Below are 1153433 nucleotides of genomic sequence, written 5' to 3'. Positions count from 1 at the left end.
AAAAATCGAAATGAGGGTGGCACGGTGGTAAGAGTCTGGAATCGTAGACTATTCGGGAGGGCCACGGTTCAAATCCCCTCCCCGTCTGGTCATCCATCTTCACGGCCGCTATTCCTCCGCAAGCCGAGCTTCTGCCTTGATTCCAGTGACCTCGTCGTCAACAGCACGTTACACCCCAGTCTTCACTCGTTCCTGTATTCGGCTCCTCCTGTTGCGCAGCTCGCTCGCAGAGTCGGCAGAATGGCCGGCGGTCGGGCGTGTCGGAAGGGCTACGCAGAAGCGGCAGGTAGGCCGCATTCCGCCGGGCCGCGCCGCCTATCGCCTTATTAGTCGCTTCGCCGGCCGAGTTTTCCCCGCCTGTGACGCCGCCGCCGCCGCGGCCGACACAGCACGTATCGGCGTGTCGCCGGACCAGCTGCGTCTCTGCAACCTAAAACCCTCTCCCTGCGCGCGTCTGTGCCGCGACGTGAATTTCCATATAAAAGCCTGCCCGGGACGGCACGGACGCTGCCTGCCCCGAGCAATGTAGCTCCGCCTGCCGTGTCGTGTGCTCGATACAAAGATGCTTTAAAACGACTGCGAGCAGAATACACTTAAATACAACGCTGTTCCTGACGGTCAGATTATTGTTCAACAAAGTGAGGACGAGCTGCAGATATTTGTGCATTATCTTCAATAGATGCACTCCGGTGAACATCTTCAGCACGTCACATCTGCACTACTGGCCATTAATATTGCTACACCACGAAGAAATGCAGATGATAACCGGGTATTCATTCGACAAGTATATTATACTACAACTGACACGTGATTACATTTTCACGCAATTTGGGTGCATAGGTCCTAAGAAATCAGTACCCAGCCAACCATCTCTGGCCGTAATAACGGCCTTGATACGCCTGGCCTTTGAGGCAAACAGAGCTTGGATGGCGTGTACAGCTACAGCTGCCCATGCAGCTTCAACACGGTACCACAGTTCATCAAGTGTAGTGACTGGCGTTTTGTGATGAGCCAGTTGCTCAGCCACCATTGACCAGACCATTGATCTGGAGAATATGCTGGCCAGGGCAGCAGTCGAACATTTTCTGTCTCCAGGACCTGCAACATACGGTCGTGCATTATCCTGCTGAAACGTAGGGTTTAGCAGGGATCGAATGAAGCGTAGAGCCACGGGTCGCAACACATCTGAAATGTAACGTCCACTGTTGAAAGTGCCGTCAATGCGAACAAGAGGTGACCGAGACGTGTAACCAATGGCACCCCATACCATCATGCCGGGTGATACGCCGGTATGGCGATGACGAATACAGGCTTCCGATGTGCGTTCACCGCGATGTCGTCAAACACGGATGCGAGCATCATGATGCTGTAAACAGAACCTGGATTCATCCGAAAAAATGACGTTTTGCCATTCGTGCACCCAGGTTCGTCGTTGAGTACACCATCGCAGGCGCTCCTGTCTGTGATGCAGCGTCAAGGGTAACCGCCAACTGTTCGTGCAGATGGTTGTTGTCTTGCAAACGTCCCCATCTGTTGACTCAGGGATCGAGACGTGGCTGCACGATCCGTTACAGCCGTGCGGATAAGATGCCTGTCATCTCGACTGCTAGTGATACGAGGCCGTTGGGATCCAGCACGGCGTTCCGTATTACCCTCCTGAACCCACCGATTCCATATTCTGCTAACAGTCATTGGATCTCGACCAACGCGAGCAGCAATGTCGCGATACGATAAACCGCAATCGCGGTAGGCTACAATCCGACCTTTATCGACGTCGGAAACGTGGTGGTACGCATTTCTCCTCCTTACACGAGGCATCACAACAACGTTTCACCAGGCAACGCCGATCAACTGCTGTTTGTGTATGAGAAATCAGTTGGAAACTTTCCTCATGTCAGCACGTTGTAGGTGTCGCTACCAGCGCCAACCTTGTGTGAATGCTCTGAAAAGCTAATCATTTGCATATCACAGCATCTTCTTCCTGTCGGTTAAATTCCGCGTCTGTAGCACGTCATCTTTGTGGTGTAGCTATTGTAATGGCGAGTAGTGTATATCAGTACTCCGCAAGCCACCTGACGGTGTGTAGCGGAGAGTACTTCTGGTAACAATAACTGACTTCCCTTTCTCTGTTCCACTCGCGAATGGAGTGTGGGAAGAATTGTTGTCGCTATTACCTCTAATTTCTCGAATTTTCTCGTCGTGTACATTTCACGAGACGCATGTGGGAGGAAGTAATATGTTGTCCCACTCTCCCCGGAAAGTACCTCTGTGTGATGCTCAACATCTCTCTTGCAGCGTCTGCCAGTGGAGTTGTGGAGCGTCTCTGTAACGATCTCGCGCCAATTAAACGATCCCGTGACGAAACGCGCCGCTTTTCGTTGAGTCTTCTCTATCTCTCTCTTTTATCATTCCTACCAATACTCAAGAATCGGTCGAAAACTTCTTTAGTGGAAGAATTACATTTCCTTAATATTCTCCGTATGAGTCTGCTTTTCCTAATATTCGTTTTATGTGGACTTTCCATTTATGGTGACTCCGGATAGATAGGCCTAGATATTTTACGGTGTTTCAGCAATTCGTCACCAATATTGTAGTTTTACAGTACTGGACATCTTTTCCTGTGCATGCTCAAGATGTTACGTATATTTACATTCAGGGTGAAATGCCAGAGCCTGCACCATGCATCAGTCTCCTGTAGGTCCTTCTGCAAGTCTGTGCTGTCTTCTGGTGTCGCTACTGTCTTATAGACAACCGAATCACCTGCGCACTGTCTTATAGTACTTCCGATGCTTTCTACTCGATCATTAACATACACTGTAAACAGTAACGTCATATCACACTTCGTTGGGGTACCACAGAAATTACTTTTATATCTGTCGATTTTGTTCCGTTAAGACCGATGTGCTTCGCTTCATATGAATCCAGACGGACGTGTCGGGCCATTTAAAAGAAGGAGTGTGCCAGCCGACTGAATGCGAAGTGCGTGAGGGCCGCGCCGAGGCGGCCGCGGCTGCCGCGCCGGCAGTGTGGGCAGCCGGTCGTTCCCGCGCAGGCACGCGTCCCCATTTTTCTCTGTCGGTTAAATCCGTCCCGGGCATTCGCTTGTATAACTCTGCGTGCCAGCCATCCCGAGCGCCGCGCTGAGATTGCGAGTAATATTAACTTCAAAGGCCCTCGCCAGACAGTGTCGCGTGCAATGAAGCCAGTCTCTGTACGACTACGTGCACCTGGCCACCGCGAAACACGAAAAGAGGCGGGGGGGGGGGGGGGGGGGGGACACGTGACAGGGAGGTCGCGAAGGACAGACAGATACGCCGCTGCAACAGGCAAAGTGTGAGTCCGGAGGGGCGTCGGCGAATTTTCGCAAGTAATAAAAATGAAAGTTAATCTATCATCTTTCTCAGTAAAATATTAGTCTCACAAGGGAACCTCCCCATCGCACCCCCCTCAGATTTAGTTATAACTTGGCACAGTGGATAGGCCTTGATAAACTGAACACAGATCAATTGAGAAAACAGGAAGAAGTTGTGTGGAACTGTGAAAAATTAAGCAAAATATACAAACTGGTCATCAGTCTTGGCCACATATGCAACATAAAGGAAAACCTGAGTTCAGGAGCGCCGTGGTCCCGCGGTAGCGTGAGCAGCTGCAGAAGGAGAGCTCCTTGGTTCAAGCCTTCCAACGAGTGAAAATTTTACTTTCTTTATTTTTGCATATTTATTATCTGTCCGCTCGTTCATTGACGTCTCTGTTCACTGTAATAAGTTTAGTGTCTGTGTTTTGCGACCGCATCGCAAAACCGTGCGATTAGTAGACGAAAGGACGTGCCTCTCCAATCGGAACCGAAAACATTTGATCGCAAGGTCATAGGTCAACCGATTCCTCCACAAGAAAACACATCTGATATATTCTATACGACACTGGTGACGGCATGTGCGTCATATGACAGGAATATGTTGTCGACCCACCTAACTTGTACACTTGGCGAATGGGTAAAAAGATTCTTCTACCTTGCCCGATTTAGGTTTTCTTGTGGATGTGATAATCACTCCCAAAAAAGTGATGAAAACATAAGAGTTTGTCACATAAACTGAAAATAAAAAATTAAAGTTTTCACTCATTGGAAGATTTGAACCAAGGACCTTCCGTCCCGCAGCTGCTCACGTTACCACGAGACCACGGCGCTGCTGCGGTCCCGGCCTCCTTAATATTGCCTATCTTGCCATGAACTACTCAGTTTGTATATTTTGCTTATTTTTTCACAGTTCCACACAACTTCTTCCTGTTTTCTCGATTGATCTGTGTTCAGTTTTTCAAGGCCTATCCACTGTGTCAACTTATAACTAAATCTGAGGGGCGGGGGCGATGGGGAGGTTCCCTTGTCAGTATTCCGAAGAATTATTTTTTTAATAATAAGTTTCTACTCCTCCGCGAAAGAATACAGTATCCATCATGAAAGTGAAGTGGTGTTTTTTCACGAATACTACTGCTACACAACACATCGCGAGACACTTATGCCTTTTCTGTTTCAAAACAACAGAAAAAGTAAAGCAATTTAGTGTCTTGCAGTTGCTATGGAAATCAGTGATATAATTCGCCTGCTTGTCGCCAGCTTTATATTCGTCATTAGTGTTTTGTTTATGTGGTGAAGAACTGCAATATTTCCTGTTGTCATAAATAATAAATTTTGCATAACGGTTGGTAGTAGTACGAATTATTCCAGCCGCGCGGGATTAGCCGAGCGGTCTCAGGCGCTGCAGCCATGGACTGTGCGGCTGGTCCCGGCGGAGGTTCGAGTCCTCCCTCGCGCATTGGTTTGTGTGTTTGTCCTTAGGATAATTTAGGTTACGTAGTGTATAAGCTTAGGGACTGATGACCTTAGCAGTTAAGTCGCATAAGATTTCACACACATTTTTTGAATTCTTCCATTTCCTTTTACTTACCGAGACGACAGTCACAGTTTTTAATCACTGTAATTATTAAACTAACTAATCTATTCATGATTATGGAACAAGAGAGAGAGACTTAACTTATGCGTATTGGGAAAAGTTTTAAAGATTCTCAAAACAGTATTTTTTTTCAGGGAATGAAGCTGCACAATAAATTGTCAAAAAATGAGAAAATAATTTAAATAAATATCTTTAAAAAGGCAGTTGAACTGTAACTCTCAAATAATTTATACTATACCCTAAAATGTTACTTATAAAACTCAAACGGGAAGTGGTAAAAAATTTGAGGGTTGGTAATAATTCCACAATATGATGTCAGCGTATAATGTGTGGTACTTTAAAATTGTGTCCCCAAGATTCAAGATGGAAAATGTTAACTTCCTTTCCTCTTCCTGATCTCAGATCTACATTATGGAGGGATGCAGTTGTCCGGGCAGAGAGAAATGGGGAATGTACAAAGGAAGTAGTGGATAGACAGGGATGTCATCGGGGACCTGATGACAGCGGAGAGGAACGTGTGTGCAATGTGTGCAGCGAGCACAATATGTGCAGTGGCTCGCAATCAGTCGTGAATTAGTAGTGTAACATCAGACAGAGCAGTGAAATATCTACGCCGAAACTAGGCACCTGGTGTAGACATTCCCTCAGAATAAGTGAGATCCTTGGAAGCGTCAACCGTGATGTAATTTGTGCACCTTGTATGGAGGATGGATGAAGCTGGAAAAATAATCTCCACGAACAATGTAACAATCCCAATACCTAAGTGGGCAGGTGCTAGGTGCGAATACCACCGAACCAACAGTTTGGTAAGTCGTGGTTCCAAAGTAGCGACACGAATTATTTACAGAAGAATGGAAAGACTGGTTCAAAATGGTTCAAATGGCTTTAAGCACTTTCGGACTTAACATCTGAGGTCATCAGTCCCCTAGACTTAGACCTACTTAAACCTAACTAACCTAAGGACAGCAAACACATCCAAGCCCGAGGCAGGATTCGAACCGAACTACTTAAACCTAACTAACCTAAGCAGATCACACACATCCATGCCCGAGGCAGGAATCGAACCTGTGACCGTAGCAGCAGCGCGGTTCCGGACCGAAGTGCCTAGAACCGCTACGCCACAGCGGCCGGCGAAAGACTGGTAGAAGGCGACGTCGGGAAATATCAACTTGGTTTCCGGAGGAATGTATGAACACGCGAGGCAGTACTGACTCTACGAATAATCTTAAAGAACAGTTTTAAGAGAGAAGCCCACATTTAAAATATGTGTAGAATCAGAGAAAGATTTTGACAGTGTTGACTGGAATACACTCTTTGAAATCCTGAAGGCCGCAGGGATAAAATGTAGAGAGCGAAAGTTTACTTACAATTTGAACAGAAGCTAGACTCCAGTAATAGGAGTGGAAGAACGTTGAAGGGAAGTACTGGTTGAGATGAAAGTGAAGACAAGGCTATTCGAGTACCCTGTCTCCAACGTCATTCAATCTGTACATCGAATAATCAGTTGATGAAGCGAAAGAGAAATTTGGAAAGTAAACTATGGGTCAGGTAGAAGAAACTGAAACTTAGACACAAATGAATTAAAGACACTAGCTTGGCAGTGGGTATTCATTCATATCAGTGGAGCAAAATTTGGGCCAGACCGGGATTCGAACCTCGGTCTCCTGCAGATGTGCTGACCACTACGCCATCCAGACACAGTGGTCAGACCCAAATTCTGAACTTATACCTCTACTGATGCTGCGCCTCTGCTTTTAGCCTCATTACTCGCGGCATCTCGCCGATGCCCGTAAGAGACATCTGTACTGAAGGTATCAATGGCCGTCATCGCCTTAATTATGTATATGTGCTGTCTGTTCTTTTGGACATGTGCAAAATAACGGTTACCAATCTAGACACAAAAGAATTAGACATTAGCTACCAGTGGGCATTTTTATAGACAGAGACAACATACTGCATTTATATAAAACTTTGAGGTTTGCCGAGGGCTTTGTAATTCTTTCAGAGACGGTAAACGGACTGAAAGGTCAGTTGAGCAGTATGGTTAGTGTCTTGAAACGAGGTTATAAGATGAACAACAAGAAAAGTAAAAATGGCTCTGAGCACTATGGGACTTAACATCTGAGGTCATCAGTCCCCTAGAACTTAGAATTACTTATACCTAACTAACTTAAGGACATCACACACATCCATGCCTGAGGCAGGATTCGAACCTGCGACCGTAGCGGTCACGCGGTTCCAGACTGAAGCGCCTAGAACCGCTCGGCTACAACGGCCGGCGAAAAGTAAAACAAGTTCAATAGAGAATATCAGAATTAAATATATCGACACTAGTTGAATTACATTTTGAAATGAGAGACTAAAAGCAGGAGACGAGCTTTGCTGTTTGTGTAGCAAATAAGTAAAGTTGGACAAAATTGAGAGGAGGCATAAAACGAAGACTGGTGACAGCACGAAGGGTGTTTTAGAAAAGGAGGAATACAGGAATATGTTTACATCGAATATAAATTAAAATATTAGGGTGTCTGCTGTAGTATTTGTCTGGCATGTAGCCTTGTACGTGAATGAAACGCGGGTGGTAAGCAGTAGAGACAAGAAGAGAAAAGATTTTGAAATACGGTGCAGAAAATGCTACAGACGAATGCTGAAGATTAGAATCACCTTCCCTGTCTCGTTAAGACGACAAAACACTTCTTTATGATACGGTGCAGAAAATGCCACAGACGAATGCTGAAGATTAGAATCACTTTCCCTTTCTCGTTAAGACGACAAAACACTTCTTTATGATAACGTAATTTTTTTAACTTCGCTGCGCGGGGTAGCCGCGTGGTCTTGGGCGCCTTGTCACGGTCCGGCCGGCTCCCCACGTCGGAGGTTCGAGTCCTGCCTCGGGCGTGGGTGCGTGTGTTTTGTCCTTAGCGTAAGTTAGTTTAAGTCAGATTAAGCAGTGTGTAGGCTTAGGGTCCGATGACCACAGTAGTTTGGTCCCATAAGACCTCACCACAAATTACATCCAGCTTGTGTCTCCTTTTACGTCTTCTTTTACGTGCTTACTGAAACACAGGACTGGAACTGCTGCCAGATAACCTATTTTAACCGCAGCGACAGAACGCACTGACAAGCGTCAGCTGCTATAGGTGGTGTAGACGGGGGACGTGGCGCGAATGCATCGCAGTACTTTTTGTGAGGCAACAGTGATCTTCATGCCGGCCACGTGTAATAAAACGGCCCAACACCTATAAACCGCATTCGTACTTCGCAAAGGTGAGGTCCACTCTGCTCAATCGAAGAGTACCACCGCAGTGGCCGGCTGAAGCCGTCTGAAGCCGACGGTAGCACACGGCGCCAGATCGGTGCGCGCCCCACTCGATCGGCCGCAGCCTCCGCGCTGCCAATTGAGCACAGCGCGACTTTCACCACGCCGGCAGGCGGCAGCACCGGCGACCCGCACCGCAGCACACTGCGCCCTGTCGCATCTCGCCCCTCTCAGGCGCAAGCCACTCCCTCACCCAAACACGGTTTTGCCGTGTAAGTATTGTGTAATCTACTCAAAGAGTAAGTTTTGCGTGAACTACATTTCGCCGAACGTGCGTAAGCTTAGAGACAAACGGAGCAGGAGACGAAGCATCTGCAAACAAACAAAAATTACTTCATCAGGTTACCTTCCATTCCGAAGGCTGTTTCACGCAGCGACTGTTATATTGACTTGTAAATAATGGGTTTCAGCTATTTTTGTTGGCAGATCTAGATTTCAGCTAGAAACCAGCCATTCTCAATGCACTATCATTTTTGATCAATGCATGTTGGTCGCTCTTCATCCACAGTTCAGCCGGCCGGAGTGGCCGAGCGGTTCTAGGCGCTACAGTCTGGAATCGCGCGACCGCTACGGTCGCAGGTTCGAATCCTGCCTCGGGCATGGATGTGTGTGATGTCCTTAGGTTAGTTAGGTTTAAGTAGTTCTAAGTTCAAGGGGACTGATGACCATAGATGTTAAGTCCCATAGTGCTCAAAGCCATTTTAGCCATGCACAGTTCATTGAATACTAATAGTATTCTATGAACTGTGGATGAAGCCCGATCAACAGGCATTACATGCATTGATCAAAAATGATAGAGCATTGAGAATGGCTGGTTTCTAGCTGAAATCTAGATCCACCAATAAAAATTTAAAAAGGACGACCGATAGCTGAAATCTATTACTTACAAAAATTACTTTACTGCGAAATAAACTCTCTTGTCCATTGCAACATGCTTGCATCCACCGTGGCATTCTGTCCACAAGGTGATCCAGCCGTTCTAAATCTACGTATACATACACACTCCGCGAGCCACGGTGCGGTGCGTGGCGGAGAGTACACTGCACCACTACTAATCTTTTCCTTTCCTGTTCCAGGAGCAAACAGAGCGAGGGAAGAACGACTCTCTATATGCCTCCAGTATGAGGACTAATTCCCCATTCGGGAGGACGACGGTTCAATGCCGTGTCCGGCCATCCTGATTTAGGTTTTCCGTGATTTCCCTAAATCGCTCCAGGCAAATGCCGGGATGGTTCCTTCGAAAGGGCACGGCCGACTTCCTTTCCTAATCCGATGAGACCGATGATCTCGCTGTCTGGTCTCCTCCCCCAAAAACAACTCAACTAATTTCCCGTATCTTATTTTCATGGTACTTACGCACAATGTATGTTGGCGGCAGTAGAATCGTTCTGCAGCCATCTTCAAACGCTGGTTCTCTGATTTTTCTCCTTAACGTTCCTCGAAAATAGCGTCGCCATCCCTCAAGGGATTCCATTTGAATAACGAAGCACTCTCTAATACTGCGTCTTGTTCGAACTTATCGATAACGAATCTAGCAGTCCGACTCTGAAATGCTTCGATGTCTTCCTTTAATTCGACCTGCCTTCCTTTAATTCGACCTCGTACGGATCCCAAACACTTGAGCAGTACTCAAGAATAGGTCGTACTGGTGTTCTATAAGCGAGCTCCTTTACAAATGTGTTACACTTTCCCAAAATTCTCCCAATAAACCGAAGTCGACCATTAGCCTTTCCTACCGCAATCTTCATATGCTCGTTCCATTTCAGATCGCTATGCAAAACTACGCCCAGATATTTAAACGATGGCCGACCGGTGTGGCCGAGCGGTTCTAGGCGCTTCACTCTGGAACCGCACGACCGCTACGGTCGCAGGTTCGAATCCTGTCTCGGCGTGGAAGTGTGTGATGTCCTTAGGTTAGTTTGGTTTACGTAGTTCTAAGTTCTAGGGGACTGATGACCTCACATGTCAAGTGCCATAGTGCTCAGAGACATTTGAACCATTTGATTTAAACGATGTGACTGTCAAGCAGCGTACTATTAATGCAGTACTCGAGCATTATGGGTTTTATTTCTCCTACTCATCCACATAAACGTAACATTTTTCTACATTTAGGGCTAGCTGCCATTCATCTCACCAACCAGAAATTTTCTGTATCATCTTCTATCCTCCTACAGTCGCTCAACTTCTACACCTTATCGTACACCACAGCATCACAAACAAACCATCACAGATTGCTGCCCACCCTGTCCGTCAGATCATTTACGTATTCAGAAAATAACAACGGTCCCATCCCACTTCCCCGGGACACTCCTAGCGATACCCTTATCTCTGATAAACACGCTGCTGCTCAAGCACGTTGCAGTCTTAGACATCGGCTCTCCAGAGTTCACGTAGTGTTTCAGAATGCACAGTCGAGTTGATATCAGCAGACACTGCCGGCGATTCCATTCGGCTGATGGCTGCCTCCTGGAAGAAGATGCCTGCGAGGGCACGGTTTGCTCGTACTGGAATGTGGACTGTAGGGCAGGGAATAATCCTCGATAGCGACGAGTGGCGGCCGACAGCTGTACGTGATCCCAGCCCAAAACATGTCTGACCCGACTCCCTACTGGACCTGACACGTCCATTGGTGGCTGGCGGCGCTCACCAGCCGCCAGACAAATTCTGCACTCGCCGATGAAGAGAACGCGATGCTGTTAATCCAGGTCCCATCAAAGTTATTCCCTCGTACAGTATGTTCACGCACAACGGTGCCGGAAGGTTTGTAGTTCTGTTCGTAAAGGGTGCCTAGAGGTCAAACCGCTGCTTTGATGACGGTTGCGTGCTATGTAGGTCGACACTAATAGCAGCGCACAGCTCTGTTGCATTCTCGTACGAGCCATAATTTGTATGTAGCTGGAGTTCTTCACCACTACCAACAACGATGAGACAGATCGACAACGTCTAGTGTCTCGCGACGGCGTCTGAATTTCGAATGACATCCCTGTGATGTACAGTAATTCAGTGGGCACCATCCCGTGCATCCCCCGCCATAAAGCGCCGGTGCGGACATGGTCTACTTAACTAGTAACATATTCGTAGATCTTTTGCGCGATTCTTAAATTGAAATGATGTGGAACCATTCAGTTCACAGAACGCGTATGCGATATTAATATTACCATCAATGAACATATTTATTTTTAGTCCTGCTCATGCAACTGCCCTTAAAAACTAGGTTTTTTCAGGCTACTAGCTTTTAAATGAAAATTTGTCAATATACAGAGTGATTCAAAAAGAATACCACAACTTTAGGAATTTAAAACTCTGCAACGACAAAAGGCAGAGCTAAGCACTATCTGTCGGCGAATTAAGGGAGCTATAAAGTTTCATTTAGTTGTACATTTGTTCACTTGAGGCGCTGTTGACTAGGCGTCAGCGTCAGTTGATGCTAAGATGGCGACCGCTCAACAGAAAGCTTTTTGTGTTATTGAGTACGGCAGAAGTGAATCGACGACAGTTGTTCAGCGTGCATTTCGAACGAAGTATGGTGTTAAACCTCCTGATAGGTGGTGTATTAAACGTTGGTATAAACAGTTTACAGAGAATGGGTGTTTGTGACAGAGCACTTTATCACTGGCCTCCAAGAAGCCCTGATCTTACCCCCTGCGATTTTTTCTTATGGGGGTATGTTAAGGATATGGTGTTTCGGCCACCTCTCCCAGCCACCATTGATGATTTGAAACGAGAAATAACAGCAGCTATCCAAACTGTTACGCCTGATATGCTACAGAGAGTGTGGAACGAGTTGGAGTATCGGGTTGATATTGCTCGAGTGTCTGGAGGGGGCCATATTGAACATCTCTGAACTTGTTTTTGAGTGAAAAAAAACCTTTTTAAATACTCTTTGTAATGATGTATAACAGACGGTTATATTATGTTTCTTTCATTAAATACACATTTTTAAAGTTGTGGTATTGTTTTTGAATCACCCTGTATTAGAAGGAGTTATTTGTCAGACATTTTGCATTATTAGTCAGATTATCAAACAAAATTGTTGCTACATAATGAACTATCTGCTTTAGTGACGGGGAATAAAGGTCAGTTTTGTCCTCTAGTGCCGTAGGCGTGCACACCACTGTTTTTGTCAAATTGTGATAGATTATTTATGATGAATTTAACTGCGGAATTTATGTATTGTGGCGGTACAAAAGCCACAGCTCCTTGAAGAGGGACGTACATGACGATCGCGAGTGAACGCCACATATTATTCTTAGCGCTCTCTTTCGTGCAATCAGTACTTTCTTTCTAAGTGAAGAGCTACTCCAGAAAATTATTCCATAAGCCATTATTGAGCGGAAATATGCAAAATATGTGAGGAGGCTGATACGTTAGTTTCCTAGATTAGTAATTATGCGAAAGGCAAAAGTAGCTGGACTTGACTGATTGAGAAGTTCAGTGATATGCTTCTTCCAGTTCAGTTTTTCATCAATAGATGCACCCAAAAATTTGGACCATTCCACCCTGTTTACCGACTCCATGCGCCGCATCAATTGTTGGTATAACTCTTAAGTGCTGTGCAGAACTGAATATAGTATGTTGCCCCAAAATTTACGGAGAATCTACTTTAAGAGAACCAGTTAATAATTCTTTGAAAAACATCGTTTATAATCTCTTTTTCTGCCTTCTCTCTAATGGGATTTGTTATAACATTAGTATTGTCTGCAAAAAGTACTGATGCCGTTTGTTGAATGTTAAGTGAAAGGTTATTCACATATACAAGGAATAGAACTGGGCCGAAAATTGAACCTTGAAGCACTCCCTATACTTGAAATGACTCCTCGACTATGTTGACAGACTAGTATACAAACGTTCTCTTGCCCCCTACACGATTAGAGATACAGCGCGCTTTACGGGACTGTACCAACAATACAGATTTACTTTTATCCCTGTTAAGCAGTGATTACTGTGATCAAAGCGGTATCGCGAAAGAGTTTTATACAGAAAACTGTACATAAATCATGATGGCCGAGCAATAATTTTTTGTGAAGTTTATATGACATTGGAAATAATGGCTTGGGCAGCTTTCATGAGAATTTGCATGTTTCTGGAACAGACCACTAACTCAGTGATTGCATCTTACTGCCCTGGGAAGGAGGGCAACCGAGGACACGCCTTCCTGTAGTTGTCAGTGTCAGTAGAAAGAGACAAGGCCGGGACAGGGGAACGTTCATGGTCTTCTACAAGGTACATTTCTACATTTTTCTGAAGTCCAGTAGGTAGCTACGTAAACATGAATCAGGACGATCGGAAACGAATTTGAATCCCATTTCTGCTTGTCTGATTGATACCAGTGCAGTGTTTTAGTCGCCATTATGGAGTGTGTCTTTGTCATCACCTGGTGAAACGAGCAGCGCGAGGAACTATGTAATCGTACTTAGTACTGACTATGGATAAATGAAACCAAGTGACGCTACTTTTTTATATGCTGTACGGCACCTTATGTCTTTGATTCAGGAAACCTTAAGCTTCTCATAACGATATTTTTTCTTTTGAGAGCGTTTTGAACTTTACGTATATGGTTCTCGACGTAATGAATAGAGGAGGAGGATATTAGTGTTCAACGTCCGTCGACAACGAGGTCATTAAAGACGGAGCGCAAGCTCGGGTGAGGGAAGGATGGGGAAGGAAATCGGCCGTGCCCTTTCAAAGGAACCATTCCGGCATTTGCCTGGAGCGATTTAGGGAAATCACGGAAAACCTAAATCAGGATGGCCGGAGACGGGATTGAACCGTCGTCCTCCCGAATGCGAGTCCAGTGTGCTAACCACTGCGCCACCTCGCTCGGTGTAATGAATAGAATCAAACAGTGCAAGTACCTCAAGCAGAGTGCGTAACGGCTTCTCTTTACGTCTCATTTATTTCGAATAAAGTGTACTCTGTTGTTTACATTTGGAACCGTAACTTCGTGAAGTTAGCTTTTTTCACCTTAGAAATATTATAAGTGTGCCCCTCTCGTTACACGATCCCAGTCCAAGAGGTAGTCAATTTGTTGAATACCTTATGTAGCAAGATCCTTTCAGTGGTTATCACAGCACCATTGATGCGTTGTCTGAGCTGTACCAGAGCTCTTGCTGTGGGGGTATGTAAACAGAGTCCTTACTGTATCCGCAAAGGAGAAAGTCACAAGGCTTTAGGTCAGGTGATTGGCGGGCCAAAGGAACTGAGCTACATCACCTTCACCACCCAATCCAGCGAATCGCAAGTCATTTAGGTAGCGACGAACAGTGCTGGAAAATGCAATTCTCGGAAGCAGCAGTCAGTTGTGGAAATAACCACAAGTGCAATATATCAAGTTGTGGTGAGTAACCTTCCCAGATAAATGGAAGATTGCTTCGCCGTTGAGTGTCAGCTTGGAGGCGAAATGTTCGTGCTCAAGTACTTCCCGCGTTGTGATGAAAATTGGAGGCGTCAGCCATAATCCTCTGGTCTCAATTGCTGCACGAGCTGCAGACTGTTCGTTTTGACAAGTACGCGCCGTCGCAAACTCTTCTTCACAGTTTGATGCTGTATTCCAAACTCTACGTACGAAATTTTGCCTCACCCTCTCCACGTTTTTATCTGGCACACTTGGTCGACCGGTACTTTTGTATTTACAGAGGCAACCAGTGTCCCTAAATTATCGATACCAACACACAGTGCCCTGTTTACACGACAGTTCTTGTCCACAATTCCTTCTGAATGCACGCTGCACGGTTGTAACAAACAAACATCTCGCACATTCAAACAAACAAAAATTCTTTACCTGCTTTGTCGCCATTTTGTCAAGGCACTACACTCGTAAACTGGTGGGCACAATGCAAACTCTTTTAAGTTCTATTCGTGCGTGAGTCAACAATGGTTAAAATAATTGTTGCACATTGTCGAAACTTGCAATACTGAACGTTGTGATCCACAACTACGTTATGGTATCAATGGATTAGTTTGTTTGCAATGTAATTCTAGCGGAAAAAGTCCATGTTTCTATCGTCAGGGGCCAGCATGTGCAGTCTATGTGCAAACAAAAGTGGTTCAAACGGCTCTGAGCACCATGCGACTTAACTTCTGAGGTCATAAGTCCCCTAGAACTTAGAACTAATTAAATCTAACTAACCTAAGGACATCACACACATCCATGCCCGAGGCAGGATTCGAACCTGCGACCGCTATGTGTAAACATCCACTACTTGTCGTATGTGTCAGTACGAGAGTTGTGGCGCTTCGGAAAACAATAGCATACAATCAGAGGCTCAGTATAGTCACTCTAATAAAGTGAAAGTTATGTCTCTGGAATCTGGAACAAGTTTCTAGCGATAGGATCAGTTGAGTATCGTCAAAGACGTGGCCGCAGAAGAAAAACAACAGATGTGCAGTACCCATATTTGCGTATAACAGCAGGCAGAAATCCTCAACACAATGCTACACGTCTACGGCGTTAGTTCCAGACGGTTACAGGAGTGCATGTATCAACACAAACGATACGAAACAAGTTCCATGAGCAGGGATTACGTTCCAGAAGACGTCTCAAGCTTCCTCATCTATATCGTGTTTGGAGAGGGCCTCACGTCGCATTGGCACGAAACCACTCTTTGTGGATTAGACAGCAGTGGGTGACAGTGCGCTTTTCTGATGAGACCCTTATCAGTCTCCACCCTGACAATGCTGATATTCCTCACTTAGCAAACCGGTTCGCTTATTTTTTCCGGTGGAATCGTGTACGGTCGTAGGACAGCTATTATGCCAATATGTGGGAGGATGACTGCTGTGAAGTATCTGGACTAAATCATTGCACACATTGTGGCTCCATCTGGTGAACACGTTGGAGCGGGATTCACGCCGAAGCACGACTACGCACGCCCCTATTGTCACAATCTTGCGAGCACTCTCCTAATGGAACATAGAATCAGTTGGATGGAATGGCCTCCATATTCTCAAGATCTCACTGCATTGACAATGTGGGGACCACATTAATACGAACGGTTCGCAATCGCCGTGTCCCACCAGAGACGTTACAGGTCATCACAGGCTGTTTTGGAGGAATGGGACAATAGCCTATCCCACACGCTTATGAGAACAATTTCGCAAGCAGTATGGCCAACAGCATTCAAAAGTGTCTCCAACTGCGAAGAGGGCCAGTTAGATCATAAACAACGTGAAGTGCAAGATGACAGAAGAAAGTGTCTGCAGTGGAACCTCTGTAACGTTTTGTTATTGCACCGGCCGCTGTGGCCGAGCGGTTCTAGGCGCTCCAGCCCGTAACCGCGCTGCTGCTACGGTCGCAGGTTCGAATCCTGCCTCGGGCATGGATGTGTGTGATGTCCTTAGGTTAGTTAGGTTTAAGTTCTAGGCAACTGATGACAGAAGTTAAGTCGCATAGTTCTCAGAGCCATTTGAACCATTCTGAACCATTTTGTTATTGCTTTTTGTTTGAGTTTATCAAGTGGAAATTTGTCTATCTTCTTTATTTTTGTTTTCTCATAACTGTCCTGACATATCTGTATCAGTTTTGTTTTCTATTGTGTCCTATGGTGACAATAAAGCAATATGCAACATTTATTATGGCCGCAGTATTTGTACATGTAACAATTTGGGAAATATAGAATTTTGGAAACGAGTTAATCGGATATAGTACCTCTGTTTGAACTTCTTGTAATTACTTCGTACCGCCGCCTTCAATCTGCAGCTTGTGTGTCACTCCGTGTTGTGCCGCGTCGACTATTATGTCAGGGCGCAGCTTTCTCCGTGCAGCTGGCGCGCGCGGCGTAACCAGCGGTTCTCCAGTGACACAAGTAGGACGGCCCGCTGCCGGTGTTTACTCTCCAAGGACGGCGTCAGCCTAGCAGCCGATCGCATGCAAATACGCGCTGCACGGCGCAAAGAGTTCTGTCAAAATGCACTGGCTTGCATCTTCACGTTATGCGTCTGTCTAGTAAAGATAGCTCAAGAATTCATTCCTTATCAGTCCAAAACTTCATAAAATGAACAAAAAGCAGGTGTAATTGACAGCTTCCGTTCGAAGCCACAATCTGACAAAACCAAGTATCGCAGGTCCACAATACTTTTAAGAAATTTCAGCTATGTGATTACATCCCGTTTCAACACAGTTTGACAGTTACTTTCGACACTATACGCAACTAGTGCTAACGCGTGTAAATACGTATATCAAGGAAAGTAGTCATCTATGAAAGCAGCAAATAGCAACGTAAGTTATTAGAAAGTTTAGAAAGCTACCAATAAAGCTGCATTCATTTCATATAGGTTGTTCGAATATGTATTACTGAACTTCCGACATGCGACATTTATTTGCTTTTTGGCGCCAGCAGGTGACACTTCGGGTGGGTCATTTCTTGCCATTTCATGCCGTCATATCACCCAAGTTCAATATACAAATAGATTAACTGCCGAGTCACTGAAGGACTTATCGCGGATACAGTGAGAAGCTGACGTGTGTCCAATGTCAGCTTAGCTCCGTCGTTTATTTCTAAGATTCCAAAGGATTTTTTTAAAATTAAGAACACACCATTTCGATTTCCAACGACACTTGACAAACTCAAAGTATGTAACTTTTACTGTAAGACTGTCACCACTCTAAACAGTTATAAAAGAAAACATACAAAAATACTAATGTCAGAAACAAATGAGCATACGATTGGAAAGCCGGTCGTGGTGGCCGAGCGGTTCTAGGCCGCTACGGTCGCAGGTTCGAATCCTGCTTCGGGCATGGATGTTTGTGATGTCCTTAGGTTAGTTAGGTTTAAGTAGTTCGAAGTTCTAGGGGACTGATGACCTCAGAAGTTAAGTCCCATAGTGCTCAGAGCCATACGATTGGAAAATCTGCGCAGTACACCTCAAAGACACACAAAAACAATAGTGATGGTGCCAAATACCTTGACAGCTTCCACTCAGCTATAATCTACAATTGAGGTATTTTGGCTAGCTTCGCGCCAATAAAATGATGTAGTACGTTGTTATATGAATAGTAAATAATCCAACGATGACGAAACAGCGAGGAAATAATTTCTCGTTGTTTTCATTAACAAACCGTAACTATCTTCAGTTACAAGAATACTGTGTCGTCTGTCTGTGAATGTCCCGTAAGTGAGGTTCCGATATTCCATACTGCACCTCACTGTCAAGCTTTTGTTCTCCAGTTTTACTGGAGACGTTCCAGTTCGATGTCTTAGATGTTTATCCCACAACACTGTGCACAGGTTTTTTAGAAACTGCCTTTTCATTACAACAGTACGTCCATTTAGACGTGTACTCTGCACGGGCTTCACTAGTTGATCAGAACATAACCCGTTACTGGACAGATGTACGGTATACGTCTGCAGTTTGAAAGAATTTCTCAATCGTGTCGCTTGTTTGACGTGTCGAGTACTCAGTCGTATCAGCGCGACGGGCTGTAATTTCGTTCGTTTTTGTTAGATGTCGGATGCGAAGAAGTAGATGGTACATGTTGCTAATCATTACAGAAGGCGTATAAACTGAGGGACAGCTACAAAGAACGAAGTCTCCTACGGGTTGTTTTCTGCTTTAAGAAACTTTATGAGTAAGAAACGACTGACGTGCACGGCACAGAATTACAGTTGCCTTAGTTTACAGTATGTCCTGCCCTCAAGATATCTGGAGAAGGTAATAAATAGGTACAAAATTTAACTACAATAATGATAAATGTGATCAGTTTTTAAGAACGATTTGAACACTATAACTTGGGGTGTTTACTGTACTGGAACATAAACAGAAGAATAAAACTTTCACCAACGATACAATGTCATACACGGAAGTGAGACGCTAGTTAACACGTTGAAAGGTGATTTTGTTTTCGTTATTGGAACAGTTTTCATTATATCCTTTACATTAACATTATATTTAATTTATTATTAGTAAAAATCTATCACGTTATATGTAGGCACGAGCCAAAATACTGCATCGGTTATGAAGAGACTCCTGTGTAATATAATAAATACCAAGACCTTGGGTCGCACATAGAGAAACGTAGACGCAATAAAATCACGTAGACAGCCAATTATGAAAACTAGGTCGTTTCCCAAACAGCGCTGCAGTTGCTTGTACAGGTATGTCTTCATGAAAATTATGGAAGGTTCTCTGTCACTTAAGCCGTGCTGCTCTTCGTTTTTCAGGAGTGAAGAGTAGGTGGCATAATACTTGTTTATACCTCAGTTGGTTTCGCGTAAAAAAATATCCCTTCTTATCATCTGGCACCATGCGGTCTTCTGCAGAGGATATTTATGATTCTAAACAGACATTTTAATCCAGAATTATGGTGACAGTTATAGCCGCAGCTGCCTCTTCTTTTCTCGGCTAGTCAAATAAGATTCTGCAGTAAAACTAAGTTTGCAGCCTCGCGTAACTTTATACTGATTAATCGGGAGTAAACATCTTGTAGCCGTTTCAACCCGTAGCCAACTATGCAACTGGATCCATAGAAACTACGTCTCATTATTAGATGCTTATTCTTAAAACAATATTTTCTCTCGTTTCTCACTGTTGTTCCTCTGCACTATTTTCGAACAGCTCTGATCACCCATACTCTTTTTTCCAAGCGAACACGCAGAAAAACACGAAATTCTTGTATAGGTGTGCATACATACCACAGAAACTGAGTGGTATTGGATAAGTTGCAACGATTACCAAAAAATTATTGATTTGAAGTGCTCCATTTCACAAATGGAATTTGTAGGTCTAAAACTGTACTTAAGTATAACACTAATTATGAACATTAATTTCTACATGTCACTTCCTAATGACACTCAAAAGCGGCATCCCGTATTTCACTAAAACGTCGCTATATCCAGGTGTCTAAATAACAGTATCTTGTAACGCACAGCATGTAATCCTTGTACGCACTGAATTTCGAGAGCAATGTTTTTTATATCTGTGTCGCATAAGTTATTTGACGACGTAACGTCGATCCTGGATGAAAGAATCTTAATATGTAGGGTAATTTACCAAACCAGTACTTATTTGAATTGCAATCATTTGATCTAAGTACCAGAGTACGGGAAGCCAATGGAATCAAAAACAGATTGAATGCCTTGAGTGCATTTGATACCATGTAACACTCTCAGTAAGCACATGAAGAAGGTTGCTTTGTGGTGACACGTGTAGACCCAATTGTAGGTGTAAACGAAAAGTCTTGTGGTAAAATTGTGAAAAGTATTAAGTATATGTGTTTCGCTAGCAATTAGTAATTCATCCATGCATCCATTACTTATATTGTCGCAGAAGAAGCTGAGTAGCACATTCACCGTGGCGTAGTGGTTATGATACTACACTGTTGCATGGAGGGCCGTGAGTTTTCTATATTCGGTTCGAGTACATTCTAGAAGTATCCACAAGTGGCCGGAGGCAGTTCGCTCCGCGCTCTTGTATGTGCAAGTACTGGATGTTGTTTGTTGTTGTGGTCTTCAGTCCTGAGACTGGTTTGATGCAGCTCTCCATGCCTCTCTATCCTGTGCAAGCTTTTTCATCTCCCAGTACCTACTGCAACCTACATCCTTCTGAATCTGCTTAGTGTATTCATCTCTTGGTCTCCCTCTACGATTTTTACCCTCCACGCTGCCCTCCAATACTAAATTGGTGATCCCTTGATGCCTCAGAACATGTCCTACCAACCGATCTCTTCTTCTGGTCAAGTTGTGCCACAAACTTCTCTTCTCCCCAATCCTATTCAATACTTCCTCATTAGTTATGTGATCTACCCATCTAATCTTCAGCATTCTTCTGTAGCACCACATTTCGAAAGCTTCTATTCTCTTCTTGTCCAAACTATTTATCGTCCATGTTTCACTTCCATACATGGCTACACTCCATACGAATACTTTCAGAAATGACTTCCTGACACTTAAATCAATACTGGATGTTAACAAATTTCTCTTCTTCAGAAACGCTTTCCTTGCCATTGCCAGCCTACATTTTATATCCTCTCTACTTCGACCATCATCAGTTATTTTGCTCCCCAAATAGCAAAACTCCTTTACTACTTTAAGTGCCTCATTTCCTAATCTAATTCCCTCAGCGTCACCCGACTTAATTAGACTACATTCCATTATCCTCGTTTTGCTTTTGTTGATGTTCATCTTATATCCTCCTTTCAAGACACTGTCCATTCCATTCAACTGCTCTTCCAAGTCCTTTGCTGTCTCCGACAGAATTACAATGTCATCGGCGAACCTCAAAGTTTTTATTTCTTCTCCATGAATTTTAATACCTACTCCTAATTTTTCTTTTGTTTCCTTTACTGCTTGCTCAATATACAGATTGAACAACATCGGGGAGAGGCTACAACCCTGTCTTACTCCCTTCCCAACCACTGCTTCCCTTTCATGTCCCTCGACTCTTATAACTGCCATCTGGTTTCTGTACAAATTGTAAATAGCCTTTCGCTCCCTGTATTTTACCCCTGCCACCTTCAGAATTTGAAAGAGAGTATTCCAGTCAACATTGTCAAAAGCTTTCTCTAAGTCTACAAATGCTAGAAACGTAGGTTTGCCTTTCCTTAATCTTTTTTCTAAGATAAGTCGTAAGGTCAGTATTGCCTCACGTGTTCCAGTGTTTCTACGGAATCCAAACTGATCTTCCCCAAGGTTGGTTTCTACTAGTTTTTCCATTCGTCTGTAAAGAATTCGTGTTAGTATTTTGCAGCTGTGACTTATTAAGCTGATAGTTCGGTAATTTTCACATCTGTCAACACCTGCTTTCTTTGGGATTGGAATTATTATATTCTTCTTGAAGTCTGAGGGTATTTCGCCTGTTTCATACATCTTGCTCACCAGATGGTAGAGTTTTGTCAGGACTGGCTCTCCCACGACCGTCAGTAGTTCCAATGGAATATTGTCTACTCCGGGGGCCTTGTTTCGACTCAGGTCTTTCAGTGCTCTGTCAAACTCTTCACGCAGTATCATATCTCCCATTTCATCTTCATCTACATCCTCTTCCATTTCCATAATATTGTCCTCAAGTACATCGCCCCTGTATAGACCCTCTATATACTCCTTCCACCTTTCTGCTTTCCCTTCTTTGCTTAGAACTGGGTTTCCTTCTGAGCTCTTGATATTCATACAAGTCGTTCTCTTATCTCCAAAGGTCTCTTTAATTTTCCTGTAGGCGGTATCTATCTTACCCCTAGTGAGATAGGCCTCTACATCCTTACATTTGTCCTCTAGCCATCCCTGCTTAGCCATTTTGCACTTCCTGTCGATCTCATTTTTGAGACGTTTGTATTCCTTTTTGCCTGTTTCACTTACTGCATTTTTATATTTTCTCCTTTCATCAATTAAATTCAATATTTCTTCTGTTACCCAAGGATTTCTACTAGCCCTCGTCTTTTTACCTACTTGATCCTCTGCTGCCTTCACTACTTCATCCCTCAAAGCTACCCATTCTTCTTCTACTGTATTTATTTCCCCCATTCCTGTCAATTGCTCCCTTATGCTCTCCCTGAATCTCTGTACAACCTCTGGTTCTTTTAGTTTATCTAGGTCCCATCTCCTTAAATTCCCACCTTTTTGCAGTTTCTTCAGTTTTAATCTACAGGTCATAACCAATAGATTGTGGTCAGAGTCCACATCTGCCCCTGGAAATGTCTTACAATTTAAAACCTGGTTCCTAAATCTCTGTCTTACCATTATATAATCTATCTGATACCTTTTAGTATCTCCAGGGTTCTTCCATGTATACAACCTTCTTTCATGATTCTTAAACCAAGTGTTAGTTATGATTATGTTGTGCTCTGTGCAAAATTCTACAAGGCGGCTTCCTCTTTCATTTCTGTCCCCCAATCCATATTCACCTACTATGTTTCCTTCTCTCCCTTTTCCTACACTCGAATTCCAGTCACCCATGACTATTAAATTTTCGTCTCCCTTCACTATCTGAATAATTTCTTTTATTTCATCATACATTTCTTCAATTTCTTCGTCATCTGCAGAGCTAGTTGGCATATAAACTTGTACTACTGTAGTAGGTGTTGGCTTCGTATCTATCTTGGCCACAATAATGCGTTCACTATGCTGTTTGTAGTAGCTTACCCGCATTCCTATTTTCCTATTCATTATTAAACCTACTCCTGCATTACCCCTATTTGATTTTGTGTTTATAACCCTGTAGTCACCTGACCAGAAGTCTTGTTCCTCCTGCCACCGAACTTCACTAATTCCCACTATATCTAACTTCAACCTATCCAATTCCCTTTTTAAATTTTCTAACCTACCTGCCCGATTAAGGGATCTGACATTCCACGCTCCGATCCGTAGAACGCCAGTTTTCTTTCTCCTGATAACGACATCCTCTTGAGTAGTCCCCGCCCGGAGATCCGAATGGGGGACTATTTTACCTCCGGAATATTTTACCCAAGAGGACGCCATCATCGTGTAATCATACAGTAAAGCTGCATGCCCTCGGGAAAAATTACGGCTGTAGTTTCCCCTTGCTTTCAGCCGTTCGCAGTACCAGCACAGCAAGGCCGTTTTGGTTATTGTTACAAGGCCAGATCAGTCAATCATCCAGACTGTTGCCCTTGCAACTACTGAAAAGGCTGCTGCCCCTCTTCAGGAACCACACGTTTGTCTGGCCTCTCAACAGATACCCCTCCGTTGTGGTTGCACCTACGGTACGGCTATCTGTATCGCTGAGGCACGCAAGCCTCCCCACCAACGGCAAGGTCCATGGTTCATGGGGGGGAAGTACTGGATAAACCTTCGATAAACCTTCGTTAAGTGAGGTTAGTGTTCGCCATTCATCTAATTACACCTTCTTCTACGTGACATTATTCTGGTGGAGGTGCCGGGTATTGGAACTTGTGATCCACAGTGGCTCCCATCAGGCCACAACAGAGCCACCGTTTACGTGGCGAGAAACCCGAGTTCGAGCCATATTCAACAGATCGCAATCTATCGAAGGCAGAAGAAGGAGAGGTCGTTACGATGACAGCAACTGTGTGCCACCACATGAGACATCCTTCCGCGTTCTCTGGTGACGATGGCCAAGATCCGAACGAGTGGCTGAAGGTACATGAGCGTATAGCCAAATTTAACAAATGGGATGACACCGTGCTTTTGGCTAACGTATTTTTCTACTTGGAGGGCACTGCCAAGCAATGGTATGAGAACAACGAGGAGAAGTTCACAAGCTGGGAAGTATTCCAGACGGAACTGCACAAGTATTTCGGCGACACACAATGACATAAGTGCAAGGCTGAAGATAAATTAAAGTCCAGGGCACAGCGTCCAGGAGAAACTAAAGCATCCTACATTCAAGACGTCTTGGAGCTGTGTAAAATAGTGGATCCTAGAATGAAGGAGGAAGATGAGATTGCACATCTCATGGAGGGTGTTGCTGAGCACATGTATCGAGCTCTACTCCTGAAGGAGGTTTCAACAGCAGACGTCTTCATAAAATGGCGCCAGTATATCGAGACAATGCATCAAAAAAGAATTACGCGCAAGAAGTTTGAACGGCTTCCAAACGTCGCACCGATGTCTGTGATGGAGGAAGGAACTGATTTCACAAGTGTTCTTCGTCAGATAGTGAGAGAGGAAGTTCAGAAGGCACTTGGACTGCACGGCGAGCAAAAAACTGAGACGCTTCAAGAGGTCATAAGGGAGGAAGTGGAACAGACATTGAACCCAATCTCTGCGTCCTTCATTTCCCGTTAAAAAGGTGAAAAAGTCGAGACGCAGGCGAAGTTACGTTCCTACAATGCCGCATGAGGAGCCTGTTTCCACTGCGGACGACCGAGACATGTGATGCGCTATTGTCGAGAAAGGCGGCGGATATTTGATTACGCCCGCGCCAGAAGACAGCAGACCGAACTTAGCCGTCACCAACTCCGGGACAGGACGACGTAGGTCACCATCGCCGCAAGCTAGCCGCTGGAGAGGACGCTCCCAACACGCCGATCAAGGTCTCCATCACCATTTAGAAGCTCCAGCCGATCACCTAGCTGCTGCAAGCTGGAAAAACTAAAGGAGGCGACCTTCCTTGGAGGTGAAGCCGCCGAAGAGAAAAATCCTCCGCTGTCGATCACTACAAAGATGAAAGGAAACTACGTCGATATCCTCATGGATGGCCGACAGCCCGAGCTCTTGTGGACTCTGGAGCATCATATTCAGGCATTTCGGAGAAGTACCACAGCCAGTTGCAGAAAACCGTATTCGTCGACAGCAAAACATCTCTGCTGAAGGTAGCTAATGGGAAATATGTAAAACCTACAGGAAGATGTGTCATTCGTGTGGTTATAAGTGACCATACACAGCCCTTAGAATTCATCGTCTTATAAGAGTGTAGTCATGACATCATTCTCGGATGGGACTTCTTGAAAGCTTCTCAGGCAATTACAGATTGTGGTCGCTTGAAGATTATTCTAGACAAGATTAGATACTGTGGACAGGAAGATGCGCATCCGAGTGTGTGGAGACTATGTATGCTGGATGAAATGATCATTCCTGCAGTCAGCGCTAGAAAGGTAACTGTCATGTGTCATGCTGTGCATCAACCGATGGATCTTGTATTGGAATGTAAAAGAAGCATACCACTGAAGAATAACTTGGTCATCCCAGCCTCTATGGTTTCGTTTAAGAACGGATTCGGTGAATGGTGGATAGTTAACTGTCGCCGAGAACCGCAGATCCTTCCAAGACGCATGTGCATAGCAAACGCTGAGCCGTTAATTGAAGAACAGCTAAGCGTCATAGAAACCTCCCATGCCGAGTCTGTGGGCGAAATTGGCGCTACCACTACGAGACAAGATCTTCTAGCTCGACTATCACCTGATCTCACTAAGGAACAACAGAAGAAGCTACTTGCCATTCTTCAATTTTTCTGAATGCTTTAATCCAAAGGTGAAGAGCAAATTAGACAAATTGACGGTGAAGCACCGGATTAGCACTGGAGACCATCAACCAATAAGCCAGGGAGCATACCGTGTGTTAGCAACGGAACGTCGAATAATTCGCGATGAGGTAGAGAAAATGATGACGAATGACATCATTCAGCCTTCGCAGAGCCCATGGTCGTCACCAGTGGTTCTCGTCAAAAAGAAGGATGGCAGTTGGCGCTTTTGTGTTGATTACAAGAAGCTTAATAAGATAACTAAAAAGGACGTTTACCCTCTTCCACGAATTGACGATACACTAGATTGTCTGAAGGGGGCTGAGTTTTTCTCAACCATGGACATGTACTAGGGATACTGGCAAATCGAAGTAGATGAGGCTGATCTGAGAAAACTGCATTCATCACCCCTGAGGGCCTGTATGGGTTTAAGGTAATGCCGTTTGGTTTGTGTAATGCACCAGCTATTTTAACGGATGATGGATAATCTTCTAAGTCACCTGAAGTGGACGATGTGCCTTTATTATTTAGATGACATTATAGTGTTCTCAGATGAACACGTAAAAAGACTGAGGGCCGTTCTTAAGTGTCTCCAACAAGGGGGACTGAAACTTAATCGAAGAAAGTGTCTCTTTGGAGCAAAAGAAATCAAAATACTTGGACATCTTGTGTCAAACGAAGGTGTGCGGCCAGACCCAGAAAAGGTGAGATCTATAACGGAATTTCCTATTCCAAAAAGTGTTTGAGATGTGAGAAGCTTCCTCGGATTATGTTCTTATTACCGTCGTTTTATCAAAGACTTTTGTATCAAAGCCAGGCCACTCCAAGAGTTGTTAAAAGCCGATGCTAAATTTATCTAGGGTGGTGATCCACAAAATTCTTTCGATTTGCTGCGAAAAGCTCTGATGACTGACCCTGTACTTGGTCTGTATGATGAGAAAGCACCTACAGAACTACACATAGATGCCAGTGGGTATGGGATCGGTGCTATTCTGGTGCAAATTTCGGATGGAAAAGAGAAGGTTATAGCCTATGGTTCTAGGACACTTACAAAAGGCGAGAGAAACTACTCAACTACAGAAAGAGAATGTCTTGCTGTGATCTGGGACATGTGCAAATTTCGACAGTATCTCTATGAAAAGCCATTCGCAGTTGTTACAGATCATCATTCATTTTGTTGAATGACAGCTCTTAAGGATCCAACAGCACGACTCGCCAGGTGGGCACTACGTCTTCAAAAGTATGACATTACCATAGACTACAAAAGTGGAAGAAAACACCAAGATGCCGACTGTCTCTCAAGAAACCCTGTGCAAGACCATCAAGACTTTGATGAAGATAGTGACTGTCTTGCTGCACTCCAGCATCTGTCTGCTGAGCAGAAGGACGGCAAGATATCTCAAATTATGCTTGCCTTAAATCGGTCAGAGGATGTTAAAGGACAATTTAAGGTAGTTAATGGATTACTTTGCAAGAAAAACTTTGATCCGTTTGGAAAGCGGTGGCTATCAGTGATCCCTAAACACATGCGCTTAATTGTTCTACAGAAATTCCATGAGACACCTGAGGCCGGACATTTAGGATTTATTAAGACATACGATAGGATCCACAAGAGATTTTTCTGGCCAGGTTTATTTAGAAGTGTCCGTCACTATGTGTCGCACTGTTGAGAGTGCCAGAGGAGAAAAGCAGTTCCTCAGAAACCACCTGGCCGACTCATACCAATTCCACCAGCCGAAACGCCTTTCCGGCGTGCTGGGATTGACCTCCTCGGACAATTTCCGACGTCTGCTAGTGGCGATAGATGGCTTATTGTTTGCACTGATTATCTGAAACGCTATGCCATTACAAAAGCCGTGAAAACAGCCGAAGCATTCTAGGTAGCCAAATTCATCGTGGAAGACATTCTATTCAAACACGGTGCCTCAAGGTCGTTAATTACGGACCGAGGGAAAGTTTTTTTAATCGAATCTTGTGAAAGAGATAAAACGTCGGTGCAACATTACTGACGACTGCCTACTATCCGTAAACTAACGGGCTTACGGAACGCCTTTATAAGACCTTGGCCGACATGCTATCAATGTTCGTCAATGTTGAGAAGAGCAACTGGGATGAGGTGCACCTTTCGTGACGTTTTCCTACAACACCGCCAAACAAGACACCACAGGACTTACGCCATTTTTCCTAGTGAATGGGCGTGAGGCGACTACGATGATGGATACTGTGTTTCCGTTACATCCTGATGACGTGTACGACGGCTGCATCGGCCAGGTGTTGACCAGAGCTGAGGAAGCTCGGCAGTTAGCTCGACTCCGCACGCTGTAGGCTCAAGAAAACGATCGCCGAAGGTATGACGCCAGCCACCGCCCTGTTGTCTACCAGCCTGGTGACCTCGTCTGGATCTTCACTCCTGTTCGGAAGGTTGGTCTCTCTGAGAAGCTCCTCAGGCGCTACTTTGGACCTTATAAGGTTGGAAAACAGTTGACTGATGTTACTTATGAAGTTGAAGACACAAGACGACGAAAGATCAGAGATACGGTCCACGTGCTTCGAATGAAGCCCTATAAGGATCCTGCAACCCAGGGTAAATTCGAAGTTCCAGCGACAGGCAACAAGCAGAAATGTGACGAAGAGCGTAGCGGCGAAGGAAGTTTTAAGAAGATCACTGCCAGGGCGAACATAAGTCATCGGGAGTCGGAGTATGCAGGACCGATGACCCGTTCCCGGATTAGGAGGACGTAAAGACCGAGACGCTGTTCTTTTAAGGAGGAAGCAATGTCATAGAAGAAGGCGAGTAGCGCATTCACCGTTATGTAGTGATTATGATACTAGACCGTTGCATGGAGGGTCGTGAGTTCAATACTCACCTCAAGTGTAACATTTTAATTTCTATATTCGGTTCGAGTACATTCTAGAAGTATCCACAAGTGTCAAGAATCAATGTACTGGAATGTTCTGTAACTGTATATATACCGTATGTGTTGTGGCAGGAGACATTTCGCTTCGCGCTCGTGTATGTGCAAGTGCTGAATAAACCTTCGTTAAGTGAAGTTAGTGTTCGTCATTCATCTAATTACACCTTCTTCTACGTCACAATATTTATAATGAGCTCGAAGACCGAACAAAAAATGTTTGCATCTAAAATTAACTGTAAACGTTTGCTAAAAGAAAGATATTGCCCAGATGCGAGTAGCTCTCGCGCACTGTGGGTTCCGTGCAAACTTAAAGATGAATGAAATTTTCACTCTACAGCGGAGTGTGCGCTGATATGAAACTTCCTGGCAGATTAAAACTGTGTGCCGGGCCAAGACTCGAACTCGGGACCTTTGTCTTTCGCCGGCAAGGGCTCTACCAACTTTTTTTAAATATTTTTTATTGGTATTCTATTTGGATACAAAATTAGGCAGTTTACAAGCACTAAATGAAATGCATCTTCTGCAATATACATATACATATATATATATATATATATATATATATATATATATATATATATATATATATATATATATATAATTGTAAAACAAATCACAAATTTAAAGGAACAGGAATGTTGTTGTTTTATTTATTTATTTATTCATTTTCAATAAAATCACTCTGTTAAAAGGAACATGTAGATCATTTCAGGGGATAGTATGTGCATTACGTATTGAGTGGTGAGAGAAGCGTGACTGAAGATAGTTGGCAAAGGTTTTCCGATAGTGTGACCATCTATGAACCTCATTGTGGGCTTGCTGCAAGAAAAACCAAAAGTCAAGTCGCGACTTGGCAGCATCCCCATAGAGGTACGCGACCGTCCAACCTTTGACCCAGATGATCGACTGTGATTTAGTCGCCGGAAAGTAGTCACTCTCCGGATGTAAGAAGGAAGCAGGTGTAATATGTTGCGGGGTCACACGGAGGTAGCAAGCCACCATCTGTCTTCCTAGGAGCCAGACGTCCTCCACCGCGATACAAGTTAAGCGGTGATGGTCGTCATCCACTTGGCGACATTTCGGACGTAGTGGAGTGTCCACTAGTCCAGCTGCATGGAGCTGTTAGTTGGTGTTGAACTTGCCACAGGCGACAGAGAACCTCAGTACCCGAACGAAGGTAGGAAGGAATTTTTGGTGCACATGTCTCCAAATCTTCGGCCAATGGAACCTGGGGTGTTTGAGTTCAATGACATTACGACTTATCCGTCGTAGCAGCCAAACATAAAAATCCTTCGCGCATGGCGGTCTCGTGCGCGGAAGCTCGTCTCTGATATAACTAAGTTCCACGATAAATGTTGATACATGCGCAAAATGTGGCATAATATTGCCCACCGCCACCGGAGGTGTGAGGTACGCTGGAACCAGGAGATTCAGTAGGCGGGATGTAAGGGAATCACCCCCGCTACGCCATTGCTTGTGCATCGTGGCTAGAAAGAGCGCCGTCGCTCGGCAGTGACCATTCGTAAGTCCGAGTCCCCCCTTGTCCGTAGGGAGCGTGAGCGCAGCGTATCGCACCTTGATGGGCGATCCAATCATCACAAAATAGCCTAGTGCTGATTGAAGTAGACGTACGAGCGTGAGTGGTAGGGGCAGGATCTGCGAAATATGCACCATTCGAGAAACCACATAAGTGTTCAGGTACTCGACTCGCTGCAAAGGATCAAGGCGCCGTAGGAGCTGTTGTCGGACCATGGTACGTGTTGTCTGTAAAATACGTCGGTAGTTAACTGGCGCAGTATGTTTTACAGATGAGGTAAAGTCTATGCCGAGATAGCGGAATCGTTGCACATAAGGAAACGGACTGATTTCTTCCGGGGTAAGGCCCGTTCCAACCGGCTTACCGCCGATTTGTTCATGTTCACTGCACTACCCGCCGTCACACTGTGGTCCAACAACAGTTCAAGGACCGTCTTCACCTCTTCCTCAGAACGAACGAGCAGCAGGAGGTCGTCCGCATAGGCACGACATTTGAAGGTGTAGCCCCGCAGTTCCATCCCAGAAAGAGAATTTGTTAGCCTCCCAGTTAATGGTTCCAACGCTATCGCGAACAGCAGCATCGAAAGAGGGCAGCCCTGGCGAATGGATCGTCGAATTTGAATTGGCCCTGCTATACGCCCATTAACCTGTACCAAGGATTGTGTGGCCCCATAAATCCTTCTAATGAGACCAGTGAAACGGTCTGGAAATCCCATTTGTTCCAGTACAGCGTACAGATAGTTGTGGCGCACCTTATCAAAAGGACTATCAAAATCAACCGCCCCCATCGCCGCTTTAAGCCGGCACTCCTCCGCCAGCGCTATCACATCAGGGCAGTCGCCAGTAGCTGTTTGCACATTCACCGATCCACTCAGTGTCGTCTGTTCTGGAGAGAGAACGCTACGAATTAACATACGACATCGGGACGCTAGCAACCGTGCAAAGATCTTATAGTCGGCATTAAGCAGGGTGATGGGGCGATAATGTGTGACCGTAATTCCTGGCACCAAGAGGCCTTCCATAAAAGCCGGTGGGATAGGCGCATCGGAATTTAACATCTCGTTGTACGTTTCCTTCCATCGCGGTGCCATTTCTATGCGAAATTCTCGATAAAATTCAGCAGGCAGCCCATCAATGCCTGGGGACCGATTCAACGCACCTTGTGCGATCGCATCATGTACTTCCTCACAGCTAATGGCTTCCAGTAAGGTTCCCGCGGCTTCCACCGTCAGTGTACGGGAGACGTACGTGGCTATACGGTCGAGGTCTTCGACAGGGGCTGCTTCTTCCCGATAGATCTGTTGGTAATGGTCCGCTTGACGCGTCACTCTTCGGTCTTCGCGGGTAATTAATTCTCGTACCAAAACGCGTCGTCGGTGCTTTCGTTCATTCACGACGTGGTGCATGAAAGGAATCTCGTGCCTTATCGTATCGTGACATCTGGCGCGCACCATGGTTCCCTGAAGATGTTTCCGAGCTAAAGCCACTAGTTTAGCTTTTATCCTTTTGCGTTCGATCCACATGTCCTGTCCCGGCGGACCATCATCCAGGTCGCGCAGTGCTGCAAAATGAAAGTCGGTCGTACGGCGGCGCCATTCTGCCATCTCCCTGCTATATGAGATGAACGTACGGCGAAGCGCCGGTTTAGCACAAGTCAGCCACCAACCAAGCATCGTCGCATACCTTCCAACCTTTCGCTCGCACATCGTCCATGTCTCAAGGATCCGTAGACGGCATTCAGGATCATGTAGATGTTGAATGTTTAGTTTCCATGGGGCCTTACTGTTCCATACCTCTCTACGGGGGAGAAGCACCGTACAGATGTAAACGCTGTGATCGGAAAATGCCAATGGCCAGCGTTCCGCGTCCTGGACATCATTTGCATGAGCCCGTGAGATATAAATGCGATCTAATCTGCTCGCCGAATGACTTATCACATAGGTGTATCCCGGTGCGTCCCCATGTCGTAATTCCCACATGTCACTAAGTACAAGGTCGTTGACAACGATTCGCAACTCCTGGCTGATGTTTGCTTGCGGCCATTGGTCTTTCTGGCTGAGAACACAGTTGAAATCTCCACCAATTATTACACGTTCCTAACGTCCATGGAATAGTGGGGCAATGTCTTCTGCATAAAATCGCGCTCTTTCCCGCCGCCGATTATTTCCCGACGGTGCATAAAGATTGATGATGCGTGTCCCAAACGTCGTGAAAGCCATTCCCCTGGCAGACGGAAGATAACACACGTTTTTCACTGGGAAGCCATCTCGCACGTAGACTGCCACCCCACTCCCATTGTGATTTCCATGTGACGTATAGGATTGGTAGCTTGCGATGTATGGGAGTGCAGCTATGTGGACTTCCTGCAGGAAAGCAATATCCACATCAGATGCTCAAATCGTTTCCTTCAGTAGGTGTATTTTGGACGGTGAACGCACGTCATTTATATTTAATGTCGCAATACGGTTCGCATGCCGTTGAATCCCACTCTGTCGAGGCGCAACAACATCTCCCTGCATCGGCGCTGGGGGCTGAGTCAGAAGACGTTCTCCCGCCCCTCTCCCTTCACCTTCAGCAATTATTAGGCCGTCTTCGGGAGTGCCGGCTGCCTCTGTATGACGTCCGGCGCCTTCTCAATATCGTCATACCACATATTTTCAGGCAGTGATATATTCGTGTCCATAGCCACAGCATCTGCGTCTGGAGAGCCAACTTGCTGTGATTCCTCTTCAGCATCACCACGTCCCGGTACCGTCAATGTGACAGACCGCTGCGGGTCTGATCGAACAGTTTCCATTGCCTCATCCTGTTCCGTAGAGGCTGTTGTGTCGTCTTGGTCCACAGGCACATCGTCGTCGAGGCAAGGGGAGTCATCCCGAGGAGATGTCGTGCGACGCCGCCGTTTCCTCCTTTTCGGGGAACGTTGTTTGCGTGATCTTCCTTCCGTGTCCTCAGATTGGAGGGAATCACGGCTGCCGGACAGAAAAGCATCCGTAGGAACGGGAAGTGTTTAGAGTCCCATCGTTGTACTTGGCGGGAGTTCGGTCGAAACTGATGTTGTCGTCACAGAGTGCGTTCCAGACGGAACAGCATCCGTAATGGCTGGAACTGCTTCGTGTACTATCAGTGTGCTTGGTGGGAGTTCGGTCTCATCTGATGTTGTCGCCGTAGATTGTATGCTCGATGGAGCAGCATCCTCTGTCATCCCGACGTCTGCTACAAGGTTTCGGGGAGTGCCATCTTGATCTTCCACCGGGGCTGTGTCCTTTCGGTCATCAGCGGACGCAGTGAGGGCTTTGGCATACGTGATTGGTAGTACTGACATCGCCGGGGACGGCTCCCGCACATCTGAAGGCAGTTGCGTGATCCGCCGTTGCATACAGTTCGACCTGAGTCCCTCCTGGCCACAGCCAGAACATGTACGTGGTTGACCATTGTAAATAACCACCGCCCGAAAACCACCAACTGTCAGATAGGACGGTACATGCTTCTGAAGATCAATAGTGATCTGTCGCACTCCGGTAAGAACGGGGTACGTGGCGAATTGTGTCCAGCGTTCTGCCGTGTGACCACGTACCGTGCCGTATGGATTGAAAGCCTCGATAACTTCGACGCCGGGAGCTCAAATGGCAGCTCAAAAACACGTATTGTCCGTACACCCAGAATAGCATGTTCTACAGTTACCGTGCCGACATTCCCGTCACTATGGCAAAGTCGGAGACCTACTTTTGTCGCCTGCAGAATTCTCTCACACGCCGCGTCATTGACCTTCTTAACATACACCGTGGGACTAATGATGGACAGGTGAATTCCGACAATATCGTTTGGCGGTATCTTGACTTCCTCTCGAATGAATCGTTCCACTGCTAAAGCCTTTGGTCGTTCGCAGTCTTTGCAGAAATTGAATCGTAATGTAGTTTTCCTGTACTTGTTCGCCATGGTCGTTGTTACTAGCCCGCGCGCAGACTAAGTCCACAAGTAAACAAACACTCGCACACGCCGCGCAGGCGGAAGTATCGGACCTCCGCTTCGCACGGCCGCTAGCGCCGAACTATACCAACTGAGTTACCCAAGCACGACTCACGCCCCGTCCTCACAGCTTTAATTCCGCCAGTACTTCGTCTCCTACCACCCAAACTTCGCAGAAGCTCTCCTGCATACTTTATAGAACTAGCACTCCTGGAAGAAAGGATATTGCGGAGACAAGGCTTAGCCACAGCCTAGGGGATGTTCCCAGAGTGAAATTTTCACTCTGCAGTGGAGTGTGCGCTCCGCAATGTCCTTTCTTCCAGGAGTGCTAGTTCCGCAAGGTATGCAGGAGAGCTTTTGCGAAGTTTGGAAGGCAGGAGACGAGGTACTGACGGAATTAAAGCTCTCCTTATTTGAATAATTGCAATTATTTGATCTAAGAAGCAGAATACACGAAGCCAATGGAATCAAAAACAGATTGAATGCCTTGTGTGTATTTGATACCACGTAACACAGTAAGCACGTGAAGTAGGTTGCTTTGTGTAGACACGTGTCGTCCCAATTCTAGATGTAAAGGAAAAGTCTTGTGGTAAAATAGTAAAAGAAGTAAGTATATGTGTTTCGCTAGCAATTAGGACGAGGCGTGAGTCGTGCTTGGGTAGCTCTGTTGGTAGAGCACTTGCCTGCGAAAGGCAAAGGTCCCGAGTTCGAGGCTCGGCCAGGCACACAGTTTTAATCTGCCAGGAAGTTTCAAACTTAAACATATTATTCATTCTTGGAACCGAGGATATTGGCGATTTTTCGATTTTTGTCTGTTATCGACATTGATGCTGGGAACATATTGGTCCCAGGAATTCCAAGACTTTAGAGAATGTTTTAATTTCAAGTTCGAAGCTAACAAATGACGAACGAAATATGTTTTTCGTGTGATGTAACAGCAAATTAAGTTTTAGGTTTTTCCCTTTATTTGTACTGTGAAACCTCGGTTGTTGCCAAGTTTCAACGGGAAATACCCTACAGGTTTTGATGTGTGAGTTTGCGAATGTCGAAATATGTTACACAAATGGCGGTATCTTTGGATTGCACTGACTTAAAAGCTTAAAATTTTTATTCCGCCAATGGACCATAGACCTCAGTATGTGCTATCCACTTGATAAGTCTATTCGTTCCTGAGAAAAGGGGTTCTTAACAGTCAGACGAATAGACGGACAACAAAGCGATTCTATAAGGGTTCCGTCAGTACAGGTTGACGCACGGAACCCTAGGATTGCTCTGTGACTACCTTTTACGAGGGTCACTCCAAAATAAATGTACACTATTTTTTTTAAAAAATCCATCTTTTATTCTAGATGTTTGAAAGTTTTACAGTGTGTAGATACATCCTTTAGAAACAATATTTTCATTTCTCCACATAATTTCCATCCCTCTCAACTACGTTACGCCATCTTGGAACCAGCGTCTGTACAGCCGCACTGTAAAATTCTGGACCAACCTGTTGGAGCCACTGTTTGGCGGTGTGCACAAGGAAGTCATCACCTTGTTCCACGAAGAGAGTCTTTCAGTTTCCCAAAGAGATGATAGTCACATGGAGCCAGGTCAGGACTGTAAGGCGGGTGTTTCAGTGTTGTCCATCCGAGTTTTGTAATCGCTTCCATGGCTTTTTGACTGACATGTGGCCTTGCATTGTCGTGCAACATCAAAGCATCCTGCTTTTGCCGATGTGGTCGAATACGACTCAGTCGAGCTTGAAGTTTCTTCAGTGTCGTCACATATGCATCAGAATTTATGGTGGTTCCACTTGGCACGATGTCCACAAGCAAGAGTTCTTCGGAATCGAAAAACACCGTAGTCATAACTTTTCCAGCAGAAGGTGTGGTTTTGATTTTTTTTTCTTGGGTGAATTTGCATGTGCCACTCCATTGTTTGCCTCTTCGTCTCTGGTGAAAAATGATGGAGCCATGTTTCATCACCTGTCACAATTCGTCCAAGAAATTCATCTCCACCATTCTCGTACTGTTCCAAAAGCTCGCTGCATACCGTTTTTTTTTTTGTGAGCCACTGTCAACATCCTGGCACAAATGTTTTTTAATGCCAACACTTTCAGTATTCTGCAAACACTTCCTTCCCCTATCCCAACGTATCGTGACAATTCGTTCACTGTGATGCGTCTGTCAGCAGTCACCAATTCGTTAACTCTCTGCACATTGTCTGGAGTGTGTGCAGTACGAGGCCTGCCGCTGCGAGGACAATCCTCAATATTGCGTGCCCGCTTTCAGCACGTAACCTGCTTGCCCACCGACTAACTGTACTGCGATCGACAGCAGCATCTCCATACACATTTTCCAACCTCTTGTGGATGTTTCCCACAGTCTCGTTTTCACAGCGCAGGAATCCTATGACAGCACATTGCTTCTGACGAACGTCAAGTGTAGCAGCCATCTTGAAGTCATGCTGTGACGGCGCCACTCACGGGAACAGGCTGAACTAAGTTTGAAAACAAGCGGGAAGATGTATCTACACACTGTAAGACTTTCACACATGGAGAATGAAAACTGTACTTTTACAAAAATAGTGAGCATTTCTTTTGGAGTGACCCTCGTACTAACGTCTATATCTGTGTGACTGCGTCCGTGACCGTATACGCGTAGGGGAGCGGGTGCGCGCGCGTGTGTGTGTGTGTGTGTGTTGGCTCTACGAGCTGCGTGTTGCCGCTACGGCACAGCGGTTTACCTATGGAGACTGGCGCGCTGACCTGGCATGCCGCTGCAGGTGTCTTCGGCCTGGAGGAGCTGCACTGGCGGCGACTTTGCGGGCAGTCGGCGCGCCGCCGGCCACAGCCTCATATAAGGAGGTGCGGCCGGCGCGCCGACGCTCCGTTTCCCAGAGCCGGGGCCAGTTGCCGCCCGCTTCACCTTCGACACGGCGGGCCGTGGGCGGACTGCCGTACGCGGACACCGAACGGCGCGCTAATTGTATCCGCGACAGGCCATCTCTCGCCGCGTCAAAAAAACTCCAGCACTCTGCTGGCGCTCTCTCTTCATTTAGTCGCAGGGACGGTAGAAAGTTCTACATTCTACATTTATACTACGCAAGCAACCCAACGGTGTGTGGCGGAGGGCACTTTACGTGCCACTGTCATTACCTCCCTTGCAGCATTAGAAAATTGCAGCGAAATGCAGGAAGATCTGCAGCGGATAGGCACTTGGTGGAGGGAGTGGCAGCTGACCCTTAACATAGACAAATGTAATGTATTGCGAATACATAGAAAGAAGGATCCTTTATTGTATGATTATATGATAGCGAAACAAACACTGGTAGCAGTTACTTCTGTAAAATATCTGGGAGTATGCGTGCGGAACGATTTGAAGTGGAATGGTCATATAAAATTAATTGTTGGTAAGGCGGGTGCCAGGTTGAGATTCATTGGGAGAGTCCTTAGAAAATGTAGTCCACCAGCAAAGGAGATGGCTTACAAAACACTCGTTCGACCTATACTTGAGTATTGCTCATCAGTGTGGGATCCGTACCAGATCGGGTTGACGGAGGAGATAGAGAAGATCCAAAGAAGAGCGGCGCGTTTCGTCACAGGGTTATTTGGTAAGCGTGATAGCGTTACGGAGATGTTTAACAAACTCAAGTGGCAGACTCTGCAAGAGATGCGCTCTGCATCGCGTTGTAGCTTGCTGTCCAGGTTTCGAAAGGGTACGTTTCTGATTAAGGTATCGAATATATTGCTTCCCCCTACTTATACCTCCCGAGGAGATCACGAATGTAAAATTAGAGAGATTAGAGCGCGCACGGAGGCTTTCAAACAGTCGTTCTTCCCGCGAACCATACGCGACTGGAACAGGAAAGGGAGGTAATGACAGTGGCACGTAAAGTGCCCTCCGCCACACATCGTTGGGTGGCTTGCGGAGTATAAATGTAGATGTAGTTGTAGATGTAGATGTAGATGTAAATAAACAGTTGCCACTATTAAAGTTCCAACCCTCGTATTATGACCTTTCTGGAGGCCATAACTCTCGTCGTAGGAACCAAAACCGATTCCGCAAACAATGCTAGTGTGAAACACATATCACTCTGTTTGTCCATGAGACCCAGAATGTAGTAGATACCGACATCAATGTAGATGCCGCGTTCCTTGATTTCCGGAAGGGTTCGATGCCGTCCCGCCCTGTCGCTTAATGAACAAAATACGAGTGCACGGAATATCAGACCAACTGTACACCTGAATTAAAGAGTTTTCTAGCAAACAGAATACAGTATTTCCATTCTTAGAGAAGAGAGATCTCCAGACGTGAAAGTGAATTCGCATGTACTTGAAGGGAGTGTTACAGGACCATTACTGTCCGCAACATATACCCGATATGCCTCCTAAGAGTCACCAGGCGCATTTGCTCCGCTGTTGCGGCAGATATTTGCAGTTTCGTCTTTGCAGCGTGTAACTTGAGTGAGCGCAAAGAAATACTGCTCGCCAAGTCTTTCGTGGGAAGCCCAGCGTCAGCAGAAGGCGTCGGTTTGTTTCCCGTTCCAAAGAAAACGATGTTTAAAGCGGAATTTTACGTGTCCAAGCGATAGAGCCGTCCCAGATTAGCCTAGTGCAATATTTTTTTTATCGATATGTATTAATAGGGGCAGCGCGGCACCACTCTGGCCCACGCTGACTCCTAACGGCTTTCAGAAGCGCTGGGCAGTCACTGCTGGAGTATATGTTACTCATTGTGTTTTACGGTCTCTGTTAATACATATCGATAAAACAAATATTGCATTAGACTAATGTGGGACTGCTCCATCGTTGGGCACATAAAATTCCGCGTTAAAAAGCATTTTATTTGTAACATTTTGTAACATTTCGAGGAAATAAGAACGGAATTGAAGATAACCTAAATCAATAACATATCGATCGATGTGTACGCACAAAAAACGACAAACCAGATTCTGTGACTGGGCGAATAACGTTTACCAAAGCAGTTTAAAGATCATTCACTGAAAGGAAAAGCTTACTTGCAAAGAATAAAGAGTAACTAATAGGCAACGGGCCTGCAGGTCTAGGCTACGAAATTTATAACTTAGGAATACTCGCAACAGAATCTTTTTCTGTCACTGTAAAACATACTACAGCGTTGTTTTTTTGAAGTCACTGAACTGTCTGTGAAAACGTCGCCAATACGTCGGAAGCTATACATAGTTCCAGAAATGTTATGTTAGAACTTAAACAGAAGCAGAAGAAGAAACTGAAACTTTTTCACTATATAAGTTATTTCAGATTTCAATTTTGTAAGTGTTCGATATTTATTAAAAGCTTCATCGCTCATGATCAGAGGGTTAAGCTCGTTCCATTGTCGGTCAACGAGAGTAACACCTCGGTTCGAACTCTATCCTGAATGCATTTATTTCCATAAATCCAATTTCTATGCTACTTATATTTGTTGCTATAAACTCATAACTTGTCATATATTGTTATGTTTCTTCCATGTTAACCTAATACAGACGTGAAAAATAGTTCGGCACACTTTACCCTTCCCTTTAATACTGAGACAGTGTACGTATATCATGACTATAGTAACGCAATTAATGCATTGCATCTGTTCAAAGAAAGCATGCTCCCCGTTCTGGCCTGGCGAGCAAGATCTTTGTTATAGTTTCTCGGTGACGCACTAGTACAACCGATATCAGTTTCTTTAAAGGAATATCCTTTCATAATTTTGTCAGGAGGGAGGCCTTCAGGTCATTTCGGGCACGATTGAGACAAGGAACAAGTTAAATTCCTCACTGCTCTCGGTCTCCGGTAATTGGCGACAACTCGCTACGGGACAAACTTGGCTCGAATCATTACGCTACCCCCGCGACCTCGAGTTCCAAGTTTCCGCGCTGCGTCAGCTACCTTTGCAACAGCCTCCAGAGTAAGTCTGGCGCGTGAAGCCGTCTATTCTCGGGCGGGCCGTGTGGACGAGTCAGCGGCGGAGACACCGAGGGCCGCGGCGCGCTCTGGCCACACCACACGTTCTATTTGGAATCTGGCAGGCGCTGCTCGTCAGCATCCTTTCATCCTTTCTGACTAATCTATTACTCACACGGCGAAGAAGAGACACTACATACGTGTCACTTCCAAACTGCCAAGTTGTACTGATATCACACCTAAGGAATGAAAGGTATTAATGTTACGTCAACGTCATGTCCCTTAGAGACAGAGTGCATACTAAGCTGGACTGTGAATGTGACGGAAATCTACGATAGTCTACTGAAAGAAACGATTCCGGCATCTGCGTGAAATTAGTTAATGTAAAAATGTCGTGTGACTAAGGCCTCCCGTCGGGTAGACCGTTCGCCGAAGCCAAGTCTTTCGATTTGAAGCCACTTCGGCGACTTGCACGTCGATGGGGATGAAATGATGATGACTAGGACAACACAACAGCCACTCCCCGAGCGGAGAAAATCTCCGACCCATCCTGGATGGAACCCGAGCCCTGAGGATTGACATTCTGTTGCGCTGACCATCTTTTTTTCCGTTATTGATCGTTGTGTTTGGTCGTTGCGGACGCCACAAGACATCCTGTTCAAGTTCGGTGGTTGATCCTTCCACTCAGTTTTTTTATTACAGAGGCCAACCGGCTCTCTGACCGAACACGCTGAGCTACCGTGCCGGCATCACTCAGCTACCGGGGTCGGACAAATGTGTTAATAAAAAGCGCTAAAAGCCCACATCAGGATGTCCGGACGGGGATTGGAGCCCTGCTCCTCCCGAAAACGAGTTCAGATTCTTTACCATTGTGCGACATCGCTCGGTGGCATGCCATCGAGGTTTCGCGTTACGTTGCCGACTATTTCAGTCTGTGAGGCAGGCTGAAGTGAGTGTTGCCGGCATGAAAATGCCAACAGCGGCGATTAAACCAAGACAAACTTTGTGCCTGAAAGTATTACGCCACTCTGGAGCGCAGTTTCTTGCAGATAATCTACGAGCTGTAAGCACGGACTGATGTCGACCACATTTTGCTGTAGAAGGGCACTAAACACGATTATGGGATTTGTGTAATATTTCGTAACCACGTAATATAACGCGAAATAATAATTATAGTGTAACTCCACGTCGTCTGAACTTGTAATTAGAGTTATTGTCGTTTGGTTGATTTGGGGGGATGGGGAATCACGGAAAACCTAAACAGGATGGCCGGACGCGGGCTTGAACCGTCTTCCTCCCGAATGCGAGTCTAGTGTGCTAACCACTGAGCCACCCCCGTCGGTAGAGTTATGGACGATGCGGTTCTAATAGGAAACTCCTCATCGCACCCCCTCAGATTTAGTGCTAAGAGGAGCCCAGCGCACAGCCCGTCAAAAACTGAACGTAGACCAAGCACGAAAACAGAAACAAGGTGCAGTGGACTGTGAAAAAAAAGCGAAATAGAAACAGTGAACGATCCAGGAACAAGATGTGCAATATAGAGCAGGTGGAAACTGGCGTTTCTTACAAACACCCACTCAGATCGACATCCATACACTTTTACCCCGGAGGGGATTTTTTACCCCACCACCAAAAGTCACTCTGTGAACTGGATCTGTGGCCACACGATCCGTTATCTTTTTAATTCTGGCCGTAAGTCAGTGCTAAGATATTGGAATTATCTCAACGAACGACACTGCGTCCTAACACGCAACCCACACTGTCAGTTTCCAGTTTCTTAGAAAGCACATTTAACGATTCGCCTCTCAGCTGGAACGCCCAAGCCATGCGAAGCTGAAAACTGATCCGAACCTCCCAGAACCGAACAGAACCGATAACGGAATCTACTCCCTGCACATCTGGGCGTGCTGGCCGATGCATGACCCGCTACTCAAGGCGCTCATATACTGTATAAAACAATAAGTAAATAAATTAATTAATTAAAATTAAAAAATAAACAATAAAAATAAAAAATATAAAAAATAATTATGTTGAATTTTCATGACTCCCCTGTGGTTTCCTTTCCTTTGTTCTTTCTCACCCACTCGCAGCTCTAGGTTAGTCTTTCAGGGAGTAGGATTAGATAGGGGCTAACGCCTGAAGTGGTGGTTCGTCTTTTTTCGTTTTTTTTTTCTTTAGGGCAAAAGTGGCGGTGGCAATTTTCCTTCCTTATTTCTGAATGACTTTTATACTCCCGAGAGAATAAAAAAAAGTCGTTAGCGTTAAAAAAACAAAAAGAAAAAAGTGGTTACGGTGTTGTACTGCCAAGCTGCCGAGTCGTGTTCAAGCCTACCTCGTGCTAATTTTTTTCCCTCGCTGTTCGCTTTATTTAAATTTGTGTCTGTGTCGTGGTGCAACGTCCGTTTTCAACAGTGAGGTTCAAGGTAGGGACCTATAGTTACAATTGATTCTGCAAAACTTCTCTATCAGCAGCCGAAAGGAAGTGGATTTCGAATGGGAACCGCAAATCTTTGCTGACAGGGCGGCAAGTGAACCGAATCCTGCACTGGAAAACACGTCTGGTGTGTCATACACGGCATTAGTGGCAATAAGTGTGTAGTATGATAGCAATCTGTTATCGACGCTTCTAATTTGTACGAATAGTAAGTGAGTGAGATATGCCTCCTTGCCCCGTACAGGTCTTCGTATACACGTGAATGTGATCGATCACAAGGAAATGATGAAAACATAATAGTTTGTCACGTAAGCTGCAACAAATGAACGCAGCAGTTTCACAATCACCCAGTTTGTCTGTGCTCTGTCAAAACATATGTTTTTAACTTTTTTGAAGCTGCGTTCCAATTTGGAAGTCTTGATTCTTAAATTCCTTTGTTGTAACATAGTTCACACCTGTTTATTTGTTGTTTTCATATCTGTGAGAGGTCTATGTCGTTTCTCGCCTGCTCTCACTATTCATCACGTTTACTGGCGAGGTAACGTATACTTACCACATGACACATATTCTACAACGAATGTGTAGTATGATAGTCGCCCTAAAATAAAATAAAACAATGGTATGACAACTGCCAGTAGTACAGAAAGATAACAAACATTTCAATGACCGGATGAACAGTTCATAATGTTGTGAAGGAAAAAAAAATGAAGGAGTCTTGAACATGGCTCGCCTTGGTGGCAGTCAATCACCATGGCCACTTACCCAGATCGCAACAACTCTTAATTGCGCTTCTTTTTCCTAGACCGTCCATTTTCTATTTTGCTTTTTTCACAGTTCAGTAACCCTTCTTCCTGTTTTCATGCTTTATCTGTGTTCAATTCGGGCTATCCATTGGGCCATCTTACCACTAAATCTGAGGGGGTTGGGGGGGGGGGGTGCAATAGGCAGTTTCCCTTGTGAAGAGAAAAGTACACTGGAGCTGCTATATTAGTACGCAGTCTAATTTCCCAACCGATTTATACACATTAGGAGGGAACAGGAGTGCCGAGAAAAGTGAGTATTCTGTGGCTGGTATTTTAAGAGTTGTTCGCTTACGTTCCTCTTTTTGCCAATATTTAACGATGGCGCAACATCCCGGTTGTAGCTATTATGATGGATGATTTTGCTCCTGTCCTTGCTGCAGGCGTCACCTTCACGTTCACCTAGTGCGACTCAAGGAATAAATGGAAAAGATACGCATCGCAGACTGAACTAGAATTTGAACGTAGCCTCTCGAAAACAGTAGACTGATACGTTGCTCGCTAGCTAAATCACAGAAATAATTTCATTACAAACGGTGAATGCTATGAGAGTGGACCTGTTTCATTAATGGCCCCAGAAAAAAGTACCGTCGTATTGCAAGAGGCGGCGGAGAATATTGTACTGGCGACAGAGGTGTATTGACTGCGACAGGATAACGTTATGTGATTAGTGATAATACACTGGTAAGCCGGCAGATAAGATCTCTGGGGTCGCAAGACACTGCTGAAACAGAATAGATGACAGCCACTCCGGCACTTCAGTGTAGTGGCGTCCAGGCTCTCCGTAGACAGGTGACTTTGACGTGTCCGTCATACCGAAGCGTCCACGATTAAAGCATTGAGTTACTTTTAACGTTAGCTCCTTCTGGTTTTACAGCAATCGGATACACTTCTCACCCCGACAATCTCTATCAGGGTGAACTCTCCTTGATCAATAATTTCTGCGGTGTCCAAGACTGAAACACAGTATCCTTTCTTTCAGGAGTGCTAGTTCTGCAAGGTTCGCAGGAGAGCTTCTGTAAAGTTTGGAAGGTAGGAGACGAGGTACTGGCAGAAGTAAAGCTGTGAGTACCGGGCGTGAGTCGTGCTTCGGTAGCTCAGTTGGTAGAGCACTTGCCCGCGAAAGGCAAAGGTCCCGAGTTCGAGTCTCGGTCGGGCACACAGTTTTAATCTGCCAGGAAGTTTCATATCAGCGCACACTCCGCTGCAGAGTGAAAATCTCATTCTGGAAACAGTTTCAGTAGTTCACAGATTTATTACGATTCGCCGTAGAAGCGGGATTCTATAAGGTAGCAGGAGCAGTCGCAAGAAAAGACGCCCTGGAAACATAGTACACATGTTTTCTGCTGCTATAAAAGGACGGTAGCACAAAATTATTAAGCGTTCTTGGTGTTGGCTTTGTCAGCACCAGAAGGTGAAAGCAAGAAGAATTATCCTAATTCTGATAGTAAGAGTGGCGATGTACGTACACACGCAGGCGACGCTAAGAGCTCCGGGTGACAGCGCTTCATCGAGCTGGTCGTGGGAACTGGCCGACTCCTCCAGTTCCGCGGTCGTCCAAGCCTCACCTGGAAGTCAGAACGGGCCGACTTGAGGCACTACAAGACGCGTACTGACAGGACAGCCGAGATTACTAATTAAAAAAAAGTGCTATAAAAAGCGGAGAAGCCACAAAACAGCGGAAACTCACCGCTGTCCTCCGGCAACGACTGAGACATCGACAGCCAGTGAGACGAATCTTCGGCGTCGCTCGAACTGATTTCTGAAAGGAAACAGAATTATTACGATTCGCCATAGAAGCGGGATTCTATAAGGTAGCAGGAACAGTCGCAAGAAAAGACGCCCTGGGAAACATAGTACACATGTTTTGATACACATACAAAAAAAAAAAAAAAATGGTTCAAATGGCTCTGAGCACTATGGGACTTAACATCTATGGTCATCAGTCCCCTAGAACTTAGAACTACTTAAACCTAACTAACCTAAGGACAGCACACAACACACAGCCATCACGAGGCAGAGAAAATCCCTGACCCCGCCGGGAATCGAACCCGGAAACCCGGGCGTGGGAAGCGAGATCGCTACCGCACGACCACGAGATGCGGGCGATACACATACAAATTCACATGCATAGCGGAATATCACTAACACAGTGAAACATCCACTATCAGTTTCATTACCGATTGCTTAGTTGGCAGTATAAAATGTCGGACTCCTTGTGGAGAGCGACGCTCTTTAATCCAGAAAATATAAGCAAACATTTCAAAGGCAAAATATACACTGTCTTCATGTATGCACTTAAATCAGCTCTCGAAAGTAAATCTGGATCCCTTTTATTTTCTATAATTTCATTTTGGCTCAGCCACAGGGCTGATTAAAACAACAAATCCGACAGGTGTCACAAAAACAGATTGCGAGATTTGTACTGTGGTAAGGTGCAAGGCTTCCAAGCAACATGAAATATTCTGAAGAGCAACTTTTCTTGATACTGTCAGACACAAAGATAAAAGTGAAGAGCCGGCCGAAGTGGCCGTGCGGTTAAAGGCGCTGCAGTCTGGAACCGCAAGACCGCTACGGTCGCAGGTTCGAATCCTGCCTCGGGCATGGATGTTTGTGATGTCCTTAGGTTAGTTAGGTTTAACTAGTTCTAAGTTCTAGGGGACTAATGACCTCAGCAGTTGAGTCCCATAGTGCTCAGAGCCATTTGAACCATTTTTTTTGATAAAAGTGAAGAGGTCGTGTCTTTTTTCACAGAAACCGAACGTGCATTTTATTTAAACGATGTAAGCGATTTGTGCGGGAAGCCTATCATTGTCCCACTGAAGCTACCGATTCTTGGAAATGATATCTTGTGAATCATTTTCATTAACTGAAGGCCAATCCAAGTGATGCCATGCTGCCGAGCGATCCAAGGCAGGGAGACAGAGTAGTTTCCATGTACGTCACTACTGACAGCCGTTATGTGTGGGGAACTCAAGTACATTTACTTGCTACTACGGGTAGTGATAACTGATACTATATCTTGGTACGAGCCTCACAAAAAACCTCGCAAATACACAAATAGAAATAATCAACCATAAGGTAACACTGTGGACCACAATACTTGTAGGAAGAAAGACACATTAGGATTTAACGTCCCGCGGCGAGGGAATCATTAGGGACGGACGACGGGCTAGGACTGGGGAAGAACTGGGAAGTAATCGGCTGTATCTTTTTCAAAGAAACCGTATCGGTACCTCCCTGAAGCGACTTAAAAAAACCACATAAGAATTTAAATCTGTATGAGCGAACTGGTAATTGAGGGCCGTCATCCCGCCTCCATCGCTGCGACTGCGCCACATCATCGTGGGGGGGACACTGCTACAGACGAAGAAATTACTGCATAAAGGTCCGGTAACCGCAAATGTGAGACCGACCAAAGACCACAGCGTTTTAAACAACAATGAATTCCGCAGACATGACACATGCTTGTGGTCAAAGAGGTTCCATGCAATAACAGTTTTTACAGTCAACAATATCTCAAACAGTTATCTAGCAGGCTACTAGCACTAGAACGGATGCAATTGAGTTTTCGTGAGGCTTAATTTCTGATACCCTATCACTGCTGCACGTACGGTTTGTATTATTATGTTTTGGAATACAGCTTCCTCATACCGAAGAGGGACACACTGAAATTCGGCATTGTGGAGCGCCAACAAATATCAGAATGGCGTTGGCAAGCGCTTTTCCTCAATAGTTAGGAGAAAACCAGGAGACACCTAGAGGTGCGACAGCTTGCTTCCGCGATTCAGGATAGTCAGTTGCACAGAGAAGCGGTGTGTTCATTAGGTTACCGAAAGTTCACTGTGGTCAAATAACGCCGTGCACACCGGTAAGAAAGTTTACTGTACAATAAATACAACTTTGACACGGATTACGGTGAAGGTACCGTGTACATTAGGCAATGTCGAAGTGAAGGCTATGTTCCAGTGTGAGTTATAAGGCGTCCTAATAGAAGAACTGAAAGAAGCAGTCATTATACGGCGCTACGTGATAGTGACGGCGATTCCTCTCGCTGATAACTAAGGGCATTTTCATCACAACATTTACTGCTAGATAGTTGCACAAACGAAGTTAAACTGTTTACAGAACGCGGCTCGTGCTGCGACTCTGGTCTCGGAATGTGCGCCCCTGGTTGTGCGTACAGCGCGTACTTCGTCTTCCATTGATGTTGCCTGATACGGTCCAAATTTATTGTAATTACTTATTGTTATCACAGATAGTTCCTAGATAATAGAACGCAGCATGTCATTCTCAATGGAGAGAAGTCATTCGAAGTAAGAGTGATTTCAAGTGTGCTTCAGGGGAGTGTCGTACGACCGTTGCTATTCACAATATATATAAATGACCTTGTGGATGACATCGGAAGTTCACTGAGGCTTTTTGCGGATGATGCTGTAATATATCGAGAGGTTGTAAGAATGGAAAATTGTACTGAAATGCAGGAGGATCTGCAACGAATTGACGCATGGTGCAGGGAACGGCAATTGACTCTCAATGTAGACAAGTGTAATGGCTCTGAGCACTATGGGACTCAACTGCTGAGGTCATTAGTCCCCTAGAACTTAGAACTAGTTAAACCTAACTAACCTAAGGACATCACAAACATCCATGCCCGAGGCAGGATTCGAACCTGCGACCATAGCGGTCTTGCGGTTCCAGACTGCAGCGCCTTTAACCGCACGGCCACTTCGGCCGGCCAAGTGTAATGTGCTGCGAATATACAGAAAGAAAGATCCTTTATCACTTAGCTATAACATAGCAGGTCAGCAACTGGAAGCAGTTAATTCCATAAATTATCTGGGAGTAGGCATTAGGAGTGATTTAAAATGGAATGACCATATGAAGTTAATCGTCGGTAAAGAAGATGCCAGACTGAGATTCATTGGAAGAATTCTAAGGAAATGCAGTCCGAAATCAAAGGAAGTAGGTTACTATACAATTGTTTGCCCACTGCTTGAATATTGCTCAGCAGTGTGGGATCCGTACCAGATAGGATTGATAGAAGAGACAGAGAAGATCCAACGGAGAGCAGCGCGCTTTGTTACAGGATCATTTAGTAATTGTGAAAGCATTCTGGAGATGATAGATAAACTCCAGTGGAAGACTCTGCAGGAGAGACGCTCAGTAGATCGGTACGGGCTTTTGTTGAAGTTTCGAGAACATACCTTCACCGAGGAGTCAAGCAGTATATTGCTCCCTCCTACGTATATCTCGCGAAGAGACCATGAGGATAAAATCAGAGATATTAGAGCCCACACAGAGTCATACCGACAATCTTTCTTTCCACGAACAATACGAGACTGGAATAGAAGGGAGAACCGATAGAGGTACTCAAGGTACTCTCCGCCAAACACCGTCAGGTGGCTTGCGGAGTATGGATGTAGATGTAGATGTAGTCACCTACACTTATAAATATATAAAGACAGGTCGTTCTTTAAAGTTCACACCATAAACCTTGAAAAGTATTTCACCGATTTACTCCAAATTCCTATACGATTCTCTAATAAACATTCGGACGGACATAGGCTATATATTTTTAATATGTACAATATGTAGATATGTATGTACAAAAGAAGACTGCTATGTTACCAAAAACCTCCAAAATTTCTTGACAAACATTCAGACGGAAAAATGTTATATTTATGACTTATCTGGTTATTGTTATAACACTACTATCTAGTCCGAATCCTCTGAAGCTTTGTAATCCTACCCGTTCTCATACTAAAACTTTGGGAAGTACTGTCACCGAAGCTACCATACACACAGATCCAACAGCTGGAGAGGTCTCTCTCATACCACGAACACCAATCATCCCAACCGATTTACCCATTCATTTAATGCGATTTCAATTCCCAATCACGGTTTCGTTCGCAATAACAATAGACAAGGCTCAGGATCAGAGAGAGGGTTAAGAGGACAGAGTGGGGGGGGGGGGGGGGAGGAGGAAACGGACATAGAGAAGGGGAGGAGCCGAGGCAGACAGAGATAGAGAAGGGGAGGAGGTGAGAGACACAGAGAGAGGGGAACAGGAGGTGAGGGACCAAAAGAGAGGAATAGGAGGAGATGGGCATAGAGGGGGGGGGGGGGGGGCGGAGTTTTGATGCATATCCTATTCCCATACATTTTAGCAGTTTTGAAGTATAGCCGTGTGCGCTACTACGTAACATAAATATAATATTATTTTTCTCATATGGAAAATGTCTGTAAATCAGACGAATTACGCAAGTACAATAAAATATTCTGATAGAAAACATAACCAAATTTAAATCATGGGCTTTCAAACAGGTTGTGTTCTACAAGCCAAACCTCAAGTAAAATTGCGTATGAAACTAATATCTTGAAGGGAAGAGAAATCTGAAGCATCTGTTTTCGGTGACAGTTTTGCGTTCTTCGGGCGCGACAAAAATCAATATAACCGGTGTACCGGAAGGATTATCCTTTCTCTAACGTTGCGTCCCCGGCGTGTGACACCGCAAATCTTTTTCCAAAACGAAAATGACGCGAGCAAAATCTGAAATTGTAGTTTGAAGTCAGCGTGTAACAGCGGTCAACGGTATAAGATGTGAAGATAATCTTCTCATGGGTAGAATTAACAGTTGACTTTTCAGAGTCCTGAGATTATTTTAAACAACTGATTTGCGAGCAAAGCCTATAAGTTCACTATGACGCTGAGTTCAGCACACGACGCAGAATCGAGATGATGAGAGGAAGACGAACAGATAATGACGTAAATGGAACTACAGCTGAAACCTCTGAAGAAGATTAAGGAAACTGAGTGACCGGTGGCTGACAGAGCGATCTCGAACTATCGAAAGGCTCTCCGACAGGTAAAAGTATAGCAGTTACCAACTGGTTTGAATACCACAGTGCTTTACTGAGGGTCAAATGGGTCAAATGGCTCTAAACATTATGGGACTTAGATCTGAGGTCACCAGTCCCCTAGACTTAGAACTACTTAAACCTAATTAAACTAAGGACATCAGACACATCCATGTCCGAGGCAGGATTCGAATCTACGACCGTAGCAGCAGCGCGGTTCGAGACTGAAGCGCCTAGAACCGCTCGGTCACAGCGGCCGGCTGGTGACAGTTAGACCCTCCCAAAAAACGTTGCCAGGACACGGCTTGCTCCATCTTAAAATCGACTAGGAGGCTCCGAAGTTTAACTACCAGATTCGAGCGCCAACAGTAGTGGTTCCACACCGTAGTTCGGAGCAATGGTGTCATGGAATCGGGGGTGGGGGTACGCTTTTTATTCATTACAAAATTCCAGCGCCTTTCTAGCAGTCATTGAACGCGACATCACTAAATAGCAGATTTAGAACTGCGGAGCGCAATGCGCAATACTATGGCTTCAGCAATTAATATATGATTTGTGTTTGTTCGGTAGCGAGCTGTTGACAGGATATTAATGCCGTGTCCGTGGCGCGGCGCGGGTTTTGGAGGTGACCTGCAATCAACTTGAAGGTGAACATATACAGAAACATCCGTAGTCGTCTCTCAGGCTTTTGTCAGTCGCTTCTTCGCGCAGCCCTCATCAAGGCGCATAAAAGGACAGCTCCAACAGTCTGACGCGTGTAGCATTTGCCCGGACTTCGTCCCCAGTTCCATTACGGATGCCCCCCCCCCCCCACCCCCTACATCATCTGCACGACGTAATCGCAATTCACAGGAAGAATCTTAAGAAAATGTATTCCACGAAAGAAGTGGTTTAAAAGGCTCTTGTACGACAGATTCTTGAGTACCGTTAATCAGTCCGGGGCCATTACAAGGCAGGATTGAGACAAGAGACAGAGAAGATCCAAGGAAGAGCAGCGTGTTTCATCACGGGATCGTTTAGTCGGCGCGAGCATGCTCAACATACTTCAATGGCAGACGCTACAAGAGCGGCGTTGTTTATCACGGGGAGGTCTACTGTTGAAATTTCGAGAGAGTACTTTCCGGGAAAAGTCGGAAAGCATATTGCTTCCACCTGCATACATCTCACGAAATGACCATGACGAGAAAATTAAAGAAATTACAGGCTTACCTACAATAATTCTTCCCACGGGCCATTTGCGACTGGAACAGCCAAGGGGGGGGGGGGGGGGATATCAGTGGTAGCAGAAGTACTCTCTGCCGCACACCCTCAGGTGGCTTGCGGAGTATTGATGTAGATGTAGACGTAGGAAAGCAGCTGCCACTTTTCTATCTTTTTGCAAGTGAACAGGGAAACAAAACAACTGTCAATGCCGATCGTTACGTGGAGATGTTACGAACTTTCGTTACAGCTGCACTGAACAACTTTCCAAACGTTCAAGAAGCCTGGTTTCAACATGACGGAGCGACATCACACACTGCAAGACAATGAATGCCATACGTGCGAGAATTGTTTGGCAACCGTCTGATCTCACGATTCGGTAACATTCCCTGGCCCCCTAGATCGCCAGATTTATCCGCCTGTGATTTTTTCTAAAATGCAAAGTCAACACGACTCGACCTAGAAACCTGGATGAGTTCAAACAGAGAATTCGGGATCCAATTCACAGTACCCCAGCTGAGATGTTGCAGCGGTCAATGAGGAATCTCAACAGCAGACCTCATGAATGTATTCGTACAGGAGGACGCCATCTAAAGGACGTAATTTTTTTTTTTTAAATGATAAATGCCATCAGTGTTTTTATTGAATTGTGGAAATGTTCCCGTTTTCCTGTGTCACCCTGTATGTCCGAAAGAACAGACACCATACATAGAATCCTGAAGATTAATTGGGTAGATGGGATAACTATGAGAAGGTAGTGAATCGAATATATTAGAGAAGAAATGTTATGATACTATTTGATTAAAAGAACCGCTCAGCTGATAGGACACATCCTAAGGCATCAAGGAATCGTCAGTTTCATGATGTACGGAAGGGTGGGGGTGAAACTTGCAGAGGGAATGTAAGGCTTGAATGTAGTAAACAAATCAAACTGATGTAAGCTGCTGTAATTATGCGGAGAAGAATACGTTTGTATAGTATTGACAGGCGTGGAGAACTGCATCGAACCGTTCATTGCACTGAAGATGACAGCGCCTAACCTTATTGCTGTACAAATAAAATTATTTTTTCTGGATAACTCGTTGGCAACGGCCTTGCCGCAGTGGATACACGGAGATCACGGAAGTTAAGCGCTGTTGGGAGTGGCCGGCACTTAGATGGGTGACCATCCAGCCGCCATGCGCTGTTGCCATTTTTCGGGGTGCACTCACCCTCGTGATGCCAATTGAGTAGCTACTCGACCGAATAGTAGCGGCTTCGGTTAAGAATACCATCGTAACGACCGGGAGAGCGGTGTGCTGACCCCACGCCCCTCCTATCCTCATCCTACCCTGAGGATGGCACGGCGGTCGGATGGTCCCGATAGGCCACTCGTGGCTTGAAGACAGAGTGAGTGGATAACTCGTTAGATACCTTGGCTTTAATCGTAAGGAGGGTGTAATTTCATTTCAAATGGTAACAGTGCCTTGTTGAAATTACGTCTTCACTTACATAATTTCAGTTCACTAAAGCAAAACGTCGAATTCACATTCATAGTAATAATATTAAAGAATAGCATTAATTCTTGAGACTCGAGTTCGTTCCAATCTCACTTACTTAATTTCATAAAGAACGGCAATTTTAGAAACTTACTCCTATTGGATAAATTTCTACGGATGAATATAATATAGAGAAAACTGAGTTTTAATTTCGATCTGTGGCGTACAGTCTGAAGAGTGGACAGGGAACAACAATGTCTTCTGTATTTGTTCACATTAGCGCTTTGCAGAATGCTTCTTCAGCTATCAGGAAATGTGACCTGTCACGCCCACTTAAGAATCCGTAATGCCGGTATTACACTATCAAATTTCTTTGTCAAATATCTTTGACCGATATCTTTGTCAAACATATTTGATGGTGTAATAGGGAGCTTTGTCAAATGTCGTCCAGTATTTGATCAAATCTAGGGCCTCGCTGTAGATTTGATCAAAGAAGTCGCTTGTCTTCTGTTCACTGCAATGTGACATGTTACCACATGGAGCGCTAGCATCGCTGCATTCTGTGTTTTTAAAAACATTGCGGGTAAATACAATTGGTGTGTGCCGACAACTACAAAATTAATATAGATGTATGAAGCTGATGAGGCGCTTTACAACGTGAGGCACGCTGAATACAAAAATAGATTACGAAGGTTGGCGACCTTACCTAACCTAACCTAACCTAACCTAACCCAACCCAACCCTTTCCTATAGCAAGGAATCGGAGTGTTACAGTGAGCCTGTCTTCTGCAGAGGTAGCAGTTCGTAAGTGAATATTGTGCTTTGTGATGTGAGGATACACTTCATTGAGCACATACAGAAACGTATGCTCATCCATTGTTAAGTAATTGATGGACGACTTGACGTCCTCTACTACAAGCTCACATAACAAGTTTTATTGAATGCTTTTATCGTGTCGTCGTAAAACCCACGGCTTCACCCAGGTTTGTTTCCTTTTTTTCCCCCGCTTCTCTTCCGCATATGCACACAGTGAAATTGTGGTACATGCAACTGCTGCGGTTAATAAGTTGTTGTCAGCCATCTTGAACTGTGACGAAAAATATGATGACAGTGTAATACCCCTTCTAGCGCTACGTCAAAGATCTTTGTCTAATATATTTAACGGAATATTTGATCACATCTTTGATCAAATCTTTGACAAAGAAATTTGACAGTGTAATACCGGCCTAAGTCATCGCAAGGTGCGACTTCGTCCGCGGAAGCGGCACGGAATGACGTCAGAATGACGGCAAGCGAGGCGCAAACAGCAGGCGTTTGATCGCCCGCCAGGTGGACGGGGGCTCGCTTCGCTGCCGATCGGGCGACCAATCACGGCAGCGGTTCCCACTGGGCGGCTCGGCAATTGGCCCAATTGGCGAGCAGCGCGGTCGTCGCACGCTGGCTGTGGCCGCCGTAATGCAATTAACGACAGACAGCGGCGAAAAACGAGAGGTCGCCGGGGGCGTGAGGACCGGAGGGCCAACCACCGCGGCGGGAACGTTTCGCCTGCTTCCGTGACGAGGTAGACACCGCGGAGCCGCAAACGGAAACCGAGAAAACCGTTTTGATTGCTGAACCGTTTATTATTCAAGAAAGGTAGTAGGAGTAATCCACTACATTACAGGCCCATATAGTTAACGTCGATATGCAGCAGGATTTTAGAACATATATTGTGTTCGAGCATTATGAATTACCTCGAAGAAAACGGTCTATTGACACACATTCAACATGGGTTTAGAAAACATCGTTCCTGTGAAACACAACTAGCTCTTTATTCACATGAAGTGTTAAGTGCTTTTGACGAGGGATTTCAGATCGATTCCTGGTTTTCCGGAAGGCATTTGACATTATACCACGTAAGCAGCTCGTAGTGAAATTGCGTGCTTATGGCATAGCGTCTCAGTTTTGTGACTGGATTTGTGATTTCCTGTCAGAGAGGTCACAGTTCATAGAAATTGACGGAAAGTCATCGAGTAAAACAGAAGTGATTTCAGACGATCCCCAAGGTAGTGTTATAGGCCCTTTCTACATCTACATCTACATCTACATTGATACTCCGCAAGCCACCCAACGGTGTGTGGCGGAGGGCACTTTACGTGCCACTGTCATTACCTCCCTTTCCTGTTCCAGTCGCGTATGGTTCGCGGGAAGAACGACTGTCTGAAAGCCTCCGTGCGCGCTCTAATCTCTCTAATTTTACATTCGTGATCTCCTCGGGAAGTATAAGTAGGGGGAAGCAATATATTCGATACCTCATCCAGAAACGCACCCTCTCGAAACCTGGCGAGCAAGCTACACCGCGATGCAGAGCGCCTCTCTTGCAGAGTCTGCCACTTGAGTTTATTAAACATCTCCGTAACGCTATCACGGTTACCAAATAACCCAGTGACGAAACGCGCCGCTCTTCTTTGGATCTTCTCTATCTCCTCCGTCAACCCGACCTGGTACGGATCCCACACTGATGAGCAATACTCAAGTATAGGTCGAACGAGTGTTTTGTAAGCCACCTCCTTTGTTGATGGACTTTGCTGTTCCTTATCTATATAAACGATTTTGGAGACAATCTGAGCAGCCATCTTCGGTTCTTTGCTGATAACGCTGTCGTTTATCGACTAATAAAGTCATCAGAAGATCAAAACAAACTGCAAAACGATTTAGAAAAGATATCTGAATGGTGCGAAAAGTGGCAGTTGACCCTAAATAACGGAAAGTGTGAGGTCATCCACATGAGTGCTAAAAGGAACTCGTTAAACTTCGGTTACACGATAAATCAGTCTAATCTAAAAGCCGTAAATTCAACTAAATACCTAGGTATTACAATTACGAACAACTTAAATTGGAAGGAACACACAGAAAATGTAGTGGGGAAGGCTAACCAAAGACTGCGTTTATTGGCAGGACACTTAGAAATGTGTGTGAAATCTTATGGGACTTAACTGCTAAGGTCTTTGTCGCTGTGTTTATTTCAATTTATTCTAAACAGTGTAGACGAGTTGAGTGTTTACGCTTCTAATAGTTGCCGTTTGCAACATTAGGTTGCATAGCAGATCGCAGGGAATCTCACTGACTGGAGTAGAACTGTCTTCTGTGATACTCGGAATTGAGTCCGATGACCAGCGAAGGTGAATCTGGACACGTCCTGGACTGCAGACAAACAAAAATTACGGGAAGCGAAATGTAGTGTGAGGAGGGCTTTGTGAGAGGCGTTCAATGAATTCGAAAGTAAAGTTCTATGTACTGACTTGGCAGAAAATCCTAAGAAATTTTGGTCTTATGTCAAAGCGGTAGGTGGATCAAAACAAAATGTCCAGACACTCTGTGACCAAAATGGTAGAGGATCACAGACTAAAGGCTGAAATACTAAATGTCTTTTTCAAAAGCTATTTCACAGACGAAGACTGCACTGTAGTTCCTTCTATAGACTGTCGCACAGATAACAAAATGGTAGATATCGAAATATATGACAGAGGGATAGAAAAACAATTAAAATCGCTCAAAAGAGGAAAGGCCGATGGACCTGATGGGATACCAGTTCGATTTTACAGAGTACGCGAAGGAACTTGTCCCCTTCTTGCAGCGGTGTACCGTAGGTCTCTAGAAGAGCGTAGCGTTCCAAAGGATTGGAAAGAGGGCAAAGGTCATTCCCGTTTTCAAGAAGGGACGTCGAACAGATGTGCAGAACTATAGACGTATATCTCTAGCGTCGATGGGTTGTAGAATTTTGCAAAACGTATTATGTTCGAGTATAAAGACTTTTATGGAGACTAGAAATCTACTCTGTAGGAATCAGCATGGGCTTCGAAAAAGACGATCGTGTGAAACCCAGCTCGCGCTATTCGGCCACGAGCGTCAGAGGGCCATAGACACGGGTTGCCAGGTAGATGCCGTGTTTCATGACTACAGCAAGGCGTTTGATACAGTTCCACACAGTGGTTTAATGAACAGAGTAAGAGCATATGGACTATCAGACAATTGTGTGATTGGATTGAAGAGTTCCTAGATAACAGAAAGCAGCATGTCATTCTCAGTGGAGAGAAGTCTTCCGAAGTAAGAGTGATTTCAGGTGTGCAGCAGGGGAGTGCCGTAGGACCGTTGCTATCCACACTATACATAACAGACCTTGTGGATAACATCGGAAGTTCACTGAGGCTTTTTGCGGATGATGCTGTAGTATATCGAGAGGTTGTAACAATGGAAAATTGTACTGAAATGCAGGAGGATCTGCAACGAATTGAAGCATGGTGCATGGAATGGCAATTGAATCTCAATGTAGACATGTGTAATGTGCAGCGAATACATAGGAAGAAAGATCCTTTATCATTTAGCTACAATATAGCAGGTCACCAACTGGACGCATTTAATTCCATAAATTATCTGGGAGTATGCATTAGGAGTGATTTAAAATGGAATGACCATACAAAGTTAATCGTCGGTGAAGCAGATGCCAGACTGGGATTCATTGGAAGAATCCTAAGGAAGTGCAATCCGAAAACAAAGAAAGTAGGTTACAGTACACTTGTTCGCCCACTGCTTGAATAATGCTCACCAGTGTGGGATCCGTAGCAGATAGGGTTGATAGAAGAGATAGAGAAGATCCAACGGAGAGCAGAGGGCTTCTTTACAGGATCATTTAGTAATGGCGAAAGCGTTACAGAGATGATAGATAAACTCCAGTGGAAGACTGCAGGAGAGACGCTCAGTAGCTCGGTACGGGCTTGTGTTGAAGTTTCGAGAACATACCTTCACCGAGGAGGCAAGCAGTATATTGCTCCCTCCTACGTATATCTCGCGAAGAGACCATGAGGATAAAATCAGAGAGATTAGAGCCCACACAGAGGCATACCGACTATCCTTCTTTCCACGAGCAATACGAGACTGGAATAGAAGGGAGAACCGATAGAGGTACTCAAAGTACCCTCTGCCACACACCGTCAGATGGCTTGCGGAGTATGGATGTAGTTGTAGATACCAACCTGGTTGTCGGCCGCCACACGGCCCGACAGCCGGCAGTGATTGTCTGGGGTGCCGTTTGGTTTCACAGCAGGACCCCTTTGGTTGTCACCCGCTGCACCCTTACAGCTCAGTGATGCGCCGACGATGGTCGACGGCCAGTTTGTTGCCCTTCGTGGCAAGCCATCCTGGGCGTACGTTTCAGCAAGACAATGCTCGCTCGCACATTGCGATAGTTTCTACTGCCTCTCGTCGTGCTTGCCAAACCATACCTTCGCCAGCAATGTCGCCGTATTTCTCCCAAATTGAGAACTTTCGTGCACAATGGGCAGGGCCCTCTAACCAACTCGGCATTTTGACGATCTAACGCGCCAGCTGGACAGAATTTGGCGCGATATCCCTCAGGAGGGCATCCAACAACAATGGCAATCAGTGCCAAGCTGGATAACTGCTTACTTAAGGACTAGAGGGGGTTACTGACTTGCTCAATTCGTCAAGCTCTAACCCTTGAATAAACTACACACTTTTTTCTGAAATTGTAATCATTTGTTTGTCAGTACATGCACATCACATCTACAGATTTCCGTCCCACGGGGATGATTCCTTCTTTTTATTTTTTTATTTTGTCTTAGAGAGTATGTGTATCGTTTGTGTGTACTTGACAACAATTCATGAAAATGTAGATGAAAATTGATTTGCGAGAGCGCAGCTACAAGTGCACGATAACGTACAAAGCGTACTGCACAATACTTTGACGTAAAATAAATTAAGATTTAAATAAAGAAGACCCACTGAAGATAGCGCAAAGGTGCTGGAACATTGAGTATCTGAATCTATATAGAAAAACAGTGTTTTCCGTAATATTTACAAACACGGCCGATGCAAGAGCAACAAAACCAAATGATAAATGGTTTTGCTTTTTCATTGCACGTTATTCTACATCTTTAATTAAAACAACATATATTCAAGCTCTGAGAAGCTCGTTATTATGTGCATTTATTATTATTATTGTTGTTGTTACAGGGTGTTTCAAAAATGACCGGTATATTTGAAACGGCAATAAAAACTAAACGAGCAGCGATAGAAATACACCGTTTGTTGCAATATGCTTGGGACAACAGTACATTTTCAGGCAGACAAACTTTCGAAATTACAGTAGTTACAATTTTCAACAACAGATGGCGCTGCAAGTGATGTGAAACATATAGAAGACAACGCAGTCTGTGGGTGCGCCATTCTGTACGTCGTCTTTCTGCTGCAAGCGTGTGCTGTTCACAACGTGCAAGTGTGCTGTACACAACATGGTTTATTCCTTAGAACAGAGGATTTTTCTGGTGTTGGAATTCCACCGCCTAGAACACAGTGTTGTTGCAACAAGACGAAGTTTTCAACGGAGGTTTAATGTAACCAAAGAACCGAAAAGCGATACAATAAAGGATCTGTTTGAAAAATTTCAACGGACTGGGAACGTGACGGATGAACGTGCTGGAAAGGTAGGGCGACCGCCTACGGCAACCACAGAGGGCAACGCGCAGCTAGTGCAGCAGGTGATCCAACAGCGGCCTCGGCTTTCCGTTCGCCGTGTTGCAGCTGCGGTCCAAATGACGCCAACGTCCACGTATCGTCTCATGCGCCAGAGTTTACACCTCTATCCATACAAAATTCAAACGCGGCAACCCCTCAGCGCCGCTACCATTGCTGCACGAGAGACATTCGCTAACGATATAGTGCACAGGATTGATGACGGCGATATGCATGTGGGCAGCATTTGGTTTACTGACGAAGCTCATTTTTACCTGGACGGCTTCGTCAATAAACAGAACCGGTGCATATGGGGAACCGAAAAGCCCCATGTTGCAGTCCCATCGTCCCTGCATCCTCAAAAAGTACTGGTCTGGGCCGCGATTTCTTCCAAAGGAATCATTGGCCCATTTTTCAGATCCGAAACGATTACTGCATCACGCTATCTGGACATTCTTCGTGAATTTGTGGCGGTACAAACTGCCTTAGACGACACTGCGAACACCTCGTGGTTTATGCAAGATGGTGCCCGGCCACATCGCACGGCCGACGTCTTTAATTTCCTGAATGAATATTTCGATGATCGTGTGATTGCTTTGGGCTATCCGAAACATACAGGAGGCGGCGTGGATTGGCCTCCCTATTCGCCAGACATGAACCCCTGTGACTTCTTTCTGTGGGGACACTTGAAAGACCAGGTGTACCGCCAGAATCCAGAAACAATTGAACAGCTGAAGCAGTACATCTCATCTGCATGTGAAGCCATTCCGCCAGACACGTTGTCAAAGGTTTCGGGTAATTTCATTCAGAGACTACGCCATATTATTGCTACGCATGGTGGATATGTGGAAAATATCGTACTATAGAGTTTCCCAGACCGCAGCGCCATCTGTTGTTGAAAATTGTAACTACTGTAATTTCGAAAGTGTGTCTGCCTGAAAATGTACTGTTGTCCCAAGCATATTGCAACAAACGGTGTATTTCTATCGCTGCTCGTTTAGTTTTTATTGCCGTTTCAAATATACCGGTCATTTTTGAAACACCCTGTATTTGTAATGTGTTTCCTTTCATTCTTTCCTCGTTGTAAAAAAATGGTTCAAATGGCTCTAAGCACTATGGGACTGAGATCATCAGTCCCCTAGAACTTAGAACTGCTTAAACCTAACTAACGTAAGGACATCACACACGGCCGTAGCGGTCGCGCTGTTCCGGACTGAAGCGCCTCGTTGCAACTCTCGCAGAATATTAATGCTGGAACATCAGCATAATTATCATAGTAAAGACTGTCAGTGAACTGTGATGCTCCCGGAAACAGAAATACGGTGTGTGAAGAAAAGCTCACAACATAATCAACAGTTGGAATGCAATGTTGGAATCATGTTGACGGATACGTTATAGCAATGAAAAGCAGTACAAAACTTTTGCCATACACACAGAACTTGAAAGATAAAACAAGAACGTGGCATTACAAAGAACCGACTTGTCGCCTGCAGAGTACCGAAGTTCGTTAGAGGTGGACAGTGTCGTTTACGGTGCACGAACCGAGTACTGGCGGGCGTCGGCTGTTACAGCGATGCGAAGGCGTCTACAACTTGGAGGACAAAGACACACTTTTTGCTGAGACTTGCCAAGAGCGAAAAAAGAAATACATTCGTCCTACTCGTCTGGTAAAGAGAAAGCTATTACTTATTTGCGATGTTCGTGGCAGTGGCACGTTTCGTCGGGAGTAAAGCAATTAAGTGTTCACAGTACTCTACCTTTCCTTACGTCAGTTGCGAAACTCTTTGCAATGAAGCCGTGCATCTTTACACAAGCATTGCTCCCGCCGATTTTTTTTATATTACTGTAACACTTTTTGAGAAAATGCGCTGAACACTGAGGTAAAACAAACAAGCCGTAAGTTTCATTTCAACAATCAAAGACCCAAAGTAGTGTGACATTTTTATGTATAACCATCACGAAGCTTCTAAAATCGTTATTGTTCTGCAGCTAGATTGGACTGTATGTTGTCGCCTGGCAGACTTTCAAATTGTAACGTCGCGAGTCAATACGCAATAGCATTTACTGCACTACTTTGCAGTAAGGCTCGTAACTTTGGTGCAGCTGGCGGTGATAGAAACAGCCGCTTGTATCTTAGCGTGACTCATTCGCACCTGTCGCTAGCCTAGCCGTGGGAAGCGGTACCTGTGTCAATTCGAGCGACAGAATATTCAACTCCCTAAGAATCTAAATAAACTATATTAAATATTATTAAATTTAGTTAAAAGCCAATATACTCCCCTTTGTTATTAAAAAGAAGATTCTGTAAAATCTCAGCTTTCTACCTGGCATATTTTCAGAGTTAGAGAAAATTACCTAAAACACCCCAAACCGACACTTGTAAGATTAACGTCAGTTAGGATTCATAACAGTCTGTCTTTTAGTATCATTTGGAATCATTACTGAAGTTCACAAAATGTTAGGTCAATTTGTTTGAATTATCATAATTAAAAACGTGAACTATTTTTCATGTTCGTAATATAAAATTCGGAAAAGATCAGTATTTTTTTATACTGTGTTGTTGTGTGAGTAAATGAGAATGAGTGAGAGTGTGTATGTGGGACATACGAAAAAATTCAGTATTATCTCATGTTAAACATTACGTAATTATGTCATGGGAAAGTGTTAAGCAAGCAAGTTGCAATGAAGAAAAATGTAATTTCCCCACCGTGCTGATGACGTGCTTTGTAAGAAGGCAGCCAGAATAGCCGTTTGCAGAGTAATAGTTTCCTAAAGTTATTTCTAGATTAGTTTTCTTTTCGTTTGGTTTTGTTAAACGTTTCATTAATATTTGCATGATGAAGTGACGTAAATGCATATGTGAATGTTGATTGGCGTAAGACAGTTTTATCGCGAAAAAGAACTCGAAGGATTGTTTTGATTGGCTGGTCATTTTGAACAACCAGTCAGAGTTAAGCATTTCCCGCGCACTGCCAGTTAGATATAGGCTGTGGAAGGAGCTGCATTCAAGAGTCGCTGGCTAACTATCGGACGACAGTTCATGTTTGACGTGTCCATCTATGTTATGAGTAAAATGAAGAAGTTACTGGTTTCTCGCGTCCAGATTGTATTGCATTGAAAGCAGTTACATTTACGGACAGATAGTGAAAATTTGAGCTTGGTGAAGTGATTTGTTAGAGAGATAAACGTGTGTGAACTTTCGGCCTTTGTAAAATTCCGCGTGGCATGTTTTATACCCGTTTATGGAATAGTTGATGAGCAGTTTTCTTTATTAGAAATCCACTGAAAAAGGACCGAATGTGAAACTCGTATATTGTAGCATAGTAATGACTGTAAATCGCGTAATAATTCGGGTCGGATTTAAGTACATTCCTGGCTGCCTTGTGTGTGTACTGGGGTTGTATGAACTGTGAGCTGAGGAATATTATTCGTTAATTTAATACGGGCTGATGCCAAGTGTTTAATTTTGAACCTAAAGAAATAAAAGAACTCGTGCTGAATTTTGACATTTTTCTAAAGAGATGAAGCAATCGCCCTCCGCCCGAAAATTGTTATAAGATATTACAGGGTAGCTTGCTACCAGAGTTTATGCGGACTTTGCAAATGTAAGTATTGACGGTGTTTTTCTTCAACGCTGCGTTTAACGCCGTCTGAGCAGTATCTACGTATGCAGAGGAAAGGGCTGGGGATCAGAAGCCTTACTGAGGTAAGTGGAACTTGTGCAGTGCGCAGTACGACGAGAGACAATGATCAAACAATACGCCACAATTAAACCCCGCCACGCCGCAAAAATGTTTTTAAAACAGTTGTGTCTTGGGCTAGATGACGTCGCGTTATACTCTAGACTCACTCGCTTTCACATCGCTAAACAGATATAGAACATATTTTAAAATTATGGACAAGTGTTAGACACTATTTTAAATAGATTTTAACGTAGAAGGTGGAAAAGTGTAAACATTTAACTGCTTTACTTGAGATGAAACATGCCACGAATGTCGCAAGAAAGTTATAACTTTCTCTTCAGCATATGACAACGAAGAATGTCTTGGTCTTTTCCCTCTTGGAAAGCCTTACCGTAGCGAAAACAAGCAGCGGCAAGTCTTTGTCCTCCGAAGTGTCACGGCGCACTCACTGATCTAATTGCCGACGTCCTCCAATACTTAGGATCCTGTTGTCAGGTACAAACCAATTAAAGTATGAGAAGAATGAATGAAACTAAAAAAATGAAAAAGAATCATCAACTCTGGAGTTGCCTTCGAGATGCATTCGCCAATAACACACTATCATCTTGGGAAGTTAGACAACCCGTCCGTCAGGTCCGTATGTGTTATCAACATACGATGTGCCGTGTTACATTTTTCTCTCTATTATGTTTCATAAGGGATAGCACATTAGGAAGTCAACATTTTGTTGATGCGGAAACATTATGTATAACTATTTATAATAAGACACCCGACAGAAATTACTTTCTGTTCTTGTTAAGGAATAATCTTTAAAGTGACCCTTATATCTGCAACGAAATTGCACGAAAATGTATGTTCCGCTGAATACTCGTATGGATCATATATGGAAGTTCAAAATGGTTCAAATGGCTCTGAGCACTATACGACTTCTGTCATCAGTCCCCTAGAACTTAGAAGTACTTAAACCTAACTAACCTAAGGATATCACACACATCCATGCCCGAGGCAGGATTCGAACCTGCGACTTTAGCGGTCGCCCGGTTCCAGACTGTATCGCCTAGAACCGCTCGGCCACCCCGGCCGGCTATATATGGAAGTAACAGAACTCAAACGGTATTACTACTAGGACAATGTCTGTAACATTCGGTCACCAGATTTTAAGGCTCTGTAAGTCCATCTTTATACAGATGGTTGGGGGACCTCGGCTGTTCAGTAAAAAATGTCGAATCAAATCACGTTCAGCCGTCAAAATTTCCAGTTCTTATTTTATTTGAGCAACCACTTCCAGCGGTACATTACGGCATCTGTTTAAAGATGGACTTAAGAGACTTAAAGTACCGTACCTGGTTAAGGGACAGTCCAGCAGATTCCAGGGGCCTGAAGATGGCGCAATGCAGCGCTGAAACTGGTTGCTCAAATAAAATGAGAACTGGCAATTTAGAGGGTTGAAGGTGTTTTGATACGACATTTTACCTGATTTTAAGATTATGGATGATGGGGGATTAGAAAATTAAGGCATAGTTGGTATTTAAGTCGTAGAGGACAGCAGTAACGAACTAACGTCAGTCTCGTTAGCGGAATAATTGCAGCAATAGAGCGAAGTCATTTGTGCTGCGCACGGAAAGAATAGACACTAGATCACGACTGCAGAACGGAGATCTGAACTACTGTTACAACAGACAGAACTCTAGTACTTCAACCAGTCGTTGTGTATCCGTCAAAGCCGTCAACCGAAAAGAGGTCGCCAACGCGTGCTAGTGTGATGGTGTGGACACGGAGCGGCCTGGCGAAGAGTTCTCGGGCTTCCAGCCGGGTGGCGGTGTCTTCAAACTGCGACGTTTCGACGAGTGACATACTCATCATCTTCGCCAGCTGTATACGCCGGGAAAGCATACATTCACATTTACGGAGCGGCCTGTTTCACTTTCGGTGATGTCCGAAATTATCCACACTGATATTTGGCCGGCAAAGGGAAAATACGTCAAGTTAATTAAAATGATATAGCATTGTTGGCTACGAGATGCCCGAGTGATGACGGAAAGGCTTTCCACCATCACACACAACAGGATCTTATAACTGTGAAGTGTGAGAGTTTGTGAGTTAAACCAATTTGCCCTGGGTAGACAGAAATTTTTTTCACTATCTTGATTCGAACTGGCTACTACCCAGCAGAGCGACACCGAACAGGCGTGCTTTAACTACCTCACCTCCGGAGGAAAGTTGGTTCAGAGTTGATGGTGTACAGTTCTGCTCAGAGACTGTGCATCAATCTCTTTATTACGAGGGGGTGGACAAAAACAGATTGCACTGTTGCATTTGACCACCTGTGAAATGTCCTCAATACGTTGCAAGATCCAGTCGTGGTCATAACAGTGTTCTGTATAGTTCTGAGCGCAGTACTTCGGAGACACGGGTAAGTCTTTGGTTCTCGTGTTGTGGGTGCTTCTCTAACCAAGGAAGCCGAAATGTTCGGTGCTTCAAGAGGCACCGCATCGAAGGTTTACATCGCGCACACGGAGAGCGGGAAAACATCATCCACTAAGTCACGACGCTGATGAAAATGTGTGTTGGGTGATCGTGGCAGACTGTCATCGAAAATGATTGTGACGAATAACAAAAGGGCCACAGCTGCAGAAGGCACTGCAGAACTGAATGTTGCTCTCGCGAACCCTGTCAGCGCCAAAACAACAAGAACGGAATTCCATAAGGGGAAATTTAAGGGTTGAAATTCTTAACCTGCACATCAGTGATGAAAATGCCTGTAACATAAAGATGTGGTGCCGAAGCAATAAAACGTGGACTGTAGAACAATGGAAGAAAGTTATTTGGTGGGATGACTCTCAGATTCTGGTAAACCTTTCGGGATGTAAGGTCGTGCTGGTCCAAGAAACTCTTCTGCTCCTGACGTTTCGTCCAGGACTGCGCTGGACATCCTCAAAGGGGCTCTTCCGCTGAGTCTTGCCGACTGACCGGTCGGATGTCCGAGAGCGACATAAGTACTATGGGAAAGGGTGCGTGGTCAAAGTACGACCTACATCCCGAAAGGTTTACCAGCAGCTATGTTACCCGGTAGTGAAAGCCTTGATTCTATGATGAACGAGTCTTGTTTCAAACTGTTTCCACCTTATGGCCGAGTCCCAAGAGTGAAACATGGCAGTGGTTCCGTGATAAATTGGACAGTCATGTGATGGTGTTCCACAGGTCCCCTGGTTTGCAAGGTCGCACTACTACCAAGGATTGTGTGACCATTCTGGCTGACCATTGCACGTCATGGTACGTTGTTTGCTCACAGATGGTGACGCTGTGTTCCAAGACGACAGGGCCCCTGTCCACACAGCTCCTGTCGTCCATGACTGGTTTTGTGAGCACGAGGATCAATTGTCACATCTCCCTTGGCCACTAAAGTCAACATATCTGAATATTATTGAGCGTATATGGTCTACTTTGGCGAGAAGGGTGTGTGATCGCTCTCCAGCTCCATTATAATTACCTGAAGGTGCCACTGTTTTGCAGGAAGAATGGTAAGATTCCCCTGAAAACCATACAGGACCTGTGTTTATCCATTCCGAGACGACTGGAAGCTGTTTCCTACATCTTATTAGGCACGGTAATGTGTTGTGTTTTTGGTGTTTTCATGTGTCTGTGACCGAGCGAGGTGGCGCAGTGGTTAGCACACTGGACTCGCATTCGGGAGGACGACGGTTCAATCCCGCGTCGGGCCATCCTGATTTAGGTTTTCCGTGATTTCCGTAAATCTCTCCAGGCAAATGCCGGGATGGTTCCTTTTAAAGGGCATGGTCGACTTCCTTCCCCGTCCTTCCCTAATCCAATGAGACCGATGACCTCGCTGTTTGGTCTCTTCCCCCCAAACAACCCAATCCAACCCCATGTGTCTGTCCACCTTCTTTGGTCTGTTGGTATCTCACGAACAGAAGCCTGTGGCATGATAGATGTGATTCGAGTGTCGCAGCTAACGGTATTCGAGAGCAGCAATGCGTGCCTACACCAGGTTCCATGTTGTACTTTCCTATCACCGAGCGGGATGGAGTACACTATATAATCATCCGCAAGGGTAAGTGCTCAGTTCCTCATCCACACATGCAGATTTAGTCCATAAAAGTCGGCAGGTTATCTGTCAATACGTCAAATTCCTCCAACGTTTTGGGCACTGTTGCAGATGGCTTTCCTCAAGTAAGCGAAATACCCTGAGGAAACATATTTACAATGCCGTCAAGTGCCCTGAAGAATTTGATGGACAGTGAGAACGGCGGAGGAAGACCACGTTTACGTCCAGGTTTAGGTTTATCGTGGTTTCCCTAAATCCGTTAAGGCGAATGACGGGGTGATTCCTTTGCAAGAGGTCACAGTCCGTCTCCTTTCCCAATCCGAGCTTGAGCTCTGTCTGTAATGACCTTGTCGTCGAGGAGCGGTTAACCCGCTGTCTCCCTTTCTTGTCCATTCATTACAACTGAAATTGAAGAAGGCATCTGGAACAGCGCAGCATCGTTGTTTACTGAGCAAAATACGGGCTTACCGATTATCGGACAAGATTTGTGACTAGATTCAGGCTTCCTAGGAGATACAATTCAACGCGCCGTTTTTAGCGGAAGAAAACTACAGATGCAAAGGTAATTTCAAGAGTTCCCCAAAGGCAGTTACGGTTTACGTTAGACACTAATGACACAATGGACACCGTCGGAAGCGTCACGAGGACGTCCGCAGACGATGCGGTTGTCTGTATGAAGTTAGCAACACCAGAAGACTGTAGCGAGTTGCAGGAAGACGTGAAGAAGATCGGTGGCTGCTGCAGGAACGGGCAGGTGACACTGAACGTAAATCAGTGTACCGTATTACTCACAGATAGGCGAAGAAATCCACTGCTGTTCGATTACACAATAGGCGACAAATCAATCGAAACAGTAACTGCCGTCCAATACCTGAAAATGACCATCCGGAACGACCTAGAGTGGAATGACCACAAAAACAAATTGTAGATAAAGTAGATGCCAGGCTGAGATTTATTGGCAGTGTTCCGGAGTAAAGTGAAGCGCCGACCCGCCTGTTGGGAACGATAGAGGAGAGAGGGCTGTAAAGAAGACGTCAGGCAGTTGCACTCGGACGGACTACCCAGTCCGCCGACTTCGACAGCGGAATCAAGAATAGCCACCTGTATAGCAGCGACTTAGGAGCTATATTACTCCTCTTGTATTACGAATTGCATATACTAAAGAGATTACTAATGTTGCATGTCGCCCTTCGCTTGCGAAACATCATTGTAAATTTCTCAAAGTTAAGCATTGTCATTGTAAATAAAATTCAGTTATATGATTTGCTTGAATTGTTGTCTAGCGATCCGAGGAAGCAGGTTTCCTAGATACCCCATATTCGACGACTAGGCAGGATACAACAGGAAGAATGTTATGAAAATGTGACACAATTAATAAAATGTTCCGTGCTTTTATGTCTTGGTCGAATGGATTTCACCATAAAACCCAACGTTTCATCAGTATCTGCGGAGCACCTTTTCAAGGGGCATCGTAGCTTCTTTGAATGTCCGATTGACACCCAGGATCGCTACTGACTACAGCAGGCCCCCACAACCGCACGAGTGGTCGACTGTGAAGAGCCGACAAATTGAATAGCTGGGCGGAGGCCATTAGAGTGGTAAACTGACGCGCGGAGTTCGAATGTTTATACATCGATTTTGGTTATAAAATGCCTTCCCTTGAGTTAGGTCGCAAACGTAATGCCTCATTTAAATACGTTACTACAATATACTTTTTAATTTATGAACAAACAGCAACTAGTCACTGTTTATGAATTTATCTTACGTACTACATGGAATCTGCCGTAGCTAAAAGTTATGTACTGGACCCCTAGCATTTTTCGTAGTTCATTTACGATAGATGTACGCAAAATGCATCAAAATACTCGAAGATTTGCCCACTATATTAATAGATATTTTCTGACTGTACCTTGCTTTAGATTTTATGACGAGAAGTGCGTTATATATGGCATAGTGCTTTGGCAACTCACGACCAAATTATCAAGTTTCAACCTAACCTAGACCATAAAAACACTACCGATAAGCCAACATTCTTCAAAATGATCAGAACATGTAAAATGGTATTCTGTCGGTCGGAAATCTTGCCTTCTGACAGCGTGTAACCATTTTTGTAACAGCTGTGGTTTTGAGAAAGGAAACCTGCAAATAGATGCACAGGCATTATGCTAATACCGTGTTACAAAAACATTTATTAAGCAAGCGCACTGACATAAAAAACAACTTAAAATATTCACATACCTGTGAAATGTAATATTCGTTCCTTTCTCGAATTCATTTGTACAATTAATCGCTGTACAACTCTTCACCATTGTACTTTTGATTGGAATGTACAGACAGTAGAATTACGAGTAACAAATACTGTATGTATGCCCCAACAAATATACAACGTTCAATCAGGGTCTTCATAAACAACAATACTACACAACACATCAGACTACAACCACTATAATGGCGTCCAGCCGAAGGTTCAAATTATCCCGCGACTGCAGCGCCATCAGTGAGTCTAGTTATTTTTTACAAGGTCTTTGGACTACAGCGAAATCCCGCTGCCGCGTGCTTCTGCGCAGTAGCGTGACGTCCGTCATATGTTTCGAATGTCCGAGCGCAATTGGCCGTTGTCGACTAGCGTCGTCTGCTGTTGTTATCGCCCCTTGGCGGGAAGCTGGTACACATCTTCTTCAGCACCAGAATCCTGATGTCATTCAATTTCAGGCCCTCCTCCTTCCTACTGAAATTCCAGGAACGGCCAGGTTACACTGAACGTAAATCAGTGTACCGTATTACTCATAAAACACGCAAATCTCTATGGCCTGTCTGTATAACCTTCCGTGGTATCCGCTTGTGGCTGCCAGTACTTGAGTCCTATCAGAATGAATATGGTGGTCTCCTCTGCAAAGCATGTTCCGCAGCAGTTGATCTGTCAGTCTCCCCTCTTCTGGCAATTCCCCTTGCTCTCGTCTAGACGTTTTTTGACTGTTCCTTTTGTGCTACACACGTACACCTCCCCACAACTTCACAAGGAATCCTATAGATTCCTGCTTTTTTCCAGCGATTGGCGAGCATCCTTGGCCGATTTTAAGTGATCTTGTATCTTCTGGGCGGGTTTGCAGATTACCGCGATGTTCCACTTTTTCAAGGTTTTCGCTATGCGGTCAGTGACGTCCTTAATGAAAGGCAGAAAAATTTTCGATCTCACCGGCGCTTGAGCATCGCTATGACTTCTCCGCGATGTTCTTGACGCTCTTTTCACCTCAGCGAACGAATAACCATTTTTGAGCAATACATTGGCCAGACGTTTTAAGTGTGCATCAAGCAGCTCTGGTTCGAAGATCTTTCTTGTTCTACCCGCCAACGTTCTTATGATGTCTCGCTTTTGTGGTGGGTGATGGTTCGAATCTCGCTGTAGGTAACGGTCCGTAACTTCAGTGGAAAGGAGGATGGCGGGAAACTGAACGACACCTGGATTCCGGTGCTGAAGAAGATGTGTACCAGTGTTCCACCATGGGGTGACAGCAACAGCGGACGACGGCAGTCGACAATGGCCAAATGCGCTCGGACATTCAAAACATATTCAAAACATGTGACGTCACGCCACTGCGCGGAAGCAAAATTTTGCTGTAGTCAGTTGCGAGCCAGGGTATGAATCCGACATTCAAAGAAGTTACGATTCCCCTTGAAAATGTCCTCCTCAGATGGGAAGGGAACATTGGGTTTTAAGGTGAAACCCATTCGACCAAGGCATAATAGCCCCCAGCATTTTATTGATTGTGACATTTGCAGCCGTGAAAGTTCACATTTTACAATAAAGAAATGTGATTCATCAGCAAAAGAAGTGGTTTACAAAACATTTGTAAGTCCGATTCTGGAGTATTATTATTCATGAGCCTGGGACCTTTATAAGATATCAGGGTGGATTACAAGAAGATTTAGAGAAGATCCAACGAAGAACGGTGGCATTCCGCGCGGGATTAGCCGAGCGGTCTGTGGCGCTGCAGTCATGGACTGTGCAGGTGGTCCCGGCGGAGGTTCGAGTCCTCCCTCGGGCATGGGTGTGTGTGTTTGTCCTTAGGATAATTTAGGTTAAGTAGTGTGTAAGCTTAGGGACTGATGACCTTAGCAGTTAAGTCCCATAAGATTTAACACATATTTGAACATTTTGAACGGTGGCTTTCGCCACGGAATCGATTAGTCGGCGTGAGAGCGTTACGGGGATGTTCGTCAAATTTCTGAGGCAGACACTAGAACAGAGATGTCGTGCATCGCTGATAGACTAACTGCTGAAATTGCGAGGGAGTGCGTTCCAGGAAGAGGCGGGAATTTACTACTTCTGTGGTGTCGTCTGAAGCGCGAGATGCCAAAACAAGGTTGGTACCTCATAACGCAACCACAAGAAGAGACAAGTCACTGCGAGTCGCATCGATGAATGAGCGGCACGGTCGCTGCCACGCCCACAGACGTCTCGCTGCGCCACTACATCAGCTCTCCTGCTTAACGACCGAGCACAGCACCGCTCAGCCCTCTCCGCGATCACCAACCAAGCCGACAGTGTGTGAGAGACTCGTGTTTCGTCTGTATCCAGTGACACGTTAATGTTCAGAGACAGTTGTAAAAACTCATGATATTCCTCTGGAAATTGATTTACAAAATTACGTAATTCTTCTTATCTACGTTATAACAAAGTGAACTAATATATATGATTATAGTAGCCACTCGGTTTCCTCCGCGAACAGACCGAAGGAGCCACCGTTGTACAAACAAGTGTACAGTACGTCTCACAAAATGACCATAACGAAAAAATAATGAAATTACAGAGCTTCACCGACAATAATTCACATGTGCACCATTCGGGAATGGAACAGGTGTGGGGGCGGGGAGGGGGAGGAGAGGGGGGGAGGCATAGTCATACCAGAAGTTCAGTACGCCTTGCACCGTGAGGAGTAAGATGTAGATGCAGACAACAAACTGTGTAGACTTCAAGAGGACTGATCGCAATAATCTACAAGTGTTAACACACGCACTGGATACACTGCATTGGGCAAAGAAGAGGAACTCTGCGTCAGTATTTCAGTACATGTTGCGGACAAATATAAAAAATGTTGAATACGTTCAGCTTCGAACTAGTAATTATCCAACAGGGCTCAGAAAAAGCACCAAAGTTTTTAAATAAGTCTCACTTCAAACTGGTAATTAGAAATGAGCCTCTGAAAAAGTCACTGTTATCTTGATGTAAATGAGAATTCAACAGTGATCAAATTTCAAGCGTGAACTTTGTTGCCCTTGAAGTATGGGGTATACCAATCTGAATGCTTTCTTCGTTACGTAGCTACTTCCCAGTCAAGCGGGAATAATGCCTCAGGTTTAATCAAGCGCTTCTGCGATCCGTGTAGCGTGACACGGGTCTGGACAGCGCGCCAGCGAGTCTTTCACACCGTTACAGAAATATCAACTCGTGGGAAATGAGCCGCGTAAGCCGGCACGCTGTCATGCGGCGTAACATATTTGGCAGCACGCGTCTCCACCCTTTGAGCCAAGACCTTCGGATATTTACGGCGGCTGCCAAAATGACGAAATCTAATTACGTATAGGGATCCATCAGACGTACAAAGATGAAAGACAGCCAAATGGAAAATGTACGCAGGACGCAACAGAATCCCGAGAATTCTATAGGTCTCCTTCACCTGGAGTGATATTTAAGCTAACAGGATTCCCTCGTAACTCTCTGAGGGTGTGTGCCGTAATAGGAATAGAAACAAGACGTTTATTTTGCATCCAGTGTCCTGTTACTGTACTCGCAGGGGAAGGGAGGAAGGTTCGATAACACTGCCATCGGCCGGGAGTGAGTTGAGGAACTCACAGAGTCGCCGCGAGCGGTACTCATAAAAAGCTACAGAAGGAAAGCCTCTCTAAAGAGTCGCCGTAGACGAAAGGTCCCTTGCACAAAAACACTCGGAAAATATCGCTGAACAACCTCTGAAATTTTGTTGCTGGAGTTCGGATTCACCGCTGTACATCTCTGCGATAAAACTAATCATGGACCCTGAATGGTAAGCCTCGGCGAAGACGGTGTGACAACTACAAGACCAAAAGTACCGTATTTACTCGAATCTAAGCCGCACTTTTTTTCCTGTCTTTGTAATTCAAAAAACCGCCTGCGGCTTAGAATCGAGTGCAAAGCAAGCGGAAGTTCTGAAAAATGTTAGTAGGTGCCGCCACAACTAACTTCTGCCGTCGAATATATGTAGCATGCTTTGTAGACACAAAGATAAATACTGGCGCCAAAACCTCTGCGTCGATAAATAAATTTTTAAAAATGTGGAAGACGAGCTTTTTTTCTCCGTCCCGAGTTTCGACCATTTTCATACATTATCCAACGAAGTAAATACAAATTCCGTATTGTTCATCTTCGAATGTAGCAGAATTTCAATGTACTACGAAAATACGACTGGCAGGACTGTTTGGGATGTTTGTCAATATGGCCACCTCTACGTTCTGAATTTGTTCCTACCTGTGAGAAGAGATGGTTGCTGATAGGAAACTGATGAAATGTGAATCACATGCAGTATTCTCTTCACCATAAGAATAATACGAATATAAACATTTTGCCATGTATTCTTTCGTGTTTGCTGCTATCTCATTTAAATCCTGTCTGCCTAATAAACTACGAAACTAGAGCGAGACAACAGCAAACGCGGAAGAATATACGTATCGTGTCATGTTTATATTCGTATTATTTTTATGCCTAATAGTGATAGAGACAGCAATGAAGCACGGCAATTGAATAGTTTTTTAAATCTAAGATGACTAATTTCTGTGCAGAATTTGATGAACTAAAGAAGCGGGCGCAAAGATTTTCAAACGGAGAAAAATTTTCGCCTAACTCTCGTTCAGAACATGTTCTATCATACACAGTCTATTATTTGGTTCTTGTTGATCATTATCAAAGAAAGCAGCAGTATAAGTAACAACAAATAGCAGTCTCTTGCCATTGTTTCGCTAATGAGACGATTCCTCTCTTTTTCTTTTTAATTGTAAGCGGCGGTAGCGCGCACAAAAGCAAGCCATGCCGCGAGCGGCGACAGGCCGTAAACACGCACTATCAGAATGCGACAAACAGTGCATGACACAGTACAGTAATGCATTTTCAGCGTACAGTGGCGTAAACACCTATAACAAAGAAAACGGCACTTATCAGAACAAAGCAAAATAAGCAATCGATTCAAACCAGACGAAGCACGTGAAAAAGGAAGGGTACCCGTATAAATACTGACGGAGCGCCTGACGCATAGCAATGGCTACCTGGTAAAGCTTAACTGCTAAGCTTACGACTCGAACCAAACTACTGTAGCTGTAACGTCATTCATTCGACCTAAATTGTGTCTCATATTACAATGGACCAACTTTGTTTCGATTTGGAGGTGCGGCCTAAAACTTTTCTCTCCCCTTGAATTTCGAGTCTCAAATTTCAGGTGCGGCTTAGATTCGGGAATTTTTTTTTTCCTTTATTTCGAGTCTCATTTTTCAGGTGCGGCTTAGATTCGAGTAAATACGGTAGATAAACTGATTGTTATGTTGCTAGGATTGATTTATGACGAACGATAACTCAAACGTTAGAAACGATATCACATTAGTTTGCGAGACTGATCTGGCAGAGATAGTAAGTACTGCAAGTAGGACACTGATGCGATTCCCGGTATAGTTTCTTTGGTGGAAGACCTGAACAAAGTACACTTAGCTTTGTGAGGATCACTGAGAAGTTGCTTGACGGAGGGGTGGCAGCTGTGGCTTCGTAAGCCGGCAGAAACGGCCGCGGAGTTGGTACTCTGATGACCACATGCCGCCTAGCGCAGAGGCCTGCAGCAGCAGTGGGTCGGCAGGCCAAGGCCACACGTTGACTGCACAGCCAAGGAGCCCCACTGAGTGCTGCTCATTAACTGACTCTGACGAAGCCACGTTACAGTGTCTAGCTTTGATAGGCGATTTACCTACACGCAACCACGAGCATAAGATGACGGAACGTGCAGTGCTTTAAACTAGTTGCAATACAATTAATTTCTTACCTGTAATATCCGCATCATATTAATTTTCTTTCATGATCGATTCCTTTTAGGAAATGTTCTTACACTTAACTGCCTCTGGAGGTGCAGTGCAAGATCGTCACGTTCGGAAATATACTGTGTGAATTTCTAGCGACATGCAATATTCTTCCGGAGCTGTCCGTAAAATCCCTGAGGGGGGATATTTCACTACGTTAAATGCATAATTTAGAAGTATCTGGCCAGACAAACACGTACACAATCAAGATATGTACTTACAAATAAATTCTCCGCAAGGTTGTGTATAGTGTACAGCGGAAGATATTTTGTACCACAAAAAAATCATAATAAAAATGGCTCTTTATCTGTTTCTGTACACGCCACTATTTCTCTTATTTTATTCTAATTACGTAAGATACAAGGTGAAGGTCGCAAAAATGTTTTAAAACCCACATCCTTCCATCTTTCCCTCTCCTTCCCTCTTTCCTGACGAAGCAACCGGGGGTTGCGAATGCTCGAAATTTTGTGTGTGTGTTTGTGTGTTTTTTATTGTGCCTATCTACCAGCGCTTTCCCGTTTGGTAAGTCATGGAATCTTTGTTTTTAATATATATATATGTGTGTGTGTGTTTGCGTGTTTTTTATTGTGCCTATCTACCAGCGCTTTCCCGTTTGGTAAGTCATGGAATCTTTGTTTTTAATATATATATATATATATATATATATATATATATATATATATATATGGCAGTAGTTACTGCAATTATTATGACGATGCATTGCACTCTGCATGGATCGCAGTATTGCTTCTGAAATATTTTAGCATGTTGCTGATCACGCAGTTGCAGCGGCAAGATGAGGTAAGTTGTCTGTTGCGCAGAGGAGCATTGCAGAACACTTGTTAGGAGACGTTAGAAAATATTTTAAACTTGTAGTCAGGTACTAGGGAACTGATTTCTTATGATTTGTTGGAACAATAAGTAATTGCTTTTTTTCAATCAAAATGCTACTGTAGTCAAAGATGCAACGTCACATATTTCCGTACGTCTTTCAGCAGAACAAATAATAATTTAAAAAATAATTACGAACCCACAAGTTTCATGATAACTTACGAAAGAGTATGTAATAGTGATTATGATAACTGTGATGTTGCTATCAAAAGTAGAAAGAAATATTTTATTGGGGGAGACAGGAAAAATAAACTCCGCTGTCTGAAAAGTTTATTTGAAAAAAAAAAACAGCATGAACATGTCGGCTGTCATTCATTAACAATACGTATAATAAAAGTAACAATCTTAAGAACAGCACTCTACAGCATATCAGCAGGTATGGTGCGAATTTGCCGTCGGATATTTGACTTGTGGCTTCAGGTAACCCCGCAACCAATAATCATGCGGACTGTTGCCTGGGGACCTCGTAGGCCGAGCAAGCTGGGAGTGACGCGATCCTCACCAAATGCCGTGCGCAAGAGATCTTGCATACGTGTAGCAATTGGAAATGGAGCACCACCCCTCGTAAAGATCGTGCCTTCCAGCAGAAAAGCAGTACCCCGCATTTACTCGAAGAAAAAGGGTCCGATCACAATTGTCAGCGTGCGTCAGAATCTTGGCTGCCGATGTCATGCTTGCACTGTGGTTGATGGGCGCCAATTTCAGCACATTTTGTAAGACACAGTACAAATGGTACATTCATTGTGTCAATGGTGGTATTTGCAGTCAACTAAAGTAAATAAAAAAGTACTCACTAATGTGATTTTATTCCCATTATCTACTTAAGCTGGCTTCTTGGACCCCAACTCTCCTACCTCATATTGCCCAGTGGAGCATCCTCTATGTCATGTTAAAGTTTTGCAATCTCTTACGGAAACACCCTGTATACACAGTGTAACGGATATAAGTACAGATGTGTCTACTCGTCACTGAGTACGGTGTGCTGAACAACATTACATCAGTACTTACGTTATTTGCAAAGTAATAATTATGGCCACTACAAGTCGTATGTTTTTAGGTAAGTTTAGTACGAGTACCTCCTAGAACATGTGAAAAGATCAAGCCATTAATGCTTACTTTTCCCAGGGCAATACGTCAGGTGTTAAAGTGTGGACTCGTGGATGCAAATGGTTAGTCTATACCAACAGGCGTAGTCCACTAGTGGTGCAGAAAACATCAGGTCGTAAAATTTGTGACGCGTTTGTGGGAAAGCTGTTCGACACGGAGAAAGAACGACCAACGCAGTGATGTGTGTAAATGTTAACGTACGACGTATAAAAGTATCCGCACTTATATCTGTTACACCCAGCATGTTGAGTTTATTTCCAATCCGAGTTTTGTGGACCATAAAAGGGAGTTTAATTTTGACATAGCTCTGCTTCCTGAGCTCAGTCTGTTTCCCAAGTAACCATAACATGTTCCATCTTTATTAATTATACTCCCTACGTATTTACATCTTTCATAATTACTGATGGTTACACTGTCTGCTAAATCCAGATCTACTGATTGTGTTCCCGTGCTTAACGTGTTTTGTCTTCTCTATGTTCAATTTGAGTCCCCATTTGATGTCATCATCATCATCATGTGTTCTACCCTAGTGCAGGTCTTCACATGCACCTCTCTATGCAGTCTTCGTTTACTCATGATTGTTTCCTATCTTTATATTATCCACCATCTGTTATCATCTGCGTCCTCTTCATCTTCTTCCATTCACCGTTCCTTCCATAGCATCCATTCATTAAACAACCTCTCGTCCAGTGTCCAAGCCACCTGTGTTTCCTCTTCCTGATTATCTTTAAAATTTCTCTCTCTTCCCCCCACTCTTCTCAACACCTCCTCAATTTTTCACTCATTTTATCCCTTTCATCCTTCTCCAAATCCACACGTCCAATGCTTCTATTCTTCTTTCTTCCTCTTTCCTCAGTGTCCATGTCTCTTCCATGCACCCACATAGAAGCCTCCTTTCGTAGTGTCTCCTTAGCAATGCTATACCCGTTTTCAACTTATTACATCTCATGTCATCTGCAATAATGCTTCCCAGATATTCGAAAGCACTAATATATTCTTGTCCTAAATTTATAGCCGTTCTTCTTTTCTTGCTCTTATCACCATATATTTTGTCTTTTTCTTATTAAATCTCATTCTGAATTCATCACAGGTCTTATTTAATTCTTTTAATATTCTGGCCATAGTTCTTTCGCTCACTGCCAATACCACTGTATCGTCTGCAAATCGAAAACATTCTGTCCACCTACCACCAACTCGCATTTCTCTATCTCGCTTCTAACATTTCTGAATAACATGTTTCAATGCATGTTAAACTGTATTGAGAAGAGACAGCAGCCTTGCCTCACTCCCCTTCCAATTGTGCTTTCCTCTTCACCTCATTTCCAATCTGTACTCGTATTTTTTGTAATAGGTATAGGTTTTTTAGTCAGCCTTCTATCCCTCCAGTCGACACCATTCTTCCTCAGAATGTCCATTAACTTATTCCACTGTACTTTTCAAAGGCTTTATCCAAGTCAATGAAAACAGTAAAAACTTCTCTTCTTCTTTCAATGTCCCTCTCACCTACAATTCTCAGCAGTTTAATGCATCTCTTGTACCCTTCCCTCTTCTAAATCCATAATGTCCCTCTTCAATACTTTTTCTGTCTTCTGTTTATCACTCTTAATAAAACTTTTTCTGCATAAGCAATCGAACTTGTAGTTCTAAAATCCTCACATTTCTTGGCATTCCTTTTCTTCTCAATCGCTGTCATTACTGCCGAGAGGAAGTTATCACGCCATTCACCTTTTTCATTTATCTCATTACAAAGATATGTTAACTCTTTTCACACCACTACGCCAAAAGCTCTTAAATAAATCTGCTGGTAATCCATCAGTCCCACTTGCTTTATGATTCTTCATCTCTCGTAAAGCCCTTTCTACTTCTCCTTCCAAGATACAGCATCCTTTGTCCCCTTCTATAACTCTCGTCTCCTCTTCTAATTCAATATCGTTTAGTTTTTGATCAGCCTCATAGAGGCATTCTACTTATTCTCGCCACCTCCCTAACACTTCCTTCGATTTATGAACCATAGTACCATCACTCCTTTCTATTCTTATATTTGGCCTGCTTTTCTTTGCTTCAAAGACTACGCCAGCAGCTAATCTATCTATCATTTCATATTTTCCTTCCTTTTCTAGTTTCTCTATTTCTTTACATCCCTATTTCATCCATGTTTTCCTTACCTATTCTACTTGTCTCCTTCATTCACCATTCAGCTTTCTGCACATTCTCTTTCCTTCCTCAGTTCCTATTGTCTTCCATTCCCTTCTTTCTTCCATCTTTGTTACCCATTCTTTCCTTATTCTTTCGAACTTCTCACCACTGCAACTTCTTCTGCAGATTGCTTAAGGTTTTCTCCCGTCCCACTGCATTTCTCGTTTGCATTCTCTTCATTGGGTCCTCTATCCCATTCTGACATAAATGTGTTTTCCAACCAGCATCCTTATCTTCTTTCTTTAGTCTCTGTGGCTCAAATTTCTCTTTTGTTTCTTTTTTTCCCTCTCACTCTCTGCAATCTTATTTGCACGTTCGCCATCACCAAGTTGTGATTCGAATTTGTGTCTGGCATTCTTTAGGCAGTTTTTGTGCCTATTCTGAATTATGATGTAATCAATTAGTTATCTGTCATCATTCAGCCTAGATATCCAAGTATATCCTCTTCTGTGGTATTCAAACTGTGTGTTTTCAATGTTTCTTTTTTGTTTATCGATAATTTCTTCAATATTTTCAGCATTTCCTCTACTTTCTTGTCATTGTGTTGACTTGTTGGCATGTATATTTGCGTTAAAACGACATCCTATTTCTCATCTCTTAATCTCATCATCATCAGACTTGCTTTTTTGTACCCCACTTTCAACGCGTTATTCAAGACCCGCTTTTCTACCGTAATTGCCACACCATAGCTGCCACTCTTCTCCCTGCCTGAATAAAACAATCTGTACTCTCTACTATCCCACTCTCCCTCATTCCCCCGTCTCACTTCCCATATACATGACACATCCAGTCTATTCTTCATCATTTCCTGTTTGGCATTTTCCAGTTTGCCAGCCTGCAATAGTGTGAGCACATTCTAAGTTTCAATTCTCTCTTCGTACTCCGTTTCGTCTTTCCTTCTTCATCCTCCTCCAGCACATTGGTATTTGATATCAATGTGATCCCTCCAGGAGGTCCGATTGAGAGGAAGTTTTGCCTCCAGATTCTTTTACAGAGAGAGCCATACCATTTGCTGTATTCTTGTCTTAATTTTCTCACCTTCCATACCAGTCGCAACCACCATACGCTCATGTGCGAATAAAAGGGTATAGACACAGTGGTCTTCTAACTAAATTCCCGTTTTACTGCATTTTTTTCCAGTTGTGGAAAGTGATTTGCCGATAAATTCGTAGTTTGAACAATGTTGGAGGTAAACAACAGGCTTATTTCAATCTTATATTTATTTCAAACGATTTAGAGGTGACAGATCCTTTCCTTATTCTTCCGTCCGAAACTCGGGTCAAGCCATACTGTTCAAGTGATTCAGTGCGTGCTTGTGTGTGTGTGTGTGTGTGTGTGTGTGTGTGTGTGTGTGTCTGATACTGCTGTCACATATCTCCTCGAGAGATTTTTCTGGCTATACTACGGTTTAGTTGAAGTAGTGCGCTGGACTGGGAAAAAGCCCTCTTTCTGCTTCAATATTTGCCATGCTGTTCCCACTGATCGACGCCTCTTTTCTTGGAGCGTGGACAAAGTCGGAATATGGAAGCTGTGTAAATAGCGGGTCCACTTTTTTGTTGCTGTCTTTTGCAAGAACGACTAATGTTTCATTATGCCGAATACCCGAGTATCCCTTTACCCACATTATATGAACGAATTTATTTTCGTTGTTGGCTTTAGTTATTAATTCCACCAGATCACACGTACGGCTGTAATCAGATTTCCAGTTGCGATGATCTAATTGCTCAAAAGCAATTTTAGGGTCGTTTAGAATTACTGTTTTGTTTCCTTTTTTCAGTTCTGAACTTAACTGCTTCTTTAATTGCGTCTTGCAAAAGGAAGCAACGAACGAGTAAAGTATCTCTGGTCCGTGGCTATAACAATGAAAAAATAAAAAATTCTGAGGCTCTTATCTTACGTCGTCGTCCAGACTGCGAAACTATCTGGATGCTGAGAATTAATTTTGCGGCAAGAATCCGCATAAAAGAGAGGTCATGTTTTTATACCTAACTGATTAAAAAATACATGTACAAGAAATATGACGTTTGCAGTACGCCAGTACACGGTCGCATAAAACGAGGCTTACCACGGCAAATCGTATTTGAGATTCATCGATTAATAGAAAACGTGCATTATTAACACATTCGCAAAATGAGCCAAGTTTATTGACACGATGGAAAAAGAAAAGCAAAGTGCGCTTCGGAACAGAATATTTCACAAGGGAGGAAGAATCTCACGTCGCAGCAAGACATTAAACTGCTGCCTCTAATTTTGCGACTGTCCCAACTAAAGCACAACTCGTTTCCAGTGTGTAAAAAGAGAGGAACTTCTAGCTGCAGCAGATCTCTCGTTTAGAAACGTGAAAATATAGGTGCTATGTATCCTGGCAGACTTTCTGCTAAAGTTGCTTGTACTCACCGCCATCCTAATATATACATGTCGAGATTCATGATGACGAATGGCTACGTTACCCGCGCAACTGAAGCTAAATATACCTTGAAAGTGACCGCTGCTGGCTCCGTCATTGTTTTCTGTTTGGGATTGCGACAATACCACTGTACTGAGTATTAGATCCAAAACGACTTTCAGTTATTTACTATTCTTTAAAATTATAGTAGCTTCTGTTAATCCTGCTTTTGAAGTGACGCCGATACGTACATGTGTTGACAGCTACTGGTACGATGGTCGACCGTCAACATTCAGTAATGAACAGATGCTGTTGGCCGTATGCATCACTTTTTAAAGGCAAGAGGAACCGTCACGTTGCAGTTGCTTATTTTGCTTCGCGTTTCAGTAATTCTCAGCTGCATGTGTCCATCTGGGTAAACGATTAAATGTTACTGACCGCGTCATATTCAATACTGCATAGTAAAATGGCGATGCTGTTTTAATTTATGCACAGGTCTTGCACACACTACTTTGGTTATGACGGTAGCTGATTCCGACAGAATATATGCTCAAAAAACTGGTGCTGCGATACAGTGGACCGGCCTGACTAGGGACATGTCGAAACCTACCGTGAAATTCTTCACACAGGAAGAATACACCGAAAGAAATGCACTGTCAAATTTTTAGCCGTTAAGGCGCACCGCAAGTATTCTTTTTTAAAATTGTAAAGCTATTCATTTTTGCCGCACCAACAACGGCCTGTAACTGTCCCGTAAGTCTCTACAGTCCTTCCTCCATAGGGCGAATAAGAATGCGCAGCCGTGACAATGGAACGTAGCGCCCGTAGCGCGAAGTTCGGAGCGCACACACGCGAATTTTAAGCATTTAAACTATACCAAAAACGTTCCAGATCACAATTTGTAGTCTAATTTGCAGTTCGTATCGACACTTAAATTGCGGCAAATATAACCGTCACACCAGAGGAAGGAAGGTCAGCGCAGTGTATGATGTTACAGTACAAGGACTTCCGTCATTTGGAACTTTAATTTGTTGTCAATAAAAATTCCTGTACCATAATTCTTATGATAATTTTTGAATAATGTATATTTTACTAATAATGAAACAATTCCTTGTTTATTCCCTGAGGTAGTCAAAAAATGCGAAGTGTCTGTTGGATCACGAAAACAAACATTTTCCTTGCACCCGGCACACTAGATAAGTGAAAAATTTATGTATTCAGGCACTTCATTGTAATTAGTAGATTTGTTAAGACAGAACTGGGATGGAGTAAGAAATGTTCTGCATATTTTGCTGAATAGCAGGCAGGTTTGATCAAATTCGCAAAACGTGGCGATGCAAACTGACAATGCACAAATGATTGAATCTTAACGCGACTGTCCCGCTGATAAACATGAAATGACAAAGAGTTCTCTGAAATTATTTTGGCCAACAAATTCTGAAAAATGTATTAAGCTTTTTTCATCGACAGACTGGATCATGCTGTTAGTTCCGGGTGGAATCCGAGTTATTTTAACAGGACGGAAATAAAAAAAATGTTCATCTTACTTCAATAACGGTGCACTGACTGTCGCGAGCAGTTGTAAAGCTTTTCAATAGCTTTGCTTTCAAACTGTCAATAAAGCTGCGGAAACAGTAATCCACTGATACTCACCACTGGCATTGCTGTATACGAATGTGTCATAGTGCTCATAGATCTCACGAACTTCTTTTTCTCTCATAGTGATAAAGTGTGATTTGCACACAGATGCTGCATAAAACCTGACTGATTGACTTTATACACACCATTTTAGGGGATAACAAGAAACTTCGTTTCAAGTCAGTTACGAATTTCTCTATATCTGTTAATGACACCTCCACTATATGTTTACTTGAAATAAACTTCGTTTCATTTTGGCACATATTTCTTACTTAGTGTAAATCTTTCTTCCATTTACACAATTCACAATCAGATTTTACGAAACGAACTAGGAATTGCACATAGCTTAACTTTAAGCGTTTCTCCCTCCTTCTTAACCAAAAATGTGTAATCTTTTGTTTGTCTCTGAACGCTAATATTGTTCACGTCCTCTTTGAGCTAGAACACGACTGTATTTTTGTTCTGCATTTCAATTAGCACAACAATAATGTTTCGAACCACAATTCACGGAATCCTTTGTTATTTCCTGTTCTTTCTAATGTTTACACAATTTCTAACTAAATCTCGACGTCATTCGAATGAATGTCCAACAAACTGACTAATAAATAACACACATGTAGGTCTTCAGAAGAAGGTGATTTCGATTGCACACCACGTTCTTCACATTTCATCTTTGTAAGTGTGAAAAAATTAACAGGATCCCACATCACTTTGAAACTCTGCACAGAGACAGATGGTATTAGCAAGCGTATATCAAGAAAACACAAAAATTAATTCAGTTTTATCTCCGTTGGTAACACTCAGCGTTACAGCAAAGGAAACTGCCTTTTATTACAGATATTAAATGTGTTGCAAATTTGAATGAATAGTAACAGTGAACAATTGTGTCAGAAAAACTATCAACGGAAACGGAAATTCGCTTTATACATTACGATACCGTAGTTCCGTGTTACTTGTTTACCGATGTGCCGTCAACCAAGGGTATGTGCCTGCCACGTTCCAAATGCGTTCTCTGCTACAGTTACGCTGGGGCGTGTACATTTCTCCAGCCGCCTGCTGAGCTATGAATCCGGCGAAGTTCAAAAATTTTTAAAAAAATAATTGCAGTGTGTTTTGTTGTTGTTCTTGTGGTCTTCAGTCCGAAGACTGGTTTGATGCAGCTCTCTATACTACTCTGCCCTGTGCGAGCCTCTTGCAATCTGTATCTTTCTGAATCTGCTTCCTGTATTCATCTTTTGGTCTATTTTTACGCCCCATACGTCCCTCCACTACTAAATTGGTGATCCCTTGATGTGTCAGAATGTGTCCTACCAACCGGTCCCTCCTTTTAGTCAAGTTGTGCCACAAATATCTTGTCTCCGCAACTCTGTTCAGTACTTCCTCATTAGTTACGTGCCTATCCATCTAATCTTCAGCATTCTTCTGTAGCACCACATTTCTCTTTTTATGTAAACTGTTTATCGTCCATGTTTCACTTCCATACATGGCTACTCTCCAGACAAAGTCTTTCAGAAAAGACTTCCTAACGCTTAAACCTATGCTTGATGTTAACAAATTTTTCTTCCTCTTAAATGCTTTTCTTGCCATTGGCAGTCTACATTTTATATCCTTTCTACGTCGGCCACCATCAGTTAATTTGCTACCCAAATAGCAAAACTCATCTACTAATTTAAGTGTCTCGTTTTCTTATCTGATTTAATTCGAATATATCCGATTATCATTGTTTTGCTTTTGTTGATGTACATCTTATATCCTCCTTTCAAGATAGTGTCCATTTCTTTCAACTGCTCTTCGAAGTCCTTTCCTGTCTCTGACAGAATTACAATGTTATCGGAAAACATCAACGTTTTTATTTTTTCTCCCTGAAGTTTAATTCCTATTTCAAATTATTCTTTGGTTTCCTTTACTGCTTGTCCAGTGTACATATTGAATAACATCTGGTATACGCTACAACTCTGTCTCGCTCCCTTTTCAACCACTGCCTCCCTGTAATGCCCCTCGTCTCTTATAACTGCCGTCTGGTTTTTGGGCAAATTGTAAATAGCCCTTCGCTCCCTGATTTTTACTTTTGCTACCTTCAGAATTTCAACGAGTGTTCTAGTCAACATTGTTAAAAGCTCTCTCTAGCTCTACAAATGCTATAAATACAGGTTAGCCTTTCCTTAACATATCTCCTAAGATAAGTCGTATTGCCTTGCCTGTTCCTACATTTCTCAGGAATTCAAACTGATCTTCCACGAGGTCGCCTTCTACCAGTTTTTTCCATTCTTCTGTAAAGAATTCGTGTAAGTATTGTGCAACAATAACTTATTAAACTGTTAGTTTGGTAATTTTCACACCTGTCAGCAACTGTTTTCTTTGGAATAGATATTCCAATTCTTCTTGAAGTCTGAGGGTATTTCGCCTGTCTCATACATCTTGCACACCAGATGGAAGAGTTTTGTCGTGGCTATTTCTCCCAAGACTATCTGACGGAATATCGTCTAATCCTATTCGACTTAGAAATTTCAGAACTTTGTCAAATTCTTCTCGCAGTATCATATCTCCTATCCCATATTCATCTACGACCACTTCCCTTTCTGTAATATTACTTTCAAGTTCGTCTCCCTTGTATAGACCCTCTATATACTCCTTCCACCTCTCAGCCAACCCTTCATTGCTTATTACTGCTTTACAGCTCTTCATATTCATACAGCTACTTCTCCTTTTCGCAAAGGCCTCTTTAATTTTCCTGTAGGCGGTATCTATCTTTCTCCTAGTGAAATATTGATTCTAAATCCTTACATTTCTCCTTAGCCATTCCTGCTTAGCAATTCTGCACTTCCCGTCAGTATCATTTTTAAATGTTTGTATTCCCTTTAGCCTGCTTCATTTGCTGAATTTTTAAATTTCCTTCTTTCATCACTGAAATTCAGTGTCTCTTGTGTTATCCAAGGATTTCCACTAGGCCTTGTCTTTTTAACTATTTGACCCTTTGCTGCCTTCACTATTCCATCTCTTAAAGCTACCCATTCGTCTTCTGCTGTATCCCTTTCTCCTGTTCTAGTCAACCGTTGGCTGACGTTCTTCCTGAAACTCTCAACAACCTCCGGTTCTTTCATCTTATCCAGGTCCCATCTCCTTAATTTCCTACCTTTCCCAGTTTATTCAGTTTTAATCTACGTTTCAGATTCGACATCTGCTCCTGGAAATATCTTACAATTTAAAATGTGATTCCTAAACCTCTGTCTAATCATTATGTAATCTATCTGAAAACTTCCGATATCTCCAGGTCTCTTCCACGTATACAGTCTTCTTTATGATTCTTAAACCAAGTATTAGCCATGATTTAAGTAAGCTCTGTGCAAAATTTTGCCAGGTGGCTTCCTCTTTCATTCCTAACTACCAGTCCAAATTCACCTAATATTTTTCCTTCTCTTTCTTTTCCTACTATAGAATTCCAGTACCCCACCACAATTAAATTTTCGTCTCCTTTAACTATCTGAATAATTTCTTCCATCTCATTATACATTTATTCAATCTCTTCATTATCTGCGGAGCTAGTTGGCATGTAAACCTGTACCACTATGGTGGGTATAGGCTCCGTGTCTCTCTTGCCTACAATAATGAGTTTACTAAGCTGTTCATAGTAGCTTACCCGCATTCCTATTTTCTTACTCATTATTAAACCCACTCCAGCATTACCCCTGTTTGATCTTGTATTTATAACACTGTATTTGCCTGACCAGTAGTTTGTTCCTCCTGCCACCGAACTTCACCAACTCCCACTGTATCTAACTTCAATCTATCCATTTACCTTTTTAAATTTTCTAGCCTAGCTGTGCGATTAAGGGATCTAACATTCCACACTCCAATCCTTAGAATGCTCGTTTCGTTTCTCCTGATGACGACATCCTCCTGAGTAGACCCCGCCCGGAGATACGAACGGGGGAGTAGTGCTGCATGTCCTCGTGAAAAATTACGGCTGTGGTTTCTCATTGCTTCCCGCTGTTCGCAGGACCAGCTCAGCAAGCCCGTTTCGATTGACATTACAAGGCCTGGTCAATCAATCATCCAGACTGTTACCCCTGCAACTACTGAAAAGGCTACATACCACTCCGTTGTGATTGTACCTACGGTACGGCTATCTGCATCGCTGAGGCACGCATGATTAATGTGTGCGTCTTAGCAGCTAAAATTTTGACGCTGCATTTATTTCTCTGTATTATTCTTGTATAGAAAATTTGATGTCAGGTTTGGACATGTCGGATTGGACTGTTTCTTTGTGAGACAGACCACAGCGCCAACAGAGTCATACCAGTAAAGCATGCGGAAATAATCTTCCATGTCTCTGAGGTTATGTTCAGATCATCTGCGATGTCATTTGTCCTCTCTGCCGTACACTTTGCCATGGGTGAAAGCATGTAGTCTTACGTAAATTTAACTACAATTCTTAATTGTGCTTTTTGCATGTATGCATGTAAATGTATGAAAAGATGAAACATATGCTGAAACATGTAGAATTATGACTTCTGTGTCTCCCATTAAGAGACGTATTTGTAGCGCAGCCATTATTATCAAGAAATCATTAACACATAAGATCTAACACTGGATGATGCGAAACCCACCTCGCATTTTCTTCATATGACGTCCCAAAAGCCGTGGATCAACACGTAAGCTTATTATCGGAAGTACGATGGCATGAGCTATCAAGTTAAATTTATGACCTGCCTGAGAATTCCTTGGCTGGGAGGACGCAGCGTGTTGTTATCTTGGATGGAGAGTCACTGACTGAGCTAGAAGTAACTTAGGGTGTGCCCATCGGACGTGCGTTGGCACCGTTGCTGTTCATGTTGTATCTTAATGAAAACATTAACAGTAACCCAAACTTTTCGCAGATCATGAAGTTATCTATAATGAAGTACTGTCTGAAAGAAACTGCACAAATATTCAGTCGGACTTGATAAAGTTCAAAGTGGTGCAAAGAGTAGCAACTTGCCAGAATGAAATTTCCACTCTGGACCGGAATGTGCGCTGGTAGGAGACGAGGTACTGGCGGAATTAAAGCTGTGAGGACGGGTCGTGAGTCGTGCTTGGGTAGCTCAGTCGGTAGAGCTCTTGCCCGCGAAAGGCAAAGATTCCGTGGTCGAGTGTCGGTCCGGCTCATAGTTTTAATCTGCAGGAAGTTTCAGTAGCAATCTGCGTCATATGTTCAGAAATGTGAAACTGTGCACTCCACAATACGAAAACAACTTACAAGGGGAGGGTCAGAAACGTGGGTTAGATTTAAATCAAGTTTTGTAAGGACGATCTACACTGAAAATAAAGAGACAAGTGTTCGACTTTTTGCTAGACACCCTAGTTTTAAAAAAAATTGAGGTCTGAAAACAAAATTTCTTTCATTAATGTAATATTAGGTCCAAAGTTAATGACGTCCCAATTATTAACGTTTTGATGTTTTCATCCTGTGGCCTGATTACCCGTGATTCTACGCGTCTATCAGCGTGAGGTCGGCAATCAAGCGGTCAAAGCATTGAACTGTCAAAACAGTGGTCAGCGTTCGATTCTTGGTGATGGCTTTTTTCAGTCGATATTTTTTCGGTGTATCCCATAATGTTCCGATAGTCGAAATACTTTTTTTCCGTAATTTTGAAATAAAACATCGAATGGTGTGATTAATAATCAAATAAGTAGATATAATGTATTGACAGTAAAAGACCAACGCACGTGTTTTGATAGCGTCAACCCTATCTTGTAATTCTCTACTCCGCTGTGATCGCGTGATTTTGAAGTCGTGTGGTGAATTGCTTCACATGTTGGAAAACGTAAACATTACACGGTTGACAACGACGGGTACATTTCGATGGTATTACTTTCACGATGCAGGTCGGTTGAGCATTATCATCTACGAAATTTCAATTGTAGCGCGCCATATATCGCGATGTATTAACTGTCATATATTGTATATACTTGTTTCATTATTAATCACACCTACCAATGGTTTACTTCAGAAAAAGACAAAGAAAGATATTACCGTACCAGATACACCGAAAAAAATATGAGTGAAAAAAAGCAACCACCAGTAATCGAATACGGACTAGCGAGTGGGAGTCAAACGCCTCGACCGCTCGACCGCCGACCTCGCTTTACTGTATGCGTAGATTGACGGGTATCCTAGCAACAGCATGAAAACACAGAAACGTTCATACATTGCATTAATAAAAAATGTTTGTTTTTAGACGATCTATCGATGTATAGCATTGAAAATACGATTTTCCGTCATCAGCTATGACTTCAGTTTTTTTTCAAAAATAGGATGTCTAGCCAATAGCCGAAACCGTGTCCCTTTCTTTTCAATATAGACCGACCTTTCATAACTTGGTCAAAATCGGTGACCCGCAAGTTAGACCCTCCCCTTTTTTGTGTCCTATGGCTACATCAACGGATCACAACTGGAATTTATCGACTCATGCAAATACTTGAGTGCGACAGTTTGTAGGTATATGGAATGGAAAGTCCATAAAGGATCTGTCGTAGGTAAAGCAGGTAGTAGTCCTTGGTTGAATATGAGGGACCTGAAATCTACAAAATACTCGTGCGACTCATGCTTGAATACTGTTCAAATGTGTGGCACCAGTACCACATCGGACAGACAGGGCAGCGCGAACTGACACAGTTTTGTTTGATCCATGGGAGAGGCTTAGAAGGGATTCTGAAAAATCTGAATTGGTACACGCTACCAGATAGGTGCAAACTGTCCCGAGGAAGCCTGCTTACGAAGATTCAAGGCCGAGCTCTAAGCGCTGAATCTGGGAACATGCTACAGCTCCCTGCTCGTATCGCTCCAGTAGGGATCGCGAGGTCGAGATTAGGGTAATTAGCTGTTCTTTCCGTGCTGCACACGTGCATGGAACGACAAATAACCATCGCTTAGCTGTTTAACTTGTTATATCTCCGTTCTTTGAGGGAATTAGCGCCTTTACTATGCGAAGTACGTATGCGAAGAGCCGGTCGCGGTGGTCTCGCGGTTCTAGGCGCGCAGTCCGGAACCGCGCGACTGCTACGGTCGCAGGTTCGAATCCTGCCTCGGGCATGGATGTGTGTGACGTCCTTAGGTTAGTTGGGTTTAAGTAGTTCTAAGTTCTAGGGGACTGATGACCACAGCTGTTAAGTCCCATAGTGCTCAGAGCCATTTGAACCATTTTGAACGTATGCGAAGCAATTCAGCGTACGAGTTTTGAATTACGAATAGAGGAGATCAGGAGAAACAAAGACTTCATCTCTTTTACTACACTGCAGGTCCGCAGTAGATGTCTTGTTTGCATGTGAAAACATACGAGTAAGTAAATTCATAAGTATACAATACCACTCGGTGTAGCAGGGCTCCTTTAATATGTAGACACCATAAACTCTAAAATACAGAACTAAACAATAAAAAAATCAAGATTAAGCCTTTTTCATTAGTTTCAATATGTTTGAAAGCTCAAGCACTGAGTCAGCAATCCAAAACCTGATATTCTCCAATGCAATAAAATATTAGTTTCAGGACTAACAACCAGAATTCGTATTGCTGTCTCTAGATCATGCAGACGACTGGTAATAAAATAATGAAATAAAATAATGAATTTCAAATAAATGCTGGGACACTCATGGCACGAACGATGTAATATCTTTGGCGTCACAACTCGCGGTGTTAATAATTACTGAGATATAATTTCGTAATAGAATAATTTCTTTCTGAAATTTCGAGTAACAAAATTAAGTGCGTCGTAATGTCACTGAATTTTCGCAGTATCCTACCAGTGAGTCTGCTACACGCAAACAGTATAGTTTGTTTTGAGCCTATGAGATGATCTCAAGAGTGTGAACAACAAGAGACAGTTTTGTAGAAGCACTTATTTCAGACGTTATTGAACACACAGTTGACTAAGACCAGAGGTACACAGATCATTATAAGACCTTCTTACTGGACAAAATAATTTTTGTAAATCTGTTATATGTTTCATCTTACTTATCGTTTTTATTCGGTAGAATATCAGGACGAAAATCTATAAGTAGCAGGTGTAGTAGACGAAGTTTGTGTGGATAAAAACTGATGAAATTTTACCTCAGAGTGAGTAGTCCGCCGGCCGGTGTGACCGAGCGGTTCTAGGCGTTTCAGTCTGGGACCGCGCGACCGCTACGGCCGCAGGTTCGAATTCTGCCTCGGGCATGGGTGTGTGTGTGTTGTCCTTAGGTTAGTTAGGTTTAAGTAGTTCTAGGGGATTGATGACCTCGGATGTTAAGTCTCATAGTGCTCAGAGCCATTTGAACCATTTGATGTGAGTAGTCCTACCAACATTTCTCCCACAGATATTACATTAATGACGTTGTGGACCGAACCTTGATATGTTTCACTATTTCTGGTTCAATATATTTACGATAAACTGGAAAATTTGTTGCCAACCTCGTAACTGTCTGAAAAAAGTACTCTGTGGATAATTTCTGAGCTGTTGTTACGGCTGGTGAAAGCATCTGCAGTGTGGACGTACTGTAGTCTAAGGCCGCATCCACGGCTCCTCTTCTTTCTCCTTGCCAATAATCACATTTTTGGCGCCCGAATGAGCCGCTATTACTGTCGTCAGACGATGCAGAGGTGTCTTTTTCGCTTCATTCCATAAGTAATCCATTCGACTAGCGATGTAAACAGCCGGAGGATAAACGATGTGCAAGAGACCGAGATTGCAGCGTGAACTTGCCCTTAGTGATTGTCAGCGCGGAGGAAGGTCTTCTCAGCATAGCAATGAAACCTTGCTTTGCGTTGTACTGTTTAATGTGGACTGTAAAATTTAAAAATTATTTAAAAAAGGTAGGAAGATAAAGGTTTACCGTACCGCCGACAACTTGGTTCTTAGAGACGAAACACAAACTCGGATTGGAAAGGATGGGGAAGGAAATCGTCTGTTTCCTTTTAAAGGAATCATCCCGGCATTCATCTTAAGCGACGTAGGGAAATTACGGAAAACCTAAGTGTGGACAGAAGGACGGATGAAGGTTTGAAATGCCACCCTGCAGAATACGAGGCCGCTGTATCACACCAGTAATACACAAGCTAGACCCCATGAGGATCACAATACTAAGGGTCGCAGCGTTTCCTTACCGATAAGCAACTTACAGGATACTGCTCGTCATTCCCACAATGTGCTGTTACGATTTGGGTAGTTTCTTTTATAGCGTAATTTATCTCGCAGCAGAAATAGTCTGCACGCATTGGAAGGCTGATGAATTCTGCTCTGCACCGAAGCAGACAATGTCGACACCTGTCTGACGCTCACGTAGTGGTGTTGTCCACGTCGTTCTGTTCTTTATCGTCTGCATCCAAGCGCGCCAGTTCTATTCCCAGTGCAGTCGGTCTTAAGGGCCATTAAATCTGTCTTCAAAGCTAAACAACATGTTAGCCAAGCCTACAATTAAAGTTGCCCGTAGTTTCAAAGAAGGAACCAGCCGAGTTGCGTAAAGGAATGGGAAAGAAAGTTTGGCCAGAGTTGGTATAACTGTACGTACCTTTTTGCCACCAGCCAAATCTTGCGGTAAATAAATTTCAATCTCGATATTTATTTATGTGTTATGAACCCGTAAAAAATGCTAGTATATCAGGTTACTGGTAATAATCGTCGCTGAGTTGGAAGCTTTATTTTTGAATGAGTAAAATATTCGCTTTTAATAAGGTTACTTTACAAGTTTATTTCTCAGACATTTTATGAGATTATTCTTCGCAATGGTTCAAATACACGCACGACCATCCAGACTCAAGATTTTCCGTGTAAACCCTAAACAGATGATGGCAACGATATCACTGAAAACTTTCCTTCCGCAACCACGTTGTATATGACGTTGTGCTCTGTATACAGCGACATCATTATAGATGGGACAAACTGCAGTCTCACTTAGTTCCTGGTTGAGAATGTGAAGTTCCCTTTCATTATCAAAATCCTTTGTCGCATCACTGTTTCTCGAATATTGTCAACGAGACCCAAAACCGGATAAGCTAAAAGTTGCGTTCATTACTATTCATTCCGAATCAGCAGTGTTAAGAAAAGGGAAAAATTAGCCAGTCGCACATGATAAATGTTTTAAGATTTCGGGCTTTCACATCGATGGTTTTGTAACCAAGTACGAGAGGCGAACATAATAGTAATGTAAGAAAAAAATATTTTCCAGTTCTTTTCACGCGGATGCCGGCCGCGGTGGTCTAGCGGTTCTAGGCACTCAGTCAGGAACCGCGCGACTGCTACGGTCGCAGGTTCGAATCCTGCCTCGGGCATGGATGTTTGTGATGTCCTTAGGTTAGTTAGGTTTAAGTAGTTCTAAGTTCTAGGGGACTTATGACCACAGATGTTGAGTCCCATAGTGCTCAGAGCCATTTGAACCAAGCCATTTTTTCACGCGGTCAGTTTTTGATTACGGCCATGCCTGCATTTCTTTTATCGTATGTACTGGTATCCATCTCTGTGAACTCAATTATTTGTGTCCTTTTTTGTCCTCGGATTTGTCCTCGCGCTTGTTTTCACCTTAGTTCACAACAAGAATTTGTTTTCAATTTCCCTGGTCGCCATCAAAGTTAGAACTTAATTTTTCCCCCTCATCTGTTCCCCTGTAACATACAGGGTACATCTCACATAATTTTCGGAGCCATTTAAGGTAACGTAATTTTATTTTCATCCAGTTTCCTCACTAATTGGTGCACACTCTCTTGTTGTAGCCGCGCTCATTTCGGAGATAAAATCGGTATCACCTTCGCTTTCTCAAATAGAACTTTAATACTATCTGCCGCTAGTACCGTACATATTAAAGAGACGAATTCAAATGCGTTTCACTTCAGACATCAGGCAAATAGTTTCGGAAAATGAACAATGTTTTGGAAAACAGAAGAAAAAAAGGACGACGTCGCTTAGCAGTTCGGTGAGTGGCTTCTGGATTAGCGTATTTAAGGAGGCAGTTGAATATAATACGAGCGCCATTGCACAGGACTATTTCGGTTAAGGGATTTGGTATATGACTGTCCGCGTTGCAGCGAGAGGACGGGAGCCACGTCTTGTGTGTGTGTAGACGCGGGCTGCCTAGCTGTGGCGTAAACACGGGGGGGGGGGGGGGGGGAGGCGTAGGCGAGGTCGGCCGTTATGTGATTTCAATGACCGGCACTTCTCCAGAGGCCGGCGCGAGGGAATAACGGGCTCCTCACCTTGTCTAATACGATATGATGTTAAGTCAGTGTTGCCCCACTAACAAATTACGTGTAAAACAATTTAGTTGCATGGATCCGCATCTTAACTATGGAGACGTTCTACGATACTTAAAAATGTCGGTGTTAGGAGGTAGTATTACAATGCAGAAGAAATAATCTAGTGACATGTGAAACTGTAATCAGTGCGATAAATTTTTTCACCGATTTTCAAGGTATTGCCTCTTACTGTTTTGCGCTGTCTTCGATTCCTCTTACACAGGGGTTTTGATTCATTTAAAGAAGAATCAATCGCTTTAAGATAAGGAAGGTTGGCAATAAACCTAAATATACAGTAAGTACCTCCATACCCGTTCTCTTCACAAGCTCTGAATTTCTCGTATTTGTACAGGATGTTTCAAAATGACCGGTATATTTGAAACGGCAATAAAAACTAAACGAGCAGCGATAGAAATACACCGTTTGTTGCAATATGCTTGGGACAACAGTACATTTTCAGGCAGACAAACTTTCGAAATCACAGTAGTTACAATTTTCAACAACAGATGGCGCTGCGGTCTGGGAAACTCTATAGTACGATATTTTCCACATATCCACCATGCGTAGCAATAATATGGCGTAGTCTCTGAATGAAATTACCCGAAACCTTTGACAACGTGTCTGGCGGAATGGCTTCACATGCAGATGAGATGTACTGCTTCAGCTGTTCAATTGTTTCTGGATTCTGGCGGTACACCTGGTCTTTCAAGTGTCCCCACAGAAAGAAGTCACAGGGGTTCATGTCTGGCGAATAGGGAGGCCAGTCCACGCCGCCTCCTGTATGTTTCGGATAGCCCAAAGCAATCACACGATCACCGAAATATTCATTCAGGAAATTAAAGACGTCGGCCGTGCTATGTGGCCGGGCACCATCTTGCATAAACCACGAGGTGTTCGCAGTGTCGTCTAAGGCAGTTTGTACCGCCACAAATTCACGAAGAATGTCCAGATAGCATGATGCAGTAATCGTTTCGGATCTGAAAAATGGGCCAATGATTCCTTTGGAAGAAATGGCGGCCCAGACCAGTACTTTTTGAGGATGCAATGACGATGGGACTGCAACATGGGGCTTTTCGGTTCCCCATATGCGCCAGTTCTGTTTATTGACGAAGCCGTCCAGGTAAAAATAAGCTTCGTCAGTAAACCAAATGCTGCCCACATGCATATCGCCGTCATCAATCCTGTGCACTATATCGTTAGCGAATGTCTCTCGTGCAGCAATGGTAGCGGCGCTGAGGGGTTGCCGCGTTTGAATTTTGTATGGATAGAGGTGTAAACTCTGGCGCGTGAGACGATACGTGGACGTTGGCGTCATTTGGACCGCAGCTGCAACACGGCGAACGGAAACCCGAGACCGCTGTTGGATCACCTGCTGCACTAGCTGCGCGTTGCCCTCTGTGGTTGCCGTACGCGGTCGCCCTACCTTTCCAGCATGCTCATCCGTCACGTTCCCAGTCCGTTGAAATTTTTCAAACAGATCCTTTACTGTATCGCTTTTCGGTCCTTTGGTTACATTAAACCTCCGTTGAAAACTTCGTCTTGTTGCAACAACACTGTGTTCTAGGCAGTGGAATTCCAACACCAGAAAAATCCTCTGTTCTAAGGAATAAACCATGTTGTCTACAGCACACTTGCACGTTGTGAACAGCACACGCTTACAGCAGAAAGACGACGAACAGAATGGCGCACCCACAGACTGCGTTGTCTTCTATATCTTTCACATCACTTGCAGCGCCATCTGTTGTTGAAAATTGTAACTACTGTAATTTCGAAAGTTTGTCCGCCTGAAAATGTACTGTTGTCCCAAGCATATTGCAACAAACGGTGTATTTCTATCGCTGCTCGTTTAGTTTTTATTGCCGTTTCAAATATACCGGTCATTTTTGAAACACCCTGTACTAACCTCTCACTATAATTTAAAAGAACTGATTTTTAGATCCGACCTTCAGTAGCCACTTGTCAGTACTGTCGCCGCTATTGGGCGATTCTGAGGCATCAGAGTTGACGACGAACAGAGACCTGCGTAAACAACAAGAATTAAAATTCCTGATCGTTTTCTTTATTTCTGATTCTGGACCTACATGGAGACTAGATTTTAAATATTTTTCAATCTCGAAATGAAACTTTGCAATCAAAGGCTTCCACAAAGCTTTCAGCAATGTACTAAACTAGTATTTTGCGTTTGTCTTCTGTTACTAGACAGTGCTACAGACTGCCACAAATTGTACACCTGTAGTTTCAATAAAATCTTGAGTCAAGCCTGGAAGCGTGCTGAAACAGCCTAATGGTTAACGCGGCTGCTTGCAATAATCAGAAATTTCCAGTCCCAGTTGACACATTTTCAACTGTTACGACGTATTCAAAGAATTTGTTGCGGTAAAAAATATGATCATAAGATTCCTCAACACTTGTATAGCGAAAAACCCACAGATAACAAGGGCCTCTCAACAAACTCTACCTTCCTTCGCGGGCATCCTGCGGTTTGACGCTGTCAGTAACCCGACAATATGTTATTGGTACTGTATTGTCCATTCACAAATTACATGTAAAATATTTTCAGTCTTATAAATGGAAAGTAAAATATTATGTATGTTCGGTAGAATTAATTCATTAAGTTAACATGTTTTAGGCACACACGGCCATTATCAGAATTGAACTATCGTCGCCAAATGACGTACAACAATCGGGAACAACTCTGAAAAAGATTTTACTCATCGAGGTTGAGGATTGAGAACAGAGTAGGTATTGTTCATTTCAAATTGATGTACCAAGAAGCCAACTCACATTGTTTCAGTCTCCTGATTCCAACCAAGGTTTCCAGGAGCGTTTCTCGGAAATGACAACTCAGCCTCAAGTCTTCCCATTTGCGAACCGCTACGCCACAATTGCAGTTCACTTTGATCAGACTGGAAGACCAGAGCTCAACAGAGGTTCGAGATCTCAAATAGGCTGCGCTGCCCGCTTGGAGAGCCAGGATCGAAGAATTAGTGTCTCTTCTCATTTTAATACTGCAGTCTTTATGGGAATATTCTGCGTGTGATTTTAAATCTGTGCTATTTCTTAGTGGTGTTAGTCTGGTGTGAACATCTTGGTGTGTATGGGTTGCCCACTATACATGTAATGACGCAACTTACGGTTATATTGTTCTCTGAAATGTACCCATTTTAATTTATTGGTTTTCGGTATATGCCCACACAGCCATCTCAACACTGGAAATGTTATACAGCACTACATTTTCTTTTGAGAATGCAAAGTATACATGAGTTTAAGTCGTACCCTAGTACGAAGTTATATAGACTTACCAACGGACAGATTCTGGCATAAAATAAACTTTATATCCACAGTGCAAGACGAAAGTGTAACACAGGATACACAGAGGTAGTATGCTACGGAAATCACACTGGCAACACAATAAAAAATGGTATAACGCCATTGGTACACATTTGGGATATTCCCAGTTCAAATCGTATTACTGACCACGAGTATGTATCTAAGTTAACAATAAAATGTTCTTTTGTATGTTCTGTAAGAATTGTTTCAAAAGCTGCGGACAGGGACTTGTATCGAAGGAAATTGACGGACATCCGAAATGTGAAATGATTTGGGTGAAGGTCACGGTTAAAGCAGGCTCACACATGGTAATTGGATGTCTCTATAGGCCCTCTGGCTCAGCAGCTGTTGTGGATGAGCACTTGAAGGATAATTTGGAAAATATTTCGAATAGATTTCCCCACCATGTTATAGTTCTGGGTGGAGATTTTAATTTGCCGGATATAGACTGGGAGACTCAAACGTTCATATCTGGTGGCAGGGGCAAAGAATCCAGTGAAATTTTTTTAAAGTGCTTTATCTGAAAACTACGTTGAGCAGTTAAGCAGAGAACCGACTCGTGGAGATAACATATTAGACCTCCTGGTGACAAACAGACCCGAACTATTTGAAACAGTCAGAACAGGGAATCAGCGATCATAAAGCGGTTACGGCATCGATGATTTCAGCCGCAAATAGAAATATTAAAAAGGGTAGGAAGATTTTTCTGTTCAGCAAAAGTGACAAAAAGAAGATTTCAGAGTACCTGACGGCTCAACACAAAAGTTTTGTCTCAAGTACAGATAGTGTTGAGGATCAGTGGACAAAGTTCAAAACCATCGTACAATATGCGTTAGATGAGTATGTGCCAAGCAAGATCGTAAGAGATGGAAAAGAGCCACCGTGGTACAACAACCGAGTTAGAAAACTGCTGCGGAAGCAAAGGGAACTTCACAGCAAACATAAACATAGCCAAAGCGTTGCAGACAACCAAAAATTGCGCGAAGCGAAATGTAGTGTGAGGAGGGCTATGCGAGAGGCGTTCAATGAATTCGAAAGTAAAGTTCTATGTACTGACTTGGCAGAAAATCCTAAGAAATTTTGGTCTTATGTCAAAGCGGTAGGTGGATCAAAACGAAATGTCCAGACGCTCTGTGACCAAAATGGTACTGAAACAGAGGATGACAGGCTAAAGGCCGAAATACTAAATGTCTTTTTCCAAAGCTGTTTCACAGAGGAAGACTGCACTGTAGTTCCTTCTATAGATTGTCGCACAGATGACAAAATGGTAGATATCGAAATAGACGACAGAGGGATAGAGAAACAATTAAAATCGCTCAAAAGAGGAAAGGCCGCTGGACCTGATGGGATACCGGTTCGATTTTACACAGAGTACGCGAAGGAACTTGCCCCCCTTCTTGCAGCGGTGTACCGTAAGTCTCTAGAAGAGCGCAGCGTTCCAAAGGACTGGAAAAGGGCACAGGTCATCCCCGTTTTCAAGAAGGGACGTCGAACAGATGTGCAGAACTATAGACCTATATCTCTAACGTCTATCAGTTGTAGAATTTTGGAACACGTATTATGTTCGAGTATAATGACTTTTCTGGAGACTAGAAATCTACTCTGTAGGAATCAGCGTGGGTATCGAAAAAGACGATCGTGTGAAACCCAGCTCGCGCTATTCGTCCACGAGATTCATAGAGGGCCATAGACACGGGTTCCCAGGTAGATGCCGTGTTTCTTGACTTTCGCAAGGCGCTCTATACAGTTCCCCACAGTCGTTTAATGAACAAAGTAAGAGCATATGGACTATCAGACCAATTGTGTGTTTGGATTGAAGAGTTCCTAGATAACAGAACGCAGTATGTCATTCTCAATGGAGAGAAGTCTTCCGAAGTAAGAGTGATTTCAGATGTGCCGCAGGGGAGTGTCGTAGGACCGTTGCTATTCACATTATACATGAATGACCTTGTGGATGACATCGGAAGTTCACTGAGGCTTTTTGCGGATGATGCTGTGGCATATAGAGATGTTGTAACAATGGAAAACTGTACTGAAATGCAGGAGGATCTGTAGTGAATTGACGCATGGTGCAGGGAATGGCAATTGAACCGCAATGTAGAGAAGTGTAATGTGCTGCGAATACATACAAAGAAAGATCCCTTATCATTTAGCTACAATATAGCGGGTCATCAACTGGAAGCTGTTAATTCCATAAATTATCTGGGAGTAGGCATTAGGAGTGATTTAAAATGGAACGATCATATAAAGTTGATCGTCGGTAAAGCAGATGCCAGACTGAGATTCATTGGAAGAATCCTAAGGAAATGCAATCCGGAAACAAAGGAATTAGGTTACAGTACGCTTGTTCGCCCACTGCTTGAATACTGCTCAGCAGTGTGGGATCCGTACCAGATAGGGTTGATAGAAGAGATAGAGAAGATCCAACGGAGAGCAGCGTGCTTCGTTACAGGATCATTTAGTAATCGCGAAAGCGTTACGGATATGATAGATAAACTCCAGTGGAAGACTCTGCAGGAGAGACGCTCAGTAGCTCGGTACGGGCTTTTGTTGAAGTTTCGAGAACATATCTTCACCGAGGAGTCAAGCAGTATAATGCTCCCTCCTACGTATATCTCGCGAAGAGACCATGAGGATAAAATCAGAGAGATTAGAGCCCACACAGAGGCATACCGACAATCCTTCTTTCCACGAACAATACGAAACTGGAATAGAAGGGAGAACCGATAGAGGTACTCGGGGTACCCTCCGCCACACACCGTCAGGTGGCTTGCGGAGTATGGTAGTACATGTAGATGTAGAATATCGGTGCTGGTCTATAAGTACCATCTAGACAGTACATGAGAACAGTATACAATAATCACATTTGGGTATTACAGCCACAGATTCTGGCATAAAATCAGACACAAAATAATCAGACACATACATATAGGAGGAACATAGTGACGCACAATTACACGCTGAGCGTTCCACATCCTGCTCCGTAGCATGTGGGAATATAATCCGCTAATTGAGCTGTGGTCTTCTCCTGACATTCTAATATCAAGAGCGTTAGAAAAGAGCGCAGGGAGCTATATCTGAATGTTGGCACTGTTAAGAACCCGTACAGTATTTTATACGTTGCAATATCGTTGGATGCTAACAAGGTCCGGAGGCTGCTTGGGAACTGATGACCGAGCGCCCGAAAATAACTTGTAAGGACGTTGATGTAATAAGTGTTCCGAAGACACTGTAGGAACACTTGGTTTGGATCTTCTTCCTCTCCGCAAACACATAGAGGGGTGGCTTAGGTTGAGTTGAAATTCCAGTGATGATCGGCCATTCCTCTTGCCAGTCCGATGACAACCGCATTCCGAGCATGGGTATCACATCTGCGAGATGGAGTTCACCATATTCAATAGCTCCATGCAAAGAGGCTTGCTTTGCTAGTGCATCTGCTTGTTCACTTGCAGGTGTCCCAGAGTGGCCTTTCATCCATAGAAAGATATCCTTTGAACATACAGTGACGGACTGGGATGTCAAGCTCGCGAGTTTAGTTATATATATATCAATAATTTGGACACACCACAATGCCTGACTAAAACTGTCATCCCAACTGCTGTTGCCACTTATGATTTCTGAATTCCAGCAAATTTTCATCTGTCACCACGTATTCCACTCACTGCAGGTTGAGAATGTCTGAACGACTTGCACTGAAACCTTTTCGTGTCATTGCATCCTCACTGAATTCATTGCCATCCATCAATTAACTTAAATACAGTCTTTTAATTCATTTAACAACAAATCCATTGATGTAGTTTATCTTTGGCGTGCCCGCCAAGCTAACACTTTCAGATTGAAAAATATTTAAAATCTGCTCTTCATGTAAGTCCAAAATAAAAAATAAAGAAAGCAATTCAAGTCATTATGTTAACTGAATCTTCCGTCGGTTCTTGGAAGAACAACATTATAATAAATGAAAAGCGCTCTCATTTATTAATTCTAGCCCTTGTTTATGCAGGTTTCTGTTCATTACAATATTAAAGACACCTCTGCTGTATCAGAATCATCTACAGCAACGACCTTAGTGATAAGCAGATAATGAAGGTCATCAATAGACCAGAACTTCAGCCCGCTGAAATTTTAGTGACACTGCTAGTAGGAGTATAAGAAATTCGCCGCTTTTAATGAGAACCGGCAAGGAGCTACACAAGCTGTTGCTCCTAACGCACTGGACACCATCTTGAGGTGTAGCCTGGATCTCCCGTTTTCGTAGCTTAAAGCAATGTGATACTGCTGTAATGGATTCAGAAGCCGTATATAAGAGGAATCAAGGAAAACACTGCGGTGAACAGTCAAATAGGGAAGCTGAGTGACTGGAGGAGGATACAAGATGACGTAGACAAAATTTTTAGTTGGCGTGATGAATGGCAACTAGCTCTAAATGTAGAAAAAATATATGTTAATGCGGATGAGTAGGAAAACCACCAGTAATGTTCGGATACAATTTTAGTAGTGTCCTGGTTGTCACAGTCACGTCGTTTAAATATCTCGGCGTAACGTTACAAAGCGGCATCAAATGAAACGAGCATGTGATGATTATGGTAGAGAAGGCGAATGGTCGACTTCGGTTTATTGGGAGAATTCTAGGAAAGTGTGGTTCACCTGTAAAGAAGAGCGCATACAGGACGCGAGTGCGACCTACTCTTGAGTACTGCTAGAGTGTTTGGGATCCCACCAGGCCGGATTGAAGGAAGACATCGAAGCAATTCAGAGGCTGGCTGCTACATTGTTACTGTTAAATTCCAATAACACGCAAGTGTTACGGACATGCTTCGAGAACTCAACTGGGAATCCCTGGAAGAAACACCAATCGGCATTTGAAGCTGGCTGCAAAACCATTCTGCCGCCTTCAACACACACTGCAGGTAAGGGCCAAGGATATAATATACCAAGAATTAGAGCTCATATGGAGGCATATAGACAGTCGTTTTTCTCTCACTGTGTTTGCGAGTGGAACAGGAATGGGACTGACTAGTAATGGTACAGGGTACCCTCCGCCACCTACCGCACGGTATATTGCGGCGTATTTATATACATGTAGAACGCTGAGAGGCGATATTACGAAAAGCTGTGAAAAATTTTGTGCAAATTAATTAGTTTCCACATATCGCACAGCTTCTTTAAGAGTCCAATTCTACCTCGTGAAATATACATTTGTAAGTATCCTGAAAGGTGTCCGTTATTAACACGCATACCCAAAGTACCACTGTTCCCGTTTTTGTTTCTTGCATAAAGTGTAAGTTCCGCCAACTCCGAAGACAGCAGACAGAAAAAAACTGTAGCCTGATGAACAAACATTTAAACGTTACAGTTAGAAATACATTAATCACCAGTGACGGACGCTAGCGAGGTAGAACTCGCGATCCGATTCCCTGAAGCCACCGTCGATTTTCCTGGACTGGTAGGATGCGGGTATGGTCCATAGGTAACATGCCTCAGTACAGTACAGTAACGACGCTGATGAAGATAATAGCTGATGTAATCACAAAATGTGCTGCGAAGATTGTCAGAAGTCAGAGGGAAAATAAACTGGTGTCAAAAACTAAAGCAACAAATCGATCCTCGACCGGTGTCTAATTCTAGAGTTGCATCAAACCACTCTTTGTACTGAAGACCACAACAACAACACAATTGTTCAAACTGTGAACAAATGTCACTACGATCGTGGTCATGGAAGATGGCAGTCCACAGCTCGTGGTCGTGCGGTAGCAAAATGGGTCTGAGCACTATGGGACTCAACTGCTGTGGTCATCAGTCCCCTAGAACTTAGAACTACTTAAACCTAACTAACCTAAGGACATCACACACATCCATGCCTGAGGCAGGATTCGAACCTGCGACCGTGGCAGTCGCACGGTTCCGGACTGCGCGCCTAGAACCGCGAGACCACCGCGGCCGGGCGTGCGGTAGCGTTCTCGCTTCCCGCGCCCGGGTTCCCGGGTTCGATTCCCGGCGGGGTCAGGGATTTTCTATGCCTCGTGATGACTGGGTGTTGTGTGCTGTCCTTAGGTTAGTTAGGTTTAAGTAGTTCTAAGTTCTAGGGGACTGATGACCATAGATGTTAAGTCCCATAGTGCTCAGAGCCATCTGAACCATTTTGAAGATGGCAGTGCGATCACCAGATAACCACTCCAGTGATGGCGTCAGGGTACCTAACAAAGGGGGTAGTGTTTGCCGGGTAGTCCCACATCCACAATCGCTGTGTACACAGTCACAGACGGTGCAGTATAGCACAGAGAAGACGACTACCAGACTCTCTGCGGAGGAGAGCCACAGAAAGAATGGAAGCAGGACAGTCGCAAACTGATGTGGCCCGATGGCTTAGTATGAATCGTTCTGTTGTTTCTCCGATGTGACGACAGTTTACAGAGATCTAAACTGTATCCCGAAGGGCAGGGCCGGCCACGCGTGACATCAGAAAGGGAGAACTGTTATTTGGCTGTAAGGGCACAACAGTAGCGCCTTGGTACTGCACGGCAGCTAACATTTGACCTCTCAGCATCCACTGGACGTGTTCTTTCGAGGCTAATCGTGTATAGAAGGCGTTGGCAGAGTAGCATTTGTTGTGGGAGACCTGCTGTATGTGCACCTATGATGTGTCTTTAATATAGAGAACTTCTAGAGTGGAGTCGTCAACATGCCACCTGGACGGTCGAACGGTGGGCCAATGTCCTTTTCACAAATGTGTCCCGATTTTGGCTGGAGAGTGATTCTCGGCGGATTCGCATCTGGAGCGAACATGGAACACGATTTCGAGACCCAAACACCGTGGGCAGAGATTGTCTAGATCACTTGAACACCTTTTAATGAAATTGTATGGGTGAATCGGCAAAATTTAACTGCTATCAGGCATCGTGACATGTTAGGACTTGATGTGTGGTTGTTGCGAGGTGCTGTGGGCCCAGACTTGCACTAATGGATGGTAATGCTCGGTCTCACTGAGCACAGGTGGCTAAAGTTTTCTTGGAAACGGAAGATATTGCCCGCACGCTCCCCCATGTCTGGAGTGCACTGGAGAGACGAGCTGCATCACGTCAGCATCCACTATGTACTCTCCAAGTCTTGCGAGCACCTCCGCAAGAAGAACTGGCGTTATTGCTTCACTATGCTTCACTATTGCTTCACTATGATATTGATTCACAGCCCCTGCGTTGCTGGCAGAGGTCCTCACACTACATACTGAGCACGTTAACCAGTAGTCGGAAAATGAGTGTGCAAATCCGTCAAATTGGAAAAAACAAATAACATTTGTTGTTGCTGTTGTTTACGTTGTGTACGGTTCAAATGGCTCTGAGCACTATGGGACTTAACATCTGAGGTCATCAGTTGCCTAGAACTTAGAACTACCTAAACCTAACTAACCTAAGGACATCACACACATCCAAGCCCGAGGCAGGATTCGAACCTGCGACCGTAGCGGAAGCGCGGTTCCAGACTGAAGCGCCTAGAACCGTTCGGCCACAACGGCCGGCTACGTTCTGTATTCTTTACATTGTTTCTACTTTACTATCAACTGTTTCTACAGTTTTGTGACAAAATAAACGCAACTTTGCAAAATTTCCGTTTGTTTCTTTTATTTTGGACACCAGTGTAGTTGCGTTCACAGTCACAGGGATGACTAGTTCGTGCTTTGTGTAAGTGCAGAGAGAGACAAACATTTAACCAGTACGAAGCGCTGCCTACCTCCACGGGGCATTTCAGAGATTTGGATGCACTGTGGCACGTGTTAACCGAGCGACCTCGTGTTAATGCCCTGGAAACACATCAGGTCTCGGTTCCTCCAGACAAATGGCGTACAGACATGCCGATTGAAATGGTGCTGTATACTTTTAGTAATAACTCAGATATTGCGTCCACGCTAAAAGCGCATTGGCAAGACAGCTCAAAATGCAAGTTGTGTGACAATCACATCTATTTCGCGGCGTAACTTACGAGGAGAACACGTCAAGTGCCATCGCTCGGCATACCAGGAACTTCGCTCAGTCGAAATAAGGCGTACACGGGTGTCAGCTTGTGCGTAGATAATAAATGAAAAGCGTTAGTCTGCTTTTGCTCTACAGTATTAATTTATTGTGCTAACCGGTTTCGGCTTACAAGGCCCTCATTAGACATTTACTGACTACTGTCGCCAAAGAACCTACAATGTTTGGGAAAGAGATTACACAACTAGGTTGAAGCACAAACGCACAGTAAATGACATCTCTGACAGTGTGGTGGTAATGGAGTTTAAAAAGTCGAACAATAAATAAATACAAAGAGAATAAATAGGAAAAAAACATTAACACAAAACTGGAAAAGGATGCCTACATAACACTTTATTTTAATAAACAAAGCTAATAAAATAAAATAAAATTAGTACTTGACAAGGCTACTTCAAGAGGTATAAAACTTGGAGAGTTAAGATACACAAACCAAATAAGAGAAAGAATTATCAATTGTTACTACATATGAAGAACTTAAGCAATATCAGTAAGATAAACAGAAATGAATAAATGAAGGAAAATGGAGGAATGTGAGGAAACATACAGTAAATGCCATCTTTAACACTGTGGTGGTACAACATTTTAAAAAGTAAAAAGCTGAACAATACACAAATATAAATGGAGCAAACAGGAAAAACATTAACGCCGTACTCAGAAACTGTGCCAATATAACAGTCAGCATTAAATAAATGAACCAAGCAAAATAAAACTTCAAGAGGTTTTAAACATGAAAAGTAGTACCAATTAAAAGAAAGACTTCACAATTGTACCTGCAGACTATGTGAATTACAAAGGCACTTTCAATAAAAAAGATAAAAGAAATAAATGAAGACAGGAAAATGGGGGAACATGAAGGAACAGACAGTGTGGGCAGTAATGAAAAACAGAGTGTTACCTGAAGCTTAGAAGAGGGGAAGATTTAACGTCAGATCCGGACAGTGAGACAGATGTTTGTTAATTTCTAGGGCTTCCAACGGACTGACTTTATGGCTTTTGTTAGCTAAGTGAAGGACATGGGACTCTGTCTGATAGTTGTGGCCCTCACTCAGTACATGTTCAGCAAATGTGGAGTCAGAATTCTGCAACCTCCAGTTGTGCTGATGTTCAGCCGGCCTTGTTGCTACATCTCAGCGTGACTGACCAATGTCAAACTTGTCACAAAGCCTTTTACCACAGTACCTGGCAAGTACCTCGAAAACTTCGACCGCCGTTTCCTCAAACACGGCCGAGTACCTACGGGTATGCCGAGACACCTGTAGTGTCTAAAATAATGCAAGTAATACAAATTAACAATGAAGTAATGGAACCAACTGATGAGTTATTGTATTTAGAGCCGCTGAAGACAACGCCTGAGTGTACAAGAAATAAATGAAGAAACAAAGGAGGTAAAAATAAACTGGAGTCATTTTCTTTATCAAAATAGAGTTTATATAAATAAGCGTCTGAACGAAATGTTTACATCAGTGAGAATTAACAATACTGGCTTTTGACAGTGAGATATGGACTTTTAATGAGAAAGTCGCTCAAAGTCTGACGATTGCTCAAGAGAGCAAAGGAGAGGTACATGTTGGATCTGATAGCAGGATCAGGGGAAAAATGGATGAAGGAACCTTCTGAAGTGCAAGCACGAATTAAGACTGTAATATACATGAACTGGTGGTAGACAGCACATATAGTTAGGAAAACGGACGGCTGGCGGACCGAAAGAGTATTGGTCTGGAGTCCGGTGGATATGATGAGACTCAAGGGACTACCCTGTAGAACAGTCCGGAACAGCATGAGCTGAAAAGTGTCATGTACGGACGAGTCTTTATTCAGTAATGAATTTGAAATGGCTGATGGTGATGACGATAATGATGAATCGGTTGCTATGACGATAACCTTGCTCAGTGCAGTGTCGTATCTGTGGAATGACAGTAAGACGGAAATTGGAAACCAGTGATGGCATATAGTTTTCTTTTCCCGACTAGCGCCAACAGAGCCAGTGTGCTAAATGTCCTTATACGGTAGGCGGATCTTCTTCATCAGTGGTTACGTAGTTTTGCTTCACGAAACACTGCGGAGAGGTTTGGTTCTCTGCCCACGGAATACGCATATAGTCTGACGACCAGTAACATCACATAGACTTTGGTGCCATTGTCGGCCAAATACTGGTTACGAATTTCTCTTCTATTACTAGGGTCTGGACTGGCTACTTCCGGACCGTGTGCCCAACGAAATAACATACAGCAGGGGGCTTTGTTACGGACGCGGGTTGAATATTTTGAACAATTTTGTAAAGGAATTACGTTGAATATTGGTCATGAAAGAATATTTTCAACGACCTTTAAGATGACTTGCAGTACGCATGTCGAAGATATGCCATTATCACTGCAGTTTTGCAACTGAATGGCCCGAAGCTCAATTAGAACAGATATCTGTACAAAATGGCAAATGTTGATATCCCAGGCAAGATTCTAACGAGTCCCTCGAAAGTAAGGAATGAAGAGCCCCAGGTTCAAATGGTTCAAATGGCTCTGAGCACTATGGGACTTAACATCTGAGGTCATCAGTCCCCTAGAACTTAGAACTACTAAAACCTAACTAACCTAAGAACATCACACACATCCATGCCCGAGGCAGGATTCGAACCTGCGACCGTAGAGATCACGCGGTTCCAGACTGAAGCGCCTAGAACCGCTCGGCACACCGGCCGGCTGTCCCAGGTTCGATTCCCGGCCAGGTCGGAGATTTCCTCCGCTCAGGGACTGGCCGCTGTGTTGTCCTTAACTTCGTATCGTAAAAACTGACATTATGAAACTCGCCTAAAACACACTATCCAATCGTCACTCCACTATTGAGACGGCTGTGTGAACAAAAACCGGAAAAAAGGCGGATGGGGGAACGGCAAAGGAATGGCTATGTCAGATACGGCAGGTAAGATGTGCAAAGTTAATATTGATAACAGAACGCCTAACAGACTATCATACTCGTACATAAAAAAAACCATGGTTTGAACAGCCGAGAATGCTGCCCGAATAGATGGTTAAATGCATACGAAAGATGGCGCTTTCGACCGACACTTGGTTCTGTGCACACAAAGCGTTGCGGTGGTGCGGTCTAGCCATTTTGTTTAAACCTCGGCTCAGTGTAAAAGCGCAGAAATAGAGCAGATGTAAACACGGAACGCGCGCCGGCGGGCTCTGCCAACTTCTCTACGAAAATAAAATTCGCCTTCAGCCCCGCTCCTCGCGAGCGAGTAGGTGAAAACCTTGGGAACCAGAAACTTCGTACTGGTCAGTAATAATCAAGCTGACAGTCCCAATAGTTGCTAGATTCCCCTTTCCTTAAATAAATTACTCTCAGGGACATATCGCATATACTTTTTCGATTTGAAGTGTCCTGCTAATAGAAATTTATTGGAATGTTTTGATTCTTGAAGACGTGCAAATTATACGAGCAGATGTAGTCCGGTATAAGAATTTTTTACGTTAAACTGATAAGTACACTGTACTACTTCGGTGATATCACAGTTTACTTTTTCCTCTGGGTGTGCAGTAGCCGAAACTACAAATATCAGTTTCAATTTACCTTCTACTCCAGTTTCGGGAACTAACATTTTTTTTTTTCCTTCTAGAGATCAGTTTCACAACCTGTCAATGCTGGCGCATTGAGAGGTTATCCTGTGCGTCCCTTCCTGTGTAATGTGACACAGTGTGTTATCATATTTAATTAAATATTTGAATGTGTTTACCCAACGGAATGAATATGTCAGTGTGAAAAGAAATGTGAAAGGCTGGACTGTACGTTATTTTTCAATCGGTGAAGATGATATGTACAGCATCACCACGATACGGTGAATAATAGTGATTTATATATGTGAGCAGTGAAAGCAACATTTTTAAAAACGTTTTAGAATGCTTTCCGAGTCACATATGTATAAGAATATAAGAAATTGACAAAAGGCTAGAACAATGGAAATGTATGCAGAAATGTAATGAGGAGATGATATTTAAATTGAGATTTGAACCAGATTCGCGCGAAAACTGTTCTCAAGAATATTACGACGAAAACAGTAGTGGAGTGGTGATGTATCCCTGATGTGCATTGATCCCATTAAAAATGATGTGCAGGAGCAGTCTAGTGGAAGATATAGAAGCGACACCCGAAAAGCACCACGCGGTAGCATGGTAGCTACGACGGGTGGCAACGACTCGGTACGTGCATTGAGGCTTGAAGGTGGAGCTACGACGCCAGGTGTTTCATTTCAAGAAACATACAAGCAGAATACCGAACGTGCTGATGACAATTTTTAAATTTGTAATTTTATAAAAAGGACTCATACGTGAACAACTTAAAATGCCCGTGTCACATTTTGCTCGCCTGTGTGAGGCAGGAGTGGATGCAGTAATACTGGGAATAGAAATAATTGTTCATACGTTATAGAATAAATAGTATGAAGTTATTTTTTGGACACATACAGGACACGTATTTCTGTGTTTTGTTTCATAGCTTCTTGATCACAGTTAAATATATATTGCCTGGAACCGCAGGACCGCTACGGTCGCAGGTTTGAATCCTGCCTCGGGCATGGGTGTGTGTGGTGTCCTTAGGTTAGTTAGGTTTAAGTAGTTCTAAGTTCTAGGGGACTGATGACCTCAGACGTTAAGTCCCATAGTGCTCAGAGCCATTTGAACCATTTTTTTTCTCACCAAAAGTCTCTGTGCTTGCTGTATTGTTCACCACGACTTGTTTATACTTCTACCAACAATGTCCAATCCTGTTGTCAACGTAATACTAATGTCAGGATTGTGAAAATACAAGAGCATCATAGTTCAGTGTACATGACAAATCGCTGTTCGGTGACTGGTTTAAGGATGCTTCCTAACCCTTGTTTCGCACTCATGGGGATGACAAATTGTCACGATAAGCGCTTACTACAGCTGTTGAATTATGGCGCGTTGTTTGTCTTGTTCTGCACACAGATAACATGATGAATGTTGTAATCTATCAAATGAGAGCAGACATTATCGTTTCCCCAGAGGAGGAATGGTGGCTCACGTAAGAGTGCTCTCATTTCACTTACAACCCCGCAACGAGAATGTCAATAGCGGCGTGAATTACACTACCGGCCATTAAAATTGCTACACCAAGAAGAAATGCAGATGATAAACGGGTACTGATTGGACAAATATATGATACTAGAACTCACATGTGATTACATTTTCACGCAATTTTGGTGCACAGATCCTGAGAAATCAGTACCCAGAACAACCACCTCTGGCCGTAATAACAGGCTTGATACGGCTGGGCATTGAGTCAAACAGAGCTTGGATGGTGTGTACAGGTACAGCTGCCCATGCAGCTTCAACACGATACCACAGTTCATCATGAGTAGTGACTGGCGTATTTTGACGAGCCAGTTGCTCGGCCACCACTGACCAGACATTTTCAATTGGTGAGAGATCTGGAGAATGTGCTTCTGTATCCAGAAAGGCCGGTACAGGACCTGCAACATGCGGTCGTGCATTATCCTGCTGAAATGTAGGGTTTCGCAGGGATCGAATGCTATGGGTCGTAACACATCTGAAATGTAACGTCCACTGTTCAAAGTGCCGTCAATGCGAACAAGAGGTGACCGAGAGGTGTAACCAATGGCACCGCATACCATCACGTCGGGTGATACGCCAGTATGGCGATGACGAATACACGCTTCCAATGTGCGTTCACCGCGATGTCGCCAAACACGGATGCGACCATCATGATACTGCAAACAGATCCTGGATTCATCCGAAAAAATGACATTTTGCCATTCGTGCACCCAGGTTCGTCGTCGAGTACACTATCATAGGCGCTCCTGTCTGTGATGCAGCGTCATGGGTAACCGCAGCCACGGACGCCGAGCTGATAGACCATGCTGCTGCAAACGTCGTCGAACTGTTCGTGCAGATGGTTGTTGTCTTGCAACCGTCGGCATCTGTCGACTGAGGGATCGAGACGTGGCTGCACGATCCGTTACAGCCATGCGGATAAGATGCCTGTCATCTCGACTGTTAGTGATACGAGGCTGTTGGGATCCAGCGTTCTGTATTACCCTCCTAAACCCACCGATTCCAGATTCTGCTAACAGTCATTGATCTCGACCAACGCGAGCAGCAATGTCGCGATACGATAAACCGCAATCGCTACAGGCTACAATCCGACCTTTATCAAAGTCGGAAACGCGATGGTACGCTTTTCTCCTCCTTACACGAGGCATCACAACAACGTTTCACCAGGCAACGCCGGTCAACTGCTGTTTGTGTATGAGAAATCGGTTGGAAACTTTCCTCATGTGAGCACGTTGTAGGTGTCGCCACCGGCGCCAACCTTGTGTGAATGCTCTGAAAAGCTAATCATTTGCACATCACAGCATCTTCTTCCTGTCGGTTAATTCGCGTCTGCAGCACGTCATCTTCGTGGTGTAGCAAATTTAATGCCAGTAGTGTACTTTTCGCAGGCTACAGGATTCCGTATCGCCTCACGTGCTTCGCAGTGGATACCTATCTTGCCAACGTTTAGCCACAAGAATCACCAGTCATACACTCACGACACCGTTCTCCACATTTCAAACGTCCAATGGCGCTGTTTCTCCCCGGTGCTAATTTCAGTTACGCGCGGCCAACAGCAGTGGCATCGCAGCGTCCGTACTCCACAGCAGAGGCGTGGTTTAGGATGCTACGGCGGATGCCGCTGTCCAAGTGACGCTGTGGCCAGCCTGTCTGTTGTCATGTTCTGTCACCGACATTGCCACTGGCAGTGCAAGTTTCGCCGCAATGGAGGCGTTTCAAAGGAGTCCCTCCTCAATGAGACCACTGGGAGGTTTGACTGCTGTGTCACTACTGTGATCGAGTTTCCGTGTGTCTGTTATCAATAATTTGCTTGCAATAAAACTCGCTAACGTCTCACGTTTCACGCAGTCGCTCAGACATACATTACAGAAAGCTCTGTTCTTACACAGAATAGCCGGCCGGGGTGGACGAGCGGTTCTAGGCGCTACAGTCTGCAACCGCGCGACCGTTACGGTCCCAGGTTCGAATCCCTGCCTCGGGCATGGGTGTGTGTGATGTCCTTAGGTTTGTTAGGTTTAAGTAGTTCTAAGTTCTAGGGGACTGATGACCTCAGATGTTAAGTCCCATAGTGCTCAGAGCCATTTAAACCATTTACACAGAATTACACTACTGGCCATTCAGATTGCTACACCACGAAGATGACGTGCTACAGACCCGAAATTTAACCGACAGGAAGAAGATGCTGTGATATGCAAATGATTAGCTTTTCAGAGCATTCACACAAGGTTGGCGCCGCTGAAGACACCTACAACGTGCTGACATGAGGAAAGTTTCCAATCGATTTCCCATTCACAAACAGCAGTTGACCGGCGTTGCCTGGTGAAACTTTGTTGTGATGCCTCGTGTAAGGAGGAGAAATGCGTACCATCACGTTTACGACTTTGATAAAGGTCGGATTGTAGCCTATCGCGATTCCGGTTTATCGTATCGCGACATTGCCGCTCGCGTTGGTCGACATCCAGTGACTGCTAGCAGAATATGGAATCCTTGGGTTCAGGAGGGTAATACGGAACGCCGTGCTGGATCCCAACGGCCTCGTATCACTAGCAGTCGAGATGACAGGCATCTTATCCGCATGGCTGTAACAGATCGTGCAGCCACGTCCCGGTCCCTGAGTCAACCGATGGCGACGTTTGCAAGACAACAGCCATCTGCACGAACAGTTCGACGACATTTGCAGCAGCATGGACTATTAGTTCGGAGACTGTGGCTGCGGTTACCCTTGACGCTGCATCAAAGACAGGAGCGCCTACGATGGTGTACTCGACGACGAACCTGGTTGCACGAATGGCAAAATGTCATTTTTTCGGATGAATCCAGGTTCTGTTTACAGCGTCATGATGGTCGCATCCATGTTTGGCGACACCGCGGTGAATGAACATTGGAAGCGTGTATTCGTCATCGCCATACTGGCGTGTCACCCGGCGTGATGGTATGGGGTGCCATTGGTTACACGTCTCGGTCACCTCTTGTTCGCATTGACGGCACTTTGAACAGTGGACGTTGCATTTCAGATGTGTTACGACCCGTGGCTGTACCCTTCATTCGATCCCTGTGAAATCCTACATTTCAGCAGGATAATGCACGACCGCATGTTGCAGGTACTGTACTGGCCTTTCTCGATACAGAAAATGTTCGACTGCTGCCCTGGCCAGCACATTCTCCAGATCTCTGCCCAATTGAAAATGTCTGGTCAATGGTGGCCGAGCAACTGGCTCGTCACAATACGCCAGTCACTACTCTTGATGAACTGTGGTATCGCGTTGCAGCTGCGTGGGCAGCTGTACCTGTACACCCCATCCATGCTGTGTTTGACTCAATGCCCAGGCCTATCGAGGTCGTTATTACGGCCAGAGGTGGTTGTTCTGGGTACTGATTTCTCAGGATCTATGCACCCAAATTGCGTGAAAATGTAATCACATATCAGTTCCAGTATGATATATCTGTCTAATTAATATCCGTTTATCATCTGCATTTCTTCTTGGTGTAGCAATTTTAATGGCCAGTAGTGTATTTCATTAGTTGAAGGGATTTGAGTATCTATCTCTAATTGAAACGTTAATCAGTGTAAAATTCGAGGAAAGCGAGATTCTGCAAATAAGTTGAGTTTCGTTTGATTTAAGCGAAAATATCCCCGAAAAAGGAAATTTAACAGTAGACGTATCATCCTAGGATTCTTTTGTTAGTGTAAAGAGAAGAGTGATGGGTACCTCTAAGACAATTATTACCTTCCACGATTATAGATCGAAACATTGATAGTGTTTGTCCTGTTAGCAGAAACAGACTGCAACGTTTATGAAACATTGATTAAAAATGTGTCTGAAATAAAGATTCGAACGTGAACAGCTCCCCGTTCAGCCTTAATAGTCGATGCTCTCGACAACGCTGAAGAAAAATTACTTGAGATTTAAAAACGGTCCTTGGGAGCAGAGAGAAAAATAGGCCTCTTGCAACCACATACAAGTCATTTGCATAACAATTTGACTAAAGACTGATTATTCTTTGAAGTGGTGCATCACGTAAAGAAAACGTTTCCATCACACGGCGGAAGTTTACGTAACAGCAAACGAAACCTGTCTTGAACCAAGGACTGTCTTATTGCTTCGCAGAATAGTGGCAATCTCGAGTGCGTTGCGTCACCGTTAGAAGACTATATATGGCGCTGAAGCCATTGGTGCAATGAAGCGCGTGTCGCCACCTACCACGAAACGAAAAAGTTGTCACGAAAGCAACGTCTTTCCCAGCCGGATACTCCGTTTTTCTCCAGCCGCATTCGTAAACATTACCCGTAGACCAATTCGCGTTCATGGAGAATACTTGCTTAGCCGCCGTTGATAACAAGAATGTTCAGAAATAGGCAGAAAAGAAAGGAGGAAGCGTATATTTACAGACTGAAGATCAGAGCATCTGAACATGAGGTTGCTGAATGTCAATAAAAATTGCGTCTTGGCTGGTGCGTGATCTGTATAAAAATCACTTTTCTTTTAATGGCGCAGTTCGAGCCCACTGAGATTTTTCCACAATCAGTGCTGCCGGCGTTAAGATTTCTGGGAGACCATGTTCAGTTATTAATAGTTTTAGGAGTTGGCTGTTGCGGGATCCATATTAATGTCACAGGTCTTTTAATGACGTAGATTGGACCTACTGATCTTTCTTCGCATTCAGTTGCAGATTACCGGTGATACGATTCCTCGAAGACCATTTTCAGTTAGAAATAGAGTTACAGTATCTCCAAACAATGAAGTATTTCAGGGAATCATGCACTCAGTCACAGAGACAGGAATGTCCAAACTTGTAGAAAGCGTGTAGCGTTCAGTCCACTTGTTGAGTAGATGTCACTTCGAGTGGCTGCATTCAGTGTGTGTTGTAAGGATTCTGCACGATTCTGGTTACCATAGCATGACTTGTGATGAGTCATTATAATGTTTAATAATAATGCTTAAATCTTAAGATACACATTGAGGAGTACAAAAATGAATCACCCACACCCAACACTGATCATACGAAGTGGACATTTACTAACGACAATGACGCGTTAATCGACAGAAAGCGATGACGCAATTTATAGTCGTACCTCATTATTATGGAAGGCATCGTGCGAATGGCGTGGGTAAGCAAGACAGAGTCATTCATGTTTCTTATTAAACTTGATTTTGGGCTCCATCGCCTGTGTCATGCCTAGCTGGCTAACAATGCCTTTCTGGTTCAGCTATCGAGTTTGTTCAAAGGTTATTTCATATATCTATATTGAGTGAATTCGATAGCCCGAGGACCATTATTTTTGAGCATAAATACCAAAAAAGGAAGATTTTAAAATGGTTCGCCACATTTGCTTTCACTAAAAGCAGCTACCGGTCTTTGCACCAAGCGAATCTCTTACGAAGTGCATATATATTTCGCAAGTAGTATTGTCTGCTCGCTCATTTCTATTTATAACGAATTAATAACATCACTGGTTTCACATAACTTTCCTCGAGAACTTACATTACGATGTGACTTCCTCTTGCTTCGACAACGATACAGTAGTCATTTTTTAAAGGTAATAGTTCAGGCGCACATTTCATTAGTGAATTACCCAATTAATTCTGCTTACTTCAATATCAAGGTTTCTGGGAGTTTAAAGGTACATTCAATTGAATGCTACGTACACTCAAATGTCGTCATCAACAAATTCTGAATCCCGGAAACGAAAGAAGAAGGGAAGAAAATTAGATCCATAGCCAAGTGAGCATATTAGAGATCAGTACTTTATGGGAGGGCTTGTAGGACTACATGATTTTAGGCTGAAGAGAGACTTTTCCAGACCTTTGGCTCTGTGGCAGAGTGCCAACTACGCCGATGTGTTTTGGCGTGATGTCGACTGGCGCACGTGCAACAGCTGTCGGACCCCCTGAATACTGTCAGAGCAAGTGCCAGAAACCGAGGAGGAAATATGTGAGAACATCTCTCTGCTGGCACGCGTCTCGCAACTAAACGAAAGCCATTTTTCTGCGATGAATACGTCGCAATATAATAAAATAATAAAAACATTAATGTTGGTCGTCTGTAAAACTGTTTTCTCTGCATGAAGAACGGCGCTCATTATATTTATACTTCGGCTGTTTTCAAAATGCGTTTATGTCAGGAAATGTTACAGTTTAAGCTTCATTTCCGTAGAGCTTCCTCTTTTTTCACACAGATTTTCAGTCTTGCAACACATGCAAGTACAGAGTTGACCGACAAGTGCAACGCACACGGAGCTCGCGCAAGGCACCTAAACGGTTTAGGTAGGCACCTGCAGCATCTCTATACAAGCCCCCGATTCGCCGCGCGAAATGTACGAATTTAGAAAAGTTCATGAACTAAAACTCAAGTGCTGAAGAGTCCATCATATCAGAATTATTGAAATTCTCAGACTTGACATTTTAAGAGATTCGCAGTTGCTTTTTGATAACATAAAACAGAAAATATTCCAGAAGAAAGGAGAATAGCATTAATCCACCCGCTACATAAAGAGGAAAACAAACAAAACGCCAATAATTACAGAGGAATGTCACTTCTGCCAATGGGATACAAAAAAAGCATCAACAATTCTCCTGAACAAAGGAACATTAGACCAACAATATCAGGATGCTTTTCGAAAGAGAATATCCTGTACACAACAGATTTTTAACTAAAAATCGATAATTCGCAACAGAATGTTAACCAGAAATTGTATGATAGTATCATTCATTGATTTCCTGAAAGCATTTGATGCTTAGGGTGAAAAACAATCGATAAAATCATTAAAGGATTTTGTGTTTAAGCAAAATTAGATAAAATAATTTGGGAAATTCTAACAAATACAATATAGAAAGCGAAATTTTGTGTGAGAAGGATCACATCCGTTTGAAATTAAAAAACATGGATAGTTTATCACTTTTATTACGTAACTGCATTGTAGAAAAAACTGTAAGCAACTGAAATTTGTAGGTAGAAAACCAGAAAATTTAACCAACAATTCTGGAAAGGAAATCAAATGGAATTCAAACTAACTGCCTATTTTTTGCAGATGATATTGCAATACTTTCAGCAAATCTAACATAAGCAGTTACTCAAATAAATCTTATGGAAAAAAATAATAAATACCTGTCCCATAATTTCAGCTGACAAAAAAAAAGATTCATGACAAATATAAAAAATGCACCACAAACAGATGAAAATAGAGCGAGTTAGTAAATTTAAATATCTCGAAGAAAGCATACAGGAGAAGAAGTAGAAAAACTTGCAGTAGTTGTACAAGTTAGTAAAATGAGAAGAGAATCAGGTTTAACAAGAAATATCTGCAACAAAAACTGAATATCTTGAAGAACAAAACTCAAACACTGCTCTACACTGGTAAGACCAGAATGTTTATATGTGTGTGAATCCTTCAAGCTGAACTGTAAGCTGGTCAGGACAGAGATATCAGAAAGACGAATTATTCGAAAAAGTAGTGGGTGCAACACAAAGTACAGAGAGTTCGAAAATGAGACCAGAATGTTTATATGCATGTGAATCCTTCTCGTTGAACTTTAAGTTGGGCAGGACAGAGATACTGGAAAAACGAATTATTTGAAAAATAGTGGACGCAATACAAAAAAATGGAAATGATCGTAAGGCATTGTTGGCCGGGAGGCTCTATTGGAGGAGTTCGGCCGCCGTATTGCAAGTCCTTTTTAGCTGACGCCACTTCGGCGACTTGCGAGTCAATGATGATGAAGGACACACAACACACAGTCCCCTGCCGGGAATCGAACCCGAGCCCCTTGCGTGGTAGGCGGTATCGCTACGGCTACGCTACGGAGACGGATGGTGCAGTATAAAGCACAGAGAGTGCGAAAATGAGACGTAAAGAGATTTATGAAAATATGCAGAAAGTATCAGAAGTAGCAAAGAGACGATTAATTTTCTTTCGCTACGGTCGCAGGTTCGAATCCTGCCTCGGGCATGGATGTGTGTGATGTCCTTAGGTTAGTTAGGTTTAAGTAATTCTAAGTTCTAGGGGACTGATGACCTCAGATGTTAAGTCCCACAGTGCTCAGAGCCATTTGAACCAGCCAATTTTCTTTGGACACCTCTATCTACTGAATGAGAACAGACTAACGAAACAAAAATGTTCGCATTTCTGGAAAAATAAATTGACAGCAGTATCGATCACATAAACAAGGAAAAAAGAGAAAGGAACACCATCAAATAACGAGAAATAATAGAAAAAAATGTTCATCTCGCCTTCTAGACGCCTCCTCTTTTAACACTCATGTTCCGTCCACGTCCAAAAATCTTCTTGGATATGCCACAATGGGTCAAACAATACACACGTTCGGGAGATCGGTATCGAACTCCTCGACCACCCAGGCTGATTCTTTGTTTTCGTAGATTCGCTGAATTACTTCATGATAACTACAGCCTACTCCCTTCCCCATGTCCGAAAGAACAGACACCACGCGTTCATATAATTGATTCGCCTCGATGGACAATGAGTCCACGACCTTCAGTGCGGATGCACCATCACGTCCGACCTCCTGCGGGAATCTCAGAGTAGCGAACATAGAGGACATAACACGGGGACTGCGGGCAGGAGGAGCTGGGTGGGAATGTGGGTCGGCCGAGAGGTGTCCTGAGGCAGTCCGCGCAATTACGATAAACACTGTGTGCGAGTGGCGCAGTTGTTAACGCAACTACCCGGTAAGCAAGAGGACTCCTGGTCCGGCACACATTTTTCCTCGTCGCCGCTGATTCCGCAAAACTCCCGATGCTATTCTATCGCTTGAGCCTTGTCCCGCAGTTACACAGGATCAGCCATCGTTAATCGGATTTGGTATGTTAATGTCCAAGGGGTGACCGGATGCCCTTCCTGCCGCCACCCCGTACCCCCCGGGACGGAATTAGTGCACCCCAACTGTTTGCGTAGAGTGTAATCCATGGAATAGTGAGAACGTGTTTAGATGTCTGCGAGCCGTGTAACTGAGGCGGAGCATGGGGACCAGCCCGGTATTCACCTAGCGGGTCGAGTCCAGGAAGCAGCGCGTTAGCGCTCTCGGCTACCCTGGAGGGTCCGCATGAAGTCCCGATGCAGCTGACATCAATAGTCCCTTTCCTTTCTGCTTCTTTCACCTTCAGTTTACATAATATCTAACGACATTGCTGTTATTCGCCATCAGACACTTGCTTGAGAACATCGGACGTCGCCACCTCAACAAATCGGTATATGTACGTCCCAAAATGTAATTAATTCTCATTTCTAAACATTTTAACCTTCTCACACTTCCCAAAAACCAAATACACAGTATTACAGATGTTTGGAGCGATTTCACAGCTCTACAATAACTTTATTATTTGAGATATTTTCACAATGCTTTGCACACACATACAAAAACTCAAAAAGTTTTTTTAGGCATTCACAAATGTTCGATATGTGCCCCTTTAGTGATTCGGCAGACATCAAGCCGACAATCAAGTTCCTCCCACACTCGGCGCAGCATGTACCCATCAATGAGTTCGAAAGCATCGTTGATGCGAGCTCGCAGTTCTGGGACGTTTCTTGGTAGAGGAGGTTTAAACACTGAATCTTTCACATAATACCACAGAAAGAAATTGCATGGGGTTAAGTCGGGAGAGCGTGGAGGTCATGACATGAATTGCTGATCATGATTTCCACCACGACCGATCCATCGGTTTTCCACTCTCCTGTTTAAGAAATGCCGAACATCATGATGGAAGTGCGGTGGAGCACCATCCTGTTGAAAGATGAAGTCGGCGCTGTCGGTCTCCAGTTGTGACATGAGCCAATTTTCCAGCATGTCCAGATACACGTGTCCTGTAACGTTTTTTTCGCAGAAGAAAAAGGGGCCGTAAACTTTAAAAACGTGAGATTGCACAAAACACGTTAACTTTTGCTGAATTGCGAATTTGCTGCACGAATGCGTGAGGATTCTCTACCGCCCAGATTCGCACATTGTGTCTGTTCACTTCACCATTAAGAAAAAATGTTGCTTCATCACTGAAAACAAGTTTCGCACTGAACGCATCCCCTTCCATGAGCTGTTGCAACAGCCGCGCCGAAAATTCAAAGCGTTTGACTTTGTCATCGGGTGTCAGGGCTTGTAGCAATTGTAAACGGTAAGGCTTCTGCTTTAGCCTTTTCCGTAAGATTTTCCAAACCGCCGGGTGTGGTACGTTTAGCTCCCTGCTTGCTTTATTCGTCGACTTCCGCGGGCTACGCGTGAAATTTGCCCGCACGCGTTCAACCGTTTCTTCGCTCACTGCAGGCCGACCCGTTGATTTCCCCTTACAGAGGCATCCAGAAGCTTTAAACTGCGCATACCATCGCCGAATGGAGTTAGCAGTTGATGGATCTTTGTTGAACTTCGTCCTGAAGTGTCGTTGCACTGTTATGACTGACTGATGTGAGTGCATTTCAAGCACGACATACGCTTTCTCGGCTCCTGTCGCCATTTTCTCTCACTGCGCTCTCGAGCGCTCTGGCGGCAGAAACCTGAAGTGCGGCTTCAGCCGAACAAAACTTTATGAGTTTTTCTACGTATCTGTAGTGTGTCGTGACCATATGTCAATGAATGGAGTTACAGTGATTTTATGAAATCGCTTCAATCATTTGTAATAGCCCTGTACATGTTGATATCTACTATAGCTTGCTCCAAAGATATCTTTTATTGTAACTACATCTGACTCCAAACCGAAATTTTGTAGGCCATCCATTCAACGTTCGTCCCTCTGTTTTAGTATACAGCAGGAAAAAAAAAATAGTACACCTGGAAAGACGACGTTGATTTCGATCCGATGACAACATGCACCACATGGGGAATAGTATATGTACTGATAATGGTTACAACGTCGTTCACCAACAGATAGCGTAGCGGCATAGCTACCAGAGCGCCATCTGGAAATGCTTCGAGGCCACCATAGTCTGCATGATTGCCCCAAACAACAGCCAAGGTAAGCCATGTACTACCTCCAAACACTGCTTGTACATCACAAGTGAAGTTCAGACGCAGTCCACGAAAAACATTTGGCCCTCCAATCAATTACTGTTTGGAAAACTGCCCAGCCAGGTCAATATCAATAGCTTTTAACGACCTGTACACAGCTACACTGCGCCGCCAGCGACGACGGTAACCTAGACGTCGCAGAGGCATTGCTGAGGTACGTTAGCACAGCAATTGATTGGATGGTTCGAAATGACTCTGAGCACTATGGCACTTACCTGCTGTGGTCATTAGTCCCCTAGAACTTATAACTACTTAAACCTAACTAACCTAAGGACGCCACACACATCCATGCCGGAGGCAGGAATCGAACCCGCGACCGTAGCGGTCGCGCGGTTCCTAGAACCGCTTGGCCATTCCGGCCGGCAATTGATTGGAGGACCACATGTTTTTCGTGGACTGCGTCTGAACTTCACTTGTGGTGTACAAGCAGTGTTTGGAGGTAGTACATGGCTTACCTTGGCTGTTGTTTGGGGCAATCATGCAGACTATGGTGGCCTTGAAGCCAATATTATTGCTTGGAAGACTTGGAGTATTGCTGAGACTACAGGACTTTTGGCTAAACAGCCTTATGGCACTGTTGTTCCCAGCATGCCATTTGTTTTGTCTACCAGGAAGAAGAAGGGAATGCTCACAGCCAGAAGGCTCAGTGTGGTACGGATGTGTGAAAAAAACGGGCAACCATAACACAGAGACGCACTCGTACTTCCTACAGCCAAATGAGCGAGTTTGAAAGGAGTCAAATCGTGCCTTCCGAGTGGCAGCATGATCCTTCCTTTCGGAGAATTGCCACACAAGCCGGACGTGCTGCGTCAGTTATGCAATAATGACGGTATCAGAGGTCACGTGAATATTCTCACACCCGTAGACTAGGTTCTGGACATCAATGCAGCACAGACGCCCGCCCGGATCGTCGTATTGTAAGGGCAGAAGTGGCAGATCGTACAGCAACCATCACAGATAAGAGGGCTTATGGGCTCAGGAGTGCCAACACGAACTGGTGCGAATCGGTTATTAGCAGTAGGACCACGGACATAGACACACCTGTAGCTCGCCTTCCACTCACGCCACAACATCGATTGTGTCGTTAGAGGATCACGTCGAAGATGGAACGGCCCGCCGTGGTCTTGAGCGATGAAAGTAGACAATGGCTCCATGCAAATGATGGTCGTTCGCGCGTACGACATAGAGACGTCTGCAGACGTTAAAGAAACGTCTGGCGTGCCACAGTGGAGTGTTATGGGACCATTGCTTTTCACAATATATATAAATGACCTAGTAGATAGTGTCGGAAGTTCCATGCTGTAGTATACAGAGAAGTTGCAGCATTAGAAAATTGCAGCGAAATGCAGGAAAATCTTCAGCGGATAGGCACTTGGTGCAGGGAGTGGCAACTGACCCTTAACATAGACAAATGTAATGTATTGCGAATACATAGAAAGAAGGATCCTTTATCGTATGATTATATGATAGCGGAACATACACTGGTAGCAATTACTTCTGTAAAATATCTGTGAGTATGCGTGCGGAACGATTTGAAGTGGAATGATCATACAAAATTAATTGTAGGTAAGGCGGGTGCCAGGTTGAGATTCATTGGGAGAGTCCTTAGAAAATGTAGTCCATCAACAAAGGAGGTGGCTTACAAAACACTCGTTCGACCTATACTTGAGAATTGCTCATCAGTGTGGGATCCGTACCAGGTAGCTGACAGAGGAGATAGAGAAGATCCAAAGAAGAGCGGCGCGTTTCGTCACAGGGTTATTTGGTAAGCGTGATAGCGTTACGGAGATGTTAAGCAAACTCAAAAAAATGGCTCTGAGCACTATGGGACTCAACAGCTGTGGTCATCAGTCCCCTAGAACTTAGAACTACTTAAACCTGACTAACCTAAGGACATCACACACATCCATGCCCGAGGCAGGATTCGAACCTGCGACCGTAGCAGTCGCGCGGTTCCGGACTGCGCGCCTAGAACCGCGAGACCACCGCGGCCGGCTAGCAAACTCAAGTGGCAGACTCTGTAAGAGAGGCGCTCTGCATCGCGGTGTAGCTTGCTGTCCAGGTTTCGAGAGGGTGCGTTTCTGGATGAGCTATCGAATATATTGCTTCCCCCTACTTATACCTCCCGCGGAGATCACGAATGTAAAATTAGAGAGATTCGAGCGCGCACGGAGGCTTTCCGGCAGTCGTTCTTCCCGCGAACCATACGCGACTGGAACAGGAAAGGGAGGTAATGACAGTGGCACGTAAAGTGCCCTCTGCCACACACCGTTGGGTGGCTTGCGGAGTATAAATGTAGATGTAGATGTAGATTTAGAGTGCAATCGTCCACTGGCCCCACACCAGTCCTTAGAGTCTGGGATGCGAAAACCAACAACTCTCGTTCTCCTTCGGTGCTCGGGAGAGGACGCTAACAAGCGTTCGGTACGTCCAAAACGTTTTTAACCCGTTGTTTTGTTGTTTGTGCAACAGTAAGGTAATATGTTGTTCCAACAGGATAATGCTCACCGAAACACTGCCCGTGAAACTCAATGTGCTCTGCTGGACGATCTCCGAACTTGTCTCCAATCAAGCACGTGTGGGATATGATGGTACGAGAAGTAACTCGTGCGACTCATCGACCAAGAACTCTTACAGAACTACGTGAACACATCGATCAGGCGTGGTACAACGTAGCCCAGGGCAGTATCCGCCACTTGTTCGTTCGACTACATGACAGAGTCAGCGCCTGTGTTGCCGCTCGTGGAAGCTACACCACGCGCTAATATTGGTGTTTCAGCATGGCCCGATACCTTGTATCTCAGAAGCGATTGTGCTGATGATCAGTAAATGTAACCATTCCTTGTACTCCACATGTACTGTTGCAACAATAAATCTTGAGTGAATTGGAAACCTGTAAAAGGGTGTACTAATATTTTTTTCAGGCAGTGTATATCACTGTACTTTGACAACCACGTCACAATGATTACATTAAATACAATAATGATAATTACCTGGTAACTATCAAATGTTTTAAGTAACATCCGTCTGTTTCAGTAAACTCTAATATAGTCCTCAGCAACAAAATGGTTCAAATGACTCTGAGCACTATGGGACTAAACTTCTGAGGTCATCGGTCCCCTACAACTTAGAACTACTTAAATCTAACTAACCTAAGGACATCACACACACCCATGCCCGAGGCAGGATTCGAACCTGTGACCGTAGCGGTCGCGCGGTTCCAGACTGTAGTGCCTAGAACCGCTCGGCCACCACAGCCGGCTCCTCAGCAACACATTTAATATTAGTTAACTTGAATTATAGTTCTCTAAAAATATATTTCTATCTTTTTGTATCAAATACATTCGAAAACGCATATTGTTCATGACTGGTCGGGAGATGCACTTACGGGTGAATGTAGTCAACCCTGCCATTTTGGTCACCCTCCCGTTCCCAGTGGCAAAGGGCATGAAAACTGATGAGTCGTACAAGAACCACATGGTCGCCACTGGCGCAGATTGTCGAAGTAAATTGTCGCCATAAAGGACGATATCGTGTTATAAATCTACATCTGGACTTACTGTCATACGTAGCAGTATTCTCTGGTGTTCTCTTTTGGTAACCAATTTGTATAGTCAAACGACTGTACTGAAGAGTGATTACGGGATGTGGAAGAAAGTTATGTTATGCGGACTGCATGTTCGACAGGGGGAACGCAATCCAGGTTTTTCAGATAGTTGTCAGCATCATAGTACATAGTCATCTTACAATATTAATTCATAACCTGTCCACAGATGCTGCACCTACTGAGAACAGGTAGCGAAAAAATGAAGCATGTATTAAGTAAATGAAGAAATAATTATATGTCCGTTTGAACTGCAAATCTTTCTGTATTATAAAAATTCTTAATAGCTTCGACCATGCATGTTTCTGGGAACCGTTAACATTCGTAAATACTTAGTCATTAAAATTTTATGTAATAAGAGATGAAAGACTGAAATAACTGCAGTATGCCGACACAGCCCGGCGCCGTCAGACTGCGGTCAGCTTTACCAGCCACTGATTCAAGCGTCCCACTTTCCATTCCCCGCAAGTGGTCTGGACTTTTATATCATGAAACAATTAGTTGGATGCACTGAACCTTGTGACACAAAATGACAAGCTTATTGCGTCAGGGAGTGATATTATGGAACACGCTTGTTGCCAAAATAGCGTGAAATCCTGCTATTTACATTACGTGAACCTACAACTCAATATCGTAAGAATACTGTTCACGAATACATCTTAAAATAATCTAAGAAATAGTATTAAGAACTTGTAAATAGACCACAGACCTGTTAAGTCAGTTTTTTATTTGTAGCACTAAAAAAACAAAATACTATGAGGCAACTTAAATGACCTACAAAAACATTTTAACCCAATATGCTTCCAGTAAGTTGCATAAATACAATAATAAGCGTCTGCTTAATGCAGCTGTGAGATCGTAACGACAAAACTTCACGCCTGGGAGTTTGAGATGTAAATTACTGAGTAAAACTCTGTCACTGTAAGTTCGACCTTTGAGACTTTTGCCTTAAAAGGGTGTCTCTTATCTCCACGTCTAGCATGAAGTTTACATTTCGCCTAATGACTGTCATAAATTATCTTTATTCGTTTTACAGATGACTGTTACCATTCTGCTAACCTCGAGGAATATAAAACGTAAAAAAATGTACACAGTGTTTAAACATCGTTTACTACATAAGGACGACAAAGTAGCGTTTGAAAGCTGTCATTACAAATGCGTGACATAGCGGAGTGCAGCAATGGTTTCGTACTGACAATTAGACTGATGCTTAGTAAGTTCATTTTATAATGACACGTTGTACGTATCTGGCTAATTTTCATCGTCAAAACATCACAACTACACAGAAAAGAGAAAAAGCGATCTTATCAAGTAGAGAGCTACTACAAAAACGCGAATTATATATAATTTCTACAGTAAATCAGTCAGGTAGCAGTGCTGTCGCGAAACAAAGTTTAGACAAGTTTCCTATCCACTTTTTTATTCAGAAGAACCGTTGCAATGAAACGTCACTGTTATTTGTAGTTTCGATCACCGAACATACAATCAATCTGGTGCAGTTCTGCCTCCCGTCGCTCGTCAGCTATTCAATTCATTTCAGCACAATGGCTGAATCTTACATCATCCGCCTTGTCTACTTATAGCTCATATTCATTCCTTCTCAAATCCCATCATCTAGAATATACAGAACGGACTCCTGTCCTGTTATGTGCCCAGTGTTTACGTCTCTTCGATTAATGACGCTTTGCACTAGGCGTTTCTTTCCTCGTTGTTGCGGGACTCCATTTCATACTCTAACAGTCTATCTAATGTTCAACAGCCTTCTGTAATGTCACATTTCAAAGGCTTCAAACTTCTAAAATGTTTGAGGGAATCGAAAACAAGACTCTCTATAAATCACACAATGGGTTTTGTCCGAATTTTCGTAGCCAAACGTAGAGCAGGAAATGCGCAATTGGAATATCGAACTGACCAACGTGATGTGTAGCTTTAATTTCTTGAATGCAATCAAGGTAATCAAGAAAAACTTATTAGTGATTTGAGGAAATATTGAAGTACTTCACGAAGAGCTACTGCTAGCTATGTAAATGAAATGTGGAAAGTTCAGCTCTTAGAGTAGGAATTTTGCACATAAAAAGTTACATTGCTGCGATATTTAACTGTCAAAAAGAATTCCTGCGAATCAAGTACTAAATTCAGAACATTTCGATAAAAGAAGACGGCAGGAAAGCACGTAGGATCTCAACAAGTTCATTTCTTCAATATGTAGCTACTTCGTGTAAAAAAAGTTGCAGCTGCCAGCGTCTCAGTTGTTCTGTTGGTGGTCGATGGGATCAATGACGTCCAAGCGGAGCAGCTCCTCCCTAGCTTCCGTTTCTCCGATATCAAGAGGGTGATTCTTAATGACAGTTATGGTCCTACCATCCTCCGGAGTTTGATGCGTGTAGGACACCAGTATCGGCGGCATCTTGATTTCCTAGAAAGATGTAGCTGTGCTCCAGTCGTGGGGTGCAGTTTGTGGTCGTGGAAGCCCCTGCCGGTCAGTGTCTGCTTGCCTGCCGTCTTTTGGTGATAGTCTTCAGTGTCCGACGTCACACTACTGCATCGGGGTGGTAAAGATTTCCTTTTGAGGGACTACTAGGCCTACTTGGCGCTGGTAAAGGGTATGGCGACGTCGCTGATTGAAGTTCTTGTATTGCGGCATCGTGGACGGCCTTAGCGACGTCTCGAAGCAGGTCCACATCGCTGCCAAATGAACGTCTGAATGTTCGTCGTCGGGGGCCGGATTCCTCGTAAGAAGAGGAGTGGGAATCGACTGACCGTTTCCTCACAGGTGCATCGAAATGGGCTCCCTTGGTGTCAGTGTCGTTCTGCTCAGAAGCAGAGGGTGATCTGTGGGACAAGGTTCCGCGCGCAGGATCCACGTAACTTTGTCTTGCACCTGCATCGGTGTCGGTGGTGCGGTGGTTGCTACACCGTCGTTTCTGTGCCGTTGATTTCCGCCGCTGGGCGCGCAGTTGGCTGTTGGTGGAAGTCGGAGCTAGCCACAGATTCCGGTCCTTGGCCCTGTCCATACTACTCTCGGCCTACCTGACATAGGCTTATCCAGCAGCATCTGGGGACCTGGCCAGTAAATACATAACCCTATCACCTACCTATACCCAGCTATTCCAGGATACCTACCAATACTACACTACTGGCCATTAAAATTGCTACACCACGAAGATTACGTGCTACAGACACGAAATTTAACCGACAGGAAGAAGATGCTGTGATATGCAAATGGTTAGCTTTTCAGAGCATTCAGACAAAGTTGGCGCCGGAGGCGACACCTACAACGTGCTGACACGAGGAAAGTTTCCAACCGAATTCCTCATACACAAACAGCAGTTGACCGGCGTTGCCTGGTGAAACGTTGTTTGGATGCCTCGTGTAAGGAGGAGAAATGCGCACCATCACGTTTCCGACTTTGATAAAGGTCGGATTGTAGCCTATCGCGACTGCGGTTTATCGTATCGCAACATTGCTGCTCGCGTTGGTCGAGATCCAATGACTGTTAGCAGAATATGGAATCGGTGGGTTAAGGGGTAATACGGAACGCCGTCCTGGATTCCAACGGCCTCGTATCACTAGTAGTCGAGATGACAGGCATCTTATCCGCATGGCTGTAACGGATCGTGCAGCCACGTCTCGATCCCCGACTCAACAGATGGGGACGTTTGCAAGACAACAACCATCTGCACAAACAGTTCGACGACGTTTGCAGCAGCACGGACTATCAGCTCGGAGACCATGGCTGCGGTTACCCTTGACGCTGCATCACAGACAGGAGCGCCTGCGATGGTGTACTCGACGACGAACCTGGGTGCGCGAATGGCAAACCTTCATAGTTTCGGATGCATCCAGGTTCTGTTTACAGCATCATGATGATCGCATCCTTGTTTGGCGACATCGCGGTGAACGCACATTGGAAGCATGTATTAGTTATCGCCGTACTGGCGTATCAGCTGGCGTAATGATATGGGGTGCCATTGATTACACGTCTCGGTCACCTCTTGTTCGCATTGACGGCACTTTGAACAGTGGACGTTACATTTCTGGGGTGTTACTACCCGTGGCTCTAACCTTCATTCGATCCCTGCGAAACCCCACATTTCAGCAGGGTAATGCACGACCGCATGTTGCAGGTCCTGTACGGGCCTTTCTGGATACAGAAAATGTTCGACTGCTGCCCTGGCCAGGACATTCTCCAGATCTCGCACCAATTGAAAACGTCTGGTCAATGGTGGCCGAGCAACTGGCTCGTCACAATACGCCAGTCACTACTCTTGATGAACTGTGGTATCGTGTTGAAGCTGCACGGGCAGCTGCACCTGTACACGCCATCCAAGCTCTGTTTGACTCAATGCCCAGGCGTATCAAGGCCGTTATTACGGCCAGAGGTGGTTGTTCTGGGTACTGATTTCTCATGATCTATGCACCCAAATTGCGTGAAAATTTAATCAAATGTCAGTCCTAGTATAATATATTTGTCCAATGAATATCCGTTTATCATCTGCATTTCTTCTTGGTGTAGCAATTTTAGTGGCCAGTAGTGTATGACACCCAAGAAGGACACTACAAACTTTGCTTCTTCCCAGTAGCGACACTCATTTGTACTGCGGAGACATGGATGAGGGTAACGGTGCGCTCATACACGCTGTTAATGTGTCAGGCTCCAACGTGACTGACGTGGCGTATTGCTACTGCGGCTCGCCATAAATGTGCTGCCTCGGTAGAAAAGCGCAGACGCCAAGCCATGTGGCTCTAACGTCGTCGTAGACGAATCACGGACGACGTCGACATCCACAGCCCCCTGCCGAAGAAGCGGGCCACGGTGTTCCCATGCGCGACGTGGAAAAATCGCAGCCGCATGTGGCAATCACAGCGCGCGCGCGGTTCGAGCATTGCCGCTCAGCTTCACTGTCCAGACTTCGATTCTCGGTCTGTGTTGATCGTTGGATACATTGTCTCCGACCGACGATGCCTTAGTATCGCCAATGCTAGTTCCCTTGAGTTACTAAGTTGAAATCGGGTCGTTAGTTATACGTATTTCGACTGTTGTAGTTTCACTACGTGCAGCGGTAGTAGTCCGTGCTCAGTCCAGTGTCAAGGCGGTGTTCAGCAACAGCAGGCTTTTCTGGCTGACCTAGTCTCGTATGATGTCTATGTTCATCGCATCTATCTGTTGACAGTGCGACACGTTTCGCCAATGCATGATTTCCGACGCCGGTACGAGATTTTATTTATCCCTGGTCTGCTCGGACCTAGGTTGTCTTTAACAGAATCCAGCAATGCTTGTATCCGCGCTAGAGGGCTGAAGACACTTTATTTGATGTTTCTCGAATAGCGTGCTGATCTTAAAGGACACGCCACCAAGATGTTTTCCGTTTATTCTGGTTGTTCTTGTGGTTAAGTGCGTGCTGCTTGAAATGCATTTCGAATCTGCTTATCAGAGTACGCGTTCTTGACAAATACAGGGAGAAGATGGCTATGCTCTGATGATAAGCTCTGTGGATCAGAGATGGATCTAGTCCTGTGCACTGGTACTGGTGATGGCAGCTCGTAACTCGTAGATATGTAAGTGAGTTTGCGGAACACACTGTGTCCCAAGGAAATGTCGTGTTTTCTACGGTTGAAGATATCTAGTCATTTTTCTCCGCCAGCCGGGGTGGCCGAGCGGTTCTAGGCGCTACAATCTGCAACCGCGTGACCGCTACGGTCGCAGGTTCGAATCCTGCCTCGGGCATGGATGTGTGTGATGTCCTTACGTTAGTTAGGTTTAAGTAGTTCTGAGTTCTAGGGGACTGATGACCTTAGAAGTTAAGTCTCATAGTGCTCAGAGCCATTTGAACCATTTTTCTCCACTTCCATCGTGAAGCAAATGCTCGGAAGGACGGAGATAAGATTTTCGAAAAAGGAGGAAGCATTGGTATCCCAATGTGGCAAGCTGCAATCATCCGTACCGACGCAGTGGTGTATTTCTGACTCTCGTTCACAAGGCTAAATCCATCTCTGACCCACAGAGCTCATGATCAGAGCATAGCCATCTTCTCCCTGTATTTGACAAGAACGCGTACTCTGATAAGCAGATTCTTACTGCATTTCAACAAGCGCGCACTAAACCTTAAGAACAAGCAGAAGAAACGGAACACTCCACGAGGATGGCTTTTTCTACATAATGTTGGTGGCGGTCCTGTAAGATCGGCAGGCTATTCAAGAAACATCAAATAAAGTGTGTCTTCCGCCCACTAGCGCGGGTGCAAACGTTGCTGGGTGGTGTTATAGACAACATCGAAACTAGGCGACCAGGAATACATAAAATCCCGTGCCAGTGTGGGAAATCATGCAATGGCCGGACGTGTGGCGCTGTTAAAAGATAGATACGATGAACTCAGATATCACATCATTTTAGGCAAACCAGAAAAGTCTGCTGCTTTGACACGGAACATTACATGAACTACGGAGAAACAAAGATCTTTTCCTCCGCCCCCATGTACTGCGACTCCATCGTTAAAGAAGCAGTGAAAATACGTGTAACTAACGACCCGATTTCAACTTCGCAGCGCATGGGAACCAGCAGTGGTGGAACGAAGGCATCGTCGGCCGCAGAAAAACGAGTCCAACGAGTCAACACACACAGGGAATCGAAGTCAAGACATTTAAAGCAGATGCCAACACTCTGCCCCCGTGCGCGCTGTGATCACGACTTTCCGCCGCGATTTCCCAGCGTTGCGCTCGCGAAAACCGCAGGGCGTTTATCCGGCAGGAGCCTCTGGTTGTCGACGTCGCCTACGGTTCGCCCATAATAACGCTATAGCCACACACACTGGCGCCTGCGCTTTTCTAGCTAGCCTGCGCCGTGTTGGTAGGCCACAGGAACAACACGTTTGTATGCACCCGAAGATGAGCAGCTGTCTCGTTGAAATATTGTGTTAGTAGCCTGTTTGTATGTTGGCAGCGCTACAGACTGTGTTAATATCGCTGACTGCGCTGTGCGCCCTCGGCAAGAGATTCTGTGGCTGGACGGACTAGCGGTTAGCGAGTGGATAGAGAAGTGTATGGACATGTTTTTTCTTAGTGGAGACTCTGTGTTAGTAGGACACGCAATATAAAGTGAAATGAAATTAAGGAAAGGTATGATAATGGATGTATGGTTGATAATGTTTGGACAGTGAAATTATTGACAACTATTAATTCTTGGAACTGGATGTCACATGAATAAGATCCATTAAATAATAATTTACTGATCGACATTCTTAAAAAGGAGCACCTGCAAAGGAAAAAACAATAAGAAGGAGAAGGGACTAGTAACAGGTGCTGCATACATAATTTTCATTTCAAGAACTTGCTAATTTTTTTGGTAGAGTAAGTTGTTGTGGTGCACCACTTTAGTGTAAAGATGTGACAAAGAATCATCGCATTTCACATTTGTTCCTCGTGCTGGCGCTTTCCATAGTTTTGATGATCACAGATGCACACATGCCATTGTAAACTTACACATACAATGTGTACATAAAGTCCGGGAACACTTTCAATTATTTATTGCGTAAGAACTAAACATTGCAAAGATATCATACAAATTGCATTTTGAAGAGGAACTCTTAAAGGTTTTTTACAAACATTCGATATGCGAAGCATGAATGACCCGGCAGACAGCAGTACGGTAATCGAATTCTTGCCATACCCGTCCCAGCATGGCATCGTCGACTGTGGCAGTCGCTTCCCGTATTCTCTCCCGGAGCTCTGCTACATCGCATGGTAGAGGCGGTACATACACCACATCTTTAATATTTTCCCACAGAAAAAAGTCCCGCGGAGTGAGATCTGGTGAATGTGGAGGCCACTTCACGAAACAGCTGTCCCCTTCTGTAGCACGGCTGATCCATCGACGCGGCAGCTCCGTGTTCAGGCACCCACGAACTTCACGATGAAAATGGGGTGGAGCCCAATCCTGCCGAAAGATGAACGGAGAGTCCGACTGCATTTGAGGCATCAGCCATTGCTGCAACATGTCGAAGCTGGAATATCCAGTGACAGTGCTCTCGGCGAAGAACAATGGGCCGTACAGTTTTCGACGTGACAAGCCACAAAAAACGTTTACCTCGGGGGAATCACGCTCAAATTCAATGTATTCGTATGGATGCATTGTACCCCAGATTCGAGAATTATGCCTGCTCACTTTCCCATTAGTGTGAAAAGTGGCTTCGTCGCTAAAAATGAAGCGATCAACAATGACATCCCAATCGTCATTCAATTGTTGCAACTGCGAACAAAACTCAAAACGCTTGTCTTTGTCGTCGTCATTGAGCTTCCTCACTAGCTCCAGTTTGAATGGTTTCATAAACAGCTTCGGTCGCAGGACTTTCCACATTGTCGTTGGAGCCATTTAGAGTTCACGGGATGCACGACACACTGATTTCTTTGGACTCCTTATGAACGTCTCTCGTAGGCGCACCACATTCACTTCACTCAACACTGGGACGTTGGCTTCTCTTTGCGGGGAACAAGCAATCCGACGTAACGAATTCGTTGTGCCAGTGGTTAATGGCCTTCCTTGTTGGTGGTTTCTTACCGTACTTGGTTCTAAACACCCGTAGAACAGCTGTAGCGCCGGTTGGGGTGGCCGAGCGGTTCTAGGCGCTACAGTCTGGAACCGCGCGACCGCTACGGTCGCAGGTTCGAATCCTGCCTCGGGCATGGATGTGTGTGATGTCCTTAGGTTAGTTAGGTTTAAGTAGTTCTAAGTCTAGGGGACTGATGACCTCAGTAGTTAAGTCCCATAGTGCTCAGAGCCATTTGAACCATTTGAACAGCTGTAGCATACTTGTTTTTGTCGAACTCCAACACACGGAACTCTCGCTCCGCACCTGAACTCGCCATGTTTGCGTCTAGCGCTGACTATCGGCAAATTACCAAACTATGCTGTGGCAGTATACACGAAAAAAAAAAAAAAAACTTCCAGGATTTCTCTTCAAAATGACATACGTATGATATCTGTACAGTGTTTGGTTCATGTGCAATAAATAACTGAAAGTGTCGCCAGACGTTACGTTCACCCTGTACATTTCCCTTAGGTATGTGATTGCTGTCTTTACTGTAATATTTTTTCTGCTTGTGCTTTGTCATGTTTAGGTATAAGTTATTGTATTTGCTGCTACTATTTGTCAGGCAATGTCCTACTGAATTTTACTTTCTATTACTGTGCTAAGCCAATTTTACAACTGATTTACTTTTCTTATTTGCTGCATATTGCCTTGTATTAGTTGTAAGTTGCATTTGCTTTGCTAATTTAGATATGCTGCTGCTTGCTTTGCCAATTTGCATTTTTGTCGTTGTTGTTTGTGTCAATTTTTTGTGCTGCTCCATTGCCTCCCTCTCTAGTTTATGTATCTGAGCTCAGTAGATTCAAGTTAGCTTAAGAGGGGGTATGCTATATGGGAAAATGAGTTGGGAAGAAATGTATTGAGAAGCTACAGGGTGGCCCATTGATCGTGACCGGGCCAAATATCTCACGAGATAAGCGTCAAACGAAAAAAACTACAAAGAACAAACTCGTCTAGCTTGAAGGGGGAAACCCGAGGGAGGACCCGAGGGAGGACTCGAACCTCCACCGGAACCGGCCGCACAGTCCATGACTGCAGCGCCTAAGACCGCTCGGCTAATTCCGCGCGGCCCTACGTAATGTTCTACCGATGTTACTACAAGATGTTTCACTGCATGACAGAATGGCGATGTACTTCCAACATGATGGACGTCGGGCACATAGCTCGCGTGCGGTTGAAGCGGTATTGAACAGCGTATTTCATGTCAGGTGGATTGGTCGTCGAAGCTCCATACCGTGGCCAGCACGTTCGCCGGATCTGACGTCCCCGGATTTCTTTCTGTGGGGAAAGTTGAAGGATATTTGCCATCGTGATCCACCGACAACACCTGACAACATGCGTCAGCGCATTGTCAATGCATGTGCGAACATTAGGGAAGGCGAACTACTCGTTGTTGAGAGGAATGTCGTTACACGTATTGCCAAATGCATTGAGGTTGACGGACATCATTTTGAGCATTTATTGCATTAATGTGGTATTTACAGGTTATCACGCTGAAACAGCATGCGTTCTCAGAAATGATAAGTTCACGAAGGTACATGTATCACATTGGAACAACCGAAATAAAATGTTCAAACATACCTACGTTCTGTATTTTAATTTAAAAAACCTCCCGGTTACCAACTGTTGGTCTAAAATTGTGAGCCATATGTTTGTGACTATTAAGCGCCATCTATCACAAAGCGAAAAAAGTGGTCCAACTAAAACGTTCATATTTCTTTACGTACTACACGAATATGTAATAAAAAATGGGGGTTCCTATTTAAAAAACCGCAGTTGACATCCGTTTGATCTATGGCAGCGCCATATAGCTGGCCAACCATAGCACCATCTGGTTTCCCCCTTCAAGCTAGACGAGTTTTTTGTTCATAGTTTTTTCGTTTGATGCTTATTTCGTGAGATATTTGGCCCGGTCACTATCAATGGACCACCCTGTATAAGGAAAAGGTCTGGACAAAGAGTATTGCATAATGAGGAACAATTATTTTGAAAGAGGAAATGAGCAGATATAACTACGGTATAGTGACAACAGGCTTAGGTATGATCTTCTTGGAAACGAATGATGAGGTATGAAAAATGTGAAGTATAAGCACTGGGTGAAAGTATAAATACAGAGAGCATGCTTATATAGGATTTTTGTTGAAACAAATGTTGAAGTAAGAGAGGTCTGCGCCAACTACATGAAGTTTTGGTTGGAAATGAAGTAGTTTTGGTTGAAAGTAAAGGATGAATAAGCATGAAGTATATTAGGTATGAAATGCACAGCACAAGTACTACAGTATCAATGTTACACTTACACTTACCCTTGGACACATTTTTACTTGAAAACAGATCCTGTCCTTTCCTTTGTGTTATTCCGATATTTTTATGTGTACCCTTGTGTCTCTGTGATCTTCCTGTATCTTAGTGTTTACCTGATAAGATAAATTTGCTAGAATTTTTTTTCATTCTGATGCTGGGCTGCATTCACTATGATGAGGAATACTGTTATCCTCAAACCTAATCTCTGTTTTTGCACCATGTTCTTTCTTTAGGAACCTGTTCAGACATTATTTATCCTGTTATGTTTTCTTTTAATATTCATGTGCAAAGTTAATGTTTCTACTGATACTCTCATTTTTCATTTATTTACTTATGTCATAATTCCTGTAATACTCACATATATGCTTATTTCTATTCTTTTTGTGAAGCATGTATTACTACAAATGTTATTTGTATGATCATGTTCTTTACTATAATCATGTTCTCTTTATATTTGTAATTGTATTCTTATGCTGTAAAATTGTAATTGTATAGAGAGCACTTCTTCAAGTTAGGTAAATAGTAGGGAATCTCTTTACTGCACAAATCTGTCTGTTGGTCGTACTATATATATATATATATATATATATATATATATATATATATATATATATATATATATATATATATCAAATCTCAGAGATTATATGACTGCAAGTGCTTCCACGTGTGTTGATAATTCAGCAAGGGACTAGTTAAAAGCATTGCTAGTTGTAACGAAACTACAATAAATAAATAAATTAATTAAATAAAATAAAAAAATGATTAGTGAGTCACAAGTGATGGCTCAGCGACTTGTAACATGCATCAATACTGACTACACAACGGTGATTCATGGACTTGCTATATTATCCTCAAAACTCTTCAATTGTGAGCACAGTCACAACGGATGGCTGTTGGCCATCTCTACATCGACTACAGTGGGTCTGCACCTTTGATGGCCCACTACTATCACGATCTCTACTAACACTGCATTGTGTCTGCTCTGTGATGACCCACCAATTCTATCAATATTCTTCAAGACTTCGACTGATACTGCTGTGGGTCTGCTCTGTTGTGGCCAATTACCAATCTTAAGATACCAACTGAAATCTTCATGTCAAGAGTCAGCACTGTGTTTCAGTGGGGAGGACAACACTACTTCTTCAGGACTGCATAGTTGTCCACTACTTACTTGTGCATTTTCATATACTGCTCAGCCTTTGTGCGTAAAACTGGCATAGACTTCTCTTCTGATGAATTAAAAGGACTGTCTTTAGGGACTGTGACGAGAATTTTTACTTTATTGACCAACATTATATTACTTAACGTTTGTGTGCAACTGCTCTATTTGATATTGTTAATATAAAAATTTTAACAACTTAGTCTTGCCTACTGCCAAAAACACGGCAAAATTTTTTGAGTGGGGCAGGAGGGGCTATGTAAATAGCCTGTTTGTATATTGGCAGCGCTGTAGACTGTCTTAATATCGCTGACAGCGCTCTGCGCCGTCGGCAAGAGATTCTGTGGTTGGGCGGACTAGCGGTTAGCGAGTGGATAGAGAAGTGTATGTACCAGAATGAGAATTTCACTCTGCAGCGGAGTGTGCGCTGATATGAAACTTCCTGGCAGATTAAAACTGTGCTGTGAGTACCGGGCGTGAGTCGTGCTTCGGTAGCTCAGTTGGTAGAGCCCTTGCCCGCGAAAGGCAAAGGTCCCGAGTTCGAGTCTCGGTCGGGCACACAGTTTTAATCTGCCAGGAAGTTTCATATCAGCGCACACTCCGCTGCAGAGTGAAAATCTCATTCTGGAAACATCACCCAGGCTGTGGCTAAGCCATGTCTCCGCAATATCCTTTCTTTCAGGAGTGCTAGTTCTGCAAGGTTCGCAGGAGAGCTTCTGTAAAGTTTGGAAGGTAGGAGACGAGGTACTGGCAGAAGTACAGCTGTGAGTACTGGGCGTGAGTCGTGCTTCGGTAGCTCAGTTGGTAGAGCACTTGCTCGCGAAAGGCAAAGGTCCCAAGTTCGAGTCTCGGTCGGGCACACAGTTTTAATCTGCCAGGAAGTTTCAAATGTATGTACATTTTTTTTTTCCTTAGAGGACACTCTGTGTTGGTAGACACGCAGTGTAAAGTGAGATGAAATTTCTTATAAAAAAAAAGACGCAAGGAAAGGTATGATAACGGATGTATGTTGATAATGTTTGGGTAGTGGAATTATTGACAACTATATAATTTTTGGAACTGGATGTCACACGAATAAGGTAAAATTTTCTAAATACATTGTTTGCTCTTCAACAAAATCTTTTTTTGCTAACCATATGCCTCCTAGTAGTTACAGTCTATAGTAGTTAGAAAGAATCCTTTTATTTAACTGGCTGTTGTTGCTACTTGCTGTAATTACTGTAGTTCGTGTTATGAAGATTTTCTGTGAAGTAAGTGACTTATGAAAAAGAATGGGATTTCCATTATCGGGATCCGTGATTGACATGAGTGTAGGCAATTAACAGAGCTGGACGTAGATTCATATTTATTTAATTTCATATTTTTGGATATGTATTATTGTTAGAATTTCTTGCAATTCTGGGCTATTCTTTTGTGTTAATTATTGGAAGTCATGTTGTCAATGTATAGCAGTTAGATAGCGTTAGGTTTGTATATGATGGGTAAGAAATGAATAGGTTAAGTTTAAGTTGTCTTTGTCAGGGAAAATTCTGTAGGTCGGTGTTTAATAATAAAAATATTTAAAGACTTAGTTTCAATTGTGCAGCTTTCACATTATCTGATGCGATGCCCATGAACCACTGAAATAGTTACATCGGAAAAATATCAAGTAATACTCTTCATTCCGTTCAACTGCTCTTCCAAGTCCTTTTCTCTCTCTCAGAGAATTACCGTGTCACTGGCAAATACGAAAGTTTTTTATGAAGTCGAATTCTTATCACGATATTTCGGCTGACAACCATTCAGCCATCTTCAGGCGAGTGTTTTGCACTGTAGGCTGCTAGTTCACCACGCTACTTGTGTATCAAAAATTGGCGCGAAGATGCATGCGCAAAGGCAGCGGCTACGTGAGCGACCTTCGTCGAGTTTCGCGCTCTCTAGAGTACTGCTCGCTCCATCTATGGCGCGTAGGTGCATGCGTCATGTGTTACAACATGCGCGCCTTATGTCGGAATGCCCACTTGCGGAGTTAAGATTCAGGTGTCAAAATCAAATAAATTAAATGTCGCTAGACGTGTCATTGGTCATCATGCCCTTTATTAAACCTACTTTTTATGTTGCCTTTGCGCATGCGACTTTACACCAAAGTTTGGTGTACCGTGCAAATCAGTCACCTGAAGATGGTTGATTGATTGTCAACCGAAATATCGTGGCAAGAAGTCGACTTTATCAGACTACAATCCCGAACTTCGTGGAACACTCGTTACGCTTGAAAAATTTCAAGAAGCACATGAAAGCTTTATTTCTTCTGCCTGAAATCTGATTCTTTCCTCAAATTGATCCTTGGGTTCCTTTACTGCTTACTCATTGTACCAATTGAGTAAGATTAGGGATATGTTTCACCCTGTCTCACCCCTATGTCGACCACAGATTCCATTTCATGTCCTTCGAATCTTGTTACCGAAGTTTCAGTATAGGTTGGATATAACGTTTCCCTTCTCGACTCCCACAGTTAAAACAGGGTATTCTAGCCAGCATTGTGAAGAGCTTTCTCTGCATCCACAAATGGCATAAAAATTAGTATTTCTCTTCTTCTCCAGTATATCTTCTACGATAAGTAGTAGGTCCAGCATCACTTCGAGTGCTCCTGCATTTCTCCGGGGACCAAACTTGTCTTCCCTGATGCCGGCTTCTACCCGTTTCTCCATTCCTCCGTAAATAATTTTTGCCAGTATTTTGCAAGCATGGTAGTTTGATAACACACCTGTCAGCAACTGCCTTCTTTGGAGCTGGAATTATTGTATTCTTTTTTATGTCTGAGGGTATTTCGCCTGTTTCATGTATCTTGCACACCAGGTGGAATAGTCTTGTCATGGCTGGCTCTCCGATGGATCTTAGTAATGCTGAGGAAATTTCATCTACTCCACGGGCCCTGTATGGACACGGATCTTTCACTGCTCTGTCAAATTCTTCTCGCAATATCATATTCCCATCTCATCTTCATCTAGTTCGTCTTTTGCTTGTATAATATTACCTTGCATTTCATTTCCCTTGTATAGCCGACATATATATTCCTCCCACTTTTCAGATTTCCCTTCTTTGGTTGGTAGTGACTCTAACGTGGCCGGCCGGAGTGGCCGAGCGGTTAAAGGCGCTACAGTCTGGAACCGCACGACCGCTACGGTCGCAGGTTCGAATCCTGCCTCGGGCATGGATGTGTGTGATGTCCTTAGGTTAGTTAGGTTTAAGTAGTTCTAAGTTCTAGGGGACTGATGACCACAGATGTTAAGTCTCATAGTGCTCAGAGCCATTTGAACCTTAGGTTAGTTAGGTTTAAGTAGTTCTAAGTTCTAGAGGACTTATGACCACAGCAGTTGAGTCCCATAGTGCTCAGAGCCATTTGAACAATTTGAACTCTAACGTGAGCTTGTAAGTTCTCTTTTCAGTTGACTTTATGTTAGGACGTTAACCATTCTTTTCTATAGAAATAATCAGCAAATCGGTACTATCGTGCAAAATCTCATGCCTGAATCATTATTGCAATGTTCAAACTGAGCGAGTTGGTGCAGTCGTTCAAGACAGTGGAGAGGGCACACGCTAATTTACATTTTGTGGTTTCCTGATTGTCTTAAGGCGAATAATAAGATTGATCGCTAAAGCAAGACCCGACTAGTTCTCGCTCCACCGCTCCGTTTCTAATGTGCCGACTTCGACGCGAAGACAGCTCTGTCCTGTCGTCTTAGCTGAGCACGGGCGGCCCGATGGAAGTATGTGAAGCACCAGAGGCGGTCCAGATTTCTTCTCGCGTTCCTGGAAGCAGCTTACGTGACGCGCGACACGCCTGCAAGGCCAGCCGGTCCAGGAGCGCTGATTCGCTGACCCCTCTGGACGCGCGGCGCCGCGCTGTCACAGCTAATCTGATTATGTCGACGTGCAGACCGTCAAAGGTGCCACCACTAATCATTTCTGCCGAGGTGAAAAGAACCGGCAGACTGTTGTGACTCGTCTGAGACGCCTTCGTCCTGATTCGGCAGACTGTTGTGACTCGTCTGAGACGCCTTCGTCCTGATTACTCAAGCGCGCATATTACCTCGTTAACGAAAGTGCTAAGTTTGCATACTCACTCTTCGCTGTAGGGAGTTATTGTTAGAGGAAGTCTATGGAAATGGACACTATACCTGTTTCGAAGGTATTTGGTTTCTCGGGCAGAAATAAAGAAATACGTGTTTCAGCATTTTTCGCAATGTACCCTATGGAGTGAAATAGTGGGTGGATCTATTTCATTTTAATATTTCATTAGTAAATAACTACTAAAGTACGAGGGTTGCCCGGAAAGTAATGCACCGCATTTTTTTCCTTCAACAATTCTTTATTGAACATAATGAGAATTACACACACATGAGGCGGTTGGGATTAGCCGAGCGGTCTAGGGCGCTGCAGTCATGGACTGTGCGGCTGATCCCGGCGGAGGTTCGAGTCCTCCCTCAGGCATGGGTGTGTGTGTTTGTCCTTAGGATAATTTAGATTAAGTAGTGTGTAAGCTTAGGGACTGATGACCTTAACAGTTAAGCCCCACAAAATTTCACACACTTTTTTGAACACACACACGAAAGACTGATGTTTCATCTACACACCCTATTTTCCCACGTAATCCGCATCCAGTTCCATGGCCTTCCTCCAGTGCGAAACAACGGCGTGCATGCCCTGTCAGTACCAATCTTTGTCCTGGTGACGGAGCCAGTCCTTCACTGTGTAAATCACCTCCTCATCATCCTCAAAATATGTTCCACGAATGGCATCCTTGAATGGCACAAACAAGTCGAAGTGCAACATGTCAGGTGTGACAGCCGTGGATGGTCTCCCCGACCGTTGCAAATCGTGGAGCTCCGCCGAACCGCCTTCTGATGACCTCACCTCCGTGCCCAGCGAATAACTGACTTCTGTCGAGAGCAGATGCTCCATAGACTTTGCACAAGCGTTTGTGAATATTCCCCGCTGTTTCTTTCTCTGCAGCGGGAAATTCAATGACGGCACGTTGCTTGTGATGTACATCACCTGCAGACGCCATTTTGAAACTGTCCTGCAGCTACGCTATCTGTCGGAAGTGACGGAAACTTGGTGCGCTCACTGAGGAGAGTTCGAATAACGTTTCGCATTCGTAGCACTGTTTTCGGCTGAGAAAAAAAATGCGGTGCATCACTTTCTGGTCAACACTCGTATTTTTAAAGCTACATCTATGAACATTAGTAAATGACTTCTCGATCACAAATTAAAAAAAAAAAACGTATTTCTGTGTTTTTGAAAACTGAATCCTAAAGGGGATAAAATAGGGGAAGAGATATTTTATGAATATATTTTATTATGAAAGCATTTTAAAGCCAAATCTATGAATATTTACTTTTGGCTTCTCAGAAATAAAAAAAAAACGTGTTCCTCTGTTTTTGGAAATCACTCCCTACGGGGGTGAAACAGAGGATGAGAGTTTTTATGGAAATAAAACAGGGTGCAAGCATGTTTGAAGTTAAATCTATGAAAATTTGTATTCGGCTTCTCTGTGAGAAATAAAACATACGCATGTCACTGCGTCTGGAAGTTCAACTCCCTAGGAGGTGAAATAGGGGGTGAAAGGTTGTGTGAAAATATTTCACTGCGAAAGGGTTTTTAAAGCTAAATCGTTGAAAATTGTTGTCTGGGTTCTCTGTTAGAGATGAAAAAATACGTGTTTCACTGTTCTTGGAAATTCAACCCCTGAGAGGGTGAAATAGGGTCAGACTGATTCACTGACTCATCATCGTCCAGCCCAAACTGCTAGGGATAGAAATTTGAAGTTTGGAGAAGTAGTGGATCTTAACCTGTAGGCATCGTTTAAGAAGGGATTGTCCGAAATTCCATTCCTAAGGTGATGAAATAGGGGACGAAAGGCATTTTTAAAGTACATAGCTATTAAGGGGGAATATGAAGTTAGAACTACAAAAACCGGCATTTGGTTTCTCAGACAGGAAATAAAATATACGTGTTTCAGCATTTTTGGAAATTCAGCCACTAAGGGGTAAAATAGTAATGAAGTTTCTTTTTGAAAATAAATCATTACTATGGAACTAATAAAGCATTTTTATGGTCACGTCTATGACAGTTGCTCTTTGACTTCTCGGTTAGACATAAAAAATTACATGTTTCAGTGTTTCTGGAAATTCAGCCTGTATGGGAGTGCAATAGGGTATGAAAATTTTTAAGAAAATATTTCGTTACTTAAAAAAATTTTAAAGCTAAATTTATGAAAATTGGTATTTCACTTCTTGGTTAGATATAGAGAAATATTTCTTAGTGGATGTTAGTTGCTATACGAAGAACGCAAAGGCATGATTACCAAAAACTTCGGACTTGAGATACCAGAATGGCTTTTTGGTCGGAAGTGCATAGGGAAAAGACCATGCTTGTATGACCTTAATTTGCGTGAAAAGCTTAGAAGGCGTTGCAATTTGTGAACATAAACATTCGATTAAATAAAAGCAAAAAAATCTCTGCAGGCTATACAGCCTGCGCGAGCGAAGCAGCGGGCACTACGCTAATCCTGTACCTTCAAATTTCAGTATATTGTAAGATAATTCTGTTGAATTACCCTCTATTTTCGTAAATCTAAGATAAACTGCAATCTCTCAAACTAGAGCTAATCGACTGCTTGAGAAGGAGGCCCTGTGTTTATCACAACTTAAATGTTTTGATCATAAAAGTTGGTTATGATGTAAGAACATAACAGACGCTTTCAGCTACAACATAAAATTGCGTGAATTAATCGACTCTTATCACATCAATCTTTTTAGTTGTATTTACTGTATTCGCTTTTTTCGTGTGATTAACGTTTCCGCCGGCCGGGATGGCCGAGCGGTTCTAGGCGCTACAGTCTGGAACCGCGCGTCCGCTACGGTCGCAGGTTCGAATCCTGCCTCGGGCATGGATGTGTGTGATGTCCTTAGGTTAGTTAGGTTTAATTAGTTCTGAGTTCTAGGCGACTGATGACCTCAAGGTTCGAATCCTGCCTCGGGCATGGATGTGCGTGATGTCCTTAGGTTAGTTAGGTTTATTTAGTTCTAAGTTGTAGGGGACTGATGACCTTAGAAGTTAAGTACCATAGTGCTCAGAGCCATTTGAACCATGAAAGTTTCTGCGTTTGGTTTCCCTTTCAGAAATTATTCCTAGTACTACATTTACTGTAGTTCAATAACAGCTCTTATTCGCAGAGACGTAACTGTTCTGTGGGGATAATTTCTTTTTAAACCCACCCAGCCTGTTATGAGAGCACCGCTCACTTTACCTTTCGACAATTTCTTTGAAAAGCGTTTTGATGCAACTGAGGTGCAGCGGTAGATCTGCGCGGTCCAAATACAGGTAATCTGTTTTCACTGAAAGGTCATATTACAATGCAGTTAATTAAAACATATATACAGATGCGTCAATAATTTAAGAAATAAATGGCCTGTGAATCAAATGCAATCTGTGTATATGATAAAGGGCACTGAGGAGAGAGAGCTGTTTGTGAAAGAGTGTGATGGTGAACTGAAAATAGACCTGCTGAACAGTAGGAAACCTACAGAAAGGCTAACGATGCAGTGCTGCAGGCTAAATACTCGTAACGGAGATCACGCAACCTCCAGAACACTCGAAGAACAAAAAGGCTGCAGGTTGGAATGCAGTCACCCTGTCGCCAGTACGAGTACATCGCTCACGTGCGCGCTACGCGTTAAGTCACTTGTCAACTGACAGACGATCAGTCCACATCTGCAAGCGGAGGGTACTTCTGGTACTATTAACTATTCCCCTCTTCCCTGTACCACATGCGAATGGCGCATGGGAAGAATGATTGTCGGTAAGACTCAGTTTTAGCTCAAATTTCTAGAATTTTCTCGTCGTGATGGCTTCGTGAGATTTGTGTGGCAGGAAGTAATTTGTTTTCCGACTCTTCCCGAAATTTCATTAGTAAACCTCTTCGTGATGCACACCGCCTCTCTTGCAGCATCTCCCAATGGAGTTTGCTGAGCATCTCTGTAGCGCTCTAGTATCGACTAAACCATCCCGTGACGAAATGTGCTGCTCTTCCCTTGATCTTCTCTATCTCTTGTACGAGGGTCACTCCAAACGAAATGCACACAATTTTTTTTAAATCCATCTTTTATTCTACATGTTTGAAAGTTTTACAGTGTGTAGATACATCCTTTAGGAACAATATTTTCATTTCTCCACGTAATTTCCATCCCTCTCAACTGCCTTACGCCATCTTGGAACCAGCGCCTGTATACCCGCACGGTAAAATTCTGGACCATCCTGTTGGAGCCACTGTTTGGCAGTGTGCACAAGGAAGTCATCATCTTCAAACCTTGTTCATCGAAGAGAGTCTTTCAGTTTCCCAAAGAGATGATAATCACATGGAGCCAGGTCAGGACTGTAAGGCGGGTGTTTCAGTGTTGTCCGTCCACGTTTTGTGATCGCTTCCACGGTTTTTTGACTGACATGTGGCCGTGCATTGTCGCGCAATAGCAAAACATCCTGCTTTTGCCGACGTGGTCGAACACGACTCAGTCGAGCTTGAAGTTTCTTCAGTGTCGTAACATATGCATCAGATGATGTCCACAAGAAAGAGTCTTTCGGTATCGAAAAACACGGTAGCCATAACTTTTCCAGCAGAAGGTGTGGTTTTGAATTTTTTTTTCCTTGGGTGAATTTGCATGATGCCACTCCATTGATTGCCTCTTCGTCTTTAGTGAAAAACGATGGAGCCATGTTTCATCACCTGTCACAATTCTTCCAAGAAATCCATCTCCACCATTCTCGTACTGTTCCAAAAGTTCGCTGCATACCGTTTTTCTTGTTTTTTTTGTGAGCCACTGTCAACATCCTGGGAACACACCTGGCACAAACCTTTTTTAATGCCAACACTTTCAGTATTCTGCAAACACTTCCTTCCCCTATCCCAACGTATCGTGACAATTCGTTCACTGTGATGCGTCTGTCAGCAGTCACCAATTCGTTAACTCTCTGCACATTGTCTGGAGTGTGTGCAGTACGAGGCCTGCCGCTGCGAGGACAATCCTCAATATTGCCGTGCCCTCTTTCATCACGTAACCTGCTTGCCCACCGACTAACTGTACTGCGATCGACAGCAGCATCTCCATACAAATTTTTGAACCTCATGTGGATGTTTCCCACTGTCTCGTTTTCACAGCACAGGAATTCTATGACAGTACGTTGCTTCTGACGAACGTATAGCAGCCATCTTGAAGACATGATTTGACGGCGCCACTCACGGGAACAAGTTGAACTAAGTTTGGAAACAAGCGGGAAGGATGTATCTACACACTGTAAGACTTTCACACATGCAGAATGAAAACTGTATTTTTACAAAAATAGTGTGCATTTCTTTTGGAGTGGCCCTCGTAACAGTCCTACTTGGTAAGGGTCCCCGATTGATGAGCAGTACTAAAGAATCGGTCGAACCACTTCCTTCGTGGACGAGTTACATCTCCTTTCGATTGTCCCTATGATTCTCAGACTGGAACCTGCTTTTCCTACAGTTTATTGTATGTAACTATTCCACTTAAGTTCGCTCTGTATAGTCTTATCAGAGGTGTAGTTGTACAGTAGTGGATTTATTTCCATAAATATGCGCAATATGTTACACTTATTTTACATTCGTGGCCAACAGCCGCAGGCTGCACCATTTATCAATCCTCTACAGGTCATTCCGCAGATCGATACTGTCTTCCGGCGTTGCTCCTTTCTTATAGACAACCCCATTATCTGCAAACAGTGTTAAAGAGCTTCCGAGGCTTTCTACGAGATCATTTACATACACTGTAAATAGCAACCGTCCTATGACACTTCCTTGGGGTACTCGGGAAATTACATTGACATCTGTACCGCGGGAGCGGTATGTCTTTGCAAGCAGGAAGCAGCGGGTGTCACTTGCAGTAGCGCCACAACTCTGACCTCTGCCGGCCAATCGGAGAGCTTGCCGTGCGTAGCTCGGTGGCTCGCCTCATGTGGTTGGAGCCACAGACGCACTTTCTACTCGGCTCTCGATCTGGGCAGCACTCCGGACCAGAAGTCTCCCAGACTCTCGTCTTGTGCACTTGAAATGGGCGCATTCGACCAGTAACTACCAACAGAATGGTGAGGCTGTAGCAAGCTGTGAGCATTGGGGTTGCAGTACCGCAACTGAAAACCGCAAGATTGTTGATGCTGGATAACATTATGAGTGCTTTTCGCGTTTATTTCGCATCTGGACTTGCCGTCCTGGTTTCCGACTGCATCGGAACACGTGATGACCAGTGCCCGTCTCTTGAGTTCATCATTTCTATAACGTTTGTGAAATTATTTTCACGTAATTTTGTGGTATGATGTTCGGTAGGTATGTTGCATGTTATGGTTCTATGGTTGTCCTTAACCCATACGGTTGAGCGTGTGTACCTGGTGTGTTCACGTATTACACTGGATTTCTCATACATTTGGGCTTTGTGACTTCATTACAGCTTTCCTTTCTTCACAAACTCTCAAATACCTTCCAGAATGAGATTTTTACTCTGCAGCGGAGAGCTTCTGTAAAGTTTGGAAGGTAGGAGACGAAGTATTGGCAGAAGTAAAGCTGTGAGGACGGGGCGTGAGTCGTGCTTGGGTAGCTCAGATCCTGCCGGCACGGTAGCTCAGCGTGTTCGGTCAGAGGGCTGCGTGCTCTCTGTAATAAATAAACTGACTCAGGAAATCAACGATGAACTTGAACGGATGTCTTGTGACGTCCGCCCAAACCAAACGCAACGAACTATATCGAAAAGAGAAGAAGAAGAAAAAAGAAAAAAAAGATGGTATAGCCCTTGCCCGCGAAAGGCAAAGGTCCCCAGTTCGAGTCTCGGTCCGACACACAGTTTTAATCTGCCAGGAAGTTTCTCAAATACCTTACCTTCCAGTTTGAATACTCAATATTTGTTTCATACAGAACGGGATCCATTCATTTCACACACTACGCTAGGCGTGCTCACAATGGCTGCATTTATTTTTCGTGAAAAAGTCTCTGTAACCTAGGTATGGCGAGGCTAATGCAGTTTTTCGAGTTACACGGCGGTGGAAACGGCATCACTGTAAATTACTGCCATACAAGCTCTCTGTTTTCTGATTATTAGGTACTGTAGCCAACAGATAACAAAAACATTTTCCCTGCACAAAACGAGTCTATAAAACCCGATTTTAATATTTCGGACCGTGCAGCACGAGGCTTGCAGTACATGTTCTAGTTCAATACTCAACTGTGCTGCTTCAGGGTAACGCCTCTCTTTTTTTGGGAGGGGGTGGGGGAGGAGTGGGGGCGAAGAGGCTGCGTAAGCTTTGCCATGTCTGAATTCCAACTTGGAAGTCAACAGAAGGCAGTATGTTCAAAACAATAATGGACATATGAATGAACAGTAAGATACCGAAAGAATGAAAAGAAGCCATCGTCATTCAAGTACGTAGTATAGATAACAAAAACGTAGTGGAAACTACAGAGGGATCCTAGTACTGAAGACAGGGTATAAGAGACACTCTGAGTAGGATGAAAGAGCAGCTCGAGTCAAGTATCTCAGAGTATCAGTCTGGTTCTCGGAAAGTGAGGAACTGTAAAAACATATTTTTGACCTAGAAAGGATATTAGGAAAACGCCAGGGGAAAAGGAGAACACTGGAGTAATCTTTGTGGACGTTAGCAAAGATTACGAATCTTTAGACAGAAATTTGTTGTTGAATGTTCTCCGTGGCAGAGGACTGGACACAATAGTTCAATAATTAGTAAGGGAAACCTTGAAAGGCGCAACTGCTACGGTCAGATACCAAAGTTCAATGCCGGAAACCTTTTAGATAAATAGAGGAGTTCGTCAGAAAGATGGGTTACCACCTATTCTGGTCAGCTTGTTGCTGGATGTCGCGGCCCAGCAGTGGAGACAGGTGAACAAGACCGTGGCTACTGAAGGCGTACAAAATAAAACATAACACCACAGTAGGCCGCCTAGCCTTTCCCGATGCCACATGAGAACGAAGGAAATGTAAAAATACCACTGAAAAACCTTGCTACGCTGTTGAAAAAGCCAGCCTCAAGATGGCGTACAATAAGACCGCGGTTCTGAAAGCAGAGAGCAACTGGAAGGTAGACGGTCAAGTGGTGGAAAATTTTAACACCTTCCGCTAGCTGTGGAAAACATAACAGACAAGTTACAGATCAACAAGAGCATAATAGACAAGTTTCAAACGGTAGAGAAAATAGATATTTTGCAAAGACAATCTATAGAAAGAAAAATATGTTAGTGAATGCCAGACTGAGACATTATATGTGAAAAGTCAGAAACACCGCATCGTACGCAACGGGGACAATCATTTAGGATAGACAGTCTCGACTAGACTACCTCCGGTTGGAGATGGCTGAGCGAAAGAGCATGAGACACATCTAGAGAACGAAAGAAAAAGGTGAAGTCTGGATACATAAATCACGGCAAGAGCTGTATGAGAGTGCCAAAGCAATTTCACGCCCGATATGGGAAAGAACACTGGCATTTGCCGGGTTCATCATTGGAGGAATCACGTTGGTCAAAAATATATGGATTTCATCGTGTTTAACAGGAACAACTGGATGAAAGGAGTAATAGGAGATTGAAAGACTATTGGAATAAGAGAAAAAAAAATCCGTACGTAGCAATGCAGGATGGTCCAGATACAGGAATACAGCGGAAACTCTCAGGTGGACTGCCACGAGAATTAAAACAAACACCACCGAAGTAACCAGGAAGAGCGAGAGAAGAACAGGTGAACGGAAGGGAGAAGCCGTACTGAACAAGTCACCGGCGATTCTAAACGTCGAACCGAGTACGTACATCTGTTTAATTTCATGTTGACAGTATTGGAGTGACTATGTTTTTAGCCTGCCCAGCCCCATGTCAACCCTGTCCAAACAATATACACTGCAGGAAAAAATTATGACACCTTGAAATACGACGGTAATTTTGATCCCAACTAGGAGTCAGTCGATGCACCGATAATGGTTTCCGAATCGTCTGTCAACAAATAGCGTAGTGGTGATACGCAGCTACCAGAGCGCAATCTGTGTCTACCGTTTAACAGGGAATGCTCGCAGCAAAAAGGCCAGTGTGGTGCAAATGTGTGAAGCAGGCAGGTAGCCATGCCACAGAAACGTACAACTTCCTACAGTCAACTGAGGGAGTTTGGAAGTATAAAATTGTGTCCTTCCGAGTTAACAGGGTGGTACTTTCGGAGAATTGCTACACAAGTTGGACGGTCTGCGTCTGTTGTGCAACGATGCTGGCATCAGTGGTCACGTGAACATTCTCACACCCGCAGACGAGGTTCTGGTCGTGCACGCCGCACAACGCCCGCCAGCATCGATGTATTGTAAGGGCAGCGGTGACGGATGGTACAGCCACCAGGGCTTCTGAGCTCAGATGTGTCGACACGAACTATTGCGAAGTCAGCACCTACATTGCCGCCCCCCCCCCCCCTCCCGCCCAATCCCCCATGGAGGCTACACCTCGTACAAATATGGGTGTTTCGGCATGGGTCGATACCTGGTACCTCAGAGCCGCTTGTGCTATTGATCTGTAAACGTAATCATTTCATGTAACCCATATGCACTGCAGCAACAATAAAACTTGAGTGAGTTGGAAACCTCTAAAAGGGCGTATTATTTTTTTTCAGCGGTGTATTTTAAACATGGTTTGCTCGCAAACAGAGTCGGAAACACTACGGTATGTTGATGATTTTCACTTATGGACCGTCTGTCAGCAACTGAATAAAACACAATTTTAGTGCCATACGCGTTTCGCCTTTATTTCCTGCAAGGCATCATCAGTGGCCTGTAATATGTACATATGTTAGCTATTTTATTTACATTTTTGTCACTGTGCCTATAGGTTATAAACAGTTCTGGTGGTTGGTATTTCCTATTAAGTAGTAATGTTTTGAACTGTACTTACAGGTGGCGTAGACAGTTTCTTACATATTACGCTCCTGTTGCATATTTGGTCTTGTTCTTCTTCCTATGAGCGCCAATTTGCTGTTTTTTCCGCATTCCACAGCACTATGCACTGAACGCTTGTTTTAATGCAATGTTTTGGTTTCTGTTGCCGACTGTCAAATGTTTTTGCCAAAGATCGAATATTACTGCCAAACTTATGAGTGTAACTATCGAAGTATCTGTGGTCTGTTCGTGTATGCATTTGTGTGTGCGCTTGTGTATGTGTGTGTTTTGGTGTCATAATAATTTAATTTTATTGTATTTAATTATTTATTTTTGTTTATGTCCTGTGTATGTGTGTGTGTTTTGGTGTGATATATATATATATATATATATATATATATATATATATATATATATATATTTGTGCTGTGTATGTGTGTCTGTATTTTGGTGTTATGCATTTTTTTTTTTTTTTTTTTTTTTTTTTTTTTTGGAGGGGAGGTCTGTGTGTGTGTGTGTGTGTGTGTGTGTGTGTGTATTTTGGTGTTATATACTTTTTATTTTTTATATTTTTTATGTTATCATTTCCTTTATTAAGTGTAGTAAGGAGCCTGTGCTGATGTGTGTTTGTTCATTTATCACATGTTTGTTTTCTGCTATGGCTTTCTGGATGTGGAAGTTTTCTTGCATTTGTATAAGATGTTTGTCATTGTTGCTTATTCTCATTATTTTCATTTCTTGTTCCATGTTTGTAGGATGATGGTTGTAGTGTTTTAAATGCTCTGCAAATGTGGAATGGTTTGTTTCATACTTCCAACATCTGATATGTTCTTTGTATAATCTATGTAACATGTGTCTTAGTGCTGCAAATTTCTGGCTTTGGGGGTGGTTGGATGTGGAATGTATTATTGTGTCCGTGGCTGTTGGTTTTCTAAAGATGTTAAATGTATGTTTTCCATTTTCTTTTTTAATTGTAATGTCAAGAAAATTTATTTGATTTTCTTTTTCTTTTTCAAGTGTGAATTTTATGTTCTTATGAGCTTTGTTTATTTCTGAATGGAGTTCATCTATTTTTTCACTTGGCTCATCTACCAAACAAATAATGTCATCCACGTATCTGTACCAATATATGATTTTGAAACTTTCATTTGTGGTTATCTTATCAAATATCTGATTTTCAAGGTGACTGATGAAAATGTTTGCTAGTGTTCCTGATATTGGGGATCCCATGGGCAGTCCATCAGTTTGTAGATAATATTCTTCCTCAAACTGAAAGTAGTTTTGTTCAGTTGTCAGTCTGAGCATATCTGTTATTTCTTTTATTGCGTCTGTGGTGAGGTTGCTGTGGGATGAGAGATTTTGTTCTATGATTTCTATTGTTTCTGTGATAGGGATGGAGGTATACATATTTTCTATATCGAATGAAATCAGTGATGCTGTGTGTGGTACCTGTATGTTCTGTATATTTTCTATTAGGTTTCCTGTGTTTATCACTGTTCTGTTGTTTTCTACTTTATAGTGTTTTGTAACTAACTTTTGGAGGAAACGCCGCAGTTTTCATGGCACTAGTAGAAAAAACTGAGCACAACACATACATAGCAATGAACCATTTACAAAATAAACATAAACACAAGATAATGAAACTAACAGTAAAAAAGACGCAAAAATACATTTACATTTTAAATGTGAAACCACATGAACACCAACACTCATTCCATCCACGCTTAGTTAACCTAACAGAGACAGAACTACACGAAAACGAAAAAATGCTCTTGGAAAAAGGTTTGAAACACTGCACCAATAGCAAGATGAACAATCAATACATAGAAAATCTCATAGTAGAAACCGAACACATCCTTACACGTGAAGAACAACAAAATAATTGTGAAATAAACATAGGACTGACAAGAGAACTAGTAAAAGAAGAAATAAAAGGCATAATAAAACAAACACAGCAGACACACAATAAGAACAACCAAACAGAAGCAGCTACTATGAAAAGGTTAAAACAAAAGTTAACAAACAACAACGTGTTTGGCTCTGTTACACTTCTAATATAAGTGTCTTAGATCGGCAAAGGAGAAAAGGGACCCACTTGCAATGTCGGGAATATACCGCTTACCATGCACATGCGGAACAGTCTATGTCGGAATGACTGGACGATCCATTAACACCAGGATCAAAGAGCATAAGCGACATTGCAGGTTGGAGCAGGTGGAGAAATCGGCCGTGGCAGAGCACGCACTGAATGAGACCGACCGCGTAATAAAAATCGGCGACACGGAAGTTCTGGCTGTAGAGAAGCACTATCACACGCGCTTGTTCAGAGAAGCTGTGGAAATACAAAAACACGCGAACAGTTTGAACAAGAAAGAGGAAAGCCTTAAGGTCAACGGATCCTGGCTTCCCGTACTGCAGCGAACGACCGTCGCAGGTAGCAAGAGGAGAACCGCACCGGAGATGACCGCGGAGAAGCCCTCGGACGTTGGCGCGCCAGGTACATATAGTCTGCGCCCGCGAGCTCGCCTCCAGTTCACCACCGGCAATGGAGGGTGAAGCTTTGACAATGCCAGCCACTCGTGCTGGCGAAACGTCAAAAAAATCATTAGATGAACGTCGGCCGAAGAACCCGAGACAGAAGCCAATAGGCAGTTTGTCAGTAGAGACACTGTATAAGCGTATTATTTTTCTAGAGAAAACAAAACTCGATCCATGATAGCGACTTTTCGTCATTATCAAACCAAGAATGCGGCAGTGTCGAATACCATCGAGTAAACTGAAGGCTGGTACACATTCTAGTTTAGCTCATCCACACTGTCCCTAAACCTAGTCGGATGAAAGCGTTGGGCGTTACACAGGCAGAACCAACACTTGCTTCCTGGAACATCACCAAAAAAGTTGTGAACGTAATTCAACACAGCAGCCCTCGCTGTCAACTTATACAGAGACTGGAAAGCAATGTATCCATCCTACCATATCTACAATTTGACAAATTATCGCTCCATAATTTCTTTTTGTTTTTAGTTTAGTCATTTTAGGCGGAAAATTTGTCCTTAAAACTGTACATTTTCGCGCATCGTAACGAGAATCGAGAACAGTATCATCCACACCGACTCCGGCCCAGCCTTTCCACTGTGACACGACTTGTCAGCGTCCGTTGCTCAGTTGTGTGTTTGGCGGCTATGAATACAGCAGACCGCATCGAGCAGTTTCCACTCTCCTCTTACAGACGCCGTCCAGTCATCCTGGGTTTCAGGATCGACTTTTGGCGAGTCTTACTCGTCCTAGAGCTTTAACTTGTTTCTGAGCCTAGGCGTTTTCTCTCGCGACAAAAAAATGGCTCAAATTGCTCCAAGCACTATGGGACTTAACATCTGAGGTCACCAGTCCCCTAGACTTAGGACTACTCAAACCTAACTAACCTAAGGACATCACACACATCCATGCCCGAGGCAGGATTCGAACCTGCGACGTAGCGGTCGCGCGGTTCCAGACTGTAGCGCCTAGAACCGTTCGGCCACCGCGGCCGGCTTCTCACGCGACATCGTCACCTCTGTGTACAGTTGGAATGTTACGTACCTCATCATATGTCTGTGAATTTTGTTTTTTGTGTTTTCGAGTTGTTATGTTCCTGAGGCCGACACATTCGAAGTTAAAGATATCTCAGAAATAGTCTGAATAATTTAGAGTTCAATTAAACGAAAGTCAAACTAAGCAAAGAGAAATGAAGAAAGTGCAGGCTTCCTAGTTTATTTTTGCACGCCGTACAAACTGTGTCATCAACTCTTGCACTTTCCCCACATGTCATCTTTCAACGGATTTCATAGCCCCTCTTCCAACGTTAGTGACCCATCTCTAACTAAAAGCGAACCCTTCAGTGCTTTACTTCAAGCATATAAAGTCCGGTGGGTACGTTTCGCCATCTACAATGACTAAGCCATTTCAACAAGCGTTCATCAAAGACGAGGAACTCGCCTAGCTAGGTCGACTTCCTCCCTCCGTATGAAACGTTTCCAGCAGTCTGATTCTTCTGCTTCAGGATAGCCGAAAGCACGAATGGCGGAATACCTAAAGTTTTCGATACATCCATTTTTTTCACTCAGTCTTCCACGTTCTAAATATTTTTTTCTGCTAGATTGAAACAGTTGCACTTCTTTAAATCAGTTATCTGCTGTAGTACATCATATATTGTCGAGTATACAGAGGAGTCACAATTTTATCATATCCAGACGTGGTTGGAGACCGTGGTTGTTACATAAAATAAATTGTTGATGGTGAACAGCTACCAGCCAAAAATTGGTTGCACATTCGTAATTTGTACATTATTGTTTATCCTAGGGCAACTCACAGGAAACCAGTAATAATAATGTCGCGTGACGAGGGCCTCCCGTCGGGTAGACCGCTCGCCTGGTGCAAGTCTTTAGATTTGACGCCACTTCGGCGACTTGCGCGTCGATGGGGATGAAATGATGATGAGTAGGACAACACAACACCCAGTCCCTGAGCGGAGAAAATCTACGACCCAGCCGGGAATCGAACTGTACAATCCGTATTGATGAAAGGATGAAAGAACCCCGTCTGATGATGAATTATAAAGAATTCGAAACCGGTAACGGCACTTTTTGATTAAAGTAACGTAAAACCAATTCGTGGTTGATTGCTATTCACCATCAACAACTTATTATGTACAAAAGAGCGTCGCCAAGAGGTAAATTGCGAAACAGTTCGAATTAACGAGAGTCAGTCGGCCGCTGACTTTAGAGCGTTTGTTGGCGGTCTGTCAATGACAGTCGCTTCGATATGTCGAATGTTCCACAACACATAAAATTTTTGGGCAGTTGAGCATTTTGAGTATGTCAAACTGAATACAGAACGAATCTACTGCCGCCAACATACATCTCGCGCTAGGATCACGAAGATAAGATACGAAAATTAGAGCTCATATTGAGGCATATAGATAGCAGTTTTTCCTCGCTCTATTTGCGAGTGGAACAGGAAAGGAAATTACAGTACTGGTACAGGTCACCTTCCGCCCCGCAACGTACGGTGGCTTACGGAGTATCTGTGTACATGTAGATTTCTTTGATGTATCGAGATTTTTTTCAAGGGATCAGAAAAATATTTCGGTTTATCGAGAAATTCATTTTATCGAGGTTTGATTTAGCGAGAATCGACTGCATGAGGTATTCAACTAAAGAGTCACAGAACCGCCTAGAAATCGCATCCGGGCTTTCCACTAGATGAGACCAAAGCCAATACAGCGCAGACTGCGGGTTCGAACCCAGTCTGATTAACACACTGTTCGGCAATTTGAGTGTTCTACGCTTTACGATATATGCGCAGGCAAGCGTGTAGAAATTATGATGAACAAAACCTTGCACACCAAAATCATAACCCTCGCAGAGGGACGTAGCATAGCCACGTAAGTATCCACAGCACATTGTTATTCCGGCCAGGACGGGTGACGTGCGCAGCTAATAGTTAGCCACTTGCTGGCTCAGGCCTACTCATTACGTGGTGACTTCATTGTCTCTGATAAATTGAGCATACTACAACTTAATTCATTAGCCTGATTATTACCTCTTCGTCATCTCTCGATTCTACGAGTCATTCATTTTCCAAATACATCAATGCAATTTTGTTATTGAGTGTTCATGTGTGTTGCCGCGATTAAAATAGGGAGAAACTACAAAGTATTCTGAAGAAACGAAGGTCTTTGTAATAATGAACATTTTCACTCTTTCGACACGCTTACAGAGCCATTCTCAGAACAAGGCGCTGTACGGTTGGAGTTAAGACACCACTAATAGAACTTCAACAAGTACTTGTATCTACATTAAACTCAGGTTTTTAAATGGTATTCGTGATGAACTAAACTTTTTAATGGATGCAGGCGATAGCTTCTGTACATACGCACCCAACCATCCACCCACCAGTGCACGAACGCGCGCGCGCGCGCGCGCACACACACATGTACATTAGAACCAGATTTCTCACTTTCTCAACCTTATTCTGTTTCACGAGAAGCAGCAGTCAACACAGCATTGCAAAACATAATACTCGTGTATTTACACCACGAGAGAACAGTATGAATGATGTGTTTTTGATTCTGAAGTACTTGTCACACTGCACTCTTTGCCGCCTTGGAATAATACGATTAATAATAACAACCAAATTATTTTGAAACAGACTGAGATATGTAGACAGAACACTAGCACAAACTATTGTAGGGAGGGGTACTTACTACAGTTTATTACCACGAATGTTAACAGGCTGTCGCATTGTAAATGCTACCTTCAGTAATTGCAGAAAATGTAATATTTCATGAGGGGTCGTAAGGGGATACTTATTATATAATACTGTTACACACAAATATCAGACACATTAACGGAAGAAATTAGGTCACAACACGAAATATAGCAGCTGGTAAACGATATCGTATTTGTACTTAGCTATACGAATCGGCAGGTGAAACAGAACGAATGAGTGATTTAGTATTATACACTAGAAGAACCGCACAAGTGCATTCAGTCGGGTAATTGTAATGGTTTTATTTTTATGTTAGTTTGCACGGCTATCTTCCTTACTAAATATTATGTATCAGTTATTATTTGTTTTTCCCCTCTCAAGCGCGGCACTTTGCAAAGTAAAATTAAAAACACCTTCAGCTGCTCTATATTTGCAGTAGATTTATTTTGCCACCAGTTTCAGTGATCAGGTCCCCTAACCAACGTGTAGGAGGAATACAACCTCATGTGCAGTCGGAATAGGGACCAGCATTATGTAACTGATATCCGAGGACTTTTGTTTTCAACATCGCAGTCCCTTTGGTCATGAACTGAAGACTGCAGTAAAAAAATTGCTTTCAAAATATACACGGCTGAAGGTATTTTTATTTTACATTTTATACTGAACAGCCGAAGTCCGTCAACGATCTTGTACAAAGATGGAGTTTCAGATACTATGTCGCAATGAGCTTAAGACGGAGGAAAAAACAGATAATAATTAGTTTTCTTTTAAAGTGCACTATGGCGACTATTCTGTCCGAAATACGAGACTTGTGTTTGAAGCGTATCTGTTGTAGGTTTGAAACTTAGTGCAGGATATCGGAGCAAACTATGGCGATGAGAAAATCATGCAACATCATGCTACGATCTTTCTCTGTTGTCGGCCATGTACTAGCGCGGAGTAATTGGTCCAGCACCAGCATTCTAACCGGCCACATCCGAATCGAGAGCAACTACACAAGCGAAATCAGACAGTAGTAGCAGCGTAGATCGGGAAAAATTCGGGTAAGTATAGTGAAATCAGTATCTGGCCGAGACATCGGCCGATCAGAACCTGAACAGTGAAATGAAGATCTTGGGCGACTCGATAGCAAAAGTTGAAATTCGATTGCGTTGAGTTTCACAAGAGATGGAACGGTGCTGTAACCAAAATAACTCGCCCTCCACCGCCGAAACTGCTGACAGGTTATACGCACTGCAGATATCGAAAGTACTACTGCTCTGGACGAGAATGGAAGCAAAAAAGCGCTTTTACCTGAAACTTAAACTTGTTTAAGGTTGCTCAAAATGTTAAGGAAAGTTTCAATGCACACCATAGCTATAAATTACGGAAAATCCGGATAATCAAGTGAATTCTACAAACGATATCTCATTTTGACGTTAGAAGCAACTGCAACAGCCAACGACGTGAAACTGAGGAAAAACAACCCAAGAAAAAAATCAAACGGCAAAATTCACATGGTCGTCAAGATATTGTTCTTAACTAAACGTCCCAAAAGGAATTTTGGAAAAAATTCGTTACGGACGCTGAAGTTGTCTATATGTCAGTCATCACGAACGCTTAAATTGACTCTACGCAGTCCCCTTCCTTCCACAGAGGCGCTTCATTTCATTAATGGTACACAGTTGGTGTTATGGAACAGACAGGTACAGTACGGATTTTTAGGAATCAAAAATTGTAATCAGGATTGTGGTATGTAATGAAGTAGTGTACAGATGTCAATTTTTTTCAGTTCACATTCAAAGCCAACTTATGACTATACGAATTTAATCGTGGGAAAGCTTCATAAGAACAAAGACTTACAGAACTTCTAACTTAAAATATGATGTAAAATCTCGGTTCATTTTTTTTGTATTATAAGAAAAAACTCAGCAGCAACTAAAAGTCGGAAAAAAGAATTTATTTTACTGCACGTCATAGAACAAAATGGAGACTACGACATTAGACTTGAAGAAGATTTATTTATTCATTTCACGTAAGAATGTTACACTGAAAGCACAAATTTGAATCAAACAGAAGATGTTTTTTCCTACGGCAGACTACGAAGAAATTCCCTCCAATGGACGAGTTAGTCAAAACTGTTGTCGTTGCTGTCCAAGAAATCCTTCAAGTGTTGAGGCACTCGTTCAAAATGCAGCAAACATGATCTGGAAAGATAACCGATAGGGGGATCTATCAGCAATATAACTACAAACGAGACAGTTAATGGTGCTCGTGTGGTAATATCGGCCGGTAGGCCCCATATGGAACGTTCGGCCGCCGAGTTACAATTTTTTTCAGTTGACACCATACTGGATGACTTGTATTCCGATGATGATGATGATGGCAACACTCAGTCCCCGCGCGGAGAAAATCTCCGATCCGGTCGGGAATCGAAGCCGGACCCGCTGCAGGGTAGTCAGACGCGCTGATCACTGAGCGAAGGAGACTGAGCGCTACTGTCAAATATTTAATGAACTTGAGCCAGTGATCCAACGTTTCGGACACGAGCGTAGCTTCAGCCTGCAGTGTGGTGCAGCCGCTCGTCATGTGTGGCAATGAAATAATGAACTGCGAATTACCACACTGGCGTTTTGTAAGGAAAGGACTGACTGAGTGTGAAAGTTCGAGCGTTCGGAAATCGAGAGACGCTTCCCGTGCTGTGAACAGTATTTGAAGAATAAATCTGTAATGCTCAAGTTACAGTGCATTAGAAATAAATGTGTGTTGTTGCATACGATAACCAGTTTTGCTGTGAAGTGACCTGCGAGCAATTACAGAATTAAATGGCTAGACTGCTTCAGTCAAATAGCCATTTGATAAGTGATGTGCAATTACAATCAAAACGATACCATCTGGCTAACTTCGTATCTAATCTTTGGAAATCTAAGTTTTATCTTTACTTCTATCCGCAGAACATGGCAATGAAGAGCTACATGTCTCACAGAAAGACTTTTATCTTGGAACGTTCCAGAATCCCAAAATAAACAGGTGTTACGCTAGAGGGATCACTCACAGAGGAGCAACACTGCTTTAAAAAAAGACGAAAAGCGGCGCCAGAAATAAACTCGGGAAGCCTTCTGGGTCCTCGTGGAACGGAAACGTTCGGATCATTAGGTGGGCCTTGGTATTTCTAAACAGAAAACACGGTGCGAGCTGTGGGTTCTTCCGCTAAGAGGCATGTCTTCTTGAACGAGAAATTCGTAAAGTAGTAGAACATTAAGACAAAATTTTGCAGTTTGCAAACTATTGTATAATGTGCCCAGGAGAATACATCGGTTACCCGTACCATACCAATTTCGTTAGTGCTGCCTTTCTATCCACCCGCTAAGAAAGTTGTGCCAGCGCTATAATCAAAATGTATCAACTCGGCTATTTCGGCGCCTTACATCACATCTGAATTGTGTGTATTAAAGATTAGTGGCACCACATGCTGAATTTAAATAGTGATTATTAGCATTGTGCTCAGCGTATGGTGTAGTTATTTCCAGTGTCGACAAATGCGCACATCTACATCTACATCTACATCCATACTCCGCAAGCCACCTGACGGTGTGTGGCGGAGGGTACCTTGAGTACCTCTATCGGTTCCCCCTTCCATTCCAGTCTCGTATTGTTCGTGGAAAGAAGGATTGTCGGTATGCCTCTGTGTGGGCTCTAATCTCTCTGATTTTATCCTCATGGTCTCTTCGTGAGATATACGTAGGAGGGAGCAATATACTGCTTGACTCTTCGGTGAAGGTATGTTCTCGAAACTTTGACAAAAGCCCGTACCGAGCTACTGAGCGTCTCTCCTGCAGAGTCTACCACTGGAGTTTATCTATCATCTCCGTAACGCTTTCGCGATTACTAAATGATCCTGTAACGAAGCGCGCTGCTCTCCGTTGGATCTTCTCTATATCTTCTATCAACCCTATCTGGTACGGATCCCACACTGCTGAGCAGTATTCAAGCAGTGGGCGAACGAGCACAAATATGCGAGGGAGAACTTTCGTATTAAACACTGGGCAAAAGTTTCTTACGTTAGTGATTAAATAGGAAGGGGTTAAGAGACCGAACAAAGTGGTTTCTGCGATAGGGATTAGGCTGTGAAATATGAGGATGACTATTTTTTCTATAAGTCTGCTTCGTTTCTAGCGGAGTACGTCACGGTGCTCGTCGAGCAACCTGATAACTTCGACCATTAATCAGAAAATCATTTATGTCTATCGGTGATAGTGAAGTTCCTATCAGGTTGATGAAGAGGAAGTAGTTCGTCGACTCGGCTATTTGGTTAAGTATGTGAAAGACACACACAAGAAAATATCAGCTGGATTACATCGTGATGAGATACTGAATATAGGGCTACCCAGAAAGACATATAGACTTACATCGTAATTTAGTAAGGATGAAGCGTAGGCAGAAGTTTAAGAGAATCGCCAGTAAGAATCAACGTTCAAGCAAATGGTATGCTGATGTATTGAGGGAGGAAATGGGATGCTGAAGTACTGAGGGACGATAATTTGCATTCAAAGTTCTCTCAAGCTATAGAACGTGCTTTGAAAGAAGAAATAAAAAGTCATATTTTATCCCTTTAGTTGTAGGGAGTGAGTGATGTTTTATTTGAAACAAATGTCTGCGAACCACAGTTCTGAGGATAATGTGGAAAGGAGTTGATTACGACAGTTGAGCTGTACGAACAATATCATCTCAGCATGTAAGAATTTGGATCTAAGACATCAATTTCGAGAATGTAAAAAAAAATTGGTACTCTAAAGGAAATGGAATACGAGGCAAGCGTACGACAATCAGAGCGGAAAGATTTGAAGTTTTTCCCGAACGACTCAACGCAGCCGGTACTGCACGAAGTCGATGAAAAGACGGCTCCCTTAAAATGAAAAAAAATGGCCGCGTTCTCCATCGTTTAAAAACTGCGTTTGCACTGCATCCTTAGTATTCCCGCGTCAACAAAAAGCCCCAAGAGAAACAGGAACGTATCAATAAAGAGACGTAGAAATACAATTTTTATTCAAGTCGATATATAAAACGATTCTTTTAAATTTTTAACTTGTCTAGCCATATTGTCCGTAGTTGCTTTAGTGCGCATTTTGTCACCAAATGCGTATCGTTTTATTGATGTAAGACACAGTCAGTAGTCAGTATACGGTCGCAGGTTCGAATCCTGCCTCGGGCATGGATGTTTGTGATGTCCTTAGGTTAGTTAGGTTTAACTAGTTCTAAGTTCTAGGGGACTAATGACCTCAGCAGTTGAGTCCCATAGTGCTCAGAGCCATTTGAACCATTTTAGTAGTCAGTAATGAAACATATTTACAGTTTCGCTTGCTTCTAGACATAACACCAGTTTGTTACAAAAGATATTGATTTTACTTACGGTAGACTAGGGACTACCTCAAATATGTGCAAGTAGACGATACATACTAATGAGACCGAATATCGGAAATAAAATAGTGCAAATGAAGTCATATTTTGTTATGAACTGTTTTTAGATTTGGAAAGAAAGCCAAATCGTAAATAATATTTTATTACAGACGAGGGAAGGTGTTTTACATCAATAAAATGAAATACGATTGAAGACAGGATATGGAGTTTCTAATAGTTGCACAGCCGGATTTAAAATACCTTCAATAATTTCTTTAATTCGCGCATTTGAATGAAGTGTGAATGAGGGTGATACGTGGGTGTTGAGTAATTACCTTTTTTACGTTTCACTATTTTGCTACCACCATGTTTTCTCCAGAATGGCTGGAATGGTTAGGTAATAAAAGTAAAACCAATGTATAAAACAGCTTCAAACTTCTGGCAAGTTAGTGTGTTAAATATTTGAAGTTAAGTGTGAGGAAGTATTTGTATGGAGTATAGCCATGTATGGAAGTGAAACATGGACGATAAATAGCTTGGACATGAAGAGAATAGAAGCTTTCGAAATGTGGTGCTACAGAAGAATGCTGGACATTAGGAGGGTAGATCACATAACTAATTAGGAGGTATTGAACAGAACTGGAGAGGAGAGAAATTTGTGGCACAACTTGACAAGAAGAAGGGATCGGTTGGTAGGACATGTTCTGAGGCATCAAGGGATCACCAATTTAGTATTGGAGGGCAGCGTGGAGGGTAAAAATCGTAGAGGAAGGACCAAGAGATGAATACACTAAGCAGATTCAGAAGGATGTAGGCTGCAGGAGGTACTGGGAGATGAAGAAGCTTGCACAGGATAGAGTAGCATGGAGAGCTGCTTCAAACCAGTCTCAGGACTGAAGACCACAACAACAACAAGAATGTAAGCGAGAAAAAGTTTAGGAAAGGTTCGAAATTACGTGTAAAGTAAGTTTGTTGGAATTAGCCAAGTGCTGTCACTCTCAAATATGGGACGATTGTTGTTGGGGTAAATCTGCTCACAGTGAATTACGCTGCCCCAAGACACAGTTTCTAAATTCAGTCCTTGTCTTACTGTGTTAAACCTTTAACATAGGACTATAATTCTCAATCACAAGGAATGGTAGCATTTTGAATGTTTAAATCCGGTCAATAATTATATGAAATAATGAAAATCAAATCATTGTTGCCCCTGGAACGTGCCAGACAAGCAGTCCGCAACTGTACGGGTGCTATGAACAGGATCACTCGTTTAGTAATAGAGACTGGTGCGAATCTAACAGATTACAGCTATGTGGCAGCAGCTCTGTCTGTACCTCTGTCTGTAACCAAACACGGCTCTAAACGAGAACTTCAGTTCTGTTAGTAACTCTCTCGTACTTCCTAAACTTCACGGGAGGAAAGAAGAGTGGGGATTTACGCCATTGAGCACACAAAACTTGGATCAGATAAAGAGTGAAAAGTGGGCGGTGAACGTTTCAGAGGAGCCAAACCATAATTAGCTATACACAAGTTAGGGGAACAACGGAAAACTTAAATCTGAACGGCCGAACGGAATTTGATCCTCTTCGTCCCTAGGACGAATTTAGTGCCCTCCGATCACAACGCCACCTCTTTCTGTAGTTTCACAGGAGACCCTGTTGCTGCAGTGGCATTCCTGTAAAGAAGGACTTCGCCGAGAAATTGCTTACACGCTGTTTCCAGAAATAAACTTTAACTCTGAAGCCAAGCGTGCGCCGTTGTGCCGACAACCCGTCACTGAGCAATGGAAGGAAGCGCGGCGACGCGCCACGGTACAGGACGCGCCCAGCGGATACAAGGCAGTGGCTGTGGCGAACAAGCGTTAGAATGGGGTTGTTTTTCCCGGTTTGGCGTCGAAACATTAATTTTGGTCAATAATAAGATGGACGCATAAGTTCACAAGAAATTGTTAGAATAAAGTGGCAACAATTCTGTGTCTGTCCTTTCCAGTACCAGGGTAATAATGTTTTGCAAAGCAAGGGCAATTGTTTTATGGTTTGAATAAAATCCGGTTTAAATAACATTGTAATGTTCGTCTTTCGCATAGCGACAGCCATTGCTTTGTGATTTGAATAAAATCTGGTTGCTTCGCTGGACTGATCTGATCAAAATCCGACGTGAAACCTACCGGAAACCAAAGTTGCGTGCTGCACCAAACTGACTGATAATCTGGCTTCAGTTATTTATAATGCTCCGGGTAGAAATTTTATAACTTCTTATGTCAGTTTGTTAGAACGCTGTGAAAAGTCTTTTTCGAAGACTGAAAGCTGCGATAGTATAGAGAAGTGGTTCTACACGGCGTTTGTTACATGGTTGATTTGTGAGACACGAATAAACGTAGACGTCTGTGGACATCCAACCAATAATTATAGCTCACCAACTGGGTGAAAAACTGATGCACTGAGAACACAACGTTCTATATCTACATCGAAGCTCCGTAAGACAGCTTACGATGTGTGACGGAGGATTTATCGTCGTAGTCATTTCGCGAGGCATGTGTGGGACGAAGTAATACGTTGTCCGATTGTTCTTCCGACATTCGCAATCAAAATTTGGTCACTAAACCACTTCCTGCTACAGAAAAGCTCTCTTGTCGGGTAGCCAGCCGTTGTGGACGAGCGGTTCTAGGCGCTTCAATCTGGAACCGCGCTGCTGCTACGGTCGCAGGTTCGAATCCTGCCTCGGGCAGGATGTGTGTGATGTCCTTAGGTCAGTTAGGTTTACGTAGTTCTAAGTCTAGGGAACTGATGACCTCCGATGTTAAGTCCCATAGTGCTCAGAGCAATTTTCTTGTGGGGTCGGCCACTACAAAATGGTTCAAATGGCTCTGAGCACTATGGGACTTAACAGCTATGGTCATCAGTCCCCTAGAACTTAGAACTACTTAAACCTAACTAACCTAAGGACAGCACACAACACCCAGCCATCACGAGGCAGAGAAAATCCCTGACCCCGCCGGGAATCGAACCCGGGAACCCGGGCTTGGGAAGCGAGAACGCTACCGCACGACTACGAAATGCGGGCTCGGCCACTACGGGTTGTCGAACATCTCCGCAGTACTTTCGTCATTGCTGAGCAATGCCGTTACGAAACACGCCGCTCTCCGTTGAATCTGTTCCATTGGCCCAGTAAACAAGGGCGAGCTGAAAAGTAGTGCCTCCGAATTTTTTTATGTACAAGCTTAAGAGCTTCGTAAATAAAACATACTTTATTAACATTTTATATCTTTATTCTTCGTGTCTACATAATTATTTCTCAACATAGTCACCCTAGCGACAAAAACATTTCTCCCAACGAGAGGCCAAAATGTTGATCGTGTGACTCTAGAATGTTAGACTTTCATAACGGAGCCACGACCCCATCTATGGTTGTACCGCTTCATGACTATCAAAGGGATGTTCTCGAAGGTGTTCTGTAGGATCTGGAAACAGATGAAAATCGTAAGGGGCCAACTCGGGACTGTATGGAGGGAGATCGATGCCAGCGAAGCCGTGACGTCGGATTGTTGCAGATGTCACAGCGTTCGTGTATGGGCTGGCGTTGTCTTGCCGAAGGAGAAGGTGCTCCGTGTGTGGACGAACGCTTTGAATTCGTGATTTCGGTTTTCTGGGGGCCTCGCAGTACTTTGCAGAGTTTATGGTGGTGCCTTTACGCATGAATTCCAAATGCACCACATCTTGCCAAGCCCAGAACACTGTGAGCATGGCTTCGCCTGCTGATGGTGTGGTCTTCAACTTTTTTGGCGTCGTTGATCCTTTCTGGCGGAACTCCATTGACGCTCTCTTGTTTTTGGGATCAAAATGGCGAACCCAGCTTTCATGACCTGTCACAATGTTGTTCAGAAACTCATCAAAGCCGGCCGAAGTGGCCGAGCGGTTAAAGGCGCTACAGTCTGGAACCGCACGACCGCTACGGTCGCAGGTTCGAATCCTGCCTCGGGCATGGATGTGTATGATGTCCTTAGGTTAGTTAGGTTTAAGTAGTTCTAAATTCTCGGGGTCTTATGACCACAGCAGTTGAGTCCCATAGTGCTCAGAGCCATTTGAACCATTTGAACTCATCAAACTCAAGCTCATTATGGCAAAATAAATTATTGATGGGTGTCCAATCTTGTCTGTTTCGTGTCAGGAGTGAGCATTCGAGACACCCACCGCGCACCGTGCGCACTTCTGCGATGATGACCAGTACCTCTTGACACATTTACCTGAGAGCTGTGTCTCTGTTATCCGACGATTTTCTCTGATGAGTTCATCAACCCGAGTCTGATGCGATCCCCCACTCCTAGCTCAGTCACGCACATTGAAGTTATCGTCATCGTTTCCTTCATTACGAGCATCAACAACCCAACGTTGCACATTACTGATGTCGATACACTCATCACCGTACACAGCATTCACTCTCCAATGGGTTTCAATTGGAGGCACGTTTTCTGTGGTTAGAAATTCAATTACAGTACGCTGTTTCTCATGCAACCACCTAGTCACGTTACACACCGCCATCTTACACGCTGTATTTCGGAGCCGTCTAGCGGCAGAGGATTGCAATTTGCGTCAGCGGAGCGGTAAATCGAGCGAGTAATATACATGATAGGCCGGCCGCTGTGACCGAGCGGTTCTAGGCGCTTCAGTGCGGTTCCTCGTTGCTGCTAGGGTCGCAGGTTCGAATCCTGCCCCGGGCATGGATGTGTGTGATGTCCTTAGGTTAGTTAGGTTTAAGTAGTTTTAAGTTCTAGGGGACTGATGACCTCAGATGTTAAGTCCCATAGTGCTCAGAGCCATTTGAATCAATATACTGTAAGTAGGCTGTTTAGTTTTTTATGTTGGTAACGCCATGTAGCGCTCTGTATGAAAATCACTGACTGTGCTGTGTGCAGTCTGTGGCTGGTTGGCATTGTTGGAATATTTGCTATTGTAGTGTTGGGCAGTTTGATGTGAACAGCGCGTAGCGTTGCGCATTTGGAGGTGAGCCGCCAGCAGTGGTGGATGTGGGAAGAGAAATGACAGAGAGAGTAAATTTTGGATGTCATGAACTGATATATATATTATGACTTTTGAACACTATTAAAGTAAATACATTGTTTGTTCTCTATCAAAATCTTTCATTTGCTGACTATGCCTATCAGTAGTTAGAATCTTTTATTTAGCTGGCTGTATTGCAGTAGTTCGAGAAACGAAGATTTTTGTGAGGTAAGTGATTCATGAAAGGTATAGGTTATTATTAGTCAGGGTCATTCTTTTGTAGGGATTTTTGAGAGTCATGAAACGACGCGACGCAGTCATGTTTCGATTCATAAGGTCAGCAACTGATAAAAAAAAGGGGCCCCCCGGGTCCCAAGGTCAGATTGCGTTGCGCTAAAAATATTGTGTGTCAGTTTAGTGTTGATCAGAATAGGTAAAGAGCGAAATGTCTGAGTACGTTCAGTTCTGCTCAGCTGTTTGAAAATCAAATAATGTAAGAGGTTTATCAGCACAGTCATTCATATATTTTTCTAAGGGGACGTTTCAATACACATGTAATTCCTGAACCGATGTTGAGAACAGGATCAAAAAACTCTGAAACATTACTTTTCTGCACGCCCTCGTAGTAAGGGTACCAGACTATTGGGTGAGACGCAATAACTGGCCGTAACAACGTTTTGTTACCCATTTCTTTCGTGGATGAATTACATGTTAAGATTCTTCCAACAAATCTTAGCATGGCAACTCCTTTTCCTAAAATTTGTTTATATGAAGGTTGTATGTTATGTGTCGTCATTCCACCAATCGTCTCACGGACATTTTCTCCTGGATGTTTTAGGGCAGTCACAGTTTTCATTGTTTCTTCGCCGACTGCGTAATCGAACGGTGATGGATCTGTTCCTTCATAGACTTATCGGCAACTAAGTTTCTTTTCTTCTTCTAGTAAACTGGTGTGGCAGAATATTGGTTAACTGCGTCACGTGCCGCAATTCTCAGAATCTGACAGCGAACTGGGACTGATCGCTCGTTATTCCTTTCCCCAGACAGGAAAAGTTCAGCAAACTGTTACCGCGAACGTGGCGTCCCGACGGAGCGTATTTATAGGAGGACGTGGTTCGAAACTGCATATGCCAGCTGGCACGAAGCGCCCGGAAATTCCAAACAGTCTTGTCTGACAAACAACACCACGTGAAGATCCGCAATGGTGTCAGCGGGCAAAGAGCTGGATTCCGCGCTAAAAACGAACCGCAGTTTCAGGCGGAATCGGACGATGGTCCACGAGAAGATATGCGAGTAGTAATAGAAGAACTTTAACGTGTAAACAAAAAGGCGCAACATGTGGCACCCGCAGAGAGTGTTAGATACAGCGGAAATCTTCTGTACTAGACCGGGCAAAAATCACAGAAAATATGTGCAGAGGATAATCTCGCCAATTTAAACCATCTGGCAGCAGGCAGACGCTGGGGAGAATATGCCCAGCTGCCGAAAGACATTTAGGAAAATTATTAATGGGTGTTCCCGATCAGCAAAAATTTTGATGCCAGAGGAAGCTGTTCTGGAAAACACAAATCAATGAGGATGAACTTGAAATATCTCAACAGCGCCCGTCGTACAAACGCAGCAGGGTGGAGTCTGCGGCAAAGAAGAAAGGTCATAGGACAAAAAAAGAAATGAAGAAAGAAAGAAAGGATGACTGGTTCCACACGTATGCTTCGGAAATGGAACTCCTAAAATACCCACATTGCCCACAGTCATCTCACTGCTGCGAACAAAATTGCGCATGTACGAGCATACAGTGTGGGCCGCTAGTAGCAGATATGACTATTTCTGAAGCCTCTGTGCAACGGACGTCTTTGTCCCGTTGGTCAAGTGTCCAAGCGTATTGTACTGCGTTGTAATTCTGCTGGACTTTACAATGCTTCTCACGAACAAATCAGTGCCAGTATCAGTGCAAACATGCTGAGCGATCAGATACACCCTGCCGTTGAGATATTACTACCTAACAGAATAGCATTGTTTAAACAAAAAAACTTTAAAAATCACTGGAACACAACAAAAAATGGTTCAAATGGCTCTGAGCACTATGGGACTCAACTGCTGTGGTCATCAGTCCCCTAGAACTTAGAACTACTTAAACCTAACTAACCTAAGGACATCACACACACCCATGCCCGAGGCAGGATTCGAACCTGCGACCGTAGCAGCAGCGCGGCTCCGGACTGGAGCGCCTAGAACCGCACGGCCACCGCGGCCGGCGGAACACAACACCATTAAAGAATCACAGTTGCCTGTCGTATTGGCCAGGGGCCAAGTAAAGCTGTGTAATTTTTGGTAACATTTGTGGAAAAACAGCTATCTTGTAATTTGTATAAAATCAGTGAAAAACAGCCTTGATCGCGATGGTTGTTTTATTAAAATAGCCGGTTTCGCGCCATGTTTATGCCATCTTCAGATAGCACCATCAGCTGAAGTCGACGACGCGTGGTAGTCAGTTGACGTTAGTCGCTGAAACAGCAGGCATAAGCCTAGGGCGAAACCGGTCATTTTAATAAAACGACTATCGCGATCAATACTGTTTTTTTTCATTGATTTTATAGAGCTGTGTAAGACGACTCGACGAATGCTACTGGGTGGAAATAAAAACAGACTTATTCCATTCTGACGATTCTGAGAAGGTGTAGTCGATTATCGAATGTGTCAGAACTCACGTTTACCTATTCTTTGGCAATTTTCATATGTCTGGAGGAGTGTACCGTGATGCAATTACAGGGATGATAGTCACCAAAGGCAAAGAGATCACTACTAAAGCTAGGAGAGTATGTAAGTATTGTAGAACTAAGAGATAAGTGTTTACTTACACGATACAGTAAGAATTTTATTTTAATTCCGGGCAGCTGGCATTTACGTTCAAAGACATGTTAAGTAGATAAACCGGTACCTAGTAAATTAATGTTTCTTAATTTTAGCTAACACTGTCAATTTTGTCGCTGTGGCGGAACTACTTTGGTCAAAAAGCCTTCAGTTTCTATTCGTGATTCGATTTCAATGCACAATGCATTTCGAACCCTACAGGCACATCATCAGGCGCTTGATCAGTGTAATGATGTAAACTGATAAAGGACGTAAGATGAACCCACGGTGTTCGAAATGTACCGTGCACTGAAATAAAAATCGCGATTATTGGATGAAGGCTGTTTATTTTTTACATAAATTGAAGTTGTAGCTGCGGTTTCCCGTCGTAAGACTGGTTTGACGGACTCTCCACTCTGTTCTATCCTGTAAAAACCTTTCATCTCCACATACCTACAGTAGCCTACATTCCTTTGAGCCTGCTCACTATAGTCAGACTTTAGGTTCTATTACTTATTCCATTCGACTTCTCTTCATTATCAAATTAACCATTCACATATCTTTTCTCCCCGTTTTGGTTCGGTAACTCTTAATTTTTTACATAATCGATACATGAACATTTCTTGAGGGTATTTTGGTTCTATCATTGCAACTACAAAAATGCGTGTTTTCTTTTTTTTCAAAAAATGGTTCAAATGGCTCTGAGCACTATGGGACTTAACTTCTGAGGTCATCAGTCCCCTAGAACTTAGAACTACTTAAACCTAAGTAACCTAAGGACATCACACACACCCATGCCCGAGGCAGGATTCGAACCTGTGACCGTAGCGGTCGTGCGGTTCCAGACTGTAGCACCTAGAACCACTCGGCCACCACGGCCGGATTTTTTTTTCCTTTTTTCTTTCACCAGACGCATTTACCTTTATTGAGGTAAAGCATCATCAGTGGTCTGTAGTTAAGTTATTTACATTTTGATTTGCCTTAAGATCGATAAACAGTTAGTTAACGATGTTTTTCGCTTAGATCGGGAAATGCTGTCTGCTAGCACACCCTTGATATTCTTTAGTCCATGATATGTGTGGTCTAATGTTCAGTTGTTCTGCAGTACTATGCATTTCTTATGTATTTGACAGTACACTTTGTCGCACACCACATAAGAAATGCATAGTACTGCAGAACAACCAAACATTAGACCACAGCTATCAGTGTCTAAAGAATAAAAACATCAACGACGCGGTAGCAGACGGCATTTCCCCATGTAAGCGAGAAATCAAGCCAAAATCACCATAAGTATAACTCAAAATGTTGTTGGCAAACTCAAAGCAAATCAAAATGTAAATAACTTAATTACAGACCACTGATGATGCTTTACCTCAATAAAGCGAAACGTGTCTGGTGAAAATAACATGCATTTTTGTAGTTGCAACGACAGAACAAAAATACCCTCAAGAATTGTAAAGCAACTACGGACAGTATGGCCACAGAAATGAAGAATTTGATGCATGAATAGCTCGCTCAACTATCATCACTTACATACGCCCCACATTTTTCCTTATGAAGTATTGTCACAGCTATTAAATATTCAAAAGCACAAATTTTCGGAGCTATCTGTATGGGGTTAGGAATCTGAATGCGGCTAGGAGAAATTTTTTTATACTTTTTAGTGCAATTTAAAAACGTATATATATATATAAGAACCTGTGTACACGTATGTCAGATATATTGCGTATTTCACCTCATCCCTCTCTTCTCTTTCCCTCCATCTCTGCTCAGCCGCGCCTGTCAACTCGCATACCGCCTGGAATGCATTTCGATAATACGTGTACGACATGCCGGTCTTGCAAGGCAGCTGCGATGTCAGGCGTTACCAGCCTCTATCAGTCCCATCCCCAACCGTTCCAAACAGCCCGACAAGAAAGCGAGTTAGTATTGCATTGCCATCTTGTTCTGTGTTACGTTGATAATTTCACTTTTCTGGCTTGTGAAACTAGTTAAAACCAACTGCAAAATTTGTACTGAACAGATAGACAGACAAGGCAGTGACTTGATAAAAGCTTATTTAAAAGGTCCAAGTTCGTCTCATTTGCCATAAAGACTATGGCATGTGTTTACTGGGATGCAAAGGTAATTCTTCTTATTCATCACATCTGTGTGATGAGAGAGAGAGAGAGAGAGAGAGAGAGAGAGAGAGAGACAGACAGACAGAAACTACTGGACCAACTGAATGGAAACGTTACACCAAACGAGGCCTTGACTGCTAAAGAAAGAAAACAATTTCCTCATTCCCCGCCGCGAATACTAGAAAAACGTATGGTCTGAAGCATAGCCACAGTTAGCAACATCCGACTTCCCTCTATTCCCGTTTCTAAAGCATTTTGTGGTTGAGAAATCGTTTAGAGGCCGACTAAGACGTTAGGGTGGGTGCAGATAGTTATTGTATAAAATCGCACATCGGGGATGAGATACACGCATTGGAAAGTCGTTGCAAAGAGTGTTGACCTTAACCATGACTGCGTAGGAAAATACGCTTTCTTGCCATCAATAGTGGTAAAACTCCATTTTTGTTCATTTTAAGATATAGAGTCCTAAAGTTAAATGAGCGCTGAAAAATCTGCAGTTGAGATACCAGAAATATTCAAGCATATGGCTTCTTGCTAGATATGAACCTTTCTTTCTGTTTGTTCGGATCATTAATGTCAGAAGCACTATAATCAGAAAAGTGGAGGTAATGGACTTGTACCATTATTGAAATAAGCCCTTCATATATTCACTGCTATGCTGGGAGCGTTGAAGCTGGTCATTTTTGGTAAAGAGAATGAGTATTAACGTGTGTGAACTATGCTGCAAATATTACTCACTATTAATCGCAGATTATGGAGGGACCACAAAACAAAGTTAATCCAGAACAGCCCAACTAGAGACATATTATATAAGGGGCGTTCAAAAAGAAACGAGCCGGAAACATAGTTACAGAAACCAGTACCTGTATGTTAGAAGTATTGACTCTGGCTGTTGAGACACTTGTCCCACTGTGGCACAAGACGATGAATGGCTGTCTCATAAAGTTCTCGGGGCTGCGATGTTAACCACTTTCGCACGTACAGCTGGACGTCGGCATACGAGGTGAATCGTTTGTCCCTCAGAGCCTTTTTAAGGGGACCGAAAATGTCGAAATCACAGGGAGAGAGATCCGGACTGTATGGAGGGTGGCCGAGAACTTCCCATTTGAATTTCTGCAGGAGTGCCGCGACTGTGTTGGCCGCACGAGGCTTTGCATTGTCGTGGAGCAGAATGACCCCACGGATGAGATTGCCTGGTCGGTTTGATTCGATTGCTTGGCGGAGGGTGGTCAAGGTTTGCGAGTAACGCTGGGCATTCACTGTTGTGATTACACCATTTTTGGTCCCCTTAAAAAGGCTCTGAGGCGCAGCACATTTCATCTCGGACGACGACGTCCAGCTGTACGTGCGGAAGTGGTTAACATCGCAGCCCCGAGAATTTTATGAGGCAGCCATTCACTGCCTTGTCTCACAGTGGGACGAGTGTCTCAACAGCCAGCGTCAATACTTCTAACATACAGGTACTGGTTTCTGAAATTATGCCTCCGGCTCATTTCTTTTTGAACGCCCCTTATAGGTTTGAAGGCAAATGTAGTTTTTCCTATTTTCCAGTAAAGCTGTAAAGCGTTTCTCACTGCAAGGAAACTGGTGGTATTCTTACGACACCTGGCTATCATGGCAAGTACAATCTTTTCAGTTATCGGTTTTTGTGAAAAATGATGTTATTGATAACGATTTATTTTAATCACAAAGCCTTTTGCAACAGACTTGTTACGTAAACCGTGGTTCTGCAGAGCTGTCTCGAATATCAAACAGAGAAATCTAGAAAAAATTGCTGTTGCCGTACACAGCCTAAGTAATAAAAAAATAATCGTGTTTTAACAGACACGGTTTCCGTCGCACACTTCAGGCTTCTGGGACTCTGTGGTCAGAGGCTGTGGAAATTAGTGTGTGTGTGTGTGTGTGTGTGTGTGTGTGTGCGTGTGTGTGTGTGTGTGCGTCAAAAACTTTAATAGATACAAGAGATTCGCTGAGGCGAGCGTTTCGCACAAGCAGACTCAATTTCTTTTCTCCTTTTCAGTCTCTACTCCATGCAGCTAAGCGGGCTGTTTTGATATACGGCACATTACACAGTCAGCCAAATGTCCCGGTAGGCAAAGGGAATCTCAACAGAAAATTTTGGAAGGGCCTTCCAGTTCTGGCATGCGCCTGATAACCGAGGAAACCACTCGAAAACCTTGGCTGTAACCTGGACTTTGAAACTACTTTATTTCTGACCAGGATCTACAGTGCTTGAAACTCTAAATTTTCAGTTTAAAATGAAATTTTAACAATCTGTGTTTTGCATTGAGTTTTACTGTGAGGTTTAAAGGTTATTCCTTATGTGTGGCTGTCATTTCTTTTAACAGATTTGGTGGAATGTATTGCTCCTACCTAAGTGTCGGACTACTTTTTTATTTATCTCATTATAACAGTCCAGAAGGTGTTCTGACCAACTTATAGTAAGGCGGTACTCGCATTTGTTGTCCAGGTTTCTCATGTGTAAATTTGGAGATTCAGCAGTCTGCTGACAGAACTTCCTAGCGGTTTCTCGATAACAATCTTTCAGTCACGGTATATCAGCCAGCAGGTGCTGGGGTGGTCCCACAGGAAGTGTACATCCATTCGTGGAACCTTGTTCTGGATTCTTTGCAGCCGTCACATGTGGGGCGATGATGTTCCTATCCCGGAGTACGTGCGCGTGTGTTGTGTATGACTTCGTGTGTGTGTGTCTGTGTGTATGTGTGTGTGTGTGTGTGATCTCTGGTATCAGTGAACACTGCCACATCTACGTGATTCCGAAACTTCCTCGAAATTCTGTTGCTTACCTAAAGTACACAACGCTACTTATTGTCGTAGGGTCGCATTTCCATTGCGAATTAACGCGACAAGTACCCCAGGAGGAGCGCGTACATTCCTTTTTGTTTGTTTGTTTAAATGACGTTAGCGTCAAAAAATTCACGTCAATAGTTAGTTGAAACGTACGAATACTTTATGCTAAGAATCCGCACACTTGGCTTCTTGCGACCATCAGGAGCGAGTGAAGAGAGAGGTAGTCTTCCACAGCTGTTTACGGGGCTACACCGCTGTCGGCCCGTTCCATCACGCATGCCAGCAGCAGATTTCACTTGACTGCGTAGCAGCATATCGTGACAGTTCGCTCACCTTCGTGATGAATGCCCATCGCCTTTAATCTCATCACGAAAGATAAGGTGATAAAGAAAACAGAGTTTACAATCCCACTTCAGACGGAACACAAACTTGGGCAGCACTAGCGCAGGGTAGGAACTCGATTGTCTTCTTTTGAAAGGGATCATACTGGCATTTCATATATATACTACGTGATCAGGCCCAGTGGACCGCACGCATCTACAAGTTACCTCCTCCACTGTATTCTGTCCATTGCTGCTATCCGTCATTCGTCCACATCTATTGACATTTGTTTTAAATCTTCATGGAGTCCATCCCTCCAACGCTTCTTGGGTCTCCCTGGCGGTCTCTTTCCTGTATGTGTGAAATCCAGGAGCTTCCGAGGGCATCTGTGATCCTCCATCCGGGCCACATGGCCGGCCCACTGCATTCGTTTGGCTTTGACAGTTCGTGCTATGTTGGGCTGCTGGTATAGTTCCTCAAGCTCTTGGTTGTATCTGATCCTCCATTCCCCTGTATCTGCATCCAGAACCGGACCGAAGATCTTCCGAAGCACTTTTCTCTCAAAAACAAGGAGCTTATGGAAGTCCTGTTTCCGGATACTCCATGTCTCACAGCCATATAGAACAACAGGCTGGATCAGGGTTTTGTACAGTCGAATCTTGGACTGTCTGGAGAGAGATTGGGACCGAAGCAGTTGTGCTAGGCTGTGGTAAGATCGGTCTCCTGCTTGTATTCTGGCATTGATCTCTGCTTCACATGACGAGTTCTCAGTGAAAAGTGCCCCTAGGTATTTGAATTCTTGCACTCTCTTGTAGGAATGGTCCCCAACCTGCAGTGATTGTAGATGATCAGCAGTCTGACAATGACCACGCGTCATAACGAGGTACTCTGTCTTGGCTTCGTTTATGTTTAGCCCAAATTTGCTGGCAGCCTCCTTTAGTGCCTTGTCATTTGCTCCAACTCCTCTTCCGACCTAGAGAGTAAACAGATGTCGTCTGCATAGGCTAAGTATGCCAGTCTCTTTCCTTCGATTTCAATCCCTTCGTTCTCTTGGAAGGTCTCGCGTACGATCTTCTCGAGGGCAAAGTTGAACAGGATAGGGGACAACCCATCTCCTTGCCTGAGTCCTGTCACAATTTCAAACTCCTCAGTTACGCGATTTCCCATCTTCACCTTTGCACGTGTCTCGTTCAGACAGATATTTATCAGATTGATGAGTTTCTCTGCTATGAAAAACTCCCTTAAACAGTTTAGCAGGCTCTTGCGATGTATGCAATCATAGGCCTTCTTAAAATCAACGAATAAAATATGCGAATCTTTACCATATTCACCCAGTTTCTCAGTGAGCTGCCGGAGACTGAAGATGTGATCTACTGTTGACCGTCCTGGCCAGAAACCTCCCTGGTACTCCCCAATCACCGATTCTGCCACTGGCTGAATTCTATGTATAGACAATTGGACAGGATCTTATAGCAAACATTAAGCAGGGCGATTCCTCGATAGTTGTCACATTTCAGTTTGTCGCCCTTCTTATGTATTGGACAAATCAGAGCTGTTTTCCATTCTCCTGGTAGTTCTTCTTTGGTCCATATTGCCTGTATCAGTCGGTGTATTTTTTCTGCAAGTTTCTCTCCTCCTGCCAGGATCATTTCAGCCTGTATTCCATCTTCACCTGGACTCTTATTCTGTTTAAGGTGTCTGATTCTGGTTTTTATCTCATCCACGGTAGGTGGGGGATAGTCTGCATCGGCTGTAATTGGATACTGGAAACCAAACAGCAGTTCGGGTTCATCACAATTTAGCAGCTGTCGATAGTACTCTTTCCATCTCTCAGTTATGTCCCTATCGTTCCTCAGGATCTTATCACGGGAATCTTTGACAAATTTCTGCTTGGCCTGGTGACCTTTGCAGAGGTACTTCACCCTCAGAAACATTTCCCTAGTCTTTTGTCCTCTGAAGTCTGTTTCTGCTTCAGTGATGATATTCCTTGTGTATTTCCTCTTTGCTCTTCTCACAAGGGAACCTCCCCATCACACCCCCCTCAGATTTAGTTATAGGTTGGCACATTCAACAGGCCTTGAAAAACTAAACACAGATCAATCGAGAAAACAGGAAGACGTTGTGTGGAACTATGAAAAAATAAGCAAAATATACAAACTGAGTAGTCCAAGATAAGCAACATCATTGCTAGCCCGAGCTCAGGAGCGCCGTGGTCTCGTGGTTAGCGTGAGTAGCTGCGGAATGAGAGGTCCTTGGTTCAAGTCTTCCCTCCGGAGAAAATTTTGATTTTCTTTATTTTCGCAAAGTTATGATCCGTCCGTTCGTTCATTGACGTCTCTGTTCACTGTAATAAGTTTAGTGTCTGTGTTTTGCGACTGCACCGCAAAACCGTGCGATTAGTAGACGAAAGGACGTGCCTCTCCAATGGGAACCGAAAACATTTGATCGATTCCTCCACAGGAAAACACGTCTGATATATTCTATACGACACTGGCGACGGCATGTGCGTCATACGACAGGAATATGTTGTCGACTCACCTAACTTGTACACTTGGCGAATGGGTAAAAAGATTCTTCTACCTTGCCCGATTTAGGCTTTCTTGTGGATGTGATAATCACTCCAAAAAAAGTGATGAAAACATAAGCGTTTGTCACATGGTGAAAACGTAAGCGTTTGTCACATGATGAAAACATAAGCGCTTGTCACATAAACTGAAAATTAAAAAGTTAAACTTCTCACCTCAGGGAAGGCTTGAACCAAGAACCTCTCGTTCCGCAGCTGCTCACGCTAACCACGGGACCACAGTACCGATGAGCTTGCTCTGTCCTTGTTGATGCCTATGCTGCGCATGGACTACTCAGTTTGTATATTTTGCTTATTTTTTCATAGTTCCGCACAACTTCTTCCTGTTTTCTCGATTGATCTGTGTTCAGTTTTTCAAGGCCTATCCACTGTGTCAACTTATAACTAAATCTGAGGGGGGTGCGATTGGGAGGTTCCCTTGTCAGAATTGCTTGTGTAGTCTTTCGGACTATGCCCTGGAAAGGAGAAAGGAAACCAGGAACAAATGGCTGAAGGGGACAAATCCGGCAAAGGCTAAAGCACAATTTGAGGAGGTCCGAAAGACTACACAAGCAATTCTGACAAGGGAACCTCGCAATCGCACCCCCCTCAGATTTAGTTATAAGTTGACACAGTGGATAGGCCTTGAAAAACTGAACACAGATCAATCGAGAAAACAGGAAGAAGTTGTGCGGAACTATGAAAAAATAAGCAAAATATACAAACTGAGTAGTCCATGCGCAGCATAGGCATCAACAAGGAAGCAAGCTCATCGGTGCTGTGGTCCCGTGGTTAGCGTGAGCAGCTGCGGAACGAGAGGTCCTTGGTTCAAGCCTTCCCTCGGGTGAGAAGTTTGACTTTTTAATTTTCAGTTTATGTGACAAGCGCTTATGTTTTCATCATGTGACAAACGCTTATGTTTTCACCATGTGACAAACGCTTATGTTTTCATCACTTTTTTTGGAGTGATTATCACAGCTGATAAGGAAAAGCTGAACGAAGCGAAAAAGAGCGTAAAGAGAGCAATGAGAGAAGCATTCAACGAATTCGAACATAAAACATTGGCAAACAATCTAAACAAGAACCCTAAAAAGTTTTGGTCATATGTAAAATCGGTAAGCGGATCTAAATCCCCTATTCAGTCACTCGTTGACCACGATGGCACCGAAACAGAGGACGACCGAAGAAAGGCAGAAATACTGAATTCAGTGTTCCGAAACTGTTTCACTGCGGAAAATCGTAACACGGTCCCTGACTTCAGCCGTCGCACGGACGCCAAAATGGAAAATATTGAAATAAACGATATCGGAATTGAAAAACAACTGCTATCACTTAGTAGCGGAAAAGCATCCGGACCAGACGAGATACCCTTAAGATTCTACAGTGATTATGCTAAAGAACTTGCCCCCTTTCTATCAGCAATTTATCGTAGATCGCTGGAAGAACGTAAAGTACCTAGCGACTGGAAGAAAGCGCAGGTCGTTCCCATTTTCAAGAAGGGTCATAAATCAGATGCGAATAATTATAGGCCTATTTCGCTTACGTCAATCTGTTGTAGAATAATGGAACATGTTTTGTGTTCTCGTATTATGACGTTCTTAGATAATACAAATCTCCTTCATCGTAACCAACATGGATTCCGCAAACAGAGATCATGTGAAACTCAGCTCGCCCTATTTGCCCAAGAAATTCACAGTGCCGTAGACACTGGCGAGCAGATTGATGCCGTATTCCTGGACTTCAGGAAGGCATTTGATACGGTTCCGCACTTACGTTTAGTGAAAAAATACGAGCTTACGGAATATCGGACCAGGTTTGTGATTGGATTCAGGATTTCCTAGAAGAAAGAACACAACATGTCATTCTTAACGGTTCAAAATCTGCAGATGTAGAGGTAATTTCGGGAGTACCGCAGGGAAGCGTGATAGGACCTTTATTGTTTACAATATACATAAATGACTTAGTTGACAACATCGGTAGCTCCGTGAGGCTATTTGCAGATGACACGGTTGTCTACAAGAAAGTAGCAACATCAGAAGACTCGTACGTACTCCAGGAGGACCTGCAGAGGATTAATGCATGGTGCGACAGCTGGCAGCTTTCCCTAAACGTAGATAAATGTAATATAATGCGCATACATAGGGGCAGAAATCCATTCCAGTACGATTATGCCATAGGTGGTAAATCATTGGAAGCGGTAACGACCGTAAAATACTTAGGAGTTACTATCCGGAGCGATCTGAAGTGGAATGATCACATAAAACAAATAGTGGGAAAAGCAGGCGCCAGGTTGAGATTCATAGGAAGAATTCTAAGAAAATGTGACTCATCGACGAAAGAAGTAGCTTACAAAACGCTTGTTCGTCCGATTCTTGAGTATTGCTCATCAGTATGGGACCCTTACCAGGTTGGATTAATAGGAGAGATAGACATGATCCAGCGAAAAGCAGCGCGATTCGTCATGGGGACATTTAGTCAGCGCGAGAGCGTTACGGAGATGCTGAACAAGCTCCAGTGGCGGACACTTCAAGAAAGGCGTTACGCAATACGGAGAGGTTTATTATCGAAATTACGAGAGAGCACATTCCGGGAAGAGATGGGCAACATATTACTACCGCCCACATATATCTCGCGTAATGATCACAACGAAAAGATCCGAGAAATTAGAGCAAATACGGAGACTTACAAGCAGTCGTTCTTCCCACGCACAATTCGTGAATGGAACAGGGAAGGGGGGATCAGATAGTGGTACAACAAGTACCCTCCGCCACACACCGTAAGGTGGCTCACGGAGTATAGATGTAGATGTAGATGTAGATCCACAAGAAAACCTAAATCGGGCAAGGTAGAAGAATCTTTTTACCCATTCGCCAAGTGTACAAGTTAGGTGAGTCGACAACATATTCCTGTCGTATGACGCACATGCCGTCGCCAGTGTCGTATAGAATATATCATATGTGTTTTCCTGTGGAGGAATCGATCAAATGTTTTCGGTTCCCGTTGGAGAGGCACGTCCTTTCGTCTACTAATCGCACGGTTTTGCGGTGCAGTCGCAAACACAGACACTAAACTTATTACAGTGAACAGAGAATTTACAACTCTTGTACACTGTAAGTCAGCAGTAGTGTGAACTTACGTCGATTTCTGCGTTCTCTACGCCGTTGAGATTTCCGTAAATTAATTATATATATATATATATATATATATATATATATATATATATATATATATATATATATATTCATCCGTCATAAGCACTTCTCATTTTTGACCGTGAAAACAATGCTGATTTTTGTCGGACTTCCTCTAGGCAGCTACAGTGACATGACGTTAGCATAATGGCCGGAAGAAAAAAGAAACTTTCGTGGTTCTGCACTAAAAAGAACTCTCAAACTTCATACTTTCATAAAAATCATTATTCGGATAACACAATATCTACTACACACTTCTCACAAGAGTACGTCTTCTCCCTACGAGAATTAAATATAGTCTTCTAAAAAACTGAACAAAATTTCCATCATTTGTAATTCTCCTCCCGGCGTAGCGAAATACATCTTTGCCGACGCTTACAATGGCTGCGCTAGTGTTTATTGTCATTGGTTTTTAACTTTTATCGTAGTGTGTCAGGGCTTTTCCTTGTTTACCTATACAATGTCCTGGTCTAGCCCCCTATCTTTTGCCTCGAATTTTTTTCTCACGAAGCTGCTAAGGCGAAAGAATTGTTCAGTTAGGTTTATGTCATTTACTGTACTGATGAAAACGTCACTTTCTCATTGTTCTCTATCACTCAATCATTACAAGTTTCTCTCCACCACAAGCTTGTTTATTCTCCCAGTTTTCAAAGTGGCTTTCTTTCATTTTGGTTATATCTAGGTGGTTGTTCGTCTGTGCCTTACTTTAATTTCTTGAAGGTTGTTTAGTATTTACAACTTTTTTATTGTAGGTTATAGTCCTATTCTCACGTTCCTGGGGCACAAAATTAACAGAATTCGTTTAACGGACCTGTATGCGTATTTCCTAGTTTGAAGACTATGCTGCCTGTATTTATTATCAAGATTTTATTTCTTTACTTACTAAATTTATCTCTAATTTATGTTTGGCTAGGGCATCTGTCAAATTACTGATTGCACCTCATTTCCTTTCCAGGATAGTTTAAGCTCAGGATTTCGTCAGCAAATTGTATACGATGGATTCCATCAGTGTTACATTTCACCCCTTTTGAGCTTCAGAAAATTTTAGAATTACCTGTTCTACGAATAAGTTAAATAAAGACAGAAAGAATGAGCAACCTTGCTAACACCTTTTCTTATTTTCGTCTTTCTCAACGCCGTTAGTGTACTTCAGTTTTGTACACACACTGAACCACCGTTATATCCCTCCCATGTATTTCACGTCTGTCAAACCTCGAAATAGAACCATTTCCTTTCACAAAAAAATCATACATGCAATCTGTTGCATAAAAACTTTGATAATAAGTACGACCGAAATTTTTAGCTGCAGTCCAGTATGTCTGAGCTGTTCAAACCAAGTTCCACAAAAACATTATATCACACGAAAGTCACTCACATTCTCAGTCTGCGAACACTGGAAAGCAATGTCGCGCTTTCAGATCGAAGTGCTTGGAATCAGCGTCGTCACTTTTTGTTTGCGTACGTATTGTCTAATGTGAAGTTCTGCAGCACATGCGTTGTGTATTAGGGATCACAGAAATGGCTCGCACTGGGCACCATTTTGCAACCTATGCCAGTCGCAACCGTGAATTAAGCAGATGCGACTGTCATTCCTTAGCTAAGGGTGGACCAACATCAGAAGTATTTGTGTGTTCTCCCTATATTACCACACAAATGTGTTTTAAATTCAGCCATGTTTTAAAAGCTGGTTAGAAGCTGAACGCCATCGCCCGTGCAGCGTACCTTATGCTGAAATATATTTTTACCAGCTGGGTCTGAAAAATTTTCTGAAGCTAATCATGATTAACAGCAACTCAAGTGAAAACGCTGCCCTATACTCATAATAGGTACCGTGTTCCCGCGTCTCTGGCGTTCCTCCAGACAGGTTACGTAGTCTGTACTGAAGTCTGCAAACAAGGCCCGAATGGTTGCTTTCCCTCGAGTTGCGTCATTATACGGGGATTCGGCTAGACATCGCAGCCGGCTGTTGTTTAGCTACATAAACTATACTTTCCACTATTGGTAACAGAAATAATGTGCTGGTTCCGTGGCAATGTCTTTCACTGATATTCGGGAGAAGTCACCCTCAACGGTTTCCCGTAGTTTTCGTAACCCTTTTGGGCTGAGATAGCTCCGAATTCAACCTGCTCCTCCTTTTAGTTTATAGTGTTATACAGAGACTAACGACATAACGGTATACAAATGCAGGGACACCTCAGCGCTATCTGAGAAAGGCAAGCCGGCCGCTGTGACCGAGCAGTATTAGGCGCTTCATTCCGGAACCGCGCTTCTGCTATGGTCGCAGGTTCGAATCCTGCCTCGGGCATGGATGTGTGTGATGTCCTTCGGTTAGTTAGGTTTAAGTAGTTCTAAGTTCTAGGGGACTGATGAGCACAGATGTTAAGTCCCATAGTGCTCAGAGCCATTTGAACCATTTTTTTGAGATACGCAAAGTCCTTACATTCTTTGGCGACTTCTCTGCCAAATGCTACAGACTTTCGGAGTTCCGCCGTCAACTTCTAACCAAAATCGGTAGACTGGTTATACGTATTATATTAGCCATATGCTGAACTGTGAACAATGAAAAACTTACAACATTGGATTTTCTCTCTACTTGTGGGTCTTAAATTAAGTTTAAAGTCTCTCGTTTACTGTCACATTTTTTACTACAAATATATCAGACTGACCGAGTTTGGAATGTCCATATAGACGTTACCAATGGTAAAACTCCTGACGTTTCATTCATTACAAGATATCTTGTCTACCACGATTAATGAGGAAATCAGTAACAGTTTTAGTACGGCTGACGCCCTGCCAAATTTATGATGTAAAGAGACGCTGTTACTTTTACGTTGCTCTATTAAGAGTCATGGGGCTACAGTTTTGTGACACAAGCTTCATTATTAATGTTGAGATACAAATGTCTTCTAAAGAAAAAATGACTAAGAGCACTACATAAAAACAGAGGATCTATCTCGAAGCGTAGGATTATTTCGTTACGAAGAATTTTACACACAACTTTCTTGCGCACTTGGGCACACACACACACACACACACACACACACACACACTCAAGCGTAACCGCGCAAACATGAATTCCGCAGAACAGAGATATGTATGATGTTTATTGGAAGCTTCATTTATCAAAGTTAAGCTTAGGTGCCGAGATAAGTACTGACGTATAGAATGTAAGAGCAAGAGCGTTAATATGTAAACTGAGATAAGCAGTAGTGTCGGTTCATGTTTCGACGCTTGTTAACACGGAGCACTGATAAAAATGAGTAGCCTTATTTTATTTTATCAAAGTGGCTTCAAAGAATGTTGTCTCACAGACTGTGAGCAGGTTACCAGCTGTAGCGTGTGCCGGTTCTGTAACACAACACGCGCGTAGACACTGGGAGGAAGGCGTCTACGAGGTAATGGAGGCTCGAGGTCTCAATACAGCACTAGCTCGCGAAAGGCAAACGTCCCCGGTTTGAGTCTCGGTCCGGCACGCAGTTTTAATCTGCCAAGAAGTTTCAGTGCACTCTCTGCTGCAGAACGAAAACGGAAACAATCCACCACGCTGTGGCTAAGTCATTTATCCGCAATATCGTTTCTTCCACGACTGCTAGTCCCACTTGTATGCAGGAGAACTTCTGTGAAGTCTGGAAGGTAGGAGACGAGATACTGTAAAGCTGCGAAGCGTGGGGAGGGGCAGTAGTTGCTCGCAAAAGGTGTGTGACTATGGTTTGCACGTTAAGATCGGCTGAGATCTTTAATCACCGGTATGTTATTAACTGACGATTAATTACATAAATCGTATCAACAGCAACACGCTTTCGAGGAATCTATCAGTGTGCTGATGCGCTGAAAGAGCACACTTTTATAAAACCTACGTTATAACAAGAAAATTCTTTTATCACCAGTACAATGTTCCCCGTCGTTTTATTACAACAAATCACGTAAATAATGACGTGTTTAGAGAGATCCTCAGTGTGCTGGTGCTATGAAACGGCATACATTCAAAGCAAGCAAATTATAATAAAACCCACCAAACAGGATCTTCAACTGGAATTCAATATGGCGTCTCCCAACTCTGTAGTCTGTACTGAAGAGAAAAAGAATGGTTCAAATGGCTCTGAGTACTATGGGGCTTAACAGCTGAGGTCATCAGTCCCCTAGAACTTGGAACTACTTAAACCTAACTAACCTAAGGACATCACACACATCCAACCCCGAGGCAGGATTCGAACCTGCGACCGTAGCAGTCGCGCGGTTCCGGACTGAAGCGCCTAGAACCGCTCGGTCACCGCGGTCCGCGTAGTGAAGAGAGAGATGGCGTATAGGTGGCATTCTTCCATCTCATTGGTGTACGTTCAAATGCGCGTTCAGAATGTCTGATATGCTTGATACTGCTCTGCAGTTGGGAAACATTCCCCAACGTGTTTTTCCACGCTATAACGTCAGAAACTCGGCATGCTCAAGAATGACGTCCAAATTTACGGTACTTGTCATGACGGCTTAAGGCTGTTGTTCGTGACGTACATGCCGGAGAGTCCCTTGTGGTATCACACAGATTCTCTATAGTTATTCCTTGTACCCTCCATCCATGAACCATGGACCTTGCCTTTGGTGGGGAGGCTTGCGTGCCTCAGCAACACAGATAGCCGTACCATAGGTGCAACCACAACGGAGGGGTATCTGTTGAGAGACCAGACAAACGTGTGGTTCCTGAAGAGGGGCAGCAGCCTTTTCAGTAGTTGCAGGGGCAACCGTCTGGATGATTGACTGACCTGGCCTTGTAACACTAACCAAAACGGCCTTACTGTGCTGGTACTGCGAACGGCTGAAAGCAAGGGGAAAATACAGCCGTAATTCTTTCCAAGGGCATGCAGCTTTACTGTATGGCATGGAGAGCTGCATCAAACCAGTCTCTGGACTGAAGACCACAACAACAACAATTCCTGGTACAGACTTTTTCAGCTATCTTTGTCACGTATTTCTTATAGCTTAACATTCTGTCTAAAGTAACTCCACGATACTTAGGAGTGACATGGTTGAAAGGAATTCTAAGTTTCATATTTGCAAGTTTATTGTTCAGAAGGAAACGTCTTAGTTGGACTGGACTGGATCCTTCGTTTACAGTAATAATTACCCATTTGCGCCAAATCGTTTGTTAGGACATCCCTCGTTTTCTTAATTTCGTTGTGTTGTGTAGCTAGAGCCCAGTCACCAGCCTCAAATTTGAGAGATGTTGTTGCAGCAGACTATCAGCAGTATACGTGCTAGGGGGCACAGGAGCTAAGATGGAGTCTTGACAAGGATCACCTTTCAATTTCATTTGTTGCTCCAAGCACTCCCAATAAGCACTTCTAATGTTCTACCCCCAATAAGCACTTCTAGCAGTCGTGGAATCACACGACAAGGAATAATACGAAGGAACTTACATATTAACCATTGTGTCCATACAGTGTCATATGATGCTGTTAAACCTAAAATTATCGCAAATGCCAACAGTTGCCTTTGAAACCCAGCATCGGTATAGGTAGTTGAAGGGAGAACCTGGTCTGAGCAATACGGATCACAATGAATGCCATTTCAATTTTCTTGAAAACAGTCCTTCGCTAAGGATTCGGTTGAGGTCAGAATAACATCGAAGCTTACAGGAGTTTCTGTGTCGAGCGTATTAGATGAGCGGAAAGAAAAACAAAACACGTCTACTGACAAGAGGATAAGACGGGAATTGTCTGTGTTCGCAAAAATTGACGTTTTTACGAAAAAAATTCAAAAATTGACTTTTTTATGAAAAAAATGGTGCCGTCGGAGGTGCACGCTTGAGAATGGCTGGCCTCATCGATACTAATTACCGCTGTAGCCGGTGACAGCTACACGTTTCCTCGAGTTCAGGTGTGGGAGAAGTTGAGAGATTACCAGACAACTGACTGTGAGAGTCGTCTTCCCTGGCTTCGGTATTTGGTTGTACGGTAAAATCCCGACAATATGCTTTTACATTACTCACACCTCTGGTAGATAAAATATTCTATTTCGAGATAGCTTTTTCTGATGCTCATTCTCTCTCGCAACTTTCGCCCTCCCCCTGGTACTTTGTGAAACGTATCACGGGGTTTTCCGTATTTTCATTACTGTCTGAAAGATGTTTGGGCTGCGAAGCTGCAGCGAAAATGTAGCGTAATAATCGTCGCTTTTTAGGGTGCGATAAGCTCAGCCGATTTGCTGGCACAGTAGATAGCATCGCGACCTCTAGCTGTGCGCCCCGTGTTCTGAAGCTGGTTATTGTTTTTAATTAGTTTCTTCATTTATCTACCCATGTCCGTACAAGGCTATTACAGGAATGTTTCTTATCAAGTTAGACTGGGTTTCACAATAAGAGTCGTATATTATATATGTGTGTGTATGGTATTTCCAGGAATTACAATCTTTTTACATTCTCATATTTTTATATTTCATTCTTATCTCAATTCTTACATTTTATTCTTGTGTTTTTTCTTCAGGGAGATTTGCTGCATCCCTTTGGAGCAAATCTTCGAAATCTTCGAAAAATAGAAACTTCGAACACCACGACCAACGCGCATGAATCTCTCTCGGGAAAGAAACGACGCTAACACTGCTGATGAATTCACGCATTGGTAATAACTTTGCGGCAAACAACGCATAACGGATCACTGTACCGATAACTAGCGCTTGCAGCTGATTATGAATCAAGATACTCCAAACGAATTTCACCGAAAACAATTTCAAATTATTTTCTCATTCATTTAATTTTTTAAAAATTAATTCGTCGCACATACAATTGGTAGAAGAATAAGAATAACGTTATTTCATTATATATTGAAAATTGTCGTGTAGTAACATTCTACGGATATGGGTAGATAAATGAAAGACAAACATAAAAATAATAATTGGGTTTCGAACACGGGGCCAAAACGGTGGACTCGCAACGCCAGCCACTAACCCTCGGCTTCGCTCACAATGTGTACTCGCTAAAAGGCACATAAAGTATCTCGAAAACTTTGACGTTTTTTTAGAAACGATCGAATATCTACGGATAAACCATGATCAGTGTTCGCTTATTTTGATCCCTACTCCATTGTGCGAAGTTTCTGGCCAATCGGGTTATGACACTTGTTATGTTCTCCTCGTAAGTGGAAGAATACATAGCGTAATGCTTACTTCTGTGTTGAACATAGGATGGAGAGAGTATGAACTTTCTGTGTCGTTTTTTTTCCGCGTGAACTGAAATGTAGAAGGAATCCAGAATTTGAATTACTAACTGCATTTCAATTACTAGAACACTCCAGTATTTTGGGCACTAGTAATAAATCTAAATGTTTACATCCATTAGCTACTATTTTATTGAGAGAAGGATACGTACATTATAGAAAATTGAAAATTTATGTTGATCAGTTTAGTGGAAAATAATACGTTAATAAAACTTCCTGGCAGATTAAAACTGTGTGTCGGACCGAGACTCGAACTCGGGACCTTTGCCTTACGCGGGCAAGTGCTGTGAGGACGGGGCGTGAGTCGTGCTTGGGTAGCTCAGTTGGTAGAGCACTTGCCCGCGAAAGGCAAAGGTCCCGAGTTCGAGTCTCGGTCCGGCACATAGTTTTAATCTGCCAAGAAGTTTTATATCAGCGCACACTCAGCTGCAGAGTGAAAATCTCATTCTGAATACGTTAATGACCTGAGTTATAAATATTGCAGAGCATGTCCAAAACATTCAAAATGTTTAACGTATATCATTCCACTAAGAGGCTAATCTCTGACAAAATCGTATTTGCTTTTTCTTTTGTTTTAGTCAACAGTTCTCGTCATTCTTAACAATTTAAAAAATCCTAAAAATTGCGACAACACGTTACAACTTTGCAGTTAGCCTTTAACGAACTGTTAGTGACGCGCGCTAGCCAGGGATAATCGCATATGTACCACAAACGATTGACATCTATTGTCTGTAACTGCTGTTCGTTCTAATGAACTGTTTCGGGAAAGGAACTGTTTAGAGCAGTCTTTCTCTTCGCCAACTATCGTTCATTTATGCCTCGTGCCCCCCACCTGCTCGAAGTTAGAATACGCATGCGCGAAACTACCCTTGACTCTGAGACACCTCATTTGTTGTAATACAGTGTAAATATTTTACTATTACGCGTAATATAACATTACTTTTAATTAATTTTTGTTTACATTTACTAACTGTTTTATTTTTTTACGCCTTATTTAACCTGTATATAAATATTTCTTTCCTATCTTAAGAATAAATTTTTCTGGTCTACTAAATAGGAATGAGTTTCTTTTCTATCCAGAAGCTATCAGACAACAAAAAGAATTAGGAAGCAAATAAACTCTCTGCTACGCAGGTTCCAAAGTAAAGGCTTAGGTTCATCCTGAAGGATATTCAATTTTTGAAGGCAATATAATTATGTATTTATTAATTTAAATTTTTTTCTAACTGCTCTTATTTATTGGTATTTAACGTCACATTAACGAACTGTAGTACATTTGAATCGAACTACTTCAATACGAAAAACTATTTCAAAAGGAATGGTCCTGTAGGAAACGACATTGCCCACCTCAATAATACTGGCTCGTTAAATAAATCAAAGTCGAAACACGGCCCCGGGAGTAGACAACATTCCATCAGAACTACTGACAGCCTCGGGAGAGCCAGTCCTGACAAAACTCTACCATCTGGTGAGCAAAATATATGAGACAAGCGAAATACCCTCAGACTTCAAGAAGAGTATAATAATTTCAATCTCAAAGAAAGCAGGCGTTGACAGATGTGAAAATTACCGAACTATCAGTTTAACAAGTCACGGCTGCAAAATACTAACGCGGATTCTTTACAGACGAATGGAAAAACTGGTAGAAGCCGACCTTGGGGAAGATCAGTTTGGATTCCGTAGAAATATGGGAACACGTGAGGCAATACTGACCCTACGACTTATTTTAGAAGAAAGACTAAGGAAAGGCAAACCTACGTTTCTAGTATTTGTAGACTTAGAGAAAGCTTTTGACAATGTTGACTGGAATACTTTCTTTCAAATTCTAAAGGTGGCAGGGGTAAAATACAGGGAGCTAAAGGATATTTACAATTTGTACAGAAACCAGATGGCAGTTATAAGAGTCGAGGGCCATGAAAGGGAAGCAGTGGTTGGGAAGGGAGTGAGACAGGGTTGTAGCCTCTCCCCGATGTTGTTCAATCTGTATATTGAGCAAGCAGTAAAGGAAAAAAAAGAAAAATTCGGAGTAGGTATTAAAATCCATGGAGAAGAAATAAAAACCTTGGGGTTCGCCGATGACATTGTAATTCTGTCAGAGACAGCAAAGGACTTGGAAGAGCAGTTGAACGGAATGGACAGTGTCTTGAAAGGAGGATATAAGATGAAGATCAATAAAAGCAAAACGAGGATAATAGAATGGAGTCGAATTAAGTCGGGGATGCTGAGGGAATTAGATTAGGAAATGAGACACTTAAAGTAGTAAAGGAGTTTTGCTATTTGGGGAGCAAAATAACTGATGATGGTCGAAGTAGAGAGGATATAAAATGTAGACTGGCAATGGCAAGGAAAGCGTTTCTGAAGAAGAGAAATTTGTTAACATCGAGTATAGATTTAAGTGTCAGGAAGTCGTTTCTGAAATATATATGTATGGAGTGTAGCCATGTATGGAAGTGAAACATAGACGATAACTAATTTGGACAAGAAGAGAATAGAAGCTTTCGAAATGTGGTGCTACAGAAGAATGCTGAAGATTAGATGGGTAGATCACATAACTAATCAGGAGGTACTGAATAGGATTGGGGAGAAGACGAGTTTGTGGCACAACTTGACTAGAAGAACGGATCGGTTGGTAGGACATGTTCTGAGGCATCAAGGGATCACCAGTTTAGTATTGGAGGGCAGCGTGGAGGGTAAAAATCGTAGACCAAGAGATGAATACACTAAGCAGATTCAGAGGGATGTAGGCTGCAGTATGTACTGGGAGATCAAGAATCTTGCACAGGATAGAGTAGCGTGGAGAGCTGCATCAAACGAGTCTCAGGACTGAAGACCACAACAATAACAAATAAATCACGGTTCATTGTTGTACAAACTTGTCAAACTTCAGAGTATTGTGTAGTAGTACATAAAAAATATTGTTGACATTACTTTTACAACTGAACTAGGGCAGGTTTCCAATAACGCAAATCCAAAATTAAATGCAATTGTCTTATAACAAACAAGTAATGTGGAGTATCGTGCAATGATTCCGTCAAACGCGTTGTAAGGAAAATTCGTACTTAAATACAGTGATCAGAGACATATACACGTCTAAGATACACACAATTTTGCAAACGAGTTCACGAATAAGACAAATTAAGGGGAAAATATTCAATACGGGGTTTTAGGGTCCCGCTACGGGCCACAAGGATTGATTTCTTTTGGCTTTCAAATACGGAAAATGCCTTATAGTACGGGGCGCTTGGTAACTCTAGTCACTAATGCTGCTAGCAGTATTCTAGATTATATTAATTACAGCCTTATTCGATAGAACTTCAAATCCTTAGTTGATAGCAAAGAATTTACGATTTCTGTTTTTAGAATTTTCTTGCTGCTCACAAATCATTCGTAATGCGGACGTAAATATTCCGGCACTGCTGGAAATATGTGAGCTTCTTATTTGCGCTGACGATGTGTCGACGTTAAGAAGGCGCACATCCGCCGCCTTCTAACGAGAACGTTGCCCCAGATGGCGTCGCGTAACACGTGCCCGCCCGCCGCAGTACGGCGCGACGCGCGACGCAAATAGACCGCCCGCCGACCGTAGCCCGCTCTGGGGGTAGCCACCCCGATGGCGGCGCCCGCTACCCCCTGCAAAGGCGACGCGTATTTCTGGAAAGCGCCTGCGGGCTCGTTCGTTCTGAAGGCAGCCGCTCTTATGACAAGTGTCTGCCTCCAAAAGCACTCCGCAGTGCCTTATACACACGACGGGAGTCACTTACAGGCGCACCGGCTCTGCGCCGGGGTCAGAGGGGTGTGCTAGTGACAATGCCCCGAACACTCCAGAGCAGTCATTACAAGTGGTCCACGTAATACGCAAAACAGACATCACTATTACACAGAAAGCTGAAGAAAGAAAATACAGAAATCATCCGGAAGATAAATGATGTTAGGATCGCCGACAAACTCCAATTAAAAAAAAAACAAAAAAGGGTTGGCCAGGTGTGAGCAGTACTCGCACTCTGAGGCTTCCGTACAAACCAAATCACGTGTACAGACAGTTCATCCATACCGGGAATCGAGAATCTAGACGATGTTGGTTTGTTATTGAAGTTGATACTGGCAAAATAACTGTTCGTGGAATTGCAAGATTTTCGAGAACGTTTAAATATGAAGTCCGATAACAAATAATAAAAAATTTTTGTATGGTATAATTACAGATTAACAATTTTTGGATTTTTTCACTTTACTTGTACTGTGAAACCTTGCTTCTTGCCAAATTTCATGCCAGCCGGTGTGACCGAGCGGTTCTAGGCGCTACAGTCTGGAACCGCGCGACCGCTACGGTCGCAGGTTCGAATCCTGCCTCGGGCGTCGATGTTTGTTATGTCCTTAGGTTAGTTAGGTTTAAGTAGTTCTACGTTCTAGGGGACTGATGACCTCAGAAGTTAAGTCCCATAGCGCTCTGAGCCATTTGAACCATTTTTGTAATCAGTCTTCGGAAAAAGCAGTCGAAGGCAGTCTTCACTAAATAATATTGCAATTTCTTCAGTCTCCTCCAACAGCGTCTTTTTTTTTTTTTGTTACGCTATTTAATTAGCGTTTAGTTTCAAAGCAATTCAGGCAGCTCATTCATATAAAGTCAGCCGTCATTGTCTTTAAATGTCTTACGTAAGTTAGTTACAAACGAAGCAATGTATTTTTAGGATGTGCAGTTACTGTATCTATAAAATAGTAATGATACTTTCAAAATCCAGATCAATATTTGAGAGGTATCCGAATCCACCTCCATTCTACTGATGATGATATTACCATGAGCTAGCAGTCGCGTGATTTTTTACACTTGATCAGTAATGTGGCCGCAATGTTAGTGCAGCTCTCTCGAAGGAATCGTTAGACTGAAATCTGATAAAAAATTCTTAGAGCTCTTGGGTACCGAGAGCGGAACACCCAATACGCACCCATCTGCGTATACATGCGGCCTAGTTGGTACTACCCGTAAAGGCGGATCTATAATTGCAATAACGTGCCTTAAACAGAGGGCAGCATTTTTTTCGACCCCGCTATGAACGTCTCCGGTTTCGTTGGTGCTCCTCTCTCGCCTCTGCTAATCACACTGGGGAAGGGTCCCAGCCTGATGAACAATACTCAAGAACTGGTCGAGTGAGTGTTCTATAAACCACATCTTTAGTGGGTGAATTCCATCTCCTTAAGATTCTGCCAGTGAATCCCAGCCTAGTATCTGTTTTCCCTGCTACCTGTTTTAGTGGTCAGTCCACTTCAGCGTCCTCCGTGCGGCTACCACAGGGTATTTTACGTTAGTTGCGGTCTCCAGTTATTTGTCGCCCAACAGTGTAACCGACCAGAAGTGGACCTGTTCGCAGATTCAGGCACAGTGTGTTACACTTATTTACGTCGAGGATCGACTGCTAGTCGAATATGAACAAAAAAACACGAAGAATGGAAGATCAAGAACAAATTGTCGGGATTAAAAGGAATGTAAAACAGGGAATGCACAAATGTTCAACGTCTACGCTGAAGAACCTATGACAGAAACAAGACAAAGATTTAGAAGTGGGATTACATTTCGGGGAAAAAGGATATCAATGATAAGATTCGCTGATGACATAACTGTCGTCAGTGAAAGTGAAGAGGAGTTACAGGGTCTGTTGCAAGGTATGAAAAGTCTAATGAGTACAGAGTAAGAATTGAGAGTAAACTGAAGAAAGACGAAAGTAATGAGGAGTAGTACAAACGAGATAGCAATAAACTTAGCAACAAAATTTATGACGACAAAGTAATTGAAGCCAAGGACTTACGTTCCCTTGAAAGTAAAATAACAGATGACGGCCGAAGCAAGGCAGGCATAATACGCAGATTAACACAGGCAAAGCGGGCATTCCTGGCCTAAGGAAATCATCGGCCTCAATTTGAGGAAGAATTTTCTAAGGAGGTACGTCTGGAGAACACCACTGTAGGGGAGTGGAATCAAGGACTGTGGAAAAACCGAAAAAGATGAGAATCCTAGCGTCTGAGATGTGAAGTACAAAGATGTTGAAAATTAGGTGGACTGATAAGGTAAGGAATGAGGAGGTTCTCTGCCGAACCGAATAAGAGAGGAACATGTGGAAAACACTGACAAGAAGAAGGGTCACGATGACAGGACACGCGTTAAGAAATCAGGTGGTACTAGACAGAACTGCTGGGACTAAAACCTATAGGGGGAAGACAGAGACCGTAATGCATACAAGTAACAGTGGACGTTGGATATAAATGCTACTCTGAGATGAAGAGGTTGGCACCGGAGAGGAAGTCGTGCGGACCGCATCAAACCAGTCAGAAGACTCAACACTCAAAGAAAAAATCAAGTCAGCGTTGTGTCCGCGTTTTCATAACGAGGCGTAGAATGACGTGGGGTATTGGCAACTGTCGGTTGCTGTCTCCTTGTACAACGTACTCCGTTCACTACGAATGGGCATGACGCACACATAGTAACAACGGTACACGATCGCGCTACGAAAGGAACTCATTACAGCGTGCAAATGCTGTGTCAAATACGTCTGAAAAGACCGAACGCAAATCATGGTTCGGGGAGGGGAATCTTGCTTGGTCTTCGCTTCAAATTTGAGCTAGGAACATGGGAATAAAAAGTATTTGGTACAGCCCAACCATTTGTATAGGCATTCGAACATCTGCCTTACTGTAGCTATGTTAAGCATATTAAGCAGCGTTTGAACGACGAACCGGAGCTGGCATACAGGCAAATTGTGCGAATTGATTGATTTTTTCGCAAAAGATTTTAATTTGGCTGAAATTAATGTTCAGCTAATGGCGCCTTTTGTATGTGCACCGTTCGGATTTTACATGCAAAAACAATGACCATTGATTAAATACGGATTGGCGCGAGACTGACAGTACCAAATTTGATCCACCGGTGTATCGGACCTTTATCTAAGATAAGTGAATCATACAAATAAAAAATGCATTCTACGATAAAATCGAAACCTTCCTTCTAGCATAAGTCGGATTTTATATGCAAAAATCACGTTTCACGTGTTTTTTTTACGCGCGCGAATTTGCAAAAACGCACGTTTTTCTGGGAGGTTTTTGAGGTGCCCCACTTCTGTATTTTAAACTTGTACGAATCGGTTGAGACTTTGCACGAAGGTAGATAAATGGTTAAAGTCAAAATGTGATTTTTTTATCTGATAATCGTAATCCTTTGTCAAGATACAATAGTCGAGATAAATTTAGCACGCAAAATTCGTTCTTACGTGAACTGAATGCGCGGAAACGTTTTATAGTAAGTCAATAAAAAGATGCATTCTTACGATGAAATTGAAAACTTGCTTTCAAAAATCTACATTCTTACGCGTGCCGCTTCTGTATTTCGAGCTTGTTCGAATCGGTTCAAATTTTGTAAGAAGGTAAACAAATACATGTAATTAATGATCGTCCTGTTCGTTTGTGAAAGCTTCATCTGGTGCCACGATATAAGTACCATGGTTTGAAAGACTAAAAAAAAAACCTATACCGGGTCAGTCGTCGCCCGAGTCGACAAAAATCTGCATCGGTTGCCAAGCTGGTCGGTCTAATGCTCCTATTGTAGCGCGAAAAAAGGCGAATATGTCCTGGAGTTAAGCTTGTAAAAGAAGGGAACCAGCTTTTCAACTTATCAGACGCTTCAGAGACTAAATCAAAATGTCTTGACATATTCGCGCTTTTTTACGAGTTAACCCTACTTCCATAGCGCAACGGGCTCCTCAACGCCTGTTACATGTATGGTGAGGAGTGTAAGAACAAATAGACACAAATTTCTTTGCTTCTAGCCAGTGGGATGCACCTAGAATAGGAAGTATCCGAGAGTGGGGGTGCATCTATAATAGGAAGTAGGACTGCTGATAAATATCGCTATGTCCATATTTTTCTCAAAAGGTATCGATATTTCTATGGGCGACATTTCATCTTCCGGTATATCGATGTACCTATATCAAAAAGGCTATATCGAGTGCCGATATTTTTATTTTATATTATATTTTTTTACAATTTTCGATAAATATTTAAAGCTATTCTTTTGAAATTGTAGTATAACATAATTTTACTTTCACTCTGTGATTGTGTCTACTTGTTGAGCTATCTCATCGCACTTGTTCTTTTGTACCACCCCATACTTGATTCACACATTCAGAGATAAAGATTGGATCCTGAATGTGTGAAGTAAGTATATGGCACAAAAGTAGTAGTCCGATTTTACTTGGGGGGGGGGGGGGGGGGGGAAGAGGGGTGACGGTATGAATGGAATAACAAGATTTCTGATGTGAAGAAATAGCACACCAGTTACGTTAAAAAACCAATTTTTAACCAAACTAGCGTGCTGTATCATTACATGGGCATTCTTCAAAAAAACAGTTGCTGAAAATGATGAACAAATATCTGAATCACAAGACTGGTCTTTACGGGGGTGCAGACCTGTGAGGGGAAATGCTGACGTAATCGGCGCTCACTGGTACCAACAGAAACTGCAACGTTTAGCTTTACACGCAATTTCGACTCTACAACTGCTAGGTCGCTGGGGTTGGCAGGAAAAAAATCCACACAGGGCAATCGACATGAAGTGTTCTGGACAAACTCGATGTATGACGAAATCGAACGACGGTTCCATCGGACACCTTTTATTGTGCCACTTACATGCTGTTACCATTGTTAACAAAGTTGTTATCGCCAAGCGTGAACGTGCATCGTTTTCGTTCCAGTTAATGCTCTGAGGGGGATAAGCAGGTATCTAGCTTGTTGTTGTACAGAATATCAAATAATAAATCAATACTTAAATATACATCTCTAAAACAGGCAGTATGTTTACAATGGCCGGCCGGTGTGGCTGAGCGGTTCTAGGCGCTACAGTCTGGAACCGTGCGACCGCTACGGTCGCAGGTTCGAATCCTGCCTCGGGCATGGTTGTGTGTGATGTCCTTAGGTTAGTTAGGTTTAAGTAGTTCTAAGTTCTAGGGGACTGATGACCTCAGAAGTTAAGTTCCATAGTGCTCAGAGCCATTTTTTTGTTTACAATGTGCAGCCGATATTTTTATAGGCCGGAACGACGACAATTTTCCGTCGATATATCGACAGCTGGTTAGAGTAGCTTTTAAATATCGATATATCGGATTCCTGATATTAAAAATATCAACAGTTCTAACAGGAAATATCCTAGAGTGGAGGTGCATGCACGTTGGTGCTATATTGCACGTAACACATGTTGGATGTAATAACGGCATGTGTCATGCTATACGACATGACATCATGCAGCATGTTACTTTATTTTTACAAACCGCTTTATATTACATTACGGGGGTACTAATACTAAGAAGTAAAAAAGCGCGAATATATCAAAATGTTTAGATTTAAAAGTTTTTGAAGCTGCAAGATAACTCGAATAACTGGTTCACTTCTTTTCATCGCTAACTTTGCCCAGTGCATATTCGTCTCTTTTCTGTTACAATAGGAACATTTTTTGTAGTAATTCCATTGGTTTTCTACATTTTCATCAGTATTGACTGGTTTAATCATTTCTTAATGTATGGCCTATTTCTTCGAATCACGATTTACTGGGTCCCAACGATTAGTGAGTGGTGTGCTATGCTGAATTTACTATTTCGTTTGAAGTCCTCTCCATGAAAACGCCTTTAAAATACCTGCTGATCAGTTGCTTACATTTTGGGGGAATAATATACTCGCTTCCCGGAATATGAATTTACAAACTGAGGGCATGCGCCTTATGGACAAGATTTGGACTTTCACTGTAGGGTGATTTTTTTTAACGGGTTGCGTGAGTGCGCTGGCACTCGGACTTGTCGAAGTTCTTGAGTTGGCAGCACTACTTTCTGACAACTGCAGAGGTTAGACAGGTAAAAGATTTATCAGTCACTGACGTAAAAGTTTTACTGACAACTTATGCAGTCAGCTGTCACCGTATTATCAGCTGTTATCAAGAGAAACGGGCGCAGTGTGATTCGAAGGTTGCGCTGTTAAAGCGTTGAAGGCTTTGTGTAGAATTGTGCGTTACACACAGGCTTTGTTTTCAGTAAGTGCTGCCTTTTCGCTAGTCCATTTCTGACTGTTCGTCAAAATAATGTCATCAAAAAAGGACCGTAATTTAAGGAAAGAACACATGTGACGCTCATCAAATGACTGCAAAAATTGGCTCATCCATGGAAGTCTTTAAACTCAACTTCCCATCGTAATCGTATCTCAGTCGAGCAGGAATGGAAGAGGAAACGCGGCACGGCGCTTCTGAATGAATTATCCCATCACTAAGAGAGACAGAGAAAAATAAACAATACTGAGATGATTTGAAAGAATCTGAATCCAGCCTCTCGCGAATACGAGTTCAATGTCTCAATATTTGGACCACCGAGCAAGGTAATAGTAGACATATTGCCTGTTCGCTTGTCTCGGGTTATTCGTCTTTTTCTGACGTTTCGTCAGCACGAGTAGCTGGCTCGTCAACGTTACGTCTCTCCACCCTCCGTCTGCTGGCGCCACCAACAATGGAAGGAGAAGCTTTAACAACGGCAGCCACTGGTGCTGGCGACATGTTACATCCCACGTAAATGTGATGCAGGAAATTGCAGCCAAAATTAGAATCCAACATCTCGTCGACGACGTGCTCTGCAGTCGCGAAGATATTTAAGGAAGTAGGCTTCGAAGGTCCACTCTTCGGAAAGTTAACCACTAAGCCACTTCGTTCGGGCGCTTTTTGTATTCCAAGTAAACTAACAAACAATTTTCGAAACTGACTTTCACTTCGGAAATGAACAAGGCCTTCGCAATATTTGTGCAAGAGGACAATCTCGAACATTTTGTTTTGACACGAAAAAGAAAATAACGTGACTATAAACAACGAATCCTTAAAAAGAGTCTGTTGTTTACTTTAAGGTATTCGAAGCGTTACAAGTTCGATTCTAGCGGGCTACTACTAAATACAAACGGTTGTCACCTCTAGTCCTATTTTTTCACTGAACACGGAAATACTGATTGCAAAAACACATCAAGGGATGAAGGTGCATCAATTCTTCAGTAGAGTGCGAGATCATAGGTCACGAAAGGTATAATCTAAAATGGTTCAAATGGCTCTGAGCACTATGCGACTAACTTCTGAGGTCATCAGTCGCCTAGAACTTAGAACTAATTAAACCTAACTAACCTAAGGACATCACACACATTCATGCCCGATGCAGGATTCGAACCTGCGACCGGAGCGGTCGCTCGCCTCCAGACTGCAGCGTCCAGAACCGCACGGCCACTCCGGCCGGCTGGCATCGTCTAAACACAGAGAAATCGACAGCTCAGAACATGCTTTTCTCAGATGCGATGACATATGCCTGATGACAAGTTTCCATGTAAACGGTAATAAGATCATTGTTTTTGAATTATCGAAGGTTGAAACCTGTCTCGAACCTGTTGTTGTTGTTGTTGTTGTGGTCTTCAGTCCTGAGACTGGTTTGATGCAGCTCTCCATGCTACTCTATCCTGTGCAAGCTTCTTCATCTCCCAGTACCTACTGCAACCTACATCCTTCTGAATCTGTTTAGTGCATTCATCTCTTGGTCTCCCTCTACGACTTTTAACCTCCACGCTGCCCTCCAATACTAAATTGGTGACGCCCTCATGCCTCAGAACATGTCCTACCAACCGATCCCTTTTTCTAGTCAAGTTGTGCCACAAACTCCTCTTCTCCTCAATCCTATTCAATACCTCCTCATTAGTTATATGATCTACCCATCTAATCTTCAGCATTCTTCTGTAGCACCACATTTCGAAAGCTTCTATTCTCGAACCTAACACCTACAAATGGATGTGAGTCTTTGAAAAATCCATAGAGGTACACGCATGATGTCTGAACACTTCATTCTCGGTTAATGTGAGGCAGTGACTGTCCCTCTGAGCCGAGACAATGAAGTGATCGGCATCCGGTTCCCTGCGTACATTCATCGTCGACCATAGCGAGATTCGAACCAGAACTGCAAAGTTATTCACATTCGGATTCCGTGTTGCGCACTGTTGAATATTTCTGTATTCGATTCTTATTTATTCCAAATCGAAGCTTTACTTTTTCACATTCGAACGAAAGTTAATAATATTCTCTTCAAATAAAAATCTACATCAAAAACTTTTTTCTTTTCGCGAGTCTCTTATATAAGGACGGAACTTTTGTGTCTTTCGGATTAAATTCGGATACAGACTGAAAAATGTTAGAAAATGTGTACCACACTGATTTAATTTGAGAGTTAAACAATGGGCATGAGCCGGCCGCGGTGGTCTAGCGGTTCTGGCGCTGCAGTCCGGAACCGCGGGACTGCTACGGTCGCAGGTTCGAATCCTGCCTCGGGCATGGGTGTGTGTGATGTCCTTAGGTTAGTTAGGTTTAAGCAGTTCTGAGTTCTAGGGGACTTATGACCTAAGATGTTGAGTCCCATGGTGCTCAGAGCCATTTGAACCAACGGGCATGATAAAGTAAACGTGATCGTATCATGACGAAACTACTGCAGAATCAGCGGCACTGCTGTGAGCGGAAGCTCTACTGACGATAGATGTAAGGGAGGATTTGGGAGATGTAGTAGCGGAAACAGAAAATCATAGTATATACCTGAGGTTCTTATTTCTGTTGCCGTTTCATGTTTTGTTGATGCTTAGTCCACTGATTGTGTGCGTATTGTTATGAACAACACGCAGAAGCATACCCTAACTAGACATACTCTACAAATCTTACGGACTTCCTAATCCACCTGCAAATAAGCAGTCCATATACAAAAGCAAACATCTCTTACGTACAATAAACAGCGTGTCGAAAATTACGGCCGTGTGGTATTGTACACTATTACTATTTGCAAATTTGAAAATAAAGATATTTTAAGCTACTTAATGAGACGAACACATAAATGATACTCAGTTCATTATAATTTGTTAATAATGTATATAAGAAAAAATGAATTGATAAACGGAAACCTACATTCACGGAAATTGGGACGTTATACAGAAATCTACAGAAAAAGTATAAGTAAATTAATACTTCTTCTTTTGTACCTAATCATTGCCCCTAAAATATGCTGGAGGCATTTTTGTATTTACTGCTACCTAACTATTTTCCTGGTTCCACTAAGCATGTCTTATAACAACGAAATACCCTACGATTTGAAATCCGATCCCACCAAGCGTTCCACGAAAAATGCTTGCCGCTGAGTTGGTCCTAGAGAGAGAGAGAGAGAGAGAGAGAGAGAGAAATTAAATGCACTAATCCATTTTAAGATCATAATGGGAATATACGAGCAGCACATCATGCGAGAGTAGCGGGTATACTATTTTCCGATAAAAATGTCTGATGACCGTATGGGAAGCAAATGTCCGACCAGATGATCGTAAAATACGAGGTAGCGTGCACACTGTGCGGGACCTTCACAGCCAGCTGATTTTGATTTTCACTGCTCGTTGTTTTAAATATCATCGAAAGACGTCGCAAGACGATAACCGTTGAGTCAAGTAGCTGCCGCCGCCATCTGTTAGCGACAACCGTAAGCTGGTAGTCTAAGTTGAGCGCTCTGCTATTCCTGGAACCAGAGATTCCTTTAACTCTGTTCACACGAATGGTACGGAGAAATGAGGCTTCTACAGCTTGAGTAGGGCATCAAAGTACTGAGTAGACCTGAACAAAGTTATTAATAAGGCATAAAAGTAGTTAGAGCGAACAGTTGCGACTCGTCACGAAATTGATGCATATGACTCATGATTAGTTTCTGTATCATTCGTCACTTACGTCATCAATGTTGGGAGAAGATCCAGACTCAGATTTTTATTCTAAATTGCGACCACTGGTGCTCAATAATGTTAAATGCTGCTAGCTGGTCGTGTACCCACATTATGCCAAGCTACTCCTGAACAAACCGTCTGTGTGAATTTGAGTACCGGTGCTGTCGTCTTTGACGTTGTTGTTTTCATTTGTACTATAGGACCCATTTGGTTGTTTTAATTGTCCACCTAATATTCGGCCATAACACGTGCTGGAGGCTGAAATATATGACCAACGCAGTACCATGATATAATGACCGTTCTCCACAAAGTCGCCTCCGTGTTAAACTTTTGAAAGTCCCTGCGACAACGAGTTTAATGTTCGCCGGATAGCCGCCACTCGGAAGGTTATGATTACAGGTCCTTCGAAGACGAGGCTATTAGAGGTGGAGCACAGCCTCAGATTAGGAAATGTTATCAGCCGTATCCCTTCTGCAGGTACAAACCTGTTATTTGTCTTAAGCGGAAACCCAAGGGGAACGGAAATGTATACGGCCGGGCGGGGATCTGAACTGTAGTCCCCCACAATGCGAGTCCACTGCCTGAGCAGAGCGCTACCTTGTTAGAAAAACAAAAGTGAGCATCGGCTGACCGAATCACATCGGTCGCTCCCAATGATCGTTGATCCAACACGCTTTGCGCCGTCTTAGTGTGTTGTTTATTCGTGATCAGAGCTTTAGAGATTGCCATCCAGCCGTGTATGCTTTGTTATTACCCTTCATGTTAGGTCATAGTTGAATAAACACGTTCTAAACAGGATTTTCGGCGTTGCATTGAGTTCTGATGTGTTTTCGACGAATTAACACCATGATTATCTCCGATAACCGTCTTATATGTTTGTGGATCCCAACCACTAGTCGATATGACCCACAGTAGTCCAATTCGAGCTTATTCATCGGCTAGTATGAATGAAACGTCGACGTCACAATGAGCCATTATGCTGCTTCTCTTCAGTCACTGAAGAATGTTTTCGGGGATTATAACTCTCTGTTTCTAATACCTTGCCTTAAATGCTCCGTCAAAGGCCCATTCAGACATTTCGCTGAGGTGTTCTGTTATAACCAATGGATCGTTTGGTCAAGTCATAAAGAGGGCATGGATATGTACACTCCTGGAAATGGAAAAAAGAACACATTGACACCGGTGTGTCAGACCCACCATACTTGCTCCGGACACTGCGAGAGGGCTGTACAAGCAATGATCACACGCACGGCACAGCGGACACACCAGGAACCGCGGTGTTGGCCGTCGAATGGCGCTAGCTGCGCAGCATTTGTGCACCGCCGCCGTCAGTGTCAGCCAGTTTGCCGTGGCATACGGAGCTCCATCGCAGTCTTTAACACTGGTAGCATGCCGCGACAGCGTGGACGTGAACCGTATGTGCAGTGGACGGACTATGAGCGAGGGCGTATAGTGGGCATGCGGGAGGCCGGGTGGACGTACCGCCGAATTGCTCAACACGTGGGGCGTGAGGTCTCCACAGTACATCGATGTTGTCGCCAGTGGTCGGCGGAAGGTGCACGTGCCCGTCGACCTGGGACCGGACCGCAGCGACGCACGGATGCACGCCAAGACCGTAGGATCCTACGCAGTGCCGTAGGGGACCGCACCGCCACTTCCCAGCAAATTAGGGTGTCGCGACAGGCGTGAATGGAGGGACGAATGGAGACGTGTCGTCTTCAGCGATGAGAGTCGCTTCTGCCTTGGTGCCAATGATGGTCGTATGCGTGTTTGGCGCCGTGCAGGTGAGCGCCACAATCAGGACTGCATACGACCGAGGCACACAGGGCCAACACCCGGCATCATGGTGTGGGGAGCGATCTCCTACACTGGCCGTACACCACTGGTGATCGTCGAGGGGACACTGAATAGTGCACGGTACATCCAAACCGTCATCGAACCCATCGTTCTACCGTTCCTAGACCGGCAAGGGAACTTGCTGTTCCAACAGGACAATGCACGTCCGCATGTATCCTGTGCCACCCAACGTGATCTAGAAGGTGTAAGTCAACTACCCTGGCCAGCAAGATCTCCGGATCTGTCCCCCATTGAGCATGTTTGGGACTGGATGAAGCGTCGTCTCACGCGGTCTGCACGTCCAGCACGAACGCTGGTCCAACTGAGGCGCCAGGTGGAAATGGCATGGCAAGCCGTTCCACAGGACTACATCCAGCATCCCTACGATCGTCTCCATGGGAGAATAGCAGCCTGCATTGCTGCGAAAGGTGGATATACACTGTACTAGTGCCGACATTGTGCATGCTCTGTTGCCTGTGTCTATGTGCCTGTGGTTCTGTCAGTGTGATCATGTGATGTATCTGACCCCAGGAATGTGTCAATAAAGTTTCCCCTTCCTGGGACAATGAATTCACGGTGTTCTTATTTCAATTTCCAGGAGTGTATTTTGCTGCGTCGTAAATCAGTGCATCATGCACCACACGCAGTTTTGTGACGATGGCTACCACAAGAAAACAGTGTGAATTTTCGATGTGTACAGCAAATAAAACATGTACAGATAACGGTGAAAAGAATCAAAAATTTCCTGTCAGGAAGTCACAGTTCGCAGCAATTGAAGGAATGTTATAGAGTAAAACAGAACTGATATCTGGTGTTCCCGAAGGAAGTGTAATAGGCCATCTGCTGTTTTGTAATCTATATAAACGATTTAGGAAACAATCTGAGCAGCCCACTTAGATTCTTTACACATGATCCTGTCATTTTCCGTCTATTAAAGTTATCAGAAGGCCAAAACCAATTCCAAAACGAGTTGGACAAGACGTATGTATGGTGGCAACTGACTCCAAACAATAAAAACGTGTGGTCCTCCGGACAAGTACTAAAATGAATCCATTAAATTCCAGTAACACTGTAGGTCACACAAATTTGAAAGTTCAACACTTACCCAGAGATTACAATGATGAGCAACTTAAATTGCAATGGTCGCATGGAAAATTCTATGGGAAAGGTGAACGAAATGCAGAATATATTGGCAGAACACATAGAAGATGCAACAGATCTACTAAAGAGACTGCCTGAAACCGTCCTCTTCTGGAATATTATTGTGCTATATGAAATTCTTACCAGATAGGATTGACGGAGGGCATTCAAAAGGTTCAATGAAGGGTCCCCCGTATTCTATTACCGCGAAATAGGGGAGAGGGTGTCAGGGATATGATACGTGAGATTGGATGGCAGTCATGAAAACAAAGGTGTTTTCCATTGCGTTGAGATTTTCTCATGAAATTTCATTACCAACATTCCATTCCGAATGCGAAAATACTTTGTAGACTCCCATCTACATAGGTAGAAATGGCCACAGTAATAAAGTAAGAAAAATCACAGCTCATATGGAAAGATTTAGGTGCCCATTTGCCGGAAGTCCTATTCGAGATTGGGATATCGAGAAATAAAGAGTCTGAAATTGGCTCTATGAACCCTCTGCCAGCGCTGAAGTGTGAATTGCACAGTATTCTTGTAAATGTAGTACATTTTTTCAGGCGAATCCATATGCACTGAACTATCAGTCCTTTTCTGTAGCTCAGAAACAGGTCAGACGAATATAAAACTAATTGGTGCGTAAACTGATAACATAAAGATCTCATGCGGCTGATCCTTCTAAGCAACACACGTTGGTCGCAAAACGTGCGGAAGGTTCCAGTCATGAATCGACCGACACAGGGGCAGTAGCTGCACCGTGAACTGATGCATCACCCCAACGCAGTACACGAGGAAACTGCGAAAGATAAATAAATATAGATACAATAAATTGCTAATAATTCGTGGAGGGGCGCAACAGACCTCAGTCTAACCTCTCGGAAGATAACAAGTTCTTTGAAACACTATATGAGCAATTCTGAAAATAATCAGCACTCGTGTACCTGATCGAATTGCTAAATAAGCTTTCCAACACTATAATATTATAACGATCCCAGCGATCTTGTTGAGTTAAGCTCATAAATAATTATAGAGGTCATCAACACACCACAAACGAGTGTACCGTAAAATTCACTATTAATGAAAATTATACTTGATAGCAGTACTCTACCATATAATATTGACACCTCTTAATTCATTTCTTAGCTGGTAACATCCTGTGATTAATTATAATAATAATAATTAATAATAGTGATACCTCTGCTAATAAAGTTTAAATATAGTCTTTTGTACTAAATCAGAATTATTTCGCAAGTAAATCTTTGCGTATTGGTTTATAATCGTCAACTAAAATATTTTTTAGCTCTAACTCCAATGTTACTTCTCAAGAAATTACGTAAATAGTAAACTTTTGTCATTAAACTTTGATAAAATACCTCTCTGCTTTCTTGTTGAAGACTCGTCATTCATTTATTTATATTATATCGCTGACTTGAGTGTGCTTGCTCTACTTGTTGTAAGCAAGATCACTAACCTTTCAACCTTTTTTTCATTTTTACTTCCCTTTCCAAACTTCAAAATTGGATTATTCTCTTTCGCTTCATTTAGAATAGTGGGTAAAATGATAATAAGGAGACTTAGTTTTAATTTTAACGAATCAGAGTTTATTTTAGCTCATAAAATGAATCAGATCTTTCCGTAGGCAAATGTTGATGTGAACGAGATAAGAAAAAGAAGCACACACAACATAAAACGTACGCGCCACCACCACTCTTAAGCTCAGCTTAAAATCAGAGTTCCAAAAACTCAACCATCTTCGGTGTTGGTCTCTCGCCTACCCACTACAAATCTAATTCAATGTCACCCGGCACGTACTACTAGAATAATGGTAGCAGTTGGATTTTCTGTCTTCAAATGGCTCAGCTAGGGCAACTAACAATGAGTACGGGTTAAAGACACTGCTAATCATAGTTCACTTTCCAGTTCACGGTCCATTTGTTCCTGTACTTGATCCTACGATCAAGAAAAACTCGAGAACGACGCTCGATTATTAAATACTTCACGGTGTGCAAGTTACTATCTCGTAGTAACACTATCCTTCACAAATCTACACAAATAACTAACACTCAACTACCTTAGAGTGTGCTTATCTCAAAATATCCAAACTATACGCAACACCCAAATCCTTCGGCGTGTTCAACAAACTATGACAGGCAACAAAACCAGACCTCGTCAGACTCAATCAATTGCTGACATTAAAACTTTCATTTACGGTCGTACCTACGATACACAAGTACAAATCTTCAAACTAAGACAGCGTACCAGCAACGCTACAGTAAGCCGTAATTCAAAGGTCGCTTGACCACAGGTCAAGTGCAAATCAAAATTACAATGAGCTACTTTCAAGTAAAATTCATCAAACAGCCCCTCTGATTATGCCCTCGTATCATCTGATCTCGCATTTAAAAATCTATATCCATTCATTACAAGCTTCTGAAACATTTCCAATAAAATTCACGGAAAATCTGCAACACTTTATAATCGATACCGAATTTTCCTAGCAAAGTATTGGTATCGACAAACGTAAACGTGTCTCGACCCACATGCATTAATACAGCAGTCGTCTTAACCGACTCAAGCTCCGGCTCCTCGATAGCAACAAACTGCTTCTTTCCACAAAACCATAGCTGAACCATAAATCTAGGCAAACGTAGGGCGCTACCATTATTCTTTAACAATCAATATATAATTTTTCGTAGCTATAGTTTCGTTTTCCCCCAGGATGATCTCTGGCGCGCGTTTCTACTGTCAGCCACAGCAGCATGGTTGGATTTGCCGTTTCTGGGTGAACACTTGTACGTCCGGTTACAATACTAGATTTTTTTTAGAACATATTCACACAACGACTTCAGTTACAAGAAATAAAGGATTTTTACGCCCTTTAACTGATTGCCGACATTTCGCTGCTGTCATAATAGAGTGAAACGACCACATTATTTAAGTAGCGACACAAAAGTGTTCAAAATTAATTTTGACACGTTACACAGCCTGCGAAACGGCGCAACTCCTGTGGGCTCGGTTGTCAAACTGTACTTTCCCTCGTCCCTGTGTGAGCTTTGTGCGTGGCTCTTCTGAAGCCTGAGTTGCCTACCCGTGATCCGAAAAGCCGTTGGTACAAGTAAAAACTTTGACGATAACTTTTGGCTAAATCGCCGGAAAAAAAGTGCAGAATGTCTGTAGCTTACGCAGGCGACATTTTCATAAACGTCCAAAAGTCATCCGACATATCCTACTCTGCCATATAGCCGCACTTGTATATCAGCTGCTGGGGCACCATTAATCGCACCCCCCTCCCATTAACAATTTCCTCCCTTTCATTATCTTGTGAGGCTATGAGCATCAAAAAGTTAGACAAAGTCTGCAATTATGTGTAAAGTTTGTTAGAAGTTTCTAAGTGCTCACATATTCAATTACTGGTTGACTATACTATAGTCTGGGTAAGTTGCGCGCCTTAAATTATGCTGCCACAACACTTATACGCACATGCCTCCAGACATATACACAGTTTCTATCTTTAATATTTGACTTTTTGTTGTTAAGCCTTTAACGTAAGATTACATCTCTTGAAGAGTATATTAGGATAATATCTTAAATTTTTAAATTATTTCAGCTGTTATATGAAACACTGTAAATGAAATTTTTATTGCGCCTGGAAGCCGTTACATAGGCAATCTAGAACTGGATCCAAATTACAGTTTTAGCCCGTTAGCATCATAGATGCAAAAAAAGTTAGCTCAGCAAAACGGTAGGAGGCTGTAAAGACCCCGATTGTATTAGGTCTACAACTTTGCTTCCGCCGTTTTGCAGTAGACGGCATTAGTGGCGCAAGTCGTAGGTCGTAAGTGTCATACAGTAAGCTTAGGCATTTGAGAACATAATGCCATCAAAATATTAGTCGATTTTTGATTGCATCTTAAAGTTATTCTCGACTGAATATGTCAACTTCCGAGCCCACTTCCCGTCATCTGCTGGAGGTATTAATTTTCTGCTTTGATAAGAAGAAATCTGCGGGTGAGGCTCATAAAAAGCTGGGTAAAACCTATGATGAGATGCCTGTTAGTGACAGAACTTTTTGCAGAAAGTAGTTTCCATGCTTCATGAACGGTGATTTTGACGTTGAAGACCAGCATGACTGTGAAAGACAGAAAGCTTTCGATGCTACTGCAACCGACGGGAACAATCACAGGAGATCGTAAGCAATTGATGTGTTTGAACCGATCACTGAAAGACAAACGGCCACAATACAGCGATAGACACGAAAAGAGCCGGCCGTTGTGGCCGTGCGGTTCTGGTCGCTTCAGTCTGGAACCGCGTGACCGCTACGGTCGCAGGTTCGAATCCTGCCTCGGGCATGGATGTGTGTGATGCCCCTTGGGTTAGTTAGGTTTAAGTAGTTCTAAGTTCTAGGGGACTGATGACCACAGATGTTAAGTCCCATAGTGCTCAGAGCCATTTGAACCATTTGACACGAAAAGATGATTTTGCAGCAAGACGGTGTACGACCCCAAGTCGAAACCCCGTCAAAACATACTTGGAAACGTTGAAATGCGAAGTTCTAACCCACCTGCCGTATTCTCCGGATATTCCTCCTTCTAACTGCCACTTTTCTCGATCTATGGCACACGACCCAGCTGACTAGCACTCGTGGTCATATGAACAAGTGCAAACGTGGATCGATTCATGGCTCCTTTAAAAAGATGCCCAGTTTACTGCAGGATTCGTATGCTGCCCTAAAGCTAGGAGAAAGCAGTGGTCAGCGACGGCCAATACTTTGAATCGTAAATTTTTTGTAAGTTTTTCACAACGAAGTCTCGAACTTCGAGAAAAAACGGCAGAAGCAAAGTTGTGGACCTAGTAAATACAGAGTTAGTTACGTTCTCCGACTCTGTAACAGATGTATCTCAATGACACAGAGTTGTAGCGTCGGATATTCATTCTGCTTGACAAAATCTTCGAGCGTGCTTTGTGCACTCTCTCAGTTATTTGGTATATTTCGCCACTTCCGAGAACTAGGCTACTATAAATGGCACATAGGTAAAGGGCTAATTCTATTTTTTTTTAAACTGAAGGTAGAGTAACGTACGTCAATGACGGGTTCTTTGGAGACGCAGCAAAAGATCAGAAACGGGAGAGAAATCGGGGTGTGCCCTTTTAAGGAACCATCACAACATTTGCCTTAAGCGATTTACGGAAATCACCGAAGACCTAAGAACAACCTCTTGAAAAAGGAGGGCCACTAAAATGATTCATTTTACATTTCTGCTTTTCTCTTAACGAGCGTTCCAAGATCACTGTCATTATTCATTACAGTTTTACCCGCCTTCTGATGCCGCATAAGTTCCTACGTGTTGACTAACTCCAATAACCACAGAGTGTTTTCCCTATGCAATGGCCCAGTTCTATAAAATGGGCAATTTTGTCCTTAGAAAAGAAAAAATCGAAAACCTAAATCTGGATGGGCTCTATTTGAAACGGCGTCTCGCCCTGTGTTCCACGGTTGCACCACGTTACTCGGGACATTCTGTCCCACATGCAGGTATAGACCCGTGCCATTCAAAATTTCTCGTTTTGTTCTCATTTTTTAAAAATTATTTTTGGGCATGTGCTTTTCATGGCAACCAAGAACCCACACGTTAGTTTTAATGCGTGTGTTGCAGTTCGTTTCGTTGAACCGCGAGAACACGAGGCTCTATTCTCTTACGTTATTTTTAACTCGTGATGGATACTTCTCATCAGTCATCTTACTTGGCACCAACACATGCAGTGTCGTCGGAAAGTATGTTATAAATAACGCCACTGCTTACGCAGCATTATAGCTAGAACTGGCCTTTCGTTTCTTACTATTAATTCTTAATATTAAAGATTGTTTCTCCCTGTTACCTAGCATAATACGGATCACGCGTAACTAGAATAAAACGGAGTGAGATAGAAAGACTGCACGTTTTCTTACACTCCTCAACGCAAAATAGTTGCTGTAGTCACGAAACCTTTTCTCGTAAGGAGCCCATCTCTCACGGACCGTTTGCCTGATGCTGTCCCACTGGCCTAACGTGGAAGCCGGCCGGAGTGGCCGAGCGGTTCTAGGCGCTACAGTCTGGAACCGCGCGACCGTTACGGTCGCAGGTTCGAATCCTGCCTCGGGCATGGATGTGTGTGGTGTCCTTAGGTTAGTTAGGTTTAAGTAGTTCTAAGTTCTAGGGGACTGATGCCCTCAGAAGTTAAGTCCCGTAGTGCTCAGAGCCATTTGAACCTGGACCTGGCTGCAAGTCTTTCTCAGTCTGTTCCTTGACATCGTCTTCGAAACGCTCCAGAATATTAGCGAACAAGTGAAGTACTAGGGGAGTTATACGTCGTCGTTCTAGGGTAAAGCCCCTCCACTTTTTTAAAATTCCCTGCAGATAACAAAACAAATGGTTGAAATGGCTCTGAGCAATATAGGACTTAGCATCTGAGGTTATCAGTCCCCTAGAACGTAGAACTACTTAAACCTAACTAACCTAAGGACATCACACACATCCATGCCCGAGGCAGGATTCGAACCTGCGACCGTAGCGGTCACGCGGTTCCAAACTGAAGCGCTTAGAACCGCACGGCCACACTGGCCGGCTCAGATAACAGAATATGCTGGTTACCTTCCTCTACTACTGAATTTATGAGTTCACCTCATTTTGTCTGGTTATCTTGGCATTTGATAAGTGCGATAGCTTCCGAATGCGTATAGTTAAAACTTATTCGACCTTTGCCCTAATTTCCTTGCGTATATCTATGTCTAGGGCGGACTGCCGTTCACTACATGGAAAGGATGGATAGCTGTTAAAAGACACACATTTGATTCGGCGGTAGTGGCAATATATTGTGTTTTCCTTACACGGCGAATCTATGTGATGCTCCCGGACGAAGTGCAAAACACGTATCTCTTTTACTCGTGGCGCGCAAATGAAGTGCAGAGCGACGTGCGGAAGCTGCCACACCTTGTAGTACAGACTGTGTCGAACCGAACTGTCCAAATTATCGGGACACTAGATTCGTTTACATGAGCAGCGAGGTTCCAGCACGAGTCCTCGCATCCTGATACAGAAAATTCCACGGCACTCGAGTCGAATGTCAGAGTGGTAACTCAAATATAAAGCCACCTCGATTTCTTTTTGCAGTCTTGTCGGATCCAATCTTGTTCCCCTTCTCTCTAGCAAGTTGCCTTCCTTTTCCCCGATCTGCATCAGCATCTACACCAACTCTAAGCGAACCACTGTGAAGTGCATGGCAGAGGGTACTTCCAACTGCACCACGTATCAGAGTGCCTTCCTCTTCTATTCGCCTCTACACCACGGAAAGAATGATTGACTAAATATCGTGTACTCGTGGCCTCTACCGGAGTAATACGTACGGCGCTACACTGCACTCCAAGGTCCCTCTCTTAATGGTGATGGTTCAAATGGCTCTAAGCACTATGGGACTTAACATCTGAGGTCATCAGTCCCCTAGACTTTGAACTACGTAAACCTAACTAACCTAAGGACATCACACACATCCATGCCCGAGGCAGGATTCGAAACTGCGACCGTACCAGCAGCGAGGTTCCGGACTGAAGCGCCTAGAACCGCTCGGCCACAGTGGCCCGCTCATAATGGTGATTCTTGCAGTTTTGTAAGTATGTTTTCGCGTTGATATTTGGCATATACTTTTAAGCATCTGACAGTCGGGGTTCTTCAGCATTCGTGACGTTTTCCTCTGCGTCAGACCAAACTCAGCGACTCGTTCAGTGCTTCTTTATGTACGTCCATTGTCCCCTGTTAGTTCTATTTGGTATAGGTTCCAAACATTTGACCAATATTCTAGAATGAGCTGCACGAGTGTTTTGTATGAAATCTTTGTAGACAACCTGAATTTTGCCATTATTTTCCAAAGAACCGAATTCTGCCACTTACTTTAACTACAACCGAGCCTATCCGATCATTTAGTTTCATATCCCGTAAACTGTTACACCCTGGCATTTCTATGAGTTACCTGATTCTGGTTGTAGTCGTAAGATACTGAGTTTATATGTTTCCTGAAGTGCATAATTTTACATTTCTGAACGTTTAAAGAAAGGTGCAAAATATTTCCACCACTTTTAAATCTTAAACAAGATCTGCTGAAACATTTGTGCAGCTTTTATTAGGTACTGCTGCATTACAGATAGCTGCATCATCTGATACATGTCTTAGGTTACTACCGATATTTTCTATCACGTGATTAATATTCAGAATGAACGGCAGGTCCCAGTACACTTCCCTTGGGCAGGCATGGTTACGCCCGTCGGCGAATCTCCAGCCGAGATAACATGCGGCTCACTTCCAACCAAGAAATTCTCAACCCAGTCACAATGTTCATCTCATGCCCAAAGTGAGCTTACTCTCGTTAATGAGCGTTAGTATGGCACTGGGTAAAATGCTTTTCGGAAGAGAAAAAAATACTGTGTTTCCGTGACTGCTTTCAGCATCCTATGCGAGAAAAGCGCATGGCCGATGTTTTCGTGATCCACTGCAACTGGGTGGAAAAGGTGATTATGTTCGAGGTAATTCACGATTGAGCACACAATATGTTTTAAGATTATGCAACAGACAGGCTTATGCGATACTGGACTGCAGTTTTGTTGAAGACTTCTGCTAACCTTCTTGTAGACAGGTGTGGCCTATGCTTTCTTCCAACTACAGGACGCGAGTTGTTGTTTAGGGGATCTGTGGTTTATTGTGGTTAAAAGAAACGCTAACTCAGCTGCAAATTCTATATAGTAGTATAACACGGTACGGGTTCCATCTGCCCTCAGGATTTGTTCAATTTTACGGATCTGATCTGTTTCTCAGCGATGCTCACGCTAATGCCTATACCAGTCCCCCTTGCAGTGGTACACTGGGGTTGTACACCCGGATTTTCTTTTGCAAAGGAAAATTTGAAAACTGATTTTGTATCGCTACCATTAATTTCAGTTCCTCTGTCATCTAAAAGTGTCCGGACACTAATAATTTTCGTTCAATGATGGCCCATGCACGCGAAAACTTTAAATAGACAAAACCACCGGAAAATTGCTCCTGTCGTAGCACAAAAGGGCGAATATGTTCCTCTTTAAAGGACTCTGACAGAGAAGTGCCACACCAGGTGCCTTCATCCTCATTCCGCCTTCTTCACCGAAAATAGTGGCATGAGAGCGTATTCGTTCTCACGTAACACAGAACATTACCCAGTCCCTCTTAGTAGTTAAGCCTTCAAACTCAGCATCTCTCTCTCACTACCACTGTCTACATGTTTCTTCCCCTGTCTCCTTTATCTCCCATTGATTTACAGTGTATCCCGTTGCCACTGCCTCCTCCCTCACTTATACTGTCTCGTTTTGTCTTTCTTTGCCACTGACACGGACTCCACCATACCTCAGCAGCTCAAAAATTCCGGGTGGGGGGGGGGGGTTTGAAATTATTTTATCCCCTACATTCACGTGTTTAAGATTTAGGACCAAAATGCATCTTCCGCTACACCTGCATGTTAATCTTCGCCTGTCTAGGAGGGTCCAGAGGACCATCGATATCTCCTTTCCCCTTGGCATCCACTGCGTTTGTCTTCATCCATCTCTCTTTCTCTTTCACTGCCACTTTCTCTGTCCCGTCATCAATACTGTCTCCTCTCTCTCTCTCTCTCTCTCTCTCTCTCTCTCTCTCTCTCTCTCCCTCTCTCTCCTTCTACCTCTCCCCCACTGGCACTTTCTCCTCTCTCTTTTACGGCCACTGTCTCTCTGCTACTCTCTTTCAGCACAAAAAAGCGCGAGTAAGTTTCCCTTTAAAAGACCCTGCACGAGAGTGGGGAACCAGCGGCCTTAGACCTCATTCCGCGTTCCACACCAAAATATTTGTCATGCGAACATTTTCGCGTTTTTTGTGCTGAAAGAGAGTAGCAGAGAGATATGACGGTCGAAAAGAGAGGACACACTGCCACGTGGGATAGGAAGAGAGAAGAGACAGTGATGCTGGTAGAGAAAAAGTGTCAGTAAAGAGAAACAGAGATGGATAAAGGCAATACCAATGGGATCATGAGAGAGGAGACAGTGGAAATTGGAAGTCCAGATCAGTGGAGAACATACATATGCTCGTGGAGGTTGGGAGGGGAGGGAGGGGGGTTAGACCCTCCCATTCTAGCGAACTTCAACGCGTAGGTATAGCGGAGGATGCATTTTGGATGAAAATTTTAAGCACGTAGGTACAGGTGAAAAATAATTTGGACCCCACAGTATTTTTTAGGTGCCAAGATATGGTGATGAAAGTGTCAGTGTAAAACAAGGACAAAAGGAGACAGTGTAAGTGAAAGAAAAGGCAGTGGCAGTTGAATATTCTGTAAATCAATGGGAGAAAAAGAAAACAGTGGGGGAGAGACATACAAAGACAGTGGCAGTGAGAGAGAGAGAGATACTGAGTATGAAGGCTTAACTGCAGGGGGAGACTGGGTAAAAGGATTTAGAAAGCTATGTATTAAAAGAGTAGGAATATGTTCGCAAGCGACAATTTTTGGTGAGGGAGGCGGAACGACGATTGAGGCAGGTGATTCCCCACATTTCTGTCAGGCTTTTGTTCCGACTTTGTGCTCCGACAGGAGCATATTTCTGCTGCTTCCCTTCCTTTCCCTGATACAGGAGAGTGTGCTGCTTACATAAAACGAATTCTATTGGTCAATAAACTTTTGACAATTTGTATACTTCAACATATTTATATACTGTGACAAATATAAACAACAAATAAGTACACTTAATATAAGGTTAACACACAAACGTCTGCTTTACCTCTTTCCGGATACTTTGTCCAGCTCGTGATTTGTGCCTTAAAAGAGTAGATATCTTATTAGAAATATTTTACCGAATTTCCAGTCTTTCCAGTTTTACATAATTTTTGACAGTCTTTTCAGGTTCTTTTCAGGCATGTTAAGATGCTTTTCAGCCCATTTTTGGTCACTAAAAGTACCATTTTGTGCATATTTATAAGGGCGTCAGGTGCCCTTTATGATAGCGTATCATAAAATTTTATTGGTCAAAGAATGCTGAATAAAATCAATAGTTTGGTGACTTTTAAACCCTCGCGATGAGCCTAGAACCTTCTGCATGTGTTCACTACGTCTGTCAAAAACTACATTTACGCCTCAGACCGGATATTACATGCATATTTTACGTGCATAAATACGGTAACTTAGAGCTTTTTCTATCTCTGCAATAGATTATAATGACGAAAAAAGTTTCACAATTCCCCGAGAACATAATTTTAAGAACATACGGCAAAAATTTCGATGATTTGACATGTTGGAAGTGACCACCCTCGTACGTGGTAGTTTTGATTTCCCGGGATTATCAGCATAACAAATACAGACTTTCGAAAATGGAATTTTTAGATGGATGCCTGAAACTTGTGCAGTTAAAAAAATTGACACAACTGCTATAGTTAGTTATTTAGAAAAATATGGGCCATGGTGCAAAAATGGCTAAAAATCGGTTTTCGTCGTTTTCTGCATAAGTGCGGTAAGTTTGAACCTCTGGATCTCGATAACGGCTAATGATATCAAGGTTCCGAAGTTCCCCGAAAACATAATTTTAAGAACATCTGCTAAGAATTCCGGCGATCTGTCACGAATAGGAATTATAGAAGTGGCCATCCCCACACTTGGTACTTTACGTACCGAAAAAAAATCATGTTTTTTTGGAGTTTTATGAGGAACCGCGCATGAATAAACGGTGTATTTATAAGTCGCCTAAGCGCAACCAAGGCCGCCACCTAATGCAAAAGAACAAACCGATTTGCACAATTTGTCTGGGCTGGAGGAAATGTGTAATGTTTAAATTTTTCGACCCTGTATTGTAGAATAGTTACAGCATGCCCGTTCTTCCGATATGTATATAAATGGTCGCTAGGGCACGGGCTATCCAAAACACTTGAACCCTTATTTCTGTGCTGAACTGAACCCGATGGGTGATCCCCGAAAAGTCGTATTTTGGCGTCCAACTTCTTGGAAGATACTAGTACACTGCACGGACCAATAAGAAATAACCTTTACAGGCACAAGGTATAAGACAGGAAACACTGACACAAAGACAATAGGCTGGCTTACAAACGAACTGGGAACAACCTCAGCGAGGATAATATCGATTTGCAACAGTCGAACAACTGGTTGGTGCAGGCCGGTTTGCGGGCAGAAACTGAGGGATATCCGACAGCGGTGCATCAGGCAACTGCGACGAGGAACTGCCGGTACTGAAATATACCCCGAAAGAGCAAGGAACAGATAACAGCTGCAGGAAGTATGATGATCAAAAAGAGACAATGACATACAGTGCACCCTGATTTAAAACCCTGATACCCCCGAAATACTTCAAAAGACGTGACGAGTTCGCCAAAACAATCCACCAGAAATTGGGACAGTAGAATTAGTTAATGAAAGATTTTCCTCCATACTACAGATACGATACTCTCAATGCTATGGAGAACTAAAAATTCAATATTTACAGGAACTGCGGCGTAATAACCGATAAAACAATTCTTTGTAATCGACGTGACATAAAAGGAACCAATAAAGCTGGCTAAGCTATCTTCTTCAAAGACATCGCAGTACCCAACACGCATAATTCGAAAGTGGAATGTGAAGAGCCTACATCTGGAAGATGAGGAAAATACATACGGAAACAGAAGTATGAACACATTGTCTCTATGGTAATACCACCAGCATTATCCCAAAACGGAATGTAACGAACCTAAGCGACCTAAAGTTGCGTCCTTCGTTCTATTGTCAACTGCAGACGGCAAGTGTACTGAACGCTTGCAAAATAGTTCGTCGGATTGTTGCACAGCAAGGTTAACTCGGTAATAATTCGTTGTTTAAATCGTTATTATTATGTCAATATCCTCTAAAAATGACTGGACCAATAAACAACAACAATACTACACACATCTTTGGAAAACTAAGGATTGTCAAAAATTACTGAAAATTTTGGAACACTAAGGCTGGTCAAAAATTACTGAAATTACGCAAGACTAAATTTCACCGCGCCGGACATAAGCACATGATTTTACCGTCACTTGATTACATTCGCTATTTAGCAGGATATTTGAAATTTTTAGTTTTTATAAGCACGTTGAGCCGACCGACTGCATCTGGCGTGTGATAAGAGTCTGCTCCACAACGTTGCTGCCATTGGACGGACGCTCGACGGCAGTTCGGATGTCGTGGTCTTCCTGTGGCGCCAGGCCGCAATCGGTACAGTGAATTTAATGACAGAGGTGCCCCTGTATTCAGGAAAAATGACGTGCTGAAAGACCAAGTATAAGTGCCACCGGAGCCCGCTCGAACCAGGGCGTTAAGTGCGCGCTGAATGTTGCAGCAGTCAGCGTAATAGTGGAAAGGATTCTGCCGAAGTAACTGCAGTGGGTCCTGTAGAACTGCGCCGAGTGAGAGGGCGCCCTGGTTAGGAACTGGGCTCGCACGTGCGAGGAGTCGGGTTTGCCCGTTTGATCATTCGTACAGTGTCATTCCACTTGACAGTGGCCAAAGGGTATTTGGTCGAAAACTCGTAGCATATTAATCACTTGGCGGGGCTAGACGCTCGAGAACTTATTTTTTTTTCAGTTTTTCGGTAGTTTCCCTAAATCGATTTAGGAGAATACCGGATAGCTCCTCTGAAAAGGACACGCCAGAATTCCCTCCAATCCTTGCCCAGGCTGAATATGTGTCCCCGTTCATCGGCCACAATGGTGCCCATTCCGTCCCCCGTTCATCAGAGACAATAGTATCGTCAAAGAGTTCCCCAGGGAAGAGTGATAGCACCGTTCTTGTTCTCTGTGTACACAAAGGATCTGACAGGTAGAGCGGGCAGCAATCTGTGAATGTTCGGTGATGACGCTGTAGTGGGAAAGTATCGTTCTTTAAGTTGCTGTAGGAGGATACAAGGCGACTTAAACAGAGATTCTATTTGGCGTTTTGATTGACAGCTTGTTCTAAATGTGGAAAAATGTCAATGGGTGCAAATAGGTAGCAATAAAGAAAAGTTCTGTAATGTACTAATATAGTACTAGCCACGTGCTGATTGACACAGAATTAAATATTGACGTGTAACGTTGCAAAACGACCTGAAATGGAACGAGCATGTAAGGTCGGTTGTAGAGAAAGCGAATGATCGACTTCTGTTTGTGGGAAAGCAACTAATCTATAAATGACACCGCGAACTGAACAGTTTTGCGACCCGTTCTTGAGTTCTGTTCGAGTGTTTGAGATCCTCACTACCTCGGATTAAAGGAAGACGTGGAAGCAATTTAGAAGCGTGCTTCCAGAATGAGACTTTCACTCTGCAGCGGAGTGTGCGCTGATGTGAAACTTCCTGGCAGATTAAATCTGTGTGCCCGACCGAGACTCGAACTCGGGACCTTTGCCTTTCGCGGGCAAGTGCTCTACCATCTGAGCTACCGAAGCAAACGCCCGGTACTCACAGCTTTACTTCTGCCAGTACCTCGTCTCCTACCTTCCAAAGAAGCGTGCTGCTAGGTTTGTTACCGGTCGGTTCGGATTACAGAAGTGGTACATGAACTCAAATGGGAATTTATGGAGGTAAGAAGACACTGTTGAGAAAGTTTAGAAGCTGACTGCAGAACGACCCTGCTGCCAACAACGTATATCTCGCGTAACGACCAGGAAGAAAACATAAGAGAAATCAGTGTTACTACGGAAGCACAGTCGGTCGCTTTTCCCTGGCTCTCTTTGCGATTAGAACAGGCAAAGAAATGACTAGTAATAGTACAAGGTACCCTCCATCATAAACCGTACGGCAGCTTTTGAAGTACGTATGTAAATGTAGATGTAATGATTTCGTCGCCGATGGGATGACGAAAACTACTCTTGTTTCTTTCGTTCCGTCCTTCTTTCGCTCTACATAGAGAATAGCGTAAAGAGCCTGAGAAATGAGAGAGGGAACTGTAACAGTTTTGTGGTCATTGCCGCATCATTAAGAGTGACAATATATGACAATTTGTCTGGGGAAGGCAGCAAAAAGGAAGTCTAGATCCCGAAACTCTGCCATCGTCTATCGTCACAGCTAAAAAACTTAAAGTTTTGAGCCCCAACTAGCAGTTGTGTTCTTCACCCGTTTTTGTTCTCCGAGAAAGCCCACATCATTCAAATATCAGGTGATTTTGCGACACCGGTTAATGTCGCTACTCATTGCAAACGCGGATACACGTGTGTTCATAGTCCAACAAGAGTTCGTTAACAGAACAAGGAAAAACGAACATCTGAGACGTTTAGTCGACACCTGCCTAGTGAAAGCCGGTCTCACATCGGTCAAAGACAGGCGTTACCTCCTGCACAAGGGCAGCCCACTCGCCGTGCCTCCGAGTACGTGACGTCTGCGAATGGCATCTCGTCAACAACAAAGATTACACTACTCAGTTTCCGGGACGGTGGTGCTAACAAGGTGGACTGCCGCAATTAGCGATAATACGACTGAAGAACTGCCTGAGAAAATAGGACTACCAGTTTGACATCTGTCGTTTAATACACGTGGCGCACGTCGAATTCGTTGAGATTATACCAGGGCACTATGAAAAAACTTATACATTAATATGGCAAGCCAAGTAACTTTTATGGGTGAACATAGTCACCAAGTCTCTGAAAATAACGGTCGGAGCGCCCTACCAATCGTTGAATTCCTCAACGACTTAAATGTGCTCCTAGGACCATGAGACATCCGAGGATCGTATCAATGTCCTCATCTCTTTCCCCCACATGCTCTTTCAGCTTGCGGAAAAGATGGAAATCGCATGGTGCATGATCTGCGACCACCACTACCCACCTCTCTTCAGTCCCGCTCAAACTCTTGGTTCCATTTGACTATTGTTGGACGCAACGTTGCATTTGATCCATATACCGCCAGAATTTCACGATGAATCTGTGTACAGTTTAGACCTTTTATCCACAACAGTCGTACTGCCCCGTCCTGCGCACTTCATCTGCGGAGTATGTTTCCAGTGGCCGTGCCACTTCACTCGCACTCTACCCGCAGCGCAGCATAACAGTGTCTACAGGAGACCAGGAGCATGCACTCTCTTCTGGCATTCTCGTTAAGCTGGGGTCTTAACGTGGGACGACATGGGTAACTCATTATCTGAAGCCTCTGCGTACTAAAAATTACATGCTACCTCCTTTGGAGTCGTGTCAGATCACGTATTAATATTAGCTGTTGGTGAAACTCTGACCTTACGCAACAGTCCAATAATTTATAATAAAACAATATGTATCTACAATAATTCTGTTATTGAAGAGTTTATTTTGAGCGAAGACGGCATTCCAGCCAAAATTTCACCCAAACGAGAGGGAAAATGCTCTCCTTTGTGCGTGAAATACACTGAAGCGAAATAGAAACTGGTATAGGCATGCGTATTCAAATGCAGATATATGTAAACAGCCACAATACGGTGCTGCGGTCGGAAACCCCTATATAAAGCAAGTGTCTGGCGCAGTTGTTAGATCGGTTACTGCTGCTACAGTGGGGAGTTATCAAGACTTAAGTGAGTTTGAACGTGGTGTTATAGTGGGCGCACGAGAGGATTCTCCCGTACGAGCATTTCACGAGTGTACCGTGAATATAAGGATCAGGTAAAACATCAAATCTCCGACACCGCTGCGGCCGAAAAAAGATCCTGCAAGAACGGGATCGACGACGACTGAAGAGAATCGTTCAACGTGACAGAAGTGCAACCCTTCCGCAAACTGCTGCAGATTTCAGTGCTGGGCGATCAACAAGTGTCAGTGTGCGAACCACTCAACGGAACGTCAACGATATGGGGTTTCGGAGCTGAAGGCCCATTCGTGTATCCTTGATGATTGCACGACAAAAAGCTGTACGCCTCGCCTGTCGACACCGACAGTGGAGTGTTGATGATTGGAAACGGGTTGCCTGGTCGGACGAGTCTCGTTTCAAATTGTATCGAGCGGATGGACGTGTACGGATATGGAGACAACCTGATGAATCCATGGACCCTGCATGTCAGCAGGGGACTGCTCAAGCTGTTGGACGCTCTGTAATGGTGTGGGAGTGTGCAGTTGGAGTGACATGCGACCTCTGATACGTTTAGATCCGACTCTGACAGGTGACACGTACGTAAGCATCCTGTCTGACAATCTGTATCAGTTCATGTCCATTGTTCATTCCGACAGACTTGGGCAATTCCAGCTGGACAATGTAACCCCACAAGTCCAGAATTGCAACAGAGTGGCTCCAGGAACACTCTTCTGAGTTTAAACACTTCCGCTGGCCACCAACCCCCCTCCAGACATGAACATTGTTGAGCATATCTGGGATGCCTTGCAACGTGCTGTTCAGAAGAGATCTCCAACTATTCGTACTCTTACGGATTTATGGACAGTCCTGCAGGATTCATGGTGACATTTCCCTCCACACTATTTCAGACATTAGTCGAGTCTTATTGATTGGCTACTCCATGGAGTGTTCTGTGCACAACGAGCAGATAATGGATATGATTGGAAGGAGAAACAGCATTGGTCGTATTTTTTTGTTTTATTATCCGCAAAATCGATTTTCGGTCATCCTCAGGGCTGTAATATATAGGGTGATTCAAAAAGAATACCACAACTTTAGGAACTTAAAACCCTGCAACGACAAAAGGCAGAGCTAAGCACTATCTGTCGGCGAATTAAGGGAGCTATAAAGTTTCATTTAGTTGTACATTTGTTCGCTTGCGGCGTTGTTGACTAGGCGTCAGCGTCAGTTGATGCTAAGATGGCGACCGCTCAACAGAAAGCTTTTTGTGTTATTGAGTACGGCAGAAGTGAATCGACGACAGTTGTTCAGGGTGCATTTCGAACGATGTATGGTGTTAAACCTCCTGACAGGTGGTGTATTAAACGTTGGTATAAACAGTTTACAGAGAATGGGTGTTTGTGCAAAGGGAAAAGTTCTGGACGGCCGAGAACGAGTGATGAAAATGTAGCACGCATCCAGCAAGCAGTAACTGGACTACAGTATCTGGAGATGTTAGAGAATTGGCTGTTCCCTCAGCTCGAACAAGAAGCACAACAATTCATATTTCAGCAGGATGGAGCGCCACCACATTGGCACTTATCTGTCCGTAACTACCTGAACGTCAACTACCCGAGGCGATGGATCGGCCGCCAGGCAGCCCGTGACAGAGCACTTCATCACTGGCCTCCAAGAAGCCCTGATCTTACCCCCTGCGATTTTTTCTTATGGGGGTATGTTAAGGATATGGTGTTTCGGCCACCTCTCCCAGCCACCATTGATGATTTGAAACGAGAAATAACAGCAGCTATCCAAACTGTTACGCCTGATATGCTACAGAGAGTGTGGAACGAGTTGGAGTATCGGGTTGATATTGCTCGAGTGTCTGGAGGGGGCCATATTGAACATCTCTGAACTTGTTTTTGAGTGAAAAAAAACCTTTTTAAATACTCTTTGTAATGATGTATAACAGAAGGTTATATTATGTTTCTTTCATTAAATACACATTTTTAAAGTTGTGGTATTCTTTTTGAATCACCCTGTACAATTAAAATTGTTAGGCACTGGTACCAACAAGCTTAGAACGATCACATACACTGAGCTCAGTTTATGTGATCGCTCTAAGCTTGTTGGTAACAGTGCCTAACAATTTTAATTGTATATTACAGCACTGAGGATGACCGAAAATCGATTTTGCGGATAATGAAACAAAAAAATACGACCAATGCTGTTTCTCCTTCCAATTATTAGTCGAGTCCATGCCACGTCGTGTTGCGGCAATTCTGAGTGGTCGCGGGGGCCCTACACGATATTAGGCAGGTTTGCCTGTTTCTTTGGCTCTTCAGTGTATTTTCTGGTGAGAGGGATTCGAAACGGTTTGTAGCGCATTTTCTCGGAGCAAAGAAATTGGCACCGACAGCGCCAGAGGACGCTGACCATCAGTGAAATCGACCCAACGCTTTCGAGGCCGCTAAGCGCACGTGTGTGTGTAAGTACGAGCCACTCGTGAGTCCGTCGACCCGCTGGAGGAGCAGGCCGATCGCCGTCAGCTGGTGTGCGCCCGGCACGCGACGCTCCACCAGCGACTGCAGCGCCCAGCTGCACGTGCGGCGGCGGCGGCGGCGGCGGCGCGCTCGCCTGAGGTGCAGGCAGCTGCCAGAGAGCCGCGCTGGCCGCCGGCCACCGAAGCTTCTCACCCACTGCCAAATGGACACAGCACCCCTGTTGTACGAGCCAACAAACCGTAACTTGTAACTCCGTACACAGTAGCAACGACGCCCACGGCGCAAAATGTAAAGGTTTAAAGGATTCACGATCACTAGGTTTACATGCGACACATCTTCCGAAAGACGAAAACCGAATTTCGGAAACAGTGTTTCGCTGTAAATATGGAGGACAAATGGTTCAAATGGCTCTGAGCACTATGGGACTTAACATCTATGCTCATCAGTCCCCTAGAACTTAGAACTACTTAAACCTAACTAACCTAAGGACATCACACAACACCCAGTCATCACGAGGCAGAGAAAATCCCTGACCCCGCCGGGAATCGAACCCGGGAACCCGGGCCTGAAGAACAGCTGTACCAGTTTCTGATTTAGACAGCACAATCGGTATTTCTCTTAAATTAGACGAAGTGTACACAGCTTCAGTCTAACGCACTGAAGAGCCAAAGAAACTGGTACAACTGCCCAATATCGTGATCCCGCACAAGTGGTGGAACATGACGTGGTATGGACTCGACTAATGCCTGATGTAGTGCTCGAGGGAGTTGAGACCATGAATCCTCCAGGGCTGTCCATAAATCAGTAAGAGTACGAGGGGGTGGAGATTTCTTCTGAACAGCACGTTGCAAGGCATCTCAGATTATCTCAATAATGTTCACGTCTGCGGAGTTTCGTGGCCATTGGAAGTGTTTAAACGCAGAAGAGTGTTCCTGGAGCCACTCTGTAGCAATTCTGGACGTGTGGGGTGTTGCATTGTCCTGCTGGAATTGCCCAAGTCCGTCGGAATGCACAATGGACATAAATTGATGCAGATGATCTGAGAGGATGCTTACGTACGTGTCACCTGCCAGAGTCGTATCTAGACGTATCAGGGGTCCCGATCACTCCAAATGCACACGCCCCATACCATTATACAGCCTCCACCAGCTTCATTAGTCCCCTGATGACATGCAGGGTCCATGAGGTTGTCTCCATACCCGTACACGTCCATCCCCTCGACACAATTTGTAACGAGACTCGACCGACCAGGCAACGTGTTTCCAGCGATCAACAGTCCAATGTCGGTGCTGTCGGGTCCAGGCGAAACGTAAAAGCTTTGTGCCGTGCAGTCATCAAGATTAAGAGAGTGGGTCTTCGGCTCCGAAAGCCCATATCGATGATGTTTTGTTGAATGGTTGGCACTTGTTGATGGCACAGCATTGAAATCTGCAGCAATCCGCGGAAGGGTTGCACTTCTGACACGTTGAACGATTCTCTTCAGTCGTCATTGGTCCCGTTACTACAGGATCTTTTTCTGGCCGCAGCGATGCCGGGGATTTGATGTTTTACCGGATTCCTGATATTCACGGCACACTCGTGAAATGGTCGTACGGGAAAATACCCACTTCATCGCTACCTCGGAGATGCCCTGTCCCTCGCTCGTATGTCGACTATGACACCACGTTCAAACACACTGAAATCTTATTAACCTGCCGTTTAGCAGCAGTAACCGATCTAGCGACTGCGCCAGAGACTTGTTGTCTTATATAGCCAGGCTTTGCCGACCGCAGGGCCGTATTCTGCCTGTTTTTGCATACGCATGCCTATCCAGTTTCTTTGCCGCTGCAGTGTATTTCAACTTATCCTTCACTGTAAAGGAAGACATTCCGTCCATATTAACCAAACATTTTTAAAAACAAGAGGTAATCTGACAGCGGAAGCACTTTTCAAAACCCGTTGCGTTTACATGGGAGCGAGAATCAATTGCGGAATTGCCATACCGGCAACTAAAAGCGGACTTCCAGAATCAATTTTGGTTTACATGGCCATCCAGAAGCGATATTGGGAAATCAGTTCACGAAATCCGGTTTTGGTCGCCACATGGTAACGGTAAGAGACCACATTTGGTGTGGACGACACGTTTGACCCTTTCTTGTAGGAGGCAGGACGTATGAAAACATGGATAGCTTTCACGTTCATCCTTTTCCTCCAGTGTATTCACCTCTCTCCCCACTCCCTCCAGCCCCCTGTTCATATCGTTCCGTCTCTTATGGTATTGATTTCGAATAGACGTTAAAATACTAACTTTTGTTTCTAAGAAAGGCTGGGGAATTAATCGGTCGTCACACCTCGTAAATAACGACCACGGTAATAGTTTGTGGCGTTTTGGAAAAATAATCGAAAATAGAGATCAGAGTACCCTGTCCGTGATTCCAACCAGAACCTCACGAATATAAATACAATGTGTTACTGATGTTGTTCGTTGCTCGATTATATAGCACTTTAATGACTCTGATTATACGTAGAGCATTCTGTATTATTTAGCCTGCAATCGAGATTATTCAACAGTCTGCTACTGTAGCACGTTCTATTACATAACACTGAAAAGCAATTAGTTAAGTTGTTGTTGAATGGCCAGATTTTCAAATCCAGTGGCGTTGAAAGAGACATTATAAAACATTCACTGCATCAACGGTACTCTAGTTATGTAAATGTCAATGATACCAAGTGGCACTGAGAAGATATACTGTTTAGATTTCTCCAGGTTTGTAAATTCCCAGGAAAGTTTTGTCACTTAAAATGCTAGCAAGCTCTGTCTGCAACCTGAAATGAAACAAAAACAAAACAAAAAAAATCCCCAACTTGTTTGGTTGAAACCCTTTAACGTTCGAACCTAAATATGGATATTCTACCGCCAGGGACACTTGGCTTCGTCTTTGATATTTCCTTTGGCTGCACTTCCCTACCCTCTTATTTTTAAGACAAGAAGAGTAGTGGGCCATCACTGACACATTCTTCTCGAGTTCCATTATCATATGTACATCTACATCGATACATCTACAGAGATACCACTACTTATCATTTCCTTTCCTGTTCCACTCGCAAACAGAGCGAGGGAAAAACAACTGTCTGTATGGCTCCGCATGAGCCCTAATTTTCTCGTATCTTATCTTCGTGGTCCTTAGGCACAATGTTACGTTGACGGCAGTAGAATCGTTCGGCGGTCAGCTTGAAAAGCCGGTTCTCTAAATTTTCTCAATAGTGTGTCTCGAAAAGAGCGTCACGTTCCCTCCAGGATTTCCGATTTCCCGAAGCATCTCCGTATCACTTACGTGTTGTTCGAACCTACCGGTAACAAATCTAACTGCCCGCCTCTGAATTGCTTCGATGTCTTCCTTCAATTCCACCTGTACGGATTTCAAACAGTCAAGCAGTACTCAAGAATAGATCGCGCCAGCGGCCTATAAGCGGTCCTCACTGACGCATTCTTCACTCTTTCCTAAAATTCCCCCAAGAAATTGATGTCTACCATTAGCCTTCCCTACCACAGATCTTACATGCCCCTTCCACCTCACACCGCTTTGCAACGTTATTCCCAGGTATTTAAACGAGTCAAAGAGCACATTCCCTCAATGAACCATTTAAGTTTGGCAACTAGTGTCGTGGCATTGGTAAACTAGATTCGTGTCGATAAAGTTTTCTCACGCTTAGGGCCGCCTCAAGTGGCTAAAAAATCACCAGCTTTTGGCCGAGGTCATGAAGTGCTGATTGTCTTGCTCTGCCCTCCTTACGTAAAAATTTTCATCTTGATCGTTTCTTTTTTAACGTTGTCTCGTAAACTACTTGTTCGATTAATCATAGCTGTGTCGTCGACTGCAATTCGTTTTTGATTATTAAATGGAAAAAATTGTTTCTGTGAGAGCGTTGTAAGTAAGGCGATCGAGATGAACACTTCTGACAACACGCTCAATAAAGACGGCGACGTGCAGCTGAGTACAGCTTGGTATCCGGCCGTCGAAAGGTTGAAGCAGGCGCCTCGGAGTTGCAAACAAAACATTACCTTGTATGGCGCTGGAATGGCCGCCGTGACGTCACAGGTGGTAAGCAGCACGACTTATGAGGAGGACAGCTTCGCCAGAAGATGATGGGTGCGAAACACATCGAAACGTTGCGACAAGACGACGCCACCACTCGGCTGATAACCAGAGAAGAATTCATCATTGGAATATGCCGAGAAAGACTGTAATCGCATGTAGCAGCAAGACAGTCGCCTCTTGACAATGGCCTTCGCGCACTCGGCAGAAAGTTCGTGAGATTTTAAACAGACGACGCGGCTGGAAGCTCCAGAGAATTCCATTAAAGTGAATCTACATTTCAAATGTCACGACACTTGTGAAATTCGGTAGGCAAAAAGGGAAGAAAGATGAGGGTTTATCATCCCTTCGGGTAAAGTCCATTGGAGACGGAGTCAAAGCTCGGATTGTTTCAAGGATGCGGAAGGAAATCGGCCGTGCCCGTTCAAAGGAACAATCCTGGCATTTGTCTGGAGCGATTTAGGGAAATCACAGAAAACCTAAATCAGGATGGCACGGCGTGGATTTGAGCCCTTGTCCTCCATAATGAGTACATTTAATGCATTTGCAGTTGCGAACATGGACGACCTTCAGCTGTAGAATGCAATGACGACAATGAAAATTTGTATCGGACCGGGACTCGAAACCGGATTTCCCGCTTATCGGGAGAGGTCGCATTAACCGTTCGGCTATCCGTGCGCGACTCACGGCCACACCCCTACTTCTACACGTCGTCAACCATGCGTCTAAGACTTGTCCCGTACGTCCTTTATATATATTATATTATTACGTCTTGGAGGTTTTTGTAAAGTATTTACTAATGTTATAATGTGCTCCATGCTGGTACGTTTCTTTTTAGGTGCTTCATAATGAAATAATTGTCGAAATTTGCTGATACTACAGCTAATAAAAATTAAAAACAATACAGCCTACTATGGACCATTTTTTCCTACATAAAATTTAACATTTATGTGTGCAGACGATGTTCGTCAATGGTGGGCATAAACAGTGATTTGATAGCATTGAATAAGAGGTAGTGGGGTTTACTAAATTTACTCTCTATTTGCTGCTTATTGCATGAAGAAAGTATGACACGTAGAATTTCAGATAACAAGTTGGATGCTATGAATACTGCCATAAGCGTTATAAATTTCATTTGTGCAGATAAACTTAATCACTGAAAATTTAAAGTTACTAAACACAGCCTTCCTAAATTCCTCCACAAAGAAGATGAAGTAAATATTCCGGATTTTTAGTCACGATCAGCTGCCATCATGAGTAACTTAGAAGTAGGTATCCGCGGAATAGTGAAGCAGCTTAACTCACTTAATGAAAGAGTCTTCCGGTCCAGACTGTATACCAATTAGTACGGTAATGCATTATCCCCATACTTAACAACCATATACAACAGATCGTTCGACGAAAGATATGCACCCAAAGACTGGAAAGTTGCATAGATCACACCAATATTCAAGAAAGGCAATAACAGTAATCCACCAAATTACAGGCCCATATCGTTAATGTTGATACGCAGCAGGATTTTGGAACATATATCGTATTCAAACACTATGAATTACCTCGAAGAGAATGGCCTATTGACACACAATCAACATGGGTTTAGAAAAAATCTTTCGTGTGAAACTCAACTGGCTCTTCACTCGCACGAAATGTTGAGTTCCGTTGACAAGGGACTCCCAGAATGATTTTGACACTACCTCACAACCGGATTGTTATGCTTATGAAATATCGTCTCAGTTATGCGACTGCATTCGTGATTTCCTGTCAGAGAGGTCACACTACAAAGTAAGTGACAGAAAATCGTCAAGTAAAACAGAAGTGATATCTCGCGCTCCCCAAGGTAGTGTTATAGGCCCTCTGCTGTTCCTTATCCATATAAACGATGTAGGAGACAATCTGAGCAGCCATCTTAGGTCTGTAGATGATGCCGTCGTTTATCATCTAGTACAACAGTCAGAAGATCAAAATCAGTCGCAAAACGACTTAGAAGAGATATCTGTATGGTGGGAGAATTAGCAATTGACCCTAAATAATGAAAAGTGTGAGCTCATCCACATGAGTGGTAAAAGGAATCTGTTAAACTTCGGTTACACGATATATCAGTCAAATCTAAAGGCCGTAAACTCAACTAAATACCTAGGAATTACAAGCAACTTAAATTGGATAGAATACATAAAAAATGTTGTTGGGAAAGCAAACCAAAGATTTTGTTTTATTGGCGGAAGGCAGAGCACTCAGAAAATGCAGCAGATCTACTAAAGAGACTGCCTATACTACGCTTGTCCGTCCTTTTTTGAGTGCTACTGCGCTGTGTGGGATCCTTACCACATAGAATTAACGAAGTACATCGAAAAAGTTCAAAGAAGGGGAGCACGTTTTGCATTATTGAGAAATTGGGGAGAGAGAATCACGGACAGGATGTTCTCACGAATGCAAAAATATTTTGTTGACTCTGAACAACACAGGGAGAAATGATCGTCATAATAAAATAAGGTAGGGAGAAACGATCATCATAATAAAACAAGGGAAATTAAGGCTAGCATGGAAAGATATAGGTGTTCGTTTTTTACACGCGCTATTCGAGACAGGAGAAATAGAGAATTATTGTGATGGTGGTTAGATGAAACCTCTGCCAGGCACATAAGTGTGCTTTACAGAGTATTAATTTAGATGTAGATATATTCCCTTACTAGTGTGACAATTTACTTTAAAGTCGGTTGCCGGTGTCGGCAGATAAATACGATACTGCGGCAACTACAGCCGCTATGAAATACATTTAATGTATTCGCAATTGCGAATATGGACAACAATCAACTGTAGAAAGGAATGATAATAATGAAAATTTGTGGCGGACGGGGACTCGAACCCGGATTTCCTGCTTGTCGCGGGCAGTCACCTTACCATTCTTTTAAAATATCATTTTGTTCGTTATGTTCGTTTCACTTGTTCGGGGGGGACGTCCCAGTATACCCGTTGAAGTTCTTTGTGTCTACAACCTGTACTCGTACATCCGTTATGTATACTCCCGTACAGGTCAGACACTTCACTTGAAAGTCTCTTGCCCGATGTCGGCGGATAAACTCATTGAAGTGCCTGTGTTATTCAAAATTACGATGCAAAGTTCCTTTGGAAATGAACGCAAATCCAGCGTCTTAACGACTGCGCCACCACATAATTCGATAGCAGGAAAAGCAATAGGACAGGTAATAGAAGAAATGTATTATGGGAAAGGAATGAAAGGAGAAGCCGCCTAGGATAATTGTGCACAGAGGACAGTTTAATCATTGCAAAAAATTGATTTTAGTATACTGGCTGAAGGTTCTACATGTGCAAGATATCTGGAGACCCCGGAAGGTCTGAGACATAGTATATAATTGTTTATTTATTTATTTATCGTATGATAGAAATACTAGGCAACTATTTACAACACATTCACTGATCGGAAAAAGGATCGCAACACAGTGGTCAAGTTTTCGAAGTATACACTCCTAAAACGAATTCACGGAATCCAGATATTAATGGCTTCATTTACGCAAGTATCGAGACATCTGACTGTCCATACATGCAGTGCATGCGGTCCTGAAGATTGCGTTACTCAGATGCCGAAACTGGTTGCCTAAATAAAATAACTTCTTAAAACATGCGGATGTTTGACGATATTCCTTGGTAAAAGTATTTTATTCTGTTAGTTCAATACAGGATTAACGATTCTATTACATTATGTATATTGAGTAAATACTTGACAGCGGTGGAGGGGTCTTCTGGCGCTGTTTTGCTGACAAGGAAATGTCAGACAAGCTTGCGGCCTCCCGACAGCCGTACACCGCGAGAGGATGTCTCCAACCACGTCAACACCCCGTTGTCCATTATTATAGCAACAAAAAATGATGACTATGCATCATGTTACTAAAACATTGTATCAATTCATTATGAACCACGTTTGATTACACATCATGTCACTTAACGTCTTAATACGTGGCAGTACTATATGTATTGAGAATAACCAATAAATATTTGCAAAGTGTTCAACATTATTCCGCAGCTCGTGGTCTCGCGGTAGCGTTCTCGCTTCCCGAGCACGGGGTCCCGGGTTCGATTCCCGGTGGGGTCAGGGATTTTCACCTGCCTCGAGATGGCTGGGTGTTGTGTCATCATCATTCATCCCCATTACGGTCGGAGGAAGGCAATGGCAAACCACCTCCACTAGGACCTTGCCTAGTACGGCGGTGCGGGTCTCCTGCATCGTCCCCTACGCTCTGTTACGGAGTATGGGACTTCATCATCATCATCAACATTATTCAGTGAATATATTTCGACTTATATTTGAAGATCTATTTTCCTGAAGAATTGATATTCACCTAGTGAGAAAAGATTTCTTGTAATATTAACTATTTGAAATTATAGTTGAAGCCAGAATACGACCAAAAAAAGGTTACTGTAATTGCATCTCCGGTTTTGTGAATTTACGCTGAACGAAGTCTGTGAGAGGTTAACTGATGTACCTTTAGTTAAAAGGATCTGTGAGATTGACTTTAGTAGAGACAGGACGTTTTCGTATCAGTCATTAATCCGTGGATATGTTTAATTGGAAGCAGAAGTATTCATTTTATAGTAAATAACAATTTGGCGTCTTAGAAATCATCGCAAGCTGCGATGTAGCCATGGAGATATTATACCTCCACGGACGCAGCAGTTACGTATTATCTCTGGTTGACATAGCAACGCAATCAACAGTGCTACTTACACGCAACATTCTAGTCGGTCGTTCTGATATTTATCATAAAAAGACAGAGATTTTGCGTAGGCAGTTAAATCATAAGAAAGCTATAAAGGATATGTGTAAAAACAATTAAACCCTTCGGACTACAGTGAAGTGCGATCCTATAGAGAGTAGTAATTTCGATGGTAAAAGTACGATACAGATATTAGTCGGGTAGTGGGTAGTCATTACGCTACTGGCTCCAAACAGCAGTGTCGTACCACTGACCATCCAGAGGGCCGAAATTATGGGCAAGAATTACGAAATAATACAAAATTACCCGAAAAGCAGGAAAGATCTGGAGGGAGAAGAGAGAGGGTACGTCCGGAAGAAACAAGACGCAAGCAAGAAAAAGAAGACCATGCTAACTACCTAAACGCAAGAAAAGAAGAAGCCTATTTGGCGGGAAGGGGAATTTCGTCGTACAGGTGGCGATAGCAGACCGGCCGGGAGAGCTGCAGAGACGTCGCTCTATGCCGGCGCCGTTGCAGTCTCTGCTGCACAACCAGCTCCCAGCGAGCAGTTGCTGCATCTCGCCAGTGCGTTCCCGTTGCCGCCATCCGCACCCGCAGTTGCTCGATGCATCATAACAGGCACGGTGAGTCAGATTAATCGACTAAACATCCAGCGATTGAACTGACTATTAAAACTTACAGGGGGTGGACAAAAATGTGGAAACACCACAAACACAACACACGTGGTGTAGGGGTTGGGTGCATTCTAGTGTCCGATTCCACTCGTCGTCATACGTAAGGCAAAGACGGTACATACAGGCAAACTGTGAAAGCAGCGGATTATATTCGTAAACAAACGAATGCAGCATGGGATAAAATTAGTCACATTTCACGCAGTGAGTTACTTAGCCATCAATTATATCGAGGCAAATTGAAGATAATGACAATAATTAATAACAAGAATTATCAAATTTTCACGTCTGATAAGAATTATTCTCTTAATTTATGCGAGTAGAAAAGCACAGAGAACCATTAAATTGCATTACAGTAAAGCGCAAAGTGAAGTCATACTATTATATAAAAGCGTTAATTTTACACAGTTTTAATCTGCCAGGAAGTTTCTTACTATTAATTACTGAATCTAGCGGGTGAAGCGCAGGAAAGTTGAGGTTTTAGGCGGGGACAAATTAAAATGTAACAGAAAAACTGTAAAATGAAATGAATGATAATAAATATGAAACAGCAGCATGAAAAGTAGAGAAAACCACACACTAAATTCTAGAAGAAAAGCCAGTACACAACTAACGAATACCCACAAAAAATATCGAATATTGGAATCGATAACTAGAATTAACCTATATTCATAAATTACAGTTATCGATTCCAACTGTCCCATGATTGGTGTGTAAATTATTTTGCAGGAGTTCAATGCACTGAAACGTAATAGAATTTCTACATTTGTAATTGCTCTCTAAAACTACTACGTTGAAATAACAAAAGTTGGAATCGGTAACTAGGACTGACCTATAAGATCAGTTGCAGTTACCGATTCCAATATTATCAATTTTTTTGTTGCACTTTAGAGAGCAATTACAAGTGCAGAAATCCTATTACCCTACATTTTAGTGCACGCATCTGCTGAAAAAACTAATTAATGAACCACTGAACGCCTGGAATCATTAACTAGAATTGGCCTATATAGCTTAAAACTAGTTACCCATTCCAATATTTGTTAGACTCTACTTTTTGTGAATTTTCGTTACTGGTGTACTAGTCCCGTTAGATTAAATAATTATTTTTAAAAATTAACGCTATTTCACAGTATTACGAATTCATCATGTGCTGTACTATAATGTATTTAAAGGTTCCCTGCGCTTTTCTTATTCGCATAAATTATGATAATATTTTATTTCATACAAGTATGCTTCTTCTCTTCTGTTCTTGTTTATTTTTGTTATCTTCAATTCTTTTCGATATAATTTGTGTCTAAGTAACAGATCACGTGAACTGTGATTGTAATTTTATCTTATGCTACATTCGTTTATTTACGAATATGAACAGTTGCTTTCAAAGCTCCCTCTAAATAGCGTCTCTGCCTTAAGTACGACATCATTGCTCGAAGCCGACGAGTGGAATCGGACACTAGAATTGATCCTACGGGTTTTCAAGGGGATCTTGTACCATTATTCCGAAAAATAGTGCCAAGTTCAGGTAACAATTATGAGGGTGGATAGGATCACACGTTCTGCTCTCCAAAGTAGACCTCAAAGGCTCCATAATATTGAGATTTGTTGACAGCAGCGAAGGCGATTTTGAACGGTTTGAAATGAAAACTGCTGGCCGCTGTGGTCGAGCGGTTCTAGCCGCTTCAGTCCGGAACCACGCGGCTGCTGCGGCCGCAGGTTCGGATCCTGCCTGGGGCATGGATGTGTGTGATGTCCTTAGGTTACTTACGTTTAGGTAGTTCTAAGTCTAGGGGACTGATGACCTCAGATGTTAAGTTCCATAGTGCTTAGACCCATTTGAACCATTTTTTTGAAATGAAAACTGACAAGAAATCAGAGCACGTAAAGACCTGAAAATGTACTACTATCTTTAGCGTTCTCACTCAAGAGCCAACGGCCTTGCCGCAGTGGTAACACCGGTTCCCGTCAGATCACCGTAGTTAAGCGGTGTTGGGCTGGGCTAGCACTTGGATGGGTAACCATCCGGTCCGCCGAGCGCTGTTGGTAAGCGGCGTGCACTCAGCCCTTGTAGGGCAGACTGAGGAGCTACTTGATTGAGAAGTAGTGGCCGGGAGAGCGGTGTGCTAACCACATGCCCCTCTATATCCGCATCCAGTGACGCCTATGGGCTGAGGATGACACGGCGGCCGAATGACGACTGAAGACAATCGATCAACGTGACAGAAGGGCAAACATTGCGCAAATTGCTGCAGATTTCAATGCTGGGCCATCAACAAGTGTTAGCGTGCGAACCATCCAACGATACATCATCGATAAGGGCTTTCGGATCGAAGGCCCACTCATTTACCCTTGATGACTGCACCACGCCTGGGCCGGTCAACACCGACATTGTACTGTTGGTGACTGGAAACATGTTGTCTGGTCGGACGAGTCTCGTTTCAAATTATATCGAGCGGATGGACGTGTACGGGTGTGGAGACAACCTCATGAATCAGTGGAAGCTGCATGTCAGCAGGGGCTGTTCAAGCTGGTGGATGTTCTATAATGGTGTGGGGCGTGTGCAGTTGGAGTGATATGGGACCTCTGATACGTCTAGATACGGCTCTGACAGGTGCCACGTAAGTAAGCATGCTGCATCCATTCATGTCCATTGTGCATTCCGCCGAGCCTGGGTAGTTCCAGCAGGACAATGCGACACCCCACACGTTCAGAGTTGATACAGAGTGGCTCCAGGAACACTCTTCTGAGTTAAAACACCGCCGCTGGCCTCCAAACTTCCCAGACATGAACATTATTGAGCATATCTGGGATGCCTTGCAATGTGCTGTTCAGAAGAGATCTCCACCCCCTCGTACTCTTTCGTACTTATGGACAGCCTTGCAGGAATCATGGTGTCAGTTCCCTCCAGCACTAGTTCAGACATTAGTCAAGCCCATGCCACGTCGTGTTGCGACTCTTCTGCGCGCTCTTCTGGGCCCTACACGATATTAGGCAGGTGTACCAGTTTCTTAGGTTCTTCGATGTAGAAGAGATGACTGAAACTTACTATCAGGACTTTAATTGAAAAAGTAGACGTTTAATTAGTCTATTGAATAAGTTATAGTCGTAATTACACAAATTGAAACCAGAGACTCTTTAGATTACGCTTATTCATTACGGATATTTTAGAACCCGTGACTGTTAATTGAATGTAAATACATAAAACTGCAAGTAGTCACTGTTTTGAATAGTTATTTATTATTCCATGAACCGGTTTTCGAACCTTTGCTGGTTAATCTTCATATGGTTTTCCGGAAGTTACATATCTATTTCTAGCATAATGCTGGGTCCTGGCTCTGCATGAAATAATGAATAACTATTCAAGACAGTGACTGGTTGCAATTTTATCTATTTGCAGAGAATCTTTATCTGATGATTCCCAATAATGAAACAAATAAAGGAATTTTTGGATAACACAGTGTGGAAATGAGATCAGGACTGACAGGAAGAAAAGACAAGTAAGCAGGTTGATAATCTGAAACAACTTTTGACTGTTAGCAATACTGAAACGAAAACAGAGATGAGGGTTAGCTTAAGTAATAGTACCTTGAAGGTAATACTTGAAATGGAGAAGAAAATACTTACGGCGACTGAAGCATTAGATACTCACATTAAAGAATCTCGGTTAGAAAAGGAATGCTTCAAAGCGAAAATAGAAAAATTTAAATGAGAGCTCTCGGAAAGGATTGATAACGAAATGTCATGGAAGGATGCACTTGTTCAGGAGCCTAACTTAGAGAAAGAGCTAACGAATCAATAGATAGATAAGTTAGCCGAAGAGCTCAGAAATTTTAAAGTTATGTTTTTAGTGAAAATCTCATAGTAAAGCTTAAAAAGTTAATGTAATAAGTGAAGATTTAACAGATAGTTTAGACAAATTAAGGTCCGACAGTGCCAGACTACATTAAGAGGATCTTAAAAAAGTACACGATACGACAATGGAGCGGTTACAAATTGACGTAGAAAATATTAAAATAAAACGAGAAAGTGACAGGACAGGTCTTGATAATGTACAGCTTAAAATTCTATACGTGTCCCAAGAGCAAGAAGGTGAGGGAGGTCATTCCAAGATTTCTAAGGATTTACATAAACTTAATCCGAATACGTCTTCTTTACAATTATTGGAGGCTAGCTTGTTGGCAACCTCTATGGTGTAAACTTAAGTTGCTTTAAAGGAAAAACAAAGAGTTAGTGCAAGACAGAGAAACTCCTGGTCCAACTACAAATTTATTAAAAAAATGTCGTATTGAAGGCAGCAGTGGTATGACGAGTACGTTCCAAAGATTGAAACCTAGTGATGTGGTACACCACATCGTGTTCTTACGAAAATCAAAGGCTGCTTTTCCACCCAGGTCGGATTATAGCAGAAAGATTAAATTTGTTATAGCATATTTTTATTCAGATAGTTAACAGATCCGAGTCCGTATGAAAAGAGATGAGGAGGATATACGCAATACTCTGAGTGGCATATGAATAAGGTGAAACTACTAGATAGACCCACTCATGAAATACAGTTGACAGGAGCCTTGATAAACCGACTACCGGAGGAGAAAGATAAGAGCGAAGTAAGCGAGATATTAACCTACCTAGTAACAGTTGGATGATCTAGATAAGGAAAACGAATACGAATGGGTCCGATGGAATAAACACGGGTTTTAAAATGGAAATGAGAGTGTAATCAGGGATTCAGAGGTAGTGTATAGTCAATATCGTGAAGCAGAAAGTACAAAATTCAACAATCGCTGTAATCGTAACCAAAATAACTATAACCGTCAAGTATAATATCACCAAAAGTCCTTCGAAGAATCAACATCCGGTAGGGACAGTGATTATCGAAAATGCGGAAAACAACGAAGGTCCCATGGGAGGAGCCAGACCGGGCACCAATACGGAATAGCAGTTTCGATCGTAAAACGACGACACGGATGTTACGTCCGGTAGCGCATGGTTTACACGCCGCTATCCGCAGACAAGAAGGAGAAGATTAGTGTTTAATCTCCCGTCGACAACGAGGTCATTAGAGACGGAGCACAAGCTCGGATTAGGGAAGGATGGGGAGGGAAATCAGCCGTGCCCTTTCGAGGGAACCATCCCGGCATTTGCCTCAAGTGATTTGGGGAAATCACGGAGAACCTAGATCAGGATGGCCGGATGAGGGTTTGAACCGTCGTCCTCCCGAATGCGAGGCCAGTGTGCTAACCACTGCGCCACCTCGCTCGGTATTACGCAGACAAGAGGGCGGTACCACTCCAGTTGACACATATCCTTACCAAACCACACCAATGTGTGCCTCAGAATGTACGTTTTATTACCACATATTTTACGGTTTCTCCCTGTCGTAGTCACAGATAGAATGTAGAAATGATAACTGATTATAAACACGGTGCTATTTATTTATCGTTTGTTTTATCTTCACGACTCGTACGGGAGTGACATGCAGGAGACTAAAATCCACAGGTTGGCTGCCTAATGGCCCCTGTTAGTCCAACCAGGATCCCCCATTTTGGCAGTATAAGCTACACGTGTGTATTATAGGCAATGTCTTTCGTAGTTTTGCAGTATTCTGCCAATGAATCGAAGCGTGGCTTTTGTTTTACTAGAAAATTATCTATTTTATCGTTCAGTTCACTTGCCCTTACATTGTTTCCCTAAATCGCTTCAGGCAAATGCCGGGCTGGTTCCTTTGAAAGGGCACGGCCGACTCCCTTCCCTAATCCGATGGTACCGATGACCTCGCTGTTTGTTCCCCTCTCCGAAATCAATCAACCAGGTGCGTTTCGACACGACCTGTGTAACGTATGACTCAGTTACAGTTTAGTAAAGGCACTTTTGTTAGTTATGCAGGATACGCAGTTTCTCATTACTGTTCCTTAGGAACTGTTGTCATTATCTGATATTTTGACAAGATTTGACTGAATATTTCTTAAACTATTATCGGACAAAACTTTCTAATAAATAATAGCGTCATCTTACTGAAATACTCATGTTCAGATATAATCGTCGTAGCATCGCTCTCGGTATACCCCAGCTGTTTCTCTTCTGTCCAGTAAGGAACCAAGAGTTCCGTCACATGGACATTATCCATGCTTTCCTTATGCCTGTCTGCTTCTCTTTTCAGAATGAGATTTTCACTCTGCAGCGCAGTGTGCGCTGATATGAAAATTTCTGGCAGATTAAATCTGTGTGCCGGACCGAGACTCGAACTCGGGTCCGGTACACAGTTTTAATCTGCCAGGAAGTTTCATATCAGCGCACACTCCGCTGCAGAGTGAAAATCTCATTCTGGAAACATCCCCCAGACTGTGGCTAAGCCATGTCTCCGCAATATCCTTCCTTTCAGGAGTGCTAGTTCTGCAAGGTTCGCAGGAGAGCTTCTGTAAAGTTTGGAAGGTAGGGGACGAGGTACTGGCAGAAGTAAAGCTGTGAGGACGGGGCGTGAGTCGTGCTTGGGTAGCTCAGTTGGTAGAGCACTTGCCCGCGAAAGGCAAAGGTCCCGAGTTCGAGTCTCGGTCCGGCACACAGTTTTAATCTGCCAGGAAGTTTCATATCACCGCACATGCCGCTGTAGAGTGAAAATTTCATTCTAGAAACATCCCCCAGGCTGTGGCTAAGCCATGTCTCCGCAATATCCTTTCTTTCAGGAGTGCTAGTTCTGCAAGGTTCGCAGGAGAGCTTCTGTAAAGTTTGGAAGGTAGGAGACGAGGTACTGGCAGAAGTGAAGCTGTGAGGACGGGGCGTGAGTCGTGCTTGGGTAGCTCAGTTGGTAGAGCACTTGCCCGCGGAAGGCAAAGGTCCCGAGTTCGAGTCTCGGTCCGGCACACAGTTTTAATCTGCCAGGAAGTTTTACTTCTCTTTTCTTTCTCCCATCTCACCTGATAGTCTTACCATCTTATTCCTAGCCCTCCTTCGAACCAGTTTTCTCCAGGTTTGATTTCTTACGAATTTCTTCAGATTCAACATGACCATAATGAGGAGATTACTTAAGACACAGGTAATTAGACAAATTTCTGAAACAGTCATTTCAGTTATTATTATTATTAACATTCTATGTTGAAAAAAGTGTCTGAACTGTAGTATTGAAGGACTTTTTAATGACTTCTTTGTGTTTTTCCTCTCGCTCCAATTCGATCTTAATATCATCGCTGTTTTGTGTCTTTCGTTCTATATACATCCTGTCATCTTCTTTTATCCTGTACTTTGAAGTTCCTGTTTATTGACGATGTTTCTGTGGTCTTCAGTTCGAGTACTACTGGTTTTACGCCGCTTTCCACTCTGAATCTGTCCTGTTCAAGCCTCTTCATTTTCCAATAACTACTGCAATTCACACAGATCTGAGCCTACATACTACGTTCATCCCACAGTGTCTCTCCCATTGTGACACTTCCCTCCATTCTCAAACTAGTATGAAAGATGACTCAGGATGAGTCCTGTCAACTGATTCATTCTTTTAGTCAAGTTTTGTCATAAATTTTTATTTCCCCCGTCAGATTCACTTTCTCCTCTCTGAGAATCTTTCGTATATAAACGACGGCATTTTGTGGGTTGCGACTGTTGATAAATACAAATAAAAGAGTTTCTGCGTCAGTCACTTATTTATTCTGCCACTATGCGTTTCGATGGTTCACACCAAGGTCTTCAGGTGGCGAATTGTTTATTTACATAGCTGGTGTTGGTGAAGAGTACAGACCGAGGACAGTGTAAGTTATGTTACGTCTTTTTGTTTATTTAGCAAAGTTACTTCTGAAGTTAAAAAAAATGAACTTCTGACTGTGATTCGTATTTATGGGGTCGATAGAGTCGCCAAAAGCCTGCATACTGCTGCCTGTTGTATGTCCTCTCCACTGTACATTACGTTTATACTGTCACTTCAGAGATGCTGTATATGTTACAGACGTGGTTGTTTATATTGGATACGCAGATAAAAGATTAATGTTTTCTACGGAAATATATTTTTTCAAACTGTTATGGCTGGGCTCCACCAGAATATGGATATGTGCCCAATTCATTTCTCATATTAGGTAGTTACGTTAAATATGTTTTTCTTATATTTTTAAAAACTATGAATGGGCCTCGACGTTGAATACACAATACAAGATTAAATATGTTATCTACATAAATATGTTTCCTTTTATTTAAAAAAAATATTAATAGGGTGCACCAGAATATGATCACAATTCAATTATTAAATTAATCTCTTATTTACAACAGATCATACATATATATTGTGGGTTGAACTTAATAGGAAATGCGTCTAAGTGGTTACATTAATTGTTGTGCATTGTAACTGTAAATTATGTGAACGACTTTGTCAAAGCTACTGAAAAAGTTGGTTGAACCTGATACACTATTGTCGTTGAGTAGATGTTTCCCACGTCTGTGGATACAGATTTCTAGTTCTTCAGAGGCATTCTACGTCCTTTGTTCAGTGTACGCAGTATTTTAAAGTAGCTTTCTACATGGATGTCTGGTATCTGTTATATGGGAGGCTACTGCAGATTTGTGTTCTTTGAATCTGGTGTGGGAGTTACGGCCTGTGTGGCCCACGTACTGAGCGGGCTTCATTACGTAATATTTTATATACGTCAGAGGATGCAAATTTATCTTGAGTACGTTTTAAGTTATGAGGAAGTATTTGGAAAATTTCATTGTTTATTTGGAATGCATTTCTCACTTTGTGTCGCTTGAAGATATTGGCAATTTTTTTGGAGACGTTATCGAGGAAGGGAATGCACCTTGTTACTGTATTTTCTTGGTTCTTGGTGGTTATTTTGTTAATTTTATTTTTATTTTTAGTTACATCATCTATTAGAGGCTATTTTATGTTGAGTGGTTTCTTTCACACAAAGCTTTCATATACACTGAAGAATCAAAGAAACTGGTACACTTGCATAATATAGTGTAGGACCGTCGCGAGCATGCAGAAATTCCGCACACGACGGAGCATGGACTCGACTGATGTCTGAAGTACTGCAGGACGAAAAATGGTTCAAATGGCTCTGAGCACTATGGGACTCAACTGCTGAGGTCATTAGTCCCCTAGAACTTAGAACTAGTTAAACCTAACTAACCTAAGGACATCACAAACATCCATGCCCGAGGCAGGATTCGAACCTGCGACCGTAGCGGTCTTGCGGTTCCAGACTGCAGCGCCTTTAACCGCACGGCCACTTCGGCCGGCCGTACTGCAGGACGGAGTGGACACCATGGATCCTATAGGGCTGTACATAAATCTGTAAGAGTACAAGGGGGTGGAGATCTCTTCTGAACAGCACATTGCAAGGCATCCCAGATATGCTCAATAGTGTTCATGTCTGGGGAGTCTGGTGGCCAACGGAAGTGTTCAGAAGAGTGTTCCTGGAGCCACACTGTAGCAATTCTGAACGTGTGGGGTGTCGCAGTGTCCTGCTGGAATTGCTCAAGTCCGTTGGAATGGACGATGGACATGAATGGATGCAGGTGATCAGGCAGAATGCTTACGCACGTGGTATCTGTCTGAGCCGAATCTAGACTATCAGGGGTCCCATATCAGTCCAACTGCACATGCCCCACACCATTACAGAGCCTCCATCAACTTCAACAGTCCCCTGCTGATATGCAGCGTCCAGGAATTCATGAGGTTGTCTCCATATCCGTACACGTCCATCCGCTCGATACAATTTGAAACGAGAGTCGTAAGACCAGGCAACATGTTTCCATTCATCAACAGTCCAATGTAGGTGTTGACCGGCCCAGGCGAGGCGTAAAGCTTTGTGTTGTGCAGTCACCAAGGATACACGAGTGGGCCTTCGGCTCCGAAAGCAAATATAGATGCTGTTTCATTGAATGATTCGCACGCTGACACTTGTTGAGAGTCCAGCACTGAAATCTGTAGCAATTTGCGGAAGGGTTGCACTTCTGCCACGTTGAACGATTCTCTTCAGTCGTCGTTGGTCCCGTTCTTGCAGCATCTTTTTCTGGCCGCAGCGATGCCGGAGATTTGATGTTTCACCGATTTACGATTTCACGGCACACTCGTTAGGTGGTCGCACGGGAAAATCCTCAGTTCATCGCTACCTCGGAGATGCTGTGTTCCATCACTCTTGCGCCAACTAAAACACCGCTTCAAACTGACTTAAATTTTGATAACCTGCTATTGTAGCAGCAGTAACCGATCTAAAAACTGTGCCAGACACTTGTTGTCTTACATAGGCTTGCCGATCGCAGCGCCGTATTCTGCCTGTTTACATATATCTGTATTTGAATACGCATGCCTATACTAGTCTCTTTGGCGCTTCAGTGTAGGATGGTGTGAACCATCGAAACGCATAGTGGTAAAATAAACAAGTGACTGACGGAGAAAGCTGTTTTATTTTTATCTCCTCATTAGTTAATCGATCTACCCATTGAACCTGACAAGAAAAGCGTTTTTGAAGCAGAGAAATTTGATAACATCGAATGTAGATTTAAGTGTTCGGAAGCCTTTTCTGAGGTTGTTTGTCTGTAGTGAACCCGTGTACGTAAGTGAAACACGGACGATAAACAGTTTAGAAGAAAAGAGTATAGAGGCTTTTGGTAAGTGCGCTACAGAAGAATGCTGAAGATTAGACGGGTAGATCGCGTAATTAACGAGGCGGTACTGAACAGAACTGGGGAGGCAAGAAATCTGTGGCACTACTTGACTAATAGAAAGGATCGGTTGCTAGGACCCATTCTCAGAAGTCAATGGATCACCAATTTAGTACTGGAGAGAAGTGTGGGCGGTAAAAATGTATAGGGAGACCAAGAGATGAATACAATTCGCAGATTCAGTTGGATGTATACTGCAGATTCGGAGATGAAGGGGCTGGCACAGGATAGAATAACATGGACAGCTGCATCAGACTAGTTTTCAGACTGAAGACCACTTTAGCGGCAACCCACCCAGCAACAGAATATGAAGAGGCGCGCACTGGGTAGAGTAGCACGGAGAGCTGCATCCGACTGAAGACCATTACAGCAATAGGAGCAGATCGCCTTCACCACGAAAGCAGCAGGCGGACGAGCGACAACCAGTTGGCTGGTTTTTCTGGCAAAAGTCGCACTGTAGCGAAAGTACGTTTGGGAGAGCGCGACGTTGCCAGCGGCGCGAATAATTCGCGAACTGCGCAGTATACGCGGCGGAGGCGGGGCGCTGGCGGCGGCCCAGGGGCAGAAATAGCGCCGCCGCCCTGCCCTCTCCAGTGTTTACAGCCCGGCCGAGCCCAAAGTTGGCCCGCGCAGCGCCAGCTCTGTTTCCACCCGCCACTGCGCCTTCCTGTGAATGCCGTCTTATCTCTCCATCAATGTTTACCCCCGTGCACCGCAAGCCAGCCTCGAGTGTGTGGCGTGTGGTGTCGACGTCGCGTGCCCGGCTCAATCAAACGAAGACGAGTACTAGAATGCCGATTGTTAATATACACTACTGGCCATTAAAATTGCTACACCAAGAAGAAATGCAGATGATAAACGGGTATTCATTGGACAAACATATTATACTAGAACTGACATGTGATTACATTTTCACGTGATTTGGGCGCATAGATCCTGAGAAATCAGTACCCAGAACAACCACCTGTGGCCGTCGAACAGAGCTTGGATGGCGTGAACAGGTACAGCTGCCCATGCAGCTTCAGCACGATACCACATTTCATCAAGAGTAGTGACTGGCGTATTGTGACGAGCCTGTTGTTCGGCCACGATTGACTAGACGTTTTCAATTGGTGGGAGATCTGGAGGATGTGTTGGCAGGGCAGCAGTCCAACATTTTCTGTATCCAGAAAGGCCCGTACAGGACCTGCAACATGCGGTCGTGCATTATCCTGCTGAAATGTAGAGTTTCGCAGGGGTCGAATGAAGGGTAGAGCCACAGTTCGTAACACATCTAAAATGTAACGTCTACTGTTCAAAGTGCCGTCAATGCGAACAAGACGTGACCGAGACGTGTAACCAGTGGCACCCCGTACCATCACGCCGGGTGATACGCCAGTATGGCGATGACAAATACACGCTTCCAATGTGCGTTCACCGCGATGTCGCCAAACACGGATGCGACCATCATGATGCTGTAAACAGAACCTGGATTCATCCGAAAAAATGACGTTTTGCCATTCGTGCACCCAGGTTCGTCGCTGAGTAACCATCGCAGGCGCTCTTGTCTGTGATGCAGTGTCAAGGATAACCGCACCCGTGGTCTCAGAGCTCATAGTCCATTCTGCTCCAAACGTCGTTTATCAAAGTCGGAAAAATGATGGTACGCATTTCTCCTCCTTACACGATTGAATCTCAATGTAGACAAGTGTAATGTGCTGCGAATACATAGAAAGATAGATCCCTTATCATTTAGCTACAAAATAGCAGGTCAGCAACTGGAAGCAGTTAATTCCATAAATTATCTGGGAGTACGCATTAGGAGTGATTTAAAATGGAATGATCGTCGGTAAAGCAGATGCCAGACTGAGATTCATTGGAAGAATCCTAAGGAAATGCAATCCGAAAACAAAGAAGGGAGGTTACAGTACACTTGTTCGCCCACTGCTTGAATATTGGTCACTAGTGTGGGATCCGTACCAGATAAGGTTGATAGAAGAGATCGAGAAGATCCAACGGAGAGCAGCGCGCTTCGTTACAGGAACATTTAATAATCGCGAAAGCGTTACGGAGATGATAGACAGACTCCAGTGGAAGACTCTGCAGGAGAGACGCTCAGTAGCTCGGTACCGGCTTTTGTTAAAGTTTCGTGAACATACCTTCACCGAAGAGTCAAGCAGTATATTGCTCCCTCCTACGTATATCTCGCGAAGAGACCATGAGAATAAAATCAGAGAGATTAGAGCCCACACAGAAGCATACCGACAATCTTTCTTTCCACGAACGATACGAGACTGGAATAGAAGGGAGAACCGATAGAGGTACTCAGGGTACCCTCCGCCACACACCGTCAGGTGGCTTGCGGAGTATGGATGTAGATGCAGATCACATCAATGTTCCACCAGGCAACGCTGGTCAACTGCTGTTTGTGTATGAGAAATCGGTAGGAAACTTTCCTCATGTCAGCATGTTGTAGGTGTCGCCACCTTGTGTGAATGCTCTGAAAAGCTAATCATTTGCATATCACAGCATCTTCTTCCTGTGGGTTAAATTTCGCGTCTGTAGCACGTCATCTTCGTGGTGAAGCAATTTTAATAGCCAGTAGTGTAATATATGCAATGATGGCCATTAAACTTGCAACACCGGAAAGGATAGCAGAGGCTGCAATTTTTGGCACCAACAACGGATCTCGCCCAGGCACACTGTCCAGTGGGACCGAGCTTTCGTGACAGATATGGCCAAGACATTCTATATTTCTTCAACTCTGTGCCACAGGTCATCAATCGTAGTGGCTGGCGAGTGCCGTGCAGCCAGACGTTTTGCACAGTGTGCGAAAACTGAACAACATTCTGGTCACGGCAACAGTCGGAGGCCCTCTGTGTTGAACTGTGTCAGGGCAGTGCGGCCTACATTCAGTCCCGTGTTGTCTCGCTGAGAGATAGCATCGAGGAGATCCCAAAGCTGGGGTTCTGCTGCTGGTTTCGGTGCGTCATAAACATCACGGCTGCTGTCCAAACTACAGGCTGTGCCACGCAGAAGTGATCGTGTTGTTTACACGCCAGTACCACACCCCGTCACATTAGACGCTGGGCCCGTATTACGATGGAGAATGTTAACGTTGAGGTCAAGGATTTGTAGGTCAGACCGCACATGCAGTATTACGCCTCTCCATACCATAACACCTGGACCATCGAAACGGCGTGTTCGATAATGTTCCTGGGTTAATTACGTGTTCCCATCTCTCGTCACATGACAGTAAATCGATTACAGTCAAACATACTGGCATTTGTGGTCCTAATGTTATACAGTGTGGAGTTATAATGTTACACGGGCGTGCTAACCTTCACTCAGTGGTCCGCGTTACTGTGACACTGTACTCCATTAAAAAAAAGAAAAGGTTCAAATGGCTCTGAGCACTGTGGGACTTAACATCTAAGGTCATCAGTCCAGTAGAACTTAGAACTACTTAAACTTAACTAACCGAAGGACATCACACACATCCGTGCCCGAGGCAGGATTCGAACCTGCGACCGTAGCGGTCGCGCGGTTCCGGACTGTAGCGTCTAGAACCGCTCGGCCACCCCGGCCGGCGAACTCCGTCCCCATGCGCGTCTTTTCAGTGGTGCACTCGGCTCTGACTTCATTTTTATGGATGATAACGCGCGACCATATCGAAAAGCGCACGCGCAGAAGCTCTTGCAACGAAGGGATATTCGGAGAATGGACTGAGATGCCCGTTCCCCCGACTTACAACCCAACAAGCACGTGTGGGACGCGTTGCGGGCCGGCCGGAGTGGCCGAGCGGTTCTAGGCGCTTCAGTCCGGAACCGCGCGACCGCTACGGTCGCAGGTTCGAATCCTGCCTCGGGCATGGATGTGTGTGATGCCCTTGGGTTAGTTAAGTTTAAGTAGTTCTAAGTTCTAGGGGACTGATGACCTCAGATGTTAAGTCCCATAGTGCTCAGAGCCATTTGAACCATTTTGATGCGTTGCGGAGACGTATTGCAGGACGTCCAAAGGCACCAACGACCATCCAGAAGCTGGTAGAGGAATGCGAGGCCCTGCAACAGCTCTTTACACGACTTCTGGCCTGCATGAGAGGAAGTCGCAGAGCGTGCATCGCTGCCTGTGCTGTTCACATACCCTACTAACAACCATGTTCCATTTTTTCGTAGTGTCATTTCTGTTCATCTCGTGGAGTAATTCTTCCACTTACTTTCTGTACTATACTGTGGCATTTCTTTTTGTGTATAGTCCAAGTTGCTTCGAGCTATGTGACTTGGCAGTGACAGATCACCCGAATGCCAGTTTCGTCCTTACGTTTAGCACACCAGTGTATAATAACATTATGACCCCGGCCGTCAACATTATGATTAATGTATTCTGATCCATATTCATATTACCATATAAATACAACTGTGCTTTACGTTCTTAGTACCCCCAAAGCACGTATTATGCCACCAGACGACATCCCCGCCTAATCTAAGTACGAGGAGACGCTGGAAAGTAATGTCTCCGAATTTTGTATTCTGTTCTCAGTATCGGCTGAGCTGTTACAAGTCATGTATATTACTCCAATGACTTTCCCGCTTCGCTGACGCAAGTTGCAACAGCCCTATGCCGCTAGAGGGCTCCGAGTTGTAGCGTGTAACGTGGCAGTGTTTACCGTAACTACGCCGGTGCGTGGGAAACAGCGTGCTGTAGTCGAGATTCGAATGAGAAGATATGTCCACGCTTGGAGCACGTTCTCCTCAGCATGAAATGCCAAAAGACACACGAAAGCTGCGACATCTGCAACAGTCTGACATCTTCCCGACTTGGTCCCATCCCATTTGCATCTATTTCCAAAACATAAAGAACACCTTCGAGGACTTCACTTTGATAGTAATGGAGTGGTGTAAGCAGAGGTGAGGTTGTGCCTTCGTCTACATTGACGGTATCAACGAACTGGTCTCTCGTTGGGAGCAATGTTTCATCGCCATGGAGACTATGTTGAGAATTAAATATGTAGACGTGAAGTATAAAGATGTAGAACGTTAATAAAGTGTGTTTTATTTAAAAAGCTCTATGAGTTTTCACATAAAAAAATTTGGAGACATTACTTTTCAGTACGATCTCGTACCACAGACTACAGTATCGTAAACGTGGAAGTTTAACAATCAACTAATGGCACGAAGCCGAGAACCGGCATGAATGCCAGAACTGTTCTTCATGCATTCCAGCTAGCGACTAGAAATGTATTAGTGGACGAATGTTCGTCTTGCCCACCTAGTAAGTGAAACAATGTATGTAAGTCATGGCTCATTACCATTGTTAGTGGCATAGCCATGGCTGTAGATATAAGAAGCCAATTCCCTCCTTCCTCCGTAGACATTATAAAGACTGTAGCTGTTTCGGATGGACGACCGAAAGTAGTCTTGATTCGCAGATGGTCTGAATTAGAAAACAATAGTGTTTATGTACATAACTCTAAGTGCAAAATTACCTTTACCATTCACGAGTTAAACTGCTGGTGACACTGAAAGTGGCAAAGCATTCAGCCAGGAAAAATATGGGACCATCTTCTAGTGAATTAAAACAATTGAAAGACAGTACGAACAAATTTAGAAAGAACTGAAACGGTTTTCGGTTGATAGTTCATGCAGCCTCATAGAAAACTTTCGGAGTTCGTGGAAAATTGTATGTGTGTGTGGGAGGGTGAGCTTGCGAGTCTGTGTGCATGTTTCAGTTAATTTGTGTAATCGTACGTTAACAGCATATAGACATTTTATCAGTGCGACAATATATCAATTTCATATACTACACTGAAGTGCCAAAGAAACTGGTATAGGAATACGTATTCAAATACAGAGATATATAATGAGGCAGAATACGGCGCTGCGGTTGGTAACGCCTATATAAGACAAGAAGCGCCTGGCGCAGTTGTTACATCGGTTACTGCTCCTACAGTGGCAGGTTATCAAGATTTAAGTGAGTGTTATAGTCGGCGCCCCAGCGATAGGACACAACATCTTCGAGGTAGCGATGATGTGGGGACTTTCCAGTACGACCACTTCACAAATGTACCGTGAATATCAGGAATCAGGTAAAACATCACATCTCTGACATCGCTGTGGCCGAAAAAAGATCCTGCAAGAGCGGGACCAACGACGCCTGAAGAGCAAATTGCTGCAAAATTATATGCTGATTCATCAACAAGCGTCAGCGTGTGAACGATTCAAAGTGCCATCATCGATATGGGCTTTCATAGTCGAAGGCCCACTCGTATACCTTTGATGACTGCACGATATAAAGTTTTACGCGTCGCCTAGGCCTGTCAACACCGGCATTGGACTGCTGATGACTGGAAACATGTTGCCTGGTCGGACGAGTCTCGTTTCAAATTGTATCGACCGGATGGAGGTGTTCGGGTGTGGAGACAATCTCACGAATCCATGGACCGTGCATGTCAGCAAGGAACTGTTCAACCTGGTGAAGGCTCTGTAAGGGTGTGGGGCGTGTGTAGTTGCAGTGATATGGGATATGGCTCAGACAGGTGGCACGTACGTATGCATCCTGTTAGATCATCTGCATCAATTCATGTCCATTGTTCATTCCGACGGACTTGGACAATTCCAGCAGGACAATGCGACATCCCCCACGTACAGAATTGCTACAGAGTGGCTCAGGAACACTCTTCTGAGTTTAAACACTTCCGCTGGCCACCAAACGCCTCAAGCGTGAACATTATTGAGCGTTTCTGGGAGGCCTTGCAACGAGCTGTTCAGAGGAGATCGCCACCCCCTCGTTCTTATACAGATTTATAGACAGCGCTGCAGGATTCATGATGTCAATTCGCTCCAGCACTACTTCAGACATTAGTCGAATCCATGCCGCGTCTTGTTGCGGCACTTACGCGTGCTCTCGGGGGGCCTACACGTTATGAGGCAGATGTACCAATTTCTTTCGTTCTTCTGTGTAGTTGACACTCATAGTGAGAAACTGAGAATGCGATGGATGGAACATAAAACTCAGTATACCGTGCAGTTCTTTTTTTTCTTTTTTAGTTGCACTCAGTAAGCATAGTATCTACCTATCACAATTGAAATCCGAAGTCAGTGAAGATTCAGAATTACGTTCTGTTTTGTACACAATGACAGTACACAATCCACGCGCAATCGACTTCCACGTTACGAGAACAGCAACTCCTAACTGTATAAAACGGATCCGGCTAGCCGGCCGCTGTGGACGAGCGGTTCTAAGCGCTTCAGTCCGGAACCGCGTTGCTGGTACGGTCTCAGGTTCGAATCCTGCCTCGGGCATGGATGTGTGTTATGTCCTCAGGTTAGTTAGGTTTAAGTAGTTCTAAGTTCTAGGGCACTGATGACCTCAGATGTTAAGTTCCACAGTGCTTAGAGCCATTTGAACCATTTGGATCCGGCTAGCAGTGCAGCTCTAGTCTTACAACGAAGACTCTCACGAACAATGCTTCCTTCGGTTAAAATGTCCGGGCTAAGAGGCAGCGATGGATGCATAAATCTGTTTCCAGTCTGCGCGGTACACCCACAGAGATGAATGAGTGTAGTTTATTTCTGAGAGTGCCTCACGCGCATGGGTACGAAACGACAGCGGACAGATTAATGCATCTACCACGGTCCCTCAGCCCGGAAGTTTCCATTAAAATGCGGCTCTGTATTGTCGTGTGTTGTTACGGGTGAGCACGGATCAAAGGAAGGGAGAGGAGAAAGTCGCGGCCGGCACGTAGTCTGCTGCTCTCGGGAGGCAACACAAAAAGAGGTCATCACAGTTGTTCCTAATTTGGCGCACACTTACCTATCAACAGTGTCTCTCACTTGCACCCTCATTCCATGCCGCTCCCCACAGACACCACTTCTCCTCTCATACCCGTAAATTACCTTTCAGCTGCAGGATGAGAACCAGCTAACTCTCTAAGCACGTTTAGCCAACCTCGCTCGCGGACACGGGTGCACTTGGCACAGCAGTGAAATTAACAATTATGTGCCAAAGCAAAGTGAAGACAGGCCGTGGTGGCAACACCGCCGCGACCATACCCGAGAAGCAGCGTATGTGAGGGCACGCACGCAGCGCACATCTCACACCCCAACGTCCCGCACTGTACACTGAGGGACGCTCCCCAGACACATGTAGCAGTACTTACAAGGGAACATCCCCATCGCACCCCCCTCAGATTTAGTTATAAGTTGGCACAGTGGATAGGCCTTGAAAAACTGAACACAGATCAATCGAGAAAACAGGAAGAAGTTGTGTGGAACTATGAAAAAATAAACAAAATATACAAACTGAGTAGTCCATGCGCAAGACAGGCAATATTAAGGACATTGTGAGCTCAGGGGCGCCGTGGTCCCGTGGTTAGCGTGAGCAGCTGCGGAACGAGAGGTCTTTAGTTCAAATCTTCCCTCGACTGAAAATTTTACTTTCTTTATTTTCGCAAAGTTATGATCTGTCCGTTCGTTCATTGACGTCTCTGGTCACTGTAATAAGTTTAGTGTCTGTGTTTTGCGACCGCACCGCAAAACCGTGCGATTAGTTGACGAAAGGACGTGCCTCTCCAATGGGAACCGAAAACATTTGATCGCAAGGTCATAGGTCAACCGATTCCTCCACAGGAAAACACGTCTGATATATTCTATACGACACTGGTGACAGCATGTGCGTCACATGACAGGAATATGTTGTCGACCCACCTAACTAGTACATTTGGCGAATGGGTAAAAAGATTCTTCTAGTTTGCCCGATTTAGGTTTTCTTGTGGATGTGATAATCACTCCCAAAAAAGTGATGAAAACATAAGAGTTTGTCACATAAACTGAAAATAAAAAGTTAAACTTTTCACTCAAGGAAAGACTTGAACCGAGGACCCCTCGTTCTGCGGCTGGTCACGCTAACCACGGGACCACGGCGCTCCTGAGCTAACATTGTCCTTAATATTGCCTATCTTGCACATGGACTACTCAGTTTGTACATTTTCCTTATTTTTTCATAGTTCCATACAACTTCTTCCTGTTTTCTCGATCGATCTGTGTTCAGTTTTTCAAGGCCTATCCACTGTGCCAACATATAACTAAATCTGAGGGGGGTGCGATGGGGAGGTTCCCTTGTTAGTCGCGCTTCAGAGTGTAACGTGCATGAATCCACGTTTCCTCTGAATATGCGATTCGACTCTTTAATTTTGATGCTTCATTTTTAAAACCCAATGCAATATGGCTCCTCTGAAGTACGTCGTCGCCTTCACACATCATGACTCATTTATTCTGAAATATTTTAAAACCAATTCCATTTACGCATCAGTTGTTCCCGGAGTTTCCTTGCTAACCTAAAACGTCCAGTTTGTGCGGTGAAATCTGTAGTTCTCCCCAAGTTCACATTCGTTTGCACTGTTCATAATATCGCAGAAAGTGAGGCCTAGTAACACATTTATCCCCACCGTCAGTGGGATTATATCGCGTGCACTTGGCTTCTCCTTGTTTGGGGCAGATGCCGCTATCCCACTCTGCTGTAATCGAGTTACTCAACTGTTGACACTTGCCTTGCACGTTCCGTCACCACAGTCGCTTCTTCCATCTCATCAATAATTCAGTTACCTTTGCGGCAAACAATAGCGAATGCCCGAAAGTATTTTCCGCAATCGCCTTCCATGATTGCACTACGAGGTGACAACACGATTGCTCGCCAGTCACGCGACCGAGTGAAGTTCCTGCGTCTGCTGTTCGCTTTGTCGAGTAATAGGGACGATTAAGTGCGGTCAGCTTCCAACAATTACTTCGAAGAGAACAGTAGGCAGCCAGACTGCAACGACGAATGCACTGTTGTTCCAGTTTTCCCTTGTTTCACTTCCTTCTTTCTAATCTTAATTTTATCCACATTTCTCTGTTTCGGAGGAGAATTTATTTAATACGCGGGAAGTACAATAACCATCTACACTACTGGCCATTAAAATTACTACACCAAGAAGAAATGCACATGATAAACGGGTATTCATTGGACAAATACATTATACTATAACTGACAGTGCGGCTGGTCCCGGCGGAGATTCGAGTCCTCCATCGGGCATGGGTGTGTGTGTTTGTCCTTAGGATAATTTAGGTTAAGTAGTGTGTAAGCGTAGGGACTGATGACCTTAGCAGTTAAATAAGATTTCACACACATTTGAACATTTTTTGAAAACTGATTTGTGATTATATTTTCACGCAATTTGGGAGCATAGATACTGAGAAATCAGTACCCAGAACAATCACCTCTGGCCGTAATAACGGCCTTGATACGCCTGGGCACTGAGTCAAACAGAACTTGGACAGCGTGTACAGGTACAGCTGCCCATGCAGCTTCAACACGATACCACAGTTCATCAAGAGTAGTGACTGGCGTATTGTGACGAGCCACTTGCTCGGCCACCATTGACCAGACGTTTTCAGTTAGTGAGAGATCTGGAGAATGTGCTGGCCAGGGCAGCAGTCGAACATTTTCTGTATCCAGAAAGGCCCGTACAGGACCTGCAACATGCGGTCGTGCATTATCCTGCTGAAATGTGGGGTTTCGCAGGGGTCGAATGAAGGGTAGAGCCACGGGTCGTAACACATCTGAAATGTAACGTCCACTGTTCAAAGTGCCGTCAATGCGAACAAGAGGTGACCGAGACGTGTAACCAATGGCATCCCATACCATCACGCCGGGTGATACGCCAGTATGGCGATGACGAATACACCCTTCCAATGTGCATTCACCGCGATGTCGCCAAACACAGATGCGACCATCATGATGCTGTAAACAGAACCTGGATTCATCCGAAAAAATGACGTTTTGCCATTCGTGCACCCAGGTTCGTCGTCGAGTACACCATCGCAGGTGCTCCTGTCTGTGATGCAGCGTCAAGGGTAACCGCAGCCATGGTCTTCCAGCTTATAGTCCATGCTGCTGCAAACGTCGTCGAACTGTTCGTGCAGATGGTTGTTGTCTTGCAAACGTCCCCATCTGTTGATTCAGGGATCGAGACGTGGCTGCACGATCCGTTACAGCCATGCGTATAAGATGCCTGTTATCTCGACTGCTAGTGATACGAGGCCATTGGGATCCAGCACGGCGTTCCGTATTACCTTCCTGAACCCACCGATTCCATACTCTGCTAACAGTCATTGGATCTCGACCAACGCGAGCAGCAATGTCGCGATACGATAAATCGCAATCGCGATTGGCTACAATCCGATCTTTATCAAAGTCGGTAACGGGATGGTACGCATTTCTCCTCCTTATACGAGGCATCACAACAACGCCGGTCAATTTCTGTTTGTGTATGAGAAATCGGTTGGAAACTTTCCTCACGTCAGCACGATGTAGGTGTCGCCACCGCTGCCAACCTTGTGTGAATGCTCTGAAAAGCTAATCATTCGCATATCACAGCATCTTTTTCCTGTCGGTTAAATTTCGCGTCTGTAGCACGTCATCTTCGTGGTGTAGCAATTTTAATGGCCAGTAGTGTATTTTGGTGACAAATATTGGTTCATTATTGCGTTCCAACATGCATTCTGGTCCGCCATCTGGTGTAATTTTATTCTTACACTTACTCGCTCTCATAACTGCCGACGTACGTTAAGGAATGTTTCTCCCAGCTTCTCTGCAATGCGCAACTAAGTAAGAATTGAATGCAACTTTACGGTGTACCCACACGGACCACAATACGCTGTGTAACGCCTTAAGGCGATAATTTTTGTCAGTAAGGCGTTGGCTATTGTACTTCAGGTGCGTCTGAACCAACGCAGAGGCTCACTCTGTGCGTGTGGGACGTCCCCTCTTCCCGTCGTCATAGATGCCGGGGGAACAAGCGGAGATCCGAAAAAAATTAACTTCCTGTTCCAATTTCGTTAAAATGATTCATCAGTAGTGCATTGAGCGCCTTCAGCGAGCTTGCACATTTTGTATTGGAAACGCAGTAGTTGAAGGGAGTGGACACGCGTGCACAACGCAGCACAGCATTAACAGCTGTTTTCTGGACCTACTGATACTCGCACACACACTGCGACGGTGCGAATCTGATCCTGGCCTGGTGTCGCGGTTAAGAGCAAAGAGTTGCGGGCGAGTCTAAATTTAGGGGCACGGCCTCGCGGACAGCCGAGTAGCCGCCAGGCCAGGCACAGCTGTGACAGGTGTTTACCTCGCGGCCACGTTCCGCCGCTGCCAGCGCCGACGTTTGTTTTACCGAGCGCCGCTGCAGGTTGGTTTATGGCGGCGCCCGCGACGCTAACAAGAGCGACCTGGTACGTGTCGGGGCGGAATAATGTTCAACAAAGTAAGACCGTGCACCTACCACTAAGACATACGGTGTGATATGCTTGCAAAAGTCGAAATTACTCAAGCGACCCATCCAGCAGTTTTGTTTTTATTTTTGTCTTTCACGTAGACAGATCAAGAAATGAGGCACTAAAATCAGCAGATGAGTTTTGTTATTTGGGTGGCAAAATGAGTGGCGACGGCCGAAGCAGAAAAACTCCCCATCGCACCCCATCCAGATTTAGTGGTAAGATGCACCGGTGCATAGCTCCTTCAAAACCTGAACACAGATCAAGCATGAAAACAGGAAGAAGGAGTACTGAGCTGCAATCACTGGAAGCAGTCATATCCCTACGTATCGAGAAGTATATGTATGTAGTAGCTTAAATCTTTAGATCGGTCAATTCTTGATTGTTGCTCGTCAGTCTCGGATATTTCCCAAATAGGGTTGATTGAGGAAACACAGAAGATTCAAAGAGGAACAGCGCGTGTCGTTCGGGTTCATTTAGTAAGCGCCAAAGCGTCACCCCGTAGCCGAGCCAAGTCCTGTCGTAGACGCTGCGGGCGAGCATGACTGCCTAGAGGAGTCAACCAATAAATTGCTGCCGCCTACTACATTTCGCGAAGAGACTACGAAGTAAAAATTAGAGACGTTGGAGCTAACACGGAGGATTACCAGCAATCATTCTTACAGCGAACTGCTCACGACTTGAACAGGAAAGGGGGAAGTGTCAGTGTCGCATTAGTACGTGGATGTGTTTACGAAGGGGGACCCAAAAGTAACCGGAATCGTAATGCTGCACATCGTGTACTTGTAGTTGCAGGTTGCGCCGCCAGAGGGTTGTAGTAGGAGCTCTGCAGAGTCATTCTGCCAAGCGGCGTCATCCTTCAGTGAGAAGTGTGGTTTATTTGGCAGTTCTTTGAGTGTGCGTACTGTGCAGACGTGACCCGAGGAAATGGCTAGTTCTTACGAACAACGTGTGGCAGTGAAGTTTTGTTTCTTGCTCCACAAGAACGCAGCAGAAACTGTTGCGATGATTCAGACAGCCTACAAAGACCATGCTCTTAGTAAAACGCAAGTGTACGAATGGTGTTCGCGGTTTAAAAAGGGAGAAATGGTGGTTGAAGATGAGCCCCGTTCCAGTCGACCTTCAACTGCTCGAAGCGAAGACGGCATCGACAAAATCCGTGATCTCATCAGTGAAGATCGACGCAGGACAATCGACCAACTCGAGAACTTGTCCGGGTTGTCCTGGAGCTCAATTCAGCGCATCTTGACCATCGATTTGGGGATGCGAAGAGTGGCAGCAAAATTCGTGCCGAAGCTTCTTACCGGAGATCAAAGGGATCGTCGCGTTCGAGCCTGTCTCGAAATGAAGGACGCGTTCAAAGATGATCCACATTTTTTCAACAAAATCATTACAGGTGATGAGTCAAGGTGCTATGGGTACGATCCAGAAAGTAAATAACAGTCATCACAATGGAAGTCACTTGGCTCACCTCGACCAAAAAAAGCCTCGACAAGTGAAATCGAAAGTGAAAACGATGTTGATCTGTTTTTTTGACATCAAAGGGATCGTACACTCTGAATTTGTCCCTGAAAACCAGACAGTAAACCAAAAACCCTATTTGGAGGTTATGAAACGGCTTCGCAGAAGTTTGTCGCGAAAACGTCCGGCTTTGTGGGATTCTGGCGTGTGGTTCCTGCATCATGACAACCCTCCCGCGCACACGGCTCTCAGCTTTCGCCAGTTTTTGGCCTCAACGAAGACGACTACCTTGACCCACGCGCCTTATTCGCCGGATTTAGCACCCTCGGACTTCTTCCTATTCCTGAGGATGAAAAGAGACTTGAGAGGGAAGCGTTTTGCGGATGTGGAAGACGTGAAACGCAATGTCATGAAAGTGCTAGCAGGTATCAAAGAGGATGAATTTAAAAGGTGCTTCGAACACTGGAATGAACGTTTGGACAAGTGTATTAATGCTAATGGAGAGTACTTCGAAGGAGATTAAGGTTGTATTTGAAAACAATAAAGTATATGCTTCCTAGAAAGAAATTCCGGTTATTTTTGGGTCCCCCTTGTATACCAATCTCCTACTAGTACATCTCCTTCTTCACCCTCTGTCCGTCTTCTCCTTCACACTCCACCTGCTCCTCACTCTCTCTCCGTCCACCTGCTAATCCTCGCTCTCCCTGTCCACCCCGTCCCCCTCTATCGGTCCATCTCGTCTTCCCCTTTTCTCTGTCCATCTCCTCTGTGTATTTCCTCTTCTTCCCTTTCTCTGGCCACTTCATCCTCCCCTCTTCCTGTCCACCTCCTCCTCTCCAGCCATTACTTCCTTCTCCTTCCTTTGTCCGTCTTCTCCTCTTTCCTTTCTCCGTCCATCCCCCTCTGACCATCTCCTCCTGCCCCCTCTTTCCATCTCCTCTTGCCTTTGTGTCAATTTCCGCCCTCTCCTCTCTTCCATGTCCTGATCAATCCTATCTGTGTCTATCTCCTCCTCCCCCCCTTCGCAACGCACACTGTCATCTCCACCCCATAGAAGGTTTCTGATTCTTCTTTAGTTTCGTTTACAGTTAGCTCAATGTTTATGACGTCATACCTTTTGAACTGTGAGTCGTAAAATGATATAATTTTGCAGGGACACCCAGTGGTATATGTTGAAATTTCCTTCGAAATGTGTTGCCAAGAGTTCGTAGTAAAGAAGTAATAAATTAAAACGATATGCCTGACGCAGTAGGTTTTCCTGATTCTCGATGTTGATGAGGTCATATTTCTTGACCTACGTGTCGTGTAGTGATGTATTTTTGCAAGTATATTCAGCGGTATATGTGAATACTGTCCGCAAAATGTCTCGCGAATACAGTTAGTAGTAACGAAGTAATAAATTAAAACGTCATGGTTCATGCTGTAGTTTTACTGCACGTACAGCGAAAATGTGGTGAGCAATAAACTTCTTTCCTTTCATCATTTTGCGGGGAGTATCAACGAGAAAAAATTTCGAGGTTTGAAATTATGTGTAAAGTTGGCTGCAAGTGCTCTCATGTTGCCAGCCGGAGTAGCCGAGCGGTTCTATGCGCTACAGTCCGGAACCGCGCTGCTACTACGGTCGCAGGTTCGAATCCTGCCTTGGGCATGGATGTGTGTGATGTCCTTAGGTTAGTTAGGCTTAAGTAGTTCTAAGTTCTAGGGGACTGATGACCTCAGCCGTTAAGTCCCATAGTGCTCAGAGCCATTTGAACCATTTTTTTGCTCTCATTTTCAAATATCTGCGTGTCGCGAGCTACGCTCCTTTTCCAATGCCACCCCTTTGGGAGGTAAGTTGTTCTTACCTTCACAGAGGAGGTTGTTTCCAGACAGTAGCTGATGTGCCTACCAAATTGGTTGAAACTGCGTCATTGGTTTAGGGGGAGACGCAGAGCCAAATGTGGCACAGAAACTGCAGACCGCACGAGTACCAGCACTGTGAGGTTTATAGCCTCACAACTATTAAGCTGGTTGAAAATGACACTGCAAGGTGAAACTTGCTAGAGATACAGGTGAAATATATGCACAAATATGTGAGAAATATGTTAAATATGAATTACGTGAAATATATGTGACAACCCCTGCTTCTATTTCTTAGTATATATATTATTTACTATATGGACAGAAATGCTGGGACAGTAAGGACCAGCAGTCCCCTATTGGGGTGGGGCTGACAGAGTGGGTTGAGAAGGTGGGAGGACGAGATGGACACAGATAGGAGTGAGTAGGATATGAAAAGAGAGAGAGGGGACAGAGAGAATGGAGACATGGAAACACAGTGTTTTTCCCAGCTCCTCGTGCATAAGCTGACCTGTAGAACAGGAATGCTGTATGGGAACAGTATTTGCCTGCCTAATAAACCTGCTTTAAGGGCAGCTTACATGTCAAGGACGATAAACCGTTTTCCAGGCCCCAGCATGTAGGCTGCCCTTCATGATAGGTGTGTGATGTTCGAGTAGTTTTGGCCTGCTTTATTGACACGCTTTGCATGGCGACCTGTATGTCAAGGACAAATAAATGATTTTCAAGCCCCTGATGTCTAGCCTACCCTGCATGACAGACTTATTGTAGGAATAGAGTTAGTGTTCGTTATTGAACTGTATTGCACAGGCTATACGTGTTGATGAGCGTGGCTGGGGACAGGTTCATAAGTTTAGAGGAGGAGATGGACAGAGTATGGAGGAGGACATGAACATAGAGGGGGGAAGAGGGGGAGATGCATGAGGCAGATGGAGGGTGCACAGACGGGTGGTGGGCCAGTGGAAAAGGAAAGTGGCAGGAATATATGGTCAGAGAGAGGGGGTGGAGGAAATGAGCAAAGAGAAAGAGAGCAGGAGATGAAGAAACAGAGACACACAGATAGTGGTGGGAGGCTGAGGTGGACAGACAGAGGGAGAAGAGGTGGACACAGAGAGGGGAAAGAGGAGACGTGTTCAATATACGTGTCGAATGCATAAGCCACAGGGGAAAGGCTAATGGCCAATTTGCTTCCCCATCCTTCACCACTATGTGCATTTGCTCTGGCCCTAACAATATGTTGTCAATAGAATGTTAAACTCTTGACTTGTGCCCCAGTGGGAGCACATTCCTACAAGTGTCAAGCAATACATCGCTTCTTTCTATGTGTATCTCATAAAGAGACCAACATGTCTGACACAGCTATCAGCCAAGAAGTGAAAATGACTGAAATAAAATTTGTAGTTTCATTCTAAGCTCGCTTACTTTCAACATCATTAAATTTGTGCATTTTTAAAAATATTATTATTTTGTAGAATTACTTTAGGTCACATCCACATGAGTAGACCAAGAACACTGGATTTATCAAAGAACAAGTTAACAGTATCTTAACCAGGATATCAAGGTGTGCATTATGCAACTCAACATCACACGTATATATACAGTCAGCTATACAAATTTTCGTAGCAATTTGAATGATACAACAGGACAAGAAACAGACCATTGTAACATTTAAATAACTGTCTACACAGCATGAGCTATATGATCGAGCCTAATGGCCCACATCAGAGCTTCCGCTGTTGTGTAGACAAACTTGTATAACAGTGAAGAAACTGCACAATGCTGGGAGGCATCAAAATTAAACAGCAGTCCAAGCATTCTAATTTTGCTGTATGATTACTTATTGAACATGCGGTGGGTTGATTCCATTGTGAATCCATTGGCTTTTATCCTTTTCTTTTCTTTACAAATACTGGACTAACTCATCAGGCTTTGGCATAGAGTCATTCCACTAAAACAACTAATTAAGATTTGTTCTTAAAACATTCGATCAGAGGAATGTACTAAGCAGTATTCATTTCTGCCAGTAGGTACTTCCAGTTCCCTCAGTTGCCTGACCAAGCTATGAAAACATTAATCTGTGCACTGTAGGCTTAGTGATGCCACCTACTATGTTTTCCAAGGTCTCCAGATACCACACTGAAAGTAACCCAGCAGATGTCAAACTATTAGTCAATGTGTGTGTGTGTGTGTTTTCTGTAGGCTGACAATGCACAATTTTTAAACTACGGAAACTACGTGCCATGCACTCCAGTTGGCTGTGGGATTGCCCTGTTGCCGAATACTCTGTACAACACATGACTGCAAATGCTTTGCTTGTCAGAGACTGCGATGTATCTGAGATGGTCCACACCCTCGAGCTTTGTGTGCATTACCATCGGCTAGTCCACACACAAAAACCATATCTCGTTGTTCTTCAAACGAATACTGAGCCACTGCACTTACTGTATGACTAAATTGCAGGTGACGTGTGTGTGCTCCAAAGTGAAGATTACGTGTGAATGCCTCTGACGTGAGGTGGAGACACACAGCAAGACCTATTCGACACATGTGCATATCATGTTGGAGCAGTGATGGGGCGAGGGACGTTTGTATGTGTGAACCTACAACCTTAACGCTGCCCGTCAACCGACAAATAGCAACAGGGCAATCCGATGGCCAATCGGAGCAGGTGGTGCCAAGTTTCCGTATTTTAAAAATGGTTCATTACCGACCTTCACAACATTAGTAACTTTGGTTCCTACTGGAATCAGCTATCCAGTGTTAAAATTTCGTGACACCATTTTTCTCCACCCTGTATATGTTTACATTCTTAATTTTGGCGAACTTAGAGGTACACATAACAACAAGAGGTGTAGTGATAATGTGTATACTACAAGGTGCCTCAGTGGCCACAACAGTTCCCTGAACAGGGTACTGTACTCTGATTAAAATAACACTGTCACTGATTTTTCAGTGAGTCAAGTGGGAGGGGAGAGCTGACAGCCAACCATAATCCTTTATCGAATGCAGTGTGCTCACTGTGTTGCCTGTTTTGCGGATACAAGCAGAGCCTTATCGAGTGTGGCTGGATACCCGTCAGCAACTCACAACCAGCTGTCAACCACACAAATATTTTATTTGGTCTTTATCCCATTGTTAACAGTTGGCAAGACGCCATATTCATTGAGCTGCATTGTGCCTTTATGTGAGGGGAATGGATCTGGCAGATCGCTGAGAATGCAGAGCAACCTTTTGAAGAAGGTGACACACAACTGATGGTGGACATACGACCCAGTGATACATTCGAGTTTTCGAACCAGGACGAGTGCTGTGCTGTTTCAAACTCTCCGGGCTCAGAAAGTAGGGTAATAATCTTGGCTCTGGATTTTAGAACATCAGTGAGCTTGTCTGTTCTGACATTGAACACATCCTTCCTCCTGAAATCTTCCACAAATTCGCAAAATAACATAACAGGTAACATTTAATACCTCCCCAACTTTCACTGATTCCGATCCACCACTTCTGCCAATAATCTGCGCTAGCTTGTCGGTCCAGTCCTCAGTCAGTGCAGAACAGCAAAAATTGAAAGCCTTTGGTCTAACAGCATATTTGCTTCAGCACCCACTTGCCAGCTTCTGAGATCCTATAATGCCGTAGTGAAGCAGCTGCAATAATTCCATTGTTTGAACATGAGAAGCTGTGTGAACCAGGCACATAGTTGCCACACAAACCATGTTAGTGACAGATGTCTGTTCAGTATCCTTTTGGATGCTACTTGGACGAAAAGACACTGAGACAACAGCATGTGTTTACAGTCACAGTTCAATGGAACTTTTTTTGCCCCTGGTCAGTTTTTATGCCCCTTCCAAGACTGCATGGTTGGTGAGAGCTCACCTCATCGTGCACTCGGTAGTGCCTACAGCCCTGGTCACATCTCAGTGAAGAATTCAAAATATTGCGCTCTGAACAGGAATGTGTAGGGGAACTGTGGTTCATGTTTAGATTAATAGTTTAACAAGTACTGAATAGGAAGAACAGTTCATGGCAGGAGAGACACTATGTGGTATACACTATGTGGTATACACTCTCTCCAAAGAAATAACAACTATTACACATTAGGTGTAAAATAAATCATAAGGCTATAGATAGAGAGATGGTATATGAAAGATATTTTATTGTAAAAATAGCAGTGAGTAAAGTGTTCATGACTACTGCAGCAGTGCTTTACTGAAAGACCTTTCCTATAAAAGTTCTGAATATTCCTTTACAATGGATAATCCCAGGAGGACTGCAACAGCTCAGTTGTCATACCGATGCAATGGTGAGTGATAAAGATATGAAAGCCAGCAGTAGTGGGAATGAGAATTTCTTGTTATGGAGAGCACATCTTGTCTCTGCACATTTAGCAGACACTTAAAGCTAGCTGCAGTGAAGTCTGTTGGAGTCCCATACTGTTCATGCTATACATTAAATGATCTGACTGACAATATTAATATGAACCTCTGACCTTTGTAAAAAGAGGCAATTAGCCATAATGAAAGTCACCTGCAAGGTTCTGTAGGAGAACAAACAGATTCATGTGACTGGGAATTAGGTTCACAGATGAGCTGAAGGCACAGGTTTCAGAAGCTCCATTTCATCCCATGTAAATGTCCTTCAAACGTGCGTACTTCCTACTTCAGTATGAACAGTGGCCTATTAGCAACCAGGAAAAAAGCCTTCATGTAGCCTCAGACAGACTCTTTCATTGCCTTCAGCATTAACTGTGGTTTATCAGCCCAGACAACCCCTTCCCATGCCTTGAGTGTCCAATGGCAGGTTCCTGCTCTCATGCTAATGTGATTCCCTACAGAATGGCTGCTCGTCTGTGGTTGTCATCAAGCATTTAATTGGTGAGTCTTTTCCTGCAGTGTGGCCCATCTACTCAATGCTACAATCCAAAAAAATCAACTGTGAACCCTGTCATCAACACTTATTATCCCACAGCATCTGACACTGATGGCAGAATTTTCCCCTGAATGAGATACTCATGTATGTTACCAGATTTCACAGCTTAAGTAAGATTCCACAAAATTGTTCTGGGTTAGAATGCATCAGGTTGTAAAATATACCAACGTTTCAGCCACTACTGTGAGTGGTCTTCACTATGGTATGGAACATTAGTGGGACGGCACAACTTATATACTGTGCTCACTCCTGTCCATCTATTTCTCTAAAAGAGTCATAAATAAAAGTTATCATATGATGGGATGTTGGGCTCAAGATGAAGGCAACAGATGTTCTTTATCGATTTTAATTTAAAATTGGATTTTATTGGTTGACAATGGTGAATCAGAAAGGAGCTGCTCTTGTGATGTAGTGATTGTCCCCTGGCACCTATTGGTTGGTAGGATTATTGGGTCAATGCGTTCTTTGTCTACTGTGGAAGTGTTTACAGTTGTATGTGGAGCTGATTGCAGTCTATGCATATCTAGCCTACAACAGGTAGTGAACATCATGGAAGCTGTACTGTTTTCAGTGTAATAGAAATGTCATTGATCTGGAAATTGAAAAATCAAACAAATAAATATATAAAAATTCAAGTTGAATAGTAAATGAAGTAGCAAAGAGCTACCCCTGTGAGAGTAAGAACAACTTACCTTCCAAAGGGGTGGAGGGGAAACAGGAGCTTAGCTCACGACGCGCAAATAGCCATACTATTCATCGAGCATTTAACCAATTAAAGGATGAAGTTTCATGTGAAGATAAGTTTCAGATGACTGGTTGTGGATGCAAGTGCCCTGGTCTCATGCTTCTTTCAGTGCTTGTCTGTATATCCTTCCATAGCTTTAGCTGCTAATGCTTATTGATGCATTGGTATTCAACTCTCATATAGCTGGTTTGAATCCTGGTGGTGGATGAAATTTCCATCACCATCATTTTTCTATTAGGGAGGAGACATGGTGCTGTGAAGTTCCTAATGACTTGACAAGATACACCAATGTCACAGGTTAATCCAAAACCCATGTACAGTATCTCACAGAGTGAGGGCACCCAAGGTTGATGCTGACCCTTCAGCCAGATTGGGGGTACTAAGCTTTACATCCTGCTTTCTGCTGCTCAAGACAGGTGATCTGCAAGCTACCTCTAGACATAACACTTATCTTTATTTCTCTACTGTCAACAATATAAACATCAATTTACGTGGCTGAACTCCTAGGAGACATCTTAGCCAACAGGAACAAATGAACTTAATACTTTTTATGTGCCTGTACCACTAAAGAAGTTAATAGCAAACACATGAACATTTCAAGTGTACTTACACTGAGAATTATTGCTGCCTTGAGTACTATTTAGAACTCGTGGTGAAAACAGGGGAGCAAATAAATAATTGCTGTTATTTTAAATATCATGTTTTCCTTCTAAAGTCAAACAAAATTATACAGCGACTATGCCTCCACATTTGCCATCGTACTTACAAAACATCCATGCAATAAATAAGTTTACTAGTACTGTTTTCGTTAATACATTTAAATAATATGACCAAGTAGTGAAAATATTGTGTATGTAATATTGCCAGCCTTTTGTAACAGAAATATGAAAGAACATTTATTTAATTTAAAATATATTAAATACAAAAATGAGCATTACATTTCTGAGGCAATTCAATAATTTAGCACAATTCTCTTACAAATTGCCATGTGATGCAAAAAAATGTAGCACCATTTTTCAAATAACAAAGTAGTCTGTAGTTCTCCAAGTAGAATTAATGTGAGTGCAGGTCGCTGATACTGCTTTCAAATGGAACAGCACTGCTTTCTCTGCTGCACTGCCTTCTACAGTTTGGTTGACACTTCTTCTCCTGCATAGGACACCCAAGAAAAATGAAAAATTGCTAAATAATATTGGATTACCTCAGAAATACAAGCAACATGCTGCCACACATTAAGCAATGCATGCAAATAACAAGGTAGCCTGGGTTAAGGAACTACCACAAGAAAACAAACTGCAAAGCTTGGGACTAGAATAAATGTTAAATAGCTCCACCACTGCCAAAAGCTCTCTTAATGTGAAAAAAATTATCAATTTCATATGCTATGAAACATGCTGATAACTGGCTGGATAAATGTGTTGAAGCATAATTATAAGGTAAAGTTAATATTCCAAGAAGATTTAATTACACAAATTTCATTTTACATAATGCATCTAGTCTATCATAGTCAGTCTTGCCCAGTTACTGAACAGATCAGAACAAGAGGGATAAACAAATATGTTTGGGGCAGCGTGTGTAGGGGAGGGGGTTGAGGAATGCTACAGTACAAAGTATCACTTATTTAGTTAACAAAATACGCACATAACTTTTGGATAAATAATGTATTTTTCACATTTGGAAGGCACAAGACACAGGAGAGAAAATGTGGTATGCAACAGGGATGGGGAGATGACTGATGCAGAGAGGTAGAGGGTAAGGAGCACTTCAGTCCTGAGTGCCAACATATGCCATGCAAACACCTAGAGCAACAGAATTACTGAAAACAATTGCCAACAAGTAAGTAGTAGTGACAGAAGGAAAAGGGAAAAAAGAGGAAATGAGAAAACATTAAAATCAACACTGGACTCGCATTCGGGAGGACGACGGTTCAATCCCGTCTCCGGCCATCCTGATTTAGGTTTTCCGTGATTTCCCTAAATCGTTTCAGGCAAATGCCGGGATGGTTATAGGCCTATTTCGCTTACGTCAATCTGTTGTAGAATAATGGAACATGTTTTGTGTTCTCGTATTATGACGTTCTTAGATAATACAAATCTCCTTCATCATAACCAACATGGATTCCGCAAACAGAGATCATGTGAAACTCAGCTCGCCCTATTTGCCCAAGAAATTCACAGTGCCGTAGACACTGGCGAGCAGATTGATGCCGTATTCCTGGACTTCAGGAAGGCATTTGATACGGTTCCGCACTTACGTTTAGTGAAAAAAATACGAGCTTACGGAATATCGGACCAGGTTTGTGATTGGATTCAGGATTTCCTAGAAGAAAGAACACAACATGTCATTCTTAACGGTTCAAAATCTGCAGATGTAGAGGTAATTTCGGGAGTACCGCAGGGAAGCGTGATAGGACCTTTATTGTTTACAATATACATAAATGACTTAGTTGACAACATCGGTAGCTCCGTGAGGCTATTTGCAGATGACACGGTTGTCTACAAGAAAGTAGCAACATCAGAAGACTCATACGTTCTCCAGGAGGACCTGCAGAGGATTAATGCATGGTGCGACAGCTGGCAGCTTTCCCTAAACGTAGATAAATGTAATATAATGCGCATACATAGGGGCAGAAATCCATTCCAGTACGATTATGCCATAGGTGGTAAATCACTGGAAGCGGTAACGACCGTAAAATACTTAGGAGTTACTATCCGGAGCGATCTGAAGTGGAATGATCACATAAAACAAATAGTGGGAAAAGCAGGCACCAGGTTGAGATTCATAGGAAGAATTCTAAGAAAATGTGACTCATCGACGAAAGAAGTAGCTTACAAAACGCTTGTTCGTCCGATTCTTGAGTATTGCTCATCAGTATGGGACCCTTACCAGGTTGGATTAATAGAAGAGATAGACATGATCCAGCGAAAAGCAGCGCGATTCGTCATGGGGACATTTAGTCAGCGCGAGAGCGTTACGGAGATGCTGAACAAGCTCCAGTGGCGGACACTTCAAGAAAGGCGTTACGCAATACGGAGAGGTTTATTATCGAAATTACGAGAGAGCACATTCCGGGAAGAGATGGGCAACATATTACTACCGCCCACATATATCTCGCGTAATGATCACAACGAAAAGATCCGAGAAATTAGAGCAAATACGGAGACTTACAAGCAGTCGTTCTTCCCACGCACAATTCGTGAATGGAACAGGGAAGGGGGGATCAGATAGTGGTACAATAAGTACCCTCCGCCACACACCGTAAGGTGGCTCGCGGAGTATAGATGTAGATTTTTTTAAAAAAAAAAAAAAAAGGGGGGGGGGGGGGCACGGCCGATTTCCTTCCCAATCCTTCCCTAACCCGAGCTTGCGCTCCATCTCTAACGACCTCGTTGTCGACGGGACGTTAAACACTAACCACCACCATTAAAATCAAGGAATAAAATCAAAAGAATCAGATATAAGGAAAGCATTTATGAATGAACAAAGAAGCACAAGCATGAACACTGAATCAGTAGACTCAAATAAGTAACAGTGCAGCCACAAAAGTACACTAGACTCTCACTAATCCGGCCATTCCTGGCACATATGGGTGCCGAATTAGTGGAAGTGCTGGATTATTGAGTGTCTAAAATTTATTTTATTCATTTACTTTGTTTGTTATTTATTTGGAAAACGTAGGGGATATAGTGCACTGTACTTTATTAAACCGAAGGATACAGTTTTAAAACATAGAGGATGTTGTTGTTGTTGTTGTGGTCTTTAGTCCTGAGACTGGTTTGATGCAGCTCTCCATGCTACTCTATCCTGTGCAAGCTTCTTCATCTCCCAGTACCTACTGCAACCTACATCCTTCTGAATCTGCTTAGTGTATTCATCTCTTGGTCTCCCTCTACGATTTTTACCCTCCACGCTGCCCTCAAATGCTAAATTTGTGATCCCTTGATGCCTCAAAACATGTCCTACCAACCGATCCCTTCTTCTAGTCAAGTTGTGCCACAAACTTCTCTTCTCCCCAATCATATTCAATACATCCTCATTAGTTATGTGCTCTACCCATCTAATCTTCAGCATTCTTCTGTAGCACCACATTTCGAAAGCTTCTATTCTCTTCTTGTCCAAACTGGTTATCGTCCATGTTTCACTTCCATACATGGCTACACTCCATACAAATACTTTCAGAAATGACTTCCTGACACTTAAATCTATACTCGATGTTAACAAATTTCTCTTCTTCAGAAACGATTTCCTTGCCATTGCCAGTCTACATTTTATATCCTCTCTACTTCGACCATCATCAGTTATTTTACTCCCTAAATAGCAAAACTCCTTTACTACTTTAAGTGTCTCATTTCCTAATCTAATCCCCTCAGCATCACCCGATTTAATTTGACTACATTCCATTATCCTCGTTTTGCTTTTGTTGATGTTCATCTTATATCCTCCTTTCAAGACACTGTCCATTCCGTTCAACTGCTCTTCCAAGTCCTTTGCTGTCTCTGACAGAATTACAATGTCATCGGCGAACCTCAAAGTTATTATTTCTTCTCCATGGATGTTAATACCTACTCCGAATTTTTCTTTTGTTTCCTTTACTGCTTGCTCAATATACAGATTGGATAACATCGGTGAGAGGCTACAACCCTGTCTCACTCCCTTCCCAACCACTGCTTCCCTTTCATGCCCCTCGACTCTTATAACTGCCATCTGGTTTCTGTACAAATTGTAAATAGCCTTCCGCTCCCTGTATTTTACCCCTGCCACCTTCAGAATTTGAAAGAGAGTATTCCAGTTACTGTTGTCAAAAGCTTTCTCTAAGTCTACAAATGCTAGAAACGTAGGTTTGCCTTTTCTTAATCTTTCTTCTAAGATAAGTCGTAAGGTTAGTATTGCCTCACGTGTTCCAACATAGAGGATATACTTTGTTAAATCCAAAAATACATTAATTTTCAAAGATAACTTAGTCCTTGAGTGCATAATATACTGTACATAATTATACAGTTGTATCACTCGCTATGAAACATGTCCCTAATTTTTAACTGTCGCAATGATGATACGCAACAGTGGCATGCTTTATCACACAACAGCTTTACAAGCATTACATCGGTACTACATGTATCTGCTTGTTGCATAATGTACTTCAGGAGGACCTCGGCACCTTCAGCACCATCAGTGTGAGAAATCTTCATGCTCCTTCTTCCTGTGTCCTCTTCTTCATCACTTTCATCATTACTTTCTTGCACACTTTTTATTATTTCCTCATCTGTTAAAGTTTGGTCCGTATCACAGTTTTCCTCATTCAGCCTCTTAGTAACATCTTCATCATCAATTTCTTCTCCTCCTGGAAGGTTGTGAAACATGTCAGTGTACAAAGTAATTGATGATTCCGAATCAACTGGATCATCGCTGTCACTCACTACTAGATCCAACTCAGCATAAGTGGATGGCTACAATTTTCTCCAGTTCTTCATTATGGTAGCGCTCTCCTCTTCATCCCGTGCTTCGGATGCTTGGAAAACAACATAATGTATGTTAATTGGTTTCCACACCTTCAGCATAGTCTCGATACAGTCATTTTCACTTTCTTTCCACAAGGAGATGAGAAGTGAATGTCAATGATGACATTTAATTGATTCCTAAATTCCCTGGTCCATGTGCTGAATTAGGCCTGTCACATTGGGTGGGAGAAAGAATGCTTGTATACCATCGGACTTTAGAGAATCATCTGAAGGATGACTGGGAGCATTGTCAGTCATAAGGATAGCTTTCAGTGGAAGCCTTTTCTTCTTTAACAAATGTTTCATGGAACCACCAACAGAATATTTGTCTGTCCATCCACACTTTCTTCTGAGTGCAATACTGCACTGATAGAGTATTTATGTCAGTGTGTTGAAAACAATGTTGATGTTGGGATTTTCCAATCACCATAAGTGGTACTTTATGACTTCCATTTGCATTGCAACACACCACTAATGTTATGTGCTGTTACTGTTGCTTGTAACCATGAGCTTCCTTCTTGTTGTTGGCAGTTAATGCTTTTGAAGGAAGCATCTTGTAAAAGAGTCCTGTTTCATCAGCATTATACAAGGCATCAGAAGTTAAATCTTCTTCCCCTATTATCTTCCGTATCTTGCTTACAAACTCATCAGCAACATTATTGTTAGCTGAGTGACTTTCCCTGGTGACTGTCAGCTGCCGAATGCCATGTCGTTTTTTCCAGTTTGACAGCCAACCTTCGCTCACTGCAAACAAGTTACTACCGCCAAGTTGTTTGTTAAATGTAGCTGCTTTTTCCTTTACAATTGGGCCACTGACTGGAATTCCTATACTGCGTTGTTGTATGAACCATATATAAACAGCTATGCCCAGTTCTTCATTCTCACTCTTTCATGTAACCTTCTGTTTTCCCAGCTCACTATCCATTGTGTTGAGTACTGTCGAATAACATCTTCTTTCTTTTTGATGTCATAAGTAGTTGCTCGCCCAAATCTGAACTCAGCATCAATGGATTTTTGTGAAGAACCTCAATTTAACTTATCTAAAATTTCGGGTTTCTGCTTGAGGTCCAGCGTAACGTGTTTTCTTTTAGAAGACATGGTTCCCAACTGTAAAGAAAGCTACAGTTCCAAATACAGTGTATAAAGCATTGTTTAACTAAGCATTTTTGTGCACGATAATTCATTGTGCACGTTTTAGGTTGTGTGCCGGATTTCTGAGAGGCTGGACTACTGAGGGCCGGATTAGCGAGAGTCTAGTGTATACCCAAAGCAAGCAAAACAAGGAATTAAATAGAAATAGAATGAGAAGTTTTGAAGTAAATGGTCTTTGATTGCAATGGGTCTACAAAAGCTAAAGAATAACATTTTTTTTTTCAATTTTGTAATCCTTTACTTCCATAATTACTTGCTCATCTAGTACATTTATCCACTTCACCTTTGTTTTCATTAATGGAAATTCCAGCAAGGAAACAATAAAGTGAAATGAGAAATGCAACCACTCACTTATAGTTGAGTTATGTGTGCTACAGAGGCACACTCGGCAATACTTTTGAGATACTTCTCTTCCTTTATATTAAGAACACCATCTTCCTTACACACTGACTCAACCACCCAAATGCAACCATTGATCACTTAAAAGCAAGTAAAGTCTCTGTACTTTTACATGTGGATATACAACACCCATCAATCAGCCAGCAATGAGTGGTTGTCTTTCTTCATTTTTGTTTCTTGTTTCCATCTTCATTTTCATTCTCTGTTGCTTGCTCAGTTCTCTTCATTTTTTTATTAGTGTTTCTTCTTTTTCTTCCTTTTCCTCCAACCTCTGTTGTTTTCCTTTCCCACATCCCTCATATATCACACTCTTTTTCCTCTTTCTCATATTCATCATACATCATATTATTTTTGTCTTTATACATAAACTTTTTCAGAATTACTCTTGATTTCCAACAGTTTCTGGTTCTGACTTGTGAATGCATTCTGTTACAGAACTTATTATTTACTTCTTGGTCTCAATTTCGCATGATGTTTAGCCTCATTGTCTTCTCATTTATCTGTTTTAACATGCAGAATTTAACTTTTTGAATGGTGAAGTTTCACAACTGTAAAAGATGAGCATTTTATGATTGTCATGAAACAGGATTTCATTCAGTATGGAGAAGATGCCTAGGACAAAGAGTGTCTACTGTTCATCCACCCAGATAGGCCAGAAAGGAATGCTATGCCAGCCAGTCACAGTAAGTAACCAAGTGTCTTCCTTTACAAAGCCATAATCCTATAGAAAATGAACAACTAAGCACTATAGTCCATTGCTCCAGCGACTGAGCTACCAAAGGATTCACAAGAGATGAACAAATCCATTATGATTCATAGCTAATCCCAGGAGATATTTGTATTCACCAATACTAGCTTTGCTCCCAAGCTGTCACTGGAAAATGACTAATAATTGGCAGATTGTAAATAGAGGACACTGATCATGAACAGTCATTTGTGAGATCTTGGGTCCACAAGTAAGTGATCAGTGGAGATGAAAGGTCATAATGTTTGAGGTACACAGACTATCAGTCCAGATAACTCAGCTGCAAAGTCAAGGAGGAAACGAATAGCATGGCACGAGAAGACACCATACTTTGCACTGTCTATATTGCTGTCGTCTACTATGGCCATATCTGTGATTGCTGATCCTGGGACTTGGTCCACCAGTAAATACTCTTGCTTTGTAAGATTATGGGAACAAACTGCTAATAAATTGCCAGTAACTGATGTCTCTGTAGTGCTACCTAATTCAAATATTTAACCAATGTCTTTCCCAACTGACCACTGTCACAGAGACATAAAATAGAAATGATGAAGATGAGAGCTAGAACTGTGACAGAAATCACTGATACCGATGGAAACCAAAACAAACTGTAAGACAGAAAGCAGATGAAATATAATTGGAAACAAGTAAAGTACGTAAGAGACTAACTTAAAAGAAAAAGATAACAAATAATGGTAGAAACACAGAGGAACCGTAATTGGAAAATAAGAAATTAACATTTATGGCAAAGAGTAATTCAAGACCAAGTGGATGGTGGCTCATGTAAGTGGTCATATCTCATCTTCAAAGTACAGAATCAGTGGTGTTGAATGGTAGGAACTAAATAACTTTGGAGGTAAACCAAGCATTCAAACCCATTATTATATCCCAGACCATGTTCAGCAACATAAAATTTTTGAGATGCTCTCGTAAAGTATGTGTTGTTGTTGTGGTCTTCAGTCCTGAGACTGGTTTGATGCAGCTCTCCATGCTACTCTATCCTGTGCAAGTTTCTTCATCTCCCAGTACCTACTGCAGCCTACATCCTTCTGAATCTGCTTAGTGTATTCATCTCTTGGTCTCCCTCTATGATTTTTATCCTCCATGCTGCCCTCCAGTACCAAATTGGTGATCCCTTGATGCCTCAGAACATGTCCTACCAACCGATCCCTTCTTCTAGTCAAGTTGTGCCAGAAACTCCTCTTCTCCCCAAATCTATTCAATACCTCCCCATTAGTTATGTGATCCACCCATCTAATCTTCGGCATTCTCCTGTAGCACCACATTTCGAAAGCTTCTATTCTCTTCTTGTCTAAACTATTTATTGTCCATGTTTCACTTCCATACATTGCTACACTCCATACAAATACTTTCAGAAACCACTTCCTGACACTTTAATCAATACTCGATGTTAACAAATTTCTCTTCCTTTAGAAACGCTTTCCTTGCCATTGCCAGTCTACATTTTATATCCTCTCTACTTTGACCATCATCAGTTATTTTGCTCCCCAAATAGCAAAACTCCTTTACTACTTTAAGTGTCTCATTTCCTAATCTAATTACCTCAGCATCACCTGATTTAATTCGACTACGTTCCATTATCCTTGTTTTTCTTTTGTTGATGTTCCATCTTATACCCTCCTTTCAAGACACTGTCCATTCCGCTCAACTGCTCTTCCAAGTCCTTTGCTGTCTCTGACAGAATTATAATGTCATCGGCGAACCTCAAAGTTTTTATTTCTTCTCCATGGATTTTAATACCTACTCCGAACTTTTCTTTTGTTTCCTTTACTGCTTGCTCAGTATACAGATTGAATAGCATTGGGGAAAGACTACAACCCTGTCTCACTCCCTTCCCAACCACTGCTTCCCTTTCATGTCCCTCGACTCTTATAACTGCCATCTGTACAAATGTATGTGTATGTCATTAATTATGCCAATGCAAGTGTAGGATACTCAAAATAATTTGTGAATGAGCAGACAATGCATGAGTACTTTTCTCGTATGTTTTCACAGGGTTTTATACCAATGACGGGACTGGAATATGTGGTTCTTGGGAGTTGCTCCATAAAGGCTTATATAATTAAACAATGAAAAATGTATGTGAAAATGTAAATCTCATTTCAGGACATGACTCGAGGAATTTAATGTATACTATCTTGGTGAAGAAGCTTCCTATCTATTTTCTGTTCCAAGAAGGTCCTATTTCTAGATGTTCTGGAAGATTAGCAGTTTTTTTTGAAAATTGCTAAGCAAGTACACTTCTTCAATGGTACATAGTAGTAAGTTTGTTTCAAAGTCTAAGATATATGAATGTTGATTTTTCTAAAGTCGCAGATTTTATGTTCAGAAATGCCACTGCTGTTTACCATTGCCATCTTCAAATTACCAGTGTGCCTCCGCATAACAAAGTTTGTCATTCTGCTCTCTGTCTTGATCTAACAATCTGCCTTAATTGTGTAGAGATAATCATGGATATTTTTAAGTAGCTGAATAAGATTAACATAAGATAACATATGTACATCTGTTCATGAAGTACACAAATCACAAGATTTAAAAAATCCAGAATTTATGCTAACCATGTTACAATAATGAGCTCAGAGCACTACACTTCTAAAAGAGCAGAAATTATTGTAGAAGAAACAGTAAATAAAATTGTTACAAAATAATAACTGTACCATACATAAATGCTTGAAAACTGCGGCTGACATAATCAGAAGAAGACCTTACAACTCAGTGCTGTGTCTTGAAATAATTCCCTTTCACAAATACTCAAGTAATACCCACTGTAGTTCCAATAGCCAAAACTAGAAGAACAAATTTTACAAAGAGGGAAGAAGTGCAACGGTTGGCAAGCCAAACAAAACTAACAGGACAAAACACTGATAGGAAAATGAAGTATTTTACATTTTTACAATTGTTGGAAGTCAAAAGAAATACATGAAAAAGAAAGTCATAAACAAGAGTGTTAAAGATAACAGACTGGATAGAAATCATATAGGATAGTGGGTCATTAGCAACATCAAACAGATACAAATATGAATCAAAAGTAAGTTTGGTATGTAATTGCAGAGTTTTAAATCTGAGTTCCACGGTATCTATGGATTGGTGTGGATATGAATAATTACTAATATGTAAGGAGAAAAACGAGACAAAAATTCACTGTGCTGGTATAAATATAAATAAAAAGGTCACATGTACAGAGAAAATAAGGAAATGAGGTACAAACCAGTAGTGGTAGAAATGAAATTTAGACATATCTAAGTTGATAGAAGGATACAATGTTATTTGATTATACAATTGGCCACCCTAGTCACAGGAATCAGACACAGTCCTTAAGTATCTAGAGTTCCTGCCTGCAGTAATTTAAGGTTGAATGACTATGTAATTACAACTGTGAGGAAGGCAGATGTCAGACTCAGATTTATTGGAAGAAGCCCATGAAAGTGGAATTATGCACAAATGATGATGTTTACACAATTCTTGTTAAACCAATTCCTGAATAATGTTCATCTTCCTGGAACCCTTAATAAATACCACTATTAATCAAAAAGATTTAGAGAAGAGTTCTATAACTTGTCATGGTGCTGTTTAGTCTGTGTGAAAATGTCACAGAAATGTTCAAGCAGTTTCAGTGAGAGACATTACAAGAAAGAGATTATCCATCATGGAGAGCACTACATACAGGAGAGTTCACATTCCCAAAATGAGACAAGATACAAACTATTTTTTTCTCCAACATATGTCTCATGCAATGACTAACATGTCAATTACAGAAATTCATTTTCATATTTAGGGGCTTTCATCCCATATACCACCCACATACAGAACTGTAAGGAGAGAAAATAACACTGGTATATTGTGTACCCTGAGTCACACACTGTTTGGCAGCTGGCACAGTACAGATGTAGTTGTGCATACTGTAGTGATAGAGCCACCTTGAGTATGAATGGCGGAAAAGTGTAGGATCTCAACAATACAATGGTATAGATACGAAATTTCTCAGAGCAAGAAATGAGAAGTATATTAGAAAATGGGGATGGTTCAAATGGCTCTGAGCACTATGGGACTTAACATTTGAGATCATCAGTCCCCTAGAACTTAGAACTACTTAAACCTAACTAACCTAAGGACATCACACACATCCATGCCCAAGGCAGGATTCGAATCTGCGACCGTAGCGGTCACGCGGTTCCAGACTGAAGCGCCTGGAACCGCTCGGCCACACCGGCCGGCAAAATGAGGAAGTAGTTTCAATGCAAGTATAGTTATGAGGTCATATGTCCAGTACGGAACTGTTAGCACATTTCAATAGTTTGCCACATTTACTCACAGGAAACTCCTGTGATGTTTGGGTCATGCAGAATGCAGGCAAAAGAGATAACATTTTTAAGAGGTATTGAAGGTGAAGTAGAATTGGAAATGAGGTCAGAAAAAAGGCAAATATTGTATCTCAAAACTTCTGGACAAGATAAGCACCTATGGTCCCTGATATCCCTCCCCTCCTTCCCACCGCACTCCAGACTGCTGCTTCCACTCGACACAACACATTTGCATTCTGGCCACAGTGGCTGTAGAGAGCACTCATAGCTCAGTTTGTAACATCTTTTCATTGTGCCTCATTACAGCTCAACATGTTGTCTTTACAATGAGTAGCAATCTGTCCTTTTTATAATGTTGTTCAAAAGTAACATGGTGCAGATATAGAGTCAGAGTGCTAAAAATATTTTCTGAAACGTTAATTGGAATGACACCACCAAGGAAGAATCAGAGAGAGATGGGCAGATACAGTGAAGGAGTTCACAGGGAAGAGGGGAGGAAAGTCACATGCACTTGAAAATGGACAGGAGTGGTACGGAGATAGACAATGATGGAGGTCCTTGATTCACAGCTTGACCTATAAAGTTGGAAATGAGCAGAAATGTTTTGGTGGTGTTGTACTGAGGCATGGTAAGATCAAAGTTGTCGAAGAAATTATTTTCACCCAAAGTTCACCAAATACATACTTTTAGATATAAATGCAGTCATCAAACTGATGCAGTGATTAATAGGACATTCTGATATCTTTTTGTTTTTCTTGATTTTCCCCCCTTTCTTCCATTGTCTCACTCTCCCTCCTACCTCTTTCTCCCTCCCTCCCCCACTGTCTCCCCCCCTCCCCACCTACTATTTCCTTTTTCATTCCTTTCCTTTGCTTTTTGTTTTCTGACAGTTTATCGCTGTCCTATTTTTCTTTGTCTTCATTTCTTACCACCTTTTTGCCTTTCTTTTCACTGTCAAGCTCTCTGTAATTTTTAATTTACATTTATACTGCCCTGAATTTTATCTTTTCATGTTTTTATTCACTTAGTTACTTTCTGCAACTGTTCTTATTCATTGTTTCTTATTTTCACCCAGTTTATGTTGACTGCTTTTTCAAGCAGAGTTTGATGTTATTTGCTAATTCTACTATCATCTTTGGACTTACATGTGTACCAAACGTATTTTGCATTTCAACTAGAAATTAATGGTTTCCATCACTGGGTATGATATGTCTGAAAAAAAAGTCTACATTTTACACTACACTGAACAATTTGAAAGAGTAATGTTCAGAACTTACCATTATCTGGAAGTCTGGGAGAACCTCTTTCAGATAAGATTGCTGTTCCCCATTCCAGAGGTTTGGGAGTGCCAGTGTGAAGTTGTCTATATGTTCCATATATATGAGATGGTGTACCTGGAATGCAGCAGAATATGATGAAGATGAGCCCAACGTTAAATCAGTTTAAAAGAGCAGTAACAATAAATTTTATTACATGGCAACAGTCTACACCAACTTCTTAGAAACTGAGGACAACTGAAGAAAGAAAATAAGATTATGGGTCAATATCCCACTGGGAATGAGATCATTATACAAGGGACACTGGCTCAAATTGTACAGTGATGAGGAAGGGCAATGGCACGTCCTTTCCAAAGGAACAATTTCAATAGTTGCCTCATGTCATTTAGAGAAACCATGGAAAGCCTAAATTTGGGAGGTTGGATTTGTATTTTGGCCCTACTCCCCCTGACTGTGAGGAAATTGTCTTTCTACACAATGTATTCAGAGACTAAATAAATAGTCTAGAAAATCCTGTGCAGAAGGGATGAGGAACACCTTACTGCTGAATGAAGCTCAGTATTTTCAGAGGAGGAAAAATTCAAACTATAAGAACAAAAAAAAAAAAAAAGGAAAAGTACATTTCAAGAATGAAAAATTCCAAGAAAATTTAATGAATGATAAGTGGAAAGTGTCATATATGCACTATCCGAGCCCTGAATGAGCTTATTAACGCTTGTGTAAGCCAACAATAAATCTGATTCATTGGGCAGGTCAAAAATTAAGACCACAGAGAGAGTACAGACAATATTGTCAAAAATATCTCTCTGCTATAAGTCAGTTATAAAATCTGTGCATTTTATCAACAGGGTTCACAGAATACTTGAAGTTCCTTATTTAATATATATATATATAATAGAAGGAAACATTCCACGTGGGAAATGGGAAAGGCCTCAATCTCCGCTAATTTCAAGTTGCCGCCACTCATACCTCACCTGACTTTCAACAACTTCTTTGCCTCTACACTTCTGCCTCGACTGACATCTCTGCCCAAACTCTTTGTCTTTAAATATGTCTGCTTGTGGCTTATGTGTGTATGGATATGTGCGTGTGTGCGAGTGTATACCTGTCCCTTTTTCCCCCAAAGGTAAGTCTTTCCGCTCCCGGGATTGGAATGACTCCTTACCCTCTCCCTTAAAACCCACTTCCTTTCGTCTTCCCCTCTCCTTCCCTCTTTCCTGATGAGGCAACAGTTTGTTGCGAAAGCTTGAATTTTGTGTGTATGTTTGTGTGTCTATTGACCTGCCAGTGCTTTCGTTCGGTAAGTCACCTCATCTTTGTTTTTTTTATATATATATATATATATATGATGTGACTTACCAAACGAAAGCGCTGGCACGTCGATAGACACACAAACAAACACAAATATACACACAAAATTCTAGCTTTCGCAACCAATGGTTGCTTCGTCAGGAAAGAGGGAAGGAGAGAGAAAGACGCCAGCATATGGGTTTTAAAGGAGAGGGTAAGGAGTCATTCCAATCCCGGGAGCGGAAAGACTTACCTTATGGGGAAAAAAGGACGGGTATACACTCGCACACACACACACATATCCATCCACACATATACAGACACAAGCAGACATATTAAAAAGCTTTGTTTTTAGAGAGAGAGAGAGAGAGAGAGAGAGAGAGAGAGAGAGAGAGAGAGAGAGAGACTTACCAAACAAAAGCGCTGGCAGGTCGATAGACACACAAACAAACACAAACATACAAACAAAATTCCAGCTTTCACAACAAACGGTTGCTTCATCAGGAAAGAGGGAAGGAGAGGGAAAGACGAAAGGATGTGGGTTTTAAGGGAGAGGGTAAGGAGTCACTCCAATCCTGGGAGCAGAAAGACTTACCTTAGGGGGAAAAAAGGACAGGTATACACTCACACACACACACATATCCATCCGCACATACACAGACACAAGCAGACACTTGTAAAGGCAAAGGGTTTGGGCAGAGATGTCAGTCGAGGCGGAAATAAAGAGGCAAAGATGTTGTTGAAAGACAGGTGAGGTATGAGTGGCAGCAACTTGAAATTGCGGAGGTTGAGGCCTGGCGGATAACGAGAAGAGAGGATCATGAAGATCATGAAGATGTCATCAATAAATCTGTACCAAACTTTGGGTTGGCAGGCCTGGGTAACCAAGAAGGCTTCCTCTAAGCGACCCATAAATAGGTTGGCGTATGAGGGGGCCATCCTGGTACCCATGGCTGTTCCCTTTAATTGTTGGTATGTCTGGCCTTCGAAAGTGAAGAAATGGTGAGTCAGGATGAAGCTGGCTAAGGTAATGAGGAAAGAGGTTTTAGGTAGGGTGGCAGGTGATCGGCGTGAAAGGAAGTGCTCCATTGCAGCGAGGCCCTGGACGTGTGAAATATTTGTGTATAAGGAAGTGGCATCAATGGTTACAAGGATGGTTTCTGGGGGTAACAGATTGGGTAAGGATTCCAGGCGTTTGAGAAAGTGGTTGGTGTCTTTGATGAAGGATGGGAGACTGCATGTAATGGGTTGAAGGTGTTAATCTACGTAGGCAGAGATACGTTCTGTGGGGGCTTGGTAACCAGCTACAATGGGGCGGCCGGGATGATTGGGTTTGTGAATTTTATGAAGAAGGTAGAAGGTAGGGGTGCGGGGTGTCGGCGGGGTCAGGAGGTTGATGGAGTCAGGTGAAAGGTTTTGTAGGGGGCCTAAGGTTCTGAGGATTCCTTGAAGCTCCACCTGGACATCAGGAATGGGATTACCTTGGCAAACTTTGTGTGTGGAGTTGTCTGAAAGCTGACGCAGTCCCTCAGCCACATAATCCCGACGATCAAGTACCACTGTCGTGGAACCCTAATCCGCTGGAAGAATGACGATGGAATGTATATATAATAGAGGGAATTTTGTATGTATGTTTGTGTTTGTTTGTGTGTCTATCAACATGCCAGCGCTTTCGTTTGATAAGTTACATCATCTTTGTTTTTATATATATAATTGTTGGGTTCAAATTAATGATATGAATATAATAGAGGGAAACATTCCACATGGGAAAAATATATCTAAAAACAAAGATGATGTGACTTACCAAACGAAAGCGCTGGCATGTCAATAGACACACAAACAAACACAAACATACACACAAAATTCAAGCTTTCGCAACCAACGGTTGCTTCATCAGGAAAGAGGGAAGGAGAGGGAAAGACGAAAGGATGTGGGTTTTAAAAGAGAGGGTAAGGAGTCATTCCAATCCTGGGAGCGGAAAGACTTACCTTAGTGAGAAAAAAGGACAGGTATACACTCGCGCGCACACACACACACACACACACACACACACACATATCCATCCGCACATACACAGACACAAGCAGACATTTGTAAAGGCAAAGAGTTTGGGCAGAGATGTCAGTCGAGGCAGAAATACAGAGGCAAAGATATTGTTGAATGACAGGTGAGGCATGATCGGCGGCAACTTGAAATTAGCGGAGGTTGAGGCCAGGTGGGTAACGAGAAGAGAGGATATATTGAAGGGCAAGTTCCCATCTCTGGAGTTCTGACAGGTTGGTGTTAGTGGGAAGTATCCAGATAACCCGGATGGTGTAACACTGTGCCAAGATGTGCTGGCCGTGCACCAAGGCAATATTTAGCCACAGGGTGATCCTCATTACCAACAAACACTGTCTGCCTGTGTCCATTCATGTGAATGGACAGTTTGTTACTCGTCATTCCCACATAGAAAGCTTCACAGTGTAGGCAGGTCAGTTGGTAAATCACGTGGGTGCTTTCACACGTGGCTCTGCCTTTGATCGTGTACACCTTCCGGGCTACAGGACTGGAGTAGGTGGTGGTGGGAGTGGGCATGGGACAGGTTTTACACCGGGGGTGGTTACAAGGGTAGGAGCCAGAGGGTAGGGAAGGTGGTTTGGGGATTTCATAGGGAGGAACCAAGAGGTTTCGAAGGTTAGGTGGACGGCAGAAAGACACTCTTGGTGGAGTGGGGAGGATTTCATGAATGATGGATCTCATTTCAGGGCAGGATTTGAGGAAGTCATATCCCTGCTGGAGAGCCAGATTCAGAGTCTGATTCAGTCCCGGAAAGTATCCTGTCACAAGTGGGGCACTTTTGGGGTTCTTCTCTGGGAGGTTCTGGGTTTGAGGGGATGAGGAAGTGGCTCTGGTAATTTGCTTCTGTACCAGTTTGGGAGGGTAGTTGCGGGATGCCAAAGCTGTTTTCAGGTTGTTGGTGTAATGGTTCAGGGATTCTGGACTGGAGCAGATTCGTTTGCCACAAAGAGCTAGGCTGTAGGGAAGGGACCGTTTGATGTGGAATGGGTGGCAGCTGTCATAATGGAGGTACTGTTGCTTGTTGGTGGGTCTGATGTGGACGGACGTGTGAAGCTGGCCATTGGACAGATGGAGGTCAACGTCAAGGAAAGTGGCATGGGATTTGGTGTAGGACCAGGTGAATCTGATGTAACCAAAGGAGTTGAGGTTTGAGAGGAAATTCTGGAGTTCTTCTTCACTGTGAGTCCAGATCATGAAGATGTCATCAATAAATCTGTACCAAACTTTGGGTTGGCAGGCCTGGGTAACCAAGAAGGCTTCCTCTAAGCGACCCATAAATAGGTTGGCGTATGAGGGGGCCATCCTGGTACCCATGGCTGTTCCCTTTAATTGTTGGTATGTCTGGCCTTCGAAAGTGAAGAAATGGTGAGTCAGGATGAAGCTGGCTAAGGTAATGAGGAAAGAGGTTTTAGGTAGGGTGGCAGGTGATCGGCGTGAAAGGAAGTGCTCCATTGCAGCGAGGCCCTGGACGTGTGAAATATTTGTGTATAAGGAAGTGGCATCAATGGTTACAAGGATGGTTTCTGGGGTAACAGATTGGGTAAGGATTCCAGGCGTTCGAGAAAGTGGTTGGTGTTTTTGATGAAGGATGGGAGACTGCATGTAATGGGTTGAAGGTGTTAATCTACGTAGGCAGAGATACGTTATATGGGGGCTTGGTAACCAGCTACAATGGGGCGGCCGGGATTGAGGATTTCACATACACATAATAAACTTTCCCATACTGGTTCATCAAGTGCTTATCAAAAATGCTACATTCACTCTAATTCCAGTGAGACAGTCTCATATGGGCCAAAAGTCTTCTCATGAACCTGTAGAATAACCAGAAGAAACATGGGCACAATGACATTGCCAAAGGAAAAAAAAAACAACAGTAGTTGATTACCATCCATAGAAATACAGCAAAGAATATGTCCAACAGTTAAATGAAAAAAAAAAAAAACAAGATCTGAAAGAAAGAATAGCAGAATCACATATGAATCATTGTAGCCAGAAAAATCCGAGGAACAAAAAATTAACACAGAAAATACTGTGGAAATATCAAAAAGAAAAGAAAGAGTGAAATAAAAAAGGCAAAATAATTGCATCGTGAGACAAAAAAGTCACAAGTGTGTGGAGAGCCAAAAGAATGGAATGAAACAATTCTAATTACATCTGATGTGATGAAGAAGATAGACAGACAAAGACATCCCATCAGCTAGGACCAACAATTGAAGAGAGGAGTGAAGTGATAATAGTTTTGTAGCCTTAAATTTTCTTTCCTTGTTCATTAGGACACATGAAATGTGTGAAAAAAGTAATGAGACTGGTTTTTTATCTATCAAAGCTTTCATTTTTTTTTCACACAACAATATTGTCCCCTGAAAAGTAGTTCCCTTTAGCAGCTAAACACTGGCAGAGTCATTTCCGGTCTTGGTAGCAGTGCTGAAAGGCTTCAAGTGATAGGCATTTAACACATCAGTCACACTCTTTTGAATGTTCTTAAAAGTCCCAAAATGACATCCTTTTAAGACTTTTTCAGTTTTGGGAAAAGAAATGAGTCAAAAGGACTCAGATCAGGTGAGTAGGGGGTCTTTGGACAGCAGGAATACTTTTTGAGATAAAAGTTCCATGATGGAAATGATTGTGTGACATGGGACGTAGTCATGACGTCGCATCCACTTGTCTGCAGTTTCCGGTCTCACTCTGTTCACCCTTTTCCTGATCCTTTCAAGAACATCTTTGTAAAACACTTGGTTGACTGCTTGTCCTGAAGGAACAGTCTCACAAGAGCTTCCACACATCTGATGTTTTCATTGGTTTTTGAAGTTGAAAGTCTCCCTGGGTGCGATTCATCTTCAGAATATGTACTCAGCCTTCCAAGAATGATTTGTGCCAGCAAAAAACTTGTGCTCTTGATAAGGACTGTACCCATAGGCCTGTTTCAACTTTTCAACGGTCATACTCACAGATCCCCAAAGTCAACACAAAACTTGATAGCATAATGTTGCCCTGAATTCTGCTGTTTCATTTTTGTAACACACAACAAAAACACAACTTCACTGATGGTGCTCTCAAAATCATGTGTTGGCTGTACACAGCTGAAACCTGGACTGAGCATCTGCAAGGGATGAACACACCGGTCTACACAAGCAGAACAACACAGCGTTGCCAGATCACTTGCAGTGCTGTCAGTCCCATTACTATTCTCACACACCTTACGTAACAAATGATTTTATCTTGTGCTGAAATAATTAAATCTACGTGTACAAGAGAAATCAGGTTAATGTAAATGATAGCTTTCTGTTGTTTAGGGCATATGCAAATTTAAATTGATTAAATCATTGTTATAAATAAGGCTCTGATTCCCAAGGTTGGTACAGTGGAAAGAAGCAGATGTGCCATGTTGCACATGATGTTGAGCACATGTTATAGCATGGAGAATCCACGCCATTGTTAACTGCAGAGGTACAGTTCCTAGATGCACTGGTATGTGGTGTATGGCCAACCAAACAGATAAACTTTGTCCAGTACTTTCTCTCTGTATTCTTCCAGGAAACTGCCATATGTGGAGATAACACACACAGTATGAACTTGGTGATATCAACAAGAAACGTTCTGAGGACCAGCAAACACACACAGAAGTTTTACGTCACTAGTTTTACCTCTCGAGGCTTACATTTACCAAACCCAGAAGGCTTTTTCATTGACAGTATCACTTTAATTAAAATATCATCCACAGAATGACGACCACCTACTACTTCCAGATGAATGCCTTCACAGAACATTTTAATACAGCTTTGATAGATGAGTGTGGACATTGAATAGAGATACTGTGATACAATACTGCCAGGCCCAATGAAAAAGTGGGAGGAAGGGGGAGGTAAAATCCCTGGGGCCCAAGCCTCATGGGTGGCCCAAGTCTCTCAAGAGTTTGTATACCACGAGGTGCTCAGTTGCAATTATTAGACTGTTATTATTAAATAACTTTTGCTTCACATAATAAATTAAAGACCGTTACTCCAACACCAAGACAACCAATGTAATTCCACCTCTGTTCTTGCAGGCCAGTTGCATACAATTAATTCTATTTTGGGTCTAAACTTGAATGCACAAGATTTTCTTTAGAAAAAAAAACACTAAAACTGCCTTCTCATGGAAGCAAAACTGTGCTTTCTTTAAACATTGTTGTAAATCCTACCAAAACATTTCCCCAACAAAGCAGTGAAATATCATTATAATTTGGTAGGACTGCCACCAGCATTCAAAGATAAGGTACTTCTGATTCTGCCAAAAAGTGGTTTTACAGGAAATATACAGAAAATATTTTGCATTCAACGGTATAAACAAAATAAAATACACACTAAGAAAATAAATGACGCACTGCAAAGTAATTATCCAAACGGTGTGAAAATTGGTAGATGTAATTTAAATATACAGAGATTATTTGAGCAAGCCAATAAAAGTCTTGGTCCACCTCTGGCCCTTATCAAGCAGTTATTTGGCTTCACATTGATTGATATAGTTGTTGGATGTACTACTGAGAGATATCATGCCAAATTTTGTCCAACCGACACATTACGTCATCGAAATCCTGAGCTGGTTGGAGCGCCCTGCCCATAATGCTCCAAATGTTCTCAACTGGAGAGAGATCGGATGACCCTGATGGCCAAGGTGGGATTTAGCAAGCATGAAGACAAGCATTAGAGTCTCTTGCTGTGTGCAGGTGGGCACTACATAGCTGAAGTGTAAGTCCAGGATGGGTTGCCATGAAGAGCAACAAAGCAGGGTGTAGAAAATCATCAACGTACCACTATGCTGTAAGGTTACCATGCATGACAACCAAAGGTGTCCTGTTATGAAATGAAATGGCACCCCAGACCCATCACTCCTAGTGGTTGGTCCATGTGGCAGGTGACAGATAATTTGGTATCCCACTGCCGTCAGAGGATTCACGTCTATGTTGGTCATCAGAGCTCAATTCAAAGCCGGGCTCATCACACGTATTGTGTTCGAGTATAATGACTTTTCTGGAGACTAGAAAACTACTCTGTAGGAATCAGCATGGATTTCGAAAAAGCTGATCGCGTGAAACCCAGCTCGCGCTATTCATCCACGATACTCAGAGGGCCATAGACACGGGTTCCCAGGTAGATGCCGTGTTTCTTGACTTCTGCAAGGTGTTCGATACAGTTCCCCACAGTTGTTTAATGAACAAAGTAAGAGCATATGGACTATCAGACCAATTGTGTGATTGGATTGAAGAGTTCCTAAATAACAGAATGTAGCATGTCATTCTCAATGTCAGGTGTGCCGCAGTGGAGTGTCATAGGACCGTTGCTATTCACAATATACATAAATGATCTTGTGGATAACATCAGAATTTCACTCAAGCTTTTTGCGGATGATGCTGTGGTATATCGAGAGGTTGTAACAATAGAAAATTGTACTGAAATGCAGGAAGATCTGCAGCAAATTGACGCATGGTGCAGGGAATGGCAATTGAATCTCAATGTAGACAAGTGTAATGTGCTGCGAATACATAGAAAGAAAGATCCCTTATCATTTAGCTACAATATAGCAGGTCAGCAACTGGAAGCAGTTAATTCCATAAATTATCTGGGAGTAGGCATTAGGAGTGATTTAAAATGGAATGATCATATAAAGTTGATCGTCAGTAAAGCAGATGCCAGACTGAGATTCATTGGAAGAATCCTAAAGAAATGCAATCCGAAAACAAAGGAAGTAGGTTACAGTACACTTGTTCGCCCACTGCTTGAATACTGCTCACCAGTGTGGGATCCGTGCCAGATAGGGTTGATAGAAGGGATAGAGAAGATCCAATGGAGAGCAGCGCGCTTCATTACAGGATCATTTAGTAATCGCGGAAGTGTTACGGAGATGATAGATAAACTCCAGTGGAAGACTCTACAGGAGAGATGCTCAGTAGCTCGGTACAGGCTTTTGTTTAAGTTTTGAGAACATACCTTCTCCGAGGAGTCAAGCAGTATATTGCTCCTTCCTACGTATATCTCGCGAAGAGACCATGAGGATAAAATCAGAGAGATTAGAGCCCACACAGAGGCATACCAACAACCGTTCTTTCCACGAATAATACGAGAGTGGAATAGAAGGGAGAACCGATAGAGGTACTCAAGGTACCCTCCACCACACACCATCAGGTGGCTTGCAGAGTATGGGTGTAGATGTAGATGTAGATGTAGAAGCCAGTTCCACTCCAGTCTGTGAGACTCCACAGCAAAGACATTTCTGGAGACCCTCCCCCAGACACTGGTGGGATACCAACCTATCTGGCTCCACCATACAGCAAGACAGCCAAGAGTGATGGTCTGGGGTGCCATTTCATTTCATAGCAGGAGCCCTTTGGTCATTATCTGCAGCACCCTTACAGCTCAACAGTACTTTGACAATATTCTTGTTGCCCTTCATGGCAAGCCATCCTGGGTTTATATTTCAGAAAGATAATGTCCGCCTGCTCATGGTGAGAGTCTCTACTGCCTGCCTTCGTGCTTTCCAAACCCTAACTTTGGCCAGCAAGGTCACCAGATCTCTCATCAATTACGAACATCTGGAGCATTATGGGCACAACTCTTAGCCATCTCGGAATTTTGTCAATGTAATGTCCCAACTGGACAGAATTTGGCATTATACCCCTCAGAGGACATCCAACAACTCTGTCAATTAATGCCAAACTGAATAACTGCTTGCATAAGGGCCAGAGGTAGACCAGGGATTTATTGAACTGTTCAATTTATGAAGCTCTTTGTCTTGAATAAATCATCAAATTTTTCTGAGATTTTAATCATCTGTTTGTACATGTATGTCATATCTACCAATTTCCATCCCATTTGGATAATTACTTCATAGTGCATCATTTTTTAGTCTTATAGTGCTTGTGTGCGTGCATGTGTGTGTGTGTGTGTGTGTGTGTGTGTGTGTGTGTGTGTGTGTGTGTGTGTGTGTGCCGTTGTCCAAGAAGAATTGTGAACGTGAAGAAATGAAATGACATGAAAGAGGTACTTTGGCTACACTTATGCTCATAAGTAAAGAGGTAATGCTATTCTTTTGTTCGTCCATTGAATAGCTAATGTAAATGGCAATCTTCATGTTACATGATGCGACATTATTTCTTGGTCAGTCAGCAAGTTCATTTTAGATCCAAGCAATTGAAATTTCTTCAGATCTTTAGTCACTATGATCCAGTTCTCGCAAAACCCATATGCAAGGTCAGAGACGGATAAGAACCTGGAAAGTGCTACAAGTGCTCTATCCGTCTACTGATAACAACGAATTCATTTCCAGTTGTACTCGTCATGTCAGGAGTGCCATCATGGCACAGAGAGAAAATGAGAAGTATTACCCAGTTGTTGTTGATGCAATGCCTGACTCAACATTCATCCTGCATTGTATTTACTTCAATATGGAAATTGATAAACAAGAAATAAATGATCAGCTTTGGAATTTGTAGAGTGTAATCAGAAAATAGTTATTGCTACTGCACATGTAATTTGATCCAACCTATGAAACACTCAGTTCCTATCAGTGTTATGCCGTGGACAAAGTTATGATAACAGAGGTAATATGAGAAAGTGTTATGAAGGAGTTTGGACACATTTTCTTCAATGGACTCATTTTGCAAAACTCTCTCATGTGCCTGTCATAGCCTTATGTGGTGTACATGCACCTGAGAGTTGTCATGAAGCAAGTACTTGTTTTTGGGGTAACTGAATTTCCTTACAACGTGTTTAATTGCAGTCCTCAATGATGGGAAATTTTGGAACAGAGTATTGGAAGTTCTTTATATTCCATGTCTGATACCCTTTTGAGTGCTCAGGTTGATGCTATAAGACCATTTGCAGCTCACTTGGATAAGACTGCCACTGCCATTGAAACTCTCAGTAAGTTAAATTGGTCAGCTGAAACATATTCCGTGTGTATGGGGTGTTTCATCATGACATCAATTTGGCTGGAGTAGTTGTTACCGGTTGATTACAGAATCCAATTAGTATGAGCTCAGAACACTGCAATTGACGAGCTTATTAAATAACTTAAAATATCTTCATGAAAATTGGGACACTATTCTCCCTGAACATAACTTGTTGCTATTGCAATTAATACTGATCCTGAATTCCAAGAGGTATGAATACAGAAGAGGAAGTCGTTTCATGATGAAACCAAGTATAAAGTGACAGACATAAAATCAGAAGATTTATTCAAGATTTTTTTATGTCATCACTGACAATGTGGCATCTAACTTGAAAAAAAATCATGTGAAACAGTGAAGATTACAGATGAAATATTTGGATTTGTATGGAAATCTTCAAAGATGACTGATGATCAGGTCACTTAAGTCATGCAAGTTATTTATCAGTGATGTCACAGGAAATTAAGAAGAAGAAATGAAATATTTGAAAACTATTCATACTTCAAACTTTGGATACATTGCTTTGGAATGATTAGACCTCTTGAATAAGATGCACAAGCTCAAAATTCCGAGCTTATTTCCTAATGTATGTGTAGCCTTGTGCACCTATTACGAGGGGGGGTTGAAAAGTTTCTAGTTTAACAAATAAAGAAAGACAGAAATTTCATAATACCAATTTATTTTTCAATATAATACCAGTATACACTAATACACTTGGGGGCACACTCGGATAACTTCTGCAAACAAAGCATTCACAGCATCAACCACTGCATCTTCATTGTCAAATCGTTGTCCTTTGATGTCTTTTTTTAGGTTTGGGAAAAGAAAAAAGTCTGATGCAGCCAAATCTGGAGAATATGGCAAATGACATAACAGTTCAAACCTGCAGTCATGCAGGGGTTCCAGTATTGTGAGGGCTTTGTGCGCCGGTGCATTGTCCTGATGCAAAAGAACTCCGCGTGCCAGTTTTCCGCATCTTTTTTTCTTTATCTCTTTTCTTAAATGGCACAGGAGCAACAGTGTGATGCATTGATAGTTACACCTTTTAGCAAGTAATCCACCAAAATTATCCCTTTCTGCATCCCAGAAGACCTTTCTGGCTGATTTTTGCACCCAGATATTTTTTGGAGTGGTGGATGAAGGATGTTTCCTTTGTTGTGACCGTTGTTCTGTCTCAGGATCAGAGTGGTGAACCCACGTTTCATCCATTGTCACATACCTTACAAAAAAGCCATCTTCATCCGCTTCAAACTGGCGGATGATTTCTTTGCAACACTGCATATGCTCCCATCCCTCATCTGCATTCAAGGCTTTCAGGACCCACAGAGATGAAACTTTCCGCATTCCCAAAATATCCACAACAATGTCATGAGCATGCCCATGGGACATTCCAAATGTGGTTTCTGTGTGCTGCAATGTTGTTTGATGATCCTGCAAAATCGCATCGTGAATTGCAGTCACTGTTTCATCAGTGGCGACAGTGACAGGCCTCCTGTTCCTTGGCACATCTTCCACACTCGTTTTTCCATGTTTGAAATTGGACACCCAGTTTTTCACTGTTGTATAAGACAGAACACTATCCTTAAATGTATTCCGCATGTCCTCTGCAATTTCCCTGGGCGTCATTCGCTTCAAATGAAGTTATTCAATCACAGCATGGTTCTTGATTCTCTCAATATTTGCCATTTTGCTTACACTATAGTATACAACACATCCTAGCAGCAAAACTAATGAAGCTGGAGACACAAAATTTTACTTGCATACCCACAAAGGGTCACCATAAAAGTAGTTGGTGTTGTTTGTGCAAGACATTACGGTAGCCATCTCGGACTAGAAACTTTTCAGCCATCCCTCGTACACTCTTCTATAGCTGTAGCTGAGGCAGAGATGTCATTCAACACTGTGGCTTGTGTTAAAAACTATCTCAGATCAACTATTCATTAACAACCTCTCATGGATTTGTGGACCTTGGCAGCTGAATATAATTTTGCAAGGTAACTAGACTTTGATGCTGCGTTGCAAACATTTTCTGAACGTAATGCACACAAAGTGTCATTGACAGTTTTATAGGCAAATAGCTTAGGTTATAGTGTAACAATTGAAACAATCAATTATTGACAAATTAATTTAATTTGTTAGATAAAAAATGTACTCACCAAGCAGCGCAGAACACACACATAAAAGACGGTTGCAGTGACAAGCTTTCAGAGCCAGTGACTCCTCCTTCAATAAGAAGGGTTGAAGTAAGTCTCCCCTGACCTGCTGCCCTGGGTGACTTTCCTGAAATCTACCCCTTTTCCTACACCTCTCCAGCCCTTTTCCTTCACCCCTCTTCCTTCCCCCTCAATCCTTCTGCTTGAAGAAGGCTCCAAAAGATTGCCAATTACAACTGTTTTTTATGTGTGTGTCCTGCTGCCACTTGGTGAGTAGATTTTTTATCTATCCAATCAAATTAGGTTATAGTATGCTACCTGTTGCACAAGTCACTGTGGTTTACATGTGACTCCACTAATGTCTGTTTACTGAGATATGTGGGTATGCCAGGGAATCCACTCCAAATTTAGGAAAAGTAAATTGAACCAATAAAAAAAAATTAAATTAAATGGAAAATTTACAATAATTCAATACTAAGTAGCATATGAAGCCAAACTTGTAAGTTCATCAGTCACATCAGTTTTCTCTTTTGCCATGAAGGTCTTGGTTGAACATCCTAGCTGTAGCAGTCTTGGGTTCCTGATAACTGTCTTCAGCACTACTTTTCAAACTAATATTCATTACTTTTCTTCCACTCTCTTACCCCATGAAAGCATCATGGAGCTGGTATTCTTTCTCGATACACTCATATTTAACCTTTGCACACTCACTCATGGTTTATCTGACTGGTGTGTTCCATCAAAGACGCAGTGAGAAACTGGAGACATAGTTTATGACTATTTTTCATTTTACTACATTCCAAATGATTTTGATTGTGATAGAACATTATACAGGGTGCACCACATAAAACCAGCCCATCATACACAATGTGCACGAACTAACCATTTCCTCTGATGTACTGACACAGCATGGAAGTTTGTTGTTGTGTAACGCACAGTCGAGAAAAAGGCTTCATTATGTGAAGCGAGGTTAGTGCGAGTGTGTGATAATGCTGTATTCATTACCTGAGCATGTTCCCATTGTTGAAGCATTCATTCACACTGGATCTTTTGTGAAAACAAAGAATTTGTTTCAGGAGAAATTTCTGTGCCAGCAGAAAGCACCATACAGGAATTGATTGAAAAATGGCAGCATACAAGATCGGTTCAAACTGCTCCCAGGAACAGACCACCACCTGTCTGCATATCTGAATTAAAGAAGCAGGTGCAGGGGATAATGACAAGAAGTCCTCATAAGTCAACCAGGAGACTGAATCAACACGTTCATGTGAGTAAGAGAAGTTCCAAGGGACTGAAGTTATAACCGTACCAGATAAGTATTGTGCAGGAACTGAAGGAGCCTAATCGGTAGAAGAGAGTGCATTTCTGTTCATGGCTGCTGACAAATGTTGCCAGTGGTGTCTTGGACCCATTAAGGCTTATAATGAGTGACGAGGCATGGTTCCACCTGCCTGGGTACATAAATTCCCAAAACAACAGGTACTGGTTGACAGAAAATCCAGGCGCGATCCACCAGGTGTTTTGGTATGCCATTTCTGCCACACTCAATATGCAGGCCATATTCTTTGAGATGACAGAGAACAGTGACATGTATTTGGGAATCCTGGAGAAGTTTTATTCAAACATGAGAGAAGTTGAGTATCAGTTGTGTTAGTTCATATGTTGACTTTACGGATCTACATCTACATCTACATCTACATCTAAATCTACATACATACTCTGCAATCCACCATACGATGCATGGTGGAGGGTACCTTGAACCACAACTAGCATCTTCTCTCCCTGTTCCACTCCCAACAGAATGAGGGAAAAATGACTGCCTATAAGTCTCTGTACGAGCCCTAATCTCTCTTATCTTATCTTTGTGGTCTTTCTGCGAAATGTAAGTTGGCGGAAACAAAATTGTACTGCAGTCAGCCTCAAATGCTGGTTCTCTAAATTTCCTCAGTAGCGATTCACGAAAAGAACGCCTCCTTTCCTCTAGAGACTCCCACCCGAGTTCCTGAAGCATTTCCATAACACTCGTTGTAGTAACCAAAACCAACTGCGGGAACGCCTTGGGCTGCGGATCGGAGCCACCAGGCAGGGAAGCCGCCGGCGGTGGAGCACGCACCACCGGGTAAACACAGGACAAGTAGGATGACAGACCGACAACTGACAACAACCGACTATGACTGACACAACAAGAAAGAGATAAACAACGGAGGCTTGTGGAAACCACAACACCAAACACCAACAGTAAATCCACTCAGAACCAGAGCCAGGCAAATGTCAACAACGAGCAACGACCAGAACGCAGTACCGCCGAGATAGAAACGAAATCCAGAGCGAGTACCAGATTGACTGGACTAGGGCAGAGCGGGTCCCTATATATGAAACTGGAGGGAGCGGCTATTGGCCACTGTCTGCACGTGGTGTAGCGGTGGTGCCCTCGCTGCACGGAATAGCCGCTGCGGAGGCGGAGCCCTCTATGGGCTGACCACGTCCATTTGTTCTGGCGCGTGTTCGACTTCCTCAGCGGTAGGTACTGGACTCGCGTGATGATCAAACCTACCAGTAACAAATCTAGCAGCCTGCCTTTGAATTGTTTCTATGTCCTCCCTCAATCCGTACTCAAGAATAGGTCATATTAGTGTTTTATACATGGTCTCCTTTACAGATGAACCACACCTTCCCAAAATTCTACCAATGAACCGAAGATGACTATCCGCCTTCCTCACAACTGCCATTACATGTTTGTCCCACTTCATATCGCTCTGCAATGTTATGCCCAAATATTTAATCGACATGACTGTGTCAAGTGCTACACTACTAATGGAGTATTCAAACATTATGCGATTCTTTTTCCTATTCATCTCCATTAATTTACATTTATCTATATTTAGAGTTAGCTGCCATTCTTTACACCAATCACAAATACTGTCCAAGTCATCTTGTATCCTCCTACAGTCACTCAACGACGACACCTTCCCGTATACCACAGCATCATCAGCAAACAGCCGCACATTGCTATCGACCCTATCCAAAAGATCATTTATGTAGATAGAAAACAACAGCGGACCTACCACACTTCCCTGGGGCATTCCAGATGATACCCTCACCTCCGAGCCACTCACATACTTGGGAACCAATCCCATATGCTCGTACCTTAGTTAGGAGTCTGCAGTGGAGCATCGAGTCAAACGCTTTCTGGAAGTCAAGGAATATGGCATCCGCCTGATATCCTTCATCCTTGGTTTGCAAGATATCATGTGAAAAAAGGGCGAGTTGCGTTTCGCAGGAGCGATGCTTTCTAAAGCTGTGCTGATGCATGGACACCAACTTCTCTGTCTCAAGGAAATTCATTATATTCGAACTGAGAATATGTTTGAGAATCCTGCAACAAACCGATGTTAAGGATATTGGTCTGTAATTTTGAGGATCTGTCCTTCTACCCTTCTCATATACAGGCATCACCTGCGCTTTTTTCCAGTTGCTTGGGATTCTGCGTTGGGCAAGAGAATCGTGATAAATGCAAGCTAAGTAAGGAGCCAATGCAGTAGAGTACTCTCTGTAAAACCGAATTGGAATCCCATCAGCACCTGGCGATTTATTTATTTTCAACCCATTCAGCTGCTTCACAACCCCAGGAATGTCTATCACTATGTCCTCCATACGGGAATCTGTACGAGACTCAAACAGCAGTATGTTTGTTTATTTATTTATTTATTGTTCCGTAGGACCAAATTAAGGAGAAGTATCCATGATCATGGAACAAGTCAATACATGAAATTATAACACGATTGTAGAAACAGATAAAATGAAATATAAGAAACATTGAGGTGACAAGTCTTAAGTTTAAGTAAAGAAAATCAACAATGTAACAGTGGAATTTGCTTAATTTTTTAGCTCTTCCAGGAGCTCCTCAACAGAATAGAAGGAGTGAGCCATGAGGAAACTCTTCAGTTTAGACTTAAAAGAGTTTGGGCTACTGCTAAGATTTTTGAGTTCTTGTGGCAGCTTATTGAAAATGGATGCAGCAGAATACTGCACTCCTTTCTGCACAAGAGCCAAGGAAGTTCATTCCACATGCAGATTTGATTTCTGCCTAGTAGTAACTGAGTGAAAGCTGCTAACTCTTGGGAATAAGCTAATATTGCTAACAACAAACGTCATTAAAAAAAATATATACTGTGAGGGCAATGTCAGAATTCCCAGACTATTGAATAAGGGTCGACAAGAGGGCCTCGAACTTACACCACATATAGCTCGAACAGCCCGTTTTTGAGCCAAAAATAGCATTAGCTTATTTGTTATTTCTTCACTGCCTAATTATAACATGTTTATCTATACTGCTCATAGTGGTCAACAAATCGTGCATAATTGGTGAGCAGCCTGTGCTCAAGGCCGGTTTTTCGTGCACCACGTTACATTATTTCACTGTGATCAGCCATATAATGCTGCAGTTGGCTACATGAGATGTTTTGCAGAAACACAAAAATTACAAGTGTGTGAGAATTCTGTTACGAATAAAAACTCTGTACTCCAAGGGGGAGGCAAGTGCCTCCTCTTGGCACCTTCCATCTTCAGTCACCTACAGTATGCTACTAATTTTCAGTTTTTCATAAGAACCATATATCAAGCACAATGATTGGTGAACGAGTAAAAATGAACGGTTCCCAAAAAAGAGTGATCACCAGTGAACTAGTTCCCTAGGATGAACGACTTTGCCCGTCTCAAGGCAGAACCACCAGTACAAGAGGAGGCAGGGGTGTGGTCATTAGGGGAGCAGTAGCAGCAGAATGTGTCAGTCTTCTTCAGCTTTGAATTTGGATTAGTCACTGGATGTCACCTGAGTAACAAATTCATAACAGACATTTCTACCCTTCTAAAGCTGCCAAGCTGACTGTCGGTGATGAGACTGAAGTGGAAACTCGAAGTAACAACAACAGATAAACTGAGAGCAGCCATACCTCACCTACTGACGGACAGGGACTGTTGAGCTTTTTGAGGGGTGGTTGTAAAAAATCATAATAGATTCAGTAGAAGGTATCACTCTTGAGTTCAGCATTGGTACCAGCAGTCCAGCTGGTGCAATGACTGTGTGCAAGGAGTCAAAAAGAATGGGAGACAGTGGCTGGGCAGGTCCTCGTAAGCCACTAATTTGTGTATTCAGTGCTAAGCAAAGCATGAGGTGGCGTAAAGAGAGATGCCATTGGACAGCAGAGGACTGGAGATGATTTGGAATGATTGATGTGAGGGTTTGCCAAATGCCTACAGATTTTACCTGCCATCATGTGTCGTGTCAGTAGTGAAGAACAGAGGAGATGACGTAACAGTATGGTTGTATTTTTTGTGGTTAGTGTGTGGTCTCTTATTGCACTTAAATGAACACTGAACATGAAAGGGTGTGAACACATTTTACAGTATCATGTACGGTGTAAAGCCCAGGAACAATTCTGACAATGAGTGCTTCCATCAGCATGACAATGCACCCTGTCACAAAGTGGTGTCTGTGACACAATGGTTTGTGGACAGTTAACATTCCTGAAATGAACTGGCCTGGCCAGAGTCCCATCATGAACCCAATGGAATGCTTTTGGGATGAGTCAGAATGTTGTCTTCACTCCCGATCCCAGCATCTAACATCACTAGCTTCTCCAGTTTTGGCCCTTGAGGAAGAATGGACTTCCATCCCTTCACAGATATTCAGATACCTCACTGAAAGTGTCCCTGGCTGAGTTCAAGCTACCATAAAGACAAAGACTACACACACGTCTCACATTAATGTTCCCTAATAGGTGTCTGTGTGCTTTTGATCAGGCAGTGTATTTATAAACTATTATAATTTACTAGATAATTCTATATATGTATAAACAGGAGCACACACTGCTGAAGCAGGCAGTTCAACTCTGCGTTTGCCTCACATGCGCCTAATAAGCACACTTTCAGTGTTCTTATTGACGACACTGCCATTGTAACTTTTAGTCAATTCTGGATTCTGTGTGGCAATGCTCCCTCTTGAGTCTTGTGTGTATTGCCTATTACCTGTCTTTCCCTATAGTATTTAACAGTTTTTCTGGGGATCCCAAACATTTTCCACCATTTTACTTTGTTAAGCACTTTTCCTGGGTTGACAAATCACATGACAATTTCTCAATTTTTCTTAAAGCTAGCTTACTGTGAAATACCAGAGCTGTGCTCTTTTACAACTTGACCGCTCCTAAACCCAAAATGATTTCCCACTAACAGATTTTTATTTTTATTTTCCTGTCTTGTATATTATTCTTGTCAGCCTCTTAGACACAAGCATTCTTAAGCTTATTCTGCAATAGTTTTTGCATGTGTCTACCCTTACTGTCTTTGGGATTGTGCATATGATACACTTCCAAAACTCCAATGGTATATCTCCAGTGTTATAGATTCTGCTCACCAACATGAATGATTGTTTTGTTGCTACTTCCTCGATGATTTTAGAAATACCACACAATATTTTCTAATCCCTTCTGACTTGTCCGACTGCATGTGTTCCAAAGCTTTGTCAGACTCTAATAATAGATCTCTCTTTCTTTCAAATCAACAACTATTTCTTCACCTGTCATGGCAATAATCAATTCTTACCCCTTGCAGGTGCCCAAATTGTACTCTTTTAAATTATAAAGTTTTGTTCTTGTGTTTAAGAGTGAAATTCTTTTTGCTTTTATTTTTTTATGAAAACTGTTTTGACTCTTTTATGGGCTGAATCTATTCTGCTGTTGACTATTTCCTTTTTGATTTACACACATTTTCTTGCAGCCATTTTGCTTCAGCTTGCTAGCACTTGCGATCGGTTTCATTTACAAGTGATTTATATTGATGCACTCCTTCCTTTTTTAGCAATCTTGCATTTCCTTCTTTCATAAACCAATTGAGGTATTTCTTCTGTTACTCAAAATTTTTTCAATTAGCGTTCTTACACTTACACAGGTATGTCAAACTTCTGATTTCTGAAGACTATATTGCATGAAAAAGTCCTGAGGTGGCATATATGCAGCAGTGGATGTCAAAGTTTTGATAAGAACACCTAAGGATTTGATAACCTGACCAAAGCTGCAAGATAAAGGCAAATCAAATTTTTATGACACAAAAATCTGCCTGTTCTTCATAAAAGTAGCAAAACCCAAATAATTAACTATGAGAAATCAAATAAGGTTTTGTTAGATGTATGCTAGTAGACAAGATGTGTAGCATTAAGTTATGTAAACTAACAAGTTATTCACCCATTAAAGATGTTAACAAAACTCATTATCTCAACAGAAAATGTCAACCCTTTTGGCTATGAAAGTGTATTGAAACATTATGGTGATTTCATTTCTCCTCTCTCTCTTTACCATCAGTTAAGCGAATTACTATGCATTTCCTACAAGACTTACATAAATAATGAATATAAGTAAATAATGTATAATCACAGATCTATTTCACTTCTTTCACATTTTTTTCAAAAATTGCTGGAAAAGTAACCTGTGACAGAAAATGAATTCTCTTCCTGTGAGAATTTCTAAACAGCCTCTCAGTCTGGCTTCTGCAAGAGCTATATTACGAATACAAGCTATATTTTGCCTCAAGAATGATTGTTTTCAAGATGGACCAGAAAAATACCTTTCTCACAATTCCTGTAGCTTTTCCAACCTGTGTACATATTTGTCTTGTGGTAGCGTAAGCAGTATGATGTGAAAGATACTGTCCTCACTCAAATAATACCTCATTGTCATGAAAGAAACTTATGGGGCTACTTTGTTTTCAACTCCAGATAGGGTTAAAATAAATATGAATGTCAAACATGGTTTACGTACAGCTACTGTATTCACATGATGTCAAAGGAGTACATTCAAGCACACTAAATCATGTTGTTACCATCACCATAATTATTGTGACACTTTTGCTATGTCAAAGAAATTCGGGACACAAGTGTTGCAATTACTGTCCTGAAGGCACACAGCTTGTGACAGAGCCAGCATGCGGACCATGCCACACATTACATCAACATGAGACCAGGCTCTCGTAACGAGTCATTGACACAGCAGTGCACCAGCCCCTGCTGCATTCCTTCACTTCCACACAGCCAAACAAACAGTTCCTGGGGCATTATTTATATGCAGCATTCAAGTCACCAAGACAAGGTTTGAGCCAGCAACTGTAACCAGCAGCTGCTGTACTGCCAGACCACTCCAGCATCTGCTAGACAGCCCAACACTCACATGCCTAGAGCCAGATTTTGCCACCCTGCCTCTATGCCGCCCAGCACTGCGTGCTTTGCTGGTCAGCACCAGCCACTGCTGTGGGGGTATGATCACCAGCTGCCAAATCAGCTCCTGGCGGTTGAGAACCACCGAGCCTCTACAGTGCCACCTAGACAATCTACCACAGTGTGGAGTAGCTTTGCTGTGGGCTGTATGATGGACACCTGAGCACCCCCCATGAATCATAGATGCAGTGGGTCAATGCTATGTCACACCACCAGATGAGAGCATGCAGCTGTAACTGCTATAGCTTGTTGGAGTAATAAAGTATCTTCTTGCTGCAATCACCCCCCCCCCCCCCCCCCCCCTCCTACAGCCCTTGCTAACCCGTTGAACCCACAATGTCCAAGTGGGGGAGCCATTGCTGTCCTGACATTCAAACCATGTACCAATTTCCCAGCATAGTACCAAAAACATTTGTTGCCCATACGACAAGTGACATTGTAAAAGCATGCTCTGAAATTCTGCATTTGATGAGGCTACATTACTTCATGCTGCTGAGTCATTGCAGTTATACATTGTGAAACATCCACATCTACATTTTTCACACACCACATTATGGTGTGTGCCTGAGAGTACTTTTGGTACCATGATCATTTTGTGAATAGTGTGTGAGAAAATTATCATTAGGTAAACCTCCATATGAAATCTAATTCCTCTAATGTTCTCATTATGATCGTTCAGTGACACCTATGTAGGAGAAAGTAACATATTGCTGAACTCTTCTTTGAACACATGCTTTCATATTTTCAACAGTAAACCACTCTGTGATGCATAATGCCTTTTATGCAGTGTCTGCCATTGAAGTTGAGCATCTCTGTAATGCTCTCATTTTCTCTGATGTTATGACAGAATATAGTTAGAGTCAGCCCAAACAAATGCTGCTCATTGCATCTTTCTTGCAGTGCCCAGTATCAGTGGAAAGTGTCAGTCGTTTCAAGTTACAAACAAAATGGTTGTTAAACCAGAATTTTATGTGCCCATTTAATACAGCAGTCCCATATTAGTCTAGTGCAACATACAGCTTAGAGATATGCATTAATAAGGACAGTAAAACACAACAAAACCTTTCTTCACAAAATATTCCTTGCCCTACTAACCCCATCTCACGTGCTGTCCATCCCCGGTAGCTGAGTGGTTAGTGCGACAGAATGTCAATCCTAAGGACCCGGGTTTGATTCCCGGCTAGGTCGGAGATTTTCTCCGCTCAGGGACTGGGTGTTGTGTTGTCCTAATCATCATCATTTTATCCCCATTGACGCGCATCAAATCGAAAGACTTGCACCCAGCGAACGGTCTACCCAATGGGAGGCCCTAGTCACATGGCATTTCATTTCATCTCATGTGCTGCCCTGGCCCGTTTCGCCTGCTACTGTCACACAGAAGCATTACTTAGTCACTAGTGGAGTACCGGTTATTCTTCATATTTTAATCGCTAAACTGAATATCGCAACAGACTAATTTGGGATCACTCTATCGAATGGGCATACAATTCTACTATAGAAATTGTTTTCTTTGTGAGTGGAAACAAACTGATGCTTTCCACTGAAAATGGGAGTTGCATGAAATGTGTGATCAGCGGTATTTGATGAGCTAGCTCCAACTACACATTGCAAGAACAAAACACATCATCTACCTAAACACCAGAGAAAATGTGCCTGATGACTCTTAGGAGATATCCTTTAAACTGAAAACAGTAATGGCCTTATAACCCTCTTTCTGAGATACTTCCAAAGTTGCTTTCCAACTGTTGTTTTCATCCCCTTGGTACAATGTGCTGAATTCAGTTTACTGGGAATTCTTGGCTCCAGCCATAAATCTGGTGAGATACACAGTAAGCTCATATTTTTTTCACCAAACACCACTGTGTTTGAGGTTACTCAGATCCACTCAGAATAAATAATAAAGGCATAATATCACTAGGGTCACTTTGGTACATGACAATGCCCAATTGTATCAAATCAGCACCATAACCAATCAACTGGGGAGTGGTGTATTGTCCTGCTTATAGCGTGGATTTGGTACCAAGTGACTTCAACCTTTTTCTTGAGTTTCAGAGACAATTTGGTGGGCAAGGTTTCACATCAAATGCGGAACTGCAGGGTACCATGATCTTATGAGTTGACAGACAAGTGATACACTTTACGATAACAGACTCCAATACACGATTCAAATTAAACTTACAGTTGAGAACATCAGACTGTCCTGTAGTTGAATGTATTGTGGTTCAGTCAGTTTCTTTCCATGAGCAACATAAATAACCAATTAGAGGAGTTAAGCAGATCCACTTAAAAACAGTAATTGTTCCCCATAAATTATATTCGCACATGACATCATTAAACTGAGGCTGTATTTTTTGATCAAAAGTCAACAAGTTTATAATTGTCCACAGTGCCCTTAATCTTACAAAACCTATGTTATGAAATTTCATACAAAGGATAATGTCTCTCATGTCCAAGAAGTACATATTAATGGTCATCATCCAAATTTAACTCAACTGTTTCAATAGATAAAGGATCCTCAACCAGAAGGTTTGTTTGAACATCACAGTGCTTTACTAAACGTAGTCCTACTGGGAGGAGGGGGAGGTGGTATGCTTAACATAGCACTATCTATGGTTCAACAAAAATTGTTGCACACATACAAACCACATTGAAAGGAAAAAGTCATGTTAATTACTAGAAAAATGCTAAGATCAATCTAGGACTGAACCCAATATCTGCAGAGCTTTAATTTAACTATCACCTTTATGGGCCACCAAGATACAACATTAACAGATAACAAACCAAACAATAAACACTAATTTATTCAGTCATTCACTGTGTTCAATAGATCTCATAGTGAACGAAAGCCTACAAGTAAGTGAAATGAATTAAAATACACATCAACTAAAGAGTAATGGCTGTTAGAAGTAGGATTAATAATTAACTGTTTTTACATTGTTACAATCTATTTGTGCTTACTCAGGCTAAATTTAATACCATAAAAATTGCAGAAAGTTGGTGCTTTTGAGATTTTTTGTTAATTGTATTAAACAGCTGCTACCCATCATCAATTGCTAACCTAATAGCTAGAGAAACACATGAGCATTTATCATTAAATAATAGTCATCTATATGCAACAGGAATGCTGGCCTGCTTGCATAGAAAATAGTTGCTTGTAATGCAGCTAACAGGAATAAGAAGTTATAGAATTCAGATAATTAGATAATTTGCAGAAGGAAATAATGTCCAAGGTATGTCTAATGGGGCTTTTAGGAGACCTTTGTAGTAGAATAAGAGACCTCGCTCTGAACCGTAGACAAGAATTATTTCTGTTTCTTGCATTGTGTTCGAGTACAGTTGCAATCTGAATAGAACTGATTTTTATTATTAGCAAAACTTTAATTAATATGTGAACATCCTGGGAAATGACTGATCAGCTATTGGCAAAAGCACTGCTCATACCACAGTTACAGTTCTCTGACACCCACTTTCCCACTCTTGCTTGCTGTGACATAAATATTCCCTACTGCCCTTGCAAGATCATGCACACAAGAAAGGATCATAAGGCAAAAAGCACCTCCAACTTCTCACAACACAATAAATAACTTTCCAGGCAATTTACTGTACATATGAAGAATCATCTTAATTGTATACAAATGTGCTAAGGCATTGATGTTTGTTGATCTTGATACAACTCTCTTGGAAACTCAGGGTTCCTTTCATATCCATTTCCTCTTCCAGTTTTGATTGGTCAAAGTTGAAAACAAATTCCTGAATGAATTATGGGATAAATTTTTTTATCTCATCTACAAATTTTCAGGCTGACTCCACAGTTTGCTGTGCTTTGTTTGAAATTTGATTGTCTTTTGTCTTCCAATTCTGTAGCACTGTTTGAAGTTATGAAACCATCCACTGCTTCCCTTGAAATCATTGTAATCTGTATTGTGCACAATTTGATGTGCATAACATAGTAAGTCACTGTCATACACATCCTGTAAATTGTGTCAAGCATCCTTGAAACGTGTAACACCAGTTTTTGTAGCAAGTGTGTCTTGTTCTCCCTTGAATATCCATAGTTTTTCTTATATATTACACGGTCATATTGCTGCATAATGATTCAAAATCTGTTCATAACTGTTTTTTTACTATGCTGCAGATAATCTTCCATGTATGTAATTATGTTTAGTACCTGCACCTTGGACATCAATTGTCCTTTACTACTTTTCACTGGAGATGGGATTTGTGTCTCCCTATCAGACAAGGATGATGAACTACATGGCCTAACAACTGTTTTAATATTACTTTCATTTGTTAAACACATATCATCCCCATTGTGCTCCTCATGTACACTCCCCACATAGTCGAAGATGGGGCTTAATTAACCAGAGTATCAATTCTGCTACTACATCATCCATTACCACAAATGGCATCTCAAATATCCCCAAACTTAAAAGCATGAAATGGCTGAATTTTTGGGCACTAATAAGCAACCCATCTCTCTTTCAGCAAACCCCAGTTCTCACTGCACAACAATTTTGATCACTATTGCCAGTCAGTATTTCTGTTGTGTATGTGTGGCCTTGTGTATGTTCATAATATGGTTGGTTGAAATATGGGACGAGTATAATTTCTTTTAAGGGAGTACATTTCATAATTAACAACAAGCAAGTGTACCAAGGTTGTGTTTACCTGCAAACATACAGGGGTTAGACAACAATATGGGAACATTGTGACAAAAGCATGCATGAACACAAATGAAGATGCTAGTGATGCCTGCAGGTTGCATTGTTCACTTTGACCAGGACAGGCACCTGTGCAATGTTTGACAGGCAAGTGTCTCTTATTGTCAGACAAGTGTTCTGTTTAGTCAAGAGTGCATTATGTCAGAGCTATGTGAATTCAAAGGTGGGCAAATTGTTAGTGCTCATATTGTGTGTGCTTCTGCAAACATGGCAGCCAAAGTATATGGTGTTTCAAAAGGCATCGTATTGAAGATTTATACCACATACAGGGCAAGTGAAAAAACATCATCCACTAATTCACAACATGTACAAATGTGTATGTTGAGTGATTCTGACAGACTGTTGTTCAAAATGATTGTGATGAAAAATAAGTAGATGACATACAAAAGTAACTGCAGAGCTGAATGTTGCACTTCTGAACCCTGTCAGTACCAAAACAACACGATGGGCACTCCATAAGCAGGGAATCGCAGGGTGAGCCAAAATTCCAGAACCACACATCAATGACGTAAATGCCCGTAACAGGATAACATGGTGCCAAAGCTGTAAGACCTGGACTATGGAGCAAAGGAATATGTCATTTGGTTGGACAAGGCTTTGTTTTACACTAACTTCTGGCTCAGTTTATGTCCCAGGAGTGAAGCACAGTGGAGGCCTAATGTGATTTGGGAAGCCACATTCTGGTATTCCATGGGTCCCATGGTTATTCTGTAAGGCTGCCTTACTGCCAAAGATTATGTGACCCTTGTGGTTGATCAGATCCATCCTGTGGTACAATTTTTGCTACCCAATGGTGATGCTGTGTTGAAAGACAACATGGCCCCTGCACACACAGCTCACATCGTACAGAAAAGGTTTTGTGTGCATGTGGATGAATTGTCACATCTCCCCTGGCTACCCGAGTCATCAAATCTCAATATTATAGAGACTTTGTGGTCTGCTTTGTGGAGTAGGGTGCTTAATTGTATCTACCTACCTCACTGTTACTTGAACTTGCTATTGTTTTGCAGGAAGAATGGTATAAGATTCCCCAAAAATCTGTGTTGATCCATTCCAGGACAAATGGAAGTTGTTTTGAATGCCAACGGCTTTCCTACCTTGTATTAAGTACGGTAATCTGTTGCATTTTTGGTGCTTCCATATTCCCATCCACAAACTGTAAATGACAGCACATTTTGCATCCCATGCTCCCACCCCGTCCGTTGTCTTGTGACTTGATCTTCTGGCGTAATGCACCAAAAGTCAATTAAGTATTTACTCTCCATAAGTCAGTTATAAGCCAATAAGTAAAGACCATGCAGAGACCTTTGTCGAATCTTACAATTCCAGAGCTAATATGCCAGCAAATTAACTTTGAAATTTACGGCAATTTATATGTAATAATGAAATCAGGTTGTTTGCAAGATGGCGACGAGTGTAGTGATGCATAGTGAACGAGTGAATAAAAGTTACTGTTCTGTCGTAAAAAAGGAATCCTGTGAAAACTGTAAAAGTGAAATCGAAAAACTAAACGAACGCATTTCAAGTTTACAAAAAGTTGTAGATGTTCTAAGACGTGAGATTTCGCATATAACTAATGAAAACTGTGAGCTGAAGAAGTTGCGCCATATTCTAAATGATAAAACAATAAAGCCACAAAACGGGAACCTGGTGAGTTATGAGAAGTGGAAAGGAAGCGATAGACAGGCATCAAAGGCAGCAAATGAAATTATAATTACAAATAAAAACAGGTACAGTGTTCTGTCGAATAGTAGTGATGCCTGCAATAAGGATATGCAAAACGCTAGTGAAGTGATGCAAGACAGTGAAACAACGTCCGAGTGGATAAAAGTGTCACTAAAAGGTAATCCCTTGTCCACTAAAAGAATAACAAACTCCGTAAAATCTGTCACAGGAGCTAAAGACATTTACGAAAACAATGCTATGAAAATGTATAAACAGCTCTTGAGTCTTTTGCTAGTACTGTCAAATACAAACATTTTACTGGTGAACTTTACTCACAGGCATGATTTAGCTGAATGGTCATGTGTGAATAAGGAAATTCACAGAATTAATGCGAAACTTAAAAGTAGTTGTAGGCTATTCAGCAATGTGAAATTAATTGACTCAAGCACACTTGACAGAGAATGTTTTACGAAACATAGGCTTCTCCTTAACAGAAATGGAAAGGCCAGATTAGGAAACTTAATAAGGGAAGCAATTAAATGCAATTACAAAGTGACAGCCACTGAACTGGGATGGTATAAATCTCCAATAGCAGAAACACCAGCAAAAACAGGAGCAGCACACAAATGGACCATCCAAAAAACAGTAGCAACAGAGGAACCTACTACTGAACCAACATTAGCAGCAGCACAACTAACAACAGAAGCAATAGTTACAGCACCAAAAACCAACTGACCAGAATCATTAGCAGTCACAGCAACATCAGAAGCAGTAGTTCCAACATCAATAACTAAGCAACCAGAATCACTGGCATTCACTGCAACAGCACACAGCAGCAGCAGTGGTAATAGGAGCAGTCATCACACCAGAAGAAGGCAGCCACCCTTGAGAAGCCAGGATTTTTGCCGGGGCAAAGCAGTGAACAACAGCACATAACAGGGAAAGAGATAAATGCTTGCAAGCAGAGGAATATACAACAAGGATTTTTGGTACCCAGCCTCAGTTACAAGACCAACATAAGGCAGATACCTTCAGATACACCAACTTCCAAGTCTAACTGGCAACAGACTCACCTCCACTGTCATCAACAGAAGAATAACCATGCCACCAGCTCATCTAAAAGATTTTTTAGCATCAGGTCTAAAGGGAAAGGCGCCACCAAGATAAGTGAAAACAAATGCCTAACAGTGTTTCACCAAAACATTCAAGCCATAAAGAACAAAGCACAACAGCTAGAAGTAGAATTGGAAAATTTTGATAGCCAAATTTTGTGTATCAAAGTGTGGTGCAAAGGGAAGGAAATTGAACACATTGCATTAGCCTCATTTGACCTTGCATGTTACTATAGCAGAATCTCAATGAATGGTGGAGGTTCATGTATCTATGTAAAAAAAGGTATGTCATTTAAAGTTAGATATGATCTTTTAGATCTAGGTAAGGACAAACATTTTGAACTTTCCGCTGTTGAAATAATAGGACCTGGCATAGCAAAAAAATTAGTCATATTTTGTGTGTACCGCTCTCCCAGTGGAGACATTGATATATTCTTCTCAAAACTGAATCAAAGCTTAGACAAGGTTTCTGGACCAAAAGCAAATGTAATTATCTGTGGTGACTTAAACATTAATATGATGAAGCCTGATAAGGCTAGCAACATATATGTGAATATTCTAAGCTGTTATGGAATATCCTCCCTTGTTAATTGTCCAACTAGAATAATGAAAGAATCCTCCTCATCTATAGATCATGTAGCTACAGATATTGATAGTAAAAAATGTCATATTGTTGTCCAAAACTTGGGCCTATCAGACCACCTCTGCCAGATCTTAAAAACTAACATTCATGTAGAAACTCCTCCTAAACTTTGTACATACAAAAGAATGTTTTCCAAATCAGCCCTGTATCAGTTTAAATCCCAGCTAGAATATGAAGATTGGAGGGAAGTCTATGCAGAAACCAATGCAAATCAGAAATTTATCAAGTTCATGTCAATTTTTAAACTCAGATTTGAAGAGATGTTTCCCAAAACTCTTTATCAAATTAAAACTACAAAGAGAAATCAATGGGTGACTACAGGTATCAAAAAATCCTCAGAAACTCTTAGATATCTCAACTCCATAAAAAATAATCAATCTAACCCAGAAGTTCTGCAATTCTACAAAAAGTACAGGAAAATATACAGAAAGGTGTTGCTAGCCGCAAAAAAACTTTCAAACAACAAAATATTACTTGAAGCTGAAAACAAGAGCAAAGCAGCCTGGAACATCTTCAAACAGGAAACATCTAACTCTGCTAAAAAGGACCTCAATTCACATATTAAAAACAAAGATGTACCAGTAGGTAACCCTAAAAAATTAGCTGATTTTGTAAACTGATATTTCAGTAGTATTGCAAAAAAATTACAGCAGAAATTTCCAGACACGTATGATTTACCTACTCAGAACCAGCCAACAAACTCAATGGTGCTCTTGCCAACTACAGAAAGGGAAGTGGCACTAGTAGTACACCAACTAAAAAATAAAACTTCAGTAGGACTTGATGAAATCCCAGTCTGCGTAATTAAAGAATGTATAGATTCCATAAAGGGCCCATTAACAGACATAATTAATGAATCTTTTGAATCTGGATATTTTCCAGAGTACCTAAAACAAGCAAAAGTTATACCTATCCTTAAAAACGGAGATGTGGAAAATGTAGAGAACTACACGCCGATTTCTATACTGTCTATCATTTCTAAAATAATAGAAATACTAGTCAAAAAGAGACTGCTAAATTACCTGAATAAGTATAACCTTCTTTCCCATGACCAATTTGGTTTTAGGCCCGGAAAAGGCACACAATCTGCTATAACACAGTTCACTAAAGTAATTTTAGAAGCACTGGACAAAGGTGAAAATGTAAGTGGTATCTTTTTAGACTTGTCCAAGGCCTTTGATACAGTTGACCACAAAATCTTACTTCATAAATTAGGGCAAATAGGAATAAGAGGTGTGACAAAAAAGTGGTTCAAATCATACTTGGAAAACAGAGTTCAACGAGTTGAGATATCACAAGTTTCAAACAATTCCCTTATAAAACACCTGTCTGACCCAGAAAATGTGAATATAGGCGTCCCACAGGGAAGTGTATTAGGCCCAATATTGTTTCTTATATACATTAACGGCTTCCCACAATGTATCAGACATGGTGAAAAAATACTTTTTGCTGATGACAGCAACATAGTAATAACAGGTGAAAATCCAACACAACTGTCAGAAAGAGCAAACGAGGCTCTCAATGATGTCCACAACTGGTCATTAAAAAATAAAGTAACCCTAAATGTAAAGAAAACTAACTATATTAACTTCCAATTGAACAAAAAACACAATGCCACTAGAATAAAAGTTAATAATAATGAATTAGAATGTGTAACAAGTACCAAATTCTTAGGGATGAATGTAGACAGCCAACTGAAATGGACAAACCATGTCAACATTTTGGCAAAGAAATTATCCACAGCATGCTATGCTGTTAGAATCCTTGCACCGGAATGCAATAATACCTGTCTTAAAATAACATATTACGGATATCTACACTCAGTCCTCAGCTATGGGATCATGTTTTGGGGAACAAGTGCCAGTAACATACAAACTGTGTTCAAAGTACAAAAAAGAGCCATAAGGATAATAACAAACAGCAACAACAGGACCCACTGTCTAGAATTATTTAGAAAGCTAGGAATTCTAACTGTTTCTTGTGAGTATATCTTTCAGAACATAATGTTCATTAAGAAAAATCTCAACATGTACAACACAAACAGCCTAATACATGACCATGAAACAAGAGCTTGTCACCGCCTCCATCTAGATAGAAAGAACAAGGCAAAGACACAAAAAAGTATATTTTATAATGGGATAAAACTGTATAACAAATTACCACAAGAAATTAAAGAAATAAATGAGCCCCTCACTTTCAGACAAAAGCTTAAAACCCTTTTAGTAAGTAAAAGTTGTTATACTGTAAAAGAATATTTAACATAGATGTAGATTATTAGCAACATATGACATTATCACCAAAATATTATGTAATTATAAATGTGTGTATGACTAGTTACAAAAATATGAGAAACCTGTTTCATTGTAAATGTAAATGTGTGCTCATGTGTTGTAAACTGACGACATCCACACAATATTTATTGTTCCATGGATGAATAAATAAATAAATAAATAAAATAAAATAAAGACAACCTCAGATAAATGTGACAATAACACAAGAAGTAGAAATTACAAAGCAACAAAAAGGCTAGTCAGTAATTAGCTTCACAAGACATAACTGCAAGTATTGTTGATAGAAACTTTTCAAATAGGAAACAGTACCCTTACTTGGTCATTCATCACGGCAAAATAGGGCTTTTTTGTGGAGGTTGGCAAGGAGGCAAAGAGTAGCTCACACCCTAAGTTATGAGAGACCCAGCTATTGTGAGGATGAAGGGAAACAAATATGAAACCATCTTCCACACAAGAACAAAAAATTTATTATGGCTCCTTATGTACTGTCCATAGAAGACTTTTGAATGTAGGTTCAAATCTTTTAACAAGTTGCCCTTAAGTTTACGGCAGGAATTTGAAAATCCTGTAAACTAATAAGCAGATATTATTAGCTACTGCTTCTATGAAAGATATGGCTACCTGGATCACTGCTAATACTACATGCAATAATAATCCCACAGCTATAACCACTCCCTATACCTGCACAAATGCAATTCTCATGCACAAATAAGAAGTTCAAATTAGTAATCGAACAACAGTATAACCTTCCACAACTGTCTGTCTTAATTGCCAGTGAATCTTTCAGGTTGTGTGGTTGTACTCCAGGAAAGTTTTTTGTTTCTGACTCACATCCAGAGCTGTGTTAGACATCTTCTGAGGTGCTCTTGGCTACAATAAGTCTTGCCAACTGATTGGTCAAATACCCTGAAAAGGGAGTGTGGTAGAAGTTTACATTTGATCATCAGAGATAACCCTATTCAATGATAAAACGTACCTAGCAGACTATTGTCTGTCACAGATAAAACTTATTAGTTGTTTCTGTACAGATACTGTCCATAAATCACTAAGTTTCATGATTTCTGCTTTTTTGTTAAAATTGTCTCCATGTTTGTAAATTCCAGTGGTGTCTCTGTATAGCCACTGATAATACTTCATCACTGTAGATAAAATTTTGTTTTTGAAGACTTCATTTCCTCCAGACAGGTATTGACAATTCTCTTCCAACACAGACCTTACAACATGTACACAGGACTTTATGTACCCCACATGCCAAGAGAAGAGAGCATACATCCTTTACAGATCTAAGGGCTGGATATATTTTCTTTGTTGGTCTAAAAACTGGTCTGATTTTATGTTTCTGTAAAATCTTACCAATCTGACCAGTTACTTTGTAAACAAAAGGGAGAGATACTGTTTTCTTTCACTGTTGTTTTTCATCCATAGACTCTGGTCTATTGGTATTTATTTGCAGAACTTTATTCTCTTTCTTCCTGGGAACAGCCTTTTTTCTGGAAAATATGATTCAGGTGTTTTAAACTACTGTGCAAATTCTTTTGACTTATAATAATACTCTTTCTTGCTGTAGGAGATGGCTGTTGGAGTTCTGGGCACCAAAGACCTCTTTGTCTTATGTCCATATAATTCTATTATCATGTTTGGAGTTTTTTAGATTAGAGGGTCTCAGGAAACCACAGAAAGGGGGTCCGTCTAAAAGGAGGCAGGTAAAACACAGTAAGGTAGTTGTAGAAAGGATTAGTATTGTAGTTGTAAATTGTCATAGATGTGTTGAGAAAGAACCAGAGCTCCAAGTCCTAATAGAAAGCACTGAAGCTCATATAGTTATAGGTATGAAAAGCTGGCTAAAACCGGAAATGAATTTGGCCGAAATTTTTTCAAATGACCTAACAGCATTCAGAAAGGATAGATTAAATACAGTTGATGGTGGAGTATTTATTTCCGTCAGAAGTAGTTTACCTTGTAGTGAAATGTAAGTAGATAGTACCTGCAAAATAGTATGGGTAGAGGTTGTACTTGACAATTGGACTAAACTACTAATTGGATCATTTTATCAACCCCCTGACTCAGAAGACTTGCTGAATGGTTCAAAGAAAACTTGAGTCTCATTTCAAATACGTACACCCCCCCCCCCCTCCGCCCCCCCCCCTCCCCAATTATTATCCGAAATTCGAAATTGTACTGAATGCTTTCTCAGAAAATTATTTTAAACAATCAGTTCACATGCCCACTCAAAGCGTAAATGGTTGTGAAGGCATGCTTGACCTCTTAGCAACAAATAATCCTGGACAAATAGGATGAATACAGGAATTAGCAACCACAAGGCACTTGCTGCTAGGCTGAATACCGTAACACCCACAACCATCAAAAAGAAATACAAAGTACATCTATTTAAAAAAGCTGATAAAAATGCTCTTAACGCCTTTTCAAGAGAAAATCTCCACTTCATCCAATCTGATCATGTAAGCATAGAAAAGATGTAGAATGATTTCAAAGAGATACTATTGACGTCAGTTGAGAGATATATACCACATAAATTAATAAGTAATGCTACTGATCCCCCACAGTATACAAATGGGTCAGATAGCTGTTGCAGAAGCAATGAAAAAAGCAAGACAAATTTAAAAGAATGCAAAATCCCCAAGAATGCCAAAGTTTTGTAGAAGTCAGAAAGATAGCGCGTACTGCAATGCGAGATGCTTTTAATAATTTCCACAATGAAACTCTGTCTCGGAATCTGGCAGAAAACCCAAAGAGCTTCTGGTCATACATAAAGCACACCAGTGGCTAGACACAATCAACACATTCTTCTGTGGGCCATGAATTACTAGTACCAGTGCCGGTTGCCATGCTTGACTAGGATGAGTCCCTTTAGATTAATGTGCTGAGAACTACTTCAGTTTTTTTGTACTTTCACCATTTCCTACGTCTAGACAATGGTCTGCAGCAACAGATTTTTGTGACTGGTCTAGTGTTCTCTGGTTAACAGTGGAGCATATATGGACAATGCACAGTTTCTCACACCAACAAAAATATCATGTATTCCTGGTCATCAGACAAAAATCCAGTAACATTTGTAGTTGTGGTAGAGGATAGCTGTAACACAAGATCTGATGTTTCTTGGAAAGTTTGAAACATGTACCAAAACATTAAACAAGAAAACAATCCTAATATGATTCACTGTTGTTACTAACCACTTGCATTTATTAATGAGTGCAGATTTAAATGCACAGAAAACTGATTTTTTAGAATACCCATTATGAACAAACACAGAGTGGAGTTGGCTGAGCTCTGCTAAAAAACCGTCATGATCTCATACATTTCATGTTCTATGAATGAGTGTATGTAGATTACCATTAAGTCACAATGGGGATACCAAGAGGTAGCTCACAAATATTGGTCTCTACAAATTGGTTATGACAAATGTTGTGACAGAAGGGGCCATTATCTTTTTTATGGACCATGATGTCCAGAGAAGGGACTTCTCCATTTTTCATCAATTCCACAGTGAAATGAATGACAGAATGGAGAAAGTTTAGATATCCTAAGAGGTGAACTAACATTGCAGGTCCGTATGACCTCACTGTAAAATTTATTTACCTCTAAAATGATAAGTGAATTTCATAACCAGATAGAAAAGATTTATCCACAAAGTCTTCCACAAAAAGGTTTCTGTTACTACAGGAGATGAAGAATTTTCTATAGTAACACTACTAGTTTGTTCCAAACATTAGTTGCTGACTAAAATGAAGGTAGATCTGAAGACATCTTTTAGATACTGGTACATAGATGACTCCTTCGTAAGGTGGTAACGTGATGTTGCAGCGTTAGGTTGATTCTTAAAATGACTAATCTCTTTGTTCTAACATTTATTCCACTATGGAAGTTACAAAATTGGTGAACTTCCTTTCACATGTGATAGTTTGTTACAAAATAATAGGGCCATTTTACTCTTGGCATAACTTGAAACAACACATATGGATGTCAATTTATGAGCTTTATCAATATAATGGAAGGAAACATTCCACGTGGGAAAAATTATATATAAAAACAAAGATGAGGTGACTTACCGAACAAAAGCGCTGGCAGGTCGATAGACACACAAACAAACACAAACTTACACACAAAATTCAAGCTTTCGCAACAAACTGTTGCCTCATCAGGAAAGAGGGAAGGAGAGGGGAAGACGAAAGGAAGTGGGTTTTAAAGGAGAGGGTAAGGAGTCATTCCAATCCCGGGAGCGGAAAGACTTACCTTAGGGGGAAAAAAGGACAGGTATACACTCGCACACACGCACATATCCATCCACACATACAGACACAAGTAGACATATTTAAAGACCTTCTATCCACTCTAGGGATAAGGATATCGTGTAAACCAAGTGGGAATTACATCAAAATGTTAGAGATAGTAACAGTCGAGCTGCAGTAGTCTGTTACAAATAGTACTGCATGGTGCTTAACAATGTCATTAGGCAGGCAAAAAGCATGTGATATGCAAATAGAATAGCTAATTCTCAGAGGAAAATTACAACCATTTGTTCAGTCTTGTAGGAAGTATCTGGTCAAGAAGAATATAAAGTCAAAGCTAGTAAAGACATTTTTGTTACCAATAAGTGAGATATATGTGAGTATTTAACAATCACTTTTTGAATAGCAAGTGAATTAAACAAAAACTTAGTTTCTAAGTTTCTCTCTTAGGAATGCAGCTCTTTGAGACTGACGGGGAAGAGATTGAGTCAATAATTAAATTGCTGAGGGCTAAGGACTCTCATGGATATGATGGGGTATCTAGCAGGATACTGAAGCACTGTACTCCATATGCTAGCCTAGTGGTTAGCCACATCTGAGTTATTAAAGTACTTCGTAGTAAAGCCGTTTTATAATAAAGAAGAAAAGGATAATGTAGACAGTTGGAGACGTATTTATATGCCATCGGTGTTTGCCAAAGTTATTGAAAAGGATGATCACTTCATTTCATATAATATTTTGTGAAACATACAGTTTGGTTTCAGAGGAGGCTAAACACACTATTCTCTTTTCTTGGTGAGTCACGAGACGGAGAAAGTTGCAAATACTAGGGATTTTTTTTATTTAAATAAGGTGTTTGTTTGTGTGGACCAGATGTAGAACATATTACTGCAGAAATTGGACCATTGTGGAATAAGAGTAGAAACTCACAATTGGTTCCTCTCATACTTTAAGAGCATACAGCAAAAGGTTATTCTCCACAGAAATGAGAAGCTGTAAGGTGGTGTCTGATTGGGGCACAGTTAATTGAGGGGGGGGGGGGGGGGCAGGGGGCTCAGAGGTCAGCACTGATACCACTATTGTTTATTATGATGGGTTGGTGCATAAGTTCGTAGCATTTTTCCACACATTTAATAAACACAACAGAGACTTTGGTTATCAATAATATATTCTCCTTCACCATTTAAAACAGTCTGCCAATGTTGGGCTGACTTTTTTTTTATTCCCTGGCTGGAGAAATCACATGGTTTTGAGACCAAGAACTCATTGAGCCATGTTTGGAGTGCATTTTCGTCCAGAAAGTTAAGTTCCTTGCAGTTTGTTCAATAGAGAGTGGAAAAGGTGAAAATCTGAGGGCACAGGATCAGGTGAATAAGGTGGGTGTGGAATGACTTCCCAATCCAAATCCTGTATAGTGTTTATTGGCATCACTGTTCCATGAGATACATAACATTATGTTTTTTGGATGTTTGCAGGTCTCGACCATTCCCTTCTTTTCCTTATGTTAGCATAAGGGTACCATTTCTTGTCACCATTAATGATACAAGATAGGGATGGGCTGTGTTATTCACAAGCCAATTCATGATCAGCAAGCATAGATGCACATATGACCTCCCACAGATTTTTGTGATTTTGTCTTAGAGCATGCGGTATCCATACACCAGATTTTTGAACCTTCCCAATTGCATGCACAGTCACACGATGGTGAAATGATCACAGTAATCCCATTTGTCAGCTTTTGAGTACACTGACATGGATCATTGAGGATTAATGCATTTCAACAATCTTCATCAAACCCTGAAGGTCTTTCTGAACGCGGAGAGTCACTAATGTCAAAACGATCCGTCTTAAAATGAGAAAACCATATTCTTGCCACACTCTGTCCAATTGCATTATTACAAATGAAAAATAACAATCGATGAATAAGCCCATAAAAACAAAAATAAAAGCTATGAACTTATGCACTAACCTAATATACATAAATGATATGATTTCTAATATGACAGGTGATTCTAAAATATTTGTTTGGTGATTCGCCTTGGTAGTGAATGATGTTGAGTCCAACATAGGCAGTGCATCAAATACTGCAGTTCAAGATGTGAATCCATGGCTCGTAAAAAACAAGTTGATGCTAAATCATGGTAAGATGCAGTTTTTGCAGTTTCTAACACAAATCCTTCTAAAATTGATATTTTGATTACACAGAATGGGCATATGATTTAGTGATAGTAAACTATCATGGAAAGTCCAGGTTCAGGATTTTGTTCAAAAACTGAATGCTGCTATATTTACTATTAGAACTGTATCTGGAATAAGTAAGGGTCTAACACAAAAAATCATCTACTTTGTGTATTTTCATTTGCTTATGACATGCACCATTATATTCCGCAGTAACTCTTCCATTCGCAAAAGTTATACTTAGCTCAGAAATGGGCAGCTCAAGCAATATTTGGTGTAAAATGGCAAAGCTCTTGTTGGCCCTGTTCAGAAGTCTGGCAATTCTGATATTGGCCTTTCAATATTTTCTTTTTCTTTAACATCGTTTGTTGTCAACAACTTGAACTTATTTCCAAGAATCAGCAGCTTTCACCGAGTTAATACTAGTTAGAAATCGAATCTGTATTTAAATCGTACCTCCTTGACTCCTGTGCAGAAAGGGCTGCAATATTCTGCTGCAACCATTTTGAGTAAGCACTACAAGAATAAAAAAATCTTAGTACTAATCTTTGCACATCCAAACCTAAACTGAAGGATTTTCTCATGGATCATTTCTTCTATTCAGCAGGGGAGTTCCTGGAAAAATTAAGCTAATTCCTGTGTTATATTGCAGATTCTGGTAATATATACTCACAGCCTGTTGTCTGCATAGGGTTCATCTACATTTTATTTTATCTATGTTCATTTTGAGTACTGACTTGCTCCGTGGTCTTGGAGATTTGCTCCTCAATTTTGTCATATGGAACAAGATTTGTAAAATAAAAAAAATTAATGTATTCAAATCAAAATGTGTGATAGATCTGCATCTGTACTCATTCTGGCTAAGCTTTGTCAACATACTCGTAGAATTTAGTATAGTTCTAACTGTATGAAGAAGTCTTTACTACGAAGTACTTTAATAACTCAGATGTGGCTAACCACTAGGCTAGCATATGGAGTACAGTGCTTCAGTATCCTGCTAGATACCCCATCATATCCATGAGAGTCCTTAGCCCTCAGCAATTTAATTATTGACTCAATCTCTTCCCCGTCAGTCTCAAAGAGCTGCATTCCTAAGAGAGAAACTTAGAAACTAAGTTTTTGTTTAATTCACTTGCTATTCAAAAAGTGATTGTTAAATACTCACATATATCTCACTTATTGGTAACAAAAATGTCTTTACTAGCTTTGACTTTATATTCTTCTTGACCAGATACTTCCTACAAGACTGAACAAATGGTTGTAATTTTCCTCTGAGAATTAGCTATTCTATTTGCATATCACATGCTTTTTGCCTGCCTAATGACATTGTTAAGCACCATGCAGTACTATTTGTAACAGACTACTGCAGCTCGACTGTTACTATCTCTAACATTTTGATGTAATTCCCACTTGGTTTACACGATATCCTTATCCCTAGAGTGGATAGAAGAAACAGAGAATCCAACTAAGATGATTTTTGTGCCTGGTGCTGATTATAGGCTTTTCATGAAGCACAAAATCAAATATGGATTCTGTCCTCTGGCACAACTCCTAATATTTCTGCAAACTGTGGCACATGCAGTGTGATACAGTGGTTAGCATTGCTGGCTGGCATCCTGAGGGTCACCAGTTTGAATCTAATCACTTATTTAGTATTTATCATTTCAGAAAGGTGTTCAAAATAGCGTATGTTTATATATTCTGGAGTATTTGATTTTTATGCAGACAGCTGCACTTTTCTTCCAGGAGTTCACTTTGGTTCTGGCTGTATGCTGGTGTTCGTAATAAATGGGTTTCTGTGCTATGTGTTGTATTTCACTGAGAGCCTGCTTCTAGATTTGTACTTCATTGCGGTTATCACTTGACGCTGCTTGGTGATGCCAAGTGCTTCAAAACATCAACATCACCATGACTACAATAAGGCAATGTAAAAGCTATTACCTGCATGGTGAGAAACTGGAATACAAACAGTACATCATTCCTGTGGTCCCTATATTCAGGAGACCAGTGGATTCCAAGCCACCAGTATGTAAGCTGCACATAAGCCTTCCACCAGAATTTTTCAGAGATGCTCAACAGGACCCGATGAAATGGCTGAAAGGATTTGAAATAGTCATCTGATACAACAGGTGGGATAAAGTTATGTGTTTGGCAAATATGTACTTTTACTTGGATGATGCAGCCGAGTAGTGGTTCAACAACAATGAAGAGAAGCTCAGCAGATGGGATAAATTCCAGGCTGAAATGAAGAAAATGTTTGGTGACAACTAAAAGCAAATCCACTTAGTGTAAGAACAACTGAAGACCAGGGTCCAATGTCATGGGGAAGCGACACAGACTTAAGTACAGAATGTTTAGGCCCTATGCCACACTGTGAACTCAAATATGATTGAAGCTGACAAAATCTCAGATTTGACAGAAGCAGTTGCAGAAGACATGTCAAATGGTCTTCTACTAAATGATATCACAAAAACTTTTATCAAGCGGTGCCAAAACATTGAAGAAATGCAACAAAGAGTTGGGTGAAAGAAGTATGACTAACTCCTGAATGTGGTCCCTATGCCAGTTGGCGAAGACCACCACAACCTCACCTCTCTCAAAAGCCAGGTTGTGAGAGAAGAGATACAGCATTTTACGGCAACTAGAACTGTTGGACCATGTAAGCAAGAGGTATCAGCCATGAATATCATCACAATATGTCAAGAGGTAATAGATAATTTTGAAGAAGAGGTGTACTGATCTTTCGCAACAATTTCTGCCACCAGCCAACATGCTGGCTGACTTAACTTATGCCACAGGCATCAAATGAAAATGCAGCACCAGACCAATGGAGAAGAATACAGCACCAGACCAATGGAGAAGAACAGACGTTTAGCGGGCAGAAGACAACATGCCAGTGTACTTCCTCTGTGGGCACCCTGGACACATTTAATGCTACTGCAGAGAGAGATGGTGAGTTTTTGACAACTACTATGCTATCAAATGTTAACCATCACAGTAGTTGTACTCATACCAGTCATAACCGCAGACAATTATAGTTAACTTGTGGGGTGAGATACACACTGTAGCCTGGTCAAGGCCACTTTGCAACACACCATAGCATTCCCCTTCACGTAAAGAGGTACCAATGACTCAGTTAGAAGTCAAATTAATGAAAACTAAGCAAGACAGCAATCTATGGAGATGAGGCTACCAAAGATCCTATTCCTCCATGACAACAAGTATAACAACGTTTGAGCTGTTTTTCTACAGTCACCAAAAGACCTGAGACACTTGTCATGGTTGTCCAAATGCTGGCCAGAGCATAGGAATTTCTCGAGGTGCAAGAAAAGATGGAAATCACTGGAAGCAAGATAAGGACTGTATGCTGGATGATCAAACAGTCCACAGACGAACTTCTACAAAACAGTTGCTGTGGGTCGAGTCGAGTGGGGATGAGCATTGTTGTGGAGCAGCACAGTGCCTGCAGCAAGTATTCCACGCCTCTTGTTCTGAATGACATGCCACAGTCTCCATATTGTTTCACAGTAACAGTCAGCATTCACAGTTTCACTTCTGGGCAACAAGTCAATGACCAGAATGCCCTTCCTGTCAAGAACACCTAGCACATCACTTTCAGCACCAACACAGTCTGCTTGAATTTTGTCTTGACATGAGATTCACTGTGATGCCAATACATTGACTGCTGCTCGATTTCTAGGGTCAAGTGAGAAATCCATGTCTCATCAACCATGGCAATCCTGTCAAGGAAGTCATCACCGTCGTCATGATACCACTGCAGAAATGTCAGTGCTGCTCCAAAGTGTTTCGTTTTGTACTTGGGTGTCAGGTTTTTCATCACCCACCTGGTGCTTAGTGACAATTCCATGCAACAAGGATTGCAATATCTGTAAAAAATGGCTGCTGAGCTCTGTAATCATGAAGCAGTGGTTCTCCAGAATACACTGTCGCACCAGCTTAACCAGGTGATCATTGATGAGGGACGGTCGCCCACTGCGCTCTTCATCATGGACACTGTGATGATCTTCAGAAATAGCCCACACAATATACCATGTGGACAGGAGATACGTAAATTATGCTTCTGTATTATTAAAAGACTCAACTGAAAATATCCACACAAAAAACACACCTTTTAACATATGGTTTATGTACTATGACATATTCACCAAGTTTACCAAGTAGTCACCTTTCTATACACTTGTCTGTATGATAATTATGCTCCATAACTGCTTGCTATTTCACACATGTCTGATCTCATTTTTATAGCTATGATCACAAATATGCTTGGACATCAATACATTAATATATCCAAGTCAAAATTGTAAATTCCTGTAAACTTTCAGTGTGTGAATGAGTTCGAGTGTTATCTTATAGAAACATGTAAAATAACAAGTGAGTGCTGAGCCATAGATGTTGGTTGAACATTTCAATTTTCAAATGATTGCAATATCTGCAGAAAATGGCTGCTGAGCTCTCTAATCATGAAGCAGCGGTTCTCCAGAATACACTGCCACACCAGCTGAGCTCTGTAATCGTGAAGCAGATGGGGTGTTTGTAAGTTGCATGGGGTTTTGAGTTATTATGTTTTTGCCAAATAATCATGAAGCAGCGGTGCTCCAGAATACACTGCCACACCAGCTGAGCTCTGTAATCATGAAGCAGATGGGATGTTTGTAAGTTGCATGGGGGTTTGAGTTATTATTTTTTGCCAAATTTTGCTTTTTGCAAAAGTATTAACAGTGGGGATGTAAGGATGCTGTGATTGATATCCTTACCAGTGAGCTACCTAGTGGCACGCATTAAGTGGCATACATTAGCTTCTACAACTTTCTTTCATTATGTGCCTTTTCCAGTGGGCAGAGCATTGTCATGTCATGTCAACAACAGCAGTCAGTAGTGATTGCACAAAGTCAGTGGCGTGGAAGGGGTCAAGTGAATATCTACTGAAAGAGTCAGGAGACAGAAATACATGAAATTAAAGTAGAAAGTGCTTAATAATGTAATGGCAGGTGTAATTAATTGAAATATGAATGTTGAACTGTCTACAGCTTGTTGAAGTGAATGATTTTTGAATTTGTCACTCTCATCAACATGAATGGTGAGATATGGGTAAGCGTGCTCTTTCTGTTGGAAATTGAATGAACTATGTAAAAGGACATACTCTTTAGTTCCAGAAGCACCTTACCATAATTTATTATTAATTTTGTAGTAGATAATTGCAGCTCGATCACACACAGTTAGGTTGCAGTTTATTTTCTACAGGATCGAGATCCTGTTATAACTCTCCTAAATCAAAAGCCTTACAAACACAATCATTTTAGTTACAATTACTGAGGGAGTGCTTACACTTCACAAGCAGTCAGAGACTGTGGAAATAAGAGCTCAAGATTATTGAAGCTATTCAACAAGCACACATAACAGTGTTTGCTATGGGCAGTTGTTTGCTGTTGAAGACATTGTCATCACACCATCATCAACGAGACAAGTTCCATTCATCAACTGAGGTGCCCAGTTAAATGGTTCAGCATTTGTTTGTAAAAAGCTACTCAAATTCATGCCACATGCCAGCAACAATCATAAGCATTGCAAGTGGTCAACGAGAACTTTGGATCAATAACTGACACAAGCAGCCACAACTCATGTCCACTGAAGATAATGCAAAGGGACAGCTGAACCAGTCCAGGAAGGGCAGCTTAGTTTCATCAACAAACAATCATGCTACACTACCATAACAGACAATGCAATTGAGGAATCTACTATTGAACTGCCAATAGGATCTGGCCTGACAGAGGAACCTCAGTGAATGACAGTCATTTTGTGTCTGTTACCAGATGCTTTCAAATTTGGACAAACCAAGCGGCCCATGGCACAGCACAGCATCAAAAATGGGGATCATTTACCAATCAGCCATCATTCACACAGTGTCAGCAGCTGAATGACAGAAGCACATGTCGCAATTACCTCAGGGGCATCTGATACCAACACCCTTGCAGCAGCACCAATCCTCAAAACTGGAATTGATCTCGTGGGGAGGTTTCTGAAGTCAACAAATGGCAATCGATGGATAATAATAGTCTCTACTGACTACCTCACCAACTATTCTGTCACAAAGGCCATGCCATATGTGAGTGCAGGCTTTCTCGGCGAATTTCATATATGAAGTCTTCACGGGTTGTCAGCCAAGTAGTGTCATCGTCTCGTAGCAACGTTTCGATGGAATGCATCTCCATCATCTTCAGGCAAAGATGATGGAGACGCATTCCATCGCAACATTGCTACGAGATGACGATGCTACTCGGCTGACAACCTGTGAAGACTTCATATAAAAAAAGCCATGCTGACTGCTACATCTCTGAAATTGCAAGCTTCCTTGTGGAAAACCTCTACACACCTCTGAAAACTGCAAGGTTCTTTGTGGAAAACATTATTTTGATGCACTGAGTATCCTGTGTGATGCCCTCTGATTGTAGGAAAGTTTTCTAGTTGAAACTAGTATCAGGGATAATTTCCACAGGATGACAACAGCCCACCATCAGCATGCAAATGGTCACGAAAATGCTTTACTAAGCCATTGGCAGATATGTTCTTGATGTACACTCATATCAAACACAGGGAGTGGGATACAATATTGCCCATCATGACACTTGCATACAATATGGCTACAATATTGAGTGTGATCTGGTAAAAATAGCATCTGCAACAAACCATACAAATGTTGGCTTGGTTCCGCCTTTCATGCGGTATGATTGGACCCAAATGAACAGCTCTGTCAGGAGGATCAGTATGGAGCTAGGTCAGCTGCTTCAGGTGGGTACTTTGTCAGGCATACTGTGAGGGACGGGAAAAACCCACCGTGGTACAACAACAAAGTTAGGAAACTACTGCGAAAGCAAAGAGAGCTTCACTCCAAGTTTAAACGCAGCTGAAACCTCTCAGACAAACAGAAGCTAAATGATGTCAAAGTTGGCGTAAGGAGGGCTATGCGTGAAGCGTTCAGTGAATTCGAAAGTAAAATTCTATGTACCGACTTGACAGAAAATCCTAGGAAGTTCTGGTCTTACGTTAAATCATTAAGTGGCTCGAAACAGCATATCCAGACACTCCAGGATGATGATGGCATTGAAACAGAGGATGACACGTGTAAAGCTGAAATACTAAACACCTTTTTCCAAAGCTGTTTCACAGAGGAAGACCGCACTGCAGTTCCTTCTCTAAATCCTCGCATGAACGAAAAAATGGCTGACATTGAAATAAGTGTCCAAGGAATAGAAAAGCAACTGGAATTACTCAACAGAGGAAAGTCCACTGGACCTGACGGGATACCAATTCGATTCTACACAGAGTACGCGAAAGAACTTGCCCCCCTTCTAACAGCCGTGTACCGCAAGTCTCTAGAGGAACGGAGGGTTCCAAATGATTGGAAAAGAGCACAGGTAGTCCCAGTCTTCAAGAAGGGTCGTCGAGCAGATGCGCAAAACTATAGACCTATATCTCTGACATCGATCTGTTGTAGAATTTTAGAACATGTTTTTTGCTCGAGTATCATGTCGTTTTTGGAAACCCAGAATCTACTATGTAAGAATCAACATGGATTCCGGAAACAGCGATCATGTGAGACCCAACTTGCTTTATTTGTTCATGAGACCCAGAAAATATTAGATACAGGCTCCCAGGTAGATGCTATTTTTCTTGACTTCCGGAAGGCGTTCGATACAGTTCTGCACTGTTGCCTGATAAACAAAGTAAGAGCCTACGGAATATCAGACCAGCTGTGTGGCTGGATTGAAGAGTTTTTAGCAAACAGAACACAGCATGTTGTTATCAATGGAGAGACGTCTACAGACGTTAAAGTAACCTCTGGCGTGCCACAGGGGAGTGTTATGGGACCATTGCTTTTCACAATATATATAAATGACCTCGTAGATAGTGTTGGAAGTTCCATGCGGCTTTTCGCGGATGATGCTGTACTATACAGAGAAGTTGCAGCATTAGAAAATTGTAGCGAAATGCAGGAAGATCTGCAGCGGATAGGCACTTGGTGCAGGGAGTGGCAACTGTCCCTTAACATAGACAAATGTAATGTTTTGCGAATACATAGACAGAAGGATCCTTTATTGTATGATTATATGATAGCGGAACAAACACTGGTAGCAGTTACTTCTGTAAAATATCTGGGAGTATGCGTGCGGAACGATTTGAAGTGGAATGATCATATAAAATTAATTGTTGGTAAGGCGGGTACCAGGTTGAGATTCATTGGGAGAGTCCTTAGAAAATGTAGTCCATCAACAAAGGAGGTGGCTTACAAAACACTCGTTCGACCTATACTTGAGTATTGCTCATCAGTGTGGGATCCGTACCAGATCGGTCTGACGGAGGAGATAGAGAAGATCCAAAGAAGAGCAGCGCGTTTCGTCACAGGGTTATTTGGTAAGCGTTATGGAGATGTTTAGCAAACTCAAGTGGCAGACTCTGCAAGAGAGGCGCTCTGCATCGCGGTGTAGCTTGCTCGCCAGGTTTCGAGAGGGTGTGTTTCTGGATGAGGTATCGAATATATTGCTTCCCCCTACTTATCCCTCCCGAGGAGATCACGAATGTAAAATTAGAGAGATTAGAGCGCGCACGGAGGCTTTCAGACAATCGTTCTTCCCGCGAACCATACGCGACTGGAACAGGAAAGGGAGGTAATGACAGTGGCACGTAAAGTGCCCTCCGCCACACACCGTTGGGTGGCTTGCGGAGTATAAATGTAGATGTAGATGGGTTTGGTTCCCATTGATGCTGTTGTTGGATGGAACTTCAACAGGCATGCCCTGCATCTCAATAGGAAAGGAAAGGGTAAATTTTCTGGTACGATAGCAAGATCTTTAAGGGGGGTACTGAGCTATTGGGAGTACCTCGAAGCTCAGACAGGCACGTAGTAGGGATGTTAAAATATCACAAGATTCTCATAAAAGTACAGCAGAAAATAATGTCAGTATGTCACAATGATGTGCAGTGAAAAATAATATTAGTATATTGCATCAGAATATCAGAGGATTAAAGAACAAAGTAGATGAGCTTCTGCTTTGTTTACAAGATTTATAAACTGAGGGTGGAATAGGTGTACTATGCCTGTCTGGACATCATATAATCACAGATATGGAAAAGAGAAATGTAGGTCAGTACAAGCTTTCAGCATATATAAGTAGAGACACTATGGAAAGAGAGTTGCCATATATATTTTAAAATTTATCATAGTGTGAAAAATTTGGAAACTGCAACATATAGAAGGATGTGCATGTGAGCTTAAACTAAATAATGGTACTTCCATAGCTGTAACTGTGTACAGGTCCCCATTGGAAAAATTTCAGCTATTTTTGAAAAACTTGGATTCTTTGTTGAGCTATCTGTCAGACAGAGGGAAGCAAATTATTGTTTGTGGAGATTTCAATGTAGATTTTCTGAAAGGGCCCAATAGAAAGTTTGACCCTGAAGTATCACTTGGTTCTTTCAATTTGACATCAGTTATTGATTTTCCTATTTGTGTTGTACATGAAAGCAGCACACTGATAGATAATGTTTCTATAGACCAAGATAAATTTCATCAAATAAAAACTTTTCCTGTTAAGAATGGGCTGACTGATCATGATGCTCAGCTAGTTACAGTATATGACATAGCTCCATGCAGTAATGCAAAACAGTCCTCCAAAATAGTGTGCTCCATTAACAATTTAACTACTGCAAATAATGTATGCAAGAGTAGCAGCCCATATTTTTAAAAATGAAGTACTAACAAAATGTCAGTTTGGTTTTCAGAAAGGCTTTTCAACAGAAAATGCTATATATGCTTTCACTGATCAAATATTAAATGCTTTGAATGACCGAACATTACCCATTGGGCTTTTTTTGTGATCTCTCAAAGGCTTATGACTGTGTGTGTCATGAATTTCTACTAGATAAACTTAAGTATTGACGTATGAGTGGGACAGTGCACAAATGGTTTAATTCATACTTAACTGAAAGAGTGGAGAAGGTTGAAATTAATAGTACAGATATTCTGCAAAAGTCGGCACAGTTCTCTAACTGGGAAGGTTCATGAATAGCGCCCCACAGGTTTCGGTCTTGGGTCCCTTATTGTTCTGAATATATACATTAATGACTTGCCACTGTATATTCATGAAGATGCAAAGCTAGTTCTTTTTGCTGATGATACAAGTACAGTAATCACACCCAACAAACAAGAATTAACCGAGGAAATTGTAAACAATATCTTTCAGAAAAGTATTAAGTGGTTCTCTGCAAATGGAAGCTCACTAAATTTTGAGAAAACCCACTATATACAAGTCTGTACAGTAAATGGCATAAAATCATTGATAAATATAGACTTTGAACAGTTGCTACTGCAGAATATTCAAATTTTCTGGGTGTATGCATTGATGGGAAATTGAAATGGAAGAAACTCATTGATGATCTGTGAAATGGTTAGGTTCAGCTACTTACACTATTAGTGTTATTGCAAATTTTGGTGATAAACATATCAGTAAATTAGCCTACTATGCCTATTTTTATTCACTGCTTTCATATATTTTAGGGTAATTCATCAATAACGGAAAAAGTATTCATTGTGCAAAAGTGTTTAATCAGAATAATAGCTGGAACCCACCCAAGATCACCTTGCAGACATTTATTTAAGGAACTCACATTAGTCACATTACCTTCACAATAAATACATTCAGTTATGAAATTTGTTATTAATAACCCATCCCAATTCAAAAATAATAGTGAAGTACATAGCTACAACACTAGAAGAAAGGATGATCTTCACTATTCTGGGTTAAATCTGACTTTAGCACAGAAATGGTGAATTATACTGTCACAAAATTCTTTGGTCATTTGGCAAATAGCATTAAAAGTCTGACAGATAGCCAATCAAAATTTGCAACAAATTAAAAGAATTTCTGAATGACAACTTCTTCTACTCAATAAACAAATTTCTAGATGTGAAGTAGTAATGTTGTATTCATGATCTGTGGAACAAGTATTAATGTAATGTAATGTAAACCCCCAGAAGCAAGGCACTACAAGCTTCACACTGTTCCATCAAGTCTACAGCTGTGAGGCTGAAATGACCGTGGATACAATGTTCTGGTTTCAACTGGACAATACTCAGGGTGACTATATGAAACACTTCATCATCAGGAAAGACGAAGCAAGGTAACTGCCTTGCATATACCCCTGAATGCTCAGGAGAAAGACCAAGAGCACTATAACACCAAGCACATGTTAGTGATATACAGCCGAGGAAACTTGGTATGAATATCTATGCCCATGTGGAAAGTAGGACTATCGGGAAAGTTATTGAAGCACAGAAGTTAGTGACTTCATATATGACTTCTGTATAAAACCCTACTGCAGTTCAGAGGTGCAGGCTGACTATGGAAGGTTCAACTGAAGACCCGCTCAACCATTGCAAACCTTCGGAGGAAGGGGCTACTGTCCATGTTTATCATGGTAAAGAGCAATTTTTCCAAACTCTCCCCATTTCCAAAATTTCACCAGTCCTTTTTCTTCATCCTTCTTCCTTCTCTTTCCACCCTTCTGCCAGAAGAAGGAACCACCAGCTTGGAAATTCACTCAACCTTTATATGTATGTGTATGTTCTCCTGCCACTGCTTGGCGAGTAGATTTTTTTATCTATCTACCTACATTATATTTTCAGGCAAGTAGTTGGCTCACTCCACTTGGTGTTCACATTTTGTTTCTCTGGCTAGTGATTCTGGATGTCAAATGCCCTGTGGTAACTGATCCATTTCTCCAAATTCCTGCATATTTCAAACTACATACTATAAATATATCACCAGGCAGCTTTCTACAGGTGAATCAGAACTCAAGGATGACAAGCATCTGTTTCACAGTAATAATGTGCAGTGTGTACAACATGTGGAGGAGAATGGAGAGGATAAGCTGGATGGAAAGAGTGAGTAAGGAAAGAGTGTTCGAAAGGATCGGTGAGAGGAGAAGACAGCTGTAGGTTATAACAGAAAGGAAGAAGAAACGGATGGGCCATTTGTTGAAATTGGAGTGCTTGCTAACAGACATTTTGGAAGGGCAAGTTTGTGGGAGGAAACAGAAGGTAAGGAGAAGGTCAAGACAATATATGACACAAAGGAAAGTGGAAATTATGCAGACCTGAAGAAGATGAAAAGAAATTATGCCCAAGAATCATTTAAGCAGTTATTCCACTATGAAAATCCTAAAAGTTATTATGCTATGAAAATCCTGTTACTGAACTTCCCTGAAAATAAAATAGCCTTAAGATGTGACTGGTCTGCCTGATTAGATAGCGCATGCACCTTCAATGTAAAGTAACTTCCAAACAGTTACCTTTCTTTTCTTTGTTGTTGTATGATGATGAGGTCTGATGAGTATTACAATAAACCACGAACTGTTTGAAAAAAGGGCCAACTGCAATGAGCAAGTGACAAAAGAGGCATTGGTAGTGAATGTTTAGTATGGCTACTCACAAATTCATAATTTAGATAATAGAAGCAGCACTATTTATAACGTGAATCTCTTGCTGAGTATGTAAATGGAAAGTGGGTGAAAGTTGCTGCTTCACAGTTAGTGAACTTCCCATACAATGTACTGAAGATACAAAGACTTCAGTAACCAAAATTAGAATTATTACATTTAACTATTATAGACATCATTTATTTATGATTCCTGACTCATCAAAAACAGAAAAAGATCAAAGGTTAACAGCTGAACATTGGTGTTGAAGCGCTTTAGTTATGAGAAAAATATTTTGTTTGTATGACCAACTATAATATCGTATTATTCTGATGTGACAATGAGTTAAAATGACATACCATCCAATTATCTTAAGAAAACAAATATCATGCTTTTTTGCAGACTTCATGGAACCTGAACCAAATTGCAGTTACATCATTAAGCACTTTCAAAACTGTGTTGTGCTATTTAAATGTCCTGACAGCAAATTTTAAGATAAGGAATTTTCCTTTAATATTGTAATGTGTATTTTCACACTCAATATACCTACAGAAATTCCGATGAGGAACGTAATGATTTACCTTATGGTACTGACTTCATCCTCAGTGACCACTATTTCTTCATATAGTAAAAGAGACAATTTGCAGTCAACAACTCAAAGAAACTGAGAAGGTAAAGAAGTATCACACTGGCTCATCACAAAAATGGTGGCATTTTCTGTTGTGCTTTTGAGAAAGCATGTTACTCTTTAGAAAAACATTCCCATGGTGACATTCTATGAAAATGTCACATAGATGTACAGGGTGTTTCAAAAAGAATTAACTGATTTCAAAACTCCATATTTATTGATAAAAACATACTACAAACATGGGATGAATTGCAAAATACTCACAAAATCTTAAAAGTTTTGGCTATACTATTACAAATGCTCTATGTGCCCACCAGCATCAGCATGAACAACATCTAGACGATAGCTAAATTTGTCATAAACTTTACACAATGTGTCTGCTTTTACAGAAGTTATGGCCATTTGCTATCCTGTTCTTCATTCCTTCTACGTCAAGAGGTATTGTGGAGATGAATACACTTTCGTTCACATACACTCATAAGCAAAATTGCACGGGGTCATGTCTAGCGAATTTGGAGGTCAAGAATGCAGGGCAGTGTCTCAGGTTCCCATGCACCATACCAGCATTGAAACTGACGTATGCTGTTGCACCGGTTTGCTGGAGCTATATTCTGTTGGAAAATGTCGTCAACAGTGTCCTCCTGAAGTTGTGGAATAAGGCAATCCTGCAGCATCTGAAGATAGCTCAATGCTGGTTAGAACACACGGGACCCTGAGGTACTGCCCTGCATTCTTGGCCTCCAAGATAACCAGACATGACCCTATGCAATTTTTTCTTGTGTAAGTACGTGAAGGAAAGTGTGTTCATCTCCCCTTTACCTCGTGACATAGAAGAAGTGGAGAACAGAATACCAGCTGCCATAACTTCTGTAAAAGCAAATATGGTGTGTAAAGTTTATGATGAATTTAGCTATCATCTAGACATTGTTCATGCTCCTGTTGATGGACACATGGAGCATTTGTAATAGTATAAGTTTATGATTTTGTATGTTGCAATTGATCTCATGTTTGTAGTATTTTCACTTTTCTGTTCTCTTTCTTATAATCACTCAAATGTATCATAAAATGAATCACCCAGTAAACTGCTATACCAAATTAAAATCTCAGGTTTATGTTCTAAATAAGAACTGTCATTAGCTGAGACCTGGTTATTGTTAGAACACAGCAGACATTGTGTGCCTGAAATACTGCTTCTCTAACATTACTTAGAACTGAGATATTCCACAAGCCACCTTATGATGTGTGGCAAAGAGTACTCTATGTCCCACTATGGCTTCCCTCCCTTTCCCATTCCAGCTGCAAATGCTGTCCAACAGGAACAATTCTGGTAGGCTCCCATGTAGGCTCGATTCTCTCTAATTTTATCCCTATCGTCTTTCAGTGTGACAAATGTAGGAAGAAGCAATGCATCTACTGTTTCTTCTAGAAACACACTCTCTAAGAATTTTATCAGCAAACAACACCGTGATGCAGAATGCTTCTACCTCTGGTTTTGCTGAGCATCTCTGTGATGCTTTTGAATTTACAAAATGAATCTGTAATGAAATGTAAACATTGCTCTTTTCTGGATCTTCACTATTTCCTTTTTCAACTCTCTCTGGTAGGAATATGAGACTGACAAGCAACGAGGGTTTTGTAAGCTACCTCCTTTGTAGGTAGACCACATTTCTTGAAGATTCTTCCTATGAATCTGTCTGGCATCTGCATTACCTGTGATTAGTTGTATGTGGTCGTTCGACTTTAAATCACACTGTATCCAAATTCCCTTGATGTTTAATGGATTAATGGATATACCTGCTTCTTGCTCTGCAAACTTTTATCATACAATAATGGGTTTTTCTGTCTAATTATGCCGAGGATCAACAGCCAAGCCTGCAACAATTGCAGATTTTCTGCGGGTGTTTCTGCAGTTTGCAACAATTTTTTCACATTGTGACTTCTCTCTGTATACAACAGCATAATCTGCTAGGTCATTTATGTATGTTGTGACACGTAATGGTGCTATAAAGCTATCTTCAAATATGCCTTAAGTTACTTTTACATCTGAAGAATAACATGCTGTTTTCTGTGCTACGTACTCTTCAATCCCACCATACAACTAGCCTCATTTTTTTTATGCTCAGTATTATGGAAAGGATGGCTGCTGCTAACCATATAGCGGAGATGCTGAGTCACAGATAGGCACAAAAAAAAAAATCTCCGCTATATGGTGAGTAGCAACAAGTCTTTTCATAATATTGTTACATTGCATCCCAGATTTTCTTAATAAGGTGGCTAGACGGAACTATGTAAAATGCTTTCTGGAAGTCAAGGAACAAAGTTTGGGGTAAGGTGGTAATGCTTCAACATGCTTTTATATCAGACACTTTATTTGCATATATCAAGAACAGAGAGCCACACTCAAGCAACAAGCACTAGTACAAACTTCCAAAGAAGATAAAAATAATCACAGGTATACCACACAATACAGTCATTATTTCACTATTGTTCATTTGTCAATGTCTTTGACATGTTTAATTCACCACAACAGCACCAACCTGGGCTCCATTATCTACTGCTTTCTTGGTCTCATGGACAAATGACATGAGCTCGGTTTCACATTATTGTTATTTTTGGAACCTATGTTGTACCTTGAGAGGAGATTTTTAGTCTCCAAAAATGTCATAATATGTGAGCATAAAATATGTTCCCAAATTCTGCAACAGACGACGTCATAATATGTGAGCATAAAATATGTTCCCAAATTCTGCAACAGACGACATCAGAGATGTGGGTCTATAATTTTGGCTGTGTGTTTGACAACCCTTGCTGACAATGGGAATGACTTGCACCTTTTTCCAATCACTAGGAATGCTTTGCTTTTCCAGCAATGTATAGCACACTGGTGCTAGAAGAGAGGCTAGTTCTTTACATACTCTATGAAAAGGGTGCTTATAATGGAAGTACAGCTACTCGTGGATGTTAGTGTGGTCTGTAATTATCGTATGGCAGCAAAACTAGGTAGACATTCTAATGCGTTAATGTGGAACTGATTTAGGTAAGAAAAAATTAGTTCAAATTTTGGCCACCAGGTGAAAATGTGATGCTATGAATGCAAGAAAGATGTACAGAAATGTTTCCATATGTAATGGCTTAGGAACAGGATGTGGGCAGAAAAGGTCAAACACGTGAGTGTCGCTTACACAATTTGTTCAGTGTGAGCACCGGAGACTTCGACAAGATGACGCGTCCGTAAAACAAGGTGATCAACAATTGCTCACAGCAGTTCCAGTGGAATCAGAGCAACGTGTTCCTGTATAGTGGCCTTTAGATAATGTAGAGAATGAACATGCCCTTGTAAATGTGTTCTTTCAGATATCCCCAGAGCCAGAAGTCACATAGATTCATATCAGATCATCTTGCAGGCCATGCATCTGGAAAAGCTCTGGAGATAACACATTTGTGGAAGTTTGAAATAAGCAGATCTTTCACCACTGTAATTGCTGCCATTCACATTAAACCATTTCACTGATTGTGCACAGTCTCTCTTCTTGATAATCATACTGTTCACTAAAGTCATGGCTTGTCGGATGACAGTGTGGATGTCATAACTTCATACAAACTGTGTACAATGCTGTATTTGCACCTGGTAGCCACAACTGGAACTACTTATTTTTTTCAGTGTAAATCGGTTCCACATTAATGCATTACCATCTCAACCAAGTTTCACTGGCATATGATAATTACAACCCATATTGGACCTCCATGAGTAGCTGCACTTTAATTACAACCACCTGGTAGAGTCATGCTGGTATCTCATTAGACCCAACGGCCTTTTCTTTGTTGAGCAATTTCAGCACAATTTTCATTCCATGGTCACTTATTCTGATTTCTGTAATTTTGATGTTCATGTGTTGATTTAAAAGAGGAACTGCAGTGTCATCCTCACACAGTTCTGCAAAAAGACATTTTAATATTTCATTCTTCTCTTTTTCATCCTCTGTTTCGACGTCATTATGGTCACAAAGTGTGTGGACATATAGCTTCGGTCCATTTACCAATTTAACAGAAGATTAAAAGTTTTTAGCACTTTCTGTCAAATTGGTAGACGGTATTTTACTTTTGTATTCAATGAACACTTCATGTGTGGCTCTCCTTACACTAATTTTGGCTTCATTCAGTTTTTGCCTGTCAGTGACACTTTTGCGACATTCAAATTTACAGTGACGTCTTTACTTCTGGAGCAACTTTCTAACATGGCTTTGAACCAAATCACGCTTTACCCATCCCTCACTACTTTGATTGGCACATCTATCTTAGATGTATTGCACAATATTCTAGAACTTCTTCCATTTATACTCAATATTTTCAGTCCTGGAGAAGAATGTTTCCTGTTGACCACTCACATTCTCTGAAATTAGTTTTTTGTTGCATTTGCTAAACAGAAATATCTTCCTACCTTTCTTTATGTTTCTACATACAGAAGTAAATCTAAAAAAAGTTCATTAAAATTATGTGCATTGATGAATAATACTAACACGAAACTTCCTGACGTATAAAACAGTTTAGTAGCCTAGGGTTAAACCCTTGCTAATGCGTTTTGTAGGTAACACACTTACCAATTAGGCAACTCAATTGGCAATCTATTAGACACACACCAGAGCCTGACTCTTTGTATCTACCATTATCCCTCTTCTATTCCAAACTGCACAGAAGCTATCTTGTATACCTTGTTTGACTAACATTCTTTGGAGAAAGGAGACATTTTTTGAAGTGTATATGCTATTGCAGAGTGGAAGATCCCGTAAGTATGCAGAGTGGAAGATCCTGTAAGTAATTACTTACCAATTTCTGGGACAGAATCAAGCTCAGAATGGCTGGCATGCACAAAAAGTCTTAATTTTTTCTTTAGGACTTCACAAATATTTTTGACTGAAGACAACAAAGAAGAGCAGAGTAAAGATACACAGATGATGGCAGAGTTGTTCATTGGAAACCTGGATCAAGGATGTGATAGTCACAGATGGTCTACTGTTACTGCAAACTTTTCCCTGCAGCTTTCATCTCATTTGATCAAGAATCCAAACTGATTTGACTTTCATCCCTTCATCAATGCCTCTCCCCTCTCCTCTCCACCAGCATTTCCATTCTTTTAAAGATACAGTGACTTGTGATTTTTATGTGTGTTACCTCAATCATCTGTGTTCCTGTCAGCTATGTGGTGATTACTACTGCCTCCAATTTACCAACTACCTCCTAAAAAGATGAATTTTCTGTTACATACTGAAAAATAAACTGGCCTTTATCTGCGTAAAAATACTTTTTTTAAGTATTTGACATGATAATGGAAAACTAGTTCAAAAGCTGAGCTCCGTTCTTCATGCTATTTTGTTGGAAACTGACATTCTGAGCCATGGCTGTGTACAATATATAGGTTGACTCTCACAGAGAAGATGACAGCAATCAGCCACTTTTTACAATGCTATTTATTTATTTAAATAGCACCACTATTGGTTTCAAACTGACAGGTTCAACACATGGAGGTATGTATACAAAGATCTTTGTATATTTACCTCCATGTGGTGAAACTTCTTAGTTTGTGAGTGGTGCTTTAGATTATGTGCATACATATACATAAAAAAAAAGTGCATCATACAGTTTTCGCTGCTGCAAGATCACGAGCAGTCTGCAGTGGAACGTAATGGTGTGGATGTTTCATCTGCACCACCACCCCAAGGAAATTTCATCATTTGTGAAAACAAAAGGCAAAAGCTGATGTAAAATGTATCTTAATGTGAACTAGCTGTCTCAAGATGGCACAATTTAAATAAATAAATAGCATTGTAAAATGTGGCTGGTTGCTGTCATCTTCTATGTAAGAGTCAACCTATATTACGTTCTTCAATTTCTTGATTATATGCACATCCACCACTCAATAGCATCTCTTAAGTGTTGAGTCTAGATATCAGAATATTACCAGCACACTTCAGAAATAATTATGTTTACAATTATATCTGTACTCCAGGCATTAATATTAATTAAAATGTAGGAAAATCGATATCTCTGGAAACAATATCACAATGTCTTCTTTCTTTCTCTTACTATGTAGCCTCCACGCTCAATGAAGTTCATTGCATGACATTAAAAACACTTACCATTTGAAAAATTAAAGAAATTTATATAATATGGGACTCACAGCTATGTCAACATTACTTTGAGTGAAAAAGAACAGTGAGGAAGATGAAAGGATGGATTTAAAACCCACTAAAACATTTGAATTTCTTGAAAATTTTATTTACAACATGAATTTTCTACACAGAAAGGTGCAGAAATTCACACACTACATAGCAGAAAAGTAAAAAGAGAAGTTCAAATTACATAAGTCAAGCACCATACAAGTATTTCAACAACAGTTACCATTTTCATTCATTATTTATAAATTATTTCATTTACAAAGAAGAACTAATATATTAAATGTAACCTGCCACACAATGTAGCACAGCAACAAAGCTCAGCAGCAGTACCATCACCTCGTGCAACACTATAAATCAACATGCACCCATTACCCAGAACTAGCCACCACATCAAAAATGCATTTAAAGGAAGCTCAGATCACAAACATACATGACAAATGCAGCATCATTTTGGCAAGAATTAAAGAAGCAAGTAAGAGTTACTAATATAAAATGACATCTTTTGGATATAATAATTTTGCTGAAAGAAGATAAATGCCTAATTATCACATGACTACAAACAATATCAGTTTTTTTTCCATCGCTCAACTTTGTACATATGGCCAAAAACATCATCAGAAACTTTTCAGTTGTCCTTGTAACATTGTGTACTATAGCAGTTTGGCAAAAGAGAAAAACTGTTTAACTTTACTTGGAAATAATAGAAATAAGCTTGCCCAATACCATCACCCATTGCAGCAGATTTACTTGCGAATTCCTCGTTTCTCACCTGGTACCTGAAGAGTTGCTGTTGTGCAAGATGATCCAAGCATATTAGTGGCAGTGCATGAGTAGCTCCCAGCATCCTCTGCAAGTGAAAATGTGAAGATGAAATGATAAGATGCAGTATTAATAAAATTACTATTTTATGGCATTATCCACACAGATAACATTTTGTAAGAGCCGATGAAGTAGTAAGTAACCAAAAACACTGATACACAGCACAATTATTTAATGGGAATAAACTGGTGTGCCATTTCCATGCACAATCACTACTTACCTCCTTTGAAAATACTTGAAAATATTATATATACAAGAATCATAAAACACTTTTTTTTTTTTAAATGAAATACTTAGCCAGCGACAATTTGGATTTCAAAAGTGTGTCTTCATGGAACATACTGTTTTCAAATTCATCAATATTGCTAACTGGTATTTTGTGTGACTTATAAAAAAGTGTTGATTGTGGAGTTTGTAGTGTTCTCCTAGAGAAGCTCAGTTATTATGGTATCAGATGCCTTGCAGGGAACTGGTTTTCATCCTACCTAACTGAAAGATACAGAGTGTTACATTAAGAAACCCAAGGAATGTACACAATGAAACCAATTTTCAGAATGAGGTATCATCACTAAAACTGCACCACAGGCATCAATACTTGATCTGCTCTTATTCTTGTTATACATAAATGGTCTGCTATCTTATGTCCAAGAAGCAGTAATTGTTCTCTTTGTTGATACTGCAAGTATTATAATCACTCCTAATGGAGGAACTCCAATACTGGAAAATTTAAATAATATTTTATTGAAAATTAGTAACTGCTTCTCTGCAAGTGATCTGCCACTGAACTTAGATAACATACAGTACATGCAATATGCATAAGGCCTCTCCACACCATTAGAAATAATGCGCGAGGGTAAATCAATAAATGAAACAAAATATTTTAAATTATTTGTTTATACTGACAAGAACCTCAACTGGAAGTCTCATATTACAGATCTCTTTGAATGGTTAAACTCTGCGACTTTTGTGTCATGAATAATATCAGATTTTGGAGATGGAAAAGTCAAAAATTGATCTCCTTTTCATATTTTCATTCACTAATGTCTTATGCTGTCATATTTTGAAGTAAATCATCATTGTACAGAAGTGTATAATAATGATAATATGTATTGTTCACTTTAGAATGTGCTACAAACAGTTCCATAGGCCGTTGGACATACTGACAACAGCCTGACAGTACGGTTTCTCCCTTAAGAAATTTGTTGTTAACAACCAGTCCCTATTCAAAAATAACAATATCATTCACAAATATAATACTGGATGGAGAACTGATATACACTATCAATCACTCTACCTTTGTGTGGCACATAAGTAGTAGCAATGTCAGCCGTAAAAATTTTTGCTCACATACCCAATGAAGAAAGAAATTTAATAGACGATAAAATTAACTTCAAGCACAAACTGAAACTATGTGTGCTTAGCAAATTTTCTATTCCACAGGAGAATTTCTGAAGGTATTATAATAAAGTGTGTGTGTGTGTGTGTGTGTGTGTGTGTGTGTGTGTGTGTGTGTGTGTGTGTTAGAGAGAGAGAGAGAGAGAGAGAGAGACAGAGGAAATAGTTAGGTATAAAAAGAAGTAGCTTATGGCAATTGCTTAAAATATCAGCATGTTGTCATATTTTTGATTGCAAAACTGTACTATGATTGTAAAAATGACATGTTCCACAACACAGCAGGAATGGAACATGTGAATAACTAACTAGCCTCACAACATTTAAGACAAAAGTTCAAAAATGTCATGTATATTAAATTTATAGCCAATATACATATCACCTAATAGTAAATTTGGTTGGAGTTACCTGGGAATGCATGTGGGATTGTTAGACGGCATACACCATTTCTGTAATGGAGTTGGTAATCTTCAGAATTTTCAATTATCCTCCCATTCTTAGACCAGAGGATATTAGGTGCTGGCTCAGCTTGGACAATACATTCAAAACGGGCTGTCTGTCCACTTACAACAGCTATGTCCCGCAGTGGCTGTTCACAAAAATAACAAAATATCTATCATTACAAAACATTTTTATATTTATATTAAATAACTCAAAGTAATATTTTTAGTGACAAAAAATCCATACTGTCAATTTGATATCATTATCTAACATTCAAATAAAGATCAAATTTGTTTATTTTTATTGTCTGAAGCTCTTGTAAGGCACAAAACTTTGAGTTTCCCACTGTAGAGTTTCTCATCATACTTTAGCACCGCCACCTTTTCTTGGGCATTACTGCAGAAACTAGCAGCTCAGTCGCAGCAACTGAAGGAGAAATAAGGAGCCCGCATGCACTAAGGTGTTGGCATGCTGGTTGCAGCAACAGGGCTGTTTATGCATTATGAGGTGGGCCACGCCACGCACCAAAACCCTGCCAATGCAGTGGCAAGACAGGGCTCTTGCCGGACAGGTCAAGCGGTTTCTACATTACCAGAGGACAGATTTATTGTTCCAAATGTTGCTGGAAGCAGTGCATTGGCACAACAAGTGAGTTTCTAATCCCTAATAAATACCCATCAATATCAGCAGAATTATCAGCTGTCCGGCAACACCTTCTACGACGAAAGGGCTATGGGAGGTGCTGGAACAATATGGCATACCATTCAGTCATGATGAGTTCAGTCTTCAGGCATTCTCCAGCAGCAGCTGGACTCCTGCCCTGGAGGGCACCAGATAGACACCCGCTCGCCCCTCTATACTGGTACAGGCCCCCTGGCATCATGTGCTGTCACTCGCAAGTTTGAGACCTGTTACCAGAAGCTGTGATCCCCTGCAAGTATTCCACCAGTCTATGGCACCATCCACGAGCAGCTGCACCACACCCAATTGGGGTACAATGCTGGGCGAACTTCTGGTCTCAGCAATGCTGGGCACAGATGTCAAAGTCTTCTGAGCAACAGGCAGTCACTGCATGCATCTTGTGCCATCCGCATCACCTGCTGAAAGGCGCGTGGTGACTGCACCACAATGCCACCAGTGTACTAGCACACGTTTTAATAAAATGTTTGACTTTTGATGTTGTTAGCCTGAGCTGCCATCGGCCTGCACCCTTGCAGCGACCCACTGCCACAACCCAGCCCTGCACTGATGTAGCCCTTCACCCCAGGTCAGCTTCAATATAAACTACAGATATTTTCTACCAATGTTAAACTGAGATCTTGAGCAACAATAATACCACAAGTATTATCTTGTTAGAAACAAGATAATTACATGGTAGAGCTACTCAATATGATTGAAAACAATTAACTCTGCAGTCTCAGTACGTAGGAGGGAGGGAGGGAGAGAGAAAGAGAGAGAGAGAGAGAGAGAGAGAGAGAGAGAGAGAGAGAGAGAGAGAGAAGAAGAACTTCCATGGGCCAACTACCAGTCACTCGCCTCACTGTATGGCCTAGAAATTCACATCATCCATCTCTTCACTGCTTACTGAGTAGCCTTCTGGGTCTGATCAGTTTTTGTGTTAAATATCCATGAATCATTAACATAATACAAAACTGCTAATACACATTGTTTGGAAACTTTCTCTTGTTTGACAGTTCCATTTAGACAACTGTCTATTTTAACCAAACACACTGCAAGTCATTTTACACTTAGGTTTGTTGCATTTATTGTCAATCCAGTTGTTTTCTTCAGCAGCCCTAAATATAAAACCTCATCAACTGGTTTGTAGTTAATCTGTACTAGTCTCATTTGCAGTTGTTCACTGTGTATTGTATCGTATTATTATGACTGATTTTGGGACTTACTTCCAAGCTTGCTCCGTTATGAGCTTACACTAAATGTTGAGGGTTACCATTCTTAGAAATAAACAGTACAAATAAACAGTACAATGTCATCAGCAAAATTAAATTGGTTCTGAAATTTTTTGTTAACAAATATTCCTTCTTTTGTTTCAAGATATGAGGACTTCCTCTAACAATAGTTCTGGTGACATGAAATCTCCTTGCCGAGTCTTCGTTGCATTCTGAATTTCTTTTTAAATTAATGAGTTCTAATAGAAGCCACAGTTCAGTACGCATATTCCTCAGTACATTAAAACACATTGTTTCACAAGAGCCATTGATATAGATTTTGTTTAACATCACTGACAGAAGAATATTAACCAATATGAATTTCACCCACATTTCAGTGGCTTTTTCATTTTGTCTGTGAAAACTTTCCATTGCGATACATTCTGAAGTTCCTCTCCATTATTTGTGGGTATTTTTTGACATCCCCTTTCATTTCTGTAGTAGCTATGGACTGGGATGTCTCCACCTGTCATCTTTAATTGACAAGGCAAAGTACAAAGCATTACTGTTAGCACAGATCTGCCAGGTATCTCTGATTAATATGGGCTGATACCAACCATGAGCAACATGAACATTTGTCACATAAAACTTAAACCTACTGGCAAGTAATAGATCAATACATCTGAAAATGAATCAGATCTCATGTTTCCAAGATACACGTATAGAAATGTACCCAAAGAGTCAAGTACAACAAAAATACCAAGTTAACAGAACCTTCCATCAGTTCTTGGTAGGACAACATTGTAAAACAAAAGCAAACTATTGATTTTCATTTATTAAAAATACCAAGTATTACTAAGGTGATATAGATTTCTTGCAAAGGTGAGAAGAGTATACCTAAAAAAATGAGGCAATCCTGCCCGTAAATCAATACAAAAGCACTGTAAAATATTAAGTAAAATTATTAATAGCCCCAAAAGCATATATATTTAGCATCAAATTCAACAAATCTTTTAATGAAATCAAACAAGTCTGGCATATAGTAGAGAATGAGATGAATATCAACAGTACTGAAAGAAGCAAAGACTTGTTTTGAGCATAAGAAATAAACACGTCAAAAAAGTTTTGCATCACCCCGGTTCCCAGAACTCCTGAAGACAGACATTGTCTGTGGATATTGTATCACAGGCACAATCCCTTTGACTGTTCAGAGATGTCACTAAACCCGCATAAAGATGTAAACAACCATGCATGAGCAGTGCCTATTAGACGGAGGTGGTCTGGCAGCTGATCAGTTCCAGTCATTCCACCAGAAAGGAGGTACATGGCTCGTGTTGTCTGTAGTTCAACCATGCCTAGATGGTCAATACCGCTGTTCGATTGCATCTGCATTGTTACTTTGTGCCAGGAAGGGCTCTCAACAAGGGAAGTGTCCAGGTGTCTTGGAGTGAACCAAAACTATGTTGTTTGGACACGGAGGAGATACAGAGAGATAGGAACTGTCGATGATATGCTTCGCTCAGGCCGCCCAAGGGCTACTACTGCACTGGATGACTGCTACCTACAGATTATGGCTCTGAGGAACCCTGACAGCCACGCCACCATGTTGAATAAAGCTTTTCGTGCAACCACAGGACATCACGTTATGTCTCATACTGTGCGCAATAGGCTGCTTGATGCACAACTTCACTCCCGACGTCCATGGCAAGCTCCATCTTTGCCAGCACAACACCATGCAGAGCGGTACAGATGGGCCCAACAACATGCTTAATGGACTGCTCAGGATTGGTATCATGTTCTCTTCACCGATAAGTGCCGCATATGCCTTCAACCAATCATCAGACACATGTTTGGAGACAACCCAGTCAGGCAGAATGCCTGAGACACACTGTCCAGCAAGAGCAGCAAGGTGCAGGTTTCCTGCTGTTTTGGGGTGGCATTATGTGCGGCCGACCTACGCTGCTGGTGGTCATGGAAGGCACTAGAACGGCTGTACGATATGGGAATGCCATCCTCCGACCGAGAGTGCAACCATATCGGCAGCATATTGGCGAGGCATTCATCTTCATGGACGACAATTCGCACCCCCATCATGCACATTTTGTGAATGACTTTCTTCAGGATAATGACGTCGCTCACCTACACTGGCCAGCATGTTCTCCAGACATGAACATGAACATGGCTGGGACAGATTGAAAAGGTCTGTTTATGGACAACGTGACCCACCAACCACTGAGGGATCTGCATCGAATCGCCATTGAGGGTGGGACAATCTGGCCCAACAGTGCCTTGATGAATTTGTGGATAGTATGTCACAATGAATACAGGCCTGCATCAGTGCAAGAGGACGTGCTATTGAGTATTAGAGGTACCGGTGTGTACATAAATCTGGACCACCACCTCTGAAGATCTCGCTGTATGGTGGTACCACATGCAATGTGTGGTTCTCATGAGCAATAAAATGGGTGGAAATGATGTTTATGTTGATCTCTATTCCAATTTCTGTACAAGTTCCGGAACTCTCGGAACTCAGGTGATGCAAAACTTTCTTTGATGTGTGTACATAAGTAACTGAAAAATTATTCTAAAATTTTAAATGACCTCTCTCTAAATGTTGCTGGGAAAATAAAGCTGTAATCTCTCTTCAGAAAAGACAAAACAGGAATTCTGAAACATCATTTCATTAATCTTTTTGGAAAGATAGATGTTCTCTCATAACTGGGAATGAAGTAAAGGAAACCACTACCTCTTCAAAAAGTAAAGGATTTAATGTTTAGATAATATTATCAGTAAAGTTTTAAATGCCTCCTTAGACAAGTTCATGAACCCAGTACCACACTTAATGCACAAAAGACATTCACCTTTGTGAAGGCCTCGTCATAAAAATGGAGACTGTGAGTATCTTACTTTCTTTCATGTAAATTGATATTCTTTATGCTTGTTAATATAGTGGGATCATAAAGTCACAGGTGTTAATGCAATTTTAAATGTAAATGGTGGCCTTACAGGCTGTGTGTTACCACAGATGAAGTAGGTTGTTTGTGCCCGACCTTGTGTAAGACAAGTTAGGTCCTGCACAAATGTTATGCTTATAATAATCATATAGTTAAAGTTACTGACTGTGAAAGTATCAATGTTTTCTGTGTTGTTGTATATATGTGTGAATTAAAAATCTTTGAAAGTTGTCTATCACATATCATTATTTCTCTGGGTTCAGGTGGCATATTGAGTAATGCTGGTTATTCACTGATGGTACTGCCATACTTTGAGGTTTTTAAATCAAAGTTTCATTTCGAAAAAGGCATTTGATGTTTTGTCAGCATGGTAGCAGATGTGCGCAGTTGCTAAAGTTTACATGAAGTGTGACAGTTGTGGCCGATTATGAAAATAACTGGGTGTTATAGAAGTTCAAAAGACAAGGCAACAGCTGGCAAAATGCAGCAATTGAAAAACTCAAGTGCCAAAGAAAATTGGAGGGCTTGGAGAATCGTAACGAGAACTATTTTACAGTGTGACAAAACCTTTGACATCATAAATGGCGAGCTGATTAAGCCAGAAGAAAATGGGCAAATTACAAAGTAGATCTTGCTAAATGGAATAAGGCTACTGCAAAAGCAAGGAAATGCCTGATTATGTCACTTGACATCAAGCCTTCACTTCATGTTGAGTAATGCAAGACTGCTAAAGAGATTTGGAATCAGCTGCATAAAATTTATGATGTTCACTCAGCTATGCTTGGATTCCTACACAAAAAAAACAGACGAAGTTAGATGCTAAATCTTCAAAAGAATATGTGGTTGGTTATGAAGACTATGGATTTTATGTTTATTTTCCTGAACAAAGATGTTTTTATGTATGCAGAGAAGTTAAAATAAATTGCAAACAATTACATAAATTATTTATTCAAGAGTTCATTAAAATGAAAAAACTCAGGCTCATATTACTGTGAGAGAATTATGTACAGATGGGGCCAAGGAGTTCCATAATAAAGATGTAATTACGTCTGCTGACTCAGTTTGACTGAAACATTCAATTACTGCACCATATATTCCTCAGCAGAATGAAGTTTTTGAACAGGAGATGGCAGATTCTTAGCTCTGCTCTGCTGAATACCTACCGAAAGACTATGGTGTGAGACTACTCTGGCTGCACAACTTACATTTTGAATCAATCAGGTCCCACGAAAATAAAAAGTAAAGCTCCTATTGAAATATTTTTGAAGAAAGAAGGTAGTTTTGATAATTTTGTGATATTTGGAACAGAATGCTATGCTTGGATTCCCACACAAAAAGGGAAGAAGTTAGATGCTAAATCTTCAAAAGAATATGTGATTGGTTACGATGACTAGGGATTTCATGTTTATTTTCCTGGAAAAAAAGTTGATTTTATGCATGCAGAGATGTTGAAATAAATTGCAAACAATTACAGAAACTTTTTATTCAAGAGGATAAAAACATTGCTGATATATCACATGTAGATGAAAATGAAAATATTACGGAAAATGAACATGAAAATGGTTAATTTGAAGAGGACAGCCTATGGGACTGTAAGCGACAAAAGGGTTAGCAACCATTTATATGACACCGAAGGACAAGTTGAGAACAACCTGGAAACAAGAAATGAAGACAACAGAAGCCACAATTTATGTGAAAGCTGAAATTTGAGGAAATCATCATGTTACTGTGAAGATTCAGCCCATCAACCGAGAATGATCCTTCTTTGGAGACACCAAGAAATTATAATGAAGCAGTGCAGTTAGAAAATTCTGAGGAATGGAAGAAACCAAAGAAGGAAGAAATGAATGATATGGGAAAAAATCTAGCATGGGAACTAGTTTATAGAACTAAAATGAACGAGGTAATTGAAAACTGAATAGTCTTGCTAAAAAATTAAATGTAAATAACAAAGTCGTTCAACATAAGGCTCGACTGGTGGCAAAAGGCTATAGCCAACATATTGGCATAGATTGATACATTCAACCTTGTTGCAAGATTTGAGACAATGAAAGCCCTGCTGAGTGTTGCAGTTAAACATTTGTGTATAAGGCAATTTGATGTAAGGACAGCATTACTCAATGGTATCGTGAAGGAGGAGATGTACATTTATCAACCAGAGGGCTTTGATGATCAGCAGACATTCTGACATAAGGGTTGCCATTTATAAACTTACATATGATGAAGGAATGTTGGTATAGCATCTGTTTCATAATATACAGTGCATCCTAGAAATTATGTGACAAGCTTCTAGAAGGGATGGAGCACATCATAATGAACAGGAATTTCATAGCAACCAATGGCTGCAAACATTGTCATACACCACTAGGTGGTAATGTAAATGAGAGTACTGGATGGGAATGCCATTAGGTGGTGCTGTACATGAGAATACTGGATGGAAACGTGTGAATTTCCTCATTCGAGTGCTAGCCAGCATATGAGGAGCATGGAATGGTATACAAACAGTGAGCTTGCAGACAAGCATTTAATGTATGGAATTACTGAGTGCAATGGACAAACCATTGGACGTATGTATCAAGAACACTTCCCAGACAGATGCCAACCACACCACAGTTTATTTGCAAGTCTGCATTGGAATTTGTGCAAGTACAGGTCATTAAGGAATGGCCAGGGTAGTGACAGCAGGCCACGATCAGTGCATTTGGTCATTAGGCAAGAAACTGTGCTGGATGCTGTGGAGAGTAATCGAAGTGCCAGCACATGTTCCATTGCCTTGGACTTATGAATGTCTCATTCCAGTGTTAAACATGTTTTGAAAACCATATCCTCACATGCCTTTCATCTCCAAAGGGTGCAGTTGTTTCCACCCTGATGACCATTTTATACATATGCATTTCACGTAGAGCTTTCTGCAACAAAGTGGTCAACATCTGCATTTCACAGCTTACGTGTTGTCCACTGATGAGGCCACATTCACTAGGGATGGCATATTCAATCACCACAATGAGCATCTGTGGGCACAAGAAAACCCTCATGGCATGCAACACCGTGTGGCACTTCACTTCACAGTTAGTGCGTAGGCAGGTTTGGTCAGTGACTGTTTAGTCAGCCCACTTGCCTGCTGCGAATTATCAGCCCTTTCTGGAACAGGTTCTTCCTGGCTAGCTTGAAGATGTTCCAGTAAATGTGAGGTGCAGCATGGAATTCCAACATGAGGGGCCACCTGCTTATTTTGGACTGGCTGTTCGTAGACATTCGAACAGGTCATTCCCACATCGATGGATCGAGTGTGGCAGGCAGGTTACCTGGTCACCACACTCAGCAGATTTATCGGGCCTTGATTTATTTGTTTGGGGAACCATGAAATTCCTCATATATTGTAATACTGTAGAGTCTAGAATGGATCTCATCACAAGATTGTCCACACAGCCACTATATTTAAAGAAACTCTCAGTTGTGTTCAAGCTTATCCGGCAATTAATGCACTGTTGACATCAAGCATGTGTAGCATTTGATGGTTCAAATGCCAAGCATTGTTGTAACATTACTGCTGTATTCATGCCATACAACATGTGTGCTTATTATTTTTCAATAAATGTATCAAATGAATCACTCTTGTTTCCGTTTCAACCATCGACCTCTGCTACCACTTTCCCCTGACATATGTGGCCATGGGTTGCTATGCAATTCTCAATCCTAAAGATGTGCCCCACCTCAAGTTTGCTGCAACTTTTCTGAAACACCCTGTATATAAAGCATTGTGGAGAGTGTGAAAGTATCAGTGTTTTCAATGTTGTTGTATATATATATATTAACAATGTTTAAAAGTTGTCTGATATGTCATGATAGTTTCTTTGGGGTTCAGCTGGAATATTGAGAGGTTTTGGTTATTCACTGATGGTATTGTTGAGCTTTTGTGGTTTTTAAATAAATATTTCATTTCAAAAACAGCATTCAATGTTGTGTTAACCATCATCATCATCATCATCATACTGAACAGTTTCTAGCCCCAGGCTGGGTCTGTTTTGAACATAAGCCTCACCATCTAGTCCTGTTTTCCCACCATCTTTGTGATGATAGGTCTATCATTTTTTTTTTTTTTTTAATTCCTTGTGGAAAGGAAGTTGACTTAAATCATGTGCAGGTTTGTGTTCACCATTGAGATAGTTAACACACAGTCAATCACCATCTTGCATTCCTGAAGTGCAAGTAAAAGTTAGTATTGACAGTTACAGCATAAGAATTTAAGAACAAGTCTAATGAGTCTATGGGTGGGTGGGTGTGGGGGTGAGGGGCAGTAGGAGGGAACCTAACATGATATGACAAAAGTTAAACTATTGTTGTATGTCTCTTCTGACTACACTATCTTAAATCTTCAAGAAAGTAGTGTATGCCAGAGTTGTGATTCATCTTGATAGCTTTGACATCAACAAGAGTTTTGAAAGCAAAAATGTACGTCAACAAATGAACCTAAATTTTCAGTGATGAATTTTGCACTGGGTTCCTTAAACAAACAGATGTTGCTGATTGGTGCATTTTGTGGTATCTTTAAGACTTTTGATTCCATGAATCAGAATGTTGTTCTTGATAGTACTTGTCACAAAAGCTCCACAAAAGAAGTAGACTACTAGTTAAAGTCCTACCACCAATATAGGAAAAGAGTAGGTAGTTTTGGATAAATGCAGCAAAGATGATGGAGGTGACAGATTACTGGGGAACTGTATAGCTAGAATCCTTCTGATCTCTCCTTGGTTCATTGTTGCTTCTCATATACACGAACAACTTACATTTGTTCTAAAAAAGTTCATTACATCTGAACATAAAACTAACACTTGATAATACAGCTTTCTCTGATGCTAACATATTTCTGTCAGAATTCTGTATCCTGATTCAAAGTAAATTTGCTGTTTATTAAGCTGAGCAGCAAAAACTATATCGAATTCCATTTCGATCACAAAAATTCCACAGATGATCCTTTTTGTACGTGAGCAATTCTTTGGCTTCCATGTTGATAGCAGAGTTACTAGGGGGCAATAGATCTTCCAGAGTTTAAAAATGTTGTCCCTGGTGACTTTGGCTTTAGAATAACTTCGAATCTTAGGGATATTGGCATCATGAACTTCCCTTACTTTGGATGCTGCCACTTTTATTGTGTGTTACAGGATTATACTTGTTAGCAATTTATTCATGTGAAATAACTTCATCTATCTTGAAACATGGGTTGCCTGAATTATTTGCAGGGTGTCACAAACTAAAATATCCTGTCATAGTTTCTTTAAGAAAGTCAGCCCACTTACTGCCACATTTGTTAATTCCATCACAACCTTTGTGGCTGACAATTCTGAACACTGTGAATTTAATGAGATACCAGCACACAAAGATCACAAAACTAGAGGAACATACTATTTCCACAGCAACATGTTGTTTTGTATGTCTTGATTTATGTGTAAGATACCTTCAATCAATATTTATATAGCCACAAAAAGTACATCACTGCACAGAAACAAAATGGACATTAACAGTGAGCAATAAAAATTCACAAATTATTTAGTGGAATGAACAGATATTAGCACAAAATCATAGCTCCAGCTAACCATGATCAATAGGATGGTACAGAAACAATTCCATTGACAGTGACAAGAGCTTAGCTAGAGCCTGTTTGCTGCTTGTGTGCATACTGTCACTAGAATTAAACTTCTTTCATAAACTGTTTTATATGAAAAAGCAATTACACAAAACTAAAAAAAATGTTTATTTCATAGAAAGGTGATAACTCACATCAGCAGTAGAGGCACAGCTGATGATTGTCTGCAACTAGCAGTACATCAAAAATGATCTAAACAAACTTTGGGAAAATCTTGGAAAGGCAGTTAACGGGTGGAAAATTACATATTTAGTGATGTGTTATGCTACTGTCCTACTCCAAAGGACACTTGGTCTACATTGCTGTGAAGACACACTAACACTCTTGTTCCTGGAAGTCCTCTAAAAGCATTTACAGGAATGTATTTATAAATGACTGAGACAGTGGTGATATGAGCAATATAGGGGAAAGATAGATTGATACTTACCGTAAAGATGACATATTAAGATGCAGACAGGAACAAGTGGCCTGAGCTGCTAGAAATGGCAGTCATATGTGCGTTATGTGTGTTTGCTTTTCTGGCAAAGGCTTTGGCTGGAAACTAACGTGTGTCTTTATGTCGTACCTGTCTACAACTTAAAGTGTCATCTTTGCAATAAGTAGCACTCTTATCTTTTCCCTACATTTTTGATTTTCCAACCTGGGGTTTCCACTGTTTGAGATAGTTGTGAAGACCCTCATAAGAAAATGATAGAATGTCAGTTTTGATACTAAAATTATTGGAAATAAAATATTAGCTTACTGTTATAAACACAGGCGGTCGTCTAAGTTGGTGCTGTTGTGTTGGTGTTGGTGTGCTTCCTGGCGTACTGGGTGGGGTAGGCGTACTACCACGCCCACGTGGACTTTTGCCTAACCAAGAACCCCCTGGTGATGCTGGAAAAAGCATGTAGTTCTTTACAGGCAACTGTAGTGAATCTAATCAACAGAAAGTCTATTAAAAGTTTAAGACTACCCAAACTGTGATTATATATTCATTACGACAGATTAACCCTTTTATTTACTCTTATGTTATGTGGGACTACACAACTGATACGTGAACAGGATTAATTTTTGATGTTGCTATAACAGAAATGAAAATAAAAGCAACATACAGTATTCATATTCAAAGTCAGTACAATAGTTATTTTCATATCTTTCTTGAATGCAAGATATTATCCGCTCAACCAAAACAGTACTCTCAAAAAATAAAAATATGGAGTCATGCAAACTGAAAATACTGAAATCAGAATGTCAGATGAGAAAGTGTCTTCAAAAAATTAATTCATCATCTTAAAACTTTCATAAGCTGAAAATGATTCCACTTTTTCACAGGAAATATGTTAAGTATCATCCAAGTACAAAGTAGTGATATTCTTCACAAGCAAGGTTTCAGTTACATCAAATGCTGTAAAAGCATTTCAGCTCAAAACAGATTTACACAGCAGATATGAATGGTGCATCACTTAGTATATTTGCAAAATAATTAGAAAAAATAGAAAGCAACAAGTATACAAAAACAGAACTCAAAATTTCCTGTGTTATAACAACTTAATTTATACAACCAATGTGTATATTTATTGTTGTCATTGTTGCAATGTGTTATACAAAGCACGGAACAAAATTTACATATATTCTGCGCACCCAGAGAACATTATATTATTAGCATTCTTTGACTGCTATTATTTTGAGATGCCTTGTGCAAGTGCAAAAGATTATAGCATCATCATGTCACCTAAAGTTAAGTGAGCATTTGGGAGAGATCTTCTCCAAGACAATTGATTATCCTGTTCCACAGCGCACAAGTATAGGAGTAAGGACTGGAGCAAATATGGTCATGGCAGAAGAAATGTACCTTTCCAGAAGTAGTGAACACAAAGTGTCTGGCTGATTCTGTAAGGTGCAGAAGTCATTAATCAATAAACAAGTTTGGTTGGGGACCACTCAACTAATTGTATTCTGGTTACAGTAGTCCATGAATAGCCAACAGGAAAGTGTCATACAATCACAATGTAAATATTCTGAACCAACAACAAATGTCACCCGCTAAAGGTCAAATCAGAAAGACAGCAAAAATTTAAGAACTGAGTCCATTGATCTAATCCAAGTCCCTAATGTATGTCTGCCTATGAATAAATTTCATGTGAGCATATATCACTTCTGGCCAATTTCCCAACTCCAGTAGTAATAGTGATACAAATATCAATCTACCAACAGTGTGAAGCTATTAGAAAAGGCCTGCTTCTAACAGTCATATTAACTGTGGAGGACCTGATCAAAACGGTCTGAGGCTGATTAAGTTTGTAGGCCTGAAATGTGAAATGAAATGTAATTTTGATAATTTCTGTGATGAATACACATTCCTCATTTGATAGCGATAATTAGTGCTCTGGACCCGATGCGATCCCTATAAGATTCCATACATAATTTCCAGCTGAGTTAGCCACTCTTTTAATCTTAATGTACTATAGATCCCTCTACAAAAAACTGTGTCCAGTAGTTTGAGGAAGAAGAATGTCAGATCCATCTACAAGAAGGTTAGCAGAAATGATTTCAGAAACTATCATCAAATATCTTTAATATCCATCTGTTGCAGAATTTTAGAACATATTTTGACATCAAATTTAATTTGGTATCTTCAATAGAATGACCTCCTCTGTGCCAACTAGAATGGATTCTTAAATCGCTGGTCATGCAAAGCATAACCCACACTTATATCACACGGGATCCTGAAAGCCATGGATCAAGGCAATCAGGCAGAAACAATATTTCCTGAATTGTGAATTGCTTGAGACTCAGAACCACAGTAACACTTATTCATGAAAAGAAAATCATGTGAGGGTGTTAAATGGAATTTGTGACTTGACCCAGAATTTCTTGGTATGGAGGACACAGCCTGTTTTCTGGGATGATGTAGAAACAAATACACCGTGCCCCAAGGAAATGTGTTGGGACCCTTGGTGTTCATGTTGTATATTAATGACCTGGAAGACAATATTAAAAGTAGCCTGAGATGTTTTGCGTGTGATGTAGTGATCTATAATGAATACTATACAGAAGAAAGCTCCACAAATATAATCAGACTGTAATAAGATCTGAAAGTGGTGTGAAGAACAACAAAAGGCTTTACATGTTCAGAAAAGTAAAATTGTGGTCTTAAAAAACATTGTATCTTATGACTACAATATCAGTGAGTCACATGAGTCACAACTGGAACAAGTCAGCTCAAATAAATATTGGGTGTAACAGTTTATGAGAATATGAAATACCTGATCAATTAGGCTCAGTTGTACTTAAAGCATTTGGGTGACTTTGATTCTTTGGTGAGATACTGGAAAAACACAATGTGCCTACAAAGGAGATTACTTACAAAATACTCATATTGTTCGGAAACCACGCAGCAAAAAGCAGAATTATTGAGTTATCGGTAAGCACACACGAAAGAAACAAAACTTACTAGCTTTTGCTGTTATTCTTTGACAAGCTAGAGTAAAATATACAAATACATATATACACTCACATTCATGCGTAGACACGCCTAAGCTCTTACATGGTGCCAGACAGACTAACAGTGCCAATTCTGTTTTGCAGCAGGCTGACTGGCTGTGGTTGGTGTAGTGTCAGATGGGGTGGGTAGAGGGAGAGGGAAGTAGGAAGTAGGGAGAGGGACGGGGGGTTGGTGGTTAGTGGCTTGGAGGTGGGCGATTGGTTTGCCAGCCAAGAACGTGTGAGGGAGGGGTGGCAGGTATATTGGCTAGCACGATAGTAGTGTCTGGTGGAAAGTGGTACTTGCTGAAGGTGACACTGGGATGTGAATTGCGAGATGCGACAGGACGGAGGAAGGGAAACAGTTGGGTGGAGGGTGCAGGGACAGTGGGTTACCTCAGATCAAGGCCAGCAAGGTTACAGGAGTGGTGGAAATGTTGTAAGGATAACTCTCTTCTGGGTAGTTAAGAGGAGCTGGTGATGGAAGGGAGGATCCAGATGGCTCAGGGTGTGAAGCAGCCATTGAAACTGAGTATGTTGTGCTCAGCCGCATGTTGTATCACTAGATGGTTGTCTTTGTTCTTCACAACAGTTTGATGTTGGCTATTCATTCTGGTAGACAGCTGGATGATTGTCACATCAACATACAAAGCTGTGTAGTGATTGTAGCAGAGTTGGTATATGACATGGCAACTATCACAGGTGGCCTCTGCGACAGGACTGGAGTAAGACACTCTGTTTGGATGGATTGGGCAGGCCTTGCACCTTGTCTGCCAGAGGGATATGATCCCTACGGCAAGGGGCTGGGACTGGGAGTGTAGGGATGGACTAGGATAAATATGTTGGTTGAATGGGTGATGGAATAAAGCTTTAGGAGGGATTGGAAGGATCTTGGATAGGATGTCCCTCATTTTAGGGTAGGATGAGAGGTAATCAGAGCCATCATGAAGAATATGGTTCAGTCATTACAGTCTAGGGTGTTACTGGGTGGCGAGGGGAATGCTCCTTTGTAGCTGATTCTTGGGAGTGGTGGGAGAATTGGGACTGTGTGAAGATGCGGCATGGGAAATCTGTTTGTGGACTTGGTTTTTAGGGTATTTCCTGTCTGTGAAGGCCTTTGGGAGGCTTTCAGAATGTTAGTGAAGGGAGTTCTTGTCACTGCAGACATATCGTCAATGGTTGGCTAGGCTATATGGGAGGAACTTCTTGGTACGGAAGGGACAGCAGCTGTCGAAATGCAGGTACTGGTACTGTTGGTGGTTAGTGGGTTTAATATAGACAGAGGTGTGACTGGAACCATGTCATATACCAAGTCTGCTGCAAACTTTGCTCAGCATTTTATGTCGGTATGGCTACCTACCAGCAGTCCACCAGGCAACTTGGAGACATGCTCAAGCTCAATGGCTACTTCAAAAACCTAGCCATCTGGACCCTTCCCTCCACAACCAGCTTAACTACTTCCATAATCATTGTGGCCTCAATCTCTGGTAACTCATTGTCCCTTCATCGTCCACCCGACAGTTTTTCTTTTCTCTCCTGTAACCTCCTCCCAATTCACATCCCCAAGTCGAGTCGCCTTCAGTGTGTGCCACTTTCCACCGGCCACTACAATCGTGCCAGCCCATGTACCTGCCATCCCTCCCTCCCGCATTCCTAGCCAGCAAACTAGCTGCCTCCTCCTGAGCTGCTAGCCCCTAGTCCATCTCCCTGTTTACTACCTGCCTCTCCCTCTACCCAAACCACCTGCCCTACCCCAAACACAACCAGTCCACTTGCTGCAAAAGAAAATTGACATTATTAGTCTGTCCGGCACCATGTTGGGGCAGAGGCATGTCAATGCACGAGTGTGTATGTCTGTTTGTTTATTTTACACTACCTCGACAAAGGATAACTCCGAAAGCTAGCAAGTTTTCTTTCTTTTGTGTGTGTCTATCGATAACTCAATTGTTCTGCTCTTCGGTATTAGGTCTCCTTTAATCGTAAAGTAGTTATAAAATACTAATAAGACCCATCCTAAATATTGCTGTGCATATGGGACCCGTTCCAAATAGGACAGAGGATACTGAGTATATGCAAAGAAGAGTAAAATGAATGGTGAAAAGTTTGTCTGAGCTAGAGGGGAGAATCACGAAAGTGCTGAAAAACCTGAACTGGTAGATGCTACTTACAAAGTAGCCTACTTACGAAGTAACAAGAACCATGATTAACTGAAGCATCTATGAGTATACTAGAGCTGCCAACACACAGCTCCTGTAGGGACAACAAAGACTAGATTACATTAATTACAGTATGCTTAAAGGCATTAAGCAACAATTTTTGCTGAACTTTATGAGTGAATAGAAAGGGATAAAACTCTAAAATGTGGTACTATGGGAAATAATATCTACCATGTATATCACAGTGGTATATAGAATATGAAAGAAGTTTGTATACCTGGAAGAATTCTGGAGATACTAAAAGGTATCAGATAGATTATATAATGGTAAGACAGAGATTTAGGAACCAGGTTTTAAACTGTAAGACATTTCCAGGGGCAGATGTGGATTCTGACCACAATCTATTGGTTATGAACTGCAGATTGAAACTGAATAAACTGCAAAAAGGTGGGAATTTAAGGAGATGGAACCTGGATAAACTGAAAGACCCAGGGGTTGTAGAGAGTTTCAGGGAGAGCATAAGGGAACAATTGACAGGAATGGGGGAAAGAAATACAGTAGAAGAAGAATGGGTAGCTCTGAGGGATGAACTAGTGAAGGCAGCAGAGGATCAAGTAGGTAAAAAGACGAGGGCTAATAGAAATCCTTAGGTAACAGAAGAAATATTGAATTTAATTGATGGAAGGAGAAAATATAAAAATGCAGTAAATGAAGCAGGCAAAAAGGAATACAAACGTCTCAAAAATGAGATCGACAGGAAGTGCAAAATGGCTAAGCAGGGATGGCTAGAGGACAAATGTAAGGATGTAGAGGCTTGTCTCACTAGGGGTAAGATAGATACTGCCTACAGGAAAATTAAAGAGACCTTTGGAGAGAAGAGAACCACTTGTATGAATATCAAGAGCTCAGATGGCAACCCAGTTCTAAGCAAAGAAGGGAAGGCAGAAAGGTGGAAGGAGTATATAGAGAGTTTATACAAGGGCAATGTACTTGAGGACAATATTATGGAAATGGAAGAGGATGTAGATGAAGATGAAATGGGAGATAAGATACTGTGTGAAGAGTTTGACAGAGCACTGAAAGACCTGAGTCGAAACAAGGCCCCGGGAGTAGACAACATTCCATTAGAACTACTGATGGCCTTGGGAGAGCCAGTCATGACAAAACTCTACCATCTGGTGAGCAAGATGTATGAGACAGGCGAAATACCCTCAGACTTCAAGAAGAATATAATAATTCCAATCCCAAAGAAAGCAGGTGTTGACAGATGTGAAAATTACTGAACTATCAGTTTAACAAGTCACAGCTGCAAAATACTAACGCGAATTCTTTACAGATGAATGGAAAAACTGGTAGAAGCGGACGTCGGGGAAGATCAGTTTGGATTCCATAGAAGTGTTGGAACACGTGAGGCAATACTAACCTTACGACTTATCTTAGAAGAAAGTTTAAGAAAAGGCAAACCTACGTTTCTAGCATTTGTAGACTTAGAGAAAGCTTTTGACAACATTAACTGGAATACTCTCTTTCAAATTCTGAAGGTGGCAGGGGTAAAATACAGGGAGCGAAAGGCTATTTACAATTTGTACAGAAACCAGATGGCAGTTGTAAGGGTCGAGGGACATGAAAGGGAAGCAGTGGTTGGGAAGGGAGTGAGACAGGGTTGTAGCCTGTCCCCGATGTTATTCAATCTGTATACTGAGCAAGCAGTAAAGGAAACAAAAGAAAAATTCGGAGTAGGTATTAAAATTCATGGAGAAGAAGTAAAAACTTTGAGGTTCGCCGATGACATTGTAATTCTGTCAGAGACAGCAAAGGACTTGGAAGAGCAGTTGAACGGAATGGACAGTGTCTTGAAAGGAGGATATAAGATGAACATCAACAAAAGCAAAACGAGGATAATGGAATGTAGTCAAATTAAATCGGGTGATGCTGAGGGGATTAGATTAGGAAATGAGACACTTAAAGTAGTAAAGGAGTTTTGCTATTTAGGGAGTAAAATAACTGATGATGGTCGAAGTAGAGAGGATATAAAATGTAGACTGGCAATGGCAAGGAAATCGTTTCTGAAGAAGAGAAATTTGTTAACATCGAGTATAGATTTAAGTGTCAGGAAATCGTTTCTGAATGTATTTGTATGGAGTGTAGCCATGTATGGAAGTGAAATATGGACGATAACCAGTTTGGACAAGAAGAGAATAGAAGCTTTCGAAATGTGGTGCTACAGAAGAATGCTGAAGATAAGGTGGGTAGATCATGTAACTAATGAGGAGGTATTGAATAGGATTGGGGAGAAGAGAAGTTTGTGGCACAACTTGACTAGAAGAAGGGATCGGTTGGTAGGACATGTTTTGAGGCATCAAGGGATCACAAATTTAGCATTGGAGGGCAGCGTGGAGGGTAAAAATCGTGGAGGGAGACCAAGAGATCAATACACTAAGCAGATTCAGAAGGATGTAGGTTGCAGTAGGTACTGGGAGATGATGAAGCTTGCACTGGATAGAGTAGCATGGAGAGCTGCATCAAACCAGTCTCAGGACTGAAGACCACAACAACAACAACAATATAGAATATAAATGAAAGTTGATTTAGTTGCTATATATACACAAACCAGGATCATCTGTCTCTCTCGTTTCTTTCCATGAGCAAACATTTTTCATTTTCTCTGAATTAACCACAAAAACCTTTAGGCCTACATATTTCTAAAAGAAAGCAACACATTGGTCAGTTTACAATTTAAGCATCCTTATTTCTAGATAGTGTGTAGGTTAGTTTATAATTTAAGCATTGCATTTGCTAATTTCAGTTAAGACATTAGAGTTTTAGTAAACTGGAGTTAGAAGAGTGTAATGTGACATTTGTTAATGATTGCAGCAAACAACTGAAAGAGTTAAACACTTAATAATCTACTGGATAACATTTCAGTCATACTCAGCTTTCTAAGGCAAAACAGTTGAATTTAGATGGCTTGCTGCTCTTTATTACAACAGAAACATCCGCAGACTTTATTGCACTATTCAACATTTTGTATAGCCGAAAATTGTGTTATTTTGTCACAATTTAACAATGAAAATACTTGTGTCCTCACACAGTAACACAGACAGAAAAGAATGAAAGTCACTACACTACCCAAAATGAACATACCTAAACATTAATCAGATGTGAAATAAACAATTAAGTAAAACAGTGCTATTGTTAATGTCTATAAGAAGGTTTTATTATGAGCATAGGTATGATATACAACATGCCAACAACATATAAACAACCGACATGAAAAGTATTAAAAGGCCGGAAAATAGTTGTTTCAAAAATGTAAATTATGATGGAGAACTGCAATAATGTGATTAAAAAGTGTTGATTGTGAAAATGATATTTAAAGGAAACAGATATAACAGAAATGAAACCTGTGACTAACAACCAATGAAGTTCAAATACAAAAAAGGTTGTGGGAAAATTGGAAAGAGAAATGGAAATTTAGCCTTGAAGCATCTAACTATACACAGAGCACAGAAGTAAAGCCAATGAATGACACACACAGGTCACGTCACACAGTATGACACAAAAACATACACCAGACGTGAGTACCTGCTGATGCATCCCCAACATGGTGGGGAGAAAGGCTCGGCAGGCTGGGCGACAGTGACACGGGGCTGGGTGTGTCAGCCGTGCTCCCACTGCCGGCAGGAATTTGAATGTGCACCGGAAGTGCAGAAGACTGAGGTAACAGACGGCGGCGTTGAGCCCCTGACTCGCATTCTGCTTCTGACATCTCACTCTCTGATGCTCCGGGGTCCCATTTCACTGCTTTAGAATGGACAAACTTCCGTGGTCGAAACTGTGGTGTTACAGTCTTGGGTGTCTGTGTTTCCTTTTGTCCATCTGTTCTTTCATGGATTACAGGTACATCAATGTCACCAGGTTGTTTTCCTGCAGCTTTCAGCTTTGGTTCATGACTTTCTTTCTTCCCTCCTCCTTCTCCAGGGAGTACAATACCAAACTCATAGCCAAAGTCATATTTAAAGTATATTAATCCTGTATCAGGATCTATATGTTTAGTACCTAAGCACAAATGTAAAATGATTTTGGAATTACTACAGTTTCATTTGGAAAAATGTATAGATGTGCTAAAAAATAATTCAGTAGTTGATGATAAAATAGAATGTTACATTGTATAGTGACTTTCCTTCTCCGAAAAATTTCTCATGTAGGAGTATCTTAGTTTTGTTCCATCTTGTTATTAGTTTTGTTGAAGTTTGTAATATTAGTGAGACTTTTAACTCAATTAATGACAATTTCCATTATTAAGTACCAAAATGTGATAAAGCATGCCAAAAATAACATAACACAATATCACTTATCATTTAGGTATCTGAACAGCTTTATTCTATAGCCAAAACAAATTAATGCAGACAGGGAGGGCGCAGTACAACAATTACAACACATATGGTTTTAAAACGGAGAAGGAACATCTTACATGTACTTTCATTCTGTAATGAAATGTGCACTGATTTGAAACTTCATGGCACATAACAACCATATGCCACACTCGGGATTGAACCTGTACCCTTTGCAGGCATACACTCTACCGACAGAGCTACAGAGGTACGACTCATAACCCATTCTCAGAGCTTTACTTCCACCATTACCTCCCTCCCCTATCTTCCAAATGTCACAGAAGTTCTGCATACCTTGCAGAACAAGTGCTCCAAGAACAAAAGAGTTTTCAGAGGAACTTCTTAGTTTGCAAATTAGGAGAGAGAGGTACCAGCAGAAGTAAACCTTGTGAGTAGTGTCCAGATACCTCAGTTGGTAGGGTATTTGTCTGCTAAAGGCAAAGGTGCTGGATTCTAGTCTCGGTTCAGCACATTGTTTTAATTTGCCAGGTAGTTTCAAGACATGTCCTCTTTATGGTAACAGCTAATGGACATCTACCAATGTAAACAGTAAACAAATAATCTATAATTGTCCAGAATTAATAAACGATGACTGTATGACTACTCTGCTGCAAAAATAAAATTAAAAGTCAGGAATGTCTCACTTATTTCTGATTGTAGCAGGGTAAGGATGTCAAGGTGGGAGAAAAATTTCTTGAACTCACATTGCAACAGAACGATCAATTTGTTGGTCTAAAAGAACCTAAACAGATTGAACCCCAGGTCAGGGGAGACTAACTGGACAGGGTGAGAAGGAAAGACTGATTGTTGGAGACTGCACAGGAAGGGATTTGAAAACCTGAGAGCTTAAAGCTGGAAGGTAGGGTAATAGGGAAGACAGAAATTATTGCCAAAACATCATGCATGAGTTAATATGAGCGAAAATCTAAGTGAATTTATGTGATAAAGGTGGGAGGGGGATGGTGAGAAACAGACAGGTCAGAAAATGAAAGATGTAGAAAACTAAAAGGAAGTGAAGAAAGCAATTGGTATTGTGAAGAAATACTGAGTCTGAAGAAAGTAACAAAAATTAAGGTCAGGTTGGTGGCAAGAACCAAGGACATGTTGTAGCACCAGTTCCCCACATGTGGAGTTCAGAGAAACTGGCATCTGGGTGAAGAATCCTGATGGCATGTATGATGAAACATGTGCCGAGGTTATGACTGTCATGTTGCAGAGGATGCTCTGAAGGATATTGTGTGTTGCCAATATACACCCTCTTCGTATTCCCATTCATCCCAGCTGCTAACTCGGTGGTAGTCATGACGATGCAAAAGGCCGAACAGTGTTTACATAACAGCTGGTGCACAACATGTGTCATTTCACAGGTGGCTCTCCCATTGATAGTACATGTTTTGCCAATTACAGGGCTGGTATATATGGTGATAGGAGGGTGTATAGGGCAAGTCTTACATTGGCGACAGTCACAGGAGTAGGAGCTATAGATGGAGTAGAGAGATGGGTGCAGAAGGAGCATAGGGTCTGACAAGGATAAGATGCAACTGGGAGGGAAAAGAAAAGCTTTTCTAGGTGTGCTAGCCAAGATGTCTGACAGGATGAACCTCATGTCAGGGCATGATTTTAGGAAGTCATATCCTTGTCAAGGTAGCTTAATAATACATTCAAGATGAGGACAATACTGAGTGACAAGTGGTGTATCTCCTAAGTTGGTTTTTGGAGGGATCAGCAGTACAAGGACTGTATGTGATGGCCCAGGAAATCTGCTTTTGAACTACGCTCATGGGGTAATTATGACCAGTGAAGACTGAGGTGAGAACGGTGGTATATTTGCTCTTAGTGTCTGCATCCAAACAAATATGTTTGTCTCAAATGCCAAGGATGTATGGGAGGGAACGTTTGACATGGAAAGGATAGCAACTGTCAAAATGTAGTACTGTTGTTTGTCATTAGGTTTAATGTGGACAGGAGTGTGTAGCTGACCTTCAGTGAGGATACAATCAACGTCATGAAAGTGGCAAGGGATCTGGAATAGGACTATGTGAAATTTAATTGGGAGAATGTATTTAGAGCTTCCAAGAACTTAAACAGGCCAATCTCTTCATGAGTCCAGATGACAAAGAAGTCTTCAATGTACCAAACCCAAACCAGGTGCTGAAGGCTTATGGATCCCAGGTAAGTCCCCTTCCAAGCAACCCATGAAAAGGTTGACATAGGACGGAGCCATCATGGTACCAATGGCTGTATCCGTGATCTGTTTGTATGTCTGCCCCTCAAAGGTAAAGTAGACATGGGTAAGTACAAAACTGATTAATGTGAGCAGAAAGGATGTCATAGGTTCGGAATCATATGGGTTGTGACTTAGGATATGTTCAGCAGCAGACAGACCACATACAAGGGGGATGTTGATACAGAGGGAGCTGGCATCAATGATGACAAGCAAGGTATGTGGTGGGAATGAGACTGGCATTGATCCAGGAAATGGTTGGAGTTGGTAATATATGAGGGAAGTCTTTCACATACAACGCATCTAGCTTTTCGTTCTTACTAACTCATGCACAATGTTTTGGCAGTAATCTTCATCTTGCATATTACTCTATCTTCCAGGTTTAAGCTCTCAGTTTATCAAATCCTTTCCGGTGCAGTCTTTCCTTCTCACCATGTCCGGTAAGTCTTCCCTGACCTGAAGTTCTCGGTGACTTTCCTGAACTCTACCCCTTTTTCTAAACCTAACCAGTCCTTTCCCTTCACCCAGTTCCTTCACCTTCAACCAGTTTGCGAGAACACAGACCTACTTGCTCCAAAAGCTTGCGAGTGTGTGTGTGTGTGTGTGTGTGTGTGTGTGTGTGAGAGAGAGAGAGAGAGAGAGAGAGAGAGAGAGAGATTAGGTCAAGGTTGGATGCCCTGTCAAGAGTTTCATAAATGGCAAAAAACGGTTTTCACTTGGAGAAAGACTTTGATATTATCCTGTTCTGGAAGCTTAACTGTAATCATTCCTCTTAGGCACTCAGTTTATACTGGGGAAAAGAAAGTTCTTAGCTATCTTTCATTGGGTGGGGTTAACACACATGAACATTTATTTAAAATCTTCAGTTAAACACATCAGTGTTGGTCCTGTACGTTTTCTAATGTCATATATCCACCTTCCATAACATTTTCTCTCTCTCTCTCTCTGTCTTGGACTCCAGCGAGAGCTTCCTTGGTCCATCTATCAATGACTCCCTGGTTACTCCACTCACCTTCATTCCATTTTCATTATAGAATAGATACAAATACATCCTCCACTTCAGTAAGTCAGCCAGTCACCAAGTAACCCCAAATTTTTGGACATTTTTTACATTAAAAGTTTATGTCTCACTGCCTGCCAAAACTGGCAATTTCAGACACACAGTAAACTTAATTTTTAAAGCTCTGCTTAGTTTACTAAAAGCACTACAGGTCATTTACACTATTCAGATCATTTACTGTGCAGTCCTCACAGTCATTGTTTTCCACTACTCTAAATATCAACAGCCATCAGCTGGTTCTTTCATTACATTGTTAATGTGTAAAAATTTGTGTACCCACTGTAGATAATTCTGGTGTTATCAATTATTTTCAGGTCTACTTTAAGACTTCCTCCTTTAACTTCTTTCATTAGTAGTAGAAGTTTATTTGCACTTAACACAAACAGTACTAGGTCATCAACTATTTTCAAAGAACACATGTTCCATCTTCATTTTTCCAGTTTGAGAATCTAAATTCTTCCCCAAAAGCCACTGGGAATAGCTTTTGTGATATGGTATCTAGCTATGTGATCCCTCTTCAAATCAAAATACCTCACTACTGTGATGGATCTATAGCACTGATGTACGTATTATTTAGTATACCGTTATAATAGAGGGAAACATTCCACGTAAGGAGTCATCCCAATCCCGGGAGCGGAAAGACTTACCTTAGGGGGAAAAAAGGACGGGTATACACTCACATACACACACACATATCCATCCACACATATACAGACACAAGCAGACATATTTAAAGACAAAGAGTTTGGGCAGAGATGTCAGTCGAGGCAGAAGTGCAGAGGCAAAGACGTTGTTGAATGACAGGTGAGGTATGAGTGGCGGCAACTGGAAATTAGCGGAGATTGAGGCCTGGTGGATAACGGGAAGAGAGGATATATTGAAGAGCAAGTTCCCATCTCCAGAGTTCAGATAGGTTGGTGTTAGTGGGAAGTATCCAGATAACCCGGACGGTGTAACACTGTGCCAAGATGTGCTGGCTGTGCACCAAGGCATGTTTAGTCACAGGGTGATCCTCATTACCAACAAACACTGTGTGCCTGTGTCCATTCATGCGAATGGACAGTTTGTTGCTGGTCATTCCCACATAGAATGCGTCACAGTGTAGGCAGGTCAGCTGGTAAATCACGTGGGTGCTTTCACACGTGGCTCTGCCTTTGTTCGTATACACCTTCCGGGTTACAGGACTGGAGTAGGTGGTGGTGGGAGGGTGCATGGCAAGGTTTTACACCAGAGGCGGTTACAAGGGTAGGAGCCAGAGGGTAGGGAAGGTGGTTTGGGGATTTCATAGGGATGAACTAAGAGGTTACGAAGGGTTTCTCCTGGTTTCCCACCACCGGAAAGGCAACTCACTCACCCGTCACAACCTTTCCAGCAAACCTCAACCACCTCTCATTGCACACAAACCCAGTCTCTCCCATCTACTCAGTCTCCCACTTCCAGCTCCACTCCCTCCAAAACCTCAAAATTCCAATCAACACAATCTGGCACCACAACACCCTAATTCAGTAGTTAACCTTTCCTCCAAACCTCTCTAACAATCCGAAACCTCTGTCCTATCCAAAGGCCTCACCTTCAGCCCCACTCCCAGATTCAACCAAACAGCCCTCGTCAAAGATTTACTGTCCTACACTCGTACTCTCTGATGGAAGTATCACTTTGCCATGAAGAAAAATGATCCTAATCCTACCCCTAATGATCCAACTCCCCAAGACACTATCCAAATTGAACCCTGCCTGGAACAGTTCCGTCCTCCGTCACAGCGGGACCCACCTCCTCTTCCTCAAAATCACCCTCTCCAAACCTTCCAGGAATTTCTGACTTCCAGCCTTGCCTCTCAATCCTTCTTAAAAAACCTTAATCCTACTCCCAACATCACCACTGCTGAAGCCCAGGCTATCCGTGATCTGAAGGCTGACCGGTCCATCGTCATTCTTCCGGCGGACAAGGGTTCCACGACCGTGGTACTTGATCGTCGGGAGTATGTGGCTGAGGGACTGCGTCAGCTTTCAGACAACACCACATACAAAGTTTGCCAAGGTAATCCCATTCCTGATGTCCAGGTGGAGCTTCAAGGAATCCTCAGAACCTTAGGCCCCCTACAAAACCTTTCACCTGACTCCATCAACCACCTGACCCCACCGACACCCCGCACCCCTACCTTCTACCTTCTTCCTAAAATTCACAAACCCAATAATCCCGGCCGCCCCATTGTAGCTGGTTACCAAGCCCCCACAGAACGTATCTCTGCCTACATAGATCAACACCTTCAACCCATTATGTGCAGTCTCCCATCCTTCATCAAAGACACCAACCACTTTCTCAAACGCCTGGAATCCTTACCCAATCCGTTACCCCCAGAAACCATCCTTGTAACCATTGATGCCACTTCCTTATACACAAATATCCCGCACGTCCAGGGCCTCGCTGCGATGGAGCATTTCCTTTCACGCCGATCACCTGCCACCCTACCTAAAACCTCTTTCCTCATTACCTTAGCCAGCTTCATCCCGACCCACAACTTCTTCACTTTTGAAGGCCAGACATACCAACAATTAAAGGGAACAGCCATGGGTACCAGGATGGCCCCTTCGTACGCCAACCTATTCATGGGTCGCTTAGAGGAAGCCTTCTTGGTTACCCAGGCCTGCCAACCCAAAGTTTGGTACAGATTTATTGATGACATCTTCATGATCTGGACTCACAGTGAAGAAGAACTCCAGAATTTCCTCTCCAACCTCAACTCCTTTGGTTCCATCAGATTCACCTGGTCCTACTCCAAATCCCATGCTACTTTCCTTGATGTTGACCTCCACCTGTCCAATGGCCAGCTTCACACGTCCGTCCACATCAAACCCATCAACAAGCAACAGTACCTCCATTATGACAGCTGCCACCCATTCCACATCAAACGGTCCCTTCCCTACAGCCTAGGTCTTCGTGGCAAACGAATCTGCTCCAGTCCAGAATCCCTGAAGCATTACACCAACAACCTGACAACAGCTTCCGCATCCCGCAACTACCCTCCCGACCTGGTACAGAAGCAAATAACCAGAGCCACTTCCTCATCCTCTCAAACCCAGAACCTCCCACAGAAGAATCACAAAAGTGCCCCACTTGTGACAGGATACTTTCCGGGACTGGATCAGATTCTGAATGTGGCTCTCCAGCAGGGATACGACTTCCTCAAATCCTGCCCTGAAATGAGATCCATCCTTCATGAAATCCTCCCTACTCCACCAAGAGTGTCTTTCCACCGTCCACCTAACCTTTGTAACCTCTTAGTTCATCCCTATGAAATCCCCAAACCACCTTCCCTACCCTCTAGCTCCTACCCTTGTAACTGCCCCCGGTGTAAAACCTGTCCCATGCACCCTCCCACCACCACCTACTCCAGTCCTGTAACCCGGAAGGTGTACACGATCAAAGGCAGAGCCAAGTGTGAAAGCACCCACGTGATCTACCAACTGACCTGCCTACACTGTGACGCATTCTATGTGGGAATGACCAGCAACAAACTGTCCATTCGCATGAATGGACACAGGCAGACAGTGTTTATTGGTAATGAGGATCACCCTGTGGCTAAACATGCCTTGGTGCACGGCCAGCACATCTTGGCACAGTGTTACACCGTCCGGGTTATCTGGATACTTCCCACTAACACCAACCTATCCAACTCCGGAGATGGGAACTTGCTCTTCAATATATCCTCTCTTCCCGTTATCCACCAGGCCTCAATCTCCACTAATTTCAAGTTGCCGCCACTCATACCTCACCTGTCATTCAACAACATCTTTGCCTCTGCACTTCTGCCTCGACTGACATCTCTGCCCAAACTCTTTGTCTTTAAATATGTCTGCTTGTGTCTGTATATGTGTGGATGGATATGTGTGTGTGTGTGAGTGTATACCTGTCCTTTTTTCCCCCTAAGGTAAGTCTTTCCGCTCCTGGGATTGGGATGACTCCTTAGCCTCTCCCTTAAAACCCACATCCTTTCGTCTTTCCCTCTCCTTCCCTCTTCCCTGATGAGGCAACAGTTTGTTGCGAAAGCTTGAATTTTGTGTGTATGTTTGTGTTTGTTTGTGTGTCTGTCGACCTGCCAGCACTTTCATTTGGTAAGTCACATCATCTTTGTTTTTAGATTTATTTAGTATACCCCTATATACTGAATCAACACCTTGTATCTTAAAGGCTGTTAGCAAAATTTCATTGAAACTGTGGTAATTCTTTCACAAAATACATGAATCCCAAGTAATGTGGTAATTCACACTCACTGTTCAATTCTGTGATTTTGTTCGTGACTTGGAAATGATGCACTGTGCTACATCCACATCCAAAGCCAACTTGTTTGTTTTTTGATTAATGTCCAATGTTTTCTTTAATTCAGTTGTTTGTAATGTGCCAATTTTTGGCATGATTGTGTTCCCACCGTGAGTGTTAAGGTTGATATTGGCCTTGCCAGAGATACTGGGGCGCCGAGTTGGTGGCGAGTGGCCCTCTGGCAACAAGTAGTGGAGGGTTAGAGAGTACTGAGTGAGAAGGACAGAACGGCAGAGTGTTGGGGTCCGGATGGTCCGAATTGTCATTAATAATATTGGCACTCTGTGGTAATTACTGATGGTGAAACAGAGATGCTTCGGAGTTCAACGCTGCTGTGGAACGATAAGCTGTGGGCTCTGCAATTGTATGGACGCAATTTATGCCAAGCTGTGGCCAATGTCGTTTGCGGGTGTTTTGCGACGGCAGATAAACACGACAGTTTGGGTCCAACCTGAACACTCTGTACTGTAGCATGTTCACCCGCAATAAGGATGTCATGATATTGGAGAAGAAAGCAGTGGAATATGGTACGTGTATTAACCTTCAGTGACTTCTACAGTGTTAGTTTACTTAACGTGTGGAGATTGAGCAGTAACTATCACTTTTCAACGAAATTTACGATTGTGTAAAAGTGTGGCCAATGCTGGATGGGCATTGTCATAAAGTTATTATATTTCTTACTTGTGAACACGATTTTCTGTTATCAGGATTACTCATTGGACAGATTTGAAATTGTCAGTTCTGTGCTGTAGTTCAGCGGGTTATAAATACTGCCAATAGACAACTATGCTAACAGTGAGTTTTGGATATGTTTTTATATCTGTGTGTTAAATGAAAGTGAATTTTGAAGTTTGTAAGGTACCTTTATACCATTACGATTCTGTGAGTTTTTATTTGGAAGTGATGTTGTTTGCTACTGTTACTGGTTGATAATTTATTACCTGATTAATCAAAGGAAAAGTTATTTAACCAGTCTTTCTATGAAATGTTTTAAGTCTTGTTTTTCAGTGAACTATTATTAATAAATTACATAAGTATTGTTGTGAAAGCAGTTATTGAAGGCACCCATCTCCATGGCCAGTTGGCAACGGGCATTGATGGAACATTAGGGGACTAGAGGATGTTTGTTAAGCTCTGGCAATGCTAATCCCATTGTTTGTTGTTGTTGTTGTTGTTGTTGAAGTGTCTAGTCGCCCCTCAACCAAGTACTAGTTCCGCACATAATCTTACTGAATATCTCATACATTTTGGAGAGAAATCTGACAGGTCTATTCTTAGTCTTCCTGTTTGTGATGCAGAACGATTATATCTTAATTTCTTTGGAATATCTTCATAACCTAGAGCATTTCCTTTCTTAGTACCTCACTTGGCTTTATATACTTAATTCAAAAATGTAATAATCTTTGTTATTAACTATTGCCCACTCTTGTGTAGCTGATTGTTCCAGCTGAGATTTCATTTTCATTTTTTCCCTCCCTCCCTCCTTCGCTCTCTCTCTCTCTCTCTCTCTCTCTATGCTATTGGCATAAATATCCTTGCTAAATAATTGCCTCACTTGTCTACATTTGTGTAACCTTTCTTTGATAATTTAACTGAATCTACTGTACTTTCCTATTCATAAATAAATTCTCAGGATCAACATTTTTTATTTCCTGCCTCCATCTTATGAGTTTATGATCATTTGTAAATAAGTGCTTGAGGATCATTAGTGCTGCACAATTTCTTTATTGTTTAATACAATGTAGTCATTTTCATTTTAGTTCCATTTTTCAGTTTCTAATGAATTAAAATCCCCAACTATCATCTTGCAGTCATGTTTTCTATTGTTTATCAGTTTCTGTACCTTTTCATAATTGTTTCCATAAAAGTCTTCTGTGTACGATGCCACAGCGTATTACTTGCAATATGTTACAGTTCCCTCCAAGCTCGCAAAATGTGACACTCGCTCAACCTAAGCTCCGAGCAGTTTGCCACTCCTTTCAAACTTTCTCTAAAGTATCCCTCTTTTACTCCTGAGGCAGGAACTAGTACTTCTGTGAGCCAAGATTAGCATTTACATTTTCATACATGTCTATTGGCAGTGCTGGAATCTCATCTCCTCGAGGAAAATAGTGGCCAGTCATTCAGTCTGTTTGTAATTTTGTGGTTTTGTCAAGTGAATTTTTCTTTTGACACAAAGACGCTTAAGATAAACACCAGTAATACACTGACGTGGAATAGTGGTGCAAAGATGACACAGGTGTGTTGTATGCGCACCACACTGCCCCTGTCAATTGCAGTCATATAGGAGATCTTATGAGAAGTGGTTGTGCAAGTGGTTTGTGTAACATGAAACACTGTCATGAGCCGGGTATGGTGGTCGGTGCCCAATGGGTCGGAATTTCTATTTCGGCAGTGGCGCAGGAATTTGGTTTCACACATTCAGCCATGTCCAGGGTGTGTTGTGAATGGGTGAATGAGAGTGTCACAGTCCACCACAGATGAACTACTGGCTGTCTAGCCACCCTTGATGACAATGACCATTGAAATCTGAGAGGGATCATCAATAAGGACAGAAAGGCAACAGTGCAATGAATCATGGCTCAATTCAACACAGGAAATGCTACACATGTCTCCCAGAGGACAATCTGTAGGAACATGGGTTCCTTGGGGTATGGGAGCTGGCACTGCACATGGGAGGCCCAGTGTATGGTGCAGACCAAATGAATCGATTGATCCTGCCTGCCAAGAAGGTGCAGGCCAAGGCAGTGGTGTCTCTGTTATGCTCTGGGGTACATTTTTCTATTATGGAATGGGGCCCCTCGTTCTTCTGGAAGGGACTTTGAATGGTCCATTGTATGCTGAGCTCCTGGGGGACCATCTCCACCCATTTTTCGCCTTCCATCATCCTGACAGTTCTGCAGTGTTTCAAGATGATAATGCGTTGCCACATCGCCCACACGTCACCCAGGAATGGTTCCAGCAACATGCAGGGGAGGTTCAAAGACAGAGAAGACCACCCTGGAGCCCAGATGTGAACCCCATGGAAGGCAGGCTCCGTGTCATGGATCCTGCAGCCACAAACAGACCAGAACTGGCTGCTGCTCTGCAAACAATTTGTTGTCAACTGTTTCCGGAGTAGTACCAGGGACTTGTACACTCACTTCCATGGTGTGTCACTGCAATCCGCAGGGGGGCCCCATGCGATATTAGGTGCCTATCCCGTGACGTTTGTTATATCAGTGTATTTCTTTTAAAAATTCTCATGTAGAGTATATTTTAAATACTAAATTTGTGAAACTGGCCAATGAAATTGATTATGAAATTATGTCTAAAATTATTATAAATACACAATCAAATTGTATTTTAAGCATTTCAAATTTTGAGTTATAACAGGGGGAGCGGGTGAAATGAGAAGAAAGGGGAAGATAAGCATTGTCTTACCATACTGGGATGCTCTAGACTCTTCTCTATATGCCTGGGGCTCTTTATCACCATTTGTGACGGCAGGTGTAGCTGGTTTCAGGATAGACTTGTCTGGTTTAGTCACTTTCATATCTGTTATGATATCGTCCACAAACTTTTGTGTTCTGGACTTAAATGTGCTCGTCATTTCACTCATGTGTTTCGATGCAATATCTGGAAGAAGTAAATACTGAAAATTAGCTCCATGATACTAACTTACACTATAGATCATGTGCATTCCAGAGCATGTTGTTTCCAACAAAATTAATGCACACAGTCTTTCATTTATCGCTTTTACAACTGTAACGGTTTTCTACAATACAGCACATACTACATGGCGGAAAATGAAAGAGTGGCAATATCCAAACAAATAAGAGACTGAGTTATTTTGATTTTTGCAGCTCTCAACTGAATTGTTATCTGTAGTATAATTTTTTACATTTACATGAATCTCAAAAATTTATGAGTAAGCAAATGAAAAACTCCATTATGCTCAAACATACACTAACTGTTGGTTCATTTTAGTTAGTTACATGTTTCAAATACCACATTTACAATAAACGTTATGATACAGAAAGTGTCAACTGACCATTCTCTTTAAAAGATTCAGTGCAATTGAATGGCTACAAATTAGCCATTTACAGCCTTGCAATTCATTACTTATTTCTCTTCAATATGTCCTCACCAGCAAAGGAATTGTTAAGGAGGGAGAGCTTCTATCTGAATTGGAAACACCTCTCCGGTGTGGCAGACATTTGCACAGAAATATTAAATTATTGCTGATTTCCAAATTTTCATAGCAGAAAGTTATTCTCGCAGCAAAAATAGCTCAATATAAACATTTTAGGACATGTACACAAAGTTTTTCAGTTTTCATCAGTAAGCACTTATTATTTCTTATTAGTTCAATAAATTAATTATAAGTGGACAATTTTGACAATATAAAACTGCATGAGTTGAGTACTTTTCCAAAGTTTAAGGTTAATCATTTCATATCAGACCTGATAATGACTTTCATAAAAATAGAATTTACTAAATTATCTCTGAAGATGTGTGTCTCTGTTTGGTTTACAGCAGACACTTTTTCTTCCAGAAAAAGGATTAAATATATCTTCTGCTTAAAATAAAGTAGGATGTTATTAAAACAGAGCAACACAAACAGTAATAAGTCCTTGGTCAAATGCTGCAGCATATCAACTATAATTGCTCCATATGCTGGAAATAAAATTACGTTAACAGCCTGTTCACAGTGTAGCGTCTTTTTGTGTTTGGTTTCTTATAACATTATGATAGTCACAAAGGTCTCAGTAAGTCACATGATGCACTGAATGGTGATATTTTATAATTAAAACTGTGATATATGACTGAAAAAATAGTCATCTCAGTAATCATATCATTCATTACCGGTACCTAACTGCTTGTTCTGGCTAAAGAAGCTCTCCACATGTTTAACATCCTGACATATTTCACAAGAATGGCGAATGTTATAATGGGTTTGACTTATCATCATTATTAGTGTCAGTAATCAGTATGAAACATGCAAGCTGTGTAAGGAGGAACAGATGCAGGAGTCACCTGGTGAGAGCAGTAGGATAGTTTGTGTGTACCAAAAGGCTTAGAGTACTGCATCAGAAATTACTATTAACTACAGTTTTCCAGACTGTGTACAACATTCAATTAGAATAACTGACACATACTAGACTAGAATTTTGATGAGGGACTGACACATATTAGACTACAATTTTGATGAGGACTGGGTTGACAGCCTTAGCGAAATTTTCCAATGAAATCATTCTGCTTGGCAGCCTAAAGCAAAATGACATCATTCACATATTAGACCACTACTTTTGAGTTATAAGCATACAGTATGTACACTAATATTTCATCCAGTGTCAACAGGATTTTGAAACAGAAAACAAGTTCAGTCTGCTCTCTCTCAACCACCAAACCATTTCTGTATCGACATATATGAACATGCTCAATGGTCAGCAGCAAAGACACAAGAGAAACATCATAAATTGACAGTGGCTTCAATGTTAGATTAAATCTCTATTGATTTATCTAAACCTAAATGTAACAAAGGTGTTATGAAACATTAGACAATATAATTAGTCTAACAATGGTGCAAATATTACAGCATTCTCTTGGGGCAGTGGTTTAAGCTTGAAAACGTTAACACATCCCCCCCTCCCCCCCCCCCCTGCCTCACACCAGACACACATGGGCACAAAAAGGCACACAAACAGAAAACAAGCAAATGGAAGTACTACAAGAAGAAATTACAAAAATAAAACTGAATATTTTGAAAAATTTTGAAAACTGGTCTCCTAAGCAAGGAACACAACTACAAGAAAACAATAGGGTTGGTGGCCCCCTCCACCTGCCTAATGTATCAAGAGGCTAGTATCCTCATAACAGTAAACATTCTAGTCACAAACACCAATGATGCTTCAGGCGTAGGATTTGATGTATCTATATGCTGGCTAAAGGTATAAAAAGGAATATGGAATTTTTAATGTACTTATATTTGTCATTTGGAATGTTAAAGGGCTAAATAGTAAAAGAAAATTACTTCCAAAACACCTGTAGCTAAGAAAAATCAATATTTCAACTATAACTGAAATTAGGAGGAAGGCACTGGGAATAAAGGACATGTCATTGTGATATATTGGGGCACTTCCCAAAAAGACTGGTCTGTAAAGAGCTTAGGTCTAATGGCAGACAAAAATTGGAATATACAAATTAAATTTATGACTACCTCAGTGAAAGAATTATACCATCAGCCTTTACTGGACAGAGCAGCTATCATTCTGAATTTGGTGTATGTACTAAGTGATGGTAAAGAAGATTCCGGACAATATTACAACCAACTGCACATTGTTATGGTGCTGGAAAAGTACTGGATGGTACACAAATAATGGAAGGACACACTCTGGGATTTGATGTTCAAGAGTGTTCTACCAGTCACTAGAGAGTTAGAAGTACAATTTGGGAGATGTAAGAAATCGGACTTACATAATAGGAGAATCCAGAGGAAGAAGCAGAGGTAATTCAGTACGCCTGTGACAGGGATATTTTTGAGGAATATAGATTGACAGAATTTGGAGACTGCAACGCTTTCATGAAATACTGGTTGGCTTTCATTGGGGAGGAATCCATGGGTTAGGCAGCTTTTCAGGAATAGGATGTCAGGCTGAGATTTGCTAAGGATAGATATGTTCTTTTGAATTAATGTGGGTTGCTGGAGAAGCTATCAACCAGAAATCAAATGCAGCTGTAGGAAGAGGAAATGAATATAATGACATTGAGAATGATCACTGGGGTAAACACTGTAAGAAATGGAGATAAACTTAAGAAGTAACAACTGGAAGTAAAAATGTAAAATACAATATTGAAATCCAACACAGGAAACATAAGAATAAAAATGTGAAATGACCACACATAAATCTGTGAAAAACTATTTGAGAGATTGGGAAACAAAATCAATATGGAAATTACCTTGTGGGTTGTCAGGGTAATTCTCCCATCTGAAAATTTTGTTATGTGGAATCCAGAATCAAGTATCAGTTACAAGAGCAGGAATGTCAACAAGGACTAACACTTCATACTGAAAGAACATACACTCCTGGAAATTGAAATAAGAACACCGTGAATTCATTGTCCCAGGAAGGGGAAACTTTATTGACACATTCCTGTGGTCAGATACATCACATGATCACACTGACAGAACCACAGGCACATAGACACAGGCAACAGAGCATGCACAATGTCGGCACTAGTACAGTGTATATCCACCTTTCGCAGCAATGCAGGCTGCTATTCTCCCATGGAGACGATCGTAGAGATGCTGGATGTAGTCCTGTGGAACGGCTTGCCATGCCATTTCCACCTCATGCCTCAGTTGGACCAGCGTTCGTGCTGGACGTGCAGACCGCGTGAAACGACGCTTCATCCAGTCCCAAACATGCTCAATGGGGGACAGATCTGGAGATCTTGCTGGCCAGGGTAGTTGACTTACACCTTCTAGAGCACGTTGGGTGGCACGGGATACATGCGGACGTGCATTGTCCTGTTGGAACAGCAAGTTCCCTTGCCGGTCTAGGAATGGTAGAACGATGGGTTCGATGACGGTTTGGATGTACCGTGCACTATTCAGTGTCCCCTCGACGATCACCAGTGGTGTACGGCCAGTGTAGGAGATCGCTCCCCACACCATGATGCCGGGTGTTGGCCCTGTGTGCCTCGGTCGTATGCAGTCCTGATTGTGGCGCTCACCTGCACGGCGCCAAACACGCATAGGACCATCATTGGCACCAAGGCAGAAGCGACTCTCATCGCTGAAGACGACACGTCTCCATTCGTCCCTCCATTCACGCCTGTCGCGACACCACTGGAGGCGGGCTGCACGATGTTGGGGCGTGAGCGGAAGACGGCCTAACGGTGTGCGGGACCGTAGCCCAGCTTCATGGAGACGGTTGCGAATGGTCCTCGCCGATACCCCAGGAGCAACAGTGTCCCTAATTTGCTGGGAAGTGGCGGTGCGGTCCCCTACGGCACTGCGTAGGATCCTACGGTCTTGGCGTGCATCCGTGCGTCGCTGCGGTCCGGTCCCAGGTCGACGGGCACGTGCACCTTCCGCCGACCACTGGCGACAACATCGATGTACTGTGGAGACCTCACGCCCCACGTGTTGAGCAATTCGGCGGTACGTCCACCCGGCCTCCCGCATGCCCACTATACGCCCTCGCTCAAAGTCCGTCAACTGCACATACGGTTCACGGCCACGCTGTCGCGGCATGCTACCAGTGTTAAAGACTGCGATGGAGCTCCGTATGCCACGGCAAACTGGCTGACACTGACGGCGGCGGTGCACAAATGCTGCGCAGCTAGCGCCATTCGACGGCCAACAACGCGGTTCCTGGTGTGTCCGCTGTGCCGTGCGTGTGATCATTGCTTGTCAGCCCTCTCGCAGTGTCCGGAGCAAGTATGGTGGGTCTGACACACCGGTGTCAATGTGTTCTTTTTTCCATTTCCAGGAGTGTATATTGAGCACAAACAAAAGTACACAAAGAGCTGAACGGTTTCCCTCACCAGACACTGATCCTGGCTATGTGCAGATAAAATGATCTAACACGTGAAAATATTCCACCAAAAAATAAGTCCCAAAACATTCCAGAAATCACAAATGTTTGGTGACAAACAATTGCAGGAGGTGAGACTCAAAGCAGTGAGCCACGAATTGCCAGCCGACATTACACAATGGTGGATGATTTGAATTGTGTCTCCTTGGTCGTAAAACAAATTTTGGAATGGACTATAGCTTCTTGGATCTGGATCTAGTCAGTGGTCTTTCATACGGTGGTGCTGGTAAATCCCGAGATTGTGGATGTGTTGTCATATCTTCATGCTTGCTGCAATGTTCTGATTTAATTGCTTCTGCCAAGGCACTGCAATCATCAGCACATGTTCACATTTCTTTTATAAGAAACCCTTCCTGTTGCTAAGCATACAGCATGAGAATGACATGGAAGGTGTCTCTGTTCTTTGTCTTTCTAATGTACAGTCATCATCCTCAACTTCAAACACAATGTCTCACAGGCAACACTGGATTTAGTACATGCCAAAGAAGTGCTTTAACTTTTTTTCTGATAGTCTGACCTTCTGCACAGGTGTAAATATATACAGTAGATGAACTAGACTGTAAGTCATGTCCCTTATCCCAGATCTTAAACATCCACTTGCATGCTAGTTGTCTTGCTTCTTCATTTCGATGATGAGCTGTTTGCTGTTTTATTGCTCCTCATTCCAGGAGAATTTGGTACCTCCTGGCAGCAGTTCTTGTAGTGCCCATTCCTTGCAAATAAAATCCTTTATGAACTGTGCATAGTAGGACCACATTCCAAGAAAACCTCTCACATTAAATATGCTGAGAAGTTGGAAAACTTGTTATGGCTCTTACTTTTTATGTATCAAGATCTTACTGTTTCCAGATCATGGCAGAATATTTCCATTAACTAGTTGTTCAAGATTTTTATTTTTGTGGTAATGAAGAGGCACATTTTCAGATATATGGAAATATTTCAACACAATTGTCAAGTGGCTTAGATGCTCTTCAAATATCTTGGAGAAAGAAATTTTGTCCAGATAGCAAAGGTACATCACCCATATAAAATGTTGAAGCAGGTTGTCCATAAAGTGTTCAAATGTGGCTGGAGTGTTGCACAGAGCAAACAGCATAACTTTGAACTCATAAAAGCCATCAGGTGTTATGAAAGAAGTCTTTTCTAGGTCACCCTCATCACACTCAATCTGCATATCTATAGTGGAAGATGACTTCACATCATTGAAGTAGTTCAAGTTATCACCAATTTGTGCCAATGAGTAGACATCCTGTGTGGTTATTTAGTTCAGCCATTGGTAATCAATGAAGAAACACCATGTGCAATCTTTCTCCATCACGAGGACCATAGAGTAGGACCAAAGAATCTCCGACAGCTGAATGATGTGTTGCAGCGTCTTCTTTCTGAATGATCTGTTGCTTAGTTGGCGATACTGTTTAGGGTTGCACCTTTATTCCAAGTCAGTATTTGCCAAAAAAATTGATGCAGAATGACCAACACTCACAGAAGTTGTTCGTCTGTCAAGCTAAGACTTATTGGCAGCTACAGTATATCCCTGCTTTAACATTCCCAGAATTAATGTTTTCCCACTGTTTACGACATTTTTTATCAGTCCTGTCATATTTCCTATGCCCACAATGTTAATTTCCACCCAATTTTGCATCAACATATTTATAATTTTCCCACGATTTACGCATTACAAAAAAATGATGCTGACATGATGTTGGCCATCAAGTAGTGTTTACAAATATTACATGGTTAAGTTTCTTGACACCAGGCCACTCCATTCACAGATTTGAACCAGTAAACATGTAAAAGTTGGAACAATTTGTGCCATATCTCTGGCCGCTGCTAAGATCTACTTGGTGTGGTGGCTGATTGGAGTAACTGCTGTAGGTTCATTCAAATGAAGATATCATGACCAATCACAACCATTTCCAAACTGCCTCTACTGTGCAAATGCAGTTTTGTGATGTGATCATTGTGACACCTTTGTCGAACCATATTTAGCATGTTTTGGTGTATGGCCACTTGGAGCGCTAGTTGACATCGTCATTCACTTTGCGTTGCTCAAATGATTTTAGTGCCGGTTAAGTATTTTATTCATGCTGAGCAAAACATGTTTCAAGAATTTATTCTTGTTGTCAATTGCAGTATTTACGTATGTATTTTTTGTGATGTTACACAAACAAACAATGTGAGTGATCGTTTATGTGTGTGTGTGTGTGTGTGTGTGTGTGTGTGTGTGTGTGTGTGTGTGTGTGTATGTGGTACCAATAATTTGAATCCTTCAGTACGATTATATGAAAGTAGGAATGCGCTGCTTTTTTTGGACACCACATCTTAAATGAAGAACAAATGGCTCATCAAATTCACTGGTACAAAGAAATATTAAAAGAATCAATGATGGCACATCATCCTAAGCAAATAAAATAGTAAATGTGATAAAACTGTAATTTATTGCTGCAATGTTCCAACAAAATTACAAAACCATACATAGTGTTTCAAGATGAGTAAGCACCTATCTCTGTTCGAAAATTCTGATACACAAAAAGAGAATTTCAGCACAAAAAACCTTGGTGCAATCTCAGTACCACTCCATTGGACACTGCCACAGGTGAAGAAAGGGGGTAATTTTTTACAGATGAAGATCTCCTACTAGTGTATAATTATTGCTATTCCCTATTTTGAGGAGAGCTTTGGAATAAATGCTTTAATTAATAGTGTGAAAGAGTGAAGCAGGGCGCTCAGTGTAGAAGAAATCATTTTGACAAACAAAATAAATCACTAGAGTTGTAAAGCATGCCTAGCAACCTTTGTGACAGATAAGATATTTTCCACATCTTTGCCAGTTACCCTTCAGAAGTACACAGGTCATACTAATAAACAAACCTATTTGAACACAAAATTCCTAAAAACTTACACCAATAATGTCTTGCACAATTTCCTCTCCTTACTGACTCTCCCAAGCAGTGCTCCCCTCACACCCATTCCCCACTCAATTTTTAGAAGAAAATTTCCTACTTCCTAATAACTCAGTTCTAAGTTTCCCAGTTCCAACAAGGCCATGAACAGCTGAATCAATTACTCTGTCAAGTCTATGACTTTCTCAAGTCCACAAAAGATCACTCCTAACCAATATCCTCCACAAACTAACCAGATCTGCCTAGATCTACCTTGTGACATCTTCTTTACTTTCAAAATATCTTCTCAAACATCATGACATCCCCCGAGTACCATTCCTATCCGAAAGATCCTACCCTTGCAGCCACTCTCATTGTACAACCTGTTCTATATGCCTGCCTAATACTATTTACTGCAGTGCTCCACAGGAAATTCATACATCAAGGTCACTCAAAAAACTACACCATTCATTTACCAGCTAACAAGGCTTCATTTCTTGCCTTTGTACCTGGTGACAATGACAATAAAACTGGCAGAAATATAGGAAAAAAATAATACAGTTAAATTTTCAATCAATGATGATATTTTCAGAGATAAAGCTCAAACATGATAAGGACAGGAAAGAAAACTGACCATGACTTTTCGAAACAACCTCTCAGCTATTTTAAACTCCACTTCCCCACAACAGCTTAAGTGTTTCGTCAACTTGCTTGGTGAAGAAATTATACAAGTAACCTGGAGAGACTGGATAGAACATGTTAACAAAAACAAATCAACGGTCTGTCTTGGGAACATCAAGCACAATGTTGCTTAGTCTGCTCGACAGCGTGACTCAAGAGATTTTAGAGTCTGCTATACCTGTGGTTAACTTGGATTATCTCACCAAGTGCCAGGTTTTTTGAGCTCTAGATGCAAGAATCAACTCTACAAAACGTCCTCTCATCCCATCACCATCCTGTATCCAGCATAAGTTTTTACTTACAACCTTGAAAGACATGAAACAAAGAGAGTGGTTGAGGAGATACTATGACAGTGCTGTAGCCTATTCCCAATGTTATTCAAAGAGAAATTATGAAAAGTAATTAAAGTTCAGATGGAAGAAATAAAAATTTAAAGGTTAACCAATGGCACTATAATTCTGCCATAGATACTAATGTTGAAAAGTATGGACAGTGTCTTGAAAACAGGTTGTAGCTGAACATAAATAAATGTAAAACAAAGGTAATGGAATGTAGCTGAATTAAATCAAGTGCTGCTGGGGGATTTAGAGTAGAAAATGTGATACTGAAAGAAGTAGATTAGTTATGCAGTTTGCACAGCAAAATAATTGACAACAGCAGAAGAACAGACTTTAAGACTACCGTATTTACTCGAATCTAAGCCGCACTCGATTCTAAGCCGCACCTGAAAAATGAGACTCGAAATCAAGGAAAAAAAAAATTCCCGAATCTAAGCTGCACCTGAAATTTGAGACTCGAAATTCAAGGAGAGAGAGAAGTTTTAGGCCGCACCTCCAAATCGAAACAATGTTGGTCCATTGTAATATGAGACACAATTTAGGTCTAATCAATGACGAGACAGCTACAGTAGTTTGGTTCCAGTCGTAAGCTTAGCAGTTAAGCTTTACCAGGTTATGCGTCTGGCGGTCCGTCCGTATTTATACGGATACCCTTACTTTTTCACGTGCTTCGTCTGGTTTGAATTGATTGCTTATTTTTCTTTGATCTGATAAGCGCCATTTTCTTTGTTATAGGTGTTTATGTCACTCTAAGCTGAAGATGCATTACTGTACTGTGTCATGTATTGTTTCTCGTATTCTGATGAGTGTTTACGGCCTGGCATGGCTTGCTTTTGTGCGTGCTACCGCAAAAAAAAAAAAAAAAAAAAAAAAAAAAAAAAAAAAAAAAAAAAAAAAAAAAAAAAAAAAAAAAAACACAGAGAGAGAGAGAGAGAGAGGAATCGTCTCATTAGCGAAATAATGGCAAGAGATCGCTATTTGTTGTTTGTTACAGTGCTTCTTTTCTTTGATAATGATCAACAAGAACCAAATAATAGACTGCGTATGATTGAAGATGTTCTGAACGAGAGTTAAGCGAAAAATTTTCTCCGTTTGAAAATCTTTGCAGACGCCTCTTTAGTACATTACATTCTGCACAGAAATTAGTCATCTTAGATTTAAAAATCTAGTCACTTGCTGTGCTTCATTTCTGACTATATCACTATTACGCATAAGAATAATACGAATATAAACATGACGTGATATGTATGTTCTTCCGCGTTTGCTGTTGTCTCACTCTAGTTTCGTAGTTTATTAGGCAGACAGGATTTAAATGTGATAGCAGCAAACACGAAAGAATACATAGCAAAATGTTTATATTCGTATTATTCTTATGGTGAAGAGAATATTGCATGTGATTCACAATTCATGAAAGTTCCTATTAGCAACCATCTCTTCTCACAGGTAGGAAAAAATTCAGAACGTAGAGTTGGCCATATTGACAAACATCCCAAACAGTTTTGCCAGTCGGATTTTCGTAGTACATTGAAACGCTACAACATTTGAAGATGAACAATACGGAATTTGTATTTACCTCGAGGGATAATGTATGAAAATGCAGTGGTCGAAACTCGGGGCGGAGGAAAAAGCTCGTCTTCCACCTTCTTTTTAAAAAAATTTATTTACTGACGCAGAGGTTTTGGCGCCACTATTTATCCTTGTGGCTGGAAAGCATGCCTGTGTAGCGCTACATGTATTCGACAGCAGAAGTTAGTTGTGGCTGCACCTACCAACATTTTTCAGAAGTTCCGCTTACTTTGCACTCGATTCTAAGCCGCAGGCAGTTTTTTGGATTACAAAAACCGGAAAAAAAGTGCAGCTTAGATTCGAGTAAATACGGTACATAAAATGTACACTGTCAATAGCTACAAGCAGATCTGAACTTCTTGAATCAGTTAAGGTAGAGGGAAGTGTCAGTGATCATAAGGCTGTGATATCAACTATGCTTACAGGTTTTACAAGGAATGTGAAGAAAGGTAGGAAGATATTTTTGCTTAGCTACAGTGACAAGATACAAATTGCGTTAAATATTCAGTGATGAGGATGAAGATGTATAGTGTAAATGGAAAAGAATTCAAAAGCATTGTTCAGTCTGTTTGCCGGCCACAAGTCTTGTGTTCCATAGATTCAGATATTGAATTCATGGAGCCTGTATCCATTTGGTGGAGATATGCCACAATCGGCACTAACCACTGTTTGCAACAGGCTAACATGAGGTGGTCAATTTGCTAACAGTCTGTGAGCCATACAATAACCAGCAACACAAGATGAAGCCCTGTAGAAACCACAGAAATACCAAAGATAGAAGCAGGATCATTACATAGCAACAAAAATAAACAATATTTGAATATATATAATGTAACTGGATAGAACTCAAACTCTTCCCATTTCCTAAAAGTCACCAGTTCTTTTCCTTCATCCCTCATCCTTCCCCTTCAATCCTTTTACCAGAATAAGGAGCCACTGGTTCCAAAAGCTTGCAGATTTCAATACACGTTTAAATGTGTGTTCCCCTGCTGCCACAGGGTCATTACAGTTACACTAAACCTGTTGCAAGAGAAAGTCTCGATACAAACTGGATGTCGGCCACCTGTGAGGCTGGGCCTATGCACTTGACGGCTTCTCTATGCATTCTGAGCAACTGTTACATGGATGAGCTGGTATATTCTTCATTTCCACATTCTTCTGTCCTACTCTGCTCAGGCAGAACACAGTTTTACGATAACTTATACTGGTGCTCACATAGAGACTGGCAGAGCAAAACAAGCGGTTCCGGAGATAAATTACGGCAAGTACAGAGCATCATAAAGTTGTCTTCAGCATATACAAGAATCCAGGGAGCAATCCAGATCACAAACATGAATCAGGAAGGTTAAAACTTTACTACCAAATGGTGTATAACCAAAGGATTCATTGGCTAACGGGAAACTGGCTAATATTAGCCAGGCTGCGGTATTTAGTGTCCAAGACTGGTGCCACCTTATGTGCTTGCCGTGCCTCACATGGGTGCAAGCCACTGCTTTCACTGGGGCCCATCTATCTGTTGTGTTCTCCCTATCGTTACTCAGCCTGAGTGGGGAATCTGAATCACTCTCAGATAATAAACATGTTTGACATTAAAGAAAATAAAATTAAAAACAGAGACTAATATTTCTTGTGCTCAGCTGTATGACAAGCAACAGAGACATTGTAAGATTTGAAGAAAAGTTGACACGTCTGCATGTAGGAACTTGCTCTAACATGTAATGGTACATGCTTGTGAATGCATACATGCATGCCCACATACATACGTACACAGGCACTCATGCATACTCCCAGCCACTCACCCAGTCCCCCCTCCCCAGCCCCAAACACAAACACACACACCTACCTTTTAATGACAAGCCAATTGCATGTTTTAATCGTTACAGATGAAAATTGTAACATAAGGAGAAAATTGCATATCACATATTTAAATTGTCATCAATAAGTGAATGTAGACAAAAAATACAGTAAAGGGTGTAGCAGAATTAAATTACTTACCACATGGCCCATAACAAATTATGGCATTAACTATTGTTGTGGTACATATACACTTGAAATAATTAACTACAACAATGAGAATAGTAAAGAACAAATGATCTGAGTGATCATTTAGAGAAACTTCAAATTACCAACAGCTAAAGTATTAGAAACATGGTGAAGTACTGTTCACATAAAATATATTGCTGAGAGAGTAATTACTGTGATTTTTGTAAAACTTACTGGTAGCGGTGCTTGGGCTAATAAAGCCATATTCCGGTGGTTCTCCTGGCTTGACGCCAAGATCCTGGAGGCTGGTTGTCCTCTTCACAGTTGTAGTAGATGGTGGAGTTACACTAAATCTTTTTTTCATTTCTTCCACTCTCCTTAATCTTCTTTGCTCTGTTTCAAACTGAAGTTTTTGTGCACTAGTTTTTGACTGTCTTTCCAGTGTTGAGCACGGAGACTCAGATGGAGATGGAATATATGGCTGCTGAGTGTCAAATTCCATTGGTGTTGGAACTTGATTCAACGATTTACTCGGGACACTCACAGATCGTGTCACTTGTGGAGGCCTAACCCTACGATACTTTGGTTCATCGGTATCACTGTTTGCTGGTGTCCATTTTGGTTTAATGCGACCCTCGTAGTCACTTTCATAATCACTTTCACGAAATTCACCAGGAAAAAACTTTTTAGGTTTAGGGGGAGGAGGAGCACTGCTACGCCTGGGCCTTTCTGGATCTGGCCTGAAAGGGAAAGGTTCTAATTTAGGTTCAGGCTTTTTTCTGTCATCTTCACCAAATTTTATCACTCTCGTGGTTTGTTGCAAGCTCATAACACGCCGACTGGTCTCTGTCTCTTCGGCAAAGTTCATAACCTTGGAAGTTTCAGTCTGAGTTGCATTCTGGAAGATTGACTTACTCACTTTTTGCCCAGTTCTGGGTGGTGGAATGTAACCTATCTCAGGAGGGGACCCTGGTTCCAGTACAACACGTTCAGTAGTTTTTACAGCAGGTGTTGCAGTAATCACTTCCATTGGCGCCACAGTTTTGGGTGTCACAGGTTTTGGTTTAAATATCACTTGAACTTTTTCTGATGACTTAGAAGTTTTGTCAGATTTGATAGATTGATTTAGTTTTTCTATAGGCTCAAATTTTGGTCTTGGTGGTCCCCCAGTTTGTGGAGGGTTATCAAATTCAGTTGGCGGTGTTGGTGTACGTCCACCTGCAGAGGCACGAGAGCTGGCACGTGGGGTTAGTATAGGTCTGACAGGACGATACGTGGGTTCTTCGGCATCAGAATCAGCTGGACGCCACTTAGCAGGGATTCTACCCTCATAGTCACTCTCGTAATCACTTTCACGGAATTCACCCTTAACAAACTTTGAAGGACTTGGAGGTGGAGGAGCTTTTGGAACTCGCTTTGACACAGTACGAGGAGCCTCTGGTTCGAAAGGAAAAGGTTCCAAACTTGAATCTCTGTCATCTCTGGATGTCTGTTGAAGACCAGTTGGCAGCTCTTTCGTGACCATCGTAGATGATATTTCCTGCAAATAAGATAGAATTTTAGATCACCACTATCTCCAGGAAAAAAACGTATTAGTTTTAAAAACTGATTGAAAGTAGTACCTATCATGTTAAAACTGTCTACGAAATTATGATCAGATACACACTAACTTACATAGTTAAAAAAACAGTTCAAAAACATGTATCTACATTAGGCAAAATACGGAGGCAGCATACAGTGTAAGTCCTGCAATAAATCCAGAATGTTAATAAACAAAAATGTAGAGCATACATATTATCAACTACCTCTAGTAAAGTAAGTGTGATTACATTCAACAAAAACTAACACAACGCTTCTACAGAACATGCTTACTAGAATAAATTGTTTTAGTGGTGTTATTAAGGATGTGAACATGGGTGTTATATTAAACACACATCACACCTTATCTTGCTTGGAAGATGTATCTGTTGTAGTTTTCTTCTCAGCCTTATGCTCTGAATGTCTGTGATGGGCTCTTACAGAAGAATGATGTCTTAGATGACTTGGTTTTTCTGAAGAGACAAATTTTTGTTGTTGCAACAATTGTTTGTTCTGAACTGATATTTTCTCTGTTATTAAAGTTGTTTGCGAAATACTTGTTTTACTGAATTCTTCCTGTTTCATACTACTGGACTTTTGAGAAATTTGATTCAATTGTCTTGGCTCATCTGTGTCAGCCATGTACCCACTCTCTCTGAATTCTGTGCGTATCATTTTAGTTTTTGATTTTGGGGAGTCAGGTTTTTGTTCAGGTTTCTTGGCATCAACAGTAGGTTTCATTTCCTGGTGTTCTGGAGGAGGAACTGCTTGAACAAAGACTGGTGGGGATCCTTGTCTCAGAGGTGGAGGGGAAATCTTTCTTGTTTCTGCAGAAACAATTTTACTTTGTTTCTCAATTTTAGTTTCAATTTTTGATTCTGTTTTGCTAACACTTTCTATTTTTGTGTCCCTGATAACTTTTACATCAGGTCTAGGTGGTCCTTGAAATTGTGGTGGTTTATCAAATTTTGATGGAGGAGGTGGTTCTGGTTCAGTTGACTTTGGTCTCTTTGGGAGCGATGAGATCACTGGTGGCTTGACCCTACGATATTGAATATCCTCTGTGTCACTCTCGTATGGGCGCCATTTTGGGGGAATGTGTGTAGACTCAAAATCACTCTCATAATCACTTCCTCCAAATTCACCTTTCACAAATTTAGAAGGTTTTGGTGGTGGTGGAAGCTTTTGTTTTGGTTTTGGTGCATCAGGTTTAAATGGAAATGGTTCAAGATCTGGAAACCTCTCAAACGTTTTAGACTCAGCAGTAAATTTACATTTGTCTGTAGACAATATAGAAATTTTTGAAGTATCTTGTTGTGCATCTACTTTTTGTTTTGGATGTAACTGTGGAGGGAGTGATCTTTCTTTCTGAGGAGGAGGTGGAATTGTTCTCACAGCACCAGCAAGATGTCTAGTAGGTTCTTTTTCTAGATCTTTTTCCAAATCCTTTTCAATTGTTTCTACATATGACTGTCTTCTTTCCAGTGGAGGTGGACGGGCAAATCCAATTTCAGGTGGAGGTCCAGGTTCGAGTAATGGTTCAACAGGAGTCTCATGCATCGATGTTGGTCTTGATACTTCTTTGTTTGGTACAGATTTTCTTTTAGGAGGAGCTTTCATTTCAAAATCTTCTTTGAAACCAGGGGGCCAAGTTTTTTTTACTTCAGATGGTTTCAGAATGTTTTCTTCGACCACTGGTGGGGATGGTTCCTTCTGTGTTTTAGTATCAGATTGTAACCCAGTTGCATATTTAGTCACTTCTTCTTTCTGTTCTGATTTAATATCAATTTTTGTGACATCTCTTACATGAGTTTCACTTTTATCCATAGCTGATGAGTGGTGAACCTTTGTCTCAGCAATATAATGTTTCACATAGTCTGGTGTTTGAACTGGCTGAAATGCACTTTTGGTGTAAATATCCTTGGTTGTTTTAACTATATCTTCTGTAGGTTGTTGTTTGGTTGGTGCTGTCATAACAGGTTGTTTTGAACTTATAATTTTGCACTCACTTGATTCTGTTTTTTGAGTTTTTGTCTCCACTTTTTCAGAAACCATAGTAGTTTGTGGTGGAGGCCATTGCTTCTCAGTACTACCTTTTGAAACCCAAGGAATTATAGGTTTGTCCTCTGTGGTTGGTGGTGGAGGCCATGACTTTTTTAGAGCTGCATCAGGATGTTTGTGGGCCCATAATTTGTCCATTGCTAACCCTTCCATTGATGGTTTGGGTGAGGTTGCTCTTTCAGCCAGATAAGGTCCAGTTGAGGATGGTCTGATAATAATTGTGTCAGGCTCTGGTTGTTTATGTGGTGTCCACAACTTCTCCATGGCAATTCCTTCTGCCGATGGTTTTGGACTCACGGGCCTTGCAGTTGGTAGGATATTTTCTGTTATTAATGATGATATCTTCTGTGTACTTTCGGAACTCGAAATTTTAGTAAGGGAAGATTCATATTTTGGAACAGAAGACAAGTGAGCAGATGGCAAAACCTCAGACTGTGGGAGCTCTGATGTTTTTCTTGATATCCATGGTGAAATAGTAACATGAGGTTGTGAACTGGGTATTTCCTTCTTTGGCTCCTGCTTTCTGGATGGCTGAGATGAATCCACAAGGCCTGGCTTGACAACTTTTTTCTGAACACAGACCTCTTCCTGAACTTCCTTCATAGTAGATTTCTTCTGGTCGCTAGTAATCTTTTCATGTTCAGCTGGTGGCCATGAAGGTGCAGGCTTTGTGACCTGAATTTCTTGTTCTTTCCTCTCACTCTCTTTACTTAGGGTTGGGAATATTTTTACACCACCTGCTGGGATCTCTACATCAGAAAGGATTCTGTGGCCTTCTTCCAACTTCCTTACTCTTGTTGTCACATCTTCTTTGGCTTTTTTAGATGTCTCTGTCTTCGGGATGTATCCTATTTCAGGTGGTGGCTCAGGTATTAGATCAAAACTATCAGACGATGTAATATGTTTCACAGAAAATGTAGAGCTTACCACTTTCTCTGACTGAAATTGGGATTTTTTTAGTGACTCGTATGTTGATGTTGGCAGTTCTATATGCTGAATCTGACTTTCTGTGAACTTCTGCTTATCAGTCACTTCCTTAATTGGAACAGAATAGGCCTCCTCTTTCTTCTCTAAGTCAGAAAATGATTTTACTGCATCCTTTACAGTACCCCTTATTGGTAGTTCATCCTCTTTTGCTGGCTGTTTTGGTTTTATAGGCTGTTCTTCATTGTCCTTCAGTTTGGCAACAAAAAAGTCAAATGCACTTTTCTTGCTTATAGGAGCATCTTCTATGCCTGTTTCTTCTGTTTTCTTCTCAGTCAAAGCAGTTTCAGTCACATTTACAGATTTTTCTATCTCGGTTGAAGAAACAGTTGTCTCAGTTCCCATAAATTTTTCTGATTCCGGCTTTTTTGTTGGCTGAGGTTGCACAGGCTCCTCAGTGACTTTTTCAGGGGTGGACTTTGGCTTATCCTCAGCACAAGCAAAGGCACCCCCTTTCTTTTCTGGGATAGTTACAGGAGGAACACATGATTTTTCTTCAAGAGTAATGGGCACTGTATACTCATGAGTGGTTCCAGGTACTTGTTGACCTGATTTTCCATCTACTACTGTGACAGAAATAGGGGTTTCTACAGGTGCAGTAGTTGTTTTTGTTTCCTCCAAGGAAACTTTCTGAAATGATGGTGAAGATGAACGATCAATTTTTACAGAAACATGTTTTTCACTCCTTTTATGCTCTGTTAATGACAGAGATTCTGAAACAAAAGACTGTGTCCCTGGCACTAAGCCAGAAGATGTATCAACTAGTCTCTTTATTTGCTGGACTGGAGTTACATTCTCTGATATGACTTTGCTTGTGGAAGACTGCAGATGTGTCTGCTTCTAATTCAGTAAAAATAAAAAAAAAGAAAGAACAGACATGATTAGAAAACAATGTTCATATTTTATTTAATAAAAACATGTAAATTTATATACATCTGAACGTGAAACATAGCAAGTGGCATACTGCTTTTTTTCAGTTTATCGGTATTGTGGTTTCAAATGTTGTAAATGTATTTTAATTCACTTGAGAACTTGGAAGTCGTGAATTTCATTTTGGTTTATTTACATAATCACTGTGTATTTTGAGCTCTTGTGACACACCTTCAGGTGCAGCACAAGTAACTTATAAAGCTTTAAAATAACTAAGACAAAGCTGTCTATAAAAAATAAGATTTTAGGAGCATAATTTGGCCTTGTCTTTCCAAATATTTCTGTCCATCTGACTTCAGAATTCTAGACACACCTGCAAAAACAGCACATTGTCAACAGTGTTTTCGGTCTTTGTTAACATAGCAATGGCCTTATCATAATATAGTTATGACTCACTGTTCATCTGAACATTTATCCTTTCTTTCAATGGATCAATGAATGAAGAGGCATGGCTTAAAGGATATTATTCTCTTAATATTTAATATAGATTTCTTGCCTATCTTCAGCAGATAATTTGGCAGCATTAGCAGACAATGAGATGACAACAATTAAATAGACAGAGGCTCTTAAGGCACATGCTGAAAGAGTTGGACTACAAATATCCTTCCAAAAAACCAACTGCATCTGCTCAAAACATCCTAACCAAAAAGTGATCACAAATTATGGACAAATCGAGGCAGTTCCATTCTACAGGTATTTACTCAAAATCCTTGAACCTACAAGAGGAGAGAAAGAGGCACAGCAAATTTGGATGCAAAACCTTCAAAGAGCTTAACGTAAAATCTGTAAGAAAAATGTACACCCATAAACAGAAAAATCAGGGACTATAACACAGTTATCAAGCCTGAAGTCTTTTACACTAACAAAATGCTTAAACTCCACAGAAATGGTTCTCTGGCAGATATCCTAAAAGAAGAACGTCAAGTTCTATGAAAGAGACTTGGTCCCAACAGAACAAGATGGATACAATCTGCAATTCAAAAAATAATTTAAAAATTTTTGAATTTCATGACAGAATCGGAAAAAGAAATATTTAGATTTTATGAGCATATCCACCGACTCCCAGTAACAATGCTCACAATGTGGAACCATGCCTTGGATCCAGCAGGTCAAACGTTATTTAGAAAAGGCTCATATCAGTCCACCAAACATTTTCAATAAAATCCTTTACAAACAAAAACTTAGTACATGGAAAGTACTGCCAGAGTATGAAGTCACCACCAAATAAGGGATAAAGTGGACTGAAGAAAGAAAAAGTATCTATATCTATGTAGAAACTCCGCAAGCCACCATATGGTGCGTTGCACTACTACTCATTTCCTTTCCTGTTCCGCTTGCAAATAGAGTGAGGGAGAAACGACTGTCTGTATGACTTCATATGAACACCAATTCCTCGAATCTTATCTTCATGGTCCTTACACGCAATGTATGTTGGCAGCAGTAGAATTGTTTGGCAGTCAGCTTCAAATGCCAGTTCTCTAAGTTTTCTCAGTAGTGTTTCTTGAAAAGAACATCACCTTCCCTCCAAGGATTCTCATTTGAGTTCCTGAAGCATCTCCGTAACACTTGCATGTTGTTTGAATCCACTGATAACAAATCTACAGCCCATTCTGAATTGCTTCAAAGTCTTCCTTCAATCTGACCTGCTACAGATCCCAGTCAAGAATATGTTGCACCAGAATACTATATGCTGTCTCCTTTGCAGGTGAACCACTCTTTCCTAAAATTCTCCCAATAAATTCAAGTTGACCATTCACCTTCTCAGCCACAGTTCTCACATGATCATTACATTGACAACAGCAGTCCTGTCACACTTCCCTGGGGCACTCCTGAGGATACCTTTGTCTCTTATGAATACTCGCTGTCAAGGACAACATACTGGATTCTGTTACTTAAAAATCTTCGATCCACTCACATATCTGTGAACTTATTTCCATGGAGAACACATGAGAACTACTTGGATACTCTGAAGGTTGGGACATAACAGTTTCACATGATCTGATACGTCCAACTGCACCTAATTGCAATAATAATAACACATGGATATAATGTATCATATTTAAACAGAAACAATCTAAAAACTTTTTTCATCTGTATACATTGCAGCAAAAAATTATTTGCAGATATGAGAACATCATCATTGGTGTTTGTTACTATTATAATCGTCTGTTTGTACAACATTACTTGTAATTGCAGCCCGGATTTGAAGATTTTATCCTTACAGATCTCAAAAAGGGTTAAATTGTACTCACATGTCTAAATGGGGCTAAATAGGACTTTCACAGAAGAAATAGGGGCTGAAGAGGACTTTTGCCAAAAAATATGGTTTTTACATACATTTTTTTAACTAATAGTAAGAATAATCAATAATGTGAATTTTCACATTTAATGAAAAGATACAATAAATAAATTTATACACTACACCGAAATCGAGAATGTTCGACTGGCTTTGCCCCATATATAGCCAGAAACCAACTGAAGGTTTCTTAAATGCTTCTAGCGGGTGTAGACTGTGACCCAGTTGTCATCATAAACCACCCCCCACCCCCAATAACTTCAATAACACTGTCTGCTGAGGAATGGCATACGTATAATTGAAACTTGGCATCATTGGGCTTCTGTATCACCACCAAAGGGGAGGCACACTGACTCTATGAAACAGGAGAAATGGTCCTGCCAATGCTGCAACTCAGCATTAGGCAAAGGGGATGGGGCAGGGATGACAAAATTTGGGTACCATCAACAGCTTATGAGTAGCTGCACCTTGAAATTTTCTACTCGGCCCAAGGCGCTCTCGAACAGTGGGCTGCAGGACTGCAGTCTGGAGAATTAATCATGAAAAGTAAAGGACTTCGCCTATGACCAGGAAGCACACACATGGGCTCCATGTGTGGGCAGTAGCAGAAAAATGAATCAAATGATGATCAGGACAAGACCACTGGCTTGCCCAATGAGCAGAAGGAGACCAACACTGAGGATCCAAAAAGACGAATGGCTGGAAATATGATGCTGCGAGTGGCATGAATCCGCCAAGCTCAGCATGGGTGGGGACAAGCAGTGATGTGGTGCCACTGCACTGAAAATTGTCAAGTGTGGCAACACACGACAACCTGGTGAGAGGCAAGGCCACCTGAGGTATCCTGTGGGGCACCGGGGACTGTTTATCATCCACACACAACTGAGTCACCTGCTAGCTATTAGAAAGGATATCCGTTACCACTACCGTAAGCTCATCTGATTCTGCAATTTGTGCAAAGTCGAATAAAGAAGAGTCAGACAAATTTAATGCCCGAGTCTGAAGCTCAGGATCAGGAGCCAGCCTGACAGTCACGCCTCGAATCAGCAAGTCTACGTAAGAGGTATGATATTTGGGAAACTCGAAATGCCTCTTTCACAAGAGGCCCTGCAAATCGGCAATTAGGAAACTTGTGGTCCTGGTTACACTGCACCTGCACCACCAACACATGGGTTTGACATCAAAATTACTGTGTAAGTATCCAAAAAGCTCATCAAAGGGAATTTTATCAGGCTCAGTGGAAGGTTTCAAGCTTTTGACAACTTCGTATACACCTGCACTGCTTGACAACAACAAGGCAGCATTATCCACTGGCTTGAGGATACACCTCACCTGGTAGTGCAGCAAGAACCAATGCAGGTAATTCTCCAACCCTTTCTGCTGACTCATCAAAACCAGCAAATGGCATCAGGGCTCATGGGGCCAGCACAGAAAACAGAACAGCAGGCACCTGACCCCCCCCCCCCCCCCCCACCAGCAAGGCAACAGTGTGAAGGAAATTCACATTATGGGTTATTAGCACCTGCACCTGCTGATGCTGCTGTTGCTGCTCCTTCTGTGTGCACAATTGTTCATGTCAGCAATGCAGAAATGTCAGGTCCATGGTGGTCCAAGTATACACTAGAAAAAGGGGAAAGAAATTACAGGGGCATCACATGCACAAGAACATGCTTTGTTGCCATTTCAATATCTGCACAGTGTGACAACACTGCTTCACTACACAGTCAGTGCACATACTTCACAGGCCGATGGTAGCTTGATAACAGATGGGGAACAGAACCTCATGACAGAGAAACAAACTCACTGTGCAAGTCGATCTATGGGAAGCAGAGTCCAAACCCACACAGAGATGAATAATGGAAGAAATCAAGATGCAACTGGTACAGATGGCTAATGGCTGATCACTCGGCACAACACATTGCATGATATGCTGGGTGAGATCTGTCGTAGTTGAACACAGAGTAAGCACTGGTCCGCCCAGACTACTGCCACCCACAGGTAAACACTCCAACAGCGGATGTGTCCATAATACATGTCACATGCTCCCTCCATGGCAGATTCCACACTCTCACATTGTGCTACCCACATCAGCTCGTCTGCCTCCTTCGTGATGTCCAATGGCGGTAATATTAAATGTGGGTACAGCACGCATCACTAATTTACTAAATATTTTTCTGAGGAACCCCAGGTATGTAGAAAGTGTCTTCCATTATTCAGAGGGAAGGGGGGCTGGGGGAAGTGAGTTCAAAGGTGGACTGTATTGGACACAACAAGCAATAGTATAAAGGAAATATGCACCACTGAACTTTTGTACTATAGAAAGATCTTCCTAAACCTACAAAATTGTACTTAGAGACAATAGAAAATGCTTCATTTTACAGAACGTAGAAATGTGGTTAACGATGTACCACAATACAAAAATGTATTACAAAATTTCTTGTTAGATGTAGAGTTAGGCCTCAGTTTGTGGTAATAAACAGATACACATCTCAAGTGTACACATGAAAATAACTTTTCAGTGAAAGAGTTTTCATTAAAATAGTATAAAAAAGAGAAAATAACAGTAGCACAGGTAAATATCTCAATTGTTTATGCATTTTCTCAAGTGCTGATTTAAGAAATAGTTAAATGTTTATTTTTCACAAAGAACTAGAATGTGTCAAAGTTACAAAATTTCTTATGTTAATATTTGTGTTCATTATATTTCTCATTTAAAGACTCCAAAAGGCTAAAATGGATTGTTTGAACCTAAAAAGGGCTATTCCAAGAAAAGAAAGAGCTAAAATCTATTTTACAAAAAGTCTAAACATCTGGGCTCTACTTATAACATTAATCTGTATGAAATAAAAGGTGTGACAAAATAGATATTTTTTGTAAAGAAAAGTGAGCACTGTTGATTTGTATACTTGTACAGTGATCTCACTGAATTACAAGCAATACCCAGACTATGCCAATCTTAAAATATTGATATCAACAATGGAAGAGCATCCTGTCTATTCTTTACATGTCAACAAGATAGCTGTTGGACAGTGTTACATGTAGGTTGTTTTATACTGTATAACATGAAGAGTCTACTAACATGTCAACCCATGCCATTTGCTCCTTGAATGCACCAGAGAAATGATAGTGACCAGTGAGGCAACAATTCACAACAACAACAACAACAACAACATACAGGGCGAATATTACTGCTGTATCCTGCTATTACTGCATGTGAGTGTGAGTGCACCGAGTGCAGTGTCACAGTGCATGTGTACTTAAATCAACCGCCAACTGTATCAATGCAGGATGGCCACTAGAGGCCGCCTGTAGGAAGCGTGCACACAGCGTGGACTCCACTGCACTGTCTACAGGCAACACACACCTATATGTGTGTGCAGCAGTACTGACTCGCCCTCACAATGTTCTTTTAGTTTGTACTGCTCACATCAGTTGTTCTGCGTACCACTTATGTTGCACCTTCAGTATGATTCTTTTGTCTTGACACTTGTGGAGTCATGTGATGCTTAAATCCATTATTGTTCATAGGTTTATAAATAAAGCAATATTTGTGTTACTTGGACTGGTTTCATGTATTACTTGTTTATTACACGACTGGTGACCAGTTTGGAATGGTTTCTTCATGTGCAGTTTTTAAGTATGGTGTCATCAGGTTTAGTCATTATGGACACCATGCTACCGGCCCTGACTGAACAGTTTATTTTGGCAACAACCACTTTGTCGGCTTCCATTATCACATAGATATGATGATTCAGCTGAGGATTGGGAAGCTAAAAAAAAGAGACTCAGGCAGCATGTTTTGGCATTTGTTGTGGCAAACTCAAATTTGCACAAAGCACTATTCCTCAGCACCTCTTACTTTTGATCACATGCACAGTTTACATCCAACTACCATTGGAAACAAACACCCTGTCATAGTGATGTGAGTTGAATTCTACTGATGCCACAACAAACCAAATCAGTCATACAGAGCCTGGGCAGCCAAACTTTACAACCACAACCATAAGTGTCAGTTTGTTACTGACGCCCATGATGACTCTTATGCCGACTCTATGGTGCATGGCACAATTATCTGTTTAGCTCCAGACAAGGAAATGCATCACATGGCTTTACTCTATGAAAACCTCCATTGTCAGAAGTTTTGCAAATAGCACAATCTTTTGTAGTTTCTCAGGCAGTGCGTGACCAAACTGAAGCATGGGATGATCCAGCAATAGTGTCAGAACATGTGCCCACTAGGATGACAGATAGTTTGCATGAGGAAGCAACAGTGGTGGTGATAAACATCTGGGCCTCGCAGTGGTGAACATCTGGGTGCAGCACTGAGAACACCGAGGGCGGCCCAAGTAGCCATGACCACAATAGTGCCACTGTCAATATTCTCTGTTTCCATCTTGTTCTTTCTGTTTTGTCCAGCAGGAACATTTGGTGTGCACTAAGCACTCAGATATTTGTAATGCTTGCCATAACAAAGGCCAAACTGCCTCCATGAGTCGTTGCTGAAGGTTGCTCGGGATATGGACATGGGCGCAAACTATGTGACTCCAATGCGTGTGTCTTCTCCCACGTTGTTTATCAAGTTAAGTATTTTTTGTAAAGTGCTCCAGTTACAGGTCAACACACGTGCAGCAGTTATGTTATTGAGTTCTCAAACCTATGCGAGCTTAGGCTTGCTGCCATTGACACCAGTCACGCGGAAGCTGGTCAGTTATAACAAACAGAACAATGTGCTGTTGGGAGAATTTACAGCATCTGCCTCTTACAAGTCAGTGGTTCATTCCATTACATTTCTGGTGGTTGCTGAAGACAGTGCTGAGAACTTGTTCAGGATGGACGCATTTCAGTCATTTGGAGATTTTTTCACCAAAGCAATTCACATTGTGTCCGATCACATACCATATCCTCAATATGAAACACTGTGTGAGGAGTTTTTGGACTTGTTGCTGGAAGGTACAGGATGTTCTTTGAATTTTTCTGCTCATATTTCTTTGAAGTCCATGGTTCAGCCTCTTTATTGTCATGCATGACCTATTCCTGGCTAGTGAACGGTTGTCTCTGCTGGTTGTAAAGCAGAAGCTATCAGGGAAGCTTTGCCTCTGTGGCAACTTCAGTACTACTGTCAACGCACAGTTGACCGTGGATACATATCATCTCCCACAACAGGAGGAACTGTTGGTGAAAATATCGGGTGGCTGATACTTTTCTAAAATTGATTTGTCTGAAGAGCATCTGCGCGTTCCTGTGGACAAATTCTCAGTGAATTCTAGTTTCGAATATTTCTTTTGGTCTCTATAAATATTTGTGCCTACCTTTTGGTGTAGCTAGTGCCCCTGCTATTTTCCAATGATTTTTAGAGTAATGGACTATGCCTGTTCTCGGTTGCATTAATTATCTGGACTATACTGCTGTCATAGACTCGTCCACAGTAGATCATTTGAAAAATTTGTACTCTTTGTTTTCTGTCTTACAATCCGCAGGCTTACAGTGTAACCTCACGAAATCCCAGTTTTTTTCAACATTCTATTGTTTATTTGGGATTGAAAGTCTCATGGGTTACATCTATGCCTCACCCCTTGTCCACAAAGGAGCTTCAGGCCGTCCTAGGGAAGATAGGGTAGACTACTATCATAAATTCCTGCTAGGGATGGCCACACTGGCCAACATGTTGCATGCTTTGCTACACAAGAATGTACCTGTTTTCTGAAGCCTGGATTGTGAATGTGCTTTTCAAATGTTGGCCTCCTGTTCAGTTATGTCCTCTGTGGACTGGTATGTACTTTTAGCAACTGACGCCTCACAGTACGGCCTTGGTGTGGTCTAGCACACCGATATGCTGACCTCTCTGAATGACTTGTTGCTTTTGTCTCTGAAATCTTTCACTCCTGCCCAGCAGCATTACTCTCAGGTGGAAAAGGAGGCTCTCACCATAGTCTATGTTCTCCAGAAATTTCATGTATTTTTGCATGACTCCAAGTTTCACCTTACTATTGACCATAAAACCTTGGTTTCCTTGTTTAACCCTCATACTTCCTTGCCCGACAAGGTAGCACACTGCCTACAACACTGGGTACTGTTCTTGTCTCACTACAACTATGAAATCTATTTTTGATCTACATCTAAACATGCCAAAGTGAATGCAATGTTTGACCTTCCTGTGGGTCCTGATCCCAACTTTGATTGTGAAGAATTACTTTGCTTCCATCTTATTACTGAAAAGCAGACACGGTCGAGGGGTTCCCAATTATGAGCTTGTGCATAGCAGCTGACGTTGCTGCCACCTTGGTTCTCTGCCAGCTGGTTCAGTTTGTTCAAGAGGCCTATCCAGATAAACCATTGGGTCAGGCATCAAACCTCCTATGCAAATATTTTTCCTTATGGTATTGCCTTTCTGTTTTTGATGGTGTTTTTCTGTTGTCCATAGAAGACCTCTCTCACAGAGTAGTCATTCCCACTGTGTTATGGTATGAGGTTCTATTCCGTCTCCTCCAGGGCCATTGGGGGGTTTCGAGCACTAAACTGTTGGACGGGATAAGTGTTTTTTGGCTAGGGATTGATGGCAAAACTGTCCGTTTTGTCACGGCTTGTGCGCAGTATGCCCAACAACAGTCGGCTCCCAAGTCATCTCTGTCCCCCTGGCCCTCTCAAGGCTAGCCCTGGGAATGCATTCATATAGACCTTTTAGGTCCCTTCTTGAATTCCTATTGGCTCTGGATGTGGATGCTTTTTCCTGGTTTCCTTACATTCTTCGGTGTGTGATGACATCACATGGGGCCACAATTTGTACACTTCTGAGGGATTTTTCTATTGAGCAGTTGCCTTGTACCTTAGTTTCCAGTAATGCCCCCCCCCCCCCCCCCAGTTTGTTACTCACACCTTTCAACTGTTTTGTTCCCATCACAGCATTCATCATGTTACCACTCTGCTAGTCTACCCTCAATCACATGGTGAGGTGGAAAGACTACTGTGTATGTTCAAGTCCCAAATGAAGAAGTTTGCTGTGCATTCTTTACCAGATGACACCCTTCTCTGTTTTCTGAGCACCTATCACATCACACCTATGGAGTAGTGGAGCCTGGCTGATTTGCTTCATGGCTGGCAGCCATGCACGCTCCTCCACCTTCTGCAGCCTGTGCCGTACCTACCAGTCAGGTTATAACAGCCGCTTTGTGCCAGGATCAACAGTGTGAGCATAAGGCTCTGGTCGCTGGCCCAGGTGGATACTGGCCACTGTTGTCTGCTGTCAGGGACACTATCTTTGTGACATTCTTACAACCAAAGGGCTGGTGGCATGCCACACTGATCAGTTGTGCCCCTGCTCACCACCAGAAGTTGCCAGTTCGCAGGTGCAGCCCCTGTCACCGTAGCCCACCCCACCACTCTCCGCCTTGAGCCGGTCATTGCCTGCAGTGGAGGCTGCCTCCTCCATGTGTGGCACCATGGATTTCCAGCTTCCCACAGGGCAGCAGTCTGTCTCCAGCCTTCAGTCCACTGTGGAGCCTTATGTTCCGGTCGAGCCACACGAACCGGCCCCCACGACATCATCGCCTTAGCCATTGTCGCTGTGGGTCCAACCCCCATCTCCTCTGCACTGGTACCTGCTTGTTGACGATGACGCAGACATGGTTGTGGCACTCTCCTCCCCAGTACTGTCATCGGCACCGCACGGCCCACCGACTATCAACTGTATCAGTGTCGGCCAGCCACTAGGAGCTGCCTGTAGGAAGTGTGCACACTGCACGGTCTCTGCCGTGCTGTCTACCGGTGACTCGCACCTATATACGTGCCGAGCAGCACTGACTCACCCTCATTATGTTCTTTCACCACTCACATCAGTTGTTCTGTGTATCACTTATGCTGCACCATCTGTATGATTGATTGGTTTTGTTACATGTGGAGTCACAAGGCTTAATTCTGTTATTGTTCGGTCATATTTGTGTTTCTTGGATCAGTTCTGTGAATTACTTGGTTACTACAATTACCAAAATGGAAGCAAAAGTAATATGATCAGAATAAAATATACCATTTTTCTGTATAAGTCAAAATCATTCTCGCATCAGTTGAGCAGACATATTTGGGAATTTGACAGCATACCATTTTTTTAACTGTTAACAACTTTTGTGAACAGCATTGTGCTACATATGTAAAGCAATATTTAAATTTGGATTCAAAGTTCTTTGAACCAAAATGCACAGTGATTAAACAGTTAAATGTAAACAATTTCTGTGGCTCGAAGTTGTAAGGCAAGTTAAAATACTTTTAAAACATATAAAAATTAGCTGTAATGTGATTTAACATCCTGAGCCTACACCCCTTAGTTACATTTTTCTGTGTCAGGCACTCTCAAGGAAAGAAGAGACAAAGGTGGCAAAAAGTACATTCCACATAATTTTATACGAGAATAAAATTCTAAAATGCAGTTATACAGGGTGTCTCCGTCTTGGCAACCCCCAATAACTCTTTATCCAGAATCAAAATAAAAAATGTATCAAGCAAATGTTGTTGCGGATCGTTAACCAGCAAGATTGGCTTTCTTGTAACCTTAAATGATGGCAAACACACACACACCACACACACACACACACACACACACACACACGTACACACACAAGCAAGCACACCTCATGCACACATGATTGCTATCACTGACAGCTCTGGTCAGAGATCCTTTATGTGTATTTGTGGGTGTTTATGTATTTGTGCATTTTTATGTGTCTTTTTCTGTTATCCAGCTCATCTCACAACCATGTAATGCCTTCCTTTGCCCATTTTCTACATCATTTCTCATTTCCCCACTGCCACCATTGTCACAATGGACCCCTGTTCCACCTTTCTGCAACATTTCAGGTAAATATTCCTTTCCCAAGCTAATTCTGAGTCTCACATCTTGTTCCTCAAATGCTGCTTAAAATTCCTTTCTTCAAATCCCATCCCAACTTTCACATTGACTTCCACCTTTTCAGATTCTACCAGTCCCTATACCTCACAATCCTGGTGCTATAAAAAAACATCTCCATGGCACTGACATACCAGAACCATCTCTGCTTCTTCCACAAGATGGCATTCTGGCCGAAGGTACCAGAGATAGTGATGGTGTGTGTGGAGCGTGCTTTCTTGTAATTGTTTGTTGTGAAGATATGAACAAGTAGTATGCATTTTTTTAAAATGGCATCCTATATTTTTTATTCCATAATCCAATTCCCCTCCTCATGATCTATCCAAACATAAACATGTGACTATTAAAAACTTAACAAAAAAACTGACTTGGACTTTCCTCAATTAGCTCACTGTGTAGGTACACAGGGTAATTTAGGTTGTCTACTTGCTGGAAGTGACAGTGAACAAATGGAAACACATGAAAATGCACACCAGTCATTCAGTCAACACTCTTCAAATCAAGAATTGTGTAAATACAATGCTGGCAAATGAAGAGGATGTAGAAGAAGGTTATCTATATGAAGTTCTGACAGTGAAAAGGCAAGAATAACAGTAATGTTAGACGCTCTGTCACATGAAAGAAACTACTCCAATATGTGATTCTTCGCAGGAAAACCATACCAAATGGGAAACTGCCAGCATGACTTATCATTAAATGCAAAGTAAAAAATCCTTTGTTGAACTAGAGAACACACACACACACACACACACACACACACACACACACACACACACCTGTGTCCATACATTCAAGCAGCAATACAGTGACACAGGTGTCTGCATGTAAAAGTGTTCTCATTCATTCCTAAAGTAATTACATTCTGACAGAACTTTCCTTACTGTACTGAAATCCTTAAACAGATGTCTACAAGATGACCATGGGTTAGCATCACTTATTATTTTTACCAGGCATCTTAAGCAATGAAAACTTTCTTTCTTGAAGATGAGTCATTCCAGCACTTTATTCCAAAGGATGTTATTCAATAAAAATAATCAAAATACTTTAACTTGCAGATTTGTCCCTCTCCCAAAATTTGCAGTGATTCAAAGCACAAATGTGGATGATCTGAGTTGTTTTAGGATTTAAAGAAGGAGTTTTATCAGACACAGAAATTCTTTGGTAGATTCCGAAATGTTAAAAAAAGACTGAGACAGTGACCTAATGGAAATAAAATTAGCAAATGTTTATGCTCAGCATGAATTCATACCAATGAAGAGTGTACTGCATGAGATGTAATCGGGGGAGGGCTAGGTGGAATCTTGTGCCTATATGATAATGCACCTGATCACAGCTTGGTCAAAAAAACAATAATTTCATAAACAGTCACAATTACAAACATGTACTATACATCTTACAGCTAAGATCTGGTACATAATTTCCTTTCCTTCCTCTTTCAAAATGGAAAAGAAACATTCAGTGTCAAGTGTTTTTAATCCACAATGTGGTTCAGTTAGCCTAAGATGTATTTACAAACAATGTTCCCAATGTGGCATTTGGAGACTTTAAGGCATGGTTTTACAGGGTGAATTGATGCTTAAAATTTGAAGAAGAATGCTAAATATCAGCTGTGAAAACAGGTTTCTGGAAAAGGAGAAGTTTTCATTACTTACTGATAAAATTGCTGGTTAAGTGAATTTTCTGGGGTAGGAAGCTGGATCTATTGAACAACAGTGTTTCTTGAAATGTTTCTCTTTTTTAAGAACTGAATATGTGTAAGTCTTCTTTAAGTAGGAATGCAGGCGACATGATCAGTCACTTTCTACCTAAAACTATTATAGAAAGTTAAGATCGATTCGCAGTTATGTTTGGGGGAAGGAAAGTGTATTTTCAAAAAGCAAACTTATGCTCTTGCTCAACATGCGATGACACTTCTTTTTCAGTGCCAGTATTGAATCATGCACTATGCCACAGCATGCAGCTGTTGTGGAATTGTATGAGACTAAGTCCCAGCGATTCTTATATCACTGATCTGAAGTGTTTAATAACTTGTTAAATGCTTACAGAACATTATCTGATTGTGTCAGATAGGTAGTAGGTGCTGTGGTGTTTCTAATCCTATTTATGAAGTACCTTCTATATTGAATTTGGCACACTGCTGAAATCCATTTCAACACATAATACACACTCAGTCTTGACAGCCTTGTTAAACACTGCTGGTAAAGAACTGTTTTAAAGTAAGTGTGTATATGAGAGAAAAAGCCAAAAATAGGTGAACAGAGAGAGAGCTGGTATTTTGAGAGTCTGATATAAAAGACGACGTAGAAATATTTCTTATCAGGCTGAAGTATAATTTCATTGCTACTATTACCAAATCACTGAAGCATACAGTGAGAATTATATCAAACAACCGCTAGTTTCTTTAATGCCTGATATTTCAGCTGCTTCCTGGTGATCTTCACTTCATTAAGCATTATCCTTTATCTTTCTGATTTCTCAGACAGGAGCACTAATTGACATTTTGTACATACCTGTGTTTCCGATTGAATGATGTCTTCAAATATAACATTTTTGACCACTTCAGTAGTTGGTTCAGGCTGATAAACAACAAAGTCTGCAATGCATTGTGCCTCACCCCCAGAATTTTTTGCCTTGACTGTGTATTTACCAGAATAAGGTAGTGACACTGTAACAAGAAAACACTGATTAAGCCCCTTATGAAACAGTTCCCACTTGTAACTTTATCCTTTGCTAACAATATGTGATTTAAATGAATAAAACATGAACACTTCAGCTGTGATCCCTGATGACCACAAACGTGAAAGGATTAACTGGCATTCAGGATAGTGTAAGCGTCTACATCCACTGTTAGACTGAATAAAGACTGACTGAATGACCACAGCATGTTGTAAAATGTGAGAACATTCAGGCAGCATTGCAAGTGGTCTCCATCCAACACTATTATAACCAGTCTAGTCCAGTGCCACTATATTGTGTTGTTTCTCGTTAGCCCTATTATGACATAGCAAGGTTTCAGAAAAATTGTCTTGATTGGAAAGGGGTATGGGAAAATTAATTTGCTTTTTTACTCCCATAATACAATAATAATACAAGTTTTATGGCTCTGTTTCATGTTATAATAGGGGCCTGGAGAACCATTACAATATAGAGAGATGTAATGATACAGAACTACATATATATAAATCCTCACCCTCATTCAAGTCACCTGGAAAAGTTACTTCAATGTTTTAACACTTTAGAATATGCTCTGAGTTTTAAGCCTAGTACAATGCTGAGGGTCTTTACTGTGGGACTGCCCTGATTCAATGCCTCAAATCTGTTCAGGGACAGCCCCAGAACCAAGAGTCTTCTCCACACTACAAGGGAGCCTATGCAGGCCCTGAGTTTCACTTTTACTTCTGAAATAAATGAAAACAGAAAAGATGGTGGATACAAAAGCTATTCATTGCTACCAATGAATCATCTCCTGGATACATTAAAACTGGAAGATCGCAGTGGGATTGTGAATCTTTTAAAGATAACACCAGTGATTTTGAACAGCTTCCACAAGCGGTTAGGTGCAAGATCAGTAAACAAAATATGAATTTAGAATTTTGATTTGAATATTATGGAAAGAATGAATTGCTACTCACCATATAGTGAAGATGTTGAGTAGCAGACAGGCACAGCAAAAGGACTGCTAAACAAGTAAGCTTTTACACAAAAGGCCTTCTTCTGAAGTGAATTAATTCAGAAGAAGGCCTTTTTCCCAAAAGCTTACTTGTTTAGCAGTCTTTCTGTTGTGCCTGTCTGCGACTCAACATCTTCACTATATGTTGAATAGCAATGTATCCTTTTCATAATACTGTCATTCCAGCCTGGATTTTCCAGTGTGAGCTAGAATATTGATTTCACCAGTCATGAGGCTTACAGTGGAGATTCTTTTACAAGCCTCACATATACTTTCAAGATTTCTAAACAAAGTATATCTTTATTTATCCCAGAAGAATGTGAAGCCATCATCAGTGTTTTGAAAGCATACATCAAGGTAAGTGGAAAATTTTCCATATTTTTTCTAACATAGATTTGAAATTGCATTATTTATTATTTATACATTGTAGGTATGAAATTGTAGTGAAGCATGATGTATAAGAAACACACAATAATGGAACAGAACAACAGTAAATTATGTAACATAATAAGTACTGAACAAACTATTAAACATGAGAGTGTCATATCCGAACCAGGAACATTTTTTAGGAAAAGTACCACTCTTCCTGCTTTTGTCTAATTTCCAGGATTCCTGCCAAATTGGCTTTGCAATGTGTGACTTTCTTTTCCGCTTCCACTATTGAAATGCAAAACTTTTCTGACAAATATTTTAATGCCTGTCCTTATTTGTTGTGCTTTGTGTTTTCAATATGTGTAATATGCAGCTGTTCATTTGAAGATCTTCAGTTAGTTTCAAAATAGTTTCAGTCATTCACATATTGGAAAATATAAAGCACAACCACATTAGTTGATACAGTAGCATTGACAACTATGTGCAAGACTGAGCCAAACTTCTTCTGAATATGTCCACACTATTTCAGAAAATCTGCTTTCGATGGGACTCAAATTTTGTATCACTTCAGACCTGCAATACACCCTGGAAACATGAGAACATGTTTCAGGGCTGAATCACAGCAGTGCCGATTCTGATTTTATTCAGACATGTAACAATGAATCCTGATGTGGACTAAGATTTAAACTATTTTGTAATTCAGTATTTCATATTCATTGATTTGTGATTTAATTTCCAGGTAGACTGGGATGAGTAGATGACAGTACATTACAATGTCAATCGAAGTCCACCCAAAACAAAAAACATTGATGGTTAAATTATGCCAATAAGAATCTTAGGAAGTTCATCCTAGGCTCAAAGAAAGACTGCAAGCATATAACCTACAACTACTTCAAATATATTATAAGTTGATGAAGGTTTCTCGGGTCTCCAGTCGGGTGGTAGCGTTGATATCTTGCGACGTTTTGGGAAGTGTCATACTACCCATCTTCTGGTGAAGACTTCGCCAGAAGATGGGTAGTATGACACTTCCAGAAACGTCGCGAGATATCAACGCTACCACCCGGCTGGAGACACGAGAATCCTTCATCAATAGTTTACGCTGGGAAAGCCTACAGTCACATGTTATAAGTTGCTGAAGAGTGTCATTCTGAACTTCATTTAAAACATAATGCATAAAAGTAGTACCACATGCCAAAATGAAACTTATTTACAGAACATTTTCAAACTGAACCTGGACAGAAAAGATTGGTAAACTGGGGATATTGCTTCTGTGATTGTCCCTTGCAGCCAATTTGGAAAGAAATGGAAAAACATGCTCTCAAAAATTATCTGTAACTTCTGAGAGCATGAGCATTTGCAGGTGTAATATGTTGCCAAATCATTTCTGGAGAACAGTAAACTGTGTGAGTCCACAGATAAATACGTTTAGCAGTGATAAGTGGCAGTATATATTAGGATCATTTGAAAAGAAACAACCTGGAGGCTGTAAAATGAACAACTAATGAAGGGACTGTAATGCCACTGCCTATGGAAGTAGTTATGATCACTGTAAGAGCACTGAAGCCCCCAAATTTGCTGCTAGAGTGACATGAAAACAAAGGGCGCATGCGCATGTGTTGGCCATCTACTGCCCTCAGTGCTAAAAACAGACAAATGGAATCTCAAAGGGTCGTAGCGTGTTTCCTAACAGCAGGAGTGTGGAGAATGAAAATTCATCAAAGAATGGCACAAGTGTATGAAGAGTACAGCATGTCCATTGCAAGGGTCAAGGGATGGCACAAATATTTCAGGGAAGAACGGATGTCATTGGCTGATGACATATGAGCTGGAATGCCACACTACATTACTATACCCTTGTCCAACAGGTAGGTGCCCTCACTATTGATGACTGGCGAGTTATGGTGGCAACCACTGCCCCACAGATCAGACCAAGTGTTGGAATTGCAACAGATGTTCAGTGCTCTCTGTTCACTTGTGCCATTATTTGATGAATTTCTGTTCCCCACATGCCTTCTGTTGACAGAAAATACACTACCCCCTTTGCTCTTCTTTTGGAGCCCTCATTTCTCCACTTTCAGCTCTACTGAGTGCAGTGGATGGTCGATGCATGAAAATGCTCGCTCTACCGTCACGTGGGTGCGCAGCTGCATCCCTCTGGCATCGAGTCTGGGGCCTCAGCGCTCTTAGAAGGACCACACTTTCTTCCACAGGCAGTGGCATTACGATGCCTTCAGAGGTTTCATTTTACAGCCTCCCGCTCATATCTTTTTGAATGACCCTAATACTTGAGGTTTAAGATCTGCTCACCTTTCTCGATGATAAGAGAGTGGCAGTTGCCCTGTGACTTGAGCCGATATTGATCGCCAGATTTTATTATTTCTCCATCTTTCATCCAAGTAATCACTGGTTCTGGAGTCCCTGTTACTTCAACTTCCATTACCACTCTGTCGCCAACTTTGACCACCTGGGCTTGCAAACGTCGACCAAACACAGGAGGGAAGACAGTTTCTGCCAACACAGAGCACATAAATTACATATCAGGTTATTTTTGTACAAAATTATATCATAAGGGTTGAATGCTAATGTCAGTGCACAAAACACAAAAACAATAATATTCTCCTGAGCATTACTGATATCTTCATAAGGTCACTACTTTGTTTAATAACCTTTTATTGCAGAAGAATCTACATCTACATTCTGCAAACCACTGTGAAGTGCATGGCAGAGGTGGTGTTAACTATTGGTAGTCCATGCTGTTAATGAGTCACTGCTACATAGTGGCTAATCACAGACCCATCTAACTGGCTTCTGAATGCACTACACTCCAGTAATTTCACCAGCTGTTTCAGTACATGTGCCACAGGGATTCTCTCTCTTCCTCCTCCCCCAGCACCAGCTTCTCTGAATAGCACAGGTGGTAACTGACCTACAAAGGCCCCCAGGCCTAGACCTCCACTACTCCCAACCCTCAACTGACTCCACATCCACTAACTTATCATTACCTTTTACTCTCCTGTCATTTTTCACCTCATTCCTAATCTGTCACAATACTGTACACCCCATGCCCCTTTATTTCTCCCTCTCTCTCTCTGTTACACACACAGATACTGTTGCATCCCCTAAGTTTTGTGCTTTGTAATATAATTAATATGTCATTTGGCATGGTCTGTTCAAAATCTATGTCTGCTCCCTCCAGTCCCCAGTATTTCATTATAACTTCCTGTTCCAAACACCTTCTCTCATCACAGCCGCCACAATCCATTCCCCTCTGGCTTATAAACAGACAACACTACTGTGAATTTTGTGCCATTCTGTCTCCACACATATTGGGCACATGTATGAGGCCCATGTGCATGTATGCACCTGTGAACACTTGTGGTATGTGTGTGTGTGTGTGTGTGTGTGTGTGTGTGTGTGTGTGTGTTCTCATAGAGATACTTGAAACATTAACCATGTTTGGATAAGGCCTTCACAAACTGCTTCATAAGGCTCATGTATAGAGGGGTATTAAATTTTTTCTGCCTCTACAAAGCTCTCAAACAAAAATGAGAAAAACCAAATAACTTGTCATAATAGTTATATACTATCTAGGGCAATGATTGCCAACAAAATTTTAATATCACGTCACTGTTGTGATTCAATAAACTAAAACACACAAGAATAAACCATGTTCATTAAATAAATTTTCTCCTCAGTGAACCATTTAATTCATTAAATCTCTTTCTTGTTTGTATCATGGGGTTTCATGTGACAGCAATGTTTCAGAACAGCAGCTTCCAAACTTTCTGCATGCTTCCTTCTGCCAATTAAATTAACTTTTCTTCTTTGTTTTGTATCACTAATAATAATGGATTTGATACCCAAAGAACTCTCTTTCTTCTCTGCTGCTACCTTTATAACAGACCACACTTTTGTAATATTTTTCTAAGAACTTTTTATTCTTTTGGTGTAATGTATAGTTTTATTTTGCCTCATGACATCCCGCAGTGCTTTAAAGTATTAAATGTAGTGAAAACCTGCATCTCGACTGTTATTGTCCTTTCAATTATGATGCTCCTCTCATTTTCTTTTGAAAGATATCTTCATTATTCCATCCTAGGTTTTCCATCATTGTAATTTAAATTTGACTTATAGAAGCTTCTTTGTATACAATGTTTTAAGTAGTATGATTGGAGACATAAATAAACTGCTCATTTGCTTCACTAACACAGTAAAGAGCCACACAGAGTTGGATATACGAAAAATCAATTGGCACTACAGTGCAAGTCTACAAAACACATCTGGCCTTGTGTGTTGTTTACAGTCATGGCATAACATAAGCTCACACAGATTTGTATATGCTTAAAGCAAAATGGTAAATTGTTAGGAACAAACAGGATTTGGGCAATAAAAACTCACTTGTCTACACCACTTCCCATCAAAAATTCCACTTATATGATGTTACACCAGAGAGAAGTAACTTTAAGCCCCAGTGAACAAAGTGTTCTGAGGGTTGAGATAAAGTATGATCCTCTCGATCGGAGTCACATCGTGCCTCGCTTTCGGAGGAAGTTTCCAAAGAGCTAATCAAAGCCTGATATTCTCAAGCTGCAGCAACTCTCACCAATATCTTAATTGGATTCCTGAGATGGGACTGTCCTCAGTCTTTTAGAAAATTTGCTGTTAACTAGTATTCACAAATTTAAGATTGTGACACGTAATTCTGCCACCGTCATATTAGGTCTGTTCAAAAAATTCCAGGACATTCGTAACTTTGCGTCTTTGGTGTGCTGGAATGAAATGCAGTTGGCATCCCTGCACATGCCTGTATTTAATGTGTAATTGCTGGAAGTTTCATTATTCTATGTCTGTTAGTTATTGTTCGGTGCTGCATTGAGTATAGTGTTGTGTGACACACACTGTGAATTTCGAGATGGCAGAGTTAAAGGAGCAACACATCTGCATTAAATTTTGCTTGAAAATCAAGAAAAGCTTTACAGACAAACACCAAATGATGCACGGAGCCTATAATGATGAGTGCTTAAGCTGTATTTGGTGTTACAATGATTCACATGGTTTAAAAATGGCTGGATCAAAGTTAAAGACAACTGTCATTCAGAATGCCCTTCGATGTCTACCAATGACGCTCATGTCAGGAATGTCAACAAAATTGTGTGTGCCAATTGAAGACTGACTGTCCGAGAGATTGCAGAAGAATGTAACATTTCAGTTGTCATGAAATTCTAACAAAGCACCTTAGTATGCATTGTATTGCCACCAAGTTTATCCCATGGCTCATGAGTCAAGACCACAAAGATCTTCACCTCACAATCTATAAAGAGCTTTTGGATTGCACAAAAAGAATGAGACGTTCCTTAAGAGAATCATAACTCGTGACTAGACATGGGTCTAAAGTTATGATGTTGAGACTGAGGTTCAGTCTTCACAATGGGTTGGGAAAGATGCTCCAAGACCAAAAGAATTTTTCAGGTTATGTCAAATATAAAAGCCATGTTGATAGTTTTCTTTGACTTTAAACAATTAGTTCATCATGAATTTGTGCCACAGGGACAAACTGTTAATTGATGGTACTATCAGGACATGATGTGATGCCTTTGAGAAAATGCGAGACAGAAATGGCCATAATTGTGGCAAGACAATTCATGGCTTTTGCGTCACAATAAAACACTCGCACATTCATCCCCGGACTATTGCACAAAAAATAAAATCACTGTGCTGCCTCATCCTCCGTAGTCTCCAGATCTGGCCCTGCAGACTCTTTTTTATTTCCAAGTTGAAAACCCCATTGAATGGATGAAGATTTGCAACAATACACAAGATACAAGAAAATTCGCAGATGGCGTTTTGTGTGATCCAGCAAGAGGCAAACCAAGACTGCTTCTGGAAATGGAAACAGAATTGCGAGTGGTGTATCAATTATGGAGGAGAGTATTTCACAGGGACCATGCACAATAAGTAAAAGGTAGGTGTGGAAACATTTTGTGGATATATTTCTGCAATTTTTTGAAGACACCTCTTAGACTTCCAAAAATACATCTGTCATTGAATTATAAAACACTAAAATTCCATCTACTGGTTCTTTGGTGTACTACAAAACTAACAGCACCATCTAATGGTTCTTTGGTGTAGTAGGTGTACACTGTGATGATTACACACCCAAACTACTAAGCTGAGCACCGATTTTAAATGAAATTTTAAATTCTGATATTTTTTTCCACATTCTGATATTGATGAAATAGAGCCTAAACATTGCCTCGAACTACGCTCAAGTTACCTGTAAAACCCCATTAAAATTCATGTAGTAGTTTTGCAGATTAAATCAGACAACAGAAATTCAGGTTCGAATATCAACAATATTAAGAAAATGATAGATTGCCACTCACCGTAAAGATGAAACTTTTGAGTTACAGACAGGCAGAATGAAAAGATTGTTACATTTTTATCTTTTGGCCAAAGCCTTCTTCAGAAAAGAAAGCACACACAGTCATACAAGAAAGCACATCTATGCACACATGACCACTATCTCCAGCAGCTCAGACCAAGCTGCCAGAAGTATGCATGAGGTCTGCTTTCTTGTATGAATGTCTGTGTGTTTTCTTTTCTGAAGAAGGGTTTGGCCAAAAGCTAAATGTGGAACAATCTTTTCACTCTGAACTGTGTGGAACTCAAGGTATCATCTTTACGGTGAGTAGCAATCTATCATTTTCCTAGCATAGTTTTGGAGATTATTGTGTTCAGACAGATGGACAGACATAGCAGTTTTACAGTTTTATTTATTCTTGCCAAGAATGTCATTTGAGTTTATCCATGAATACATTTCAGGTTTACTTACTTTTAACAACAACATCAGCTGTACTGCTGGCAGAGCCAGCCTTATTTGAGGCAGTGCAGGTATACCTGCCAGCATCCTTCACACCAACATTCTTGAGTTCTACACGAGCTTTATTAAGTTTCCAAGATATATTTACAGAACCTTCCTTGGCTGTAAGTGGCTGACCATTCTTTGTCCAGCTCACCTCCGGTTGTGGATAACCTATAAAATAAGCATTTGAATTAATAAGATGCAAAAATAATCACACACTGAACTACTGTTGCAGTGATATAATGTTGACATGATATTAGTGATCCAGCAATACAATCCAAATCAAATGTCTTATGCAAATCTCTGCCTCATGTTCATCACTGGTGGTGATATAGATATGCATATCAAACTGGGTCCTGCTGGGTATTTGCTCAGCTCATAAAGAAGATCTTAATGCCTTGCTGGCCAATGTTCTGTATGGCGAGCCACTCCTTCTCCCCGCCAAGTTCATCAAGGTCTCACCTCCCGCCACATCTGAGGATCTCCCTGCCCTGGTCAAGCATGTCCGCACATACCTCACACATCTCCACACCCCTCTGCCCCGCCCCCACACCACCCCTCCAGTGTTCGTCCATAAGGACCTACCTACATGAGACTTTATTATGCTGTGGGTTGACAATGTGCGGGCAGCCCTTCACCCACCCTACTCGAGCCCTCACCGGGTGCTACACTGCAGTACCAACACATCTGTCATCCACCTTCACGGACGGCCCCAGACAGTCACAGTTAAAAAATTTAAACCGGCGTGGTCCCTCAATGATGAACTTCCTCCCAACACAGCCGCCCTGCCTTCGGCTGACTCATCTCCGTCTGCCGCCACCTCTCACTTGCAGCTGTTGGAACCACTGGCCTGCAGCTCCACCAGCACCCTCGCCCCCACTTCCCATGCCGGCTGCAGCCTACACACACTGCGTTGGCACCAAGATTACAACTTCATCCCATGAGCTTCCCCTCCGCTGTGCTCCGCACTATGAGGGCAAGAGGGGAGGGGTGTGGGGGGGGGGGGGGGGGGGGGAGGGAGAGGCGCTTTGTGGTGTCTCTGGTGCAGAGCGCCCTATCTTTGGGAACTTTTTAAGGCTAGTTGTCTGGCGTGAACTTTCTGCTCGTGATATGTGTAACTTGCATAATTGTTTTTATATAAACCTATATTTCATATCAAAGTGAGTTATCTCTTGACTAATCTTCCATGTTAACCACAGGTACATACAGAATACAAAGCTTTGTTTCAAATAACGGCCCGCTATCTTGCATAACAGTCACACACTGAACAGCCACCAACAGAAAAATACTAACATACATTGTGTACCCCAATTAATTTGCAAATATTAATGTTATAAGTATCTCTAACAAGTTTGAGGCTGTGTAAACCCACTTGTTGTAGTACTTTAACAAAAAAGAAGGTCCTCCACAATGGGATTACTATCTAAGAACTGCAAATAAAAAGCAAGTGTGTATCTTTCTTGCTGCTCTTGGATTAATTGAATATAAATCCAAATACATTCCCTTTCATTTTTTCAGTTAAAATTCTGCAACTGACAGCATTATCAGACAAAGGCACATTTGGAAAAACTTTCTCCACTGACCTCTTATCATAGCATTCATGAAATCTAGCATAGCTGACAGAATGTGTTCCTCTGCAGTGGGATGAGAATGTTTACACTTCACAATTCCTTGTTGACCTTCTATGATGCCAACAAAGTATTACTTAGTACCAATAACTGCCTTGAAAAAGTTTTAATTTTTATCAATGGAGTTTGAATGATTTACTTCTAAGTATCATTTCAGCTTACTTGGAAGCATACACTATTCTGTTAAAATTTCATACACAAAACGCATAGATGTCCCTCTTTACCATTGCTATTTGTTGACATAGAGCCGAAATCAAAATTGTCATCACATTTATGAGATTTCCCCTTCCTCAAGCCCCTGCTACTGATCTGTAGTGAATTCTCTTCACTATCAATTCTATCTTGCTACTTCAAGTCTTATATAACATCACCCCTTTTATAAGGTGATTAGGAGAATTAACTTAATCAATGCACTATTACACTGCATATCAGTGGAAATAGTGATAGGATGGTGAACATCAGCTCTCCCACACCTAATGTTTCCTTCTTCTTTAACTTCTTGCCCAGAAAGAAGCTTTCACCTCAGCCAAAGACTGTAGACACAAGCTCTTGTTACAGTGATGTATCCACTACAGTTGTCATCCAAGTAGCATCAAAAATAAAAATTAATGTAAATGAAGCAGCTGCCACCCAAACAGCACACTCACGTTCAACAATGGAGCTGTGACTGCTACTTACATATGATATTTCTACATCTTCATCTATACTCTGCAAGCCATTGTGAGGTGCGCAATGGAGAGTATGACCCATCGCACCAGTTATTAGCGTTTCTTCTGGTTCCATTCACTTACGGAGTGCAGGAAGAATGATTGTTTGAATGCCTCTGTGCATGCTGTAATTATTCCAATCTTATCATTACGATACCTATGTGACTGATACGCATGGGGTTGTAGTATACTCCTAAAGTCATCGGTTAAAGCCGGTTCTTGAGTCTTTCTTAGTAGACTTTCTTGGGCTAGTTTACATCTATCTTCAAGAGTCTTCCAGATCAGTCCCTCCAGTATCTCTGTGACACAGTCCCATGGATCAAACAAAGCTGCAACCATTAGTGCTGCCCTCCCCCGTACAGTCCCCAGAACTGTTCATAACCCTTTAGCTCTGAACCATGTGGAAGAACTGAAACAGGGACTTCAAAGGTTCTATGACAAACTAGGCTTTGACTTTCTGGACTTGTGCCATAGGGTTGAGAACTGGAAAGTCCCCCTAAATGGGTCAGGTGTGCACTACACGTTACAGTCTGCTACTCAGATAGCTGACTGTGTGTGGGGTGCACACAAGGGCTTTTTAGATTAGGCCAGTCTCCATCCAATCCAGATAGCAATAGCTGTATGAAACCAAAGAAGGCCAAAAGAAATGCCTCCCACAGGTGAGAGTATTAAAATCCTAATGGTAAACTGCCAAATCATTTGCAATACAGTGCCTGAGTTAGAAGCGCTCCTGAAAAGCAGTGAAGCTCATGTAAAACTAGGTACATAAAGTTGTTTGAAAGCTGAAATTGAAAGCCGTGAGATTTTTGAGGTAATTCAGAGTGTATATCGAAAGGATAGACAAATGGGAAATGGATGTGTTGTATTTGCCAGAGAAGACAAGAAACTCAAATACACAGAGAAACAAATTGAAGCTAAATGTGAGAGTGGGTAAGCACAGTATCGAGGGTAGACATAAAATGATAATTGGATCCTTCTATCAGCCACCAGTCATCTCCTGATGTAACCAAGAACTTGAGAGAAAGTCTCAGTTCACTTGCACATAAGCTCCCCAATTATGCTGTAATCATTTGTTGAGACTTTAATCATCCAATAATCAATTGGGAAAATTGGTTTTGTTAGTGGGAATGTGATAAAGACATCCTCTGATACATAATTAATTGCCTTCTCTGAAAAATGCCTAGAAAAGGTACTTTGGAAACCCACTCATGATGAAAATATATTGGGTCTAATGACAACAAATTGACCTGACCTCTTTGACAATGTCCATATTGAAACTGGTATCAATGACCATGACACGTTTGTGGCAACAATGTACACCAAAGTACGAAGGACATCTAAAACAAGCAGAAAGATACATGTGTTCAGTAAATTAGACAAAAAATCAGTACAGTCATACCTCAATGAGGAACTTGAAACTTACAGCATAGGGCAGAAGCATTTAGAGGAACTACTGCTCAAGCTTAAAAGAATAGTTGACCATGCACTGGACAGATATGTACCCAGTAGAACAGTAATAACGAGAGGGAGCCTCCATAGTATACAGTCACTAGAAAAAAATTTCTAAAGAAACAGAGATTATCGTGTAGTAAGTGTAAAAGTGTATGGCTATAGATAGAGAGATGCTGAATGAAAAGCATTTGTCTGTCAAGAGAGCAATGCATAATGCCTTCAATGAATAATATAGCAGAATAATCTCAGATGATATTTCACAAAACCCAAAGAAATTCTGGTCACATGTAAAGGCTGTTAGCGCCCAGTCCCTAGCAAATGAGACAGGAACTGAAACTGAGAGTAACAAAGTAAATGACTAACGCTGCTTTCAAATGTTCCTCTGCAAAGTAAAAACCAGAAGAAATACCTCACTTTAATCCTCGTGCCACTGAAAAGATGACTAAAATCAGTATCAGTGTCAATGGTGTTGACTGTTTGTAGGCTGATTGCACGTCCCCAGTATTCTACCAGTATCCTCCGACTGAGGATATAAGATCATTCCATTTCAAATCCTACAAAGCATTATACCCAGGTATTTGTATGAGTTGGCCAATTCCAACAGTAAATCATTGGTATTATAGTCATAGGATACTATGTTTTTTCGTTTTGTGAAGTGCACAGTTTAACATTTCTGAATGTCTAAAGCAAGTTGCCAATGTTTCCACTACTATGAAATCTTATCACGATCAGACTAAATATTTATGCAGCTTCTCTCAGACAGTACTTCACCACAGATAACTGGATCATCTGCAAAAAGTATCAGATTACCAGTAATACTATCTGCAAGGTAATTGATAAACAACATGAATATCAAGGGTCCCACACTTCCTTGGGGCACATCTGAAGGTACTTCTACATCTGACAATCGCTCTCCAATCAAGATAACATGCTGTGTCCTCCTTGCCATAAGTTCTCAATCCAGTCACAAATTTCACTTGGTACCCCATATGATTGTAATTTTGACAATAAGCATAGGTGTGGCACTGAGTCAAATGCTTTTCAGAAATCAAGAAATACTGCATCTACCTAACTGCCTTGATCTAAAGATTTTCAGTACATCACGCGAAAAAAGTTGGGTTGCACATGACTGATGTTTTCAGAATCCATGCTGATTGGCATTGAGGAAGTCACTCTGTTCAAGATACCCTCATTATGTTTGAGCTCAGAATACCCTCTAAGCTTTCAGAACAAATCGATGTCAAGGATACTGGACAGTAGTTTTGTGGAACACTTCTGCTATCCTTTTTGTAGAAAGGTGTGACCTGTGATTTTTTCCAAGAACTGGGCCCAGTTTTTTGTTCAAGGGATCTGCAATAGATTATAGATAAAAGAAAGGCTAACTCAGCTGTGAATTCAGCATCAAATCTGATAGGGATTCCATCAGGCCTATTGGCACTAATACTTATTTCACTCATCTTTTCAGTGGTACAAAGATTAAATTGGGGCGTTTCTCCTCAGTTTTCCTTTGTAAAGGAACATTTAAAAATGGAATTAATAATTTCAACTTTTGCTTTGTTACCCTCAATTTCAGTTCCTCTTTCATTCACTATGGACTGGACACTAGCTTCGGTGCCACAACAGCCTTTACATATAACCAGAATTTCCTTGGGTTTTGTGAAGTATCATTTGATAATATTCTGCTACAGTAGTCATTGGAAGCACCATGAATTGCTCTCTCGACAGCCAAATGTGCTTCATTCAGCATCTATTTGTAGCCCTACACTTTGTTTTACACATGTTATGCAGAAATCTCTGTTTCTTTAGAATTTGGATAGCAAGCACTACCTGCTTTGCTAACGCACTGCAGACAGTGGAAAGCTCTGGCATCTCATTTGACACTTTGTACATCACATGCTTACAGCCAATAATTCAGTGTAAAGGTGAAGCTATCTGTCACCATTTCGAAAGACATTTAATATTGAATTCTTTTTTTTTTTTGAGAGAGAGAGAGAGAGAGAAAGAGAGAAAATATTACTATAACAGGACACTAGTAACAAAAAATCCAACATAACTAAAAAATATTCTCCCCATCTTGTACAAAAACAAATCTCCCGTGCCTTATCTTTCCAGTCTCCCACCACCTACCACAGTTCCACCATCCAGCCACAGAGGAGCATTCCCCTCGTAACTCAGTACTGGAGCAAATGAATTACATACTCTGCCAGGGCTTAGATTACCTCTCATTGTGCTCTGAAATGAAAAATGTCCTGCCCACTATCCTTCCCACCCCTCCCACCATGGTATTCCGCTGTCCAATGAACCTCCACAATATTCTCATCCATCCTTACACAACCCCTACTCACAATCCCTTACCTCATGGCTCATGCCCCTGTAATAGACCTACATGCATGAGCTGTCCCATACATCCTTCCACCACCACCTATTCCAGTCCGGTCACTAACATCAACTGTCCCATCAAAGGCAGGGCTACATGTGAAACTAGTCATGTGTTCTACAAGCTCAGCTGCAACCACTATGCTGCATTCTATGTAGGTATGACAACCAACAAGCGGTCTGTCCGCATGAATGGCCACCAACAAACTATGGCCAAAAAACAAGTAGACCACCCTGTTGCTGAACACGTTGCCAAACACAATATCCTTCATTTCAATGACCGCTTCACAGCCTGTGCCATATGGATCCTTCCCACCAACACCAGCTTTTCTCAATTGCGCACGTGGGAACTTTCCCTGCAATACATCCTACATTCCTGTAGCCTCAACCTTCATTAGTCACTGTCCTCGCCCATCCAGCCCCTTCCCTGTTCCCATTCCAGCACTACACAGTCATCATTCCACCACCAAACCCAGTCTTTTTATTTCTCTCCTTTTCCACAACTCCCCCCCCCCCCCCCCCCAAGTCTCCCCTGCCCACCGTCTAACCTGCAGTGCTTCACTGTCCACCACCCCCACCATACTATCCCTCCCCCTTCCCACCCCAGCCTTTTCCTTACCCCCACCCAGTCGCCACTCCCATCATGCAGTGGTGCTGCTGAAGACCTTAATGGCCGAAAGCTTTAACTGTGAGAGTCTTTTTGTTGTGCATATCTGCGACTCAGCATCTCTGAGTAGCAACTTTCCTTCACATAATATTGTTACATTCCATCCTGTATTTTCCATTATTTTATTAAAAAATACTGGCATTTGATTATGCTTGTGGAACTTTTCTGCCGGTTTTATTCTATCCATGGCAGTAATTCACAAGTGGATTAAAGCTTCTTGGTTTTCAAGAGAAGATTTTATCCAATCATGCTGCTGCGAAAGATTTTTGTGATGAAGGACATTAGGAAATGGTTAAGTTGCAGACAAGCCCAATATTGTCATTATTCCATCCTGGATTTTCCATTGTTTGACGACAGTTAAAGTTTGCTGTAGCAAATTGCCTTTCAAATACATACAGTTTAATTTTATTGCCATATTAATAATCACTAGATGCTTCCCTTGCAGTGCACATTTAACTTATTTAAATGTCTCATTATATCTCTGAGAAAATGTGTGTGAGCGCAACGGAGTAAGGTGTCAATGTAGTGAAATATGGCTGCCTGGAAAATAGCCTATCACCCGCACCTGACTAGCAGGTGAGCTATGTGCACTAATGCATGTGTGCGAGACAGGGTTGGAATAGCCTATCCAATAAGCCCACAAACATTGAAAAATTCTTGTCAGTTTGCTACCTATCCATTACTGAATCAATGGATGAAAGGTTGACAGTCTTGTTTCTCAGTATTTCCTAGATAAGCTTTTTAACTTTTTAACATACTTAATGTTATTGTTTGTTGGCATTAAAACAGCCCTTTCATACAGCCAACAATGCATCTTGTGTTTTTCTCATATATCCACATATGCTATAGCTGTTAATTCAGCTACTGACTTGACTGTATCGCAAAAATTATAGTGAAATAAAATCGGAATACTAGTGGAATTGACTGGAAATCCTCACTTGCTAACAAGTAGCAATTGCTGAGCAAGTTGTTGTGCACCTGTTTCTGAGTATCGTCAGATTACTTGTGAAACCAATTTTGCATGCTTGTTTCCTTAAGGCCAATGAGTGGAAACAAGCATTAAGTTCACATTAGGGGATGTTAAAAATCTCCTGCCAGGAGAACAAAACCACCTATAAACTACTCATTTCCCTATATCTCATAAAGCATAATCAAGTGCTTTTCTTACCATTTTGTGAGTCATAACCCATTCAAACAAACTGATAAAGTTGAACTTTGATTTAATCAAAGCTTCTGCTTATGTTACAAAGAGGTTGTTGTGAAATCTACAGATTCATCTGTACATTCACAGGTAAATGCACTATTCAACTGCCGACAACAGTGTTGATGCAATCCTCAAAGATGCCACAACCAAGTGCCCTCCCTGCTGAACCAGCAAAATACTAAACAAGATGCATTTTCAATTCCTCTGGATGTTTAAGGAAACAAATACCATCACTTCCAGCCTGAATGGCGCTTAACAGATTGACACAGGCTTGCTTTGATCAGTGACCAACAGTTGTCTATTATTTTACACAAATACTTGAATGACATTAATTTTGTTGTTATCTTCCTACCAAATACCCATCTATGACCTCTTAGTCACTTTTATGTGGCTCCTGAAGCCTATGTTGACAGCAAGAGAGTGTTGCTAGTAATAGAGAATACTGGTCCTCAAGGAATATAAATGTTTGGTTAAAAACTTCCTAAGACTGTAAGCTGAGTGAAAGATTGGTAAGCATTCTCCACATTTTGCATGAGACTGTGTTTGCTGAAACGATTTTTAAATTTATTCCAAAGACTTTTTTGATTTTATGAGATACACGTTGCTGAGTTGCTTTGGGAACCACATGCCAAATGCCTCTGCCAATGATATGTCCCAATGTGACAATAGGGTCCATAAATTTAGCAAATTATTATGAGGACTATAACATATATGGATTACATTTGACATTTAGAGGAAAGAAGAAAATTCCAAGAGTAATGAAGATGTAAGAATATGCTTCTTGACCCAGTGTCATCATCATGATCATTATCATCTTGTACAGCCAGCTGTTGGCTGGGTCTGTGTGAAACATAAGCCTCTCTATCATCTTCTACCTTCCAGAAAGAAATTTTCACTCTGCAGCGGAGTGTGCGCTGATATGAAACTTCCTGGCAGATTGAAACTGTGTGCTGGACCGAGACTCGAACTTGGTCCTGAGTTCGAGTCTCAGTCCGGCATACAGTTTTAATCTGCCAGGAAGTTTCATCTTCTACCTTCCCACCATCAGTCTTCTCCTTTCCTTTTTCACTCCTTTCACCCACATGTCCCTTCATCTTCCTCTTGTTTTTTTTTTTTTTTTCTTGTCTCTTTCATCTTGTGTATATTTATGGTTATCTTTTCCTCCATTCACTTATCACATCCACAGAATCTAAGTCTTCATTCCTCTATCCTATCCTGTAGTGGATCCTCCTCCACTAATTTTATGATCCTCTCACTCCTTAACTAACCATCTTTCTCATTCCAATACTATTTTTCAAGAAGTTCCTCTCTTTAGCTCATATTTTACTTCTTGTTCTTCTTTTCATTACCCAGATCTTTGAGGCATGTGAGCGTGGGGACACATTACACCTGATACATAGCTATTTTCCTTTTTTTGAAGCTTTAAACACTCTTCTGGACAGTAGACCTATTTCATTTCATAGTGGTGTTCCTGTTGCTGTCTTACAGCAAAAGTTAGATCCTACTGTAGATGTTCCTACTCTGAATCTGTGTTTCTCTCCTCTCACCCATCCTTCTATTTTTGTCCAAATTTGTGTTTCCAAAACTCATCAAACACCTTTGCACAATGGTTCATCAATGTCATTCCCCAATATATTTTGCACTCTTTTCTAACACTGTTCTTGAAGATCAGGACAGTTATTCCCTTCTTCCTGTCTTCTGGAATCCTTCTCTCATTCCACTCAATTTCCACCACTCAACAGTGTCCCTGTATTCCCAACTCTTCTGCTGTTCTACCATTAATATAATCATCTCATCCATTTCTGGTGCCTTCCGCCCTTTCATTTTTGTCAAAGCATCTTCAACTTCCCTCCACTTTAATTCCTTTTCTGTTTGCATTTCCTCTTATTTCCCTTCCATTTCTTGTTCCTCATCCAGGTCTCCATTTGGTTTCAAGAGCTCTTAAAAATCCTCCTTCCACATGATCTTGAGCTTGTCCTTACTTTCCATGTCTTGGACACTTTTATTTACCATTCAAACATAGTCTGCCATACCATTCTGCCTCTTATTTTTATTTTTAATCCTCTCTTGTAGTACCTTTTAAAAACTTCACTGTTCTCCTCTATTGTTCTAGCCCACTCTTACACCCACCTCCTTCTCTTCTCTATTACCACTCTTTTTTGGCTCTTTTCTTCTTGTCGGGTACTCACCTCTTGTCTATAGTCTATCAGATGTGATGGAAAATGGTGTAATGAAACACTTGCAGATAGATGACGCGCTAAACAGAAGGGGCTGCTCACTAAATTCCGAAATCCAATCTTCCTCGAGAATGTAGAGCATATATTATTACTACCAAGTTTCAAATTGTGTAATGATCATCATTCAAAGATAAGGGAAATAAGAGCCCGTCCTGAGGCATTAAGACAGTCATTTTTCCCTTGCACGATCTGCGAGTGGAATAGAGGTGGGGGAAAATGGTTCAAATGGCTCTGAGCACTATGCGACTTAACTTCTGAGGTCATCAGTCCCCTAGAACTTAGAACTACTTAAACCTAACTAACCTAAGGACATCACACACATCCATGCCCAAGGCAGGATTCGAACCTGCGACCGTAGCGGTCATGCGGTTCCAGACTGTAGCGCCTAGAACCGCTCGGCCAGGGGGGAATATGTCTTTGGCGTGAATTGTGCCCTCCGCCACACACCGCTTGGTGGCTAGCGGAGTATATATGTAGATGCAGATGTACAAGACCTCCAATTATCATGAGCAAGCTTGTTCAGTCTATGGAGATGATGCTGATGTGATGCTTAAAGCTAACAGCAGCAGAGATGACGTAGCCACACTAATTGACAGCTCAGTGACGGAAAAGACTCAAAACTATATAATGGAAAGGTAGCCATGCTGATAGAAGAGCAATGGCAGAAAATAAACTTGCAAATGAAGATGAAAGAAGACTGAGCATCCACACAATTTTTTTTTTATTTGAGCACATAACACATCCTTACTGAACAAAGTGATGCAATAAGAAAGTCCTTAGAGAAATAGAAGTTTTATGTTAAAAAGCAGTAGTCACATAAATTATGGTAACAAAAATATTTCCATATGCCACCAAAATATTCAGTCATCCAGAAATATAATTTTAAACACAAAGATTTTGCTAAACATGTACTACATTTTATTTTTCACAATAAAGGATGGCAGCCAAAAACAGTTGCAGGATAGAATTTTTTTATTAAAATTCTTGACCAAGGTTTCGGTAAATATAAATATACCTTCATCAGAAGTACATTTCCTGAATAGAAAGACACATTCATTAGAAAAGCCATATCAACGAAAGTGAGAAACAGAAGCTTAAATAACGGTGAAATTGCTAAAGTAATACAGGCACACAATCTTTAGTACTTACTAAAATTACATCATGCACTGGAGAATAATGAAACAATTATGCCAAAAGGCGTCGTCAGTAATTAAAATATCATCTCCATTTGTACGACATGTGTAATGGGTACAGGATCAAAGCGAACAGTTTAACAATGTTACTTCGCCTATGAACTGTTGAGACACGAGTGTGAAGGCACTAAGGTAGATTGTTTCGCCGAGAGAGGGCACTTGCATGTGCCAGACTCGCGCATATTACAATCCATAAATACATACATAAGCGCATCAAAATTATTAAAGGTTGTGTTAATTCAAACTTTGTCTTAATAAATAAAGCGTATCACGGCAATTAAAGACATTTATGTAAACTATAAATATAGAACCAAATTTATCTGTGTCCTAGTGTCAAACGGATAAAGCTTGCGCTTGGAACATCTAACGAGAGAGTACTGTACCTCACAGAAGATAGACTAATCACAATTCAGAGTAAAACAATGGTGTTATGGTACATATTTACTTAAGCTAAGACAGTGAATAAAAGGAGGAGGTGTTTCCATTCGTATAGGAAGATGATGGAAGACCGTGCATAATCAGGTCAAATGGCGAAAATGAATACATTATTTCCTTAGCAGGTTTAAATGAAAAAAATTGTGTTTTAATGCAGTATACGACGAACGTGGAAGGAAATGATCAGTTAGCAAGAAGTATACAGTCAGATAATACTGAGTCACTGTAGCAAAAACAAAAGAACAAATGATAACCCATATCCGATAATATGAAGTGGGTGAGGATGTATCAGTGACAAAATTGGAGTTTTAATGCAGTGTGAGGCACATGTGGAAGGAAGTGATCAATTACAGGGAAGCGTACAGTCAGATAATTGTGAATTACTAAAGCAAAAGCAAAAAAGAACATATGGTAACCTACATTCTATGAAACACAGTGGGCCAGGATGACCAATCATTGTTGCAAATAGGGTGCTGATTTACCATTCTAAACTAGAGGCAAAACTGCACAGAATTTCACAAAACTAATTGTGATCACTCAAGATCAGCTGTCAAGGTTATGATAATTGCTGCCTATCAGACTGGGATTAGTTGTTGTTGTTGTGGTCTTCAGTCCAGAGACTGGTTTGATGCTGCTCTCCATGCTACTCTATCCTGTGCAAGTTTCATCATCACCAAGTAACTACTGCAACCTACATCCTTCTGAATCTGTTTAGTGTATTCATCTACAATTTTACCCTCCACACTGCCCTCCAATACTAAAGTGGTGATCCCTTCATGCCTCAGAACATGTCCTACCAACCGATCCCTTCTTCTAGTCAAGTCAAGCCACAAATTCCTGCTCTCCCCCATTCTATTCAGTACCTCCTCATTAGTTACGTGATCCACCCATCTAATCTTCAGCATTCTTCTGTAGCATCACATTTCAAAGGCTTCTATTCTCTTCTTGTCTAAACTATTTATCGTCCGTGTTTCACTTCCATACATGCCTACACTCCCTACAAATACTTTCAGAAAAGATTTCCTTACACATAAATCTATACTGGAAGTTAACAAATTTCCCTTCTCCAGAAGAGTTTTCCTAGCCATTGCTAGTCTACATTTTATATCCTCTCTACTTCAACCATCATCAGTTATTTTGCCTCCCAAATAGCAAAACTCATTTACTACTTTAAGTGCCTCATTTCCTAATCTAATTCCTTCAGCATCACCTGATTTAATTCAACTACATTCCATTATCCTGGCTTTGCTTTTATTGATATTCATCTTAATCCTCCTTTCAAGACACTGTCCATTCCGTTCAACTGCTCTTCCAGGTCCTTTGCTGTCTCTGGCAGAATTACACTGTTATCAGCAAACCTCAAAGTTTTTATTTCTTCTCCATGGATTTTAATTCCTACTCCAATTTTTTCTTTTTTTTTTCCTTTACTGTTTGCTCAATATACAAACTGAATTGATACTGAGGTTAGAACCATACTAAAATGACAATGTATAAACTCTGAGTGTGTTGTAATAGATTGCATCACTTTCTAATAGGGACCCAGTGTGATGCTGCAAAGCTGACAACTGTTTAAAAGCTTTTGGGGTGAATTGTTCAATCGCGATATTTACAGAATTTTTCACCATTCAATTTTAGAAGACACACTTCAATCAATACTGCTATGTGCATGATGAATGTGTCATGCCTTCTGTAAGAGACTGATATCATATACAAATCAAGGAATTACTTTATTTCAAGGATTTCTTTATTCACTTCTTCATTTTACGCCTCAATAAGTGGTGTAGTAAGTACATGTAATAGTGTCTTGCAATCAAGTTTTTACATGAAAGGTTATCATTTTATAGCTTATCCTTATATCTGATTCACTGACAGTTAAAACATCAGAAACTATGAATTTCATCTGCAAACCCAACAAGATATGCAGCTTCCAAAACAGTAACAACAACAATTACACAAATGATCACTTACCATCAATAATACCCTCCAAAACAACATCTGCTCCTTGATCAACAATCACTCCATTGAGTGGACTAATAAATCGGGGACCAACTGATTTCCTGACTGGTTTTGGAGAAGCCACTGGAGTTGAGTAGCTTGATGTTGAGCTCTCTTGGCTTTCCTCTGCGGCATTTGATACCTTCAAGAAGGATGTTTGGTGAATATCAGGCTTATCTTTATCCACCTGATGTACTTCCACTGTTTTGTGGCTTTCAACCTGAAGAAAAAACTACATTTTAGAACAACCACAAAAACCATTTTACATATATTGCTACAAGTAACTGCACCTCTATCATTATTTTCTTTTTAATGATTCCATACAGTAAGGAGAAAGAGCACATTGATAATGTCCTCTGTGCTGACACTAGATTCTATTCCAGAACAAAACTGAGAGCCCAAGAGGCAGTCTAAGTTTATGCAATGCCTAGAGTGCTGACGAAATGTGGGGCCTCTACTAAGCTATATATACTCTACTTTTTTATATTTTTAAACCATTAACTGACCAACATGGGACACAATACTCAAGGCATTAGGATCTGACTGTATAAGCTTCACTGACTGGAATTCAATTTTGACCCTATTTCATGCAATGAACCCAGTTCATGAACTCACTATGTTTTGTAACACTAAATTTCGATCAAATGAACCAGATCCAGTGTTGACCAATAGTAGCACAAAACATGCTTGGCAACATCACTAAATCTGTTATCGACAAGATAATTGCACTTTTATAGTGTATTGTAGTAATATATTGCAGATATTTAGTATTTAATATTGACAATATTGTCACACCAATGTGTAACAGTCTTCTCATTATGCCAGCCTGCCTGCAATATGTCATCTTTACGGTGTGTAGCAATCTATCCTTTTCCTAATATTGTTGATATTCCTACCTGGAATTTCCATTGTATTTATTACTGACATTTTCTTGTCACAAAGATGGCGGAAATAGCTGTTTTTATGTGAAAACTCTTAAAGATTTATAAATAAAACAAATGTTATTCAAATTCTACATCTTTATTCTTCAAATCTAAATACTTATTTCTCAAAATAGTCACCCTGGCAATGAACAAATTTCTCACAATGACAGGCCAGATTGTTGATATAGTCACTGTAGAATGTTTGATTTTGTGATGGAGTCACAACCTCACCTCTGACTGCACCAATTCATACTATCAAAGTGAGGTTCTTGAAGGTGTTCTTTAAGCTTTGGGAACCAATGAAAATTGGATGGAGCCAAGTTGGAACTGTATGGAGGATGAATCAGGACAGTGAAGTCAAGGCATTGGATTTTTGTAGATGTTGTAGCACTAATGTGTGGCTCTGGCATTGTCATGCTGAAGGAGAGCATACTCTACATGTGGACAAACTATTTGAATTCATGCTTTCAGTTTCTGAGGGTTTTGCAGTACCTTGCAGAGCTTATGGTGGTACTTTTATGCATGAATTCCAAATTCACCACACCTTGAACATCCCAGAATACTGTAAGCATTATTCTGCCAGCTGGTGGCATGGCCTTGAACTTTTTTTAGCATTGGTGATCCTAGTTTGTAGATTATGTGACTGCTGGTGCTCTTTTGCCCTTGGGGTCCCAGCTTTTATCACCTGTCACACATTGTTGTTGAGGAACCCATCGCCCTCATGCTCAGAAATGCAAAATAAATAGTTGACTGGTGCCCAATCTCCTCTGTTTCATGTCAGGACTGAGCATCTGAGGCATCCGCTGTGCACACAGCTTTCTGTACTGCAGTTCTGTAATGATAGCCTGTACACGTTCTTGTGATATGCCATATTTACTTGAGAGCTGTCTCTGTGTCATCCAATGATTATCCCTAATGAGTTCATCAACCTGATTCTGATGAGTCTCATCAGTTGCCAAACTTGGTCATCCACTCCAAGTTCTGTCACATAAGTTGATGTTAGCACCACCGTTTGGTCCATTACAAGCATGAACAACCTAACATCACACATTACTGATGTTGATACAATCATCACCATACACAGCTTTCATTCTTCTGTGGATTTTGATTGGAGGCATATTTTCTGCATGTAGAAACTCAATTATAGCATGCTGTTTCACCCACACCAACATAGTTACATTCTATACTACCGTGTTATACATCATAATTCGGAGTCCTGTACTGACAGAGGGTTACAACTTTCATCAGCAAAGCAGGAAAATCAACTGAATAATATGCATGATAAGTAATATCTCAACTGATATTGAGAAAAGAATAAAAAATTTGAAGGCATTACTTTCCAGCATGATCTCGTATACATGGGAAACATTGTTACCAAAGGTCTCCACAAGATATTGACCAATTTTCTTCAGGTTTATACTCAATACTCTAATGAACATTCAGACAGACACACAGGTTATAATGTTTTAAACATATGTAATATACAAATATAAATGCAATATATAATGGGAGAAACACTGTTACCTTGTTATAAAAAATTCTGAATAGTTTTTGACCAATTTACTCTGATAGTTCAGACAGACATAAACCATATATATATTTTTAACATATAAAAGTTTCTGTAATATAAACAACAATGTACAGGTTTTCTATGAAAAGTGACTGCAAGAAAGAAAATGATGTACTGTGCTCTCCTGTGAAAATGTGTACTTTTGTTTTCATTGTCACAGTCTGTTGTAACTAGAGTAGCAGGGTACTTAAACCATTGAACGAATTGTTTCTCCCACCTATATTCTTTCTCATTACATATAATTTTAATTGAAAATTGTAGACACAGTACTGTGCTGTTTAGTTTTCTTTCTCATAGTTGGATTTCACAGAAAACATGAAAGTTGCATTTATGGCTTATCAGCTTATGATTAGAATACTATTACGGAATCTGAATTTACAGTAACAATAAATAAGGCTCGAGGTCGGAGAGAGGGGGAAGAGACAACTGACATGGGGTGTGGGTAAGGAGGAGGCATGAGGCAAGGAGGAGGGTGGGGTGGGGTGGGGGGGTGGGGATGCAGAATGGGGTGGGCAGTAGTGTAGTGCTGCTTGTGGGAGTGTGTGAGGAAATGGGGGAGACAGAAGAGGGCTGCTAGGTCCAATTGGGAAGGGGTAGGTAAGCGGAGGACAGGGACTAACAAAGGTTGAGGCCAAAGAAGTTACAGGAATGTAGGAAAAGATGCAGGGAGAGTTCCCATCTGAGCAATTCAGAAAAACTGGTGTTGGTAGCAAGGACACAGGTGGCACAGGCTGTGAAGCAGTAATTGAAGTGAAGCACATTTTGTTGTCGTGCATGTTCATCAACCGGATGGTCCACCTCCCTCTCGGCCACAGTTTCTTGGTCGCCATTCATACCCACAGTCAGTTTGTTAGTCATTATTCCCATGTAGAAAGATGAAGAGTGGTTGTAGCTTAGTTTGTAGATTATGTGACTGCTCTCACAGGTAGCCCTGACTCTGATAGAACAGAAGATGCCTTTGACCAGACTGGAATAGGTGTTGGTGAGAGGATGTATGGGACAGGTCTTACACCTAGGTCTATTGCAGGGATATGAGCTATGAAGCAATGGACTGCAAAGTAGGTATGGACAAGGGTACTGTGTATGTTCAGTAGGTGGCAGAATACAACTGTGGGATGGATGGGATATTCCTCGTTTTTGGGCACAACAAGAGGTAGTCAAAACCCTGATGGAGACTGTTATTCAGTTGCTCCAGACCTGGGTGGTGCTGAGTCAAGAGGGGAGTGCTCCTTTGTGGCCATACAATGGATATGCGGGAGGTGGTAAGTGGCAGTAGAGACAAGGGCAGTAGATATGTTTATGTACAAGTTTGAGAGGGTTATTTTGGTCTGTGAAAGCCTCAGTGGGACCCTTGGTACACTTGGAGATGGACTGCTTGTCATGACAGATGTGATGATCATGGGTGGCAATGCTGTATTGAATTGACTTCTTGGTATGGAATGGGTGGCAGCTGTAGACGTGGAGGCATTGATAGAGGTTGGTAGGTTTGATAAGGATGTAGGTACTGATGTAGCTACCTCTGAGGTGGAGGTCAACATTGAGGAAGGAGGACCAGGTGAAGCAATGGGGAAGAAGGTGTTGAGGTTTTGGAGGAATGTGGACAGGATGTCCACACCCTTGGACCAGATCATGAAGATATCAGTGAATCTGAACCAGATGAAGGTTTTGGGATTCTGGGAGGTTAGGAAGGATTCCTTGAGATGGCCCATGAATAGACTGTATCAAAACTGATTACAAATTATCACAGATAACATTAAATAAATGGTGCCAAGCGAGTACTCATTACTGTAACACACATTTGTTTGTAGGTGATGCGTTCAAAGGAGAATTAATTATTGGTGAGGAAGTAAAACTACCAGTCACAGTCGGATTCAATAGTAAGGAAAAAACACTTTGTACAATTAATAATTCTCTCTTGTAATAAAATGGAAATAAAATTTTTGGTCCAGTGCCTACTTAGGTCACATGTACATTGAAACTGATCAAGTGGGCACTTATTTCCAGTAAGGAAGAGAAGAACAAGGTGTCCACAGTTCACTGTTCCTGACCTGTACATACTACCATTTGAATTACCAGCAAGTAGAACTGACAGCTGTTCGACACTGCAAGTAATGGCTTGTACAGACTGTATCAAAACTGATTACAAATTATCACAGATAACATTAAAAAGTAAAATGCATCATATAAAAAACTTAATTTTGTAGGAATTTTCTGTTAGAATGAAAATATTTTAAGAGTAAAGGATACCACTCATTGAAAAACAGACTTGTTGAATCCTTGACAAACACACAGGAGAGTCAGTTACAAATGAGCACCGACGCAGTCACACAATATCACCCTTGACTGGAACCATTGAACTGTACCCTTCATCAGGGTTTGATTATCTATCATGCCCTAAAATGAGGGACATCTTACCCAGATCCTTCCCACCCATCTTAAAGTGGTGTTCCATCACCCACCCAACTCACACAGTATCCTACACAATCCCTATGCCATTCCCACTCCTAACTCCTAGCCACAGGGATCGAACCCCTGTGGAAGACCCAACACTTCCTATCCCAATTGTGACACAGGCTTATCTATGAAAGCAGCCATGTCATATACCAACTTGCTGCAAACCTTGCATAGCTTCTTCTGTGAGTATTTTAGCATATGCAGGGCTGTGCTCCTGCATATTTGACCACATTTATGTATAAGCTTGGTATGCCAAATACGGCCTCTGCCTCAATGCGCAGGATGTTTAGAGCCTCCCGTAATTGCCACTGCATCCAGGGGTGCCAGCACACCATTACAGGGTGTGCAGGTTGTGGTGCATAGTGCAGCGCTCTGGCACCTACTTGTGTCCATGTGGGCAAGTGTCCGTGTGACATGACGCATATACTCTTCCATCAGACACATACTTATGTCAGTGCATCGCCTGTCAGCTGCGCATTACACCCCAGGCTCCGACTGACCAACAGCCACTGCAAGTCGCAGATACGGTTCAGAAGCCTGCCTCTGCTGCTGCCTGCAAATGTGCCATCTCACTCTCTCCATGGGCCTCATAAGATGTTGCACTTCCACTGGCCACTCACAGGGGCATCACTTCACAGTATGTGCGTGTTACTGCCCACGAGACCATAGCCTGAAGGGTCCGTGTCAAAAAGGCGTCTTGCTACTCATCAATGGGCAGCCTACGAGCTCACAGCCTTGTGGGACAGTGTCATGATTTATCCTTCCTACTCCACATCACTTTGACATTTATGTGCACCTATTAGACACTGTCGAAGATCGGCATTTCTGTTACCAAGTTGTGTGGAGAGCCATTCTCAGAATGTATATGTAGTTTAGTCTTGTTAATAAACAGCTGTTATAGCCAAGTGGCAGTAGTGAAGTACTTCACTACTATCAGTTACACCACTCAGTTAAGAATGCTTCGGTAAAGGCTATGAGGCTAATGGTTTTGGGTGGGTATAAGTGCTATCCTCACATCTACCATGATCAGTAATGGTGACGTGGGTCATGGTTAGTTTTCCTGAAGCACGGTTTCTTTTTCAACATTGTTCATGTGGTTTTCAATCAAATGGATTTTTGCTTCTGTACTAGTTCATTTTGATGGAGCAATGTATTCAATGCTTATTGCACTGTTGATTGGTTGTCTCGATTTTGGTTGGTATTCATTTGAGTTCATTTCACAAATGGCTTCAAAGGTTTTTAGTAGTTGCAAGTATGTGAACTTGGTTTCTTGGTAGTTGTTCTGTTTTTCTGCATATGTCAGGAGGTCCAGTCATGTTTTTTACAAGTGTGAATTCTCTTAATTTATGATGCAAGTCTGTGTTGTTTTCATTGTTTAAAGATTCTAGTTCCACTTTGCTGGCAGCAAGATTTCAGTGTCATTTTGTATTATCACGTTTATCCAATCGTCGGAGCTCTCTTTGACTCCAGTCACTCGATTACAGGGTCTGCAAATTCAGAACCTGTCACAGACCATAACTCACCCGACTCATGTTTTTGCTAGAAAAGCTGTATCTCAGCACGCAACTCCTACACTGACTTTTCGAGTGTTTGATGGTCACAAAGTGGAGTGGGCCCTATACCACAACAATTGGGGATAAACTTCATAGCATATGGCACATAAGGTAAGCAGCACAGTGGTTACTTTACTGTAAGTGCGGATGCAGAAGTCTTTTGTCTGTATCGTCAATTTTTCCCAGACCCTCATCTGGAGGAGAAAGACGGTAGAACGGTTAGACAGTTGCTTTTGGTTGTGCCAAGTGTGTTCCATTTTCTTGGTTAATGAGAGACAATCTTCCCCACAGTGTTCAAGTGAGCAAGATCATGTACAGTATTCCGACTGGGCATCAATTCTTTTGTGTATGGTAAGATGGACACTTTCAGCCAGACAGTGTGCAACATTGTCATGCCTTGTGGCCCTCAGTTTCATGTTCATAGAGTTCTACAGAGGAAGTCCCTCTGCTCTCAGCCCAGCCCTTGCATATGATGCCATCGGCCACTGGTCCTGACACGGCCAGCCCCACATCACCACCGAGCCTACTGATGATGAGTCCTACCTTATTGTCATAGCCGTCCCTCCCATCATCACCAGCCCAGTTGATAATGTTGCCAGCCTTCTATCAATCCAGTCATCACCAGCCCTATCATGGCCAACCCCACTGTCGTCACCAACTGTAACGACGATGATGCCACCTTTCTCCTTGACAGTTCAGTCATCAATGGCCCTGTCATAGCCTATGCTGCAGCTGGTACACCTGACTCGATGGTGTCGCCATGACCGGCTCAGTGGCCTCTCCCACCATTGCTGATGGCCCCGCTGCCAGTATCACTGTCTGTGGTGGCACCACAGTTCTGCCATGTGTTCTTCTGTGCCTCGGGTAGCGCATTCATTGAAAGTTTGCTGCACGCCCCACCTACCCCTGGCTGTCCCTGCCGTTGCCTCCAGAGGCCAGTTATCATTCCCCCACATGGACACGGCATGTTTCTTTTGTTGGGACCATTTCCTTGTGATACTTAATGGATTAGTTGTATATATTCTTGTGAACTGCACTGAGATTTTGGAAGTTTTTGTGAAATGTGTAGGTGATTTTTCTATTCTTGTGTCTCAGATGTCAATGGTCCTGCATCACATGCTCAGCAATCTTGTTAGTTGTATCTTGCATTTCTATTCAAATGTTCATGTTAATCATTGGGTTCTTTTTATGCACAGAATTTTGATTTCATTCACCACATATGGAATGCAGCGTTGTGTTCCAGTATTCAGCAATTTCTAGGTCACTTTTCAGGAACACGTTTACACAATGGTTGACTGTACTATAATTCTATTCCAGTTTGAGACAACCTACATTTGTGGCTGTGTTGTACCTTCTCCCTTGGCTGCTATGCTTCTCTGAGATTGTTGCACCATATCATTTTAAGGTTGGACAGGTGTGGTACGCAGGGCTGCAGCCCCGCACATTCGGCCACTACAGTTACATATACACTTTCTGGGTAAAGTAAGACCCTACCCTCAGCCCGCATGATTTTTATCAGTACGAGAGTCACAGACCTGTGTACTGGGAAACCTCCTGCAGCTGCCACAGCATCTGGGAAAACCACATGAGACACTATGTGGCATGCAAATTGCAGCACACAGCATAGCAGTCTGGCACCTACTTGCACCTGCACAGTCAGGCATCCACATGACACTGTACACGTACTCTTCTGCTGGACACGTACATACGTTGGCACTCCGCCCCTCGATGACGAGTTACGCTCCAGACCCTGACCGACCGACAGCCACTACGAGTCACATATATGGATTATATGCCTGCCACTGTCACTGCCATTGCCCGCCAAAGTGCCATCTCATCCTCACCGAGAGCTCCATGAGACACTGCACTTCCATCAGCTGCTCACTTCGCAGTATCTGCATGTTATTACCTGCGAGCCCACTGTTTTGAGGGACTGTGCCTTAGCAGCACCTTGCTGTTCATCAGTGGACTGTCTACGAGCACCCAGCCTCGTGCGACTGTGTCGTGATTTATCCTTCCTGCTCCATACCACTTTGATGTTTGCTGACTTTGTTGTAGTGTGCACCTGTTAGGCACTGTCGAGGGTCGACATTTCTATTATCGAGTTCTGCAGACAGTTGTAGTCTTGTTAATAATTACTTGTTATTGCAAAGTGTTTATCTCACTACTGAGAGTTAATCCCTCAGCTAAGGACACTTTAGGTGTGACTACCAATCATCTGTCCACCAAGATGAATGGCCACCACCAAACTGCTGGAAAGAACAGTTTCAATACCTGCTTTACAGCCTGGGCCATCTGGATCCTCTCCTCCACCATCAGCTTCTCTGAACTATGCTGATGGAAGGTGTCCTTGCAACACATCCTTCGTTTCCCTAACAATCCTGGTCTCAGTCTCCGGTAACTCACTGTCTCCACACCCTCCGTGCAACAGTTTCCCCTCCCTCCATTCCATCACGTCACCCAAGTTCGTGTCCTGACATCACTTTCAGTGTGTGCTGATACCCAGGTATCACATGCCATGTCTCTCCTGTGAACCTGCCACCCCTCCCTCCTGCATTCCTTGCCAGCAAACTGCCTGCCTCCCTCCAAGCTGCTAGCCACCCACCTCAACCTGTTTTCCTGCCTGCTACCTCTCTCTCCCTCAATCCACTGCACCCAACACAATCGCCACTCCCTTCTGAGTGTATTTATACTATAGCTTGAGAAAGGATTACTCCAAATGCTAACAAGTTTTCTTTTTTTCTTTGTGTGCCTGTCGATGACACAACACTTCTGCTTTTTTGTGAGTGGTCTACTCTACACCTACAATATTTACATATTAAAAACTATAAAGTTTAGATGTATGGACAGAACAAAATTTCATGATGCACTCTTTAGGATCATATCAAACAGCAAAACATCATCACACACTGACTGGCAAAGACTGGCCTGTGCTATGTTCAGTGGTGGAAGTAGAACACTTTCTACTGTGTCATTTGGTGGGAGAGAACAAGCACACTGGATTATCTAAATAGACTGAAAATAAAGGATGCACAAAAAATCACACAAATACGTTGAAACATGGTGGACACTCAAAATTAATGAAAGGTAGATGTACATAAAATAGGACTATAAAAACAGTACTAAGTGAGCTTGACCTTAATTGAAATGAATGTTGTGTTGTTGTTGTGGTCTTCAGTCCTGAGACTGGTTGGATGCAGCTCTCCATGCTACTCTATCCTGTGCAAGCTTCTTCATCTCCCAGTACCTACTGCAACCTACATCCTTCTGAATCTGTTTAGTGTATTCATCTCTTGGTCTCCCTCTACGGGTTTTACCCTGCATGCTGCCCCCCCCCCCCCCCCAATACTAAATTGGTGATCCCTTGATGCCTCAGAATATGTCCTACCAAGCAGCCCCTTCTTCTAGTCAAGTTGTGCCACAAATTTCTCTTCTCCCCAATTCTATTCAATACCTCCTCATTAGTTGTGATCTAACCATCTTCAGCATTCTTCTGTAGCATCACATTTCAAATGCTCCTATTCTCTTATTGTCTAAACTATTTATTGTCCACGTTTCACTTCCATACATGGCTACAATCCACACTAATACTTTCAGAAAAAACTTCCTGACACTTAAATCTATACTCTATTTTAACAAATTTCTCTTCTTCAGAAACGCTTTGCTTGCCATTGCCAGTCTACATTTTATATCCTCTCTATTTCGACCATCACCAGTTATTTTACTCCCCAAATAGCAAAACTCCTTTACCACGTTATGCGTCTCATTTCCTAATCTAATTCCCTCAGCATCACCCAACTTAATTTGACTACATTCCATTTTCCTCATTTTGCTTTTGTTGATGTTCATCTTATATCCTCCGTTCAAGACACTGTTCATTCCATTCAACTGCTCTTAAAGGTCCTTTGCTGTCTCTGACAGAATTACAATGTCATCGGCGAACCTCAAAGTTTTTATTTCTTCTCCATGGATTTTAATCCCTACTCCGAATTTTTCTTTTGTTTCCTTTACTGCTTGCTCAATATACAGGTTGAATAACACCAGGTATAGGCTACAACCCTGTCTCACTGCTTCCGTTTCACACCCCTCAACTCTTATAACTGCCATCTGGTTTCTGTAAATAGCCTTTTGCTCCCTGTATTTTACCCCTGCCACCTTCAGAATTTGAAAGAGAGTATTCCAGTCAGCATTGTAAAAAGCTTTCTCTAAGTCTACAAATGCTAGATTTTGGTAGTATTCTGGTCGAACATCTGTAATAATTCACAGGAGACTGTAGTGGAATGACAGAAGCAAATAAGACTGTTCTGCCAATCTGTAGTATTTAAAATTACAATGAATTCATTTATCACATGTTCAAATAGATGCATAATTTTACATCAATGATCTGTTATCTTCTTTGCTCCCCCATCCAGTGTGAGACCTGTAGCTACATGTTCCACATACATGAAACATCTTTGGGTGCCCACACTGTCAATGGAATTTACTGAATATTGCTATGATAAACGTACGCACCTGAACTGGAGGTTTGCCACCAGACTGCTTGAAAGACTCCTGTGACTCAGAAGAATAACTGTGCACTTCTACTTTCGGCTCTGTGCCTGTAGTCAAGGTTGATGATGTCACCTGACTTGTAGATGACTGCATAAATACAGATCTCTTCACACTGAAAGATGAAGATTCTATTTGCTCTGAAATGTTGCTGTTCAGCAGTGAAGGCAGAGTAGGCGGATCTGAAAATAATAACAAAAAATTAAAAATAAGAAAGAAATCTGTGTCATCAACAGGTTGGTCTTAAGCTGGCTGTTGTGGTCTTCAGTCTGAATACTGGTTTGATGCAGTTCTCCATGCTATTCTATCCTGTGCAGGCATCTTCATATCTGAATAACTACTGCAATCTACATCCATTTTGCCCTGCTTGCTGTATTCACCTCTTGGTCTCCCTCTATGATTTTTACCAAACACTTGCCTCCAATACCAAATTGACAATTCCTTGCTGCCTCAGAATGTGTTGTATCAACTGATCCCTTCTTTTAGAAAAGTTGTACCATAAATTTCTTTTTCTCCAGTTCGATTCAGTACCACTTCATTAACCTAATCTTCAGCATTCTTCTATAGCACCGCATTCCAAAAGCTTCTATTCCATTCTTGCCTGTACTGCTTGTTATTCACGTTTCATTTATGTACAAGGCTACACTTTGGAAAAATACCTTAAAAAAACTTCATACATACATACATAGATACACATACATATCAGCAATTATGGACCCTGATCATATGCTGATCTTACAATTTTGCTCCACATGTGGTGATCTTGTGCACTTTGGATATAGTTCTCATGGACACCCAATCACTGAAGATCCTTCTGCCATTCATCCTCCCATCACTTCCTTGGTTTTGCAATTGCACAAGTTCCATTAGGTTTTCCTGTAAGCACAACCTTAGCCTGGCACTTTTCTGTCCTCCTGGTGATAAGCCCTACCAGGCATATTCTCCACACATTCATTTTTTGCACAATGTTCACTTGTTGCACTAGGTCGTACAGTTCCTGGTTCTTTCTACATCTCTTCATGGACTTCCTAACACTTAATTTAATATTCACACATTCTTTCAGTATTTTCATCAGCACCGGTGCTAGCTAGTATATAAACCTGTACTACTGTGTTGGGCATTGGCTTCTTGTCTATCCTGGTTACAATAATGTGTTAGCTATGCTGTTCACAATAGCTTACCCACAATTCTATTTTCTTATTCATTATCATGCCTACTCATATATTACCCGTATTGGATCTTGTATATATCACCCTGTACTTACCTGACCAGAAGTCACGTTCTCCCTGTCTCCACACTTCGAAAATTCTCATTCTATCTAACTTCAGCCTATGCGTTTCCCTTTTTAAATTCTCCAACCTGCCTACTCAATTAATGGATCTAACATTGTACGATCTGATTATAAAATGCCAGTCTCGTTTTTCCTGAAGACGATGTCTTCGTGAGTAGTCCCTGCCAAGAGATCCAAACGGAAGACTATTTTACCTCCAGATTATTTTTATCCAAGAGGATGATATCATCATTTAACCACAGAGAATAGATGCTTGTCCTCAAGAAAAACAATGAATGCAGTCTACACTTGGTTTCAGCCATTTGCAGCACCAGCTCAGCAAGGTAATGTTGGCAAATGTTACAAGGCCAGATCAGTCAGCTGTCCAGACTGTTGTCGCAACAGCTACAAAGGGGCCTGCTGCCTGTCTTGAGAAACCATATGTTTCTCCACAGGTACTCCTTCATTGTGGTTGCACCTGTAGTATGGCTATTTGTATCATTGACGCACTCAAGCCACCCCACATCAGCAAAGTCCATGGTTACTACAAGAGGCCCAGGGTTCATAAAGGAAGCATTCTTTCCACCATAACATTATATCAATATTAAGTAAATACTGCACTGCTATCAGTGTTATTACATGACAAGAATTACCTCTAACACAGAAACAATGATACACATTAATATGAAATGCAGCAACAAAAATATGAAAGTATCATGATAAAATTTGATCCACACTTCAGTAACATGGAACATTGGTTGCAGAAAGCAATGGCAGATGCACAAAATATTAACATTTCTAAATGTTGCCTCTGTTTCAGTTTTCATATTCTCAACTGATGAATCTTCAGTCACCACAGATACCCAACAAGCTGAGAAATATATCCTCACTCAACTGACTTTTAGCACACAAACATGTTTTTTTTTTAGCTATTACTCATAGTTATAAATACATTATCACCAACAATAAACATATCACTTTCTCTGTAGTATTGTAGCTAATTGCTTTTAACTTTATGACCATCTACCTAATTTCCCCACAATAGAAGAACATAAGCCAAAGCAAAAAATGGAAAATCCAGGATGGGATGTAACAATATTGTGAAAAGGATAGTTGCTACTCACCATGTAGTGGAGATGCTGAGTCTCAGATAGACCCAACAAAAAGACTGTCACAAGAAAAGCTTTCAGCCAACAAGACCTTTGTACACACACACACACACACACACACACACACACACACACACACACACACACATGGCCACAGTCTCTGGCAGCTGAAGCCACACTACGAGCAGCATCAGCAGCAGCAGCAGTGCATGATGGGAGACGCAACTGGCTGGGGGTAAGGAGGAGGCTGGGGTAGGGAGGGGGAGCGATAGCAAGGTAGGGGTGGGGGACAATGAAGTGCTCTTGGGGAGCATGAAGGGATGAGGTGGAGAGAGGATGGGGCAGCTAGATGCTGTCGGCACGTTAGACAGAGGGTGGGGGAGAGATGGAGGGGGCGTTAAGGGGGGGGGGGCAAGGGTTGCAGAAAAGAAGAAAAGTAAAAAGACTGGGTGCGCTGGTGGAATAGAGGGCTGTGTAGTGCTGGAATGGGAACAGGGAAGGGGGTCGATGGGTGAGGACAATGACAAATGATGGTTGCGGCCAGGAGGGTTAGGGGAACGTATGATATATCACATGGAGAGTTCCCAGCTGTGCAGTTCAGAAAAGCTGGTGTTAGTGGGAAGTATCCATATGGCACAGGCTGTGAAGCAGTCACTGAAATGAAGAATGTCATGTTGGGGAGCACGCGCAGCAACAGGGTATTCCAGTTGTTTCTTGGCCATAGTTTCTACAACCAACAAGCTGTCTGTCCAACAAACTGTGGCCAAGAAACAACAGGACCACCCTGTTACCGAGTACAATGCCCAACTTGAGTTCTTCTTTTCAATGACTGCTTCACAGCCTCCACCAGATGGATCCTTCCCACCAACACCAGCTTTTCTGAATTGCATAGGTGGACACTCTCCCTGCAATACATCTGACATTTCCGTACCCCTCCTGCCCTCAACCTTTGTTAGTCATTTTCCTCACCTGTCTAGCCCCTTCCCTGTTTCCATTCCAGCATTACATAGCCATCTATTCCACCAGTGCACCCAGTCTTTTTACTTCTCTCCTCTTTTGGTCCCCCCTCCAACACCTCTCCCCCACCCTCCGCCTAATTTCCCGACTGCACCTAGCTACCCTACCCTCTCTCCAACTCATCCCTGCATGCTCCCCAGCAGCACTTCATCGTCCACCACCCCTATCCTGCTATCCCTCCCCCACCCTGCTGCGTCTCCCGTCACGCACTACTGCTGCTGCTCATAGTGTGGCTTCAGCTGCCAGAGAACGTGGTCATGAGTGTACGAGTTAGTTAGTGTGTGTGTGTGTGTGTGTGTGTGTGTGTGTGTGTGTGTGTTCTATTTTTGACAAAGGCTTTGTTGACAAAAAGTTTTTTGTGACAGACTTTTCGTTTTGCCAATCTGTCACTCAACTTCTCTGCTATATGGAGAATAGCAACTCCCCTTTTCATAATTTTATTACAAGCCAAAGTAACTGGTTTATAACACATTAACTGAACTTCTGTAATCCATAACGTTTGAGAATTGGAAAAAAATAACACTTCAAAAATATTTCCCTGTTGTGAAGGACTTAATGCTGATTTTTTTCCGTGTGACCTCAGTGGCTGATGTGTGTTAAATCTAATTACATATATTTACAAAAACATTCACATTTTGTTTAACTAACCTTGTACGGTGAGTAAAGCCAGACAGGTTGCTTTTCCCACTTCATTTTCTGCAACACAAGCCACTTTGCCAGCATGACTGTTTGCCACACAAGGAATTGTTAGCACCTGACGCTCGCCACTTGTTGAGACTAGAAAATCCTTTCCAGATACGGGTTCATCATTGAAATACCATTTGACCTAGAAATTTAAAAAAAATTATCAACTGAAGGCAATTATGAAGATCACAGTTCTGTTGTAGATCTTAATTTTTCTTCCCTCTGCCCAGTAAACTAATTACTAAGCTACTGTTTAAGATATAATTTCAGCCGTGGCACAGCTTAGCACTATAACAGAGAGGAAACATTATCACAGAGGGGAGCACCACCAGGTTCAACTGATGACTGATCCACAAACATAATTTATTTCTAGTACCACAGATCCACCTACAAATTAAAGATAAATTGTTACACCAATATGAGAAAACATGTATATAAATATATAAACAATAACCTAAATAATCACAAAAAATTATTTAAATAACTTAACCTGACTACAGCCTATAATATTTTATACCATATTGATGAAGTCTGTCAGAACACTACCATCTTTCGTCATATACAAAATCCTTTTTTTATTATTTCTTGTGAAAGACAGCTGTAGCCCTGGCAGAAGTAACATGATGGAATATCTTTCTTGTAGTAACATAGCAATTTTTTACAGTACCTTTGGTGCAAATTATCTACATACCATCTGTAAGTCATATCATCTCACAGAACGAAAACTGCTGCGCATTACAGTTGCAACATCATGAAAGGTGAAATGCAAAGGGGGGGCACACACACACACACACACACACACACACACACACACACACACACACACACACACAAACTAGCGTGAAAAGTACTATGTGCAACTACGCAAGGCAGGCAGCTGTAACACCAATTACATTCTCTACACTGGTGGCGATCAACCCGGTCCCTACTGCCCATTAGTGAGCATTCCAGCTTTCGTGGTGGTTGTTGTGGTCTTCAGTCCTGAGGCTGGTTTGATGCAGCTCTCCATGCTATTCTATCCTGTGCAAGCTTCTTCATCTCCCAGTACCTACTGCAGCCTACATCCTTCTGAATCTGCTTAGTGTATTCATCTCTTGGTCTCCCTCTACGACTTTTACCCTCCACACTGCCCTCCAATACTAAATTGGTGATCCCTCGATGTCTCAGAACATTTCCTACCAACCAATCCCTTCTTCTAGTCAAGTTGTGCCACAAGCTCCTCTTCTCCCCAATTCTATTCAATACCTCCTCATTAGTTATGTGATCTACCCATCTAATCTTCATCATTCTTCTGCAGCACCAGATTTTGAAAGCTTCTATTCTCTTTTTGTCTAAACTATTTATCGTCCACGTTTCACTTCCACACATGGCTACACTCCATACAAATACTTTCAGAAACGACTTCCTGACATTTAAATCTATACTCGATGTTAACAAATTTTTCTTCTTCAGAAACGCTTTCCTTGCCATTGCCAGTCTACTTCGACCATCATCAGTTATTTTGCTCCCCAAATAGCAAAACTCCTTTACTACTTTAAGTGTCTCATTTCCTAATCTAATTCCCTCAGCATCACCTGACTTAATTCGACTACATTCCACTATCCCTGTTTTGCTCTTGTTGATGTTCATCTTATACCCTCCTTTCAAGACACAGTCCATTCCGTTCAACTGCTCTTCCAAGTCCTTTGCTGTCTCTGACAGAATTACAATGTCATCGGCGAACCTCAAAGTTTTTATTTCTTCTCCATGGATTTTAATACCTACTCCGAATTTTTCTTTTGTTTCCTTTACTGCTTGCTCAATATACAGATTGAATAACATTGGGGATAGGCTACAACCCTGTCTCACTCCCTTCACAACTACTGCTTCCCTTTCATACCCCTCGACTCTTATAACTGCCATCTGGTTTCTGTACAAATTGTAAATAGCCTCTCGCTCCCTGTATTTTACCCCTGCCACCTTCAGAATTTAAAAGAGAGTATTCCAGTCAACATTGTCAAAAGCTTTTTCTAAGTCAGCAAATGCGAGAAATGTAGGTTTGCCTTTCCTTAATCTTTCTTCTAAGATAAGTTGTAGGGTCAGTATTGCCTCATGTGTTCCAAATTTCTACGGAATCCAAACTGATCTTCCCAAAGGTCGGCTTCTACCAGTTTTTCCATTTGTCTGTAAAGAATTCGCATTAGTATTTTGCAGCTGTGACTTATTAAACTGATAGTTCGGTAATTTTCACATCTGTCAACACCTGCTTTCTTTGGGATTGGAATTATTATATTCTTCTTGTAGTCTGAGGGTATTTCGCCTGTCTCATAAATCTTACTCACCAGATGGTAGGGTTTTGTCAGGACTGGCTCTCTAAGGCTGTCAGTAGTTCTAATGGAATGTTGTCTACTCCGGGGGCCTTGTTTCGACTCACGTCCTTCAGTGCTCTGTCAAACTCTTCACGCAGTATCATACCTCCCATTTCATCTGCATCTACATCCTCTTCCATTTGCATAATATTGTCCTCAAGTACATCGCTTTGTTTACACCCCCTATATATTCCTTCCACCTATCTGCTTTCCCTTCTTTGCTTAGAACTGGGTTTCCATCAAAGCTCTTGATATTCATGCAAGTGGTTCTCCTTACTCCAAAGGTCTCTTTAATTTTCCTGCAGGCAGTACACAGTTTCAGGGAGAGCGTAAGGGAACAATTGACAGGGATGAGGGAAAGAAATACAGTAGAAGAAGAATGGGTAGCTTTGAGGGATGAAGTAGTGAATGCAGCAGAGGATCAAGTAGGTAAAAACACAAGGGCTAGTAGAAATCCTTGGGTAACAGAAGAAATATTGAATTTAATTGATGAAAGGAGAAAATATAAAAATGTAGTAAATGAAGCAGGCAAAAAGGAATACAAACGTCTCAAAAATGAGATCGACAGGAAGTGCAAAATGGCTAAGCAAAATGGCTAAGCTAGAGGACAAATGTAAGGATGTACAGGCTTATCTCACTAGGGGTGAGAAAATTAAAGAGACTTTTGGAGAAAAAAGAACCACTTGTATGAATATCAAGAGCTCAGATGGCAACCCAGTTCTAAGCAATGAAGGGAAAGCAGAAAGGTGGAAGGAGTATATAGAGGGTCTATACAAGGGCGATGTACTTGAGGACAATATTATGGAAATGGTAGAGGATGTAGATCAGATGAAATGGGAGATATGATACTGCGCGAAGAGTTTGACAGAGCACTGAAAACCTGAGTTGAAACAAGGCCCCGGGAGTAGACAACATTCCGTTGGAACTACTAACGGCCTTGGGAGAGCCAGTCCTGACAAAACTCTACCATCTGGTGAGCAAGATTTATGAGACAAGCTAAATACCCTCAGACTTCAAGAAGAATATAATAATCCCAATTCCAAAGAAAGCAGGTGTTGACAGATGTGAAAATTACCGAACTATCGGTTTAATAAGTCACGGCTGCAAAATACTAACGGAAATTCTTTACAGACGAATGGAAAAACTAGTAGAAGCTGACCTCGGGGAAGATCAGTTTGGATTCCGTAGAAATATTGGCACACATGAGGCAATACTGACCTTATGACTTATCTTAGAAGAAAGATTAAGCAAAGGCAAACCTACATTTCTAGCATTTGCTGACTTAGAGAAAGGTTTTGACAGTGTTGACTGGAATACTCTCTTTTAAATTCTGAAGGTGGCAGGGGTAAAATACAGGAAGCAAAAGGCTATTTACAATTTGTACAGAAACCAGATGACAGTTATAAGAGTCGAGGGGCATGAAAGGGAAGCAGTGGTTGGGAAGGGAGTGAGACAGGGTTGTAGCCTGTCCCCGATGTTATTCAATCTGTATATTGAGCAAGCAGTAAAGGAAACAAAAGAAAAATTCGGAGTAGGTATTAAAATCCATGGAGAAGAAATAAAAACTTGAGGTTCGCCGATGACATTGTAATTCTGTCAGAGACAGCAAAGGACTTGGAAGAAGAGCAGTTAAATGGAATGGACAGAGTCTTGAAAGGAGGATATAAGATGAACATCAACAAAAGCCAAACGAGGATAATGGAATGTAGTAGAATTAAGTCGGGTGATGCTGAGGGAATTAGATTAAGAAATGAGACACTTAAAGAAGTAAAGGAATTTTGCTATTTGCAGAGCAAGATAGCTGATGATGGTCGAAGTAGAGAGGATATAAAATGTAGACTGGCAATGGCAAGGAAATTGTTTCTGAAGAAGAGAAATTTGTTAACATTTAGAATAGATTTAAGTGTCAGGAAGTCATTTCTGAAAGTATTTGTATGGAGTGTAGCCATGTATGGAAGAGAAATGTGGACAATAAATAGTTTGGGCAAGAAGAGAATAGAAGCTTTTGAAATGTGGTGCTACAGAAGAATGCTGAAGATTAGATGGGTAGATCACATAACTAATGAGGAGGTGTTGAATAGGATTGGGGAGAAGAGGAGTTTGTGGCATAACTTGACTAGAAGAACGGATCGGTTGGTAGGACATGTTGTGAGGCATCAAGGGATCACCAATTTAGTATTGGAGGGCATTGTGGATGGTAAAAATTGTAGAGGGAGACAAAGAGATGAACACACTAAGCAGATTCAGAAGGATGTAGGTTGCAGTAGGTACTGGGAGATGAAGAAGCTTGCACAGGATAGAGTAGCATGGAGAGCTGCATCAAACCAGTCTCAGGACTGAAGACCACAACAGCAGCAGCAACAACAACAACAACAAGCATTTCACTAAAAGTTTAGCCTTATTTGAAATTGATTTTATCACTACTTTTTGTACCCCATCAGTTAGGCACGAGTGGAACAAGTTGTTCAACAAAAAAACATCTTATTCTACCTTATTTAGTAGAATCTTATGGTTAACGGTATCAAAACACTTATGTCAGATCTAAGAATATATCTATGATCCTCTCATCCTTGTCAAGAGGACAAAGTGTCACTTTTTCTAATTCTACTATGGCTGACTTTGTACATCTACTCAGTTGGTATCCCATTTTATGAAGACTATCAATTATTCAAACACGTACTCAGAAGGGAACAATTTGCTATTCCCCCAACACAGAAAGAGAGAAGTTGTTTCTCATAACAAATTACACTACATGGTATAAAATGAAGTAGAATACAAACAGATCACAAAGATATACAGCCTACCTTTGGAGTTGGTTTACCAGTAACTATACACTCAAACTTAGTTGAATCTCCAGCATAAGCTGTCCTGTCTGCAAATAATTCCTTGAATGCAGGGAAAACTTGTTTATCCACTTTGCTTCTCACTTCTGTTATTCCAGAAGATTTAATTATGAGGTTTGAGAAGCATTTTGCTTCTCCATTTTTATTAGTGGCCTTCACTGTATAAACTCCTTTGTCCTCAGGAGATGTAGATTTAATAGTCAGGCTTACATTTCCATCTTTGTCATGCTGAAACTAAAAAGGAACACAAAAAATTCAGTTCTTCTCTACATATTCTGCACACTTGTGGTACTACAGCATGGTTATCATATACTGAAATATTTTATTTATTTACTCATTTAGATTAAAAACACATATATTCTATTCATTTTCACCTAATCACAGTTACTCCCCAAGCATATTCAATACTGTGGAATACGTTTAACAAGCTTTTAAGTTTTCAACACTTCACAGTCATTGAAGCTTTACAAAGCATATGTGACTGTAGGCTTTCCTGGGTGATGGTGTTGATATATCACGACGTTTCGGGAAGTGTCTGGCCACAAGATGGGTAGTATGACACTTTCCGAAACATCAAGATGTATCAATGTTACCACCCAGCTGGAGACTCGAGAAAGCTTCATCAGCATTATGAGGCAGGTTACTTTTTTGAGGAACAGTGTGAGGTGACGATAAGATGGACCTGGAAATATACCAAACCAAAGTTTGGACAATGTAGGTCACAGTGTGTAGACATGCATTGTCATGATGGAAGATAATTCCAGACCTCAGCTTCTAAAACCACCAGTTCTAAGGGTTTGATTGACAGATTAATTCATTCATTCATTCATCACATCCACAGATACCATCCAGTGGAAGAACCTTCAGGGATGGAGAATAAGTCAACAAAAGAATAAAATCATACAAACTTAACCTGTGTACTTTATTAACAAGAAATTGTCACTATTCTCCTTAATGCTGTGCACATTTACCCTACTTAAATGAAATTGAGTAAATTAAAAAGAAAGCTGGTACTCTGAAACAGGCTGCCGCCTCCTCAGGTATACTGTATAGCTGCTGTTTACCTGCTGTTAGAGGTGTAATGTTTACTTTATTACAATTGTGTTTTCCAAATAAATTGTTTTAGTTCTCTAATGTCTGAAGGTTTGTTAATGCCTTAGACAATTATGTTTCAAGCAAGGTTTTATGGGATATGAAAGGCATGTGATGATTTAACAGAAAACTGTTACATAAACAAAGAGAGCTTTGTAGCTTTGTGAAAGATTCAAGAGAAGTCAAAACCCAACAGACAAACAAAATCTAAAAGATGCAAAAATGAGCGTAAAGAGATCAATGAGAGATGCATTCAATGGCTCTGAAAGTAAAATTTGTGAACCAAACTGAGTGAAAACCCGAAGAGGTTTTGTCCTTATGTAATACCAGTAAGTGTTTCGAAAGCCTCTATTCATTCATTTAGTGACCACTGTTACTGTTTGGAATGTATATAAACGATCAGTAAAATGCATCAGAAGCTCTTTACAACTGTTCGCAGATGATGTGCTTGTCTATAAGAAGGTAGCAATGCCAGAAGACAGTAATGATTTGCAGAAGGACTTACAGAGGATAGATGAATGGTGCAGGGACTGACAGTTGACCCCTAACATAAATAAATGTAACATATTGTGCATACATGAGTAAATAAATCTACCATGCACAATTGCACTACAGATGACAAATTGCTGGAAACAGGATCTACTGTAAAATACCTAGGAGTATCTGACCTAAGTGACCTTAAGTGGAACAACCACAGAAAATAAATCCTAGGAAAAGAAGATGTGAGACTGTGATTCAAGGGAATAATATTAAGGAAATGTAATTCATCTCATAAAGAGGTGGCTTACAAGGCACTTGTTCAAGCAATTCTTGAGTATTGTTCATCAATCTGGGACTCTTACCAGGTACAGATGGTAGAAGAGATAGAGAAGATCCAACAAAGAGCAGTGCATTTCATCATGGGATTGTTTAGTAAGTGCAAGGGCATATAGAGATGCCCAACAATCTCCAGCAGTAGATACTACAAGAGAGGCATTGTGCATCACAGAGAGGCTCACTGATGAAATTTGGAGAGTACTCTCAGGGAATAATTGGACAACATATTACTTCATCCCAAGTATATCTCCCAAAATCACCACAATGAGAAAATTTGAGAAATTAGAGCTAATACAGAGGCTTACAGAGAAAAATTCTTCCCATATGCCATTCACTAATGGAACAGCGAAGGGAATATCAGTTAGTGGTACCAGAAGTATTCTCCATCACAAACTGTCAGGTGGCTAGCGGAGTACTGATGTACACATAGATGTAGATTGTCACAAATTACTTGTGACTTTCAGTTGCACTCTGTTGTTTCTCATTGTAAAACTGAATCTGGCATTAACGATCCTGTTACGGTGCCAGTACTAGCTGATTACTGCAAATAGTTATATCTTCTAGCCAATCAAGCATTAGTTTTGAGATGCAGATTGTAATACCATGCAGCTGTGTACTTACCACTCTGTGAGCATCTGGCTTTATCTCACAATTGTTGAGGAGCCACTTTATTTCAGGTAATGGGTCTCCTTCCACACAACAGTCTAGGACTGCAGATTCTGTCTCACTGACCATTACATCTGCAAGTAGCTTAGTGAATTTTGGAGCTTTGCCTGAAGCCTCTTCTGTCACCTCTGGCGGCTTTGGCTGAATTTTTGGTTCTGTATCAGCCAGAGCTGCAACACAGAGAAACCAGAAATTCAAAATTCAGTACTGCAAAAAAGAGACAAGTGTCACAGTCACTACATGTATTTTAGCTTACACAGTATCTTTCAAGCTTACTCTGCAAAAGGTTAGGCCAAATCTTAAGTAGACATTGAAGTTCAACAGGCTATTTACTTATGTCTGAAAAGAGCTATTACAACAATATAAGGAAAAGACAGATTGCTGCAGATGACACATTAAGTTGCAGACAGGCACAACTAAAAGATAATTACACCTAGCTTTTGGCCACAGCCTTCATCAGCAAAACAGAGACGCACACACACACATTCGTCCACACAAGCAAGCACACATCACACACACATGACCACCATTTCCAGCAACTCGGACCGGAATGCAGCTACCACATAGAATGGAAGCAGCAATCTGGAGGTGGCAGAGAAGGAGAAAAAATAGCAGCATATGGGTGGGAGGAGAGAAGAGTGCTGTCTGGCAGAGCCCAAAGGGACTAGAGTGCCAACAGGTGCAGCTTTGGTTGGCTGTCTGACATGAAGGTGCAGAGGAGGGAACGGGGAGCACAAAAGGAGAGGACACAGAAAGATGGGCAGGTGCATTGGTACAGGGCAGCACACAAAGAGGTTGTGAGATGATAATAAGGAGGAGGTAGCAGGACACACCGAGTGGAAATTGTTGGGTGGTGGGTGTAAGTACACTTTGTTACCATAAGTTGAGGCCAGGATAATTGTGGGAGTGACGAATGTGTCATAAAGATAACTCCTATCTGCAGTGACAAAAATTCTCTTGCCCAGTATGCTGAGGATCTCAACAAGGCCTTCACACACAGGCACTAACCCCAAGCCTAGACCGCAAACTGATCTCCTGTGCCACACCCCCAATCCTCCCACCACCTCGAAGAACCAGCCAAAAGGAATGCCCCCCTTCCTCATTCAGTACTACCCCTGATTGGAATAACTGAACCACATCCTTCGCCAGGGCTTTGTTTATCTATCACCATGCCCTGAAATGAGGGACATCCTTCCCAAGATCCTTCCCACCCCTCTGAAAGTAGTGTTCTGTCGCCCACCCAACCACCATAACATCGTAGTCCATCCCTATGCCACTCCCAATCCCAGCCCTTTGCCACAGGGATAATCCCTGTGAAGACGCAGGTGAAAGGCCTGTTCGGTCCACCTACCCAGCACTTCCTATTCTACTCCTATCAGAGGCTTATCCCAGCGCTTCACATGCCGGGTCACCTGTGAAAGCAGCCATGTTATAAAGCAAGTCTGATGTAGTCAGGGCACAGGTTTTTATTTTGATATGACTACCAACCAGCTGTCCACCGGGATGAACAGACACTGTCAAACTGTGGCGAAGATCAAAGTACATCACACTGTGGCACAACATGAAGTTGAATACAACATGCTTGATTTCAATAGCTGCTTCATTACCCAAGCCATCTGAATCCTCCCCTCCACCTCTAGCTTTCCTGAACAGCTAAGATAGTAGTTTTCCTTACAACACATGCTCCCCTCCTGAAATCAGCCCAGCCTCAGCCTGTGGTAACATACTATCCACCCACCCTCCACCCAACATTTCCATCCCCTATGTCCTATCATCCCCTTCCTATTCTCGTCTCCCAACCTCTTTGTGTTCTGCCTTCTGTCAATGCAGTCGCCCATCTTTCTCCTTCTCCACTCTTCTCCTTTCTTGTTCCCTGCCCCCCCCCCCCCCCACTTCCTCACCCTCACCACTTACCCGCCCCATGGGCACCCGACACTGTGCCCATTGACAGTCTAGTCTCTGCATGCTTCATCACACAGTGCTCTTCTCTCTCCTCCCCCCCCCCCCCCCATCCACACACTACTATGCCTTCCCTTCCTTGCCCCTTCCAGATTGTTGCTTCCATTCCATGTGACAATTGCATTCTGGTACGAGCTGCTGGAGGTGACGGTCATCTGCATGTGATGCGCGCTTGCTTGTGTGAATGAACGTGTGTGTGTTTTCTTTTCTGATGAAGGCTATTGCTGAAAGATAATATGTAAGTGTCTTTCAGTTGTGCCTGTCTGCAACATAAAATATCATTTTTATGATAAGTAGCAATCTATCTTTTCCTCTTGATATTACAAACTGGAGTTTCCATTGTTTGAAGAGCTATTGCAATTTCTGTTCATAAAATTACAGAAAGGAAGTATTATTTGAGATAGGAAATGGTAGTATCACAGTAGAAGAAGAGAAAGACAACCCCACTCATAGTGCTGCAGTGAAAGCAATAAAATTCCCCTATACCACTACCACACAATAAAACTCCCTGCACTAGTGCCCTACACAAATCAAATTTTGGTCTTGGCTCCTCTTCTTGGTGTGGAATATTTTAGAAGGCAAGTCAAAATTTTCTCAACTTGGACGGAGCTGGCACTGACATCAATGAAATTTCATTTTCGTTATGTTGATACATGTTGCACATAGTCAAATATCCATAAGATATTGGGAATAGTTTGGTTTATATTGCTTTCAAAGAGAGGTCTTGTTGTGTTCATTTCATTCGAATAGATAAACTTGAATACTAAGCCATGATAAAATTTCCTGGTTTAGGCAGTCTTAACATTAACAGAAATTCTTATGAAGTAAGTGAGGATTTACAAATAATTGCCGAATTCATTATCAACAGCTAACGAACTGAAGAAACTGAAGATAATCCACATGAAAAGACTTCTGAAAACTATAACTACAGATAAACAACCAAGATAGAACAGAAATTGGTATTGGAAAACTGGTGATTTATGTAGTATTAGGCATATTCATTTTGTTCCATTTTTGGGCGGGCTTGGTTCATCTGAACAGTACCTGGAAGTTAAAAGACTCATAGTCAACGAACATCTTTTCTCAGTTTTAATGAATCATTCTGTCAGTAGTTAAATGTGGTGGTACCCACTACCAACTTGCCAGGTCCATCCACTGTCAAATCCACGTGCTGCCAGTGTATGTTTATTGCCATTATAAGACGGACTGGGTAATCTAAAACATCTGTGGTGTTAATGCCATGAGATTGACTTAGAACTTTGCCACTGCCATGTAAGAACGTCAGATACAACACATCTCGAATGACTGTCTAGCTTTTACCCACAGCCATGTCATACTCACGACAACGAAATTTATCTCCCAGTGTTTGGTGAATTGCCACCAAGAATACTTATGGGCTACCTTTACTGGAATCCCAGGTCTCAAGCGTGTACACGATTCACTGTACACCTGTTACCCACATGAGAGGGGATTAAATAGAACATAGATAATGTTAACAGTAAACAGCATGTGGTCTGTCCATGGGTTTTATCATGGCCTTGAAAGGGCTATTAGTGGATCTTATGATGTGTGTGACCAAGATGTCTAAAAACTGCCCCAATGTTCACTCCACTGCAGGTGTTGAATACATAAGAGTAGTTAATTTTAAACAAGGAATGAGAAATGATTGTGATAGTTTTGTGCCATGTTGGTTGATTGCTGTTCAAAATAAATGAAAGAGTAGCGGTCATTACAGATACACAAACAGTTGAGAACCTAGAGCACATAATTTTTGATAATTCTTTCTTAACCCAGATGGTTCAAGATGTTAGCAAGGAGTTCGATTTTCACTGGCTGTGACATCAGTAACCTACTTTTTTTCACAAGAATTTCACTAACAGTAAAAATACAATAGCAGTAAAGTGGGTGTATGACTCCTGCAACACATTCAGTTAGGTTACATTTGATCACTAAGTGGCATATGATTCACATTACAAAGAAAATTTTTACAGCTTTTCTCTTTTGAGGAAGCAGAAACATAAGCTACAATCATTCCAACTTACTCAGCATAAGGTATCTTTGTATTTATGGGATGTTATGTTTATGTGGAGTAGAGTGTCAGCATGTGACGATAGGTTGCAGAGGCTGGGGTGCCAAATAAGTAATGTTATTTTTGAAATATATAGAAAAAACCTGAGTGCAGATAAGAAGAGAAATTGTATGTTAGTGTTCATTTGTAATCCAGAATGCTCATCTGTGAAATAAATAGTTTTTGTTTTAAATGTAACGTTTGAAGAATTTATTGTGCCAAATGTCTAGGTAATGAGTGACTTCACATTTGAATTTTCAGTATTTAGTCACCCACACCAATACCTTAAATGTAGTGTAGACTGTCTGAAACAGGATTATGAGAGCAGTCTAAAATGACCATTTCTGTTTGGGAGAAGACCAGAGCAGATGCAAACCCATCTAAGGAAGAAAATGTGTGAATAGAACACAATCTCAAATTCATTGTAGTAATTTGACGAGAATAGGGGAAATTGGAATGGAGACAAGTGAAAAGTTTCGTGGTCTATATAACAAGTGGAAACTGCAAAGAAAGAAATCACAGAGAATAATAAGATTGAAGAAACAGTAGTGTAGTGTACACAATAGAACACTCATAGTAGGATATAATGACTTGTGGCTAAGCGGAATCAACAAATTTAATCCCAAAGGCTTGATACACCCTGTGGGATTTTCATCTAATTTTAAAGGAATTTGGCCTGTCTGTTAGATGGAAGAGGAAAAGATCAGTTTTGTGTCAAGGAAGCTAGCAGAGGACACAATACGATGGTGCACGTGTGGCAGTAATGGTAAAAAGCTATGCAGATTTTGAGGCGGAATTTCTGCAGGGCTACTGGTCAGAGAAAAAACTGATCAAAATAAGTAAGTGAACAAAGATACTGAAGAAAGCACAGAGCGCTAAAGGGTTTCATTGATAAGGAATGGAAGAAAAATCTACCTCTGAGTCAACCATTCGAAGAGGATTTTTTGTTCTACCTTTAATAAAAGATTACTGTGGGATGTGTAAACTACGTTAGCAGGATCAGTGGGAGAATACACTGAGCAGCACAGTGGTTTTTAAAACAGATTGATCAGGTCAAACAAGAAATGTACGCCCAGTAAAACACGGAACAGGAATATAACATGTAGTATGGGAATTCCTGGAAGCAGAAATGAACAATCAACAAGAAGATCACAATCAACATGGGGACAGAGTAAGTGGGGGTGGTCTATGAGCTTGGCAGAAACGCACACAATACAAATGAGGGCATGAGGCACGATGCAGAACTTCCAGCATGGCAGAGGATATTGAATGCTGCACTGGTTGGATGAAGACAAGTACCAAACACACAAAGAATATTGGAAGGAGGAGATTGTACTCAGGAGTCAGAAAACTATGCATAGCTCTAGAACAGACCCAATCTGGAACTGGAAATGAACAGTCAGCACAAATACTAGTAATTCATACGGAAGAAATAAAAGAAAAACAACAGGAACTGATGTCAGAGATCAAAGTACAGGAAAAATATGAGAGGTGACCAATAACGAACATAAAAATCGAGAATTTAAAAGTGCAAGCCATTTTAGATGCAGGAAGTGACATATTTTCTATTCTCAAAAATTTATATGGAAAACTATGGGAAAATGGACACCAATTAGTAAGTTTTCCCATAAATGGATAAAAAATATTAAGTGCAATCGGGGCTATAAACAAATCCATAAAATGCCAAGTATTACTGGATGTGGAAATAGAGGGAGAAATGTATACAATGGAGCATTTGGTAGTGCCAAATTTGTGTGTGATGTGTGCAAACTGGATGATGGAATGTCAGATGGAGGTTAATTCTGGCGAAAACACCATGAAGATTCAGAAGATAGAAAGAGAGCAAAGGGTTACATTTAAAGAGAAGAAGGCTGTACAGGATACTGAGGCATTTGACAAGCATATATTGCATTATGACTGAAGAAGACCATGGGAAGCAGAAACAAACAGAAATACGGCAGTTCAAAACAGCATCTAGAAGAAGAAGAGGAAGAAGAATGAACAACTGAAGAACAGGAAATTATTCAGAAAATTGCAATAGAAAATATGTATAATACAATAAAACCACTTAGCCATTCTACAATTTGAGTATAAATAAGTATTTTCCAGGAAACTGGGTGTAACAAAAGCCACACCAACCATACTTTAAGAAACTGTACCCAACACAGCAAGTCATGAAAGCTGCAGTGAGGGAAAAAATACAGAGGATGTTTGAACTGGGTATAACAGAAAGGTCTATTATCCTATATATAATAGTACACTGTTTGTAGTAGGCAAACTTAATGAGAAGTAAGAATCAGGTTAGATGCATGGAAAGTAAACTGTATTTTTGAACCAGAATTGGACTATGGACTATCCAGGAAATGTAGAAGAGGTCCTGAAGAAATTTAAAGGAACTACAATATTTAAGAGCGTGAATCTACCATCAAATCCAGCTACATGAATTTCGATGGTACATTGCATTCCTCTATATTGGTAGGTGCTATCAATATAACTTTCTACTATTTGGACTAAATATATCTATGTCTGCTTTCATACAGACGTTGGATATCATTTTACAGGATCAACTTTTAAGCAAAATTGCAGTATATGTAGATGATAAACTAATCACTTCAAGTTCATGAGAAGGGCACATGGAAACAACTGAGGAAGTATTAGGTCATATCAAGACAGCAGGAGTGTCTGTGAATTTCATAGAAGGAGCATAAAACTTCTTAGCCACATTATAACAGAGTAGAGTATTGAACCTGGCATGGACAAAGTGAAAGACATTTGCATTTTTCCTACGCCTAAATGAAGAAACAATGATGCTTGATCATTGAACTGCAATTTTTACACGCCGCATGGTTATTAGCCGAGCAGTCTAAGGCGCTTCAGTTGTGGGCTGTGCGGCTGGTCCCGGCGGAGGTTCGAGTCCTCCCTCGGGCTTGGGTGTGTGTGTGTGTGTGTGTGTGTGTGTGTGTGTGTGTGTGTGTGTGTTTGTCCTTAGGATAATTTAAGTTAAGGGGCTCCGGAAAGGCTCAAAATCATGAAAAGTTCAATTTTTACTTTTTTGTGTTTTCTGAATCTGCAGACTATTACCTTTTAATAGGTATATAATTTATTCAATTCCGAAGACTACAACTATTTTTAAATTTTTTTTGAAATGTGTTCTACATGGGCGTGACCCACTGTGGCGCTGTTAAGCTGCTGTCAAATGGTGTTATTATTAACGTCCGTGTTCATCAGGTACATTTTAGTGATGTGAGTTAAAGTATGTGTTGTGGCTAACCTATTTTCAGAGACTTAGCAGCACCTGAAATGTTGAAAAGGTGTATTCACGAAAAAACTCAAAACCCCAATGAAAGTGTAAATAGTGTTATATGGTCGAGAATCCCCAAGACTGTATTTGTTGGAATAGAAACACTTCACTTTGGTGTGTATGATGCTGTTGCGACTTTCAATGATGGCAACATTGTAAGGTGCAAGGTATTTAGAAATATGGGAATGAAGATAGGTTCTAACATGGTACGAGCAATGCTTGCTTTAGACAAGGAACGCCTTCAGGCTGCAGACAGGGCTGTAAAGACTCTAGAAATACAAGCAAGAGTAAACAGGAGGAGGAACAAGAGGAAGCTGGAGGAGGAGTTTGCAGAGGATGAGGATAATCCATCCTATGGACCTGGAATGCACTAAAAAGTTAATCCAATCTTTGTCGCTCGATTCCCAAAACTTTTATTTTCTCATACTAATTACATGTTTTCTAAGGATGTTCCAAACATATTTGTTTCAAACTTTCAGTAAAGGTTACACAGTACCTTCTGCATAATTTAACACAGCCTTTTTCCAAAAAACTGTATATTTTTGAATATATAAATAAAAAATTGCAAAAAAATGTTGTGAATTTTCATTACAAATGAAAAAAAATCATCTTTAATAACTGAACTAAAATTTTGTAAAATCCCCGTGTTAAGTTGTAGCCCATATTCCAATAAATAATCTGTAAAAAGTTCAACTTCCTACCTCAAATACTTTGTGAGGAAAGATGTAATTTATAAGCGTTATTTTAACATTGCAAGTATAGGGCGTTCCGGAGCCCCTTAAGTAGTGTGTAAGCTTAGGGACTGATGACCTTAGAAGTTAAGTCCCATAAGATTTCACATACACACGATTTTTACAGACTTTTGTTGGGGACCAAAAGTTATATAATGAAAGTTTGGAAGGTTTAAAATAATAATAATAATAATAATAATAATAATTCGCAGTGGAGTTGATAGTCTCCCATCGGGCGCCTCCCCAGGTGGCGGATAGGGGAATGCTCTCCAGATATGGAGGGTACCGGGGAAATAAAATACCCGGGGTGGACCAAAACTATCAACCGAAATCCACTAACGTCTGCCTGGTATCCAGCGGTTAGGGGTCAGCGTCTGTTCGCCTAGATGGTGCGGCTGCAGCAACCTTCTTGATCTCAACAATCAAGTCGTATTCCTCGTGATCTTTCCTCGGAAGGACCACCACCAAGTTAGTTTTCAACTTGAAAACCAAACATGATGATAACACAAGGAATGAATCCACTACCCCGGGCACCAGTCGCAAGGCTGGCTTTACCTGGTCATCGGATTCCGGGGGACCAGGAGCATCATGTTACGCCTAAGGTTGAGAACCAGACGACGTCCAAATTATTACACACCAAACAAAGACACTTCATCGGTACACTTAATACTAATACTCTTTTCAAACTGGGCAAGATCAAACAACTTACAGACGTGCTGCAAAAATTCCAGATCAAAATCCTTGCAATCCAGGAAACACGATTTACGGACGAAACCCATTTTGATACAGACAACTACAGGATCTACAAAGGAAAACCAGCAGTTAAAACTAATGAGAAAGGACTCAAACAGTTTGGCACAGCATTTGCAGTCCACAAATCTATCAGTGACTCTGTCATTGACTTCCAGTCTGCCTCAGAACGTATATCAAAGCTCTCCGTCAAATCGGCCAACAAAGCATATACCTTGATCAACGCACACGCACCCACAAATAACTATAACAAGAAGAACTGCCAGAAAGTGGATGACTTCTGGAATGACCTTGAAGAGACGACAAACAAAATTGCCAAACACCATGTAATAATCTTGTTAGGCGACTTTAACGCACAATTAGGTAAAGAGAAAAAATACAGGAAAATCACCGGAATCCATACAGCTCACAAGAGAACTAACAAGAATGGGGAAAGATTGATAAGCTTTTGCAAAAATTTCGGCCTCGTAATTATGTCAACACAATTCAAAAAACCCAACAAGAAACTGTATACTTGGAAGTCGCCCAACACAATGTTGGGTGAATTCCAGATAGACCATGTGGCCATCTCCAAGAGTAACACAGCAGAAATTCTGAATGTGAAAACGAGAAGAGGATTTTTTGACTCAGACCACCATCTTCTACAGATAAAGACCAGATTACAACCCAATAGAAAAAAACCAAAACTAAACAAAGTGCTGAGACCAGACCCCGAATACATAAAACTCAACAAGGAAAACATCTTACAGGAAATTAGTCAGACAAACACCACAAACTGGACAGAACTTGTGGACGTCCTCAAATCCACAATGAAATTGGGTCAACCCCCAAGAAGGAGAAAACACAGGTGGTGGAATATAATATGTGACCAAGCAATAGAAGAAAGGACCAATGCCTGGAAAAACTTCAATAGTCACAAAACATCAGAAAAATGGCAACAATTTCTAGTAATCCGAAAACAAACATCGAAAACTATTCGGAGGGATACCAGCCACCCAATCTTTGCTTCAAGAAACTGGATGGTTCACTAGAAACTAACACGAAGAATAACTGCCAAATCCTCGCAGACTATTTCAACAAACTTCTCAACTGTGAAAGACCTACAGAGGACATTCACTACGAGACGTCTACACCAAATCCTGACGCAAAACTGCCAACCATCAACGAAATTGTAGAAATTATCAAGACACTGAAAAACAATAGAGCCCCAGGAGAAGATGGAATTATTGCAAAACTATGGAAACTAAATGATGAAAGATTAACAGGAAAAATTCACAAAATCATATTAAACATTTGGGAAACAGAACAGATCCCTTCTGAATGGAAATGCGCACTCATCCATCCACTCCACAAAAAAGGGGACAAAACTGAACCAAATAATTACAGGGGTATCTCACTCGTACCGGTCACATATAAAATCCTATCAAAAGTTCTCATGAATAGATTAGAAGAACAAGCTGACCCACAAATAGGAGAATACCAGGCTGGTTTTCGCAAGGGACGATCATGCATAGAGCAGATCTGGAATCTGAAAATGATTCTCCAGATGAGAAACACCCGAAACACAGTGGTTACTTTTGTAGATTATAAAAAGGCCTACGACTCAATAGACAGAGTAGTGCTCTGCAAGACGCTGGAAGAATTCAGCATTGACAGAAAGACAAGAGCAATCATTCAGGAAACATTAACTGACACAGTCTCCAAGGTTAAATTTATGGGGGATATCTCGGAACCATTTGTAATCCAAACTGGAGTGCGACAGGGTGACGGACTTTCACCATTACTCTTTAATATCATTCTTGAAGAAATCATCGGGACATGGGAAAAAGAAGTCAAAGGAATCCAAATTGGCATTAGAAAAGATAATAGATTCAATGTGAAGTGTTTAGCTTTTGCAGATGACCTTGCAATCCTCACAAATAATAGAAAAGAAGCCACTAACGCCATAGAGAAGTTACACGAAATTGCACAAAGAACTGGCCTGCAAATCTCATATGAGAAAACCCAGTACATAGAAAGAGTGCCACAAGACAAATTGCCTATTGTGACAACCCATGGGAAAATCATACAAGTACCACATTTTAAATACCTGGGAGAAATCATTCAGCCATCAGGGATCAACCTAAAGGCCAATGAGGAAAGAATAAAAAAATTACAGAAAGCATATAAACTCACGTGGAACTATTATAACAAAAAGTCCATATCCACTAACGCAAAATTGAGGCACTACAACACTGTCGTACTTCCGGAGGCACTGTATGCATCTGAAACAACACAAATAGGTGGGCAAACTAAAATCAAAGAAATAGAGAAACAAGAAAGGAAAATTCTCAGGAAAATTTTTGGCCCGATACAAGAGCAAGGAATCTGGAAGAAGAGACCAACATCAGAATTATATAAATACACAGACAAGATTACAGATACAGTAAGGAAAAGAAGAATGCAGTTCTACGGACATATCCACAGGATGAATGAAAACAGAATTTCAAAGCGAATTCTTAAAGTCATCAACTCAGGCAGGGGAAAAACAAAATGGATAAAAGAAGTTGAAGAGGACCTCAGACAAGCACAAATAACAGTAAACAATGCAGAAAACAGAACTGAATTCAGGAACATCACCAAAAAACATAAACTTGACACCACAACACAGAAGAGACCAGGATGCAAATGGACAGCGGAGCGAAAGAAACAACACAGTGAACACATGAAGAAAATTTGGGCTCAGAAAAAACACAAACAATCATCATAAAGGAATTCAAGTTCAAACGCTCTCTTAAATGGGAATAATCGAAAATAATAATAATAATAATTCGCAGTGGACACAATAGTGAGAGAGAGTTTTCAATGAAATCAAGCAAAAACTGAGTCAAGCAAACAGCAGGACAAAAGTGGAGAGAATGAGAAAGGGCTATTTTGAGAAAGTGTATATATCTAAGCAGATATTGACAATGGGATGCCATTCACATCAAAGGTATGGAAATACACATCGGAGAGGAACAAAGTAGGGTCCATATATATATCATAGGATAAAGACTGGCAAAACTTGTCAAAGAGGGAGGAGGAGCAGACAGAGCTTCAGAGCAGTCTCTTGTCTTTGGGGTGGGAAACTGCCTCTAACGGTGGAAGAATTAGCAATGATCAACGGCATGATGATGTAGAAGGCAATGGAAACCACTGCATTTAAAGACACATAACATGTATCCCCAGGAGGTGTGGCCTGTAATTGAAAAATTGTCATGACGATCTCTCCATTGCCAAAAGATTCCAGAATAGTCAACCATTCAGATCTCAGGGAGGGGACTGCCAAGGGGGAGGTGACCATGAGAAAAAGACTGAATAACTCACGAAAGGATAATGTTCTATGACTCGTGGTGTGGAATGTCAGACACTTGAATGTGGCAGGAAAGCTACAAAATCCGAAAAGGGAAATGTAAAGACTCAATCTAGATATAGTAGGGGTCAGTGAAGTGAAATGGAAAGGAGACAAGGATTTCTGATCAGATGAGTATAGGATAATATCGATAGCAGCAGAAAATGATACGAGGGTTGTACTAAAAGTAAAGTTTTCATATTTTTTACAAATAGAAAACATTGTTTATTGTTATTAATTTATACATTGTTGAAAAGCTTACACTTTTGTCTATTTTTCAACATAGTCTCCATTTTTTTGGCAGACTTTTGAAGACGGTTCCCCGCCAACCCGTTGAGGAAGCATGTGACCTCTGCTCAGACTTCGTCATTGCTCTTGAAGCGTATGCCACCTAAGTGTTCCTTTAGCTTGAGGAAGAGGTGATAATTGCTGGGGACTAAGTCTGGTTCACCACCACCAAAGAAATTCAAACAAATGCAATCAGCAGGAAAGGTTATGGTGACTGTGTTTTGGGATCGTAAGGGGATACTCCTCATCGATTTTATGCAACCTGGTATGACAATAAACTCAGACAGATATTGTGAAACATTGACCAAACTCCGGTGAGCCAGAGAGGATGACTGATGGAGGCAGTAGTGCTTCTTCACGACAACACTTGACCCCACGTCGCTCATCAAACACAGGAGCTTTTGAAGAACTTTGGGTAGACTGTTATGCCCTATCCTCCACAAAGCCTGGACTTAGCCCCGAGCGATTATCATCTCTTCCCCAAGCTAAAGGAACACTTAGGTGGCAAACATTTCAGGAGCAACGATGAAGTCTGAGCAGATGTCACACGCTTCCTCAATGGGTCAACGAGAGAGTTCTTCGACTTAGGAATACAAAACCTGGAGCACAGTCTTCAAAAGTGTGTCGAAAAAAATGGAGACTATGTTGAAAAATAGACAAAAGTGTAAGCTTTCCAATGATGTATAAATCAATAACAATAAACAATGTTTTTTATTTGTAAAACATATGGGAACCTTACCTTTGGAACAATCCTTGTATAATGGGAGTAGGATTCGTTAGGAACAGAAAGGTAGGGCAAAGAGTGTGTTACAGTGAACAGTTCAGCGATAGGGCTGTTCTTGTCAAAATCATAGCTGTGTTGGAAAAGTACCAGAGCTTCAAGCGCTGATAGAAAGCACTGAAGCTGAAATCGTTATAGGAACAGAAAGCTGGCTAAAGCCGGAGATAAATTCTGCCGAAATTTTTACGGAGGTGCAAACCGTGTTCAGAAAGGATAGATTAAATAAAGTAGATGGTGATGTGTTTGTGTCAATTGGTAGTAGTTTATCTTGTAGTGAAGTTGAAATAGATAGTTCCTGCGAATTACTATGGGTAGAGGTTACACTCAACAGTCATACCAAAATAATAATTGGCTCCTTCTACTGACCCCATGACTCAGGTGATATAATAGCTGAACGCTTCAAAGAAAACTTGAATCTCATTACAAATAAGTACCCCACTCATACAGTTAAAACTGGTGGAGACTTCAATCTACCTTCGATTTGTTGGCGAAAATACATGTTCAAAGCCGGTGGTAGACAGAAAACATCTTCCAAATTGCACTAAATGCATTCTCTGAGAATTACTTTGAACAACTTGCATGCCTCACCCAGAAAAACATGCCACAAAACAAATGAATACTACACAGCTACAACAACACGTAACGGTGGAGAAAACTCTGCACACGTCTGAAAATTTATAGAAAGTGTGTTGTCAAATGAAGATAAGTCACAGAAATCAGCGTATTCACCTCGCCAAAACATTTGAGAAAACACTACAACATCAAAGCCACAGGTTACACACAAACAAACATGATATGTGCTCATTTCCATTCGTAAATGCATAATTAACAGAAAAATAAAAATTATGTTTTGCTGTTTGCAGATGACAAGTTGTAGATTGTTCAGCAGACTACCTACCAACATAAATACCCAGTAGCTTCACGTAAGGTATGTAAACTAATGCATACATCCACTCTTTTGCCAATTAAGCTATAACTAGAACTCTAAACACAAGGTAATAAACAACATACAGTGCATCAGAGAATTAATACATATCTCAACTGTGAACTGTAAACAAATGATGAATAACATTTACAACAATTATTCATTCACAATTGGAAATATTTTGTACCAAAAGTTTCTCCAAATGTCAATACATAACAACAATTTTAAAATAAGAAAATCATATAACCCACTGAAGACAGCACAAAAAGTGCTGAAACATGTCTGGGTAAAAAGAAACTAAAAAGGTGCCTTTACATATGTCTGCTTGTGTCTGTATATGTGCGGATGGATATGTGTGTGTGTGCGAGTGTATACCTGTCCCTTTTTCCCCCCAAGGTAAATCTTTCCGCTCCCGGGATTGGAATGACTCCTTACCCTCTCCCTTAAAACCCACATCCTTTTGTCTTTCCCTCTCCTTCCCTCTTTCCTGATGAAGCAACCTTGGGTTGCAAAAGCTTGAAATTTGTGTGTGTGTTTGTGTTTGTTATTGTCTCTATCAACATACCAACGCTTTCGTTTGGTAAGTTACAGAATATTTGTTTTTAGATATATATTTTTTCCACATGGAATGTTTCCCTCTACTATATACATGAGCTACGACATATATGGGAATTAAGTTTTCTATATCCCGATTAGCGATCCCATTCCCATAGTGGTGACCCCGCATTTCGTTCGTGTTTTGCGTCTTCTGCACCAGTGTTTATGCAACAGGTTATATGCACTACGCAATGACCATGCCAAACAATGCCTTGTTCGAAGATGTGGAAGCACAACTCTGTTCAACCAACGCCATGTGCTAACCTCATTAGTTTCCAACAGTCGACAACTATGCAGTTAGAGTGAACAATGGACTCAGGCTTCGCATAACCAGATTATGCCCATCTGACAGTGAAATGTGAGCTCAAAAATATTTCTAATTGTGTCTCTTCAAATCGAGTGTTTCAAGAACAAAGTGATCTCCATTCGAACACGTGTTTAGCCACCCACCAGCATGCTACATCAGTTATTGTTGGGCCATGTGCAACGCCGCCATTACTACAAACCATGCCGGATCCGTTCCCCGCACGTGGTGTTCCAGTTGTATCTAATTTACATGTACAGTTCAGTGTTTCACATAACATGGACCCCTTACCTCATCTCAGTGGCCTGCCACACACACTACAGGCATGTTATGCATCAGATAGTTTCCACATGGGTGGCGTTCTCAACCCCCGTCCGCCCCCACCTCACTTGCAGGGGTCCCCGTTTTTGGTCAGTCAACCGCCTGCCACTCCCACAGCACTGCCTGTATTTGCCGTGCCGGCCTCTCGCCCTGTTCCAGAAGCAGGTCATTTCCATCCAGCACTCGTCACTCATGGTCCAGTTTCCGGGCCCCCCCTCGTGTGCTGCCCATCAGCCCATTTCCACGGTACCATCCATGCCTGCCGCGTCGTGTTTTCGTGACACACAGTCAACTATGCCAGCTGCTGCTGCTGCTACTACAGATTCGCTCACCTGGTTTCAATCTGGGTCTACCATGTCAGCCTCTGACTTAACCTCAGTTCAGCCGCTACCCCAGGAGTCACCGAAGCAGCCGTCATCACCCCCTCCTGGTCGCCTGCCGAAACTACTGTCCTTACACGTGGACAACCTGGCATCATGGTTCGCGCTCATCGAGCATCTGTTTGAGTTACATAATGTGTCTGATGACAACTCAAAGTTTCTGTGCCTCGTCACACACCTCCACAACCATCCGGATTTGATTTGTGACCTGCTCCTTCGCAACTGCCTGCACCAAAATATGAGTTTGCAAAGAAGACTATAATGGAACAAGTTTCCTGCTCACCACAAGAGTTAATAATCAAGATTCTCTACGAGGAGGACGGACGGGGTGGGGGTGGGGCGTGTGGGTGGGGGGTGGGGGGGGTGGGGGGGTGTGAGGGAGGACACGAAGTCACTTCTACGAGCTGTCAACGCGTCGACGTTAACCTACCTCAGGCTCAGTAAAGGTTACGGTGGCCCCATCTCCTTCTCTACATTTTCCGTGGACGTGCTACATTGCCGACATCAATGAACCAATCCTCGGTATGGATTTTTTGTCCTATTACGAACTATCTCCGAATGTCGTACAGGGTTCAGTGCTCCACCATACTACGAACACTCACATACCATCATCAGCACCTACGTCCAACGCTCTGTTTCCACCACAACATATGATATCATACGCGAGTGCTCCGCCCTCGTGGGGAACATTGTGACCTACGTTACCGACCTACTGTCAGAATACAACTTGGGGATGTAACTCTGCCAGGACAACAAGAAGCTGAAACAACGCATCCATCCACTTACAGTGAGCTCGTCGCAGCTCGTACCTTGCTTCTGCAACTGCAGTCCATGGTGCTGCCACATAAACAAAATTGCTCAGCTGAGCGTAGCTTGAACTCTCACCAGGTTAGCCCACAAACTTTACTTGCGTGTGAAGTTCCAACCCCACCATCGCACTCGCCTTCTCCAGTGCCGTGTGTTTCAAAAAGTGCTGCTAATGAGAGTTGTGCGCACGCTGCGACCATGCCCACCTCTTGGACAGCTACCGCGCATGTTGACAAACATTCCTCCTCTCTCACTCACCGGCAACATGACCCAGCGGCCATTGTGGCCCCATGTGCAATGCCAGAGGTGCTCTCGCTCGTGCCGGTTGTCCAGTGCATGGTTAACAGTGGACAGTCGCCGCCAGTTCCCCTTCGCTTGGTGCTACGTGCACACCCACTCCCTCCACACAAGCGCATACCGTGCTTCCGTAAGAGACATGTGACTTTTGTGCTACCTTTCCCCACTCATGCTAATGGCTACACCTCGTTGCGCCCTACTTGTCCGGAGGACTCGGTGCCAGGACCTTAACCAATCTCATGTGCAGTTCTCAGTTTCTTCCGTCACTGATGGAATGACACACAAGATAGTTACCACTGCCGGCCCTCCTATTAGGCATAAGGTCCGATGCCTCAACCCTATCAAGTTGCGCGCGGCCCGGCAGCAGATTAATGAACTTTTAGTGGCAGGTATTCCGCAACCTTCAGACAGCAACTGGTCTTCACCAATCCACCTCGTCCTCAAACATGACAGCTCTTTTCGAATGTCCGGTGGTTACAGATGTTTAAACGCTCGTACCGTCATGGACAATTATCCAGTGCCAAACATCAATGACTTCACTCATATGTTACCTGGCACCACAATTTGCAGTGTTATTGTCTGTAAATGCCCCTACCACCTGATATCCGTGGTGCCGGAAGACATTCCTAAGACGGCTATTATCACGCCACTCAGTTTATTCCAATACCACTTCATGCCATTCGACCTAAAGAACGTGGCAACGTTTCATTGACTCTATCTTGTGACAGTTCGAGTTTTGCTTTGCTTATCTGGACGACAACTCTCATTTTCAGCAGCTCAGCGGAGGAACATGAAAATCATCAGTCTACGGTCCTCCAGACCACCAGGTGTCAGTCTCCTTCCTAGGTTACACCATCTCCACTGAGGGAATACAGCCTCCCAAATCTCGTGTGCAGGCTATCACGTCTCTGCCATCCCCAGCTACTTACAAAGAGTTACACCGTTTCCTTGGCACCATCAATTACTATCATCACCATCTGCCTCCCGCTGTCGCTGTTCAGGCACCCCTGATGGATGCGCTATCAGGCAAACAAACTTTTGGTATCAAACCCGTCTCTTGGACTGCTCCGATGCTAGAGGCCTTCAAGGCTCTGAAGACTTCTTTAGCTCACACTCACTGTGACACTCGCCCACCCCGACCCCTCGGCCAAGTTATTCATCACTACGGACGCCAGCGACATCACGGTGGGGGCAGTGTTGCAACAACGCAAGGGCGACACGGTGTCTTCCCTTCATTTCTTCTCGAAGAAACTATCTACGGCTGAGAGAAAACATTCTGCATTCAATAGAGAGTTCCTTGCTGTTTACAAAACAATCAAACATTTCCGCCCCAACATCGAGGGATGTTCGTTTTTCGTCCTCACAGATCACAAACCACTGGCAAAAGCGTTCTGCAACCCACCTGAGGATCCACCCCCTCGACGTTACCGTCACTTTGACCTGGTTTCTCAATTCACAATGGACATCCGTTACATCAAGGGTGCAGATAATGTCACTGCAGATTTCTTCTCATGGATCAGTGCTGTTTCCCGCATCATTGATCTTTCCGATCTAGCCTCCCTCCAAGCTCCTGATGAAGATTCTCTGGCTCTCCTATGGAACCCACAAACATAGCTTGTTTTCACAAAGGCCAAATGTCCTGGCATTTCCGATGAGGTGTGGTGTGATGTGATTCTTCGACCGGCACCCTACGCCCTTTGCTCCCACCCGAGCTGCGCCGACAGTTTTTCGGCGCCCTGCGTAACCTAGCCCAGCCGGGCGTTCGAGCCACCACGCGTCTTGTGTCAGAACGGGTCTGTCAAACCTGAGCATGCAGCTGCGTCACTTGCCAGCACAACAAGGTCAGCCGCCACACCTCTGGCCAGTGGAAGTGTCTTAAGAGTGTTCTTGGAGCCACCCTGTAGCAATTCTGGATGTGTGGGGTCTCGCATTGTCCTGCTGGTATAGCCCAAGTCTGTCAGAATGCACAATGGACCTGAATGGATGCAGGTGATCAGACAGGATGCTTACGTACTTGTCACTCATCAGAGTCATATCTAGATGTACGGGGGTCCCATATCACTCCAACTGCATGTGCCCCACAGCCCCACACCATTACGGGGCCTCCACCAGCTTCTACAGTCCCCTGCTGACATGGAGGGTCTATTGATTCGTGAGGTTGTATCCATACCCATACGTGTCCTTCTGCTCGATACAATTTGAAATGAGACTCGTGCGACCAGGCAACATGTTTCCAACATGAACAGTTCAATGTTGGTGTTCACAGACACAGGCAAGGCATAAAGCTTTGTGTCATGCAGTCATTAAGGGTACATGAATGGGCCATCATCAAGGGTACATGAATGGGCCTTTGGTTCCAAAAGCCCATACTGATGATGTTTTGTTGAATGATTTTACGCTGACCCTTGTTGATGGTCCAGCATTGAAATCTACAGCATTTGCGTAAGGGTTGCACTTCTCTCACGTTGCACATTTCTCTTCTCTTCAGTCATCATTGGTCCCGCTCTTGCAGGATCTTCTTCCGGCCAAAGCGATGTCAGAGATCTGATGTTTTACAGGATTCCTGATATTCACGGTGCATTCGTGAATTGGTCATGTGGGAAAATCCCCTCGGAGATGCTGTGTCCCATCACTAGTGCGCCGACTATAATACCATCTTCAAACTCACTTAAATCTTGATAACCTGCCACTGTAGCAGCAGTAACTGATATAACAGCTGCACCAGACAATTGTTGTCTTATATAGACATTGCCAACCACAGCTCTGTATTCTGCCTGTTTAAATATCTCTATATTTGAATATGCATGTTGTACTACTTTCTTTGGTGCTTCAGTGTATATAAACAATAATAACAGTATATACTGAATCTTTTCATAATAGCAATTTGTTTAATTGGTTGAATCTTATAACCAGAACTGGATGTCAAACATGAAGACACATACTAAGCTGGTGTCTGATTTATAGTCAACATGTAATGAAATCTGACTGCAGTTCTAAGTTGTCAGAGTTCTTGTTTACCACACATTGACATTGATCAAGATTTTAAGACACTTTCATCTAGTCGGAAGTTCAACGAATACAATAGGGCAGATGTTAATTCATTTCAAAAACATGTACGACCAAACTCTCACACATGGTGACCCTGAAGTGAAACAAACCTTGAAGGAAAGAAGACTAAACTGAGAATTAAAAATCAAGAAGACAAAACTAATTACAAAGATTCTTATCAAGAGAAGAAGACTGATATGACAACAGTTTGCTCCCATCAAGAAAAATGATATAAACTACTTTTAAAAAATTTTTTTACAGTTTACTGGTCATTTATAATTCATCTGACAGTTTAATCCAGAACAAATCTTGATTTATTTGCTAACTTTACTTGTTTGCCATCTCCGACTGTCTTTCCACTGTGTCAAGTTGTTCTAAGCATGCCAATAAACTGGTAACTTTTGTCCAATTCTTTCCTATTAGTTTGTTCCTTACTCTATATGATAATCGGTTAATTCCTAACCCCAGTAAGTGTTCTTATATAACCCTGGGTTCGGGGTGGGGCCGCGGAGGGGTGAAGTGGACTGCGGTGGTTGTTGTGGGGTTGCGGACCACTGCGGCAGCAGCAGGGATGTAGCCTCTCCATCGTTTCTAGGTCCCCGGTTAACATACAATACAATACAAGTGTTCTTCTCCTATTGGATCATCTAACTACTTTGCCTTGTTAATGTGCCACTCTACAAAATCTCTACAGCTTTCCCACGAATTACTGTTATAAATTTTGTAATTTAAAAGTTAAAGTCATAATTTATTTTGTGCACTTTGTTCTAGTATTTAGATTTGAAAGCAGTTCTGAAATCACAATAAGTTGTAAAATCTTCTAATTTTAGCACGCCCTGCTGTGCTGTGTCACCTGTCATATGGCTAGTCACAAATCGTATGTTATTGTAATCTGTCCAAGAATCCAGTAACACATCTTCAAAAGATTTTAGAAATGGTACGGGATGGATGTCTTCTGAAGGGGTAAAATTTGGGAATTTTTAATTCAGTACTTTATTTAGTATCATCACAATTATTGTTTACTATCCTACTCTTCATTAACAAATTCTATTGATCTTTTGTCTCTTCGTCAGTCAATGTGGCACCCATTGAGCACAAAAATGTTTTGGTAATGCAAGTGTTCTTTGATGATGGCATGCACGGAGCCGTGGCTAATGCCAACCTAAACACAACTTTTATCCTTAATAATTGATTGGTGTCCCTGGATAAGGCCATCAATCCGCTCCATCATATCATGGGTAATGGCTTAATGGGCCTGTCCTGTGTGCAGATTGCCTTGTAGTGATGTGCCCCCTCTCTGAAATCTCCTCTGCCATTCGTGCACACACATCAGAGACATGCAGTGTTCACCGTACACAGCGGGCATGTGATTATGAAATTCGCATACTAAAGCACTCTCAGCCACCAGGGAACAAACCACACCTCTGTGCTCTTCCTTGCTTGCCTGCTTGCCAACAAGTGGACGAACACACTAGACCAGTCCACCAACAACCAAGATCAAAACCTAATAACTGTGTGCACCTATGATGTGACACTATGCTTTTCCTCTACCACAGCAGTGACAGCATCAAAACATAACAACAGTGGGGCCACCAGTCACACAGACTGTGTATTATGGCAGGTGTTCAGTTTTTATTGGAGTGCCCCTTACACGTCCTGAGTTTCGACTTTGTCAGTGCTATTGAAGGCATTTTTTCTGTGTTAACTTATCTCTCATTTTCATGTAACCTTGCAATTTCTTTTGAGTTCAGATTTTATCTGTGTGATATTGATTTCCCCCACTAGATGCTGAAGGATGAACTTCTAATTCCTGAAACTTTACTTTTCATTTCAGAATATGATGATTTTAACTTGGAATATAGTGTTTCAGGTCACTCTGAGTGTGACAGGTCACTCTGAGTGTGACTATCACAGTCTAATAATGTTTCTTGATTAACCAGGCACTGAATCATAAAATAGATTCTAATACACTATAACTTAAGAGTGTGAATGTGCTGTTTATACCTGAAAATAATGACCCTTCATACCTCCAGCAGATGTCAAAGGCACTGGGGTGCAGGCTATGCTAAGGAGATTCATCACTGATAAAATTATGGGAGAAAGTACGCGCGCGCGCGCGCGCACACACACACACACACACACACACACACACACACACACACTCCTGTCATAGTCCCAAATCATCAATGTGGCTTTTCATGATTAATTAATATTATATTTGATACTTGTATGTCTCAGTGGTAGTGAGATACTCATTTCATTTCACAAATTTCTTTCTTTCTTTCTTTCTTTTCATCACTTTTTTTTATTTACATTTCCAATTTTTCTCAGTTTTGAGTCAAATACTGGCTACATATGACATATCTCTTCCAATACAGTGATTAGAATGTCAGGACCTTATAGTTTCTCTCTAAGGACTCAATAAAAAGGTTAATAAAAGGTACTGAACACCCCAACTACACATAACTCTGTAGTTAGTCCATCAAAGACCTTCCTACAAATATATAGTGTCCCAGGTGCACTCAGACATAGCAAGCAAAATTTGTTGTCATTTTTCAAACAATTCTTGAGCCAAAATATGTGACATGGAAATGCAGTACATTAAAACAGTAAAAACTTCCATTTTTAGCCAAACTCTATGTTTCCTCTTAATATATAGGTGATTTTAATTTCTAGAAAATAAATGATTATGGCTTGTTATTATGTTCTAGTTCCTTAATAATGATTACTAATTGTAACAGTCATCATATCTTACATTTGACAGAAAGGCTGCATTTGCTGTTAGCTTCTCCTGCAGAGTTGATTGCCACTACTTTATACTCCCCAGCATCATCCAAATAGGCCTCCTGAATGATTAATGAACAGCGATCACCTTGGAAGAGTAGCTGAATATCTGTTGATTCTTTTACTGGTCGGTCATCGTGATACCATATCACCTGTAAATTTCAGATTCAGAGTAAGAGGTTAAAAAGTCCGCTTAGCATTTATATGATAATATGATGAAAACTGAATATTAACCATGCAAAGAAATACTGAATAGTAGATAGAAACATAAATAAGACATTAATGACTTTTCCTTTGTCACGGCAAATGCAGGAAGAGAGAGCTCCTCATTTTCTGGCCTAATTGGGTTCAGTTGAACCACAGTGTAAATAAATTTGGATAACACTATAGTAAGCCATACTACTAACTGTAAGTCTTTTGGTTTGACATGATTTGGGGAGCATGCTTTTCAGTGTTGCTGCTGCTTGATACAGATAGCTGCTTATGAAATCTTTAATGCTTAAACAGACCTCTCACTTCATCCTCCACAAAAGTCTACTTACAGCAAACAATCATGTGGACACACAACTTCAGCATCTCTGTATCAGAAGCCAGAAATCTAGAGAAGTGATCAGTTGCTCAGGCAACACTGATGTACAAACATTTGGTTCCTCTAATAATACATACACAGAAATTAAATGTAGTCCCTGGAGTCAAACATTACCGATTTAATAACCTGTTGTACTAACTTCAAGTACGCATTTGAAAGTTTAATTGTTGACAACAACATTATGTTGAATTCAAAGTGACAGTATCACCCATATTTCATATAGCTACATTGGATATAATTGACTTCATACACAAGTAAGCAACTATTAATAAACAGAACATTTCACCGACTTATATGTTATACTGAATAGTTCGAACATCACATATTACCTCTGGTTCTGGTTGTCCCACTATCACACAGTCCAGTCTTGCTCGTTTTCCTTCAAATACAATAATGTCTTTCAGGGGCACCTGGATGGATGGCTTAGTTGGTTCCATGTCACTTGCAAGCTCAGAGTCTGATGTTTCAGTTGGTAGTCGTCCTTTCACAGATACATTGCAAGAACTCGATGCCTCACCTGCTATATTCTTGGCCGTCACTACATAAATACCAGCATCTTTTGGAAAAGCTTCTGTTATGACCAGTGTTGCTTTGTTGTTTTCATACTGCACCTACATATAACAAACATACAATAAATTTCTTCTCCTACTGCTCAATTCGATCATGTGCACTATGAAAGAGAGCTAATTTTCATAAATGATAAATTATTCTGATGTACTAGTTGACCTAGAATGTAAAGATGTAGCACAAGAATCTGTCTATAGCAAACCAGTGAAGAAATTATGACTTCTCTTACAATATGAGAGGAACAAAATGATTATCTGGTGCAGTACAATCCCTCTTTTCTAATTCTCTAAATCCCATGCCCCTCCCCTGGGCAGATTAATTCCTTTTTGTTAGAAGCAGGAATGACATGAAGTTATACTAACAGTCATTCTCTATTTGGTTTTCAAAAACATAATTTAGATATGTCAGGCACTAATGTGAATGCAGACTTGCTTAGTACATCAATTTACAATTAAAATACTCATAATATTCTACAAAAGAAACAAAATGAAATCAACTAAATTAGAGCACCTCATTAGAAAACTGTGTTTTCTTTCTGAATTCATCTCTCTGTGATAGATAAGTGTGTCATCTGTATGTTAAGCTACAAGGTCAGTAATTCAGAAATTTTGTAGCCTTACCACATTTCATTTCATATTATACAAAAGTATTACTTTTCACACGTTAGAAAACCATTAAAACTGGAGAAAATAAAAGATTTTTTGCAATTGATTACATGTAAGCTACACACAAAAATTAAAAATAAATGTAATCTGTGGAAATCTCCATGAAACTCATAATAAATGTATTTTTATCTCGCCCTGTTTATGATCACTGAAATGAATGAATGAATGAAATGAAGTAGGTCAAAGTAAATAAGCGATTCATATCTACAATATATTGGTACTCACAGTTCCAGTCTTACACAGTGTAAATATTTCTTAATATTTTATTGCATCTGCTTCTCACTATGGCATTTTGAAAGCATTACACCAATAATTTTATTTAAAAATTACACCATGCATTGCCATTTTATTATGAAACCCCATAATGCCTCATCAGCTTGTTTGCAGAAATGAAAAATGTGATAAGTAGGTGGACAATTGTCACCAAAATCCTATGGAATTTCATGTAGTGGTATTATCATAGTATTAAAACACATTTTGCACTGTTTAGCGTTAACAGAATGTCCAATCATTGATCATGATTGTTGATTACTCAACAATTTATTTACTGACTGGTGAAAAACCAATATTGCCTTTGACTGTAATTAATTGTGCATTTATTTAGTATAGGACATTGCGAAAATGATAGGGGCACTCAAGCGATTTTTTTCTTTTTAGTCATAAAACAATGGAACACGTGAATGTGATTTTTGTATTTCAAAGCCAAAATTACATTTTCAGTGGTCCAGACATGCATAAAAGCTTGAAAATAAATGTGAGATCAGCATTTGCAAAGAGTGAAGAAGACAATGACTCATAAACATGGAAGATACTTTCCATACACAGAAATAAAATTAAATGTTAACATATACAAATGTTTTTAGTGTTATAATATGATCTTCAAACAATAAAATGATGTTTCCACATGCCAACACTAGAAAACACAGGAGTGTTGTTACTTGCAAATTTCACTGAACACATTTTCAAGTAGTACAAATACTATGCAATATGTTCAAATAATTGTAAGGTTATTTGTGAAGCATAAGGTATCATCAGTTAATGCTCTACTTTCAGCCAGTACTGACAAATTATGCAATATCTTGGTAACAAATTATGTGAGGATTCAATGCATTCTAACCTACCAAGGATTGTGTGAGGAGTCAGCAGAGCAGGAGAAGCAACTGCAGCCAGCTGCCCACCATATTTCACTGCTGGGCTACACTCTGTGCACAGTCCATTTATTTTTAGCCAACTGTTAACTTGTGTTGGAGGGGACTAGTGGGCAGCATTTCTGTTGATTTGAACTGTTTCCAAGTTAAACAAAAACTGCATGGGCGTGGGCATGAGGCATATGGCAGAGTCGTGAAAAGACAGTTTCTTTGTATTTCCCAGATGAAATGGCAGATGGTTTTTTATATGTTCAGCAATTGCAGCATGTGTGATAAAAGTGTTTAGGAAATATATAACCTTGTTATCTGAAATAAGTGTTTTTCCAAGTGCTGTTCAGTCAACAGATTTAGAGAAATGTTTTTCCATTGAACAGACTACTGTTGTAAATATACCATTGACTATTGATTAAATTCCTTGACAACACCATTTGAGATAAGTGTGTCCAATTACCTGCTGCTATAATGGGAACAAGTGGATCAGGGTCATTACCAGTTTCTCTCCAGCACTGCGTGTCTATGTCTGTGCTTCCAGATTCTTTAGCTACTGCTATGTGGTTTTCCTATTCCCCACCCATTCCTTTTTAGTAACAAAGAATGTTTTATCAATTTTTACTTTCATGCTTAGCTAATATCATTTATTAAGAACAAAACTTACTTTTAAGTCCCTAGTTTCTTTTACAGGCTTATTATTATGAGACCAACTAATCTGTGGTGAGGGGAGTCCAGTAACTTCACATTCCAGTTTTATCTTCTGTCCAGCCCTAGCCATAACATTTGTTAATGGCACAATGAAAGCAGGGGTTTCTGTAGGTTCAAGAGCTGTGAACACATCAAAATACATGTAAATAATAATAAAAAGCAACAGTTTCAAAGTTCATTGTAATTAACAAATGTCATGTTTATTCATTCTTGCCTGTAAGTTAAGAACAATAACGAACACTTGAAGATACTGAATAAATTAGTGCAACTACAATAACGAGACAAATTTATTTTCTCCTTGTTTCACAAAATAACTAACATGCAAGGTAATTTTTTTGTGACATTCAATTTGTTTGTGATTTATCTGGTTGCAACTGAAAAATCATGATGGTTTTGCCTAATTTTTGCTCTTTTGACTACTCAATTGATAAAATTTATGGCTGACATATCTTCATATTTTTTCTTCTCTACAGTACTGGTAGCAACAATGTTCATTAATACAAATGTTGAGCTGGAGCACTGTGTGTGTGTGTGTGTGTGTGTGTGTGTGTGTGCGTGTGTTTTAACTGCTCTGGATGTGTTAACGTGTGTGCCTTTGTACCTGTCCCTGTGTGCATCGAACGTGTTTACGCGTGCCACCAGTCCTTCTACCTGGTACTCTGAACGTCTCTACATGGGCATAAACACATTCAGAGCACACAAGGACAGGTACAAAGCTGTGTGCGTAAACACGACCAGTGCAGTTAAAGAGTTAAACAAATCCTTCACATGAAATATAACAGTGATTACTATAAAACATTATACATAGAAAGAAAATTATTGCAGCAGTGGTTTGCATTAGATCATGTGCGCAGTAGTATTTCTACATTTAGAATTACAACTTGAAATTAATTTCTTTCACCCCTCAATAATTTGGAGCACACCGCCGAATTTCAGCTGAGTATGCATCATGGAAGTTTATTTCAGGTATTCTATTATTTTAAGTTTAATTGCTTATTCCTGTGACAATACCCTTTTAACACTCTTGGTTTCTCTAAGTTCATCATGTCTTTGGCTAAATATTTACCTGTATCCTATTTGTGCCCCTGACTGAATAGAATTTATTCACTGAATATGAAAACATTGTAGTAGTATTCTCTCGGGCTATTTCTTCTTACAAACACACAGTATTTGTTTACTTTTTTACACATTTCACCCATGAAAGTGTCTTAAAATAGAAGAAAAGATAATCTTCAATTAGCCGATCATTCATAAAATAATAATTCATTCCAGCCTGTGTTTCAAAAAAGTATGTTTCTTCCCAGAATACTTTTCACAAGTACAGTTGTTAGAGTAAAGGACAAGGACAGTGTTCTGCTCATGGGTGATTTTAATGCCAGGATTGGAAATCGAACAGAAGGGTATGAAAAGGTTATGGGTAAATTTGGAGAGGATATGGAGGCCAACAGGAACGGGAAACAACTCTTGGATTTCTGTGCCAGTATGGGCTAAGTAATCACAAACTCCTTTTTTAAACATAAGAACATTCACCAGTATACTTGGGAAGGCAGGGGAACCAGATCTGTCATTGACTATATAAAAACAGATCAGGAATTCAGGAAGGCTGTGAGGGACACACGTGTATTCAGGGGATTCTTTGATGACACTGATCATTATTTAATCTGCAGTGAAATAGGTATTGTGAGGCCGAAAGTGCAGGAGATCAGGTCCATATGTAGGAGGAAACTTCAGGATAAGGCAATCAGGCACAAGTACACAACAGTGATCTCAGAAAGGTACCAGTTAGTTGAATGTAGTCAATTACAGTCATTGGAAATGGAATGGACAAGGTACAGGGACACAGTACTAGAAGTGGCTAAAGAATGTCTTGGAACAGTAGTGTGTAAAGGTAGGATGAAGCAAACAGCTTGGTGGAATGACACAGTCAAGGCAGCCTGTAAAAGGAAAAAGAAGGCGTATCAAAAATGGCTACATACTAGAACTCAGGTAGACAGAGAAAGTTATGTTGAAGAAAGAAACAAAGCCAAACAGATAATTGCAGCATCCTAGAAGAAATCTTGGGAAGACTTTGGAAACAGGTTGGAGACTTTGGGTCAAGCTGCTGGAAAACCATTCTGGAGTGTAATTAGCAGTCTTAGAAAGGGAGGTAAGAAGGAAATGACAAGTATTATGGACAGGTCAGGAAAGCTGCTGGTGAATCCTGTTGATGCCTTGGGCAGATGGAGGGAATATTTTGAAGAGTTGCTCAATGTAGGTGAAAATACGATGAGTAATGTTTCAGATTTCGATGTACAATGGGATAGGAATGATGATGGAAATAGGATCACATTTGAGGAAGTGGAGAAAATGGTCAATATATTGCAGTACAATAAAGTGGCTGGGGTGGATAAATTAAGTCGGAACTCATCAAATACAGTGGAATGTCAGGTCTTATATGGCTACACAGGATAATTGAAATGGCCTGGGAGTCAGGACAGGTTCCATCAGACTGGACAAAAGCAGTAATCACACCAATCTTTAAACATGGAAACAGAAAAGATTGTAACAACAACAGAGGTATCTCTTTAATCAGCGTTGTGGGTAAAATCTTCTCAGGTATTGTTGAAAGGAAAGTGCGAGTATTAGTTGAGGACCAATTGGATGAAAATCAGTGTGGATTTAGGCCTCTTAGAGGACCTGATCTTTAGCTTACAACAAATAATGGAGAAGTGTTATGAGTGGAACAGGGAATTGTATCTATGCTTTATAGATCTAGAAAAGGCATATGACCGGGTTCCTAGGAGGAAGTTATTGTCTGTTCTACGAGATTATGGAATAGGAGGCAAACTTTTACAAGCAATTAAAGGTCTTTACATGGATAGTCAGGCAACAGTTAGAGTTGACAGTAAATTGAGTTCATGGTTCAGAGTAGTTTCAGGGGTGAGACAAGGCTGCAACCTGTCTCCACTGTTGTTCATATTATTTATGGATCATATGCTGAAAACAATAGACTGGTTGGGTGATATTAAGATATGTGAACACAAAATAAGCAGTCTTGCATATGCGGATGACTTAGTTGTGATGGCAGATTCGATTGAAAGTTTGCAAAGTAATATTTCAGAGCTAGATCAGAAATGTAAGGACTATGGTATGAAGATTAGCATCTCCAAAACGAAAGTAATGTCAGTGGGAAAGAGATATAAACGGATTGAGCGCCAAATAGGAGGAACAAAGTTAGAACAGGTGGACGGTTTCAAGTACTTAGGATGCATATTCTCACAGGATGCCAACATAGTGAAAGAGCTGGAAGCGAGGTGTAGCAAAGCTAAAGCAGTGAGTGCTCAGCTACGATCTACTCTCTTCTGCAAAAAGGAAGTCAGTACCAAGACTAAGTTATCTGTGCACCGTTCAATATTTCGACCAATTTTGTTGTATGGGAGCGAAAGCTGGGTGGATTCAGGTTACATTATCAATAAGGTTGAGGTTACCGATATGAAAGTAGCTAGGATGATTGCAGGCACTAGTAGATGGGAACAATGGCAGGAGGGTGTCCACAATGAGGAAGTCAAAGAAAAACTGGGAATGAACTCTATAGATGTAGCAGTCAGGGCGAACAGGCTTAGATGGTGGGGTCATGTTACATGCGTGGGAGAAGCAAGGTTACCCGAGAGACTCATTGGTTCAGCAGTAGGGGGTAGGAGGAGTCGGGGCAGACCAAGGAGAAGGTACCTGGATTCGGTTAAGAATAATTTTGAAGTAATAGGTTACCATCAGAAGAGGCACCAATATTATCACTGAATAGGGGATCATGGAGGAATTTTATAAGGGAGCTATGCTCCAGACTGAACGCTGAAAGGCATAATCAGTCTTAAATGGTGATGATGATGATGAGTAGTTATTTTCTTTCTGGTTCAGTCTATTGGCTCTCATTCTCTTCATCTTCTGATGAATTTTTTAAATATAATACTGATGGATCAACAGAAGATTTAAAAATAAAATCAGTTCATTTAACATTACAGATTTGAGCTTTACATTTCAACAACCATGAGATATTTTTCAATCTCAGAAATGGCCAAGACATCAAAGTCAGTATGTGTAAACATGTCTGGGAATTCTTCATCAGAAGTGTCTGGCCTGAATAAGTTAATACGTTAGAGATGGTAAAAGAGTTAAGGTGCTACAGAGTCTTAAATAGCAGGGACAACATTTCAGCGACATCCACAAGTAGCACAGAAATTTGCAGCACACTAATTTTAAGCCTTGCTTATCTATATGAGTTAAAAAAGGAATAGACCTATAACTAGTTCCAGTCTTATCTTAATATGATATTAATACAGTTAAGAAAAAAATGTGCATTATTACATAGAAAATTTTCAGTGTAGTGGATGTATTGTATGACCTGCTTTAAACACACAGGAGGACAAGTTTTACAATTGCAATAAACAGATAAAATCATTTCCAAGCAAAATATAGATGTGTTACTTACGTTCCACAGTGAGACGAGCACAGCAGCTATCGGAACCAAGTGGGTTAGTGGCACGACAACTGTATTCAGCTTGATCTTCTAGAAAAACTTCCTCAAATCGCAGTAACGCTTCTCCATTATTGAATGTTATGACGTAATCTGGAGAAGCATCAACACATGTTCCATCCTTGAACCACTGTACAGTTGGCAATGGGATGCCTTCAACATGGCAGCGTAGTTCATGGGAAGATCCTTCACGAGCAGTGCTGTTTTGCAGTGGCTGTGTGAAATGTGGTGGGGACAACTGCTCCTCAGGTTCAGCTTCTGTGGGCACCACAGGGCACATATCTGAAGTTATAATTTGAAGTAAAAACAACAAACCATACGCAACAAAATGGATAAATCCTTGCTTTATAAAATTTATGTAAACAATAAATATGCTACAATTCCTCCATTCAGGGTGAAGGGACACTTCTTTTACTGGTAAAGTGAATGCAAATGCTACTGCAGGCAAAATGAAACAAGTCGATTTCACATGGCATTTATGAACATAAGAGTCCCAGTACAGAGTACAGTTTTAATCTGTCATGAATTTTCACTGAGGAACATGACTAAAACTGGCATGTGTATCAACAGAATATCTTCACACAGATGATAGAGTTTCTAGAAACAATATATTTTTGATGTAATGCCACAGATCTTGATAATTGCTGCCTACATAATCCAATAACAGAATGAGTCTAAAAGAAGGTAGAGAGACTGTTGTCATCATGAATACAAGTTAGAGACTGAGGCTATGCTGAATCTAGCCAATGAAATTGTGTTGCAAGATTTTGTCTGAAATTATTGCTGAATCATGGGCAGGCAGTGTAATTTTAGACACCAATAACTGGGTCAGCAGATATAGAAAACTTGTGAAACTGTTCTTACAGCAAAAATCATATTCTTTTGCCAAAGTTCCAACACAAGGATATCAAACTGCATCATGGAAAAAATTTTTGATAAATAATTATGAATCGTAATGTAAAGATAAACTCTGCCAGTTCACTCATTTTGAAAAATATCTACAACAATGAGAGAGATAAATATGTTATTAGATTAGTTGCAATGAGTGAATTATTTTAAGAAATACGCATGAAGAAATGGCAGTGGAATATATTTTTAATTATGAACTCCATTTCACAAGATTAAGTACACTGCTGCCCCTTAAAATTGCAACAGCTTGAATGTGGCATGCAGCAAACCTTAAATTGGCCCGAAGGGCAGTGCATGCTACCATATGCAAATGATTAGCATTTCAGTGCAACTGTGTTCTGGACTGGGACTCATGTTCATAGACGCCATGTGAAATCAAATTGTTTCATTTTGCCTACAATCTACATCTACATCTACATCTATACTCCGCGAGCCACCTTACGGTGTGTGGCGGAGGGTACTTATTGTACCACTATCTGATCCCCCCTTCCCTGTTCCATTCACGAATTGTGCGTGGGAAGAACGACTGCTTGTAAGTCTCCGTATTTGCTCTAATTTCTCGGATCTTTTCGTTGTGATCATTACGCGAGATATATGTGGGCGGTAGTAATATGTTGCCCATCTGTTCCCGGAATGTGCTCTCTCGTAATTTCGATAATAAACCTCTCCATATTGCGTAACGCCTTTCTTGAAGTGTCCGCCACTGGAGCTTGTTCAGCATCTCCGTAACACTCTCGCGCTGACTAAATGTCCCCATGACGAATCGCGCTGCTTTTCGCTGGATCATGTCTATCTCTTCTATTAATCCAACCTGGTAAGGGTCCCATACTGATGAGCAATACTCAAGAATCGGATGAACAAGCGTTTTGTAAGCTACTTCTTTCGTCGATGAGTCACATTTTCTTAGAATTCTTCCTATGAATCTCAACCTGGCGCCTGCTTTTCCCACTATTTGTTTTATGTGATCATTCCACCTCAGATCGCTCCGGATAGTAACTCCTAAGTATTTTACGGTCGTTACCGCTTCCAATGATTTACCACCTATGGCATAATCGTACTGGAATGGATTTCTGCCCCTATGTATGCGCATTATATTACATTTATCTACGTTTAGGGAAAGCTGCCAGCTGTCGCACCATGCATTAATCCTCTGCAGGTCCTCCTGGAGTGCGTACGAGTCTTCTGATGTTGCTACTTTCTTGTAGACAACCGTGTCATCTGCAAATAGCCTCACGGAGCTACCGATGTTGTCAACTAAGTCATTTATGTATATTGTAAACAATAAAGGTCCTATCACGCTTCCCTGCGGTACTCCCGAAATTACCTCTACATCTGCAGATTTTGAACCGTTAAGAATGACATGTTGTGTTCTTTCTTCTAGGAAATCCTGAATCCAATCACAAACCTGGTCCGATATTCCGTAAGCTCGTATTTTTTTCACTAAACGTAAGTGCGGAACGGTATCAAATGCCTTCCTGAAGTCCAGGAATACGGCATCAATCTGCTCGCCAGTGTCTACGGCACTGTGAATTTCTTGGGCAAATAGGGCGAGCTGAGTTTCACATGATCTCTGTTTGCGGAATCCATGTTGGTTATGATGAAGGAGATTTGTATTATCTAAGAACGTCATAATACGAGAACACAAAACATGTTCCATTATTCTACAACAGATTGACGTAATCTACATTCTGTATATGAGAAGGATTACACAGCATGTTTCACATTCAGAAACAATACTTGAATGTTGTCTCATTCTGCACATATCTTTTGTCAGAAAGTTGCTTCATTGTTCTAGCACTTATTTTTTGCAGATGGTCATTGTCTTAACAAAGCTGCTAGGAATATAGTGTCAGTTCTCAATTATAGCATGTACACTGAATTAAACAGACCACTCACTTCCAGACATTTTGTAATTTACAAGATTTTGATAATCGCCACATTAGTCAGACTGATTTCAAGTTTATGATACATAGTGACTTTTAAATGTTACACACCTTTGACTGACAGTGTTGCACTGGTCTCTGCTGTCCCTGCTGCATTTGTTGCTTTACAAGTGAACTTGGCTGAATCTTCTGTAAATGTTTCTTCTATAGTTAGTGAACAGTTTCCATCTTTAAATGTGGTCTGATAATCTGGGTTATTCTGAATTGATATTCCATCTTTATACCAGATCACTTCTGGCATTGGTGTACCTGTTACACTAACAAAATAATTCCAGATTATGTGAGAACACTCTGCATAATGAGATGTTACACACTGTCCAATCATATTAATGTGACCACCTGTCAAAAGCCTGAAGAACCATCTTTTGCATTGCAGACTGATTCGAAATGTGCAGGAAGAGTGTCAATGAGATTCTGGAAGGTACCGAAAGGGCTGTTGAGCCACATCAACTCCAGTGCACAAGGTTTCTCGATTACAGCTCCGTGGTGTGAACAGCCTGATCGATGTGGTCCCACAGAACTGGGTTTATATACGACAAGGTTTGTAACAAGGGGAGTACAAAAAACACATCTTGGCACTCTTCCAACCATGCACATACACTGTGAGCTGCACGACACTTTGCATTGTCCTGCTGACAGATGCCACCATGCCGAGGAAAAACAAACTGCATGTAGGGTTATATGTGGTCTGCAAGAATAGTATGATTAGATCATCCAGGAAATGCCACAAAAATGTTCCCTAGACCATAATAATCCCACCTGTTGCAGCGTGTTTGCTGTAAGAGGTTTCACGCCATACACGCCAACAGCCATCTGTCCAATGGAGCATAAAAGTGATTCATCAGAAACAACCAGCTGTCACCACACGGTGGACATCCAGTTATGATGTTGGCCTGCAAATTCCAGTCTTTGCCTCCCCCCCCCCCCCCCCAACAAACAGCAGTCAGTAAGGGTGCCTGAACCAGGCATGTGCTGTGGGGTCCATATGCAGCAGCGTTCACTGAACAGTCACTGACAAGACACATTTGAAAGCCCCATGGTTCTTCTGGGCAATCAGTTGCATGTCTATTTGTCCATAGACATCTACACAGCTGTCATTCACCCCTGTCATCTGTGGCCCATGGTGCATCACAGCTTTCTTGGCACCGGTTTTGGATAGTGCCATTTTGCTATGTACAGTATACTTTAACCACGGCAGCAAGCAAACAGTTTACATACATAGCCATATCAGAAATGCTCCCACTCTTGGCCCAAAAGCCAATAATCATTCCCTTTTGAACATAAGAAAAATCACTGCATTTCCACATTACGACAATGACTGCACTGTCTTCTGCATCCCCCCCCCCCCCCCCCCCCAACACATTTTATATACCCTCCACTGTCAGTGCTGCCATCTGCTATCTGTGAGTGGTTGTTGCATATTGATGTCGAACATAGGCGGTGGTTACATTAGTGTGACTAGACCATGGATATATTAAAATTAACTCTTACATTTTACAATACTTAATAATGCATATCCAGTATTTGTGATTATTATGCATACATGCAAGGAAACATATAGCATGAAATAAACAGTGCACAACTAAAGATGTTTTACACAAAAAACATGTCAAAATAATCTCAGCAACTTCAGGTTTATCTCTGATTACCTCCAGAGACTAGGAAATCAAAACACTTCATAAAATTTAAAAGTGAAGCAGTTGTTTATGATTGATTACTGGTGTAACAGTGTTTGTGTTGTTTAGTATTTGACTTAAAATATTTCTGTCTTGTCTAGGCTGTATTCTCACACCAAAGACTCAACTTACTACTGGCAGAAATTCCCATAGTTACTACTATCAAATATGACAAAATTCAACATAATATGCATTCTACTGTTGCTCTTGGAAAACAGAAAAGACAACTGAAAAAGAAGACCTCAAAGCTTTTGCTTTTGCTGATGCCCACAGCATCTGGGGAGAGGTGGAAATGGAAGGTCAGTGGAGACTGCATTACTCAAATAAAAAATTTAAGAATTCAAGTTGACTGTGAATAAGGCTAAGACAGTGTCAAATGAAGATGATTATGACGCTTGTACCTTGTAACATCACACTGGAAGGAGAGAAGGTTGAATGTGTGAAAAGTTTCAATTATCTGGGTAGTGTCATATCAAGTGATGGAAGTGCCAAACTAGAAGTTTTAGACAGAGTAGCAAAAGGATCCAGCTTCTTCCACCAAGTACGAAACATCTAAGAGCTAAACAGATCATGCATAAAATCTGTCTCCCATCAATCATGACATACAGTATGGAGACCTGTGTCATAAATAAGAGACAAAGAGTGAAATGCAAGAATGTGAAATAAAAAACCAGGAGACACAGAATCAGGAACAAATATCTAGGAAGACCCGCAGATGAACTTGACCATGGAGAAAAGAATGAGTGCTGTGAGATTGAAGTGCTTAGGCCATGTGAAGTGAGTGCACCAAACTCGAACTCCACATCGGTGTTGGGAGCTGGAGGTACCAGGATACAGATCAAGCGGGTGGCCTAAGACGAGATGGGCAGATAAGGTTAATGAAGAACTCAAGAGGAGAGGAATAATGTGGGATGTAGTGAAGAGAGAAAAGCTGTAAAAGCTGTACCAGGACAAAAATCAATGGAGACTTGTCTTCACAAAATTCCTACCTGGCTCACAGGAAGGAAATCCTCATGATGATAATGATGATGATGGTGAAATCAATGAATCGAGTATGGAATGTAAGCTTATTTTCCAATGCTTTCATCACAGAATTCAGCCTTTACACATATAGCAAATGATACTGAAGTCAAGCATTTGAGAACACCTATAACATGGACAACCAGAAAGTTTGAACAATCGATTTCATATAAGCACCTTACCCCATTATGTATTGTTAATGATGATATATTTTGCCTTGTACAAATTTGAATTACCTTAATTTTTTCTAAGTCAGGTAACAGACAATTTACCAAGAACCAACCAACACCTTTAAATATTTCATATATTTTTCTTTCTGTTGTGACAGCCTTGCTGAACTTGGTTATGATGACTGAATCATCAGAAAAGCGCACTATTTCTGCTTAAACAGTGTAAAATGGAAGGTCATTTATACATATCAATAACAGTAATAGCATCAGAACAGAAGAGATTCATGAGAGCTGAATGAGTTAACTAAAATCACTCTATCAGTTACATACAAGGTAAACTTACTCACCGTACCTCTTAAGCAACCAACTTTCAAGTTTCTGTGATTTTCACAGATAAACATCTTGGACAGATCACAAAAACCTTGACAGATGAAATCACCTTGTAGTTCTCACATTTTAATAAGAGGGTCAGTCTAATATCTTAATTATCACATCTACATCTACATGGATACTCTGCAAATCACATTTAAATGCCTAGCAGAGGGTTCATCGAACTACCTTCACAATTGTCTATTATTCCAATATCGTATAGTGCGCGGAAAGAATGAACACCTGTATCTTTCCGTACAAGCTCTGATTTCCCTTATTTTATCATGGTGATCGTTCCGCCCTATGTAGGTCGGTGTCAACAAAATATTTTCGCATTCGGAGGAGAAAGTTGCTGATTGGAATTTTGTGAGAAGATTCCGTCGCAATGAAAAACGCCTTTCTTCTAATGATTTCCAGCCCAAACCCTGTATTATTTCTGTGACACTCTCTCCCATATTTCACGATAATACAAAACGTGCTGCCTACTTTGAACTTTTTCGATGTACTCTGTCAGTTCTACCTGATAAGGATCCCACACCGCACAGCAGTATTCTAAAAGAGGACGGACAAGAGTAGTGTAAGCAGTCTCCTTAATAGGTCTGTTACATTTTCTAACCTTCAAAAAATGAAGTTACAAGTTTAATTTTTTGTTTGTTTGTAGGTACATGTCTGCAGCCCTGGTCTACAGTGAAATCCCTGTGACACATTACCATAGCATGCCACCCGAAAAACCAAACAAAATGGCACAGCCTATTGATAGAGTGCAGTATCCTGCGGGAATTCATTTTGTTGCATTTAATGCGGAAAACTGCTGCGACAACATATGCTGAGATGGTAAAAGTGAATGACAACAATGCACCATCATATGACCCAGTGGTTATGTGGGACAGAAGCTTCCAGCGGGTTAAATAAGTATCCATGAAAAATAACAAAGTTGCAGACCATCTCTCTTTGAAGAAATGGGGATTGCAAGATAACTAAAGGCCTTGCTGCTCAAAGACCAGAATATGATAAGTGAAAATAAGCCCTGGATCAGTTTTCAAGTTCTTGCAGGACATTTTGAACACAGTAAATATTGTCACTCGTTGGGTTCTGCAACCGCTAACAACCATTCTAAAATTCAGTTGAATCGAGGCAGTAATGGAAACGTTGCAGCTATGTCAGGCCAATTCAGGTGACTTCTTTAGCAACCAAATAACCATGGACAAGTGTTGGGCATATAATCATGGTTCTTACACAAAGGAGCAAAGCTAACAGTGGAATCAAGTGTATTCATCACCCATCCATATTCGGGCAAGGTGATGCTGAGTATTTTTTGGGACTGCTACAGTTTGGAGGTAACGGATTGTGTTTGCGAGGAGCAAGCTGTCAAAGAAACAAACTATCAAAATCTTATGACGAGGGTATAGGAAACTATCAAGATGTAGCATTACAGAAAGCTGTCTGATCGAGTGTCTTTGCTCCAGAACCAGATCCTAGCTCATTCTGCACAGAACAGTCACACATGCTCCTTGTATGGGTTGTCAAAGTTTACCACACTTCCTATATTCTCCTGATATGGCACCCAGTGCCTTTATCTTTCCTTGGATGAAGAAACCATAGTGTGGCATGTGTTTCCAGATTGACAGCCTGGTGGTCTTAGAGAGGGAACATTTCCTGAACAGCCAAAATCAGACTTCTACAACCAATGTCTCCTCCAAGTCATCCATCACTGGCAAAAATGTGTCACTGAAGTTTAAATACAAGAGAAGGCCTTACAACATCCCCAGGTTTCATGGTTACAGCTTGATTTTTTCAAGCTGGTAATTCAAACTTCATTATTGCTAGTACATGATCAGTGAAATGGTAGATAGCATGTTCAGTGGAAAGATGCTTCTGAGATCTAAATTGTGACTGAGTCAGAATGTTAAATGTACAGACATAGTAAACCATCCATTAAAACATTACCAGTTCCAAAAAACTTTAAAAGGAAGCTAATATTGAAATAGGTCAATAGTTATTAATATCTACTGTACCTTTCTTAGATAATGGTCTAATGAAGTTCTATTTTACTCCGTCTGAAAAGATACTTTGTGCAAGTGATGCATTACATATATGACTCCGTGCAGTAGCTATATTAGCATATGACACAAAAACAATGAGTGCAACATTATAGCTCTACTTAAAAAGCTGGATTTTCCTTCAGATCACATGGAGGTGGGGGCAGGGTAAAAACACACACACACACACACACACACACACACACACACACACACACACAAAGGGGGAGAGAAAGATAGAGAGAACTGTAAGTTATAGAACGAGATGTTCAGTGCAGTTAAGGTATATGTTCATATTACTGCATGTATTGCACTTATGCATTACTCATTTAAAATGTTCTGAATCAACTGGACACCTATTAAGACACTTTACAAAAAACATATTCTCGCTTTCATGTTGCACACAGAAGCATTATCAAGTTATCAATGTACAGGAAAACTTGATCAAAGTGGAACATCTAAGGTCTGGAAATCTGCCCAAACAGAACAAGGATATCAGTCCTGACACACTCAGTACACTTTTATATGCTAATTTTTTGCAAAAAGTGCAATGTGCCTAATGCAGAAATACAACGTAAATTTTATGACTTAATTAATAGCTCATTCTATAATGCAGAAAAGAGCTTGTACAGTACTGTACTACAGTATACGTTAGTTATTCACGCCTCTAAAAGAACGCTGCATTTTACACAGTGACTGTACAACCCTGACAATGCCATTAAGTGGTGCAAAACCAAGAAAAGTGGTTCAGCACAGTGCGGTGCTCGGGTGTGGAGATGAAGCGGTGCTGCTGTCTACAACAGTGAACAAGTTACGTGCAGTGTAGGTGCATCAAAGGAAATGGTTCATTCGTGAGGACACTGTTTGTCAGAGTGTCTCATTTTCCATTATTATTGATGCACATGGGTGCACATTTGGACATTGTTGCATACCTTCCAATACACTGCTGCAATGTGTGAAATGAAAGAGGTGGATGTTGTTCCATTAAACAACGGTTTTTACCAGTCAAGGTCAAGCATTCCAAAGAAGTGCACTACCTGCATTATTTTCTGCCAGTTTTAGTTAACTAGTAGCACTTTAAGGGGCAAGATGACTTTTAACAAAAAGTAAGTGTCATTAACACTTAATGAAAAGAATAAAGTAATCAAGGTAAGTGGGAACGATAAACTTCCTGTGCGCGAAATAGTGTTGCATTTCAAATGTGCTAACACAAAAATTTACTGTACTTTAAGAACAAGGGTAAGACACAGGATGAATGGATGAACGGGGACTGGTGGATGAAAAGAAAGGTGAAGAGATTGACAAGATAGTGTGAGGGCAAATACTTACCTTTTTCTGCACCTCTGTTCTGGAGTTAGGTTCTGAAAGTCACTACAGAGCTTGGAAATACACAGTTTAAGGCACCCACAGGATAGCTAGAGAGTTTCAAAACTGGGCACAACATTTTGAGTCATGAAGTGTGTGGGGAACTTCAGGATGTGCGGGAAAGTGTAGCAACAGAATGGAAGACAATGCTGTACCATTTACTCAAGAATTATGACCCAAAATACAAGTTTAATGCCAATGTAATGTGACTGTTTTTTCGTGCACTGCTTTCGATATCTCTAACAACTCAAGCGAAAAGTGCACCTGTGAAAAAATGTCCAAGGAAAGACTCATTGTACTGCTGTGAGGAAACATGTTACGTGAAATGGAGGAGCCACTGGTGATTTGCAAAGGTGGAAAAACCACATTGTTACAAAAACATGGACATTAGTAAGCTTTCAGTCACATGGCAAAACAATAAAAGCGTGTGGATAGTGAGTGGTCTTATGGAAGTAGGGCCAGGCACCTCAAAATGAAAAAAGAAAATCACCAACTTCCCTTTTTCCTAGACAATGCAACCTACCACCCAAAACTCAAGTTATCAGGTGTGAAACTGGCTTGGTCCCCACCATGTTCAATCAGCCTCACACAACCCAGGAAACGCATTCAAGTCTCACTATAGGCGATTATTGATGCAGTCTCTTAAACTTAGTTTCAACAGGTTGAAAGTGCATTTGCTCTTGCATGATCAGTTTCTATACGGGATGCAGTCAATAGGATTGGTTTGGCAGTGAAGGAAATAAAGCCTGAAACCGTTAACAAGTGCATCAACAAAGCAGATTTGGAGACCAAAATGCTTCTGTGGCCATCGAAGCTCAAAAAAATGTAGCACCAATTGCTGAACTAATTAAAATGCATAGCATTTCATGTACTGCAGATGACTATGTTCGAAGTTACAACTTTCTGCCAACTCACGTCACTTTTACTTCAGCAATAGATCTAATAGAAATCTGCAACAGTGGAGAGGACAGGAAGAAACAAAGGAAGAAGAAGAGGAGCAAAATGATGTTCCTAGAAAAATTAGTACAACTAAAGAAGCTATGGCATGCATAAACAATGTTACGAGATTTGCAGCACGCACAAATTCTATCAAGCTGTATAGTGCAAAAAATTGCATAGAAAAAACAGTTTAGCGCACGAAATTCAAACAGGACACCCTTCTTGATATGTGGTAAAAAAACTGAAACACAATGCAAGTAGACACAGGAATAATATGTATGTACTTACAACAATAAACAAATTTAAAGTTGGAGTAATGATACAGAAACGCCTTATTATTTAAAGTTATTGTAATAGTCTAGTGATTTATTGCATAATATACAATAAGTGAACAGCTATTCTGTAGTAGTGAAGGTATGTCAATATGTGCAGAATTACAAATTTATACTACTGTGCATGATACCTGGCAAATGTAGCCTAGTGAGTTTTGTGTAATCTGGAAACTTGTCCAATTTGGAAAATTATTTAAGTCCCATGTGATCCAGTTTTGAGCAAGTTTTACAGTATTACATTAGTACAAAATACCCTGCACCGCATCACTACACAGTGGCTTCTGCAGTGTATATGTAGAAGTGGCAACAGTGAAATTATTTATTTAGTTTAAAGATGTAGTATGTGTTTTGAATATTCTCCAAGAAAATTAAGGTTTCATTGACTTGTGATGTAGCATGACAGCAAAGATAATGAAAAAATATTTTTCCATGTACTCATATTTTTCCTTGAATGTTATCAGATATTTATTGCATCCAGTGATTCAAATTTTTAAGGAAACCGTCCAATGATATATAGGTAACTCAGTCAAGGCACACTTACGAATATGGTAGGCCCCTTACCGCATGCAGTAGATGTCTTTTTTTATGGCAGTTTTTTAACTCAGTGAATGAAAAATTAGTGGGAGATCTCTGAATTTAATTTTACATAATTTGTGTGGCCAGTGTAGCATGCTTGTATTTGCTCACATGAACTCTAGGGTCTCTACAATAATAAAAATGCAATCCAATTTAATGCAATTGAGTAAGGTTATTACCAACAACGAAATGTAAACTTTTCACCCTCTTGTATTACAGCATCATTCAAAGGCACAGAAAACACAGGACCAACATTTTTGGGTGATGCAGTAACAATTTTTGCCTTTTTGAGTGGTGGACTTGGTGACTTCTGTGGTCTCTCCAGTTGTTTTGTCTCTGGCATAGCAACCTGCATCTCGACATCAACCTGTATACAAACAAATGATGACTCATTACTACGACACAATAGAATCTTGGCACTTACAATGACCATGAATAAATATAGTTACTTACTCACAGGCGTAGTATGTGACAGAAAATAGCTACACTCCAAGTTCATCCCATCTGTCTATCTAAGACTGTAATATACAATGTAAAATTACTGCAAAAATGTGTCGCATGTTAAATGAAATAAGTTCATTTCACGATAATTTTAAAATTATTCACATAAATGACACATCAAATTCATCTTAAAATATACTGAAAAATCAACAAATGTGTGACAGAATGTGCACACTATAAATACTGGTATCCTCAGGGGAACTGAGGGAAGGAGAAAGAATATAGGATTTATTGATGAAAAAAGATATGTTGGCAGCTCAGAATTGCAGAGCACAGTCAAATAAATATGGAAGTATATTTTTAGAATACATGGCTTATATATGAAACAGAATGTTACTGGAGAACTTTCATAGAACAAGTTCACCTTTTATCTTTGGAGTGGGAGGGACTGTTCTGTACTTCAGTGACTATGGTTAGTTTATTGTTTATTTTATACACATTACAGTATGATTCATTATATGGGCCAAGATGAGACTATTATTGCAAAAAAGAAAATTCACTCATTTCTGACAAAAATGGAGAAATAACTATGCATGTTTCTTTCAAAGGATTTGGCATTTACATTATAATGTGAACCCGCCTGCAAATGAATTAGCCAGAAAACACCTGTCTGAACAGAGATCATTATCAGCTCATACAGAGATAAGAAACTAGACATAAATTGCAGCTAGGCATCATAGAATGTCATCTCTTCCACCTCAAGTTCATTAAATATGACATCATTAAAATAAGCATCGCAAAGTTTGATAAAATACTGTTCTCAAAATAATAATGTATGTTTCTGAGACAAAAGCAGTAATGAAACCACTGACACGTAAGAACAACATCATAGGATTTGTTAATAAGAAAGAAGTGGAAATGGAGAACTGATGAATATGTTCATCATAATACCTGAAACCACATGGTGGCATTAGGCATATAAAAGGAACATAATCCAACCAGTTAAAATGTCATCCATATTCCTCAGATATTAAAACTAGACAGAAAGCTATTTATTGGAGGGAAACAGCAGAAATGAACAAACAGAGAGCACAAAAAGAAAAAGGCAGGTTACAAATTATTTCAAGTGGCTCAGGAACCTAATGTAAGGCTTTCAACTGGACACCACCCTGGAACAGAGCAATCCAGAAACAACAACCTACCTGTTCTTGCACAGCTCCTGATATTACTATCATTTTTTTATTAGACAACCTAGTTGTATGAATAACACACATAAAACTATTACACAATTTAACTATTTTCGTATTCAAGCAGAGATTCTCAAAGTTTTATTGTTCACAGTGTAATTTCCTAATTACTGATGCATACATCCAAACTGCCATATATAAAGGTTAAGTAAATGTGCAAGCTTTCGGAGCCAGTGGCTCCTTCTTCTGGCAGAAAGGTTGAAGGAGAAGGAAGAGGAATGAAGGACAGGGGATGGCAAGGCTTAGAAAATAGGGGAGTTTGGAAAGGTCACCCGAAACCCCACGTCAGGGGAGACATACTGGACAGGATGAGAAGGAGAGACTGATTGTTGGGGACTGCACTGGAAGAGATTTGAAAATCTGAGAGCTTAAAGGTGGAAGATACGGTAATAGGCAAGATAGAGATTATTGGCACATCATGAAACAGTTAATATGAGCAGATAGCTAAGTTCATTGTATGTAGCAGAGGTGAAGGGTGGCAAAAAATGGACAGGTCAGAAAATAAAAGATACAAAAAACTAAAAGGTAGTGAAGAAAACAATAGTTACTGAGAAGCAATGCTGAGACTGAAGAAATTAATTTAAATTAAGAACAGGTGGGTGTTGAGAACCAAGAACATGTTGTAATTCCACTTCCCACCTGTGAATTTCTGAGGAATTGGTGTCTGGGGGAAGAATCCAGATGGCATGTGTGATGATATAGCCACAGAGGTCATTACTGTGATCTAGTAGAGCACACATGATATTGTGTGCTGCCAGTATACAGCTCTGCCTATGTCCTTTCATCCTAACTGATAACTTGGTGGTAGTCATACCAATGTAAAAGGCCAAATAGAGTTTACATAACAGCTGGTACATGATATGTGATGTTTCCCTTTGTTAGTATATGTCTTGCCAGTTACAAGTATAGTATATGTGGAGGTAAGAGAATTCATATGGTAAGTTTTACACTGGGGGCAGTCATAGGTGTAGGAGCCATAGGGCAAGGAAATGGTGCAGAAGGAGCATAGGGTCTGACCAGGATATTGTGGATAGTGGGGGTGGAGGGCACCAGACAATAAAAAGCTATTCTAGGTGTGGTGGGCAAAATGTTGGCTAGAATGGATCTCATTTCAGGGCATGATTTTAGGAAGTCATAGAATTCTTGAAATATTGGATTCAAGACAAGGATAATACTGAGTGACAAGAGCTGTACTCCTAAGTTATTTATTGGATGAGGATTGGATGCGATGGCCAAGGAAATCTGCTTTTGAACTAGGCTGGCAGGATAATTACTTCCAGTGAATTTTGAGGTGAGAATGGTGCTATATTGCTGTAAAGAGTCTGCATCTGAACAAATGCCTTTGCCTCAAATGCCAGGTCTCTATGGGAGGGAACATTTGACATAGAACAGATGGCAACTGTCAAAATGTGAGTACTGTTGTTTGTAAGTAGTTTAATGTGAACAAAAGCTTGAAACTGACCCTCTTTGAGGATGATGTCAACATTAAGGAAAGTAGCATGGTATCTGGAATATCCCATGTGAAATTTGCTTTTGATAATTTATCTAGAGATTGCAAAAAGTTTAGCAGGTCAGTCTCACCATGAGTCCATGTGGTAAAAATGTCACTATGTATCTCAACCAAGCCATGGGAAGGCTTATGGATCCCAGAAAAGCCCTCTCCATGAAAACATGATATGGTCAGCATAGGAAGGAGCCATCCTGTTTCCCATGACCGTGCCCCTGATCTGCTTGTATGTCTACCCCTCTAAGATAAAATAGCTGTTGGTAAGCGTAAAGTTGGACAGGAAAACCGTAATAAGTTTGAAATCAGGAGGGCACTGGTTGAGATAAAGTTCAGCAGCAGACAGACCATGTACATGAGGAACATTGATATAGAGGGAGGTGGCATCAATTGTGTCAAACAAAATGTGCGGGCATAGATTTCAGATGATCTAGGAAATTGTTGGTGTCTTCGAGACAGTAGTGGCATCTTTATACTGTACACTGAGGTGACAAAAGTCGTGGGAACCTCCATTTGCCTGGCAGTGCAGCAACTCGACGTGGCATGGACTCAACAAGTTGTTGGAAGTCCCTTGTAGCATTTTTTACATAAACTGACTTCTTGATTATGTCCCATAAACGTTCGCTGGGATTCATGTTAGGCAATCTGTGCGGCCAAATCATTCACTCAAACTGTCCAGACTGTTCTTCAATCTACTGCAAACAATTGTAGCCTGGTGACTTGTTCGGGGACATGAAGTCCATGAATGGCTGCAAATGTTCTCCAAGTATCTGAACATAGCCATTTCCAGCCAACGATCAGTTCAGTTGGACCAGAGGACACAGTCCATTAAATGTACACACAGACCACACTATTATGGAGCCATCACCAGCTTGCACAGTGCCTTGTTGCTGCTAATAAAGACACCTGCATTGGTTGTCTGCTGCCACAGCTCATCAATGCCAAATTTTGCCACACTGTCCTAATGGATACATTTGTTGTACATCCCATATTGATTTCTGTGGTTATTTCACACAGTGTTGCTTGTCTGTTAGCACTGAGAACTCTGCACTAATGCCACTGCTCTCGGTTGTTAAGTGAAAACTGTTGGCCACAGCTTTGTCCGTTGTGAGATGTAATACCTGAAATTTGATTTTCTCGGCACACATTTGATATTGAGGATCTCAGAATACTGCATTCCTTAATAAAATTGAATGTCCAAGCCATCTAGCCCCAACTATCATTCTGCATTCAAACTCTGTTAATTCCCATTGTGTGGCCATAATCACATTGGTCATCTTTTCACATGAATCATCTGAGTACAAATGACAGTTCCTCCATTGCACTGCCCTTCTATAATCTGTGTGTGTGATACTACCACTGTCTGTGCTTATGCATTTGAGTATCCCGTGACTTTGGGCACCTCAGTGTAGACTGCAGGTTTTGATCAACTGAGGCAGATATACATTAGGCGAGAGCTTTGAAGACAGCAACTATGAGGTGGCCAGGGTGATTAGGTATATGGATCTTAGGAAAAAGGTAAAAAGTGAGGCTGTGTGATTTGGGTGTGGTAAGAAGTTCTATGGATTGAGGTGTTAGTCCTTGTGAGGGGCCTGAGGGATTGTAGGTCAGTTTGAATCACAGAGATGGAATCTTGATGACAGGTGCTGTACATAGAGCCAGACAGCTGGTGTAGACCTTCATTTACATACTACCATCAGTCAAGTACCACAGTGACAGAGCCCTTATCTGCTGGGAGAATAATGATGGAGTTATCAGTTTTTAGCCCTAAATCTGCATTTAATCATGCTGCTTTGGTGAACGACCTTTTTCCTTCACACATAATGCCAACTGGAAATATCATTCTGCAACTGAATCCCAAAACCTTTACAACAGCAAACCGACACTGAACCATGCCTTGAACAGTTATGACAGCAATCCCAACTTGATCCACCACCGCTAGCACAAAAACACCCCTTACACCCTTTTACACCCAGAATTGATTCACAATCCTTTCTCAGGTCACTGTAACATGATCGTAGCCTGTCCTCTGAAGCACTCCAGGTTCTTAGTTCCCTAAAAATGCAGAAAAATTTATGTTTCAGCGAATTTTGGTAGTAACTGGGAATCCCTACAGAAGTTGAAATCATTTAGGTCGTATCTTCAATTTTGCCGATTTCCCTGTTACACAACCCATACTTAAACAGACTTGCTCCTTTGATCATTGTACTTTCATGTTCACTAATTTTGCTGGTTTCCTGCGATAAAGTAAACTATAACAACAAATTTGTAGTTTTATTCATACATACTTCTATAAACAGTTGTGCAGAACAATGCATCAAGCAATTCTCATTTAGCCACAAGCATGCAAATATTTATTTGTAAATATCTTTGTGATCTTCTTTGAGTCAGTCAGTCCCGGTTAATTTATCAACTGGTTAACATCTTACAATTGCTCCCAACTGAAATGTATTGTAAGTCAGCTATATGATTCCAGCCAAATGTAATATTATATTGTGATTCACTCTGCAGTTAATTATTAATTCGCAGATATCATATGGATTGTTTGTATGAACATTTATAACCTCATGTCATTCCTGGCTAATGTTCACATCACTGAGAGATAAAGGTTGGATTAAAGCCAAGTTGAAATGTTTCAGGGTACAAATTGGATTCAATCCCATTATCTTTAGGTTTGAGGCACACACATTACCACTAGACCACCAGTCCCTACATCAATAGGTTGATATTGCTGATAGGAACTTAACATTCAATATGAGAAAATATGAAGATGAAGAAAACCTAAGACTTAACAAAGCAGTAAAAAATTAAAGATGCAAATAATATTAAGCTTTTGCTATTTAATGTTTTTCCAATATAATAAATGTTGTTAAACAATGAAGTTCAGAGTCTCCATGTAATTAAGTCCTACTATGCCTCACACCAATATTATGTCCCTTGGAAATAAAAATATGTTTGTTCTATACCTCCTCATGTTTTTATCAAGACCTGTCTTCCATTTTCAATATCTGCAAAGACTTACAATATAAAAGTGAGCAAGCAGGTAAATATTTCACAACAACAATTCCTGCTATGTGTTAACATTTTCCTCCTCAATAATTTTTTCTGAAGACTTCTCCACAGGGCCTCTGATTGTAGCCAACTGAGACACACTTATGGTTCAGGAAAAGATTCCTGATAGACTCAAATATGTACTTTTTTATGCCCATCAGAACCATCATCTGGAGAGGTGAAGGAAAGAATTAAAAAGCCTGGACATCCTTGCAGAAGAGGGGCCTTCCAGGGACTCTAACTTCCCCAACTTTGTGTAATGTAAACTGAAAATGATGAGGACGTAAGTGCCTCAATGCCTGAGCAACATACAGAGATGGAGTCTCCTCCCACCATAAGTGGAACTCTCTGCTACTGTGCTGCAGCACGTCATGCAGACTGGCAGGTGAAACACAACCTGCTGGGCACATGTCACACAAACAAAACTCTGGAATGAACACCACAGTATTACCATGTGTTATCAATGCTCAGTTGTGCACAACACTAACATTTTCTACATGACAATGGAAAATCCAGAATGGACTATAACAGAAGTATGAAGGTGATAGTTGCCACTCACCATATAATGAAGATGCTGAGTCCAGGATTGCCACAACAAAAAGATTGTGAGAAAGTGAGCTTTTAGCCAACAAGGCCTTCATCAGAAATAGACAACATACACTCACATACTCATGCAAATACAACTCACACACACATGACTGCAGACTCTGGCTGCTGAGGCCAGAACTATATGTCATCTATTTCTGACAAAGGCCTTGTTGGCCAAAAGCTCACTTTCTGACAGTCTTTTTGTTATGCTTATCTGTGACTCAGCATCTCCACTACATGATGAGTAGCAATTATTCTCTTCATAATATTGTTATTTTCTATATAAGTGTAAAGTGGTTTGATAAACATTCCATGGACAAGAAGGTACTTATCTGGACAATCGACACCCTGTCCCCAAGATCAGCTGATCTCACTCGTATTCAATGTGTATAGGATGCTGCCAAGACTGGAGAGCACATCTTGAACCCTCACTCACAAATCATTATAGTGAGGTGCATTATTGATGACTTTCGAAGCATCCCAATGTGTTCTGGATTCCAGACAATGATGTGTTGACAATGTCATTACCGAGAAAAGTAATCTGCCTGCTGCTAGGAAGGTGAGATGAAAACAAGTGTTCTTTTGTGTTTATACAATATTGAAACGACTGATAGTTCATATTCTTTGATTAACATTGAAATCAGCTACAATTCTTTATTCACACCTTGTGCACAGTGACAGATGTCTCCTTAAGCAGCTTCGCAGCAGACTCCGCAGCTCTGCGTGCTTCCTCTGCAGCTGCTGCCGCCGCCTGTGCAGCTGCCGCTTCTGCTCGAGCAGCTGCTAAGCTTGCCTCCACAGCCTGCTGCTCCTACAACAGAATAGTAACTTTTTGTGTGCAGAAGATAATCAATAGTACTAAATGAAGCATAACATACAACTTCAATGCAACATTTTGATTTGAATGTTGTGAATGATTTCATCTTTATCTGACAACTCTTAATTCATTCCTCCCAATTGCTGGATACATCACTTAGCATTAATTTGCTTTAACCAGCACCTGAATATTTCCAGATTAAATCAGCACAGACATTTCATAGGCACAATAACACCGACATCTAAAAAGAAAGAGATTTTCTGCATGGCTGAAAAGATCAAAGAGTAAACAGATCTGCACAGTTTTCACACAAAAGTCAACTATAAAAGTTTTACAATCAAAGTTCCCTTGAAACTTTAATTACTGATGACATTTTAAAATATTAATTTTTACACCATCACAAGTAAAACCTGTTCAGATCCCTAAGTCACTTGCTTTGTGAAGATATCAGCCACTTTATATTCACCCTGTATATCCTCAGAGAAAAATTTACGCTCCTGAAACTCCAATACAAGGAGAAAATGCATACATAAATAGGCTTTGATCACTTGCAACTTTCACAATTCCTAGCCTACCATCTGTGCTTGCAAAATAGACTCGGTAAGTGGATATAGTTCCAATGGTGCAAGTTCAATTAATGAGCGAGTCAACCATAGGAACTCTTTTGCTGCTTCTCTGGCAACTACAAACTGAGTTTCACGTGTTGATAATACCTCACAGGTTCAGCACCTGCTGGCTGACCTTGCTACACAAAAGCTGTATGTGAAGAGAAATTCAGTCACAGAATAATCAGTGGTTGTTTCACTGGCATGGTTAGCATTACTAACAAAATGACTTCAGTTCACATGAAGCTCTGAAACTATTTATAGCAGCTCTGTTACTCTGACATATTTTAAGACATGTTTCAGCATTAACTGCTGACTACTTCCTAGTTTTACCAGGAACAGTGGTATATAGTTCACATCAAAACAGATCTTAGACACAGTCATCACACCGTTTCTTAATAGGGAGCTGTAGTTGCCATACATGTAAATTGCTACACTGTACATACTTCTTGACTAATCATGGTACAGCATTTACTCCACCAAATTAAATTGATGGAGTAATGTGGTGCTTAAGTCTTATGACTGATTAAAACAAATCCATCTTCACCACACCTGATAAATGTATTAGTTCATAATCTTGAATTCCATTTGCAATCTGCTTAGTAAATCATTGATGATATTCTTTTCAGTTTTTCACTACACATCCCATAACCAACACATAAAAAGTATAAGCTTGTGAAGTTTATCATATCAGAGAGGTCATGACACACACACACACACACACACACACACACACACACACACATACACACACACACACACACACACACATCAGTGTTGCACTTCTTGTTTTCCTGAAATGTTCTATATCCCGGAGGATCTCTTCACTAAGGATCAACTGGAACAAAAGGTACATCTACTTTAATCTAATCCAAACTGACACATTTGAGCTGTAAATGCGACATCTTGGGGATTGTTTTAACAATTGTCTTTTAAAGAGTTTCATACATTATTTGTATCATCAACAAATCCCACAAATTCCTTCCTTGAGCAGTACCACTTAAAAAGGTTGCCTTTAAGCCAAACTGTGCTAGTGTAAACAGTCATAGTTGGAGTACTCAATACTGTCGTAATCCGTACAAATTATGAAAATGTATATATGTATGTACATTCCACATCTCCTCCTAAACCACTGGACCAATTTAAACCAGACTTGGTACACACATCATTTACTGTCTGGAAAGAATCACTGTAGAGGTAAGAACCACCCACTATCAAAGGGATAGGAGTGGGTGTGAAAATGCAGTGAATAAATGATGTGAGAATACCTACAATTTAGTCATTCAGTATTTGAGAATGAGAGCACTTAGAGACTTGCAACAACCTTTAGACATAAGTTCAAACTTTTAAGAAACTTTTTCTTGCTGAAGACCCCCTCAAAATGATGAAAGGAGAAAAGTTCATTGCTTACTACTTTTTCAATGTTCATGCAACATCACTGCCAGATGAATGATAATGTTTAAATTTATTACTTCTTTACTACTAACTGTTTTCACAGTGTATAGTGCATACAGAATACTGTGGCCGGTAGATGCACAGATGGCAGGGCACGTGTGGGAGAGTGGTAGCGGAGGGGGTTATGGGGAGACACTGTAGGGGAACTCCAGGGTGCTGGAGGGGAAGTGCCATTCTAAAATGAAACCTACACTCACATTTTCTGTAAATATTAAGTGGGGTCCTCCACACCCAAACTTGCTTGGTGGCCATTCAAAAAGATCTACTGTCACCTCTGCTTTGGTTAGCATCTAAAAAGAATTTCACCAAAAATTCTGCAATTTATTTTCACCTGGCCTGTTGCCCCTTTGTAGCCTTAAGAGAAGCCTGATGAGTGGCAAATTTTGAGTAAAACCTACTCATTTCTCTCACTGCCATGTTAAAATTTGCTTCTTTTGTCAAAACACAGCACAGTTTATACAGTTTCACCTCACTAACATGTATGCAGATGCAGTGGCAAAAGAATTCTGAAAAAGTGAGGAAAAGTATGGTCAGTAGCTTATGAAAAAACATATTCTCAGTACAAAATAAATGTGTAATGTCTTCACTTATGTTGTTCGAGATCGTTAGCATTTCTCGTTTCACCAGCTATCGATGGCCCTTAAAAATTGCATTCTTTCATCAAAAAAGACTGAAATTAGTGGAATAACATGGTAGATACTGAAGTTTTGCATAATAACCATATGGCAAAATACTCTCCTCTTTTGTGTGCTATCATTTGCCAAAATCTCATTTCAGTATCTCAAACTGTCTACGAAATATGAGTAATGTTATGGATATTTCACTCTAGCTTTAATGGTGGCGTGGTGCCATCACAAATGAGTGTCGGATCAATTTTCTCGAGATTAGTGTCAGATAGAGCCCTCCACCTACATCTAAAGAAAAATTCAATAGGTTAGATAAATTTCTTAAACTGCAACATATTATCTAACACGCATCAAGCACAAAATCACTGTGACCTCTATTTTTAATCGCAAACTTTTACAAATTTTGCACAGTGTCTTATTTCCATATAAATATCACATTAACTATGACCATTAATGAAATGATGGGTACCTCATCATGAGCCTGACATATAAAGTTATAAGCAAAGCAAAAATGAATTTTTTGTACTGAATAGTTTCTGAAAATCACTTGAGAAAGGCTGCAGGGCCTGTGCCTTGATGCTGTAATCACCCAACGGCCACAATGTTTCAGACACTGTTGGTTTCCCCTTTCGAAGAAACAAATGAACTCACAGTACACCTTGTACAAAAACTGGTCACTGCGCATCAGCCACCATATGGTGCACAGGCTATATTTTGCAGATAGTATTCACATATATCACTTAATGTACCAGAAAAATTATGACATTCTACAACATACAGTTTAGGAGATATGAGATCATAAAAACTGAGGTGAACGAAAAACTTCCGCATCATGCAAGACGTTTTAATTTATTACTTCTTTACTGAGGAGATATGACATCACAGACACTAAGAGGAATCATGCAAGACATTGCAATTTATTACTTCTTTCTGCTACCTTTATTTGCGAACAGTATCCACATAAGTTGCTGAATGTATGTAGAAAAATCTATCACTGCACGACTCATAGTTCAGGAGATACGATGACATAATCATTAAGCTGTATGAAAACGAAACTGCAGGGTGAAGTTTGCTAGACATACAGGAGAAATGTGTGTACAAATACTTATGAAATGTGTTAAATACACATGAAATACACTACTGGCCATTAAAATTGCTACATCACGAAGATGACATGCTACAGACGCGAAATTTAACTGACAGGAAGAAGATACTGTGATATGCAAATGATTAGCTTTTCACAGCATTCACACAAGGTTGGCGGTGGTGGTGACACCTACAATGTGCTGACATGAGGAAAGTTTCCAACCAATTTCTCATACACAAACAACAGTTGACTGGCGTTGCCTGGTGAAACGTTGTTGTGATGCCTCGTGTAAGGAGGAGAAATGCGTACCATCACGTTCCCAACTTTTATAAAGGTCAGATTGTAGCCTATCAAGATTGTGGCCTATCGTATTGCAACATTGCTGCTCGTGTTGATCAAGATCCAATGACTGTTAGCAGAATATGGAATCGGTGAGTTGAGGAGGGTAATACTGAATGCTGTGCTGGATCCCAACCGCCTCGTATCACTAGTAGTCGAGATGACAGGAATCTTATCCGCATGGCTGTAACGGATCATGAAGCCACGTCTCGATCCCTGAGTCAACAGATGGAGACGTTTGCAGGACAACCTTCTGCACGAACAGTTCAACAACGTTTGCAGCAGTATGGACTATCAGCTTGGAAACCTTGACTGCAGTTACCCTTGATGCTGCATCACAGACAGGAGTGCCTGCGATGGTGTACTCAACGACGAACCTGCGTGCACGAATGGCAAAACGTCATTTTTTCGGATGAATCCAGGTTCTGTTTACAGCATCATGATGGTCGCATCCGTGTCTGACGACATCATGATGAACGCACATTGGAAGCATGTATTTGGTATCGACATACTGGAGTACCACCCGGTGTGATGGTATGGGGTGCAATTGGTTACACATCTCAGTTTCCTCTTGTTTGCATTGACAGCACTTTGAACAGTGGACGTTACATTTCAGATGTGTTACAGCCCATGGCTCTACCCTTCATTCGATCCCTGCGAAACCCTACATTTCAGCAGGATAATGCACGACCGCATGTTGCAGGTCCTGTACGGGCCTTTCTGGATACAGAAAATGTTCGACCGCTGCCCTGGCCAGCACATTTTCCAGATCTCTCACCAACTGAAAACATCTGGTCAATGGTGGGCGAGCAACTGGCTCATCACAATATGCCAGTCACTACTCTTGATGAACTGTGGTATCGTGTTGAAGCTGCGTGGGCAGCTGTACCTGTACACGCCATCCAAGCTCTGTTTGACTCAATTCCCAGGCATATCAAGGCCGTTATTATGGCCAGAGGTGGTTGGTCTGGGTACTGATTTCTCAGGATCTATGCACCCAAATTGCGTGAAAATGTAATCACATGTCAGTTCTAGTATAATATATTTGTCCAATGAATACCCGTTTATCATCTGCATTTCTTCTTGGTGTAGCAATTTTAATGGCCAGTAGTGTATGTTTGATTTACCTGTGAGAACAGCCATGGGTAAAAAGCTCATTCTAAACCCGTGGAACGATTTCAATCCAATTTGGTACAAATATTAGTTACATTCTGGAAAGAAGTACCATAGGGGTAACAAAACCATCACCCTCCTATTAGGATCAGTGTGGTAACGTGGAGAGAGAAGGAAGGATGGGGGGATGGATAGACGCCAAGGGGGAATGAGGAGACAGGCCCACATATAGGAGGGGGGGGGGGAGGAGGAGGAGGAGGAGGAGGAGGAGATGGACAGAGACAGGGAAGAGGGAAATGGACAGAGAGAAAGGCAAGAGAAGGGGAGGGGAGGAAATGTACGCAGAAAGGAAAGGGGAGGAGATGAACAGGGAGAGGGGGAGGAGGAGATGGATTTAGAGGGGGGAGGAGATGGATTTAGAGGGGGGGAGGAGATGGAGAGAGGGGGACACAGCAGATGGACAAGGGGGAGGGGGTTAGCAGATTGACAGAGAGAGGGAGGAGGAAGAAACAAACATAGATAGGGGCCAGAGAAGATGGACGGGGAGTGCAATGCCAGGTGCTCAGCTAGTTATAACATAGTAAGTGATTGGATTGTTTCATAATACATAATACCCACTGAAACCCTGAACAACTAGCTGGTTTTATAACAATTCAAAATTGCTCCATTTCAAAGATGAGCCTTTGCATTTCGAGGCCATCTTCCTTTGAGTGTATATTCCACTGAAGACATGATGACCCACACTGTCTAACACATTTCTACATACGGTATCAGTGACATAAGTGTCTTGACTTGGTACTGACTTACATCCCTTGTCTGGAAATACATCAGGGTTTTTCCTGTATCTTCTGGCTTAAATGTAATGTTTCCAACCCTGTCAAAAAATGAAAACTATAAATAGTTTCAATATTATAAACAAGAACTGCCCATTACCCCTTTCCTTATAAGTTCTATGTCACTCTTTTGGAACATGTACATAACATTAAATTACAAATATTAATAGTATTTAGACAAGCATTTCACCTGTACAACACATATGGAGTCTTCACACCAAATCTATTTGCCCACAGTTCAATTGAGAATGTACATAGCACTAAATGATTGCTGCTGGCCATAAACACATTGGCAAATTCATTAACAAGAGCTCTCACTTTGCAAGTTTTACAAGTATTCTCTTTGAATGTTCAGCATAGCCACAGTGTTGAGAATAAAGGAATCTACAAAAATCAGTTATTTACCACTGGATTTCAGAAGTCATTGAGGTTTTTAATTTTCAAATTCATTGTGACCACCGTATTGAACCTCTGACTGGATACCACGAAAATTTTTACATAGTCTCTTGCAAAACACATGATTTACCTCAAACATCCTAAAGATTCATTTTTTAAGGCTACACATAAATCTGGCTGTATTACTTCCACAAGCCCATTGTTACAGCGTTAATGTTCATGGAAACTATCACAGTATTGCTTCTCGAACAACAGAAAGTCTGGGTAGGAGCATATCAGTATTATGAAAATGACAGATTGCTGCTTACCATAAAGATGATACATTTGAGTTGAGCCAGGCACAACAAAAAGACTGTTAACATTTAGCTTTCAGCCGAGCCTTCTTCAAAACAGAAAAGAAAACATACATACATTCACACAAGTGAGCACACCTCATACAGGCATGACCACTAACTTTGGCTGTTCTGGCCAGAATGCAGTGGTGTCGCAATGTATGGAAGCAACAATCTGGAGTGAAGTGGGGAGGGGGAGGAATAGCACAGTACAAGTGGGGGGCAGAGGAGCCAGTGTTGCATGGTGGTGCATGTACAGGTTAGACGATAGCTGGACAAGGCTGGCAGGTGCAGTATCAGGAGGCTGCGGGGGAAGGTGGGGGAATGGAAAAGGAGAGGGACAGAGAAGGGGGAAAAGACTAGTGGATGAACTGGCAGAGGGCAGTGCATAATGAGGGTGAGCGGACACGATTTGGGTGGGGGTGCAGGGTGCACCCACTGGTTTTTTCCCCTTCTCTGTCCCTCTCCTTTTCCATTCTCCCTCCTTTTCCCACAGCCTCCCAATGCTGTGCCTGGCAGCCTTGTCCAGCTATCATATAGCTCCTGCACTCTCCACCACACGGGACTGACTCCTCTCGCCCGTTCCCTGCCCCACTCCGGATTGCTGCTCGTATATGACGCGACACCGTAGCATTCTGGTCAGAGTGACCAGAGTTAGCAGTCACGTGTACATGAGGTGTGTTTGCTTGTGCGAATGTATGTATGTTTCCTTTTCTTTACTGAAGAAGTCTCTGCCCAAAAGCTAAATGCATGACAGCCTTTTCAATGTGCCAGTCTGAAATTAGGACATACTTTCCATCTAACACAAATGTTCCTAATCATTTATCAAAGCTTTGAAGCAAATTCTTCCATTTCCTGCAACATTCACCATCAACATGAACCTCAACCAGTGCTTATAAAATGAGAACACTGAAAACCATTCACCGTGATGTGTTAAGACGATCTCCTGAACAGCATTCAGAAATTCACTGATAAATGCTTAACTGCTGGAAACACAGCCAGAAGTATGTCCATCACTTTTAAGCAGTTTCCTTTATCAGTATACAGACTGTATTCCTAATGTGTCTTTCTTCCCCAAAATTTAAGTACTTGAAAGACTCAGGTGATAGCTTGTCTCATTTGACAATTTGGTAAACCTTTTGATTTGTTTCCCTTTACTATATTCACTTTCAACTATTATTACCACTTATGCACACAGCATTATCATGTGTTAAAGCTCCAAATTTATCAGGTGTTTGCAGTCTTCTGGCAGAAACTACATATTTTGTTGAAAACTTTCGTTTAATAGCCATCAATGTGTGGTACAAAATATGATTAGTCATTTCCCTTCTGGCTGTGATTTTCCATATTATTTCCTGCATGGTAAACCTAAAACGTTCTGTTTGGATAGAGGTTGCTTTGTGTATTGTTCAAAACTTCCTTCTCATTTTTACTCATACATGCTGAGCTGTTCTCCATGCAACTAACACAGTCATTACTTAAGGCTGTAATGTTTCAATAATAATCTGACTTACTGACTGATAAATGTTATCTCATTCTTTCTGTATCAGGTTATTTGCTGCAGCTTGTCCTGCAGTTGAACCATCTTTCAGTAACTCCAGTTTTAAGATCCTAATTGTGGAAACTTCATTTACTTCTTTGACACTTCCATAAATTTCATTTACGTCTTTACTGTGCAAGTCACTTACAATGTAGGTTGAGTGTACTATCAGTTTTTTATTTTTATTTATTTATTTTTGCTCTAATGTGCTGTTCACAAATGGTGCCTCTGCCTAAACACAATTTGTTACGATTTTCTCATTGTGGTCATTCCAAGAGATGTATACGTGAAGAAGTTGCCTGATTATTCTTAGAACAGAGTTTCTCAGGATTTTAACAGTAAATCTTCCCATGATGCACAAAGCCTCTCTTGTAATGGTTGCCATTGGAACTTGAATCACTCTGTGATGCTATTGTGCTTACCAAACTAATCCATGACAAAACAGACAGCTCTTACACCTTTTCACTGTAGAATGCACATATTCAACAGTTGAATTGATATTTGTGAAAAATTCCTTGCAAGAGTGCTTTGGTTCATTTTCTTCTGAAGATGGCATTCTACTTTGAAGAGTGTGAACAGTTTTGCTGTAGTGTATTCATCTATAGCTTTAATAATTTCTCTGCACTTTCTTGATGCATAGAAGTTATGACTTGACTTCAATGATCACGTTTTCTTAAGAGGACTAACAACTATCTCTGTAGTTGACTGATTCAGGGTATTTAATTCTTCCTCTATTGATGCAAAATCTGCATCATCTGCACCATGGGAAGCTTCACCTTGTTAAGATACTATCATTGTTGTTATTCTGTCAAAACATTTAGAACACAAAATGTCGTCACTGGAAATGTCTTCACTTTGAAACAGTGTCTTCAAACGAGAACACTTACTCCTAACCTGAACAAAGTCTGTTTTTTGTTTGTCTTATATGTCACTCTTTTATGGATATGCAAATAGTCAGCACACTTCACTCTCCTGTGGCCCCAGTCAGAAGACATTTCAAACCGTCCTTTTCACAAAACACACTGCAAATGTGTCAACTGGCAAATTCCTCACGAAAACACAGAACTCATTGGAACGTCTCAGATTTCTTAGAAGCCTCTTCAGTAAACAAATTAGCACTGACAAACTGCAATACACAAACCTGCAATGAACAACCAAGACAAAGAAACTGACAAGACACTACAACAAATTGTAAGAAATATCTGCAACAATGTAAGTGAAAAGAAATAACTGCAACAAAGAAAGTGAAAAGAAATAACTGCAACAAAGACAATAGAAATAAACATTGCAACAAAGAAATTAGTAAGAAACAACTTCAGTGAAGACATATATTGCTCTTGAAAGTTAAAAAAAATAATGATTTTTTTAAAAATAAACCTTGTCCAACTTAAAAGTCAAAGCTCTCCTTTACAGAGAATATAGTACTACTAGGTACTAATCAACAGAAAAAAATCTAACTTTTCTGGATTGGCATTTCCGGCAAAAAAAAAATTTTCTGTAAATTATAAAAAATAATTCAGAAGGCAACAGAAAAAGAACTTTGACATATATGTCCAAATGGAAGATACCATTGAAATCATGAAGCAATTAACTTTAAAATAAAAAAACTCTAACAAAATATCTAGAAGTGTTACAGAGATACAGCATTTTAAAAAACTTTCCAAAATTCACATCTTCAAAATGGTGTTCACAGCGTCATCTTTGGAGGCCTGTATCTTGGGGATATAATTTATTTATTTACTTATTTTTGAGAAAAGAAAAAAATATGTGTTTCTTACTAACTCCTGAATTGCAACATATGCTAAATTCAATAACATCTGAGACTATGAAGGTAACCCCCTTGCCTGAAGGGATATGGATTATGCAGTAGTGAGTAGCCATTTATCCTAATTCATATCATTATTCCATCTCAGAGTGTCCATTGTTGGGTAAAACTATGTATACAGCCATTAGACTGGATAAAGATTGAATGATGAAAGTGTAATATCAACTCTTAACCTACTCAGAAAGAGGTACAAAACTGCTTCCTAATGTGTTGAGGACTGAAGCCATCGATCAGTTTACTCAGACCACAATAAGTGTTTCAAAATTTTTAGCATATTATAATAGGTGCTCCAAAACCATCAGCTATGCAAAATTCTATGTGGCAAATCAGTTCAGTTACCAATGCTGGTGGGTTCATTATTCCAGCCACACCAATAAATGCATGTTTGTTTTAGAGAGCAGGCTGGTCATGAGACAGATTAATGACCTGCCCCCACCCACACTCTCTGCCCCTCCTACCTCACCCAAGCAAAGTACAGAAAACACAGAGTGAGACATTCCCTTTAACCTTTAACTACATTGTCCAGACCACCACAGTTGTCATTTACCGTTCAAAGGGAAAATAGCTGCCATAGCAAAATGTCTTAATCTTTAATTTGTTTACATGACAAATTTTTATTTGCTCACGTATAAGTGACATGAAATAACTAGAAAGAGGATGCCATTTATCAAACAAATATTACTAGTTTTCTTTTACATTTTGCAAGTGTCAACTGTGTGTCAAGAGTGACATAGTATCTGCACAATTTCCTCGGAAAAACCATGAATTCTGACAAAGGAGCTGAGAAACTGCACTCGTAGAGCACTACAAATTTTGGTGAAGAACTTGAACAGATTTTTGATGTAGCATATATGACTATGATTAATATTGACAAAGAAAAATAGTTTTTAGTCAGTCAACAGTTCAAGAATAGGCCAGGGTTCATGCACGAAATCATTCATCAGCTGTCTGAGACAGGGAGAAAAGCTTCTGAGTGAGAAGTGGTAATCATGAAGAGGCAAAACCAAAGCAAATGTGTATTTATAATATAAAATAAACATAATAATGTAATGGGAAAGAATAAAAAAAAGAAAAACAAAAATTCAGTACCCATTTAATGCTGGTAATTTACACATATTTTTGGTCATTTAGCCTTCTATTGTTCAGAGTGCTTTTGTATTTTACTTATTTTATTCCAACCGCTTTTGCTAATGACATCAAGCTGAAGGCAGTTTGATTCAGAATTGCTCAATTTTGAGGAAGATCCATGACCATCAACAGATAACACAGTGTCAGAAGTGAAGTTTCATTGCTAGAAGTAAAACAGAAAAAGAGAATACAAATAGTAATGACTCCTAAGCCTACTGCTACATTTTTAAATGAAACATCAGTGATAGGGAAGTGGTACTCATTTCAGCAGCTACGAGGGTCGGTCAAAAAGTAATGCCTCCCATTTTTTTTCTACTTAAAGAAATTAAGTTAAGTGAAAAATTTGAATTTGGCGCCATTCCTCAAACCTTCTTCTGCAATCCACTGCAGTAGTAACTTTCTGTGTCAACAGATGGCAGCACAGCAGAAGTTTGTAAGATGGCCGACATCGATGTTCGTTTGAGACAGCGTTGTGTGATTGAATTCTTGAATGCAGAAGGTGAAACGCCCATACACATTCATGAAAGACTGAAGAAGGTGTATGGTGTTGTGACAGTGGATGTCAGCACTGTTAGACGATGGGTTCGTCGTTGTAAGGAAGCTGAAGGGCAAACACCGTTGACTGACGAAAAGCGGAGCGGCAGGCCGGTGAGTGCAGTGACTCCACACAACATTCAGCAAGTTGATGACATCATTCGTGGTGACCGTCGGGTGACTGCAGATGAAGTGTGTCGCATTATTTCTCTTAGTAAAGGCAGTGTGATCACGATTATTAAACAATTGGGGTACTCAAAAGTTTGTGCACGGTGGGTTCCAAGAATGTTAACCGATCAGAATAAAGAGGCAAGGAAAACAATAGCCTCCCAACACTTGCAGCGCTTCCGTTTGGAGGGAGATGAGTTTCTGAAAAAAATTGTGACCGGGGACGAAACATGGGTGCATTTTTTTGAACCCGAATCAAAGAGGCAGTCAATGGAGTGGCGTCACACAAGCTCGCCGAGGAAGAAAAAATTCAAAACTGTGCGATCGGCAGGGAAAGTTATGGCAACAGTTTTCTGGGATACAGAGGGTGTGATTCTGGTTGATTTTTTGGAGCAGGGATGCACAATAAATTCTGTTCAATACGTCACAACCCTCAACAAACTTAAAGCACGTCTTCAGCGAGTTCGCCCAACAAAATCAATGGCAGATGTTCTTCTTTTGCATGACAATGCAAGACCACACACCAGTCGTCACACCTCTGACGAGATTGTCAAAATTGGATGGGAAGTTTTGCCTCATCCCCCATACAGCCCTGACCTGGCACCATCAGACTTCCATCTGTTCGGGCCACTAAAAGAAGCTCATCGTGGGATTCATTTTGAAGATGAGGAGGCCGTCAAAACATCCATGCGTCAATGGCTTAGGAAGCAGAGCTGTGATTTTTACCGTGCTGGGATACATGCCCTTGTTCAAAGATGGACCAAAACTGTAGAGATGGGCGGAGATTACATTGAAAAATGACAAAATGATCCTCAATGTTGTGGTTTTCAACCTATGTAATTGCATTTAAATTTCCTGACAATTAAACGTAGAAAAAAAAATAGGAGGCATTACTTTTTGACTGACCCTCGTAGTACTAAATGGCTAGCCTCAAACTGTAGGGGTGGGGGGCACATCTTGCCCTTTTCCTATTGTGTCCAAATTTCACGTAACTCATTTTTTCGTACAATAGAAGCAAACTGCATGCAATGTATCATACAAATTCATACTATAAAAAATACGGTTCTTCCTAGCATAGACCACTGAAATAAGATACCCTCACAGAAGATGCTGTGGCCTAGGCTGGTTCCTACAGCTTACCTGCCAATCACACAACAGTCTACCACAGGTTGCCTCCCTCCCAAGGCACCTGCAACTCAACCGCAACACATCACGCCTGCAGCAGCCGTTACGGTACCTGGTGGTGCTACATTTCCAGTTACAATGCTGCTGTCAATGGTACTAGCTCACCTCTGCAAGTCACATAACTACCATAGCAGAATACTGTAAACAATCTTTCACAAAACCCAAAAATTTCTGGACACATGTGAAGGCTGTTAGTAGCACCAAAGTTAGTGTCTAGTCAAACATGAATGAGAAAGGAACTGAAATTGAGTGTACCAAAGCTAAAGCTGAAATTCTAAACTTGTTTTTCAAATGTTATGAAGGAAAATCCTCAGAACACTGAAAAGATGAGTGAAATAAGTGCAACTGTCAGCGGTGTTGAGAGACAACTGAAACTGTTAAAACTGAACAAAGCTCCAGTGCCCTGATGTAATCCCTGTCAATATTTTATACTGAATTTGAGGCTGAGTTAACCACTCTTCTAACTATAACCAATCATAGATTCCTCAAAGAAAAAACCATGCTTAGAAGTTGGAAGAAAGTGTAGGTCAATGCTGTTTACAAGAAGAGCAGGAGAAGTGATCCACAAACTGCCATTGGATACCCTTAATATAAATTTGTGGTAGACTCTTAGAATGTATTCTGAGCTCAAACATAATGATACCTCTCAAACAGATGACCTCCTCCATGCCAGTCAGTATGGATGTCAGAAACCTCTATCATGCGAAAAGCAACTCACATCTCTCTTGCATGACATACTGAAAGCTTTGGATCAAATAAGGCAGGCAGATGCAGTATTTGTTCATTTCCAAAAATCATTTGACTCAGTACTACATCTGTGATTATTGTCAAAAGTATGAATATATGAGGTATCAAGTCAAATTTGTGACTGGATTGAGGACTTTTGGGTAGAGAAGACATAGAATGTTATCTAGGATGGCAAGTCATTCTCAGATGTTGAAGTTATTTCAATGAGTAACAGTTGGAAAAATTCATAGAGGATTAAATGGACATTTGAACAAGGGGTATTAAGTTTAGATTTTATTGTATGTATGACAAAATGGTATTATTATTTTTATGCTGTCTGTTAACATCAAAATTTTACCACAATCTAATGTGTCTCCTGTACCTGAATCAAATGATTTAGACAATGTACATTATGAGACAAATAAACCACAATTCACAATTGGCCAACTCATACAAATACCTAGGTGTAACATTTTGAAGGGATATGAAATGGAATGCTCACACAGGGTCAGCCATGGGTAAAGTAGGTGACAGATTTCAGTTTACTGGCACAATACTGGGGAAATGCAATCACTCTACAAAAGGGATTGCTTAGAAATCACTCACGTGGCCCATTCTAGACTGTTGCTCATGTGTATTGGACCCATTCCAAAAAGGATCAACAGGGGTATTGAACATGTTCAGAGAAGGGCAGCATGAACTGTCACAAGTTTGTTTGATCTATGCAATAGGGTCACAGAGGTGCTGAAGAATGTGAATGTGCAAACTCTTTAAGTTACTAAACTATCCTGAGAAAGCCTACTTACAAAGTTTCAAGAACTACCTATAATGGTGACTTTATGAATATACTACAACTCAGCATAACGAATTGTTCATTAAATTTTGGGCATGCAGCCTCGCAAATAAAATTTCTTCCACTGATATTTTGGCCATGTATTGTCCGACCATCCTCAGAGTAAGTTGCAAGACTGACGACAAGGTGCCAAGTGTGGCCTTATATGCTCCACCATCGCGGTATGCACCTGTGGGTCACAGACGCTGGTCAGCAGCAAAGAGATACGCTAACACACGTGTCACCTGTGGTGAAGGCGTACAGACATTCGATTCACTTATCGATGTATGTTCAGCGGCAATGACACCATTACAACTTCTCTGCAGTTTAATTATCGCAAGGGCCGGCTTCCATGCTTTGTCCAAATTAAAACCGTTATCTCTGTTTATTAAATTACTAGCTAATCTAATTTCTATGGCTTCCTTGAAGGCAGAATCCTGAAAGGAAGAGGTGGATGTTAGAATCTTCACATCACTGTAGTTCATGGAATACCCTGTATCAATATAATGTTTGGCCACAGCTGACTTGTCTGGCACTGATAAGCATGTGTATCTTCGATGTTCCACACACCTCTCATGAACGGTGCATGTTGTTTGACCTATGACTTCTCACAATTTCCGCAAGGAAGCTGATACACACCTAACTTAAGAAGCAATAAATTGTCCTTTACACAGCTGAGTAAAGTTGCAATCTTCGTGGGAGGCCGGAGGATCAGTGAAAATGCTATTTCTTGAGAGTATGGCCTACCTTCAAGGAAAGAGCACTCACATAGGGCAAAAACGCACTTGATCTGAAGGAATTACTATCTTCTTTCCCATCCCATACCTACATTCTAGGCTTTACACTGAATGCTCTATGAATTTGTTGTGGAGAAAACCAATTCACTTTAAAAATGCTCTTGAGGTATATGAGCTCTTCTTGCGAATTATCTTCATCAGATATAAAGTGCACCCTATGCACTAAGATCTTAGGACAGTAGTCTGTGAAGGATGATGGCAGCTGCTGAAATGTAAATATAGATTTTTATACATGCCATACATTGTAAACCTAAACATACAAATCTATATCTACATGCCTGTAGCTGCCATCACCTTCACAGACCATAGGTGTCCTTAAGACCTTAGTGCACAGGATGCACTGTATATCCAATAAAGATAATTTGCAATAAGAGTTCACATACCTCAAGAGCATTTTTAAAGTGAATGGATTTTCTCTGCAACAAATTCATAGAGCATTCAATGTAAAACATAGAATGTAGGTACGAGGTGGAATCCAAAATTTTCGGGACTGGTGCTGCTATCTGGAAAGTAGGAGTAGTAGAGCTTTGCACCGCTAGGTGGCAAGAGCTGCATATCTGATGAGTCAGTGCACGAAGTGTGATTCAGCTGGGAGGACGAGTTGTGGGTCCACAGTGATTTCCGTAATACTCTGTGTTTGGTGTGTGGTGATTTTAAGATGGATCCGCGATCTCAGAAAAAGTGCTAAGGAGACACTTGGAATGATTCAACAAGTGTTTGGGGGACAGAGCATGAGCTGTATGCATGTGTTTGAATGGCATGCTCAGTTCAGGGCTGGCTGTACAGACGTTGAAGATGATGCTCACACTGGAAAGCCCATCGGCCGCACAATGCCAGACATTGTCGCCAAACTTCAACAATTGGTTTCTGCGGATCAACATCGAACCATTCAAGACCTAGCGGATGAAGTGGGCATTGGTTATGGGGTATGTCAACGAATGTTGACTGATAAATTGGGCACACATCATGTTGCCGCAAAATTTGTGCCAAGGATCTTGACTGCTGATCCGGAGGCACAGCTTGTTGAAGTGTGCACGGACCTTCATCAGACCACATCTGATGATCCAACCTCCTTCTCACCAGTTATCACCGGCGACGAGAGCTGGATTTATGGTTATGACCCACAGACAAAGCAACAACTGTCCCAGTGGAAGAGCCTGGGCTCCCCAAGACCCAAAAAAGCGAGACAGGTGAAGAGCAAAGTGAAGAGTATGATCATCATTTTCTTTGATACCAAGGGAATTGTGCACAAAGAATTCATCCCATCCAACCAAACAGTGAATTCCGCATACTACTATGACGTTTTGCATGGCTCCGTGAAAACATGCAGTGACAATGTCCCGAACTTTGCCGTCAAGGGAACTGGCTGCTGCATAATGACAACGCGCCCTATCACACGTCCTTGCTCACCATGACCTTTTTGGCAAAAAACAACATGGCGGTTGTACCCCACCCACTGTACTCACCAGATCTGGCACCTTGTGACTTCGCGCTATTCCCAAAACTGAAATTCAAGTTGAAAGGCCATCGGTTTGACACTCTAGAGAGGATTCAAGAAGCATTGCTGGCAGTGATAAACACCCTCAAAGAACAGGATTTCCAGAAAACGTTTGGCCAGTGGCAGAAGCACTGGAACCAGTGTGTACATGCTGATGGGAACTACTTCGAGGGTGATGGTGACCATTAGTTCAAAGGTAAAGTTTTCAACAGATGGCAGCACCAGTCCCAAACATTTTGGATAGCAAAGAAGAAGGTAGTAATTCCCTCAGATCAAGTGCATTTTTGCCCTATGTGGTTGCCTTTCCTTGAAGATAAGCTGTATTTTTGAGAAACACTGTGTTAAGGTGATCTTCTGGCCTCCCACGAAGATTGCAACTTTACTCAGCTCTGCAAAGGACAATTTATTGCTTTGTAAGTTGTGTATGTATCAGATTCCTTGCAGTAATTGTGAGAAGTCATACATAGATCAAACAAATGCACAGTTCATGAGAGATGTGTGGAACATCAAAGATACACAAGCTTATCACTGCCAAACAAGTCAGCTGTGACCGAACATTGCACTGATACAGGGCATTCCATGAACTACAGTGATGTGAAGATTATAATGTCCATCTCTTCCTTTCGGGATTCTGTCTTCAAGGAAGCTTTACAGAGTAGCTTAGCTAATAATTTGATAAATAGAGATAATGGTTTTAATTTGGACAAAGCATGGAATCTGGCTCTTGGAATAATTAAACTGCAGAGAAGTTGTCATAGTGTCATCACCGCCGAACATACATTAATGTGTGTACACCTTCACCAAAGGTGGCACGTGTGTAAGCGTATCTCTTTGCTACTGACCAGCATCTGTGACTCGCAGGTGCATACCGCCATGTTGGAGCATATATGGCTACACTTGGCACTTTGTCGTCAGTCTTGCAACTTACTCTGAGGATGGTCAGATGATACACGGCCGAAATATCAGTGGAAGAAATTTTATTTGCACGGCTGAATGCCCAAAATTTAATTGACTTTACTACAATCCCTGTGTATCATTCTTATATGGCTGTTACGAAAAGGTTACATTAATTAAAACATGCAGAGGGGCATTTAAACAATCTTTCTTCCTGTGCTTCATACATGAATGTGTGACAATCAGGGAATTGTAAAAACCAAGGTGGGATAAAGTTTATGTAGGCAAAAACCTTTTACATAAAATATTACTAATTTGTTTAATTTTTGATGGAGGTATTTTCAGACAAATCTTTCTCAGGTGTAACCGCCAGAAACAAATAGAATAAAACAGTTACTAGAAAGTCACTTAATAACTAGTTTGTTCTACTTTAAATGTGTTACCATATACTGCACCTCCAAGACGTAAGTATTAACAGCAAATTAACACTTAATTTTTGATATAAAAAACAAACATACATCTTTTGATGATAAAATATGATGTTTTGTAGGCTCCTGTTACAACCTCCTTTTACACCAAGTATTAGGATTCCTTTACAAACTAAAGTATAATATTGCCAAAGAAATTTTGAGAAATAATGGAATTCTAGAGGTTCAACAGTAATGAGAATTGTTTTAAAAGATATACAAACGCAAGAATGTAGGGGTGGTCATCAAAATGCAGACAGTTGTAAATGAGAGCATTATTTGTTATTATCTACAAACTAATAGTAAACTTGATATTATTCGTCAACTATACCTCAATATTCAAACAATAACAGAATTTGGAAATGCTCTGATGGACTGGATGAAGAATGCTTCGTGATCTACTTAAAATGGACTGACAAGCAGCTGAAAGTGTGCATACAAACATGTATACATACTGCTGCTGCTGCTGGCCTATAAGCATTTATCACTCTACAACAGCAGGATGACAGTACGACACTTCAACACTACATAGTTAGCAACATGACCTTATATTTAGCATACAAAAAATTGCACCACCGTGTTTTTAAATTATTTTTTACCTCTCTTTGTTTTTCTCTCTGTTCTTCTGCAGCTTTGAGATTCCTTGCAAGTGTATTAAGTTCTTCACTGATGACAGTGAATGAGTCTAACATTTCTTTGTTCTCACTGAGTACAAGAGAGACCTGCTTTGAACGTTCTTCACCTGCAAATGAATGAGGATATTAAATAGTTATTTATCTGAAGGTATGCTGTTTCTTTAAACCAAAAGTTGAAGTATGTGGTATAGCACTAAAATCAGATGTAATAATCAAGTTGAGTTTTCTGAAAGCAGACTATAGAACAGTGCTTCTCAACCTGGGGGTATTTCCCCACTGAGGAGTAAAATGAAATTTTCTGAGGGATGTTCAATAAGCTTTCGGTCACCAAACTCAACTGCTTTTAGAACTCAGTATCACTAATTTGTAAGGGGAATGCTGATTACATATGTTACCAATATTTTTTTCAAATACTGGCCTCAATGCATGACACATCATCCTCACATAGTCCACCCATGTCCATACATTCTTTGTACTTTGCAGTACCAGGCATCCATGTCAGTAAAACTGAGGACATACATCACATATAATTAAATACCTCATGAAAATGACTTCTACAAATTGTATGTAGTTCCCGCAATAGACCAGAAATTGCTTCATTATTCCCCTGGCAACAGATATATGAAATGATTCACAGCACAACACTACAGCAGCTATATAATGGCTACTACAATGTTGTAGAGCCTACACAGATTATTATTATTATTAATTTCAGTGATGAGATAAAATGCATTAGTAACCTGCTGTCTTCCAATTTCTGTCAGTTCAGAAGCAAGGAGTCCATCAATCAAGTCGCCTATAGTGCATTTAAAATTAGTTGCGACTTTTGACAGTTTATTGTGGAACAAGTGGAGGGAAGCGTAACTGCCAGCATGTGCTACGCGCATCAGCAGGTGACCACAGTATAATGGCAGGCTCACTTGGCAAGTTGGCTGCATGCTATGACCTTTCTCAAACACTTTTTAAAGAACCCAATCAGTAACAAACTCTTATTCTCGCACATCTTAAAGTTTAATAACAGCTTCATGATGAAAAGCCTATGGTTTCATTAATGGCCACAGTTATTGTGATATTTCATTAGTAGGTAACCACTGCTAGAATTTCTTAGTTTGAAGTGAAAAGTAGGTGTCACTATGAATTTGTGTTTGGTGCGTGTTAGGTTACACATTGCTGTGTATTAAATGAAGATAATATATTGAATCATTCTTTAAACATGGAGCAATATCATTGTCGATTTCCAATCTCGAGAAAATGGAATGTATGTAAAGTGCTCCGTCACAAACTCATGATCACTGGAAAAAAAATTTGTGAAATATTCATAAATTCCTCTTGTATCTCATAAATGGTGTAAGATATTGAAACAAGATTTGGGCAAATGTTAGCACACAAAGACAAAAGTGTCCTACCATATGATTAATATGCGAAACTTTCAGATCTACTGCGCTATTCTAGCTACTACAGATTATTTTAATGAAATAATGTAATTATTGAGGACAACTGATAGCTGGTGAAATGAGAACTGCTGTGGGTTTTGCAACAATATAAATGAAGAAGTTACACGTTTATTTTTGTGCTGAGAATGGGCCATTTCATAAACTATTGACCTGACTTACACTCAGTTGTTAGTTTAATAATACTCTATTCAAGGATTCTGTCATAATTTCAACTGCATTAGAATATTAGTGAGATGAATTTTTTAAACTCTGCTGTGTTTTGATAAAAGAAGCAGATTTTAACATGGCAACAACAGAAGCTACGTATTCCTCGAAACTCATCACAGTCCTTCATGAATCAGTGTCTTCTCTTGTTGTGTAAAATTTGCAGTGGGTTCTTTTGTCAGCATTCCTACCTCAGTGAGCCTAGGCTTCCTGCTGTTTTTTGCCACATTGCTTTTCACCTAGGCCAATATATTCTCTGTCGGATTTTAATGAGCATGATACAGACGAAGCGTGATTAAACAATGCTCTTTACCGTTAGTCTGTTCATAGACCTGGTAGTGTGAAATTTAGTCTTATACGAGGGCTATCCACAAAGTACATTACGTTTTGGAATTGAAAATAAATGAAGTATTGGAAAAAAATTTTATTATATACAGATGAAAGCCACGCTTAAATACTACTTTTCTACATAGTTGCCATTTAAATTAAGGCACTTATCGTAGCGATGGACGAGCTTGGAAATTCCTTCATCGTAAAATTCGGCCGCCTGCGCCTTCAAGCACGTGGTTACCTCTTCTTGAAGCTGTGCGTCGTCATCAAAACGCTGCATAGCCAACCACTTCTTCATTGCTGGGAATAAGTGGAAATCGCTCGGTGCCAGGTCGGGACTGTATGGCGGATGGGGAAACAACTCCCACTTAAAAGGTTCGAGAACTTCACGAGTGGCATTTGCCGTGTGGGCCCGGGCGTTGTCGTGAATCAGCAAGATCTCTGAGCCCAACTTTCCCCTGCGCTTGTTTTGTATTGCTCTTCTGAGGTTGTGCAGAGTTTGGCAATACCTTTGAGAGTTTATTGTAGTGCCTCTTTACAGGAAATCCACAAAAATCACACCTTTTCTGTCCCAAAAGACATTCATTACGTGATTGAAGGCGCAGGCGGCCAAATTTTACGACGAAGGAATTTCCAAGCTCGTCCATCGCTACGATAAGTGCCTTAATTTAAATGGCAACTATGTAGAAAAGCAGTACTTAAGTGTGGCTTTCATCTGTATATAATATAAAAAAATTTCCAATACTTTAATTATTTTTAATTCCAAAACGTAATGTACTTTGTGGATAGCCCTCGTACAATAATACAAGTTCCATAACTTCACCTTATACAAGCTAGGTTCAACTTTATCTCGTGGAACATTTCTTTGTGCCCAGAGCAAAATATCAATTTTCCTCCACTGCATGGTTGGAGCTTTGTACATCACATCAAAGTGGTATTGCGTTTTGTCCGTTACTATTGTCGAATCCCAAGGAATGTTTTGCAGCAGTACTTTATCTTCCCAGCTGGTGAACGTGTTCTTCGATGACACTTTTATTGCAAATCCCATGTCCAGATGTACTGCAATGCCAAGACAAAACACTTGTTCACAATACATGACGACTACAGAACACTTTAACGCCGAAAATATGACTTTTAAAGAGAGCAGACGAATGCTGATGCATCTAATACAGGACATCAAGTGGTACTGTTTATTCATGGCATGGCAACAGGGCCGCTTTACCAGCAGAACCGCTGGCAGTCTGGTAGGGCAAGCCAGCTCGCCATTGGTGTTACCCAGGCAATGGCATCACATACCGCTCCTGTCAGCCATACGTCAAAAGTTGGAATTAATTTTAAACGCACTATAAGTATAGTGTATGCATTTTAAACTGGTTGATTTTAGATGTGGATGCAGAGTGTAGGTAAAACCAATTACCCTATGGAGAGGAGTGGTGTAGATGTAGCACATCTTATAACAATTTTCTACCCTTTCTGTGGATAGGGAGTTTCCTTTTCTCAAGAGGAGTTATAGGATGCAATTTATATGAAGAAAACCTACACAGACCTGTATCCACATGCAATGGATGCCACCATCCAACACAAAGGCAAACAGTTCTAATCACCCAGTACAGGGGGCACATGTCATCTGTGACAAATGCTGATAACCTTATCATTTAGCACCTGCAGCCCACACACATCTGTGACAAAGAAAGCCTCCCAGCCAAACTACACTATAACTCAATGAAGTGTTCTGTAAAAATGGGTACAGTGAATCCCACAATACAGGGATTTTACAAAATTACCTTTAAAAATTGTAGTAATGAATACTGACTTTGTGTACGAGTGAATTTTCTGCTGTACTGGTGATACTTTGTTCAGTTTGTTTTTAACCAATTCTTCAGTTATGCTTTTAAAGAATCTGTTGAAAGTCATCGCCACAGTTTCAGGATTAGTTATCATTTCATTGTTGAGTTTGTACACCCTTTATAGTAATATATCTTTTTTAGTGCCATACCATAATAAGATAATTCAAACACAATACTTATGGGCACAATCCTTAGTAGTGTTGAAATTAAACTTACCATAAAGTTCAATAGCAAGCGTTGAAATTTTCCTTATCCTCTCATCTTGTCTAAGTTCTCCAGGTTTTAGGAAGGTATCTACTTCTGCAAGCAGTTGTGTGGCCTCGTCTGGTTTCTTCACAGATGTTGATTTCCTGGCAATTGTTACCAGCAGTTTACTTCCTTCTCGGAACCACTCTTCTGCCTGCCAAGAAAAAATTAATGAAAATCAGAGTGAAACATATGGAATCTATACCATATACGAAAATTATGTGCTCATCAGTGACGTTGAAACATTATACACGGCCCCATCAAAATAAAATCTTCCATTCATGAGGTTGGCCACATATGAGGTGTCATTAAAAAGTAACAGGAATTTTTGTTTTTTAAAGAATCTATATTAATTCATCAACATCAACATTATCCCTTTCAAAGTAATCAGCTTCAGGTATAATACAAGTGTGGCAGGGCTTTTTCGTATCTTGGAAGCACTTCTGGAGCCCACTTTTCAGCTCCTTAAGCTATTCTGTTTTTATCTCATAAATGGTAGCAAAATGATGTCCTTTCATGGTTCTCTTCAGCCTTGGAACTGGAAGGAAGTCACAGGGGGCTATGTCCAGCAAATATGGTGGCTGAAGCAACATAACAGTTTTGCTTTTTGCAAAAAATCGCAACCAACCATTAAGGTGTGAGTGGGAGCATTGTCGTGATGCAATTTCCATGAGTGGTTTTGCCACAATTCCGGTTGTTTTCTTCAGATTGCTTCACGTAAACAGGGCATAGCCTCCAGCAGTTTTCCTTACTGACCGTACAGCCATAAGGCATGAATTCATGATGCACTATCCCATTGTAATCGAAGAAAACAGTCGGAAGAACCTTCACATGTGATCAAACTTGTCAATTTTTTTTCAGTTTTGGGTATTCAGGCAGTTTTCAATGGAATAATTGGGCCTTGGTTTCAATGCCATATCCACATATCCATGTTTCATCACCTGATCATTGTCAACTTCATTCAGCAATACTTGAGCAAAGTCCATGCGACATCATTTTTGGTTGAAATTCAATAATTTTGGAACAAACTTTGCTGTTAAACATTTCATGCCCAAAACATCTGAAAAAATTGCTTGGCATGAGCCAAAGGATATGCCAACATCAACAACAACCTGCCTGATGGTGATTCAGTAATTTTCCAGAACCATTTTCTTTACTTCTCCCATATTATTGCCAATAATTGATGTGTTATGTCATTAGGGACAGTCATCACCTTCAATGTCTTCTCGACCCTCTTTGAAACATTTAAACCACTCATAAATTCTTGTCTTACTCACAGTAGATTCACCAAAAGCCACACTCAACATTTTGAATGAGGTTCTGCACTTTATTCCAGTTTTCAAGCAAAATTTAATGCAAATTCTTTTATTCATCTTTTTCAAAACCAAAAATTCACTGGGCACTCGAAAAGGCATGTAACCTTTTGACTGTCAACAATAAAATAAGTATTCAAAACAGCTGAAAATGCAAACATACACCAGAAACATGTGTACCAATGATATATAATTGGATGTATAAAGCCTGTGAAATAAAGAATTCCTATTACTTTTTGATCACACCTCATATATCATCAACAAGCTCAAACTAGTATCTCAGTTAACAAATACAAAAATACATCATTCTCTCTCTCTCTCTCTCTCTCTCTCTCTCTCTCTCTCTCTCTCTCTCACACACACACACACACACACACACACACACACAATTAAAAATAGAGTTAATGAACTAGTTGTAATATTTAAGTTATATACATTACATTAAATAAAGAAGAAAACATTCTCATCATTGTGAAAATTGCATAACCACCACTAATACAAAATTTACAAAATATTGATAGCATGGCATAAATGTAAATGATCAGAAGTACTGAGCAATTTATGGACTCACCAACTCCTCTAAACATTTATATAAGGCAGAGATGTTGATGAACTTTAAATTGATTTTAGAAACTGTATTACTGTTTTTTTAAGAATACTTATTTCCTCTAATTGTTGTACAGTGTCATCAGTCATTAGCTTATTTTCTATGAACTGGTTACTAATGTACTGTCATATTTCCATATTTAAATATAAGAAATAGTAAATGAAATATAAACATTACAATGAAATATGTATAAAACATAAACATTACAATAAAATATGTAAAATTTGTGGCAACAGTGAAAATTCAAAAGAACGCGCAAGACAGAGGTGAGAGTTTCATTATTTCAAGAATTTATTAATTCATCTGCAAACACTGAGACAGTGATGCGGTGAACATGTACATTCTTTTCTACTCTTCTTGAGACCTTTTGGTAAGTCACAAAATATTAATCTTCACAATACAACTAGATCAAAAAGCTTGCAAGAAATGTACTGAAGATATAAATCACTAACAAAGATTTAGCAGCAAAAAATATATACAGAAATACAGGAAGTCAACATGGCTGCTGGTCAAACAATAAAAGTTACAGACATACTCTTACTTTACCTCTTCCACTAGTGTGAAATACTGCATACTGAGATCAATAAGCCGCCTGCTCTCAGCTACTTGTTTGTGGAATTGCTGCCAACGGGACTGTAGCTGCTTAAGCTCATGCTCTACATGTGGTGATGGTACATGTTCTGTAGAAAGCATATTTTCTGCTGTACTTACAAAAGTCTGTATGCGGACTTCCAGGAGCTGTAATGAGAACAGGAAAATAAATAATTATACCAATAAGTGTGTATTACTAATAGCACTTTTCTCTCAACCAACTACGTCTGTTTAGTTACTGTATCAAAACGAAATTATGTGTGCCCTCAAAATAAGCATATATGTGTGACATACTACACAAGCACTAGTACACTCAGTGCTTAAATAACTGCATTCTCTGTAAAATAAAAACACTTAATAATTGCAGAGTTCCAGAAGACAGTCAATGTAAGGGGGAAGGGAAGATGAAGAGCTGGTTCTCCTGGAAGAGGATTGGAGTAAAGGGCCTGCTCTCCCTTCTCTGGAAAAAGACATGTTTGCATTCAGTCCCACACACAGGCCTTAGACAGGAATATTAACAGATGACAACTTTGGCTACACATGAAGACCATTTCTATTGGTACTTGGAATATTAAATGTTTGAGATCAAAACAGAATGAGGCATGCAAGATAGGATATGAAATGAGAAGGTATGGAGGCAAATAGAGATAATGTGCCCCTCAGCAAAAACTTTGGAGAATGGAGCACTTCAGTGGTATGGGCATTTACAAAGAATGCCTAACCACAGGTGACCAAGAGAAATTTTGTACTTGTAGTTGCTAGAAAGCAGGACAGGAAAGCCAGTGCTCAGGCAGCAAAAATACATGCAGGAAGCAATGGAAGACTGACATCTAGGACTGGATGACTGGAACAAGACAGGCCTGTGGAGTCCGAAAATGGCTAACTCCCATGGGGAAACACCAAAGAAGAAGAAGAAGAGAAAGTAAGCGTAGCTTTTTCTAAAACCTGCAATGATGAAAGACATCCACATCATTGAAGTGTTGTGCATAAAGGCACTCAGAAAAAGGTTTCCAGTGCCACTCTATCAGTCATTTATGAAAATATCTTGCAAAACAGTGAACATAAAATAAAGACGTTTAAGACATACAACCGACAACAGCTGAAAGTAATACCTTGATGAAACAGTAATATCCCTTACTGTAAGATATATAGAATAGATAGTGTAACTGAAGTCCACAATGAAGAACGGAGTGGAAGACCGCCAGTTTCGGATGTGATTGTCCAGAAGATCAACAGTGAGCCGCTCGAAGATCAGAGGGTCACTGTCCGTGAACTTGTTGAACGCATTCCCGAAGCTTCCCACAGCACAATTGAAAGAACTTTAACAGAAATGTTGGGTTATTGCAAGGCAACAAGAAGTTGTTGGACTCTATCATCATGGGAGGTGAAACATGGGTGTTTCATTACACCCCCCGAAACAAAACAACAATCTCATCAGTGGCGTCACTCCAGTTCACAGCCACCAAAGGAATTCAAACAAATGCAGTCGGCAGGAAAGGTTATGGTGACTGTGTTTTGGGATCAGAAGGAGATACTCCTCATTGATTTCATGCAACCTGGGATGACAAACTCAGACAAATATTGTGAAACATTGACCAAACTCCAGCGAGCAATCCAGAATTGCCAGAGAGGACGACTGAGTGAGGGAGTAGTGCTTCTTCACAACAATGCTTGATCCCATGTTGCTCGTCAAACACAGGAGCTTTTGAAGAAATTTGGGTGTACTGTTATGCCCCATCACCTGTACCGCCCAGACTTGGCCCCAGCGATTATCACCTCTTCCCCAAGCTAAAGGAACACTTAGGTGGCAAATGCTTCCAGAATGATGATGAAGTCCGATCAGAGGTCACACGCTTCCTCAATCGGTTGGTGGGAGACTTATTCCACTTAGGAATACCAAAGCTGGAACACTGTCTTCAAAAGTGTGTTGATAAAAATTGAGACTATGTTGAAAAATAGACATAAGTCTAATCTTTTCAACAATGTATAAATTAATAACAATAAACAATGTCTTCTAGTTGTAAAAAAATACAACCCTCGTATATCCCCACCCCTCATCCACAGTTACTTCTCCTTTGAAGGCATCATCTACAAACAAATCCGGGGTACACCTATGGGCACCCACATGGCAAAACCGTACACCAACCAATTTATGGGCCATCTAGACAAATCCTTTCTAACCACTGGGAATCCCAAAACCCTCACTTAGTTCAGATTCAGTGATAACATCTTTGTGATATGGATTGAGGGTGAGAACACGCTATCCACATTCTTCCAGAACCTCAACGCCTTCTCCCCTATTCATTTCACCTTGCTCTCCTCAACCTAACAAGTCACCTTCCTTGATGTTGACCTCCACCTCACAGATGGCTACATCAGTATGTCTGTTCACATCGAACCTACCAACCACCAGCAATACCTTCACTCTGATAGCTGCCATCCATTCCATACCAAAAAGACCCTTCTACACAGCCTAGCCACCTATGGCCAACGCTTCTGTAGTGATGAGCAGCCCCTCTTGAAATATACCAATGGTCTCACTGACACCTTCACGTGCCATAATTAACACCGCCCCCCCCCCCCCCCCCGTCCAAACCTTGTACAAAGACAGATCTCCCGAGTCTTCTCTTTCCAGTTACTCAACGTCTCATAAAGTCCCATCACAGACCCATAAAGTTGCTCCTGTGTATTATTACTGGGACTGTGTCTTAAAAATCTATATTAAAAAAAATAACAGTTTTTGATTTGGCCAGCAGAATGTATTGATCCATTGACTTGGTTGCAATTTACTGTTTCTGCCAGCTTTCGCCACTGTGGGGCTGTACCTCCACTTTGCATTAGGGGCAACAGTGTGGCGTTTGGCATGTACTGTTGTTTTTCCATGGCATATAAAAGGTCTGCTGCCTATGGTAGGAATCAGTTCCAGTGATGTTTAGCAAACACCATTCTCGCCTGAATATTTCAGCCAGATGGACTACTGAAATATTGTGTCAAGATGACTTTATGATCTGGCTGCAGACCCGACCAGATCATTTTCAGCTAATGTGCCTGAAAGCTTTACACAATCACAAACTACTCGCTTATTTCTATCAAGAAAATAATGAAACTACAACTAACCAAAAACAGAAAAAATGTCTGCATAATAGGCAGCAATGGACTAGTAGACTGAAACAACATGCGTTACAGTCTTCATAATCAGGTTTTTTTCATAATGCAAAACAAAGAAAATGGTCAGATAAGATGGGATTTCATAAAGAATAGGGAGGAAAAAATTCCCAGGACCCAACACTTAGGCATACAAAGCATGACAAAAAAGGAGCATGGCCTACTACAACTACATAAAATATCTTAAGTATTCTTTATTTTCTCTTTCCTTTCTTTCCAGTAATTTTTCATTTTCCCCTATGTTTTTTCCTTCTTTCTTCTGTCCATACTGCACCTGTCTTTTTCTTTGTTTTCTCCTGTAAGCCCTTGAAACCTTTTACTTTTGCTCTGAACCTTTATCTTTCTCCTATTTCTTCCTCCATTATATCCATTTCCTTCAAGTCTGCTTTAACTTCTTTTATCCACTTAAGCGATGTGTTGGTGGTTTCTGTCAAAGAAGTTAAAATTCTTTTGTTATCCTGTTTTCATCTAGCCTCTTTAGGTGTTCATAAAATGCAACTCTTCTCTTCCTCATCATATCTGTTATTCACTCTATTTTTTTCATAAACTTCTTTATTACTTCTTAATTTTGATTTCCCATTCTCATACCATGGTTCCAAAATTTTCCTGGTCATTTTCCTTTCCTTCTTTTCTAATTCATCTTACTGTTTGGCTGTATTTAACAAAAGGCATTCGGTTGCATAAAGACATTCTGATAAATGAACAGCACTAGTTTGCTTTTGTTCTACAGGAATTCTGGTTTAACGATAGTACTGTAGTGCTGAAGTTTTGCATTTAGGGAAACAGCTTTCTTGTTACACAGGTTTTTAGGTAGTTGAAAAGTCATGTCCATTTTCCTTGCCCTTGCTAGGTTAGCTTCTTTGTCTATTGTTTTTCTAGAAATTTAAATTTTGTTGCTTTTTTTATTCTACCACAATCAGTTTCCATGTATTTCAGTGCCTCCTTCACATATGTCATGTACCTTGTTTTTTAAAAAGAGATACGTAGGACTGCATCTACTACAGACTCAGCAAAGATGGCAATATAATCGGCAAAACCAGACAATCAGAACTCAGATTATCCCCTTTTCTCCCAATTGTGAGTATTCTAACAGCTTCTTCTTCTGTTCTTTTCCTCTATTCCCTGATTATCTTTTCTAGCACACAGTTGAACAGCAGTGGGGACAGTCCATCTCCCTGCCTTACGCCAGTTTTGATCTCAAAAGCCTAGGAGGTTTTGCCTAAAAATTTAATTTTGCATTTTGTATTTGTTCGTGTTTTTTTATTTTATTTTTTATTATTTTTTTTTTATTTTTTTTATTTATTGCCACTGATCTGTTGTCAGCTCCAAACTCCTTTAAGGTGTTGAATAATTGTTTCCTGTCAATTGAATCATATGCTTTTCTGGAGTAAATGTTATATAAATGCTTTTAGATCTCATTCGTCTATATCTGACTTTGAACTTCAGATTTAATATCTGTTCCACACAGGATCATCCTTTTCTACACCCTTGATGATACTCTCCTAATTGCTTATCCAGTTGGCTTTCCGGTCTGTTTTGTAATGTTTTTGAAAGAATTTTGTAAATCACTGGAAGGAGGGGTAGTCCTCTATAGTTGTTGGGGTCAGTTTTATCTCCTTTTTTGTGGATTATTTGACTGCAATTTTCCACATTTCAGCAGTTACTGGATCTTCCTCGGGGGTCTTGCCATTCGTCAGATCTTTAATGATATTTTGGATTCCATCCAGGCTGGGTGGCTCTGAGTTTGTGTGAATGTACTATGGATTTTGTTCTGGAAAGTTTGCTCTTGGTTTCTCACAGTAACAACTTAATGAAATAGCTTGTTAATATTTCTCAGTTTTTGTTGTTCTTCAGGGCCAGTTTTCTGTCTTTATTCTTGAGGGATAAGGTAGTTTGTCAGTACATTTGGAGACATTGTTTAAAAATTTTATAGAACTTCCTAGTACTGTTTTTCGATGTTTGAGACCTTTGTTGTTTAAAGCTGAAAAATCTTCACTTCTTTTTGTGGAATACAATTTCTGCCAGGCTTGTTTTCTAGGTGGTAATGCTTTTTCACACTGTTCTTTCCACCATCTGAGCTCTTTGTATATTTTGAGTGGAACTATTTCAAGGGCTGTTTGACTAATTTTGTTTTAATCTCCTCCCAGTCTTTTGAGTATATATTTGGCCATTTGTGAAATTCTTGTTTCTTCACTTTCAAAGTTCCTGTATCTATTTTAGGAATCCTACTTCCTTGTCTAGGAAACCTTATTTAAACTTACTTTCTTTTCCAATCTGCACACTGAAGTCCCCTAACACAATTTTAATGTTCTTCAATGGAACCTTTGATGGTTTATGTTCCAGTGATTCCCAGGAGCTTTCAACTTCATCTGGATTCCGTTTCTTGTCCACATTTATTGAAGGATGACAATTTATTAATTTACATTATTTTAATCAGCATACTTTCTGTGGGGTGCTGTGTGACATTCAGGATCACATGCAAACAGATTAAGTGAGCCTTAAATAAGTCCATTTTATCAGATTAAAAAACCACAAATTATGATGACATCTTTCATATCTATGATCTTACATGCACACTCCACCAGGTATATTTTTAACTGTGTTGCTCAGATATCTCTACAGTTTAAAAGCTCACTATTGGTTACCATGAATATCCAGTCGTGCCATCTTCATTTGCAGATGGGTCAACACTCGGCTACAATTTTTAATTATGGACCATACCTTTCTTTGCAAATGTATTGGCACTTAGCAAATCGGGTAGTACAAAAGTCAGTACTGTATAGCTCTTTTCGCATTATATTGGTATGTATCCATACTTTTAATGTGATATAGTCATTCCTAAACAGTAACGGTCACGGAGCACTCAGTATTGTAGCGAATACAAATTATATTATCATGTGCCACATTTTACGTTAGACTAAAAGAGATCCAAAATAAATTTCACTTACAAAATGTATATTCCGTTCACTTGTACACACATACATAAAATGTGGAACAGCAACACACCATGGGCAGGTCTATACACGCTCCACAGCATATTGTGGTCCAATCAGACTATCTTATCATTCATTTTGCTGCTCTCATTGAAAAGTACCTTCAGCTTCCTGCCTTGGAAAGAGGATGTAAGTCCAGTTTGCACTGCCCCTCCAATGCCCTAAAGGCATGCTTTGTTTTGCCAAGAGTAGAAGAGGCTAATCACACTAGGACAGTAGATGAATAGAAGGGAGACAAAACATTTTTTTTATGGTAGGGTGAAGGAGTGTCGTGCAATTAATTTATGGTAAATGATAATAAAAAACAAACTTTAAAGGACATATTCTTGTATGGAAAATATGGATTCATTGCTTTTTCTATATGAGTATCTATACAATACAGCTGCTACCACAAGCACCTAAGTCCCTACATTATGTTGAAGTGCTATTGCTCAACAAGATAATGGCGAATTTTGTACAGGTAGACTGTATTTCACAAACTGCGACATAGTTGTGACTAAAAAATGTGATTCAGAAAGTGTAGAATTTGTTTCTATTATTCTCTTTTTCTTTTATTCAGATTATCGATTTTGGTCAGTGGTGAGTGGTACAATGGTCATTACCAATCAAAATCAATAATCTGAAGACACATTTTTGTGTTCATAAGAAACAAACTACATACTTTTTTATTCAAATGGCAAGTATTTTTTAGTACTTGGTCCTAAATACATACATATGTGGTAAAATTTAGGTGGCAGATTATGTGTCTTTTTTGATACAGAAGTACTAGTTTCAGTGACATGAATTTTAATCTAAGCCTTTGTAGTAGATGGCAGTAGTTTATTATGATGTAGTGTATCTTGCAGGGAAATGCATTATGTGGCTAGGATGTGCATAAGGAAACTGTATTTGGTTGAAGAATAACAGTGGGCTTAAGGAACATTCTGTAAATTGTGTGACTGAAGAGACGTGTGACTGTAGAGAAGTGCTGATAAGATTTTGCATAAGCAGGACCTCACTGAACAATACAAAGCAAGTAAAGAAATTCTCAGTTTATTCTCCACCTCTTTTTCAACTGCCTACAGCTTTTTCCTGCACCTATTTTCTCTTTTAAACTTGCAATAGTTTCTTTAGTCCAAAATCTCAGTTTTATTCGGCGACTGTATGTTATTAAATGTTGTGGATATTACTGCTAACAGTGCTTAAATAATATGCAACTCAAAAAAAAAGTAACTTCGAAAGCTGTGTAACATTTACTCTCTTAGACAATTTCTTCTTTATTTCTTAGACAATTTCTTCTTTATCTCATAAAATTCTTTCTGTCATAAAATTCTGCTTCTTATGTAGAATAAAAAAATTCACTCACCTCAATTGTTTTTTCAAAATAAACAAATGCCTGTGATGTGGCTTTAGCACTGACAAGAGATTCTCCATATTGTCCCTTTATAGCATCCAACTGTCTGCTGAGATCATTTAAGGTTGCATTAATTTGATGTAAATCGCTATCAAATTGACAAAGTTGACGATGCTGCTCAATCTGCAGTTTGCGATCTGTCCATGCAGATTCCCATGCTATCCGTTTTATTTCCAATAGCCTTGTCAGACTGTCAATATCATGCTTAGCAGCTGTTTCTGGTTCCTGCAAAAATGTATAATTATTAGCACACATGTTTTCGCAAGACTGAGCACTGAGGAAAATTAAAAATTTATATATTAAGGTAAACTATTAGCTATCCAAACACAATTCTAAAGGTTTTGGACAGACTAGGAATTACATCATAGTATTACAAATAAAATAAAACAGATAAATTAGAATCCTAATTAATATATAATTCTTAGCCTTTTTTTAAAAAATACCATAAGTACAAGTTTATTTGCAAGTCAGCAGTTCAGTCATTCTGAAACTTTTCAGATTTAGAAACAGATCAAAAAACAGTCTAGTATTTCATTAATATCTATTAATCTTTCTTCTAATTACTTAAAACCTTTGTTTGTTTGTTGTTATTTAAAATACCACACCTCTATCTCATTAGGAACAAATGACAAAATTTTCGCCTTGTTGAATATATTTAAAGACAATATAAATATTTAATGAAAGGAAACATGCATTTGGTGAAAGTGCATATTAATGAAGTATTTAATATTTGAACACAAACAATAAGTCAGATTTTGAACATTTTCAATAGAAATGATGAATTGCAAAAGCAGCACAACCCCTAATTGAGACTGACAATTATTATACCACACTATATCTTTTAACAAAGATTTGTTACAAGTTTTATGGTCTGTCAGTTACAAATTATTACAAATGCCTAACATAATGAACAAAATCTGTTATAAATTTTGAAAAGTTAAATGTCATACATAAGCACTTGTACAGAAGGTTATTAAAGTAATAGAAATAACCATGTTCCAGAGCACATCACTTCTGCAAGCAGGTGACAATGATCATTCTAAGAGGCTTTTGAAATGTGTTGCTGTAGAACAATGCAGAAGTTTCGATGAGCAGACTGGATAACTAGTGAAGAGGTACTGAACGAAATTTGGGAGAAAATAAATTTATGGTACAACTTGACTAAAAAAGGTATCCATTGATAGCATTCATCCTAAGGTATCAAGGAACAGACAGTGATGTAACAGCACAGGAAAGTTTATGTGTGAGGGAGGGAGGTGGGAGGGGAGGGCAAGGTTTGACAACAGTAAGCAGGTTAAAATGAGTTTTCAAGCTTGGAAATGCAAAAGTGAGATAAAAGCAGTAGCAGCTAAAAGTGAATAAACTGTCATTTAAAAAATAAAATTTTAGGTTAAAGTAACGTTTCAGCATGATACCAAATACTAAAGATAGGATTACAAGATCAATGACAGTAAATTACATGTTTATAGATGTTATGTTCAAGGATTTTTACCCACCTGTTGCTTGATTCTAATGACTATTTGTTCCTTTTCATTTTGTGTGAATTTAAAAAGTTCAAGGACAGCTTGCCGAGATGCCTCATGTTCTTTCAACAAGAGCTCGATGTCAGACACAGAACTTGGCAGGCGTGTGTGTCTATACTGTGATTCCAGGTTCTCTATTGTCTTCTCCAGCTGTGACAATATACAGAAAAAGTTAGCAATTTGTATAGCTAGAAACACAAATAAACACTGCAACTTTCTCAAATATGATTACCTCTGCCATATTCTTGAAGAATGCAATAAGCATTTGTAGTAATATCTGATAATCTGTAGCAATAACCTGGAGTTTCCCATGTAGATCTATGAGCTTAGCAGTCATTTCTTCTTTCTGGCCATGTGACTCTCCTGTAACAGTTTACACAACTAACGAAATGTATGCCTCAATTGGATTACAGTATATAACATTAAACAAAACTCAAGAAAGAAAAATACTTTTTTTCCTCTCAAAACTGAAGAAGTAAAAAGGGAGGCGGGGGGAGGGGGGGGGTTGGAGAGGGCAGAGTTATTCTAGAAAGGTTGGGCACAACTGAATAGAAAACATGGTAGCACATCTTGTAAAAAGAGTATAATACAAGAGAGAATTTGTGCTCCAAATAGTAAGAGTTTGATATAAGAAGGGGTGAATTACTATTTTGTCATGTGGTTAGAACTGACTAGCATCAACACTGTTGAATCATCAATTAGTATACAAAGCATTTGCCAGGGGCAAACAGTACACTGGCATGACAGATTGGGTTTAATTAAGAAAAATGTACTTCTGTGTTATAACATGTCTCTGGGACCATGTCATGTATAATATATCCCACAACTGTCAGAAAATAACAAGATGAGGATTCACACACTGATCATGATTATTGGCATGATGTCACCAAGCTTTTTAATGTCTAGGGACACTATATAGAAACCATATATTTATTCTAACAATTACTTTTATGTATTTGCAGTTGTGAGCCTTATTGCACCATTAAAAAGCAGAAACTCCAGGTTGGAATATTAACATTATTAGGAAAAGGATAGGTTGCTACTCACCGTAAAAATGACCCACTGAGTTGCAAACACGCACAATGAAAAGAATGTTACTAGCTTCCACTCAAAGCCTTCTTCAGCAAAGAAAACACATACACATACATACAAGCAAGCGCATGTCAGGCATACATGACCTCCGCCACCGGCAATGACAGACAGATTCTGGTCGGAGCTGCCATTGGTAGCCATAATGTCATAAGGTGTGCTTGATTTTGTGTGTGTGTGTGTGTGTGTGTGTGTGTGTGTGTGTGTGTGTTGGCTGAAGAAGGCTTTGGTCAAAAGCTACAATGTGTAACAGTCTATTCGTTGTGCCTGTCTGCAACGGAATGGGTCATGTTTACCGTGAGTAGCAATCTATCCTTTTCCTAATATTATTGCATTGTTATAAGTGTGTAAACTTCTGCAGCGGGTGCCAATCTCATTAAAAACATCCTGGGGTGTATACTGCTGTGTTATCTTTTAACATACTTAAAATACTAAAATGTACTGTTTCAGCTGAGTTACAGTGGCTCTCCTCAGGGCATAAACTGATTAAATGGGGTGTTGCAGTATCACTATGCCACCAATGCCACATTTATTAGGTTTTACTGGCCCTAAAATAACACTGGTCAGTATACGGATGGAGAGGCGTATTATTAGTGAGTTGTACTTCTTGCTGGAAACTGGCAGTCCACTATGAATCAGGGAAATTAAGACTTCTCTGGACAATAATGCTACTACCACTTACTAATGAATACAATTGCAAAATTTTTTTTCTTTGCTTTTTTTTAGCCACAAACCTAATCTACATCTACATAATGACATGGGAAATGGAGGACAGTGAAGAGTATAACACTTTGACAATCAGAAATAGCTGAATTCCATGCAAACTGATAATTTCTCATTAATGATCACCAATTAACAAACAGAAAGTGGTCTTACGCTGCATAAAAATCAAAGTTCATTCAGCTGTTACAGTGCAGAAGTTTGGTGGTTCCCTGGTGAGCTGCCCCTCTGCAGCATATCACATAACTTTCAGGGCCAATGAGGCTGATATTCTCATAATGTTTCCACATCTGCAGAAGTTATATGTGTTCATTTAGAATAAAACTGTATCACATCAAAAAATGAACAGTGTAATTTTACAAATATTATCTCATTTCTCACAGAAGTGTTTTTACACACAGTAGTAAAGAATAGTGTTTACACAGACAGTATGTCACATACTTCATACACCCATCACATTAACTTGTTATGCCTCATTTCAGTGTAGTATCACACTCAAGAAGAAACAGTTTATTTAATGCATCACAGTTTGGGTTTCAGAAGGGTTGCTGAACTGAGAGTGCATTTATACAAATATTATAAGCTGTAACAGTAAAATGATACCAGTTTGTATTTTTTTATCTATCGAGAATATTGTTGTGTAGATCATTAAATTTCTTTTTTAAAAAAACTTAAATTCTTTGGATTTAATTGTGTTACAAATAACTGGTTTGAATCATGAGTACAGAAAGTGGTGATGCATAATCTAAATGATGCAGGAAAGGGAGAAAATCTTAGTGATTTGGGAGACGTTAGGAATGTAGACTCACAGGGCTGAATGTTGAGCCTATTTCTATTCCTTGTACAAGTGAATCACCTTCGACGTAACATACATCACAGTTGATTTTTGCACATGATGACAGTGTTTTAATTAATATGATTAGAAATAATATTTTAAGAAATTGTTAATGTCCCTCAGAGAATTAATGAGGTTTCTTGCCCAACAGTTCACAAAAAAGCAGTATAATCATTTCTGTACAACAAATACAATAACACCAACAATTACTGTAGCACACGAATGGGAATCAAAAGCTAGCGAACAATGACCCAAATATACCGTCCAGTCACATTAATGCGACCACTTGTCAAAAGCCTGAATTGCCACCGTTTGCACTGTGGACCACTGTGAGACAACGCAGGAAGAGAGTCGGTGAGGTTCTGAAGCGTACTGACAGGGACTCCTTGAGGCTCCATGATGCGAACAGCCTCACAGAAATGCTCCCACAAAATCTCAATTAGATTTAAATTCAGGGAGTTTGATGGCCGGGGGAGTATGATATACTAATCCCATTGCACATACACTGCGAGCTGTGTGGCACATTGCACTGTCCTGTGCTGAGGAAAAACAAACAGCAAATATGGGTGGACATGGTCCCCAGGGATAGGTGCATACTTGTGTCCACTGACTGTGCCTTCCAGAATATCATGAAAACTTTCCAAGCCACAACTCTCCATCCTCTGGCCAGGATCCTTCTGACAAATGAGGCAGGGAGTTTAAAGATATTTCACACCTTTCATGTCAACAGACAACTGCCCGATGCACCATAATACATGATTATCTGCAATGGAAACCTGTATCCGCTCAGTGGACATCCAGTTGTGGTGTTGGCATACAAATTCCAGCCTTCATCGCTGATGAATGGCAGTCATTACAAGTGCATGAACCTGGCACTTGCTGCGAAGATCCATATGCAGTAACTATTGATGAACAGTGGTTGAGGAGACTCTGTTGGTAGCCTCTTGCCTCACCTGGATGGTCAGTCACTCAATAGTTGCACGTGTATTCACATGTATGTATCTTTACACACATCATTCACCCCTGACATCTACAGCCCATGAAGCATCCCAGTTGCCTTGATGCCGGTTTTGGATAATACCATTTGGCCATGCCGAGTATACTTTAACCACAGAGGCACACAACCAGTTTACAAACTTAGCCATTTCGGAAATGCTTACAGGCTTGTCCTGAAAGTCACTAATCCTGAGTTACTGGGCATCAGATAAATCCCTCCATTTCTACATTATGACAACTGCAGGGCCATTCCATGTCAAATCACCCAATAATTCTAGGATTTGTAACCCTCGATCTCACATTTTCATGAAACTTTATATGTTATCCTTTACCTATAACATAAGTACTTCTGAAAATTCTTTTTGGTCACAGATAATTTTTTTAGATATTAACATTTTGATATGGTGATGTTCTGATAATTTCACTCTGGGAGAATGTCCATGCAAAGTGGTACTTATCTAAAGAAATACTCATAACTCAGATGTATATGAAGCCTTTGATTTTGAGGCTTTCAAAAACCTTTAAGTAATAGTAACTGTGATTTCCACATATAGTTCTTTCTTGATCATCTGCAAAATTTGTGTTGGACCGTAACACTACCAAATCTGTTTGTTTTAACTCAGCTCTGAAAATTTTTGAAGAGCTTGGAGATGTAGGTCACCAAATGGCATGGTGCAGTAAGTAATTTTCCAACACTCCATGAATTCATATCTTATGTTGTAAGTCATTGAGCACTACATCAGTTAAAACATACCACATTACAAACAGAATGATAAATGGCTGCATCACAAAGAAAATATGACCCCTCTCACAGAAAGACAAAGAGCAACTGAGACCAAACAGACTGATTGTTGCATGTCAGTGATGTTCAACAATACATGCTCATGACTACTGCAGTGGCTTCATTCATACACAGATTTCAAGTAAGCTACTGCAAGCATGCAGATAAAAGTGATATTATACTCTTTCAAAAATCATTTAATTAATAAAATAAAATACATTTTTCACATGTAAGATTAATTTGTCTGCCTAAAATAATTGATATTTAAATATCAAACAATGCGAACTCCAGGTAGTAATATCTACAATGTAGAGAAAGACAGATTGCTACTTAGCACATAGAAGACACATCAAGTTGCAGACAGGCACAATTAAAAGACACTCACTTATAGCTTTTGTCTACAGCCTATAGCCTTCGTCAATAAAACACACACACACACACACACACACACACACACACACACACACACAAGCGAGCACACCTCACGAACACACGACAGCCAACTCTAGCATCTCAGACCAGAACACATCACATGGGATGCAAGCAGCAATCTGGAGGTGGCAGGGAAGGGACAGTAGCGTATGGGTAGGGAGGGAGAAAAATGCTGTCTGGTTGAGTGTGCAGGGACAAGACTACCAACAGGCACTGTGTCGGGAGATAGTGGGGCAGAGAGGTGGGGCAAAAAGGAGCAAAAAAGGAGAGGAATGGGGAAAGACGGGCAGATGCATTGGCAGAGGCCCACAAATAAACAGGGTGGAAGATGATAATGGGGAGGAGATGACAGGAAAGAAGGAGTGGATCTTGCTGGGGTGGAGGGTGTAGGGACACTATGTTACTGTAGGTGGAGGCCAGAATAATTTCGGGAGCGGTTCCACATGGTTCACATATTTTGCCTATTTTCACGTATTTGTGTGTATTTTTGTGTATCTGTGCATATTTTTGCATATCTATGCATGTTTCTGAGTGTCTTTTGTGTATTTTTATGCATCTTTACATGTCTTTTCACTTATACATCTCCTCTCACAACCATCAACACCCATATTGCCCATTTCTGCATCATTCCCATTTTCTTTACATCATTCCTGCCAAAACGGACTCTTGCTCCATCTTTCTTCATCAGTTCACAAAAGTATCCCTTTCCTTGTCTAAAACCTAGTCACACATCTCGTTTCTCAAATGCTGCCAAACCATGGAATCACCCCCCCCCCCCCCCCCCCCAAACAGCCTAACTAAAGATTCCTTTCTCTGGATCCTACCCCACCTTTCACAATTACCTCTACCCTTTCATATTCTGCCAATCCCTGGCTCTCACAAATGTGGTACTGTAAAAACACATCTCCATGGCACACTCATCCCAGAACCACCTCTGCTCCCTCCACAAGACACTACTACTCTGTAATCCATACTCCACACATAACATCTCTGAAATTAAGTCCCTTGCTCTCCAGTACTTGGAGGAGCAATCCAGACACCATCTCCATAAGTTATCCAACCTGTTGATATCCTACTGCCACCTCAGAGCACCAATATCCAAGCCCTAGTGTACTCACAATGTTCCTCCTCATCCACCCCTCATAACAGCTAAATCCTGCCTAGCTGATCTTTTGAGCTTGCCACATCCCCCAAAACTCCCTGCCTGCCCTCCACTAAATCCAAATCCAATGCCAAAACATACCTGTTTCACTGTTGTTAACCTTTCCACCAATACCCTCAGCTTCACAAAAGTTTCTGTCCTATACAAAGGCCTCACCTTTAGCCCTACACCAAATTTAATAATGCTGGACTTGTCTAAGACCTACTCTCCTTCTCCTGACCCCTGCAATGGAAGCACTTCTTTCCTGCCAATCTCTCCAACCAAGACCACCCTAATTCCAACAATGAACCCTGCCTCGTCCAGTTCATACCACCATCCAACCATGATCCTCCCAAATCCCACCTACCCACCTGCTGCTCACCTTCCAGGAATTCCTTACCTCCAGCTTAGCCTCACCATCCTTCACCAGATCCCTCCCTCAGAACACCAACCTTTCACTAGAAGAAAGAAAATCCATACACAACATGAAAACAAATCCTGACCTAATCATCCTACCTGCAGGTAAAGGTTCCACCTCAGTTGTTATGAATCACCAATTATCTGAATCCTCCACCTACAAACTCTGTCAGACTGGAAGTCCAATACAAACTCCAGTCCCTGTTTAAAGCCTTAGGCCCTTCCCAGAACATCTCCCCTGAATCCATTTCCCTCCTCACCTTTATGAAACCCCACATACCCACCTTCTACATGCTCCCCAAAATCCACAAACCCAACAATCCTGGATGCCACTTTGTGGCTGGTTATTGTGCCCACATTGAAAGAATTTCTGCACTCATCGACCAACACTTCAAATCAATTGCCCCTAATCTAGTCTATCACATCAAAGACACAAACCATTTTGACTCTCCACCATCCCCACCCCTTTACATCCTGGATCCCTACTTATCACTGTTGACACCATCTTCCCATACACCAACATTCCTCATGCCCATGCTCTTACCACTACTGACACTATCTTTCCCAACATCCTTCAGACTCCAAACTCACTACCTCATCCTCATACACATTACTAACTTTACTCTAACCCACAACTACTTCTCATTTGAAGAGAAGGTACATAAACAAATCCGCAACACAGCCATGGGCACCCTCATGGCACCCTCCTATGAAAACCTTTTCATGGGGCATCTTGAAGAGACTTTCATGGCCTACCAAAACATCAAACACCTAGTCTCATTCAGGTTCACTGATGCTATCTTCATGATCTGGAGTCAGGGCCAAGATACCCTATCTTCATTCCTTCACAACCTCAATACCTTTTCTCCCATCCACTTCATGTGGTCCTCCTCAAACTAGCATGTCACCTTCCTAGATGTTGATGACCTCCTCTCTGATGGCTCCATCTGCATATCTGCACATTAAACCCAGCAACAACCAACAGTACCTGCATTTTGACAGTTGTCATCCCTTTCACACCAAAAATCCCTTCCATACAGCCTGTCCACCTGGGGATGGTGTATCTGCAGTGACAAAAACTCATTTCCCCAGTATGCTGAGGATCTCACCAAGGCCTTCACACACAGACACTGTCCCCCAGACCTAGTCCACAAACAGATCTCACATGTCATTTCCCCTCACACCCCCAATCCGCCCCACCATTCCCAAGAACTATCCACAAAGGAGTGTCCCCTTCATCGCCCAATACTACCCAGGACTGTAACAAATGAACCACATCATCGCCAGGGTTTTGATTACCTATCATAATTCCCTGAAATGAGTCACATCCTACTCAAGATCCTTCCCACCCCTCCTAAAGTGGTGTTCCATCACCCACTCAACCCCACAACTTTCTAGTCCATCCGTATGCCACTCCCAATCCCAATCCCTTGCCATAGGTATCATATCCCTGTGAAAGACACATGTGTAAGAGCTGCCCAATCCACCCACCCAGCACTTCCTATTCAGGTCCTGTCACAGGTTTATCCTATTTGACCAGAGGCTGGGGCCAATTGTGAAAGCAGCCATGTCATTTACCAGCTCTGCAGCAGTCATCACACAGCTTTTTATACTAGTATGACTACCAACCAGCTGTTCAATAGGGTGAATGGCCACCACCAAACTGTGGTCAAGAGCAAAGTAGACAGCCTTAGGGCACAGTATACAGCTAACCATAACACATTTGATTTCAATGGCTGCTTCACTACCCGAGCCATCTGGATCCATCCCTCCACCACCAGCTTTTCCGAAATGCACGGATCAGAGTTATCCTTACAACACATTCTCTGCTACCATAATTATCGCAGCCACAACCTACAGTAAGATACTGTCCATACACCGTCCACCCAACAGTTTCCACCCTGTCTGTCCTATCATCTCCTCCCCATTCTCAATCCACATCCTATTTATTTGCAGCCCTCTGCCAATGCATCCGCCTATCTTTTCCCGCTCCTCTCCTTTTTTGCTCCTTTTTTCTCCACCTCCGTGCCCCACAACCTCCTAACACTGCGCCTGTTGGCACTCTAGACTCTGCATACTCCACCAGACAGCATTTGCCTCTCTCCCCACTTGTACATTAGTATCCCTTCCCCTCCCTCTGCCCCTAGCCCTTCCCCAGTCCCAGCCCCTCCAGATTGTTGCTTCCATCCCATGTGATGTATTCTGGCCTGAGATGCTGGAGTTGGCGGTCGTGTGTGTGTGAGGTGTACTTGCTTTTGTGTGTGTATGTGTGTGTGTGTGTGTGTGTGTGTGTGTGTGTGTGAGAGAGAGAGAGAGAGAGAGAGAGAGAGAGAGAGAGAGAGATAGAGAGAGAGAGAGAGAGAGAGAGAGAGAGAGAGAGAGAATGGTGCATGTCTGTGTGTCTCTTTGGCTGTGGCTGATGAAGACTGTACCGAAAGATATATGTGAGTGTCTTTTAATTGTGTCTGTCTGCAACTTGACGTGTCTTCTTTACAGTAAGTAACAATCTGTCTTTTCCTACATTGTTGATATTCCTACCTGGAGTTTCCATTCTTTGATATTTAAATATCAATTATTTTAAGCAGACAAATTAATCTTATGTGTGAAAAATTTATTTTATTTTATTAATTAAGTGATTTTTGAAAGAATATAATATATATTGTATTTATGTATGCAGCTAAACATCAATGTTCTGTGTGTTTGCAGTAGCTTGCTTGAAACCCGTGTATGAATGAAACCATTGCAATTGTCACGGACTTGAAATGCTAAATATCACTGACGTGCAAAATCAGTCCATTTGGTCTCAGTTGCTCTTTTTCTTTCTGTGATACAGGTCATTTATCATTCTATTTGTAAGGTAGTATATTTTTAACTGATGTAGTGCTCAGTTACTTACAATGGAAGATACGAATTTGTGCCACATCAGAAAATTGTTTACAACACCACGTCCTTTGGTGAACTACACCTGGGTAAAAACTCTTCAAAAATTTTCAGAGCTGAGTTAAAACCAAAAAATTTGGTAGTGTTATGACCCAATATAAACTTTCCAGATAATAACAACGAACTATATGTGGAAATCACAGTTACCATTACTAAAAGGTTTTTGAAATCCCTCAAAATATGTGCTGAGATCATTTCAAAATACACAGGCACAGAGTTAAAAAATTCTTGACGTCATTGTGTGCTAGGAGAATCTAAGTTAAACCAGAGAAAAAACTTCATACAACACGTTATAAGACCTGTGAACAAAAAACTAAAATCGGTGATGGAAATGAAAGTGATGCCAGTGACACAGAGGTGACATTTCATGAGTCAGTGCTAAAAAGTCAAAGTATCAAGGATGCAAATAAAACTTTAAATGCCTTGCAGTGCTTTCCCTTGAAACTTTGTTGCATTCAAAATCACAGGAAGGCCTGAAATGGCAAATGGAAGCTAGAAAAAGTGAAGCATGTTTTGGAAGAAAAAGTGTACCAGGCATTGGATTGCAACCTTGAAATTTCTAGCAGTGGAGAGAATAGAATGGATGATGAAAATGTTAAGAAAGCCAAAGATTTTGATGCCATAATACTGTTAATGACAGAAAAGTAGCTAGTGTAAGGAGGTTTGAAAGAATAAAAGTTTAGACACTAGCTCCTCCGTCTTAGTGAAAAAAATAGAAAAAAAAGGCAGAATTAGAAAAAAAAGGAAGAATTCGAAGTTTGTGAGCATGTAGTTTGACAGGCAAGGAAACTGAAAACAAATATGGGTATTTTATCAATTTCTAAACCAAAAAGAGGTAAAATGATCACTGATGAAGTCTTTACCTAAATGATGAATATAATCGAATGTTACCAGGAGTAAAAGACAAAGATAGCATTCAGAAGAATCTGTATATGCGAAAAAGACTTACCCTCTGCAACCTAAGAGAACTATATTACTGTTTTAAATGGGAGTAACCAAACATTAACATTTGTTTTTCTAAATTTTGTTCACTATAAAATCGATTTTTCTAAATTTTGTTTACTTAGACCAAAATGATGTATTTTAGCTGGTGCTGCAGGCACTCATTCAGTGTGGTATCCACCAAAATTTAAAACTGCTTTTCGATGTGGAACACACTGAAGAAACATATAAAGAACTTATAAAATTTCTTGTATGTGACTTGGAATACTATGACTGCATTCTTAATCACTGTGATAATTGTCTCAGTGATGACAAATTGTTAGAAGTTTTGAAAGAAAAATTGGCTTACAAAGATGCTAATGATGATATTGAGCTCAGCCAGTGGATTAACAAACCATCAGACTGAAGTGGTAAAGAATATGCAACTGTTGCTGAATACACTGATTTGTTGGAACAAAATTATAGGCACTTTACCACATTCATTCATATCTGAAGTGTCAGGCAATGGCCCTGAAAAATTTGAAAGAAAATCTAACATCAGAAAAAGCAATTCTGGTAATAGACTTTGCTGAAAACTACAGTTTTATAATTCAAAATGAAATCCAGAGTTACCACTGGATAAGAAGCAGCCGTAGAACCACCCTGTCCGTGTTTATGTGATAAATGAGGCAAATAAATTGATAATAGCAAACTACTGCTTTACAATTGATGATATTGATCATGACATAGGATTTGTAAATGCTGTTCAGAATTAAATGGTTAAGTGTTTGGCCAAACACTACCCATGAGTCAAGAAACTGAATTATTTCACTGATGGATGAGCTGCTCAATATAAAAATAGAAAAAGCTTTAAAAACTTGTGTGAACACAAAAATGATTTTTCCATTGACACTGAATACTCCTTTTTTGCTACTAGCCACAGTAAATCTATGTGTGATGGACTGGGAGAAACTGAAAAACATGTACTGAGAAAAAGCTAAGCTTCAGCTAGAGGATGATGTACAAGTAACAACTGCATTTGACGTTTTCAATTTCTGCGAGACTGCTATTGACGAATGCTTTTTCCATTTCTTAGAGAAAATCAATGTAGTTTCCCAAGGAAGAAACCCGAGAAGAGATTTTTGATGATACACACAATGCATGGTACCAGGAATTTTCACAATAACAAAACACTTTCCTGTGACTCATTAAAAATTAGAAAAGTAACTTGTTCTGCAAAGCCTTCCTTGATTTTCTCTCATCAGGAATGTGTGTGACAAAGAAGGGGGTGCTGATCTACTTTTTCTCCACCTATCTGGACTGTCAGTGTCTTTCTTTTGGCCTGAGAAGGAAGACTCTTGTTTTGTGCCTATGGAAAACATTTTATGTTCTGTTTGTGTACCTGAATCAAGTACATTATGAAGAATGTATAACTTTAATGAAAACAGTATGAAGTTAACAGAATCTAATTTCTTGCAGTAGGTTCAAAAAAGAGATGCTATTAAATCTTTCACTTTATGACTCCAAGAATCTTCACTGCTGAACATGTTTAAATTTGAACATTTGTCTGTCTCGAATACTTGTCATTTAAATATGCTCATTTGATACCCCAAATAAAGTAAATATTAGTAATGAAAATATATCAGTTTAAATTATAACTTTTAGCTCTGCACTTTTATTATTTTAACAAAACATGAGATATGTACTAAAGCTTAGGAGTCTACATAACATGCATTAAAAGACCTTGTGAACAATGTTCCAAATACTTTAACATATAATGTCTCTAAAACCTTTCTTTTTTTTTTTTTTTTTTTTTTAAAAAATCACATCTTATTTGAGTTTCAATTAAAAAAGCTTGCATTAAGTTATTAAACATTTTTCCTAGAAAGATACACTTTTCCTGGTATCTGGGAAAATATGATGCTTTGTTGAAAATTAGCAAAGTCCTGTTTCCTCCTCCACCGTCCCCTACAGTAATGGAATCCAAATGGGAAGCTTTTTGAAAACTTTACAATATTTTCCTTCAAGAACTAAATGAAGTTCAGATAAAGATGGCACCACTTGTAGAAGAAGTTTTAAATACGGCTACTAATAGTGAAGTAAAAAGTATTTATCATTGTAGAATATGTAACAAGAAAGTTAGAAAGGAAACCCACTGTAACAGTTGCAAGTACTAGTTTCACAAAAATTGCAGTAAAATAAACTTAAAACTTGTTACAGAGGACTTTTCGTGGACTTGTGAAGTGTGAAAGCTGTGAAAGCAAATTCTTAAATGTTAAAAACAAAAATGAAATAAGCAGTGTGATGCAAAAAGAAATTGATGCTCCAAAAATCAAGTGTGCAGTTCTTTGTGATCTATATTCAGACCTGGAAAATGGTATTCCTCAAAAGCAAGTTGTGACTATTGTCAAAAATGCAGTACTGTTACAAACTTTACAACCAGAAACACTATATTAAATGATGTTTGTCAAGAAAACAATCCTACTTCCATAGAAAATGAACAACAATTCTCAGACAGATGAAAACTTGACACTGAAAAATATCAAGGCTTCTCTAGATTCTGAACAGAGAAAAATAATTGTAGTGGCGATAGTCATGGCTGAGGAACTGCAAGTAGATTGTTAAACAAAGTAAACACAAAAGCTACAGGATTTTTCAAACCCGATGCATGTCTAGATCAGTTACAAAATCTGGCTGATTCTTCAGATGTACAGTGTCTCTCCAATTGTGATGCTGCGATACTTGCTGGTGGATCTAATGGTATATACAAAAATGAAAGTAACAATGTACATGTTTTGAAGTTATGTCTCAGCGAATTCTCACATACTAATGTGATATTCATTGGTGTGCCATGCCATTATGACCTTCCAAATTGGCCGTGAGTGTGTGTGTGTGTGTGTGTGTGTGTGTGTGTGTGTAGACTGAAGTAATACAGAACCAATAAAGTTAAGCTGGCCTTCAGAGTGTGGAAATGTTTTTTATGAGTAAGTGTGAAAGCCTTATGAAACTAAAGAAACCTTCCATATCTTTTTTATCAAAACATCCAGTCTATACGGAATAAATTCCTAAAATTTGTAATTTATTGATTGTCTGTCCTTCTGACTGTAGACATTACACGCCTCACTGAACACTGGATAAAAGCTGACGAGCTCTCATTTTTCTAATTTTCCGAGGTATGTCATGGGTGCTAGCTACTGCAGATCCAGTAAAAGGGGTGGTGGCTGCCTAATACATGAAAGATACGGCATTCAGTACAGTGAAATCAACAAAACGTATCATCTGAATGTAGAAAAAAACACTTTGAACATTGTATACTGTATACTGAACTGAAACAACAGCAAACAGTCATTGTTTGCAGCTATAGATCACCAGATAGAAACGTAGCTCACTTTCTACAAAATCTAGAATCTGCAATTAATTATTAAATTTCGAAAAGAAAAAAAAAAAATATTGTGTGCTCTAATTTTAATGTGAATTTAGCAGTGACTTCACATGAAGCCAGTGATTTGTACTTATAGTTATTTCTTAGTTCCCATCATGCATGGTTTATATTACTGTCACCAGTACTTCGTGTTTTACGCATCCCCATAAAAATGTAAACTGTCTCCTATGTGTATTTAACTTTACGCCAGTTTTTAATTCAATCATACATATTAACTGTCCCCTATGTTTGTTTAGCTTTTTAGCAGTTTCTTATGCCCTCATACATATAAGCTTAGGCACTTGAAAATTTTAACATTAATACTGTTTGTATTATGTCTTATACAAAATGAAACGATCGTCACACAGTTATTGTAAACAATGTACTATAACTTTGTATACTGTACACCACAAGGTGTCAGAGACAATACATAAATACATTAAATACATGAAAGAAATTTTACACTAGTTGTTACCATGGCAACAGTAACAAGAGAAAAACAATTATGAAAATCTGACGCAGTGGATGTCAGGCCCGTATGAACTTACTAGGAGTGACCAGTTTTTCATCATAATAAAGTTTTTAGATTTCCAGTTTATTTGTGTGCCCATTCCCAGAAAAAACCATTAATATTTTTATCTTCTTAGAAAGTCTACAATCTGGAGAATTATTTCAGACCAAAACTAGATTCCCAGCAGGTTGGGCGAATGCCAAATAAGTGTTTTTAAATATTCTTCTAATTTTTCTAGAAATCTGAAAGTGACCTACATTAATATTTTTTTACAATTTTCTTTGTAACTATATAGTTTATTCAATACAAAAAAAATTCTGGTTTGAGATAAAGAAAATCTAGAAATTCTTATGTTATAGTTAAAAGCTAATATACAAAGTTTCATCTGACTTTCAGGCCACACCAAGAAGCACTTCCAAAATGTCTAAGTTTGTAAACTGTTTGTGTGCCACTGTGGTTAAAGATTACTCAGCATGGCAAAATGGCACTATCCAAAACCAGCATCAAGGCAATTGTGATGCTTCATGGGCTGTAGATGTCAGAGATGAATGACATCTGTAAAGATATGTACATGTGAACAGAAGTGCAACTGTTGAGCGACTGACAATCCAGGTAAGGCAAGGGGCTATCAACAGAGTCTCCGCAACTACCGATCAGCAAGAGATGCTGCATATGAATCTTTGTAGCAGGAATCAGGTTCATGTACTCGTAATGACTGCTGTTCATTGGCGATGAAGGCTGGAATTTGCATGCCAACACTGGACATCCACTGAGTGCTGATAGGTGATCCTTTCACATGAATCACATTTTATGCTTCATAATTGATATTTAACTATGCTAATTTGAGACCCCTGCATCTGAGGCAGTAGCTGTCAGAACTGGTTGGACTTACCTGGAATGATTCCTTTTTCATCACAATAAAAAACTCTTTTATTTCTGATTTATTTGTGTGTCCAGTCAAAGAAAACCCATTAATATTTTTATGTTATTAGAAAGCTTACAACATTAGGAATTTTTTAAGACCAAAACTAGCTTCCCAGCAAGTTGGAGAAATGTGATACAAGTGTTTATCAGCGTCCTTGTAATTTTTCCGGAAACTGGAAAGTGACATTCATTAACCATTTTTTCTTGTAATTTTCTTTGTAACTTTACTGCTAAAATAAATGCATTCTTGTTAACTATATGCCTCTCTTAACTTCTCAAAAAATTCCAAATCAAAAACTTGATACACACTTGGGTTAAGAGAATTTCAGTAGATAAGTACCACTTTGCATGGGCATTCTTGCAGAGGCCAATCATCAGAACATTGCTATATTGTCAATTTAGAGTAAAAAGAGTTTTAGTGCTAGACCGAAAAGAATTTCCGGAAGTACTTGTGTTATAGGTACAAGCAAATACACAAAGTTTCATGAAAATCTGAGATGGTGAGTGACATGACCTGGGTGATTTGACGTGGAATTATCCTGCACTGTATTCCGTGTCCCCCTCAACACGATTTTATACCCTCCACAACCAGTGCTGCCACCTGATGTTTGTGAGTGGTTATTTCACGCTGACATCAAACATTAATATGACTGGACTGTGTATTTTGGTGTGCCTACGGTTGAAAATTTGATTGAGGGAATATGGAAAAGTTATACTCTGGGAATGTAAAATATAGATTAACAGAGAAAGATGGACATGATATTTTAAGAACTGGTGGTAGTTCTGGAAATAGGTGTGTAACTATAGCATTCAATTCTTCTTGCAATAACCAGCTTTGAAACTCTTCTGTTGAAGTTTTAATCTTTACCACAGGCTTAGAACAGGGAGAAATTAAGAGTTGAGCATCTCATTGACATCAGGGTCATACAATAGTTTGATGTGCGTCATCAAGGACCAATGTGCTACCACAGGTTCCAGTATTGTCCACTACTATGCCATTTCACCTCAAACTACGTTACTGTGTAACCCACACATTCCTGTGCTACAGTTTTACTCTTTGAGCCGTGGTAAAATTTGCTGTTTTGAAGAGCGCACCGCAGTGCGTAATGTACAGCAGTCGCCTTCTGTTTCTGGTGGTGCTGCGCCAGGTCTTCGCCAGAAATCGCAGTTTATTAGAAGTTAAGTGATTGGAGATATGTTGTTTCATTTACTTGTTAAATTCTACTTGTTTTCTTGGTGAGGTCACCAGCTGCTTTGTTTTTGGGTCGTCCCACCGTTCTTCTCCGTTTGCCCACCTGCAGGAAGGTAGTTATTTATGAATTGGGTGGTCCGTTTTCCCTTGTGGAGTTGGGGCGGGTTACAGCAATCTGCGGTTCGGGTTGTTCAGTGATCCCCCTGTCAATCTGCCATACATTAATAGCTGCCTCCGTCATGTTTGTCGGATTCGGTGCTAACGAGTTTATTGCTTAAGGTGTAAAGGCCGAATTCCTGAAATATCTTTTTATCTTGCCTATCATCTTGCGAGGGGGTATATGTGTAATGTAGAGCATGTTGGTACATTTTATGTAATTCTGCATTTCATGGATTTTATTTAAATGGTCTTTTTAGTATATAAAGTTGCCACCCTTCCACCATACTTTTAAAAACAAGTTGCACTTTCGGTGGCACATAATTTTTAATGTGAGTGTTTTGTACCATTTCCATCTCTCTTACAGGGTGCATCGTTTACGTGTTTGTGTGAGTTGTTAAAATTTTTAGTTTAAAGTAATCTGGTGTGTTGCAGATTTGCACCAGTGTAGTCTTTCAGAGGTTGTTGTGATCAGTCGTGACTACGGCCGTGTTAAAAGGGAGCAGCAAGGTTCTCAGCCCGAAAGCTCATACTAAAAAAAAAAGTTATTTCTGTCTCTGAATAAATTGTAACTTGATATCTGTTGAAAAAAAAAGGGGGGAGGGTCTTTTAGGAATAAAATTTCCATTTATTGAAAAAAAATTATTTTGTGTCATCAGTTACCCATTGACAACTACTTCCACGCTCACATAGTGTGATTAAATGTGTTAATTTTCTTGATGAAACGCTAGTAAATATTGTAAATTCTTAAGAAAAGGTTTTGAAAGTAAATTCATGGTTCACTCATCCATATTCTATTGTTTTCCCTCCTGTTTTCTAGTGTTTTTTTCTTTTGTTCTGCACAAACTTTACTTTTATTCTTCTTTCCCATGATTTTTGTTACGATCATCCACAGCATTTGGTTTTGATTGCCTAGCATTTTTGGTCCTCTCTGTCACCCATACCTCACATTATGATGTGTACATGCAACAATAACAAAGTAAAATAACTACATAATGATAACAGCTACCTGCTTAATAAAATAGGTTAGTCACCACGATTTGTGATGACTCCCTGGACATTACAAAAGGCAGGACACAGTTCTTGATAGGATGTGAGATCACCACAAATGGCTATGCATGCTCTTCAACATATTCATATCTTCGTTACAAGGTTGGTATGGACTTCTTGTGATAGGGCATCCCATTCCTCCACCAATGTGGTTGACAACTGCTGGATGGCCATTGATGCACTTATATGTTTTCCCTACAAATCCGACAAGTGCTTGATGGGTTTTATGTCACAGGAATGGTCACCCTAGTCCTTTCATAGAATATTCTCTCACTCCATTAACTCCTCCACCTGCGCAGTTAGATGAGGTCATGTACTGTCATCCATAAAAAGGAAGTCAGAGCCAAATGCAATCCTGACAGATGAACAATGGGGAGATATACAGTGTCACAATAACATTGACCAGTGTGTGTGTACAGTGTTCAAAGATTTGGAGGTCAATATGCCCATGCACCTTCCCACACCAAACGTCTGGCCCAACAAAAGGATCATATTGAACATTGTTCCTGGTGTATTATGTTACCTCATATGGCAAGAAGTGTGAACATGCAATGCACCCAGGAATGTGTTGAATATGATCCTTTTGGTCGTCCAGATGTTTTGGTGTTGGGAGGCATAATGTGGTATGGGTGTACTAAACTCAAAATCTTTGAACACAGAACACTCCCCAGTTAATGTTATTGTGAAACTACTTCTTCCCCATGTGCATCTTTTCAAGTGAGCATCCAGCACTAAGTTAATTTTTACAGATGATAATGTGTGAGCCCATCGAACTGAGCAGGTGGAGGAGCTCTTGGAATGACAGGATATTTGGTGAATGGACTGACCTGCCCATTTGCCTGACTCAAATCCCATCGAGCACGTGTGGGGTGTTGGAAAGAAGTTTGTGAGCACATCCACACCCATCAATGACCATCCAACACCTGTCAAGCACACTGGTGGATGAATGGGATGCCCTTTCACAAGAAGTCCTTACTAATCTGGTAGCCAGCAAGGGAGAACATTGCAGAGCACGTATTGCCATTCATGGAGATCTCACACCCAATTAAGAACTACATCCTGCCTTTTGAAATGTCCAGGAAATCATCACAAATCATGGTGACTACAGTTTAATTATTGTCTTTTGTTTGTCTGGTTGCAAATTTCTTTCAGTTACCTTCTGTACTATACTGTTCTGATCTGATGATGGCAGTAACCTAAATGCCATTATACATAATGAAATATGTTAAACAATCTAGACAGCTTTAGTCATAAAAATTATCATTAAAATAATGATCATAATTTGCAGTATAATTTTAGTGAAGCACTCACTTAAGTCCGTATGATTTTGGGAGTATCTTACTGTACAGATAAAGCATAAAAATTAGTACTAATGGATTGTATAACCTCAGTACCTTTTAAGACAAGATTTTCAGCTGTCTTCACCCTTAGTTCAATTTCAGTTTGTGCTTTTTTTAGTTCAGGCAGCACTGTTTGCAGTTTGTCTTCTAATTCTCGTACTATCACTTTTGATGATGAGCTTTCACTTGTCATGACAGGGTATAAGTGGCCATCTAGTTTGGATGCCCAATCATAAGTCTGTAAAAATAACAATAAAAACATTAAATCTGTTTATATGTAGTCAAATAATATACTATAGAATAAAGATTTCAAGTAGAAAAACCTAACAATTGTGCATAACTTAGTTTTCTTTAAAACTGCAATCAGTTCATTGTGCAGAACATAACTATGAATGTACTTTTCATACCAACATACATTGTTACCCAGGTGCACACATCACCAAATTATTTTATGTAAACTTTTATTAATAAGAAACTTCCTGCACAAAATTGTTTAACTTCTGGAATTATATGCTTAGTAGTGTATGGTCATTAACAGCAGAGTTAATAAATAAATGCTTCATGCAAATTTGTAATTGTAATATCATATTAACATTTAACAATAACTTTCTAGTTGGTTAAATAAATTAAGAGAGGAATAATGCACATCAAAACTTTTATGAAGGACACTAGAATTTTGTGTGCCACCATATTAGTGAAATCAGAAGAAAATAAACATTAAAAACTGAATCTGCTCTGCTGCTAATAAAATGGCTGTACTCAGGATAATAAAAGTTCTATCACTTCCAATTTTCAGTACCCATAACTTACCTTTGAACAGTCAACAACACTCCTCTCCCACAGAATCTGTGTCTCACGTTCTACTGTCACACTGCTCTGCCACGTCTGCCAGCTCTGCGTCAGTGTCAGCTGACGGCCGCCAAAGTGCTCCAGCAATGTGTCCACACATAGTGCTGCACGTTTTGTGTCTAGATACGGGTCTCCAATCTGTAACCGAAGAAGATACTGAAACTGAGCCAATCCTCCACTGCAAAAACTCAACCTTTGGTAAGCATATAGGTAAAGTATGGATATCAGTATCATTTAGGAAAATGCTATTTTGGATCCCAGTTTATCACTCTGCATTACATGTAGTATTCCTTTTGGTCCAAAAACCACATACTTTAACTCTGCATATTAATTTCTTATAATTTCTCCTCTTTCATACTCCATACAACTGTTACAATTTTATATACTATAAGAACCATGGAAAAATGTCAAATAATGAAATAAGGCAATGAACAACTTAAAAACCATCACCTCAGAAAACTGTTAGTACTGTTACAAATTAGTATTCTTGATGGATACAACAAACACACTTTACAATTCTACAGTTTAGTTACATGTCCTCCATAACATACGATAAACATTATGGAACGGAATGTTTCCTTTGTATCACAAAACAATGGAAAATCTAGGATGGAATAACAATGACACTGAAAGGATAGATTTTTATATACCACCTTGGAGCCCCAGCACCCAGACACAGTGGCCATGTGTGTGTGTGAGTTGTGCTTGTATTAATGTGAGCATGTTTTCTCTTTCCGAAAGAGGAGTTTCTTCAAAAGCTTAATATTTTAATAATCCTTTTCATTGTGCCTGTCTGTGGCTCCATGCCACCTCTATGTAGTGTGTAGCAATCCATCCTTCCCATATCATTTGTAATTATATTCAAAAACTTGTTATGGAATAATAACACATTCATAGTTTGTAACTAAGTCGAACTACTAATTTATTATACCATGCACTTGTATGCAGTTGGCACAACTAAATGAATAGATCACTGGACACAATTGGCAGAGAGTTGGAAACAACGATTGTGTATGAACATGAGTTATTACATTAGAGGAATTCTATTATTAACTTTCAACAAGATTTATGCACAATGAAATGTTGTGTTACATGAGCAAAAATGTTTCCTTAACAATATACCAACAATGTGGTGTGCTAACTGGGATTTATGCACCTGTGCAGTCTGTCTAATATGTCATTATCACTGTTGATGACACAACATAGAACAAACAAGAACATACAAGAACAAAGAACTGTGGTTAGTTTTTTTGTTGTCAAAAGGAATGCAACCATCTGAAATCTACAGAGGAAAGAAGTTTTGTCATAGATACACTGGTTTAATTAAAGGGCGAGTGTATGATAGGGCGGAAAGGTTAAAAATAGATGACACAGTGTCAGTAACAAACCGGTGAATGGAAGACCAGTAGACATGCGAACTATGACACAGAGACAAGTATTCATGCTAATGGGCATGTCATCATAAATGAAATTGCAATGGAATTTAATAATTTACCCAAATCCATACACTAAATCATTCATGATAAGCTTGCCTTCAGGAGAGTGTGTAAATGATGCATTTCAACGAGACTGTGCTACATTCACTAGATGCACACTACACAATGTTTCATGAGCAATTGGAGACAATATCCATGCAACAAAAATTCTTTTCTTGGTTAAAATGTAACATGTCCTAGGTGCATTACTACAAAGAAGTAAGCACAGGGTAAGCAGTAGAGTGGAAGCACTCATTTAACTCACAATCAAACATTTGTAAGGTACTACTGCTGATATATTGGGATGTCAGGAGTAGTTTGACACAATTTCAAGAAAAGGCCATACTGTCACTAATAATTACAGTGAGTTGTTAACATTGTTGAGCCCTTTCAATGTGACCAACATGTTAGGAAGCTTTCTCACAAGAAGTACTGCAGCTTCATCACAACGTATACCGTTTGATGCGCACACAATGAATAAAATATCTAATCTGAAATTTGGTCTCTCTAAACATTCACCATACTGCCCAGACTGTCTGAATAATGGAAAATGCAACTAGGGACCAGAAGTTTGCTGCTGACAAGCTGCAGAAGATTTGTAACTTTGTATGGTGTAGAGAAGATACCGAAGTTTACTAACATGGATATTTTCTGTGATATACAGGGTGCTTCAGCAAGTGGATAGAAAATTTCAGGAGAGACAGAATACACCTAGATGATGGAAAATCATATAGCAATTCATGGTTGAAAACGTTTTCCTGGCACAGCAGTGATGAAACAACATATAAAAAATCAAGGTTAGGTTGGGTTGTTAGGGGGAGGAGACCAGACAGCGAGGTCATCGGTCTCAACGGATTAGGGAAGGATGGGGAAGGAAGTCGGCCGTCCCCTTTCGAAGGAACTATCCCAGCATTTGCCTTGAGCAATTTAGGGAAAGCACAGAAAACCTAAATCAGGATGGAAGGACTCGGGATTGAACCATCGTCCTCCCGAATGCGAGTCCAGTGTGCTAGCCACTGCGTCACCTCACTCAGTAAAAATGAAGGATACAAACAGTGTTAGAAAATGTTTATTATGCTCAGTACAGCAGAAACCAATAAATAAGAACAAAAACAGACAACTACTGTCATCAAAGAAGGACACTGGTGCAGGCCTCACATCCGTGGAAATACCTGGCATGTCCCAGAATTCCCCAGCAGCTGCCACAATGTGTGTAACAAGTTTCTCAGCACTGTTAATGGGGGATTAGTACAACTGTATCCTGTAGACAGAGGAACTGGTCAAGGCAAGTGAGGTCTGCTGATCTCGCTGGCCACTGTGCCGCAGATGTAAGGTCTGCATCATGGTCCGGGACTGTAATGTCGAACACCTCCTCTGATGACAATTGTTGTCTGCTTTCCTTATTATTTCTTGGTTTCTGCTGTACCAAGCATAATAAACATCTTTCCTCATTCTGTTCATGTCCTTCCTTTCTTGTGTTTTTTTTTTCATCGCTACCATTCCAGGAAAGCATTTCTGAACATGCATCACTATGTGAATTTCCACTGCCTAGTTGTACTCTACCTCTCCTGAAAATTTGTAACCGCTCTGCTGAAACACCCTGTATTTGCGAAATATTATAACACTAAAATTAAAGGTATATCATCATTCTTTATCAGGGCTTGTTTTTGTGGGCCATTGTGGGTATTAGCAAACAATATGTGTCACACTGAAAATTAGAGAACACACTTCTTAGAAAATTGGCCAGTTATCTTACTCTATACTTCCTGATTTAAATTACTGGCTATTATTGTCAAAATACTTCAATCTTTTGTGATTAGTGGATGAGGAGTACATCTATTGGACCCTGCCTTAGGTAAGCAGGTGTAATATGCTGATTTAACATGATGCTAGTAAATTCAATTATTATAAATCAGTATTTAAACTAAATACTTGGAACAGGAAACTTTACTCACCTTTGAACATTCATCCTTCACACTATTGCCTATACTTTGGAGTTGCGTATATAACTGCTGAATGTAGAGCCACTTTTGTTCTACATTTCTGATTGTTTCATCTGATATTTTTTCTGAACTTTTCTTGAGTTCATCATCAAGAGCATCAAATTCATTAGCAAGATCAACAGCAACTGTATGGAACTTGACATATATCTGTGCTAGATATATACGTGCTTCAACAACATTCTTCAGATTCAGCCACAGATTATGTAATGCTTCCACTTTTTCATCAATCTTGGCACGTTCTTCATCTGTTGCAACCTCCAGAATAGGTGGGAGTGTTAGCAGCAGATTGTTGATTTCATTACCTTTCTCCTGTTGCAAAGAACATATAGAGATTAGATAAGTTAATTTCGCAAATATGTATTCATGTCTTTTGTACCTTAACATTTTCAAATAATATATCCAGATATCTGTGTCTTAGATGCACAGTCACTTGAATTCATCATGATAGGCTGACTAGAAACTATTATGTTTTGCTTGTATATCATAAATCTATATACTGCAAATGTTCTGCTGTGTCAAAATCTTTAGCTAAATATTTCAGCTAAAATGAAACAATATGTTATAAATATTTTTATTTTCACTGAAAACTAAAAATCATGGCACCTGATTACATTTATTTTCACAGCTTAGTTACTTAAAAGATAAAACTGCTGACCTGTACATCCCCTAATAGCTGCTGATGCAACTGGAGGAAGTCTTGTGCCATTGCCAGAACGCTGCCCATGTCCTGGTGACCTTGCAGGAATGCTTCAGCAATTTGCACAATCCAGGACAAAATCTGTGAATGTAAGCAAATTTCTTTAAAAATTATGTATATAAAAATTTCATTTCAATGATATGAATATAATAGAGGGAAACATTCCACGTGGGAAAAAATATATCTAAAAACAAAGATGATGTGACTTACCAAACAAAAGCGCTGGCAGGTTGATAGACACACAAACAAACACGAACATACACACAAAATTCAAGCTTTCGCAACCAACAGTTGCTTCATCAGGAAAGAGGGAAGGAGAGGGAAAGACGAAAGGATGTGGGTTTTAAGGGAGAGGGTAAGGAGTCATTCCAATCCCGGGAGCGGAAAGACTTACCTTAGGGGGAAAAAAGGACAGGTGTACACTCGCACACACACACACACACACACACACACACACACACACACACACACACACACACATATCCGTCCGCACATACACAAACACGAGCAGACTGCTTGAAAGAGGGAAGGAGAGGGAAAGACGAAAGGATGTGGGTTTTAAGGGAGAGGGTAAGGAGTCATTCCAATCCCGGGAGTGGAAAGACTTACCTTAGGGGGAGAAAAGAACAGGTATACACTCGCGCACACACACACATATCCATCCGCACATACACAGACACAAGCAGACTGCTTGTATATACCTGTCCTTTTCCCCCCCTAAGGTAAGTCTTTCCGCTCCCGGGATTGGAATGACTCCTTACCCTCTCCCTTAAAACCCACATCCTTTCGTCTTTCCCTCTCCTTCCCTCTTTCCTGGTGAAGCAACTGTTGGTTGCGAAAGCTTGAATTTTGTGTGTATGTTTGTGTTTGTTTGTGTGTCTATCAACCTGCCAGCGCTTTCGTTTGGTAAAATTTCATTTCAGTTAAAAGAGAAGCAAATCTCACTGATGAATACTCACATGAGGCCAAGAAGACCATTAGTACAGCACCACTTTGAAACTATGATAAACAATTCACATTTATGTTCATCTAGCAAGATAAGATCACTCTTTGTTTTGGACATGGTTTTTCCCTGCTACTGTACACGCTATTCATTACTCAATTAAATTAACTCTTTTATCCATCATATTTTCTGACAATTTTTAATTTTATCTTTCCCATTTTTATAGGATTTTTTAGAATGTGTAGCAAAAGTTGCTGCTGATCAAACTATTCTCTATGTCATACTCAACCAACAGATAATATTAATAGATGGTATATATCTGAATCACTTCCACTGCATTTGTGATAAGAATATGTTATAGGTGCAGAAATGAGTGGAATGAATTCAAAGAATATTAAGAACCCAGACAGAATACTCAGTTAATTTCATTTTGCCATTTTTCTCTGTTTATCACTATTTTTTCTATGCATATAATTTTTGGTGCAATTTGTCATCTTATTATACTTGGTTAATCATTTTATCACCCTCTCTAATTATTCCACTGTCATTAGATTTGTATGCAATACTACCAATTTTATACACTTTTTCAATCATTTTTATAAAACAAAAGCTTTATAAATGTTTAGCGTGTACCCAACGATTTTTGTGTCATACATAGAGGAACTGCAGATTATAATTTTTTTAAGACACTGTGGAGGATGCAGACGAAGCGACTGGTGATTTTAATTATGTTGCAGATGTTACAGGTAATGAAGTGAAAAAGGAATATTTATTTAGAAAGGATGCAGATTTGTCACCATCTATGGTGACACCATTTGCTCAGAAGCAGGAAGGAGGTAGGAGAAAAAACAGGAAAACTGCTTGTAAAACTACTGGTGGGGTTGACAAAGTGAAAATCTTTCAGGAGGGTGTGCCTGACAATCAGGAGGTTTGCAAAAGTAATGACACTTGCAGTGTACTACATACTGAAGGTAAGAAGGAGCATCATGCCAAAACTGTTGTTTGGTGATGTGAGGTGGAGCTTGGGGGAACATTAGTCCAGCTGATCAAAACCGTCACAAGTGAGGAACTGTTGCACAGTTCATCTGCCATTATGGAAAAACCAATTGAACCGAATGCAAAATCACTAAGGCCCAATTCATGTGCTGTAGTACTGCAAGCTGCAAGGGAACATAACACTGCAATGATTAGCATTACAGCAAATGAAATCTGTGGAACTAGCTGGCAACCTATTGTGTGTGTGTGGTAGTAACATATGTGGTTTAAGTGTGAGCATAATTTTAGGGGATGTTTCCTGGGAAAACATAAAGAAAACTTTTGTTGCATGGACAAAGTTCCAAAGTAGTGAGCAAAGAAGCCACTGAACTTATAGCAAGAAATTCCGAACATAAGAGATAAATTGAATACAACCATTTGCTGCGAAAAGATGATACATTAATGTAATTTGTTAAGAGGAAACGAGTTTTCCATTATTATTTTTTAATTTGTTGATGGTGGGGTCAATTAATTAATGTTTTTGGATGAAAAATAAGGAAACTTCAGCGAACTTACAGTTACATGAGTTTGATCAGATTACCCGTACGCAATAAGGAATAGTTAAGTGAAATTTCGTGTAAGTGCTGTTTTGATAGGCATAACGAATTTATTATGTGAATCTATTTATTGTTAAGCAGTGATTAAGGGATGAGGTGAGAGTAAAGAATCTGGTAATAACACTTGCTAGTTTATAATTGGTCATTTAATGGAGTTAATGGTCATTTGTGAAAATGAGAGAAGCCTGTGAGCTAATCACAGGAGTACTGGTTGGTTGGTTGGTTGGTTGGAGAAGGGACCAAACTACGCGGTCATCAGTCCCTCCGACCTGAGATCAACTAAAACCAATAAAATCCCACATTAAAATAGAGAACTACAACATCCATAAAATGATAAACTATTGACAGGGAAGGAAGGAAAAGGACAAAAGATGAGGTGAGGGAAAGAAAGTGACTAATGACAGAGGCATGAAAGAAGAAGCACAGGAGACGAGAGTACTATTTAGATTAAGTACACAGCCAACAAACCTTGTGGTTTAAGGTGATTGTTGTAAAAGAAAATCTGAAATGTACTGTACAGAGTTATCAATTTATAGGATGTATGTCTAGTCTTCACAGAATTACGTTGAGATGAGATTTGGAGGCTGAATGTATGGGAGACAGGAAGTGTGTAGCATCACCACTATTTTTTTGGTGCGACTGAATAAAATAAAGACACTTCCACAGCTAATGCAAAGAGGCCACAGAGGTGGGTCAGACTGGAGCCGTCCAGACACAGATACTTCAGGGGCTATCCACTGCCATCACGACATTTGGCGTCGGCCCTGCTGAGGGGCCAACGGCATAATAACAATGACAAAGCAAAAAGACAGAGAACCTGCAGCATGGTGACCAATTACTTGAAGCCTGAACCACAAGCTCTGTTGAGGGCACATGATGGAAATCGATGCCTTGGCAAAACAAATATGCACCAAGCCTATATAAATACCGTCCATATTTAGGGAGATGCAGACGCATGCAGTCTGGCAGCCGCAAGCTTTAAGGAGAGGTCCATGCCAGTCTACGAGTCAATATGAATCTACAAGCTGCCCCACAAGACTTGCCCTCCACTAACAGCAGGCCTCCTGCTAGCTATGAGTGCGACATTACAGACTTGGCACCTTCCAGCCAGTGGGCCACCCCTGCGCCTAATTCCATATGCTGCCAGCCAACTATCACGTTCAAGATCGGGGCTGGGCAGCTACTCAGCCACACTGGCCTCTGCGGGCACACTGTCGCTGTCTGCCTCTGTCTGAAAGGGCCGGCACTACCGCTGAGAGTTGTCTTCCTCTACAGAGTCCACAGTGGGATACTGCGACTTCTGGTGCAACCTGCCCTGGCCTGTGAAGCTGCATCCAGTCGGCAAACACGCAGCCACGTGCACATCACGTCAATGTTCCTGTTGAGTCACTGGACTGTGTAGAAATGCAATAGTGGAAATCAAAGTTTGCCTACGCTTGTCCTCCTCATAATAGGCTGGTTCCTGGGACATGAGTGACCTGCAGTTCCTTTCCAACCTTTCCCAACTATACCTCTTGCTTCCTTGAAGAAGCAACTGCAAGTTCCAATTTTTTCCTCCAGATGATTGACCATTTTAAACTGAAGTTAAAGGCTTAGAAACAAGTACTAACAAATATTGAAATGGTCCTCACCTCCTCTTCTTTTTCTTTGTACGTTTGCATAGCTAGAGACACTCTAAGATGTTCTTCTTTGTGAGCTATGCACAATCCATTAAGAGAAATTTTTCGATTTTCCAGTTCTTCCACTGCTCTTTTAATTCCCTGGAACAAAGTGAAAAGAACATTACTAGTATTATATATTGTATTATAAAATAATCTCCATCATAACCACAAGCAAAAATAGGTATAAAAGAGGATTAACAAGTCTAATAAATTTGAAGGAGATAATGGAAAATTTTGTTATAAGCCTGACTGTTTGTAAATGTGACTCCTGTAACAGTTTTGTTCAATCTTCAGTCCAGGCAATGGTTTGGTGAATGTGAAAGTACACTAAGGGAACTGATTTGTTGATGAAGAGAGTGATAGCAAGTGTTTTTGGGGACACATGAGATTTTATCATGTTTGACTATCTGTGAAAGGTGAAATCAATGACCGACTGTTATTACACAATGTTACTAGGCTATTTTGGTGGCAAGCTGAAGTACAAATGACTAAGGCTAGTTAGTAACACAGTTCTATGACACCAGGAGAATTCAACTACTCACACATCAACTACTGAGAGGTTTGTGATCGCTTGGCTTTGAAATAGTTCATCTGTCCTATTCCTTGAGGTTTATTGTATCAGACTTACTCTTGCTTCCTAACCTCAAAAAATGGCTTGAAAGGAAGACAGTTTTGTTGAGTTATGCCACAGGATAGTGTCGAGTGAAAGTATGCAATGTTCGCTAGTTAGACCCATCTGCAGGTCAACTCAGTGAGACAAATGTCTAAGTGCAAAGCAGGCAAAACTGAGCTTTCTGATTAATTTATCCATATGCTGGTGTCACCTTAATTCATTATCCATCTAGATGTCTTCAAATTTCACACTTGACTTGTTGAGCCTCATCCACTGTGTACCTTAGCACCTGCAATTTGTTTGAAACTGCACAGTATGATCAAGCGTTAAGCTGATCCAGTTCCTGCCTGTTCCAGTTTCAACATTTAATCCCAAAGCTTTTTAAATGTATTTTTATTCACATATTTATTTGGTCAGCATTTGAACTGAATAATTAAATACTGTTTGTATATTTTGCTTCACTGGATGAAACATGACTGGTCAGAATGATTATGGTGGCTCCAGTTGACATGTAAAGGCATTATTTTTCAGTGTACTTTACTAACTCTTGGTAAATAAGAAACCTCTATTGAACTTTTTAGTTTTTAGATTTCAGTAGAACAGACTTTTATTATAACTCTGCATAGTACTTGTTTACCACATAGATAATCTCTTTATTCAACAAATCTGTCTGTTTTTCAAGCCATTTTTTGAGATTAGAAATCAAGAGTAAGTCTGACAGTATCAACTTTTAGGGACAGGATGGATGAACTATTTCTTTCCTTGTTTCCTATTCCTTAGCTTCTCATCCCATCTAATAAATCTCCACTGACCTGGTGTTCTGGGTGACTTTCCCGAACTGTATTCCTTTCCATAAACTGATCCAGTCCTTTTCCTTCATCCCTCTTCCTTCCCCTTTAATCCTTCCACCAGAAGAGGGAGCGACTGGGTCCGAAAGCTTGTGAAAGTTAAATTCTTTTGTGTGTGTGTTCCCCTGCTGCTGCTTGGTAGGTAGAGTTTTTATCCATCCATTTACATCACTTTCTCCTTATTTATAATTTTAACCAAAAATTGTATACACAACAGTGTGCTGTTTGTTTTCTTCTTCACAGACAATTTTAAGTGTAAAGAGGGAAGTTATATTTATGGCTTTTGAACTTATGACACGAACACTACTAAGGAATCTGAATCACCCAAAACTTTGCAGTCCCATCCATTCACAGATTAAAACTATAAGAAGTAACGTCATTACAATGAAATGAATACCCCTAGCTGCATACAGGTGTTGATATAAGTCAATGGCGACAGTTGAAAATGTGTGCCCCCGTTGACTTATATCAACGCCTGTATGCAACTAGCGGTATTCATTTCATTGTAATTTCATTCTAACGAGCTGCATGGTCACTGATAGTATCTGTTCTTTCAGACATGTCTGAAAGTTCTTTCGGGCATGTCCGAATGAACAGATACCATCCTCATATATATAGAAGTAATGTCATTGAAGCTACTATCTTTACCGATCCAACAGCTGGAAAGGTCTCTCTGTAGCCTTTTTTAAACAAGCAGAGCTTTTGTTATTTTTATTTACAGTGTTTAAACTTTCATCTTTTGTCAAAGTTTCTGTTTTTATACTTCTATATTTTTTGAGAATTATCTGCTAATTGTTATTTATAATGCTAACATATGGAGGAGAGCAAAGAACCAGTAGCTGACAAGTAGACCAACAAAACATTTTGATCTTTATGAAATTAGTATATAGATAGACTGATGATGCCATGTAACAATTTATATTTTTAGTTTCCTATTACTTTCTAAATGAAATTTATAAATTTACATGAAGTTATAGAACCTACCTCCGATCCAGGCATACTGTGACCAGCTGCATCAAGAAGGGCGTAACCTTCTTTTAGAGGTCCATCTGTTACATCTTCTATAGTCTGTACAGCTGCTGCATGCATTTTTGCCAGCTGAGGAGAAGTGACAGGCAGTTCATTCATCTTCAGCTGTTGTTCCAGCTGGTCGAGTTTTTGCATTGCCTGAAAACCCATTTGAGAATGATCATTTTATAACTGTGCTTCATTCTATCTTTTCACTAAAGTGATTCTAAGCATCTGCTGGAACAAATGTAATAAAAATAAGGCTTTTATTTAGCCAGATGTCTGTTCTGTCAGACATGAGTCACTACAATAAGCTGAAGATTGTCTCAGAGATAATGACGTTACATGAATCACACTTAACAACATCAATATTCTGAGAAGGAAAGTTGCTACTCACCATATGGCAGAGATGCTGAGTCGCAGATAGGCACAACAAAAAGATTTTCACACTTAAAGCTTTCAGCCAATGGTTTCAGTTGCCTGAGACTGCAGTCCTGTGTGTGAGTAGCGTTTGTGTGAGTGTGTTTGTGTGTACGTACGTGTGTGTATTGTTGACAAAGGCCATTGGCTGAAAACTTTAAATGTGAAAATCTTTTTGTTGTGTCTATCTGTGACTCCGCATCTCCGCTATATGATGAGTAGCAACTTTCCTTCTCAGAATATTGTTACACTTAACACATCAAACATGCAATTCTAGATAAGTAACAATCTTCAAAGTAATGGCACACTGCATGTTTCCTTTTGATTGCTGACTAAAATTAAATTATCAATTGATATTTAAAATTGCAATAATAATATAATCATTATGATAACGATTTACAGTAGACAGAAGGGTCTGCCATAACTTATCTTCAGGAAGTGAAGTTCCAAGTCCTGTCAGCAGACACATTTAAAATAAGAGAAAGCATACCTAGCTTTTGACACTGTTATTTCCTTCTACTGAGGAGAAAAGTGGGATAGGTTGAAGACTGTTGGAAAGGAGGGGCAGTTCACTCAGAACTCATACTGAGATGAACTCGTACAAAGTATGTTGTGAGTATGGGGGAGGGGGGAGGGGGGGTCAAAAGAAAAGAAGTCAACAGTTCCAAAAGCAAGTTTTAGTTTCTTCACCTTTTAAATGTGACTATCGGCAGTCCATGGATTTCACTCCTGTTATGAGTTATTCTTACTCACGGTGTGTGCAGTGCGGAAGAAGCTGATTGCCCTTTGGAGTAGATTCTCTCTGTTGTCAAGAGCTTCAGAATATTCAGCACACTGCTGGAGAACTTTGTAAGCTTGTGCTACTGCTTCCTCAGCAGCAAAATGATCAGAGGAAACAAGCTGCTCTGTTGCTTTAGTTATTTTCACACCACGATCCTGAAACTCCTACAATTAGCAAAAGGGATTCAGTCAGAAACACATTAAAATTTGCAGCCTTCATAATAGTTATGTATAATGAAAGACTAGTTGCAGTTACACACAAATGCATCAAATTTCATAAAGACATATCTAGGGAATTTGCCTATAGGAAGAACAGATACTATCACCTGATTTCAACAAAAAGTGCACTCAACTGTGGATTTGACTTTGTACCAGTGCCATGTCATACCCCTCCATGGTCATTTATGTAATTGCAGCAAAACTAAAAGACACCCTACTTTTCAAGCACAATGACGTAGAATTTTGAAACAAAAGAGTTTTTCCTATGGCAAAAGGGAGACAAATGTACTTTTCCAGGAAAGTCACACATGGGTCCATGTCATGGTAAATTGACACATTTAATCAGTGTGCATCAAAATAGGAAAAATGCTGGTAATAAGCTCATGTTCACTCAATGTACTCTTCTGAATGTACCTGTCTCTGTTTCTTTTATTTCATTGTTTCCTCACAGATGCGTGAATTGTAAACACAGGAATAGCCAATCCCAAACACCAAGTGAAAACTCAATAGCAACACAATTTGCGTAGCTCACAAATAAATCATTAGTTCATATTTGTGCAAAATCCTTTCACACATCATTCTAAGTAATAGGGACATCCCTTTCAATTCCTTAAAAAGATATATTAGTTTTATGCTGTATGTGGGCCAGAAGGTACATCACTGTAAACCAGAGAAGGCTTTTTTGTTGGAGACATCAAACAGAATATGGTTCAGGGATTAATTCTGTACATCCTCAATTGATGTTACTTCCTACAGCAGCATCCAATCAGAGGAAATTACCAGTGTCCTGACCTTGCTCTACTGAGATACATTACTGACACTTCAGTGTACAAGGGCTGATCGACAAAGACTGTGACTGATTTTTTCTTGCAACTTCACGACAGTTTCCTATCTATATCATGAAAATTTGAAAAGTGTGAGTTTTTATATATATTGTCCACAGGTGGCAGCACTCTCATATCAGTAGGTTGGCAGTAGTGCTCTATCTTGTAGATGGTCTTTGCATTTTGCATACCAAACACTGCAGGTGATGGGAGAGGAGCAGTACAGCACAATAAAATTCTGTGTTTGTTTGAACCATACAGTCACTGAACCTTACAGAAACTGCAACAACTGTAGGGTGAAGATGCACTATCTTGTGCAACAGTGTTTAGGTGGTTCCAGGATTTCAAAGAAGGCCAACTTATCTGTGTTTAGTGAGGTTGGTCAGGCATTATGACTTCTGCTGTGACTGAAGTCAACATCAACACAGCTGCTGTGATTGCCATGAGGATTACATAACCTCAGTGAAATGCTGAGAATTCCATGTGGCAGTGTCTTTACGATTATGCATTATCATCTCCACATGACCTGTGTTTGTGCTTGTTGGGTGCCACAACTGTTGACTCCCGCAGAAGGCTGTGCGAATGGGGCATAGCTGTGAGATGCTACATCTCTTTGCTGATGGAGGAAACGCATTTCTGAAATCAGTTATTACCAGTGATGTGTCATGGTTGCATTACTATGATCGTGGAGGAAAATGAGCCAGCACAGTGTGGAAATTGCCATGTTCTCCAACACCATAAAAGGTGAAAATTGTTTTGTCTGCAGGGAAAGTGATGGTGATCACATTTTTTTGATCATGGTATGATTTACCACCATCCAGTTCCCCCTCACACTACTGTTACAGCAGCATACTAAATGTCAGTAATGGATAAACTGAGGAAGCACATTGCAAGGAAACGACTGGATCTTTCTCAGACTGGGTGGCAATTTCATCGCCACAATGTGCGGCCTCAGGTCGCAAATTGAATCAAGCAGTTTCTGCCTCAATTCAACATTATCTGTGCACAGCATCTGCCTTACAGCCCTAATGTTGCACCCTGTGACTTTTTTTCTATTCCCATCACTAAAGGCAAAGCTTCAGGGCATTTGATTTGACAACTCTGAAGCAGTGCTCAAGGAAAGTGAGGCATTCCTCAAGGACCTGACACAGAATGGCCTACACCATATGTCTGAGGAGTGGCAGGGATGCTACAACAAGTGCATTCAAGTAGGAAGGAAGGTCATATAAACATTGAAACAGCGTAATTAACATCGGTGAAAAAATCAGTCTCAGTCTTCGTTGATTAGCTCCTGTATAATCACATTACTCCTTGGTACAGGGAATGATTACATATAGTCAGATAGTATGATTGCCACACAATTTATTTGCTTTACTGGCCCCTCAGCAACCACAATATAAAATATTTTTATGCAAATGGAGCATTTTGATAAAGGCAGAACTCGTATGGCTTTTAATCTTCCCAATGTAAATCACTGTTAAGTTTCCCTTAATATCATATATGTTTGCACCAAACCCTTTTGTGTTGCAAACATTTGGCTAAGAAATAGACTACCACTTAATATCAGAGAGGTTACTCATTTCCTCAGTTTTGAAGATAAACCTTAAAATAATAGTAGGTCTCCCATTACTTCTCATTGAGTGTATTTACATTTTAATCTGCAGTACCAGTATTCACATTTAAAAATGTGAAAACTTATGGCCTCCTTTTTCCCTTTCTCTCCCCAGTTTTTTTTCTCAGCCCTCTTTCTTGTCTTCTTGCTGAAAGTTTTGTTTCTGTATTTCAGCCATTATAATGCAATTATGATGCTGATTTTAATATAAATTAATTACCTATTAAAAAGTGTGATCTTTCACTGTTACATAAAAACACATACAGTCACGAGCAACTTAAGGAGACACTAATTTAGTAGTACGTAGCCACAACTGCTTGGGGTGCCAATCTGAGATAAGAACAAAATGCGTCCCTAGTGCAAAATCTGCACATAAAGAGCACCCCAATTCTATACTCACTAGATTTAGATTTATTTTTAAATGTCTTATCAACAGCTCAAGGAATGGCAACTAAAGTCGGGGGGAGGAAAAGAAGAGGAGAAAGGGGGGCATCAAACTATATGCCACTTCTGTGGAAATACTGAGTGGGGGTGCTACATGATATGTCGTTTGTGTGGAAAAACATTTTCGAACTTCCTCTGAATGTAGCATACCCTTTTACCCTTCCAGCACTAGTGAAGTATCTTGACAGAGACACTGAAAGAGTTGAGAAGCCACACTGACCTGCTAACACTCAATGGCCACTCACAAATCGTGAAGCTTTATCACTCCTGTATCCAAGAATGAAAAACCTTCCTTGAAAATACAGAAAAATATATGCCAATGTACTGCATGCAGCCAAACAACAAGAAACACAAACCTACATAAGTAATGCTGACAATAAAAGCAAAGCTTGCTGGTCTATTATAAATGTAAATTGCATACCATCAACCCCACAGTAACACAGCAAAATACAGTTTATGATAAGTAAAAAGATGACAAAAGAATAGAATAACACTGTCAATCTCTTCAATGACCATTTTGCCACAGTAGGCCAAAAACTAAGAGAAAAAACATACTGTAGACACAATAGCACATGGAATATGTATATTCATCCCATTCAAAAAACTATGGCTCTATTTCCAGTGACAGGAGAAGAAACACTGCAGATAATAAAAAGTCTAAAACAGACAAAATCATATGGAATTGATGGAATATCATCCATAGAAATTAAATATTGTATGTAGGAACTCAGAAAACCACTTACACAACTAATCAACAAGTCATTCATGGAAGGAATTTTTCCAAACTGTTTGATGACAGCATTGATAAAATCAATGCGTAAAAAGGGAAATGTATATCAACCAGAAAATTAAAGAGCCATAGCTCTTTTACCACTCATATCAAAAATATTTGAATGGGCCTATGCTCAGAGGCTCGTTGCACTTCTGATGAAATATGGGATAATCACTAAAAACCAATTTGGCTTCCAGAAAGCTAAATGTACTATAGATGCAACCATAGATCTAATTGAAAATGTCATAACCAACTTAGAGAGTAGTAACAAATGTGTAGTGGTATTTATGGATTTAACAAAAGCTTCTGACTGCTTAGACCATAAGACATTAGTAGAAATATTAGGAGCGTACGGGGTAAGAGGGATGGAATGAGACTGGATCCTGTTATACCTGGCAACCAGGAACCAATACACAGAAATTACAAAAATGACAAGAGAGAAAATAAGTTCCAAAGCAAGAATTCCACATTTCACTGTCCCACAGGGATCCATTCTTGGCCCATTGCTCTTCATTTTATATACAAATCACATCCCAAATACTGTAAATTATGGATATGGAAATAAGTAACGTTATCTAAAGCTTTCCTGAAATAAATCTGCAAAACAACATTGCTAAAACACTTTCATTTAAATTTCAGACTAAAAAACCAACACATTGAAGATATCAACATTTGTATAGATGGATGCCTAGCAGAAAATTCCAAATACACAAAATTCCTTAGGATGACAATCAACGAAAATTTAGACCGGGACAAGCACATTGAATACATGAGTGGAAAGCTCAGCTCAAACCTATATGTTCTCCACAAAGTCAGCTTCCTGAAAGAAAGAAATATTAGAAAAATTACATACTACTCACTAATTCATTCCACATTAAGCTATGGCATAATTTTGTGGGGAGGCGCCTCCAAAACAAACCTAAATAGAGTATTCAGAATGCAGAAAAGAGCAATAAGAATAATAGCCAAGTGGAGAGAATCTTGTCGGTCAGCATTCAAAGCACTCAAAATGCTAATGCTGGCAAACATTTACCTTTATGAAGATACTCAAGATACCAAGCCCCAGCACAACCATCACAGTAGGAAGTGGAACTTCTTCCATGAACCCAGACATAACACCATGAAATTAAAAAAATGCCATCCCATGCAGGTCCAAAAGCCCTTGAAAAACTTCCTTCATATTTGAGATAAACAATAAAAATATTTTCAAAAAGTCTCTCAAAATATTTTTGATAGAAAATTGTTACTATAGTACAAATGATTTCATGCACATAGCAGAATAATCCAAAATTAGCATTGTAATAGCATGTGCAAATATAGGTGTAGACAAGAGTTTGAGATGTAAGATGTGTACTAAAGTAAGACAAATTGCAAAGTAATAGTGTGCACTAAATATAATGTATCTTAAAAAACCACAAAATATGTAAAAAAAAAAAAAAAAAAAAAAAAAAAAAAAAAAAAAAAAAACCCTCTCTAACTACACAGAAAAAAATATATACACGCACACAGTACAGGTGATGTAAGCAAATTGTAATTAAAATTATGATATGACACTAGAATACTGAAGTATACAGTCATAATTTGCTAAACGCTAGTTATTAAGCATTTTGTACTACTTCTATTCTTGTGACAAATTTGACTTGATCCATACAATGTATGTTGTCTACAGATCCAATGAAAACAAATAGGATCGCTGATATTCTCGCAAGGATCAAGGTCAGGTGACTTGAGATCTACACAAGCACCCTCACATCTGTGGTGTGACATATTTTGGTAGCTAGGGGCTTGTGCAATGTCTTGCTGAATGCATGATAACATGTGGAGTGGTCAAGCACATATACTTATTATGTCGTTCACCAGTGAGAGATATGCCCGACACATCAGGAACTCATTTCATCATGTTAACATTCCCTATATGAGAATACTAATATTATCAGATTTAATGGTGCCCTATTTGCAAGCAAGATGCATCACCTCATGTGTGTGTAGGCAGACTTGCTTCCTACTATTGGATGCTGCCTACAGGAAAATTAAACAGACCTTTGGAGATAAGAGAACCACTTGTATGAACATCAAGAGCTCAGATGGAAACCCAGTTCTAAGCAAAGAAGGGAAAGCAGAAAGGTGGAAGGAGTATATAGAGGGTCTATACAAGGGCGATGTACTTGAGGACAATATTATGGAAATGGAAGAGGATGTACATGAAGATGAAATGGGAGATAAGATACTGCGTGAAGAGTTTGACAGAGCACTGAAAGACCTGAGTCGAAACAAGGCCCCGGGAGCAGACAACATTCCATTGGAACTACTGACGGCCTTGGGAGAGCCAGTCCTGACAAAACTCTACCATCTGGTGAGCAAGATTTATGAAACAGGCGAAATACCCTCAGACTTCAAGAAGAATATAATAATTCCAATCCCAAAGAAAGCAGGTGCAGACAGATGTGAAAATTACAGTACAGTCAGTTTAATAAGCCACAGCTGCAAAATACTAACACGAATTATTTACAGACGAATGGAAAAACTAGTAGAAGCTGACCTCGGGGAAGATCAGTTTGGATTCCGTAGAAATACTGGAACACGTGAGGCAATACTGACCTTATGACTTATCTTAGAAGAAAGATTAAGGAAAGGCAAACCTACGTTTCTAGCATTTGTAGACTTAGAGAAAGCTTTTGACAATGTTGACTGGAATACTCTCTTTCAAATTCTGGAGGTAGCAGGGGTAAAATACAGGGAGCGAAAGGCTATTTACTATTTGTACAGAAACCAGCTGGCAGTTGTAAGGGTCGAGGGACATGAAAGGGAAACAGTTGTTGGGAAGGGAGTAAGACATGGTTGTAGCCTCTCCCCGATGTTATTCAATCTGTATATTGAGCAAGCAGTAAAGGAAACAAAAGAAAAATTTGGAGTAGGTATTAAAATCCATGGAGAAGAAATAAAAACTTTGAGGTTCGCCGATGACATTGTAATTCTGTCAGAGACAGCAAAGGACTTGGAAGAGCAGTTGAACGGAATGGACAGTGTCTTGAAGGGAGGGTATAAGATGAACATCAACAAAAGCAAAACAAGGATAATGGAATGTAGTCGAATTAAGTCGGGTGATGCTGAGGGAATTAGATTAGGAAATGAGACACTTAAAGTAGTAAAGGAGTTTTGTTATTTGGGGAGCAAAATAACTGATGATGGTCGAAGTAGAGAGGATATGAAATGTAGACTGGCAATGGCAAGGAAAGTGTTTCTGAAGAAGAGAAATTTGTTAACATTGAGTATAGATTTAAGTGTCAGGAAGTCTTTTCTGAAAGTATTTGTATGGAGTGTAGCCATGTATGGAAGTGAAACATGGAGGATAAATAGTTTGGACAAGAAGAGAATAGAAGCTTTTGAAATGTGGTGCTACAGAAGAATGCTGAAGATTAGATGGGTAGATCACATAACTAATGAGGAAGTATTGAATAGGATTGGGGAGAAGAGAAGTTTGTGGCACAACTTGACCAGAAGAAGGGATTGGTTGGTAGGACATGTTCTGAGGCACCAAGGGATCACCAATTTAGCATTGGAGGGCAGCGTTGAGGGTAAAAATCGTAGAGGGAGACCAAGAAATGAATACACTAAGCAGATTCAGAAGGATGTAGGTTGCAGTAGGTACTGGGAGATGAAGAAGCTTGCACAGGATAAAGTAGCATGGAGAGCTGCATCAAACCAGTCTCATGACTGAAGACCACAACAACAACAACTGCAAATAACTGTCCAGGCAGAGCTATTAATGAGTCACGGCTGCCACACAGAATGGTTACGACAACATATTGTGAAGAAATGAAAACATTGTTGATGCTGAAGGCATGAATATGTTCCAGGCATATGAATAACACCCTGGCCATGTGCAGCTATCTGCAAGTAATAACTCTGAGGTGGTCTGTTTTAGTGACAAGGCACAAAATAGTTCCGTTACATGTCATCCAACTGTAGATTTTGCCCTAACATACAACCTGCAACATGTGCTATAGTGTTCATTTGCATAAAGGTACTACTTGAAAATGGTAAAAATTCAATATTTGTCATGAAGTGTGTATAATAAAGATGACATTGTGCTGTCAATATTCTTCCCACAAATAAAAATATCATCCTAAAACATCAGTCAGGCAGGCTGGTTACTCATAAAAGAGTGGAAAGAGAAGATACTGCTGTGAAAACGCTAAATGATATAGTTGACTGAGGTTATGATTTTCATTACCCCTGAAAGGTTCTGAAGCCATTCATAAATGAGATGAAAGAAAATTTGTGCTAACAAGCCTTATAACATTCATTTTTTACACATGTGCTATCTTCTTGTGAAATTGGTCGAAACAGTCTATAATATTAAAATACTAACATGCAATTATCAAGCCTTGACTCCCTTGGGATTTACTGGGGATACACACAGAGCGGGGAGGGGGGTGCAGAAATAGCACTTCAGTCTGGATGCTCTATTTGATTGTCCACAGATGCACATACCTTGGCTTCTGGCAACAGGCGACGGTGCTCTGCAAGCAGTATCTCGGCACTGGCAGCAGAGTCACCAAGCACGTCAGCGAGTTCGTGACGCCGCCTGTCCACAGCGTCCTCGAGAGCACGCAGGTCTCGGGCGACGAGCATGAGAGCCAGGCACTGCTCGAGGCGCTCGCGCCGCCGAGAGAATGCCAGTTCCAGCTGCTGCCGCCGATCGTGTAATGCCTCCATCCAGTGCTCCACCTGTGAGTTTGCTGCAACATTTAACATTTTAATAAGTTTCCTGCCTAAAGGTACATGTAAAATAATGTAGAAAGCAGGATGTTCTTCTCTTTTATAATATACATTCCTTTCAGTACAGTGCCATCAATTTCCTCATTGTGTGGCTTCAGTTGCCAGAGACTGCAGTTACATGTGTGCAAGTTGAATTTGTATATGTGTGTGTGTGTGTGTGTGTGTGTGTGTGTGTGTGTGTCGTCTATTTTTGACGAAACCTTGCTGGCCATAAGCTTATTTGTTGTGCCTATCTGCAACTCAGCATTTCTGCTATCCTTTCCTTTTCATAACATTTTGAATTTTACATACTGAAATTTCCAAACTCATCTACAAGTTGGATAACCAATACACATTGATTCTGAGAATGCGGGAAGTGTAACTGACAATACCTTTGCACATGCCAGCATTTTTCTACAACTGGTATACAAGTCATTGTTTTCTCGCAAAATGCAATTAATCCAGTCCAAATAACATATTTTATCAAATATTTTCTTCTTTATTTCAGCAATGTCCCAAAACCATAATTTACTCACAGTACTACATGGTGTAGGCTATAACGTACATGGCAAACTAGATACTGTATCAACAAATCATCTTATTAATGGGCATTAAACTGAACATCCCAAAAAGGCTTAATATTCAACAATATTAATACTCTTTTTATCATCTCAGCAGCTGTTTCTTCGTAAAGTGACCATATATGTTTGTCTAGTAAATAAGCCCAATAAAGGCATCAGAGGTTCTGATTTATGTATTATACACATTCTTTTGCTAAACTGTTATTGATATATTGAGAGATGTGATGAGACGACAGGTGTGAATGCATGGCAGCAAGGTCTTTAGCGGCCGTACTAAAGTAGTATGAGACGAGTGTGGATAATGTGTGCAACATTATTAAAAACTGGAACTATGAGGAAAAACATAAAATAACACTCCAAAAATATGTGCACACACGCACACTGGAGCACACACACACACACACACACACACACACACACACACACACACACACACACACAAACTAACAAAACTATAAAAAGTCACCCACTGTGTCAGACTGAGAACCAAGAGGAAAAAGAATTAAAATACCACACCAGAGATCTGTGGCTGGCTGATCACTGGAATAAAAAGGATGAGACAGCCGCTCTGCAACACATTAAAATCTCCTTCCTAAAATCTTAAGGCTGACTTCAGACACATTGCAAAACTCTGAAACCTTGACTACTCATCTCATCAGCAACAACAGAGGGCAGATCTCCAATGAAATTCACTTCTGTCTCATCAACATGCTATAAAATGCACTGGGTTAAATGTGACATACAGTGATCTGCATGCCCCACGCATAACATTGGGGATCTCTCCCCAGAGTCAGAAGCCATACTGGTTCCCAGCAGAATAATACCTGCTTTCCTCCACAGCTGAAGGAAGTAAAGCTGGTCATGCACAAGATGAATGATTTTCTCTGATGGATGAATGTTCTGCAAAGATTTAGGGTACTAAGAGAATCGGAGCAGATGAGAAACTGTTAGCCTTGAAGATGCCTTGTCTGATTAAGATCTTCACCAACACATAGAGCTCTGCAGTAATTATACTATATCCACTTTGAAGGCAAATCCTGAAGATAGAGTTGGGATGAACTATTGAAAGCCAATGGAATCTCTTTGTTTAGAACCATCTGTATGCACAAACTTAAAATGGTGAGGCCTGTCTAAAATGTAAAAAAAAAAAAAAAACAGAAACGTAAAATCTGGAGTGCAGTTTTTCTTGTAATTCATAAAGTCTAAAATAACTCTGGGCCTCTGTAGAAGCCAAGGTGAAAACTTGCGCCAATCTTGGTGTAAAGCTTTAAAACCAGCTGAACCGAACTGTAAAAGGCAATCCTTTCCACAAATCCCATAGGGATTGATTATGAACAAGCCTTTCCATTCGTGGCCAAGCAATGGTAGGGAATGCAGATGTGTTTGACATGGTTAGTGACTTATAAGCCAGTCACACCATCCATCAGGAGCTGTCACCACAGCACAGCCATATGGTATGAAGCTGGTTCTAAAGGCCCCAGTGGCCAGCGTAAATCCCTCACGGTGCAACACATAAAACTTGCAGATTTATACACCATGCATGCATAATCAAGCCAAGATAGCACAGATGTTCTGTAAAACATATCCAGGAGTGATAGTCTGGGGACCCATTTCCTTTCATAGCAGAAACGCTTTGATGTCACCCACGGCACCTTTACAGCACAGCATTATGTCGATGATACTCTATGCCCCGTTTTGTTGCAAACCATCCTGGGCTTACATTTCAGCAAGATAATGCCCACCCCCATATGGGAAGAGTTTCTACTTCTTGTCTTCATGCTTGGTAAACCCTACTTTGTCCAGCAGACCACTTCCCAATTAAGAACATTTGGAGCATTACGGGTAGCGCCCTCCAACCATCTCAGGATTTTGACAATCTAATGCGCCAATTAGAATTTGGCACGATATCCCTCACAGGGACTTCCAACAACTCTATCAATCAATGCCAAGCCCAACAACTGCTTGCATAAGAGCTGGAGGTGGACCAATGCTTTATTGACTTGCTCAATTTGTGAACCTTTTTCTCCTGAATAAATCATCCAAAATAAATCAACAGTGCTTGAACAACAAAACGGAAGGTATCTGTAAGGAACAACATTCTCCGGAAATTATCGGGTACAACCTGGGGGGCGCATCCTCACATCTTAAGAAATTCTGCTGTAGCTCTTTGTTATTCAGCTTCAGAATATGCTTGCCCTGTCTGGTGCAGATCTAGTCACGTTAAACAAGTGGATATTGCCTTGAATGTAACCTGCAGACTCATTACGGGATGTTTGAGATCTACACCACTTGATAAAGTTTATCGTCTAGCGGGCATCCACCTCCAGATATCCGTTGTAAATGTGCATCCAGACTGGAAAAGTCATTGAATCTGAAGACCCACGCATTACACGGGTACAATAGCTCAAGTCAAGGAAAAGCTTTCTCCATTCAACTGAAAGCCTCACTGAACCACCTCCAAACTTCAGTCAATTCATGGCATTCCACATCCAGCCACCTTGCAGGGTGGATGATCCTGACCGAAAGCCTCCCACCAGGTCACGAAGAAAGCTGGTCAATATGGAAGGCCCTCAACAGGCTGCGTTCTAGAGTTAGAAGAATGAAGACCAACTTGAAATAGTGAGGATTTGCAAGCGACTCCACAGCATGGGAATGTGGTGAAGAACAGACAATGAGTCATCTTCTTGTCTGTAGCCTGTGCCCAACATCATGCTCGCCACAGAATGTAATCAATGCCACCAAGGAAGCATGAGAAGTTGCTGCATACTGGTCACACCGCATTTAATTGTAATTGTAATGCTTATAGTACCATGTTTTGGGACATTTTGTATAACTTGTAAGCTAAAGTATGTGTTTCTGACACGATTAAATAAAAATCCAATTTTTCTGAAATTGTCATCACTTGTTTGTCTGAGATGCACACCACATCTGCTGATTTCTGTCTCATTTGGATAATTCCTTCATGGAGAACTTTTTTTTTCCTCCTTCCTAGACTAAGTTTTTCCTTACTGAAATATGATAGGTCATACAGAGAATAAGTGAAAAAAATCTGGCAACAACCCATTTATCATTCTCTTCATGTGAAAAGTAAGCATGAACTTTTTTGTTAATGGATGTGTACTCTCTCCTGCAAATCATATGGTCAAATATGTGATTGTGATGGGAATGAAGGAACAACTGAATTAAGATGTTCTAAATGGGTACAAATGTTCAGTTCATAAAATTATACTTTTCAGAACAAAGACAGAAAGAGGTGACCCATAAATCTGACTGTACAAATGATGAAAAGGAGGCAGGCCGTGTTTACACAGATTGGATGTTTCATAATGATAACACTCCGGAGCCTTGACCCGCAACCCACCACAACAGTGAGAAAATGAAAGAGCATTACCAGCTGATTATCATCTGCTTTGTCATTAGTTCATACAGAAAATGTTGTGCTGAAATACTAAGATGCTGTCCCACTTATAGCTTCAGCATAATGTGTCAAGTATGTATATGCATCATGCATAAGACTATGATATACAGGGTAGTGTCGTGTACGTATTGTTATGAATGAAATAAAAAGAAGAGGGAGGGTGAAACCAGTGCTAGTACACATGAAGTGTAGCAAGGTGGTATACCTTCATCTATGTGATTCCATTCCCAAGATATTGGGGGCTAAGACTGAGTTAAAATAATCACTAAATTACACAATGGCAAACTGCTTCCAATGGCTCTACTGTGATGTAACTCACCGTAGCTGGCAGCGACCCGGATGGCATTCGGCCGCGAATCGAGTGTGCCGAGAGCTACCAACTCGCGCAACTTGTCAAGCAGTGCACGGCCGTCCTGCAAGGCGGGCATCAGCGACTCCAGGGAAACGCGGCGCGCCTCGTGCAATGCGGACAGCGCCTCCTTGGCTGACTCTGCGTCTGTCGGCAGCCCTGAAGCCTCATCGCACGCCACTTCTAGGACCCGCATTGCCTCCGAGCACGATGCTGCATGCCTGCAACCGTGTCCACATTTAATTAATGTGCATCACTTGGCCCCCACAATTTAGTTTGCTTCTGACTGTAGTGATAATTATCACTGTGCCTGTGAAAGATGATGAATGGTATGTCAATTCTACATAGCCGAATTCTCCTTCTTCCAAATATGACTTGAAGTAAAATTTTCAGATTTCTTTACTCTGACATTAATGTGCATCCTACAAGCTGCAAACCTGTATGTATCTCCAAATGTTTTACAAACCAAGTATAGATACAACAGTTGATGAATTAAGAAAATGTTCTCACTGAACTATGACTGTGGCTACAGTATCTCTTCCAAACAGAAATCTTCAAACTGATCTACATTATCTCATGTTAATTTGTTGAACATATGTTGACTGCAAACTACTGAACATGTCCTTAAGTAAAAGTTCTTTGAGGTTTACAAAACAACTTGTGACACAGTGATAAGCATGCAATGAAAGGCAATGTTGCAACATTATGACACATAACACAGTAATAAGAATACAAGAAACACCATAAAGTTACTTTTACTATTTACTACATGTGATGTCCCTCCAATAGTGGCATAGAGAATGTCAGTACTGGGTGGGATGCACTGATTTTTATAGCACCGTTGGATACATAATAACTCATCATACAGTAGATCAGACCATCCAGCATAGTCTGTGGTAATGCTTCCCTCTAGTGGAGCACTGCAGTCTAGAGTTTATCAATACTCCATGAAGGTGGTGTTATAGCATCCGTTTCAGCTTAATGCATTCCATACATGTTTATAAGTCCAGGGAGTGAGTTTGCCCCCTCTAAACAGGTTTTTCCTCATACTGCTGGTACTTCTTCACCACGCCAGATCCATGCTGTTGAGCATTATTTTTCAACACATGGACCCAGCTGCAATATTGATGAGCCTGTTGAGGGGTCCCAGGACCACAACAGATACACAGATGGGATAAAGTCACTCTGCAGGCTAAACTGTGACACCTCTGTGATCAGGATGCCACAACAATGTTCAGGAGTTCACTCTTGTAGTGAGCAGAACACCACTTTTACCAATCCACACACTTTCTTTACATGGAGGGGATGCATATGGCAGTTCACTGAAAATAATTAGCAACTTCTGAAAATTAACAACAAACATTCTGCCAAGAGATGTGTGAACTGGTGGTCACTGCATTAGTACAGTATAGACGGCAGGTACAGCGCTACTTGGGCAGCTTCTAAGACTTTGGCTAAGATACCAGTCATGACATCGTGTTATAGAAGAACTGATTTACCTTGATGGCATTCTCAGTGATTGTTTCACACCAGGACAAACACAACAAGAGATGGAAAATAGGATTTTTAAAAAATAAATAAATAAATAAATAAAGCTTTGCAGGTCAACGGCCTTGCCGCAGTGGATACACCGGTTCCCGTGAGATCACCGAAGTTAAGCGCTGTTGGGCATAGGCGGCACTTGGATGGGTGACAATCCAGCCACCATGCGCTGTTGCCATTTTTCGGGGTGCACTCAGCCTCGTGATGCAAATTGAGGAGCTACTCGACCAAATAGTAGCGGCTTCGATCAAGAACACGATCATAACGACGGGGAGAGTGGTGTGCTGACCCCACGCCCTCCTATCCGCATCCTCTTCTGAGGATAATACGGCAGTCGGATGATCCCGGTAGGCCACTCTCGGCCTGACGACGGAGTGCTTTTTTTTTTTCCCAGGTCAAACTTGTATCCTCCCCTGCCACACACACAGATGTATCAGTTTGAAGAAGGACAGCACATGGATACTGACTATTAGCAAAAGTACCCAGAGCCATTTGTGGTGAAATCTCAATGCAATTTTCTCTATTGCCACTAATCTCCTCGCATCTGTAAGTGCCAGATGGTTTGTGTTCAATAACTGCCCGTAGTGTTGCACCTTTAGTCCCAGATGTTTGTTCTTGTGTTTCCTGTCAAGTATTCACATATATTTGAAAATTAACTGCGCCACACTAAAATTGTACCACTGCCATACGACAAACTACATTCTACAATGGAACTCCAGGTAGAAATATCAACGATGTAGGAAACACAGATTGCTCCTTACCGTAAAGAAGGTACGTGAAGTTGCAAACAGATACAATTAAAAGACATTCACATATAGCTTTCGGCCACAGACTTTCGCAGTAAAACACACACACACACACACACACACACACACACACACACACACGGTGGTCAACTCCAGCACCTCGGGTAATGTGTAAGACAGACAGAATGGTATGTGTGTGTGTGGGGGGGGGGGGGGGGGGGGAGAGAAGGGGGCGTTTTACTGACGAAAGCTGTGGTTACTGACGAAGGCTGTGGCCGAAAGGTACATGCGAATGTATTAACTATGCCTGTCTGCAACTTGACGTGTTTTCTTTACAGTAAATAGCAGTCGCCTTTTCCTACGTGGTTGATATACAAACTATATTGTCATTTACATACACTGCAGGCCGTGGGCATCTATTATAAAGCATATTTGGTGATAAACATATTTTTTTTCAATTATCGGTATATATTTCAGCCTCAGATCACAAAGCGATACCATGACTGGCTTTGACCTTTTGTCAATTCATCATCAGATGATTTGTGTAAAAGAAAGGAAACGAGGATAGTAAACCACTGTCCTTGCGGCTGTGTGTTGTACTTGGTGAGTGGAGCTTGCTTCCAAAAACCCCACCCCCACCCCCTGAAAATTCAATCAGGACGTTGTGAACGAACAAGTTACACTCGAACACGTCACATAGCAACTGATCAACTGAAGAAACCCGGAGAAGGCCTCACAATGATATCTGCGACCAGATTGTTGGAAATGAGGGCTACACATGACTACGTAATAATATGAAGTTGCTAATATTAAAGAAGGTGCTGCCACACAATCAATTGTACATCGTGAATATTTGTAATGATATATTAGCGATTTAAGAGTCACCAATTCTATATTACTACGTAGCCAGCTGCAGCCTTCATTTCCAACAATCACGTCGCAGATATGTTAACACACTATGCAATCTCGAGCTGACGAATCTCTGTCAAATGTAATGTATTCAAGTACGTATGGTTATGTACAGGACTCGATTCGATTTGTAATTTAGTCTTCTAGTATTTCAGTATGCCGTTTTCGTAATGAAGTTTTCTAGTATTTCTGTATGCCCATTTTCGTTCTTCTCAGACAGATGGTCACCTTGTAATAAGTCGAAACCGGTTATGATAACACTTGTTTGATCTATTTTAGAATATTTGAATCAAACGTAATGGGATATCTCTAGCAGAAGAATCCTACATGCAAATCGACATGGATTCCTAAAACAATGGTCATACCAAACTTTGCTTACATGGCAATCGAAAGTACAACCTCGAACTTTGTGATTGGCTTGAGGATTTCTCGACAGAATGTTACTGGGGATCGAGAGTTATCGAAAGATTTACAAGTTATTTCAGGTTCTCTCCAGGAAACTATATTGGGGCCCTCGCTCTTCATTTTGTATATTAATGAGTCAAACTTTTTGCAAATGATGCAATATTGCATACTGAAGTACCGGTAGATTAAAAATGGTGCACAAATATTCAGTCAGATCTTGTTAAGGTTTCAAAATGCTGCAAATACTAGCAATTTGGCTTCAGCGCATATAGATCCAAAATTCTGCATTTCACTAAACGGGAACGGGCACAGTGTCTCAGATTGATCAATCAATCAATCATTGTTGGATCTGAAGGAGGAGACGAGGTACTGGCGGAAGTAAAGCTGTGAGGATGGGGCGTGAGTCGTGCTTGGGTAGCTCAGATGGTAGAGCACTTGCCCGCGAAAGGCAAAGGTCCCGAGTTCGAATCTCGGACCGACACACAGTTTTAATCTACCAGGAAGTTTCCTGAAGGCTACAGTTGGCTCGGTAAGAGAGCAGTCATTCCAATAGTGTAGCATACAACAGTCGAAACGCTTTTAACGAAAAGGCGTCGTTGCCGTCGATTGTTGACAAATAACTAACAGAAAATTTCGACATGTATTAATTTAATCAGCCGCGCCTGACGATAGGTAACGGAATTCAAGTCCTTGAAAGGACAGATATGGCGCTTGGTACGGTTCGCAGTACAATTCTCGCTAAGGTGGCGGGGGATGAGGGGGGGGGGGGAGGGGGTTGGAATATTTAAGGGAGCTGGCACTTCTATTTTCTAGCCATTTGCCCCGTGTTACATGGCACCGTGCTTGAAGATTCGCTCTACATCAAGGGTGGCTTCGCGTCAGATTTCCCCACCACCACACAGCGCTGGCTGAGCGCGTGGTGGGGAAAGAGGGGAAAACAGCGAACGCGCCGAATTTACATGGCAGTACAGTCGTACTGCATACGACTTGGTTTCATACTTCATATTTCTCAACAACATAGCTCACAAACAAAATAAGTTTTCAGTATTTTTTAATTATTTTTGGCGCGCTGCAGACAATGTAATTTTTGTCCGGTACAAGCTGTCGGTATATGGACAGACGCAGACAATTTCACAGAGTTTCTCATTCAGTTTGCCACGTAATTGTAACATACTTAGTTTCTTAATCGAAAAAAGGCCTTTCACACAAATATGCTGCTCGAAATATTGTAGAACCTTTGCAACTTTATTGTGGAGATTTGGAAAATCTATCTGCGAAAAGCAATGTAGAGGTACTGGGCAGTTTTAACTTAAAAAGCTTTGTACTTAGTCGGTAGTATCCTGCAGATCAGATACATCTGCACATGCACAAGGGCACTTTGAACTGAAACGGCAAACGGTCTCGAAAACAGCTCAAAAACAGATGTAAGAGTGGCAGTGTCCTCAAAACCTTCATAAAACAATCGTTGTAATTCTTGCAAGACCACAATGAATTCTTCAAACCTCGCGATTTCTTAAACACCAGTGAGCTTAGGGAACTCGACTGTCTTCGTCTGATTTTCTTTTTAAATCCATCTCCATCAAACCAGAAAGAAGTTACCTTGCAACTTCTTACTGTGGGCAGTGTGCGGTCAAGTCCACTCAAAACGCGAAGCTGGAGTCCATTCCGGATGTGCTAATTTTCGTTCCTGCACTCCTTTTTCCTTCATAAATTCAACAGTGGCGAGATTTAAATCGAAAAATCGTTCCAGGCAAGCCCCTTGACTTAACCAACATACTTTGCAGTAATAAATGAAGTCTCCATACTCTTCGTTCATGTCCACTGAAAACTGTTGCGTCTGAATATGGAGTAACGGGCGCGGCTTCAGAAATTTTACTATTCGTACCATCCATCAATTTCTTCAAGTGCACCACGCCTACAAATTTAGCAAGAAAAATGAATCCCGCCTGTCAGTCGTCGTAAATTTTTGCGCCTTCATTGTCATCCGAAAGTTTAAATTCTTCCTGTGTGGTACTATACTCCGTCCATCACAAGAATAAAACTCATGTAAACATTACACACTATGTATTCTTCCGCGTTTGCTGGAACCTCATTGGATTTCGTTTCACGTGGAGCAGGAGCCAATCTGTCTCGAATACAGTCAAGTATGATAATGAGGATACGTATTATGCTGTGCTTTAGGCGTATATCGACTCAGCGATAATACGGGGAACAGTTTTACCGGCGCATTTAACGTGGAAAGCACTGAGCCAGCCACCTGGTCCAACTAACCTGCAGTGAAGTGAATAGTTGTAGTGAAAGGCGTAAAAAGAGACGAGCAGAGAACAATATAGTCTTGAATGTCATTTAATTTTTGAACAGAAGGAAACAATGGTAAAAGTCAGGAGATATGCTTCTTAGATGATCTGAAGGAAAACATGCTCTCGGTCTTAGTTAACATAGTACTGTAATTAAAAACGAGAGTGATGAAAATTCGTGACGTTAACAAGGGTAATTTTTCTGCAGGCGTAAAAGCGCACTGCTGGGATTTTACGATGTAATTAAATATTGAAGCCACTGAAGGTATTACAGTCAGTTGTCTGGTAATCTCTGAACTTCTTGCACATGGGACTCAGAGGAAAGCGGCCGGCCGAAGTGGCCGCGCGGTTCTGGCGCTGCAGTCTGGAACCGCGAGACCGCTACGGTCGCAGGTTCGAATCCTGCCTCGGGCATGGATGTGTGTGATGTCCTTAGGTTAGTTAGGTTTAACTAGTTCTAAGTTCTAGGGGACTGATGACCTCAGCAGTTGAGTCCCATAGTGCTCAGAGCCATTTGAACCATTTTTTCAGAGGAAAGCGGTGCATTTCAGTACCGAGGCGATAGAATCCCTAGCCATCAGAAAGTCCACATTTCCTCCTCCTCCTTCTTTATGACATACTGCTCTGCATTTCGCCCTCGTTCGGCAGTGACGTGTCATAAAGCTTCGTGCATTAGTTCCAGTAAGTTTGCCAGTTAAAACTTCTTGTTATTTCTCGCGATAAATCCCTTAACTTGGCTCCAGATCAACTGTATTGGGTTCAGAGAGCAGTGGTACGGTGATAACTGTAAAAACGCAGAACTTGTGCAGTGTGCTCGACGCCGTGAAATTGTTTTCCGTGTTTCTACGACGCTTATCACTCTCGTTCGTGTGAGACCACATCTGTCCTATAAAACAGTGGTCATATTCAAACAAAGAGTATTTGATTTTTCGTTTTTCTCCAAAAAATTTAATTGTGTAATGTTTTCTTAACCTCAAAATCTGTAACAATATTTTATAATATATCGATAATTAAGAATGTGTGTTTGCAATGAAAACTAGAGTTCTGCTTGTGACATGTAATTAGAAACCAGAATGCATTTTTCTTGAAAAAATGGTGGTTAAGTATGAGTTAATTACCACACATTGATAAATTTCATAGATAAATGATTTGGATATTAATACAGAACAAAAAAAAATTGTTATCATAATGGGCTTCGAACAACCGCCCGCTAACCCGCCCGATTATCTAACAACGACGCTAGCGATCACGCCTAGATTAAATTACACCTGCCTCTCTTACATTTATTACATCGTGTCTCAATAAACGTCAAAGCTCTCTGTAATGTTGTGAAAACATTAAGGACAACTTATTTCTAGCAATTAACGGTGTTCAGCGTGCATGTTTCACTAGGAAGCAGTGTCATCCATTTTTGCGGTACACATGAACAATGAGACAGTCAGAGCACAAGTAGCGCTAACTGAGACTGTGACTATACACGATTTTTGAAATAAAAATTACGTAGCTAAAGTATGATTAAGTAAACCGCTGATGGATGTTAATACATCAAAATGTCTTAAAGTTTCATTTGCAGTGACATAGTAATAAAATATCAAATACATAATTTTGACCTACTTCCAAAAGCGGAACAACACCAGTGTTCCGGAGCTAGGGCTATTGATCAACCATCGCGTTTGTGTTTGTTTACATCAGTTTTATTCTTATGAAGAACGGAGTATATAATATCGTTTTGTAGAAAATAAGTATAACCCGTCGCTTATGCGAATTGAGAATTCTCACCCCTCTGCCCATTCATTTTAAAGGATTGTGACGATGGATCGCTAGACTGCCTCTTTTCGTGCAAACAGCCACTGGACCTGTGAACGTTCTTCACACCACGAACAAACAGCGAAGGGTAAACAGAGCTGACACCGCTATTCTGCCGAACTCGGAGAGCTGTGCCGACAGCAAACCGCCGCACCGCAGTGCTAAATCAAAAGTCGCGCTGTTCCGGGTACTTCCGACAATGACCGAGCACAGCCGAGTGACAGGCTGGGCCTCGGCGTGCCCGCGGCCCGCCCTGGTCTACGTACTTATTACATACGGACTCAACGATGGAGTGCCTGCAGCTCCCGCAAAAGAAGAGGCATCATTATAACATTAAGCTAGTCGTGAGAGGAGAATTACACTGCATTAAAATTGTAACGTCATGAAGACAGTATCCTACAGTGATTTTTTAACATCTCAGCGCAAGCGCTCCAAGTAGGTACCGCACGTAGAGACAGGGAAAGGCAGCTGCTCCTAGGGACAAAATAAAAAAAAAAAACAAATCGTAAACAGAACTAGCGTCCTGTCCCGCCGAACAGTGCTGAGCATCAGTTTAAAGTGAAATTAAGATTGGCTAGTGGTAATAGAGGACTTATACAGGGTGGTCCATTGATAGTGACCGGGCCAAATATCTCACTAAATAAGCGTCAAATGAAAAAACTACAAAGAGCGAAACTCGTCTAGCTTGAAGGGGGAAACCAGATGGCGCTATGGTTGGCCCGCTAGATGGCGCTGCCATAGGTCAAACGGATATCACCTGCGGTTTTTTTAAAATAGGAACCCACATTTTTTATTAGATATTTGTGTAGTACGTAAAGAAATATGAATGTTTCAGTTGGACCACTTTTTACACTTAGTGATAGATGGCGCTGTAATAGTCACCTGCAACAAATGATGATGCCCAAGTAGGTGTTTTAGCTGCTGTCGCGGCTAATCCGCACATCAGTAGCACACTAATTGCGCGAGAACCGGGAATCTCAAAAACGTCGGTGTTGAGAGTGCTACATCAACATCGATTGCACCCGTACCATATTTCTATGCACCAGGAATTGCATGGCGACGACTCTGAACGTCGTGTACAGTTCTGCCACTGGGCACAAGAGTAATTGCAGGACGATGAAAGATTTTTTGCACGCGTTCTATTTAGCGACGAAGCGTCATTCACCAACAGCGGTAACGTAAACCGGCATAATATGCACTATTGGGCAACGGAAAATCCACGATGGCTGCGACAAGTGGAACATCAGCGACCTTGGCGGGTTAATGTATGGTGCGGCATTATGGGAGGAAGGATAATTGGCCCCCATTTTATCGATGGCAATCTAAATGGTGCAATGTATGCTGATTTCCTACGTAACGTTCTAACGATGATACTACAAGATGTTTCACTGCATGACAGAATGGCGATGTACTTCCAACATGATGGGTGTCCGGCACATAGCTCGCGTGCGGCTGAAGAAGTATTGAATAGCATATTTTATGTCAGGTGGATTGATCGTCGAAGCACCATACCGTGGCCCGCACCTTCACCGGATCTGACGTCCCCGGATTTCTTTCTGTGGGGAAAGTTGAAGGATATTTGCTATCGTGATCCACCGACAACGCCTGACAACATGCGTCAGCGCATTGTCAATGCATGTGCGAACATTACGGAAGGCGAACTACTCGCTGTTGAGAGGAATGTCGTTACACGTATTGCCAAATGCATTGAGGTTGACGGACATCATTTTGGGCATTTATTGCATTAATGTGGTATTTACAGGTAATCACGCTGTAATAGCATGCGTTCTGAGAAATGATAAGTTCACAAAGGTACATGTATCACGTTGGAACAACCGAAATAAAATGTTCAAACGTACCTACGTTCTGTATTTTAATTTGAAAACCCTACCTGTTACCAACTATTCGTCTAAAATTGTGAGTTATATGCTTGTGACTATTACCCCATCTATCACAAGTGAAAAAAGTGGTCCAACTAAAACATTCATATTTCTTTACGTACTACACGAATATGTAATAAAAAATGGGGGTTCCTATTTTTAAAAAACGCAGTTGATATCCGTTTGACCTATGGCAGCGCCATCTAGCGGGCCAACCATAGCGCCATCTGGTTTCCCCCTTCAAGCTAGACAAGTTTCGTTCTTTGTAGTTTTTTCGTTTGACGCTTATTTCGTGAGATATGTGGCCCGGTCACAGTCAATGGACCACCCTGTATACAGAGAATAGCTCTATGAGTAACAGTCCTATATAGACCTTGTAAGTAGCAATGTACCCAGGGCCATCTGTGGTGACATCTGAAAACTAATGTGAGTCTTTCCTCCCTCCCCAGCCCAGATCCCGGGTACGCCATCTGTGACGGTCTCTGCCCTCCGTTAAAGATAGAAATTTTGGCCGCACCAAGCACCACTAAATCCTCCTCTACAGTGATTCCAAATGTCCTTGTTGCTCGCAGTCGGCGTGTGACGGTGCGCACCACTGCTGTCACAGTTGCCGCTCACATCTCTCGGAAATGACGTGTGGCCACTGTGGAAGCTGAACTTTAAGTACCGGCACTGATACGACCAGGGTTGGTCGGCCTTAGAATCCCCATTCATGAAGCTTTCGTAAGGTGTTAAGCCTTCAAGTGAGAGCGTATGCTTTGTCCATGTCGGAAAAAAACAGCCTGTAGGTGCTACCAGCGTTAGAACGGCTGCTGTATAGACGCCTTCAGTGGGGACAGATTATAAACAGTCGAATGATAATCACTCATAGTGCAGGCGACTAAGACGCTTCTTGGTTTTTACAATCTAGCTAAGGGTAGGTTCACCATACACTCCAAGGTCTTCTCATATATCACACTACAATAACTACATAGGTTTGTGAGGTATGTTCCAAAAAAATTAAATATTTCAACACTCCAAGAATGAAAATTGTCCTTTCTGCCAATCTTGATTAAAAATAAGGAGGAGCGCTCGCTCTGGCTGGTCGTTAAACTGTCGCAACTATTTATACCGAACCTGATCACGACCTAGAGCAGTGTCCACAGCTTTCCCGTGTGAAAGAGGAGCAGTTGGGCTCTTTCCCACTGACGGAAATGAATTACGGAATGTTCTTTACCACGTGATCGTCGTACTCGCGTAATATTCTGCCGTTGCCTGCTGCGGTTGTGTACAGGGTCTCTCGTGTCGACACAGCCGACATTGGCAACCTAGATTGTGTGTTGAAAATTATCCTAATGGCTTCCATCACTACAATGGAACTCGTCAATAGTTTAACCGAGTTCCTTACTCTTCTTAATGATTCATTTTGTTTTTACCCTCGCAACAATAATGCTGCGAGGTTCTCTGCAGATGGTCTTCGTTTGAACTTTTCTAGCTCTGTCTGCCTCTCCTGGATCGCAGTGCAGTAGTCGTCGTTTCGCCAAGGGAACGGATGCTTCCTGAGCTAGCACAGAGACGTCGACACGCTGCGTCAGCTGCCTGATGGCTTGCTCTTGCGATGAGATAACCTAGTGTTAGGCGCTGTGTCTGATTTCAAACATAGCTCACTGCACAGCGCTCAGTTTGCCCTGCTGAGTAGGTGCTCCGTCGACTTCCCTTCAGTGACCACAAGTGAGACACTTGTCGATGTAGTATCTTAAAGTCAGCAGAATTTGCAAGGGACCGAAAATATGATGATGATGTTTCGTTTTTGGGACGCTAAACTGTGCGGTTATCAGCGCCCGTACAAAGTCCCTATCTTTACACAGTCCAATCTCACCACGGTCACGAATGATGATGAAATGATAAGGACAATACAAACACCCAGTCCCCGGGACAAAGAAAATTCCCACCCTGATCCACAGACAGCAACGCTAGCCACTAGACCACAAGCTGCGGACGGATCTAAAATACAGGGTGTTTCAAAAATGACCGGTATATTTGAAACGGCAATAAAAACTAAACGAGCAGCGATAGAAATACACCGTTTGTTGCAATATGCTTGGGACAACAGTACATTTTCAGGCGGACAAACTTTCGAAATTACAGTAGTTACAATTTTCAACAACAGATGGCGCTGCAAGTGATGCGAAAGATATAGAAGACAACGCAGTCTGTGGGTGCGCCATTCTGTACGTCGTCTTTCTGCTGTAAGCGTGTGCTGTTCACAACGTGCAAGTGTGCTGTAGACAACATGGTTTATTCCTTAGAACAGAGGATTTTTCTGGTGTTGGAATTCCACCGCCTAGAACACAGTGTTTTTGCAACAAGACGAAGTTTTCAACGGAGGTTTAATGTAACCAAAGGACCGAAAAGCGATACAATAAAGGATGTTTGAAAAATTTCAACGGACTGGGAACGTGACGGATGAACGTGCTGGAAAGGTAGGGCGACCGTGTACGGCAACCACAGAGGGCAACGCGCAGCTAGTGCAGCAGGTGATCCAACAGCGGCCTCGGGTTTCCGTTCGCCGTGTTGCAGCTGCAGTCCAAATGATGCCAACGTCCACGTATCGTCTCATGTGCCAGAGTTTACACCTCTATCCATACAAAATTCAAACGCGGCAACCCCTCAGCGCCGCTACCATTGCTGCACGAGAGACATTCGCTAACGATATAATGCACAGGATTGATGACGGCGATATGCATGTGGGCAGCATTTGGTTCACTGACAAAGCTTATTTTTACCTGGACGGCTTCGTCAATAAACAGAACTGGCGCATATGGGGAACCGAAAAGCCCCATGTTGCAGTCCCATCGTCCCTGCATCCTCAAAAAGTACTGGTCTGGGCTGCCATTTCTTCCAAAGGAATCATTGGTCCATTTTTCAGATCCGAAACGATTACTGCATCACGCTATCTGGACATTCTTCGTGAATTTGTGGCGGTACAAACTGCCTTAGACGACACTCTGAACACCTTGTGGTTTATGCAAGATGGTGCCCGGCCACATCGCACGGCCGACGTCTTTAATTTCCTGAATGAATATTTCGATGATCGTGTGATTGCTTTGGGCTATCCGAAACATACAGGAGGCGGCGTGGATTGGCCTCCCTATTCGCCAGACATGAACCCCTGTGACTTCTTTCTGTGGGGACACTTGAAAGACCAGGTGTACCGCCAGAATCCAGAAACAATTGAACAGCTGAAGCAGTACATCTCATCTGCATGTGAAGCCATTCCGCCAGACACGTTGACAAAGGTTTCGGGTAATTTCATTCAGAGACTACGCCATATTATTGCTACGCATGGTGGATATGTGGAAAATATCGTACTATAGAGTTTCCCAGAGCGCAGCGCCATCTGTTGTTGAAAATTGTAACTACTGTAATTTCGAAAGTTTGTCTGCCTGAAAATGTACTGTTGTCCCAAGCATATTGCAAGAAACGGTGTATTTCTATCGCTGCTCGTTTAGTTTTTATTGCCGTTTCAAATATACGGGTCATTTTTGAAACACCCTGTATGGCAACAGATCAATGAAGGAGGTAAAGTAAAGATGTCACCAACCGATGGTTGGTCTGAGCATCATAGTTATTTCTACATCTACACGATTATTTTGCAGTGCACAATTACATGCCTGGCAGGGGAACGTCGACCCACTTTCAAGCTATTTCTCTACCGTTCCACTCTCGAACAGCGCGTCGAAAAACGAACATTTAAATCTTCCCCTGCGAGCTCTTATTTATCTTATTTTATTATGATGATCATTCCTCCCTATACAGGTAGGCTACAACAAAGTATTTTCACATTCAGAGGAGAAAGTTGATGATTGAAATTACATGATAAAATCCTGCCGCAACGAAAATTGACTTTCTGACAGGAAATCACGAATCCAGTCGAATAACTGAGGCGTTACTCCATAGGCACGCAATTTTATTGACGTCGCTTGTGAGAAACAGTGTCAAAAGGCTTCTGGAAGTCTAAAATTACGTAATCAATTTGACATTCCCGTCGATGGCATTCATTACTTCGTGAGAATAAAAAGCTAGTCGAGTTTGACAAGAACCATGTTTTCTGCATCCGTGTTGGCTGTTTGTCAATAAATCGTTTTCTATATTTCCTTTTTGGGTATTTGTGTGATTTGTGCAACTTTTCAGTCCTTAGGTACAGACAAGCTAGCAGTTGTACACGAATGCTAAGTGTACTTTGAAAGGAACCTGACTGGTATACAACCTGGACTGGAGACCTCGCTTTTATTAAGTGATTTAAGCTGCTCCGTTACACCAGGATACCTACTTCTAAGTTACTCTTGTTGCCATCTGTTCTTGAGTCTAATTCAGGAATATTTACTTCGTCTGCTTTGGAGAAGGAATTTCGGAAAACTACGTTTAGCAACTCTGCTTTAGTGGCACTGTCACAAGTAACATGATCATTGTTATAGCGCAGTGAGGGTATTGATTGCGTCTTTCCGCTGGTGTACTGCACATACGACCAGAATCTCTTTGGATATTCTGCCAGATTGTGAGACAGAGTTTCGTTGTGAAAGGAGCCTGACTGGTATACAATCTGGACTGGAGGCCTCGCTTTTATTAAGTGATTTAAGTTGCTCCGTTACACCAGGAGCACTGAAATTCGTGCTAAGTATCGAGATTCAGTAAAACTTTGCCAATCTTGGCATTTTGCGTTCTTTGATATTTGGCATGCTCTTTTGTTGCTTCTACAACAGCGTTCTGACCGGTTTTTTATACCTTGGGGAATCAGTACCATCTCTTATTAGTTTATTTGGTGTATGTCTGTCAACTGCCGTCGATAGTATTTCCTTGAATTTAAACCACATCTGGTCTACAATTACATAATCATAACCGAGCGAGGTGGCGCAGTGGTTAGCACACTGGACTCGCATTCGGAAGGACGACGGTTCAATCCCGCGTCCGGCCATCCTGATTTAGGTTTTCCGTGATTTCCCTAAATCGCACCAGGCAAATGCTGGGATGGTTCCTTTCAAAGGGCACGGCCGACTTCCTTCCTCGTCCTTCCCTAATCCAATGAGACCGATCACCTCGCTGTTTGGTCTCTTCCCCCTAAACAACCCAACCCCCCAACATAATCATATTGGAAGGTGTGGAGACTCTTAGGAAGGGGTCAAACGAATTTTTATCTGCTTTTTTTTTTAAATAGATGTATTTTGGTTTTATTTTTGGTGGGTTTTGATGTTACGATATTCAGTCTCGCTACAGCAACCTTGTGGTCACTAATCCCTGTATCCGTCACGATGCTCCCGATTCGCAAAGAGGTCAGGTATGTTTCCACAATCATTTACATTTCGAGTGGTTTCCTGAACTAATTGTTCTAGATAATTTTCTGAGAACGCATTTTTTTCGCCAATGTATCGAGGTAGATTGTAGTCACCACCAACTATAATCTTATGAGTGATGTACCTATTTGAAATGTGACTCAGTTACCTTTGAATAATTCAGCAACTGTATCATCTGAAGCGGGGGGGGGGGGGGGGCGGTAAATGGAACCAATTATTAATTTACTCGGATTGTCAAGTATAAGTTTTAGCCACAGTAACTCACAGGAACTATTTACTTCAGTTTCTCGACAAGGTAAACTACTTCTGACAGCAATAAATACTCCACCACCAACTGTATTCAATCCACCCTTTCTGAATACGGTTAGATCCTTTGTCAAAAATTTCGGCTGAACTTATTCCCGGCTTTAGCCGGCTTTCCGTACGTATAACAATTTGCGCTTCACTTCTTTCTGTTAGCGCTTGGGCTCTGGCTCTTTCCCAACACAGCTACGACAATGTACGACTACAGTACCGCTCGTTCCTAGGTCTAGCTTCCTGTGTTTGTCCTGCACCCTTTTAGACTGAGACCTTTCTGTAGTTTCCGAGAACATCTAACCCAAAAAACCGCCCAGTCGCAGCCACACGGCCGCCGCTATCGTGTAGCAACTTCCTTTGTGTAGTGGACCCCTGATCTACTACGCGCAACCCAGAAACCCACCACCTTACGGCGCAAATCGAGAGGAATCTGCAGCCTACACGGTCGCAGAACCGTCTAAGCCTCTGATTCAGACCTTCCACCGCGTGGGATTAGCCGACCGGTCTCAGGCGCTGCAGTCTGGACTGTGCGGCTGGTCCCGGCGGAGGTTCGAGACCTCCCTCGGGCATGGGTGTGTGTGTGTTTGTCCTTAGGATAATTTGGGTTAAGTAGTGTGTAGGCTTAGGGTTCAAAATGGTTCAAATGGCTCTGAGCACTATTGGACTCAACTGCTGAGGTCATTAGTCCCCTAGAACTTAGAACTAGTTAAACCTAACTAACCTAAGGACATCACAAACATCCATGCCCGAGGCAGGATTCGAACGTGCGACCGTAGCGGTCTTGCGGTTCCAGACTGCAGCGCCTTTAACCGCACGGCCACTTCGGCCGGCCTAGGTCTTAGGGACTGATGACCTTAGCAGTTAAGTCCCATAAGATTTCACACACATTTGTACATTTTTTTTGTCAGACCTTCCACTCGGCTCTGTAAGAAAAGGACCACAGTCAGTTCTGTCGACGATGCTACAGATGCTGAGCTCCGCCTTCATATTGCAAGATGGACTGGCAGTCTATACCATTTCAGCCAGCTGCCCAAAACTATAGAGTCTCTCCCGATCCAAAGTGACGCGCATCATTAGTATCGAAATGAGCCACCCTCTGAAGTTGGCTGCACCCTGTGCTCTCCATAGTATCCCGAAGCTGTTTTCCCACATCTGGAATGACTCCTCCTGGTATGCACAGAGAATACTCACTGGATGCTTCCCAGCCTTGGCAGCCATATCCCTAAGAGGCTCCATTACACGCCTAATGGTGGAGCTCCCAACTATCAGTGAACCCACCTCACCCTCTGTCAACGCCCAGACCTTGCAGGGCGAGATGCTTCCTCTAGAACAGGGTGAGAGATTGCATCTGGCTCAGGAACTTCGTCAGCCACAGACAGCGTCTGATCGGCCTCTCCAGAAGTTTTTCGCCGTCTGCCACACCTTGGAGGGACCTGCCACCCGACCACGGTTGAGGAGGCAACTTCACTGTGGGCGGTACCCGGGGCGGTCAGAGTAGCGTGCGATCGGGGGACAAGGGAGGCGTGCTGGACTCCCCAAGGATCCCCAGTGACGCCCAATGGCAACAGCCTCATGCTGTGTGACTGAAGCCAACACCGCGAGGAGCTCGCATCTGAACACAACAATCAGAGTCCCTATCCATACAACAGACAGTAAAAGTGTGCACTACACAGTTATGAGAGTGGAAGACTGAGCCTAGCAAACACACGAACACGCAAGAAAAAAAAAAAAAACTAAAGTTGTGTCCAAACAGATAAGTGAAAATGAGTCGCTCCTCTTTAAAGCTCGTAAACATAATTCGCAAACGAACAGTGGAGCTGCCTTTATTGCAACAGAAATGCAAAGTGCTCTCTCACTGACGGTCTTCCCGACTCTGACTTGATCTAATCAAATCAAATAAAGAAAAGTCTGTGTGATAAGAGGGTCCTTACAAGCGGTGGTACTTTACACTACACTGCTATTAAAACGAAAGACGATATCTAGTAAGCACGCGAACACGCAAGAAATGAACAAAATATAGTATCAACACAGATAACCCAAAATAACTCGCTGCCTTTACATGGCGTGTTCGTATTTGAGGTGATATGCCGTTGCCCTCATCCATAATTCGCCCTGACCCACCACGCCATACTCAAGGAGCACAACCCCTAAAGGAGGAACAGTTGCAGCAGTTGACCATAATATTCGGTCCACAGACTCATTTGGTATTAGTTACAATATACAGCCTGACTTCAACTATTCGGAAGTTTCTGGTGAGGGCGAGAAGTGAGGCATCACATTCTTCACCGAACATAAACACAGTTTCCCCCCCTCCAAATCTCTAACCCCTAGCCTTCACAGATGTGAGGTCTTCTTTCTTGTGAAGGTTTTAGCTCCTTTTTGGAGGTGCACGCCAAAGTTTGCAGTGCAGCTCTTGAAAATAAATCCTGAACCCTTTAAGTAACAATGTAAAATTGGATCCACCTTGTCGTGAGGTTATTCTTTGTGTTTCCCTTTGTAGAACCTCAACCAAACAACATTTAAAATACAATATTTTAAGAGAAAGAAAATTATGTCTCTCGTCTAGCAATGTATGCCTGCTACACGAGAGACGTTGCGCAGGTAGTTCAAATGTCTGCCATCGCATATCTTCTGTCCCACAATGAAAGACGAAAAGTATCATAACGTTTTGATAATTTCGCTTAACAAGTCGCAGATATTTGTTACGCGTGATTAAATGGCCATCTGTGTACAGTTATTAACCTTATATTCTGACGAGTATTTCTGAAAGCAGAGATCTTATTATTTTATTATTCCTGGCATTTACGGTACTACTATTGGAGATTTATGTTACAGTTTTTCATTGGTTTCAATGAAGATGCATAAAGGAAGAAACTGGTTCTAAAAGGCTATCTCCTAAATAAATCCTTAGAATTACTAACAGACTTTCAATTACTTTAATTTCCGTAAGTGTTACGATATATTAAGTCAAAGATAAAATTTCACGATATCAGTTTATTATGTATTCAGGCGATAGTTTCGCACAAGAAGAGTTATCAGTATTAGATCAATTCCTTTCCACGTAGGTTTGGGGCCAGTGGAGGTTGAGGTAAGAGTTAACGGAAGTTACGCAACCCCTGGAAGACATGCTTTACACTAAGATCTGACGATGTGATTTCAGCATCAGGTGACACTAATCTTCCATTATCACATGGTTAGCAGCCTGTTCCATTTGGAACACGTCTCTCTTTTTCTGTAAATTTACCTCTTACGAGGAGATTGGTGTATTTGTAAGGGGAACACACTGTTCTTGATATATTTTCGAGGAAAGCGTGAAGATACAACATCTTCACATGTCATATTATTTACTATTTTTGGCATTTTTAAGCTAATTATTTAGTTTGGCTTAAAAATATCGGTAATCCGAAATTTCGGTATTTAAAAAATATATTTATCAGCTCTCGATATATCGAAAAAGGTGTCGATATATGTGAATGTATCGGCGGAAAAAATATCGATGTACCTGCCTATAAAATTACTGGCTGCACACTGTAAATATACTGCCGGTTTTAGACCTGTATAATTAAGTATTGATTTATTATTAGATACTTTGTAAATCAACACGCTAGCAGCCTGGCTATCCCCCTTCGAGCAGGAATCGAAAGGCAAACGATGCACATTCACGCTTGGCGATAACCACTTTGCTAACAATGGTAACTGCATGTAAGTGGCACAACGAATGGTGTCTAATGGGTCCATTCTTCGGTTTCGTCACATATCGGATTTGTCCGGAACACTTCACGTCGACTTCCCAGTTTTTTTTTTCATTTACGCAGTCGCCAGCCACCTAGCAGCTGTAGTATCGAAGCTAAATATTGCAGTTTCTCTTGGTAGCACCAAGCGATTACGTCAGCATTTTCCCTCCCTTACGTCTCCACCCACCGCAACGACCAACCTTGTCATTTAGAGTTAGAGTCTTGTTCACCATTTTCAGCAACTATTTCTAAAGAATGTTGATATGAAGAAATAGTACAATAGTTGCGTTAAAAATTCTGTTCTGTTTCTTCACATCGAAAATTTTGTGATTCCATTCACTCCCCCTCCCCCCTCCCCCAGTGCAATCAAAGTTCTTATTTTGTGCCACCTATACTTGCTTCAGACAGTCGAAGACGTAATAAAAGCTCAAAAAGTAGTAAGACTCCTTCACACAATTCAAGTAACATTATGTTCTACTATAATTTCAAAAGAACAACTTCAAACATTTTCAGAAAATTGCGAAAAAATATAATATAAAATAAAAATATTGGCACTCGATATTGCCGTTTTGATCTCGATATATCGTGGGAAAAATATCACCGATGCATACCGATAGTTTTCGGGAAATATCTATATATTGATTAAACGATATTTTAGCGATAGCCCTATTTGGCTACCTATTGAATATTGATAATCATGCAGCAACAGCTCGTTAAGCAATTTCCAGCAGTAAAAATAATATTTGCCTGCTGACAACATTCTTGAATAATCCTTGTTGTGGTTTTTCGGGCACGCTGGACATAGTATTTGAATCCGCTCCAGCTGGTCAGCAGCACTCATGAAATACAGACTCGATGAGACGCGTGTTACGATTTAACTGGTATTAAATTGAACCCATCTCGAGTTTGCGTTCTGTTTAATCATTCCCACGGCGTTTCCAGTGTACCCAAAGTATCAATGTGAAGGAATTCATTACGTTTTGTGGTAAATGGGGTTTTTCTAATCAAAGCGCAGTTTGATTGGATTGGATTGGATTGTTTGGGGGAAGAGACCAAACAGCGAGGTCATCGATCTCATCGGATTAGGGAAGGACGGGGAAGGAAGTCGGCCGCGCCCTTTCAAAGGAACCATCCCGGAATTTTCCTGGAGCGATTTAGGGAAATCACGGAAAACCTAAATCAGGATGGCCGGACGCGGGATTGAACCGTCGTCCTCCCGAATACGAGTCCAGTGTGCTAACCACTGCGCCACCTCGCTCGGTACGCAGTTTTTTGAGCAGATACAATTCCTCTAATAAACAGTATATTTTGTGATTCGCCATGAATTGTTGTTAATTAGATCCTCTATTGTCCGTCCAGTAATGTGTTATAGAAGGAATCTTATAACTGGTCACCTGGAGAAACAGATACAAAGAGGAGTAATTTAGCACTATCGCTCATGACTTCCTGGTAGTGTTACAAAATGGAGGACTCCATATATTGCACGATTTTAACACGTTCAATATCTTCTCGAAGGAACCTGTGGCTCTTTCAGTACGTACACTTTTCTATGCACACGAACATTAACAGCTTTTAGTACCAGTTGTGGAACAATTTGTCTATGCCGATAAATTCACCTTGGAGGCCACGCTTTCGCGAACAGAGGTAACAAGTGAAGATGAGATTGGTGGCCACCTGTATCATCAGCCTGTCCCTTTCCTTCTTCTTGTCATTATTTCACTTGGTGATTGTTATAGCAGCCAGTTCGTGGACGCGTTTTCTCGGTTTCCGTAATGATGCAAAGATATGGCAAAGCGCACTTCTTTTTTCACCTGCTCTCCAGAAGCTTATTCTGTTCAACTGCCGGGAGCACGTCCTGTTTTGTAGAATCATATGAGAAGATTTAAAAAGATTCCTCCGATATCATAAAGCTGTATGTTCTACATGAATTAAGATAGATTTATTTCAGCTTAGGCATCGGAACTAAAAGTCTACCTACCTTGACTCAATGGGTCTCCGGCTCACTTGTTCATTACCCAACAAGCGTGCGTCCTGTCGAGAGAGCGAGGGCACGGCGACAGAAGGCATTGGGCGTCCTCAGTTTCAATAGCTCCAAGTCAGCTACACCTGCACGTTGCAGCACTTTCTAACAACGGCGGACCAGCCGTAAGGGGTGTAGGGATATCACACTGCAGCACTCGTCTCTAACGTCGCCTCATCCCACCGTGATTTTTTTACGTTGGATAATTAAATAAAGTGTTTACTTCAAAATAAAAATGTTGTTATTGTCAAGTTGCAAGCTTTTACAATACAACTTTTATTTACGTGAGTCTACACGGAAATGACTGAATAACAACGAAAAGTCACAATCACAAATCCAGTAATAATTTCCTAGTAGAGGCAACAAAGGATAACTTCGAAGTTTCCCCACAAGAGTCCTATTCCGATGGCGAAGACGTAGTCTTCCGTGGAGACGTTCTTGAGTTCGGTATTCGGCATGAACTGACATCGGGTGATAGTTCTAGCCTTTAAATAGTATTGGCCAGCCAATCAGATGTTGGTGTAGTAATACTTCCTGCAGGCCATCTCGAACTCCCTCTGCAGGAAGTAGTATATGGAATGTCTGTTTGCAAAACAGCCGATGCTTACCATTGCTTACGCCTTGGGCATAGACAACCTCGGTCCTGTGTGGTGTTAGATGTGTTGCGGGCCCGCAGGGGCTACCTTGGTGGCGGCGTAACAAAAAAGAACAGCCTGCGCACGAAGATGATTTCCTTCGAGAACTTAACAGCGGCTGTGCACCGTACTAACAAAAGACTATTTCGCTTTAATAGTTGCACTAACGTATTTTAATGTCTTGTATGCCATCTCATTGATCAGACCTGCATAAAGATCGCGCTTGTTCCATTTTATATTTGGACTTGCAGGAGAATTACACCCATACTTAATAAGGTTGTGGGAAATCCTTATTAAGTTCAAACTGACCCCATGTGTCTCTTCACCCACGTAGAAGATAATAAGCTTGTGATATCGGATGACTGTGTTCCAAACACCGTGAACATTTATTTCGATCATCCCTGTGATGTTACATTTACTTTACTAACGAATAAAGTTACAAATTAAAATAAAAAAACTCTGCCTCCTGATTTTGTGTGAGTTCCAGAGACGAAAGTGAGAAGGGAATTACTGAACATTCTTCCCTCTGTACAGGAGTAATTTGCGGTCAAGTTAATTTTAAGGTAACTCCTTTCAAACTGTAATTACTAGTGGCCACCAAGATGGCAGTGACTGTCAGAAAAGATCCTAGGTTTAAAGAAGGCCGCCAGGAGTGAAGGGATAGATTCGTGAGAAGTAGTTGGCGGCTAGGACTAGCAAGGTAATGGTAACCTAACAGATCTTGGAGTTCCACCAGAAGTAGCTGAGGAGTCGGACATACGTTTTTGTAAGAATGGCCGTTTAGGATGGCGATAGAAAATGGTACCTACACTGAGAGTCTGCTGTCTTCTTGCTGGGACCGAGTTTTCAAACAAGACCCAGCAGGAACACCCAGCCCTACTTTTTGTGGCAGTCTCGGAGCAGCCAAAGCACAGCGCCCGTGTCTGTCAGAGGACCTCGCGGACAACCGCAGAAGACAGCGAGACGGTACGGAATACAGCCTACAGGCTGGCTAACACGCCATCGTGCTCCTCTGTTGCTCATCAGTGGCTGCTCGTGCAAAATTTTACCAATGTGCTGACCTTTAGCCTTTTTCGCTTACGAGAGTACTAATCGTAACTAAATTGAATATAATTTTGCGTATATAAATTTAACTGTTTAGATGTATTCAGATTTTATAATCAATAGTTTAACATTGCGAGGAATAAAAAATTTTTTAAAAAATGTTTGCAGCTGCAGGAATGGAACCCAAACCAGCAAACTGCCAGTCAATGTATTTGATCACTTAGCCAGAGCGCCATAACGACAACTACTCCTGTAAAATCCCTCATACTCTACGCTTGCACAATACATTACATGTAATTTCAAAGAAAAATACTGAACTGGTGCTGTGGGCAACTTACCACTCGCAGTGCCGAAAGGGATGACGTCACATCAGAGAGTGCGCAGTTAAAAACAGGCAACAGCGTCCTTTCTCTGAGTTGACCTTAGCGTGGCTGGTCAGCATTTCGGCACTAAACACTGGTTTCTAATTATCGCGGCGAGAGTGCTACAAAACATGTCTCCCTCCTTTTCGTTGCATATCAGCATGCATTCGAAGAGAAATAACGCAATTTTAGTGCATTTTCCGGCTCGTATTCGTACAGAAATGGCAAAGTTTTAGTGCCATTTCTGGCTCGCATTCAATGATAAATGGCGTAATTTTAGTGAGATATTTACAGGGTACTTAGCACATTAGCACGTGATGACCGGCCGCCACTGTTCCCCATTGTTTGCATTTCTCTCTCCTGGTCGTCTCAACCTTCTGTGGGTTTCACAGATTACATTTCTGTCACTTTTATTTTAACTGGTGGTTGATAATAAATGGATTTGATATTGAACGATAGTGCACTCTTTTCTCCCGATTTCAGTGCTTAATATACGTTTTCTGTTGCTTTTTAAAAACTGAATGCAGAATATGTCGCAATAAAAGAGTCGTATTTGAGCTCTTGCCATTGTTATGATTGTTGTACTTCCCTTCCTATTCACCTCTGGAGGACGTCGCGACGATTTCTTTGGAGTACACCCGACTTCCGGCAACATTTGTGACCGATACGCTGATAAATGCAGCCTCTAATGACCGACAACCCAACTGTGCCTGCTAACCCAGTATTGCTTTCTTTAAACTGCTGTATCGGTTGAAGACACTTCTGTAACTTTTCCGCACACGTCATTTGTAAATAATAATAATAAGAGAGTAAAAAATGTGCAGAACCAGCCTGTCACCGGTGGACCTGCTAGAGATTAAGCGCTGCACAGACGAGCGACGGATGGCAGCCGTTCCTTGCCAGGTCGTGCCATCTGTCCGCAGAGCACACGTGTGCGGGCAAACCACATATCGCAGCGGTCGATCGCTGAACCGTCGGAATCTGATGAATCGCTTGCGACGCATCACCTATGTATCAAACATGACTCCCTAGCTGCCACCCATTTCTGCAGTTATCAAAGCTCTTTGCGCGGTTTTGTTTCCTTTCGTGTTGCCCTAGTGAAGTGAGCACTTTAAATTCCAATTTATTGTTATTCAGGGAGCACGGACAGCTCAGAAAAGTAAGACGAAGCTCGAGTAGTCACTTACATTAAGAAGTAACACAAATGTGAAAACAATCACTCCCTCAGATTTAGGAGTGATTAGCATTTTGAAGGTCGTGCTGTACTACACTGAAACGCCAAAGAAACTGGTATAGGCATGCATATTCAAATACGAAGATAAGTAAACAAGGAGAATACGGCGCTGCGGTCGACAACGGCTATGTAAGACAAGTGTCTGCCGCGGTTGTTAGATCGGTTACTGCTGCATCAATTGCAAGTTATCAAGATTTAAGTGAGTTTGAACGTGATTATATGGTCGGCGCACGAGCGATGGGACACAGCATCTCCAAGGTTGCGATGAAATGGGGATTTTCCCGTACGACCACTTCACTAGTGTACCGTGAGTATCAGGAATCCGGTAATACATCAAATCTCCGACATCGCTGAGGCCGGAAAAAGATTCTGCAAGAACGGGGCCAACGACGACTTAAGAGAATCGTTCACCGTGACAGAAATGCAACTCTTTCGCAAATTGCAGCATATTGCATTGCTGGGCCATCAACAAGTGACAGCGTGTGAACCATTCAACGAAGCATCACCGGTTTGGGCTTTCGGAGCCGACGGCCCATTCGTGTACCCTTGATGACTGCACGACACAAAGCTTTACGCACGGCATAAAGCTTTATGCCTCGGCTGGGCCCGTCAGCACCGACATTGGACTGTCGATGACTGGAAACATGTGGCCTGATCGGACGAGCCTCGTTTCAAATTGTATCGAGCGGAGGGACGAGTACGGATATCGAGTCAACCTCATGAGTCCATGGACCCTGCAGGTCAGCAGGGGACTGTACAAGCTGGTGTACGTTCTGCAAGGGTGTGGGGCGTGTGCAGTTGGAGTGATATGGGACCCCTGATACGTCTAGATACAACTCTGACAGGTCACACGTACGTAAGCATCTTGTCTGATCACCTGCATCCATTCACGTCCATTGTGTATTCCGACGGGCAATTCCAGCAGGACAATGCGACACCCCACACGTCCAGAATTGCTACAGAGAGGCTCCAGGAGTACTCTTCTGAGTTTAAACACTTTCGCTGGCCATCAAACTGTCGAGACATGAACATTATTGAGCATATCTGGGATGCGTTGCCACGTGCTGTTCAGAAGAGATCTCGTACTCTCACGCATTTATGGACAGCCCTGCAGCATTCATGGTGTCAATTCCCATCATTTCGTTTCCTCCTCCCCTTCTGGGTGCTTCACTAATTTTATCAAGTAATGGATTTATGAAATAATTGTACGCATTGTTAAAGTTCTTAACTTCTGCAGAGGGATGAGTGGCGCCGGCTATAAAACCAGGTTCAAGCCACTCAAATCTTGATAACTTGCCATTGTAGCAGCAGTAACCGATTTAACAACTGCGCCAAGTGACATTTTAATTTAAATGTTTACGGCGTGCTTGCTCTACAGCTATACTCAATACTCAACTCCCTTACTATCTCATTTAGCTCTCACTCTTATAACATACAACAAGCGTTACGGAAATCAACACTGCTGCTATCGGCAACATTTCTGTAGACACATCGAGATCACAGTACCATTGTGTGAATATTTGCAGTTAAACCACGAAACAGATAACTGAAATAAGCGTTGCCGGTGATACAAGTATAGCTATCACACCCGACAGACAAGAATTAACTGGTGAAATTGTAAACGATGTTTTTCAGAAAATCATTAAGTGGTTCTCTGCAAATGGGCTCCCATTAAACTTTGACAAAACACAGTATATACAGTTCCACACAGTAAATGGAATGACTGCATTAATCAATATAGACTTCGGTCAGAAATCTGTAGCTAAGGTAGAATATTCAAAATTTCTAGGTGTATGGATTGATGAGGGGTTGAACCGGAAAAAAAAACAGACTGAGGATCTGCCGAAACGTTTAAGATCAGCTACTTACGCTATTAGGGTCTTTGCAATTGCGATATACATCTGAGTAAATTAGCTTACCACGCCTATTTTCATTCTCTGCTTTTGTATGGCATCATTGAGTAAAAGAGTGTTGATTGCACAAAAGCGTGTAAACAGAATAATTGCTGGAGCTAATCCAAGATCATCCTGCAGACACTTATTTAAAGAGCTAGGGATCTTCACTGTAGCCTCACAATATATGTATTCTCTTATGAAATTTGTTGTTAACAATCCGAACGAATTCAAAAAAAAAAATGGCTCTGAGCACTATGGGACTTAACATCTATGGTCATCAGTCCCCTAGAACTTAGAACTACTTAAACCTAACCAACCTAAGGACAGCACACAACACCCAGCCATCACGAGGCAGAGAAAATCCCTGACCCCGCCGGGAATCGAACCCGGGAACCCGGGTGTGGGAAGCGAGAACGCTACCACACGACCACGAGATAATTCAAAAGTAATAGCAGCGTACATGGCTACAACACTAGGAGAAAGGATGATCTTCATTATTCAAGGTTAAATCCAACTTTGGCTCAGAAGGGGGTAAATTATGCTGCCGCAAAAGTCTTTGGTCACTTACCTAATAGCATCAAAAGTCTGACAGATAGCCATATAGCATTTAAAAGGAAATTAAAAGAATTTCTTAATGGCAACTCCTCCTACTCATTAGATGAATTTTTGGACATAGTAAGTGGGTAATTTCCCAACCTAAAAAGAGTTTTATATATATATTGATGATCTATGGAACAAGTACTAGTCTAATCTAATCACACTGGCCCCCTGAGAGCGCGGACGCACCTGTGGTAGCTGACGTTGAGGTCGAGCAGCTGGCGGCGCAGGTCGAGGTGAGCGTTGACGTCTGCCCAGGCGCGGCCCAGGGACTGCGCCATGGCGGCGTACACCTCGGCGCGCGGCCGCTGCGTGCTGATCACCTGGTCCGCCTGCCGCAGCAGCTCCTCCACCGGGCTCTGCTTGCTCTGCCGACACACACACCACACACATACAGTGCAACCACCCAAAACAAGCGACACGGCTTCGAGGTGATTCTACAAAAACAACACCCGAGTCCTGCTCTCCAGTACTACTTAGGCCGGTATTACACTATCAAATTTCTTTGTCAAAGATATTTGATGGTGTCATAGGAAATTTTGTCAAATGTCGTCCAATATTTGATCAAATCTAGGGCCTCGCTGTAGATTTGATCAAAGAAGTCGCTTGTCTTCTGTTCACTGCAATGTGACATGTTACCACATGGAGCGCTACTAGCATCGCTACAGCATTCTGTCATCTGTAGTGTTTTTATAAACATTGCCGGTAAATACAATTGGTGTGTGCCGACAACTACAAAATTAATAGAGATGTATGAAGCAGATGAGGCGTTTTACAGCGTGAGACACCCTGAATACAAAAATTGATTAAGAAGATTGGAGACCTGACTGACTTGACTTAAACTAACCTAACCAAACCCTCTCCTGTAGCAAGGAATCGGAGTGTTACAGTGAGCCTGTCTTCTGCAGATGTAGCAGTTCTTAAGTGAGTATTGTGCTTTGTGATATGAGGATACACTTCACTGAGAACATACAGAAATGTATGCTCATCCATTCTTAAGTAATGGATGTACGACTTGACGTCCTCCACTATAAGCTCACGTAACAAGTTTTGCTGAATGCTTTTATCGTGTCGTCGTAAGACCCACGGCTTCACCCAGGTACGATTCATTTTCTCCCCCGCCTCTCTTCTGCATGTGCGCACAGTGCAATTGTGGTACCTGCAACTGCTGCGGTTAATAAGTTGTTGTTGTCAGCCATCTTGAACTTTGACGAAAAATATGACAGTGTAATACCCCTTCTAGCGCTATGTCAAAGATCTTTGTCAAATATATTTGACGGAATATTAGATCACATCTTTGATCAAATCTTTGACAAAGAAATTTGATAGTGCAATACCAGCCTTACAAAACAGACGGCAGATTTTATCAGTCCAAGAAGCAACATCTCAGGTGCAGAACTTAGAATAAGGCGTGTCCTCTCCTTTTACTCATTTGTATCCTTACGGAAATCGACGTACTTCGAAGGAATTATTCGAATGGGACGGAAATCGATTGATTTGATGTGCATGTACGGCCAAACAAATGATTACAATTTCTGAAAAAAATGGTTGATTCATTCAAGACGAAGAGCTTCACTAACTGAGCAAGTGACTAGCATGATGGTCCACCTCTTACCCTTATGTAAAAGTCCATTTAAAAAAAAAAATAAGTATACTACAAGAATTTAAACACTCTAAAATAATCGCTATATTAAAACCTGGCAAACCAGATGATAGCCCCAGGACGTACATACCAATAGCTCTGCTGTCTGTGACTTACAACCTGCTAGAACGGCATACTCATCATACAATAGAAGTAATTCTTGTCGAACAAGCACTTTCGAGCAAAACGAAGCAACACAGATCAGGTTCTTTCACTCACCACCTAAGGCAGAATTTCAAAGCAAACTTACAACCGCAGTTGCAGTCTTTGACTTAACAGCAGCCTTTGATACAATGTGGAGGGAAAGCTTGATATACAAGCTTATTCCCATAATTGCTCGCAAACCAATCGCTCGCCTAGCCGACAATATACTGTTTGACCGACTGTTCCAAGTTCTCATCGGATGCAACATCAGCTCCCCAAGAAAATTAAGAACGGTCTACCAGAGAGATCAGTCCCTGCTCCACTTCTCTTCATCTTACGCACTGCAGACATGTCAAAAATAAAATCAAGGAAGTTTGGTTAGATCGGCGACTGGGTACTTGGAATATGATGTAGCTCAAGATGTAGTGGGAAAGTACTTTCGCAAATGGAGACTCCAACCAAACGCTACCAAAAAGGAAATTTCTTGCTTCCACCTACATAACATACTCAGCGAAAGAAAAACGGCATACAGTTTGGAAACACTACACTCATTCATAACAGAATGACAAAGGACCTGCGGGTAATATTTGGTAGAATTCTATATTTATAAGAGTGTCTATCAAAAACAGGTCCAAATATGAAACAAGAGCCGGCCGCTGTGGCCAAGCGGCTCTAGGCACTTCAGTCCGGAACCGCGCTGCTGCTACGGTCGCCGGTTCGAATCCTGCCTCGGGCATGGATGTGTGTAATGTCCTTAGGTTAGTTAGGTTTAAGTATTTCTAAGTTCTGGGGGACTGATGACCTCAGATGTTAAGTCCCATAGTGCTTAGAGCTACTTGAATTTTGTTATGAGACAACAAACATCATTCAGTAGCTTTGTGGATCAACCTGCGGACCATTGCCATCCCCATCACACTCTTCTACTCTGAGTCTTGTCTTCTCAACCGCTGAATTGTTGGACTAAACGGGCCGTATCTACGAAAGATAATGTCCAGCTAAATAACGCCGTGACAATGTTCGCTCAACATCTACAGTATGGCTGCCAGTACTAATCCACATTCAATCCACGACGCATAAACGCTCTCACGAACGAGTCTAAAAAGACCATGGATAATAAACATCTACCAGCCCATCAAGATGCCGATGATGCAAACCATAAGCGACTGAGCGTCAGATGACCACCAAGAATAACAGAAAAGGTCGCTGTGGAAGATGCGTTCAACATTATAATGCATGGACTCAAGAACGGACCGGACAACAAAGTAACAATATGCCGTGGATCGCCGATGGCGTGGATTCGATTTGCCACGCGAAACATGACCAGTGCTAATCAGAATTAGAACCCAGTACTGCACATGTGCATATTTTTTACACTAATGGCCTAAGCGAACATCCCCACTTAAGACTGTGCAGAACCACAGACCATCAGACAAATCACAGAAGAATGTCCCACAAGGTCATACGATGGCAGGCCAGAAGTCTCCCTGCTGCCGACTCCAAAGTTGCCAGATTACATAAATGCACTAGATGTTTGTTTATAATATTTTATATTGTAAATATGATGTCCTGCACTCTATATAGTTCTTCAATTTGTCAAAAAGCAGTACGATAAATAAATAAATCCTGCATTCGTATATCTATATTACTAAGTCGCTGAAACGGTGATCCAGTTCCAGGTTGCCTATCTAATGGATTCCTGGGGCATCAAACATTTTATTTCCAGTATTTCATACAATTATCTACCGAATTTAAAAAATTAAATGCTGTCATTATCTACTCATTAAGATGTATAATCTGATGTTAAAGGTGTAACACAATGAGACCAATATTAAAGTTAACAACTATGATGCAGGGTGATTCTTATTAACGTTTAAAAACCCCCGAAGTGACGCAGATGAACCTGAGACAAATAATTTGGTGCAAGACACATAGGGCCGCAAATGTCTGGAAATGTCCCAGAAGTGGATGACGAATGTTGAGCATGTGACGTCATGGGATGAGGTACCTCTCCGCACGTGCAGCAAATAAGTATCAGTCTGTTGCACCCGGTCATCCCAACCTTCACGTCGGCGACGCTCCAGGCCTACCGGCGCGACTTCAGCGCGTGGGGCCCAGGGTTCGGGTCTTGCGTCTGGCAGGTAGTGTTTCTTGCACTGCGTGTGACAGTTACGTGTTTACATTTAGGTAAGATTTATTATTTTATTTACCGGTCTCGCGGTCTCCGCTGATTATCTGCAAAGTGCAGTACAAGAAAACCCTACCATATTGCGTAACAAGTAAACAAGCATAAGCTTCCGAACTGCATCGCTATTGTAAAGATCCGAAATGGATATTATCAATCCTTTTAAATTCTGACTTCGAAATAAAGGTGTTGTTCCTTTTAATGGGGAATGAAATTTTACGTTACGCGATGTCCAATCATTCCAGTCATCAGCATTTGCTGTCCCCGACTTAGGCGCAATTACCAGCGGCCTCACCCGTCTCTACGGTTAGCCTAATTTCAGTCCGTTGTTTCAATTCAGCAGGAGTTTGGGGAAACATGTGGTAAGGGGGTGCTCACGTACAGTGTGATAAATGTATGCTTTCTCAATTTTATGGTAACTTGTAAAGTCAAAAGCAGTAATCTGGAAGAATTTTGCGCATCAGGGAGATATCGTCAAGAGTATTCCACAACCATGCGTCCTGAGCCGAAATGTGTACAAAAACATCTGTGAAGTGCTTACAAACATGTGTATAGGAATGTGCCTCTTGAATGAAGTTATATATACGAAAACCATGGAGAAAAGAACGTATGCTGGTGCTAAAACGTTAAAAACGCTTTTCTTGGATTATTTGAAATACGCATTTCACCTCATTCAAGAGAAAAAATAAAGCATGTATTAAGACGAATTACATCTGATGATGGACCCACAGAGCCCGAAATACATTGTCTAAATAAAACACGAAAAATTGTGACTGAAGGCGTCGTTTAATCCATACCTCCATTGCAAAAAGGAAACAGTATTTGTCAGGGTATGGTCCTATCCTACAAAGCTATACTGGAATTTAAAAGATTTACTAGAGGTGAGGTGAGGTAAGGTAGGCCAAGTTCCGCCTTCTGGCCCTACACAGGCCAATCGGGTCCGACCGGCCGTCGTGTCATCCTCGGCCAAAGGGGTCATCAAATGCGGTAATGGAGGGGCATGTGGTCAGCACCCCGCTCTCCCGGTCGTTGTCTGGTTCTTGACGCTGGAACAGCTTGTGCAAGGTCGAGCAGCTTCTCGGTTGGCCTCCCGAGGTTGAGTGCACCTCGTACCAGTCCTCACACCGAGGAAAAGTGTCTGGCAGCACCGGGAATCGAATCCGGGTCCCCCGCATGGCAGTTAACTATGGAGGCGGACCCTTGATACAGAACTTACTTTAAAATACTTCAAAATTTGCTTCCGTCACCATTGTGGGGACCGCTGTGTGTACCTACAGCTCAGAGAACGGTACGATTCAGCTATTGAGAGCTACGGTACGGGGAAAAAGCCACAAACATTTTTACGATCGCTTCAAACCTTACCTTAAACACACCGGGCCATGTGTAATTCTTTTTCGAGTCTTTCCTAACCTCCTGAATCCGGGCGGTTATTAATTTCTTTTCCCTAAGATATTTGATCAGTTGCTTGGTGAGTGTACTGTCATTCACTCTGTAAATAGCTCCCAAATAGTACTATCCTCTACGTGATTGTTTCTCACGTATTTATGTTCCGATGAACTTCTTCTTTACTTCTTCATTTCCAAAATGCTGATTTTTTCTGAAGTCCAAGTATTTTCCGTATAACTGTTCTTTCTAAAATTCTAATTTATCAAGCTTATAATCTAATACTAGACATTCGCTAGCATACAGGCATTCTGGTTTCACAACTATCTTGTAGTGCTTTACTTTAATTTTTTTACATAAGGTCGTCTTGTTGGTGATATCCTTAGTTACGCCACACTCTATTCCCATCTTGTGTATGCTTTTCTCTAAAGTGGATATTTCTGAAGCGTTTTCTTCAATAGTTTCATCCAAATATTCGAAGTTTTCTATTTGCCCAGTATCTGTTATTAAATATTTTGGAGCCTTTTTTACACTTGCCCTAAATTTAGTTTTCTCCACAGAGATTCTCAAGCCAGTCATGTTGGCTGTCGCTTCCAGAAGACCGACTCGCACTGGTGCGCCAGTCAGGGTGCCACAAAGTACAGCAAAACCATCCTCAAATGGTTGCAATTAGTTGTAACCTTTTTCTTTCTTCCTAGCATGAGCGGTAATATTTTTGATTCTTTCAGTTGTTCATTCGAATTCTTAGAATTCTGTTCACGACACAGTTGAAAAGAAGTGGAGATAAATCGTTGCCTTGCCTGACACATGTATCGTCGAAGTATCTCATTCGTAAATCTTGCTTTTGAGATTGTATCTGTCACAGCTTCTCTTTTATGTTTCCCAACTTAGTTTTAACTACAAATTCACGGATTACCTTATCTAGGGTCCCCCTATCAACAGAAATAAATTACTATTAGTAATATTTATAATTAAAGTTATAACAGCTTGGTGCCCGTTTGCAGGTCACTGCCGATATATACCTACGTGCATGATATCTCCTTCACACTCAGTGACTGGCTTGTCACACCAGCGACCTGCTCTAAGCACCACACCATACGTCATACCGCGCGAGTGTGGCTTGTCACAACTCTACGGCCTGGGGAACAGTCCCCCCGCTACATTTTGGTCGTTCGATAAGTCACTGCTTGACAAAATATCGTAACGCCTGGATCTCCTAGTTACTTCAAAAAAATCTAAAGGAAAGTCATAAAAGTCCCGATTATGACGAGGTACGTCGCACAGACGTCGCTCCGGAACAAGTCACGTATGAATGAGACGCTCCGCCTTTGCTTTCCATACCGTAATACCCATTTCGGACAATTGCACCACATGCAACGTGTCGACACAGTATATTGCGAACGCGGTACATATGTACGGCGGCTGCCGCCGCCGGCGGCTCGAGGCGGAAACGCCAAGTGTGCAGGCAGCTATTTTAAAAGCTGACGATAGCACGACTAGTCAGAACTTGTCAACACGTCTACTAGTCGGTACAGGATTCGTAGAAGGAAGACCGCAATGTATACGAATGCGTTTCGGTGAAAATGCTTCTTGATCGATTTCCAAGTCTAACTTGCAGCACTACAGTGGAATAAATTATTGTGCCTTTCGAATACCTGTAGTTACATCTAAATCTATACTCTGCAAACAACCGTGAGGTGCTGAATGAGACTTCCACTCTGCAGCGGAGTGTGCGCTGATATGAAACTTCCTGGCAGATTAAAACTGTGTGCCTGACCGTGACTCGAACTCGGGACCTTTGCCTTTCGCGGGCAAGTGCTCTACCAACTGAGATACCCAAGCACGAAGGTAGGAGACGAGGTACTGGCGGAAGTAAAGCTGTGAGGACGGGGCGTGAGTCGTGCTTAGGTAGCTCAGTTAGTAGAGCACTTGCCCGCGAAAGGCAAATGTCCCGAGTTCGAGTCACGGTCAGGCACACAGTTTTAATCTGCCAGGAAGTTTCATATCAGCGCACACTCTGCTGCAGAGTGAAAATCTCATTCTGGAAACATCCCCCAGGCTGTGGCTAAGCCATGTCTCCGCAATATCCTTTCTTTCAGGAATGCTAGTTTTGGAAGGTTCGCAGGAGAGCTTCTGTAAAGTTTGGAAGGTAGGAGACGAGGTACTGGCGGAAGTAAAGCTGTGAGGACGGGGTGTGAGTCGTGCTTGGGTAGCTCCGATGGTAGAGCACTTGCCAGCGAAAGGCAAAGGTCCCGAGTTCGAGCCTCGGTCCGACACACAGTTTTAATCTGCCAGGAAGTTTCAACCGTGAGGTGCACGGTAGAGGGTACGTCCCATTGTACCAGTTATTACAGTTTCTCCCTGTTCCCTTCACGTATGGAACGCGGAAAGAATGATTGTTTGAATGTCTCTGGGCGTGCAGTAATTATTCAAATCTTATCCTCACGATCCCTGTGTGAGCGATACTTAAGGAGTTGTAGTACATTCCTAGAGTAATCATTTAAAGCCGGTTCTTGAAACTTTCTCGGTTCAGTTCGTTCAGAATCTCTGTGACACTCTCCCACGGATTAAACAAATCTGTGAGCATTCGTACTGCCTATCTCTGTATAAGTTCAATATCCCCTGTTCGTCCATTCTGGTACGGGTCACACACACTTTGGGAATATTCTAGAATCGGTCGCACTAGTGATTTGTAAGAAATCTCCTTTGTAGATTCATTGCACTTCCCCTGTATTCTAGCATCTGCATTACCCACGAACAAAGAGCAAGGCATATTTTTGTTTTAAGATGAAAACTTGCCTCCAAAACAAGTCAGTTACAACTTCAGACTTAAAAAGAATTCGTAATACATTTTCTACAACAATTAATCTTATTGTCACTTTCACTGTATATATGTAATGGTGTGTAGTATTTCGCAATCATATTTTAGATTCTGTTAAGTGGCGTGCGACAAACAGTAACACGACACGCAGCCAAATTTATTAACCCAATTTAGGCGAAATTTGTTTATAACACTGAATACACGATTTAGTGATAATATGGTCGCAGAACTCCTTAGAGGCTTTTTATCTGAAGTGATGAAATATAATACGTCAGTCGCAAAGAGACAGTTTTAATCATTTTCGCTAGGAAGGAAACCGAATTACGACAAATGACTGAAGTGCCACAACTTAGAACGCGATACATGTTGTAGCTCCAATGAATCACTCCAGTCAAGTATCAAAAAATCCCATTTAGAAGTCTTACAAGGCAGATTATGAACCAAAGATCTCGGGTTCGATCCGCAGGCAATCCTGGCATCGTTATGTGTCACTTTCCATTTCTTTCATCTCTCGCAGGATTTGTTACTGTGAAAAATGCCGAGAAGCACATTGGTCTGGAGTTCCCGCTACACGATACGTCCACCTACTGTGCCTAGTTCTCTCTCTGTCTCTCTAATAGTTTACTCGATTCCTACTCCAAGTGACACCATGAACTAAAACACGCCCATTTCTTTTGTTTTGCGCTTTCTCCCGCAGACTTTCCAGGGTGGAATCCATTACTTCTCTGATGCCATCGATCTATCTCATTCTTTGCCGCCATCTCCTCCTGGTGCACTCGATCTTTCCCGGCATTAGTTTTTTCCAGCTAATTATGTCTGCTCGTAATGTGCCCAAAGTAAGTCAGTTTTTGTGTCAGTATCGGACCTTCCAAGGAGCAATTTGGTTTTACCTGCTGTAACACTGAACTATTTGTCCTCTTTGCGGACCATGGAGTTATAAGAAGTTTCCTCCAACACAATTCAGAGGTGATTATTTTATGTCGTTCAGCTTTCTTATAGTCCAGGTCTCACTTCATTCATACATCGCAACTGGAAAGACCACAGCCCTTACTATGCGGATCTTTGTTGTTAAAGTTGTGTCTCTGCTCTTTAAAACATTGCTGGACATTGCCTTTCTACCCCGTGGCTGCACCATCAGCTGAAATCAGGGAGGCAACTGGACACAGAAGCTACCTCCATTTTTTGTCCTCCTACGTGCCATATGGTAGGTGCAGTTGCCATTTTTTTTCTTGGCTTTCAGCATTAGATCGGCCTTTGCACTTTCTCCTTTAACTTTCAGTAAGAGGACCTATAACTCCTCTTTTTCTAACATTCCACCTTCAGTATGGTATCATCTGCATATCTACGGTTATTTTTGTTTATCCCAGCTAGTTTAATTCCGGTTTCTTCTTCGTCTAGCGCGGCATTCCCATGGTATGCTGTGCATACAGGCGTTGAATGAAAAAGATGACAACATGCAGCGGTACCGTGCTGTCGGCGGGGTGAGTCAATTAAAAGGTCGGGGAAAGGTAACAGCGTACCACCGTCAATACGACCGTGTCTTTTTTTTTTTTAAGTAAAGCATTGCCGCGGTGTTCAAATTAAACTACGTCTTACAACATATAAGCTGACAGGCATACATATGTTTTACACAGTACGATCCATAAGAAAAATAGCAGTGATACAGGATCGGAAACTGAGTGCAATACGTGAAACGCTAGAAAAAGAGGATTCAAATTTTGAATCGAAATCGAGTGCACTGAGTCGTTCTACATTATTACGATTAATCGTGCAATTGATCTGTTGAACATAAAACGAAGTCACTGACTGTGGAATAGCCGGCCGGGGTGGCCGAGCGGCTCTAGGCGCTACAGTCTGGAACCGCGCGACCGCTACGGTCGCAGGTTCGAATCCTGCCTCGGGCATGGATGTGTGTGATGTCCTTAGGTTAGTTAGGTTTAAGTAGTTCTAAGTTCTAGGGGACTGATGACCTTAGAAGTTAAGTCCCATAGTGCTCAGAGCCATTTTTTTGACTGTGGAATCATTCCCATATGACGCCTAATTGTCTCTCTTACTGTAATGGCGTGAGAGGCGTTTCTGGTTGTGTCGCGACGTTTTCACGAAACTTGAATCAGTAATGAAATAAAATGGAACACCCACAGCTGTCCTTTCGGTATTATTTATTATATGGCTACCGGTTTCGGTGATTCAATAGACCATCTTCACGCATGCACGATTCCATCAGTGGCCATCATCTATGGACTGGTTTCCGTAGACTGTGACAACGATGTTGTCTCTCCAACCATCCATTTCTCTGGCACATTTTTCTGGTGTGCTGTAATTTTTCAAAGTGTTTCGTGGATTGTTTGAATAATTTCATAACATAACAAACTTCTAGTAGGTAAGTAATCATAATATATTACAATAAATTATCCTTAACGTTTTGCTGTATGATACTTAAATAACTTTCTTGTTCGTATGTTAGGTAATTATTCAATCTCTGAAGTCTGATCAAAGTACACTGCTAATTACATACGAGAAATAAAACCCTCAATGTAATCTTTTTTATTTTAGTTCTTGGATAAAAAATTGTTAGAGTGAGTGATCGGAGAAAGCGACTTTGTGGAGCTGCGTGTAAAAAGAAGGCCAAAATGAAAAAAGAACAAGAAGACATTACCCGTAAAACGATAAAATTGAGAGATTTTTTTCTTTTAAGTGGAGGTGGAAGTAGTGTTGAAAGAACAGGAACTTCAACAACATGCGCTGACACAATACAATCTGGAAAAGACGAAACAGATTTGAATTTTGCGGCCAACAATAACGGTTATCTGTCGAACAATCTATTTTTGAAAAAATGTAGATTTATGTTTTTACCGAAGAGGTGGTAGAGGCACCATCAATAAGTATAACAAATGAAGATACGTCTCTGAATCATACGCTAAGTAATTACCTAGGAATCAAGGAACTAGAAGTACCAGTTACTTATCAACTATTCTGTTCACGGGTCATAAATTCTTAAAACAGATTGTAGACAAGATAACAACAGCGAAATATTTTTCCTTAATCGTCGATTCAACCAGATTTAGCACACGTGGCCCAAATTACTCTCCTCATTACATACGCTTTTGGAATCAGGTGAACCGTGTGAAATATTTCTCAAGTTTTTGCCCTCGGAGGGACATAAAGCTGAAGAAATGTTTTCTGCCAGCATTTCGGAACTCTAAATACTGGGCATAAATTTTGAAGACTGTCGTGGACAATCACATGCTAATGCCGCGAACATGTCTGATGTCTGTAATGGCTTACAGGCTAAAATTCAAAGACACGCACCTTTTACTTTTTCGTTCCTTGCTTTGCCAACTCTTTAAATTTAGTGGCAACTACGGCTGCTGAATCTTGCGAAGAAGCTTGTCGCTTCTTCCTGTTGCTTCAAGAAATCTACCTTTTTTTCTTTTTTTTCGAGTAAGGGAAAACGCTAAAGAGAGTAAATCTGGCACGTTGGTCAGCTAGAGAGGACGCATGTAGAAATTCGGGCGATTCTTGGCACAAAGTCCTTAAAACGTCAGAAGCAATTAAGGATGACTGTTCCGAAAAAGCCTATAATGCGAAATGAGGCGACAGGAATATTTTTGAATTTAGACAATCTGGAAACGGCGGTAAAGGTTGTTTTGTGGAAATTTTTTTTTTTTTTTTTTTTTTGAAAGAATGAACAAAGTCAGTGTTCAAATGCAGGGTTCTATTGTAGGTTTGATGACAGTTGCCGATCTTTACGAATCTCTTTGCAAGTTTTAGTAGCTGAACGAGAAAATTTTAATTATTTCGAAGAGAAAGCTATGAAATTGAGCGTGTCGAAGCAGTATACAAAAGACAAGGGAAAAAGAAAACCGAAAAGGAAAGAAATTTATGATGAAACACCCGGTGAAGAAATAGGAATGACTGCGAGCGATACTTTCAGGGTTAACAATTTCTTGTCCTCATTGATAGAATCGTATCCGAATTTTAAAAAAAATGGGAGAAGGCCTACAACAGGTTCAATGAAAAGTTTTCGTTTCTGACCAAAATGAGTGAACTGGCATCAACCCCTCTGGAAAAAGCCCTTTTCTTGGAAGAAATGTGTCGTAATAATTTAGAGACTGACTTAGTTCAAGAATGCGTACATTTTCAGTGCCAGCTTTCGACTGAAAGATTTTTGGTAAAACCAGATTCTGGATCACTGAAAACTCTATCTTCTCTCCTGCGAAAACATAATTTGCAAGATGTTTATCCAAACTTGGATACAGCAATCGGCATGGCTCTTAGTACACCAGCGAAATAAATTTTCAAGCGAGAGAAGCCTTTCTTGCTAAAACGGGTGAGAAATTATTTAAGCTCTACCTTAAGCCAAGAAAAGTTAAACGCCTTAGCTCTTTTGTGCACAGTAAGAACTAAAGAGCAAGACTTCATATGACGATATAATTGATAATTTTCCGGATAGAACATCGCGCAAAAAGGTACTGTAAAACTTTCATAACTTATTTAATTGAAATTTATCGTCATCATCAGCCAGACTGTTACCAGGTAATTGAAAATATTGTTTTAAACTGTAAGTAAGAGCCATAAAAATTATTTAATGACGTTTACCAACGTACATTATTGTGTAAGTAGTAGTAAGGCATACCTTCCGCCGCCTTATTAGCAGTACATGATTGAGCTCTTATTGGCTCAGGAATATACTAAAAAACTATTTCTTGTGCAATCTTAACTAAATAGTTAGGTTGTAAAAATGATCTAGGAACTGACCCCACCGATCCCCCCAGTTCACAATCATACTACTTACGGGAATAACATGGTGTAATTACGACGACAGTTTACAAATAGTAAAGTTACAATTTCACTGACAAAAACTGTAATTAATATGATTGTGAAGCAGGGTATCGAATTGTAGAGGTCGGCAGGAGTGACAAAATCTGAACAGCCTGCTGGCAGCAAATGTGTAAATCCGCCATTGCTCCTCCCCACTATGATCCGAAGAGGTCCTGCCTTGCTTTCCTCAACCAGAAGCTCTTCTTGTATACCTAGATGGACGGAAGGAACGTCGAGTATCGTTTAACGTTCCGTCCACAAGGTCATTCGAGACGGAGCACAAGCCTGGATTAATGAAAGATGGGTAAGAAATCGGCCACGCCCTTTCAGAGGAACCAAGCCCTGCATTTGTCTCAACCAGAACTCTTTCCAAAAACACAGAGGATTTCCTCGACCACACCATTGCTCACACGATACCCCCACGATTTTCGTGTGTCACATGTTGTGATGATAGTGACGTCTGATAAGACATTCCTTTTTCGGTACGGACGTTAAGGATCGCGAGAAAACGTGAGGGAAAAAAAGTGGCGTGAAAGTTATGACTACTGGAAACAATAAAATTTTCTCATACTGATCTTTTACAATCGAATTCCCCCTCCCTCTCCATCAAAAAATATTTCTCATAATTAGCTGACGATGGACGAAGACAAATATCTCCGTCTGCTATCAATAGTCACGCCTTTAATTAAAAGAAAAGTATAGTTACTCCGGAAGCCATTTCTACCCGTCAGTTACGGGCAAAGGGAAAAAAACCTCAAAAAGCAAAGGAACTTATAGGGGTAAAACGAGAGACAGTAAAAATGTCACTTCAACAACTGAAAGTACCACAACTCCGACTTCTATACGTAGCCAGCTGACGCTCCTGACTCTAATGTTTCCTTAAGGTTTTTCTTTCTTTTCGGAAGTCTTTCCGATTTTATTAATCTTCTTGAATGAGGGCTGGACGCACATACTGCTGGTTTCAAAAGTACAATACCATCCTGCAGGCAGGTAGAAAAGGTTTTTCTTGTTCTGCATCTGCAGCCTGCAGGACTTCCTCAAATACGGCGGAGTGTCCAGACCAAGCTGGAACAACATATTTGCGTCCAGAGTGGCATTAATATACGCTGCACATTTCAGCATTCATCGCCAAAACCCCTGGAACCATTATTTACAGGATATGAGGATCAGGAGGTTATGATGTGCCGTACTGCAAGCACTACTTCACACGTATTGCACTCTGGATGGCAACAGAAGTCTGTTGGACGGGACGCAGTTTGACAAGGCTCCGTTAACAGTGCAGTTTCGCTGTAGTCTGTGACACCTCTTTATGCCCGTACGATCGTATGACTCTATACCCAGCAGAGAAACAGTTCCTTTCCCTGTCTCTGCAAGACGTAAAGGGTGTCTTAAGTGACCAAGTGTACTTTGTTTACTGGGCACATATACTCCATAGCTGGAGTTCACTCAGTTACTCGGGAAAAATGAGGAAGTACTCTTATCTGTCCCTAACTCCAAGAAAGTTTTTTTACACACCCAGATGTTATTCCGTAGCAATCCCGTAATGGTGACATTTGGATGACATCAAATACTGACAAGGGTAAGATTCACAGGCTAGTATAAGGCGTGTAGGTTGTGGAATTTTTTTCATGCAGAAGATCACAAGCACCTAAAGACCTTTACTTCCGGCAGACGTCAAAATTGAAGATATCTACGTACGAGGTAATATTGTTACGTTGTCTCATCTAACGTCATTTAATATCCACAAATCAGGTTTCTGTTTCTCGGTCTTAATGTGTAATACTTGATGTAGACATAGAGTTGTGCAGCATATCCATAAAAGTTGACTTACTGTTCGATCACCCTCTAAGCTCTGGGGTTAGTCTGTGGAAGTAACTTTGCGACTTGATTGATAGTAACAAGAGATTAATTTTTCTTGTTCAATTAACACTGTCGTACGATTAAATAACGGAGCTAACTTCATGGAAAGGCGGTTTTGAACAGCCGGGAAAAATGATTTCTTATCGTGCCTTTCGTGGTTTCACTTCACTTTCATTTCTTTTGCAGTGTTTCTTAATTTTATTTTCCTCATAAACGTGTAAAATTTGAATTTGTGATTAGCGCTGTGCATTTGTCAGATTAAACGAATTGGGAGAAGCTGAGTGTCCGCCATCCGGATCTGACATGCTCGTTGGTAGCAGCTGCGTACTGCAAAACAGCGCTAAAATATAGGGGAGCAGCAGCACTTGTTCTGTCTTACGTTTTATGTGACAGCTATGGGAATTTACATTTGTAATTTATATGGTTAGAAATATTGGGAATGGTACTGGCACACACAAATCGCGCCTGAAGTGGCAGACAACCATTCCTTTTGTTTGGTAGGGAGAAAATGGCGTCTTTGATTACGGACTACTTTTTTTTACTATTGTTTTGTAGGAAAATTATGAGGCATATACAGTAGTGATTGTGCAAAAATACACGATTTCATAACGTGCGTACGCTACAAAAAGTGTTCAAATGTGTGTGAAATCTTATGGGACTTAACTGCTAAGGTCATCAGTCCCTAAGCTTACACACTACTTAACCTAAATTGTCCTAAGGACAAACACACACACCCATGCCCGAGGGAGGACTCGAACCTCCGCCGGGACCAGCCGTACGCTACACCGCAAGTATATTAATTTCCTTAGTAATTTTTTATATGTCTCTTAAATGCTACACATTATAAAGTAGTGCGTAAACAACATTTCAATTAAAATGTGCAGGCAGCTCAAGGGCCTTAAGTCGATAAGAAATGCACCTTTGAGTAGCAACACAATTATCGGTAATGTAATTACCTTTTACACTATGATATTTGTGACTAAAATGAGAACAAAGGCCAACAGTGAGTATAATAGGTCCGTTTGCACATCTACATTACACTAATACTCAGCAAGTCACATTACGGTGTGTGGAGGAGGACATTTTGTGTACCGTTTCTCCTATTCAAGTCACCAACGACCTGCAGCAGCAAAGACTGTTGATAAGCGTCCGCGGGAGCTCGACTCTTTCCTATTTTACCTTAATGATCTTTTCGGAGATCCCTATACGAGCGAGCAATTTATCGGTTCTCTCTTCTAAGAACGTACGTTCACGCAGTTTAAACAGTAAATCACATCGCGACGTGCAGCGCCTCTCTTACAGCGTCTGCCAATGGAGTTGGATGAGCATCTCTGTCACACTTTTGCCCTTACTAAATGAACGTTGTTGTTGTTCTTGTGCTCTTCAGTCCTGAGACTGGTTTGATGCAGCTCTCCATGCTACTCTATCCTGTGCAAGCTTCTTCATCTCCCAGGACCTACTGCATCCTACATCCTTCTGAATCTCCTTAGTGTATTCATCGCTTGGCCTCCCTCTACGATTTTTACCCTCCACGCTGCCCTCCAATGCTAAATTTGTGATCTCTTGATGCCTCAGAACATGTCCTACCAACCGATCCCTTCTTCTAGCCAAGTTGTGCCACAACTTTTCTCCCCAATTCTATTCAATACCTCCTCATTAGTTATGTGATCTACCCATCTAATCTTCAGCATTCTTCTGTAGCACCACATTTCCAAAGCTTCTATTCTCTTCTTGTCCAAACTATTTATCCTCCATGTTTCACTTCCATACATGGCTACAATCCATACAAATACTTTCAGAAACGACTTCCTGACACTTAACTCCATACTCGATGTTAACAAACTTCTCGTCTTCAGAAACGCTTTCCTTGCCATTGCCAGTCTACATTTTATATCATCTCTACTTCGACCATCATCAGTTACTTTGCTCCCCAAATAGCAAAATTCCTTTACTACTTTAAGTGTCTCATTTCCTAATCTAATTTCCTCAGCATCACCCGACTTAATTCGACTACATTCCATTATCCTCGTTTTGCTTTTGTTGATGTTCATCTTATATCCTCCTTTCAAGACACTGTCCATTCCGTTCAACTGCTCTTTCAAGTCCTTTGCTGTCTCTGACAGAATTACAATGCCATCGGCGAACCTCAAAGTTTTTGTTTCTTCTCCATGGATTTTAATACCTACTCCGAATTTTACTTTTCTTTCCTTTAATGCTTGCTCAATATACAGATTGAATAGCATCGGGGAGAGGCTCCACCCCTGTCTCACTCCCTTCCCAAACACTGCTTCCCTTTCATGTCCCTCGACTCTTATAACTGCCATCTGGTTTCTGTACAAATTGTAAATAGCCTTTCGCTCCCTGTATTTTACCCCTGCCACCGTTAGAATTTGAAAGAGAGTATTCCAGTCAACATTATCAAAAGCCTTCTCTAAGTGTACAAATGCTAGAAACGTAGGTTTGCCTTTCCTTAATCTAGATTCTAAGATAAGTCGTAGGGTCAGTATTGCCTCACGTGATCCAACATTTCTACGGAATCGAAACTCATCTTCCCCGAAGTCGGCTTCTACCAGTTTTTCCATTCGTCTGTAAAGAAATCGGGTTAGTAATTTGCAGCTGTGACCTATTAAACTGATAGTTCGGTAATTTTCACATTTGTCAACACCTGCTTTCTTTGGGATTGGAATTATTATATTCTTCTTGAAGTCTGAGGGTATTTCGCCTGTCTCAGACATCTTGCTCACCAGATGGTAGAGTTTTGTCAGGACTGGCTCTCCCAAGGCTGTCAGTAGTTCTAATGGAATGTTATCTACTCCCAGGGTCTTGTTTCGACTTAGGTCTTTCAGTGCTCTATCAAACTCTTCACGCAGTATCTTATTTCCCATTTCATCTTCATCTACATCCTCTTCCCTTTTTACAACATTGCCCTCAAGTACATCGCCCTTGTATAGTCCCTCTATATACTCCTTCCACCTTTCGGCTTTCCCTTCTTAACCAACTGTTAGCTGTGATTATGTTCTGTGCAAAATTCTACCAGGCGGCTTCCCCTTTTATTTCTTAGCCCCAATCCATATTCACCTACTACGTTTCCTTCTCTTCCTTTTCCTACTGTCGAATTCCAGTGACCCATGAGTATTACATTTTCGTCTCCCTTCACTACCTGAATAATTTCTTTTATCTCATTATATATTTCATCAATTTCTTCATCATCTGCAGACCCAATTGGCATATAAACTTGTACTACTGTAGTAGGCATGGGCTTCGTGTCTATCTTGGCCACAATAATGCGTTTACTATGCTGTTTGTAGTAGCTTACCCGTACTCCTATTTTTTTATTCATTATTAAACCTACTCCTGCATTACCCCTATTTGATTTTGTATTTATAACCCTGTATTCACCTGACCAAAAGTCTTGTTCCTCCTGCCACCGAACTTCACTAATTCCCACTATATCTAACTTTAACCTATCCATTTCCCTTTTTAAATTTTCTAACCTACCTGCCCGATTAAAGGATCTGACATTCCACGCTCCGATCCGTAGAACGCCAGTTTTCTTTCTCCTGATAACGACGCCCTCTCGAGTAGTCCCCGCCCGGAGATCCGAATGGGGGACTATTTTACCTCCGGAATATTTTACCCAAGAGGACGCCATCATCATTTAATCATACAGTAAAGCTGCATGCCCTCCGGAAAAATTACGACTGTAGTTTCCCCTTGCTTTCAGCCGTTCGCAGTACTACAACAGCAAGGCCGTTTTGGTTAGTGTTACAGGGCCAGATCAATCATCCAGACTGTTTCCCCTGCAACAACTGAAAAGGCTGCTGCCGCTCTTCAAGAACAACACGTTTGTCTGGCCTCTCAACAGATACCCCTCCGTTGTGGTTGCACCTACGGTACGGATATCTGTATCGTAGAGACAGGCAAGCCTCCCCACCAACGGCAAGGTCATAGTTCATGGGGGGGGGGGGGGGAGGACTAAATGAACGTGTGACGAAAATCGCTGTTCTTCCTGGATTCTTTTCTATTCCACCAATCTCATCTGGAACGTATCGCATACTGACGTGCAGTATTCAAGCACTGGAAGAACAAGCTACCTCGTTTTGGAAACGCTACGATTGCTAATGATTCTTCCAATAAATCTCAGTTGGGCATCTGCCTTACCTGCGATTCGTTTCACGTGGTCGTTCCGCTTTAAATCGCGCACTTACGCTAAGTCTGAGATACTTAGTGGACGTAACTGCTCCCACTGATTTTTCTGCAATCTTGTAATCATTTATGCCCATTTATCCGCACTCCATTTATTAATGATAAGGCCGAACTGCCAGTCCGTGCACTAAGCGTCGACACTCTGCAAGAGTTTTTCCGTTTCGCTACAATTTCCTAGCGTTGCGATTTCGCTATATGTAACAGCATCATTGGTGAAAAGCCTCGGGGAAGTTCCTCCGTTATCCATTTGATTGAGTGTCCTAATACACTTCCTCAGCGTCTACCCCAATTTAGTTTTACGTCTAAAGGTTTCTCTCCCTTGGGAAGAGACGTCCTGTTTGCTACAGTTTCTAACAACATTTACAAATGGCTCTTTATGGTTGTCTCGGATGTATCAATCGTTGAGCTAACTGCGTTCTGGACCAGTTTCGCAATAAAAGCAGCTCGTGCGGTCCGCCGCCATCGCGCCCGGTCACGCCGCGGCTCGGCGAGTCACGCGTCGCCGGCGCCTGGAAGCACGCCGCCCGCCACGCTGTGGAGCGTCGCGTGCGGCCGACACAGCGCGGCGCCTGGCGGCGGCCAGCATACAGCACTGTGCGTATTCCCGTCGGTGACGCGACAGGGGGCGACACCTGGCCGGCCGCCAGCCGGACGGCGCCGAGTCAACGCGTCACGCGTCATCCTGTCCCCGCCAAACCACGAGTCACGCACTGCGCACGCCTTGCTGACATTCGAGAAAGGAAGACGGTGCCAATATATGAAACCGAGGAGAGGTACGATCCATGGTTATGAACTGTACCATGTGTACGCGCAGAAAACCGGAAACTTAATTATTTTCAGCCATAATGGCTATGTTTGTGAACCGTGACTGTGTGGGATAATTATTTATTTCAAGTTTCTGCTACCAGTCACTTTTTATTTTATGCTTAATCTAACATAATGCAACGCGTTTCGAACATGTTCTGTTCATCTTCAAGCGTTTGTACATACATACATGCATACATACATAGAGAAATGTTACTTAAAAATAAAGTCTTAAACTAGATTAATCTAGAACACATGCCACACCAGCAGCTACAGTAAAAAACAAAGTGTTCTAGATTAATCTAGTTTAAGACTGTTTATTTTTAAGTAACATTTCTCTATATACCGTGTTATCAAAAAGTCAGTATAAATTTGAAAACTGAATAAATCACGGAATAATGTAGATAGAGAGGTACAAATTGACACACATGCTTGGAATGACATAGGGTTTTATTAGAACCAAAAAAATACAAAAGTTCAAAAAATGTCCCACAGATGGCGCTTCATCTGATCAGAATAGCAATAATTAGCATAACAAAGTAAGATAAAGCAAAGATGATGTTCTTTACAGGAAATGCCCAATATGTCCACTATCATTCCTCAACAATAGCTGTAGTCGAGGAATAATGTTGTGAACAGCACTGTAAAGCATGTCCGGCGTTATGGTGAGGCATTGGCGTCGGCTGTTGTCTTACAGCATCCCTAGAGATGTCGGTCGATAACGATACACTTGCGACTTCAGTTAACCACAAAGCCAATAATCGCACGGACTGGGGTCTGGGGACCTGGGAGGCCAAGCATGACGAAAGTGGCGGCTGAGCACATGATCATCACCAAACGACGCGCGCAAGAGATCTTTCAAGCGTCTGGCAATATGTTTTTTTTTATTTTGTTGTTCTAATAAAACACCATGTCATTCCAAGCATGTGTGTCTATCTACATTATTCCGTGGTTTACTAAGTTTTCAAATTTATACTGACTTTTTCATCACCTGGTATGTACATATGTACAAACGCTTGAAGATGAACAGAACATGTTCGAAACGCGTTGCATTATATTAAATTAAGCATAAAATAAAAAGTGACTGGTAGCAGAAACTTGAAATAAATAAAACTGGAAACTGTCAGACAGATGCGAATGTAGAGAGATTGGTACGCCTGACCACACTGTGCTAGTGTTGCCTACAAAGAGATACCAAGGAAAACATCGCTGTAGATGTTGACCTCCGACTTGCGTTAAGAAGCACTGATTCCTGGGCATCTGTAAACAACATTGCTCGCCAACTCCCACAGGGAACTTCCAAGGTTCAGGACACAAAGGAATGTAAACAGCTGAAGCGTAAGCTCGTCAAATATTACTGCATTCACATTTTCAGATAACAGTAACAGCGATTTTTATTGCCTAATTATTAAACACATATATTGAACACTCTCCTTTATGTCTAGCACACGGTTTGTTGCTGCAGGTATACTCTACTCGTAAGCAATGAATGGCATGTGCTTCATGCTGTAGTAGATATAACTAAACACCTGGCAACTCAAATGAGACGCCACTACTAGGGTTCTACAGAGTCCTACAAGAGCATACCGATCTAAGCAACAGAAACTGTCATCAGGTACGTTGGACGCTCCTGCTCGAGTTTTCCCACGGACGGCACAGATCCAGTATATAATGGACTTTGTATCAGAACTAATTTTGAGAATTGATGAAGGTATATATACATTACATTTGGGGTGTATAAGATTTTATCGTTTTTTATCATCAACTTGTCTTTCTTTTATTATTACGATATTATTAGTATCGTACGAAACTAAAAATATTATAAATTTCGAAACATAACATCATACAGCATTAAAACATGTTTTTATGAGACGTATTACAGGCAGCCAGGGAACATGAAATGTAAAACTGATGGCCTCAGTAAATGACTGAATGGGCCCGCCCGTTTGGCCGTGCGACCTAACGCACGGCTTCCCGGGCGGGAAGGAGCGCCTGGTCCCCGGCACGAATCCGCCCGGCGGATTTGTGTCGAGTTCCTGTGAGCCGGCCAGTCTGTGGATCGTTTTCAGGCGGTTTTCCATTTGCCTCGGCAAATGCGGGCTGGTTCCCTTTATTCCGCCTCAGCTACACTATGCCGGCGATTGCTGCGCAAACAAGTTCTCCACGTACGCGTACACCACCATTACCCTACCATGCAAACATAGGGGTTACACTCGTCTGGTGTGAGACGTTCCCTTCGGGTGGGGAGGGTGGGGGGAGTTCCACTGGGGGCCGAACCGCACAATAACGCTGGGTTCGGTGTGGGGCGGCAGAGGGGTGAAGTGGACTGCGGTAGTCGTCGTGGGGTTGTGGACCGCTGCGGCTGCGGCGGGGACGGAGCCTCTCCGTCGTTTCTAGGTCCCCAGTTAACATAACATAAATAAATGAATGAATGTAAATGTCTTCCCACCTTTTAAACGTAAGCAGTTTCAAAGCCGAGAGGTTGTGACAGATCGATATTCCTTTCTCAACACTTCTACAGCCCGTAGATGAATGAGTACTCCTTAGGTGTTTGAGGCGTATGTTACGCCCAACCAACAGGGTGCATCGGCCGAAGTGCGATGCGAATGGCCACGACTCTGTTTAGTGAACAAAATACAAGCTTACCGAGTACGGTACCAGATTTGTGACTGGATTCACGGCTTCCTAGCAGGCGTAACTCAATACATTGTTCTTAGGGAGACGAAGTCGAAAAGATGTAAAGGTAATTTCGGAAGGAGTATAAAGAAGTGTTATAGGGTCGTGTCTGTTTACAGTTTACATGAAAAACCTAGTGGATAATGTCGGAAGCTCCATTAGACATTTCGCAGACGACTGTGTCGTATATAAGCAGCTCGCAATGCCATATAACTACAGCGAAACGGAGGATAGAGGATTGGCACGAGGAACGAAAGGAAATGCAACGTATTGCGGGTAAATACACGGAGAGGCCCATTACTACTCGATTACGTTGTTGGCTGTAATCCACTGGAAACATGTGACGTCGGTGGCTGTTGCTGAAACTCGATCCACACGAGAAGAAAAACAGCCTTTTTGAGGTACGACAGCACGCGGTTAATCGCCAGTGAATTCTAAGATTGCTTGTCCTTGAGCGCGCGCCAGCAGTTAATATGGAGGTTTTAAGATGCAGTCGATCGCGTACACTCGGTAGGAGGAAGTATTCGAAAGAAAGCCAAGTGGTGCACTGAAATTTTCGGTCGCATGTCGCAAAAATGCTGAACAGTAATTCGCACATAGGCAATGTCGTCCAAACTTGAGGCACTCATGAAACCTGAAGTTTCATTCGAATTCCGTGGCGTGATTTCGTTATTATAATTGAACGATACCTTTCGACTTGTGCTCAATGAACTTCGCAAGACTTATCACATAATACTAACGATCAAACAATCTAAGCACGTAAAAGCTAATTGTAGGAAGAGCAGGCGCCAGAATAAGATTTATTCGAAGGATATTAAGGCAATGTAATTCATCCACGAAGGAAGTGGCTTATAAAACATTTGTAAGACTGTTTCTTGAGTAGGGACGACCGAGCACATTTACGTATTTCTTTTCACAAATTTGTAAATGTTTTTTGGTTAGATTTATCGTGTTTAAAGTCATTTATTTCATAACATGGTTAAAGTATAACTTGGTATATGTACTTCTAACTAAACATTAAATTTAAGAGTGCGAAATAATTTTATGTAGGCTTAAGCCACCTTGCACAAAAGCACAAGTACGTTCTTCACGTTAAGAGGTTCACTTAACTGGTGCCGTGAAGTCTGTGAGAGGCCTCAGTAGATGGCAATACTAATCTTCCAAGGTCGGTAGCGCTGTGGCAAGAGTGGTTTCTGAGAACAGTGCTGTGCGCAATCGTGCACGGTGGGTAAACGAGCCCGTGTCTCCGCTTTGCTCATCAGTCTCGGACCCTTACCAGGCTGGATCAACATAACAGAGAGAGAAGATCCAACGAAGAGTGGCGTAACAACACACTTGACGTGATCATTCAGTAAGATGCTGAACAAACACCACTGGGAGGCATATCAATAGATGCGTTGTGCGTCACGGAGAGGTTAAAGTGTTGAAATCCTGCCAGCATTCGTCCCAAGAAGACTTGGGCAACATACTGCTTCCTCCCACATATCTCGCGACATGACTACGATGAGAAAATGAGAGCAATTAGCTCGTACGGAGGTTAATCGACAGTCCTTTTTCCTGCGGACTGTTCCAGAATGTAATAGTGAAGGGGTTCATTGATGGTGATACCAAAAGTACTAACGCGAATTCTTTACAGACGAATGGAAAAACTAGTAGAAGCCGACCTCGGGGAAGATGAGTTTGGATTCCGTAGAAATGTTGGAACACGTGAGCCAATACTCACCCAACGACTTATCTTAGAAGCTATATTAAGGAAAGGCAAACCTACGTTTCTAGCATTTGTACACTTAGAGAAGGCTTTTGATAATGTTGACTGGAATACTCTCTTTCAAATCCTAACGGTGGCAGGGGTAAAATACAGGGAGCGAAAGGCTATTTACAATTTGTACAGAAACCAGATGGCAGTTATAAGAGTCGAGGGACATGAAAAGGAAGCAGTGTTTGGGAAGGGAGTGAGACAGGGGTGTAGCCTCTCCCCGATGCTATTCAATCTGTATATTGAGCAAGCAGTAAAGGAAAGAAAGCCGGCCGAAGTGGCCGTGCGGTTAAAGGCGCTGCATTCTGGAACCGCAAGACCGCTACGGTCGCAGGTTCGAATCCTGCCTCGGGCATGGATGTGTGTGATGTCCTTAGGTTAGTTAGGTTTAAGTAGTTCTGACTTCTAGGGGACTGATGACCTCAGATATTAAGTCTCATAGTGCTCAGAGCCTTTTGAACCATTTTACCACTTCCACACATCGCAAGAAGTCTTACTGAATGTGGATATATATGTTTCACTGGCGAGAGAATTAGACAGAAATGAAACATTTTAAGCGTCAGACGCACGGAGTAAGCCGCCACGCATCTCTCGAGAAATTTCGGAATTTATTTAAAACGAACAGATCCACAAGGCCCCTTTGTCTTCCTCTTGCTTTCTCCTTATGGAATGCAAAAGCAAGACGGCCGCACTCACTTCTATCAAAGTTGTCTCGACGTGGGTTGATGCCTGACAGTTACAGTGGGCTGGGCGCGGCAGCTTCGCGGGCCTGTCTCAACCAATAACGTAACGCGATTTTTAAACGTCTCTATGGCAACGACTCGGTGTCGTCACAGCTGTGTAGACGGCTAATGTTTTCACCTACAGCCGTTACAGCTTCGCAAATCAAAGCTAGCAACAGCGCGGCGAGCCATTACAGACTTTCTCGACTGTGTCTCGACTTCATCCACACTGGGGCAATACTGTGGCTCGTGTAAACCCTTGCGGCCGAGAAGTGTATTGCCGCAATCATTGCGGAATAGCAGTTACCGAAAACGCGACTGCACCCGTGTCCAGACGAACAACGCTGCCGGACTGTATCGTCGGCGATATACAGTTTCTACGGTCACTGTACACGTGCATCAGTCGGGAGGGTGGGTTGTACGGCGGTCAGCGGGAGTGGTCCATGAATGGGCGGCCGAGTAGCCCGCAGCTCCCCAGAAGGACAGGGCAGCGGCGGGCGGCCAGACCGGCTGAATGAGCGAGCGGACACTGTGTCTCCGGCCATTAGCAAACAATGCGGCGCGCCGGAAGCCGGCGCCGCTCCAGCGAGTGTTTTTTGTACCAGCCGAGGCCGCGCCGCCACTGCCGGGCTGAGGTGGCTCGCTCTCGCGAAGTGGGGGCAGTGAGCGGCAGTGAGCAGCAGCACGGCCGCAGCCGCACAGTCATTAGCGGCGGGGTACTGCAAGCGGCTGTCGTGGCCATGCAGGCGGATCCAAGGTGCAGTGTGGTGGTGGGGATGGACATGGACGACGACGACAACGACAAGAACACGTCAAACCCCCACACTTCACCACAACCGTATCTGTTTTTAAACACACTACTGGCCATTAAAACTGCTACATGCTACACCACGAAGATGACGTGCTACAGACACGCGAACTTTAACCGACTGGAAGAAGATGCTGTGATATGCAAATGATTAGCTTTTCAGACCATTCACACAAGGTTGGCGCCGGTGGCGACACCTACAACGTGCTGACATGAGGAACGTTTCCAACCGATTTCTCATACACAAACAGCAGTTGACCGGCGTTGCCTGGTAAAACGTTGTTATGATGCCTCGTGTAAGAGGAGAAATGTGTACCATCACGTTTCCGACTGATAATGGTCGGATTGTAGCCTATCGCGATTGCGGTTTATCGTATCGCGACATTGCTGCTCGCGTTGGTAGAGATCCAATCACTGCTAGCAGAATATGGAATCGGTGGGTTCAGGAGGGTAATACGGAACGCCGTGCTGCATCCCAGCGGCCTCGTATCACTAGCAGTCGAGATCACAGGCATCTTATCCGCATGGCTCTAACGGATCGTGCAGCCACGTCTCCATCCCTGACTAACAGATGGGGACGTTTGCAAGAAAACAACCATCTGCACAAACAGTTCGACGACGTCTGCAGCAGCATTTTTTCGGATGAATCCAGGTTCTGTTTACAGCATCAAGATGGTCGCATCCGTGTTTGGCGACATCGCGGTGAACGCAAATTGGAAGCGTGTATTCGTCATCGCCGCACTGTCATATCACCCTGTGTGATGGTACGGGGTGACATTGGTTGCACGTCTCAGTCACCACTTGTTCGCATTGGCGGCACGTTGAACAGTGGACGTTACATTCCAGATGTGTTACGATCCGTGACTCTACCCTTCTTTCGATCCCTGCGAAACCCTACATTTCAGCAGGATAATGCACGACCGCGTGTTGCAGGTCCTGTACGGGCCTTTCTGGATACAGAAAATGTTCGACTGCTGCCCTGGCCAGTACATTCTCCAGATCTCTCCAATTTAAAACGTCTGGTCAATGGTGGCCGAGCAACTGGCTCGTCACAATATGCCAGTCACTACTCTTGATGACTGTGGTATCGTGTTGAAACTGGATGGGAAGCTGTACCTGTACACACCATCCAAGCTCTGTTTGACTCAATGCCCAGACCGTATCAAGGCCGTTATTACGGCCAGAGGTGGTTGTTCTGGGTACTGATTTCTCAGGATCTATGCACCCAAATTGCGTGAAAATGTAATCGGATTTCAGCTCTAGTATAATATATTTATCCAATGAATACCCGTTTATAATCTGCATTTCTTCTTGGTGTAACAGTTTTAATGGCCAGTAGTGTATGTCATTTTGCAAATTGCTTAGCTACCTACATACAAGGACGTATTACCAACATCAGCACTAGTCGGCAAAAAATACAGTGTGTGGATGTCCCTTCGTAATGTTTCGCCTACTCAGTTACCATGGTGATATTCAAGATCATTACCGTGATCGTTGTTGGAGTATCGTCCAGAGATCGCAGTGTCACACCAGAGTCGGCAACACATATCGATACCACACACATTAACGAGGTCTTGCTGTAGTTGACAACGACGTACGGGCGGTCCTCCTGAAGGCCACACCTCCCCTCTCAGGACAGCAGCGCCCTCACGCTGACGTCGATATAGTGTTGAGCTTGCAAGACCTCAGCCCATTTCGTAACCTGAGCTACAGCAGTCAACACCATAGTAATGACAATGACGATTGTTAAAGTTTGAGATGGAATGTGCCGTTGTAAATGCCGAACATCGTACTTCCAAGAGAACTGTAAGTTAATTAGTGCATCAAGTGATGCTTTCATAGTTAATGTCAATTGTAAATTAACAAACAATTGTGTGGCAAAGAACTGTGTCAACGTTAAGTAAATCTTTCATTCATTTATGTAATAAAGTGAACTAATATTTCGTGTGTTCTAGTTTGGTGAGCCTCCCCCAGAGCAATAAAAGAACCCTCAATTATGACAAAACGAAAGTAGTTTCGTCTGGTCACAGCTGTAGTCATCCTGAGAAGTTTGGCATCAGACAGTGATTGGGATTCCCAGATAAGGAGGGGACGTCAGAGACACTCGGGCTTCGCAGCAGCCGCCGGCACGCCACGTGGGCACCTCCACTCAAGCGAGACTACCTGCAGATCACGCTTTCGACGACTTTCGATACGCTCTTGACTTTGATTCTGGCTAGCCGTCACCAGCCGCAGGAACCGGCTTTTCGTTGCTCCAGTCTCTGCGTCACCACGAGTGCGAGTCGTCATTTGCTTTCTACCTACGCACAGTAGGACAGAAAAAGGCATCACAGACAGACAGACTGGTGGACGGAGCCTCCTCCATACTTTTCTAATCACTGCAGTCTTCAGTTTGATGCCATCTAGTTACCCTTTCTACCTACGCACAGTAGGACAGAAAAAGGCATCACAGACAGACAGACTGGTGGATGGAGCCTCCTCCATACTTTTCTAAGCACTGCAGTCTTCAGTTTGATGCCATCTAGTTACCCTTTCTACTTACGCACAGTAGGACAGAAAAAGGCATCACAGACAGACAGACTGCTGGATGGAGCCTCCTCCATACTTTTCTAATCACTGCAGTCTTCAGTTTCATGCCATCTAGTTACCCTTTCTACCTACGCACAGTAGGACAGAAAAAGGCATCACAGACAGACAGACTGGTGGATGGAGCCTCCTCCATACTTTTCTAAGCACTGCAGTCTTCAGTTTGATGCCATCTAGTTACCCTTTCTACTTACGCACAGTAGGACAGAAAAAGGCATCACAGACAGACAGACTGCTGGATGGAGCCTCCTCCATATTTTTCTAATCACTGCAGTCTTCAATCTGATGCCACCTAGTTACCCTTCGTTAGACCGTAACCTCGATCTTTCTTTACCTCTTGCCATCAGCAAAGAACTTCTTCGGAGCATCTATCATCTGTTCACCTGGCTACATGTCTCGCCAACCTCCATTTTTTTTTCATTACATTCATGATTATGTAGTGCACTCCACTATGGTTCAAATGGCTCTGAGCACTATGGGACTTAACATCTGAGGTCATCAGTCCCCTAGAACTTAGAACTACTTAAACCTAACTAACCTAAGGACATCACACACATCCTAACCCGAGGCAGGACCGTAGCGGTCGCGCGGTTTTGGACTGAACCGCTTGTTTCTCATCGAGCATTGTGGGGCATGATGGGACGACAAGTGAGTGGTGCGACTCGTCAGTCACCTCAGTATTAGCCATCAGCACGATCGACTGGATGCCAGAGTCGGCACCTGCATTGCCACCCTTGGAGGCTACACCGCGTACTAATATGGGTGTTTCAGCATGGGTCGATAGCTGGTACCTCAGAACCGCTTGTGCTACCGATCTGTAAATGTAGTCATTTCATGTACTCCATATGCATCTACATCTATACTCCGCAAGCCACCTGACGGTGTGTGGCGGAGGGTACCTTGAGAACGTCTATCGGTTCTCCCTTCTATTCAAGTCTCGTATTATTCGTGGAAAGACAGATTGTCGGTATGCCTCCGTGTGGGCTCTAATCTCTCTGATTTTATCCTCTTGGTTGCAACAATAAATATTGTGCGAATTGGAAACCTATAAAAGGGTGTACTAATTTTTTTCCATCAGTGTATATCTGTATTGGAAAAACAGTTAACGGCTGTTACTTTCCTCCATCTTCTCTCAAGCAGCTGTAACATTTGTTGTATGAGAAATGATGAACAAAAACGCGCGTCTCTATGTCCATTTAAAATTTAAACCATTACAATCACGTAAATCTCTCAGGCAGCTGTAACATTTGTTGTATGAGAAATGATGAACAAAAACGCACGTCTCTATGTCCATTTAAAATTTAAACCATTTCAATCACGTAAATCATTGCAAACACATTACGTTCATGATCTTCTGCATGTGTTTCATTTTTTTCCACAGTTCCAAAGCCGAGATCCCAGTCGGAGCTGCATTCTTAAATGACAAACATGGTCTTTACTGTAATAGATTATTTCGTTCAATTCGTATCATTCTGTTCAACTTCTGCAAGGGGAGGATAGCGGTTCATAAATGTGTAACTTTAATGAGAGCTTTCCAACCATCCTGAATGGTGATGGTGCCTACGACGGCCCGCGATTAAAATGTTAGCTGCGTGTGGGCGACAGCCAACTCCTCCGTGATCAGAAGTCTGCGACTGTAGTTCCGTGCGTCTCCGTGGCGCGGTTGCCTTCCTTCGCACATACCTGCGAAGCCACTTGCGTATGTGGCTCCACTGCTGTGTACTCGGCACTGAAAGAAGAGCCGACCCCGCAACAGCAGACCGAACACAGGGCCTGCTTAGCACTTGGCCCACGTGCGGTGTGGGGGGGGCGTTGCCCTCCGCGGCCAGAAAGGCGATCCGCAGAGCGCGGCTGACAAATGACGGCCGCGTCTTGGCGAGCTCGTTATGCGGCGCCTCTGCAGACAGCCTCTGGCCCGGAGTTCCAGCACGGCTCCCTCCAGAGCCCGCCAGCAGGCCGCTGCGCGTTCCGGCGCTGGAGCGGTTACCTCTGATAGAGCGGTTAAGATGCTATCGTACTCTGCCCGCCGCTTGTTTTTCCATTCTAGCTGATGAGCGATCTCCGCCAACGTTCCCAATATCACCAGATTTCATCTCTGCCACTTGATGTTCGTTGTCGACTCACGTCGTATGACTAGAAACACGAGAAAAAACTGACGAGCCTGAAATGAGTCAGCTGCTTACATGCTTCATCTGAGGAGTTTGAAGGCTGTGTGCCGGAGAATTCACACAGTAGGCGCAAAGATGGAGGTGCTTCCACAGATGCCCAGATGGATTAAGATCTCCGAATTTCATAACCAGGAAGTACTTTTCAATTGCTAAATGTGCTCTTCTGCCTGTTTTCGAAGAGTTCCTGTGTGACACAGTTGTGTATAATGCCGTTGCTTCTACATCGTTTAACCGTGCCACACTACCAATACGAACCACACGACATCCGCCATAACGTGCTCTGAAGCACACAAAACTAAAGTCATGCTCATCGGGGGACTCTACAGGTTGCGCTTTTGCACTTGACCACGAACGGCACCCGTCCAGTGTGTCCCGAGTACGTTGCAAGTGTTGCAGCGAGTTGTTGCACGCAACTGTGGGTTAACGTTATGATGCATCTGCATTAACGTAAATGAACTATGTGACTAACAGCAAAACAGTATGCAATATGTCACGACAACTTTTATCACGACTTTACTTTGCTCCTCAATGTCGTGGAAATGATCCGCAGAAAATTTAACAAAACCGTTTCATTAATAACAGCAGTGAGTTGTAACTTACACAATTTCTTAAGAATATGACAGGCTACTTTGCATTAAAATCTGATGATGATCAATGGGACTTCAAAAAATAAGTCGCACATTATCATGGCGGGCCAAGTAACATCTACTAAATGCTGCAGTACACAAATAACTGATGCTATTTCTCAACACAGTGACCAGGTCTCTGTAAAGAGCGCTCAGAAAAATTCTGCCAATCGTTTAGTCTCGCCGACAGAAACCCGTCCTGGACTGTATGGTGGACCAGAACCACCCACGTCTTTCCGTACTGCAGGAGAATTCTCTGCTGACAGTGCGACACTGTTGTTGCGGAATGGTCTTAGCGTGGGAAACGTGTAACTTACTTTCTGCAGTCCCTGCATAATTTACGACGTCCGACCTTAGCAGTCGAATATTTCTGCCAGAGAGAATTCTACCGATGTACCGAACGGTTAAAAGGGTAATACCCGGATCAACTCTTGAGGATGTGGTGCACGTGCGTATCTCGTTTCTCTTACACACGGAGACATCTAGCGGTATTCCTTCATATTCAACATTGGCGATCGATTAATAAAATCAGTAACAACTTCCTAGCATCAGTAGTAAGTGAATGAAAATGAGACGACATACAAATCTGGTTAGATAAGGAAAATTCCCAGTAGAAGCTCATTAGAAAAATCCCATGACCTTCACAAAGGAGGTCGCTTGCAAAATATATTTGTAGCAACACTTCGTGTTTTTGAAATTTTCTGTTAACATTAATCGTGAAATGAGGACACTTCGACGGGGACATATCCAAATTATAGATTGCTGCGAATTGCTCACAATATTTGTTTCGACTAGCAGGTCAGTTCTGAAGAGGCGCTGCCATGATACAACAACAACAACAACAACATGACGCCTCTGACAGCCTACGTGAAGGTAGAAAAATCGATGATTTGTTTAAATCGTGCCACATTTCGCACGTCTCAGGAATAATTTCTTGGGAACTTATTGTTGTGGTCTTCAGTTCAAGATTGGTTTGATGCAGCTCTCAATGCTACTCTATCTTGTACGAGCCTCTTCATCTCCTAATAACTCCTGCAGCCTAAATCATTCTGAATCTGCTTAGTGTATTCATCTCCTGGTCTCTACGACTTTTACCCCCCATATTTCCCTCCAATACTAAATTAGTGATCCTCTGATGTCTTAGAATGAGTCCTGTTAACCGTTCCCTTCTTTTGGTCAAGTTGTGTTTCAAATTTCTTGTCTGCCCTATTCTATGCAGTACTTCCTCATTACTTACATAATTGATCCACCTAATCTTCAGCATTCTTCCGCAGCAGCACATTTCGAAAGCTTCTGTTCTGATTTTATCTAAACTATTTACCGTCCATGTTTCATTTCTGTACATGGCTACACTCCAGACAAATACCTACAGAAAAGACTTCCGAACAGTTAAGTCTATCTTCGATGTTAACAGATTTCTCTTCTTCAGAAATGCTTTTCTAGCCATTGCCAGAATACATTTTATATCCTCTCTACTTTAGCTATCAGCAGTTATTTTCCTGCCCAAATAGCAAAACTCATCTATTACTTTACTCATTTCCTAATCTAATTTCCTAGCATCAGCTGATTTAATTCAGCTACATTCCATTACTCTTGATTTGCTTTTGTCAACGTTCATCTTAAATCCTCCTTTCAAGACACTGTCCGTTCCATTCAACTGCTCTCCCAAGTCCTCTGGTGTTTCTGGCAGAATTACAATGTCATCGGCATATCTCAACTTATTTTATTTCTTCTCCCTAAACTTTAATTCTTATTCCAAAGTTTTCTTTCTTTCGTTCACTCCTTGCTGAACGCACATATTGAATAACATCGGGGATATGCTGCAACTCTGTCTCACTCCCTTTGCAATCAAAGCCTCCCTTTCATGCCCCTCGACTCTTATTAACTGCCGTGTGGTTTCTGTACACGTTGTTAATAGCCCTTCGCTCCTTGTTTTTTTACCGCTGCTATCTTCAGAATTTCAGAGAGAGTGTTCCAGTCAACATTGTTGGAAGTTTTCTCTAAGTCTACAAATGCTATAAATGTAGGTTTGCCTTTCCTCAACCTATCTTCTAATGTAAGTCATAGGGTCAGTATTGATTCGCGTGTTCCTAAATTTCTCCGGAATCCAACCTGATCTTCCCCGAGCTCGACTTCTACCAGTTTTTCCATTCATGTTAGTATTTTGCAAGCATGACTTATTAAATTGATAGTTCGGTGATTTTCACACCTGTCAGCAACTGCTTTCTTTAGAATTGAAACACTACATTCTTCTTGAAATCTGAGGGTATTTCACCTGCCTCATACAATCTTGGGCATCAGATGGTAGAGTCTTGTCATGGCTGGTTCTCCCAAGGCTACAAGGCTATCAGTAGTTCTGACGGAATATCTTCTACTCCCGGGGCGATGTTTCGACTTGATCTTTCACATCTTTGTCAAATTCTCGCAGTATCATACTTCCAATCTAATCTTCATCTACATCCACTTCCCATTCTGTAATATTACTTGCAAGTTCATCTGTCTTGTGTATACCCTCTGTATACTTCTTCCACCTTTCCCCTCTTTGCTTAGGATTGGTTTGCCTTTTGAGCTCTTGGTATTCATACAGATACTTCTCTTTTCCCCAAAGGCCTCTTTAATTTTCCTGTACGTTGCATCTATCTTTCTCCTAGCGAAATATGCTTTTAAATCCTTACATTTGTCCTCTAGCCATTCTTGATTAGCCATTTTGCACTTCCTGTCAGTCTCATTTTTTAAACGTTTGTATTCCCTTTCGCATGCGCCATTTCTTGCATACGGGGGAACATACTGTTGGAAAGTGATAAATGAAGTCAAGTACGGGGAACTGACGCTTGCTGTTCATTTCAAATGAATATATATCATTGCAGTTTTGTGGCCAGCACAAAGTAGTGGACTGCAGTTTGCCTCCCTAGAACAACAACGGCAGCAGCAGCAGCAGTCGACAACCGGTTGCATATCGCGCGGATCTTAATTAGAGCAGTAGGAAGATGTACAGCGCTAAGTGCCGCCTTACACGGCCTTGACGTTTCTTGTACACGAAGTTTAAAAGCTGCCTGCATCCACGACCTCATTCCATTACATAAACATTCACAAGGCAGATAAACGGGCCTGGCGAACGACTTGACATCCCAACAAAATACACCGACTCAGTCTGTCCGAGGCACTTAGAGCGTCACACTTAACGAGTCGACGTCAGAATACTGGAAGTAGTTTAAAATGAATCATAACTGCAAAACTAAAAATGTTACAGTGAACCAGACGTTATTTTCTACGATGACAAAGGAAGTTAGACGGAGATGATATGGAACACGAACCAACTGGAATAAAATTAAAGATCTACGTCTACATCTAAATCTACATAGATACTCTGCACATCACATTAATGTGCCTGGCACAGGGTTTACGAACCAACTTCACAATAATTCTGAATTATTTTACTCTCGAACAACGCGCGGAAAAAACGAACGCCTCTACCTTTCCGTGTGAGCTCTGATTTCCATTATTTTTTATGGTGATCGTTTCTCCCTATGGAGGACGGCGTCTACAAAATATTTTCGTATTCGGAGGAGAAAGTTGGTGATTGAAATCTCGTGAGAAGATCTCCCCGCAACGAGAAACGCCATTGTTTTAATGACGTCCACCCCAAATCCTGTATCGTGTCCGCCACACACTCTCCCCTATTTCGCGATAATACAAAACGTGCTGCTCCTATTTGAACTTTCTCGAAGTAATCAGTTAATCCTGTCTGGTAAGGATCGCACATCGCGCAGCAGTACTGCAAAGGAGGACCCACAAGCGTAGTGTATGCAGTCGCTTTGGCAGATCTGTTGCATCTTCTAAGTGTTCTGCCAATAAAACGCAGTCTTTCCTTCGCCTTCCCCATAATATTTTCTATGTGTTCATTCCAATTTGATTTGTCCGTAACTGTAACTCCTAAGTATTTAGCTGAATTTACGGCTTCTGGATTTGATTAGTTGATCGTGTAACCGCAGTTTGAAGGATTCCTTTTAGCACTCATGTGGATGACCTCACGCTTTTCATTATTTAGTCTAAGGCGTTGCAGTCATGGACTGTGCGGCTGATCCCGACGGAGGTTCGAGTCCTCCCTCGGGCATGGGTGTGTGTGTTTGTCGTTAGGATAATTTAGGTTAAGTAATGTGTAAGCTTAGGGACTGATAACCTTAGCAGTTAAGTCCCATAAGATTTCACACACATTTGAACATTTTAATTCACATAATTTAGGGTCAACTGTCAATTTTCGCACCATACGGATATCTTATCTAAATCGTTTTGCAACTGGTTTTGATCTTCTGATGACTATACTCGATGATAAACGACAGCATCAACTACAGACAAAGTAATATAGCTGCTGATTGTCCTCTAAATCGTTTATATATACAAGGAACAACAGAGGGCCTGTAACACTACCTTGTGTTTTACTTGATGACTTTCCGTCAGTTACTACGTACTGTAACCTCTCTGACAGGAAATCACGAACCTAGTCGCATAACTGAGTCGATATTCCATAAGGCCGCAGTGTGATTACAAGCCGCTTGTGAGGCACGGTGTCAAAAGCCTTTTGAAAATCTAGAAATACAGAAACACTTTGAAATCACTTGTCAATAGCACTGAACACTTCGTGTGAGGAAAGAGTAGTTGCGTTTCACAATACGATGTTTTCTAAATCCGTGTTGACTGTGTGTCAACAGATCGTTCTCTTCGAGGTAATTCATAAGGTCGAACACAATATATGTTAAAAAATCCTGCTGAATATCGACGTTAATGACGTGGGCCTCTAATTTAGTGAATTACTCCTACTGCCTTTCTCAAACATTGGTGTAACCTGTGCAACTTTCCAGTCCTGGAATGTTAATTCGTCTTCTTTGGTGAAGGAATTTCGTAAGTCTGTGTTTAGTAACTCTTTTTTTAGCAGCACTGTCATCGATATTATTTTCATTGCAATCGCGCAGAGAAGGCATTAACTGTGTGTTGCCACTGGCATACTTTACATACGACCAGAATCTCTTTGGATTTTCTGCCAGGTTTCGAGACAAAGTTCTGCTGTGGAAACTATTATACGCATGTAGCAATGAAGACCGCGCTAAATTTCGAGATCCTGTAAAAGATCGCCAATCTTGGGGATTTTGTGTTCGTTTAAATTTGGCATGCTTTTTTCGTTGTTTTTGTGTTGTGACCTGTTTTGTGAGAATGAGGGATAAGCTCCGTCGTTCATTAATTTATTTGATATAAATCTCTCAATTGCTGTCGAAACCATTTCTTTTAATTTAAAGCACATCTGGTCTACACACAAATAAAGATTTGGAAATCGCTGCAACAGGGTTAAGGGTACATTCCTTCTTCGCCATCATAAAAGAAAAAATCCAAATGAAATTGTTTCGCGCCTGACAGGGTCCTGTTCATCTTCCTATCTGACATGGGCCATACCCTATGTATCTACAGAGGAAAGTTGAACGGGCAAAGAAGGGAAGTGAATGTGGAGCTGGGGCTGTTACTGCAGAGCGCACCACATTTGAACGTCCTGAATTCCCACACGTCGCCTCGGATGTGAGGCAAGCTCCTAGGAGCCTTCAGTGGTTAGCACAACGGACTAGCATTCTGGAGGACGACGGTTCAAATTCCAGTCAGGCTATCCAGATTTAGGTTTTCGGTTATTTTCCTAAATCTCTTCATGTAAGGGCCGGAAGGGTTCCTTCGTAAAGGGCACGGCAGATTTTCTTCCCTGTCCCAAGCTTGCGCTCCGTCTGCAACCTCGTAGTCGATGGGACGTTGAATTCTAAATCTTCCTCGCTTCGTTCGCCAATGTAAACAATAATATAAGAGAAAGCAACAAAAGGGAATTATTGAATATGTTATCATTTAAAGTCTTAAGTAGGGCACGGGGAGACTACTACGGAAACAGAAGAGTCTTGTAACAATAAAGAAAAGTTGACCTATGACAAAACGGGCCGTCAGAGTTGCCTGGACGATTTGACAGGGCAAAGTCTGATTTACGTTGTGCTTAGCGGTGAAAGCTGGAAACCTAATACTGCTTTCGGCGCGAGAGTATGAAAACACTAGCGTATCTAACTGTGAGTGGGTTAAAGGCTACAGCACGTACAGAAAGCTTACAGCAGTGCGTTGAAACGTGGTAGCAGACATACTGTTTTGACACGCTAAGTCTAAATTCAAAAATATATCTGAACTGACTTTCACTAATCTTAATCTTAATCGAAACGGACAGCTATGAGACTTTGAAAGTGTTCCCACTGTCCACGTCCTTCACTTAACGGCGTACGTCGTTTAAAAGAGTTTGAGGTGAGCACTGGTAACAATGCAAGGCAAACAATCTATGTCGACAATATTATGACGCAAGTGGGTAACAATGCACGGCATGTCACAGAGAAACATGACGTGTGGAAATGAAACTTATCCCAAGTTGTAACATGTAAAATATGTAGGATTATGACGAATATATTCTTCAAACGTTCGAAAACACAAATTAATGTCAATGATCCATTATTCATAGCGCCTTAAAAATGCTGCAGAGTATTACAATTTTGAATTCAAAGATGCAAACAATCAATAATCCCCATGAAAAACAGGCCAACGCGGCTGCGAGGCCTCGTAGGTTGTGGTATTAATTACGCTTGGGTGACCAGCATTTAAAAAATTTTTTTTTTTTTTTTTTTGCAATTACTCAATCCCTTATGGGGAGAGGCGGGCGCACTGATGGCCTAATGCCATTTTGAAGCCATAGCTTATCTTATTTGATTCTGTTTGGACTCTCCTTATTTCAGCATGGGGTGGATTCCTTATATACTGTTCTTACATTCTATTCTTATTTCCTATTGTATTCTATTGATTTGGAATTCTTTTTTATTGTATTCTATTGACTGGTAATCTATCTTTTTTTTTTTTTTTTGGCAGTAAGTAGAAGCTAACGTCACTGATAACAGATGAGAGAGGCCACCTAAAAGAAAATAAATAAAGGCTGTATCACTGTAGTGGTAGTAGCAGAAATTTTGTACATCTAGGATCCATTATTGCATCTACATTCTCTGACAGAAAATGCGAAGTACGCACAAAACATGATTGGATGACAATCTAACTTCCTACACCCAAAGACAATCGGTGGGCATGTGAATGACTAGAGATGCTATCCTCTGTGGAATGTAGAACGGCCACCAGAGTGTATCAGCGCTTTATTCCATAATTTTTCGGGGCTCCATCCGGGATTTATTAACTGATGCACTGAGAACTGTCACTGAGAACTGTCACCAGAGTGTGTTAGTGTCGTACGTGTCTAGTGTTGTCAGCAGGTCTGGAAGAGCATGTGGGGATACACAACCACTGCCTCTACTCGCCAGTAACATCGCTGCCCTACCGCAGCAAGAACAACTGTATCTTTGACAGATCAGTTCCCTGTGGTACACGCTCTATGCTACACGAATTGTATATGCGCTGCGAGAATAAAAGTATTCATAGCAAGTGACCCAAAGAAAGCAGGTGTTGACAGATGTGAAAATTACCGAACTATCAGTTTAATAAGTCACAGCTGCAAAATACTAACGCGAATTCTTTACAGACGAATGGAAAAACTGGTAAAAGCCGACCTCGGGGAAGATCAGTTTGGATTCCGTAGAAATGTTGGAACACGTGAGGCAATACTGACGCTACGACTTATCTTAGAAGAAAGATTAAGGAAAGGCGAACCTACGTTTCTAGCATTTGTAGACTTAGAGAAAGCTTTTGACAATGTTGACTGGAATACTCTCTTTCAAATTCTAAAGGTGGCAGGGGTAAAATACAGGGAGCGAAAGGCTATTTACAATTTGTGCAGAAACCAGATGGCAGTTATAAGAGTCGAGGGACATGAAAAGGAAGCAGTGGTTGGGAAGGGAGTGAGAAAGGGTTGTAGCCTCTCCCCGATGTTGTTCAGTCTGTATATTGAGCAAGCAGTAAAGGAAACAAAAGAAAAGTTCGGAGTAGGTATTAAAATCCATGGAGAAGAAATAAAAACTTTGAGATTCGCCGATGACATTGTAATTCTGTCAGAGACAGCAAAGGACCTGGAAGAGCAGTTGAACGGAATGGACAGTGTCTTGAAAGGAGGGTATAAGATGAACATCAACAAAAGCAAAACGAGGATAATGGAATGTAGTCGAATTAAGTCGGGTGATGCTGAGGGAATTAGATTAGGAAATGAGACACTTAAAGTAGTAAAGGAGTTTTGCTATTTGGGGAGCAAAATAACTGACGATGGTCGAAGTAGAGAGGATATAAAATGTAGGCTGGCAATGGCGAGGAAAGCGTTTCTGAAGAAGAGAAATTTGTTAACATCGAGTACAGAGTTAAGTGTCAGGAAGTCATTTCTGAAAGTATTTGTATGGAGTGTAGCCATGGACGATAAATAGTTTGGACAAGAAGTGAATAGAATCTTTCGAAATGTGGTGCTATAGAAGAATGCTGAAGATTAGATAGATAGATCACATAACTAATGAGGAGGTATTGAATAGAATTGGGCAGAAGAGGAGTTTGTGGCACAACTTGACTAGAAGAAGGGGTCGGTTGGTAGGACATGTACTGAGGCATCAAGGGATCACCAATTTAGTACTGGAGGGCAGCGTGGAGGGTGAAAATCGTAGAGGGAGACCAAGAGATGAATACAGTAAGCAGATTCAGAAGGATGTAGGCTGCAGTAGGTACTGGAAGATGAATACGCTTGCACAGGATAGAGTAGCATGGAGAGCTGCATCAAACCAGTCTCAGGACTGAGGACCACAAAAACAACAACAACAGCAAGTGACGCGAGTGCGAGTGATTATTTGACGCCGTAATTACCACTCCCGCCCCCTAAAGTATTTATGGAGTGTGAACAGAGTCAGAGTGATCACTGTCGAGGACATGTAGCTGTCACGACTCGTGTGGCAGCGTTGTCAGCACCTCAAAGTATTTGAACGCGTCTCATTATGAGTCTCCATTTGGCCCACTGGTTCAATCGTGCAGTATGCAGATTTGTGAAGCATTCAGCTGTGACAGTGGCCCCCTGCTGGACTGCATGGGAACTTGTCGTCAAGGTGGCGGTCAACGACGTCTGATCACTATAAAGGAGGGCAGGCGCACAGCGCACCGAGCACATCATACTCCCTTCACGTCTGCGCCTACCATCCGAGCACAAGCAAACGACTCGCTGGAACATTTTGTGCCATCCCGCGCCGCACAGTCATGGACTGTGCGGCTGGTCCCGGTGGAGGTTCGAGTCCTCCCTCGGACATGGGTGTCTGTGTTTGTCCTTAGGATAATTTCGGTTAAGTAGTGTGTAAGCTTAGGGACTGATGACCTCAGCAGTTAAGTCCCATAAGATTTCATACACATTTGAACATTTTTTTGTGCCATCCCGCACCATTGGTCGGAGACTACCTGCAGTCGGATTAGGAATTACCATACCATGCGTAAGCTGCCGTTAAAACCACAACAGATGGTCGTGTTTGAAATGGGGACATGACCGGGAAACATGATCTGCTCACGAATGGCGTCGCACTGTGACCAGCGATGAATCGCTCTTTTTCTTTTTTTTGCACTACCCTGGATAACCATCGTCGCTGAGTATGCTGGCAACCTGGAGAGATGTCCCGTTCTTCCAGTGTTTTGGAGAGGCGCAGCGGTTTACTCTTGTCATCATGGTGTGCGGAGCCAAAGGGTAAGACTTCAGGTAAGACTTGGTAGTGAGTGAGAGGACTCTGGCGGGAAAATACGAGGGGCGTTTGAAAAGTCCGCGCAAAAATAAAAACTGCTTTCGTGTTTGGGGTAAACATTTTTTATTTTTCGACATAGTCTCCTTTTAGATTTAAACACTTCGTCCAACGCTGTTCTAATTTGTTGATCCCTTCCGAATAATAGGAATTGTCCAAGTCTGCAAAATAGCTATTAGCTGCTGCAATCACCTCATCGTTTGAATAAAATCTTTGTCCCGGCAGCCATTTCTCAAAATTGGGGAACAAATAGTAGTCGAGGGAGCCAAGGCTGGAGAACAGGCGGGATGTGAAACGAGTTGGAATGCTATTTTCAATAATTTTGCGACCACAACTGCTGAGGTGTATGCTGGTCCATTGTTGTGATGGGAAAGGACTTTTTTGCGGTCCAGTCGCCGGAGTTTTTCTTGCAACTCGGTTTTCAAACGGTCCAATATGCACCTGTAATAGTTTTACCCTTTTCCAGATAGTCGACGAGCGTTATCCCTTGAGAATCCCAAAAGACAGTCCCCATAACCTTCGCGGCCGAACGAATGGACTTCGCATTTTTTGGTGCAGATTCTCCCCTGGTAACCCATTGTTTAGATTGTTGTTTGGTCTCAGGAGAATAGTAATGTACCCATGTTTCATCCACAGTGACGAAACGACGCTTTAAGTCCGGCGGATTCTTCCTGAACAGCTGCAAATCATCGTTGCAACACTTCACACGATTCAGTTTTTGGTCAAGCGTGAGTAGTCGCGAAACCCATCTTGCGGATAGCTTTCTCATGTCCAAATGTTTATGCGCAATATTATGTACCCATTCATTCGAGATTCCCACAGCATTAGCAATCTCACGCAGCTTATCTCTTCTGTCATCCATCACCATATCATGGATTTTATCAATGATTTCTAGAGTCGTAACCTCCACAGGGCGTCCGGATCGTTCAGCATCACTTGGGCCCATATAGCCACTCCCAAAATTTTGAAACCAGTTGTAAACTGTTCTAATCGAAGGTACAGAATCACAGTAATGTTTATCAAGCTTCTCTTTAGTCCCCCGAGGCGTTTTGCCTTTCATGTTTAATCATCACACGAAATTCTTTTTCGTCCATTTTTTGACAATCACTCGACTTCCTTGATTCACGCGAATGCCAAACATAAAGAAATAGACCAATATGGCTGAAACTTGGCGTACGCTCTTTCCAAAGATGCTACTAACTAAACAAGACCTCGATACGCGCCGGTGGTGCCATCTCTCGGACTTTGCACGGACTTTTCAAACTACCCTCGTATTATGTCAGGGACGTCCTGCATGCTCACGTCTTACTTCTCAAGCGACAGTGTCGTGGTGGCATTTTTCAGTAGGTCAATGCTCGTCCATACATGGCTCGTGTCTATAAACTGTGCGTACAATGCTGAGATACTCCAGCGGGCAGCAAGATACGCATATCTCTCCCCGACTGAACACGTGTGGGAGCAGCTCGGACAAAACCTCCGTCCCACTGCTAGTATACAGGACATAGGGACCACTTATAACATCTGTGTGCCAGTTTGCCACGTTATGATACCCTTTCCATCCGAGTCAGTACATGCTTTCAGGCCAGATGGGGTGCAACGTCACATAGATGAGTGCGTTAAGTTCTCTGTAACTTTCACTCGATGTTGTAATTACTGAAATAAAATCACACACAGTCTCTAAACCCGTGTTATTTTTCGTTTCCTCCTCCCCTCCTGCGTGCTTTTTTTTTGGGAGCAGCGGAGGGGGAGGGGCGGGGGAGAGGCACGCGGTGTACAGGACGGGCTACGGTTGATTTAAAAATTAAAAATAAATCGGGAGTATTAATGCCATAAGGTGCCAATAATTCACTATCAATTACTTTGAAACAGTTGACGAGGTCTAACAGTTTGTGCAACACGAGAAATGACACACCTGAAACCCACGCACTGAACAGAATAAGATAAATTTTTAGACAACATAGTTGTGTGGAGATAACAGCGACTGGTTTACTTATAATCAATTATTCAAAATGACAGTCATAATCGCATTATTTATTTTGCGCCAACCGGTTTCAACCCGCGATGGGGTCATCTTCAGGGCAATTTACACCAGACGTCACCCTGCCCAACCGTGCACAGGCAGGGTGACGACTCCAGCGAGCGACCAAATGGTGTAAATTGTCCTGAAGATGACCCCATCGCGGGTTGAAACCGGTTGGCGGCAAAATAAATAATGCGATTGTCACTGTCATTTTGAATAATTAATTAGAATAAGATAAAGGTGAGTCTTAGGCCCGAAGTTTTGACGTACTGCCGAGATGATGTCATTAGGGGCAAGCCGCAACCCTCACACGAGTGTGGCAAGGAATCGGCAGTGGCACTGACACCTTAAAAGGTCGAATTAAGTTTATCGCACGTATGTTTGGCGTAATATATTCGTAGAAAAAGAAATACAGCAGAAGGTCTCAAGGCGAAAGAATAAGTGAGGACGCAGAAAATATTCCTGGACCACATGAAGAGCGTCATGGAATTCCAGAGCACGTGGGATATCAAAAGAACTGCTTGGTGCAATAAAGAGAAGGTTACGGATGTGACGAGCACGTACAGAGGCATATACACAATCATTCTTTCCGCGCTGCATACGTAAATGGAACGACAAGAAACTTTAATAACTGGTACAATGGAACGTACCCTCTGTCACGCACTTCACAGTAGTTTGCAGAACATAGCTGTAGATGTAGGTCTAGATATAAATGTAGATACAGAGTTGCCTTTGCAAGATGACGATGTATACAATGGGTGCATTAGACAATGAAGGGTTTGATAAGGATCCGGCGTGGCCTCGCTACAACCATCCTAGCACTAGACCAAGAGGTCTACGAAAACTTTAAAAAGTCTGTGTCTGAAGGTCTTATGCGGAGAACACTTTTCGACAAGACTTATATGTGCCAATTTAGGGTTAACTTGGATGGATTGCTTTATCTGATAACCACACGCCATGCTATCTCAGGATGTTTGACTTAAGTTGGCGATTCGAAATTTAGTTCTCGTAGAGCGTGTAAGTACCAGGGCATCGCTCCACCGCTGCTGTCAGGCTGTTGGCATCACAGGGAGAACAATCGGAACGGGCTGTCAGGCCATTACGGCGCCGGCAGACACGCCCCTCTGCTCCATATGGAGCAAGGCGCAGGGGAGCACCTCCTGCAAGCGGCGGGCGCTCTCCGTGGCCGAACACGACGGCAGCGACGAAAGCAGTACCGATACCGCAGAAGCCTCGTATTTTTCCGGCCGGGGTGGCCGAGCGGTTCTAGGCGCTACAGTCTGGAGCCGCGCGACCGCTACGGTCGCAGGTTCGATTACTGCCTCGGGCATGGATGTGTGTGATGTCCTTAGGTTAGTTAGGTTTAAGTAGTTCTAAGTTCTAGGGGACTGATGACCTTAGAAGTTAAGTCCTATAGTACTCAGAGCTATTTTGAACCTCATATTTTAAAGTGGAAGAAACAAATACTCGTCATGAACTGCTATAGCTCTGTTTTCAGAGCCTCGCACAATAACGAATTAACAACTGGAAGAAGACAACCTTCTTGGGACATATAATGTTTCTAATACCCACACACGTATTGGCAATGTGGACGTGCCAGTGGCAGGTTTCTTCATTGGGAACTACAGAACACCGACTCTTCTCCTCTTATCGAACGGATAATGGTGACAAAATCAGCTTTCCGTTCAAAACAGCTCGTCAGATATCTCAGCTAGGGAGAAAAAATAGACCACAGGCGCCCTGGACGCAAAAATTCGGCTATATTTTCTAACGAAAATCTTGTGACAGCATTTCGTTGTAAGTCTACTCAAAGTTAACAGCAAAATCATGGCATACAAGTGATTCTTGTCACGAAAAGAATAAAAACCTCTTTGTTCGATCTCGAATCGATTAGTGAGTTCTTGGGCCGACGTCAACAGATCTCAACAACAGTCGTATTTCCGTCGGGTAGGGGTCCATGTGGTAGTGAATCAAAAATTCTTCCAATCTACACAATTATTGAAGCTACCTGGTTCCTTTATTCGTGGGTGCAACAATAAATAAAATAAGGTAAAGGCTACCACTCACCTGTAGCAGACTACTGTATAGAGCATAGATCGACGTAACAAGAAACAGAATTCACACTACCTTTCGAACTCTTGCTCTTTTGCTAGTAAAAGTACACACATTCGCACATCTTATCACGCAGACACCAAAACGCACCACTGCCGTAGCCACAGGTGAGAAGATATGGGCAAAAAAAGGGGTTTTCTACCCCTGACTTAGGCTGCCCTGCACAAAAAGCGTGTCGCGGAGGTAATATCGGCATGTCTTTCAAGGGTCACGTGTGCTGATGAACACGACTCCTCGGAGAGAGGAGAGGAGGAGATCGATAGTGCGAGTGAGAGGATGGCGTGGACAGAGAAAGGGGGAAGAAGGGGGAGATGATGGACAGAAAGAGATAGATAGAGAGAGAGAGAGAGAGAGAGAAGGTGTGTTTGTGAGTAGTATCAGCATGCTGTGTGGTGTGGGACTACATGTCCGGATTGTCAGTAATGAGCAGAGAGAGGGGGGAGGAGAAAGATAGTGAGAAAGGGGGAGGATGAGGTAGACATAGAGAGGGGAAGGTGAGATGGACAGAGAGAGAGAGTAGCGAGGAGGAAATGAACAGAGAGAGAGGGGGGGGGGGTGGAGATGGTCAGAGTGTGAAGGAGCATGAGATGAGGGAGAGGGTGCAGGAGATGAACAGAAAGAGGGATAAGGAGGGAACAGACACGAGGAGGAGGAGGAGGAGGAGGAGAAGGAGGAGATGTACAGATAGAGGTGAAGGAGGAGATGGTGAGAGGTGAGACAGAGGGGGAAGAGGAGATGTTCAGAGAGAGGGAAGATGAGGAATCTATCTACAAGATGTAGAGTTTTTGTGGGCAGGTAGAGAAGGAAGAGGGAGACGAAGAGATGGACAGAAAGAGTGGGTGGAGAATATCGACAGAAGGAGAGGGTCGACGATATGTGAGAAAGAGAGGGGTGAAGGAGCTGGAGGAACAGTGGAAGAGGAGTTAACAGAGAGACAGAGAGAATGGGTAGGAGCAGATGGACAGACTGTGGTTGGAGATGAGATGGAGAGAAAGATGAGGGAAGGAAGAGTTGGTCAAACATATGTGTCGCATGCGTACACAGATGTAGTTATTATATACTTTCTGCCAGCTGGCGCGCATGCCAATCTTCTTTCTTGGGTGCACGTCTTATGCAAACCTCACAATACACACAAAGAGCTGTTCCACTACTAGCATTAGCCCACCTTTATCTCTGTCATCGCCAGAAACTTCAGCCAAGTACATCGAAACACCTTCTTAGCAACAGACGCCGATATCGCGTTGGTCTCTAGTAATTGCCAAGAAATATATTTTGAATAACCAGTAAACGACTTTATTGCACGTAACTACCGTACGTGGTGCAGATGAGCTATGGGACACCAATAAAGAAATTACGTAAGTAAATAAGTGAGCAGTGAAGGTACTTCTGCCTGGAATAATTTACATGATAATGATGATGGTTTGGGTTGAGGGGGCGCTCCACATCATGGTCATCAGCGCCCTGACGAAAAGTCAACATGCAAATCTCATGGGTGGGGACGAAGGCTGTCCCTACATGCGGAGCCGTTTATAACGCATTTAGGGATGAGGCCTGACAGTTCACAAAATTTCACCACTCTTGTAACACTGGTATCGGTATCTGCGAGGATGGTGGGCAGATCTCCAGCGATCCCTAATATCAGTATATAGGATGAAAGTAGCCACAATATGCTGAACTGAAAGTGGCACGCCACAAACTTCACAGAGTGGTGGATCCTCCAGCCGGAGGAGGAAGCCATGTGTGAAAGGGCTATGCCCGATGCGGAGTCTGGTAAGCAAAGCCTCCTTCCAGCGGCGAGGCTGACATGAAGTCCGCCAAACATTTGTGGTCACCTCCTGCAGCAATTCAGTCTCCCACTGACGCGTGATGCATCTGTCAGAAAATGAGATGATGGCGTGCAACGGGATGGAACATTGATGGACAGCACTACCCCAACATGCTTCCTTGGCAGCTTTGTCGGCCATGTCGTTACCCTGTATCCCAATGTGGCCAGGAACCAAGCAAAAGATCACCTCCTTGCCACGGTGTTGGAGCCGCTGTAAGGTATCATGTATGAGCTGAATCAGCGGGTCTGTCGGATACATTTGGTGAAATGCTTGCAATGCACTAAGAGCGTCGGAACAGACAAGAAACCTTGTACGGTGTGTGAACCCTCTCTAGCGCCATCAGAATGCCATATAACACCGCATCATAATTTGTAAATTGTTCTGGAAGGCGCACTTTAAAAACCCTATTAGGAAAAACAGTAGAACTACCGAGAGCATTCTCCTGCTCGGATCCATCTGCATAAATAACGATAAAACTATGGTACATATTTAAAATAGACGAAAACAAGGTTGTAAAAACATACTGGAGTACAAGCTTTCTCGTATCAAGCTTAAGATCACTTTGGGCCTCCGAAGATGCCAAGGCGGCAGTGCATTCCATCCCTGGGTGTGTATTTTCATGTCTAAGAGACCTAAATCCTTGAGACAGCCTGTAGCACGTATAACCGGCCGGAGTGGCCGAGCGGTTCTAGGCGCTACAGTCTGGAACCGCGCGACCGCTACGGTCGCAGGTTCGAATCCTGCCTCGGGCATGGATGTGTGGGACGTCCTTAGGTTAGTTAGGTTTAAGTAGTTCTAAGTTCTAGGGGACTGATGACCTCAGAAGTTAAGTCCCATAGTGCTCAGAGCCATTTGAACCATTTTGTAGCACGTATACCAAATGGCTTGGTCGCTTGGGGCCGATTCCTGAACAGTGGTTCGAAGGTGGGATGGATCACTGAACTAAATGCCAATGACTGAGGTGACGCCGACATTTTCAGCGCCTGCCGAGCCAAAAGGATACGTCACCGAATCCAGAGTGATGGTTCACCAGCCTCTGCACACAGAGACTGAACTGGGCTGGTCCAAAAGGCTCCGATCGATATCTGAATGCTCTCATGGTGGACAGCATCTAACATCCGGAGGTCGGAAGGATGGGCCGATCCGTAGACCACGCTGCCATAGTCTAAGTGTGAGTGAACAAATGCCCCATAAAACTGCATGGGGCGGGACCTGTCAGCTCCCCATGTTCCGCCAAGGCAAATATTCAAAGACTGGAAATCCTTTGTTCGTAGGTCTTTCAGGTGTGGGAGCAAAGCCAATTTCGAGTCAAATTATAAACCCAAACAGCGCACAGTGTCTTGAAAACGTAAAATATTGTCTCCTTTTGTGAGCACTGGTTGGTTAAAACTCCGACGAGCAAGATTGAAATTGACACATGTAGTCTTCTCTGGCGAGAACCGAAAACCAGATGTCCTTGGCCAGGTTTCTAGCCTCTCAATGGTCAGCTGTAGCTGCCTCGTTGTCGTCGTTAGATCAGAGGAAGAGTGGAAGATTGCAAAGTCATCCACAAACAAAGAGCATTGGACAGGGCTCCTGATTGCGGAGGAAATGCCATTGATAGCGTTATCAAATAATGTAACACTGAGGACACTGCCCTGGGGCACACCATTCTCCTGAACATAGCATTCAGACATGGCATCGCCAATACGATAACGAAAACGCCGGTCCTTGAGAAAGGATTGAATCAGAAGCGCCAGGCGTCCACGTAGTCCCCATTCATGAAGTGGCCCAAGGATGTTGTACCTCCACATATTGTCATATGCCTTTTCGAGGTAAAAAAACACAAACCAAATAGTTTCGGGGTAAGAAGGACTCCTGTATCGCCATCTCCAGGAGAATTAAGTTATCAAGGGTGGAACGGTAGCACTGGTAGCGGTTCAGGTGTCCTCAGGACTCGTGGAGCCAGATAAGGCGGCGGTTGACTATGCGTTCAAGGGTCTTACCCATACAACTGGTAAGGGCGACACTCTGATAACTGTTAGGAGCGCTACGGTCCTTGACTGGTTTCCAGAATGGAATTAATATTGCCTCCTTCCAAGTCGTGGGGTACTGTCCATCAAACCAGATCTGATTGAAACAAAAGAGGGGCTGTCCTTTCGCTTCAGGGCACAGATGACGAAGCATGGCATAATGGATCTCATCCTGGAGCAGTGTCCCTGGCTGCAGACATAGCTGATTCCGGTTCGCACATGGAGAATGGAAGGTTGTACACTTCCTCATTATGCGAGAAGAAATTGAGCTTCCTCATCTCTGCACTCCTATGGAATACCTGAACAGCGGGAGCTTGTCTGGATGACGTAGTAACAGTAAAGAAGTGTTCAGCTAAAAGGTGAGCCATGTCTTCTGGAGTGTCCACCAAGACCCCATTATTTGACAAGGCCGTAAGGGGATGTGTCCTAGCCTGAAATCCGTCTTATTGATTCCCAAACTTGCACAGCGAAAGTGGACCGATTAATGGAAGTCGTGAATTCAGGAAACCCTCTTCCGTTCTTTGATCACTCGCCTCAAAGACCTGAAGGCATGAAGATTGTCTGGAGTTGGCCAGTGTTTGAAGTTCCGCAGAGCTGTTCGTCTGGCCCTGATTGCCAATCGACAGTCGTCATTCCACAAAGGTACAGGCCATCATCTGAGGTGCTTACTAGATTTGGGGATGGACCCTGCGGCAGCCCTTTGGATCTCACAAGTGATGTGGGCCACTGCCTCCTGTGCACAATCCTTTTGTTCAAAAATAATCTGTCGACTGTACTGTAACCAATTTGCCCTTTGCATGATCTATCTGCGTGATCTCCTGTTGGCCACGATCCTAGTTTGTAAACGTATCCACACTGGGAAGTGGAGACTAGAATGTAAATCTGGAGCCACTTCCGGCCCGCATCTCGTGGTCGTGCGGTAGCGTTCTCGCTTCCTATGCCCGGGTTCCCGGGTTCGATTCCCGGCGGGGTCAGGGATTTTCTCTGCCTCGTGATGGCTGGGTGTTGTGTGCTGTCCTTAGGTTAGTTAGGTTTAAGTAGTTCTAAGTTCTAGGGGACTGATGACCATACATGTTAAGTCCCATAGTGCTCAGAGCCATTTTTTTGGAGCCACTTCCCACTGAAATGAGCCTGCAATAGCTGGGGAACAAAAACAAAGGTCAACGGCTGAAAAAGACCCTGTAACTGTGGAGAAGTGAATCATCTGACCCGCGTTCAGAAGGCAGGTATTCTCAGAATGGACGAGTCGCTCGACCATCAGACCCCTGGAGCCAGTGGTAGCCGGGCCCCACAGCACACTGTGGGCATTGAAGTCCCCCACGAGGAGGGATGGGCGTGGGAGCGCCCGGAAGAGTTCTGCCAGTGCATCTGCATCCAAAGCATCATTAGGGGGCAGGTACAAAGAACACACTGTGATATTAAAGGTCGCGGGAACTTTCACAGCAATTGCTTGCATGGTCGTGGTAAGAGGGACAGGTGAGGAGTGGCATCTGTCATCAAGGAAAATAATCACTCCACCTCTAGCCCTATCTCCAATAGTATCATCCTTCCTGCATGCATGGTAGCGCTGTGATGCAGGTATGTCGGCGACTTTAAGATGCGTTTCTTGTAAGCCGATGCAGAAAGGTTTATCCTGGACCAGCAGCTGTAATTCTTCCAAATCCATCGAAATTCCACTGCAACGCGTGGCAGCCATCGGTTAGGGGCTTTCTCCAGCCTTGAAATGCTCCATCGGTCTTCCTATAACCTGTCTGAATGGTTTGTGGTTGGAGCCGACTGGAATGGCTTCAGGGCTAGTGATCTGGCATTAAGACATTTGGTCTCCTGCACCTGTTGGAAATAATCTTAGGAAAAGTTCTGGCAGGGTATAGCACATTGCAGTGGAGCATTGTCAGCAATAACAAGCAGTGGCCAACGAAAATGTCTGCCCCCTACCCCTGAAGCTACTTAACGCAAATGCCTGGATGTTTAAGTAATTTCGTGAATATCACGCAGTCGTCAGGTCGGCCTGCAGTTCTTCCAGGTGCAGATACAATTCGTGGGCCCTGTCGATCGGAAGTAGTGTTTTTAAGTGTTGGGTATATCAAGCTGGGAGTGAGCGATCCCTAGTAATCAGTAAAGTTGTTCTGTCAGTAAAAATAACTTAAATGAGTTTGCAGGTGGGTTCAAGAGGTTCAAGTGGCTCTGAGCATTATGGGACTCAACTTCTGAGGTCATAAGTCTCCTAGAACTTAGAACTACTTAAACCTAACTAACCTAAGGACATCACACACATCCATGCCCGAGGCAGGATTCGAACCTGCGACCGTAGCGGTCGCGCGGTTCCAGACTGAAGCGCCCAGAACAACTCGGCCACTCCGGCCGGCTTTGCAGGTGGGCTCCCGTGCACAGGTGTCGACACTTCCAATTTTCTAGGTGCATACTGTAGTTTGATGTGAGTGCTTATGATTAGTCCGAACAAATTATGTACGAAATAGTGGAGCATTTACTTGGCTGAAGGTGGTGGGTTTTATTACTTATTAATATATTGCAGCACCTTGAGGCTTAATAAATTGTGTTTTGTTACGAATGATAATGAATATGCCATTGTCCGGTCCTTCCTAAGTAACCACTAATTGCAGGCCACGTATCAATAGCGCTACATAAAATCCTGATTCGTTAATTACCATTTTGAAATTGACCTGGGAGCCTTAAATAAATAAGAAGCTAAACTCCACAATCAGGCTAAGAGTATCACATAGTGCCGACCGGCCGCTAGGTAGTCCACCCCTGTATGGGATTTGATGTTAGCACAACACTCTCTTACACGGTATTAGCTTCCGCACACTGAAGCCGCTGCTTGTCACTCAAGTAGCTCCTCAGCTGGCACCACGCCGTTGAGTGGACCCCAGTCCAGTCCATCCACCAAGGACAAATTCCTGGCAGTAGCGGGAACTGAAGCCAGGCCCTCCGTATAGCTGTCAGGCGCTCTGACCAGTCTTGAATAGCCAAGTGTGCGGACTGGGCGAACCGTTGCTTTGAAACTGACGCTACGGGTACGTCGCGTCCGATGGACACTATACTGTCCCCCCTTTATCTCAGAATTGCCTCGACACCAGTACCCCAGCGTGTGAGCTAAGAGGCCTCGCTTGGATGGCCGGAAAACTGACGTTTGAGCGGCCACAGACTCATCTTTATGCTGGTGCGCGTTATTGGGGCTCGCCACCCCGGCCGGCCCCATTTGCTGATTGCAGCGGGCCATTGCCCTCACTGACGTGGGAGTTGCCGCCATTTTCACGTAAGTGCGCGCGGTTGTTCTACAGATAGCAGCAATGGACCAGGCAGCTAGTGTAAGTGCAGCTGTACTCAGTGAAACAGCTGCGAGTATTTTGGTTGTGATTTCTTAGTGATGGAGCCGTTAGCATGCCTCTGCATAAGAGTCATAAAGTTTTCGCTACACGTAATTTCTGTGGCCGCTGCCTGGGCTTCAGTCAAACAAGTTCTCCTGCTTACTAATCATTTTAACGAAATTCTCGCTGCAATCTCTCTCTAAACAGGGGCTGCGCCAGTTATTCAGACGCTGGCTATCTTTCAGTTACTTGTATGCCACGTTTGAATTAATTACGGGTGGACTAATCGTTTTGTATTGCAACAAAAAATGGTTCAAATGGCTCTGAGCACTATGGGACTTAACAGCTATGGTCATCAGTCCCCTAGAACTTAGAACTACTTAAACCTAACTAACCTAAAGACAGCACACAACACCCAGCCATCACGAGGCAGAGAAAATCCCTGACCCCGCCGAGAATCGAACCCGGCAACCCGGGCGTGGGAAGCGAGAACGCTACCGCACGACCACGAGATGCGGGCATATTGCAACAAGCTACCTCGCATTTCACTGTAATTTGTATTTATCAGATGTCTGTCTTCTGGCATGTCGAATTCCTCTGTTGCGTCCGATAGATGTTCCTCTTCGCCATGAGAACCCATAGCCCCTCCTCTCCGCTAGACGAAACGGCGCCCTTTGCCGGCCACGGTCGAGACAACAGCAAATTAGCAGGTGACACCAAGTGTACCATCTAAATGGGTATCAGGGGGACACAGATCCATTAATTCATCAGTTTTATCGCCACGTTCGGTTTACAAAAATGGCAGCATCTGCAGACGTTTTGGATTGAAGAGTACCTAAATAACAGAACGCAGCATGTCATTCTCAGTGGAGAGAAGTCTTCCGAAGTAAGAGTGATTTCAGGAGTGCAGGGGAGTGTCGTAGGACGGTTGCTATTCACAATATACATAAATGACCTTGTGCACAACATCGGAGCCGGCCAGGGTTGCCGAGCGTTTCTAGGCGCTACAATCTGGAACCGCGCGACCGCTACGGTCGCAGGTTCGAATCCTGCCTCGGTCATGGGTGTGTGTGGTGTCCTTAGGTTAGTTCGGTTTAAGTAAATCTAAGTTCTAGGGGACTGATGGCCTCAGAAGTTAAGTCACATTGTGCTGAGAGCCATTTGAACCATTTTTTTTTATAACATCGCAAGTTCACCGAGGCTTTTTGCGGATGATGCTGTAGTATATCGAGAGGTTGTAACAGTGGGAGATCGTACTGAAATGCAGGAGGATCTGCAACGAATTGACGCATGGTGTGGGGAATGGCAATTGAATCTCAATGTAGACAAGTGCAATGTGCTGAAAATACATAGAAAGAAAGATCCTTTATCATTTAGCTACAATATAGCAGGTCAGCAACTGGAAGCAGTTAATTCCATAAATTATCAGATCCTTTATCATTTAGCTACAATCTAGCAGGTCAGCAACTGGAAGCAGTTAATTCCACAAATTATCTGGGAGTACGCATTACGAATGACTTAAAATGGAATGATCATATATAGTTGATCGTCGGTAAAGCAGATGCGAGAATGAGATTCATTGGAAGAATCCTAAGGAAATGCAATCCGAAAAGAAAGGAAGTAGGTTACAGTACGCTTGTTCGCCCTCTGCTTGCATACTGCTCACCGGTGTGGGATCCGTACCAGATAGGGCTGATAGAGGAGGTAGAGAAGATCCAACGGAGAGCAGCGCGCTTCGTTACAGGATCATTTAGTAATCGCGAAAGTGTTACGGAGATGATAGATAAACTCCAGTGGAAGACTCTGCAGGAGAGACGCTCAGTAGCTCGTTACGGGCTTTTGTTGAAGTTTCGAGAACATACCTTCACCGAGGAGTCAAGCTGTATATTGCTCCCTCCCACGTATATCTCGCAAAGAGATCATGAGGATTAAATCAGAGAGATTAGAGCCCACACAGAGGCATACCGACAATCTTCCTTTCCACAAACAATACGAGACTGGAATAGAAGGGAGAACCGATAGAGGTACTCAGGGTACCCTCCGCGACACACCGTCAGGTGGCTTGCGGAGTATGGATGTAGATGTAAGATAGGGCGGGTGTTTGACACACGACTCGTTGTAGAACTTTTTTTTTGTGGGACTCAGGCCTTCCCAATCCAGAACTTGTGAGAGGCCATGTTACTAATTTATGGGTTTGCCTGACAAGTAAGGGAAACCTACGGAAAACCTTCGACGGAACTGCAGGACTGAAGATATTATTAACCTCTCTCTGAGACGGTAAGTCCCTGAGAAAAATATGAAGGCCTAGAGCATGTCTCTCTCTCTCTCTCTCTCTCTCTCTCTCTCTCTGTGTCTGTGTGTGTGTGACAGAGTGAAATCTATGACTGTCTTGGTCGACATGTGTACCTCACCCTAGCGAGGGCGACGCGAGATACGGAAGACCACTTGGCGGCGGCTGAGGGACCATCGCGGAGTGTTGGTACAGCACGTAATGGCTCCAGCAGCAGCCCGCGGCCCGGCCCGCACAGAGCCGTACAAGGCGGTAACCCGAGCCCGGGCCGGCGGCGAGGCGCTATTCCGGGCGCCTGGAGTGCATCCCGCCACGTCCCATCCCACCGGCTATAATTATCTGCGGAACCCGCCTCCGCCGCCGCTGGCACCGGCGCCGCGCTTCCGGAACACACTGTATCGCCGCCAAGTGCGAGTACGGCGCCACGTAGCGCGTTCGCGGCCGTCTCCCCAGCAGCAGAGGCAGCGGCGCCGGCGCCCGGGTGCCTGGCCCGCTGCGCGAAGCGTTGCTGTTCTTAACATACACTACTGGCCATTAAAATTGCTACACCACGAACATGACGTGCTACAGACGCGAAATTTAACCGACAGGAATAAGATGCTGTGATATGCAAATGATTAGATTTTCAGAGCATTCACACAAGGTTGGCGCCGGTGGCGACACCTACAACGTGCTGACATGAGGAAAGTTTCCAACCGATTTCTCATACACAAACAGCAGCTGACCGGCGTTGCCTGGTGAAACGTTGTTGTGATGCCTCGTGTAAGGAGGAGTAGTGCGTACCATCACGTTTCCGACTTTGATAAACGTCGGATTGTAGCCTATCGCGATTGCGGTTTATCGAATCGCGACATTGCCGCTCGCTTTGGTCGAGATCCAATGACTGTTAGCAGAATATGGAATCGGCGGGTTCAGGAGAGTAATATGGAATGCCGTGCTGGATCCCAACGGCCTAGCAGTCGAGATGACAGGCATCTTATCCGCATGGCTGTAACGGATCGTGCAGCCACGTGTCGATCCCTGAGTCAACAGATGGGGACATTTGCAAGATAACAACCATCAGCACAAACAGTTCGACGACGTTTGCAGCAGCATGGACTATCAGCTCGGAGACCATGGCTGCGGTTACCCTTGACGCTGCATCACAGACAGGAGCGCCTGCGATGTTGTACTCGACGACGAACCTGGGTGCGCGAATGGCAAAACGTCATTTTTTCGCATGAATCCAGGTTCTGTTTACAGCATCATGATGGTCGCATCCGTGTTTGGCGACGTGGCGGTGAACGCACCTTGCAAGCGTCTATCCGTCATCGCCATACTGGCGTATCACACGGCGTAATCGTATGGGGTGCCATTGGTTACACGTCTCGGTCATCTCTTGTTCGCATTGACGGCACTTTGAACAGTGGACGTTACGTGTCAGATGTGTTACGACCCGTGCCTCTACCCTTCATTCGATCCCTGCGAAACCCTACATTTCAGCAGGATAATGCACGACCGCATGTTGCAGGCCCTCTTCGGGCCTTTCTGGATAAAGAAAATGTTCGACTGCTGCCCTGGCCAGCACATTCTCCAGATCTCTCACCAATTGAAGACGTCTGGTCAATGGTGGCCGAGCAACTGGCTCGTCACAATACGCCAGTCACTAGTCTTGATGAACTGTGGTATCGCGTTGAAGCTGCATGGGCAGCTGTACCTGTACACGTCATCAATCTCTGTTTGACTCAATCCCCAGGCGTGTCAAGGCCGTTATTAATGCCAGAGGTGGTTGTTCTGGGTACCGATTTCTCAGGATCTATGCACCCAAATTGCGTGAAAATGTAATCACATGTCAGTTCTAGTATAATATACAGGGTGATTCAAAAAGAATACCACAACTCTAAAAATGTGTATTTAATGAAAGAAACATAATATAACCTTCTGTTATACATCATTACAAAGAGTATTTAAAAAGGTTTTTTTCACTCAAAAACAAGTTCAGAGATGTTCAATATGGCCCCTTCCAGACACTCGAGCAATATCAACCCGATACTCCAACTCATTCCACACTCTCTGTAGCATATCAGGCATAACAGTTTGGATAGCTGCTGTTATTTCTCGTTTCAAATCATCAACGGTGGCTGGCAGAGGTGGCCGAAACACCATATCCTTAACATACCCCCATAAGAAAAAATCGCAGGGTGTAAGATCAGGGCTTCTTGGAGGCCAGTGATGAAGTGCTCTGTCACGGGCTGCCTGGCGGCCGATCCATCGCCTCGGGTAGTTGACGTTCAGGTAGTGCTTGAACCAATTTCAGACGATAAAGTTTCATAACTAACCTTTTTCGTAGGACTCTCCATACAGTTGATTGTGGAATTTGCAGCTCTCTGCAAGCTCTGCGAGTCGATTTTCCTGGGCTGCGAACAAATGCTTGCTGGATGCGTGCTACATTTTCATCACTCGTTCTCGGCCGTCCAGAACTTTTCCCTTTGCACAAACACCCATTCTCTGTAAACTGTTTATACCAACGTTTAATACACCACCTATCAGGAGGTTTAACACCATACTTCGTTCGAAATGCACGCTGAACAACTGTCGTCGATTCAACACAAAAAGCTTTCTGTTGAGCGGTCGCCATCTTAGCATCAACTGACGCTGACGCCTAGTCAACAGCGCCTCAAGCTAACAAATGTACAACTAAATGAAACTTTATAGCTCCCTTAATTCGCCGACAGATAGTGCTTAGCTCTGTATTTTGTCGTTGCGGAGTTTTAAATTCCTAAAGTTGTGGTATTCTTTTTGAATCACCCTGTATTTGTCCAATGAACACCCGTTTGTCATCTGCATTTCTTCTTGGTGTAGCAATTTTAATGGCCAGTAGTGTATACACTGCCTGACAAAAAGGCTGAAGCATACAGAAGACAAGATCGGATATCACTGTAACTCTGTACACGTACACACGAAGCACATGTGATACGTACAACGGCCACCAGAGTACACTAGTGTTTTTCGTGTTTGGTTTTGCTACCAGACAAGGTGAACATAAGGGCCGTGAGCAGCGTCAGACGTTGCGTAATTACTGCGAAGGGCAGAGAGATGCCGCATGCTGGTGTAACACAGCTTTATCACGTCCTGACAGAGTTTGAAAGGGGCTTTACTGTGCCTGCATTTGACCGGATGGTCGAATCGTGCGGCTCCCATATTTGTTGGTCACTTCGGATGAGACAGTGCCGTAGCACGGCAACGTGAGAGGGCAGACAAGGTTTCGGTTGATCATGTCTGACTACATCGTGGCAGAACTGCCAAACCGCGCACGAGGCCCATCGTCACCTCTCCACATCTGCGCGTGCCACACCAGAACGGGTAATGGGCAGCCTGCAGCACTTTGTGTCACCTCGCACCGTTGGTTGGGGGCGGAGGACGAGATTAGTGTTTAACGTGCCGTCGGCAAAGAGCTGCAGCAGCCGAACTAGGGAATTACCGACCCATACGTAGGCTGCCGTTAACACAACACAACACAAACGGCTGCGTCTGGAGTGGTGTCGCGACCACTGACGAATGGAGTCGCATTGTGTTCACCGATGCAACGAATCACCGCTGTACATTTTCCTTGTGTTTCCATTTCTTTACTATCAACTCCAGATAGCGGACGAGTTATATTACCCCGGGCACACGAACGATTTGCTATTATAGGAGAGTAAAAGTAAGTTTTCTGTTACGTTTTTACACTGAAGAGCCAAAGAAACTGGTTAATATCGTGTAGGGCCCCTGCGAGCACGCAGAAGTGCCGCAGCACGACTCGACTAATGTCTGAAGTAGTGCTGAAGGGGATTGACACCACGACTCTACAGTCTGGAACCGAGCGACCGCTACGGTTGCAGGTTCGAATCCTGCCTCGGGCATGGGTGTGTGTGATGTCCTTAGCTTAGTTAGGTTTAATTAGTCATAAGTTCTAGGCGACTGATGACCTCAGAAGTTAAGTCGCATAGTGCTCAGAGCCATTTTGACACCACGAATCCTTCAGGGCATGGAGATCTCTTCTGAACAGAACGTTGCAAGGCATCCCAGATATGCTCATGTCTGGATACTTTGATGGCCTGTGGACAAGTTTAAACACAGAAGAGTGTTCCTGGAGCCTCTCTGTAGCAATTCTGGACGTGTGGCGTGTCGCATTGTCCTGCTGGAATTGCCCAAGTCCGTCGGAATGCACAATGGACATGAATGGATGCAGCTGATCAGACAGGATGCTTGTGTATGTGTCACCTGTCAGAGTCATATCACTACAACTACAAATGCCCAACACCATTACAGTCTCCACCAGCTTGAACAGTTCCCTGCTGACATGCAGTGTCCATGAATTCATGACGTTGTCTCCATAACCGTACGAGTCGACCCACTCGATACAATTTGAAACGAGACTCTTCCGACCAGGCAACATGTTTCCAGTCATCAACAGACAATGGTGTTGACAGACCCAGGCGAAGCGTAAAGCTTAGTCTCGTGTAGTCATCAAGGGTACATGAGTGGGCCTTCGGCTCCGAAAGCCCATATCGATGATGTTTCGTTGAATGGCTCGCACGCTGACTTTTGTTGATGGCCCAGCACTGAAATCTGCAGGAATTCCGGAAGAGTTGCACTTCTCTCACCTTGAACGATTCTCTTCAGTCGTCGTTGGTCCCGTTCTTGCAGTATCTTTTTCGGGTGCAGTGATATAAGAGATTTGATGTTTTACAGCGTTCCTGATATTCAGGGTCCATTCGTGAAATGGTCGTACGGGAAAACCCCAGTTCATCCCTGCCTCGGAGATGCTCTGTCCCGTCGCTCGTGCCCTAACTGTAACACCACGTTCAAACTCACTTAAATCTTGATAACCTGCTATTGTAGCAGCAGTAGCAACTGCACGAAGACACTTGTTGTCTTCCGTAGGTGTTGCCGACTGCAGCGCCGTATTCTGTCTGCTTACGTATCTCTGTATTTGAATACACATGGGTAGACAACTTTCTTTGGCGCTTCAGTGTAATAACGTCGTATTTACATGAAGGCTACGCAGTAATGCGTTTTTGAACAGGTCTTGACGATCAAAAGTCGAATATCGAATAAAAAATGTGACGCACAAATTCAAAAAGTTTGGTGCACCGGTGTAGAAGGAACAAAATGGCTTTTGAAACGGACATCTTGTAATGACATTGCAACTACAGTACGAACTACAGTACGACACTTTACTGAAAAACGATGGGAATACACCGTGTGTCACACCGCATTCACTGATTATGAAAAGTCTTTCGATAGAGTGAACAGGAATAAGCTTTGGAGTATCGTGAAAAACGAACGTATCGAGAAATTTAATACAAGTAATAAGCAGTTTGTAGCCTATCGGCACTCACAAATTGTAATAAATACAAGGAAAAAGGAGGTAGGACGAATAAAGATCAACAGAGGAGTGCGACAAACGTGAAAGACAACGGCCTTTCTCCTACCATATTCAGTGTATACTTAGATGATGTTGCTAGACGATGGAAAAAGGAAGTGAAACAGGGTGTCAAATTAATACCAGGAGACACGGACGTAAATACTCTGCTCTTGGCCGATGACCAAATAGTTATTCAAAAGACATAAAATAAACTCTAGTTTGCAAAACATCGTCTATATGAAATATGTAAGAACTATCATCTGAAAGTTCAGAAAAAATCTGAAGGAATGTCTTTCAAAAGGAAATTTACAGTACGTTCCAACATAGTGGAAGATTAGTAATAGTAGAATAGGTGTCACATTTTCAGTTCTCAGAGTGCGACATTAGTTATGAATATGAAAACGACATCACTAATAAATTAAATATGTTTTAAATGATACGTGGCACAATGCACAGAACATTAGGTGAGACTACAAGAAAGGATACAAAGCTAAAATTTTAAAAAGTAATGGTTATCCCCATTGTAACATATGAAAGCCAATCTTGCACATTAAGAGGAAAAGAAGAATATAGTTGGCTGAAATGAAAGTTTTACGAACCATCAGAGATCAGATACAAACCAATATGAGGGAAGAACTTAATATATACTGTATAAATGAAAAAATACAGCCAGGGCGCTTAAAATGGAAACCACATATCATTTTGTATGGGGGATGGCAGATTACTTAGACGAGTAATCAATCATAAATCAACATCAAAGAAAAATATTGGACGACCGAGGAACAGACGGCTTAAATGAAGATGAAACAGGCTGTAAACCCACTTCATGAAGTGAAGAAGAAGAGTTCGATTTTTGTACCTTGAGTGACTTGAGTTCGTACAAAATTGCTCTCCATAACAAAATAAATTATTCAAATGGCTCTGAGCACTATGGGACTAAACTTCTAAGGTCATCAGTCCCCTAGAACTTAGAACTACTTCAACGTAACTAACCTAAGGACATCTCACACATCCATGCCCGAAGCAGGATTCGAACCTGCGACCGTAGCGGTCGCGTAGTTCCAGACTGTAGCGCCTAGAACCACTCGGCCACCTCGGCCGGCTCTCCATAACAAGGAGGAGAAGTTGTGGAATTGGGTTTTTTTACCGGTGGTAAGGGCAGTTTCGAGCGAGTTCCAAAGTTCCAGTGCAGAAGTTGCGGAATTCGTGTGTGCCGAACGATGTTACGTCGAATCGCTGGAATACGGAAGACATGCGGGGAACGTAGCTGGTGTTGGTGAGCCCGCGAGAATTCAGTATGCAGTGTATGCTGGCAAAGAAGGGAGTCCGCTGTGAATGAAGGCGTCGGGACACGGGGGAAAGGAGCTGGTGAGAGCTGACGATGAGTCAGCACGCGGCTACCGGAACGCAGCTGGCCTGCGAAAAAGCCGAGCTCCGCTCACAACACTGAAAAACTACAAGGGAGCTCTCTCTTGAACTACAACTACACCGTCTCTCCACCAGGTCGGGTGGCGCTTCTGCGACTACTCACCACTGCACACGAGCTGTGTTTGTTCATCTGAACGACTTCGTTCTCTCTGGGACGTGGACCTCCAGCAAGAAAGCTCCACCAACCAACTGGGCGCTTTCTCTCCTTCAGTCCCCGCTCCCAAAATTCCGACGGATGGAACTGATGGGTGTGACGTGTGTTGCTTCTGTGACGATTACGGGACAACGAACGTGAAGTTGACACCGATAACAGTTACAAACTGTCTCAGCAAAAAGCTTTGTGAGCTAATAGAAGAGTCTGAAAAACATAGCCCATCACCGAATGCAAGGAACACTAACTGTGTTACTGCTCTTGTATGCACGCAATTATTCCTGTTCCAATAACAACCGAAAGGCGAGGTAATTATATTTGTTTCCATTTACGCAGGCAACATATTAACAATTGTTATGGCGAGCATTACCCATCTGGCGTCTTGGTCCGAGTTTGTTCTGCTCACAATCTGCCAATGGCCAGCAGTCGCGTTTGGCTGGATATCATTCAAGCAACTCGACAACTTCGGCTGCTTTGTGTCAGTTCCGCAGCTGACGTTCGACATTTGCCGAGTACAGACGGCGCAGACTGGCGGCAAGACCGCTTGTTAGCAAGTGCTAGTTTCGTCAGTTTCGTGTCAGTTGTGTTAACGACACCATCACATCACGCACTCCTTGATCCGAAATACATCCTACGCTTCAGTGAAACGAGTTAAATCTAACATTGAGGTTATGCCGTCTTAGCGATCTATAAAGTCTTATTTCGAGCGAATGCGTTTCGTTTTATTTAGAAGCATCATCAGTGGCCACCGTGATACCGACATCACAACACAGTTTTCTTGTTAGAAATTGCTTGTTTAGTACTCATGTTTCTTGGTTACTTACATTATTTCCATGCGTTTTCCTATAATTTTTTTTCTTCTATGTGGCAGTTTGTGAAGGGGGAGGGGGAGGAAAAGGTGATGTGTCCTGACTTACGTGTATGTGTGTCCAAGTAAGACTTTATACTGTCACCAAGGACGGCATAACCCCCCATATTACTTGAAAAATTGCGACTGCGAAAGAGTTGCCTCAAAAACAAAAGTTATCGCTATTTTTGTGATTTTCAATTTTTTGTACATTGTTGAGATGACGAATAATGCTGGCTTGCGATACCGCTATTCTAGTGGGCGAACCATTATTTGCACGCAGTTAGGTACTGTTACTCAATGAAAAGTACACACTCCCAATCAGAGCCTAGACAAGGATCGTCATGCTGAATATATTGCCAAATTCTTCGAAACGTAATGAAATATAAAGATACTGGTTAAAATGTAGTATTTTACCACAGGATTGACTAGTTACACCTGGTATTAATCTTGTAATGTAAATAGCTAGGAACAACAACGCGCGTTAACACGAAAACCATCACCTCATAGTTTTACTTAAAGGTAAGACAAGTGGCTTGTGATTTATCCCCAGAATTCTGGGAAACAACAGTTTGTCCGCTAAAGATAAATCATTTTGAGGTCAATAAGTGAGACTGCATTCACTGTACGGAAGCCGTATTAGGTTAGACAAAAATAGGACATCGAGTATACACATAGAGAGCCGCAGGAGCGGTCACGGTATTTTTCTGAGTCACGGTAGAGTGTCGTGGAAATGCTGTGGAATGTAAACTGGCCGCCACTGAAGGTAACGCGGCAACTGTCCTGTCAAAATATGCTCAAAGAAAATCAGGAAGTGGTTTTAAGCAGCTAATCTAACACAATCCTTCGGTGCCCTACACATCACTCCTGCACCGGTCTGATGATATTAACACTTCGCACAGAAACAAGAAAACAGTCAAAATGGTTCAAATGGCTCTAAGCACTATGGGACTTAACAACTGAGGTCATCAGTCCCCTAGACTTAGAACTACTTAAACCTGACTAACCTAAGGACATCACACACATCCATGCCCGAGGCAGGATTCGAACCTGCGACCGTAGCAGCAGCGCGGTTCCGGACTGAAGCGCCTAGAGCCGCTCGGCTACAGCGGCCTCTAGAAAAAGTCACTCTTACAGTGTTACTTAAATGGAAAATATTATTAATAGTGGTACAATAAAAGCTACTCGCTACGTGAGTAGTATGGATGTGGTCACACATTGTGCTAAGATTTGACCAAGATTCTGTCCCTTGGTCACGCACAAATTACGGCGGAATGCTCTCACCCAGGGAGAATCGTACAGGACTGTACACAGACCAGAATACTTTATGATTCTCACAAGATATTATTTTTAACTGTTACTAACAGCAAATCATGGAGACGGGGAGGAAAGGGAATAGCGGAAACAGAAAGACAAACACATCTGAATAAACACCCTTTGCTTCACGCCAAAAATGTACTCTCTCCTGAAAAAGATGCTACAATTCGAGACACTTCTCAAGAAAGGGTTCCACGCACATTGAGCAACAAATAAATGGTAATCCGTTTAGGGCTTACGACTGTCGCGCGGAACATAGTGTCACAATAGACAGCAGTGGGAACGGAAATTGGCCGTGTCCTATTAAAATAAAGTAGCTCAGCATTTACGTTCAGCAATGTACGGAAACCAAGGAAAACCTAAACCTGGATGTCCCGGATGCGAACCCAGTGGCTCAACTTCGCCGCCGCGTCTGGTCTCAGCCAATGGACCGGAATTTCTGAACATTCTACCAGAAGAATTATTCAGAGGTAGGTGATGGATTAACATAAAACAGTAGTGCCCACCGAAGCCAACTACCAACGTGTTATTCCCTCATAATTTATGGAAAATACCAGGAAAAGGAGCGAGCTCGTCGTTCAAGATCAGTCCGGTCTGTGTCTGAGTTACTTACGGTGCGACTTTTCATCTCTGATACTAAACTGTATGGCTTCAAATAAAACCTCTTGTATGGGTTAAAATAAAACCTCTTGTATTATTATGATAATACAAGTTTGTAGTTAGCTTACTTGTCACTGGGTACTACCGCAATTTTGATTTCCAGTCCAAAACTATTCTACATAGTGAAGTATTTCCAGTAGTTCACTGACTTGCATGGTTCTCGACAGTTTTTTTTTTCTAAACCAAGAAATACAGAGGAAATAAGGGAAAATAGATACATCGTGCATGTGGTTCGTATCGGGAATACTTTTAATTGCTGCTCTGTTATACGGCTCGTGAGTCCTTATACGAGACAACACGTATTTTGTGCATAATATACCGTTTGTAAGACCGAAATTTTAAATTAGCGCCCGCATCTCGTGGTCGTGCGGTAGCGTTCTCGCTTCCCACGCACGGGTTCCCGGGTTCGATTCCCGGCGGGGTCAGGGATTTTCTCTGCCTCGTGATGGCTGGGTGTTGTGTGCTGTCCTTAGGTTAGTTAGGTTTAAGTAGTTCTAAGTTCTAGGGGACTGATGACCATAGATGTTAAGTCCCATAGTGCTCAGAGCCATTTGAACCATTTAAATTAGCGACCAGATGCACACGCAAGATTCTAGTTTTTCCCTCCCTGTCTACGATGTAAATCTACGCCCATGTTTCTTAATTGCAACGGGTACTGGTAGGAACCAGTACTTTACATTCATTTAGGAAACGTGTCGCCCCACCATCAACCCTCCTGTGCCCGTGCTACGTAAGAGATACTATTGATTCAGGAACGGGATCGGCTTCATGTATCCTAGTCTAATAATGTATTTGGTATCCTCTGCCTCACTCCCCTTTTCATTTAATCGAAGACCTCCTTTCCCTCCTTTCCCCCGTCCCCACTAAAACAAAAACTCTAACATCGCATTTTTTAATCACTGAAATCTTATATTGTTAATATCTGTCGCAAATCTTTCTCAATTGCTGTTGCAATGCTGTTTATCTTGCCCAAAAGAAAAACCATCTTTTTAAACAGAATGTTTATTAATGTCTTTCACCAAAGACGTCTCACATAAGAGTTATAGACTTCTTCAATCGTTTTTATTTTGGTTTGTTGGTTGGATTGGTTTGTTGATTCGGGAGAGAGGGCCAAACAGCGGGGTCAGCGGTCCTATCGGATTAGGGAAGGGTGGGGAAGGAAATCGGCCGTGCCGTTTTACAGGAACCATCCCGGCATTTACTGAGGCGATTTAGGGAAATCACGGAAACCTAAACCAGGATGGCCGGACGCGTGTTTGAACCGTCGTCCTCCCGAATGCGACGTTTTTATGTCTCCTAGGTTTTATGTGTGTTCTTTGGCCTTTGTCTAAACACTAGGTTAAACGAGCAGCAATGTCAGGCCTAGTTAAAAACAAGTTTGTGGCATGCAATTATGTGGAAACCTATCAAATAAATTTGAGTCCATCAGTGCTTACACGAGATCCAATGGGCGTACGTAAAATACAGCAATAAACACTATACATGCCTAAAACAATTGGGTGAAATGCATCTGACATACAGTTGCAGAAAATGAGTAATTTAACAGCATTGTCGCATTCAACTTACTGTTGGGCGTAACGGAAGTTTATCACCCACGGTCGAAGCGGCAACAAGACACGTCGTTGTCGTACGGTATTGAATGTGGCAGTTCTGGTGTTGCTTCAACATTAAAGTTTTCACATTATAGTATCGGTTACGAGATAAATGCAATACTAACTCACACCGAAAATTCGATTTGGTACATTATCCTGCACTTGGGTCCAAAATTTGGCATCCCTAAATCTTGGCGCGCTGAGCAGCTACCTCAATCGCATGCAGTAGTGATTCCCAACCATGGGGTATACGAAATTTTATGAAAGGTAAGGACAAGAAGGTTCGATCATGGTTTTCACGACTCTAAAAGTATTTTTAAAAAACGATCGCAAGGTGGCACGAACTTCATAAAAATCCATACTAACAGTCACTAAAAAACCAGCCCCTAAATAGCTGCACTAGAGTATCCAAATCCTGCAAAGCCAAAATAATCCATTTACCTCAAGAAACATATAATTTCCTCAGGTTAAAAACCTATGAAATCTAGCTAGGACGAACCAGATCAAACACTGCACAACCGCAACTGTTCAGAAGTATACACACAGGGCAATTATGAAGTAATAACCACGTAAACATCATTTCTGCAGAAGCGCAAAAATATTGATTACCAAGTTCAATATTATTCGTACAACTTAATTTTTTAAAATTTTTCAAAATAAAAGCCCTAGCAGGTATTATTAGCTTGAAAACTGCAAAACATTCCCACTAGCGCCTGAGGTTTTCTGGACGTCCGACCACGCATTCTCGTACGTCGGCGCCAGTCGGAACCAACAACGCGCTCCATTATGGCTGAGACTCGCCACCTCTCTCTTTAGACAGGCGCGGGACCTAGCCGCGATGGCGATGAGTCGTGCGGAGGTGAAGGCGGGGATGCTTCACCACATAGGCGCGCCACCACTGACGGAACACTGTGTTCTGATGCGGAGCTCATTGTTTAACATTTGTGCGTGCACCAGCATTGTGCTTTTTCGGCAGAGATGCTACAGTTCATCATCTATCCTACTGTAAAGAACAGACAGGCCTCCGAACCCCACGTTCTGCGAAGAGTCGTGGACGTCCAGTTTTATTGCCCTACCTCTTTCCGTTGATGCTCACGCCAGCAGCACGTGAACAAGTCATAGAGCCGCAAATCATACGGGATACTTCTAATCGTCGTTTGGTGTACGAAAATCTTTCAAAACTCATGTACAACATCCAGAGATTCGACAGGCAGTAGACCGCTCCATTCGCACCATCAACAGAACTGGCTCTGCTAACGGTATACTACGCCTTCCACATCGCTGGGAACGGGTTCTACACAACGCTAGTGACTACTTTGAAGGACAGTAACAGGTACAAACATGTAACTCTTTTGTATCGGTTGTGAATAAATAGTTGCCACTACTTAAGTTGTAACCCTCGTATATTTAGTGGTATACGATACTGTCTGCAACTCATACATTAAAAAGTCATACCTGATGGTGAAGTTTCACAGCATGAACAGCAAAAATGTAGAAAGGGATAAACTTTTTACCTTTCACTATTTTGTGAGGGATGTCAGCGATAAAAAGTTTCGAAAAGGCTTGAAATTACGCGTAAAGCTTGTTGAAGTCCGCCAGTGCTCTCGTTATCGAACTTTGGATGAGTATAGTCTAGGTAATTTGCGTGCTGTTGAGTTGCATTGCCTCAAGACATAGTATAGCAGCACCACTGTTCTTGCACCGTGTTATATGGTCGCGGGTAACACAATTCCTTGTACAAATTTTAGCGAATCAGCGCTGCAAATCGGTCGACTTCATTAACAGTGTGGTCACGCCCACACCCAACCACGATAGTTCCTTTCTGTTATTCTCTGACGTCTTGATGTCGACCCATCCTACTCTGATGACTCCGTACGAGGCTCACCGTCGTGGCTGACGCCAGAGGTACAGGGTCAAACGACCGCCTGGTGCCACTTCCGCACCGCATACAATGTCGAGGCGCGTCCAGTGCATTCGTCTGAGCGTGTCATTAGCCTGTGGACGGACGTCGCGGTGCGAATGTGGTGGGATGGCCCGGTGAAGATTGCAAATGTAAGTTTCCGAATCAACGTTTGCTGAACGTCTTCTGCGACGTACATTCGGCGATGTCACGCCGTGCATAGCACAACACACGCCGTGCATAGGACAACGGAATCTGGATAAGCGTTCAGGATTTTGTGCGGTTTGCATGACATCCAAAGACAGACATCGAGATGATAACAAATACCATGGAAATGAGGAAATGTACTATCGCTTATAGATTTTCCTCACTCATCGAGGTTTCAGACCTTCTTTTCTTCCTTATAATGGTCGTTACTATCCAGATATAGCAACTACGGCTCTCGTTCCGGAATGTTTAAAAAATGAGCGGAAACAGGATAAAGAATGAGTAGACCTACGAAATATTTTGTAACAACTTGTAAAGTGAGATTACCTGGCAGTTTGAAAATCTATGCTAGACCGAAACTTCACTTTACCTCTCACTAGTAAACGCTCTACCGACTTCATTTTTTTGGCTTCCCCTCTCTTCTTGTAGCCCATCCTCTCTCTCTCTAAAAATGTCTACAATGACTGCGTCTCTCACGCTATAATATTCAACATTAAGTTAAACCATAACATGTAAGTAACATTCACAATTATTCTTCAAAATTTCAAACAAGGCTAAATACGACGCAGCTCTTCTAATACAGACAGAGGTTTTCCTCCGAAGGCCGGCCGGAGTGGCCGTGCGGTTATAGGCGCTACAGTCTGCAACCTCGTGACCGCTACGGTCGCAGGTTCGAATCCTGCCTCGGGCATGGATGTGTGTGATGTCCTTAGGTTAGTTAGGTTTAAGTAGTTCTAAGGTCTAGGGGACTGATGACCACAGCAGTTAAGTCCCATAGTGCTCAGAGCCACTTTAACCATTTTTTTTCCTCCGAAGGAAACAGCTTCTCTTCTGTAACAAAGAAGACTCTACGGCTAAAACAAACAAGTCTCTTTTACACAAAAGAAGGACACCTTGTAAAAGATTCAAGACACTTCTTATGATACAAACAAGGCTCCTCTTCTAGAGGAAGTAAGACTTCTCTCTTGAGACAACAAGTCTCCTCTTCTAAAACAAACCGATTTCCCCTCGGACAACAAATTAAGAAACTAAACTCCTTTTCTAATGGGAACATTACTACTTCTACTACAACAAACAAGGCACCTCTTCTGAAACAAACCTCCCTTCTTCTTCTACAAAAAGGATATTTCCCCTTTAACACTAGAACGGCGGAGTTTCTGACACTCCTAAAACGGTGGAAAGTGGTCATTTTGACTCCACACAAAATATATTTGATTTAAACAAGTACTTTTTTAGTGTTTGTTAATCCATACTTTATTTCTAGTAATCACAACAATTATTTACAATTATAAATAATAATTACTAATTTATTTGAACAACAATGTATGATACAAATTTATTGTTGTTACTGCTTACAAGTATCGTAACTATAGATTTTAATTTATTAACTATTCATACATTTAGTATATTTGGTCCATTTACTCTCACATCTGTCTTACAAACAGCTCTGTATCACTTTTCACTCAAGTCATTCGAAGCTGCTACACGCATTTAGCACAGGTGATTTCTGTTTTACGCGCACATTTTCCGCACACGGCTATGTGGCACTTTACACAGTTTTCGCTGGTCTTGTTGCCTTTGCAGAGGCTGATTTGGCACTTCCTCCTGTTTGTAAGTGATGTCAGTCCCATATCCTCTTCCTTTGCCTTATGTTTTTGTTCTTTCGTTCCCTTGAGTTCATTTGCAAGTTGAAGTACGAACTTCTTCCTTTCCATTTTCTTGTTCGTTGCTATGTTATAGATGACCCATGCATTTATTGCCGCCATGTCCAGTATGTTGTAGAAGACACGCACAGGCCATCTCCTACACGCAACCTTCGCAGTATATTTACGGGTCATTTGATCAACCATGTCCACCTGTACTTTGTTGCATTGTAGAACGTCACAGTATCAGGCCTTTTCTTTCCTTCCTTGCTTACTGCTACTTCAGCATGCACTCACAAGAATGACTTTTTATTCTTCTTTCCTTGGTATATAGTCAAGGTGCAGTCTGTGTTGCCACTATTGTGCAGTATTGTGTTGGAGTGTATTTCAGCATTCGACTTCCTTACTTCATCGAGGATTTCACGGCGGATCTTGTTCATTGTACCAACTAATGAAGTTTTCTTTTCCTTTCTTTGAGTTTTTTAGCAAGTTGAAGAGATGTAAAGAAGTTGTCTGTGGTCACATTTCTTCCTTGATTTATAAATCGCTCCATGAGACGCAGAACGACGTACTTTCCAAGTGGTTGTTTCTCTCCATGCGTGTCCCCTTTGCCGAGGTATGGGAAAGCATGACATATATTCTTTGTCGTTACATCAACAGCCAACCAGAATTTCAGACCACAATTTGTCTGGTTTGTTGGACATGAACTGAGTACACCTGCACCTTACTTTGCTTGGTAACAGTTGCTCATCAATTATTTTCTCCAGGGCGGTAAGCGCAAATACTGTTTTCAGTGAACTTTCCCCAAATTTCAGATGCAAGAACGGATCTGTTGGCTCCCAGACGTTCAGTCTGCACTGATTTTTCATCAAAACGGAGAAATCTGAGAAGCTTCTGAAATATGTCCCTTGATAAAAGCAGGCCCCCAAGAGTGCGACCAGGTATCATTTACAGACATAAAAAATGGTTAAATGGCTCTGAGCACTATGGCACTTAACATCTGAGGTCATCAGTCCCCTAGAACTTAGAACTACTTAAATCTAACTAAGGACATCACACACATCCATACCCGAGTCAGGATTCGAACCTGCGACCGTAGCGGTCGCGCGGTTCCAGACTGAAGCACCTAGAGCCGCTCGGCCACTCCGGCAGGCTCACAGACATACCTTTTGTGCACAATACACCCCGAACATACATGATGGTTATCAGTTTCTCCAGTTGCACAATGACAAAGTTCAGTAATTTTTTTTTGTGGTACTTTCTGAGCATTTGATTCCCTGTATTTCTTCATGAAACGTAGCATTGCTTCATCAAAAATAAGACGGAAGGCACTGATGACAGAGCTGTCTACTCGTTGGCAAGCATAAGCAGTGGGACCTCCTCTCTTGTTCAGCTGACTGCCTTTCAGAAGATGAATAACTTCGAATCTCCTACACGGTTCCATCCCTTGCAATCATCTTTGTCGACGCTTCCAGCTGTACCTGCCGTGTTGAAAGAGGTGATGATTGACGTATATCAGCATTTGAATCCTCTTCCACTAATCGCCCCTCATTCACAATGTTTTCATCTTCACTTGTGTCAGGTACATAATCAATATCTTCATCAGTCAAGTAAATTTCAGATTCAGCTTCGGATTTTTCTAAGAGATGTAACACTTCTTCATCAGAAAGTCCACGCTGACGATACATGTTCGTAAACCTGTTTCACGGACAAGGACTGTCTGAGTTACACAACATAAGCTGTGGTGGACTGGAATTTACACGTGCCAAGCTGCAACAATGAGAAGCAACTGCTTTCCGTTACTGCTCACTGTTGCCACTCCACTGTATTGTTGGACAATTTACTTATATTCAGAAGAGAAATTATAGTGGGGTCAAATTGACCCCTTCCGCTGTTCTAAGTATACTGAATGAAATGGTGAAGAAAATTAAAATATTTAGTAAGTACTAAAAGACCTTCAGAAAGAGGAGAAAAAATTAGAAAAAGTCCTGTAATTTCATTAACGAAGTAAATAAATTGATATGACAACGAACGAAAAACGTATGACAGGGATCATTTTAGCCCCCTGCCGTTCTAGTGTTGAGAACTAACTCCTCTACGGCAAACAAGACTTCTCTTCTGAAACAAACAAAACTTCTCTAGCAAGCAACAAAGGTTCTTTGTCGACAGCCAACATCTTCTCTTCTAAATCAAAGAGAGCACGGCACCTCTTCTAGGACAACCAAGATTTATCTTTTATAATAGCGAGCCTCCTCTTCTAAAACACCCGACTGAACCATCCGCGGACGATTCACGTTGCGCTGTCACAGTGTTACTTTAGCCAGCGCCTCTCTTCCCACTTTCCAAACCTCACAGCGTACCTTACGGGACTAGCGCGCCTGGCTTAAGCATAGACTACGGAATTTTATTCCAGAATAAATTTTTACTTTTCAGCGGAGTGTGAGAGAAACTGAAACTTCCTGCCAGATTCCGGTGGGATGTTGTGAGTAGTGACTGGACAGCTCAGTCGGCAGTCTCCGATGCAGCGTTAATCCGCTAAGATGGTTCAAATCAGCTCCCACTCTGCTGCAGAGTGAATGCTCATTCTGGACCTTATGAAGGAAATAACTAAGCTACTTATTATGTACAGGTATAAATCATTGAAAGAAATCTCTACACTTGTTTGTTTCTCCGTTTTGGTATTTTCACGCGTTTTGCTAGCTCACGCCTTATAGAATGCTGGCTGAGCTCTGTCCACTGAACTTAGAGGAAATTGCCGCGGGCAGCGGCTGTACCGACCTGCAGCTGGCGCAGGACCTCGGCGTGCGCCGCCCGCAGCTCCTCGGCCTCCCGCAGGTCGGCGCCCAACTTGGTCAGGTCCGGCGCCGCCTCCAGCAGCTTCAGCTGCAGCCATTCTCCGCTCTGCAACACAAGAGGACGCACGCTGTCTTCAAGCTGCAACAACTTTCAAAAGTGGTGCCACTGTGCGAGCGAGGTGCGGGCGCCGTGGACCGCCGGACGCTGGAGGCCGGTTGACACGGTGGTGCCGAAAGTCATGGCATACCTCCTAATATCGTGTCGGACCTCCTTCCGTTAGTTAGTTACTTAGTTAGTTGGTTGCGTGTTCCATTGATAAATCGCACGGTACGGTATCCGTTATGATGTGGAATGTGTCAAGTGCACAAGAAATTCACATACATTTCTGTTATTTGCCCCTTTCCCTTTAAATGAACAAAATGCGTATACTATATTTATAGATTTATTTATTGCTATTCAAGAACTCATCTATGGTATAGAAGGACTTGTCAAGTAGATATGATTTCAATTTATTTTTGAAGCTATTACTGCTGTCTGTCAGACATTTTATTTCATCTGGTAATTTGTCGAGAATTTTTATAACAGCATATTTTACCCCTTTCTGTGTCAGAGATGGGATGAGTAAAGGATAGTGTAAGTCTTTCTTTTTTCTGGTATTATAATCATGAATGTCACTGTTGTTTTTAAACTGGTCCAGGTTGTTGAGAACAAATTTCATTAATGACTAAATGTACTGTGAGGCTGTTGTAACAATTCCCAATCTTTGCCTACAAGATGTGCGACTATGAACCCCACACATTATTCTAACCACTTTCTTTTGAGCAGTGAATACTTTTTGTCTAAATGTTGAGTTACCCCAAAATATTATTCCGTACGACATCAGAGAGTGAAAGTATGCAAAGTATGTTAGCTTACTAATTTCTATATCCCCAAAATTGGCAATTATTCTGATTGCAAAAGTTGCTGAACCTAGTCGCTTTAGAACATCCAAATACGAATTCTTTTACTGGATTAATAATTATGCGTGTATCATCAGCAAACAGTGTCAGTTCAGCTTCCTGTTTCAGATAGGAAAGGAGGTCGTTCACATATATCAAGAACAGAAGGGGACCCATGATTGAACCCTGTAAAACACCTAATGTAATTTCACCCCAGTTAAATGAAGTGGCAAACTTATTTAAATCACTCGGCACAGTGCAGCATCTTGGCGCTGCATTGGCTCAACACGTCTTTGGAAGTCCCCTGCAGAAATATTCATCCATACTGCCACAATTGCGAAGGTGTTGCCTGTGCACGATTGTGTGTAGGAACTGACCTCCGATTACATCTCATAAATACTCGATGAGATTCACGCAGGGTGATCTGGGTCGTCAAATCACTCGTCGGAATCGTCCAGAATGCTCTTCAAACCAATCGCGAACAATTGTGGTCCGGTGAAGTGGCGTATTGCCATCCACAAAAATTCCACCGTTGTCTGGCAACATGACATCCACGAATAGCTGCAAATGATCTGCAGGCAGCCGACCGTAACCATTTCCAGTCAATGATCGGTTCAGTTGGACCAGAGGACCCAGTCCATTCCATGTAAACACAGTCATCACCATTGTGGAGCCACCACCAGCTTGCACAGTGGCTTGTTGACAACGTGGATCCATGGCTTCGGGGGGTCTGCGTCACACTGCAACAATACCATCAGCTACAGCAAACCGAAATCGGGACTCATCTGACCAGGCTACGGTTTTCCAGTCGTCTGACGTCCAACCGGTATGGTCAGGAGTTCAGCAGAGGCGCTGTAGGCGATGTCTTGCTCTTAGCAAAGGCACTCGCGTCGATCGTCTGCTGCCACACCTCATTTATGCTGAATTCCGCCACACTATGCTAACAGGTACATTCGTCGTACGTCCGACATTGATTTCTGCTGTTATATCGCGCAGTGTTGCTTGTCTCTTAGCACTGACAACTCTACGCAAACGGCGCTGCTCTTGGTCGTTAAATGAAGGCCGTCGTCCAATGCATTGTCCGTGGTAAATATGGTATGTCCATGGTAAATACTCTTGAAACTGTGGCTCTCGGAATAATGAACTCTCTAACGATTTCCAAATTGTAATTTCCCATGCATCTAGCTACAACTACTATTCCGCTTTCAGAAATTCGCTTCGTGCGACCATAATCACGCTGAAAAACCAAACTTGTGGTGCATAAACGTCCTCATTGCCAGCACTGCTTCTCTCTGAAACCTGTCTGGGCTGTTTCTCACGGCATTGCTGTGAACGCAGATTGTTTCAAAATTTCCTCCACTGCGCCCTCTATTCTTATCATACAGCATATTACATTCACGGGTCCACCACGTTTGTTTCTGTGAGAGATAAATTACAACAGTTATCTATGTCAGTCAGTTTTGTTTCCTCCCACGACGTGTTTTGAGTGTTTATACCATTATCTTCAGGTGGATCAGTGGATTAATTCACATTTTTGTTTGTTGATTGTAGCCGGTTATCTACTTCGAGTTTCATATTGCTGTAGATAAGACGGGACTTAAGTATTGGACGCGGAATCTTAGTTGGTGCTAGATGCTTGAGACATTCCATTTTGGAAATTGTTAGAGAGTTCAATATTCCGAGAGCCACAGTTTCAAGAGTATGTCGAGAATACCATATTTACCACGGACATACCATATTTACCAGGGACAAAGCAGTCGACGACGGCCTTCACTTAACGACCAAGTGCAGCGGCGTTTGCGTTGAGTTGTCAGTGCTAAGAGACAAGCAACACTGCGCGATATAACAGCAGATTTCTTTTCTTTTTTTTTGTGGTTTTAGGGCGCACAACTTCAACGGTCATTAGCGCCCAGACTACGTTAGGAATGCACCGCGAGGCACAAGTTTAAAACAGCAACTAAAAGAGAAAACACGATAAAAGATCGACAGGCATAGGATTAAAAAACAGCATAATCAAATGTCCTTAGACAGGTTGGTCAAGTTGATAAAACGAAGAACGCGAGCAGCTGCTCCTGGGTCATCCGCTAAAATGGCATCGAGAGTACATGGCAGGCCAAGATCAAGACGCAGTGCAGTAAAATCCGGACAGGACGTTAAAATGTGGCGGACCGTCAGCAATTGCCCACATGGGCAGAACGGCGCCGGCGCAGCCGTCAGCAGATGGCGATGGCTGAATCGGCAGTGTCCAATTCGTAACCGGACCAAAACTACCTACTCCCGCCGAGAGGGGCGTGAGGGGGACGTCCAAGCCGCGGGAAGAGGTTTCAAGGCCCGAAGCATGTTGTCCGTAAGTGCAACCCAATCGGCATGCCACAGCGATAAAATGCGCCGACAAATGACCCTGCTACAATCTGATGAAGAGACACAACAAGAAGCTGTCCGAAGTTGGAGGACCGCAGCCTTGGCCGCGGCATCTGCAGCTTCGTTCCCACGGATACCGACATGGCCAGGAACCCACATAAAGCTAACCGGAGAACCGTCGTCCACCAGCTGCTGAAGAGAGCGTTGGATCCGGTGCACGAAAGGGTGAACCGGATACGGATCACTGAGGCTCTGGATGGCGCTCAGGGAATCGGAGCAGATGACATAAGCAGAATGTCGGTGGCGGCAGATATAAAGAACAGCCTGGTAGAGGGCAAAGAGCTCAGCTGTGAAGACCGAACAATGGCCATGGAGCCGGTATTTGAAACTTTGTGCCCCGACAATAAAAGAACAACCGACCCCGTCATTGGTATTAGAGCCATCTGTATAAATGAAGGTCATATTAATGAATTTCGAACGAAGTTCGACAAAACGGGAGTGGTATACCGAACCGGGGGTAACCTCCTTTGGGAGCGAGCTGAGGTCAAGGTGAACGCGAACCTGAGCCTGGAGCCAAGGTGGCGTGTGGCTCTCGCCCACTCTAAAGGTTGCAGGGAGTGAAAAATCAAGGTGTTGAAGGAGGCGACGAAAGCGAACTCCAGGGGGTAGCAGGGCAGAGACATACAACCCGTATTGACGGTCGAGAGAGTCGTCAAAAAAGGAACGATAAGACGGGTGGTCGGGCATTGACAGTAGCCGACAGGCATACCGACAAAGCACTATATATCGCGCCGGTAGGTCAGTGGCAATTCACCGGCTTCAGCATGAAGACTCCCGACGGGACTAGTATAAAACGCTCCGATCGCAAGACATGAACCCCGATGTTGTATGGAGTTGAGGCGGCGTAAGATGGACGGCCGTGCAGAGGAGTATACGAAGCTCCCATAATCCAGCTTTGAGCGGACGATCGACCGATATAGGCGAAGTAGGACGGTTCGATCCGCTCCCCACGACATACCACTGAGAACACGGAGGACATTTAGAGAACGGGTACAACGGGCAGCCAAATAAGACTCATGTGGAGACCAGCTAAGTTTCCTGTCAAATGTAAGACCTAAAAATTTTGTCGTCTCCACGAATGGGAGAGCAACGGGACCGAGTCGTAAGGACGGTGGGAGAAACTCTCTGTAGCCCCAGAAGTTAATACAGACCGTCTTCTCGGCAGAAAAACGGAAGCCATTGGCGACACTCCAGGAGTAAAGATGGTCAAGAGAACGCTGAAGACAGCGCTCCAGGAAACATGTACGCTGCGCGCTGCAATAGATGGTAAAATCGTCCACGAAAAGGGAGCCTGAAACATCAGCTGGGAGGCAATCCATTATTGGATTGATCGCTATGGCGAAGAGAGCGACGCCCTGTGGCACCCCATTCTCCTGGCGAAAGGTGTCTGACAGGACAGACCCCACACGTACCCTGAACTGTCGATTCATTAAAAAGGAACGAATAAAAAGAGGGAGGCGACCGCGAAGGCCCCATGTATGCATGGTGCGGAGAATGCCCGCCCTCCAACAGGTGTCGTAAGCCTTCTCCAAATCAAAGAACACAGCCGCGGCCGGGCGCTTCCGCAAGAAGTTATTCATAATGAAGGTCGACAAGGTAACCAGATGGTCAACAGCAGAGCGGCGCCTACGAAATCCACATTGTACACTGGTAAGTAAGCGTCGAGATTCGAGCAGCCAAACCAAACGAGAGTTAACCATTCGCTCCATCACCTTACAGACACAGCTGGTAAGCGAGATGGGTCGATAACTGGAAGGCAAGTGCTTGTCCTTCCGCGGCTTAGGAATCGGTACAACAATAGACTCGCGCCAGCATGCGGGAACATGTCCCTCAATCCAGATGCGATTATAAGTACGAAGAAGGAAACCTTTACCCGCAGGAGAAAGGTTCTTCAGCATCTGAATATGAATAGAATCAGGCCCTGAAGCGGCAGACCGTGACCGGGCAAGTGCATTTTCGGGTTCCCGCATGGTGAAAGGGGCATTATAAATTTCATGATTCGAGGAGCGGAAGTTAGGTGGCCTAGCCTCCTCTGCCTGTTTTCGGGGGAGGAAGGCAGGGTGGTAATGAGCGGAGCTCGAAACCTCTGCGAAAAAGCGGCCGAAGGCATTGGAGACATCCTCAGGGGCTACAAGGACGTCACTAGCGACCGTTAAGCCAGAAACTGGTGAGTGGGCCTTAGTGCCAGATAGCCGGAGCAGGCTACCCCAGACAACAGAAGAAGGAGTAAAACTGTTGAAGGTGCTTGTGAAAGCAGCCCAGCTGGCTTTCTTGCTTTCTTTAATAATACGACGGCACTGCGCACGTAATCGTTTATAAGTGATACAATTCGCCACTGTAGGGTGGCGTTTAAAGGTGCGTAAAGCACGTCGACGAGCACGTAAAGCGTCTCTACATGCTGCGGTCCACCAGGGGACCGGTACGCGACGTGGAGAAGAAGTAGTGTGAGGGATGGAATATTCAGCAGCAGTGAGAATGACTTCCGTGAGGTGTGCGACCTGACTATCGCAGCTTGTGAAGGTTTGATCCTGAAAGGTCGCCCTGGAAGAGAAGAGCCCCCAGTCTGCTTTGGAGATGTTCCAACTAGTTGAGCACGGAGAGGGGGTATGCTGCAGGAGATGGATAACACACGGGAAGTGGTCGCTCGAATATGTATCAGAAAGGGCATACCACTCAAACCGGCGTGCAAGTTGGGTAGTACATATAGAGAGGCCTAAATGGGAATAGGTGTGAGATGTGTTCGAAAGAAAAGTAGGGGCGCCAGTATTGAGACAGACAAGATTGAGCTGGTTGAAAAGGTCTGCTAACAGGGAGCCCTTCGGGCAGGATGCTGGAGAGCCCCAAAGGGGATGGTGGGCATTGAATTCTCCAGTTAACAAAAATGGTGCAGGTAGCTGAGCAATAATTTGCATCATGTCTGCCCTGGTAACGGCAGACGACGATGGAGTGTAAACGGTACAAATGTAAAATGTAAAAGTGGGGAGAGTAATTCGGACGGCAACTGCCTGCAGGCCGGTGTGCAATATGATGGGATCGTAGTAAATATCATCCCGGACCAGCAACATAACCCCTCCATGAGCCGGAATACCTACCACAGGGGGTAGGTCAAAACGCACAGAGGTGTAGTGTGCCAAGGCAATGTGATCGCATGGGCGTAGCTTCGTTTCCTGGAGGGCTACGACGAGTGGACGGTGCAAGCGGAGCAGCAACTTCAAGTCCTCTCGGTTGGAGCGAATGCTGCGAATATTCCAGTGAATAAGTGCCATCGTGAGAAGAAAAGGAAGATGAAAGAAGGGGTCACCTCGAAGGCCGCTGAGGGCCTGGCTTCGAGCGAGCACTGCCGCCGCTATCAGTAGGCGGACAGTCATCGTCCATTGGTTCTATAGGTTCATCGGCCATCTCGTTAAGAAGGCCGGGAGGAGGAGCTTCCTCCGCCGGTGGACGGCCAGATGCTCGGCTACCAGCGGTGCGGCCAGGCGAAACGGATGACGGCCTGGGGCGGCAACCGCTGGGTGGCGCAGGAGAAGAAATGCGCCGTGGCGGAGAAGGAGAACTGTGCTTCCTATGAGCCTTCTTGGAAGGTCGTTTAGTGGAAGTACTGGTCGACGGCTGGGAGTTCGAGGCACGTAGGAAGTCTGCACGGGACAGTTCCTTCTTGAAGGCCCGTGCATCTGTGTCTTCGTCTTGGCAGAAGCTGATGAAGGTGCTTGTGTCTGAGGGGTGACGGGAGGAAGAGGAGACGTCGACCGCGCGATCTTAGCACTGGCCGAACGGACGACCGTGGTGCTGAAGGTCAGATCGCATGTCTGCGTCGCCACCTCCCTGGTAGTCCGAGGAGAGGCGAGGACAGTACTGTATTTTCCCGCTGGGAGCAGCGTGGGCTTCCTACTAGCAAATAGCTTGCGAGCAGCCGAGGTGGGCACTTTCTCTTTGACCCGAATTTCTTGGATACAGCGTTCTTCCTTGTAGATGGGACAGTCGCGGGAGGACGCTGCATGGTCACCCTGACAATTCACGCAACGAGGAGACGGAGGTGGACAGTCACCCTCATGGGCATCCCTGCCACAAGTGACACATTTAGCCGCATTGGAACAAGACTGGCGAGTGTGATTAAAACGCTGACGCTGGTAGCAGCGCGTAGGTGTCGGGACATAGGGGCGAACAGAAATAAACTCGTAGCCCGCTTTGATACGCGACGGCAGCTGAACACTATCAAAGGTCAAGAAAAGTGTCCGGGTCGGTACAAAGTCATTGTTGACCTTTTTCATGACCCTATGGACAGCCGTCACGCCCTGCTCAGCGAGGAAAGACTGAATCTCCTCGTCAGTCAATCCGTCGAGTGATCGAGTATATACCACACCACGAGACGAATTCAAAGTGCGGTGAGCCTCCATCCGGACAGGGAACGTGTACAGGAGTGTGGCCCGAAGCAGTTTTTGTGCCTGAAAGGCGCTCTCAGTTTCTAGTAACAAGGTACCATTACGCAACCTGGTACACGACTTGACAGATCCGGCTATGGCATCTACGCCCTTCTGGATAACGAAAGGGTTGACAGAGGAAAAATCCTTGCCGTCCTCAGATCGAGAAACTACGAGGAACTGTGGGGCAGGCGGTAGTACTTTTGTCACTGGTGGCTGGTCAAGTTTCCGTTTATGGGCAGAAGTCGAGAGAGAAGAAGAAGAGAAATCCATTGCGGAGGAATCCCCCATGATTGCCAGCGTCTCCGATGGCGCGCTCCTTCCTTGTGGGGACCCTCTCAGAGGGCACTCCCGCCTTAGGTGAATGTTTACACCTCAGGTCACACCTCCCGAGAAACAGACGGAGGGACCAATCGGCATGGTCAGAAGGTATCAGCTCAGGCAATCACCCCTCCCTGGGCCTGGCCTTTACCAGGGGGTACGTGCGTGCCTTACTTGTCTACCCAGGGCGGGCAATTACGCGTTACCCCGTCACCGGCTACGCGTGGGTCGGCCTTCAGGCGCGCACAGGGAGGAGGGAAGAAGAGGAAAAAGAAGAGAGAGAGGACAGACTGTCTCAAACGCCGAGGCGGAGACCAGAGAAGGCAAGGAGAAAAAGGCAAGGAGAAGAAGGCAAGGAGAAGAAGGCAAGGGAAAGAGTAAGGAAGACAGTGAGATGGAGAAGAACAAAGAAAGGAACCAACCAAAGGAAGGAAGAAACGAGAAGAAGTGAAAAACCAAAATGACCGCAAATATAGGTCGTGGAACCGTCCGTCTCCGGACGCAGGCGCTAACTACCCCCGTGAGGGGGATGGACTCCTTTTAGTCGCCTCTTACGACAGACAGGAATACCTCGGGCCTATTCTAATCCCCGGACCCGCAGGGGGATATAACAGCAGAAATCAATGTCGGACGTACGACGAATGTACCTGTTAGCATAGTGTGGCGGAATTCAGCATAAATGAGGTGTGGCAGCAGACGACCGACGCGAGTGCCTTTGCTAAGAGCAAGACATCGCCTACAGCGCCTCTGCTGAACTCCTGACCATACCGGTTGGACGTCAGACGACTGGAAAACCGTAGCCTGATCAGATGAGTCCCGATTTCGGTTTGCTGTAGCTGATGGTATTGTTGCAGTGTGACGCAGATCCCCCGAAGCCATGGACCCAGGTTGTCAACAAGCCACTGTGCAAGCTGGTGGTGGCTCCATAATGGTGTGGGCTGTGTTTACATGGTATGAGCTGGGTCCTCTGGTCCAACTCAACCGATCATTGACTGGAAATGGTTATGTCTGACTACTTGGAGACTGTTTGCAGCCATTCGTGGATGTCATGTTCCCAGATAACGATGGAATTTTTTTTTGGATGACAATACGCCGTTTCACCGGACCACAATTGTCCGCAATTGGTTTGAAGAACATTCTGGACGATTCCGACGAATGGTTTGACCACTCAGACCACCCTACATGAATCTCATCGAACATTTATGAGATATAATCGAGAGGTCAGTACTTGCACAAAATCCTGCACAAAAAACTTCTGCAATTATGGACGACTACAGAGTCAGCACGGCTCAGGGGACTCCCAATGAGTTGTTGAGTCACGCCACGTCGAGCTGCTTGACTGTACCGGGCAAACCGAGACCCGACACGATATTAGGAGGCATCCGATGACTTTTGTCACCACAGTGTGTTTCTCTTTTTCAGAAAAGCTTTTAGTGCTACTGCCAGTCTGTGTTTTACGTCCTTTCTACTTCGGCGTGCATATTTTGCTTCTGAAATAGCAAAAACCAGTTACTACTTTCAGTGTCTCTACTAATTTCAGTGTCTCATTTCCTAATCTGATTTCGTCAGCACCGCCTGATTTAATTCGCCTATTTTTCTTTAGTGTTGTTTTACTTTTATCGTTATTCATCTTATCAGCTCATGTTTGCGCAGTCCGAGTTTCTGATGCCTCTCTAATTAGCTCTTCGTCTAAGGGACGGTAAACCCTAATCTTCCTGAAGCTTCCTGGCAGATCAAAATTATCTGCCGGACCAGAACTCGAACCTGGAACGATTACCTTCCGCGGGCAAGTGATCTACTAGCTGCGGTATCCGAACACGATTCACAGCCCGCCCTCACAGCTTCACTTCCGCCAGTACCTCATCTGCTACCTTCAAAACATCACCAAAGTTCTCACGCGTACTTTGCGGAATTAGCATTCCCCGAAGAAAGGATATCGGGGAGAGACGGCAAAACCGCACCCTAGGCGATTGGAGATTGTTTCCAGAATGAGATTTTCACTCTGCAGCGGAGTGTGCGCTGATTTGAAAATTCCCGGCAGATTAAAACTGTGTGCCGGATCGGTTCTCAAACGTGGGACCTTCCTGACAACTTCTGTGAAATTTGTAAGGTGGGAGAAAAGGTACTGGCGGAACTGAAGCTGTGACGACGTGTCGTGAGTCGTGCTGGGGTAGCTCAGTCACTAGAGTATTCGTCCACGAAAGGCCGGAGGTTCCAGGTCCGCGTGCTGGTCTGGCCCACGATTTTAATCTGCCGGGCACTTCCAAATCAGCGCACACTCCGCTGCAGAGTGACCCTTCATTCCTACTGTTCCTCCTTTCCAACAGACGTTTTATATTTGCAGACTCATTGATTTCGAAAGACGGCCAGACACTTGCTCACCTTCCAGCTTATCTGAGGCACGAAGTTTATTCTAGTTATACATTATTGATTCTTATAAATTTATAAATTATAGAGTGCAGTAAGGAGTCCTCCTTTTTAAATTTTATTATGCAAATCCAGATTTCGGCTAGTAGCTAGCCATTCTCAATGCGCTATTTTTTTATTCTCAGTGCATCTACGTCCCTGTTGTTCGGGCGTCAGTCACAGTTCTTTGAATATTAGTAGTATTCATGCACTAAGAATAAAAAAAAACGCATTGAGAATGGCTAGCTACTAGCCGAAATCTAGATTTGCACAATAAAATCTAAAAAGGACGACTGATTGCTGCACTCTATAATCTATAACTCACATAGAGTCGCTGAGTGCATCCACTTTCCGAGTGGAAGGTAAACTGATGATTATTGATTCTTTCTAGCTTTTGCTTCGGTAAGAGAGAGTACCAGAGAAGCAAAAGGGAACTGAGAGAGGCCCGCCCTTTGGCCGCATACTAGGAGCTGAAACAACAGATTTTCAGTTACATCGGTTATTTTCAACGACAGTTTAACCTGAGCGTGAAAACTGCTCAAAATAACCGATTTCTAAAATAACCGATTTTCTGTTTTTTGTTCCCATTATTTCCCATAATAAACGTAGAAATCGAACAAAGACAGAAAAATTTTTTCTCTCTCAGTTTCAAAGTACACGGAATCAAAATACTAAATTAAGTAGGCAAATAAAAAGAAAACTCAGTCCGACGCCGTTCGCTGCTCTTTCTCGAAAAGTGATAAATAGCTGAATACTAGAAAAGGAATCACCAGTATTCTCCTAATGATACTGGTTTTTTGAAATTACGCTCAAAAATCATGTTGTAATTGGGGATCATATCAGTATCTGCGCATCAGGAATAGTAAATGCTAAAGGGTGAAAACTGAGGTTGGAGGACTGTATGTTTCGTGTTAATTTGTCTATTTTCAAGGGCTACAAGCAGATGAAAGCATATTAAGTACACAGGAAACAAATTAGCTATTCTTTTTTTATTGTAAACTGTGAATGAACTGTCAAGTTATAAGTTTTCTCCTTACATGATGCCGCAAGTTTGTTGTGGCTCCTGCCGTTCTCAATCTTTTAAAGCAAAAGGAGCACTGTACTTTACTGATACCGCAGCAACGACGACAGCTTGAATCTGTCATACAGACCAGGTGGGGAAAATCTTGCAATGTACAAGTGTACCATCCAATAGGCCGCGCCACATAGTAACAGGTACATATTGTCTCAGTAGTGTTGTGCCAATCCTTATTCCATGTGTTTGTTGCTCTATTTTGACGGCATTGTTATTAAAATAACGCTAATCGCTTTTCCCGTTTTCTATAATAACGCGATATTTCAAAGAAATGGAAATTTTACGAATAAAAGTTACTCGATTTTTAAAAAAGGCTTATTGAGAAACGAAATAATTTAGCACAGTATAATTTTACATATCCCTTACTATCAAAATGTTTGTAGATGTACAGAAAGCAAATATCCTATGATGAACTAACTACTCTGGTGTTGTCAACGTTTATATAACCTCGCGAGGGTCGAAGCATTGTGTTAGCAGATAACTGTCACTTATCTTGTTGTGACTGCTTCATTGTCTAGGGTGTTGGTTCCTGTTTATGATTTCCAATTAATACGTCCAAGGTTTATTGTTCCAGTAAAAGTCGCTGGAATATTGTTGGTTGTTTACAAATGGTTCAAATGGCTCTGAGCACTATGGGACTTCACATCTGAGGTCATCAGTCGCCTAGAACTTAGAACTACTTAAACCAAACTAACCTAAGGACATCGCACACATCCATGCCCGAGGCGGGATTCGAAACTGCGACCGTGGCGGTCGCGCGGTTCCAGACTGAAGCGCCTAGAACCGCTCGGCCACCACAGCCAGCGGTTGTTTACATCATCAGTATTTATTCATACATTCTTGACACTTTCTACAACACCACTTGTTAAGTAAACGAATTGTACAACGTTTCAACACAACACAAAGAACGTGATAGTTACACTGAACAATCTCGACAACTTGAACTATTATGGCGCGATTGGGGCCTAAAATTTCTACAAGCATCACATACATAGCTTCCAGATCCTTCTAGAAGAGGATGTAGTTGAAATGAATTTTATTATGATTGTCTTAATTGACATTAGTTTTCAGTTATAATTTACTTAATATTTTCAAGAAAAGGTTATTTATATAAAGTTTTGTGCGCCTAATAAATAATAATGAAGGTCGCAATTTTGACAATCAGCTTCCAGTCTTTGTATAATTGCCGACTGAATTATCGATTATAAAATTAGCTGAATCAAAAATGAAAACAGAAATTTTGTTTGGATGAAAAGTAAAGAATAATAATATTACTTTCTATGAAGGTAGTTTTTGACACATTTAGGTTAACAACTACGATTATAATTTTCATGATTCAAGATCATTGTTGCTAAATGGAACGATATTAAAAATAGAATTATATTATCAGAAAAGTGTGTTGGTGATCAAATATATACAAAATTATCTTTATGTGTGAAATATGTAATTTAAGTATAAAAATAAGATCAGGCCGAAATTTGTACGGTATCGAACATTTCAACTGAAGTACAGGTTCTGAGGAGACAAGATTCATCTGCCACTTTTGGTTAATTAATGTTTTGGTTCTTTTTTTACCGGGTTATTAGCAAAAAATGAGACACCTATTATAACAGAGAGCAAACAATACCGAAAAAAGCGGTTACTCAGAACTAAGGTCCCGCTACCGTTTCTTCCCCGTCCCTGCCACACACGCCAGGCAGTGGCAACACCGACTCAAAGGAAGGCCTCGGCGTTTGTTCGTGACGTCACGTCAGCTAGGCACGGCGAACGCCAGGTCTGTTGCAGGCAGAAACGCCTGGGCGTGCTTATCACTACAAATCTCTTATTTTTGGATAAATTGTTTGGTATTGTTTTGGATTCTGCAGTTTTATTTGTTCAAATGGTTCAAATGGCTCTGAGCACTATGGGACTTAACTACTGAGGTCATCAGTCCCCTAGAACTTAGAACTACTTAAACCTAACTAACCTAAGGACATCAGACACATCCATGCCCGAGGCAGGATTCGAACCTGCGACCGTAGCGGTCACGCGGTTCCAAACTGACGCGCTTAGAACCGCACGGCCACACCGGCCGGCAGTTTTATTTGTATTCAGTGACTTGTGCAACCAGTGAAATCCATAATTCATCACACTTCTTAGCAAAGCATATACTGCTATACTTGAATGTCAGTTAACTTTTAGTTTGCTGCACAGTCAGCACATATTCTACAGTCCTTTTATCACCGAGGGATCTGAAATTGTGTTAACATGCATAGCGGGTTTCATAGGTATTCTTTCTTATTAGTGAAAGAGTTGTATGTCAAAAATTTAAATTTGTATGGAGTGTTAGCACCTGGGACTATTTTTATTATAGTCATAATGATGGTATCTCCCTGACACAGGAAAATGAGAAACTATTGGCGGTAGTTGACCAACACACATTGTTCTGAGAGATTTCTGCAATCAATTAATTGTGCAATTCATTACACTTCTTAACAAATAGTGTACTCCTGATCTTAAACTTCCACCTGTTTTAAGGATTGACATACAAAAACCAACTTCATGGTCCAGCACCAACAGAATTCGTGCTTCTTTATCTTATTTGTAAATCTCAGGAAGTTACGTTTGTACCGGGTTGCTTTTACAAGAAAATGTGAACATATTGGTGCCCTTCTTTAGGTATCTTGGTTAACTATGGGGTGAGGAGCACTGAATGTTAATGAAATATCTTGCGATTGTACACGTTGAGGGAGGGGGTGGGAGACAGAAGAAGAGGCAAGAGAGAGATACTTGCTTTATCAAATAAAATTGTTTTATCCTATAAACTTTCTCCTTTCAATTGCAAGATGGGAATATTTATCTTTTCTAATGTGCACGTTTAAAAAAAGTTTAAGCTCAGCAGTATTTTCGATGTATGAAGCTGTTTTGGTTCCTGTTTACAATTTCTTTCGTTGAAAACGACTGTAATCAAATGACTGGCAACAGTTGGACATTTAGACATGTAAATTAGTTCACATTTCCAGTGCCGATATCAAACGAAAATAAATAAATAAAAGAAACGAATTCATTGTAAGGGGGTTGGGTTAAGTTTTGATAACAAAATGGATTAAGTCAATATAGTTACTTGAACGTAAAACTTCCGAAACTTGCAATGGGGAAAAGCATCTTCTCATATTGATCTACGTTTGTTTCGACAGGATTCAGTAATACAGGACTATGATCTTCATTTGTAGCTTTACGATAGTAAGAAAATCTTTCATCTGATAAAACTGCAGAATCCAAAACAATACCAAACATTTTGTCCAAAAATAAGAGATTTATAGTGATAAGCACTCCCAGGCGTTTCTGCCTGCAACAGACCCGGCGTTCGCCGTGCCTAGCTGACGTGGCGTCACCAACAAGCGCCGAGGCCCTCCTTTGAGTCGGTGTTGGCAGCGGCCGCGCGTGCTGCGGCGGTGTTCCGGTCCAGTGGCGGCGCCGCTGCTGCCGGCTGGTCCTCTCCTCCAGCGCCGCCGCCGCCGCCGCCGCCTCCTCAACAGGCGGCGCGTGCGCTACGCCCTGCCGCTACCCGCCTTCCAGTCCGGCCGCCTCTCCACTTCCCCGCATTTTCCAGGAATCCCACCGCTTTTTCCTTATCTTGCAAGCTGCGCAAGCCAGCGTACTTTATACTCTGCCCACCACACACTCAGTTTCCTGTCTCGTTAATCTTGTTTTGTCGAACGAAGTCACGTCCGACGTTTTTCATCATTGCAGCACGGGGCGCTGCTATTCATTAGACCTCGTGACTAGCATATCGTATACAGCGTACGCTTCGATATAATTATGTTGAATTCTCCGCGCTCGCTTTTTTTGCTGATCTGAGGTCGACTGCAAGCAGTTTATATGAGCTAAGTCCGGGACAGTTGGACCAGTGGGTGAGAGGGACCAGTGGCGTGTTTCACAAATGCGCCGATACTTGTGGTGCAGATGTGTTGCTGTTACCTTAGTTTCACTTCTGAAGAAAAATCCCATTCTCTGTTCATGTAAGCCCAAAAATTATGAAACTAACTTGAAATGGCCACCGATTTCGCTGCCTACAGACAGAAGTCGATATGGTCCATCTCTCCCAGACAATCGGGAGAGATAGACCACTGTTATTTGGAAGAGATGGAGCACTTGTTTTAAAGTGAGTGAGCACTATTAAATTTAGGTTCAAGGCATGTGGAATAGCCCCAGTGAAGACTGCCGTAGTCGCAGACTACACTTATTTGTAAGAAGATACGTCTGTGTCAACAAATCGAAGAGTAGAATCTCACACACAGACCAATCAACCAATTGAAAAGCTCATCGAGAGACCCGGTAATCTCAAGCACAGCAGAAGAGCAGAGCTGTGGCCACAACTCAGATTCCTCCACATTCCACTCCTACTAAACCTGAAACTTCCAAGATTATCATTTCAAACCTGACTGCTCCTAAGCCAACACACGCTAAACTTTTGGAAGATACGTCACATGCTCCTTCTATTCATAAAACCACGAATTTTAGGAGGAAGACTCCCACTGTATCCAAGTGTCTAAACTCTGCTGAAATACTGAAACTGTAAATTAAAGAGGGTAACGAAAGAAAGCAAAAAGAAAAAGGCTCAAAAAGATCACCAAAGGGTACTAATGGAGAGTAAACAGACTGAAGAAACTATAAAAAGTGCAGTAACTAGCTAACCGTGTTCATCAGATTCAGACATTGCAGAAGGTTCCAAAAATGGAGGGATGATGATGAATTTGCTGGGTGATTTGAAATCTATTACGAAACTAACAAAAATGACCGTTGGATTCAGTGTGTTTCTTTTTCACGGTGACCACACGAATGTTGTTCAACATTTGGTAATAAGTGTAATTGCTGTGGTAAGAGACAAGTACACTAATGCTTGAACAAAACCAACAACTCATTACAAAAGCCAGTGTTAAATCAAGATTCATAATAAACCGGTAATATTGTTTCGGACTAAAACACTTAATAGTATAATTCTCTATTCATTACAACATCTTCCACATAAAATATGTAATTTCAATTGACTCTTTTCCTCATCTATAGCCATTTTCATATGGTCCATCTTTCCCACTACACTGGTCCATTTCGCCCATACACCTACGCGTGAGATGGACCGCTCAGGAACATTTTCATTTTATCATATATCTTGTCTTTTAGGTGCCAATTCCTCAGAACTATATTGTACTTAAAACTGTATGATACTCTATACGAGCATGCTACGAGAAGTCGAAAAGATTGAAAAATAGCCGGCCGCAGTGGCCGAGCGGTTCTAGGCACTACAGTCCGGAACCGCGCGACCGCTACGGTCGCAGGTTCGAATCCTGCCTCGGGCATGGATGTGTGTGATGTCATTAGGTCAGTTAGGTTTAATTAGTTCTAAGTTCTAGGGGACTGATGTCCTTAGAAGTTAAGACCCATAGTGCTCACAGCCATTTGAACCATTGAAAAATACAGAAATTTTACGCTGAGGGAAAGAAGTGGTCCAGCTCTCTCTATCCTATGTGTAAGCACATGTTTCAACAGCAAGGCTCTTTGTTCGTTGTTCCTTAAATTTTCTCGCAATAATAGTTACTTCTGCTGTAACATAACAGACGCTCTCACCCACAGAGGAAAATTACTTCAAATTATGTGCCTCTTTCTACATCATTCTTTTTTCTTATATTTACTTTACCAGTTTTCGCCGTGTGATTTAAGTTTTGCTAGTCGATACCCCTTTCATAAATTATCCGCAGCATTATTAAGTGTGAGAACCAGCTCTCATTCGCAGTGACATAATAACTTCATGTAGGTTAGTTCTTACGAAGAAGAAGACAGCAAACAGCCACTATTAATACTGCTATTTATTTAGGTAAATAGCGCCGTAACCGGTTTCGAACTGGCAAGTTCATCATCAGACGGCTGTTCACATGATTTGCAAGATACACTTTACATAATCGTCGGTTTTCGATTTTTATTCTTCTACTGTGGCGAAATATTCTTGGTGTGTTGGTGCCGTCGAAAATTCCGTGCGATTTTGTTGCGAAGTTGCAATATGGTGATGTACAAATTACTTAAGTGCTGGATATATTTTGGAATATTTGAAAAATACAACCCATACTTTCATCATCCATTAGTTGAGACTGAGAGCATTAGAAACTTGCAACAAACTTTTCACATATTTTTAAATCTTCATGAAACTTTTCTCGCTGATGACCCCCACAAAATGACGAAAGGAAGAAAGTTCATCGCTTCTACATTGTCGCTTTTCATGCAGTAAAACTTCCGCATGAAGCATGTCGTTTTAATTTATCACTTCTTTAGTATTAACTGTATTCGCCACACATGTTGCACACAGCATTCACATATACCACTGAATGTACTAGTAAAAATATACCACTGCACGACACATTGTTCAGGAGATAATGGCGTCATAAACACTAGAGGCGTCAAAAACAGCCGCATCATGCATGACGTTTTAATTTATTCTGTCTTTCCTACTAACTCTGTTCTCAACACATTTCGTGTACAGCTCATAGTGACGTCGTAAATACTGACCTGCGTGAAATTGAAACTGCAGGACGAAGGCCTATTGAGATGCAGGTGAAATGTGTGGACAAATACGTGCGTAATATGTCAAATATATCTGACATGTGCATACGTAGGAAAAGCCAAGGGTAAAAAGCTCATCGTAAGCCCCTCGAACCATTTCAAACGAATCTGGTACACACATTTGTTACAATCTGAAAAGAAATTCTGTTGGGGTAAAAGCCTCAAGCCTCGTATAGGGGTGTGCGTGTTAACGCGGAGAGAGAAGGGGAGGGAAGAGATGGAGAGGGAGCGACGGCGAAGGAGGAGATGGGCTCAGATAGGAGGAGGAGGAGATGGGAGGGGGAAATGGATAGACAGAGGGAGAGCAGAAGATGGACAGAAAAAGGGGAGAAGCAGAGGGACAGAGGGAGGGATGAGGAGGAGATGGTCAGAGAAATGAAAAGAAGAAAAGAGATGAACAGGGAGAGCAGCGAGGTGAAGATGGAATTAGAGCAGGCAGGAGCAAGTGGACAGAGAGAGAGGAAAACAGGAGACGAACTGATAGAAAAGTGGAACAAATATATACCCGGGCAACGCCAGGTACTCAGCTAGTAATTGCATAAAGCCTGATATGAGAGCCGTGCTCAACCTACTTTTCGATACGCACTTAATTTAAAATGCATGCTCAAGACATTAAGGTCTCATAGTCGGTGAATGTCGAAATACCTCGATACAGACGATCTGTTTCAAAGTTCACATTTCTGTAATGATTTTAAACTTTTTCAGCCATTTTATCCACGGGACAGCGCTGTTCAGGAAATATATTACAAAAAGCGAATAGGGCCTCGATTTATACGCCAAAATTTAAACGTGTAGACCTCAACCCGAGGCAGTCGTAAACTACTCATGAAATCGAACACAGGTATTATCACCATAATACTCCACTAGCCACGATGCTAAGAGTCCTGTTGATCGCCCACCCAGTCATCAAGTGGCGCACGCTAGTAAAGCTCGTCCATACTTTTGCGAGCATGTCTGGAGCTAATGCACTCAATCACGGTGCAATGCGGTGTCGCAGCTCACCGAAGCTCTTGGAAGTCGAGGCGTGTAGGCGGGGGCTTTCGCTAAACTCACCTCCCTCCCCCGCTGCGCCACGAAAAAAATCTCATACCATGAGATGGATCAGGCGACCTTGGAGGCAAATAGTGCAAGGCCAGGCCCGTACGCCCCCTTCGCTCGACTAGTCGCTGAAACAGTTCCTTGTGAAGAAATGCGTTTACATTGACAAGGGATTTCAAATCGATTTCGTACTACTGGATTTCCGGAAAGCTTTTGACACTGTACCACACAAGCGGCTTGAAGTGAAATTGCGTGTTTATGGAATATCGTCTCAGTTATGTGACTAGATTCGTAATTTCCTATCAGTAAGGTCACAGCTCGTAGTAATTGACGGAAAGTCATCGACTAAAACAGAAGCCATTTTTGGCGTTCCCCAAGGTAGTGTTATAGGCACTTTGCTGTTCCTTATCAATATAAACGATTTGGGAGGCAATCTGAACAGACGTCTTAAGTTGTTTGCAGATGACGCTGTCATTTGCCGACTAATAAAGTCATCAGAAGATCAAAACAAATTTCAAAACGATTCAGAAAAGATATCTGTATCGTGCGGAAATTGGCAATTGACCCTAAATAACGAAAAGTGTGAGGTCATCCACACGAGTGCTAAAAGGAATCCGTTAAAGATCGTTTACACGATAAATCAATCAAATCTGAAGGCCGTAAATTCAGCTGAATACCTAGGAGTTACGATTGCGAACAACTTAAATTGGAAGGAACACAAAGAAAATGTTGTGGGGATAGCTAACCAAAGACTGCGTTTTATTGGCAGGACACTTAGAAAATGTAACAGACCTACTAGGGAGACTACCTACACTACTCTTGTCCGTCCTCTTTTAGAATACTGCTGCAAGGTGTGTGATCCTTACCTGATACAATGACGGAGTACGTCGAAAAAGTTCAAAGAAGGACAGCACGTCATGTATTATCGCGAAATAGGGGAGAAAGTGTCACTGAAATGATATTGGATTTAGGATGGACACTACTAAAACAAGGGCGTTTTTCGTTGCGGAGGAATCTCCTCATGAAATTTCAATCACCAACTTTCTCCTCCGAATGGGAAAATATGTTGATGACGCTGACCTACATTGCGAGAAACGATCACCATGATAAAATAAAGGAAACTGGAGTTCGCACGGAAAGATATAGATGTTCGTTCTTTCCACACGCTATAAGAGATTGGAATAATACAGAATTGTGAAGGTGGTTCGATGAACCCTCTGCCAGGTACTTAAATGTGGTTTGCAGAGTATCCATGTAGATGCAGATGCTGTACAGCCGTTCTCCGCCGTGTTATAAATGGATATTTCAGGCATGTGCTCGGTGTTGTGGAAAAAGACACTTATATCATTACATCATTCCTGTAACCACACTTTTGAGATTCTAGTTCTTTTCACTCCTCGCTTAGAAGGATTTTCCATGGACCGTCGAAGGTCCCTTTGCTTTTACTAATGTTTTAATTAAGAGTGTGTTCGTAAAAACGTGGGAGAAGTTAAGATGGTGGTTTAATGCTTCAGATGCTCTACATAGTTTCACCCCACTTGAGCACAACGCGCTGAACGTTCATATAACCACGTGAAACTGTCGGAAAAGTCCTTGTTTGGGATATTGTTCAGCTCGTGCATCGACATTCGCTTCTTCTTCGGTCTTGCTGGACGATGAGAGCGTTAGTCGCGACATTCTTTTATTTTTTTCCGGAAAAGAATTCTGCGCGTCTTTCATATCAATCAAGTCTCTTCAGGCATCCATCCGTCGTTGCTTTTGTTCGGAAGTCAAGATATGCGGGAGAAACCTTCCACACACTTCCTTCTTCTTCAAAACATTCTGAAGAAGTTTTGCAACATCACTGCCATCGTAATTACTGCGCTGACGTCGCTTATAAGCCAGTAATACAACCCTTCTCGAAACTTTTGAACGGCGGTGTGGTCTTGTGAAATAGGATTAATGGTTGCGGAACACCCTGTTCTTGAATGTAAGTGGCAAATAACACACATGTTGCCTTCTTTGTTTTTCGGCCTCTGTTGTAAACCGCTAGAAACATTAAACAGATGTTCGTTCGGCTGCCACTTCTATGCCGCACCTCATCAGCAGGGTCCTGTCCTGTAGCTATAATGTTAAGATCTCGCTTTTCTGCTTTAACTTTATTTTTAATCTCACCACAACAACGGGAAGCGCAGTGCAGAACTGAGAGGATAATGCCGTCAACACAATGGCAGTGGCAGCGGTGGCCGGTGTAAAGCTACGCCCGCTTGTATTCCCGCCGCGCGCTGGGAATACAGCCCGTTAACGTGCGTACACGCCGTGTATACGCGCCTCCGTGCGTGCGACACGCATGCCTGAGCGGCTGCTTTGCATACGTGACGGCTGGGTTCCGCGGATCACGGAGAAAGCGCCTCTGAGAGGACACACGGCGGACGAGCCAGCTTCTCCACCGCTGGATGGCGTACAACAGGGCACTACTGGGACGGGGAAAGGCACAGCCAACGCGTAATCACACAGCCAACAGCACACATTCTTTTGTACGAGGGTAATCCCAAAAGTAAGGTCTGATACTTTTTTATAAGCACATAGAAGTTTTTATTTCTACAATGGTTTAGCTATTTTTCGACATAATCACCATTTCTGTCAATGCATTTTTGTACACACTGTGGCAGTTTTTGTATGCCCATGTCATACCATCTGGCCGCCATGCTGTTCAGAAAGTTACGAACCTCTTCTTTCACTGCATCATCGGAGATGAATCGCTTTCCGGCCAAATGTTCATTTAAGCAGTCCAGAAAGTTGTCCTGTTCGGCTGCAAGGCGGTGAAGAAATGCGCGGGAAGCATCAACTCGTTGCCGCATGTGGTCTTCAGTCAGCATGCGTGGCACCCATCTTACGCACACCTTCCGGTAGTTCAATGTTTCCGTTAAATTCTGTGAGCGGTGCTTCGGGAAATCTCAGGAACCAACGTGCAGAGATCATCCACGATCATCCGCCGATCTTGACACATGCTTTGCTCAACCTTCAACACTGTCTCCTCGGATGGTTCAAATGGCTCTGAGCACTACGGGACTCAACTGCTGTGGTCATAAGTCCCCTAGAATTTAGAACTACTTATACCTAACTAACCTAAGGACATCACATACATCCATGCCCGAGGCATGATTCGAACCTGCGACCGTAGCGGTCGTGCGGTTCCAGACTGTAGCGCCTTTAACCGCTCGGCCACTTCGGCCGGCCTGTCTCCTCGGAAATTGACGGTCTCCCGCTCATTTGTTCGTCGTGGATTTCAGTCCGACCAGCTGCAAACTCACTACACCACTTACGAAATTTTTTGACATCCATGCACGACTCACCATACACTTCCGTCAATTGGCGATGGATTTCAATCGGCGCAGTGCCCTTTGCGTTCAAAAACCGAATAACTGCGCGCAATTCGCACTTGGCGGTAACATCCAACGGGAGCTCCATTCTCAACGGCTGCCAAGCCTTGATTGAGCGCTGCGTGCGCATGTTTACACACAGCGCGTGAAGCACTGTGACCAACTGCCAGACAGAGTTCTGTACCTATAAAAAATAGGAGACCTTACTTTTGGGATTACCCTCGTATGATGTACTACTGCGCCAGAGGCAGTGTACGGGCAATTCGCAGATTCCATAGCGCGGTGCACTGACGACGGTTGCTCTGGACTCCGGACATACTGAGTATTGAAACCTCCGGGTAGATTAAAACTGTGTGCCGGACCGGGACACGAGGTAGACAGGAGAATTTCTCTGTCAGGTAAGAGAGGATATTGTGACGGAAGTAAAGTTTTAGTGTGGGTCGTAATTCTTGCATCTCTATGCAAGAAAACGATTACTACTTGGAACTGGGTGAGAGAAAAGCACTTTCATCACAAGAACTGTCATAAATACGATAAACGTCGACGAAGTTTTGCTACCAGATTGGAAATTTTTCCCTGGCGCAAAGCACAATACCACTGCCTGACCTGTCGACTACTTGGACACTTTTTTCTCGACGAAGTCAAGGGTACCGGTATTCAAGAATTCACCGACTGTCACTGTAACACTGGAGTCTTATATCTCAACTCAGAGCCAGATACGGAGCGACATTCCGCAACTGTCTGCATGTGATTCTCGATGCGATTTAAGAACGTGAAAGACGATGAAGAGCACGCCTCAGCAGCTCGTGGTCTAGTGGCTCGCGTCGCTGCCTGTGGATCACGGGGTCCCGGGTTCGATTCCCGGCCGGGTTGGGGATTTTCTCTGCCCGGGGACTGGGTGTTTGTGTTGTCCTCATCATTTCATCATCATCATCATTCGTGACAGTGGCTAGATTGGAACGCGTAAGAAATTGAACTCTTTAAAAATGATGACCACGCAGTTGAGCGCCACACAAACCAAATATCATAATCATCATGAACAGCACGCATTCAAATCGGTACCACAATCACTAGAAACCTGTAACAGGAACTGTGAAACACCTTGCATTCTACTACTGCCGCATCCAGTTCATCTCCATGCGGAAAAGCGTGTTAGCGATGCCGTAGCTACATTTTCGACATCGGGTAAAGAACTATGTCAATTAACAAGTATTCGTGCGATTCGAACTGCATCTAACAAAATTATGACAACGTACACTAATGTACAATTCGCACTATAGTTCTTTTCTTGTAATGGGCAAAGGAGGAGGACACCGACGAAGTACATATGTGAACTTCGTAATAAATATTTCAATATGAAGATGCGGCAGACTGGCGACAAACTGCTAACAAGACATTAAACCAAAAACCGAGCGAGGTGGCGCAGTAGTTAGACACTGGATTCGCATTCGGGAGGACGACGGTTCAATCCCGCGTCCGGCCATCCTGATTTAGGTTTTCCGTGATTTTCCTAAATCGCTCCAGGCAAATGCCGGGATGGTTCCTTTCAAAGGGCACGGCCGACTTCCTTCCCCGTCTTTCCCTAATCCGATGAGACCGATGACCTCGCTGTCTGGTCTCCTTCCCCAAAACAACCAATAACCAACCAATTAAACCAAAGGCGAGTTATAGAAAGTGATTGGTCGCTGTTCGTCTCAAAGTATATCACCTGTACATTATTCACTAAACGATACGTAATGAAACGTTTCTTTTTATGTGTAAATTACTTTAAGCCCCAAAACCTACGTAAGAATCGCTGTATTTTTGTATCAATTTCGTGTATTGTCTTTAAATTGTTTTATAATGTAAAACTATAATTAATTATTAAATGTGAGAGAGCACACAGATGTTAAAATTAGCAATTATATTTTTAATTGGCAAATAATTAATCAGATGCAACGCAAGCTGCGTCAACAAGTAAATTGTATGCGATAAGCCGGGTCGGAAAGAAGCGCAGCGAAGTCTCTCGAACATTTTCCCACTGAAGTGCTTCCAGAACAGGAAGAGAGTGAGGAAAGATGACAGTAGAGCTGCCTTCATTTTTCTACTTGTATACAGGGTGAGTCACTAACTATTGCCACCAACTCCGAAGGTGGTGACAGTAGCTGAAAATTTTGTGGGACAAATGTTACATGGGACAACTGGGGCCACAGTATGACGTTGATCTTTTGTTGCCAAGTGCGGTCGCGTCAGTGATACGAAGGTCAACTTTGTTTTTTTTTAATGGGATGCCGGCCGTTGTGACCGAGCGGTTCTAGGCGCTTCAGTCCGGAACCGCGTTGCTGCTACGATCACAGATTCGAATCTTGCCTCGAGCATGGATGTGTGCGATGTCCTTAGATTAGTTAGGTTTAAGTAGTTCTAAGTTCTAGGGAGATATTAAGTCCCATAGTGCTTAGAGCCATTTGAACCAAGAATGTGGCATCAGCACGAAGGGTGTGCGGCACAACTTTTCGCTGATGCCAAGAAATGAGTTGCTGAGACAGTTCCCAAATCGTTGGATTGGACGCGGAGGCGATGTGTCGTGGCCGGCTCGTTCGCCCGACTAGGCGCCTGTGGATTTTTTCTTGTGGGGATTCGTAAAAGACATTGTTTATAAAGATGTTCCAAGTTCAAATGGTTCAAATAGCACTGAGCACTATGGGACTCAACTGCTGAGGTCATAAGTCCCCTAGAACTTAGAACTACTTAAACCTAACTAACCTAAGGACAACACACACATCCATGCCCGAGGCAGGATTCGAACCTGCGACCGTAGCGGTCGCGCGTTTCCAGACTGTAGCGCCAGAACCGCTCGGCCACCAGCGGCCGACTGTTCCAAGTACACCTGAAGATATGCGAGAGAGAATTGTCAGAGGATGTGCTTCGGTGAGTGCCGATGTGATAAGGAATACCACTTAATCCATGATAAGAAGATTGCAGCACTGCATTGATACCAGCGGTCATCACTTCGTACACCTGTAAATGAACGTTCATACCACCTTTGTGACCTTCGTTGACCTTCAAAGACCTTACTGTTTCACATCATTGAATTCGTCTCGATAGCGGCTATCAGAAAATGAGTACCAAACTATAGCAACCAATTAAAAAAAAAAAAGTTGACCTTCATATCGCTGAAGCGACCCCACCCAGCAACAAAAAATCAACGTCATGTTATGGCCCCCATTGTCCCATACAACTTATGTCCCACAAACTTTTCAGCTACTATCTTACTTTCGGAGTTATTCTAGGTGTCAATTGTTCAATAGTTGGTGACTCACCCTGTATAAACGCGAGCGGCATCTGACTCGCTGGGTCTCTCGATAGCTGTCTCTCTGTATCTCTCTCTTACTGATCGCTCTCTCGAATGATTTTTTATTTGAAAGATATTTTCAAGGTGTGTAAGACTGTGTGAATATTGTCATTGTTTACCAATGTTTCATTTCAACAACATCAACTTTGCTTGCCAACTTTTCTCTGTTTCAGGTAGGAGAACTGTAAGACAGCTGACGTATCGTTTGCTGGCCGCTGCCGAACATCATTGATGTTCGACTTTGTAGCGGCCATTCGTGCCTCACTGAGATCTGTTAAGCCGGTCTGTAAACCCAGTTTCCGGGCATCACTTCTGTGCCTGAGGTGTAATATTAATTATCGTCACGCGGACAACAAACTATGTGCGCGGTCAATCCACGGCATCACAGCAGCTTAGACAAAATCTTGAATTATTAATTTTCTCTCTCTTAGTGGTAAATTTATCTGTGCATGTGATGATCTAAACTAACGGCACTCCAACTAATTTCCTCTTCTCAAAATTTATTTTTCAATTAGCACTAAAGAGAGCCACACAAAATAGAGAAAACTTCCTTTTTTCAAAATAGTAATTAAGTACTAAGTAAAAATTTACAAGTGACAACGCCTTCGCGTTGGCTAAATTGTGTGCGAAATGTCTGGAGAATGTAGATGAACTTGGTACTGCGTCAGCTTTCCTGCAGTTAATTCGTCCAACATATGGCCTACATCACACGAATATTTACTGTCTCGCAAAAGAATCAGCTACTGGGACATAGAATGTGACTGAAAAAAAAGGACATGATGACGAAACAGAACATCGTACGAGATCAAGGAGCGTATTCAGGTGTTCGCTCGGCTTCTGGGCTGCGCCGTCAAAGCATCCCGGTGAAGCTCAGCGCCAAGCCCTGCTGACACACTTTTGAACAGCCGTTCCCACTGCGTCCATGATCTCACCGAAAACACACACACACAATCGCCTGGCGGTTCGTCCAGTCCTGAGAAGGCTTTTCCTCTGAATGTGTGCCAAGCGCCGCGCTGAATGCAATAGCCCCGCCAGAAGCCAGCAAGTAAATAACGTCTGCTGTTGCGTAAATGGCGGCTCCGTGACTCACGCTGAGCAAAGGCGCCAGAGGAAGAGAGAGAGAGAGAGAGAGAGAGAGAGAGAACGCAACCCTTTTATTATTCATTCAATATACGAGGCATGTTTTTTAAATTTTGAAATTAAAAAATAACGTGCTAAGATATCTCAATAATTTTATTTTTACATGAAAGCCTGTAACTTAGTCTACGCACTGACGCCATTACAGTCTGATTCTTCCTTCTTTACGTTGTGTACTGTGTGTTTAAGATGCCTCCGATAGTCCCGCCGACTGTGAAGTACGGGCTGTTATAAAATTTCTTAGTGCTAAAGGCCTAAAAGCGATCGATATTCATCGTGACATCTGTGCAGTTTACGGAGAAAACATGATGAGCGATGTAGTGGTCAGAAAGTTGGTGAGAGCATTTAAAGATGGCCGCACAAATGTGCATGATGAACAGCGGCGGAAGTTCGAGTCCTCCCTCGGGGGCATGGGTGTGTGTGTGTTTGTCCTTAGGATAATTTAGGTTAAGTAGTGTGTAAGCTTTGGGACTGATGACCTTAGCAGTTAAGTCCCATAAGATTTCACACACATTTGAACTTTTTTTTGTGCTGAACAATGGAGTGGACGTCCTTCGGTCGTTAATGAAAGTTTGGTGCAGGAAGTGGACAATAAGGTGAGAGAAAAGAGACGCTTTACGATTTCCTCCTTGCGGGATGACTTTACTAATGTTTCTCGTAGTGTTTTATATGGCATTGTGACCGTGAATATGAATTACCGAAAATTGTGCGCACGTTGGGTACCGAAAATGTTGACGGATGTGCACACAACCAAACGTTTAGACAGTGCATTCACTTTCCTTGAGCGGTACCACAACGACGTTGATGATTTCTTAAGCCAAATTGTTACGGGCGATGAAACATGGGTGGCCTACGTCACACCAGAATCAAAGCAACAGTCCATGGAAGTTGAGCAAGGGCATCGTTTTGCTGCAAGACAATGCCCGTCCGCATGTGGCAAATCAGACCAAAGATCTCATCACATCTTTTCGATGGGAAACTCTATATCATCCTCCGTACAGTCCCGATCTTTCGCCCAGTGACTACCATCTGTTCCTGCACTTGAAGAAACACCTGGGCGATCTGCGTCTTCAAGACGATAACGAAGTCAAAACAATGGTGATGCAGTGGTTAAGAAGTCAGGCGCCAGACTCCTATGAAGAGGGTATTCAAAAACTGGTACAACGCTATGACAAGTGCGACAATATTGACGGAAATTATGTAAAAAAAGTAGATTAAGGTACAGGCTTTCATGTAAAAATAAAATTATTGAGATATCTTAGTACGTCTTTTTTTTTAATTTCAAAACGGTACTTACTTAAAAAACACGCTTCGTACTACTATCTTTTGGAGCACGGTGCCTCTCCACTAAGCCTAGTCAGAATGGCAGCAAATGGGACATACTGCCTATTGGATGTCGTCTCAGCACTTTCGGCCAAAGTTGGTTTCATTATTTTTCTTTTTCCAGCAGGACTGGTTTGCATTGTCATACATTCACACTGCACTGATGTGGCGGACTGAAGTCGAGCCCGCGGCGTGGGATTAAAATCAAATTCACAGTGATGCGGGAAACCTGTTTCAGTTACGGACTACAACTTTTTACATCAGGTAACTACTTTCGTTGTATGATGACTGTCTTCAATCGCATCGAGCCAACATATTTAAATGTGGTGCAGTCAGAATGAAATAAGCATTTAGGCCTATGTACATATAGGGATTGAGCAAAAATATGAAATTAAATGATGTGTGGCATTGTTGGCCGGGAGGCTCCATCCGGGAAAGTTCTGCCACCAGGTTGGAAGTCTTATTTCAGGTGACGCCACACTGGGCGACCTGCAGGTCGGTGATGATGAAGTGATGAGGAGGGCAACACAACGCCCTTTCCACAGCCAGGAATGGAAACCGGGCCCGCTGCACGGTAGGCAAGCACGTAACCACGCAGCTAAGCAGGCGGACACAAAAATATGGAAACACCGCGGTAAACGCGTGCTTGAACATACATGCAGATGTTCGCCAACCCTGGCGTAACGCTGTTGCATCTGACGACGAATGGCACGCGTACCGTGTCCTCAGAACGCTGCTAGTGTCAGCCGCGGTCAGACTAATGTTCTGTGTAGTTGGAAGTGCAGTCGGAGCTAAGTAAATTCGAACGTGGACAAATTGTTGGTGTTCGCATTGTCGGAGGTACCGTAAGCAAGGTAGGCGAATTGTTTGGTGTTGCAAGAGGCACCGTATAGAAAAGTTATACCGCATACTGGGAAACCGGGAAACCACCATGCACAAAGACACAACCCAGGCGAAAGTGTGTGTTCAGTGATCGCGACGGACGGTCATTGAAGAGGAATGTGACGAAAAATAAAATGATAACAAATGCAAAAGTCACTGCAGAACTGAGAGTCGCACTCACGAACCCTGCAGCAACAAAACAACACGAAGGTCCTTCCGTAAGCAGGGAATTGCATTGGAATTCCAAACCACACATTGGTTATGCAAATGCTCGTAACAGGGAAACGTGGTTCCGAAACCTAAACCCTGGACTACGGAGCAATGGAAGGAATTAGTCTGGTCGCATGAGTCTGGTTTCACACTGTCTCTGGCGCCAGTATGAAACATAGCGGGGGTTCAGTTGTGATTTGGGCAGTCATGGTTACTCTGCAAGGTGGCATTACTACCAACGATTATGTGAACAGTGTGGCTCATCGGATCCATCCTGTGGTAGAAAACTCACATCAACGGGGGAGAGGTTAGACACAAGTACAGCATCTTTCTCCTATGAACAGCAGCTGCAGTTGGAATATCGTCCAAGGACTTACAGTAACATATAAAGAAGAATATTAGCCTCTATATGCAGTGAAATGTTGGGCAAAGACCTGCCAGATCTCTCCAGAACAATCCAGTCGAAGTTTCAGTGGCAGGTCAGAGGTTGTACCTGCCGCGTGATTAACAGTGGTAGGAAAGCAGTGCGATGGTCAGCCCGATGTAAAAACAAATCCATGCCGTGCAGTGGCGGCTCGTGAGTACAGGTTCGGAGTGTTCAAAAATTTTTAGACTGAGATAAATTTCAGAGTGTGAAATTAATAGCACCTGCCGTATAACAGCTAAAAAATTCATACAAATACACCCACTGCCAATAATAATAATGACAGTAATAATAATAATATTAATAATAATATGCCTATTGTGACAACCCATGGGAAAATCGTACAAGTACCACATTTTAAGTACCTGGGAGAAATCATCCAGCCATCAGGGATCAACCTAAAGGCCAATGAGGAAAGAGAGCATATAAACTCACGTGGAACTATTATAACAAAAAGTCCATATCCATTAACGCAAAATTGAGGCACTACAACACTGTCGTACTTCGGGAGGCACTGTATGCATCTGAGACAACACAAATAGGTGGGCAAACTAAAATCAAAGAAATAGAGAAACAAGAAAGGAAAATTCTCAGGAAAATTTTTGGCCCGATACAAGAGCAAGGAATCTGGACGAAGAGACCAACATCAGAATTATATAAATACACAGACAAGATTACGGATACAATAAGGAAAAGAAGAATGCAGTTCTACGGACATATCCACAGGATGAATGAAAACAGAATTTCAAACCGAATTCTTAAAGTCATCAACTCAGGCAGGGGAAAAACAAAATGGATAAAAGAAGTTGAAGAGGACCTCAGACAAGCACATATAACAGTAAACGATGCAGAAAATAGAACTGAATTCAGGAACATCATCAAAAAACATAAATTTGACACCACAACACAGAAGAGACCAGGATGCAAATGGACAGCGGAGCGAAAGAAACAACACAGTGAATACATGAAGAAAATTTGGGCTCAGAAAAAACATAAACAATCATCATAAAGGAATTCAAGCTCAAACGCTCTCTTAAATGGGAATAATCGAAAATAATAATAATATGCACAACTCAACTGACAAAAAAATTGCTTTTGTCGAATTTTGTTGTTAAGTACAGTTTAGGGCAAGAACGAAATAATTTGTAATCTTTCGCTACTCTCCGTTTCCTATTTTTATGTAAGTGGGAGTTTTCGTACTTTTTTATTTTTTCGGACAAATGTACAAGATCCCTAAGACATTTATTAGTCCACGAATTAACTTCAGGGCTCAAAATCACACATTCTTACGTTGCACCCACACAGCAACTTACACTAACTGTAAACTTCTTCAAATGGCTCTGAGCACTATGGGACTTAACATCTAAGAACTTAGAACTACTTAAACCTAACTAACCTAAGGACATCACACACATCCATGCCCGAGGCAGCGCGGTTCCAAACTGAAGCGCCTAGAACCACTCGGCCACACCGGCCGGCTGTCAACTTCTTTGTTAGATGTTCGCTCTTATTTCATTTCGTCACTTTCTCAATCAATGGTTCTGGTATGGGAGGCCTTAATTCCTTTGCAGCTAACTATTCCTGGTAATTTACGTTTCTGTTAGCATTTAAAATAGATTGACCAGAGTTCATGTCGACAGTGCACACAACAGCCGAGTCCTGCACAGTAAACAACCAATTCCAAAGACAAATTGCCGTTTGCGGAAATTATTAAATGTAAGTAGTACCGTCTACCAACAAGGTCACTTGACCAGAATAAAATTGAGGCACTGAGAGACATGAGGGCCAAAAGCACGCCGTCTTCGACCCCCATATTTAAGTGAATATCAGAAAAACCAGTGAGACAGCTTTTTGTGAATGTTCAGATGTACGTACAGCGTGGGCCTACAGTACAGATAAACCTGATCCACCACATCATCACCCGACGTCAGAAGCATGAATAAATGGTACAGTCTCACAACTGACAATGACGTGCTTTAGGTCCTTATGGTTCTCAGCGCCTCAAATGCATTACTGTATTATAAAATCAAAACTTAATAAACTATAACTCATCCAGAAACACATAAAATAGGTTTTCTCATCAGTATAACTATAACATATAATGACGTCCAAGCTAATTTTACTATATACTGTAGTGAGCAAGCAGTAAAGGAAACAAAAGAAAAGTTCGGAGTAGGTATTAAAATCCATGGAGAAGACATAAAAACTTTGAGGTTTGCCAATTACATTGTAATTCTGTCCTCTGCGTGAAGAGTTTGACAGAGTTTGACAGAGCACTGAAAGACCTGAGTCGAAACAAGGCCCCCGGAGTAGACAACATTCCATTGGAACTACTGACGGCCTTGGGACAGCCAGTCCTGACAAAACTCTACCATCTGGTGAGCAAGATGTATGAGACAGGCGAAATACCCTCAGACTTCAAGAAGAATATAATAATTCCAATCCCAAAGAAAGCAGGTGTTGACAGATGTGAAAATTACCGAACAATCAGTTTAATAAGCCACAGCTGCAAAATACTAACACGAATTCTTTACAGACGAATGGAAAAACTAGTAGAAGCCGACCTCGGGGAAGATCAGTTTGGATTCCGTAGAAATACTGGAACACGTGAGGCAATACTGACCTTACGACTTATCTTAAAAGAAAGATTAAGGAAAGGCAAACCTACGTTTCTAGCATTTGTAGACTTAGAGAAAGCTTTTGACAATGTTGACTGGAATACTCTCTTTCAAATTCTAAAGGTGGCAGGGGTAAAATACAGGGAGCGAAAGGCTATTTACAATTTGTACAGAAACCAGATGGCAGTTATAAGAGTCGAGGGACATGAAAGGGAAGCAGTGGTTGGGAAGGGAGTAAGACAGGGTTGTAGCCTCTCCCCGATGTTATTCAATCTGTATATTGAGCAAGCAGTAAAGGAAACAAAAGAGAAGTTCGGAGTAGGTATTAAAATCCATGGAGAAGAAATAAAAACTTTGAGGTTTGCCGATGACATTGTAATTCTGTCAGAGACAGCAAAGGACTTGCAAGAGCAGTTGAACGGAATGGATGGTGTCTAGAAGGCAGGATATAAGATGAACATCAACAAAAGCAAAACGAGGATAATGGAATGTAGTCGAATTAAGTCGGGTGATGTTGAGGGTATTAGATTAGGAAATGAGACACTTAAAGTAGTAAAGGAGTTTTGCTATTTGGGGAGCAAAATAACTGATGATGGTCGAAGTAGAGAGGATATAAAATGTAGACTGGCAATGGCAAGGAAAGCGTTTCTGAAGAAGAGAAATTTGTTAACATCGAGTATAGATTTAAGTGTCAGGAAGTCATTTCTGAAAGTATTTGTATGGAGTGTAGCCATGTATGGACGGTAAATAGTTTGGACAAGAAGAGAATAGAAGCTTTCGAAATGTGGTGCTACAGAGGAATGCTGAAGATTAGATGGGTAGATCACATAACTAATGGGGAAGTATTGAATAGGATTGGGGAGAAGAGAAGTTTGTGGCACAACTTGACCAGAAGAAGGGATCGGTTGGTAGGACATGTTCTGAGGCATCAAGGGATCACCAATTTAGTATTGGAGGGCAGTGTGGAGGGTAAAAATCGTAGGGGGAGACCAAGAGATGAATACACTAAGCAGATTCAGAAGGATGTAGGTTGCAGTAGGTACTGGGAGATGAAGAAGCTTGCACAGGATAGAGTAGCATGGAGAGCTGCATCAAACCAGTCTCAGGACTGAAGACCACAACAACAACAACTGTAGTGAATGAGTTGGCATATTTGAGGAGTGTGCTAAGGTCTAGTGGGTTTACAAAGCGAACGGGGAGAAAAGTCTGCTGCAGTGTGCTGCCACCTGGTGGCATTGACGTAAACTTGCACTTGAGTGGTAAAGGCTATCTGAACGCCGCGTATCGTGCACGTTGTTTATCAAATCCCTGCTACTTGACCAAAAACGCAATAACGTCACGGCAGATGGGCATGCACAAAAACTCCTTAAAGCATGTACAACTGAAGATTTGCTCGCGATCCTAACGCCAAGTTTCACTAAATCTAGAGGAGTAGCATCAGTGTTACGTCTGACGGCATTCAAGGGGAAAAAATCCAATAAATCCGCAAGGTGTCATAAGTTAGGGTGTTCACATGTTTTGGAAATTTGTGGTAAGGTCCATGGGACCAAACTGCTGAGCTCATCGGTCCTTGAGCTTTTACGCTACTCAATCTAACTTAAACTAATTTACGCTAAGGACAAAACGAACACACATGCCCGAGGGAGGACCCGAACCTCCGTCGTGGTTGGGGGGGGGGGGGGGGGGAGGGGTGGAGCCGCGCGGGTGTTCACATGGTCTTGTGCTCTTACGCAGCAGCCGCCACTGTCAGTGAGTGAAGTGTGGATAGGAGACGAGAGTTGCCCTGTAGGTCTGCGCTAATAGACGGGTAGGGAGGTAGTTTGTAGCTGACTCAGCTGCAGTGCACAAGAATAGTGCTTTGTATAAATAGCAGCCAACGTTGTCAGAACCTGCACTTCTAGACGTACTGGCTTTGTTTTCGCTTCTCTCATGACTCACCCTGGGATTCTCCTTGGCAGCAATACCGGAGCGGTTACAATGCGCGGCACAGAGATGGCACCTTCACCTCTAGCACCAAAGCATTGTATGTTACGCCTGATGATCCCAACATTGTTCTCGCGGGACGGTTCAGCCATAACATGTCAGGGATGCGACGGCCGCTAAGAATACTTCTAGGCAGTATCTTCATACAAGCGTAGAATTTGGGCCACGCACGATGAATGGTGGTGCAAAAGGGGCATGATACAACTACAGTGGAGCCTCGTTTATCCGGACTAGGTGGGACCGTACGTCACCCGGGTTATCGAAAATACAGAAATTCGGAAAGAAATAGAGTCACATTGGTTAAATTCCATAAACGGAAACGTTTACCTATTTGCATGTAAACAAACTGTACACTACACTCACACGCTGTGACCAGATAGTGAGTAAAAACACACAGAAATAATCAGTAAGTTCCTGCTGAGCCACATTGGTACATCGTATATGTGCTGCCCGCGGCCGTTTCACCATCATTACTTCGACCGAAGTGTACCGCCTGACAAAAAAGTGAAGCTCGAAGATAGACCGTCAGATGTCAATATGACTTCTTACACGTACACACTGATCAGAGTCGCAGTTCTCTGTAACTGATAGAACGGCCATCAGAGTGCATTAATGTTGTTCGGTTTTTGAGAAGACCTCTGCGGTATGTGCTTGAGTTCACAAATAAGTCCTATTTCAAGTTCTCGGACCCGGAAGACTTAAGCGTAGCTTGGATGTGTTACCCCAAAAAATGAGCCAGTGTGACACTGTGGAACGAATGTGTGTGAAGTATGCTAGCTTTTTTATTTATCCCCTTTGTCTGGCAGCATCTCTATTGCGAACAAAGATTTCTTCAGGCGTTTGAGCAGTTTGTGGTATGCTTCCCCCGGTTTGAATTCATTATCACGTTGCAATCCCAAGAACTTAACATTGTCAACTTCTTCAATCCGTTTCTCATCATATTTTAGGCATATATTGGCGGGATACCTCTTACAGTAAAAAACAAAGCGTTCTAGATTAATCTACTTTAAAACTGTTTATTTTTAAGTAACATTTCTCTATGTATGTATGTATGTACAAACGCTTGAAAATGAACAAAACATGTTCGAAACGCGTCGCATTATGTTAGATTAAGCATAAAATAAAAAGTAACTGGTAGCAGAAACTTGAAATAAATAATTTTCCCACACAGTCACGGTATACAAACGTAGCCATTATGGCTGAAAATAAATACCTCTTACATATTTTAGGCATATATTGGCGGGATACCTCTTACAAGTTCTAAATGGCATGTAGTGTGTTTTTCCAAGGTTTAGTGAAAAAATATGGGCTCGGTACCATTCATTAACGTGCATGAAAATTTCACTAATTGATCTTTCTGAAATGGAACTTAATTTGCTATTTACTGCACCGTTTGTATCATTTGCAAATAAACAAACTTGGCATCTGGTAATATTACTGCTTAAAGATCACTGATTTACACAAGAAAAATGACAGGACTAAGATGAAACTTTGTGGAACACTACATGTAAAGCGTTCTCATTTGGATGAAGCGTAACACGTTGTTACAGGACTCTACACTACTGACTGCATGTTGTTTCCCATTAGAGAGATACAATCTGAAGCATTTTGCATCGTTTCCTGTTACACTGTAACGTTCTAAGTTTCTTAAAAGGATATTGTAATTTGTACAGTCAAGTGCATTTGACCGATCACAAAATATATCAGTAACCTGTAATTTATTGTCTAATGAATTATGTACGTTCTTGCTGTGCGTGTAAATAATCTTCTCAATACCGGAACCCTTTAAAAATCCGTGAAGTGCCTTTGATAATACATTTTCGTAGTAACATTGTTAAGAAGCCGTTTGTATGTTACCTTTTTTAAAATTTTCGTGAAAAATGATAAAACTGAAACTAACGAATATTTGTATCTCCTTTTTTAAACAAAAGCTTAACTACCACATGTTTCAACCATTCAGGAAATGTTCCACTGCTAAATGGCTGGTGACACAGATAACTTAACATGTTACTAAACACAGACGCATGCTCTTTAATTAATTTTCTTGATATTTTATCATAACTACTATTTTTTTTATTTTGAAGATTCTATAATGGATATTACTTCCACTGGGGTAGTGAGGATCATAATGATACTGCAGAAGTTATTTGTAACGGGTCGCAGCATCTATTGAGCCTAAGAATTCCATCTTCTCAGTAACAGTTTTGAAATGCTTGCTTTTCGCGGGTAAGGTACCGGTTTCAACTCCTAGGAGACAAAGGCGTTCGCGGGATCGGTGAAAGGTAGATTAGGTGTACGTGGATCCGAAAACAAACAAAAAAAAAATTGCAAAACGAGAAAATGTGTGTCATTGCTGGGCAGTGTGTTAAAATCCGAACGCCTGCGTGCACAAGGAGGCATGAAGATAACGAAGGAGTCAAAAAACGTAAGTAATAAAAAAGTAATTTTAAACATGAGAACTGTTTATAATGTCGTTAAACCAATTTGTAAACAAAAATACATTTGTTCGAGTGACCACTGAAGTTGCGTTAAATAAAAATAAACGCGTTTGGTTCAAATACGAAATAAATAAATAAAAAACATGTACCTAGATACGATCTCGCTTTGATTGATATCATGGCCCCGAAAATTCTGCCTTTACAAGTTCTCATTTGAGCTGAACGTGTGTTCCAGAAATTCTCATTTTATGGCTGTAAAGTCATCGAATTGATGTGAAGCTGTAGCCATCAGTCTCATGTACCATTGATTGCAGACTCTTTCAGGTGTAGTGGCTCCAGATTTAGTCACCTGAGTGGAGACAACATTGCACTAAGCTAACATCTCTATTTTCTTAATTTTTATGCCTACGTACCTGACATGTAAAGAAAACAGCAATGCCAGCGGAATCACAATGGTTCGTTCAAAAATGGTTCAAATGGCTCTGAGCACTATGGGACTTAACATCTGTGGTCATCAGTCCCCTAGAACTTAGAACTACTTAAACCTAACTAACCTAAGGACATCACACACCTCCATGCCCGAGGCCAATGGTTCGTGTTGGGGTCGTCAGAAAATCCCGGTCGCCCCTTCTCCCCAATCTAAATGTCACTCAAATGTCGCCGGCCTGTGCTGAAGGTCAAGTACTGGGTCAGAACTTTCTGTCAGGTTACAGGTTAAAAACGTCGATACGTCGCGACAACAGCCACGCGTGTCGTCAAAAGCAGTACATTCTGCACGAGCAGTACGTAAGGAAACACTCGACAAGTGATATCTGGAAGTACTGCTCGAAGAACGCAGCGCGGTGAAATGGAACTTGAAGCACAGCGTTAGAAGCCGAATTCAAAAACCTCTTTGCGCCGAGTGTGCGACACTAAACAATTTCAGGGGACGGTTGATTCCTCCTCCTCATTCAATAAGCCGCCCCTAATGACCTAGCTGTAGTTAGCGTGGTAGTCCTCCAAAAGAAAGCGAACTAAATAAGGCAGAGGTGGAGGAAAATTGCGTCACAGATCATGAGACATTCGCGAAGCGGCAGTGCGGCTGCAGCCGCAGTGGGTTTGCGGCCAAACAGACCGTGGGAATGGCGCGAGCGAGCGGCCGGCCGGATGCGCGCTGAGAACCAACCCCAAGGCGGTGCCGGTTTGTTTTGACGCAGGCAGGCAGCCTACCTGCTCACACGCGGTGGAGCGGCCGAGGTGTGTTTGAGTGCGGTAATTAACGCCCTGCTGAGCGAGTTGCGTGCTCGTGGGTGTCGTCTGCGCGGACGCCGAAAGTGAGCGCCTTTACAACAGGATGTTCGTGGAAGTGGGCGAGCGGCGGACGGCGGAACAAGAGTTTCCGTCGGCACGCAAGCACCTTCCTAATGGGCGTACAACGCCAGTGTTAGCTCACTGCCGGCCGCTGTGACCGAGCGGTTCTAGGCGCTTCAGTCTGGAACCGCGCGACCGCTGCGGTCGCAGGTCCGAATCATGCCTCGGGTATGGATGTGTGTGATGTCCTTAGGTTAGTTGGGTTTAAGTAGTTCTAAGTTATAGGGGACTGATGACCTCAGATGTTAAATCCCATAGTCCTCAGAGCCATTTTAACCATTTTTTTGTTACCTCACTCCTTTCGCTACAGAAGACATAGTGTGTTCGAATTCTTTCAATGAATTGGTGTGTTTGCACGCTACGAATGTTGCTTGAGACGCTGGTGCGTGTAACGTTATAAACCACTATCGCTGATAGTCTTCCACTGATTTTCGCGCCGTTTTCAAACGTTAAACTTCCGACAGCATCAGAACTCCTTCTGGCGATATATGCGGATGTAGTTCACTCTTGCTTTAGTATTCGTCGGGGTATGTATCTCCGCTTACATTAATATCAGTAAGTCACAATAGGAATCAGTGATCTCGTACAATTAGTTGGGAGTCTGGGGACGAAATGGAATGACCGCATTAAGTACAATGTTATTACTATCAACCCCAGAGCACGAAGCCAGCAAAACTGTACAAAACGTAAAGCATAAAAAGTCATTAGGCTTAGATCAAGCAGATACCAATATGTGTACTCAATCAATGCATACGGAATATACAAACGTCCTTAGCAAAAAATACTAATGGGCCATTCAGAACAGGATAACTTCCAGAGTATTTAAAACAGATAAGAGTTGTACCTCTGTTAAAGAAAGGTAACCCAAAAACAAAGAAGACTCTCAGATACTTCCCTACTGACATTATTCCCAATAAGTTAGAATTAATTATGAAAGACAGATTAATGAATTACTTGAATAAATATAATATTCTAAGTGAATCACAGTTTGGTTTCTGAAGTGATAAAGTACAGAATCAGTCATAGTAGAATTCACCGAAGTGTTAAGTGATGCTCTTGAAAAGGATGAATGTGTCACAGATATATTCTTAGCTCTGTCTAACGCTCTTGATACTGTTGACCATAAGAGTTTACTAAATAAGCTAGAAGTATTAGGAATAAGAGTTCCAGTCATACCAACCACATAGGGTACGAAGAGTGCAGAAGACACATACCTCAAATAAGTCCAAACTTTCAGAAAAACTCTAATTAGAACGAAACTACATTAATATAAGGGTTTTTCAAAGTAGCAAATAAGGACCAACATTGTTCCTGATACACATCCATGACCTTCCTAGTAGTGTTACTCGTGGGGAAAAGACAACACTACTACAGTCACTGAGAGAATGACGTAACTCCTTGCTGAGAAAGCAAATGAAACTCTCAAGGAAGATTACAGTTGGCCAGTACGCAACAAAGTGCCATTGAACATGGAGAAAACAAAGGCCATGAACGTCATTTTGAAGAGGGATAATGAAACAGCTAAATTAAAATGGGGATGGTACCTCCGTTGACTGTGTAACAAACACAAACTTTCTAGTCTGGGGAAGAAATGCACAAAATATGAACAGTTTCCAAACTACAGAAAAGGGCCACAAGAATAACAACCTAAAATACTAGTCTAGCTCATCGTAAAGATCTGCTCAGAACACTATACGAGTACATTTAGCAGTCAGTTATACACATCAAAAATAACATTTATAATTTCTTTACAAACAGCTGTGCCCACGGCCAGAGAAAAAGATCTATAATGAACTTACATTTACAAACTTGAAACAGTAATTTCTACGAAGTAATGGAAGTGTACAACATATAGCCCAAGTAAATTAAAGAGATTGCTACAACAAACTTGTTTAAAAACGCAGTTAAAAAGTACCTGTTAGGCAATACATTCTCTACAATGAAGGAATGCTAGATAACACAGAGTAAGTACTGTATTTGGCAAAAAAATAGAAATAAATAATAATCATAATAAAAAACTATAATTTCACGTAACACTTTTACAGAACATTTTTTCCTCCCTGTAAATACTGACGTCAGCTGATAGTATGTTTAGTATTACTTGGTTGGCTCAAATGGCTCTGAGCACTATGGGACTCAACATCTATGGTCATCAGTCCCCCCGAACTTAGAACTACTTAAACCTAACTAACCTAAGGACATCACACAACACCCAGTTAGTATTACTTTACGAAACAATGCGTGTGTAGTAATTAGGAGTGGAAAATGATTGAACAGTGTAGCACTAGCCTCTTACATTATTAAATATCTTTAAACAGTATTGTCCACTTAGGATAAACCGAATGAAGTAACACTGTTTTAAACACTTTGGTCTTGTTTTTGGGAGGGTAGAGGCTCCTATCTTCGTCCTGATTTAAGTTTTCTGTGGTTTCGCGAAATTACTTGTCGCAAATGCCTGCATAACATCTACCATAACGCCACGGCCGAGCCTTATCAAGCTAGACCTGCAAGTACGTAAATGCCTATACGCATGAGTTAACTTGTAATACGAACACATGCCTAATGTCCTTATAAAAGTGGCATGCAGTTGAACAAAAGAACAACAACACCTACTACTACTACTACTACTACTACTACTAAATTGGCTGTCGTAGGCAAAGCACGTGGGTAGATTAGAATTCATTGGCAGGATGCTGGGAAAATGCGGCAAGACTAGAAAGAGGCTGCATAGAAAACGCTCGTGTGTCCCAGCTCTCGCAGTGAGCGTGAAGACAAGACGAGATAATTACAGCGCGCGCAGGGCCTACTCGATGACTACTCCTCACTTACCCTAGATTTAGCATATCACAATTTCGTGTACCGATACTGTTGCTGCTGCCACGTGGTCATCTTACCCTAAGTCAATACGCAATTTACTGAGCAACCTGTCTTCGAATCGTGTGAGATACATTCCTCGTGTTTTCTAGCTATTTCTGTGCTGTTCCTAGCCGGCCGCGGTGGTCTAGCGGTTCTAGGCGCTCAGTCCGGAGCCGCGCGACTGCTACGGTCACAGGTTCGAATCCTGCCTCGGGCATGGATGTGTGTGATGTCCTTAGGTTGGTTAGGTTTAAGTAGTTCTACGTTCTAGGGGACTGATGACCACAGATGTTAAGTCCCATAGTGCTCAGAGCCATTTGAACCATTTTATTGTGCTGTTCCTAACAGGCAGATGGTTCTGTGCCTTTGTATTTGGCTAGACGAGCGGTGGAAATCACCTAGAAACCACACTTGTACGGGCCAATGTGCGACTACAAGATAACGGTCGTTGATTCCGTTCGTAGAGTCAAATTGGGTCCCCAGCTCATCTCCTATATCTGAAGTTAGCGTTTTCTGTCTTTGAGATAATCTGTCTCATATGTAAAAAGCTCTGGAATGATGTAAACATGTAAATTTGAAAGTGTTAAATGATGATGGTGCTTTTATTACTGTGCTCTGTGTGCTAGGCAAATAAACTTCCAGCAAAAAAGATTAAATTTCGGCACGTAACCTCACTAGCACACTCAACAAATAATTTTCATCATACTTCAGATTAAAGTATATCAAATTGTGACGCGCCAGAAGATGAATATTAGTAAGAAGTTACTGAAGCAGCAAAAACTATTTCATAAATTTCACAAAGAGGAAAGAGCAGCATAACAAGTTTTCATTCTTCGTCCGAGTGCCACCATTAATGTTTTGACTGTGGCGTGTTCATGTTCCTATCACTGTGGCGTTAGTATATTTCGTACGCCGGATCCAGTGCTTCCATGCTTTTGTCGAAGCTGATCGCAAGTTTTCCGCTGAGTCTCCAGCGGCCGTCTCCTTTAAGTCATTACTTAAGGCGCTACGTCCATTCCACTCCACCACTGGTGATTCACAAGCCAGGCCACGACTGCCGATGCTGAAATCTCTTCCGCACCGGTCAGCTACTCCTACGAGAACTAGACACATTCTTATGGCTGTCTATTGCCATGCAAATCCATAGAAGTCTGCTCCCGCGAAACCGCAAATATAGTCGCTGGAGACGGATACAACTGCAGTTGCGTAACGGAAAGCGGAAAATTATGCGACAGCAGTAAGCAGGTTCTTCCAGCAAACCGAAGAATAGCTAACATTTGCAGAGGACGGGAGATCCCTTCCAGTCGGCAGATCCCTTCCAGTAAGCTCGTACAAGGCACATATAAATTATGTGTTTCTAATGATAATTATATCAATGGACATCAGATGTCAGCCACAAACGGTGGATTGGTCGCAACATACAGGATACAAATACTGCATCAGATAGACTAAGGTGGCAGAAGATATCCGGTACAATAGAAAAACTTATTGACATACTTCCTAGAGGAAAACTGTGGGAAGCTACGATAGATATATGGATGGCCATCTTATGTAGATTATTATTTAAATGTACAAAGAATATTTAGGTGCAGAGTTAAAGAGCATTAAAATTATCACAAGCTATTTATGTCACATAGGGACAGAGACAAGGCTACGATATGTCATTCGCGTTGTTCAGTTTATACGCAGGAGCGGCTTTCCACCGCGCGGAGTGGCCGTGCTGTTTGAGGCGCCATGTCACGGATTGCGCGGCCCCTCCCGCCGGAGGTTCGAGTCCCTCGGGCATGCGTGTGTGTGTGTGGTGTTCTTAGCATAAGTAGTTTAAGTAGTGTGTAAGTCTAGGGACCTCAGCGGTTTGAACCGAGCGAGGTGGCGCAGTGGCTAGCACACTGGACTGGCATTCGGGAGGACTACGGTTCAATCCCGCGTCCGGCCATCCTGATTTAGGTTTTCCGTGATTTCCCTAAATGCCGGGATGGTTCCTGCGAAAGGGCACGGCCGACTTCCTTCCCCATCCTCCCCTAATCCGATGAGACCGATGACCTCGCTGTCTGGTCTCCTCCCCCAAAACAACCCAACCCCTCAGCGGTTTGGTCCCTTAGCATTTCACACACACACACACACACACACACACACACACACACACACACACACACAGTGGCTTCCCGAAGATGAAAGAACAGCTGTGGAGGAATAAGAATTATTGTGAATGATGTACTGGTGTTTTCGTTAAGTTTTGATGATGATCACCCCACTCTAGCACTAGATAAATACGAGTTTGAGTTCATGATACGACGGTTATATCATGTAAGAGTGTATGACAAATGGGGGTACACATGAGTCCGACAAAAACCGAATATCTGGTAGTGAACAGTGACACTACATTTGAAGCACACATCAGTGCCGGAGCAACTACGAGACAAGTAGAAAAATTTAAATATCTAGGAGCGTTTATTCACAAAAGTGGGTTGGATAATACAGAAGTAAAATTTAGGATACAACAAAGCATAAAGTAATAAGGTATGTGAAGTCTCTCTGGTGGGATAAGAACATTTCTAACAGCAATAAAAGCTGAATCTGTCCTTCGTATGGATCAGAATTATGGATTTTAAATGCTGAACTCCAAAAAAGACTAACAGCTGTGGAAATGGATTATTTGCCGGAATATCACTAATTGAGGAAAGGTAATGGTGAAGTAAGAGCTAGAATGAGAGCAGATGAAACAGTAATAGACAGAATTGAAAGAAAATTATTAAAATGATATGGGCATTGGTCGAGAACGGCAGATCATCGGTGGCCAAAGAATTTTTTTTTTTTAATGGAAACCACCTAGGGGACGTAATTGCGGAAACCACGACGTTCTTGGAAAGACCGCATCAACAAAACAAAGGGGCATCTCTGTGTACGCAATAAGGTTGCCCTGAATGGAGAGGATTGGCAGAAAAAACAGGAATAGAGCAAAATGTTGTTATTGATATTTGTATTAATTATCCTGTAATAATAATAATAATAATAATTTATTCGTCTTTCCATAAAACTTTAGGAAATCCATCTAAGTAAGCTTGATATAACTTAATATCGAATATAATATTAAAGCAAAGTAAAACCATGTCGCATGTTATCGTTGGGTGAGAGGTAAACGATAAGTAGTTACTCGCGCGTTGGTCAGGAAGCTGTCCGCTATGCTGGTAGTGAAAATTTCTTCCACCTCGAAGATGCCAACTGGGAATTGGTATGGGAGACCTTGGGTTTCAACTTCATTGCAACAGCCTTCGTTAGCAACATCTGCTATGAAAATGGGTGAAGATGACAAAAACTACAATCAGTGTAAGAGGGTTGAATCGTAATTTTATTGATTTGTGTAACGTTTTATACAATTTTCTTATACCAAAATAACAATTACTTTCTTAACTTTTAAAGACCTTGAATTTTTTCTGTCTTTCCTAGATCTCACAGTTACACTGCGCTTCAAGTTTATACAGAATTAAGCAAATAAATAAGAACTATGCCAGTAGTTTATTTGACGTAGCATTAACGCGTGGTCTCCACTAGTAATACAGGATTCCACATTCGAAACTCTCGTGGATGACCTTATCTAGTGATCGATTGTTGTCCAGGATTGCACGACCACGGATTCGTATGTAGATTGAGTTCTTTTTAACATTATGTACAGGGACCAACGAGTGTTACGGAGGATGATTGTAAAAAATCGCACGAAATAAGTGGATGGAATGATTCACGAGTATCAAAGCGCTACCAGAAGTCCAGCTAGCACAGTGATTGTATGTAGGGAATTAAGAAAAGTGGGGTACGATTCTCGAGCAGTTCCTCATAAGCAACGCGTTTCTGTAGTCAATGATTCGCGGCGCTCGAGGTGATGGGATGAACGACGCTGATGGACAGTGGATGACTGGAAACGAGTGATATGGAGTGGTGAATCACGCTGTAGGCTTTGGCAATCCGATAGAAGGGTTTGAGTTTAGGGAATGTCTGGAGAACATTAGCTGCCACGAGGTGTAGTACCAGCAGTGAAGTGCGGAGGGTCTGGTCATACAGTCGTGGGGGTGTTTTCGTTGCATTTAAGAAAACGGGAAATGCGGAACAATACGAACTCATATTACAGCATTGTGTGTGTACTGCGTACAGTAAAGGAACAGCTCCAAGACGATGATTCTTTGTGTTAGCATGACAAATGAGCCCTGACACGAAGCACTATCTGTGAGGCAATGGCTTCTGAAGAATAACATTTCTGAAAAGGACTGGCGTGTCCAGAGTCTCCATCTGAATCCAGTGGAATACCTGTGGGATCAATTAGGACGTCGACTTCGCTCCAGACCCCAGCATCCGACATACTGCCTAGCTCCTCTAGTTTCGGAGCTTGTGGAAGAAGGGGCTGCCATTCCTCTGCAGACATCTTACTGAAAGTGTTCCGTAGCAAAATTCAAGCCGTCATAATAGCGGTGACTGGACACACCTCATATTAATGTCCACTAATTGGTATTCTGATTCTTTTGATCACATAGTCTAGAAGACTGCACAATTTGTTCTCGTGAATGGCTATTTTTAATTCTTCTAGCAAGTGGAGTTTTTTCCTTATTTTTCCATCTGAAAGATTTCCAAATCGTCCTCTATTCCGTTTAAGGGTAGACTATAGCTAACTGGTCTTAATTCTTCAGACTGAAAGTGTCTTATGTTCTTTGTACCTAACTGAAAACTTCTTCCTATCTGACCAATATATTTTGTATCACAGGACGTGCATTCTATTTTACGACGGTTGGAACTTAAATGGTGCCAACTATTTATTCACAACCGATACACAAGAGTTACATGGTTTCACCTGTTACTGTCCTTCAAAGCAGTCACCAGCGTTGTGTAGAACCCATTGCCAGCGATGTGGAACGCTTCCTCAATGGCACTCCTGTATACAAATAGGGTATAAGGTCTGATGCACAGAATTACAGACCAATGTCACCGGTGTCCGACCAATGCAAATTTGATCAAATTGAGTCCTTCAGATTAACTTGACATATGTGATTTGTTTGCAAATATCGGGATATGGAACATCTCTTGATGGAATGTATTTGTCCTAGTAAATGCACCTCCCATGAATTATGCCAGAGAAGCAAGAAAGCATTGGACATAGCCCAATTTTTGCTTTGATCTTCGACATGGAACTGTTAAGTAAAAATGATAAATGAAAGTTAACGCCTATAAATAACAAAGGAAAAGAAGCAGAAGGCATCAGATTACAAGATTAGTGGCGAACACCTTGAAGACTTCACACCTTATAAGCATTTAGCACTAATACTAGGAAGCAGTATGAAGTGGGATGATAAATTAAAATCAGTACTAGGAAAGGAGAAAGTAATTCTCAGTTTTCTTAAAGGATTCTTGGAAAACTGAATACACCTGTAAAGTACATCACATACAAAACTGCGCCCAGTTCTAGAGTATTGTTCCAATTTTTGGAACTTTTATCAGGTAGCTATGACAGAACATCGAACAAATTTAGGAATGCACTTATAGGATCGTAGCTCGTTGGTACAGCCTATGCGGAAGAGTAACAGAGATGGGGAACTTCAGTGGGAATCCTTGCAAGGGTTGCCGCAATGGGCAAATATTAAAAAAAAAACAACCTTGTATTCGAGGAATGCTGTGCAGTCATTGCGCTCCGCTCCCACCTTTAGTATATCTCGCGTAGGGATGATGATACTAGCAGATATTATGGCATGTACATAAAGTCATTTTTTTCCCTCGCTCGATATGCGAATGGAACGATGAAGGTTATGCATAACATTTCTAAAATGTAGCCTCCGCCATGCACTGTTCTGTGGCTTGTCGAGTACGTACGCTGTCTGACAAAAAGAGTAAGTACCCACTAGATAAGGTCAGATGTCAATGTATCTTCGGGGAAGTAGACACCTTCGGCGGGCTTCCAGATGCTAAAAAGTTGCAGTTTGCAGTGACAGAACGGCCAGCAGACTGCATCAGTGTTTTTCGTGTCTGGTGCTCTCAGCGTGTCTGCAAAAGTACATAAGGGCGGTGAACAGCGTGACGGACGCGGAGGTGCCGCGTACTCGTCTGAGACAGCGTTATCAGCATCTGACAGAGTTTGAAAGGGGCCTCATTCTCGGCCTCCATTTAGCCAGCTGGCTGAATCGCGCAGTATCCAAATTTTTTGGGGCATTCTGAACTGACAGTGGGGCGATACTGGACAGCGTCGGCACGTGAAGGCCGGCACACACGCCTTCAAAGTTCCGCCCTATACACCTGACCACTACAAGTACATCGTAACACGTAAGCTCAAATGGCTCTGAGCACTATGGGACTTAACATCTGAGGTCATCAGTCCCCTAGAACTACTTAAACCTAACTAACATAAGGACATCACACACATCCATGCCCGAGGCACGAGTCGAACCTGTGATCGTAGCGGTCGCGCGGTTCCAGACTGAAGCGCCTAGAACCGCTAGGCCACAACGGTCGCAACACGTAAGCCCTATACATCTGCACCTACCACCTGAAACTAGTTATAGACTAGCAGCAGGCGGAATAGGGAACTACTGCCCCGCGCAAAGGCTGGCGTCAACACCACACCACATCAAATCACTAACAGCTTTTTTCCAAAAGTATAGGTAGTACGGCAGCATTACATCGATACGCGGGACCGATGGCCTTTGTAGTTTGGTCCCTTCAATCCCCACAAACCAAGCAACCAACCAAAATCGATACGCGCTAAACAGTTCTCTTCTTGACTGTTCTAACCGTTCGCACGTAGGTACTGTGACATCGAAAAGACTAACTTGCATCTTCCGTAGACGATGATATCTAACATGAATTACTTGACAATTCGAATGTGTGTAGAATCGACTGGAATTGTCCTTCTCCTAACAAACTGGAAAAAGCACGCAGAACCACCGGTTAAGACGGGGTTCTTGATCTGTTTAACTAATGAACGTAAGACCGTGGATCCTTATTTGGGAGAACGGCGGTTCAAACGACCGTCCAGCTAGTGACACTTAGGTTTTCCGTGGTTCCCCTTGAATCGCTTCAGATGAATGCCGGGATCGGTTTCCTTTGAGAAGGACACGGCCGATTTCCTTCCTCAAGCCCAGCTTGTGCTCCGTCCCTTATGACGCCGTCGTCGACAGAAGGTTAAATCTTAATCTTCCTTTCTCTCTCCTGCCTTTCACTTCACAGCCATTTGCTCCGGGAAGGCGAACAAATTCGTTTTGGCCGGCGCCCAGTCTCAGAACGACGCCGCATTCCTTCAGTGGTCGCGGCGGCGCCCAAGGAGTGGCTAATGACGACCGGTAGCCGGCGTGCGCAGCAGCGGGTCGCGCATCGCGAGGCGGCCGATGTATGCGGGCACTGCCGAGAGGAAACGTTCTGCACAGTGTCCACCTCCACTTCTGTACAAGCTTTACAACCAGGACCCAGTACGTCTACATTTGACGGACGATTCCACGACCTCTTTCCCAAGTACGAGGGCTATTCGGAAAGTAAGATCCGATCGGTCGCGAAATGGAAACCATCGTGAATATCAAAAATATTGCATTTGCACGAGTTAGCTACACCTTCCAGCTACTTCTCCATATCGTCGCCGCTCCGACGTACAAGGGGAGGCCACGACGTTTGGAACGCGGATTTACTGTAATCTTCGTACACTCTTAGTACTCCATGAAGACAACAAAACGTGTAAGCAGTAGCGCGTACTTCTCAAGCTTTATTGAGAAAATCGCAAGATAATTTCGGTCGTCAAATATATATGGCTATGCGCGGCCATTTTTACCATGAAGCGGCGGCAGCCGAGTGGTTAGCGTTCAAGCCCCGTAATCGCTGGATCGAGTCCCGTTCGTCAGTCTTCACTATTTATATTACAATTGATATAATGGGAAAAATACGTGTTACCGGATGAACTTTTATTAAATTTACATTGTTGTTTGGCAGTCGACAAATTTTTGCTATCACAAATGATATAATATTCTTAATCATCGACTAGTAAACGACTAAACGCATAAAGTGATACTAAAAATGTATGCTTGTCCGTGATTTGAGAAATCACTTATATCTGGAAGGAGCCCGAATGTACTTGTTACCTGCAAGTTTTGACCGGCACAGACGGCTTTCGAAAGATATCGTCGCTTTCGACATTACGTGTACAAGTTGCACCATGGTATATTTCGTAAAAACATGGAAACATAAAGTTAAACGGCACCAGCTGCATTGATTAAATGCTATGTTTCCGCATACGCAAGGTCTTCTGAGGTTTTCCATGGAAAAACAAACCACGTTAACATTTTCAAAAACCTCTCTTTCAGCCCATAATTTGGAAGCAAACCATGCAGAACGCAGCATTTCCTTAAATATCGGCGCTGATAATTGGTCATTCAGTATCGAGTGGATTTTAATGGCGTCTTCACCAGAAGCAATTTCTCGTTCTCTTTCGATTAAATACGAACAATTTTGAAGAAACGGACAAGCATAGATTTTCGTTATCACTTTATGCGTTTGGTCGTTTACTAGTCGATAGCCATGAATATTATATTATTTGTGATAATGAAAATTTGTAGACTGCCAAATAACATTCTAAATTTAATAAAAGTTATCCGGATACACGTATTTTTCCCATTATATCAATTGTAATATAAATAGTAAAGAAAATGACTGTGTTAGAAACATTAAAAAAAACTGACGAACGGGACTCGATCCAGCGATCCAGTGATTACGGGGCTTGAACGCTAACCACTCGGCTGCCGCCGCTTCGTGGTAAAAATGGACACGCACAGGTATATATATATGACGACCGAAATTATCTTGTGATTGTCTCAATAACGCTTGAGAAGTACGCGCTACTGCTTACACGTTTTGTAGTCCTCATGAGTACTACGAGTGTACGAAGTTTATAGTAAATCCGCGGTCCAAACGTTGTGGCCTCCCCTTGTTAGACATTTGTAGTAGCTGTGTACCAACTTTCCAATACCCTCTTCATAGAAGATCGCCGCCTGTGCTTTCCGCTATTTCTCTACGCTGATCTACAGCTCGTTGTCTGCACCACAACGCGGTCATCATTGCCAGCGGTTCATGTTAGCAGAAACGAAACTCAGGAGGAACCAGTTACAGGCTGCGCTGTGGGTGATCAAACCCGTCGCATCGAAAACGCTGTAGGAGGATCTTCATTGCCCCTGCAGGGCGATCGAGAATTATCACGAAGAAGGAAACGCATGACAGTTATGTTATGTGGGTCGCATGATATCGGACGAAATCTCTCACCAGGCCCTCATACTTGCTGGGAGACACTATTTTCTAGGCATCTATACATGCTCACTGTACGCTCAGAACTGGAATGTACGATGTGACGCGATCGACGGGCACACTCCAACATATGTGTGCAGAGCTTCATCGGATTTTCACTGTGATTTCCATTCCGCACCCGATCGTACCTTACTTTCCGAACAGCCCTCGTAAATACAGCAGTTCCCCCAGACCCGTCGAGTACGCTGCAAGTAAACTACCAGTAAAAGTTACGCTTGCAACCCCACCTTATTAGAATACTCAACCACCAAATTCTCTATATCCACTGTGTATGACAAACTGCAGCTGGCATTTAATTGTCGCTTTACGTCGGTACAATACGCAACTAGCCGCTTTTCTTTGTATTTTGATACCATTTGCTGTGCCATTCACTGGTTTTCAGGCCACTGTAGGGTGATGGAAGTGTTACAGGAACATTTTATACTGGTACTGGCCGAAAATACACAAACTTAGTAAATCAAATGTTCATGAAACTAAAAGAGCGATATGTTTTATGTTACAAAACAAAACGATTTCTTCGTTTCATAAACATTTATTCATTATAGCACGACGCAATTAATTGTAACGAAGCTAAAAGCTAACAATCTTTTCCTTTCATAAACACTTCGTCATCTAAATTTTCGTTGTTTCTGCCATAACCATGACCCCAGCACTTCTAGTTGCACTTCGTGCACGTGATGTTTCTGTAACATCTCCATCTAATGGTGAGCCTCCAGCGGCTTGGAAACTAACAAATGGTACAATAAATCGTGTCAAAATACAAAAAAAGCTGCTGGCGACACATTAGAGTCTTAGATTATCCTGTCAGCCTGCAACCAATCACCGACCACAGCCTCATTGACCTCAAAGAGGTCTGCTTTCTTTGTTCCTTCCAAACATCGTTTGCACGCTTTATTCTGTAAAGCCCCTTCTTCTGCCATGATGTGCGGCTTTTCTTAATATATTTCAAGTCTTTTGGACGAAGGCCAACGTCCTACCTTGCCCATTTTGGTCATCGACGAAGTCAGCCCTCATTTTTTTTTCAGTTGTTACGCATTTTTAGCTTCAGTAATATTTGTCGCTACTGGGTCGTGATGATACGAACAAATCCAGTCTTACCACATGTTCTTTACAATGGAAGACATACCGAATATTTGGTGTACTTATCGACGGTGAGGTGTCCACTTAATTAAGGAGACGCATACAACTCAAGGAAGCAATAACAGTCATCACGGTTAAAATTAACTCCTAAATAAAAACGGGTTTTGCGTCAGGTTGTAGATATTTTGTCCTTTTTTTGGCATCCTCTTCTACATGCAGAAGTTGTGGTGTCACCGCCAGACACCACACTTGCTAGGTGGTAGCCTTTAAATCGGCCGCGGTCCACTAGTATACGTCGGACCCGCGTGTCGCCACTGTCAGTGATAGCAGACCGAGCGGCGCCACACTTCAGGTCTAAAGAGACTTCCTAGTACTCGCCCCAGTTGTACAGCCGACTTTGCTAGCGATGCTACACTGACCAATACGCTCTCATTTGCCGAGACGATAGTTAGCATAGCCTTCAGCTACATCATTTGCTACGACCTAGCAAAGCGCCATAGCATTTGATATTGAGATTATAACATGTACCGTCCAGAGAGATGTACACCAATTGTGGATTAAAGTTAAGTATTATATCAACTACGTACTTTATCTGCTACTATTAATTACCTTAACTGTTCCAGACCTCGCGCCAGTCAGCGTGTAATTAAACGCGTGCATTTCGGCCTCCTCTAGCAACACAGTGTTGGCTCTTCTGGCAACACTTCAGAAGTAATGCAGAATACTTCTTGACTGTCATGAATTTGTGTTTAGTGTATTCACGTCCCATGTATCAGTGCTAACATAAATGGTATCCAGACGCTTTTCCACTCTTGTATTGATATTACACACATTACTCACCAGATACGAAACATCATCAACATATGGCAGCGTCGGTTACTCTGTTCCAAGACTTTCCCGACAGCATACGGAAGGGGAAACTGTTATTTTTATGCGGTCTTGCTAGTGCCATCTAGCAACAAATGAACCGATGTGTGGGAGCAGGTGAAACGACGAGCAACCAGAACTGGGCTCTGGGGAACGCGAGAAAGTCGCTCCCAGCCAAAAAGTGGTAATTAATTGCGTCAGCGCTCTCACCTGCCAGCAGCTGCCCCACTCACTGCTCCGTTCCTGGAAACCTCGCGAAATGCGTCCCGCTGTTGTTTCGTGCACTCGAAAAACGAATTGCTCATCGTATCTCACGTGCGGCTTCCGAGTCGTTTTGCTCCTTTTCAAAACCACCTGTCGCCACCCTGCACAACTATCTGCCAAATTCAAATGATGGCATCCCAAACCATTGCACGTTTTTCCTATAGCCTTGTCACGATCGTCTTCCCTTGAACATTTATCAGATATTATGGTTTGTCACCTAGCTGGAGGGGAATGGAGCTTATGGGTGAAGGAATTTGCACGACCACCAGTTTGAAACATTAACCAGTCAATTCCCTAGCTCGTATTTCCCAAGTTATGTATTGGCAATATATGCACAACGCCTGTCTTTTTTACGAATTGTTCCTACACATTCGCCAAAGAAAGAAACTCCAGTGTATGAATACTAATAGACGCATGATCCGTTCTAGAACGGGACACGAACGGTGCGCTCTCTACCTGCATAAAATCGGCAAAAGACTGCCAGACAGATGTGAATGTCGAGAAGTCGGTGAACCAGATAACGTGGTGTTACGGTGTCCTCTTAGCTGCTGTTAGGGGCACCGATGCTGTAGCCGCAAACCTTCGCCATGTATTAACGAACCCTGGTTGTTGGGCAACTATAAATAACTTCATCAACCTAATATCGCTCATGGTACAAATGAAGCGTCAAGTACATGTTATCTCAGTTATTTTAGCACGATATTGCAGATTACTGTGTAGCTGTTAAATAGAACTATCGTTCCTTAGTATATTCAATACATATATTTAACAGTAGTTGCCATTCTCCTTTTATTTCTTGTATGGTTGCTCGCAACTGGAAATGCTATTCTATGTATTGTTACTATCGGCAGACTCAGTCAGTATGATACCCAATTTTTGTACTTCGAATCTTATTATATTTACTCGGTTGGTCCCCAATGAGTTGTGTGTACTTCATAAGTTTCGACCATGAAACCAAACAACACACAACGGACACGGGCGGCTCGAGTTCCACAAAACCAGGGCGGCTCGAGTTCCACGAAACTACTGGGCTTCGTTTAGAAAAACAGCAATTCCAAAAACAAAGTGCAGAGGGAATCCCAAATGGTGTGCTAAGAGTCCTGTTTTGCCTAAGTCGTCACGGTACCAGATGGCAATAGAGTTTATGTTCAGAATTAATTTTATAAATGATAATTAAATCGACACCCTAGCTGCAAACACGCGTTGATAAGCATGATTGGGAAAATGTGTGCCCCCGAACGGGACTCGAACCCGGGATCTCCTGCTTACATGGCAGACGCTGTATCTATCTGACCGACCGAGGGCACAGAGGATAGTGCGCGCCCCCCCCCGCGAGATCCACATTCCCAACATGTCCACACCACTACATTCGTAGTGCGCCTAATAGATGTTTGCCCATCACACTCATTACTCGTAGCGGATTAATCTACCAAGCCCCGTACGAATTGGGGCAAGGGATACGGGATAAGTCACTGCAGGCACACCAACCTATGTGCCCTCGGTGGCTCAGATGGACGCAGTCGGCTTTCAGCCGTGTTACCGTGCGGACGGGCTCGGCGCGCCGGGCAGTGCTCCGCAGGTGTTGTTGTTTACCCGCTAGCGCGCGGTCGCGTCGTTGTCTTGCCGTATAGTACCTGTACCGACCCGACATGGCGTTCTCACATCGAAAAGCTACAATCAAACTAACGTTCAACGCATCGTACACGAGACCGAAGGCCCATGAAATTGAACGGTTTCTACGAGACATCATGCACATAGAACCACAAGAACTGATAGGAATTCATCTGTCTATTGTAACCAGCACAGCGTACCTCAAACTGATTGACGAAGCGGCCTGCGACAGATTACTCCAACGATCTGCAAACGGCTTTCGCTTCTGTCACGCAGACGGTAACGTGAGCGTGGTAGGAGTTGACCATGCTGGTCTGGGGGTGCGTACCGTGCGCATCTTTGAACTACCGTTCGAAGTCCCTGCCAACCTAGTCGTTGATGCGCTGCGGCCATACGGCACAGTTCTGAGCCACACAGAGGAGAAATGGAACACATTCGAAACGTACCCTGTCCTTAACGGGGTACGACAAGTGCGCATAGAACTTAAGAAGCACGTTCCATCGTATGTTTTCGTTGGTGGCTGCCGCGCAATTGTTATATATGATGGACAACCGAGGACCTGCTCGGGCTGCGGCCAGGAGGGCCATGTTAGAACTGAGTGTCTGCAGCGCCGCCTCGTTCAGGTGCCCCGCAATGAACTTCCCCAACGATCCACTATGACCTCTCTCCCGCTAACATATGTGGAGGCGGCACGACATGATGTGATGGATGATCAAAACCTGCTACCTCCTCAAGCCGCTGCCAGCTCCGTTGGAGAGTCAGCGCCGTCGACGACGCCGCAGCCCAACGGTGCAGAGGTTCCTACAGCCTCCGCCCACCGCAGCGTCGTGGGCACCCAGCCACCGTCACTGTCGGGATCAGACACAGGGGTTCCTAGCGACCGAGACTGTGTCGAGCCCCGCCCTCCAGTGGATGTCGAATCTCGGACCCGAAAGCAAAAATCACCCAAGCGACACAAGAAGAGGCGATTGTCAGCTGACGAACAGGACAGGAATGTGAAGCCGGCGGAAGACATCGACTTCGTTGACTCGCCCACAATTGCAACGGACTCCAGTGGCATCATTCACCAGAAGGTGCCTGAAGACAAGGAACACTCTCCTAAATCTGGTGGCCCAGAAAACGAGGCGCACTGCGTCGACTCCCAAAATGTGGGCTCCTGTGAAAGCGTCCAGCCCCCAATGACATCAAAATCGTCTCTTGGTGATTGGGCAGACGATATGGAGGCAGATGATGCACAGCAAACATCGATATCTCCACCAGAGCCCATGGCTGACAATGAGCCCGGAGGGCTCTGCCACTCAGGGACTCCTACGGCACAGTAATGCACAGCATGCAGGTGGATGGCTGTGTGGTGTGTGGTGTGTGAAATCACTGTGGGATTGCACCGGCACACTGCCTCCGCCTCTTGATATGTCTCAGTCATACCGTGTGGGAACAGTCAACGTAAATGGTGTCCACTCCACTGTCAAGACCCGCATGTTACACGACATGATCAGAGCGGCAGACTTGGACATTGCCCTTCTTCAGGAGGTCCGTCCCGAGCTGTGTTTAGACCTATATGGCTACACCACGTACAGCCTACCCGTAGGTGATGGCGCAGGAGGAACGGCCATCCTTCTCCGAGATGGCATAGACGCGACGGACGCGACGTACTTGCCGAACGGGCGAGGCATCGCACTCACACTCTGCGCAGTCCGCCTCATTAACGTCTACGCTCCCTCCGGTAATTCGCACCGTGGTGACAGGCATGTCTTCTATTCGGAGGAATTGGCCCCACTTTTGCAAGGAAATATGGACCATTACATAGTGGGCGGCGATTTTAACAGTGTTCTGCGGCCCGAGGACCAGATACCGCATTACGTCCCATGCCCCGCTCTACAAGCATTGATACGTGACCTCGCGCTCCACGACACATGGCTCTTGCATCATGGGACCCAGAGTGGATATACGCACTTTACCAGCCAGTCTGCCAGTCGTCTGGACCGGATATACGTCTCGCGTGCCCTCCGCACAGCAACCCGTGATGCAGAACTCTGGCCGACGGCCTTCACGGACCATCTCGCGTACATCTGCACTGTCACCTTGCCCCGACAACTCACAAGACGCAGCAGGGGCCCGTGGACGCTGAACGTCTCCCTCCTTCGCGAGGAAGCGTGTCGGCGAGCAGTCACTGACACGTGGCGTCGATGTATCAGGCGCCTGCCTATGTATGCTTCCACGTTGCTGTGGTGGCTGGGATGTGTCAAACCTGCCCTCCGAAAGACCTTCATGGCCTACGGGCGTGACAGATCGAACTGGCAAAGGGCAACATCGGAATTTTACTATACAGCGTTACGTGAGCTGGCGACGCAACCGCCGTCTCCCGAACGTCAGATGTCCGTACAACGCATCAAAGCTCGTCTACTTCGCATCAGGACAGAGCAGCTAGACGGTGTCCGCATCCGTGCGCGAGTGCAAGACTGTATCCCCAACGAAACAGCGTCAGTGTATCACATTGTGCGCGAGAGGCGCCACCGCAAACGTCAGCTCATTACGGCGGTAAACACGGAGGACGGCGGGCGCGCAGTGACACAAGCGGACATCGCGCACACGTTCGCCAGACACTATGGGACCTTGTACATGGAAGATCCGCGGAATGTACGTGATTATGACGGGCTGTTACACGATTTTCACGCCCCTCGGGACGTGGCACCCGATGATAGTCTGCTGTTGCCCATTACACCCGACGAGCTGACATCGGCCTTGGCACGTGGAGCACCGAACAAGTCGCCTGGACCGGACGGTTTACCCCTGGAATTCTACCGCACTTTTTACCACCTTATGGGTGACAAGTGGCTCCAAATGTTTCAAGACCTGATCCGCCCTGGTTTCACTGTCCCCACAGAATTCACAGAAGGCATCTTGATCCCAGTTCCGAAACCGAATGGTGGTTGTAGGTGGCAGGATTTTCGCCCACTCACACTCCTCAACAACGACTACAAGATCTTCGCCCGTATCCTCCGCGCGCGTCTCCACACCGCTATCGGGAAAGCCATCCACACCGATCAGACATGTTTAGGTGGTGTCAGCAACATTCATACGGCGTTAGGAGCATACCGCGACGTAATTGCTTTGACGGCGGCCTGCAAAATACGAGGCGCCCTTGTCGCCGTAGATTTTGACCACGCATTCGACCGCGTCGATCACGGCTTCTTACGCGCAGTTTTGCATCGCATGGGCCTCTCTCCGGAGTCTGCACAGGTGGTCCTTCGACTGGTCCACGGAGCGCGCTCCCGCATGATGGTCAACGGTTATCAGTCTGGTCACATTGTTGTTGGACGGTCAGTGCGACAAGGATGCCCCCTGTCGGGCATATTATTTGCTGCAGCACTTGAACCAGCTTTACATGGTCTACGGCAGCGATTAACTGGTATCTCCTTGCGGGACGTGACCTTTTGTTGTGGTGCATTCGCCGATGACGTGGTGTTCCTGGCCAGATCAGAGGATGAAATGCATATGGCGCTACAGTGGCTACGCCAGTACGGGGCGGTCGCTGGGAGCGTCATCAACGTGAAGAAGACAAAATACATGGATGTCGGAGGGGGGATTTCCCACACAACGGCGGTGCCCTTTGACAAGGTGCCCGTACTCAAGTGTCTAGGAGTGCAATTCTATAGCAATGTCCGCCGCACGGCGGCGGCTACGTACCGCCGGCTCCTACACCAGACACGTGCTCTGCTGCAGGACAACAAACTGCGTTGCTTGGATATGCTCCTCAGAACACGTTATGTCAACACCTATCTTGTCTCAAAACTGAACTATTTTGCGCATATCCTTCCCTTGACAGCTACGATGGCCGACAGATTTCAAGCAGCATATGGACATTTCGTAAGCACCGGTCTGGTTTTTAAAGTCCGATACGCCACCCTGACACTGCCGCAGCGGGCGGGCGGTATCGGTTTAATTCACGTATATAACCGTGCGCGATCGCTTTATCTCAACACTATGCGTCGCACGTGGACCTCTGCCCACGCCACTCTGACGGGCACCCTGATAGCGGAAGTGGCACCACACTCTCTGCATCCCCCGGTTTCTGTAGGACACATTTCACCGGCACTCACCCACATCAGAGACTTCTTTATTGACTTCAGCTACTTACGTTCAGAACTTCCGACGACACGGAAGCCCAGCACAAAAGACTATTATCGCCTCTATCAGCAGCGGCAACCTGTAAATACGGTCACCCACAGACACCCTGAAGTTGCCTGGAACACGGTGTGGCGAGCGTTACACACGCCTTTTCTACCTACGACGGTGCGTTCATTGTGGTACGTAGTTGTGAATGGGAAGTTCGCTACTCGTCAGAGGTTACATTCCATACATCTGACGGACGACCCCTTGTGTCCGACATGCTCAGTCGCTGACTCGGATGCACACCGTCTGACGTGTGCCGCGACCAGCGAGTGCTGGCTACTGACGCAGCGCATGCTGGCATTACTCTTGCGGCGATTGCCGGAGTCTATCTCCCCTGATGACGTATTGCGCCCCGACGTCGTATACTTTCCATCAACCAGAACGAACGCCGTTAACTGGCTAAAAGGCATGGCCGTTTACTACATATTTTGCGATGCTCCCAAAGGCACACTCGACTTTTGGTCCCTATTGATGACGACACATGCAGCTTTCAGCCGCCACCCGAAGTACAGAACTCGTTTCGCAAATTATTTAGGTTCATTATTTGCGGATCCTCCTGCTCACTGGGGCGTTCCGGGTATGAGACGCTGAAAATGAAGACGAATCCTGGAGCATATTGATCCTATCCGGACGGAATAGGGGGGAACCCCTCCCAACAGACGAGAAGACGACTCGGACGCTCGGCTACGGCAGTTGTAGGATCTTTCTTTGTAATGAAACAAAATAAATCTATAATACAAAAAAAATGTTGTAAAAATTAAATAAATAAATAAATAAAAAGAACAACATCGACAAACCCACTCCATCTTCTTCCTGATCCTTCGATTCTCGAATTCGAACACGTTGCTTGGGCGTGGCGGCGGGATGGCCAGGCTTCGGGTGTCGACCCCTGCCCTACCCGTCGTCCTGCTCCTGCAGCGGTTCATTAGAAAAAAAAAAAAAAAAAAAAAAGATGGATAGGGCGTCTGCCATGTAAGCAGGAGATCCCGGGTTCGAGTCCCGGTCGGGACACACATTTTCAACATGTTCCCAATGATGGACATCAACGCCTGTTTGCAGCTAGGGTCTCGATTTAATTATCATTTCACTCTAGAGAAGCTGCACGGTCATCAATGGTGTCTGTTCTTTCGGGAACAGATACTACCACCATACATTAGTTTGATAACTGGATGCTTATACATCATATTAGGTTGTAATTGTCGGAGTTTATATTTTTTACGTTACTTTTATATGTTTCTCTTGATTTTTGTTCTTAAGATTTTATTATTATTATTATTATTATTATTATTGTATTCAGTTGAAAAATATCACAAATTTCTTAATACACTGTCACTGTCTTGCTTGAAAGAAGTGTTTATACGTCCTGTTACAGGCAAATAGAAAGTGGTTCGCATAAGCTAATGGTCTCAATAAATTTTAAAAATGTGATATTGTTCTCGCCGCTTTAAGCGTCACGATAAAGTATCAAGGCGTCACTCTTCTGGTGAAAGTGCAAGTAAAACTGTCAACACGTTGAAACATTGCAATGCGCAAGAATAATGCAATGTGAGATTCGTTGTTGGAATAAAGGCGTGTGAATGTGCTGTGTATATTCAGGTCTGTAATGTCAGGGGATATGCCCACCGTATTTAAAATCACTCTCTTCCAGCTGAGGCTGCAAAGAATGATTTGCTCTCGTCGGAAGCTACGTAAGTAGTTACAATGCAAAGGTTCAAGTGACGTATATATCATCTGCCACCATACTTACTTCTATAACTCTATACTAAGACGATTAGCGAAGTACCGGGTGATCAAAAAGTCAGTATAAATTTGAAAACTGAATAAATCACGGAATAATGTAGATAGAGAGGTACAAATTGACACACGTGTTTGGGTTGACATAGGGTTTTATTAGAACCAAAAAAATACAAACGTTCAAAAAATGTCCGACAGATGGCGCTTCATCTGATCAGAATAGCAATAATTAGCATAACAAAGTAAGACAAAGCAAAGATGATGTTCTTTACAGGAAATGCTCAATATGTCCACCACCATTCCTCAACAATAGCTGTAGTCGAGGAATAATGTTGTGAACAGCACTGTAAAGCATGTCCGGAGTTATGGTGAGGCATTGGCGTCGGATGTTGTCTTACAGCATCCCTAGAGATGTCGGTCGATCACGATACACTTGCGATTTCAGGTAACCCCAAAGCCAATAATCGCACGGACTGAGGTCTGGGGACCTGGGAGGCCAAGCATGACGAAAGTGGCGGCTGAGTACACGATCATCACCAAACGACGCGCGCAAGAGATCTTTCACGCATCTAGCAATATGGAGTGTTTTTTTTTTGTTCTAATAAAACCCCATGTCATTCCAAGCATGTGTGTCAATTTTTACCTCTCTATCTACATTATTCCGCGATTTATTCAATTTCCAAATTTATACTGACTTTTTGATCACCCGTTATATTTGGCAGCCATGTTCTTATTTCCTTCGTCCCGGCAACTGCTTAACACTGTACTGCCAAGTCTCTCTCTCTCTCTCTCTCTCTCTCTCTCTCTCTCTCTCTCTCTCTTCAAATCTTGCGCACTTACGCACATTACGGGAGCCCAAGCCGTTATTTTAAGCACAGTTACTGTCTCAATCGTTAGCAGAAATTCGTCAGAGAATCGTAGGTTAAGTTCTGTACAGCATTATTAAAAATAATGTTCGGTCAACCCAGGAAATTTACATATGATTCAGTAGAAATAACTGAGCGTGTTTTGTGTCAGTTAATGTGTACACTGCTGGCCTTCTCGATTCTTCCAGCATTTGAGTGGCCTTATCTTAACACATGTCAAGCAAGATGAGATAAGGTAGCCGACTCAGACAATTCCTCTGCTTATCTTCAGAACAACTGTTACACAATGTCTCTCTCTCTGCTGTTTCTCTCTCTCTCTCTCTCTCTCTCTCTCTCTCTCTCTCTCTCTCTCACACACACACACACACACACACACACACACACGTACATACACACACATACGTTTCTGAACAGCCACCTAATTCGGTCTGGGAACGGCTGCGCACGGAATGCAAATCGGCGTCGTCGCAGCCGCCTTAATGTTCCCTGGCGATAAGCACTGCGTCCCGTTGCTACGGATGGCTGGCGGAGGGACGGATTTTCTCAGGCCGAGGGTATACTGCGATCTGCTGCCGCATGACCTCAAAACAGAAAAAACAGCGTGCTTGCTACAGACACGTCCTATTTTCGCCCTCGTGCGAGGCAGAGATGAGCGGAAAGCAGTTGCTCACTCCCGGGGAAAGTTTCAATCATTAACATACCGCGAGAGAATTCTGTATGCGGTTCCGCTACAGCAGTATGGAAATCAAGTTAGCTTTCTGTGGAAACAAGCGCGCAGGGGAATCCAATAAAATGGCTGTGTTGACAAAGGACTCAACACACAAAGGACATTTGCTTAACCCCAATTTCATCGCACACGACCGCTCCCCTGAATTCAATCAAACTGTATGCAACGGCTACGAAAAGAAGGGGAAGAAACACGAGGGCTCGCTCAGAGTGCGATGCCACAAACTATTAGCCGACGTCATAATTAGGTTAATCCGAAATTAAGAAGCCTTTCTAGCTAGCAATGGTCTCGCTATGTGAAGTAATTAGTGTTGGCTACAATGCGATTCGTAATTTTGTGCGTAGTAAGGGCGGACGCGACAGATACCAAACAGCCACTACCCACTATACAGGGTGTTAGAAAAAGGTACGGCCAAACATTCAGGAAACATTCCTCACACACAAAGAAAGAAAATATGTTATGTTGACATGTGTCCGGAAACGCTTTCCTTTCATGTTAGAAAATGGTTCAAATGGCTCTGAGCACTATGGGACTTAACAGCTGTGGTCATCGGTCCCCTAGAACTTAGAACTACTTAAACCTAACTAACCTAAGGACATCACACACATCCACGCCCGAGGCAGGATTCGAACCTGCGACCGTAGCAGTCGCGCGGTTCCGGACTGCGCGCCTAGAACCGCGAGACCACCGCAGCCGGCTTTCATGTTAGAGCTCATTTGATACTTCTCTTCAAATCACATTAATCATGGAGTGGAAACACACAGCAACAGAACGTACCAGCGTGACTTCAAACACTCTGTTACAGGAAATGTTCAAAGTTGTGTAGACAAGAGCTTTCAAATGCCCCCATAAATGAAAGTCAAGAGGGTTGAGGTCAGGAGAGCGTGGAGGCCATGGAATTGGTCCGCCTCTACCAATCCATCGGTCACCGAATCTGTCGTTGAGAAACGTACGAACACTTCGACTGAAATGTGCAGGAACTGCATCGTGCATGAACCACATGTTGTGTCGTACTTGTAAAGGCACATGTTCTAGCAGCACAGGTAGAGTATCCCGTATGAAATCATGATAACGTGCTCCATTGAGCGAAGGTGGACGAAACTAAAATGAGCTCTAACACGGAAATTAAGCGTTTCCGGACACATGTCCATATAACATCTTTTCTTTGTTTGTGGGTGAGGAATGTTTCCTGAAAGTTTGGCCGTACCTTTTTGTAACACCCTGTATAGGTAGTGCACATAATTTTTGCTGGTCCTGCAGTTAATTCAGAAGCTAGTAATTTTCACCAAGGTGGCTTTTTCCTTTGTAAGCGAGCACTTTGTGCTGTATTTGAACGTTCCATCATGCATTAGAAAACCACAGAGGGGCCAGACAAGCAGTTCCGGCCGTTAGGAGTCTGTGTGTGGCGGCGCAACGTAACTAGTCGGCCTGCCGAAGACTGCGCAGGTGAGCACGGTTAGGTGGGCGATGCTCTGAGCGGTCGGCTACACACATGAGGAGCTCCGTCTCACTGGGACCCACATTCTGCCGTCAAGACGCGTCTCCGTGGCTGATACCGCCAGTCTTCACACCACGTGTTCCCACCAGTCAGGCGCCATGTCGAGACAGTTTACCTGAAAGCTACACGCACCAGAAGGTCGCCGGGTAGTCGGAGAAACAATTAATGGACGATCTTGTTCGTCGCTAGTTGCAATAATCAGATCGTCCTGAATTACGATGGCAACGCGTAATCACCATCGCATCCCGTCTGTCACGTTCAATTGCTATTTGCCGTCACTGGACAACATCACTTGAGCTCGGCCCCAATTACGTGGTTTATTTCTTCATTTTGTGCGTGTCCTCTGATTACTTACGTGTGTGGTTTTTCTTGACTGACAGAGCGTTCTCTCGCGGTCCAGTAATAACCATCTCGTATCGAGGCACTTCTACCATCCAATTCACTGACTTTTTACTTTGTTCAATCTTTTGAGCTCATTAGTAACGTATTAGTGACTCTTTTATCAGAACATAAATATTTGTAGCTGATTATTTTGTAGCTGACTAGTCTGTAAGTTGAATAGTCTGTAGTTGACTATTTCCCGCTGTTATTCAATGAGTACACTGAGCAAGCAGTTAAAGGAAACCAACGAAAAATTCAGAGGAAGGAAGTTCAGGGAAGACTGATTTAGCACACAGTTGTGAAAATGCTCAGGCTACGAAAGTTACTCGAATACAACAAACCGCGGAGCAATCTCGTGCACGCCGTAACTTGGATGCAGTACGTCAGATGGCCTTAAGAGCTACAGAGATGTTGGAACAGTCGCAAGACCGTCTCATTATAGGCGCCGAGCGTCACGCGTCTCTTGCAGCTACCGAGGCGCTTGGAGACGCACCATCATGGCGTCATTTAGAGGCTGTACGATAGACAGAGAGTCGCACCTTTACAAGTGAAACGTGGGAGGCTGCATTTGATTATGATATATTAACTGACTATGTTAATCACAAATTAGTTATTATAGAAGGATCTACATCTACGTAGATACCCTGTACCACTACTTGTCATTTCCCCTCCTGTTGCACTCGCAAACAGAGCGAGGGAAAAACGACTGTCTGTACGGCCTCCGTATGAGCGCTAAATTCTCGTGTCTTATCTTCATGGTCCTTATGCGCGATGTATGTTGGAGGGATCCGAATCGTTCAGTGGTCAGCTTCGAATGCCGGTTCTCTAAATTTTCTTAATAGTGTTTCCTGAAAAGAACGCCGCCTTTCTTCCAGGGATTCCAAATGGATGGATCAAAAATGTGGGCACTATATCGCATTAAAATGGAAGGGAAAAACGGTTGATATCTGTTGCTCTAGTGGCAAAATGTCACATCAAGTACTAGATGTCAGAGAAAGCCCTAAAAGCTCTACTTCTGCACGAATGTAATGAATCGAGGCATTTTTTAAATATAATTAGAAAATGAAATGCACACTTTCAGATTCTAAATACAGCAGAAAAATAATAGAAACACATTCATTACGTCCCTAGATATCGGCATTGGATAAATTCTCTATACATACGTCTCTGCAGCACAATATACACAGACAAAGTTGCTTAATCACTATCTCTCATCATAAAAAAAGTACTGACATGCGAACGAAGCAGCGGTAACAGCTAGTTACTTATAAAGCAAGCGTATGCCACCGATTCGACAAACAAGTTTGTGGAAAGACCGAGAATGAATACTCTGCCAACATTATTAAAGCAAGCCGCTATAAATCAGCCATACGACAACTGAGCTTTTTGTGGAGAACCACTAAAAATGGTGGCCTCGCGGGAAACTGGTTTTTTATGATAAATTTTGGAAACAGACGTGTCGGATTTTCCTTCACTGCCAAGTTTGGCAGCATTACGCGCATAATGTCGATACATGGGTCTTAAATGGTGCAAAAAGGTGGTGGTACTGCTCCTATATGCGAATATCCTGGCCTGTTATTTAAGCGAAACAGGCAGACATCATAAAAGCATAGATCAAGCTATGAAACCTGTAACATGTTCTCTGTGGTTTAGGTTACCATCCCACTGCAGTGGCGAGACAGTGCACTTAATTAGCACAAATTCAAATGGCTCTGAGCACTATGGGACTTAACTTCTGAGGTCATCAGTCCCCTAGAACTACTTAAACCTAACCAACCTAAGAACATCACACACATCCATGCCCGAGGCAGGATTCGAACCTGCGACCGCAGCGGTCGCGCGGTTCCAGACTGTAGCGCCTAGAACCGCTCGGCCACTCAGGCCGGCCATTTAGCACAGAGGTAAGGGAAATTGCAGGTGGTGATCTATTCTAAGAAAGAATGGTCGACTAAGGTTTGATGTTCTGCTTACGTCGAGGAATTGTCGCCACACTGGTCTGACATGATTTACGGAAATAACCGAAAACAAAGACCAGTACTATCGAACGGGAATCGGAACGCAGCTACCACAGATCATAAGTCGATTATACAATCACTTCGCTCGCTTCTGATAGCGAAACATCTTCGATCTTCAAAACAACTAATTTATTGGATTTCAATGGCCCAACAATGTTCGAGTCATAGTGCTTACGTTTACATGGAAGTGTGTTGTGTCTTATATTACGTCCCTCTCATATTTATCGTGGCGTTACCGTCGTGGAACATACGTTGGGGCTATGATGGAAACCCGATTAATGATAATTTCATACTGACACATCAAAAAGTTTATATTTGCACGTTTTTAATTTTTGTATGTATTTCCTTCACCTGAGTACGTACGTTTCAACGTAGCCAAATTAGCCACCATCCAAATGGATGTGCTGCGGTGTACCGACAATTTAAAAATAAAGTGTCATTCTCTAAGAAGCCCTTACAGCCAAGTTAGGTTATTGACGCCGAAGTTGTTGCTGATTTTATTGTGTAAACAATATCACTAATAGCAATAAACAGTACTAAACAAAATATAGATATACGGAAGGTGTACTTAAAGAATGAAAGATGAAGAGACCGTAGACCTAAGTGGCGCCTCTTGCCATCGACTCCTGGGCACGTTCCTGGAACTCTTCCACAAATAAATCGACATTAATAGGTGACAAAGGCTCCCCATCGCAACCTCCCTCTGTCTGACCATAGAACTTGTGATCGAATAGTATGTAAGTGCAAGTTAACATTTGTGGAAATAGGACTTACACAGGTAGCATTTCCAACAGAATTGGTCATATCCTGCGAGAACACGGGGTGAAGTGCGTTTCTCGACCAGCGTCTGGGGTCTACAGAGGACGATCTTGACTCGTGTAAGGCTGGAATCTGTGGTATTCCATGCAGTTGTGGCATGCCTTACGTTGGTCAGACGATCAGGCCCGTGCAGATCCGGCGTCCAGAGCATAAGCGTCACACATGCTCACAACAGCCGAGCAAATGTATCTACTAGTGGAAAACAGTGTCATGGTACCAGTCATCCTACGGGATACAACTTCGTGCGTGCACTTCCACCTATTGGGGTGGTGTTATTAAGGGAGCAGTTGACATTTAATTAGCAACTGACCTAATAAATAGAGACGAAGGTTTTTCCTTAAATTCTGCTTGTAATCCTGGTATCTGCTCGGTCAAACAACAGAGGAAAAGAGTTCACAATACTTGCCCAACCGTGGTAATTGATATTCGCCTCCGATAACTCCTGACGTGGGTCACCATTAGTTGTGTTGTTCCCGGAATTTCGTGTTGTCTTCCTGCAAGTACCGTATTATAGCTGCTGGTCGGAGTAGCTCCGACTTCCGACGGTTTAAATTTGCTTGCAGAGTGCACTCTTATCGCATTCGTACCTCGAAAACGATGGGATGATCTCATTGGCGATTGTCAAAGACGTCATCCAACTGCATTCGTATAATTATTTGAACGTATTGTAATTTCTATTCACTATAACTGTTGACTTTCCGATCTAATACCGAAAGCATAGACAGCAGAAACTTTACCTGGACATTATCGATGGACGATCCTAATCCACCGCCAAAATGTGTCTCATACAATGTATTAAAAATACTGTTTACAGATTGTATTGATGTCTCAGCTAGCTATTTATCGGCTTTGTACTTCCACATTTTAGCTTTAAACTACCATTTTAAATACATATTTTAGTGTTTCAGTAAATTCCGTAGAGTTCTGATGCATTTTGCATAACTAAACGTGTTCTCCCTTATTTTTTTCCAGACGAAACAACGAATTAGGATAGAATTTCACAGCTATCATCAAGTAACGTCATAACCTTGAGTTTTGTGACCACGAATGAAAAATTACGTTTTCCTTCCAAATTGTAAATTCCTCCGATACACATTACTATCCAAATCAATGTGTGACAACTTTTGATCGATATGGAACATTTATAACTTAGATCACTGGTCATATTAAAATGACCTGTATAAAACGAGAAGAACAAAAGTTGAATGTACGGAACAAGCCCTAAAGTGGGAGAAAGAAGGAAGGGTAAAATACACTGAGATAATAACAGCATATTCCCAAAACGAAAATAAGGAACAGAAAGAGAAAAAATACAAGAGAAGATATTCAGTCCGACGTTGGTATCTGCAGTAATAAGAGACTATAAAGCGACACAACTCAAAAAACTTTGTGAAATCCGGCGAGAGGAGCTGCAAAAACAGCCGCTCCTGATTATAAGTCTTGCCGCTAAGTTCTGCGCTCGTTCATTTCGTAATAAAACGTTGCGGATCTTAGTGCTTGCTTTGGCAGCGAGACTACATTCGCTCAGGCCAAAAAAAAAAAACACACACAAAGAAGACGTAAAAAGTATACTTGGGAGAGAGTTTAGCTTATGAACGCGCTAGCAGGTTATACTCTGGCTTCGCAAGCTTGAACGAGATGCTGTAATGTGGAAACAAATGAGCCGTCTTGGAGCTGATCCACGGCTTACTATCAACAACAAGTGCACTAACGAAAAAAAAATCGCAACACCAAAAATAGTTAACGTAGAGTAATGGTACATTAATAATCGGAAAAAAATCTCAACACTAAAAATAATTAACGTAGAGTCATGGTACATTAATAATCGGTGTAACCGGAAGAATGTTGAATGCAAGCATGCAAACGCGCATACATTGTATTGTACAGGTGCCGGACATCAGTCTGAGGATGAAGTTCCATGGTTGTTACACTCGGTCGGTCAATACTGGGACGGCTAATGCTGGTTGTGAGTGTCGTCGGATGATATCCCATTTGTGCTCGATTGGAGATTGATCTGGTGATCGAGCAGGCCAAGACGACATGTGGACACTCAGCAGACCATTTTGGATTACAACAGCGGTATGTGGGCGACCGTTATCCTGTTGGAATACAACCCCTGGAATGCTCTTCATGAATGGCAGCGCAACAGGTCGGATCACCAGACTGACGTACAAATTTCCAGTCAAGGTGCGTGGGATAACGACGCGAGCACTCCTGTTCTCACACAAAATCGCTCCCCAATCCTTAACTCCAGGTGTAGGTCCGGTGTGTCTGGCACGCGGACAGGTTGGGTGCAGATCCTCAACTGGCCTCGCCGGCCGTTGTGGTCGAGCGGTTCTAGGCGCTTCAGTCTGGAACCACGCGACCGCTACGGTCGCAGGTTCGAATCCTGCCTCGGGCATGGATGTGTGGGATGACCTTAGGTTAGTTAGGTTTAAGAAGTTCTTAGATCTACGGGACTGTTGACCTCAGATGTTAAGTCCCATAGTGCTCAGAGCCATTTGAACCAATCAACTGGCCTCCTCCTAACCAAAACATGGCCATCACTGGCTCCGAGGTAGAACCTGCTTTCATCAGAAAACACAACACACTTCCATCCTGTCCTTCAAGGTGCACTCGTTTGGCTAGCTCTGAGGACTATGGAACTGAGTTCATCAGTCCCCTAGAACTTAGAACTACTTAAACCTGACTAACCTAACGACATCACACACATCCATGCCCGAGGCAGGATTCGAACCTGCGACCGTAGCGGTCGCGCGGTTCCGAACTGAAGCGCCTAGAACCGCTCGACCACAACGGCCAGCGCACTCGTTTGACACCACTGAAATAGCATATGGAGGTTCAAATGGTTCAAATGGCTCTGAGCACTATGGGACTTAACTTCTATGGTCATCAGCCCCTAGAACTTAGAACTACTTAAACCTAACTAACCTAAGGACATCACACACATCCATGCCCGAGGCAGGATTCGAACCTGCGACCGTAGCGATCGCGCAGTTCCAGACTGTAGCGCCTAGAACTGCTCGGTCACCTCGGCGGGCGCATATGGAGGTGGTTTGTGACCTGTGGAATGCACAACACAGGGTGTCTGGCTCGGAGCTGTTCTTAAAGTAACGATTTTTAGCAGGTCGTTGTGTCATTGTGGTGCCAACTGCTACAGATGCAGTACTATGCGCCATTAAAATTGCTACACCACGAAGATGACGTGCTAAGGACGCGAAATTTAACCGACAGGAAGAAGATGCTGTGATATGCAAATGATTAGCTTTTCAGAGCATTCACACAAGGTTGGTGCCGGTGGCGACTCTACAACGTGCTGACATGAGGAAAGTTTCCAACCGATTTCTCATACACAAACAGCAGTTCACCGGCGTTGCCTGATGAAACGTTGTTGTGATGCCTCGTGTAATGCGTACCATCACGTTTCCGACTTTGATAAAGGTCGGTTTGTAGCCTATCGCGATTGCGATTTATCGTATCGCTATGTTGCTGCTCGCGTTGGTCGAGGTACAGTGACTGTTGGCAGAATATGGTGGGTTGAAGAGGGTAATACGGAACGCCGTGCTGGATCCCAACGTCCTCGTATCTCTAGCAGTCGAGATGACAGGCATCTTATCCACATGGCTGTGACGGATCGTACAGGCACGTCTCGATCCCTGAGTCAACAGATGGGGACGTTTGCAAGACAACAACCATATGCACGAACAGTGCGACGACGTATGCAGCAGCATGGACTATCAGCTCGGAGACCGTGGCTGCGGTTACCCTTGACGCTGCATCACGGACAGGAGCGCCTGCGATGGTGTACTCAACGACGAACCTGGGTGCACGAATGTCAAAACGTCAGTTTTTCGGATGAATCCAGGTTGTGTTTACAGCATCATGATGGTCGCATCCGAGTTTGGCGACATCGCAGTGAACGCACATAAGAAGCGTGTATTCGTCATCGCCATACTGGCGTATCACCCGGCTTGATGGTATGGGGTGCCATTGGTTACACGTCTCGGTCACCTCTTGTTCGCACTGACGGCACTTTGAACAGTGGACGTTACATTTCACATGTGTTACGACCCGTGCCTCTACCCTTCATTCGATGCCTGCGAAACCCTACATTTGAGCAGGTTAATGCACGACCGCATGTTGCAGGTCCTGTACGGGCCTTTCTGGATACGGAAAATGTTCGACTGCTGCCCTGGGCAGCACATTCTCCAGATCTCTCACCAATTGAAAACGTCTGGCCAATGGCGGCCGAGCAACTGGCTCGTCGCAATACGCCAGTCACTACTCTTGATGAACTATGGTACCGTGTTGAAGCTGCATGGGCAGCTGTACCTGTACACGCCATCCGAGCTCTGTTTTAGTCAATGCCCAGGCGTATTAAGGCCGTTATTACGACCAGAGGTCTATGCACCCAAATTGCGTGAAAATATAATCACATGTCAGTTTTAGTATAATATATTTGTCCAATGAATACCCATTTATCAACCGCATTTCTTCTTGGTGTACCAATTTTAATGGCCATTAGTGTATTTCGAATGAATATATTTATTAAACTTTAAGATATACGAATATGAAACTTTACACACATATTTACGAACCTCTCAAGTTCAGATCACAGATGTTCAATATGTGTTCCATCAGCGACACGAACAATATCACATCGATACTCAAATTCCTCCCATACTCGGGCATGCATGTCCTTCAAAATGGCTCGGAGCACTATGGGACTTGACTTCTGAGGTCATCAGTCCCCTAGAACTTAGATCTACTTAATCCTAACTAACCTGATGACTTCACACACATCCATGCCCGAGGCAGGATTCGATCCTGCGACCGTAGCGGTCGCGCGGTTCCAGACTGTAGCGGCAAGAACCGCACGGCCACCCCGGCCGGCAAGCATGTCCTTCGTCACTGATGTTATGGAAATACGGATCTGTTTCTTCAACTCTTCCACGTTCCGTGGGAGTGGTGGTACATAAACGTTGTCTTTAACGAAGCCCTACAGGAAGAAGTCAGAGGGTGTCAGATCCGTTGTCCGTGGAGCCCAGCTGAGACATGCTACCTCGCCAGCTCCTTGACGACCAACCCAACGGTTCGGTAGAGTTTCATCCAGACATTCACGCACTTGGCGACTCCAGTAACGGGGTGGTCCGCCTTGCTGAAAAATGAAGTTGTCTTCGTGTAGCTCGGAAACAACCAGTTTTTTAACATAGCGAGATACTGCTGACCGTTAACCGTGTTTCCATCAAAGAGGAATGGGCCGTAGACAGATGATCTGGATATCGCACAAAACACGTTGACTTCGGGCGAATCTCGTACTTGTTCAGTGGCTGCATGTGCGTTCTGTAGGCCCCAATTTCTAACATTGTGTTTGTTAACCTGGCCACTAAAATGGAAAGTCGCTTCATCACTGAACACAAAGCGTTGTGCGAAAGTGTTATCATTGTTAATAGCATCAAGAATCTCGTTACGAAATGCCACACTTCTGCGTTTATCATCAGGACGCAGAGCTTGTAACAGCTGTAACCTGTACGGCTTCATAACCTACCGACGTCTCAAAACGCGCCAAACTGTTGTTGCAGGCAGTTGCAACTCCCGACTGGCACGGCGAGTTGATTTTGAAGGGCCGCGTTGGAAAGCAGTCTGAGTTCGTGCAACATTTCTTACAGGAACACGAGGGCGGCCAGGACTCTTTCCTTTACATACACAACCTGTATCTAGAAACTGTCGATACCATCTGCGCCTGTTCCACCCATTCGGAGGATCAATTTGGCGCCACAACCTGAAACGTATTCGCACTGTAATCACGGAATTGCACTTCGCAAACTCGAGAACACAAAATGATTTCTGCTGCGGAGTAGCCATTTTACACAAATGCCAGTTACCAAGCAAAGCAGAAGACAATTGACATATAGCGGCTATTACAATCAAGTCGACTATATATTCGTTCTCCAATAGCCGAACGGAGGCGCAGCAATCGATAGTTTGGACAAAATAATACTTTGAAATACGTATACACTACTGGCCATTAAAATTGCTACACTAAGAAGAAATGCAGAAGATAAACTGTTATTCATGGAACAATTATATTATACTAGAACTGACATGTGATTACATTTTCACGCAATTTGGGTGCATAGATCCTGAGAAATCAGTACCCACAACAACCGCCTCTGGCCGTAATAACGGCCTTGATACGCCTGGGCGTTGAGTCAGAGCTTGGATGGCGTGTACAGGTACAACTGCCCATGCAGCTTCAACACGATACCACAGTTCATCAACAGTAGTGACTGGCGTATTGTGACGAGCAAGTTGCTCGGCCACCATTGACCAGACGTTTCCAATTGGTGAGAGATCTGGAGAATGTGCTGGCCAGGGCAGCAGTCGAACATTTTCTGTATCCAGAGAGGTCCGTACAGCACCTGCAACGTGCGGTCGTGCATTATCCTGCTGAAATGTAGGGTTTCGCAGGGATCGATTGAATGGTAGAGCCACGCGTCGTAACACAACTGAAACGTAACGTCCACTGTCCAAAGTGCCGTCAGTGCGAACAAGAGATGACCGAGACGTGTAACCAATGGCACCCCATACCATCACGCCGGGTGATACGCCAGTATGGCGATGACGAATACACGCTTCCAATGTGCGCTCATCCGCGATATCGCCAAACACGGATGCGACCGTCATGACGCTGTAAACAGAACCTGGATTCATCCGAAAAAATTACGTTTTGCCATTCGTGCACCCAGGTTCGTCGTTGAGTACACCATCGCAGGCGCTCCTGTCTGTGATGCAGCGTCAAGCGTAACCGCAGCCACGGTCTCCGAGCTGATAGTCCATGCTGCTGCAAACGTCGTCGAACTGTCCGTGCAGATGGTTGTTGTCTTGCAAACGTCCCCATCTGTTGACTCGGGGATCGAGTCGTGGCTGCACGATCCGTTACAGCCAGGCGGATAAGACGCCTGTCATCTCGACTGCTTGTGATACGAGGCCGTTGTTATCCAGCACGGCGTTCCGTATTACCATCCTGAACCCACCGATTCCATATTCTGCTAACAGTCACTGGCTCTCGACCAACGCGAGCAGTAATGTCGCGACACGATAAACAGCAATCGCGATAGGCTACAATCCGACCTTTATCTCCTCCTTACACGAAGCATCACTAAACGTTTCACCAGGCAACGCCGGTCAACTGCTGTTTGTGTATGAGAAATCGGTTGGAAACTTTCCTCATGTCAGTAAGTTGTAGGTGTCGCCACCGGCGCCAACCTTGTGTGAATGCTCTGAAAAGCTAATCATTTGCAAATCACAGCATCTTCTTCCTGTCGGTTAAATTTCGCGTCTGTAGCACATCATCTTCGTGGTGTAGCATTTTTAATGGCCAGTAGTGTATTATTTTTGAAACACCCTGTATTTAGAACATTAACAGTGTGTATTATGTCACTGTCAACGTGCAACGTCTGCTTTCAACCTGTTGGGTTGAGACGAGGATTCACGGGGGGAATTATCCGTTTGAGACTTAAATTGGGGAAGTCTTTTTACGCTTATTCTAGTCTGATACAATAGACACCACCCGAGGATCGTGGCCTCTGTTGATGATGGAGCAAGAGACGGCCTCCCGCAGTTTCCACCAGATCCTTGGAATAGAGGTGTTTGCTACGAAGGTGGGACATTATAGGTTGGGTTTCAGTAATCTCACTAAGACGAGAAGTGCAGGGGAATTCGCAATGAACAATGACTGCTGTGCTACGCGTCTGCTAGGTTTGCTCAATACATACCTTCCTATGACGTCAGTTCTTTTTTCGGTAACATTTAAGTTGGAAATAAAGTGATAATTTGTGGAAGAACCTATTACTTTCCATAGAAATGCGATTATCTGTAGAAGGGCTCCATGATCAATAAAAGTGCCCGCATTTGAGTGAAAAGCAGCCAAAGTGGCTGAAAGATGTGCAGATTTAAATATTTGCGGGAGGTTCTTGGAGCTCTAAACATACAGGAGTCTGACGGTAGAGTTGCAGGATGTAGGTGGTAAGACGTGGGGTTTTGTTTAACACACCAGTCTCAGAAGTGACGCGGCTCCGTCTACAAAAATTACGTTCGTAATCAACGGCTCAAGCGTCGCATATTGTCTCAGGCTGCGACCTAGTCTTCGCATGACCCCACATCTCCGAGGACAAAACAAGTGAGACCTTAACTTTTCCCGTCGAATTGAATGTTCAAATAACTTACGGGTTTGCTGCCGGGTGACGTCGTCGACCACCGCCGATATTTCGACAGGAGCACACCCTGCCATTATCAAGGCACAAATGGAAGGAGGAAGTAATGTATAAGGGAATTTAATACCTCGGTTCACAGAGGAGAAACAAGGAAGACACCACACACAGAACAAGTAACCGCAGAGTCAACACATAACCAAAGAAAACGAACATCAGAAATATCGATAGTGACTATTAATCAACAGGTGAGGTAGCACTAATTTTGTCCCTCTGTTTTTTGATGACAGGCAGAGCTGGATTCCAAGCAGCATTTAAACAAAATGCACCATCTCTACCGGCCGGAGTGGCCGACCGGTTCTAGGCGCTTCAGTCCGGAACCGCGCAACCGCTACGGTCGCAGGTTCGAGTCCTGCCTCGGGCATGGATGTGTGTGACGTCCTTAGGTTAGATAGGTTTAAGTAGTTCTAAGATCTAGGGGATTGATGATCTCAGAAGTCCCATAGTGCTCAGAGCCATTTTTTGAACTACCATCTCTGTTTATAAGGTTCCTTGATATTTTGATTTCAACAGTTTCCTTAATAACACTATCTCAATAGCTGGACGTGCAAGCCAGAATCTCCGTGTTGTTGTATTCCATAGGATGCATTTGTGCCTTGAGAATGGCAGGGTGTGCTCCTGTCGAAATATCGGCGGTGGTCGACAACGTCACTCAGCAACAAACCCGCAAGTTATTTGAAAAAACAAGTCATGCTTCACAGTGACCTGTCCTTCAAATGAGGACGTGGATTTATACGGCCTCCTCAGTGTCATTCGAGAAAAGGAGGGTATGTCTCTGCACCGGGTTCTGTCTTCCACCTTTTATTAGCATAAACACCCACGATCGTCGCACGAAAACTACAAAATGTTCAGTATGGAGTCAACGGCTAGGCGTGCGTTACACCAGCGAGCTAACCATTTCCTTATCCAGTCGTGGATCCGAATTTAGCATTCAGAAGGGTCAGAAATAGAGAGAAGTTTATAGCGTGGCATTTAGAAATTACGACAGGCTACAGAACACGTGCGTTAACTATTAGCGAACAACTGCCGGTGAAGTACACGTGTTTGTGTGTGTGTGTGTTTGGAGGCGGGGGAATTCCGACTGCAGCTGCTGCCATGTAACAAAACGCGAGAAGCTGCGGCTGTCCGCTCCGCAGAGATGAGAAATGGGCTCACAACAGTCAGATGCACCACAAATACCGGCTGGCCGCTGCCCAATGCAGACGCACACACTCGCATAACGCTGGGGCCGCGCCGTGGCGCAGTGCGGGGGCGCTGCACGCACTTGGCACGCACGCCGCGCGCCGCGCGCCGGGCGCCGTCTTGTCGGCCAATGAGGCGCAGCGCCGTAGCGCCAAGCGCGCAGTTCTGCCCGCTACGCCCACGCCAGCCGAGAAATACGCGACGCCTGCTGCAGCAGTGCGGAGATCATGACCCGCCGGTTCTTGGCGCAACTTTTCATGGTACGCGTCTCTGGTTCTCTCGCTAAACCTGTCATGGTTCTTTATTTACGCGACCATTACGGCACTCCAACCCCAGTTCTCGATACCAGTAATAACGAACTACTTTTCTGCGAAGTAACAGACATATTTTTGTGACAATATTCACATTTGGTTTTATTTATTATTTATTTTATGGCCTTCATTGGACCACTGTAGTCAAAAATACAAAGTTCTAAACAAGTTGTTACACATGGATACAATTTGGTTCGACAATAACTTAATATATTTAGGTAATATAATTATTAGAGGCTATTCTTATGTGAAAGGTGTTTTGCTCTGCTGTCTGCCCAATATTTCTTCATTCTTTCAGATATTTTCTTTCTTTCTTCATCTGAGACAACTCTTCCTGTACTCCTTTTATTGATTTTCATTTGTAGTCTGGTTTGCGCGTCTTGCAGTATTCTGGTTTTCTCTGTCTTGTTTTTTAGGTCATCTACTGTAATTTGAAGTTCTTTTATATCTTCCTTAATTTCTGTGATCCATTTAATGTCGCTCTTGCTATTCCACAATTTTTGTATTATTTTTTTACTAATTCTGTTTTCTGGAGTTCTCATCAGATGTCCAAAGAATGAGATGCGTTTCTTCCTGATTGTGCTCATGACTGGTTCTATTTTCTTATATACTGTTTCATTTGATGCTATTCTCCAATGTCCATTTATTTTATACTGTTTATTTATACATTTCCTAATTATTCTTCTTTCTGTTTTTAGTATTCTGTCAATTTCTGCTGTATTAGTTGTTTTGAAGATAGTTTCAGCTGCATACGTTATTTCTGGTTGTGTAACTGTTTTATAGTGTTTTAATTTTGCATCTATAGATAGGCTTTTTTTGTTGTATGTAGTTTTCGTAAAGTAATTTGCGTAGTTCAGTTTTTTATTCTATTTTGCCATGATGGCTTCTCATTTAGATTGTTATTATTTCGCCTAAATATTTAAATGTATCAACAATTTTGATTTCCTGTTCTCCTATTGTAATTTTTTTGCAAGTGGTGGATCAGTTAGCATAATCTCCGTTTTTTCAAATGATATTCTAAGGCCTACTTTCTCAGCTATTTCTTGTAGTGATTTCACTTGTTGCCTGGCTTCTTGAACGGTGTTGGCTAGGAGAGCAAGATCATCAGCGAATCCCAAGCAGTTTACGCTAATATCATCTTTTGCACTTCCAATTCTTATCCTCTTTGGATTGTCCTTGTACCATTCTCTCATTATGTATTTTGGTTTTATTAATGTGTAGGTACGCCGATGTATCGATATATTACAGTGATATGATTCTTGTGTGTATTCATTTCTGTGAGACTGTCATAATCTTTGACTTACTTGTAATCGTTTTGTCGTGAATGCGCACAGAGCAGTCTTTGTTTCACTTTGCAGAAGTTATGTTGTTATTTCGCTCTGCAAAAGAACAGTCAAGTCTTGTGTATGGTTAAAGTGGAAATTAAATATGTAAAGACTGATACAAAATTGTTTTCTTGATGATGTGACAATTAAGAAGAAGTATATGTGAATTTACAAGAAGTTTATTAAAAATGTGGATCGTGAACACCAAGTCAAAAATTATTTCTACCACGCCATTGTTCTGATCTGGGATTGTTTGATCATTAAGAATTTCCTGTAAAACGCATTTGTTAGGTCTTCAAATATTGCTAAAATACAGATCCGGACCTTCTAGCAGCCAAAGTGGAATCACCCTAGAATCAACAAGATGAGCCATAACGACTTCGACGAAATCTACGTGGGAATCCATTCAAGATAAGTTCCAAATTAATGACTTCTTTACAGTGACCCCATTATTTCGATTCTGAAGATACCATCCACAGGCAATAGTTTTGTTGTTGCCCGATAAAGCGAACATATGCTGCGTGAGCAACATTATTAATCTGATTTCTAATCTACTTTGCAAGTGGTGGTATTGTTAGAAACCCTCGTAAGTTTGGCGGTCGTTCTGACGATTTTTGTATTCTGTTCTTTCGTTCGGTTTGCTGTCGGCTTCATTCGGTATCTATTTGTACACGGCATTATTGGACAACTGCACGAAGGCGCAAGGCAATACCGTCCATCTTAAAACACAGGTTGAAGAAAGGCAAACACACAGTAACAGCAACTGTTGATTTGAAGAAAGGGTTTGACAATATTGCTTGAAACAGGATCCGAAACCCTGAAGATAGCAACTGTAATATTTCTGCCTTTGCAGCCATCATATTCAGGTGAAAGAAGCTATCTTAGAGCAGTTGAGAAGGCAGAAGTGTCTAGATGACGTAATGTGATGTAAGGTACCTATGACAGATGGCTCGTTAGGCACGGGTATCGTGAGAAAGACTGCCTAAATTGAGATCCTTCTCGGCGATTGGCTGCTGCATTCAGTAGTTGCGCGCAAAAATGACAATGTTATGTTATTAATATTAGGCAAACTAAACATGGCATTTCAGATTTCAAAAGTATTAATGACCAGCAGAATCATAAACAACTGCTAAACGAAAAGGCATACGAAGCACTTCGGATGTCTTCCGATCGCGCTTAACGAAGGTAGGACGTCAAAGGAGTTGACTTGGAGCAGGAGAGGCACCACAGGCCATTTTAATTTCTACTGTGTACACTCTGACATATACAGTAAATACATAAAACTTTGTAAACATGACCAGGACGGATTCAGGAGTTACACTCATAGCAGTGGAAGTTCAAAAACATAACAAAATAATTTTTTTTTTACATAGGAAATTTCATCATTTTTTTTCTCTTACTATTGCTGCATAATAAGTAAGAGAGATTCTTTGATGAATTTTGCACAACATAAAAACCGTACTTACAGATATATGAAACTCTAGAATCTTCCAAAACTATTAAAAATTGTGGTAAAAATTGAGGTAACTAACTATAAAATTTAAATTTCAGTTTTTTGTAAACATGAAGTTTAAAATGTAACAGCTCATTCACTTTTTGATAAATTAAATAAATTCTAGAGTTTCGTACACCTGTAAGTATGGTTTGTATGCTGTGCAAAATTCATCGAAGAATCTCTCTTACTTATGTACCTGTAACAACAAATGCAGCCAATAGTAAGTGACAAAATGATGAAATTTCACATGTAAAAAACAATTATTTCGTTATGTTTTTGAACTTCCACTGCCATGAGTCTGAATCCTGAATCCTCCATGGTCATGCTGAGAAAGTTTTGCGAATTTATTTGTAAAAGTATAGACAGAGGAAATTAAAATGTCCGTGGTGCCTCTCCTGCTCCAAGTCCGCTCGTTTGACGTCCTACCCCCCTTAACTTGAATGGCGGGGAAATTGGTTCGGCTGTAAGATCAGAGCTGTTTGGGAAGCCTCGGAGAACAGATATATTGTCTGCCGCGGTCGGTGTCAGGTTAAGACTTTATTAGCGAGTATGGTTATTTGGACATATAGCTGAGAACCTATTGGTGAAGACTTATTACAACTTCTGCATTCCACTCAGGGCGGTGGAACCAAACAGGCACCTCGCGTGTACTGCAGTCTTAGTACAAATGACATCAGTTCAAATGGTTCAAATGGCTCTGAGCACTATGGGACTTAACATCTGTGGTCATCAGTCCCCTAGAACTTAGAACTAATTAAACCTAACTAACCTAAGGACATCACACACATCCATGCCCGAGGCAGGATTCGAACCTGCGACTGTAGCAGTCACGCGGTTCCGGACTGAAGCGCCTAGAACCGCACGGCCACCGCGGCCGGCAATGACATCAGTGACACGTCATCTGTGGTAGCACAGAGGAGCTATGAAAGAGAGAAATATTTTTGAGGGATGGGGTTTATCTTATGCACCTATAAATCTCCCTCTCTCTCTCTCCCTCTTTCTCTTTCTTTTTCAACTTGCCGTACAACGATAAAATACAGAGAGGGAAAGGATATTTGCACTGCAACTTGTACAGAAACCAGACTGCAGTTACAAGATTCGAAAGACACGTAAGGGATGCAGTAATTGAGAAGGGAGTGAGTTGATGTTGTGGCCTATCCCCGATATTATCCAGTCTGTACATTGAACACCAAGTAAAGGAACACAGAGAGAAATTTGGAAAGGAATAAAAACTCTGAGCTTTGGCGCTGACACTATAATTCTGTCAGGGACAGCAAAGGAATTGCAAGAGCAGTTGAACGGACTGGATCGTTTCTTGAAAAGAGGTTATAAGATGAACTTTAACAAAAAATGGAATGTAGTAGAATTAAAACAGGTGATGCTGAGTGAATTAGATTCGTAAATAAGACACTAAAAGAAATAGACTACTTGGGCCGGCCGCGGTGGCCGTGCGGTTCTAGCGATGCAGTTCGGAACCACGGGACTGCTACGGTCGCAGGTTCGAATCCTGCCTCGGGCATGGATGTGTGTGATGTCCTTAGGTTAGTTAGGTTTAAGTAGTTCTAAGTTCTAGGGGACTGATGACCACAGATGTTAAGTCCCATAGTGCTCAGAGCCATTTGAACCATTTTTAGACTACTTGGCAGCAAAATAACTCATGATGAGTGAAGCAGAGAGGACACAAAATGCAGAATGCCAATAGCATGAAATGTATTTCTGAAAAACAGGAACTTGCTAATATCTAATGTAAATTTAACTGTTAGGAAGTCTTTTCTGGAGGTATTTGTCTGGAAGGTAGCATTGTAGAGAAGTGGAACGTGGACCATAAACAGTTCAGACATTAACAGAATAGAAGCTTTGGAAATGTACTGATACGCGAGAATGCTGAACATTAGATGGGTAGATTGAATAACTAATGAGGCAGTACCGAATCTAAACAGGGGAAAATAAATTTGTGGCAGAACTTAAGATGAAGAGTCTCGCACGAAGCAGCTTCGGGTGAAGAGTAGCATCAGACCAGCCTGAGGACGAATAGAATAACAAAAACACGAGCTCTAATCATCAGTGAATAGCTTCAGCGGGCCACGGCACACCTGTAGAAACTTGTGGACTGTCTTATTCGCCAAACTGAGGGCATCGTCACGGCTGGGGTAGTTATTAAACGACACTGGCGTAGGGGTGGAAGAGGAGGGGAATTAATTTTTGTCCTGTGCGAATACTCACTAACGAAAACTCTCATAAGAAACGTACCGACAACACAGAAATCTAAATCGCTATAAAGGTCAGATTCCACCCCCGTAACGTCACGAACTGTTTGTTCTCACAATGATATAGGCATTATTGTTAATGGCGAGACCATAACGCCAGAAGGCTGCTCAAGCGCTACCTTGATGTCAACACTGCAGATGTAAAGCTGCGCAAATCTCTGCTGGTCTTAAGCATCAGGGGCTTTCTGAAATACAATATGCTCGAGGAAAAATGAAATCGGTGCCACGAATCCCTAAAGCACAATAGCAGCCGAAGTTCGAATAACAGAGCTTGCACTTGCCTAATATCATACCAATGGCCACGGCTGCGAAAGGCACACTCTAGGGCACCCTCGAGCGACTACGGCATCACACATACAAGCGCGAGAATTAAAAATTAGGCCAGGAACCGTCGCACATGCCCTGAGAGCCTGCAGTGAAAGCAGTCGCGCAGCTGGTCGCGTCAGAGGCAGGCACCGCATATGGCAGATAATTGCCGCCTAATGGCAGCTGCTAATGAGAGTAACAGGAGACGTCCATGCCAAGGCGCGCTGCAGCATGGGGAAAAAAACGTCTTCACTTTTGTATCCGCATGGAGGTGCTCATCTTCCTTTACAGCAGACTGGGGCGAAGTTAAATATACGAGGGCAGTTCAATAAGTAATGCAACACATTTTTTTTCTGAAACAGGGGTTGTTTTATTCAGCATTGAAATACACCAGGTTATTCCCCAATCTTTTAGCTACACAAAACTATTTTTCAACGTAATCTCCATTCAATGCTACGGCCTTACGCCACCTTGAAATGAGGGCCTGTATGCCTGCACGGTACCATTCCACTGATCGATGTCGGAGCCAACGTCGTACTGCATCAATAACTTCTTCATCATCCGCGTAGTGCCTCCCACGGATTGCGTCCTTCATTGGGCCAAACATATGGAAATCCGGTGCGAGATCGGGGCTGTAGGGTGCATGAGGAAGAACAGTCCACTGAAGTTTTGTGAGCTCCTCTCGGGTGCGAAGACTTGTGTGAGGTCTTGCGTTGTCATGAAGAAGGAGAAGTTGGTTCAGATTTTTGTGCCTACGAACACGCTGAAGTCGTTTCTTCAATTTCTGAAGAGTAGCACAATACACTTCAGAGTTGATCGTTTGACCATGGGGAAGGACATCGAACAGAATAACCCCTTCAGCGTCCCAGAAGACTGTAACCATGACTTTACCGGCTGAGGGTATAGCTTTAAACTTTTTCTTGGTAGGGAAGTGGGTGTGGCGCCACTCCATTGATTGCCGTTTTGTTTCAGGTTCGAAGTGATGAACCCATGTTTCATCGCCTGTAACAATCTTTGACAAGAAATTGTCACCCTCAGCCACATGACGAGCAAGCAATTCCGCACAGATGGTTCTCCTTTGCTCTTTATGGTGTTCCGTTAGACAACGAGGGACCCAGCGGGAACAAACCTTTGAATATCCCAACTGGTGAACAATTGTGACAGCACTACCAACAGAGATATCAAGTTGAGCACTGAGTTGTTTGATGGTGATCCGTCGATCATCTCGAACGAGTGTGTTCGCACGCTCCGCCATTGCATGAGTCACAGCTGTGCAGGGCCGGCCCGCACGCGGGAGATCAGACAGTCTTGCTTGATCTTGCGGCGATGATGACACACGCTTTGCCCAACGACTCACCGTGCTTTTGTCCACTGCCAGATCACCGTAGATATTCTGCAAGCGCCTATGAATATCTGAGATGCCCTGGTTTTCCGCCAAAAGAAACTCGATCACTGCCCGTTGTTTGCAACGCACATCCGTTACAGACGCCATTTTAACAGCTCCGTACAGCGCTGCCACCTGTCGGAAGTCAATGAAACTATACGAGACGAAGCGGGAATGTTTGAAAATATTCCACAAGAAATTTCCGGTTTTTCAACCAAAATTGGCCGAGAAAAAAAAGTGTTGCATTACTTATTGAACTGCCCTCGTATATACCCTTCTGCAAGAAGGAAAAATGTACAGCAATGAAATATACTCAAAGGAAGAAAAGCTTCTGGTCTGAACTCCTATACATTAAGCGATGGATGCAGTTGAACTACAGAATACTGTACAATTTTGATCCGTTACATCGACGTGGCGTACGCGAAACTATGCTGTCTCGTTTATTTACAAACAACACAGCACAAACTCCCACAGTGACAACAGTTTGTTTCCCTACTAGGACAATCATGGACACACCAGACCCTTCTGGCGGAAAATTAAAAACACTAGCGTGAACAAAATACAAGCAAACATGACGCTGCTTCTTTTGCAAATACACTGAAGTGCCAAATAAACTGGTGTAGGACTACGTATTCAAATACAGAGATATGTAAATAGGCAGAATACGGCGCTGCAGTCGGCAACGTTTACATGAGACAAGTGTCTGGCGCAGTTGTTAGATCGGTTATTGCTGCTGCAGGGGCATGTTATCAAGATTTAAGTGAGTTTGAACGTAGTGTTACTAAGCGCACGAGCGATGGGACACAGGAACTCCGAGTTAGCCATGAAGTGGATATTTCCCCGTACGACCATTTCACGAGTGTACCACGAATATCAGGAATCCGGTAAAACATCAAATCTCCGGCATCGCTGCGGCCGGAAAAAGATCCTGCAGAACGGGACTAACGGCGACTGAAGAGGATCATTCACCGTGACAGAAGTGCAACCCTTCCGCAAAATATTGCAGATTTGAATTCTGAGACATCAAGAAGTGTGCGAACCATTCAACGAAACGTCATCGATACGGGTTTCCGGAGGCTAAGGCCTACTCGTGTACGCTTGACAATTGCACGACACAAAGCTTTGCGCTTCGCCTGGGGCCGGCTGCTGTGGCCGAGCGGTTCCAGGCGCTTCAGTCTCGAACCGCGCGACCACTACGGTCGCAGGTTCGAATCCTGCCTCGGGCATGGATGTCTGTGATGTCCGTAGGTTCGTTACGTTTAAGTAGCTCTAAGTCTACGGGACTGATGACCTCAGATGCCAAGTCCCATAGTGCTTAGAGCCATTTGAACCTTCGCCTGGGCCCGTCAACACCGACATTGGACTGTTGATGACTGGAGAGATGTTGCCTGGTCAGACGAGTCTGGTTTCAAATTGTATCGAGCAGATGGACGAGTACGGGTATGGAGACAATCTCATGAATCCATGCATGTCAGCAGGGGCTGTTCAAGCTGGTGGAGGCTCTGTAATGGAGTGGGGCGTGTGCAGTTGGATATGGGACCCCTGATACGTCTAGGTTCGGCAGAGACAGGTGCCACGTTCGTAAGCATCCTGTCTGATCACCTCCATCTATTCATGTCCCCTATGCATTCCGACGGTCTTGCGCAGTTCCAATAGAACAATGCGACACGCTATACGTCCAGAATTGCTACAGAGTGGCTCCAGGAACACCCTTCTGAGTTTAAAGACTCCCCAGACATGAACATTATTGGGCATAACTGGGATGTCTTGCAACGTGCTGTTCATAAGATATCGCCACGATTGCAGCATCATGGACTATCAGCTCGGAGATCGTGGCTGCGATTACCCTTGACGCTGCATCACAGACAGGAGCGCATGAGATGGTATACTCAACAACGAACCTGGGTGCACGAATGGCAAAACGTCAGTTTTTCGGGTGAATCCAGGTTCTGTTTACAGCATCATGATGAACGCATCCGTGTTTGGCGACATCGCGGTGAACGCACATTGGAAGCGTGTATTCGTCATCGCCATACTGGCGTATCATCCGACGTGATGGTATGGGGTGCCATTGGTTACACGTCTCGGTCACCTCTTGTTCACACTGACGGCACTTTGAACAGTGGACGTTACATTTCAGATGTGTTACAGCCCGTGTCCCTACCCTTCATTCGATTCCTGTGAAACCCTACATTTCAGCAGGATAATGCACGACCGCATGTTGCAGGTCCTGTACGGGCCTTTCTGGATACAGAAAATGTTCGACTGCTGCCCTGGCCAGGAAATTCTCCAGATCTCTCACCAATTGGAAACGTCTGGTCAATGGTGGCCGAGCAACTGGCTCGTCACAATACGCCAGTCACTACTCTTGATGAACTGTGGTATCGTGTTGAAGCTGCATGGCCATCTGTACCTGTACACGCCATCCAAGCTCTGTTTGACTCAATGCCCAGGCGTATCGAGGCCGTTATTACGGCCAGAGGTGGTTGTTCTGGGTACTGATATCTCAGGATCTATGCACGCAAATTGCGTGAAAATGTAATCACTTGTCAGTTCTAGTATAATATATTTGTCCAATGAATACCCGTTGATCATCTGCATTTCTTCTTGGTGTAGCAATTTTAATGGCCAGTAGTGTATATCCATTGGGGCTTCCCTCCTGGCCCCACCGTCCAACATCACCACCGTCTCTGGTTTCTGCTGCTGAGGGTGTGTGGTATGCCATTCGTCCACCCCATTAAGACACTTCATTGGAAGTGTCCCCAGCAAAGTTAATGCCGCCATACAGGCAAAGGGTGGGCACAACCCACATTAAAGTGCACGACTAGGTCCCCGCATACAGTACTTGTGGTCAGGCAGTGTATATCGGATGTCTCCCACGCCACGAACCGCTGTAAAGGTATTGCAAAGAAGACGACATCCGTACAGTCTCCTCAAAAACAGTATTACACAACGGTTGTGGCTCACCTTAGGAAAATTATGTTTTAGAAGAACGAAAATTTGCGAACAACAACGAAGTCCTAGCAGTAGATTTGAGTCAGATACGCAAAGTAACTAGGAACCGGCGCTACGAGAAAAGGGAGAGCTTGTTTTAACTAAGACATTTAGACAATATTTGTCAGTCCACGTCAGTACGAAATTGTCTTCACATTTGAGGAGAAACGTCCGAATGAAGAGCCGTCACGCGGAGTGAAGCGCTGAAGCACCGAAGCGTGGCTTCAGAAGCAGGATGTCGCTCCCGCGTGCGAATTGTCAGCAACAACCGACGGCCTTCATTAGCGTAATGGAGTGGCGGCCCACTGCGTCCACGAAATGTCGCGCGTAGTGGGGTGTCACACTAGGACGGCTGGTCAGAGGACAAAACACACTGGAGGACGGCGCATATGATACTGTCAGGGTGCCACTCTACGTGCCCTTTAGAAAAGCCGTATCAGTGCTTCTTCAACTGTACAACCTAGGTAGCGATCAAAGTTAATCAAAGAAGCGTATATCAAAAACTTTAAGCTCTTTCACAATCCCGCTTTTTGCTTCGTATTGTGAAACAACCACCTTCTCTCTCATATCAATGTACAATCGCAAACGTTTCGAAGAGAAAATGAAATAATTTACAGATCATTGACCATGGAACTACAGACTTACGTCATTGCAGATTGGGAGGTCCAGGAGAGATTAATTCACATAATCGGGAAGGTTATTCTTTAATTGAGAATCACTGGCTCATGTCTTTCGCGATTTGTGAGTGTCAAGTGCTATTTGTAATACTCCCATGTAGATGCCATTGTTGAACGAATGTAGTGTTTGGTGTCGCGTCTGTTACTGCGATGACAAGGAGATGTACCACAGGAGAGGCTGAAGGCCTAGCCCTCCCGAACAGCACGGCGGCGATCACAAGGCTTAACATCCCTATGCGACGGACGAATCAGGATCAACAGCGCCGTCCCTTCACCGTATAAAACTCTGAGATATCATGGCATCCGCGCACGGTATAGCAATCGCGAAGTTTTCGCCACATACGCCCGCTTCTTCCAGCAGGCTTCTCTAAACGGTTACTACCGACTCGAGTGGCACTACTCTAGTCATCGTTAGCGACTTCGGACGTCATTATCTGCACCAGAATTCCAGTTTCCTACCGACGAGAGGAAGATGAACATTGCACGCCATTCCAAACTGTTCCTGAAATTTTGAAGCTGAAACTGACTCCAGCGACTCATTCATTGACAACAGCGTTATCAAACGATATGTTGTATTTTTATCTATATACGTTGCTCCAGAATAGCTACATCGTATATTAATATGTGTAACTCCAACACTACTTCGAGACAAATATAATCTTGTGGAAATCCTGCCTTTACAACGCCAGACGCTGCATGCTTTAAACTGGTCTGCCTCGTGATGATCCTTTCGAATCCTGCCTCGGGCATGGATGTGTGTGATGTCCTTAGGTTAGTTAGGTTTAAGTAGTTCTAAGTTCTAGGGGACTGATGACCATAGCTGTTAAGGCCCATAGTGCTCAGAGCCATTTGAACCATTTTTAAACTGGTGTTCAGCTCAAACTTCATGTTTGTATATGTATATTTTGGAAACTTAGGCTCGTTAAAAAAAATAGCGCCCTTGGTTCGCTCTCTAGATATTTTGGTTTACGAAATTCACATACTTCTTCTGCGTTAATGGTAGCTTCTCCAGCACAGATTATTTTACTCTCAAACGTTGCCTTCGTTCGTTGCCGTAGCTTCTGTAGCGCAGTGCAAAGCAACAGCCGGCCGCTGTGGCCGAGCGGTTCTAGGCGCTTCAGTTCAAATGGCTCTGAGGACTATGCGACTTATCTTCTGAGGTCATCAGTCGCCTAGAACTTAGAACTAATTAAACCTAACTAACCTAAGGACATCACAGACATCCATGCCCGAGGCAGGATTCGAACCTGCGACCGTAGCGGTCACGCCGTTCCAGACTGAAGCGCCTAGAACCGCAGGCCACAATGGCCGGCAGGCGCTTCAGTCTGTACCGGGCTGCTGCTACGGTCGCAGCTTCGAATCCTGCCTCGGGCATGGATGTGTGTGATGTCCTTAGGTTAGTTAGGTTTAAGTAGTTCTAAGTTCTAGGCGACTGATGACCTCAGAAGTTAAGTCCCGTCGTCTTCAAAGCCATTTGAACCATTTTGTTAGCGGTAAATATTTTCCAGTCCAGCCGTCGGGCTCGGAATTCTACCAGTTAGATAGGTACAGGGCTTTAACTATTGATTTAGGAGTAGTGTCAATTATAATTCTGTCTCGAGGCCCAAAGCGGCCCTTATTTAGTGTGTCATACAAAGGATTATTCCGATTCCGCCAGTAAATGTTTCCGAGTAAATGTATGAAGTACTTTGCCTCGCACGCCACGCGTCGCCAAGAATGTGTGGGTACTGAGAGGGGCTGCGACTGTTGCTTTGCTCAAATGGTTCAAATGGCTCTGAGCATTATGGGACTTAACATCTGAGGTCATCAGTCCCCTGGAACTTAGAACTAGTTAAACCTAACTAACCTAAGGGCATCACACACATCCATGCCCGAGGCAGGATTCGAACCTGCGACCGTAGCGGTCGCTCGGTTCCAGACTGTAGCGCCTAGAACCGCACGGCCACTCCGGCCGGCGAGAATATGAAGTCCATGAATGGCTGAAAATGGTCTCAAAATAGCCGAACATATCAGCTTCTAGTCAATGATCGGCTCAGTTGGACCCGAGGACCCAGTCCATTCCATGTAAACACAGCGCACACCATTATCGAGCCGCCACCAGCTCGCACTGTGCCTTGATGACAACTTGGGTCCAAGGCATCGTGGGGTCTGTGCGATTTGCCTGACCACGCCACGTTTTTCCAGCCCTCTAAGGTCCAACCGATATGGTCACGAGTCCAGGAGGTGCGCTGCAGGCCATGTCGCGCTTATTAGCAAACGAACTCGTGTCGGTCGTCTGCTCTGCTACCATAGCCCATTAACGGCAAATTTCGCCGCACCGTCGACACGGATACGTTCGTCGTACGTCCCACATTTAGTGTTGCTTGCCTGTTAGCGCTGACAAATCTGGGCAAACACGGCTGCTCTCGGTCGTTAAGTGAAGACCGTCGGCCACTGCATTGTCTGTTGTGAGAGGTAATAACTGAAATATCCTATTCTCGACACACCCTTGAAACTGCGGATCTCGGAATACTGAATGCCCTAACGATTTCCAAAAGCCGGGTGGTGTGGCCGAGCGGTTCTAGGCACTTCAGTCTGTAACCGCGCTACCGCTACTGTCGCAGGTTCGAATCCTGCCTCGGGCATGGATGTGTGTGATGTCCTTAGGTTAGTTAGGTTTAAGTAGTTCTAAGTCCTAGGGGACTGATGACCTCAGAAGTTAAGTGCCATAGTGGTCAGAGCCATTTGAACCATTTTAAAGTATCGTCAAGTACAAGTTCCATGTTTGTATGGTTGAAATGGCTCTGAGCACTATGGGACTTAACTTCTGAGGTCATCAGTCCCCTAGAACTTAGAACTACTTAAACCTAACTAAGGACATCACACACATCCATGCCCGAGGCAGGATTCGAACCTGCGACCGTAGCGGTCGCGCGGTTCCAGACTGGAGCGCCTAGAACCGCTCGGCCACGCCGGCCAGCTCCATGCTTGTAATTTGGTTTTTATGGTTTCTGAAGATATGATCACAAGTAAAATTTTGCGATTGCGTCCGTCAGAAAGTAAAATAATTTATCACTCCCAGGCGTACAAAATTTGGCATTAGAGTTCTTGTTCGAGTACCTTCAGTCCTTTTCATCATTACATCACCTAAGAATCCTCGTCTCTTCCGTCCGCGGGCAAGTTGCGCAGGTTGGCCACCGGGATTACTACACATTTCCTCGGCCCAAATTTCCACGGCCGCGGTCTGCAGAACACCGCAGAAACACTCCTGGGTAGTGGGGACCGGCTTCGGTGCCCACAGTAGGAGACATGACGAGCGGGCAGGTGCGGCCGGGATTGATGCACGTCACACCGTCCCGATTACGTCCCAGCAGCCTTCTAGCGAACTACGGACCTGGCTGCGACGCTCTCCGGGACGTGACACACGCAGACGGCAGTGGGCGCCCACGCTGGCACAGGAGCTGACCTGCGCTCTGACACGTTTGCCCACCGCCACTGCCGCCGACCGCTGCTCACGCCACCAAAGTGACGGTGGGCGCATCTTCCCTGTAGGCCGCGTGCCACGGTAGGAGAAAGCGGACCAACCGTACGGCAGAAGAGAGGCGAGGAAAAAATACGATACCACACGTCAATGGATGTCACGTGTGTCACCCCGTGGCATTTCATGCACGCACTGTTGTATGGCATAGTTTTTCGACGCGATATCACCTCGCAAGCGTCGTAGCTAAACTTCTAGTTGCAGCTTCATAGTCGGCCTCACGGAGTGTAAGTTCCGCACCTGTTGCACGGTATTTCCAGAACAATAACGTGGCAAATTCTCCTCAGCAGCGTCCCAATACTAAGCTCTACTCCACGGAAGCTTTTACCGAAAGTCATTATCTACATGAATAAAAATGTGATATTCGTTTGTTCAAAATCATATATCTCCGAATGCTCTAGACCGATTTCTTTGAAATTTTGTCTCAACGTTGATTTCTAATATATGAGATACCTTTGTTTTCAAAAACCTCAAAATGTACCTTTCCGATTTACTTCAAATTTTTACACGTTACAGTAAGAAACGTTTAGACACATGTGTATGTGTTTTGTGTATGTGTGTGTAATGTCATAAAACAATAAGCCATAAACCCAACTTTCCTGTTTGTTAACAACGTTTCGATTCAAAGTTTTATTTATGGCTTATTGTTTTATGGCTATAATACTACAGGATCTGAATTTGCAATAATAATAAAGGTCAGAGAGGGGGCAAGAGGACACAAACAGAAGGGTGGGAGAGAATGGACTTAGAAAACGAGAAGGAGGAGATGGAGAGAGAGGGGGACAGAGAGAAAGGAGCAGGAGTTGATGGAGAGAGAGAAGTGGAAGGAGGAGGATGTGGACAAAGAAAGGGAAAGAGGCACATGGGCAGAGACAGGGGAGGCAAGGAGGTGAGGACGTATACCCGATTTCCACACACATTGGAAAGGTGTGGTTTCTCTTCTCTTTCTTTTCCATTTGATTAGACTGAGCTACAGCAGAGCGTGGCCGCTTGCAGCCAGTTTAACATAAAAACTACTCTGCTAGAGATTAAAATATTTATAGGAAGCTAAACTGATATGCCATAAGGTGAAACAGAAAATGGTTACGCGTTAGTCATGCGCCTGGAGCGTCAGTTGCGATGTGTGGCTGCGCTGTAAACAGCAAACCGTAAGGCACTGCAGACTGTTTATTCACACATTTCTGACAATGCCGTTTCACCCCCGATTACATCTATATTCTAATTTTGCTGTTTTTCTTTAGAATTGTTGCGTGTGCCATGTTTCTGTGAATCTACATGGGTTGGGTGTTGTGTGGCTGAGTCAACAGCAGCAGGCTGTTTCCAAAGCAGCAGAGCCGTCTTACGAAGCTCACAGAAGAAAGAAATGGCTTTGAGCACTATGGGACTTAACATCTATGGTCATCAGTCCCCTAGAACTTAGAACTACTTAAACCTAACTAACCTAAGGACATCACATACGTCTATGCCCGAGGCAGGATTCGAACCTGCGACCGTAGCGGTCGCGCGGTTCCAGACTGTAGCGCCTAGAAACGCTCGGCCACTCCGGCCGGCGTTTCGAATCTGTTTTCGGCTTATTGGGCCATCGTCAGGAAAGAACTGACTAACGTCCGCAAGAAACTGACTAGTGTCCACAAGAGGCAGTAGTGTGTCTGTTTCAGTCCGCAGCTCGTGGTCGTGCGGTAGCGTTCTCGCTTGCCGCGCCCGGGTTACCGGGTGCGATTCCCGGCGGGGTCAGGGATTTTCTCTGCCTCATGATGAATGGGTGTTGTGTGATGTCCTTAGGTTACTTAGGTTTAAGTAGTTCTAAGTTCTAGGGAACTGATGACCATAGATGTTAAGTCCCATAGTGCTCAGAGCCATTTTGTCTGTTTCATCGGTCACTTTAATTGCTTCTGAAGACCAAACAAGACCAAAACAAAGATCCTGTCAACATACACACAATCTTTGGTCATGACATTACGCCCAAAACGTCAAATGGAGTACCCATCAATTATGCTGCGCACCAAATTGCACTTGACGTGGTGGACAGTAGGAGCTACCGAAAACACGCAATATAAAAATATACAGATTGTTCGAACGTAATACCACAGACTGCAACGAAAAGACACTGAGGTATCATGATAATTCGACTGTGCTAAAAGTTTTCGGAGATGAATGTTACTAGCCGGCCATTGTGGCCGAGCGGTTCTAGGCGCTTCAGTCCGGAACCGCGCTGCTGCTACGGTCGCAGGTTCGAATCCTGCCTCGGGCATGGATGTGTGTGATGTCCTTATTAGTTAGCTTTAAGTAGTTCTAAGTCTAGGGGACTGATGATCTCAGCAGTTAAGTCCCACAGTGTTCAGAGCCATGAATGTTACTGGATTATTAGCGTTCACGCCACAAACCCATCCACATCGGCTGGTCGTCATAGAAAAGTATGCAGTGCTAAAAGTAGCTCCAATTTCTATAAAATCCCTTGACTTTCCAATTCATTCTACCTTATTCTCACTCTGGGCGATGTAAGAAGCGCGAAACAAATTACGCGAAGTACTGCTCCGTACATTTAATCGGAAACCTTTGCTGACGGCCCATATTAATTTCTTACACCGCTACACATGTAAAACCAGCAAAAGAAAGGGTCGCCAGTCTCGCCTTGACCCGTGAGACAGGGCTAAACGTCTCACCATTCGAAAGCCAATAATTAAAAGCTGCGCAGCAATCCAGTCCAACTACTATGATAAAGATTCCGAGATTCGATGACTGGACTGTAATTACTTTCACAGCAGACAGCTCATACACCTTCCACAGGTGTCCCCTAACAACTCCCGTCGATAATCTTCACACGACGAAGCAACAATACGGTTCAATGTCAGTGTCTCACAAAAACACCACACTCAGATTTACACGGCAACAAACGAAGTTAATTGTCACGAATTAACCCTGGCCAAGTCGGTCGCTTGTGCCTGACTAGGCTGCTCTCACAACCCGCGCTCACCGCTCCGGAACACTCGCGCCGAGCAGAGCGGAACGTGCCTCAGCAAGACGCGACGTCCGTGCACAGGAGCGCACTTTCGCTCTGTAGGCTTACCGTACCGGGAAAGCAACCTCGTTGATTACGGTGGATCGACAACTCCGCACTTGACAAGCTCCGCCCCAGAGGGCCCACCATTTGTCACCTCAATCCCACGAGGGCTTCCGGCCGACTCATCCATTTTGCGAGCTCTGAGATAGATCCTCGCAGTTATTTAACTGTAGGCCCCTTCAGCCAATCAGAGTCAGGACCAGAGTGTAGGCATTCTCATTGGCCCTTTCGTGCTGCCATTTACAGCGCTTCTGTAAGGTGCTGCCTTCTAGCAGGATTTTTTTTCTGCAATGGGTGTTGGGAACACCAGCCACCAGCGGGAAATTACTCTCTCTGCAAGCCAACTATGTAGATTCTGGCCGCAAACCATTTAAGAGGATTAGGGAAAAACTAGCCCATTACCTCCAGGCTGAAAAACAGTAGATTTCCCCACCATGTTATAGTTCTGGGTGGAGATTTTAATTTGCCGGATATAGACAGGGAGACTCAAACGTACATAACGGGTGGCAGGGACAAAGAATCCAGTGAATTTTTTTTAAGTGCTTTATCTGAAAACTACCTTGAGCAGTTAAACAGAGAACCGACTCTTGGCAATAACATATTAGACCTTCTGGTGACAAACAGACCCGAACTGTTTGAAACAGTTAACGCAGAACAGGGAATCGGCGATCATAAAGCGGTTACGGCATCGATGATTTCAGCAGTAAATAGAAATATTAAAAAAGGTAGGAAGATTTTTCTGTTTAGCAAATGTGACAAAAAACAGATTTCAGAGTACCTGACGGCTCAACACAAAAGTTTTGTCTCAAGTACAGATAGTGTTGAGGATCAGTGGACAAAGTTCAAAACCATCGTACAACATGCGTTAGATGATGCCAAGCAAGATCGTAAGAGATGGAAAAGAGCCACCGTGGTACAACAACCGAGTTAGAAAACTGCTGCGGAAGCAAAGGGAACTTCACAGTAAACGTAAACATAGCCAGAGCCTTGCAGAGAAACAAAAATTACGCCAAGCGAAATGTAGTGTGAGGAGGGCTAAGCGAGAGACGTTCAATGAATTCGAAAGTAAAGTTCTATGTACTGACTTGGCAGAAAATCCTAAGAAATTTTGGTCTTATGTCAAAGCGGTAGGTGGATCAAAACAAAATGTCCAGACACTCTGTGACCAAAATCGTACTGAAACAGACGATGACACACTAAAGGCCGAAATACTAAATGTCTTTTTCCAAAGCTGTTTCACAGAGGAAGACTGCACTGTAGTTCCTTCTCTAGATTGTCGCACAGATGACAAAATGGTAGATATCGAAATAGACGACAGAGGGATAGAGAAACAATTAAAATCGCTGGACCTGATGGGATACCAGTTCGATTTTACACAGAGTACGCAAAGGGACTTGCCCCCCTTCTTGCAGCGGTGTACCGTAGGTCTCTAGAAGAGCGTAGCGTTCCAAAGGATTGGAAAAGGGCACAGGTCATCCCCGTTTTCAAGAAGGGACGTCGAACAGATGTGCAGAACTATAGACCTATATCTCTAACGTCGATCAGTCGTAGAATTTTGCAACACGTATTATGTTCGAGTATAATGACTTTTCTGGAGGCTAGAAATCTACTCTGTAGGAATCAGCATGGGTTTCGAAAAAGACGGTCGTGTGAAACCCAGCTCGCGCTATTCGTCCACGAGACTCAGAGGGCCATAGACACGGGTTCAGAGTTAGATGCTGTGTTTCTTGACTTCCGCAAGGCGCTCGATACAGTTCCCCACAGTCGTTTAATGAACAAAGTAAGAGCATATGGACTATCAGACCAATTATGTAATTGGATTGAAGAGTTCCTAAATAACAGAACGCAGTATGTCATTCTCAATGGAGAGAAGTCTTTCGAAGTAAGAGTGATTTCAGGTGTGCCGCAGGGGAGTGTCGTAGAACCGTTGCTATTCACAATATACATAGATGACCTTGTGGATAACATAGGAAGTTCACTGAAGCTTTTTGCGGATGATGCTGTAGTATATCGAGAGGTTGTAACAATGGAAAATTGTACTGAAATGCAGAAGGATCTGCAGCGAATTGGCGCATGGTGCAGGGAATGGCAATTGAATCTCAATGTAGACAAGTGTAATGTGCTGTGCATAGATAGAAAGAAAGATCCCTTATCATTTAGCTGCAATATAGCAGGTCAGCAACTGCAAGCAGTTAATTCCATAAATTATCTGGGAGTACGCATTAGGAGTGATTTAAAATGGAATGATCATATAAAGTTCATCGTCAGTAAAGCAGATACCAGACTGAGATTCATTGGAAGAATCCTAAGGAAATGCAGTCCGAAAACAAAGGAAGTAGGTTACAGTACGCTTGTTCGCCCACTGCTTGAATACTGCTCAGCAGTGTGGGATCCGTACCAGATAGGGTTGATAGAAGAGATAGAGAAGATCCAACGGAGAGCAGCGTGCTTCGTTACAGGGTCATTTAGTAATCGCGAAAGCGTTACGGAGATGATAGATAAACTCCAGTGGAAGACTCTGCAGGAGAGACGATCAGTAGCTCGGTACGGGCTTTTGTTGAAGTTTCGAGAACATACCTTCACCGAGGAGTCAAGCAGTATATTGCTCCCTCCCACGTATATCTCGCGAAGAGACCATGAGGATAAAATCAGAGAGATTAGAGCCCACACAGAGGCATACCGACAATCTTTCTTTCCACGAACAATAGGAGACTGGAATAGAAGGGAGAACCGACAGAGGTACTCAAGGTGCCCTCCGCCACACACCGTCAGGTGGCTTGCGGAGTATGGATGTAGATGTGGAAACCTCCCCTCTGAAGCCGGACAATGGCCCAGGCAACTACGAGTAGTATAACAAAAGTATCCAAAACATGGGCGGCACGAAATGATAACGCACAACGGCTGTAGTATTTCTTTTTTTTGGGGGGGGGGGGGAGGAGGAGGTCATGATCCCTACGGAACTAACCCCTTCTCCCGCTCACCCCTACGACCTTGGACCTGCGCCTGCTGGCTGCCACGTTCGCGCCTGTGTCTGGTCTCTGAGCTATCGCTCAGGCGGCGGCCACCGGCTGCTGGCCGCTGGCGGCTTTGGGCGGGCGCCAGTGCTTCCCAGAAAGTGAGACTTGCCGTGCCGTGCCGCACACGGCCAACAGACACGGCGCAGCAGCCACCCGCCCTCTGGCTACCTCTACACTCTGCCTTCTCGTCTCTCTTTCGTCCAACTTCTAATTCAACATTTCAATTTACTGAGCACGTTCGCCTCCATTCTTCGTTTTGTACCGCTTTATAACTTCATTATCGTTATGTTTACAAGGGACTCATGATCACTGATTCTGGTCTCTACGTGATCGTGCTCAAAAACGCCAAGTCTTTCTGGCGCCAACAAAATATATTTACGAATCGCGTTTGAGGACTATTCGTTGCACATAATTTTCAGAGATACATTCTGGAAGGGCTTCGCAAGAAGTTCTGTCTCATCCGCCAATTACTACTTTCTCTTTTAGTCTATTGCGGAATCGATTTCCAACTGTTACAATATCGTTCGGTGAACATCACATAGTGCACTGAGGTTTCCTCTCATGTTTTAATTCTGCAGATGCGTAACGGTGCCACGAGATGGAGCTAACCACAACTTGTAGTCTACATTTCACAGTTAAACTTGCGCACGTGGTTTCACACTTCTTTTAAATTTCTCCGTCAGTGGATTAACTTTTTTACTAACAGCTATTGTAGTCTACATTTCATAGTTAAACTTACGCACGTAGTTTCACACGTCTTTTAAATTTCTCTATCAGTGGATTAACTTTTTTACTAACAGCTGTAATCGAGCATCAGCCCCGTTCCACGTAGATTCTACATTCGCTGAACGACTACGTTTGAACCACACATCTCTCTCGTAGCAATTTTTGATTTTGCTAAAGAATCGGTTCCTAGTGTGTCCATAAAGTTCCAAAAATTCGGCAGAAACTTACGAAAACTCCCTCTTATAGGATAAGAGCAAAAATCTGCCCTGCTGTACCAAATGTAAACAAAGACGCGAATAACGTACGTGTCGTGTGTTTATTATCATAATTGTCAAATCACGTGCTCAGAATATTGACCAGCATTGGTACCTGCTCCACAGGCGATCCGGGCGGTCAGTACTGTACGTTGAATTCCAGCCGGACTGCTCGCAGAACAGGCTTATGTCATACGCCATCTCGTGTCTTCGGGAGTCGTCGGTATCTTCTTGTAGAGCTCTTGTCTTACTTTACCCCACACATAAAAGGCCAGCGACCGTGAAAAACTGTTATTTGTTTTAGGAACGATTCATCGATCCAACGACCTCCAAATGCTGTATAACAAAGGTCTGTAATTATGGTTGCGGTATGGACGAGACATCGGCCATCTTGGTACCACGTGAGTCGCCTTTATGTCCAGGCGGATGTCTTACAATTAACTGCAGCAGCATATCGGTTAGGGACCGTAAGCGCCTTTGGCTATCCAGAGCTTCAGCAATAAAACGAGGACCAACGATGCGATTCTTGAAAAGCCTGTAACCGACGTTGTTTACATAGTTCTCTTAGCATGGACCTTGAACTGATTAGTAGTCTATACAGCGGAAATTGATTTGCTCATGAATCGTTAACGATACTTCATCCATACAAAAATTTTTCATCCAAACGTCGGAGCACTTTGCAGTCCTCATAGACACCATTCGTACAGCCACGCGGGGTAGCCGTGCGGTCTGGGGCGCCTTGCACGGTTCGCGCGGTTCTCCTCCCTCGGGCATAGGTGTGTGTTGTGTTTAGCGTAAGCTAGTTTAATTTAGATTAAGTAGTGTGTAAGCCTTGGGACCGATGACCTCAGCTGTTTGGTCCCATAGGAACTTACCACAAATTTTTCTACCACTCGTAGACCCATAACCGAGTCTGCGAGTAACTGCCTTAAAGCTGTTGATGGAGCAAAATGCAGAAAGGATGAAATGCACTGAAATGTAGCACTTGCAGAACACACCTCAGTGAAATGTCATTTTGTGTTAATTGCTGGGCGTGCGGGATATCCATACGGAAAGCGCGGAATTAGCCGAGCGGTCTGAAGGGCAGCAGTTATGGAATGGGCGGCTGGTCCCGGCGGAGGTTCGAGTCCTCCCTCGGGCATGGGTGTGTGCGATTGTCCTTAGGATAATTTAGGTTAAGTAGTGTGTAAGCTTATGGACTGATGACCTTAGCAGTTAAGTACCATAAGACTTCACACACATTTGAACATTTGTTAACTGCTGCCAGAATGTTTGTTTGATTCCTCTCATCAGTTACTGTTCGTTTTCGGTGGCTTATTTCATTCTGCACAGTTCCAGTTTCTTGAGCATTTTCTTATAGGGTTTGAAATGACAGTTCGTGAGTGCTTGACACAATCAGAAGACCTTTTCGTGAGTCGCAGCTACAACTGTGTGGAGACATTCGTCATAAACGAGAACTATGTCAAGTTTTTTGACTGCCGCATACATTTGGAAAGTTTAAATAGCTTCGCGACCAAGTTGCCTTATCACTGCAACAGCAGAGCACAGACTGCAGTTAAGCGCACAGGTAAGCGCGCAATCTTGCACCTGAGTCACGTGCTCGCTTACATTTGGCACATTGGGACAGAAGTTTGTGCGACCTATCCTGCTGATGGAGCGACACTGGTTTTCTGCGCTGTTATCTTCTTACTGTTTGGTTAAGTTCCAGAAACGTTACGCCGTTGAGACCCTCTTCGAAGGCTTGAGTCGTTAGCCGCTTATTTGCAATTTAGTTTCTGCAGTAAGAAGATGGAGGAACCCCGAACAACAATTGCTCATCGCGTGTTTCGCGTGACACCTAAACTACGGAAAATGTTCATTTGTTACTTGTTACAATTAAAATGTTTCCTAAAGTCGAATTTCTTATGTTCATTCGGTAGAGCGGTCCCAAATAGGTATAGTGCGATATTTGTTTTAAAGGTCTGTCCCGTAGTGCTTGTTCTGTATGTATACATTACATTTTGTAGGTCACGTGAACGTTGCCCTGCCTCGTGTGCGCGTCTGTCGGTCGTTGCTGGGCGACAGGTTATTCTTCATGTTTGTCTTTCCTTCTTAACACTTGGCATTAAAACGACTAGGAAAGCACAAGTCACACCCATTCCACACTTGTTTCCCTACTTTTCACGCTTTAGGGGAGAGGGCACTTGTAGTAATGATCCGGTACACTGCATCTATTTTTAATTTAATTGCCGGCCGTTGTGGCCGAGCGGTTCTAGGCGCTTCAGTCTGGAACCGCGCGACCGCTACGGTCGCAGGTTCGAATCCTGCCTCGGGCATGGATGTGTGTGATGTCCTTAGGTTAGTCAGGTTTAAGTAGTTCTAAGTTCTAGGGGACTGATGACCTCAGATGTTGAGTCCCACAGTGCTCAGAGCCATTTGAGCCATTTAATTTAATTGCGGGACAACATGTCCCAGACATTCGTCTAGTGTATGTGAATGTGTATTTTTTACGTGTACACACAGTAAAATCGATTAGATGCTCGATATGTGCAGTAGACACTCGTCCTTAGCATGGTACAAGAAGTAAATGTTTCAAAAGAGCACGAAAAAATCAATAAGTATAAGCATCCCTGCTTCTACAAAGAAATTGTGTCTCAGTATGCCCCTTAGGGCCGTAAACTACAGATAACATGTATGTACTTTATAGAATACTAAAAACTGAAACACACAGTAATGAACGTAAATAAGTTATACAAAACTGCAACCAGTCACTTTTTTGAATAATTATGTTTTATTTCATGAACCGACTTTCGAACCTTTTCAGGTTCATCTTCAGATGGTTTCAGGAAGTTACATCATTATTGCTAGCATAATGCTGGGTGCTGGTTCTATGACAAAAAGATGGAACACACTTTAATGTATCGCCATGATTATAGCTTATGTGTCGATATAGATGTAAATTTAGTTTTTTACTTACTGCAACAGTATAGGCGGCTTTTTTCGGTTAGTGTCCATCTGTCTGCCTCCATTCTGATGTACAGTAATGATGTTCCGGGATAACATTTATTTAATATAGTTCATTATGAATCAGCTTTCGGCTCTAGGCCATCTTCAGTCAACTTGAAACTAAACAACAATCCCCACAATACTGGCGAGACTTCGTAGCTGTACAACGATTGTTTTTCCACAGATTTGTGACCATTTTTGACTAAATATATCCATACGAAAAACAGAAGCGTAATGAAGTACACAAGTAAGCTATCGAAAAATACTCCCTATATTACATTATTTCCAAACATTCACTGTATGGGAATATCAGGCCGGAAAAGTACACAAGTGAGCACTAGCGCAGAGTGATATGGTATCTGGACGAATAACTGGTCAATTTGATGAACAGATACAAAAGCGAGGGAGTAGACAAGAGAAAGGAGTCAATGGAATATGAATGGAGAACAGTTATACCAATTACAAGCAGCGTATTCTCTTACGGCGAGGAAAATATTAACTGGCTACTGTTACCTCAGCAAGGATGAATAATGAAAGTGTATTTGACCTTTAAGGATTAAGTCAATATTCTGTGACTGGTGTTTACTGAGGGCCAATCTCATAATCTTGATTTAATCCTTGATAATCACATACAGATAAAACATATACCAGTTTATTAAAAAAGAAAAACAAGGCATATCTCAAAATACGATTTCAGCTGAACAGCAACACTAAACCTGCCACGCCGGCCGGTGCGGCCGAGCGGTTCTAGGCGCTTCAGTCTGGAACCGCGCGACCGCTACGGTCGCAGGTTCGAATCCTGCTTCGGGCATGGATGTGTGGTTAGATAGATGTAAGTAGTTCTAAGTTCTAGGGGACTGATGACCTCAAATGTTAAGTCTCATAGTGCTCAGAGCCATTAGAACCAAACCTGCCACACGGTTAACGAGAAATAAGAGCTCAGTGTGTAACATGTGATCGTCAGAAGTCTACGCTGAACGCTGAAAATAACTTCATGGACAATACCATAAGGCATGTGGGAATGAGTACAATTTTCGGATCGATAAAATACGAGGTCGAGCTAAAAAGTAACGCCACCGAATATTTTTATTCTGCTCTCAATATCGTTTGAGATATCACGTGTCATGCCTATTACTCGGTCGATTTTCCCGCTTTGCTGATGCAATATATGACCCTCTGTCGCTACAGGGCTACGAATTGTACCGTACAACATGGCGATGTGTAACGTAGCTGCGTCGATGCGTGAGACACAGCGTGCTGTAATCGAGTTTCTAACCGCAGAAAACTTGCCTCCAATTGAAATCCACAGAAGAATGAAAGATGACAGCATGACAATGCCAGAGCACGCAGGAGCGCTGTAATATCTGTAACAATCCGACTCTTTGGATTCACTCCCATCGATCATCCAGCCTGCAGTCCCGACTTGTCCCCATCCGATTTTCATCTGTTTCCAGAACTTAAACAACACCTTCGAGGATTTCACTTTGATAGTGATAAAGCGATGCAAGCAGAGGTCACGTTGTGGCTCCATCAACAAAGTCAGACATTCTACAGTGACAGTACCAACAAACTGGTTTTTCCTTGGAATGAACGGGTTCGTCGCCAGGATTATTATATTGAGAAATAAATACGTAAACACGAAGAATAAAGATGTAGAATAAAAAATTCAGATACATTACGTTTCAGCGCACCATCGTACACGAAAGGTAACCCCTATATATTTTCAGCTTTTTAAAATAAGATTCGCAGAGGCCCAGTAGCCATACATTGGGATAGTTACAAGAAAATCTTGTATATTAAACCGAGCTGGTTCGGTGCGTTACGGCTGATTAGATTAGATTAGTACTTGTTCCATAGATCATGAATACAACACATCGTAATGATGTGGAACGTGTCAGGTTAAGAAAAGGTGTCTATACAAGATATTACATTACACAAAATATTACATGACACTTAATATTTTTAATTTTCTTTTTTTTTTTGGTGGGTGTTGGGGAAATTACCCACTTATTATATCCAAAATTTCATCTAATGAGTAGAAGGAGTTGCCATTCAGAAATTCTTTTAATTTCCTTTTAAATGCTATATGGCTATCTGTCAGACGTTTGATGCTATTAGGAAAGTGACCAAAGACTTTTGTGGCAGCATAATTTATCCCCTTCTGACGCAAAGTTAGATTTAACCTTGAGTAGTGAAGATCATCCTTTCTCCTAGTGTTGTAGCCACGTACACTGCTATTACTTTTGAATTCGTTCGGATTGTTAATAACAAATTTCATAAGTGAGTATATATGTTGTGAGGCTACAGTGAAGATCTCTAGCTCTTTAAATAAGTGTCTGCAGGATGATCTGCGATGAGCTCCAGCAATTATTCTGATTACAGGCTTTTGTGCAATGAACACTCTTTTACTCAATGATGAGTTACCCCAGAATATGATGCCATACGAAAGCAGAGAATAAAAATAGGCGTGGCAAGCTAATTTACTGAGATGTATATCGCCAAACTATGCAATGACCCTAATAGCATAAGTAGCTGAACTCAAACGTTTCAGCAGATCCTCAGTGTGTTTTTTCCAGTTCAACCTCTCATCAATGCATACACCTAGAAATTTTGAACATTCTACCTTAGCTACCGATTTCTGATCGAAGTCTATATTTATTGATGGTGTCATTCCATTTACTGTGTGGAACTGTATATACTGTGTTTTGTCAAAGTTTAATGAGAGCCCATTTGCAGAGAACCACTTAATGATTTTCTGAAAAACATCGTTTACAATTTCACCAGTCAATTCTTGTCTGTCGGGTGTGATAGCTATACTTGTATCATCGGCAAAAAGTACCAGCTTTGCATCTTCGTGAATATAGAATGGCAAGTCATTAATATGTATTAAGAACAGCAGAGGACCCAAGACCGAACCTTGCGGCACTCCATTCTTGATTGTTCCCCAATTTGAGAAATCACCAGTTTTTTTGCATATTATGTGAACTGCTTATTTCAACTTTCTGCACTCTTCCATTTGAGCGCTGTCCCATTCAAACCACAGTACTTGAGCTTAGACACCACACAACCCTTCACACACGCTGTACCTGAATAAAGAAAAACGAGCACTTGTATGTAGTTTTGCCAGTCCAGTGTGCGTGGCAGAACTGAGGCGACTGTACAAACAACGGCTGAAACAGATCCTCCCTGTCTGCTGACGGCGTCGGCTGACAGCCCCCGTTGTGGGGTTGACGCTGACAGATCGCCGCCCATAGCGAAGCAGACGAGGGCCTCTCCCACATACCTGCTACCTGCCGCGGACTTGTGTGGACGCACCAACGCTCGTCCTTGGCTGATGACTCATGTCCGCAAAAAGCAGCACCTTTTCACACTGAGCGCTTTTGCTTCCTCATCGTAGACAGCCGGGCTCGACTGCTTTGTGTACTCGAGCATCCAGGAATATTCTCCGTAAACACTCTACCCGGGTTCTTAAGTCGTTCCGCATTCCCTGCTGGATTTCCTGACTCGAATCTAGTACATTCTGCTACTAACCTGTTGTCATAAATTTCTGACAACAGGAGTTTACTTCAAAGCCAAAAGCGGAAACGTATCCCAGTTCGGATCGAAAGTTAAACTGCAAGTACTTTGTCTCAAATGAAATGGCTAGTAAAACACTATATTCCTATTCCTGCGTCCAGTAGCAAGATAACTTCGTAATAACTGCGATCAGGCGACTGTTAAAACCACTTACTTCAAGTGTAGTCGCTTCGGCTTCCCAGCAGAACTTTTAAACAGTATTTTTTTCAGTTCTGAATCTCATTCAAACTCGTGAAAAGCAATCTGATTGACAATTTCTTATGTTTTAGTTTGAACTGCTTCGAAAAACATAAATAAATCACCCAACAGGCCTCGGTATAAGATTTTCTTATTCTGAAAATTAAATGTTTTTTAGTTAAACTCATTTTGCGCGTTTAGCATACGACGCGCATCCAAGGGGATGTGTCATGGGGTCAAGACCACCCCTGTAAAAAACACTTCCGGCGAGTAAAGTACCATGTTAAGGAAGAGTCTCGAGAGGGGCAAGGAGTTCTAGAACTTTAGAAGCTACGTTTGATACTGGATACCGCTTGCCTGACGGACTGCCTACGCCGATGACATCTAGTCAGATAAAAGCACACATTCATGCGCTGACCGTATCAAATCCGACACGGTTCGTGAGTCCACGGATAGAACCGAGAAATCTAACGAAGCTGAGCAAAGGGGGCTACACACGCAACGCCATGCTTGAGAAGCGCGCATGATCAAGCCTTTTGCGCAAGCGTGCCTTAGGATGAAGTAGCACAGTTCTGAGGCAGTTTTCGTGGCGAGCGTTTCCAGCAGTCCGAAATATATCAACCGCGAATTGATCGAAGACTTTATTCGCGCTTGTGAATGTCAGCCTTTCCTGTGTGGAATACCAAATCAAAGACGCATTATGAAAAGGGCAGATGACGAGTCGCAGACAGGCACAACAAAAAGACTGCTAAATAAGTAGGCTTTCGGCCAAAAGGCCTTCTTCTGAAATAGATAACACACAGACACATTCACGTAAACACAGCTCTCACACGCATGACCACTCTCTCTGACAGCGACCAGACACAATGGGCATGTGTGTGTGAGTTGTGTGTGTGATTGTGTGTGTGTGTGTGTGTGTGTGTTTTGTCTGTTTAAGAGGAAGCACTATTGGCCGAATGCTTACTTGTTCAACAGTCTCTTGTTATGCCTGTGTGCGACTCAACATCTTCACTATATGGCGAGTAGCAAACTATCCTTTTCATAATATTGTCATTATTCCATCCTGAATTTTCCTCTGTTTGAAATCAAAGACGTAGCACCATAAAACAAAATAGAACGCTGCGCAAGATCTCCATGTTGTTAAATATAAAGAAATTCCTCCCGCAGCAGAGAAAGATGTAGTAATGAAACATAAAAATTCGCTGAGATCAAATTATGTAGGGAAAAGTAAAAAATGGAAAGTTGTTATAAATTAATGACTACAAGCTTGCTTGAGCCGAAGGACGCGGGAGGGGTATGTGCGGGGTTGTGCAAAACGTTTGATCATGGGTGATGGTTAAGCATGCAAGTAGCTAGCTATTATGAGGGTAAGCACAAAGATGACGACCATCCATTAATTAACAAAAAAAAAAGCTGACATAGGTGGAAGCCATTGCAAAAAGATAGCACTCCCCACATTTATATGCTCATCAATGGTTCAAATGGCTCTGAGCACTATGGGACTTAACATCTATGGTCATCAGTCCCCTAGAACTTAGAACTACTTAAACCTAACTTACCTAAGGACATCACACAACACCCAGCCATCACGAGGCAGAGAAAATCCCTGACCCCGCCGGGAATCGAACCCGGGAACCCGGGCGTGGGAAGCGAGAACGCTACCGCACGACCACGAGATGCGGGCTATATGCTCATCTGTCCATAATTTGCAGACTAGTGTTCGTAACAGCAGAGTTTAGTGAGGGCATGCTTCGGTTTGTAATGTATAAGTTTTGACATTAGCAAATTTTTGAGAGTTTGTCGCTCTTTTAGTTTTTAAAATTATGGCGCGACACATGTACTTCTCACATTTTCGGACATTACGCTTTCCAATGCCTAAACTTCTCTCAATTGGAATTTCTTGGACTTCAGGCTAAAGCAGTGAAGTATTCAGTGATGTAAATAAATTATTACTATTACATATAAATATTTTGTATATTTATGACAAATAAAAAGTTATTAGTACTGTATTAAAGCTTTTATATATTTTGTTATCATTAAAATCGTACACATCTGTGGCACGTTGAAATGGGAATGATAGCAAGTTGCGTTTGGGAGGAGAGGTTAGTAACAAACAGTGATCCCCCCAGAACAGAACCGTGCTCCTGCGCCAGTTTAGTATGTCAGTGACTGACAAATTTGTGGAGTGACTCACTGCATACAGAATTTTATTCAGTCGTTGTAATTTAGGAAAAAGTAACAGCCATTTATTCTTTCCGTAACTCATGTACAATTGTATGAACCATTACCGGCTGATAACACGATGTCTAAGTGTTTTTTGGCTACCTACGCTAGTTCCTCTGGCCAGGCATAAAAATGAATGCAATTGTAGTCTACACTAGCTCGCAGACCACAAAAACTTACTCACAGTTTTCGATATGAATGTGTTTAAAGCACTTCCATAAAGCTGTATCGATTTCATTTACAGTTTTCACCTCAACCACTACCGCCGGAGACAAACACTGATGCGATCCCTGAACGAAATATTTGCATCTACGTGATTACTCTGCAATTCACGATGAAGTACCTGGCAGAGGGTTCATCGAACTAGCTTCAAGCTATTTCTCTACCGTTCCAAAGCTATTTCTCTACCGTTCCACTCTCGAAATAACGTAGAAGTTCTGTGAATTAGTCGTGAACAGGTACTACTCTAGAACGCTTCAGAAGTCAGACCTCGAATCTGTCTCTCCATGACTGCTACACAGTTTATCTACAATATTCTCTTACAAGTACTGTGTTTCACAAATAGGAATTGCCAAGGTATAAACCATACATATCACTTCTGTGTCCTTTTCCTCTTGGCCGATTTATATGAGAGCATCACACATTTTAAAAGAGATGTGACAGCTATAAAAATTGCCGAAAATTTATGGCAGGAGAGCAACGGTGCGGAGGCTACAGTGGCGTCGCTAAGCTGGTCTCTGGGCTCGCAGGACGGACGCCAGTCGTCGCAGCAGCGGCTCTCGTGTGGGAGGTCAGCGGACGTACCAATTGGCTGACAGCCCCTCAACGACCCCAATGTGCAGATCAAGATTGCAGCGTGGGTCTCCGTCACGTGACGATAGTTTTTCTGCCTCGAGTTAGAGGACTCTCTGGCATGTGGAGCTACGTTCGTGACACGTATCGTTCTTCGTTCACTCACCCTGAAGTCACTAATAGTCTGCCGAGACAACAGACCACTGAACACGGAAAAGAATGTTGAATATGCTCCACTAGTACGCTGGAGAAAAAGAAATGCTCAGAAATACCCTCCACCGTCATCAATTCAAACAGTCAGCATTTTCTAACTCTAGTCTTGCTATATTATTTGCTCGGTTTAGTTAGGCCGGTATTACACTATCAAATTTCTTTGTCAAAGATTTGATCAAAGATGTGATCAAATATTCCGTCAAATATATTTGACAAAGATCTTTGACGTAGCGCTAGAAGGGGTATTACACTGTCATCAAATTTTTCGTCAATGTTCAAGATGGCTGACAACAGATGGCTGCAGCAGTTGCACGTACCGCAATTGCATTGTGTGCACATGCGAAAAAGAAGTGGGGGAAAAAAAGGAACCATACATACGAGGTTGACAGTCTTAAACTCCAGGGATTACAACTTGATAATAAATTCAGTTGGGAGGGGCACACCACAGAACTGCAGAAACGCCGTAACAAATCTGTATTTTCAATTCGAGTGTTAGCAGACATAGGCAACATAAAAATGAAAAAGCTTCCGTACTTTGCCTACTTTCATTCCATAATGCCATATAGTATAATATTTTGGGGTAACTCTTCATCTTAAACAAAAGTTTTCAGAGTCCAAAAGCGTGTAATACACTCCTGGAAATGGAAAAAAGAACACATTGACACCGGTGTGTCAGACCCACCATACTTGCTCCGGACACTGCGAGAGGGCTGTACAAGCAATGATCACACGCACGGCACAGCGGACACACCAGGAACCGCGGTGTTGGCCGTCGAATGGCGCTAGCTGCGCAGCATTTGTGCACCGCCTCCGTCAGTGTCAGCCAGTTTGCCGTGGCATACGGAGCTCCATCGCAGTCTTTAACACTGGTAGCATGCCGCGACAGCGTGGACGTGAACCGTATGTGCAGTTGACGGACTTTGAGCGAGGGCGTATAGTGGGCATGCGGGAGGCCGGGTGGACGTACCGCCGAATTGCTCAACACGTGGGGCGTGAGGTCTCCACAGTACATCGATGTTGTCGCCAGTGGTCGGCGGAAGGTGCACGTGCCCGTCGACCTGGGACCGGACCGCAGCGACGCACGGATGCACGCCAAGACCGTAGGATCCTACGCAGTGCCGTAGGGGACCGCACCGCCACTTCCCAGCAAATTAGGGACACTGTTGCTCCTGGGGTATCGGCGAGGACCATTCGCAACCGTCTCCATGAAGCTGGGCTACGGTCCCGCACACCGTTAGGCCGTCTTCCGCTCACGCCCCAACATCGTGCAGCCCGCCTCCAGTGGTGTCGCGACAGGCGTGAATGGAGGGACGAATGGAGACGTGTCGTCTTCAGCGATGAGAGTCGCTTCTGCCTTCCAATGATGGTCGTATGCGTGTTTGGCGCCGTGCAGGTGAGCGCCACAATCAGGACTGCATACGACCGAGGCACACAGGGCCAACACCCGGCATCATGGTGTGGGGAGCGATCTCCTACACTGGCCGTACACCACTGGTGATCGTCGAGGGGACACTGAATAGTGCACGGTACATCCAAACCGTCATCGAACCCATCGTTCTACCATTCCTAGACCGGCAAGGGAACTTGCTGTTCCAACAGGACAATGCACGTCCGCATGTATCCCGTGCCACCCAACGTGCTCTAGAAGGTGTAAGTCAACTACCCTGGCCAGCAAGATCTCCGGATCTGTCCCCCATTGAGCATGTTTGGGACTGGATGAAGCGTCGTCTCACGCGGTCTGCACGTCCAGCACGAACGCTGGTCCAACTGAGGCGCCAGGTGGAAATGGCATGGCAAGCCGTTCCACAGGACTACATCCAGCATCTCTACGATCGTCTCCATGGGAGAATAGCAGCCTGCATTGCTGCGAAAGGTGGATATACACTGTACTAGTGCCGACATTGTGCATGCTCTGTTGCCTGTGTCTATGTGCCTGTGGTTCTGTCAGTGTGATCATGTGATGTATCTGACCCCAGGAATGTGTCAATAAAGTTTCCCCTTCCTGGGACAATGAATTCACGGTGTTCTTATTTCAGTTTCCAGGAGTGTACATATTATTTGTGGAGTAAAAACACAGACGTACTGCAGAAACCTCTTCAAAGAACTGGGCATACTAACTACTGCCTCTCAGTATATTTACTCCTTAATGAAATTTGTCCTAAATAATATATCTCTTTTTCCAACAAACAACTCAGTCCATACATACAACACTACTAACAAAAATGATCTGCATAAGAAACAATAGTTTGCCAGCATACATAAAAAATTTAGTTACAAGTAAAGATCAGTTTAAAAGGAGGCTGAAAGACTTACTAGTGGCCAACTCCTACTCCATTGGCGAAATTTTTAATAGAAACAAATGATGTATTGTCTTTATTCATAATATTAGTATTGTTATTTCAGCTTAAAAAAAAATTACATGTTGCACATCCACGAGGATCTCCTCAGCACGGATCTATGGAACGAAATACTAATCTAATCTGGGTGAAGCCGTGGGTTTTACGACGACACGATAAAAGCATTCAACAAAACTTGTTACGTGAGCTTACAGTGGAAGACGTCAAGTCGTACATCAATTACTTAAGAATGGATGAGAATACATTTCTGTATGTGCTCAGTGAAGTGTATCCTCATATCACAAAGCACAATACTCACTTAAGAACTGCTACATCTGCAGAAGACAGGCTCACTGTAATACTCCGATTCCTTGCTACAGGAGAGGGTAGGGTTAGGTTAGGTTAGGTCAGGTCAGGTCTCCAATCTTCTTACTCTGTTTTTGTATCCAGGATGCCTAACTTTGTAAAGGGCCTCATCAGCTTCATACATATCTATTAATTTTGTAGTTGTCGGCACACACCAATTGTATTTACCGGCAATGTTTATAAAAAAAACTACAGACGACAGAACGCTGCAGCGATGCTAGCGCCCCATGTGGTAAAATGTCACATTGCAGTGAACAGAAGACAAGCGATTTCTTTGATCAAGTCTACAGCGAGGCCCTAGATTTGATCAAATATTGGACGACATTTGACAAAGTTCCTATTACACCATCAAATATCTTTGACAAAGTTTTTTTAAAAAGAAATTTGATAGTGTAATACCGGCCTTAGTAAAGGGTGAAACAAAATTTAATATGAAGCACGTAGTATATATTTGTATTAGTGTTCAGAATTTTACCAGAGTGGCCTGAAACAAGGCATGCTCATTTGGATGCAATCACCTCACCCCTCGCTCTTTCCTGACAGGGAATTGGAGACCAAAAATGTCTCGAGAGTCGAAAGCCAGATGATGCAGCTTTTGCGAAGTTTTAAGTGTCTCTAATTTGCCTGAGTCCACAGCAACCACAGGCTGACAACCGCGCGCTGTGTCCACTTCATCGGCTCCTCAGTGCACAGGCACCACAGTACATCGAATCAGAGCTCAAGTACGAGGGCAGTTCAATAAGTAATGCAACACATTTTTTTCTGAAACAGGGGTTGTTTTATTCAGCATTGAAATACACCAGGTTATTCCCCAATCTTTTAGCTACACAAGACTATTTTTCAACGTAATCTCCATTCAATGCTACGGCCTTACGCCACCTTGAAATGACGGCCTGTATGCCTGCACGGTACCATTCCACTGGTCGATGTCGGAGCCAACGTCGTACTGCATCACTAACTTCTTCATCATCCGCGTAGTGCCTCCCACGGATTGCGTCCTTCATTGGGCCAAACATATGGAAATCCGACAGTGCAAGATCGGGGCTGTAGGATGCATGAGGAAGAACAGTCCACTGAAGTTTTGTGAGTTCCTCTCGGGTGCGAAGACTTGTGTGAGGTCTTGCGTTGTCATGAAGAAGGAGAAGTTGGTTCAGATTTTTGTGCCTACGAACACGCTGAAGTCGTTTCTTCAATTTCTGAAGAGTAGCACAATACACTTCAGAGTTGATCGTTTGACCATGGGGAAGGACATCGAACAGAATAACCCCTTCAGCGTCCCAGAAGACTGTAACCATGACTTTACCGGCTGAGGGTATAGCTTTAAACTTTTTCTTGGTAGGGAAGTGGGTGTGGCGCCACTCCATTGATTGCCGTTTTGTTTCAGGTTCGAAGTGATGAACCCATGTTTCATCGCCTGTAACAATCTTTGACAAGAAATTGTCACCCTCAGCCACATGACGAGCAAGCAATTCCGCACAGATGGTTCTCCTTTGCTCTTTATGGTGTTCCGTTAGACAACGAGGGACCCAGCGGGAACAAACCTTTGAATATCCCAACTGGTGAACAATTGTGACAGCACTACCAACAGAGATATCAAGTTGAGCACTGAGTTGTTTGATGGTGATCCGTCGATCATCTCGAACGAGTGTGTTCGCACGCTCCGCCATTGCATGAGTCACAGCTGTGCAGGGCCGGCCCGCACGCGGGAGATCAGACAGTCTTGCTTGATCTTGCGGCGATGATGACACATGCTTTGCCCAACGACTCACCGTGCTTTTGTCCACTGCCAGATCACCGTAGACATTCTGCAAGCGCCTATGAATATCTGAGATGCCCTGGTTTTCCGCCAAAAGAAACTCGATCACTGCCCGTTGTTTGCAACGCACATCCGTTACAGACGCCATTTTAACAGCTCCGTACAGCGCTGCCACCTGTCGGAAGTCAATGAAACTATACGAGACGAAGCGGGAATGTTTGAAAATATTCCACAAGAAATTTCCGGTTTTTTCAACCAAAATTGGCCGAGAAAGAAAATGTGTTGCATTACTTATTGAACTGCCCTCGTATGTCCATCTCATTATAATCGCAATACAAGGTCTCACTTTACCTACTATCCTAACTACGCGCATCCATAAAATAAAGCCGGCCGGAGTGGCCGAGCGGTTCTAGGCGCCACAGTCTGGAACCGCGAGACCGCTACGTTCGCTGGTTCGAATCCTGTCTCGGGCATGGATGTGTGTGATGTCCTTAGGTTAGTTAGGTTTAACTAGTTCTAAATTCTAGGGGACTGATGACCTCAGCAGTTAAGTCCCACAGTGCTCAGAGCCATTTTGAACCATACAATAAAAACATTCGCAAACACATCTGTAGCTGCTGGCCGCCTCTAGAAGAAGCTATCCTGCACTGTGCACACAATTCAGTAATTGTGTTTTGCTTTGGAAAGAAGCTGAAGCAAAGCCATTTGTCAGCCTCATTACGTTTCTCCAAAAATGGACGTATATGGCCAGTTTTTCCCTTGTGAAACAGTAAAACAAATACTCCCCTCTCCCCCAGCTACTTTCTTTATCCCTATCTACACTACTTGTTCTCATCGCGTTGCTCAGTCTCTGCCTCTCAGACCACTTATTTCATGTTCAGTGTAGATTAAATTACTGCCAGTACTTAGTCTGTGTTGTTGTACTTCTGCTGAACGAATATAGACTGTGGTCTTTTGTTCGGCTTGAAGATGTGCGGCCAGTCTTTCCATAATTCTCCTAAATGAATGGTGGTCGGAGCTGTCTAGGCTAATTTTAAGGGCTAGAGATTTGTTCATGGCGGCCGCTGCTCACGCATCATCAGCGCAAAGTTAGTCCAGCCACGAAGCAGCAGCTTGCAAAAACGCCATCAGCTGCAGCAGCAGGAAAATGGATGCGTTCTGCTCCTGTTTCTGACTTGTTGGAAGGCCTCAGCGTTAATACTTCCGTGAAGCGTTTAGGCAGCTTACGAAATCGAAATCAAACTGGCAGTCCTCGCGTAGTGCAGAAGCGGTGTGTCCTTTGGGACAGAGGTAGTGTTTTCGTCGCGTGTTTCTGAAGTCGGGATCAGGTAATGCTTCGTGATCAACCAAGTTACTTCGTGCAGAATGGAGATACGTGAGAATCCCAAAGTGCATTCCCTCAAGCAGGTGTGGATTTCACGTCTAGTCCAAAGAGACGGAATTGGTTAGGGTTAACTGATGCCAATAAATTTCATTTGCTTTTGTACAACTTTGACTGTGCTATTTCTTTGTCGCCTTTTCCCTACTGACTTCTAATTTTATTATTGTTCTTTATGTTGTTGTGTTACCGGCGAGAGTTACTAGTGGCCGATTGGAGGCGTTGTCCCACTTCTTAGCGTTGTGTATATTCGACTCCAGTGATCCTTGTGATCGTATCTCTGAATTGGCCCCTTAATTAAGTTGCATTTAGCACGAATCGCTCGCCCAGCACAAAGTTCCAAGCGACTGGAAGAAAATACAGGTGACTTCCGTATAAAAGAAGGAAAAAAAACGGACTCGCAAAATTACAGACCAATATCCTTAACGTCGGTTTGCTGCAGAATTGTTGAACATATTCTCAGATTGTAACACTGCTCTTTGGGGCACGATACTCATTAAAGCCTGTACTATGGTAAGTTGACGGGCTTCACCTTATGAGAAAGGATTTTTGTATATAAATTGACCGCGTGTACTTGAATGGAGGCAAATCAGACTTACACCCACTCTGTAATAACAATGATACGTCAAGCAAGTCCGAAATGCAACTGCACGTCAGGACGGACAAGAAACAACACAGAAGATGCAACCAATTTGTTAATAATACGGTCGCCAGCCCAATTAGGCACTAACTGAGTTTCTTCCCTGTACAAGTTGATGTACGTTCAAGCAAAACAACACGTAGTAACACAGCATAATATGGTAAATTTTAGAACCAGAAAATCTATTGAACTGATAATTTCACTTTCTGTACTGATAGGGATAAACCATAAATACATAACACTACACTATAATGTTAACTACAAAACTTCGTACTGTCTATTGATCTGATTAAAATCGGGCATAGGTTACCCTAGAAATAGCACTTTCGAATCACACACACAATGTCAATTTTGATAAAGGTAAAACACTGATAAATTTTGGTTTTTTCTATTGACTTTAACTTTGCTGATCAAATCAGTCTAGAACACTTCAGAATTCAAATGAATAAAAAAGAAGGGGGGGGGGACCCTGAAACTGTTATGATCACTGTATTAAAAAATTCGATTACTGAAATCATTATGTGCTCAAAGATTTCCAATATATTAGTTACTACTCTTTTCATTTTATTTCCTGCTCATTTAAATACCATTATATCTGTCTCGAAATGATTAAACTTCACTACTAAATCAATATCAAAATTATCTTCCAACTTTGTCAGACCTTTGTTATTCGTCTATTAATTCATTAACAAAAAAGTTCTTTAAACATCATTCTAACATAGCTAGGTCTGCAGGTAATTATCATTAACATAAACTTTAATTCTTCATTTCGGGACACTCGGATTGCACAACATTTGGAAAGGATCCTGGCTAGGTTAGTTGTGAAGATAATTAAATGATAGGACAGTTCTGGTAAAATTTAAGTTGTTATTGAACAGTATGGAACAAAAGTAACACTGGTCCACACGAATACAGTACTATAAGTTTCAACCTGTTCGTATCGATGCGGCGGTTGGCGGGCGGCAAGATGGCGAGGCACGGAGCACACACACAACCACAGCAATGGCTCTTGATGTATCGGCACTTCTTCATGTTGTTGTTGTTGTTGTGGTCTTCAGTCCTGAGACTGGTTTGATGCAGCTCTCCATGCTACTCTATCCTGTGCAAGCTTTTTCATCTCCCAGTACCTACTGCAAGCTACATCCTTCTGAATCTGCTTAGTGTATTCATCTCTTGGTCTCCCTCTACGATTTTTACCCTCCACGCTGCCCTCCAATACTAAATTGGTGATCCCTTGATGCCTCAGAACATGTCCTACCAACCGATCCCTTCTTCTGGTCAAGTTGCGCCACAAACTTCTCTTCTCCCCAATCCTATTCAATACTTCCTCATTAGTTATGTGATCTACCCATCTAATCTTCAGCATTCTTCTGTAGCACCACATTTCGAAAGCTTCTATTCTCTTCTTGTCCAAACTATTTATCGTCCATGTTTCACTTCCATACATGGCTACACTCCATACAAATACTTTCAGAAATGACTTCCTGACACTTAAATCAATACTGGATGTTAACAAATTTCTCTTCTTCAGAAACGCTTTCCTTGCCATTGCCAGCCTACATTTTATATCCTCTCTACTTCGACCATCATCAGTTATTTTGCTCCCCAAATAGCAAAACTCCTTTACTACTTTAAGTGCCTCATTTCCTAATCTAATTCCCTCAGCATCACCCGATTTAATTAGACTACATTCCATTATCCTTGTTTTGCTTTTGTTGATGTTCATCTTATATCCTCCTTTCAAGACACTGTCCATTCCATTCAACTGCTCTTCCAGGTCCTTTGCTGTCTCTGACAGAATTACAATGTCATCGGCGAACCTCAAAGTTTTTATTTCTTCTCCATGAATTTTAATACCTACTCCGAATTTTTCTTTTGTTTCCTTTACTGCTTGCTCAATATACATATTGAACAACATCGGGGAGAGGCTACAACCCTGTCTTACTCCCTTCCCAACCACTGCTTCCCTTTCATGTCCCTCGACTCTTATAACTGCCATCTGGTTTCTGTACAAATTGTAAATAGCCTTTCGCTCCCTGTATTTTACCCCTGCCACCTTTAGAATTTGAAAGAGAGTATTCCAGTCAACATTGTCAAAAGCTTTCTCTAAGTCTACAAATGCTAGAAACGTAGGTTTGCCTTTCCTTAATCTTTCTTCTAAGATAAGTCGTAAGGTCAGTATTGCCTCACGTGTTCCAGCAATACTTTCCCATTTAGTGCCTATGAAATTTTGCCATGCTGTATAGGCGTCGGAACGGCATATCCTAGGCTCAATGAAACTACGTCTTCCAGGAGAGCCTCCTCGATCCAGAACGTGTTGCTCAGATCAAAGCCCAACTCCGACTACTACTGCTGAGCCCGTTATGCCGTGCAGCGCCCGTGTGCATTTTCCCGCGCTCAGCTGCCATCCACCTTTTACCGCTCCCCTACAGACAGGGTATTCACCAGAGGTTTTGCATTCTACATATCCTAACACATTGCCTACGTATGACCAGACGCACAATTACAATTTTAAACATGTTACAACAGATTCAACGTCTCTTACATTTCAATTCTGTTATAATATTGCTTGAAATTCTACATAAACATTAATATTCACATTGAAAATTGTTTACAGTTTCTTTAACATAATGGCATGAAACAAAAAAAATTGAAATCGGAACATCGATTACACTAATTTATCGAAAAATCAGATGGAAAAAAAAATTTACTTATATGCACAATAGTACAGCGTTGTTGTTGTTACAAGATCGAATATAATAAATTTCCTTGAGACGGAAAAGATTCTGTCCACGAATCAGCACGGTTTTAGAAAGCATCGCTCGTGCGAAACTCAGCTTGTCATAATTATCCCGGAGTCTATGGATGTAGGTCAACAGGCAGATTCCATATTCCTAGATTTTCGAAAAGCATTTGAAACGGTGCTCCACTGCAGACTGTTAACAAAGGTACAAGCATACGGAATAGGCTCCCTGATATGTGAGCAGCTCGCAGACTTGTCGTCGTTCGCAGCTCGTGGTCTAGTGCCTAGCGTTGCTGCCTCTGGATCACGGGGATACGGATTCGATTCCCAGTCGGGTCGGCGATTTTCTTCGCCCGGGGACTGGATGTTTGTGTTGTCCTCACCATTTCACCACCACTGGTGAAAGTGGTGAGACTGTACAGGGAAATGATAGGGAATTTGTACGGGCGCTGATAACCACGCAGTTGAGCGCCCCACAAACCAAATATCATCATCATCGAAGACGTCTTAACAGGAATCCGTCCGTTTTCCTCGACGGCGAGTGTTCATCAGAGAAAAGCATATCGTTAACAGTGCCCCGGAGAAGTGTGATAGGATCGCTGTTTTCTATACAAATTAATGATCTAGCGAACACTGGCAGCAGCAAATTGTGGCTGTTTGCTGACGATGCTATGGTGTACGGGCAGGAGTCGTCGATTGGGATAATTTTACGTAAGTGTGGTTCATCTCTAAAGGAGACCGCATATAAGATACTAGTGTGACCCTTTCTTTGGTAGGACTACTGCTTGAGTGTTTGGGCTCCGTACCAGTCGCATTGAACGAAGACATCAAAGTAACTAAGAAGCGGGCTGCTAGATTTGTTACTGGTAGGTTCGATCAACAGGCGAGTACTGCGAAGATGCTTCAGGTACTGAACTGGGAATGCGTGGGGGGAAGGCGATGTTCTTTTCCACGAAACACTATTGGGAACATTTAGAAAATCGGCAGTGAGGCTGACTGCAGAATGATTCTACGGTCGCCAACATCGCGTGAGGGCTACGAAGATAAGATACGAGAAATTAGGGTTCGTACGCAGGCAGATTCAGTCGTTTTTCCCTCGCTCTATTTGCGAGTGGTACACGTAGGGAAATTACTAGTAGCGGTACAAGTTACCCTCCACCGTGCTCCATACGGTTGCTTGTGGAATATTTGTGCACATTTAGATCTTTCTGAAAGTAGTAGTATTGCTACAGGGCTTTCGCTGTTGACATCATTGCCAGGAGGGGTTTAAACTTGTCTCGCGGGTGAATGCGACGCAAGCACCGTTATTTGTATCGTAGCAGTGCTGAGACTTAATCAAAATAAGCCAGTAAAGGTCGCGATTAAGTTCGCGGAATACTATGTCGCGAAATTTGAATGGCGTCTGCACGTCTTAAAGGGTACGAGGATTCAGGGCACGGTCGCGGTCGCGAAAGGCCTCCGAGGCTTCGAAGAAAGGATGTCTGAACATGACATTGCAAGCGAGAAATAAAGAAAGCGCTATCGTTCGATCGCTCTGTAATGGTGAAAGCAATCAAACGTCTCAGTGCATACATCTCAAACGTCTCAACGCATACATCTCAGCCGGCCGAAGCCCCACACTATGAATGGAACTACACAAGTGTTTCTACGCTTGCTGCCTAGCCCAACGCAAACGCGGGCGCACACGTGGGCTATCGTGCGCCAGCTGGAACGCAAACTCGGCCGGTGCTCACGACCTGGCCACTCGCCGCTGTTGACACAAGTGCCGGCGGAGCAAACGCAGGGACGGTAAAAACGTCGTGTTGTTTTACCGAGGAGGTCGTTGCGTCTTGCGGCGTGTTAGTACTCACCCGTCGGTCTTTCACCCTTCTCCGGGGACTTCCTTTCTGTTTGAGCAATGAAACAGCTGTGCGATGTCTCCTGTGCATTGCTACTTCACAACGCAAACAGAAAAACTCAAATTTGTGCCATTACGCAGGCTGGGGACCAAGGAGGGGGAGGGGGGGGGGGGGAGGAAGATTATGACTCCCCTAAAACATTTTGGTAGAAGCATTTATATTTTTACGTGCAGGGTTGGATAAAAATATGAAAATACCGCGAGAAATGTACGCTTGAAATGAATGTAGATGATAGTCTGCACCTGTGCAATATGCTCTATATGTTACAAGAGTTAGGCGTGGTCGGGACAGGATTCTGTGTAGTCGTGAGTGCATCATGTCTTGAACGTGGACAAATTGTTTGTGTTCATGTGGTGTATGTGTGCTTCCGTAACTGTGTTTGATGTGTCAAGAGGCACCATATCGAAGATTTAGATCACATACAGGGAAAGTTGGGAAACATCTTCTACGAAGTAGTAAAAGGGAGAAAGGAATAATGTAGACAATTTTAGACCTATCTCTAGGCCATCAGTGTTCGCTAAAGTTATTGAGAAGGCTGTGAATGTAAGAATAACTGATCATTTTATTTCACTTGATTTGCTATCAAACGTACAGCTCGGTTTTAGAAGTGGTTAACAACTGAAAATGCTATATTCCCTTTTCTCTGTGAGGTACTGGATGGATTAAACAAAAGGTTTCGAACGCTACCCATTTTTTTTATTTAACTAAGGCGTTTTATTGTGTTGATCACAAAATATTGCTCCAGAAGTTGGACTATTATAGAGTACGGGGAGTGGCTCACAGTTGGTTCACCTCTCACTTCAACAACAGACAGCAAAAGATCAGTATCCACAGTGCTGAGAATGGCTTTGATGTGGTGTCTGAATGGGGCACGGTCAACTGGTGGGTGCGGTCAAATAGTGCAGTTCGTGGCTTGTAGAAAATAAACTAAAGCTGAATCATAGTAAGACTCACTTTTTGCAATTTCTGACACAGAATTCAACAAAACACGTCGTTTCAATTTCACAGAATTGGCATATTATTAGTGAAACTGAACAGTTCAAATTTCTAGGTGTTCAGATAGATAGTAAACTGTCGTGAAAAGCCCACGTTCAGAATCTTGTTCATTTTTAGTATTCGAACGGTGTCTGAAGTAAGTGATATTTCCACGCTAAAAGTAATCACTTTGTTTATTTTCATTCGCTTATGACGTATGCTGTTGTATTCTGGGGCAACTCTTCCCATTCTCGAAGGATATTTTTGACTCAGAGATGGGCGGTTCGGGTAATAATGGTGTAAGTTCGCGAACCTCATGTCGACCCCTGTTCACGGGTCTGGGTAGTCTCACATTGGCCTATATATATATTCTTTACGGTCGTTTCTTGTTCACAATATCAGCTTATACCCAAGAATTAGCAGCTTTCACTCAGTTAATCGTAGGCAGAAGTACAATCTGCATTTCCATCGCACTTCCTTAACTCTCGTCCAGAAAGTTGTGTATTATCCTGCTCCATCCATTTTTTATAAGCTAGCACAATAATTCACAAATCTTAGTAGTAATCCATGCGCTTTCAAATTGAAACTGAATAGTTTCCTCATGGGTCACTCTTATTCTGTCGAGGAGTTCCTTGAAAAATTAAGCTGATTCCTTTGTTATATTGTTGATTGCGTTTACAGAAACTTATGGCTCGTCTTTTTTGGGTTCATAAACATTTTATTTTATCTGTTATTACTTCTAAGTTGTAATTTCATGTACTGGCACGTTCCATGACCTTGGAGATTTGCTCCTCAATTTGGTGCTACGGAACTACACGTATCAAATAAAAATAAAGTGAAACTTCCTGGCAGATTAAAACTGTGTGCCGGACCGAGACTGGAACTCGAGACGTTTGCCTTTCGCGGGCAAGTGCTCTACCAACTGAGCTACCCAAGCACGACCACGCCCCGTCCTCACAGCTTTACTTCAGCCAGTACCTCGTCTCCTGTGAGGACGGGGCGTGAGTCGTGCTTGGGTAGCTCAGTTGGTAGGGCACTTGCCCGCGAAAGGCAAAGGTCCCGAGTTCGAGTCTCGGTCCGGCACACAGTTTTAATCTGGCAGGAAGTTTCATATCAGCGCACACTCCGCTGCAGAGTGAAAATCTCACTCTGGCCAAATAAAGTAAGTCACAGCATGGACGACGGTGGTGTTGAGTGATCGTGACACTCGTTGAAGAGGGCTGTAACGACGACGACAGCTGCAAATGTCATACTTGCGAACACTGTCAGCATCAAAGCAACACGAAGGGAGGATTCCATAAGTTGTGAACTGCAGGGCGAGCTGAGATTCCAAAACCACTCACCTGTGACACAAATGCTCGTAACAGGGCACGTGGTGCCGAACCCATAAAGCTATGGTAGAACATCATTTCGTCGGATGACTCTTCTTTCACACTCTTTCCAGCTTCGGGCCAAGTTTACGTCCCAAGAGGGAAAAATGGTGGGGTTTAGGTGACGATTTGGGTAGCCGCATCGTAGCACTTAATGCGACCGTAGCGCACTCGCGTTACTTCCAAGGATAGTGTGATCATTTTAGGTGATCAGACCCACCCCATGGTACAATATTAGTTCCAATGATGAGGCTGTGTTCCCAGACGACGAAGCCCCTGTTCACGCCGACCGCATTGCCCAGGACTGGTTTTGTGAAGACGGAGGTGAATTGTCTCATCCCCCCTGGCCACCACGGACACCAGATCTCGTTATTACTGAACCTTTGTGGTCTGCTTCAGAGAGAAGGGTGCGTGATCGCTGTCAGTCTCCGCCATCATTACCTGAAGTTGCCACCATTCTGCAATCGGAATGGCACGATTCCCCTGAAAACCACACAGGATCCATATTTATCCATTCCGGGACGACTGGAGGCTGTTTTGAATGCCAGCAGTTTTCCTACACCGTATTAGGCATGGTAATGTGTTGCGCTTTTGATGTTTACATAATTTAGTCCACTCTCTGACAATTCTCGGAGAATAAAGTAGCCATGAAAACCAAGGAATCTCTAAAATGGTCAGGAATTGTGGAACTTAACATCTACGTTTAACACGCGGTACTTTCCCGTTGTTTACCTGAGAGCATGTACCACACTTGTTACGGACGCACTGCAGTGGCGGAGCACGGCGCCGGCGTGCGGGTCAGTAGTTCTGCAACGAGGCTCGCTCGAGAGCGCGGGTCGCCCGGCCCGTACCACTCGACTCGCTGAATGGTCAGTCGCAATTTAACTGACTAATGAAGAAGTATGGAGGAGAGCTTTTGTTAAATTTGGAAAGTACGTGAGAGGTACTGACAGAGATGACGTCGCGTGAGAGTGCCTCCCGGGCCGCGTCCGGATAGCTCAGGCGACAACGGCTTTGCCAGCGAACTGCCGCAACTGACAATGAAACGAAATGATCGTGTGGCATTGTTGGCTGGGAGGTCAATGAGTCCCAGTCCGACACGACTGTTCAGCCTTCCCGGAAGTGTCACAATAAATAATGCACATCTGTTCGTGGTTAAGGCGGTACGCAACTTTCTGCTCAGTTATACTGACTTGCCATACCCTGCTGAGTAGTAGAACGAAGGGTGGAAGACAGAGGAATTACACCACGATGAAGTGTAATCAGGGCGTTTACCTTACCTGCAGCTGGACCAGAGACAAAAACGGCCGTCACCACAGCCATCCAGAAGGGAAGGCTTTAAATTTTCTAAACAAAATGTCAAAGTGTGTTACTGCTTCATTGCTATTGTGTTATCACGATCTTAAATTATTGGTTTGCGGTAAATACAGATTCGCTTTATAGCAGCTAACATAATAACCTGAATATTCTCAAATTTTACAAAAAGGTACGGCCAAACTTTCAGGAAACATTCCTCACACACAAATAAAGAAAAGACGTTATGTGGACATGTGTCCGGAAACGCTTAATTTCCATGTTAGAGCTCATTTTAGTTTCGTCAGTATGTATTGTATGTTCTTCCACCTACGCTCAATGGAGCTCGTTATCACGGGATACCCTACCTGTGCTGCTAGAACATGTGCCTTTACAAGTACGACACAACATGTGGTTCATGCACGATGGAGCTCCTGCACATTTCAGTCGAAGTGTTCGTACGCTTCTCAACGACAGATTCGGTGACCGATGGATTGGTAGAGGCGGACCAATTTCATGGCCTCCACGCTCTCCTGACCTCAACCCTCTTGACTTTCATTTATGGGGGCATTTGAAAGCTCTTGTCTACGCAACCCCGGTACCAAATGTAGAGATTCTTCGTGCTCGTATTGTGGACGGCTATGACACAATACGCCATTCTCCAGGGCTGCATCAGCGCATCAGGGATTCCATGCGACGGAGGGTGGATGCATGTATCCTCGCTAACGGAGGACATTTTGAACATTTCCCGTAACAAAGTGTTTGAAGTCACGCTGGTACGTTCTGTTGCTGTGTGTTGCATTCCATGATTGATGTGATTTGAAGAGAAGTAATAAAATGAGCTCTAACATGGAAAAGAAGCGTTACGACACATGTCCACATAACTTATTTTCTTTCTTTGTGTGTGACGAATGTTTCCTGAAAGTCTGGCCGTACCTTTTTGTAACACCCTGTATACGTTTCTGCTCGCAAAACTCGAAAAGCAGTCGGTCGATTGACTAGAAATTTTGACACAACGTCGCGTTAGAATACGCGCTAGTTTTTATAACTATGACTTGATTATCGTTTTAAAAAATCGGAATGTGAGTTACTTTGATTGACATCGTTGCATTCAATTCAGTTCATTTCTTTTCGTTGGGATGTGATTTGATTATCTGATTTCGAAAATCGATTTCATTTCTTTCCAGTTCATCGTCGTGTTTTCGCGGGCCACATTACGAGCTATACGAATCGAAGTGAAAAGTTGTTGTTTCCATCCACATTTGTTTGCATAATCAGTCGTTGAGAGTGATTTCATTATCTCGGCAGGGATTTGATTATCTTCTTTCCAAAAACGAGATGTGAGTTAAATTTGTCAACTGAAATGCACTCAATCCACCAGCTGTATAATAAAAATGGTTTTCTGTGGAAACACATTTTTTCTTCCTTTCTTTTGATTCCACATACCTATAGCAACGCAAGGCAGGGTATTGAATTAAATGATCCCTTTTCTCGGTGAATCTATGTTCGATAGAATACATTTATTTACTTTTCCATTCATTTCATATCAGGCTGATTCACAGCGAAGCGTTCCCGGGTTTAGCTAGAATATACATACACTATGTGATCAAAAGTATCCGGACACCCCAAAAAACTTCCTTTTTTCATATTAGGTGCATTGTGCTGCCATCTAACATCAGGTACTCCATATTAGCGACCTCAGTTGTCATTAGACATCGTGAGGGAACACAATGGGGCGCTCCGCGGAACTCACGGACTTCGAACGTGGTCAGGTGGCAGGGTGTCACTTGTGTCACACGTCTGTACGCGAGATTTCCACACTGCTAAACCTCCCTTGGTCCACTGTTTCCGATGTGATAGTGAAATGGAAACGTGAAGGGACACGTACGGCACAAAAGCGCACAGGCCGACGGATCACTGCAAGTACTATGAAAATTAGGCGGGAGGTGAGAAAACTTGGATTTCATGATCGAGCAGTTGCTCATAAGTCACACATCACTCCAGTAAATGCCAAACGACGCCTCGCTTGGTGTAAGGAGCGTAAACATTGGACCACTGAACAGTGGAAAAACGTTGTGTGGAGTGACGAATCACGGTACACAATGTGGCGATCCGATGACAGGGTGTGGGTATGGCGAATGCCCGGTGAACGTCGCCTGCCAGCGTGTGTAGTGCCAACAGTAAAATTCGGAGGCGATGGTGTTATGGTGTGGTCGTGTTTTCCATGGAGGGGGCTTGCACCCCTTGTTGTTTTGCGTGGTACTATCACAGCACAGGCCTACATTGATGTTTTAAGCACCTTCTTGCTTCCCACTGTTGAAGAGCAATTCGAGGATGGTGACTGCATCCTTCAACACGATCGAGCCCTATTCATAATGCATGGCCTGTGGCGGTGTGGTTACAAGACGATAACATCCCTGTAATGGACTGGCCTGCACAGAGTCCTGACCTGAATCCTGTAGAACACCTTAGGGATGTTTTGGAACGCCAACTTCGTGCCAGGCCTCACCGACCGCCATCGATACCTCCCCTCAGTGCAGCACTCTGTAGAGACTGGGCTGACATTCCCCAAGAAACCTTCCAGCTCCTGACTGAACGAATGCCTGCGAGAGTGAAAGCTGTCATCAAGGCTAAGGGTGGGCCAACACCTTATAGAATTCCAACATTACCGATGGAGGGCGCCACGAATTGGTAACTCATTTTCAGCCAGGTGTCCAGATACTTTTGATAACATAATGTAAGTATGGAGTTCTTTTAACAGTAGATATTTAGCAACATAGGACAAGATTTATTCCCTGGCAGGTTATTATCGCTAAGATGGAAGGGGAGGAACAGAGGAGGGGAGAATGGGGGAGGGATGAGGCTAGTTGGCTGGTCAGGTGTTCTCAGCTAGTAAGACTTCAAAGTTCTGAAGGAGAAATTTGTTTCTCAGTCCAGTCTGGTCACTGAGAAGGTGGTCTGGTGATATGTTTTTGTTGATAAAGATTTCATTTTGTTCAAGAAGATCATATTTTGTGCTCTTGTTAGCAAGAAGTACACGAAGATTCTTTTCTATGCTTTTTGCAGAATGACTGTGTTGAGCAAGATGGGTGGCAAAGCAGGATTTGTTCAGGTTGTTAAGACGCAGTGCACCCGTTCGCGCTTTGAATCTTGATATGAAGTTTTTAGCACTTTGTCCATTGAAACTTCCTGTCCATTGTAAAAGCTTGGACATGAGTTTCAAATTAATTTGAAGACATCTGAGTTCTTATACACTCCTGGAAATGGAAAAAAGAACACATTGACACCGGTGTGTCAGAACCACCATACTTGCTCCTGACACTGCGAGAGGGCTGTACAAGCAATGATCACACGCACGGCGTAGCGGACACACCAGGAACCGCGGTGTTGGCCGTCGAATGGCGCTAGCTGCGCAGCATTTGTGCACCGCCGCCGTCAGTGTCAGCCAGTTTGCCGAGGCATACGGAGCGCCATCGCAGTCTTTAACACTGGTAGCATGCCGCGACAGCGTGGACGTGAACCGTATGTGCAGTTGACGGACTTTGAGCGAGGGCGTATAGTGGGCATGCGGGAGGCCGGGTGGACGTACCGCCGAATTGCTCAACACGTGGGGCGTGAGGTCTCCACAGTACATCGATGTTGTCGCCAGTGGTCGGCGGAAGGTGCACGTGCCCGTAGACCTGGGACCGGACCGCAGCGACGCATGGATGCACGCCAAGACCGTAGGATCCTACGCAGTGCCGTAGGGGACCGCACCGCCACTTCCCAGCAAATTAGGGACACTGTTGCTCCTGGGGTATCGGCGAGGACCATTCGCAACCGTCTCCATGAAGCTGGGCTACGGTCCCGCACACAGTTAGGCCGTCTTCCGCTCACGCCCCAACATCGTGCAGCCCGCCTCCAGTGGTGTCGCGACAGGCGTGAATGGAGGGACGAATGGAGACGTGTCGTCTTCAGCGATGAGAGTCGCTTCTGCCTTGGTGCCAATGATGGTCGTATGCGTGTTTGGCGCCGTGCAGGTGAGCGCCACAATCAGGACTGCATACGACCGAGGCACACAGGGCCAACACCCGGCATCATGGTGTGGGGAGCGATCTCCTACACTGGCCGTACAACACTGGTGATCGTCGAGGGGACACTGAATAGTGCACGGTACATCCAAACCGTCATCGAACCCATCGTTCTACCATTCCTAGACCGGCAAGGGAACTTGCTGTTCCAACAGGACAATGCACGTCCGCATGTATCCCATGCCACCCAACGTGCTCTAGAAGGTGTAAGTCAACTACCCTGGCCAGCAAGATCTCCGGATCTGTCCCCCATTGAGCATGTTTCGGACTGGATGAAGCGTCGTCTCACGCGGTCTGCACGTCCAGCACGAACGCTGGTCCAACTGAGGCGCCAGGTAGAAATGGCATGGCAAGCCGTTCCACAGGACTACATCCAGCATCTCTACTATCGTCTCCATGGGAGAATAGCAGCCTGCACTGCTGCGAAAGGTGGATATACACTGTACTAGTGCCGACATTGTGCATGCTCAGTTGCCTGTGTCTATGTGCCTGTGGTTCTGTCAGTGTGATCATGTGATGTATCTGACCCCAGGAATGTGTCAATAAAGTTTCCCCTTCCTGGGACAATAAATTCACGGTGTTCTTATTTCAATTTCCAGGAGTGTATTATTAAACAGCAGTTTTGGTAGTCTGGTTGATTTTATATTAAACTTTGTTGTTGGTGAAGAAACTTACGTCTATGTTTTAAAGAGGTTCGGAATATAGTAAGAGATCTTCCATAATAAGGGTACGTTTAAAAGGTGGTTTTACATTTTGTGGGTAGTTGTCCGGAAATTAGTTGGTTTAATTGCGTTGTATGGATTATTTTGACAGTTGCAGTATCACTATGCAACAATATCAAAAGTCAGGTGTGTACAAACTCGTTTGCGGCTCATGTCCAAGCTTCTACATCCAACAAATTGGTTGAAGTTTCACAACAAGATTCAACGTCATGTCACTCACTATACATGGAGCAAACAGGCAAGAAGTTCAAAACAAGATAATCAGAACATCTCACAGCTCTAAAAAGTAACATCTCCCATACCAAACTTGCTGACCACTTAGTAGGCCAGAACCATCAGCCAACTAAAAGAGAAACATATTTAAAATTACTAAAATCCAGCCACAGTCTGCATAAACTTAAAGTAGAGGAAAACCTTCACATGCAGAAGGCATTGTCACAAGGAAAACAGATAATAAACGATTCCACTACACTAAGCCATGGCACACTAACAGTTGAAGGAAATGTACAGAAAAGACGACACAAACAGCTAAACACACACACACACACACACACACACACACACACACACTCACACACACTAAAAGAGAGAGAGAGAAAGTAAGCAAAGTTCAAATGTGTTATTTAAGAGTGAAGGTCAGCAAAATAAGTGCAGTATTTTGGTGTGTGCATATCAGCAACACGTGAGAATACAGATGAGAAAGGATTCTGAAAGCTAACTGTAAGTAATCGCAAAATATATTCGCGAAATACTTTGACGCAAGAAAATTATGTTCACAGATAAAGTGATTTGTAAACTCAAATGGTTCAAATGGCTCTGAGCACTATGGGACTTAACATCTGAGGTCATCAGTCCCCTAGAACTTAGAACTACTTAAACCTAACTAACGAAAGGACATCACACACATCCATGCCCGAGGCAGGATTCGAACCTGCGACCGCAGCAGTCGCGCGATTTGTTAACTCATCTACCAAATGTACAATATAACTGTTGACAAGCTACCAATATCCAGTAATGTACAGAAGGTACTACATAAACCAATAATGTAAAAATTAAGATAATGACAACATTACAGAAAAACTATTTTAGATCTAAGTCTTTAGTATAATTAATAATAAAACTCAATTACATTTTACAAAACTGAATAAAAGATCCCCACTGACGATGGCACAAAAGTGCTGAAACATATTTGGATTTTATATGAAAAACAGCTGTGTATAACATACGAACCTAATATCCGTCATTAGAGATCCTGTTAACCACCCTTGGTGAACACACACTGTTACTTTTGTTTCTGTGGAAAATGCGCTGTCTAGTGCAACGTTGTGGGTTCTACTACTCAGATACTCATCGAGTCAATCACGTATTTGCGAAAATACTACGTGTGATCGCTTGTTGCTTATTGTTCGATAATGTGAAACAGTGTCGAAATCTAGGTAGACGAACGCTGTCTGTTCACCTGCGTCTACTATTTGCAAGGTTTCGTGTACAAACAATGCAAGCTGTGTTACACATTAGTGGTTTTTCAGTACGCCACTTAGCTAAGTTTGTGTTCCAGACAAGCAGTATGGCTTGTAGGCGGATGATAAAACTTCCAATTACGGAGAGAGTATTTCGTGGCTCCCGGGAAAGCAAAAAGCTTTCGATGTTCGGAAATGAGATCCACGTTGCAGACTTGGTAACCGCGGGTCCCGTAGAGATAACCTCTGCCGCTTCTGGAGTCTGAGAACAACTCTTTATCGCATACACCACTATAGCCGGCCTATATTTAGATTGCACGCTCTCCAAATACACGTCCACTGTATGGATCCCATTCCCGCGTACCGTTTTCACTGCACTTATTGTAAACTACTGCATGCAAATAACACATCTTCTTCCCTTCCCTTCATTGCAGTGTCTTCTTCAACGTTTCAGTAACTTCCGCTCCTTCTCCCTGCCCCTGCAACACTCAATCGTTTCCAGAATCGTCCCCAAACGAAAATTTATATGACTGTTTACAAGTGCAATCGTAATTATTTTGTTTACTTCCTGTGTCTTCTACTGAACCACATTAAGCAAAACGTTGTGGATGCTACTTAGTTGTTACTTGACATTTATCTAATACGGAGAAAATCATCAACTAATAAATTAATACTAGTGGAGTCAGAGCAATTTCTGTTACCTTCCCTCTATGAAGGAACATAGTTTTCATTGATTTAGTTCTTTTTTGAGTGTGATATTACTGAAATTAAGTTTGTTCACTACCAATGTGTTTAGCCACTGCTCTGAACATCTCAGGCAGGTGAGTGCCCTGTTACGGTGATTTTCACACACTTTGCTTACTGCCGAACGAATTAGTGCAGCGGTAAGACACCGGGCTCACTTCAGATCGACGTCTAGGCATGCAAATTTAAGTTTTCCGTCGTTTCTCTAAACGTTTATGGGAAATGCCGGAACAATTCCTTTGAAAATGGCACGGACGATCTCCTTCCCATCCTTCCCCAACCTTTTGGTGGGCCTTTAATGAGTTCTTTGCCCAAGGCACATTAAACCTTTATATTTCTGCTCGTTATTTTGCCATTCTTTATAATATAATTACATTAACCTCTGTTCGGTATCAGAGAACGGGCGGAGGAGATGTTACTAACGGCGTACCATCTACATTCATTCAGACAGCCAAGCAGCTCTGAAATTTCTATCAGCCCCTGCAACTAGATCAAAGATCGTTCCGGACTAGAGGAAAACAACAGGATAAACCTGCTGTCGGTCCCTGGTCACTCAGGAATTAGTGGTAACGAATAAGCTGATGGGGTGGCCAGAGTAGGGCAATGACTCCTTTTTGTTGAGCCGTAACCCATCCTGACCACTAACACGATAGTAAAATCTTAACAACGTAACTGGATCAGGAGGCAGCGCGTAGAACTTTGGACTAAAGCCTGCAATCAAAAACATGGCAGCTTAATCATGCCGAAGCAATACAGAAGTTGTGTAATCCTAGGCACGAACAGAAGGCAGATTAAATTCATGATAGCTCTCCGTGGGAACTCCAAGAAACACCTCCACCATTGCTGTTTTGTCTTCCTGGTTGAATTAAAATGAACATGTAATCTGTCAATCTAGATCGGCAACAGCCGCTGGCCGTCTGCGGAACTCTGCACTCTCGTTTAGAAACCTGAAGCGTTCTCAGCCCGCCCAGAAGTCTTCGCCAGTGACCAAAACCCTCTATGAGCTAAATTTTTGTTGTGTTAGACCTCTTATTTACAACAAATGTATAAACAATTTTTAAAAATCCGATCAGTGCAGTGGTATCCGGTCTTTTCGCTCTTTGCCTTCATAGGGCATCGTTGCTGTGCTTCCTTCGCTACGAGCCAGAATGCACCGTACAAGGCAACTGGGCGATATACACCTTCGGCTTGAGCCGGTCTGGGATCTTCTTAACACAAATCACGCCAGTCGCTGTCCACCATTTAAATCATGCATTGCTAAGCGAGTTTATGATTTTTTTTTTTTTTTAGCTAAGGGACTTGAAGACATTTCTCTTTGACAGATCTTGACAGCGTCCGTATAACTAGTATTTGCTTCTGTCGACAAGTATTCAGTCTCCTCTATATTGAAGCTTAATCCGGGCTGTTCTGATCGGTTCTTCCATGTTTGGGCTTCTCACTGTTGGTCGCTCTTTTCCACAGCAGCCACTAGATCATCTCGTCATTAAGCGGTATCCAAATCAAGGGGACCCAAACCGCGGGCAAAAAAAAAGGTACAGTGCAATCAGGTATTTTTCTTTCAAGAAAATGATTTTAAAGCCGGTACTACACTGGTTTTTCACAGGATCAGAACTGAAACTTTTTTATGGCTAGTTACAAGTCGCTACACCTCTTCCAAACTATTAACAATACTCTATACTCCTAGGTGTACTCCCGCCCCCACCCATCCGCTCTAAAAGCTATCGTATATGCGCCCTTGGTACAAAGTGCTACTTTTGGACCCTGTCCACTATTATGGGAAAGAGCGGATCCTTAATGGGCACCCAAAGCATTAGGTACTCCACTTTTAGGATTGTTGTTGTTGTGGTCTCCAGTCCTGAGACTGGTTTGATGCAGCTCTCCATGCTACTCTATCCTGTACAAGCCTCTTCATCTCCCAGTACCTACTGCAACCTACATCCTTCTGAATCTGCTTAGTGTATTCATCTCTTGGTCTCCCTCTACGATTTTTTTCTTCCACGCTGCCCTCCAATACTAAATTGGTGATCCCTTGATGCCTCAGAACATGTCCTACCAACCGATCCCTCCTTCTAGTCAAGTTGTGCCACAAACTTCTCTTCTCCCCAATCCTATTCAATACTTACTCATTAGTTATGTGATCTACCCATCTAATCTTCAGCATTCTTCTGTAGCACCACATTTCGAAAGATTCTATTCTCTTCTTGTCCAAACTATTTATCGTCCATGTTTCACTTCCATACATGGCTACACTCCATACAAATACTTTCAGAAATGACTTCCTCACACTTAAATCTATACCCAATGTTAACAAATTTCTCTTCTTCAGAAACGCTTTCCTTGCCATTGCAAGTCTACATTTTATATCCTCTCTACTTCGACCATCATCTTCTATTTTGCTCCTCAAATAGCAAAACTCCTTTACTACTTTAAGTGTCTCATTTCCTAATCTAATTCCCTCAGCAACCCCCTACTTAATTCGACTACATTCCATTATCCTCGTTTTCCTTTTGTTGATGTTCATCTTATATCCCCCTTTCAAGACACTATCCATTCCGTTCAACTGCTCTTCCAAGTCCTTTGCTGTCTCTGATACAATTACAATGTCATCGGCGAACCTCAAAGTTTTTATTTCTTCTCCGTGGTTTTTAATACCTACTCCGAATTTTTCTTTTGTTTCCTTCACTGCTTGCTCAATATACAGATTAAATAACATCGAGGATAGGCTGCAGCCCGGTCTCACTCCCTTCCCAACCACTGCTTCCCTTTCATGCCCTTCGACTCTAACTGCCATCTGGCTTCTGTACAAATTGTAAATAGCCTTTCGCTCCCTGCATTTTACCCCTGCCACCTTCAGAATTTGAAAGAGAGTATTCCAGTCAACATTGTCAAAAGCTTTCTCTAAGTCTACAAATGCTAGAAACGTAGGTTTGCCCTTGCTTAATCTAGCTTCTAAGATGAGTCGTAGGGTCAGTATTGCCTCACGTGTTCCAACATTTCTACGGAATCCAAACTGATCTTCCCCCAGGTCGGCTTCTACTAGTTTTTCCATTCTTCTGTAAAGAATTCGCGTTAGTATTTTGCAGCTGTGACTTATTAAACTATTTTAGGATTACTGTATCGAAAACCTTCATTAAGTTCTTCAGATACGTCATGCTCTTGGAAGACAGACCGGATACTACTGAACAATCGTGTAATAGTAACAAGTACTTATTAGTTACTAATGTCTCTTTCACATTTTTGTCACTACGCGGCGAAGTCTGCTGCCCTTGCAGATGATAACAATGTGCGCCTACATACGAGGCATCGATAATCATACGCATGCACTCACCGCGTTAGCCCTCGCGTCTCAGCTTGCCAAGTCGAGTTTCCGTTTCAGATACGATATTCATCTTCAGATGGTCGACCACTTACCTGTAAATAAAGGAAAAATATGTCATAAATAAAGCTTTGATTTGCAAGTATTTATTAAATATATGGTACTGGAATGCTACGGCACAATTTTAAGTACAGGAACATTTTACTCGTAGTAGCACTTGCGTGCAGTTATTACGTTTATGCTTCAAAATGAAAGAAATTAATGATAAAAATGCTAATTTGTGGTGTGTGTGTGTGTGTGTGTGTGTGTGAGAGAGAGAGAGAGAGAGAGAGAGAGAGAGAGAGAGAGCACAAATGATACACCTGGAAAATAAGGATGTAGGAAGCAATGGCTATATGGGTCAACTTGATGAATCCCATTTCTTTTCTTCTTTGTTCTCAAAATAAATAAGTAAATAAACAAAAACAGAATTTCATCAGCTCATCCTCAGCCGACGAGTTACATTATAACAATAGTTAAGTTTGGTGTCAAAAACATCGCAGTCCGTTATGCATTGGCTTGTATCCATATTCATTCATAAACGACAAACAGTTTTGGCAGTGCGGTAGTACGACGGCGAAATCAGCTTATTCTGTAAAAGACAAGGAGGCGAAACTACGTTGCTTTGAACATCTTGGTATTCATTCTTAGCGCTTCACCATTTTTTTAAAAATTTTTCACTCTGAAAAATAATAAGTGATATGGTACTGTTTCTTTTGTTTAAATATTCATAAAATATTGTGAAAAACAAAAAGTTGCAGTGGAACCCCTCTGCCTGTGGAATGTAAAAAAAAAAAAAAAAGTCCAAAGTGTTTCAGGGACAAAATCATAGATACAGTCGTATACTGTTGTCTAGAAAGTGTTCAGTTTCATTACAGTTTTTAAATTGTGCACGGTTTGGTAGTAGTCAATATAGAGAAAAACCTTTAACACGAAACTGAGGTGATAGAAAAGTGTTTTTCTTTATAAAAAGTTCTTGTTAAACGATTCACAAGCGGGGAAGATACTGTATTTCTGACGCCGTCCAATTTTATTACAATGTAGAAATTCAAGTTCAAGTTGATAAATCTAATGTTCGCACATGCTGTAATTTGAAAGTCTGTATGCAGTATACTATCGCTTTTGGGAAAAAAACTGTTATTGTTTATCCAAAATGAGAACCCATATGAAGTGCATACTACACATACCATAATTCTTTTCTTGGAGATTTTACATCACTGCGCACGAAAGTCCTAGAACAACAGTTTTATTGTGTAAGCATCGGCAAAAATGACCAGTTTCGTCTCCGTTGAGGACGTTTTCCGCGACATATTTTTCAAGTATTGAAGGTGACGTAGGTTATAACCTACCTGTAGTCATAGGCGGTAAAAGTTCGTTACCTTCACGGCAAACATTTTTGAACACAGTGCCCCTCCTCTTATTGAAACGTTCCAACCCGTGTGTTTTTACAGAAAATTGCATCCCTGTTTGTTTTGCAACTTCGTCAGCTCTTTCCAGAAATAAAGCTTCTGATAAGGAAGCGTTCTGAAACCTAGTTCATTGCAACCAAACATTATTGTGTGTAGCCCTTTTTATATATTCGGCCGGCCGATGTGGCCGAGCGGTTCTAGGCGCTTCAGTCTGGAACGCTTCGGGCACGGATGTGTTTGATGTCCTTAGGTTAGTTAGGTTTAAGTAGTTCTAAGTTCTAGGGGACTGATGACCTCAGATGTTAGGTCTCATAGTGCTCAGAGGCATTTGAACCATTTTATTTATATATTCTCTCTCGCTCGAGCAAAACGTGCTCAAGTATTGCCTTAATTATATTTCAGTTAATTATCATAGTGTATGACTAGAAACGCAAAACTACTGATTCTCGCCCTCGACCTCCGTTCTTCATCAGCTGCCTTAAACAGTTCCATCTTCATTTCAAGCGAATAACAGTTTTATTTTATTTGTTGTTGCTGCAATTTATTGGGGTACACACGCTCCCGTTTGTAAAAACCATTCTACAGACGAACATGAGCAATCACGCTTCGCTTTCGCTTTTATAATGTCTCGCTGTACTCTACAGTATAACTTCCTGGACGCTTGGCGCGCTGCTATCGCAGTTAGGAGCAAAAGCAGACGGAATGTCGCAACTGTTATGTTAGACTGTGGGAGTGATGTCTACATTCCTTGGCTGTTATATTCGCCTTTCGCCCGGCTTTCAATTTACAATTTTTTTCGTCCGATACAACTATTTTTAGCGAACTAGTGTATTCATACGGATGCATCTTGTTTGTTTCATATGTAATACAGCAATTTCACAACGTAAAATTGAGCCAGCCTTAAAGGGATAAATCCGGGTCTCGACAGGAACGTCACAGTCAATGTTTTGCGTCACCCATACTCATTCCGCAGCTCGTGGTCTTGCGGTAACGTTCTCGCTTCCCGCGCACGGGGTCCCGGGTTCGATTCCCGGCGTGGTCAGGGAGTTTCTCTACCTCGTGATGACTGGGTGTTGTTTGTCTTTCATCATCACTGACTCGCAAGTCGCCGAAGTGGCGTCAACTAAAAAAAGGACTTGCAATACGGCGGCCGAACTTCCCCGCATGGGGCCTCCCGGCCAACAATGCCATACGATCATTTCATTATTATTCAAAATCAAAAAACATCCCCATCTACTACCGGTTAGGGCTATACTACGGGTAAGGGGTACACCAGTCATTTCTTTTTTTTATTTACCACTATATAAAGCCTGACTAGAACCGTCCTAAAACGTTGAGGGTGTCCTCATTTTGGGGTTTCAGAACACTGTAATCCTAACCTCACCCATCGAAAACATCGCGAATAAATGACATTACAGAAGAAAAACACACTTGAAAATGGGAATCATTTCCCAAACAGCGCTGTGCAAAATATAAATAAAAAAATCGTGACTGGTAGCAGAAAAAATTCTTTTATAAATAAACACATTGGCTTCTACTATTTCCAATGGATGAAATCAAATCTTGGTTTTCAAAACAAAATACAGCGAGTATAAAAAAGACTCATCTGATTTTAAAAAATCATAACTGTTATGTTATTTGAGGTATGTACGTGAACAACGTACTGTTGGACAGAGCAAACTCTCGAGTTTTACATGATTCTCGCTAGGTACCAGAAGTGTGCGCCCACTTCAGTTCGAGTAAAATTGGTGTGGGGACAACAGAAAGCGTTTAATGTTCTACGTTTTGCGCAGTGCGGGTCAGTAATAACTGTTCAGCGTGACTTTCGTAATAGGTATGGTGTGGATCCTTCTACAGCACAAAGCATTGGACGGTGGTATGAACAATTCCGAGAAACAGGTTGCTTGTATAAAGGCAAATCGCCGGGGCGTCCCCGAGTGTCTGACACAGGCGTCGAACGCATGCCCGCCATAGTTTCACAGGGAGTTCGCAGAAATCCGTTCGCCGTGCAGCTTGGCAGCTCAACATGCCCCCAGTGTCCGTCTGGAGAGTGTTGCGTCGACGTTTACGCATGAAACCATACAAAATTCAGCTGCTCCAACCTCTTCGTGAAGGTAACTAACAACAACATGTGGAGTTATGTAATTTCGTTCTTGGGAAGATGGAGAATGATAGTTTTCTTCCACAGTTAGTTTTTAGTGACGAGATCATTCCATTTAAATTGAAAGGTGCACGTCATAATGTGAGAATGTGGGGTACGGAACAACCACATGGCCGTCCGTGGTGGCCGAGCGGTTCTAGGCGCTACAGTCTGGAACCGCGCGACCGCTACGGTCACAGGTTTGAATCCTGCCTCGGGCATGGATGTGCATGATGCACTTAGGTTAGTTAGGTTTAAGTAGTTCTAAGTTCCAGGGGACTGATGATCTTAGGAGTTAAGTCCCATAGTGCTCAGAGCCATTTGAACCATTTTTTGAACAACCACAGGAAGTTGTACAACTTGAGAGGGACTCTCCATAATTTAATGTGTTTTGTACAGTTTCACGTGAAAAGGTGTATAGTCCATTTTTCTTTGCAGAGAACACTGCTACAGGAAGCACATATTTCGGTATGCTTGAGAAATTTGTTTTCCGACAGCTGGAGAGTGATTCGAACGACTTCATTTACCAACAGGATGGGGCACCGCCGCAATAGCATCTGTAAGTGTGGGAGATTTTTAAATCAAATGATTACTGAACGATGGATCGGTCGCACTGGACCAAGCGATTCAGCCTTACATTACTGGTCTCCACGGTCAACGGACCTGACTGTACGCGATTATTTCTTGTGAGGGTTTATAAAAGACACTGTTTATGTGCGTCCGTTACCGACAACAGGTAACAAGTATGAAACAACTGAGACATCGCATAACAGCAGCTGTCGAGGCTGTAACTCAAAGACACGCTCGCTGCAGTGTGGGAACAATTTGAATACCACATTGACATATGCCGTGCATCTCAAGGGGGGCATATTGATCACTTACGAAAAGGTATGAAAAAAAAAAAACTTTCTGAGTTTACTGCTCATCAAAAAACAAAATTCATCGTATATGTTTTTCAGTTTCAGAAATATAGACGTGCCAAATAGTATGATTCTTTTTGACACACCCTGCATTGTAACCGCAGTGTTGTCATCAGTGTTGGAGCTACATGCTACGCCCTGCCTGTGTTTATGGAATGTCAGGCGCCACGGGGACCTGTGGCCAGCGTGGCCTAGCCAGGCCTACCTGCGGCCGCTGAGAATTGGCCGGGTACCTGGTGAATGTCAAGGCCGGGGCGCGCGGCGGCCGCACGCAGCCAACAAAGCCTTTGTTGAGCTCTCTCTCAGCTCTGCTGCCACTGGCGCAGGTATGCCCCTGCCCCGTTCCCCAAGGGCAGGCATAACCGCTCGCGGTCCTCGACACCTTCAAGTGTTCGCAACGCAGTACCGCGTGTTTCAGATCCCCACTTCACACCTTAACGGCTTGCGCTACCAGTATCGCATTTCTTTGCGAGCGTTGACATGAGACCGCGACTGTGTATAAATATAGGTTAATTCTTACACGAAAATATAAATAGTTATCAGATACAGTAAATAACGATAATTACAAAAACAGCTAGCCCGTTATCGGTTTCGAACCGACAGCTTCATCCTCAGACGCCAGCCTACGTTTAATATTCCATCGAACTTATGCTGTATATCCACATATATTTTGCATATCACTGCGAAGTCCATGGAGGAGGATACCTCCTATTGTACCATTTACTAGAGATTCCTCACGTCCCATTCACGTTTGGAGCGAGGTAAGAAAGCCTGCGCGCCCATTTTAATTAGTCTAGTCTTCTCGTCGCGATCTCTACTGGATCGATTGGTAGGCCGTTGTTGTATATTCCTTGATTCGTATTTGAGGTTGGTTCTTGAGTCTTTGTAAGCAGGCTTTAACGTGGTTGTTTACGTCTGTTTTCAAGCGTCTGCCAGTTGTGGTTCTTCAGTATTACAGTCACTGAATACGCTCAGTAGCTCTGTCCCCTCTTAAGTCCTACTTGGGACGGGGTCCACACGTTTGAGCGTTGTACATGCGATCGATGATAGCAGTTTTCCGTTTGTTCCATTTTTAATGGCCTAGTTGTCAACGCGACGTTGGACTCTAATCTTTCTTCCTACAGTAGAGGACAAGGTCTGTAAGGAAGGGCAGAGATTACATTATATCCAATAAATAATCGAGGCTTCTGGGTGTAAGCGGTTCTTTGATACGAAGAAGTTGGCGCAGGAGAGGAAGTTATGGCGGAGAGCACCAACCCAGTCACATAACTGATGATCCAAAATAGGAAAGCATTTCTTGGATTAATTAATTCTATCTCCTGAACATCAACAAAAGCAAAACGAGGATAATGGAATGCAGTCGAATTAAGTCGAGTGATGCTGAGGGTATTAGATTAGGAAATGACACACTTAAAGTAGTAAAGGAATTTTGCTATTTGGGGAGCAAAGTACCTGATGATGGTCGAAGTAGAAAGGATGTAAAATGTAGACTGGCAATGGCAAGGAAAGCGTTTCTGAAGAAGAAAAATTTATTAACATCGAGTATAGATTTGAATGTCAGGAAGTCGTTCCTGACAGTATTTGTATGGAGTGTAGCCATGTATGGAAGTGAAACGTGGACGATAAATAGTTTAGACAAGAAGGGAATAGAAGCTTTCGAAATGTGGTGCTACAGAAGAATGCTGAAGATTAGATGGGTAGATCACGTAACTAATGAGTAGGTATTGAATAGAATTGAGGAGAAGAGGAGCTTGTGGCACGACTAGATGAAGGGATCGGTTGGTAGGACATGTTCTGAGGCATCAAGGGATCACCAATTTAGTATTGGAGGGCAGCGTGCAGCGTAAAAATCGAAGAGGGAGACCAAGAGATGAATACAATAAGCAGATTCAGAAGGATTTAGGCTGCAGTAGGTACTGGGAGATGAAGAAGCTTGCACAGGATAGAGTAGCATGGAGAGCTGCATCAAACCAGTCTCAGGACTGAAGACCACAACAACAACAACATCTCCTGAACAGCGTCGTCCACCATCGCTTATGCAATTAACTCCCCAGATGAACACTGACTCCACAGCACAGTCTAGTTCCAAAGTTGGCATAAAAAAAAAGAGCTACTCGATTAATGCGGAGTCTCAAAACACAAAGCGACATACCTCCGCAGGAAATAGAGGATTTTCACTAACTACGAATGTTATATACAGTTGGTGTTTAGTTCAGCTTCAAGCTGAAGATGTAACAGTTGAGATGGAGCAATGCTTCGTTGTAAGAATGGGAGAAGGAATCGGAGGCAGTGTGCGAAAAAGACGTATGTCGGCTTTTTCTGCCGTTATTTTTTCTATCATAGCCCACCTTCTCCAGATAGTAACTGATTTGTTACGCATTTTTAGCTTACCTTACAGAATACAGGTGCAACGTCTCACAACAATATCGACTCTGCACTTCAGTAAATATGATGGAACAACAACGTCACGACAAATGACAGCCGGCCGGGGTGGCCGAGCGGTTCTAGGCGCTACAGTCTGGAACCGCGCGACCGCTACGGTCGGAGGTTCGAATCCTGCCTCGGGCATGGATGTGTGTGATGTCCTTAGGTTAGTTAGGTTTAAGTAGTTCTAAGTTCTAGGGGACTGATGACCTCAGAAGTAACGTCACATAGTGCTCAGAGCCATTTGAACCATTCTTTTGACAAAGGATATCTTTCTCTGTACCACATAACAGCGTTTCTTCTCGTTCGTTTCCGAATGGAAAAGGGGAAAAATTCCATAGGACAAAATATGATTATTTTAATTTGGCGTTCACGGTTCACACGTCAGACTGATACATTTAGCTATTTCTCAATTGTATGATAACGAGCAGTCGTTGGCATTTGTGTCTGATGTTCGGCAGTTCATATTTTCAGCTTTTTTGCACGACTCTCCATGAACAACACACAAACTTGTGACAAATCGTGTTGCTGTTGCGCATATAAATCCCCTGTTACTGCTGTTTTTATGGGACCTACACACTTGAGAAGCACTCCTATACTAAATAATAACTCCATTAAGGTCTTGCAGATAATTCATGTAACGACCGGTTTCGTAGCATAGAAGCCACATCATCAGGCTGGATACGTTAACTTATGACATTAAACGTGCAACATGGACGTGATCGGCCATTCCTTGTCTATGAATAAATGGGCAATTAGGGAATCGTCAGGTAAGCAAAAAGTATGAGTCCATAGTTCCTCAAGCTTACCTGAAGTTCCGCTAATTGCTTCATTTATTCATAGACAAGGAATATTCGGTCACGTCCATGTTGCAAGTTTAATGATCTGATTTAACATATTCAACCTGATGACGTGGCTTCTAGGTTGTGAAACCGGTCGTTAAATAAAGTATTTACAAGAGCAGCCAAGCAGTTATTATTCAAGATGTCTGCTTGCGGCTGCGGTTAGCCCTCATACAAAACCATGAATACTAGTACAGTCCATGCAGGTATTACTGGGCAATTTCTTTTGTGGAAGAATTGTGGTTTTCAATGAATCGAAGCGTGTCCATTTGATTTACCCGAGAGTGTACCATTCTGAGCCCATTTCGACCTGAAGATAAAAAGCTGACTCCTCGAAACACAGCAGGGATAATGTTGAGGACTTATTTGTATATTTGGTCTCGAACGAGTTAAAGCACTCACGAAAATCGCAAGTCATTATGTCCGAGTTGGAAGTTTAACAGACAACGTTTTAGCACTGGGACAGCAATACTTTTATCTTTTGCAGAGGTCGTGTCCATAGCCGTGTGGAGTAACAGATGTAAAGTCCTGTCTATATGTCGAAAACTCCCGGTATTAGTGCAGAACTAACGTGAATGAGAATAAAGTTTATTTTGACAACTGTATTCTATAAATTCTCACCGTAGGAAGCTGCTAATGAGTTTCTTGCTGTAGGAACAGTGCTGAAACACCATTCGTGCAGCTATGCCCGTTTCTTCGTCGCTGTTGGTTTCTCCACAAACACCGAGAACAGGCAAGAGTTTGCGTACGGCGATCCTTGACCTGAATTCCCGAGCACGGCGCACGGGATGTACAGACGAAACGCAGGAGAAAACCTCCGATCGAAAGAACCACTGGCTTCCACAGCACGATTCCAAAACAGTTCACTTCCCTTACCATAACGGATTATAAATTTTTAACGCGTAAATGAAGCCATCCAGTCTTAAAACTGTGTCTCATTCCGTTGCATTTCAGCTTATGGGTTACCACTTGTACTCCGTTAAACAGTTCCTGTTAGGCCTTTTTTTGAAGTAATATACAGCACTGTGTACATGCATATTTTCACGTTACGGCTACCTGCCAGATGTATTAGATGACCTAATCTTGGCATACTACGTTTTATTGACGGAGCAGTTGGAAGATGCAACAGGTCTACTAAAGAGACTGACAATGCTACGCCAGTTCGTTCTCTGCAAGAGTACTGCTGTGCTGTATGGATTCCTTACCAAACAGGATTGATAGAGGACATCGAAGAAATTCAAAGAAGGACAGCTCGTTTTGTATTATCGCGAAAGAGGGGACAGAGTGTCACTGATTTGGTTAGCGAGCTGGGATGGCAACCATTAAAACAAAGGCGTTTTTCGTTGCGGCGAGATCTTTTCACGAAATTTCGGTCACCGACTTTCTCCTATGAATTTGAGAACATTTTATTGTCGCCACCCTATATACGGAGAAATGGTGAACGTAATAGAATAGAGAAATCGGCGCTCATATAGAAAGATTTAAGCGTTCATTTTTCCCACGCGCTGCTAGAGAGTGGAACGGAGAGAAATAATCTGAAGGTGGTTCGAAGAACCCTCTGCCAGGCACTTAAGTGTGAATTGCAGAGTAGTCACTTAGATGTAAATGCACTGTAGTAGTAATTTATTTTATAATGACACTGTTTCGGAAGAGTTACAAGTGGTTCAAATGGCTCTGAGCACTGTGGGACTCAACTGCTGAGGTCATTAGTCCTCTAGAACTTAGAGCTACTTAAACCTAACTAACCTAAGGACATCACACACATCCACGCCCGAGGCAGGATTCGAACCTGCGATCGTAGCAGTCCCGCGGTTCCAGACTGAAGCGCCTAGAACCGCTCGGCCAGAATACAAACAGTAATACCGAGTGCTGGAAACGCTGAGGTAACAGACGAATACAAACATTATACAGTGTGATTAAAATTCTTCTGGGTATTATGCCAACAATAAAAAACTAAAACTGACGTTTCGGCCGAATTGCAACGGCCTTCCTCAGCGCACGACTGGTTTTGCATGGGGATAGGCGCTTCTGTTTATTACAGACTATCGATGTCTGACGTCACTGTTGTAAAACTTTTAATTGGCCCTCTAATATGATTGGCTAGTCATGGCGTAAGGGAAGATGGAAAGAAAGAGGCTATTCGTGGATGTCCATGACGCCAACGATTGGTACCTGTCCGCCAATCAGCGTTCGGCTTCTGATCGGCAAGTTTTCCTCCTGGTGTGCGCGGAAGTGGACTGACAGCTGTTTGTGCAGATACGCCCGTGTCCCGTGTGGCTTCTGCCCCGCGACCGCTCGCGGCCCGTTGGACTAGGATGGACGGCAGCCAGGACGCCGGGTGTTTGTAGCCATCTTCTCTGCTGATGTTGTCAGGCTGCTTAATAATTTCGATCGCCTCCCGTATTTTGCATTCTCGCACCCGCGATTCTTTCGCCAGTACTCGGGCTTCCTGGAATCTGATAGGTTGTCCACAGTCTGGTATATTGAAGTTTAGTTTCTGTCTTTAAACTTCATTGCTTGTGTTTGTTACGTCCGCAACATCCGCATATTTCACGATGTCAGTGCTTCGTATGCCCAGTTAGGATGTAGCAGGCAGACAAGTTAGAAGACTGCTATACGCTATGTCTGCTTCTTCGACTCATTTAACCTGCTAATTTGCAGTGAAGTCCTGATGCCCTCTTCTTGTATTGCAATCAGCACGCGAGGGGCGTCTGTTGCTTGTTAGTTTATCCGACTGCTAGGTCCACAGCTGGCCGGAGATGTCACGGCCATTCATCCCCCGGCGTTCCGCCTTGCAAGCTGCGCGTGTGACATCGTGTTTGTGGCTTGTGTTTTCTACTGAGTCTTTAGACCTACTTATTGTTTTTCACTACACTAGACTCTGAAAAACGGAATAAAAACCACTAATTTTGAACTCGATCTGTTCACTGAGTAGTGATTCAGGTTTCCTCCTTTTAGCAGCAAATGTTTCCATCTTCCCAAGCACATCGAGTTATTTTTCTCCTATACTGTGCAGAACTTTAATAATATTCTGTATGGTTCCTCTGTCGTGGCGTAATCTACTGAGCTGGGTGCCACAGTTTATTTTTCGGTTTTAGTTCACTCCGTGTGCTCTTTATACCGTATTCTAAAAGTCCTTTCAGTTAGGCCAATATTCACCTTTGAGCTTGTGCTACGTTTTATACAACACACCTGAATTTGTCTAAAAAGATAGTCATCTCTTATCTCCGCAGTATTCCCCAACATTGTGCCCAGGGGGATACTCAGCCGCCCGTTTGCAAGTTTTTGAAACAGGACGCTACTTCAGCGACTTGCGCCTCCTTAACCAAGGCCGGTAATCCAACCGGGAGAAGGAGACGAGTCGTTGTTATCACTGACATGATGTGGAGACGGTTCCTTGTTTTCAATGAGATGATGCAGGCGCTAGCGTCAAGGCAGGCAGAAAAATTCCGGTGTCTGACCGGGATTCTTTATTTTATAAGGCATGTTCTGTAGGACCAGAGGAGCATGGAACGAGTCAGAACATGAAATTATAACAGAAGAGTAGTAATGGATAAAATGAAACGTATATGAATCCTATGCATAAGGCTGGCAATAAGTTTAAATAAACATAATCAACAACGTAACGCAAGAACTCTTTTCTTCATTTTTCAGGGGGTTCCTCGACAGAACAGAAGGAGTGAGCCACGAGGAAATTCTTCAGTGTAGACGTGAAAGTGCGTGGATTACTGCTAAGATTTTTGAATTCTTGTGGCAGCCTACTGAAAATGGATGCACCAGAATACTGCTAGCCTTTGTGGACAAGCGTCGAGGAGGTGCATTCCAAATGCGTATTGGATTTCTGCCTAGCATTAACTGAGTGAAAGCTGCTAACTCTTAGGAATAAGCTTTATTGTTAACAAAATGGTTCAAATGGCTCTGAGCACTATGGGACTTAACTCCTGAGGTCATCAGTCCCCTAGAACTTAGAACTACTTAAACCTAACTAACCTAAGCACATCACACACAGCCATGCCCGAGGCAGGATTCGAACCTGCGACCATAGCGGTCGCGGGGTTCCAGACTGTAGCGCCTAGAACCGCTCGGCCACTCCGGCCGGCTATTGTTAACAACAAACGACCTTAAAGAAAATATGTATTGGGAGGCTACTGCAAAATTCCCGGACTACTGAATAGGGGTCGACAAGAAGTAGTCGCGAAATTACACGACGTATTGCTCGAAGCGGCCTCAACTTTATGGTTTCCAGGTTCGCAGTTTGCTATTAGACCCAAAGCCCGACAGATCCATGAAGAGTCGCGAGTAAAGACCTCGACAAGAAAATGGGAGAAATTACAGCTCGTACGCAACGTAAATGATGTAGGAGGGACAAGATAGTGGTACCGGAAGAACCCTCCGACACACGCCATAAAGTAGTTGAAGAGCCTAGATGTGCATGCAGATAATGGATTTGCATTCACATAGCATACTTCTTAAATAAAAGAACCCACTGGTGACACACACCGTACAATCAAGTTTGGATCGAAGAAAAATAGACGACTGGTTTGGTCAAGGCGGTGAGCTTAAATGATTTCCATTACGCAAAACACTTGCGTCAGTTGTGGCAGATTTATTGTTACGTACAGGCACTGGCCTGTAGAGAGACAAAATTCGTTTGGAAAGGAACTGTTGTGTCGGTGTCCTGTGGAGCAGCCAGTGTTTATGTCGGGCTCCGGAAATCTTGGAGGCCCGGCTCTTGGAAACATTCCTTTCTGCAGCACAAAAGGCACACGACCCCCCAGTAGGCGTGCACTGAAAGGCCCTAACGAGGGCAGCCGTAAAGATGTCATCGGCAGCCAGGAGAGCGTGTCCGCGCGACTGTGGTAAACACTCCGCGCAGCCTCCACCTGCAATGGAGGCCTAAAACTAACCGTGCCGGCTGCTGCGGTCCAAATGTGTACGTTGAAGATCACAAATATGGGTTCCCCAATCGACCCTTAATGGACGTCGGCACCAGGGTCTTTCGAAGTCGCATACATTGAGACATCTCTGAGTACATCTGCATCTTAATTTTACTGCTTTTTTTTATCTTTATTTTTAGCATTCACGTTCTGATTCACTAAAATTATCAATGTTACGTCATGTATGGGCCAGTCTGCAGCAAGCATTTCTTACACTTGGGGCAGAACGCTTGGCGATATCATGACATATACTAAAGGCGATAGGACAGTGGAATCTGAGTAAATGATCAGGATCTTCTGCAGAGTGCCTTAATTTGCGCCGATGATGAAGACGATTATGCAAATGGCTGGATTTTTTTGTCGTTTATAGAGGTTTCTCACATATCCAGTTTCTCACTCATCGATAGTCAGATGTGCCTTCTCTAGGTCGTAAACATCTTACCGAATCCAAAAGCAGCAACTATGTCTCTCATGTCAAGAATGTAAGACAGGGAACAGTATAAAGAATCCACGGAATTACGAAATATTGCAACAACCTAAATATGATTCCGTAAGACATTTTTATGTACAGCACTAAAGTATTTAAAAAAATCTGTCCGTTTCCTTTGTCTCTCCATTTTGGAATTTGTACCACGGTTTTGAAGCTCACATCTTACAAAAAATTGGCTGAACATTACACCCCGAAAACTGAAAACATTTGTGGACAGACCCTGAGATACTCGCTTCTTCGGAAAGAGCATTGCTTCCTTACCAAGACAACCGTTTATCAAGTCGTCGTCATCATGAGTGCTATTTCTGTCCTCGGACACGCTGACGCCAGTGTCTCGTCATCCATGCGTTTTCCGACCACCGTCATCATTAACGCCTACAATGTCTACGGCCGGCATGCTTCGTCGAGACAGACAGGCTTGGCTTATTCCTCGATGCTGTGCCCAACTTTGCCAATATTTTCCTCTGATTCAAGATGTTTCTTACCTGCGCCGATCCGAAAGCCAGTTTTTTTGTGCAAATATGGATGTAATGTCGCTTACTGTACGCCATACTCTTCGTGTTATGCCAAGGAGCACGTTTCTCTCTGGGTCAGTGTCATGTCAGAGCCGATCAGAATTTGCCTGACGACGTCTGTCCGTGTGATACCTGTTTGCATGCAGCAAAGGTTGATAAAAAAGTGGCGTCCACTTTCTCTCACAGAGGCGGGAGGTCAATTCGTCTCCCCGAAAGAAAATCAACTCTTACCTTGTAACCCCTTCACATCCTCTACGTCCTCAGTTACAAAATTTTGGGATGTGAAAACAGCAGAACTTCATGGTTATTCCTTCATACTCTTCTAGCATATCTAATTCTTACTTCTCCATGTTTGTCTGTACCAACAAACTCGAATGAAAACGTCACCGTATGGCATGATCTTTGTTGGCCATTTGACTCGTATCCGTGTGGCGCGTGATTTAAATCACTGTCTGCCATCCTGCCAATTCATATATCTTCTCGGGTAACTCGTCTTTAAGGAAGAAAGTCTTCAGTGCTCAAAAACGGACTGAAGGAATAATATATGGTGTTCACACACGACCTTCTTGCAGTCATCTGTTTAAGGAGTTGGGCATTCTGACTACAGCTTCACAGTATATTTGCCGCGCGGTGTGGCCGCGCGGTTTGAGGCGCCATGTCGCAGACTGAGCGGCCCCTCCCGCCGGAGGTTCGAGTCCTCCCTCGAACATGGGTGTGTGTATTGTTCTTAGCATAAGTTAGTTTAAGTGGTGTGTAAGTCTAGGGACCGATGACCTCAGCAGTTTAGTCGGTTAGGAATTCACAAAAAAAAAAAGGTTCAAATAGCTGAGCACTATGGGACTTAACTTCTGAGGTCATCAGTCCCCTAGAACTTAGAACTACTTAAACCTAACTAACCTAAGGACACCACACACATCCATGCCCGAGGCAGGATTCGAACCTGCGACCGTAGCGGTCGCGCGGTTCCAGACTGTAGCGCCTAGAACCGCTCGGCCACTCCGGCCGGCAATTCAGACACATTTGAATATTTCACAGTATATTTATTCGCTCATGAAGTTGTGTTGTACATAATCCATTGCAGTTCAAAAGGGACAGTGATGTACATAATTACACTACCAGAAGGAGAAATGACATTCATTACTCAACATTAAGATGGTCTTTAGTACAAACGCTGCAACAAAAATGTCTGACCACTTAGCAAGAATATAAAATGTATGACAGACGACAAAGCAAAATTTGAAAACAAACTGAAAAAGTTTCTCCTAGACAATTGCTTCTATTCCGTTGAGGAATTTCTGTTATTGTAATGTTTAAAATATTTACAAATTAATTTATGTCAGTGTAAAATACTCGTCCCACATCGCAAAGTTTATAAAGCAATGATCCATGGTACATGAAAGTAACTAACTAAACCGATTTACGTTTGTCGTTAACCCAATAGATAACTTCACGCTGATGACAGGATAGATCCTTCAAGGAGACTAAACAGTAGTTCCGTGTTGCACAACAGCCAGGTGCAACTATTTGAACTGCGCGCCACTTCGGTGACTTGCGTGTTCCTATTCTATCCCAGTTACCGAACCGGGGAAAAGAGACCCACGGTTTAACGTGGAATGGAAATCTATCCGTGTACAAAGGAACTAGCACTCTCCAGTGATGAGCTGATGCCGAAGGAAAAGAACACAAAAACATGTTCATTTAATTGTTAATCGTACACCTTGCGATAAATATTTTCCGCATGAACACGTAACCGAGAAAATAAGTGAGAGCTACAGTGTTCAAATGGTTCTGAGCAATATGGGACTTAACATCTGAGGTCATCAGTCCCCTAGAACTTAGAACTACTTAAACCTAAATAACCTAAGGACATCACAGACATTCATGCCCGAGGCAGGATTCGAACCTGCGACCGTAGCGGTCGCGCGCGGTTACAGACTGAAGCGTGTAGAACCGCTCGGCCACCACGGCCGACAGCTACATTGGGTTTCAGTGTACTGTGCAACGTTGAACCAGTAAATAACAAAGTATTTAGTTTGTTTAGCGACGATGTGGAAACGGACGATCGCTGACAAATGAATAATGTTAAATTCATCCGCTGTAGCAGGTTTAGTTGAGGTTTACATCTGTCTTTGGCTACAAGACCGCGATATGTTGTGAAAAGTTATTGTGCTGAACGAGCACGAAGGTTAATCATTACAGCCCGTATTCAGTTTTTAATTTTAAAATTAAACACATCACTTTTTTTGGATTAGTTGATGGCAGAGTGATAAGCTTTTTTTTATTTTTTATTTCCTACCCGTGAGGGCACGGTGTGCCTTTCTAGAGTTCTGTTCTTTTCAACCGAGCAAGATTGAACTGGGAGTGAGCAAAAGTTTCGCAATTGGAAATACACTGCCTGACAAAACAACTGAAGCACCGGTAAGACGGGGTCAGATGTCGGTGTAACTTCGTACACTGGCACACCATTGGCAGGTGTACGAATGATTAGAGTTGAGGCTCTCCGTAACAGGTGGAACGGCCACTAGAGGGCGTTAGCGTTGTTCGTGCTAGTGTTACCAGGCCCGGTAGGGACACTGAAGGGTGCGAACAGCTTCAGATTTAGAGTGATCGCTGTGAGGGACACGGAGATGCTGCGTACTCGTGCCAGACATTTGATCGGTTGGTCGAATCGTGAAATGTACAGATTTGTGGGGCACTCGGAAGGTTCTGGTCGATCACGTGTGACCACCAAAGGGACGGTCGCTGCATTGTGCACCAAGTGCATCGTAACCCGTCCACATCTGCGCCCGCCGTCCGAGAACAAGTGACGGGCTGCCTGCAGCACTCAGCGTCATCCCGCAGCACTGGCCAGAGATTAGCAGTAGCCAGACTAGCCAATTACCGTCCCGTGCGTAGCTGCCGATAACAACGCAGTACAGACGGCTGCGTTTGGAGTGGAGCCATGACCTGGAAGCACGGAACGTTGGTGAATGGCGTCGCATTGTGTTCGGTGAGGAACCGCGGTTCCGCGCTACCCTAGATGACTACCGTTGGCGAGTGTTGTGGCGAGCTGCGGAGAGCTCCCGTTCTTGCAATGTTTAGGAGAGGCACAGCGGTGTCAGTCGTGGCGCCTTGGTGTTGGGATCCGTCGGGCGTGACCTCAGGTCACGGCTGGCAGTGATTGAGGGAACTCTGACGGTAAGAGTACGTCACGGGTATCCTGCGTCCTCACGCCTTACCTTTCGTGCGACAGTATCGTGGCGGTATTTTCCAGCAAGACAATTCTCAAGTGCTTCTATCAACTGTCTGCACGATGTTGATGTACTCCTGTAGATCCCCTGCTGTCTGGTACCAGATCTGACGTCATCCTCGGCCGCAGTGCCAGAATCCAGGGTATCGAGGACCGTCACAACAGTTGTGAGCCAGTCTGTCTCAGGACAGGATACAAAGGCTGTGTGATACCTTCCCAACCCAATCAGTGAATGCATCCAGGCTGGAGAGGTTGCAACGTCATACAGATAACTGGGCTCGTACAGCCAAGTTCTTTGAAAATTTCATTCGAGTTTGTAATAACTGAAATAACATCACATACCATCTCAACCCACGAAGTTTCTTCTCGTTTCTTCCTTCCTCTTTTGGGCGCTTCCCTTTTTTTTGTCAGGCACTGTATTTGAGAGGGAAATTACTGTTACGCCAATTCGCCTAATGACCAAGAATAACTTAGCGATAATGTGGCCCGAACCGGAGAACTGGAACTATTTCTAATTTTTTTCTCGGTGTAAACACTGCAGTTTTCTTAACACTTCATTCCTCGAGGCGCCGTCATTATAGGGGTCTCTTATTTTCAGTTGAGGCCCGGCGAGCCGTGAATGGGTCAGGGCAGCTTTCACTAAAGTAGGAGTATTCGTCAGATCGTTACTAGTCCCTACATTTCTCTTACAATCAATTGCAGAGGTTGGTTGGTTTGTGGGATTGAAGGGACCAGACTACTAGGGCCATCGGTCCCAATTGCAGAGACTTATCCCATGCGGTTCTACGTCCACGTACACATTCCCCAAGAAACTATACACTGCATGGTGAAGCCTACGTCGTAACAGCGTTGTCGATTTTCTTTCCTATAACATTCGCCGACAGAGCGGCAACGGCTGCTACAGTGGCAGGTTATCAAGATTTAAGTGAGTTTGAACGTGTTGTTATAGTTGGCGCACGAGCGATGGGACACAGCATCTCCCAGGTAGCGGTGAAGCGAGGATTTTCCCGTACCAACATTTCACGAGAGTATCGTTAATATCAGGAATCCGGTAAAACATCACATCTCCGCATCGCTGCGGCCGGAAAAAGATGCTGCAAGAACGGGACCAACGACCACTCAAGAGAATCGTTCAACATGACACAAGTGCAACCCTTCCGCAAATGGCTGCAAATTTCAATGCTGGGCCATCAACCAACGTCAGCGTGGGAACCATTCAACGAAACATCATCGATATGGGCTTTCGAAGTCGAACGCCCACTCATATACCCTTGATGACTGCACGACACGCAGCTTTACGTCTCGCCTGGGCCCGTCCACACTGACGTTGGACTGCTGATGACTGGAAACATGTTGCCTGGTCGGACGAGTCTCGTTTCAAATTGTATCGACCGGATGGGCTTGTACGGGTGTGATGTCATGAATCCTTGGACCCTGCATGTCTGCAAGGGACTGTTCAAGCTGGTGGAGGCTCTGTAACGGTGTGGGACGTGTGCAGTTCGACTGATTTGGGACCCCTGATACGTCTACATACGACTCTGATAGGTGAGACGTACGTAAGCATCCTGTCTGATCACCTGCAGCCATTCATGTCCATTGTGCATTACGACGGACTTGGGCAATTCCAGCAGGGCAATGCGACTCCCCACACTTCCGGAATTGCTCCAGGAACATTCATCTGAGTTTAAACACTTCCGCTGCCCACCAGACTCCCCAGACATGGACATTGCAGCATAATTGTGAGCCTTGCAACGTGCTGTTCAGAGGAGATCTCCACCCCCTCGTACTCTTATAGACAAACGTGCAGGATTCATGGTGTCATTTCCCTCCAACACTACTTCAGACATTTGAAAGCGTGCTCGCGGGGGCCCTACACGATATTAAGCAGGTGTACCCGTTTTTTTCAAATTGGTTCAAATGGCTCTGAGCACTATGGGACTTAACATCTGTGGTCATCAGTCCCCTAGAACTTAGAACTACTTAAACCTAACTAACCTAAGGACATCACACACATGCATGCCCGAGGCAGGATTCGAACCTGCGACCGTAGCGGTCACGCGGTTCCAGACTGAAGCGCCTTGAACCACACGGCCACACCGGCCGGCTACCTGTTTTTTTGGCTGTTCAGTGTATGACGGTAGCAGTGTAATGATCGCACAGTTTTTTTTTCAAGGGCAGGTTCTCTTAATTTACGCAGTTTTCGCGAGAACTTCGGCATCTTCCTCCCAATGATTCCCAAGTAAGTTTCCCATCACTTCTGATACAATTTCGCACGGCTGGTACCGATCTGTTACGTCATAGCGGCTGGTCACTGAATTTGTTCGACGTTTGTTGTCAGGGGTACTTCATAAGGACTGCAAACATGTTGTTGCGAAAGATAGAGCAGTTAATCTAAATCTTTTCAGGCGCGTGTTTCGCCCAGGCACGTCGGATTTGGGCGCCAGAAGTTGGTAGCGATCGGAGACGGTGCCTTCGGCGGCAGCTGGACGTGAATCGCGGCTGGGAGGCTGCGTCTGACGCCGCATCTGATGCAGTGCGCTTTTTGCCCTGCAGGGCTTCAGACGCGCCGCCGAAGAACCGGCGGCCGTAATCCGCGCCCTTTTTGTGCGCTACTGCGAGGAGCGCAGCTTATGACGAAACAAATGAGCGGGAAAACCGACTGCCGGTTGCCAGGGCCACAGCTCATGTTCATTTATGCCCCGAAGCCTCTGGTACTGAATATCACGTCCGATAAAATAGCCACTAACAGTTCGGTATCGACACACTAACGTCTTCTCACATCACGTCGGAATCGTCAGTATTTCATAAAAGTGTCGAGATATCGAAATGAGGTCACAGTAAACAAATGTGACACTATTCTTCTGTACACTTGCCGCTCGTGGAGGTTTTATTCCTCGGGATATTGAAGCAATTGCAGTTCAATTATTGTTTTTTATTTATTTTTACTTCTCTGACCGCAGTCAAAGTACCTTGAAAAGAGCACAGTTACGTAATACTCATCAATGTTCCCTGTGAGTGTCTAGTAAAAGAACTCGTCAAATGAAACTTCCTGGCAGATTAAAACTGTGTGCCGGACCGAGGCTCGAACTCGGGACCTTTGCCTTTCGCGGGCAAGTGCTCTACCAACTGAGCTACCCAAGCATGACTCACGCCCCGTCCTCACAGCTTTACTTCTGCCAGTACCTCGTCTCCTACCTTCCAAACATTACAGAAGCTCTCCTGCGAACCTTGCAGAACTAGCACTCCTGAAAGAAAGTATATTGCGCAGACATGGCTTAGCCACAGCCTGGGGGATGTTTCCAGAATGAGGTTTTCACTCTGCAGCGGAGTGTGCGCTGATATGAAACTTCCTGGCAGATTAAAACTGTGTGCCGGACCGAGACTGGAACTCGGGACGTTTGCCTTTCGCGGGCAAGTGCTCTACCAACTGAGCTACCGAAGCACGACCACGCCCTGTCCTCACAGCTTTACTTCAGCCAGTACCTCGTCTCCTGTGAGGACGGGGCGTGAGTCGTGCTTGGGTAGCTCAGTTGGTAGAGCACTTGCCCGCGAAAGGCAAAGGTCCCGAGTTCGGGTCTCAGTCCGGCACACAGTATTAATCTGCCAGGAAGTTTCACATCAGCGCACACACCACTGCAGAGTGAAAACCTCATTCTGGAAATCGTCAAATGTTCTATAAAAAGAGGGGATGCATGGACCCGACATTCGCTGCATTATGTTTACAGCACGACAGATACGAAGGTAACCAGTACCACCCATACTGCCCCTCATATTCAGCATTTCTTGCGTCTTTTTTGCAATAAGATTAGCGGCAAACATTAAAGAGAAGTACAGAGCTGTCTTTTTGCTTCAAAGAATATATAGTTCCATTGAAATAATAATTGTTTCAGTATCTTGGTTTTAGCAACTGGAGCGTCTATTCTTTAATCGAGTACACAATTACAAAGCAACAGCGATCTCGAAACGTGGAGAAACTAAGAGGATAACAAGTTGATGTGTCACGTGAATGATAACAACTGGGAGACGTCAAGCCTCGATCGTTAAACCAGAGATGACTACTTCATCATGGGACACTTTGTTTTGAAGAAAACGGGAGACAAATAGCGGTAGATGAAAGAGGCAACGTCGAAAAGAAAAGGAACCGGTGAGACGAAATGCAAGAACAGAAACTGCTCCACCTGGGAGCAGGTGTCTTCAGTGCAGCTAAGTATGCACCGCTCGCCTCGGACTGTATTGTCACCTGCGGACTCTCAACCCGATGACGAATGTGTGTCTGTATTTCAGGAATGGGGAGGGGGGGGGTTCAAAAACTGTAGAGGATAATCAGGTCTTGACTAACGTTAAGCGTGTTCAACCAGATGTAGGTCGCGGTAGTGATGAAGAAACCAGCAGAGGAGCAGTACAGACAGCTGAGTAAAAGCAGTCTTCACATTGAGGACCAGAACAACAACTTGTAAATCCCAACAAGTACCTTAGTGATTGATGATGGTGCAGTAAGTGATAATTGTCAACAGATGGGGCCTTCATATAACAATATTAAATATTTTCACGATTATAATACACTACTGGCCACTAAAATTGCTACATCGGGAAGATGACGTGCTACAGACGCGAAGTTTAACCGACAGGAAGAAGATGCTGTGATATGCAAATGATTACCTTTTCAGAGAATTCACACAAGGTTGGCCCCGGTGGCGACACCTACAACGTGCTGACATGAGTAAAGTTTCCAACCGATTTCTCATACACAAGCAGCAGTTGACCGGCATTGGCTGGTGTAACGTTGTTGTGATGCCTCGTGTAAGGAGGAGAAATGCGTACCATCACGTTTCCGACTTTGATAAAGGTCGGATTGTAGCCTATCGGGACATTGCTGCTCGCGTTGGTCGAGATCCAATGACTGTTAGCACAATATGGAATCGGTGGGTTCAGGAGGGTAATACGAAACGCCGTGCTGGATCCCAACGGCCTCGTATCACTAGCAGTCGAGATGACAGGCATCTTATCCGCATGGCTGTAACGAATCGTGCAGCCACGTCTCGATCCCTGAGTCAACAGATGGGGACGTTTGCAAGATAACAACCATCTGCACGAACAGTTCGACGACGTTTGCAGCAGCATGGACTACCAGCTCGGATACCATGGCTGCGGTTACCCTTGACGCTGCATCACAGACAGGAACTCCTGCGATGGTGTACTCAACGACGAACCCGGGTGTAACAATGGCAAAACGTCATTTTTTCAGATGAATCCACGTTCTGTTTACAGCATCATGGTGGTCGTATCCGTGTTTGGCGACATCGCGGTGAACGCACATTGGAAGCGTGTATTCGTTATCGCCATACTCGCGTATCACCTGGCGTGGTGGTATGAGGTACCATTGGTTACACGTCTCGGTCAGCTCTTGTTCGCATTGACGGCACTTTGAGCACTGGAGGTTAAATTTCAAATGTGTTACGACCCGTGGCTCTACGCCTCATTCGATCCCAGCGAAACCCTACATTTCAGCAGGATAATGCACGGCCGCATGTTGCAGTCTTGTACGGGCCTTTCTGGATACAGAAAATGTTCGACTGCTACCCTGGCCAGCACATTCTCCGGATGCCTCACCAATTGAAAACGTCTGGTCAATGATGGCCGAGCAACTGGCTCGTCACAATACGCCTGTCACTACTCTTGATGAACTGTGGTATCGTGTTGATGCTGCATGGGCAGCTATACCTGTACACGCCATCCAAGCTCCGTTTGACTCAATGCCCAGGCGTGTCAAGGCCGTTATTACGCCCAGAGGTGTTTGTTCTGGGTACTGATTTCTCAGGATCTATGCACCCACATTGCGTGAAAATGTAATCACATGTCAGTTCTAGTATAATATATTTGTCCAATGAATACCTGTGTATCATCTGCATTTCTTGTTGGTGTAGCAATTTTAATGTCCAGTAGTGTATTATTTTCGCAATATTGGGTTAGGGTGAACTGATAGTTGACAGTACTGGAGTGATAAAGCGAAGGAGTGAATATTAGTGAAGGCAGGAGGTGAGGTGTGGTGGGGTCCCCAGTGGTCCCCGCCGGCTGTGCAGTAGGCGCGTCACGTCTCCCAGGCGAGACAAAAACACGGGGCGGGCGGCTGGCGGCTGCCGCATTCCCGGTCCCGGCCGCTGTGTCGCGATGGGGTGGCGGCGGCGGCGGCGGCGGCGCACTGAGCACGCGCCAAACTCTTAATTGCGCGCCGCCCAAGGTCGCCGCGCACACCTGCCCCCCTCAAGGACGCCCACGCCGCGCAGCAGAGGCAACTCCACCTGCCGCGCACACGGCTCCTCTCCAGCACGCCAGCCTCCTCCGCTTTGCCCGACTACACTACTGGCCACTAAAATTGCTACTCCAAGAAGTAATGCAGACGATAAACGGGTATTCATTGGACAAATATATTATACTAGAACTCACATGTGATTACATTTTCACGCAATTTGGGTGCATAGATCTTGAGAAATCAGTGCCCACAACAACCACCTCTGGCCGTAATAACGGCCTTGATACGCCTGGGCATTGTCAAACAGCATGGATGGCGTGTACAGCTACAGCTGCCCATGCAGCTTCAACACGATACCACAGTTCATCAAGAGTAGTGACTGGCGTATTGTGACGAGCCAGTTGCTCGGCCACCATTGACCAGACGTTTTCAATTGGTGAGTGATCTGCAGCATGTGCTGGCCAGGGCAGCAGTCGAACATTTTCTGTATCCAGAAAGGCCCCTACAGGACCTGCAACATGCCGTCGTGCATTATCCTGCTGCAATGTAGGGTTTCGCAGGGATCGAATGAAGGATAGAGCCATGCGTCGTAACACATCTGAAATGTAACGTCCACTGTTCATAGTGCCGTCAATGCGCTCTGTTACAGTATTAGTGAGAGGTTCAAAATGGTTCAAACGGCTCTGAGCATTATGGGACTTAACTTCTGAGGTCATACGTCCGCTAAAACTAGAACTACTTAAACCTAACTAACCTAAGGACATCACACACATCCATGCCCGAGGCAGGACTCGAACCTGCGACCGTAGCGGTCGCGCGGTTCCACACTGTAGCGCCTAGAACCGCTCGGCCACTCCGGCCGGCTGTTGTTCTGGTCGCAATAGTTATGAAGAAAGCAGCACATGAGCAGTACAGACAGATGAGTCAAAGCAGTCTTCGTATTGAAGACCAGAACAACGTGTGATACTTCAGTATGGAGCTGACGAATATACGCTTCCAATGTGCGTTCACCGCGACGTTGCCAAACACGGATGCGACCATCATGATGCTGTAAACATAACGTTCCGTATTACCCTCCTGAACCCACTGATTCTATATTCTGGTAACAGTCATTGGATCTCGACCGACGCGAGCAGCAATCTCGCGATACGATAAACCGCAAACGCGATAGGTTACAATCCGACCTTTATCAGAGTCGGAAACGTTATGGTAGGCATTTCTCCTCCTTACACGAGGCATCACAACAACGTTTCACCAGGCAACGCCGGTCAACTGCTGTTTGTGTATGAGAAATCGGTTGGAAACTTTACTCATGTCAGCACGTTTTAGGTATCGCCACCGGCGCCAACCTTGTGTGAATGCTCTGAAAAGCTAATCATTTGCGTATCACAGCATCTTCTTCCTGTCGGTTAAATTTTGCGTCTGTAGCACGTCATCTTCGTGGTGTAGCAATTTTAATGGCCAGTAGTGTACATTGACACATCCGAAACGTAATAACGTGTTGGTCCACCTTTGGGAAGCAGTACAGTATCGATTCTGGGTGCCACGAATTCGTCAAGTTGTTGGTTGGCTTCTGTAAGCATACGGCACCAGATACCTACGCACAGACCACACAATTTCAACACATTTCCGCCTGATATCTGTAGGCGCAGACCTCGCGGCCGATACCGCTTCAGATCTGCTCCACTGCGTTGGTGGGCGACACATCGCAGTGACTTTGCTATCGTGCTCGTCAAACTAGTGTAGCACGGTTGTGGCCTCGCTAGTGTCGTCAGCAACTATGGAAAGTGGTTGAAGGACGGTGAAAATACGAGTACGCGACAAGATGTTCACCAACCGACATAGTTACAATTGCAATGGGAATGGGATCACCGTGACTGGAGCATGTATCTATGGAAACATCGTTTGGTCTGATGAATCGCGTTTCTTGTTACGCCTGGTCGATGGTCGTGTCCGGATACGCCGTGATGCAGGCGAATAGCAAAATGGTTCAAATGGCTCTGAGCACTATGGGACTTAACATCTATGGTCATCAGTCCCCTAGAACTTAGAACTACTTAAACCTAACTAACCTAAGGTCATCGCACAACACCCGGTCATCACGAGGCAGGGAAAATCCTTGACCCCGCCGGGAATCGAACCCGGGCGTGGGAAGCGAGAACGCTACCGCACGACCCCGAGCTGCGGACGGCGAATAGCACCGCACCGCAACAAAGACCCGGGAGAGGAAATAATATGCTACGGAGGACACTCACCTCGTCTTCACCAGACCTATGGTTGTAACTGAACGGCACCAGGACTTCTCTGGACTACGTAAATATTATTGTGGAGAACCTGCATCATTTCATGCTTGGTGTCTTCCGCGAAAGCAGTGACGTCTTCTAGCAGTATAACTGTTCGGGTCAGAGAACTGACGTTGATGTCTTCGCCACCACATCTGTCTGCACCCAGTGGGAAGCGCAGGGCGATAGCTCCGCGCCCACGGATCACCGGTCCGTAACCTATGGGAATTCCGTGGAGTTCGTCAGACCTGTACGCAGATTTCTGCGGAGCCCAGGACACTCCATGTAGCAGATCTCGGAAAAGGTTACTCCAGAATTGGGGCGCCACGGCCTGTCCGTCGCTACCTGGGAAAGCCTGCAACAAGAACCGCGTCTGCACACCAATTCATTGACAGGCGGCTGTGACGCGTCGCTTTCTCCCGCAGTTCAGTACTGCCGTTGACCTGTGACTGCCAAGTAGCGTTCTGTGTTGGAAGTGTTGGCGAAGATGTTCACCAACACCACTAAAGGGCAGCCTTTATTGATTTACAACTGGCATCAGTATAATATAGCGGACTATGCCAACTCGTAAGGAGGAAGAGTCTACTGCTGCGTAAACCTTATTAAGAATAAATAAGAAAGAAGCCTAGCCACTGAAAATAACAGAGTTTTGGGGAAGGTAGACACGATTGTACGAAAGGAACAGATATTAAAATTTTATCAATTTACGTTGAAGAAGTAGGGCAGCTCTCCGATGGAGGTTACGACTTAATAACGCCGTTACCATCACATACCAGTGCTATATATTAGCTACATCGCATTATGACAAAATACATGGAAGCTATGCAAAATTTGACCGATTGTGGAGGATTATTCCTTCAAGAAAATAATTTACTGATGACTGTTGGCAGCAAATTTTTATTTCAAAATGACAACAGGTGACAGAATCAGAGATTATTTGTGTCTGGCAACGAAAAGGGAAAATCATGTTTATCATTACCTCATTCTTTGCAAGTGGAACGTTCAAGACTTAAAACAAACAGTTAGGACAGTTACAGGCCGATATCAAGTTCTCCGGAGGAACAAAACACTGTTGCAGCTCTGTCTCCGTTTCGCTACCCAACAGATAGCGAGAACCATATTATCTTTTTAGCTATTGAAGCTAACGTGTTTGGGTGGGTCGCTACATCTTCCACGATGGGCATTGAAACTGATATCGTCCAATCAGTTACAAGTTTGTCCCCTCAGATAGATACTGTGGGTTAAAAAATGGACAGGAATATCAACACTGTAGGCATATACAGGTTGCTACTTACTGTAAACAAGGCACGTTGAGTTACACACAGGTACAATTAAAAGAAAGTTACATATAGCTTTCAGCCACAGCCTTCATCAGCAAAAGCACAAGCAAGCACATCTCATGCACATGACTGCCCGCCAACTCTAGCGCCGGAATGTCAGACAGTCGTCGGAAGAGGAATAGCACAATAGATCGACCTTGGGGATCATGTGCACTCTTACGTGCAGTTTCTTTTTTCTCGGCACGGTGGCATTTACCAATAGAACAATGCAAACCTGCCACAGAGCTCGCAGCCTACGTGCACGATAGGAAGAGCACGACGATCAGTTAACGGTACTTCCCTGGCCACGAAACCGAGAATTTGTGCGCCCGGCCTGTTGGGATGCTGCGCACGGCCCTGGAGTCGGCACGGCTCCACGTCCTTGTCGGTAGCTTCCAGAAACTCGCTGCACGTCTCGCAGCGATTCGCGCTGCAAAAAGTGGTTATCAAGACTTGACAGGTGGTCACACTGGTGTGACTGGATCTTCGTTGCGTTCTTCTGCCTGTATGTTCGGGCTAACCTCAGAAATTGCTGTAGCGATTTTGGTACTGGACTGATTCACGAGGAAGATTCGTGTATATACTTTATTACCGCTACGCCAGAAGAGTCATACCTGCGAGGGAAACTCCCCATCGCACCCACCTCAGACTTACTGGTAAGAGGGAGGGCTCAGTGGACAGCCCGTCAAAACCTGAACACAGATCAAGCATGAAAACGGGAAGAAAGCGTACTGAACTGTGACAAAAAAAAAAAAAAGAAAAAAAAAAAAAAAAAGCAAAGTAGACACAGTGAACGGCCGAAGGATAAGAAGTGGAATATAGAGAACCCCGAAACACAAACGAAGACGCCGTGGCCAAACGCAGGCACGGTAGCTCAGCGTGTTCGGTCAGAGGATTATTTAGCTGTCTTCTGTAATAAAAAACAAAATGAATGAACCAACTATGAACTTCAACAGGTGTCATAGGACATCCGCTCCGAACAAGTACATCAAGAAGAAAAAAAGAGGGTTAGCTGCCGCCTGCAATAAAAAATGAAGAAAAGCAACTTAGGAAATGTATCAACGATGAACTTCAACTAGTGTCACAGGACGTCCGCCCCGAACAAATACAACGATCAATTTCGAAAAAAAAGATATAATTCTTTTTATTCATATTTGTATCTGTGCCGCGGCGGTGACGCCCGATTGAAACAGCGAGATGTAAGGAAGGGACTAGAATGACAGCTGATTCTGTACAACTACTCGATCAGCAGCCGAAAGGAAGTGGAATGGCAATTACAAACGTTTGATGACAATGCGGCAACTCAACCGAATACTCCACTGGAAAACATGTCTGGTGTGTCATACATGGCGTTAGTGACACTACGTGTGCCGACCGTTGTGGCCGAGCGGTTCTAAGCGCTGCAGTCTGGAACCGCGCGACCGCTACGGTCGCAGGTTCGAATCCTGCCTCGGGCATGGCTGTGTGTGCCGTCCTTAGGTTATTAGGTTTAAGTAGTTCTAAGTTCTAGGGGACTGATGACCTCAGAAGTTAAGTTCCATAGTGCTCAGAGCCATTTGAACCAGTAAACTTTCTTCTGTTTTCATGCTTGATCTGTGTTCAGTTCTTGACGAGCTATTCACTGCACCATCTTACCACAAAATCTGACCCGAGCGGTTCTAGGCGTTACAGTCCGGAACCGTGCGACCGCTACAGTCGCAGGTTCGAATCCTGCCTCGGGCATGGATGTGTGTGATGTCCTTAGGTTATTTAGGTTTCAAAAAATATTCAAATTGTGAAATCTTACGGGACTAAACTGCTAAGGTCATCAGTCCCTAAGCTTACACACTACTTAACCTAAATTATCCTAAGGACAAACACACACACCCATGCCCGAGGGAGGACTCGAACCTCCGCCGGGACCAGCCGCGCAGTCCGTGACTGCAGCGGCTTAGTATTTAGGTTTAAGTAGTTCTAAGTTCTAGGGGACTGATGACCTTAGAAGTGAAATCCCATAGTGCTCAGAGTCAGAAAATCTGAAGGGGGAGAGGGGGTACGATGGGGGTTTCCCTTGTTAGTACTACCCGTCAGGAAGCAGGGGCAGGCCGCTACTTCTCTGTAATTTGTACTTTTTCCTTATAATTCGGTATCTGATGCCTCTGAGACGAATAAAATGTGGTCGTGCGGCAAAACCACAGTGGCCGTCAAAAGTGCAAATATTCCCTGTCGCGAGGAGTTACTACTGACGTTTGCAGAAGTGATGGCCTCCAGATACCACAGGCGCTGTACCCAAAGAGTGGACAGTGAGAGAGACAGACGCGACAGCCCGGAGTGTCCGTACACAGGCTGGCGGAGGCGAGGGGACGGGAGGCCCTGGGGCGGCCCCGGTATGGGGCAGGCAGCGCGCGCCTATGTGGTATGTACTGGGGCAGCCGCATTCCTACATAGCGGCGGGCGCGCGCACGGGCCGGCCGGACAGGTAACGTGAAACCGCGAGCCGGCGGCTGGCAAACAGGTTTGGCCCGTGTGTCCTGGTGTGTGTGTGTGTGTGTGTGTGTGTGTGTGAGAGAGAGAGAGAGAGAGAGGGGCAGGCAGGGACTGGCGCGGCGCGGCGCCGTTTTGACGGGCCATTACCCGCCGGCCGGAGAGCCGCGGTCCTACCTGCTGTCACCATCCACTGGAGGACCAGCCGCGCTACAGATAAGGCGGCGAACGACAACATCCCACTGTTTTACTTACGCCCGTTGGGCAGCTACCGGGTTTCCTAACCCACCGTCAACGTACCGTCCATTACCAACTCTCGTGTTCAGGTGCATAATGAGTGCCGGTTTTGATACACCAATGAGAAAACAGCCGTACTGGTCCTCCGTTAACTACATCTGTGGTCCCCAGGCCACAGTTCAGTGTGCGACGCCGGTCACGTAGTGAAACCAGAAATATCTTTCCAGAATGAGATTTTCACTCTGCAGCGGAGTGTGCGCTGATATGAAACTTCCTGGAAGATTAAAACTGTGTGCCGGACCGAGACTCGAACTCGGGACCTTTGCCTTTCGCGGGCGAGTGCTCTACCAACTGAGCTACCGAAGCACGACTCACGCCCGGTACTCACAGCTTTACTTCTGCCAGTACCTCGCCTCCTACCTTCCAAACTTCCTTTCTTTCAGGTTTGCAGGAGAGATTCTGTAAAGTTTGGAAGGTAGGAGACGAGGTACTGGCAGAAGTAAAGCTGTGAGGGCGGGGCGTGAGTCGTGCTTGGGTAGCTAAGTTGGTAGAGCACTTGCCCGCGAAAGGCAAAGGTCCCGAGTTCGAGTCTCGGTCCGGCACACAGCTTTGATCTGCCAGGAAGTTTCAGAATCATCTTTCCCCCTTCGTGCAGGCGGCACAGTACTTTCTTTAAAGCGGATCTGAGTTGAACATCGACAACACTAAACAAGACCAATGGAACGAGTCTAATTAAATGAGCCGATGCTGCCGAAATTAGATTACGAAACCAGGAACTAAAAGTAGCGTATCATTATTGTTCTTTGGGCAGCAAAATAACTGACGATTGGCGAAGGAGAGAGCATATAAATTACAGATTGGCAAGAGCAAGAAAAGTGTTTCTGACAACAACAAAAAAATAGAAATAATTAAGCATCGAACATATATATTAAGATTTAGGAAGTGTTTACTGAAGGTCTGTATTGTAGCGTTGTAGCTGCGCGGGGTGACCGTGCGGTCTACGGCGCCTTGGCACGGTTCGCGCGGCTCCCCCCCTCGGAGGCTCGAGACCTCCCTCGGGCATGGGTGTGTATGTTGTCCTTAGCGTAAGTCAGTTTAAGTTACACTAAGAAGCGTGTAAGCCTAGGGACCGATGACCTCAGCAGTTTGGTCCCATACGAACTTACCACAAATTTCCAAATTTTGTAGCCTTGCATGAAAGTCAAACGTGAACGGTAAACAATTGACACAAGCCGGCCGGGGTGGCCGAGCGGTTCTAGGCGCTAGTCTGGAACCGCGCGACCGCTACGGTCGCAGGTTCGAATTCTGCCTCGGGCAGGTTTAAGGAGTTCTAAGTTCTAGGGGTCTGATGACCACAGATGTTGAGTCCCATAGTGCTCAGGGCCATTTGAACCATTTTTTTGGAAACATTTGTGTGGACATGCGGTAGCGAACTAACGAAAAAACCGTCGAAAGAAACATGTTTTGAAACGTCCCCTTAGAAAAATTAATGGATTACTGTGCTGATAAACCTCTAATATTATTTGATTTTCAAACAGCTGAGCAGAACTGAGCGTACTCAGACATTTCGCTCTTTACCTATTCTGATCAACACTAAACTGACACACAATATTTTTAGCGCAACGCAATCTGACTTTCAATAATCCCTACAAAAGAATGGCCCTAACATTAACCTACACCTTTCATGAATCACTTACCTCACAAAAATCTTCGTTACTCAAACTACTGCAATACAGCGAGCGCCAATACTGCCAGCTAAATAAAAGATTCTAACTACTGAAGTCACTAACTACTGATAGGCATATTTAGCAAATGAAAGATTCTGATAAAGAGCAAACAATGTATTTACCTTAATAGTGTTCAAAAGTCATAATATATGTAGCAGTTCATGGCATCCAGTCTTACAAATTTACTGTCTCTGATAGACACACGTCCAGATCATCCGCTCTCAAAACTCCGCCATCTCTCTCCCCACATCCACCACTGCTGGTGGCTCACCACCAACTGCGCAATGTTACGCGCTGTTAACAGCCAACTGCCCAACACTACAATAGCATATACTCCAACAATGCAAACCAGCCACAGACCGCACACAGCACAGCCAGTGATTTTCATGGCGTTACCAACATAAAAACTTAAACAGCCTACTTACAGTTTTAATCTTCATGAGAGGGTCACATTTGTTACTTCCATACCACGTTTACGTTCCAGGTCACAAACGTTGCTCAGTGTGACGACCATCTGCATTCAACCCAGCGTGGAACTTCACTAGAGACACCATTTCACAATTGTTCGCAGCACTTTTCAAACAGTGGACAATGGAGTGTCCAGCTGCCGTGACACAATTCGTGCGCTGCTTAAAGATCGCACTTTGCGTCCAGCATTCTCAGCGAGGGGATCAGTAATTTATTCAACAATTCGTGGCGTAACTGTCCATCGGCCTGTCCGAGGAGCAATTCAAAAATCGCCAATGAGTTCGAACTTCCGAATCATGTTCTGAAACGTCGGTCCGGAAAGAGGACTTCTCTGTACTCCTTAAAGCGCGTCGATACTCGCGAAGACGAGCAGCAGTATTGCTGTTCTGATAAAACAGCTTTACGAGTAAAGCCCTGCTCATCTAGTCCAGACGTTCGTTGATTCTCTGCAACTGTGACGCACACTGATACTTGTGTTTCAACCCCACGTAGCCGTACCAGTACCGACGCCTGACGGCAAGTCGTGACATTAACACTATACAATCCCGCACCGCACGGTCTGAACATCATTCCTATATAGTTCGCTACCTATACACTAAATAGTAGTGACTTTTGTTGTGGGGCTTCAGTTCGTGGCATTGTCAGGCAGCAGTTGGTCAGCAGCAGAGACCCCGTGCAATGTCGACACTGCATTCTGCAGAAGGCGGCCTCTTTGAGCGACGACGGCCGACCGTTGCATTAGCGGCCAGGCCAGGTTCGCAAAGCCGGCTACTAGCTACGGCTGCTGCAGACAGTTGCCACTTCCGCCACGAGCGAAGTCTTGTGTGACCCCTCAACTGAGATTCAAGAGCGTCACATCAGGCCAAGCAGCGAAGTGTTTCTCATGAACCTTAGAGCTAAATTGTCTCACACTGGAAGAATGGCTCTGAGCACTATGAGACTCAACATCTTAGGTCATAAGTCCCCTAGAACTTAGAACTACTTAAACCTAACTAACCTAAGGACATCACACACACCCATGCCCGAGGCAGGATTCGAACCTGCGACCGTAGCAGTCCCGCGGTTCCGGACTGCAGCGCCAGAACCGCTAGACCACCGCGGCCGGCACACTGGAAGAATCTCCGCCACCCTATCCCACGGCGTCTTGCGAATTTTCAGCCTCGTTGACCAGCTCGGGTTCTTCATCTCATCAATCGAATTATTTCATAACAACTTATGTTGCTATTCAGCAGTATCCTCTTTTCCCACGTCAAAAGACACACTCTCTCGCAAAGGAAAACTGTCCCCTTACTATAGCCTGCTCAACTTTCTTCTTATTGTGCTAATACCTCCGTCACTGAAGATAAAAGTCTGCCTGAGCGCCCATGGCTACATCAGCGTTTCGTGAAAGAGCCTTATGTGGTGACTTTCTCGTTCCCCTTCCTGTGTCTACCCGCAACTACAGGTCCCCCTTGAAATGTTACATTTCCCAGTTCGTATTGGAATATAGGCTCTCACAATGTTTCTTGCAGCTTCTCCCATTTCAGCAATCCTCTCGCGCTGGCTAAGCAAACATGAGGCAAATCATGCCGCTCTTCTTTGTTTCTTTTCCATCTCTTCCATTAAGGCAGTGTGGTAAAGCTCCCAATCTGACGGATAAACCCAAGAATTGTTCAAAGCAGCAATTTTTTTTTCGACGCATATACTTTGCAGACGAATTATACTTCCTCAATTGTTCTGGGAAATTTCAGCGTTGCTCCTTCCTCTCGCACAGCTATCGGTAGCTCCGGACAGATACTGGTAGGTACTTGGCAGTTTTGACTGATCGCAGTGACTGATTGCCGGTCGTGTAGTCCCTGTATTTGCACACCTTAGATTACAGTTATTTGTGCCGAGGGTCAGCCGCCACACTTTTCACTAGGCGCCCATCACCTTCAAGTCTTCCTGCAATCCGTAAAAATGTCTTAACGACACGAGCTTCTACTTCAAAACTGCTTCGTCCGCGAACAGCCTCAGAGGGCAACAGACGTTGTCTGTCACATCAGCAATGGGCACTACGTATCAAGAGCACTAACGATGCTGTCACTTCGTTGAGATATGCTCAACGCTGACTTTGCTTCCATGGATGTCTCCTTCAAGAAATTCTGTTTGCTTGGTAGTCTTCAATCCTATTCCGTGAACATTTATTTTGTAAGTAGGCTGTTTATGTTTTCTCTATGTAAGTAGGCTGTTTATGTTTTCTCTATGTAAGTAGGCTGTTTATGTTTTCTTATTGGCAACGTTACGTAGCGCTCAATATGAAAATCACTGGCTGTGCTGTGTGCAGTCTGCGGGTAGTTTGCATTGTTGTCTGCCATTGTAGTGTTGGGCAGAGGCAGCTGGCTGTGAACAGCGCGTAGCGTTGCGCAGTTGGAGGTGAGCCGCCAGCAGTGGTGGATGTGGGGAGAGAGATGGCGAAGTTTTGAAATTTTTCATGAACTGATATATATATTATGACATGTGATGATATTAAGGTAAATACATTGTTTGTTCTCTATTAATATCTTTCATTTGCTAACTATCCCTATCAGTAGTTAGTGCCTTCAGTAGTTTGAATCTTTTATTTAGCTGGCAGTAGTGGCGCTCGCTGTATTGCAGTAGCTTGAGCAGCGGAGATTTTTGTGAGGTAAGTGATTTGCGAAAGGTATAGTTTAACGTTAGTCAGGGCCATTCTTTAGTAGGGAATTTTGAAAGTCAGATTGCGTTGCGCTAAAAACATTGTGTGTCAGGTTAAGCACAGTCGTGCATAATTGTTCAAAGGGGATGTTTCATATGTCGACCCTTTGCCTAGGATACCTCACTGGAATCTTCTGATTTTTTCTTGTAGTTTGTGTAATTAGTGTAGATTTTGTTTATTGCTAGCGCGTAATTGTAGAGAGAATCTCCTTTGTAGTTGTAGCCTTTCATTGTTGTACAGTAAAACAGTTGTGGCATGCATATAGATTTGCACCAAGTATTTCGCAGCTGTAATTAACTAGATATTATTTTCAGTGTTATGTTAATGTGTTCTCTTATTTTTGCTCTTCAAATTGTGTTTTTCTGTGTTATCGTGTGAAATATTGTGACAATTATGGCGTGTGAAAAACGTAATACTAGGCTCCAAAGTAAACTGAGAAATGACAGTGAAGACGAAGGCAGTGTGTTAGCGCCGCAGAGTAATGAATTAACAGACATTCAAAGTAGTAATTTGGTAACTGTTCATAGGGAAATGGAGCAGGCGGCAAACAATGGCACGGACAGTGAAACAATTAGTGAAGAGGGAAGCATTATCGATCGATCGGTCGGCAACAGCTCGCCTCAGGAATCCGAAATGACAGGACACAATTTCGCAAAAACTGTAGATTCAGGTTTTGGGTTATCGCCGTTTTCTCAAATAAGTCAAGACGCATTTTCTGCTTGTCAAAATGTGAATGTTGCCGGTGCAAATGCACTGCCGAAAAGCGTAGAGAAACAGATTCCAGACACTAATACATTATTATTGCAATTAATGCAACAAATGGAACAAAATCAGAGACAAATGGGACAAAATCTTAAAAAGTTAGACACAGTGGAACAAAATCTCAAAAAGTTAGACACAATGGAACAAAATCAGAGACAAACACAGCAAAAGCTTCAAAAGTTAGACACAATGGAACAAAATCTTCAAAAGTTAGACACTACACTTGAACAAACACGTGAAGATTTAACCACTGAGTTACATAACATTGAATCGAAATGTCAAAAAGTCTGTAATGACGTAAAAACACAAATTTGTGAGCATTTTCAACCTATTTTTTCGTGGCATGAAAATGCATTACAGAATCACGAAGCAGCCATAAAAGAACTGCAAGCCATTGTTCATGAAAATCATGAGACCTTGTGGGCTAAAATTGACTCAGTTGCATCTACCGATTCGGTTACGCAACTTGCAAAAACTCAGGAAAACTTAAAGGACACAGTAGATACTCTGAAACTTGGTTCAGAAAAACACACTGAGGAAATGTGTTCACTTTCGGAGAAAGTAGCCGAACTTTCGGATCAGGTCACTAACTTATCTACAAAGGTAGATGATGATCTGAATGACACAAGACCTGTAGCCTTCACTGACACTGAAGAGTGCGAACAAATTAGGAAATTCAAACAAAATCAGAATCAGATTAATACGCAACACCAAAGAGAAATCCGGGAAGTACAAGATCAGCTGACACAGTTAATACAAGAATTACGCATTTCAGAGGATACTCGTGCCCCAACTTGGGAAGAGGGACTTAGAAACACGGAAAAGCCGCAAAATAATAACACAGGGCATTTCGGAAGTTATGAAAGAAATGGGCAATGTGCACCGAATTTTGAGATGGAACGGCCGACACGACCTAACTATGACCGAGATGCTACTCGCCGACACGATGATTTTGACTATAAGCTGTTCATTACTACACGTAAATTCAAAACGTTTAAGAATTCTGCCAACGACATTCATCCACAAGCGTGGCTCCATCAATTCTCTCATTGTTTCCCTCCCAACTGGGCATTGGAGCACAGGTTAGAATTTATGTGTGGCTACTTAGAGAATGAACCAGCTGTAAGAATGCGATCGGTCATTCACGATTGCCACAGTGAAGGAGAATTTTACCATGCCTTCCTCTCAGCATATTGGTCTCAAGCCACACAAGACCGGGTAAAACATGGTATCATAATGATGAAACATTTCGAACAATCTGAATTCTCCAGTCTTGTGAAATATTTTGAAGACATGTTGCACAAGAATCAGTACCTGTCAAACCCATACAGCCCCTCAGAACTCATCCGCATTTGCTTAATCAAATTACCTGAACATTTACGACATATTATTTTAGCAGGACGTTGCAAAGACGACATTGACGCTTTTCAGGGACTGTTACAAGAATTAGAAATTGACACTGACAATCGCGGAACGCGAAACCAGGAACACAACAATTACAGGTCACATCCGTCGCAAATCCGCGATGAAAGAAGTAATAACTGGACACGACAAGGCTATTCTCACAACACAAATCGTGACCAAAATAGACACCACCCGTATGACAACCGTTGGCAGAGTAGTAATAACTACAGGGAAAGATCACCTCTCCGTGGTAATGACTATTACAGAGACAATCAGAGAAACAGACAATATGGGAACCAAAACAATTATTATCAAGGGAGGCAGAATAACTTCAGACGCAACAGTTCGGCGCACAGTTACGATTCAGGGAGAAATTCTCCACCACGTGACGGACAAGGAAGAAACTACGGAATCTACCGACATGACGACAGACGATATGATCATAACGACAGACGTCAATTTCATCAGAACTGGCGGGATTCTAACACGGCTGGGCCCTCTCGGCAAGGTGAATTTGTAGCAGTTAGGTCTCCGAACCCGAATAACGGCGCGCGCCAACAAAGAGACAGACAATGACTCGCACCGCAGGCATCCGCGTGCGCCCGCTGGCTCAGGGAAAAATAACAAAGCCGCTAGCCTTGAGAAAAGATTTAGTATTCTTTACCGATGTAAACAACATGATAATTGCTTTGAAGTTGAAAGTCTGCGTACTAGGAAGAGTAAAGGTTTACACCACATTTCTCATGTAAAACCATTTATTGACAGATAATCTGCCTTTTAACTTTGTCTTTGCCATAAAACGTTTCACTTCACGTTACTAGTATGCTTTAGAAACTGTTACCATGCAACAATGTTTGAAGTTAAATATCCAATCAAGAACCAAGAGAACTTATTTAAACAGAAATGACGAATGCATTGTTATAGTAAACAGACGTCACAGTGTTATTGTGTGTGTACATTCTTGCTTGTTTGTTGCACGATTACGTAACGACTATAAGGCTCACATACTTAGAACATTTACCAGTACTGCTAATGAGATTTTAATGCAACATTTTGGTTTATTTGAAAATACATTCTGAATTTAAAGTGCTTTCTGAGAGATACCAGATGACACAGAGGTTAGTTTATGTGACAGCTACACGATTTTTATCACGACGCTACTAATGAGTGACAATTTACAATGTTGCTTTTGCGGTGTATCTGTTTTATATCTGCACAGTTTTCTGAATTCTTCTGGAAATCAAAACATGTTTTATTAGTAACTTTTGTGGTATAGCTACAAGGAGACAGCCTTTTCCATAGCACAACAATACGTTACAGCACAGTACTTTCATCATCACAACAATAAGCGTAATAACTAAGATATCTCTACGCAAAGCATTTCACTTTTGTTTATCATGAGGTAAGTACATTGGCTTCTGCAGAACTTAGCTTTTGGAGGAAAATAACGACACTTTCACAGAGATTATCTTACAACAATATGCACATTTAGCGCTACAGGACACGCATTTCAGTGATTAATTTTGAACTTAAAACATTTATTTTTAAAGGTTTTTGAATTACAAAGAAAGTTTTCAGTGATACATTTCGTTTCATTGCTGTAATCTGTAACACCTGAGGCTATAATTACATTGATCCTCAGGGGGGTACACGCTTACTTTGTGTACCGTGTGTGTGGCAACCACAAGGAACCCTAGCTAATATGGTATTTGCTTATACAACTTTACACATCGGTACCATATTTCTCTAACCCACAAATTACACAGCTATCTGATCATTTAACTGAGAGATAAACAGTTTTTTACTACATCAGTGACACATGTTTACGTAATTACACAGTTGGATAACTTCACACTTATGAAACTGTATTTTCTCTGTACTTTGTAAACTGTTCATATTTTTTCGGAATCATTGTGATACTATGAGAGCTTTGAATGATGTATTTGGTAAGGGAGCATGATTTTAAAGTGCGTTTGAGGCAGATGACACTTTTGACATGAGCAGAGAATTTTTTTAGGCTTAGAAATTATTGGAGGAAGTTACGACGATTTTGAGATTTGACTGAAGTGTTATGATGTTATTATTACGACGACGATGTGTATTATGTTGTTGAGGAATGTTTATTATGCTACGTATTTCTCACGATGAAATATTGAAGAAGTGTCGACGAATATGTATATGTATAATGAGGTAAGGAATAATGAGTAGTGTTTAGGGACTCTGATTTATGAAAAGGATGTTGGAAACCAAGAAACGTACTTTAAGAGTTATGAAATGTGTGACTGTATCACAATGCTGACGAATATTCTTTTTTTGGACACTTATATTTATAGGATTTTGTTTCTACAGATTTGCAACGCTAATTCTTGACCTGTGAAATATTGTTAAATAGACTGCCACGGTAGCAGAAACTGCTGTCGTAAATATTTCCGTACGACAGTTAAGTGACCACCTGCACGTAATGCGTCGCGGGCACCCAGCTGTCAGACGCCTGGAGAAAAAGCCATTATTGCGAGCCCTTTTCAGCGGCACAGGTAGAAAAAAAAAAGGGGACGTGGGACGTGTCAAACACCTGGAGAACAAGCCATTGGGGTGTGCCTTTCATCGCTAATGCGACACCCTCGTTACTTGAAAACATATGATTACTCGCACTTTGTGCTAATTACTGAAATGCTTATGAATTGATGGGAAATATTCGTACATCTGCACACCTGATTACGATAAGCGTCTTTCTACGAGAGTTGAGAGCTACTAACTTATGAAATGTCACATGATTACTGAATGATATTTTTATGCTTTGCTTTTCATAGTTGCTTATTTCATTTGATACCTGTTTTTCAGCTGTGTTGCAGCACTGCTTTTATAAAATGAAATGCATTTGCTAATGTGAACACTTTCTGTCAACAGATCTATTAAATAATTATTTTATGATCCACATTCTTTAAAAAAAGGAGCACTTGGAAAGGAAAGAACAATAAGAAGGAAGTAGTAACAGTAACACATAATTTTCTTTTCAAGTACATGGTAATATTTCTTTTTACAATAAGTTGTTGTGGTGCACCACTTTAATTACATAGACATTAAGATGTGAATATACATTTCCCTTATCTGCATTGTTGTTTAGTGTAATATTTTTTCTGCTTGCGCTATGTCATGTTTAGGTATAAGTTGCTGCTGTTTGCCAGGCATAGTGCTACTAAATTTCACATTACATTACTCTGTTAAGCCGGTTTTACAACTGATTTTTTTTTTGTTGCTGCTCATTGGCTCTTATTAGTTGTAATTTTGCGTTTTATTTGTTAATTTAGATTTACTGCTGCTTGCTTTGCACTCTGCATTTTTTTTGGTCATTGCTGTTTGTGTTACATGTTTTGTGCTGCTGCATTGCCTCGTCCCTTAGTCTAGCATCTGAGCTCAGTAGATTTAAGTTAGCTTAAGAGGGGGTAGACTATATGAGAAACTGACTATGGAGAATAGGTAAAGAATGCATTGCGAAGTTATATAAAAAGGATTTGGGCCCAAATGAGTAGTGTACAATCAGAAATAATTATTTTGAAAGAAATATGAACAGAATACAGAAAGCATGCTTGGATAAGATTTTTTTGGTGGAAACAAATGTTGAAATAAGAGGAAAGATATATGAAGTTTTGGGTTGGACTGCAGTACCACATGTTACACTGAAAACGAACCCTGTCCTTTCCTATTGGTGTTATCCCACTATGTGTTTGTGTACCCTTGAGTATTTGTTTTCTTCCTGTCTCTGTGTAGTTTCATAGAATTTTTTCTTCTATTAATATTAAGCTACATTCACTATGATGAGGAATACTGTTATCCTCAAATATAATTGGCATTCATAATATGTTATTTACCTTATAAATATGCTTACACATTATTTATTCTGTTTAAATGCTCATGTGTGAAGTTGATGTTTCAAAAATTATTGTGATCTTTTATGTATGTACTCATGTCATAATTCCACTGATGTATATGTTAGTTCGATTCTTTTGTAAAGCCTGTACTACAGATGTTATCTGTATTATTATGTTTTTAATGATGTATTTTGTACCTTTGTTATTGTATTTTTATGTTATCAAATTGTAATTGTTACCAGTTCTTCCAATTAAGTTACATTTCACTGCACACGTTTCTGTTGGTCATAGTATATGGACAATATGTGAGAAGTAGGGACTGATAGTGTTTGCATGTGTGTTAATGATTCAGCAAGGGACTGGATAACAGCATTGCTCGTTCTAAGGACAATTCCAAAAACTTTGTGAGTGCACAAGTGGTGGTTTATGGACTTGCTATATTATCCGCAAGACTCTTCAATGGTGATTGTGCACCTGCACAGTCACAACAGATGGCTGCTGGCCATCTCTACAAGGACTACAGTGGGTCTGCATCTTTGATGACCCACCAATACCATTATCTCTGCAAGGACTACAGTGGGTCTGCATCTATGATGACCCACCAACGCCATTATTTCTACAAGGACTGCAGTGGGTCTACACCTCTGGTGGCCCACCAATACCGTAATCTCTACCAGGACTACAGTGGGTCTGCTCTGTGATGACCTACCTACCAATATTCATCAAAACTTCGACTGACTCTGCTGTGGGTTTGCTCTGTTGTGGACCAATACTTGTCTGCATGTCGAGAGTCAGCACTGTCTTTCCGTTGGAAGGACAACACTACTTCTTCAAGACTGCATGGAAATCCACTACTTCTATGTGCATTTTCTTTTACTGCTTGGACTTTGAGAAAAACTCTGCATTTTTACTGTGATGCACAATGTGGACTGTCTTTATGGACTGTGAGAAATTTTGATCTTTTGACCAACATAATATTAATAGGTGTGCGCATTTTATATCTTTGTTACGGTAATTATGAAAAATTTTATCAAATCATTATTGGGCACTGCCCAACAAAATTTGTAAAATTTTTTGTGGGGAGCATGGGGGCTATGTAAGTAGGCTGTTTATGTTTTCTCTATGTAAGTAGGCTGTTTATGTTTTCTCTATGTAAGTAGGCTGTTTATGTTTTCTTATTGGCAACGTTACGTAGCGCTCAATATGAAAATCACTGGCTGTGCTGTGTGCAGTCTGCGGGTAGTTTGCATTGTTGTCTGCCATTGTAGTGTTGGGCAGAGGCAGCTGGCTGTGAACAGCGCGTAGCGTTGCGCAGTTGGAGGTGAGCCGCCAGCAGTGGTGGATGTGGGGAGAGAGATGGCGAAGTTTTGAAATTTTTCATGAACTGATATATATATTATGACATGTGATGATATTAAGGTAAATACATTGTTTGTTCTCTATTAATATCTTTCATTTGCTAACTATCCCTATCAGTAGTTAGTGCCTTCAGTAGTTTGAATCTTTTATTTAGCTGGCAGTAGTGGCGCTCGCTGTATTGCAGTAGCTTGAGCAGCGGAGATTTTTGTGAGGTAAGTGATTTGCGAAAGGTATAGTTTAACGTTAGTCAGGGCCATTCTTTAGTAGGGAATTTTGAAAGTCAGATTGCGTTGCGCTAAAAACATTGTGTGTCAGGTTAAGCACAGTCGTGCATAATTGTTCAAAGGGGATGTTTCAATTTTGTTTACTACGCTACGGTGCCCTAATACACCGAAGGCTTGAAGAAAGACAAGAAACACGACACCGCTTCATTCGTGAATGGAACTGGAAGAAATCTTGAAACTAGGTAGTCTAAGAAGTATCAAAAAATGCTCAAATGTGTGTGAAATCTTATGGGACTTAACTGCTACGGTCTTAGAATATTGCTTGTTTCATACTTCCTGCAAACGACATTGTCAATTGAGACTGTCTTTAAACGCCGAAGGGGTCAGTTATGATACATGAGAACCTTGTTGTCGGACAGGGAGACCATGTGGCTATTGGCCGATAGTTACTCGTAAAATAAACATGAGACGCTTCCTACAAATCGAATATTATACCTGTGAATCGTAACAGTACGATGAAGAGGGACAGTCTTCGCAAATGGCAAAATTTTACTGCCAGACGAATTGAAGACAGCAGCTCAGTATAAAAAAAAAAAAAAAAAAAAAAAAAAAAAAAAGACATACGTAGATATAGTCCGTGCCTTTCGCAGGAGAACAGCACATATAATTCACGAAACTAACGCGCTCAGCGGCATTTACAAACGATGAAGTAATTGTGGTGTCACCGCCAGACACCACACTTGCTAGGTGATAGCCTTTAAATCGGCCGCGGTCCGTTAGTATACGTCGGACCCGCGTGTCGCCACTATCAGTGATTGCAGACCGAGCGCCGCCACACGGCAGGTCTGGAGAGATTTCCTAGCACTCGCCCCAGTTGTACAACCGACTTTGCTTCACTGACAAAATACGTTCTCATTTGTCGAGACGATAGTTAGCATAGCCTTCAGCTACGTCATTTGCTACGACCTAGCAAGGCGCCATTATCAGTTGCTATTGATATTGTAAAGAATGTACAGACAAGAGCAACGTTCAACATTAATGGATTAAAGTTAATATTCCACCATCTGCGTCCGTTTTTCTAAGTTCTCATTTCCTTATCCTGTTCCAGACCTGACGCCAGCCTGCGTGAGCTTAAACGCGTGCCTTTCGGCTTCCTCTACCATTAGTGGGTTGGCTCTCTCGCCAATCCTCAACAGTAATAATACCGCACAGTTTGTGAAATATGACCTTCATCCTACTTCGTAGCAATAAAAGTAGGTTACATTATCTTAAAATACATCTTCCATTCTCACAGTGTGTGACAATAACGTCCGTCCCTGGAGGTTGATAAACAACGGTAATTCTTGCTCGCGAGCGTTTACAGTCTGAAACACATGTCGCCGCTATAAAATTTGCTATAAACACTGCTCTCTTTTCTACAAACATACCCCGCATAAATAGGATGCTGCACTATTCCACTCGCCTTCCTGCAGGAAACACGTCGCCAGCTTTCACTTATCTCAACCAGGAACATGGCACCAAACAACATTTGCTTCTCATTCTGTTCAAAAATTTTTCGAGAAAGGATATAAGACTCCCCAATAGAGAAAGTAAGGAATTATGGCTGAAAGTTAACCAGTCTAATGTCGTAACAGTATGTAATCAGTATGACGAAAGAAAAAAAGGAACACAAAAAATAACATCATTGAACCAGGGGATGAATATGTAGAGTGTAAAGAATAAAAATAAAATCCATAAATTAAGTAAAAAATGAAGAAAGAGGAGAATGAACATGACTTGGAATAAATTACAAAAAAACTTAATTCTGTGTGCAGTACTAAATTACCAGTGTGTCAAAAAGCCTATAACTTATAAGGACTTTGATAAGAAAACATTTTGAATATGACTAGAAGGGACAAGAAGTCGAATACACTGGCAAGAGATAAGATAGGAGTTGGTGCCTTCATAGTGATCGTTTAAAAAGCTGAACAGCAAAAGGGCAACGCATGCAGCATGGCGACATGTCGCTAGACTCCTGAAACAGTTCTTTGATGCGTTTCTGGTGAAACAAAAAATGGTTCAAATGGCTCTGAGCACTATGGGACTTAACATCTACGGTTATCAGTGCCCTAGAACTTAGAACTACTTAAACCTAACTAACCTAAGGACATGACACAACACCCAGCCATCACGAGGCAGAGAAAGTCCCTGACCCCGCCGGAAAGCGAACCCGGGAACCCGGGCGCGGGAAGCGAGAACGCTGCCGCACGACCACGAGCTGCGGGCGCACTTGGGTGAAGCCGTGGGTTTTACGACGACACGATAAAAGCATTCAACAAAACTTGTTACGTGTGCTTATAGTGGAGGACGTCAAGTCGTACATCAATTACTTAAAAATGGATGAGCATACATTTCTGTATGTGCCCAGTGAAGTGTATCCTCATATCACGAAGCACAATATTCACTTAAGAACTGCTGTATCTGCAGCAGACAGGCTCACTGTAACACTCCGATACCTTGCTACAGAAGAGTGTTAGGTTAGGTTAGGTTAGCTCTCCAATCTTCTTAATCTATTTTTGTATTCAGGGTGCCTCACGCTGTAAAGCGCCTCACCAGCTTCATACATCGCTCTTAATTTTGTAGTTTTCGGTACACACCAATTGTATTTACCGGCAATGTTTATAAAAAAACACTACAGATGCAGCGATGCTAGCGCTCCACGTGGTAACATGTCACATTAGAGTGAACAGAAGACAAGCGACTTCTTTGATCAAATCTACAGCGATGCCTAGATTTGATCAAATATTTGACGACATTTGACAAATTTCTTCGACAAAGATATTGGACAAAGAAATTTGATAGTGTAATACCGGCCTAAGGAAAGCAGATATCCATAGCGTAGACGAACGGGGAATCATTTTAAGGACGATAAGGCTGCAAATGGGGAAATCTAGTGGCATATACGAATAAGTGTCTTTCCAAAGAGGCAGGTTGTTGTGGCCCGGCGCCTGGGTACGAGCATCTCGGAAAGGACGAAATTGGTCGGCTGTTAGCGTGCTACTGTCGTCAGCTTCTATGCGAAATGGTTGAAGGACTGTGAGACCACGAGCAGGCGACGAGGTGCTGCGCGTCTACGCTCCATCGCAGAACGTGGGCGTGGACGCGACGAGGCCTGCCAACTCCGTAAAGCAAGGTAGGTGGCAGGATAGGCAGCAGATCTGACAACAGAGTACAGAGGTGGTACAGACACATACCGTTCAGTGCACTCTGTGGTGAAGATGGGGCTCCAAAGCTGACGACCTCCACGTGTTCCAGTGTTCACCCGACGACATCGTCAGTTACGATTACAGTGGACAGGGAATCATCGAGACAGGACCGCGGATGAGTGGAAACGAGTCGCCTGCTCGGATGAATCACGCGTCTTCGTGCACCAGGTAGGTAATCGTGTTCGTATACCTCATCATCTAGGCCTGCGGGTGCTCGAAACATTCATCTCGCGGAGTGGTGGTGGAGGTACTATGCTATGGGGAACATTCACCGCGGCTTCCACGGGACCTATGGAACTAATCGCAGGCACTATGACTGCTGTAGACAACGTGAATGTTGTTGCACGCCATCTGCATCCTTTAATATTTAATGTCTTCCCCGACGGCGATCGCATCTCCCAGCAAAATAACTGACCGTGTCATAGAATAGACAAGTCTGGAGCTGCATCCATGAAATTGGCGTACCACCTGGTGATCAGCAAATGTACTATGTTGCCACTTGAAAATATCTTCCATCAGTCGACATCGACCAGAGACCTTCAACAGAAGCGCGGCCTCTGTACGTGCTCCACCAGAGACAATTACACACGTGCCCCTCCACAAGAGCGACTGCCGGCACTGCTCCTCCCTAGCTTCAGAATGCTGCGTGCAATTTTTACGGATACTTTTACGGCTAACCGTCCCCTCTGCGAACACGTAAAATTGTTCTCAGATATCGCAATACGTTATTTATTGGTATGCTTACAGATATGTCTTTTGTAGACTTGCCGAGAGGCATTTTTTGCGTTTTAGTGTTTTCATGACTTGCAAGTGCTTATGACGTCAAAGGGAAGTGCGTATACTGCAAACAGCGCACTAAAGTTCTGCCTCTTGCAGTGAACTTGTCTTCAAGCAGGCACTCGAATTGCATATAAATACTTTGTGGTACAGACATACTCGTAGCTGCTTTACGTCCAACAGTGATGGTGATTTCACCCTTTGTTAATCAATGAAGCAATAACACAGTAGAAAAATACTGAGACGAACAGTCGGAATAGCTGGACACTATTATATTACTTTTTGCTGAAAACGGTTGTTGAAAGGAGGGTGGAAGGCAAGAACAGCAGGTCTAGGACTGTGTATGATTACTAAATTAGCGCCCGCTGCTTCGCTCACGTAGATCGTACGCCTGCAGAGACTTTTTTGTTTTTAATTAATCGAATTTTTTGTTGTACATAAATTTCAACACGTCCTAAGCTATTCACACTAATTAAGGCCATATAAGCATTGTCTTTTCGGAATGATTCTGGTACCTAAAGTTAAAACATTTTTTTTGGTAATCACGCCCTTTGCGTTCTTGTGGGGACATTTCCACAGTAACTTTCATCCCCTAACAAATATTCCTTTATATCTAACAGAAAAGTGAAATACCAATTTTCGTAAATTTAGCATTAAAAATTTTTAACGTAACGAAATATTTTCTTCATTTCCTATTGCACTCCCTTAGAGGCTAAATTTACTAGAAACACTGGAACCGGCAGTTTTTTATTTCTAACCCAGAAGTCAAATACCAACTGTCATAAACGTAGCCTTCAAAAGCCTTTAGTAGTTATTTTGTAATTATGTATTTCCAAAAAGCTTCCATCCACTATTTTACCCCCCTTAGTGGGTGAATTTCCAAAAATGCTGAAACACGTATTTCTTTATTTCTGACCGAAAAATCAAATAGCAATTTTCGTAGGCCTACCTTCAAAATTGCCTTAGTAACTACAATTTTCGAAACAACCCTTACCCCCTATTTCACCCCTTAGGGCTGGAATTTCGAAAAATCCCTTCTTAATAGACGCCTGGAGTATAGGATCCACACCTTCTCCAAATTTCAATTTTCTATCCTTAGCGGTTTGGGCTAGGCGATGTTGACTCAGCCAGTCGGTCAGGACAATGCCTTTTATATGCAGAGATGTAAGGCAGTCTGTTTTTGATGTGGTATGCAATAGCGAGACTAAAATGAAGTATTTCTCGCAACTGCCAGGACTTGATAATTTATCCAACTACCCATACGCCTGATTACCGAAATAACAGCAAATATTGGAAACTGTTGCATTTAGGGCCGGCCGGTGTGACCGAGCGGTTCTAGGTGCTTCAGTGTGGAACCACGCGACCGCTACGGTCGCAGGTTCGAATCCTGCCTCGGGCATGGATGTGTGTGCTGTCCTTAGGTTAGTTAGGTTTACGTAGTTCTAAGTTCTAGGGGACTGATGACCTCAGATGTTGTCCCATAGTGCTCAGAGCCATTTTTTGTTGCATTTAGGCTATGGCGGATTTTGGTTACGGAGAGCCTCAAATTAATCTTAAGTCGTTCAGTCACTGAGCAGTAGGTCTCCCACATACATCTCGTGGCTGCAGTCTTCGGTGACACACTAAGTGAACGTCTTGTAAAACCGGCTACAATACGCTGCTGTTAGGGCCGCATATCGGGTGACACAAGACGTGACGTGTTTACTCACGCTGCATGCTAAGCGTGGCGGCATTACGTAACGGCACGCCGCTCTCTTTAGCTGGACTGTTACAGGGCGGCTGGCTGTTGATTGTCATCGAAGCTTTCGTACGAACCGCAGACGTGTAAACAGGTTTGTAACTGTAATTAGTGCGTCTTGCGGGGGGAGGGGGGGGGGGGGGGGTGGGGAGGCAATGGGTGCGCTTTATGAAAAATAAGGTTTAAAACTGCCATCAAACCATTCTGATTCAAGTTTTCCTGAGCTCGGGATCTACGAGGCGTCAGTCCTCAACCTTCTTTGCTTCCTCTTCGGGTCCAAAGATGTACTAAATGTCGGTGCATTACTCACCATAAACATGGTTGGACTGCCTTATTCAATAAGATAGAATCGAAGCGCATAATTCACGCCACTGGCAGTTAGTGTGATGATCGTGAAATTCGCCAGCTGGACGCTACTCTTCCCTTCCTTGCCCCTAGTGATAAAACTGGTGTTATGGGACATAGATGCATGTCCGAAGGAACATTACATCGTAATTCAGAATAACGCAGCGCCGCAATATCATATGTATTTGCCGGTAGCGGGCAAGCGACTTTCAAGTAAAATGTCTCCCCTTTAAGGGCATATACAAAACGGATTGCAGGTTGTAGACACATGGTAGACGACACATAGAAGTTTGAGCCTGGCCGTAAAGCGTGCTCTGATAGCCTAATGGTGGCCGGCACGGTAGCTCAGCGTGTTCGGTCAGAGAGCTGGATACCCTCTGTAATAAAAAAAATTGAGTGAAAAGATCAACAACGAGCTTCGATGTATGTCATGTGACGTCCGCTACAACGAAATACAACGAACCATAACGAACAAAATAAAAAAAAGTAAAAAAATTGGTAAGGCGACTGCTTGCGATGAGAGGGAAAATAGGGGTTCGAGTCCAGGTCAGGCACAAATTTTCACTGTCGTCATTTCATTTCACAGCTGATGGTTGTCCATATTCGCAACTGCGAATACATTTAACTATTGTTTTTTAGTTTTGTTCAGGAAATATCCATTTCGTTGAACTGATATTCCAAGTCCTTTGCCGTTTCTGAAAGAATTACAATATCGTCAGAAAAGCTGAAATCAGAACTAGTCGTAGATAAGGAGACGCATTATCTCCAATACTGTTTAATTTAATTTTAGAAAAGATAGGCACAGAACACAGAAAATGAAACAAATCTAGCATAAAACTGGGTAAAGTCACAATAAACCATCTTTCACATGCGGACGATGTCCTTGTATTAAGTGGTAGCAGAGAGGTGTAGGGTCCGCCCGATATGGTCAAGAGGCCAGGAGAGGCGCTGCAGCCGATGTGCTGTTAGCAAGGGCACTCGCCTTAGTCGTCTGCTGTCATGGCCCGTTAACGACAAATTTTTCGTCACACAGTCCTAACGAACATGTTCCTCGTGCGTCCCACATTGATTTCCGACGTTATTTCACGCAGTGTTGCTTGTCTGTCAGCACTGACAACTCTACGCGAACTCGGCTGCCATCGGCCACTACGTTGTCCGTGGTAAGAGGTAATGCCTGAATATATCATCCTCGGCACACTCTTGACACTGGTTATCGTACTATTTTATTTCCTAACGATTTCCGTAACGGAATGTCCCATGCGTGTAGCTCCAACAACAAAGCCGGCCGAAGTGGCCGAGCGGTTCTAGGCGCTTCAGCCTGGAAACGCGCGACCGCTACGGTCGCAGGTTCGAGTCCTGCTTCGGTCATGGATGTTTGTGATGTCCTTAGGTTAGTTAGGTTTAAGTAGTTCTAAGTTCTAGGGGACTGATGACCTCAGAAGTTAAGTCCCATAGTGCTCAGAGTCATTTGAACCATTTACAACACCACGTTCAAAATCTGTTACTTCCCGTCGTGCGGCCATAATCACGTCGGAAACCTTTTCACATGAATCGCATAAACACAAATGACAGCTCGGCCAATGAACTCCCTTTTATACATTGTGTACACGATACTACCGCCATCTGTATATCGCTATTCCATTACTTTTGATAGAACAGTGTATTGTACCCTGTAGGGGTTATATTATGGGAGTTCCAGTCGAGACTTTGTGTGATTTACGGACTTATAAACAACTGATGCAACATGGTTCAAATGGCTCTGAGCACTATGGGACTTAACATCTTACGTCATCAGTCCCCTAGAACTTAGAACTACTTAAACGTAACTAACCTAAGGACATCACTCACATCCATGCCCAAGGCAGGATTCGAACCTGCGACCGTAGCGGTCTCGCGGTTCCAGACTGTAGCGCCTAGAACCGCTCGGCCACTCCGGCCGGCACAACGTCATACGAATATCAATACTTCAAGAAAAACAGATAGAAAGAAATCATTGATTGTGATCACTTCTCAGTTTTCGTTATAGATAACTTGATACCAGTGTCTGAGTTTAATAGGAACAGCACCGAAGATGATCACTGTGTGATCGAAAATCGATTCTGCTATCAATAAAACATCAATATGACGGCCAACGCTGACCTGCCTTTTAATTCAACATATATGCCCTTTGTGCACACAGCACTCCATGGAGTCGCCAATCAAAGAAATCATCTGTTGAAGTGCATCCAGGGGAGTAGTAATTAGCTGTAGAAACATTCGAGAAAAGTGCTTCAGTGCAGGCAGGTAACACTGCCATCGCTTATTTGTTCGTCTCAGAAGCTTGAATTATTTACTGGAGAAATACATAGCAGCACTACCTACCTATCCTCTTCAAAGATGTCTCTTACCCTTTTGATCCCGGGTTCGATTCCCGGCGGGGTCAGGGATTTTCTCTGCCTCGTGATGACTGGGTGTTGTGTGATGTCATTAGGTTACTTAGGTTTAAGTAGTTCTAAGTTCTAGGGGACTGATGACCATAGCTGTTAAGTCCTATAGTGCTCAGAGCCATTCTTACCCTTTTGAGGTTTATAGATCACTTCCAGCATTGTGAAAAGGGAAATTAGACGAGCGTATGAACGTCTTCTGTGTACATAAGGTGTAACGAGATTGAATAATTCGTTGAAAGATTCTTCGTCTTCATTAAAAAATTCCGACATTCATTTGGCTCTGCTTACCGTGTTAGTATGGTTGTGTGTGGATCGCTCTCGAAGCCACTTTTCGCCCATCGCCGCTTCCTTTTTTTTCACTTAGCACTCGCAATACAGGCGAATTCTATACGATCGAGCGCCGCTACCAAGGCAGAGTTCTAACTGAAGCGTCCTAAGTATAAATATTTCGCAATAACGTAGTGACGTTCCTTGCTGCACACTTTCGCGCAATATAGACAATATTATTGCGCATGAAATACTGCACGTACGAGGGCCCCTTAATGTTGCGATAACTAGTCGCCGAGATTCCGCCGGGACAAAATTCGAGCAGTCCCGTGCTGGAGGCAACGGCCGCAGACCGGTGAACTACGCGGGAATGCGTTGCGAAAGAGGGCGGCGGCTTTCGCCGCGCACCTCTCGCCCGCAGCACAATACGAGCCGCAGCTGGTGCGGCCGGCTACGCCGGAGGGCCGGGGAGGCGGCCGCGGCGCCGCCTTCGGGCTGGGGGCGCCCCGGGCGAAGAGACGCGCGGCCGCAGCGCCGCGGGCAGGGGCGGGCGGCGGGCGCGCGGCCGCAGGTGTTGCCCCTGGCAACGGCGGCGGCGGCCGCTTTCTCGCTTGCGTCACGGGGCGCACACAGCCTCCGTCCGGCCCGCCGCGCTGCCAGCACACCTGTGCGGCTTTCACGAGCGCCCCAGTCTGATGCCAGCGGCAGGGTAACGACTCGCGCTCTCGGCACACACTCCTTACGTAAATGTTCCCCATTAGTTTTAGAATTTACAGGATGGTCCATTGATAGTGACCGGGCCAAATATCTCACGACATAAGCATCAAACGAAAAAACTACAAAGAACGAAACTCGTCTAGCTTGAGAGGGGAAACCAGATGGCGCTATGGTTGGCCCGCTAGATGGCACTGCCATAGGTCAAACGGATATCAACTGCCTTTTTTTTTAAAAAATAGGAACCCCCAATTTTATTACATATACATATTCGTGTAGTAAAGAAATATGAATGTTTTAGTTGCACCACTTTTTTCGCTTTGTGATAGATGGCGCTGTAGTAGTCACAAACGTATAAGTACGTGGTATCACATAACATTCCGCCAGTGTGGACGGTATTTGCTTCGTGATACATTACTCGTGTTAATATGGACCGTTTACCAATTGCGGAAAAGATCGATATCGTGTTGATGTATGGCTATTGTGATCAAAATGCCCGACGGGCGTGTGCTATGTATGCTGCTCGGTATCCTGGACGACATCATGCAAGTGTCCGGACCGTTCGCCGCATAGTTACGTTACTTAAGGAAACAGGAAGTGTTCAGCCACATGTGAAACGTCAACCACGACCTGCAACAAATGATGATGCCCAAGTAGGTGTTTTAGCTGCTGTCGCAGCTAATCCGACACATCAGTAGCAGACAAATTGCGCGAGAATCGGGAATCTCAAAAACGTCGGTGTTGAGAATGCTACATCAACATCGATTGCATACGTACCATATTTCTATGCACCAGGAATTGCATGGCGACGACTTTGAACGTCGTGCACAGTTCTGCCACTGGGCACAAGAGAAATTACGGGACGATGACAAATTTTTTGCGAGCGTTCTATTTAGCGACGAAGCGTCATTCACCAACAGCAGTAACGTAAACTGGCATAATATGCACTATTGGGCAACGGAAAATCCACGATGGCTGCGACAAGTGGAACTTCAGCGACCTTGGCGGGTTAATATATGGTGCGGCATTATGGGAGGAAGGATAATTGGCCCCCATTTTATCGATGGCAATCTACATGGTGCAATGTATGCTGATTTCCTACGTAACGTTCTAACGATGATACTACAAGATGTTTCACTGCATGACAGAATGGCGATGTACTTCCAACATGATGGATGTCCGGCACATAGCTCGCGTGCGCTTGAAGCGGTATTGTATAGTATATTTCATGACAGATGGATTGGTCGTCGAAGCACCATACCAAGGCCCGCACGTTCACCGGATATGACATCCCCGGATTTCTTTCTGTGGGGAAACTTGAAGGATATTTGCCATCGTGATCCACCGACAACGCCTGACAACATGCGTCAGCGCATTCTCAATGCATGTGCGAACATTACGGAAAGCGAACAACTCGCTGTTGAGAGGAATGTCGTTACACGTATTGCCAAATGCATTGAGGTTGACGGACATCATTTTCAGCATTTATTTCATTAATGTTGTATTTACAGGTGATCACGCTGTAACAGCATGCGTTGTCAGAAATGACGAGTTCACAAAGGTATATGTATCACATGGAACAACCGAAATAAACTGTTCAAACGTAACTACGTTCTGTATTTTAATTTAAAAAACCTACCTGTTACCAACTGTTCATCTAAAATTGTGAGCAATACGTTTGTGACTATTACAGCGCCATCTATCACATAGCGAAAAAAGTGGTTCACTAAAACATTCATATTTCTTTACATACTACACGAATATGTAATAAAAAGTGGGGGTTCCTATTTTAAAAAACGCACTTGATATGCATTTGACCTATGTCAGTGCCGTCGCGCGGGATTAGCCGAGTGGTCTCAGGCGCTGCAGTCATGGACTGCGCGGCTGGTCCCGGCGGAGGTTCGAGTCCTCCATCGGGCATGGGTGTGTGTGTTTGTCGTCAGAATAATTTAGGTTAAGTAGTGTGTAAGCTTAGGGACTGATGACCTTAGCAGTTAAGTCCCATAAGATTTCACACACATTTGAACATATGGCAGTGCCATCTAGCGGGCCAACCATAGCGCCATCTGGTTTCCCCCTTCAAGCTAGACAAGTTTCGATCTTTGTAGTTTGACGCTTATTTCGTGAGATATTTGGCCCGGTCACGATCAACACACCACGATATGCTGTACCGCTGCCTACTCTCCGTATCACTTGTCTTTATTTGGAGGGAAAACTTGCAATCTTTAGCGTATGCAGAATCCCAAACGAATATACTGCAGGTGGTAAACACAGGAATGGTTGCTGAAATGCCGGCTGACTATACAGTAGCTTCCAGCTGCCTCAACGAGCCATTCAATGCAACAATTGGAAGTAGGGAGCAGTTTAGGCGACGTAGTCTGGTTTGCTGACGGGTCGACAACAGGCAAAGGTCTTGGGGCCGGGGTAACGGAGTACACCATATATTTGCAATCTCTACAGACGGTGCCTGCGGTATTCCAAGCAGACATATTTACCATCAGGGTGTGCACAGAGGAGAACCTGCGTGGGTGTTACAAGGATCGTAGTATCTACATTCATACAGACACACAAGCAGCTCTGATATCTCTGTCAGTCCTTGAAACGAGATGAAAGATCGTCGTAAACCTGCTGCGGGTCCATCGTCACTCAGGTGTTACAAGTAACGAACAAGCAGACAGGTTATCCAGAACAGGGGCAACGACCCCATTTGTTGGAAGAGAACCTGTCCCAACTATCACTAAGGTGATGATAAAATCTAAACTACGTGGCCGGATCAGAAGGCAGCACGTTTGCTCTGAGACCGGAAAATAGGAACGCTACAAGCTAATGATACGGAAGCCATGTGAGAAGTTTTGTAAACCTGTGGCTGAATCGTAGGCAGGTTAACCTTATCGTAACTTTGACTGCCCACGGAATCTTCAAGAAATTTCAGTACACGATGGGAATATAGAAAGAAGCCGCTGGGTGTACACTGCGTGGTGAAGTGGATGAAACCGCACCCCAGTGAGTCTTCCAGTGCGAAGTTCTGGAGGCTAAAAGGCACAAAATATCTGGGTCCCTAATTCCTGAACACATTGCATTTAGTCCCCAGTAAACGGACTCCCATTACTCTTCAAGAGTTCTGGATGGCTTCAGTAGAAAGGCAGGGAGAGACACCGTACAATAAATTTAGTTTCGGTGCGGGCAACAGGGGGTAACTCCACTTTTGTTTTGTCTCCCTGATTAAATCGAATCAAACCCAAAGTTTTAGTATGTACATCTACATGATTACGATTTACACAAGTGTTTGGCACGGGCTTTATTAAACCACTTTCAGATCATTTCTCTACCGTTCCACTCTCATATAACACATCGGAAAAACGAACTTATACTATGTGATCAAAAGTATCCGGACACCTGGCTGAAAATAACTTACAAGTTCGTGGCGCCCTCCATCGATTATGCTGGAATTCAATATGGTGTTGGCCCACCCTTAGCCTTGATGACAGATTCCATTCTCGGAGGCATACGTTCAATCACGTCCTGGAAGGTTTCTTGGGGAATGGCAGCCTATTATTCACTGAGTGCTGCACTAAGGAGAAGTATCGATGTCGGTCGATGAGGCCTGGCACGAAGTCGGCGTTCCAAAACATCCCAAAAGTGTTCTGTAGGATTCAGGTCAGGACTCTGTGCAGGCCAGTCCATTACAGGGATGTTATTGTCGTGTAACCACTTCGCCACAAGCCGTGCATTATCAACAGGTGCTCGATCGTGTTGAAAGATGCAATCGCCATCCCCGAATTACTCTTCAACAGTGGGAAGCAAGAAGGTGCTTAAAACATCAATGTACGCCTGTACTGTGATAGTGCGACGCAGAAAAACGAGGGGTGCTAGCCCCCTTCACGAAAAACACGACCACACCATAACACCACCGCCTCCGAATTTTACTGTTGGCACTACACACGCTGGCAGATGACGTTCACCGGGAATTCGCCATACCCACACCCTGCCATCGGATCGCCACATTATGTACCATGATCCGTCACCCCACACAACGTTTTTTCACTGTTCAATCGTCCAATGTTTATGCTCCTTACACCAAGCGAGGCGTCGTTTGGCATTTACTGCCAGGATGTGTGGCTTATGAGCAGCCGCTCGACCACGAAATCCAAGTTTTCTCACCTCCCGACCAACTGTTATAGTACTTGCAGTGGATCCTGATGCAGTTTGGAATTCCTGTGTGACGGTCTGGATAGATGTCTGCCTATTACACTTTACGACCCTCTTCAACTGTCGGCGGTCTCTGTCAGTCAACAGACGAGGTCGGCCTGTACGCTTTTGTGCTGTACGTGTCCCTTCACTTTTCCACTTCACTATCACATCGGTAACAGTGGACCTAGGGACGTTTAGGAGTGTATAAACCTCGCGTACAGACGTGTGACACAAGTGACACCCAGTCACCTGACCACGTTCGTAGTCTGTTCTCTCACGATGTCTAACGAGGTCGCTGATATGGAGCACCTGGTAGTAGGTGGCAGCACAATGCACCTAATATGAAAAAAGGAAGTTTTTGGGGGTGTCCGGATACTTTTGATCACATAGTGTATAAACGTTGCTGTGCGAGCTCTGATTTCTGTTATTTTATTAGTACGGTTTGTTCTCCTTTTGTAGGCGACCGTCAACAGAATATTTTGAATTCGGAGGAGAAAACTGATGATTGAAATGTCGAGAAAAGATCTCGCCACATAGAAAACCGTCTCTGTTTAATGATTACCACCGCAACTCGCTTATCATATCTGTGACTCTCTCTCTCAACCGAGCGAGGTGGCGCAGTGGTTAGCACACTGGACTCGCATTCGGGAGGACGACGGTTCAATCCCACGTCCGGCCATCCTGATTTAGGTTTTCCGTGATTTCCCTAAATCGCTCTAGGCAAATGCCGGGATGGTTCCTCTGAAAGGGCACGGCCGACTTCCTTCCCCGTCCTTCCCTAATCCGATGAGACCGATGACCTCGCTGTTTGGTCTCTTCCCCCAACCAACCAACCAACCAACTCTCTCTCTCCTCTACTTGGCGTTAATACAAAACGAGCTTCCCTTCTTTGAAATTTTTCGATGTCACTGTCAATCCTTTCTGGTAAGGATCCCAAACCTCTCACTAATACTGTAACAGAGGACGGACATGAGTTGTGTAGACACTCTCTCTGGTAGATTGGTTGCATCTCCTAAGTGTTCTGCCAACTAAACGCATCTTTGATTTGCTTTCCCCACAATATTTTCTATGTGATTGTTCCAATTGAAGTTGTCAGGTATTAAGCTGAAACGACAACGTTTCAAGTTTTGTGATTTATCGTGGAACCTAAATTTAACGTTTTCTCCTTAGTTCTCCTGTGCAGGACCTCATTTTTTTTTAAAGAATCAGTTGTTTTTCGCGTGCCGGCCGAAGTGGCCGTGCGGTTAAAGGTGCTGCAGTCTGGAACCGCAAGACCGCTACGGTCGCAGGTTCGAATCCTGCCTCGGGCATGGATGTTTGTGATGTCCTTAGGTTAGTTAGGTTTAACTAGTTCTAAGTTCTAGAGGACTAATGACCTCAGCAGTTGAGTCCCATAGTACTCAGTGCCATTTTGTTTTTCGCGTCACTCAGATCTCCTGTGTAAATCATTTGCTTGCAAACAATCTTAGAGGGCTGCTCAGATTGTCTCCGAAATGATTTATGCACATGCAGAACAGCAGAAGGCCTATAAGACTTCCTCGGTGACCTCTAGATATCGCTTCGGTTTCACTAGATTACTTCCTGACAATTACGACGAACTGCGTTCTTTCGCCGGCCGCGGTGGTTGAGCGGTTCTAGGCGCTCAGTCTGGAACCGCGGGACTGCTACGGTCGCAGGTTCGAATCCTGCCTCGGGCATGGATGTGGGTGATGTCCTTAGGTTAGTTAGGTTTAAGTAGTTCTAAGTTCTAGGGGACTGTTAAGTCCCATAGTGCTCAGAGCCATTTGAACCATTTTTGCGTTCTTTCTGACAGGAAATCACGAATCCAGTCGCTCAACTGAGGCGAAACTCATAGGCACTCCCTCTGATTACAATAGTCATCGATATATTGTGCATGCAGAATACCTGTAGACTGAACATAAATACAGGCAACTGAGACGCGTCGATCCAGAAATATTTCTCTTTTCCCATTAACTACTCTCCGAGAATGTTCATTTTGTTCTTCAGACGAAGCAGACAGAAGTTCAGTTATTCACGTTTCTAACATGATGGTGGGTGGTGGAGGTTGCTAAACTGTGACAAGACGATAGAAAACACTATAATATGTCGCCTTCTATGTTACTTGTATGGCAAATTGTGTCGAAAAGAAAGAAACGAATTTATTTGCTTACTGCGCAGTGTGGATGGTATTGGTGTTGGCATCCATCTGCAATCTCCCGTTTTCATTGCCTGTTAACAATAGAATGGTGTCACATTCTTGTTTATAGCGGACTGTGTCATACAACCTCAGTTCTACTGGATGCCAAGCCGGGTTCCAACTGCTGGTGGTTCCAGAGGCGGCAGCTGTGTTTGGTGCTTTTCGCACCCTGCATAGCACCATATCACCGGCAATTTAGTCATGTATTCTTCCTACCGCACTGTATACGGACAATAACCAATATTTCATGATTTACAGCGTGGAGCGCGGTAAACCGCTGATTTGGAAATGAAATAAAAAATAATGAACACTTAGAAACTTAGATTTTTATTTTTCTCATATTGGACAATAATGGAAGTTTCTAATTACATGGTGTAAACAGTATATCAGGCAAATGTCTACCTTCACAATCCACACACTGACGCAGTCGTTTCCTGGAATTCTCATGCCCTCTTTCAAGCATGTCTTCTGGTATTCTTGCAGTTTCAGCCTCAATATTGTTTTGTATGTCTTCCACGTTATTGGGACGTTTGCAATACACCTTTGACTTCAGCTAACGCCACAGAAAAAATAAATCGCATGGGGCTGAGTCTGGTGACCATGCGGGCCAGTTGAGATCCCCCATCCGAGAGATAAGCCTTCCGGGAAACGTTTGCCTAAAAAAAAATCATGGTAACGCCCGCTGTGTGTGCAGTGGCACCGTCTTGGTGAAACCAGGTATCCTGTAATTGCATTGCCTCGAAAGCCGGCTGGAAAAACTCTTGCAGCATAGTTCACTAACGATCCGAATCCACAATTACAGCACGACGATTTTCGTGGGAAAAGTCAGCGCCAATGATGCCTACTCGTGATATACAGCACCGCAGTGACACGGTCTGAGTGCAGGCGTCTCTGGTGAATTTACCTGCGGTTCGTGTCGCTCCAGTAACGCATATTCTGTTTGTTTGCACACACACTGATGTGCAAATATGCCTCATCAGAAAGAACACATTTGCGTCACTGGGTATGGTTGCAAGCATGTCTTCACAAGATGTTCTTAGTGTTACTCAATCCCGTACTGACAACTGCTGGACTACGCACATTTTATACGGGCGAAAATTCAGTTCATTACAAAGAATCTGGTGGAGAGAACATCTCGAAATTCCGAGAGCAACTGTGTGTTTCCGAGCTGAGCGTTTCGGAGATTGCAGTATCGCTGCTCTAACTCGCTCGACATTTTGCGGTGTAGTAACGCTTCTTTTCAGGTCCTCTTCGTACAGATGACACATCCCCTGTTGTTCTGAATGCATTTACCCAATTTAAAATTGATTGCCGTCCAGGAACACGTCCGCATGGGAGTACGCTAATCGGAAAGCACGCTGCACTGCAGTGATCGAGTGGGAATTCGAAAAATACACTTTGCACAAAATGAGCGCTCCTCACGCGTCCACTGGATTGTCGCAGCTGAATAACATTTAATACAAACCTCCCGTGGGTCACTATAAACCATGCCTACTATCCCCTCTATTCGACCAACAGTGCCGCCGCAACGTGAATTGTAAAAAGGCAATTTACCGCGCTCCACCCTGTGCTGCAATTTTAGTGGTCAGCGGTGTGCGACAGAAAAGACACGAAGCGGTAGGTCAGTGGTTGTAGGTCTGCCTACGCAGGCGTCCAGGGAGTCCTAAGGAGCCGGCACGATGTCGGCCAGCCGGGCTGCCTGGCGAGCGCAGCCAGTTATTATGGGCTTAGCTGTTGTGAAAACGCGCGCTGGCCCGCTATCAGATGCGGACCGCCCGGCACAGCGGCGATAACATTCTTCGCTCTGGCCGGAGGACGGCTCTCACTGGCGGAGACCAGGGCGTCTGCCTGTCTGTGGGCAGCCCTCAGGACCAGATGGGACCACACGAACCAACATCTCAAACGACTGCCCAGGAAGCCATTGGCGCTCAACACGAGGATCGTCACTCGTTCTCTCCGACCGATCTGTATCTCAGAGACTTGGAAAATAGCTCGCCTTGCCGATCCCGAGGCAGGAAATGACTTGAGCCTACCGACAAACCGTCCGCCCATCAGTTTATTACCTACTTCGTCGATGATCCTCGAAAGGATAATTTTAAAACGACTTCGACAATCCATCGCCATGAAGGACATAATTATGCAAGGCCCTTTCCCCTTTCAACCAAGGCTAGCAGCGGAACTTCAACTCATGCGCGTTACGGAATATATAGCGTGCAGCATGAATCGCTTAAGCCGGCCGGTGTGGCCGAGTGGTTCTAGGCGCTTCAGTCTCGAAGCGTCCCACCGCTACGGTCGCAGGTTCGAATCCTGCCTCCGGCATGGATGTGTGTGATGTTCTTTGGTTAATCAGGTTTAAGTAGTTCTAAGTTCTAGGGGACTGAAGACCTCAGCTGTTCAGCCCCATAGTGCTCAGAGCCATTTGAACCATTTTTGAATCGCTCAAACTACATTGCGGCTTCCTTTCTGGATGACGAAAAAGCCTCTGATCGGGTGTAAAGGACAACCTGGTCGCCAGACTTCGCTCCTTAGGATCGACACCGGACTACTGTATCAACGTTCTTGACAGTTTCCTCCTAGGTTGACGCATCTATGTCGAGGTAAATGGACGACGATCCACCACACTACAGTTACGAGAAGGCTTACCACATGGTCCGTCTTCCATTCAGTGCTTTTTATTTTGTACGTGAATGACATGCTGGGGCTCCCGCAGGTTGTCCACGCGCAATTATTAACAAGCAGTCGACGCATCACTGCAGCAATATGGCACATTCAGAGGCAGCTAAACAACACAACTATGGGCAACGAACGTCGTATAAGACTTAATGCAGAGAAGACGAGGACAGTTCTCTTCGCCGGCCGCTGTGGCCGAGCGGTTCTAGGCGTTTCAGTCCGGAACCGCGCTGCTGCTACGGTCGCAGGTTCGAATCCTGCCTCGGACATGGATGTGTGTGATGTCCTTAGGTTAGTTAGGTTTAAGTAGTTCTAAGTCTAGGGGACTGATGACCTCAGATGTTAAGTCCCATAGTGCTTTGAGCCATTTGAACCATTTTTTGCAATTCTCTTCACCAGACGACCACCTGACCTTTGTGACAGCCTGGTTATAAACAACGTTCTAGTCTCCTGGACTGATCACACCCCTTATTTGGCAGTCGTAATTGATAAAAAAAGTACTCCCGAGGAACATGTCACGCTGAAAAGGTTAAAACGTTGTGCCTGATATACCCTCTCCTCGCCAGCTCTCATGTGTCTGTTAGCACAAAAGTTAAGCTATACCGAGGAACGCTCCTATCCGCCACGTTAGAAGGCTGCTCCATATGCAACACAAACATTAAACTACTGCAGGTGTTGTAAAATCGCTGCCTTCGGCTCATTCTCAAAGCCCTTCAGTGGGCCTCGACGAGGGACGAGGGACACTCATCAAGAACGTGATGTTGACCCCATCCAGGACACCATCGAAGACCTCCGTCGAACACCGGCCATGTGGACTACGTCGGGTCTGTTGCCCCAAGACGTTGGCACCGATTCGGATGCCAGAGGCTATCATCGAAGCTCCTCAGTAACCTAGAGAAATATTTAGAAACTATCACCACAGAAGGGCCCATGGATCCAGTGCCCGCAGTGCTTTTTACGATTAAGTAAACAGAACATAACTCATTTACCTTTCCATCCAGGAAGTCCAGCCACACAGTGGTAGCACTTCTCTTACACCACACATACAACAAAGGGAAGTCTGGCTATAGTCACTTCCACAAATTTACCTGATGCGTGTCTTCCGAGAAGCATAAATGCGACCGCGCTCTCGACCTGCCACATGTGGACGAAAGACATTACAACCGTCCAGCTGTCGCCTCGCAACAATTACTTTTCCATCTGTGATATATCAACCTGACATATTTTCCCTTGTGTTCCGCCTCTGGTGGGCGACAAAAAGATTTAATTAAAAGAACTGCCTCATCATCACTGAAACCAGTTTCAATATGGACGTTCTAAGAGAGAGCATGGCCATTCGTTGTCATGAAGCGTAATACATTCCCATTATGAGCACAATCCGAAGTATCTGTTCTGGTTAGTTTTTAGAGAATGCATTTATTAATGTTCCGCACGCTGTCTTGTCAAGACCACCACACTGTTAAAAAATGGTTCAAATGGGACTTAACATCTGAGGTCATCAGTCCCCTAGAACTTAGAACTACTTAAACCTAACTAACCTAACGACATCACCCACATCCATGCCCGAGGCAGGATTCGAACCTGCGACTGTAGCAGTCTCGCGGTTCCAGACTGAAGCGCCTAGAACCGCTCGCCACAACGGCCGGCTTTACAGAACTGTAATTATTCCAATCGATTGTTGGATGATTACTGTTCCGTCCAAACATGACTCTATGACTAGGCAACAAACATACTAGAGAAATGGACTTTCGCTTAAGTTTTCGGTTATATCTGGGGACGAGACTGGAAGTCGACAGAAACGTGTAGTATATGTTTATGCCCACTGTTGATACTGAGTCTTGCCCAAACAATCTCTCATCTTTCTATCTCGGTGATTTCAGTTTCTTGCCTGCTTCACCTTTTAGCCAGCTTTCTGCATCTAGTATGAAATGAGCTTTACTACTTTTTAGGATTGGTCGAAGCTCTGAGCAGGTCTTCACAAGGATTTTAATTCGAAGGGGTCGTTTCTTTGGACCTGTCGCTAATACTTCTGGGTCACCTACAGCTATCATTCTCTGCATTACACGGAATGTCACCTAACGTAAAAAACTGTTGAGTGCACTGTAAACTCATTCAGCCTAGTGCACTCCTCAGCAGTTTAGAGAGACCCTACAACTCTCAAATCCTATAGCGCACGTCTAGGAAGCCACAGCGTAGACTTTCACAGAACCTTCAAAGTTTTTGGTTCAAGCCTTCCACTCGACTCAGAACCAGAGGGCCCCAGTCACTGCTAGGCACAATGCTGCACATTGTGTGCATAGTTGAAACTATGTGCACAAGGCAAGTCTTCTCAACCCTGTCTTCTATTAGTTAGAATGGACCAAGTAAAATCTCGGACGCTAGATGAGAGGCACAATCTATTCCAACGTGTACCGCAATCTTCAGTTGGTTGCATATTATTCGTTTTGCACACACCGTACTAGGTGACCATTTCCATCCTTTGCTGCGATTTGGCTAACGTGTACCATTATTTACTGACTTAGTTTCAGAGGGAGACAGCACTTCACACTTGACGGTTAGGGGGATGGATGTAATAGCCAAAGTTCTTCCTGGACCCTACTCCTTGTACACAGATCCCACACGTACATGTGACTCGCCACTCACAGTCATGTGGACAAGTGCTGATCGGTCCTGTACTTTCTGCAGAGGGCACGGTATCCTCTGGAGTGTGTCATACTTAAGGTGCTTCTGGTTTATGTCTTTGCATTTCGCGTAACATACCCATTCAAGGATGCTTCCGATCTGTTGACAGCAGTCAGACCGATTTCCACCTCCTTGCAAACAGTAACTAGCTCATCCCGTGGCCGAGAAAAGCATTCACAGTGGGCTGCATCGTGACTGGTGAAATGTTTATGTGTACGCTTTACAATTAGATTAGATTAGTACTTGTTCCATAGATCATGAATACGACACTTCGTAATGATGTGGAACGTGCCAGGTTAATAAAAGGTGTCAACACAAGATATCACATTACACAAAATATTACATGACACTTAATTTTTTTGGGTGGGGGGTGGGGAAATTACCCATTACTATATCCAAAAATTCATCTAATGAGTAGAAGGAGTTGCCATTCAGAAATTCTTTTAATTTCCTTTTAAATGCTATATGGCTATCTGTCAGACTTTTTTGATGCTATTAGGTAAGTGAGCAAAGACTTTTGTGGCAGCAATTTACCCCCTTCTGAGCCAAAGTTAGATTTAACCTTGAGTAGTGAAGATCATCCTTTCTTACAGTGTTGTAGCCATGTACACTGCTATTACTTTTGAATTCGTTCGGATTGTTAATAACAAATTTCATAAGTGAATATATATATTGTGAGGCTACAGGGAAGACCCCTAACTCTTTAAATAAGTGTCTGCAGGATGATCTTGGATGAGCTCCAGCAATTATTCTGATTACACGCTTTTGTGCAATGAACACTCTTTTATAATGTTACTTAAATCCGTCTTGATTGCAATTTTTTTTATTCATATGACCGGTTTCGGTTCATTTTATGTGACGCAGCATGTGAAAGTTGCTGGATTTGGACGGGTTACTCATGTAACTGACATATCAGATCTGAAGATGGTTCTCAATGAACCGAAACCGGTCATATGAATAAAAAAAATTGCAATCAAGACGGATTATAAGTAACATTATACAATCATTGATTGCTGCTATCCCATCAGACATTATGTCTGTTTTCGCAAAGAACACTCTTTTACTCAATGATGAGTTACCCCAGAATATGATACCACAGGAAAGCAGAGAATGAAGATAGGCATGGTAAGCTAATTTACTGAGATGTATATTGCCAAAATTTGCAATGACCCTAATAACATAAGGAGCTGAACTCAAACGTTTCAGCTGATCTTCAGTGTGTTTTTTCCAGTTCAACCCCTCATCAGTGCATACACCTAGAAATTTAGAATATTCTACCTTAGCTACCGGTTTCTGATGGAAGTCCATATTTATTAATCGTGTCATTCCATTTACTGTGTGGAACTGTATGTGCTGTGTTTTTGTCAAAGTTTAATGAGAGCCCATTTGCAGAGAACCACTCTGAAAACCATCGTTTACAGTTTCATCAGTTAATTCTTGTCTGTCGGGAGTGATAGCTATACTTCTATCATCGGCAAAAAGTACCAGCTTTGCATCTTCGTGAAAATAGAATGGCAAGTCATTAATATGTATTAAGAACAGCAGAGGACCCAAGACCGAACCTTGAGGCACCCCATTCTTGATTGATCCCCAGTTTGAGAAATAACAAGTTTTTTTGCATATTATGTGAACTGCTTATTTGAACTTTCTGCACTCTTCGAGTTAGGCAGGATTTAAACCATTTGAGCGCTGTCCCATTTATACCACAGCACTTGAGCTTATCTAGAAGTATTCCATGATTTACACAATCGAAAGCCTTTGAGAGATCACAACGATAAATCAGCCTCCCTGATAGTGTTTAAATTTTAGGATGACGTGATACACAGGGAACTAACGACGAAACACGACATTTGTGCAGAACTATTTTCCTCTAACGCTGCAGCAGACGACACGTGCCGGGAGACGGGCTCGCCTCGCACGTGGAGCCGAGCCGCGGCGCGGCGCGGTGCGCTGTTGCTCGCCGGCGCAGGTAGGTTTCTACGGCGGTAATTGCTTCCCCAGTCGCCTGCAGCGTCATGTCTCAGGCAATCAGCGTTACGACAACCGGAATGGACTCCGCTCTGCCTCTCTCCCCTCGCGGCTACACACAAGTCTGACTCAGCCTTCAAAATGGTAATCTTCAAGCGTCTCTACGATATGGGACTAAATGTCGCTCAAGTGGGAGGACGAAAAGGCTCATCTCGCAGATCTGACCAACAGTTCAATCAATTGACACACGAAAACAGTGTAATGCACACAGAGTGGCCGCTTTCAACCACGGATTCAGGGTTGATTTGTGGGGTTGGAGTTACAGCGTGTTCGCGGTTTTCGGCGACAAAAAGACGAAGCAGTACGAAGGAATAATCCGAATGGGACGAAAATTGGTAACTGTCATGTACATGTACAGACAAATAAATGGTTACAATTTCAAAAATTTGATGACTTATTAAAGAGAAAGAGCTTCACAAATTGAGGAAGCCATTAGCGTTGATCCAACTCTGACCCTATATGCAAGCAGTTATTGAGCTTGACATTGATTGATAGAGTTATTGGATGACCTCCTGAGGGACATCTTGTCAAATTTTGTCCAGTTGGCGCGTTAGATCGTCAAAATCCGGAGGTGATTGGAGGGCCCTGAGAAGGGAGATTAGTGATTTACGACCCGCCGACAACGAGACCATTAGGAGGGCGCACAAGCTTGGGTCGAAGGAGGATTGGGAAGGAATCATCCCTGCATTCGAGTCTAGTTAATCGGTTCAGGGAGACCACAGTAAAGCTTTATTCAGATCCGAGACGGGGATTTGAACCCAGTCCTCACCCACCGGTGATCCAACACAACGATTTGATGGTAATGCACTAAACGGTAACTGCTTAGCTTAACTGAAGTAATACACTGCTGATAAAAAGTATCCGCATACCGCTATGTAATCCGGACTTGACCTCTAGATGTCATGAGACGCGGACCCGCCAGTATAGAAGGAGGCAGGGGAGTGTTGTGTCAGTGTTGGCACTAGAGAAGCACGAACAGCAAAACAGGTCGCCCTGGAGACCTCGCGGACTTCGAATGCGGACCAGTCTTTCGACGTCATCTGAGTAACAACACCTTTAGAGACATTTCAAACCCTATAAAGCTGCCTAAGCTGACCTGTTGCTGATGCGGCTGTGAAGTGGAACGACCACAGCTAAAGCAGGACCAGGCAAAACTACGTGTGAGCGGTTCTAGGCGCCGTCCGGAACCGCGCCACTGCTACGGTCGCAGGTTCGAATCCTGCCTCGGGCATGGATGTGTGTGTGATGTCCTTAGGTTATTTAGGTTTAAGTAGTTCAAAGTTGTAGGGGACTGATGACCTCAGAAGTTAAGTCCCACAGCGCTCAGAGCCATTTGAGCCAAAACTACGTGTCCTGACGGACAGGGAACGTCGACCATTGCTGGTCGTGAAAAGTCGAATGGAACCAGCGGAAAGAGTCACTCGTTGGTTCCAAAGGGCTGCAGCAGTGCAGCCGTTACAGTGATTGAGCGAGGCAGTTGAAAAGAAGGAGGCAAAGTGGCAGAGCAGGTCCCGATGAGCGACACACACCTGTAGTCATTGTGATTCTAAACCAGTGATCTGGAGTGATGGCAATGCACTGTGGCAATGAGATGGAATGATTTTGCTTGGCGAATGCCTGGAGAACGTCACCTGTCACCATGTATAGTCAACACCAACAGCGAACTAGAGAGGATTGGTTGGTTGGTTCTTTAGGGGAAGGAGACCAGACAGCGTGGTCATCGGTCTCATCGGATTAGGGAAGGATGGGGAAGGAAGTCGGCCGTGCCCTTTCAGAGGAACCATCCTGGCATTTGCCTGGAGTGATTTAGGGAAATCACGGAAAACCTAAATCAGGATGGCCGGACGCGGGATTGAACCGTCGTCCTCCCGAATGCGAGTCCAGTGTCTAACCACTGCGCCACCTCGCTCGGTGAACTAGAGAGGACGAGGTGTTACATTATGGGGGTGCTTTCCTGGTGAGGATGTAATCCCGTTACTGCGCTTAAGAAAACGTTGTATTCGGGGGAATGTGAACAGATTTTACTGCCTCAGGACAGGAACAGTTAGCAAAAAAATGGTTCAATTGACTCTGAGCACTATGCGACTTAACTTCTGAGGTCATCAGTCGCCTAGAACTTAGAGCTAATTAAACCTAACTAACCTAAGGACATCACACACATCCATCCCCAAGGCAGGATTCGAACCTGCGAGCGTAGCGGTCGCTCGGTTCCAGACTGTAGCGCCTAGAACAGCACGGCCACTCCGGCCAGCAACAGTTAGCAGACGGTGATGTTTTTGTGTCGACATGGCAGTGCACGCTGTCATGAAGCAGCATCTGTGAGACAGTCGTTTGTGGACAGCAGTATTTCTCAGGTGGACTGGCCTGTGCAAACTCCCGACGTGAACCCAACGGAGCACCTTTGGGAACAGCTGGAACGTCGACTTCGCTCCAGACCCCAGCGCCCAACGTACTATCTTTCCTGGTTTCGCCTCGTGAGGGAAAAAGAGCTGCCAATCCACCACAGCTGAAGCCGTCATTTTGGCGAAGGGTGGACGCAGCGCATATTAATGGGGACTAATAGGTGTCCGACTAAAATGTTCTCGGGTTTCCAACCGCCTCAATTGCTTAAAACCACACGAGCTTTCGGTCAAGAACTCCTTGGCCATTGTCAAGTGTTATGACTGCCAGTGTGCGGCTGGTCCCGGTGGAGGTTCGAGTCCTCCCTCGGGCATGGATGTGTGTGTGTTTGTCCTTAAGATAATTTAGGTTAAGCAGTGTGTAAGATTAGGGACTGATGACCTTAGCAGTCCCCTACGATTTCACACATATTTGAACATTTGACTGCCAGTGCGCTGTTGGTGCGCCCTTATATACGCTAGCTGCCGGCTGTGACGTCACTGGTGCCCGTGATATTGCCATATACGGGCATGTTTTGAGTCTGCGTTCGATGTGCCCTCTTCAACCGCGCTATCGCTGGATCCCACGCAGCGCTGAGCTGCAACCCACCGTCTCTATTCAGGGTGTTTGCGGTAGTTTTTATTTCAATAGCTTCCTTTATTAAACTGTTGCAGAAGCCGTTAGTGCGAGACACGACAGAGGTATCGTCAAATTTTATGTGGTGAACGTTTTCTAACGCATGTTCAGGTAACGCACATTTCTCTGGATAGCGTAGGCGATAGTACATCTCATGTTCTTTCCTGTGTTGTTCCACAGTGCGCACTGTTTGTCCGATGTACTTCTGGCCACACTCACAAGGTATTTCGTATACTCAAGGTGTTCTGAGACCTACTGCGTCTTTAACTGGTCTCAGTAATTGACGGATTTTCGTTGGAGGCCTGAAGATTGATTTGATCTTGTGTCTTTTCTACAGGCGGCTTATCTTGCCCGATACAGAGCCACAGAATCGCAGCAAAGCAAGTTTCTTTTCCTGCTCTTCGTCGGTGGTCTTATTCTGATATTTCCCAGAAATCACTTCTTTTACTTGATGGGCGCTGTAGCCGTTATTCCTGAAAATCTTGCGTGGGTGGTTCATTTCATAGGGCAGATTATCGTCGTCTGATATTACTCTTGCACGATGCATCAATGTTTGTAATAATGTGCGCTTCTGTGCTGGATGATGATGGCAAACACCGCAAACACCCTGAATAGAGACGGTGGCTTGCAGCTCACCGCTGCGTGGGATCCAGCGATCGCGCGGTTGAAGAGGGCACATCGAACGCAGACTCAAAACATGCCCATATATGGCAATGTCACGGGCACCAGTGACGTCACAGCCGGCAGCTATCGTATGTAAGGGCGCACCAACAGCCCACTGGCAGTCATAACACTTCACAGTGGCCAAGGAGTGCTTGGCCGAAAGCTCGTGTAGTTTTAAGCAATTCACGCGGTTGGAAACCCGAGAACATTTTATTCAGTGTATTTTGCCGTTTCCTTTTCGAAAATTCTCAAATCGCAGCGCTCTGGCACTAATAATGACTATGTCAAGAGAGGCGTAGCACTGTGCACTAATCTGGACCGCTTATGGCAGTGTGTTGGAACGCTGCGTGTCTCGGAGGAGCACTGGGGAACGGACGGCATTCGGCCACGGGAGCGCGGCGCCCGGCGCCCGGCCTTCTGCCGGCGCCGGCTCGCCCGTGACGAGACCGCGGTGCTTCGCACGCAGATCAGCGAGGCGCGAAAGTAGGCCCCCCGCCGTCGTCGGCGGCTGCGCCTCGCAGTCCGTTTTTCGCGCCTCCCCGGCCGCCGTGGGTGGGCGCCGCCGCTCTCGTTAGCACACAATGGCTCCGCCCGCCACTTCTCGTTAGCGTCGCGCCGCGTCACACCGGGATGAGCACGCGCACTGGCGCCGCATCCGGGCTGCTAAATGCCTCCAGTGCCTGCCGTCCACAGTCACGAACGGCACGTCACTTTTCGTAATGTTTTTAAGTCATCGAGTCCTCTGACTGGTTGATAAGTGACGCCGCGAATTCCATTTCCTGTGCTAATCTCTACATCTCAGAGTGACACTCGCACTTTACGTCCTCAGTCATACCGCCGGCAAAAAAATTACTACACCCTTTAACAGGTGTCCAGTTCACTTAAGATTTACTGTTGCAACAGTGCCTATGTACTAAAGAAGTGATCACATTTACAGAGCTAGAGCACAAGTGGTTCAAAAAATGGTTCAAATGGCTCCGAGCACTACGGAACTTAACATCTGAGGTCATCAGTCCCCTACAGTTAGAACTACTTAAACCTAACCAACCTAAGGACATCACATACATCCATTCCCGAGGCAGGATTCGAACCTGCGACCGTAGCAGCAGTGGGGTTCCGGACTGAAGCGCCTAGAACTGTTCGGCCACTCTGGCCGGCTCAAGTGGTTCTGAGAAGGGAACCTCCCCATCGCACCCCCCTCAGATTTAGTTATAAGTTGGCACAGTGGATAGGCCTTGAAAAACTGAACACAGATCAATCGAGAAAACAGGAAGAAGTTGTGTGGAACTATGAAAAAAATAAGCAAAATATACAAATTGAGTAGTCCATGCGCATGATAGGCAATATTAAGGATAGTGATAGAGCAAGAGCGCCGTGGTCCCGTGGTTAGCGTGAGCAGCTACGGATTGAGAGGTCCTTGGTTCAAGTCTTCACTCGAGTGAAAAGTTTACTTTCTTTATTTTCGCAAAGTTATGATCTGCCCGTGCGTTGATTGACGTCTCTCTTCATTGTAATAAGTTTAGTGTATGTGTTTTGCGACCGCACCGAAAAACCATGCGATTAGTAGACGAAAGGACGTGCCTTTCCAACGGGAACCGAAAACATTTGATCGCAAGGTCATAGGTCAACCGATACCTCCACAGGAGAACACGTCTTATATATTCTATACGATACTGGTGACGGCACGTGCGTCACATGACAGGGATATGTTATCAACCCACCTAACTTGTACACTTGGCGAATGGGTAAAAAGATTCTTCTCCCTTGTCCGATTTAGGTTTTCTTGTGGATGTGATTATCACTCCCAAAAAAGTGATGACGGACAGATAATAACTGTCTGAAAATAAAAAAATAAACTTTTCACTCGAGGGAAGACTTGAACCAAGGACCTCTCGATCCACAGCTGCTCACGCTAATCACGGCACTCTTCAACTCACATTCTCCTTCATGTTGCCTATCTTCCGCATGGACTACACAGTTTGTATATTTTACTTCTTATTTTCATAGTTCCACACAACTTCTTCCTGTTTTCTCGATTGATCTGTGTTCAGTTTTTCAAGGCCTATCCACTGTGCCAACTGATAGCTAAATCTGAGAGGGGTGCGATGGGGAGGTTCCCTTGTGAGCGACCCACGCTGAAACACTCATAGTGAGTGGTGTACCCTCCACAGGCGGCAGTGTAGGCGCTGACGCCGGCATCCAGTCGATCGTACAGGTGGCCACTTGCAAGATCCCCTCGCTTCTAAACTGATACTGTTATTACTCAGTTTAGCCGCGAGTCCGTAGAGGGTGGTATGTGTGACGTACAGTATAACTGGTCAGCATTTCCACCCGGAATTTGCGTTGGCCAATTGGATGTCTCTGTCTGTGGAAGCTAATTATCTTAAATTGCTGTCCTACGGTCGCAGGTTCGAATTCTGTCTCGGGCGTGGATGTGTGTGATGTCCTTAGATTAGTTAGGTTTAAGTAGTTCTAAGTTCTAGGGGACTGATGACCTCGGAAGTTAAGTCCCATAGTGCTCAGAGCCATTTGAACCATTTTTTTTAAAATTGCTGTCGATCAACTTTGGGGTATCTATGTACTCTAAATTCACATTCAGAATGCCGTAATATCACTTTTATTCCTACAAGATCAATAATGAAACACTCATGTCACAAACTACTCGAAACCGAGGGCATGGCTACCATCGAACAATTCAGGAAGAGCTCTTAACGCTGACTACCGACTTTGGCGCGCAGTCCCTATCTCTTACTAGTTTCGTCACAGTTCGTGGATTTCCGATCAAGTTCGTACTTACTAAGATATGCATTCGTTAATGAACGGGTGTGAATTTTAACGAGGCAAAATTATGATAAATAGTTTTAAACATCCAGAGGCTCCTCCTAGTATTCATGTTGTCATAATTGACTTTAATTATTAAATATAAATAAACAAAATAGGTGACTTTGGCGCCAAGATGGCGGTACTTCCCGTCATGTATATTTCCCAGGCAGACGCTTGTTGCTACGGTCCAGCGCAGAGCCCCACCCCACTACGCGCGGCATATAGTCGCTTCGTCACCTAGCCAGCCAGCGTGGGAAATGCTCTCCGACTCGTGGCCGGCTACGGACTACAGCACTTTCTATCGTGAATACATCAATAAGAGACAATAATTTATTAAAAATGGTAAAAATGTCTTTCTCACGTAAGAGGCACCTTACACTGTCCAGGGATAAGTTAAGCCAAGCCTGAATGAGATTTTCACTCTGCAGCGGAGTGTGCGCTGATATGAAACTTCCTGGCAGATTAAAACTGTGTGCCCGATCGAGACTCGAACTCGGGACCACACAGTTCGGGCACACAGCTTTAATCTGCCAGGAAGTTTCTTAAGCCAAGCCTGCTCCACCTATTCGCGTAGTTCTGACGAGTCGCAGAAGTCACTTCTCGTTCCATCATATCCCACACGTACGCAATTACAGGCACGTCCAGAGATTGTTCTGGCCAGGGAAGTTACTGTACGTCGTGTAGAGTACAATGAGTTTCACGGGCAGTGTGTGGGCGTGCATTATCCTGTTGGAATGACACATCACATTCCGGTTGCAAGAACGGTAGAAGCACGTATCTAACAGCATTCTGCACGTACGGGGCGCTGTTTAGGCCCCCTCCAGAAACACCAAAGGTGACCGAGAGTTGAAGCTTATCACACCCCAGATCATAAGGCCTTGGCTATCTTCCAAGTGATCTTGAGACGGCACCAGTCGAGCACTGCACGTGGATGCTTTGGTATGAGTGGAAGACAAGCTGGAGGGGTGCGTGCCGTAGTCTCACTGCTAATAACGGGTTCACAACAGTTCGTGCTGACACGTTTGGGCTCAGAAGCCTTCCTACCTCTGTTTTCATGGCTGTCCGATCTGCCAGTGTCGCCCCTGTAATACCACAATCCTGGTGGGCGTCCGTCGCGTGTGACCGTCCGATCGTTCAGAACCTCTTCTACGGGTATGAGAATGTTCACGCGACAGCTGATAGCGGCATCGTTGCGCAGCTGACGCAGCACGTCCAACTTATGTGGCAGTTCTCCGAAAGGGCCATCCCGCTTTCTCGGAAGGCCACAATCTGACCCCTTTCAAACTCTCTCAGTAGGCTGTAGGAAGGACGAGTGTGTCTCCGTGGCATGACTGTCGCCTAGCTTCACACGTTTGCACCACACAGAGCCTTCTGGCTGTGAGCATTCCCTATTACAGGGAGGACACAGATGACATTCTGGTAGCTAGGCCACTACGCTACCTGTTGGTGCACGACGTTGAAACCATTATCAGAACATCTACTTTTCCACTGCGGCACATGCCATAAATCTTTTGAATGATTCGTTTATCGAAGTGGTGTGGAACGAGTTCGTTTCGTAGCCAATACGCATGCACGATCAGTGTTAACATTAATGAACACAATATTGTTCAAAAATGTGTGAGAAATCTTATGGGACATAACTGCTAAGGTCGTCAGTCCCTAAGCTTACACACTACTTAACCTAAATTATCCTAAGGACAAACACACACACCCATGCCCGAAGGAGGACTCGAATCTCCGCCGGGACCAGCCGCACAGTCCATGACTGCAGCGCCTTAGATCGCTCGGCTAATCCCGCGCGGCGAACACAATACTATTTTTAGTCCCAGCCATATTACTAGACATAACATTTTTTTTTTACTGCTACCAGTTTTTAAGTAGAAATTCCTCAACGGAATAGAAGACGTTGTCCAGGAAAAATGATTTAAAATAAGATTTAAAACTTGCTTTGCTAACTGTCGGACATTTTATGTTACGGGGCAAGCGATCAAAAATTTTCGTTGCTGCATATTGAACTCCTTTCTGAGCGATTGATAGCTTTAACAATCGGTAATAAAGGTCATGTTTCTCTCTAGTATTGCAGGCATGTACATTACTGATCTTCTCACTGTTTGCCTTTCCACTGCTGGCTTTATGTTCTTCAACGTTCTTCTTTAGTGCCATTCTCAAACGCTTTCATTCTCTTCCGTTCCGGTTTTACCAGAAACCATGACTCATTAACATACAATGCTGTACTCGATACGTACATTCCCGATATTTCTTCCTCAAACTGAAGCACCCGTTTGATAGTACTAGTGTTCTCTTGGCCAGGAATGCCGTCTTTGCCCGTGCCAGTCAGCTTATTATGCCTTCCTCGGTTTGTCCGCCGTGTGTTATTTTGCTTCCGATGTAGCTGAATTCCTTAACTTCGTCTACTTCGTGGTCCACAGTTTCGATGTTACGTTTTCACTAATCTCATTTCTGCTACTTCTCATTACTTTCATAATTTTTTTCGGTTATCTCAGTTCTTATTCTGTATTGATCCGCTCCATGAATGTATGATTTAAAAATAAAATTATATGTTCGTTTAGTCGGCCGGGGTGACTGAGCGGTTCTAGGCGCTACAGTGTGGAACCGCGCGACCGCTACGGTCGCAGGTTCGAATCCTGCCTAGGACATGGATGTGGGTGATGTCCTTAGGTTAGTTAGGTTTAAGTAGTTCTAAGTTCTAGGGGACTGATGACCTCAGAAGTTAAGTCCCATAGTGCTCAGAGCCATTTTTTATATGTTCTTCTTCAATTTCCCTTAGAATAGCAATGTCATCAGCGAATCTTATCAATTATATCCTTTCTGTTTGAATTTTAATCCCTGTCACTAAACTTGCATTTCTTCCCGTCATTCTTTCCTCGACGTATATAATGAACAAGGGGCGAAAGAGTACGTCCTTGTCCTATATCCTTTTTAATCCGAGCACTTCGTTCTTCGTCTCCCATTATTTCATTTGGTTGCCACTTCATCCAATAGTTTTAGAATTTCAGACAGAATGTTATTTGTCCCTTTTGCCTTATTTGACCGCAAGTCTTCCAAAGCTCTGTTCAAATCTAATTGTAACACTGGATCCCCCAGTCTTCAGTAGCGACTCCCATTTCTTCTTTTGTCGTGTCATCAGATGAGTCCTCCCCATAATACTACAAGCATCTAAAGGATGGCAACTAGTTTTAAAGAAAAACTGCAAGGTTCGCAGGAGAGCTTCTGTAAAGTTTGGAAAGTAGGAGACGGAGGAACTGGCAGAAGTAAAGCTGTGAGGAGTAGGCGTTAGTCGTGCTTGGGTAGCTCAGTTGTTAGAGCACTTGCCCGCGAAAGGCAAAAGTCTCGAGTTCGAGTCTCAGTCCGGCACACAGTTTTAATCTGCCAGGAAGTTTCAAAAACTTCCCCCATTTTTGTGAGAAATTTATCTGTCATTTACACGTGTTGTTCATCATTCCGTTTCCGCTTTCCTGTCTTCAAATATAATATACGCTTAGCTTTCGGAAATTATTGTTTACCTGTTCCGTCAACCAGTTCGATAGTTATATTTAGCTGGCCGTTGTGGCCGAGCGGTTCTAGGCGCTACAGTCTGGAACCGCGCAACCGCAACGGTCGCAGGTTCGAATCCTGCCTCTGGCATGGATGTGTGTGATGTCCTTAGGTTGTTGTTGTTGTGGTCTTCAGTCCTGAGACTGGTTTGATGCAGCTCTCCATGCTGCTCTATCCTGTGCAAGCTTCTTCATCTCCCAGTACCTACTGCAACCTACATCCTTCTGAATCTGCTTAGTGTATTCATCTCTTGGTCTCCCTCTACGATTTTTACCCTCCACGCTGCCCTCCAATGCTAAATTTGTGATCCCTTGATGCCTCAAAACATGTCCTACCAACCGATCCCTTCTTCTAGTCAAGTTGTGCCACAAAATTCTCTTCTCCCCAATCCTATTCAATACCTCCTCATTAGTTACGTGATCTACCCACCTTATCTTCAGCATTCTTCTGTAGCACCACATTTCGAAAGCTTCTATTCTCTTCTTGTCCAAACTGGTTATCGTCCATGTTTCACTTCCATAAATGGCTACACTCCATACAAATACTTTCAGAAACGACTTCCTGACACTAAAATCTATACTCGATGTTAACAAATTTCTCTTCTTCAGAAACGATTTCCTTGCCATTGCCAGTCTACATTTTATATCCTCTCTACTTCGACCATCATCAGTTATTTTGCTCCCCAAATAGCAAAACTCCTTTACTACTTTAAGTGTCTCATTTCCTACTCTAATTCCCTCAGCATCACCCAATTTAATTTGACTACATTCCATTATCCTCGTTTTGCTTTTGTTGATGTTCATCTTATATCCTCCTTTCAAGACACTGTCCATTCCGCTCAACTGCTCTTCCAAGTCCTTTGCTGTCTCTGACAGAATTACAATGTCATCGGCGAACCTCAAAGTTTTTATTTCTTCTCCATGGATTTTAATACCTACTCCGAATTTTTCTTTTGTTTCCTTTACTGCTTGCTCAATATACAGATTGAATAACATCAGGGAGAGGCTACAACCTTGTCTCACTCCTTTCCCAACCACTGCTTCCCTTTCATGCCCCTCGACTCTTATAACTGCCATGTGGTTTCTGTACAAATTGTAAATAGCCTTTCGCTCCCTGTATTTTACCCCTGCCACCTTTAGAATTTGAAAAGCTGCATGTCCTCGGGAAAAATTACGGCTGTAGTTTCCCCTTGCTTTCAGCCGTTCGCAGTACCAGCACAGCAAGACCGTTTTGGTTAATGTTACAAGGCCAGATCAGTCAATCATCCAGACTGTTGCCCCTGCAACTACTGAAAAGGCTGCTGCCCCTCTTCAGGAACCAAATGTTTGTCTGGCCTCTCAACAGATACCCCTCCGTTGTGGTTGCACCTACGGTACGGCCATCTGTATCGCTGAGGCACGCAAGCCTCCCCACCAACGGCAAGGTCCATGGTTCATGGGGGTTAGTTAGGTTAAAGTAGTTCTGAGTTATAGGGGACTGATGACCTCAGATGTTAAGTCCCATAGTGCTCAGAGCCATCTGAACCATTTGAACACTCTACTCTGAAGCCAATTTGCCTGATTTGGGCAGCAAAGAGTCATGTCGTAGTTCAGTACACCAAACTAATATCAACAAAAAATTTTGTTACAAATACTAGGAAATTGGAACGGAGAAGCAGCCGGTGTTAACATATGAGTATGGAGTTAAATCAGTGAGTTGGAGATGAGTTCAAGCGCCTTCGTAAGGAACGGAAGATCGATCGTGCCTTGCAGAAGTGACCAGCACCAGCCGTAAAGACAGGCAATGTCGAGCAGGCGCAACAGAAGCTGGCACAAAATGGGATTCTCTCTCAGAGTGATATCGGAGGAATGGGCAATTAGCAAAGAGAATGTTATCACTGGTGTGCTCACATAGCATGCGCGCTTGCGTGCGAGAGGCAGAAGTAAGCCACAGCTGGTCGAACCAAAGCGTGGGATTAACGGTCGTTGATCAACTATAGCAGTCAATCCGAATGTTTCTGTCAGCCGATTACCAACGCTCGTCTAGGCAAATGCCGGGCTGTTTGCCAATTGCCGCGTCGGGAAGCACGTTACATAAATTACTGGAACATAATAACAAGCAGAACAAAATTACTCGATTTTTCAGGTCGTTGGCGACCCAGACCTTTTTTCCCCTTTACGTTACTAGCGACTGTAGCGGCAAAAATATTGGCAGTCACAAAATTAAAAGGAAGAATCAATCACGAAAGTACACCTCACAGGATAGACCGCTGAGAACAGGAATAAGAAGAGCATTAATACCGCTTTCAAGTCGCTGTCTTTAAACAGAACATCTGGTTTTGATCTACGTTGCCAAAGTTAACTGACAAACAGAAGGCGACACCTAAGGTAACAGTTGGAGAATTCGTTGACGCCTGTCACTCATACGCATCATTTCTGCAAACCGTCATCACAAACCCTGAGACCTGCTTCTACCAGTCGATCTAGAGTCCCAATGCCAATCAGTGAAATGGAAAGCAGTGGTCTCCCCTCATCCCATAAAAGGTCGCCAGACAAAAACACGGCACTGGCCACTTTTTCCGACGGCAACGGGGTATAATCCACCGGGTATTGAAACCTTTAGGTAGAACTATCAACTCCGAATTGTAATCGGCAATTTTGAATCGGTTGTTGGCAAACGGCTGTCGTGTGCGGCCACAGCTGCGCGGGGCCGAAGCGAGGGCGTGCGGCACGACACACGCAGCTCCGTGGCTGAGCGCCGCGTAACTGGTTCCCAGCATCCACATCACTGCTCCGAGCAGGCCGCCTCGATCGATCCCTCAAAGACACACACTGTGTGGATGTGCCTAGTATCACAGGGAGCGCGATGTCAGAGCTGCGATCTGTTACGTACCAAACCTTCCGTGACAGGTAACGAAAAAATGTATTGTGGCAAATGCAGATTCAAGTAGACTAAAGATACGTTGATGCAATCCGTGTTGTCGCAACGTTTTGACGAGTATCTGCTCATCATCTTCAGACGAAGAGTCAAGTTCACGTCCAATTCGTTCCTTTCTAGCCCCTGGTCCGCAGACTCCTCTGCCGAACGGCAAAGAGTAGAGGGGGGGTACGGGAGTCGAGTCCTTGTGTTGCCTCTCTACTTCGCCCGCTGCCTCCGCCGCTTTCACATCGGAGGGTTCGGCCGGCCAGAGTGGCCGAGCGGTTCTAGGCGCTACAGTCTGGAACCGCGCGAGCGCTACGGTCGCAGGTTCGAATACTGACTCGGGCATGGGTGTGTGTGATGTCCTTAGGTTAGTTAGGTTTAAGTAGTTCTAAGTTCTAGGCGACTGATGGCCTAAGAAGTTAAGTCCCATAGTGCTTAGAGCCTCTAGCCATCGGAGATTTCCTGGCGTGCTTTCGCTAACGCCACATACCATGCGGAGCTCAGTTGGAAACCGCTGTCTCAATTGACAAGATCGTCTCCCTCCTATGTATATGTCGCGAAGAGATCATGAGGATAAAATCAGAGAGATTAGAGCCCACACAAGTGCATACCGACAATTCTTCTTTCCACGAACAATAGGAGACTGGAATAGAAGGGAGAACAGATAGAGGTACTCAAGGTACCCTCCGCCACACACCGTCAGGTGGCTTGCGGAGTATGGATGTAGATGTAGATGTTCTTATTTCCTCCGTCTCACCAATCCCAGAGCCTAATGGCGCGACACAGCACCTCTGTTCGAAACCAAACGCGCCTCCTCCTTGACGCTGTGATCTGCTACCGCGGACTTGTCGGTTTGGCCGAACCGCGCGAGGTCGCGCAGTGATTAGCACGCTGGACTCGCATTCGGGAGAGTGACTGTTCAAATCCGCATCCGGCCATCCAGATTTAGTCTTTCCGTGATTTCCCTGAGTCGCCTCAGGCAAATGTCGGGATGGTTCCTTTGAAAAGGCACGGTCGGTCTCCTGCCTTATCTTTCCCTAATCCGAGCTTGCGCTCCGTCTCTAATGACCTCGCTGTCGACGGGACGTTAGACACTAATCTCCTCCGCCTCCTCCTCCTGCTCTTCCTCAGTTTGGCCGAGGTGAAGGCTATGATGGAACCAGTTCTCTGTAGTACAGCGTTCCGACTATATGTTTGTCGAGTCCTATACCAGTTATGACAAAGAAGACCACTTCACTCCACTACAACTCAGGACTGAGCAGGAATATAATACAGTCAGAATACTGTACCCCAGAGCATCGGTACCACAAAGCCGTTATGATCTTCCAAAAAAAGAGGGAATTCCATTATGTCCAATAATAATGAGAGGTCCCATACTCCGAGGAGGGTAGGGGATGATGCGAGAGACCCGCACCGCCGTAATAGGCAAGGTCCTAGCGGAGGTGGTTTGCCATTGCCTTCCTTCGATTATGTCCAATAGTGCACATATAAATTCGCCAGCATTTGGGATAGCATAGCAACTAGAAGCTCTCGTGGATCACTGTCCACGCAGCACATTTCCAAAAACACGTAGAATAATGAACGCTCAGCTGCTCTTGTACATAATTTAACTACTGATTTCGTAGCCTAGAGGCTACATCATAAGGTTTCATATTTCCAAAAGAATCGCTCCGTCCTGTGGAGACCAATATAGCCCAATCTACAGTGACACAGGTGCATACAACTGAAGACTGTAATGTCCGGAGGAGTCTAGTGGAGGTCTCTGTCCAGCAGTTGATGGGAATGATCGATGATGATCATCCAAGTTCTATGAACGAACAAGAATTCTTTTCCAGACAATTTATTTCCATTTTTGTAAAACTCGTATCATTTGTTCGACACTTTACTTATATTTAATGGCATTCAGTAAATTAACTTTTTAGTTAATGTTATTTTTTGCCGATTTACACGAAGCAATGTAGTAACGATATGCATCGAGAAAAGCTGTCTGCTTCTGCAGCTAATGCGAAAGACGCGGACCCAAGTCTCCGTACTGCCACGGATTTATCTTTGGTGGAAGGCCTGCTACAGGATGCACTAAACGCTGTGGGGCCAGCTGAGGAACAACTTGAAAGAGAAGCTGCGCGCCTTGAAGGCCCGGCAAGCTTGAAGCAGGTGGAGAGTGGCGTGTTGGCCCCATGTCCCTCCTTACCGCAGTCGAATAGCGCTCTATGGCGAAGTGAGACACGGCAGCCGATCCGCATTGCGTGGTCGTCTGTGCGTGAGCGCGGACTTAACGATTATCGTCACTATTTATGTCGGAAAGAGCCACTCCTTCGGACCGGTGGGGTGCGACCAGTTAGGAAAGGAGAATAATTTCAGACGTGTCTACAAGGATTTGATGAAATGACTCTTTTCTGCACACTGCTTGCACCGGTAAGTAAATTTCAAATGAAGGCGTCTCATGCTTTTTGAAAATTTTTTGCGCTTGCGCCCAAAAAGAGCTCCTATTTGTATATTAAGATTAGCACGTTAAATGATCTTCTTACATTTCAAACGCATGACATAAAATTTCTTAAATCTAACTGTAATCATATCTGCTTAAAGATTCATCTGAAGTACACAACAAAAGTTGACATTTTATTATGTAATGCATTAAATACTTTACAAAAGGGTACTGTTGCTGGTGGTTGAACACTGAGCTAATATTTTGGAGGTGCTGCTTATTTATTTAACTCTGCTTCATTACACGACCTTCACGCCCTCTCTTACGTCGAACCAGGGTCTAAGCACGTAATAACTGCTGCCCGAGAACGAGACAAAGTTCTTATATGGCAAATACCAGTCGCACAGTGGTGTTTTATTAAGGTGAATCGCATACAGATGTGACGGGAAACACCACTGAACAAAGTCCTCGTCTGTAAATTGTGGAGCTGGCCCCCGGTTTTCAACAATATATATATACAAGAAAAAACAAGCGCGATTTCCCATTGGAAAAGGAGTAAACAAGGGCAATCCTATATCCCCGAAGTTATTTATAGCAGTTCTTGAGATGCCTATATCCAAAACAACAGGGGAATAATGATAAATGGTAAAAGGCTCACCAACCTGAGATTTTCTGACGATATAGTGGTCCTAGCTAACAGTAAGATGGAAATGCAGTCCTCTATAAAAGACTTAACAGATCGTTGTCAGGAAGTTGGACTTAAAATAAATCACTCTAAAACAAAGGTTATGCATAATAAGTGGGTAGCTGCAGGACAAGTAACACTGAACAGCAAAATCCTAAATAATGTTACAGAATATGTTTATCTGGGGCAATTAATTGACACAAAAGGGGATTTGAAACCTGAAATTTTTCGTCAAATTAAACTGGGTTGGAGGGCTTACGGAATGAATGCAACAGTTTTCAAATCTAACTTAAAGAAGACAGTTTTTGATCAGTGTGTTCTACCTGTTTTAACGTATGGGTGTGAAACTTGGACTTTAATTGAATTTTTCAAAAGGAAATTTAGAACTGCTCAGAGAGCTATGGAAAGGTCAATGTTAGGTCTCACTAAGAAAGATCGACAGAAAAGTGAAGACATTCGAGGAGTAAAAGATATTATAGAACGGGTTAAGACTGAAGTGGCTGTGGGCAGGACATATTGCAAGAACGAAGGATGGAAGATGGACAAAATCAGTTTTATAATGGAGTCCCAGAGAAAAACGAAGACCAACAGGGAGGATAAGGAACTCAGGAAAGTTGCGGGCTTCAACTGGCAGAAGACAGCAGCGGGCAGAGATGCATGGAAAAACGTCTTAAAATGTATTTAATAACTTAAAGAGGCTACATGTTGTATAGATTGAATTAGCTGAACAATAAATACATTAATATGTGATATATATATACTCAAGTACATCGTCAAACATTTTATACACGCCGGTAAAATAAAAATGGCTGGGAAAGATAAGGTAGACAACACAACTTACATCATCCACTCCGGATGCGGATGAAGTAAGACGACGTGTTCATCTCAAATTGCACGAAATACTTCTCCCGGCCAGTTTTATTTCACCCAGCATGTAAGCTGTCGTATTTGGCAAAGATATTTTACAGTATAATACGGTCTATAGGCTAGTAAGTTGCATCACTAATAAATGCATGTCCCTAAAGTGCTCTACTGCTCTTGTCATTCGCGAGCTATTCTCTATGCCTCAAATGAACATAATGGCACGCACTGCCTTTTGCGACAACAGACGTCCCTCGAGCTGACCGGTGCCAATCTGACGCGCAGAAATTACCGAGGAGAACGTGCATTTATTCGCTCCATCTTGGCGAGGCCTCGGACGCACTCCGCTGCTACGGAGCCGCAACGTGGCTTTAAGCGGAAGGCGCGCGCCCTTTGCTCGTCCGCTCGCCGTCAGCGGGCAGCGTATATAAGGCACGGAGTGTGGCGGGCGGCGGCGCCCACGCCGGTTGCGTCACCGGCCGGACCGCCGCCATCCGGCGCCCGCGGGAGCAGCCAGGCAGCCGCAGGTCGCGGACGCGCGGTGGCCGCGAGGGACGGCTTCCTGCCGCGGCAGGTCTCGTAATAGAACACCCGCGAGGTGGTGGCACTAGCAAAGTAGAGCCGGGTGGCATTGGAAGTGTCTGGCACTGGCAACTTCATACTCCCGAGGTGTCTTACGTGCGTGTCTGTTCAATGTAGATGAGTGCGACGAGTGCATGTACACTACTGTCCATTAAAATTGGTACACCAAGAAGAAATGCAGATGGTAAACGGGTAGTCATTGCACAAATACATTATACTTGAACTGAAATGAGAAGACATTTTCACGCAATTTGGGTGCATAGATGCTGAGAAATCAGTACCCAGAACAGCCACTTCTGGCCGTAATGACGGCCTTCATACGCCGGGCATTGAGTCAAACAAAGCTTGGATGGCGTGTACAGGTACAGCTGCCCATGCAGCTTCAACACGATAACACAGTTCATCAAGAGTAGTGACTGGCGTATTGTGACGAGCCAGTTGCTCGGCCACCATTGGCCAGACGTTTTCAATTGGTGAGAGATCTGGAGATTGTGCTGGCCAGGGCAGCAGTGGAACATTTTCTATATCCAGAAAGGCCCGTACAGGACCTGCAACATGCGGTCGTGCATTATCCTGCTGAAATGTAGGGTTTCGCAGGGATCGAATGGAGGATAGAGCCACGGGTCTTAACACACCTGAAATGTAACGTCCACTGTTCAAAGTGCCGTCAATGCGAACGAGAGGTGACCGAGACGTGTAACCAAAGCCACCCCATACCATCACGCCGGGTCATACGCCAGTATGGCGATGACGAATACACGCTTCCAATGTGCGTTCACCGCGATCTCGCCAAACACGGATGCGACCATCATGATGCTGTAAACAAAACCTGGATTCGTCCGAAAAAATGACGTTTTGCCATTCGTGCGCCCAGGTTCGTCGTCGAGTACACCATCGCAGGCGCTCCTGTCTGTGATGCAGCGTCAAGGGTAGCCACAGCCGTGGTCTCCGAGCTGATAGTCCGTGCTGCTGCAAACGCCGTCGAACTGTTCGTGCAGATGGTTGTTGTCTTGCAAACGTCCCCATCTGTTGACTCAGGGATCGAGACGTGGCTGCACGGTCCGTTACAGCCACGCGTATAAGATGCCTATCATCTCGACTGCTAGTGATACGAGTCCGTTGGGATACAGCACGGCGTTCCGTATTACCCTCCTGAACCCACCGATTCCATAGTCTGCTAACAGCCGTTGGATCTCGACCAACGCGAGCAGCAATGTCGCGATACGATAAACCGCAATCCCGATAGGCTACAATCCGACCTTTATCAAAGTCGGAAAAGTGATGGTACGCATTTCTCCTCCTCACAAGAGGTATCACAACACCGCTTCACCAGGCAACGCCGGTCAACTGCTGTTTGTGTATGAGAAATCGGTTGGAAACTTTCGTCATGTCAGCACGTTGTAGGTGTCGCCACCGGCGCCAACCTTGTGTGAATGCTCTGAAAAGCTAATCATTTGCATATCGCAGCATCTTCTTCCTGTCGGTTAAATTTCGCATCTGTAGCACGTCACCTTCGTGTTGTAGCAATTTTAATGGCCAGTAGTGTAGATTTTATTGCAGAATCCTATCGAAACAGAATCAGTGACTACCAATTGGAATCACTCAACTCATACAAGTAACTGGTATTACAATTTGTAGAAATATGAAATGGAATAATCACAAGGGCTCAGATGTAAGTAAAACAGTTGGCAGATCTCAGTTCTTGGTACGCTGCTAGCAAAAGGCAAACGATGTATAAACTGTACAGAACGCATACCAAACAGAACTATCAATGGATATTGAACGTATACCGAGAAAACCAGCGCAGGTCTGTTTGACCCATCGGAGATCGTCACAGAGATGCCGAGAAACATGTGGCAAACACTTGATTGACGTGCCATCTATCCCGTGACTGGTTGACACAGTCACGTCCATTAAATATCTAGGTGTGAGGTTGCAAAGCGATTTGAAATGACACGAGCGCTTACGGACGGTAGTAACGAAGGAGAATTGTCAACTTCGTTGTATTGGGGGAATTCTGGGAAAGCGTAGCTCATCTATAAATGGATGTCGTACTGTACTGGACACTACTACGATCCGGTCTTGAGTACTGTTTGAGTGTTTGGGATCCCATCGGATTAAAGAAAGACATCGAGGGATTCAGAGACGAGCCACTCCCTTTTTTTTTTACTGCTAGATTCGATCAGCATACTTGTATTACAGAGATGCTTCGGGGACTCAAATGGGAATCCCTCGTGGAAGGGTGAGTTCGTTTCGCGGAACACTGTCGAGAAAACTTAGAAATCAGGCATTCGAAGCTGACTGCAGAACGATTCTACTGCCGCCAACGTACATTTCGCACAAGGACAACGAAGATTAGTGAATTAGGCGCGTACCGAGCCAAAAAATCAGTCGTTTTTCCCTCGCTCTATTTTCAAGTGGTCTAAGAAAGGAAATAACATGGTACAAGGTACCCTCCCCGACGCACCATTCGTTAGCTTGCGTAGGTGTAGATACAGCAAGACAGTTTACGAAGTTACATTTCCAGTACTAAGACAAGAATCTAGCAATATTACACAACCCACCACGAACTAGTTACATTCTAAGGAAAAAAAATAGATAAACGACGTACCACGAAGGAATTACCCGAATGCGACGGTCACTTCCGGAGTACAGATGTAGGTGTAGAATTTTTATGTGTTTAGTATTCAGTACTCGATTTGTAGGCAAGTCAGACCGCACAGTGAACAGATCTAGATTACATCGATGTTACAATGGCGCTAGGTTCCCGTTAGAACGGTGAAAGAATTTCTTTCGGTTGCCTGCGGGCGTCAAGTGTTTGTCCGTCTGTGCCAAGCCGTGACACACTATCCCAAGATACTAGTCATCGCCCGTATTCAGTCGTTAGACATACGATCCATTTTCACAGCCTCTTTTTATGTCCAGTCGGTTTTCAGATGACGTAAACATTTTGCTTTTAGATCAGCGCATACTGTGAACTAAGGGCACACCCGTAACAACCAGCACCGGATTCTACGAGTGTACAGAAAATGTGTCTTAACTGAGGTCCCACTTTGGTGTTACTATCATACTGAAGCTCATACTCTGACGATTTGTCATAGGTGTTTCACATCTTTACTGAATGAGTGAATGTAGGGTGACTAAGGCCTCCCATCGGATAGACCGTTCGCCGGGTGCAAGTCTTTCGATTTGACGCCACTTCGGCGACTTGCGCGTCGATGGGGATGAAATGATGATGAATAGGACAACACAAGATCCAGTCCCTGAGCGGAGAAAATCTCTGACCCAGCTGGGAATCGAACCCGGGCCCTTACGACTGACATTCTGTCGCGCTACCACTCAGCTACCGGGGGCAGACACCATCTTTACTGAAACGACGCATTCAACAACTGCGCCCAAAGACACAGATTACTCCTTGGCACACAGCGGTCGGAAGAAAAAGAGTCCGTGGTCGGTAGCAGCAGCACGACTCTCATCCAGTCCGGTAAAATCCGAGACGCTCCTGCTCATCTTGTGCTGTGACATCCCGTATAAAAACGGAGTAACTAGCAAACATACTTCCAGATTAACACGAAAGTCGCGTAGCCACACGCGGTGCATAAGTAAGACACGAGGCACCGCTTGCTATTCTCATATCATTTTTCTTCCTGGCGTTATCCAGTTCTGACACGGCCGGATAGCCCAGCGCGTTGACTCGCCACTTCCGGGACTCGGGGAGGAGAGGTGACTCAGCCGGCGAGTTCACGACAAGTCCTGGAGAGCCAGCCAGTCCCGATGTGGTTTTTAGGCGGTTTCCCACATCTCGCTGAATAAATGCAAGGCTGGTGCCCACGTCCCGCCTCAGACATTAGATTTACTGTGAACGCAGACTGGTGGGTACACAGATTCTGTCCCGGGAGGACTGGTGGAGTTAGGCAGGGCATACCGCCACTACATGTTACCAGCATTGCCAAAACCCGTGTAATAATGGCGATTCCGTACATTTTGTGAAAGCAAATTTTACTAAAATTGAGACGATTATTAAAACTTTGGCAAATTCTCGGTATTTTATGACGTTCTCTAGCCTCATATTCGATCCCATTGACCCTTTTCATGACAATTTGTGGTCTGATACTGGCAAACAAAAATGTTACTGTCCACTTTCTAAAACCAAAGGTGGTAATTTTAAATTAACACTTATTTGTTACGGAAATTCTGCCAGATTTGTGTGCAGGAAACGGAGCAAGTAAATTATCAAAATACACCGGTATGTAATACACTCCTGGAAATTGAAATAAGAACACCGTGAATTCATTGTCCCAGGAAGGGGAAACTTCATTGACACATTCCTGGGGTCAGATACATCACATGATCACACTGACAGAACCGCAGGCACATAGACACAGGCAACAGAGCATGCACAATGTCGGCACTAGTACAGTGTATATCCACCTTTCGCAGCAATGCAGGCTGCTATTCTCCCATGGAGACGATCGTAGAGATGCTGGATGTAGTCCTGTGGAACGGCCTGCCATGCCATTTCCACCTGGCACCTCAGTTGGACCAGCGTTCGTGCTGGACGTGCAGACCGCGTGAGACGACGCTTCATCCAGTCCCAAACATGCTCAATGGGGGACAGATCCGGAGATCTTGCTGGCCAGGGTAGTTGACTTACACCTTCTAGAGCACGTTGGGTGGCACGGGATACATGCGGACGTGCATTGTCCTGTTGGAACAGCAAGTTCCCTTGCCGGTCTAGGAATGGTAGAACGATGGGTTCGATGACGATTTGGATGTACCGTACACTATTCAGTGTCCCCTCGACGATCACCAGTGGTGTACGGCCAGTGTTGGAGATCGCTCCCCACACCATGATGCCGGGTGTTGGCCCTGTGTGCCTCGGTCGTATGCAGTCCTGATTGTGGCGCTCACCTGCACGGCGCCAAACACGCATACGACCATCATTGACACCAAGGCAGAAGCGACTCTCATCGCTGAAGACGACACGTCTCCATTCGTCCCTCCATTCACGCCTGTCGCGACACCACTGGAGGCGGGCTGCACGATGTTGGGGCGTGAGCGGAAGACGGCCTAACGGTGTGCGGGACCGTAGCCCAGCTTCATGGAGACGGTTGCGAATGGTCCTCGCCAATACCCCAGGAGCAACAGTGTCCCTAATTTGCTGGGAAGTGGCGGTGCGGTCCCCTACGGCACTGCGTAGGGTCCTACGGTCTTGGCGTGCATCCGTGCGTCGCTGCGGTCCGGTCCCAGGTCGACGGGCACGTGCACCTTCCGCCGACCAATGGCGACAACATCGATGTACTGTGGAGACCTCACGCCCCACGTGTTGAGCAATTCGGCGGTACGTCCACCCGGCCTCCCGCATGCCCACTATACGCCCTCGCTCAAAGTCCGTCAACTGCACATACGGTTCACGTCCACGCTGTCGAGGCATGCTACCAGTGTTAAAGACTGCGATGGAGCTCCGTATGCCACGGCAAAGTGGCTGACACTGACGGCAGCGGTCCACAAATGCTGCGCAGCTAGCGCCATTCGACGGCCAACACCGCGGTTCCTGGTGTGTCCGCTGTGCCGTGCGTGTGATCATTGCTTGTACAGCCCTCTCGCAGTGTCCGGAGCAAGTATGGTGGGTCTGACACACCGGTGTCAATGTGTTCTTTTTTCCATTTCCAGGAGTGTATTACAGTCTACAAGATGGAGCTTCGATTCTAAAACGCTTTGTGATAGACAGGAAGTACGATGATGATGACTGGCTATAGGTTTTCATTTTATACGTTCTGTTTGTTTGTATCCCTTAGCTGTTTAATATCGCTGTAAAATATCAACGTTCTTGATAGCAAAGAATGGTTTTTTCAGGTTTTTTCTTAGAGATTAACTGACAGTTTCTTGCAAAGCGCATCTCTTATCTGTTTCTATGGTCTCCCTGAAGACAGAAAGTCACCATAAGCTCTCCTCACATGGGACCTGTTCCTTATTTCTCACTTGGGAGAGTTCACAATGCAGTAGTCACCTCCGGCCGACTTTCCTTTCAATTTCTGCGCATTTCTCTATTACTTCTGCGAATAGTTTCAATGCCACCATTAATAAGCATCATATCACCGTACTGGTCTTTCAAGATATTTCTAAAGTCCTTAAAGAGTATACATTTGATACAAGAGTTATGAGTTAAAAATGGAACTGCATTACGTCCCCATTCTACAACCTGCTATTTGCTGAAAACCTGGTCTTGAAATCTTGAACGTTTCGCGGAATAAAAAGGGTGCACATTTCCAGGAGATGCACCCCGCTTACGAAAACGTCGTCCAAGATTACCCCCATGGAGTTGCCCCAATAATCTGCCAACTTTATTTTTATGCAGGATGACTCCGTGATGATAGAAACTTTCAGGGGTGACGGAGAAGGGTAAATGTATCAATTTGAGGTTTCTAACCACGGTCTGGAAACGACAAAGTCGGAAGTTATAAGCGAAAACCGCTCTGATGTCTTGGACAACAAAACTACATGTACCGGTACTATTGTTGCTACGACTATAGGATAGGCTGCATTCAGCAGTGGTAATATGGACCAAAACAAGACAAAAATATCTCATAAATATGGGCTCTAAAATTCGTATCTTAAGAGTTATGAAACGTGGAAGATAAATAGTTTAGACAAGAAGAGAATAGAATCTTTCGAAATGTGGTGCTACAGAAGAATGCTGAAGATTAGATGGGTAGATCACATAACTAATGAGGAGGTATTAAATAGAATTTGAGAGAAGTCAATTTGTGGCACAACTTGACTAGAAGAAGTGATCGGTTGGTAGGGCATATTCTGGCGCATCAAGGGATCACCAATTTAGTATTGGAGTGCAGCGTGGAGGGTAAAAATCGTAGAGGGAGACCAAGAGATGAATACACTAAACAGATTCAGAAGGATGTAGGTTGCAGTAGGTACTGGGAGATGAAGAAGCTTGCACAGGATAGAGTAGCATGGAGAGCTGCATCAAACCTGTCTCTGGACTGAAGACCACAACAACACAAGAGCTATGAACAATTGTTCATTTTCGATACTGTGAAATACATCCCTCGAATTGCAAGCTCTTTGGTTTCGATGTTAGTGGAGGAGTCCAGTAGACCGAAAAAAAAGCCAAGTAAACCAAGGGCTCTAAAGCCCATACCTTAAGAGCTATGGGCATTTGTTCAGATGAACAAGCGTTCATAACTCTTAAGGTATCCACTATAGAGCCCATTTTTACTAGATGTTTTTTTCCTTGCTTTGGTCCCGACAGGTGCCCTACAATCGCAGCAAGACGAGTACCGGTGCATGCTTGCCACTGTCAGATATATCAGAACGATTTTCGACTACAAACTTCGACTCTATTGTCTGCCGACCAGGGTCCCTTTACCTCAAATTGATACATTTACCCGTATCCATCAGCCCTGAAAGTTTCTGAAATCATCACAGAATCACCCTGTAAATAATGAGCAATAACGGGTTTTTAACAACACGTTTGGTTACGTCCGAAGTTACTTCCACATATGACCATTTCTCGACACAACGACGCACTGAATTTTGTTTGCTCAGTTGTCTTCAGTTTAGTCGCAAAACCGGCCAGATATTTCTTAAGCTGCTGTTTTGTTCGCTAGGCTGATCTGTGAAATTGTATCAAATGACTTCTGGAAGTGAAGGAACACGGTATCGAATTGGGACTCGCTATCCTACTGTGTTCTGGAACTCACGCGGAAGGGAGCCGTAATTGGGCCAGTACTGCACCTCCATCCTTTCGGTAGTTCTCGTCATAATCTCCTCAGGTAGTTCTTAACACTTCAATCGGTCTACACTGAGATGAAAAGAAAAAGGCACGAGATTGGGATATGCACTTATAGAGAGGGCAGTATTATCGCGTACAAGAGGTATAAAAGGGCGGTGCAATGGCGCAGCTGTCATGTTTACTCAGGTGATATACAGCGTGAACAGTATTTAAATCGACAAACTCTGGAAGGTTGTAGGAGACAACAGATTGGGATATGCACTTATAGAGAGGGCAGTAGTATCGCGTACAAGAGGTATAAAAGGGCGGTGCAATGGCGCAGCTGTCATGTTTACTCAGGTGATATACAGGGTGAAAAGCATTTAAACAGACAAACTCTGGAAGGTTGTAGGAGACAACAAAACAAATCTTTTTCCCCTAACGTCATTTTTTCCTATAAGGATTATTTAAACCGGTAGAGGCCGTATTATGCTCATCAGTTGTAGGCCACTGCTGTCCACCAGTGTAGTAGTGCATTGTCTCTGTTTACTAATGGAGCGATACACCTGGAGTGAGTACACTGATATGGTTGGTGCGTACGACGTAGCGCACCACAACGGACGAGCTGCACAGCGGGTTTATCAACAACAATATCCTAATCGCCGTATCCCGCATCATACGACCTGTTTACCAACGTCTGCGTGAGACCGGGTCATTTTGCAGATTACCTGGACAGAGCCGGCCGGTGTGGCCGAGCGGTTCTAGGCGCTTCAGTCTGGAACCGCGCGACCGCTACGGTCGCAGGTTCGAATCCTACCTCGGGCATGGATGTGTGTGATGCCCTTAGGTTAGCTAGGTTTAAGTAGTTCTAAGTTCGAGGGGACTGATGACCTCAGATGTTAAGTCCCATTTGAACCATTTTTGAACCTGGACAGAGACGCCGTCGCACGCTAAGAACGCTGCAGTTTGAGGAAGCTGTCTTGCAGCATGTGGAGTGGGATCATTCAATCAGCAATCGTGCAATTGCACGTAACATGGGGACGGATCAGACGAATGTAAGAACAGTCTTTCGAGAGCAATTGTTACATCCATTTCACATACAGCGTGTCCACAACCTGGAACCAGTTGATTATCCACCCAGAGCACAGTTTTCGCAGTGATACCTGGAACAGTGTGAAATGCATCCTACATTTCCATCCTCTGTGTTCTTTACCGATGAAGCAACGTTCGGGAGTGATGGAGTCTTCAACATGCACAATTCGCATGTTTGGAGTGAGGATAACCCACATGCCACAGTTACTAACGCTCATCAAGTGCGGTTCTTCGTTAATATGTGGGTCGGTGTCGTTGGGTACCAATTGGGCTGTATCTGCTGCCTAGGCCATTAAATGGCAGGCACTATTACAATTTTCTCGCCAGAGCATTGCCAGAATTGCTGGGAGACGTCCCGCTCCATACAAGACAACGCATGTGGTTCCAACATGACGGGGCGCCGGCACATTTCAGTCGTCGTGTGCGTCGATTCCTGGACCGACGGTTCCCAGAAACGTGGATTGGCAGAGGTGGTGCTGTACCGGGCCCTTTCGATCCCCAGGCATGTCTCCTCTGAAATTTTCGTGTTGCAACAGAAGAGGATCTGGTTGCCTGGATTGTAGCAGCATCAGGAACAATTCACGGTTACTCCTGGGGTTTTTGACCGAGTCAGACGGAACATGAACCGATGGTGTAACCTTTGTTTACGTGTCAGTGGAGGTATTTTTGAAAATCTACTGTAATTGAAATTGTGTTGTGTTAATGTGTTGTCTCTTGGGCATAAAAAAATGGAAAAGTGTTTGTTGGTTTAATTAATTTGCCGCCAAAGAAATCTTCCTCTACAGGTTTAAATACTTCTCATAGGGAAAAATGACATTAGGGAAAAATATTTTTTCTGATGTCCCCTACAACCTCCCAGAGTTTGTCGGTTTAAATACTTTTCACCCTGTATATGAAAAGGTCTCCGACGTGATTATGGTCGCCAAGACGAGAATTACCAGACTTTGATCGCGGAACGGTCGTCGGAGCTAGACGCATGGGGCATTCCATTTCGGAAATCTTGAAGGAACTGGTTATTCTGAGATCCACAGTGTTAAGAGTGCGCCGAGAATACCAAATTTCAGACATTACCTACCACAATGGAAAACGCAGCGGCGATGTGTGTGGTTGACAGTGCTAACAGACAAGCAACACTGCACGAAATAACCGCAGAAATCAATGTAGGATGTACGACGAAGAATAATGCCGGGAAATTTGGCGTTAATGGGCAATGGCAGCGGACGATCGACGTGTACCTTTGTTAACAGCACGTTATCGCCTGCAGCGCCTCTCCAGGGCTCGTGATCATATCGGCTGCACAACAGAGATAAGAAAACCGTGATCTGGTCAGAGGAGTCCCGATTCCAATTGATAAGAGCTCATGGTAGGGTTAGTGTGTGGCGCAGACCCCATGGAGCCAAGTTGTCAACTGGGCAATGTACAAGGCGGTGGTGGTTCCATAATGGTGTGGGCTGTGTTTACATGGAATTAACTAGGTGCTCTGGTCCAACTGAACCGATCATTGACTGGAAATGGTTATGTTCGGTTACACGGAGTCAATTTTCAGCCAATTATGGACTTCATGTTACCAAAAATGTCAACGGGCCACGACTGTTCGCGATTGGTTTGAAGAATATTCTGCACAATTCGAGCGAATGATCTGGCCACCCAGATCTCTGACATGAGTCCCGTGGAGGATTTATGGGACCTAATCCAGAGATCAGTTCGTGTACAAAATCCTGCACGGGGAACACTTTCGCAATTATGGACGGCTATAGAGGCAGCATGGCTCGGTACTTCCGCAGGGGACTTCCAACGACTTGTTGAGTCCATGCCACGTGGAGCTCCTGCAGTACGCCGGGACGAAGCAGATCAGCCACAATATGAGATATATCCCAGGATTTTCGTCATCTCAGCGTAAACTGTATCAGTAAATCGGTTCCCCGCATCCTTTTGCCTCATGAAGTCTCGTCCGCGATCCGTCACCCCACTGCCTGCACTTGTACCACAGCAGCTCGCATAACCACAGCTGGCCATTTAATAGCACTGCAAGGTATGCGGTGAAACTGGGCAGATGTGTCGGAGTACACGGGTAAGTGGGGCGCGCGCTCCGGGCTGTTTGGCAGCCCCGTCTCCAGGAATAGCGAGGCGAGAGGAGAGTCGAGGCGGCTCTTCCTGTGAGCTGTCAGCAAATGGCGAGACAAGGGACGCGCTATTCTGCCAGCTTGGACCGCGTCCAAGTCCGCCCGCGCCTCGCCTTCGGTAAACTCACGGGCGATTGGTTCTACACTGTTCCATCTACACAGTTTAAATACGCGTCTCTTATGTTTGTCTAGACGCAAAGAGCTGGAACTTTTATTTACAGGAGGTTTATTCCAGCTGACGAGTATCTGCTGCTGTGGCGAGCAGTTGGCTCTTGATGAAAAGACGCGCCTGAACGCATTATTTTCGCGCATCTCCATCAGGCCAGAAGTTTACCCAAGTCCAAGGAAAACCGTAAAGTAATTGGCGTAAGATATCAAGCTATTTTCCATTATTTGTATTTCCATACAACAAATAGCAACAAATATAATCTTTATATACTCGTATAAATTACTGTTTGCGAGACGATGAATAGTGGTGGTGTGCAATTTCTTATCACCAGACTGCACACCAGTGTCCGGGGCTTAATCCCAAAACTCTCCACAGCGTATCGTGGAAAAAGTACAAGTGTAAAGTTACAGTCAGATGTCACGTCGACGTCATCGTCATTAGAGTCGGTAAACACTCTCGAGTTGCATCATAATGGACAAGCGAATGCGCAGATTCCTTGTTTAACGTAATTTCCCGTAATTTAAATAAATCTGTAATATGCCATTTCTAATTCAGCAAGAGAGGCAACAAATCGCTTGAACGAGTCTGCGATCATTACGAATTTTTATATGTCGTCTAGATCGTTTACTGTATTTTCATTTATTACGACGTTTCAGCTAATGCAGCCTTCAGATTTAAAATTAGTCTACGTTATGTAAGAATCGGTAGATTTCTATCTTCAGTCGACAAAAGTAAAAATTCATGTCCTAGAACTTAGAATTTGTAAAGCAAAGCTCAGTCAGAGAAATGAAATGCAACCTTCCTTATATTCGTATGTTTACATATTCTCAATAAACTTTGGGGTGGAATACACATGGCTGGAAAATAAATCAGTACTCCTGGTAAGACGACGTCGATTTCGATACGATAACGGCACATGCCACCTGAAAGACAGTAGATGTACCGCTAATGGTGTCAAAGTTGTTCGCCAACATGTGGTGCAGTGGCATAGCTACCAGTGTGCCATCCGTGTCTATACTTTAATACTAAATGCCCACAGTCTGAAGGTTCAGGACTGTGATACCAAGTCGGACGTGGTGGGTCAGTTGTGTACCGCTAATGGTGTCAAAGTTGTTCGCCAACATGTGGTGCAGTGGCATAGCTACCAGTGTGCCATCCGTGTCTATACTTTAATACTAAATGCCCACAGTCTGAAGGTTCAGGACTGTGATACCAAGTCGGACGTGGTGGGTCAGTTGTGTACCGCTAATGGTGTCAAAGTTGTTCGCCAACATGTGGTGCAGTGGCATAGCTACCAGTGTGCCATCCGTGTCTATACTTTAATACTAAATGCCCACAGTCTGAAGGTTCAGGATTGTGATACCAAGTCGGACGTGGTGGGTCAGTTGTGAAATCATGTTTGGTACCAGTGGTCATGTGAACATTCTCGCACCCGTAGACGAGGTTCTGCGCGTCAAGCCAGCACAGATGCCCGCCAGGTTCGTCATATTGTAAGGGCAGCTAGCACAGCACAGACAGAACGGCTTGTGAACCCAAGCGTGTCAACAAGAACCGTTGCGAACCGGTTGTTAGCAAGTGGGACTACAGGCACGCGCAGCTTTACTCCGTCTTCCATTGACGCGACAGCATCGACGTGCACGGATCGACTAGCGTCGTCAGAGGACCACCTGGAAGACGGAATGGCGCGCCGTGGTCTTCGGCGATGAAAGTAGTCTCTGCCGTCACGCGAGTGATGGTCGTTTTGAGCGTACGACGTACACCTGGCGAGCGCTGCGTCGTGGAGCGCATTCGTCCAAGACATCGTGGCCCACCTCAGGTCTTATTGTCTGGGGTGCGATACGCTGAAACTGTCGTTCACCAGCGCTCGGTACGTGTAGAATGTTGTTAGAACCAGTCTTTTGCCGTTCTTGCAACAGAAAAGTGATGTGCTGTTCCAACAGGATAATGGCCGCCCACGCACTGCCCGTGCAACTCAGCGTGCTCTGTGAGACGTTCCCTGGCCAGCACGATCTCTCAACTTCGTTCCAGTCGAGCACGTGTTGGATATGATGGAACGAGAAGCGACTCGTGCGACTTGTCGACCAGGAACTCTTACAGAACTACGCCAACAGGTCGATCAGAGCGATCCCAGGACAGTATTCACCATATCTACCATGCACCAGAGTCAGTGGCTGCACTGCCGCTCATCTAGGCTACACCACGTACTAATATGGGTGTTTCAGCATGGGTCGACACGGGGTACCTCAGAGCCACTTGTGCTACCGACCTGTAAATGCAATCATTTCACGTACTCCATATGCATTGTTGCACCAATAAATCTTCAGCGAATTGGAAACCTCTACGTTATGGCACTGTATTTTACATTAACCAGTTACTGTGATTTTTATTTTGTAAACATCAAAATCACAGTAAAAACTGTAGATCAGCTGATAGCAATAGCCGAATCGTCGTAATAAATGAAAATATATTAAACAGTCTAGACGACATTATTCATTATAAATACGATTTTCAAGCCAGTAGAAAGAAATGTTAAAGGAATTGTTATCCGATTTCGCTTTCAATTGTGGCAGGGATTGTATGTTCTTTAGAGTCCGATCTGACAGAGGGCTGTGCCTCGAGGACACGATTAGTGTTGTTATTGACGGAAAGCTTGGCGCCTGTTTCCGCGGACCCTGCGGGCTACGGGCCACGGTTTGCTTGCAGGCTGGATCCGTAGCTCGCCATATGTGTTAGACAGCAGTCCTTATGGCTTCAGCGATCGAGAGCTGGGGACTGTGCGGAGCAGAAGATGCTCGGCAGTGCTAAACGTTGCCGAAGCCGGAAGTTAGCGACCAACGTCGAACGGTGAAGGTATTCTGCCAGCACGGAAAGCTTAAAAGCATTAGAAAGTATATTCGCTTGTTGTGGCTTTTGTAGTCGGGTGTTGCAGCTTAGCGATTGGTACTTAATTGGTAGAGAGAGGTCTCTTGTTGCATCGTGGTGCTGTTTCGAAAGGAAAGAAAGTTTAATCATTTAATGCCCGATATGTGATGAACATCTAGACAAAATTTTACCTCGGACTGCTGGTTCATATACACTCAAGCGCCAAAGAAACTTGTATATGCAAGCGTACTGAAATACGGAGATACGTAAAAACGCAGAATGCGACGCTGCGGTCGGCAACGCCTACAGGTACATAAGACGACTAGTGTCTGCCGCAGTTGTTCGTTCGGTTACTGCTGCTACAGTGGCAGGTTGTCAAGATTTAACAGAGTTTCAACGTGGTTTTATAGTCGGTGCACAAGCGATAGGACATAGCATCTCCGAGGTAGCGGGGAAGTGGGGATTTTCCTGTACGGCCAATTCACGAGTGTACCGTGAATATCAGGAATCCGGTAAAACATCACATCTCTGACATCGCTGCGGCCGAAAAAAGATCCTGCAAGAGCGGGACCAACGACGACTGAAGAGAATCGTTTAACGTGACAGAATTGCAACCCTTCCACAAATTGCTGCAGATTTCATTGCTGGGCCATCAACAAGTATCAGCGTGCGAACCATTCAACGAAACTTCAGCGATATGAGCTCTCGAAGCCGAAGACCCACTCGTGTACCATTGATGACTGCACAACACAAATCCCCCTGCGGGTTCGGGGGTTAGAATCGGCCCGCGGTATTCCTGCCTGTCGTAAGAGGCGACTAAAAGGAGTCTCAAACGTTTCGGCCTTATGTGATGGTCCCCTCTCGGGTTTGACCTCCATCTATCCAAATTATTCCGAAGAGCGAGCCAATTGGGGAAGGGCACCTTACATGGTGCACTGTATCCTTCGTGCAATTAGACCTATAGCCGTCTTTCTCGTCGTTGCGATGGTGTCCCGCTCGTTTTCGATCTCATGGGCGATTACCACGCTGCACTCTGCAGTGTTTCTTTTAACTGTGACGACGACCTTGGCCATTTTTGCACCTAAGATCCAGCACGGTAGCCAGTCCGTTGTGGTGGGGTCGCCATGTACCCTCTTGGTTGTAGCCCCCTGACAACACAGGGATCGCTCTACTGATGCCTGCGCCGTTCACTCCCCACGTATGCCAAGGAGTAGATGCCCATCTCCCTGGGGCATCGGGACTCCCGGCAATGGCCATCCTGCCAGGTGGCCTTTGCTGTGGCTGGGTGGCGCCCGTGGGGAGGGCCCTTGGTCGGAGTAGGTGGCATCAGGGCGGATGACCCGCAATGAAGCGTGGTACATCATCTGTCGCTGGCGGCCAGCCGTCAGCAGTCTCTAAGCGTTCGAGAGCCCATTTTAAAGGTAACGTTTATGACCCCAAATCGTTCCCCTCCCTCGCCACACCATGGGAGGAACGACAGGCATTGCGTGACACTGAGACGTATTCGCCCAGATATCTTGTCTGTACCAGAGCTGATGGGGAATCTTTTCTATCCGTGAAGCCTCAGTTCTTTGTAGAGCATTTAGAGGACAAGTTCGGTGAGGTGGAGGGCTTGTCCAAGATGCGGTCTGGATCGGTGTTGATAAAAACGGCATCCTCTGCCCAGTCACGGAGGTTGCTCAATTGTGACAAGTTGGGGGATGTTTCCGTTACCATCACGCCGCATAAGAGTCTGAACATGGTCCAGGGTATTATATTCCACCGGGATCTTCTTCTGCAGTCCGACGATGAATTACGCGCCAACCTCGAACGACGAGGTGTTCACTTCGTCCGGCGCGTCCATCGGGGTCCGAGGGATAATCAGGTCGCCACCGGTGCCTTCATCTTGGCCTTTGAGGGTGATGTCTTACCCGAAAAGGTTAAGGTGATGGTTTACCGTTGTGATGTGAAACCATATATCCCTCCTCCGATGCGGTGTTTTAAATGCTGGAAGTTCGGGCACATGTCATCTTGCTGTACTTCCAGCATGACGTGTCGGGATTGCGGACGTCCTTCGCATCCCGATACTCCATGTGCCCCGCCTCCTATCTGTGTTAACTGCGGAGAACACCATTCCCCCTGCTCGCCGGACTGTAGGATATTGCAGAAAGAACGGAAGTTAATGGAATATAAGACCTTGGACCGGCTGACCTACCCCGAGGCTAGACGGAAATATGAGAGGCTCCATCCTGTGGCAATGCCGTCCACCTACGCCGCTGCTGCAACGACGGTTCTCCCGTCGTCACGAATCGGCTCTAAGATCGGTCAGCATCCACCGGCCCCCTTGCTTGTGGGGGGCACTTCACACCCTGTTGCTCCTGCTCCATCTTCTTCAGGAGCAACTCCCTCCCAACCTTCGGGGACATCAGCTCCCCCTTCCCAGCCGGAGAAGCGTAAGACTTCTTCGGCTGCTCTCGCCAGGAAGGGATCCCTTGGGGACCTCCCTTCGCAAGTTCCGACCAGCGGAAAAGCGGACGCCCGCAAGTGGTTGAAACAACCGCCAGTCCCTGGTCGTCGGGCCTCGCGGTCGTCGTCTGTCCCTGAGACTGACCCAGTGAAGCCCATGCAGCCTGAAGCGCCGAAGGCACAGCGTGACAAGCACAAAAAGAAGAAAGTCCCCAAGACCAACTGTAATGCGGTGGCACCGATCCCGCCGCTTCCTACAAGCTCTGCCTCTGAGGACGAGGTGGAGATTCTGGCGTCCGCTGAGGACCTCGCTCTTGCCGGTCCCGCGGACGCAATGGATGGCATTTGCACGGATGCTCCATCGGAGGCAGCAGGTGACCCAGTGGCGTAATCTGCCTTCCCAGTCCCGTCACGCCTTTCCCAGCCATGGACAATACCATCCTCCAGTGGAACTGCAGCGGTTTCTTCCACCATCTAGCTGAGCTCCGTCAACTTATCAGCCTTCACCCTTTCTTTTGCATTGCTCTCCAGGAAACTTGGTTTCCAGCAATGCGAACCCCCGCCCTCCGTGGCTATCGGGGTTATTATAAGAACCGAGCAGCTTATGAAAGGGTGTCTGGTGGCGTCTGCATATATGTCCTTCACACTCTGCACAGCGAGTCTGTCCCTCTCCAGACGCCTTTAGAGGCTGTCGCTGTACGCGTGTGGACGCCACAGGCTGTTACCGTCTGCAGTCTTTACATTCCACCGGATGGTGATGTCTCGCAGCATGTCCTGGCTGCACTGGTCGCCCAATTGCCGCCACCTTTCTTGCTATTGGGCGACTTCAACGCCCATAACCCTCTGTGGGGTGCGTCAGTGGCAACAGGTCGAGGCGCCATCATTGAGCATTTCTTGTCGCAGCTCGATCTCTCGCTGTTAAATGATGGTGCCTTCACACACTTCAGTGTGGCGCATGGCACCTACTCCGCCATTGACCTTTCAATCTGTAGCCATAGCCTCTTACCGTCTGTCCAATGGAGTGTGCATGACGACCTGTGTGGTAGTGACCATTTTCCGATCTTTTTGTCACTACCACAGCGCCACTCTTCTGGGCGCCCTAGCAGATGGGCTATGAATAAGGCTGACTGGGACTTGTTCTCCTCCACTGCCGCTTTTGAGCCTCTCTCTACCGATGACATTGATGCGGTGGTTCAATCGGTCACCACCGGCATCGTTACTGCCGCCGAATCTGCCATTCCCCATTCCTGTGGGTCCCCTCGGCGGAAGGCTGTGCCTTGGTGGTCGCCTGAGATCGCTGAAGCGATTAAAGATCGCCGGCGGGCGCTCCAGCGTCACAAGCGACACCCCTCCCTCGTCCACCTTATCGCCTTCAAACGGCTGCGTGCGCGGGCCCGCCTCCTTATCCGCCAAGGCAAGAAGGAGTGCTGGGAGCGGTATGTGTCCACCATTGGCCTCCATGTCACTCCGTCGCAGGTCTGGGCCAAGATTCGACGCGTCTACGGCTATCGGCCACCTGCCAGCGTCCCTGCGCTCTCACTGAATGGAGCAGTTTGTACTGACTCCGACGTCATTGCCAATCGCTTAGCAGAGCATTTTGCTATGAGTTCCGCTTCTGCGAATTACCCCCAGGCCTTCCGCTCCATTAAAGAGCGGATGGAACGTCGGAGCCTTTCGTTTCGCACCAACCACCCAGAATCTTACAATGCTCCATTTAGTGCGTGGGAATTTCGCAGTGCCCTCGCTGCTTGCCCTGATACCGCTCCTGCGCCAGATGGCATCCACTGTCAGATGCTGAAACACCTTTCAGTGGACTGCCAGCGGCGCCTTCTCGATCTTTACAACCGTCTTTGGGTCGAGGGGGAGTTTCCGTCGCAATGGCGGGAAGGCATTGTCATCCCCGTTTTGAAACCTGGGAAGACCCCTCTGGAGGTGGACAGCTACCGTCCCATTAGCCTCACCAACGTTCTTTGTAAGTTGCTTGAACGGATGGTGAGCCGGCGCTTGCATTGGGTACTGGAGTCTCGGGGCCTTCTGGCTCCGTCTCAGGGTGGGTTCCGTAAAGGCCGCTCCGCCACCGACAATCTGGTGAGCCTGGAGTCGGCCATCCGTACTGCCTTTTCCCGCCGTCAGCACCTGGTCGCTGTCTTTTTCGACATGCGGAAGGCGTACGATACGACGTGGCGTCATCACATTCTTTCTACGCTCCATGGATGGGGTCTTCGGGGTCCTCTGCCGATTTTTATCCGCAATTTTCTGTCGTGTCGTACCTTCCGCGTGCAAGTCGCGGCCTCGTATAGTTCCTCCCACGTCCAGGAGGTGTGCCACAGGGCTCTGTTTTAAGTGTCTGTCTGTTTTTAATAGCCATTAACGGGCTTGCTGCGGCCGTGGGAAATTCTGTCTCCGCTTCCCTGTATGCTGACGACTTCTGCCTTTATTACAGCTCTACTGGCATTGCAGCTGTTGAACGTCAGCTACAGGGCGCTATCCGTAAGGCGCAGTCTTGGGCTGTAGCGCATGGGTTTCAGTTTTCGGCAGCCAAGACCTGCGTTATGCATTTCTGCCGGTGCCGAACAGTCCATCCTGAGCCGCGGCTTTATCTTGCCGACGCACTCCTTGCTGTGGTGGAGACCCACAGGTTTTTGGGGGTGGTTTTCGATGCCCGGTTGACTTGGCTGCCTCATATCCGGCAGCTGAAACAGACGTGTTGGCGGCATCTAAACGCTCTGCGATGCTTGAGCAACACCCACTGGGGCGCCGACCGCTCTACACTGTTGCGGCTCTACCAGGCGTTAATCCAGTCCCGTCTGGATTATGGGTGCCTGGCATATGGCTCAGCATCCCCATCTGCGTTGCGGGTGCTGGACCCAATCCTCCACAGCGGGATACGCCTTGCCACTGGTGCTTTCCGCACCAGCCCTGTGGACAGCTTACTCGTGGAGGCAGGTGTCCCTCCACTGCGGTTCCGGCGCCAACGTTTGCTGGCCGCTTATGCTGCCCATGTTCTAAGCTCGCCCGGGCATCCTAACTATCGTCTCCTGTTCCCACAGTCAGTCGTCCGTCTGCCGGAACGTCGGCCCCGGTCGGGTTGTCCGATCGCCATACGCGTCAAGGAGCTTCTCTCCGGGCTTGGGCTTGTCCCTGTTCCACCTCCTTTCCGGGCACCTCTGCGTACACCCCCGTGGTGCGTTCCTCGCCCTTGCCTTCGGCTAGACTTGGCACAGGGCTCGAAGGACTCAGTCCCTCCAGAGGCCTTCCGCCGCCGCTTTTATTCCCTCCTGGCCACGTATCAGGGCTCTGGCATTGTTTACACCGACGGCTCGATGGTTGCTGGTCGAGTCGGGTATGCGCTCACTCTAGGGGACCATTCCGAACAACGTTCCTTGCCGGCTGGCTGCAGCGTTTACACTGCTGAGCTGGTCGCCATCTTTCGAGCCCTAGAGTATATCCGCTCCTGCTCAGGTGAGTCCTTCGTTATCTGTAGCGATTCCCTGAGCAGTTTACGAGCACTCGACCAGTGTTTTCCTCGTTCCCGTCTGGTGATGGCTATCCATGAGTCCCTGCATACTCTTGCGCGTTGCGGCCGGTCTGCGGTCTTCGTGTGGACCCCAGGCCATGTTGGGATCCCCGGCAACGAGAATGTTGACCGGCTGGCGAAAGAGGCGACTAGTGCACCATCTCTGGACGTTGGCCTCCCGGAGACAGATTTGCGGGCGTTCCTACGCCGCAAAATTCTGGACCTTTGGGACACTGAATGGCGCGCCCTGCCTTCACGCAACAAACTTCGGGCCATCAAGGGGGCTACCGGTGTGTGGCGCTCCTCCTTGCGGGTTTCTCGCAAGGAGTCTGTTGTCCTCTGCCGGCTGCGCATTGGGCACACTCGGCTTACCCACGGCCACTTATTGCGCCGTGAGGATGCGCCTCTATGTCGCTGCGGCTCCGTTTTATCCGTGGTTCATGTTTTATTGGAGTGTCCGTTTTTAGCTGCGCTCAGGCAGTCGTTCGCACTGCCTGACTCGCTCCCTGCCCTTTTAACAGATGACCCGGCTGTGGCTGACTTAGTTTTACGTTTTATTCGGGCAGGGGGTTTTTATTCTTTACTCTGAGTGTTTCTGTTTTTATCTTATTGTTTTGTGTTGATTCTGGCCTTTGGCCTCCGGTTTTAAACTGATTTTTTTTAATGTGTTTCCAGTGGTTGGCTTTTCCTTTTTTATTTCTCTGGTCGGCCAACCACCGTCACACTCTGTGTGCTTTTAGTTCGTTTTGTCTTGTCTTTGTCTCAGTTTCTCTTGTCCTGTATCGTCTGTGATCTCTTTTGTTCCTCGTTTTTATTCTCTGTGGGTGTTCTTTGTCTTTGGAAAAAGGGACCGATGACCACAGCAGTCTGGTCCCTTTAATCCCCCAAACCAACCAACCAACCAACCACAACACAAAGCTTTACGCCTCGGCTGGGCCCGTGAACACCGGCATTGGACTGTTGATGACTGCAAACATTTTGCGTGGTCAGACGAGTCTCGTTTCAGATTGTATGGGTATGGAGAGAACCTCATGAATCCATGGACCCTGCATGTCAGCAGGGGACTGTTCAAACTGGTGGAGGCTCTGAAAGGTGTGGGGCGTGTGCAGTTGGAGCGATAAGAGGCCTCTGATACATCTAGATACGACTCTGACAGGTGACTAAGCATCCTGTCTGATCACCTGCATCCATTAGCCGGCCGCTGTGGCCGAGTGGTTCTAGGCGCTACAGTGTGGAACCACGCGACAGCTACGGTCACAGGTTCGAATCCTGCCTCGGGCATGGATGTGTGTGATGTCCTTAGGTTAGTAGTTCTAAGTCTACGGGACTGATGACCTCAGATGTTAAGTCCTATATGCTCAGAGCCATTTTTGAACTTAACATCTGAGGTCATCAGTCCCCTAGAACTTAGAACTACTTAAACCTAACTAACCTAAGGACCTCACACACACCCATGCCCGAGGCAGGATTCGAACCTGCGACCGTAGCTGTCGCGTGGTTCCACACTGTAGCGCCTAGAACCGCTCGGCCACCCCGGCCGGCTGTTTAGTGTAGCCTGTACGTCACTACACGAGCGGTACATCTGACGATCGGCGACCGATACGGCAGTCTGCGTCACGTGACGCTAGTGACAGAGTCTGACTAACACAACGAGAAATTCTCTCTTCTGTTCGTAATTGCGATGGGCGGCGTACTTCTCGTTTATTTCAGGCACTGAGCACATTACTTGTGCGGCCCACTCTCGGTTCCGCGCTAATGAATGCGGCAGAGGTGAAGAATGCGGCGCGAAGGGCGCCCAGTGGCTATTTCGCAACGGCGCGGCTCCACGCCCGCCTGGGCAGCCGCGCCGCGCTGTCCTTGACCCGCTGACCCGCGGGGTCGCTGACCCGCCGCCCCGTCACCCACACCCACACGTGCCCAGCTGGACGACGCGGCCGCCAAACGTCCGGGCCGTGCGACTCTCCTGAGCAAACCACTTGCGGTGTACACCTCCGCCTTGTAGTTACGGCCTCCGTTCTCACCTCATGCGCCGCTCTTGGAGCTAGCCAAATTTTTCACGACGGAGAACGCATATCAGAACAGTTTTCCACCATTACTCGCAACCAAAATCAATGTCGGTCCCCTGTAACCGCGCTGCCTTTAGTTTGTCTGTGCAGTCCCTCTGTATGAGCCTCGACTGCCGTATACTTTGAGAGCACAGCTACTAAATACCTCTGCTATTAAGTCCAAAAATTCGTGTTGTTCGTAAGATCTAGATTCTTCGACATGACTTTATTATAGAATATGTTTCTTAACCACGAACTGGCCGGCCGGAGTGGCCGAGCGGTTCTAGGCGCTACAGTCTGGAACCGCGCGACCGGCCGGCCGCGGTGGACGAGCGCTTCTAGGCGCTTCAGTCCGGAACCGCGCGACTGCTAAGGTCGCAGGTTCTAATCCTGCCACGGGCATGGATGTGTGTGATGTCCTTAGGTTAGTTAGGTTTAAGTAGTTCTAAGTTCTAGGGGACTGATGACCTCAGACGTTAAGTCCCATAGTGCTCAGAGCCATTTGAACCATCAACCACGAACTTTTATTAGCGACCAGTTCAAGCCTTCCGTTTCTATTTCTGTAAAGAAATTTTTTTGTGATGAAATCTTCTTGGCTTATCTGCTGAACCTGGGCATCGTGTTGTCGCAATGTTTCGAGGAGTTCCCTATTCCTCATCTTCGGCTGGAGTCTTTGTCTAAAGATGTCGAATAGGAAAGTCATCGAAACGTTGCGACAATATGACGCCACGAATCTGCTCATAATATAAAGACATATTTTCGTAGATCGAGCATGAGAAAAATAAAGGTAACAGATTGAACAGTGGAGGTATCGAAGCCAGAATGAAGAGAATCTTTGAGAGCTGCTTGCCGTTGGGGCAACAAGCGAGACGCGTAAAACAAACACAAACGGTGAGCGCGGGCAGCGAGCAGAGGAAATTAGCCGCCCTGAAGAGAAGATAGACGCGGCGCAGGAGCCTGGGGCTGTGCTAACGGACAGATCGGGGGCGGCAGCGTTTACCAGGTCGCTTCTCACGTCTTCGATCTTGCGCGTGTTTACGGAAGCCGTGTGTCTTCTTTCGGTCCGAGTGTGGTTTGGAGGAGGTCGTTAAACTCAGCTGCCGAGCTAGGAGGTCTCTCTCTCTAGAGCTGTGTGTGTGTGTGTGTGTGTGTGTGTGTGTGTGTGTGTTTGCGGGCGCGAGAACGCGCGTGCGCCTCACTTCAGAACGAGAAAACTGTTAAAGCGGGAAAAATTTCTCGCCTTCTAAATTGCGGTGCTCATTTGGGTGAGTGCTGTCTGCATTAGAGATGGTCAAAGTCGTTCATCCTTGGGAACCAGTTCACTGGTGGTCGCTCTTTTTAGGGAACCGTTCATTTCTACTCGTTCACCGTTCATTGTGCTTGGTATGTGCTTCTTATGAAAAACTGAAAATTAGTAGCATAGGTGACTGAAGATGGAAGGCGCCAATAGCAGGCACTTGCCTCCCTGGAGTACAGAGTTTTTATTCATAACAGAATTCTCACACACTTGTAATTTTCCTGATTCTGCAAAACATCTCGTTTAGCCAACTGTAGCGTTATGTGGCTGATCGCAGTGAAATAATATAAGGCGGTGCACGAAAAACCGGCCCCGAGAACAAACTGCTCGCCAATTACGCACGATTTGTTCACCGCTACGAGCAGAACAGATAAACATGTAACAATTAGGCAGCGAAGAAATAACAAATAAGCTAATGCAAACAACTTCGAAACAATAGATGACGATTGGTAAGTGACAATGAGCAGTCTAGTACTCGGGGCCGATTTTTTGTTCGCCACCCTGTACCACTGAAATAATATTGTAGGAGTTATCATATTCTCTTTACAAAATGTGACACCATACATTCGATTACGAAGCACGGGCCTCATTCGGTTGGATGTCGGTCTGCCTTACATAACAATGACCATGCTCTTATACCTTGGATAAAAAAAAAATACGGAAAATGGCCACTTGTGTGTGCCATGCCGACGACCTTTGCATGTCTAATAACAAAAAATCTTCTTCTGCTGTTTATCGTAATAGTGAAGTAAGCTGATACGCCGTTTTGTTACCTGAAAAGATGTATGTATTACATACCACGTAATTTTTATTTAATTTACGTAATTATAAAATACATTTTAATTACTGGTCGTGGACGCTGAATAGAATACGAAAAGAACCAGAAATTCAGAGTTTGAAACAGATGTAGAATGGGCGTGCGAAGCTAACGAAACGAACAGCAACAACCCGATACTGACCTAACTTATGAGCAGTCGGCAGTGGAACTGCGAGTGGCCACGCGAAGAAGGACGAGTCCGCCCGACCGAGACCGAGACCGAGACAGACGGGAACGGGACCGAGGCTGGAACGAGGCCGGCCGACGTACCGTTCGGGAACGAGACGGGCCGTTTCCCGTTCCCGGGAACTACAAGTAGAAAGCCGCGACCGAAGTGAATTATGAAGGACCGTTCCTTAGAATTCGTTCCTCGCTCGCTCCGTTCATCTTGGCGAAGCGTTCCTTTGGACCCGTTAGTTCGCGAACGACCCATCTCTAGTCTACATATGTTCTTGAGTTCGGTTTTCATTCTCCGAGCGATGTAGTTTCAGTCTGTCGGAAACTCGCTACAAAATACATTAGCATCTGTGTTTTCTGTGTCATTCTAAAGTTCGTGGTAGAAGGTACTTTCTGCTGGATGTCTTACGGTTCCCTCCCGTTTTCTGGGGCATGAAGGAACAACTGCCTACATGTCTCGGTGCGTGCGGTTGTTGTCTACTTCTAACCCCAAGTTCATAAAGGGATGGTATGTACGGTGCTGAAGAATAATCTCTCTCGTTACATCAGCCAAATTCCATGGATGGTCCATAGAGGGGTCTCTACGATGTGGAAAGAAGTCTAAAATGTATATTTTACCTGGTCTCTAGGATGTGGAAAGTAGTCTGGAATGCATATTTCACAAATAACTATTTCAATAAATGAAATGAAAATAAAAACACTGAAAAATGATATGACTTAACATTTTAAAATATTCTACTGTTAAAGTGCTAGTAAGTTAATTTAAATTCTTTCCTTGCAGATACTCGTTAGCGGAGTAGAAATACTTGGCCAACAGAAAAATTCTTTAATTCGATCTTCAGGCGTTATCTACTCGACATGTTTTTTGGTCTGGGAGACTGTTGAAAATATCTACACCCACGCACCTGACTACTTTCTCTACTAATGAAAAGTCCTTTGTGAGGTCTCTGTAAAGATTGTTTCCGATGTCACTTTACACCCATGCTTTTCTCTGTCATCTGAGAAAAGAGAAATCTACGCAAGCATGACGATTATTGCTGAATATGTAGTGTGAAACAGCTGTAAAAATGTTTTATTTGAAGAGGCCGCTGAATGTTGCTCTACAACTGACAGTACAAATAATTATTTCAACACGCTTCTGTATTCTGAAAATATTAACGCTGCAAGTTGAGTTTCCTCAAAAAATGATTCCACAGCTTCATTAATGAATGGAAACATACAGAAGAAGCTAGTTCTTTCATTTGCACATCACCTGTAGCAGTGCTCCCGTGTACTGCGAACGTACGAGTAGCTCAACTAATGCGCTTCAATAATTCTGGGTAGTGGGTTTTCCACTTAAGGTTAAGATCTATCTGTAGGCCGCTAGACCAGCGTTTAAACCAGAATGCTAATTACGTTTCACTGCATATAAGGCGCCTTTATTGAGTGTTTGCAAGATGGGAATTCTTAGCGTTTGTGCGTTTCCTCGCATTTAAGTACGCTTGAGACCATTCACGTCGGCTTCCTTCATATGCGCTCCATGTACGGTCGTGACGCAGCATTATGCAGAGACCATACCACAGTACGATACACTTAAATACCCTTACAAACCACTCTGGAGACTTTCTCTACACCTTGGTTTCTGTCTCACTAAACGGCTAAAGCAGTCACCCGCCCACAATTGTAGTTTGTCTATACAGGGTGTTACAAAAAGGTACGGCCAAACTTTCGGGAAACATTCCTCACACACAAATAATGAAAAGATGTTATGTGGACATGTGTCCGGAAACGCTTAATTTCCATGTTAAACCTCATTTTAGTTTCGTGAGTATGTACTGTACTTCATCGATTCACCGTCAGTTGGCCCAATTGAAGGAAGGTAATGTTGACTTCGGTGCTTGTGTTGACATGCGACTCATCGCTCTACAGTACTAGCACGCACGCAATTGTGCAATCACGTCATCAACACAGATTTTCTGTGAACGTTTGGGCAGGCATTGTTGGTGATGTCTTGATTGGGCCCCATGTTCTTCCACCAACGCTCAATGGAGCACGTTATTATGATTTTATACGGGAACATGTGCCTTTACAAGTACGACACAACATGTGGTTCGTGCACGATGGAGCTCCTGCACATTTAAGTCGAAGTGTTCGTACGCTTCTCAAAAACAGATTCGGTGACCGATGGATTGGTAGAGGCGGACCAATTTCATGGCCTCCACGCTCTCCTGACCTCAACCCTCTTGACTTTCATTTATGGGGGCATTTGAAAGCTCTTGTCTACGCAACCCCGGTACCAAATTTAGAGACTCTTCGTGCTCGTATTGTGGACGGCTGTGATACAATACGCCATTCTCCAGAGCTGCATCAGCGCATCAGGGATTCGATGCGACGGAGGGTGGATGCATGTATCCTCGCTAACGGATGAAATTTTGAACATTTCCTGTAACAAAGTGTTTGAAGTCACGCTGGTACGTTCTGTTGCTGTGTGTTTCCATTCCATGATTAATGTGATTTGAAGAGAAGTAATAAAATGAGCTCTAACATGGAAAGTAAGCGTTTCCGAACACATGTCCACATAACATATTTTCTTTCTTTGTGTGTGAGGAATGTTTCGTGAAAGTTTGGCCGTACCTTTTCGTAACACCCTGTATAACGCCTTCCAGGGACAACAAAAACGCGATTTTCAGTACTACTGACCGATTTCAAACATTTAAAATTCTGTCTTAATCTACTGATTAAGAGATATAATCGTACATTAAAGGTTTAACACAATCGTAAGACAAATACTGAAGTTAGAAGAAAATGGTTCAAATGGCTCTGAGCAGTACAGGAGGTCATCAGTCCCCTAGAACTTAGACCTACTTAAACCTAGCTAACCTAAGGACAACACACACATCCATGCCTGAGGCAGGATTCGGACCTGCGACCGTAGCGGTCGCGCGGTTCCAGACTGTAGCGCCTAGAACCGCTCGGCCACTCTGGCCGGCTAAATTTGTTGACATCTGTGGCTCGAAGTGAGACGCTGCCGCGACAACTAGGCCTACTGACCGCTTGCAGCCACCACAGCGCTCCGTGGTGACAGAAATTCGGTTTGTAGTGTATACATCCCAGAAGAGTCACGTAAAAATATGAAGGTCAGGTGTGCTATAGAGCTCTGTAGTGTCACTAAGCATGTCAAAAAGCCAGCCGGTGTGTCCGAGCGGTTCTAGGCGCTTCATTCTGGAACCGCGCGACCGCTACGGTCGCAGGTTCGAATCCTGCCTCGGGCATGGATGTGTGTGATGTCCTTAGGTTAGTTAGGTTTAAGTAGTTCTAAATTCTAGAGGAGTGATGACCTCAGAAGTTAAGTCCCATAGTGCTCAGAGCCATTTGAACCATTTTTAATTTTTCTTGGAACTACAACTCCGTTTCTTTCGTTGAAATTTTCGCGTCCAGAAAAGTTCCGTACTTCGTACGCAGCAGACGGAGTCCTTTGGGCAGCGGCTGCGGCGGTGCAGTAGGAGCTGACACTTGCTAGACTCTTCCATAGGTCTACTACTGGCGGGAACAGCCCGACTTGCTCCCTGCCAAACGGCAGATAATTCAGATCGGACGGTCGAGTCCAGTTTTATACTACGAAATTATCATCATAGCGGTGACGCCGGTGGTAAAAAGGCGTTGTCGGGTAACATGGACGTCAACAGCAATGCTTCTAAGTTGAGCGTCTGTGGTGAACGTAATGAGCGGAACACGAGGGCCGCGAGCCATTTGTGCGGGGCGGCCGGCGTGCGTGCGACGCGGCGTAATCCGACACGGCCGTGGCAGCCTCCTGCGCAAGACCGGCGCCGAATTAAATTTAGGAATGACGGGACGGGAAGGGACGGTCCAGGGCGCGGGCCGCGCTTTGTGGCTGCACGCTCGCTCTGATTTGTGTCCGGATATTTCAGGCACGCTGGAGGGCTAATTCGAGACCACAGAACTCGCGATTCGTTTCGTCGGGCGAAGTCTGCGAAACGTGCTGACTGCCGTCTGCCGGAATCTCGTCTGGCCCACCGTCAGTCGGCGGCTGTCTCGCTTTCTGTCACCCTCTCGCGATACACGTGCACAGGAAATTTTTGGTGTTCTCATTTGCTTCTACGGTGTAACATAACATGTGAGGCTCTGCACCTAAAACGGGGCCATCCACAAATACATAATATATATACTAAGATGGTATCTGTTCTTTCGGACATCTCCGAAAGAACAGATACCATCTTAGTATGTATATATAGTTAAGACTCGCCGGCCACTTGACCATCTTCTTCTTCTTCTGTGCGAATGCACAAACAGTGCCCGAACTCTTACGGGAATCGGCAACGCGCCGCGAGTAATGAATATAATGGGCGGGGGCACTACGAATGTAGTGCGGGACAATACGTTGAGAATGTGGGTTTCGCGGGAGGCGTGCCAGAGATAAATCCCAACAGTCGCGCTATCCTCTGTGTCCTCGGTGGCTCAGATGGATAGAGCGTCTGCCATGTAAGCAAGAGATCCCGGGTTCGAGTCCCGGTCGCGGCACACATTTTCATCTGTCACCGTTGACGTATGTCAATCCCTGTAAGCAGCTAAGGGTGTTCATTTCATTGCAATCACAAATACATAAACCTATTACCCTCGGCGTGCGTAATTTGAACAGATATTTCATTTTCTATGTTCATTTAATAATAATTTTATATACTAATAATGGTAGAAGGATTAGAATAACATAATGAAAAATGGGCAAGAAAGAATTAAGTAGTTGTTTTGACGAGCGATTGCTGTTCCGGTTCGTGCAATATGTTAAAATAAAAATAACTTTAATGCGAACATACAGTAGCATGTGATACAGTAAGTGTGTACAGAACTGCGTAAAGTATTTGGTTTAAGTATTTGTATATCGCGAAAAGTGTTTGTAAACGAATGACGGTGAGGTATGTGGATGTTAATTTGACTAGAGCCGTGTGTCACGTGACAAAACGCAGGACAAGAGACGCACGGCAGAGAGCGTGGTGTTTTGTATGTTGGCAGCCGTGCGATTTACGTGAGCATTTAAAATGGCCTGGGGCCACACGCGTTTTATTTCCGAGGTATGATCATGCCAATAGGATTGTTCAGAAGCTAGTCTTCGGTTTATAAGTTTTTGAGCCGTGAACAGAGTGGAATTCACAGTGACTGTGATGTCACTGCAGTCATGGACTGTGCGGCTGGTCTCGGCGGAGGTTCGAGTCCTCCCTCGGGCATGGTTGTGTGTGTTTGTGCTTAGGATAATTTAGGTTAAGTAGTGTGTAAGCTTAGGGACTGGTGACCTTAGTATTTAAGTCCCATAAGATTTCGCACACATATGACTGTGATGTAGTGAACTGTTTATTGCCTGCAACTACTGTGCTAAAACTATCATAGATTCGATTGCACCATTGTGTGTAGGGCCATCATTCATAGCAAAGTAATTTTCTATCAATAAAGCAACGATATAATTCTAACGTTTGCTAAACATAGATTAATATCCTCAGTTCCTGATTTTATTGCTCAGTTTACTCTTGTATATCAGTTGTCACTTACTGACCTCGTAGGCAACATTACTAATCGTTAACCACTTACGTAAGAGCATAAAGCAACGAAACCCCTGTGTAGACGAGCCATTTAACAGGCTGTGCACTCGCCCTCTGCTGGACTGCTAGTAACAGTCGTTGGTAACGTTGCAACGGCAACCTGTCTCGTACACACTTTGCTGGTTCACCAACGGAACAACGAAATGTGGATCGCCGGCGTGCACGTCAGTAACTAGTGCTGAGTTTAGTGTTTTCATAAACGCTTAAGACGTGGACGGATTTCTCTAGCGGTATCAGTCGAGTAAACTGGTTGGTGCGTAGCTACGTCTCGGTACTTTTCTTACTTGTCATCTTCTGGAGAAGTCACTTCCGAGAATATGGCTAGTTCGATAACCCGAGAAGAATTCATCCATGAAATACGACAACAGGGCCTGCATTCACATTCAGCTCAAGACATTAGATGCTGCTACGGTCGCAGGTTCGAATCCTGCCTCGGGCATGGATGTGTGTGATGTCCTTAGGTTAGTTAGGTTTAAGTAGTTCTAAGTTCTAGGGGACTGATGACCACAGCTGTTAAGTCCCATAGTGCTCAGAGCCATTTGAACCATTTGAACATTAGATACATTCAACGAAATTTACATCTTTGTCAAGTACAACTGCTACAATTTCCTCTCGTCACAGTCCAGATAAAAATCCAAAATCTTGTCTACTGTAAAAACCGTATTTAAAGTTTCTTAAGAAAAGATTCGTGAATGACTATGACACAAGATTGGGAGTGGAAACCCACCCGGGTGTGGAGATCCCGGGGCAGTTGTCACAGCCCACAGCTAATGTCACAAAAGGACACACAGTCCTTTCCCAAGAGCTTCACACGCGGATTAGGCTTCAGAGTGTGATTATCGTGACGACATAGTATACGCAGCTGACGATAGCCTAAATCTAGTGGTTCGTGCGCAGCAGAATAGCTCTCTCTGTTGGCCATCTGTTGTAGCCGTCTCGCATAATGCCAGTGGTGAATACCATCAAGTTTGTCCGCTTCGGGAACTGCGCGGTCAGTACGGCAGATTACCAGGTCAAGGGGGGAGGGGGTGGGCATTGTGTGGTGTTGCGTTGTCCATACGCTCATATCGTCATGATTGACATTCCCCTATTGAGCTGGCTGACTAGGCACCTCCAGAAAGCCAATAACTTGAGAAAAAATCTTCAGGTTATATTACTGAAACTTAAAAACAAGGGAAGTTGTTAGCAGTCGGCAAGAGGTTCCGTTTTGACTAAAGAAAATATGCTATTTTGCCCCTCAAAATCGCGAGCAGGTAAGTAACAACTCACCACACGGAACACGCATATGGGCCGTATCGTCAGTGTGAGGAAATACGACTGCACGATCTGTCGACCTTCTGTATCAGCGGAGAAAACGTGGAAAGAGTCCATAAGGCTTTTTTAAAGTCCCGCGTGGCAGTAACTAAGACACGGAGACGGACATTTCAGAATCACATACTGGGAGTTGTTGCACAAGAACTAGGCTCTTGAATCATAAAAGTTGATTTACATCTACATCCAAATTCAGCAAACAACTGTAAAGTGCATGGCAGAGAGTGCTTTCCACTGTACCAGTTATGAAAGGTTCGTCTAGTTCCATTCGTGTATGGAGCACGGGAAGAAATGTTGTTTAAATGTGCGCACTTTCGTGATCTAAATATATGCACATAGTACAGAGCACCATATTTATATACAAAAAACGGTGTTTGTATTTTTTATTGTTTCGTGAACAATGCAAGTGTATTACTGGCGAACTTCGACGTACGTAACCTAAGACTAAAAAAGTTCTACCGTAGAGATTTGTTTACATTGTTTTCATTCGTTACTTGGAACGATTACAGTTAAATATGCCGTCCCTCACATCGTTTTTGCCTTTAGAACACAACCAACCCGAGGAACTTCAGAACAAGGTGGAAAAAGCAGCCAAAAAGTAATGGAAATAACAACAAACTTAATATAAACGTGTACATCCGTCTGAAGATGAACTTGTCGGTCTGAAACCGGCATCGCCGATATTTGTGTAAATGAATAGCACTGTTGTCGGTGGCTGGTTGCTGTTTTCTCCTTCGTGAGATTCAAACTGTATTCTGAACAGAGCCGAAGTTTCAGAACGTCAGTTTTCGACAGAATAGCTTAGTTATTCTCCCTCGCAGGAATAGGCAGAACAGTGCCGATACTGCGCCTCGCATGTCTCAGCGGGTGTACCGTTCGTGAACAGAGGGAGTACAGTACGGTCTATTGACACACAGTCAACATGGGTTTAGAAAACATCGTTCGCGTGAAACACAACTAGCTCTTTATTCACATGTTGTGCTGCGTGCTATTGACAAGGGATTTCAGATCGATTCCGTATTCCTGGATTTCCGGAAGGCTTTTGACACTGTACCACACAAACGGTTCGTAGTAAAATTGCGTGCTTATGGAACATCGTGTGAGTTATGTGACTGGATTTGCGATTTCCTGTCAGAAAGGTCACAGCTCGTAGTAATTGACGGAAAGTCATCGAGTAAAACAGAAGTGATTTCTGGCGTTCCCCAAGGTAGTGTTATAAAAAAATGGTTCAAATGGCTCTGAGCACTATGGGACTTAACATCTGTGGTCATCAGTCCCCTATAACTTAGAACTACTTAAACCTAACTAACCTAAGGACATCACACACATCCATGCCCGAGGCAGGATTCGAACCTGCGACCGTAGCAGTCGCGCGGTTCCGGACTGAGCGCCTAGAACCGCCAGACCACCGCGGCCGGCGGTAGTGTTATAGGCTCTTTACTGTTACTTATCTATATAGATTTGGGAGACAATCTGAGCAGCCGTCTTCGGTTGTTTGCAGATGACGCTGTCCTTTATCGACTAATAAAATCATCAGAAGATCAAAACAAACTGCAAAACGATTTAGAAAAAATATCTGAATGGTGCGAAAAGTGGCAGTTGACCCTAAATAACGAAAAGTGTGAGGTCATCCACATGAGTGCTAATAGGAACTCGTTAAATTTCGGTTACACGATAAATAAGTCTAACCTAAAACCCGTAAATTCAACTAAATACCTAGGTATTACGATTACGAACAACTTAAATTGGAAAGAATGCACAGAAAATGTTGTGGGGAAGGCTATTCAAACGCTGCGTTTTATTGGCAGGACTCTTGGAAAATGTAACAGACCTACTAAGCAGACTGCGTACACTACGCTTGTCCGTCCCCTTTTAGAATACTGCTCCGCGGTATGGGATCCTTACCAGATAGGACTGACGGAGTATATCGAAAAAGTTCAAAGAAGGGCAGCACGTTTTGTATTATCCCGAAATATGGGAGAGTGTGTCAGAGAAATGATACAGGATTTGGGCTGGAAATCGTTAAAAGAAAGGCGTTTTTCGTTGCGACGGGATCTTCTCACGAAATTCCAATCTCCAACATTCTCCTCCAAATGCGAAAATATTTTGTTGACACCGACCTACACAGCGAGAAACGATCACCGTGATAAAATAAGGGAAATCAGAGCTGGTACGGAAAGATACAGGTGTTCGTTCTTTCCGCGCGCTGTACGAGAATGGAATAATAGAGAATTATTGTGAAGGTGGTTCGATGAACCCTCTGCCCGGCACTTAAATGTTATTTGCAGAGTACCCATGTAGATGTAGAGTAAGCAGTGTGGAGGCGGCGCAGCACGCGCCCACCGTGCGGCAGCCACGCCCACCCACCGGCGCCGGCGGCAGCGGCCAGTGCTCCGCCGCTACCGAAATACCCGCGGCTCGCCAAACGGCCGGCTAGGACGGGCCCATCCCACCACAGCTGCCGGAAAGTGCCGGGACGCGGCCGGTGGGCGGCGTGGCCGCGCAGCTAATAATACGGACATCCAGCCGGTCGCGCGGCACTCCATCATCTCGCCAGCCGCGTGGCCGGCAAACTCCGCAACGGTGTACCGAATCTATCTCCGGTTTCCGACCACGGAAAGCGCTTTACGATCTTTTAGCTGGGCACTGTTCTCCCCAGCCGTGGGCAAGTGCTAAATGACTACAAACGCCGTTGGCCATTAGTAATGCAACACCACGAAGGCGACATATACACTACTGGCCATTAAAATTGCTACAGCAAATGATAAACGGGTATTCATTGGACAAATATATTATACTAGAACTGACATGTGATTAGATTTCCACGCGATTTGGGTGCATAGATCCTGAGAAATCAGTACCCAGAACAACCACCTCTGGCCGTAATAACGGCCATTCTGGGCATTGAGTCAAACAGAGTTTGGATGGCGTGTACAGGTACAGCTGACCATGCAGCTTCAACACGATACCACAGTTCATCAAGAGTAGTGACTGGCGTATTATGGCGAGCCAGTTGCTCGGCCACCATTGACCAGACGTTTTCAATTGCTGAGAGATCTGGAGAATGTGCTGGCCAGGGCAGCAGTCGAACATTTTCTGTATCCAGAAAGGCCCGTACAGGACCTGCAACATGCGGTTGTGCATTATCCTGCTGAAATGTAGGGCTTCGCAGGGATCGAATGAAGGGTAGAGCCACGGAGCGTAACACATCTGAAATGTAACGTCCACTGTTCAAAGTGCAGTCAATGCGAACAAGAGGTGACCGAGACGTGTAACCAATGGCACCCCACGCCATCACGCCGGGTGATAGGCCAGTATGGCGATAACGAATACAGCTTCCAATGTGCGTTCACCGCAATGTTGCCAAACACGGATGCGACCATCATGATGCTGTTAACAGAACCTGGATTCATCCGAAAAAATGACGTTTTGCCATTCGTGCGCCCAGGTTCGTCGCTGAGTACACCATCGCAGGCGCTCCGTCGTCGAACTGTTCGTGCAGATAGTTGTCGTCTTACAAACGTCCCCATCTGTTGACTCAGGGATCTAGACGTGGCTGCACGATCCGTTACAGCCGTCCGGATAAGATGCCTGTCATCTCGACTGCTAGTGATACGAGGCCGTTGGGATCCAGCACGGCGTTCCTTATTACCCTCCTGAACCCACTGATTCCATACTCTGCTAACAGTCATTGGATCTCGACGAACGCGAGCAGCAATGTCGCGATACGATAAACCGCAATCGCGAGGGGCTACAATCCGACCTTTATAAAAGTCGGAAACGTGATGGTACGCATTTCTCCTCCTTACACGAGGCATCACAACAACGTTTCACCAGGCAACGCCGGTCAACTGCTGTTTGTGTATGAGAAATCGGTTGAAACTTTCCTCATGTCAGCACGTTGTAGGTGTTGCCACCGGCGCTAACCTTGTGTGAATGCTCTGAAAAGCTAATCATTTGCATATCACAGCATCTTCTTCCTGTCGGTTAAATTTCGCGTCTGTAGCACGTCATCTTCGTGGTGTAGCAATTTCAATGGCCAGTATTGTATTAGTAGTACTGTAATAGTATGGAGCTGAACTATACATTTGTCAGTATTATGTATTGCTATGCGCCCCGTTATTTTTGTTTGTTTTAAATCTTACGAGTATTTTCATAGTTAGTAAAAATTCAGAACAAGAAATTTTCAGTACTGTCTGTATGGGGATAGTAATGTGTATGGGGCAGGGTTGAAAATATCTTTCCTATTTAAAAACATTGTATATTAAAAATTCACATTTATTTAGTTCATTATGTTGTGCTTTTTAATCCCGCTTGTGTGAAATTTTTCAGTCGATTTCAAACATTTTGATGAGATTACAACGGAGACATGTGGTAAATTTCAGGTTTATATCAGTTTCTCTTGACTTGTTTCAGCCAATATACTGCTTTCTCCTACGTATATCTCGCGAAAAGAGAATGAATGTAGAAATCAAAGAGATCGAACTAACACGGAGAGTTGCCAACACTCATTTTTCCCGCGAACCATTCCTGACTGGAACAGGAAAAGAGGGCAATGGCAGTTGTACACAAAGTACTCTCGGCCACACAAGAAAGCGAGTTAATATTGCATAGTCCTGTAGTTCTGAAGTGTTTAAAATTCCAGTCTCTAGCTCATCGGGACGTTAGTTTAAAATCAATTACATAATTTGTACCGAACAGACAGACAAACAAGAAGGCGATGTAATAAAAACGTGATAATATAGTGCCACATGTTCTCACTGCGTGAGACCCCGCAGAAAGATTTAGAATTTATCCACGGACGTTCGTACAAAGTTTGCTAATCAAATCGCCTTCCCTCGCTGGTCGACACTAGCGATGAATATTTCTTCAAACAATTCGCAGACGCACTGACTACGCCGCTGTCGAAGGCTAGCACATCACCCAGGGTTACCGTTTGCCTACTACGAAAGCATGCGGGGTGTCAGTGGGACATAACCATGACGCCATTATGGAACACAATGACGATACAGGTGCTAAACGGAAATTACTACTACAAGAAAACATTTAATTGACTTATGTGCCGCTAGTAGTACTGAACTGGGATACGCTACTACTCCCTAATAATCTTCTCACGTATATAATACTTTTTTTTTCGCATACTGAAAGCCACATTCTCTGGGCGTCTTGTGCAATCCACGCCAGCTAAGTGCAACTTTCTCCGACGCAAAGCAACGAGCTTCAGTTATCGGGTACAGGTTAATCAACGCCGCAAGGACTCCCGAGGCGTCATAGGTGAGACTGCGTTGTGAGCTCATCACCGACCGCCTCAAATGTCACAGCAGCTCCGCCAGTGTATTACGCCCTCAACGGCGCGGCTAGTCCGTGTTTCGGGTACTGTGTGCCACGTAGGTCTTGCGAAATGATCATGGCGGTACAACAGATGTTACGTACTCGAGCCAGCGCATCATTCGCGAATGGGCCAGGGAGCAGGCGACAACGACAATGGTACACGGTGTAGCCTATGTCAAGCATCTTCCGGCAGTGCAAACGCAGATGTAAAATAAACTGAGAACCAGGTGGGTAGATGGGAGTGCAGAGGTCAGGGGGCGGGCCGTATCGAAGTCCGGCTGCCTCGTTTTAGATAGCTGTGGCTTTAAGGATTGAGGAAAAAAGAGCAGTATGTGAAATATATGGATTCTTAATTTCCGCCCGGCGGATTTGTGTTGAGGTCCAGTGAACCGGCCAGTCTGTGGATGGTTTTTAGGTGGTTTTCCATCTGCCTCTGCGAATGCGGGCTGGTTACCGTTATTCCGCCTCAGTTACACTATGTCGGCGATTGCTACGCAAACAAGTTCTCCACGTACGCGTACACTACCTTTTGCTCTACCACGCAAACATACGAGTTACACGTCTGGTGTGAGATGTTCCCTGGGGTTCCACCGGGGGTCGAACCGCACAATAACCCTGGGTTCGGTGTGGGGCGGTGGAAGGGTAAAGTGGACTGCGGTGGTCGTCGTGGGGTTGCGGACCACTGCGGCTGCGGCGGGGACGGAGCCTCTCCGTCGTTTCTAGGTCCCCGGTTAACATACAATACAAGGTAAAGCGGCTCACAATCTGATGGTTGGTGCTTTACTAGGACTGGTCCTGCTTTACTAGGTATGGTCCTGTTGCAATCGATGTGCCATGGTTTTTTCCGATCTTTGACTTGACGTACCCCTCCAGTTTTGGAGGACATACAGCTTAACACTGACTCAGAACCAAATTCAGTTTGACATTTTTCACGAACACACATAACTGACAGAAACCATAGAAGTGATAAGTGACCAAAAAAGTCCTAGGATCGACAAAAGATTGAACGGTGGTCTTCTGAATTTTTGATGTTACTTAACCCTCTTAGCCACCAACTCAGTAATTGTCCGACTACATACTTCCGAATGGTCCTGGAAATATTTCTAAACAGAATTGTCGTGTTCAAAACTACCTTTTAGGTTCAAAAATGGTTCAAATGGCTCTGAGCACTATGCAACTTAACTTCCGAGGTCATCAGTCGCCTAGAACTTAGAACTAATTAAACCTAACTAACCTAAGGACATCACACACATCCATTCCCGAGGCAGGATTCGAACCTGCGACCGTAGCGGTCGCTCGGCTCCAGACTGCAGCGCCTAAAACCGCACGGCCACTCCGGCCGGCTACCTCTTACGTTGACCACAGATTTACTTCACCTTTTCATAACATGATGTTCATAAAGACACTTGTCACAGTTACTCTTACACTTCTCAGGTGGTCGACAGCACAAATCCCCCCTCCCCCGAATATCCCAAAACATACAGCCCTACGGCTGGGCATCACTGGTGGTAAACTTACTGTGCTCATTTCAATCGAGGTTTCATTTACTCGCATTGATTACGATACACACGGCGTTTCGCAATTCCTATTACAGCCGTTGTAGAGGGACTTACAAGGGGAGGCCGCCAATTGTGAAATTCAGATTCGATTCATACTACGCATAATAGAAGCTCATGGCCAGAGGTGTAATGTGGCAAAGCACCAAGATGCACTTCTCAGCCGTTGTCGAGAAAATCGACAGTTAAAAGAAACCATTGCAGTGAAATACTCTCTACGATTAATAATTTTCTACAGCGTCGTGGCGCAGCGGTAAGTGCTCGGGTTCGTAATCCGAAGGTCGCCGGATCGAATCTCGCGCGATGCAATTTTTTTTAATTATTAGTTTTTTGTAATTCAAATATATATATATATATATATATATATATATATATATATATATATATATACTATTAATGAATTGCTTATGCATGCTGGTGAAGGTGGATCGCTCTCCAATTGTACCGCCTCCATTTTTCCGTTTTTTTTAACAGGGTGTACCAAAGCTCTCCCGTCCCCACTGATTTTCGACGATGTTATAAGTTGCGCTAGGGACCGCATCTACCTTCTTTCGAAGTTAGCAGGCAACTACGCTGTTATGCAGCGGCTCGTTTCGGCCCATTCAACATCTGTCCTTCAAGTGTAACGAGCGAGTAACGGAGTTTATATTTCATGCCTGCCACAGCGAATTTGTGTTCGTGGGGTCTCTATTCTAATTCGAACGTTTGACTTACGCTATACGTATTCATTTCGGAATGTCGTTTCTACGTCTTCCGTTAACTATACGTGGTTAACATTATGAATACAATTAATAACATTTGTGAAATACAACTTTGTTTGCGGAAAACATAATGATGTTCGAAGTCGCCAGTTTTTCCACGACAAACGACTTTCAACAACTTATTATATGCATAATTGTGGTAACTGATTGCCGGGAATTATATATATATATATATATATATATATATATATATATATATATTTGAATTATAAAAAACAAATACTAAAAAAAATTGCATGGTGCGAGATTCGATCCGGCGACCTTCGGATTACAGACCCGAGCGCTTACCGCTGCGCCACGACGCTGTGAAAAATTATTAATCGTAGAGAGTATTTCATCGCAACGGTTTCTTTTAACTGCCGATTTTCTCGACAACGGCTGAGAAGTGCATCTTGGTGCTTTGCCACATTACACCTCTGGCCATGAGCTTTTATTATGCGCAGTATGAATCGAATCTGAATTTCACAATTGGCGGCCTCCCCTTGTTAGTAGACAAAGTTCGGTGAAGGAACCTAGGTCCGGAAATGTATCGTTTGAATATAAATCTCCCGGCTTCATGATACGCACAAAGCTGAGAAGAGCGGTCCATCGTCAATCACTTTTATAATTATGGTATCACATAACATTTCGTGCGACTACTACAACGTCTTCGAGAAATTTGTGCGTCAGTTACTGGGAGGGCTCTCGGTGGTGCTTCAACAACCACGCAGCACTCAGGACTTTGAAGAGGACGTCCTCCATCAAGAGAAGGGAACTGGGAACACTGGCCACGCCCTGGACTCCTGCAGAGCTCATTGTCTCTGCTGTGCGCCTACCTTAAAGCGGGATATTTGGAAGTTGTTCCATCTTAAAAATGATTTTACATCCAAAAGGTTCATTTCCGGGCATGGTGTCCTTATCATAACTTTATCTACTAAGACTCCTGTACAACTCCTAGAAGGAATTCTGACACCAGCTGTAGCTCGTTCGCATGGCGATCGGTCTGATGCGGAGTGAAGAGCAAGATAGTTTCGGAAGTTCCATGCGGCTTTTCGCGGATGATGCTGTAGCATACAGAGAAGTTGCAGCATAGAAAATTGCAGCGAAATGCAGGAAGATCTGCAGCGGATACGCACTTGGTGCAGGGAGTGGCAACTGACCCTTAGCATAGACAAATGTAATGTATTGCGAATACAAAGAAAGAAGGATCCTTTATCGTATGATTATATGATAGCGGAACAAACACTGGTAGTAGTTACTTCTGTAAAATATCTGGGAGTATGCGTACGGAACGATTTGAAGTGGAATGATCATATAAAATTAATTGTTGGTAATGTGGGTGCCAGGTTGAGATTCGTTGGGAGAGTCCTTAGAAAATGTAGTCCATCAACAAAGGAGGTGGCTTACAAAACACTCGTTCGACCTATACTTGAGTATTGCTCATCAGTGTGGGATCCGTACCAGGTCGCGTTGACGGAGGAGATAGAGAAGATCCAAAGAAGAGCGGCGCGTTTCGTCACAGGGTTATTTGGTAAGCGTGACAGTGTTACGGAGATGTTTAGCAAACTCGAGTGGCAGACTTTGCAAGAGAGGCGCGTAGCATCGCGGTGTAGCTTGCTGTCCAGGTTTCGAGAGGATGCGTTTCTGGATGAGGTATCGAATATATTGCTTCCCCCTACTTATAACTCCCGAGGAGATCACGAATGTAGAATTAGAGAGATTCGAGCGCGCACGGAGGCTTGCCGGCAGTCGTTCTTCCCGCGAACCATACGCGACTGGAACAGGAAAGGGACGACGTGACAGTGGCACGTAAAGTGCCCTCCGCCACACACCGTTGGGTGGCTTGCGGAGTATAAATGTAGATGTAGATAAGCCTGGGAATGGTGAAGAGCGTCAAAGGAAAAGAGTCCAGTAGATACACTGGCGAGCCAAAACATAATGACCACCTGCTTAATAGCTTGTTTGTCCGTCTTTGGAACGAAATACATAATTGATTCTGCGTATCAGGGATCCGACAGTTTTTTTGTTAGGTTTGTGGAGGTATGAGACATTAGATGTCTACGCACAAATCACGTAATTCGCGTAAATAACGGGCCGCTAATCTGCGTACGCATTGATGGCGTCCGATAGCGACCCAGATGGGTGCATTAGGATTTACATCAGGCGATTTGGTAGCCGAGACATCAACGTGAGTTCACTATAATGCTCGTCAAACCAATGTAGCACTGTTCTGGCTCCGAGACGCGGACAATTATACTGATGACAGATGAGATCGCCGTCGGGGAAGACATCGAGCATGAAGGGATGCAGGTGTTTCGCAGCTGTCAGCGTGTCTTCGATTACTACCACAGGTCCCATGCGAGCGCAGGAGAATGTCTCCCATAACATAATAGTACTTCCACCAGCCTGCGTCCGTGGCGCTCTGCACGATTCCAGTCGCCGCTCACCTTGTCACAGCATTTGTGGAGTTGACCATCGACCTAGTGTAGCAAAAATGTTATTCACCCGAGAAGTCGACACATTTGCTTTGATCGACGGCCAAATCCTGACGGTCCCGAGCCCACTGCAATCGTAACTGACGATGTCGTTGGGTCATCATGTCGCTAGTCTGCTGCGGAGGTCCACGTTCGACAATGTACGATGAAGGATATGCTCCAAAACAGCTGTGCTTGCACCAGCAGAGACGCCGCAGTTTACCACGTATTTTACGTTACAGAGCAGACAATCCTCCGATACCCGCGTTCTGTGAATATTCGCGGACATCCAACCATTTAGCGCATAGTAGTAGTTTTACTGTCCTCCTATCTCTTTCCGTAGATGCCCACGACAGTAGCACGTGAACATTCGACCAGCTTCGCTGCCTTCGAGATACTCGCACAGGCTCTGCGTAATAACAATTTTCAATTTGTCAAAGTCACTTATCTCAATGGATTTCCTCGTTTGCAGCCCGTATCTTCGCTACGTGACCCGCCGTCCGTGTCCGCTCCACTACATCTGTTACCGCGTCACCAGGCGGCGTCCGGCGCGCTGTCGGCAGTGGTCATAATGTTTCGGTTTATCAGTGTATAAGTGTGTCTGTCAACCATAAAGCCCATCGTACGTTCCGTGCAACCATTTGTACGCAACACTTGAAGGGTCAATATTAAATTTGGTGAAATGTTGAGCATTCTGTAACAAACTTAAAAAGGAATCAACGGAGGGGGGGGGGGGGGGGGGGGGCGAGGAGGAAAGAGAGAGAAAGAGAAAGAGAGAGAGAGAGAGAGAGAGAGAGAGAGAGAGAGAGAGAAGGAGAAACTGGTAGATTGGTTGGCTGAATTTGGAGGAGGGGACCAAACAGCGAGGTGATCGATCCCATCGGGTTAGGGAAAGATGGGGAAGGAAGTCGGCTGTGCCCTTTCAAAGCAACCATCCAGGAATTTGCATAAAGCAATTTAGGGAAATCACGGAAAACGTAAATCAGGATGGCCGGACGCCGGTTTGAACCGTGGTGCTACCGAATGTGAGTCCAGTGTGGTAACCACTACGGCACGTCGCTCGGTGGAAAGAGATGTAAATAAAGAATTGGAAGACATAATGAGGCGATATGTCTGAATAGGCTTAACACTCTTTAAGTGAGCTACCAATCTCAGTATAATGAGGTGTAGGACATACGTGTAGTACTTCGCAGTTTTCTATTACCAGCGATAGCGCTTGTGTATGAGATCGATGACTGACCGTGTGAATCCAGAATGAGATTTTCACTCTGCAGCGGAGTGTGCACTGATATGAAACTTCCTGGCAGATTAAAACTGTGTGCCGGACCGAGACTCGAACTCGGGACCTCTGCCTTTCGCGGGCAAGTGCTCTACCATCTGAGGTTCGCAGGAGAGCTTCTGTAAAGTTTGGAAGGTAGGAGACGAGGTACTGGCAGAAGTAAAGCTGTGAGGACGGGGCGTGAGTCGTGCTTGGGTAGCTCAGATGGTAGAGCACTTGCCCGCGAAAGGCAAACGTCCCGAGTTTGAGTCTCGGTCCGGCACACAGTTTTAATCTGCCAGGAAGTTTCAGACCGTGTGAATGTTCACAACAAACCACTGCCCAGGACCAGAAAATATATGGAAACGTACACTATGCGTGTCTATGATCTTTAAGTGTAGAGTTTGATGTACCATTCTTTTTATGGCCATGTCGGCGTGCATAATAATAACGAGCTGGCGTGTTAACTCCGTGCGGGGCCAGGGCAGGAGTGTTACATCCGCCCGCGTCTCCTTAGTATTCCAGGGAGAGTAACGGCGCCGCAGCGAATCCCTTGCCCTCCGGAGGTGCTGAATGATCGGTTCCGCCGTGTCACGGCCGGTGGACGCCGAACCGCGCCCGCCTACACCGTACCGGCGCCAGCGCGTCACGCGTTCCCAGCGGAACGGGCCAGAGGCCGGCCGGAGCGGAGAGCCGGCTGGCCTGGCCGGGGTATTTCGGGGGGGATTCGCTCACGGCCAGGAATAGGGCCGCGGGCCGGCCACTGGCCGCCGACCCAAACCACCCGACCACCCGGCAACAGCCGGCGCCAGCTTCTTCCATCCACGTCTGCACTCCCCACGTCACTGCAGAGTTCTTCACGGCGGCCCTGCAGTCTTGTACTAAGATACCGCCCCGGTTCATTCACAGGCAAGGTATGCAGACAACTCGCCTCACCCGCTCTAGAGGACCTTGCTCTTGCATCTGTTTGGACCACTTAAGCATTCTCTGCGTGGGGCGCGCTTTGGAGATGATGACTGCTTAAGCCTCTCTCTGTAAACTGTTATTATTAGTCTTATTTGCGTTTCCGTCAGGAGAGAAATATACGAGCGCTCAACAAATAATGCCCCTTTTTTATTTTGCATCCGTTATTACACGAAGACACACGGAAAAGTAACGCCTGCGAATTTTTTACGCTACTGGCCATTAAAATTGCTACACCACGAAGATGACGTGCTACAGACGCGAAATTTAATCGACAGGAAGAAGATGCTGTGATATGCAAATGATTAGCTTTTCACAGCATTCACACAAGGTTGGCGCCGGTGGTGACACCTACAACGTGCTCACACGACGAAAGTTTCCAACCGATTTCTCATACACAAACAGCAGTTTACCGGCGTTGCCTGGTGAAACGTTGTTGTGATGCCTCGTCTAAGGAGCATAAATGCGTACCATCACGTTTCCGACTTTGATAAAGGTCGGATTGTAGCCTATCACGATTGCGGTTTATCGTATCGCGACATTGCTGCTCACGTTGGTCGAGATCCAATGACTGTTTGCAGAAATGGAATCGGTGGGTTCAGCAGTGTAATACGGAACGCCGTGCTGGATCCCAACGGCCTCGTATCACTAGCAGTCGAGATGATAGGCATCTTATCCGCACGGCTGTAACGGATCGTGAAGCCACGTCTCGATCCCTGAGTCAATAGATGGGGACGTTTGCAAGACAACAACCATCTGCACGAATAGTTCGACGTTTCCAGCAGCATGGACTATCAGCTCGGAGACCGTGGCTGCGGTTACCCTTGACGCTGCATCACAGACAGAAGCGCCTGCGATGATGTACTCGACGACGAACCTGGGTGGACGAATGGCAAAAACGTCATTTTTTCGGATGAATCGAGGTTCTGTTTACAGCATCGTGATGGTCGCATCCTGTTTGGCGACATCGCGGTGAACGCACATTGGAAGCGTGTATTCGTCATCGCCATACTGGCTATCATCCGGCGTGAAGGTATGTGGTGCCATTGGTTACACGTTTCGGTCACCTCTTGTTCGCATTGACGGCACTTTGAACAGTGGACGTTACATTACAGATGTGTTACGACATTTCGACAGGATAATGGACGACCGCATGTTGCAGGTCTTGTACGGGCCTTTCTGGATACAGAAAATGTTCGACTGCTGCCCTGGCCAGCACATTCTCCAGATCTCTCACCAATTCTTGACGTCTGGTCAATGGTGGCCGAGCAACTGGCTCGTCACAATACGCCAGTCACTACTCTTGATGAACTGTGGTATGGTGTTGAAGCTGCATGGGCAGCTGTACCTGTACACGCCATCCAAGCACTGTTTGACTCAATGCCCAGGTGTATCAAGGACGTTATTACGGCCAAAGGTGGTTGTTCTGGGTACTGATTTCTCAGGATCTATGCACCCAAATTGCGTGAAAATGTAATCACATGTCAGTTCTAGTATATTTGTCCAATGAATACCCGGTTATCATCTGCATTTCTGCTTGGTGTAGTAATTTTAATGGCCAGTAGTGTATTTTGTTCTCAAAATCGGCTGAAAACCACTCGGTCACTTCCTGCTGCGCTGACGCTAGTCGCAACTCTCACGCTGTTAGAGGTCTCCGAATTGTAACATGGCGGCGTGTGACGTGTGTCGCTGTGTCAGGAACTGAGTGCTGTAATGGAGTTTCGAACTCCGACAGTTCGTCCATAAATCGACCACCCTCTCGTTCAGCATCATAATGCCAGATTACGCACGAGCGCTGCGACACCAGCTGCAATCCGACGCCTTGTGCTCAATGTCATCGATCATCCTCCATAAGTCCCGACTTCGTCTCGTCTTACTTTCATCCGTTTCCTGAATTTACACCTTGAGGGTTTCACTTTGTTAGGCATGAAGCGGTTCAAGCGAAGGTGAAGTTTGGGGCTCCGTCAACAAAGTCGAACATTCTGGTGACGGTGTCAACAAAATGGTCTCTCGTTAGGAGAAATGTGTTCCAGAATGAGATTTTCACTCTGCAACGAAGTGTGCGCTGATGTGAAACTTCCTGGCAGATTAAAACTGTGTGCCCGACCGAGACTCGAACTCGGGACCTTTGCCTTTCGCGGGCAAGTGCTCTACCAACTGAGATACCCAAGCACGACTCACGCCCCGTCCTCACAGCTTTACCTCCGCCAGTACCTCGCCTCCTACCCTCCAAACTTCACAAAAGCTCTCCTGCGAGTTCCAGTCTCGGTCCGGCACACAGTTTTATTTATTTATTTTTTATTTATGCATTTATTTTACCTGGCAAGATTAGGGCCTTCAGGCCCTCTCTTACACCTAACCAGGCATACTCAGATTCAACAAATTTCAGTTTCTACAGAACATTAAGGACATATAACATGTTATACAGTATTAATGTTAAAGAAAAAAAATAGAGATTATAAAAGTAGTACAATGATAATTATAACAATCATAAAATAATTATAACAATCAAGAATAATAATAATAATAATAATGACTATGTATATGAAAGTAAACATATTTTTCTTTTATGAATGTCAGTCCTATTGCTAGTTGGGAATTTTCTCGTTATGTTCTTGCAGCTTGTGAGTTATTCTCATCAAGCAGAGACATAAGACGATGGAATGGGGTGAAAGAGATATAGAAGAAGTAGATAGGTTAGAGGAAGGGAAATAGAATGGTAAAATTCGAAGCTATGATGGAGAGCAGAAAGGAAAAGATGAGAGGGGCACAACAATGGTGGCTATACCGTCCCTAATATGTAAGTCTTGAGTCCCCTCTTGAATGTTGAGTGGTTCTGGATAAGACGCAGATCACAGGGGAGCGCGTTCCATAGTCGTATGGCCGAGATGGAGAATGACACGGAGAAAGATTTTGTGTTATGTAAAGGTACAGCCAAGATGCTAGACGTATCCGATCTGGTACTGCGGTTGTGGAATGATGATAGGTGTTTAATGTGAGAAGATAAGTATTGGAGGCACCAGTGGCTAAGAAATCGATGAAGTAAGCACATCGTGTGGAGATCGCGTGCCTTATGTGGGCGTATCCAACCTAGCTGGGAGTATGAAGGACTGATATGATCATACAACCGTATATTGCAGTTTTAATCTGCCAGGAAGTTTCAGAAATGTGTTCTGGTTGACAGAGATGTCCAGGTAGACTACGTTGAAAAATAAATATGTAGACATGAAGAATAAAGATGTAGAATGTTAATAAAGTTTGCCTTATTTAAAAAGCTTTAAGACTTTTCACATAAAAAATTCGGAGACATTACTTTTCAGCACTCCCTCATATACAGAGTGTTCAGAAAGAGTGTCGAATACTCTGAGAGATGGTAGTACTCATCGAAACAAGAAAAATAAGTCCAATAAACATGGGTCCGGAAATGCATATTTTCTCCGATAAACAAGTGTTTACAGGAGGCGTTCAACGTGGCGTCCATTCGTGACAATGTACCCCTTTCCCTCCTGCCTAAGGAATCACGCACCCTTTGGATTATACCCGCTCGTTGTGTACTTGCTGGAACGCATTGAAGACGCGACCCTGTAATATCCGCACATCGTTGATTGGCGTGGCGTAGACCAATTTCTTCAAACGTCCCCGTAACCAAAAGCCGAGGGGATGGCTCTGAGCGCTATGGGACTTAACAGATATGGTCATCAGTCCCCTAGAACTTAGAACTACTTAAACCTAACTAACCTAAGGACAGCACACAACACCCAGCCATCACGAGGCAGAGAAAATCCCTGACCCCGCCGGGAATCGAACCCGGGAACCCGGGCGTGGGAAGCGAGAACGCTACCGCACGACCACGAGATGCGGGCAAAAGCCGAGGGGACTGAGATCTGGGGAACGAGTAGGCCGAGGTATGCCCGCCGTCCCCTAGTTAATCTTTGTGGTAGCACCTATCGATCTATTAATCTGTCGCCAAGTACGCCATACACCGTGTACGCCAAACGTTGATTGAAAATCGGTGTTGATGCCCTCTTTCCTGAACTGCTTGGAGATTTACATCTGGCCACAAATGCTGGTTATGGAAATTCAAAGCACCATCTCTTATGAACCCTGCCTCATCGATAAATAAAATCTTGGATGTGCACAGTGGATGTGGGGCACACTTCTGCAACACCCAATGACAGAACTGCCGTCTGGCATGATGATATTTTGACCTTAGGGTCTGAGCGCAGTGTAAATGATACGGATAGAGAAATTGTTGATGCAAGCGGTTCAAGAGACAAAGCTTGAAAAGAAACCGCTTTTAAAAGCAGACCTCGAAGAACAGCTAGTTTCTTATCTCCTTGAGAAGGAGCAAAAATTCTTTGGGTGCACTTTGGTGGATCTGGGAAGAATGGCATCTTTACCTGCCCAGAGAAATAGTTTGAAAACCCCTTTCAGAGGAGGAGAAGCAGGACGAGGTTGGGCTGACCTTTCTCTTGAGAGACACAAGGATCAGCTGTCAATTTGCAACCTTGTGGGAATTCATATGACAGAGCCTTAGGCTTCCATAAAGAGAATGTGATGGTTTTCTTCGATTTATTGGTATTCGCTTTCAACGAACACTCATATCCAGCAGACCGAGTGTATAACGTGGACGAGACAGGCCTGTTCATTCTCCAAAGCAAAATTCCAAAAGTGCTAATGATGGAAGGGAAGAAACAAATTGCAGCTCTAACGTCTGCAGAAAGAGGGGCTACAATGACAGTTATCGCATGCATGAGCGCTTCGGGACACTGATAATTTCCCTAGAACCAACATGTCCCAAGCTCTAATGAGAGGCTGCCTCCCTGGTGCAATTGTTAGAGCCCATACTTCAGAACAGGTTCAAAACAATTTGTTCACCGAACGATTCGTTCACTTCATTGAGAGAACATGTCCGACTGAACAAAGGCCTGTTCTCCTCATCTTGGATGGTCATTATAGCCAGATGTGATTGACTTGGCGAAAGAACGCCACGTGACTATCATCTCACTTCCTCTACATTGCACCCACAAACCGCATACGACGTTCATGAGACCTCTGGAAACTTACTACAGCGAGGCAGTGAGATTATAGTTGCATCACAATGTGCGTCCACTCACACCTTAAGACGTTACGGAGGTTTTTGGCCAAGCCTACCTTCGTACCCAGTCAGCTGCGATAGCAATAAACGGATTCAAAGTAACTGGATTAAACCCTATGAACCGTTACATCTTAACCGACGCTGATTTCATAGCTGCTGAGTTGTTTACAGGAAAAATTGTTCCACAGTGGTACGTAGACCTAATGTTTCTGAATCACATGCTCCTCTTGCTATCTCTGGACCATCGACATCACCTGCTTATTCTTCGGGTTATTCTGAAGTACAGTCACATCAAGTTCTAGCTATGCCAGTTGACGAAGCCATTGAAACACTGGGAAGTTCTCCAGGGATTTCAACAAATGCAGTTTCACCATTCGACGTATCTCCTGTCCCCAACATTAAGAAGAGAACGACAACGCGGGGACGAAAAGCAGCAAACGCCTGCCACGTCGCTGGAATGCCATACAAAGATCAGTTGACAAAGTCGCTTGACAAAAGTGCTGTCAAGAAGAGGTCGTTGAGTTTCTCTGGGGTTAGAGGCCGCCCTGCGGACAGAGGTGCAAAATCCAAAGGGCTTCAAAAAAAGAAAATTTGTTCCACAAGACTAAGTGATTCATCATCGGACTCTTTAGGCTCCTGCAGCTCTCACCTTGTGGACAGCGATAACGACCTTGATGTGAATGATGGGGATATGGTTCAAATGGCTCTGAGCGCCATGGGACTTAACATCTGACGTCATCAGTCACCTAGACCATAGAGCTACTTAAACCTAACTAACCTAAGGCATCACACACATCCATTCCCGAGGCAGGATTCGAACCTGCGACCGTAGCGGTCGTGCGGTTCCAGATGAGGCGCCTAGAACCGCTCTGCCACACCGGCCGGCAACGATGAGAATACACTAGACTCAAACGATGCAACTTGCATCTTTTGTGATGAAAAGTTCTCTCAAGACAGGAGAGGAGAGGTGTGGATTAAATGTGTTATGTGCCAAATGTGGGCACACTTAAGATTGTGGTGGCGATGAAGGAACTACTTACGTTTGCGATTAGTGTAAATAATTTCAGATTTCATGCATAAATGGAGAAACTTGCTTTTTGTAGACTAGTCTACCATTTTGTAATGTTATAACACATTTCATTAAAATATTTCAAAAGATTTCTTGCACATTTTTGTGGATGCCCGTATTTGCACCCAATTTTTTTAGGTTCCATTTTACAAGCTTTTTGTAAATCTTTGTTTTCGAATAGAAATAATGGGTACTAATCATTGTTTCGCCTCTCATCATTTCTTAAACTTGTTATAGTTTTTAATGAAGGTCTGAAAGCTAGTATTTTTACAAAAGAAGGTACCTTTAAGTCAAAAACAAAAGAGGGTGTCCATATTTACACCTTTTCCTCTACTTACCGGTCCCCAAAATAAAAAGAAAGATAGCGAAGTGCATCAGGATTATTAAAATTTTCTGTAAAGTAATACATAATCGCACAATGGAAATAATATGATGATGAAGTCCCATTCTCCTTCAGAACGTAGGGGACGATGCGGGAGACCCACACCGCTGTAATAAGCAAGGTTCTAAGCGGAGGTGGTTTGCCATTGCCTTCCTCCGACCGCAATGGGGATTAATAATGATGATGAAGACGACACAACAACATCCAGTCATTTAGAGGCAGGTGAAAATCCCTGACCCCGTCGGGAATCGAACCCGGGACCCCGTGCTCGGGAAGCGAGAACGCTACCGCGAGACCACGAGCTGCGGACGGAAATAAAATAGTGAGCCAATACAGACTCACAAAAGTTATTACAGCTATGGAAATTATCTTCAGTACATACGATATTTAAGCGGAAACGTAAAAAAAAGGAGAAAGAGAACAGGAAAGACGCTGGTCCCTGTCATATTTACTGCTGCTAAAGACTCAGCCTGCAAGCTTACGTTTACTAAGTGATCTTCCATTCTACCCATTTACCATACAGTCTACGGCGGCTCCCACCTACGTGTAATTCCAGTCTCGGCATACTTCAGCCGATTCCAGTGTACTGCTTACTAGTCCGGAACTTTACCTGGTTCGTTTGGCAGCACATCGAACGAAGAACGGGACCTTTTGTCATGGGGTCGTTTCGTCGGCGCGAAAGTATTACCGAGACGTTCAACGTAATCCGGTGGCAGACGCAACAAGAAAGGCATTGTTTACTATCGAAATTCCGGGATGAGTCGGGCAGAAAATTACTTGGTCACAGATTCATCTCGCAAAGTGACCGCAATGAAAAAATCAGAGATATCAGAACTCATGCGATGGTTTAACGACCATCACTTTTGCCACACGCTATTTGGAAACGCAACAAGCAAGCGGTGAAAAGACAACAACGCCAAAAGGACGCTCTATTATTACGTCTATTACTGCGAACACGAGCCGAAATGCATACGGCAACTTGGTTTATTTCCGCTATCGAATTAGAGATGGATCGAACTCGTTCATTCCCGTGAACTACTTCATTCATTTCACTCTTTGCCGTGAAGCGTTCAAGTGAAGTAGTTCATTCATGAAGTACGGAAGCCTGGCGAAGTTGCCCAGCTCGCCGCTCAGCCGCGACTACGCTCGCTTCGCCTCACTCGTACAATAAAGCTTCGTAATACTTCATAATTTTACCAACAGATGGCCGAACTATGCAGTAACGTGCACGCAACGTTTTACGCTCTTACAGCGCCTCAGTTAACTTAAATAGAGCATGGTCGAAGGGGACAAAGGAAAGATAAACAGAGAAGCCTGTCACACATAAAGAAGGTATTACATTTAGTATTGCTCGACATTTCCTCATGAAGCGCCCAAAAAAGTCTTTGTCTGCCAAATGAAACATTATTTGTTGCATTCATGGACTGAAAACTAGGGCTACCAACGAAATGCAGTCCAATTTTATGTTCCTTTTAAAATTTAATCCAAAATAGAATGAATATGTTTACCACTGTCACAAAGTCTATATGCCTACATTAAGTAATTATTCAGAAGTTTTCCTATAGATTTTATTTTTGTTGAGAATAATAACTCTCCAGATTCAAAACGTAAACTGTCATCTGTGGTACGATTTCAGGTAATCCCTCTTTCAGTGTTATTAACAATCCTTTTATTTTCATGTTGGCTGTGCGTGCTCACACACTCTTCGTTTGTATCTTTAATATTCATTTGTCTGCAAGCGCTACCTGCACAAATAGTCAGGGGTAATGATGTCAGCACTGCAGGAAGCAGCTGACGCTGCCTTCCCCTCGCCCCTCACCACCCCAACCCCTCGTAAACCTATCTTTCCCCACAAACACCGCGCGATTCGTCCACAGGCAGTAGAGGGAGGACTGAAGTGAAGGGAGGATGAGTGACGTAGCGCCGATGTAGTGGGAGAGCGAGAGGCGAAGAGTTTGGAGTGTGCTATCTGTGAAGAGTTTGAAGTACCAGTTCATTGAAATTGAGTGGTTAGTTCACACCTCACTGGAGTGAAGCGTTCATTTGAACGACTCATCACGAGCTCCCCATCACTATATTGAATACTTGTTCACAGATATGAGGAACTTAACCTACACTACGTTCGCTCCGATTTGGCGCATACGAAATGAAAATAGGAACAGCAGTAAGCCGTGGCAGTGGTATGTGGCTGGAGGCTGAACTGCTTGTTACGACCCTAACAACAGTCCTTACAAGGGTCTCAGGGAGACAGGTCTTCCTTGTCCACCGTTGAGAAGTGAGTTCCGCGACGCGCCTCCTCCCTGCGAACACTGTCGACGTGGACGCTGTGGGCCGCAGAAGGCGCTGTTAACGGCCGACGTTCCCAGCTGGCGCAGCGCTGGTCCCCCGGCAGTTGCTCCGTGGGGCCAGGCATGTGTGCAGACGCCGTGCGTTGACCGCAAAGCCGCCAAGGCCACTCGTGTTGCAGTCGGGCCTTGCTTATGCCCTCGCACCACTCCAGACCAGGTTCTTCTACTTGACTTGAAACCAAGAAAATCCTGTCTTGCAAAGAAATCTACGTTGGGCCTGCACCAGCCCTACTAGGGTCTTCCATCAACGATGAAAGTAGTAAAAGCGGTTTAGGCGCTTCAGTCCGGAACCACTCTGCTGCTACGGTCGCAGGTTCGAACCCTGCCTCGGGCATGGATGTGTGTGACGTCCTTAGGTTAGTTAGGTTTAAGTAGTTCTAAGTCTAGGGGACTGATGACCTCAGATGTTAAGTCCCATAGTGCTCAGAGCCATTTGAACCCTTTGAAAGTAGTAAAGCTCACTAATCATTAAATTAGTGTTAAACACCTCAGGCGAACCTCTTTCAGTATCCCCTAATGCAGCAGAAAATCGCAACAGGCACTTTTTGCTTCGGACTGCCGTACTTTGATACTCAGCGCTAAGCGATTAAAGTTCCCGACACTTTAAACCAAAATGGTGGAGCCTGGACACGATCCAGAAACTGTCCAAAATGGTTCAAATGGCTCTGAGCACTATGGGACAACATCCATGGTCATCAGTCCCCTAGAACTTAGAACTACTTAAACCTAACTAACCTAAGGACATCACACAACACCCAGTAATCATGAGGCAGAGAAAATCCCTGACCCCGCCGGGAATCGAACCCGGGAACCCGGGCGAGGGAAGCGAGAACGCTACCGCACGACCACGAGCTGCGGACCCAGAAACTGTTCAAATGGTTCAAATGGCCCTGAGCACTATGGGACTTAACTTCTGAGGTCATCAGTCCCCTAGAACTTAGAACTACTTAAACATAGCTAACCTAAGGACATCACACACATCCATGCCCGTGGCAGGATTCGAACCTGCGACCGTAGCGGTCGCACGGTTCCAGACTGTAGCGCTTGGAACCGCTCGGTCACCACGGCCGGCCCCAGAAACTGTGAACTTCAGTTTACCAAGAGAGTGATTTCGCAAACAACTTAAACGCCAGAATGTATTAAATTATACCAGTCTGTTTACCTTAGCAAGAACAGACACAAATGGTTCAGATGGCTCTGAGCACTATGGGACTTAAACATCTGAGGTCATCAGTCCCCTACAACTTAGAACTACTTAAACCTAACTAACCTAAGAACATCACACACATCCATGCCCGTGGCAGAATTCGAACCTGCGACCGTAGCGGTTGCGCGGTTCCAGACTGAAGCGCCCAGAACCGCTCGGCCACGCCGGCCGGCAAGAACAGGCACAGTTTCGTTAATATAGACTCTAGTATTCATTTCAGCAGAGGTTTATGCCATGGGTTGTTGAACTCAGCCTGCCTGGTGAGCTTCAAGCACTCCGTTCCGTAACATCAAATACACAACAGATATAAACAATCGTTACAAGTAAGTATGAAACATAATGGGAATGCAAGAATTTGGAATACTATCCCTATCTATTTCGTTTTGCAACATATTCGACAGTGATCGTGAAGTACATATGTATATGAAAAACCATAAAAATGGTAATAATAATTGTAATGTCAACAGTAACAATACGGCGCAACAGCCTTTGTTAGATGGTCTACGGCACTATTAAAATGACACCTCCCGCTCACTGAAAATAATTATCCCAAATTCACTATCAGAAATGTACCGCATATAAATTTATACTTTTCAACTCAGAACCGCTCGCCAGTGCTGTAGCATCGCCCATCAGTGGCCTTGCCCCGTTTACTGTCTTGTGGAGGTACTTCAAAGAGTCGTTAACTTGGAGAAGTATCGTTACTGCCTATAACGTTCCCTGCTGTACTGTTTTTTGGTACAAGTTTGGAAAGATGTGCAGTTTCCCTTGAATAGTGAAAAATGAAATTTGTTCTCACTTCCTGACGTAGAGTTTCTGGATGTATCGGTGTTTTGAATCCTGTCAAATCAAATGGTTCAGTGGCTCTGAGCACTATATGACTTAACATCTGAGGTCATCAGTCCCCTAGAACTTAAAACTACTTAAACCTAACTAACATAAGGACGTCACACACATCCATGCCCGAGGAAGGATTCGAACCTGCGACCGCGCCAGTCATGCGGTTCTGGACTGAAGCGCCTAGAGCCGCTCGTCCGCCGCGGCCGGCTTGAATCCTGTCGTTTTAGAACTTGCGACCTCAGAAAACATTTATTAGGAAATACGGAAAAAATTGTCATAAGCCTGGAACTTCATTTACGAAGATGGTACATGATGTAACATTGTCACTAACAGAAAATTCATCTCAGAATATAGGCAGAAAATTCTGTTGATCACAAACAGTGAACTGTGAATGTATTCACACGTGCTTTTTTACGAGGCAGCATAAAGCGCGAACCCGATACAAATTAATATGCCGTGTCGTAGTAACAATAACTCTGCTCCATGCATCTGGGACCAGTTTAAGGTACTGAACACACATTTTTTTTTCCTTTTTACAGAACGCTGCTGTGTTGCAACTCGTGCTTGCTTGTGATGTGTGGGACAGTCGTGCAACATTTGCCTACGAAATTGCGAGAACAGGGCCACTTATAATTTTGCAAAACCTCGAGCTATGATCACGTCTTATTACACAGGGCGAACACCTAAAAATTGCACCCTTTTATCGAACCGTTAAAGACATTGAAACGAAGTTTTCAGTGCTTGACAGTACGCAGAGGGGCACCTGGTTCTGTTGCTTGTTTATCCATTTAACTCTTGTATCATATGGATCAGTACACTTTTTAACGGCATTCTAAAGATCTTGAAAAGGGGACTACAATGGTAAAACGATTACTAATCTTGACGTTGAAATTTTCGCAAAGCATTAAAGAAACGAGTTGCATGTTGCAATATACGTGTGGGTACGGCCTCCCGTCGGGTAGACGGGTCGCCTAGTACAAGTCATTTTAGCTGACGCCACTTCTGTGACTTGCATGTCTATTAGGATGAAATGATGATGATTCGGACAACGCAACACTCAGTCCTCGAGCGCAGAAAATCTCCGACCCGGCCGGGAATCGAACGCGGGTCTTTTGCATGGCATTCTACCGCGCTGTCAACGCAGCTATGGAGGCAGACTGCGTGCGCAAGCAAGTATGTATTCCTTCTTTCTTTCTTTTTCTTTTTTCAATGTAATAAAATACAGTAGTTCCATTTAAAGCAATCGTAGATGATTTTGTGTCTACCACGTATAAAGTAAGTCCAAGTGGTATTACGTTTAACCTTAGCAGTGTAGACCCACCTTTACGACAGTTGGAAAAGATTTTTCCACACAAGCGAAGTATCATTTGGCGCTCCTTCCCCCATCTCAGACATTTGTTGGTTGCTTTCCCTTGTGCTCAATTCCAGTGAACGCGGAAAACGCATGTTTTTGTCTATGCAATAAGTACCATACAGACGGTTCTCTAAAACAGAAACAAATTTCTGGATCCTATTCTCCTGCTAAATATTAACAGAAGAAACAGTTGGTTTCCAGTTAAGGTAATTCCTGATATCTTTAAATCTTTTGATGAAAGCAGAAAGAACTAGACCCTTAGTCTTAGTTCCAGCTTCAGTGAAAATATTCTATCAAACGGAATGGGAGAAAATATAAACTTTCTCCTATATTTTTAGTTTAATAATGGAACTCTTCATTTCTATTAAACACAAATTATTTCACTTTCCATTGTAAAAAGAGGGACAGAAACACAAAAATTATCATCCGATTTTATGTTGACGCGTTGAACGTAACTCAAGAGTAAACCGTAATATGTAATGTGATGAAGTAGCATTGTATTTCTTGTTAAAGTAGGCCTTGGGTGAAATTTGAGCCTAATTTGATGGAAACTTAGTTGAAAACTTTACTTTTGAAAGACAGTTATACTGACTAGGACAATATTCCACACTGACATCAGTGGCTTTTCGCAACCACCACATTCCCGATTACCTTGCAGACAACATGTTTACGGAACGTTTTGGCTTCCTTTGTCGAATACTTCAAGCCGCGTCAGTTTTCAGTTTTCGCTACTAACTGCAATACAAGCAGTAAAGGCTGCAGATTCGGCCGCAGCACATACCAAGGCTGTTAAGAACAACGTCAATATCTATTTGTACTTTTGTTAAATGTTTTTGTACTTGTTGGTTTTAGAACCACTGTCATGTGACATAACGCAGGATGTCAAGTAAAGTGACATGATAAATGATGTTATGTCATATAACACGTCATAGGCCGTCATGTCATCCAACATGGCATTTGCCATGTCGTGCAATATGACACAACGAGTCATTAAAGCTTAGGATGCATTCATCTTCTTTCGGGGGCACTTCCCGTTGTAGATGCACCCCCACTCTCCTTCGTATTATAGATGCATCCCACTGTTTAGAAGCACATAAATTTGCGTATATTTATTCTTACATCCCTCACCATACAAGTAACGGGGGTGGGCTTGGAGGAGTAATGGTCCACTCGGTGAAAAAAATCAACCTCTGCCTCCCAACCACAAATCAAAAAATGTTTTAGCGTCCTCCCAACAACAAGTCCACAGAAATTGTATCTCTCCCCCCCCCCCCCCCTCCAGAACAACTCTTTTAGCCATTAACATGTACGGTCGTCAATCGTAGGCTATTACACATTATTTAATACGGTAGGCGAATCTCCTGTATTTGGGGCACAGGATCAGGGACTTTATCCTATAAATTGCAAGATGCAGATACGCCAACACCTTACAGCTAGGGGACCTCACTGTGAAGGGGGGTGGGGGTACGGAGGGACGTAGGGTTAACTCGTAAGAGAGCGCGAATATATCAAGATGTTTTGATTTAGATGTCGGAAGCTGCCATATAAATCGAAAACCTACGGTACCTCTCTTCTTCATAACTCTGTCCACGACACATTCGCCTTTTTGTGCTATGATAGGAACATTTTCATTCTGGTTCTCAAACTTCAGTCTACCATAAATTTTGACATTAAACCGCCATAGCTTGGCTAGCGATGTAGATTTTCGTTGACTCGAGCGACGACTGGCGCGGTGCAGGTTTTTTAATTGTCTTTTAAACCATTTTGCTTAAATCGTGACAATGGATACAGAAATCACAAAACGACAGGACGACCATTAATTACATGTACTTGTCTACCTTCTTACAAAATTATAACCGATAAGAACAAGTCGAGCGTGTGTAAAAAAAAGTGTTTTTTATACGCAAAATGCGAGTTTTACATTTTATCCTAAGAATGCATTTATTATTTATCTGATTCACTTTAAATCATTTCCGCGCATTCAATTCACGTAAGAACGCATTTACGAGCTACGTTTAACTCGACTTTAAGCCATCGCATCTCGACAAGGATAAAGATTATTGGATGGAAAAATTTCGATTTAACTTTATCCGTGTGTCGACTTCCGTGCAAAGTTTGAACGGCTCGTGCAAGTTTAAGGTGTGCAAGTTTAAGGTATATACGTGGTACGCTTCAAAAACCTCCCAGAAAAACGTCTGCTAGATTTAGATGACTTGAAACCATCATACCTTGACAACGGATAGAGATTATTGGATGAAATAAAATTTGTCGTGCTGCCAAAAGCCTCTCAGAAAAACGTACTTTTTGCATGTTTTTCCACGTAAAATCCAAGCGGTGCACATATAAATGGTGCCATTCGCTGAGCATGAATTTCAGCCCAATTAATATATTTTGCAAAAGGAGTTAATCGATCTGCAAAATTACCTGGAGACTAGCTGCGTTTCGTCGCTCAAAACTTGCTTAATGTACCGTTACATTGGTAGAGTAAGTTTGACTTTCGAATTGCTATACAAACGGCCCCTGGTCCAGCCTAAACCAAAAACTTTGTACCCAATGTTCCGCGAAGAAACGATTGCAATTGTGGCGTGAAGGTGAAGTCTGTGCCTCGAAACACGTTGCTTTATTCAATAATTTACTTAATCTACAACAATTTGTGACGTGAAGCGGTCGCTGAAAATACCATGTTATAAATTATATATATTAAAATGTCAACAAACGGAATAATCCGAACAGAGAAGCCGCATAGTAGAATATTCATATACTCGGACGGGAAGGAACTTAACATCCTAATCCGTTCTCTTTATGTTCTCTATCTTCTCCAAAGAAAGTATACTACGGTTGTCTACATACGAGACTACTTTCAGTTGCATTCCACAGTTCGCACTATTACCTACTAGCTTCTCGATTCATTCTTCCGCAACAACGTCAAAAATAGTGTTTGCATAATTCTCACGACGCAGATACTGTGTCCTGTCTACACCATTACTCATTGCAAAGCGCGTAGTCTAAGGTAGGTGCCTTATTGTACCACATATTGTATTAAGATTTACCCGCATTCGATGACAGCTTATCATACGCTTGCATACAATTGTTCGTTCAGTGCAATTGGCAAATGATGATAAAGCTTAAACCTTGGTAATGAATATGTAACACAAGTATCCTATACGTGGTATCAGTCACGGAAAGCTATGGCGTATCAAATTACTCCTGGTGTGTACTGCCTAACGCAAGATGAATATCATGTCAGTCATTATATTTAGTTCCAAGAGCCTAGGCAAAGCTAGTGACTGACCTGATGGACAGCATCAATACTATGCGGTACATCTGTCGTGTTGCTCCTTTGTTTTTAATACATTTTCGTATGTGAAGAATCACTTTATATGATCTTATTTAATGTTGGGCCTCGCATGAGCGTGGTTTCCCCACAGCGATATCTACGCTTTTGGAGAACGGGTCTGGAGTTTTTCTTCAATTCTGTTATTCACAGTGTAAGTAAACACCAGTTCTCCTATGACACTTGTCTGGAGAACAGCTGATGCACACAAAAATTTATGTAGGGCCTACTATAGGCGACATTACGACCATTCTTTTAATTTATTGTACAGCTCTCGAAAAACTAAAGGAAACCAAGTAAAGTTTTGCGCTATTTCCCAAACAACTCTAAATTTTATAAACAAATATTTCGCGTTTTGGTTGTTGATGTTCTTCTTCCTTTCCGTGCTTGCTGAGAAAAAAATGGGGAGAAATTCCGCCTTACGCAAGACACCTTGAGTTTTTGTGACAAAATTAATTAAAATAGATGTGTAACAATAAAAACTTCTGTTCACCAAGAAAATATGTGTCTTTGCGGATCGAAAATAACGGGAAACAAGGCTACACAATCAAAAGCAATTACAGGGTGTAAAAATGTGTGGTAGTTGTAAAGCTACCAGCGTGTCTGGGTAAAGAAAAACAAAAAACGGTGTCTTGCATAGGCGGAATATGTCTCAAATACTTCATATGTTGTGTTTCTTTATTTGCAGCACAAATCAAATACGTTAACTGAAAAACAAAGAACTACGTAATTTCTTGTCATTACAACACTACATCATCCATGAAAGTCCGCATAAGATTTTGCATCCTCTATTCATACAAGTTTTTTTTTCTTTCCTGTCAGGCACAAAACGGAAAGAACACACGTGTTTTACTACAACATTACGTATTTGCTTCCTGTCTTAGCGCAACATCTGCGAGACCACAACCACAAGGTAAAGCGTCACTTCACATAATATGCAAGACAAAAGTTGCCTTTGAGTGAAATAGGAGATGACTAGAAAGTTGGAGCGTCACTCTCGATATTATATTATAGAGAAAGGAAAACAAGTGCAAATCGAAAGTACTCTGCACACAAACTCTATCACTGTAGATTTTTCGAAGATTTTCAGCATTTACAGAAGCAGTTCTCATCAAGGGTAAATCGAATGTTTCAGTAACCCTTACGACTGATGGCAGTAAGCAAATGAACTGAGACGCAAAATTCGCCCGCAGATAAATGGACAAACAGCTGTAACGGTTCGCACGGTGACAGAACGTTGGTGAACGAGCTCAGTTGGGGGCGACGTTGGCGCCTCGATTAAGCAGCAGGTGGCAGCAATGCGCGGCTCGCACGTGGCCGCCGCGCGGTGGGCGTGTCCACACGCACGCACTTACTTGTAGCAGCGCGATGACGAGCCGCGTGTCTCCGCTCTGCAGCGAAATCGTGCTGATGGTCGTAGTGGGGACCGGCGCCGCCGCCGCCTCCGGCTCCGACGCCGCCCCCGACTTGACAGCCACTTCCGCTTCTGCCATATCGCAAAGTCGATCGCCCTTCCTTTCGCTGTCAGCTAAGATTACGATCGACGCCGCACATTGCCGCGCGGCGCGTGTATCCTCCTAGGCCACACTTGATATGCAATCTTTGCCAGCCGAACTCGTACTGAGCGCGCGAAGGGCACAACACCCAGCGCGGCGGTTGGCGGCTGGCGGGGACTCACGAAGTTGACCGGAAATTACCGAACGCCGCGCGGCGTCGGCCAACAATGACGTTGCGGCGTTCTGCGAGAAGATGACTGCAGTACCGTTTCGCCCGGTTTCGTCAGTCGAAGACAAGCAGTAAATAAAGATCTTGGCGGTCGTAACTCTAAGGACAATGGCTTTCCATTATCATTTGAACAACGATTTCCAAAAAATGTTATCCATTTTCACAGTCGTCACTTCTGCAGGCGTAACCTTCATTTAATGCAGCACTACGCAGGCACTCATCCGTTATCGATGTCGTGCTGCCAAGCTCGGAGACAACCGGTGCGAATCCTTTCTCTGACGTAAAAAAGAATTGTACACTGGAACACCACTGGCAAGAATGAGATTTTCACTCTGCAGCGGAGTGTGCGCTGATATACCAGGAAGTTTCACCACTGGCAAGGCTTGAGAAATGACTGCAAGCCTTTCTAAATCGTGTGCCCAAGTGTTGGGTTACATTTTAATAATTTTACCGGTCACTTATAAAATGAAGCAACAGTTCGTTTGCTGATTCAGATCCGTGCATCGGATGGGGGAGTTAAGACGGTCAGCTTCACCGCTGCCTAAGCGAAATCCGAAAGTACGCTGTGTATTCAACTCTCCCTTACTTTCATTTCTTTTCTTGACACAAACACACAGATGCGGCATACAATCACTCATTAGTCTTCTACTTAATACAGTTCTATAAATCTACAGAACTGAGGAAGGCAATAGCAAAACATCTATTCTATGATCTTTCCATTAATGGGACGCGGCCAGTCGTACGGTATCAATAGTCAAAAACGATTAATGGCCACGACGATTTAGAGGCAAAGTTGAAAGTAATAGAATTTATCCAAAGTTTTTTATTTTTTTTTATTTTTGTACATGAGTATGTAATACCACTCAGGGTGTTTTATCTTTCACGCACGTGTTTCCCTTTCACCGAGAGACATCCGTTCGCGGCGGGCGTATGAAGGAGAGAAGCAAAGCACGAACGAAGACAGATGCCTTTTATGCATTTACGACAAGGTACGTTGTCAATCGAAATCAAGAGTAATTTTTTTAACTTTGGCAATATAGATAGCTGGAGTAAAGTAATTCCAAGGTGATAAAAAGGGAAGAAAAGTAATTCATCGAACAAAGCATAACTTTCACACATCAGAAGCAGCATTTTTGGAGGAGCTTTTGTACCAATCGAGATCAAGAGAGAGATGAGACAGTGAGATGGCCTATAACCACAATTGTTCAATTTAGTTCTGGAGGAGGTAATCAGAAAATGGTTAAAGGAATTAAAGGACAATATTTCCGACCCACCGAACTTACCTTCACTGCCGTGCATTTGTCGATGATAGTGCTTTCTTTTCCAACAGACAAAAAGCAATACAGTCTGCAGAGCAACTTCATCAAACAGCGGAAAAAACTGGCCTCCAAATAAGATATGGGAAGGCACCTGACATGGATTTAGCAATCAAACGGCAATTTTCGTATTCGGGAAAAGCTTCCAAGTGAGCAAATCGAAATACACTGACGGGACAAAAATCGCAACACCAAGAAGATATTTTGAGCTGGTAGGCGTGTTTCTACAGTCGCTAGTAGCGCCACTATGAGGATGAAAATCAGGTTTGCTTTAGTTCCACAAAATTTCGGGCGAACTGCCGGATGTTTGCAACTTCCTGCCACAATATTTCGGCGCAGAGTTTTCTGGCCATCTTCAGGTGCTACTGGCGAAAACTCCCTGAGCTCTGGTATTGAAGGCCCCTCCGGGACATGCGTGGTGGATTCACAAATATACCTCTTGTGCCGGCTGGCGTGGCCGAGCGGTTCTAGGCGCTTGAGTCTGGAACCGCGCGACCGCTACGGTCGCAGGTTCGAATCCTGCCTCGGGCATGGATGCGTGTGATGTCCTTAGGTTAGTTAGGTTTAAGTAGTTCTAAGTTCTAGGGGACTGATGACCTCTGAAGCTGACTGCAGGGAGATTCTACAGCTGGCAACCCATATTTCTTGTAAAGAGCGCGGAGACATGAGAAATTTGGGCTCTTAAGGAGGCATGTAGGAAGTCTTTTTTCCCTCGCTCTATTTGCCAACTGAACAGGGAAGGAAATGATTATATACAGGTACACTCCGTTACGCACAATAAGGTGGCTTACGGAGTATGTATGTAGATGTAATAATTAAGTTAACTTACTTCACTGCGTATAGTATCTTTTTTCCATTTCACTGTCTTTTATTTTAATATAAAAAATGAAACAGCTTTAGTATTTTCCAATAAATAGTTCTCTGTAAACCGCGTATCTATAAACAGGCGTCGCGCGCGAAACCTTAGCCAGGCCAACCAGTTAAAATGCGAAGTTACTGACTTAGTCCGCGAACATCTGTATAAAGTTACAGTGTGTCTGTACGGTCAGGATCGCAGTGAATCTCATAACGCGTGTAGTTATTTCGTTGATTATTCCCACTTGGGAATTTACTGATCGTTTTCCGTGTTTGTGTAACTTACTGGCCCGTGGAACAAGGTGATCCAGATCTCCGCCGACAAACTTTCAAAGGTTGTTCAGGTATACCTCCTAAGTATTTTGGTAGAAGGGACCTACTGTGTCCGGAGGCTCGTTACAGGGTAGTACTGCAATTGAGATGTAGTCTGTTTGCTACCGCAATCACCATTGTTTTTGAGAAAATACCTCCACGACGGTGAAGAAACCTGCAACATGCAATAATTAAAACATATAATACATTTCCCGCACAACACAAAGTGAAGCAACAACCGTCAGACTAAACACGTACACTTTTATCACTGTATGTCCAATCTGTCCTGTCAATGTACGTAACGCAGAACTGTTCTCTTACAGGTATCGTTCAAACTGTCGACCGCCATTGATCACTGCAGTGTGTACAGCGACACACCATCGGCTGCCTTAAGACTCCCGTAAACGATCAAACAATTTGCCAAATTTTACTACGTTTGTCAAGTATTCCACCGTGTAAGGTACTATTTGGCGCCGGCTACGGTGGCCGAGCGGTTCTAGGCGCTCAGTCCGGAACTGCGCAATTGCTACTGTCGCAGGTTCGAATCCTGCCTCGGGCATGGGTGTGTGTGATGTCCTTAGGTTAGTTAGGTTTAAGTAGTTCTAAGTTCTAGGAGACTGATGACCACAGATGTTAAGTCCCATAGCGCTCAGAGCCATTTGAACCATACTATTTGGCATGTTCGTCAAACATACAACATGTTTGACGTGTTTGACGGATGATTTAACAGGATCGTGAACGTTAATTGTGTCGATGTTTAACCGCATATGTTAAGTGAAAAATATTTTATTACAATTTATATCATTGTACCGTGAGTTTCCGCAACTATAGAAACTACCAAAATGGTAGTATAAGTCATATACTACGCTGGAAGAGGTCAAGAAGAAAATCAGTATTCTACGCACAACATATAAGCGGCAGTGCAGTAAAATAAAAAAAATAAAAAATAAGTTCTCCGCGTCTTTCACGAACGATGAAGACTGTATGTTCCCGTTCTGCAGTATTTTAATGAACTGTCATTAGAGGACCGAGTAGAAGAGAACAGATTTTCGCATACTTGCCTCTTCTTTTTCAGTCTGAAGGTGAAGTAACTCTAAATAAGTTATTAAAAGTTTCACTGTCTATTCATAGAAAGCTGAAGTTACTATCAGGTTCCGAGTGTAACATTTCCTTGCTATTAAAAGTTTCACTTTCCATTCCCAGAAAGCTGAAGTTATCATCAGGTTCCGAGTGTAACATTTCCTTTAAGAGGTTTTCAAGAGAATATTTCTCTCATATTTTAAACCATTGCCGGCCGGTGTGGCCGTGCGGCTCTAGGCGCTTCAGTTTGGAACCGCGTGACCGCTACGGTCGCAGGTTCGAATCCTGCCTCGGGCATGGATGTGTGTGATGTCTTTAGGTTAGTTAGGTTTAAGTAGTTCTAAGTCCTAGGGGACTGATGACCACAGATGTTAAGTCCCATAGTGCTCAGAGCCATTTAAACCATTCCCTGTACCAGCGAGTTGTTTTCTTCTTCTTCTTCTTCTTCTTCTTCTTCTCCTTCTTCTTTAAGCACCGTGCCAGAATGAAAGTTAAAACTGCTGTATCTACCTTTGTAGCCACTCCCACTAATATCAAAATGCAGCATATACGAACAGCGTCAGCCTCGAAAGTAAGATTAAATTGAAATACGTTGTTGGGACGGGTATGGGTATGTTTGACAAATCCATGGCTAGACAAGAGCAAATTTGACAAACAAACCTGGCCATTCACGAGGGCCTTTCCACGAGTTTTAACGTACTACTTCCGCGGCCGCGACAGTCCTAGCAGCTAGGACCGTGAGAGTATCTACTAGAGTCTCGTAAACTACGCTCTTCACGTGCCCTCATAAGAAGAAGAAGAAGAAGAAGAAGAAGTGGTACAGTGATCACACATTGGCCTTGCAGTGGATGAGGCTGGGGTTCAGTTCCCTGTGCAGCCATTCAGTTTTTGGTTTTCTGCGGTTTTCCTAGAATGATTAAGGTGAATAAACTTTATCCGAGACAACGCAGACAACATTTCTAAGTGTACTAAAGAGATCCACCAGAGATGACAGATTTCGAGATTCGGAAGATAGGGAAGAACTGAAGATATTTACTATCCTCCGTAAAATAGAAGCAAATAGGAGAAACTGGAACGAACATCTCGAGTGAATGACTGGAGAGAGATTAACTACCCAGATTTTACGCATTTAGAAGAAGTAGTCGAGCAAGACGAAGGAAGACGATGTATACTGTAACAGGCAAAAGAAAAAAAAAAAGACTTGATGATTCAAGAAAAGAAGTTGTTGCTGTTGTTGTTGTTGTTGTTGTTGTTGATGATGATGATGATATTGATGAGTAGGGTGAATCTCGGATAGTTCCTTTGAAAATGAATGACCGATGTCCTTCGTCATGCTTGCACTGTAGAAGCTTGTACTATGTTTCTAATGACTTCGTCGTCGAGACGTCATGGCCAACTAATTTTCCTTCCTTCCTTTCTCCCAAATACAAACTTTATCACCGAGTTTTTTGATGTACTGTGTTACGGAGTATATTGAGGGGTCGTTGACTAAATGTCAAAATACGTTTGTACACTGTAGGACTTTAAGGGCACGATCCTTAGGGGGATATCGTGCCTGGACATCCGGACCTACTGCTTCAGCCTTCGAGTACCAGTGATCTCTACCTGAAACCACCATTTTATTACTATTGTTTTCGGGTACCAGTGCCTTTAGCAGGAAACCACCGGTGCTGCTGGCAGAAAGAGACATCTAGTGGCACTCTGAGATGCTTCTGCGGATTTAGTGCTTCGTTGCAGTCCTGAGTATTTCATCCATAAGACACAACATTATGAAGGCTGCGATTGTTGATAAATAAAAATAAAGCATTTTATGCGTCAGTCACTTGTTTAGTTTGCTACTAAGCGTTTCGATGATTCACGCCATCATGTTCAGGTGGACAACTGTTCATTTACATGGCTGATGTTGGTGAAGAATGCACACGTCTTTTGACAGTCGCAGACCAAGGGCAGTGTAAGTTATTTTGCGTCGTCTTTTACTAATGCTAAAAATTCATTATTTAGAAAAGGCACTTCAAGTGTTATAAAACATGGATTTCTGACAGTGAATTGTACTTGCAGGGGCGGTAGAGTTATAAGAGGTCTGCACACAGTTGCCTGGTGTATGTCCTCTCCACTGCACACTACAATCATACTATCACTTCAAAGATGTTGTACATATTGCTGATATACTTCTTTACATTGGATGCGGAGGTAAAAGATTGGACTGTTTCTACATAAATATGATTTTCTTTTTAAAATTATATGAAAGGACTGCACCAGAATATTGATATGTTCAGAGCTCTGTTATTATATTAGGTAGTTGAATACACTTTTTTCTTTGGTATTATGAATGTGCTGCAACATTGGATACAAAAATATTGATTAAATGGTTATGTACATAAGTATGTTTTCTTTCTGTTTAAAAGAAATTGCCAGTATCTTCAAGCCACATATAATAAGAATTGAATTTTTTTAAAAAAGAAAAAAACCTTCCACACCAAATTCAAAGAACACATCAACGCCTTCCACTACAGCATATAAAACAATAAGGACACCCATTTGACAATGTAGAAAGCAACCTTGAAATACTACATGCACTGAAAAAGAGCACAGAATGTCTCTGTTTGAAGAACTTGAAATCTATACCGACAGAAAGAAATTTGGGAAATACCTACTCAACGACAACAGTGAAACAGGCTCAGACAACTTCTTCAAAAGCTTTGACAAAGTAGTTAAAGCATCTCATAATTTACAGTTTCAATGCACATCAATTAATGTAACCACTCCTATCCATACCTCAGTAAGTTCAACCTACAATATATATGCATGATCTGCTGTAATCTATTTATATATATGCAAATCAATATAATAATTGAAGTGTGCACATATCTATATTCAAGTGCAGCGCATTCACATTTTTTTTAAACAGATGGTATACTTACATACATATATTTTTGTATTCAATGTTGCAGCACATCTATATTACCAAAGGAAAAAAGTATACTAAACTAACTAATATAAAAACAGAGTTGTACCCATGTCAATTTTATGGTGCAGTCCATTCATATTTTAAAAAACGAAAAACATATATGTGTAGAAACCACTTAATCTTTTATCTCTGTATCCAATGTAAACAAACATATCTGTAACATGTACAGTACCTTTGAAGTGACAGTGTAAATGCAATGTGCAGTGGAGAGAATATGCATCAGACAACAGTATGTAGAACTTTTACAACTTTGCCGTCCCTATAAACACAATTCATTGTCAAAAGTTCTTTTTTTTTTACCTCTTAAGTGCCATTTCTAAATAAACATTTTTTTCATTAACGAAAGACGAAAAATAACCTGCATTGTCCTTGGGCTGCGTCTGTAGTCTTCACCAACACCAGCTATGTAAATAAACTGTGCTCCACCTGAAGATGAGTGTGTGAACGACCTAAAAGCGTAATGACAAAATAAACAATCGACTGACGCAGAAGCTCTTTTTTTATTATTGTATCGTAGCAGTCACTTAACAGCGTTCAAAGCAACAGTAGGTGCGGATATTGTGCCACGTGGTTTGAAGAGATTGTGACTTGCTGGTCTTTTTTTTTTATATAGTGGCCATGTTAAGGAGATCACTGCTAGTGAACGTAAGTATATCTAAAATTATTGTAACGCACATTTGAGTTTGTACTACTGATTCTATGGGTGGTTTCGAAATGAAACCTCTAGGGTAGTATGTAGTTATTACACAAAAGTTGCTAAACTTTAGGCCCAGTTTTGCTTTTTATGTAGGACTATAATTTGTTCTGGACATTATGGGTTCATGGGACTTTCGAGATATGGGATAGTGTCTAGTAAAAATACGAATTTGCTTTCAAATACACTCCTGGAAATGGAAAAAAGAACACATTGACACCGGTGTGTCAGACCCACCATACTTGCTCCGGACACTGCGAGAGGGCTTTACAAGCAATGATCACACGCACGGCACAGCGGACACACCAGGAACCGCGGTGTTGGCCGTCGAATGGCGCTAGCTGCGCAGCATTTGTGCACCGCCGCCGTCAGTGTCAGCCAGTTTGCCGTGGCATACGGAGCTCCATCGCAGTCTTTAACACTGGTAGCATGCCGCGACAGCGTGGACGTGAACCGTATGTGCAGTTGACGGACTTTGAGCGAGGGCGTATAGTGGGCATGCGGGAGGCCGGGTGAACGTACCGCCGAATTGCTCAACACGTGGGGCGTGAGGTCTCCACAGTACATCGATGTTGTCGCCAGTGGTCGGCGGAAGGTGCACGCGCCCGTCGACCTGGGACCGGACCGCAGCGACGCACGGATGCACGCCAAGACCGTAGGATCCTACGCAGTGCCGTAGGGGACCGCACCGCCACTTCCCAGCAAATTAGGGACACTGTTGCTCCTGGGGTATCGGCGAGGACCATTCGCAACCGTCTCCATGAAGCTGGGCTACGGTCCCGCACACCGTTAGGCCGTCTTCCGCTGACGCCCCAACATCGTGCAGCCCGCCTCCAGTGGTGTCGCGACAGGCGTGAATGGAGGGACGAATGGAGACGTGTCGTCTTCAGCGATGAGAGTCGCTTCTGCCTTGGTGCCAATGATGGTCGTATGCGTGTTTGGCGCCGTGCAGGTGAGCGCCACAATCAGGACTGCATACGACCGAGGCACACAGGGCCAATACCCGGCATCATGGTGTGGGGAGCGATCTCCTACACTGGCCGTACACCACTGGTGATCGTCGAGGGGACACTGAATAGTGCACGGTACATCCAAACCGTCATCGAACCCATCGTTCTACCATTCCTAGACCGGCAAGGGAACTTGCTGTTCCAACAGGACAATGCACGTCCGCATGTATCCCGTGCCACCCAACGTGCTCTAGAAGGTGTAAGTCAACTACTCTGGCCAGCAAGATCTCCGGATCTGTCCCCCATTGAGCATGTTTGGGACTGGATGAAGCGTCGTCTCACGCGGTCTGCACGTCCAGCACGAACGCTGGTCCAACTGAGGCGCCAGGTGGAAATGGCATGGCAAGCCGTTCCACAGGACTACATCCAGCATCTCTACGATCGTCTCCATGGGAGAATAGCAGCCTGCATTGCTGCGAAAGGTGGATATACACTGTAATAGTGCCGACATTGTGCATGCTCTGTTGCCTGTGTCTATGTGCCTGTGGTTCTGTCAGTGTGATCATGTGATGTATCTGACCCCTAGGAATGTGTCAATAAAGTTTCCCCTTCCTGGGACAATGAATTCACGGTGTTCTTATTTCAATTTCCAGGAGTGTATATCGCATTAAATGTTGGGCGGTTGAAAACAGTGTATCGTAGTGTTTCCACTTCATTAAAACAATTGAGTTTTTATTTTTTGTCCAATTTCTTCTTGTACTGGTTGCTTACTGTGATAATAAAGGTTACTTTCGTGAAAAATTAAAAAAATTACATATATAATATGTTTATTGTTTTGACTCAAAGCGTTAATGAATAACAGGATCAATAGCGAAAACTGGCATTTGCTGCTGTTAACTAGTTCACTTTTTATTCTAAGGAAGATGCTATTCTTTACGGATATGACTCGAAATTCGTACTGATGCTTGACGTTTCATCTGGGTCTTTACATTCTCGTTACAGAGTGTTTTGAGTAACGTCAGCTATCTATCTTAAAACGCACATCGATGTAGCGGCAACGCTATGAGTCCACATAAGACATGAACCAACCACCAAGAAGATGTATGTTTCCTTAGTTATAACTGCCACTATGATCGAACCACAATCCCGAAATTAATGTCCAGTCCTGTCAACCTACGTTCGCGGCTGGAAGGACCGGTGTGCATGTTGAAACTATTATCTTTTCAGTTTTGACTTCATTCTTCTGAACCTCCTCTCCAAAGGGAGAATAACACATACTGTAGGTGATTCTCCTTACTGTTCCGTTTTTCATTTGCCCGCGGAACAAGATTAATCTTACCTACATCTACTATATATATATATATATATATATATATATATATATATATATATATATATATATATATATATATATATATACTCTGCAAACCAATTTTAATTGCGTATCATAGAATTCTTTCAAATGCACCGCTTATTAGTGTTTTTTCCCGTTCCACTCGCGCATGGAGCGCGGCGAAAAGAACTGCAAGAAGTGTTCACGCCCACGTAGTAATTAGCATAATCTTGTCTTTGCTGTCCCTACGGGTGCGAATGTAACAGGCTGCAATGTATTTCCACATTCCTTTTACTTAACGTTGGTTCCAGGGGATCGTAGGCGTCGATCTAGAAGCGTCTGCTATTTCAGGCTCTTCAAATGTTCAAATGTGTGTGAAGTCTTATGGACTTAACTGCTAAGGTCATCAGTCCCTAAGCTTACACACTACTTAACCTAAATTATCCTAAGGACAAACACACACAACCATGCCCGAGGGAGGACTCGAACCTCCGCCAGGATCAGCCGCACAGCCCATGACTGCAGCGCCTCGGACCGCTCGGCTAATCCCGCGCGGCTCAGGCTTTTCAGCATCTCCGCCACACTCTCTCGTGTTCCAAACAAACTTGTCACTGTTCGTACTGCCTTTCTGTGCGTACTTTCAGCATCCTCTGTTTATACCTATTTGCTGTAGGTCCCACAAACTTGAGCAGTTATGTAGGATAAGTCGCATGAGTATTCTGTAAGCAATTTCTTTTGTAGACTGATTGTATTTAACATTAATCTAACAATAAACAGAAGTCTGCCATCTGATTTACCTGCGATTGGACCTACGTGAACACACAATCATATCCCCAGTAATTGCTACGCTTAGGTATTTCGTATTCCAGTCGTGATTAAGAACACATTTCTGAACGTTTAACGCAAGTTGCTAATCTTTGGAGCACTTTAAAATCTTATAAAAATCTGCCTGAATATTTGTGGAACTTTTTTTCAGATAGTACTTCATTACAGATAACCGTGGAAAATCTGAAGTTACTGTTAATATTGTCTACCAGGGCATTAAAGTACGACATGCACTGCAACAGTTCCAAAATAATTCGCTGGGACGTACCTCAAGTCACTTCTACATCTCTCGATTAATCACCATCCAAGATAACATGCCTTTTCTCCCTCTTAAGAAATCCTGTATAACAAGCACTTGAAGTAGAAGTGATCCACAAAACTAGGGTCCACTACCCTCGACTCTTATAACATGTTCTGAACTTAACCGTAATGAGGTAACTTGACCAGAACGACCTCCTCCACGTCAACCAGCATGGATTTCGAAAACATCGATCATGCGATACCCAAGTCGCACTTTTCTCACATGACATACTCTAAGCTTTAGATCAAGGCATACAGGTAGATGCTGTATTTCTTGATTTTCGAAAAGCATTTGACTCAGTACCATGCCTACGATTATTGTCAAAAGTACTATCATATGGGTTGTCAAGTGGAATTTGTGATTGGATTGAGGATTTTTTGGTTGGGAGGACGCAGCACGTTATCTTCGATTGAGAGTCATCGTTAGATGTAGAAATAACTTAGATGTGCCCCAGGAAAGTGTGTTGAGACCCTTGCTGTTCAAGTTGTGCATTAATGATCTGACAGACAATATTAATAGTAACCTCAGACTTTTTGCAAATGACGCAGTTATCAATAATGAAGTACTGTCTGAAAGAAGCTGCATAAATATTCCGTTAGACCATGATAAGGTTTCTAAGTGGTGCAGTAATTGGCAACTGGCTTCAAGTACTCAGCAATGTAAAATTGTCACTTCACAAAAAGAAAAAAAACGTAGTATCATATCACTATAATACCAATGAATCACACCTGGATAGGCCAACTCATACACACACCTGGGTGTGGATATGAAATGGAATGATCACATAAGCTCAGTTGTGGGTAAAGCAGGTGGTAGACTTCGGTTTATTGGTAGAATACTGAGCTTACAAATCAGTTGTGCCACCCATTCTAGAATATTGCTGACGTGTATGGGATCCGTAGCAAATAGGACTAACAGGGGATATTGAACCTATACAAACAAGGACAGCATGAATGGTCACTGGTTTGTTTGACCCGTGGGAGAGTGTCACAGAAATGCTGAATAAACTGAACTGGCAGATTCTTGAAGATAGACACAAACTATCCCGAGAAAGCCTAATTACATAGTTTCAAGACCGGGTTTAAATGATGACTCTTGTAATGTACTACAGCCCACTACATGTCTTTCCCACAGGGATTCTGAGGATAAGATTAGATTAATTACAGCAGGCACGGAGGCATTTAAACAACCATTCTTCCTGTGCCCCATTCGCGAGTGGAGCGGGAAAAAGCTCTAATAACTAGTACAATGGGACATGCCCTCTGCCATGCACTTCGCAGTAGTTTGCAGAGTGTAAATGTCAATGTAGATGTAGATGGTGTGGCACTTTCTTTCAGAAGTCAAAACGTACTGGAGCTACCTGATTAACTTGTTTTCAATTCTTGCATGTTTTCTAATGTTATCTGTGCAATTTGTGTCACAGTGTCGTCTCTGTGGTTCCTTCCTTATCATTTGGAATCTAGCGAAGAACTTCCGTGTTCCTTTTACCATTTTTTTTCTTCATTGTAATTTCATTCCCCTGCCCCACAAGGGCAGGAGAAGGCTGGCAGCGGCACAGTCATCCACTCTTCAGCCAAAGGGCTTTACAAAAGAATAAAGAAAGGCGAGCTCTTACATAAAAGGGGGGACATAAAAAAACACTGTAAATGGAGATGATGGGAGTTAAAATACACACTAGTACGGGGACATACACTGGGGGACAGTTAAAAAGTCGACATAAAGCTAAAAGAACGCAGCTGACAATTTGAAGCGCACTTAAAAACACTAGAGGCAAAAAGTAGTTAAAAGTCAGCCACAGTATAATTAAAACCACATCACTAGATGACACTGTATAATGGCACCAAACACAACACTAATGCAGCACACTTGATAATGAATGAAAACCTGGGAGGATCTGCTGGGGGGGAGGGGGGGGGGACAAGGGAGAAGGAGGGGAGAGAAAGGGGGATGAGGTGGTGGGCGCGCCGAAGGAGGGCTGGGGATGGAAGGGATGGGAGAGGAAAACAGCCGAGGAGGGGGTGTAGGAACTCAGGGGGAAGGAGGAAAATCCGCTCTGGGAGAAGGAGGGGAAAGGAAAAGGGGGGGCCCTGGGGAGGGGGGGGGGACGAGGCCAGGATACCGTTGGTAGGAAAGGTAGATGTCACAGCAAAGTACAACATCTGGGAGGGGGAGGTGCTGGAAATTTCCCTGATGAAGGAGATGGAGGGTGTGGAGGTGGAGAGAGAGAGAGGGATACCTCGATAGAGGTGCGGCAATGAGCAGGGGGTGGACAGGAAGGAGGAAACCAGGGAGTGGGGAGGATCAAGCCTGCAGACAGTGTAAAGGATGCAGAGATGTTGGAGGAAAAGGAGGAGGTGGGGGAGGAGTCATGTTGGGGAAGGAAGGCAGATACGGAAGGCAAGGTGGATAGCGTGGTGTTCTAGGATTTGGAGGACCCATTTACCATCCACGTGCCCAGTTAAATTCCTCACCCGGAACCATTTTTAGTACGGTCAAAATACAGTTTCCACTCTGGTCTATCGCCTCACCCATTTGTTTGACTTGGCGTCTACCTCTTGCAAGGGATACCTTCGACCTCGAACACTCGGCACTGCACGAGACTAACAAGCGAACATAAAAACAACAGTGGTCTGTGTCATTTCCGTGCAATATTCCGCACTTGTCTGCTAGCACCATCAGACGACTGCATGTCATAGCTGCACTAACAAGTATCAGAGTTATGTGAACGGTACAGCTGCCACACGAATGTGTCTCTCGGAGTGTTCACATTCGGGTTATGGTGTAAACTTTGAACAGTGATATCACGTGAGAATTAATCCTACGAATGTGGTCCAGATAATAGGGGCAAAGTTGTATCGTGCTCAATACAGAATTAAATCGTGTTCGAGGATAGACAGTTCACGAGATATATTATATAACAGAATAATTCAGAAATATAATGCGGATACACAGAAATACATGACATTATGCTGGATAGATACACCGATTTTGAAGGACAGAACCTGAACCTGAAAGTGGCAGTTCAAGCAGTACACGGCGGTCGTCTCCAGAGCAACAGGAACAGTCCAGGCAAAGTGATCTCTACCCAAACAGTCAGTCGAGGCCGCGTGCATTGGAACATATTGATGACAGCGTACTGCAGAACATTTATAAAGACTATTATAATCGTAGCTTCAACTCTTGTAGCAAATGAAGTGCATTAAAAGTAAATCAAATTGGAGATCAATTCTAAATTATGTATCTAGCAGAAGGCGAGCAGGAGTCCGTTTCAAAGTTACAAATTATACAACAGAATATAATATCGCTATTTGATAGAACACGGTCGTATGGATCTACATTTCACTATTGGTACCTGCAGATGTGGATATTAGAAGGTCTAAAACGGCCGGCTTGGACAATTTCAAAGCTTCGATTTGTTTAATCGACAATCTTGGGGCTGAATATAGCATTTCATCCAGGCTTATTAGTACATTTGTCACACGTAAGGACAGAGAAGACAATAGTAGCATACGTCAGAGGCAGAACAGATTGTGGAGGAAGTGAAAATGTTTACGACAGAGCAGGGTGCGCAGAAAGTAAATGTTTGGAACGGTGACAAGAGTCAATTCCAGTATGATACGTCTTGATCATCAACACTGTCTCTCAGAGCAGAGAACACTGCAGTTAGTGCGCTGCAGTCTGTACATAGCTCTACTCATAGCTATACAGCTGATGTGGCTTTGTCAATTAGCAAACAAGTTGTACATCTGTTTTCAAGAGGCACAAGGCACTTCCAGTCCAGGTGTTTCAAAAAAACTTGAAACAACCTGCCCATTAAACATTCATGTGGAGGCAAGCAAAAATGGAAAAATGACTAAAGAACACATGAAACGTATTCTAACTTTAGTCCTTGGCGAACAAGTAAAAAGAGCCTACTGCTATGAGATTGCTGGTCATGTCATAAAGATCGTACCCATCTAGAAACGTTTTCCAACCAAAGATGTTATGCTGAAGATACTGCCACCGAAAACAACAAAATATTGCCATCTCCGTGATATTTACTTCTTTCGGCTATAGAAGTCCTATATGAGAAGGATTGCTCATTTTGTAAGCCTACAACGTGCAAAACCACAACTGATGATACACGATAGCTATTTCATCTTCAAACTTCACTCTGTGATTTACAACCAGTTTTGTGCGCCAAAGTACACGTCTATGTTGCAATATGCTTGCCGAAAGGCAGGTTATGATATTGACATACCCTTATCATCATTCGAAAATATGACACAGGGCTGCTTGAATGCGAAATTGAAGTATTGTTCTCTACCATTTTGTTTTAACCACTTCATCGAAGTCCCACATCTGCACTATGATTAATACAGTGTAAGCACCATCAGGTGTGTGGGATATGTGTATTTTGCGCTGTTATAATTACTTTAAGCAGGGGATTTTTGACACTGCTGATTGAAAATGTAATGAGACACTGACGTCATTGAATTACGTATACTTTCCCTCCTATGGTACTGATATCTTCTTACTTTCTTTCTCTCCATTAAAATGCCTCAGGTATGGAAACGACACAGAACACCGTTTTTTTATGGATGAGTGTTATTCTAAGCGTGTTTCGTGCGGCTCAGAGCGTTCAAGGTCAAAGGCGTCCCTTGTTACCTACCAGCATACACCTGACAATTGTTCGCTGAAGGCCGTCAGGGGATTGTCGGATCAAAGGGCCATGTCTCACTGTCATCGGTCAAAACTGGCAAAAACGCACTGAGCTACACATATATCGCACTTCTAGCTGCTGAAGCGTTTTTATTTATTTTTCTATTTATTTATTTTGCTGTTAGCCACATCCACCTGGTTTCTCATCTTCGTCTCAGAATTACAATACACGAAAAATAAAACATGAAAATGTGGTGTCACCGCCAGACACCACACTTGCTAGGTGGTAGCTTAAATCGGCCGCGGTCCATTTAGTACATGTCGGACCCGCGTGTCGCCACTGTGTGATCGCAGACCGAGCGCCACCACAAGGCAGGTCTCGAGATACGGAAGAGCACTCGCCCGAGTTGTACGGACGACATTGCTAGCGACTACACGGACGAAGCATCGCTCATTAGCCGAGCAGATAGTTAGCATGCATTGCTCATTAGCCGAGCAGACAGTTAGAATAGCCTTCAGCTAAGTCCATGGCTACGACCTAGCAAGGCGCCATTTGTAACATTGCATGTACCTCAAGATAGAGTCTCACTTGTATCAACAAGAACGTTGTAAACCAATGAAGATATAAAAGTTAAGTGTTCTAGTAGCTACATACTTTTCTTATGGGAATTCACTACTTATCCTGTTCCAGAATTCACGCCCGTCTGCGTTAGATAGCGTGCATTTAGGCCGCCTCTATCTACAAAGAGTTGGCACAATTGCCAACACATCAGAAAACGCGGAGTTTAAGCAGTTCACGGAGACAAGATTGTTGATTGTGGTAACATTCTGCAATAAGAAGTGTATCCAACCATGGATATAAGAACCACATCTGGAGCAAGAAATGGCCCCTCAGGAGCGAGATAACACTATGAGGAAGAAGAGAAGGAGTAACGCCTCTTCAAGATAAAAAACAAATATAACTCAAATGCAGCAGCCTGAAAAACCTAATGGTGTACAGGGTGTTAAGGATGTAAGTGCAGGTACTTTTACTGGTGACTGAGGACAGTGTGCTGAACAACATTACATTTTCAGACTAATAATTATAGCTATTACGAGTAGTACATCTTTAGGTTGGTTAGTATCTCCGATTACATGTGACAAGAGCAAGCCAATAATGGTTTTCCCCCCTGGGAAGCAGGTCATGTGTTGATGTGTGGACGCAAACTGGTTAGTCCGTACTGACAGGGATAGTCCACACAGTGGTGCAGTTACATCAGATAGTAACTTACGTGACTTGTTTGCAGCAAGACTGATAGATGCAGAGAAAAAACAACTAACACATTGAGGCATATGTGGCCTTTTGCCCGGCCTAGTGTCATAACTCGACGTAGCAGCATAGACTCAACAAATCGTTGGAAGTATAGCTCAGTATAGTTCAGTGTCGGGTAGTCCGTCAGAGACAGTACACCTTGTGCTGCTGCTGCTAAAGGGCGAGTTCACCGTTCGTTTGTTATATATATTTTACGAGCTTCCAACGGGAGCGACTTATTTACAGATACCTGTGTAGTTACTAGATTATTTTTTTATAATCTTGCATGTTCGAATGCATACTGGGCACGAGCTTTTATTTTAATAACAGTGTAGCGCCGTTGTTATCAACCCTCGTATCGTATAGGCTTTTGTTTGTTTTTGTTAGTGTAGCTCAGTGTCGTTTAGACCGTAAGTGAGAGAGCACTTCGAATCCCTGCTGCTAATAAGCCGAGTACACCGTTCGTTTGTTACATATTTTTATGAGTTCCAAACAGGACGAGTGCAGTAATGGATAGGAACTGTGGTTGCTGTGTACAGATGCGAGCTGAGCTGGCGACCCTTTGCTCACAGCTTCAGGCTGCGTTGGCTCCCGTCACACAGCTTGAGGCTGCTGCAGAGGGGCATCACTGTGGGGGCTCGGACGTGGGGACGCGAGGGACGTCGAGCACGTCCCACGTGACCCTCTATCGCTCCACTGCTGTGGCCGCCCCAGGTACTGCCTGCACTGAAGTTGACCCGACCGCTCACCTGTGGTCGAGTGGGACATCATTCCACAGTCTGGCAGGGGCCGATTGTAGGGCCTCTCCGAGTGTTAAGCACGTAATGGGGCCCCTAAGGAACATGGCTGCCAAGGAGGGGAAGGAAGCCAGTGTGCACTCCGTGTGCATAGCGGGGGCAGTCATTCCGGATGTGGAAAGGTTTTTTCCGGATGAAATGAAGAGTACAGGGTGCCGCCAACTCCAGGTAGTGGCTCCTGTCGGTACCAATGGCGTGTGTCGATTTGGATCGGAGGAGATTCTCTCTGGTTTTGGGTGGCTAGCGGAAATAGTAAAGATTGCCAGTCTTGCTTGCGAGATTAAGGCGGAGCTCACCATCTGCAGCAATGTCGATAGAACCGACTGTGGTCCTTTGGTGCAGAGCCGAATGGAGGGTCTGAATCAGAGGCTCGGGCGGTTCTGTGACCGTGTAAGCTGCAGATTCCTTGACTTGCGTTATCGGCTGGTGGGTTTCCGGGTTCCGCTTAATAGGTCAGGAGTCCACTACACACAGGAAGCTGCTACACGGGTAGCGGGGGCTGTGTGGAAGGGACAGGGCGGTTTTTTATCTTAGAGGGGCTCTGGAAAGCACAGAAATGGCGTCCGTCTAAAACGGGACAGGTAAAACACAATGAGTTAGTTGTAGAAACGATCGGTATTGTAGTTGTAAATTGTCGTAGCTGTGTTGGGAAAGAACCAGAGCTCCAAGCCCTAATAAAAAGCACTGAAGCTTAGAAAGTTATATAGCCGGCCGAGGTGGCCGTGCGGTTCTAGGCGCTGCAGTCCGGAACCGCGGGTCTGCTACGGTCGCAGGTTCGAATCCTGCCTCGGGCATGGATGTGTGTGATGTCCTTAGGTTAGTTAGGTTTAAGTAGTTCTAAGTTCTAGGGGACTGATGACCTAAGATGTTAAGTCCCATAGTGCTCAGAGCCATTTGAACCATTTTTGAAGACAGTTATAGGCACAGAAAGCTGGCTGAAGCCGGAAATAAGTTCAGACGAATTTTTTTCAAACGATCTAACAGTCTTCAGAAAGGACAGATTAAGCCCTAATAGAAAGCACTGAAGCTCAGATAGTTATAGGTACAGAAAGCTGGCTGAAGCCGGAAATAAGTTCAGCCGAAATTTTTTCAAACGATCTAACAGTGTTCAGAAGGGATAGATTAAATACTAAATACAGTTGGTGGTGGGATATTTATTGCTGTCAGAAGTAGTTTGCCTTGTAGTGAAATTGGAGTAGATAGTTCCTGCGAAATAGTATGGGTAGAGGTTATACTTGACAATCGGACTCAACTATTAATTGGATCGTTTTACCGACCCTCTGACTCAGAAGACATAGTTGCTGAACAGTTCAAAGAAAACTTGAGTCTCATTTCAAAAAGATACCCCACTCATACAGTTATAGTCGGTGGTGACTTCAATCTACCCTCGATATGCTGGAAAAATAATCCGTTTAAAGCCGGCGGCAGGCATAAAACATCATCCGAAATTGTACTGAATGCTTTCTGAGAAAAGTGTTTTGAACAATTAGTTCATGAGCCCACTCGAAGCGTAAATGGTTGCGAAAGCATACTTGATCTCTTAGCAACAAATAATCCTGGACAAATAGTGAGTATACAGGGATTGGCGACCACAAGGCAGTCGATGCTAGGTTGAATGCCGTAACACCTACAACCATCAAAAAGAAACGCAAAGTATATCTATTAAAAAAAAGCTGATAAAAATGCTCTTAACGCCGTTTTAAGAGACAGCCTTCACTCCTTCCGATCCGATCATGTAAGCGTAGAAAAATTGTGTTATCATTTCAAAGAGATAGTATCGACAGCAATTGAGAGATATATACCACAGAAATTAATGAGTGATGGTACTGATCCCCCATAGGACACAAAACGAGTCATATCCTTGTTGCAGAAGCAGGAAAAAAAGCATGCCAAATTTAAAAGAACGCAAAATCTCCAAGACTGGCAAAGTTTTACAGAAGTTCGAAATATAGCGCGTACTTCAGTGTGAGATCCTTTTAATAATTTCCATAACGAAACTCTGTCTCGAAATCTGGCAGAAAACCCAAAGAGATTCTGGTCATACATAAAGCTCACCAGTGGCAAGACGCAATCAATAACTTCACTGCGCGATAACAACGGTGAAGTCACTGATGACAGTGCCACTAAAGCAGAATTACTAAGCACGGTTTTCCGAAACTCCATCACCAAAGAAGACGAAGTAAATATTCCTGAATTCCAATCAAGAACAACTGCCAAGATGAGGAACATTGAAGTAGATATCCTCGGTGTCGCAAAGCAGCTTAAATCACTTAATAAAGGCAAGGCTTCTGGTCCAGATTTTGTACCAGTCAGGTTCCTCTCAGAGTACGCTGATACAATAGTTCCATATTTAGCAATTACATACAACAGTTGGCACACAGAAAGGTCCGTACCTAAAGACTGGAAAATTGCTCAAGTCACACCAATACCAAAAAAGGGAAGTAGGAGTAATCCGTTGAATTACAGGTCCATATCACTAACGTCGATGGGCATTAGGGTTTTTGAACATATACTGTATTCGAACATTATGAAGTACCTCGTAGAAAAACCATTTATTGACATGTAGTCAGCACGGATTCAGAAAATATCGTTCTTGCGAAACACAACTATCTCTTTATACTCATGAAGAAATGAGTGCTATCGACAGGGGATGTCAAATTGATCCCATATTTTTAGATTTGCAGAAGGCTTTTGACACCGTTCCTCCCAAGCGTCTTCTAATCAAATTGCGTGCCTACGGAGTATCGCCTCAGTTGTGCGACTGGATTCGTGATTTCCTGTCAGAAAAGTCACAGTTCGTAGTAACAGACGGAAAGTCATGAAGTAAAACGGAAGTAATATCCGGCGTGCCCCAACGAAGCGATATAGGCCCTCCATTGTTCCTGATCTATATTAACGATATAGGAGACAATCTTAGTAGCCGTCTTAGATTGTTTGCAGATGATGCTGTCATTTACCGTCTTGTAAAGTCATGAGATGACCAAAACGAATTGCAAAATGATTTAGATAATTTACCTGTATGGTGCGAAAAGTGGCAATTGACCCTGAATAAAGAAAGTGTGAAGTTATTCATGAGTAACAAAAGAAATCCACTAAACTTCGATTACGCGATAAGCTACACAAATCTAAAGGCTGTAAATTCAACTAAATTCTTAGGGATTACAGTTACAAATAACCTAAATTGAAACGATCACATAGATAATGCTGTTGGTAGAGCAAACCAAAGACTGTGATTCATTGGCAGAACACTTAGAAGGTGCAAAAGGCCTACTAAAGGGATTGCTTGCACCACGCTTGTCCGCCCTATTCTGGAGTACTGTTGTGCGGTGTGGCATCCGCATCTGGTGGGACTGACGGATGACAACGAAAAAGTACAAAGAAGGGCGGCTCTTTTTGTATTATCGCGAAATAGGGGAGATAGTGCCATAGACATGATACGTGAATTGGAGTGGCAATCATTGAAACAAAGGCGTTTTTCACTGCGACGGGATCTTCTCATGAAATTTCGATTACGAGTTTTCTTCTCCTATTGCGAAAACATTCTGTTGGCACCCACCTACATAGGAAGAAATGATCATCACGATAAAATAAGAGAAATCAGGGCTCGCACAGAAAAATTTAAGTGCTCGTTTTTCCCGCGCGCTGTTCGAGAGTGGAACGATAGAGACAGCTTGAAGGTGGTTCATTGAACCCTCTGCCATGCACTTTATTGTGAATAGCAGAGTGATCACGTATATGTAGATGTTCCCTGCAGAAATACTGAGCCACGCTGTCTCTATAGCCGTCCACAATTGCCAAACAGTTGCCGGTCCAGGATTTTGTGCACGAACTGACCTCCCGATTATGTCCTATAAATTTCGATGGGGGGACGTGTAGATTCATATTGGTAGCCAGTTGCCTCGTTTCCGACTTCAGCAACGATGTGGGCCGCTTCAGGGACCTTTGTATTGTTGACAACGCGCCACGTCGCGATATGTTCTTTACTCTAAGAGGACATGGGGAAAATAATCACCACACAACTAAGGAAATTATCCAGCGATAGTAGCTGGGGCGTAACTAGGCTGGGACGGCCGGAACAATGTCACCGAGAAAAGCTGCCGACGCGGAAAAACTAAAAATGGGAAGGAAAAATGGAAAATTAAGTAAAATCGATCAGTCAAGAGCAGTCTATTTATGTTAAAGCAATGAAAGACTTTTTTGGAAATCGTTCTTCTGTAAAGATATGCAAGTCATTTACCTCCTTGATCTAGGTCAACGAGCAATCTGGATTAAGCTTCAAATGGTTCAAATGGCTCTGAGGACAATGGGACTTAACTTCTGAGGTCATCAGTCCCCTAGAACTTAGAACTACTTCAACCTAACTAACCTAAGGACAGCACACACATCCATGCCCGAGGCAGGATTCGAACCTGCGGCCGTAGCGGTCGCGCGGTTCCAGACTGTAGCGCCTAGAACCGCTCGGCCACACTGGCCGGCCTGGATTAAGGTACGAACATCAGTTAATTGAATATAAAACGAGAGGGGCTAGATGTGAGCAAATGTTTCGGCCAAAGCTATAAAGGAACATCCGCCACGAAGACGTACGCAATGATGCGAAAAAAAAGTATCAAGTCACAATTCAAATTCGGTCCTTAAAGGCACTTTGAAGGCTGAAGCTAGTCAAGAAACAGCCGAGAACATCTACTTTTTTTTTTTTGTCACAGCGTCCCACTATGGTAGGGTTTAAAAAGGTGTGTCATGAATATTTCCAAGGTAACGCTAAAACCTCCACATGTAATGCGTTGGTCTGGCAGATAAGTATCCATCTATACACTTTGATATTCGGTGACGTTCTTAAGGCACTGACAAACATAATTCAAAAGAGTGAGAAATATAAAGAGCGAAGTGTTGCGGGAGGTCTTATAAACATGATCTTACCTTTCTCAGATTTGATAGAATCTACTAGAAAGAATTAATAGATACTAGGGCCTTGCATCTGACAGTATGAACTTTGCAGCTACAACGGCACTGTCAGCAACAAAGATCGATTAAGGTTTAACGTACCGTAGACGACAAGGTGTATACTTGGACAGGTGAATGACGGATAAGGAAATCGGCCGTATCCTTTTGGAGGGAACCATCCCGTCATTTGACTCAAGGGATTTGGTGAGAAATCACATAAACCTCATTCTAGATGGACTGATACAAAATTCCATTGTCGTCGCATTCGGGACATGCGAGTCCAGTGTGTTGTCACTGCTATATATTGCTCGATTGGTCTCAGAAATAGCTACCATCATGGGTTCACGCAGCAGATTACTTGGCGAAACTGTAAGGATATATGAATCATGGGACATTGAGTGTACATAGCGTAACAAACGAATTAAAGCGCAGAGAAAAACTTCGATGGGCTTACCGAGAACGAGAGGCTGACAGATCCCTAAATGGACTGAAAGATGTTTTTATACAATGATAGCCAATATTTATTTGCAACTAAATGTGTGGTTTTAGGGAATGATCCACGACAAAGATCTTAAAAAAGAAGCGCTTCAGTTTTGCAGTGACGTTTTCGCATGGCATTGCTCTTCTGTTTGCAACGCAGTTAGGGCTAGCGGGCAGGTGTGATTTTTGTCACAGTGACAAAAACGTTTCCGTCATTGTCGTGTCACCAACGTGGCGTGCGCACACGACGGAGACGGAAGACAGTCATTAAACTTTTTCTGAAATCATTATTTGCGAACTCATGAGACTTAAATGAAAATATCTTAAAAAGAATAGTGGGTACTCACCTCTTCGGAGTGGCAGGCTAGTAAGTGGAAAGTTTTACACAGTTTTTCATAAATTTCGACAACATCCAAAGAAATTTTTTCGTTGTTTTGGAACGAATGGGTGTTGAAATTTTTATGAATTACTTCGCGTTCTACCGGCACTTACATAAAAAATACGAACATGAGATTGTCTGCCCCAGCTGAACATAAGTTTTCCCAAGGACTTGAAAATATTACTAGATTGGATTCTTTATCTCTTCCAATCCTTTAATTTTCATATTTATGTCTGAATAATCCTTCCAATTATTATCGAAAAGCGTTGATCTCTTTCCAACTTCTTCTATTAGAGTATCACTTTCGATATCGTCTTCGTGCACAGTCACGTTGCCGAAGACGCTGATGCCGTGTTTTCTTATCACTGTGTCGATAGCTGCAAAGCAAACTGCGAGCCGAGAATGCAGGAAGAGGAACAATTTTGTCACCCGCGTGTGCGCGACTGCCAAAACCCAGCGACGCTTTGACAGTTTTGTCACGGGCTTGTTCGCGATTCGGCAGACAAAGCTGTCACCCGCTTGTCACGTCGTAGCATGAGCTCATCTACGTATACGTTGTCAGAAATAGTCTGAAAAGCTTGTAAGGGCGTTGCAGGGTAGATTGTGCTGAGAAATAATTGTCAAGAAAAAAATTGATACGTTGCGCCTTTACTGAATTAATTAGCATTGAAGTTAGTCAATCAGGCCGTTTCGTGCGCAGATCCAACCAGCCGGCCAGATACAGTTAGTTTCAGTAGTTGTCAGAGCGTAGATGATAGCGCACGAGACTGCTCAGCCTTTGGTTCGATCCTTGCTGCACTCTGTTCATCATTTCATAAGAATAAACCTGATGTAAACAAACACAAACGCAATGATTGGTTAGAAGCCGTAGCATACGTACAGTGGTGTTGTTATGCCCTTGGATGTGGGTCCTACTTACGTATTAGATATATTTTTACTAAGTTACGTTAGATGAAACTGTAAGATATTCTAACTAACGTATTAACAGCTACCAACATTTTCTTAATCACGCTTTAGTTACGTAGATTTTTTTTTTCAAAACTCGTGTACCAGTATGAATACACACTGAGGCTAGTTCCTATTCCGTAGTGAAACACGCGTGTGCAACATGATTAAAAAATGCCGAGAAATTTACAGAAAAAAATCAGCTTTGAGGTTTTCCGATGGACTGTATTTGATACAGTGATGATACAATTACCCATCGGATGTATAGCGGAATCGGTAGAGTAATAGATTGATACGTGCAGTTCATGGCTCGCTGGTGCAAATTTCGCTGTTAGTTATCTTCTTCTCGTTCAGTTTGAAATATCTACCATCATTTTCACATCATCGAGCACACCGTACAAATGCTGCATTTTTACATATGCCACCGCGCCACTACGATATGAACCCAACAGAATTGATCTGGAGCCATGGTAAGGGTTTTGGCCCGAGAAATAACAAAACTGTTAAGCTGCCAGACGTACTGCAAGTAACGCACGCAGTTTTTCACATGTCACTGCCGGACTCTGCCGGGATATAGAAAAGCACATCATAAAAGAAGAGGAGAAAATGTGGCGCCCCAGAACTGAAATGTATTTCTCGGATTAGGATAAGGAAAGAGCTGAGAGGTTACCAGACGACTGACTGTAATAGCTTCAGTATTCAACAGTACGGTGAAATACCTGCAGTATGCTTTTGCGTCACACATAGCTCGCTCAGAAAAATTACCCTGTGTTTAAGTTTGGAATTTTCATCACTTTTGTTTGTAATTAGAACACTATGTTGGGTGAGAACGAGAGCAATTTGTGCTTTCTATCTGGTCACGTAAGAAGCGTGCGGTAGTTTGGAGTTCTGCCGAATATTATTTCATTCTCTTTAAAAATTAAATAACATGCGAAGTTACATTGTTTCTTTGCTCGTCTCTTTTTGCATCTCATTTGCAACTGCTCACAACATTGGAGATTAGTCGGACCAGCTGACTGGCCAGTGCTGTCCAAGTTTAATGCGCCGGTAAAGCTGTCCCACATTATCGCTCAGTCAAACAAGCCTGGAACAGCATATTACATACTTGACTGTAGTGGGCACAGCTTGGCCTCCGCTGCACGTAAAACGAAATTCAATGAGATTCAAGCACACGCGGAAGGATGAATGGCGTGATGTTTACATCGGGTTCATTCTTACGATGAACAGAATATACCATCTCATGACCAATTTTTGTATCGCTCTCTTGTTCCGTTTTGAATAAACATTCGATAAATACATTTGGTGACATCGTTTCCGGCAGGCCACTTGAATTCGTCCGCGCAAAGGCCTGATTGGCTACCTTCACTGACCATCAACTCGCAAACGGCGCAACGTATCGTATCTTTTCCTAACAATCACTTCTCAGCATAACCTACCCTGCAACACTTTTACAAACAATTCAGACTGTTTCTGACAACATCTTTATATTCACAAATCAGGTACCCTCCGCTATGCACCTCACCGTAGTTTGCAGCGTACTGATGTAGATGTAGAAATGTTCACGGCTATTACAAAAGCCGAGCGTTTTGTTTCCAAGCTTAAATTATTTAAAAAAATACATACCGGTATTTGCTACCGTGAGTTAGGAGCTGTCATCCGGTTTGGAATCACTAGGAGCAAGGTGGCGCAAATTCTTTGATTGGCGACATACTATCACAGATGTGTTGAAAATTCTAAGCAATACTGCGTACACCACACAAGAACGAGCTTGAAAATCTCCAGAATCCATCTTTCAGCATCTGCGCTTTGTGAAGTGACATCTGTGAGTTCACGTATACTGTAAATTCAGTGGTTGTTGTGTTGAGAAGTTCGTTTTTTGTTCTATGGTTTTGGAAACTGATTTTTCGTTAGAGGCGCTGCGTATGTAATCCACGTACTTGCAAAGATGTAATTGGCTTAAGGAAGAGGTGTAAAAATGTAGATTATGTGTTTACAATGTTAGTTTGTTTTGACTGAGAATTGTTTGCAATCTGGAAATCGTTTTCCTGTGGTGAAGTACAATCACAGTTGCAAAAGTATGTTGTTGGAAGAGCTGAAAAAAATATCAGTAGGCGGGCGTTCTGCCAGCCGATTACAACTGCAGACGTTGGTGGTAAGAATTTTGTTATGTTCACATGTGTGTGAAATCGTGTGGGACTTAACTGCTAAGGTCATCAGTCCCTAAGCTTACACACTACTTAACCTAAATTATCCTAAGGACAAACACACACCCATGCCCGAGGGAGGACTCTAACCTCCGCCGGGACCAGCCGCACAGAATTTTATTACATTGCCATCTTTTTAACGTCTGCGTGGCAAGAAGCGGGTTTTACAGCGACACAGTCAGAGAGGTAAATGCTACCTTGCCACACAGGAACGAACAGCTTTTTCATAGTTTGTGGATAAATCGTGGAAAAGTTTTTAATATCATATTTTGCTTCACCAAAGTATTTAAAAATATTCTTATTTATTTCTCTTGTCGGCTCAAGTAGAAGGGGAACAGTTAGTATAATAGTGTAATGTAATGTTTGTGTAAGCGAGAAGTGAGTGGGAGGGCTGATTGGCTGTGGAAGACCAGGTGTGGCCGTTTTATTCAGTTGGGAATGGGGTAAGGTGGGGGTAGGCAAGTAGGAGCTGGAGGTTGGCTGGAGGAGCTTCCATAACTCTACTTAACGCCTCAGCCACGAAAGTACTTGTTATCTATCCCAGCGTTATATTGAAGTCAATGGAAGCGGCGAACTCGCATTCCTTTTCACACAAATGTTTTTTTAAGGTATCATCCCTCCTTTGTCTAAGCCTATGGGGGTTAAAGTAACAAAAATTTTGTGGGACAATTTTCAGATGTGGTTTATATGTTTGTTACACACAATATCAAGAAACACTAACTACAGAATCCGGTTTTTTTTTTGTGTGTGTGTGTGTGTGTGTGTGTGTGTGTGTGTGTGTGTGTGTAGGATGAACAGAGGTCAACTGGTCATGCAGGTTAACTGAGCTATTCTGCATAAATCAACAAGAAAGGAAATTTTAGTCTTTAGTAAATTTAATTATCTGAAGTTGGTCGTCCTTCGTCACCTGATTTGATATTGAGATAGTTGTGTTGTTGAGGTAACAAGGTTCAAAGTAAATTTTTTGCTCTGTTTATTTTTATTCTTTGTTTATTCATTGGCTATCGATTATGGATGTGAGGATATTGTTTTAAATGTATTTTTAAAGGTTTCATTACATATTTGATTTTCAAATGTTCTTTTGGTTAATGTGATGGTGTTTCGAAATATATTTCACAAGCGCATATGTTGTTAAGTGAACAACACTTTTTGGAGTTCAGTGGTCCAGTTAAACTCTTATATTTACGGTTGTATATCAATAGGAACATCGTTACACAATATTATTAGGCATACTGTGAAGTTTCGGGGTTCACAGTACCAATAAGAAGACAACACTACGGTACCAATCATTGAGATTATTCACTAGAAATAAGTAAAGATGCAGTCAGTCAACATATGCATAGTAAAGTTTCTTTGCAGAAATGAAAAATATACATGGATAGTCCGAGGGCAATCTGTAAAGAATACACAGAGGAGGCTTATGTTCTAGTAATTTACCATAGGCCCAACAAGTTTAGGCACTCAAATGAACACTTAAAAATTTTCACAAAAGTCGAAAGAAAAATTCTATCTGCGCTATATCTGCAAATAGTACATATTACGGTTTGAGTATAAAAACGACAAGAATTTTGGCATATAAATTTGCAAATAGGAATAGAAAATCTGTACCAGAGTATTGGGAGGAAGATAATGCTGTAGAACTGGAATGTCTCGGACTGCTCATGTAATGAAACAGTCTTTGATTACGTACACCAGAACAGGCAAGTATTTCTAGGGCTTTACAGAGACAAGTGTGCAAGTCTCCTTTTACAACATAATTTTCCGTACAAGTTTGAACCTCATATGAGACAGCAGGTACCACTGTGGTAAAGCCATCAAAGGTATTGGCTCAGACTATGAGACAGCAGGTACCACTGTGGAAAAGCCACCAAAGTTATTGGCTGAGACTGGCTACAGAACAGTTGAACAAGCTGCATCTGCTGAAAGAGGCATATTTGTGACTGGTTGCAGTGATCAGCGGTACAGGAAAAGCTGTGCCACCACTCATCATGTTTCTTAGAGTACGTTTTAAAGATCACATGCATAACGGACATTTACAGACGTACAGGTCTAGCTAGTATGACAAGAATAGAAAAGGTAGTTGGCCCTGGCCTCATAGTACAAACCATCCTGGAATTTGTCAGAAGTAATTTAGGGAAACCATGGATAATGTAAATCAGGTTGGCTAGATCATGATTGGTGCCCCACCCACCTGAATACAAGGCCACTCTGTTTAAAAAAGTGCTACCTCATTGGGGTGACCTCTAGTGTACTGTCAGTTTTTGTCAGGAGTGCACTGCAGCTTCTCATTTGCTAGCCTGAAAAACCAAGTTAGCATTACTCTTTAAAAGATGAGATGTTGAGACCAGGAAGAAGTAAGGAGTTAGTATTATACACTGCGTAGCTTTAGGGACAAGCTTTTCCATAAAAGGGAAAAAAGAAGGAAAAGTATGGTGTGGAAGTCTTATATGGAAAGTTAGATGTTTTAGTATTGCCATTATTATTTATTTGTGTCATTTTTTACCAGGCCCCTGCTCTGCGTTACCTAAGTAGTCCTATGTATAGAATGTTTTGCTTAATAGATACTTTGTAACTGCCTTTTTAAATAAGCTTGTTTTAGAAATTTCATTAATCTCCTTCAGAGATTTTTCTGTACAAATGTATTCCTTGGTAGAATATTCAGTTTTGAGCTTTTTATTTATTCTCTTGTGTTAAAGGCAAGTTCAGTCTAGAACTTATCCAGTGGTAATGGTTGACAGAGTATTCCACCTTGCCTTCACCAGCGGAAATGAATGCAGTGGTTTTAGGGTGTGTGATAATGAACCACTGAATGGTGATATTTTTGGATGTGAAGACTACCTATAGCATATTTTGAGGGCTGAGATGCTGGAGTTAGTGGTCCTGCGTCCATGAGGTTTGCTTCCTTGTGTATATGAGTGGTGTGTATCTCTATTTTATCAATGAAAGCTGTGACGGAAATCTTTATGTAGCTAAATGTCTTTTAATTGTGACTGTCTGCAACTTAATGCATCTCCTTACAGTAAGTAGCAGTCTGTATTGTCCTGCGTTGTTGTAGTGTATTTGACGTAGAGTTAACCAAAGAATTGAAAAATGGAAACTCCAGGTTGGAATATCAACAGTATAAGGAAAAGATAGATTGCTACTTACCATAAAGATGACATGTTGAGTTACAGGCAGGCACAACGAAAAGACACTTGCACATGAGATTTCAGCCAAAGGCTTTGTCAGGGAAGGAAACACAAACACATTCATTCGCACAAGCGAGCACAGCTCACGGACATGACTGCCATCTTGGGCAGCTTGGTCTTGAAGAAAAACTAGATTAACAGAAGAAAAAAAATTAAGAAATCTAATGGGCCTAAAGGGAATAAAAGCCCAGAAATGAAAAGAATAAAAACTTAACGAGGAAGTTATTTGACTTGGAAGAAGCTGAAGAGCCTGAAAGGTTGATTACTTATGATCAACCATCTTCAACAGCAATTTTTTCTTCAGATAAGGACATCATGGTATATTCTCCAGCAAATTAGTGATTGTGAAAGTGTGTAGTGAAGATTCTACATCTTTCATACATTATTTTGCTAAGATTTAGAAAATCCTAAAAGATTGAGCTCAAGTGTTACTTGACAATTGACAAGAATAATGAAAGCAGTTTTGTATATATGCAGAGTGAAGCGGTGAATGAAAATTTGTACGAAGGTGGGATTTTAACCTGGGTTTCCTGCTTGCTCTCTAGGCAGATACATTAACCACTATGCCTCCTAGGCACGGCAGCATTGTATAACTGCACGGACTGCCCTAGCAGGCCTCCCTACCCAATCCAAATTCCCATTTACACCTCAGCCCACTTGGTATTCCACCTAAACTGGAACAGCATTGCAGGGGCTCTCCAGCTACATTGGAGTAGCACCTCAGCATCAAATGAAAAGGGGGATCAAGGTTAGCATAGTGGTTTGCACATCTGTGAAGTGAGCAAGAGAGTGAGGTTTGAATCCCTGCCTTGATACAAATTTTCAGTCGCTGTTTCAGTCAGCATATATACATATTAGATGTTTGAGACTTGAATATGTCTCTGGAACAATGTAGTTTCATTTGATTAAAGTACTTTGCCCAACCCATTTCAGTTAAGATTAGATGGTACGCAAATTGTCTTAATTGCTATTTGAGTGACATCATGTTTTGTTAGCTATTTATTAGCGGTTTGTAGGTTATTGTGGTTCTACAATTCAGTGCTTGTATGTAATTGTATTCTATTCAACAGAGTGCAGCCATTGACCACTTTTTTGTGTGTATAGTGATTCTTATTGTATACCATTTAATGACAATTGTTCCGTTACCCTTACTGCATGGTTCTGTTAACCTCCTACAAGATGTTATGTGGATGACTTATGACTATGCTACATTTTGATCTCTCTGTGTAATATTTAGATTAGGCTCTTAATAATTTTTTAACATTATGTACGGTACATAGCAACCTTAATAAATGATGTGCAGAACATTTACTTAAAGTGAAAAATACAAATGCAAAACAAATAAAATTTAAAAACTGGCCCAATTAACCTAAACTTACCCTACTTGTGCTGGTGGAGTATCAGTATGAAGGCTAGTAATTTGTACTGAAATCGCAAAACTGTTTCACTGTTCACTTTTATACACCTTACAACTGAAACAGCCAGATTGTTCTAGGTTCTAAAATGTAACAATCAACAAAAATTCATGTTTATAATTAAGTGTGTGCTGGCCTAATGTCTGAATACAAAAGGAGGATGGCAGATATATACTTTATTTCATTACTTTTGCAATCTCATTTTGTGTGTCCACTTCCAGCAACACCATTTCCATGTACAGGGGAGATAGCTTGCAAAGAATGTATCTGAACATTTCTTGCTTGACTGCAAAACATTATGTACAGATCTCATACAAACTATACTCTCTTAGTTCAGCACATTGTAGGTAGTAGGTATCAAATGTAAGGTGGTGGGCTACATTATTTGATGACTGATAAACATAGTTTTTCAGTAGGTTCTATTATAAGTTGCATTTCCTCCAGCTCTCCTCCTTCCACAAAATTACACTGCCTAAAACAAACACACACACACACACACACACACACACACACACAGAATGAAGAACCCAGAAGGGAGAATGAAACCAAATGAAACTTAATGGGTTGAGAGGGTATTTGATGTTATTTTGTTGATTACAAAATTGAGCCAAATTTACAAAGAACTTAGCAGTATGAGCCCACTTATCAGTACGAAGTTTCACCTTTTGGCCCGGATGCATATGTTGATTGTTCAGAAGTGTGCCATAAGGCTTTGTATCCTCTCTTGAGGCAAGCTGGCCCACAATGGTTGTAATTCATTCTTGATGTCTTGGATACTGGCACTGGATGTAGTTGAGATCTGAGCTGGTCCCACAGTTATTCGACTGGTAACAGATCTGGGGATATTGCTGCCCATGGGCATTCCTCAACACCATATGGACAGTTTACAGAGACATGCCATGTGTGAACCTTAGCATTACTCTGTTGAAAAATGGTACCAGGATACTGTCACATGACAGGTAACACCGTAGGACGCAGAATGTCATTAAGATACCATTATGCTGTAAAGATTTCTCTGTCACTTACAACCTTGACCTGAGGTCATACCTGGTGATTACTCATACCATGAGGCCAGGAGTAACACGACTGTGTCTCTCCGAAACAGTGGAGGAATGGGACCCCTCCTCAGAATGCTGCCCTATTTGCTGACAGCCGAACTTCCAAACTGAAAGCAGTCCATGCTTCCCAGTTACAGCACCACTCCAAAAGCAGCTATCTGTATTTTAGTGTTAACAGTGTTAGTGTTAGTGTCAGCAGCAGTCTGCATATGGGCTGGTAAATTCATAGTCCAGCTACAGCTAATCTCTGACAAACGGGGAGTAATGACACAGACTGTAGAAGGAAATCTATTACTTGTTCTCGGATGGAGGGTACAGATGTGAAGGGGTTGCAATGTGGTTGGTGCACAGTATCGCAATTTTCCCTTCTGGTGGTCAGACGTGATCGACCAGAACCTTGTTGATGAGTATACCTATCCTCACTTTCAAGTGTAGTCCAACAACTACCCACTGTTGCATCTGAATGCCTCCCTAATGTGTGTATTGTATCATTCTATCAGCTGGTGAAATGGAGATCCACAATGAGCCCCCTCTCTAACTGTCAGCTGCTGATAATGCAGTTTCACATGTGTACATGGCATCTCCGTGTCCTTCACAGTGATCACTCAGCATCTGATGCTCTTCACACTTCTTATATACCCTACATCAGTTGTTTTACTGCATTAGGCCATGATTGGTGTGAAAGGGAACATGAGGGCAGGCATATCAACTCTCATAAACTTCTCACCCTCCTCCTCCCTCTGCCACCCCAGAGATGCTACACTGATGATAAACATATTGTGAACATCCTGGTGGATTACACTGCTGCGGTTTTTTCTTAACTTTTGTCCATGGAATGTATTTTTTTGTGCTAAAACAATTCTGATGATTCGGGCATATACCTATAAAACACATAAAAATTGCTGCTTTTGGGTCATGAGTGGTTGGTCCTGCATTTAATCTTAAAAAGGATCCTAAATCACAAACAAAACTGTGACTCCTGCTATAATGGAACCATGGGTGCAAATATGGTCAGTGCCTGCATGCATTCTTAGATCCATTACATTTTACATTCTCGGCAACAGAACAGGGGAGATGTATCACCTGTTCTATTCCTTTAATGCTCCAGTTTAAATATCCATGTAACTGTGGTACATGTACACTACTGGCCATTAAAATTGCTACACCAAGAAGAATGCAGATGATAAACGGGTATTCATTGGACAAATATATTATACTAGAATTGACATGTGATTACATTTTCACGCAATTTGGGTGCACAGATCCTGAGAAATCGGTACTCACGACAACCACCTCTGGCCATAATAATGGCTTGAGTCAAACAGAGCTTGGATGGCGTGTACAGGTACAGCTGCCCATGCAGCTTCAACACGATACTACAGTACATCAAGAGTAGTGACTGGCTTATTGCGACAAGCCAGTTGTTCGGCAACCATTGCCCAGACGTTTTCAATTGGTGAGAGATCTGGAGAATGTGCTGACCAGAGCAGCAGTCGAGCAATTTCTTTATCCAGAAAGGCCCGTACAGGACCTGCAACATGCGGTTGTGCATTATCCTGCTGAAATATAGGGTTTCGCAGGGATCGAATGAAGGGTAGAGCCACGGGATCGTAACACATCTGAAATGTAATGTCCACTGTTCAAAGTGCCGTCAATGCGAACAAGAGGTGACCGAGACATGTAACCAATGGCACCCCACGCCACACGCCGGGTGATAGGCCAGTATGGCGATAACGAATACAGCTTCCAATGTGCGTTCACTGCAATGTTGACAAACACGGATGCGACCATCATGATGCTGTAAACAGAACCTGGATTCATCCGAAAAAATGACGTTTTGCCATTCGTGCGCCCAGGTTCGTCGCTGAGTACACCATCGCAGGCGCTCCTGTCTGTGATGCAACGTCAAGGGTAACCGCAGCGACGGTCTGCGAACTGATAGTCCATGCTGCTGCAAACGTCGTCGAACTGTTCGTGCAGATGGTTGTTGTCTTACAAACGTCCCCATCTGTTGACTCAGGGATCTAGACGTGGCTGCACGATCCGTTACAGCCGTGCGGATAAGATGCCTGTCATCTCGACTGCTAGTGATACGAGGCCGTTGGGATCCAGCATGGCATTCCGTATTACCCTCCTGAACCCACTGATTCCATACTCTGCTAACAGTCATTGGATCTCGACGAGCGCTAGCAGCAACGTCGCGATACGATAAACCGCAATCGCGATAGGCAACAATCTGACCTTTATCAAAGTCGGAAACGTGATGGTACGCATTTCTCCTCCTTACACGAAGCATCACAACACCGTTTCACCAGGCAACGCCGGTCAACTGCTGTTTGTGTATGAGAAATCGGTTGGAAACTTTCCTCATGTCAGCATGTTGTAGGTGTCGCCACCAGTGCCAGCCTTGTGTGAATGCTCTGAAAAGCTAATCATTTGCATATCACAACATCTTCTTCCCGTAGGTTAAATTTCACATCTGTAGAATGTCATCTTCGTGGTGTAGCAATTTTAATGGCCAGTAGTGTATGTACTATGGGATTGGTCAGTTTCAGTAACACAAAACAACAATATGACTGAACTGTATTTTTTGGTATAAGTATGTGTAAAATGAACTGGTAAAGATATATCATATGCAGGAAATTTTTGATACTATAATGGCATAAATAATTTTTACACTGTCTCCTTTGATAAAAGACTGAAGTTGGCTGCTGACCAAAGGGGGCCAAAGACTCGACAATGTACAAAACCTTACGTTTAGTTACTGGGGTGTTCATGTCAAACCAAACCAACACATTACTGCTTGAAGCAAATGTACCATCGTTAAAGCTGTGATAAATATCCCTCGTGAAGAAATTCCTCCTGTGGCTCTGGTTTGATGAATATGGGCCCCTTGATGAAAAAATCGAGAATTGACATCCTACTGCATGTGCAGAAGATGCTGGCTAATTAAGCAACTACTACTCATCACAGCAGATTATGTGGAAATGCAGATAAGAAGGTGCAGCATGTGGAAAAGTCCATTTATACCTCACTAAATTTGGGCATGTGAAATATCAACTTTGCAGATTGATTCCATAATCAGTTTAACATTTCAAAACCGGGACCCAGCTAATGCAATGGCAATGGAATTCCACTCTCACTATCTCAAAGAGTTCCTGTTGTATACAGATTGGTCCAAGTCTAGTGACAGTGCTGGTGTTTGTGATTGGTTACTCCGAAGCAAATGACAAGGGCTGTAAAAGCTGGATACACACTCCACTATTGTGACAATGAAGCTGATTGCCATTTTGGATGGCCTGCCATTCACACAGATGACCACAGCATACATAGTAGTCATAATCTGTGATGGCATGTCAGCCCTACAATGGAATAGAAACCATCATAATAGTAGTACCAACCCCATAACTGCTACAGTTATCAACATTTCGGGTGCAGGGGAACTATCACAAAATTGTGATGATATGAATGAAAGGCCACTTGGAGATACCTGGAAATGAACAAGTAGATGTCCTAGCAAAGCAAGCAACTCTAGCATTAAGCTATTAGATATAATGAACTCCCTGTCACCAACAATATGCTTGTGCTTGGGAAGCGGTTGTCATCAGACGGACAGTAGAAATGGTCAAGGATGTCTAAAATCCAAGGCACTCACTCCGCAAGAGTATTGTGGTAGAATAAGACACAAACATTGAGGAGCTTCACAACAGTTAGAGCATTGCTGAAATGTTCCACAAACACCTATTATCAGCTCAGCTTAAGTGCTATCCATCTATGTGTTTATGGAGAGGAAGAAGATCCAGACCACATATTTATACAGTGTCCTCGGAACATGTATCACATGAACATCCTTGCGAGTAGTCTTCATGTTCTTGGTCATCAGTTCCCAAGCAGCCTCAAAACCTTGTTAGCATCCAACGATATAGCAATGTATAAAATATTGTATGAGTCTGTCAACAGTGCCAACATCCTGATATAGTTCCCAGTGCTGCTATTCTAATGCTCTTGGCAACTGAATGCCTGGGGAATACCAAAGCTGACTATATTCCCATATACACTCCTGGAAATGGAAAAAAGAACACATTGATACCGGTGTGCCAGACCCACCATACTTGCTCCGGACACTGCGAGAGGGCTGTACAAGCAATGATCACACGCACGGCACAGCGGACACACCAGGAACCGCGGTGTTGGCCGTCGAATGGCGCTAGCTGCGCAGCATTTGTGCACCGCCGCCGTCAGTGTCAGCCAGTTTGCCGTGGCATACGGAGCTCCATCGCAGTCTTTAACACTGGTAGCATGCCGCAACAGCGTGGACGTGAACCGTATGTGCCGTTGACGGACTTTGAGCGAGGGCGTATAGTGGGCATGCGGGAGGCCGGGTGGATGTACCGCCGAATTGCTCAACACGTGGGGCGTGAGGTCTCCACAGTACATCGATGTTGTCGCCAGTGGTCGGCGGAAGGTGCACGTGCCCGTCGACCTGGGACCGGACCGCAGCGACGCACGGATGCACGCCAAGACCGTAGGATCCTACGCAGTGCCGTAGGGGACCGCACCGCCACTTCCCAGCAAATTAGGGACACTGTTGGTCCTGGGGTATCGGCGAGGACCATTCGCAACCGTCTCCATGAAGCTGGGCTACGGTTCCGCACACCGTTAGGCCGTCTTCCGCTCACGCCCCAACATCGTGCAGCCCGCCTCCAGTGGTGTCGCGACAGGCGTGAATGGAGGGACGAATGGAGACGTGTCGTCTTCAGCGATGAGAGTCGCTTCTGCCTTGGTGCCAATGATGGTCGTATGCGTGTTTGGCGCCGTGCAGGTGAGCGCCACAATCAGGACTGCATACGACCGAGGCACACAGGGCCAACACCCGGCATCATGGTGTGGGGAGCGATCTCCTACACTGGCCGCACACCACTGGTGATCGTCGAGGGGACACTGAATAGTGCACGGTACATCCAAACCGTCATCGAACGCATCGTTCTACCATTCCTAGACCGGCAAGGGAACTTGCTGTTCCAACAGGACAATGCACGTCCGCATGTATCCCGTGCCACCCAACGTGCTCTAGAAGGTGTAAGTCAACTACCCTGGCCAGCAAGATCTCCGGATCTGTCCCCCATTGAGCATGTTTGGGACTGGATGAAGCGTCGTCTCACGCGGCCTGCACGTCCAGCACGAACGCTGGTCCAACTGAGGCGCCAGGTGGAAATGGCATGGCAAGCCGTTCCACAGGACTACATCCAGCATCTCTACGATCGTCTCCATGGGAGAATAGCAGCCTGCATTGCTGCGAAAGGTGGATATACACTGTACTAGTGCCGACATTGTGCATGCTCTGTTGCCTGTGTCTATGTGCCTGTGGTTCTGTCAGTGTGATCATGTGATGTATCTGACCCCAGGAATGTGTCAATAAAGTTTCCCCTTCCTGGGACAATGAATTCACGGTGTTCTTATTTCAATTTCCAGGAGTGTATTAGTCAGCAGGATATGGAACACACATCTTAGAAATGTATGTCTCTGTGTACCCTCTACATGTATGTATGTATCTGATTACTGGTATATCAAATATTGCTGTAATAAATTTGGTAATTGTGTACTGTCCTCGTGTTCTGTCTAGGTGGTACTTATAGACCTGCACAAATATTCAATTGTCTATCTGCAGCTTTTGTAACAGTTTTTACAGGACATACAAAAGAACACTTTATTGATGATTTAGATACATAGTTATTAAAATGGACTGAATTGGGAATATCCCAATTATGTATTAACAACAATTTATCATTTCTTGTTGTGTTACCAGAGAAGCACACTATTCATACAAACAAGCACACATGACCGCCAACCATAGCGCATCAAGCCAGGTGCTGGAGTTGGCAGTCATATATGCATAAGCTGTTCTTGCTGGTGTGTATGAATGGTGTGTGTCTTTCCTTTACTGATGAAGGCTGTGGCTGAAAGCTTTATGTAAGTGTGTTATAGTTGTGCCCGTCTGCAACTTAACGTGTCTTCTTTGTGGTAAGCAGCAGTCTGTCTTTTCCTACGTTGTTGATATTACTACCTGAAATTTCCATTGTTTGTGTTACCAGAAGGATTTTTATAGCATACTACCTTCTGTGGGATTAACATATTATGCTTCACAAAATGGACATTGTTGTCATTCAAGAAATGTTCAAAACAAACCATTAACTTCCACATGGACAACAAATGAAAAATGGTGTGCCACAGTGATCACAAAGGTTCGCACCATCAAGATTGAAGGTAAACTCGATAAACTCCATGGGAGTTAGAAACTATTCATATAGAATCATATTGGTGTAACGGGGTGATGAGAACTGATGGAATGTGACAGAATGCAACTGAGTGCAAAACATTCTGTTGTGGAGCTTATCATGAAACTGACTGTCCTTTATGCTGTAGCTGCAGATAGTATGATAATATGTTTTATAGGCATGGAAAAAACAAACAAACATTTGTCTAGGGATTCCATGAATTGCAATGTCTTACTTTTCAGGAGAATGATTTTTATGTACAGAAGAAGAATCAAGGAAAAGCAAGTAATTTTGACCACCTGTTGTCCCAAAACAATGCTCATACCATAGTCGTAGTTCTCGTACACCAATTTTCCTACTCTTGCTGGCTGTGATGTAAGTATTCCCTACTACACTTGCAAGTTCAGGCACACAGTAAAGAATCATAGGGGGCAGAGCACCTGCAACTTCTTGCAGCACAGTAAATATCTTTCCAGCAAATTTACCATCTAGATTAACAGTCAGCATAATTGTATATGATTGCATTAAGGCATTGGTATTAGTTGATCTTGATACGACTGTCTTGATACCTCTGATTTCCAAGGTGCCTTTAATATGCATTTCCTCTTCAAATTCTGATTTGTCGGAGTTGAAAACAAATTCCTTACTGAATGATGGCGTAAGTTTGTTTATCTCATCCACAAGTTTTTGTGCTGATTCCATAGTTTGCTATGCATCATCAGGTTGATGCTTTGTTTGATTTTCATTATTTTACATCTTCCAATTCTCTAGCACTGTTTGAAGTTACGTAACCATCTACTGCTTCCCTCAAAATCACTGTAATCTATGTCACACACAATTTAATGTGCATAACATAGGTCGCTGTGATGAACATCCTGTAAATTATATTGAGCACCAGTTTTTGTAACAAATGCATCTTGTCCTCATTCGAATATCTGTAGTTTTTCTTATGCACTTTACAGTCATATTGCTGCAGACTTATTATCTGTTCATAATTGTTTTTTTTACTCTGCTGTGGGTGTATTTCCATGTACATAATTATGTTTAATACGCACTCCTTGGACGAAAATTGTGCTTTACTATGTTTCACTGATGATGGGATTTGTAGCTCCCTCTCTAACAAGAATAATGAACTATATGGTTCAACATCTGTTATGGTATCACTTTCACTTGTTAAGCATGTAACGTCGTCATTGTACTCCTCATGTACATAGTCTGCACAGTCTGACTCATCTTGCAGGAACACCAACATTTCATCTGTCACTTCTTTATCACTCTGGGAAATTTCTTGTTCCTTCCTGATGGAATGTCAACTTCAGTAGCTGTTGTAGATATAATGCAATGTTTGCTTTGTTTGTTGTTGCTTTTGCTCTGCTTTGTATCAACATCACTAGTGCTGTACTTGTCGACTAAGCAGTTCTACTACACTTCGACTAAGCAGTTCTACTATACTCTGTAGCCTCATGCTGCGCTCACCACTGGATACATCCAGTCCCACCCCATTAGCAGGCAATATTGTGGTTTCTTGGTAGACAATATGTGAGGCAGTATATGCCCGTGGTCTAGGGGTAGCGTCTTCGATTCATAATCAAAACGACTTTGGTCCCGGGTTCGATCCCCGCCACTGCCTAAATTTTGATAAATAATCAGCATTGGCGGCCGAAGACTTCCGGCATAAGAAGTCAGCCTCATTCTGCCAACGGCCTTGTGAAAGGGGGCAGAGGAGCGGATAGAGGTTCATGGCACTCTCTTGTCCTAGGGGTGGGGAAATTGCCCCTAAAGGCGGAAGAATCAGCAATGATCAACGACATGAGGATGCAGAAGGCAATGGAAACCACTGCATTAAAGACACGTAACGTGTATCCACAGGACATGTGGCCTGTATTTGAAGAAGTGTCATGATGACCTCTCCATTGGCAAAAGATTCTGGAATAGTCCCCCATTCAAACGTGGTAGGGAAACTAGAAAATCTGAAAAGGCTCAATCTAGATATAGTAGGGGTCAGTGAAGTGAAGTGGAAGGAAGACAAGGATTTCTGGTCAGATGAGTATCAGGTAATATCAACTGCAGCAGAAAATGGTATAACAGGTGTAGGATTCGTTATGAATAGGAAGGTAGGGCAGAGGGTGTGTTACTGTGAACAGTTCAGTGACCGGGTTGCTCTAATCAGAATCGACAGCAGACCAACACTGACAACGATAGTTCAGGTATACATGCCGACGTCGCAAGCTGAAGATGAACAGAGAGAGAAAGTGTATGAGGATATTGAAAGGGTAATGCAGTATGTAAAGGGGGACGAAAATCGAATAGTCATGGGCGACTGGAATGCAGTTGTAGGGGAAGGAGTAGAAGAAAAGGTTACAGGAGAATATGGGCTTGGGACGAGGAATGAAAGAAGAGAAAGACTAATTGAGTTCTGTAACAAGTTTCAGCTAGTAATAGCGAATACCCTATTCAAGAATCACAAGAGGAGGAGGTATACTTGGAAAAGGCCGGGAGATACGGGAAGATTTCAATTAGATTACATCATGGTCAGACGGAGATTCCGAAATCAGATACTGGATTGTAAGGCGTACCCAGGAGCAGATATAGACTCAGATCACAATATAGTAGTGATGAAGAGTAGGCTGAAGTTCAAGACATTAGTCAGGAAGAATCAATACGCAAAGAAGTGGGATACGGAAGTACTAAGGAATGACGAGATACGTTTGAAGTTCTCTAACGCTATAGATACAGCAATAAGGAATAGCGCAGTAGGCAGTATAGTTGAAGAGGAATGGACATCTCTAAAAAGGGCCATCACAAAAGTTGGGAAGGAAAACATAGGTACAAAGAAGGTAGCAGTTGATTGATGAAAGGAGGAAGTACAAACATGTTCCGGGAAAATCAGGAATACAGAAATACAGGTCGCTGAGGAATGAAATAAATAGGAAGTGCAGGGAAGCTAAGACGAAATGGCTGCAGGAAAAATGTGAAGACATCGAAAAAGATATGATTGTCGGAAGGACAGACTCAGCATACAGGAAAGTCAAAACAACCTTTGGTGACATTAAAAGCAACGGTGGTAACATTAAGAGTGCAACAGGAATTCCACTGTTAAATGCAGAGGAGAGAGCAGATAGGTGGAAAGAATACATTGAAAGCCTCTATGAGGGTGAAGATTTGTCTGATGTGATAGAAGAAGAAACAGGAGTCGATTTAGAAGAGATAGGGGATCCAGTATTAGAATCGGAATTTAAAAGAGCTTTGGAGGACTTACGGTCAAATAAGGCAGAAGGGATAGATAACATTCCATCAGAATTTCTAAAATCATTGGGGGAAGTGGCAACAAAATGACTATTCATGTTGGTGTGTAGAATATATGAGTCTGGTGACATACCACCTGACTTTTGGAAAAGCATCATCCACACAATTCCGAAGACGGCAAGAGCTGACAAGTGCGAGAATTATCGCACACTCAGCTTAACAGCTCATGCCTCGAAGCTGCTTACAAGAATAATATACAGAAGAATGGAAAAGAAAATTGAGAATGCGCTAGGTGATGATCAGTTTGGCTTTAGGAAAAGTAAAGGGACGAGAGAGGCAATTCTGATGTTAAGGCTAATAATGGAAGCAAGGCTAAAGAAAAATCAAGACACTTTCATAGGATTTGTCGACCTGGAAAAAGCATTCGACAATATAAAATGGTGCAAGCTATTTGAGATTCTGAAAAAAGTAGGGGTAAGATATATTGAGAACTGGGTCATATACAACATGTACAACAACCAAGAGGGAATAATAAGAGTGGACGATCAAGAATGAAGTGCTCGTATTAAGAAGGGTGTAAGACAAGGCTGTAGCCTTTCGCCCCTACTCTTCAATCTGTACATCGAGGAAGCAATGATGGAAATAAAAGAAAGGCTCAGGAGTGGAATTAAAATACAAGGTGAAAGGATATCAATGATACGATTCGCTGATGACATTGCTATCCTGAGTGAAAGTGAAGAAGAATTAAATGATCTGCTGAACGGAATGAACAGTCTAATGAGTACACAGTGTGGTTTGAGAGTAAATCGGAGGAAGACGAAGGTAATGAGAAGTAGTAGAAATGAGAACAGTGAGAAACTTAACATCAGGATTGATGGTCACGAAGTCAATGAAATTAAGGAATTCTGCTACGTAGGCAGTAAAATAACCAATGACGGACGGAGCAAGGAGGACATCAAAAGCAGAGTCGCTATGGCAAAAAAGGCATTTCTGGCCAAGCGAAGTCTACTAATATCAAATACCGGCCTTAATTTGAGGAAGAAATTTCTGAGAATGTACGTCTGGAGTACAGCATTGAATGGTAGTGAAACGTGGACTGTGGGAAAACCGGAACAGAAGAGAATCGAAGCATTTGAGGTGTGGTGCTATAGACGAATGTTGAAAATTAGGTGGACTGATAAGGTAAGGAATGAGGAGGTTCTACGCAGAATCGGAGAGGAAAGGAATATGTGGAAAACACTGATAAGGAGAAGGGACAGAATGATAGGACATCTGCTAAGACATAAGGGAATGACTTCCATGGTACTAGAGGGAGCTGTAGAGGCCAAAAACTGTAGAGGAAGACAGAGATTGGAATACGTCAAGCAAATAATTGAGGACGTAGGTTGCAAGTGCTTCTCTGAGATGAAGAGGTCAGCACAGGAAAGGAATTCGTGGCGGGCCGCATCAAACCAGTCAGTAGACTGATGACAAAGAAAAGAAAAAAGTGAGGCACTGAATGCCATAAATATCATTGGCCTTTTGCAACCTCACACTCAAGGGGTTCCTTGGTAGACGGAATGTCTATTTGGTGTGATGAATGGCAGCTTGCTTTAAATGTAGATTAGCAGGAAAAACAGTACTATAATGTTAGAATACAGTATTAGAGGTATGCTGCTTTACACAGTCACATAGATTAAATATTTTGGCATAATGTAGGATTGTGATATGAATTGGAATGTGCATGTAAGGGTGGTAGTAGGGTAGGTGAATGGTTGACTTCAGTTGATTGGGAGAGTTTTGGGAAAATGTTTTTCGTCTAAAAAGAAGACTGCATTTAGAACACTTCTGCAACCTGTTCTCTAGTATTGCTGAAAAAGATCAGATTAAAGGAAGACATCAAAGCAGTTCAGAGGCCTACTGCTGGATTTGTTACCAATAGGTTCAATCAACATTTGAGTGTTATGGATATACTTTGTGAATGCCAATACGAATCCTCTGGGGGAAGATGGCAGTCTTTTCATGAAACACTACTGACAAAATTTAGAGACCCAACATTTCCGTCCGACTGTGAATGATTTTACTGCCACCGACATACATTTCACATAAGGATTGCAAAGACTAGATAAGAGAAATGAGAGCTCACACACAGGCATATAAACAGTCAAATAGAAAAGGAAATGATTAGTTATGGTACGAGGTACCCTGCACCATACACCATTCAGTGTATTGTGGAGTGTGTATGTAGATACAGAAACTATTCTGTTCGCTCACTTTTTTAAAAATTGGTTTTTCCCAACTAGAGAGCATGTTTGAACTTCTGCAGCACTTCTTTTCCTTTTTTCCCCCAAATATAATTCCATTCACTCTCTGTGTTTCTTCTTCACTTCTTTTTTCTATCCTATAGCTTGTTCACTTGTTTATACAGCAAATTTGTGATAAATAATTATTGTTCTATCTTGAAAACTTTTTTTCATGTGCCCCAATCTCCTTCCTGCCTCAAGATTTTTGTTAGACTGTTGTTTTGTTAAATTTTTGATAAATTTAAGTTCAGAATTTTTCGTGAGGCTGCCGTTATTCATTCTAAATTAGTGACCATGAAGGTTTTATGGTATTTCCTGATGGTATTTGTGATTTTTTTGTACTACTAGGTGGATTTCCTTTCATTTCCATGTGAACTAAAATCCATTTTCACATTTTGGTTGTAAATTTTTCCTCAAAATTTTTCTTGCTTGTTTTTTATTTTATATTTATGACCAGTTATTATAGTTTTAGGCGCATAAGATGATTCTGCTGCTGTAGTTTTGAATTTTGTGATAGAGATTTAATTCTACAATGGAAAACCCAGGATGGAATGTAACAAAATTATGAACAGGATAGTTGCTACTCACTATATAGTGGAGACACTGAGTCACAGAGAGAATGTCACAATATAAGTTTCCGGTCAGCAAGGCCTTTGTCAAAAATAGACACCGTTGACTCTCCCCCACACAGTAACATCGATCTGATGGTTGAGCAGGTGACTACAACAATCGTTAATGCGGTGGAAAATGCGATCCCTCGCTCTTTAGGGTGCCCCCAGTGAAATGCGGTCCCTTGGTGGTTGCTGGAAGTCGCTGAGGCAATTAAGGAGCATTGTTGAGCTCAGCAGTGGCAGAAGCGGCACCCTTCCCAGGAGCACCTCGTCGCCTTTAAGCAGTTCTGGTCTCGTGTTCGCCAGCTTATCGAAAGATGCAAGCAGGAGTGGTGGGAGAGATACGTCTCAACCATTGGATGCCATACGTCACCTTCTGAAGTCTGGATGAATGTCAGATGTCTTTTTGGGTACCAGACCCCAACAGGTGTCCCTGGCAGTAACATTAATGGCATGTTGTCTACCGATGCAAACGTGATTGCTGAACACTATGCTCGAGCCTCTGTGTCGAAGAACTACCTCCCAGCGTTTCACACCCTCAAATGGTGGATGGAAAGAAAGTCCTCTAGTTCGCTAAATTCCACAATGAACCCCATTTACAGAGTGGGAGCTCCTCAGTGCCCTTGCACATTGCCCCAACACAGCTCCTGGGACAGATCAGATCCACAGTCAGATGATTAAACATCTCTCATCTGACTACAAGCGACATCTCCTTGTCATCTTCAACCAGATCTGGTGCGATGGCATCTTTCCATCGCAATGATGGGAGAGCACCATCATTCTGGCACTTAAACCTGGTAAAAACCCCTGGTAAAAACCCACTTGATGTGGATAGCTATTGGCCCATCAGCCTCACCAGCATTCTTTTTAAGCTGCCGGACTGTATGGTGTGTCGGCAGTTGGGTTGGGTCCTGGAGTCACGTGGCCTACTGGCTCCATGTCAGGGCGGCTTCCGCCAGGGTCGCTCTACCACTGATAATCTTGTGTCCCTTAAGTCTGCCATCTGAACAGCCTTTACCTGACACCAGCACCTGGTTGCCGTCTCTTTTGATTTACAAAAAGCGTATGACACAACCTGGCGACATCATATTCTTGCCACATTATATGAGTGGGGTCTCCGAGGCCTGTTCCCAGTTTTTATCCAAAATTTCCTGTCGCTTCGTACTTTCCTTGACCCGGAGAATGGGGTCCCACAGGGCTCTGTATTGAGTGTATCTCTATTTTTAGTGGCTATTAACAGTCTAGCAGCAACTGTAGGGCTGTCTGTCTCACTGTCTCTGTATGCAGATGACTTCTGCATTTCGTACTGCTCCACCAGTACTGGTGTTGCTGAGCAGCACCTACAGGGAGCCATCCAGAAGGTGCAGTTGTGGGCTCTAGACCACTGTTTCCAGTTTTTGGCTGCAAAGTCGTGTGTTATGCACTTCTGTCTGCATCGTACCACTCATCCGGAACCAGAACTTTACCTTAATGACGATCCACTCACTGTAGTGGAGACATATCGCTTCTTAGGACTGGTTTTCGACGCCCAATTGACTTGGCTTCCTCACCTTCGTCAGCTTAAGCGGAAGTGCTGGCAGCACCTCAATGCCCTCCGCTGCCTGAGTAACACCAACTGGGGTGCAGATCGCTCTACGCTGCTGCAGCTCTACAGAGCACTTGTTCAGTCCCGCCTTGACTGTTGGAGTCTGGTTTATGGTTCGATGGCGCCCTCAGCATTGCGTTTACTTGCCCCAGTGCACCACTGTGGCATTCGCCATGCACCACTGTTGCATTCGCCTAGTGATAGGAGCTTTTAGGACGAGTCTGGTGACCAGCGTCCTGGTGGAGGCCAGAGTCCCTCCATTGCAGGTTAGACGTGAGCAATTGCTCTCCAGTTATGTTGCACACATTCATAGTTGTCCTGCGCATCCGAATTACCGTCTCCTTTTCCCGCCCATGGCATTTCATCTCCCGCATTGGCGACCCAGGTCATGGCTTACAATTGCAGTTCGTGTGCGAATCCTTCTCTCCGAACTGGAATCCTTGCCATGAGGTTCATTCACAAACACCTCCATGGTGCACACCTAGGCCGTGGCTTCACCTGGACCTTTCACATGGCCCTAAGGGCTCAGTTAACCCTGCAACTCTCCACTGTCATTTCCTCTTGATTTTTGATATGTACCGGGGCCATGAAGTGGTGTACACTGTGATGGTCGTGTTGGCTTTGCCTATGTTCATGGAGGACATATAGAACAGCACTCCTTGCCAGATGGCTGCAGTGTTTTCACTGCAGAGCTGGCAGCCATATCTTGTGCTCTTGAGCACATCTACTCATGCCCAAGCGAGTCATTTCTCCTGTGTACTGACTCCTTGAGCAGCCTACAAGCTATTGCCCAGTGCTACCCTCGTCATCCTTTGGTAGCGACCATCCAGGAGTCCATCTATGCCCTGGAATGGTCCAGTCGTTCAGTGGTGGTTGTCTGGACCCCAGGTCATGTCGGATTCCCAGGCAACGAACTTGACTGGCTGGCCAAACAGGCTACGCAGAAACTGCTTGTGGAGATCAGCTTCTCTGAAACTGACCTGTATCCATATTACGTCGCAAGGTTTTGCGGCTTTGGGAGACGGAATGGCATCACCTCGGCATGCACAACAAGCTGCGTGCCATTAAGGGAACTATGAATGTGTGGAAGACATCTGTGCACACCTCTCGCAGGGACTCTGTGGTTCTCTGTTGGCTCCGCATTGGCCATACATTGTTGACGCATTTTTACCTCCTCCGTCGCGAAGACACACTTTGGTGTCACTGTGGCCCACGATTGACAGTTGTCCATCTCTTGCTAGACTGCCCACTTTTAGACACTCTACAGGAGACTTTTAACTTTCCCACCATTGGTGTTGGGCGACAATGCCTCAATAGCAGCTTCAGTTTCACGTTTTATTTGTGAGGGACAGTTTTATCATTTGCTCTAAGTTTTAGCATATGACCTTTGTCCCTGTGTGTCCTCCACCCTAGTGCGTTCAGGGTGGGGGTTTTAATGCGTTGCAGAGTGGCTGGCTTTTCCTTTTTATCTTCATGGTCAGCCAGTCATGGTAACCTGCTATCTTGTTTTAACCTCTTCTACTTGTTTCTTGCGTCTTTGTCCAGTTAAGTGTTTGTTGCTGTTCAGTCGTTGTTGTGGTTTTCCCTTTTATTCTGCTTTGTGTTGTCTCATTGTCTTACTCTCACCCTTGTGGCATTGTTTCCTTTGGAACAAGGGACCAATGACCTCGTAGTTTGGTCCCTTCCCCATTCTTTGAAACCAACCAACCAACCAATCAAAAATAGACGACAGACAGACACACACAGACAGACACTACACACACCCACCCATACACACACAGTCTCTAGCAGCTGAAGCCAGAGTATGTGCAGCAGCAGCAAAGTATGATGGGAGAGGCAACTGGGTGGGGGTAAGGATGAGGCTGGGGTGGGGAGGGGGAGGAATAGCAGAGTGGCAGTGGCGGACAGTAAAGTGCTACTAGGGAGTGTGCAGGTACAAGGTGGAGAGAGGATGGGGCTGCAGGTGGGAAGTTGACAGTGGGTGCGGGAGAGAGGGAGGGTAGTGGAAAATGAGAGAAGTAAAAAGACTGGGTGCATTGGTGGAATAGAGGGCTGTGTAGTGCTAGAATGGGAACAGGGAAGGGGCTAGATGGGGGAGGACAATGACTATGAAGGTTGAGGCCAGGAGTGTCACAGGAACATTGGATATGTTGTAGCGAGAGTTCCCACCTGCATATTTAAGAAAAGCTGGTGTTGGTGGGAAGGACCCATATGGCACAGGCTATGAAGCAGTCATTGAAATGAGGAATGTTGTGTTGGGTGGTGTGCTCAGTAGCAGGGTGGTCCAGTTGTTTCTTGGCCACAGTTTGTCGGTGGCCATTCAGGCAGAAAGATAGCTTGTTGGTTGTCATGCCCACATAGAATGCAACACAGTTGATGCAGCTTAGCTTGTAGATCACATGACTGGTTTCACAGGTAGCCCTGCCTTTGATGGGATAGGTGATGTTTGTGACCAGACTGGAGTAGATGGTGGTGGGAGGATGTATGGGACAGGTCTTGCATCTAGGTCTGTTGTCCTCACCAATCTAGCCTCTTCCCTGTTCCCATTCCAGCACTACACAACCCTCTATTCCACCAATGCACCCAGTCTATTTACTTCTCTCCTTTTATGCTATCCCCCCCTCCGTCTCTCCCTTGCTCTTTGTCATCCTCCCGATTGCAGCTAGCTGCCCTACCTTCTCTCCACCTCATCCCTGCACACTCCCCAGCAGCGCTTTACAGTCCCCCACACCTGCCTTGCTATTCCTGCCCTTCTCTGCCCCAGTCTCCTTCTTACCCCCACTCAGTTGCCTGTTCCATTTTTGTCTAGTTTTGACTGAGGCGTTGTTGGACAAAATCTTATTTTGTGACAGTCTTTTTGTTGTGCGTATCTGTGACTCAGCATCTCCGCTATAAGGTGAGTAGCAATTATCCTTTTCATAATATTGTTGTCTGTTACAAGTTTGTTTGTATGATCTCTATAGTTTTGTGGTTGTCTTATGTACTAGCATTCTGGTTTAGCTATGCTTCTTCAATAATGTCACCTTAATATTTGAATTAGTCCATTCTGGATATTTTCCTGAATTTGATGAAAGCTAGATTAGTCTACGGAAATAAAGTTTTGGAGTTTCATGCGAGTCACAGTCTCATGGAATAAAACAAGTGGTGTAAAAATTGCACTCTGAAATTCCGTAGCATACAGCATACTACTGTATCTTTCAGTATTATGAAGACGATTCCTTTTCATAATATTGTCTTTAGCCCATCCTGGATTTTTTATTGTTTGATTTCACAGTATCGTTCTTCATTCAACAACTTCCTTTCTGAAATTTTTTAGATTTACAAGTTCAGCTTTTAAAGAAATGACATTAATACCATAGTGTTCATAAGGTTGGAATTAAACGCATGATATTGTATTTAATTTGGTTCATAAAAGTTCATTCCCACAGAATTTAATTGTTTGAAGTTAGAGAACTAAATACAACCACATCTTTTATGTTCAAAAGATTTTGGGAAACACACATATAGCACCCACAATTTATGTAAGTTTTCTATATTAAGAATATGGTTAGGAATGCAATACTATTAATTTCTGCTCAATGAAAGAGGACTCCGGAGATGAAATAAGAGAAGGAAGTAGAGTTATGTCAGAAATTTTTTGGTGGCACCATACTTCAAAATGCCATGGTGAAACTTACATTGAATGCTATGAATATGGTGCCAGAAATGTATGTATTTTCTATTATTGGCACCAAGTCCAGATGTCTGATAAACTGTACACTAAGAAAATCTTTTCATATAAACTACTGGCACAAGTTATTGTAAAGTCTTGGAAATTAGCCAAATATTGAGAATTTTACTACAGAAAAACTCATAATGTTTTTTATGTGAAAAATTATGCAATTGAAAGAAAAAAATAAAGACTTGAATATACGCAAGGACATGAACAAATTCATACAATGCGTAATGTGTGTTGTTCCACTGGTGGTAATGGATGATAAGGTCTTCAGTTCTGTAATCTGATTAAAAATTCGTGTAACGAGAGTAGACAATTAAAACAGGAATACTTCAAAGGAAGTTATGAATTATGTTCAGTGACTGATTGTGTAAAGCGGTCTTCCATCATTATTCTGTTGAACAGCCATGTATCTTTTCAAACTATTATACACTGTACTACAGAGATTATTTATTGTTTGGATCATCAACTTCCCTTTGCTGTAGCTTGTAGGTAAACAAATGGTGTGTACACATTTAGTAGATCACAATAGCTCCTACATGGTTTGGACTTAACTAGTTTCTGTATGCTTCACTGACATGTGAAAATCTGCTGTCTTGGGCTGTAGTTTATCTGTGAGCTGAAGAGTGAGAAGTGCTTATGGTGAGTGCAGTGGCATATCCAAGAAGAATGCTACAACTACACACAGGATTATTAAGAACCTGTTTCCTGCTAAGCATTGCAGTGCTGCATTTGGTGATTTATGTAGATTGTTTTGGTATGTGTTCCTTCTGTATGTTGTATTGGTTACTAATTCTGTATTCTACATAATTTTAACATATTATTGGAAATAAACATTCCTTGGGCAGGTCTGCCCACTACTTCACGATTGATTTAAAAGGCACATCATGGAAGGACTACTATAACTCAGTAAAACAGCTCACAGGTGCTCCTTGTGATGTAGAGGGTTAGAGAGACTGGAAATTCGCCTGCTTGCTTTTCAGTTTGCAGAGAGACTATTCATGTGTGTCAACATTTGCAAAGAGACAATGTTCCAGTTAGCCTGAGAATGCTAATCAGACCCTCTGTAATATCTCCCTGTAATAGAAAAATCTGAAAAGAGCTGGAAAAAGGGTGTGGAATTTTATGTCACTACTTATCTAAGCACACTGGACAGTGAAGTGGCATATATGGAATTTGTTTCAAATGTTAGATTGTATAATAGATTCTGAATTTTGTCAGTAGCTTCTGCATGACAGGGATATTAACCATCCCTCTCTCTTGTGGTGTATGTGTTTGTGGGAAGAGGGATGGTGTAACGATATAAGCGTACTGCACAAAAGCACTATGTCAAAGAAATTTTCTGGCTGTAATTTTTTTTTTTTGCTCATTATGTTCTGATTCTGTAACACAAAGTATGATCCTGGCTGCAGGCCAAGCTAAATCTTATGATTCTTTACAGTATTAGGGAAACTTCCAACCTGAAGTTTCCACTGTTTTGTTATAATACTCGCTGACCTATTAAGAAAGGAATTCAAGGCCCATTTTTAGAGGAAAATATAAGATTTTGTGAAAAAAAATGACAATTAGAGAGGAGGAAAGGGTGACGAGTTTTCAGACCTCGGGTAATGACGAAAACGGAGAAAAAGGAATGGAATCTGTTGTAAAAGATATGGAAAAAGGATTAGTAAACAAGAGCTAGATACTGAAAAAGAAATGTATGTAGATACGGATAACTGAAAATTGTGATTGACTTGCTGATGAGTGCGAAAGAAGTGTTAAGAAATGATTGCTGGATGAAGTCATCAAAACTGCTAAGTAATGATAAGAAAATTTATTTGGTTCTTAGTAGAATGAAGAATGGAGGAATACTGGTAATAGAATGAAGAACAGAGGAGTATTGGTTAATGATAAGTGAATGAGGTAATGTGACTCTACAAGGACTGTATGCTCTCAGAACTTTAATAATAAACCACACAGTGATGCAGAATGCCTTTCTTGTAGTATGTGCCACTGGAGTTTGTTGATCATCTCTGTGAAGCTTTCGTAATCACTAAAAGAACCTGTAATAAAACATGCTGCACTTCTTTGGATCTTCTCTGGTTCCTCTATCAGTCATATCTGGTATGGATCCCATATTGGTGATCAGTATTTCTTGAGGATTGTTCCAATGAACCTGCCTGCCATCTGCAGTTCCTGCAGTTAAGTTCATTTGACCATTCCACTTCATATTACTCCATATGTATAATCCCAGATATTTTATGGACATAACTATTTCCAGTGGTTGTTTGCAATTGTGTAATCATACAATAACATCTCTTTCTGTTATGTATTCACAATACATTTCATGTGTTTTTGTTGAGGGTCAGTTGCCACTTCCTGCGTAGTGTGTCAATCCTCAGCATTTTGCTACAATTTTCTAACATTGCAACTTCTCAATATACAATAACATCATCTGCAAAAACCTCCTGGAACTTCCGACATTATCTTCTAAGTCGTTGATACTGTCAAAAGTAATGGTCCCATAACACTCCTTTGGTGCATGCCTGAAGTTACTTTTATGCCAGAAGACTTGTCTCTGTTCAGAATGACACACTGTGTTCTGTTTTCTAGAGAATCTTCAATCCAATCACACAGTTGGTCTAGTATTTTGTATGCTTGTATTTTGTTCACTAGACAACAATGTGGAACTGTATTGCATGCCTTGCAGAAGTTAAGGAACATGGCACCTGTATCTACTGCTTTCTGGGTCTCGTGGACGAACAGAGTGAGTTGGGTTTTACATAATAGTTGTTTTTGGAACCTATATTGTTTCACATAGAACAGATTTTTGGTGTCAAGAAATGTCATAATATGCAAGCATAAAACATGTTCCAAAATTTTTCAGGTGACTGACGTACAGAGATACAGGCCTACAGATTTGGACATCTGTTCAATGACCCTTCTTGAAGATTAGATTAGATTAGAATGGGAAAGGCCAGTCGTCGGGAACATTTGCTCCTCCAAAGACTTATGGTACACTGCTATCAGAATTGTATTGGTATTATGTTAGGTCCAGTGGCCTTTCCTGTGTTGAGTGATTTCAGATTCTTTTCTATCCCATGGTCACTAATTTCGGTATCAGCCATTTTATTGTTCACGAGATGATTTAAAGTAGGCACTACTGTGTGATCTTCCTTTGTGAAATGGTATTGGAAAAAGATATTTTATATTTCAGTCTTTTCTGTATCGTCCTCTGTTTCAGTGCCATTATGGTCACAGAATGTGTGGACAGATGGCTTTGACCCATTTACTGATTTAAATAAGGCCAAAACTTCTCTAGATTTTCTGTCAAGTCAGTAGACAGACTTTTACTTTTGAATTCGTTAAACGCTTCACATGAGGCTCTCCTTATGCTAATTTTGGCTTCTTTTAGTTTTTCTTTGGCTGTGAGGCACTGGCTACTTTTAAATTTGCAGCGAAGCTGTCTTTGCTTGTGTAGAAGTTTTATAACAACGCTGTTGAAACACAATGGATCTTTCCTATCCCTCACAACTTTGCTCAGTATGAAACTGTCTAAAATATATTGTACAGTGCTCTTGAACTTTGCCCATAGACATTAAGAGTTTTGAGTCATGGAGATGAAATTTTTATGCTGATAATTCAGGTAGTTTGAAATCTGTTTTTTATCACTCTTGCTAAGCAGAAAGATCTTGCCTTTCTTTGTATTCCTGTTTACAGCCATATTCAGTGATGCTGTAGTTATTTTTATGCTCAGGGATCCCTTATTCTATGCTAAATGAGTAGTAAAGTTAGGATCTACTTGTCACCAGGAGTCCTCTGAGACTTTATCTCCATGAGTTGGTGCTCTAGGGCTCTTTTGGATAAAGCACTTCGAACAGTTTCACCTGATTTTCCCTCTCTGGCCCATCTTAATCACTTGGGTCTCCCATTCGCTAGCTGGTTGGTTAAAATCTCCATCTTAAGCTATAACATGACAGGACATGTACCTGAAATATTCAAGTTCCCTCTCAACTGTTCTGCCACTTCTACTGCTGAGGCAGGGGTCTATAAAAACATCTGATGACCATGTTTGATCCCCCTTTAACACTTCTCTTCACTCAAATTATTTTGCATTCAGAATCTGTTCTAATTTCATCACATATTATGTTACATTTTATGGCTATAAACCAGTGATCGTCAAACTGTGGCCCACGAGCTGCCTGGTGTCCCAGTCAATTTTTGGTGCGGTCCGCAATTCGCAGCCTGAATTTTGTAATAATGTGCATCTAGTAACTAACAGCTGAATCCAAAAAGTCAACTAGCATTAAGAGCTTCTTCAGAGTGCAGTTTTCCTCCTCAGTAATAAATGAAAATACTTATAGAGATATTAATATTTTAAGATGTGCTTGATTTTAATTGATATTGGTGAATTCAGCCATAACACAAATTAAGCTGACTGCTTACCTCATGGGCAGAGGGGTAAATAGCACGGCCACTGCAGGGTTAGAGGATGTGAGATGGGAAATGTTTTATTGTTTGTCTTCCAGCACTGATGACTTAATGGGCACGTCTGCCTCATATGATCAGCTGCAGTGGTACAAATTTCAAATCAAACTAACATAGATCCATAAGTGTGCGACTGAGAGTGGCTGCAGTGTGAAATAAAGAACAGTCAACATGAAGTGTTCCAAATGGTGCCGACTTTTATCAGTACTTTGGGAGTGGTGGTCAACTTAACATGCTTGTATTATAGCTAGTCTATTGACAGCCCATAACACACTTATTTATGTAGGTTACCAATTAATAGTAAGATCACTATGTGTGCAGCCTGAGGTGCTGCCACACAATGCCAGTATTTGGCTCTTGAGCAAAAAGAGATTGACTACCACTGCTATAAACCTTAAGAGCTATAATATTAAGAGCTGTTAGCTTGTGTTTATTTTTGCTTCTGTGTAGCATATCTCTTCTACTGAATAAGTGCCCATAGCTCATAAGGTTTGCATTTTAGTACCCACGTTTACGAGACTTCTTCACTTTGAATGAGTGTTCTGTCATAACCCTGAATATTGACCATTTCTCCTGGGACACCCTTGATACTTCTGCATTTTCAGTGAATGGAACACAAACCATTAAGCAGAACCCATGCATTTGAACATTAAATGGACAGCGGCATTTAACATTATTCACAACCATAGTTTTTGAATGTTACATGGAACAGTGATATTTCGTACATGTTTAGCTAATGTTATCAGTGTGTGAGTGTTGGTATGAATGGAGTACATGTAAATATTACTCAGGAATTGTATTATGTTTAAAATATTTAAAATGTTGATATAAAACCCTCCCCCTCACCCCTTCCACATACACACAAGTGCACGAGTGCGCGCGCGCACACACACGCACACACACACACACACACACACACACACACACACACACACACACACACAAATTACTCATTACTCTAGTGATGGTTAGTGTTTGAAAAAGAAATGCCTTTTAATTGTGATCAAAGTGTCCATTTGAACAAGACTATATCTCATAGACAGAAAAGAACTGTCCAGCCAAAACGTGATAGGTCTGTGACATTTATACATTTTCTGTTACAGATTCCTGGTTAATAATTCATTATATACTTTCCTTTTCAAGATTTTTTAGTATAATTTCCTTATAGGCCTATTTAATTACCAGTGTAACGATCAAATGTTGAGATATACAAAATAATGAAGTGTGTAAAAGAATGTTTCTTTTTTGTGTTAGAACAACTATTCTTGTTCCTCTTGATGTTCGACGTGTACTCGTGCTTATTTTTGGGGTATTTGTATTTTTGGTTTCTTTGAATTTGAATTTAAACTATCAAAACAGGGCTCAGACAAGCGCACAATTTTCTGTTTTGTTTAATTGTAACACTATTACATGAGTTTGAGTTATTTCATGTAGTAGTTCTTCATGTCTCTTTCTTTTCACTGGAAGGGAGACTGATGGTGAACAGAATAGCAGAGGGATGTATAATGATACAGAATAATGTACAAAAGTGTCTATATAATATTTTTTTCTTACTGTATATAAGCATCTGAATTTGGAAGATAAAGGACTGTCTTGGCTGCAAGCCAGAAAATGCATTCTCATGTTATCAGATAGCTATTGTAATAATTGTTACTAAATAAATATTTCCAAAAGCTATAAGTAATACCAAGAGTAAGCTTATTTTGTGTGGAGGAAGGACTCTGACCTTTCACAAAAGTGTTGTAACATTAAATCATTTTGAGAACATGCAGAAAATTTGAAGCGTTATAGTCAGACTGGCACTCGAATCCGACATTCCAAGCTCCCAACCAATGGAATATCTGTTCTCCAACAAGGTTTCCCAGTTTATGACATCTGGGAGTCTCCATCAAAACTGAGCATGATGTCATAGTCAGTGTGGTGACTTCTTCTCTGTGTGCTGTCTGTGTTGCCACAACATGCATAGTTAAACTATGTTAGGATATGGTAACTATTGTTCTATGAAATTTTGATGCACCATTTATTTTCCCTGCTGTTAGCATTGCAGTGTCATTTGTAGTAAAATTCAATTTCATATTACTTAATATGGTAATCTTCATGTACTTCACCTTCACAACACAGAGCTATATTTTGTAATTGATTATCATTTATCATTACACTACAATACAGTTTTTCTTAGCATCATTGACAGGTAAAATTTATTTATGTTTACCGTACACTATCTTGCTTTTTTATGCTTACTGTGTTTTCCGCAGTGTAATAAATGTGAATTAATACGTAGCTTAATTTATTTCTAGTTATTCTTGATTTGTTTGTTTCTAATCTTAAACAGCATGACAGCTCCCTTGCCCAGCAGTCTGAAGGTCTCACGAATGCCTTCACATACAAGTGCTACCCTTCAAACCTAGTCCACAAAAAGGTTTTGTGTGCCATATCCTCACACACTGCTAAGCTTCCCACCACCCCAAAGTATCAGCTACAAACGAGCTTTCGTCTTGTCACCCAGTATCACCTTGTACTAAAACAACTGAACTATATCTGTTATCATGGCTGTGATTATCTCTCAATATGCCCTGAAATATGAGGGTCATCCTACTCAAGATTTTTCCCATCCCCTAATTTGGTATGTCACCAACAAAACTTACTCAACATCCTGCTCCATTCCCACATCACTTCTACTCTCAATCCTTACTACAGGGATCGTATCCCTGTGGTAGACCAAGGTGCTTGACCTGCCAAATCAACCTATCCAGCAGTTCATACTCTAGTCCTGCCATGGGCTTATCGTATCACATCAGAGATTGGACCACACATTTAAGCAGCTATGCTCTATACAAACTCTGTAGTAAACACTGCACAGCTTTTTATGTTGGTATAATTACCAACCTGGTGTCCACCAGCATCAAGGGCCAGCACCAAAACTGTTGCCAAGAACAAAGTTAATCACCTGCAGCTGAGTGCAACATGCTCAATTTCAATGGCTGTTTCACAACCAGGACCATCTGTGTCCTTCCCTCCACCATCAGCTTTTCTCAACAACACAGGTGAGAGTTATTCCTGCAACACATCCTTCATTCCCATAATCATCGTGGCCTCAGTCTTCGAGAACCCACTGTCTCATGCTACACCCAACAGTTTCCCCTTGTTTTGTCCTGTCACCCTCTCCCAATTCGTGTTCCCTCCGCGTCATCAGCTTATGCCCCCCCCCCCCCCCCCCAACAACAGCTGTGATAACCATGCATCACATGCCTAGCATGTGTACCTGACAATAAAATTATTATTATTATTATTATTATTATTATTGCCACTCCTTCCTCCAACATTCCTAGCTGGCAAAAAGGCTGCCTTCCACTGAGCTGCTAGCAACTCTCACTCATTTCCTCTCTCTGGCACCTGCCTATCTCTCCTTCTATCCACCCCACCTGACACAACCCCTACCACAACCTAGTCCACCTCTCAAAATGCAGCACTGACAATGCTCATCCAGTTTGCATCATGTGGAGGTGTGTGTGTGTGTGTGTGTGTGTGTGTGTGTGTGTGGTTTTTTTCCCCTCTAGCTTGAAAAAGGATTACTCTGAAAGGTAGCAAGTATTTTCCTTTTTGTGTGAGATGATCACCTGGCTCAATGCTTTTTCCACCTTTCAGTGCATGGTCACCTTTAATTCCAAAGTATTTACATCCCTAAAACTTCATTTGCTTGATGCTTTTTAGATGATGATGATAATAATAATAATAATAATAATAATATGGTAACTGAACCTTTCATATTATAGCACCAGCCCCTCTGATGATGTGCAACATGTTAAGTTTGATACCATATGTGACTTTCATAACAAAGTTTATTTTGGAAACTGGTGTCCAGCTAGTAGCTACTTCCATACTCACAGCATATCATATGATGTTATACTTTTGTATAGTCACTGGCACAAATTACTGATTATGTTAGCTGAATCATAAATCTTGCAATCTTGGTAAGAGGCAGAAATCCAAATACATGTTTTATGTAACAACTAAAGTATTCTATTAGTGATAATATAATGTAAATGGATAGTTAAAAAATATATTCACCAAGCGGTGGCAGGGGAACACACACACACACACACACACACACACACACACACACACACGCAAAAGGATTTCACTTTTACAAGCTTTTGGAGCCAGTGGCTCCTTCTTCTGGCAGAAGAGTTGAAGGGAAAGGGAGAAGGGTGAAGGAAAATGACTGGAGAGGTTTAGGGAAAGGGATATAGTTCAGAAAAGTCAACCAGAAGCCCAGGTCATGGGAGACTTACTAACTTCTCATCCTGTCTGGTAAGTCTCCCCTGACTCGGGGTTCTGGGTGACTTTCCTGAACTGCATCCCTTTCTATAAACCTCTCCCCTTCAACTCTTCTGCCAGGAGGAGGAGCCACTGGCTGGTAAAAGTTGAATCCTTTCGTACGTGTGTTCCCCTGCCACCGTTTGGTGAGTAAAAATATGTTTTAGTAATACATTATCATGCTGTTTTGAATAGGAGCATTCCTAGAAGGCAAGCGGTATCGAGAATATAAAATTCGCGATAATGGTTGTTTAAGAAATGTAGTCCACATGAAGAAGAAAATGAATGCCATAGTAGCCTGTCTTACATCTACATCTACATCCACATCCATAATCCGCAGGCCACCCGACGGTGTGTGGCGGAGGGTACTTTTAGTACCTCTATTGGTTCTCCCTTCTATTCCAGTCTCGTATTGTTCGTGGAAAGAAGGATTGTCGGTATGCTTCTGTGTGGGCTCTAATCTCTCTGATTTTATCCTCATGGTCTCTTCGCGAGATATACATAGGAGGGAGCAATATACTGCTTGACTCTTCGGTGAAGGTATGTTCTCAAAACTTCAACAAAAGCCCGTACCGAGCTACTGAGCGTCTCTCCTGCAGAGTCTTCCACTGGAGTTTATCTATCATCTTCGTAACAGTTTCGCGATTACTAAATGATCCAGTAACGAAGCGCACTGCTCTTCGTTGGATCTTCTCTATCTCTTCTATCAATCCTATCTGCTACGGATCCCACACTGCTGAGCAGTATTCAAGCAGTGGGCAAACAAGCGTACTGTAACCTACTTCCTTTGTTTTCGGATTGCATTTCCTTAGTATTCTTCCAATGAATCTCAGTCTGGCATCTGCTTTACCAACGATCAACTTTATATGATCATTCCATTTTAAATCATTCCTAATGCATACTCCCAGATAATTTATGGAATTAACTGCGTCCAGTTGGTGACCTGCTATTTTGTAGCTAAATGATATGGGATCTATCTTTCTATGTATTCGCAGCACATTAGACTTGTCTACATTGAGATTCAATTGCCATTCCCTGCACCATGCGTCAATTCACTGCAGGTCCTCCTGCATTTCAGTACAATTTTCCATTGTTACAACCTCTCGATATACTACAGCATCATCTGGAAAAAGCCTCAGTGAACTTCCGATGTCACCCACAAGGTCATTTATGTAAATTGTGAATAGCAACGGTCCTACGACACTCCCCTGCGGCACACCTGAAATCACTCTTACTTCGGAAGACTTCTCTCCATTGAGAATGACATGCTGCGTTCTGTTATCTAGGAATTCTTCAATCCAATCACACAATTGGTCTGATAGTCCATATGCTCTTACTTTGTTCATTTAACGACTGTGGGGAACTGTATCAAACGCCTTGCGGAAGTCAAGAAACACAGCATCTACCTGGGAACCCGTGTCTATGGCCCTCTGAGCCTCGTGGATGAATAGCGCGAGCTGGGTTTCACACGATCGTCTTTTTCAAAACCCATGCTGATTCCTACGGAGTAGATTTCTAGTCTCCAGAAAAGTCATTATACTCGAACATAATACGTGTTCCAAAATTCTACAACTGATCGACGCTAGAGGTATAGGTCTATAGCTCTGCATATCTGTTCGACGTCCCTTCTTGAAAATGGGGATGACCAGTGCCCTTTTCCAATCCTTTGGAACGCTACGCTCTTCTAGAGACCTACGGTACACCGCTGCAAGAAGGGGGGCAAGTTCCTTCGCGTACTGTATGTAAAATCAAACTGGTATCCCATCAGGTGCAGCGGCCTTTCCTCTTTTGAGCGATTTTAATTGTTTCTCTATCCCTCTGTCATCTATTTCGATATCTACCATTTTGTCATCTGTGTGACAATCTAGAGAAGGAACTACAGTGCAGTCTTCCTCTGTGAAACAGCTTTGGAAAAAGACATTTAGTATTTCGGCCTTTAGTCTGTCATCCTCTGTTTCAGTACCATTTTGGTCACAGAGTATCTGGACATTTTTTTTGATCCACCTACCGCTTTGACATAAGACCAAAATTTCTTAGGATTTTCTGCCAAGTCAGTACATAGAACTTTACTTTCTAATTCATTGAACGCCTCTCGCATAGCCCTCCTCACACTACATTTTGCTTCGCGAAAGTTTTGTTTGTCTGCAAGGCTTTGGGTATGTTTATGTTTGCTGTGAAGTTCCCTTTGCTGTTGTACCACGGTGGCTCTTTTCCATCTCTTACGATCTTGCTTGGCACATACTCATCTAACGCATATTGTACGATGGTTTTGAACTTTGTCCACTGATCCTCAACACTATCTGTACTTGAGACAAAACTTTCCTGTTGAGCCGTCAGGTACTCTGTAATCTGCTTTTTGTCACTTTTGCTAAACAGAAAAATCTTTCTACCTTTTTTAATATTTCTATTTATGGCTGAAATCATCGATGTAGTAACTGCTTTATGATCGCTGATTCCCTGTTCTGTGTTAACTGTTTCAAATAGTTCGGGTCTGTTTGTCACCAGAAGGTCTAGTATGTTATTGCCACGAGTCGGTTCTCTATTTAACTGCTCAAGGTAGTTTTCAGATAAAGCACTTTAAAAAATTTCACTGGATTCTTTGTCCCTGCCACCCGTTATGAACGTTTGAGTCTCCCTGTCTATATCCGACAAATTAAAATCTCCACCCAGAACTATAACATGGTGGGGAAATCTACTCGAAATATTTTCCAAATTATCCTTCAGGTGCTCAGCCACAACAGCTGCTGAGCCAGGGGGCCTATAGAGACATCCAATTACCATGTCTGAGCCTGCTTTAACCGTGACCTTCACCCAAATTATTTCACATTTCGGATCTCCGTCAATTTCCTTCGATACTATTGCACTTCTTATCGCTCTAAACACGCCTTCCCCTTCACTGTCCAGCCTGTCTCTGCGGTATACATTCCAATCTGAGTTTAGGATTTCATTACTGTTTACGTCTGGTTGCAGTCAACTTTCTGTCCCCAGTACTATATGGGCATTGTGATTGTTTATTAATGAGAGCAGTTCTGGGACCTTTCTGTAGACGCTCCTGCAGTTTACTATTAGCACATTAATATTGTTATTCCCTGTTTCATTTTGCCTACTTCTACCTTGCCGCGTCTCAGGAGGCGTCTTGTCGGGCCTAGGGAGGGAATTCTCTAACCTAAAAAACCCACATGTGCACTCCACACGTACTCCGCTACCCTTCTAGCCGCTTCCGGCGTATATTGCATGCCTGACCTATTCAGGGGGACCCTACATTTCTCCACCTGATAGCAGAGGTCGAGAAATTTGCACCCCAGATCTCCGCAGAATTGTCTGAGCCTCTGGTTTAAGCCTTCTACTCGGCTCCAAACCAGAGGACCGCGATCGGTTCTGGGAACGATACTACAAATAGTTAGCTCAGATTCCACCCCGCGAGCGAGGCTTTCTGCCTTCACCAATTCCGCCAGCCGCCTGTACGAACTGAGGATGACCTCTGAACCCAGACGGCAGGAGTCATTGGTGCCGACATGAGCAACAATTTGCAGTCGGGTGCACACAGTGCTCTCTATCGCCGCCGACAGGGTCTCCTCCACATCTCGGATGAAACCCCCCCCTCCCCTGTGTGCCTGCTCGGACTTTGCTGAAGGAGCGGCCACATGTCCACTCACAGGCGAGCAGGTGATGCCACACGGCCAGCTTCCACATTGACCCTCCGCCTCGTGCGCCGCAAACGCCGCTGCACCCGCCACTCGCCTTGGGGAGAGGGTGGCCCAACCACACCTGGTATCCGCAAAGATGTCTCGACAGCAGGGACAATAGGTGAAGCATGTAACACCTGGGGTGTACCATGCGACGCACCAGACTCCCAACTGCCGCTACACTCCGAGGCAGCAGCCTGAAGACGGCTGACCGCGGCCATCAACACGTTCAGCTGTTCGTGAACGGTGACCAGCTCCTCCTGCGTCCGTACACAGCAGTCACACATCCTATCCATCCTAAGAAATGAATTTACTGTAGAGAGTTAATCAACTTTTAACTAGACTGCTAATTCACTAAAGGCGGCTGATAGTTGACTAAACTGTGGTTGCTAGACACTTCTTGTAGAAAACAATGAAAATAGCACTACCTGTCTCTGGACTGTGTTGAAAACAAACACTAGCACTACTGGCACTATGGATGACTAAAGGGACTCTCTCTGACTGTATTCAAAACAAACACAAAATCTGTGGAACACTATTACTAGCACTCGACAATTAAAGCTTCCTAAAAGCAAAAACACACGGAAAAAGAAGTGACAAGTAAGAAAAATACAGTTAATACTTAAATTAACTTAGCTCGCTGCACAGCAGACGTGACACAGACGGCAGTTATGACTGCACTGACACTACTGGCACTTACCTCCGGTAGCTGCTATTTCAGAGACCAGAACTTCAAAAAAGTATGGAAAAATGTGGCAATAAATAGAACAAAAACATCATATTATTCAGGAAATATTTTCAGCTCAACATGAATTATTTTTTATGTGGTTGATGAACTGGTGGGTCAAAGGTGTAATTCATACATTGTAGAGCTTCTTCTGTTTAACTTAGGTAGTACCAGAAGCAGTGGTATCAGATAAAATATTTGTGATACTGATTTGTGGATATTATTTAACTGGATAAATAAAAAATTTACTCACCAAGCAGCGTCAGAACACACACATAATAGACGGCTGTAATTGGTAAGCTTTCACAGCCAGTGGCTCCTCCTTCAGGCAGAAGGGTTGAAGGGAAAGGAAGAGGGGTGAAGGAAGAGGACTAGAAAGGTCTAGGAAGGAGGGTAGTTTCGGCAAAGTCACCCAAAGCCGCAGGTCAGGGGAAACTTACCTAATGGGATGAGAAGGAAAGACTGATTGATGGGGCCTGCATCAGACAAGATTTGAAAACCTGAGAGCTTAAAGGTGGAAGACAAGGTAATATGCAGACAGAGATTACTGCTTAAATAACTTTAATCAACTTTATACTTATCAACAACTACTTCATCTTTGAGGGGCAGACACAAAACAGATCAGGGGTATGGCCATGGGAACCAGGATGGCTCCTTCCTATACCAACCTTTTCGTGGATCGCTTGGAGGGGTCTTTTGTGGAATCCATAACTCTTCAGCCCCTAGTTTGGTTTAGATACATTGATGACATCTTTACTGTATGGATTCATGGTGAGGCTGACCTGCTAAAATTCCTGGAATCTCTTAATACCTTTTCCCAGTTAAATTTCACGTGGTCCTATTCGGGATCCCATGCCACTTTCCTTGATGTTGATCTCATCCTCACCTTAGGCCAGCTACACACTTCCATCCATGTTAAATCTACCAACAAACAACAGTACTTACATTTTGACAGTTGGCATCCTTTTCATGTCAAACATTCCCTCCCATACAGCCTTGGCATCCGAGGCAAATGTATCTGTTCGGATGCAGACTCTTTACAGCAATACACCACTATTCTCACCTCAGCCTTCATGCCACATAATTATCACACCAGTCTAATTAAAAAGCAGATTTCCTGGGCCATCACATCCAATCCTGGTACTGTTGATCCCTCCAAAAACCAACATCGGAGCACACCATTTGTGACTCAGTGTTATCCTGGTTTGGAATGTGTTAATCAGCTACTTCTACAGGGCCATGACTTCCTAAAATTATTCCCTGAAATGAGATGCACTCTGTCTGAAATTTTGCTCACCATACCTAGAACAGCTTTCTGTCATCCTCCCAATCTCCACAATAATCTCGTCGGACCCTGTGCTCCTGCACCCATCTCCCTGCCCAATGGCTCCTACCCCTGTGACTGTCCCCACTGCAAGACTTGCCATACGCACCCTCCTACCATCACTTATAACAGCCCTGTAACTGATGGAACATATACTATCAAAGAGAGAGCCACCTGCAAAACAACATTTCATATACCAGCTGTTACATAAACACAGGTCGGCCGTCTACATTGGCATGACTACCACCAAATTATCAGTTAGGATGAATGGGCAATTGGCAGAGGGTGTATACTGGCAACTTGCGATAACCTGTTGCAGAACATGCATTACAACTTAAGATTCGTGACCTTGGCACCTGTTTCACCACACATGCCATTTGGATTCTTCCCCAAGACACCAATTTCTCAGAACTACGCAGGTGAGAACTAGCACTACAACATGTCCTTGGTTCTTGCCAGCCACCTGGCCTTTATTTACATTAATTTCTTTCATCTCAGCATTTCTTCACTGTAACTACTCTTGGTTTTCTATATTATCTTTCCCATTGATTTTTCACCGGCCTCATCCCAGGTACAGTGCACTTCACTTTTATTAACTCAGGCATGGGGTTTAAGCGGTAACCTCTGTCTTCCTACAACTCTAGAAATATCGAAAGTTATCCCAGTGTATAAAGAAGGGGACAAACATGATCTCAAAAATTACCGACCAGTTTCAATAGTTCCCATTTTCTCAAAAATATTTGAATCTCTTATTTATAACCAACTAAGCTACTACTTTGAGTTGCATAATTTACTCTTTAATAGTCAATTTGGCTTCCGCAAGGGAGGAAATACCACCACTGCTGTTCTTTCAATTGTGAATGAAGTAATAACAGCCTTCGAGAATAAAAATAAAGCCTCACTTCTTTTATGTGATTTAAGTAAGGCATTTGACTGCATTTCCCATGATATCTTACTTGCTAAACTCAAATTCTATGGTGCACAAGACTCTGCATTGGCAGTAATTGAATCATACCTAAACAATAGGAAGCAGTTTGCCTCTGTCAGAAGCAGAGACTCACAATTGCTAGAAGTTAAGACAGGAGTCCCACAAGGTTCTGTTCTTGGGCCCTTCTTTTCTATAATTGCTGTCAATGATTTACCCCTTTGTATCCCCAATACTGTTATTTGTTGTGCTGATGACACAACTTTGCTTGCTCAGCACGAGAACATATCAGTTCTGCAAGACATGATGCAAGATGGCCTGGAAGCAGCACTAAATTGGTTCTCATCAAATACACTGCTTTGCAATCCTGATAAAAACCAACAGATTATACTAGGATTGTCATAAGAGGTAGAGGTGAAAGCAGTTAAAATTCTAGGAATTCATGTAGACTCTAAGTTAATGTGGAAAACACACATCAACCATACCTGTGCAAAATTGTCTTGAGTTATGTATTGCAAAAAACAATATAGCAGATTTTGAAATGAGGGAAAACATACACCACCATAATACCAGAGGCAAAACAAAATTAGACATACCTAGGCACAGGCTGACAACAACAGGGAATTCTCATCTAATCAATAGTATAAAAATATTTAATAAACTTCCATTTTCTTCTTGGTCAGCTCACATAAGTAGCTTCAGGAGCAAGCTACTAAATTGGTTACTAATCAATCCTTTTTACAACATAACAGAAATCAATCCACATTAATTTTTAAGAATTTCATTATGTGGTGTCACTGATTGTATTTATCTTATGTTATGGTGTATGTTATCATCTATGGACACTATTTGCAATGCTCATTTAGCTTTAAGGTACTATTCAAGGAAAATGTTATATGATATCCATGTAAATTGCCTATTCCACCTCAGGTGGTCAATGGCGAATAAAGAATCTGAATCTCAACCCTGTCTTCCACTTTTCAGCTCTCAGGTTTTCAAATCTCATCTGATGCAGTCTCGAACAATCAGTCTTTCCTTCTCATCCCGTACAGCAAGTCCCCCCTGTTCAATGGTTCCGGATGACTTTCCCAAAATCTACCCCTTTTCCTAGACCTCTCCAGTCCTTTTTGTTCACCCTTATTCCTTTCCCTTCAACTCTTCTGCCTGAGGAAGGAGCCAGTAGCTCTGAAAGCTTGCCAGTTAGAACCATCTATTATGTGTGTTTTCTGCCGCCACTTGGTGAGTAGATTTTTTATCTATTCAGTTAAATAATTTTGTCAAAAACTGATTTGTGAATATTATTTATTGAACAGATTGTAACAATCGACTGCCATGTTACCTTAAAATAAGTTCTGAGGAACAATCAGCCTTCAGCAATAAAAAATATGTTATGTTGTTACTTGTAAGACAAGGAAAATGAGTACTCAGGGAGTGGAAGAATTAAGTAACATGCCTTGCTGTTTATTTTAATGGGGAATTTGTGGAAAACTATCTCTAAGGTAAATAAAACAAATTAAAGGAAGAGTAATATGTAATGTGTCGATTTATTTAGAATTGTTTCAAGTGCAACAATACTACAAAACACACAATATTCTCATTACAGTCATGCCTCTATAGCACAGTCAACATACACATAAAAACTAGGTGGTTTCCATTTACTCAACAATGCAGTATATAACTTTATAAGACATATCAACAAACAAAAAGTCAAAAACTTAACAGACTGATTTGAGCAGAAACTGGAAGAATTATTCTATGTTTAAAGATTAGGAATTAATAAAATTTAAAGGTTCAGTAAAATGTATTAGTGTAGAAACCCCACACATATGTACTTGATTTGCTAATTAAAATCACAGCATTTTGCATACAGGAATTCAAACAAACACATTTAAAATCATGGCAGTTATCATATTTGAAAATTACAGGGAAAGTTAGTGGTAAAATTGCATAAAATAGACTGTAAATACATCATACAAAATATTGTTCTGTTAATTTACCAAATACATATAAACATTCACCATGATATATATTTTCACACACCATGCTACAAAATAACAGAGGTATTAACATTTATGTAAGTTTCATTATGTTTGAGTATGAATATACTAAAACTACAGGAAATTAAAGTGGGAATACCATCCATAAGTCCATACAATTTGTATTATTATACAGGTGAATAAACACATCAATCAATCAATCAAATGATTTGACACAAGTATTTCACAGAGTGCAGTTAAGGATAAAATAAATGTAACAGTGAAACCACTAAGTTTTGGAGATGATACTGCAATGGTTATTCTTGTGTGGTTATTTATTCACACCAACTTTCAATTTTAGTTTGTGCATTGCTTTCAGTAGTAATAAAGCTATCTCCAACTTTAACAAACACATTTCTGATGCAGTTTGTGTGGTTAAGGTATTAATAACATGACATATTGTATAAACAAATGTATTTTTAAGTTACGGATATAATGATGAGGTATATGGCTGTTTGGGTGTAGACATTTGAGTAAGGTAACAAAAATGAAAAAAAATCACCCTTACACTTTCTTTGCAATGGTCAAACTGTGTTTCAAATTAGTTCTGCAAGAGAATTGAACATTGGAGAACCTGTCAAGATGATGAGAGTGACTGAGAACTACAATAAGTTTCATTCTGGCGAAATATTTGTTTCACCTTTTGAGAGAATATTTGCAGTATATCATGAGTTTAGTCACACAGAAAGCTCACAAAAGATCTTCAGATAATGCTTTTCCTACATAAAGTACACAATAAACCAAAGATGTACCTTAGAACCAAAATCTTTGGGTATAATCAATACACGACAATTAATTAATATTCAAAGTGAAATATATCTTTGCAAACACTTGATTTGTTTTAATTTTTGTTCATCATTTGTGCAAATTATTATTAAAAATATGGCAGTTTATAGTCAGTTGAAAAGTTTGGACGTGAACATTAATGTTGTTTACCTTTGTTGTTGTATTATTGTTCTGTTAATTGCATGACTTCACTGAACGGTTAAGCAGTTAAGTAACTAGACTAAAGTAGTTTATACTTTAATTCTGCTAGCTGATACTCATATAAATAAGGCTTGTGGTTTGATAATATGATGAACATTTTTCACCATTATCTCAGAAAACTGACTAGGACAGAATCCACCATAATGACCTAAATAACTTAAAATGACTTTTAACAGAGTGAAGTATGATTGTCTTCGTGACCGATAGCCAAGACAACATTTGTATTTGGAAAGAAAATTTCTGCATCAGAAGATTATGCGACATACTATGTGTGACTACAGCACAGTTCATTACTATTTAGAATATTCTAATGTGATTTTCATAATGGTGGAAAAATATGTCTCCTTTTAATACCTAGCAATGGTTAATACATTAAAAAAAATATAAAGGTTATTTGAGGTTACAGATTTGGAGGAATGATATTAAATTTATATTTTGTGTCTGAAATGTAAAAGAAATTTTCACTTACTAACAAAAAAACATAAGCACCTGAAATACAGGTGACTGGGTTAAATTAAAAGGCAGTTGAACTTATGTCTTGGAATTCTGCAATAGTTCCTTCATCAAAGAAATCAGAAACACTGCGTATAAGAAGAATGGATGAAATATATAAATATTGGACCATAAGGGTTCAAAGAGTAAGAAAATATTTGTAATATAGGTGCCTTTTTATGTTTACACGTTAACTGTGCATACAGTCAGTTATTATTTTGAAAATGGGTGTGAATCGTACTCCATAATGTTATCTATTTCTCACTCATTATTCAATTGTGATGAATGAGTCAATTAAAGCTTCTAATAACTACAAATTCAAAATCTTTTTATATGTGTGTCAGCAGTATCTCAGTTGTTCTTATTTCGCAGACAAGTAGGTGGATATGTCTTACCTGCTTCAAAGTATTTTATTAGTTATATTTTGCTTCAACTTAATCCACGTTACTACCTGACATTTTTATGAGACAGTTTATAATCCACTTTAACAATGTAATTATGAAAAAAAGCTTTCCTATTTGCAATTAGTCCAGAGGCTGGGGTATTTAAAAGGCAATGACATTAATAATTTTTCTTGTAGGTATGTAAATTTGTACATTCATGTTTTTATGATACAAATAAGTTACCTTTTCAGTGGTAATGGCAGCTGGTTGCTGGCAGTGAAGGTAAAATAATCCTCCTTCTAATAAAATAACTTAACGTAACACAGAGAACTTCACAGACGTTGCATTGTACTAAATTATCGATAGCGTATAACAGACAATGGAGCATGTAGAGTACCAGGGTACTGCCTCGCAAGTTACTACAGGATGTATAGATTGAGTTACATATCAGCTACAAAAATTAATGTGTGCATCTGCATCTGAGAACAATATTGTATTCCTCACAGTACAGCCCTGGTGATCATTATTATGTCATCTGAAAATTTTAGGCTTCCATTTCTTATATATATTATGAACGAAATGTAGGATGAAGCAAAGGTTCTTATTTGTACTGTTTTGAAAGTATATGTACAGTCCAAGCAGTGCAACCTCTTGCACAGTGCACATAGCCTGCTCTACAGCAGCATACCTCATATTATCTACAGGAAATGCTCCTGATGATTGTTTTTATATACAAAACTTGAAAAAAAAAAGGGCATGATGGACTCATAACCTGAAGGAAAAAAAGAGCTACTGAAGCACCCCATGGCAGATTTGGACAGCAGAAAGAAAATGAAGGATGAACCAGTTTTCATTCTTTATGGTCTGTATAAAAGCGTGTAATTATCAGGCAGTGTGCTGGCAACACACAGGTAAGTCAAAGAATGTTAGATAGTGTTGTGACGTTGGGAAGTCAAAGATTGTGAAGTATACTTGGTGTGTGCATACGCATGCATTGTTATGCATGTGAGTGAGTGATGATAACTTCAAGGAAACAGGATATTATGTACTGTAATATAATTCTAAATTGTTTAATGTTATTTAATTTAAAAAAAATCTGTACCCATAATGTCATAAAAAAACATAAAATTGACTTGTCTTGTATGTTTTGACCTTCCACAAAAAATTATGAAAGAGGACCAGTAAAGTACAATACAATAATTTCAGTGCATGAAATGTGAGATACATAGGATTCTGTGCAATCTTTGGTAGAGTATTTATATAAATGCAAAGGGCAATTTCCTCAGTAATAACACTGTTGACAACATTTTCATTTCTTACCACATTTGCTCAAAATTTAACTGTAGACCCCATTAGTATTACAGCATAGAACATGCATTTTATTTGGCAGTACCATTTCCCCCTCCCCCAATATCACTATTTTTTTTGGATGAAGGCATGGTGGCTAATGGAACTTACTTTTTCATATTTACTGACATTTCATCTACAGTTTATTTGCTGGAATTTTCCAAATGTATAGCTTTCAAAACCAAGATTCTTAAAACATAGTGCTGTGAATAGGGTAAATTGTGCAACTGTGCATTTACAAAAAAAAAAAAAAAAAAAAAAAAAAAAAAATTGTGTTACTTGATGTGGATCTGCAGGTTTGCAAATAATCATGACTTACATGACATACTTGGGCTGTATCTTTAATTTCCTTTATGGCCTGAACCTATCAGAATTAAATGCTCACATCTTGCCCACTACACTCAAATCAGTAGTGGAACTGATTACAGCTTCCTTGCTGAAGATGATTATCAGTCTTTCCTGTCACCCACCTCCTCCTCCCTTCTCCATCCCCGACCCCTCGCAATAAACATGCACTCTAACGCAGAGTAAGGTAACACCATGTGTAACACACCAAACTCAGTTCTTATATCCTTGGTTGGCCTTTCTGATCTTTACTTTCTGTGGTGTACTTAAATGACTTATCACTAATTGTTAAATAGATCAGGGCTGCTTTCTAGCCTCAAGTCTTCTTCAGCTGAGGTATAGCTTTATCTATACTGACTTTGAAATTTATGAAAACTTTACTCACTTTGTCCTTCTACTTTAACATCTCTCAGTATATATTATTCTGTATACCTACTGGACTTTCATATGAGCTGAATGAAATAAGAATTTGAAGTGAAACCTTTTCTTTCTTCAATTTTTTCCATTCCTTCTAAGATTAACTACTCAAGTTTTTGTTTGAATTGGATTTTATCTGATTATAATAACGCAGTGAATACTTCGAAGAGATGAGTGGGTTTGATTTTTTTCGTAAGTATTTTTGTGTATAAGAATAAAGAAGAAAGTAATGGAAGGCTTTAGACAGTGTGAGGTGGATCACTAACAATTTATAAATTTTTGTTGTTCTTTAAAATGGTTTAAAGCATCTGCCAAAAATAGTTTCCTTACAGTTGCTTTATATACATGTATCTCAGTTGAGGATCCAGACCCATCGATGATGGACATTACATCTGAGTGCCATATAGGGTACTCGGTACTGTGAACGATTTATCTATGAAAGAACAACTTCAAAGGTTTCCGCTGCGCCCTGTGACAACAGTAAAGAGCTGCTAGAAGACATAATAGATGCTTAAGTTCTGAAATCCAGGAATACAGTGTACTAAACATACTGTTGCTTTCATTACTGTCATACAGTGATGCATTAGGCAGTGAATTAAGCAAAAGCTATTCAACATAGGGCAGTAACCTGGGACTGATGACATGACTGAATTACCTTTTTATCCCAGTGTCTAGAACACTACAGAGAAATAGAGCAGGGACGTAATTAAGATGCAGGCTGTATTACAAAAAGAAAATTAAAATCAATATTACTTTTATTAAAGTAACCTAAGACAAAATGGGAAGACTGGACAGGTGGTTGGTGGTCATAAACCACATAAAATGCTGTGTAGTTACAAAAGAGCTAGTATACGATATGGCTACTTTACATATGGCCCTGCCTCTGGTTGTGACAGAAATAGGATGTGCTGGAAGGGTACATCATGCAGGTGTTGCACCTGGGGCATCCACAGCTTTGTGATCCATATGGCAAGGGCTTCAGAACTGGTGTAATATAAGGTTGGACTAAGATATTTGGTGGATTGGGTGGAAAGTGGAATAACCAATACCCGTCTACCTGAATCAGTGGTCACGAACCAGCAAGGGGCAGAATAGACCATCGAATGGTAGATAATGCTGCTGAGTACAACATGCTCGATTTCAGTGACTGCTTCACAGCTCTTGCCGTCTTGATACTTCTGTCCATCATGTTTCCCTTCAATACTTAGATGGGAATTGTCCTTGCAATACATTTGTCAGTCTTGTAATCCTCCTAATCTCTAATAGCCGTACTCCACATGTACCTAAAATCGCACCCATGATCATAACTTCACTCATCCTGCACTCACACTCTCCTATCTGCAGTTTGCTTCCTTCTGTCGTTTATCTCTCCTCACAATCCACTTCCACAGTCACTCTGCTTGCCAGCAGCCAGAATGAGATCACAAGTGTCACATTGCTATCCTGTGTACCTGCTGATTCCTGCTCCATCCATCATTCACCCTTATCCATTCCCCACCTTCTTCCTTCCCTTGTACACTGCTTGCAACTCATCACCACATCCCAGTCAAGCTGTGGTGTCTGGGCAGAGAGAGAGAGAGAGAGAGAGAGAGAGAGAGAGAGAGAGAGAGAGAGAGAGTGTGTGTGTGTGTGTGTGTGTGTGTGTGTGTGTGTGTGTGTGTATGTACACATACACTAAAGAAGAACTCATTCAAAAGCAAGAAACATTCTGAGTCTTAATTATATATCTGTCAATGACTGAACGCCTCAGTTATGTATTGAGTTGTTACTTTTACCCCTCCCCATTATTTGTATTCCATGAAGAACTGTCTTCAAATGATATGTCTGAAATGGGTGGTTTGCAATCAGTGTGTAGTTTCAGCTCTGTTTTATGGCAGTGAGACATAAATTACAACAGAAGAACCATTCAGGAACTGGGGATTTCTCAGTGGGCAATGGACAGGTGGATGTTGAAATTCGGCAGGAGAGGCGGAAAAATAAACAAATGGAGTGGGAAACAAACTCAGATTAAATATATAATTATGACTAATGAAAAAGATATGGATATGAGTTGGACATGTAATCAGGCAAATAGATGATAGATTGATCAGAGAACTTATTTATTGATTCCAAGTGATGGAAGGGTGGCAGGTGACATCAGAAAAAACATCCGATAAGTGCAATTAGGACTTGCACACTGTGGGTTCCTAGCAAACTTAATTCTGTGTATTGAGTGTTCATCCATCCTTTCATGCTATTGACATCGACACTGGCAAGGTATATGTTGAAAGAATTCCAAGACTTTTGATATGAATTTCAAGATAATTCTCAGACTTTTTTTCCCTCAAGTTGTACTGTGAAACCTTGATTCTTGCCACATTTCATGATTCTAATTCAATAGGAAGTACTCTATAGGTTTTGATGAGGGAGTTTGTAAGTATCAAGATATGTGACATAAATGGCCGTATCCTTTGACTGCATCCACTTATAATTTCGTACACTGCTAAGGGACTGTAGACTTTAGTTAGGCCTAGGTGGCATAAATTTGAACTTGATATGTCTATCTGTTCATGAGAAAAAGGAAGTCTTAAGACACTGACAGACATATGGATAACAAATTTAAAAAAAAATTGTTACGAATTAATTTTCTTGTACTGTAAATCCTTGCTTCTTGCCAAGGTTCATGGTTAAAGGTCAACACAAGGCACACTATAGATTTTCATGAGTGAATTTGTGAGTGTCAAAATATGTGACATAAATGGCTATATCTTTTGATTACATTGGCATAGAAGCTTAAATTTCAACTTGATACATGTACCTTTTCCTGAGGAAGAAGGATCTAAAAATTCAGACAGACAGACAGACAGACAGACAACAAAGGGATCCTATACAGGTTCCATTTTTACTGACTGAGGTACAGAACCCAAAAAATGGATCTGTAACAAAGACAGTGGCAAAGAAATGAGTTGTTTTCAGAGCTGACTAGATCTGGCCTTTGTCCTACAAAAAAATTGCTAATTATAGCTGATAATGTGACTTGGATGAAGACTTGATGATAAAGATTCCTATGATTCACTGTGTAAAGAATAAGGTGGATGGAAGAGTGGGGTTGTGTGGCAGAAAATTAAAAGACTGAGCAAGCAGAATATAGTTTGACAAAACAAATTTAGAATTTTGTCATATAATGTGAAAGACAATGAACATGAATTTTACTTACAGAGAAGAGAAACTGAGTCTATAAGGACCAGGGGGTCTTGGTGTCAGGTGGTCCCAACTGTTAAATTGTTTTACAGCACTGAGATGAAGCTGGTAATGACAAGATGAACATTCCAAATGAATTCAATACAGACTTGATTTTAAGGAATTTCAATTTTTAAGTTCTTTGATTGTGAAAAACATAAATTATGAGTTCTGTATGTTAATTATTTGTCTGACATCGCTTCATAGTGAATTCATATTTTTGTTGTGAGCTCTGTCTGAGATGGAGTAAGTACAAAATAATCTCCTACAGGACTCAAAAATAATTTCATGTTGACTTTGCGTCCTCATCCCATTTCTGAAATGGAGTATGTACTCTTGGAGGAAAGGCATCAAGCTAACATAAAGCAAGAAATTGGAAATCTCTGCCAATTAGAAGAAGTTAAAAATATATCTCATTAGCAATCTTTTCATAAATTATCTGAGTGTATAGTTTTAGGGATTAAAAAGTTCTGTTAGCTACATGGCAAATAGTGTTTGTTATGAAGCTGTATGATAAGTAATAATGCACTATAAGTAGGACTCAGTAGTTATAAATGTAAAGCACAGTTTGTCTGAAAAATATCGTTGCAGTCAAATGAATATGAAGCTACTGATAGCAATTGAACAATAGTTATACAGTAAAACTAAGGAAACAGCCGTTTTTTCTTTTTTTTTTTTAAAAAAAAAGTAGTGGCTGTCTTACCAATTTAATTGGTTAAATTTAGTGGTATAAGTATGAATAGCAGCAAGCATTATAGTGATAGCTGATTATTAATACATTATGCTGAGTAAACTTCTGTGCTGCCATTGTCTCATGCTAATATATACCTTGACTCATTCCATATCCCTGAAGGTTCTCCTTTTTAATGGGATGTACGGAACATAATGAATTAATGAACGAATGAACAAACATGTTAGTGAATGAGTAAAAGGAGACTTGTACCTTTCGTTTCAAGTTAGCAGAGTAACTGAGTGTTACTTCTTTTATGAATTTCTTTTCTTCGTATTCTTGTCTATGTATTGATAAGATGTTTATGTTGTATAAGATGTGCTTGCTTTGTATCCAGAATATAATAAATAAGTCAATGTAGCTCTTGTGAAATGAAACCTGCATCTGCATAGCAAAGGCTTTACTAGCAGTAAAGTTATGAAATAATAATTAAGCTTTCAGTCAACAGAGGTTTAGATTTTCTTCGTTACCTGTCGTACCTGAGGCAAGATTTACTTCCTTTTTAGTTGTGGTTCAGATACTCTGAGTAGTTCGGAGCCATTTCTTTTTCTCTCTATCCTGAATTATGTCCCGTAATATGTTAAGTAATTTGATACATAGCAAGCGTCTAATAGATGTCAGAGGCAAAAGCAAATTTTTTCAGATGCTGCACAAGTATTTGAAATTAGATGTTTCATTCATGAAGAGACAAATGATATTTATAATAACACTCTTTTGTTTAAGAGTCAGGAAGCACAAATGTGTACTCTACACTACACCTTTGCTCAAACACTGTAGCTGTCATGAATAAATAGTATGTATCAGTGATTCGTCTCTGTATCACAGACAGCTAAACAAACAAGCACAAATAGCCAGATTATCATATAGAACTCCATCTGTCATAAGCTACCAAACCTCGTTTTCATTACATAACAACATTTGTAATGTACATAGCAACAAAAATTTGAGACATGCATTCTGCATACATCTTTCTCAGCTGCAGTATCTGGTTTGAATCTTCTGATGATATCACAGGATGCTCTTCAACGCGTGCCGAGCTATTGTAGGGTGATATCCCTTTTCAGGGGAGCTTACCTCTTTGAGACCATCTTCCAATTTAATTTCCTCTTCAGTTTTTTCCTCGAAATCTTGTTTTTTCTGCCGTATATCAAGAGCTGGAGCACTATCATGAGTCTCCTTAGAAATAGAAGCAGCCCCTTTTTCTGCTTTTGGTTCTGCACTATCAGTTATCTCGTGGGTCATATGATACGATGTTATTCCAAAGGACGGGCTATGAGAGAGCTTCAGTGTTCTAGTCTCTGTCACTTCATGGACAATGACTCCTTGTCTTTCCTGCAACACAGAGAATGAAGCAATCCTTAATTTTTTTGATGTAGGAAATAATTCAAAGCTATCTTTTCCAAACAACTTTCCAATTGTTAGTACCAAATAAATCACTTTCCAACAGTTTTGTTGTCTTATTATATTAGAGAAACTATAGTATACATAAAAATTTAATATGAGTCAGTCCCACAGCATAAACTTAAATCACTGGAAGATTTTATTTAATTAAATTTTTGCATTAAAATTCAGAATACAGTTGGGTTTGTGTAGTGTTATTATCTCATATATTTCGTGTGCTTATAAAATTCATATGTACAACTGCAGAGAACAAATATTTAGAGAAGCTAAATACTGAATATTTCTGAGAATGAAACTGGGTCAGATTTATCAAACTATTGAAAATCAACAAACTACGTTCAGTAGATGATTACATTGTGGAATATGGAGATTTACTTCCACTTGGAAATTGTGATGCAATTGCTCTTGTTAACTTAAAACTATATAATGACAATAAATTCATGTAATAATGCATAATATTCATAAGATTCAGTGGAGAAAAAATCATATATTTCACTAAAGGAAAAATCTGCCACTTCCAGAAACATTTTTGTGAAACTAGAGGCGTGTGTATGTGTGTGTGTGTGTGTGGGGGGGGGGGGGGGGGGTGGAATTATCGGCCTTAATTACTTAATAAAAATATTAAATTATAGGTTGTTAAAGAAATGACAGCTTTGTTACAACAGTGATTCTCATAAAATTATATAAATTACAAATGATATGGGTGAGAATTGTTATATTGGTATCACAAATCTTCAAAATATTCGAGTAAAAATAATATTGTGTTCATCGATGATGTTGGACAAACTAAAAAATATCTTATAAGAATAAATTAATGCAATGTAAATTAAATGTCATAATTACAAACAAAATTATTTCTTATCATGTTATCTTGTGGTTCATGGTGTGGGTTCCTGTTGTCATGTCCTAGTTCATGAACCACGGGCAACGTATGAGTGGCCAAGTAAGTGGTCCTGACAGTCAGGATACTAGTTACTTTGGAATAAGGCTGGGCGTCTCGGACATATTCTGAGTCGTGGTCACCTTTGTGCTCAGACGGCAAAGACTACCAAATCACCTGTTAGTCCCTCAACCATTAGGGGTAAAACCCAATGGGACCTGGGGCAAATAAGGCTAGCAACCTGCTTCCCTGGTACTTTAAATATGATGCTGGCAACAATCAGAGCAAAATGCCTCGGACCTTTGGAGCTGACGGAGCCCCACCTCCAATTGACAAACCAGGGACTCCTAAGATACGACTCAGCAAACGAATGGTAACGAGATGGGGAGCTATTAATATCAATGGGGGCTACTCTGGGAAGAAGGTAGAGTTGGCAGAGGCTGCAAGTAAGATGGGGTTGGACGTTTTAGCTGTTAGTGGCATTCGAGTAAGGGGTGAGAAAGAAGAGGAAGTGGGAGAATACAAGGTTTACCTGTCAGAGGAGTCAAAGCAGGAATAGCACAATGGGGTGCAGGGCTTTACATCAGGAAAACAATGGAATCCAGCGTAGTTGCAGTAAGATACGTAAATGAACGACTGATGTGGATAGATTTGACAGTGTCTAACAAGAAAATTAGGATTGTGTCAGTATATTCGCATTGTGAAGGGACAGATCAAGATAAGAGGGATAGTTTTTATGACACACTCAGTGATATAGTTGTTAGAGTAAAGGACAAGGACAGTGTTCTGCTCATGGGTGATTTTAATGTCAGGATTGGAAATCGAACAGAAGGGTATGAAAAGGTTATGGGTAAATTTGGAGAGGATATGGAGGCCAACAGGAACGGGAAACAACTCTTGGATTTCTGTGCCAGTAGGGGCTTAGTAATCACAAACTCATTTTTTAAACATGAGAACATTCACCGGTATACTTGGGAAGGCAGAGAAACCAGATCTGTCATTGACTATATAATAACAGATCAGGAACTCAGGAAGGCTGTGAGGGACACACGTGTATTCAGGGGATTCTTTGATGACACTGATCACTACTTAATCTGCAGTGAAATTGGTATCATGAGGCCGAAAGTGCAGCAGGTCAGGTCAATATGTAGGAGGATAAGAATGGAGAAACTTCAGGATAAGGAAATCAGGCACAAGTACATAACAGTGATCTCAGAAAGGTACCAGTTAGTTGAATGTAGGCAATTACAGTCATTGGAAAAGGAATGTACAAGGTACAGGGACACAGTACTAGAAGTAACTAAAGAATGTCTTGGAACAGTAGTGTGTAAAGGTAGGATGAAGCAAACAGTTTGGTGGAATGACACAGTCAAGGCAGCCTGTAAAAGGAAAAAGAGGGCGTATCAAAAATAGCTACATACTAAAACTCAGGTAGACAGAGAAAGGTATGTTGAAGAAAGAAACAAAGCCAAACAGATAATTGCAGCATCCAAGAAGAAATCTTGGGAAGACTTTGGAAACAGGTTGGAGACTTTGGGTCAAGGTGCTGGAAAACCATTCTGGAGTGTAATTAGCAGTCTTCGAAAGGGAGGTAAGAAGGAAATGACAAGTATTATGGACAGGTCAGGAAAGCTGCTGGTGAATCCTGTTGATGCCTTGGGCAGATGGAGGGAATATTTTGAAGAGTTGCTCAATGTAGGTGAAAATACGATTAGTAATGTTTCAGATTTCGATGTACAATGGGATAGGAATGATGATGGAAATAGAATCACATTTGAGGAAGTGGAGAAAATGGTCAATATATTGCAGTACAATAAAGCGGCTGGGGTGGATGAAATTAAGTCAGAACTCATCAAATACAGTGGAATGTCAGGTCTTAAATGGCTACACAGGATAATTGAAATGACGTGGGAGTCGGGACAGGTTCCATCAGACTGGACGAAAGCAGTAATCACACCAATCTTTAAACATGGAAACAGAAAAGATTGTAACAACTACAGAGGTATCTCTTTAATCAGCGTTGTGGGTAAAATCTTCTCAGGTATTGTTGAAAGAAAAGTGCGAGTTGAGGACAAATTGGATGAAAATCAGTGTGGGTTTAGGCCTCTTAGAGGTTGTCAGGACCAGATCTTTAGCTTACGGCAAATAATGGAGAAGTGTTATGAGTGGAACAGGGAATTGTATCTATGCTTTATAGATCTAGAAAAGGCATATGATCAGGTTCCTAGAAGGAAGTTATTGTCTGTTCTATGAGATTATGGAATAGGAGGCAAACTTTTGCAAGCAATTAAAGGTCTTTACATAGATAGTCAGGCAGCAGTTAGAGTTGACGGTAAATTGAGTTCATGGTTCAGAGTAGTTTCAGGCGTAAGACAAGGCTGCAACCTTTCTCCACTGTTGTTCATATTATTTATGGATCGTATCTTGAAAACAATAAACTGGCTGGGTGAGATTAAGATATGTGAACACAAAATAAGCAGTCTTGCACATGCGGATGACTTAGTTGTGATGGCAGATTCGATTGAAAGTTTGCAAAGTAATATTTCAGAGCTAGATCAGAAATGTAAGGACTATGGTATGAAGATTAGCATCTCCAAAACGAAAGTAATGTCAGTGGGAAAGAGATATAAACGGATTTAGTGCCAAATAGGAGGAACAAAGTTAGAACAGGTGGACGGTTTCAAGTACTTAGGATGCATATTCTCACAGGATGGCAACATAGTGAAAGAACTGGAAGCGAGGTGTGGCAAAGCTAATGGAGTGAGCGCTCAGCCACGATCTACTCTCTTCTGCAAGAAGGAAGTCAGTACCAAGACTAAGTTATCTGTGCACCGTTCAATCTTTCGACCAACTTTGTTGTATGGGAGCTAAAGCTGGGTGGATTCAGGTTACCATGCTTTCCAGAGGTATTGAAATATGGTGAGATCAAACCTCTATTCAAGAAAGGATCGACAGAAGATATGGGGAATTACCACCCTATCTCTCTCTTGCCGGTCTTCTCTAAAGTGTTTGAAAAGATTGCAGCAAAACAAATTAATAACTTTCTTACTGTAAATGATATAATTTTTAAAAACCAGTTCGGATTCCAACAGGGTAAAAGCACTGCGAAAGCTATAAATGAGTTTATCCAAAAAATATGCTCCACGTTAGATAAAGGTAGAAAGGTTACAGGTATATTCTGTGATCTGACTAAAGCTTTTGATTCAGTGAACCATGCATTACTCCTCCACAAATTACAGATGTATGGAATCAGAGACACTGCTTTAAAATGGTTTAGCTCTTACCTGTCAGGTAGGAAACAAAGAGTAATTTTAACTTCAAATGGAACCAATTATTCATCAGACTGGAAAACAGTTCCCCAAGGAGTCCCACAAGGTTCGATATTGGGTCCCTATCTGTTTCTTTTTTACGTAAATGACCTACCACTTGCTATTGATGTTCATTCAGTCTTATTTGCTGATGATACATCAGTCCTAATTGAAAATGAGGTATCTGAAAATATTCCAGAAAAAGCCAAAAATACTTTAGAAAAACTTGAATCTTGGTTCTATCAAAATGGACTAAAACTAAATGTAACTAAAACCAAAATGATGCAATTTGAAGCTAAATCAGTAGGAAGGAGTGAAATAAAGATAACTTGCAATGATCAGGATATCACAGAAGCAAACCACGTGAAGTTCTTAGGCCTAAATCTTGACAAAAATTTAAATTGGAAGGTACACATAGATTACTTAGCAAATAAACTGAACAACTTAGCATTTGCAATGTGTATTTTGTCAGGTGCCACAAACATGGATACCAGAAAGATAGTTTATCACTGCTACTTTGAGTCTGTTATTCGTTATGGCATAATCTTCTGGGGAAATTCAGCAAATGTCACTAGGCTCCTAGTATTACAAAAGAAAGTAATCAGAAACATGTGTGTTGCAAAAAAACGAGAATCCTGTCGACCACTGTTAAAGAATTTAAAAGTACTATCTGTCCCCTCACTTTACATATATGAGATGGTGGTGTTCCTATATAGAAATCAACATACACTAGACAATTTCCGTTTTGACCACAACTCCAGCACTCGCCACAGAGATAACTTCAAACTTCCAACACATCGTTTAAAACTTTATGCCCAAACGCCAGAGTATATGGGGTTAAAAATTTTCAATAAAATAAAAGGCAGTAATATATTTAAAATGGAGATTGGTTCACTGAAAAGATTGCTCTTTACTCTCCTGGTGGAAAAGTGTTATTATTCTGTCGATGAATTCATTGAGGACAGCTTCACAATCTGAACACAGGGATTGTAATACATTTATTATTTTATGTACATGTGTAGCTGTAACTTAGAAATGTAAAATATAGTGTAAACTTTTGTATTTCTCTTAAAAAAAGGAAATAAAGTTTCTTTTGTAAACCTTGACATGTCTCCTGTACATCATATCAAATGATTTGAAAATTTATGTAATGAGATGAATAAACCACATAACATAACATAACATAACATAACATAAGGTTGAGGTTATGGATATGAAAGTAGCTAGGATGATTGCAGGTACTAGTAGATGGGAACAATGGCAGGAGAGTGTCCACAATGAGGAAATGAACTCTATAGATGTAGCAGTCAGGGCGAACAGGCTTAGATGGTGGGTTCATGTTACACGCATGGTAGAAACAAGGTTACCCAAGAGACTCATGGGTTCAGCAATAGAGGGTAGGAGGAGTCGGGGTAGACCAAGGAGGAGATACCTGGATTCGGTTAAGAATGATTTTGAAGTAATAGGCTTAACATCAGAAGAGGCATCAATGTTAGCACTGAATAGGGGATCATGGAGGAATTTTATAAGGGGGACTATGCTCCAGACTGAACGCTGAAAGGCATAATCAGTCTTAAATGATGATGATGATGATGGTGATGTTATCTTGTGAAACTAATATGTGATGAAATGGTGAAATGCAAGTAAAATTTCAAAAATGAAAATATGAATGTAGCTCAATTGGAATGGTTTGTACCCTAGATGATTTAGAAACAAACTTGTCAGGCTACATGTAACAATCAGTGGTTTGTGTCAGCAGGCAGTGACTTTTGAGCAGTGTAAATAATAACGAATAAAATCATAATCGTAGTGTATTGAAATTATTGGCATTTATTTATTTGTAAAGAATACTAAGATGCAACCAAAATATTTGCAGCAAACTAAAGCCTGAGGAATAGAAGATATTACAGTATGTACTTTATGACATAAATGCTTTATCACTTTGCTTTATGTCCTCACATAAATTAATGTCAGGTGCATAAACGCTGCACAGTGAGACAAGCCAAAAGTGATGTGAAAAATTAAAAAAAAATGTAACTGTGGTCTACATCGGATGTTTATGGTAAGAGGCAAAGCCTTAAAAATCAGCTAGTTAAGTTTTAGTGTGCCATTTAATGAGCCTTACTTCACTAAAACTGCCTGGGGCCTTGACACTCGCTTGGCAGTCTAGTTGCCGACATTACAACACTTTGAGCAAGTGCTGTTAACAGACCATATCTGTGTTCATGTGGTTGTTTCTTTATGGGTAAGTTATCATCATTACAGTCAGTTTTCTGGTTTAACATAGCTTATAGCTTTGTTACTTCATATTTTACTAAAATCTTTTTAGTTGTTTTTCTACTATTATTAGTGTCTATTAATTTGCCAAAGGTGTATTAGCCTAGCCAGTTTATGGGTGTATTTTGCATTCGTGATCTTTTTCTGCTCACTGAATTTGCACGGCTTAGTAGCTTGCTTTTTCCTATAGTCATTACCCTTCTTCCTGTTGCTTCTAGGTGATATAAAGAAGAAATGGCTATTTCCTCCCAGTTTTTTGTGGCCGTTAATTATGTTTGATGCCTTGGTAATGATTAGCAAGAGTTTTTATTGGTAAGCTCAGTCATGGTGGATTATTTTATGATCTGAAGTTTATACCCCTCACCACCCCCTGAAACACAAAGTGGTCCTGTGCTTCATAGTCCAGTTCATCTTTTCCCAGATTGCGTGATGATGGCTAGATGAGGCAGAACACGTCACATGTGAAGATTAATAAACCTATCCTGTGCAACCAAGACTGTTTTTTCTGTATCTAAAGATCTATTATGGCTGCTATACCATTGCCACCACGGTAGTTATGGAGTGGATGATTTTAATTGCAACTTGTCTAGTAAGGCAACGAAATGAGTGGCTTGAGATTTTTACAAACTGGAGTTTAAGATAATGAAAACAACCCTGAATATTATGTTTACTAAGACCTGTCTTGCTGATGAAGTTATTCTGTCCTATGTACATAGGTGCTTCAAAGTCAATCATTTTGACATACATCTGTGGTGATGTACAGATGTGCTAAAGTCATTACTTCAAATGAAATTAATAGGTGGCACATTATTAAGGATAGACTAAATACTCTTGCATACAGCACCTATTTTAAAGCTGTTAAGATTTTTTAATTTCGTACTTTTGACAATCTGATCATTACGTTAATTTAAGTATAGGGGAAACAGCCCAGCAGCGTAGTGAATGTCATATTAACAAGCTTAGGAAACTTGAAAGATATATAGTAAATCTTCCACCACCCCTTTTGATGAGCCTCAGCATAGCTTCCCATTTGTTGAGACTGTTATTAATCTCACAAACATTGTATTCAACCAATCACAGTTGACGCTGTTAAAGGCCTAAAGTATCAATTAACACCACAGTTAGATAATAAGGTGACTACCTCTCTCATCACTGATGTAGAAATGGCCTTAGATAAAGCCTCAATTGGAAGTGATGCAGCTATCTGCTTAACGGTTTAAGCGAGTGAGATTATCCAGAGGGCCGTAAGCAAAACATCTCCACCACAAGAACACCAAATCCTGAAGGACATCAAACAAAAAATGGTAGAGGGTGATGCCGTATAGCAGCCTTTGACGAGGTTTAAAAAATTAACTTGACTGTTGCTTGTTCATAATTCAGACGCAGCTGCTTTGCAGTTTGATACTCCTGAACCCTCACGCCCCTGTGCTCCACAGACAAATAAAAACTCACAAAATTGACCGTCCAGCTAGATTAATCATCAACAGTATAGACAGCCCTGTGTACAAGGCTGCTTAATTTGTTGTTCAGATTTTAAAAGACAATGTCACATACGTAATAGGAGACATAATAGGAAACAGTTAGTCACTAGTATGCCTGAAAATTGTTACCTACTCTCACTACATATCAAAAACTAGTACACAAATGTACCTGTGGCTGAAACCATTGGAATTATACATAAAATCCTTAATTGGAAAAGAATCCTTCTCAATAGAGGAAGTCAATGAGATCACTGGCCTTCAGGAAATAGGAATTTCTCAAAATTACTTTTCTTTTACAAGCAGGAAGATGTTCTTGCGACTGCCTCTCAGGTTTCTTGGCTGATGCATTTTCAACAGTGCACTCCTCCTCCAATCATCCTAGAAGTTATAAACTCAGCTATTTCAGAGCTACTATAGCATGAATGTGTGAAATCCCTCTCTCTGACAGCAATATCAATAATGAATTAGAGAACCTGAGCTTTGTACCACATGAAAAGGATTGCAGCCCTTCACTGGTGAACCATTTATATAATGAATGAGAAAACGCTGCAGTCTCTGCTATTAATCCTTCGCTTATATCAGCAGTGTGTGAAACCAAATGTGTGGGTATCCCATTTCTTGGGCCTTTTCATACAAGTTTGCTAAGCTATTTTGGCATACTAATGTTCATGTTGTATTTTCAAAGGGCTCTCTCATGCAATACATGCTCCCCCATAATGACCAACTTATCAGGAATTCATTCTCTAAGTCATGTGTCTAGGTGTACAGAATGTTTCATGTAGTATATTGGCCAAACAGAGAGATATTTCACTGTTAGGTTTAAGAAGTATCTACTGACAAAACATCTCTCTCTCTCTCTCTCTCTCTCTCTCTCTCTCTCTCTCTCTCTCTATTCGTTTAGTCGGTTCCAACTCTTCGTGACCCCATGAACCAAATCACGCCACTTTTTCCTGTCTTGCACTTTCTCCCGTAGACCTTCCAGGTTGGAACACATTGCTGCTGTGATGCCATTGATCCATCTCATCCTCTGACGTCCTCTTCTTCTAGTTCCTTCAATCTTCCCCAGCATTAATGTTTTCTTCCAGCGAGGCATGCCTTCGCATTGTGTGTCCAAAGTAGGTCAGCTTTTGTTTTAAGATTAGACCTTCCAGGGAGAAATCTGGTTTAATTTGCTCCAATATTGATCTGTTGGTCCTCTTTGCAGTTCATGGAACTCTAAGAAGTTTCCTCCAACACCACAATTCGAAGGAGTCAATTCTTCGCCATTCAGCCTTTCTAATGGTCCAGGTCTCACATCCATACATCACAACTAGAAAGACCATAGCCCTCACAATATGGATCTTTGTTGCTAGTGTTATATCTCTGGACCTTATAACCTTGTCAAGGTTTGACATCGCCTGTCTACTGAGCAACAGGCATCTCCGGATTTCATGGCTGCAGTCACCGTCAGCAGAGATCTGGGAACCGAGATAACTGAATGTGGTCACTACCTCCATGGTTTCTCCTGCTATATCCCGCGAATTGGTAGGTGTAGTTGCCATAATTTTCGTTTTCTTCACATTCAGCGTAAGACCAGCCTTTTCACTTTCGTCTTTCACCTTCAGTAAGAGTGTTCTCAAATCTTCTTCACTTTCTGCTCATAGGATCGTATCATCCGCGTACCTGAGGTTGTTTACATTTATTCCAGCTATTTTAATTCCTGTTTCTCCTTCATCTAGCCTCACATTCCTCATGATATGTTCTGCATACAGATTGAATAAGTACGGTGACAGTATGCAGCCTTGCCGGACCCCTTTCTGAATCTTTATCCATTTCGTTGTTTCATACATAGTTCTCACCGTGGCTTCTTGGTCAAGGTATAAACTCCGTATCAGATGAATGAGGTGATCTGGTACACCCATGTTTTTCAGTACGTTCCATAATTTGTTGTGATCAACGCAGTCAAAGGCTTTGGCGTAGTCAATAAAGCAGAGGTACACATCTTTCTGGAATTCTCTCGCTTTTTCCATAATCCACCGAATGTTAGCAATTTGATCTCTAGTTCCTCTTCCTTTCCTAAATCCAGCTTGTTCTTCTGACAGCTCTTGATCTAGATATTGGCGAAGTCTATTTTGTAAGATTTTCGACATAACTTTGCTAGCATGTAAAATAAGTGCGATTGTTCGGTAATCTGAGCATTCTTTAGAACTTTTCTTCTTTGGAATGGGGATGAATACTGATCTTTTCCAGTCTTCTGGCCACTGCTGCGTGATCCATATTTTTTGACATATTGAGTGCAGCACTTTCACTGCATCCTTTCCAGTGACTTTAAACAATTCTGCTGGTATTTCATCATGTCCACTAGTTTTGTTATCAGCCATATTTTCAAGGGCCCACTGGATTTCGCTCTCCAAAATATCTGGCTCTAGTTCTAAATTTACATTAACATCAGCAGTAGGAGCCCTGTTATGATGCAGTTCTTTCTTGTATAGGTCTTCTACATATTCTGCCCATCTTTCCTTAACATCCTCTGCTTCACTCAGATCTTTCCCGTTTCTATCTTTTATCATTCCAATTTTTGCCTGGAATTTTCCTTTAATTTCTCTAATTTTCTTATAAAGATCTCTTGTCTTCCCCATTACGTTACTATCTTCAACTTCCTTGCACTGTTCATTAAAGAATATATTTTTATCTCTTCTAGCTAATTTCTGAAAATCTTTATTTAATTCAAACATAGCTGATCTATCTCCCTTGATTTTTGCTTTCCTTCGTTCTTCTGCAACTTGCAATGCCTCAACTGATAGCCATCTAGCCTTCTTACTGTTCCTTTTCTTGGGAATGTGTTTCTCTGCGGCCTCCTTGACAGTATTAGCTACTTCTGTCCACATCTCTTGCGAGCTTTTGTCCTCCAGCTGTAATACATTAAATCTGTTTTGTACCTCTGCAGCATAGTCGGAGGGTATAGAGTTAAGGTCGTATCTGCAAGTTGGGATACTTTTTGGTACATTCTGAAGTTTCAGCCGAAATTTTGCAATCAGGAGCTCATGATCTGATCCGCAGTCAGCCCCAGGTCTTGTTGTAGCTGACTGAACTGCGCTCTTCCACCTCTGATTACAAAGTATGTAATCAATTTGGTTCCGGTGTTGGCCATCTGGCGAAGTCCAGGTATATAGGCGTCGTTTTGGTAGTTGAAACAGTGTATTAGTAATTATCAATGAATTTTCTTGGCAGAATTCTAGGAGTCTCTGTCCAGCTTCATTTGTTGTACCAAGACCATATTTCCCTGTTATACTCTCTACAGCTTCATTTCCCACTTTTGCATTCCAATCTCCAACTATGAAGACGATATCCTTTTTTGGTGGTGACAGTAGTAATTCTTGTAAATCTCCATAGAACTGGTCAATAATTTCCTTTTCAGCATCGGTTGTTGGTGCATAAACTTGAATTACTGTGATGTTGAGGGGCTGACCTTGAAGTATGATGGACATCATTCTATCATTTTTATATTTGCATCCCATCACAGCTTTTCTCACTTTATCACTAACTATGAAGGCTACTCCATTACTTCTGTTGTTATCGTGCCCAGAATAATACACCGTATGGCCATCCGAAGCAAATTCTCCCATGCCAGTCCACCTCATTTCACTTATTCCCAATATGCCGATGTTAATTTTCTCCATTTCTCTTTTCACTATGTCTAGTTTTCCTTGATACATGGATCTTACATTCCATGTTCCTATGCAGTGCTTCTCTTTGCACCATCTTACTCTTCGTGAAGCTCCTCTCAACCTGGTTCCCCCCGGAGATCCGATCGGGGAACTTGAAACTCCGGAACATTTTGAGCTGAGCGAAGCCATAGGTCAGGTGAAAAACTTATCCCCTTTGCCCAGCATCTCAACTCTTCTGAATCGGCCCCAGATTTAGAAAACCTTAAAATACTTCAGGTGGCCAACAAAGGCAAGAAACTGAATTTATTGGAAGAGTTTCTAATTTCTAAGCATATTTTCAGATCTCCGAGTCTAATAAATGAACAAGTCTGTTCAAACATCAGATATTTTTTGACATAATCAGGCATATCTTTAAAGGATGCTTTCCATTTGTATTACTTATTGAATATTTTATTTAACCCTTAGAAATCAGCTAGTTAAGTTTTAGTGTGCCACCTAGTGAGCCGTTGCTCACTAAAGCTCCACGGGGCCTTGACACTTGCTTGCCATGGATAAGTAATCATCTTTACAGTCAGTTTTCCAGTTTAACATTGCTTATAGCTCCGTTGCTTCATATTTTACTTTAGTCGGATTTGAGTAGGCAGAATTATATTGATGATGTAATGGAGCATCAACTGTTGCTATCTGGCTATTACCTCCCAGTTCTGTGGGACTGTTAATTGCATTCAAACTATTTTGCTTTTGATGATACCTTATCCACTACAGTGCCTTAAGTGTTCCATATAGCTCAGCAATTAAAGTCTGTACACTTGTTGAGAAATTTAAACTTGATGAAACTTTGAGGAAAGATTTCTGAGCAGCAGTGGACATACCCTTGTATTGGGCATTTAAGTTTGTAGTTTGTAACTGAAATAATGTAACAAACTCATGAAAATTACAGTTGGAGTACATTCTTTCTTGAATGTAGCTAACTCTAAAACAATACTGAACATCTTTAAAAAGCCAAGGTGCAGCTTTACCTCAACTTTGGTGTAATATATCAATATTTATCACCCTTATTTTGTGTCAGTACCTGTAAGGGCTGGCCGCTGTGGCCGAGCGGTTCTAGGCGCTTCAGTCTGGAACTGCGCTGCTACTACGGTCGCAGGTTCGAATCCTGCCTCGGGCATGGATGTATGTGATGTCCTTAGGTTAGTTAGGTTTAAGTAGTTCTAAGTCTAGGGGACTGATGACCTAAGATGTTAAGTCCCATAGTGCTCAGAGCCATTTGAACCATTTTTGAACCTGTAAGGTTTATCTGCATACACAAACGAGATGTATTAATTGATAGAGGTGCCAGTGGAATATGCCGCATCAACATCGGCATTGTTGTACTATGAGAGAGAAGAGGTAACTATCATTAAAAGGAAGAGAACATTCAAGCCTAATTATCTCTATTTCATGTTCCAGAAGATTGAAAGCAGTACCTATCATCATGTCCTGCATGGTGTTAGTGTTAGAGAAAAACTTTACCAATTAACGGGTGCTGCTGATTAAGATATTATAGTCATAACTTTCTGTCTCACCCATTTAATGGTATTTATATACAAGTTCCTTTGCACACATTCCAAATGGCACCTGGTATAATATATGTGTTTATTGTCTTCATTTTCTGTGCACATATCCCAAACGACACCATGCTCATTATGGATTTTAAAGAGTCATTTGTGAGAGAGGTGAGCAATGGGTGCATATGCAAAGAGGGTATGGGAATACATTTTATATGCTTGTTGCTCTATGAGGAGTCCAGTGATGACTCACTAGCTTCAGCACATAGGCTGGGAACGGGGCTGTCATAAATGTCCCAGTGGCACATCTGTTTTAAAATCAGCTAGGAGAATAGTGGAACAGGTTTACAAGTGGTTCATCATACTTAATTAGACCACAATCCACTACCCTTGTTTTACTTGTATTGATGATTATCTTATAACCCCTCCTGAAGACACTGTCCCTCCTTTCAACTGATCTGAGAGAATTACAATGTTACCAGTGAACCTTAAAGTTTGTATTTCTTATCTTTGAACTTCAGTTTTCTTTCTGACACTTACAGACTGACCTCCAGTCCCTCCTTAAAACTTCAGATCCCTCATGAGAGCTAACACCTCAGGCCATAGAACTTTTTATGCCACACAAACTGCTCACTCCCTCCTTTTACCTGTTTCTAAGATCCACAAATGCAGCTGTGCTCATTGTCCTATAGGTGCTGGCTTCAAAGCACCCACTGAATGTAGCTTTGCCTTGGTTGGTCAACACCTGCAACCTACAGTACAAAGACTCCCCTCCTATATTAAAGACACCAACCATTTCCTATATCATCTAAAATCAGTCAATTGCACTCCCATGAAACAGCTTGCTTGTTACTGTTTTAACCTCCCTGTATACCAAAATTCCCCATGAACATGGTCTGTCTGCTGCTGAACAGTATTTAAACCAACACCCACCTGACTCCAAATCTGTGACATACTTTCTGCTGTTCTTAAACAACTTTACACTCACCAACTACTGGTTTACCTTCGAGAGGCAAACATACAAACAAATCAGGGTTGCGACCATGGGAGCCGGGGTGGCTCCTTTTATGCATCCTTTTCATAGCGTGCTTGGAGGGGGCTTCCCTGGGGTCCATAAACCTTCAGTCCCTTGTTTTGTTTAGATATGCTGATAACATCTTTGCCATGTGGACACATGGTGAGGCTGACCTGTTGAAATTTTTTGGAATGTCTAAGTACATTCACCCAACTACATTTCACATGGTCGTTTTGCAAATATTATGCCACTTTGCTTGATGTTGACTTCATCCTCACAGAGGGTCACTTCTTTCACATTTAACCTACTAACAGACATCATCATTTACATTTGGACAGTTGCCATACGTTTAAGGTGAAATGTCCCCTATCACACAGCCTTAGTATTTGAGGCAAACGTATTTGTTCAGATACAGATTCTTTACAGCAATACATCATCATTCTCACATCAGTCTTCACTGTACATAATTATCCCACCAGTCTATTTCAAAAGCAGATTTCCTGTGCCATTACACACAATCCTGGTACTGCTGATCCCTCCAGAAAAGCTGAGGAGTACACCTCTTGTCAATCATTATTATCCTGGTCTTGAATGTATTAATCAGCTACTTCAGTAAGGCTGTGACTTCCTAAAATCATGCCCTGAAATGAGTTCTATTCTGTCTGACATTTTGCCCAACACATCTTTTTGTCCACCTCCATCTCAATCCCTCAGTATCCTGGTCAGACTCCATGCTCCTTCTGCACTCATTTCCCTATCCTGTGGCTCCTATACCGATGATCATTCACACCTTAAGGCCTGCTCTGTGTACCCTCCCACCACCATCTATACAGCCCACTGGCTCAACACATACTGTCAAAGGGAGAACCATGTTGTTGATAACCTGTTATATAAACACTGTTCTACATTGTTATACCATCATGTTATCAGTTAGAATGAGTAGGAATAGACAGAGTGTGTATAATGGAATCACACAATATCCTGTTGCTTTGACCACTCTGCAAGATGCCAGCTTGACCTCGGTGCCTTTTTCACACACGTGCCACCTGGATTCTCCGTTCTGACATCAGTTTCACAGAACTCTGCAGGTGGGAACTACCCACCTGGCCTAAAGTTACATTAATGTCTGTGGTCTCAGCATTTCTTTTCAGTATCTTTTCCTTTTCTTCACTCTCTCTCATTTTTCTATATCTTTTTTTTCTGGTGTGTGTATTTTTCCCATCTCTCCTTCTTTACCGTGTATAATACACTGAGCTTTTCACTCTTATTGTCTCTTACATGATGTTTTTTCAGTAATTTCTGTTAAGCTTAGCAATTTCCATTAAGCTTATTACCTTGTGTTCCATCTACAAGCTCTCAGGTTTTCAAATCTCAGCTGGTGTAGGCAGCAACAATGTCTGTCCTTCTCAACCTGTCCAGTATGTCTCCACGGACCTGGGGTTTAGTGTGATTTTTCCATAACTCTTCCTATTTCCTAAACCTTGCCTGTCCTCTTCCTTCATCCTGCTTCCTTTTCCATCAATCTTTCTGTCAGAAGAAGGAATCACTGGCCCCAAAAGCTTGAGCATTCCCATATCTTCTGTGTGTGTTTTTTCCTGCAATCACTCAGAGTAGAATTTTTATATTTATATAAGTCTCTCCACCATTCTGGTAGAAACGGGACAATTAGGATTGGCTGACTGCCATGTCATCCTCAGTCTGTGGCATCATCTGGATGCAGATTGAAGGGGGTGTTGGGTCAGCACACTGCTCTCCTGGCCGTTGTTGACTTCGCAGGCCTTGGAGCTGCTACTTTTCATTCAAGTAGCTCTTTTGTTGGCATCACAAGGCTGATTGGACCATGTGTCAATCTTCCCACTGAAGAAAAATCACTGCCAGTAGCAGATACTGAACCCGGGTCTCTGGGCTGTCAGCCATGCTGACTTCTCAACTACGGAATTGGACTTCTTGAACAAGACCAGACAAATAAAAATTAGTTACAGGTATGAGAAGCAGACATCAATGGACACAGACTAAATGAAACTCAAAGTGTGAAATTTCTAGTCACGAAAGTGGATATCAAGATTCTTAGGCATCCATAATCTTAAGAAACTGATGTGACACCAGCACATGGATTAGTTAGCAAAGAAGGTCATTTCTGTCCAGTGGTGTAATCTTCTGGGTCAATGCAGCTTAAGTAAAAAGATATGTGTTTTACAGAAGTGTGCAACATTATATTAATATTATAGACAAGGTGTCCCATTTATCTTGCTCACCAAAATAACTTTTTTTCTGATGCATTAAATGAAAAAATTCTTTCAAGTGATGTTTTTAATACCAGTGGGTAGTTCTTGCTGAGAGTATATGTTGTGTGTATCCCCACAGATGTAGGATATACAGGGTAGAAGTTAAATTTTTTAAAGGGAACCATGCACTTTTCATGCAAGAATACACTCACCCTTTCCAAGGGTTATTCAAAAGTGTATCATACTGTATCGTTTTATGCATGAAACTAGAAGCTATGGAAATGATAAATAATACAACTTCTCTAATTAAAATATTACTTCAATGCATGTCATTAACTATATCATTTAACCTCTTCAAGGTGCATTTAAATGTATTACAAATTACCAATAAACATTGAATGCAACAGTTCTGCACTGTGCAGTAATTGTATTTTGTTATTGTTCAGCACCTTATTACAGTACTTACAACAATCCAGAAGTAACATGGCCTTTTGTAGTAACTTTTACTGTCATAGTATTATTACATCAAAAGCAGAGCATTTACATCACATGCTCAAACTGGTAACGACAGCGTTCATACATAGGATCACTCTGTCAATGAAGGATGCCCTCCATCATGCTACTACTTCCTCTGTGATGGCTGTACAAACATGAATAATGCATTGCTGTTGATGGAACATTTGGTAGATTGCATCCTTGATTGCTCCCCACAGAAATAAATCTAGTGGTGTAAGGTCTGGAGATTGGGCACCACAACCAATCCTTCTATCAGGGTATGTACGGTCCAGAATTTGTCATGATCATAAGGCATTATGTGCAGGACATCCACCATGCTCATTCCGCATGACCACCCTCTTATTCAGGTGTACGGTGTCGAAGAGAAGAGGAAGAGGGTATCTTAAACATCGGACATATTGTCCGCCATTTTGGGTGTCATTTACAAAAAGAGGTCCGATAATGCTCTCCTGTCAGAGCCATTGTGGATTGTTGATAGACCAATAATGCATTTTCTCATACTGACAATTCTTCTGTTGGAGAACATCGCCTCGTTGGTAAAAAGAACATCTGAGAAGAAATTAGGATTTGTCTGACGTTGTTGTCAAGCCCACTGACCAAATTGAACCCAGTTGCTGAAGTCATTTTCATGAAGATCTTGATGTAAATCAACATGATAAGGGTGGAATTTATGATGTTGCAGACTGCAATGTGCACTTGTTTTCGAGACACCAACTTCATGTTGAATTTGTCGTTTGCCAATTTGAGGATTCACGACTAGAGCAGCAAGCATAGCGACCTCAGCAGCTTCATCGAACATCCAGTGAGAAGGCAATGGCTTTGTCGGGGAACTGTCTGCTGTACAGTAGTTGTGCATGAACAGAATTTTGTCTGCCTATAGCAAATTACAGTAAGGTATGTTGAGCAGAGTACAAGACAGACATAATAACGTAATAATTATAAGGTTTCTATTAGTACTGAACATAAAAATGCAAGTTACTAAATTATTTCCTGTCAGGGTACTTCCTCCATAGATCAGCAGCATTTGTACCTTATCATCATGCGCGTACAGCATACACCTCAGACAACAAAAGCTGCTTCACAGTGTGTACTACCATACTAAGTTACTCTGATGCATGACTACACTGGTATGCAGTGCGGTGTACGCTAAAGCAACAACAAATGAGGTGTGTGTGGGTGTGTGTGGCAGGGGGAGGGGGGGGGGGAGGGGGAAGAGGAAGGAGTACCTGTGTTTACATGAGTTGGAAATCATAAACAAAATCCACACCTCTACTACAGCACTACATAGTGTAGGTAATGTGTACAATCAAGGAAGTAAACAGCTTGGTTTCTTCACAACCTGTTTACTCTTCATGATTTGCACATCTATGTTTTATTGACAAAAATGGTGCAGACTGATACACTTTTGAATAGCTGTTGGAGAGGGATGTGTATACTTGAATGAAATGTACATGCTTGCATTTAAAAAATTTAACATCTACCCCATAAATCCGCCATCTGTGGGGATACATAAAGAGTATACCCTCAGCAAGAATTACCCAACAATGTTAAAAAAAAGAAACATTGGTGGAAACAATTTCTCATTTAATGCATCAGAAAAAAGTTAGTATGGATGAGCAAGATAAATGGGACACCCTGTATATTATATATTACACAATATCGTGTATATTATATTAATAGTTGTACATCTTGCAGAAGCCTCTCCACGGATCCAGGAATTGTTACAGAACGTGCCAGTATGTTTATATTTCTTAATGCATTGGTGGTTAAAAATAAGAATGAATTTATTATGAGTTGTGAAATTAAATTCACAACCACAATACTAGAAACAAGAACATTCGCAATACAGATTATCATTCTTGTTTCAGGTTCAGAATGGAGTTTTGTATTCTGATGCAAAGATCAACAACATTTGGCCAGCAGTCTTCTGGCAAGAAATTGGAAATCCCCAGATTTCAAAAGACAAAGAAAAATTAATATCTTATTAGCCATTCCCTCTACAATTTATTAGGGTATTGTGGTTCACTAATATAAATTTTTGTTAATGATAAAAATTAAGTGTTCACGGCATTTTTTGAAATTAGTGAAGTTACATAAATGCACTGTATGAAGATGAAGATGAAGCAGTCTCCTGTGTCTGTTACGGTTTGTTGAACTGCAGCTTGGCATGTCCATAGTCCCTGAAAGCTCTCTGTCATGTTTAAAATTCTCCCTCTTTGGACATGAATAGTAACCTCTTCTGATATGATTGTTTTCTTTAATGGAGCATTTGCTAACATCTGAAGGTCAAAAGAACTGATTTGTTTTTGTGTTCACGAGTTTTATGGAAAGGTGTCTTGTATTGTGTAGGCAGCATAACACGTGTGTTGGCTTGATGAAATCTTATCAGTTTATCAATGATCTGCACCCTCTATCATCTTTAATATTTCAAAGACATCACCTCAGTGAAACTCAAGACTTATGAAATGAATCAACTCACAAAGAGAGCTTGTAATAACAAGCTCTCATGCATACTTTACTATGAAATGCTTTTCTTCAACACAACCAAAGTGCGGTTCTTACACGCATGTATTTAGTGGCGTCTGTAGCCCAATTTTTCCTGGTCATCTGAGTCCGTATATTTGTAGCAGTTGACCTTAGCCTCTGACGTAAGGTACATGTAACTTACTCAAATATTTTATCTTGTCACACCTATTACATTTATAGTTATAATAGAGGGAAACATTCCACGTAGGAAAAATATATCTAAAAACAAAGATGTGTGACTTACCAAATGAAACATGTGGGCATATACTAGTGAGTGGTCTTTATGAAGTATGATATATGTTATCTGGTGCTATCTAAAGCCATGGCTTGCAATAACCTTTGTTTGATCAATTTCATTTATGACAAGAGGTGTCTGGCTTCATCTAATCTATTATAGCATCATGTGATGTAATAAGTGAGTATGTTTACTTCACAAAGATTTTTCTACTAATATTTTATTATGTTTGTAAAAAAATTATTTTGTAACTGGTGTATACGTTTTTAGAGCCAATGCTTCGGAAGATATTTTTACAAATATTGAAACCATGGTCAAGGGATAATAAACCTTTATTTGCAACTGGTTGGCTGATTTTTTGATCTATTCTGTAATGAAAGTTACAGACTGTTTATGCTTTTTTCAAATTTGCTATAATATACTAAAATGAATAGCAGAGCCACTATCTCGGAAAAAAGCAAAGGCTTCCTCAGTTATATTAAATAGATTCTGTATATCTTTCATTGCTAACTTAATATCTATAAGTCCACATTTACGAATGCTGTAGTATAAGAGTTATTTATGTGCCTTAAGAATAGAGGGGTGATTAAAGTTAACATAGCTACTTGTCAAGCAACAAGTGTGAGTATTTGATCCTTAACATGCTGACTGCTATGTGGCCATGAGCAGCCACAGCAGAGCCTCGTGCCTAATGCTGAGGCCTACCCTGGTGTAGCATGGTGTTGAAACATCCATCACTGTGTGCATGTCAGTCAATGTTTTAAAAATAGGCAATCAAATAATTTATTGTGGAATAACTAATAAGGTATGTTTTGAAGTTCCAGGGTTCTCAGATTTTTACTTTGTCTGATTTAAGCTTACTAAAGTACTTTTCACTCCAGTCTGAACCCAAAGTAAGGTGTTAAAAGTGTACATGACGGGTATCTCTATTACTTGTGTAAATAACAGTTAAACTAAATCTGATTTTTATCATTTGCAACAAACATTCTTAAGTAGTAACAGTACTGGGGAATGAATATAAGAATTATAGGTCTTTCAAGAGATCTGTGCAAGAGGTTTGATTATTTACTTCACACAGATTATTTCTTTGAAAGTGGGTAATATGTGTTTTTCTGAGATTGACATTTAAATATGTACTGTAAATTAGTTATGTCTGTTCAGTTTGGCAGGTTGACTGTGGACCTTTAATTAGTATGGTTTTGTTATCAGTAAATATATGTTGTACAGATAAAGGCCTGATCATTGCTAGCAGTCATGAGACCAATAGGGATCTTTGGTTCTTGAATTCAGTCAGACACTTTATGTGAATGATTTTAATTTCTTTTCAGTTTTATTCTCAGTATCTACACTAGTAAAATAAAGGTATGTAATGAGGATCACCCTGTGGCTAAACATGCCTTGGTGCACGGCCAGCACATCTTGGCACAGTGTTACACCGTCCGGGTTATCTGGATACTTCCCACCAACACCAACCTATCTGAACTCCGGAGGTGGGAACTTGCTCTTCAATATATCCTCTCTTCCCGTTACCCACCAGGCCTCAATCTCCGCTAATTTCAAGTTACCGCCACTCATACCTCACCTGTCATTCAACAACATCTTTGCCTCTGCACTTCCGCCTCGACTGACATCTCTGCCCAAACTCTTTGTCTTTAAATATGTCTGCTTGTGTCTGTATATGTGTGGATGGGTATGTGTGTGTGTGCGAGTGTATACCCGTCCTTTTTTCCCCCTAAGGTAAGTCTTTCCGCTCCTGGGATTGGAATGACTCCTTACCCTCTCCCTTAAAACCCACATCCTTTCGTCTTTCCCTCTCCTTCCCTCTTTCCTGATGAGGCAACAGTTTGTTGCGAAAGCTTGAATTTTGTGTGTATGTTTGTGTTTGTTTGTGTGTCTTTCGATCTGCCAGCGCTTTTGTTTGGTAAGTCACATCATCTTTGTTTTTTGATAAAATTTTCCCCACATGGAATGTTTCCCTCTATTATAGTGAAATAAATGAAATTTATCATATAGCAACAACTGCGTAAAATAGTTTTACTGTAATTTCACATGAATCTTTTCCTCCTGTCACCACCACTAAACACAAACAACTCCTACTCACTTCCTGTTAGTCTGGCCTGCTATGAATCCCAATGAATCCCACACACTTACGCAATATTTCAGTACTGATTGTATTAGTATTTTTCAAGCATCATCTTTTGTAGAATTAACATAAAATTGAAAACAGAATTTTCTACCAAGGAATAAATTTGTGCAATAAACTGCCCCAGGAGAGTAAAGAGATTTCTAAAAATGACTTATTTAAAAAACCTCTTGAAAAGTACTTGTTAAGCAATACATACATTATATACAGTGAAGGATTGCTTGGACAACACAGTACATGTTTTGTTAAAACAATCAAACACAAATAACTATTAACAAATGTAACTGTCATTTGAAAGCACAATTTCAAACTATATTTTTTAGATTGTTTTTTGGAGTACCAAACCAAAGCTCAGCAGTGGATGATACTTACATCCTCTTTCTGAGCTCAACATTTCAGTTATTATTGAGAGACACTGACTCAATTTTTCAGGCAAGCAAATGGGAAGCCAAGGTACATAAAATGGAAACTAATCATTGTCAGTCTCAGAATCCTGTTGTCAACTGAGAGAGTGTGCATTAATTTATGTTGAGAAATGAATGAACACCAATATTGGAAATTTCTGGTTGAGCAATACATAAAATAAGGGGAAGGCAACCACACACCTATAGCAGATTCATGCTTGGAGCACAAAAACACAGAAAACAGCATTCGCACTAGCTTTCAAGCACAAGCTCTTTTTCTAACAGTTGTACACAAATTCATACACACAACCACTTAAAGAGTCAGGGGTGTATCCAGCAGGGTTGGGGTGGAGGGGGATAATAAAATTGGATTGGATAATAAAAATCAGACCCAGCTAAACTATTAGATACAAAAGTAATTTTCATATCAACTTTGCCTTCTTGTCTAGGGTTTGCAGTGGAGTTATGCACTTTGGTGCAGAGGTATCAACAACTTCTTGTCTAACATAAAGTAAGAAATTGGGGATCCCTCCAATTCAAAATTAAAATCATACCTCATTAACTACTCATCCTATAAATTATGTGATTATTGTAGTGATCAAGACACGAACAGTTGAAAAAAAAGTTTAAGTTCAAGTATCAGCAATAAGCCTTGCACCTTAGATTGATACATAGAGCACCAGGAGATAACAGCAGTCACTATCGCCAGTTTTTATGTGGCCATACACACTAAAAAAATGTTGAAGTAATGCTTGCTGATTGTGGATTGGATGCAGAAGGCAAAGCAGGCACACACCTTGTATAAGTAAACAGGCTCAAAAGCAGAGTATAGAGACCATTTGTCAACAAGCAAAGCAGAGTTCCAACTGGCGGCAAAGTTTGACCTCACTGCACTTAAAAACAAAACCAGTGCCTCAGATGACTTCCAGCTGACAGGGTGTACATGACTGGACTGCAACTTTGGAAGTTTTGAAGGTCTTTCTATTGGAGAAGTATGAGTCAAAATAGACATTGGATTACCATGCATGTTTATTATTCTCTAGTAGATAGAGTGTGGCCAAATGGACAAGTCACATCGACACATTTACCATTTACAGTGAACATGATGCAGCATGTCATTCACATACATGTAGAAATATGATTCACCTGACCATACAACATATTTCCACTTAACTACATTTTTCTATTTGTTGGAGGTGTAAGCAACCCCCTCTTACCTGCAGTTAGTTCGAAATATCCACATAATGCAATTTTCCACAGACCATTTATTATGGAATACATTAGGAAGTCTTAACTAAAAATCCTATCTCATATGGAAGTGAGCTGCAGCCAAGTTGATCTAGTATCATCCTCTTTTGGTTGAAATTTTAATGAAAATGTTTTGTGGGCCTAGGTAGAATATATTGTGACATAACTACAAAATTTGTCACTTACTTCATTTGATAATATTTAGTATTTCTAACACCCATTACAACCTTTTTGTTCACATGTGTATTGTGCTCCATGTAATATACAGTGAGTCAAAAATCCATAAGCTTCCACTGCCATTGTTGAAATTCTGAATACTAGTATACAATCCTCATTCACTTGCCCCCAGCTCCACCACATTTTTATTTGATGAGCTTATGTCAACAAGGAGGTAAAAGAACTGAAACACAGTTTCATGATAGTGGTATTAATATTATGATTAACCCTTTTTTAAATTCTGTGAGAAACATTTACAAAGAAAATAGACTTGCAAGAAATTTACATTTTGAAAACATATGTTCCACAGATACAGTGTTTTTATTTTATTTATTTATCTTTTATTCTTTGCTACTAGTTTAGGCATTGTAGCTCCATTCAGAAGCAATCATTTCTTCCCCATCAGCAAAGCTTTTACGCTGGGATCTGGCATCATCGTCGCCAAAACTTTGGGTGTGCTCAGTGGTGATGTTGGATCCCAACCTGACAGCTTGACTGATGAGGACAGAAATGGATGCTTGAGAGTGGAGATGAAACCTGTATATTAGTCACAAAGAATAAAAATTAATAAAGTGGAAACAATGTAGCTGAAGAACGTATATTTCCAAACAATTGCCTTATCAGCTATGAACTCCCAAATAAAATTCTGCTTGAAAAGCAATTAAGAAGATTATTACCTACAAGCACCGTTAAATACATTAAACAGGATACTTAGCAAAAATATGGAAAAGGAATAAATAAATCAAAGACAGAATTGACAAAGCATAGCATAAAGGGAGGATACTGAATTTCCAAAGACCAAAACTACTAATAGTAGAAAAAGTGAAATAATTCTGCTCTCTACAAGGCAAAAGTATAGAAGACGACTGGCTAATGTATGCAAGACATTAGAATCAAATTGATACAAATGAAAGAGCTCTACTGGCATCACATATTTATGCAGGAGTAAGTAAGACATTTCATAAACTGTGTGTCTGAAGCATAACAAGACTGTATGCAGTTGAAACATGAAAATGGGCAAAACTGGACGCATTTTAAATGGGCCATATCTACATCTGAATGGATACTCTGCTAGCCATCATCTACTATGTGGTGGAGGGTACGTTGCACCACTTCTTGTCATTTCCTTTTCTGTTCCACTCACAAATAAATTGGGGAAGAATGACAGTCTATGTGCTCCAGTGTGAGCCCCATATTCCTCATACCTTTGTGATCCTTAGGCAAAAAGTGGAATCGTGCCACAGTCAGCTTCAAACACCGATTCTCTAAATTTTCTCAGTAGTATAATGATGTTAACAGTTAAGTGGACAAATAAAGAATACAATAAAGTGATACTAGAAAGAATAGACAGCAAAAATAAAACCGTGGTACACTGTTACTGAGAAGGGTCACGTATATAATAAGGAATCCAAAAATAGTTAATGGATGTTTCAAGTAGGAGAGAGGAGGGGAGGGGTGGAATATAGAAGTGCATAAAAATTTGAATATGTGTGTGAATTATAGACATTGGATGTAGTAAGTATGAAGGGTGGGAATGGTATACATTCTAAGTGCCATTTTTTCACAAAATGATTTTTAACATTACTGTGTTCATGGTATTCTGTTGCATAGCCCTAGAGTAGTCCAAAGGACCAAACAATAAAGAAAATGTTTTAAAAAATTCATTACCAGATGATAGGATATGGTCTTTGCACCAGGCAGTGCTTTTCTTTGGAGTTCCAAGTGCTATGCATCAAGGGTGCCTCCATTTATTTGGTGCATAGTTTGTGTGGTAAGCAGAGTGCACATAAGCTTTTGTACCACTAAAATGTGCTTATAATGGAAGGAAATAATTTGGGTTTCAAAAATAATAAAAAAAGTAAACAGCAATACGACAACGAATCTCGTACACATCCATCTCAAATAGCTATAAAAAAATTCTCACTCTGGAATAGATGAATGTTAAAATGCCAATTTATTCAAAAGATAAGAGACCGTGGCTGATGTGCACCACACTATACTGCATTGGAGAGATGGGACAAGTTTATCAGTAGCAGAATAGAAAGACGTATTGACGATGTTGCCATTTCTTCCTCAACAGCATAGGAAGTTCTACAGTAAACTATGCAACATCTTATCTGTCAAATGGAGTTGAGTACAAAACAGAAGTCACTACTGAAAATTTTTTTCTTTAATTTAATTTAGTATTCTCTTGTAAAAATTTAAAATATATGGGAAATGGTTTTTGTTGACTACAGTACTGCTAGATAAAACATTACCACTGTATCTCTGTATTTGTTTCATCACAAATAAATTGTATTGTCTCCATATTAATTGGACCTGTAACAAAAGCTTTCTTACTGACACAACCAGTCACTTCCCTGGTATGGCACATGAGTATTCTCAATAAATTGCTTATTTTCGAATTTTCTTTATTATTATTTTTTTGCAGTGATGAGGTGGGCAGCACAGATCTGTAGTATCAAAATATTTCCCAATTTTTTTTATAGAAATAAATCATGTACAAAAAGAGATACATTGTTTGTTGATACTCCTGACAAACATGAGATTTGACACTTAGAATGTATGACATTTCCACTGCTTATCTGTAGAAATACAACCATTGGTCACAATAGGAATTAATATAGATTACACTTAATATATATCACAAATGAAGTGTGGAAAGTCAACAACCATTATTCAATTTTTGTAAGTTCAAGAGTAAATCACTAATTTGGCAAACAAATTAGTTTCTGGTGTAACCTAATGATGTCTCATGGGGTCAAAATTGGTCTTTGGGCTGGCCAGTACAGAAAATCCATTTGCTTTTCTTCAATCAACAGTGCTTGTTTTGTGCATAGAGGCATTATTGTACTGGTAAAATATAAATCCCAATCAAAATCATTGTGACAGAGTGGGAAATATCATATTGTCTAAAATATTTTTCTAATACCTCGAAGCAAAACTAACCTGGATTTCGTAGTCTCGTCCTCGCTAGCACTAATCTTGATGGCCACGAAGTGAAAGTTTTAATGAGTGCAAGATGGTGTTTGCTCAGAGTTGTACAGAAAACCGTATTTTAGATTACATTAACACACAAATTTTATTTCCTTCAAAGTTCAGTTATTAAGTATGGCAATGAGTTTATTTGCTATGAAAAAATGATTACTGCAAATACGCAGATCAAAACATGCACAACCAACATTCAGCATCTAGTGGTGAAGTTGATTGTTGTTTCATAGCACCAAAACACAGTTTACATTTACACAAAACTGTCATTTAGAGTTTACTCTTAGCACTATCCTGCAGTAAATGGTTAAATAGAATACATTCCACTTGTTCATTTAAGCCAATTATACAATGAATCACTGAGTTCAACAGTATCTCAGTTTGATGACAGTAACATTCCACACTCTTGCTAAATACTACACAGTTGCATTTAAAATGCCTGTTAATTTTGGTTACAGATATCACTTGAAAGTTTTTACACATTAAAATTTTTGAGTTTTGTTGTTGCCGGTGTGCATGCATTTACATATAGAATGTACATAATCGTGATGTGAGTCGTAGGAAGACTGCATCCAACATAGATCTTAGCTGTCAACACTCAAACCACGAACTGCCAGTTTTGGGTGATGTCCAACGCTTTACTGACAAATGCAAAAATAAACTTTTTTGTAAACAAGATTATGCTTTGAAAGTCAGTTAGCCTGGATTTTACTGTTTTTTGGTGAACTACAGCACAAGAAAAATTGAGGCTTTGGTTTATAGAAAATGTTGCTGGTCAGCAATTTAGAAAAATACAGGGTCATTATTATCTTATGCAATGTGAATCCCCTAGGTTAGGCTGCATGAACGCCATACTGGAAATTATTGTAATTCAGAAACATGAAATTATTAATTAGTTGAAAAATTTGTTAGTACTGTGTGTCACACTGTACACAAAGATTAAGGTGACACAAGTAGATAGCAAAAATTTAGAATTCAATCATGGTTATGACGAAACCTGTGATGTAAAATGGCACTGGTTCTGAACTTCTCATTTAATTATTTTTGAAAATAGGTAATTTTAGGTAATTTAGAGTACTTTACAGGACTCTTAAATTTTAAATATGGTTGACAGCAGCAACCATAAATACTTTGTCAATACATAAAATATACAGCCGACCAGTTACTGCTGCATATGTTTAATCAAAAAACCTTGACCAGGTTTCGATACCACTAATGGTATCTTCTTCAGAAGGAAGTCACATACATTACATGACATTAAAATTGTAAACCCACATTGCGAGCTAAGATACTCAAGTCAGACAGCAGAAAATATGAAACAAAGTCCTCCATGGGAACAGTAAAAATTGTTACAACAGCTGCAGCTTGTTAAAAGAGCAGACACTAGACTAATGCCCGTTCTTTTAACAAGCTGTACCTGTTGTAACAATTTTTTACCGTTCCCATGGAGTACTTTATTTCATATTTTCTGCTGTGTAACTTGAGCTCCTTAGGTCGTCATGTTTACAATTTTAAAGTCATATAATTTATGTGAGTTTTTTTCTGAAGAAGATACCCTTATGTTATCAAAAATTAGTCAAGGTTTTTACATGAAATTTATGAAACTGGTTGACTGTATAGTTTATATTTTGAAAATTTTAGAGAAATGTTGGAATGCTTACCTTTCTGTTGGTGAGAATCATTATTTGGAGCTATGCTGATCAGCTAACAAAGCTTTTCATGCATCTAACTATAGTGCTAAATTTAGTTAGTTGTGTTTTTAATTAACATGCTTTGTAGGTATACTAATGGTATTCCTGCAATCAGAACAATCAAAATAAGAATCTGCATAATACATTTAAATGGAGGAAAACTGAATTACATTTGTGGAATATCAATATATGTGACACACATTACTCATAAAACAATACTGAAAATATAGCAGAAAATTAAAGAAAAGAAAAGAGTTGTTATTATCAGGGATCAGAAATATATCACATGGGGTAAAACCACCATGCTATTTCACAACCAGTATTCTGTTTGCCTTCAATCAGAATCAATGTTCTGAGCCAAAAACAAATAGAAAGATGCATACTGTTGCACCTTCAATTAATATCACTGTCATCACCATATATTCAGGTAAACACCTAAGGTCAGGCACTCTGTAGGTCCACAAATAACCAATGGAGTACTACATCGTGTATCACAACTCATCATTCCAGAAAACAAAAACATTAACGTTATTCATTTCATCTGTCTAAATTACGTACCCAGTTGTTTTTGTGATCCATGGTTTCTGGGCAACAGCAAAAAGTACGAAAATTAACCCCCCCCCTCTCTCTCTCTCTCTCTCTCTCTCTCTCTCTCTCTCTCTCTCCCTCCCTCTCTCCTCAATGCACCATACAATTACCTTTGAACTGAGATGCAATGGAATCAGTAGTTGACAAGGATGTCTGACAATTTGTTCATACAACTAGCTTTAGCGTTCAGTGTTCAATACCAGCTAATTTCATAGGCATGCTAAATCAGTAATTGGGTTTAGTGCTTCCATGACACTTCTACTGCATAATTACACTACTAATAATGTGCCTGAGCAAATATTATTCATTGTTAACTGTTCAAAATCCATATTATTATTCTACATCAATACTCCACAGCTCTCTGTCTTCCTCTCTGCAGGTATTGTTGCAAGTGCTTAAAAAAATGAGATGTAAAGCTTTTCAAGGCTATGCTGTGAAGTGACAAAGTGAATAAATTGCACTACCAACATTTCAGTCACTTGATGACAGACAAAGAACGATTACTTCTGTTGGAAAATTTGTCTTCCAAATGGCTTTCTTAGCTTGTCTGAAATTGGTCTGTTGCTAACTATTTTCACAAATCTGCTATTCTCAGTATTATCTATGCAAATTAAACTAAATTCCAGTACATTGTAATCACTTCAATGGATACAGTGATATACTGTCTCCAAAAACCATGTTTATTGTACTAGGAATATCACCAATGTAGGAAAAGATAGATATCTTCTTACCATAAAGATGGCACATTAAGTTGCAGACAGGCACAATTAAAAGATATTTACACAAAGCTTTCAGCCACAGTGTTCATCATTAAAATACAAACACACAAAAGAGAAACACACACCATTCAGTCACAAAACCAACACACCTCGTGCACATGACCGCGAACTCCAGCAGCTTGGGCCAGAATGTAATTATCAAGTGGAATGGTAGCAGCAGTATGGATGGGGTGTAGAAGGGATGGCAGTGTGCATGTTGGGGAGAGAGAGGAGTGCTGTCTGACGGAGTGTGGAGGGAGTAGAATTCCAACAGATGCAGTTTCGGGATGTGATGTTCGCCTTCTTTATTTCTTCGTTGATTGTCCTCGGTGTCAATGTACTGCGTTGCTATACTGGCTGAAAAATGGGGGGGGGGGGTGGAAGTTCAACACTGACTACATGATATAGCCAACAGGTGCACATTTGCATTTCACAGTTCTTTTCTTTCACTGTTCACAACCCCCCCTCCCCCAATAAAACACAGTTATATGGCCAGTTAACTATTGGCAACTTTCGATAAGCCTCATTAATTGTTTGCAGGCATATGTCAGCATACTGCTACAATAGTTTACTGTTAAATATCTATGAGCAGTAAAAACCTAACCACACATTCACAGTTCTTGCAGAATAAAATGGTAGATATTGAACAGACTCTGTCATTATTTCAACACATGGCCTGTTTGTATTACACTTATTTCACAGTTAAGTTGATGCGTTGTTGTTGATATAACCAATATGAGTTTGTTGTCTGAAAGTCAGCCGTGGTCTGACTGTCCCGGGACCAAAAATTGGGCCCTTGTATATCATCACAATAATAGGCACTGAAACTACACATTGTTAAATATTTGATTTACAGAAATTACAATTAAAACGTACCTCATTCAGTTAACTGAAAACATGGAAAAATTATTTCTTTTTAACAGTTTATTCTGGGGTTGGGATTTTGAGTGACATAAAGATGGACTAGGATGTTGTGGAGGTTGGGTAGGTGATGGAACACCATTTTAAGAGGGTTGGAAAGGATCTCAGATAGGATGTCCCTCATTTGAAGGCAAGATGATTGATAATCAAAGCCCTGGCAAAGGATGTAGTTATGTTGTTCCAATCTGGGGTGGTATTGGGTGACAAAATGTGCACTCCTTTGTAGCTGGTTCTTGTGGATGGTGGGAGGATTGTGGGTGTAAGGGGAAATGGTGTGAGAGATCTGTTTGTGGACTAGGTCGGGGGAATAGTGCCCGTCTCCGAAGGCCTTGGTGAGACCCTCAGCATACTGGACAAGGCAGTTCTTGTTACTGCAGATAATCCATCCTCAAGTTCCAGATGTATGGGAGGCATTTTTTTGGTGTGAAAGGTATGAAAACTGTCGAAAGACAGGTACTGTTGGTGGATGGTGGGTTTAATGTGGACAGATGTGTAGATGGAGCCATCAGAGAGGAGGAGGTCAATGTTTAGGAATGTCGTATGCTGAGTTGAGGAGAACCAGATGAAGCAGATGGGAAAGTTAGGTGTTCAGGTTGTGAAGGAATGAGTAGGATGTCTTGGCCCTGAGTTGAGATTATGAAGGAATCATCAATGAACCTGAACCAGACTAGGGGTTTGGCATTTCAGGAGGCTAGGAAGGTGTCCTCTAGAAGGCCTATAAACAGGTTGTCATAGGAGGGTGTCTATGGCTGTGCCATGGGTTTGTTTGTATATCTTTCCTTCAAAGGAGTAGTAGCTGTGGGCTAGTATAAAGTTAGTTGGGTGTATGAGGAATAATGTAGTGGGTGTGGAGTCTGAGGGATGTCGGGAAAAGTACTGTTAAATAGCAGTAGGGCCATGGACAAGAGGTGAGGGGTGTTGGTGTATTATTCCAAGAGGTGCAGGGGTGGAGATGGTGGAGAGTCAGTGAAGGGAGTGGTTCGTTTCTTTGATGTGGGAAGCTAGATTATGGGCAATTGGTTGGAACTGTTGGTCAATGAGGGCTCAAATGGGGCATCCAGGATTGGTGGATTTTGGAGAGCATGTAGAAGGTGGGTGTGCAGGGTGTCATAGGGATGAGGAAGGAAATGGATTCAGGGAGAGGTTCTGGGAAGGGTGTAAGGCCTTAAGTACATATTGGAGGTTGTGTTGGACGTCTGGGATGGAATCAATCTGGCAGAGTTTATAGGTGGATGGGTCAGCCTTTGCCTGCAGTTAGGATGATTTGGTCAGGATTTCTTTTGAGGTTGTGTAAAGCGATTTTTTCTTCTGCTGAAAGGGTGGTGTTCTGAAGAAGGGACATGGGGAAGGATGGTGAGTCTAATTTAAGGTAAGGAATTCCTGGAACATGACCAGTGTGTGGTTAGGTGAGTGGGGAGAGGGGAGCATCATGATTGGATGGTGGTATCGGGAGAGTTGGGGATACAGCGTTAGAATTAGATTGGTTTTGCATAGAGAGATTGGTTGCAAAGAGGTGTTTCCACTACAGGAGTTGGCAGAAATAGAGTAGGCATTTGACAAGTCCAGCATGGTTAAATTTGGGTGTAGGACTTTGACTACCTATCGTCATGTGCTGAAATGAGGGACATCCTACCTGAGTCTTTGTACAGCTTACACCACAATTACGTACATATTATATGTTAATGTATGCACACCGGCAACAACAAAACTCAAAAATTTTAATGTGTAAAACTTTCAAGTGATATCTATAACCAAAATTAACAGGCATTTTAAATGCAACTGTGTAGTATTTAGCAAGAGTGTGGAATGTTACTGTCATCAAATTGAGATACTGTTGAACTCAGTGATTTATTATATGAATTGGCTTAAATGAACCAGTGAAATGTATTCTTTTAAGAGATTACTGCAGAATAGTACTAAGAGTAAACTCTGACAGTTTTGTGTAAATGGGTACTGTGTTTTGGTGCCATGAGAGAACAATCAACTTCACCACTGGATAGTGAATGTTAGGTAGTGCATGTTTTTGATCTGCGTATTTGCAGTAATCATTTTTTCATAGCAAATAAACTCGTTGCCATACTTAATAACTGAACTTTGAAGGAAATAAAATTTGTGTGTTAATGTAATTTAAAATATGGTTTTCTGTACAACTCTGAGCAAACACCATCCTGCACTCATTAAAACTTTCACTTTGAGGTGACCAAGATTAGTGCTAGCGAGGACGAGACTACAAAATCCAGGTTAGTTTTGCTTCGAGGTATTAGTGAAAATGTCTTAGACAATATGATATTTCCCACTCTGTCACAATGATTTTGATTGGGATTTATATTTTACCAGCATAATAACACTCATATGCACAAAACAAGCACTGTTGATTGAAGAAAGCAAATGTATTTTCTGTACTGTCCAACCCAAAGACCAATTTTGACCCTATGAAACATCAATAGGTTACACTAGAAACTAATTTGTTTGCCAAATTAGTGATTTACTCTTGAACTTACAAAAATTGCGTAATGGTTGTTAGCTTTCCACACTTCATTTGTGAAATGTATTAAGTGCAATCTATATTCATCCCTGTTTTGAACAATGGTTGGCATTTCTACATATAAGCAGTGGAAATGTCAAACATTCTAAGTTTCAAATTTCATGTTTGTCAGGAGTATCAAAAAACGCTGTATCTCTTTTTGTACATAATTTATTTCTATCAAGGAAATAGGGGGAAATATTTTGATACTACAGAACTGTCCTGCATTTTTAACATTCCTGTGTTCCAGAGTGAGAATTTTTTATAACTGTTTGAGATGCATGTGTATGGGATATGTTCATAGTATTGCTGTTTGCTGTTTTTACACCACTGACCATTAAAATTGCTACACCACAAAGATGACATGCTACAGATGCGAAATTTAACCGACAGGAAGAAGATACTGTGATATGCAATTGTTTAGCTTTTCAGAGCATTCACACAAGGTTGGCACCAGTGGTGACACCTACAACGTGCTGACATGAGGAAAGTTTCCAACCGATTAATCATACACAAACAGCAGGTGACCAGCATTGCGTGGTGAAACGTTGTTGTTATGCATTGTGTAAGGAGGAGAAATGCGTACCATCACATTTCCGACTTTGATAAAGGTCGAATTGTATCCTATCGCAATTGCGGTTTATCGTATCACGACATTGCTGCTCGCGTTGGTCGAGATCCAATGACTGTTAGCAGAATTTGGAATCAGTGGGTTCAGGAGGGTAATACGGAACGCCGTGCTGGATCCCAACGGCCTCGTATCACTAGCAGTCGAGATGACAGGCATCTTATCCGCATGGCTGTAACGGATCGTGCAGCCACGTCTTGATCCCTGAGTCAACAGATGGGGATGTTTGCAAGACAACAACCATCTGCACAAACAGTTCGATGACGTTTGCAGCAGCATGGACTATCAGCTCGGAGACCGTGGCTGCGGTTACCCTTGACGTTGCATCACAGACAGGAGCGCCTGCGATGATGTACTCAGCGACGAACCTGGGTGCACGAATGTCAAAATGTCTTTTTCTGTGATTAATCCAGGTTCTGTTTAAAGCATCATGATAGTCGCATCAGTGTTTGGTGACATTGCGGTGAACGCACATTGGAAGCGTGTATTCTCCATCGCCATACTAGCGTATCAACCGGCGTGATGGTATGGGGTGCCATTGGTTACACGTCTCGGTCATCTCTTGTTCGCATTGATGGCACTTTGAACAGTGGATGTTACTTTTTAGATGTGTTACGACCCATGGCACCACCCTTCATTCGCTCCCTGCGAAAACCTACATTTCACCAGGATAATGCACAACCCCATGTTGCAGGTCCTGTACGGGCCTTTCTGGATACGGGGAATGTTCGACTGCTGCCCTGGCCAGCACATTCTCCTGATCTCTCACCAACTGAAAACGTCTGGTCAATGGTGGCCGACCAACTGGCTCGTCACAATACGTCAGTCACTACTCTTGATGAACTGCTGTATGATTCAATGCCTAGGCATATCAAGGCCGTTATTACGGCCAGAGGTGGTTGTTCTGGGTGCTGATTTCTCAGGATCTATGCACCCAAATTGTGTGAAAATGTAATCATATGTCAGTTCTAGTATAATATATTCGTCGAATGAATACCAGTTTATCATCTGCATTTCTTCTTGGTGTAGCAATTTTAATGGCCAGTAGTGTATTATTTTTGAAACCCAAATTATCTCCTTCCATTACAAGCATGTTTTAGTGATACAAAAGCGTACATCCACTCTGCTTACCACACAAAGTATGCATCAGACAAATGGGGGCAACCTTGATGCATGGCACTTGGTACGCCCAAGGAAAGCATTGCCTTGTCCAGAGACCGTGTCTCGCCGTTTAGTATTGAATGTTTGAAACATTTTCTTTACAGTTTGCTCCTTTGGACATCTCTGGGGTTATGCAACAGAATACCATGAACACAATAATGATAGAAACTCATTTTGTGAAAAAAATGGCACTTAGAATGAATAACGTTCCCATCCTTCATACTTACTACACCCAATGTCTTTAATCCACACACATATTCAAATTTTTATGCATCTTTATATTCCACCCCTCCCTCCACAATCTCCTATTTGAAACAACCATTAACTGTTTTTGGATTCCTTATTATATACGTGACCCTTCTTCAGTAACAGTGTACCAGGGTTTTATTTGTGCTGTCTATTCTTTATAGTATCACTTTATTGTATTCTTTATTTGTCCGCTTAACTGTTAACATTATTATACTACTGAGAAAATTTAGAGAATCGTGTTCTAAGCTGACTGTGGAATGATTCCTCTTTTTGCATAAGGATCACAAAGGTAAGAGGAATATGGGGCTCACACTGGAGCATATAGCCAGTCATATTTCCCTCACTTTATTTGTGAATGAAACAGTAAATGAAATGACTTGAAGTGTTGCATGATACCCTCCACCAAATAGTAGATGATGGCAAAGCAGAGTACCCATTTAGATGTAGATAGGGCCCATTTAAAATGTGTCCAGTTTTTTTTTTCTCTAGTTTTGCTTTTTTTCATGTTTCATTTGTGCATACAGTCCTGTTATACTTCAGACACATAGTTTGTGAAATGTGTTTCTCACTCCTGCATAAATGTGTGATGCCAGAAGAGCTCTTTCATTGGTACCAATTCGCTTCTAATGCCTTGCATACATTAGCCAGTCATCTTCTATACTTCTGCCTTCTAGAGAGCAGAATTATTTCACTTTTTCTTCTATTAGCTGTTTTGATCTTTGGAATTTCAGTATCCCTCTCTGTGTAACTCTAATCACTTCTGTCTTTGATTTATTTATCTGTTTTCCAAATTTTATGCTAAGTAGCTTGTTTAATGTATTTAATGGTGCTTGTAGGTCAATCTTCTTGATTGCTTTTTAAGTAGAATTTTATTTGGGAGTTCATAGCTGATAAAGTATTTGTTTGAATATAATAGAGGGAAACATTCCACGTGGGAAAAATATATCTAAAAACAAAGAAGATGTGACTTACCAAACGAAAGCGCTGGCAGGTTGATAGACACACAAACAAACACAAACATACTGTTTGGAAATATACATTCCTCATCTACATTGTTTCCATCTTATTAATTTTTATTCTTTGTGACTAATTTACAGGTTTCATCTCCATTCTCAAGCATTCATTTCTGCCCTCATGAGCCAAGCTGTCAGGTTGGGATCCAACATCACCACTGAGCACAGCCAAAGTTTTAGTGACGATGATGCCAGATCCCAACATAAAAGCTTTGCTGATGGGCAAGAAATGATTGCTTCAGAATGGGGCTACAATGCCTAAACTAGTAGCAAATAACAAAAGATAAATAAATTAAATAAAAACACTGTACATGTGGAACATATATTTTCAAAATGTAAATTTCTTGCAAGTCTATTTTCTTTGTAAATGTTACTAACAGAATAAAAAAGGGTTAATCATAATATTAATACCACTATCATGAAACTGTATTTCTGTTTTTTTGCCTCCTTCTTGATATAAGCTCATCAAACAAAACTGTGGTGGAGCTGGAGGCAAGTGAATGAGGAATGTATGCCAGTATTCAGAATTTCAACAATGGTGGTGGAAACTAATAGGTTTCTGACTCACTGTATATTATATAGAGCACAATATACATGTGACCAAAAAGGTTGTAATGGTCTTTAGACATACCAAATATTATCAAATGAAGTAAGTGACAAATTTTGTAGTTATGTCACACTATATTCTATCCTGGCCTACAAAACATTTTCATTAAAGTTGCAACCAAAAGAAGATGATACTAGATCAAGACTATTCCTGGTTGCAACCCACTTCCAGATGAGATAGGATTTTTAGTAAGACTCCCTTATTTATTTTGGAATGAATGGTCTGTGTAAAATTGTATTATATGGATATTTTGAGCTAACTGCATGTAAGAGGGGGTTGCTTACACCACTAACAAATAGAAGAATGTGGTTAAGTGGAAATATGTTGTATGGTCAGGTGGATCATATTTCTACCTGCATGTGAATGACATGCTGCATCACATTCACTGTAAACTTCAGAAAGCTGTGTAAGTTTTTGTGGAATTTATGATGGAGCATATTAAAATGACTTAGGGAAATGCAGTCAGACAACATCTTCGACAGCTGATATTTCAACAGATGCACACTCTTTCATTTTCAAGGCACAAATGCAACAATAGAGTGCTGTGCAAGGACATTTAAAACCTTGGGATGCAGGGCAGATGCAGATGACTGTCACAGGTTATAGATAGTAAATATTAATTACCAAGAGATGAACAAGTAGTATTAACTCTGTCCCTCTGTTGTTTGACCAGAGAAACAGCAAGACTGACATGTCTGTAACATTCTTGGAGTGTTTCACTTTATGATCATGGTACATATATGTCACTTTTTTTTAATATCAGGATGGAAGATTTAACAATACTGCAGTACTGTTGGTAATGGAGTTCCAGCTCTTAACTACAGCTTCTCCTCCACATTAGGCAATGGTGTATATCTTCTGAGCATAAAATACTTTAAACCCAGGAGTAAGGCATCCATTACCCTTACTTCTGTTCAATTTTATCATTGTTGAAAGTAGTTTAGTTATTTGCACTTTCCATATAACACAATTGTTCCTGACTCAGTAGCTGAGTGGTAAGTGTGTTTGACTGCTATGTGAAGGGCCCAGATTTGATTCCTGGTACTGCCAGGTATGTTTCCTCAGTGGGAGGGCTCGAATGTAGTGCTTTCATCCTTGTGATGTCAGTGAGGAACTACTTCAGAGCGAAGTAGCAGCTGCAAGATCTGGAAAGCTAACAGTGGCCAGGAGAGCTGTGTGCTGATCCCATGACCCCCTATTTCACACTCGAATTAAGCCATTGCCAGCACATGGTCAGTACCAAAAGATTTTTATGGCTGAATAGCGTAGTCCAGTCTGTGTCACATTAAGGCTGAGTGGTGGATAGTGTATGTTCTTTATCAGTTCAGTATTGTATATATGGATGTTAACTGCTATATTCAAACTGTGATTAATTGTTGATAGCAAACTTCATAAGATTTTTTTTAAAAAAAAAGTGCTGTGAGGCTGCTGTTAGTGTGTCTAACTGGTTAAAGAGCAACCTACAAGAGGCTCTAAAGTGAACATCATATTGTACGCCAAACAACCATACGAATGGAACCATTTCTGTTCACATTGTATATGGACGGTCTTGTAGACATTATTAGTGGGAATGCAGGCTTTCTTGCCAGATTTCTTTTGTGAACTTTTCTTGATTTATCAGCCAAGTTGCGGCTTCATGTTGTCATAATGTTTCAACGAGTTGCCTTCTTGTGAACTTCAGGTGAAGTGTCAGGTTCATAGGTTCATGTCCAGCAGTGTTCCCCCAGAAGAGGTGTTGCAGCTAATGATGGTGTTGGGGGGGGGGGGGGGAATCCAGTGGGCTAAAAGGGGGTCCTGGTGTTGCCTGTCTGTTCCGCATGCTACCTCCGCTGCTTTCACCTCAGAGCGTTCCTGATTTATTTTTGCTAATGCCACACCCAGTACGAAGCTCAGTTGGAAACTGTTATCCCAATTGACAAGATCGTCGTGTACTCATGTTTTCACAGCCTCTTTGATGACAGAATCCCTGATCCTATTAGCATGGCACAGCATCTTTGTTCGTTCAAAAACAGACATGTATCGTTTGTTGATGATGTGATATGCTACTACAGACTTATCTGTTTGGCCAAGATGAGCACTGTGGTGGAGCCTATTCTCTGGATACACCATTCTGACCATATGTTTGTCTAATACTAGACCTGATGTGACAAGGAAGATCATCTCACTCCACAATGATGCAGGACTGGACAAGGATATTGTCAAATGCTGTACTCTGGAGCACCAGCACCACCCCACCAAAACTTCACAAAGTGGGAGTTCTACTATGTCCTATATCAAACACTATAAATTCGCCATCATATGGCATAGCCAAACGCCTGGCATAGCTACGAAAACAGGTAGTGGGTACAGCTCACACCACATCAAAAACTGCCGGCCGCTGTAGCCGAGCTGTTCTCGGCGCTTCTGTCCGGAACTGCGCTGTTGCCACAGTCGCAGGTTCGAATCCTGCCTCGAGCATGGATGTGCGTGATGCGCTTAGGTTAGTTACGTTTAAGTAGTTCTAAGTCCAGGGGACTGATGACCTCAGATGTTAAGTCTCATAGTGCTTAGAGCCATTTGAACCATTTGAACATCAAAAACTCGACAGAGGTTGTGAAAGTGTTTGTAGAGATATGTCTGGATGAGGATTATGTAGTAAGCTTCGACATCATGTGTCTCTTTGTACGGGTAATGCTAGAATATTCTTTGGTGTTATTGGAGAGTCATTTCAACAACAACAACACGGTGAAAATGTTTTGAGACACATTCACCAACACCTACTTCCAGTGTTGACAAATGGAGTGGTTGAGGGATCCCCTCTAGTGCTAGGCATTGCAATCTTTTGACGTCGTTTCACAGCCCTCACTGCTGTATTGTTCTTGATCTTCATGCCGGTGCTTGTCATTACGCCAGAACAGTTCGCATTGAGGAAACAGTTCTCAAAACCACGTGCCTGAAACCAAAGGGATTCTACAGATATGTGAACGGCACTTTCAAGGTTTGGCCGCATGATGAAGGAAACCTACAAGGATTTTTGTGCCACTTCAGCAGCATAGATGCCAATGTCAGATTCCTCATGGAGGTAGAAGCAGACACTCAATGTTCGTAGACATACTGATAAAGAAGAACCCTGATGGCATGATGCGCCATTCTAATGCGCCATTCTATCTACAGGAAGAAGACATGCATGCATCTAGACGTGAACGCCAATAGCTGCCACCGTCCAGCATATCACAAACCTGTACTGACCACCCTGGTAAATAGTGTGTTAGCCATATGCTACAAGGAAAGGCTGCCTACAGACTTACAGAAAGTATGTGAAACCTTTCACAAAATTGGCTACTCAGAGAAACAGACAAAAAGTTCTCTCCATCTAAACAAACAGAGAAGTGAAAACAGTGCAGAAGAAGACACCAAGCACCTGGCATGTCTTCCATCTGCAGGACAAGCTACAGTCAAGATTGCTAGGATAATGGAGAAGAAATGAAGAAGAAGTTAGCAAAAGTACGGCAGGAACGCACTGACACGAAAGTAGCCGAGGTAACGGGTGAAGTACACACACCAGCTGGACTCGGTGCCCGAACCCCCTCCACCCTGCCGCCTTCATCATCCCACACCACTCCTGGCTGCGACATCTCTTCAAGAGGCACTTTCAACATAGCACCACGACTCTGCTTATAACCCAAGAATATTTCATAAATATTAATAGTAACCTCAGACATTTTTGAGGCGATGCAGTTGCCTATAATGAAATAGTCTAAAAAATTGCACAGATATTCAGTCAGAACATGATAAGATTTCAAAGTAGTAAAAGAATGTCAATAAGCTTTAAATGTTCAGAAATGTAAAATTTTGAACTTCAAAAAACGAAAAAAGATTTTGTATCCTTTAACTACAGTATCAGTGGGCTACAATTAGAATCAGTCAACTCAGAAATTCCTAGGTGTAACAATTTGTAGAGATACGCAATGGGACAATCACATAGACTCAGTCATAGGTAAAGCAAGTGGCGGAATTTGGTTCATTGGTAGAATGCTAGGGAGGCAGTATCAGTCTACAAAAAGAGGCCGCTTTTTTTTTTTTAACACACCTCGTGCGATGCATCTTACTTAGAGTATTGGTCAAGTGCTTGGGACCTGCACTATATAGGACTTACAGGGACATGAACATACTCAAAGAAGGGCAACACAAATGGTTATTGGTTAGTTTGACCTAAGAGAGAATATCACAAAAATGCTGAAAGAACTGAACAGGCAAATGCTTGAAGATAGGCGTAAGCTATCCTGTGAAAACCTGCTTAATAAATTTCAAGATCGAACTGTGCGTGGGAAATCTAGGTGTATACCATAACACTCTACATATCGCCCGTCTAGAGATCGCGAAAACAAGACTAGACTAAGAGCAGCGTACATAGAGGCGTTCGAGCAGTCACTCTTCCAGAATGGGACGGAATAAACTCCTAGTAACTGTCACGCACTTTACAGATTTGCAGAGTATGGATGTGGATGTAGAAATGAAATTCCGATAGAAAAAAAAGAGGGTCTGACCTCTACAGAGGTGGTGACCAGCTGTTGCGGCTGCGGCTGCGACTGCTCCTCGGACTGGTCCTCCTCCCACCAGGAGGAGGGCGAGGCCGCGCCGCCGCCGCTGGCGCACTCGGACGCCGTGTGGAAGGACGAGCTGCGCGTGCACGTGCACTCCGAGGCCGTCAGGAAGTCATCGTCCGAGCGCTCGCCGGCCGCGCCGCCGCCGCCGCCCGCGTCGCCGTCGCCAGGCTTCGCGCCCGAGCCCCAGTTCTGCAAGAACGCGTCATCAGCGCAGGGCACAGCTGCCGAGAGGTTGGGCTTCAGTTGCGGCCACCACAACAGAAAATGAGCGCTGACAATTTGCCATAATTGAAAAACTGGATCGCAGGAAAATCGAATCTTTTGAAATGTGTGCTTGGAGAAGGATCCTAACGATTTCAACGACTGAAAAAGTAAAAAATAAAACAGTCTTGGAACAAAATTAAATCGTTGAGGACAAAATACTGCACATGACATTAAGAAACTTTGGGGATATCATGAGAGCAAAAGACACACTAAAAGAAGCTGTAATGCTCGGAAGAACAGGAGGTCGAAGACGTTGAGGAAATCTGAGGAGCAACTGGATGGAGGAAGTGACAGAAAGCACTGGAAAGATCTTGGAAGGATGAGGACAGAAACGACACATAGGACTGAAAGGATGGACATCGTACATCGTGTCAACTAGAAGGCGACCTGACTGTAACAAATATGCTGTTTCACACGTCTTTGGTTTCGAAAAGGTTTAGTGTAAAAGTTAGTTTACATAGGCCGCATGCCGTGTTATACATTAATATGTCGCTGGAGTAGTGTTGCCATAAACATGGCATGGAAAAATTCCTCTAGTAGATGGTTTTACAGCTGCACCTTTTTTAGATTTAAGTCAGCTGATAGTTATACCTGCTTAAAGGAAGTTCCTCTGACTAAGGAATCACATCCAGAGGAGGTCAGGTATCCGAGTAGAGAAGGAATTAGCATATTTTATCAAAATGTAAATGTCGTTTGACTAGGGCCTCCGGTCGGGTAGACCGTTCGCTAGGTGCAAGACTTTCGATTTGACGCCACTTCGGCGACTTGCGCGTTGATGGGGATGAAATGACGATGATTAGGACAACACAATACCCAGTCCCTGAGCGGAGAAAAATCTCCGACCCAGTCGGGAATCGAACCCGGGCCCTTAGGACTGACATTCTGTCGCGCTGACCACTTTTTTTTTTCTTTTTTTAATCTCATTTTGTTCGGTTTTGCTCGTTGGATCTGCTCGGGGCGGACGTCGTAAGACATCCATTGAAGTTCGTTGTTGATCGATTAACTCAGTTTTTTTATTACAGAGGGCACGGAACCCTCTGACCAAACACACTGAGCTACCGTGCCGGCTATAAACACTACCTACTGCACTAGCTGTATGGCACGACCACTCAGCTGCCGGGGGCGGACATTTCAGCAAAATATAAGAGGTATTAGAGATTAAGGTAGTCAACAGCTTATAGATGTTGACTCTGACATTATTGGTATATCGAAGCACCACTTTAAAAAAAGTTGACATGTCAGAAGCTTCCTTTGCCAGGATACAGATTAGATGGCTGTTTTTCAAGGAGTTCCTTGCGGAGTGGGGGTGTGGCCATGTACGCAAAAAACAGTATTCTGTTTGAGTCCATACATGTATCACAGCACTGCACTGAACAGAAATTTGAATGTTGTGCAGGGGCAGTTGAATTTTGTGCAGGTCCCCTCAATCTAACTTACGAGCACTTCTGCTCAAACTAGAGAGGGTTCTTGGTTCACTTTATAGGAAGTACCAGAAATTAGTTATATGTGGTGCCTTCAATATTAATTTTGTATATGATTTTGCAAGAAAAAGGATGTTTGTAGGTTTCCTAAACTCATATGATCTGATGCAGACTGTGTTTTTTCCAACTACAGTGCAGGGGGAACAGTGGCACAGCTATAGATAGTATTTTTATTCATTCTTCATAACTAGATGGGCATTCTGTTAGTAAAAGGATGAATGGCCAGTCACATATAATTACAGACTATGTAGGAAAGCTAATCCAACGGCAATAGAGAGTTTTTTAAACCTTGTTAAGGAACGAGAGTGCCAGGATGTTTATAATGCCAATGACATAGATGATAAATATAATGCTTTCTGTAACACATTTCTCATGGTCTTTGAGAGTTGCTTTCCTTTAAAACGTTTTAAACGTGGTACTAGCAGTAAAAGGCAGCCTGGGTGGCTGACTAGTGGGATAAGGATATCATGTAGAATAAAGTGGGAATTAAGTCAAAATGTTAGAAGTAGTCACAATCAAGCTGCAGTAGCCTAGTGCTTGGCAAATGCACAAACGTGCAATAAACTTAATAATTAAACTACTAAGCACACAAGTAAATCAAAAGAATCGCTTCTAGTTAGAAGCTCGTACGATAATTCACAAACGAATGATGTACACTCTGTGGTGCTGCCGGCTAGCTAAATTGCCCTACAACTGAACTTACTGTTCAAACAAAACATATGACCGTGATTGTACAGAAAGTGGAACTATACGCTCCCCAGTTATTTAAAATGCGGAATTGTGCCCAGCAAATACACAAAGTCTAGTAAACTTTTGTCCTTGTGCCACGTAAAAGCAGAGGAGCTGCACTTGCTTCCACTAGTTCACCGTCGTCAATACTGCGGCAGTGCTATGGGCCATGTATTCATAATAACTGTCGGTCAGGAAACATAATGCTGCAAACTTGGCCGAGAAACTGTAGCTGGCTACATTGCCGAACATATTATGGCCAACAATGTTTCCAGATAACATTTCCATGCCATATTGTCGGCAATGTGAAGTTTCTATGGTTCGTGTAAATGCATCCTAAGTACCAGTCAGTGGACTCCTAGCTAGCATCTTCCTCATTCACTTTCAAAGCAAAATGTCTGAAACGATGGTAAGACCCAAACAATGCAGGCTAGTATATTGGCAATCAAACAAATAACTGTGGAGAATAGATACGATTACAGAGAAACTGAATCACAAAATTAAAACAAAAATGAAGGGGACACCCAGCACACAAAAACATACAATCTGTCACCATCTTACTGACACAGACACACAGAACATAAACACGTATAACACGAACACACACAACACATAGAAGCACACTTGAGCAAGAAACACAATAACAAGCAAAGGGTACACTCTCACAACAACAAAGCAGCCCGTAGAATAGGTAATATATTCGAAAAACAAGGACTAAAATAGCCTACAGGATAACTCAATACAGAGAAAACTAAGAGCAACCAACACAACCACAGACAAACACATCTAGTATTTATCAACTGACATGCCAAGACTGCAAAACAGTTTATGTAGGATTGACAAGCAGAAACATTGACATCAGATATACTGAACACAGAAGAGCATTAAAAAGTAACACACCTGTCATTTTACATTTGCTGAATACCTTATGGATAGGAAACATAGCCAAACACTGCCTTGAAAATTCTCAAATGCAGCAGCAGCCAACAGCAACAACACACAAATACTAATAACTGAAGAGAACTATCAAATACAAAAAGTCATAATTGAAGTTGTTTGCCCTCAAAGAACTATCAGACAACACCAACCCATAAACACCCGGAACCCCCTCTTCAGAACACACACACACACACACACACACACACACACACACACAAAATCTTCCACTTAAACATAATATTAGTTAATGTTAGGGATAACCATGACATGCCCAATCGTAAAATTTTCGAAGTAAATAACTGGTCTACATTAAGTTCTGTATGGTAGCAGATTACAAACTGCTTTAAATTTTATAATATGCAGGAAATCCACAGCATATGGTAACAAGGTATACATACAAAAATTTTTCAAATGCATAAGTAATTTCTTAAAAACTCAAATTGGGAACTGGAGGAAAGGTACTAGCAGAACTGAATCTGTCAGAGTAGGTCGTGAGTCTTGCGTGGATAGCTCAGGTTCCAGGTTCGAGTCCCACTCCAGCACACAGTTTAAAATCTGCCAGGAAGTTCCAAAACAGCGCAAACTCCTGTGGAGAGTGAAAGGTACATTGTGGCCTAAGTACTACCTACAGATAAGTAAAGACGAAGAAGATCGAGGAACCTGGCAGAGAGTACAATGACTAACACAGTGATGAAACTCGTGTAAAACCAGTGCTGGAGATACAGAATAGCAGAGAGAATTTCACGACGAGCATCTTCCGCTTTAGCGACTGACGCCACCAAGACGGGAGCAGCAGAGGAGCAGTCAGACGTCACGCACTAGGCACTTGGGAGAGACCTCGTCGAAGCAAAGGGCGCGCTGACGCATCGTCGAGAAGGGGAGCGCAGCTGCTGGTGCGTTCTGTTCTGAGAAGGGAGCGGTTTGCGGCGATGACGGCGCGGCCTAAGCGCGGCCTGTGAGTGCCGGGACTCCACATGCGCTGCGCGGTGCAGTCGCGGTCGCAGGTGTGAGCAGACCCGTCATGTGAAGTTAGCACCCGGCTTTCAACAAATATACATTTATTTCAGAGTTCTTCATAAGTATACTATACTTCTAGAGTTCTCTGTACAAAATTCTAATGGTTCTGCAGAATTGCGCCAAGAAAACAACAGTACTAGGTAAAATTTTAATCTTGTAAAGAAAATTAATAGCCAGATTTCTATGCTACAATTAAGTACCGGATATGATGATAGCTCTCTCTATAAAGTGCTTTCACGAACTCCTGTTACTTCAATGTACGATACATGGTGGAATTTTCCAACGTTTAGAAAGACATACGCTATTTTTTTCATAGAGAAGTTCAGAGGCGTCATACAATTCAAGCATCTTTTGCACCTTCATATGTTCATTGTCAGGGCTGGAAAACACGGATACGGATAGGACCTTTTTCGCTTGGAAAAGGCAAATGAACGATTGACTTACACAGTTAATACAATTTACGTCAGATGAAAAAACACACACTTATTGGAGCAGTAGTCGGAAATCACACTTTTGGAAGCGAAGTGTGTGTATGTGTGTGTGTGTGTGTGTGTGTGTGTGTGTGTGTGTGTGTGTGTGTGTGTGTCGGGGGGGGGGGGGGGGAGAGAGAGAGAGCTTGCAGCTTTGAGTTGTCTGTTGTCTGCTCAGTAGAAGGGATTCCAGCCGATGCTTAATAGCCTAAAATAAAGTTTGTTGGTAGATTAAATTAACATTCTTAAATGATCTGATTAATTTATGTAAACAGCATCTGTTAGAGTTCTGGAACCTTGCATATCATTAATTTGATTCTTTTATCCCCACATTGTTTTGCCTTCAATAATTGTCATAGATGAAAAGCCTTGTATTCATCCGTATGTCGTCTCAAAAGAGACGTAGGCCTGTGTAACTATGTACAAATGTTCTGAGCTCTAGGAAATGTTCACAGCGTAGTACGCCAGAAATTACTTATGGCAGAATTCTTCGAGGACTTCAGTTCATAGTCTGTGGTCCTTATTTTTGTTTATAACACATCCATCACGAACAGGCTTTTGCATTGTCTGTTGAAGTACTCTTCTACACAATAGGAGGCATGACCTTGATAGAGACTATAAAACACAAAGTCAGACTAACAAAAAACAAGTGAAGCTTGTGCTGAGTCTGACGTACGGAAGAAATATATGACTTAGAAAAAGAAAGAAGCCAGTAAAAGACAAATTATATTTGCTAAAGTAAGTTGCGAAGAGTTGGCGATGCAATATGGGTCATATGAAACTTCTGTAGCGTTAGTAAAAATAACCTCCTGTCTGATCGGGAAGATAAACTTGGTCTCCAAATATATGCTCGGCCTCTTGGTAATAAGAGTATTGAAATGAAAGTGAAAAAACTGCTATCAAGTCAGCCAGTAAGGAGACGAAACGAGGAACTCACTCAGGACGTGTCTCAGTAACATACGCGATGTTGCCCAGTATATCGTTTTTATAACTGGAATTGATGTTGATTTTAATGTCTTCGAAGATCTTTCCAGTCTGGAGACACTGCATGCTAAAACAATAGGCTCAGAAGTATCTAAAAAGCTAAATTTATACATACAAAAATTTCAAAGTATATCGAAGTCATCAATGTGTGTACTGACGGAGAGCCGTCAAAGATAGGTAGAACCAACGGCACTGCAACTTTGCTCGGAAACTTAAAATCTTCCTGTACTAAAATATCACTGCAGTATACACCAAAAGTCATTGTGTGGAAAAACCTTAAATATAGTCCGCCTGCTTAGCTGTGTGCTAACGTGCTCGCCTCCCATGCAAGCAGCCTGGGTTCGATTCCTGGCCGGGTTGGAAATTTTCTCCGCTCGGGGACTGGGTGATGTGTTGTCCTCATCATCATTTCATCCCCATCACCGGCGCGCAAGTCGCCCAATGTGGTGTCGAATGAAATAAGACTTGTACTTGGCGGCCGAACTTCCCCGAATAGGGGACTCCGGGCCAACGATGCCGTACGCTCATTTTTTTTAACCTTAAATATGCAGCATGTTATGTGACCGGTTCTGAAATGTGTGAATGAGCGTAGAGCTACGGCATTAAGTACACGACATTTCAGAGGGTACTGTGAATTGTTGGATTTGGAGTATGGTGAACTTGTCATAGATTGTGAGACGCATTATTTTTAAAGGAAAGCTTCTGAACTTGGAAGCTACTGTTTCTGATTTTTTACAACAGGAAAATACACTACCTAAAAAATGAATCCTATGACATGACAAGAAGCAACGGGATTTGGCATTTTTAGTTGAAGTTAATTGCCACCTCAAAGCTTAAATTTAAAACTAGAAGACAAAACATCAGTCCACTTGAAATTGTATTAAAGCTGATCACCTCTCATTTATAAAATGAGGATCTGAGTCAACTTCCATACCCGAAACAGCAGAGTGAATTTGCTGCGGGCAACAGAAATTTCACCAAGTATACTGAGAAACGTAAATATTGCAAGAGTCTTTTTTTGTGAATTTTAAAATTTTTTTCCCGGCGAATTGACTGTTCAAACAAATTTCGGGCTTGCAGCCGGTCGTCGTTCAATACTTCGCACGATATTTCAACTGGGGACCTGCCAGTCATCTTCAGGTGACCTCATAGTGTGGCCTCATGGAGAAGATAAATTAATGGAGTTTCTACATCACCTCAACTCCATTCATAGCAACATCCTGTTCACCATGGAAATAGAGAAAGATGGTTGTTTGCCTTTCTTGGATGTCCTGGTTCGAAGGAAGAATGATGGTTCTCTAGGGCATTCAGTTTACCGGAAACCCACTCATACTGATTTGTACCTGCAAGCATCGAGTTGCCATCACCCATCGCAAACCATGAGTTTGCTTAAAACACTTGTTCATAGAGCTCATACTGTCTCATCTAAGGACAGTATTCAGCGAAAATGGGTATTCCATCCGGCAGATTAACAGGGCACTAACAGTTAAAACTAAGAAGCAGGAAGTGAATAAAGAGGAGAACATGCCGGAACAATCTTTAGCTTTTCTTCCTTTCGTTGGCAACACTTCGTTTAAAATAGCAAGAATCCTCCGAAAATTTAGGTAAAAGTGGTTTTCCACCCACCATCGAAGATTGCGGACCTTGTGGGATCAGTTAAGGACAATCTGTTACTACGAAAGGCCGAAATTTACAAGATACCGTGCCAATGTGGTATGGCTTACATAGGTCAAACCACACGCACCGTGAAAGAACGCTGCACTGAACATCAACGATACTCCCGCCTTTTGCAGCCAAGCTAGTCCGCTATTGCTGAACATTGTATTTCTACTGGACATTCAATGGAGTATGAGAAAACAATGATTTTGTCCACAGCGTCTTTCTGGGACTCCATTATTAAAGAATCCATAGAAATACGACTGGCGGAAAATCTGTTAAACCGTGACAGCGGCTACCAGCTGGACAGTGCATGGAATCCCATCATCTCCACGATTTGCTCAAATCGAAGACGACAGAGTGCGTCGACGGCCGTGGCAAACAGCAACGCAGAGGGCGACTGAGTTCCGCTATTCCACCAGCGAGGGCGCTGCCGGCGGGCAGTGTTTGTTCAACTATCAAGTTTTCGACGCATGCGCAGAATAGTTACAGTACGCTACATATTGTGGAGCGGAGGACGTTATCGCCGCCCTATCCTTTGTTACGACCATCCGGCCTGGATCTCCGCCCCCCCCCCCCCCTACCTTTTATAAATCCCTCCAAATCCTTGAACGCCATGCTCTCCGCCTCGCCTATCGCATCTGTCTCCACTCCTCCACGCGGATCCTGTATGATCTCAGCCCCTTCCCCCACCTCCTCCTTTTCCTTGAAAGGATACGGATCCTGTACACCTCCCGCAAACTCGATCCTCCTCATCCGCTTGTCTCACCCATCCTCTCCCACCCCCGCCCGCTGTCTTGCCTGTATTCCCACGTCCCACCCAGTCTCCATCTCTCCACCCACCTCACCCTCTCCCAAGGTGGCTTCCGCCAGCTCCCCCTCCCTGATGATGTCCTCCTCCCCTCCATCTACCCCTCCTATCAACTTTGATCCTCCCCCCACTTTCTGTGTCCTTTCCTTTAGGCACCCTCCCTCCCTTCTCTTTCCTTTTCCCCCGTCCCCTCCCTCCACCCCTCTTCCACCGGGCTTCCCCTCCCCCTTCCTCCCTTCCCCCTATCTCCCCTGCCCATGGCATCTGCTCTCCCCTCTCCCTCTCCCCCCCCCCCCCCCCCCCCTCCTCCTCTCTTGGCAGGTCCCCGGACTCGTACACGGTTAGTGAACATCCGCGCCCGAGATCAACGCCTCGTGTTCTGTGTGTGCCGTCGTTTTGTGCTTAAGTGGTTCAGTGTTATTCGTTTTGTGCACCTAGTTCACGTGTGACACTTTTCGTCTCTGTCTGTGTCCAAGTGTCTGAACAATTTTATCTTGGACTCTACGCCCGTGAACGGCACCTTGTATTTTAAAAAGTGTTTGTCTCCGTTTATATGTCCACCATGTTTTTTCTCTAAATGTCTTCATTTGTATATTTGTGTTTCTCTGCGGCCAAAGAGCGGCGTCGTATGCTGCTGCAGGCCTGCCTGTACTACAGGTTTCAAAATAACAATAAAGAAAAAAAAAAAGACGTTATCGCCAGTCTGCGACGGCTCACCTGAAGATGACTGGCAGGTGCCCAGTTGAAATATCGTGCGAAGTATTGAACGACGACTGGCTGCAAGCCCGAGATTTGTTTGAACATTGCAAGAGTCATTTGAAAATCCTTTTCATAAGTTTTAAACCGATTTTTAGTTAGTTAGCAAAATGTAGTGCAGATTCCTAGTGACACAGAAAGAGAGCTGATTGGTTTAAAGAAAGTTTGAATGTTGAAAATGAAATTTGATAAGCTTTTCTGATGTCGAAATGATTCTGCTATAATTAGTTTTTGGTATTCATTATTCTGTGAACATTTTCTAGACTCAAGAACACTTGTTCATAGTTATACAGGACTATGTGTCTTCGAGACGACGCACAGATAAATACAAGGGTTTTCATCCATGACATTTATTAAAGGCAAAACATGTATAGATAAAAGAATCAAATTGAAGGTATGCAGGGTTCCTGAGCGGTAACAAATGTTGCTTACAGAGATTAATGAAATAATTTAAAAATATTAAGTAAGTCTACAAACAGCCTTTATTTTAGGCTATTAAGCATCCTGGGACACTTCTAGTGAGCAGGCAGCTCCGAGTTCCAAGCTCTTAGCGCTCACATCTCACTCCAAGCTCTCTCTCTCTCTCTCTCTCTCTCTCTCTCTCTCTCTCTCTGCATCCATAATCTGGGCCAGAGTTATCTTCACCAAACGACACTCTATGGCAGCCGTAGCACCATAAGCATCCTATCCGTGTTTTCCAGCCGCGACAATGAACGTATGAAGGTACAAATGGTGCCTGAACTGTTTGACGCATCTGAACTCTTCTGTGAAAAAAACTAGCATATGTCTCGCTGAATATTAGAAAATCCCAGTACGTATCGAAAACTGAAGTAACAGGAGTTCGTGAAAGCACTTTATAGAGAGCGCTATCTTCAAATCCCGTACTTAATTGTAGCAAAGAATATCAAATTAAATTAAGAACGTTGTAATACAATGCAATAAGTAGAGCAAAAAAGGCAACTATCGTTAGGTTGCTGGAGTTGTCAGCAGTCGCATACACAGGGACAGTCGACACGGCGTGTGCGCACTTCTACCTGCATCCACCGACCACAACTAGGGCTAGAAAGCTCAGCCGCCGAACGAGAAGCTGTATGTTAGTGAAGGGGTCGTGTTTTCTTGCAATTATAAACGATTACCTTTAAAAGAAGTTACATTAGATTTTTCGATAAAGTTCTCATGAATTATTAGCTTCTTAAAAATATGTCATTAAGGTTCTCTGTGGAACTCTTGGGGAATTATTCAGAATTGTGATCACAGTTTTATTTTCGCAAGTTTGGCAATTAATTTTTTTGCAGTATTAAAATTTTTCCGATTACTAGTGTCTTCTTCGCGAAATCCTTCAAAACTATTTAAATTTTGTACAGAGAACTGTAGAACTCTGGCATACCTAAGAAGAACCCTGAAAATAATGTATATTTCTCGAAAGTCGGGGCCATCTTCACCAGACAGAGCAGAGTCTGCAGCTGCCGCTACGTTTCGCGTATTTCAGGCGCACCCAGCCCCCCCCCCCCCCTCCCCACCCCGCCCACGCAGCCCATCGAGACGCTCCCTGCCCGTCACAGGGGGGCGGCGCGCGGGTCAGGGGAGGGCGGCGCGCCGCCTTCGTCGAGGCGTCAGTTCTTCCCTCGGTCATCCCGAAGAACCGAACGAAGAGATGCGTTTACAAATACGCTGCTGGCCATTAATATTGCAACACCATTGCAAATTGAAGGCTGCACGCATCAAACGTCAGACTACGTGCCTGGATATGCCAATTATTGGCGTTTCCGCGCAACTGCACGAAACAGATAGTAGTAACGTCGTTTAAAAAAAGAAACCCGGCGAATAGGCCCTGGAGACCAGGAGATACTCGATCAAAAACCGTGTCATCGTCAGTCATTCATCATTCGATACAGGATGCCTTTCAACAAGATAACAAAAGATCTCGATAGAGACGGTGTTCGACAGTTGCCCTACCCAGCATGTTCTCCAGATTCTGATAAAGGGTGGCTGAGAGACCGGCATCCCACCATTTATCAGACACAACGAGCGACAGTGTTGAAGCAGCCCAGAGTACCGTGCATGCATTGATTATCCAAGCTAAGTTCGACTCGACGCACTGCACGTTTGGAGACGTTGTTTTTACCAGAGCCGGCGGTTCTTTGCACTAAATTTCGCAATTTTTCTGCTCTCAAAACACTCACAAATTTAATAACGTATTTTTGCTACTATGTTGTACATCACAGTAACTAAAATTTAGTCATTTGATATCCTTCTTGCTGTTGCAGTTTTAATGGCCGCAGTGAAGATTTGTCCTCGTGCGTGCTTATGACCTATCTGGTCTTACGTTCCCTGTTTCATAATTAATTTAGTGATACTATTGTCTCTCGTGCAAGTGGAATTAGAGATGTCTACAAGTAGCAGAAAAATTCATATTAATAACAGTTGTCGAATCGAGGAAAATTTGACAAACAACCACCGTGCGGCGGCTAAGACCATAAAACCGCCACCAGTTTGCGTCGTGGCCGCGGAAGTGTGTCCATCTACCTTGTCTTTTCCTAGCTACGTCCTGTTAGGGTAAAAAGTGCCGACAGTGATTAAGCAAGCTTAATTGCTTAAATTGGGCAATGCTAGACAAAACTTCGAATCATACGAAGCCGGCTACCTCAGATGAGACTTTTCTGTGGTGTGTACCGGATAAAGCTTGACTGTTAAGTCAGTATACTACGTGTAATACAATGGCTTTAACTTGCTAAGGGGATAAGCTGCACCACAGATGCACTACTGCAGTGAGATGTCGACGCCGAGGTTCCACAAGGTTCATTGTCGTTGTTGAGGAAGTCTAATTTTTGCTGATCGACAGGTACATTCATCGAATACTGGACAACGTCCAGTTTGCGTGTGAAAGCCGCGCTGTTGGACACACATATGTCATGACCACTTAGCGGACAAACTTAAGGGGTACATTTCTTATTGGATAGTTGCTGCTTTGTTGCCGTAATTCTATAATACTGCATTTCTTAATTACGGTTATTTATAAAATTTTGGTCGAATTCTTGTGCTCTATCAAGCTTTGATCTTAACAACGTTGTTTTTTTTTCATGCAGTCCATATTTACGTCAGTGAAATTTCACAAGTCTTTTTCTTAAGCAAAAAGCTTATATAATTTTTTTGCATATATTTATTGCCTTTCTTGATGATGCAGCTTTGTTTAGCTAAACATTTAGTGGAAATGCTATGAATAGTATTCGCAATTTTTCTGTAGTTCCTATACGTGCAGTAGTTTACTCCTACCCTTTTTTGTAATAAGACCCACTATATTCCTACAGTATGCTAGCAGATGTTGATCTGAGTGTATTCCGATAGTGGTAGCCACCACAAGATTATGTTGTCTTGCGTGACCTAAAGGAGTTTTTTATCCGAAATTTTTTCTGTAGTTTTCCTTTATTTTGATTTTCAGGTGCAAGTACAGTCCGATTAAGGAACAAAATACCGTTTTACGACCATATGATAGAAAATTTAAAAGTTTGTCAGTTGTAATTCGTTTAAATGTGTATGAATACGTATTTTACAATTAATAAGCTTAAAGAAGATAGGGATTTTGTGCTCAAATATTAACGAGATCATTTTGTTGTCGATTTACAGTACAGTTAATTGCGATATTTACGTCGCTTATGGATGTGGATGGTGGAAGTGCCTGGTGATATGTTGATTGTTGTGAAGGACCTGGGTTTGGAAACTGAAGGTAGGGAAAAGTGATATGTGAAAGAAATATGTGGGTGAATGGTTTAGTGAGTTTATGAGGTTGATGTTACGAGAAGGGCGCAAGTAGGATAGGTGAATACGTGAGTATGTGTTCCTGAGGAACAAGGTTCTCCGGGCCGAAAGTATCTCTGATAAGCGGGAAGAAGAAAGGGTCTGCTGGATTTCGTAGACTGGATGTATTTCAGAGTCAGGAGCAATCGATGGTATATGTCTGACTGAGAGAGGAAGTGGAAGTCAGTACAAGAGAGGTTGGGTACATGTGTTGGTACAAACGTAACGAGGACCACAATTCCAGAAGAGCAGAAATACGACATAATTTTCGTTACCAGGTGTACAAGAGGTATAGAGTATTCGAATTCATCTGATGTGTTGAATGGAAAGGAACTTTTCAACGTGATGCAGGGTTAGTATTGGGGAATGTACATAAACTTAGAAAACAAAGTAGCGAACATATCGTTCAATGATGTGAACATATTTGCAAACATCTGTGCTACATTGACATAGGTAAGCGGGAGACCGGTTAGAAGTGGGGAGAGGGTGGCTGTGCTCCGCCCGCTGCCTGCTCACCTCGGAGTCGAGTACGCGTCGTACGCTGACGTCGCCGGCGCAGAGCGCGGCGTCCAGCCGCTCGGCCAGCTCTGCCACCTCGGCGAGGCGCTCCGAGATGGCGTCGACGGCGGTCGCGTTGCCGCCGGGGCCCTCCTGCTGCTGCCGCTGCTCCTCGTCCTCTTCATCCTCCCTGCGGGCACAGCGCGGCGCAGGCACTAAGAGTCTGGTGAAGCACCTCACACACCAAATAAAACAAAATCTGCAGCTATTCTGAGAACAGAAACTTAATCTCTTCTTCCCCTTTTGCTTTTAGGTCTGGTCTGTCCACTACTATAGCTGAAAACTCTCTACTCACAGATTCTCAAATGTTCTGAAAGCCATTGCTTTACATCCGAGGTGTCCACGGCAACAAACATTCTTCAGTCAAATCAAAGCTGTCGGTTAGACCGTCAGCGAGAGCAGCACCGCTAGTTCCTGCTACTAATAAGGCGAGTACACCGTTCGCTTGTTACATATTTTTACGAGCTTCAAATAGGAGCGACTTATTTTCAGCTATCTGGGTGTGAAGTTATTCATATGAGTAATAGAAGAAATCAGCTAAATTTCGATTACGCGATAAGTCACACTAATCTGAAGGCTGTGAATTCAAATAATACTTAGGGATTACAATTACAAATAACCTAAATTGGAACGATCACATAGATAATAATGTGGGTAGAGCAAACCAAAGATTGCGATTCATTGGCAGAACACTTGGAAGGTGCAACAGGTCTACTAAAGAGACTGCTTACACCACGCTTGTCCGCCCTATTCTGGAGTATTGCTGTGCGGTGGGGAATCCGCATCAGGTGGGACTGACGGATGACATCGAAACAGTACAAAGAAGGGCAGCTCGTTTTGTATTATCGCGAAATAGGGGAGATAGTGTCATAGACATGATACGTGAATCGGAGTGGCAGTCATTAAAACAAAGGCGTTTTTCGTTGCGACGGGATCTTCTCATGAAATTTCGATCACCAGTTTTCTCCTCCGATTACGGAAACATTCTGTTGCCACCCTACATAGGGAGAAATGATCATCGCGATAAAATAAAGAAATCAGAGCTCGCACAGAAAAATTTAAGTGCTCGTTTTTCCCGCATGCCGTTCGAGAGCGGAACGAAGGAGAGACAGCTTGAAGGTGGTTCATTCAACCCTCTGGCAGGCACTTTATTGTGAATAGCAGAGTAATCACTTAGATGTAGATGTAGAAAGCTGCTACGAAGGCAAAGAGGGCTTAACTACAAATGTATATGTAGCCAAAGCCTCACAGACAAACAGAAACCGAACGAAGCCGAAATTAGCGTATGGAGAGCCATGCAACGAGCGTTCATCGAATTCAATAGTAAAATTCCATCAACCGACTTGAAAGAAAACCCTAACAGGTTTTGTTCTTACGTTATATCAGTAAATGGATCGAAGCCATCTTTCCAGACACAGTGTGACATACGGCATCGACGCGGAGGATGACAGAGACAGGATAGAAATACTAAACGCTTTTTGTCCAAAACTGTTTCACTGACGAACATCATAGTGTACTTCCTACTTTAAATTTGTGCAGACACCAATATGACATAAACCATATTAAGTGAGCATGGGATAGGAAAGCAACTGTATTCCGTCAGCAGACGAAGGCCACTGGGCGTGAGGGGATACCAATACAATTCTAGGAGGGCATCTTTGTAGATGTCTACTGGTAACGCTATTACTGTCTTCGTTGGTACCTAGTTTGCACTAGTGCGGAGCTGACCGTAAATAAGAACTAGGCCGATGTCTTTCGATACACATGTGGTCTACCTCCCCTGACTGTCTTGCCTCCTACCCTGTCCTGCAAAGTGCAGTCAGAGGGGTCGGTTCGCTCGGCAGTGGTCACGTCATTGACCTACATTCCCCACCGACGGCAGTAAGCTCTTCTACAACTTAATGGTTAGCGACAGCTTGCTAGATGCCTACACGTCTCAACTTTAGCTGAGATGTAAACAGCTGTCCTGACTCGCAGGCAAGTCAGTCAGTGAACCTGCGTTCCTCCCAGCGAGTAAAAGGTTCAAACAACGGTAATGCAATCGCGTGACGTCTTCGACAATGTCCGATATTTCGGCAGTGGAACACCCTGTCGCTATGAAGGCGCACACGTAACGAGAGTATTGTGTGCAAGGAAATTTAAATCGTCTACAGGCGGGGCTACGACGACCAAGAACCATAATACGGCACATGCAGAAAGACAACACGCACACTGTCAACAAATAGCACCATCATCCAATCAAACAAGTCCAATGTTATTAATGGTGAATATTAATTACCAACGAGTGAGCAAGTATTATTAATTAGTTATTAACTTCGTCCATGTGTTGTTTGCCCAAGGAGAGAGCAGAATTCCCATCAGAAACCTCCGTCCTTATTTATAAGGTCGCTCACTAATTTAATTTCAACTACTTTCTTAATAACACTATCCCAACAGATGGAACTACACGCTAGATTCTCTGTGTTGTTATATTCCACAGAATGACCAGTGTTGATGGAAGATTTGCCCGGCTATTCTAAACCTGTGTGACGGTTACGCTGTTGGGCCAGTGTTATCAAGGAGGCAATTGAGACTAACTTAGCGAGTGATCTTACAAACAGGGACTTGGGTTGTTTCTTAAATTTAGCTTGGAATGCTGCTCTCTCGCTGTTCAAACGCCAGCGGGACAGAGTTAATAATACGTGCTCACCCGTTGGTAATTAATATTCACTCTCGATAACTTCTGACGTTGGTCATATTTCCTTGAGTTGTGGTCATAATTGTTTACATTGTGTGTGCTTGTGTGTGTGTTTGTGTGTGTGTGTGTATTTTGCATATCACAACAAGTGCCACGCCTGTACGTGGATTTCTTCGTCTCTTAATCAAGCCAAATGTTAGACAAAAAGTGAACGAGTTGTAAGGGTAAGAGTTCGTTTGAGGACAATTTCCGTTGAAGGTTCGTCGACGACTTTGTCGTTAGGAAGGAACACAACTTCGAACTGAACAAAAATGGGGAAGGAAATCGTCTGTGTCTTTTTGGTTGAACTGTATCGGAATCTGTATTAAAATTTATGTGTAATGGAAAACATAAATGTGGATGGCCAGCCAGGGATTTAAATCCTGCTTCTCCTGAATGTGAATCTATTGTCTCACTCAATGCTTAGAGTGCTACCAGGAAATTCAATATTTGTTAACAGTCTCAATCACTTGTATGTTATTGCTTAACGTAATAAGTCGCTACTGTAAACGAAACTTTAACTGGGCATTGAGTGCGGTAGTCTCTGTTTATGAAGCTGGCAAACACACTGCTTCGCACCTTAAACCATTAAATTCACGCTGTAGACTCTACTGCTCACCCGAAGCTAAGTGTGGGTAAAGCAGCAGCAGCGGCAGCGAGTGCGTTGATATCTGGAGGGAGGCGGGGCGGCGTCGCCGGGCCCGTGTATTTCGGTCGCAGCGCCGTCTCCGCAGTCGTTATCTGACACAATGATGGACGACGCCCGGGCGGCTGGGATAAAACCGACGGCCGCGTCTCATTAGGAGGCGTGTCGCTCCCGCCGCCTCCTCTCTGTCCCTCCCGCTGATTGGTGTTCTTCGATCCCACCAGGCTGTCATTAATGCGTTATTAGCCTAACCGCGAACGTTGGAAGGCAACAGTGTCTGCTATTAGTTGCCACTATTACATCCAGTGACGTAGTGTAGATCACCTGCGTATACTGCTTCAGCGCCATCATATCAGTCATTATAATACTCGTTATCATCACCACTATTGCCACCTCCAACACCATAATCTCAAAAGGTACTTCTTCATAATTATCATCATATATGTCGTCAGACCTTCAAGATCATCATCATCATCATCATCATTACCAAGCTCATCATGAAATACTTTTTTAGAGCCATCATCCAGATCGTCGTCGTCGTCGTTATCGTTATTCAAATTATCATCACCATCACCATTAGCAGCACCATTTTCATCATGATACTAATCTTCTTCAACACCATCGTTCTCGTCTCTGTTTGCAGCACCTCCGCCGCAACCATTTGAACCACCACCACAACCAGCGCCTGCTTCATCGCCGTCTCCCCCTCCTCCTCCTCATTTTCGTTACCCTCCTGATTTCCTTTCTCCCCATTCACCTTCCTTCCTATGCTGATGCTCTGTTTTCGCTTGTGATGTCTTTACACTTAGAATTCTGTGATTCTTTTTGTAGGATTGGATTATCTGTCTTCACGAGGGTTACCTTAGTCTTCGAAGGACGAGTTGGATGTCGCTTGTGTTGATTCAGGCAATTGCTGTTCAGCTGTGAATATGCATGTGAATGTATTACGTGGCTTAGAATGAGGAGACGAATCCGACAGTCTATCAGTTTCGAGTACAAAACACCGTTAACTATTGACTTAAGCTGGTTGCTATACACAATTGATTCACAGCCGTGAGATCGCAAAGCCTTCCAGTCGATGGGAAGTTCATTAGGAACAAACTTAACCTCAGACTGGATAGGAATGGGGTAGAAAACTGCCTTTTTTTTCAGGGGAACTACCCGAAAATCACCTTAAGCGATTTAGGGAAATCTGTGAAAACTGAAATCTGGCTGGCTGGACGGGGATTTGGCCGTCCCACCTTTCAAATGCGGGAGTAGCGTGTTAGCAACTGCGAAATGGTTCACTAGAAGTTTCTTCTGACGAAATACACTGTAGTTCATGTCCACTTCGACAAAGGTTTCTTGACATTTTAAAAGACCATATATGGTAATCTTGCTCTGGAATTTAAAGAATATTAAAAACTAGACTGAGGAAAGAGATCTCTGATAAATAAGAAGGGCAGTATGATTTGCGCTCAAACCGAAGCACCCAAGACCTTAACTTCTCACTTAAGGTGGTCACTCAAAATCCTTTAGAGAAAAACAAAATTTCCGTGTTACAGGGTGACAGTTATTGAACTATATGAAACAAAACGTAAATTAGTTAGAAACTACGGCGTGCACACTTTATTCAACATGAAACCGTCACTACGAGATATTCGGATTTAGGTTATGACATGTTCGATACGCCTGCCATCATTGGCGATGATGTGGCGCAGAGGAATAGCGAAATTCTGCATGACCCTCTGAAATGTCGGAACATCGATGCTATCGGTGACCTCCTCAGTGGCTGTTTTCAGTTCAGCAACGATTTTGGGGTTATTGCTGTACACCTTGTTTTCAATATAACCCCACAAAAAGGAGTCGCACGTGTTCATACCCGGAGAATATGGCGCCAATCGAGACCGATGCCATTGGCTTCTGGGTACCTCAGAGCCAGAATGCGGCCCCCGAGTACTTCTCAAGGACATCAAACACTCTCCTGCTTCGATGGGGTCGAGGTCCCTCGTGCATGAATCACATCTTGTCGAAATCAGGGTCACTTTGAACAATGGAGATGAAGTCATCTTCCAAAATTTTCACGTACCGCTCGATAGTCACCGTGCCATCAAGGAAATCGCACCGATTATTCCGTGACTGGACGTTGCACACTACACCGTCACGTGTTGAGGGTGAAGAGACTTCTCGATCGCGAAACGCAGATTCTCAGTCTCCCAAGTGCACCAGTTTTGCTTACTGACGAAGCCATCCAAATGAAAGTGGGCTTCGTCGCTAAACCAAAGCATATTCACATAAAATTCTTGTTCGTTAATTCTGTGGACAGTAGTGTTGGCGAAACACAACCGGTGTTCCATGGCCCTAGACTTAATGGCCGATGGGTTTGAATTTAGTATGGGAAAAGATGCAGGTGTTGAACAACAATTTGTCGCAGTGTCTCGCGGTTGATTCCCACCTGTTGTGGAGTTGGTTTGATCGATTTTCTGGGACTGGTTAGAAACAGAGCGCTCGTCTTTTCGATGTTTTCAGGCGTTTTCACCCTTTTTGGACAATGTGACTGGATACGTCACAGTGCGAGAGAATTGTTGACAGATCATTAACATATATTGAGAGGAGTAATGAGGCCAATACCGATTCTTGTGGGATGCCTGATACTACATCCCTGCATTGTGACTTTTCTGTTCCAGTCATTACATATGTTGGCGAGATGTGAAGTAAGAGCGGGACCAGTGTACAGCACTTGAAGAAAAATTATGAATTCTGGGGGACCCGGTGTTGTTCCTTCTTTATAATGAGTATGCTGTAGATATTCCCACCTTTTACGACGACAACAGCCCCTTTCACAAGGTTGCGCCCATACGTTCTTCGTGTGCGACCACTCAGCCGCCCGCCCTGTCGTACCTCGACGAGCCCTATCTCCACTCCACATACCGAGCGAGGTGGCGCATTGGTTAGCACACTGCACTCGTATTCGGGAGGACGACGGTTCAATCCCGCGTCCGGCCATCCTGATTTAGGTTTCCCGTGATTTCCCTAAATCACTCCAGGCAAATGCCGGGTTGGTTCCTTTGAAAGGGCACGGCCAACTTCCTTCCCCATCTTTCCCTAATCCGCTGAGACCGATAACCTCGCTGTCTGGTCTTCTGCCTGGGTACACTATAGAGTGTGACCTGGTAAAGATTGCGTCGGCATCGAGACACGCCAATGTTGAATTTGTATCTGTCCTGAGACACCATGACCGGCCACATTTGAACTCTTCTGTTGGGAGAGTTAATTTGGAGTTGGAACGGCTGCTTGGGTCGGGTGCGGGGGCTCATATTGGTGTGGTTCCTGTTGATTCTCTCAGTAGGTGGGACAATACCAGGCACGGCCTACATCTCAACAGGAAAGGGTAGGGTAAACTGGCTGGGGTAATAGCAGGAAATTTAAGGGGGGGGGGGGGGAGGCACTGCCATGAATGGTAAAATACCAGTGGTTACAGGTGTTGGAGCAGCACCTTTTTTATGATAGGTAAGACAGAAAGATGTCAAGTTCTACGAGAGGTCAGGATTGAAACAAATCTTCAGTTTAGGAAAGAAATTAAACAGCACTATTCTAGCACATTGGATCACCAATCACAGCTGTCAATTATAAATTTTCACGAATCACCAGAAATTTTATCTCCACCAAGTTGTATCTCATTCCTAGGTAATTGCATTGATGAATTAAAGTCACCCAACCCAGTTGACATAATCTGCCTCTCTGAACACCATGTGACCACTGGTATAGGAACTAGGCCTAAGCACAATGAGAAACTCAGACAGGAGAGTACTGCAAATGTTAGAATAAGGAAAGGTTCTCATAAAAGTATAATTAAAAATAATGTAAGTATATTGTGGTGTCACCGCCAGACACCACACTTGCTAGGTGGTAGTTTTAAATCGGCCGCGGTCCATTAGTACATGTCGGACCCGCGTGTCGCCACTGTGTGATCGCAGACCGAGCGCCACCACAAGGCAGGTCTCGAGAGACTGACTAGCACTCGCCCCAGTTGTACGGACGACGTAGCTAGCGATGCACACTGACGAAGCCTCGCTCATTTGCAGAGCAGATAGTTAGAATAGCCTTCAGCTAAGTCAATGGCTACGACCTAGCAAGGCGCCATTAGTAACATTGCATTTATCTAAAGAGTCTCACTTGTATCGCCACAATCTCCAGATGTACCAAAAGGATGGATTAAAGTTAAGTATTCCAGAAGCTACGTACTTTTCTTTATAGCATTCATTACGTATCCTGTTTCAGACCCCACGCCATCCTGCTTTAGCTTAGCGCGTGCCTTTCGGCTTCCTCTCATTGTGTCTAGGCTGTCTTGTCTAGACACAACATATATTTCATCAAAATATTGGGAGTTTAAAGAATAAAATAGATGAGCTTCTGGTTTGTTTAGAAGATTTAGAAGCCGAGGATGAAATAGATATACTGTGCCTGTCTGAGCATCACGTTGTTACTGATATGGATAAGGTAAATGTAAGTGGATATAAGCTCTCTGCACATGTAATTAGAGAAAATATGGAGAAAGGAGGAGTTACCATATATGTCAAAAGCTATCATTGTGCAAAAAGTATAGAAACAAAAAAGTTTTGTGTAGAGAAACATATAGAAGCATGTGCCTATGAGCTTACATTAAATAAAGGCACAGTTGTAACTGTATATAGGTCCCCATCGGGAAATTTTCATCTATTTCTGAAAAATTTGGACTCCTTGTTGTGCTATCTGTCAGACAGGGGGAAGCAAATTATTATTTGTGGGGACTTCAATGTAGATTCTCTGAAAGAGGGTAATAGGAAAAATGACCTTGAAGTATTATTCGGTTCTTTCAATTTGACACCCGTTATTGATTTTCCTACTCGGGTGGTAAAGGATAGCAGCTCACTGATAGATAACTTCTTTATAGACCAAGATACGTTTAACCAGATAAATGCTCAGCCTGTTGAGAATGGTCTTTCTGATCATGGTGCACAGCTAGTTACAATATATGACATAGCTCCATTCAGAAGTACTAAACAGTCCTCCAAAGTAGTACGTTCAGTCAATGATTTAACAATTGCAAATTTCAGGGAAAGCCTACAACAGTTAGACTGGGATGAGGTGTACCGTGAACCTGATGCCAATTTAAAATATAATTTATTTCATGACACTTTTGTAAATGCATTTGAAAACTGCTTCCCCAAGAAAATACTTCAATATACTCGTAAGAAACCATGTAACAAACCATGGCTTACTAAGGGTATAAAAATATCTTGTAACCGGAAAAAGGAAATGTATCTGACAGCAAGAAAGAGTAGTGACCCAGAAACTATCAAACATTATAAAAACTACTGTGCTATATTAAGAAAAGTTATTAAAAAGTCCAGAAGTATGTGTATCATGTCTGAAATCAGCAACTCTGATAATAAAATTAAAACAATTTGGAATATTATTAAAAGAGAAACAGGTCAACCAAGAGCACAGGAAGACAGTATTACCATCAAATTGAATGAAAATTATACGAACAAAAAGTCAGAAGTTGAAAATATTTTTAATAATCATTTTCTAAATGTTGTGGATGTAGTAGGATCCCGGTGTTCATTAGAAGATGCTAGGCTGTTAATGGAAGAGGCCATACCTATGCAATTTGATAGAATTGAAATCTCACCCACTTCTCCCTCTGACATTAGGAAAATAACAAACTTGCTTAAAAGCAAAAACTCACGTGGAATTGATGGCATTTCCAGCAAAATACTAAAAGCTTGTTCTCAACAAATAAGATTCTCAGCCACCTGTGTAATAGCTCTCTGGAACAGGGCATTTTCCCTGATAGACTGAAATATGCTATTGTTATACCTTTGCATAAAAAAGGGGATAGATCTGATGTCAACAATTACTGTCCAATCTCCCTTCTAACAGCTTTATCCAAAATTTTTGAGAAAGTAAAGTATTCAAGAGTAGCTTCACATATCTGTAAAAATGAAGTACTAACAAAATGTCAGTTTGGTTTCCAGAAAGGTTTTTCAACAGAAAATGCCATATATGCTTTCGCCAATCAAATTTTGAATGATCTGAATAACCGAACACCACCCATTGGGATTTTTTGTGATCTCTCAAAGGCTTTTGATTGTGTAAATCACGAAATTCTGCTGCTAGACAAGCTCAAGTATTGTGGCATGAGTGGGACAGTGCACAAATGGTTTAATTCGTACCTAACTGGAAGAGTGCAGAAAGTTGAAATAAGCAGTTCTCATAATTTGCAAAGATCAGCACATTCCTCAAACAGGGAACTATCAAGAATGTGGTTCTACAAGGGTTGGTCTTGGGTCCTTTGTTGTTCTTAATATATATTAATGACTTGCCATTCTATATTCATGAAGAGGCAAAGTTAGTTCTCTTTGCTGATGATACAAGTATAGTAATCACACCTGACAAACAAGAATTAACTGATGAAATTGTTAATAATGTCTTTCAGAAAATAACTAAGTGGTTCCTTGTAAACGGACTCTCACTGAATTTTGATAAGACACAGTACATACAGTTCCGTACAGTAAATGGTATGACGCCATTAATAAATATAGACCTTAATCAGAAGCATATAGCTAAGGTAGAAGTTTTAGGTGTGTCCTTTGATGAGAGATTAAATTGGAAGAAACACATTGATGATCTGCTGAAACGTTTGAGTTCAGCTACTTATGCAATAAGGGTATTGCACATTTTGATGATAAACACCTTAGTAAATTAGCTTACTACGCCTATTTTCACTCATTGCTTGCATATGGCATCATATTTTGGGGTAATTCATCACTGAGGAATAAAGTATTTATTGCACAAAAGCGTGTAATCAGAATAATAGCAGGAGTCCACCCAAGATCATCCTGCAGACACTTATTTAAGGATCTAGGGATATTCACAGTAGCTTCTCAGTATATATACTCTCTTATGCAATTTGTTATTAACAACCAAACCCAATTCAAAAGTAATAGCAGTGTGCATAACTATAATACCAGGAGAAAGGATGATCTTCACTATTCAAGATTAAATTTGGCACAGAAAGGGGTGGATTATACTGCCACTAAAGTCTTTGGTCACTTACCAAATAGTATCAAAAGTCTGACAGATAACCAACAAGTATTTAAGAAGAAATTAAAAGAATTTCTGAATGACAACTCCTTCTACTCCATAGAGGAATTTTTAGATATAAATTAAGAAAAAAAAACAAAAAAATTATAAAAAAAATTAAAAACCAAAAAATGAAAAAGTTGTTATATTAACTTAATTATGTTGTTAAATTAACTTAATTATGTCATGTATTGGAAAATTTGACTCGTTCCACATCATTACGAAATATCGTATTCATGATCCATGGAACTAGTATTAATCTAATCCAATGTAATCTAATCTCTAATCAATCCAATCCAATGCGCTTCACATAACATATCTCGACCTATTGGGAACAGCGCCAAAAGCAGTAATCGATATCGCCGCGGTTTGGTAGCTCTAATCTTTATTAATGGCGTCAGCTGGATACGGTGTATCTGAAGAAACTTCCGTACTCTCTTCCTCGCCGAATTGAGGTCATTATCGAGGCTAGAGACGCCGAGTTGAGGTCATTATGTAGACGGCATTAGCCTGGTGTCCTCTGGGAACGACTGGTGTTCCCCCTTGGTGTGCTCCCGTTGTTCTTTGGCAGCCTCAGAGCTTTTCACCTTAGCACGTCCCTGTGGCAGGGCAGCGGCAGCAGTGCCGCGCCGGGTCGTGCGGCTCGCGCCGGCCCTCCCTTCGCCTTTGAGTGCGGCCGCGTCCCAGATCGGTGACAGCTGCGCGGTGAGCGCCTGAGAGGGCGGAAGAGTGACGGACGGACGCGACGCGGCGGCGCGGGGCGAGGAGACGCGTCTAAAAATGCCCCGGCCGCTGCGGGAACTGCGCCAGCCGGCAGTGCGCTCTCTCTCTCCCGTAAACAAATACATCGCGACGCAGCGCACCGGCGCCCCAGACAGCCGGAGAGCGCGCTGCGAGCCCCGACTCCTGTCTCGGCTCCCATAGTCCGATTAAAATTACTTGACGCTCGCAGTTTGCATCAGGATGCTGTGAGACGACGCTGTCAAAAATGGTTCAAATGGCTCTGAGCACTATGGGACTTAACATCTGAGGTCATCAGTCCCCTAGAACTTAGAACTACTTAAACCTAACTAACCTAAGGACATAACACACATACCTGCCCGAGGCAGGATTCGAACCTGCGACCGTAGCGGTCGCGCGATTCCAGACTGTAGCGCCTAGAACCGCTCGGCCACCCCGGCCGGCTACAACGCTTTCATTTGGATGCACTTTTAATCCACTTGACAATTTTCCTTGGTAGCAGTTTACACTTGTCTCTTGATCGAGAATGTTGACTGGATACAACGTATCTACGAACAATTTTATACAACTGACATAACAGTGGCTTTGAAAATGACGTAATTCGAAACGCGTAAGATTGATGCAAAATATGATGATGATGATGACGTTTAATTTGTGGGGCGCTCAACTGCGCGGTTATCAGCGCCCATATAAATTCCCAACCTTTGCTCACCCCAATCTCGCCACTTTCTTGAATGATGATGAAATGATGAGGACAACAAACACTCAGTTGATGCAAAATAAAAGTATGGGCAAAGTTATCCAAAGTACATGATAGTTGACACTTCACCCCTTGCATATGGTTTTCTCCAATCAAAGCGCTCAACGATTTGCCCGAACCGTTCGCCGTTGCCACATTGCCACAACAATTATTTCACTTCCAGTGCCTTGTGCGGCTTTCTTCCTTGATGTGCCTGTACGCCGACTCCTGGGTCTGACTCTTTTATTTCGTTTCCCCATCGTACATGATAACCACACCCAACACACACACACACACACACACACACACACACACACACACACAGCATTAGAACCAAATATTAAAGAATCCTACCACACATGACGCGATTTAGCGTCATTTAATGAGTTATTACAACCACAGAAATCGGCTTACGTTAGATAAGCTTCTCACATTGCGTGAAGCCAAATTTTTGAACACTGTCAATCAATCGTTGCAACTGAGACACCACATTCGTAAATTTAACTACCTTTAGCAGCATAACACTATAACATAGTGGCTAGCATGTAAACTTGACGTGTAGAAGTTTCGAATGTCGTCAAATGCAGCGAAATTTTTCATTTTTCTAAATCTAATAAAAAGACTTTGGTTGTAATTTTTATTCAGTTAATCAATTTTTTTTATTTCTAATACTTTGCCGCTTCTTTTTCATCATCGTACTGACTTCTTTATTTGCTCGTATTTTTGTCCTACTATTCTTTTTTCGTCTGGAATCTGCTTGTGTCACCTATAATCTGCAACCAAGTGGGAACCAGGACTGTTCACCTATTGGTAACGCAGCATCTCGTGCAGCCAGTGTGAGGACAGTTTCACGTAACCAAAGGTAGCGCAAAATTACGGCTAGCGTTTACCGCTAAAACTGAAATTTTTCTGCGGCAGATGCCTACCCTAACACATATATTATGAAGAGTTTTCTGTCTTGTCTTTGCTCGTAGAGTTTAGTCTTAAACACCGTCAACAAAGCGACCGTGATTTTACTTCTGCTTCATATTGTTGATGGCCGTTTTCTTGGATACGTTGGACATCACGACGCTGTGATTAGATTAGAACACAAGTTTAAATTCAGGGCTACAATACCCTATGTCTGCTGCAGTTCAGTCATTCATCTCTCAAAATGAGCTGTCGACGGAGCATCTCCCATTCCCGTCACGCGTCGCGGCGAGCGGCAGCCAGCAGCGGATGTGGCAGGCGACAGACGTCAAATGTCAAGTAATTTTAATCGGACTGTAGGGCAGTGCGGGCGGTTTTTATCCTCGGTGCGTTCACACCTTTGGTGTACTTGTACAACTGCATCCGCTTTTTGCAAGTCGCAGTACGGAGCGAAGCACAGTATTTTAGAATATTTTTCCGACTTCTTGTACCATACGTCGATAGAACGCGACAAGCAGAACTGTCCGTACTCCTTGTGCAGGCCAGAATTTCTTCAGTTTCACTCTCGTGGTCATTACGCGTCTTTTTAATTGCCGTTGTGGGAAAGAAAACTCAGGGTGTGTTATATGGCGATCAGTTTGGCTTTAAGAAAGGTAAAGGCACCAGAGAGGCAGTTATGATGGTGCACTTGATAATAATGGAAGCAAGACTTAAGAACATTCGAGACACTTTCTTAGGATTTGTCATTCTAGATAAAGCATTCGGCAATGTAAAATAGTGCAAGACATCCAATTCTCAGTGGAATACGTATAAGCTACACGGAAAAACGGGTAACACGCAACGTGTATAAGAAACGAGAGCGTACAATAACGATTAAAGACCAAGAACAAATTACTCAGATTAGAAATGATGTAAGACAGGGACGTAGTACTTCACCCCTATAATTCAGCCTACAGGTCGAAGAAGCAACGACGGAAGCAAAAGGAAGTTTCAGGAGTGGTATTAAAATTCAAGATGAAAGGATATCAGTGACAACATTCACTGGTAAAATTGCTATCATCATTTAAACTGAGGAGAAATTGCTGGACCTGTTAAATGGGACGAACAGTCTAACAAGCACACTCTGTGTATTCAGAGTAAGCCGTAGAAAGACGAAAGTAATGAAGAGTAGCAGCAATGAGGTTACCGGTAAGCTTAACATTAAAATTCTGGAGAGCGAAGTAAACGAAATGACAAGTGCTCCTACTTTGATGGAATATAGCACATCACAGAGGGAGCAAAGAGGACATAAAAAGTAGACTAATAAAAGATCATTCTTCACCAGGAGAAGTCTACTAGTACCAAACATCTGCTTTTGTTTGAAGAAGTAGTTTCTAATAATGTACGTCTCGAGCACAGCATTGTATGGAAGTAAATTACGGACCGTGAGAAAACTTGAAGAGAAAAGAATCATAAAGTATTTGATCTAAGATGCTATAGAAGGATGTTGAAAATTAGTTGGACTGACAAGATAAGAAATGAGAAGATTCTTCGCAGAATCTGCGAGGAGAGGAATAAATGGAAAACACTGACAAGAAGAAGGAACAGGATAATAGGACATGTTTTGAGATACCGGGGGATTACTTGCATGGTGCTAGAGGGTGGATAAAAAATGAACGGTAAGATAGAGATTCGAATACATCCAACAAATAACTGAGGACATGGGCTTACCAAAGGTATTTACTTCCATTTGCAAACGGAAGACGAAAGAGCGGAAGGGGAAGTGACAGTAGTAGACCAAGTACCCTCCGCCACATTCCGTACGGTTGCTTGCGGAGTATGTATAGATGGAATATCGGACATTCTCCTCTGTTTACTACGTATTACATTACGTTTATCTGAGTTGCCAGCCAGTCTTTGCAGCTAGCTCTGACCGCCTGCAGGTCCACTTGTATTTCATAACAGCTTTCAAACGACGTGACACTTCTGTACACGTGTGGGTGGCTTATGAACTCACAGATCTGCAAATGTTTTACGCTACACGATATACACGTATTTAACATTAACAGCCCCATCGTCCTTCATTAGGTCTCCCCGCCACTTCCAGCGTTGTCTCCCACTTGAGTACGGCTTAATTTCTGTTTGCTGCGAAATTTTCAGTCCAATTGCATACCTGGTCTTGTATTCCGTGAGAGCTTATTTTGTTCATTAGACGGCGGTCCGGTACTGTATTTTCAGAAGTCAAGAACTACACCATCAACATGTACTACACTACATAGAGACCAATGAATTTCGTGAATAAAGTGAGCAAATTAAGTTGTTCGCGATCAGTGTGTGAAGCATCCTTTTTACTCTGCCTCCAGAAAAGTCTACACCTGTCCTCTGACTCTTGTTAAAGACTGAAACGACCTACGCCTTTTCACCAACACCTGAGACGCCCTATTCGCCCAGTGACTTACGAGAGACTGTTGCTAGAATGGCTACAGTTCTTCCGCCAATTCAGTACAGACTGCAAGGATTTCCCCGACAAGTTTAGAAGCCGACTTCTTTGTTTTTCAGTTCGCGTTCAGTTATCTATAATTTTTGTGTGTGTGCGTGCATTTTGATCTTCTTTGATGAAACGGTTTCGGATATAGAACTAAACCCTGGACAGACGAATCTGACGCATGCGGGACCGAAACATTTTAGGAACATTTGATTACATGTAATCCTGACTGCCGACTCACTAAACGCTTCTAGCATACTTGTCATTACGCTTGTCTCCAATTAGTGCAGCTTTTGTTGACAGTAAGGATTCGCCTGCATATGGATCTGCGACGCAGCTTTCTACTTTCGTTGTGGTGTGTCCTTCTCAACCCTCAGAACCTTCCACGGCATAAATATATCTAATATGTGGCTAACAGTTCTACAATTCCCTACAGTTTATTAAAACTGCGGTAAAAAGAAAATAGACTATGTGACCAAAAGTATCCGGAGGACACTCTCAGAAACTTGCGTTTTTCATATTAGGTGCATTGTGCTGCCACCTACTGCTGCCGGGTACTCCATATCAGCGACCTTAGTAGTCATTAGACATAGTGAGAGAGCAGAATGGAGCGCTCCGCGGAAATCACAGACTTCGAATATGGTCAGGTGATTGGATCTCACTTGTGTCATGCGTCTGTATGCGAGATTTCCATACTCCTAAACATCCCTAGGTTCACTGTTTCCGATGTGATAGTGAGGTGGAAACGTGAAGGGACACGTACAGCCCAAAAGCGTTCAGGCCTACCTCGTCTGTTGACTGACAGAGACAGCCGACAGTTGATGAGTGCCGTAATGTGTAATAGGCAGACATCTATCCAGACCATCACACAGGAATTCGAAACTGCATCAAAATCCATTGCAAGTACTATGACAGGTGGGAAATGAGAAAACTTGGATTTGATGGTCGAGCGGCTACTCATAAGCCAGACATAACGCCGGTAAATGCCAAACGACGCCTCGCTTGGTGTAAGGAGCGTAAACACTGGACCATTGAACAGTGGAAAAACGTTGTGTGGAGTGACGAATCTTACACGGGAACCTCCCCATCGCACCCCCCTCAGATTTACTTATAAGTTGGCACAGTGGATAGGCCTTGAAAAACTGAACACAGATCAATCGAGAAAACAGGAAGAAGTTGTGTGGAACTGTGGAAAAAATAAGCAAAATATACAAACTGAGTAGCCCATGCGTAAGATAAGCAACATCAAGGATCATGCGAACACAGGAGCGCGGTGGTCTCGTGGTTAGCATGTGCAACTGTGGAACAAGAGGTCCTTGGTTCAAGTCTTCCCTCGAATGAAAAATTTACTTCTTTTATTTTCGCAATGTTATGATCTGTCTGTTCGTTCATTGACGTCTCTGTTCACTGTAATAAGTTCAGTGTCTGTGTTTTGTGACCGCACCGCATAAGCGTGCGATTAGTAGACGAAAGGACGTGCCTCTCCAATGGGAACCGAAAACATTTGATCGCAAGGTCATAGGTCAACCGATTCCTCCACAGGAAAACACGTCTGATATATTCTATACGACACTGGCGACGGCATGAGCGTCACATGACAGGAATATGTTGTCGACCCACCTAACTTGTACACTTGGCGAATGGGTAAAAAGATTCTTCTACCTTGCCCGATTAGGTTTTCCTGTGGATGTGATAATCACTCCCAAAAAAGTGATGAAAAAATAAGAGTTTGTCACGTAAACTGCAACAAATGAATGCAACAGTTTCACAGTCGCACAGTTTTCCCTGTACTCTGTCAAAACATATGTTTTAACGTTTTCAAATTTTTCGGTTTAGGTGTAGCGTCGCCATACTACGGCGCAGTTACCTCACATCAGACGGACGGACGGACAGATAATAATTGTCTGAAAATAAAAAATTAAACTTTTCACTCGAAGGTAGTCTTGAACCAAGGACCTCTCGTTCCGCAGCTGCTCACGCTAACCACGGGACCACGGCGCTCCTGAGCTCACACCTCCTGGATATTGCTTATCATGCGCATGGACTACTCAGTTTGTATATTTTGCTTATTTTTTCCATAGTTCCACACAACTTCTTCCTGTTTTCTCGATTGATCTATGTTCAGTTTTTCGAGGCCTATCCACTGTGCCAACTTATAACTAAATCTGAGGGGGATGCGATGGGGAGGTTCCCTTGTTAGTGCACAATGTGGCTGTCCGATGGCAGGGTGTTGGTATGGCGAATGTCCAGTGAACGTCACGTGCCAGCGTGTGTAGTGCCGACAGTAAAATTCGGAGGCGGTGGTGTTATGGTGTGGTCGTGTTTTTCATGGAGGGTCTTGCACCCCTTATTGTTTTACGTGGCACTATCACGGCACAGGCCTACATTGACGTTTTAAACACCTTTTTGCTTCCTACTGTTGAAGAGCAACTAGGAGGTAGCGATTGCATCTTTCAGCACTGTCGAGCACCTGTTCATAATGTACGGCCTGTGGCGGAGTGGTTAACCGACAATAACATCCCTGTAATGGACTGGCCTGTACAGAGTCCTGACCTGAATTCTATAGAACACCTTTGGGATGATTTAGAACGCTGACTTCGTGCCAGGTCTCGCTGACCGACATCGATATTTCTCCTCAGTGCAGCACTCCGTCAGGAATGGGCTGCCATTCACCTTCCAGCACCTGGTTGAACGTATGCCTACGAGAGTGGAAGCTGTCATCAAGGTTAAGAGTGGGCCAACACCATACTGAATTCCAGCATTATCGAGGGCGCTGCGAACTTGTAAGCCATTTTCAGCCAGGTGTCCGGATGCTTCTGATCACATAGTGTAAATTTACAGTGCGAGTCAAGCTATTAACATCCCTAATACTGTATAACCGGTTTAAGATATCTGTAAGTGGTTTCCAGTAAATGATATTGCATAATAGTTTCAAGAATTTATTGTGAACACCGATATCTGCTTTATCACTGGTCTCATTGTTTAATGAAATATTTAATGTCTTGAAAGATACAGGCTGTAAAGGGTATAAGTGCACTGTTTTTATACGTGGTACCTCAATATGTAAATACATTACAGTGTAAATTGTTTTTTCTCTGAGTCGAACTGTCTTCCCACAAACATGTCACAAACCTTACCACCTGATGTTTTCAGCATGGTCGTACTTCACCACTAAGTGGATTACTCCTATGTATACAGACTAACCGTTTTGCTTCCACTCTGCAACACCTGCCCTGCTACCCAGGGGAAAATAAGCATTAATGGCTTGTTCTTGCCACGTGTGCTTGGACGTACTAACCATCCTAAAAACGTCCGCCCCGGTAGCTGAGTGGTCAGCGTGACAGACTGTCAATCCTAAGGGCCCGGGTTCGATTCCCGGCTGGGTCGGAGATTTTCTCGGCTCAGGGACTGGGTGTTGTGTTGTCCTAATCATCATCATCATCATTTCATCCTCATCGACGCGCAGGTCGCCGAAGTGGCGTCAAATCGAAAGACCTGCACCAGGCGAACGGTCTACCCGACGGGAGGCCCTAGCCACACGACATTTCCATTTATCCTAAAAACATACTACTTTTAAAGGCTATTGTTATTAGTCTGCAGATGAAGTAAATACAAATGTAATGTTGTTCAGTAAACTGTCTTCAGTCACCAGTAGAAATATCTGCAGTTATATATGTTACACCCTGCACACAGTACCAATGAAAAAAATGAGTCGCGACTCTATGAATGTTGATAAAATACTTAAAAGTAAACATTTAGAATATTTGCCCTTGTAGTACCGTTCTTCGTGGAAAGCGTCGTGACGACATTCTGAACCTATTTGCAATGCTATACGTATTGTAAATTACATGACTGACGTTGGATAACTCTCGATAGTGTAGCTAAATTTTGTATTATGGAGTTTTTGTGTAGTTGTGAAGGGTTTAGAACTTTGTGAGCCAACTTCCCCTTGAGGGGGACGATAATCGCAAACTGGCTAGGCCAGAATGTGGAAGGTGTCTGCTTACATGTCCTTAAGTTGGTAAAGGGGAGTCCACACTTTATATGATAAATAAGATTTATACGAATTTTCAGTCAGGTGGGATGGAAGAATAAGCGTTAACGCTTTGTCAATGAAGGCGAAGCGCCTGTCACCTGACGAAGCGTAGTTCTTGTAATGACCAGGATCACATGTGATTTTGTGAAATAATACGCTGCTTTGCTCTGTGAAAGATTTTTGGGGTTTAAAAAAGGCACACAATAAAGACAGGAGAATATATGATGAAGGGTCCATGTGTTAGCCCTGCGCTGTGTGGTTCTGACTTATTTGCAATGAATACGCTAGTCTTCTGTTAGTCGATCACTAAGCTGTGTGCCTCACTGATTAATTTTGTGGTCCCTTCGTGAGGGAGATTTGTTTCAAACTCGTAAGCGACACGGCCACACCGTTTTAGTTTTCTCGTGATCTCCCTCAGTCATTTCTCTAGAATCCCCCAATAATTCTTTCAACAAAGCAGTTACCGACTTCCTGCTTCATCTTTAACATTTTGACAAAGTGCTCACCGTAACAACCTGTCTCGATGAGATGTTGGGATCCTTAGAGACGGAGCAGAAGTTCGGATTAGGAAAGAACGGGAAGGAAACCGGCTGTACTCTGTTAAAGAAATCATTTCGGAATTTTCCTGAAGCGATTTAGGGAAATCTCAGGAGACCTAAAGCAAGATGGTCGGATGGGGATTTGAACCGTCGTCCTCGAATGCGAGTCCATTGTGCTAACCAGTTAGTTGGTTGGTTAGTTAGTTTGTTACATGTTTCATAGATAATCTGAACGTTTCTTTTATCGAAATGATGTGGAACGAATAAGTTTACAGGATATGCAGACATGATTAGTGTTAACATTAATGAACACATTTTTTTAGTCCTAGTCCTGCAACTACACTTAAAAACAATGATTTTCATTTTATTATTTTTCTTTTACACGCTATCAGTTTTTAAAATGAAATTAGTCCATGGAAAGGGAAGGGGTTGTGTACGAGATATGTTTTTACATTGATTTAGCTGCCTATCAGGCATCTTTATGTTTTTGAGTAAAGGTTTTCGTTGGTGCATATTGAACTTACAGCGTTAATAATAGGTCACAAAGATCAGTTTTTCCTTTAGTGTTGCAGATATGAAATTCACTATTCTTCTCAAATAGCGAGCATTTTGACCAATTTCATCAGCGAATGTATGTATTGTGACGGTGGAGTTAAAATGCCTATCTCTTAGAAGAGGTACCTACATGATGTCCGTGGCTCGCTTTTGTGCAATCGATACTTTCTTTATAAGTAGTGAGTCACCCCAGAAAATGATTCCATAAGACATTATTGAGTGGAAATATGCATAATATGTCAAACGTTTGATTTGTTTTTCCAAGTTCATCAATTATACGATGGGTGGAACTAGCTGAACTTAATAGTTTTGAAAGCTCAGTAATATTCTTGTTCCAGTTCAAGGTTTCACCCGTAGGCACATCCAAAAATTTGGAGCATTCTACCATATCTACTGACTTCTATTCATGTGTGGTACATTAATTGTATGTATGACTCTATTTGTTGTACAGAACTTAATAAAGTGTGTTTCTTCAAAATTTAGGGAGAGTCTATTTTATGAGAATCACTTAATAATTCTTTGGAAATCATTATTTACAATCTTTTCTATTCCTTTCTCTCTAACGGAATTTATTATGGGACTCCTATGGCGTAACTTCTTGCCACGATGTTTCGGCTGACAACCGTTCAGCCATCCTCAAGTGAGTGTTTTGCACTGGAGACTGCTGATTCACATCACTGACTTTATACAAAAATTGGTGTGGAGACGCATACGCAGTGGATTTACACAGGTCGTTCTATGGACTACTTTGCTACGAAAATCTTAGCATCGACGAGGTCCTTCTGGGACTCAATTATGAAGGAGCTGGTGGAAATACGTTTAACGGACGAACTTATTAATCTTGATGGCGGCTTTCAACTGGCGTGGGACTTGTGATTTCTTTAATATCTACGGGAAAGAAACATTTTATGGCTAATGGCACGTCTAGCGACAATTTATTTTATTAATGACATCTGAATTTTAATCCCGCTATCCACATTCTGACAAAGATGACCCATATAGTATCACCATTACATCTGCTCGACAGAGGTCGGACATGTAACGGCTGCCTTTACGCTTGCGTCTCAGCTCCAGTTTTCGGTAGGAAGTCAGCGAAGTTAACCTCCAATCTCCAGTGAAAAACATTCACATGCAGATGGCAGGATGGTTGTCAGCCGAAATATCAAGACAAGAAGTTACGCCATCCTGCTGAAATCCCGAAAAGTCACTGAAAACTCCAGTATTGTCTGCAAAAAGTATCAATTCCGCTTGTTGAATGTTGAGTAGAAGGTCATTCACGTATATAAGGAATAAGTGTGAACCCACAATTGAGCCCTGTGGGACTCCCTTTATAGTTTCTCCCCAGTACCTAAAATTTTCTGCCTATCCGACATTGTATGGATTCGATATTGCAGTGCGTGTGTTATTCCGAATTACGATGCAAAGTTCCTTTAGACATGCATGCGTGTCCAAAGGAACTTTGCATCGTAATTCGGAATAACACAGGCGGTGCAATATCGTATTTATCAGCCGACACCGAGCAAGCGACTTTCAAGCAAAGTGTCTCCTGTACGGGAATATACACAGTGGATGTACGAGTACGGGTTAGAGACGCGTGGTTGACGACATAAGGAAGTTTGGATCTAGCAGAGAGTCGGTCACGGATAGCTGTTCTACACGCGTGGTCTAGGATAGCATCTTTGATTCATAATCAAAACGTAGTCGCTTCCGGGTTCGCATCCCGCTGCTGCTTAAATTTGCCGGCACGGTAGCTGAGCGTGTTCGGTCAGAGGATTGGCTCCCTCTGCAACAACAAAAAAAAAAACTGTGTTAATGGATCAACGACGAACTGAAACGGGTGTCTTGCGACGTCTGCCCCGAGCAGATGCAACGAACTGAAACGAACAAAATGGGTAAAAAAAAAAATAGCCAAGTGGGTAAGGTGATCGCTAGCGACAAGCGGGAAATCCAAGTTCGAGTTCCGGTTCGGTAACAAATTTTCTTTGTCGTCATTCCATTCTACAGCTGGCGGTTGTCCATATTCGCAATCGCGAATACATTTAATGTAATGTGTGAGTCATTCAGGATCATGTGCCAAATGAGCTCTAACGGGTAAACTGATGCTTATTTATTTCTTATACAGTGGTCAATATCGTCTCATTTTCACCGCCCAGTGAATAAAATCCTTTACAGCATGGTAAATTCGAAACATAGAGACGCTCAGCAGTGACGATTTTTGTAAAACGCAGCAGTGCAGTAGTAGACTATAGCATAGTCGTGGTAAGAAAAAGAAAAAAATACGCACTGATCCCATTATTTTGAATAACGAAGCGCGCACCGGCAGTCTTTAACATGACTAGGTTCAACAAAATTGCTAAAATATTGTTCAAAAACTTTTTTTATGCGAACGTTTATTTTTTAAGTGATCCTTATCTTACACTACGCAGTCACGGCCTGAGGACAGCACGTCACAGTTACAGCTCTCCATCTGGTTCTGCCCTCCGCTCCCCGTCTCCAGTTCTCCAAGGCTGCCAGCTGCAGCGAAGCTTGCCTTATTTCATCCATCCATCCCTTCCCGCATATTCCGTCTGGTCGGCCGTCTGATGGCATCCACACCACTGCAATTTTGGGCCATATCGTTTCTTCCTTTCTCACTGCATGTCCAACCCAATGAAGTCTTCTGCTTTTCATCGCTCTAGCGGTGTTAGCCTCCTTGTGATTGTAAGTGATCCAGTGATATTTATAACGTATTGACATAGTTATCACCTTACGGCACTGGTAAAGTACACACATTTAACTTTACTATCCTGCTGTGGCAAAGAATACGAGGATCGCGGCGTCGACTTCCGGCAGATGCGTGTTCGCAATATTGCGGCAGCCCCGCGAGGAACGCGTCTGAACGGGCGCCCAGAATAATATCTTCACGTCAAATAAGAACGAATAAATTAGAGAGCTGTCACGTATTTTTAGCTCGCCACTTTTATTCGGGTTACTAAGTATTCGGTTCCGTGCTGTTGGTTCTCGCAAGATTAAACTGGAAACGATCCAGACCATTATAAATGTCGTCTACTCGTCTCCTAGGATAGTTTATGAAGTTCCCTCCTTGAAGGGGTGTCATCACAATGCTATCTCGGGGTAGTCTTACTATAAAGGAGAAATTTATACATTTATTCAGCATAGAGCGTATGATAAAGAAAAATTAACACAATGCTACGCGTTTCGAGAGTCACGCTCTTGTCATCTGGCTCGGTTTTGTATTTCCTTTTTGTTCCAATCTGCTCTCCCTATTCCCAACGACATACTTTAAAAATTGTAAAATAAAATGTACGTTGTTCGACGCAAGATACTCCGATGAGGCAAAACATTATGACCACCTGCTTAATACGACGTTGGTGCATCTTTGGAGCGCAGTACACCAGCTATTCTGAGTGACATGCATCCGAGAAGTTCTTGGTAAGTTTCCGGAGGTATGCGGCACACGTCTACACGCAAGTATTTTCCATAATGTATTGGCAGGTAATTTGTGGGGGCGGAGATGGCGCCCGATAGCGCCCGATCGGGTTCAGATCAAGCGAATTTGGTGGCGAAAGGTCAGTGTGAGTACACACACGCGCTTCTCCAACCGCTGTGCTGCCATTCTGGCCTTGTGACACGGGACAGTTATCCTGATGGAAGATGCCACCGCCGTCGGGAAAGGCATCCAGCACGAAGGGGTGCACGTGTCCTGCAATGTTGTTCACACAGTCCGCAGCTGGCGTTGTACGCGTGGTCTAGCGATCCTCGACCGTCGCAATACCTCAGTGCGTTCAGAGGGCAGCGTATCCTCTATGATAACAATAATAAAAGAAACTGAGTGAAGTATTCAACGATGAACTGGAAGCGGTGTCGTGTGACGTCCGTCCAGACCAACTGACGCGAACAATAAGAAAAAAAAAGGGAGAGTAGCATCTTTGATTAGTAACCAAAACGCCATGGGTCCAGGGTTTAAACCCAACCACTGATTAAATTTTGGGGCAGAAGACTTCCGGCATAATAAGTCACCCTTTCTCTGCGAAAGGCCATGTCAAAGACGGCGGAGCAGTGAACAGAATTTCAGGGCACTCTTTTGCCCTTGGAGTGGGAGATTGTCCCGAAAAGACGGAAATGTCAGCAGTGATCAGCGGCTGAGGATGCAGAAGACAACGGAAACCACTGCGTTAAGGACACATAATGTGTATCCACAGGACGTGAGGCCTATAATTGAAAAAGGTGTCACGATGATCTCTCCATTGGCAAATGATTCCAGTCCCCCATTCGGATTTCCGGGAAAGGACTTTCATGTGGGAGGCGATCACGAGAGAAACATGGAATAACCAACGAAGAGATAATGTTGTACGAGTCGGAGCGTGGAACGTCAGAAGTTTGCACGTATCTACAAAGGAAATGGCGTACAAGGCGTTTGTTCGACCGGTTCTTGAGAATTTTTCATTAATCTGGGATCCTTACCAGTTGCGACTGATAGAAGAAATACTTAAGATCCAACGAAGAGCGGCACGTCCCGTCACGGAATCGTTTAGTCGGCGCGAGATCGTTACAGAGATGCTCAACAAACTGCAGTGGCAAGAGAGGTGTTGCGCATCACGAAGAAGTTTACTATTGAAATTTCCAGAGAGAACCTCCCGGGGAGAGATGGACAAAATTTTGCTTCCTCCCACTTACATCTCACGAAATAACCACGAAAAAATTCGAGAAATTAAAGCTAATACGGAGGTTTACTGACAATCATTCTTCCCACGCCCCATTTGCGAGTGCAAGGGGGGAGGAGCCATCAGTACCCTCCGGCACACATTGTTAAGTAGCTTGTGGTGTATTCTGTACATGTACATGTGGAACGTAGTAGGAAATAGTGGAAATTAGTGAAATTAAATCGAAAGAAGATACGAATTACCGATCAGACAAACACAGGGGATTGGCTGGCTCTGACCACTATGGGACTCAACTGCTGAGGCCATTAGTCCCCTAGAACTTAGAACTACTTAAACCTAACTAACCTAAGGACATCACAAATATCCATGCCCGAGGCAGGATTCGAACCTGCGACCGTAGCGGTCTTGCGGTTCCAGACTGCAGCGCCTTTAACCGCACGGCCACTTCGGCCGGCTCACAGGGGATTATTTGTTATGTTGGCAGAAGAGTGTTTTTAGAGGAGGCCGAAATGCACGCGTTTTAGCTCACGCAGGCTGGCGTGGGGAGGGAAGAACTATACTGGCGTGAGGTCTGGAACATGACAAGGAATGAGAATTCAGAAAGCGGACGTAATTAGTTTGATACTTAACTTTAATCCATTAATGATGAACGTTCCTCTTGACGGTACATGATTCACAATATTATCTGTTAGTAACTGAATATGACGCCTTGCTAGGTCGTAGCAAATGACGTAGCTGAAGGCTATGCTAAACTGTCGTCTCGGCAAATGAGAGCGTATGTAGACAGTGAACCATCGCTAGCAAAGTCGGCTGTACAACTGGCGTTGAGTGCTAGGGAGTCTCTCTAGACTAGACCTGCCGTGTGGCGGCGCTCGGTCTGCAATCACTGATAGTGGCGACACGCGGGTCCGACGTATACTAACGGACCGCAGCCGATTTAAAGGCTACCACCTAGCAAGTGTGGTGTCTGGAGGTGACACCACAATATTAACAGCAGCAGAAAATGGCATATAACTGGCATAGGATTCATAATGAATAAGAAAGCAGAGCAGAGAGTGCATTACTGTCAACAGGTCAGTGAGAGGGCAGTTCTCATCAGATCCGACACCAAACCAACGCCGGCAATGATAGTTTAGGTATACATGCCGACGTCGCAAGCTGAAGATGAAGAGATAGAGAAAGTATATAAGGATATTGAACCGGTAATTGATTACATAAACGGAGACGAAAATCTTAATAGTCATGGGGGACTGGAATGCGGTTGTAGGGAAAGGAGTAAATGAAAGTGTTACGGGAGAATATGGGCTTGGTTTTAGGCCTGAGAGAGGAGAAAGATAAATTGAGTTCTGCAATAAATATCAGCTAGTAATAGCGAATATTATGTTCAAGAACCACAGGAGAAGGAGGTACACTTGGAAGAGATTGGGAGACACGGGAGGATTCCATCTGGACTGCATCGTGGTCAGACAGAGATACGGAAATAACATATCGGATTGCAAGGCGGACCCAGGAGCTGCCGTGGCTCGTCGTCGTCGCAGGCGGCCGCTGGCCACGTGTTGAGCGCGCAGCCCACGTGCTGCGCCGGCCCGCTGCGCTCTCGAGCACCGGCACCGATATATCCGGCCCTCGACGTCCGGCTGACATCCGGCGGGGAGAGAATAAACAGGGACACCCGGACCCGCGCCTACTCCAGCCAGACCGCCTAGTGGCTGAGGTCCGCCACAGGCGGCGTAGTGGATGTGCTGACAGCGTCGTTTAAGGACACTGTTTTATCCACGACTGATTGAGAACACTGCGGATGTTTTCGTAAGTATCACCGAGGATGAAAATTCAGTCATGCACTCTTTTTGCATGAATGGTTTATTTCACCGTAACATTCGGGAAGAGACCGATGTCAGCGAAGATCAGTTTAGATTCTGGAGAAATGCAGGAACACGCGAGGTAATACCGACCCTACGACGTACCTTAGAGGGTAGTTTAAAGAAAGACAAATCTACTTTGATAGCATTTTTAGATTTAGCGAAAGTTATTGTCAGTGTCGATTCGTCTACACTCTTTGAAATTCTGAAGGTACGACACATAAAATACAGTGAATGAAACTTGTACAGTAACCAGACTGCAATTATGAGATACTCTAAGGACGTGAAAGGGAAGCAGTGGTTAAGCACTGATACAGTGTTGTAACATAATCCCCACATTATTCAATTGCTACATTTAGCAAGCAGTGACTGAAATCAAAGATTAATTTGAAAAGGAAATTGAAGTTCAGAGAGAAGAAATAAAAATTCTGAGGTTTGCCGATAACACTGTAATTATCTCAGACACGCCAAAGGACTCGGAAGAGGTGGTGAACGGAATGGGTAGTGTCTTGAAAACAAGTTACAAGATGAGCACAACGAAGTTAAACATTTATAAACGAAAATGAAAAACGTATAGCTATGGTGTTTTTTTAATCACTGACAAAGGTCTTCTTAGGCACTTGTGGGTTTTATTGTTGTTCTGAAGAAGGTGTAGTAATCTACGCCGAAACCTGGGTTAACACTTAAAACTGGGTGCTTTTTTCGCAATCGAGGCGGGTTTTTTAATATATTAACCAACGATTGCTGACGCGCTGCGATGTTGAAGGTTCTTTGATGTTTTTCCTGATTTCTGACATTCACGGTGCACTCGTATATGGTCGTACGAGAGAATCCCCACTGCATCGCGACCTCGGAGGTGCTGTGTCCCATCACCCGTGCGTCGACTGCAACACCACGTTCAAACTCACTTAAATCTTGATAACATGCTTTGTAGCAGCAGTAACCAGACGTTTGTTGTTTTATATAGGCGCTGCTGACCGCAGCGCCGTGTTCTGCCTGTTTACATATCTCTGTATTTGAATACACATGCCTATACCAGTTTCAAATGGTTCAAATGGCTCTGAGCACTATGGGACTCAACTGCTGAGGTCATTAGTCCCCTAGAACTTAGAACTAGTTAAACCTAACTAACCTAAGGACATCACAAACATCCATGCCCGAGGCAGGATTCGAACCTGCGACCGTAGCGGTCTTGCGGTTCCAGACTGCAGCGCCTTTAACCGCACGGCCACTTCGGCCGGCTATACCAGTTTCTTTGGCACTTCAGTGTGTATGGTGCTTGTCGCAAACGCCTGGACTACGCGACTGCGGCAGGGAAATGCAGAAACTATCTCGCCCTGTTAAGAAAGAAGGTTGCTGTAGTAGATGTATAGTTAGTTAATGCCTGCCAGTATAATTTGATCACGGTCCGAATTGAATGGTACTAAATACTATAGGAAAGCGACGGAAAAATCGCGCATGATGCGACTTTATTAAATGGAAGCAGCGACATATGTACTGGAAGAGTTGTGAAAAACGGTTGTTTGTTTGTCGCGAACTCTCGTTAACAGTTATGCTGATAAAATGACAGACTGACGTGGAGTAATAAAGGGGGGGGGGGATAAATACAGTTACCTATGCAGTGGCCAAGTAGTGTTGGATGAATCAAAGGAAGAGATATAAGCGTCGGTCAAAAAGTTTCCGTTTGAGGGCGTATATGCAACGCAGGGCGTCTCCGATAAGCGTACGGAAGCAGCGACACGCAGACAACGGATTAGTCTGGCATTCGTATCTTTCTGACGTGCGTGTGGTAAATGTGGAAACGTGAACCGGGGCGACGTTATTGTCAAATACAGGACCAGCGCGCTGTTATTCTTTTCTTCGCTTCTAAAGGACAAACACAGGCAGACATCCACTGGGGAATGAAGAAGGTGTATGGGGCTGCACGGGTGTCGAAAGCCATCTTTGGGAATGGTGCTGCTCGCGATTCGACACGAGACGCCGGTCGGTCTGAGGGCTGTACGCTCGACACTGGGACGCTCGGCCAGGCGCCCTACAGCCCTCATCTCTCCTGACACGCCTTCGGTCCCTTAAAAAAGGCCTTGAAGGGTCGGACAGGCATGTGCAACATGTAGTTACGGACTTCCTCACGCAGCAGGACACCGCGTTGTACCGAACGGGTATTTTCGACCTGGTGCACCAGTGGGGCGTGTGCCTGACCGGCATGTCTATTCCGGACTGTAAGGCTTTCGAACGGAAACTTTTTGGTCGCTCCTTATACAATATATGATGAAGAGGATGGTAATCATGCGAAAAGAATATGGGACGAGGGTAAACGAAGGGAAGGCCAAAGTGATTAGAATCGGTGAACATGAAGGCTCCGTCAGAACATCACTGAAAAGAAACACCTTCGAACAAGAAAAATCTTTTAGGTAGTTAGAAAATTTGATGACGAAAAATGCCAGTTTTGTGGAGGAAGTATGAGTAAAAGTGTGTTTGAAAAGGTGAAAGGTTTGTTGACAGCGGAATAAATTCATGAAGAATTTAAAAAAGTGATTTGCCAAGAGTATTGTCTGGAGTATAGTGTTAACTGTGAGCTAATCAAACACAGTCAAAAAGATAGACGAAAAATACATGGATAACTATGACATGTGCTTGTGGCGAGAAATTATAAAAGTAACATGGACAGCCAGACTGCTGAACGAAGAAATAACTCTGGGAGCAGGAGGTGAAAAAAAAAACTTGTTGAAATGTTAAGGCTGAACAAAGCATCGTGGTGTAACATATACTGCGAAGGAACTGCCTGCAGCATTGAAGAGAAGATTGCGCGGCAGACACGAAGATGACATGGAATAAAATCGGTGATGTTGCCAGCATGTCAAGGAAGAGGAGCAGGGCAGAAGGAAGGGGGGTATTTCCAATTGATAGCTCTCGTAACATGCAAATAAAGATACCACAGATGAAGCGATAAACGAATCAAAAGGAATGGAAATGCTCGTCAATGAGAAAAACGCCCAATGAATCGGGAGCATAGCGATGAGTGCCTGTGAGGCCGAAATGTGGAACTATTTTGTGGAGTTATTCTGATCAATAGATCGAAGTTCAACACACGCTCGGTTTTAGATTTTTTATTGTCATTTACTGTTTGCTTCAGGTCTAGAAAAGTGCACGAATGTGGATAAAATAGCTAAAATTATTGCACACAGTGAGAATGAAAACTACAAAACGACACTCATGCACTCATTCCCACCTCACTTGCATTCACGCACACAATGACGCTGGAGTTGTCCTATGATAGCCAATATGTGACCGGTTTGGCGATCGAGTAGGGCATGGAAACATGTCGACACTCTGGGTTACAACAACGGTATGTGGGCGAGCGTTTTCCCCCCGGAATGCTGCTCATGAATGGCAAAACAACAGGTCCAATCAGCAGACTGAGGTACAGTTTTTCAGTTAAGGTGCACAGGGTAACCACGAGAGTGTGCCCGCATCTCGTGGTCGTGCGGTAGCGTTCTCGCTTCCCACGCCCGGGTTCCCGGGCTCGATTCCCGGCGGGGTCAGGGATTTTCTCTGCCTCGTGATGGCTGGGTGTTGTGTGCTGTCCTTAGGTTAGTTAGGTTTAATTAGTTCTAAGTTCTAGGCGACTGATGACCTCAGCAGTTGAGTCGCATAGTGCTCAGAGCCATTTGAGCCACGAGAGTGTTCCTGCACCATACGAAATCGCATCCCGGAACATAACTCCATGTGTAGGTCCAGTGTGTCCAGCACACACACAGTTTGGGTGGACGTCCTCAACTGACCTCCCTCCAAACAATGCACGGCAATCGCTGGCACCGAGGCAGAAACAGCTTTCATTAGAAAACACAGCAGACCTCCACCCTGCCCTCCAATGAGCTCTCGACTGACACCACTGAAGTGGCAAATTGCGGGGGTTTGGGATTAGTGGACTGCACACTACAGAGCGAATTGTTCGGGGCTGTCCGCGAAATAACCGATTTGTAACAGTTGGTTGTGTCATTGCGGTGCTAACTGCTGATACTCGTTTATGCTCAGTAAGCTGTTGATAATGGCGTCTTCAGTGTCTTAAAGACATAATTAACTAAAACCAACTCTACGTCCAATCTCAAAGGTAACTACCACTCACGAACGTTAAAACGCGTATTTAAAGCAAACCTAATTTGCATCCTCTTAGTGGAACTAATAACGCAACTCTTATGCGACTCAAACGAAATTTGAATATACGTCATTTTTCATGTGTAAAAACATGCTTACCAACTCTCGTTTACGTTGCACAGAGGCATGATTCAGATGTGTATAGAGCTTATGTGCCTTAGATTAAGTGTCGGCTGTGGCGAACGGAAGCGCGTGCGTCTGGCCACTAAATGAAAATAAAAAATGACTTTGGCTAATCACGAAAACAGCGGGCGCCATATGGCAGGATACGCTCATGTGTGTGTGTGTGTGTGTGTGTGTGTGTGTGTGAGAGAGAGAGAGAGAGAGAGAGAGAGAGAGAGAGGAGGGGGCTGGATGAGATAATGGTCGATTGGTCGAACAAACTGATGCGACGAGGCTCTTCAGACTAGAGATAATCCATACTACTGCGACGGAAATTAAAGTTTTCAGCTTTGTGTATCTGTTTGACTCTCCTACGTCTGAAATTTTATAACGATGTTTTCTGGGATTCAGAGGACGCCAGTTTTGTAGGTTAAGTGGAAACTATTCGTAGTGTATTGTTCCCAGTCCTCTGGTAGGGTCGGGCGTCTATTTTAGAGGAATCAGATTGGTATACAGTTCCTTTCAGTGGTATAAGAGGTGTGGCTATTTACCATTGTCTCACGGGTCGAAACAAAACTGGCAAATCTGTACTTTATATGTATAGGACTGCAGGAAATTGATTTGAAAAAGTAAGTTACACATTATTATGGCAGGACAAACAACCCCCCCCCCCCTCACCATGGAGCTCACAACTCTCTTGTGAGTTCATGCTTGGCCATCACAGGGTCCCAGAATTTGCAGCATTATTTTCGTTCTGCAAGCCTATACTTTCACTATCCCTCTCCCCCTCGGCCCTTTCTGGTATAGACCCTACTTGGATCTGGTACATGACTGAGGACTCTAGTTTTCTATTCCACGTCTGGCACTCTCTACACCTTTTCATTAATAAATAAATGGTCCGCATTGTTGGGTTTGACCTGCCACCACTTTCCCAAATTTTTCAGAAGTGTGGATCGTTCAATCCTTCAGGGAACATTACCCATTGTGGTGTCTGTTCCCCCTTTGTGACTTTTCCCTTAGCACCCTTATATTCCAGTTAGATAATTCCATTTAGATAGTATGCCCTAAAAACAACATGGTAGCTATCCCATTGTGGGGATAGGGTCGTCATGTACCTGCAAGGTACTAACCCCCTCACCACACTGGAATCACACTGTTGGTGCCTGAGCTGATACCTCTCCATGTTTACCAAGGAGTATGTCCCATCGCGACTGCACATGGGACTCTGAGAAACAGATTACTGGCCAGGTAGCCATTGCTGAGGCTGCGTGGCGCCTATGGGGAGAGCCTCTGTTGGTATGGGGGGCATCATGGTGGATGACTTGCACCTGAAGTGAATAAAGCTTTCTCCCACTGGTAGTGTGACTTGCACATGAAGTCGATGAAGCAGTCTCTTCAGAAGGAAATAACTCGTTCAACACAGAGGCATACGATCTCAACATGTTTCCTTCCATGGCTACACCGTGGGAGAAATGTCAGGCTAAGAAGCAGAGAAATATTCCTCTCAATACCAGTTTGTACAAGGGCAGATGGGGATTCTTTCTTGGTCACAAAGCCGTTGTTCTTTGTAAAGAGTATAGACGGCATGGTTGGGGAAGTTGCAGCCATTTCCAAAATGAAGATAGAGTGAATTTTGATTAAAGCAGTATCCCCTGCTCAGTCATGGGTGTTGCATGCTTGTGACAAGCAGTGCAACATTCCAGTGACTATCACTCCCCATAATAGTCTAAACATGGTTCAAGGCATCATTTTCCATTGTGACATCTTGCAGTCTGATGTTGAGCTGTGCACTAACTTGGAGTGACAGTGTACACTTTATCCGTGTGTCTATAGGGGTCAAAGGACAAAAAGCTTGCTATCAGAGCCTTCAGCGTGGCCTTTGAGGGCGATTCATTGGCTGAAAAGGTCAAGGTAATGTGAAACCGTATGTTCCCCCTGCCACCAAATGTGATGCTTCAAATGTATGAAATTCAGGCACATGAATTCGTGCTGTGTCGCCAGCTCGGTCTGTAGGGGTTGTGGACAACTGCTGCACACAAACATTCCTTGTGCTCTTCCCCCTGTCTGCATCAACTGTGGAGGCTACCAGCCTTCCTGATCCCCAGACGACACTGTCTTTCACAGAGAGAAAAAAAATACAAGAACGTAAGACCGGTGTACCAAAAGAGCAATAAAAATTATGAGTGTCTACATCCTGCACACATGAGAATTTCGTTCGTTATAGTTATGAAGCGCCGCCCTCTCTGCAGACAGTACTCTCCTCCATCCTGCAGCAAGCCCTCAAGGCTGCTTGACAATGCCTGCCCCCCCCCCCCCCCCCCCGATAGTTGCAGGCTCACCTCCTGCTTCTTGTCTGATACCCCCTTTGCCAATGGCTCCCCACCCAGTGGGACGCCAATGCTCATCACTCAGCTGGAAACACATCACCCTTGTCTGGCTACTCAAACCAGGAAGGTGACCCTTGGGACACTCCCCTCTCTGATGATCTGTAACCGAACTAGTGGCTGAATAAGCCACAACATGCTGGTTGTAGGGTTTCACGATCTTCTTCAGGCCCTGAAGCTCATTCATCCAAACCCTCTGAGGAAGAGAAAGACAAAAATGTCTTCAAAGAGGAAGGAAATTCCGATGGCTCCCATGTCAATGAATCCCATGTGTCGTGCTTCTGTGGCCATTGCAGTGATCCCAGTGGCTCCTGAGGCTCCAAATCGCGCCACACAGCTTGTATCAGAACCTATTTGTCTTGATACCACACCCTCCCAGCAAGTGACCCTGGGACATAGCCTGCCTCCTTTGTCCTTCACACCCTCAGTATATAGACAGCACAATTATCCAAGGGAACTGTAGCAGTTTCTTCCACCACCTACCTGATCTATGATATTGAGCCGTGGCTGACACGTGTTATGCTTTGCATGAAACCTTGGTTGCTATTCTATGATTAGTCTCTCGCAGTTATCGCGATTTTGCTGTTATCCTCTCTCTCCACGAGTGGCAGCAGCAGCGTGTATCGATATTCGCACCCTTGTACTACCTTTGGTCTCGCGCCTATAATTTCTGGCTCTACTGTGTGCGGAGTTGGTCGGTTGGTATGGAGCAACGAGGAAATCTCTGTGGCACGTGTCTGGCCGGGGACACTGGCGGCGTCCACGCGCGGTGGGAGTGTGAGGGGCTGTTCCCATTGCTACGAGGTCCATGGTTCACCGATCCCAGACACGAACGTTGAGTCTTTACTTAATCTACCAGCCAGCCCCAACTGTTCACATTGTGTCGTTTGAATTTCGTTGTGGGCTGCTGGGACATTCCCGCAAGCAACAACGTGTGTTTTCAGATTAGCGAAATTCTAGCCGCCCTCCTGTGGAGTTTAACGTAACTTGATTATTTCTGAATTGAAGTGCACCAGCGGAATCTTCTTCTTGTGGCCGTTAACGTTCTGGTTACTTGCCCTGGCCGTTGACGTAATTTCAGGAGTCTATTTTCCTCATCGTGTTGTGGCTGTCCAGCATGGCATGTAGTTTGACAGCTGAATGTGTAATTCATTGTGGGCGCCGATACCTTCTGCATTGTTCCATTGATCTCCCTGTTGTGTGCTGGTCAGGTGGAGCGGAAGTTATCCTGTCGCTTGGTCCGCTGACTGTCTGTTGGTTGGGTTGCCGTCGGATTGAGAATTGTTGGGCCGACTGCCTGTCTCACCTAAGCGAGTGTTAGTGTTTGACTTACAGGGCGACCCTTGAAAACTTCTGAGCACCGTTTGATGTGCTGCCTTTTCTTATTTTTCCTAGTTGTTTGTTTATGTATGGCTTCTAGCCGATTTTAAATTAAAGTTGTTTTGCCCTTAAGGCTTGAGATTATTTGGGCCTTCAGCCTGATTTAAAGACATTTTAAGATAAGGCATTCTGCCTTTTAAAATTCAGATTCCTGTTTGAGCCATAAGTTATGAGCCGTAAGTTATTGGCCTTCAGCCGATTTTAAGTTAAAGTAGTTTTGCCCTTAGGGCGTGAGATTGTTTGGACTTTCAGCCTAATTTAGAGAAATGTTTTAAGATAAGGCCTTCAGCCTTTTAAAATTCAAATTCTTGTTTTTCAGTCTTAAGTGACTGGCCTTCAGCCAGTTTTTAATTGCTTTGCCCATGAGGCGTGAGACTGAATGGCGCATTTAGCCGCGAATTAAGTTCTAAAATTAATGTTTGGCTTGCTCTGTTTTTAATGTTTTCTTTACTCTTGTAATGTTTGCCAAATGAATAAAGTAGTATGTTCGAGCGCAACTGACAGCCACTCATTCTGGACCCTTTCCACAAATTAAACTATCTGTCCTGTCCTGTGGGTACAGCAGAGGATTTCAGACATGTCTTAAGCTTCTCCCCTGCTTTCTGCATTGCTCTTCAGGAAACTTGGTTTCCAGCAGTGCGGACCTCTGCCATCCATAGTTGGTGGGGATATTTTAAGAATTGTGCCGATTAAGACAGGGTGTTGGGTGAAGCTTCCACATATATTCTTAACTCTGTAGGTAGCGAACTTGTGCCTGTTGATATAACTTTGGAGGCTGCGGCTGTTAGGGAAAGGGAATTTCAGGCTTTTACCATCTGTAATGTTTGTCTCCCTCCTGAAATATTTATCTCCCTCCTGATGGTGAAATGCCTCATATGAATGTCTGACTTTGTTTCTCAGCTCCCCACCTCCTGCCTTTCCTTATCTTTGGCGACTTCAATACACATAATGCTTTGTGGGGTGGGAACATGATCACTGGCCATGGTAAAGATATCGAAAATGTACTGGCAGACCTCGACCTCTGTCTCTTGAATACTGGTGCCACCACACACTTCACTGTGGCACATGGAACTTACTCAGCCATTGGTCTGTCTATTTGCAGCTCTGGTCTTCTCCCATCCATACACTGCAGGGTCCGTGAAGACCTGTGTGGTAGCTACCACTTCCCAGTCTTTCTGTCCCTCCCCCAGCATTGCTACCCTGGGCGGCCACGTAGGTGGGCTCTCGACAATGCTGACTGGGATACTTTCACCTCTGCTGTTGTTCTGAGCTCTCTGTTAAATGGAAGCATTCACGTGGCTGTCCAGAATGCAACAGCAGCCATTCTGTCAACAGCCGACTTAGCGATCCCCCATTGTTTGGGATACCCCTGTCAGAAGGGTACCTTGGTGGACCTTGGAAATCGCCAAGGCCATTTGAGATCGTAGGCAGACTCCCCAACGTTATAAATGGCATCCATCAATCGAGCAGCTCATTACCTTTAAAAGGGTCCGTGCCTGGGTCCGCCACTTAATAGAACTACTGAAGGAAGAATGCTGGGAACAGTATGTTTCAAACATTGGCCCACATACACCTCATTCGCATGTTTGGACAAAGTTCAGACACCTCTATGAACACCAGTCCTCTGCAAATGTACTTTATATTTCCTTAAACAGTGCTGTTTTCACTCACTCAGACCCTGTAGCCAAACATTTTGCTCTGCATTGTGCTTGAGCCTCTGCATCTGAGAACTTTCAACCTGCCTTTTGTGCCCTTAAGCAGCAATTTGAGCAGCTGCACATCTTTTTCTACATGGCACCTGGAACCCTATAATACTCCATTCAGTGAGTGGGAATTCTTCAGTGCCCTAGCCATTTGCTCAGATACATCCACATGACCAGACCACATCACAACCAAATGCATGAACATCTATTAGTGCACTGTCAGTGTCACATTCTTACTATCTTCAACCGTATCTCTCAATGGCATGAGAGTATCAAATGGCTCAAATGGCTCTGAGCACTATGGGACTTAACTTCTGAGATCACCAGTCCCCTAGAACTTAGAACGACTTAAACCTAGCATCACACACATCCATGCCCGAGGCAGGATTCGAACCTGCGACCGTAGCGGTCGCGCAGTTCCAGACTGTACCGCCTAGAACCGCTGGGCCACTCCGGTCGGCTCAGGAGAGTATCAACATCCTGATACTGAAACAAGGTAAGCATTCCAAAGAGATAGTTGGGTATCACCCAGTTAGTCTCACCAATTTTCTCTGTAAGTTGCATGAACACATGGTGTGCCAGTGGCTGTGTTGGCTCCTTGAGTCTTGGTGCCTTCTGGCTCCATCCCAAGGTAATTTTCGCCAAGGCTGTTCCACTGCTGATAATTTTGTTTGCCTGGAGTCTGCCATCCAGACAGCTTTTTTCCGAAGTCAACACATTATTGCTGTCTTCGTTGACCTACGAAAGCATTATAATACCATGTGGTGACACCACAGTCTCAGTACCTTACATGTGTGGGGGTCTTTGGGGCTCACTTCTAATTTTTGCCCAGAACTTCTTGTCGCACTGTACTTCCCAGGTTCAAGCTGTGCTTCTCACAGTACCCCCCTATATCCAAGAGAATGGGGTCCCACAGGGCTCTGTATTAAGTGACCCTCTCTTTTTAGTGGCTGTCAACGGTGTAGCAGCAGTTGTGGGGTCTTCTGTATCACCCTTCTTGTAAGCCGGCGATTTTTGTCTCTGCTGTGGTTGTTGCTGAATGCTGATTGAAGAGCGCCATTCGGAAGCCACCGTCATGGTTCCTCATCAACAGTTTTCAAATTTGCGCCGCCAAGACTCGCGTCATGCACTTCTGTCGCCGTCCTGCTGTCCATCGACAACCACGACTTTACCTCGACGACCAATTACTTATCGTCTTTTGGGACTGGTCTTCGATGTCTGGCAGACGTGACTTCCCCATCTTCGCCAACTTAAGTAAAGGTGCTGGCTACATCTTCATACACTTCATGTCTCAATAACACCAGTTGGGGTGCAGACTGAACTACCCTTCTGCAGCTTTACAAAGCCCTGATCTTGTCTCATCTTGATTATGGAAGCCTGGCCATGTGGTTTTGCTTCGATATCAGCATTGTGGTCACTGGACCTGATACACTAGTGTGGGGTATGACTTGCAACCTTTCGAACTATCCCTGTAAACAGTCTCCTCATGGAGGCTGGGGGCCTTTCACTATGGACCAGGCACCAACAAGAGCTACTCAATTATGCTGTACAAGTTCACAGCTCCCCTATGCATCCAAACTACCGAGTCCTTTTTCCTAGTAGATAGATTCACCTCCCACAACAGAGACACAGACTGAGGTCACAATTGCAGTTCGACTGCACTGTCTCTGCCCTGAACTCCAACTTGCCTCACTGTCGCCTCTTGTCAGGTAGCAACCATGTACGCCCCCTTGGCGTGTACCCTGACCTCAGGTCAGTCTGGATTTTTTGCTTTGGACTGAAAGATTCAGTTGACACCATGGTTTGGAAGTGGTATACACTGAGGGCTCAACAGTCGATAGATGAACTGGTTTCGCAAACACACATGCAAGGTGCAGCGTGCTGCCTGTCCAATGGATGCAGTTTCTTCACTGCTCAATTGGTGGCCATCAAATGAGCCCTTGGCCACGCTCATTCTTGGTCTGACAAGATGCTTCTAATCTGCAGCGACTCCCTGAGCAGCTTTCAGGCTATAGACCAGAGCTACCCTCAGCACCCATTAGTTAGAACTCTCCAGGATCTTCTTTCTGACCTCCACCAAGCTGGATGGGCAATCATCTTTGTTTGAATCCCTGAACATGGAATCTCAGGTAATGAACAAGCTGACCACTTGGCAAAGTTGCCTACCAAGGTGCTGATTTTGGAAATGCGGGTCCGAGAACTGGATCCAGGATGTTCTAGCAATCCTTCATCACGGAGCTATTCGAGAACTGGTGTGTGAAAGTCCTCATGACTGGGACATCTATTTCGCTACAGCTGTTCTTTCAGCTTGCCGAAAGGATGGGAATCACACGATGCAAAATCTGGACTTCCTGAACAGCCTTACTCATGTCTGTGTGGCCTCGGTCAAATTTTGGCCCCATATCACCAAGGCTGGACGCAACATCGTATAGACCTATATACCGCCACAACTTCATGGTGAACCTGTGTCCAACTTAGACGATTTGCCCACAAGAATTGTACCGTCCTGCATACTGCAACTTTGGAGTACGTTTTAACTACTGCGCCATTTCACTCCTACCCTGTGATGCTCTTGTTATTCATACCGCAGCAGAACTGTGTCTGCAGTAAACATAGGAGATGTACTCTCAATTCTGGCCGTGCGCTACTCCTGCTGCGCAATGGTGTTAGCGTGAGACGACCTGCGTAGCTTATTTTCTGTAGTCCCTAAGTAGGTTCGCAGACAGACATTTCCTTCACCGACTATGGTGTAGTTATATCGTGCAGCGAAATCGTGTTTATGGTACATCGCGTGAACGGCGACAGAGGACGTTTCTTCCACGACTTTGAAACGAGATGAGGAGAGTGAACGTTACAAGATTACATGAGCTGAATGCGCTAGGAGTTAGGCTATTTTCAGAGTGCTAGCAGACTTCAGGAAGAGGGAGAGTGGGAGAGAGAGAGAGAGAGAGAGAGAGAAGTGGAGAATTGTGGTGGAAGAGAATGATTACTGGAAGACGAGCCGCCCGGTTACTGCCGTCCCGCCCCCCGTGTCTCTCCCTGGTGCCATCGTGGTCTCTCTCTCTCTCTCTCTCTCTCTTTCTCTTTCACTCTCCCTCGAGCCTGCCAGATGCAACGGACGCCGCAGCGATCCACCCTCCACTGCGCTTGCGCGCCGGGCTTATTCGGTAAGGCGCGCGCCGCGGTCGGTAAGCCCGCCGCAATTGCGTAAACCGCAGCTGTGCGGCGCGGCGGCGTATCTGACGTCACTGACAGCGAAAACCTCCTCCAACACCGCGTGGTCACATTGCAGACCGCAGACCGACCGCGTGTTCGAGATGAAGACAGCACCACTAAAACCTGAACTGCGCGGCTCACGAACTGGTGGACGAGAGACTTGGAACTAGCACTGTTGATATTTTTAAAATTATCAGGAATCCGATATATTGATATTTAAAGGAATACTACTATACTGTCTCGATATATCGAAGTAAGGAATCGATATCTCGACGTATAGACGGATAAAATATCGACCTACCAACCTATAAAGATATTAGCTGCACATTGTAAATTTACTGCCGGTTTTAGAACTGTATATTTAAGTGTTGATTTATTGTAAGATATTCTGTACATCAACAAGCTAGCATCCTGCTTATCCCCCTTCGAGCAAGAATTGAAAGGAAAAGGATGCACGTTAATGCTTGGCGATAACCTCTTTGCTAACCACGGTAACTGCATTGAAGTGGCACAATAAAAGGTGTCCGACGGATCCGTCGTTCGGTTTCGTCATATACCGGATTTGTCCGGAACACTTCATGACGACTTCCCTGTTTTTTCATTTCTGCAAACGCCAGCCATCTAGAAGTTGTAGTGTCAAAATAGCGTGGTGAAACTGACCGTTGCAGTTTCTCTTGATAGCGCCGATTACATGAACGTTTCCCCACACACACCTCCGTCCACCGCAAAGACCAGTCTTTTCATTTAGATTTTTGTTCATTTTCAGTAACTTTTTTTGAAGAGAGCCGATGTGAAGAAATAGCACCCTAAGTACGTCAAAAATTCTTTTCTAACGCAACTACTTCTTCACATCGGAAATCCTGCTATTCCATTCATACCGCTACCCCCGTGTGCAATCCGACTTCTTCTTGTGTGTCACGTATACTTGCTTCACACAGTCAAAGAGAAAGACTGGATGTGATGATAGCTCAAAAAGCAGTAACACTCCTTCATACAGTGAAAGTAAAATTATGATCTACTACAATTTCAAAAGAACAACTTTAAATATTTACCGAAAATGGCGAAAACATATAATATAAAATAAAAATGATGGCATTCAATACTATTACTTTGATATCGATAAGCCGAGGGAAAAAATATAGCCGATATATATCGAAATTTTTGGGATTAAATATCGATACTTTATCAACAGCCCTTTTCGGGACAGCAGCGTGGTGGAGACAATGGTAAAATAACTTCTATACTGTAGCTACTTCAGGCGATATTTGACGAAACGTATTTGTTCCCTATACGTTCGTATTCCTTCTCTGGAGGCGAGAATAACACTAATTATAATACTTTATACTGGGCGTTTTACTGATCGTTTATCCGCAGTACACGAATAGTTAGATTTCTCCATCCTCTCATCATATGGAGCAAGATAACACAGTGGAAGACTTGTGATCGGAAGTTTTGGGCATTACCTTCAGGTGTTCCGAGCCACCTGCTGAAAGGTTAACGCTGAAAATTAAGCTGCTGTATACCTTTATTGGACTCGGATAATTTAAGGAAGAAAGGAAGATCGAAGTTTAACGTCCCGTCGACAGCGTGGTCATTAGAAACGGAGCACAAGCTTGCATTACGAAAACACAGGGAAAGAAGTCGGACGTGCTCTTTTGGAAGGAGCCATCCCGGGATTTGCGAGCGATTTAGGGAAACCACTGAAAGCGTAAATGAGGATTGTTGGACGCGGGTTTGAAGCGTTGTCGTCCCGAATGCGAGTCCAGTCTGCCGACCATTGCGCCACCTCACTTGGTCAGATAGTTGAGGAAATCTTTGGAAAAAGGGGAAATCCCAGGGAACCAACTGTGAAGTTCAGTAGTTACGTATTTTCTACTCTGAGCGTAAGCAAGTATAAGTATGTGGAGCAAAGGCACTGCACAAAAAATTCAATTTCTACGAGAGATGTGGCACTGCCCTTGGTAACTGCGGAGAGCTGACACGAGAATGAGAAGTTCTTCATCATTGGTTGCAAATCGACCATTACAGGTTCAGCGCACCTACAACATACGCCGAGGGAGCTGTCTGCTTAAAAAAAGAAAAAAAAGCAACGTGGATTTAATAGCCAGGACCTCTCATCTCCACTTTCCCCTTGGTTTCTAACAGGTTGCCAGTCCTACGGAATTGCCCCTACCTGCTGTACGCTTGTCTGTTCTCTTCTGGAGTGTTACTGCGCGGTATGGGATTCGTACGAGATAGAATTGACGGGGGAAATCGAAAGGCTTCAAAGGAGGGCAGCTCAAATGGTTCAAAATGGCTCTGTGCACTATGGGACTCAACATCTGAGGTCATTAGTCCCCTATAACTTAGAACTATTTAAACCTAACTAACCTAAGGACATCACACACACAATCATGCCCGAGGCAGGATTCGAACCTGCGACTGTAGCGGTCGCGCGGTTCCAGACTGTAGCGTCTAGAACCGCTCGGCCACCCCGGCCGGCGGGGCAGCTCATTTTGCATTACTGCGGAATAGGAGAGAGTGTAGCGGATATGGTAAGCGAGTTGAGGTGGCAGTTATTTAAAGAAAGGCGTTTGTCGTTGCGGGGAGATCTTTTCACGAAATTTCAATCACCAACTTTCTCTTCCGTACGAGAAAATGTTTTGTTGGAGCCCATCTAAGTATGGGGACATGACCATTGTCATGAAATACGAGGGTCGTTCAGTAAGTAATGCCCCACATTTTCCCCCAGAACACATTTATTGTTAAGAGTCAGAATTTGGTGGCAATATACATCAACATGTCTTGTCCGTGTCCTATTTTTCTACGTAGTCTCCATCACGTTCTATGGCCGTACGGCAAAGTTGTTGAAGAGCATGTATTCCCTGCTGGTAAAAGCTCTTGTCCTGTAGGCGTTGTCATGTTTTCACTGCATGACTGACACTCTCGTCGTCTTCAAAGCGTGTTCCCCGTAGAGAATCATTAAACGGCCCAAAGTGATGGAAGTCCGAGGGTGCCGGGTCAGGACTGTAGGGTGGATGAGGCAATAGTATCAAACCCAGTTTGGCGATGTATTCGCCGGTTCTCAGACTTGTGTATGGGCGTGCATTATCGTGTTGGAGCAAGCTTTCTGCTGGATTCTAGTCCGATCGAACACGTCGGAAACGGTTCTTGAGTTTATTCAGAGTCTTCACGTATGCCTCTGAAGTGATGGTTGATCCTCTTGGCATCACATCCCAGAAGACTGTCACCATGACTTTTCCGCAGATGGGGTTGTCTTGAATTTCTTCTTTGTAGGTGAATGAGGATGATGCCACTCCACGGGCTGCCTCTCTGTTTCAGGCGCAAAGTGGTGCACCCAGCTTTCGTCCCCCGTAACGATCCGTGACAGAAATGCCTCTCCGTCGGTCTCAAAACGCTCCAACAATTCAGATGAAATGGCGTTTCTTTGAATCTTGTGGTCCGCTGTGAGCATTCGTGGAACCCATCGTAAGCACCTCTTTGAATATCCGAGAGTCTCGATCATTGCAGATGCACTTCTAGTGCTGAACGACAACTGTAGAGCCAGTTGTCGACTAGTGATGAGCCGGTCGGCACGAATAATGGCATCCGCACGATTCAGCATGTCTGGAGCAGTGGCTGTGACAGGACGCCCCGAGCGTGGCTGATCATGGAGCTCTGTTTCTGCATTTGCTGAGGCTGTAACTGCCTTTACTCATCCGCCAACTGTACTCCTATCAGCTGCAGCATCGCTATACACTGCACACAAACGTTTGTGGATGTTCACCACGGCTTCTTTTTCTGTACACAAGAATTCAATAACTGCACGCTGCTTGTAACGTGAGTCGTATGTAGACGCCATTTTGACGCTGTACTACGGCTCTGCCATCTGCCAGAACGGTTCGAAACTTCACCGGCACACAGAACAAACATCAAGTGTGAAGCACCAACAAGGACGTTTGTCTATGTATATTAATGGATTTTTTTTAAAATGTCGGCCACTACTTATTGAACGACCCTCGTAAAAGGTATCACAGCTCGCACTGAAAAATTTAAGTGTTCGCTTTTCCCGCGTACTGTTCGGGAGCGGGTCGGTAGGAAAATAGTGTGAAAGTAATTCGATGAACTCTCTGCCAAGCATTTCAGTGTGAATTACGGGGTATTCATGTAGATGTAGATCAACACGATGGAGTTTATGATCGCTGAAAACTGTGATTAAATTACGGAAAAAGAGGTCGTTTGTAAGAGTGATGTGTTACTAGCGTAAGTAATTGCATTCATTGTCAATTTATAATTGTGATTCAACTGTTGACGAAACTGTCAACTGGAATCTGAAGAAGAACTTACAGTAACAATGTAGAGAAGTTCATTAGTAACGCTGCTTTAACCATAATTTTCTAGCAATCAGAATTTATCTAGCAGCCAACACCATTCAGACATTTATGTGTGACAAACGCAGTCTTTTAGGATTTATTTCCCTGAGTGAGAGTGTTTAATTCAATTTAAATTTTATTTTATAATTAATGCTTGTTGTATATTGACAACTTTGCTCTACTGCCCTCTATCGTTTGATATGATTGCCGACTGTAATTCGTGCATCTTGATGAAAATAACAAGGTATTATGTGTTTTACATGAAGAAATCCGCAAAAAAGTATTTGAGACATTATTTTGAAAGGAACTAAGCTTGTTTTCACAGGAACGTTGTCGACTATGGCAGAAGTAGCAAAAACGTGTTCTCTTAGCTTTCCGATGTATTTAATGTACATAAAAGAATCGTGACTATACGGAGGCCGGTCGCGGTGGCCGAGCGGTTCTAGGCCCTTAAGTCTGGAACCGCGTGACCGCTACGGTCGCAGGTTCGAATCCTGCCTCGGGCATGGATGTGTGTGATGTCCTTAGGTTAGTTAGGTTTAAGTAGTTCTAAGTTCTAGGGAACTGATGACCTCAGCAGTTAAGTCCCATAGTGCTCTGAGCCATTTGAACCATTTTTGACTATACGGATTTTACAGCGTTAATGATTTCTGGGACTGGAAGATTGGTGAAAAATGGAGGACACGGTGTAGAAACGTTTTGTAACTATTTCGCCGCGAAGTCTCAGCTCTGGAAATAAAGGGATGGAGTTTATATTGTAATGAAGTAATGTAGGGTACGCTAGTTAAGAACGGAAATTATCAACTGCTGTTTATCGACGCTCATAAGTTTCTGAAAATGGAGAGAAAAGGGGAGTGGCGATAGAAAGAGAAGTGGGACTCACTAATGATGTAAAGGAAACCGTTGTCTCGTTGACAATTACATGCAGAAAAATAGAAAAAAAGCGGAAGAACACGCGTTGAACGAACATTAAGAGTATTTGGAAGAAGCTCCAATCAACCGAATAGACGAAAAATCATTAGAAGAGCCCTAAGGTAGAACGATCATTAATCGATTGAAATCTTCCTCTCATTTGCATTATTAAACAAAGATTCAAATTTGTATTCTGTTTTCGAAAATTGTTGCTGGAAGAGAAGTACCACGATCCTTTTCTAGCTGAGCACACTTCAGGGCTGTACTGAAACTATTACTTTAGTAACTTCTCGAGCTACAAGCGTACAGTCTACGACTAAATGTCGAACGGACCTACGAGTGTTACGTGACGTTTGTCGGCGCGGAAGTTGGCAGTGCCCAGCACCGAAATCTCGGGACAGCGTCGCTGGTAACAGTATATCAATGGCAGCTGAGCTTGACGGGCTACAAGTCCATAATTGAAACAAGAATAAACAAAGTTCCACTTGTTTGACAGCATCTGTCCCATCCACGCTCACTCAAAGTGAGCGGAGGTGGTTGCAGACGCTGCGTTCAAATGCAGCACAGCGGCCGGAAGACGAAACAGGATTTCAGAATCCGATTTTCGTTGTCGTGTTTACAGGTTGGGCACGAAACGATGTAATTAGCCCAGTCAGATAACGGATCTTCGGAGCGTAAATTATTCACGACGAATGGTATCAGGAAATCAGCTGTTACGATTTCGTCAGAACGGTGATGAGAGATTATCAGTGCTCGAAAATATTAAGGAATGTAAAAGGAAAATAGTACATGAAAATATACGTATTTCACTTGAAAATGTTGGCGTACTGAAATGGTTATAAAAGTTCGGAAGCAGTTAAGTCACATTCTATTCATGTGCACAGAATTAGCGAAAATTTAATGACAGTTATTAATTGTGTACGAGAGCCTTTATCACTAAAACAGAGTATATGTAAACAGAGTGTGCCATAATTAACAGCGAAAACTGACACGGGTACATGATAACATAAAGAAAAACGCACAGTAGACATGAGTCTGCGAACGATCTATTTGCCAAATAATTCTGAAAGTGTAGTTACGAGCCACCATTGACGTCGGGTAGTATTATTATTATTATTAAGCATTACAATCCATGAAGGCTTTTTGCTGCAGAATGGACAATGTTGAACCACTTTGCTCTGTCTTTACAAGTAATTTGCCACTGTCTGTCATGTCCTAGTTTTCTGAGATCGTCTTGAATATTGTCCAAGTATCTCATGCGTGGGCGTCCAAGAGGTCGTCTTCCGGTGGGAATCTCTTCAGTCACTTTCTTGATGGTCCTGTTTGGTGGTGCTCTGATGACATGCCCTATCCATTTCAGTCTTTTGGCTTTAATTTTGGCCACTATATCGGAGTCTTTATATAATTTGTAAATTTCATTGTTATTTAGCAATCTCCATTCATCACTGATCCTATCTCTTATGGGTCCAAATATTTTTCTCAAAATTTTTCGTTCAAATACTCTTAATCTGTTTTCCTCTTTTTTTGTGAGAGTCCAGGTTTCAGATCCATAGGTGAGTACTGGTATAATCAATGATTTGTATACTTGTAGTTTGGTGTTCCTAGAAATTAACTTGCTTTTGAAAACTGTCAAGAGACTATAGTAGCATTTGTTAGCCTTCTGAATTCGTGATTCTATTTCAATTTTTATGGAGTTGTCAGAGGTTACTATTGTACCAAGGTAATTAAATTCATTTGTCTTTGTGAAAGCTGTGTTATTAATTTGCAGTACATTATTATTTGATGGATAGCGGGATAAGATAAAGTACATTGTTTTGTCTGTATTCAGCTGGAGGCCTGTGCCATTTGTGGCTTTAATTAATTGTGCTGTAAGAAGCTTCAAATCATTCTCACTGTCAGATAATAATGCAATGTCATCAGCGTATGCTACAATGTTAATTTTGCTTTCCAGTTGTGCTCCAATTTGTAGTAGCTTTACTTTTTGGATTATTCTATTGATTACTATGTTAAAAAGAACTGGTGAGAGTGAATCCCCTTGTTTGACTCCAGTTTTAACCTCAAAGTCTTCAGAAAGTTTGCTAGCTACTTTTATTTTGTATTTTGAGTTTAAAGTGCAAGATTTTATTAAATTTATCAATTTGTTAGGGATGCCAATCTGCCTCATGCACTTCCATAAATATTCCCTGTTGATACTGTCAAAAGCTTTATATTAAATGTAAACTAAGAAATGAAATCCACATCTAATTGGGCCCAGATTTCACCCACGGCCTACCACAACAAGAAATACAATATCACTTCCGCACGTTACGTGCTACAATTCACTCCCTGTTAAAGGGGCTATTCCATGAGCCGTCCTCATACAGGGAGTCCATAATTAAGGTTCCACTTTCAGAACGCTGTAGAAAGAGAACCACTGCTGAGAATGACGTCAAATTTATTGACACTGGGAAGCATCATGAGACAAAAAATATTTAATGAAAATTTTACCAATGGACGGCCTTGTAACCGTCAGAATATGCATCCATGAAACGCGCGGCACACAGCTGTTCCTTAACACCTTCAAATTTTGTAGCCGTGTCTTCCTCATTTGCATATAATATTACGGTATATTGTTAATTTCTACTAATTAACCGTCTAACTACAACTGAATGAAACACCATTTTCGTGCCAAACGCGTTTCGTCTTTATTCTCCGCAAGGCATGTTCAGTTGCAAGTTCCGTGGATGATTTTCTACTAGTTGTGTTTTAGTACCGCTTTTGGTGCTGTTCTTTTTCTTATAATTGCCATTTGGGTTTTTCCACACTTCAGAGCACTAGGAACTGAACACTTGTTTTGATGCTATATTTTGGTTTGTCTCACAAACCAAACGAAAGCAAAACGTAGCTTCAAAACAGTTCTCGGGTCCTAGTGCTCTGAAGTGTGGAAAGCAAAAACCGAGATGGCAGTTATAAGAAGAAGAACAGCGCCGAAAACGGAACTAAAACACAACAAGGAGAAAATCATCCACGGAACCTGCAACTGAAGATGCCTTGCACAGAATGAAGGCGAAACGCGTATGGCACGACAATGGTGTTTCATTCAGCTGTTGCTAGACGGTTAACAAGTAAAAATGAAGAATATACCGTATTACGAGCTATTCCTTAGTTTACGTCCGAGACGCCCAACATGTCTAACTGCCTGAGGGATCGTGCGCTGCTGGTAAAGCTCGTTTACAAGAACGATGGCTGTGCACCAGTAGTACTGCAGAAGCTCTGGACACTCAAGAGTATGAGAAAAGGCATTGGTTCGATGTCTGCGAAGGGTCTGGAGAAAATTATGATAAAATTCGAAAAGGCTAGTTCTTTTGAAGCGCAGTGTGGCAGAGGGAGAAATGCAGTTGATTGAGTATCTGTCAAAAGTGTGGCCACAGCACTGCAGGAGGGTTCGAGAATTGCTGTGCTAGCATGCAGTGCACGGGGAAATGCCTGTGAGGACGGTGCATAAAATTCTACTAAACGCCCCGCATTGCTATCCATACCCTGATGTTCAGGAGTTGCTGCCTGCTGACTTGGCAGCAAGATAAACTTTCGCTCCGGAATTTCTTGCTGACATGGAAATGAACAATGATTAGTGATGGAAAACTCTGTGGATAGACGAAGCAACGGTAAATCCAAATGCACATCAACTGGTACCACCACTGTCTGCAAAGCTCACTGTGTAGTGAGGTGTTAACGGCATCGTTTATTGAAGGGCCGTATCTACATCTACATTTATACTCCGCAAGCCACCCAATGGTGTGTGGCGGAGGGCACTTAACGTGCCACTGTCATTCCCTCCCTTTCCTGTGCCAGTCGCGTATGGTTCGCGGGAAGAAAGACTGCCGGAAAGCCTCCGTGCGCGCTCGAATCTCTCTAATTTTACATTCGTGATCTCCTCGGGAGGTATAAGTAGGGGGAAGCAATATATTCGATACCTCATCCACGAACGCACCCTCTCGAAACCTGGACAGCAAGCTACACCGCGATGCAGAGCGCCTCTCTTGCAGAGTCTGCCACTTGAGTTTGCTAAACATCTCCGTAACGTTGTCACGCTTAGCAAATAACCCTGTGACGAAACGCGCCGCTCTTGTTTGTATCTTCTCTATCTCCTCGGTCAACCCGACCTGGTACGGATCCCACACTGATGAGCAATACTCAAGTATAGGTCGAACGAGTGTTTTGTAAGCCACCTCCTTTGTTGATGGACTACATTTTCTAAGGACTCTCCCAATGAATCTCAACCTGGCACCCGCCTTACCAACAATTAATTTTTTATGATCATTCCACTTCAAATCGTTCTGTGCGCATACTCCCAGATATTTTACAGAAGTAACCGCTACCAGTGTTTGTTCAGCTCTCATATAATCATACAATAAAGGATCCTTCTTTCTATGTATTACATTTATGTTAAGTGTCAGTTGCCACTGCCTGCACCAAGTGCCTATCCGCTGCAGATCTTCCTGCATTTCGCTGCAATTTTCAAATGCTGCAACTTCTCTGTATACTACAGCATCATCCGCGAAAAGCCGCATGGAACTTCCGACACTATCTACTAAGTCATTTATATATATTGTGAAAAGCAATAGTCCCATAACACGCCCCTGTGGCATGCCAGAGGTTACTTTAACGTCTGTAGACGTCTCTCCATTGATAACAACATGCTGTGTTCTGTTTGCTAAAAACTCTTCAATCCAGCCACACAGCTGGTCTGATATTCCGTAGGCTCTTACTTTGTTTCTTCGAGGAGATGAGTCCTGCGGGTTGTGTTACCTGTACCGTCACTGGTAAACGTTTGAGAGACTTTTGCGCACCAACTTCATTCCAACCCTTCAACAGCGTCGATGTGTCGGTAGGATCGTTTTTACGCAAGATGACGCTCCTCCGCATATTCCACAGCCATTGAAGCTGCTGCTGCAGAGGCATTTCGGAAATGCTAGAATTATCAGCCGTCATTTCCTTGCAGCCTGGCTTTCCAGGTCACATGATCTTCATTCGTATGTGTGGTTATCTGAAAGATGTTGTGTTCAGTGCTCCAGTTACGAATGTTGCTGAACTGAAAGCCAGAAACACTCCGATCTGTTGTGGAATATGCGTTTCTCGATTTCAGCTGATGGCAGAAAACAGCGGACAGCATTCTGATCATGTCTTGCGCTCGTTTCACGACCGTTAGAAACAGGTGTCATTTTGTTTTTTATGCGGTTTTTGGTCCCAAGATAATTTTGCTTTTATGCGGTTTTAGGCGTCAGGACAATTAAAAACTCATTTTTCCCATCCGACGTGGTACGACCTTGCCGGGCTTACCTAACCAACAGTACCGCAACCATTGTCTCTCTCCGCCGGCCGAAGTGGCCGTGCGGTTAAAGGCGCTGCAGTCTGGAACCGCAAGACCGCTACGGTCGCAGGTTAGAATCCTGCCTCGGGCATGCATGTTTGTGATGTCCTTCGGTTAGTTAGGTTTAACTAGTTCTAAGTTCTAGGGGACTAATGACCTCAGCAGTTGAGTCCCATAGTGCTCAGAGCCATTTTGAGCCATTGTCTCTCCAACTTGTGCAGTCATGCACACTGAACCATACGTATGGTGTAATGTGCAAACAGACGATAACCGGCATATTGCGATTCGTCTCATTTGTAGCCGAAATCATTTACGTTAAGACACTTACAGCTTCATGTATTGGTAAAATTTTCCTAATTTTTTTTTGTTTCATGACGTTTCTCTCTCCGTCAATAATATGATGTTCAAATTTGACGTCATTCTGAGCAGTGATTCTCTTTCTGCAGCGTTCTGAAACTGGAAGTTTGATTATGCAACCCTGTATTTGGACGCAACACTGCGAAGTTACCTGCACTGAATAACGAATTCTTTCAAACATCGCCTTATCAAAACGTATAGCCTGACAAGACAGTACAATTCGCTACTGCACTTGTTCAACAGAGTAGTCGGCAGTGGCGTACACTTCAGTTCTGAGAAGAGCCTAACTGGAAAAATCCGGAAGACCATAGGTCCGGTTGACCTTGGAAACAGAGGTATAGCCCCTGCAGGGCCTATCAATCTTGCGCCACACTGGCGCGTTATGTGCAGGCTTCACCAGCAGCAAAATGTGCCCAAGTGGCTGGTGCCGCATCACCAATCTACAACATTCTGCAACGAGGACCACGGATGAAATTTGAGCCCAGTTAGCGCGCATCACAAATACACGCTGTGCTAACTGGGAACGCATTTCACATCGAACTGAGTGGCGGGTTGAAGCCACACATTCTCAATTACCTCGCGAAAAGACCATTTTGTCTGCCCATGTTCACTAGGACGTGTTTGCTCCTATTGTCATGTAGTTTCACCTGTGACACTTTAAATAAACACAAGTACTTCCTGCGTGGAATACACGCTTATTGCCAACCAAACAGATTTTCCTAATTCAGCAAATGTATCATCATTCGTTCACGGTACCCCGAGGAAGTGTGGTAGGACCACTACTGTTTAAAATGTATATAAATGATGTAGTAGGAAGCGTGGGAAGCTCTTTGAGACTGTTCGCAGACGACGAGGTTGTCTGTAAGGAAGGAAGTAACTTCGTCGGAAGACACCGTCGATTTGTAAAACGACCTAAATTCAGATTGATGAACTGTGCAGAATCTGGCAGTCCACCCTCAGCGTAAATAAATGGAACATATTGCGCACACATACAACTACAATACTGATAACAAACTGCTAGAAACAGAGCCTACCGGACAATATCTAGGAGTAACTAACCGAAGCGATCTAAAGTGGAATGACCACATAAAGCAAATAGCAGGAAAAGCAGATACCAGGCTGAGATTGATAGGAACAGATTTAGCCCTAGAACACTAAAGAGGGGAAATGTTACATTGTTACTAAACCATTGTAAATTGTATGTTTTATTTAAAGGAAGTCATAAGTTATAGTTTATGCACTAATTAAGTGCAATTACAAGGTGTCCAATGGCGTTTCAGAAAGAAAATAAGTACAAAATGTCCTTTTTTACAGCCTATACTGAAATACCAGATTGGCGGGAACCGCGAATTGATAGCAACTGCAATCGTAAATTTTAGAAGGGTATAGTAATATAGGGGCAACGGCCTTACCGCAGTGGATACGCCGGTTCCGGTGAGATCACCGAAGTTAAGCGCTGTCGGGCGTGGCCGGCACTTGGATGGGTGACCATCCGGGCCGCCATGTGCTGTTGCCATTTTTCGGGGTGCACTCAGCCTCGTGATGCCAATTGAGGAGCTACTCGACCGAATAGTAGCGGCTCCGGTCAGAGAGAACCATCATAACGGCCGGGAGGGCAGTGTGCTGACCACATGCCCCTACTATCCGCACCCTCAGCTGAGATGACACGGCGGTCGGATGGTCCCGATGGGCCACTTGTGGCCTGAAGACGGAGTGCTATACTGCTATAGTAATATAGGGCCAAGGAAATGTACCTCATCCACGACAGAAGTAGCTTAGAGCCGCGCGGGATTAGCCGAGCGGTCTAGGCGCTGCAGTCATGGACTGTGCGGCTGGTCCCGGCGGAGGTTCGAGTCCTCCCTCGGGAATGGGTGTGTGTGTTTGTCATTAGGATAATTTAGGTTAAGTAGTGTGTAAGCTTAGGGGCTGATGACCGTAGCAGTTAAGTCCCATAAGATTTCACACACATTTGAACATTTTGAAGTAGCTTACAAGGCGCTTTTTCTACCGATTACGAGTATTGCTCATCACGCTGGGTCTCTTACCCGATGGGAGTGACGGAGGAGATAGAGAAGATCCAACGAAGAGCGGTGCGTTTTGTGACGGGTTCGTTTAGTCGGCGCGAGAGCGTTACAGAGATGCTCAACAAACTAGAGTGGTAGACGTTGCAAGAGAGGGGTTGTGCATCACGCAGAGTTTTTCTATTGCAATTTCGAGAAAGTGCTTTCCCGGAAGAGTCGGACAACATATTATTCCCTCCCACATACATCTCGGGAAATGATCACAGCGAACAAATTCGGGAAAATACAGCTAACAGCAATAATCATTTTTCCCTTGGGCCATTCGCAAATGGAAGAGGGAAGAGGGGGATGAGTTAGTGCTAACAGAAGTATTCTTCGCCACACACCGTCAGGTGGCGTGCGGAGTACTGGTGTAGATGTATATGTATCTCTTTCCATATAATAACAATAAAATGTACTCCTGTTCACATAAATGAAGGGAACAGATCACTTACTGGTCAGTCGAGTATTGCTACTTTTCTCACATAAATTCACTTCGGCCACATTAAGCAACATTTTACAAAGCACAAAGCAACCTGGCGTCCCAGTCACTCCTCAAATGCAATAGATTGTTCAGTGGAGGGAATACCGATTGTGGGCGCTGAAATATGAAAGAGAAATCCGCTTCTTTAGAATTGACAATACAGTGTTTGTTTGATCAACAAGTAGCGCTGTTCCGAAACCCGTCAGTGGGAAACCGGTCCCCATGTAGACGTATCGTTGTGTTGTGTGTGGTGCTGCTGTGAGAAGTAGCGAGAGAGAGAGGCACCACCAGTACTCGGTCACCCAGCCTGCGCGCCGCTGTACACTACAGTACAGTACAGTACACAGTAGTGCGGTGGTTGTGCTGGTTCGGCGCCGCCCGCCGGCCAGCCGGCGCTGCTGTGTGGCGGCTGCACTTTTAGAAGTGCGGGGGCCGGCGTTGCGTGGCTCGCGATAACCGCAACTATTCATAGGGCGCCTCGCCTTGGAGCGCTGACAAATATTCCACTTTCCCGCAGGCCGCCGCGTGTACCCGCCGTGATGTCTCACCGAACATCAACGTACCTCGAAATTTCTAGGCACCGACTCCTCTAACGACGTCTGCATCCGCACTTTGGAAACCTCTGTAAAGTGCGCGGTCAGGGGTGTTTCCCATTGTACTAACTGCTATCACTTTCATTCACATATGTATCGCGGGAAAAATGATTACTTACACGTTTCTGTGCAGGCTGTAATTAATCATGTCTTCGCGATGTCTATGGGAACGATACGTAGGGTTTGTAATATATTCCTAGACCACTTCAATTTTATTCTTGAAAACTTCCTAAGTAAACTTTCACAGGAAGCGCCAAAGAAACTGATATAGGCACACGTATTCAAATACAGAGATATGTAAATAGGCAGAATACGGCGCTGCGGTCGGCAACGCCTATAAAAGACAACAAGCATCTGGCGCAATTGTTACACTCATGCTCATAAATGAAGGATGTGGTGCCACACAACGTGGCACTATCCAAAACTGGCACTTATAGCATAGGCACATAGGGAACACACACGACACAGAAGTCCACGTTATTGGTGATAAGTTGAGAAAACCGTCCCGAAACAAATGTGCTACAAAACGCCAGTATTTCCTGCGCATGTACCCCGACATCTATATGGGATATGATCACCATGCACACGTACACAGGCCGCACAACGGGTCGGCATACTCTGGATCAGGTGGTCGAGCAGCTGCTGGGGTATAGCCTTCCCATTCATGCACCAGTGCCTGTCGGAGCTCCTGAAGTGTCGAAGGGGTCTGAAGACGTGCAGCGATACGTCGACCGAGAGCATCCCAGACGTGCACGCCGGGGTTTAGGTCTGGAGAACAGGCTCATATCTTCTGTTTCAAGGTACTCCTCCACGATGACAGCTCGGTGGGACCGTGTGTTATTGTCCATCAGGAGAAAGGTGGCACCCACTGCACCCCTGAAAAGGCGAACATACTGGTGCAAAATGACGTCCCGATACACCTGACCTGTTACAGTTCCTCTGTCAAAGACATGCAGGGGTATACGTGCACCAGTTGTAATACCACACCACACTATCAAACCACGACCTCCATACAGGTCCCTTTCAAGGACATTAAGGGGTTAGTATCTGGTACCTGGTTCACGCCAGATGAAAGCCCGACGAGAATCAGTGGACCCGTCCGTGAACATAACGTGGGACCACTGTTCCTATGACCATATACTGTGTTCTCAACACCAGGCTTTACGGGCTCTCGTGTTACCAGGGGTCAGTGGAATGCAACTTGCAGGTCTCCGGGCGAATAAACCATGTCTATTCAGTCGTCTTTAGACTGTGTGTTTCGAGAAAACTGTTCCAGTGGCTGAGGCAAGGTCCCGAGCAAGGCTACCTGCAGTACTCCGTGACCGTCTGCGGGCACTGATGGTGAGATATCGGTCTTCTTGTAGACTGTGGACGTCCCGTACTGTAGCGCCTGGACACGTTTCCTGTTTGCTGGAATCGTTGCCATTATCTAGAGATCACACTTTGTGGCACACGGAGGGCCCGTGCTACGATCTGCTGTGTTTGACCAACCTCCAGTCGCCCTAGTATTCTACCCCTCATAACGTCATCAATATGTGTTCTTTGAGCCATTTTCAACACACAGTCACAATTAGCAAGTCTGAAAACGTCTGCACACTTACTCCCTGCATTGTACTCTGACATGCACCAACACACCTCTGCCTACGTGCACTGCTGCCAGCGCCACCGTTCGACGACCGCAGGTCAAATGCACCGCATAGTCATACACCGAGGTGACTTAAACTTGCAAACCACTCACCTGAGCGTTGTTTCACGATGTATCAGCATTATCCTTAATTTATGAACATTGGTGTATATCGGTTACTGCTGCTACAGTGGCAGGTTATCAAGGTTTAAGTGACTCTGAACGTGGTGTTATAGTCGGTGCACGAGCGATGGGACACATCATCTCTGAGGTAGCGATGAAATGGGGATTTTCCCGTACGACGATATACGAGTGTACCGTGAATATCAGGAATCCGGTAAAGCATAAAATCTCCGACATCGCCGCGGCCGGAAAACGATCCTGCAAAAACGGGGCCGACGACGACTGAAGAGAATCGTTCAACGTGACAGAAGTGCAACCCTTTCGCAAATTGCTGCAGATTTCAATGCTGGGTCATCAACAAGTGTTAGCGTGCGAACCATTCAAGCAAACATTATCGACATGGGCTTTCGGAGCCGAAGGCAGGTTAAAACTGTGTGCCGGGCCGAGACTCGATCTCGGGACCTTTGCCTTTCGCGGGGAAGTGCTCTACCGATTGAGCTACGCAAGCACGAGTCACGGCACGTCTTCACAGCTTCAGCTGTGCAAGGTTTGCAGGAGAGCTTCTGTGAAGTTTGGATGATAGGAGACGAGGTACAGGCAGAATTGAAGCTCTGTGAGGACAGGTCGTGAGTCGTGCCTGGGCAGCTCAGTCTGCCCGCGCTGTAGCTCAGAGTGTTCGGTCAGAGGGTTAGCTGCCGTCTGTAATAAAAAAAAACTGAGTGAATGGATCAACGACGAACTTGGACAAGCTTCATGCGACGTCCGCCCCCAACAAATACAGCGACCAATGACGAACAAAATGAGATTAAAAAAGCGGATAGAGCACTTGCCCGTGAATGGCAAAGGTCCCGAGATCACAGGAAGAACCAATACATCGAAATTCCTTTTTCTCAGTTAATATATTCGTACAACATCCATGTAATGCTTAACCATCGAACTTGAGGTATTACACCATATTCACTGCATAAAAGCAATCACCAGGTAGAATTAAAATGTTTACTGATTTATTGAAAATAATTGACCAGCTATAAATGTGTATCTCCTTTTCTTCTGACCTTCAAGCAGAACGCTTCCTCAGAGTACGCGTTTACCGCAAAGAGGCTGTTTGTCAGACGTACTGGTCTGCACCCACATCTTGATGATATCGGATTCGTTAAGTGTACCACTTGCTCTCAGTACCCTAGCAACACGGAGACAAACTAAGTTCATCTTGTGAAATAACGCAGAACAAGATAGGACGACGGCAGTGTGGAGCAATCATCTGCCGCCTTCCGTACTTCAGCCCTCATAGCTACGCATTCGTCTTCTATTATATTTCTTTCCTCTGTTACAGTTCGACGCTGACTAATAAATTAGAATCAAACTCTTGCAGAACGGGCCTTGGAGGACCCGCCGTTCCACCCTCACCTAGCAAAGCACGACAGCACTTAACTTCGGCGATCTGACGAGAACCGATTTTACCACTGCGACGAGGCCGTAGGCAACGTTGCCTGATGCTCCCTCTGAAATTCTCAGCACTCTCTGGTTGCTTCAGGTGATCCAGGTCCCACTGCCTTAATTTCCTACCCTTTTTTTCAAACCAGTTTTAACCTACAGTTCATAACCAATGAATTACGGTCAGCGTTCATATCTAACCCTCGAAATACCTTACAGTTTAAAAATCTCTGTATAGCCGTTATAAAACTGATTTGAAACTTTGTAATATCCCAAAGGTCTGTTTCGCGTGCGCAGTCTTCTTTCATGGTTCGTAAACCAAGTGGCAGTGACGAGCAAATTATTCTCTGTGCAAAATTCTACTAGGCGGCTTGTTCGTTCCTTTACCTAATGCATTTTGTTGTTTTCCTTTTTCTACTATCGTATTCCAGTCGCCATTTGGAGTTTCATTTCCATCTCCCTTAACTATCTGTTTAATTTACTTTATCTCATAGAACATTCTATCTTTTCATCATCTGCAAAACAGGTTGTCTTATAAATCTGTACCACTGAGGTGGGTGTTCGCTTTGTGTCTATCTTGGCCACTATAATGCATTCATTATGCTGTTGATAGTAGCTTACCCGTATTCCTGTTTTCTTATTCATTATTAGTCTTACTACTGCATTACCCCTATTTGATTTTGTATTTATAACCCTGTGCACACGTGACTAGAAAGCATGCTGTTACTGCGATTCTGCTTCACTATTTACCTACAAATTTAACTTCAACCCATCTTTTCTCCTCTTAATCCTGCCAGTTTTGCTTTGTCTCATGAAGTGCTCTAAATGGCGATCCATAAATCGCAGGCGCAGTCTATTAAATACTGCAGAGGGGATTTGAGTTCAGCAGGTTTTTTCCTCGGAATCTGTAGCTCATAAACCCAATGCATGAGTGCAGTCGAATTCATTATTATTTTTTTTTCAGAAATGCAATGTGAACGAATTGTTTGCAACCAAGTTCTGTCACAAAGTAATGTTATACCGGATTTTTAGACAATGTGTAATTTGTATATTGTAGCTGTACTTTTAAAACATGTTAACAAAGCTACTGTGATTTTAGTTTCTTTGTGGATTTGATTGCTTTTAGTGGTGGTGGTGGTGTTGGTGATTAGTGTTTAACGTCCCGTCGACAACGAGGTCATTAGAGACGGAGCGCAAGCTCGGGTTGCGGAAGGATGTGGAAGGAAATCGGCCGCGCCCTTTCAAAGGAACCATCTCGGCATTTGCCTGAAGCGATTTAGGGAAATCACGGAAAACCTAAATCAGGATGGCCGGAGACGGGATTGAACCGTCGTCCTCCCGAATGCGAGTCCAGTGTGCTAACCACTGCGCCACCTCGCTCGGTGCTTATAGTCTCTTATGAGAGATTTAGACAGATATGTAACGGCACAGCGCTGCGTGTTGAGCTATTTTTATATATTTTTGTGATCAGAAACTATTCTCAATCTAGACTGATAGGGAAACGTGTTTACACCATCTGGCTATGAACTGTGGAACAGATCGTAGGAGGAGATCGGAGCTGCCATCTGTCAGCAAACTGTGAAACTGTATTGTAACCTGCAGGCATCTCGGAAAGCTGCTGATGTACGGCAACTGGCTTTGGAGCGATAGCGAAGTGAAGCAAGCAGGCAGTCGCCAAAACTGACTACGATTCCATCCGCGGGGAATGTCGTCTGCGTTGCACGGAGCGTGCTCGTTATGTTAAAGGCCAGCGGGGCCCTGTTCTGTCCTGTCCCGTGCCGTGCCGCTGGCAGGCCGCCAAACATTATATCAGAATCGTATCCGGCCAGTGATCTCCCGTGGGCCGCCGGCGCACCTGTGCGGCCGTCCCTCACCGCGGGCAAAGCCGCGGAGACCCGCTGCCTTGTCCACTGGCAGCTCGGGACACGGCGCTAGGCCGGCGCGGCGCGCCTAATGGCGCTCCATTATTATTAACTCGCCCTCTTATTTGTGTCGACGGCCTTTACTGGAACTGTTTATACTTAGACTTTCATAGTTGCCCTTGTCAAGACCGTTCAAGCATGCGCACAGATTCAGTGAACTCCACTCTTGTGACCGAGCGAGGTGGCGCAGTGGTTAGCGCACTGGACTCGCATTCGGGAGGACGACGGTTCAATCCCGCGTCCGGCCATCCTGATTTAGGTCTTCCGTGATTTCCCTAAATCGCTCCAGCCAAATGCCGGGATGGTTCCTTTGAAAGGGCACGGCCGACTTCCTTCCCCGTCTTTCCCTAATCCGATGAGACCGATGCCCTCGCTGTTTGCTGTCTTCCCCCAAACAACCCAACCCCACTCCTGTGAACCACGGTTTGTTTTGTTTATTCTCGATATCTTCCGAACAGTAGAATCAGGTGAACTGGTAGCTTCCGTCTTCTTAGATTTCCGAAAAGCGTTCTACACATCACCACACTATCTTCACTGACGATGCTATTGCACAGACGGTTGGTTCAAATGGCTCTGAGCACTATGGGACAACATCTGAGGCCATCAGTCCCCTAGAACTTAGAACTACTTAAACCTAACTAACCTAAGGACACCACACACATCCATGCCCGAGGCAGGATTCGAACCTGCGACCGTAGCGGTCGCGCGGTTCCAGACTGAAGCGCCTTTAACCGCGTGGCCACACTGGCCGGCTGCACAGACGGCATCATCCTCTTTGGATGATCGCGAGAAAACTCTAAAAGATTTGGAAAAAAAATTAACTTGGTATAACGAGTGACAGTCTCTTTAAATGTGTGCAAAAAATGGTTCAAATGGCTCTGAGCACTATGGGACTTAACATCTGAGGTCATCAGTCCCCTAGAATTTAGAACTACTTAAACCTAACTAACCTAAGGACATCACACACATCCATGCCCAAGGCAGGATTCGAACCTGCGACCGTAGCGGTCACGCGGTTCCAGACTGAAGCGCCTAGAACCGCACGGCCACACCGGCCGGCTTTTATAGGTTCTGTGACAGTGTTGGTGGATAAACGTTACCCTTAATGAAAACCCGCAAGAAGAAGTGTAGGGCGTCAAATATGGTGACTGCGGAGGCATGCTCAGATGTGTTGAAGTCGCCGACTGTATGACGACCAATCCAACGGCCCGGTAGAGTTCCGTTCAGATATTCGCACTCTTGGCGACTCCAGTGAGGGTGGACCCCCTCGTGTCGAAAAATGAAGTTGTCCTCTTCTTGATCGTTAACCGCGTTTCCATCAAGGAAGAATGAGCCGTAAATAGTTAAGTGGAATATCGCGCAAAACACATTGACTTTGGGTGAGTCTTGTACATGTTCAAAGTGTGCATGTTGTGCGAAAGTGTTATCATAGTCAACAGCATTCTGAAGCACTTGTATTTGTCGTCATGACGTAGAGTCTGTAACAGCTGTAACTTGTACCGCTTCTTAACCAACCCCCGTCTCAAACCACGTATCTTTACCTCCCGACTTCCACGACGAGTTGACTCAGTAGGGCCACGTTGGAAAGCGATTTAAATTCGTGCGACATTTTCATCGCAAACACGAGGACGGCCAGGACTCGTTCCTTTAAATACACGTCCCGTGTCTACAAATTGTCGATACCTCCTTTCAGAGGATCAGTTTGGTACCTCGACCTGAAACAACTTTGCTGTGTAATCACGGAATTAAACTTGGCAAACTCGAGAGTACAAAATGATTTCTGCTTCGTAACAGCCATTTTGCAAGATGCGACCGTATTTGCCTCGGCAGGTGCGCGGCCAGCGCTTCGGATTGTTAACCGACGGGGCCCGGATTTGATTCCCGGACGGGTCGGAGATTTTCTCCTCTTCGGGACTGACTGTTCTATTGTCCTCGTGTCCGTATCGTCATAATTGACATTCTAGCTCTGAGATGGCTGTATGGGCACGTTCCGAAAGTCAATAAATGAACAAAAATAAAAAAATAACATGTGAAGGTAACAAAGTCAGCAGAAGACAACCGTGATTTAGTGGCAATGAATATAAAGTAGGTAATGTATTCGTTCCTCCAGTAACCGAGACGTGGCATAGCGGTTGACGGTTGCAACAGCATGTTACTTTGTAATAGTATATTCTTTTTTGCAACGTAAATAATTATTTAATTAATTATTTAAACAAAAATATAATCTCATCAAAGTGTTTTAAACCAGCTGAAAAATTTCACACACACACGACTCAAAAGCAGATAAATATTTATAGAAAAATTAATATTTAATATGATATGTTTCTGAATTTGATTCAAAAATATAAAATAATTTCTCCTAGCCCCTTACAGGTTCGTAGTCCCATACAGCGACTCCTAAAATGTGCACTGTGAATTTTAATAGCTTTGACAGTACTTGTAAGATTTTAACGGAAAACGTGTGGCAAATGCAGTAAATAATGGTTAGGAGATGAACTGTTCACGGATCACTTATGTGATGGATGCGACCCACGTTTTTCGTTGTAAATATCACAAGTATTGCCATAGATACTAAAAATTAACAAGCACAATCTTTCAAGATTATCAGTATTGGGTCAGGAATCTGCATGGGGCCAGGATAAATTATTTTATACTTTTAGTCCGATTTAAAAACGTGTTATATTAAAAATTTATTTTTGTTTAAATAATTATTATTAAGTGAGCATAGCTTTACATTTCTTTACGAGTAGATATGCTTACCACGCTCTGCTCTAAGTAGATATCCTTTCAGAATCCTGCTGATAAGGGAAACTCCCCATCGTACCCCTCTCAGGTTTACTGGTCAAATAGGCCAGTGGATAGCCCGTCAAAATCTGAACACGGATGAAGCATGAAAACAGGGCCGACCGCGGTGGTCTAGCGGTTCAGGCGCTCAGTCCGGAACCGCGACTGCTACGGTCGCAGGTTCGAATCCTGCCTCGGGCATGGATGTGTGTGATGTCCTTAGGTTAGTTAGGTTTAAGTAGTTCTAAGTCCTAGGGGACTGATGGCCACAGATGTTAAGTCCCATAGTGCTCAGAGCCATTTGAACCATTTGAACCATGAAAACAGGAAGAAGGTGTACTGGTCTGTGAAAAAAGAAGCAAAATAGAAACAGTGAACTGTCCAAGATGTGCAACATCGAGCAAATTAAAAGACGCCTTGGTTGTGGTCACGGTGTTTGACTACAAAGCGGTGGACCCGTGTTCGAATCTCCCTCGCGCCCCGTCTCTTTTTCCCCACGAAGTTATGAACTTTCCGTCCGGTCATTGACGTGTCTGTTCTCCTTCTGTAGTCTTGGCAACTGTCATACTATACACTGGTTATAAAATATAAGTCATGTGACAAGAATACATCACCGTCGCAAGTAAATGTGATGGATAATGAGAGTAGGCGATGTGCCGCATAGAACTCTCACAGAAATGAAAACAACAAATAAAAGGGTGGGAACTACGTTACAACAAAGGAATTCAACTATCAAAACTTCCAAATCGGAACGCAAGAGTCGTAATACGTGGTACTTCTGTAGAAAAAACAGGAGGTAGTGCAAGCTTCTTCATCTCCCAGTACCTACTGCAACCTACATCCTTCTGAATCTGCTTAGTGTATTCATCTCTTGGTCTCCCTCTACGATTATTACGCTCCACGCTGCCCTCCAATGCTAAATTTGTGATCCCTTGATGCCTCAGAACATGTCCTACGAACCGGTCCCTTCTTCTCGTCAAGTTGTGCCACAAATTCCTCTTCTCCCCAATTCTATTCATACCTCCTCATTAGTTATGTGATCTACCCATCTAATCTTCTATTCTCTTCTTGTCCAAACTATTTATCGTCCATGTTTCACTTCCATACATGGCTACACTCCATACAAATACTTTCAGAAACGGCTTCCTCGATGTTAACAAATTTCTCTTCTTCAGAAACGATTTCCTTGCCATTGCCAGTCTACATTTTATATCTTCTCTACTTCGACCATCATCAGTTATTTTGCTCCCCAAATAGCAAAACTCCTTTACTACTTTAAGTGTCTCATTTCCTAATCTAATTCCCTCAGCATCACCCGATTTAATTCGACTACATTCCATTATCCTCGTTTTGCTTTTGTTCATCTTATATCCTCCTTTCAAGACACTGTCCATTCCGTTCAACTGCCCTTCCAAGACCTTTGCTGTCTCTGACAGAATTACAATGTCATCGGCGAACCTCAAAGTTTTTATTTCTTCTCCATGGATTTTAATACCTACTCCGAATTTTTCTTTTGTTTCCTTTACTGCTTGCTCAATATACAGTTTGAATAACATTGGGGAGAGGCTACAACCCTGTCTCACTCCCTTTCCAACCACTGCTTCCCTTTCATGCCCCTCGACTCTTATAACTGCCATCTGGTTTCTGTACAAATTGTAAATAGCCTTTCGCTCCCTGTATTTTACTCCTGCCACCTTCAGAATTTGGAAGAGAGTATTCCAGTCAACATTGTCAAAAGCTTTCTCTAAGTCTACAAATGCTAGAACCGTAGGTTTGCCTTTTCTTAATCTTTCTTCTAAGATAAGTCGTAAGGTCAGTATTGCCTCACGTGTTCCAATATTTCTACGGAATCGAAACTGATCTTCCCCGATGTCGGCTTCTACCAGTTTTTCCATTCGTCTGTAAAGAATTCGTGGTAGTATTTTGCAGCTGTGACTTATTAAACTGATAGTTCGGTAATTTTCACATCTGTCAACACCTGCTTTCTTTGGAATTGGAATTATACAGTTCATACCCTTGGGGAAAAAAAGTGGGACACGAGGGAGATTTGAATACGGACCGCCCCGGCGCAGTGCTGCACGGTGACCAGATAACCACGACGCCGTGGCCACTCTGAACTGCTCGATGTTGCGTATCTTGAGCTTGGACCATTCACTGTTTCTATTTTGCTCCTTTTTTCGCAGTTCAGTACACCACCTTATTATTTTCATGTTTGGTCTGTGTTCAGTTTTTCACAGGCTGTCCACTGGATCATCTTACTACTAAATCAAGGGGAAGGGGGGGGGGGGGGGGGAGATTGCGATGGGCAGTTTTCTGTGTAAGGTTTTTTATCGGAAAACATTTCCTCGTTAACAACCGCGAAGTCTGCGAAAAGCCTGAGAGTGCAAAAAGAGAGCAACTAAAACTTTTCATTAAGTAATTAATAAGTCATGCGAATAGCGACACCTCTGCAGCAACACACCGGAATTTATTTCTGCACCCACTGCTAGCATACGTGGGAAGCTATCCCAGTCGAACGTTGCTGGCGTACCGACTGTCAAGTTTACCGGAAGTAAAAATAAAACGACGTTGTTATACCTATCTATCGGTTTATCGATAGCATTATTTCGCTAGTTTCTCTTTTCAGCTAGTTTATCTGCTTCAAAGTCAACGACTGACAGTTCCTCGGTTTCCATCTTCTACATCTGAAATCGCTAATCGTTAGAAAATAATTATTAGTAGCATATTGTAGGTCTCCAATTGTTCTTTGCCAATATAGCGGCCGACTTATGAACATGAATTTGGTATATCTCAGTAAATACAGGCATTATCGAAACATGTTTTACATCTAACGATGTTTCTTATTTCTCTTTTCGCAATCGTATCTGATAGACCCTAAATACTAATGTAGAATACGAATAGTGTGGTGATTTTAATTAATCCTTGTGGCGGGCACGTCAAGTTACAAGCTTCTGCATTCATCTTACGTATCCCCCTTCTCTTTCCCGTCTTTAATCACAGTAGTAAAAGAAACACACTATCTTGATTTATATAAATTAATTTTAGTCAATAGTTAATTTATGATTACCATACGAGAAATAAAAGAAGCGAAGTGCATGCGATTGAGCAAACGCAGCCCATTCGAAACGTGGAATACCACTTGCCTCCGATCATTACTGACACTGGAAGTTCGTTCTTCCTACTGAAATTCGGTTCTGGCCTCCGCTCTATCTTCCAAAACACATCGTTCATTTCGCATGTTTCAACCTCTACTATAGAGTGTTCGTCTATTTTCTGAACCTGCATCAAAACATTGCTACTTATGCCAGTCTTGGAAATTTTCAGAGCTGTATGCTGTTAACATCCCATCCAGTAACTGCGATTCTGACAGGAGCATCTTTATGAGGCTTTCCGTTTTCCCATACGAAAGACAGAAGCACGTCCTTCCGTAGGGGAATACACGGAAAAATGTTGGTTCTGGAAGTAATGGAAATAGGTTGACAATTAGTGTTAAAGCGAGGGATTCATATACGATATATGTTTACCATGCACAGGTCTCTATGATAAGCGTTTGCAATGTTTAAGATGTATCGAGATAAGTACAGTAAGACGGGCAATAGTAAAGTTTACTCAGATACCTTGAAAGTTTATTAACAATCGTGATATCCATTGTACGTGAAATATTTTTGTTTTAAATTTCTATTTGAAGTAACTCGCGGAATTTTAGAAAACTTGTCCTCTTGGGAACCAGATCTAATTCTCTGAAGTCCTACGCCGAATTGCAATGACAAGATCATAACAGTATCTATCTGCTTTCAATAATTATCACCAAAGATGTAAAACGTTGCCTCTGGTTTTTGGTACATGAATAGCTAGTTAACAAAATACAGACACTGCAGAACTACTAAACATTTCACAACCAGATAGCGGCACTTTTTAGTTGCGCATTCGCGTCGCCAGTGGCCTTGAGAGGTGAGGGGGAGGAAGTCTGTGTCGTAGGCATAGGCATTGTGTGCGGAGGCATCCAATGTGTCCTCTATCACATAAGGAAAGAGAATAGCGCCTTTGATAACATTTTGTATGGGACAGTGTAAGATGTGCCCCATACAAAACCTGTAGCATTGGCTGCGTCACAAATACCTAATATTACAATAGATCGAGAAGCAATCTTTCACTCTGCTGCGGAGTGCTCACTATTATGAAAACTATCTGACACATCCTGACTATGAGGCGGAGCAGAACTCAAACTTGGACCCTTCCCTTTCCCACACAAAGCCTCTATGGAGGGACGCTTCACACCTTCATTGTATCAGTAACTATCTCCTACTTTCCAAATTCCCCTGAAGTTTTAAATACTTTATTGGACTAGTGCGTCTAGGAGATAGGACGTGGTCCGTTTGAATTTCGATCCAGCATATAAGAATATCACTACACTAGCAGACACGTGAAAATAACAAGGATAGAATAGTATCGTGTGTTGGGCTACTGTGAAAGCATAGTCAGTACGGTCCCAGTGGTAATTAAGAGTCCATTACTATGGTTGGAGGTGGGAAGTCGGGAGCGGGTTCTGGTGCCTCAAACAAACAAGCATATCCAAAACTCATGGTTGTTAACGAAACGTGGTAATTGTGACTGTCGCTGTTAAGGACGCACTCAAACTGACGCGTCGAAATACACTCAGGGCAGAGCAGAAGTGTACTCTTGCGTGATTTCATCACCGGAACAGTTTACATTTTCCTCTGCACGAAGTATCCTGGCTTCCAGCAATATTCACGAGTTACAGAGTTTTTGGCGACCGGCTTTTCCGGCGAACACTGCCTTTGGCTAGCATCTAGCGTTTTCTACGATACACCCCTTGAATGCAAAAAGTTTTCGATGCTGGATTAATATAAAACAGAGAAAAAAGTAAAAATCTTAGTTTTAAAGCTTGAGATGTTCTGCATAGTCTGCCCCCACTTGAGGACTACGTACAGAATGTACATGCAACCATGTGAAACTGGCAAGAAATTCCTACTTTGGGATGTGTAACTCACACGTTAAGTTGGCTCTGTTGTTGGTTATGTCGTCAAATCTTTGACCCTTCATGTGAAGTTTTGTATTTTGTCGTTTTGTGGTAGGTTCCTGTTTCTGACATTAAGTCTTCTCACGCTTGAGGATTTTTTCTTCCCGAACAGAATTGTCCGCGTTTTACATTTCAGTCAAGTCGCTGCAGGTGCCCACTAGGTCGTTGTTGTTGTTCGGGAGCCAAGGTGTGCGGAACAAACTTTTCTGTACACAGTTTTCTCCGCAAAACATTCTGGAGAATGCCTCGAGCACTTGATTTAGAGACGTCACTCCAGTGCGACTTGTAACGCTGCAGCGCCGACGCACCACGGCCGCACGTCCACTGCTTAACACTGCCTGGTCGAACTCACATGTGTTGTTTTCAGTTGTTAGTTCAAGCTACCACCGTAGTTACTACGCTGATGTCGCTTATACAACAGGAATAAAATTAATCACGGAACTTTTCAGATAGACAGTGTATCGTTTTGTATGTCTATGTACTGAGTCACAACCTGAAGCCCGTTAACTTCCCTTTTCATTACGCGCCCAGTCACCAAGCTTTATACTTTGCTAGCAACCTTACATTCTGTGGCGGATGGTACTTCTACTATCACTGTCCATCTCTCTCCACCCCCCCGCCCCCCCCCCCCCCCCCCCCCTGCACCCTCGCCCTAAGCGCGAATGACGCGTGGGAAGAAATGACTGTTGGAAAACTTCCATATCATCTGTAATTTTCCTGATTGTGTTGTGGAAACTTCGCGAGACGTATTTGAGGCGAAGTAACATACTGATCGAAAGTCCTTGGAACATAACGCTTCGACAGTAAACCTCTCCGTGACGCACAGCGCCTCTTTTGTAGCGCTTGCCAGTGGCGTTTGTAGAGGATCTCTGTAAAGCCCTTGCGCCAGGTAACCCATCTCGTAGCTTCTGCACAGCTGTTTGATGAATCTTGTCTATGTAGTATCGCATGCACTTGCAGCTCGCCATACTTCCGCCAGGTGGTCGGTAGACTCTTCATATCATCGGCCTGTCGAAATTTTGCATCTAACATTACGTAAGAAAACTAGACCTCTTATTTCATAATAGCGGCACAACTCGGCAATCTAATGATATTCTAACGAACGAGACTCGTCGTGACAAATGGTTCAAATGGCTCTGAGCACTATGGGACTTAACTTCTGAGGTCATCAGTCCCCTAGAACTTAGAACTACTTAAACCTGACTAACCTAAGGACAGCACACACATCCATGCCCGATGCAGGATTCGAACCTGCGACCGTAGCGGTCGCACGGTTCCAGACTGTAGCGCCTAGAACCGTTCGGCCGGCTTCGT

General features: G+C 42.7%; 1 protein-coding gene, 2 non-coding genes and 2 pseudogenes across 6 annotated transcripts; 3 read left to right on the top strand and 2 right to left on the bottom strand.

Moving 5' to 3' along the window:
- The first annotated feature begins 236957 nt into the window (after nt 1-236957).
- LOC126482895 (5S ribosomal RNA) lies at nt 236958-237075 on the top strand (annotated as a pseudogene).
- A 4737-nt stretch (nt 237076-241812) lies between these two features.
- Nucleotides 241813-241887, top strand: Trnap-cgg (transfer RNA proline (anticodon CGG)). Its single transcript has one exon. It is a non-coding gene; the product is annotated as a tRNA-Pro (tRNA).
- Nucleotides 241888-267794: 25907 nt separating this feature from the next.
- On the bottom strand, nt 267795-1071822 carry LOC126481027 (titin). 4 transcript variants are annotated; one of them, XM_050104491.1, is made up of 42 exons: nt 1071649-1071822; nt 1030000-1030257; nt 677874-677996; nt 605605-605783; nt 578653-578903; nt 574068-574315; nt 565676-565867; nt 564479-564661; nt 562004-562132; nt 557796-557918; nt 557093-557449; nt 553624-553800; nt 552868-553051; nt 534180-534310; nt 533921-534097; nt 532377-532649; nt 524829-525020; nt 522333-522516; nt 518246-518388; nt 499114-499260; nt 491798-491985; nt 483184-483389; nt 480236-480538; nt 475727-475890; nt 473021-473302; nt 472074-472254; nt 449347-449561; nt 446779-447051; nt 441591-441768; nt 437511-437728; nt 426472-426718; nt 412575-412775; nt 408050-408250; nt 404208-404362; nt 386897-390418; nt 385190-386495; nt 372344-372538; nt 352047-352180; nt 340785-340965; nt 338935-339012; nt 280325-280441; nt 267795-268083 (listed from the first exon to the last, which is right to left on the bottom strand). In XM_050104491.1, the coding sequence occupies exons 2-42, from the start codon at nt 1030165-1030167 to the stop codon at nt 268058-268060; spliced, it is 12132 nt and encodes a 4043-aa protein (XP_049960448.1). In that variant the 5' UTR covers nt 1030168-1030257; nt 1071649-1071822; the 3' UTR covers nt 267795-268057. The 4 variants fall into 4 exon arrangements, with proteins under 4 accessions (XP_049960448.1, XP_049960446.1, XP_049960449.1 ...); XM_050104489.1 differs by lacking the exons at nt 1030000-1030257; nt 1071649-1071822 and adding exons at nt 360511-360984; nt 953467-953702 and having other exon boundaries at nt 267830-268083; XM_050104492.1 differs by lacking the exon at nt 386897-390418 and adding an exon at nt 360511-360984 and having other exon boundaries at nt 267846-268083.
- Nucleotides 743332-743415, bottom strand: Trnas-gga (transfer RNA serine (anticodon GGA)). The gene is given in 2 exon segments: nt 743332-743366; nt 743376-743415. It is a non-coding gene; the product is annotated as a tRNA-Ser (tRNA).
- A 65630-nt stretch (nt 1071823-1137452) lies between the features above and the next one.
- On the top strand, nt 1137453-1137570 carry LOC126482632 (5S ribosomal RNA; annotated as a pseudogene).
- Nucleotides 1137571-1153433: the final 15863 nt, after the last annotated feature.

The sequence above is a fragment of the Schistocerca serialis genome, chromosome 5, assembly GCF_023864345.2.
Source record: "Schistocerca serialis cubense isolate TAMUIC-IGC-003099 chromosome 5, iqSchSeri2.2, whole genome shotgun sequence".
Lineage (NCBI taxonomy): Eukaryota > Metazoa > Arthropoda > Insecta > Orthoptera > Acrididae > Schistocerca > Schistocerca serialis.
This window is presented reverse-complemented; position numbering and strand designations above follow the sequence as displayed.

Excerpts from the sequence above, each read along its gene's own strand:
- LOC126481027 (XM_050104489.1), bottom strand. The coding sequence starts at position 953,604 with ATGGCAGAAGCGGAAGTGGCTGTCAAGTCGGGGGCGGCGTCGGAGCCG. Across the intron at positions 564,662-565,675 it reads TCTTCCGCACTGCACACACC|GCAATGCAAAAACTCGACCA; the intron begins GTGAGTAAGAAT and ends ATGGGTTTTCAG. Across the intron at positions 339,013-340,784 it reads AATCCCACATGCATTCCCAG|AGGATGCTGGGAGCTACTCA; the intron begins GTAACTCCAACC and ends TTTCACTTGCAG.